The sequence below is a fragment of the Lagenorhynchus albirostris genome, chromosome 13, assembly GCF_949774975.1.
Source record: "Lagenorhynchus albirostris chromosome 13, mLagAlb1.1, whole genome shotgun sequence".
Classification (NCBI taxonomy): Eukaryota; Metazoa; Chordata; class Mammalia; order Artiodactyla; family Delphinidae; genus Lagenorhynchus; species Lagenorhynchus albirostris.
The window spans coordinates 51,443,416-52,394,921 of record NC_083107.1 but is presented as its reverse complement, the minus strand read 5'-3'; the positions used below and the strand labels follow the sequence as shown (position 1 = coordinate 52,394,921).

General features: G+C 45.5%; 7 protein-coding genes and 1 pseudogene across 18 annotated transcripts; 5 read left to right on the top strand and 3 right to left on the bottom strand.

Annotated features, from left to right (window-relative positions):
* Positions 1 to 21,933: 21,933 nt before the first annotated feature.
* On the top strand, positions 21,934 to 533,118 carry PRKCE (protein kinase C epsilon). Its single transcript, XM_060169905.1, has 15 exons — positions 21,934 to 22,682; positions 208,678 to 208,741; positions 339,191 to 339,350; positions 341,410 to 341,444; positions 342,795 to 342,880; positions 346,097 to 346,226; positions 366,532 to 366,674; positions 369,065 to 369,161; positions 372,008 to 372,207; positions 374,949 to 375,122; positions 447,813 to 447,967; positions 496,687 to 496,825; positions 502,323 to 502,511; positions 506,366 to 506,512; positions 529,853 to 533,118. The coding sequence occupies exons 1-15, from the start codon at positions 22,335 to 22,337 to the stop codon at positions 529,997 to 529,999; spliced, it is 2,214 nt and encodes a 737-aa protein (XP_060025888.1). The 5' UTR covers positions 21,934 to 22,334; the 3' UTR covers positions 530,000 to 533,118.
* LOC132531824 (pleckstrin homology domain-containing family F member 2-like) lies at positions 363,214 to 363,956 on the bottom strand (annotated as a pseudogene).
* Positions 415,984 to 854,948, bottom strand: ATP6V1E2 (ATPase H+ transporting V1 subunit E2). Of its 6 annotated transcripts, none has more exons than XR_009544236.1 (4): positions 854,789 to 854,948; positions 853,825 to 853,907; positions 838,636 to 840,395; positions 719,187 to 719,281 (listed from the first exon to the last, which is right to left on the bottom strand). XR_009544236.1 is itself a non-coding variant. In XM_060169912.1 (4 exons), exon 4 carries the CDS (start codon positions 832,396 to 832,398, stop codon positions 831,718 to 831,720), a length of 681 nt encoding a protein of 226 aa, XP_060025895.1. In that variant the 5' UTR covers positions 832,399 to 832,406; positions 838,636 to 840,395; positions 853,825 to 853,907; positions 854,789 to 854,943; the 3' UTR covers positions 831,505 to 831,717. The 6 variants fall into 6 exon arrangements, 4 of the variants coding, with proteins under 4 accessions (XP_060025895.1, XP_060025892.1, XP_060025896.1 ...); XM_060169912.1 differs by lacking the exon at positions 719,187 to 719,281 and adding an exon at positions 831,505 to 832,406 and having other exon boundaries at positions 854,789 to 854,943; XM_060169909.1 differs by lacking the exon at positions 719,187 to 719,281 and adding an exon at positions 831,505 to 832,501 and having other exon boundaries at positions 854,789 to 854,941.
* Positions 629,134 to 718,529, top strand: EPAS1 (endothelial PAS domain protein 1). Of its 2 annotated transcripts, none has more exons than XM_060169904.1 (16): positions 629,134 to 629,675; positions 678,508 to 678,698; positions 687,468 to 687,619; positions 688,044 to 688,128; positions 691,705 to 691,823; positions 691,925 to 692,130; positions 702,215 to 702,321; positions 708,030 to 708,177; positions 708,830 to 709,044; positions 710,140 to 710,342; positions 710,871 to 710,981; positions 712,305 to 712,786; positions 713,664 to 713,790; positions 713,947 to 714,054; positions 714,297 to 714,465; positions 716,149 to 718,529. In XM_060169904.1, exons 1-16 carry the CDS (start codon positions 629,650 to 629,652, stop codon positions 716,298 to 716,300), a joined length of 2,601 nt encoding a protein of 866 aa, XP_060025887.1. In that variant the 5' UTR covers positions 629,134 to 629,649; the 3' UTR covers positions 716,301 to 718,529. The 2 variants fall into 2 exon arrangements, with proteins under 2 accessions (XP_060025887.1, XP_060025885.1); XM_060169902.1 differs by having other exon boundaries at positions 713,947 to 714,064; positions 714,292 to 714,465.
* Positions 801,322 to 855,357, top strand: TMEM247 (transmembrane protein 247). The gene is given in 5 exon segments (XM_060168960.1): positions 801,322 to 801,339; positions 801,342 to 801,440; positions 802,152 to 802,505; positions 805,260 to 805,448; positions 855,079 to 855,357. Coding segments are annotated over 5 exon segments (939 nt in total).
* On the top strand, positions 855,255 to 893,804 carry RHOQ (ras homolog family member Q). 3 transcript variants are annotated; one of them, XM_060169916.1, is made up of 5 exons: positions 855,255 to 855,558; positions 856,109 to 856,167; positions 886,773 to 886,937; positions 887,244 to 887,339; positions 891,193 to 893,804. In XM_060169916.1, exons 1-5 carry the CDS (start codon positions 855,417 to 855,419, stop codon positions 891,223 to 891,225), a joined length of 495 nt encoding a protein of 164 aa, XP_060025899.1. In that variant the 5' UTR covers positions 855,255 to 855,416; the 3' UTR covers positions 891,226 to 893,804. The 3 variants fall into 3 exon arrangements, with proteins under 3 accessions (XP_060025899.1, XP_060025898.1, XP_060025897.1); XM_060169915.1 differs by having other exon boundaries at positions 855,257 to 855,558; positions 891,209 to 893,804; XM_060169914.1 differs by having other exon boundaries at positions 855,279 to 855,558; positions 890,614 to 893,804.
* Positions 890,964 to 914,408, bottom strand: PIGF (phosphatidylinositol glycan anchor biosynthesis class F). 3 transcript variants are annotated; one of them, XM_060169907.1, is made up of 6 exons: positions 914,301 to 914,408; positions 912,149 to 912,397; positions 910,885 to 910,976; positions 909,520 to 909,636; positions 906,556 to 906,735; positions 890,964 to 891,285 (listed from the first exon to the last, which is right to left on the bottom strand). In XM_060169907.1, exons 2-6 carry the CDS (start codon positions 912,374 to 912,376, stop codon positions 891,129 to 891,131), a joined length of 774 nt encoding a protein of 257 aa, XP_060025890.1. In that variant the 5' UTR covers positions 912,377 to 912,397; positions 914,301 to 914,408; the 3' UTR covers positions 890,964 to 891,128. The 3 variants fall into 3 exon arrangements, with proteins under 3 accessions (XP_060025890.1, XP_060025889.1, XP_060025891.1); XM_060169906.1 differs by lacking the exon at positions 914,301 to 914,408 and adding an exon at positions 913,609 to 914,289; XM_060169908.1 differs by lacking the exon at positions 914,301 to 914,408 and adding an exon at positions 913,609 to 914,289 and having other exon boundaries at positions 906,627 to 906,735.
* Positions 914,409 to 914,547: 139 nt separating this feature from the next.
* CRIPT (CXXC repeat containing interactor of PDZ3 domain) lies at positions 914,548 to 922,023 on the top strand. 2 transcript variants are annotated; one of them, XM_060169918.1, is made up of 6 exons: positions 914,548 to 914,653; positions 916,653 to 916,718; positions 917,477 to 917,531; positions 920,688 to 920,791; positions 921,111 to 921,199; positions 921,750 to 922,023. In XM_060169918.1, the coding sequence occupies exons 1-5, from the start codon at positions 914,638 to 914,640 to the stop codon at positions 921,173 to 921,175; spliced, it is 306 nt and encodes a 101-aa protein (XP_060025901.1). In that variant the 5' UTR covers positions 914,548 to 914,637; the 3' UTR covers positions 921,176 to 921,199; positions 921,750 to 922,023. The 2 variants fall into 2 exon arrangements, with proteins under 2 accessions (XP_060025901.1, XP_060025900.1); XM_060169917.1 differs by having other exon boundaries at positions 914,550 to 914,653; positions 921,111 to 922,023.
* Positions 922,024 to 951,506: the final 29,483 nt, after the last annotated feature.

The following is a 951,506-nucleotide window of genomic DNA, read 5'->3' as shown; positions in this document are numbered from 1 at the left end:
AAAATTCTTTGCATATGCAATCAAATGAAATAATATACTTTAGCAAACCTAGGATCCCATTGATTGGAAGATGTGCCATTATTATGTTTATATATTATTAATATACATATACTATATATATTACATGGTGTGTTGTATTATATGGTATGTATTATACATATACTATAATTATAGTATGTTATACTACTACAAAAGAAATTTTTAAAAAAGCACTGTCAATTAAACTGTGATTTGCCTCTATTATACAATGAATTCTAGTTTCGGAGACATTAAAAGTGTGAAAATATGTGCATTTTAGAATCAATGAAGTATGACTTATATTCTTTTTTTCAAATTTTACACAAAAGATTGTAGCCTATGTTTATGATTCTGTATTATGCTTGCTTCACTCAACAATACATCCTGGAGCTTATTTCGTATCAGTACATAAGGTATTTCCTCCTCCTTTTTTATGTGGGAGAACTGTGAAAAGAGGACTTTAACGAGTATGTTCTATGACAGAAAGTGAAAAAGGAAGGAATAGGACACTCTTTGGAAAAGATAGTGAATAAACTGCAGATGACTGAAAGAAAAAACCATAATAACCCTTATTTTGCTTGTTTCTTCTCCAAGGATAAAGATATTCATATTGGAAAGTGTAGGATAGATATCATGAAAAAGGGGCTCAAGTTTGCCATAAAAGAAAAAAGAATAGTAAGATGATGTCTAGATAGTTTATAGGAGTTAAAGCCTCTGAACCCGAACAAATACAAACCACAGCACTAAAACACACAGACATGACAAAATCACTTGGGGGAATTTTTGTGAAATAATGAAGGAAGAGGTGACTGAAGATGTGGTGAAAGATTTGTACAAAAGTGAAAATTATAGGAAATACAGACTAGCAAATTTTCCCATTCATAAGTTTTAAAATACATTATTAAAAATACAGTTTATTAGCACTTAAAAAGTTAAAATGTCATGCTTATTTTAATTGAAAAAAAAAGAGGTGATTAAAAGGAACCAGAATAGGTTCACTAGAAATGTTATGCCATGGCTAGGTTGTGGCTATGGTGAGGGGGAAGGAACTGAAGAGAAGCTTGCTTTGCCAGCATACTAAACGACTGCCCTGCCAACAGTCAGGGAACATTCCCTTCACCTGTGCTCTGAGTGACACACTACAAAGGACAACAAGGTAAAAAATGGAACTGGAGTCAAGTTATGTCTCAGATGCTACCTAGTAACCTTGGAAAAGTCACACATTTTGTTTTTCCTTATCTAAAATAAGGAGACTTCATTTATTGATTACTAAATTCCTTTCTGTAAATTACATTTTAACTATAATCTGGTTATAACTATATTACATATAACTATATATTATCACTCTAATGTAGAAAATTTGAAAGATCAAGAGTTTTTTCATGTAAGCAAAATGTCTGATGTTTTTCATGATATCTTTATGGAAGTGATGAACAAATATGGATTAGGTTCCCATCTAGTTCCAATCAGGCTGACATTTCTATGCAACAGGTTGATCAATAAATCAAATAAAAACATAAGATTGGGAAAATGGGAAAACCAGTGTTCAAAATCACCTCAAATTACTGAAAATGTGCCTGAAATCAATAAAAGGAAATTTAATAAAGTTGATCTTGAACACCTCTACTTTGATTGTAAAAAAAAAAAAGTCATTTATGATGTGGAGAAATTATGTTCCTGGTGGAAATGTAAAAATTGGTGCAGATGCTGTCGAAAACACTTTGATGGCTCCTCAAAAAGTTAAACATAGAGCTGCCATATGACCCAGCAATTCCACCCCTTGATATACACCCGTGGGAAATGAAAATGTGTTCATACGAAAACTTGTACATGAACATTCATAGCAGCATTTGCAAAAGCAGAAAAGGGAAACAACCCAGCTGTCTTATCAATTGATGATTGGGTAGTATGTCCACACAATGGAATATTATTCAGCCACTAAAAGGAATGAAATACTGATACATGCTACAATATGGATGAACCTTAAAAACATTATCCTCAGTGAAAGAAAACAAACACAAAAGGCCACATATTATGTGATTCCATTTATATGAAATGTCCAGACTAGGCAAATCCATAGAGACAAAAAGTAGATTAGTGATTGGCAGGGGGTGTGGTAGGGGGCATTGGGGAATGCCTGCTAATAGGTATGAGGTTTCTTTGGAGGATAATGAAAGTGTTCTGGAATTAGATTGTGGTGATAGCTATGCAATCTTGTGAATAAACTACATACCACTGAGTTGTACATTTGAAAATGGTAAATTTTATGGCATGTGAGTTATATCTTAAAATAAAAATTAATTAAAAAGTTATTTACAGGGGCTTCCCTGGTGGCGCAGTGGTTGAGAGTCCACCTGCCGATGCAGGGGACACGGGTTCGTGCCCCGGTCTGGGAAGATCCCACATGCCGCAGAGCAGCTGGGCCCATGAGCCATGGCCGCTGAGCCTGCGCGTCCGGAGCCTGTGCTCTGCAACAGGAGAGGCCACAACAGTGAGAGGCCCGTGTACCGCAAAAAAAAAAAAAAAAAAAAAAAAAAAAGTTATTTACAGAAAATCAGTATGAGAGACCAGACTTCATAGTTTAATAAGGTGAAAACAAAACAGCAATTCTGAGTTGGCTGTGAGCTCTTAATTGAATCAACAGACTGAAATGGCTGCTTAAGAGAGTACGCCATCTTGAGTTTTGTTAATGCTTACTGAGAACATATTGAGAATTAGGCCAAGCATTTCCAGGATCATCAGAACAACTCTGTAAGTGGCTGTTATTATCTTCATTTTACAGAAAAGGAATCTGAGGTTAAGTGACTTGCCTGAGGTCACCCAACTAGGAAGGGGAGGGCCAAGCTTTGAACCCAGTTAATTTGACTTTGGGAACTATGTACCTGACCACTGCACCATACTTGTGTTAAGAAAAGATTAAAGTCCAGATCAAGGAAGGTGATAGCCTGACAGCCAACTACACTAATCATACTTCATCTTGGCCATCATGGCCAGTTCTGAAAACCACACTGATGGTTTTAGATTATGTCCGTAAGCTCTTTGATGCAGCCCCCTTCAAAAGGTGAAACTAAACTTCCCTCCTTGAGTGTAGGCTGTGCTTTGTAACTGGCTTCTATAGAATAAGGAGGAAGTAATAGTGTGTAATTCTGATATTAGGACATAAAACATGTTATGGCTTCCCTCTTGCTCTCTCTTTTGGATCACTACCTCTGGGGGAAGCAAACTGCCATATTTCGAGGACGCTCAAGCAGCCCTATGGAGAGTTCCACACGGCGAGGAGCTAAAGCCCCCAGGAACTCAGGCCTCCTGCCAAAAACCAGCAGTGACTTGCCAAGCATGTGAATGGGCCTTCTTAAAAGCAGATCCTCCTGTTCCAGTCAAGCCTGCAAATGACTGACTCTTGACTGGGACCTCATGGGAGACCCAGAGCCAGGACAACCCACCTAAGCTATTTGTGGATTCCTGACTCTTTCTTTTTGGACTGATGAAAGTGTTCTGGAATTACATTGTAGTGATGGTTGCACAACCTTGTGAATATACTAAAAAAAATCACCGAGTTGTATACTCAGAAATGATATAAAATAATACACAGTTAAAGCATCAACTAAGTTTTAGGGTAATTAGTTTCATGGCAATAGATGACTAATACATAACTTTAAGGGACACTGAAAAACCTAAGTGTGTCCCAAGAAGGACAACCAGGAGGTCCCTAGGGTTTTAAGCCCTGTCATGTGTGGAATGTACTTGAGGTGTTTTTGTCTGGACTAGAGGAGTCTGAGGCGGACCTAGCTTCTGTGTGCAAAAATCTTCCAGCAGGGTGACATCAGCATCAAAGCTGAATAAGATGTCCCTCGTCGTGTCCCACCCCTCAACAGCAACAATTTGGCATCCATCCATGGACAAAAGTGCCTGTGGGAGGGGCTTCCCTGGTGGCGCAGTGGTTGAGAGTCCACCTGCCGATGCAGGGGACACGGGTTCGTGCCCCAGTCCAGGAAGATCCCACATGCCGCGGAGCGTCTGGGCCCGTGAGCCATGGCCGCTGAGCCTGCGCGTCCGGAGCCTGTGCTCCGCAACGGGAGAGGCCACAGCAGTGAGAGGCCCGCGTACCACAAAAAAAAAAAAAAAAAAAAAAAAAAAAAAGTGCCTGTGGGAGCTGTGGAATCCAGTGTCATGCCAAGGGGCCTGGGAGTATTCTTGCCCACCTGTGCATCAAGTAATAAGCATACAGACCTCAAAGCCATGAACAGACTCCGCCCTTCCTGACCATGGACTGAGAGCCCCTGGGAAACATTGCCTTAGACAATCACCCGTGGATGAGAGAGGCTTTGTGGAAGTCCAGATTTCCAGTGGAGGTGTTCCAGCACACTGTTGGAGCAAAGAAAATGCAAGTTTGGACACGTTGGAGAGGTTAGTAAAGACTGGAGGAGGTGACTGCTACTTCAAATGCCAAGACAGTGATGCAAAACTTCACAGAACATGAAAAATCAAGGAAACATGACACCACCAAAGGACCACGATAATTTTCTAGTAACTGACCACATTGACATGGAGATCTACAATTTACCCAACAAAGAATTCAAAATAGCTGTTTTAAGGAAACTCAACAAAACTAAGAGTTGTTTTTCTGAAAAGATAAAGAAAATTGACAAACCTATAGCTAGACTAAGAAAAAAAGAAGATTCAAATAAATAAAATCAGAAATAAAAGAAGAAACGTTACAATTGATACCACAGAAACAGAAAGAATCATAAGAGACTACTATGAATAATTATACACCAACAAATTGGACAATCTAGAAGAAATGAATAAATTTCTAGAAACATACAACCTACCAAGACTGAATCATGAGAAAATAGAAAATCTGAGCAAACCAATAATGAATAAGGAAATTTAATCAGTAATCAAAACCGCCCCAACAAAGAAAAACCAAGGACCAGATGGTATCCCTAGTGAATTCTACCAAACATTTAAAGAAGAATTAACATCAATCTTTGTCAAACTCTTCCAAAAAACTAAAGAGGTAGGAACACTTCCAAACTCATTTTACGAGGCCACTCTGATACCAAAGCCAGGTAAGGACACTACAAGGAAAGAAAACTATAGGCCAGTATCCCTGATGTATATAGGTGTAAAAATTCTCAATAAAATAGTAACAAACCAAATTCAATAACACATTAAAAGGATCATACAGCACAACCAAGTGGGATTTATCCCTGGGATTTAAGAATGGTTCAACATATGCAAATCAGTAAATGTGATACAACACATTAAGATAATGAAAGATAAAAATTATATGATCATCTCAGTAGATGCCGAAAAAGCGTTTGACAAAATACAACCTCCTTTCATGATTAAAAACTCTCAATAAATTGGGTATAGAAGGAATGTACTTCAACATAATAAAGGCCATATGTGACAACCCCACAGCTGACATTATACTCAAAGGTAAAAGGCTGAAAGCTTTTCCTCTAAGATTAGGAAGTTTGAGGAGCAGGAAGTGGTGCCCTATGGGATACAGAGATCTGAGAAAATCTCCCAACCTTTTTTTTTTTTCTTTTTTAACTTTCTTTCCCATTCGAGCCCCAGGCAAGCCCCAGACATAAAACTACAGTCCTGTGATGGATGGATAACATCTGGGCAGTAATGGCAGTGGCTGCCAATAGGCACCTAAAACCTAGAGGGAGGGGATTGCTCATCTCTCACAATTGGAATGTGATCCTAAAAATATAGGGAGAATCCCCATTGCTTTTTTTCTCTATATATTCTCCTGCTGTTTGGCCCCAGAGGTAGACTCACTTGCAGGAAGTAAATGGCAGAACAGGGAAATTAAAACTTTGGATTTCTAATCAGAAGACCAGGAAAGGGGAGCCTTGGAAACTAGACAAGAGGCAGCTCAGGAAAGGGATTCTATAAAGTATGTATCAATTTTTGGGCTCACACCTGAGCTGCACATGCATGGCTATGATCCTAAATTCATACCAAAGACTTAAAGAACTGAACTATAGAGGAGATCACCCAGACACATCTCAGACTGGTCACTGGATGGCACTGATGTGCAACAGATCTGAATAGCACAGCAAAGTCTTTGAAAGTTGGACATTGAAATCATAGCTCATAGGAGGCAAATTAGACCCTGCAGTCTGAACTTAAAAGGCTTATTGCCTGTTAAAACAAACAGGCAAACAAAAAGTTGATATTCTCCATGGGATTTAAATGAGACACAGAATTCTTATGATATTTTAAATGTGAATTTAAACATTTAGGATCCAATCCAAAAGTACTCAACTAATGAAGAACCAGGAACAGCTCAATAACTAACAAAGGAAAAGACAATCAACAGACACAAATTTCTAGAAAATACAGATGTTGAAATGATCAGACTTTAAAGGAACTTCTATAACCATGCTCCAGTAAGTAAGTGTGAATACTCTTGAAACAAATGGAACGATAAAAAGTCTCAGAAGAAAAATGGAAGCATTGAAAAAGAACCAAGTGGAGTTTTTAGAACTGAAAAACGCAATAAGCAAAATTTTAAAATCACTTCAGAGGATCAGTTGCAGAGTGGAAATGACCAGAGTCAGTGAACTTGGAGATAGGTTAATAGAAATTATCTAGTCTTGAAAGCAATCAAAGAGGAAATCTCAAGGTAAATTAGAAGGTCTTTTGAACTAAATGAAAATGAAAATACACATGTCAATTTATGGGATACAGCTAAAATAATGCTTAGAGGGAAATTTTTAGCACTAAATGCTTAAATTAGAAAATGAGAATAGAAAGCAAACTACAGACTGATATCCTTCATGAATATAGAAGTGAAAATCCTTAACAAAATATTAACAAATGAAATTTAGCAATATATTAAAAAAAATACATGATGACCAAAACAAGGCTGATTCAGCATTTGAAAATCAATCTATGTAGTACACTACATTAACAGACTAAAGAAAAAAATTATCATATTAATTGAAGCAGAAAAAGCATTTGACAAATTCCCATCCATTCATGACAAAAAAAAAAAGTCTCATAAAACTAGGAATATAAGGACACATCCTTAACCTAATAAACTGTATCTACAAAAACCAACCTCTTCCTCAAGATCAGGAAAAAGGCAAGGATGTCCATTTGTATGATCCCTATTCAGCATTGTACTTGAAGTCTTGGTCAGTGCAATAAGGCAAGAAAAAAAGGAAAGGAAGAAATAAAAGTGTCCCTACTTGCAACTGATATGACTGCTTACATAGGAAGGTCCAAGGAATTTACAAAAAAAAGTTTCTAAAACTAATAGTTGAGTAGCGCAAGGTTGTAGAATACAAAGCCAACATACAAAAAGCAATAGTATTTCTATATACTAGCGATGAACAACTGAAAACTTAAATCTTCTAAAATACCATTTATATTAGGCCCCCCAAAATGACACCTAGGTATAAATCTAAGAAAACATGTGTAAGACCTATATGCTAAAAACTATAAAAACTACAAAACACTGATGAAGGAAATCAAAGAAGCCCTAAATAAATAAAGAAAAATACTATGTTCATAAATTAGAACACTCAGATAGTTAAGTGTTAATTCTCCCCCAACTAAAGTTGCCAAATTTAGGAAAAAAATTACAGGCTGCCAAGTTAAATTTGAATTTCAGATAAATAATGAATAATTTTTTGTATAATTATGTCCCATGCAATATTTGGAATGCTATGATGTTAAATATTTATTTTTATCTTAAATTCAAATTTAACTGAATGTCCTACATATTAATGGCAATTCTACAAGGCCCAATTGATTTTATAGATTTAATGGAATAACAATCAAAATCTCAGCAGGATTTTTGGTAGATAGAGGCAAGCCAATTCTAAAATATATGTGGAAAGGCAAAGAACCTAAAATAACCAAAATAATTTCGAAAAAGAAAAACAAGAGTTCGAGTACTCACATTACTCAATTTCAAAACTCATCCTAAAGCTACATAATCCAGACAGTGTGGTCCTGGTGAAAGTTTAGACACATAGATCAATGGAACAAAATAAGATTCTAGAAATAGATCCTCACAAATATGATGAACTCATTTAAGACAGATTATTTTATTAAGATAAGATTCACATTACATAAAATTCACCATTTTAATCATTTTAAAGTGTACAATTCACTACTGAGATGAAGACCAAACCAGTGGTTGCCAGGCATGAGGGGCAGAATTTCACCTATGTTAAAATAAGGGAATTTGGGGTGTGTGTGATGGAACCGTTCTGTATTGATTAGGGTGGTGGTTTTATAAATCTATACATGCGTTAAAACTCATAGAACTGTACACACACATACGTACACATCCAAGTACACTTCACTCTTTGTAAATAAAAAGGGGATACGTATATTGAAGACATTGTGCTCAAATGTTTAAAATGCTAAGGATGCACCATCAAAAAAAGTTTGGGATTGGTGCCGGCCCCTTATTTTACAGTTGGGGAAACTGAGGCCAGAAGGCAAATGTAACATAAGCCCAAAAGAATTACAAAGCAGCCACAGGGGTGGATTTTTTCTTGGAACATATCTCTGATGCCTGTTTCTTACCACAGGCTCACCCAGGTTTAATTGGGCTTCTGTTTTTCTTCAGGCAGTTTCTAAATTCAGAGTTTTCTGTGAGAGACAGAATCATGGTTATGTGTACAAGTTAAAACAAAATCAGTATGAATGAAAGAAATATATATCCTATTTTACCGAGTATGCAGTCAGCATGAGCCCGGTTCCTGATAGGCAGACCTATGGGGAGATGCTTGCAGGATGCCTGAGGTTGCAAAACAAACAGACAAACAAACAGGTGGACTCTGGGCTACTTGTGTCTTAATCCAGGCTCTGCTACCTACTAGCAGTAGGACCCCGGGTACATTGCTTAGTTTTTCTCCATTCTACTTGCTTCACCTGTAAAATGCACCCTAATTTTATGTACTACTACGAGATTAAAAAAAAATTTCACCAGCCATTATAATATGACATATTACCATGGATTATAAAATGTTAAAATGTGATTTTATTTATTTATTTATTTTTAGGCACGGTGCTGCGCTGCTTGTGGGATCTTAGTTCCCCAACCAGGGACTGAACCCAGCCCTGGCAGTGAAAGCGCCCAGTCCTAACCACTGGGCCGCCAGGGAATTCCCTAAAAGGTGATTTTTAAAAATGTCTTAGAATTGGAGAAATATGGTAATACCTATTTCACTGGGCTGTTTAAATGATTAAAAGAGTTGTTATGTGTTAATGCATGGCACACAGCTCTCAACCAGTAGTTGTTAACTGTCATTATTATTAATGTTGCTACTATTGTTACTATGACTCCTATTACTACTTTAAGAAGTGAAGAGTAGGAGACTAGCCTTGCAGTAAATGGTAGTAAACTGCCCCTCCCACTCCACCCTGCCTTCTTCCCCCCTCTACCCTCTTTGCTGCTGAATTTTCAAGCTCTGGCACGAGCAAACACAGAATGTGGGACGAGACCAGAGGAAAACGTGAGAAACATTTACCACTTCTCTATTCTTGTTAGAGAGAAACCACAATGACACACTCCGGGCTGTGTTGGCAAGGTCAGTTCTTGCATTGGCTTGTGCCCTGGTTCCCACGAGACGAGGGAGTCAGAGTGGGAACTTGAACGAATGGAGCAGTGTTTGTGCCAATCCTGTGCCGAGGGACGGGGACCGGAGGCCGTGTCCAGGGTGGCAGGAGCATGGACCTTGTCTGCAGTTCTGGGTCTGCCGCCTGCCCACCCTGGAACCTTAGTTAGGCAGGTGGCTTCACGCCATTTCAGTCTGTTTCTTCTCTGAGAGACAGAGATAAATAATTACTACTTTACAGCCACTGAGGGTTCCAGTTGGGTTAAATGGCTGGAAAACTCAACCGCAGCTGCAGACGGAAGCTGGTTAGCCACATGACTTGTTTTCTTATTATTTATATTTTTATTCAAGTTCCTTGAATGTTTCCTACAGTCCTCTATCTTATCGTAGGAAGGAGCAGTGTAGAAGGGGTACCCCATACATGGTCTCAGGGCCATTCTTAGTGGGGTGCTGGGCCCAGGGCAAATCCCTTTGTGTGCCTGGACCCTTCACACCAAAACCGCACTATCCAGAAGCCATGGTTAAAAGGCTATGGGGAGAGTGGGCTGTCAATGCTAGAGATAAAAAGGATTTTTATAAAATGTGCCTTAGGGGGCTTCCCTGGTGGCGCAGTGGTTGAGAGTCCGCCTGCCGACGCAGGGGACACGGGTTCGTGCCCCGGTCCGGGAAGATCCCACATGCCGCAGAGTGGCTGGGCCGGTGAGCCATGGCCGCTGAGCCTGCGCATCTGGAGCCTGTGCTCCACAACAGGGGAGGCCACAACAGTGAGAGGCCCGCGTACTGCAAAAAAAAAAAAAAAAAAAAAATGTGTCTTAGGGAGTGAGTATGTAAAGGCATTTCCTAAGACCTACTCAGTGTCAGGCACTGTACCCATCTGTAGCACAATGCCTATTGTTAATCGATAAGGCGGTTGTTACAACACCTTGTTACATTTGAATCAACCAGGGCCCACTGAGAGGCGGGTAATTTGCCCCAGATCCCAGAACTAAGTCCCTGAGCTTCCAAGCTGGACTCCACTCCACACTGCACTGTGCTAAAGGGACAGGCCAGCCTGTCCAGGTTGCCCAGGTGACAGTGCTGAGGGCTCTTAATGAGAACCCCTGGTCTGCTAAACACTAGCCAAGGATCCTTTCTTCCTTTCATGTTTTTCATTTAACAAATGTTTGCTGAGAGCCTAGCCTGTCTGTTGAGACCTAGGAGTACCCCAGGGAACCTGACATACAGTCCCTGAATCAGGGAGTTTGCAGAGCAATGGGAAATACCACAGGAAGACCCGGGTTGCATGTGGCCTGAAGCTTAAACATTTGAAAAGCCCCCTTTAGGAAAAAGAATACAAAATTAGGAATATAAAATTAGGAACAGGGCCTTGGAAGGAGCAAGGGAAGGGCCCTGAAATTTAAACTGTATTAGCTTTGCTGTAACTCTGCCTTTGGTGAAAACCAACAAGTAGACCAGCACTAACAACAACGTGTATTCAGGGCTGATGGGGGAGCGTTTCTCTGGGAAGAAGTGCTGTCTAAGCTGAGACCCACAGGATGGGGCAGGGAGCCCTGGCAGAGGGAATAACTGGGTGCAGGACTCAGGTCAGGAAATGGAGCTGGCGTGGTTTTCAGGGAGTGAAGAGGGAAATGTCCTTTCTCGTTCCTTCACTAGACCTCAGGCCTCAGCGACCCTCCCACAGTGCAGGGCCCTGAAGGGGCCACAGCCTGGAGGTTAACAGGATGTCATCCCGGGCAGGGCTTCCACCTTTCCTCCAAGCTCCCTGGGGGATCTCCGGTCCCAGAAAAGGGCTCCCATGCTTGGTTCCTGCACCCCACCAACAAAGGCCTGCCTCGGCTAGGCCTGGCCTGACTCTCCTGGTTAGGTTGTTTGCATTTGCAAGAATAAAACAATCCAGAAAAGCTTCCTTTGTTAGAAGTTAATGACAGAAGTGCAACAGGTTCGGAGAAAGAAAAGATAAGGGAGGGGAAGGGGAAAAAAGCAGACAAAGACTGACTTTTATAAGAAAATCCTCCAGTGAGATAAGAATTTGAGAGATAGCTATCCTCACCCAGAGGGGGGTGCAGGTAGTGCCCCCCAACCCTCCACCACCACCCCATCCCAGGAAAAGCAATCAGCAGGGTGCCCAGTAGCTCTAAGTTCCTCAGGGGGCAAAGGGCATGTTTAGTGCCTTCCCCGCTGGACCAGGATGCAAATGTGCCCCAGCCAGCACTCCTTCGTTAACTACCACCCACACCGCCCAGGCCAGTTAGGCAGCTGAGGGTGGGTAGAACGGCCTGCACGTCTGAGCCGATGTCTCCGTGCAACCCACCAGCTGGAGCAGCAGCCTTTGCCTTGCAGGGCAATGAGGCGTCCTTGGAGACTCAGTTTCCAGGGAAATGGGAGAAGAGCCACCCACCAGTGCCTTGATCATACTCAGATAGAGGGGGTAAGGTTGGTCTTGTGGGAGGCCCCATCTAGGGAGCCAGGTTCTGCTCTGGGCCCTGATCCTGTGTCCACTTGAGTCCCTTCCCTTCTCTGAGTTCCAGTTACTCTCCTCTGTAAAATGGGGGATGATAATATTTGCTTTGAACTTGTGGTTGAGAAGTGAGTAGTAAAGGAGGGATAGACGTAAAATCTTCCTTAGAAGTTCAAAGTACAGAACAGTATTATTATACATCTGATGCTTGTGCCTGGTGACTCACTTTCACCCCACACTGCCCTGCAGCATCTCCCAGGTCACCTGGAGGGAGGACCTTGACCAAGTTCACTTGTGGGTTGAGAACTTCCCCCCACCAGGAAACAACAGGTGTCTCCCACCACGTCACAACTTTCACCAAAGATAAGGGCAACTTGGCATGTTAATGGGCAGAGACAGGGAGGGGCTGGAAGACGCTGTCCTCTCTAGACACTGTAGCCCAGCACACTGCTTTCTCCTGTTTCTTGACCTTTATCTTGACTCGCACCTGCACCTGTATCTCTCTTCACAACTGTAGAGTCTTTGTAGCTCTTTTTAACACATAAGATAGGGAAAGAATGAGGATAATGAAGAATGGATCAAATTTGTACTATAGGTTAACCCAAATATCATCCTAATCTCCAGTCAAGGGGAAAGGACCAAGTGGGAAACAGCTCTTTGCTCACCAAAAGCCATGCTCCCCTCACCCTCCTGGCACTTGACCAGACTGTTTCCCTTGCAGCTATATGTGGCCATGTGACTAAGTCCTAGCCAATAGGATGTGAGCAACCTGGCCCATAAATACGTTTCTGGCTCCATGATCCTTCATGTTCTTTTCTCTTTATGGATGGGTCCATTGGCTACAATCCCCAGGGTGACTATGGAAGCCTGAGAGGGACAGGGCCACCCCTCTGACCTATTCACCCACTCAATACCGTTAGGTGAGAAAACATAAACGTCTCTTGTGTTTGAGCTTTTATATATTAGAGGCTGTATCTCTGATAGAGCAGTTAGCCTACCCTAATTCAAACAGAGCAATATAGCCCACAAGTCCTGCCATCTCCAGGAAGCCCATGCTGATCTCTTCCTTCTTTGCACCATCTATACCTCTATCAAATGCTACCTTATGTTGCTTTCTGATCATTTCACAGGAACGTAAGCTAAAATTTAAACTAGGGACTCATGTCTTCCTTTTTTATTTTATGCCATGCCTAGCAAAGAGATGCTTAATAGTTTTGGATTAAATCTTTTCTTTCTTCTGTGCACTTAGTGGGAAGTTCCTCCACCAGGAATGCCATTTCTCTTTCTCTCTGATACTTTACCCCATGTCCGCGCCCACTTTCCATCTCTCTTTCTCCACGGGGGCTTCCCTTACCACTCTAGGCCGTAGTGATCTTTCCTTCCTTCAAAGTGTACGGAACCTATGGTCACTCACCTGACATTTTCATCGAGAAAACGTTTGCATTATTGTCTTAGCGTTCTGCGGTGTAATTAAGGATGCATTTAAGAGATGGGCAGAGGAAGAGAAGAACAAAAGAAACTGGAAAGGAGAAGCCAAGGAGGCAGGGAGAACATTTTGGAGAGCTCAGATGTCACGTAAACCAGGGGAAGAGAGCATTTTAAGGACAGAGGGGGAACAGCATCCCATGCTGCCGAGAGAGTGGCCAAGCGAGGTGTTCACTCCAAAACTGGGCTTAGCGGGGTGGAGGTGACTCGTCCCCTCCATGAGAGAGGGCTCAGTGAGCCTCATGGCATGGGCTGAGGAGGGAGTGGATTGTAAGAAAATAGACAACGTGAGACTTGTCTATTTGAAGAGGTTTGAGAGGTAGCTGGAGAGAGATGTGTGGTGACGAAAATATTTTCTAGGATGGGTGAGACTTACTGATGGGAAGGAATGGTGGAGAGGGAGAGGTTGAAGGCGAGGAGTGAGGTGTGATCAGCAGTGAAGTCCCTGAAACGGAGGGGTGGGTAATGGATCCAGGGCACAGGTGGGGGCCTGAGCTGGAGGGACCCGCTTCCGTGACAACCGGTGGGATGGAGAAATGACACTCATCCTTTCTTCCTTCCTAGGTGGTTGTCGGGTTAAGTGGCAAAGTCAGGTCAGCCCCCAGATGATGGCTTCTGTGTTTTTTGTAAAAGGAAACCAAGTTATCTGCTGGAATGAGGGGAGCAACCTCTGAGGGGACCCCAATCCTCTGCCACTCCCAGTGCTTCCCATTCTGAATGCGACTCCTCCAGCAGGGTTCCTTGGCCATTTCTCACAACCCTCACCTCAGCTTTGGGAACTGACCAGCCGTCTTAAATCAAGAAAAAAGCAGGGTTGGTCTCTGTGGCCCACAGGGAGGCCCTTTGAGTTCTAACTCCTCAAAAACCTGGACTGCAACTCTTTCATTTCTGTTTTTCCTGGACCCAGCATGGATTTAACTGGCAAACGGATGGCTTATTGCTCTAATGCAATGATAGGAACATAATTCTTCACTTTAAGAAGTCTAGTTGTTGAAAAAAAAAAAGAACATTATTCACAGTATTTTCATACCGCAGGTGCTCGCTGACTGCATCTGTCCCCTGCTCCCGATGGGCATGTGGGTAAAGTCAGTGGTCCCATGCCAGGTGGTCTGCCCCTTGACCTCAGCTTTTAAAGAAATCCTAGAGCTCCCAGAGTTTGGAGCCCCAGTCCGTGGACACAAGAGTAAGCAGAGGCGGTCAGAGCGCCGGAAAAACCGGGCTGGGCGCGCTCGCGTCCGCCAGAGGGCGCTGTCGGCTCGCAGAGTCCGGCGCAGTGGCCGCAGGCCCCGAGGTGCCCTCGCGACGCCGCCCAGCAGCCCCAGTGACTTATCACTATAGCGCCTGGTTGCCTTGGAGCGGAGCGAGCCAACCATCGCCAAGGCGCTCATCTGGGCAAGGACGGGAGAGGCTAAAAGATTCGTGACACTCTTATTTCACAGGGCCATCCTTGTGACGAATATTTATAGAGCGCCAACTTGTACCTACCATGTCCAAGGTACTGGGGAGCAGGTATGGAGATGAGTCATATTTCAGAGAAGGGGCAGAGTTAAGACAGGTACCAAATAAGAGACTTATAGCTGACTGGGCAACAAGAAGTGAGGAGGAGGTGGTAGGGGAGTTCAGGGAGGACGATGCATAGCTTCAGCTGGGGGAATAAGGACCGGGCCCACGGAAGATTTGGGCCTTAAAGGAGAGAAGGAATTGCCACCCTGCATCACATGTTGGTTGTAACAAAACCTGTGAATTTAACCTGTTCTGGTTTTACATTTGTTATAACTACATGATCCTTATTGGTAACGAGAAGCAACGTTCCCTGCCCTGGAGCCCCAGCTCCTTGATCCTGAAAAGTAAATTAGAAGTAGAAATGGATTAATCAAATGTCCAGAACTTGTTAGAGATCTATAACCTGATCTGAACAGTCAGATCAGTCATTCTGCTAGTTGATAAGATATCCACGGGGAGCCTCGGGAAACAGCTGCTATACTTGGTGCAGGTGCATCTGCCGAAAACACATCTGATTGGTGTTAGGAGAGAAGAGGTAAAAATGGAGAAGTTGAGGAACAATAAAGTCCTTTTGTTTTCAGGAAGACTTCTATCAATATCATAGTCCCCCGAGAATTATTGTAAGTCTATAATATTGTATTTCACCCAGGCCAGTTAAACTTGAAACCAATACATTAAAACAAACCTGAACCTTAGATTTACAGAAATTTTGTTTCCGAGGTATTAAAATGGAACTGGGGTTATTATCATTACATGGCATTGCATTGGTTCCAGCAGGACAATGTAGAAAAAAAGTGAACTTAAACTAGTAAGTGCAAGCATTGGTTTTGACCTCTAAATAGTGTTTTGGTTATTATGATTATTTTTTTCAATTTTCTTGTGTGGCAAGTCAGTTAACCTCTCTAGAACTGAGTTTCCTCATTTAATAGATGAATGTAATAAGGATTAAGGATATAGGCCGGGTAATCTCTCAAATCCTGCAGAGTGAAACAAACAAGTTTTAGTTCTATTGAGTCCAAATGCCTCCTTAGTGCTGATTTGGTTCTGAAGTCGCTTTTGAAGGACCTGCAGGTCCTGTGAAGTTAGACATATTGAGGGAAGGGGAAGAGGAGCTTAGGTGGTTGCTAGTCTGACACTTGGTAGGATTCTCCAGTCACCGGAAGTCTTCTGTATGCCGTGGCCCAGGGCCATTGGACGTCAAACAGTCCCACTCTGATTGTGATAGCTGCTCTCCCTAAATGACTATAGCTCTTTCTGACTCTGTCATTTATCTGCCATTTACTATGTGCTACCTTGAATTATCTCTAGGCACCAGTTACCTGAAGACAGGGTCTAGGGCAGTCTTCAGTGCTATTCACCAAACAGTCCAGGCTCCTCCCCTCTGCGGGTAGGAGAGCTTCCCAGCCCCCTCATGTCTGGGGAAGGGAGGCCACGTGACTCGTTCTAGCCAACAACTAGTGAGCAGAAATGGAGGTTAGCACTTCCGGTGGGCTATTGAATTGCCTGAGTAAGACCTTCTAGAGGTTCTTTTGCTCTCTGCCTGTGACCAGCTATGTTCCAGAAAGTGAGAATGACGTGAATGAGTGAGAATGATGCTGATACAGAGGCAGACCTGCAGCCAACCCTGCCATGGACTTTCAGCAGTGTGAGAAGAGATCTCTTGTTAGTTTTAGACCTTGAGATTTGGGGACTGTTTATTAGAGCAGCATGAACTGGCCCATCCCAACTAATAAAGGGTCACTGTGTGTCATCATCTTCATTTCCTCAGTGCTCTAGATGACATGGCACTCAATACCGACTGCTAAATATGTGAATGACTGCCTGAATTGATCTTTCTATCTCCCCCACTGGAGTAGGAATCATCCACGTATCTGTTTGTTCTCCCTAGAACACCCAGTATTCTGAACATAGCAGGTACTCAGTAAAGACGGATGGGTTAATTCATGGATTTAAAAGTCCCAAGATGCAGCCCAACATCACAGCCAAAGAAGATGTGGTATGTGATACTATTTTCCATATGGCACCTGAGAGAGTGGGGCTCAGGGTCAAAGGGACTGAGGAGGGAGGGGCGCCAGGCCCTCTCCTGTCCACATCCACCTTTAAGCTCTATGGGGTTACCTCTGATCCCTCCATCTCTCTGCAGGGTGTGAATGAAGCCTGGTCTCTGGGTCATTGCACCAGAGTTTAGAGCAGAGACAGGGCCCAAATAAGCAGACATGGCAGGCCAGATATGGGCCAGAAACAGGAGGGTGGGCCTAGGGCGGGGTTAGAATTGGGGTTGGAACTAAGGTGGGGACTGAGCCAGGGCAGGGTCAACAAAACTCTGCAAGGTTTTCTACTGTTGTGCTCCTGCATATTCCATCACAGGGCCCAGGTGGTTGCACTCTGTTTCACGGAGCGTGTGTGGAATGTATGAGAGACCCTGACCAGGCAGACCTTTGCAGAAGCCGTTAACATCCTGTAAACGGCGACAACCAGCAGAGCAACAAGGCCATGAATCTGAACGCGCTAGTCTAAGGTTCTGGCGCCCCTCCCTGCTTCCTTTTACCCAGCTCAACAATATCCGCAGACCGTTCCATTTTCGATCAGATGGAGTGTAAATCATCCTCAGACTTGGAGCTTCTGTTTCTCCGACAGCCTGTGTTTGGGGTGAGTCTTCTGGAGAAAAATTACAGAAGAGGAAAGGATCCATCCAGTTATGCTGCTTCTCCACTTTACAGGGATCATTGTCTCTCAAGGAGGAAGTTCAGGCTTCCTTTGCAGGCTCTACAAGGCCTTAATTATTCAGTCCAACCTACCTCACCTCCTCTTACCTCACAGGCCAGGTACACCGGTCCCTTACTCATCCCAAACAGCCATGCTCTTACCTACCTGTGCTTTATACACTCTGTTCCCCTTGCCTCCAATGCCCTTTCCTCTCCTCTTTGCCTCTGAAGGAATTCCTGTTGAAAAGCCTAGGCCTGCTGGGTGATGCCTTCCCAGGCAGCCCCAGGCAAAGGGCTGATCCTTCTTCCGTGCTCTCCCAGAGGCTGGTGCAGCCCTCCATCGGCTACTGTCACACTGCCCTGGGGACTCTTGCTCCATCAGCCTTTTTCCATGAGGTTAATTTTAAAAGGAGAAGGTCACCATCCTGATCATTTTTGTCAAATTCTTCTATCACTTTTCTTCCCTTCCTCTTCCCTCTCCCAAAGATCACAAAACAACTAGGCCATAGTCGGAATCCAAAGGGTGTTTTACTGAATGTCTATACCCATGGCTGTCCTGTCTTTCAAGACTATACAGGGGCCAAGAGAAGGATGAAGTAGGCAGTAATTATTGACTGGAATTGTACATTGTAAAACTTCTGCCCTGCAAGGGCTTGTTTTTCTTTTCACATGAAATCTGGAGCAGAGGGTCATTTTAGACCCACTGCCCCTACTCCTCAGGTAAATTTAAGGGTTTCCCCCTAAAGAGGCTCACGTCTGGCATCTCCATGGTGCCCCTGGAGGATACATATTTTCATTCAGCCAAGTTTGACAGGAGGATGGTGAGAGATTTATTTAGAAATAAGGATGTAATAAGGGCAGGAAATTAGCAATGTTTGTATGTAGACAGCCAGCATTCTCCCTTTTTTTTTCTCCCTTTTTATTTAAATACTCTTCCAACACAAAACAAAGTTTGTTTGGCCAAGTTTTTTAGTTACCCCACTTTCCTCCACCCCCAGACAGAAAGACTTGTAATTGAAAGGAAAGGTCACCCTGGGATCGGCTGCATCTGAGGACTGCAGGCTGATTTATTCACACGGTGTAACAAACATTCTGCTAAGAGGCGGATGCTGCCATCCTGTAACCTTACCCAGGTCCAAGGAAATGGGATTAGAAACTTGTAGCTTATTGGTTTTAACAACGCCTGGTCACTGGGATGGCAACAGACCCTATTTAATATCATTGGGGTTCTTGCCTGGGAAGGTGGGGGGAATCTAATATCATGCCAAAAGTTCAAGTTTAGTGTGTCTTTAATTCTAAACGTATTTCCTGTTGAACACATAGAAGAGGAGGGATTTTGACCAATGTCCTTCAATCCCTGTACTTCTCTGTTTGCAGGTAAGATAGGACTCACCCAGAGAAAGAGTAGAGAGAAGGTGTGAAACACTCAAGAATCCCTAACTTCACGAAATCTGTGCCTTTCTCCACCGCCCCAAAGGGCTGGGGCTGGTGTGGGGCAAGTGAAGCCCTCATCTCAGGCACAAAATTTCAGGGGTGCCAATAAACTCAGTAATACAAAGACTATTTTAATGCAATATTTTAAATTACTCAAAATTTGGATATTATGTTCACCCTGGAATTCTACATTCGTTTTGATTTTTTTAAAAAAAATATTGCATTAAAATATTATTTGTCTTGATGGCCGAGTTTGTTGGTAGCCCTTCAATTTTGCCTCTTTGTCAGGCATCGTAGTCATCTCTCTCTAGCTCTTGCTCTGCTCCCAAATGCATTTTTAAAACATAAGCCCTATTTGCCATTCTCGCCCATCACATGCCCCATGAAGGGGGAAACATGTTTAGTAAGAACAGAATGATGGCAGTAAGAAACAAGGTGGAAAAAGTTATGATGATCAAAGAAATAAAGTTAAACAGCAACGAGATATCCCACCTGTGCTTTGTCAAACGGGCAGATTTTAAAATATGCCTCCAGTTGGTGGGACTGGCTCTGGAAGGCACAACTTTTATATCTTGACATTTTACATGTGAGCGGTCTCAATTGTCCTTAAGACTGCTTGGTAGCTCTCTCTCTACCCCGCTGCTCCATCCAACAGGGCGGGCTTCGAGAAATTACTTCTAAGTTCAGGAGAGCGCGGTGGCTGCAGGCCTTCGGAGAGGATCTGCCTGGGGCTTTTCGGATCATTTTTGCGACCTGCGTGCTGCACTTGGTATCCTGTTGTTCCAGGGGCCGGCCTTCTTCTTCGCCTTTAAGCCTTTTTAAGCCTTTAAGCCACAATGATAACCTTTTTTCCACTGAGAAAAAGTGATCGAGAGGTGGGTTTCAAATTTTGGCCGACACTAACCAGACTCGAGAGATAAACACTCAGCTTACCACGATTCCTACAAACTCCCTGACTTGACTTGGCACACGGGGCAGGGCCGAGGTTTTCTTTTTCCGTTTGCACAACCCCCCGGCTCGCAGGTTGCGGAGATGACCTCTTCCCAGCGCTGTCCTTCTGCTGTTCCAGCCAGGGCCGCCACCGGGACCTCCGCGCTCTCCGCCCCGGCCTCCCAGGTTCGTGTCCCCAGGCGCGAGGCCGTCCCTCGCCGGGCCGCCTTCCCAGTCCTCGGCTCCCCGCGGAGGAAATTCTTCCCCAGCAGCCCAGGGCTCGCCTCACGTGATCAGCAGCCGCCGCGGCTTCCAGCGAGAGTTTAAAGGTTACGGAGGAAATTAGCACGGACACAGACCCTCGCCCCTCGGAGGACGCACCCCGTTTACGCGCATCTGGGACGGCCGCTGTCAGCGCGCTGATCAGAGCCCAGAAGGGCACAGGCAAGGTCCAGAGTAAATATGAAGTCACTTCGTAAAATATAAACAAACACACAAACCGAGCCAGGGTGCTACTAAGCTTTCACTTGTCAACAAGTTTCTCGCAGCCCGATAAGTCTGGGACAGACCCCCAAAGGGAGAATGCCCCCAAAGAAAGAGAAGAGAGAATAAATGTTTTAAAACTCATACGGAGCCTTGCACGCCCCTCCCTTTCCCCCTTCCCCCACCACCGCGGAGCAGAGCGTCTCCGGACAGAATGACAGACAGACCGACCAATACTCCGCAGGCTGCCCTTGCCAGCCACGGTCCGAGGAGGGGTGGGGCCGGGGGAGGGTCCCGAGTCCTCTCCGGCTGCGCGACCCCTGCCACTTATCCACCCTCGGCTCTAAAAGACAGTGTTGGTCACAGAGCCTGGAGAGATGCGCGGCCCGCTCGTCTCCCGGCGGAGACCACAGACCAGGTATCGACAGCCGGCGGGCTCGCACCCCAGCCCCCAAGGCCGCCACTCTCCGGGGTCCCGCGCGGGGTCCCGGTCTGGCTCCTCCGCCCGCCGCCGCGACCCCGGCAGGCTCGCCCGCTCTCGGTCGTCCTCTCCTCGACTCACTTTTCCCGTACTGCTCCCCCAACCGGCAAAACTTTCTATTTCCCCAAACACAGGAGCGCGCCCGCGCGCGTGCACACACACACACACACACAGACACACACACAGACACACACACACACACACACACAGACACACATACGCACACACACTGACGTCTTTTGCGCATTTCCTGCATTAGAGGGAGGGAGACTCGCTCGCACACCGACGGAGGGAGAAGAGACCGAGGGGGAGAGCGGGCGGGCGGGCGGCGAGCGAGCGGCAGCCGAGAGCTGGGACGCGAGGAGCGCGGCAGGCGGGCGCCGGCGCCCGGGAGGTGGGGCCGCGCGGAGTCGCAGTCCCGTCCCCGCCGCCGCGCTGCGCACCGCCCGCTGCCGGCCTGCGCCCCGAGCCTTAGCGGCGGCCACCCCGACTCCCGACCCCGCGCGGATGTGAGATTCCCGACTCCTGGCGCTTCCCGATCGCCGACTGAGGCGCGGCGCGGCTTCGCCCAGGAGGAGGCGGCCGGGCTGGCCGTGTGGCTTGTGGATTTTTAAAAATTTGGCTCCGAGGAGGACCATTTCCTCTCGACATGCATCCCTCCGGATAGACTGCACATCCCTTGGTCCATCCCCCCGCCCCGCGCGGTCAGAGGCAGGCGCTGGGTGTGCGAAGAGGATCCGGGTTGAAATCTGCGCCCCCGGTTCTCGTCCCCGCCCCGTCTCACCTCCCCCTCCCCCTCCCGGAGTCGAAATTTCCCGGGGATTATGTTTCGGAAAGGTAGGTAAGCGCCGGGCGCGGAGCCCGCTTCCCCGCAGCCCGGACCCAGTGAGGCGGCGAGGCGACGACACAGCCCCCGCGGCTTGCAGCGGAGCCAGCACCTCATCTCCTCTTCTGGAGGTGCTGCTGTTGGGGTGGGGGGGGGAGAGACTTGCTCCAAACACGGACGTCCCCCAGCTCTCCCCCCCTCCCTGTTTTCCGTTAGGAACCCGGCGAGGAAATACATGCACTGGCTGAGAATCGCCCGCGCCAGGGCGCAACGCTACAAGGTGTAGGGAGAGTGTGCGGTGGGGCGAGAGGGGACCCAGGAGTCCCCGTGCTCGGAGCGCCGCGGCGTCGGTTCTTCGTTCCTGCCCTCGGGGCGGACGGAGTGACCCCGGCCCCCACTCCCCGCCCCGACCATGGTAGTGTTCAATGGCCTTCTTAAGATCAAAATCTGCGAGGCCGTGAGCTTGAAGCCCACAGCCTGGTCGCTGCGCCATGCGGTGGGACCCCGGCCGCAGACTTTCCTTCTCGACCCCTACATCGCCCTCAACGTGGACGATTCGCGTATCGGCCAAACGGCCACCAAGCAGAAGACCAACAGCCCGGCCTGGCACGACGAGTTCGTCACCGATGTGTGTAACGGGCGCAAGATCGAGCTCGCCGTCTTCCATGATGCCCCCATCGGCTACGACGACTTCGTGGCCAACTGCACCATCCAGTTTGAGGAGCTGCTGCAGAACGGGAGCCGCCACTTCGAGGACTGGGTGAGTTGGGCGCCTCCTGGTCCAGGAGCGCGGCTCTGGGGTTCCGGGGGAAGACTCTTGGCCTTGGCTTTGGTCGTGGGGCGCAGGGTCTTAGTGCCATCTGAGGTGTGTGTGTGTATGTCTCAATTACTTTGGGGAAGCACAGTCCACTTAGTAGTTGGGAAGAAGTAGGCATTGGGGCAAGGAAGAAGAGACTTGGAAAGAGGGTACGGCCCTCTGCCCCTTCCAGACAGCGGGTGCTACAGGGAGCTCGCAAGCTGGGAGCCCCGAGCCGCCGGTGCTGAAGGTTGGCGGAGAACCCGGCGCCTTCTGCAGGCGCGCGGTGGGCTGGCTGTGTGTGATTGTGTGTGTGTGGGTTCCTCCGTCCTTGGAGAGGCACGTGGAGCCCTAGACTGAAGGCTTCTTGCACGTCCTGGCTTTGTCCTGCGTAGCACTGAGGAGCTGTTTTATCTTTCCCTCCGGGAGGAAGCTAGCTCGTTTCTATTCTGTTGCCTGGCGGTTAGCTCATCTGCTGACATACGGGGAGAAAAATGTCTTCTCCTCTAGTCCCCTCCAGGGTCCCAGAAACATCGGCCGAGCTGGTTTTGCCCAATGCATTGCCTATCCATCCAGAACGAGTGTTGTATTCTACAAATGGTTCTGCTAGTGAGTAATTGGAAGTCAGTGCTTTGAATCCGACTTCAAGTTATGTCGTTTCCCTGTTTTGATTTTCAAGACACTGTGCAATGAGATACTAAGTATGAGACTGAGTTAATTGATGACATTGTCAAAATATTAGGGACTTGGAAACAGGCCTTGTGCACCTACTATAAGCCAAATGCATTAAACCTTGGCATTCGGAGAAGCAGGGAGAAGCAAGCTTGCTTTAGCTCTTTTTTAGGGGGAAGGTGTTCAATTAGGAAATGGATTTCTTTATTTTCAGATTTGTTACATGTTTCCACCAAGAGCAGGTGTGGCTCTGGGTATATATGTTTTCAGGGTTTTTTGGTCTACCCCAAAAGAGAGATATCTGATCCTCATGGAGAGGTGTTTAATTATTGAAAATGAATAACTTCATGATTGTCCTATGGTCAGAGGTTGCACATGAATCACCTTGGCATATCGCCTTACATATATATACATATACGTACACCCGTATATATGCATATATAGATGTATATATATTTTAAGGATATGGAATTTTAGGGGAAAATAGGAAGAAGCCTCTTCCCTTTATGCTCACAGCTGTGATGTAGTCTGCCCGAAACCATGGTTACGGGGCTTACAGGGAAGCTCCAACAGACCACACCAAGTATAGCCCTAGGAGATTGTGGCTTACACTTTGGGAAGCAGGCAAACCTTTATGGAATCCCAAAGAACACAATGCTATTCCATTCCATTCCAGTTCACCAGTGGCCCTTGCCACTGCCTCCCTCGCACCACTGGCGTTCCCACTCATTCCCCATTTCCTCTCCACACTGGCCTCCAGTCCTTTCACTCATGAAAGCGGTGCATGTCTGAGGGGGAGCTGAAGGTATAACTAATTTCTAAGCCAAATCTTAACACCAAAAACCTGTGGTTTTCAAGTTGTTGTTGTTGTTGTTTTAGAACGTGAAGGGGAAGAAAAAGCTATGACTGTGGTAGTGAGGAGATGGGGCCTTTTGCCGTGTATTCAGATGAAGGAGTTGGACAGTGAGGCAGAGAGCAGGTAGGGTGAACAGCAGGTCTGCTTTTATCCATATGCAGATGCTGGTTGGAGGGAAAGGTGTCTGAGTGTCTCTGATGATGCTTTGCTGGGGCCCACCCAAATCTTGGGCACATTGGGGCACCATCCCCACTTTGGAGCATGTCCAGTGAAGTGTGCATTGGGCACTAGTCTTGTTTGGCTATCATTCTCTAAGGTACTCAAATTCACGTGGAACTTGGCCCTAGACCAGATCATCTAGTGCACAGGCAAGTTTCACAGACAAGGACGTTGAGTCCCAGAGCAGCTAAGTGGGTACCTGAGGTCATGTGACAAGCAAAGGGGGCAGAGTTGGAAGGAGGGACCACACCTCCTATTGCTCACGGCTGGCCCAGTGGAGAACTGACCCCTCTGCCCTCCCAGTCTAATTCTCCTTGCAGAGTCATGTGCTGTGGTCCCTGATGTTTTTATTGTACCTGATAATTTAAACTGCTTTCAAAATCAGTGTTTCTTTTGCCTTATAGCAAGTGTGTATTAGATATGACAGGTATTGGATAGATTCAAAAACTTGAGATACGGAAAGGCCAAAGTCACAGGATGAATCAAGTAGTGGAGCTTGTTCTGTTTGCCCATTTGTGGTTGTTTCCACGAGGGTTCTTTGGCCATTCTGGTTCTTCCAGACTGAGGGTGAGGATGCAGCAGCAGAGGTGACTGGCCCTTGGAAACAGACAAGCTGCCACTGGAATGGCTGAGGTCACCTTTCCCATCCCTGTCGGCCAGGGGACACCCACAGAATCACACCTTTGGGTAGAATTTCCTAGGCTCTGGCTTCTGTGCTCTTCACCTGACAGTGATGGAGAGATGTGGCTGAGAAATCTGGCCTGGAGTAAGGAGATGCAGAGGGCCTGCAACAGCCACTTCTCTCAGTGCTGTGGAACATTTCATTCAGCTACATGATGAGTTCCCACGTAGTCACTGAGTTCCTGTTTTGTGCTCGGATCCAACCAGGGACATTTAGCTCTCTGGGTAATCCAGGAGTAAAAGAGACCATGGGTTACTCTCAGGAGGCTCGGTTTCACTAGGGAAATGACACTGCATAGATCCATATAGACACTTAAGTAGCAATTGTTATAAATGAGTGGTACCTTAAGTATGTTACAGGAATTCCAAAAGGGAGTGTGCTGGGGTGGCTGGAAGAATCTGGAGGTTCCTGGAAGGAGGCATGAACTGGGTGTGAAATGATGGGTAACATTTAAAGAGACATTTATAAGAGGAGATAGTGTTCCATGGGCACGGACACTCTGGAATAAAGGCAGAGAATGCCTGTGGTCAGAGACACATGGCTGGAACTGATGGTGCCTGTCAGAAAGGACAAAGGCAAGTTTGAGGTTTCCCAAATTTAAGACCTTTATCTGAGTACTGCCTGTACTATGACATATTTATTTAATATTTTTAAACATTGATGCTTTTATTTCCCACTGAAGCCCCAGTATTCATGAAATCACAGGTTTGGATACTGTAGTTACAATTTTTCTTCATTTATATTAACATAAACATTGGGCCTCTAAAAGAAAAAGAAAAGTTTACCTCAGATGCCTCTTAAAATCATTAGTGCTACGGGGGCCACCCTCTGGAAACACTGGAGCGGGAGAAAGTTTAGAAAATTGAGGTGGATTCTAGAATGTTTAAAACCAGGCTGAGATCATTATTCTCCAGACCATGAGAGATGTATCAGTTCTGATGACAAAAGGGATTGCTTTAAAGAAAGCTTATTACAGAGAGAGGGGAAGATTGCATTTGTACTTGAAGCAGAATCCCATTAAATACTATTGCCATAGCTTGTTTCCTACGAACTAGATAATGACGCTACTCAGACTTTGGTGTGCAGAAGAATCACTGGTTGAGGGGCTTAAAAATATAGGTTCTCCTGCCCCACCTTCAGAGCTTTTCATTCTGTAATTTAGGACGAGTGCTAGGGATACTTATTTTTAACAAGATGTCCTGGAGATTCTGACCAGACCATACCTTAAGAAACACTGAATTAGAATAGAAATTGTGGGCAGGAGAAGCCTCCAGATAATTAATGTACCAAGACTTTGTACATAGAAATGTCCTGAGATTTTTGAATGGACTTTTATCGTTCCTAAAGCAAGATTTATAAGCAGGATTGGGTAGACTAGAAGTATTGGGATTCCCGTGAAAACCAGAGGCTGAATGGATGTTGGCTGGAGCCACGCTTGCATTTTAGGACAGATGATGGGGGAGCAGGGGGATGGCAGAGAGGGTGGGTGGAGCGTGCCGCTACAGCTGGCTGGTCCTGTCACACTCTGGAGTTTGCTCTTTGTCACCTCAGTAGTCTATATCCTTAGCCTCAGTTCTCTCCTGTTCTCCCCTTCCTGCCTCTGAAGATATCTTTGGTTGGTGTCACTCCCATGCTTCATCCTGTGGAAGAGGCACTCATAACAGTGCTAATGACAGAAAGTCATTGTCTGAGAGGTGGCGTGGCAGAGCACCTAAGGGCAGAGCACTGGAGCCTGGCTGCTTGGACTTGAATCTCACCTCTACCACCAACTACTTTCGAGACCTTTAGGGAGTGATATAACCTGTGTTTCTGTTTCTTCCTCTGTAAAAAGTGGGGATAGTACAAGTCCCTACCTGTAATGAAACGGACTTGTCATGGGGGTAGAAGGAACACATAAAGTGCACAAGCCAATGCCTGGCCCTCAGTCAGGGCTCTGTGAATGTTTAACAACTATAGCTATCATTGTTATGTCCCCCTAAACCTACCATGGGGCTGGCCCTAGAGAAGGTTCTTTCCTGAGTTGATTATTATACAGGACCTAAGGAAGCGAGTTTTTCTTAGCCTCCAAAATGTTTTTCATTCGGGGAGTCTCATTTGGCAAGGAATGGGACTCTAGTGTTTCTGTTTCATTTTTCCAAAGTAACGCATTGACAGGGCTTCTCAAAATTATCCCACCCTGCTGACCCTGGGGGATAGGCCGATGCCCCTTTTGGAGAGGTTAGGCTTGGGGGGGCTGGCGATGCCCCTGGGCCCCAAAGCCCTTGGGGAGAGTCTTACAATGCCAAAGCCAAACAGAGGGGCCTAGTGGTTCAGATGGTGGTGCCCTGGGCAGAGCCTGAGGACACGTGTTCCAGTGAAACTACCCTAGCTGAGTCTGCTCTGCTGGTGGCCTGAGCACGTGTTGATATACGCCGCCTAAAGGCCCATCTCCTCTGTCTTCAGGACTCTTGTAAGGCAATCTTTCGGAGGATTTCTGAAAACTTCTATTATCATTTAAATAGAGTGAGGTGGGATGGTCTGGAAAGGGGCACCGAAGCCCTGGGAAGGGTCCACACCCACTTTGTGGGCACCTATGCCTTGAATTCGTCCCCCAGCACCTGAGGTTCCAGATCTCTCCCTGCTCTACTTCCTACCGACTCATATGATACTTAACCATCTAATTAAATATTGCTCCCCACGGTACATAATTACTTATTTAATCACTAAGAGTGATTCTTGATCCAGTGCTATCATGGAGAGCTGCTTGACTTTGGGAGCCCGAAGTTAAAGGGCCTCGAGCCTCATGGGCTGTCAGGCCTTGTCTGTCTGTCCTGTTCCTCTTTCTCTGTCTTTGACCAGCAGCAGATCTAGTGAATATTTAAGACCATCAGCTCCCTAGCTCCTCAGTGGGCCCCTCGCCCTGAATCTGTGAGCTGTAACTGCAGGATGCCTGGACCAGTCACTAGCTGTGTGTCTTTGGGTACGTGACTTAGGCTCTTCAAGTCTGTTTCTTTGTTTGTAAAATGGGAATATAATAGTTCTTACCTCTTAGGGTTGCTGTGAGAAATAAGGGAATCTATGTAAAGTTCTTAGCAAGGGGCCAGGCTACAGTACATTCTAACAATTTTTATTAATATTTGAAGGGTTATGTGCGTGTATTCATAGTTTTAGAATCTTAAATCAGAACATATTGTCCGGTGAAAGATATTTTTCTCTTTGATTTGTGAATGTATTTATATGAGAAGTCTCACATTGTCTAAAAATAAAGTTGATTTAGTTACACTTAACAATTGCCTTTTTGGAAATATTAGAATTACTTGAAATGAGATTGTTTTGGAAAGTCTAGAACTGTGACCACTGGAGTCAAAGGTTAATTATTTATTGAAGCATATGAGTAATTGGAAATAAGAATATTTGGGAGCTGCTCTTTTGGTTTTGCTGTAGCAATTTCATCTAGTTTCATGGGTTTAAATACATTCTCAGTGCTGTTGACTCTAAATTCCTAATTCCAGCCCATACCTGCTCTTGAGACTCACAACTCATATATGCGACTGCCTTCTTGTCATGGCCATATGATGGTATAAAGGGCATCGCAAACTCAATTATGTCCCAACCTGATGTCCCCCCTCCCCAGTTTAAGCCTCTCGTAGTTTTCCCCATCTCAAGAAACGGCAACTCCATCCTTCCAATTGCCCAGGCCATTCTTGACGCCTCTCATTCTCATGCACCCTGCCCCGTATGCAGTCCCTCAAGCAACATCTCTTGTCTCTGCCTTCAAAATATGTCCCACATCTGATCAGCCTTCCATACCTCTGCCGACGCCACTCTGGCCCAAGTCCAAGTCATCTCATGCCTGGTTTATTTCAACAGCCTCCTAAGTGGTACCCCCTGCCCCAACTTCATCAGATCATGTCACTCTGCTCACAAACCTCTCAGGGTAAAAACCCTTATCACCATCTGTAAGGCCACCATGGTCAGGCCTCCTGTTATGACCTCTCTGACCCCATGGCCCAGTACTCCTCACCGTTCAGTCCTCTCCCAGTCACATTGACCCACTTGACACCCTTACACTTACTCACTATGTTCCTGCCTCAGTCTTTGCACCTGCTATTCCATCTTTCTAAATATTCCTTCCTCAGATACCCTCATGGTTCAAGTCTTTACTCAAATGTTACATTCTCAGTAAGGCCTTTTCTGACAATCCTGTCTAAAATTTTACTCTTCTCCTTGAAACTTTATATGCTCCTTTCCTGCTTTATTTTTGCTTTTTAACTCTTATCTATCTTATATATTATATAGTTTTATTATTTGTCTTCATCTCTAGCACCAGAACAGAGGTTCAATAAATGTGGAGGTTTTTGTTCACTGCTCTATTCTTGGTACTCAGAACAATTCCTGGTACACTGTTGCGTTAAAGAATGAATTTAGTCAAACAAAGGTGTATTCCCCTAGCACCCTCTGTGGTCTAGCACTGTGGTAGATACTGGGGGCTTGATAAAACAAAGTGGTGTATGGTATCATTCCTGCCTCTGAGGAGTAGGAAGTCTAGTTGGGAAGACCAGTAAGATAAGCAGTTGAGTGAATTCCTTAAACGATCTTTCTGTATGGTTGAAAGAAGTAAGGATAAGGCAGGAGAAGAGGATATTTTATTTTATAAAAATCTATGGGATCCTTAAAGATGGATCTTTTTGTGAGAGAATGCTGTATTGTTTCCATGAGGCAATTTGCACCAAGCTGAAGCATCTCTATCAAGTCTGAGGTTTCTTTATTTTTTATTTTTTTCCAGCCTACTGAGATATAATTGACAAATAAAAATTATATACATTTAGGGTGTACAGTGTGATGATTTACTATACATATACATTGTAAAAAATTATATATGTATATATATATATATATATATACAGACAGACATATATATATATATATTCTTTTTCAGATTCTTTTCCATTACAGGTTATTACAAGATATTGAATATTATTTCCTGTGCTATACAGCAGGTCCTTGTCAAACCCTTTTTAAGGGTGGAAGCTGTCACAAAAAAATAAAGGTTCCAAAAAGTATAGAGTTTCCTCAAAAAACTAAAAATAGAGTTGCCATATGATCCAGCGATCCCACTCCTGGGCATATATCTGGAGAAAACTATAATTCAAAAAGATACATGCACCCCTATGTTCATAGCAGCACTGTTCACAATAGCCAAGACACGGAAACAACCTAAATGTCCATTGGCAGATGAATGGTTAAAGAAGATGTGGTGCATATACATAACGGAGTACTACAGCCATAAAAAGAGAGTGAAATAATGCCATTTGCAGCAACATGAATGGAACTAGAGATTATCATAGTAAGTGAAGTAAGTCAGACAGAGAAAGACAAATACCATGTGATATCACTTATATGTGGAATCTAAAATATGGCACAAAAGAACTTATCTGTGAAACAGAAACAGACTCACAGACATAGAGAACAGACTTGTGGTTGTCAAGGGGGAGAGGCATGGATTGGGAGTTTGGGATTAGTAGATACAAACTACTATATATAGAATGGATAAACAACAAGGTTCTACTATATAGCACAGGGGACTATATTCAATATCCTATGATAAACCATAATGGAAAAGAATATGAAAAAGAATGTATATATATGTATAACTGAGTCACTTTGCTGTACAGCAGAAATTAACACAACATTGTAAATCAACTATACTTCAATAAAATAAATTTAAAATAAAAAAAAGTAAAGGCTACAAATGCTGTATAACCATTACGGAACAAAATGATTGTCTGAGGTTTCTGAAAGAGGGAACTGTATACCCTGTGGGTGCTCAGGGCCCATGCAAGGTGCTGTGATAGGGGGAGAAGGAAAAGGTCCACTTGTCTTCCCTTTGCAGAGTTTAAAACTAAGTTTAAATTCTCATAAGGGCTTTAGATGCAACACCCTTTGTAATTGGCAGCAACAAGAAGTGAAATTTTACATTCCAGCACCTGAACTCACAGAGCTCGTTGAAGCACATGCAGACAAAACTTCCAGGGGTTTCACTTAGTTGAAAAGAACTCTGGAGCAGGCCTGCAGTATTTAACATAAGTAAAAGCTACACTTGGCAAAACATTATATTTCTCTTCAAGTCCCTCCGGGTATATATGGGCTTGTTAAGTAATTACAATCTATTATAATGCTAATTAGCAGGCTGCACCTGTTTGAAATCTAATTTTCTGGCAGAAACCATGCAAAGTGGGCAAAACTCTGCACTGTGCTGGGAGAACGGGAAGGACAGGGACGGACTGTTGTCCTTGTACCTTGCCGACCTCTAAACAGAATGGAAACTCCGGACAGAATACGATCGAGCTCTGTAGTATCTATTGCCTGGGAAGAGGAGGGGCACAAGCCTGTCACCAGATCCAGGTTCAGGAATGAGGACCTCCCCCCCATCCCCCGTCCTGGTCCCCTCTACCTCACCTTGAAGTCTCAGAGAGTTAGTTTTGAAGCGAGTGAAAAGTCACTTTCATTTGCCAGCAAGGAATAAACTTATTGAGCTACTGACCCAGCTTCAAGGTGTAATCAGGTTCAAGAAGGGTTTAGCGGGTGCATCTATGATTAATTATTGACGAAAAAATTGACTTGGAGTTTGCTTATGTCCTTCTTGAATAGATTTGTTTGTTTTTTTCAGACTAGAGCAACTCTTGGTGCCCATTGTCTTTCTGCAGCCAGATGTAAGCATCTTGTTTTCTTCTTTTAAAATAAATTCTGGGTTTATTTATATATTAGGAAAAAAAGACTTTTTTTTTTACGTCAGTCATGGAGTCATAGAAAAATTGAGAAGAGATACAGAGATTTCCCATACACCCCCTATGTATGCATGTGACCCCTCATTATCAGCATCTCCCACCAGAGGTACATTTGTTACAACTGATGAACCTATACCATAATCAAAATCACCCACTGTCCGTAGTTTACATTAGGGTTCGCTCTTGGTGTTGTACATTCTGTGTTTGTACAAGTGTGTAATAACATATATCCATCATGATAGTATTATATGAAGCAGTTTCACTGCCCTAGAAATTCTCAGATGTAAGCATCTTGTGAGCAGACGTGTCTTCAACACCAGTCAGGGTATGAGCCACTCAGAAGGTGCATGTAACCTACTCACTCATCCGTGGGTTGAGTAGAAGGTTGCTTCTTTGGAGTCTGTCTTGTAGAATCTTAAATAAGCAGCACTCTTTTATCAGACTAACTTAGCTTCTGCCCCTCTTAGAAGTTCATCATCCAGTACAGTGCTGAAAAGAAGGATGGTGGAACCCACAAAATATTCTAACCAGTCGACAAAGAGGAGTCTTCCTTCATTGTTCCAGCCATCCTTTCAGCCATTTAGTGAATATTCATTGAATACCTTATATGCCAGGCACCATGCTAGAAGCTGGTCCCCGATCTCATGGAGTGTATAGACTAGTAGGAGACACAATATTAATCAAGGAATAACACAAATGTCCTGGTATGTAAAATTACAGCTAAGAAGGAGAGCTCTTCACACAAAACTTTCAGAGCCTGGGGACACCTAGACCTCACCTCTTCAGAGTTGGATTGGCTAATACCTTCTTCTTTCCCTGAAAAATTTGTTGAATCGTGAGTCAGGTGACTTCTATTACCAAGTGGCATTGGACCTTAAACTCCACATCTGTGAAAGCAGGAGTTTGCACAGTCTAGAGACTTAGCAAGGCCTGTGTGAACAACGATCCTGACTTGGCTGTCTGCATTTGGGGCCTTGACTGTGCTCAACCTAGCACTTGATAGTATTTTATCTTTATTGGTCTCCATGTAGCTAAGTCTTGTCTCCCCTGAGAAACTTCCAGCTTCTGCCTTTTCCCCTCCTCATCCTTCTTTGTTGTTGTGATCAAAATCACAAAGGTATTTTTGAAAGCTCACTTCTTCGCCTAGTGTTCAGGGCCCACAAAAATACTCTTATTTTTAAAATGGAGCCCTCTGTATCCTTGAGCCATTCAAAGGATATTCTAAAAACAAATAAACAAGCAAGCAGAATTTCTAGAATGCAGGGTCTGTGACTCCATCTCTCTACCTTCCAGACTGATGATTACCTAAAATGTTTGGGGCAGCTGATCGAATCATCAATCAGCCAGCAAGGATGGAGCATGTGATCGACCAGTATTTGCCAGCATATCTTTCAAATATTTTCAGGTTGCTGTGATCAAAGAGTTGGGGAAATGTTACAGAGTCAAATGCACATTAGTATATTAAAGACTCCAAGATGGCCTGTAGCAAAGGGACTTGTATAACTCTGCGTGGAACCACTTATTTCCAAAATTATTTTGTCATAGAATGCTCTTACTTGTTAAAAACTGTTAGCACCATAGAGCTAGTGTTTTGTGGACATATTTTGCAAAATATTATAATTAGAAAAAAGAAAGAATGGACTTCCTCAAGTGGGCCACTTGGGGATTCAAAGGTAACACCCTTTTATGAAAGTGAACTCGAGGAACTGTGGGAATTCACAGGAGGGGGGATTACTGTGGGTTCTGATAGTTGGCAGAGACTTCTTGGTAAGATTTGGAACCAGTCCTTGTAGAAAATGGAATCTGAATAGACAGGGAAGGGAGCCTCTAAGTTGAAAGGAGACCATAAAGAATATTGGACTGGCAGTTTCTAGCATTTTGGGTTATGAGGGCAGTCAGGAAATCAGTGAGATTAAAGTAAGAATGCATTCCAAAAATAATTGCTTCAGTAACAAAACACACACAAAAAAACCCCAAGGAATAAGATATCCAATAAAAGGGAACAGTGAGTAGCATGGGGTATTCATTCATTAATCTATCCATCTGTCTAGCTGGCCAGCCAACTAGCCAGCCAGCCATTCAACAAATACATATTGAATAGTTTCTATGTTCTAGGAATTTTGCTCAGAGCACAGTGTTGAGCAAAATCACTCATGATATATTGAACTCTTTATTAGCAAGGAAAACTATCCTGAGGGCTAACCTCAATCCCTCATCCTGTATTTCCAGTTAATTTTCCTTTGTTTATTTCTTGATAGGCCTAATAGAGATGGAGAATAGCTTTGTAGCATCCTTCATGTAATTGAGTGGTGGCTTGTCCAAATTCATGAACATAAAAAAAATTGTGTGGGCTTTGGAGTCAGTCCATCCTGGGTTGAATTCTGGTTTATCAGTTTTGGCTGCATGATCTTGGGCAAATTATTTAACTTATATCTGTACCAGCCTCTTATCTATAAAGGGGAATAATAGCTGTCTTGTAGAGTTATTGTAATATTAGATGAGAAATGTAAAAGTGCCCAGCTTCTAGGAAGTTTTAAAAAAAAATGGTAGTTAATTATTATTGGGAAATATCTGCAATTAATATTTCTTACTAGATACAGGTAAAATTGTGCTTTGTCTGAAGATTTTGTTCAGTAATTCCCAGCTAAGGAGTCTTAAGCAAAACCTTTTTCAGTCCCTACTTCCCTTCCTCCCTGAAATGAGCTAGCAACAGGATTTCAGGGTTTGCTAATTCCAAGTGTGCAGAACTAGAATCCCACACTTAGCTCTTCTTAGGTGACCCCTTGGGGTGGGAGGTACAGGGAACATAGATGACCTGCCCTTGGGCTCTCCTTTGGTCCTGATGGACAGACCTTCCCAACAAATTGCTCCCTCTTGCCTTTTTAAAAAGCAGAGACAGTGTTGCATTTTGACCTGAACAACACCTGCGTCAGTTTGTGAGCCTAATGTGGTAACTGAGGTTTGAGGGTTTTTTAACAGCCCAGTTTGCTGTGGTCCAGGTGTATGTCCCATTTCTCTGGGCCAAAGCATCTGACTTCATTTCCCTACTATGTGTGTCTTCTGTAAGCCCAGCCTCCAATGCTGTGCATGCCGATCGCTCTGTTGTCCTAGCCGGAATGCTGGCAGCACCCAAACCCACTCCATTTAGAGAGTAGGACTTTGCTTTTGACCCAGACACTGGAGTTGCTAAGGAGTACCAAGAGTTGAAGAATAGCCAGTCTTTTGAAAAGATTACTGTGTGCTCATAAGGAACTATACATTTACTGGTTAATTTTCTGTTAAGACCCTTGGTCTTTCAGCTCAGATTTCATTTTAGAGAATTTATATTGAAATAACAAAAATAAGCGTGGCAGATAGCTCATCTGCCCTTCTTTATGGGTCAGTTCTCAGAAACTGCCTTTTCTTCTCTTCAGTCATAAAAGTCCTTTTCTGCCTTGAAATCCTTCTTCAGACTTCACCCAGGAGCAGCAGGTCTGGTTCTTTTGTAGCTTTATGACTTTGTGAAGATTCACTTAACATCCTCAAACTTTGGTTTCCTAGTTTATGAAAAGCGTTAGTACTAGTTTTCATTTTAGAGAAGACTATCTCATTTAAGTTACAGGTGCCTGAGTACTAATTCAGGACGACAGCTTTAGGACTGGTTTTCGTATCTTTATTAGTCTGGTTCTCCGGAATCCAGAGGATTTGTACGAGAGTTGTACGGTAGCACTAAATCCCCTTTCTGGGTGCTCAGAACCAAGGATAGTCTCCACCCACCCCAGGAGCTTATAGGGTAGAGTCCAGCCCCATCATCCTGCCAGACATCCAGGGCCCTGCGTGGCTTGCCCCCTTCCCCGTTTAGCGGATCCCACATCTTCTGCGCTAGGAACCTCCTCCGCGAGGGCTTGTTTTTGTCCCCTGCGCCCAGTGTTTCCTTGTGCTCTGATTCCCCATGTCCATCTTCCTGGGATATTCTTGCTACCCAACCAAGTCTCATCCTTTTTGGGCCATGATTCGTAGAACTCTCCAGGCTACTGCTCTTTTGGCCTTTGGAATCCTGGTGAGGTTTCCCATCTGTGCCCTCCCTTTACAAGTATTGCTGTCTGCTGTTGACGACCCCATACCCTCTGTCTCTGTTCTCTCACAGAGGCAGCAAAGGTCTCTGAGAGGAAAAACTTGTGCCATTTTGTGCTAACACTTGGCGTATTGCCTTGAACATAATAGATACTTGCTGGGCCAAAAAATTTGAACGTTAAATATAGTAAGATTTACCTAAAAAAAGATGTCCTTTAGATGTTTGTTCTGGGGTGTTCTCCTTCCTTCTGTGACAGAAAAGAATGTCATATTTTAAAAATTACACACACACACACATCTGTATGTGCTTTAAAAAAGAAAAAGGCAAGAGAGAGTGCTGATACATGGGGAGGATTTTTATCTTTTACTTTTATTTCAGCATTTCTTAAAAAATTAATAAACTTTATTTTCTAGAGCAGTTTTAGGTTTACAGAAAAATTGAACAGGCAGTACAGAGAATCCCATAAACTCCCTCTGTCTCCCCCCCCCCCAGGTTTCCCCAATTATTTAATATATATTTTGACTTTGAAAAAAAGCAGGGGAAAGATGCAACACAGCCACTGCAAACTGAGGCAGGTGGTGTCATGGTTAAATGCAGAGGCTTTGCATTAGAGGGAGGTGGGTTCTAATCCTGGTTGTACCACTGAACCAGCTGTGTGACCTTTTGACAAACTGGGTAACCACTCTGAGCCTTCATTTCTTCATCCGTAAAACAAGGTCAGTAATCTCTACCTATTACTGTCGTGTTGTTTGGAATAAATAATATAATGCATAGAAAGTGCTTAGAAAAGTGCTTGTCACATGATAATCACTTTAAAATTTTAGCTATTATTATTCTAATTCTATTGTAAAAAATAAATTGTAGATTATGTGGTTTGGGATTTACGATGTCAGAGTCCATTTGATTTGATTTTCTGTGTTGGAGGGTGACTTGGGCTTGGGGGTTGCTTTTTGTCTGAGGGCCGTGTCTCTGATAGATAGTTCTTGTTGTAATGAGTGACATAGGAAATGACTGTGGTTTGCCGAGTTTGTATTTGCTGTCTGCGTCAGGCATTTATAGACCAGCATACATTCACAGAGTGCTGTGTTCACAGTGGCTTGTTTATTCTTTATCAACTCAGCTCCGCTGCTAATGAGCTGTGTGACCTTGGGGAAGAAATGTAACCTCTCTGATCTTCAGTTTCCTCTACTGTAAAATAGGAATAGTCATATTGGCTCTGCCTACCTCATGGTGTTGAAAGACTCATTTACTATACCTCTGAAAAATGAAATATGTCACACACATGTTAAGCAGCGATGATGAACCACTTTGGGATTTGGGGGAGGGGTGTGGCATTTTCACGTGAAGTTTACAGATGGGAAAATTGAGGCTAGAGGTTGTCCCCTGGCAGGGACTAGGGTGGATCTTATCTCCCCAAAGTCCCTGATAGAACTGAGCGGTGAGCAACATTTGGATTTCTGAGCCAAACAGTCTGCCTTACCCTCACATTGTTAGGGCTGAGGATTTAAAATTGATCTGCGGGCTTTGTTTCTAGGAAACTGGCGTCTTAGAAGCCCACCCCCACAAGCAAGAGAACATGTCTCTTTCTCCTTGCTTCCTTATCCCTTCTTGGCTCTTAAAATTTTTGTCTTTATCACTGCTTATCATATGACTGGGCACAGACAACCGAACGCCAACTATTTTAAGGGGAAAAGGGGAGGAAGACAGATAAGACAGTGATTCAGAAAAGAGCAGGAAAGTGGAGTCATGTGGTCGTCCCCTGTGGGTGGGATGTACAGCAGTTTTTGAGACTGAGGAGGCCTCCTGAGTGCCTGGAGAGTAAATTAGGCCTGTCGTGAATGTGTTTTGAAGCCCTTCCCTGTGCTGGGAGAGATTCAGGGCCCAGAAGGAGCACACGATCCATAAGTCATGCCCTCCGGCCCTGCTCTGTGTCTGGGGCGTGCTACGTGCAGTGGAGGCTCCAAAGGAGAGGCCTTGGCGCCTGCCCCCTGGGAATAGGAAAGGGTGAAGCGATGCCCACTTGAAAAGACCGCTCACATCAGCTTCAGAGTGAGAGGAAACTGGGTCTTGTCCTAACCTATTGGTGAAGGTATAAATTAGTGAAGCCTTTTTTTAGAGAGCAGCCTGGCTGGTAGTATCTGTAAAAACCAAAATGTATATAATCCAGATAATATTTATAATTAATTCCATTGTTAGTTATCAATCATATGGATATGTTACACCGATACTATCTGAGATCCAAACCATCGCTTGTCCCTGATGGCTGAAGGGGGGGCCGTGTTGGTGCCCGCATACCGTGAAGACTGCCATGTGACTTCTCTGATGGAATTGGGATTTTAGACAAGGGAGCATCATTTGACCCTTTCAAATTTAAGTCGATTAAGAACTTTCGGAGCTTTTGTCTATTTTTTTGTAGGAGGATCTGTTTTTCTTTTTGATGGGGAAAGACATGAGAAAAGAGAATAAGGGTACATCTTGTTGAGTTTTTCAAACCACGGGTCAGGGCCCATCCACTGAGGTCATGAGATCAATTAGGTTGCTCTCAAACAGCGATTTTAGATATGGAAATAGAATAGAACAATGGCAAAATGACCAGAATGCATTGCAGGCAGTAAGCGTAAATATTACTTTAGAAAACTTTTGCTTCAGTTTTATGTGAGTATTATTTATATGATGATCTTAATTCTCACTGTGGGTCCCAGTAAAAATTTTAAAAAATTTGAGAAACATTGGCGTAGAACACAATTTCTAATTTAACAGACTTTTGATGAGTACCAGTAAGAGGGAGATAAGAAAGGAAAGAAGATAGGTTTCCCTGCATTCAATAAGCTTCCAGTTGGACTTCCCTGGTGGCGCAGTGGTTACGAATCCACCTGCCAATGCAGGGGACAAGGGTTGGATCCCTGGTCGGGGAGGATCCCACATGCCGTGGAGCAACTAAGCCCGTGTGCCACAACTACTGAGCCTGCGTGCCACAACTACTGAAGCCTGTGTGCCCTAGAGCCCACGTGCCACAACTACTGAGCCCGCATGCTGCAGCTACTGAAACCCGCGAGCGTAGAGCCCGTGCTCCACGACAAGAGAAGCCACTGCAATGAGAAGCTCACGCACTGCAACGAAGCCCCGACACAGCCCCCAAAAAAAAAAAAGTAAGCTTCCAATTTCCTCACCCCCAAAATTCCATAAAGGTGGTGGCTTTTGAAGAATGGGTGGGATAGACTGCTTCTGGAAAACCTGCCTGAGTCTTCCTTAGTGAACAAGTTCACAACAATGTAGGATGCAAAAGTGACCTGATGAACTGAAATACCTTATGTTCTCAAAGAGCCCCCATCTCCTGACACCCCTGCAAATGGCATTCAGTATCAGATAGTGGTGCCTCAGTGTTCATGTGTTGAACTATCCGAAGTTCAAGGTTAGAGAGCTCAGTTCGTGCCCTGTGATGTGTGGTGGGTTTCTCCAGCACTAGCTACACTTCAGCCAGCACAGGATAGTTTTGTACTTTTTCATCAGGAATGTGGTGTCTTTGGAAAATAATGTGTTTTGACCTCACCCCTCATGGCACTGCACAAGGTTAATACATTTGTTCAAAAACCTGTACTGTTTCTCTTGATTTTCCCATCAAACTTGTATGGTGGTAAATAGATGTTCTCCCTCGTAATTTAACATTTGAGGACAACAAGACCCAGGGAAGTTAAATGATGAATTGGAGGCTGGGGCAGATGAATGAGGACCTGGGTCTCTTGGTTTTTAGGATGAGGCTATTTACTGCACAGGTACAGGTATATAGTCTCCCAAACACACGGACCTAGGGGACCCAGGGCCTGGTCCAGAAAGTATTGATATCAATACCATTATACACTTAATACCGTTATATATTTGTACATTTAAGCTGTATTCAAAAGGCATTCAGATGAATCAGAATTCCTTCCTAGGGCTTCCCTGGTGGTGCAGTGGTTGAGAGTCCGCCTGCCGATGCAGGGGACACAGGTTCGTGCCCCGGTCCAGGAAGATCCCACATGCCGCAGAGCGGCTGTGCCCGTGAGCCATGGCCACTGAGCCTGCACGTCCGGAGCCTGTGCTCCACAACGGGAGAGGCCACAACAGTGAGAGGCCCGCGTACCACAAAAAAAAAAGAAAAAATTCCTTCCTACCTTTCTCTTTCCCTCCTCTTGCTTCTCTCTCTCTCTCTCTCTCTCTCTCTCTCTCTCTCTCTCTCTCTCTCTCTCTCTCTCTTTCTCTTAGGAATGATCAGATGGAGGAAAGGTCCATGGAACATTTTCCCTCCAGCTGAAATTATGCAAAAACTGCTATTTAATAAGAGATATTCACTTAACGCTTATGTATAGATGGAAAACTCTTAAGAGCTCAGAACGTTGGTGATTTGATCAAAGTAAAAACTCCAGTAGAGACAGTGAAAATATGAGAAAACAGGTTTCCTCATTCCTATCAAGGTGATTGTATAGCTCTACCACATTGGATCCAACCATCACCCACCTACCAGGCTTCCATCCTCCAGCATTTTCCATCCATCCCATTTATTGGTCATAAGTTAATGCCAGTACCATGTGTCTAGAACTTTTAGTAAGGGTGGTTGATCTATTTATTTATCTTTTCAGTTTGCTCTTCAGCTGTTGACTGGGGCAGATGATCAGACCACCTTTGGGCTGACGAAAGTTGAAACTTGCCTGTTTGATGAGATGACCATTTGCCTGTCTCTCTGGAGTTGGTCTTTACATGTCAAGGGGATGGTAAAAACCGTGATGAGGGGTAATTTTTAAAAAATAAGTTCCCTTTTTCTTCCCCCGACTTCCAGAATTCTCTGGAGTGTCAGGATACGTTGATTTTGTAATTCAGCCTCCTGTGCTGACAAGATCCTTCCTTTCAAGTTGGAGTAGGGTTTCCCAAAATGTGTTCTGCAGAATAAAACAAGTTATTCTTTCAAAAAAGGAATACATTCAAAAAAGGAATGCTGTGTCAAGTAGATTTGGCAAACAATGGATTAAATAAAGCAAAACGCTTACTGTAGGACTTTTCAGAGCCTTTAATGTGCTGATTTCCGTTAGTCTTCTTTATGGCAATTGAGTGAATAGTGTTCCCAGACTCATTGGGCCATACAACACTGTTTGGGGGACAGTCCTTATATATCTTGAAGTAGTATCATTTAGGAAGTACTATCTGAGAATCTGGCCTCTACCATATAAAGCAAATACTACATATTTGGGGCTGTTGACCGAGGGAGACTGATGTGGTGAGCAGGAAGGGATCATTATTAGTTTCCGTTAATCTTTTAATTAATTTACTTATTATTTTATTTTATTATTTTTTTTCGGTACGCGGGCCTCTCACTGTGGTCCCTCCCGTTGCAGAGCACAGGCTCCGGACGCGCAGGCTCAGCGGCCATGGCTCACGGGCCCAGCCGCTCCGCGGCATGTGGGATCTTGCCGGACCGGGGCACGAACCCGTGTCCCCTGCATCGGCAGGCGGACTCTCAACCACTGCGCCACCAGGGAAGCCCCCGTTAATCTTTTAATCATTAAGTCTAAACCTTTGTTTTTTAAAAATAGGATCCCAAGTGTTGTTTATAGGCCTCTGACCCTAAAGGGAGAGAAGCTGAGGCTGGACAGTTGCTTTTATATGAAAAAAAGAGTGCAAACAGGGCTTTTATTAGTAGGATTTTCTACATGATATTCTAGTAGTTCATTGTTGTTCTGTCTTTAGCCAGTGACATTATAAAGCAGTCGCCAAGCTAATGTTATGCTTCCTGGGGTCATTCATATAGAATTACATGGGCTGAGGTCAGAGGCCCGTGGTTCCTCCTCCTTCCTGACTCAGGTCAGGCTGAATAGTATCCAAGTGCCATTTAACTCTTGCTTCTTCTCTTCAGAAATCACTTGTTACTGGGTTGCTACCAATCAACTCTATTGTGGAGGCATGTTTTAATATTTCATTTCCTTCTGTTTATTAGAAAAGATTGGGGGAAAGCTACATGCAAAGATCTGAGTGTGATTGTGGGAGCTGACCTGCAGTTAAAAAACGTGAAGGAGGCAAAGATTAATTTCAGGTTTTCATGTCTTTGAGGGCCCCTCCTCGCCTGGGGCCCAGTCAGGGCTCCTGGGTTCCTCTTGGCTGATAAACTCATTTACACCGGGTTGTCCACACATAATGAGTTACACAGGCTGGAGAGGGAGCAACCCTTCACCCAGAAGGCGATATCTCCACCTCTGGAGTTTTCAGATGTCAGTGATAGGTGAAGATGAGCTTTTTTGGCGGAGAGGAAGCTTTCAAACCAGGTACTGTCCTGTGACCAGGCTATTACTGAGACTATGTCAAGGGCTAGGGTCTTCACATAAACCTTCAGCAGTGGGTCAGGACCCAGCTCACCTATGCTGAGTGGACATATCTCGAGATTACCTCACACTGAAATGCTTGTCTCCCTCGTCTGTGAGGGATTAGTGCTTTTCCGCTTTAAAGGAAAAACAGGCCATCAATTACTGCGGAATTTTATGGCACTGTCCAAAGCACAGTCTGGAAGCCAAGGAAAAATAAAACTCCAGCTTCTTTATGGAAAGTCAAATGTAAAAGAGAGATTGCTTCCTGAAAAGAGGGAGGCGCTGCCTAAGGGGAGCGGAGGGATAAGAGACTTGAATTTAGTCTGTAGAAACTCGTCTTCTGGTGCCCCTGAGGATTTTAGGAGAACTCCGGGCCTCAAACTGATGACCTTGGAGGCAAAGGGAAGCAGGGGGTTGAACTGTTTGGAAAGTAGGTGAGAAAAGCGATTATTTTTGGTAGCAAGATTTTTGTGTTTGGGTTATGCCTGCTGTAGATCTAGTATCTTAATTTACATTCGCCTCAGCAAGGCGAAGAATTCCCTAGGTCATTCATACACCTGATTCCAATTCGAGGCTTGTTAAATGTTGGAGAAGGAAAGGAAGGGGTGGTGTGGAAGTTTCTGAGGCTGGCTGACCAGGGAGAAAGCAGACAGATCCTGGGGGCTGGACCTCATCATAAATTACAGACAAACAGAACACTCTAGAACATTGTATGTTGCAAAGCAAAGTAGGACCAGCACAAGAAAGCGCTTTGTACACATACGTGAAGCAGTCTCCTTTCTAGAAAATGTTTCCTCAAACTAGGAAGATCCAGCAAGCCTTGTATCATCTTAACCTAAGCCTTCAACTCTTTTCAGCTGTCCTTTTCTGACAGTGGATACACATGATGCCGTAAGTCTTTGCTTTCATGCCTTTATCCCATCTCAGGAGCAGTGGGGGGATTGTGACCGTATGGGGGGAGTAGTCATTTCACTGTCATTTCTTGTTTCAGAATTGGAGTGAATCTGAATGAATCATAACAGTTGCATTTAATAAATTCTCCTGGGTATTAGCTACTTTTAAACCGGTCAGACGAGTTTTAAGGTCCATGTGGTTTGGGGAAATTCAGCGGTGCATTTCCTCGTTTGGTCACCCCTTATTTCCCTCCAACTTTGTTCCTTTTCAGCAAGCTGGTCTACTTGGCACAGTTATCTTTGATCATCTGAGGTAGGGAGGAGGGGAGACTGGGGAGGGGCTGGGCTGAAGGTCATGCAAGAAGCATTCAGGCCTCTGCTTGTTAGCCAGCACCGCTGGGAATTCCCAGGGGTCTTGGGGAGCTGGCCTTCAGCTCGCAGAGGGCCCCAGGTGGGAGGCCGCCATCCACCAGGAAGCTTCCAGCTAGCACATGCCGGGCAGGGGAGGGGGCAAAACTCTGATGGTGGAAATGAAAGTATCTCAGCATTTTGCTGCTTTTCCTCAAGTCACTGCCTCCACTCCAGGCTCTGACACGAGCAGCTTTAGCGTCTCTACGTTGACTTTCTGCCTCGGCTCTACAATCATGGTGGTTAATGGACGCCAGGTGTGTTGGTTTTTTTGGCGAAGTTATTTACTACCAGAGTGGGGAGATCTTCTGGGTCATGGGAAGTTCAGGGAGCCCCAAGACAGCGTCACTGGAGGGGATCATTACCAGAATCACCCGCAATCTCAGGAGGTCTGCCCCCACCTCCCCTTGCTTCTCTGCTAGATGTTCAGCCCTGTGGACGTTTCACAGCTCACCTGAGCAGGTGCCCCCAGTAGCCTGTATCTTGATAATTGTTTGCCTCACAGGGCAAGCATTACAGTGATTGAAGTGTTGCTCTGTGAAGGAGATTTTTAAAAACCAAAACAAGTGCAACAAAACCATTTAAAACATTTTAATAATCTTAAAGGATGCAGAGCCCTTTCCTCGCCTAACATGCAGTTCAGAATGACATCAATAAAGACTATATTTTCACACTAAGAGGAGAACTCAGTTCAAGGCTGGAGTGTAGATAGAGAGAAGGATGGTTCTGCTTGAAGTAAATTCTGACCCACCCACCAAAGGAAAGCCAGGAAGTGGCACCAGGGGGTGCAGATACCATAACCCTTTCATTCTCTACCAGACACACACATTGTTCCATTGTGATGGAAGATTTGTGGTAATGAAGAGGGTAGTGAAAAGCTCAGTCCAGGTTCTAGGGAGGTTTGGAGTAAAGGCAGCACACGCCCATCCTTCTGTGGTTAGTCACTGCTAGTTGCTGAAGGAGGGAGGTGTCATGCATCTCCATTCTTCCCTTTTTTCTTCCTCATTTCTAGATCATTCACTCATTCATTCAACAGATCATTAGGGAACCCCTGCCTTGTGCCAGGCATCAAGCCAGGCCCTAGGGATATAACTAGGTCATGATAGATGTATGCACCCTGACCTCAGAGGCCTTCCAGTCAAATTGGGGGACAGATAAGCAAATGGGCAATTACATAGTATGGAAGTGCTGTGACGTGTGCCACCTTAAAGGGGCCTCGAACTAGGTTGTGGGGTAGGAAGAGGCTTTTGGGAGAAGATGACATTTAAGCAGAGACCTAAAATGAGAAACGAAAAACGTGACTGCATTGTGAAGTGGGGTGGTGGATGGGAGTGGGTTGGAGGCCTGGGCAAGAGTAAGATTTTTTGTGTCAACTGGTCCCTCCCTCCCCCTCCCTCCCCCTCCCTCCCCCTCCCTCCCCCTCCCTCCCCCTCCCTCCCCCTCTCTTCCCCTCTCTTCCCCTCTCTTCCTGTCTCCCTCCCTCCCTTTCTCCCTCCTTCTCTCCCTTCTTTCCTTAAGAATTAATCCTTGGATCACAAGGAGCTACTTTGCACGCATAGCAATTTGTGAGTTTGAGCTCTATTCTGGGGGCAACAGGGGAGCCAGGGAAAGAGTTTTAAGCTGAGAAATAGCCTGACCAGATTTGCAATTTATCACCTTGGAGAATGGACCAGAGATAGATTGAAAACTTAGGGAACTGTGGTGGTTAACCCGTTAGAGATGCCGGTGACCTGGAGTGGGAATTGGCAGGGCTGATAGTGATGGGAGAAGGCAGAGCTGGCGGTGGATTGAACACGGGGACGAGGGTGGCTAGCATCTAGGATGAACCTCACGTTTCTGGCTTGAGCCATGGGGTGGCTCTGGTGTTCTTTACTGAGATGGGTAATTCAGAGGAACGGGTGTCTTTGTGGGTGCTGGGGTCTTTGATGGCTGCTTTAGATCTGCTTTGGGGAATTTCGTCTTGGAATAGATAGAGCTGTTTAAGGTAGCGAACATGAGGACAGTTGAAACGTGAATTAAGTGATAGAAAGTCTGCAGAGATAGTGGGAAGTGAGATGAGCATATCACTAGCTTTTCCTGCCCTCTTCTCTGCCCGCACAGTGTAAATATCAACCTTATTTCACATGAGTCTGAAATATCCTTTAGGACCAAATCAACCAAGTTGGTGGTTCATCCACTGATCCAGGAGAAAAGCTTTGTTTCTTTGTTGTAACAAGGGAATTTTGACTTACCTGGCTTTTCTGCCTTCCTCAAGTCTTTCTTTTTGGTTTTCTTGGATTATATGTGTATGTAAATACTTCATTATTGAAATTTTGGGCTTTTCTGCTTAAACTTTTAATATTCTACCCATGTTCACATGCATTCGGAATATACAGTATAATTCTTTTGAATTATATAGTGCAAAATATTCTTAAAATGTCCTTTTTTTAATTAAAAAAAATAAAAGAAACCAAAGTTAAGATTTAAAATTTTATTTTGGTATTTGTTACTAGTGTGATGTATAATTCTAGTGAAGGATCAGGTTTTAAAAATCTCTCCAATGTTGTTACATTCTGCAGATTGCAAATGTTTTGCAACAGCTCTTGCCAAATAAAAAATGCATGTGCTAGTTAAGGGCACCAATTGTTTCTAAACTTCTTTCTGATTTTAAGGGCACAGAGTAAACTTGGGTAAATCAGAGTGTTAAAACAAGTATCAGGTAAGGACATTTTATAGATGAGAAGTTAGAAGGCAAAAACGTTTATATTAAGGAAAATTTGGAGGGAACTCTTCTTCCAAGACAATTAAATTATTTACCATTCAGAAATTTATCCTGGAATTTTCTGGAAACCTTTTTCATTTCTCTGAGTGTAAGCTCAGGCTCAGTGGACTCAGATTTCACAAATACAATGTATTTTTAAATTCTAGAAGTCATGCATCTGTGGGCATTTGGGAAACTTAGTGCAAATAAAATGAAGAGATAAATATTTCAATTGTTTCTGCTTTATTCTCCTTCCATTATCTCATTATCAGCAAGGTTCATCCTTGATGAAGCCTAGACAAGTGGAAAGTTTCTCATTTTGAAGTTTAGTTGTTTTTTAATTGGTCACGCCAAAGAAAGGCTTACATTGACTTTGGAAGACAAAACATGTCATTGTTTTTTTCACTCATGCCCAACTCCTACATGGCTGACTGGATATTGTTCAAATTTTCCAAAAGAAAAAAAAAAAAGAGAAAGAAACACCCTTATTTTGGGTCAGAAGCCAATCATGGAAAATTTCATCCCAAAAGGATAATTTTTCATAAACATGTAAGCAGCAAATGGCAACGTGACTACAATAAACTCTGCCCCTGAACTTCCATAGAAAATCTCTCGCTGTAAATACTCAACTTCAGGCACACATATTAGGTCCAAAAGAAAAACACAGCATCGGAAGCCTAATTATGCATTTCCACTGGAACTGAGACATCTTCTTCTGAGACCTGTAGTGGGGTAGGCACAGGCCCTAGCTTCGTTTTTATTCCACATTCATTCATTCATTCATTTTTATAGCATGTCTACTATGCAAAAGGTGGTTTTGCTAGGGAAAACTCTGCCCTCTGCAATCCAGTTTGGAAAATAAAGTGCACATATATTAAAATCTAAGTCCATTTGTAATAAGTGCCAAGGATGTGATAGAGACAGGAAGCACTATATGTCTAAGAAGGTCAAGCTCATAGGTATACAGGCTCTAATAGTTGGGGAAGTCCTCCTAGGAGAAGTGGAACTTGAGTGACAGGCTGAACGATGGGGTGGATTGAAGCACATGTGCGATAGTTACACAACGAAGGGGGTGTGGGGAGCGTGTGATCGCAAAGAGCAGGTAGCCCGGCGCCTGCGGGTGTATGTGGGCCTCTGCTATGGGTTTGTTGATTGACCTGTGTAGACACTCTGCTCTTCCGTCATCTGGGTTTCTGCCAGCTGGAACAGAGAGGCTGGCTCAGCTCAGCCCTTCTGGGTTTTGCCCGAGGACTATGCAAAGTGAAGGTGAAGTCTTTGCCCAATAGGGCAAAGGTCATGGGAAATCTATTTTCCAAATCCAGGCTCTGCCTATTTCCTGCACTTTTATTCCATGTTATTAGATCTGGGAAGGGGTTTAGCGTCTCTCGATGTTAATAGAGGATTTTGAGAGAGAGGGTATACTGAGAGAGAGAGAGGCAAAGAGAATCAGAGATGAACAGGTGTGTGTTGGGATAAAGGGTGAGGGTACGGGTTTGAAGCTAGCATTCACAGATGTGGTGCTGGCTGTCCTAGAAACAATAAAAGTCACCAGACAAATCATGAAGGGGTGGATTCGTATTGGGACTGTAAATTTCTAGAGGCTGTCAACTTCGTTGAGTTTAAATGGTTAGCACTAGCCATCACAGGAGGCCTCGCTGCAAGATTTGTTCTTTCCAAGTTAGGAGATTCTGGTGTGTTCAGGCTAATAGAATGGACTCTGCATACCCCTCTCTCACCTCACTGGGAGGGAGAATGGAAAAAGAGGATCATCCTCCTGATATCCCAAATATGAGCTAATACATGGTAGGGATGCTCACCCCAGCCCTTTAGGCTCAAACCTGTTCCTTTGACTGATAGTTTTTTGGTGCCCAGGGTTAAACATTAAAGTCAAGCTGTTTATATGCTCAGGACATGGAGAGCCAAACTGGGAAAGTAAGATAAAGCACAGCCCACTTCTGCCATTAGACCAGAACTCACACACTCTTGGATATATACATACATCCATAACCAAGGCATCTTGCTGTTGAATGATCTTCAGGAGAGCAGAAAAACGTTTGAACAAATGTCCATATTATAGAGACTTGCCAATAGCCTTCTACATTTCAGCTTGTGAAGGTAAATGAGGAGGTATGGTTGTCTCAAGGTGCTTATAACAAAAATCTGACTGATACACATAAAGCAGAGCTTTGTCCTAAACACTCTACAGTTCTTATACATCATATTTGTTCTTCACTCAACAGACATTTATTGACTACTATGCTCCAGGCACTGTGCGAGAGGTTAGATATTTTAAACCTTGAGAAACTTAGGCATTACAACCTATAAAATGTCATTTAAAGACATAGTGTTTTCTTCCTATACTTACTATAACCACTCTTCATTTTTCTCATGATAGGAAGTGATTGTGATTGAGTATTGAGGGCCACATAGTTATTCTAGACTTTAGCCAGGTGTTTTTTAAAATTTCCATTTAGAAATTGGTCCTGTTATATTTATCTGTAAACCAAGTCATAAAGTTTTCAGAGTGACCGGGTAGGAATTTATGCACATAACTAGAGGCCAATCAGATCTGTTTTGGTTTTAGTGTTTTTACCTGTGGTTAATGCCCCGTTTGACTCCTTAGGCAATTTCATCTGTGTTATTATATTCCAAAATTTGTCTAGTTGTGTTGGTTATCCCTTCCTCGGCCTGGGGGTGAGACCAGGATACCAGGAGCTAGGGTCATTTCTTGGTGACACAACTACCAGGCCCACTTGAGTGGACAGGAATGGGTAATGCCTATGGGAATCCAAACACTGAGACTGTGAGAGGAATGCACACCCTGTATTTAAAACAGCAAAGGGGCTGGGTTCCCCCTAAGTGAATGCAGTCAGCAGTCGCTACTCCTATAACGTGTATTGTCTGGGTCACTCATTTGGCACTTATTACATCCTGTCTTGGGTTATTAGTAACCGTTGCATGCATCTGTTTTTTCCTCCCCAGCTACACTGCCCCGTTGGTGTAGTTACAGGCTTTCCTCCCCATTCAAATTCTTTCCCAGCGCTCTTTATGGGGAGCAAACTTGATGATTGTTTTATTTATTGTTTATTATGAAATAGGGGTGTTTGATTTATTAAAATATAAGTATTTTTTTTCAAACAATTATAAATTGCCTAATCGAGCCTACTTTTAAAAAACAGATTTATTGAGGCATCGTTGACATAGAATAAACTACATGTGTACAGGTGATAAGTGTACAATTTGATAAGTTTGGACTCGATAACTTTTTTTTTTTCAAAAAAAATTCAGTAAGCACCGACTTTGTGTAAGTTGCCAATCTAAGAGTGTGAGATAGGAAGTTTCAAAATGACGCTTGTGTGGTGGTGAGGGGGTGATTTGGCTCCCAGATGACTTTCCAATTGTAGTTTTCTGCCTTGGTGAGTTGGGGTGCTTCTGGGATGCAGTGGACATGTGATAAATCCTGCTCACTGAAGGTCATGTGTGTGTAGTTGTAAAGTCTTCATCTCTGTGCCCTTTAAAAAAGCAGTATTTTACGTCTTTTGTTTATTTTTTAATGGACAGTTTTTAAAAATATATTTTTTCCCAGCTATACTGAGGTATCATTAACAAATAAAAACGGACCTATTTAAAGCATACAACATGCTGATTTGATATACTTATATATCGTGAAATGATTACCACAATTAAGTTAATTAACATATCTGTCACTTCACGTACTTTTTTTTTTTAATGGAGGATCGTTTATAATGCCCTCTGCAACTTAGGACATTTTATCCTCTTGACAAATCCAGATGATTTTACTTTCTGAGTGAAGGGATGCTGGCTGGCCAAGGCTTGGTTGGAAGATTCAGTCAGGAAAGTAGGTGGATATTCTTATTGCTGCAGAATCTCTTCCTCTCTGGATCCTTCTTTGATTTTCATAAGGGCTGAGTGAGTCCTGCAAGCGAATTGAGTGCCAGGGCAGGCCAGCTGAGTGTTAATTGATTCTAATTAACACCCCCATAGACTGTAACAATTTTTTTTTTTTTTCCCTCCAAGCAGTCAGCCAAGTGGCATTAGGAAAGGTGAGACATCTTTCTTTGGAATCATGGAAGAGGAAAAACTATTTTCAGGCTCTGTCTCTGCAAGTCCTGCCTTTCTCAGGAATAGGGAGGAAGTGAGATAAGGAAAAGAAATACCTGAGGAGACAGGTGCCAGGAAATATTCACTCTAAACCTAGCTGTGGGCTTAGTACAACAGGAAGAAGATGCTTAAGGTCTTTGCACTCAAGTACCTGCCAGTCGAGTTGGAAAGAATGAGAGATGGGATGTAATCAAGCCTTAATGTTTCATGGGAGCTGGGGAAATGTTTCTTGGGAGCAGTATTTATGGACATTTCAGAAGGCGTTTTCTTACCTTGAACGAGTCATTAGAGCTGGAACTGGACGCTGCTGCCAAGAGAATAAAGTCTAAGAAAACAAACAGTCTGCAGACAGTCCTGAATGCTCCCTCCCCTTTCATCCACACTCAGCGGGGACCCAGTGCCTGCCTGTAGTAGTAGAGGCTCCCGTTTTCCCATCCCTTGGCAAGGCAGACAGTTTCCATTAATGGGCAGCTAAATTTGCAGCCAATTCTCAATCATTTGTGGTGTTAGGGGGACAGAAATAATGTGGGAAGCTAGAGCCCCAAGTCAACCCAAGGCCTTACTAGTCAGAAATTTCAATCTTCCTTGCCATCTAACACCACAAACAGCTTCAGAGTACAACTGGCTTGGTCTTGGGGGACTTGGGGGAGGGAGGAAGTGAGAAGTTATGCCAGATCTGGACAAAATTGTGAAGTGAGGTGGGGATATCTTCATTCCCCTCCCCTCCGTTCAGTAATGCGATGGTTTTGATGGTCACTTCATCAAAACTTACTCTCCGACACATGTGCTATCAGCCATGTAGACCCCAGTATGACTGTAAGCCTCTGGGTTCCCATTTTTAGGAAATTTGCCTTTTGAATTTGGGTCTTCTTGGTGAACCGAAAGGCCTGGGCTTCTGGTGAAGGAATCATAAGGAGTTGAGGAATGGGCAGGCCCGATTCTGAGATGACACTCGGGAGGAGAAGGCCTGCCTCCTGTGCACTCAGGAGAGCACCGCGGGCAAGCTTCACCCTGGGTTTTCAGAGATACGAGCTAGGCCCACAGTAGGAAATACCTTCTGCCTGTGGCACAGGGCGCACACATGAGGAGGAATGGAAGAATATTTACCTTCCTACGTGAGAGGCACCTGATCCATTTTAATAACCTATGGCTTAATTTAAATAATGTTGACTGGATCTACTAAACCGATTCCACTACCCACAAGTAGCATGTGAGTTACAGGGCCAGGCCAAGCTGCAGTTTTGGGTTTTCTATACCAGGGCGCCTAGTCAGGGGGCTGGTGTGGGCAGAACCTGGACTCTCATTTCTCTTGCCAAGCGGGTGCCCAGACTTGGGGCTGGGTCTTCCAGAAGAAGGGGTGCCTTTTAGAATGTGTACATGGAGTGATCCTTGTGCCCAAGACTTGTATGCATGGGACTTGTGTTCCCCACCCAACACCATTTGGAATTTACAAATAAGATCTCTGTGGCTGGTAGTGTCCTGACAGTAGGCACTGTGCAGAAGAAAGAGAGGATAGAAAGGTACAGGTCAGGAGAGACTAGATCCAGAGTGAGAAAGGATGCCTGCTATGGCTCTGGCACTGGTGAGAGTACAGTTGACGGGGATTGGTTCCAGCGCCCCACAGATACCAAAACTGGTGGATGCTCGAGTCCCTTATCTAAAATGGTGACGTATTTGAAGTATATAATCTGTGCACCTCCTCCTGCATATTCAAATGTCTCTAGATTACTTGTAATACCTAATACAATGTAAATGCTATGGAAATAGTTGCCAGCATGCAGCAAGTTCACGTTTTGCTTTTTGGAACTTTCTGGAATTTTTTTCTCAAATATTTTCTATCTGCGGTTGGTTGAAACCTTAGATGTTGAATTCGCGGATATGGAGGCTCCAACTGTATCTGTTCCCGGCTTCTTCCTTGCGTCCCATTCGCTTTGTGGTCAAAAGATCAGGAAGGTGCTGAACCACGACAAGGAGAAAAGGGCCCATGTGACACTGGCCACTGCTTCTTAGATTTCTCTGAAGGGAGGAGCTAAATTTCTGTCTGTGATGGAAAAATTGGGAAAGAGCAATAAGGAAAATATATGTAATAAAAAATGAAAATAAACAATAAAGGCAGCAAATGTCTGTTGAAAACTTTCTCTGTACCAGAGACTGAATCAGATACTACATTGTTTAAATAGCTTCTTATAGTCACCATGGATTACAATAAATTCTTTTGAAAAAAGATGAGATTTACCCATCTGCATGAGTGCTCTCATTTGAATTCTATGGTTTTTCTTTATTTCTACCTAGTCACTAGGCATAATTTCCTGAAAACAGAAGAGACTCAACTACTGTTATTCAAGTAACGACCATTTTGCCAGGAGGGAATGTCAGGGAGTTAACTAAAGCTAACAAAAGCATTGCCAGGTTTCCTAGGGTAAGGAAAAGTTTTCTTTTCCCCCGTGTTCTTTTTTTTTTTGCGGTACGCGGGCCTCTCACTGTCGTGGCCTCTCCCACGTTGCGGAGCACAGGCTCAGCGGCCATGGCTCACGGACCCAGTTGCGGAGCACAGGCTCAGCGGCCATGGCTCACGGACCCAGCCGCTGCGCGGGATGTGGGATCTTCCCGGACCGGGGCATGAACCCCCGTCCCCTGCATCGGCAGGCGGACTCCCAACCACTGCGCCACCAGGGAAGCCCTCCCCTGTGTTCTTGATTACACTATGGAAAGCATAGAAGACTAACAGGCATTTCTTTTGTGTCACTCAGAGTTTCTCATTCAGCAAATACTTACTGAATATCCACTGTGTTGCAGACACTGAGTAGGAACCTGGCATGAAGCAGGACTAAGAAATCCTTGACCTCAGGGAGCAGGGTTGAGGGGAAGGTAAGGCTTACTCATGAGCAAGAAAGGGCCCTGAGACCCCCTTATATGGGGATCACTAAGGGTCCTACTCAGTGTGTACCAGTTAGGATTAAGTGTGCCTACATGTGATAGAAAACCTAAATTAACAGTGGCTTAAAGAGACAAAGTTTGAGTTTTTCAAGGGTAAGAAGTCTTGATCAGGGCTGATATGGTATTCCAAGATGCTTTCAGGGACCCAGGGTCCATCCAACTTTCCCCTTCACCATCCTTAGTGTGTGGTCCTCTCTCACTTGGTCCAATGTGGCTGTCAGAGCTCCAGCTCCAATGTGGCTGCCATAGTCATTCTAAGAGAAAGAGAAGAAGGAGGGCATACTTTCTCCCTTTTAAGAAAGGTTGGGAAATATAGTCTTTATTCTAGGCAGTCATATGCACAGCTAAAATTCAGGAGGTTTATTACTAAGGAGGAGAGGGGAGACTCGATATTAAGGTAAGCAACTAGCAGCCTCTCCCCAAGCATGGGGTAAAGGGATGTGGGAAAGCTTTGTAAAGGAGGTGGGATGTGACACAAGCTTTCATGGACTGGGTAGTATTTGGATGAGATTGGCTGACACCCTGTTCACTGTACACTAGACCCGTCCTCTGCTGTGGCAGTTGTAATAGAGCTTGCGAAGGTCCTCCTCTGGCAGCTTGGTTGCAACTTGTCCATTGATAGAGCCCTGACCACCCAGTAGTCCCAGGAGTCAAGTTGTAGCTTAGCATGTTTTGATTATTATTGTTATTTAAAAATTTAAGTACAGGAGATTTTGTAGGTATAACCGAGGAAATCACACCTGCAAGTTCTTAGAATGGAATCTTAGTTCCTTGTTTTTGGTCATCCACAAAACATACTCCTGACCCTATCAAGCATGGCAAATAAAGGGGAGGGGAAGGCAAGCCGAAATCCAGAGAGACCCAGCAGGGGGAGTGCAGTGGGATGGTCCTAGAGAAAAGCTTTTCCTTCTTCATAATTTCCTTGCTTCTGTTTCCCCCACATCCCAGAGTGGATATCGGCAGTTTGATATTCTCCCTTCTTTTTTTTTCTCCTCTAAGCTTCTGCAGGATACAGAGCCAAGCAGGATTCCATGGATTGTTAAGGGTCATGCTGCCAACAAAATAAGGATGTCTAATACCACTGCCGGTATTAAACATTGTTCTGTAGGTACTCGCTGAGGCACCTGGACAAGAGAAAGTATACATGTGGAAAGCAAGAGGTGGAATTATCATCATGTGCACGTGATATGCTTATATACTAAATGATACACTGTTTATTATAAAAAACCAGAGAGTACAGTAAGGTAGTTCGACACGAAATTAATATACAAAAATAGCTTTAGAGAAAAACAACCAGGTAGAAATAGGAAATAGAGTGGAAGCAAAGACTCCATTCATAGCAAGGATAAGTGAGAATAATTAAGATGAGCTAGTTTTACAGGATATTATATATTTTAAGTGATACTATACATATTTAAGTAGTATAATACTGACCCTTGAATAGACAGGAAGATCAGTAGTATAGAACAGAATCCAGAACTAAGACACCGATATATATATGGAAACTTTGTCTTTAGATAAAGGTGGCATTTTAGGGCTTCCCTGGTGGCGCAGTGGTTGAGAGTCCGCCTGCCGATGCAGAGGACATGGGTAAAGGTCTGCCTTGTGGTCACTCGGCTGAGCAAAGAGCAAAGCCTGGGTTCAAGCCCCATCCCCCTGACTCCAAATCCAAATTGTATCCCCATACTCCACACGCCATCCTGCGGCAATGCGCTAGCCGGCACGGCCACCTAGGAGCCATAGGATCAAAATCATGCGAGTAGGGCTTCCCTGGTGGCGCAGTGGTTGAGAGTCCGCCTGCCGATGCAGGGGACACGGGTTCGTGCCCCGATCCGGCAAGATCCCACATGCCGCAGAGCGGCTGGGCCCGTGAGCCATGGCTGCTGAGCCTGTGCGTCCGGAGCCTGTGCTCCGCAACGGGAGAGGCCACAACAGTGAGAGGCCCGCATACCGCAAAAAAAAAAAAAAAAAAAAAGGTGGCATTTTATATCAGTAAGGAAAATGATAGGTTATTCAATAAATAGTTTGGGACAACTGGATAGCCATCTGGAAGAACAAAAATTGGAACAATACCTCACTTCTTATGCCAACATAAATGCCAGATGGATAAAAATTTAAATATTAAAAGTAGTAGAAGACAAGTTTTAAAAGTCTTGTGGTAATACAGTCTTCCTAGGTATAACACAAACCCTAGAAATCATAAATAAAAAGATTTATATATTAAATTTCAAAAAACTGAAAAAACCCAGGCCTCATTGAGGCTAGGTCCCTGACAGCTTCATGGACAGTCAGAAAGTCAAGAAACAAACAATGAACAGAGAATTATGTATAAAAACCAAAGGACTGGGCTTCCCTGGTGGCGCAGTGGTTGAGAGTCCGCCTGCCGACGCAGGGGACACGGGTTTGTGCCCCGGTCGGGGAGGATCCCACATGCTGCAGAGCGGCTGGGCCGGTGAGCCATGGCTGCTGAGCCTGCGCGTCCGGAGCCTGTGCTCCACAACGGGAGAGGCCACAACAGTGAGAGGCCCGCATACCGCAAAAAACAAAAACAAAAACAAACCAAAGGACTAATATCCTCTATAAAGAGCTCTAATCAATTAATAAAAGATCAACAACATAATGGAAAAATGGGGAAAGACAAGAACAGATTATTGACAGAAAAAAGAAATAAAAGTTACTCACATATATAAGAAGATATTCAACCTACAACAGGATTTATTTGGTTTTTTTTTTTGATTATCAGAATGGTAGTTAAAATTTTTTTAACTATCAGAATGATAAAAAAATTTATCATTGAGAGTGAAGGGAACCAGACATTCAAGCATAATGGGAGCATAAATTGGAACAACTTCCATGGTGGGTGTTTTGATACTCTTTTATGAAAATAAAAAGTGCACATTAAGTCAATAATTCCACTTCCAGAAATGCTATCTTTCAGAAATGTTTATGTGTAAAGATATGTATGAGAAGATTCATTGCCTCATCTCAATGTCTTCATTACTCTGTGTTTCATTCTGCTCATCTGTGAGGTGGGAATAATGATTCTAGTTTCCTGAGACTTGAAATGGCTGGTATAAGAACATCTCAGAAACAAGCTAGGCTGCCTGAAAGAAGAAGAAAGGTAGTCTTTAAATTTAGGACATTATTCTGGTGTTTCAGAAAAACGGTCTCAATTATAAAGCGATTGGCTGTGCTTTGAAATACCAGGGCAAAGCCAGCACAGCCATGCTAGGTTTACACCTGCTTCGCTACTCTGGTATCAAGAGTTGTGTTTGGAAACACTTTGAAGGCCTTTGGAGACCAGCGTGATGGAATGGCTGGTAGCCTTTTTGGCACAGGGCCTCAAGAGATGGAGCAATGGGTCAAAGCACACCTCACCACTTGGGGACATGTGGCCCGACCTTCCCGAATGCCTCAAGATGGAAGCTCTCCTAGGGCTGTCTTCCTGGGTCCAGCATGTGGAGAGCCCTCAGATTTGACATTACTTTCACACCAACATTAATTTGACACAGATAATGATGCAACCTGTTACACAGCCCATCAGCATAATTATAGGTAAGGAAATTGCTAAGGGAGGTCCCTGAGCAGTTGGAGGCCAGAAGGAAATATTTTCAAGTAATTAAGGGGTGACAGGTGAAAGATTTTATTATTAAAAAAAAATAAGAGGGCTTCCCTGGTGGCGCAGTGGTTGAGAGTCCGCCTGCCGATGCAGGGGACACGGGTTCGTGCCCCGGTCCGAGAGGATCCCACATGCTGCGGAGCGGCTGGGCCCGTGAGCCGTGGCTGCTGAGCCTGCGCGTCCGGAGCCTGTGCTCCGCAACGGGAGAGGCCACAGCAGTGAGAGGCCCACGTATTGCAAAAAAAAAAAAAAAGAAAAAAAAAAGAAAGTCCTAGAATAAGATGTTATAGCTCATATCTGTCCAGAAAAGGATATATACTAGAAGAAGTTAAGCTGAAATTCATGGATGCTCAAACTTTGATTTTAATCTCTTTTCTTCTTTAAAATATCATTTTAAAATACCTTGTTGTATTTCCTTGTTTTTTTTTCCCTTAACCCCCAAATAAGGCCTAAAAAAATAACCGTTCTGGGAGTTCATAAACAGCAGAGGCTAGAATTTACCAAAACAAAGAGAATTTAACTTGGATGAATACATTATGCATAAAAAATAGAGCATCGGTCTGGGCTTTGTTAATGGCAAACGCCTAAACCACCAAATGATTGTGTTGATTTTGTGGGTTTCTTGAAAGAGACCAAGTATTTAGAAACTCTCTGACTTATGTAACACTTCAGCTAGAGCATTGGTTAAGTCAAGAAAAATAAGGCACGGGGAACAGGATTTCAAATAGAGCTTCCTATCTGATTGGAAGAATACACTGTAGTGATGTGTTATGCTCGTTTTATAAATTGCACTGATAGCAAATGCACCTTGGGCCTGGGGTCAAGGGCATTAGCTGAAGAGACTGTTGTATCCGAAGGCTTCTGAAATGCCTGCATGAAGCAAAATTCAACAGTTGAGCATCAACAACATAAGCGAATTGGTGATGACCTTTTGGGAGCTCATGTTTCAAAGCAGATCTCACTGATGTGGCCAGAACCTTAAGAACACAAGGAAAATGAACCAAATGTTGCAGGCACAGATGAGCCATCTGCCTGCTCTGTTTAGAGCAAACCTCATACAAGAAAAACAGGGTGAAAGAAACGTGAATGAGTTAGGGATCATTTCTTTGCTTTTCATGAAGGGAGAGATTTAAGCACAACTTGTAGCATCTTGGGAATAGAATTTGATTTAAAAGAAAATCTGGATCACAGATTCCCTGTTTTAAGCATGTCATATAAATAAAACAAACAGCAGTGACGCCTCATTTACCTGGGGAGTAGATTTCAGGTAACCCTGGGCAACCGGAACAGGGCCATGAATACGGAAGTGGTGTGGAAGAGCAGCGAGAACTGAAGGGCCAGAGGTCCAGCCTCCAGCCACCCTCAGGCCATTTTCTGGACCTCGGTTTCCTCATTGTTGAAATGAAGGTATTAGACAGTTTCAAGGTCTCTCTCCCTGTTAAAAATAAAAAGTGTGTAATCTATGCTTTATTTGTGTTTATACATTTATATATTTATAATATTTAAAAAGATTTAATAAATATACTTTGTAAAGAGTTCAAACAGTAAAAAGGCAGATGGCGAAAAATGACCTTTCCCCTTATCCCAGACTACCAGCTCCCTCTGCAGAGGCAACCATTATACTAGCTCCTTGTATATCCTTCCGAAAATATTCTATAGGCGTATTATGTATATATCTCTTGAAAATGAACGGGATAATTGTCATACACACTGTCCTGCTTCTTGTCTTTTTTACTTAACCATTTTGCAAACTTTTTACAATTTTGGGAACTGTAACTGTAGGCTCCATCTGCTTTCTTCCTTTTAAAGACTCTACAGTATGATAATCCGTAGTTCAGTCATTAGTTTAACTAATGTCTTGTTGATGAAGAGTCAGTTTATATTCATAGATCTTTCCTTCGACTCCCTATAGCTCTAACTTCCTATGGCTTTAACATCTTGGTGAAAAGATATCTGAGTAAGAAAAAAAAAAGATAGCTGTTACAAATCACATGTACCGGTCCTCTTGGGAGATAGAAGCCCACCTGTTATCAGCCCTTGACCGCAGGTGCGTATATAGTGAGGCGACAGATGAAACTCTAGTCCTTACATCAGCGGAGGTGGGAGATAGAGGAAGCATGTTGATTCCCACAGGGTGGGCCTCCTGCACTGTCATTTTTACCCAAGTGAGAACCCCTGTTGATGCCTGGGTCATTCATGAGTAGATGGGTAAATCAGATTTGAGACCAAAACTTCACTGCCTTTTAAAATGATAAATACATGTTAGAGATTTTGCATTTCAGAAAATTAAAAGAAGAATTTGGGGTTGCCGAAGAACCTCTCAAAGAGAGGGCTGAGCACGTGGTGTGGGAGACCGGAGTAAGGGAGTTCACATTTAGGGAGGTAGAGGGTGGCGTGATTTTCCCTCTGTATCTAATGACTGAGTGAAGAGACTCCTGCACTCTCAGGGTTGCAGAGGGGACAGTGGAAAGGCGATCGTGGACTGCCCAGGTGCTCCCGAGCTGCAGAACAAGTGACAGTGGCAGTGTGGGCCCTGCTCAACTAGCCCCAGGCAGATGAAGTGCTGGCAGAGTGGGGACACAGCACATTTATCTTGGAAAGAATTTTATGTTTAGTGTTTACCAAAAAGCTTCAAAGTAGTCATCATGGGAAAAGCCTGAACTTTGTTGGACATCCTTCTCTTATAGCTTAGTATTTGTTTTATTTAAAATCACACACGTGGGGAGCACTGAGTTTTCAGGACTGAGGATCTACAGGCTGTAACCAGGCCCGAGAGGGGGCTTCTGGAAACCAGCGAGCTGTGTCCGTCCGTGGCCAGGCTGGGCAGTTCCCCTTTCTAAGCTGGGCAGGGAAGAATGGACCATTTGCATTTGTGGGGCAGGGGGTGGTCGTCTTGCCACCCACCCCAGGCTTGGTTTCCTCACAGGAACAGGGCTGGGCACACCTGCCGCTGCTCTGCTGTGTCTCCAGAGAGGTTGTGGGTTTTCACTGTGACTCATGAGCCTTATTTATGGCCACCACACCAGTGGAGACACACAGACGGAGTGACACAAGCTAAGAGAGTGTTTCCCCTCTTTCCATTCAGAGGTTTTTCTGGAACGCCCCCAGCATGTTGGCTTTCAGTGTTCAAGAAAGAGAAAAGAGAAAACACTCATTCTCGGGCGAATTCAGCCACCTTCTCCCCACCCTGTTCATTCCCAAAGGCCTTTGGTTCAAGGGTCCACTTGGCTGAATTGCAAGCGTTTTGGTGTCAGCATGGACATCTTGATAATTACACTGGGCTTCACTTTGCATGTGAAGAGAGACGCTGTCCTTATCAGCCTCCACTTCCCATGCCCCTTTTAGTGAGTCTCGTTTCTGCTGGCTGGTATTTGAGGTCATCAGCTTAGTGGAACAGGGCCCTGTGCTAATGAGTCCAAGGTCACAGCTTTGCACAGAGGGTGGCCTTGCTCTCCCTTGGAGGACACCTGCAGGCCCCGCCAGCTGCTTTGCCCACGTTTCCATGAGGTATGGGGAGGCCAGGTGAAGAGGGTACAGGTAGCTTAAACTCAGCCCATCTCTTTTTCTTTCTGGACACAAAACACAGAGCTGAGGTTCTAGTGATTATGGGTCAGTAATTCTGTTTTAGGAAATTATAGTTTAAGTATGAATATACATTCACGTTTAAGGGATTAATTTTTAGAAAACTCTGCATTCGTGGCCAGAGTTCCTTGGTGTGCGTGGTTCATTTTTGTTCATGAATTCACCGGGATGTTAATGAGTTTCAAGGACTCTATGGATACTGAGAGTTCACAAAGAGAAATTAAGATGCAGTTCCAACCTGTGTTAGTTTCCCAGGGCTGCCGGCAACAAAGTACCACAAACTGGGTGGCTTACAACAACAGAAATGTATTCTCTCAAGGTTCTGCCAGCTACAAGTCTGAAATCAAGGTGTTGGCTGGCCCATGCTTCCTCTGAAGCCTAGAGGGGAATCCTTCCTGTCCAGCTTCTGGTAGCCTCAGGCTTTACTCGGCTTGTGTCAGCAGAACTCCAGGCTCTGGCTCTGTCTTTAACATGGCTGTCTCCCTCCCTCTGTCTTCTCTTCTTATAAGGACAACAGTCATTGGATAAAGGGCCCACCCTAATGACCTCATCTTCACCTGATTACATCTGCAAAGGCTCTATTTCCAAATAAGGTCACATTCACAGGTGTGAGGACTTAGAACTTCAACATACCTTTTTGGGGGACACAATTCAACCCACAACCCCACCTGTCCTTAGGTACCTTCCAATTCATGAGGGAAACTGATGGAAAAGGATGGTGAAATCAGTGCTATAAGAGCCCCAAGCACTGTGTTGTAAGAGTCCAAGGAAGGATACACACACTCCCAATACCAAACATGCACCTATGGCATGATGTGGAATGGTTAAGTTATAAAGGCTCTGTGGAGGGGTTTTCCCAGGCATGTGGCCTTGAAGGATGGGATTTAGTTCTAGAGAAGTAGGCAGTGAAGGGCATTTCAAACTGAGAGTAAGCAGGGACTTCCCTGGTGGCACAGTGGTTAAGACTCTGCGCTCCCAATGAAGGGGGCCTGGGTTCTAGATCTAGATCTAGTTCTAGGTCTGGGAACTAGATCCCACATGCATGCTGCAACTAAGAGTTTGCATGCTGCAACTAAGATTTCGCATGCCACAACTAAGGAGCTGGTGAGCCGCAACTAAGACCTGATGCAACCAAATAAATAAATAAATAAACCAAGTGTGAGCAAAGTTATGAAAGCACACTTGGTTAGACCTGGGAAGAAAGATGCTTCCGGCAGAAATGTGAGGGCAGGATTGGAGATCTGGAGACTGGAGGCCAGTTGGGAGATTCTATAGGAGTCCCAGGCAGCTCTGGAGGACCTGAACTTGGAAATGGTGGTGGGGTGAGAGGTCAGGGACAGATTATGAGGAGTGGGCTGGGGGCTGGGGAGTTGGTGGAAGGTGGCAATGGACGGGTAGGGGGAGATGGTCAGGGGAGAGCTGACCCTCAGACTAATGGTGGGATTGACTGGGAGGAGGGTGATGCCTTTCGACAGGAGGGAGAGCTCAGGAAGAAAGCACATTTGAAAGGGAAGATAATAAGTTTGTTTGTAAATACGCTGAGTTTGAGGTCATTGTAGCTCTAGGTGTAGAGGCTCAGCACAAATTCTGAAACTTGAGATTAGCACTCCGGAGGAAGTGGTCCAGGTTGGAGGTGAGAATGCCAGCATGCTAGCTGGAATCATGGGAGTGGATGAAGTGACCTGGAGAGAGAGGGGACAGAGGCAGAAGAGCAGAGGGGCAAAGCCCAAGCCTTGGGGAATGCCCGGGGGATGGACAGGGGTAAGAGACAGTGCAGGTCGAAAGGCAGGGAGGGAGTGGAGAGTTTAGAGGAGAGAGTACACCCAGGAGGGCTGCAGCAGCCTTGCGTTAGCCGAGAAGACTGGAAACTAAGGAGACTGTCAGAGCTGACAGCTGGTGTTCTGTCTGAAGGCTGATTGGGAGAAAACCCTCTCAGTGAAGTGATGGGGGCAGAATCCAAATTGCAAGAGGTTGAGGAGATGAGCGGGAGATGTGGCAGTGAGGGTGGACTGTCACTCTTGAAAAGGAGAGAAGGGTAGACTGTCACTTCTTGGCAGGATGAAGAGAGAAGGCAGGTCACCTGAAGAAGCAGAGTAAAAAGAAGGAATAGTCAGTCAGGAAGATAGAAAAGCGGATCATTAGTTGGTGAACTGAGTTCTGGAAGAGCCGGCAGGCTGTGGGATGTGTAGCTGGGAGAGAAGGAGAAGTTTAATTGAGACTCTCAAGGGAATTTTGCGAACAGTGTAAGGAGTCATGGTGTGACTGCAGTGTGAACCTTGTGGGGATTTTTAATCCATGAGGATCGTTCTTGTGGGGGGGCTCCCTGAAGACTAGAGAATGGACTAGTTGACCTGTGGACACAGAATTTTGTGATTATTGGCCTCTGCTGCACCCCACCGCCACGGGGACTGAAGGGTCACACCCAGCTCCAGTAACTTCCTCAGAGAGTGTCTAACTTTGTCATTTTATGGCTGTTTCCCAAACTAAGGGACAGCTCCGCCATCCTAGACAGTCTTTCTCTGACCCAAGAACTAATGTGTCCTCTGGGTAAACAAAATTGCTATAGGAACCTGACCTAGAAATAGCCATTTTTCCCTCTGTCACCATCCAGAGGAACTGCTATGCTTTTCTCCTCACCCTACCTCTCTCTAGATCTGAATTTCTGGATCTGGACCTGGATCCAGGAAATGGGCAGGAGAGTGGGGGTGGCGTTAGGAAGCCTGAAGTGAGTGACCTCAACCCCTTGCCGTGCTTATACTTAAAAGGCATCAGTCAGTCCAGCCCTGTGCTAAGTGCTTCCAGATAAAAGAGGGATGGGTTCCCTGCCTTCATGGACTTCCGTGGGACTTAGAGCCTGTGCTACGCTGGTAGAGGAGACAAGAGTTCCCTGAGAATTGCATGTGTGCTAGTGTTGTGGTTCAGAAAGGAGAAGCAAGGTCGGTGTTGGCTGGAGTGGTTGAGAAGGGCTTCGTGGAAGACAAGAGTGGGACTATGAATGATGGGTCGATTGCACAGATCGGTAAGAAATGCAGTAGCATCCCAGGTTGATGGTCAACGTGCTGGAAACAACGTGGCGTGTCCATGAGACAAGGAAAAGACTGGCCAGACTAGAGGGGACTGTATCTGGGAGTGAATGTGATCGGATAGGAAGGAGGCTGGAGTTTGGAGGGCTTTGAGTATAAGGCTGAAGAGTGTGGACTTTTTCCTGAGAGTGAGTGGGAGCTGCTGAACATTATAGAGTAGGGGTCACATGGGCAAGTCAGTGTTTTGGAGAAAGAATTGCCTCTCCTGTCTACTTCACTTTGGCTGTGTAGAGCGAACCGGCTCATGAAAGATGTGTTGGCTGTGTTCCCTGCCCTTGTGGAACTCACCTACAGGAAGGGTACTTCCTCCTTCCTGTTTCTCCTCTCTCTGTTAGGAAACATCCCCCAGGAGCTTGGGTTCATTCCTCCAAACTGGAGAATGTAGGTTACTGTAAAGCTTGAGGGGAAAAACCTGTTTTTAAATTTTTCACTTCTTTTTTTCCCCCCCCCTCAACATTGGTCTTTTGCCCTTAGCCTCTGAGGATCTCGACAACATTCTTCTTCGGATGTTTCCTATTCCCACAATGACTTTTCTGAAACCATCACCGCTCCCAGAAGAGAACCCAATCCCAGACCGGAGGTGGAGAGGCTGATTGCGTAGCAGTCTTTCTCACCTTTCCTGCGGGGAGATGGCGTGTGTGTTAGATAAATGCACCACCACTTAATGAAATAACTACCCATCACAGAGCTCCTTGAAGAAATCCTAAAATAACAATAATAGAACATGTGCCATGCTCGTGGGCAGCAAGGGCTTTGTGGGGAAGTGGGTAGGCAGCAGAGAAAAGAAACAGATTTTAATGTCGGGCTGACAAGAGTTTATTATACACATCAGTAGTTAAAATAATTACTTTTTAAATTATGAAAAAGGCTTTTGGGGGGGACCTGTTACATATCAGCTGCAGTTCCTTGCAATAGATTTGCTGGGGCCACAAAAGAGACACCTTGCTTTTCCAGATCCCTGTGGGAATTTTGGCAGGAGGCAGCGAAGCACACCCACTCTCCTCCTGCCCTCACGTTTCGGCTTTTGGTTGCAGTGCTCTGTGTGTCTTTGCTCTCCTGAGGCCTTCTTCGATTTCTCCATCTCCCGTCTTGGGTTTGCTTCTGCTTCTCCATCTTCCCACTGCTCTCAGGAGAGAAGTCACAGGGCCACAGGGCAGAGGAAGGTGCCACTTGGCATCCTCTTTTCGTTTTCTCTGAAAAATTTAAGCCTTGTCTGGAATAAGCAAAAGGTGTGACAGGGAGCTGGCAAGATGGTGGGATGAGTGCAGACCTGAGAACTTGGATCTCAGTTTTCCCACCCAGCTAGAATCTTCTCGCAGGAAGCAGAGAATGCTGACTGTCAGATTGTTCCACATGGTCTGTGTGTGATGTTCCAGCATCAGACCTCTCATTACATTTCTAGACTCATCACAGAACTTGAAGAGCTCTAATGCCCTTACCTGTGCAGGTAAGGACGACCAGGCAGCGATTGCTCAGGACACGGCTTGGTCATGTGACCACAGCTCCCTAGACACAGATCTCCTGTTCTCCCCCTGGAACTCTGAACCCCACTTCCTTTTTTATTCTGAACGTCCTTTCCCCCTTGGCTTCTGTACCTGCCAAAAAGGGCCATGTTTGGTACAGAGCTGAAGGCAGGTCCTTTTATGACCGCTCTTCCATGGTGATACTGGGGATTATCCCGAGATCAAAGGTGGATTTCACTCTAATACTCAGGAAGACGCCTCCATATAAAATGAAATGCTCTGGTGAAGATGACAAGGATCACTTCCTCCTTGCAAAGCCAGTGCTCTGCCTGGGAAGGCCTGGGAGGTGGGGAGGGGAATGTCACCCCTGGCCTTGCCCCGTCCTCCTGGCTGCCCACATTCTGCTTGGCTCTGGTCCTGAGGATTTTTTTCTTTTTTTTTTGAGCTTCAGGAAACTCTGGTCTGGCTCACATTGTCGCCCTCTCTGCCTCCTAATGGTGTTCTGCTTCTCTACTGGTTTGGGCCAAAATATGGGTGTAAACCCATTTTCTTCTTCGCTTAACCAGGACAGATGAGGACTTTTACTGTCAAAAACAAAATGAAATAACCAAAGCAAACAGACAAAACAAAACAAAACCAGAGTGGGAATGGCAACCAGAACCTCCCCCCGAAAGTGAAGAAATTGGGGTCCAACATAGAACAGGCTTCTGCTCTTTACTCCGTGTGGACTGGTTGGCACATGTACAGGACACCTCCAGCCCCCTGTTTTCACTCTGGCCCTGGTTACCTCATGCCTTAGGTGGCTTCCTGCAGGTGCCAGCTTCACCTGGAGGCCCAAGGACCTCACCTACCTCCATTCCCAGGAGCTGGCCGGAAGGAGCTTCCTGTTTCTAAGCCCTGCCTTTCCTTGAGGCTCCCATTTTAAAGCTGAATGAATTTCCAGACCAGCCCAGCTCACCACCCCAATTCCCAGCGAGGTTTTTGTGGATGAACCAGCACCCAGATATTCCTGCAGGCAGGTAAACTTTGTCCCCAGTTTCTTCAATTGTGTGTGGATTCGCTTTCTACCTTGAAAGAAACTCAGAACATTAAAACTCTTGAGGACTTCATTCTCAGCCAGTGTGAATGGAGTGCAGCCTTTTGACAGAAGAAAGAGACCAGTTTCCAAAGAGCTGTGAGCGTGTGTCATCTCCCTGTAGACTTATTTTCAGTTTCCAGGCATCTGCGATTGGTGTGGACGTCAAGCCTGTGCTAGCTTTATCTTCCACACATGCTCCATTGGGTGCCACGTACAAATGTGAACAGTCCCCGCTCATTTTGTGGACGAGCTTCTGGACAAGAGGTTAAAATAGGATTTTGTGTGTGATTATCTACTTCATAGATGTACATTAAAGTGCCCAGATTACCGGTAGGTGAATTTGATGGAATCTTTTTTCTACCAGAATCCCAAATTGTATTTCGAATCTTATTTTAGTAAAGTTAATGTAATCTGGCTTGATATAAAACAGAAATCTCCAGTTGGGGGCTGTGAGTGAAGGGAAGGGGCTGTTTGGGGGGGAGTGTCCCCCCTCCCCCCCAGTCAGCGCGGGGCTATGGCTCCCTGGGGGGAGGGTGGGGGAGGTGACAGCCTTGATTTTGCCCGACATCTCTGCTAACGATGCGGTGCTCGAGTAAACAGCACGTTAATGGACTTCCCAGATATGTGAAATTCAGCAGCTGTTGCAAACAGCAGTGAGCACAGGAAAAAAAAAAATATTATAGAGGAAGAGAGAAGGGAAGAGGAAAGAGCGGAAGAGGAGGGGAGAGAGGTCGGCAATGTGAGCAGGAAACAACAAGGATGAGATTCCATCTTTCAAATCCAAATTCTTGTATCTGGGCATGATTGCAAATGCACGGAGCTTAGGAATCCATCTGGAAAACCCACCAATCTGAGGAAGCCCCCGAGGGCGACCAAGGGCAGCCGTGCGGCCTGGAGTCCTCTGGGTTTCTTCGGATCTGGTTGTGCATGTAGAGGTGAACCGAACAGGCATCATATAGAGAGGCAATAGGTGCTGACACCCCTTTTGAGAGAATGAACATCCGTGACCTTCAAAATTCACCATCAGTCTTAGGTTAAGATTTACGTATTGTCCAGGGAGTGGTAACAAATTATGCCTTGTCAGCTAATTATAAGACCCTTTATGAACTGCCCCCAGTTTTATCTTTTTAGCTTCATCTATTTCTATTTTTACTGGATACCCTACACCACAGGCAAGTGGTGTGGTTTGCTGTTGCCATAACATCTTATTCTTTGCCTCTGCTTGGAAGCTCTGCCCTACGCCCCCCACCCCCTCCCACCCTCCTCCCTGTCTTACTGGCCTTTGCAGGCAGAGGAGGGGCTTCCCCAAAGCCCCAGAACTCACCCCCTGTAGCCCTTTTGCACTTAACTCTGTTGGGGCATTTACCTCACTGTCTTCTCATTATCTGAATCCTTGTCTCTCTCTCCAGCGTCTCTAAGGTAGGAACAAAATGGACCTCTGTTTTTTTTCTTTCCCTCTATCAATCCCGTTGTCTTAAATTGTTCCGTTGACACTGTAAGAACTCAGTAAAGGTTGTCTGAGGGAGTGAATGCGATACGAGTTACAAAGTGAGAGTGAAGGAATGGCCACGTGGCCTTCCTGCGTGGCACCACACAGAGCTCCTCAGGTTGAGGGGCTGCTGATGGGGGCTGAAGGACCAGTCCTGGTGCTGGGTCACTATAGGCATAGCTCTGCTGTCCTCATCAATACACAGGCCAAGCTTGCTTTAGCCATGGTGACTGTTTAAAGCGGATCTCAAGGAAACCTGCCGTGTTTTTGATGGTCCTGGAGAATTTCAGAAGCATATAGGTGTGTGTGGTGTTCAGGGTTCAGCAGGGTGTTAAAAGCACGAAATTAAATCCTCAGAAAGTAGTGGCTTTGAGGAGACTGTGTGTGGCTGGCAGCCGCCGAGGAAGGTGTGAAGTGGAAACACCCCTTAGGGCCCTGGGAAACTCTAGTGCCAATGTCGCCTCTTGTGTCTACTGGGGAGTGAAGACATTTGTTTCCCACACTGATGAGGGCTGGATGCAGGGTGCGGGGAGCTGTGGAGTTGAGGGGGTAGCGCTGGGTGAGAGCTCTTTCGTTCTCAGCGATTGCCAGCCATGGGCTGGGCTGGAGAGGAGAGGCAGTCTGGGCCCAGCCTGTGAAGGTGGAAGGCTTAGGTCACAAGGCTAATGACTGCCCTCTACTAACCAGGCTGCTTGGGGCTGAGGATAAACTGGTTAGCTGAGTTTTCTTTCCAAGGACAGAGGACTAAGGTCTGAGCCCCCCCTGAGAGCCGGGAGCTGTGCTAAGAGTCAGGAAGACAGCCGTGAGCAAAGCAGGGAGGTGCTTGCAGTCGGATAGCGGAGAGAGACACCTATCAGATAATCCCAAAACAAATGGAAAATTGCAACAGTGATGAGGGCGATGAGGGAGAGAGAGATGGTGTGCAGAGATCCTGAAGTAGGGGGTTTTGACCTGGTCTGGGAGGTCAGGGAAGGCTCCCTCGGGTCAGGTGCTTGAGCTCCTTGGAGGAGTTGAGCAAAGAGTTGGGGAGAGGAGGTCTGAAGCAGAGGGAGCCGCAAGAGAAGCACAGCACTGTTGATCTTTGATGTCATAGACTCCTTCACGGTATTTGAGTCTGTGCTTCCACCTGGCTGAGGATAATCTAGGAAATGAAACTGAACGTTGCTATGACCAAGACCTTGTAGGACCTTGAGGTCATCACTCTCTCACAGGTGGGTGTTATGAGTTGAATTGTGTCCCCCTCCCCCAATTTAAGGTATGTTAAATTCCTAACCCAGGATACCTTAGTATTGACCTAGTATCTCAGAATATGACCTTCTTTGGAAGTAGGGTCTTTGCAGATGTAATCAACTTACGGTGAGGTCATTAGGGTGGCCTCCAATCCAATATGATTGGTATACTTATATAAAAGGGGAATTTGGACACAAAGACAGATGCAGGGAGAAGATGGCTATGTGAGGATGGACGCAGGGGTTGGTATGATGCTACCACAGCCAAGGAACACCTGGGGCTACCAGAAGCTAGAAGAGGCAAGGAAGCGTTCTCTTTTAGAGGCTTTGGAGAGAGCACAGCCCTGCCAACACCTTAATTTCAGACTTCCAGTCTCTAGAACCGCAAGAGAATGCATTTCTGTTGTTTTAAGTCACCCAGTTTGTGGTTCTTTGTTGTGGCAGCCCTAGGAAACTAATACAGTGAGGAAGAAAGGAAAATGAGGGCTTGTGTTGAAGATTAAACATAAGATATTTACACCTAGAACAAGACCTGAAAAATAATATAGTCCAGTAACTATTGTTATCTTATTGGGTAGATTCCATTTTGTTTTTCAGGTTTGTGTGTGTGTGTGTGTGTGTGTGTGTGTGTGTATGCATGCACACATACTTTGTGTTTCTTTTTGTAAAAACTGGAAAAACTCAAAAGTTAAATCGGGCTGCCTTATATAGATAGACTATTGATAGCTACGGTAGAGAATTTTTACTTCCTTATGCTCAAAAAAATGCCCTGGTCAGTCCACCTATGGTAAGATCTCTGGCCCTTTATCAGAGGACAGAGCTTTAAAATGCAGGTGCCCTGGGAGGTAGGTCACAGTGACTTGCAGAGGCACTAGCGGATAAATGATTGATGCCCCACATCCTCTGGGGACAATTTTGATCTAGAGAGGGGAGAGCACAGAGCCTACTAGGGCAATAAAGGCCTGAACTACAGAAGAGGCCATTCCAGAAGGGATAACACAGTGAAGAAAGAAAGTTTTGCCCAACTTGTTGTAGGTTAACCCAGGCATGGCCCCAGGTGAAGGCGGAACTCTTCCTGTTGGTCCAGGCAGCTTCCCATTCCCACTTACATTCCAGGCTGATAAAGGCCCATCTTTTACATCAGTGTTTTAGAAAACATCTGAATTCTTAGACATCAATGGGTCTGGATCATTTCCTTCCTTCCTTGGTATCTGAAAATTAGACTCACCTAGCAATACAAAATCACAAAGCAAATACAAAGGTGAGTAAACCTGAAATGGGGAGTTACCAATGAAGCCTGAATCAACGTGGTTTTGGTAGCTGGTAAGGAGGCCTTGGTGTCAGGTGGCCTGGGGTTCTAGTCCCAGCCCTTGGACAAGTTATTTGCCTTTTGTCAGTGTCAGCGTCCTCATCTGTAAGATAAAGATGATAGTACCTGCCACTGCCTGCAGTCCTGTGCCGGTGATCAAATGAGAGCATCAGTAAGTTGCCAAGTCAGATGTTGCTGTGTTTACTCTGAGCTGTGGGATTTATGCCTCCTGAAGGCTGATCTCTGGGATCTAGTTTTCCTTTTTTCTATTTTTTTTCCAGTTTTGTTGAGGTATGGTTGACAAAAATTATATATGCACATATTCTTTGATGTATAACGTGGTTACATCGGATAAACTCATCGTTAGTTGAAGATACCAAGTCGAAAATACTTTTAATACACCTAACCTATTGACAATTGTAGCTTAGCCTCACCTACCTTAAATGTGCTCAGAACACTTACATTAGCTTTCAGTTGGGCAAAATCATCTAACACAAAGCCTACTTTATGTTTCCCCTTGTAATCACGTGGCTGACTGGGAGCTGCGGCTCACTGCCCTGCCCAGCATCACGAGAGAGTGTATATTGCATATTGATACATTGGGAAAAGATCAAAATTCAAAAATCAAAGTACAACTTCTACTGAAAGTGTGTCAATCTCATACCATCGTAAGGTTGAAAAATCCTAAGTCGAACCATCATAAGTCAGGGCCATCTGTATTTAGGTTATGCAACATGACTTTTTTTAAAGGTGTACAATGTGATGATTTAACATACGTATACATTGGGATCATTGTGAAGTGATTGTGAAATGCTTACTACAATCAAATTAACATATCCGTCACTTCACATAGTTACTGGGTTTTTTTTATGGTGAGAACACTTAAGATTTACTCTCTTAGCAAATATCAAGTATACAATACAGTGTTATTAACTATAATCACCATGTTGTACATTAGATCCCCAGAATTTATTCATCTTATAACTGTACCCTTTGACCAATATCTCCCCATTTCCCCCAGCCCACCCCCAGCCCCTGGCAACCACAGTTCAACTCTCTGGTTCTATGAGTTTGACTTTTTTAGATTCCACAAATGAGTGAGATGATACACTATTTGTCTTCTGTGTCTGGCTTATTTCATTTAGCATAATGTCTTCCAGGTTCATCCGTGTTGTCACAAATGTCAGGATTTCCTTCTTTTTTGTGTCTGAGTAATATTCCATTATATGTATGTCTCCCTTATCCACAGGGGATATGTTCTAAGACCTCCAGTGGATGCCTGAAACTTTGGAGAGTACCAAACCCTATATATACTATGTTTTTTCTATACATACATACCTATGATAAAGTTTAATTTATAAATTAGGCACAGTAAGAGATTAACAACAGTAACTAATAATAAAATAGAACAATTATATCAATATTCTGTAATAAAATTATATGAATGTGGTCTCTTTCTCAAACTATCTTATTGCACAAATGTAATGCTTTTCCCTCTTAACTAAACAACACGCACTATGGCTGTAATTTTTGCAGTTTGAGGTGCGACAGCAAAACTAGCACACATTTTTTTTTCTTCTTCACAATTTCTCACAGAAGATTCATTCTTATCATGGGTCTTAGTAACGTCAGCATATGATTTTTTTTTCCTTATCGAGTTGAGAACTTTCACCTTTTCACTTAAAGGAAGCGCTTTACGACTTCTCTTTGGCATATCTGAATTGCCAGCATCACTACTCTTGCTGGCTTTGGGGCCACTATGAAGTAAAATAAGGGTCACTTGAACATAAGCACTGAGATACCGCAACAGTTAATCTGATAACCAAGACAGCTACTAAGTGACTAAGGGGCGAGATATGCTGGCCAAGTGGGCAGGATGGAGCGGGATAGCGTGACATTTCATCACCCTGCTCAGAATGGCGTGTGATTGAAAACTTATGAATTGTTTATTTCTGATATTTTCCATTTAATATTTTGGGACCACAGTTGACCACAGGTAACTGAAACTGCAGAAAGTGAAACCGAGGCTAACAGGGGACTACTGTATAGATACCACATTTTTTCTTTTTTTAAATTGAAATCTAGCTGCTGTACAATATTATATGTTACAGGTATACGAAATAGTGATTCACAATTTTTAAAAGTTACTCTCCATTTATAGTGATTATAAAATATTAACTATATTCCCCACGTTGTACAATATATCCGTGCAGCTTATTTTATACATAATAGTTTGTACCTCTTAATCACCTACCCCTATATTGCCCCTCCCCCCTTCTCTCTCCCCACCCGTAACCACCAGTTTGTTCTCTGTATCTGTGAATCTGCTTCTTTTTTGTTATATTCACTAGTTTGTTGTAATTTTTAGATTCCATATATCAGTGATATCATACAGTATTTGTCTTTCTCTGTTTGACTTATTTCAGTAAGCATAATACTCTCCAAGTCCATTCATGTTGTTGAAAATGGCAAAATGTCATTCTTTTTTATGGCTGAGTCGTACTCCATTGTATGTATATATCTTTTCAAATTAGTGTTTTAGTTTTTTTCGGATATATACCCAAGAATGGAATTGCTGGGTCGCTTGGTAGTTCTGTTTTTAGTTTTTTGAGAAACCTCAATACTGTTTTCCACAGTGGCTCCACCAATTTACATTCCCACCAACGGTGTATGAGAGTTCCCTTTTCTCCACATCCTTGTCAACATTTGTTATTTGTGTTCTTTTTTATGGTAACTGTTCGATATCTCTTTGTGTTTTTGTGTGTGTGTGTGTGGTACGCGGGCCTCTCACTGTTATGGCCTCTCCCGTTGTGGAGCACAGGCTCCGGACGTGCAGGCTCAGTGGCCATGGCTCATGGGCCCAGCCACTCCGCAGCATGTGGGATCCTCCCGGACTGGGGCATGAACCCGTGTCCCCTGCATCGGCAGGTGGACTCTCAACCACTGCGCCACCAGGGAAGCCCTCTTTGTGGTTTTTATTTGCATTTCTCTGATGATTAGTGATGAGCATCTTTTCATGTGCCTGTTGGCCATCTGCACGAACTCTTTGGAAAAACGTCTGTCGAGGTCTTCTGCCCATTTTTGAATCGGATTGTTTGTTTTTTTGAGGTTGAGTTGTATGAGCTGTTTATGTATTTTAGATATTAACCCCTTATCGGTCATGTCATTTCCATGTCATTTTTTAATCCATATCTGTTGATGGGTACTTAGGTAGTTTCCATAGCTTGGCTACTTAAAGCACCTAGTTTTGTACCTGATTCCATAGATATTTATTGAATGACTAATGAATGAGATTTAGCCAATGTTCTACAACAGTGGTATCCAAATTATTATTATATTTTAGTAGTAGGAATCCTCCTCCCCTTTTTCCCCAAAAGCTCTAGGGGAATCCCAGCACATACAGTAGATCCAAGAGGAGCTTCTCTTGTTGAACACAGGGCAAGGGCTACCTCTCTTTGTCCCCATTCCCTTTCCTTCATGCTACTGAAGACAACTCCCTAGAACGAGCAATTTGAAAACCTTATACTGACCATAGGACTGAAAACTCTACTGGAACCAGAAAGGATTTTTGCTTTTTGCTTTTTCAGGAAGTCAGTCCTTACTCCTAACTAAAAATCTTAAAATTTAGCTGTTCTTAGTAAGGGTGGAATGTGTTGGGCCTCAGCTTCTGTGTAATTATTTTTTGCATTCCTGGTGACTGTTGTTAGGTTCTCCCTACCTGAGTTAAAGACCACAACACCATTTCCTTTCCTCCTAAGTTTTATTCTCTAGCCCGTAAAAGAACACCTCGATTTGACACTCTTGGAGGGCAGGGCTGATTTGGAATTTCCTGAGCACCTCCCGCTTGAAGGACACACAGAGGCCCTCTGTTCATGTTCATGGAATGATTCTTCTTTGGATTTTTTTTATTGTCCTAAATAGAAAGCTCCACTTATGCTTGTAAAGATTCTTTCCTAGAACATTTGTTTTGTCTTTAAAAAGACAATAATTGGGCTTCTGTCACAATCTTTGGAAAACTATCTTTAACTATGCAGCCTGTTCACTTGCAACAAAACATTCATATTCTTTCCTCCATATGCTCACAGAAGATAAAGCTAAAATAGCTTGTGTTACAAGTATTAAAATGACAAACATGTCTCCAAATATCAAATGACTGGAATAGTACAGATTTAAATTCCACCTAGATTGGGAGGCATTATTACTGACAACGGTATTATTCCATCCATTCATCTATCTATCCATCCATCCATCCAACATTCATTGAGCATTTACTTGGGGCAGGCCCAGAGACACATGGGTGATATATACCTGCATAGAAAAAGGCCAAGGAAATCATGGCAGGGAGCAGTGTATAATATTTGAGATTATTAACATTTTACCTCCATTTAATTTCTTTCATTGTCTTTAGAATTAAATATAGGAAAAACAACTCTATGTGCCTCTTCAGTGTAGTATATCTGAAGGACACTACTGGATTACTATGTAGGGGATGGTTTTCTAGCTTGTAGATTGTTCCATTTCATTCTTTCCCCATCCCCTGAACATTCCATAGTACTTTTGGACTATGACCGTCTGTTTTTTTTGTTTTTGTTTTTTTAGATGGAACTTCAAACATTTAATTACCGAACAGTGTAAGAAGTACAAAAACAAATGCATAGGAAGTATGCAAGTTTCAGTGGTAGCACAAGGAAGAAAGTGTCCAAAACTTGAAAAAGAGGTGCCCAGAGAAATGATTACAGAGAAAATATTTTATTTATTTATTTATTTTATTTATTTTTTAACATCTTTATTGGAGTATAATTGCTTTACAATGGTGTGTTAGTTTCTGCTCTATAACAAAGTGAATCGGCTCTACATGTACATATATCCCCATATCCCCTTCCTCTTGCGCCTCCCTCCCACCCTCCCTATCCCACCCCTCTAGGTGGTCCCAAAGCACTGAGCCGATCTCCCCATGCAATGCAGCTGCTTCCCACTAGCTATCTATTTTACATTTGGTAGTGTATATATGTCACTGCCACTCTCTCACTTCGTCCCAGCTTACCCTTCCCCCTCCCCATTCCTCAAGTCCATTCTCTACATCTGCATCTTTATTCCTGTCCTTCCCCTAGGTTCAGCAGAACCTTTTGTTTATTTTTTAGATTCCATATATATGTGTTAGCATACGGTATTTGTTTTTCTCTTTCTGACTTACTTCACTCTGTATGACAGACTCTAGGTCCATCCACCTCACTACAAATAACTCAATTTCGTTTCTTTTTATGGCTGAGTAATATTCCATTGTATATATGTGCCACATCTTCTTTATCCTTTCGTCTGTTGACGGGCACCTAGGTTGCTTCCATGTCCTGGCTATTGTAAATAGTGCCGCAATGAACATTGTGGTACATGACTCTTTTTGAATTATGGTTTTCTCAGGGTATATGCCCAGTAGTGGGATTGCTGGGTCATATGGTAGTTCTATTTTTAGTTTTTTAAGGAACCTCCATGCTGTTCTCCATAGTGACTGTATCAATTTACATTCCCACCAACAGTGCAAGAGGGTTCTCTTTTCTCCATACCCTCTCCAGCATTTATTGTTTGTAGATGTTTTGATGATGGCCATTCTGACCAGTGTGAGGTGATCCCTCATTGTAGTTCTGATTTTCATTTCTCTAATGATTAGTGACGTTGAGCATCCTTTCATGTGTTTGTCGGCAATCTGTATATCTTCTTTGGAGAATTGTCTGTTTAGATCTTATGACTGTCTCTTTTCAGAGACTGGGTGGTTGGAGAGGGACAGGAAAGGAGGGACAAGTCTTTAGTTTAGATTTTGTTAGCAAATCCTAAAGTGATTTTTCTGTATAAAATGTGACTTGGGGTCTTGCAGTTTTCCTGAGCCTGGCATTCTGGTGTGAAGACATGGCCTTTGCCAGCAGATCCACTTGAAGTACCCACTGGGAAGTACTAGTTCTGCCAATTACAGGCACACCTTGTTTTATTGAACTTTGCTTTATTACAGTTCCCAGATTTTTTTTTTTAATTGAAGGTTTGTGGCAACCCTGCATTAAGCAAGTCTATGGGTGACATTTTTCCAACAGTGTTTGCTCACTTCCTGTCTTTGTGGCACATTTTGGTAATTCTTACAATATTCCAAACTTTTTCATTATTATTAGTTTGTTATAGTGATCTGTGATCAGTGATCTTTGATGTTACCGTTGTCATTGTTTTGGGGAGCCATGCACCATGCCCGTATAAGATGGTGAACTTTATCAATAGACGTGTGTGCTCTGACTGCTCCACCGACTGGCTCTCCCCCTGTCTTGCTCCCTCTCCTCAGGCCTCCCTAGTCCCTGAGACACAACAGTATTGACATTAGACTAGTTAATAACCCTACAGTGGCCTCTAAGTGTTCAAGTGAAAGGAGAGTTAGTCAGTATGGCAGCCTTCGTTATCGTCTTCTATTAAGAAATTGACACAGCCATTCCAGCCTTCAGGAACCAGACTCTGATCACTCAGCCATCAACATCGAGGTGAGATCCTACACCAGCAAAACAATTATGACTCGCTGAAGACTCAGATGATATTCAGCACCTTTTTTTAGCAATAAAGTACTTTAAAATTAAGGTATGTCCATTATTGTTTAGACAGAACGCTATGCACACTACCTAGACTACAGTATCACGGAAACATAACTTTCATTTGTGGTGGGAAACCAAAAAATTTGCGTGACTTGTTTGATTGCAATATTCGCTTTATTGCAATGGTCTGGCACCAAACCTGCAGTATCTCTGAGCTCCGCGTGTACTATCTGGGTATCTCATCCACCTCCTCTGAAGAATGGGCATCGTGGTACCAGTGTTGTAGAAGTTTGGTGAGAATGAGGTGCCTGGTATTGTGTCTGGAAAGTGTGGATACTCAGTAAATGTCAGTCTCTTCCTCCTAATTTGTGAAGATACCAAACAAGATAACAAAGTTTTAAGAACCTTTGATAACATAGTTCAGCGCCATATTTTAAGATTCTGTTGGAACTCCTGTACTTACCATTAAAGGCTATAAGACTTGGCCTGGGGTCAAGAGGGTGGTCTTGAACTTACCAACCGTGGTGTAATGTGACCTTAAGTCATTCTCAGCCCCTCTTTTGCTCCCATTTTACCATCTGTCAGTTGGGAGCTGGGGTGGGGGGGGTGGGTCCCCTCTTAGCCCCAGGGCAGCCGTGTGGTATGTATGAGATAATGGGATCAAGTATTTTGAGAAGTCTAAAGCTTACAAATGCTTGCAATTCACTATCATCACTATTTGCATAGGTCGAAATTAAATTTGAGCACCTCATTCACTATCATGTTTGGAGGCATATCTTTTCACACCACATTTAATGCATACTTTGTCCCTGGATCTGTGGAGATTGGCCCCATGTAACCCTAGGGGCCTGAACTATTGCTGTACTCACAGGACATAATTTTATGTGGGGGGAAGTAGCAGCCTTTCTTTCACCTGCTTAAAACTCTAAGTTGCAGAAAAACTTGGCTCAGACTTTCCAAAATAAATTCACCTTTGAATTGAATCCAGGAGTGGAAAATTTTAGCTGGAAACGATGGCTTGTCAGAAAACATAGGAATGACTGCAAAGGGGGGCATAGGTCCCCATCAGACAAGGCTGGGTGTAATTGCAACCATACCATCCCCTGCCCTCCCCCGAGTATAGGTTACAGGCTCCACAGGAGGGGGGAGGCAGGAAAAATCTTAAGAACTGTCTGTTTTTTCCACCGTCAGATCAACCTCAAGGCTTTAGCTTCTGGAGTGATGGGTGGGCTCGCTTTCATTTTGTGGCTTTGATAGCATTTGACTCTATAATTATTCCTCTCAGCTGAATATCCCTGAATATTGTTTGACATGATGGTGGTATAGGTGGCTTTACCAGACATAATTCCTATAATCCACGGAGTGTTAAAAGAAGGTGCTTATTTTCAGATCAAATGCTGCTGACCTGATTAAGCCTCCTGTCTTGCCTTGGAGCAGAGGATAATCAGTTTGTCCAGCGTGCTGGCTGGTGGGACGTGAGGGGCTTTTTTAAGATGGTTCTGAGGCTGCGTGCTGAGCCGGCTTGTATAACTATCAGACGTGTCAAGTTAGATGTATGCTTTGCAGCTCTGCGCCTGGCTTTCTATGCTCTGTTCACTGTGTCCCACAGGTCATTTTGCAGATAAAGGGATCTCTGGTCCTGCTTGAATTTTCCATTGTTTGAGGACTGGAAACTATTTCTACCAGGGATTTCACCTGAACAGCAACGTGTCCAGATGAAAGCTGGGGGGGTGGGGTAGAAGGAGAAGAAATGGAAGCCCAGGGATTTGGGGGGTGGGGTGGGGGACGATTCTGAGTTGATGCTGGGGTAGAACTGCCACAGGGCTGGCGGGGAGGCTAGGGCTTAACAGCTGCTGTCATAGTTGGCAAGAAAAGTAGGCTATGAAGTGAAATATTACACAGAATTGCTCTAGACTCTCAATGGAAAACTTTTTTCCCCTTCCAACAGAGGAAATAAGTACACAGTAAGGGTAATGAGAAAATAAGTCTCTGAAAGTGTCCTGTTTTTCTTCATTCTCATCTTTCCCTTCTTTTCCCTGAATCCTCTCTGCCCTTGTTTCAGGCCTTACCCAATCTGTCAACCAGTCTGGAAAGGTATCTGGAAACCTGGGCTCAGCCCTGGCAAGAGTCAGACTAGAATCCAGAACGATCTTTGCTCTTGCTTCTGTTCTGAATGAACAGTTTACAGGTGTCACAACCTCTACTGTCTCATCCCAGCAGTGTCTTCTCTCCTGTTCATCCCGAGGTAGCATTGTGTGTTGGCTGCAGGAGAGATGAGACCCACCACTGTGAATTAAATTCCAGAAGAAGGAAAATGGGAACCCCTGTCTTCTGTGTGTGAGGGAATCTGAGAACACTGTAGGGGATTCGTAGGGAAGAAATACCTTTCATCTGATCAGTGTCTTTTAGTTGCCAAAGTGCTTCCCCATCCTGTACTCTTCTGAGTAAGAAACTGGCATATTGGGGTGGTTAAATAACTTGCTGAAGATCCCGATCCAAATAAGTGATGATAGACAGAAACCTGTTTTGCCTTTCATGAGTCAGTTTTCCACTTTTACTTGGGAACTAGCTCGTTTCCCTCAAGGACTGGGGTCCGCACCAAGTGTGGAAGTCTCTGATTTTTTCTGACTGTGTGTTCCTCGCAGTTCAAAGATACCACACCTGAGTCTGTGAGAGTCGGCTTCTATGCGGTGGAAGTGATCCTCGTGGATCACAGTTCGCTGTTTTACATGCAGATGTTTCTTGATTAGAGCGTGCATCCCGGAACATACCGGGCCTATGTCTGACACGGGCTTCTGCCTCAGGACCCATTTCTTAAATGTGGAGGCTGCCACGTTGCTCCGACTCATTGAGGCGGAGCCTTTGCCAGATTGTAATTGTTATCAAACATCTGAATTTGCTGGAGAGGCATGAAGGGTGAGTGGATAATAACACCTTATATTCTCGTAGAAAGCATTATACTTTCCAGAGCCATTTACACATTGATTATCTCATTCTAACTTCCGAACAGCTTTTATTATCTCCATTTGACAGATGGGGAAAAAATGGAGACAGAGAATCTGTCACTTGCCCAAGGTCACAAAGCCAGCTAATAGCTGTGCTTGCTTTTTGATCTCTCCTCTCTGTTGGCCCCTTTGGTGGTGCAGGGACTTTGTCTGTCCCCTGAAGGCAAGGGTGTCCTCACCAACGTTTTTCCTGGCTCCCTGCTTTGGAGATGCTGCAGTGGGGGAGGGAGAATGCTGCTTCTGTGGCTTCTCATGTCTGTGGGACACAGTTCGTGATGAATATGAAATAAAATGGAAACAGCTCCTTCTTCCTTCCCACACAGATGAGGCGAGAGTCTGCCTCTGACGTGAGAGCTGGGCATGGGGGCGGGTATGGGGGCAGAGGAGGCTCTGGCTGTCCCCTTCTCCTTGCTTCCCCCCCTGCAAAGTAGATCAGGGAATCCCAGGCATGAAGCTCCGGTGAGTCAGACCATGGTGTTCCTGCAAGACGGCTGGTGCCTGGCACCCCTGCAGGCCCCAGTCCTCCCCTCCTCCTGTTCGACAGACATGCACGGGGGGGCCTTGCTCTGTGACAGGCCATGGGCGAGGAACGCGGGGCTGCCGCACGAGCTGCCACACGGTTCTTGCCCTCGAAGAGTTCCCCGTCTGCTACAATCTGTCCCTCTCGCTCCTCCCTGCATGTCATAGCCCGGACATTGAGGGCCATCAGATTCCCTTTAAAGTCACCTGGGCAGAGCAAGCCTCCAGCTTAAGCTGGGGCTCCAGTCTAGGACCATCAAGTGCCGCAGAGCAAAGGCGTGAGGTCGATGGCAGCAGGTGGCCTTTGTGTCCACCAAAGCCTCTTTCTTCTGTTCCCTGGGCAAAGAGCTAGACTGCGCCTCCCAGCTTCCCTTATGGACAGGTATGGCCAGGCGTGGCCAGGTGGCTAAATCCTGGCCAGTGGAAGATGGATGAAAGGGATAAGTGGCTCTTCTGGGCTAGCCCGCAAACCCTCCAGGGCCACGCCCCATGTGCCTTCCACCTCCGTTGGCTTGTATCAGCCAGTTGTGGTCATCGTGGGGGCCATGAGTTGAAGGTGGCAGAGTCACAAGGAGGAAGGAGCCATGGTCTTCACATCCCATGTGGATGGCGGCGCACGGTGGGACTTCAATTGCCTTGAGCCCCTGAAGATCTGGGGATTTCCCTGCTTCCCTAATAGGCCAGTTTTAGCAACAGAGATGCTGGCTTGAGTCAGGAACATGGAATCAGTCTGGATGAGACAAGTGAGGTTGTGGAACTTTTTGGGCTGCTTCTTCTAGACTCGTGCTCAGGCCCGGAGCCACCTCCAGTGTGAACACGTAGGAGGTGAGGACTCGCAATCCCCACTTCCGAAAGAGGAGATTGAGCCTGAGGTCTCTAGGGACTGCCAGAGCTTGGTGGCAGGTGCTGGTCTGGAACAGCCTGCACTGGGGCCGGTGCACGGCAGGCCCTGCCAGCCCCGGGTGGCAGCCGCTTCAGCCATGCCGAGACCTAGATGCTGGGCTCCCAGCCTCCCTGGGGCACGGCCAACAGGCCGAGGTGGTCGCAGCCGCCCCAGACCCAGCAGCCCCTGGCTCCTCCTCCTTTCCCACACCAGCCAGCGACCGTGACCTTGGACAAGACCCTTCTCTGGCTCTCAGCGTGATTCTTTTCCTGCCCAGTGGGCTGGGTGTGCACTGGATGCTTTTGGATATTTCTGAGTGTGAATTTTGAAAGCTTTAGTATAAACTACACCCCAGGAATTTCTAGCATCCTTGGGCCATGCCACCCCATCCTGGATTCCAAGGCCCTGACTCTGCCTTGGGATAGCTGCTGTGGCACGTTGTTGAATAGCACTGCAACTTTCCCTGGGACCCGAAATCAGTAACTTTCAACTTTTTTTTTTTTTTTTTTTTTTTTTACTTTCAACTTTTAAAAAATCTATAAACTCTTAAAAGACATAGAAACATCTCGTCCCCATCCCTGGCCTCCATGAACTTGTGCGTGATGGTATCCTCCACCATGAGACGTGCGATGTCTCATGTTTCCCCCAGCCCATTTATCTTATTTAATCAACATATATATATAGCACTGCCTAGGTGTGATGTACTGTTCTCAGAGCTTTCTATATATTAACTCATTGAATCCCCATAACCTGATGAGGCAGGTACTATTATTATCCTCCTATAACTGGGGAGAAAACTGAGGCCTGGAGAGATGAAGGAACATGCCCAAGTCTCTAAACCAGTAAGTGGTCAAGCTGGGATACGAACCCAGGGAGTCTGGCTTCAAAGTCCACACCCTTGACCGCTGTGATACTCAGCCTCTCATAAGTGCTCCTTCAAAGTCCCACAGAACCTTTAAAATGTCCTCCTGGCGGTTTTGCCCTCCTGCTTCAGAATCACTGCCTTAAATGGTCTGGTCTTAGCTAAACCCTGGTGAATTTTTTAGCTCTGTTTCCTTCGGTAAAATTTCCTGCATGTTTTCCTCCGTAGGAAGCCAGTCCATAGATTAATGATTCCATGGCCAGGCCCCAGGCCAGGACTCCCAGTCCCGAGAAGTGGCAGGAGAAGGCTCTGGACATTGCGGCTCCATCATGGCCCAGAGTGTGCCTGGGGCCTGGGGCGCTGCTGTCACCAGGATTTACAGCTGTTGCTAACTGACATCTTGTTTTTGCCAAGACCAATCAGTGAAGCCCGGACCTGACTGAGATATCATTGTTTGCCACCCCCCTGCCCCGTTCCCAGTGCCACGGCCTGCAGATCCTCACGCCCAAGGGATCGGGGTGTTTTATTGCCCAGCTGACAGGGTCTGACTTGTATGCCAGGCTGAGCAGGGGTGCTGGGAGAGAGGGGAACTTGCCTTCTCTCTTCTCTGCTTAACACTGGGTAGAAAAACTTATTCCGGCTGCTTGCCCACTCCTCTCAGCGTTCAGCCTTCCACTGAGTTGCTGCTCCTTCTGTTTTTCGTACTTTTAGAATGAAGGGAGAGGGGAGGGCGGTTAAAAGCAGTCACACAGTGTGTTAAAAGCAGACTGCAGGGTGCAGTTTGTAACTCTACCACTTACTAGAATGCGTAACTTTGGGCGAAGTGCTGGTTCTCTCCGTGTCTCGGTTTCTTTACCTGCAAAACAGGCACAGAAAGAGTGCTTACCCAGGGCTTCCCTTGTGGCGCAGTGGTTGAGAGTCCGCCTGACGATGCAGGGGACACGGGTTCGTGCCCCAGTCCGGGAAGATCCCACGTGCCGCGGAGCGGCTGGGCCCGTGAGCCATGGCCGCTGAGCCTGCGCGTCCGGAGCCTGCACTCCGCAACGGGAGAGGCCACGGCAGTGAGAGGCCCGCGTACCGCTAAAAAAAAAAAAAAAAAATGAGTGCCTACCTCATGGAATCATTGTGAGGACCAAAGTAATAAACAATGACTATAAGGCACTCACCACAGTGCTGGGACATGACGAGCAAGAGGCCATGAATGTGACCAAGAGCCAAGGAAGGGACTGGGGTCAGATTGCCTGGATATAAATCCCAGCTCCGCTACTTACTGCCTGTGTGACCTGGTGTAAGTCATTTAACATCTCTGTGCCTCAATTTTCTCATCTGTAAAATGGGGATAATTAAAATCCTTATTTTATAGGATTGTTATGAGGATTAAATGGACTAGTGTTTGTAAAGCACTTAGAACAATGCCTGATACCTATCAAATGCTATCTATTTGTTAACTAAAATACATATGTTCTCAATATATGTTGGTCATTATTTTTATTATATTTTTGTTATGATTAACAACTTTATCATAGCCCCATAAGGGAGGCAGGACAAATATTATTATTTCACTTTTCAGGTGAAAGGTTAAGTGACAAGGTCAGATCTTCTGCTTAGCTCCCCCACTGAGCTAAGTGACAAGGTCAGATCTTCTGCAAGCTCCCCCCCTTGCCTGAACAATTATATTTTCTCACTGATCTGTGTCCCCAGGTGCTCCTGTTAACTTCTAGCCAGATCTGTTCGTGCTGTCCTGCTGTTTAACACCTCTGATGCAGGCAGGTCCTGTTGGCCTCCGGAAAATCTCCTCTCCTTAGTGAGACCCATGAGCCTTTTGGCTAGTTGACCCTGGCTGACGCCACCAGACATCTGCAGTCCCTTCATGATGTGTCACACCGCCAGGGCCTTGGCACACTGTTCCCTCAGGCTGGAATGGCCCTTTGCTTCTTCTCTACCCAGCGAAGCCCTCCTTCAGGTTGTAGCTCAGATGCCCCCTCCTCCTTGCTCCTACAGACAGTCAGGCTGTCCTCGTCTGGGCTCCTAGCTGCGAGGCTCTAGAATTCCATTGTGCGGTACAGGTTTGTTTAAAAGAGATGGTCAGCTCCTCTCGTACACTTCCCTTTCCTTGATGGGCAGGGACCATGCATCCTTTACCTTTGTACCGCCCAGCCCCTGCCACATGCCTACCTCCTTGAGGTTGGGAGAGCCTGTGGCACATGGTCAATGCCCAGAGATCTTGAGTGGAAACATAATGATGAGAACTACAGCACTGTTGCCTTGCATCTCCAATGCACATCGTGATTTCAAGGCTCTGACACCTTTGCATTTTCATCCTAGTTCTGCTCTGGGGTTGACTTGCAGCACTGCCTTCAGTAAGCTAGCTCATCCCCTGGGCCTCAGTTTTTCTACCTGTAAATGACCTGCAGTCGCCCTCACATCAAGGATCTTGTAGCAGTGAGTGGATGCTTACTGAAGAATTTGTTTAGGATGGAGCTCTAGACATACGGAGGGCGTCACTGTTTTGCACATCTTGCCCTTGGACTTCATGGCCGATCGCCTGGCCAGATGGGAACAGCTACGGGAGAGCGCAAGCCTGGGCATGGCTGCTAATGCATGTTTTTCTGTGCCCTACCTAGTTGTGCAGTGCCTGGTGGAAATGGAGAGCTGTAAAGACTCATTATGTCCCATGTAGCTGCAGGGATAAGTGTTCTTTTCTTGCGTTACTGATCGGGAGGCTGCCCACCCCCCCCCGCCCCGGGGAGCCAGCCAGTGCACAGGTAAACCCTGCTGTAAGAAAACTCAGTATCCGAACATCCAAATCCGTACACTGAGAGATCATTAATGCGATCAGAAATGGTTCTCCATTGAAAGAAAGGATCCATCGGTATTTCCTTAAGCAGGAACCCCTGAATGTTTATGGGTTGAAAAATTAAAACCTACGTAATAAAGAGCTTGATAAGGAAAGGGAAAGGCAGAAGATGCTAAAGCTGTGATATTAGTGTCCACTGTTGGGGAATGAGAAGTGAAGATAAAACACCTCCAAGAAAGGGAGTCTCTTTGGAAGTAGATGTGGATTTGCACACATTTTGTTTATAGGTATCTGTTTCAGAAGTAGGTCTGTGGTTTTAACAGAGGGACCCCATAATATGTTTGCTTACGCGAAAGGACTTACTCTATAAAGCATTGGTTTGCAAACTTTTCATTTCTTGAAGCAACAAAATGCCTCCTCTCCCTCCACCTTTCTCCCCTGAAAAAGGGGAAGGTACCAACCTAGAGTTACGCTCTTTTAATTTTACTAAGTAAGAATTTAAAAATAAATTTACCTTCATAATTATTTCACAAACAGAGCATTTTCATTCAATGATTGGATAAGCATTTATTGAGAGTGTGTGTGCTCCAAATGCTGTGCTAAGTAGTGGCTGTTTAATGGCAAACAAAACAGGAATGGCCCTTGCTCTAATGGGACTTGGAGTTGGGTGGGGGATTGGCACGAAACAAGCTGATAAATAAGCACAGGTTCTAAGAAGGGATTTGAAGAAAAACAAGGGTCTAAGATTGAGGTGAGGAGAGGAGGCTGCCTTCCAGTGGCATGTCCAGGGAAGGCCTCCCCGTGGAAGGGACAATGAAACTGAGGCGCAGAGGGAGCGAAGGAGCTGGAGGTGGAAAGGGCGATAAGTGTTCCAGGCAGAGGAAACTGCATATGCAAAGGCTCTGAGGTGGGAAAGGACTTGGTGTGTTCAGGATAGAAAATCCAAAAAGTAAGACAAACATATCTCAGAATAAAGGATGGCTCTTTCAATGAAATATATTCAGTGTTATGAAAAACTCAAAACAATGTCTGCCTTTCTGTCTTCCTCCCTCCCTTCCTGCCTCATTGTGCTGTGGCCTAGTAAAAGGTTTTCTTGTCTCACCACTGTTAAGCCTGTTAAACAGGCGATGTCCTGTCCATGTGGGGAGTGTGGATCATGTGGGGGAGGAGCCTGGGGGATCAAGGTTAGGCTTCACAGATGACCTCCCTGACTCAGTGGACGGACCTTGAGGCTGTTGAGCCTGTCCTGGAATCTCTTGGCGTTCTTGGAGTGTAATTTCTGTGTCCCTAAAACCAAGGCAGACCGGAGGCATTGCCACTGGCCTGAGAGTATTAATATCTGCCACATCTGTGAGTAAGCTGGTTACAGCCTCGTGGTCTGCGTGTTTGGGTGGCACTGACAACCGCAAGGCACTTCGCCTCTCGGCTTCACAGTCTCCAGCCTTTACAGGTTCCTCCCCAGACTTTGTTGTTTTCCCTGAAACAGGCTGGAATTGTTCCCTAGCAGAAAATGAGATGGGATTTCACAGAGCTTTTCCGAAGGCGAGCGACGCAAAGCTGTGAATTGAGTGAATAAATCATTCATTCAGTTAACAAATATTTTTTGAGTGTCGACTGTATGCAGCTGTGTATGTGGCTTCCCTGGACTCCCTTGATCTGCACTTTGTCGTCTTTTCCCATGGACTCTCCCCAGTGTATGGGCTGCCAGATGAAAGCTCTACCAGGAGGGAGCTTCTCTTGATTTTCTGTTCTGACCCCCTCAGCACCTGGTGCCCCTTGACACCCCCAGGTGGAGCTACTGAATCTTAAATTATGTCACCCGCCTTCAGATCCTCAGGGAAATCAGTGTCCTTAAGGACATGGTTGGTTTTCTCTCTGACCAGTTCCAGCTCTTCCTCTTGGAGGAAGACCCTCACATCCTGCTTTCATCCATCCACTGTCCCTCATTGTCATGGAGCAATGTCCCTTGCTTAGGAGCGAGGGACTCCTGCTGTCTCTCACAAAGACTCGGCTTCTTCTGGAATTTTCTAGGAGTGTCTGTCTACTGTCTCCATAGAAACAGACTAGTATATTCTAAGGAGTTGGATCTCTTTCAAAAATAAAGTCTGCATGGTGGGGTACGGATCCCACCATGAGGGGCTGAAGATGGGGTGAAGATGGGGTGAGTGGGGAAAGGGAGGACCATATATGGATGGATTCTGAGTGCCCCCTCAGAATCCATCTATATAGGGATGAGTGGATATGGATTTTTTTTTTCAAATGTCACTTCTTTTTACTTTATTTATTTATTTAATTTTTTGGCTGCGTTGGGTCTTTGCTGCCGTGCGCGGGCTTTCTCTAGTTGCAGCGAGTGGGGACTGCCCTTCGTTGCGGTGCACGGGCTTCTCATTGCGGTGGCTTCTCTTGTTGCGGAGCACCGGCTCTAGGCATGAGGGCTTCAGGAGTTGTGGCGCGTGGGCTTAGCTGCTCTGCAGCATGTGGGATCTTCCCGGACCAGGGATCAAACCCATGTCCCCTGCATTGGCAGGCGGATTCTTAACCACTGCGCCAACAGGGAAGTGCACCACTGCACCATCTCGGGCCTCACAGCTCTAGGAAGGAGGCCTTGTCACCATCTTGCAGAGCAGGAAACTGTGTCTCAGAAGGTAAGCCACCTCTCCCGAGATCACTCGGCTTCTCTGTGATGGAACCAGGCTTTGAGCCCGGTCTGTGGGGCTCTGGAGCCCATGCATGTACCACTCTACCATGGTGACTCCTTTCCTCAGCTGAGAGCTCTCACTGGTTCCTGGCGAATAATGGCACTGTGTGTGTGTGTGTGTGTGTGTGTGTGTGTGTGTGTGTGTGTGTTGGAAGTGCTCACTTTTTATCAACGTGGCTTAAGTTGTCTTGTTTTTCCTACTTTGAAGTCTTGTCTGCTAGTTCAACTTTTCTTCCTTCTTGCCATCTTTCCTCACCACATAAACTGCTTGTCTCTGGTGACTCAGTTATTTCCTCTCGCTCCTATTTTTGGGACAGGATGGGGTCTGATGGTTTGGGACAGGTTGAGCAGTGTTAGCTGAAGGCAAACGGAGTCGATAAAGCCCGTCTTTATTGCCTGTCCTCCCTTTCTGCACTTTGTCCCTGGAGCCTCTCACCTCAAAGCACCCCTGAAGCCCTCCCTCCTGGGGAGAGGCACCCAGGCCCCTCCTCCCAGGGCCGTGCCCCACATTCTCGGTTGAGTCCCACCTGCCCAAATCCGGTTTTCAGTTTTTAACCTGGAAAGTGCCTTTTGAAGCCTGCAAACCCTCCCGTCCCCTCCCTCCCTCTCTGCACTCGTCTCTTACTCACCTTCAGCTGTTACGTGGAGGCCCAGGCAGAATTAGAATCCTCTGGAAGGGTTGTTTCTCCAGCTTTCAAAGGTCAAGGCCAAGGCCATGGTGATAGTCCAGCTGCCCCAACCTGTTCAAGGGCCTTGAGGGAACGGATGGGGCTCCCACTGTGTCCTCCACCTCCCAGCTCAGGCTGGGCCCAGGTGAGGATGACATAACTGCTTTTGGGAGGAGGAGCTTAGTCTTTTCATTTGTCACCCAGAGTGCAGCCTCTCTGGCTTCCAGGTTGTTGGTGTGTCTGTGTCGTTGGACAGGGAGGAGAGCTGGACCTGTGAGTTAAGGAGAGCACTTGGATACCAGCCACCTGAGAATCTCTCTCAATCCATCCATCAACCATCTATCTACCTATTCACCATCTGTCTTTTTCTGTCTGTCTACACAAGGGCACATGTGTGTCAACACAGATACATCCATAGTTTGGAGCATTTTGCTTGCATAAGGAAACCAGCATTGGGTTCCCCCCCAAAGCATAACTGGTCTTTGTGCATATTTGCTGGTCCCACAGAGCACAATGTGTCCCTTCTGTCTGAGGTCTTTAATCTCTCTCGACTTCAGGAAGAGCATACTGAGGCTTCTTTCCTAATGTCTTGTGTTTTTAGTGGTGATGACAACGTTCGGTGCACTGAAGTTGTCTGCGACTAACATTCACATCTTTTGCTTCTTCCCCTGTGATGGGAAAGGAGGCAGCTGGAGTACCCACTAGCCTGGCTGCTTCCGCTAGCTGGTCATTACTTTTTGAGCAAATGACATTCCAGCTGTGTAAATGGCTTCATGTGTCCGTTAACTAAGTAGGTGGAGGACAGGGCCGAGGACCTCTTGTCACAGGGTCACGCTGTGTGTGACTGGCCTTTGTGCCCAGCCCCAGGTTGTATATCTTGTGGCCATTAAAGAAAAGGCTCCTTCTGTACGGGTGAGCAGAGATTGACCCCCTGCAGAGGCTGATGGCTGGTTGTCAACAGTCCTTTTGGGGTAGCATTCATTGTTTTGGTCAATTTATCAAGATTCTCAACCTTGCAGACCAAGACCATGGGTTTATAGGTTTCCCAACCTCAGTACTATTGGCATTTTAGACCAGACAACTCTTTATTGTGGAGGCTGTTCCATGCATTGTAGCAGGGGTCCCCAAGCCCCTGGCTGCAGACCGGTACTGGCCTGTTAGGAACCGGGCCGCACAGCAGGAGGGGAGAGGCAGGCGGGCAAGTGAGCAAAGCTTCATCTGCCGCTCCCCATCGCTCGCTCGCATTCCCATCTGAACCATCCATCCCTCTGCCCCCCATCCGTAGAAAAATTGTCTTCCACGAAACTGGTCCCTGGTGCCAAAAAAGTTGCAGACTGCTGCATTATAGGATGTTTATTTAGTAGCGTCCCTGGCCTCTACCCACTAGATGCTAATAACATCTTGTTGCCAGTTATGACAACTAAATACGTCTCCAGCTATTACCAAATACCCCCCATCCAGGGCAAAACATTCCTAGTTGGGACCCACTAGGTTCGAACATGAGAGAGGCTCCAGGTATTTGGGGAAGCTAATGGTAACCGAGTGTTTGCAATGGATGTATAATGTTGGGGTGTCAGTTCATCCCGTTACAAGGAGAATTGGATGTTAGTCTAAAGTTTGAAAAAAAGGTTTATCAGCAACAGGTGGGGGAGGCCTGAGGCATCAATTCCCACCACAAAATCCCCTCCCCTGCGGGCAGTGCTGGGCACTGTCATTGTATGCTTTGAGATTTCCCTCTTCCCTCGCTCTCTTTGTCGGTCCCCCATGCCCCAGCCCCATCCCAGCCTCTTACTTTTTTGAGATGATGTTAAAGTGTTGAATCTGGTTGAGATCTATTCTAAGTGATTGACTTTTTAATTTTTATGCTGATTCATGATTGTGTTGATCTTACAGTTTTATTGTTGGAGGGCAAACTGTGTTTCTTATTTTAAAGTGTTTTCTTAAGAAGGATATCAGTGGAGTCAGGAGGGCTGACCCCCCTTTAGGCCATAGCCCCAGGGTGTCCTGTAGACCATGGGAAGAGCTGTTTGGGCATCTGCCCATCTTTGTTTCCTCCAGCTCTTTCCCACTCTCAGGAATGCAGTGGTTGGCACTGGGCACTTGGGAAATGTATACTGAATGGATGGATGGATGAATTGATGGTGAGTTGCATTTGAAAGACAGGGTCAGGGTTTTATCTAACAAATATTTCAAGGTGTGCTGTATCTGAAATACATGTGCACAATACATAATATATAGTCATTAAACACACGTAGCGTGTAGTTATGGCTTGGAAGAAATTTCCTCTCACTCCTTTGCAGTCTGGATCGAACAAATCATGGCTCCCCGTAAAACAATTAAAATACTCAGATTGCCTGTCCTGAGTTCACACAGGGCTTGTTTGCTGAAGTCCCTTCCCAGGGATCACAGTCCGAAGCAGTGGAATCCGAATTCACACAGTAACAGCATTCCTTGTCTGCTTCCTGTCTCTCTCTGACGGAGCTGTGGGCTGCCTGCCAGAGAGAGAGTGAGGGAGTGGGGCCGGAGGGCTGAGAACTGTGATGAGGTGCACTAGGTGAAGGGGACACACCCCCAAAGCTGGGAGTAGACACCTCCCCACCCCTCTGGGAGTTGAGAGTAAGTGAAGTGATGCACCATCATTTCAGCCTATTGGTTGGGGAGAGAACTAACCACCTGGAATGTTGGAGGAACTGGCATTCCTCCTAGGGGTTTGCGGATACCCTGGAGAGCCCCCCCGGGAATGGCTTGGGCAGGAACACTGGGGCCCCTCGTCTATGAGTGAGGGAGAAGCTTATGTCCTGAGAGGTACAGTATGAGGCACCAGGATGCTGAGAAGATGTTCACGTCTGAGATAGAAATCTGTGGCATTTGGGTGGGTGGAGTTTTAGGTAGGTCCCTGCCCACTAAATGCCAATAATTCATGCTCACTAAAAGCCAGTAGCCCTCTTTTCCCTCCCTTGTTTCCTAGTGTCCCTCTAGGAAGGGCATACTGTACCCCGGTGAGACCCCAACTTTGTGCATTGATTCATGCCTCATTCATTCATTCACCTAATAAGTGTGGGTGATAGTTAAGGCCATTTCTGCCTATCATAGCAACACAGTTGGGAAGAAGACTGATGAACCTCCTGCACGCCAGCACCTTGCTTGGAGCTCAAGGTTGTTGGTTGTTCGTTCTCAGAAAAATCCTAAGTTATGTGGTGTTGGTAGAGCAGGTAGTTGCCTGTGGTTCACAGAAAGTCTGCCTGCCCTGAGTTTTAGAAATGAGGAAACAGGCTTTGTAACTCGACCAAGGTCAGCCTGCTAGTTAAGAGGCAGAGCTGGGATTGGGACCCATTTGCACAGTTCCACATTGCCTTGGGAAGCAAGACACACCCTTGGGGAAAGTTAAATAACAGGAGTTACGTAACCCAGGACAATAATGCAGGGGATGTCACAGGGCAGAGTGTGATGAAATGCTAGGTGGTATGGAAAAACCAGTTGTCAGGGAGATCAGAGGGTGGAATTCTTAGAGGGCTGGGTCATCTGGAAGATTTGAAGGAGAACATGGAGCTTGAACTAGACCCCGAAGGATGGGTAGGGTCTGATGGGCAGAAAGCAGCAGGGTTATTCAGATTTAGTTTCTTAAGAAACAGATGGGATGTGAGCATCTTTCTTACGAACCAGTGGTTCTCAAACGTTTGGGTCTCAAGAGCAAAATTGAAATGATTTCAATTTAAATATTTTAAAATTACTGAGGACTCCAGAGACTTTTTTGTTTATGTGGGTTATATCTATCAATATTTACCACATTAAGATTAAAACCAATACATTTTAGAACGAATTAATTAAAAAGAAACCCATTTCATGTTAATGTAAGAGCATATTTTTGTGCAATATTAACTACATTTTCCACAACAAAAATCTTAGAAGCATGGAATTGTTTTACAGTTTTGCCAATCTCTTTAATGTCTGGCTTAATAGAAGTCAGCTGGATTCTTCTATCTGCTTCTGCACTGTTGCCATATCACACATCACGTAGCCCCTGGAAACCCCCCTGGACACTCCTGAGAGTATGAGCGTGAAAGAGACCAAAAAGAATGTGTGTGTATTATTCTGAAAATAATTTTGACCTTGCAAACCAACTGAAGAAGTCTCAGGGACCCCCAGGTATCCCCGGATCACACGTTGGGAACCACTGCTAGGAATCAATAGAACTTTCATGTAGGCAGAAGAGGGTGCTGCACTTGGGATGATGGTCTTGGTGAGTCTCCCTTGGGAAACAAGAAGAAGAAAGAAAGCAGACGGGACACCGTCCTTTCACTTCCTGGAATGATCGCGTGATCTGACTCTTGAATCTGAGTGTACTAACCAGGTGTGATTCAGTGCTGGTGACAGATTTGGCCTGTTTCCATTTGGAGTTCTAATCTCGCCTTTTGTGTGTAACAAAGGCACCTCATGGCTCTCTTCATAGAAACCCAGGAATACACTGTTGTCAGTTAGAAGCTAAATTCACAGCATTTCTTCTCCATTTCCTGACAGTGGGAAACAAGCAGAGTTTGAGAGGCGACTTCTACCCTCTCGGAGCTTTCAGTCCACATGGTTTACACATGTGGTTTTCCACCCCTGGAGATTCTTGGGAGAAAATGCCGTGAATCCTCCCTGCTAAAATATGCAATAGGGGAAGAGAGGCCCCGGTGAGCTCAGAACCCAGTTCCCATGTGTTCTCCTGATAGTACTTAGAGGGTGCCTGCCTGAGCCCCAGGAATCTTTCAGGGCCCGAGGTTTAAGTGTCAGTTTTCAACACAGATGTGCTTCTGGGCTTCTGTGCTCTAGGTTAAGTGTGTGCTGCCTGTTGCTGTCCTTTGGGAAGGGACCGTCCTCTTTCCTATAGCCAGTTTGGCCCGTGGACGGTCATGATTCACCATTCACTTCTGCCCACTGTGGAGTTTCTGCTGCTCAGGATAGCTTACTGGTTTTGAGTTGAACATTCCAACACATGTTCTTTTAATTTCTTCATGCTGTGATGACATGGCCTGTTTTTACATTCTTTTAGGAGATCCTGATTTTGGTTCTTGTTTTGTGAGCAGTTTAAACAGTCTAGAATCTCTAGTTACCACTGCCTGGCTTCAGATCCTGGACAGTGTGCTGGGGTCTCCACTGCCTAGTTTTGCTTCTCAGGATCTATTTTTCTTAAACAAAATATGACTGATTTAACGAATCAGATGTGTCCTGGGAGCCTTTGGCTTCTTATAGTGCCTGTGCTTTCAGCCCTCCTGTTTTCCCAGGTGACATGAAAGGCCTTGTAGGGTGGCTATAGGGCAGTGGAAAAGGAATTGGAACTGGATCGCTGACTTTGCTGTGTGTTGGCTGGGTGACCGTGGTTAAGCCACTTAACCTTTCTGAGCCTCACTTTCCTGATGGGAAACAGGTATAAGAGTGCATGTGAGGGCTTAGTATGGTCAGGCTCCATTCAGTTTAAAATTTGGCCTTAGAGTTCTTATTAATAGACCTGCCATTCGCTGAGAAAATTTTCTAGGTGAGGATATATTCCCGGATGTGTGTCATAGTACACTTACTTATCTGCCCAAGGTGAAATTAATTTTCTATGACTGGGTATAGTTGATCTTTATTAGGCCAATGGTGCTATCTTCTCCTGAGAAGAGAATTAGGTGCACATTAAGAATGGTTTACTTACACATTTAAGCCACAGTTATTTATTCTGTGTGAGCCAAGTGCAAGGTGAAATGGGAGATAAAATAAAACCCTTTGGAAGTCCTTTCATGAGCACGAGGTGTATTTGGAGGACAGAAAACAAGCAATGGCAGAACGCTTTGCATGTCCAGTGAGTGCTCAACAGTCAATGTGAGAGGGTGTCCCTATGGGAGAGACACTGGGTGCAGTATTACCAGTGGAGGCTTCCAGGACGAGGGGGCAGGCGTGTTGAACTCTGCCTTCAAGGATAAGAGGATTTGGACTGGGAGGGAGGGCATTCCCAGTAGCTTAGAGGATTTGGCCAAGCTTTTGTGCAACATCTGTCATTCCGCCCAGATGTGCTGGCTGTCACTTAAGCCCTGATGACACTGGTTTCTTGCCATTGCAGTGGTCTCTGCTTCTTGGCGCCACGCTTGGGGCATGTATTTTCACACTGTATCAGAACTCTGGGAAGCCAGGAAGGACACCATTGATGCTGAAGCCCTGACTGGTTTGAACTAGGCTAAGGGAGGGGGAGTATTGTGTAAACACCGTGCCTCGCTCTCTGTTTAAGTATGTTTTTTAAAGTGTGACTTCACATCCTTTCTGAAAGCCTTTTGTAGTCCATCAGGGGAGTAAGGTGATGGGTGAGAAGCCGTTCTATATAAATTAAAGGCACTTTGGCTTTTGGCTTCAAAGGACAAAGAATCAAGGTTAGGGTGAAGAGACATCTTGCTCTCCTGATTTCAGGGGAAACTGTTTTTAACAAGACCTGAATTGCCTTCTTGGTACCTAGACGGCCAGAAACTTCTCTAGTTGCTGGTCTAGAAAACCCAAGCATAACAATGCAAGCAATGCCAGTTGTGGTTAACAAGCGGCACCCCACCCCCTCCTCACCCCTTCCCCAGCACTCCCACGCCAGACACACTCACTCACTCTTCACATGCCCCTGTTGTGCACGTAGCTTCCTTTGATGCAGGAAGGTTTCCCGTTAGGTTTTCTCTCTGCTCTCACTTCTTCCCCCATTTCCAACCCTCTCTCCTTTCCCCTGTCCCACTGGGGACCTCCTTCTCTACTATGGTACAAAGGTACGTGGCCGCCATGATGACTCAGGAGCCTGGGCCCCTTCCTTTAGAGCCTTTTCAGTGGTTCAGAATCCTCATCCTGGGCATGTAAAGGGGCTGATATCACATCACTGATAACCAGGAGTCCTGGGCTCGTTAAGTGAGGCAGTTAGGGCAGTGGATGGCATAATGCAGTCCCTTATTGCATTGATTTGTGAGAGACTGAGCAAGATATAGTAGAGAGAAAGTGGATGGAAGGCTCCATGAGACCCACCTCCAGCTCAAACACATGCCCTCTTAGCTGGAGTCAGTTGCATCATCTTTACTGTCAAAGAGTATGTTCCCAATTTGGATGGCCTCGGATATACCAGTGCAGATGCGGTGCTAAGCTAGCTGAGGGGCTCCTGCCTGCATCTCCCACCATTACATCTGTGTTTCTCCCTTTCATTCTCTTTTCTGTCTTTCTTCTCCCCTTCTTATAGCAGTAGCCTGAAGGATATTACTCAGACCCCATAAGGCTATGACCTCTGGCTTACGTGAATTTTAACACAGTATTGGAGGGATATGTATACTCAAGAATGTAGCCATTTTTGAATCTGTACCAGAGATTCTAGGCTGTGCCAGAGGCTTCATCCTCTACGGGGCTTATTTTTCAAGTTTGAGCAGAAAATAGTCCAAGGGACATTGGGAATGTAATTGATCAGCCTGCCTGGTGACTCTGATGCAGAGTGGGGGCTGAGGGATGCTCTGGTTATCCTTCACAGGGATAAAACTGGTATGTTCACCTCACCCCAAGGAAGATAGACTTGGCAATGGCTTAGAAGTCTACCAAACTGGAGGCAGGGTTCTAGACCCTTCTGGGTTCTTATGAGGGAAACAGATCACTATGGAGAAGATCTTTGGGTCTTTTTTTAAAGGATATAGGGTCATAATTTTATAGTGCAACGACACTGACAAGCATGGATGCTTTTGAGTCCCTTCATTAACCTTGGATTAGAAAAGAGGAAGAAAATGGGAACCACACATCAGAAGAACAGCACTGGGGGTACAGTAGTGTTGCCGAGGACACCAAGCCTGAATTGCCATTTGGGGCTTAACAGAGCACAACTTTTTTTTTTTTTTTTTTTTTTTTTTTCCGGTACGCGGGCCTCTCACTGTTGTGGCCTCTCCCGTTGTGGAGCACAGGCTCCGGACGTGCAGGCTCAGCGGCCATGGCTCACGGGCCCAGCCGCTCCGTGGCACGTGGAATCCTCCCGGACCGGGGCACGAACCCGTGTCCCCTGCATCGGCAGGCGGACTCTTAACCACTGCGCCACCAGGGAAGCCCCAGAGCACAACATTTTTAACTGTCAAGAGCTTTCATCACCACCAGTTTCTTTTCTGTCTCTTAAGAGACACTTCTCCCAAGAAAAAGAAATCAACTTTGTGTATATGCCCAACAGATCATAGGAGACAGAGAGTTATTATTTGTAAAATGTTTTAAAAAATTTTTAAATAAACTTTTACATTCGTGAGCCATGAGAATGATATTCCCCAGATATTCCTGAAAGGAAACCAAATCCCACTGGTGTGAAACGACACATGGAGACTGTTAATGAAAATTTTGAGGTGAAGGAAATAGGAATGTGGAAAATGATGGAAGATTGGGTGCTTTTGAACCAGGAAGAAGTATCAGGCGGTGGTCTAGGGACTAGTAAGAAGGTATTTTAGGGCCAGTTGATTACCATGGTTAGTGAGCGCTCTGCTTTGCTTTTAGAGAAGAGGGGTGTTACAACGACCGTCAGGGTAGCAAGGCGGCATGACTTCACTGAGAGACACACAGTCTTTGCCTCTGATTGACACGTGGTGTTTTCCCGTGGTTTAAAGATGGAAGCCACTTGCTGAAGAGATGGCCTACTTTTCACAGCTCAGCCTCTTGGACCCAGAGTGTTCGCTTTGAAAGAGCAGCCCCTGTGGTTTTCTGGTTAATATTTCAGGACCATCAGTTCTATGACTTATGTGGGTCTGATGTATAAATGTACCCATTTGGGAGAGATGCCCAAAGGGGTGGGGAGATGAGTATTATTAGAGTAAAAAGCGTCTGTCTGGAGATGTCTCATTGACTGAGTTTGTCTTAAAGTGTTTTGTTTTGTTTTGTTTTTGTGGTACGTGGGCCTCTCACTGTTGTGGCCTCTCCTGTTGCGGAGCACAGGCTCCGGACGCGCAGGCTCAGCGGCCGTGGCTCACGGGCCCAGCCGCTCCGCTGCATGTGGGATCTTCCCGGACGGGGGCACGAACCCGTGTCCCCTGCATCGGCAGGCGGACTCTCAACCACTGCGCCACCAGGGAAGCCCTTGTTTTGTTTTTAAAGCATGGTAAGAACGCTTAACATGAGGTCTACCCTTTTAACAAAAACTTTAAGTGCAGGGACTCCCCTGGTGGCTGGTAGTAGTGCTGGTAACAATAATAATACTATTTTTTAATTAATTAATTAATTTGTTTATTTTTAGCTGCGTTGGGTCTTTGTTGCTGCATGCGGGCTTTCTCTAGTTGCGGTGAGCGGGGGCTACTCTTTGTTGTGGTGCGCGGGCTTCTCATTGCAGTGGCTTCTCTTGTTGTGGAGCACGGGCTCTAGGCGTGTAGGCTTCAGTAGTTGTGGCACGCGGGCTCAGTAGTTGTGGCTCATGGGCTCTAGAGCACAGGCTCAGTAGTTGTGGCACACGGGCTTGGTTTCTCCGTGGCATGTGGGATCTTACCGGACCAGGGCTCGGACCCATGTCCGCTGCACTGGCAGGCAGATTCTTAATCACTGCCCCACCAGGGATGTCCAATAATACTATTTTAGATGTCACTTCCTCCAGGAAGCCGTCATGGATCCTCCATGTCAGGCTATGTGCAGATTTCTATGTGCTTCTGTGGTATCTTGCCTCACTTCCCCCAGTCAGTACCTAACACACTATTTGATATCTTCCTGTTCGTTTGTTTCTTTTCTTTCTCAAGTAGAATTCCACATCTGGACCACAGAACAAAAAAATGACATGAATGACTATTTTCTCGATCCTCCCAAGGACGGTACATAACTAGGACAACTGTAGATGCACAGGAGAGATACTAATTCACTATGATTAATAGATGCCCGAGATCAGAGGCTGGCAACTTTTTGCCACAAAGGGCCAAATAGGAAATGTTTTTAGCTTTGTGGGCTATACAGTCCCAGTCAAAACAATTAACTCTGCAATTGTAGCGCAAAAGCAACCACAGACAATGCAAATAAATGAGTTAATAAATTAATTAATGTTTCAATAAAATTTTATGTCCATGAACAGGCAGTGGCTGGGATTTGGCCCAGGGGCCATAGTTTGCTGACCCCCATGGCTTAGGGCATTAGGGTTTGTTCCTCTCTCAGAGCTTGTTTGAGAAAGTACGAGATTGATGGTGAGCTTGGTGACGGCAGGGATTCTGGCCACTCACCACCATCTCCCTGGTGGCTGGCCTGTCTCGGTACATAGCAAGTACTCAGCAGATACTAGCTCTTATTCATTCATTGAACAAGTATTTATTGAGTGTTTACTATATTCCAACTGCATTCAAGGAGCTTTGGATACATCAGTACAGAAAACCGAGATGCCTGTGTTCATGGAGCTTAAATGGAAGACAAATAATAAACACTAAACGGAGTAAATAGTAAATGATATAGTATGTGACGAGATCATAAAAACTATGGTAAAAAAAATACCAAGCAGGGTAAGGGGCACTGGAAGCCCCTGGGTGCTGAGGGAGTGGGCAGGCTGGGGTATGATTAGTCAGTAGTACATACGGTCAGCATTGGCCTCATTGAGAGGATGGGGTTTGAGCCAAGAGTTGAAGCAGGTCATGGAGTCGGCCAGGTAGCTGCCTGAAATGCCATTTCTCCTCCCTTCCACATCCCCACATGCCATCCTTCTCTCTTACCCCAGGCAGTTGGTAGGTAGAGCTCAGGGCTTAGGGAGTTGTGGATTCCAGATGCACCCTGTGGTCTCTTTCTGTCTGCTGAGTCATGATCTGCCCTAGGCCTGCTGAACCCTGCCTTCTCAGAACTCTGATTTCACAGCAAGCCAGTGTCTCGTGAGATCCAGTGTGGAACTGTTACTGTGTAACAGTTCTTGGGGTGGTCTCAAGAAAATCTCCTTGAAGGCAGGGCCATCCCCTACTTTTTATGGACATATACCATACAACAGATGGCATAGCACGGAACGTGCCGTCGAGGCTGGGTGATCGTGAATTGGTTAAAAAGTGCCCAGTTTAGGTTGTTCGGGTTGGAATTGCAGCCTGATGGACAACATTAAACTGAAATTCAGTTCTGGTCTACAGTCGGCCCTCATCTTAGGCAACGAGTGCCATCCTGAAAGGCAGCACGTTCGTCCGGGCAAGTGCACGGTTGCCTGTGTTGCGTGGCTCGGGCATTGGAAGTGAGTGAGTGTCTGGGGAACAGCCCTCACTGTGGTGCATCTTTGGAGTCTGACACGTGGGAGAGGAGGGAGGCGCCCAGGTCTGTGCTCCCACCTTCCTGGGAGCAGCAGGACTTTGGCCTGAGCCTTTAGTGTCAAGATAACCCGTGAGCCTCAGCGTAGTGGTGGTGCACGGACCCCCTACAGGCTTGAAGCATTCATTCCCCCAGCTGCCGGGAGGGATGACTGACGGCTCGCAATCACCACAGGCCCCTCTCTTCCAGGCTGTTGCCTTCAGAGGAAGAGAGCCTTCTGGCCCAAGGTCCACCCCTCCCTGGGGGCAGCCCCTATGGAATGACCTGCTTCTGGGGAGTCAAAAGGCCCTGCCCCCTTACCTCAATGGGAGACAGCTCTGTAAAGCCATCCTCGCTGCAGAGCACCCCTGAGACTTGGCTAAGACCTTTAAGGCTGCATCACAGTCCGTTGGGCCCCATCCCGCTTCCATCACTCCTCCCACAGGGGTTGATGCTGAGAGCAGTCTCCAATAAACCTCCTGCACGGAAATCTCCGTCTCAGAGTTGGCTCTCTGGGGACCCAACCTGTGACACTAGGCCAGGCCAGCCTCTGGTGGAAACAGTTGCCGGTGATGTGGGCAGATCCCTGGAGCCATAGGGACAGACATGACTGCCACGCTGTCTGTGGTCCATCACCCTGGGGGGTGTTTTGGGGACTACGGTAAGGCTGTCCACCATCGCTATCCCCACTGGAAGTTTATGTCTTTGAGTTAAATGTGCTCCTTGCTTCAGGCTCTCCTATGGCTCTATGCATTCCTCAGAGATCATCACCTCGGTATGAACAAATATCTCAGAGTGATTTAGTCCCTGCGAAGAGTAACCTAACGAAACTGTAAGACACGGGGGCAGTGCAGTCTGGGGTTAAGGACGTAGACTTTGAATGGGGACTGCTTGGGTTTGCATTTCAGCCCCTTACCTGTTAGCTTCGGTGACCACAGGCAAGTCCTTTAACCTCTCTGTGCCCAGCTTCATCATCTGGGAAACGGGGTTAATGATGGTGCTCACCTCATAGGGTTGTTTTGCAGATTAAGTGAAGTAGTGCCTGCAAAGCCGTTATGGGGGTTCATGACACACACCTGTGTGAGTGTTGGCTCTTGGAAAAGTAATAGGAAGGGAAAGGAGCTCAGGGGAGATGGGAGGAGGCAGAAAAGTCAAATGTTCGCCAAAGAGGAAATAGCTCTTAGAACGTGACTGTTTTGTACATTTTGTCTGAAGATGCACATGCAAATGAATGAGGAAGGCAGGCCAGACCCTTATCCTGGGGAGGATGGGAGCAAGGACAGGAGACACTTCTCATGAAAGCCAGGGCTCAGACTCTTAGCACTGGGGGCGGGGGGGAGTGGGGAAGGGAACTAACGCTAACTGGGCACCTATTGTGTGCTAGGTGCTGTGCTAAGCCCTTCCATGTATTTTCCCATTTATTCCTTACCGTTTCCATTTGACATACATACTTTCATGCCTATTTCATAGGTGGGTGGGAAACTGAGGTTGTGAGAGATTAAGTTGCTTGCCCCAAATTAGAGAGCTATTACGTGATAGGCAGGGTTGGAAGGCAGGTCTGTGTGACAATAGGGCCCGTGTTCCTGTGGCTAGGTCACACTGCCTAAAGCATTTTGCTTCAGTGCTGTCATGTGCCAGGGCCAGAAGGGCATGAGAAGAAATCAGTTGCTTCAGGTTAAATCAACCTGTTAGGCAAATCAGACAGAGAAGCCACCTCCTCCAGGAAGCCTTTCCTGAGTTCCCTTGTCCTGGAGTCTGCCCCTTGCTCTGATTTCTCTGATGCTGATGGCATCTCCATCAGCTTTAAAGCTCCTCTCACTTCCTGCCAGGTGTTGTTTTTACCTGAGGAGCCGTTCTCAGTCCTGTTAACACAGTCCAGTTTCTAGAGAACATGAGAGGCTGAACCTCTTTCCTTCCATTGACCTGCACGTTGCCTGTCCCCTACCATCCTCCAAAGTGTGCGGGAAGTCTCATGGAAAGAATGAACAAGTAGGAACACTAGACTGTAATAAGTGACTGGGTCCTGCAGCCTCAGGTGTCTGCAGATGGAAATCCGATGGATATAAGCATCATTTTGGAGACGGGGAGTCAGGGGAGGCTTCTCTGAGGAGGTGAGGCCCAAACCCGGATCTTGGAGAATGGGAACAATTCGGGGATGGGTTGGGCAGAGAGGGAAGAGGAGCACCATCATTCTGAGGGGCAGCTGTCAGTTGTGGGTGCCTCTCCTGCTGTGTGCTGTCAGGGCCGAACCTGGTGACCAGCGTCTCTCCCGCCACACAGGGGGCTGGACGGTTCCCCTGGGGGAGTGTGGATTTGCCAGCCTTGCCAACTTGAGACCAAATGTTCCTCCTACACAGCTGTCTTCAGAATGAAATCCTGACGGCAGGTGGGTGAGCGAGCGAGCATGAATTACCCCTGGCCCACGTCCTGGCACGCTTACAGGCTGCCTGCCTGCCTGAGCGTCCTCTCATCTTTTAGATGAATCAGGAACCCCCAAACACTCCTCATGGAGTCATTCCCCCTCCCCCTCCTTGCCCTGGCAGAATCAGTCATGGGACACTCTGTGCTCTTCCTTGGGACACTCATCCACATGTTACCTGTCTACCTTTCACACGGGCGGGCCGAGAGGCAGGGCGGGAAGCAGTGTGTCCATGCATACAGCTGGAAACTGAGGCCCAAAGTGGAGGCCCATTTGTCCAAGGCTCATGGCTCCTCTCAGCTGCCTGGCAGAATGATACTGGTTCTCCTCTGATTTCTCGGCTCCTTTTCTGCCTCTTTCATGGGTGCCTTTTCTTTCATCCCTGACATGTAGCTGCTCCCCAGCATCTGCCATCACTGGTCCCCTTCTACCCTGGAGCCACAAGCTGTAGACAGTCAGGTTTGGAAGAGTCAAGTCCAACCAGGTGCCCTCTGCTGATTCTCCCTCCCATCCTCTGCTGAAGGCTCTCCATGTTCTGCTCGGGGACCTCGTCCACCCCACAGCTCTTCCTCTCTCCTCCCTCTGGGTCCCGAGACTTTCCCCATCTGCGAACTTATTTGCATTTCTAAATGCTTCTTGGACATCTCAATTGGACATGACCCCAGCATCCCAAATTCAACTAATCCAGCAATGCACTTAAAATCCCTTCCCTAACCTTAGCTTCCCTTCGTGATGGTAACCGCACCTCCATTCTTCTGGTCTCCCTGGCTTGCACCCTTTATAGCATTCCTTTCCCTCCTTGTTCTCCCTCAGTACTTCCTGGAAGGTCCTGTCTGTTGGTGCTGACAGTCTCTGGCACCCAAATCTTCCTGTGCGCAGTCCCGGTGTGGGCACGTGTCACTTGTTGCCTGGTCTCCTGTGGTTTCCTCTCACTGGCCTCCCTGCTGCCAATCTCTCTCATCTCCAGCTCAGCCTACACACTATTACCAGGTTTATAGTTTTAATTATGTTAATTGAAATCATTAATTAGCACAGTTTTAATTATGTTATTTTCCTGCTCAAATCTTTCAGGGTTTTCTCTTCCCTTTAGAATTAAATAATGACTTCTTGCCTAGCAATTACAGTCTTCTTCAGTATTCTCAGTCTTTCTGACTTAATTCCTTTATACCTGTAGATAAACTACACCTGAAGCAAAGGGCTTATTTGCTGTTTTCTGCATTAGCTGAGTATTTCCTTCCTCTGTGCCTTCCTGCTCTCCTCCACTGTTTGAAATCCCATCCCTTTTCGAATAACATGTCTTCAAGGATCTTATTCTGATTTTCCCAACCAGATGTGTTTTCTCTCTCCTTTGAATTGCATTCATGATAAAGACTATATCTTCTTAAGCCTTATATAACCACAGATCCTAGCTTTGTACCTTGTTCTCAGGAAGCATTGGCTGGACTGGACTGGATTTGGTCACCTTGCAAAGAGCCATGCTGAGAAGTCTTGGATGTTTGGCTGTAATGTGTGGCCTAACAAATGCTTTGCCTTTGGCCTTAGGGTTATTGGGAATTAAGATGTGATAGCTCTGAAAGGTGCAGGATTGGGAATCATGTTTCTAGAGTCTGAAATAGAAGAATTTTAACACCATATATCTGTGTAGTTTACATGGCCCTGTCATAGGTGTTATTTTATGATCCTTCCAACATCTCTGAGCAGTGAGGTTGCTTGTGTATTACTTTTATGAAGCAAATAAAGGGACTGTATTGGTTCAAGCCCGGTCCAGGGATAGATGGAAACAAAGTTGGATCAGGGTGCTCACACATTGGTGTCATCACATTGCTGTCTTGTCCTTGTAGGCTGCTGTCTTCTGGCTGGCTCTATTCACAGGCAAGTTCTTCCCATGTGGTGGCGGAAATGGCCACCTGCAGCTCCTGGCCTAAGTTCAACTATTGATATTTTAGGAACCCACAGAATGACAAGAGGAGGTATCTTTCTTCATAGCTTCAGCAGAAGTCACTGGGAGGGTCTGTCCCTGAGTTCATCACTGTGGCCAAGGAGATGTGGTGCTCTGATTGGCTGGGTCTGGTCCTCATTGGATACAGAAGGAAATTGTGACTCTCAGAAAGGCTAAGTGACTTACCCAAGATCACAAAGCGAATTGAAGTATGTGTCTTCTGACCACAGTTCATGTTAGCCTAAGTTGTTCCAAGGCAGCCAGTGTCTTTCTACGTCTGTGTGTGAGCCCTTTTTATTTAGGGGCAGCCCTTAGCTGCAAAGGCGGCAGATTGTATTTTGGGGGTTCCTGCTTTCCTTTGCCTGGACCTTTCGGGGCCTATTTGAAGACTCAGCTAATGCCCAGTTCCTTCTAGTTCTTTTTCTTCCTATCCTCTTTAAAAACCTGATATTGCGCTCAAAAGTATTATGCTAAATGAAAGAAACCAGACTCGGAATGCTACATATTATATGATCCCGTGTATATGACATTCTGGAAAAGGGTGCAACTTCAGGTTTGGAAAACAGATGCCAGGAGTGGGGTAGGGGTAGGGGTAGGGGATTGACTACAAAGGGACACAGGGGAAGATTTTTGAGGTAATAGACTGTTTTATATCTTGATTGTGGTGGTGTTTACAAGACTGTATATATTTGTCGAAATTCACAGAACCATACACAAAAACAGGTGAATTTTACAGCATGTAAATGATACCTTAATAAAAACAACAACAACAACAAAAACCCCTGATCTTAGATCCTGTTCAAGCCTGAGTGACCATGAGATTTGCATCTTAATGAGCATCAAAACTTTAGATTGTGATGGACTAAGTAGCTTTGAGATACCACCACAATCTAATAGCAAGAATGAAAAACCACAAAGCATTTGAGTCATTCAAGAATAGTTACTCATGGACTTCCCTGGTGGTGCCGTGGTTAAGAATCCGCCTCCCAATGCCGGGGACACGGGTTGAGCCCTGGTCCGGAAAGATCCCACATGCCGGAGCAACTAAGCCCATGTGCCGCAACTACTGAGCCTGCGCTCTAGAGCCTGTGAGCCACAACTACTGAAGCCCATGTGCCACAACTACTGAAGCCCACGTGCCTAGAGGCCGCAAGCCACAACTACTGAAGCCCGCGTGCCTAGAGCCTGTGCTCTGCAACCAGAGAAGCCACCGCAATGAGAAGTCTGCGCACCACAAGGAAGAGTAGCCCCCGCTCGCCGCCACTAGAGAAAGCCCGCACGCAGCAATGAAGACCCAACGCAGCCAAAAATAAATACATTAAAAAAAAAAAAAAAAAGAAGAATAACTCGCATTCCCTGGGAAGGGAACGAGCCCTCCCCGAGCTGAGTGAAATCAGTGGCTCTTCTGCTGCCGCCGCCATCAGACTGGAACAGGGAGGCTGTGTCCCAGCTCCCCTCCCTTGGGCTGAGTCAGGGGTGGAGGCTTTCTAGGGAATGAGGGGGATCTGGGATTGGTGTAGAGGGCTTAGGGCACAGCATGGGTGACAGAGGCTGATCAGTTGGCAGGAGAGGGGGAAAGTAAGACCATTCACAGTGTTTAGCATCTACCCCCCTCATCCCCCTCCCCGCTGCTCTGCCACCCTGGCCACTCTGTTGTTCTCTATGATCCACTTAGATGCCTCCTCCCCTTCCCCATTGCGAGTCCTCCCCACACAGCTTCCCTGTCCTTGGCTCCAGGAGTGTCCCCAGGGGACTGTCTCATGCCAGTCTGTGTCTTCCCTCTTCTCCCAAACTCCTCCCCGCTCTCTCTCTCTCAGCTCATCTCATTACAATGGGGGCATTTCACTTTAACATTCCCATCTGATTATTCCCTTCTGCACCCCCAAATGTTCTGATTTCTCCTGCCTCATCGCAACTCGGTCTCATCTCAGACCACATTTGTTCAAAGGTGAGGCGTTACCAGGTGATACTATAGAATATACAAATGACAGATGGTTTCTGAAGGTTTAGTCGCCTTCTGTTCCGTGGAAGTCTCTACTGACGGGAAAATTTGAAATACTTTCAGCTGTAGAAATCTATCACATTTTCTGATTTAGAGCATCTCATTAAAAATATATATAAGCTGCAAACATTTTAATTTTTTCTGAAATAATGCTCTTGCCAAAAAAAAAAAAAATGTTGCCTGCCGATTACAAACTAAAATAGAGAAAGCTCTAGTGGTGGAATTGAGGCGTTAGGAAGCTTGTCTCAGCAATCCCAGGTGGGATCCCTTCTATCTCTGCCTGTCAAGGAGTCACTGATTATGGAGGCAGGTTTGTACTAAGCTGCGGGTAAGAGCAGTGATCAGAGTAGACCTTTATGTGTTCAGCGTCTAAGGGATATATATATATATATACACACACACACACACACACACACATATATACATATATATATATTTATATTTTTTTTAGGTGTGAAAGACTCTTATGGAGAAAATTATACAACTTTATTGAACGATGTAAGAGCTATATAAATGGAGAGACGTACCATGCTTTTGAATGGGAAAACATAATAGAAATTCTCCCCAAATGAATCTGATAAGGTCAATAATTCAATTTTATAATCAAAATCTAAACTAGCATTTTTTACAACATTGGACAACCTGATTTTAAAATTGACATAGAAGCATAAAGGGCAAGAAGAACCAAATAATTTCAAAGAACAATATGGGTGAACTCACCCTACCACACACCCAGATCTATACCCTGCTACGTAAAGCAGTAGTTAATTAACTAGTATGGTCATGACCCAGGTAAACACACTAATGGAAAGGTCTGCCTTTTCACCCTTGTTTCCTAACTCCTCTTTGTGTATAGCTACATGCCAGCCACTCTGAATGATACATGCCAACACTCACGCCTTGGGAATTCCAGTACCATGCCTAAAGGATTTTTTTGATGAGTTGGAAATCAGATTGAAATACATACCCTGGAAACAAGGTTGAAGCCTAGACTCTAGTTTTAAGAAAGCTCCTAAGAAACATTTCCTGGCGGTTGTTTATAGTTTGCCTTTAGCTAAATGGGTCTGACACTTTCCAGTTAAGTTACACAAAAATACTCAATCAGTTATAGGGAGTGAGACAAGGGGCTTGAGCCCACTGGGAACGAACATCAGGGTCTTCCTGGGGCGGGTAGTGCCAGAAGAATGCGGCCTGGCTTTGGCAGAGAGAGACCAGGGGCTCCTCTGGGGGAAGCCAGCACTGCCCTGGTAGAACGAGGCCTGCTCTCCTGCTCTGACATGGTGGATCCCCAGCCAGGGTCCACCAATCACGTCGGAGATCTTGCCAGCCCAGCCCAGCAGATGGGCGTGTGCATGTTTTGGGCGTGTGCATGTTTTGGGCTCGTGCCTGGGCTGGACCGCGTTGCTGACAGGCTGTGGGCTGTGGTCTCGAAAGGCAAGTTCAGGAGGGAGCTCAAAGCCAATACAGCCTGTGCTGGATTAGCCGGGAAGGCTGTCAGCACCACTGCCACTGCGGCCAGAGAGTGCAGCAGGGCTCTGCGCCTCTGGCACCATCCTCGACGTCATGAGATGCAAGGGTCTCCCAGTTAATCCCCCGAAATGCTAGTTACCTGCTCCGCCTCGGACAGCACCGGCGGGTGCGCTGTGCTGTAGTGATGTTGGGAAGACAACCTGTGGTTAGAGTGCAGAGGACTCGTGTGCTCCTGCTTCCGGGTGCTCCCTGCTTCCTCTCAGGGGTGGAAACAGGTGCCTTAAGACACATATTGGAGCTATTAGCAGCGATAGACTTGGGTGAGCCTCCTTGAAGGAGGTATAGACTCAGGAGCCGGCTGAGGTCTGGAGGGAGGAGGCTGACAGCTCATGCCTGGGGACATAGCCAAGGCTGTCCTGGTCTCAGAGAGGCAGGCTTAGAACATATCCAGGAGAGGGGGCGTAGTTCAACAGCCTGAATAGCCTTGGTTTCTTTTCTCTTTATTAACACTAAAAATTCTAAGAATCGGGGATAAAGAGTCGGCCAAGGGCATCTTGATGGAAGTCTTTCTCCTCTCCTGCTATTTCCTACCCCTCACAGATGGGTCCAGGAGCCTTCCAGATTAGACTGATGCTTTTCTGCCTTTGAAGTTGCTTCGGAGAAAGCAACCAGGAGAAGCTGACGTCGGAAGTTAGCTCATCCCTTCCTACTGAGCCAATTCTGGTTTATCTTTCAGATCCTGCCCTGCCTGGCTACATCTGTGTACATTTACTTATTCTTCACATCCGTATTGTGGGCGTGGGTAAGCCCCCTCCCACTCCCCCACTGCTTCTTTTCAAAACCTTGCCCCAAGCATGAGGTCTTAGATTCTGTTTAGTCCAAATAGTTTGAGCCAACACACCCACATTAGCAGACTCTGCAGAGAGCTTGATTCCGGCCCTGGTCCCTACAGATGTTCTCTCAGCTTCTGGGCCATCAAAATAGGAAGCTGGCCTGGCCAGAGACAGCCTGAGTGCCAGAATGACCTCATCGCTGGGCCCTGGTGAAGGGTGCGGAGACCTGAATGTACAGGAAGGAGCTTGACTTCTGAGAGCTAAGTTGATTGTGGATTCGGCAGTTGTTTTTTCAGATAGTGCATCTAATAAATAATGTATGGGAAAGAGGCAGACAGCCCTGGGTTCAAATCCCAACCATCACAAGCTGGGTAACCTTGAGTTACTTGCTTAATGTTTCTGAGCTTAGTTTCCTCATCTGTAAAATGGGAATAGAGATACCATCTGTGTTGTTTGATATGAGAAAAAAGAGACAATATGATTTGTGAGTCTCATGTGGTGCCCTAGAAACTGTATTTTTCAAAGTTCTCCAGGTGATTCTGATGTGCTTTCTGGTTGAACCAAAAGGAATGAATTGCCCCAGTGGAATTTTAGATATTGCTGTGGGGTGTAGTGTAGTTGGTGCAAAGAGGGGATGTTTGCAGGGAAGGATGGCCACTTTCTGGGGACTCTGAGATCAACCACTTCTTATAATTGTCCTTGTCTGTTCTTGGGGGTTCTAGAGACCACTCCATTCTGCGTAATCTGCCCCTTCCCGAGGCGATGGAGACAGATGGTGGTGGAAGTGGTGAGTCTGGGACGGGGGAACCCTGATACCCAGATGCCCTGTGTCTCACTGTGCTCTGACAGGCCTGCTGCCCCTCTCCCTGCAGTGGCCTCAGAACTTGTGCCTAGAATCACAGCCTTTGAGGCTTCCTTTACTCCATCTGCTCTGGTGTGTTTACCTTTCTCATCCCTGTTTTTTGTTTGTTTTTTTTTTTTGCGGTACGCGGGCCTCTCACTGTTGTGGCCTCTCCCGTTGCAGAGCACAGGCTCTGACGCGCAGGCCCAGCGGCCATGGCTCACGGGCGCAGCCGCTCCGCGGCATGTGGGATCTTCCCGGACCAGGGCACGAACCCGTGTCCCCTGCCTCGGCAGGTGGACTCTCAACCACTGCGCCACCAGGGAAGCCCTCTCATCCCTGTTTTAAACAGCTTTTCTTTCTCATGCCCTATCCACATCACTCACTCTGCCCTGAGGGTATCTGACCTCCGGATCTTGCTGTAATTTGAGGAAGTTTTCTCATTTAAACTGAAAGACTTGGTTTTCCTTTTCTGTGCTTAGGGTCTGTATAGATAACCTCCCCCAAACAGAAGTGGGTATGGCATTAAGAAAATTTTAATCTCACTTCTAATCCCAGTCAGTTTGTTTCTGGTGGTTAATGGGGATGCCTGGGGGCTGGAGAGTTGGCTCTGACCAGCCTGATTAATTGGTCTCCCAGGGAGATCATGGATGTGGACCAGAGCATCCCCAATATCTGAACAGTGGTGAGATGGGGGAACCAGGACAATATCGGCGTTCTTTCTGGGAGTCAGAGTTTCAGTTTCTGTATTTTGCTTTGTTTGGGTCAGTATCTAATTTTTTTTCCACCTTGTTTCAACTCTCTCTAGCCCTGAGTCACTGGGCTAATTTAAATGGATGGTCTAAGAGGTCATTATACATCAAGCCACAAACCTGTGGACTTTTACCGTACTATGATGTTTTTTCTCTTTTGTAAATTAATGTCAATTATTGTGTGCCCACGTGTGATAGTTAAGAGAAACCAGGCAGTGGAACTGAAGGAAATTAGGCAGCAATCCTAAGTATGCCTGTCTCTCATTTCTGAGAATTTCTCTTTTTCCACTCTTTCTTTCTTTCAAGCATTTATTTGTATTTGTAGGAAAGACTATCATCTATATCCAGTTCCATGGCTTCAAATACATCTTATATACTGATGGTTCTTAAATTTTTACGTCTGTCCAAACCTCCCCTCTAAGACTCATGTATCCACCTGTCTGGGTATCTAATAGTCTTCTCACACTTCAGCTGTCCAAGAAGAGGGAGTGCCTGGCACGTAGTCAGTGCTCAATAAATATTTATAGAACAAAGAACAAGAAAATGAAGAGTTCATACCTTTGTGCTTGGAGTCAGGAATGGATGGCTCCATTCCGAACTCTGCAGCTAATGAAATGTGTGTCACCAGAGGAGTCGCTCACCTCCCTACCCCAGTTTCTATCCCACTAAAATGTGGATAATATTACTATCTGTAGTGGAAGTACAAGGACATAATGAGAGAGTGGTGCTGGGTAAATGCAAGACATTATACTATACACCTTCCCCAGAGCATTCAGTGCCCCCCTTTTTCCTGCAGCATCACGTGGACATTTAACCCAGCTTTTCTTCAAGACTGCTTTACACATCTCTATCAAAACCTGTCTACCCAAATGATTTCTCAACAGGCTTCTTCTCTCCAAGGTGACAGATTTTCACATTGTTCCTCTCCCAATCCCAGGCCTGGAATGCCCTCCTCTATCTCCCAAGCCCTTCTAGACTCTTCCTACCTTTCAAGGCTTTAGTTCCCACCACCTGAGTCCCCCTGACTCTGCAGCTGCACTGATTACTTGCTTCTCTGATTTCTCCAGTACTGACCCACATTGGATGGTACCCTGCCTCATTCTGCATGTGTTTATCTTCTTTCCTCAGAGATTGTAACCCTGGAGGCCAGGACAATTTGTTTCTCATTCTCTTTCATCCCTATAGTACATAGCATGAAACAACTATGCACTTCTATTTTTGACAATTTTTTTTAAATGTGGTAAAATACACATAAAATTTACCATCTTAACCGTTTTTAAGTGTAATGTTCAGTGGTATCAAGTACATTCACACTGTTGTACAGCCGCCACCAACCTCCATCTTTGTTATTCTTTTCATTGTAAAACTGAATCTCTGTACCTGTTAAACAACAACTCCCCATTCTCCCCTGTCCCTAGACCCCGACAACCACCACTATACTTTCCACCTTCATGATTTTTGACTACTTTAAGTATCTCATATAAGTGGAATCATACAATAATTGTCTTTTTGTGGCTGGCTTATTTCACTTAGCATAACGTCCTCAAGGTTCATCCGTGTTGTAGCATGTATCAGAATTTCCTTCCCTTTTTAAGGCTGAATAATATTTCATTGTGTGTATATATATATATATATATATATATATATATACACCATTGAGTTTATCCATTCATTTATCAAAAGATACTTGGGTTGCTTCCACCTTTTGGCTCTTGTGAATAATGCTGCTGTGAACATGGGTGTACAGATATCTCTTAGAGACCCTGCTTTCAGTTCTTCTGTGTATATACCCAGAAGCCGAATCGCTGGATCATGTGTTTAACTTTTTGAGGAGCCACCGTACTGTTTTCCATAGTGGCTGCACCATTTTACATTCCTATCAGCAGTGCACAAGGGTTCCAATTTCTCCACATCCTTGCTAATACTTTGCTAACACTTTGTTTTGACAGTAGCCACCATTTACATTTTCCTAAGGATTAGAGATATCGAGTACCTTTTCATGTGTTTATTGACCATTTGCCTATCTTCTTTGGAGAAATATCTGTTCACGTACTTTACCCATTTTTTAATCAGGTGGTTTCTTTTTTTGGTTGCTGAGTTGTAAGAAGAGTTCTATATATATTCTGGACATTAACCCCTTATCCCATATATGGTTTGCAACAACTGGGTAATTTTGACTGGGAACTCATTGCTCACCATTCACACAGTATTATAGGAGTCTGCATTTGAAGGTCCTGAAATGCCAGCTGGCAGGTAATTTGAAAGAACTTTTCTGACCTGTGGACACACGCCAGGCATTTTCCATACCCGCTCTCAGAGAAAACTCACAACGATCCTGTAAGGTATGCAAGATCACGTTCATTTTACAGATGAAGAGACTGAGGCTCAGAGAGGTCAAATCATTTACTCAAGGTCCTCCAGCCTAGTAAATGGCATAACCAGGAGGTGAAGCCATGCCTGCCTGCCTCCCCTCACCTCCTGGGCCTTCGGGCTGCGTGTGAGAGCGTGCAAGCCAGCTTCACACATGTGTTGCTCATCACTCTCGTTCTCTGGATTTCATTAAAGAAACCCCTGTGCCTGGCAAGCGAGCCACCGCCAGCACCCCTGACTCTGCAAAATGTGATCCCTCCCTGCATTGGGATCTCTGCCTGACTCAAATACCTGGGGTTCCTTTACCCAGTCTTCACTGGGAGGGCAGATACTCTGGCTTTTCCAATCTGTTATCTCCACTGTCCTGCTTCTAGCTTAGGACTTCTCAGAACTGCTCACATGCATTCATCAATTGGATTCAACAGGAAGTTAGCGCTGGGCAGAGGAGGCTTTGTACTGGGATAGGGGGATGGGAAGACAGTCCCACCCTGAAGGATTAGACACCCCAGGGGCTGGACCGGGCGGCAAATGCAACTCTAGAGCAAAGAGAGATGTGCCTTTGAAAGCCGAGTAAACGGTGTAGTGCAGACTGTCAGGGCGCCAAAACAGGGAGGGAACAGGATTTTAATGTGCTCCTGAATCATCTTCCCTGACCCACGGTGGGTGTGTGCTCAGAAAAGCCAACCTGTTCAATGTCAGGCTGAACAAAATATATTCAGGAAGGAAATATGCTACAAACAAATGACACAGTGTAGTCCAAAGCTAAGAGATGTCGTCTTTGGATTATGCATTTTTCTAGCTCCCTGGGCTTCGTGTTTCGTTGGGATTGAATGTCTACCCCGGAGTGTCGCTGGCGTGTGGCTCAAAGCCTATGGGATGCAGTTCTGCTACAGGACATAGGCCAACCACTTAGATGAACATCAGACAAAAGCTAAGGGAAGTCATTATAGAGAGGGTTTCACCAGCCTCCAAGAGGGATTCCACAGTTCCAGATATGGAACGGCATTCATAAGATGTGAATTGCATATTTTAGCACTTATAAAATTATAACCCACATTATGAGTGCTTAACTACTTTATGAATGCAATCTCACTTATTTTTTTATAAAAATCCTATGAAGTACAGGTACTATTATTAGTGAGGCAGAGTGAATTCTCCCGAGTCTCACAAGTGGTAGATGATGGAACCCAGGCTTGAACGTGATTCTGCTTCATTTCTCAAGTCTTTGCTTTCCAATGCTGCATGAAACCACCTCTCCATCACATGTGCTACCAGAAGATAGGACATCAGTTGAAAAAAGGAAGACAATAGAAATATCTCTTACCTTTGTCCACACTTAGTATTCTTCCAGAGATATTTGTAGGGGTCAAAAACCATGTACAAGAATGAGGAATTCTGGGGGGAGAACATCTACTCTGTATTAAAGGAAAACTTACTTGTCTGCAGCCTGAGTTCTTTCAGCATGGCTGATTTCTCTTGGCTCTTACGTAGTGAATAATATACCACCTTCAACAATTCCCTTGTCCTTATACCCCAAGGGTTTTTCTTTCCTGTTAGGGTTTTTTTTTTTTTTAAACTGTGGTAAAATACATACTATATACAATATATCATTAATGACATTTGGTAAATTCACAGTTTTGTGCAACCATCACCACTATCTAGTTCCAAAGTATTTTCATCACCCCGAAAAGGAAGCCCTGTACCTATTAGGCAGTCACTCCCTATTCCTCCCTCTTCCAGCTCCTGGCAAACATTAATCTGCTTTGTATCTCTATAGATTTGCTGATTCTAGATATTCATATCAATGGAAACCTATAGTATGCGGCCTTGTGTGTGTCCTGTCAACTTTATCACTCATGGTTCCTCCTTTCCATACCAGCATTTGCAGCCCCACTGCTCTAGTGGGGAGCTGTGTTCCAAGGTGGGTACAGCTTCAGGATCAGTGTGATCGAGCTGGGCAAGTTGTATGACTTTGAGCTGATCAAGGTCGTTGGAGGATTAAGTGAAATGATGTAAAGCTCCTTGTTCTTGACCTTAGGCAAGTTAGTTAACACTTCTTTGCCCCAGTTTTCTTTCCCTATAAGATGAAGATATAATAATATCTACATCATGGGGCTCTTCTGAGGATTAAATGAGGAAATACGTGGAAGTATGTAGAAGGACGCTTGCATATGGGAATGGCTTCATATGTGTTAGGATCACGTGCTTGGTTGGTGGCATGAGTTAGACCAGGCCTGACATCATACACTGGAATAATAATGGAGGCCCCTCAGTGGCCTGTCTGCCTGCAGACTCAGCCTGAACGTTGTCACCAGAGCCATGCTGGTCACTCACTCTTCATTTCAGGAAACTTCCAAGACTCTCGGCTACCTGGAGAGTTCAGATTCCTTAGCTTTGTGTTTAAGACCCTCTGCATCTCGCTTCTTTCCTTTCTGGTTCCTCTTCCCATCCTCTTCCCCATGAACCCTTTCCCTGCCACCATGCTGGACCACCCTTGGTTCACAAGGGCCCCCTGGGCTTTCCAGCCTCTGTGCCTTTGTTCCTACTCTTCGCTCTGCTGGGAATGCCCTTCCACTCATCACCTGGCTATGCTCCTTTCTTCCCCTCAGTTCTTTCATCCATCATAATTGTATGGACATCATAGGGTTGTTCTGAAATCATTTGACATAATCTCAGTACATGACCAAGATGACATGTGGTACATAATAATGTTAATTGAGATAAAAAGCACACGTGTGTGGGAGACATCTGGTAATTGTTCAGGATGTGTTAATTATCTTCATCTCATATCATTACATCACTCTATGAGGACTGTTTGTACACACCTGCTTTCCCAGCTAGACTGCACATTCCTTGAGAATAAGGCCATATCTTATGTTTATATCCCCGTGGGTGCCTAGATGGAAGCTTGCATCTAGAGTTTCCATAATCATGTATTAAATTGAATTAAAATGAGAGATCTCCGTGGTTCTTCCCAACCCTTGTTTTCTTTAGGGGAAGAAATCGGTTGTCAATGAAGTCATAGCCAGTTGTGGAGACAGGCTGAGTTGTCCATTTTGACCTTTCAGGCTCCCAAACTATACCCTGGCCCCCAGTGTTCCCATGTGGACACTGGGTTCCCAGCGACCCTCTCACAGGGCCGCCATAGCCAGGCCCCCTTTTCCTGATTGAGGCCTTTCCCTCCTTCCTTCCACACTTCAGAATGTACCCATTTTGTGCTCCAGCATTTCTCCAGGTTTGTGGTAGGCAAATGGCTAATTAGTCTGACACTGATCAACGCCACCTTGCTGAAGAGGGGCCAACAGTGCCACAAATGATCGGTGTGACCTTTAGCAAACCCCTTCATCATTCTGACCCCAAACTACTTTCAGGTGCTGTTTCTGGAGATTCCTCCAGGAAGGAGGCCTGCCCTTCTGTGCTTTTGTTTACTCTCTTCCCTGCGTGGAATACTTCCTTCCTGGAGACTCCTGGCTTCTTATCACTGCCCTTCATTCTCCCTTCTTCATGACTCCGTGTGTGTGTGTGTGTATGTGTGTGTATCCACACTTATACATGAATACATTCAGCTCTTTGTGTCCGCGCGTTCCACATCTGCGTATTCAGCGACTATGTTTACAATCAGCAATTGGTTGAATCTGCCCATGCGAAATCTGCCAATACGGAGGGCCGGCTATACTAGGCCATTTTATATAAGGGACTTGAGCATCTGTGGCTTTGATACCCGCTGGGGTCCTGGAAACAGTCCCCTGCAGACACGGAGGGACAACTGTATGCATATATATATGTGTGTGTGTGTGTGTGTGTATATATGTATATATATGTGTGTGTGTGTGTGTGTGTGTGTGTATATATATATATATATATATATATATATGTGAAATCTTCACTTGACATCACGTACTGATTTAGTTCCCAAACAGTTCCTCTTGTTTCTCTAATCAGATGTGAGTCAGGAGGGCCTTTGGCTTCTTCTATTCTCTCATCTTCCATGGCATTCAGCACCAGGTTGCGCAGACAGAATAGGATTAATACATACCTGATGAATTTAATTAACTTAAAAATTAACGAAGCAACATGTGTGTACCTTACAAGTTTTTGAAAATACAAAAAAGAAAAAAATTACCTGTAATCTCACTTCTAGTGCTACCACTACGAACATTAAAACAAGTTAATATTGTATGTAATAAATAACATAATTAATGACTGCTTGCTATGTGCTAAGCCCTTTGTTGCCTATCCATCTGATTTAACTCATGTGTTCCCACTGTGAGGCAGGTGTTATTATTATCCCCATTTTATAGACTAGGAACCTCCTGAGGCAAAAAGAAGTTAACTTATTTAAGGTCACAAGGCTTATAAGTAGAGGAGCTAAGTTTGACACACAAGCAGTTTGACTTTAGGGTCTCTACTCACCTTCCCCTCTCCCCATACCCTTTGAGATGCCCCCTCCCCCATGTTTAACAGAACAAATCAGCACTGGGACTCAGGGAAGCTGGATTCTCTTTCCTCTGTGCGCTCACTGGTTGTAAGACATTAGGACGATCACTTTTTGCCTCTCTGAGCCTCAGTTTCCTCACCTATAAATCGGGGAGCTGGCCTCAGCGATCTCTGTTTTTCAGCTAGAACATTCTGTGATTTTATGAATTAAACACGGAAGCGGGGACTTGCTTTGGTGTGTGTCCTTCCCCGCTTGCTTCCTCATCTCCGCACCTGCAGGCGTGTTATCTTCCATCCAGTCGGGTCACCCTGACCCAGGTACCTCCCCCCACTTCTGTGTGCCTCCAGCTGGCCCCTACGCTGTCAGCGGGGTTTGCCCAGCGGTTGGGATTTAGTGGGTTATGTAAGCCATTTACGATCCATTTTACTAGCGTGTGCGCCCTTTGAACTGCAGATGGGGCGCCTGCTGTTTCTGGGGCTTCCTGGAGCGTGGACTTAGGGGGAGGCTCCCCAGGGTGTATGGGGCTTCCCAGGGCCCAGGCATTTAATGGCGGCTGTGTCTTTTGGTTTCTCTTCCACTACCAGCTTTCTGGCCCTGGCGGTGTCTGTAGAGCGGGGTTTGTCTGAGCAGGAGTGTGTGTGTTCACACCACTGCTGTGTATACAACAGGCTCAGAGCAACGTCTGGCCCACCTAGCGCCCCAGGTTAAAGAGCATCAGAATCACCCAAAGACTTGTTAAAGCACCTGGACCCCATCCTGGAATTTTTGATTCAGGAGGTCTGGGGTGGAGCCTGGTAATCTGCATTTCTAACAAGTTTCCAGGTGTTGCTGAAGCTGCTACTCCTGGGACCACACCTTGGCAACCAACTGTACCAGGGAATTGAAACTTTACATTTCTTTAAGTACTAAGTTGAAACGAAAATATTTCTGTCCATGTTTTTAAGTAAACATCCTTCACTTGTATCCATAGTATACTGAAAAAAATAATCGAATATCTTCTTGATATCGATAGTCATAATTATGATTATTCATTATTGTGGTCGGCTGTCATTTGGAATGTCCCAGACCCTCTGGATGTTGGCCCAGGCTATTTGAGTTGCTGGTTTGCATCTGACATTTTTTTGACTCTTCCCTTGAGGTCAGGTGGTCACGCTGGCTGGTGTGCCTGTAGCATTCTTCCCTGCCTAAAGCTTTTTTTAAAAAAAAAAAAACTTTCTTGTTAAAACATCTGCCCTTTAGGAGTCAGGAGAGTAGAACAATGAACTCCCATATACCCATCATCTAGATTTTTAACATTTTTGCTTCATCTTTTTTTGTGGAAGTATTCTAAAGCTAATCCCAGACATCATCACATTCCCCTCTCAAATATTTCCTACTGCATCTCTAAAAAATAAAGACATTTCTTGCACAACCACAAGACCATTATCACAACTCACAGACCCAATAGTAAGTCCTCAGTATCATCTAATGTTCAAACCATATTCAGATTTTCCCGTTGTTCAAAAACTTCCAGTTGAATCAGGATGCAAAACAGGTCTATGTCCACATTGCCTTTGACTGTTAAGTACCTTTCCCTTCGAACTTGCTATTTTGGAGGGTCAGGGGATCTGCAGGGAGTTGGGGATAGATAGTTGCTCCTAGTTGCCGACGGCTGATGAAGTGTGTCTAAAGTAGGGAAAGCGGGTTTTGAGTTAGGCTTTGTGAGAAGAGCGCAGTTCTCTTGCAGGGGCTTAGAGACGTCTCTGTCTTAGAAACAGATGCGCTTTAACTTTCTTCTCTTTTCTTTGATCTTCAGAGGCAAGGAGGCCAGGCGTGTGACTTCCAGCTCCGTGAATTGCTTTCATGTGGGAATATGTATCTGTTAGAAGATGTTTATAAAGCAGCTAAGTTGCCCGGGGTCGGCAACAGAGTCTTTCGCCCCGAGGCCTCTTGGCTGTGGGTGTTCTCGAGTGTCTGGGATGTGTGTTTTATTCTCCACGGGCTTTCCTTTCTCCCTCTGTTAATAATCCACCCTCCATCCATGCTTTGCGGGGGGAAGGATTCCTTGGAGCTGCAGGCTCTGGGAGCTCGCACACACACCTAGTCCCCTTGGGTGGCCTGGTTTCTTGCCAGAGGTATGATGAATAAATATTGATGTGCTGTGGCTGGCCCCCTTGCATCCCTGCTTCCATGCTCATCCTTCACGTAGGTGTTTCAAACGTGTTACAGGCTTCTAATTTAACTTCCGCATCAAAATCAAAGGTCCCTTGCTGCAGTTTAAATGCCACAGTGTACCCGTGGCTGGGGCTGACGTGGATTGGAAAGCAGAGCTGTTCTGCATCACGCAGCATCCGCTGTACTACCATATGGGCCACAGCCTGGTGCTAAGAGGGGCTGCCAACTTCAAGCTGGGCTGAGGATGGAATCATGAGGCTGCCGGGAGGGGAGGGACCTTCTGGACAGGGACCTGATTGTCGGCGGCTTCCGGGGGCTTTGGACCATTGGTTCAAGGTTCGGGACCAAGCAGCAACACTATGCATGGAGCTGCCCTAGATGACCCACAAGGAGGGCCTGGAGGAGAGGGGAGAGAGGCTTGGCTCATGGCCTCATTTCAGCCCCTGTGCTGCCTCCCCGACCCCCTGACAGCCCCCTTTGTGCATCTGTTGTGGTCCCCAGTGTGCTTCATCAGGGCACCAACCACACTGGATTATAAAGGGCTATTGCCTTATTCTTATCCTCCTCTGGACAGGAAGATCCTCAGGGGCAGTGATGTTCACCATCTTGCTGTTTGACACACAGTGGCACTCAGTAAATGTGCAGCGAACACATTACTGCAGCCCAGGAAATGGAGAGAAGGGAGGGGTCTTTGTGGTGAGTTAGGTTAAGCGCACAGTACAAAAGCAAGTCAGAGATGGTCCTGAATATCATAGTACATCTAACCTGCCCAAGACATGGGGCTTCATTCTAACGTGACTGCTCCTGGCTGCCATCTTGCTGAGAAACCCTTAACCACGTGCTGTTCCTCACCTTTTCCTGCCTGGCAAACCCGCATGACATTTGGCTCAAATGTCTTATGGCAGTTACCAGGCTGCTTAGAAATATTTCAGTTGTAACTATGTCTTATCCATGATCTGTACTTTATGGTGCATGAGGGTGGCATTTATGCTTGGTTTCTCTTTTCATCCTCCTTAGCCTTGCCACTGTGGTTTATACATACTAAATCTAGTTGCCCAATGACATGGAAGGCTGTGTTTGGGGAGTGCTAAAGAAATGGCTCAGACGGAGGCTTCTTTTGAATTAGGGGAGGGAGAGCTCCCTGGGTGCTGGAGTCATCAGGAGAACCCTCCTATAGGGAGTTGGAACTGATTGGCACATGGAGAATTGGGGAAGGAGGAGAGAGAGCAGGTTCGGTGCTGGGAAGATCAGGGGAGGCTTTGAATCTCCATGGCTGGGTGTCATAAAAAGGTGTGGCTAATTAGTTTGGAACCACCGAGTTCTGGGTGTTTACTAGACACACAGTGAACTGCCAAGAACTATATAGACTGACCACAGGGAAGGGTGGCTACAAAATTTTTAAAACATGATGCTCACTCCAAGCTCCTGGTGAGACTGATGGGGATGAGTCAGGTTGAAGCCGAGATAAACATTCACTTATCAGATGGAGAGCCATCCTATTATCTAAGTTCTTGGGTTTTGAAAAAGCGTGGACCCAAATACCAGATAATGGAGCAGGATGGAAGAAGAGGATAAAGGGGCTCTTGCCCCAGGGCTTTGGTGGTTTAGCTGGAAAAGAAATACTGAGATGGGTTGGAGACGATGGAAAGAAGCAAAGTTTCAGGCTTAGAAAAGTGGTGATTGTACAATGGCTTTGGAAAACAATTTGGCAGTGTTTCTTAAAAAGTTAAACATAAACCTGCCATGTGATCCAGCCACTCCACTCCTAGGTGTTTACCCAAGAGAAATGAAAGCATATGTCCATACAAGGTCTCGTACAGGAACGTTCATAGCAGCTTTGTAATAGCCCCAAACCGGAAACAACTCAAATGTCCATCAAGAGATGAATGGATAAACAGATTGTGGTATGTCCGTACAATGGACTACTATTGAGAAATAAAGAGGAAGAACTGGCTGAATCTCAAAATAATTATACTGGATGGAAAGAGCCAGATTTAAAAAAATACATATTGTGATTCCATTCGTATAAAAGTCTTGAAAATGCAAACTAATCTATAGTGACAGAAAGTAAAACAGCAGAAGGGACAGGAGGAGGATATCACAGAGACGGATGAGGAAACTTCTGGGGCTGCAGGATATGTTCATTGTCTTGATTATAGTGGTGGTTTTACAGGTGTATATATATATATATGTCAAAACTTATCAAAGTTTACTCTTTAAAGGTGTTCAACTTATTGTCTGTTAATTATACCTCAGTAAAGCTGCTACAAATAAAGTGGTGATTGAGAGTTTCATTTCAGTTCAATCAAACAAGTCATAATTGCAAACTTGCCCATTCCTGAACTAGAATTGCTTCATTTCAGTGGAAATGAGAAGAGAAAGAACGGACAATTTCAAGGAGGTTAGGATGGCAAGGAAGGGCCGGCCTCGATGGAAGCTAGTACTGGCGAAAACAAAAGGAACTGCCTTTGAGAATTGGTCAGAATGAAGAGAATGTTAAAAGCACAGAGGTGCCAAATAAGAAGGCCTAAAAGATAGAATCCACAAGCTGTGTTGAATTACAAAGAAGAGGCCATACAAGGAAGGCCAGTGGTGCAGTTTGAGAAGGGCTAATATCAAGAAGTAGGGCTGCATGGGCTGGTGGCCGAGGGCCCAGGGGGTGGATGCAGACGGCCTGGCTGTGTGTCTTGGATGCACACACTTAGAAACTGGGCAGCATTTGGTCAAATTACCTAACTTCTCTGAGCCTCAGTTTTCTCATCTGAGAGATAGTCCAGATCTCATAGGATTACAGTGAACATGAAACCAATTAATGTACAAAACATATTTAGAACCATGCCTGGCATATATTAAGTGCTCAATAAATGTTATTGCTGCTGCTGTTATCCTTATCATCATTATTATCATTATCTGCTATTGGGCAGGACCCTGAATGCTAACCTTTTGCAGCTGACTTCTTTCACTTGGTATGTTGTTTTTGAGGTTCATTTATGCTGTAGCATGTATCAAGAGAGCTTTGTTCCTTTTTATGGTTGAATGCTATTCCACTATATTGCGTATGACACATTTTGTTTATCATTTCATCAGTGATGGACAGTTGGTGGAGTTGTTTCCACCTTTGGGCTATTATGAATAATAACTGCTGTGAACATTTACATACAAGTTTTTGTTCCCCTCCTTTTCTTTAAAGCTCGTACTTTTTGAGACTTAAGCATGTTCTGCCTCCCACATGTTTGAAATGACAAAGTGAATTCAGTCATTTAAAGGTAACTTTGAAGATAACAGAGACCTACTGTACAGCACAGGGAACTGTACTCAATATTTTGTAATTAACTGTAAGGGAAAAGAATCTGAAAAAGAACACATAAATATGTGTGTGTGTGTGTATATATATATATATATATATGAGTCACTGTGTGCTACACTTGAAACTAACACGATATTGTAAGTCAACTATACTTCAGTAAAAACGGTAAACAAACCTAATTTGGATACTTTAATTTTAGACAGTTTAAAATACACTAGTTCAAAATTTAGAGAAAATTATTTTTCTAATTAAAAAAACTTTATGTGAAATATGCAACAAAATTGAATTTCTAATAATATATGAAGAAATTAAGAACATTAAAATATTTGCATAACTATAAGGGAGAAGATTCACATACAAATAATACTGAAACTAATTTGTATAGATAGTGTTTTCTGGCTGTTAAAAGTTCAAGGTATGTTCTTGATGGACTAGAGTTGAGTAAATTAAGCAAGGCACATATTGCTACCTTAAATTTTCTTTATAATATCCTAGCAATGAAATGAGTCAAAGAAGCATGTATGGTTCTAGATGTTGCACTATGAAATGGCAAAAATCTTGGTATCAGTAATATAAAATTATATAATTAAATTAAATCTTTTTGAACTAGTTTCTGTGAAGTGTTAATTTTTCAAGTGTTATCCCCATTACAGTGTTTGAACATAAAAACTTACAGAATTATTCCAAGTATTGCATCATAACTTTATAAACAATTTCAGAGCAGTTTTTCCAAATTGAAGTTTTTAAAGCAAATAAGCATATTTAAGCACTAAAAAAAAATTAATAAATAAGGGACCTTTGTGATTTTTCCAAACTTTCTCCTTTTCCTGTTGGGCACGGTGCCCTCTCCTGCTCATGCCTCACAGGGAGAGTCCCAGCTCTAGATACACGCAGGAAATGAATAGGCCAGAACGAGGCAGCACCAGTTGGTGCCCCAGGAGAGGTACGCGGGGTCATTGGTTTACTCTGTCATGAGCTGTTCCGTTTTGAAGGGGAGCCGACTCCAGGTTCTGTGCGGAAGGAACGCGTTAGGCGGAGGGGGCGTGGAGGCTGGGAGAGGCGCTGACACATGTGTCAGAAGAGGGGCCAGCCAGATGGCTCTGATTTATCCGTGTCAGGACGGGGCCGGGAAGGAGCCCAGGCTGGCTGGGCGCTGCCTGGAGGCTTCCACGCTGCTCGGCCCTTGGGAGGCTGGGCCTCTGCCCTGGCACCTGAGCTCCCTGGGGAAGCAGGGGCGGCAGCGGCTGGGAGACGCCGGTTGTTCCTCAAGTTCAGCAATTAGCGCACCCTCTTTCAGGGCAGACCTCCTCTTAGCTGTAATCTGAAATGTCAGTTATTACACTTGTTTGATTTAAGTATAGAAGCGCTTCGGTTATGCTCTCAGGAGTAAGACAGAAATAGCTAGTCAGCGTGGGTGAGTAATCTTCTAAAAGCATTCACAGGGATCATCCTTGCCATGGCATCATGTACTGTTCAAAGTTTGAGTGAATGTCAGGCATTTGGCATTTAGGGTTGGGGGAGGGGAGGTGGACGATCTTAGGGAAATCCTGGGTTAAATCCCTCAGAGTTTCTGTACCGGGTGATCCCTCAAGCACTTAATATTCTTTTAGTCCCCAGTGTGTGACTGGGGTTGGATTTTATGGGAGGTACTAAAAAGCGCAGGACGCAGCTCTTGGGCCCTAGCTTAGGTGCCCGTTAAGAGGACTAGCACTTGTGCACAGGTAAGAGGCTGCATCTGAAAGCACTGCATGCGAGGGGCAGTAGGAGCTGTTAGCATTCGGGCAGGAAGGGATCCTGTGGACTGGGTGGTCAGCGAATATTTCCTGGAGGAAGCAGCGTGTGAAAAGGTAAAAATATTAAGGATAGAATGTTTTGCTTTAACTTGATCCTCGCCCTGCCTTTGTCTACTAACGGTGGAAGCATCTTATACAAGAAAGTTAACAAACATAAATAGAAAATTGAGGCCATAAAAAAGAAAGAAGTGGCTAATCTAGTTGCTCTGATGGCGCCCTGAATTTGGTTTGGAGCAGCCAGGCCAGGATGAAAACCAGGTTAATTACGTAGCTCTCTTGATCAGAAAGGGGAAAATCTACCAGCTCCTGAGGGGAAGCAAAATTCTTCCTGGCACATTTTTCCAAAATCATTTTCTCATGTAGGAGGTTATACAAAAGACACAGGGGCGTAATAGACATTGATCCATCAGCAGCAAAAACCTTTATGAATGTGGAGGATTGAATGCCAAGGTGTGACCCGGTGAAGGTAATCAGGCCAGTGGCTAAGCTGGCAAGATCCAGTTATGTGGCTTTGGGGGCTCTGACTTGATACAAAATGAACTGAGAATCATTCTCTGGAAGAGTAGACAGAGGAGAAATCCTGATGGAGCCTTTCTAGTGGAAATTCAGAGGGGAAGCCTCCTTGGTCCTGGTGAGATTATACCCAGGGAAAGGATGTGGATCCTGTCTCCCTGGGTTCCCACTGTCCAGCATATAATTATCCTGTCTGGGGATCAGATCTGGTGCTGAGTGTCCTGGCGGCCAGGGACACAAAAGGAAACACACGTCTGATTCCAGAGTCTGGAGCTGGTCTTGTCTCTGTTACCAGCACTCCTTAGTACACTATCCCTTGGTCTATGTTAATTGAGGCCGTAAAGCACTGGCTCTTGTCTCTGACAATTTCTCAAGCAGTTTGAAGTCTAGAAAGGGTAGTTTTACTTTAAAAAAAATGAATCCAAGATAGGCACGAGTACAGAAGAGATTACATGCTAGTAGGTTGGCTTTGTAACTATTCCTACTATCGCTATCTGCCATTTGTTGAGTGTTTACTCTGTCCCAAGCACTTTACCTACATTCTCTTTATATCATCCTCAGAACAGCTTCCTGAGGTGTGTGCTGTTATTATCTCCATTTTATTGGAGAGACTGGGGCTTGTGGAGATTTAGATATACTCTTAAGCCTCCAGTTTGAGGAAGCTTCCAGCTGGCCTCACTTTGGGATCTTGTGGGTTGAGTCCTGGCTGCCTGACCAATCCCTGGCCATGGATCTCCTCCTCTCCCATATCATGCCTGGCAGAGGTTTTCTGTTTCAAGCTTGTCCTGGGTATCCTGCTAGTCCCTGGCCTTTTGTATGAGATAGGCACTTCCCCATCTGATCTCAAAGGTTCTTCTTCTGGGCCTCATGCTGCCATGTCTGTCCCTAGAGTCACACCCTTTCTCATCCTTTATGCTTGAACCAGTTCTGTCTGCGTCCCATCAGTCCGTTCCAAGAATCATAAAAGCAGTGTCCAGGTCTCCTTGTTTTTACAGCCCGTGTTCCATTCAGGACCTTCCAGCAAATTCCTGCTACCCATCAGGGGTACCGCGGATCAGGGACTGAGGGAGGGTGAAGCCTGGCTCTTGGTTCCATTCCACCCCTTCACCTGGGTTCCCCTGGTTGGCTCTCTGCTCAGCCACTCTCCAGGGACATAGTTGCCATGTGTCAGTGCCATTTTCTCCTATCAAAAATACTTGAAAACTGCATTAAGATTTGCACTCTCATCAATGGAGGAGGAAAGCATTTTGTTAAGCTGTCTTCCTTCTTCCTTCCTTCCTTCCTTCCTTCCTTTCTTTCTTTCTTTATTTCACTGCCTTGGGTCTTAGTTGCAGCATGCGGGATCTTCATCGTGGCATGTGGGGTCTTTTGTTACAGTGCACGGGCTTCTCTCTACTTGGGGCGCGTGGGACTCCAGAGCACACTTACTCAGTAGTTGCGGTGCGTGGGCTTAGTCGCCCCGTGGCATGTGGGATCTTAGTACCCCAACCAGGGATCAAACCCATGTCCCTTGCACTGGAAGGCGGATTCTCAACCACTGGACCACCAGGAAAGTCCCAAGCTGTCTTACTTCTGAAAGATTTGGGATTCTTCTTTTTTAAAAAAAATAAATTTATTTATTTATTAATTTATTAATTTTTTGGCTGCATTGGGTCTTCGTTGCTGTGCGTGGGCTTTCTCTAGTTGCGGCAAGCGGGGGCTTGTGGAGCATGGGCTCTAGGCGCACGGGCTTCAGTAGTTGCAGCACGCAGGCTCAGTAGTTGTGGCTTGTGGGCTCTAGATCACAGGCTCAGTAGTTGTGGCGCACGGGCTTAGTTGCTCCCCGGCATATGGGATCTTCCCGGACCAGGGCTCGAACCCCTGTCTTCTGCATTGACAGGCGGATTCTTAACCACTGTGCCACGAGGGAAGTCCCAGATTTGGGATTCTTGCTGTCTTTGGACCCCAGGATCAGTGTGCATTTATTTCTGTAGGAAGAGATTGTGTATCTTGGGATGATGGCAAATTGGTCCCCCTGTGTTGGGAAAGCTGGTGACCAGCTGAGTAACTCGGGTTTAGGCTGAAATTCCTGCCTTCGCCCCTGTTCTGTCTCTCTTCGGCTCCCATTGACCTCTGTCACTGGGAACAGGATGAGAAGAACTAGGTGGCCTCAGATGCACATCTTCAGAGGCTCAGAGGGAACCTTCTGGAACACCAGGACTCTTTTTTATTCTTTGAAGCTTTTGAAGGACAGTATTTTCAATGGGATCCACTTGGCCTCTTGTGTTTGGCTGTCGCTGGAAGGGCTGGCCTGGGAAGGCAAAGAAGGTGGCTGTCTAAAAGATATACTGTATGGTAGAGTCACTTCGTTAAATTTGGAGAAAATATCAGTTGAATATCCAAGTCCAAATAACCACCATTTGTATATTGGTCAGTCTTTCAAATAAAGTTGCACTTCCATGAAAAAAATAAATAAAAGGTACATTGTAAGCAGCTCTCACCTGGGACTCTACACCTGAAAGTGCACTGATGGCTTAATTTCTCCATCACCACAGTAGCTGCCATTTACTGAGTGCTCGCTAAGTGCTTCGAGTGTATTCCTTGTTTAATCTGCACAGCAACCTAACACATACCTATTAGCCCGTTTTACAGATGAGAAAATAGCAGGACCAGAATGGGAAGACCCTGTGCTATAAGAAGCCCTCAGGTTGTAAGGTCCAGAGTGGTCCAAGGGCCCTTTGAGGTGGTTCCCTCTTTGGCCCCTGGAGATCTTGGACGTGCTTTGGCTTGGGCGTGTGGATGGGAGAGGTGCTTCCTCCTCAGATGAGGAACAGTTGCAGTACAAAACAGCAGAGACCTGTCTGGTAGAAGTTTATGCCAAAGGGTAAGGGCTGAAATGATTTCATATCATCCTTCTTCCCCATCCTCCAAACCCAGACCCAGTGCTACACAGCCAAATGCGGGAAATGTCAAGTCTTTGACCATGTCCCATCTCTCTCCCCGGATGTCCTCTGGAGATGACCTCAGCCCTCATTGACTTCCCTTCTTCTCTGAAAGTCCCAGCATTTGGATTCTGTAATATCCAGTCTAGGGCTTGATTCTCCAGTCTCCCTTGGTAACAACCCCTCACACTGTTTCAGTCATTGCCCCCCCTCTCCTCTCCAGTCCCTTTTGCTGCCCTCTGGCCTAGACTCAGTGAGCCCCAGAGTCAGGAAGGACCTAAGGGGCATGTAGTTTAATCTACTCATTTCATCCGTGAGCAGAAAGTGTCTCTTTCACGGCAGAGGGAAGAATTCTACCCCCTTGTTGAAGGAATCCCAACCTGAAATGAACAGATTGGAAGCTTTGTGTATTGTTCGTTTTGGTGGATGCTTTCCTGCGTGCCTGGGATTTCTCCACTTAGATCTAAAATCCTTTTACTGAATTAACCCCATTCTCCCCATACCCTTCCATCCTGCTTATGTTCTAGGCTGGTTCTGATTTTTAGTATCAAATCACAGACTCTCAGAGCTGGAAGGAATCTTTGAGGCCATGAAGTGCGATCCCTTCAGAGCAAATGCTTTAGATGATCATTTACAGCGTTCTCCTCATTCTCGAGAAAGGCTTGTGGGCGCTCACCGCTAGACTGAGGTCAGTGCTTCAATTATAATACCCCAGGAGTTCTTATTACTGGTTACTCTTTGGAGGAACCAAGAGGACTTCCACACCAAGAATAGTCATCTTTTATCTTTTTAAAAAAATGCTGATTTTCTTATTCTGAGTTTCTTAAAGCAAAGCCCACCTGTATGAATGTCAGTGGGGTGAAACTATTGACTCACTTAAGTTACACTTGTGCAGTACCAGATGGATGAAATTTTAATCTGCTTGAGGAAATTCAAGCACTTGTTTTACTAAGAGCCTGTAAATGGAGGTAGAAGATTTAGTTCAAAGAAAGAAATGAGTATAGTTGACAATTACAGCCAAAGTAGGACCTTACTTGAGGAGTAATTAAGTGATGAACGAATTAATCTGCTAACCGGCTTCTGTTGTCACTAGGGTTCACTCTTTAGGCTTGACCTGTATGTACATGAGTGCGTGGAAGTTAATATCTGCAGCTCAAAGAGTGTATAGTGTGACGGTCAGGGCCCTTAAACCCAACAGAGGAATTCAGATCTGAGGCTGAGTGAAAGAGGTGAGCGACAGCAAGTTTAAACTCTCCAAATTTTTCTTTATCCATTTGCTGAAAACCTATAAAAGTTGAGAACAATTCAGCTGTTCATTTAGTAAGCCCACCCAGAAGTAAATTCAAATCATTATGTTCATGTCAGAGGCTAAAGGAAGGAGTTACTATTACCTTTGGAGTGAAAAGAAGTTGCCGTCTGAGGGAGATGAATTAGTCTACATTGAAGAAAAAAGTTGAAATCATACAGCAAAAATATCTATAATTCCTCCCTTTATTCTTTGCGGTCTTGCCCTTATATCTCACGGAATGGGTTGATGTGAATGCCTTAGAGACAGAGGGACCTCTGGCATCTCTTGGTTCTCTTTGCCATCAGGAGCAGACATGCTGAAGAACCTGGACCCCACTTGAGCCACCAGCCTTCCTCCCTGTGGCCTTGGCCTGGGGCAGTTCTAGAGGTCAGATCCTCAGAACCCACCCGCTGACATGGACCTTGCTCTCAGCCAGTCTTCAAGCCTGGATGGAGGAAATGTTTTACCCTTAACATGTTGTTAAGCCATGTATAACTTTCTGAGAAATTTCGCCATGTGTTTCTAATTAATTTGCACCTAATTCTTCAGTGGGTTTTTTTCTCTTCATTTTTTTAAAAGAAGAAGTCACATGATGAATAAGCCTGGAGATTAAGCTGCTCTCTGAAGAGGTTTCATTGACAACAAAAACAATATGTTTATAGAAAGATACAACTAATGGCCAAGGGCTATGGAATAGGCAGGTTGGGTTCTCAGGTGTGACCTGTGGATGGAGTTCTGAGGAGATGCTCCATTTGCATCAAAGTCACAGGGTACCCACCTCCAAACTGGCCTCATTCTCAAACTCTGCTCCTTCCTTACAGGACAGCTATGCTGTGTAGCAATACCTTTTGTGGTTTGCTGCCAAAGTCTTCATTCAGTACCTAGTATTTCTCCCCACAGTGTGTGGTCATCCTCTTCTTTCTTCCTCCTCCTCTCTTTCCCTTTCATTTGGGGGAAAGGGCTTATGAAAAGAGATCAAATATCTTGGCTGACGTTTTTTTTTTGTTGTTTTGTTTTGTTTTGTTTTGTTTTGCGTGGGCCTCTCACTGTTGTGGCCTCTTCCGTTGTGGAGCACAGGCTCCGGACGCGCAGGCTCAGCAGCCATGGCTCACGGGCCCAGCCTCTCCGCAGCATGTGGGATCCTCCTGGACTGAGGCACGCACCCGTGTCCCCTGCATCGGCAGGCGGACTCTCAACCACTGTACCACCAGGGAAGCCCTTGGCTGAAGTTTTGATGGTGATGGAAATAGAACTCTGGAGCATTGACCCCCACACCCCGGGCCCAAAAATGAGACCACCCAGCAGGATCCTGGGCTGCCCCCAGAGCTGCTTCCCAGAACTGGGCTGTTGGCAGAGTTTGCCTTTCAGAACTCAGAGCATTACTGCACAGAAGGGGATTTCCCCTTTTTCCTGCCCCCCCCCCACCCCCACCCCCTTCCCACTTCCAGCCAGAAGAGCCAGTCTCGACCAAGTTTAGGAAAAGGAAATTACATTGGGTCAATGTAGGTAGCTGAAATAACCAAGAACCTTGTTGCAGTGAACTTGAAAGTACGGAGGCTGGTTCCAACCTGACATCACCACCACCCCCCACCCCACCCCGCAACCACCTACTTCCAGGCGGCAACTAGAAAACTTAAAAGAAATACTGGAGATGGGAGAGATTCTCTCAGGACTCTGGCAAGCATAGCAGTTCCCTTGTGTTGCTGGCAGGTACCCAAGTTTATCCATGTTTATGGGGATTTGCAGTGTTGAACTGCGGTGGATAGAAGTGTGTAGTTCTGCAGGCTCCATAGTCAATTAAATTTCCTGCTCATCCCCAAGCTTTGGGCCAAGATAATCAACTGGGAGAAGGAAAAGAGAAGGCTGTTTATTAATCTGAAGGATTTGCACCAATGTACTATTACCTTTTGGGTTCAGGGTGCTGTGTAGATCTTTGTCGATTCTGAAAGAATTGAGAGGCCATTCTAGCACTTTCTCACTTGAGTAAGAGAGAAAGCCCTGTGGCCACTTGCAGCTTGGTTCCATTCTCTTATTTTTCTCCAGCCTGCAGACCTTCTAGTTTACTTTGAATAAAATCAGAGAAATTCCTAGAGAATTAATGGAGATACAGAGAGAGGCAGAGAAGAGGTGTTGAGAGAAGTTTGATAAACAAATCACAGTAAGACCAGGAAAAAAAAAAAGAGCCTGGGGTGTAACTGTTTAACCCCAGTTATAATGAATCTTAAAGATGGAATTTCAGACCCTGGGATGGGCTGATGGATGGAGGGTATTTTTTTTTTTTAACATCTTTATTGGGGTATAATTGCTTTACAATGGTGTGTTAGTTTCTGCTTTATAACAAAGTGAATCAGTTATATATATACATATGTTCCCATAGCTCTTCCCTCTTGCGTCTCCCTCCCTCCCACCCTCCCTATCCCACCCCTCCAGGCAGTCACAAAGCACTGAGCTGATCTCCCTGTGCTATGCGGCTGCTTCCCACTAGCTATCTACCTTACGTTTGGTAGTGTATATATGTCCATGCCTCTCTCTCGCTTTGTCACAGCTCAGGAGGGTAGTTTTTGAGTAGCATATCCTGAGCCTCTTACGTCATGCTTCATAGAGGGGCCTCTTCCACTTACATTCAAGTTCCTAGCAGTGGGACAAAAAAAAAAGGTCTGACAGCTTGAGTAAATTGGTGAAAATGGCATGCCCCTGACCTACTTTGGTCTTCATGTTTACCTCCCTCAGAGATGTACTATTTACTTGAATGGGATCTGCGCAAATAATCACAAAAATAAGATGAAGGCAACGGTTTTCTCAAAAACTTCCCTGCAGGAAGGAGGGTGGAATTAGCCCTTCTCTCTCAAGACATTGATGCTCTTTGTAATTGTGTGTGTTTTTTTTTTTTAAAAAAAGCAAGGAAATAAAATGTCTGTACCACGTTGTCTCCTTTTAATCAGCCTCTTAATGGGCCATTTTAAGCACTTTCAGGATTTGGAAGAGTGCTGATGTCAGGAATGTGTATCATCTCAGCATCCTTGTTGTGTTTATCCAAAAGTCTTGCCTCTTCTCATTCTGAGGGCATGTATGTAGAAACAGTATGTCATCAATCAAGTTCCTATTACAGAGAGAATTTATACAGGAAGACTGGCATAGTCTTTGTGATACTGAGGGCTGTCCATAACTAACAGAAGAATTTTCTAATCCAGCACGCTTAAACTGCTGGAGCATACTCTTTCTCTAATCATTGCCCTCAGGTTCTATTAAGGATCAAAGAAACTGCCTTACAGAGAATGTGCCTTCACTCTCAGCAGAAGTTCTAATGACTTGCTGGCTACCTGGCATGGGCATCCGCTGGGAAGGATCCATGAGTTGGATTCCTTACTGGACGATTTTACTGGAGGAAGACTTAGGGCTTTATTTTAGGAGTTAAGGACCTCTCTAACCCTACCCTTCCAGCTGTCACAGGTGTTTGCCTCCAGGAGCTTGGTGAAGTAGAAACACCGAGGGAAAGGAAACGTTTGTGGGAATAGTAGATTCGTGCAGAAATAACCTAAAGTGCAACATTTAGCCTGATACCAAGCAGAGGAGTTAAAACTCTGAGAGCTGAGCCTCCAGAAGCTTTCTGGAGAGGGGCTGTTCCTTGACAGCAGTGCCAGTGCCCTGGTGAGAAGCAAAAATCCTGGCCGGGCCTTGTGGGTAGTTACCCAAGCCCAGATGTCTGAGATCATGGAAAAGGAGCTCTGAGGGAATGAGCTTTTCACACCCTTTTCACTCAGATGTTTTCCGATAGGTGGAAACCACCTCCGAGGACGTTTCACAATTTTGTTAATAGAAAAAAGTCAAAACAAGGACAGAACCTCCAAAAGCCATTACACTGCTAAATGTACATTGTGGGAGTGCTTTTCTCCTTGGTCCTATCCTGGCCTGGTTCTAATTAGTTGTAGAGACATCCGATTAACTCCAAATGACATGGTCTATGTGTGAGTCCCATGGGGATGGGTTCTGGAAGGAACCATATCGCATTTCATCAGCTGGCTCTCTTCTTGCAGGCGCTATCCAATTTGGTTGAGAAATGAAAGACACTTCAGCATTTCTTTCCCTATTTTCCTTCCACAAAAGCTTAAGCAACTGATAGTTGGCCAGAGGGGTAGGAGGATAGGGGAGAGTTTGAATGGGGACAGTCAGGGTTGGGAGTTAATTCTTTTCCTTCTTACCTGGAGCCCCAACTGAATAATGCTCCCAACAGATGGGCAGGAGAATCGATATCGAGCAGTGATGCTGTCTTCCCTCTGTTTTTCCAAATCCTCTGTGTCCTTCATGTGCCAGGATGAAGGAAAGCCCACCCTCACTTTCAGTTATCTGTCCCTTCTCTAAATAGTAGCAGCAGTTATGGGCTTTACCACAAAGTGTTACACAAATTTTACACCCACTGACAGTTTCTCGTATTCAAATGGTGTGTGTCTGCCTCGCAGTAGGTTGTTGGTGGCCTGGAACTGATGGGACATCTTTACATGACCACGTTGCCAGGACAGGGCTTAGCCACCGATAGTTATTGGTCATCTGACTGTCCTCCTTCGGACACATTCGTCTTGTCAAGCCCTGGTTTCAGTGTTTAGCAGATTGTGGGCCGTTTTGGCAGCAGAGCCGTGGGGCAAGATTTAAGTTATTTGTTCCCATTTATCAGTGAACTGGGCAATCCATCCACATGTACAATTCCCTAATCGGCTTAGCTCCGTTTTAATCATCTGGAGTCTGGCTGGGTTTGTCCTGTGTAGGAGCCAGCAAGGCCCAACTGTTGCGCTGACTTCCTTTGTCGCTCCTGATGAAGGTCTTTTTATCCTCGCCCACCTTGCGCCTTCAAAACTATGAGTCGGGGCTTCCCTGGTGGCGCAGTGGTTGAGAGTCCGCCTGCCGATGCAGGGGACACGGGTTCGTGCCCCGGTCCGGGAAGATCCCACATGCTACGGAGCGGCTGGGCCCGTGAGCCATGGCCGCTGAGCCTGCGCATCCAGAGCCTGTGCTCCGCAACGGGAGAGGCCACAACAGTGAGAGGCCCGTGTACCGCAAAAAAAAAAATTTGAGTCAAACTGCTTTTCGAAGAGCTTTTTTTCTCCTTCCTCCTCATGGGTACTTTTTAGCTGCCATTTTCTCTTCTACCCCTTTTGTTAGGTTTTATGACTGCACAGTCATGCTGCCTCCCCTTCAGCTTGACTGGAAGGAGTGTGTGTGTGTGTGTGTGTGTCTGTGTGTGTGTCCATCTGCATTTGTGATGTGTCTGTGTGGGTTTGTGTGGGTACTCGTGCACACATATGTATATGTGTGTATATCTGCACACACCTATGGGTACACACACGTGTGTGGGTTTCGGTGTGTGTATCTAAGTGTTGTGCATGCACATAGCCACGCACATTTGCTGGTGAATAGCCCCTACTTGACTGACATGGCAAGTGAGCAGGATCTAGGGCCCCAACAAAGTGAACAAAATCACTTTTTTCCCTCAGAGACTGTAGTTTATTCCTCACTGACATTAAGTTTGTTTAACCAGTGGTGCAGAATTGTGGAGGGATTCTGGTTCCTGAGTTTGTAAGTTATTTTCTTTTCTCTGGGCTTAAGCCAGCTTGCCTTTAGCGTGAAATTTTGTATACGGTGCTCATGTATCTTGGTGTGCTTTGCTAGCTGGCGTCATCCCTAGGGTCTAGGATCAATCAGATATAGATTAACCTGTGGACGGTTAGCCTTTGCTAAGTGCATACTTGTCTCCAAACCCTCATATTCCAGCACCCTGGATAAAACCGTAGGAGGAAAAGGGAGGGACAGATGGACAGATGCATGTACACAACCCCAGTCTCCATGGTTCCTTGCTCTTGCCAGGGCGCAAGCGTGTGCCTACCGCATATTCAGTCACTCAAGCCCATCCTCACTCCTGGATGCCTGGGTAAATAGTCTCGCAGGGTTACCACCAAGGATTTGCAATTCTGCAAGCAGTAGGGCTAGGAAACACTCTCCTCTTGTGCTCACGGGTCTCCTATCCCCTTTCCTAGGTGGTTCTTATATAGGGGACGCCGAGCATTGGCTTGGGGGTGAGCTCCTACCCACTTTCAGGGGCCGCCCTCCCGGTGGGCGATGTTCAACTGCCGCCCACGGCCCTTGCCCTGTGGAATTGCTTGCTCCTCTTCCCTAGGGTCAAGCGCTGAGCAGTCAGGCACGAGCTGGAATTACTATCCAGATGCATCTGGAAGGTGGAAATTCTGCTTCCTCTGTCTGGAAAACACAACCCTGGCTGTGGCTTTTTTATTTTAGGGACATAATGTCACTCTTCTGTTTCCAAAGTATGAGTATTGCCCAAGCTTTTATGTTCGTGAAGATTGTGGTGTTTGAGTCCTGTTTGCAGTCACGGAGATGGTAACATTAGAGGTAGAGTCTGAGATGTCAGGTGCATGGCATCCCTTCTGCAGTGCGGTTGGGGCCAGCAGGAGTATGAATTTCTGTTTTATCAGCAGCCTGGATATCGCTTTAGCTTTATACCTTCACAGGAGGACCAGGCTGGCATAACCGTGGTCCCGCCCCCAAACCCACAAAAACAGGTGGTGGCCGTTATGATTATCTTTACTTCATAGGTGGATGATGAAATTGAGAGAGTGAGAAGCCCAGGGGCCGGGATGCCAGCCCTCTAACTGCACCCTCTCTCTTGACCTGTGGGTTGCCAGAACCGGCCCCACTGGCAGCCGATTATTTCTTCCTTCCTAAAAATCCAGGCTGCTTCTGGCCATGCGGAGACAATGAAATCCTCAACCACGGTTGAAAAAGACCAACCAAATCCAAACAAACAAGGGCTTTTTTTTTTTTTTACACTTTTCTTAGGAAGTCATTAAGGAATTATTGAGCTGATTAATGTGAGTGGAAAATATTTAAGTTTGGTCATTGTTTAGGCTGGCCAGTTTGGCTGCATTAGGAATGGACTTTTGGAAACCACTGTACTTCTCTCCAGGAGTCCACTTAGCTCTAGAGTACTCCGGGACTGGGTCAGGCCACCCCCAAACTCAGGGATGAGGAAGGGGCTGCCACAGTGTTTAGGGGGACCCTGGGTGAACAGGGAGCTTGGGGGTGGGAGAGGATGGTCATTTCAGGCTTCCCCAGGCTGACATTCTTTCTTGTCCTGTGTTGGCCAAGATGGAGATGCCCTAGAAGCTAAAGGGAAAACAAAGGGATGGACTTAGGAAGAAGGCAAAGCAAAAGGGAACAAGCGGGATCTGTTTATATAGGGCTTGCATTAAGCAGATCCTTTTCCTGGCAGAAGCTGCAGCTCGCGGTGGGCTGGGGAAGAGCCTCGCAGACGGCAAACGAGAGGTTGCTCCTCGCCGAGCGAGCCTGCGGAGACCGGGAAGCTGGCGGCCCCAGGTTGACCTCTCCCCGCAGCTGCCGGCTCCTCTGGGGCACGATGCCGCCGCATGTGCTCTGCCGCCCAGGGTTCTCCTCCTCCTGCGAGCAGCCCTTTGTGACGTGGACTGAATCCTGGCCATCTTCCCCTTCCTCCCCCTTTGTCTTCTCTCAGAACTTTCGTTCCGCTTTTACACTTGCCTGAGACACAGGGGAAGTGGGGTGGTTCTTACTGGGGTGATTCTGAAAGTGGCTGTGGGGGGAGCTGCCCACCACCAGGGGCAGGCAGGGTGCGCCTCTTCCTCTTCTGGACGCCCCCAGCGTCCCTTTCTGCCCCTGCTGGAAGCCTTTTCCGAGGGTCCCAAATCTTGCATAGGCGGCCAGGGGTGGAGAGAAGAGAGTAGAGCTAGAACCACACGCGTAACTCCAGCTGCCTGGCTGGGATGCTCAGTCATTGCCATTAGGGCCCAACCACTGCCCCTACCCTCTGGAAGCAAGCGGTAGATGGGTGGAAGGGGCAGGAAGGGAGAGCAATCCCTCCTTGTATCATTTCGTTCTCCCAGCAGCTCTTGGAAATGTCTCCATTTGACAGAAGGGAAAACTGAGGCCCAGAGAGACTGAGTGGCTTCTTCGACCAGGTTAAGCAGTAGAGTCAGAATTAGCCCCTAGACATGCTGGTGCCTAATTTAGTGCTTTTGCATAAAGCTGGAGAGCAAGGGAAAAACAAGGGCAGTAAAAGTAACTGAAGGAGAAAGGGGAAACAGAGAGTTATAGGACAGAGAAAAGGGAGCTGGTGGAACCGAGGGAATGTTAGGACTCTCCTAAGTTAGTGAGATGTTCTGTCTGCCTGCAAGGGTCGCAGAGAGAAGGAAATGCAGATTTTGTTCACTTGCCCTCTTAGTTCTTGATCCCTTTCACTAATCAGTTAAAAAAAAAAAAGCTTACTGATCATCTTCTGGTCACTCTGCCTGGCCCTGAGCCCTCTGGGGACACTTGAGATTGAGGAGAGACAGGCTCTTCCCTCAGTAAGCTTGCAGCCTGTGCTGGACCATCATGCTTGGAAGCGCTGAGTAGTGTAGCAAGAGGTTGTTGATGGAGAAACTGAGTTGAGCATCTGCCGTGTGGTCGGCTCCATTGAGGACCAAGCCGTGGGTTCTGAGGAACAGACTCTGAGTGGGAAAGGCGGTCAGGGGGGCGCGTCTCAGGGGAGAGGAGCCTGAGCTAGAGAATGGGACCCCTCCCGCTCTCATGGGGAAAGGCGCTGGAGAATGTAAAGTGGGCAGTGTTGGCGCCATGCCCCAGACGGTGCTCTGCACCTGTGACAGCCTAGCGAGTGACCTGTTTGCTGGGTGTTCAGAATCGAGCTTGCTTGAATGGGGTGGTGATGGCAGGTGGCTGGGAAGATGTCTGGGCTGGATATAACGCCTTTCTGAAAGCAGGGAGCTTTGTCGTTCCCAGGAAGGCAAGAGCCCTGCCCAGTGGTCTCCTCCTGGCTCCTCTGTCCCTTCCCCTTCAGGTTACCTTGGGCACTGGCTGACTGGCCCCTGGAAGGGGTTTTCTTTCCAGGCTATGATTCCAAGAAACTGCCTTAGCTCCTGTGACCCGCAGCCCTCCAACACTGCCCTTTCCTGGACGAGCCAGCCAGAGAGGCTGTGTCACTGTCCCCAGGATGCCCCCAGGAGAAGGGCACCCAGGCTGCAGGAGGGTGGGGCGAGGTGGGAGTGGGGGCAAAGGAGACCCAGATCCAGGCTTGCTCCTGGCCAGCTGTGTGGCTTAGGTGAAGATAACGATGATGAAAGTAGCAATAGTCACCACTACTTGTGCCCAGACTGTGTAGAACATCACAGACACAACTCGTCTGATCTTCCCAGTGGCTGTGTAAAGGGGGTGCTGTCTTTACCCTCCTCCTGCAGATGAGAAAGTGGAAGCTCAGGAACTCATGGGCACCGGGAAGCAGAGTTGAGATTCAAGCCCACTCTTCCTGACTCCCGAGATGCTGCCCTAATGATGAGGGCATACTGTCCCCTTAGCTATTACTCTGGGCCTCTCTTTTCTCTCAAGGTAAGGACTTGAATGAACTGACTACTTGGGCCCCTCTGGGCACCATCATTCTAGAATTTTAGGGAAGGGTGTCCCCAAGGACATTGTAAAGGCATTGGCCTTGGGAACAACGGTCCTTCCGAAATGATGGGGAGGAAACCCAAGCTGCTGAGACCGTTTGCCCCACGGCAGCCTAGGGCCAATTTCTCAGCTCTTTCTCCGCTGGCCGCCCTGAGCACACCTGCCCTGCTGGGAACACTCGGGGACTCTAGGGGCTATTTTATGTAGAGCCGCCCATCCCTGGAGGAGGTGCGCTGGGGTGGGATGGCTGAGGCTCCCCCCGTTGCGGGCTGGGTCCTTAGCACCATCCCCGCAGAGCGCGCTGCTCACCAGTCAGAGCTGTCTGCCGCTGTCATCCCACAGCTGCCGCTGACTGCCACATCAGGTTAGAAATAGAAACTCCCTGCTGGGCCCCCAGCCCTCCCCTCCCACTGCTGCCGCTCATCTGGGGGGCCCCCCGTGCTGCCTTAGTTGGTGAGGCCTCTCGGAGGAGCAGGGGGCTGGAGGAAGCCAGGGATGTGTCAGCCTGGGAGCTCCAGGGCCAGCCCCACTGGGATGACCACCGTGTGGTCAGGCCCTGCGATGGGCTCACAATGTCCAGGCCTCCCCTCTCTCAGCAGCTGCTTCTCAAGCTCCGGGAAGGTGATTTGACGCTAGCCTGGCAGGGGGGCTCACCCTGCCACCTGCGACTTCCAGCCTTCTGCCGTGGAGGGCCTCCCTGAATACGTGTTGCACTTGACTTTTGAACACAGGACCAGGCAGAACCCCAGCAGGGCTTACAAAGGCAACCTCGGCACAGCCTCAGGGGTTGAGTGCTGCATTTTGGGTTTTTTTCACCGCATCCCTTTCCTCCCCGTCTCTCCTGTCTTCCCTCCATTGTGCCAAAGCGCTCTGTGCCCCCTTCTCCCCCCGCGTGGTTATCTGCCTTGCGAGCGCTGAATGTTAGGAATCAGGGATGGATTTCTGTGTGACCCTTCAGAGCAGGGCGGGGGGAGGAGTGGCGTTCTGCCCAGGGGTTGTTCTGAAGCCGCAGGCCTCTGGGGAGACAGACAGGCCTTGGCCTCTGGGACCATCTTCCCTCCATCCCTGACTCCTGACAGCTGATCCAAGCCAGGAGGCCTGGCCACCCTGACTTTGACCCCTTCCTGGAGAGGCCAGCCCAGGCTGCACACACCCTTCCCCCTGTGCCTCTGAGCAGCGGCCCTGCTCCCCCCATTCCCCAGGCTGTCTCCAAGTCCAGGGTATCCGCTGACCCGAGGAAGCACAGTGACACCGTCCCAGCAGGGTGTGGTGAAGGAAGTTGTTTTCATCCATGGTAAACAGGGTAGTAAAACAACAATAGCAGTGTAGACGCTTCGCAGTTATTTACCAGTGGATCCATCTGCATTGTGGATAATCCGTGGCTTTCTCTTCCCAAGGTGGGATTGGTTCCTAGGGGGTATTAGCAGTAAGGAAGGAACTAAGGTTTATTGAGACTGTACTATGTGCCAGGCATTGTGACAGGCACTTTACCCACATTTGTTTTTGTCATTGTCCCCTAAACCTCATTTGTCCCTGTTTTATCCTGTTTGCTCAGGAAGAACTAAGCCTCATGGACTTTAAATAAGTCGCTCATGGTCACATGGTTAAAAAGTGTCCTAGCTGGGCTCCTGACAGATCTGCCTTTCTCCAGGGGTTATGTCTTCCTACCCTGAGTGTGCGGGGGTGTGTGGGCAAACACACGGAAAGATGGTCTCCATAAGGCCCCCTCCCCCCAACCCCATCCTCATGCTTCATGCAGTATATTTGAGGCTCATGAAGTCCTCCCACCAGCAGAATTTATTCATCCCACCATGAGTTTCCAGGGGCATTTTAAATCGAGGTGGCCCCAAACATTTCCAGATAGTTGTTGTTTTCCACTTATTTTTATACCTCCCTGGAATATGGAAAGGGAGTGCTGAGACCATTACAGGTTGGGAAATTGAGGGTCAAAGAAGGAAAGAAATCCGGGATCTGACCCCTCCTTTGCATTTCTACCCGCTGTTCTGAGCCTCCACCATCTGCCAGGATCACTGCAGTGGCCTCCTCATGGGTCTCTCTGCATCTACCCGTGCTCCCTCCCCACTGCCCCAGCCAACACGGTCTTCAGATTCTGTTAGTCGTCTCCCTGGATTCCCATGATGGGTCTCCGTCATGGTGAAAACCGAAATCCTTCTAACAGCCTACATGGCCCTGTATGCTCTGTACCCCCATCCCTACGTCTCTGATTCCATTTTATATTTTGCTCTCCCAACTCATTCCACTGGCCTTTGTGCTCTTCCTAGAATGGACGAGGCACTTTCCTGTCTGTACTGGCCATTCTCTCTGCCTGGATCACTTCTGATAGCTGAACCTCTCCCTTCAAGTCTTGCTCTGATGACCCGGCAATGAGGCCGTCCTGGATACCCTGCTTCAAACCACCACGCCCTTCCCCATTCTGATCCTCCTCGCCCTGCTTTATCTGTTTTTTTTTGTCCAGAGTACTTATCACACTCTAAAATGTCATACAATTTACTTTCCTTACCGGTAGTATGTAGACTCTCCTAGGACAGCGATTTCTTCCCCTCTTGTCTTCATTGATATAGCCCAAGCATCTAGAACAGTGCCTGGCACATAGTAGGCACTTTAATAAATGTTGGATGAATGAATGAAATCACATATCAGGCTAGTGAGGGACTCATGAATAGAACCCGGTGTTCTACTCCAAAGATAAGGATTCCCCCCAAGTGTTTGTGTTAGAACAATTATATACACACACACACACACACACACACACACACACACACACGTATATATATTTACAATAAAACTTAACATGGGCATAGAAAGCAGAAGAGCCTCAACATGTACTGTGCATGAGATATGTGCCAGGTACCGTGTATGCATTATCTCACGTGTCTGCACATCTTTCCCGGGAGGAAAGTGACACTCAAGGAAGATAAATGATGTGCCCATGACCGCAGCTACTCAGAGATACAGCTGGGTTTAACCTCAGATCTGTCTGGCCTCAGAGCCTCTTTCCTGTTCTTCCCTGGAGAAAACAGCACTGATAAGCTAGCTGTTCGGCCCTCACGTTCCTGCCAGCTGCACAGAGAACCAGACTTGATGCTGAGCCCACTTGTCTGGGTCCAGCTCCCCTCCCCCAGTTTCCTGTGGGCTGGTCTCTGTCTTGCTCTTCCTTTCCTGGGAGGTCTTGGGTGGCCAGGACCACATTCATACGCAGTCCTGGTCGTCACGCAGACCTCGTCGTCAGGTCCTGATGCTCGGCCATGTAGCAGCTAAAGTAAGCCAGGGGGTTGCAAAAAAGCCGTGGCAGGGTTTGGCTACTCACGGAAGGACGCATTGGTGGCTGATTTCCAGGGCCCGGGCACCACTGCAGCCCTCCCCTCCTCTCCAGCCAAGCTTAGTTGTAGGTTCCCGTGAAGAGAGCCTGCAGGGAAGTGTGATCCAGACCAACTTGCGACTTGCGTTCTCGTCCCCCTGCAGGCTCCTCCCCAATCCTCCAGGCTGAGGTTCCAACCGTCTGAGAACCAACATGGAACAGGTTTGAAAGCCACCCAGGATGAGCATACACCTGTCTATTTTGGAGGGACTCACCATCCAGGTCATGTTGGGGGCCGAGGAAGATGCAGTGAGAGGTGAATTCATTCCTTTCGCTCAAGAAGTTTCTGTTCTACTCATGGAGATTAGATATACATACTATATAAAATAATTAACATTACAAATCCGCGAATCAGGAACGTAAATGAGCTATGGATTTTTTTTTTCAAGAAGGACATGAAGGCTTTATTAAACTTTTCCACTCGACCTGTGGTTTGAGAGGCCCCAAAGCGGGGCCCAGCTGACTGACCAGGCCCCTTGAACCCCACAGGCCTCCTGCATGGAAGGGCAGTTTTGAGGAACAACATAATATACAAAAGAGGGGTGTTTCTTCAATTGGTAGTTTGGAAGTGAAAAGCACTATATAACCTATAACTATAATGTGTTCTTAAAAATGGAAAGAGAGAAGTGTGGAAATACGGCAAATAGAGAGTTAATCCCCATGTAATGTGGGTGCGCATGTAACTGTAGGTTTTTGTGACAGAGGTAGCATCATCTTTGAACATGAAGGGCCAGGATACACGAAGCTAGGCCTCGGGTTATAGTAGCGTATGTTCATTGGAAGTAGGTATCCCTTTTGCCCAGAATGGCCAGGAAAAAAATCCTGTTGGCTACCGAGAGGGTGATAATTAGGAACATTGAGAGCACCTTTCAGAACATTGAGTTCCAATGAAGTGAAGGCTTTGGAAGTCTCCACGGAGACAGGAACGCTTCACTTAGGCTTCGTGTGGTAATTTGAGGGCATTTCATCCCTGCGTGCGCTCAGGTACCAGGGGACCCAAGCTGCTTCTTCTCCCTCAGCCTCAGAGCTTCGTGGACTGTAGGGGAAAGTTTGAAGGGTTATAACAGAGACCAGTAGGATTGAACTAGTTCTTGGAGCATTTGGATTTCATTTACCACGGGAGTGTTATAGAATTATAATTCTGCCTTCCAATATTTTAATTAGACAATGGATTCAGCACTTATTGTGGGAGTGAAGAGTGAAGCTTCTGAGAAGAGACAGTCTGATGGAGACTCCGCCCCTGCTTAAGGCCCGGTTCCAACTTCCCCCACTCAGCCCTTCTTCTAGAAGACATTGTTTCTTGGCCACCAGCTCCACCATACTTAGATTCTTCTTGTTTTCTCGGCCATTCCTTTGGCGTTTTCCCTGAGGTCAGGAATCAGACATTATACAAGGCGTTCGTCCTCACACACCCTCAATAAATGCAGCTGACTTGAGAGGAACGGAAACTGCCGTTGCCCACCGAGGAGAATGAATAAGTTCTCAGGAACTTGCAGATTAGAGGACAAAGGGTGACTTTTCTCAGGGCATCTTAATAAACTAACCAAGCCTAGACTCTCATCCACATAATCTGGCCGGATTTTCCTTAGGGGACTTGAATCTTAACTCCAGCATCAGGCTTGGTATTTTCCAGTAGGTGGTCTGCTTGCAAACTTATTTGCTTTGACTCAAGCCCTGCCTCTGAGAACTATTAATTCCGATGATCTAATCAAAACCACACATGAGGCTTTAATGATGCTACCCCTCATCCTCTACCCTACCCCCACCCCCATTACACTCTGATTTTGTTTAAAGAAGTCCAAGCACGGTTGAGTGCCTTGGAGAAAACTGTCAGAGGAGGCCAGCCTCACATGGCTGGACATCTCCACTGGCCTCTTTTCATAGATGACTGATTCTGGTTCTTTTCTGGACCAGAACTCTCCAAGCAAACTCCTCCCAAGAGCCTAGAATGTTGACCTTTTCTGCTGATTGTCTCACCTATGAGAAGGATCCCAGCCTTAATATGATATTGTTCAGTGTGTTAGAAATGTATTAGAAATTAAAATGTAGAAATTAGAAATTAAAATTTCATTTTATTATTTCATTTTATAAGCAGCCCTTAGGAGCAGCGTGGCCTCGGGAGAAGAGTGCAGGTCTTGTGACCTGACGGGGTACCAGGGGCCTCTGGATGCCGCAGACTTATTCTGTTTCTTGATCTGGGCACCGGTCACGCAGGTGCTGTCACCTTGCACACTTTTCTGTAAATATATTCCACTTCAATCCAAAGTTAAGAAGAAGAGAAAATAAGCAAGAGAATAACAAACACAAATTTAGGATAGCACCCCCTTGGGGTGGGGGAAGGCAGGGAGGTGGTATTGGAGAGCCGTGCGCGGGCAGCTTCAAGCCTCCATTCTAGTGTTTGGTTTGGATTTTAGGTTCCTTAGAATTCTTCTCCATAACTCACACATATAAATATCCTTTCATAGATATCAAGTATTAAATAATAAGCTACATGGGGTTATAGAGAAAAGATCTTGTGGGTTCTGTGGTCAAACTGACCAGGTTTGAATCTTGTCTTGCCACTTACAGGCTGTGGGGGTCTTGAATGAATAGCAAAAGCTCCCCGACTCTTAGTTTGCTCATCTGCAAAATGGGGATTGCAATCCACAACCAATAATTCAGTTGACGTTTGGGGTATGTATTACAAAGCAAAGTACAGAGTGTTATAAGAGCATAAAACAGTGGGACCTAACCTAGTTGAAGGGGGATGGGGTGGGAGTGGGGTGTTAGGGAAAATTTCCTTGAGAAGGCAATGTTTGAGCTGGGTGTCGATAGAGGGCTAGTTTTTATGTTTTCTTTAGTTTATTTATTTATTATTTTTCGCTGCGTTGGGTCTTCGTTGCTGCGCACGGGCTTTCTCTAGTTGTGGCGAGCAGGGGCTACTCTTCGTTGCAGTGCGCAGGCTTCTCGCTGCGTTGGCTTCTCTTGTTGCGGAGCACGGGCTCTTAGGAGCGAGGGCTTCAATTGTTGCAAGGGCTAGTTTTTTGTTTTTGTTTTTTGTTTTTTTGCGGTACGCAGGCCTCTCACTGTTGTGGCCTCTCCCATTGCGGAGCACAGGCTCCGGACGCGCAGGCTCAGCGGCCATGGCTCACGGGCCCAGCCGCTCCGCGACACGTGGGATCTTCCCGGACCGGGGCACGAACCCGCGTCCCCTGCATCGGCAGGGGGACTCTCAACCACTGCGCCACCAGGGAAGCCCGCAAGGGCTAGTTTTAAGTACACAGAGTCAGTACCTGGATTTCTCTCTCCTCATACTCATACACTAGCTATGTCCTGTGGCGAGTGGGAGATAAGTGTTCCAGAGACTCATGGAACCTCACAGCCACAGTGGATTTCAGAGAACAACACATAACCCACCGTCTCCCACCCTCACTCTTCCTCGATTTTGCCAATGAAGAAAATGAAGCCCAAGAGATAATGTGACTTGTCCAGGCCCCTCAGCTGATGGACAGCAGGACCTGGACTGAAACACACACCGCATTTACCCCTGTCATGTGCCAGACATAGTGCCGGTGCTTTACATTCTTGATATTTAATCTTCATTAACATCTCTATGTACTAAGTCAGTGATATTATCTCTTGCTTACAGATGAGGAAACTGATGCCCAGAGAGGTTAAGTACTCTCTCAAGGTCACACAGCTAGCTTAGGAGAGCAGGATTTGAACCCAGCCTTACTGCAGAGACCCCATATTCCTAATTACCACCCTGCACTTCCTCCTACCAGAACCTCGATTTGCAGTATTTCTGCTAAACCATGACATTTTCCCTGCCCTCACGGAACTACGGTCTTTTTGGAGAGAAAAGGTGTCTTCAATACAGCACAGATGAGAAAGCCCAGCTGGGGGAAGGGTTGGCTTTGGGAGTAACCTGTCAGATCACCTCTTGGGATTAATTTTCTTCATTGGGAACATTGAGGAAGAGTGAGGGTGGGTGACATAATGTTCTCTGAAGTCCATTGGCTGGTAGGTCACTGGCTGGACTTCAGACCAGTGGCTGATGACTGTCTACTGGCTGAGGAGTTCAGACTTGGTCTTGAGGCACTGGGGTGCCAGTGTGAGGTTCTGGGCAGCGGGACCTGAAGAAGGAAAACCGGGGAGGGCTTTATCTTCCAACTGTGTTTGTCTGGAGGCGGATCTCCCAAGAGGACACGCCTGGCTGCTTAGGTCCCCAGAGTTTGTGCTCCCAGGAGTCCCTGACAGGGGGGACTCATGGCCATTGGTCGCATTCATGTTCCTCTTCAGATGAGGAAGGTTGAGTCATGGTTTGGACTTCTAGCAAGTTCTCACTCTCAACTGGAGTTCCCTCTTTGCGACGGTACCTCCACTTTCGCTCAACATCCCCTCCGCTGCCCCTCCCCCCATTATTCCCAACATTCCTTCCCACCCCTACAGAGAGACCAAGGGATCCTGGATGGGGTTTCATCATTGGTACTGATGGATGTTCTTCTAAGTTGGTGCATTTTCTCCTGCTAACCTCTATTTGAGTATTATGGGGAAATTAATAGAAATGTTCTCCTTTGTATCAGTATGAGAAGAATGTTTTCCCCTTCGGGTGGCCCTCCTCTCTATTTGCATAATGGCGAGAAAACGCTACTGCCACCTAGTGGGAGTTCAGAGTGTGACCTTCAGAGCTCCTCCTCCTGACCCCAGCACATTATCTCTATTATTAACATTTAAACTAAGGAGCAGTTCTGAGTACAGTGTTCTTCCCAGTGTATGGATTCAAGTGGATTTCAGGTCCCCTTCCCATTCTCTTAAAACTTGCAGCTGCAAGTCTTAGAGGGGTTGTTTTGTGTATACCAGACAGAGCCTCTGAAATAGGCACAGGGAGCTTGATCTGCTTTCCCCTGGCTTATCTTTACAGCAGTCCAATGAGGTAGGTACCTGCATCCCCACTTACAAACGAGGAAATCAAGGCTCAGAAAGGTTAAGTACCTTAACTCACCTGTGTCGTAGGCCTCCTAGGTAGTATGCAGATTATGGCTTGTTTTCCTCTAAAAGTGTACTAACCAGACAGAGTGGCAAAGTGTTGTCAGGTCCTGGCCATCTTGTGGAGGGAGAGCCCCTTGTGCCCTGAGGTAGTCTAGCAGGGCTTCCTTGGATGGAGGAGGTGGGTCTGGAGCTGGGATTTGGAAGTCTGAATGGGAGGAAAACGTTTGGTGAATGAGGGCACAGAAGTAGCGCAGGAATGGGGCTGTCTGTGAGTAAGGAATATTAGCCAATCTAGAGCTGAGCCTCATGTCATGGATGGAGGTCCAGGATGCAGAGACCTTGAGAGCTAGGCTGGGGGCTCCAGGGAGTCACTGTGTCTACTCCCACACTGCCTTTGTAAATTGAGAAGCGGGACATGCTTGATGGAAGAAATTGAAATAAGGCAGAAGTATGTAAAGTAAAAAACGAATACCTCCCTCCAGTTCCATCCTCCCCCCAAAACAGGATTGATAAAAGTTTGCTGTATGTGCTTCCAGAAGATTTCCTATGTCTGTAAACTTATATAGATAAACATGCCCATTCATATATACATAAATTAATACATGCAGTCATAGTTTGAGTTATTTTAAATAGGATTATTTTAACTACAGTTTTTAAATTTTATAAAAACTCTATATTATGGTCATCTTTTAGCTGTTTAAATAGTCTTTTACTATGGAAGCTTTTAAACATATGTAAAAATAAAACAGTGTAATAAATCCACTCTAACAGTCTCAGTGTTTGTGAGTGTATGGCCAGTCTTGTATTACCTCTACCTCTCTCCATAGGTTCCTCCCAACTGGATTATTTTAAAGAATGTTCCAGACGTCAAACATTTCATCTGTAAATATGTCTGTATCTATCTCAAAAGACAAGAACACTTCAAAAAGAACCAAAATGCCACTATCTCATTGAAGAAAGCATGAACTCCTTTATATCATCAAATATCTAGTCGGTGTTCAAAGTTTTCCAGTTGTCTTAGAAACTTCCCTTTTGCCAGTTGATGTGTTTGAATCATGATTCAAATAAGGTCCATATATTGCATTTGGTTGATGCTTTTTAAGTCTCTTTTCATTCATAGGTTTCTATTTTCTCCTTTTCCTTTTTTGGTTTTTGCCTGTATTTGTTGAAGAAATGAGTCATGTGCCCTGTAGTTTCCCACATTCTGAATTTGCTGATTGTATCCCTGTTGTATCTTTTAACCTGTTCCTCTGTTCCTATATTTCTTTCTTTCTTTTTTTTTTTTTCGGTACGCGGGCCTCTCACTGCCGTGGCCTCTCCCGTTGCGGAGCACAGGCTCCGGACGCGCAGGCTCAGCAGCCATGGCTCACAGGCCCAGCAGCTCCGCGGCATGTGGGATCTTCCCGAACCGGGTCACGAACCCGCGTCCCCTGCATCAGCAGGCGAACTCTCAACTACTGCACCACCAGGGAAGCCCTGTTCCTATATTTCTTATAATCAGGTGGTTAGTTAGAGGGGCTGGAGAAGGATCAGACTTGATTTCTTTGCAAAAAGGTTGGAGCTCCTTAGGTAGGGGAATGAGGTGATCAGGAGCAAGAGTGGTGGCTTTAGGAAAGAAGGGGACCCTTCATGGGCCTCCCAAAGTCAACCCCTTGATTTGCTCTTCCTAGGTGCAGGTAGGAGACAAAGGGCGGGGGTGCCCCCAAACCTCTGTAGGGTTGGCTTCTGGGATGCTCATTTGCTGGGGGGCGGGGGGGCGTGGTTTGCATCTCATCAGCGCCTTCCGGGGGCATCTGGGGCCATCAGATCCCATCATCTGACCAGCACCTGGCTCTCATGACAAGTGGAAGCCTATGGCTTCCTCCTCCTGTGGTTTTGCCCTGGCTTTCTTCCCTTCTTCCCATAAGTAGTAGATCTCCACTTAAAACACACACACACACACACACACACACACACACACACACACACACACACACACACACACACACACACACACACACACACACACACACACACACACACACACACACACACACCACCATAAAAATGCTTTTCTTTCCTCTTCTCAACCCATTCATCCAGTTGACACTGCTGACCCACTAAGGACAGCTTAACTGTCTCAGCTCAGAGTTAGGAAAAATCTGGACAGTGTTTACAGACACTGCCCGTGCTCTTGAAATGCTTTACACATTGTATCACAAACTCCTGCAGGAGAATCATTTAATTTAGAAATTAAATGACAATCTCCAAATCCTCCTTCCCACCTCATCCCCAGAAGATAACTTAATTTTCTATGTAGTCTTATCTCAGTAAAATGTATGCTTTTCTTTAGGCCTTCTGAAATATTAAAGATAGTTTCTCATCATCACTTTCCGGAGCTCCTAGGAGTCGGGGATACCAGAGGATGGGGTTACTTTTCTTAGAAACTGGATTCATCAGCCTCCCTGCTGGAGGGGACCACAGGTAATAACCTGGTCCGGGATTCTGCCTGAGCCATCCCCTCCCCTGCCCCTTCACTTAAAAAAAAAATATTATCTGACTCGTAGATGGATTATATCATCTCTCAGAATCAATAGGTAATAAGTAGAGGTGAGGTTTGGGCCTAGTCTTTGGTTATGTCTGTTTGAGTTTTATCAAAATCCTTATATTTTTTATGATTTACCCACAAGGTAAAGTCCATAATGAAGGACATCCTTCATATATGCAGTTTGTGAATTGGGGATTATTCCTTCTGAAATATGCCATATAAAGTCTTTGGAGCTGAGTTAAGGGAGGGATGCTTTCTTGTCTAAGTTACCAATGCTTCACCAGGGCTCTTCTTATTGTCCTTTTGTTCACATCCTTCTTCTGACTCTGGCCTAGCAAGTACTCACAGGCTCAGCTGCCCACTTCCTAGGAATCCATGCTGATTTGGGGGACTGTATGTACATCCTTGCCTGGAGGCAGTGTGGTTTAATGAAACAAACCCAAGACAGACTTAGGTTCACATCCTACTTGGTAGCAATGTGGTGTTTGAGCAAGTCACTTAGGTTATGATCCTCAGTTTCTTTCCCTCTAAAATGGGCTGACAACCCCAATCCCAGGACTGGCATGGCCATTCCAGACTGTACATCTCCAGCCCTTGGCAAATACCACATGCTTAATAAATGGTCACCATTGTAACCGTGGAGAGGCAGAGTTGAATCCAGCCTTCAGGGAAGCAGGGAGGAGAGAGATCTAAGATAGAAGGCCTGTGTTTTCAGGATAATGTATGCTTTTGTCTGACCCTGAGATTTGGAAAAGTTGGTTGTTTTTTATGAACTACCCACTTTTCTTCCTCACAAGCTAAAAGCTGTATTGAGATAATCAGCTCTCTGTCATAAAGCCTCTTGAGTCTTTTTGTTTGTTTGTTTGACTGATTTTATATACTCATATACGTGGACACACACACACACACACACACACACACACACACACACACACACACACACAGAGCAAGTGGGGAAACTCAGCAAACCTCCACCTGCAAGTCGGCCTGTGATTTCTGGTAAGTTGTTAGTATGGTTCCCTCATGTCTGAATCCAGAAAGCAAACTGAGTCAGAAACAGTTCATAAGAAACATGCCCTCAATTGACCTACTCAGGTACTTCCTCTTTATTATTTCATTACTTTTCGTCCCAGAGAATTTTGCTCTTACAGTTTCAAGATAATCAATTTATTTGCACGCGCCTTCCCCATCCAAATTGGATTACAAATATAAACAGCCATGTCCTAGCCCCGGCGGCCAGGCCAGCCTGTGCTCCCAGCCTCTGCTTGGCAGCCTGGGTCCTTGGGCAGCCTGGGCTGTTTGTTTATTTTCAATTGAAGCTCTAAGTGCTGGAATGACTCCCCCCTCCTTCACACACAGCCATGTCAACACCGCCTTTGTTCTCTGGTTGCAGAGGACAGATACTTGGGGTTTTTATTAGTTGTGGTAAGAATGCCAGTTCCCTTGGCATCATCCTGCTGGTTGCTGTCCTGTGGTTAGCCTTTTTATTTAAAACATTTTCTAAATCATCTGTGCCTTTGTGCACACACACAGCCCCACCCGCCCAAGGCTGTACCCTGAAGTTTACCTTACCGTTGGTTTTCCTTCCAGGAACAGAAAAACACCATGGTGTAATGTTATAAGGAAAACAGGACAAGGTCCCAGGTCAGGAACTGTGGTTTCCTTTGCTGGGGTTCAGCTTTGCCCGCACTGGGAATCTACTTCTATCTGCATTTTTTTACTTCGTGCCACCTTTGGTCGTATGCAAGTAGTTTTCTTATTGTTTAATCCCACCTCCAGGGACAGAGGTAGAATTAACTAGAACTCAAGTTAGGCTCTGCATGCCATCCGGGAACACCATTTTGCTTGGTCTTCTAGGTGTGAGGATGTTCCGTATCCCAACTTGTTCTCTGTTCACAGGTGGAATGTCTCTTGGCGTGGTCCAGAACCACTGACGTTAGAATCTTCTGGGAGCTGGGGAAGATACAAACTCTTGAGCCCTATTCCAGACTTGTTAAATCTGAAATTTCTAAGAGTGGGCCCCAGAAATCCGTGATAGGGAATTCACAGAAACAGTGTTGGTCTGTATATAAAATGCCATCATTGAAAATACTGGGGCTGCTACCATTTCTTCCTTTCTTTCTCTTTAGGGCTCTGACTTTGAACCTGTAGGTAGTCACTCATACATTCATCCCTAGGTACTCCTCTGTCTCCAGTATCTTTTCATTTATGCCAAGATAATTCTGTGCTTGCCCTCAAGGAGCTCAGGGTCTAGTTGAAGAGATAAGGTGTGTTCGTATTATAAGTAACAACAGAAGGCAAGGAAGGCTAAGTGCAAGTGTGTAGTGTAAACTTGATTTTAAAGGAGAGGAGAGGTGTGGCCTTGGGCGGGACCCTGAGGAAGGACAGCGCAGGGCAGGAGGTAGGTGGGAAAGCAGCCCCTCAGAGGGAGCCGCATGAGCAGTGGTCCACTTTGGGGATGAGGGGCACGTGTGGGTGGGGAGGGGCGCAGGACCTGACCAAAGAAGGAGGAAGAATGGGGCTGGTTGTGAAGGAATGCAAGCCTAGGAGAAGACTTTTTATGGGGAGCTTAAAAGATAATCAGATTAATTGGGATTTAGGGGAGAAGATTTGGCAAATCAACGCTATAATCAGCATCATGTTGGGATTTGCCAAGTCAGAATCCAATTTCCTGATTTGGCATCGTCCCCTTTCATTAGTTCAGGGTGCCCCGAACTGTAGGTCTCATTGCCATTGAAGTCTCTGAAGAAGACTGTAAGTAAAGTTACGGACAGGGTGTTCCATAACTGAAAAAATTATTTTTATCATGAAAAATTTCAAGCACATACAAAAGTATGACATTATCATAACTTTTATTTAACAATGAAAAAACCATCACTGTGAGCCAATAACATGAAGTTCAAGAACAGAAGAAACTAGTCTATGAGGATAGAAATGAAAATGGTGGTGGCCTCTGGTTGTCAGGAGAGGTTGCAGGGGAAGGGGCATGAGAGACCTTTCTAGGATAATGATAGTTTTTTGTCTTAATTGGGGCATCGGTGACACAGGTGTATCCATTTGTGAAACTCAGCGAACTGTGCACACTTAAGACCTGGGCGTTGCACAGCATATAATTCTACCTCCAAAAAAATAATTTTTTTTCTTTTCTCCCAGTTTTCTTTCAGTCCTTCTGATCATATCAAGGAAAAACTCTCAGGTTGGGGTCAGAGTATCAGTAATATGTCTCTAATATTTATCTCCCTTTTAAAACAAGAGTAGAAGCCCTCAGAAGAATATTGTTTTTATTTTATAAAATAATTGCTTATGATCACTGATACTAACTTTCCTAAGTAGTAGTATAATGTGTGTTCTTCAAAAATAAAATTATTTAAGAAGAGAGCTAAGTGGCGAGGATATAGAGTGAAAACTGTAGGTGGGAGGTGACTGGCAGACATTTGAGGACCCTTGGTGAAATGGGGAGATACCCTGTAGGGCAGAGGAGAAGGGTCTTACTGGAAAGTACTCTGTTCTTACAGTGTCACTCAGACGTTACTCGCAGAGTTTGATTTTGCTATCTGAACTCCTGGCAACAATTCGCCACAGAACCAGCAGCATGGAGAGGTGGCCGTCAGGGTTAGGCCCCTGTGAGGCCTAGAGGAAACAGCAGATGTCAGTGGTTCAGCCGGAAGCAAAACTCTGACCTCCAGCTCACGGGCAGCGCCTGGTCGCTGGGAGGCTTGGCTGCGCTGTCTACTGGAATGAGACAGAGAGGAAACTGCCCTGAACCCTCTCCCTGCTCACCTGTGACTGTGTCCGGTGCCTTCTAGGGCTCTGCTGCAGGAACAGCAACAGGTTACGGCCAGGCTGCCTTGACGCTGCCCAAGGGCTGAGAGTCTCACAGCCCTGCTGGCTTATCGTGGGGCTGAATAGATACCCCTTCTCTCCAGGGAGCTGAGGCCTTGCAGTGACACCCGCTGGGATCTTTGTTTGAAATAAGTAATGTACGGGGAACATGGGTTGCAGCCCTCTAGTGAGTTATTGATGCCCAGTGCTGACCCTGTCCTCTGGTTTCCAGGGAGCCCGGGCTCTCCTGGACAGCTGCCCAATGTCTCTGCGAATACGGTAGAATTCATCCCACATCTCTGGGGGCGGGAGGGGGGTTACAGTGAAGAGACAGTTCAAGTGACAGATGCTGTTCAACCACCTTCCATGGGGTTCCTAGAAAACTGTGACATCGGCAAAGTTTGTGCCCCTGCCCCGTCTTCCGTCTCTGTACACCGTCAACACACCCCACTCTGTCTTTTTCTGGCTGCTCCTCGTATCTCCTTTCAGCCATTTTATCTTTCGATTCCATCTGCCTACAATTTGCTTCACCGCAATAAGACCAGGTAGACCTGAAGGGGTTGCTCCCAGGGACGGGATAGGCCTCCGGGGCACAGTGATCTTGGATGCTGGAGGTTCGCTGGGAAGGCAGAGTATTTTGTGTGAGAGGTCGGAGGTGGTGGGCAAGGCGGCAAGGTCCAAGTTCATTATCAATAGCAGCGAACCTTCCTGGCGGGTTACCGTGCGCCAGGTGGGCTCTAAGTGTTTTCTGCGCCCTCTAGGCCACCGAATCCTCCAACATCCCAGCAAGGAAGCCGCTGTCACTACCCCTGCTTTACAGATCTGGAAACCGAGGGCTCAGACAGCTTAAGTCGCTTGCATGAAACGGCATGGCAGTAGTAGTGCAGGATTCAAACCCAGGCATTCTGGTTCCTGAGCCTTACGGGTAACCGTGAATCAGTGTTTCTCAAACTCATCCAATTATAGGAATCACTTGAGGCTTTGGTGCATGTGATGGAACTCAGGTGGTTCCACCAGGAACTAGGATCCCATGGGTTTAGAAACCTATACATCCATGAGAGGCCCTTAGTGAATTGCCTGGTGGTGGGTTTAGGAAATTCTGCACCAGGCCATTTGAAAGTGAGGTACTGTCCCCTCAGCTGGGAGGAGTCAGGCTGTGGTTGTAGGCTTTGCTGGGAGCAGAGCTGCTGGCAGGTGGCTTCCTGACATCTGTGTTAGCTGGAACAGAGCCTGGACTTAGGAGCTTGGTCAAATGAACTTCCAGGTACAAGAGCTCAGTTGGCAGACATAGATGGGGTTGGGGATGGATTTGGGGAACAAATAGAGAGCCTAACAAGATAAAATGTAAGGAGGGGGTTCTCACCTCCACACCAGCCTTAACACTGGGCAATATTGGCTGTAGGGCTGGACTTAGCCTGTAGGGGGGTTCTGGGGTTGGGGACCTGGTAGGTCCTTGCCAAATGGTTTCCTAATGGTGTTTCATGGAATTTTAATGGGAGGGAGGAGTAACAAGACTTCAGCTACTAAGAGCCCTTCAACCAGGGGTGTCCCATGTTATCTTTGTAATATATTTAGGTTCCATATAAGATTTCATCTGCAGAGGGGAAAATGTGAAAACAAGGGCCTTACAATATAAACAGTGGTCGGGATTCAGGTATCATCCCAGGGCTTTGCATTTAAAAGAATTGTCTAGATGGTGGTTAGCGTGGCCTCCAGGGAGAACGTTCTTAGGAAGGGATTGCAGGCCTGGAGACCCTGTGCATTGGAGATCCATTTAATGGGAGGCCCAGCTAGAGCAATCAGGTCCTGCCAGCCAAGAAGGATGCCCTGGGACTTAGCTGGGCCTGATCTTAGGTTGTCAGTGAGAGCTCAGAGGACTGTGTCTGTGCCCCGGTACCTAGAAACCCTGAGGGTCAGGAGTATCCATTACCATTTCCCCCTCTCCGGCCTCACCTTCTCCTGAATCTGATAGGGAGGTGGATTTCTTCTTGGTCAAGCTGCAGCTTTTCCTGCTAAAATGTCTCCTACAGAAGTCTGTGGCTACCTGGGAGCCCCAGGAGATGAGTCATTCTGGGTGGCAGTAATTTCCAAAGAGCTCAAGATTCATCCCTTTCATCGCACTTGCTGTTTATTATTACTGGTTTTGAGAGAAATCATCATATATTTCAGCTTCCATAACCACTTTATCGTGAGCATCATTTAACTTGACCTGAGTGACTCCGGACTATTCTTAGGATTATCAGTGCTGTGGCACCTTGATGTCCACAGTGTCCTTTCATTAAAGAACCCTGACTTTCATGCTTTTTTTTGTGCTGTGTCTACTGATTTCAGTTTTTCTGTCTCCTCCCTATTAGCGCTCACTTCTCACTGCAGTCAGGGGACCTGCTTCTAATAGTCTCTCTCCTCTTTTCTACCTGCCCCCTCTATCACTTTTAATTTGCATGATTCTAATCTGCTGTTGGTTTAGAAACCAGATAAATGATCTTGTTTCAACGATGTATGCAATGAAATGAACACGCTCCCCGTGAGGGCCCGAGGGACACTCAGCCTGAAAGGTGTACGTGGCCATCATGACGTCAAATTCAGGTGTTCACTCAGATGCCTTTATTACTTGCTTCCTATTTCAGGTAGGCAAAGTAGTGCTGTTCTCTGGATTTTTAGATCTGAAAAAAGGTCTGAAGATAAATTTCCTGAGTTCTTCTCCACCTTCATGTGTTTGAGGGTAAGCGAATCAGAGAAGTGCAGTGACTTCGACCAGTGGTCCTCAACCCTGGCTGAATTCTCAAATAATTTTCAACTATCAGGGCTCAGCCCCATCCCAGACTTATTAAGTCAGGATCGTTGGAGGGGATGAGTCCCAAACATTGATGTTTTAAAAAAAAATTCTGCAGATTCTAATATGCAACCCAGGTGGAGAACCACTGATTTAAATCCCTGCAAGAGCATCACACCAAAGCCCTGTGTTCCTTTAAGACGGGGCTGCACAGGAGAACCATGTGGATGATGGCGCCTGTGCTGCCAGGTGCTTCTAATGAGCAGTCGGGGCTGAGAACCACACTGCTGTAAGACATTTTGCCTGCAATATTGCTCGTTATAAGTCTGTGTTTTCTGAAGGGCTCGGATATCTTTTTTTTTTTAATGTATCAGCGCCTTTCTGGAGACAATGACAACATTTGTCTTTAGATTAGCTTTACAAATCGAACACCCAAACGGTAGCATTTGCTCGTGTTGGAGTGATAGGAAGGAAAGGAGGACTTTGATCAAACACCTGGGATGCCACAAATTTGTCTCTGATCTTGAGAGTGGAAATCCCAAGCGCAGCCGTGAATTACAGGTCTGGCAGGGCTCCCAAATCGTTTGTGGAAGGATCAGCTTTTGTGATGGCCGCCTGGACAGACAGCTGTGTGTAACTAGCTCTTCCGTGTTTTCTCACCTGCATGTTTGTATTTGCAAAAATGCACATATCCGTAAATGACAGCATCATCCTTCAGCTTTCAGATCAAATGTGCAGTTGAATGAGGGATGCCAAAAAAGATAAATCAATGCAACAACATTCTCCAGTGTTGCATGAGAGCAGCGACTTAAACCGAGCTCCGGGGAAGAATCATGAGAATCTGTGTCGAGGAGGCCAGAATGTGAGGAAACTTGCAGGATGTGCTGAGAAAAAACCACACACGTGTGTGTTCCAATCTCACTGTTTTTGATTCTCAAATTCACTGTTAGGGCTTGTGATATATTTAGCCTTGTTATCAGAGCATAGAGCAGGTTTTCAAGGCTTGTAGGATGTATCTATTAAAATAACCTATGTGACTGAGCAGCTTCTCACTATAACATTGTTGTTCCACTGAAACACAATGAGAGGAAACGGGGCTCCAGGAAATGGCCGTTATATCAGGGGATCCAAAGCAGCACAGGGCCACTCCAGTATTTACACACATTCTGGCCATTGTGCTTGCAACCTCGGGTAACCCTCTACTTTTTTCTGCTCCTTTTTAATCTTCTGCAGACTTTGAAGGCTATCACTCTTAAGGAGGGATGTACTAAGCTCTGGGCATTGGGAAAATTGATTTGTGAACACACTTTGTATCTCTTTCTCTGCCTTCCTTGGAAGATTTCAAGGTTGTTGATTTTCTAACCAAGCAGCTGACAGTATAACTTTGTGGTCCAGATGGTGTGGTGATAGTGGTGGTTGGGGGATGGGGGTGGGGGATGGGGCACAGCCCCAGCAGACCTGTGGCCTGTACTCGATTCTAGACCTCTATAAAAGCATCTTGGCCTTCCAAGGAGGTCAGGTCCACCTCTCTCCCCTTTTGTCGTCTACAGCCAGCTCACTTTGGTGACAAGGGGAGGTTTAGAAATTGGCTTGTAGAGGTGCCCATGACCTATATGGGCTTGGCAGGGATAGATCATGGTGGCCTACACTCTCCTGGCCCCCAGCCCCCATTCCCACCTGATCAGCACCCTCTGCCCATTTTAGATATTGGACTTTCTGATAAAGAGGATCCTGCTACTAAAAGACTGAAATCCACTACTTGGAATAACTCACCCTGGAGATGGAAAAGACCCCAGGAGCTGTAAGTCTGGCTCTGAGGCTTCCAATGGGGGAAAGGCCATAGCCTAGCAGGTGGAGGGACCGGTCCAGAGCCCTTTGCCCAGCGGAGCCCATATAGCAGTCCCTCAGCCCAGTCCTGTACCCAAGAGGTCTTGCTTCCTTCTTTCAGGCACCCCTTTGTGCCAATTGGATCCACATACACCCTACTTTTTTTTTAAACTTTTTATTTTATATTGGAGTATAGCCGATTAACAATGCTGTGATAGTTTCAGGTGCACAGCAGAGTGACTCAGCCATACATATACATGTATCCATTCTCCCCCAGACTCCCCTCCCATCCAGGCTGCCACACAGCACTGAGCAGAGGTCCCTGTGCTATACGGTAGGTCCTTGTTGGTTAGCCTTTTTAAATATAGTAGTGACACATACACTGTACTTTTATAATGCCCTAATTTGTTTCCATATCCTTTCTTTCTTTAATTTCTTTCTTGAAGTATGGAGTCAGTTAAGTAACCAAATAGAAACCCAGTAAATACCTGCTGAATTGAATCCTGATAGCTAATTTGACCCCCCATCTTATGGGTAGCTTGACAAAGCAGTTGTACTTTCCTTAAAGACAGCCTGGTCTTGATGGGGGGTTACTGTGCCCAGATCTGCCCTTGCTGCTATTAAAGCAGTACTGAAGCTCGGATACTCACGGCCAGCTCCAACTCCAGCAAGAGTATCATGGTTGATAGCATAAACTCTGCCACCGGCTTTGTGGCTGGGAATCCTGGCTCTAGTACAAGCCCACTGCGGGACCTCTCTGGATCTCGGTTTTCTCATCCATAAAATGAGGATAATGGCGCCTACGTTGTAGGGTGTTGTAAATGACCGCATGGGGTTCCGTTGACACATAGTAAGGTCTCAATAAAACTTAAGTGTTATTGTCACTAGCACTTCCCATCACTATCCTAAACACAAAGCTAGAGAAATGGCCCCTCCCGCCTCTTCACCTCTGTTCAGCTTATTCCTCCAGCTCTAAGACACCAGAGAGTGTGGTGGCTGAGTGTGGCTTGTGGCACCAGACTGCCCAAGTTCATGTCCACTTCTACCACTCACTGACTGTGTGACCTGGGGCAATTTACTTCACTTCTCTGTGCCTAGGGTCTCTCACTTGTAAAATGGGGTTATCCTCCAATAATCCTATATTTGTTTTTAGGATTGAATGAGATAATGCTTATTAATGTATCCATCCATCTGTCATAAGAACTGATAAATGGTAGGTGGTATAATCCATTTATTTACCTTCCCTTTTTCCAGAATAGATTTAAAACAGGGCACAGAAGAGGTACTCAATAAACAAAATGTATTGGAAAACTCTGATGACTGTGAGAGAGCTGTGAAGGATCCTTCCTATTTGTTGCATTTGGGTGAATGGTGAAGACGTACCGCTTTGAATCCCACTTGTTCTTGGTCTGTTTGCTGGGCTTCTGCTCTTCTTTCTCGCTTGTTCTCTTTCTTCTGCTGCTAGCCTGTGTTCTCTGTTTGGTTAGACAGTTCTGGGGGAGAGAAGCACGCTGAGAGAGGAAGAAGGAAGAAGAAATTGTATCTAGACTTCCCCAAGCCTTGCTCTTTGGAAACGCTGAGAACGCTCAGGTGTTCTGTCTCTTGTTTCTCTGTCACAGAATTCCTGAGCAATAGCTTCGGCCTGTATTCCTCCAGCAGTGTGAGGTTTGTGTCAAAAAGCAACTTCTAAACGGCCTCCTCGGCTTCCTGATTTTCTCTCTAATGCTCTCGCTTTTACTTCTGAATAAGCATATGTTGGGTAGCTAGCCAGTGCCAGGTGTGGGGCTCTATTTGCACAGCTCTGATCAACGCCAACCTCTGTACTTCGGTTGAGGCCATCCGGAACCATCAATAAAAGGAACAATTGTTTAAATTTCCCCACAGATAGAGTCGGCCTTCGGTATCCGCGGGTTGGGTATCTGCGAGTTCCGCATCTCAGATTCAACCAACCGTCGATGAAAACATAGCACAAGATCTGTGGTTGGTTGAATCTGCAGATGCGGAACCCGTGGATGTGCAACCTGAGGATACAGAGGGCCAATTATGGGGTTTGAGCATGCGTGGATTTTGATATCCACTGGGAGAGGTGGGGGTTGGGTTCTGGAACCAATTCCCTGGCGGATACTGAGGGACTCCTGTAGGTTTAGGTCCAGGATCTGGGCTCAGCCAGAACCTGTGCAGGTGCCTGTGATGGATGAGGACGGGGTCTTACCTTGCTAAACAGCCAGGTAAAAAGGGCGCTGAGTCATGACTGTGCAAACCATTGGTTTTTTGCTTGATTCAGATTGGTTGTGGTTATTGGTGCATAACAGAAGCTAATAGATTTAGATAAAACTCAGAGTAATCCCACAGCCCAGTTCCTGAATCCCAAAGAACATCAGATTCTGACGGTCACTGAAACATTGCCTCATTATTGAGGGGCAGCGGCTCTCCACTCTGGCTGGAGACTCGGGCCGCAGATGTTTCAGCCTGTTGCAAATGGAATTGCTGAGCAGTCAATGCAGAACGCTTCCTCGGGAGGGTGGCGTCACTGATTTATGAATTATGGCCCTTTTAAACTCTCTGCTTGCCTTCTCAGATATCGACGTTTTCAAAAGTGATTTCTCATGTGGATCCTTTTCAAAAACACACAGGGCCCAAGATTAGCACTTATGCCGGAATAAATGGAGTGGAGCTCTCTGGGCTGATGTTTCCTTTGAATAATGAATTATTCAGGGAGAGGTTTTTGTTTTTGAAAATGGCAAATGCATTGCCAGGCCAGACAAGAAAGGGTTCCACTCAGGGTTGTGTTTCTTCTTATCTTTTAGGGAAGGGTTAATCAGCCTGAATGAAACTAGAAGCTCATCTTCCCAGCTCCTGCCTTATTCTAGCACAGTCCCCGGTGCAAAAGTTTTCTGTGGTTCAAAGTGCCTGGGGAAGAAACTCGGTGCTGCTGTTGCTAGAAATCTTAGGAAGAGCGCGACGATCACCCAACAATGCCATCCCTGGGGGGGAGAAGTGTGACTGGTCCCTGATCGTTCACAGCTTTGTTCTTTTCCTTCTGAGGGTCTCTGACTTCCTGTCTTCCTTACATGGTGCCAGTTTTGGGTGGCTGAAGTACCGTCGTTCTCCATTTCTAGTCATTTGCAATCGTAATCATAACTAGAGCCATCGCGGACTGGTCACCTGCTGTGTGCTTGGTCAGTGTGCTGGGTGGTACGGTGTCAGTCAATTCTCATGGAACCATATGGCGGAGGGGCTGTTAGTGCCCCATTTCTTTTTTAGCAGAACCTCAAAGACGTAGAAATTTCAAGATCACAGAGGCAATGAGAGCAGAACAATTCAGATCCAGTTTTTGTAGTTGTTTGTTGTTGCTTTCCAAACTCTTTTCTTTATTCTCTGTGCCACCCACCCTTCCCTTGCTGCTGCCAGGTTGAGGGGCCCATTTCCACCTTCCTGAGGAGTTGAGGCCAGCCCCTCTTCCTCTCCTCCAGGTCCCACCCCACTGGGGTTTCCAGAGACTGCAGCACCCATGCTCATGAGCCAGCCAGGCACCCGGGCTCAGAGTTGCCGGTCCTGCTCCAGCAGATGTGTCTGCCGCAGGGACCCGAGGTTGCACCTGGAGCTTCTACTCTTGAGACATCTTGTGGCACAGGTGCTTTGTGACCTCGGGCTCCTTAACTCCTACCTTCCACGTCTTCCCCTTCTGTACACCTGTGCTCTCCCTTGAACCTTGAATGGTTGAACGTTTTCAATTTACTCAGCCTGTGATCTGCTGCTTGGCTACACCAGATTCCCTGCCTGGCCCAAAGATCACAGTCAGCTACTCCAGAACCATACACCCTGGCTCCCTGGGCTCTGATTCCCTCCCTAGGGGCTTTCTGGCAATCGGCCGCTATGCTCTGAGCCCTTTCTCACTTCATTGCCTGCCAACCCCACCCAGGAGACTAGGAGCCGGGCAGAGCTGGGCAGTGCCCTTGGACTCCATGCATTTGTCCACTGTGGATTTATGCCTTTTTTTTTTTTGTATGATCTCTACTGAGGCGTGACATTGCTTTAAATTTTTTCTTATTACAAACAATTTCAGGCATTCAGGAAAGTTAAAAAGAATAGAAAAGGAAACACAGCTCATTATCTCTAAGGAATTCTCCCATCCTCGTCTCCCTTCACTCTAGCCTTACTTGCATTTCTTTGAATGCCGTAATGCTTCGTGCCGCTGTGCCTTTGCCCATGCTATCCCTTCAGTGTGGAATGCCCTTCCCTGTTCTACTTGCCTAACTCCAGCTAGTTCTCTGACATCTTCTCCAGGATCTCCGCCCCAACCCCTGCCTCAGGTTCATTGTCCCTCTTCTATGTTCACAAAACGTCCAGGTGGAGTTAGCGTAATGTGCTTGGTAACACAGACAAGGAGCCAGGCTGCCTGGATTCAAATCCCAGCCTGCTTACTAGCTGGAACCTTGAGCAGTTACTTAATTCTGTATGCTTCAGTGTCCTTGTGTGTAAACAAGGTGATAATAATTATTTCTTAGAGATGTCATGAGCATTAAATGTTCCTATATGTTATGCACTGAGAGCAATGCCTGGTACATAGTAAGCGCCACATACATAAGGGTTGACTATTACTGATGTCCTATGATACCGTTTAGTATTTACCAAACTGAAATTATCAATAACCTTGAACCTGAGAAGAGGCACTGCCTTAACTTGGGCAGTCTAATGCCGGGCAAGTCAACTTAACCTTTCTGACCTTAGCTTTTCCATCTGGTAAATGGGGTCACTATAATATCTACTTCACTGGGTAGCTGGGGAGATGAAATGAGCAAATAGAGGTAAAGTGTTGAGAACAGTGGCCGGTGCGTCGTGATCAATAGGGAGAGCCGTCGTTATTAGTTAGCGGGCATTTCGCTCAGGCTCAGGTCAAGAATTGTAGAGCTGGAAAGGTCATGAGTTTTTTCTTTTTAAACTTTACAAATAAAGATAACAAAGTAGCTTAAAAAAATCATTCAAGGTCACATAGCTCTACTTGCTATTTATTTGAGATATAACAATGCAGGAGAGTATGTGCCTAGGAGGGTCCAAGGTGTTTCAGAGAATACAGACTTAAAAGGAGGGGAGAGAGGAGGGAGTGGAGTGTGTGATATTTTCACACTGCCTATTCCCTCCTCTGTGTAACAGGACCAGAGGGTATTCTTAGCCTATTGTCCACATGGAGAAACTGCCCCCAAACCCACTCTAGCCGACGTCACACAGACGTCACACAGCTGGCCACTTGCGGAGTTCAAGATCTTGTCACCTTACTCCTTTGGCCACATTGCTCAGTCTTCTTTGAGCACAACCCAGACCAAAGACAGCTGGCTGGGTGGGTTGGGGAGCAGAGCCACGGATCCCCACATCCTTACTGGAGTGATTCAGCTCTCCATGACTGGCGTGACAGCGCATCCCAGTGTGCCCTGGACAGTCCTGGTTTACACCTGTGGACCGAGTAAAATGGTGCATAGCAGACCTATTGACTCTCACAAGTGTCCTTTCCAGAGCTTGGGGGCCACCTCTTATGCCTTATTTTGTAATCTTCTGGGAACAGGGCTGAAATCACTGTTCCCCTCAATTTATTCCCTGTGCAAACCAGTTGAGCCCACTGATGCTGTGGAAGGTGGTGGAGCCCCTCAGAGAGACTGAGCATTTGAACAGGCCCTGCACCAGGTCCTTTTGGAGGGTCTCACCTGCTAGGGCAGAGGCCTATTGGGACGGACAGCTGAGACTCCATACACTCAGGAAGGGCTGCCATGCACTTCATCATCTTTTTGAACTGGGGCTGCCTTGGCACCTTTGGTGTTATGCTTTTAGGGTAAATGATGCTGTGCTTTATCTCGGTGAAGGCCGAGGGGGTCTAGGCCTCCTCACGGGGCTCTGGTATTCAGCTGGATTTTGGTTAGAATGAGAATGCAGACTGCCAGTACAGCAAATGGCCAGGGCTTACAGAGCCCCTGGATTTGCCAGAAAACAGGGATGTAGCCTTGTTCCCATTTCCTCATCTTATATTCCTGTGAAGAATTCTCGGGGATGCATAATCTCATAAACCTGGGAACCAGCTCCTTGGTATCCTTGGAGAGGCCAAGTTTAATGAGGTTTCCAGGGCCACCGCTTTAAGTACTTTGTCCCAGCTGGATCTCAAGGAGCCGCAGAGTCATTTGTGCAAAGGAAGCGCACGGCTGAAACGATTGTTGCCTTGGATTAGGCTAAATGAGATTGTAAAAGGCAGATGGGAAACATGAATAAGGAATTAAAGAATGTGAAAGGGAAATTTACATTATGGAACATATAATACGAGCTAGGTTTTACCATGTCCATTTTATAGATGTGGAAACTGAGGCTCCCAGAAGTTAAGTCATCTAGCTAGTAAGTACAGAGCAGTGATTTGAACTTGAAAGTCCATGCTCTTACCACTGAGACACACTGCTTCCTGCCTAGGCTCATATACGTGCTGCCCCCAGCATTCATGGGACGTGGTGTAGGTGCTAACTGAATACCATGTATCTGAATATTGAAACAAATTAACTGTTAAATATGTGCTAGCTTCCTAGCTTGACAAATATATCCTCAGAATAACAAAATTTTAAAATGTGTAAAGCCAGCTTTGTTTTTCTTTCTCAAGATTGCTTTGGCTGTTCGGGGTCTTTTGTGTTTCTATACAAATTGTAAGATTTTTTGTTCTAATTCTGTGAAGAATGTCATTGGTAGATTGATAGGGATTGCAGTGAATCTGTGGATTGCTTGGGATAGTATAGTCATTTTCACAATATTGATTCTTCCAATCCAAGAACATGGTATATTTCTCCATCTGTTTATGTCATCTTTGATTTCTTTCATCAGTGTTTTATAGTTTTCTGAGTACAAGTCTTTTGCCTCCTTAGGTAGGTTTATTCCTAGGTGTTTTATTCTTTTTGTTGTGATGGTAAATGGGACTGTTTCCTTAATTTCTCTTTCTGATTTTTCGTTAGAGACATAGACATAGAGAATGAACTTGAGGACACAGGGTGGGGAGTGGGAAGCTGGGGCGAAGTGAGAGTAGCATCGACATATATACACTACCAAAAGTAAAATAGATAGCTGGTGGGAAGCAGCATAGCACAGGGAGATCAGCTTGGTGCTTTGTGATGACCTAAAGGGGTGGGGTACGGAGGGTGGGAGGGAGCTCAAGAGGGAGGGGATATGGGGACATATGTATGCATATGGCTGATTCCCTTTGTTGTACAACAGAAACTAACACAGTATTGTGAAGCAATTATACTCCAATAAAGATCTATTAAAAAAAATGTGTAAAGCCAGAGTTTTATATGATTGAAAGTTATTAGCAAAATGTTAAGTTCAGCTTGCACATTTGATGGGAATATTTGTCTCCCTAATTTTCATTGTTTTGATCAGTAGTTAAGTCTTGAATCTTTACTAAATCAAGAATCTGTAATATTCTGTTTCAAATTGTAGGTAGGCCATGCTCAACAGAAGTCTCTTTTCTTTCAGTGTTTGCAGTTTTAAAAAATGTAACATTTTCCTTCATTACTGATTTTCTATTCTATTTTTCTTTTGTTTTTTTCTTTTCTCTGAGCTCCACTTTCTTTTCTGTTTCTACTGTGATCTCATATCCTCAGTGATCTAAAGAATTACACAATAAATTATATTCAAGATATAAAAATTGAATATATTTTTAATCAGATATATAAGTTGGAATAAATAAATATAAAAATTAAAAAATTAAATTGTTTTCAAAAAAAATTCTTCTTCTAAAATAGTCAATATTATCCATGAAATTAAAAGGCAAAAATATATAATTTAATGAATATTAAATTTTAATTAAAATTACTTAAAGCTAAAATTTTTTTTCTAGTTAATTAATTAATTAATTTATTTTTGGCTGTGTTGAGTCTTCGTTTCTGTGCGAGAGCTTTCTCTAGTTGTGGCAAGCGGGGCGCACTCTTCATCGCGGTGCGCAGGCCCCTCACTATCGCGGCCTCTCTTGTTGCGGAGCACAGGCTCCAGAAGCACAGGCTTAGTAGTTGTGGCTCACGGGCCTAGTTGCTCCGCGGCATGTGGGATCTTCCCAGGCCAGGGCTCAAACCCGTGTCCCCTGCATTAGCAGGCAGATTCTCAACCACTGTGCCACCAGGGAAGCCCTAAAATTTTAATTTAACTTGAAAAATTAATTAAATCTCATTAGATGTTTTTATATAAATAAAACCATTCACAGCTTTAGGATTCTAATCCATTTAGTTGTCAATATACAGAGTCAGTATCACTTTTCTCTTGCTATATCTAGACCTAAGACTACACACATTTAAGAGTAGTGTGAATCGATATTGCAGAATGTTCCTCAGCTGCCATTGCAACAACCAATGCCACACGAATTCATGAGTATCTCTGGAACAAGGAATTGGGACACAAAGAGAAGCAAGAAAATGATTGTTTTTAAAATTTATTTATTTTATTTATTTATCTTTGGCTGTGGTGGGTCTGTTGCTGCACACGGGCTTTCTCTAGTTGTGGCGAGCGGGGGCTACTCTTCGTTGTGGCGCGCAGGCTTCTCATTGTGGTGGCTTCTCGTTGCGGAGCACGGGCTCTAGGCGCGTGGGCTTCAGTAGTTGTGGCTCGCGGGCTTCAGGAGCTGTGGCTCGCGGGCTCTGGAGCGCAGGCTCAGTAGTTGTGGTGCACGGGCTTAGTTGCTCTGCAGCATGTGGGATCTTCTGGACCAGGGCTCGAACCCATGTCCCCTGCATTGGCAGGCGGATTCTTAACCACTGAGCCACCAGGGAAGCCCAAAAGTGATTTCTTGACACTGATGAAAAATATACTTGGTTATACAAGACTCTGTTGCATTCAGTCATGTGATATGAAAGGAAGACTTGTTCAGACTAATTAGTTTGCTGCTTCTCTTACTTTAGCATTTAGATCCCTCAAATCTCCCTACACTCCAAAGCCAGGTTGGTCTCCACTGTCTGAAGCAGCACCACACACACATCTTCCTGGCATTTGGATAGTCATCTTTGGTTTTGAGGACCTGGGACAGGAAATGTGGGGAAACATGTCCCTGGGGCCTGAATTATGTTGACACGAGAGAGATGATTAGAGTAATGTGTCGCGCTGGCTCTGTACTGTGCATTGGCTCCTTAGCAACAGAAACACCATGTGCTTTTTTAATAAATTAAACTTTTTTGTATGTTGTGATATGCATGGCTTTCTAAGCAGGGCCGGGCCAGGGCCGGGCCAGGGCTGTCCAGCACAGGCAGGATTGGGAGCTGGCATCGCATCTTTGGGCTGTGGCTGAGGGAGGTAAGCCCTTAGCATCTGGATATCTGGACTTCTCGTCCACGAGGCGAGGAGAGCTGGGGTGGGGTACTGCCCCCCTGGTGGCCCTGGGGAGGGAGAGGACAGGTATGTGGGTAGTTCCCTCCAGGCTGGCCAAGCTGGCAGGGATTTCCTACCTGGTTCGCTTGGCTGTATAACGTTGAGTAGATGAACATACAGTTGCAGGAGGTGGGGTGGGAGTCGGTGCCGAAGAGGCAGGCTGCCCCAGACTGGGTGACGTGTTACAGCAAATGCAAGAAGCAGTTTTGTAAACTCTGCTCAGTCCAGTCACAGGCTGCTAGGTGAGGTGGGGTAGGGTGCCCCGCCTTCCCTAGAGCCCCACCCTAGGCCGGCCACTCCAGAGAGCAGTCAGGTCACCTGTGTCTTTGGCCGTGATCTCAGGCCAGGCCTGGGGTGACCAGACCCCCAGCAGACCCGCAGGCCCTGGCAGGTACTAAAGGAGGTACTTTAGTACCTGGCAGGTACTAAAGCCTGGCAGGCTACAGGCTCTGGCAACAGGCACTGGGAACCCGGTCTTAGACTCAGGTTCAAGGGCAGCCTCCGTTCCCTGGAAGGACTAAGGACTAGAGAAAAGGACGAGAGACAACCACGATTTGGCGGAAGTGGCTGCTGGGCAGGGGTCAAGACCATGCCTTAAGCCTCGTGGGGAGTTTTAACCTATGGAGTTTGAGGCAGAAGAACAAAATAAAACTCCCATCATTAAAACTGGGGAAGGGGGCTTCCCTGGTGGCGCAGTGGTTGAGAGTCCGCCTGCCAATGCAGGGGACACGGTTTCGAGCCCTGGTCTGGGAAGACCCCACATGCTGCGGAGCAACTAGGCCCATGAGCCACAACTACTGAGCCTGCGCGTCTGGAGCCTGTGCTCCGCAACAAGAGAGGCCGTGATAGTGAGAGGCCCGCGCACCGCGATGAAGAGTGGGCCCCGCTCGCCGCAACTGGAGAAAACCCTCGCACAGAAACGAAGACCCAACACAGCCAAAAATAAATAAATTAATTTAAAAAAAAAAAAGGTAAAACTGGGGAAGGAGGGTAGAACAGAACTAGTAAAGCTGGCTGCCCTCCTTCCTTCTACAAATATTCGTGATTTCTCTCCTGTGCACAGCGCATTATGCTAGGCACTCACACACAAGTACGAATGAGCCAGGGTCCCAGCTCCTCCCCACCAGGTGATTCAAATCCACCCTAAGAGGTAGATAGAAGAGAGCATGACAGTACACGGACACCAGTGCAGCCGTAAAGGAAATGGATTGCTGACCTGTGTCAGAAAAGATTCCTCAGCAAGTTTCAGAGATGGATAAGAATTAGCTGGTAAAGGGATTTCAGGAAGAGGGAACCGCGTGAGCAAAAGCAGAGAGGTGAGTGACAATGCTGGAGTGTTCTGGGTACACCTGGTAGGGTGTACCAGGTTTGATGGAGGGTGGTTGGAGGTGAGGCTGGAGAACATCAGCCACACCTGGGGGCCCGGCTTGCTAGGCTTGGGTGCCTCTCGGTGGTCTCAGAGGCCATGATGGAAGGATTTGAAGCTGAAGGGTTGCCATTTTTAGTGCCTCATTAGAGATTGGATTTTGAAATGAATGTATCAGGGATGCATTTAGAAAGGAGAAGACCAGAGGAGGGAACCAATTTGAGGGCTGTCTAGAATCCAGGCAAAAGGTGGCATGAACAGGACTGGGACATGTTAATTGGAATGGAGGGGGCAGACTGGAGAAATATTTAGGAGAATCCCCAGGACTTAGTGATGAGTGTTAGGGGTGGTGGAGGGGAGATGAGGGGTCCAGTTTGGGAGCTGGTAGAGAAGGGTCTGTGGAAGGCCTGGGGTGCACAGTGAGAGTGGAGGTTCTGGGGGAAAGGAAGTGAGGTCCCAGAGAGGATGTCCTTCCCTGATGTCTCCTGGCGGCCACCAGGCAAGCTGCCTTGCCCGAGGGAGGGAGGGAGGCCACTGTGGATCTTAGGATGGTGCCCAGAACTGGTCAGGAAACCGAGTCAGGGTCCCAGCTTTGCTGCATGTACCAGCCCTGGGACTGGGGCTAATCTTGCACTTCTCCTCCTTTCCTTTTCTGCAAAATGTGGATAATAATACCTACCGTCTAGGTTCAGGTTTAAAAGCATTATGCTGTTTCCTTGAGTCTAAGATACAGTTTTGTGCCTTTTAGCATCTATGAATTCCAGATACATCTTACAAATGTCTGTTACACTTTAATTGGCAGCATTTTTTTCTTTCTTAATGATAGATAAAATAATGGTTTATCTTAAAAGTGATGGTGTCTGAGATTAGATGAACTGCTGTCATTAATGTGTGTTTCGAAAATCTCAACAGAGTAAGACTATTATAGGTCCCTTGACAGCCTACCTCCCACTGAAGATGAGGCTGTCTTCTGGCTTAATCTTCACAACGACAAACAAATTAAAATGGATTAATGCACAGTTCTAAACAAATGGAGTAAACCCTCCAGGAAAGCTGGAACACTTTAGAACACTCCATTCAGCCCCCTTTCATGGCAGTGGATTTGATAGCTGTCTAAAAGCAGAAAGAGTTGTGAATACCTAGGGGCTTTCCTTTTGTTCCTTCCATAAAGATCCCGTTTAGGGACTTCACTGGTGGCATAGTAGTTAAGAATTCTCCTGCTAATGCAGGGGACACGGGTTTGATCCCTGGTCCAGGAAGATCCCACATGCCGCGGAGCAACTAAGCCTGTGCGCCACAACTGCTGAAGCCCGCATGCCTAGAGCCTGTGCTCCACAACAAGAGAAGCCTTCGCAATGAGAAGCCTGCGTACTGCAACAAAGAGTAGCCCCCGCTCACCGCAACTAGAGAAAGCCTGCAGGCAACAGCAAAGACCCAACGCAACCAAAAGTAAATAAATAAAAAATAAATAAATTTATATTAAAAAAAAAGATCCAGTTCAGTGGTTCTCAAACTTCAAGGTGAATTAAGATCCTTGGACACAGAAACATAAGCATAAACAATATACATACTCCATGGTGTGGGTGATTTAAGACTTTCTAGGACAGTTTTGACTATTGCTTCAATTTGCTTAGTCCCTGACTTGAGAACACAGCTGGCATCTGTATACGATGCGGTGTCCCTGTTATCCCCTGTTTATTGTGGAAGGCTCAACTGTTAGATGAACTGTAGTCCAACTCGTGTGGAAGTCAACTAATTTTATGAAAAATATTACAAAATGCAGATATGTAGACAGAGATGCATATTTTTAAAGTAAAATGTGGCTTAAAAGTTGGAACCTAATTTCTAAACAATATGCCAAAGCTACTTTGATGAAAAATTCAAAATTTAAAATGTCAGACAGTGGTGGATCTCTGAGAAATCATGTTAATCACCGCCACACGTCCCGGAGCAAAAGGGGAGTGTTTAGAAGCAAGAGAACAAGATTTGGTGTATGCCCAGGTGTTGGAATTGTACAAGATGATGTGGTCCCTTAGCTGTGACAATTTTGCATTGCAAAATAAGACAAGAACAAGAATGTTGGACAGTGCTTCGGGGTCTGTGTGGGGTTGTAGGAGCTGGTACTAACCCTGACATCATCAAGTTTCAGTTTGTCTTCCCCACTGGGATTTCACCCCCTGGGCAGTGTCAGCTGCCTTTGGCCATGGGTTGCCATCAGAAGGTGGCCTGTGATTATGCTTTTCCCACTGGCGTTGTCATAGAGAGAAGGGTTCCCTAGAATCCCTTTGGCCCTGCTTGTCACATTTGCCTTAAGAGAGTGGTCATTGGGAGGCTTTTAACTTTAATCCCTCTCTGCTTCCAGCTGTAAACTGGCCTTTAATATTTGTTGATGGCTTGGATTTGGACGGTCCTGGACTTGTCGCCATCCCTAGCAGTTATGAGTGCTGACTCAGCCACTGTGGGCTACGCTGAATAAATGTTTGGTAAATTGTTTCTGAAACGTTTAGTAACAGAGTGCTTCCCCCCAGAATATTGTATACACTATAAATTTACTTTCAAACAATGTATTATGCTTTTTTGGAGGGTACTCCCATAAAATAGTCTATCTAAACTTGCAGAGATTCTGCAGCGAGAATGTTATTTAAATGGGCAAAGCTAGAAGTCAGGATTCCCAGGTCCTCATCCTCAACCCATCCTGGGAGAAGGACCTTTGGTCACAAGTTTGAGCCTAGCGTCAGATGCACTGTCTTGCGGGAACCCATATCTCCCTTCCTGGACGGGGGGTCCGGGGGTGCTGTCTGAGGCTGATTCATCTTTGTTTCCGCTGCCGTAGCGTTCAGTTCAATGTCTTGTCTGCCGTGAGCGCTTAGTGTATGACACACATGAGAGCTTTGTGAAGGTGCAGCAAGGTACAGCAAGCTTAATGCCATGTAGCTAAAGCCGAGAGTCGTTAGGGAAAATAGTGGAGTGGGTCTGAACCCTGGCTAAGCGTCGGCACGATCTATAGCAGCATTAAAACATACGGATGCCCAGGCCTCACCCCAGACCTACTGAACCGAATCTGGAGGAGAGGACCCGGGCACGTAGTGTTCAGGTAGTTGCAGGTTATTCTAATGGGCTTCCAGGGCTTTGTCCTGATTAGGAATAACTTCTCCTACTCTGAGTTGCTGAAGGCTGTGGGTAGGGGAAGGACCAAGCCCTGGGAAAACCTAAAGCTCTATGGGCTTTGGAGTTGGCCAGCTCCTCGCGGAGACCAATGCTATGGGGAGGGAGCATGGTTCCCCTTGGAAAGCAATTCAGCTCTCGGATTGAGAGAAAAGATGGCTCTTCTGCCCCCTCCTCCACCCAGTGACTATGGAGACCCAGGGAATTAAGTCTCTGGCAGGAGACTCCACCATGTTGACGTCGGATGTCGGAAATCAGAGATTAGGGCAAGTTAGCACAGGAAGGCCGACCAGGAATCAAATTTGATTGTTCATAAGACGTCTCTATTTGTTTGCTTCTTTGGGAGATTTTGTATTAAGCCTTTAAATTCTCTGTTCATTTAACTTCATCAACTGTTTTTTGAGCACTTAGTGTATGTTCCCAGTTCTGCTGCCTAAATCCTTCTAGAATGAGGTTAGATATTTGGAAGCAAAGGAGAAGGGAATACAAAAGACAAGTCAAAGACCCAATGATTAGACTAGCTAAGCCATGAATATCTCTTTTTCCTTTTCAGATACTGTTCTGAGCATTAATTTATCCAATCTTTATAGGAACCCCATGAGTTAGACACTATTTTTAGGATCCCTATTTTATAGATAAGAAAATGGAGGCACAGAGAGGGTAAGTAACTTGTCCAAGATCACACAGTTGGATTCAAATCCAGGCTAGCCACTTGGTTGTAAGAGCTTAACCACTATGCATAGGGCCTCTTAGGGAATTTAGAACCTGGTGAGGAGAAGTTACACAATTAGGGATGAATCCTCCTTTCTTGGCTGCGTTCGGCGCTCACCCAGCCCATCATGGTGTGTTTACCTGTGTCTGCCCTTTCCTCGTCTGTCTCCCTGGGCCATGACTTCTGGAGGACAGGACAAGGTCTTACAAGAACAGGCCTTGGCAATTAAAGATCCTCAAAGAACTTTCACTTATCGAGAACTTGTGCTAAGTATTTGCATGCATTATCTCCTTGCTCCTATCACAGTGGTCCCGTGTCACACGGGAAGAAATGACCTTTCGAGAAGCCAAGGAACTTGCCCAAGTTTGCACAGCCATCCAGCGCGTCCCTGCCCATGCCCTTGGGCTCCCATGTCCCACTCAGTCAGTGTTTGCTGAATTGAGCTCAAGGGCTTTTAGCAGCCCCAGGGGACAGGAGGAGGTGAGGCTGGGGCTCTCATCCCGGGCTTCAAGGGGAAAGTTCATACTCCACACGTACATCACTGAGAAAGTAGATTCTAGAAGGGTTTTGCTCTGGGGACCCTGGCCAGGTCATCCACCAAACGAGCTCATGTGTGTGAGAAAGCTTGTGGACCGAAGAGCACCCTACACATACACAGCGTTATTATTCCACTACTGGCCCGTCAGCAGCACTGCCCTGCCGCACCCCTCTCTTGGCTCAAGCATGTCTATCTCTCGCTCAGCTCATGTTCATTTCCACCTCCTGCTGCACCTCTGTGAGCAGTGGATACAGGAGATATAGGCTGCCTGGAGCGGGACTCAGGAGATCCCATTGTCTTCTATCACTGGATCCTCCATTCATTCATTTATTAAATTACGGTAAAATACACATAATATAAAATTAACCATCTTGGACTTCCCTGGTGGCGCAGTGGTTAAGAATCTGCCTGCCAATGCAGGGGACGCAGGTTCGAGCCCTGGTCTGGGAAGATCCCACATGCCGTGGAGCAGCTAAGCCCGTGCGCCACAACTACTGAGCCTGCGCTCTAGAGCCCGCGAGCCGCAACCACGGAGCCCACATGCCACAATGACTGAAGCCCGCATGCCTAGAGCCTGTACTCCGCAACAAGAGAAGCCACCGCAATGAGAAGCCCGCGCACCTCAATGAAGAGTAGCCCCCGCTCACCGCAACTAGAGAAAGCCCACGAGCAGCAAAGAAGACCCAACGCAGACAAAAATAAATAAATAAAATTAAAAAAAAATTTACCATCGTAAGCATTTTTAAGCATACAGTTAGTTCAGCGGCATTAAGTACATTCACATTGTTGTGCACCCATCACCACCATCATCTTCAGAACTCTTCATTCTCCCCAACTAAAACTCTGCGCTCATTAAACACTGACTCCCATCCCCCCTCCCTCCAGCCCCTGGCAACCACCATTCCGCTTTCCGGCTCTATGACTTTGACTACTCTGGGTATCTCATATAATTGGAATCACACCATATTTCTCCTTTTGTAACTGGCTTATTTGACTCAGATGACTTGATTCTGTCCCCTCAGTTGTTCTCAGGTTGAGTGAAGGTGAGGGAGGACCCGAGGGGGTTGAGGAGGAGAGTGTGCCCGGAGAGACCATGGGTGAGTCAGGGGCCTAAGGAAAGGGACTGAGGAAGCCCTGAAACCCCAGGGGCCTGTGCAGAGGGGTGAGGGCCTGACACTCAGAACTGCTGAGAGGCTGGTTTCAAAATTGAGTCCCTGCGGATGTTTTGCCCAGAGAGCCAGTTCTCACTGAGGTTGACAAGAAGGGGCTGAAACAGCATCCAAGAGCTCTCCGCAGGTCCGGGTGGATGGAGCAGGACAGGCCACAGGGTACAGGCCTGGCACAGGCTGGGGAGAAGGTAGACCTTGGTTTTGCGTACTGGTTTTGTCTTTCATCAGATGTGATTTTTTTTTTTTTTTTTTTGGCCCCGTGGCTTGTAGGATCTCAGTTCCACGACCAGTGATTGAAGCTGGGCCATGGCAGTGAAAGCCCGGAATCCTAACTGCTAGGCCACCAGGGAACTCCCATATTAGACATTGTGATCTTGAGCAAGCCACTTAACTGGTCTCAGGCTTAGTTTTTTCATCTGTAAAATGGGGATGATAATCCCTACCTTGCAATAATGTACGTAAAGCGTGAAGTACTGCGTCCGGCACATAGGTGTTCACAAATAGTAACGCTGGAATGATCCCCTCTGGGCTTCTCACACTCACTCGGCATTTTTAAAGCAGGTGAACTCTTCACCTGGACAGTGTTTTCTGGTTATGACTGCTAATTTCTCTTTAAAACAATGTGTTTCACACAGAAATGAGAAGTGGGAGTGTGGTAGAGGTGGTAGGTCGTGGTTGACGGTCTGGTGATCCTGTGTCTACACAAACAGACAATAGCAAAGGGCAGAAAGCTATTCATAGAAATGGAGAAGAGCAGGATACAAATTAAACAAAGCGCCACTCCCATTCCACCTCTCCTCTGGGGAAAGATCTCCCGGACCTTGCAGCGGCTCAGCATTCGCGGCCCTCTACAGTCTGGTGCAGTGGTTCTCACACTGAGGTCCCCGACCAGCAACATTAGCATCAGCATCACCTGGGAACCTGTTAGAAATGCAAATTCGGAAGTTCCACCCCAGACATCCTGAATCAGAAAGCCTGGGGGTGGAGCCCAGCAAGCTGCGCTTTAACCAGCCCGCTGGTGCACACACAGGCTGAGTAACACGGCTCCAGCCACGCCCTCCCCCCAGCCCGCATTTCTGCTTTCTCTCGCCTGCTGTGTAACACAACCTCTCTGGTCCAGCCAGACTAGTCTCCCTTTTGAAAATACAAGGGACATTTCTACTCTCACTCCTTTGCTGTGCCACTCCCTGCACCGGGAATGTTCTTTTACTTAATGGGGATCTTATCTATCCTGCAAGGCTGCCCTCAGAACTCAGCTCACCGAGTACTCTGAGTCACTCCAGACTGTAGTGGTCGCTCCCTCTCTGATCATCTGTAACCCTTAGCACCCTACCTACTCACCTCAGCTTTTCTCGCCGGCTAACTTCTCTGAAGGTTGGTCTTGTCCCAAACGTGAGTTGTAGGTGGCTGGCTGGCAAGGAGTGAGCCTTCCAGTTCTTTCTTTCCCCTTCAGCATTCAATGTGTGTTTTACCCTGGTGAGCACCAGTAATAGACACTCAAAATATACTTACTTGATCAATGACATTTGTAGCTTTAGAAGTTTGAGAAAGGGAACTGTAGAAAATTGTCAGGGGAATACTGTTCCTGTCATCTTTGATGGTACATCGCGATCAACATTAACCAGCACAAGAAACTGTTATTCCCTGCACGCCTGGCTTTTCGTGTGATTAGAGGAAACTCAACACAACAGGTGTTGCTAGAGAGCTGATTAAACAATTATCACCCCTCCCTGACTTCCTGTTTGTGTACAGTCTGGAGAAATCACCGATTCCGCCAGCCCTTCCTCTACCACTGAGCTAGCTGCCAGGGAGCTGCCAGGACTGGAGCCCCCCCGCTGCCTGGGGTTGGGGGTGGGCGCGAGGATTGTCTCTGCACCTGGCCCTGCTGAGCTGAAGATGCTCTCAAGAGACTGTGTTGCTGAAAGAAGTATATACTTTTAGGCCTAGGAATCACCTAGTCCAGTCTCAGCTGAGGAATCTGAGACCCAGTGAAGGAGAGCTAATTAGGAGCAGAGCTGAAAGGGATGATTCTTCCCTGATCCTAGCTTAGTGCTTTTTCTGCAACTGTACTCTGGATTGGCACGTGTAGAACTATAGTTTGGGGTCTCTTTATATATCCTGCCCCCTACCCACTGGCAGGCCAATATTTCTAAGTCATGACTGTGCCCTGCCCCAGTCTACCCAGAACTAGCACCGGTGGTACTTATCCATCCAGGTGACTTGTTCCCTCTGTGACCTTGTGGGTATGAGATTGTGAGTGAACTCATCGCAGGCCAGGACCTCGGTCTGGGTGCATCCTGGACTGATGGGAAGGGCTGAGACACCCCCCATCCCCCATCCTGAAACTCTACAGGCCTTCACATAGGTCCCTATAGTTTTCTGATCTAAGTCTTCTCAGGACTAAGATGGCGTCTAAATCAATAAGTTTGCGTTGGAACCTGGACATTTGAGAAACTTGTGCTGATTTGTTACCCTGTAGCAGGAATAGTAATTAAAAGTCATTCATGACTCTTTTTGATACTAATGACCACTTAGAATGTGACCTGAAGAAGCATTTTGAGTAAGGGCTCTGGGGGAATTGATTAATGATGTCTGCCAAGAACAGTCTAAAGGAGAATTTGCAGCTGCATAAAGATGAAATCGCGACATATTCTGTTAGTAAAAATTTCTCTTGGAAGTCATTTCACTGTTAGGCTTCACTCTAACAGAAAACTCCAAATAACAGTCACTTAAACAAGACAGACATGTGTTTGTCTTATACATAAAAGTCTAGATGAAGTCCAAGGTGGGTGGGGTGCTCCCAGGTCTCAGGCACCCGGGCTCCTTCTGTCTAGGGTGGTCTCAAGCTTATTGTCCAAGATGGAACCATCTGTGTTCCAAGCAGCAGGATGGAGAAAAGGGTTATTAAAGGATAATGTTTTTAAAGGTAAAATCATAACTGTCATACAAATGTAAAAATAAACACATTGTAAAGATGTTATTTAACTCAATGAGGGAACTAGTAAGATGTCATAGTTGGTTCAAAGGAGAGCTGAACACATACACATATATAGGCCACAAGAATGCTGACGTGAACTTAGATGCAAAATGGATCAATATTCACTGCGAGATCAACTTCATCTCCACTGACGTAATTTGCATTTTTATGAATGGGGCTCATTTGCATTATTGACAGTATTTGACCACTCACAGAGTTGTAAAGTAGCTCAAAGACAGCCAAAGTCTGATATAATGCAGAAGTGGGCCCTGGACAGGACACCAGTAATTATTTTTGTTCATTTCACAATGTTTCCTGGCGAGATAAAGATGAAGCAAGTAGAGGGGGTACGTTTGCTTTCTCTCAAGGGAGATTCCTAAAAATCCCCACATATGCATTTGCTTACATCCATGGCCAGAATTTAGTCACGTGGCCACACCTAGTCGCAAGGGAGGTTGGGAAATGTGGCCTTTATAAAATTCTCTCGTGTGGAAGAAGGGGAACCCCGATATTGGGGAGACCCAGCAGCCTCTGCCTCAGCCATTATCTATGGTTGTTGAGTCATTGTTCTTAGTAGCAAACAGTTGGAAGCAACTAAAGGTCCATCAGATAATTCGTGGTACATCCATACAATGGAATATTATGTAGCCATTAAAAGGAGGGAGCTGTATAAGTACAGATGTAAAGATCTCCAAGATAGACTGTTCAGTGAAAAAACACATGCAGAAAAGTGTGCATACGTCTACAATTTTAGTTGAAAAAAAATGTATGGATATCCTTGTAAATACTTAGATTCTCATTGAAAAGAATAAGAGAAGGGAGTAACAGTTTCTGGGTGACTGGGGACCAGAGAAAAAAGGAAGTCTGACTTTTCATTATAATTGTTTTTTGGTACTTTCTGAACCTGAGCAACATTCATGTGTTATCTATTGTTGATAAAATAAAATAAAAGTCACCATCATGTATGGCTTGAAGGAAAATCGGAGCTGGTCTGAGGCTGGGAGGGGGTAAGGTTTCTAAATTGTTACAGTAGGTCATCCAAGTGTGGAAAGAAGAGGGAGGCTTGGAGAAGAAGATGGGCCCTCGAATAAAAAGCCATGGTAGGAAGTCTTTTCACTGCACACCATTTTGTGATTCTTGAATTTTGAACCACTTGGATTTAATATTATTTTAAAATGTTGATGCCATCTAAAAATATTGGAAAAAAAGTTTAAATCTTTTGACCCTCATCAGCACTAATTTAAATAAAATTTTGAAATTACGGTACCTATTACAGGTATCTCCACACCTCTGCACATCCTCTCCTATTTATCTCTATCTTGATCTCTATCTCCATCCCCATCTCCATCCATATCCATATATTCCTATCTGGGGAATTCCACTACAGAGCAAATCTCCCGTCAGTGTTTGTAGCCATCTCTTCCTAAGGTGGGAAGAAGAGTGAACCAAGAGATAGGAAGCCTGGGTTTTAGCCTTAGCCTCAGCCTCAGCCTCAACCCAGAAAAGCTGTGTGACTTTGGGTGAGTCACGCCACCTCTCTGGGTAAAGGTTCCGCCTCATTAGAAGAGGCTTACACATACTTGTTCTACTTACATTACAGGAACGTTCTCAGATTTGTGTTTGGGGGAGAGGTGATCTGTTGGCGCTTGTAAAAAATGTAAAGCATTGTTCAAGTGCAGAGGATTATTATTACCCACTGACAGAAGAAGCCACGAATCTCAGATCTCGGATAGGAAATTCAATCGTAGGCAGCAGAGAGGCTGTCTGAAACATGAAGCCGAAGAGTGAACTGAGGAACTGTCTGCCAGTGAAACTAGTATTTATGGAGCACTGTTGTGTGTCAACCCTGTGTCAAGGACAGCAGGGGGTGGGGCAGTGGAGGGTGATGGTGAAGAGCGCCAACTCCAGGACTGCTGGCTCCCCTCCCACCTGCTGGGTGACCTCAGGCTGGTGACTTAGCCTCTCTGTGCCTCAGTGTTCTCTTCTGTACAATCGGGGTAATATTAGTGCCCACCGCGTAGGCTCATTTTGAGGATTAAATGCGTTAATAGATGTATGAAAACACATAACCAACATGCCTGGCACATGGTCAATGCTATGAAATGCCGTGCCTCAGCAGGTGATGGTCATGAAATGTGCTATTAATTTGTAAAGTACCCAGCGCAGGGCCGGAAGCCCATGGGTGGCCTCACGGTAAGTGTGGTGGTGGGAGTGAAGGCACAGAAGTGTTAATAGCATTTTTCTCTGCTCTTGTGTGACTTACAATCTAGTGGAGGAAAGACTCCTGTGAAACAACACACACTAGCAAAATAACAGTATACCAGGTGAGTATTTTAGTGTCCAGCGGGCATATTAGAGTCATGAAGCTTTGTCAGGGTAACAAGGAGGGTTTACTTAACTCTCTTAAGGAAAGTTTTTAGCTTGGTTGCAAAAAACCACGAAGGGCAATTAGAAGAAAATGGCTATTGGAAATTCCATTTCTGGGTTTCCTGGCCCCGCTCGCAGCCCAGGAATGAGCCTCGCTGGGGATGGAGTTAATAAGCTCTTGGCGTCTAGTTCCAGGCTGCAAAACTTCAGGGAATTTGGCATTATCTCATCTAGTGTGTTGATCACCAGCCAGGAGGCCACTGCGCCTTCCTGAGGCGTTTCTCTGCGGTCCTGGGCTGGGCTCACAGACCTCCCTCTGCCAGGGCCTTAGGGCTGGCCAGTCACGGGTCATTTTTTAAAAGGGCCTAAAAGTGACCCCAGCTGCATGAGCAGGAAGGGGCTCTTGGGGTTAATGGCTAGAGGGGTGCAGATGGCTCTCGCTGGCGACTCTGGCACTAAGCAAATGCAGGTGCTAATGAGGACAGGGTTTGTCCCTGAGCAGAGAGGAGGGGGAGGGGCAGTTTTGTTCTTTCCTTCCCCGTGCCCAGCCCCCAGCAAAATGCATGTGGGACATGAAGGGACCTCAGGAGTCACCCCTGCCCTTTTACAGAGGAGAAGATTGGGGCTCAGGGAGGTGCGAAGAGGTCACCCAGCGCTCCGGCCCTCAGAGGCCCAGTCTGGGCGGGGAGCGGGTGCGGAAGCAGGCAGAGCAGGGTCCAGATTATGGCCAGTCAGGAGTTTTCCTCTGCAAATAGAAATAACCCTGTGGGGTGTGTGTCAGGAATCTCTGAGATGGTGTAAAGTGCCCGATATGGCTCACCGACTACATGCCCCAGAACGTCTGCATTCGTTCTCTACTGTAGGGTATAGATACAGCTGAGTTTAGCTGCATACCTGTGAAATCTGAACCTCCGAGAGCATGTACAGTAACTCAAAAATGAGTATAGTTTCTGTGAATCCAACACGAACCATTTCAATTGACACTTATCAGGGAACAGAGCCCCCATGGTAAGCAGAATAATCAGAAAAGGCCCCTCCCGGCCCCCCACCCCCAGGAGATTAATTTGAGAAAAAAATGAGATGTGAGTGCAGGTTGGAGTGAGTAGAGGGTAACCACCCCCCAGCCATTGTGACGAGGCTGGTGGTGGCCAGGAACCCGGGCATGACTTTGCCACCAGGTTGAGAAGAATCTTGAAGTCAGAGCTGGAGACTGGAAATGGCAAACTGGTTGGGTCTGATCAAATTCAGCCCACCAGGAAGGATGTGGAGGCCGCAGACCTGAGTAACCCGGTGGTCCCTGTCCCCCTGCCCTGCAGCCAGGGACTGTCAGGTGACTTTGCAGAAGTGCTCCCTGCAAGGAAGCCAGCCTTTCCAGGGGACAGCTGGGGAGGTCAGAGCCCTGCCTGTCCAGATCTCCAGTTTCATTCCTGGCACCACTGCTGGGGTCCGGGTTCACTCCTCCTCCAGTGGGATTTTAGAAATCTTTCATGCTGAAAACAGGGAAGGCAAATAAAACTCATGGAGAAAATATGTAGCTGTATGTGCAAAAGGAGGGATGGATAGTTCCGCATCCCCACCAGTTTGAAAGGAAATGTGCAGCCCCAATTCTCCTGGGGTCCGGGCTGCTCGAGGGTGCAAGCCAAGCATCTCGATTCTTTCAGGCCTCAGGCACATTCAGGAGGGGCTTAGGCGCCAAGAATATTTGGGGCAGCAGAGTTGCTGAAATGTCCTAGCCCTGGACAGTGTCTTGCAGGGCACTTTACACTCTCTGGAGGGAGGAGTGGAGAGGAGGAGGGGGGAGGAGGGGGGAGGAGGGAGGAGAGGGGAGGAGGGGGGAGGAGGGAGGAGGGAGAAGGCGGGAGGGAAGAAGTGGGAGGCAAGAGGGAGGAGAGTTTTCGTAGCACCTCAGCCACAAGCTGCACTTCTCCGGATGACCCCTAAGGAGGAGAAGAGACCCAAGAAGGGATGTGGGGACGCCCTCCCATGTCCCAGGCTGGGAGGCTGTGGCAATATGATTTTTCCACAAATGAACCTACAAGGGCATTGGGTTAGGTTCTAACTTCCTTTCGGCTCTACAGCTCCGTGCTCCTGGTTTGAAATGGCTCCAGTCTCACCCATTTAGAGCCGGGGATCACAGGTCTGTGTTTCCACCCTGCTTCATATAGTCAAGCATCCCCCTCTCCCCCAGAGGAGAATTACCCAGTGGTATAATTTAGTTCCCAAGCCAGAACCTCATTACCATTTAAGAAGGCACTAATCTCATAAGATGATTATGCAGGAAATTTGATACAGAAGTCCTCACGCCCACCCCGCCTTCTCTTCTCTTCGGTGGTGGTCAAGAATATGACTTTTTTTTTTTTTTTTAACAATGTTCAACAAGAAATGTGTTTGGTGAAGTGCTGGTTCTAGAACCAAAGGAAAGCAGTGTGTTCTTTGAGGTGTGACCATAGCAGGCGGGCTGTGATTCCAGGTGTTTTGAATCCTCTGCCCCAGAGCGCAGGTGGAGTCTTCCCAGACTCCCCAAGAGGTCCATCCTCTCCCTTAACCGAGTCTAACTGGATACTGTTCTTACTTTGCATTTCATTGCCTCCTTTCAGCTTTCCAACCTTGGATGCTCTGTCATTTTCTTCCTGGGTTTCCTCCACTGGCCAAAGATCACATCCTGATCAGTCACTTCAGAGGGGAGGTGGCCTAAGTGAAAATCCCTCAGGCAATTAGAACCAACCCAAAGTTCAGGCAGAGTCTCCAGCCCCTGTGCAGGGAGAGCGTTTTATTGATAGAATATTCCAGCAAATATACCACTTTCTCTATTTTATTTATAAGAAAGAACTAGGCGATGTGGCTGAGGAGTGACATGGAGTCAGAGTAGGAAATCAGCCCTCCTGGCTGTTACTACGAGTAGAACTTGTGCCTCTGCTTCCTGTTAGATGATCTGGGGTAAGTCATCCTCAAGTTTTGATTTCTCCTCTGAAAAATGGCAATGATGGTATCCGCCCCACCCATCCAGTGCCTGTGCCGGCATGATGGATGTGAACGCTTATAGTGCAAGTGAGATGAGAGTTAACACGAGCACCTCCATGAACCTGGCAATTAAGGCAAGACACGTCCCAGTGGAGATGGGCCTCTCATTTCACCATTTCTCTTGGTCCCTGAGGAGTACCGAAAAGACACGTCTTGATTTATATTTGTATTTATTCATCTGCTTGTCTATTATCACAACTACTGAAATTTCTACTACGGTCATCGCCTGGCACCGCGTTATACGGAGGTTTGCTGTGTGAATGTACCGTATCTCAGGATTCTGCTTTAAAGGCCCCATTTACCTCTTCCCTGAGTCCCAGACCGGCTTGTGAATGGGGAAGGACACTTTGTCCTTAATGACCAGGCTGAATGGAATTTGTACTCTCTCCCCTGGACTGTGGTAAGGTTTAATGTTTTGGGGGTGCTCTGTGGACCTAGGAAGTCATTCAGTGATTTGTCTTGGGGATGAGACCGGGTGCACTTTGTCCAGGATGTAGCGCACAGGTGGATAACTCGGGACCTCATTCTCCCTCACACCTAGAGGCGCACTTGACTTTCTGTGTCAACTAGACAGAAGCAATGCAGCGCTGGCCAGACTCCAAGCTTCTTGTGAAACTTCTGGCTTCGGTTTGTTTTGTTTTGTTTTCAATTAATCTTTCTTTCCTTATCCTTAGGTTCCTGCCATTTTATTATTATAATCATTTTTCAAGTGCCAGGACTTTGTTTTCGGCATGCTCTTGCTTTCTCTTCTGTCCTCTCCTCCACACCCCTTCTCCTGTCCCTGGCCCCGCCCCATGCTGTCCTGCATCCCCATCCCCATGCATCAGATGTCCCTTCCCTGCCTTCCGGTTTCCCCCATGCCTCCTTGGTCTTCCTGTCGGCCTCCATTTCCTTTTCCCTAAGTGTTAGAGGGTGAACTGGCCCAAGGTATGAACCAGGGGGTAAGTATGATTCCCTTCAGAGTTGTTGCACTTTAAAGGAGAATGTTTTAGAGAACAAAATAATGATACTACTTAGCGTTGATGAAAATGTAAGAATTTATTCATGCACTGCAAGCGGAAGTGTAATTTATGAAATCTTTCAGGAGTGCAATATGGCAAAAAATAGCAAGGACTTTAAAAACAGGCATTTCTCTTGACCCAGCAATTCCACTTCTAGGTAAGAATGATCATAGATAGGTATAAAGGGTGTTCTTTTTAGTGTTGCTTAAATTATTGAAAAGCTAGAAAATAAATGTCCCAAACAGGAGTATGTTGTAGATACTCAGAATTAGTCTGGTTAAACAATTGATTAAAACTTGGCTCATCCCTACTATGGAAGAGTGTGTAATCATGACAGTAGAAAACATAATGAATAAAATGCAAAGATTTTCAAGATATATTAAGTGGCAAAGTTTGCAGGTCATATCTTATGTTTGGTTTGGTGACTCAGTGGACTCTGCCTGGGTTTGAACCCAGGCTCTGCCACTTACAAGCTGTGTGACCTTGGACATGTTTCTTAACTTCCCTGAGTTTCAGTTTCCTCATCTGTAAAATAAAGGATGAACAGTACCTACTCGGGGATTGTTGAGAGGATTATATGACTAAAAACATGTAAAGCGGTTAATTCTGTACCTGGCACACAATAAGTATTCAATACTTTAGCTATTATTATTAAAAAATCACTCGTGCACGCATATACATACACACACAAACAGCTATGAAAGGCTGGAAGGAATATATTGCAAATGATCTATGGGTAGTGAGATTATGGTAAATTTTTTTTGTTTTATTTCTCTTTTTTACAGTTACTACTGTGAACTTTTGTAATAACAGAACTACTAAAATCCTTAGGGGGGTAGAAAGTGGGGGAAAAATGATTGTTCTGTGAGGAAATTACTCAAGTGACAGAATGTCTGCAGGGAGTGTGTGTGAGTCTCTCTGTGGGTGTTTTGGGTAGGAACATGCCCCAGGGGAGGGACAGGCCTCCCTCTGGCACTCCTCTCCACCACCAGCTGCAACACTAACCTTTGGAATAATAGCAGTAGCTAACTTCTTATTGGGGGTTGCAGGTTCCATGCAATAGGGCTTTACAGTTTGCCAAGTACCAACTTTCAAATATCTTATCTTTTAAATTCCTCAAATACCCCTCAAACTCTGCTGATCCTGAGGCTTAACTGGGTTTAGTGGCCTGACACCACCCTTAACAAAGGAGAAGCCAGGAATGGAGCCCTGTGTCTTAAGGCAAGGGCAGTGTTTGCTCTACCTGCCTGCAGAGAGCCGGGAAGAGCAGGGCCAGCTTCACCCCCACCCCACCCCCCACCCTGCTCTCAGGGTTCTGGGCAAGCAAGAGGCAGGGTTTCATCCAGCTGTGTTAGGAATCAGGAGAAGCTCAGTCTCCTTGGAATTTCTCCTTGTTAACCCTGGAGTCCTGCAGAATTTAAATCAGTTTGGTCTTTCAAGTATGAAAGGAGAAAAGAAGGTCAGGCATTGATTTGGTGACTTTCTTCCTTTGGGTGCAGTAGGAATTTCACAATCATTTTGCATAAGCAGTCGGTCCATAAGGTAACCGTGATTATCTGTTACATAGAAATGGAGGTTCTGTTTTTATTTTTTGGCATTCATAGGACATGTTTTTGTTACATCAAAGTGGTCATTCCAAATATTTGGGATTGAAGGCGTAAACAAAAATCAATCTTGTGACTTGTAGATTTCTATCTCTTTGGCTTCAGAAGATGGATAGATAGTCTGGCTGCCCCACACCCCCTTCTGAATTTGAACATTGACTTTCATCTGAGCCATAAGAATAACATTTACGAGATCAACACCCCAACGGAAGTTTTAGCAAAGAAAGAATAAACTACCCTGAGTCTCAGTCATCATAACAGATGTTTTGCTCAGGAAGGACAGGACTGATGGGCAAGTCTCAGAAACTATGTTATTAAATGAGGACATCTAAAGGGTTCATCTTACACTTTGGGGTTCAACCCTTTACCCTGATTTCATCCTCAGTTTTTCCCATCTGCCTTATCTCCTTCCCAGGCCGGCTCTTGGAGCCCACAGTTTGAATTCAGAAGAACAAAAGACTCAAGGAGCCTGTGGCATTGGTGGAGACTGACCACTGCAGTTTTGTTTTTTTTTTGCGGCACGCGGGCCTCTCACTGTTGTGGCCTCTCCCGTTGCGGAGCACAGGCTCCAGACGCGCAGGCTCAGCGGCCATGGCTCACGGGTCCAGCCGCTCCGTGCATGTGGGATCTTCCCCGACCGGGGCACGAACCCGCGTCCCCTGCATCGGCAGGCGGACTCTCAACCACTGCACCACCAGGGAAGCCCCCACTGCAGTTTTAAGATGAGGAGGCGGAGACCTGTTTTTGATCTTTTCAATGCCGTGCTTTCTCCTCTGCCCTGCTTCAGCGCTCACCACACGTTTCCAAAACACGTATAATGATAAAAACCTGTATAAGCATTATTGAATTTGCCACCAAGTGGATCCAGTAGCTCACAAGAAATCTGGGGTGTTGGCCGAGGAGAGGAAGCAAGTGAGATCAGTTCACCGTGATGGTTTGAATGGTTGAATGGATATTTAATGTTTGAGATACAGGAGGTGAAAAAAGGAGGTAGGAAAAAAACACGATTTGGAATGTAGTCTCCAGTGACAGGAAGATCTGTGTTGAGGGTGAGGCGTTTGCTTTTGTGCCTAAATAAAGAAAAGGAGAGGAATTAATAATAATAACCACAATGATGCTGATGACGATAATAATAATAAATATTTACTTTGTCAGGCATAGTTTCTATGCATTTTATATAAATTAACACAATGCTATGAGGTAGGTAATGTTGTTATCCCCAGTCTGCAGACTGAGAATGAGGAATAATTGACTTGCCCAAGGTCACACTGCTATTAAATGGAGCTGGTGCCCAGGAGGTCTGGCTCCCAAGTCCACTTCCTGCACCATGTGCTATGGCTTTACTTCTTAAGAACTCACCTGGCTCAGAATGCTGCCTTTCCTCTGGGGCAGTCGGGGAGAACACCACTCTTGTGAGTCCAGGTCTAGAGGTGATCCAAGGGGACACACTGTCAGTTACAGCCATGGAGCTGGTGGCCGTTCTGTCCCTCCAAGCCTGGGGTTTCAGGGATGCTTCTCTTCTTCCAGCTCGTTCTCTGCCAGGCTGGCTGGTTCTTCCTGTTCCTGGACTGGGGGTGGGAGTCCAGGTGATGGAAAGGCAGCACACACGTAGTGAGGATGGGATGTGGGAGGTTGGAGGAGGGAGGTTAGCTCTGGATGACACCATATAGCAAGGTGGTTTGCGAAATTGCTCTCCACATAGGCTCGAGAGTCACCAGCGAAAGCTTTGAAACCCATGTTGGTGAGCTGGGAAGTGTGGAATATAAGGCAAGTCATAATTCATTTTTCCTATAAAGCTTCAGACCTAGCTCTCTGGGTAAATGAAGAACAATGGTAGGACTGCAGAGAAGCAACAACACAAGGAAATAATTGCATCAAGATGGGTGTGGGCCGTGTCATTGCACAGCCCACTGGCTTTGTAATGTGTGGATCTGGGGTGGCTGATTCTTTGAAAAGTAATAGGGAGTTTAATGGGGGTTGGAAGTGATCACTGGTCTGGGGAATGCAGATGAAAGTTGGATGCAGCACTTTTATAGGACTGAGATGAGCTCAGCAGCAAAATAAAGGAGGATGTTTTCAGGGGGTTGGACCCAAGGAGTGAATCTTCAATGGAGTTTTCCAGCTGAATGTAATGGAAACGTCACGGAGTCTCAGTTTTTCTGGGTGTTACATAATTTAACAAACAAGGGTTTATTGAGCACTTTTCAGCAGTGTTCCATGTGCTCATGGTGGGGAGAGGGGACTCTCCAGGGATGAGCTACAAGGATATAGGAGAGGACCTGCCATTGAGGGACACCAGTGTTGAGAGGGGAAGCAGATTCAGGTGGAGATAGCCCTGAAAGTTTAGGTAGATTTTATTTGGGCTTTTGGTGAGGGGTGGTTTGGAAGGGACAAAGTGTGCTGAGGAAGGGAGAGTGGGATGTGAAAAGCCTGGTACAGTAGGAGAGCAATATGGCTGAAACATAAGGGGGTGGGAGAAAGAGCTGGAAATTCCAGTTGGGGCCCAGTTTTAAAGAATGTTAAATGCCAGCAAGAGAAGTTGTGACTTGCGGCAGTAGGAATTACAGAGTTGAAGATTTTAACTTTGTTATTTGGAAGTGAGTTTCCTAGGGGGCCTTCTATCCTTGAGTCTTGATTCAGAACCCAAAGGCCATTGAAGTTTTCAAACTGATAGCTTCATTCTCTTCGTTTGTTGCGTTCTTGATTATTCTGAACATACTGGTTTATGCATGATTGTGGCGGATCTCTTCCCTGCCCCTGTGGGAGTTTACAGTTGAGGCAATTAAAGCTCTGAGAGATTGTCCCGGGTCATGTGGACCTTAGTGGCAGAGGCCAGGGTGAGAAACTTGGCCTTTGGGCTCTTCTCCTCCATGACAACGAACTGAAATCCTATGAGGTCTAGCTCCCTCCCCTCCCTCCCTCCCTCCGTCTCCCAAGAGAGCTTGTTTAGGCCTGGTGACAGATCACCTTACACAAGGCTGCATAGAGCCAGCGTCTCTGAGCCTCAAGGGTTGGGGGAGCCAGGCTCAGGGCAGGGAAACGGGGGAGCCTCTGGTTCAGAACCTCTAAGGCTAGTCTGGGATAATTCACCCCTTCAAGCTCCCCGTCTCCCCCCATCCATACCCTGTGGTCACCTCATAGGCTGTAGTAGACACACTACCTTTTTGTGCTATTTAGAAACTGGTTGATGTATGGAAAGGAGGTGTAGCATTTAAAAATTATTGTTTGTGTCTAGAGTCACTTTACTCAACATCGAACACCTAGAAGTTGAAGGAATTATCTCTGCTAAGTTACAGATGCTAAAGGAAAAGGTGGAGCATGACAGCCTGGAGTGGAAGCAAGCAACAAATAAATGTTTATTGAAGAGCTCCTTTGTGGGCTGCTCTGCTAGGTCCTAGAAGCTGAGGGATAGGGGTGGGGTTTAAGGAAGAAGGAATACAGGGCGAAGGTGATGCCCCTGAAAAAGTACCTTTGGGGACTGGTAATATAGGTGAGAAGAGAGTTCCTGACAACCTAAATGATACTCCGTGCCAAAGGAGTGGCTCAGACGGGCGCAGGAGGAGGCTGGAGGAGGCAGGCTGGGTCCCAGGAAGGAACGCATTGGAGCCCAGGGTAAGGCACGTGTTGGGGGGCTTGGGCAGGATGATGGCTACGTGAGCCTGGCTGCAGCACCAGGCATCTGCGGTGGCAAATAAGGAATAAGAGGAACACAGCACAGTGTAGAGGAAGTGGGCTGCCATGTTGAGGAACTGAATGTCATCCTATGGGCAGAGGGAAGTTTTGGTGGAAGAGGCATCATTGTGATGACTGTTTTGTACATCAGTGGGTTGGGTTTCCAGAAGGGTGGATTAGTGCTGAGAATAAGGAAGATCTAGGCGCTACTGGGTGGATTCTATTCAGTATGAGGACTGGCACCAGGGGTGAGCATGGAACCAAAGTGTAGGCACAGAAGCTTATGAAGAAGGTGTTGGGGCTCAGTGACTGATGAGATAGGAGGGGCAGAGTGTGGGAGGACCTGGAGACAGCTCCAAGTGAAGGGCCTGGGAGAACGGGCTGCAAAATGTTCGGGCGCTTGTCCAGCACTCTCTCTTTCCCAGTTCTTTGTATATATCGTCTCAGAGGTTCTTGTGTTAAGTCAGCATATATCAGTTATTGTGTATATCAAATACGTGTGTATACAAAGGCACAGGGAGACAGGAAAGCTTATGTTCCTGTCATCTCCAGAGGGGAGAAGAGTAATTTTGTAGTTTGGGGAAGGCCCATGGCATTTTAAGAGCAGCTGGTTTCCAGAGGATGAAATTTGAGCCAACCCTGGAGAGAAGCGCAGTGGCTCTTGGGAAAAATGAGAAGGCGGCCCAAATCGTGCACCCACGAGTGGCCCCAGTAGATTAGGTTGTAAGCGGGTGTAAGCCCTCTGGAGCTCCCCCCTCCTGCCTGCACAGTTGGGGTTGTCTGTGGATGAGTTTGTTGTTGGAAGTGGAGGATAACCGCTAGGGATCCCCAGCTCTGCACGGCTACTTTCTTCCTTCTTTCCTGAGGATGGAAGCCCTGTACGCCCTGAGCGGTAGAGAGCTTTATGCCACTGGACTTTGCACCTTCAACCTGGTTAACTCAGGTGGCTTGGCCATTGAGGTGCTGGTAGGGGTGCAGCGGGGGCTACTGTGGGTAAGAGATGCAAATCGATGTCATTCACTGAATGGGTTGCATAATTAGGGGTAAAATCTTTCTCATAAGACTGACTTTTCTTTTTCGATTAGGAGTGTTTGCTTTATAACCTTCTCTGTTTGCTTTATAACCTTCTCTCTCAGTGGGGAGAGTTGCTTCTTTTAATTTTGGCAATGATTCCCTTATGCAAAACATAAACTCACGTTAATAATTATCCTCATCCCCTCTAAGAGGTCCTATGATTGATAGTTAATGGCCCAAACAAAATGTAACACCAGGTAAGTGAAGTTCCTCTTGAGTCTTCTGATTGGGTCCTGGTAGTCACTTGCCTGTAACTGACACCTGTTCCCCCCACCCCACCCCAGTTGCCCAGGTGCCATGCCGGGCCTGGGGAGACAAAGACCAATGGGAAACTGTCCCAGAAGAGCCCAGGCTCCCGCTGAGGTGGCTCCCCGTTGTCAAGCCCGGCGCCCCAGGTGACTTGGCAAAGAGTGAGGGGAGCTCCATTAGGGCTCTGAGCATTGGAGTGAATTCCCAGGACGGTGATTCTTAAGGCTTGAGAAGCTGGCCAGACAACCACATCCTTCCCACTGCCTTAAGCAACACCCCTGGGACTGCCAGGTTTGTCAGCAGTAACTTGGATCCCCTGCTCTCTTTGGATGAAAAGAAGTTGGAATTCGTTGGAAAATATTTCACACCAAATGGCTGAGCTATTGCAATCACTTTCTCAGGAAGGCTCTGGCAAGCTTTGGGTCCCTTAAGTTAGGAAACCTGTGATTCGCCCTTTGGTTTGTGAATTAAAGACTCAGAGTAACCTGACTTGCGAGAAGCAAGTGGTGGATTTTCTCATATTTGACTAATTGGGTACTAGGGTCTATGTTACACTCCAGGAGATTTACCCACAGTGACAAGGTTGTCGGGGGAGGGGTAGCAAGGCAGCCATGAGTGGGCCCTGGCGGCACCTCCCCACACACCCCGCCATCCCCCAGCTGCTTGGTTTGATGCTCCCTGCAGGCTTCCGAGGGGAGCGTCTTCCATCCGTCTGTGACAGAGAACTTCAGGTTTTCCATCCCTTCCTCTGGCTGCATTTTGCTTATTTCCCAGGTTGTCCTCTGAGCCCAGTTCCACCTCCGAGGGCTCGCCGGCAGCCGCAGAGGCATCTGAGATGTGTGTGCTCTGGACAGCTGTTTCTGTTCTTGTGCTGGTGGAGTTTTTGTACGGTAGATACCAGCCAGAGGGTCACAGCCGCGGGGGTGCATGAGGGCAGGGTGTCTGGCTCGGCTGACATGGCCCAAGCTTTGCACTCCCAGGGCATATGCCCATCGGATCGCTGGCTTTCCCTGGGCACCGCCGGGAGGTTGGCAGGCTTACTTCATACTCTGGAGGCTCCCACAGCCTTCATCCCCGCAGAAGGCTGACTTTGCACACTGGCTTGCTGTGGGGCACAGCCTAGTGCGGTCATATGGAAGCTGACTGGGTTTAGTGGTGGTGAGGTAATCTCTAGGCAATCAAAGCAAATCAGGGATAATTTGCAGGCTTCAGCGGGACAGTCACATTGTTAACACAATTAGTTCCATTAATCTTTCCTAATCATCTAAGGTAAACAGATGGCTTTTGAAGTCAGGGAAAACATCTCTCTGAAGAAAGGAAAGGATGAAGTGATCAACTCCTTTTTTCTTCAAAGCACTTATTGTGAATCCTGACTAAAAAAAAAAAAAAAAAGCCACCGCCTACTGTATGTGCGTGAGAGGATCAGGGAAAGGACTTGGGGAGTCTCTTCAGAGGGGCATGAGAAGGGCCAGATGGACAGCTGTGGCTTGGGTTTATTCATCCCATGTCCTCTGTGGGGCATTGACTTAGACTGGTTGGAACAGGAGGTGGGAAAGGCTTGGGTTACCTGAGGTACCCCGCTCCCCAGTTAAGGTCTTTAAGAAAGGCTAAGATGAGCTGTGGGACATCAGTCCAGTTGGGGTATAGAAGTTGTCCACTTTCTCCCTCCCTTCCTCTTTCCCTCTTTTCTTCCCTTCTCCTTCTCCTCTTCCTCTTCTTTATCTCTTATTATGGAAAATTTCAAACACCTACAGAAGTAAACCTAGGAGAATGATGGATTCCTGTGTGTCTACCACCTAGGTTCAATAGAGATCATGACCAACGACCAGTTTTCCAGTCTATGATATTTAATCATCACCACCCCCTGCCTCTCTGGAGATGTTTCTTATTCATTGTATGTTGCTCCTCTGTTTATGAACGATAGGGCTCGCAGATTTTCTGGTAGAGATTTCTTGTCTCTTCTTTTTTTTCTTCCTTAGAGGTCGAATGGGCCAACAATTTAGGTTGATGCGGAGGTTTTCGGATCCTAGGAATCTGCATCCAGGGCAGGAGAAGTGGATGAGGGAGGTTGGGTCGTGGGGCCTGGGAAGACAACAGAACCTGGGTCCATCTGGTGGGCTAGAAGGATTGATGAGTGAAATATCTTTTCATTTTTATTTTTAACTGTTGACAAGGCCTCTTACCTGCAGCCGAGCCGCCCACCGTGGAGCACATGTATCCACAGGAATGAACATAGGAACAATAGCTTCGAGAAGAGCAGCTGCCTCACCCTCACCTTTACCTGGCTGAGGTTCTAAATCCTCTCAACCCTTTCCTGTGTCTTGCCTTAGAACGCACAAAGGATCCTCTGTGGGAATCTTGTGCCTCTGTAGTCTAAGAGGGCACCTTGGACGGGGGTTCAGGCGCCCAGCCTCTTGCTCCATTGTTTTCTTGCAACGGGCCTGGGACTTGGGGTGCGCCACCGCAGCCCCCCTGCCACTACGTCCTGACTGAATTTAGAGTTGGTGTGTTTAATGGCGGCGGGGAGGGATACTCAATCTGTTAGAGCAAACAGCAGCAGACAGACAGGCTTCCCAGAAACTGGAAATGCCTTTATGCTAACTTAAAGCATTATTTCAGTTTTTCTACAGTTTTTTTTTTCTCACTGCACAAACCCCACCTTGCAACAGATACAGCCAGTTAGTTCAGTGGTGCATGAAGTCAGCGTCACATCAGGCTTAACAAGAACTACTGTGTGTGTGTGTATGTGTGTTGGGTGGGGGTGGGTAGAGAGATTTTCTGCCTTCTCTTTTGAAGACATAGAGAAAGCTAAAAAACCAAGGTTTTTATTATCCCCAAGTCTGGGATGAGTGTGCATGTTTGGTGGTGGTGGTTTGGAGGGAGGAAGGTGGGAAGTCAAAGCCGACTCCACCCAGGGCGGTCGAGGTTGGACCTCTGTATCGAGGTCTTTCTGACATCTGGGCAGGTCCCTCTCGTCTTCCCAGTCCCTATGTGTCCTCCTGGCTCAAACTACAGATCCACATCCCTTATGCAAAAACCCCCAAGGCCAGATTTATTTAGAAATTCACACTTCTTTGTATTCTTAAACAGCGGTCCCCAACCTTTTTGGCACCAGGGACCAGTTTTGTGGAAGACAATTTTTCCGCAGACCGGGGCCGGGCGGCGGTGGTTCAGGCGGTAAAGCAAGCGATGGTTCAGGCAGTGATGGGAGCGATGGGGAGCGACAGGGAGCAGCAGATGAAGCTTCCCTCACTCCCCTGCCGCCCACCTCCTGCTGTGCGGTCCAGTTCCTAACAGGCTGCGGACAGGTAGCGGTCTGTGGCCCAGGGGTTGGGGACCCCTGTTCTAGAATGTTATTCTGTATATTATTGAATACGTAATAACTCCAGTAGATTCTGGGGCAGTCCTTTAAGAGGAAACAAATTAATATTTCTATAACGCAATTGTATGGCTGTTTACACTAAGTGGAATAAATGGAGACAATAAATAGCTGCGTGTCAGCTTGGGTCAGGGTTTGTGGCCAAAGGATTTTGACCCAAACTTCAAAAAAAGTCCAGGTTTTAGAGCATTTTGGATGTCAGTGTTGTGGGTCAGGGGTTTCAGATCTGTACTGTGTCTCTCTGCTAGTGACGTCCGAATTCAGATCTTAAGCTTGGACCTTTCCCCTGCCCTTGGCTATCTCAGAGGTGTCTCCAAGCGTGCCTGTCCAAACCCCGCTCTGGGTGCCCCCCTCCCGCCCTGCCCCCCTCCCAGTCCTCTCCTGCTCGGCCAAGGACAGCTTCATGTTTCGCTCAGGCTCCAAATCTCCACGCTAGCCTCGAGCCCTCTCTTTATCTTATACACTGTGTCCAATCCACCGGCAATCCTTTCGGCTCCACCTTCAAAATATGTTCCAAAACTGACCACTTCCCGTCACCTCCACTATCCCATCCCTTCCTAGCCACCATCATCTCCCCTGGATTATTATGATAGCCTCCAACTCTCACCTGGATTACCACGATAGCCTCGTCAGTGGCCTTCCTGCTTCCTCACTCGCCCCTAAAATTTATTCTCCACACAGTAGCCAGACTGATCCTGTCAAAGTGTAAGGCACAGCACGTCACTTCTATACGCAAACTCACCTCTGGCTTCCCATCTCGCTCAGCGCCAAAGCCCAGTCCTTACCATGTTCCACCTCTGTGACCTTGTCGCCAGTGACCTCCCTCACTCTGCTCCTGTCACTCCATCTCCTACCCTGGCAAAGGTCAAGTGCTCTCCCACCTCCCAGCCTTTGCACTTGCCCTTCCCTCTGCTCGTTAACGCTGCTGGTATCCTCCCCGAAATCCACAGGCCTGACTCCTTGAGTATCAAGAAGGCTTTCCTTGATCTTAGATAAATGAACCCTCAGTCACCAAACCCAAACTCTGAAATTTGCCTTTTGACAAACAAGACATGAAATACTCTAAAGGGAAACCAACAAAAGGTTCAACGTTAGAAAAGATCTATTAACTAAAAAAAGAAAAGATCTATTAACTAGAAAAGATCTATTAACTAAAACTTGGCTCCAGTTACGTCTACTCTGGGCAATGAACAGAGCATTGAGGATTCTAAGGATAGACTTGAAAAATTGAAACTTTATTTTCCTTTGATGCCTCTGAAAGGCCAAGGACTTTTTTTGTACTTTCTTCTATTTATTTCAAGCCCTGACTTCGTTAATTAATGATTGTAGATAGCCCTAAACTATCCTCACAGAGTAGATGGAATTCATAGAATCCCTCCCATATGGTCTGTATATAACATGACATACTTGTGATATGTCTTTTCTGTGCTTGTCCAAAATATATGGAAATCTGATGTCCACAAGAGAAAGCCACAAATTCAGAACTATTCTGACATTCAGAGCTTGGACAATTTTCTGATCCCCTTTGCTATGCACTTCAGGAAATAGCTTCCCTCCTAGTTCAGTTATTGGTGGGGTTTCAGCACATGTAAATCTGATTTGTGAGTCCGGCTGCATCAGCCTGTTCATTGTACAATGCCTGCAACTTCACGAAGCTATAGAAACCAAGCAGAGAATTATAAGAAGAGTTGCCCATTTTCAGAGAACAGATGGTCCCTGCTTTCATATATTATTTGTACCTGAAAACCTCTGTATTCGTTTATCGATAGGAAAAACCCAGTTGAACATTCACACATGCTCATTAGGTTACATGTTAAGGTAGGCTTTATCCCAGAAAGCTGGAAATTATGTCAGAATTTTTATTTATATCTTTACTATTTTGATACAAAATCTAAAAGTTTTAAAGCTTTAATGTTTGCCTTCAAAATTCAACAGTCAAATGATGAACATCTAATTGAGGGTAAGATTTTGCTGACGTTGACCTGCCTAATAAACTCCATTTTCCTCTATATTACATGTTTGAGACCTATGCTTGGTTTTCTTAGAACCAGCATTTTAAATTTTTTATAAATTAAAAAAATTATACACTTTATAGGACACTGAGGACAAATGGGAGAATATATTCCAAAGAACTCCTGTAAAACAAAGATGGTGACACTGCATGGCTAGGTGATAGCACAGTATAGTTATGTCTTGGCAGAAATGTTTGCTCATTACCTGATTGACAAAGTCTATGTTGTTATGGAAGTTTATCACATACAAGGTAGTTTAAAGGTTAACCATGTATAAGGTATAAAAATGTGGGCCACACCACCCCACAAAAATTGAGGAAGAGCATCGTACAGAGAAGGAGATTTGATCAAAGCAAAGGATTTTTAAATGAGTGTGTTCTATTTGGTTGAGCTATTGAAGCTTCTCTTAAGATGTTCTAACTGTATTTGACTGAGGAATATGCCTGGCTACTAACCCCTCATAACTGGTGATTAGGATTGAGTAGTGCTGTGAACCATTTGACCAGAAAATTACACTTTTAAAGAAGTAAGTAAATTTAACATAATTTGTCCCATTTTTAACTTGCACCTTAAAGAATTCTGCAGTGAAAAGCGGGACAACTGAGTCAGCTGTGGTTAATTTACTGAGATGCCTGAGTGGGTTGCTTGACCTCACTGTGCTTCAGTTTCCTTACCTGTAAATGAGGGGACTGAGCCACATAATGTCCTTCAAGCAACAAGTTTATTGTCTGATTTTTTTTTTTAATCACAAAAGTTATAATAGAAAGTAGAAGATTTAAAAGATAGTTTAGAGCTTCCCTGGTGGCGCAGTGGTTGAGAGTCCGCCTGCCAATGCAGGGGACGTGGGTTCGTGCCCCGGTCCGGGAAGATCCCACATGCCGCGGAGCGGCTAGGCCCGTGAGCCATGGCCGCTGAGCCTGCACGTCTGGAACCTATGCTCTGCAACGGGAGAGGCCACAACAGTGAGAGGCCCACGTACCGCAAAAAAAAAAAAAAAAAAAAGACAGTTTAGAAAAACTATGGTTATGCACAAAGAAAAAATCACATTATTTTACTCTCCAGTAGATAACTGGTTTTTTCCTTTGTATATGTACCTACTTACACACATTTTATTTTTTAAAAATTGGATCATAGTATATATATTCCTTTATAATCTCATTTTTCCTTCCACTTTTAATACCATATTTTGAATATCTTTCCATGTCATTAAATATAATTCTGCAAGATTTTTTTCGTGATGGCATGGTATCTAATGATTTGAATATGCTACAATTTATTTAAATAGTTTGCTATTATTGGACAATTAGTTTCTAATTTTACACGCTTCAAAATGTTGTAATAATGATCTCTGTATTTAAATCTTTTTGCACATGTGTGATTTGGGATAAATTCCCAGAAATGGAATTGCTAGGTCAAAGGATTTTTGTTATATAATGCCAAACCACCCTACAAATTTTGTGCCAATTTATACTTCATTAGCAGTGTGTAAGGGGGCCTATTTCTCCTCCACTCTCACCAGCCCTGGATAATATCATTTAAGACGATGCGTTTTTGGAATTTTCATTCAAGGTGGTCTAGGAGCAAATATGTTTATTGCTTTGCCTACTCAAGATCCCATTTAGATAACAGAAAAGGAAAAAGGTGTGTGTGGGGGGGATACAATTTTATAACGAGTAAGTGAGCAGAAGGATGCCATCATTAAGCTATTTCAGTGAATTTCTGGGAAAAGAAAGGAGAGGGCAGGGTGGAAACTACAGAGCAGGATAGAAGTACAAAGGAGCCACAGCCCAGAACATGTACGGGGGGCTACCGGAGCCTAGCCTAGAGCCACCTGTTCTGCAGGACCCTTAAGGAGCTCTGGGCATGGAAACTGTAGTCACCCCAGAGGCAAGAGTGAGAAGTGCAGCTGAAAGCAAGTGACTATTTGAAAGTCTGTATGTGGCATGTGTAGTGAGTATACTCACTATTCTCACTGCTGAAGGACCTGGAGCCAGACCCTGACCCCCAGGGTCAGAAATTGGAAAGTTCTTGTAAAAAGCAATGGAATAATGGTTTGGGGAGAGCTATCATAGATGGTGGGGACCCTTGCTATCACGGCCAGCTCCCACTCTGTAACCCTGTGTTCACAGAAATAGGTTGTGTCCATAAAACAAAAAAAGGAAAGGATGCTATGAGGAGAAAGAAGCTGCAGAAAATAGGAAGGTGCTTCTGGAATCTTAACATACTGTTTTCAGAAATAAAAGTTCAGTGGAAGGGTTGTAAGATATAGTCAAAGAAATCTAGAATATGGACTAAAAAGAGAAAAGAGATGGAAATATATATAACAAATAGTAAGAGACATAGGGATTAATTCTACTGGTCCAATAGCCAAATAATGGGAGTTTCATACAGAAAATGAAGAGGCCAATAGCAAAGGACAAATTAGAAGAATATCTCCCACAAATTCAGTGAATCAAAAGAACAAGTACAATGAATCAAAAAAAGATATCCTGAGACATATCACGTTGGAATTTCAGAACACTGAGGATAAAAAAGATGCTAAAACTTCTAGAGAGTGAAAACAAAACAAAGTCACATACTAAACAACAGTAGCCAGGCTGACATCAGAGTCCATAGGCAATATTGATGTTAGAAGAAAGTTCTGATAGGTAATGATTTTTTTTTTAACCTAGAATTCTATATCCAGCCAAACTGTCAATCGTGTGTGAGGACAAGCATGCAAGGTCTTAGAAAGCTAGCTTTCTATGCACTCTTAATCAATATTTCAATCAGAATGTACTTTACTGGCAAAAAACAAGGGAATAACCCAGAACAAGGAAGATGATGGATTCCAGAAACAGTGACTGTTTCCAGCAGAGCAGTGAAAATAAGTCACGGTACTACAGCTGTGCAGGAGACCAGAGAGTAGTCAGCCCAGATTAGGGAAAAGTGTACAGTGAGGGTCTCCAGAAGGACAGACCCTGAGAGAAGGGGACCCAGGGGAAAAACTTGAGGATCTGAGAAAGGCAATTGATAGAGTAAAAAAAAAAAAAAAAAAGAATCCATTCGAATTTGATGCTAGGTATATTCACCATTGAGTGGTAGATGAGTTGGCACATTGGACCTGTGGAAAAGAAAGTATATGTGATATCATTTACAAAGTTATAATATTAAGTAAACGCTATTAATTCATCTTCAGATTTTGGAACCAGCATATACACAAAGCATGGAACTCAACTACAATTAGAAAAAAATGTCAGTTTTGTCAATGTTGATAGTCTAATAGTAAAAATGCAGAGGATGGGGAGGGCGGGAAGCACTCATGTCCTCCAGTTAGAAGGTGTAGGGTCAAGGGATATTGTCTATAGTTGATGGAACAAGAAATTGACATTTGGATTGCTTTTTTTTTTTTTGCAGTTGTCAAGAAGAATAGAGAAGGAACTGAGAATTGCGATGTGTAATTATTTTGTGAAGGGAGGAAAGTGGCGTGAGGTGGTGAGTGAACTAAATCCTCATCTCTCACAGCATCAGGGCAAGAGTGAATGTCTAAAACAAGAAATCAGGAAACTGAGGTATAAACATTTTATTTAGGGACATGGCAGTGATGACCAGAAAAAACCAAATAGAAGTTATTAAAATTGCCTCCCTCTGGGGAGTATAGGGCAAGAGACTGCTGCCTCTCATTGTAAGTTTTGATTTTTAAAAACTGAACACATCATGATACTTAATTTTGTTTATATATTAATAAACAAATAACACAAGGATACATAGCCCCAAAGAAACCTTGGCTAAATTGTTAGGCAAAAGACAAAAGTCTTACCCTTGTTTAAATTTGTATTTCTTTGCTTATTTGAACCAAGTGATTTCGAAGTTGCTTATGACTGTTAGCTTTCATGCTTCTGTGATTTTTATAAAACTCTTCCTCACTGGACATGTTTCCAACTATATGGTGCAAAGCAGTGGCAAATAGGACTTGCTATACAGAAAATCCCAATACAGCAATATTTCCAAGAGGGCATTTACTCCCTGAAGCTGGGCGTCCTACCCTGTGTCTGTGTCTCATAGTCTGAGCCTCCCAGCTGTTTTGCTGTGGGATTGGTGTTCCTTCAACTATGAGCTCCAGGAGGACAATGAAAAAGCTTTACTTTCATTGTTCTTGTGCCCAAGAAGTGACTCCACCATCACGCACACAGCATGGGCTCCTTGACCAGGTCACGATGTGTTCTTTCCTCAGGATCTCCTTGAGTCCATGCCCTTGGCTGGGTCCAAGGTAACCGGAGCATCGGGTTGGGAGTCGGAGAGCCCTGCCTTAATTCAGGCTGCTCTTCTTCAAGCTGTGAGAATGTGGGCAAGCCACTCAGATCCATGAGCCTCAGTTCTCTCATTCCTGAAATGGTTCAGATAAGGATATGGCCTCCCGCACTCAGATAACGCATGTAAAGTGCTCAATAAAGGGTGTTTATTAGAGTTGTGATTATTATTATGAATAAAAGAGTCTCCATGAGGAGCTCAAAGTGCTGAATAACAATTATAATGTCTTAGGTTTTGAAGGGAGTCAGGAACTGAATGTCTTTGTGAGTAGCTGTTGGTGAAAGGTCCTGCTAGGTTGTGATATAACAGAGACAGAAAAGTTCCTGGTCTGGAGATAATTTTTCTGGTTGCACAATCTTGAGCTCCCGACTAAGCTCGGCTCTGTTCCACGTGGATCCATTCAGTTCCACTTGGAGTCTCTACTGATTCCCTGCCATGTGCCCAGCTGTGGATCAAGAACTGTGGAAACCTCCCCACCCCCACCAAGGGACACGTGGCTCTTCCCAAGAGGGGCTCACAGTCTAGGCGGGAAATAACCCTAATGACTTGACAGCTGACATTTAGAGGATGCTAGCTGTGTGCTAGGCGTGGCTCCAAGTGCTTCACCCTCTCATTTGATCCTCCCAACATTCTGAAGCAGATGCCACTGACATTCTCAATGTGTAGATGAGGAAATTGCAGCAAGGGCCACACAGCTTGTGACAGGCAGAGCTGGGGTTTGGACCGAGGTAAGTTAGCTTCAGAGCCTTGACTCTCAATCACCGCAGTTGGCTTATTAGTGTAAAAAAATAGGAAACGTGCAATAAAACACATGGATAAAAGTGCACCCAGTGAGAGAGAGAACTGCAAAGCAAAATGCAAAGTGTGCATGGGTAGTGGGTATTTTTCACTTCAGAACACTGAGGGTAAGTGGCTACATTTCCTGCTGTTTGCACTCAGCATCTCCTCGTGGGAGTCAGTGGGAGTACAGTCATGTACTGCCATTTCCCTGAAAGAAGAGAGGAAAACGAAAACGACACCATGACCAGGCAATGCTTCGTAAGCCATTGCACACTCTTGACATTAGGTTTGGCACTTTTGGATGTTTTCTCAGCTCAGAAAAGCATCTGCATACACAGACTTATTTGTTTTTAGCCACCTCTGTCATCAGAGGGAGCCAGCTCTCTGGGTCTATTCTACGCCTGTTGAAAAGAGGAAGCAGGTACTAGCTTGAGTTTACTCCATTTGTGGCCTGTGGGGAGCTGGGATCTGTAAGGTAGGCATCCGGTCCAGCCAATGGGACTTTCGCATGGAGATGATGGCTGCTGCTCGGTTGGTGTCTGGGACCTGGGTACCGGGGGATGGACAAGCAACGTGTCAGCCAATTTTGAGGGGCGTTTCTTTAAGAAGTGTCTGGGAACCGAGGCAAGCTGCTCTCTGGGGGACCGGGTTAGAAATAGGTAGTGAAAAAAGGTGTTGACAAATATTGTGACAAGTTCACTCAAGGACACGATTTTAAAAATCAAATGGTTCAAAAGAGCATAGAGGGGCTTCCCTGGTGGCACAGCGGTTGGGAGTCCGCCTGCCGATGCAGGGGACACGGGTTTGTGCCCCGGTCCGGGAAGACCCCACATGCCGCGGAGCGGCTGGGCCCGTGAGCCATGGCCGCTGAGCCTGCGCATCCAGAGCCTGTGCTCCGCAATGGGAGAGGCCACAACGGTGAGAGACCCGCGTACCGGTAAAAAAAAAAAAAAAAAAAAAAAAAAAAAAAAAAAGAGCATAGAGTGAAGAATAATGCCCCTTTCCTGATTTCTCGCCCCTCCATCCTCTAGTTTCCATCTCTTGAGGCAACCCCTGTTTCCTGTTGATTAAGACTCCTTCTAGAGATAATCTATGCCAAACAAGTGTGACAGTGTGTGTGTGTGTCTGTTTACCCACATGCACACCCATTTTATTCACATGACAGCCTAGCATAATAAACACATTATACCATACTTTTTTCCCACTTAATAAACCCCAGAGATAGTTTCATGTAAGTCAGTACATTTAGATCTTTTTATTCTTTTTTTAGGGCTTGCATAGTGATCTACCAAACGGTGTCCCATAATTTATTTAATCTGTCTCCTATTCATGGATATTTAGGTCCTTGAGGTTGTTAAAAGCCATTCTAGAGCATTTGGCCTAATTTTTTTTGTTTTGCATATGAGGAAATTGAGATCCACACACAGAAAGACAGGTTTAAATAATTCAGCAGGGAACCTACATTTTGGATGTGTTTTTCTTGCTATTACCGTATTTTGATCACAGAAGACAAGAGAAGGTGGGTTTGAGCGTGTTTTGCACACGTGGGTGGGTGTGTGAATGTGTGCCTACACAGGTAGGTGTACATTATGTTGGGTGACAGATGTGTTCTTGAAAAACTCTGAATGAACCCTTTTATTTTTAAAAACGGAATATGAAATCTTAAATGCCCTGAGGGTGGGAAGATGATTTGTTATTTAAAGGAAAATTGTAGAGCAATCCTTATGTGAAATGATGACTTCTTTTTTTCCTTTTTCAAAAGCGACTTTATTGAGGTATAATTTACATGCAAAAAAAAGAATGCATCCATTTTAAGTGTGTGGCTTGATTCAGTTTAACAAACATATACATTCATGTCACCACCGCCCAATCAACATATAGAAGACTTTCGTCTTCCCCAAAGGTCCTTCTGTGCCTCTTTTCTTTTTTATTGAATATATACTTTACTATTGTAAAATACAATACTCAAAATCATTCAATCATCCCCTGTGCCTCTTTGAATCCAGTTCCCATGTCCACCTCCAGGAGATCACCGATACGCTTTTTGTCATGATAGATTAGTTTTGTCTGTTCTGGAACCTAATGTAAGTGGAATGGTAATCTTCTGCGTTTGGCTTCTCTCCCATAGCATTCGTTTTGTTGCCTGTACCAGGAGTTCATTCTTTACTGCTGAGTAAAAGTCTGTCATATGGATACAGCATGGTTTGCTTATTCATTTATCTGTGCTTGGACTTTTGGGTTGTTTCCAGTATTTGGCTGTTATGAATGAAGCTGCTAGGAACACTTCTGTACAGGTTGATGGCTTCCCAAGTAAATCATCTCCATAATCCAGTTGTGCAGGTCCAGTTTAAAATCAGGCCATTCATCCATTGAGCCCACATGTATAAATATGTATTAAATCCCTTCCATGTGCTGGACAGACAGGGCTCTGCCCTTCAGGGATGTACACGAAAGCCCACATAACGTCTTTGCACTACCATGGAAGGCATATGAGAAAGGAGCAATCCTCCTCTCCTCTTATTTTATGAAAGTAAGTGCTATTCGAAGCCTGTGAACCGAGTGGAACTCTTAAAATATTTAGTTACACGTACACCCTCTGCTTTTTAACCAGCCAGTGCACTCTACCAATAGATCTAGTAGCAAACTCCTCAAATGAAGAGTCTTTAGTTTAATTGGTGGCTAGCTCCAAAATCACCACCCAGCAGCAGCTCAAGAGCTGCCCATCATAGTGCCTGCACGTTTTGTGCTTTCCAAAAGCAGCAGCTGGGAGGACGCCTGCTGCTTGAAGATCTCCTGCTCTGTCTGGCTTGCCTCTTCCATGCCAGGCACCTCTGGGGACAGTACGTGCCTGAGGGGCCTCCAGGGGAAAATAGCCAGCAATACAGGGGGTGCAGACCTTGGGAAGCGGGTCCTCTGCCTTGGGAAAGAAGCCCTGAGTCTTCTCCCTTCTTCTCCTTCCCACCTCCTCCTCCCTCACTCCCCACCCTCCTCCAGGAAAAAAAAGAAACAGCCTATTATCGGACTTAATTGGTGCAACATGGACAGCGCAGCCTCTTTTCCTCCTTCTCCTCCTTTGTGGAGTCATCCTTTTCTGACCCCCCCCCTTTTGCTTCTTTCTAGGACCTGGTGCCTGACACCAGATGGAAAAGGAAGTGAAGCTCAAATTGGGTCTGTGTGACCCTTGTGGGCTGTTCTGAGGAGAGGTTTGCCTAGAGGTCTCCAGTGAAAGTTGAGCCGGTGGTTAGGAGGAAGCTTGACTATGAATTTCTTGCCTCCTGTGTCTCAAACTCGATTACCCCCAAACACAGGCACACAGACACCTATGGGTCACAGTGACACACAGTGGTGACAGCTAAGCGGGCTGCATGGCTGGGGTGCAAGTCCAGTGGTCAGGGTTCTTGCTGGACAGGTGTGGTGTGCTGGGAGGAGTATAGGACTCAGAGTCAGGAGCTGAGGGTGCAAGTTATGATGACTCTGCCACTTAGCTCTGGCTGTTCAGCTCCGGAGGACTTGTCCTCAGAGACTACCGTGTGAACGGTGCCCCTGCAGTTGTGCCGTGTGTGCGCTCTCACTAGCCCTGCTTATCTTCCTTAACCTCAGTTTTCTCGTACCTACAATGTTGCTAATAATACTTGTTACCTTACAGGTAAATTGTGAGGAATCAATGAAATAATGCTTGTGAAGGACTTTGTCAATGCTCAGGTACCACCCAGAAAAGCGCCTGTGTGTCTTTTTGCTTTTCAGAGATGGCTTTTTCCTGGTTTCTGTGGTTTGGGCTCTTTCCCCATTGCTTTGTACCTAACTCGCAGGAATGGAGCTCTTGTTTATGCCCAGACCTTCCCCAAGGGCTCTGGCTGTGGGGGGGTGGGGGGGTGGGCAAGGTGTTTGACGCGTTGCTCAGACTTAAACGGGCCTGGCTGGGGAGCCAGTCAGTTGCACCTGAGAAGGAGAATGAACCCACGGAGGACAAGCCAGAGGCTTAGAGTTATGAGAACCCTGAGACCTGGTTGTCAGAGAAGGCTTTGTGGGGCTTGAGATGGGAGCTCCCGGGCTGGGTGGGGCTCGAGGTGGGAGCTCTGTCAGAGTCATCTCTCCGGTGTGCTCCAGGCAGCAGCGCTGCACGGGAATCCAGCTGAAAGCTCTCGGTACCCCAGTTTTTCTATCTGAAAAGTAGGGAATATGTATTGCTGGCCTCCCAGGAGATTAGATGAACTAATACAGGTGAAACCTCAATACAGTGTCCCAGGCCTAGTAGGTGCTCAGACAATACGTGGTCATCCTCAGCTTCTCCTTCTCTCGTAATCACCTCATGACCCTCTGATGACCAAGGCTATAGCCTTTTTTCCCACTGGGTTTCCTCCAGGGCTGGGTGAGAAATTCTCACCTTAGGTCTACATCTGATATTCGCAGCACTGTAAAATCATCAGATGTCCTGAAATAATATGTAATAACGTCAATTTGGGGCAAGAAAATGCTTTTTGGGGGGTGGGAAGTTTCATAGAGTGGAAAGAACATCACATCGGATTAAGTAACAGATTTGAAGACTTGGCTTTTTAATAGCAAGAGCAGCAACAGTTACCGAGTGTTCTGTGCCAGGCGCCATGCTATGCACTGTACGTAGATTTCCACATTTTACATTGTGACACCCCCAGTGTCGCAGGACCTGTTATTAGCTCCATTTCACTGAGGAGCAGTCTGAGTCTTAGATAGTTGCTTGCTTCAGGCCAGAGAGCCAGTAAGTTCACTGTTAACCACCATATACTGAGTAACTCCTAAGTGCCAAGTGCTTTGCATGTGTGTCTCATGGAATTGTTACAATAACCTGTTTCACAGATGAAGAGACAGAGGTTGAAGTTCAGGGAGAATAAATAATTGCCTGACCTGTAAGTGACAAGACTGGGATTCAGTCCTGGTGTGACTTCAAAGGCTGTGTTTGTCTCCGCCATGGTTCTACTGCCTTGCTTCTGGCCTCAGCTGGAGGTTGAAAGAGAATCATAGTCAAAAACAGAGATAGGGGCTTCCCTGGTGGCGCAGTGGTTGAGAGTCCGCCTGCCGATGCAGGGGACACGGGTTCGTGCCCCGGTCCGGGAAGATCCCACATGCCGCGGAGCGGCTGGGCCCGTGAGCCATGGCCGCTGAGCCTGCGCGTCCGGAGCCTGTGTTCCGCAACGGGAGAGGCCACAACAGTGAGAGGCCCGTGTACCGCAATAAAAAAAAACAAAAACAAACAAAAAAACAGAGATAGTATCTGGGAAAGTGCATCAAATAAAGGTATGAGGTTCAAGGAGATTTGATAAATGGGGTTGCATCTGGGAGAATTGGGAGGAACCTGAAGCCGGGGAGAAGGAGCTGAGAAGAAACCCTGGGAATGGTTGGGAGGAGGGAGGAGGCCTGCTTTTACGTAGTGCCAGCTGCCTGGTGGTGATGCCAGCTATCATCTTGCAGGGGTTGTGCAGGGCTGGGCACCTACATTGCTTCATTATCCAGGCCACATGATCGTGAACAGAATTGTGATTAAGTTAATTTGGCCATGAAGTGACAAGGCATTCCACCCCCTTTTGTACCTGATAACCCCTCTATTTATCCACGTTGAAGTCCCACCACCCTGCATGGATTCTGAGAGCCCTCTCACTTGGCTGGCTGGCGCTCAGCCAGTGCTCTGCGGCCATCTGCCCAGGCTGCAAAGCCCTTTGTTGCTCTTGGCATGTTTAATAGCTTAATTTCTATTTTTCTGTTTGAAAATGCAGTTCATCGGCACTGAGGCAGCAGTGGGTGCTAAAATGGTTTCTGATTGCTATCTTGAATGTTAATATCCTAATACATTTTATCATCAATGACCTGTTCCCCGCCACGAGTTCTCACTCCCCTTTTGCAAAGAAGGGCACGCTGCCTGCCTTCCGACAGGCCTCGCGGCCCATCTCATTCCTTTGCTGTCTCCCTCCCTGCTTTTCTCAGATACCATTGTACTTTGCCAGTGAAATCCACAGTCGTGGGAAATCTTTGACTTGGAGGATATGAGAAAGTGTTTCATTTTGCCGGCGGGGTTTAATAGGGATGACCTAATCTCTAAGAGGCGTACATTATTTAAATTCCATGCTTTCGGACAAGGGGGCCCCTGATACTTTTGAACTGTGGCAGGGACAGGATTCTGGTTGGGCTCTGTTGTTTTTCCTGTTTGCAATACAGTGCAGGGGCCAGGTTATGCTCGTGGCACGGGACAGTATTAGTGGTGAGAGTGGTGGAGAACATTTTCTTTACCCAGAAGCCTGAAATCTTTGGCATCACGAGTGTGTTATTTGGTTCTTATCTGGATCCCAAGCTCAAGGTCCCAAACCCAGGTGAGCGGTCCCTGTGGGGCTACCTGAGAGCTCCCTGCCCTCCCTCCCTCTCTGCCCTGACAGAGTACCTGAAATATCACAGGGACCTCACCTGGGGGGCATTGAAGACCCATGTTGGTGGAATTAAAATTTTGAGGGAAGCCATAAGCACTCTCAACCACTAAGAGGCTGAGACTGGAAATGAAGTGAGGCTCACGAATGGCTCAGGGAATCTGCATTAGGAGTGGAGTGAGATGTCGGGGGAAGGGACACAGGGAGCATCAGTTCAAGGTGAATTTTTACCTCATAGGGAATATATGGTACTCCTGGTATAGCTGCCTCTTCTTCCCCTCTTGCCGCATTGGAACATCATTTTAGTACAGATCACCTGCCTTCCTTCCTTAAGGAAGGGGCTTGCAGGAGTGAATAATCCCAGAATAGGCTCCGGGACACAGAACATTTTCCCACCTCCACAAAGGTTTATTGGGTGTCTCCTGACCAACAGACAGTACGCTAAACACTAGGGATGCAAATAGGCTTGTCATAGTCTCTGTCTAGCCGAGGAGAGAGACATACTGGAGCCGCGGTTGAGATACGTATGTGTACTATAAGAACACAAGTGAGGGTAGTTAATTCTGATTCGGAATATCTGGAAAGGCTTCAGAGAGGAGGCAATAACTGACCTTGACCTTGGAGGAGGAGGAGGTGTTCACCAGGCTAACCTTTCCCAAGTAGTACTTGTTAAACGTGTGCCTGCTTCTCGCTGAGGACCGTGGAAAAGAAAGGGAGGGGCTCGTGGCTCCTGCCCTCAAGGAAACTCACAGCTTGTTGAGACCAGCCTGGCACATCTGAGCCAATTGGAGCTCTGCACAGACAGATGGGACTGTGGAGGCGGGGGTCGGTACCAGGGGTACTCAGTGATCCAGGGTTTCCAGAGTGGCTACTCTCTCAGGGAGAACACGGTCTCTGTGAGGACAGTGCAGACCCTGGAAGGATGTTGACTGCAAGCGGCCCAGCCCCTCTGGCTCTCCTCGTCATCCTGCCAGTAGCTTGCTGGATTGGGAGGTGGGGAGGGAGGGCACGAGGGTGGGTAGAGAAGGTTGGTGGGGAGAATTTAGCGACATCGGCTCTCTCCTTACAACCCTGGTAGAGGCTGGGGTTTGCAACACGCATGCGCCAGCATACCGCGAGCACGGTGGCCCTTCAGTCCCGCGCAAGCACCACTCGCATGCCCAGCCTTTGCTTATCTGTTGCTTCCACCTGGAATGCTTTCCCTTTCTTGCCTTCGTGAAGTCTTCCCAGGCTGCTCTTGTACACTGATTTCAGGTTCACCAGATACTTTATATCTGTTATTCTCTGTCCCTCATCATTAAGCTGGGTTCAGCATTGTTCTATTTTTGTTTTAGACTCCCTAGTGAGATTGTAAACACCTTGAGAGTGGGAATAATGTCTTATGCTTTTCTTTTCTTTTCTTTTTGCGGTACGCGGGCCTCTCACTGTTGTGGCATCTCCCCTTGCGGAGCACAGGGTCCGGACGCGCAGGCTCAGCGGCCATGGCTCACGGGCCCAGCCGCTCCGCGGCATGTGGGATCTTGCCGGACCGGGGCACGAACCCGTGTCCCCTGCATCGGCAGGCGGACTCTCAACCACTGCGCCACCAGGGAAGCCCTGTCTTATGCTTTTCTTATCTCCCGTGAGCAGTTTGTGTGTATAAAGCGCAGGGGCTTCTGTAGACAGTCTTGGCATTGGATCTCAGCATCGCCATTTACCTTGGAACTTTGAGCTCAGTTTCCTTATTTGTGAAACGGGATTTAACACAGGGTTTTTCAACCTTGACACTGTTGGCATTTGGGGCTAGATGATCCTTTGTTGTGGGGACTGTCCTGTCTGCCGTAGGATGTTTAGCCCATCCTTGACCTCCACCCATTAGATGCCAGTAGCATCACTCCCTCTCCAATCATAACAATCAAAAATGTCTCCAGATGTTTTCGTGTCCTCCAAAATGTTCCTTAGGTCAGGTGTCCCCAGTGTAGTTCCTCATGTCAGGTATCCCTTGTGCAGCAAAATTGCTTCCAGTTGGGAACCACTGGGATGACACTACCTGTCGGGTATGCATCAGACCTCCTTGTTACTGCATCTGGAACATAGTAGACATTCCACAAATGCTGATTCTCCTTCATCCCTAGCTCACCCAGCACTCGGTGTGTTGCAGATTCATGGATTGAATGGAGCTGTGACTCCAGGGTTTAGCAGTTTGGGGTGGAAATGCCGTGAACTCTCGGGTTGCCCCTACAATGCACTAACAGAGTCACTGTCATTTTCTTAATTGCAGATTGATCTGGAGCCAGAAGGAAGAGTGTATGTGATCATTGATCTCTCGGGGTCATCGGGTGAAGGTAGGAGAGTGTGAGCTCTCGTCATTGTTCTTGTCCACCGACCCTCTTGTCTTTTGGTCTCTCCCTTCCCTCCTCGGCTGAGACATACTACAGTGACATTTAATTAATTGGCACCCTTTAAAGGAAAAGGTTATTTTGAAGATGCTTACGCCTGTGTACCAAAAGGGACCAGCCATCTGTTAGCTTTGGTGGAGCAGAGGGAAGATTTTCGACTTAGGGAGTGAGGCCAGTAAAGCAGGCGTTCCTGCGCATGGGTGCCCAGGCGGGCTTCGGTGGGGCGGCTGCTCTCCCCGGACGTGCGCGTGGGGTCAGCGTGTGTGTGGTGGCCAGGAAGTAAGACCAGTTGGTCTCACGGTATTCAGAAATGAAACAAATGAGGGGTCAAATTTCAGAATCAGAAATGTTACTTCTATAAAGAGGGATGAATGAGGAGTTTGGGATTCACATATACACACTACTATATATTATAGATAACCAACAAGGACCTACTGTATAGCACAGGGAACTATACTCAATATCTTGTAATAATCTATAAGGGAAAAAGAATTTATATGTATATATACATATATATATTTATATGTATATATACATATTTTTTATGTATATGTGTGTGTATAACTGAATCAAAAAAATAAAAATAAAAGAAGTGTTACTTCTCTTTACCAGTTCTTTACCCAGGCAAAAGCTCTGCTCTTAAAGAGAAATAATGGGGTGAGGATATCTGCTCCCCACTAGCTGATTAAGTAGGGTATAAATGTTCTCTGATCGTTGGATTTTCCTTCTTTCTTCTTCTTACACCCTCTTCTCTCCATCCTGTCTTTGCTCACTAACTACCTTTCAAGGCTTGTTGCGTGGTGAGGGCTGAGCAGTCGGGGTAGAAGGGAAGACTGGACAATAAAACCTGTGGAAACAGGGAGATGGTGGCAGACTTGGGCTCTAGGGAGGTTGGGAATTAGGACTAAAGTTTAGTTACTGGGACCATCTTTCTTCTCCTCTTCTCTTTGTGGGCAGGGGACAGAACAGTTGGCTTTCATGTCATGGCAGAAAGATGGGACGAGCAAGGCGGGTTCTTCTTGGCAGTGAGAAAAAAATGGGGATTAGAGGTTGTGGCCCCAAGGGAAAGGCACAGCTCCTGGCTGGGAGACTTGGGCGTTTTATAGCATCTCCCCAGAATACTGGGGATTATAAGCACAAAGTCACAACCCCACAGTTTTGGGGATGAAGCTCTAGTTTAAGTTTCTATAATGGAGGAGGGACTATGTAAGCAAATTTAAAGGAGCTGGTCAAATGATGCACTTGACAGTGGGGCCTGATGACTTTCATTTAACTAATTGAATCACCTGATTTCAACAGGTGTTCAGAATAATTCAATAATTGTGTGTATATGGAGTTCATGATAGAATTCAGTCCTCTCTTAATAGATCTCAATTATTTGGCATAGGTTTAAAACTTTAAACATTCTTCCAAAATTGGTCTCTTAACATTTTCTGCTCTTTATTGCAATTACATTTTGGTGTTTCCAACTTTCCCTCTCTACTCTCAGCTCTGAACAGCCCAGAATAGAAACTATTGTAGAAGATTTAGAGATTTAACAATACTTAGTATGAATTATTCAAGATGTACAAAAGGGCCTAAAATATAATAAAATGGGTACCAGTGTACCCGCCACCCAGATTAAGAAATAAAGCATCCAGTAAGGTAAAGCCTTGCCTTACTTTTAACAGAGCGTGTGATCCCAAATTTACCAGACTTTACAATATTACAGTGGTCTCCTGATTGTTGATACTGGTGAAACATTTGCTGAGCAAAATCAATCCCCCTTTTTCCTTACATAATGTATATGCAACAGGATAATTAACTAAATATGTATTCCCTGTGCCAAGACCCTGGGCAATCAATGGGAGGCTTGGATTATTTTTTTCTTTGGAAAGATTAACGACTTGCAAAATTATAGAAGACATCCTTTTTTACATTAGAGGGGAAGGATATGGACAAATGAATGAATAAATAAATAAGAGGCAATTGCTTTTTTTCTTCTTGCTTCTACAGTTTATTGCATGTGAATGACCAAAGCAGTTTTCATTAGACTGAACTCATAGCCTATTTTTTTTTATCTCTTTCATCTAAAGAAAATAGAGTTTACTTCAGAAATGCTGACACATGCCAGACTCTGTCAAGTGTTAGCATGTGTTGCTCTGAAGAAAAGAAGTTTTTCTGCTTTTTCTTAATTGCTTTTCCTGGATTTGGAATTCTTTCTCTGGATAGTGGGAAGGACTTCCAGTAATCTCTTTCTAGAAGCTGATCTTGGTGTGTTCTGTTTGTGTTCTCCACATCTGTTCTCCCACTCCTGCTGCTGGGACTGTGAGCGCTCCTGGCCCAGAGGTGGCTTTGTTTTTGGAAGGATTGAGAGGGTGAGAAGAGGAATGGGAGAATGCGTAGCCACAACACTTGCTATCTGGGTTGCATGGGAAGGGTCCAGGGCAAAAACACGGTTGTCACACCCAGACTATGGACATTCATTGATTCTTATTTAGGTCCCTTTCTTTAGTGAAAATTCCTAACTCTATATTCTGAGAAAGGGTGAAAAAGAGAATTGAAATGAGGCACAGCTGACATTTTCACCACTCTATTATTCTGCCATCAAGCATCCCTTCAGCTCACCTATTTCAAATGCTCCAGTCAGTCCCATCAATGGAAAAAAAGATATTCGTAGCAACTGCACAAACTCTACACCACATGCAAATACCAAAGAGCCCAGAGAAAGGTATGGGGGTGAGACTGTGTGAATACACCCCCTTCTTCTGGGATGTGCTAAAGGATTCTTTTTTCTTGCTAACGCGCTGTAGAAAGCCTGGATGTTTACGTCTGCTAGAGCTGGGGTTAATGTGCTTTCTAACTATTTAATAAAATTCCATTGCTTTCACGTCCTGTGCAGTTCATCATAATGGGATTTGACTGGTGTGTGCTTTAGCTAAACCCGGCAACCTAACCCCAGGTGTAAGGGGTCAGGCTGGATGACAGTCAAGGTCATTTCTGGTCATGCAATTTTGATCGTCGGTATAATGTGAATAGACATCTATCAGAGCTCAAGGCTGAAGGCTGGCTAATATCTGTAGCCAGTAGAAGGGATTGACAGGTACAGTGCCAGGAACTTTACCTATGTTATCCCATGTAGTAAACCTTCTTAGGATGTTTTGTGTGTTGCTCCAGGCTCGGGTGCCTCTTAGTGTTTGCTTTTATCGTAAGTAATGGCCATGGGGCTTCCTCGTAAACATGGCACTACAGGGTCACCAGATACTTAAATCAGAGCATAATTAGCCCGGGCAACAGAAGCATAAGCAACAATGGATGTAGTTCTCAGTTGTGCAAATTACTATTTCCTGTTGTGGACATTAGTTAATATTTCTTCCTTTTTTGTGATGTAATTTGTATATTACTTCTATTCTTCATAGTAATAGGACAGTGAACCATCATTTGCAGGCTCCCCAGAGGAGGGGCAGTCAGGGTCTGACCCAGGGATTTCTAGGCTCTTCTTCCCCCACCTTCCTTCCAGGTGTCGTGTTCACCCAGGAGAGTTTTTCAGAGTCTTAGGCAACAATAGCAAGAACAAGAAGTGGGCCTCAGTGGTATGTTTGGGTCCCCAAACTGTTTCTCCAATAAAATGCCAAAGATACAAAATAATTGGAATGGTTTTTGCAGCACGTCCATCACAAATACTGTGGTTAGATCAGGTTGTGGAATGAGTGCATATTGTGGAAGCAGAAGATGAAGAGGTGGGCTCAGGATCCAGCCCTCTGCCCTTCTTTCTATAGCCACAGGCTCCAGAAAGCATTCAATATCGTCTCTGGGACCGGCAGCAGAGAGAAGAAAGAGAGAGCCTTAGGAGTCCACAGTCCTGAATGTAAATCCTGTCTCCAGTGCCTACTAGTTTAGAGCTTCAGATTTCTCACCCATCTGTGGGGATAATGGGATGTATGGTAGGTATTATGATAGGACTGCTATAAGGACAGTGCCCTCACATAAAGGTGACGCTCAATAAATATCCTAAAGGCCCTGGAGACCTGAGGGCAGGGAGGTGAGCAACGTTCTAACCCAGTGCCCAGGAAGGAGCAGCAGGCAGGGTATCCAGGGAAGCAGTTTGAGGGCAGGTTTCTGACTCTGGGGTGTGGCATATTCAAAAGGTCCAAGAATAGAGCAAGGTGACAAAGAGGCAACTCATAGAATAATATCTGTATCTGGCAGGGCCTATGAGGTTGCTTTTTGCAGAGTTCAGACCGTCCCATAGTTTTGCCCCATTTTCTGTCTTTCTCTTTCTTCCCAACCCTTCCCCCATTGAAGTATTTCCCAGAAGAACATTCTTTAGCTTGTCTGTGTCCTGTGGCCCTTAATGTTAGAAATGTCTCCTTGTCAGAGCCTGGGCTTGTGCCCTCTCTTCTCAGTGCAGACAGAACATGTTGTCCTGACACTCTCATCGGTCCTGGGTAAAAGCCCTGCATATATTTGAAGACAGTTATTAAATCTCTCTTCTTCAGGCTGAATCAATCAAACCCCTTAACCTTTCTGAAGAGAGAGTTTAGAAATCTTATCTCATCTTTGCAGCTCTCTTCTGGACTTTTTTTCAAGTTGCACAGACAGGTAGACATGATCAAACCTGCTTTGCTTCGTTCTAAAATGATCACGTGTGTATAGCAAGTATTACCCCCTGGTGGGAGATGGTGACTTCGAGAGGTCAAGTGATGTGCCTGTGGCCAAACAGTTGATTACGAGGCCCTGTTGGGTCCAGACCCCAGTCTACGATCCAGGGCCCTGCCTGGATCATGGCCCTAATCATGGCCCCATGAGTTTGCCAACAAAGACCTCCTCGCTGCTTTTAACATTTTAGTGCTTTTCTTCAGGAAGCTTTTTACAGAAATAGGAAGGTAAAGTTTATAGCTTTGAATCCAAAGATGACCCAGCAAGTCCCTTTCATAAATCAGCAGATCTCTTTTCCACTCTCTTTGAAATGAAAACTTCCATGGTCCCAGTTCAGTTCTGGTCCGCTCCTTCTCAGGCTCTCTGTAAGGTGGATCCGTAACTAAGTCTTGGTCAGACTCATCCCAGCAGGTTAGTAATCTTTCTTACCTGTGTCCATGGCAAGCATTAGAGCACTGCCTTCAGGGTTGAAATAGAGAGGTAGGCCTTCCTCTTGACCCTCTGCCACTGGTAGTTTCTATCTAGATAACGTCTTTCAGATTCCAGAGTCCCACTGATGCTTCAGTTCATAAGAAGTCTACCCTTTTCCTTAGAATTTCTGCATTATTTAATCCAATGCCCTCTGATGATGAGATAATTAAGAAGAACCATTCATTCAAATGAAAAGTAGTCACTAATGCACTTTAGCAAATGTGCCCAGTTTGGTGCCCATGCTGAATCGGGCGACAGGGAAGTGGAAAATGAGAGATGGCATTTACAAGAACACATGGCCCTTGACTTCAAGGAGCTTGCAATTCAATTAGGAATCCTAGGCTTACCTGAAGGCCAAAAGCATTAGGGAACAAGGCAAGGCAGTATCACATTGAGTGCCTAATTTGGTGTTACCAGGAGTTCTCCAAATGGGAATAAATTGAAGCCGGAATAACCAGGGAAATTCAAGAAAGAGGCAGGGCTTGGGCTGAAAAGGAAAAGTTAGGTAGACTGGATTGACAGGGAAGAAGCAGGGAGGCCATTCTTTCTTTTCTTTTTTTTTTTTTAAATACTTATTTATTTGGCTACGCCGGGTCATAGTGGTTGCACAAGGGATCTTCATTGCCACATGTGGGCTCCTAGTTGTGGCATGTGGGACCTTGTTCCCTGACCAGGGATCTAACCTGGGCCTCCTGCATCAGGAGCGCAGAGTCTTAACCACTGGACCACCAGGAAAGTCCCAGGGAGGCCATTCTGAGTAGAGGGGATCATGCCATCATCATCAAAGACAGCTTTGAAGCTCTTATTTTTAGGTAAGTCTGGAGAGACATGATAAATTAAATAGATGCAATTTGTGTTCTCAGGGTGCTTCCAAACAGAGTCATCAGTGTGGCGGACAGACATTTTCAAACAAGAAAATGAAATACCTTAAATGATGAAGCTGTATTTGAAGACTGAAGGCAGTTCTTTCTGGGTGTGTCTTCATGGTCAAGGCTTCTCACTTACCTTGGTCACCAGGGAGAAGGGATGTTCTAGGTCAAGTATGGTCAAGTCTGGGACATTGAGTAGAGCACATTTTATAAGCATGGGACTTAAGTGATTAGGAGGTCAAGCCTGGTACAGGCATCCCTGTATATCTTTTCTGCACTCTCTTGTTTCTCCCTCAGCAGTCTTATGGAGTCCCATGGTAAGCCCTCCACCACCCTCAACCTTCTCCTCCTCTCCAGACTATCTAGCTAGTGTCCCGGCGTCAAGCCCTGACACTCCCACCCTTTTCAAGTTCTGTCCAGTCTCTAATGAGAAACATTGCTCGACATGTTAAAGGGAGCCCTTACCCTCCCAAATCGGGGATTTCAAAGTCAGGCACTTGCTCCAAGGAGCTGATAGGTCTGCCTCCTGTGAGGTGCCTCAGGCAATAAGATGGTGTCCTGCTCACCCCATGGCGTCCCCAGACATCCATGGACAAGTTGGATTCTCCAGTAGCATGTGGGGAACAGAAACAGCCTCAGCATTTGATAAGGGTGGAAATAACAAAAGTCAGATGTTCAAAAACATTGATCTTGCAACGTGTACCCCGCATTCCCCCGACCCAGCATCACTGTTTGCCATTGCTACTCAGACTCAGGGAGTGGACCCTCTTTTTTCCAGATTTTTGTCTCCATCCTTTGCCCTGATAGAGTAAATGCTTGTTCCTGGAAGTGGCCACATGCACCAGATGAGACAGGGGGAGTCAGCTTGAAAGCAACGAGTAGCTAAACCCCCATCAAGAGGTTTCTCATGTCACAGAGACAATGCTAAAAGGCTTGATGAGAAATACGCCAAGAAACCCTCATTTCCTTCCAGATAGGCTCGAGGTGCACAGCAGTTCCTCTGAAATGAATCATCCACAGTTAACAACACCAAATGCCAACCATTAGCAGATGAAAAACAGAATTGAATCCTGAGTGTTTGGAGAGCAGAGCCCTTTAGGATCACTACCAAAGCCTCCTTCCTCTCGGCCATTACGGGAGCGTAGATGTGCATTTTCTATTGACGTGTGTGCCTGTTTTACTAATGAAGTAATTGAAGGAGGGAGACTCAGGTTGAAGAAATAAGCTTATAGAGAGGGTGGGTTTATAATAGATCCTTAGTCAAGAAGTGGGCCCCGTGTTTCCTGGCGGGGCCTCCAACTCTGTCTCTGTTGTCTTGCTACACATCATTTCTTTGTCTTATAAAGAAGATGATTTCAGGAAATTCATGTTTGCAGCTCAGATCGTACTGGGTCAAAGTGGCTTATAATTTAATTGTTTACTGTTGTTGATGTCCTTGTGATTTGGCTTAAAACAAAAGGGTATTTCCATTCATCTAACCTAATTTAGAGAGTCGTCTTTCAGGACCCATTACTTTATTCTTTTATCCAGTTGAAATTGGCCACTGCTGACAGTTTTATTGATTTTCCTTGTTACCTAGCTTCGTTGAAACATTCACATTTTCACAATCAAGTGCATTCACCATCTTATTCAAGCTGCTTTTATTTTCCTCCTTTATTATAAGTCTTTGGTGTGAGCTTTTGGGGGCCTGTGAGAGTGTGTGCTTTTGCCCATATACATACGGCTGAGAACGAACGTCTGTGAATCTCCCATTCTAAGCTCCCCTTCGTCCTCCTTGTCCCTCATTGGAGTCATCATTTATTTACTTACCTGAGAAGTACTAGGCCCTGGGAGTATAGAGTTAATGAAGATGGTCCCTGCTCTAGGGCATCTGTACTCTTACAGAAGGAGGCAGGCACTAGACCAGTAAGTACAGTAATATGTTTTATCAGTTGGGTAGCTGTTGGGAGAACAGGGTGCAGTGGGACCACCACGGAGACTGCTCTTTCTAGAGTAGGCAGTCAGTAAATGACAACCACTGATACTTCCTTCCACATGCACGCATCAGCTCCATGGCAACCATGAAAGGCAGGTAATAACTGTTATCCTCTTTTCTCGGTTGAAGAGGCAGAGCCGCTGTCCACTGAAGGTCATCCAATCAGAAGATAAAATAAAGGCAGAGTAGGACTTGATTTACCAAAATGGGAACTTTTCAGGAATACATCTGATTTATAAATTAATTTATTCAACATAGAGCTATTGGGCACCTTTTCCAGTTACTCTTCTCAGTATGAGGGGCACAGAAGGGAACAGTGAAAACAGAAATCCCTGTCCTTAGGCACCTTCCATTCTAGTGGACATGCTTGCCTGTGTGTCAGCTGTCTCTTCGAGATACATCACACACTGGGAACAGCAGTTGTCTCTGGGGAAGGGAAGGGGTGAATTTAGAAAGGAGGAAACCTTTCTTGTCAATGCCGATAATCATGGTTTTCTTTCCCATTGATGTGTATGAGCCGCTAAAACGATTACTCAGAAAATATGAAACAAAATGAATTAGGTGGCAATGTGACCATTCCCATACCTACGGAGACCGTGACTTGCCCATGGCCAGAGGTTATGACAGGTTTCAGAAGACCCTGGCAGAGAGGAGTGACCGGCTTAATCCATAGCGTGAACGTCTAAGGGCAGGGAGCTCAGAAATAGTGCACATGGCCCACTTCATGTCCTCCGTCGCCCAAGACACCTCTGATTTGGAGTGGGAAATACTGAAATTCAGGATTCCCTCTGAGAGTGCCCGTCACCGAGGACTGAATGCTCCCAACGTGGAGAGGCAGGTGGGCTAGGTAGCCAGACTCCGTGGAGCGAGTGATGATGAACGATGCACACAGAGCGTTCATTCCAGGGAGCCGCTGGCCTCTGCGTGCCCCGTCCTGCTGCTGAGAGGCTGCACCCCTCTGGATGGACAATCCCATGTGGGTGTTTTTACTAGTGCCAGGCAGCACTCTCCAGCGTTTAGGGTCAGCTGCTCCTGTCCCAAGCTTGGCCATCTCCACACACTGAGAGGCTGCGCTAGCTGGGGTCCCTTCTGCCCAGCTAAGCAGGGCGCACTGGCTGTCAGTGGGTTATTCCTACTCTGCAGACACTCAAGTTTGCCTCTTTCCTGACACTGAGAATAATGGTCATGTTTTAGTTCAGAGAGCTGTTGCCTGCAGCAGAAACCCGTGGTCTCAACTATTAGCCAGGTATAAATTCTTTGGGAACTGTCGGGAAGAATGAAGTCAGGGGAAGTTAAGTCCACTTTCAGGTGTATCTGTGTGTTATTGGGACTAGGATTTCGTAGACACCTGGATTTTAGCTTTTGTTCCACAGTTAGTTAATTACTGAATGTACCGATCGATTCAACAGATGTATCTGGAGAGTCTGTTGCCTGCCCGGCACCATGCAAGAGTTGGAGAAACAAAGATGTAAAAGACATAGGCCTTGCCCTTGAGGAGCTCCCAAGCTAGGGCACGTCAGGCAACAAATCATCTGTTCCACTTGGACCTCCGTGGCCTCCTTGGTACACAGAGAGGGAGGTGGGACTAATGGCCCCTTGGCCCTCTGCAGTGCTGAGTTAAAACCAAGAGAAGTTTGCATAGAGCTGGGCACCTGGAAGGAGGAAGGGAGGCAGAACAAAAATTTTAAGCCAAATCTCTGTAGAGAGATTATTTTATTTAAGCATAAATGGATCTGCCATTTTATCATCCCTATTTTACAGATGGGAAAACTGAGGCTTAAAGAGTTTTAAGAATGTGAATCAGGCTTCCCTGGTGGCACAGTGGTTGAGAGTCCGCCTGCCGATGCAGGGGACACGGGTTCGTGCCGCGGTCCAGGAGGATCCCACATGCCGCGGAGCAGCTGGGCCCGTGAGCTGTGGCTGCTGAGCCTGCGCGTCCGGAGCCTGTGCTCCGCAACGGGAGAGGCCACAACAGGGAGAGGCCTGTGTACCGCAAAAAAAAAAAAAAAAAAAAAGGATGTGAATCACCCGGATCCTGTGAAGATGCAGATTCCAACTCCTCAGTGGGCCTGGGGTGGGGCCTGAGGGGGACAACACTTTGAGGAGTGAGAGTCTCTTAAGACCTGTGATTTCCCCTCTGAACCAGTTTCTATGGGATTGAAAATTAAGAGGGAAATCTGCTTTCTCTCTTGCCCAACTTCCAATCATTTAGTCCTTCTCAAAGTCAAGAATTTTGAATCCCTTTTTGTTTAGTATCCTTCCCCCCACCTTCTCCTTTCTTCTGGAAAAGGGCTAGGAAGGCACTTGGCATATTCTTAGGGAGGTAGGCAGTGTCCAGGCCCTGGTGTTCCAGTCCCGGCTTTAATCATCCGCAGAAGGTCAAAATGGATAGCATCAGTGCTCTTCAGCTAGGAGAACAGGCACCAGTTTATACCAGGAAACCGAAAAGCAACCAGTCAGGGTATTGGATTTTTTTTGTTTTTGTGTTTGTTTTTCTATAAATACCCTCAAGTATTGAGTGGTGCTTGAATTTGATCCCACTGTGCTAATTTTCTCCTGATTCCTGGGGCTTTAATTAAAATAACTCACCCAGGGACCTTGCTAAAACTTACCTCTACGTGATCCTCCTCTGAGGTAGGCAAGTTGCACCTGCCTTTAATGGATGGGGAAACGCAGGGGGAGTTCTGGGTTAGGTGCTGGGTACACGGTAGGGGCATAATTTTTAACTTGTCGCATAAATGAATGCATGACTAAATGAAATAACAGGAGAAGTGTCACTATAAAAGGAAATTATGGAGAGAAACAAGGTGTTGGGACTGATGTTGCTTTGGATAACCGGTCGTTTCATGTTCCAGTGTACAGTCAGTTTCACGGGTGGGCGTGGGCCTGCATGATTACTTTCTGTGCCTAGCACTTATTAGGGGTGCTCTGAGGCCACCTCAGGGTCTCCACACACACCAAGTCCCCTATTAGAATATCCTGTACCCTTCCTGTTAATTCAACTTCTTCTCTGTTCTTTCAGAATTTGATTTCAAGTTTGTCTCCTCCTGGGAGCCTTCCCACGCTCGCCCACCCACCCCAGCCTGCTGGTTCACACACTGTGCTCCCACACTCCTCTGTGTCTTTCTGTATAAGCATGTACTCAGATATTTACATTGTGTCTATAACTAGAGTCCTGGTTGTACCCTGCCTACCCCAGTGAGCCACAAGTTATTCAAGGGCAGAGGCTTCTAGAACATGGGCTTCGAGCTGAGAGCTGGCCCAGTGCACGTGAGGCTCCCGGCTGGTCTCGTGATGTAGCCGTGCTGAGCCTAGGGTGCTGTCCTGCCATTCAGACTACACAAAGCCAGACTGGGAACAAGGGCCATCTCTGTAGTTGGGGCCTCTCTGTCCACTGGGGAGACAGACCACCCCAAGCCATTGTGGGCCTGGCTATCATGGCGGCACCGACAAAGTCCATGGGAGTCCTGATATCACAGGGCCCCGTAGTGCTGGGCGCAAGGCCCCCAGTTAGCTACACTGAATTCAGCAGAAGCAGCCTTCTGATGAAGTGTAGTGGGAGCAACCTCTTTACTGAAATCAGAAGCTTGGATTCTGTTCCTGGCCCTGCTTCTGTTTTGAAGGTGAACAAATGATTGTTTCTGGCCCTCAGCTGGATCGCATCAAAGGCATTAAGATGCTATGATTCAGTGAATGCTCAGGATTTTGGATTCTAAGATTTAAGACTCTCTGAATACAGGTGTGAGCCAATGGGAAGGTTTCCTAATCTCTCTTTATACTTATCACGAGAGAGCTAGACTCAATTATTCCTCAGCAAAACACAGGACCCTGAGTAGTGGGTGAGGCATGGTGGGTATCGTAAGAACTTAAAGTGTTGCCAAGACAAATAGGGAGAGAACTTATCCCGTGGCTCCTTAGGGCAGCTCTGGGACCAGAGGGGTAGAAGTTACAGGGAGGCAACTTAAGCTTAGTTTAGTAACTACTCGTTAGCAGTTAAGTACATCTGAGCAGTAAGTAGGGAGCTCTCCATCTCTGCAGGTATTCAGAGACTGAATGAGCATTTTAAAAAATTGTAGAAAAGATTCCTCTTCTAATGGTCTTTTGTAAGATGTGAATATCTGTAACAACTTCCATACGTATCTACAAATGGAGGATAAGGGAACTGTTTATCTTATTTGAAAAAAATCCAAGGTCTGCATGGAAAAAAAGGTAGAGAAAAAGAGTGTATGAAATAATAGGAAAAGGGAATCAGCTGGATCGCAGCATCTATTTACAGAATAGTTGTATTTCTTGAAAATTTAGTCACAAATGGAAGTGTTGAAACTTGAGTCTTATTTCCAAAGATCTAGGGAAGGATTCTATTTGAGTGGACCCCAAATTGTGTGAACCCCTCCTGGAAGCCTTTTTTAAGTGGAATAATCTCTTGTAACACCAATCTCGCTCCTTAATTCTCTCTCACATGGGGATGCACGTGGAGTTCAATTAAAGAGTGGTCCATTGGTTGAGCAGGTCCATGTGGGGGAAGGAAAAAGGGCAACAGAGGTCCCTGACTCGAGGGAAAACATCATTTTGTCATGCTTGTCCATGTCTGCTGGGAGGTAAGGATTTTCTCCTTAAACTTATGAGGGTATTGCATGGAAGCTACAGAAGTGGGAAGAAACTGAGGTTTCTTTGCCTCTTAGCCTCTTGCCCCGGGAAAGGGTTTGATTTTGGGTAGATAGCTTCTCACTATGGTGGGTGATGATGGCCATGAACAGGCTAAACCATTTACTGCCTATGTGAGGTGGAGGTACCAGGAAGGTAGTTGACAGCCTGCCCCCAACCATTGACCTACCTTTTATCTAATGCTTGAAATTACCTTCAGAGCTTTCACACTGTTGTTGGTTTTTGACGCCATTACGTAGTTAACTCCTCCTTCCCTCAAAAAAACAAAAACACAACAAAAACAAACAAAACCCAAAGAACAAACCCTTGTAGAAAGATGAAATCCTGTCTTTTTAACCTCCTCATTCATGAAGTACCAGCAGCCAGATTTGCAGTCTCCTAAATTCGTGCATGATGCTTTCTAAAAAAACATGTCTGAAGGGCAAAGCAGTGAAAGTTTGAATAACTGAGTTAAATGTTATAATGGGAGATTCCATTCCCAGAAAATGAAAATATCTTACAAAATCCTCTCACCATGTCTCATTGTGTAGACACAATTTTTAGTAATATTTCCGGCATCTTTTTTTTTTTTCCTTTTTTTCTCATTTGGTCATACGGGCAGCGTGTCAACCTGCTTAAGTGCTAGGAGGATCCAGCTGAGGCTAAATAGGGGCCTTTGCAGCCCCCTGAGGACCCTTTGCTGATTTGCTCTATTCCCTAAAGGAGAAAAGATGCATCTTATCACAAGGGCCAATATTTTCACTTTTTTCCTTACCCATCATTTTTATTTAACAAAAAAGGGCAGGAGCAATAAAATATTCAACAAATGCACAAGTGCTTTCTTTAGACTCTAAACTCTGAGAAGGCCAGGACTGTGTCTATTTTGGTCTTTGCTGGACTTTCTTGGCCTTAGTGCCAGCGTACAGCAGTGCTTAGGACATATTTGTTCCACGAATTAATGAGCAACCGCTGTCCAGGTGAACGTGGCGAAGGTGTGGAGGCGGCACCAGGGCTTGGCAGGCAGAGAGCACTGCTGTGAAATGTCATTGCTGGCTGGTGGCGAGTGTCCCTGTTTGGCCTGTGTGTTGTTTGAAGGCGAAAAGTATGAAAGTCAAGAACTGCCTGTAATAGGTGGGTTTGGGGTCACCAGGGCCGTCGGCAGTGCGCCTGGAGCCTGGACGACAGACTTCACCTGCTTAATTACAGATGGCCATCTAGCTACTCGACCTCTCCCTGGCTGTAATTATGACCCTTGTAGCCACTATACTGCCAGGCCAACTAGAATCACCTAGCGCTGCCTGGAGACGGACCTATTTTGCTTTTATTTTTAATTTTTTAAAACGGAAATCAAACCAGTGTCCTTTGGATTTAACACTCACTTCCTATATTGCATGAGGCCTTCACCAGGCTTCCTTGCCTTGGAAAACCAACAAATGATAATTCTTTTGTTTGACTTAAGGAAAAAATACCGTCAGTGATTTGTTTCCCTTGAACCAATCTGTCCTTTGGGATTAATTTAAATCAGCCTTACCTTCCCTCCCTCCTGCTAGTCATATGTACCTATGAGCCAGATTAAGAAAAAATGTTTCCGGTACCTTTGCAGCCTCCGGGGCCCTTCACTGACCTTGTCTTTGCCTTTTCTTCCCCAAAGGTAACTACTATCCTGAATTTTGTGTTAAATTATTCTTTTTTTGCACTTCTTTATGATTTTACCACCTATATGCACGTTTTCTTAAATAATATATTGTTTTGTCTTACCTACTTTTTAGCTTTTTTAAAAGAGTACCATCCTATATAAGTTCTTTGATTCATCCATATTGACGTGTGACGGTAGTTCATATTATTCCATTTATTAATATAGCAAAATTCATTTATCCGTTTTCCTATTCATGGACATCTGGGTTATTTTCACGTTTTTGCTATTAGGGACAATACTGTATTCTGGGGCACACTTGCACCTATAGTTTTCTACATTATTTACTTAGGTGTGGAACTGATGTTTCAAAAGGTCTTTGCATGTCCAACGTTAGTAAGTAATGATAAATTATTTACTAGGTAATGATAAATTGTTTTCCAAAGTGACTATACCAATGGATGCTACCACCAGACATAAATGTACTTCAGTTTGCAGTTTCCTGTTACTTTATATCCTCACAAATACTTTAAAACTTTAAATTTCTGCTAGCGTGGTGGGTGGTGTGTCATTATACTTTTAATTTGTATTTCTCTGATTATTAGTGAAATTGAGAATCTTTTCATGTATCTACAGGTTTTTGATCTTTCCTGAAAAATATCTGTTCCTTTGGTGCATTTTTCTGTTATGCTTTTGGTCTATTCTTATTGCTTCAGAGGCAGTTATATTTGTTGCAAACATCTCCCCCTAATTTGTAGCTCATCTTTTCACTTTCTCTACAGACAACTGATAAATAGAAATCCAAAGAATGAAACTTGGTGGACCTTGAACACGTCATTTTTCACGTCTGGGCTTCTGTTTCTCCTCGGGTAAATGAGCACACTGATGTATCCCGCCCAACACTGAGTGATGGCAAAATGGGCTGATATGCAGGAAGGCACATTTTGAAAGTAAAACACCAAATACATATGTAGAAAGTCTAGTTTTCGTTCTACATTATCATACTGCCTCCATTTTTATACTAAAACATACTCTTTGGGAATATTTTTTGTTTTTGAGCTGCTTTTTTTAATAGCACTTGGTGCTTTTTTAAATTGTTCACTTATTTGTTTGTCCCTCTAGCATGTAAGTCCCAGAGGACAAGAATTTTATCTTACTTGTTTATCACTGCATCCCTAGCAACTTGGAATAGTGCTTGGAACATAGTAGGTGCTCAAAAACTATTTGTTCAATGAATGACTAAACCAATGGTGTTAGTAGTAGTCATGATACCATTGCTATGTAATCATCCAAATGCTGTTTTTAGGATTTGCTCCCTGTTCAAATAACTTTCAAACTGATGCAGTGTATTGTTCAGTGTATCTCTGGCCTTTTCCTTTCCAGAGAGGGTGGGTGGAGCCAGAGGAAGGGAATTGTGCCCTAGGGAATCTGAGAGCTCAGTTTTTAGACTTGTAGCTGGGGCCCCCTGATGGGCTGGCACTCCTCTGAGGGCAGATTTCTAGGGTGAGACCAGAATTTCCCAGGCTATTTTTTTTTTTTCTCCTTCTGCATGGTTGCTGTCGAATTTGCTGCTTTTTCAAACCCAGTTGGCTTTTGCTTTGTTGCTATGGAAACCGGAGCTGATAGTTTGGGGGAAATATGTGTGCACATGAGTGCTGGGGGAGGGGCGTTTTGTGGAAGTGGAGGAGAACCAGAGCTGGGTGGTGGCCATGGACATGGAGTAAGTGAGGACAGCAGGAAGAGACAGAAGTCTCTGGGAAGGCCCTGCCCACTTGGGCAGTGACTCTCTTCAGAGAGCTTTTGATTTCAAATGGTGCACACTTGGGGAACAGGCATCTCTTTGTAGATCTGCAGGGCTCCCCTGGCTCCAGTCCAGCCCTTCAGTGGAACATCTGGAAAGCCTTGGCCCCTCCCCATGCCAGAGCCGCTGAGCCCTGGAGACAGCAATCAATGACCTCTTCTTGGCTGCTCCTTAACCCGTGTCCCAGACAAGCGTTTTTTTGGGAACCAGTGAGTAACGCAGATCTTTGATGCCAAGGCTTGTGGGCTGCTGCAGGAAGACTTTCACTTTTGCTAAAAGGGCGGGAGCAGAGAAAGGGGTCTGTGCAGGGAAAGCAATGAGGATTTGGCTTTTCAGGAAATCAGAGCCCAAGCAGGGAGCCCTGCTTCCTGCTCACTGGTTTTCTGGCTGAGAAAACAGCAAGCTGAGCTATTGCCTAATGTTAATGCTTCTTCAAGCTGGGGGTGGGCTTGAGGCTGGAGACGAATTTGGTTCTGACCTCTGCAGGCAATCCTTGGACCCCCTGGGAGATAATTCTGAAAAAGCACAGGGTGATTTTTTATTTTATGCACGTAATTTATCACACACTGGGTTGCGCTGAAAACAGTGAAAAGAATTTACGATATATAATAGATTGGGATAAATATGCCATGTGATTACCTGTTCTGCAGTAATGTTTTATAACCCATGTGTTAGGTTGCACATTTAATATTTATCGTAAAAAATACATGTGTACACAATAGAAAAAATATAGGAAGAGTAGAAATGCCCTTAACCTATCCCTCAATAAATGGCCTCGTCCTACTTGAGGTCAGGTGCCCAAGATCAGTTTACCTTCAGTGTCATTAAAATAAGAGCTCTTTTTTTCTTGCATATGGTGGGTATTCAGTAAGTGCCACGTGAACTGTTGAGAGGAATGCAATTAGTTTCCCTCGACCCAGAAATTCTGCTGCAGGTTTATCCCACTGGCAAACCTGCTCAGGTGATGTAAAGAGAAATCACCAGATTTGAAACAGAAAAATGTAGAAAACAAGGTAAACGTCTATAGCTAAGGAGCAGTTTGTACCTCCCTATAATGGAATAATAAGCAGCTTATAAATTTTTAAGGCTGATTTGTATATATTAATGGGGAAATATGTTAAAAATAAATGGTTAAATTAATAAAGTTGGAATAGTGTGTGTAATGTCATTTGTGTGAAAAGAAACACACATACATACACACACAGTAGACTTGTGTACACAAAAACATCTACCTCCGAAAAGTGGGAAGGTGGACCAAAGGACTTTTGCTTTCCTCCCATGTCCTTTGAACTCATTGATCTTTTTCCCTTGAGCTTATAAATATTGTAAATCTGTTCTTCTGAATTCCTCATTATATTGCCTCCTAGTATACATGACTACCTTTCCCCCAACAGTTTGCTCTTCCCTCTCTCTTCCGGGCCTCAGCACCTGCATAACACCTCCTGGACCCTCCCTGGTGTGTTTTGTTCTCCTTTCTGAAGCACCACAGAACTCCCTGGTCATACAACTCAGCAATGCATTAGGCCTCTCTGAGGTCGTTCTCTGCCTTATTTTGTGGTGTCGACTACCGGCCAACCAGACTGTCAGGAGGGAAGACGGTACTGGGTATGAGACGGCATCAGGTACTAGCCACCTGTGCAGTCTGAGAGGCAGGGGTCTCTTTGCCTGGCTCTTTTGGCTTCCTGTGTCCGTGGAGCTGGAGTCTGAGTCACTGACTTTACGGCCCATTTCCAAGGGCTGCCGTGCTAGGAAACCTATTTCTCGGTCATCCCACAGGTGATGTAAATAAGGGTGCAACGCCCAGGGCTTTGGGTGCTGCAGTGAGGGCAGGTAGCTCATTACCAAAGTTAACTATGTTCTGCCCCCCAAGGCTGTGTGTGCGCATGCGCTGCACCCGCCCTCACGCACGTACGTGCACGTTCACACGCACGCGTGAGCTCGTGATCACCTGTGCGGCTGCTCCTGGGCTCTGAGCTCGGCTGGTGCTACGTCGGCGCTGGAAACTGAGGTACACTCCTGCCCCAGATTGAGTGTTCTGGCTGAGAACCATTTTGAAAAACAGCCTTCCTGGTTCTCTATTCCCAGTCCCTGGTGCCAAAGGCTCCGTAAGCCCCCGCTCTCCCCAGTTTGCTGGGACCCTGCCGGGGGGAGGGAGGGAGTGGTTGGGGACAGTATGTGGTGTTTGAGTGGCTGTAGGGTTGTGGGAAGGGGCAGCCAGACTCCCAGTTTGTCCTGTTAATGTGGGTTTGGGGTTCTGGGAAGGAGGGTAAACCGAGCTAGGCTCCCCATGGCCTGACATACCGTTAGCACTGGGCCTAAATCCTACGGCCAATTTTGTTTAAAAAAACTCGACTCTTTAGGAAAACCGAACGGTCTCAGGGCCACCCACCATGTCGCCTACTAACGTGGCTCTTGCTACTTCCTACCTAGAGACAGGACCCCTGGAAGAGCCGCGTTCTGTTCTCCCGGCCTGCTTTCCAGGTCACAGTAGGCGCCCTCAGCGTCAGACCCCTTGGCCTAGGGACCTTGACTCCTCTGACATTTCATGAAAGGTTTTCTGTATATTCTGGACACGCATTTTAAGAGCAGGTTTATAGCTTTGCTCCAGTTTCAGAAGAATTCAGGACCTCAAAAACCTTAACGGTAATTGCTTTGGAGAATGGTCTCAGGTCCTACCATGCCACCCTGGTGTAACCTTTCGTCTCTGCCCCTCCCCCCCCCCAAATATTTAGGAATGAAATACTTGACACAATAGACTGTTCTTAGCAATTATTTTTCACTTGAAAGAAATGTAAAATGTTGTAATAGAAATATTTCTAAAATGTAAACTTGGTTGCCTCCTTAAGGAGAATGTACTGAACACAGCTGACGTGTTTAGTATTTTGGACATTTTTATGAACATCAGTTGTTAGCCTGTAGTTTTCTGAGGACCCCAGGTCGCTTTGTTTTTAATTCTTCCCCACCACACCTACTTGCTTGTCCTGTGTTATAAAGAGAGATCTTAATTTATGTGTAATCCTTTGCGTGGGAGCCTGAGGGTGGCTTCAGTTTCTCTTTGGAAATGAATTGCTGTGCTTATAATCACTACTTCCTGCTTGGGCAATATGGAGTTATGTTCTAGATGCCAAAGTAGTGGGTCTCAGACTTGAGCACACATCAGTGTTACCAGAAGGGCTGGTTAACGTACAAACAGCCTGCCGGGCCCCATGCCCGGAGTTTCTGATTCTGTAGGTCTGGGGTGAGGCCCAAGAATTTGCATTCCTAATAAGTTCTGCTCTTTGAGAATGACTGTTATAAAATAGCCTTTCTCAAATTGAATGTGCATACAAGTCACCTGGGGAACCTGGTCAGAACCTAAATTCTGATGCAGAAGGTCTGGGATGGGCTCTGAGATTCTGCTTTTCTAACTGGCTCCCAGATGATGCTGATCCTGTTGATCTGTGGATCCTGCTCTCTATAGAAAGACTTTAAAGCAGTGGTTCTCCATTCCGACCACACATTCACATCACGTGAAGAGCTTGTGGAAAAATGATGGAGGAGGTGGAAGAGGGAAAGAAAAAAAAGAGTTATGTCTTCAAACAGAAAAACCTGAATTTCTGGAGGTGGAGCCCGAGCATGGGTCCAGCTGCCCAGGTGATTGGATGTGCACTCAAGGTTGAGAACCTTGTTCTTAAGGTTGTAAAGTTGCTGAAAGTCTGTCCTGTCATTAAATGGAGTGTCACAGTATTAAATATTTGATTGACTAGTAACTGGCCTCCGACTGTGGTTTCACATTTGAATCATCTGGGAAGCTTTAAAAGATATTGATACGTGGATGAAATAATATGTCTGGGATTTGCTTCCAGATAACATGGTGGGAAGAGAACTGGGTGAGAGTATCGATCTGTACTATCCAATATGTAGCCATCAGCCACCTGCGGCTATTTAAATCGAAATTAATTAAACTTTTTAAAAAACTGAAAATGCAGCTCCTCCCGGACCCCAGGCACATTTCAAGTGCTCGTTAGTCACATGTGGCTAGCAGCTATATTGGACTACATGGTTATGGAACATTTCCATTCCTGCAGAAAGTTCTATTGGGCAGCAGTGGTATATGAAAGGAGATTGACCAGGAGTTGATAATTATTGAAGCTGGGTGGCTGGGTACCTGCGGGTTCATTCTCCTTTCTTGGCTACTTTTATATATCTTTACTTTTTTTTGGTAAAATGTTTTAGAAAGATGCTCAGGCATTAGGAGTGGGGGCGGGGACATCAGTGGGGTTTTGGCGGCTCCCCAGGTGATTCCAAGGTTCACCGGAGGTTGAACCCCCGACCCTGGGCTAATTGAACAGGTGGGCTTAAGAATGATTAGAGCCAGCTGTGTTCCTGACCTGCATAGCCTTCACTCCATTGTTCGGTACCTTTTTTCTCTCTCTCTCCTGGTTAATGAGGGTGGAGAGAGATTTGTCCTGCTTGCCTCTCAGACGTAGTAAAATCTGGAGAGAAAAGGGTTGAAAAGGCTTCGAAAAATGTCAAGCGCTGAATACACTAAGAGGTTTGATGCTTTTCCTTGTTCCAGGTCTTACCACAGTGAGGCCTTAGGGGTAGGATTGCCAGATAACGCGAAGAAAAATACAGGAGACCCAGTTCAGTTTGAATTTTAGCTAAACTACAAACACCTTTTAAATTCTTTAATATGCTCCGTGCAACATTTGGGACATACATATACTAAACACTTATTTGTATTTTATCTGGAAACTGTGTGTTGGTACTTCTGTGCGCCCACGGTGGGTAGAGGCCCTGAGGTTTTCCTTTGTAGCTGCACATCCATGAGGCTACTGCCTTCATTTAGGGAATTTTCCTGTTAACCATCATGGTGAAGAAATGCATTTCTGAACCTCTGATTTGAGATCAGGTTAACAGAGTTGGAGAGTTTGCTTTTAAAATTCAGTGTCGGGCTGCTCATTTATTTAGATCTTCTTTGATTTCTTTTATCAGGGGTTTGTAGTTTTCCTCATGCAGATCATGGGCCTGTGTGGGCTTTTGTGTGTGTGTGTCTGCACTAATGTGTTTTTAAGTTCAAACTCAAATTGTTCATGGCCAGTATGTAGATAAACAATTGACTTTTGTATATTAACCTTGTATTCTGCAACTTTGCTCCAATTGCTTATTAGTTCCAGGATGTTTTTTGTCAATTATTTGGGATCAGCAGTTGCCAGAGGTTTGGGTTGTGGGAGGGGAAGGAGGGAGGGAGGGATGAATAGGTAGAGCACAGGGGATTTTTAGGGCAGTGAAATTATTCTTTACAGTAATGATGGATGCGTGTCATGATATATTTGTCAGAACCCATAGAACGTATGATCCAGAGTGAATCCTAATGTAAACTATGGATGTTAATGTATCAATATCGGTTCATCAATTGTAACAAACATACCACACTAATACAAGATGTAAATAACAGAGGAAACTGTGTTTGTGGAGGGGCAAGGGGTATTTGGGAACTTTGTACTTCCTGATCGATTTTTCTATAAACCTAAAACTGCTCTAAAATAGTCTATTAATTTAAAAAACACTGATAGAGGGCTTTGGTGAAATGAAGATGCCCGGGTTGGTTGGCACATTTTGAGTCTTCCCTCAGATGAGGGAATGACTTGCCTGATTATTTGATCATGTGATGAACCTGGGTGTTCCTTAATTTCTTTCTTGGTGTTTAGGCTAAACATGCCGTGCTTTTTCCTCTGTGTCTTTGGGGCCTTGAATAGATCTGTGCTTCTGTAAAGTGGTAGCCTGTTTCTAGAATAAGAATGAAGTAGATTCAGGTAATGGTTACAACACTCAAAAAATAGGGCTTCCCTGGTGGCGCAGTGGTTGGGAGTCTGCCTGCCGATGCAGGGGACACGGGTTCGTGCTCCGGCCCAAGAAGATCCCACATACCGCGGAGCGGCTGGGCCCGTGAGCCATGGCCGCTGAGCCTGCGCTCTAGAGCCTGTGCTCCGCAACCGGAGAGGCCACAACAGTGAGAGGCCCGCGTACCGCAAAAAATAAATAAATAAATAAATAAAAATAAAATGCCACGTTAGCAACCATGTCACAAGGGGAGTGGCTCTGAAGGGGTGGGAAGGAGTGAAAGCCTCCGTTTCCTCATCTGGGAAATGGGGATGATGATTCTCTCCCCCTCCCCTTGGGCTCTGGTGATTAAATGAGGGGAAGCATGTTAAATGCTGGGTATGTAGTGAGAGTCAGTGATTACAAAGACCCTAGATGTTTGAAGAGGATAAACCTGGGGACCAATGGCACTTAGGAGGAGCAGGCTTCCCAGAAGATGGTGAGGGAATGCTCTGTCCCCAGAAGCATTTGGGCATACCTTGGGGCCTGGCTGTCAGGGACATCGTGGAAGGGACTTCTCAGAGAGTGGCATGCTCCAGGGGCCTCCAGATGCTTCCTTCCCTCTGAAGGAACAGGGATCCGGGATGTCCTGTTCCTTTAGAGGGACTGTGGTTGGGTGTGGAACGATCAAGCAGTCACCTCAGTTAACCACCGAGATGGGAAGAGACCCTCTTTCCCCCACCTCCAAGTAGCTGACCTGGCCTTTTGGCCTCACCCCTGTCCCTGGAGAGGAGAACCTCATTTGTGTATGGCTCTGGCTTTGAGAGCATTTTATACCCTCCCTCGTGGGACAGATGGAAGGTCCAGCAGGTCGACACATGCACCTGCATCTGGGACGCAGGATCTTTGTCCAAAGGTGCATTTAAATGGATAAAACCCTTTATCTGTGAGACCTGTGGTTAGATGATCCAGCACGGGGTCGTGAGGAGGGGGGAATCTGTCAGTAATGGCTCTGTTGCTTTGTGCTTCTTCTCTTGATAGAACTTAAAGTGTGTTTTCTCAGCAGCAAGGGTGATAAAACCGTCTCAGAGGAGGAGGTAGATTTTCCTGACTCCTTGAGAGCAGATGACTTAGAGGCATCACTATAGGAGATTAAATGGAATTCAGGTAAACAGCTGAAGGGTTTACATGGGATTGAGTTTTTTAAAAAGCCCTCCTAGAGGGTATTTTGCTTTGCAGAGATAAGGGTGCAAAGTAGTGGCTTTGGAAGGCAGGTCAGTGGTGAAGAGTGGACTTTTCCACACTCCCCTCCAGAGACAAGTGCCCAGAGATGGGACACAGGCCTCTTTCACACCTGTTGGAGTCATCCCCTGAGATGCTGAGATGTTTGCTGTCTGGGTCTGGTGACCAAGTGGAGAAGGGGCAACCGGAGGACCTCGGACCGCCCAGACAGTGACCCACAGAACTCCTCCCTCGTTCCACAAATGTACTGAACTCCTGTGTGCCAGGGACTGGGGCGGACACTGGGGCTGTCACATGGACAAAAGGCACAAACATCTCTGCCCTTGTGGCCCTTACCTTCTGCTGGAGGAGACAGATCACAGACAAGATAAAGTAACTGTTACATCACTGTAACTGCTAGGGAGAAAAAGTTAAGCAGGAAAGGGGGATATGAACTGTAGGGAGGGAGGACCCTGAGATGTTAGGGGACCAGGGAGACCTTTGGGTAAAGTCCTGAAAGAAATGAGGGAATGAGCCATGCAGGGATGAAAGAAGAACATTCTGGGCAGAGAAAACGGCAAGTGCAAAGACCCTGCAGGCAAGGCAACGTGACTGGAGCTGAGAAGATAGGGAGGCAAAGGGCAGAATGCAGGTCAGAGAGGCGGTAGGGGGCTGGCTCGGGTGTGCGGGGCACGGGGCTTTGCTCTCAAGAAAGGTGAGCAGAGGAGTGGCCGATCTGGGTTTTAGGAGGATCATTCAGGCCACGGTGTAAGAGCGGACAGTGGAGGGGCCTGTTAGGAGCCGCTGCCGTGAGCCAGGCTGGCGATGAGATGGCGGTGGCCTGGATAGCCGTGGCGGGATAAGAAGAAGAAGTTGGATTTTGGATATATTTGAGCAGGTAAGTTGAGAGCTGTATTGATATGTTGACAGTGAGTTGTGAGATAAAGGGAGAAATGAAGGATGACTTCAAGATCTTTGGTCTAAGCAATTAGAAGGATGGAGTTGCCATTAACTGATGGGGCAAGACTGTGAGGGGTGGGGGCCTGTTTTGGGGCTCCGTCGTGATCAGGTTAAATTTGAGATGTCTGGGAGGTATTGAGGGCAGATGTTAAGTAGGCAGCTGGATGTATGGCTCCAGCGTTCAGGGGAGAGGTCCAGGCTGGAGACATAAATTGAAGAGTCCTGAGCATGTAAGTAGTCTAGAGAGCTGTGAGTCTGGAGGAGAGCATGGCACCTGGGAGCTGGAAGGGTCCTTAGTAGCTGCCTGGTTCAAACTTGTCATCTTCTCAAGGGAAGCTCAGTCACCTGGAAGTTAAGGATTAAACCCAGGGTTATACCTTGAGTCAGTGGAAAATCTGGATTAGAACCTGGGTCTGCTAAGGCCTACCCAGCTACACCTCTTTACGGGGTTTTTGGCTGGAGCCGTAGAGCTGGTGGTGATTGCTGGAGTCCGGGTGACGGGAGGCAGCCCTCCCACATATGACACTGTCCCCATGTGGGGCGGCCACTCCTCAGTCTTCCAACCTAAGGCCTAGAGTGCTGCTCCGGGATGGTGCTGCCCATGAACTGTCTGCTGCTGCCGCTGACAGATGAGACCAGAAATTGATGGGAAGCATTAGAAACTCGTGACAATTCAACATCGCCACAACATCCAAGGGTGACACCGGTGGACTTACCTTGTCGAACAGTGTGGGGACACGTTTGGGTGTTGCTGATCTCCGGTGATAACTCGTTGGTGGTACGGGCTGCCTATTAGTTATGCATAGTAGGACCGTGTGTTAGATTGCAAACAAATAAGTAAGAAACAGGTCTGTCACCACAGGTAGTTTGAGAAGCTCAGCCCCAGCATGATGCCTGCTGAGGAAAACAGTAAATGCTTGTTAGATGTATGTTCAGAATCTTGTGCTCCTTTTACTGTTGTCTAAGGCTCAGGTTGTATCTTTTGCCAAACGATGAAGTCAGCAGATTACCTTTGCCCTCGAGGCGTCTCAGATTTCTCCTCTCTCCTCCTGGAAGGCCTGTGGCCGCACCGTAACCATCTCCCTGGAGACGGCATGCTTCTCAGCTCAGTGTTCATCAGTCTTTCCCGAGAGCAGTTCTCCCAACGACACAAGCGTTGTGCACTTGCTTCTAAAATCTCACCACTAATTGGGAAGGAACTAGCCACACTGACCACCACTAGGGCTTGGGGGGGTCACATTAGGAACACTGAGAGGGGCAGGTGGCAGGCGACCCCAGCATTGTGCACTAAGGCACACGTGTAACCCACAAGAACTGAGTCTCTCGTCTTGGCATTTCAAGGGAGGAGATATATTTTGGCTTCAGTTTAGAGGGAGGCACTGAGCTATTGTAGAAATAACAGGAGTTTTGGAGGGAGATAGACCTCGGACAGACGATGTTGTTAACCTTTCTGCATTTCATCCTTCCCTCTCTAGAAATGGGGCAATAATCTGCAGGTCAGAGCAGTGTTGGGAGGTTAGATGAAGTAGTGGTGTGAGGTGCCTAGTAGAGGAGCTGGTGCTAAAGAGATTGTCAGTGAAAGTTCTAGCAAGTTGCACCACGGGGATCATTTCCTCCTTAGGATCCAGACTTGCTCCAGTCTTCCATCTCTCAAACTCCTCAGTCGGGGACCCTCCTTTCTCTGTCCCTCCCTTCCCTGCCTTGTCTGCCTATAGGGTCTATGGTCCATATGCTGGATCCCAAGTTGCTGGACAGGCTACCATGTAGGCTCTTCACCCACAACTCCACAGGGCTCCATTCCTGCTGGTGACCGAAGGAGGAGGCTGTAGGGGCTTCAGCAATTGCCTTGGCTCACCCTGAACTTGTACCTGTCCTCTCATCTCCCACTCTGCTATCTTCAAGCCTGAATGAAGGAGGCTCTTCAGCCTAGAGCGGGCTGCCAACGGTGGGATAGGTCCTCCCTCCAGTTGGGCAAAGCCTCCCAGAGCTGTCTTTCCCACTGGTCACTTGCCTCTGAGACGGTTGCCGATTACCACTTTTCAGGGCTCCCTACCTCCTGCCTCTGAGACGGTTGCCGATTACCACTTTTCAGGGCTCCCTACCTCCTTCCTCCTAACTCACTGATTTGGGTCTTCGGAAGAGTCACATCGGGCAGGGCATGGCCATGGGGTGTGTCAGACATCAAGCTTGGGGGCCTCACTTGTTTTATTCTTATTAAAGTGCCATTTAGGGTAACCCTTGCCTTCAGGTTCTACATTCCCAGTGATTAATATGCAGCTGATGGCTTATCGTTCCTAAAGCTGCATCCCACTATTTACAGAGAGGGAGGGTTCCTGCTTTCCGCTCACTGCCGGCCCTGGATCTCCGAGATTTCACAATATGCCACTGAAGAGATGGTAACTGGGGATATTTGGGAATTAAGTGCCTCACGCTCTTTGCCTGGTCTGGCCTATTTTAATTTGGGGATATAGGTGAAATCTGTTTGGCCTGTGTTCAAGCAGGTAAGAGTATCCTGTTTTTCTTATTTCATTGAGAGGAAATATATACAGATATGTGAATTAATTATGAAATATATGTGTGTATATATATGCATATGTGTATGGAGAGGGGGAGAGAGGACATCTCAAACCAGGTGCACCTGGTCTCTCTGTATCCCCTGAGATGCTGCAAGATCGAGCATGTGGGTGACATAGGCATGAGGGACGGGAGTGCACAGGCCTTCAACCAGCTCCTCCAGGTGAGACTCAGAGCAGAAATGGTACAGCAGAATCTGGGAGGAAAGAATAAGCAAATGCAGATTTCCCTGTCTGTTAAAAGAAAGTCGTACATTTAAGTCCAAGGTTAAGCCATCAGTATTTGTGGTAAAATTCAGCATATCTAATTCCATATCTTAGCATTTTCATCCATTGCCTCATGGTGCTATGATTTAAAGCCTACTGATTCAATGTCCACAGCTGTGTTGAAGACTCGTCAAGTTGGGGGTCAGTTCTGGTGTCACATACTAAGGAGGATGTTGGCATACCAGAGCCCAGCTCCGGAGGAACGAGGAGAAGGGTCCAGAGGCTCTGATGGAGGAGGGTCTATAGAAGAGACACCTTGCATGTATCAAGCCCCTCAAGTCAGTCATTTCCATGGGAAGGGTGATCATATAGATATAAGTTTATTGTGTTCTGCATTGATCAGGAAAACAGAGTAAAGACCAGTGGGGTAAAAATGTAGGGTCACGATAAAGACTTCCCACAGTTAAATTGGCTGCTTTGTGGAGGTGGTGAGCTCCCATCACCCTGAGTGTTCATGCAGATGTCGGCTTACTTTCTGCCTAAAATGGATTCCAACAATGCCTGGGAGGTTGGACTAAATGAGTTTGCAAACTCATCATAGACTTTTTAGAAAATGAATGATATATCTTCTTAGTTAAAAGTGCTGAGTTTTTTGTATTTCCCACAGTGCTAAGCAGATATCCAGTCCTTAGAAAATGCTAAATAAATAACTTTACTTGGGCAGATTTTGGAATTTCAAAATTAAGCTGATTTTTGAAGAGTTTGATAACAGTGGTGGCAGTAACCTTCTATGCGTGCTGAAAAATCCACCTCTGCCTCCCAGATTTTGGTGTTTCCATCTGGGGAGTAGGGAATAAGAATCCATGCTTCTTGTACATCACTGAGTGTGTTGACTGTGGCTCTGAAATCAACAGTGGTCTAACTGGTCTCCCTCCTTCCAGTGTCCCTCTTATTTCATCTTACACAGCCTTGCCTGAGTGGCTTTAAATGAAGATCTCATCAAATTACTCTCCAGTTTAAAATCCTTTAGCAATTCCCTGTCATCTGCAAAATATAAATGTTAATTCCTTTTCAGAATACGAACCGTCTATCATCTGGCCCCTGTGGTTCTTTTCAGGTCATTTTCAGCTTATCCTCATCTCCAAATTCACACTTCAGCCACATCATTTCCCAAATAGACCAAGTTTCTCTTTTTTTAATGTGTGCTTAAATGCACTAGCTGTTTATTAACTGTGCTTAAGTCTAGTTATTATATTGCAGTTTGAGGTATAAATGGTGCCCCCTGTACCTCTTCTAATACTTTTCAACCATTTAGGATACATTCTGTGATTTTCTTTTGGCTTGCTCCTGTGTGGATTGGCCAAGCCTAGCCCTCCAGCCTTGCTTCAGGCCATACTTCCTTTAACCTCTACACCTTAACCATACTGACCTTCTATCAGTTATGCTTTCCTACTACTGGACCTTCACAGATGCTGTTACTGCTACCTGGAAAACTGTTCTTGGCCAGGTTGACAGCTTCTCATTCCTTATCATTTACTTTGTCTGTTGTATGAAGCATACCACTGGATGTTTAAAAATCCAGTCTGACAATCTTTGTCTTTTAACTAAATAAGTAGTCTACTTACATTTAATGTAATTACTGATATATTTGGATTTAAATCTAACATTTTATTCCTTCTACATGTGCCCTGATCTGCATTTCTTTCTTTCCTTTCTTGATTTTTTTTGGACTGAATTTTTTTTTTTATTTTATTTATTTATTTTATTTTTGACTGCATTGGGTCTTCATTGCTGCTAACGGGCTTTCTCTAGTTACAGCAAGCGGGGTCTACTCTTTGTTGCGGTGTGTGGGCCTCTCATTGTGATAGCTTCTCTTGTTGCGGAGCATGGGCTCTAGGCACGTGGGCTTCAGTAATTGTAGTACGTGGGCTCAGTAGTTGCAGCTCACGGGCTCCAGAGCACAGGCTCAGCAGCTGTGGCGCACAGGCCCAGCTGCTCCGCAGCATGTGGGATCTTCCCGGACCAGGGCTAGAACCCATTTCCCTGGAATTGGCAGGTGGGCTCTCAACCACTGCGCCACCAGGTAAGCCCTGGACTGAATTCTTTTAAAAATTCTGTTTTCTCCATTTACTACTTTGGAAAATATGTACTCTCTTTCTTTTTTTTTTTTTTTAGTATTAGGTTTTTCTTAAATTTTAAAATTTTATTTTACTTATTTTTTTATACAGCAGGTTCTTATTAGTCATCAATTTTATACACATCAGTGTATACATGTCAGTCCCAGTCACCCAATTCATCACACCACCATCCCCACCCCGCCACGGCTTTCCCCCCTTGGTGTCCATACGTTCTCTACATCTGTGTCTCAACTTCTGCCCTGCAAACTGGTTCATCTGTACCATTTTTCTAGGTTCCGCATACATGCGTTAATATACGATATTTGTTTTTCTCTTTCTGACTTACTTCACTCTGTATGACAGTCTCTAGATCCATCCACGTCTCAACAAATGACCCAATTTTGTTCCTTTTTATGGCTGAGTAATATTGCATTATATATATGTACCACATCTTCTTTATCCATTTGTCTGTCTGTGGGCATCTAGGTTGCTTCCATGTCCTGGCTATTGTAAATAGTGCTGCAATGAACATTGGGGTGCATTTGTCTTTTTGAATTATGGTTTCCTCTGGGTATATGCCCAGTAGTGGGATTGCTGGATCATATGGTAATTCTATTTTTAATTTTTTAAGGAACGTCCATACTGTTCTCCATAGTGGTTGTATCAGTTTACATTCCCACCAACAGTGCAAGAGGGTTCCCTTTTCTCCACACCCTCTCCAGCATTTGTTGTTCATAGATTTTCTGATGATGCCCATTCTAACTGGTGTGAGGTGATTGTAGTTGTAGTTTTGTAGTTTTCATTTGCATTTCTCTAATAATTAGTGATGTTGGGCAGCTTTTCATGTTCTTCTTGGCCATCTGTATGTCTTCTTTGGAGAAATGTCTATTTAGGTCTTCTGCCCATTTTTGGATTGGGTTGTTTTTTTTTTAATATTGAGCTGCATGAGCTGTTTATATATTTTGGAGATTAATCCTTTGTTGATTCATTTGTAAATATTTTCTCCCATTCTGAGAGTTGTCTTTTCGTCTTGTTTATGGTTTCCTTTGCTGTGCAAAAGCTTTGAAGTTTCATTAGGTCCCATTTGTTTATTTTTGTTTTTACTTCCATTACTCTATGAGGTGGATCAAAAAAGATCTTACTGTGATTTATGTCAAAGAGAGTTCTCCCTATGTTTTCCTCTAAGAGTTTTATAGTGTCCAGTCTTACATTTAGGTCTCAAATCCATTTTGAGTTTATTTTTGTGTGTGGTGTTAAGGAGTGTTCCAATTTCATTTACATGTAGCTGTCCAGTTTTCCCAGCACCACTTATTGAAGAGACTGTCTTTTCTCCATTGTATATCCTTGCCTCCTTTGTCATAGATTAGTTGACCATAGGTGTGTGGGTTTATCTCTGGGCTTTCTATCTTCTTCCATTGATGTGTGTTTCTGCTTTTGTGCCAGTACCATATTGTCTTGATTACTGTAGCTTTGTAGTATAGTCTGAAGTCAGGGAGTCTGATTCCTCCTGCTCCGTTTTTTTCCCTCAAGACTGCTTTGGCTATTCCGGGTCCTTTGTGTCTCCACACAAATTTTAAGATTTTTTTGTTCTAGTTCTGTAAAAAATGCCATTGGTGGGCTTCCCTGGTGGCGCAGTGGTTGAGAGTCCACCTGCCGATGCAGGGGACACAGGTTCGTGCCCTGGTCTGGGAAAATCCCACATGCCACGGAGCGGCTGGGCCCATGAGCCATGGCTGCGGAGCCTGTGCGTCCGGAGCCTGTGCTCTGCAACGGGAGAGGCCACGACAGTGAGAGGCCTGTGTACTGCAAAAAAAAAAAAAAAAAATGCCATTGGTAATTTGATAGGGGTTGCATTGAATCTCTAGATTGCTTTGGGTAGTATACTCATTTTCACAATACTGATTCTTCTAATCCAAGAACATGGTATATCTCTCCATCTGTTGGTATCATCTTTAATTTCTTTCGTGTCTTATAATTTTCTGCATACAGGTCTTTTGTCTCCCTAAGTAGGTTTATTCCTAGGTATTTTATTCTTTTTGTTGCAGTGGTAAATGGGAATGTTTCCTTAATTTCTCTTTCAGATTTTTCATCATTGGTGTATAGGAATGCAAGAGATTTCTGTGCATTAATTTTGTATTCTGCAACTTTACCAAATTCATTGATTAGCTCTAGTACTTTTCTGGTGGCATTTTTAGGATTCTCTATGTATAGTGTCATCTGCAAACAGTGAGTTTTACTTCTTTTCCAGTTTGTATTCCTTTTATTTATTTTTCTTCTCTGATTGCCATGGCTAGGACTTCCAAAACTATGTTGAATAATAGTGGTGAGAGTGGACATCCTTGTCCTGTTCCTGATCTTAGAGGAAATGCTTTCAGTTTTTCACCATTGAGAATGATGTTTGCTGTGGGTTTGTCATATATGACCTTTATTATGCAGAGGTAGGTTCCCTGTATGCCCACTTTCTGGAGAGTTTTTATCACAAATGGCTGTTGAATTTTGTCAGAAGCTTTTTATGCATCTATTGAGATGATCATATGGTTTTTCTCCTTCAGTTTGTTAATATGGTGTATCACATTGATCGATTTGCGTATATTGAAGAATCCTTGCATCCCTGGGATAAATCCGACTTGATCATGGTGTATGATCCTTTCATTGTGTTGTTGGATTCTGTTTGCTAGTATTTTGTTGAGGATTTTTGCATCTATATTCATCAGTGATATTGGTCTGTCATTTTCTTTTTTTGTAGTATCTTTGTCTGGTTTTGGTATCAGGGTGATGGTGGCCTCATAGAATGAGTTTGGGAGTGTTCCTTCCTCTGCAATTTTTTGGAAGAGTTTGAGAAGGATGAGTGTTAGCTCTTCTCTAAATGTTTGATAGAATTCACCTGTGAAGCCGTCTGGTCCTGGACTTTGTTGGAAGATTTTTAATCACAGTTTCAGTTTCATTACTTGTGATTGGTCTGTTCATATTTTCTATTTCTTCCTGGTTCAGTCTTGGAAGGTTATACCTTTCTAAGAATTTGTCCATTTCTTCCAGGTTGTCCCTTTTATTGGCATAGAGTTGCTTGTAGTAGTCTCTTAGGATGCTTTGTATTTCTGTGGTTTCTGTTGTAACTTCTCCTTTTTCATTTCTAATTTTATTGATTTGAGTCCTCTTGCTCTTTTTCTTGATGAGTCTGGCTAATGGTTTATCAATTTTGTTAATCTTCTCAAAGAACCAGCTTTTAGTTTTATTGATCTTTGCTATTGTTTCCTTTGTTTCTATTTCATTTATTTCTCCTCTGATCTTTATGATTTCTTTCCTTCTGCTAACTTTGGGTTTTGTTCTTCTTTCTCTAGTTCCTTTAGGTGTTGAGTTCAGATTGTTTATTTGAGATTTTTCTTGTTTCTTGGGATAGGCTTGTATAGCTATAAACTTCCCTCTTAGAACTGCTTTTGCTGCATCCCATAGGTTTTGGATTGTCATGTTTTCATTGTCATTTGTCTCTAGGTATTTATTGATTTTCATTTTTTTAGTGATCTCTTGGTTATTTAGTAGTGTATTGTTTAGCCTCCATGTGTTTGTGTTTTTTACGTTTTTTCCCCTTTAATTGATTTCTAATCTCATAGTGTTGAGATCAGAAAAGCTGCTTGATATGATTTCAGTTTTCTTAAATTTACTGAGGCTTGATTTGTGACCCAAGATGTGATCTATCCTGGAGAATGTTCCATGTGCACTTGAGAAGAAAGTGTAATCTGCTGTTTTTGGATGGAATGTCCTATAAATATCAATTAAATCTGTCTGGTCTATTGTATCATTTAAAGCTTCTATTTCCTTATTTATTTTCATTTTGGATGATCTGTCCATTGGTGTAAATGAGGTGTTAAAGTCCCCCACTATTATTGTGTTTCTGTCGATTTCCTCTTTTAGAGCTGTTAGCAGTTGCCTTATGTATTGAGGTGCTCCTATGTTGGGAGCATATATATTTATAATTGTTATATCTTTTTCTTGGATTGATCCCTTGATCATTATGTAGTGTCCTTCCTTTGTCTCTTGTAACATTGTTTATTTTAAAGTCTATTTTATCTGGTATGAGTATTGCTACTCCAGCTTTCTTTTGATTTCCATTTGCATGGAATATCTTTTTCCATCCCCTCCCTTTCAGTCTGTATGTGTCCCTAGGTCTGAAGTGGGTCTCTTGTAGACAGCATATAGATGGGTCTTGTTTTTGTATCCATTCAGCAAACCTGTGTCTTCTGGTTGGAGCATTTAATCCATCCACGTTTAAGGTAATTATTGATATGTATGTTCCTATGACCATTTTCTTAATTGTTTTGGGTTTGTTTTTGTAGGTCCTTTAATTCTCTTGTGTTTCCCACTTAGAGAAGTTCCTTTAGCATTTGTTGTAGAGCTGGTTTGGTGGTGCTGAATTCTCTTAGCTTCTGCTTGTCTCTAAAGCTTTTGATTTCTCCATCAAATCTGAATGAGATCCTTGCCCGGGAGGGTAATCTTGGTTGTAGGTTCATCCCTTTCATCACTTTAAGTATATCATGCCACTTCCTTCTGGCTTGTAGAGTTTCTGCTGAGAAATCAGCTGTTAACCTTATGGGAGTTCCCTTGTATGTTGTCATTTTTCCCTTGCTGCTTTCAATAATTTTTCTTTGTCTTTAATTTTTGCCAATTTGATTACTGTGTTTCTTGGCATGTTTCTCCTTGGGTTTATCCTGTATGGGACTCTCTGTGCTTCCTGGACTTGGGTGGCTATTTCCTTTCCCATGTTAGGGAAGTTTTCGACTATAATCTCTTCAAATATTTTCTGTGGCCCTTTCTCTCTCTCTTCTCCTTCTGGGACCCCTATTATGCGAATGTTGTTGCATTTAATGTTGTCCCAGAGGTCTCTTAGGCTGTCTTCATTTCTTTTCATTCTTTTTTCTTTATTCTGTTGTGCAGCAGTGAATTCCACCATTCTGTCTTCCAGGTCACTTATCTGTTCTTTTGCCTCAGTTATTGTGCTGTTGATTCCTTCTAGTGTAGTTTTCATTTCAGTTATTGTTCATCTCTGTTGTTTGTTCTTTAATTCTTCTAGGTCTTTTTTAAACATTTCTTGCCTCTTCTCGATCTTTGCCTCCATTCTTTTTCTGAGGTCCTGGATCATCTTTACTATCATTATTCTGAATCCTTTTCCTGGAAGGTTGCCTATCTCCACTTCATTTAGTTGTTTTTCTGGGGTTTTATCTTGTTCCTTCATCTGGTACATAGCCCTCCTCTGCCTTTTCATCTTGTCTGTCTTTCTGTGAATGTGGTTTGTTCCACAGGCTGCAGGACTGTAGTTCGTCTTGCTTCTGCTGTCTGCCCTCTGGTGGATGAGGCTAAGAGGTTTGTGTAAGTTTCCTGATGGGAGGGACTGGTGGTGGGTAGAGCTGACTGTTGCTTTGATGGGCAGAGCTCAGTAAAACTTTAATCTGCTTGACTGCTGATGGGTGGGGCTGGGTTCCCTCCCTGTTGGTTGTTTGGCCTGAGGCAACCCAACACTGAAGCCCACCTGGACTCTTTGGTGGGGCTAATGACAGACTCTGGGAGGGCTCACACCAAGGAGTATGTCCCAGACCTTCTGCTGCCAGTGTCCTTGTCCCCATGGTGAGCCACAGCCACCCCCCGCTTCTGCAGGAGACCCTCCAACACTAGCAGGTAGGTCTGGTTCAGTCTCCCCTGGGGTCACTGCTCCTTCCCCTGGGTCCCAATGCCCACACTACTTTGTGTGTGCCCTCCAAGAGTGGAGTCTGTGTTTCCTCCAGTCCTGTCAAAGTCCTGCAATCAAATCCCACTAGCCTTCAAATTCTGATTCTCTGGGAATTCCTCCTCCCATTGCCAACCCCCAGGCTGGGAAGCCTGATGTGGGGCTCAGAACCTTCACTCCAGTGGGTGGACTTCTGTGGTATAAGTGTTCTCCAGTCTTTGAGTCACCCAGCAGTTATGGGATTTGATTTTACTGTGATTACTCCCCTTCTACCGTCTCATTGTGGCTTCTCCTTTGTCTTTGGATGTGGGGTATCTTTTTTGGTGAATTCCAGTATCTTCCTGTTGATGATTGTCCAGCAGCTAGTTGTGATTCTGGTGTTCTCACAAGAGGGAGTGGGAGCACGTCCTTCTTCTCTGCCATCTTGGTTCCTCTTCTGTATTCTCTTTCTATTCTTGTAGTGATTACCTTGGAAATTACCACTTAAATATATTTATGCCTACTTATGCCTACTTATCAAATTTTAAAATTAATCAAACTTTTATCCTCTTTCTGGATAATATAAGGACCTTAGAATAATTAAGTATATTTACTTTCCCCATGCTCATCTTACATACTAGTGTTGATGAAAATTTTAATTATATTGAGGGACACTCTACAAAACATTATATTTGTTTTATGCAGCTAATTTTTATATTGATATATCCATATATTTACCACTTTCTTTTCCCTTCATTCTTTCCTATACTGTAGACCTACCATTTGGCATAGTTTTCTTCTATATAAAGTACATCCTTTGTAAATTCCCTTACATTTCACATTCGGTGTGCTGTTGTTTTATTTGTTTGAAAATATTTTTCAATTTTAGTTTTATTTGTTTGAAAATATCTTCAGTCACCTTTATTCTTGAATGATTTTGTTGTTGCTATATAGAATTCTAGGTAGGGAGTTATTTTCTTTCAGCATATTAAAGGTATTTCACTATCTTGGGTTGTTGTCATTGAGAAGTCACCTGCCAGTCTGTTGCTCTTTTGAAGGTAATATGTTTTCTTTCTTTTATATATATATATATTTATTTGTTTATTTTTGGCTGCGTTGGGTCTTCGTTGCTGCGTGCAGGCTTTCTCTAGTTGCGGCGAGCGGGGGCTACTCTTCGTTGCAGTGTACGGGCTTCTCATTGCAGCGGCTTGTTGTGGAGCATGGGCTCTAGGCACATGGGTTTCAGTAGTTGTGGCACGTGGGCTTCAGTAGTTGTGGCTCATGGGGTCTAGAGCGCAGGCTCAGTAGTTGTTGTGCGCGGGCTTAGTTGCCCAGCAGCATATGGGATCTTGCCAGACCAGGGCTCAAACCCGTGTCCCCTGCATTGGCAGGCAGATTCTTAACCACTGCACCACCAGGGAAGCCTGGTAATATGTTTTTTCTTTCTCAGGACCCCTTTAAGATTTCTCTCCTTGTCTTTGACGGTGTACATTTTCATAGCAATGTGTCTAGGTTTGGCTTTTTTTTTTTTTTTTTTTTGCGGTAGGCGGGCCTCTCACTGCTGTGGCCTCTCCTGCCACGGAGCACAGGCTCCGGACGCGCAGGCCCAGCGGCCATTGCTCACGGGGCCAGCCGCTCCGCGGCATGCGGGATCCTCCCGGACCGAGGCACAAACCCATATCCCCTGCATCGGCAGGCGGACTCTCAACCACTGCGCCACCAGGGAAGCCCTAGGTTTGGCTTTTTAGTTTTTCTTCTCAGACTCCAGTGGACTTTTAAACTTACATATTAGTATCTTTCAGAAGTTCTGGAAAATTATCAGTCATTGTCTCTTTAGATATTACCTCTGCCCCATATTTTTTTTCCTCTTTCTGGGATCCTGATTACATATACTCCATTCTCTCACTCTTCGATGTCTTCTATCTTCTGTGCTGTATTTTCCATCTTTTTGTCTTTTCATGGTACACTCTAGATGGTTTCTTTTGACTGTTCAAGTCTCTCTCCAGCTGTATCTAATTTAATATTAAACTCTTCTTGAGTTTTTAAGTTTTGGTGTTGTATTTTTTAATTTCCAGAATGTCTATTTGGTTTTTTAAAAAATCTTCTAGGTCACTCCATTTCCTGTTCCTGGCAGATATTTTCAAACTTTTCCTTTCTTTAAACATTTGACATTATAAGCATCATTTATAGTGTGATAATTTCAGTACTTGAAGTTTTTGTAGTTCTGTCCTTAATATGCTTTTTCAGGTGGTTCTTGCACATGGTACCTTGTTTCCTTGCAGACTTGGTTATCTTGGGTTCATTGTGCTGAAATTTTTATTTGTGACCTGTTATGAAGGTACCTTCCTCCAGTGTTTGCTTCCGCGGGTGCCTAGTATCCAGATCCAACTTAAGCCCAATTTAGGGCTTGAATCTCTGTCTGAGTCCATCCAGGCTGCTATTTCTGTCTTAGTCTGTTGGGGCTGCTATAACAAAACATCATAGACTGGGTGGCTTATAAACAACAGCAATTTATTTCCTTATAGTCCTGGAGGCTGGGAAGTCAAAGATCGAGGTGCTAGCGGATTCAGTATCTGGTGAGGTCCTGCTTCTTGGTTCTTTTGCTGTGTTCTCACATGGTAGAAAGGGCAAGGTAATCTTTCTGAGATCTCTTTTATAAAGGTACTAATCTCATTCGTGACGGTTCCACCATCATGACCAAATCACCTCCCAAAGTCCTCACCTCCAAATACCATCACACTGGCATTAGGATTTAACATTTGAAGTTTGATGGGGGTGGTGGGCAGCATAAACATTAAGTCTATAACTGTCTCCCAAGTCACAGATCTGCATAAGGGTTTGTTTCCAGTCTACCCTTATGCTAAGGCTTGGGACCTTTTGGGTCCTAGCATATTGAGAGGAGGGTCTCTCACTTGGATCTGTTCTTTGAGCATGCCCTAATCTTTTATTTTTATCCTCCTGATCTTGAAAAATCTTCCAAATTTTAATTTTCCAGAATTGGCAAACGCCCCGAGGGCAAAAGTGCCTCCCTGGGTTTCTATTTTTCTTCCATTTCCCTAGTTCTTCACTACTGTCTTGTCTTTGATACTTTGGAGAAGAATTTTAACAATTTTATCTGGCATGGTTTTTTTTTTTGGCTATTTTTAGTGGTACTGTTGGCTCAGATAATGTAGTCTGATTGCCAGAAACTGGAGGTCTCACTTTGAATGCCACGTCCTCATTCGAGAGGCTGAGCCCAGTCTTAATTAGGACTCCTTGTTATACACTTTCATAACCCTGTGTTTTTCCTTCATGACATTTATCTCAATTTATAACTTTATGATTAAAGATTCTGTTTACTGCCTCGATGGCTATGAGAGGTCAGGAAGTATATGTGGACCAGTGCCTAGCATAGAGGCTAGTTCTCACTAAGGGCAGAATCAATATCTGGTCCCTCAAAAGATAAATGCAGCAGAGTATTTGTTGATCGATAGGTGCCTGGCAAGATGCAAAGGACTAGGGTGGTTTGAATGCAGTTTTGCAAAGAAGCACAAATTGTCCCATTTTTATAGATCAATAAGTGAGAAATAGATATTAAGGGCTTGCAACAGCTTTTTCAATATTTCAGGGTGCTTTTTGTCTTCAGGGACTGCAGCTGACGTCGTAATGCGCTCACCTTCCCCTGCTCTGTGCCTTATCTTTTGGAAGAAGCAGAACCGTGGAATTAAGGCAATCATATATAGAACGTGCTGTGTTTTAACTTTGTGCTGTACATACTGCAAAACCGAGGATGAGGCCAGTGTTGTAAACTAGGTGTACACGCTACAGAAGATCTAGCTGTACACATTTTAAATTGACAATTTCCAGGCCTTCTTACTAATTTTTGATAATATATAGTACAGATAACCTTTAAGTACCTAAGTCAGAAATTTATGAGTGTAATACATTTTTGTTGCAATTTAAAAGTCTTTTACTCACAGTGCTTAGTAGGTCCTCAGTAAATGTTCATTAATAATAATAGCCAACTCAGAGTGCTTACTGCATTCCTGTAAGTATTTTAGCCATGTTATGTAAAGTGATTCATTTAATCGTTTCAACAGCACTATATGGAGGGTCCTATTATCATCCCCATTTTTACAGATGAGGACACTGAGGCCCAGGGTGATGGAGTAACTAGGTCACACAGTAAGAGGAAGAGCTAAGATTTGAACACAGCTGTCCTGGCTCTGATGTCTGTGTTCTTAATCTTACGCTCTGCTGTTACAAGGAGCAAGATTGAGTGATAAGTGGCTTTTCCAGGCTACCCAGGGCTACGTGCAGCTGTGCAGGTTGACCAGAAGCTTGGTGTTAGCTGGCAGACCTCTGGGCAAAGGGAGCTCCGTGCATCGTTCTACCACAGCCTCTGTAGGGACTGTTCCCTGCCTGCTGCTGGGTTTATGAATTATTTCCAGAAAGCTGATATGCCAGGTCTAACTGGCTAAGGGGAAAGGCGTTTCTGTGGAAAGAGAAGAACACCAAACATATGGAAATAGTTTTTAAAGCTCAGAGATGACATTGCCCTATTATAGCTGTTTCTCCTCTTTGGTGACTTGTCTCACCTACTTCCTTCCTATTTCATGGTGACGTAATTAATAATATACGGAGAGCAGGTTCTGAATTTAGGGGAGAGGCTGTCCTGTTGGTACACCTCCTCGTAGAAGCCGTGAAGGGGCGCCTGTGGGTTAATGTGACACCCTTGCCTGATGCTCTCAATCACACAGTGGTCTGAGGCGGTGACCTCTTGGTGGTTACTTCGTTGGTCAGTTATCCTGTACTGTTGGGTCAGCTGCTGGGATTGAAGAATATGGAGAGGTGTTAGGGACTGGCCTTCAAGGACTCTGGGGAAATGATGTTTGGAAGGTTATCATTGCGGTATAAGGTGTTGATTGGTCTCCTCGCAGATGCTTTTCCCTCGATATTTGGAGGGCATTTTTCTTTTCTGAATTACCCAGAGAATTGGCCTAATTCTCAATGACTCCCTCACCCTGGGGACCTGTCCACAAATGGAGGAGAAGGATGAAGAAGAGAGTGGGTAGAAAGAGCCTGCCTGATGAGTTGGAATCTCTGATCCCGCCTGCCCCTTTGGGCCCGCGCTGAACTTTTTAAATTTTCATGTGGCCCCTCTGAGTCTGCCGATTCCAGGACAGCTCTGGCTTCTGTCCCTGCCGCCAGCCGGATGACCCTGTGTGAGCACAGGCAGGCTCCATTCTGAAGGACTTGGAAGTTGTTAATAGAGCGGCCACTGCTCAGAAGTTTGCTGTTGGTTCACCTGGCAAAGCTGGACTAAAGCCACACTCTACAGCAGTGTGTGGTGGTGACCAGTCACTGCTGAAACAGTTGGCTCTCTGGGCCTTAAATCTTAGTGGGGTTTGAAAAAAAAAAAAGTCCTCACATATTCAAATCCACGTCTTAGCACTGTTTTTAGGTACTCGCCGTCCAGCCACCGTCGTATCTGTCCACTGCCTTTGAGACCTGCCATGTGAGGGCTGCTCTAAACAGACTGGTCCTGAATAGAGCCAAGTATGGATTCTGATTTTGTAGAGATTAACTGGTCATTGAGTTTGCATTGATTGAAGGCAGCAGAGCATTCCAGACAGGACTCTGAGGGCCCTGCAGGGATGCCTCTTGGCTGGCCGCCTCTGGGATGTGGGTGAGTGCCCGAGGCCTGTTACCCCACCCCATGGCCAGAGCCTGAGGCTCGGTGGGAGCCAGGCCTGTGTGGAAGGCTCCTGGGGCCAGGTGCTAGGACTGCCTCTGCCATTCGGATCGACTCCTTTCCCAGGCTCGGCCCTGTGGGGTGTTGCTTTCTTTTGGGGTGGGAGGAGTTAAGTTCATACTGTGTTTTTTCTCGCATTTATAGTTATTCTCGCGCAGGTGCTGAAAGTGAACCGTCACACTCACAGTGCCACTCCACCACCCCTGGGCGGATGGCGTCAGAAGGCTCCTGAGGAAGGAGTTGCCCTCCTCCTTGCTGGAAGGAAGGGCAGGCTGGGCCAACAAGTCTGTTTTGCACAACCAGTGTGGGAACGGGGTGGGGTCACAGTACAGGCGGCAGGGGGTGGGCGGGAGCAGTCCCTTCCCTCGCACCCCACACCAGCCCTGGGAGGTACCCAGGCTCAAGCTTTAGGGAAAGGGCCTGGGAATCTTTCCTTGGAAGTCGCTTCCCTAGTGGTCAGTGCTCTGCAGAGCTGAGGGGTTTTTTTAATTTTTTTTATTTTTTAATCTTTTCTGCAGAGCAGCTTGGAATCCTCGAGGCTGCTGCAGGCCTTCTGGGGCACGGGAGCCGTGTTCTGGCAGCTGCCCTTACAGTGGGTGGCTCCGTGGACTGCCCGTCGGCCCTTGTTCCCACCACACAGTTTCTAGTACACGTGTTTCTGCAAATTGTCACAAATCAAGACCATTGTGAACATCTGGAGGCCTGAAAACAGCACTGTTTTAGGTGGAGGGGACAGCTGAAGAGGTGGCCTGGAATAGCAGCCAGGAGGTGGAGTGAGAGGGTTTCTGGGTTCAAGTCCTGTGTGTCCCTGGGCAGGTTACTTGTCCTTTCTGATTTCAGTATCCTCTTTGGTAAAATAGAATACTATTTACTCATTTGTTGAAAGGATGCCTATGATAGTGTCTCCATGTTATTGATGGGTGAATCAAGACCCAGAAGTGACCTGACGAAGGTTCCCAGTGTAAAGACAGGATAGTGGTGAGGAAGGAGGCCTGAGATCAATTCCAGGTGCCCTCACTACAGCCCCTGTGGCCCCAGGCAGGACATTTAGCGTCCAGAACCTCTGTTTTGTAGAGGTAAAATGGGAGTAGTGTCTCCAGGGTGTCTTATCTTGACGCCTATGACAATGTTACAGGAATAAAGGGAGGCAGTCTGTGCCTTAAAAACTGTAAGGAATTTTATAGCTACAAAACAGTTCCACCATTACAGTTTCTTGGTGATGAGCAGGGCTGACACTGAGCTCTTCAAAGTTCCTGGCCTGTGGGCTCTTGAAGTGATGTGTTCATTGCTAGATTTTCTAATTAAAAAAGTAATATTCATGGTAAGAAGTCTACTAGGACAGACGGGTGTAGAGTGAAAGACACCCTTCCCTGTATCAGTTCTACTCCCCAGAGATGACTTCTGTTTACTTCTTGTGTAACCTTCCAGTAATTACCTAGACACATGGATACACACAGATGTGTACGTATATAAGTATATATGCTGCATGTAATCGATTATATATGGGTCATAATTTTTTTCACCAAAAGCCCAAATGGCGAAGATCCAGGTAGTTTCTAGTATTTCGGTTATTAGATGCAACGGCAGGGTGAGCAGAGACACACTTCCACCTTGGTGCCCTGGATTTAAAACAAGTGGTGAAAGCACTGCCTGGCGGCTCGAGGCTTTCAGATTGGTCTCTTTTGCACTTGGCAGAATCTCTCCTCAAAAAGAATTATGTTGTTAATTCTGTGGTTTTCCACTACTCCACCCAGTTAAATTTAATCACGCCATGTGACTTCCAAATAAAATGATGTGTGTGTCTGGAGGGAAGGGACCTGAGAAAGCTTCCCTTTTTTTAGATCCTAGAGAATACAGCAAAGCTGTCTTCGGCAGACCCTGCTTTCAGAGCCCTCCTGCCTGGGATGTTTTTATTTGCAGCTCACTCTTTACCGTCCTTGGAGGAAGCTGTTGTCATTAATCGGTTTGCAGAGGGTGGCTATGTATTTTTTTAAAACATGTCTTCCTACACACAAAAAAAGCCCAGCCAACTTTATTTTAAAAAGCAGCTAATCTACATGAATTCATACATCCCTTTGATGATGCTGTTTGGGCAGTGCATCGTCAAACCATAACCAGATTTCTTTGCCTGTTGTGGATGACAAATGGGGTTTAGTTCTCTAGTTAAAGCAAACACTTCAGACATCCTGAAGTGCATGTTTTGGGGTTAGAGCAGCTCCTCTGATTCCATGTTGCAGTGGGAAATGGTTTTTCTTACGGTTTAAAAAAAAAATCTGCAGATTTGTGGGGTTTGGGTGCTTTTTTATGTTGCTGTTTTCCCAAAATGTTATGCATCAGACAGTTTAGAAAGCTAAATCTTCTATTTTAAATGCACTAGGGAGCCTTAAAGGAATCCTGTGGAGTTAAATGTTTTGTTCTGTTTTGTTTTAATGAGGGCTTTTTGGTCCTATAAACCCAAGAATCAGGTGTGGAAGGGATGTTGGGCCCAGCCCTCTTGAGGGCCTGAGTCCTTCCCTCAGGACTCCCAGATCAGTGGCCTCTCCATCCTCCTCTTAATCAAAAGGCCTGCTTGGGCTCTTGCCACGGCCCCAGCTCTTGCTGACAGGTGTAACACCCTTACGTTGCCTGGCTCATGGGCTTTGGGCCCCACGTGCTGGCTGTCTTCTGTTCTGGGCTCTGAAATGCATGGTGAGGTGATTGCAGAGCTGCCCTCAGCCCTGGGAGCTCTGGCTCTTGGTGACTCTAATTCCCCTCCTGTCACTTGTCCCAATTCCTAACCCACTCCCCCTCTGCACACTGAGAGCTCCGAGCTCCTCCCTTTGGTCTGGCTGCTGCCTGCTTTCCTGCCTACTTAGACTGTTTCTTCCTGAGAACCCCTGCCTTGTGGCTGTCTGTCAGCTTAGAGCAGCGCTTACAGATTGTGTCAAGAGGATTTGCTTCCAGGGGACGTGGCATTTTAAGGCTAGCAGTGAAACAAACCTGCCATATTGATTTTCTGTTGTGTCAAAAACTGAAGAAACAGGAGTGATGCCTGCTTAAAAACACAAACAAACAAACAGCAGCAGCAACAACAAAAACTCGGAACTATGTGGGTACAGGAAATCTTCCAGCCATCTTGTATGACGGCACAAAAGGACAGCTGACGTGAAAACAATAACCTTGCAACGAGTCTTGACAATCCTGTTGAAGTGAAATGATTTTTCCAGTGCTTGGCTATAATCTAAAGGAGGTATTGCACTTTCAGTGCTCTGATTTTTTAATGAAGCTCATAAAACTGTCTCTAAACGTGAGACCTGTCATACAGAGTGAAGTAAGTCAGAAAGAGAAAAACAAATATCGTATATTAACGCATGTATGTGGAACCTAGAAAAATGGTACAGATGAACCGGTTTGCAGGGCAGAAATAGAGACCCAGATGTAGAGAACAAACGTATGGACACCAAGGGGGGAAAGCAGTGGGGGGTGGAGGTCGTGGTGGGATGAACTGGGAGATTGGGACTGACATGTATACAGTAATATGTATAAAATGGATAACTAATAAGAACCTGCTGTATAAAAAAATAAGAAAGAATCTTATTACAAATAACACACTGAGGTCTGTCATTTTCAAAAGGTTTTTCACATTTGATAAAACCGTATTTTAAGTAATCTTCATTAAAAAAAACTGTTTCTAAATACAGTGTGCTAAAAAGTTATATGTATTAAATTTAGCAAGTTTCTTTAAGAGTATGGAAAGAAAGGCCTTCTTTTCTTGGTTATGATTTCTGAATGCTAGTGATAATATTAGTTAGTCATAGTAATGCTATCCTTTTAATAGAACTCTTTTTCCCCAAAGGCCTTCCAGGTCTACCCTCCTCCTTCCCATGAGGTAAATGATGTCACTGTCCCCAGTTGGAAGAACAGGTCTGCAACTCAGAGTTTAAGTGACATGGGTTGGAATTCGAACCCAGGCATGTTGTTCCTTCCTGTAAACTCTTCTGTTTGGGTTTTACATGGTTTCTGTGTATAGCTGCTGCTCCAGAAGGAGTTGGGCATCATTACTGCTTGGGAGGCAGACATCTATGTTGACCTGACCCAAGATGCATGCTTGGCTGCAGAAAGCCAGCTTTGTAAGTATCCAGCGTTTGGCTACAGTCTGCCATACGGGAGATTCCCCACCTGGATGGAATATGGACAGTGACTCAGTTTGAAATCCCACAGCCATCAAGGTGGGACTGAGAGGTTAAGTCATCCTTGCTGAAACACCACCTGAGTTGGAGCGTTGGTCATGATTCGGTCAAAGGAAGCAGAATCCACTCGAGCAAAATTCAGGAGGAAGGGATTCATTGTAGGAAATGAAATGGCTTGAAGGCTTATGGAGAGTTCTGAAGACACAACTCTCTAGCGGAGGTTTTAGGAATGAGTGTCTCAGAGCCGCGCTGAGGAACTGGAGCACCAAGGAAGCTGCTGCTTCCACAGTCGTCAAGCAGCTTCTGCACAGCCACGTGGGGATGGCCGTGACCGAGAGGCTCCCAGGATCAGAACCACGCCACACCACTATGACCCAGACCTGCAGACAGGTGTCTTGGTCCCGTGTCCTGGCAGCCGTGAAGCTGGCACCTGGGTGCCGGCACCTTGGCTAAAACTGTCACAGAAGAATCGGGTGCCTCCTGGACTTCACTTGATGAGAGGGCAGCAACTGCCGAAGTATGATCTCTGCCTCAGTTTTCTTTCCAGATTTCACAAAAGTACGTCTGGTTGGCCAAACCTAACTCACACTTGGAACCTTTGCTCTAAGACATCTGGGGGATGTGGTTTTAGCTCTTCACCCCCTGCAGGGCAGGTGGACACACTAGAAATTCTTGGAAACAAATCCGTCGTATCCCTTAGGGCCCGATGGTTAGTGGAAACGGACCTTGATTTCCAGAGTCAGCTGAAGAGTACAGAACTGAGGTAACAGCTAGAGCATGGAATGTTGGGAATCTTTTTGGGGTTGCGTGTCGATGACCTCAGATAATAGGCAGCAAAGAGTTAAGGGTAGCAGAAGGCCATGGGGTTGCCCTCTGGCTTCTGCTTAGCTTTGGGATGGTTAAGCTAGAGTTGCAGCATCCCAAGGGGGAGTTCTAGAGAACTCAACTCTCACTGGATGTTATTAGGGGAAACGATATGAAGAAAATATACGATACATGTCTTAATTGCGGTCTTTACTATGCTAATGTATGTGACTTTCCAGATGGGGATGCAGCGTGCAGGGGTTCCTCAAATTTATCTGGCCACAGGAAAGCCCCACTTCTAAAAGCTGCAGAAGTACTGTTTCCCAATATATGTGAGGAGTGCTGTTTCAAAGAGGAAGCCAAGGAGCACCTTGGAGGAAAGGTTTGTTTTATTTCCAAGGAATTGACCTTTTCAGTGACCTCGATCGGGCACATTTACCATTGAAATGATAGAATTTTCTGTACTGAGGATAGCGCTCTGCCCTTCAAGAAGGACTAAAAAAGAAGAGACACTGCCCAGAGAAATGAGCCTGTGTGGACAGAGGGTTCTCTTAGGAATCCACATGGCCTGAGAGTCATGCTTAGGGACCTCTAAGGAGGTAGCTTTGTAATCACTAGTAGTAGTTACAACAGTAACAAGGTATTAATCAGTTGTTGACCACATCTGGTGTGTTGATCTGTTATAGAAGCAGATGGTGTTACAGAAAAGGAACTGTGTTTAGCTCAAGGAAAACAAGGGCAGCAAGATAGGGAACTCAGTCTCTGGTGAGAGTGTCCTGAGTGGAGGAGGGGACAGTGGGGGTGTGAGTGCAGGAGACTTCTGTGTGAGTGACAGCCACAGCGGAGCAGAGCATGAAATGCATGAGGACAGGAGAAGGCGGACCCCTGCTTGGAAGGATTTGCAGCCATGATGGCAAAGGCCTAGAGGTAGTGATGAGAATCGAACCAGTAGTCAGTAAGCACCTTCCAAAAATCAGATGCTGCAGAGGAAGGCAAGAGAAGACACCTTCAGAGATGAACTTAGATCATATAGTGCATCGTTCATTGATTTTATTTTATTTTTTAAATTTTATTGGACTATAGTGGATTTACTGTGTTGTGTTAGTTTCAGGTGTACAGCAGAGTGACTCAGTTATACATATGTCCACTCTTTTTTGGATTCTTTTCCCATATAGGCCATGAGAGTATTGAGTAGAGTTCCCTGTGCTGTACAGTAGGTCCTTATTAGTTACCTATATGTTCATCGATTTTAATTTTCTACCTTAACCATCTAACAAAGAGTTTGTGGCATGTGTGCGTCATTCTCAAGCAAATCTTTTTGAAGTTTGAGTCTAAGCACTGAAACAGAGCACTGGCAGTTTGAAAAAGCACTCAAATCTGGGTGTGCTCCTCTGTGTCTTAACACTAGGAAGGCAATCACACATGCCTTAAGTGGATTTATGTGCAGCCTTCCTGGGAACCAGGAAATGGGAGTTAGACGATTAAATTAGTTTGCTGAAAGGTGGGAGTAATGTCCGTACAGAATCACAAGCATGTTTCTGACTCCCTACGTTTTTCTGTGTTCTGATTGAGTGAACCTGAAGTTACGGGCTGGTTACCAGGGTCCTGTGTATACGAAGGCATCTCACGGTGTCGACTTCTCCTCCTCTTCCAGTTCCCGTTCAGAGGAGGATGGCGGTGGGAAGGGCAGGAGCCCTGCAGTGGAGGGTATCACTACCCCTCCCGCCTGCTGTGTTCTTTGGGCTCAAGTCCCTCTGTGCTGATTACCTTATTGAAGCGCCTTTTGTTTTTCTCTGTAAGCACTTTATTAAATGGAGGTTTTACATTATTACTAAATCCCAGCTTTTCCTAAAAACATGGAGTTCGATGCTTCCTGTCTATCCTAAGCAATTATCACACAGTCACCAGAGATTTCAGTCCCCTCTCCATTTGTTCTAAGGTTCTCAGGGATAGTCTTAAATGACTATAAAAACTAAATTTTTGATAGTTATTATTCAATCTTTTAAAGCTTTAATTATGGGAAATTTCAGTATCAAAAGTAGAGAGAATAGTGTAATAAATTCCCGTGTCCCTATTCCTAGCTTAAGAGTATGTGCTCATGCCTGGCCAGCCTTGTTTCCTCTCCCCCATTATTTTGAAACGAAAAAAATCATAAAAATATTTTTGTTATTCTACCCTGATTTCTCTACTCTGTTTCTCAGTATTTTTATATAATTTTCTAAACATTGCAGCAATAAGGACTTTTAACTTTTTCACATTTTGCCTTGAATATGTAAACGTAATCCAGATGGGTCTGCAGGCATAAACAGAGTGGCTCCCCTGCCCAGGGTGCTATGCTAGGTGTGGGAACAGGTCAGGTTTTGTTGGATGGCGGGGGAGTGAGGCAGCAGATGTGCCCACACTCAGGAGAAGCTGTGGGCTCTGCTCTGATAACCCTTGCAGTCCAGTTGGTCCTTGGGAGGCAGGCTGACCGAGTGAGCACAGGTTAGGTGCCCAATGAGCATCTCTGTTCAGATGTGCTAGGGTGGCTCCGCAGAGCAAGGGGCTGTGTGGTCTGGGAATTTGGGGATGAAGATTTTGAGGAGGGGCACAGAGCGTGGATTGGGTTGAATATTGCTGTCAGCACGATTCTGACTACAGGAATTTGTTGGGAGCCCACTGGGTGACTAAATTAGGAGTCGTCAGACTGGAGCATGGCTCCCAGACCACAGGAAGCTCAGCCCAAGTTGTGCCACAAGAGCTCTTTGGCTCCATCACCATGCCTGAGGCTGCCCATTGCTGCTGGATGCCTCCTCTGGGGTTGCATCCTAAACTGTCCCTATGTCTTTGTCACCCCTCAAGTTTCAAAGTCCCGACGAGACTGTCTGATTGGTGGAGTAGGTCACACACCAGAACGGTGGCTGCCCAGGGTCGGGGGCCGGGGAGACAGGAACAGGGGGTTTGTCACCTTTAGCTTCTCTAGAAGACATGGGCTCCGCCTTCCAGCAAGAAGCATACAGTGAGGGGTCTTCCCAGACATAAAGGAGTTTTAAATCCTAAGCACCCAAAAAGATAAGGGTCCACTCTGAACATCCCCGTCATCCTAGACTCTTTCCTCTCCATTGTTTTCAGCACAGACAAGGTCTTCGTTTTCCTTAAAAAAGCCATTTGCGTCTGTTGCTCCCGGTTTCCCATCCCCATGGCAACTGCGAGCGCCCAGGTGCCCCTGAGCATCTCCTGTGCAGTTTTCCTGCTTCTAGTCGCTCCCACCTCCGTTCCTGCCTACACAGTGCTGCCGCCACTGCTTTCATCTCCACCAGAACAGCACGGCAGCTCAGAACATCTTTGATACCCTCCTGTTGCCTGGAAGACAAAGGCTAACTTTTTGCATTGGCCCTGCCTTCCACAAGTTGACATCTGGTCTCCATTTTCAGCCTTATCTGTCATTCCAGAAACCCTCGTCTCTGGCTAAGCAGGTCCCCAGGCACACGCTGTGCCTCGCCAGCTCCGTGCATTGCTCATCGGTAGTTCTGTTGCTTGGGGGCCCTCCCCTCTCCCAACAGAATCCTTGTTCTGCTCACGTTCTGCTGACCTCCCTGGAGAGAGGTGACTGCTTTCTTTCACTCCTGTGGCACGTGTGTGCCTTGCTCCGAGGCCCTTTCGGCCCTGGCATCTGTCTGGGTAGACCCGTGAGCTCGCTGTGCAGCCTGCTTGCACGTCTGTGTGCTTCCCTCCTGTGCCGGCACGGGGCTGGGCATACGGGAGCTCCCTAGGTATTTGAGGTTTCCTTTTTCCGTAGAAGCAGAGAACAGGGGGGAAATTAGAAGTAGGGATGGTTAAATGCAAAATACAGAGGTGGAAATGCTGCAGGCAGAAGTTGAGGTCAGCAGGCTGAGGACTTGAGGACGGAGGCAAGCCGGAGTGGGAGGCGAGTTTGGGAGAATGGAGCGGTTGGTTAGGTATTTGCTCTGTGGTATAAACCAGAAGGAGACACTTCGGTTCTATGCTCCCGGGTGTATGAGTGCTCACCTGGTTTAAAAGGATGCTCTGGAGGTGGCCAACAGTCAAACAGCAAGGATTTCTGGAGACTCGAGTGCGTGTCTGTATAAACAGCAGTGAGAGTGGCAGGTGCGGGAGCAACCTTGGCCGCTGACGGGATGTGGATTTCCGGGCACACACTAATGGCAGATGGACTGTCCTCACAGCTCGCACCCGCGTGGCACTTTGATGTGTATCCTTGTGCGCTTTGCAGGAAGAGGGAGTGGAAATGTGTAACAGTCAGTGATGCGCCCCCTGGGGTTGCTCCTGACTGATGACTTCTCTAGGGCAGCATCCCCAGACGGCTCAGGGCATCACTGGGAAAGTCAGCCTGGGCCTCCTGCCCATTATCCCGTCAGCCTTGTTCAGCTCTTCAGAGAAATGTTGCATGGGGCCCCGGATTTGGGCCTACGTGTTTGCCTCTCTGCAGGGTTCACGGAACCCTGAAGGCCATGTCTACAGATTCAAGTACAAAAGAATGAGAAGGGAGAGTTGGAAAGGGTTGGGGCACCTGGAGGGTGTTCAGCTGGACAGTTTGGTGGAAACAAGGAAGTGACCTGTGCCTTGAGAGACTGTGTGGAGAGTTGGTGATAGAAGGGAATGCCCCATGAGGATGACTGCAGTCCGGCAGGGTCAGCGTACTGGGGGCTCTCAGGAGAGGCTGGCCGTGGGGATCAGCCTCTCTCCCCCTCATCACAGCCTGGCTCACGTCCTGCTCGGAGCCTCCCTAAGTGCCGTCTCCTCCCACTGCAGGGGCCACTCCTGTTGGGACACTCATCGATCCTGCTGCAAACACTCGCTTGAATTGTAGGTTGCTTTTCTGTTGAACAGCTAGGCTGGAGCTCTGAGCCCGGGGCTGGTTTGTTCTGTATAGACCCTAGGGCCCTTAGCACTACCCCAAGCAGCAGTGGGAGACCCAGAGGGGCTGGGGCTCTAGGGCCATAATCCTTCCTCCCTGCTTCTCGGCGAAGGACTTCCAACCTAAGTCTGCTCATTTGTAAAACAGATAAAAACATATCTCAGATTAAAGTGGTAACGTGTGATGTCCCGGACATAGCTCGCACTCGGCGTCCAGCAGACACAGTCTGGATGACCACCCTCCCATATCCTGAAGCCCATACATGTTGCCACACAGGATCGGTATGTTACGGTTGTTTCATCAATACATGTCTGTAGATTTAAGGTGGTGAGAGTTGTGATATCAGTTGCGAAGGTCTCTTTTAGAGCTCAGCTTTTAACCTGCAAGCATTCAGAACTAGACCTGCTGAGGGGAATCCTGGAACTTGTCTTACTGAGAGTGATTAAAGAAACAGGTTGTTTGATAAAGGAAGATTAAGGCGACTAATTGCTGAGCAATGAATATCTGGCTAATGCCAGATAGAGACGTCTTAAGAGAGAGGAAGTTAAGCATCCAGTAAAGGGAACAATAAAAATGAACAGGGGAAACGTAAGGGGAAAAATAGATGAATGCCTTGGAGTGAGAAAGTGTTATAGTAACACCCAAGGATCTTCTAAGGGGAGGCAGCCTGGCAGTATGTCGGGGAGGGCAGATTTCTGCAAGTTACTCAGAGCATCTGAGCTGAAGTTTCCTTAACCCTAGAATGGGAGTAATAATGCCATTTCACAGAGTTGATGTGAAAATGAGATTAAAAATTTTTTTAATCAAGTTTTATTGAAATATAACATACATATAATAAAATTTACCAATTTTAAGTGTAAATTTGATGAGTTTTGACAAATGTATACAATCATCTAGTCACCGCCACAGTCGTGATGTGAACATTGCCATCATCCCCTTGGCAGTCAATTCCCTCATTTCACCTCTGGCCACTGGCAATCAGTTATCTGCTTTATGAATCTAAAGCTTTACATTTTCTAGGATTTCATAGAAATGGCATCACAGACAACATATTCCCTTGTGGCCGGCTTCCTTTACTTAGGTAGTCTTGTTGCACATAGCCTCCATTTGATGAAGACGGGATTTGACAGCGAATGTGAAACACGCGCCGTGTTGCCTGGCACACAGTAGTCCCCTTCCATTTCCCTCTAAAAAAAAAAAATGTTCATTTTAAAAGTGAGCTCATCAGTGTCATCTATCCTTCTGTCTCTACCTGGGTAAACTAGGGACTTAGAGGTGCTTCTTGAGGACATTAGTTGTAAGGGTTTGGCCACAGGCTGAGGAGAATGTCTGCTGAGAAATGAAATTTTTTCCAGGACAAGTGTTGTCGATCAGATACATTTTCACCGGTTGATTTCTGTTTTTTCACTCATGATCACTAGGTGTGCTCCCCTGGAACACAGCCCCAGTAACAGTAGCTCCTAGCAGGGGTGAGCCTGATGCCGGTAATACTGACTCTGGGAAATTTCAGTGAATAGAAGAGGAACTTTCTCTTTAAAAAAAAAAAAAACAAAACCCTGCTCTGCAGAGGTCTGACTGTCACTTTGCACCCTGATGCCATTTGGCTGGACCCTAGACCGTGGGGATAAATGGTACAGCCAACTAAGGCAAGACAGCCACGTGATGATTTTAGAAGGACTTACAGGACACCAGGAAAAGCCTAATTCATTCTTTACTTCTCTAGTTTGGCTAGGGGAAAAAAATGCTTTTCTGGGTATATGCAAAGTGATCATGTTTTATTCATCATTTGGTCGAAGTCACTCTTGAGGCATGCAGGGTTGATGATGTCAGCTTTTCCATCTCAGCAGAGTCAAATTTGACTGAGCCCTTCGGTATCTGTGTTAGGGGCTGGGGAAACCAAGCAGAAGAGGGCATGGTGCCCATCCCAGTGCATTAGGAAAGCAAGAATCAGCAAGGTGAGATCTGCTCAGGTGTAGAGGAAGTGCTGTGGGACCACAGAGGGAGGAGACACGAATACAGAAGGGTGGGGGGCACGGGCTGGAGGTTCCGGAGGAGCTGGTGTTTGGGCTGTGGCTGCAGCTCACTGAGGAAGGTGGAGGAGGGCGCTGCAGGCAGAGCCCCAGCTCTTTACGATTCCTGTCCTGGACGCGCCTAAACCAGGGCGGTCATCCACGAAGGAGCGTGTATTACCTTGGTGTTGCCCCTGCACGGTGGGTGTGGGAGGATCTGGGTTCTGGTTCTCACCTTCGACCTGGCTCTGTTACCTTGTCCAAGTCGCTTAACCTCTTTCAGGGGCACATAGCTCTCTGTAGGTTGGTTCAATGGTCTTAGTCATCCCCAACCTACCTATAGGTGGTCTGTATAGGCTCCAGGGGAAGAAATTTGAAGTCCTGGGCTTTAAGCGGCCATGGCTAAGAGAGAGCTCTTTGTTCCATCTTCTCTCCTGGAAGTTTCATCTCCCAGTCCTCCTGCAAGGATAATATGACCACCCGAATGCCTGGTTTTCCCTTTCAGCCTTTTTTCTGTATTTCCCTTCCTTGGCTTTTTATAGATTGGATTTACGTATTTGAATCAGGTAATCAGTTTTGTTTTGTTTTTTTGTAAATAGCATAATGTAAATATTTTCCTTTTTAAGACAGGAGACAATTTTGAGTCAATATACCCCTATCAAAGGAGTGAAGTACACAAATACTTTTATTTGAATGGATTATAGAGAAAATATATACAGTTGGTAAATAATCCTGAGATGAAATATATACGTGTTCCTAAAACCCAGAGGTAACCTACTTGTGATTCAGAGCTTATGTGCAGCTTTTAAAAACAGGGATGTATGAGGAAAAAATAATGACCATTAATAACTGGATTGGTGGTTTCATTAAATATAATATGTCCTTTGAAATAGCTAAACTTGTATTAAGTATGCACTCAAATAGAGAACTGTCCACTCTTTAGTTCAAGAAGAAGTGTAGGCATTAATATCTGGCTTATCCATCTATCCGTCCATCCATCCCCTAGACCCTATCTCATGGAAGGTGATACCTTCAGACCATTTGTAAGACGTTGCTTTTCCTCATAACACAGCTCGGGAATTGCTGTTCAAGGCACTGTGCCAGTGGGTCTGACGAATCAAGGCTCCTCTTTTTGGTCAGGCTGCCCATTTTGGTCCATGCTCACAGAAATAAGTCATTTGATGGTTTTTATTTTATATTTTTATTTTTAAAAACCTGAGAAAAGTTTATATAGGTCAGAGGGATGAATGAATAGCTAGTGTTACAGAAGATAACACAGGCGAGGATCGTTAGAGGATAAGTGGCATTTTCGCCCAAGGTAACTGCCAAATGTCGAGTGGTATACAGGAGATGGTGCCACATCCTCTGCCACTGCATTTGGTGCCTTTCATGGCAAAGCTGATCTGTCTTCTCTCTTGGGTGGTCAGGCTGAAGAAAGAGGAGTCAGAGTCAGTTCAGTGGTGACTTAGATGGAGGGAACGTTGCAATATGGTGTATGGCTTGAGAGGAGAGCTTCCCCAGCCACCCAAATATCTTTTTGTTGGTCTGCCAGCTGCCAGAAACTCCATCACTAGAGATTCAATTCTTTGACTTAAGAATTGGCTTTTAGGGCTTCCCTGGTGGCGCAGAGGTTGAGAGTCCGCCTGCCGATGCAGGGGACACAGGTTCGTGCCCCGGTCCGGGAAGATCCCACATGCCGCGGAGCGGCCGGGCCCGTGAGCCGTGGCCGCTGGGCCTGCGCATCCGGAGCCTGTGCTCCGCAACGGGAGAGGCCACAACAGTGAGAGGCCCGCGTACCGCAAAAAACAAAAACAAACAAAAAAAAGAATTGGCTTTTAATTGGCTGGCCAGAGTTTGGTGAGAGGGACACCCTGATAAACTGTTGGGAAGATATAACTTTTCCCAGTCTTTGGTATAATTTGTCAGTGTGTATGGCACTCATTTAAGAAGTATATACCTTTTCTTATCCAGCAGTTACACGTTTATCAGTTTATGCTAAGGACACAGCCAACAAGCACACAAAAAGCACATGGACAGCTTCCCACGGCAGCCTTGTTAATGATAAAGACAACTGACAATAGCCTAAATCACTTACTTTTAAAAAAAAAAAGGATTGCTTAAATATATTTTGATATATTTAATAAAATACTATGTGGCTATTCCAAATACTGTTGTAATTTTAACTTTAATGACTTGAAATAGAGTTCAGTATTGTTAAATGGCAAAAAACAGATTCTAAGTAATATGAGCTCATTTTTGTAAGAAAAATAAACAGCACCAAAAAACACACACAAGTAGGAAGCATGAAAAGTTATATCAAAATGATAAAATTATCTGGGTGAGAATGAGTAATTTAAAAATTTTGTCTTTGTTCTTATCTATATTTAAATTTTTTTTTTTTTTTTTTTTTTGCGGTATGCTGGCCTCTCACTGTTGTGGCCTCTCCCGTTGCGGAGCACAGGCTCCGGACGCGCAGGCTCAGCGGCTATGGCTCACGGGCTCAGCTGCTCCACTGCATGTGGGAATCTTGCCGGACCCGGGCACAAACCCGTGTCCCCTGCATCGGCAGGCAGACTCTCAACCACTGCGCCACCAGGGAAGCCCTATATTTAAAATTTTAATAAAATTTAAAAATTTAATAAAATAAGCATAGATTAATAGTATAAAAATAAAAGATTTTTTTAAAGGTAAACCTTCTAAAAGTATATATATTTCCTAAGTATATATATAAAGTATATATATTTCCTAAGTCATAGAAAACTGTATTAGGTACCTGTTGATGCATAACAAATTACCCCCCAAATTTAGCTGCTTTATATAATAAACATTAGCTTGCAGTTTTTGTGGGTCAGGAATTCCAGAGAAGCTTAACTTTGTGGTTTTCTCTCATGAGGCTGCAGTCAATCTTCTGTCTGGTACTAAAGTCATCCAAAGTTTCACTGGAGCTGGAGGATCCACTTCCAAAATGATTCTCTCATATGGCTGTTGGCAGGAGGCCTCAGTCTTGCTTTGTGAGTCTGTTCATAGAGCTACTTGAGTGTCCTTACAACATGGCAGCTGGCTTCCTCCACAGAGAGTGACTGGAGAGAGCAAGGATGAAGCCACAGTGGCTCTTGTGACCTAGTCTCTGAAATCACGTATCATCACTTCACCTTTTTTATTCCTTAGAGGCAAGATACTAAGTCCAGTCCATGCTCAAAGGGAGGGGAATTAAGCTCCACCTCTTGAAGAGAGGAACATGAAAGAATTTGTAGACACATATTCATACAACCACAAACACATGAAGTCATTTGCGATCATTAACACATCAGCATGATTAGGATCTATGCACTGGGAACCGCCTTTCCTCTCAGTGGGTAATTGAGAACAGTCCTAAAGGGGGTGAGAGTTTTGGTTTTGAGATTAATATGTGCTTGGTAATGTTTAAGGAACAGGAAGCCACTCACCGAAAGAGGACTGGGTTTTTGGAGCCTGGAGACTTGGTTCTACCACACACTGCTTGCATACCTTTGGTAAATCAGGTGTCTACTAGGGTTTTCTTATTAGGTTGTGTTGGGGGTCAAATAAACTAATGCAGTTGAGAGCCCTATGGAAACTGTAAAGCAGTAAAAGAAGCTGGCTCTTGCTGACACTATTACCCCCACTATTGTTATTGTTGGAAAGGGGTACCCATGTGAGAGTCAGGGAAGAGTGGGACACAGACATAGATTAGGGAGTAGAGAAAGGGAATTGAAAACCATTCTAGCCAGATGAGTATTTCCTAGGGCTGGAGAAGGCCTATCTCGACCATGAACTCACATGAGGCCATGACAGTTATAGGGATTTCTGTGTAGGAGTGCTGTGTTGGGTCTTCATAGAACACAAAACCTAGTCCATGAGAAAGGTGACTACCAGCGTAGAATGTATCAAGAAGACAACATTCTCCAGTCTCTGGGATCAGAAAGTCCTCACTCTTCTTAGATTGGTGTCGTGCATTCATTCATTGTTTCAGGAACTATGTATTCATTCCCAGCTGGGTGCCAAGCCCTGTGCTGAGGGCCAGGGAGATACAGTTAAACTGGCTACAGCTTTTTCTCCCCAGCATCCAACTCCAGCCGGAAAGGCTGATGTGCAAAAATTTTGAAAAGTGGAAGACTGAGCCTTGGCTGGTGGCCTCATTCCCCAAGCCTGGATTTGAGTTTCAGGAAATAGTTTTCTCAGATGGCCTTATTCTTTCAGAGGTCACATAGCTCTGAAAATTTTATGTCTTTGGAGATTAAACCCTTTTCCCTCCACTGATGTTTATAGGCTCTTGGAGTGTTGGGCAAAGATAAAGCCAGGCAATTGCATTCAGATGGCTGTAATTTCCACTCCTCCTTCCTTCCAAGTCTTAATGGCCAACATCACACAGTTTCCAAAGGCCCTTTCATGCTCTTCCAGAAATGGCAGGGCCTGTAGTTAGTGCTGCACAGAGCAGCTCCTGCCTGAGATTCCACTTGCTGTCGGCTGGGGCTGTCTGCAGAAAGGGTTGACACCAGTATGGTGAGAAAGCTACCCGGCAGTTAGTTCTCTTTTCTTTCACTTGCCTATATTTCTACTGGGAGGTACTCTAAATATTCAGAAATAATCCTTGTTCTGTTAGCCTAGGCTGAACTGTGAAAGGTAAATTATTTTTATTTAGCTGTCCATGACTTCTGACTGTGCCTTAGGTGGTAAACCAAGTCAAAGTTTTTCCTCATTAGAACCATTAATCTATAACAGACCTAACTGGGAACTGTTGCTTCAGATAAATTCAGTTAGCAAAAACAAAAACCAAACAAAAAAACAAATCCCCAAACAAAAAACAAGTCAGAAAATAACAAATGTTGATGAGAATGTGGAGAACTTGGAACCCCTTGTGCACTGTTGGCAGGAATGTAAAATGGTGCAGCCATTATGGAAAACAATATGGCGGTTCCTCAAAAAATTAAACATAGAATTACCATATGATTCAGAAATTCTACTCTTGGGTGTATACTCCAAAAAACTGAAAGCAGGGACTCAAACAAATATTTGTACACCAGTGTTCAGTGCAATATTATTCATGATAGCCAAAAGGTGGAAACAACTCAAATGCCCATTGATAGATGAATGGATTAACAAAATGTGGTATATCTATACAATGGAATCCTGACACATGCTGCAACATGGCCAAATCTTGTATGATTCCACTTATGTGAGGTCCTAGAGTAGTCAAATTCATAGGGACAGAAAGTAGAATAATGGTTGCTAGGGGATGGGGGAGGTGGGGTTGAAGAGGGTTAGTGTTTAATGGTACAGATTTTCAGTTTGGGAATATGAAATGGATGGTGGTGATAGTTGCACTGCCATCACCAGCCCTGAATGAGGCTCTGGGGTTACAACATTGAGCCACGCAGAGGACCTGACTGCAAGGAGATCTTTTAGATTATTTTCTACTGATGGGGCATGGACGATAAACATTTAAAGCATGAGGAAGGGAATACAGGTACTATAAGGACTTTGAGAAACATAAAATCAGGAGTGAATGTGGTAGAGAGCTGTCTCGTACTTGTGTGGGGGGTGTGTGGGGCTTTAGCTGGGGTGGCCCCGGGAAGGACTCTGAAGAGTCGATATTTGGGCTGAGTCCTGAATGATGAGAAATGATTTGATCGAACTACTGAATATATCTGGACCCCATTTTACCTGAAATGTCACTGAGATTTCTGAGATACAGAAATGGCCACAAAATCCAAAATTTACTATGAATTGTGCTTGCAAAACAAGAGTGTCTGTGTTGTGTATTCCTAATTGATTGCTTGAGGATTGAGATGGGGACAAACAAGGCATTAGCAGTCTAGAATGTTACAGTGTTTCTTACCAAATACCAAGTGCTCAGACCTGGCAGTGTTTTCACCCAGGAAATGTGTTAGCTGGTTCACATATTTTTCCAGGAACTGAATCCAATGAAGTTTGCCATGGGCCTTCTTGGAAAGCCTTTTATGCTTTTTAGAAAATAATTGATTTACAAAAATCAGTTTATTACTGCTATTTTTATCACTTGTCATTCAAAAGGAGATTAGTCTATTTCACCTTGGAAACCAAGGCTATTTATTTAAAGCTTTGAGTGTGGAGTTTGAAATTTTTTGTATAATTGGCTTGAAATGGAAAGAAGTATGCTTCTGGGACAATGAAGCGTGTGCACAGTTGATTTGTGTGATGCGTTTAGATTTCCAATTATGTATATTAGAGACTCCCCTGTTGTTGCCCAGGTTTTTCTTTTTAAATCAGAGTCTCAGGGTAGAAGATGAGAACTCCATGAAGACTATGGAAATGCGGTGGAGTTGTTAGAAGTCTGCATTGCACAGGCCTTGATTCATGATGGAGCTCACAGCGCAGTGTCTGTAAAACCCTGAAGCCCTGCCAGCACATTAAATAAAAGAGGCCTGTGACGTCAGTGCTGGAGAGTAGGTCATTTTGCAATCTGTTCTTTCTTATCAGAGTACATGGCCATCTTTGCTTCAGGATAGTGAAATGGTATTTCCCAGGACAGAAGAATTGAAATCATTTGAATTTCAAAGCTGCAGATCCTATCTATCATATTTGGGAATTTTGACCTATAAACTAATTGGGAAATTATTTCAGCCTCGTGGAACTCTCGGGTCTTCTCAGGTCTTTCCCTCCTCCACTGGTTTGGGTTGGAGTTAGGGTGTCTGCCGGGGGGTGGTGACTGATGCAAGGGGGCACACAGTGCATGGCTCAGACGACAACGCTGAGGTTAAGCTTTTCATCTTTCCTGGCGCACAAGAGAAGCCAGCTCGTGACTCTTTTAGGAAAACCATCCCTTGTTTCTGAAACCTGTAACGATTAGAACACGGGGGCATGAATAGACATACTTCTGTCAAAAAGCATTTACCAAAGGCCTGCTGGATGCCTGGCCCGTCTTGCAATAAGGGGCTATGGTGAAGCAGGAAAAGTGTCACCACAAGTAGCTTCAAGCCTGGTTGAGGAGCCAACATATAAAGAATCAGAAAACAATAGCTAAAGAATCAAGTCAGCATGGGCTTCCCTGGTGGCGCAGTGGTTGAGAGTCCGCCTGCCGATGCAGTGGACGTGGGTTCGTGCCCCGGTCGGGGAAGATCCCACATGCCACGGAGCGGCTGGGCCCGTGAGCCATGGCCACTGAGCCTGCCCGTCCGGAGCCTGTGCTCCACAACGGGAGAGGACACAACAGTGAGAGGCCCGCATACCGCAAAAAAAAAAGAATCAAGTCAGCATACTTGGATTAATGTCCTGAGGGCATGGGATGTGTGAATTGGTGTGCTGGGAATAATTGCTGAATGGAAAGTCAGAGAAAGAAGGACGTGGTCAGTGTGGCTGGAGAGGCCAGGAGGTCAGGGAGGCTTCGTGGGGCAGGTGGAGCTTGGGTGCGCCTTGAAGGAAGATGGAGACAGAAGGGGTCTTGGACCAGGGACAGGAACACTTCTAAAGAACCCAGAGCCCCAGACCTAAACTAGGGCATGGAAAGAAATACTAAAGGGTTAGTTTTGTTTGAAAAACATTCACCTGTTTCTAGCATCCCAGTTGTTATCTGTAGGGTTAAGAGGCATTAGATGGGGGTAGGGGCAGCCCGCGTGCTCTGTGGTTGAGTAAGTTCGGATCGTGCTGGAATAAGCAGCTCAGAGTTTCCCCTGCAAGACTCCTCAGGCCTTTCATACACTGATGTTCCCAGTGACTTTCCCAGATGGGCATAGACAGCGTGCAGTTTCCTGCTTATTCAACCACAGAACCATGTTTTTTCCAGGAAGATCCTGTGGGAATAGAGTTCCAAAAAGTATAATTGAGTTGGGGAAATACTAGCCTAAATGATTTCATTTCAGTGTGTTTTTTAGTGCAAGTCACTAGCAATAGAGCCATGTTTTCAGTGGTCTGAAAGCCCAAGGGGATCGATTGGAAGGAAGTTAGAGGGACTTCATTTAAAGAAACCAGTGAATGTGAGTGGTCCTCCAGGAGAGCTTAGACTGGAGTAAAATACCCTGGGGCCATCTTAATTCAGAAGTTATTCCTCAGTATATTGAGACACTTAACATTGGCTTTAAAAAAAATACTATTTTTGTTAATATCCTTCCTTTTCTTCTCTTGAAATACGGGGAAGGATTTTGCATCAACCGTACAGCCTCACCATGGGGACAGAAATCTGGGTCACAGCAGGTGGGGCCGTTAGTGAAGGTACAACTCAGAGCTGGAAGGACTGGAGTTGCAGAAAAAAATACAGGCTGCCCAGTCACATTGAACTTCACATCAACTCTGCATCATTTTCGATATTAACTATGTCCCAAATAGTGCACTGGACAGACTAAGACAAAAAAAGTATTCATTATTTATCTGAAATTGAAATTTAACTGGACATCCTGTGGTTTTGTTTTCTAAATCTGCCAGTCTTGCACAGAATGCTTGGGAAACCTAGACATGTGGACCAGAAGGTGACTTAAAATGTAAAGGCAATGTAGCACGGATCTGTTCCGAGCTCTTGAGAGCCTGGGTCCTTCTCCTGGGAGATGGGTCACTACATCCTCCCATTCACTTTTATTACATCTCCCTCGGTTTGGGAGAGTTTATACACGAGAGGTTACAACCTGGATGGTATTTTATTTGGCTCACACACTTTTAAAAACAAACAAATATAAGGTCCAAAACTTTGCCTTTGGGTAAAAAAAAAGCACAGATTTTCAGCTTCTTTGGAAAATGCAAAAAGCATATAGTTTCATAGAAGGAAACCATTTGTATCTTAACCTAGAAATCTTGAACCCAGAAGGACTACATGTTCCCTGCCTGCAGTGAACACAGTGAGGGCTGGCCCATTGTACTCCAGGGCAAATGTCAGGGTGGGGGAGAAGAGAAGAAGATAGGGTTTCTGAATACCCCACCCTCCAGGTTTGGAATTTAAAATGTAATTGAGGACACCGAATAACCTCACATGTGAAAATAAAGCAATGGTTTAAAGATGTGTCTTTGTATTGGGATGAGAGTTTTGCGAGGGAGAGATGGGCTTGTTTGGGGTACGGGAGGTTCCGGGTGTTCCTTTCCCTGCCAAGAGGTGAAATGTCTTAGCTCCACACTCGGTGATGATTACTAAATGGCCAGGGCTTACCAGCGGGCTCTGCTCAGCGATCTCATAGGGAGGAAAAAGAATCAAGCTAATCTCTTTGTGGAAAAAGTCTCCCTGTGACCTGCTGGGGGGCTGGACCGCCTGTCCCATCTGCATTCTTCTTTTCAATGACTCACCCCTCTCCTCTCTGCCCCAGAAGCTCACCTTTCCCGCAGCCCTGCACGGGACATGCTCCTGAAAGCAGGGACTTGGGGGGAGCATGGGGGCAGCCCCTGTGCTGTGAATGTGTCTGCCGGTCCTGGAGGGAGGAGTCAGGGATTCTGGGGAGCTGGGCCCCGGGGGCTGTGTTTGAGAGCAGGGCTTGGCGCTTCCGCTGACCATTGTACAGACGCTGGCAGGGACTCTAAGGTGCCTCTGCGGGCATTGTGGCACAGAGCATCGCTGGCTGCCACCAAAGTAAACCACACCATGGGTGCTTGCTGTATCCTATGGCAACAGTAGCTCCTTGTTAATTCAACGATGCTGGGGGCAGGCAGTATTACAGGCTCCTTCACATTGGCTGGGCAAAACCAATGTGAGCCCAGGTCATGAGCATCCTTGATTTATGGCCAAGCCCCAGGAACCTCTTTGCTTCCTCTCCAACATCCCTGCTACCCCTCCCCCCTGCTCTCCAGTTTTGGAATTTGGTAGTGGGAGGAGAGGGAAGCTCCAATAAAATGTTATTCCAGAGGGCAAGCGGAACCCTGAATAATGAGTCCATTAAACTGCACGATCGATATCCAGCTTCTAAACATTATGTGTGTTGATGAGCTGATCGCTAGGAGACTAGTGCTGAGGGACTTGGATTCCATTTTACTGGGACCACACTGGTTGTTGATGGGCTATAGTAGACTGTGACTTTAATAATCAGCTAAAAACATCCTGCCATCCAGTAAAACACAGCTTCAGCACATCAGAGCCCTCGTGTGCTTTCCTAAAAGCTGGGCAAGAGCAGGGCTTTCACTGGGCCCTGCATCATGGCCCTACGGGCTCTTCCTAAGGGGCAGATGGGCTGACCAGGGCCCCGCTGAAGCCTCCCCTGGTGCTGGGATGAACAGAGGGAGACAGGCAGGGAGGGCGGAGGCAAGGGGGTAAGCCTTTCAGCTGTGATGTGAAAACACGACGTGTGCTTCCTGAAGGGTGCGTGAGGACTGGCTCCTGGCCCTTGTCGTCAGTGCACACACATGCCGACCTGAACTGCTGACCCAGCTCTGTTCTCGGGACACACAGGTCACAAACTGAGTGAGCTGTGCTTCCCACAGTGGGAAGGAGTTCCCTTTACGGTCTTCTTATCCGAGAGGCTCAGTAGGAGGAAGGCTGTGTTTGTGCGCAGTATGGCGTTCGAGTGTGTGTGTACGCACAGGTGTGTGCGGGGGGCGGGGTGCTTTCAGTGAAGCACTTCAGCCTTCCTTCCCCACCCACACTTCCCAGGTATGGAGCATGACATGGTTTCCCGGAACACACTGGAATCTAATATAAATTCTCCTCTTAATAAGCTGGGCCAGAGCCGGTCACATGGTCACTGAGGCCAAGTTGAAGAGTCTCGAGCTCCTGGCCTGTCGGGCATCCCCTGCGCCTTTGGGCTTCTGCTGGGTATAGAGATGCTCAGTCTGGGGGTCTATTGCTGCTCATAGGGCATAGCCTGGGCCCGGACACTGTCAGGTTTTGGAGAACAGGTTTCTGGAGGCAGGAAGTTGCAGGTAATTAGGTTAATTAAGTCCTTACAGCTCTCCAGCTGGTGAACTGCTCGGGGATACTCTGGAGGTTTAAAATTGTGCCTTTACTAAAGCAAAGCCCAAACGCCCATAGTTAAACCAAGGTGCGCCCCTTCTCCCTGTGGTGCTGTGCACCGCTCCGCGCAGTTTGAGTCGGGGCAGGGTTTTAGGGTTTCCCGCGTTCTCTCTGGATATCTCTCATCTGCTTCTGAACGCAGGCCTGGCTGGCGTGACCCCGGGTCATTCCTCAGTCTGACCCTCGGCCGGGGCATGGTGGGCAGCTGCGTCTGCCTCAGCAGGGTGCTGTGTTCCTCCACATGTCCCTGGTTAAGGGGCAGCGGGAGCAGGACCGTGATCTGTTGCTGCTGGCCCACCGCCCTCTGTCAGGCAGGAGCGCTCTGGGTGTCAGTGTTCCAGCAGCTTCTGAGATGCCTGGCTGGGTGTGCAAGGCCTGCTGAGGCCAGGGGTGGGGGAATGCGGTGGGGGAAAGGGAGCAGCACTGTTGGAGATCGGTTCCCCTGCTTGGCTGGGCCAGTATCTGGCAGGGGGTCTGCCTGGAGGGCTGCACTGGGCTTCTCATCGGTCCAGGCCCAGAGGACCTGGTGGGCGGTCCTGAGTGAATGAGGGCGCACAGATGGCATCCCTCTCACGGCCCCTGTGGGCGCTGTGCTGGGTGGTGCCCCTGGTCAGCTCCAGAACAAGGGAGGGGAGGGGTAGGTGTGGCGAAGAGGGGAGAAAGGCAGTCAGAGGGGCCCCGGGTGCATTAAATTGCTGAAGAGCGAAGGTTAAAACCCTTGAAGCGATTGGATCAGCAATGGAGGAGGAAGCCGGAGAGAAGAAAATTGAGTCTTAAATATCACGGAGCCTCTGACTGGGAGTGAAAGGGGTTTAAGTTGGCCAAAGGGAGAAATACATTGGCCCCTGTTGAGCTCCTTTCAGGAATTAGAGGCAGACCGACTGGATATTGAGGAAACATTTGAATGTACTGGATTATGTCTGGTTTCAGAGGCTAAGGATGTCTGAGGCCCTTCTGTGTTTTCTGAAGTGTTTCTGGGGTTACTCTCCTGCAGAATTAGGAAAAAATCAGACTAGACTGGATTTATCCCTGGCGGGAAGGTAACGGCGGTAGAATGCATTTCCCACCTGTCCTGCTAGACTTTCCCTGCGGTGGAGGTGGCATTCGAGGGTGTGGCCGGCTCTTGTCATGCACACGCCTTGTGTTTTCCCCCAGAGCCCCTCTGCCCCGCCTTGACTGCATCGCGAACTGCCAACTGTTCTGTCCTGGAGAGAGCAGCAGCCTGGAGCAAGTGGGAAGCTTGGTTCCAAGGCCCAGATCTGCCCTGGGCCTGCACCCCAAGGCTGAGCAGAGCGGATCTGAGCCTGCTTGCGCCCCGGCATCGCTCTGGCGCTCCCCCACCTGCGTGACCGTCAGCAAACTCCTTGCCTCTCTGGGTCCCTGGGCCTCAACCTGGGCACACCAGTAGTACCTGCGTCTAGCCTTGTGCCAGTTGGATGGTTAGGATTTATGGAGTGCCGAGAACAGTGCCTGGCATCTGTATTAATCAAGAAAACGTTGTCCAAACTGATCTCTCATGTCTCTCCCAGTTTTCACTTCCTGTAATTCTGTTTCATCTTCTCAAACCTCTAAGGTGAGGAGGGTGATTATCACCTTATTTTGGAGATGGGAAAAGCACAAGGAGACCTTGGGTACATTTTCTGAGTGCAGGTGGCTGGTTAATGGATGGAAAACCAAGAACTGGGTTCAGAAGGGGAAGGAATTGCATTCGAGTTGAGGGGCCCCGACTGTCTCTCCACTCCCCAGTCTTGTCATTGGCTCTAGGGGCCCGCTTCCCAGGCACAGGATGAAGATGATAAAGCAAGTCCTAGGCGTTGGGAAGAAACAGTGCTGAGGAGTCAGCCGGGCCCCTGGCCATGGGAGGAGGCTGGCAGGCCAGTTGCTGCACAGCCTGGAGGGAGGAGGGAAGGGCAGGGCTCCAGGGTCTCAGCTTGAAAGCTCAGAGCACAGCCTACTTCTGAGTGCTAAGGAAGTGTGACCGGAAGTGGCCACTCCAGCCACTCATGCCCTTTGGACAAAGGCCTAGCATCTGGAAAGAAGCATTTCCCACAGTGCCAAAGGGGCTGACCCACAGGTTGTCCTGAGTGGAGAGGAGGAGAAAGCTGGCATCTGAAGGGGCCCACCTAGCCTATCAGTTTCTTGCTAGAAACAGGCGTGGCCTGCGTGGGGGTCCCGCTCCTTACCAGATGGTCAGGATGCAGGGGCTACAGTAACTCATCAGGATTAAGGCAGGTGGTCAAAGTTCACCAAATACCCAACCAAGGAGTCTCACCCTTGCCACCACCACCCCACTCACTAGCTCTCGGGTACCAGAGCAGCGTTTCCTCAAATGTTAACTGCACAGGAGTAACCTGGGCATCGCGTTACCATGCAGATCCTGACTCAGTGGGTAAGGGTGTGGCCGCCGAGTCTGTGTGTCTTCCCAGCTGCCAGTCTCGCTGAGGCTGCCGTTCAGGGACCTCGTTGAGAAGTGAGGATCTAGAGGGCACGCTGCCTGGCCTGGTGTCTTTCCATCAAGAGCCCTCTCTCCTGTGCGCGGGCTCTGTTTTCCTCCTCACGATCACAGGTTTCTCAACACCAGCCAGATGGGAACAAGCCTGAGTGAGGCTAACGAGGTCCCACCGGGGCAAAGTGGAGGACCTCTCTGAGGTGTTGCTTTCCCCAAGAGGAAAGGCCTATCCTCCAGGGTTGGCAAAACCCTGGCGAGAGGGGAACAGGCAGGCTGTGCCTCCCTTCTCCTTCCTCCGAGCCCTGCAGTCATCTGTTCGGGCAGCTTTCTACTTAGCACTCTGATTTCTGTGTCCAATCGATTGGCCACTCTTTGTGCCACGTAAAAATGCATGACTGAGTTTTGACCTTGAAGCCAGCCAGCCAGCCATGCAGGCTTCTGTCTTTCACTGTCTTTGAACTTAGAGAAAGATGAGGGAAGAAAAACAGCAAATTGTTTTGCCAAAATAATGTCGTCATTAGTAATACAACCTCTTTGCATTAAATCCTGTAATTATTAATAATACGGTAATACCACTCCCTTCCATTTGTAGATTATACTATGTTTTACAAAGCACGTTCACAGTCATTATCTTACTTGATACTCAAACTGCCTTTATGAGATGGAAGGAGATTACTGTCTTCAGGAAACTGAGGCTCAGAGTGGTTTAGGAGCTTGCCAGAAGTCACAGGGCAGTGGCTGATAGAACTGGGATGCGTGCACATCTTATTACAGTGACATTGACAGTTGCATAGACTTGCCGACACTGCGGGTCATAATTTGCTTCATCCCAAACATTGTGATTCCATACCAAGGTAGACTGTTAAGGTGTGGTCAACCCGTAGCTGAGTGTTTAGGACTGTTCCTGAAATGATACTGGACATATTGTTCCTGAAGTGCATAGCTGAGAATGCCCTGAAGTTTAAAAAGTGTTAAAATAGCAACTAAAGCCCACAAAATCAGCAGAAACAAACAAAACCATAGGGAAATAAGGTAGAAAATGTACACACACACACACGCCCACAGTGCTTAGTGTTAACCTTCCACAGTGAAGCATTTAGAATACACACACACACACACGCACACGCACACGCGCACACACACACACACACACACCCTTAGTGTTACCTTTCCTGGCAGGGTTAACCTTCCACAGCGAAGCATTTAGAAAAGCCATCCAGGCAGGGATCAGTCGTGCAGTGCTTGTTGAAGTCGTTCCTGGAACGTCCCCTCCGGGTCGCCACACCTGTGTCCTTCCTTCGGACAGGCATTCCAAGCCACTGCCCGTGACAGGGTAGGCCAAACACATGGACAGCCACAACTTAATTTCCCCCAAACCTTCTTTAGGTCCTTATTCCACATGCTGCTTAGGGTTGCCATGGAGACCGTCTACTGCCTCCCCCCTCAAACAGAGCCGGAATCTCATTTCTGCTTATGTGCAAGGTAGAAGCGACAGAGTGGCATTTCTGTAAATGGCCCTTTCCAGTAAACTCCCCCCACCGCCTCCACCCAGCCAAGTGCCCAGGAATGTGTGAGCAGGGCACCCGAACTCACGCTGCAGGGTACTTAAAAAACAAAGCAAAACAAAACACCTGAGAATAATCACTTCTGAGTTCCATGTGTAGTTAATGATTCTAGGAATGCCACTGCTAAGTTGCTGTTTAAAAAAAAAAGTCACCACACACAACCAGAGCCTCCCCACAAGACAGTCTCTGTCTCTGAAGGCCATGGACCGGTTGTTCTGGAGTCCGGAGGGCTGCGTGCTTAGTCCTGGACTGGGAGCAACTGGGAAGTGGGAGGAGGCGGTGGTGAGGAATCTGGAGAGCGCTGAAATGGGGCCCGAACATGCCTTTCCGATTCTAGCGCTGCCTTGGGGCTCAGGCCACTCGGTGGGCAGGGGCATGGGGGCACTGGGCACAGAGACAGGCTGCGGGTCAGATCCTAACTCTTTTGCTTACCAGCTCAGGGTCTTCGGGTGAGTTTCTTAATATTTTAGAGCCCCAACTTCTTTCTCCTTCCTCAGGAAGGCGGTTGCGAGCATCACGTGACCTGGTGTGTGTTGAAGAGCCCAGCACGAATCAGGTCCTCAGTGGACACTAGTTCAGTCTTCTTCCCACCTGTAGAGGAGGGTGGGGCAGGGGCGGAGGGGTGGGCAGGGAGGTCCCGAGGCTGGGCGACAGCACAGCCAGGGCTTGGGGGTCGGAGCTGTGGGTGTGGAAGGGGCAGTGAACAGTCCCGGGAGATGCTGGACAGAGACCCACCCCGAATTCCCGGCCCAGCAGCAGCCCACGTGGTGTGAGGGCCTGTCAGGAGTGTGTGCTGAGGGCAGCTTGTTGAGGGTCACGGCTCTCAAGGGGGAGTGAGAGAGGGAATGGGGACTGAGGCAAGAAGTGATGCCCATCACAAAATGAAAACCGGAACTGCTGTGCATGGGTGGATGGTTTCGGTGTCGTTGAGCTGGGCCGATTGCTGTGGGCTGCTCACGTGTATGTGCCGCGGTTCAGACCTAAGGAAGGGCTTGTGTCCTCTGCCTCAGTGTCCCAAGAGGTACTGACCATTGGCATTTTCCGCCTAAAGCAGTTTTCTTTACAACTTGCCCTGGACCGGAATCCAGGGAAAATGCTTCTCAATCAACATTAAGAAGATATGGGTCATTTAAGACCAACAAACAAGAAAAAGCTGTGTCTTTTCCTATACATGCCTTCCCCAGCCCCACCACTATGCACCTCTCCCCAACATTTCTGAAAACACGAATTGCTGAGGAAATGGGCTGCGGCGTGGACGACGCCTGTCCAGCACCAGAGGGTGTGTGTTCTGCTTTCCAGAGGCGCTGCGTCGTGCGCCCGGAGCGTGGCGGTCTCTCGGGATGACAGGTCCGTGAATCCCAAATGTGGCCCGAGCGGCTGTGACTCTCCATCTCCAGGAGGCCACGTCCCTGGGCTGCATGTGGTCTCGTTTCCCCTAAACCCTGGAGACAGTGTGAGAAACTGCTTTGCAAGAGTGTTCTTTGCAAGCCCTGCGTGAAGGCAGAGGATGGATTGATGAGATGAGCATTCAGCGTGTCTGTCAGTCGCAGTTTCCTGAGACTTCAGGAATCCTCCAGGCCAAAGGATAACTGGACCTTTCATGTTGTCTGGCTTCCAGGACTGGAGACAGTGTGGTACAGTGGTTACAGATGGGGGTGGTGTTGACAAAGAAACTAGAGAAAATTAGAGAATCTTTAGTTTGCCGGGGAGCCAGGGGAATCCTGCTCAAACCTTTTGGTAACTGAGTTCAAGGGAGTGAGTGTGTTTTGGGTTCTTTCTCTCTCCACCAGAGCAGCTTCCTGGGTGGGGGGACATGTTGGTCATAGTATTAGAATAATACCAGTAATAAAAGCAAGCATTTTCCAAAGTACTTTCGTAGTCTCAATGGATCTTTACGGTACTCTGAGAGATAGGCGGGGAGGGTGTGATCCTGGATCAGAGAGCAGATGAGAGGTCAGTGTCCTGCTGGGAGCCACACAGCTAGTCTGTGACAGATGGAGGACCTATAATCCGTGCCTCCGCAGCTGCAGTGGCATTGCCCTCGGAGCGAGCTCCAGGTGTGGCAGGATAAGGGAAGAAGTAGGAAAGACATCACACGTGGCCCTCACCCTGGGCCTACTCTGCTTCAGGTGTGTGGAGGAGAGGCTCTGCCTTGGGAGTGTAGCCTCCTGCGTGGTGGGTGGAGGGCCACATGCTGCAGGACCCTGATTGTGGAGGGTGAGTCTAAGCCATTGTCAGGGAGAAGGCGTCTGACAGCTCCCAGCAGTGGGGATAATTCAGGAGGCTGATAGGAGCCTCTCTGGGAACAGTGAGAGACAGGCTTTGCAGGTGGCGTGGAGTGGCCTCAGAAATGTATCTTAGAAGCATCTCTTGGCAGAAGCCATCACGTGGAGCAGCCAGGACCCCTTCTTGGCCTCTGGCTTCAGCCAGATGGAACGTGAAGGCTTCTAACACAGAGTAGATTTCAAAGGGAAAGCTTTGAAGAGAAAAGAGTCTCTGAGATGAAATGACACAATAGGTTAACTTAGCTCAGGAATCTGGAAAGGGGCAATGTGGAGATGGGCAGTCTGCTTCCTGGAAGCCTCCTGGGGGTCACTGACCGACCCATGCTAGAGCCTGGAATGAGGGTCCTGCTGAAGTTCAAGCCCACACTTCACTGGGCCACTCTGGGGACACAGCAGTAACATGACGGCATTGTTGAAAATGTGTGGGATTGCTGCTTAGGAACCGCTTTCCTTAATGAGGCAGCTAGACGAGTACCCTCACCATAGGTGTCTTGTCTGACCCACGGGTTCATGGAGAAGAAAGACAGAGCCTGTGATCGCTTTGTGTCAGGAGAAGGCACAGTCAGACACCAAGGAGGCGCTGCTGAGAAGTGGTTGCTTTATTCAGTGAGGCAGGGAGTCTCGGCTCCTGGTCCAGACTCTGCTCAGGGGCACGCTGGGGTCCCGGCGTTCCTTGGGTTAGATGGTTCTCACTGAGAGCTGCTTGAAGTCTTTGAGGACCAGCCTAATCTCATCAGCCCCAGTTTTCAGGACTTGTGGCTGAAAGACGTACTTCAGGATCAGTAGACTAGTTTCTCTGTCTACCTGTCCATTTTCTCACTCACTCACTCACTCACTCGCCAGCTCTAATGTATTGAGCACAGCCCTAGACTTCTGGGGCTATAACCTGCAGACATTGCCCCTGCCGCCCAGGTGCTTCGTGTATAGTCAAGGAGAGGAGCCAGATGTGTAAAGGTTATAGTGCAATACAGTGTGTATCTCTCAATCATGATGATTCCATGACTTTCCTGGTAATGCCAGCCAGCCAAAACTTGAGTGTCTATTCCTCAAGTGCTAGAAAAACAGGGATTCTTCCCTCTACCCCATTTCTTTTTGATGCAGAATTTGTGGAGGTTTCATTTGTGGCCTACAAACTTAATGGAGTCTAGTACTTTTCTTCCTGGGTGGAAACCGTTAACAATGTCAAGAGCTGTTAGTGGATGCAGTTTTCTCTGCATGTGTAGCAAAGTGTAATTCACATTCTGGTCCTGAAATAACTTATTGGTGACTTAAGTTACAAATATGCATATGGTATCATGCTAGGTGCTGTGAGGACATTAAGGCATTTACTATGTAATTATTAGGAAGATAATAGATCCATGTGTGAATTCAAAAAATAATGGTGCAAGCCCGGTGGAGGGTAAATGCCAGAGGGCCTAGAATAGCTAGTAAGATGCTAAAGGTGGGTGGTAGGTCCTTGGGCTGCCTGTGGGAATACAAGGGGAAGTGACAAGTTCTGTTTGGACACACAGAGTTGGATATGTCTTGGGGACATCATAACCAGAAGGCGGGGGGATCTCTGGGCCTGGAGCTGGGAGGAGTGCTCTGTGCTGGAGATCTCAATTTGGAGATTAACATTCAGAGGATGCCATGCCATGATGGTCAAGGAAGTATGTGTAGAAAGAATACGACAGAAGCGAAGCCAAGGACAGAGCCTGAGGAAGCTCCAAGTGCATGGAACGGACAGAGGGAGACTGACCAGAGGAGCGGGTGTGAGATGCTAGAGTGCAGTGGAGGCCGGTCTCCAAACCAAAGAGCATTTTGAGAACAAAGGGGGTGGTTAACAGTCTCCTATTCAAGAGGGATCAAAATGAGCTGCAGCACCTGTTGGATCCTGGCGCCCTTGGGGAGAGCAGTCCCAAGGGGAAGTCAAGGGCAGAGGCCAGAGTGCAGTAGAAAAGAGGGGCAGTGAAGGAGTGGAAAGTGCAGGAAGACCCCATTTTTAGGACTGTAAGGGCAGGAGAGAGCATGGGTGAGAGTTTTCAATATCCCTCCCCAGCCCAAAGGTGGGCGTTATTTTCTGTTTACAGAGGAGACCGAGTTTGGAGAGGTGAAATAATTTGCCCTTTCCTACATTACTATTATGAACAGAAACTTCCCTCCACCCCAATAAAGGTTATTATTAAAAACGTTTCCAAAACATTTACAAAAAAGGAAGTGGCAAAGTGGGGATTCAAATGCTAATATACCTGACTCTGAAGTCTAGGTCTTTGCTACTCGAAGTGTAGTCTGGGGGCCGGTAACATGGGCATCACCTGGGACCTGGTTAGAAATGCACATTCTCATATCCCACCCAGACCTACTCAGACTGCATCGTAACAAGATTCAGGTGATGCACATGCACGTTGAAGTGTGAGAGGCACCGCTCTGGGCTTTCCGCTCTACCACGTTTTAGTAATCCAGGTATCAGGTAAGAAGCACATGAATTATCAAGTTGACTTAAAAGCAGAGAAACGGGTGGGAGAGGCATGCAACTTCCTCCTTTCGCTGAGTGGCACAAGACATCTGCATGTCCTCAGCTGACCCTCTAAAGCTCCTCTTCACCATGAAGGGCATCCACGGGCCCCTGAGGCTTTCCATAGAGCCTGGGAGGGGCCTGCTTCACCATAGGGTGATGGAGCACGTTGGGCTCTGAGTAAGCTTTGCTACATTTTCATTAACAGCCATTTTCTCCAAATAATAATGCAGATGCAAAGGAAGCAAAACACCCTTTCAATCGCTAGCATAATTAAGCTGCATAGATTAGGCTGATATTTGCTGCCTCTCCAAGGGAAGATAACTCATGTGCGTGGAGATTTGCTCAGGTGTTTTGCTTCTCAAGGATTCAGTAACTGCCTACCTGTGATGTTCTTTAATTACAGCGGTCTGCTCTTTGAATACCTGTTTTTGAATGAGCGCTCCCTTCAAGGTTCTGTTTGGTCCCTTCTCTCCCGTACCTAAAACAACCAAACCACGTGCCAAACGCCAAGAGAATCTAAACCCATGGTTCCTTCTTCCTGTGGGCACACTTTCTTATTCTCACCTTTACTCTCTGTTTCTTGGAGGTTATGTAGTTCAGTGTTTTCATGTGTTGGTTGTGAAATGAATTTAGTGAGTCTCAACCAATGTTTTAAAAAAAATGTACAAAACGAAATAGAACATATCAAAGTGCATCACCTGCAGTAGGGGCACCAAACGTTTTGTGAAACTTCTGTTTCAGTTATGTAAATGTGTGTATCCTGAGTTTCAGTGCAAAGATGGTTTCCATCCTACGGGTCACTGTCAAAAGTATGAGAGCCACTGATCCATTTCAGTGGTTCCCTATTTATAGAATCATTGAAATCATAGAATGTTTTTCAATTACCTATTTCCAGGCCAATTTCCACCCTTTGGTTTCAGTAATCTGTATTTGAAAGCATTCCCAGAGATTCCAACCATCAACCATGTTTAAGATCTGCCGGTGTGGTTCAAACTCCCACCCCAAGGAGGATTCCCTTTAATATTATTTCTGGCAGGTGACACTCAAGCCTCTGGGTGCCAGCATTCTCTCCCTGTTCACACCAAGCATACGTATGAGGAACCTGATTTGTGAGCACGCTTCCCCGAAGAACAGCACGCAGCCCCAGCTTTGTGGGATGTGCCTTCTCGTTAGAAACTTCTGGGGACTGATCCAAACCCGGCTTGCCCGCAGCTTTCATTCTTGGAGGCTCCAGTGGTCAATCCCCTGGAGTTCTACAGAGCACATCTGTCATGTCCTCCACACTGACAGCCCTTCAGAGACTAAAGAGCAGCTTTTATTTTCCCCTACAGCTTCCTTTTCTCAAGCGAAGTAATTCTAGGGGCTGAAAGCATCCTTTATCGGTTACAGTAGCAATGCTCTTCCTCATCCTACTTTAGCATCTCTGAACTACTCTTTTGTCGAAAGGAGAACGCAGTTCACTGAATACAGTGTAAACAGCGCTGTGAGCCAGGAGTTCCACTTCTGTTAGAACCAGTGATGTGACCCTGGGCAAGCCACCTCGTCTCTCTGGTCCCGGGTTTCCTCGTTTGTCTAGTGAGGCTGCTTGGCTGAGTGACCGACCCACTTTACAAAGTTCTGGTTTTAGCATTAACTGGGAGGAGGGTAAATGGCTCTCAACAGAAAATATGATTCTCATTTCATGTTAAAGTCAACAAGCCGTAATCAGATGAGGAATTTTTTGAGAGTCCATAGGGTCTTTCACTGACGGCAATTTAATCAAGTGTTGCTTTTATTGGCTTGTCACACATGGGAAGGAATGAATACCATGCATAGCTCTCCAGAAGCACCCAGCTCTTAGGGATTACACACGCACACCCAATAGAGAGCCCTTTCTTGGGCTTCCCTCCTCAAATTTGTTTTCCTTTACTATCAGCCCCTGAAAAAGTATCCTTTGGCTAGAATTTACCGTAGTGTGTTTTAGACTGAAGAGATTACTGTTCTTTCCTCACCCTGAAGTTTTATGCAAAATCATTTAAAGTAATGGAGGACTAGGGCATGCTGTCCTTTCAGCCCAATGAGAGTCTTCATTTTTTGTTTTATTCTGTTTTAACAATAATTAGATTTAAAAAAAAAAATGTCCAGCCAGTGCATCTGTTGTTGTTGGCCTCTAAGCACATCTTAGGGATCCAGGGCAGGAATTTGCAAGAAGGAAGGTTTTAAATATTAATAAGATTGGGAATTGGCTCTTCTGTATGAGCATTCTAGAATTCGCTAAAGCTCTGGTGAACCCTGAAGAGCTCAGCTCCTCCTCATTAGAGAGCGAGGTTCCCTGGAGGCCTTCCCAGGAGCAAGTGCTTTTTACCTGAAACGTGAACAAAGGACAAATGAAAGGCGTTCGAGCCTCTAGAGGTGGATGTATATCTTCAAGCCTCCCCTAGGTTTTACTAAACCCACCACAAGCTCTTCCGCGTTTGCCGATGAGCTGGCCAGAGGGTGGTGCTGGTGGGGCTAAGTCATGGCCTTGTTTTGGTGTCACTCAGTTGCGTGTGACCTTGGTCTCAAGAGGGAAATGGCAAGAGATGTGGGTGGACTGCGGGCTGTGTCCCACGGCCACCCCCGTGGTGACTTCTGCAGCACCTGCGCCCTCTTAGAACGAAATTGACATCAGCCAGGAAAAAGGAGGGCCGATTTTCTGAATTCGTCTGACGGAGCTTACCACTTACGGTGAAAAGAGGGCAGAATTTGGAGGGTATGGTTCTGGGGCTCACGTGAGAAGAGATGCTTTTATTGAGAAGGAGCTCTGTGGACACAGAGAACGACCGATGTGGTATCTGGTGGGTTTTGTGTTGGTCTTGTCTGTCGCTACTTATTTTTTCTTTAAAGTTATCTAGGATGTGGAGTTCTTAGGACAGGAGAGAGCAATAGATTTCTTTGCATTGAGAAAATTTCTTACTTTAGAAAGGTAAGTCTGTAGGAATAATGTTTTATCTGGGCAGTTTTCACATCCTCTCACATTGAGGGTTTCTTTAGCCAAATAGAGAATCTTAGATGCTCTATTCTTTTAAAGGAGCATCATATCCAAACACAGTAAAGACTCATTACAGAGTGTCTGTTATTCATAAATTTACTTAATATTGCAGCTAAAACTTCATTTGCTAGCTGTAGAAGAGGTAGGTGGAGTATTTCGTTCCCCACCGTGAGTGGGAAGTTTGTAAGGATGGCTTTAGCTTTATCTCTTAATGTCTAGTCTCTAACAAGACTTCTCTGACCCTTTTTCAAAATTGTAACTCACTTATTTTTAGTGAAGCTCTGATCATTGTACCAGACAGTGTTTATCAACAACGCACATTTGAAATTAAGCGTCTGCTATTCAACTAACATTTTGCAAGGACAGTGGAGGAAAACAGGACCAGAATCAAGAAGCACCTGGGGGCTTCCCTGGTGGTGCAGTGGTTGAGAGTCCGCCTGCCGATGCAGGGGACATGGGTTCGTGCCCCAGTCCGGGAAGATCTCACATGCCACGGAGCGGCTGGGCCCGTGAGCCATGGCCGCTGAGCCTGCGCGTCTGGAGCCTGTGCTCCGCAACGGGAGAGGACACAACAGTGAGAGGCCCACATACAGCAAAAAAAAAAAAAAAGTAGCACCTGGATTTGTTAAAGGGTCAAGGTCAAGGTAGCTGTTACTGTTGGTGTTATTTAGGCCTGTGCTTGCAAAATACAGGCTTAAATGTCGGCTATAAAAGACCACGTAGGATTAAAGGCCCGAGAAGGGTTGAGACAGTAAATGCAATTGGAGGAGAGAAAAGTCACCGTATAAATTATTTTTAGGTTTCTATAGTTCCTTTAAAACCAGATGATTCAAATTCAGCTGAAATCCCTGAAGCTTTCATGGTTGTGTATAGTAAACCAATCTGTCCACCAGCCGGGAAGTCAAGGCACTTGTAGGAATTACTTTCTGTGGGCCAGGTTTATTGCTGGCTTGAGTCCTCCATGGTGGGCAGGCGAAGGCTGGGGGGAGAGGTGAGGCACACAGGAGCATGGTAGGGGACCCAGGTTGGCAAGGAGGCAGGACAAGGAAGGCAGAAGCCAAGTCCGCAGAGCCTGGCCTACATATGAGTCCGTCTGTGTTTTGCGGACTATGTCATACAGAACATCTGAGGTCGGAAGTTTTCATAGCTCCTTTCAGGGCCCAAGTTATGTTCCCCTTTCTTGTCAGTCATTGTCTTCCAGGGGAGGCAGAACTGAAAAGCTAAACAACAAGGCAAGATCTATGATGTACACACACACACACACACACACACACACACACACACACACACACACACACACACACACACACACACACACACACACACACACACACACACACACACACACACACACACACACACACCGAGAGGAAATACTTCAGAATACATAGTGTTGTGTTTCGATGGTAGAGTTTTGAATGATTTTTCTTTCATTCTAGTTCAGTTTGCCAGATTTTCTTTAATAATCTTGTATAGTATTTATGATGAAAAGACTGTTAAAAGGTAGCTATTTAAGAGATGTCACAGCAGATGAAAATGAACACCAGAGCGGGTGGGACGCACAGTGCGTGGGCCGGGGCCATTGGCGGCTGAAGCTGTGGGAAGGTGTCTGTAGACGGGAAACGTGGTCTGGGGCGGAAAGTGCGGCGGGCGGAGAGTGTAGCACCTTCAGGGGCCTGGAGGCGCTCGCCTGGGCAGAGCTGGCAGGATGTGGCAGTGGCCGGAGTGTCACAGCTGGGCTGGACAGCCACCCAGAGAGCGTGCCGGAACAGTTAGGCCTGGAGCCAGCCCATTTGGGTTTGATAAGGCGGTTTATGTAAATGAAGGGTGTTATACGGAAACAGCTGGTTTCACTTTAGTTTAACTGAAAACAAGAGAACATCAGGGTTGGGGAGACGAGAGGGGAGGTGGGTGGACCGAGGGGAGAAGAGACGATGAGCTGGGCTCATAGGACGAGGCAGTGCAGGCAGTCTGTCTGGGGAGTGAAGGCAGGAAGACAGGTGTCAGCGTCAGTTTAGCTGAGAAGACCAGGCATGGGCAGGCTGAGCCTGGATCCTCCAGGCCCGGCTTGGCCTCAGAGGTCCCCTTCCTTGCCAGAGCTCGGGATCTCCAAATTACTTGGCGATGGAGACCACAGGAAAGCCAGTGTTTGTGAAGGTGTTTGCCTTCTACCCTCCAGTCTCACTTGATTTGCTACCTTTCCACTGACGTGTGTGTTTATGCCTTGTTTCTGGCTTGAATCGGGGGACCCTCCCCCTCTGGGGGAGCCCACGCCTCTCCTCCCTCTTTCCTGAGGTGAGCCGGCACCCAGGGGTGCTCAGTGGTGTCAGGCTCGCACTTTGGATAACGCTGAGAAAATCAGGGGCGGGCAAGGCAGAAGACAAAAGGCCATGGAAGAGTAAGGAGGCAGCCCAAGAGAACACAGATTGTTGTCAGGAACCGCCTTTTTAAAAAAAATCCAGGCCTTCTGTGGCTGTAGGGTGAGGGCCGGAGAAAAGCACGAAGTAAGCAGCCCGCGTACACTTGTCACAGCGTGTGTGGGGTCCTCTGACAAATGAGAGCAGAGGAAATAAATTAAAGAACGTATCCAAAAGAGGTAAACAAACACGTGTGTGAAGTCTTCACTGTTCAGGCGAGCACTAGTGAGACCTTTAGGTGTGGCAAGGAGGCGGGTGGTTGGGTGGAGGGAGGACTCAGACTCAGGAACTGGCTCCATTCATCCCGTTGCTGAGTGACCGCGGGCTGGCGGGCGCATCTCCTCCTCGTTTCCACATGCAGGCACGGTGGGCCCAGCCAGTGCAGATACAGCCCTGCCCTCTTAGTCTCCTACAGCCCCGAGGCTGGTAGGATAAGCACTGGTAGCCCCCGCTGGAAGGTAAGGACACAGCTTCACTCTTTGACAGTCCAGCAGGGGCAGAGCGATCTCACAATCAAGTTTCTCTTTGACAAGAGAAAAACTTTGCTCCTAAGATCTCATGGAGGAGAGTAAAGTGACATTAGCTTGAGGCTAAAAATTTAGAAGATGAGTACACTAAGGCCTCAGCTTGAGACTTTCTGACTGTCCAATAATGAGCTAAATGGCAGAATGTAAAATGGGCAGCTGTGTTGGAAAACCTTCTCAAACGATTACACATAGAGTTACCATGTGACCCAGCAATTCCACGCCCAGGTATATTCCCAAGAGAGATGAGAACGTATGTTCACACAAAAACTTGTAATGTTTACAGTAGCATTCTTCGTAATGGTCAAAAACCAGAGATGGTTCAAATGTCCAACAACTGTTCAGTGGATAAATAAAATGTGGGATATTCATACAGGGGACTGTTATGGAGCTGTAAAAAGGAATGAAGTACTGATACATACAACACCATGGATGAACCTTGAAATTACTGTGTGTGAATAAAAGAAACCAGACACACAAGACCGTGTGTCGTATGATTTGGCTTTTAGGAAACGTCCCAAATAAGGAGGTCTATAGAGACAGAAAGTAGATTAGTGGTTGCCTAGGCTGGAAGTGGGGAATTGGAGGGTTGGGTGTGATGGTTAAAAGGTAGGTTTCTTTTGGAGGTGAGGAAAGTGTTCTGATGTGGACTGTGGTTACGGTTGCACGTATCTGTCAATATACCCAAAAAACAAAACCCACCGAATTGTGCAGTTACAATGAATGAACTCATGGTATGTGAATTATAGTTGGCTCTTCATATGGGGGTGGAATGGGGGTTCTGTATCTTCAGACTCAACCAAGCAATTGGTTGAATACACAGGTGCAGGAACTCCCTGGATATGGAGGACTAGCCGTACTACACCATTTTACATAAGGGACTTGGACATCCATGGATTTGGGTATCTGTGGCAGGTCCTGGTACCAATCCTCCATGAATACAGAGAGACAAATGTATATCTCAATAAAGTTGTTTTTTAAAAAAATCAACCGAATGTCCCTGCCTCCGTCCTACTCCTGTCCTGCCCCCACTCTGCCTCCCTTACTCCACGCACATGCCTGTAATTAGGCTTTTCCAGCCACCAGCCAGGTTCTCAGCTCTTCCCTGCTGAGCTGAGGAGACAGGAGGCTCGCTCGCTCTAAGACATAAGTGCAGTGCAAGGAAGTCTACAGATGGCCCAACCCTAAACAATTTAACCCAAAAATATTGTCACACAGTAGGCGGATTGGGCAGAGGTCTTCAGTGAACCAAAGGAGACTGAAGACTATGGGCCAAAGTGTCGGGAGGGGGTACTTTACACGGCAGAGTCCCGAGTAGAATTCCTGAAGTTCTTGTGGAGACTTGGTACCCAGGAGAAATGTATGCAGAGTCGGAGCTGCTGAAATGCTTCCAGCTTCTGAGAGGAACTGTGGCCAAGGATTATAGAAAATAAAAATGAATAAGGTACGGTGTCATAAAAAGGGTTAACAGGGTCCTCTTAAAAGAAAAGATGGGGAACATGGTGACGGTTTGACATTCATTGAGCCCTTATTCCGTGTCAGGCACTGTTTTATAAGTTTTGTGTGTATTAGCGTATTTGTTCCTCTCAACAAGCCAGTGAGTTATTTGCTATTACTATCGCCATTTTCTAGATTAGGAAATTCAGTCACAAGTAGTTGGGTCACTTGCCCGAGGTCATACAGCTGGTAGGTGGTAGAACTGGAGGAAATTGCCAGGGTGGTCCTAGTGGCCAGAGCCCCTGGGCCCGCTGTGAGCAGCTTCATTCAGTTACCTCTATGTGCTGATCAAACATCATCACTTTTCACACACCCCATTCTGTAACAAAGGTGGAGTTACAGAGCGCCAGAGCCCTTCTGTGAGACCTTTGAGGGGAGACCTAGGGTTGTCTTCATTTTGATCTCTCTTCCTGGTGTGATGCCTGCTGGCTTATAGAAAGGGCTCCATACATATTTATTGCCTTGGACTGAGTTAATTTGGATGTATAATAAATGGAGAGAGTTAACTGATTTCTACACTGTTTTTGATATTTGGTTTAGTAGTGGGCATAGCATTATTATTATAAAAATATTTATCCATATATGCCCATATAGAAAGGAAATGAAAAGGTTCAAATGAGATTACAGGGGGTAGGTGCTCCGAGATCTCAAAAAGAAACCCTCTCTGCGTCGGGGACTTCTTACTCCTTGGGACTTGATTTTCTTAAAGATACCCCATAGTGTGAATGTGGTTGCTAATGAGCTGATGTCCCTCTGGGAGGTCAAGTTGAAAGATCTGGGGTGGAGATGGCGTGAGTGTCTCTCTGTTGACATCAGTTTGAGGTTGACTCTGATCCTGGGGGATTGCTGTGGCCTAGAGAATTAAAATCCATGGAAGTGGTTCAGGACACACCAGTTAAGACCTACTACAAAGGCGCTGTCCCCAAGGAACCTTCTGGATTGGTGTGAATTGCTTTTCCTCTACTTTCCATTGCCCAGCTTTCAGGCAAGAGGTGACTAAACTGGGCACTATGAAAAGGAGAGTCCCGTCTCTTAGTTCCCTTGTCCTGCAGCTCTGCCCTGCACCGGTTTACTGTTTTGCATTGTTGGATGCGTTGGCCTCTCTCTATCCAGTTTAGCCCCTTCCTAGGGTATCAGTGTATTAATACACCGGCCCCACAGAAATGCAAAACTTCTTCCAGACACACAATTTTCTCCTCTGATCAACAACCCGGGGACGAGCAGTGCAAGTACTATTATCCCTTTTTTATGGATGAGGCTTGGGAAGTACTTTTTTTCCAGTTCCAGAGCTGGTTAGTGGAGGTCACTCGCCAGCCCATGTATCCTAGGTCTGAAATCACCACGTGCTGTCTGATCCTAGATTCTTGTGTCTGTCTCTCACAGCATCTGGGAAAGCTTGAGCTCCATAAAAATCTGTCAAATCATGACTTCAAGAATCTCTGTTAGCTTTCGTATTATATTTAGCGTGATTCATTGGGAAAGATGGACTAGAGGTCCCCAAATTCAAATTTCTGAAGCCAAGCTCCCTCGTATTGGTTTTGTTTTGTTTTGGTTTTGGCTGTGCTGCGTGGCATGCTGGATCTTAGTTCCCTGACCAAGAATCAAACCCGTGCCCCCTGCAGTGGAAGCACAGGGTCCTAACCACTAGACCACCAGGGAATTAAGCCAAGTCTCCTTGCACCCTCAAGGGGCATAGCATCTAGAGAGGGAGAGAGGGGAGTAAGAGGTTAAGTGCAAGGAGATGCTTCAGGCCTCCCCCGAGGGGGTTAACTGCCTTCCCTGTGCCTCATTTTGAATTCCTCCTTTAACTTCTGGACAACCTGCCACCCACTCCGTTCCCACTGACTGTCTTCATTAAACCCTTCCTCCTGCCCTACCCCAAACCCACGTGGCTGGTCTCTGCCTGGGGGCCACCGGCTCAGATCTGTGCTTCCCACCAGGCCAGAGCCGCTCTTTAATAGAAATATGCGGGCTGATCCTCCAGCTTGTGTCGCTAAGCACTGGCTTTCGGTTGCCTGGAGATTATCATGGAGTCGAGACCGCAGGATGGAAAAGTGTGTCTCATTCTGCGCTGGGATGTGCTTGGACGCCTAAGAACCACCAAACCTTTCTTTTGCAGCTCTGATTTTACATTAAATCCCTGGAACTTGAGGATACATCCTTCACGTGTTAGTCATTGGAAATAATAAGTGCACAAAAGATCATGTTCTGATACCCCTGGGTTTATAGGAATCTTCAGGATATAAGGGGGGAGAGCGATATAATAACACATGTCTTCTGTAAAGCAGGGTAAAGGGCAGAAACAAACTGAGCTTTTGTGCTTATAATGGTGGGGAGGAAAACAGTGCTTTTGAATTTTCCTCAAAGTCACTATTTATTTGTAGGGGGAGCAATAATTAGAGGAGTAGGCCTCACTGAGTGGAGAGCATTTCAGAAAGTTCCTGTGGGAGAGACTTTGGCACTACAAATCTTTTAGAAAATGCAGAAATTAGAGGTCCCTGGACCCCTGGGCTGATGCTGTGACACATTTACCTTTTCTTGAGGTATTGGCAACTTTCAGATCCAGAGATAGGAGTGCTGGATGGTATGACAGGATTTAACCCGTCGTTCCGCCAGAAGAGTGTGTGTGGGGGGGGGCAGGATTTAACCCGGCGTTCCACCAGAAGTGTGTGTGTGTGTGTGTATGTGCGCGCGTGCGTGCCCAGAACAGTGTCCAAGAGGAGGCACTGACAGCCCCGAGGCTCACAGAGCAGGGTCTGGAGGTTTGGGGAGGAGATGCCACAGGGGGTTGATAGGATCTGCGACTCTGGCCTGCAATTTGTCCATTTGACACTGGCCTTGGAGGTAGAGCAGCCGAAGCCCAGGGAGTCCTCCCGTTTCCATCAGCCAGCCAAGTGTGTTCATCACCTCTGTGTGTTCCCAGCCCCATTTCAGATGCGGTGGCAGATACAGGAGCACAAGGCTCGTGATTTCTGCCCCCAGACTAGTTGAGAAGACACACGTGAAACCAATGTGTGACGGTGTATAATTAAGCACTGACTTTTGCAGCAAAGACTTTGCAGGTAGGAACACAGCAGGGAGCTTGCCCTCAGGATTCGAGGGATTCTGGAAGCTTCATGGGCGGTGGGGCTGGAGCTGGCCATGGAGGATGCATTTCTATGAGCAGAGGGGATGGAGGGAGGAAATTCCAGGCAGGAGGGGCCTGGTAACCAAAGGTGCAGTGGTTGGAGTGAGCTTGAAATGTAGTAGGAATGTGTGGGAATGAGCTCACCTGAGCAGAATATTCTCAGGGGCAGCCGGCGGGAGTTACGGGAAGCTTTGAGAAGAATGGTGTAAATAAATCAGCATTTCAACATGAGTTTGCTATGTCCTGGCTCCTTGAGGTGCTGGGGCAGGGGACGTGGGTGTGAGCACGCCCTCCACAAGCCTTGATTCCCCATAAACAAATGGACCCAACCCACTGGGCCACATTCTCCCTTCTCTCCTGGGACTTAAGCCTGCAGAAACTTCCACAGGAGCCTCTCCTTGTAGGTGGGAAACAGGCAGTGGAATTGACTTTCATGCCTGGCTATTCAGTTGCTGAGTAATTGGTTTCTTGATCATTGTAACAAAGGGAAACAAAGGTAAAGCAAAATGTCTGCTACCAGAAGAAAGAAATCCTCTCCTCGAGCCAAATTTGAGGCTTTACCAGACCAGTTGTTTTTGAACAGGAAGGTGAAGGACTGAAGGCAGGGGAGACATTAAGAAAAGTGTGATTGCTGGGGTCAGTGAAGCATTCCTCACTGCACTGGGTGTTCTGCGGAGGCAGGATGGCAGAGAGGCTGGGAGTGCAGCCTCCCTCTCCAGACTGGATCAGGGCTCTGCCACTTCCCAGCAGCAGGGGCCCTTGGGCTGATTATTTAACGCACCAGGGAAAATACTAGTCCCGGCCTCCCTGCTTCATGGAGTTGTTGTGATCCTTACAAGGTTGAATACACATATAAAGGGTTTGAAAGAGTGCTTGGCAAGTACTATGTGCTCAAGTAAATGTTAGTAAGAGATGCAGGTTTATTACTGGCCTCAAGCACGACGCTGAGAAAGACGGGTGTTTTATTCTGTGTTGGTTGCAGCAAAGAGTTCCACAGAAATTGATTGATGGGAGAAGCGAGGCTGAATGCAGAACGTGGATTGAGCACAGATATGATGGAGGGCATAGGCCAGTGACCAAGGCCAGGCCTGACCCGGGCTGTGCAGAAACCAGCAGAGCCCTGGATGCCTCAGCCAGCTGGGATGTGGACAGCTCTGAGCACAGAGGATAAGGGACCAGCCTGAGGGCCCGTGGCAGCCAGGGCTGAGCAGCCAGAGTTCTTGGGTTGCCCAGTGAAGGGAAACTGAGAAACATTGAAGAGGATCAGGGCAGACGAGGGTGGGCAGGGTGTCTTAAAGGTATCCAATCCTGCCTCAAGGGTAAGCTTGCTAAAATCTTCAAGTAAAGAGAACTGTCTGGAGCCTGACATCAGGCAACCAGGACCTGAGGACTATTCTTTAAGGTGTCCAGTTCCTCATTTTTGACACATACGACTTGTACTGAAGGGTGGGGCTTTTCTCCTATCCTTTCTTACAGGCAAATTGTCCTGATAACTTACTTCACCTGACCTTGCTAAGCATCCTGCCTTTCTATCACCAGTTATTATCGGCAAGTATTTACCGTGTCCCTAAGATGCATCCAGCTAGCACTGAACCCAAGGAAGAATTTTGGGGCCCAAGTTCAGGGAGCTCACAGGCTGGTCAAGGATCACTTAGCCAGAGGTTACTTTTCTCAAGCGCTGAGATCTGTGATGTTGATGAGAGAAAGCCGCTGTCAATCGTTGAGGGCTAGGAGAGCCTGGGCCGACCTCCAGCAAAGGTGGGCCTTGGGCGTGGACGTCAGGGCCTTCATAAGCAGACAGAATGATGGGGTAGACACTGCTGGCCCCCACGTAGGGGTACCATGAGAGTGGGGTTCAGTGGGGGAGGGGTGGTCAAAGCTAATTTAAGTGGGTAGAGGATCAGATTAGGGGAAATTCAGTAGGCAGCACGTTAGGCGCCTCGGTACCATCCACCTTGGGTTGGGAATTTCTAGAAGAGCATTTTGCCAGTTTCTCCTACATCTCAGGAAACTGGGGATTTGAATCTCACAGACTGGTACAGTATAAATAACTCAGAAATTTTGAGAAATGACAGGGTTGGCAGGCATAAATTTTCAGTCGGCTGCTCAGCAGCTGCGTGTGCTGGGGCTTGCAATGATATGCATGGGAACTTGGTGGGCTGATTTTGAATTCTCCTTTCTCCAGAGCCCTGGCCAAGGATGTGTAGGGAAGAGGGGTTATCCTCCTTGTTTCAGGGCAACTGCCATGCATAAGCACTTTCTTCAAAGAAAAGCCTGTCACAAATTTCTGTTACACAGCAAGTCAGGAGGGAGCTAGTGAATTCAATGAGTTAAATGAGTACCTACATCCTAAGGATCCTTTGTGTGTCATGATGATGGTGATGGTGGTGGTGGTAGTTGCAGTGATGTTGGTGGCAGCAATGGCAGTAGCAGTAGTGATCATGATGGTAGTGGTGATGGTGGTAACAGTGGTGGTGGTGGTGGTGATAATGATAGCAATGATAATGGTGGTGATTATGGAGGTGATGGTGATAGTCATGATGGTGGTGGTGGTGGGAATGGTAGTGACAGTGATGGGATGAAGCGGTGGAGACCTTATACTTACATAGTTATGGCAGATTATGTCGCTCTTCTATACAGGTAATTTTACTTGAACCTAAAGCAAAACTGTGAGGTAGGCAGAACAGGAATTGTTATCGCCAATTGAAAGACACAGGCTGGGATTCAGAGAATTTGTAAGCCAGGGTTGTTGTTTTGTTTGTTTGTTTTGCGTCACTGTGTCTCTTGCCAGTGAGTGTCAGATGAGTAGCATGGACAGTCATAGATAGAAGTGTTCAGACAAAGAAGGGCTCCTGTGGGCCAGAGCCACCAGAAAGGGTTTCTGGAACTAGAATTTGAGCTTAGAAGTTTTGGCTGAAAAGTAGGACACAGGAAGAGTCGAAGATGTTAGAATGTATATATGTGCATATGTGAGTGTGTGTGTTGTGGGGAGGGGGCTTGTCAGAGAAAAGGGAGATTAGAAAGTAGAGATACAATCTGTGAACTAACAAATCGTGTTGGATTTCTCTGGAATTGGAACCCAGAGAAGAGAAGGAAGTTAATATTCATTGAACACTGCTCAGTGTGCCAGGTCCCGTGCTTTTTATATACCTTTTAAAAATGTGTCCTTTTATATGTGTTACCTAATTTAATCCTCACAACCTCCCTGTGAAGCAGATACTGTTGTCTCCACTTTATACAGTTGAAAACTGACCCATAAACAAAATAAATACCTTCCTCAAAGTCACCTGGAAAAGCCACACGAATCCAGGCCTCGGGTCATAACTTTGTACCAGGGATGCTGAGTGGGGTGTGTAGCTGCCGGCCCGAAAGTCCGCAGCCTGGGGCGTGTTAGTGATTCTGCAGCCAGGTTGAGGGGCGCTGGAGACGGGGTTTCGTCTCCAGAACTGCAAACCAGCAGGAGGTCACCTCTATCTCATAGAGGCTGGGGCTCTTTCCTGCGGTGGATTTGAATATTTGTCTTACCATTAAATAGGTAAACATATAACTGCTAACTGCTGGTGTAGGCTGAGGAAGAATACGGCTTTATTTTTCTTTCGCTCTGGGAAGACTTTTCTGTAGCGACTTTGGACAGTCTTTGAGATATCCAAGGTTTCATTCAGGTGTGCAACTTCATAGTAACTGTTGCCCATTACATGTCCTTGGAGGAGAAGGAGGAGGATGGGTGGGCTGAAGGATCCCAGTGGATGTGAACTTAGCCTTTTTTTTTTTTTGCGGTACGCGGGCCTCTCACTGTTGTGGCCTCTCCCGTTGCGGAGCACAGGCTCCGGACGCGCATGCTCAGCGGCCATGGCTCACGGGCCCAGCCACTCTGCGGCATGTGGGATCTTCCCGGACCGGGGCACGAACCCGTGTCCCCTGCATCGGCAGGCGGACTCTCAACCACTGCGCCACCAGGGAAACCCTGGACTTAGCTTTGATGAGCCCAGGACCTGGGGAAGGCTGTCTGGCTTTTGTATGTTCTTTGGGGACACTAAGGTCATACCCCAGCACTACACCCCTTGACTTCTAGGGCTCCCTCTCTCCTCCCCTCTAGGTTCTGGTTTCTAGAGGAACTTGTCCTGTGCTGTGACCTCTGGGAGGAGGTGGCTTGGCCCCCGTGCCCTCTGCAAATTTTACTCGGGGTGTTTATCATGGATTACAGGTCAGACTCATGACAATAATGCTTTACATCTGAATGTAACCTTTTACTTTTCTGGACATGTTTATTGTTCCGTTTTAGTCCTTCCACACCCCGTGTATAGAAGTGATGTGGTTATTTTTAACACAAGGATGCCGACTCCGAGAGAGGTGAAGTGCTTTCCCTGGAACGGCAGGAGTTGACGGCAGGGATGGGGCGAGTGCAGGGTTTTTATAGTCCCACTTCATGCGTTTTCCCGCCTCCCAGCGACAGTGCTGATGAGCTTTTATTTTTCCTAGAAAGCTCTGCAACCCGTGCATAGTTACACGCGCAGCCAGCGTTAGAGCATTCTTTTTGCAGCTGATAGAGCCCTCCGCGCCTTTGGGACCTTTGGCCGGCCTCCTCAGGCCTGGCTCAGGGGCATCAGGGGCCTCTCGTGGGAGTCCGGCCCTACCTGTCTGAGCCCTGCTTCTTCGTGCTTGTTGTAGGGCGGAGCAGCCCTTCCTAATGTGTTACCGTTCAGTTCAGAATTGTGCGTTCTTGCTGCTTTCCCCTTTTAGAAGGGCTGGATTTAGCCCTGGCGCCAAATACAAGCCCTCACTTCATCTCGAGAGCTCTTTCCATCCACCCCTCCTCGGGCAGGCTATTTACAGACTTGTCATCCCACCATGCGGGTCAATCCACCAGTGAAATGAAAGGAAGGAGAGGCCCCAAGCCAACGAATTCGGGCAGATGAGCCTTATATAACACGTGCTAAAAATATGTAGATAATTGGAATGGAAAAGCGAAAAATGAGTTGCGCTGAAGCCTTAGTCTGAGACACCAAAGAGTGATGGGGAAGCAGTTTCTCCCAGCAGAAGATGCCCATATATAAATCATTTTACTCTGTGCGTACTCTCCTTTTTGTGGCTTTTCAGCCGTGTTCAGTTCCCACTCATCCCCCCACGAGACTGAATTCGGGCAGCAGAAACCAAAACTGAGGGAGCATCAAAGAAAAGATGCAGAGAGCTTCTGCCCCTTCAGAGCAGGAGGAGGCGGTGCCTAGGGGCGTGGCCAGATGTTAAGATGGTAAATAGAGCTCCCACTTCTGACAGCTTCCAAAACCAAACACGTGGAAGACTCAAATTATCAGGATTCTTTCTGCTCTGGAAGTTAACGTTAGGGATTTTTCTAAAACTGAAAAAGATAACTGTTTTATTCCAGTTCCATCCCCGTCTGCACCTCCCTGCCCCCCAGGTCCTCACTCTGTCAATTATCTCCTCTCCTGCTCTTGGCATCTTTAATTGCTTTTTCTCCTGGCTTCTTCCCCTCTGCCTACAACATGCTCTGTCCTCCCTCATTGTGCTATATTGTGTGTGATTAATGATTAGGCTCTGCATTTCCTATAGAGCGGGAGCGAGCACCCTGAGGGCAGGGCCTTGGTCTGGCTCAGTGCCTAGTACAATGCCTGGTCCAAAGTGAGCACCAGATCCTTGCTTGTTGAATAAATCAGTCATTCAGTGGATCAGTGAATGGGCAAACCAAAGGGGATGTGTTATGATTTCCGAAAAATACAGTGTGAAAGATATGAACCCTGTTCTTCTTATTCAGATCTGATGCTGGTCTCCGTGACAGTCAGATGACACTTCATCTAGCTCATCCGGCACCTGATGACTGTTCTGTGTGACACCCCACAATGAGGACACGAGGACTCTAAAGATAGCTGAACAAGATGTAGTGTTTGGAGAGCACGTGGGTTGATTAAAGATTTGGAGGTGACCTGGTACTGCTGATCAGTTTTAAAATGAAAAAGTGGAGACCTAGGGTGTTCAGATTTGGCCAAAATGACATGGTTAGTGAGCGGCAGTCCAGGCCAGTGCCTGCCATTCATGTTGGCTGCTTAATCAGTCTTACAAACAAGCACAGGGTAAGTCTTCGGAACCCAAGTTCAGAGCCTTCCATAGACACCGCCATGCCCCTCACGGGGGAGAACAGAAACATCCATTGATCCGCGATGCTGGGCGGCCCTCCCCCGCCCCCCACAGGTAGCTCCAGGGAAGGCTCTCGCTGCCCACCTTTCAATCTGAATGCCTGTCTTTGCTCTGCGGAGGGCATAGCAGTTCTCTGTAATGAACTCTGCTGCCTTGTCATTGGGAGCCCGTCACCATCACTCACGTGGTTTATTCCGCCTAGAATCTACTTCCTCCATCTTTGGCTGACTCAAAAATCTGTGCCTGCCTAGGGCTGAGTCACGTTGATGAGAGGTCCACTCCACAGCCTCCCGTTGCTGGGGTGTCCTGGGCAGCCCTGCTTTTCTCTTCCTATGGCTTGGGGTTCAGGTCTTCCTTGGACTCCATGAGGTGGTCCAGGTCTTCCCAGTAAATTCCCCTTTGTGCTGAAGCAGCTTTTAGTCTCTGTTACTTGCAAATGAAAGAAGCTGAGCTGATCTAACATTGGAGTAGGAAGGAAGCAGAGCATCCAATTCCTCACTTTTCAGGTGGGAGAACACTGAGGTCCCAAGTGGGGAGTTTGGTGGTCCCACATCTCAAAGGCAGAGGATGGCGCAGACTGCATAGGATCTCAGTCCCTGGGTTCCCCACCCACTGTCCACAGTGTCCCCTCTGAGAATCACAGCAGGGCTGTGGGATCCCAACACCTGCTCCTCCAACAGTAGGAGGCTCTCAGCAGGTGCTGGGTCAGGGAAAGGAAAGGGCCTTGATGGAGGGAGACCTGGGGAAGAGACTTGTAACACTTAAGTGTAGCAGGGGGTACATGTTTGTACTTAGAAATTTATAAGGCTTTTTATAACCAACCCCTGCCCTAACTGGGGTATCAAATTATTCATGAGTTATGGGCCTTAAGACTAGAACTGTGAAAGTAATAAAGAGACATCTGGTTCATGGAAAAAAATGTGTGGGTGCAAAAGGGTTCCAGGGGTTAGGTCAGAAAGGCATGATGTGCAGTCCCCCAACCCTGGGAGCTGGCTTCCAGAAGATTTGAGGAAATGAAGCATTGAAGAAGGATCTAGATTCCACCTTCCTTTCTGCTTAAGATCAGAAGTCTACACAGGCTTTAGGAGAAGACAACTGCCATACTTGCCTGTGTGCTGCTGGGCACATAAATGTGTCCCGGATCCCCCATTTCCTGAGCTTTATCTCATATAATTTATCTCATCCTTACACCAGCCTTATGAGGTCACTACTGTCCTCACTTGGAGGTTGCAAAGCAGAGGCCAGGGATACTATATACACCTGCCCAAGATCTGTCATGCTTCAAAGCCAAAGCTCGCTCTTTATTATGAAGTTGCCCCAGATACATAGTCTAATATTTCTAAGTCCCCACATTCGCTGACAACACATTTAATATTTACTATATCATTGTCATGTAATCCTAGTATTGTATATTATTACTGAACAAGTGGTTTTGATTCTTACGGCATGCCTGGCCCTGTGCTAGGTTCTGGTTTATACTAGAGAAATAGCACCAGAGTCCCTGCTTTCGGGGAGCTTATAGTTAAGGTGAATACTCATCAGACCTTCACATAACAAAACAACGCACCATGTGATTAGATGCCAAGATGAATGACGTAGGTGGTGAATGCCCTAACGGCACCTTCTGGTACCATCAGCTCGTTGATCTGAATCTTCCCTACTCCTAGACGACTCCCTGATGCTGAATTACATGCTGGTTGAAGCCAGGTGCTTCCTATTTCGCACCATCAATGTTCCATTAGGGCTTGACTTCCCCACACTCTTGTGTCCTAAACAGTCCATAATCGAATGCGTTATTATATGCAATGCTGCATATGACTGACTTTCTTATTTTGTGTCAACTTTTAAAGTGACATATACACACAGAAAAATGCATAGCACATAAGTGTACAGCTCAGTGAATTTTCACAAAGCAAATACACCATATGATCAGCATCAAGATGAAGAAACAGAATATGACCAGCCTCCTCCATGCCGCCTCCCTGTCCCTGTCCCCCTTCTCCCGCCATCTTGACTTCTAAGGCCATGGAATAGTTTTCCTTGGTTTTGAACTTTAAATAGGTGGGTTCATATGATATACAGTTAACCCTTGAACAACATGGGTTTGCACTTCACGGGTCCACTTGTGCGTCTTCTCTTGGGTTTTTTCCCCCAGTAAATACTGCAGTCCTGCCAGTCTGCGGTTAGTTAAATTTGCCGATGCGGAGCCATGGATATGGAGGGACGACTTTGGGTCTTGAGCCTCCTCAGAGTTTGGTTTCCACCTGGGCTCCTGGAAGCAGTCGCCTCTGTGGATACTGAGGGATGACTGTATACTCTTTTGTATCTGGTTTCTTTCATTCAGCATTCTGTTTATGCGATTCATCCATGTTGTTGTGTGTAGTTTGTTTTCATTCTCATTGCTGTGGAATTGCGGGAATACCTATCCACTGATAGACACTGATAGACACGTGGTTATGTCCAGTTTAGAGGTAGTACAAATGATGTTGCCATGAACGTTCTAGTTCGCGTCTTCTGGTGAACAAATGTACGTGGTGCTCTTGCACACGTACCTAGGAACGGGAGTGCCGGGTCACGGGATGGCCACTGTTCGGCTTCAATAGATTCTGTCCGTGTCCCAAAATGGCTGGACTGATTTGCTGTCCCGCCAGCTGTGTGTGAAGAGTTCCAGTTGCTCCACAACTCTGCCAAAACTTGGTATTGTTCATCTCTAATCTACTTACAGCTGTTCTAGTGGGTGCGTTTCATTGTAATTTTTCTTTTATTATTGTGGGAAAATATGCATAACACTTACCATTTTTAAGGTGCGGTTCAGTGTCATTAAGTACATTCACATTTTTGAGCCATCATCACCACCATCTACTTCCGGAACTTTTTTTGTTTTTCCAAGTTGACACTTTGTACCCATTAAACACTAACTCCCCATTTCCCCTCCCTTCACCGCTGACACCCACCAGTCTACTTTCTCTGTATGAATTTGACTACTCTAGGTGCCTCGTATAAGTAGAATTGTGCAGTATTTATCCTTTTGTTACTGGTTTATCTCACTTGCATAATGTATTCAAGACTCATCCATGTTACAGCATGTGCAAGAAATTCCTTTCTTTTTAAGGCTGAATGATATTCCATGATATGTATGTACCACTTTCTGTTGATCTGTTCATCTTTTGATTTCATTCTGATTTTAATTTGCATTTGTCTAATAACTTTGCATTTCTCTTGAGCACCTTTTATTTGATCAGTAGCTGTTTGGGCAGAAGACTTAAGCAGGCATTTCTAAAGGATGATATCCATTTTCCTATTGCATTGTCTGCCTTTTTCTTACTGATTTGTAGGAGAACTTTACATATTCCAGATACGAGTCTTTTCTGAATATATGAATTGCAAGTCCTTCCTTCTAATCTGTGGCTTGCCTTTCCACTCCTTAAGAATATAGTTTGATAAATAGAAGTTCTCAGTGAATGTAGTCCAATGTATCCATTTTTTTCTTTATGGCTAGCATTTTTGTGTGTGTTCTACTTAAGAAGGTGTTGCCTACCTGAAGGTCATGGTATATCCACCTTTGTTTTCTTCCAAAAACCTTATTGTTTTCACTTTCATCTAATGTGTCCGTTTTTTCATTTAGGAGTCGTTTTCGATCCTGGGGAGACTGGGGTTTGCAGCGCAAGCCTAGTATGTGGGCAGCACTATAGTGAAACCACATTAATTTGGGCGAGTGGTAACCGGCTCAGGTGATTGGTAGAACCCTACATGGGCGCAGGTGTCCCTTGCTTGGACATCAGATTTGTTTTCTGAAGAGTTACGTGTAAATTCTATCTAGCAAATTTGGCCACATTAGAAAGGTCAAGTCTGCAGCTTTTCAGACATTTCCACCAAAGTTTAGGAGGGATTCTCCTAACCCACCTCTGCTTTACAGACTTGCTAGACTCACTGTACCTCCCATTTCTTCTGACCCCCAAGAGCACACTTGAAAGCTCTCATCTACGGCACAGCAGCCTGCTCTCTAGAACTCCCTGCACTTCTGTCTCCATCATTTTAATCATATAATTGTGAAAAGTCACTTGTTCGTTGTTCTTCTTGTCATTACATAATTTTGATCTAATCTCATTTAATGTATGAAGTAGGAGCAGGAAAAGAAAACGTTTCTATGAAAACGAAGGTGAATGTGTTGGAAAGAGTCACTGAAGATAAACTGCTAATAAAATCGCTGTTGAATTATGTGCAAGAGGGAAAACAATAGAATCCTAAAAGGGGGAGGGGCCAGATAATAAAGCTCTAAAAAGATTCTCAATTCATATTGTTCATAAATGTCTTTAAGTTTTGCTCCACTGTAAAGCAATCAAAATTAGAAGTGGTAGATACTCCACCATCTAGGAGAGAGAGTGCAGAACGCAAAACGGGGCATCCTTTCACGAAGTCTTTGGCTTTGTTACTGGCCCACGGGTGTGCATATTTTCTGATAAATGTTTGAAGTTTGGATGGATGCTGTCAGTTAAAATACTTAAAGTATATAGATGTCTTAGTTTTGCATGAGTCTCTGTTTTAATTGACTCTTTGTTAACTAAGCACTGTTCCTTTCGTCATAGATAAGGGGGTGGAGGGGTAGGAATCCCTCCCCTCCCGCGGCCATCCTCAAGCTAGGAACTTCTGTGAAGTACTGTTTTGTCTTAAAAAAAAAAAAAGTATTAATACTTCACAATTTGCATTTTACTCCATGTTTAAAAACAAAATAAAAATAAGCATTTTTCTTCATCAAAATCTTCAAATAAAACCACAGCTCAGCTGAGTTCTTCCGTGGTAGGAGTTGGGGGATTTAAGTCGCCTTCTAATGTATCTGCTGGATCAATGCCACTGGAATCCATGTTGATTCTTCTGGCATCACCATGCCCGTGCCCTGCAGTCCTGGGATGCAGGCTTGCCTGTGCCATGCGGTGCCTGGTGAAGCTGGGCGTCGGGGCCACTGTCCTGCCCTCGGGATGTGGACATATGTGTACGCGGTGGTGAGGATGCTGCTCTCTGTGGGTGTGGGAGCCCCTCCATTCCAGAAGCTCGGTGCTGCACTGTCTGGGGGCCAGTCTGCTGTCCTGCATCTCAGGCTGGATTCTCTCAGCTGTGAGCAGAGCTGGCAGGCACAGAGGGCGGGCATGCCTCTCACGCCAAGGACACCATGTGACACACTGAAAAACAGTCTGTTGCTCCGCTCCCCCCGACTCCCAACCCCCGCCCTCCAAGGCTACCCTTTGGGGGGTATTCATCTGCTCCCTCCGGTGGCAGGGTAGGTGGTTATTTTACCGGTAAATTTCATTAATTAGTTCCATTCTCCTCCACCCCACCTCACCCCCCCTCCCCGGGGGTAATAACGGTAACCAGTGCCCCAGGCCACGGCGCTGGGAAAGTGCTTAGGAAGCGAGGGGAAACCTTTCGGGCCGGCGCCCACACGGTTCTGAAACACCCGGGGCAATCAACCTGAGTCACTGCCGCCAAGGCAGGAATCATCCAGTAGCGCTTCTCCGCTCACCGACGTCGTCCTCCTCCAACGTTGTTTCTGACTTTTCCGGAGAGGAAGCCTGCGGGAAGCCCAGGTCAAGGCGTTGACTCGCGCGCCCCCGTGTGGTCATGGTGGGCGGGTTTGGAAAATGCGGCCAGGTTTTCCTTTCCCCAGGGCCGGAGAAGGCAGCGGGCAGCCTGCGACCCGTGCGCACACCTTAAAAAAGCAGACATTTTGCGTAATCTTTGATTGCTTATTTCTATTATTTTTTCCAAAATTTATTCAGTCGTTTAAATTATAATGGTTAATTTAGTGAGTATGTTGATTCTTATGAAAAATTATGTGATTTTATTATAATCATTACTTGGTCATAGTAGTGTCAAGGTGAGCTTTTTTTTTAAAGAGTTTTTTAATTGAAGTATAGCTGATGTACAATGTTGTGTTTCTGTTATTTTTAAATTTTATTTTTATTGCTCTTATTTCTTAACAGTTAAGCATCCTCAGGTCTTATTCAACTCGCGTTACAAGGCATGGCTTTTGGAGCCTGCAAATTTTCTGTAGGTGTAGGCAATGCCCCCTCCCGATTCTGGGAGACTTCCCCCAACCCGCAGCCTATTACTGGTGCATGTTTTTATTCAAAAGGGACAAGAACAAAAGGTATAGCTCTGCCTGTCCCTTTTACACTTTCAGGCTATAGTAAATCAGCAGGTGTTCGCACCTGCGAGGGCCGAGCTATCGAATCCCCAGCATTGAGACCAGGGCCTAGTGTGGATACAGGGCTCCCAGTGCTTGTATTTTGAGTTCCACAGAGGTCTGGACCTTCTTTTATGGATCCTTTGGGCAGTGATGACGAGAGAGGAGTTGTGCTCCCCAAGGGATGAGCAATGTAATCCTCTTTGGGAAGAAAAGATTCAAATTCCATCCATTTAAAAAATCTGCTGCTTTAAAAATTTTCCCATTGTCTGTAGTTTTATGATGGTCCTTCAGTAAAAATACCTGTGTGTGTGTTCAGGGGGATGGTTAGCAGATGCTGTTGGTGCCCCAGCACGGCTGTATTCCTTGACCTACCACTGCGGTCAGCTGCAGCGACTTCCCTGTGACTTCCCATGTCTCTCCGCCTGAGGTACCCTAAGCCCCGATGTTATGGGGTAGGGGCTAAAACCTGATGGGCCCCCGTTGTAGGTCGTTTGATGTTAGGAAAATTCCTCTTATGTCTACATCATTATTCCAATAACAGCTACCATTCTTGAGTGCCTACCATGTGCCTGATACTTTATAATGAGTACGTTGTAAAGGTCACACGAACTTTGGAAGCAGATGTTATTAACCTTTATTTAGAGATGAGGAAACGAAGGCTTAGCAGATGGCTGCGGGATCTGGAGCTGAACACAGGTCTCGCTAGACCCTGTTCTCTCCCCCCTTGCTGGCTTCTCCATGGTGACAGCGAGCTCCATGCGTGTCCCTCTGAGGGCTCCAGCCCCCAGATCCCCACTGTTTCTCTCCCCTTCCAGCTCTACTCTCCCTCCTCCTCACCAGCCCCCCTCACCCTGTTCCTCTCACGTCCTCAGGAGCCAGTGTGGCCCCAGAAGTGAAGGATGGGAACCTCACACTATGACATCTGTTCAGGAGGCAATGGGAGCGCCCCCTGCCTCGGGGCAGGCGGAGAGGGCCATTTCAGCCCCTTAGAGAGGCTATGCAAATGTAGAAGCCAGTGCAGGTGGCTTGGCTGAAGGCGGTGCTGTCTGGCAATTCGGTGCATGTTATGGGCTTTGAGAACAAGGTTGAGTAGTTTATCCTCCAAGAAAGAACACAGTTGAGAGGGAGCGGTGGTGCTACTCGTGATGCCTCCGGGAAAACAGGTGAATCCCAGGACTCTCCTGGGTGAACCAGAACCTGCGTTCTCCCTTCCTGCTCTATACCTGTCCTGTATTTCTCACGTTGCTTTTAGATCGACCTCTGGGTCCCTTTTAAATTTTGGTACCTACTCTTCTTGCCATCATCAATCCTTATAACAGCCGTTTATTCAGGGAGCAAACTTGGTCTGGCCTCCAGTTTTCGTTCTTTTCTAACTTATAGACCCCTTCTCGCTTGCCTAAGCTTTGCCTTTTCCTGCTCATTTGACCATAAATTCATCATATCATGCCTTATTCAGCAACTTCTGGAACAGACGTACAAATTTGCTTAAACTGAGTAAGCGTATATTTACAAAACTGTGACGCTTTTCTTTCTCACTCATTTATTACGATCTCAGGAACATCCGCCCCCTTCATGGTCCATGACATTGTAAATCCCCGGGGGCAGAGGCTGGTCCTCTTGCCCGGTTAGGCGTGGTGGGCACCGCGTGGGCCCTAGCGCTTGTAGCTCTGCCTGGGCGCTCGGAGTTCCGTGGCTGAGTCAGCACTCAGGAATCCTGCGCAGCAGGTTAATTCCCTACTGGCTCCGACCCCAGCGAGATCCAGCCCAGAGCACCCCGCCAGAGTGGAGGAGGTGCTGGCTTGTCACTTACCAAGTTATTTCTTCTCCTGGAAAAGGTGAAAAAAACAAACAAACAAAAAAACAGGCCTGTATACATCGTACTCCTGAGCCTCTTTCCTGTGGTTGCTGTGAGTCCATGGTGAAATAATCGGTATTAGCGTGCCTGCAGAAAGTGTGAAATACTATTATTAAACATCCTAAGAGTTTATCTTGGTAGCGCCCCGATAGTGACAGACAGGAGACAGGCTTGTGTAAAGTCAGCACCGCTGCCTTCCTCAGGGGTCACCATTTACGTTCCCTAATAAGCAGCCCTACTGTCAGGCCCTGGAGCTGACCTTTTCGCTGCTCTATCATCATTTTATATCCCACCGTTCTGGAGAGTAGAATCTGGGCACTCTCTTTCACTAGATTACTAAGGCTTTCAAAGAGACATTTCCAACTCCATGTCATTAAGAGAAAATGCAATGACTTAAAAAAAAAAACAAAAACTGTTTTACTTAAGTGATTCCAGCGCCAGTTAGCTAATGCACTGTTAAGTCATGCTTGCTGTAAATTGTTGCGGGAATCTGCTGTCATTTCTGAGATGTGGGTGTAACCCATCCCCTCACCATGCTGGGCTGGCAAGTACATTCAGAAAACAGGCGCCCACACATGCCCTCTCCCCATATAACCTTAAAGAGTCTCCTTGCTTAGTTGACTTCATGTTTTAGAGCTCATCTCTGCGTCTTCCTGGGGGCTTCCTTTGGTCCCTCACTTCCTGGCTTCTAGAAAGTAGCATCAGCAATGCAAATTGGAGGTTGTCCTCATGTGCAAAGGACCCCATTTCCAGCCTGGCATTTGCTTTGAATAATCCAGTGCTAACCCTCAGCAGGGTGTGTGTGGGTGTGTGTGTATGTGTGTCTAAGAAAGGGGTGAGAAGCCGGATTAGGGGCCATTGTGCTTTAGAGGCGTGGCCTCCAGTGTGGAACTTGCATATGGTGTGGGTTAGGCCACATGAGCCACTGGGAAATGGGAAACAAACAAGAGTCCTTCCATTTGTATCTGTTACCTAAGAAACAAGAGAATGATTCATTTTAATATTTAATATATGGATTGCCAGGGCTACATGTTTATAATTTATAAGAAAGTAAACTTATATGTCAAAGTTGTTACTGATACTTGCAGCCAAAAATACGTGGAGATATTTGCCTTAGTCGATCCAAATAGGTCCAAGGAATGGAAGAAGCAGAGATCGTGTTAATCAGAGCAAGAGCTAAGGTGATTACTTGTGTTCAGGGTCATGTGTACACACTTGTGCATGCACACGCATGCACTCACACAAGCTATACACACAGCTTGCATGTGCACATTCATGCATGTGCTCACACTCAACATGATTATATTGACACACCCATCAATCATACTACACCCACTTACCACATGCATATCGCAGATACACACCTACCTTCACTCACTCCTGCACACACTCACTCCCACTTATATTCATTCACAAACACAAACTCCCATGCTCCCCCCAACTCTCACACTCACATACACACACACATACACCACATGCTCTCAAACACAATGCACCTTTTGCTTAATAAACTTAATAGACACCTATTCCCAAGGGGAAGCAGCGCGGTTAATCCCTTAGAGACACGCTAGTGGCCACTTGTTGCCTGACTTAACTCATTCTGATGGTTGGCATCAGACCTGAGCCTCAGGAGGTCGGCGTCCAGCATGTACATGCTGAAGCGTAGTGTCCGGGACATCTGCATATTCAACACCATCGGTGTAGTCATCTATAGATCAGGTGACATGAGGGCAGGTGAGAGGGAAAGACATGGTCTCTAGACTTAAAAGACACTTAGTATCTGGATTGGGAGATTATACAGACCTATGTCAACTAGGCACTGACAGGTGTTTAGACTGAAAAGCAGTTAAGAGGAAGGAGGGACAGGAGGTCAGTGGGAGGGGTTTGAAGAAAAAGCGGAACTTCTGCTGGGCATTGAGGGATGGATGGTTGAATTAAAAACGGAGAGGGAAGGGAAGATTCAGCCGTCACAGTTCTATCTGTTGAGGGGCTGAGGACCAGGGGAGCTTAAGTCACTTATTCTGAAGTGAGTAGCCCCCCAGTCAAGCATGCACTGGGAGGAACCTAGAGGGATTTCAAGTGATGGGAAGTTATTGAGCTAGACACCCTTTAAGGTTCACTTGAGCCCTGGGATTTTATGGTGACATGACAGTCTTTCCTGGCTGGCTCTTGCTAAGAAGGTGATAAATTCACTGATTATGGGGAGGTTGTTCTTTGGGATAAAAGACCCCTGTTGCCGGAGAGGTTTACCTCTTCTACCGTGATCGAAACAGGAGGTCTAGGCAAGAGGCTGCTGCGGTTAGCTGGAAGTTCTGTCAGAGTGGGGTCCGTCTTTCCAAATAGTTCTCAAAGCAAACTCTTAGAAACCAAACCTAATTGCTGTTTGGAATTTATTTCTTCTTGGGGCATAACACCCCTAGCCTGGTCCATGGAATGTGAGCAATCCTGCTTAGAGAGAGAAGTGTCGGAATCAGGCATGAAAAACGAATATGCTTTACTTGTCATGTTCATCTGAGGCAGATTAATACGGTTCTATTTCTACCTGTTAAATATTGACAGAATGAATTGTGCTAGTTAAGCTCCAAAGACACCAATTAAAGAAACATTTCGGCCAAAGACAATGCCTTTCTGGGTGTACCCTGAGATGCCTGGAAAAGATTTACATGTGGGAAGGGATAATTACCATGATAACATCATTTGGTTGATGGCATCCAAATTGTATATAGGCAACATTTTCTTCTTAGAATCCATTTAGGTGATATAACTGAGCAAATCTCATGTACATTTCATGCATGTGTCACGTACAGAGGAACAGCCCTTGTGATGTGAAAAGTCCTAATAGCTCTGAGGAGGGGCCCTGCAGGGACTGGCACAGGCCGTGCACTTAGTGAATTGTGTTGGCCTGATGACCAGGTCCTCATAGGAAAGCTTAGAACATGAATGGATTACGAGTTCTCTTCTTCCCTGTGCTTTGTTACAGAAGCACACTGTTCTGATTCTATAGTTAATTCCTGGGCAAGCCATTTAATCTCCTTGAGATTCAGTTTTTTGACAATAAAATGCAGTGTATTTATTATAATACACATGTATTTAAACGAGTATATGGATGTCAAAACTCTCTGTAAACTTTAGTCTTACAGATTATTTAAATAATAAATACCGTATGTGCTTACAGGAAAGGACTGAATAACACGGAGGAATGCTTTAGGGAGTAAAAGTTGCCCGGGCTTCCCTGGTGGCGCAGTGGTTGAGAGTCCGCCTGCCGATGCAGGGGACACGGGTTCGTGCCCCGGTCTGGGAAGATCCCACATGCCGCGGAGTGGCTGGGCCCGTGAACCATGGCCACTGAGCCTGCGCGTCCGGAGCCTGTGCTCCGCAATGGAAGAGGCCACAACAGTGAGAGGCCCGTGTACGGCAAAAAAAAAAAAAAAGTTGCCTGACCTCTCGCATCCCCTTTCCGGAAGTCAGCTGCTGTCCCTTTCTTTTATATATGTCAAAGTGCTACACAGATACATGTGACTATGATTTATTTCATGTAATCTTTCAACTTTTATAGTATTTTGTAAATTGACAAATCATTTTAGCCAAAGAGAATGATTACATCTTGTGAGCTAGGACATAGCAACGAAGATTCAGGAGGATTTAAGAGCCCATTATAGGTAATTTTCTGCTTGTCTACTTTTATTATAGGAGGCAGATTCCTTTGTTAAAGGACATCATTCAGTTTCCCCTAAACCTAACACTCCTTCATTTATTCCTCCATTAAAAAAAGGGATTTTTGCACTTACCATGTACAGAGCACTTAACCAGCCTATGAAAGATTAAAAGGACCATAAACATCTCAGCCGGGAGATAGGAGTTGCACGCTGGTAACTCTATACAGTACTGGGTATATGCGTGTAAAGAGGGGTGTGGGTAGAGGGCCACAGGAATTGTCCACGGACCCCTCTAGCCAGGGGCTTCCTGGGAGGAGGTGACATTTGACCCGGGTCTTGCAGGTGAGTTAGAATTAAGACATACAAGGTGAGAACTAGTTTCCCTACAAAACTTGAAATCTTTGAGAGTACACAGACCAGAACTTCTTTCCAGATTCCTTTTTTCTTTCTGAAATGTTTTTGAATTCCACTGCCCCAAATGCCCTTGAGGAGGACACAGTGATATAAAGTTCTCACCAGATGACACCACGGTATAAAAATGTGTCAGCTGAGTTACACTATCTTGGCATAAACCCAGCCTCTGCTCCTGCTTTCCTGGGTCCTCCTCATGAAGAGTCCCCATTTGCAGAACGAACCAGACAACTGCAGGGGAGGCTGTGTCTGTGTTGAGTAAACAAGGGAGAATTTGGGGAGTCCCCATGCTGTGAAACTGCCCTGTCTAGATCATCAACACAGAATTAAGTTGCTAGAGCCAGAAAAGACACAGATGAGCGTTCGTTCCACAAAAGCGTTGTCTGACAGGGTTTGGAGACTGAGGCACAGAGCTGTGATGTGATTTACCCCAAGACAGTTAGATGGGGAGGAAATGTCTGAGTCAGGTGTGGGAAAGAACCTAGGTGTCATGAGTCAGTTCCAGTGCTCAGCCACCATGGTCCCCCCACAGGGCCATTGTTTGTAGATTCTTGCCTGGATTCATTGATACCACAGCCTTTAGAATTGAATCACCTAGTTGGTGACTCAGTTCTACCACCCATCCTGCTTCACTAGTTCCATTTACTCCATTTAGGCTTCGCTTTTGTTCTGCACCTTATGGATTGCTGCAGCCATCAGGCTGTAGGAGAAGGTCCGTGTCTTCCCGGTGGGCGTTCCTGACGTGTGAGCTGTGCGTGGGACGCCTTCAAGCCAGTACAGAAAAGACAGCTCAGCTTGGGATGGTGGCTGCACTGGTGTATACGTTTTGTCAGAACTCATTGACTTGACACTTGCGATCTCCGTGTTCTACTTTCTGTAAATGAATATTTAATTTAAAAAAACCATTCAAATGACTTCACTTGTAAATCCTTGGGTATCTCGGTGGGTAAATTCCACCTACCTTCAGAACCACTTTGCGGTGGTTACAGAGGTGTCACTCGGTAAAGAGGGGGCTCTTGTCTTCTGCTCCCAGCCATCACTGACCTTTTCCTCTCCGGGAATGGTTTTTCCATTTCCTGCTCCTCTTCCAACCCTCCACCTGCCTCCCATGGGCCTCCAGCTGCCATAGGTTGGTCCCATCAGGCAGGGAAAGGACTGCCACACCAGAGCACTAAGAGTAGGGTGTGTCCTGGGAGGACTTTAGTCTCAGAGGAGGACCTCAGAGGGCCACACTGCACAGTTGGCACTGCTTGAGCACGTACTGTGTGCCAGGCCCTGTGCTCGAGAGGAAAGAATGACTTGCTCACCGTAGAGGGTCGGGCACTGGTGAGGAAGGCCCTTTGGTGAAGGGCTTTTTCATCTCTTTCAGTGAGACCACGTGAATAGCCACCTGTATCTATGGGTATGGCCAACATTGGATGGCAGTGATGCCAAACCCAAAAATGGACTGGATTCAGTGCTCTGCATGTATAAGTCATTAATGAAAACAAAACAACTAGGGCTGCCATTAACACCCCCCCACCCCGATCTGCAAGGCCAGGATTTATTGTGAAGTTGACAGAGGCCCTCCCAGGGTATAGGATGTTGGCTGAATATCAACTAAGGTGACCAGGGTTTGCAGACCCGTTTTGCAAAGGATCCCCGAGGAGCCCTGTGTCTCTCAAATCTCTGCCCTGCACCGGGTTCCCTGCCCTCGGGACCCTTGATCAGATCACCCGTGGCTGTGAGTCACGCACCATCACCCCGTGACTGACGGTGCAGTAAGGCCACTTGGCCTCTTTGTCTTCTGGAGCACTTCACCTGAATCTATTTTCCATTTAAATGATAGAAAGGAAATGAGTTATAAGCGACCCAAGTCAGAACATTGGGACATGCTGGCTCAGTTCTTCCCAGGGTTTGCAGGGAAAGCAGGGACAGCTGACACATCTGTCCACTTGAGCGGAGAGAAGGCGAGGGCCTGGAGAACAGAGCTGTCTAATCCCAAAGATGTCAGCCTCGAGCTCTTGTTCAAAGAAGAAGGTCAGCGACAGTGGGAGATCGGGGGAGTCACCCTGCCAGCTCACTGCCCCTTAATCTTTTTGAGATCCATGCCAGCACCCTGGGAAATAGCCAGTTATAGTTGTAGGAGGTTCTTATTGGAGTGCCGTGGAGGAAGAGATGAATTAAAGGTCGGTAGAACCGGATTGTGATAAAGGTACCAACATGATTTGCGGGGTTAATCCTCCCCTGCTTGCCTCATGGAGTTTCCCAGGAGAGAAAGTCTGGATGAAGCGGGGTGTGACCACCCTCTTGAGTAGTTCAGAATGCTGCCCCAGTGCAAACCTGGGCTCTCACTGCCCTCCAAGGGGGCAGCTCCTACACACCATGGGTTGAAGAGTGAACTTGTCTTGTCTTTGCCGTGGCCTGGTTCTCCAGAAACTGCTGTCTGCTGTGGATTCAGCAAATCTTCACCGCCACCCTCACAACTGCAGGGGTAGACTTTGGAATCAGACTTGGGTTCAAAGCCTGCTTTGTCACTTTCTGTTGTATCACTGTTGTACCTCTGTAAATTTTAGTCTTCTCGTGTGTAAAATTAGGGTAGCGAGGGTACTTTCCTTGTAAGTGGTTGTGAGGATTACTGATAATATACATTAAACTACCTATCACCATGCGGGGGCATAGCAAGTAATCAGTGGTGCCTGCTGTTATGACAATGGATCCTTTCCTCCCTCCTAGGCCTTTGAGTTGCATGGCTCCTGTAATCCTTAAGGCAAGTTCAATCTCTAGGCCCCAGGGGACAGTGTCCTCTTCACTCTGCCTCCTCTGGTGCTTCTCTGGCCTCAAACTCCTGGCTGAGTAGCCTCAGCTCTGCCTTGGCCAGGCTTTCTATAGCGGGGAGCTGCTCTGACCCCACAGCCAGGTCCATGCTCTGGCCTCCTGATCAGTGTCCTAGGACTTTCCATGCATCTGGGCCTGCCCTTGAGCCCAGTCCCATGCTTGGGCCCCTCCTCCAGTGGCTGGATCTCCCCGGGCAGCTGGTCGCCTGTAGGCCCCTCTGCCTCTCCTCTGCCCTGCACTCTCTTTCCCAGCTCCCACCTGTCCAGCCCTTCCTACTTGTGCTAACACCTCTGCCCCCCCCCCCACCGCCCCCATTGCTTCCTTTTCTCTCTGCCGGACTGCACTAGTTGTCAACTCTGCCCCCCTAGAGACTCTGGTCCCTGGATCCAACCCCTCCAGTCTGGCCTGTCCTACCCATCATCCAAGTCCCAATTATGACCCAGTAGACCTAGACTCTATGAGACATTCGCTACCCTGAGGTCATCATTCAGCCACCAAAAGTAATTCGTGTTAGAATAGGGTAGACAGAAAACGCCCCGAACCTCTCTCCATCACATAGAGTTCTTATTGCTATTGTAAAGATAGTACCACATAAATGAAGTATGGTATATCCATTCAATGGAACATTATTCAGCAATAAAGAGAAATGAAGTACTGATACATGCTACAATATGGAGGAACCTTGAAAATATTATGCTAAGCGAAAGCAGCCAGACACAAAAGGCCACATACCGTGTGACTCCAGTTATACGACACGTCCAGGATAGGCAGATCCATAGAGACGGAAGGTGCATCGGTGATTGCCAGGGACAGAGGGAGGGAAATGGGGGACGCCTGCTAAAGCGTATGGGGGTTTCCTTTTGGTGTGATGAACATGTTCTAAGATTGTTTGTGGAGATGGTTGGACGTCTGTGAATATACGAAAGACCATTGATGACACACTCTAAGCAGGTCGGTGGAACAGTGACCCATGATATTGGGACATGATGTCCCAGTAAAGCTGTTACCAAAAAAAGACAGTTAAGGAATGAATGTATCAACATGTTAAAAGATTAAAACAATGTTTATAATAATACAATGCGAACACAACTGTTTTAATTTTTACCTATCTTCTGATCTTCGGCTACTTGAAAACCACCTTTTTATGTGGTTATAGCCTCAATGTACTCTTTTCACTGTTCTTTTTAGCAAACATTTGTCCATTTTGTTACTTAGTCTTTATAATTATCATTTGTATTCTATCAGTTTGATATCTCGTTTAATTATTTTCCAATTGGTTAGGCATTCATGGCTCCAGATTCGTTGTGGTAGTGGTGATTACGATAGACAGTGTTTCTGTTCTGTAGAACTAAAAAATGTCTTTAGGATAATTTCTTTGGAGATGGACTATTCAGTCAACATTCCTTGCAATGAAATTTATGTTCCTTTTCTAGTCTATTTTACCCAATAAAGTTTGGAGATGTAAAAATGCCTGAGAAGCAGGAGGAAGTCGGAGCACAATGGACATGTGAGGTCAGCAGTGTTCCCGTTAAGCAGTAATAAACCTCCCTCTCCCACCCCCATCCTAGACAGTGTTCAGGCATTGCTCAGTATAAGTGTCTGTTGTCTACATGTTAGACCTTGGCTAGTAACTACAGCCGTGGTTAGATGGAAAAGCAGGAATAATTTAGTGGTAATCTCACAACCCCTTGTTAGCAAATATAAAAATGTAATATCTGCTTCAGATCTTTTTCATTGTCTTTGTTAAAGACATGAGATACAGTTGGAATTCCCTTGAGAAGGGATTTCTACTCCTCTTTCCCCAGAGGTAACCACTGGGCTGAAGTTGGTGTTTAGCCCATTCATGTGTGTGCATGTGTGTATGTTTAGATATATATATATATATATATATATACACACACATGTATATATATACATATATAAAACGTGTGTGCATAAATGTTTTGTGAATTTGATTTTATATAAATGGTAACATTCTGTACATTTTCTTTTGTAGCTTCTTTTATTAAGGAAACATGTTTTGAAGATTTGTCTCTGTTGACATATAGTACACTCATTTTAACTACTAGATGATATTCCTTGTATGACAATATCACAGTTTTTATCCATTCACTTGTTGGTGGACATTCAAGTTGTTTTTAGGTTGTTTTTTTTTTGAACTACCACAGTGTTCCAGTGAACATCTTTGTGAGAATCTCTTTGGGTGCACGTGTGCAGATTTCCCTAGGGTTTGTACTTAGGATGGAACTGCTGGGCTGTAGGCTATGTACATGCTCAGCTTAGCTCATTATTGCCAGATTGTTCTTCAACCTGGTTATATTAGTTCATACCCCCTTGGGACAGTATGTAAGAGTTTGCTTCTTTACATCCTCATCAAAACTTAGGAATGTCAGATTTTTAATTTTTACCAACCAATAAGTATAACGTGGCACTCATTATTGTGTTAATCCGCATTTCCCTGATTACCTGTAAGGTTGAGGACCCTGTTAGGATTATTGGCCAACTGTATGTCCACTGAGAAGAAACTGTGCATATCCTTTGCTAATATTTCTTTTGGATTATTGGTCATCTTCTTATTGATGGTAGGAGTTTTTGATACATACTGAAGTACCAAATCTGAGTCTATTATGTGTGGCAGATATCTTCTCATAGTGTCTCTGGCTTGTCCTTATAATTTATTTCTGGTGTCTTCTGCTGTGCAGTTTTATTTACATTTTAATATGATTATAGTTTTAGTTTGTGCATTTTGCATTCTGATGAATAAATACTTCTCTAAATGACAGAAATATTTTTGTATTTTTTAAATAAAAGTTTGAGTGTTTTGCTTTTTACACTTGGATCTAGTTCTTTTTTTTTTCCATTTTGACAACTTGTGGACCTAGGTTCCGGTTATGATCATTCCCTGTTTTCTCCACTGATCCTCCTGCTTCAGATCTCTGTTCTATTCCTTTGGTCTGTCTGTCCATCTCTGAGCCAACACACATTGTTTTAATTGCTCTAGCTATGAAACAAATCTTGGTACCTGTAGAGCATGCTCCCTTTCTTTATTCTTATTTGTCAATTTTTTTTTTTTTGCAATTTTTGGCCATTTTTCTTTTGTGAATTTTAGGTTCAGCTTTTCAAATCCCATGAGAGACCTTTTGGGATTTAAATGCATTAATTTTTGAAATACTGATTTAAAAAGTGATTACAGATCTATTCAAGTTTTTAATTTCTTCCTGTGTTAAATTTTTGAAGCAAAACACTTGCCTAAAATAAATTCTTGGAAAATATTTTCCTAATTATCACCCTGGGGAACACAACAAAGATGGCTTTCTGTGAATGCAATTTTGATCAAAGACTGAAGCTCTCTTCAGCTAAGTTGGGTTTTGCCTTTCCTAAAATCAATATACTTACCCAAAATGAATGCTTAGTTTTAACACTAGTCATAAACATACATCACTGCTTTGTAGATCAGATAATTTCTTACCCCGTGGTGAACATCACCCAACCTCTGACCTTTAGATGAGTGCGTTTGACTTTCATATTTTCTTATGAAAAGCTTTATCTTGAAATTTGCTGGCAGAATTTCAGTTACACTCACTGAGAGTTAATGTATTTCTGCTTCTCACTTTCTAATTTTGAGGGTAGCTGTTACAGATGTCACAGCGCATTTGCATGGGGAACTCTGGCTGGGCAAGGAGAAATTAACTTTCAAGGTCATCACCAGGCTTTCTTCTTGACGCTACTCCAGTTTCCCCAGGGACTACCAGATGCCTGGTTTGATGATGCCCCAGGCCAAGTGTCTTCATAAGCAAAGGAGTAAAAGAGATTACTGCAAGCACATAGAGGGCAGAGAGGGATGGGTGCTGAGGGGGCGGGATGCAGGTCAGCACGGTGTCTGCCCTGTCTCCGTGGTTCAAACTCCTCTTGGCCTCAAGGTGACAGGTGTTTGTGGATGAGTAGCAGCTGGAGGGCAAGTGGGAGGACTGGCTTTCCTTGAGTACCTCTGAGAACTCGGCTCCCTTAATTAAATGTCCACAGACTACCAGGCTCATTTCTTTGGTCTCTCTTTGCCCACTGGGTGGCCCAGATTGTCTGCCTGGGACCATGTTCACTTGGCCACCATGACAGAAAGCCCCAGACGGTGTCCTTGCACTTCTGCTGGTATCGTCTATCCCTGGTCATGATTGTGAATTATTCTCCAATCCTTCCACAACTAGTACTCGGGGCCCAGACAGTCACTGTAACCAGTGTTCTTCAAACACTGCCATGTCGTCTGTGCTGTATCGGTGGCACCAGATGCCCTCGGGAGCTGATTGAAATTACAGATTTTTAAGCTTCACTCGGTGGGGCTGGGAAGTGGCTCAGGAGTCTGTGGCTGCACCAACGTCACAGGTCACTGCAATAAGCATCCAGGTTTTGGGAACCACTGCTCTGTACAATTTTAACCTACGACTCTAGGAAGGAACCAGGTCATCTAGGAAACAGCTTCGTAAAGACTGTTCAGTGACTAATGTTACCAGTCACAGTCATTTCTTTAGATATGTCCCTCCGCCTTGCAAGTCTTTGGGCTTCCATAAATCCCCCTTAACCCTGACTTCCACACTCAAACTAGGTGATATTTATGTGTACATGATCTCCACACCTCCTCTGGGCCCAGAAGGATAGCCTTTTGTCATGGGACCCCACTTTGATGTTAATCACAAGAATTGTGCTTTGCTGCTGTTAGGTTTAAAGGTCCTGCTCTCACCAGGGCCAGGCTAGAGCATGCAGCACCTAATGCAACGGGGAGCCCCAACTGAGCTAATACAGTCCTGTGCTGGGGGCAGATGTTGCAAAGGCTGAGTACTTTTGTGCAGTGTACAACCTGCACGACCGCACACAGTGAGCTTGGTTCTCCCACACCTCATCCTTCTAGTCTGTGCCGAGCTGGATCAAAGCACTAATAGAGTGGTTCTAGGCCTGTAAAATTTGTCAAGCTTGGATGATCCAGACTCTTCAAAGAAGCCTAAAATTCTAAAATGCCAGAGCTGAAAAGGACTTTAGAAATCACCTAGTCCAATATTTCTGACACACAAATAAATAAGCTAAAGCCCAGAAAAGGAAAGGGACTCCCTCAATGGCACGCAACTAGCTGGTGGTGAGCAGAAGGACCTCGGACCCCAACCCATAATGATTCAGCTCATTTCATTGCACCATGTTGCTCCTGGGCCTTTGTAAGCACAGGCAAGTCATCATTGTTCTCTGTATGTAAGTGGCTCAACACAAAGAAGCGCAGTAGAGTTTTAACCAATAAAACACCCCTCCTTTTGCTGCAAATATTCTGAAGGAACATGCACTACAGCAGAATTTATTATAACATACCCCAAACCCCTTAAGGGTTCAAATTAAGGGAACATAAAACAACCTCTATTTTACATTGAAATTGCTATGTTAAAATTTAGTTTTACCAAACAGTTGAATTAAGCTACAATTATTAGCATTACCCCCAAAATTGTCACTCTTCAAAAGCACTCACCACAAGGCTCCCTTATATAGCACTTAATGTACATTTCAAATTGAATTGGATTGATGGAAATTCCATTGACACACAGCTTTCTAGGAACACAGCTTTTGTAGAAAAAGTAAGAACACTGAGTGCTGTGTTTAAGCCCTGCCCCACGACGCAAAGGTTCTGTTAGACAACCAGTTCCTGCTTCAAGGAGCTTATGAACTAACTGGACAAAACGCAGTAACCAAATAAACCTACAGATTACAGAATGAGAATTTGTTTTACTTGGGAAGCTGAGTTCACCCTTAAAGGTGGAGGAAGGTCGAGTCAGCTGCCTTTTTTTTTTTTTTTTGACATTTTTGAGTGATGTTTGAGATGATGAAATTCTCAAATAATTGAGAGCTCCAAAATAACCCTCCACCACCTGTCCTCAAACTTTAGCCTTTGCATTCAATGGCCTGGAAGATACTCAGCTCTGATGCCTCTTCTTCCCCTTTGCGGTGGGGTCCAAGTTAATGTCTACTGAACACACAGGTGATGTTGGTAAAACACACCTGGAGATTCTCAGAAGCAGAAGGGACCTGAAAACACACAGCTATCCATGTAATATGGGGGAAGCTGAGGCCAAGGCAAGACAAATGGCTCACCTAGGGGTCACATATATGATTAGTGTCAGATCCAAGACTCTATCTTCCATCACCAGGCTCTCAGTCCTGGGCAATTTAAAATTGTCCCTGCCTCTTCTTCTCTCCTTCCCTCTCCCTCTCTTTCCCTCTTGGACTACCTCCCCTGCAATATCCATTTCTGAGTCATGCCCCAAGACATTGAACCCAAACCCTCGTTCAGTGTCACTGGCAGCTGCTGAGTCAGAAGCCGCTGGCTTGATCAATGCTGATGTCCCCCACCATTAAAAATGGCCCCACCATTAAAAATGTGGGTGCTCCTCCACACTGGCTGCACATTACAATCTCCTGGTGGGCTTTAAAGTACTGGTGCCTGGGCTTCACCCACAGAGATTGTGAGTCAGTTGTCTGGGGTGGGCCGCGGGCACCAGCAAATCTCGGGACTCTCCAAGTGGGTCTAGTGCGCAGGCAGGATCGAGGGCACGTGTCATGCAGTATTAGTTCTAGTTATTTTTGTGCACCTGCTGACCCTCATTTGCCAGTTGATGTGGGTACAGCACACTTAGGGAGGTGAATGGATTCACCAAAGCTGTCTATTTTCCTAACAAGGTACAGAAGCTGTACCCCCCCTCCCCTGCAATCTTACCTAGTGCCTTTGCCTATTCAGAAAAATAAAAAGGACTTATTGAAAGGCCACTTTCTGTAACTCTCTTGGTTTGGGGAATAAAACAAATCTCTTGGCTGTGGAAATGCTCTCATCACCATCTGGAGGGCAGGGAGAAGAAGAACACAGGCTTCTTTTGGGCCACGAAGCCCAGATCTGGTTCACCAGTGGATCTCAATTTTGACTCCAGGTTAAGATCACCCGGGAAACGTTTAAAAATTCCCCATGGAGGGCCGGCCCCATTTAAATGGGAGTCTCTGAGGGTAGGGCCAAGGCCTCCGTGTGTTTTAAAGCTTAAAGTCCCCAGGGCCTCTCGCTGGGAGAGCATAGGAAGAAGCTAATCCTAAACCAGGGCTTCTCCAAGGTGGTGAAACCCCAGAAGGGTGCAGATCTGGGTGTGCAGCCTTCAGTGCCCTCTCCTGGGGGTGGAGTACATTCCTCACAGTCCCTCCTTCAGCCTCTGGAAGAGCCAGGCTCAGTTCTGGGCACAGCAGGTGCTCTGGGGTGGACGTGGAATTGCAGGGTTCTCCTATTGGCGCTGCTCTCCCTTTTGAACCTACACACGTGTATCCTTCACACGACTATTTGCTCGACGGCCAATCAAGTCCCTAGTCTTAGTCACCTGCTCTCAGGAGATGCTTCCCGGCTGACCCAGTAGTTCTGCTCCTAGAAGCTTCTATCAGAGATTCACAAAATGTGGGAGCTGCAGACTCCCTGGGAACACTGCTTTTGAGACTGTCTCAGCATTTACTATTTGTAGACTTCTTGATGATGGCCGTTCTGAAATATTGCTTACAGGTGGAGCCTAAAAAGTAATTCAAATGAATCTATATACAAAACAGTAACAGACTCAGATGTAGAAAACAAATTTATGGTTGCCAAAGGGGAGAGGGAGGGAGAGATTAGGAGAGTGGGATTAAAAGATATGAGCTGCTATATATCAAATAGATAAGCAACGGGCTTCCCTGGTGGCACAGTGGTTCAGAGTCTGCCTGCCTATGCAGGGGACGCGGGTTCGTGCCCCGGTCTGGGAGGATCCCACATGCCGCGGAGCAGCTGGGCCTGTGAGCCATGGCCGCTGAGCCTGCGCGTCCGGAGCCTGTGCCCTGCAAAGGGAGAGGCCACGGCAGTATAGCACAGGGGATTATACCCAATATCTTGTAATTACCTATAATGGAATATGCTCCAAAAAATTGCTGTACTTTACACCTGAAACTAACATAATATTGTAAATCAATGATACTTCAATTTAAAAAAAAATGCCTCTGGAGTCTCCCTCCCTGGGGCCCCCTGGGGCTGTCTTGATGGAGGGATGCTTCAGAGCACTGATGGATTGAAGAAGTCTCTGTTGCTCCTCTTTTCTTTGGGGCTATTTCCTGTCTCTCAGTCCAGAATTCTCGGATAATTCTGGTGACCCGCAGGACCATAGAGAGTCTCGGGCGGTCTGGGATGCTTTTTTGTTTTGCTTTTGCGGTACGCGGGCCTCTCACTGTTGTGGCCTCTCCCGTTGATGGCCCAGCGGCATCAGCGTCACCAGTGAGCTTATTAGAAATGCATGTTCTCAGGTCCCAACCCAGAGCTCCTGAATAGAAACCCAGGTGGGGCCCAGCAACCTGTGCTTTAACAAACCTCCAGGGATTTTGATGCAGGCTAAAGTGTGAGAACCACTGGCCTAGTGGTTTTGTTTTGTATTCACTGGTATAGTAGCACGTGCGTGTCTATTTTATTTTGTCTACCTGGGTGTAATATCTAAACGTGAACCTTTAGGCTATAACTAGAAAGGGCTGGCCTTTGGCAAAATTATCAATTTGGACAATGATCTCGTCAACTTTCCAAGCCTTTTCAATGCTCCCTTCCACTTTGGAGGGGGCCTTAGAGGCGTGCCGGGATGTTTGTGCAGCCCCAGTGATTCTGGGCAGGGATGAAAACAGTTCTCAAACTCATCCACACACACGACTGTGCTATTATTGAATGGAGTCTGTATATCTAAACGAAGTGAAGGCTGATGGTTTCCTTAAATTCAGTACAGAGTCAAAAGAGTTTAAATGCCAGCTGGAAAATTTCTGAAGAAAAAGTAATTTCTTTATCAATATTGCGTTTTCCATTTATAATTTACCATAAACTAAGCAAAGGACAAATAGTGAAATGTAATATGAGATTCGGAATACAATGGCAATAACCCAGCACGACGTTCTTCTTGCATCACTGTTCTGCAGGATTAAAAGACTAATTAAATTGGCCTATCTAAGTTAAATATAAGCATGCATGAAAATTGGGAACATCTGTAGAGGGGGTCTATTAGCTCAAGATGCTTGGCCAAAGACTTCTAGAAGAAAAAAAAAAATAAATGTATAGACTTTATTTGATTATTGTTTAAAAAAAAAGGAAAATAACCCAACCCTCATTTTAATGTGACATCAGGAAATGAATCTAATACAGTGGAAACAATTACACATCAAGAAATGCATGTACTTACTGTGCTATTGTGGGTCCTTTAGGGATTGTTAAATTGCTTAGAACCAGGCATGGCTTTTATTTTGTGAAAAGACATTTTAATCACCTTGTATGCAAGGAAAAAATCTACAAAGGTTTTGAGCTATGAGCAGATGAATTGCAATATGTTTAATACCACAGTGCATCTCTTACCTACTGTGGTTGATATTTCATTCAGTTGATGGTTTGAATTAGGCAATGGAGGTGCTGGGGTGAGGTTGGAGAGATGGACACGAGAAATCTTAAGGGCTTCCTCTTCTAAAGTAACTAGCAGTGTAGTTACAATAGGAAACAATAGGAAAACCACTTCAAGCACTCAAAGTGTATAATTAATGTTTAATGGATGAATATCAAATTGAATAGTGAAGACTCCAAGTCCTAAGGTGCTTCAAAGAGGAGGAGATCCCTGCTCTGGTAGGGAAAGTTTCATGAAAGGTTTAGATCTTAAAGGATGGGAAAGATTGAGATTAGGAGAGGGGAGAAAGCTGTGTCCTAGACAGGAGAGCTGATGTAATTAGAAGCTTGGAGGGAGGATGAAATTGACTTCTGTGAGGGGGCAGTCGGGAGATCCACCTGGTTAGGGTGGTGAGAGGAGGGAAGGCAGAACGAAAAGCCCATGGATTAAAGGCAGAAGCAGACAGTGGAGGGGACCCTGTTTATACCAGATACCCCAGCTTTCTCTGGAGTCATGTTTACAGCCTATTCTGCTCACCTGAGGTCTTAGTTGTAAAACTTGTTTAGGCAGATGTTCACTCTAAACCGTCCTCAGGGCAGTTCTTTGTATCTTTAGTAGCTTTTGACACAGAGCTGAGGCTCTAGTAGGTCCTCCCTATTATTTTTTTTTCCTTTTTTTTAAGAAAAAAATTAAGGTATCGTGTAGGTACAGCAAAATTCACTTGTTTTAGCATACAGTTTTGTGAGTTTTGACAAATACAGTCAGGTAGCCTCTACTACGATCAAAATATAGAATAGTTTCACCACCTTCCAAAATTCTCCCATTATCTTTCCCTGTCATAGTCAAACACTTTGCTCTCCCCGAGCCATGGCAACCACTGATTCTTTTTCAGTGCCTAAAGTATTGCCTTTTCCACAATGTCATTCACATGGAATTACACAGTATGTAACCTATTGAGCTTACCTTTTTTTTTTTTTATTTAGTGTGGTACGTTTAAGATTCATCCATGTTGATGACTGTATCAGTAATTTGTTCCTTCCTTTGCTAAGTAAAATTCCACTGTATGGATGTACACCAGTTTACCCGTCCCCCAGTTGAGGGACCTTTGGATTATTTCCAGTTTTTGATGATTACAAATAAAGCTGCTATAGATATTTGCATATAGGTTTTTGTGTGAATTTCATTTGAGTAAATACCTAGGGATGGGATTGCTGGATCGTGCATGGTAAGCGTGTGTTTGATTTTATAAGAAACTGCAAACTGTTTTCCTAAGTGGAGAAACTATTTTGTTTTCCCACCAGCAATGAAAGTTCCAGTTACTCTGCATCCTCATCAGCACTTGATATTTTCAAGCTTTATGTTAATACTATTGTTGTTATTTTAATGTTAGTCATTCTAACAAACGTAGTGGTTTCACTGTGATTTTAATTTTCATTTTCCTAAAAGTGATGTTCAGCATCTTTTCATGATTAATTGCCATCCATATATCTTTTTTGGTGAGCTGACTTTCAAATATTTAGCCCATTTTTTAAAATTTGGGTTGTTTCCTTATTACTGGGTTTTGAGAGTTCTGTATATTCTAGATATCTGCTTTACCAGCTATGTATTTTGCAGATATTTTCCCCTTTTGGGGACTTATCTTTTCATTCTATTAACAATGTCTTTTGAACAGTAGTTATTAATCTTGATGTTCAATTTATCAGTCTTTTATGAATTGTCCTTTTAGTGTTATAGCTCATAAAGCTTTGCCTAACCTTGTGGTCACAGAGATTTTTTCCCAACATTTTTCTCCAGATGTTTTATAGTCTTAGGTTTCACATTTCTTCTGTCATTTATTCTGAGTTAATTTTTGTACAACATGCAAGGTAGGAAACTGCTTATTTTTTGCATATGGATATTCAATTGTTCCAGCATCATTTGTTGAAAAGACTAATTTCTCCTTTGAATTGCCTTTCTACCTTGTTGAAAATCAGTTGAAACTATATGTGTAGACTAATCTCTGGACTCTGTTCTGGTCCATTGATTTGTCTGTTTTTTGTTGTGATGGTGGAAGTGATGGTCCTTCCAGCTTTTTCTACATCCTAAGCAAGGCCCTAATTTCTTTTGAATAAATAAGTGTATCACTGTTAGGTGATTCGGATAAGGGATAATGTGGGCTAGACTGTTCTTAGAATTTGGTCCTGGGCCAGCAGCATTAAGATCACCTGCCAACTTATTAGAAATGAAGTTCTCAGCCCCTCCCCAAACTTGCTGAATCAGAAACTCTGGGGATGGGTCCAGCAGTATGTTTCAAGAAGTTCTCCAAGCAATTCTGGTGCATGTTGGAATTTGAAACTTTAAGGAGGTGAATTTAGGTTATTTAGAAGAAAACAGTGATGGAACTATGTTAATGGCTTTAATTTGGGTTCTTCTGTTTTCTAATTCAGATTTTTTTTTTTTTTTTTTTTGGCTGCGTTGGGTCTTTGTTGCTGCACATGGGCTTTCTCTAGTTGCAGCGAGCAGGGGCTACTCTTAGTTGTGGTGCACTGGCTTCTTATTCAGTGACTTCTCTTGTTGCAGAGCACTGGCTCTAGGCATGCAGGCTTCAGTAGTTGTGGCACACAGGCTCAGTAGTTGTGGCTTGCGGGCTCTAGAGCACAGGCTCAGTAGTTGTGGTACCCGGGCTTAGTTGCTCCGCAGTGTGTGGGATCTTCCCGGACAAGGGCTCGAACCCATGTCCCCTGCATTGGCAGGCGGATTCTTAACCACTGCACCACCAGGGAAGTCCCTCTAATTCAGATTTGATGAGAAACTGTGGCCATTGTCTGACAATGGCCATTGACTGTGGCTTTATCTGAAAGAGAGAAGAACCTTTTTTCCATTCCTTCTGGCCTTTTATTCTGAGCTCCCTTGCCATCACACTCCAACAGGAAATGAGATGTCCCCTTGAGGAGTGAGAAGCCATTTCTGATACTTAGATAGGTTTTCAAGCCAGGCATCAACGTGAGAGAGAACCAAATTGGGGGTCTAATGGGTGTACATTTCAGGTTGATAAGTTGAGAATCACCCAGAAGTTCTGGTTAATGATTTGTCAAGTTTCAGGTTGCTCTCACCCAGAAATCAACTGGTGTCCTCTTGAGCAGCAAATAAGGGGGAAGAATATTGTGCGAGCTTATTAAAAAAAACCCAAGCTTCCCTAGTGCAAGAACAAAATTGTTGTCCTGTTCTACCCATTCAGCAGTAGATGCATTAAGAGCTCTCCTTTCCAGTAGATCATTTGGGCCAGACTCTGCTCACCAGAGTGGCCAGAGCAGCTCCAGAATAAAGGAGGGATGCCTTGTCTTCTTCACCACTGCAATCTCGGGAAGATGATTTGAAAGAATAAAAGATATAATGTCATATCGTCATTTTAGTACTTCTACCTTACACACACACACACACACACACACTTGCTATTTTAGCTTCTCACTTCTAATTTTTTTGTAGCCTCAGGAGTGAAGGAGGGGACTGATGTGGAAAAGAGAACAGGCTTTCCTTCGTGGCCCCGTGTTCCTGCCGACCGCAAGCTGGCTTGAGGCAGGTTTGGGGAACATCTTGACCTAAAGCTTTCTTCCTTGTTTGGCTCGAGCGGATAGAAACTTTTTGTTCCAGGAGGTGGTTGCCTATGTGATGAGTATATCTGCTCCTGCATCATACCTCACGTCTCCTCCTGCCTTTCACAATTCTGTAGGAAATGCCTGGAAGCAGTACAAATCGGCTGAAAGCAAGGACTCTGGTCGTGTTCCTGTCACTCCCCCTGAGCTCTCTGGCACGTGTGCTGTGAGTCTGTCGTCTCTATGAATTTTCATTTCCTGTGACTTCGCCAGCCGCCTGTTTTCCAAAACAACTTTCAGAATTTCTCATTAAACCCTACATTCACTTAAAAGAAATGGGTCTCTCTCGTTCCAATCTGCTATTAATTTTTCACATAGCTTTTTCATTTACAGCATTGGAGAAAGAAAGTTCATTTAAAAAAAAATCTATAAACCACCTGTTAGAATAAGAGAAACAGCACGCTTGGATTTTCTTGAGTGTTTTTTTCCAGTTTCTATATAAGAAGAAAGGGGAGAAGAATGTCCGTTTTATTTTCTTTACTATGTGGAGCATGGTGGGGAAACCATGAACTTGTGAACTTTGGAGCACGACAGTCCTTGGTACAAAATCAGGCTCTACCACTTAATAACGATGCACCCTTGGGTGAGTTATCGAGATTTTCTTAGCCCCAGTTTCCTCATTTGCATAGTGGAGAGAATAATACTGATCTTGCAGGATCCTTTCAAGAAGCAGAGAAAACATGTTTTAATCACACACCGTACGGCAAATGGTACCTATTATTTCTATTATTAGATTTGTTTACAAATGGATTTTGTCTTTTGCTTCAGACTGTAGAGTTTCCAAAGTTTCTCTCCTAACCCCACTCTCCCTGCAGGTTCTATATGATTTTTCTAGCTTCCCAGTACAAACTCCCCAAAAAGGATCTGAAATTCATTCGTACTAAACTCATAATGGCCCTCCCACAGGATCTGTGTTTTAACAGGGCTTTAAGCCTCAAGCTTAAAGGATAAAGCTGACACAGTGGAGCTGAAAGTATCCGAGATCGTTTGGTTTTCAGGACACCAGTATCTCAGGAGCCGGGTCAGCCTAACTCACTTTTCCATAGGCGCCAGGATCCATGTGACCGTGGTTCTAATATAATCTCTCCTCTCAGTATTTATTTCCCTTTGTCCCTCCCCATAGGCAGGATAAATGTGTAACACAAAGGCCTGGTACCTAGCATCCCAGAGGCACTCAGTAAATATTGGTTGAGTTGAATGAACAGTTCTCACAGTTAAAACATTTTCCTTCTGATGTTTACCCTAAGTCTCTCCTGCTTGGTTTATCTATTACCTCCTGAATTAGATATGTTGCTGAGTAACAGATTATCCCAAATTCAGTAGCTTAAGACAATAAGCAGTTGGTATTATTCCTTACAGTTTCTGTGGGTCAGGAATTCACGAGTAGCTTTAGCTGGATGGCTCTGGCCTGTGGTCTCTCGTGAGGGTGTAGTCAAGATGTTGGCCGGGGCTGTGGCTGACCAAGGGCTCAAATGGGGCTGGGGGATCCGATTCCAGGATGGCTGACACACCTGATTCATGAGTCAGTGTTGACTGGAAGGAGGTTTCAGTTTCCCACCGAACGGACCTCTCCGTAGGGCTGTTTGCGTGTCCTCAGGACATGGCAGCTGGCTTTCCAAGAGTGATCCAAGAAAGAGCAAGGTGGAAGCTGCAATGCTGTCTTTTATGACCTAGCCTCAGGAGTCACACTCTGTCATTTCTGCAAAATCTCTTTGGTTACACGAGTCAGCAGGGCATCTCTAGTCATTGTAGGAGGGGCCTACATTGAAGGTGTTAATACCAGGAGGTAGGGATCCCTGGGGGTCATTGTGGAGACCGGCCACCATACCTCTCATTCAACCCTTTCTTTTTTTCTCCCAGAAAATGAAGTTTCTTCTCAAGGCTTTCCTCTAGGTAGATTTCAGTTCTCTCCTCCTAGGCATCTCACGACCTATTAGGGGCAGCCAGACTCACTAGCACTGCAGAGATGTGCTTTGGCCAGGGCCAGCGCTAAAACATCACTAGGGATTCTTGACACTCTTAAGACTGTGGTAGACCTTAACTGCAGCTTAACCTTTGCTGTCTAGTCCCAGTTAATGCTTAAGCCAAGACCTACCGAAAGGGTGGGCAGGTGACTGCACTGTATTCAGGGCCCAGATTTCCAGTTTAGGAAAGTACCGTCTTCTGTAAGTAAAGACACAGCTCTGGGGCTGCCCTGAGGGAGGAAGGTATAGGACGGGAGTTGGGTTTTTAGGAGAGAAGTTGGGTAATATTTGGCCATAACTACTGCTTCCCGAGAGCCCTGGTGACCAAGAATGGATATCTGCGAGAAGTTTGCTGAGATTCAAGGCAGGGCCTGTGTCCACAGTTCCCTCTGGACAGAGATAACTTACTCATTTGGGGAATTTGATCTCCATTTGTGCTTCATTAGCACTAAGACCTAAGCTAACTGGGTCTCCCTGAAGCATCTGTGGCTTCAGAGTATTTTCTTAGGTTCATTAAACTAGAAAGAAAAAAAGGTTCTCCCCTCCCCCACCCCCATCTTTTGTTCTTGATGATTTTCGTTTTCCGTGTATGGGAGTTTATAGATATGAGACCCCAAATTTAGCAGATGTCTCTGTTGTTTTGTAGAGCTAGTAGAAATACATTTTTCTCCTCACATCGTGACTCTGCTTTCCCCAACATTCTCCTGTCTCTCTGGAAGACATCTCACGGGGAGATAGGAGTTTCTGAGACCCTAAGATGCAATCCTGGAAATTCATTAGTTTTTCCAGACTGCAGTGTTCCCTGGAAAGAGGCATCAGGTGGGTGGGACACATTGCGTGTGTGTGTGCGTGTGCGTGTGTGTGTGTGTGTGTGTGTGTGTGTAGTTAGAGCCTGTGCACCTTGAAGGGGCACGGGGTTGGATTCTGGATTGCTTCGCTTTCAGTTATTGGAAGCATTATTGTTTTTGACCTCCTTATCCCTCTCTCTACATGTAGAATTCTGGTCATAGTCTCCATGGAACATAAAACTTTTCAGAAAAAGTTTAATTTAAGCAGGTTTTTGAAGCCAAGGGAGAAGATATAAGTTCCACGGGCACTGTGGCCATGATGACTGTATCTGTAGAAGGACCTGGGGCTTGTTCACCTGTGTTAAGCTTCCCAAGGAAAGTCCATCCTCCCAACACCCTGCCCTGGAAACTGGCTAGACCTGGGTTACTTGGAGGGACAGTGGAAGGAAGGTGAGCTCACTTCGTGGTCCAAGGGATGGGGAGAATAGATTGTGTGACTTAAGACAAATCCATCTGCTTTCTGGAAAGGTGTGGGGTTCACTTGGCCAATTACCAGCCTGGACTTTGTGACTTAATAATCATCTGTACTTCTTTTAATCTTCTTTCTCCATCTCCTTTGTCTTACGGGTCTTTCATTGCCTATTTTGTTTTGTTTGTTTGTTTTTATCTCCTGATTCCCTGAAACTATTCTTCTTTCCTAGTTAGCCTGATAAATACCCATCTGGCCAACTTCCTGGGAACCCTGCTCAGGACTTCAGATCTCTCTGGGAAAGGCTATGGTTTTTCTTTTTAATTTTAACTTTAAAATATTAGTGACAGTGCAGAACTGCCTTAGCAAACAGAGGAGTTTGGGGCAAGTAAAGAGTGAGTACACTGTGGCATTTTGGGAAATTGTGCAGGCGGTTAATTTTGAGAAGGTCTCTGGAGCCTGGGGTGACGAGGTAAGGGGACCACTTGGGCATTAGAGGGTGTCATTTTTAGGTCACTGTCCTTGAACCTTTCCGAATCCTGCCTGCCGCTGACTGGATGATGTCGAACGGCTGATAGCAACAACACTGATGGGTGTGGGTTTTTCAGTAAATAATCCCATAACCTTTTTGGCCGGGCTACCTTGTCATTAAAAGGCTTGTGATATATTTGAAAAGGGGGGTGTCAACCTTCACTTGGCATTGACGCCCCCCACCCCTCTGCCCGTGACCACCAGCTAGCACCTGGGGATGGACAGATGCTCTGCTGAGACTTCTGCCACTGCTTTCCCACAGGCATTTTTTAATAGAGCATTTTAGAAACATGAACCACAGACATGACCTCGTGGACATGAGCTCCACAGGGCTCAGGTGCCCCGGAATTCAGCAGCAGCTAAGTTTCCTGTGATATGAATCATAGGACCATCTCTGGTACCAGTGAGGACTCTGGCCCCGCCCTTGGCTGATTTCCCTGGATGAGAAGCCTCTTTGAGCATTTAGCAAGTCTGCCTGGAGGGGTTTTGCTCTGCGGTTTTTCTCCTGGCAAGTAGTGACTTTTCCTGGGTACCAGAAGCATGTAGTAGTTCCAGTGTGACTGCAGTGTGTAATTTTGAATGGATGGAGGAGGGAGGAAGGGAGGGAATGAATAAATGCAGACAGGCAGGAGGCAAGGAGACTTCCTGCTTGCTTAAGGACGATCACTGTTCTCCAGTGGTTCTCCATGTCCCCATGTGCTCTGCATCAGAGCCTGGGTGGTGGGATTGGGGGGCTGCCCGCCCCCTTTCTCCCTGGTGTGCTCTCCCTCAGTGACCATCCCATTGTCCCGCCACCGCTGGGTTTGACCTTAGTTTACCGTAGCGCTACTCTCCCTACCCTGTCAAGCGTCCAGATTTTTCACGTTTTTTTTCCCCCCAGCAAAGCACAAACTAGCTTAAGCTTTATTTTAAATAAGTGGACAGAGCATACGCCCTGCCATGAACACAAAACAGGTCATTCAGAAAGTAAAGATGAGAAAGGAGAAAATGGTTTACATTAAATTTGAGATGCTAATCTTGAAATGCCACCAGTGCTCTTCTGATTAGATTACACACAGAATAGCACATGCAGACAATTCCAAGCCTCTCCTCCTAGACATTTCTGCTTCACATTGTGTGGCTCTTTGGAAAGGCATAGATAGCACAGACTAATCTCACTCGCGGAATTAATTGCTGTTTCCTCTTTCCTGTTTTGAACAGAAATTTTCTTTATTGTGTGAGCACAACATGTAGAACATAGTCTTCGGCACCACATAAATATTTACTTAATCATTAAAACTCACTGTCATGTAGCATTTGTTTCAACTTGAAAATATTATAATCCATCTTCCTCATGGAAAATAAAATGAAAAGGCACTGCTCCTTTGATTTTCAGTACCTAGTTTTGTTTTGTTTTGTTTTGTTTTATTTCCGTGATCTTGCATTTTTAACGGTAAGTCCATAAAGTTAAACCAGAGATTTACTGAGAGGGAAAATTAAGTAAACTCTTCAGAGACTGAGTGGGAAAAATTCCATTTAGTGTCTGTCAGGAGCTCCTCCCCACACCCCAGTCATAATCACCGTTGTCCGGACTGTGATGGTAGTTCCTTGCTTCGTTAGTGGAGGCTCATCTACTAAGGACCAAATCCAAAGTATTTGAGAAAAATAATTTAGAGAGTGGCTATGCGCCTTCCGTTGTGGCCAAGAGTCTGTGCTCAGAGCCCTACCTTCCAGCCAGTATCCACATAATAAACATTTTTTAGGATGTACAGGTTTTTAACCTTCAGAAAGTCTCAATGTGTATTTCTCCTTATGCTCTTTGACGATATTTATCCTTTTCTCTTTCTTATTTTATTCAGATATACACTATACGCGATTCCTAGTTTTCTTTTTCTACTTATTGTTTCTAGGTGGACTTAGCATATCTGCTTTTTGAATCCACTGCATTAAATTCTACCATGTGGGTGTGTTATGAATTAATCAGTCCCCTTTAGCTTTCTTTTCTAAGTCTCTAGATGAGAGCAGGATGCATGTGTGGAGAGGTGGGTGGGCAGCAGCCGGGAAGAGACTTCCATACACACAGTTGGGTACCAGGGATCTAGGCTATTCCACCGTCCTTGGGAGGTGTGAATGGATGGGCCAGGGTGAGAATTCCTGAACTGACATTCACTGTTAGCTGTGTGACCTTGAACAAATCAGTCATTAACATCTTGGGGCCTTGGTTTCTTCATTTGTAAGTCAAGAAGAATACCACCTCAAGATGTTAGAGGGTGTGTGTAAGTTGCTTTCATACCTCGTGTATATGTAATGATACCTCATGTATATGTAATAGTACCTCATAGATGTGTAACAGTACCTCGTATAGAGAATAATACCTCATAGATGTAAGATGCTCAGAATGGTGCTTAGCACGTGCCCATACACGCAGCTTTAGAATCATCCAAGATTTGACAGTTATTTAGACAAAAATACCGGGATGGGGCTTCCCTGGTGTTGCAGTGGTTGGGAGTCCGCCTGCCGATGCAGGGGACATGGGTTCGTGCCCCGGTCCGGGAAGATCCCACATGCCGCGGAGCGGCTGGGCCCGTGAGCCATGGCCGCTGAGCCTGCGCGTCCGGAGCCTGTGCTCCGCAACGGGAGAGGCCGCACCAGTGAGAGGCCCCGTGTACCACAAAAAAAAAAAAAAAAAAACAGGATGGCTGAGTTATATTCTTTGTGTCGTGAAATAACCTGCCTTGAAGACTGTATTCACTCTTTGCTTGGGTTCCAAGATGAGCCGTCCGAGGACATTCCCAGCCTTTTTCGAACTAGTCACATTTCTTACTGCTTTTGTCCTAGAGCTGAGTCAATGCTCCTTGCCCAGCCCAGTCTTCCCGAGAGTTCTCCAAGTCTGAAGATGGAGTCTGCTTCTCCAGAGCCTCTGATGGATGGGGTTGGGGTAGACCATGACGACTCTCTCTTTTATTCACAGTGGCAGGGGTGGACCATCTGGAGGCAGCCAGACCCCAGCAGGGGTAGGCTTTGCTGGGCAGGCGATGAGGCAGTTTCACTCCCTCTCAGTAAGGAGGTGCCGTGTTGGCACCTGGGGGAGAATGTGCCAGCCTGGTGTTCAGGCAGAGCCATTGCACTAGCTCTTCTTGATGGATGAGAAAACAGAAGCCCAAAGAGGTTAAATGACTTGTTCTAGGATACAAAGCAAGTCTGGGGCAAAGGCAAAATTTGTCCAGTCTCCCAGCACCTATTTTAACCCTACTGGTAGAAAGAGAAAGTGAAAAGAGGGAGGTCAGAAAAAATAATGAAGACCACCCATGACGTACCTGCTTGTGGAAAAGACCCCTGTGTGCCCTGAACATCAAGAGTAGGTGACCTTCCTGCAGTGAGGAATGACACTGGTGCCCAGAGGTGGCCGGTCATGCATATTGGTCCTTCTGACTGGTCCAGGCTCCCAGCTCAAGGGTCTTGAGCAAGCTTGATCCTTGGGTTTGGCAGTCCTTGTTACACATACCCAGGGAGGAAGTTCTGGCATCTGGGAGTTCGTCAGCGTTAGCCTATTAGAAATTCCCTGCTAGATATTCTTTAACCGAAAGGCATTCCCAGAGCACTGAGGTTAAGGGTGCCCATGACCTTGTGTGGGGGACTGTGTTCAGTCCGGTCAGCTCAGCCCCCTTTTTGTGCAGGAGGACATGAGATGAGGTGAGGGAGGTGATGAAGCAGTGAGACCTTCAGTAATCAGACTGGCCAGAAGAGGTGGCGTAGGGTTTGGTGCCAGGGGCTGCCTCTCCCTGTGTCTCTGAGTGTCCCTCTGGTCTAGACTGAGAAGTCTCAGCCCAAGGAAAAGGGACCGGCTGAGACTGGTCAACAGAACAGTAACTGCGAGGTGTGGGTTCTTTGTGCTTCTCCTGCCACTTGCCTGCAGCCTGTCATAGATTCTTTTGAGCACTGGGGCTGTAAGGTACCTATTGGTGTTAGAAGCCCCTAGGAGATTGAGCTTATAGGCAAATCAAACCAAGCAGAAAACATTCCTGGAATGTTGTTAGAGTTTGGAATTGCTGAGGAGCTCACAGCTGCTTCATAGGGTGTCTCCTTAGCTTTATGCCTTTGTGAATTCTTGTCACTGTATCTGACCGGCCAAGATCTTCATTTCCACAGAAAGTTTCACGAGAGTTATCCAACTTTGCATTGGCCTTTCCCTCACTTGAGTCACCCCTTCTACTGTGTGGTAGATGCAGCCATAAAACAAAGGATTTGTGTAGGGCAGGAAGGGCCATCTGGGAGGAAAGCCAGCATTGGTTTTGCCTCATGGGCTGTGGCAAATGAAACGTTGCCCCAGGTGGGTGTGGCCGAGTGCATCCAGTGACGGCAAAGAGCACCCTTCAGAGCAAGTCGCAGATGTAGGGGCAGGTGGGGTGACTCTTCACGCAGTTCAGAACCACAGGCAATTGGGGAAGCCAATAAAATGTATATTGGCTCTCCTGATCTCCATGCCAACATCTGGTGCCCTTTCCTCCTCGTTCATGCCATGCAGCCCCCCACTCCTGCAACACAAGGGACCCTTTCATTACCTAATGCTTTAGGCAGAAAGAACTGCTTTTAAAAGTCATTAAAGAGCATTAGAGAACATTTTTTCAAATACACAAATACATACTCCCATCATCCTAATGTAACATAATTCTTACTTTCATGTTACCTTCAGCCTGCAAACGTGTTTTACGTAGGGTTGTGTTCCTGTGCCTTCTGTTTCCCCACGTTCCTACATAGTCTTTCCCTACCATTTTTAAATTGCTATAGATGTAATATAATTCATTAGACCATTCTCCTAATGTGAGACAGTCAAGTTATTTCTATTTGATGGCCGATTAGACATGCCGTGGGGAACATCGATAAGTTATAAGTGTATAGCTTTTAGTTTCTGTTTAATTATTGACTTGGCAATTCCTTAGGAATTAAAGCTTAATCAGAGGTTATGAATCTGTTTGTGATGTTTGCTATGTACTGTAATATTGCTTCTGAAAATATTATGTGACATTGCCTCTAGCAGTGAATGAATAAATCAGTTTCACAGCAGCCTTCCAAATAGCTGATAATACCATTTTAAAACAAATTTGTTTCTTTATTAGGCATTAAACGGTATGTCAGTGGTATGTCAAGACTGCTCTGCTTTGCATTTTAAGAATTCCTAGTAAGAGTGAATATTTTATATTTCTCCTCCTATAAATTTTATGTTCATGTCATTTACACATTTATCTATAGATAAAGATCTTGATGAATATATTTGTTTTTTTGTGTTTTTTAATACATTTTTTTTCTATTTATTTATTTTTGGCTGCGTTGGGTCTTCCTTGCTGCGCACGGGCTTTCTCTAGTTACGGTGAGCGGGGGCTACGCTTCGTTGCTGTGCGCAGGCTTCTTCTTGCGGTGGCTTCTCTTATTGTGGAGCACGGGCTCTAGGCACGTGGGCTTCAGTAGTTGTGGCTCGCAGGCTCTCAAGCGCAGGCTCAGTAGTTGTGGTGCATGGGCTTAGTTGCTCCGCAGCATGTGGGACCTTCCCGGACCAGGAATCAAACCCGTGTCCCCCGCGTTGGCAGGCGGATTCTTAATCACTGTGCCACCAGGGAAGCCCCTTGATGAATATATTTGGATTTGTTGATACGTAGATCTCTATGGTATGCTTGCCATTGAATTGGAAACTAATCAAAAGGGAACAAACAAATCCAAGTTGTAGAATGTTCCATAAGACAATATCCTATATTTTTCATAAATGTATCATAAAAGAAAAATGTCGGGCTTCCCTGGTGGCGCAGTGGTTGAGAGTTCGCCTGCCGATGCAGGGGACACGGGTTCGTGCCCCGGTCCGCGAAGATCCCACATGCCGCGGAGCGGCTGGGCCCGTGAGCCATGGCCGCTGAGCCTGCGCGTCCGGAGCCTGTGCTCCGCAACGGGAGAGGCCACCACAGTGAGAGGCCCGTGTACCGCAAAAAAAAAAAAAAAAAAAAAAAAAAAAAGTCAAGAAAATTGTTCTAGATTAGGAGATTAAAGAGACATGGCAACAAATGCCATGCATGAACTCTAATTAGCTCTTGGATTAAACTTTTGAAAACAACAGCAACGATAAAGGACATTTTGGGGACAATCAGGGAGATTTGAATATGAACTGTATATTGGATAGTTATGTTAGTGTTAAATTTCTTGACTCTGATACTGTGATTATGTAGGAGAATGTCTTTGTTCTTAGGAGATAAAGGCTGATGTATTTAGGGGTGAAGTGTTGCTTCAAATGGTTTGGCAAAACTATGTATCTGTCTATCATGTATTTCATATTATGCAATAATATATTGTAATTAATATAATTATAATCATGTCATAATATAATATATCATAATGATATGTTAATGGCGTACATATATTAATATATTATGCTATATTATATGTAAGTATATAGTATATAAATTATGCATGATGTATTTGATATATATGGTAATTGGTATTATACACAGAAATATATATATGTATTTATAAATCTTTTACCCCTGCACCGTGCACTCTTTCCTACTCATGCGTGAGTGCGCCTGCGCACACACACACTGCGTTACTCCCTTCCCCGTGGAGGCTGCATTTTAATAGAGACCCTTCACATCAGTGGGAAATGCTGAAGGGATCCATTGCTAGCAGTGACTCCAGGCCCAGCAGGGAGGTTCTCTGGGGCTGCGGAACCTCATGGCCCCCTGTGCAGAGGTGTGTGGAATGGGGGTGTTTTCATCAGCCAGGGGCCCCACCCCCTTTCTCCTGAAGCTTTGTGTGCAGGCCTCCTTGGAGCATGAAGTTTACCTGTGTTCTTCCTCTCCTGTAGCCTTTTGTCTCCCCACATCTTGGATGCAGAATCTGACTTTCAAAAGGCAGGGCGCATATGCTTTGGGGCAGGGTAACGGAACCCTTTGGGGACGTTAGATCAGAGAGACCCCACCTTAGCAGGAGCTGTCCTTGGCTCTCTATCTACCCTGCGCCCCAGACCCTCCCATCCCCCAGCCCCCACCCTCTGCAGGCTTGAAGCAGCTTCTCCCCTGGTGTCAGTGCACCCCACCAAGAGGTCTTAAAAGTAAATGGAATTAAATTAATTGGTTGCTGCATTTATCTATTAAATCAGTGTAAACACAGTTTAGAATGTTCAGTTTGGTTGCTGTGGTCATTTCTCTAAAAGGTTGAGAAATAAGGCCGTCAGGGAGCCCTATCACCCCCGTTACAGCAGTGCTCCCTTGAGAAGACTAGATTGAACTCATCACCATTTTACCTGAAAACACAATTTCCAGGATCAAAATGACTCGCAAATCTGAGAGATTCGTAAATCAAATTGCATCTTAAACACATTAGGGCTTACTGTTGACATATATTCCGTGGTGAATCCTTCTTTGAAAGAATTTGAAGGGTGCCTTGTACAAAGAGAATCCACATCCCCTGGCCTGAGCTGCCCAGGGCTGAGTTTTGGGGTTTGGATTTTTGTAGATCAGGTTTGTAGCAAGTAAGGGCTATTGAAAAGATTTGTTTTTTTTTACATACCACATTTTTTCCAGCTTATAAAAATAGAATAGTCTAAATATACCGAAAAGTAGGAAGCAGAAATGAAAGTCACCTCTAATTGTACAGTTGAGTGATGATTGTCGCGTGTGTGTGTGTGTGTGTGTGTGTGTGTGTGTGTGTGTGTAGATGTCTCTAGTTAGAACTGGGATCTTCCTGTGAGAATCTGCTCAGCTGGGTCTCACCCCCTAGGTTGTGGCCAAGTAGGAGGTAGTGGGCTTTCTATACCCAGAGGTAGTCGGTGTCAGAGACTGTTTGAAACAATAAACACCAGTTAAAAAGGAAACCCAGGCAGGGTGGGGGCTATGAAGCAGGAGGTCCACAGGCAGACCCCCGTCTGGGTCATCAGGGGCACTGCTGAGGATGCAGCCTGGGAGCGCAGAGGGCAGCCTCCAGTCAACGGCCCTGCCTGTTTGCTTGCAGGCTGCTTCCCTTTAAAAGCACACGCTAGGCATTTGTTCCCCGTCGTTCTTGCCTTTTTCCTCCTTCAGTTTGATTTTCTCTCCACCCCTACCCTCTCTGGATTGACAAGATGCCCTTGGATTAAACAGATGTTTGGCTCACACACATGACCGCCGCTGCAGGGAACCTTATTGTCAAAGAGGCCAGGAGGAGCAAAGCTTGTTCCCCTGAGGACTGACACTGTTATGCTGGAGTGTTGGGCACTGGCTGGTGCAGGGGGGATTTGGGGGGCACGGAACCTTCCTCGTGCATTTTCAGTTGTGCCATGCAGGTGACCTTCCAGGGCATACTTGAGAGTGACAGGAGCTTAGTAGGAGACCTATAGCCTGTATCCCCTGCCCTCGGGAAAGCCACAGGCAGCGCAGCTCTTCCTTAACGAGAGCCACCCCGTGAGAGCTCTGGGGACTTACTGTAGGGAGAGTGGGCTGTCCCTCAGAGCAGCATGTGGCCGGTGGAACCTTGACATCTCCCTCTCTGGGTTAGAATCTGGGCTCCACCACTAGACAGCTGTATTAACAGAAACAGGCTACTTGAACTCTTCATTCCTCAGCCTGCACACCTGCAAAAGGCGGGTAATAGCAGTACCCCTCAGGTGGGGTTGTTGTGATGACACATGTCATGCATTTAGCATAGTACCTGCCAGAGTGTAAGCCCTCGACAAACATTAGCCATTATCATCACCGTCTTAGTCTCCTCAGGCTGCCGCAACAAATACCATAGACTGGGAGGCTTAGATAGCAGATATTTATTTCTCACAGTTCTGGAGGTGGGACATCCGAGATCAAGATGCCAGCATGGTTGGGTTCTGGTGAGGACTCTCCTCCTGGCTGGTGGACAGCCACCTTCTCACTGTGTCCTCACATGGCAGAGAGTGAGCCAGCTCAGGTCTTTTCCTTTTTAAATATTTATTTATTTATTTTGGCTGCGCCGGGTCTTAGTTGAGGCATGTGGACTCTCAGTTGCAGCATGCAGACTCTTAGTTGTGGCATACATGCAGGATCTAGTTCCCTGACCAGGGATCGAATGGGGACCCCTGCATTGGGAGCATGGAGTATTACCCACCGGACCACCAGGGAAGTCCCACTTTTCCTTTTCTTGTAATAGTATTAATCCCATCATGGGGGCCCCACCCTCATGCCTGCATCTAAACCTAATTACCCCCCCAAAGGCACCCCCTGCAAATGCTATCGCACTGGGGTTCAGGGCTTTAACATGTGAATGGGGAGGGGAGGGCAGGGGTGGCACAAACATTCAGTCTATAACAATCTTTATTATTATTTTTGTTGTCCCTTTGCAGGGTGTCCTTAGGTTTGGGACAGGCTTCCAAGGGGAGGGAAGGAAGAAATGAGGAAGCTCTTTTTGTCTCCAGTAGGGTCTTCAAGCCCATGGTGGTGGTTCTTGAGCCTTCTGGAAACTGTCTGCTTTCACAGTGTTTTATTTCCCTCTCCTTTTAACCTTTGGGGAAAGGCTCTTTATTGTCCTAGTCTAGGTAAGAGGGAGAAGGAAGAAAAGTCAGGTTTATTAGGCAGCCGGGGGTGGAGGGAAGTCACACCACTGACTCCAGGCCACGCCCCTTGGTGTTATCCCCATTGACAGAGGACAGTGCCCGCCGAGGCTCTGGGCCAGGAACACCAGCAGTCCAAGGTCACGCTACTCAGAAGTTTCAGGGAGATTTGAACGCTGAGCCTTCTGACCCTGCACCCTTGCAACATGTAGCTGGTGTGGGGAGGAGTGGAGCGGCCAGACCTGGAGCAGGACTGGGATTGGGATGGATGCTGAGTGCAGCTGTCATGGCAAAGTGCACAGTCTGAACCTTCCCATCACGGGGTGCTTGCTCGCTGGAGCTGAGCGGTGAGGCTCCTCAGACCCCTGAGTCCCTCGACCAGTGGAGACTGTGCCCATGCCCCCTTCTACCTCCATATCCCTGAGGCTGGAGTAGCTCTCCTGCAGGAGGTTATTTCAAGGGACGCTAATCCAGACTGTGTTTTCTCCTGTGCTCTTATCCTTCCCCAGCCCCCAAAGACAATGAAGAACGCGTGTTCCGGGAGCGCATGCGGCCCAGGAAGCGGCAGGGGGCTGTCAGGCGCAGGGTCCACCAGGTCAACGGCCACAAGTTCATGGCTACCTACCTTCGACAGCCCACCTACTGTTCCCACTGCAGGGATTTTATCTGGTAAGGCCCTCTTTCCTGGAAACCTCTAGTTATGCTTTCTTGGCAATGAGAGGTGGGGGGAATGGGTCAGGAGATTAGAAACTTTATGTAAAAAATGCTGATGTGCTTTATTTCTTCTTCTGACTACAGAAGACTTTTCTGGAAGGCTGAGTGGTGCTTGGGGGGGTAGATAGAAAGAAGAAACTGGTTCCTGGTGCCTCTGTACTTAGGATCATATCATACATCATATTTAAGGAGTTAAGATTTTATAATCAATAATGGTATTGTGGTTTGTTTTTTTAAAAAATCCTTATCTTTTAGAGAGACAAGCTGAATTATTTACAAATGAAATGATAGGATGTCTCAGATTTGTTTAGGAAAAATATAAGCTGGAAGGAGGGGCGAGGGGCCAGGGGTAGAGATGAAACAAGGCTGGCCATGTATTGATCGTTGTTGGATCTGGGTGATGGGTACATGAGGGTCCACTATATTCATCTCTCTCTTCTAATATACATCTGAATTTTTCCATAATAAGCTTAAAATATTTGATTGCCAGTATTTATAATACAAAGCAGTTCTTAGTAACTGTCATAACACTGGTGCTGATAGGATGCTAAGATTTCAGAGGAGGGAGAGAGGAGCGTTGCCTGGAGTGCTCAGGGAAGGCTTCCTGGAGGAGGTGGCATTTCTCCTTTCATGATGACTAGGATTTTGATAGGCAGAGATAGGTAAGTAGTAGGCCTTTTGGAGAGGTGGAGAAACATAAGGAACACTGGCCTTGGGGATAAGCAGGGAACTTTTGATGAATACCTACCATGTGCCAGGGTCTCTCTTTGGCTCTGGAAATCTCTAATTAACTCTTCCCAGCATCCTATGAGCTATGTATTATGAACCCCATTCCACTAACAACAGTACTGAGGCTCAGAAACGAGACCACTCTACGGCCCCCCAGCTAGGAAGTGTCAGAGGCCTGATTCCACCCCTGGTAAGCACGACTAATAGCTCATGCTCAGTCTTCCGGGCATCCTCTCTGAAACTGATGTGGAGTTTGCCAACACACTGGGATCCTGCAGGGGAAAGTGAACAAGCCCACACTGCAACATGAACCCAGAAGAGGGACATTTCGAATTGCACTGAGGACCCCCTGGATTCCCATGGTATCCAGGAAAGCCTCATCTCATCCTCATGGTGTTCTAGAACTAATCATAGAGGTTGGCGTGGACATCTGAGGTGACACAGCTTGGAGCAAAGTCAACCTGACTGAAGCAGAAATAATGCCCCACTCCACCCTCAGACGTGTCTCATTCCTGGGGCTGCCAACCATCTGACCTCCATCTCTGTATTTTGGTCAAGAATAGGGGCAACAGGTTCTGAAAGCTTAGTCTTAGAGACTCGGGTCTTCTCTAACCCATGGCCAGCACCACTCAACTCTAGGCTTCCTTAGCTGCAGCCCTAATGACTTCTGGCCCTTTCGGTGGGCTGGGCTTTCACTGCAGGGAGCTGACCACTTGGTGACGGTGCCCCGAGGACAGGGCTCAGGCCAGGTGGGTTGGGTTGTTCTGTGTCCAGGCTGACCCTAAACCTGCCCTAGGGGTACCCTACTCTGGCCATGGAAGGACTCTCTGGTGCTGACCTTCAGGTGGTAGATTGAGCTCCCAGTCCTGGCCACAGACTGCCCCATAGCCCTTGGCTGCTTCTGCAATGCTCAGGGACTGTGCCTGCCAGCGACAGCCCTCCTCCACGTTTATCCATGAGGAAGGGCACACTCGACGCCTTGAGGCCTGTGGAAAGCAAGCAGAGTCTTCGTGGCTTTCCAGAGCACAGCTGAGCCCCTGGAATGGTTGTTTGTATAGGAAACTGAGCCCTGACACTGACCAAACCTTGCACCCAGTGGCCTTCAGAGAGAGTCATTTTAAGGCACCCTGCAACTGGGAGTGAGATCACTACCCCACTGCTGGGTGGCCTCCAGTGTGCTTGGTGCACTGTGGGCAGCGACTGGAATGATGGGAATGGGCTGGCTTTGTGTGGCTTTTGACCTACTGAAATTCATCTTCTTAAAGGGCCGTGTTCTTCTTTTCAGGGGTGTCATAGGAAAGCAGGGATACCAATGTCAAGGTAAGAGGGTATTGTATGAAGTAAATCCTTGGGGCCCCCAGGTCGATCCAGATCACCCCTGCTCGTGGGAGGCGGGTGCTGGGTTGGGTGACATCCAGAGCTCTGTACGCTGTGCACGCTTACGCTGCCTCCCCACAAAGCAAGGCCCTGATTTTCCTTTGTCCCTGCCTGGCCATCTCTCCCCCATAATTGTGTGGGAGCAGATGTGCGGGACCACCATCTGCAGGTGTCCCAGGGGTCTCAGCCTTGTTTTGTAGCCTCTCTGGTGCACCTTCTTTCCCCATGAAATGTAAAACTTCCGTAAGATGCCCATTAGAGGCCGCCTGTGTCGTGAGCCGGGTTCTGTGTGTTCTGTCAGCTCCCTCACTCTCCCACTCCCTGAAGAAGCTCCCTCGCCAGCTTGTTTTATTCAGTATCACTAATGGTCCTTGCTGGTTCTCTTTTTTGTCTCTTCAGTGCCGTCATTAGCTCTTAAACATTTAACAGTCACTTGAAAGTATGGGAGGGTTTGTTTTTTTCCCCAGTTAACTGACTACAGATGCGAGGTTAAGTTGTCCAGAACTGGATGGTGGGTATGTGATGAGGTCATGTTGAGGTTTCTCCGTGGTTGGAGCTGGGAGACCATGCCGTCTCCTCGCCCAGCCACTGGTTGACTTGGGTCTCACCCCTGGGGGACTGGGGTAGCTTCTGTGGGACATGACTGTGTCTCGGGGGTAGCATGTATGCAGTTACACACGTGAGACTTCTTAGGTTACTTGCAGCTACCTCCTGCCCAGAATGGCCCGTGACACTAAAGACGGAGCTCTAGGCCACTTCTTGGGGAAGTATTACATTAAATGAAATTTTTGTTTGGCACAGAAGGGCACAAGCAGATCAAGAAGCTAGAGCACTTCTGTGCCACAAAACATCCATTTGCCTGCTGCCGGCCGGCCTGCCTGTCACCCCAGCCAACCCTGGTGGGACCCTGAATGGAGCACATTCAGAGCGGCAGTTCCCTGGGTAGACAGTGCTTCATGGCTGGCCATTGTTCCCTGGCCTTGGCCTAGAGAAGCAAGAAAATTGATTGATACTCCTGAAACTAGAGGAAACTGCTGATGCCCTTTGGATATAAATGGTCCATTCTTCTCCAGAGCACTTAGGAAACCCTAATGGCTCTGATGGCAGAGTGCTTTGAAATGACTGCATAAAGGGCTTCAGGTAGGGCGTTACATTAAGACTTGGCTACAGAGACAGAAGGGCGCGGCTCCCCCCCAACCCCCCCGCTCCTCTGCAGAGACCTAATCGAATCTCAGGTTGGAACCTTTCTGCCCCTACTTGTCGCTCAGCCCTCTCATGTTTTGCTCTTTGCAGTTTGCACTTGCGTGGTCCACAAGCGATGCCATGAGCTCATAATTACGAAGTGCGCTGGATTAAAGAAACAGGAAACTCCTGACGAGGTAAATATTTATAGCATTGAAATTCTGGGCTTTCTTCACCGCCATCCCCACCTTCCACTGCCTCCTCTGTGGTCCCCAAGAGAAACCTTATCTCTTTGAGGTCCCGCTGCTGTCTTTATTGTGTTGATCAAAAATGAAGGGAGTTGTCCACGGTCTTCCAATATGAGGTACAGCCTACGGAATGAGTGTGGCTCAGAGTCGGGTTTAGGTGTGTGAATAGGATGCCAAGAGCTGTGTGATCCCCAAATGAAAGACCACAAGGAAAATGTGAGTTATTTTATGTCATTATCTCATCGGAACAGTGAAGGGGCTCACTGGCATGTCAAGGGATCCACACAGTTCATAAGTAATAAGAGACAACATGCAAGCGGGAACCTTATCTTTATGAGGTGATGGGGAAATGGAGTGGGATTAGCAAATCTAAGAAACACTCAGGAGCCTGAAAGAACCGCAATAATAACAATAATAGCTGACATTCATTGAGTACTTGCTGTGCACTGATTTAAGCACTTTATCGTATGTTTTTTAAAGCCTTAACAACCTTAACGAAATCCATGTTGTTATTACCTTCACTTTCCAACAGATAGAATAGGAGCATAGAGAGGTCAAATTAACTTGCCCCAAACCTCACAGCCCAGTATATGAAAAAGCCACGTTCAAATCCAGCTAGTCAGTTCCGGAGTCTGAGCCCTTGACCACTGTGTTCTCTTAATCTTAGAAACTAGTGTTAGATTGACTGTTAGAGAAGTTGTTAGGGGTAAGGAAGAGAGAAGATTCGACTTGAAGCCAGGTTTCTCCTGAGTGATTAGGAGAAGAGTGGTTCTACTAACAGATGTAAAAACCTTTTGGGGGGGCTTCCCTGGTGGCGCAGTGGTTGAGACTCCGCCTGCCGATGCGGGGGACACGGGTTCGTGCCCCGGTCTGGGAGGATCCCACATGCCGCAGAGCGGCTGGGCCCGTGAGCCATGGCCGCTGGGCCTGCGGGTCCAGAGCCTGTGCTCCGCAACGGGAGAGGCCACAACAGTGAGAGGCCCGCGTACCGCAAAAAAAAAAAAAATTAAAAAAAAAATTAAAAAAAACCTTTTGGGGAAGATGACAGGTGTGAATCTAAGTAGAGAAGTTATCTGTGTTCATGACAATTGATTTCAAATACATGATTTTAATTCTCGGTGAAATAAATAAATACTGTATAATCAGGCCATTAGATTTGGGAGTCAGAGAGGCCTTGGGTGGATTTATAATCACCAGGGTTTATAATCAAATGGGTTTATACTTTGGCTTCTAAAAGGAGTCACCTATAGAGATCTTCTACCTGCTTCTTAAAAAGAATTCAGCCAAGTGACATCTCAACATCCAAAGCATTTTCCATCTTTTATCTCCTTGTGATTTCACGCCATCTCTGGAAATCAGGAAGGGACGAGGCTTAGATTGAGTGTCCCATGTCCCTGGAGGGCAGACAGTACAAAGCACCAAAATTATTTACAGAGGTTCTACTGACAGGGTAGAAATTGCAAGTCACTGTCACCCGGGTCTCCTGGCTCCTGGTCTAGGATCATAACCCGAAGTATGTTGTTACCCTCATTAGTTTAAGTAAATGAAAGAAAAAGATGATTAGCTTGCTGTCTGTCTGTCTTCCTTCTTATGGACGTTTTATTGAGCGTTTATTGAGCACTTCCTGTATGTCAGATAATTGTTCCATGTCCCAATGAAATAAAGAGGAATACATGATTCCTGCTTTCAAGGATCTCATAAGTCTCAGTAAGTTAAAAAAAAAAAAACAGTCTCGTAAATCTTATGAACTGCGAACCTCTACAGGTTTATTTATATTCACAAATAGGCACACCTATGCTGCAAATCTGCGGAGGGGTGGGCACGATTGTTTTCAGTAAATACTGGGATGCTGGTACTGGGGTAAGTGCACAGTAGACAGCCGATGCACCTCAAGCAGGGCTCAGTAAGATGCTGGTGCAGCGGCAGGACCAGCCCTTCCTTGTTGCCGGGTGATAAGGAGGTTGATATGAAGCTGAGTGACCCTGAGGGTGTGTGTGCACATACCTCGGTGTTTGTGTTCACATTCACGTCTGTGCCCAGCTCTCACGACCCCCATGAGGGCTTTTCACTCACCGGGCAGCAGTGAGCCAAGGACAGCTCCTCTGCTGTGCGCTGTCCCTGATGCCTGGAGTAGCAAGAGTGATGCTCTCTCGAGCCCAGGGGCTCTCAGGTGATGGTGCCCTGCTGTCCTGAGAGGGGCAGATTTTGTTTGTGTGGCTAGAGATGTATCAGTAGGTGGAGAGCGTCTCTTAGAGGGCAGAGGGAGACCCCTGCTGACGTCTTGCTTCAGTTAATGTTTCCCACCTCTTCCACCCCCAGCGTGTCATTGACCCCACAATCTTGTCGTATTAGGTGGGTTGGGGGTGTCATCCTTCTTTGCTGGATAAGGAATCCAAAGCCCCGAGAGGTCAGGAAACTTTCCTGAGACCTCACAGGAGGCTGGTGGCAGACCCAGGCCTGCAGATCAGATGCCTGGACTCCTCTCCCCCATCCTCTGCCCTTCCGTCTTGCCACCTTCTCTTTACTCCTTTTAAATAATGAGGGGCAGCATAGTGGTTAAAAAGCCTGGGCCCTGAATTCAGAGCCACAGCCTCAAATCCTGGCTCTGCCACGCACCCGCCTGCAGGCCATCTCTTAATCTCCCTGTTCCTTAATTTCCTCATTTGTCAACTCGTGCCCACCCCGTAGGGTGGTGGTGAGGTTTAACTGAGCTGGTGGTGCGTGGCCTGTGGTCAGCACCGACGCCTCAGCGCCCTTAGTGGTCACCACTCAGTGTTAGCCATCTCCATCGTGGTGGTTTTTGGTCCTAACTGATGACCTACAGTTTCCACGGCTGTGCTGGGTTCTTGGGTGTTCACAGAATCCCACATCCACCATCAGGCTGCAGAAAGACTCTGCCTAGCTAGGCTTTGGTGCTCAAGCAGCATTAAAAGCACATAATGACAGTTCTTTAAGGTCAAAATGTGAGGTACAGGTTGAGTGCTGTGTGCCATGGGAGTTGGAGGTCTGGAGTCCCGGAGGGGACTGGTGGGGGAGCAGAGTCCAGCAGAGCAGCAGAGAGAGTGGGATAAGGGTCCCAGCAGGGAGGTTCTCTTCACCTCTTTCCCAGGGCAGCTTTCAGAGCAAGGAGCTGAGCGGTGACCCTGTGTTTTGCCGTCCCTGCAGGTGGGCTCCCAGCGGTTCAGTGTCAACATGCCCCACAAGTTCGGGATCCACAACTACAAGGTTCCCACCTTCTGCGACCACTGCGGCTCCTTGCTCTGGGGCCTCTTGCGGCAGGGTTTGCAGTGCAAAGGTAAGGCGCTGGTCCTGGCCTCCTCCCCCCGCACCTGCACCCTGATGTCCCTCCTCTTAAAGAATCTTTTCGTAGCCTTGAGAGCGCGTTCCAGGCCTGGCCAGAGGACTGAGCCCAAGCCCTCGCTAAGCCCTTATTAGTTACTCCGAGCATTTGTTAAGCAGTCTCTGTGCAGAGGCCATTCAAGGGACTCTGTAGAGGGAAGCAGAAGAAGGAAGGCATGGCTCCATCTTTTAAGATAGTGAACAAGCTGGGGAGACAAGATGAGCCTATGAAAGTGCAGAAGAAATTTAAGGAAAAAATACATTAGAGTAGAAGGGAAGAAAAGTTTTCAGAGTTAGGCCCTGAAATAAGTCATAGAGATTCTTCTGTCACCATCTGTGGTTCAGAGCTTACTCTTGGAAGGAACCCTGCTAAAGCACTATCACATCTTATTGATCCTTTGTGGGCCTGTGATAGATGTTATATTATGCCCATGGCCCCCATGAGGAAACGGGCTCAGAGACTAAGTAATTTGATCATGTCATGTAGCTTGTGAGCAGAAGTAGGGTTTGAACCTTGACTTCTGAGTCTTGAGTTTCTTCCTGTTTCCTGCTGTCCTGCCTGTGAATTGATTTCTGCTCAAATGAGTGCTAAGTGACACAGGTTATAGCATGTAATATGGGGAGGTGGGGACGTACCCTGGGGGCCTGGATAGAGTGTCCAGTTTCGCAAACTGGTCCCAACATGCTCACAGAGTTGGACAACCATAAACTATTGGGCAGGAACGTCTCATGGACATTATTTAAAAACAGTGTTTGGTTATTTTAAATTTTAAATTTAATTAAAAAATGAAAAACATTAAATTTTATGAAATTACTTTATGTTATAAAATCAGTATTTTATTATTAGTGAATGTATTATTGATAAATACCTATGTGGAAAAATTGGAGAAAGAGGTAAAGTATAAGAAGGAAAGCTGAAGCCATGAACCAATTGGTCATTGAAGGGATCCCAGTGAGAAATTATGAGGACTGGAAATAAGGTGCTGGCTGTGGTGGGAATAAAGAAGGAAACCCACTTAAGAGGTATCGAGGAGTGATTTATTGGCTGTAGTGACGAGATCCAACTGGGAGGATGGCGACACTACTCGCTGAGACAGGGAACACGTGAGGGAGGGCAGGGCTGGAGGCAGTGATGGTGGAGTTGAGCTGGGGGCATGTTAACTTTGAGGTGCCTGTGGGAAGTTTACATGGAGCTGTCTGACTGTTGGACGTTCTCATCGAAACTCCGAGGAGAAGTCTAGACTGAGCATTTAGATTTGGGATTTGTCAGTGTCTAAGTAGTAGTTAAACCTATAAAGTAGATGTCATCCCCAGGATAAGTACCTTGAGTGTGAAGAAAGAAGAAAACAACTTGGGAATCTGGGGGGTGGGCTGGGGTACCAGCATCCTAGGATGAGTGTGCAAAGGAGCTGGTAGGGAAAGACCTCAGAGGTAGGAGGAAAAGTAGCAAGGGATGGCATCATGGAAGCCGAAAGAGCAGAGAGTATTTTTTTAAAATTTAAAGAAGGAAATGATGGATAGTGCCAAATGGTTCCAAGAAGTTATTAAAGTAAGAAGTAGAACATGGGAAAATAGAACCACCATATGATCCAGCAATTCCACTTCTGGGTATTTTCCTGAAGAAAATAGAAACACTAATTTGGAAAGATATATGTACCCCTGTGTTCATTGCAGCATTATTTACAATAGCCAAGATATGGAAGCAACCTAAGTGTCCATTGATAGATGAATGGATAAAGATGTATATACACACACACACACACACACACACACACACACAATGGAATAGTACTCAGCCATAAAAATTAATTAAATCTTGCCATTTGTGACAACATGGATAGACCTAGAGGGTATTATGCTAAGTTAAATAAGTCAGACAGAGAAAAACAAATGCTGTATGATTTCACTTATATGTGGAATCTATAAAACATCAAGTGAACAAACACAAAACAGAAACAGACATAGAAACAGAGAACAAACAGGTGGTTGATGGGGGGGAGGCGGGGGAGTGAAATAGGTAAGGGAGATTGAGGTAAAAACTTCCAGTTACAAAATAAGTGAGTCAGTCACAAGGATGAAATGTACAGCATGGGGCATAGACTCAATAATACTGTAGTATCCTTGTATGGTGACAGATGGTAACTAGACTTATTGTGCTCATTTTGTAATGTATAGAAATATTGAATCACTGTGTTGTGCACCTGGAACTAACATAGTGTTGTAGGTCAATTATGCTTCAATAAAACTTAAAAAAAAAGTTGAACATGGGGTTGGATTTAACAACAGGGAGGTCACTAGTGCCCTCAGCAGGAGCTGTCTTGGTGGGGCAGTGGGGATGGATGCCCAAGTGCAGAGGCTGAAGTGAGAATGGAGGGTGAAGTATTTTCAGGTTATTTTATATAATCAGGAAAAAGACAGTGGAAATGGTGAGCCAGGAGAGACAGGGGACCATTGACAGAACAGGGACAGAGAGATGGATACCCCTTCTCCCAGTGGAAGGAAAGCCTCAAGGCCAGGCCAGGGTACAGATATGTGTCCTATGTTGGGGAAGGGAGTCCAGGAGGAGGTGATTAGGCAGAGTGATCATTTAAGTTCTGAATCTTTTGAGGGCATTGCAAATAAAAATAAGGATTTCTGAAACAGGAGATCCTGTTCAAAGTTGAGGTGAGAAGTGGGGGTGGTGTGGAAGGCGTGAGCAGGGTTGGAAACAGCTATCGCGGGAAATGAGGACGACCTGCCCCAGGACAGGAGGAAGTGCTGGCTGCTGACACATCTCGTGTCCTGTGTGAGCTTCCCAGACATTCACATTTCCCTTTCTAGAATTCTAGCACGTGACCTGAAAGAAACAGGGCCTACCCGAAATCCTTTTTGCCATTACGTGACATTAAAACAAAGGAAGAGAAAGAAAACAATGCACCAGGAATCTCAGATGTTTTCAGAGGAGTGATGCATTTTTTGGAAAGTTGAGTGGGGTTGCTGGGAAGCAGAGTGCCTGCTTTGGACGGGACTCTGATGAAGCCATGTCTGGTTTTTAGTAAATCTATTAATTATTGATCTATCTAGGGAATCTAAATGAAGATTCGTCATATCATAAATATTGATATCTTTAGAAAGCAGCCCAGATGCCCAGACGCAGCAACTAGGGCTGTGGGTCCCTGGACGACCCCGGGAGAAGGCAGGGCCCAGGGATGGTGTACTCAGCTCTGTTTTGGCAGGAAACACTCTCAAGCCTGCTCAAGTAAAGGATGGGATGAACGAGGCTGCCTAGAGCAAGGATTCCTGTTCACTGGAGCCCAGGGGAACGTGAGGGGGTCAGGCCACACAGAGACGAGAAGGTAGAGGCTGTTCAGAATTTAGGGCCCCCGGCAAAAGTTCACAGATGTTCCCTGTCCTTTTCCTCTGCTACCATGACTTGGCCATTTCCTCCTTGCTCCTTTCCTACTCTTGCTGTTCCTGTCTCTCTCTCTCAATTAATAGACTTTATTTTTTTAGAGTAGTTTTGGATTCACAGCAGAACTGAACTGAAGGTACAGAGATTTCCCATATACCCCCTGACCCCACATACACTGAGCCTCCACCACCATCACCACCTCCACCAGAGTGATACATTTCTTACAGTCGCTGAACTTACATTGACACATCATAATCACCCAATGTCCATAATTTACATTAATTTCACTCTTGGTGTCGGATACTCTATGGGTTTTGACAAATGTATGATGACACGTATCATACAGAGTGGTTTCACTGCCCCCCACCCCCCGCCAATCCCCTGTGTTTGCTTCTCACTTTTGATCCTTTTTCAACCTCAAGTCTTTCTGCCCCTGCCGGCCCCTTACCCTGTGGAGAGTTTGATGACTAGAAGAGGCCAGGAAGGGCCAGGGCAGGGGCCCCTCGTGTCTGGGTCTAAGCCTGGTTCCGCTCCTATGATTGCTAAGAAAAGGAAATCAAGACTTAGTTACCTGCCCGGGGTCCCAGAGCAAGTCCCCATGGAGCTGGAGTTAAACCCAGGCAGCGGGCTCCTGCCCTGGCTCTGACCCGTGCTCCGTGCCCTCTCCTGCTCGGGGAGACTCCGTCAGATCCTCACCTCTGCTGGATCAGGCTGGCTTGGCCTCCTGGGCTGGAGCCCCTCTCCCCTGGTCGTGGTGGGACACCAGCCACTTGGCCTGCTGGTCTTTGGCTTCAGCTTTGTTGCCTGTCGCGCTCCTGGCGATAATCGGTTTAGGTATTTTTAGTGAAACCAGTTTCTCTCGAGCCTGGGTCTATAGGGAAGGATCCATGAGACTGTCCTGGTCACTCTCCCTTCAGCCTAAAATTGCCTGAGCCACATGGGTTCAAGTGTGGTGCATATACTCTTTCAGGGATCGTCCCTCTGTCAGCCAGGGCGAGGGAACATAATTACCCCCTTTTTACTGGTGGAGAATGGAGAACAGTGTGCAAAGGGGATACAACAAGGGGCCTGTTGGGATGCCTCTGTCCTCCGGGCTGCCACCTCCCTCCCACAGCCCAGAGGGGACAGACGCTTGGAGGATGCTCACGGGCTATTTTTGGTAACTGAGTCCTTAATCAGGGCAGAAAAACACCAGCACTAAGTGATAAGGCAAAATATTTCATTCCTGTCCTTTGTTGTTTTGTTTTGTTTTGTTTTGTTTTTGTTTTTAGCTGTGCCCCGTGGCTTTCGGGATCTTAGCTTCCCGACCAGGGATTGAACCTTGCGCCCTCGGCAGTGAAAGCGCGGAGTCCTAACGACTGGACTGCCAGGGAGTTCCCTCCTGTCTTTTGTCTTATGATTTGAGTGCTGGCAAAGTTGCTGTGTCTCTCTCCAGGCTCGTTGAGGGTCTGTCTGAGCCCTCAGCCACTATTAGTCCAGAAATTAGCTTCAGACGTTCAAATATTAGCATCACTGAGGCATTTGAACCCTTTTTGTTCTTCACTTTATTTGAACTGTGCTGCTCCCCCAACCTGACCACCTGTACAGTGAACTCCCTAGGGTCCTTTTGCACCTGTGTTTTGTTTTTCCATTGACTGATGGAGTTATTTCCGTGTGGAGGTAGAGACTGCCAATACCTTAGGATTTGTGTTTCCTTCTCTAAAGAAGATGTGGGGTTCTCACGTGTCCTGTGGGTCACTGCCCGCCTCTCTTCTGCCCATGAGCTCACACTCATGTCTCCAGCACAGCCGCCCTGAAGTCATCAGGCACCGGTGGGCAATTTAACAGAAAGCCAGACCTCTATTCACAATCCACAGTGCCCTCCTGGTTTGCCGGTCCCCATCTGCGGTGGGCTCCCTACTCCTGCCTGTCCTCTCTGACTGCAGCTCTGTACCGAGGTGGAGGATAGGTACAGTTGGGAAAGTTCTGTCCTGGAAATTCCTGAAGAATCTCCTTCCTGGCTTCCTGACTCTCTCTCAGATCCTATCCTAGTAACAGCTGTGATCCGAGCCTGCTTTTGTGGGCTAAGGGGCAGAGTGTCACTGTCCCGTGGGTAATGAAGAACAGGCCATCTTGTTTGGGGGAAACCCCTTAGGCAGAGAGCTGTGGCCAGTGAAGATCCCAGATTAGGAGTCCAGGGAACTGGTCTGTCCTGGTTCTGTCACTGCCTGGCTGGGCAATTACAGGCAGGGCCCATTGGCCAGGTGACCCCAACTGCCCACCTGCCTTCTGAGAATTATAATGAAAGTAATGAAAACAGAGTGATCTTAGCTGTATATACCTCGTGGAGTGGCTGCAAGAGCCATAAAGATAGGAGGAAGAAAAGGTCTTCTCCCTCCCTCCCTCCCTCCCTCCCTTCCTCCCTTCCTCCTTCCCTCCCTCCCTCTCTCCCTCCCTCCCTCTCTCCCTCCCTCCCTCTCTCCCTCCTTCCCTCCTTCCCTCCCTCCCTCCCTCCCTCCCTCCCTCCCTTCCTTCCTTTTTGGATATTTAAAAAACATTAGAGACATGAAAAAGGATTTTTATTCTCATCATTTTTTAAAATATCAGCCCTTCACTATTATTTTTTGACAGCTAGGTTCCTTGTCATTTCTTCAACTTTTATTCGTATTTTTAGAATTAAAAAAAAAACACAAGGGACTTCCCTGGCGGTCCGGTGGTTAAGACTCCGCACTTCCATGGCAGGGGGCATGGGTTCAATCCCTGCTCGGGGAACTAAGATCCCTCATGCTGTGCAGCATGGCCAAAAGACAAACAAACAAGGCCACAAATAATACATAAATAATTCTCACTAGGAAAGATTCAAGCAAGACTTAAGTCTTAAGCATATGTATAAAAAATATTAAAACCCTTTGTGTTCTTTTTCCACAACCATCCCCAGCCTTAACTGCTACTAACAATTTGCTGTGGATCCTTTCAAGCCTTTCTGTGTGCATTTGTTGCATGAATAGTTGTATACACACATGTACGCTGTAATAGGCATCTGTTGGTGTATAACACATTATCCCAAAACCTAGTGGCTTAAACAACCAATATTTATTACCTCAGAGTTTCTCTGGGTTAAAAATCTGAATGCAACTTAGTTGAGTGCTTCTGACTTAGGTTTTCTCGTGAGTTTGCATCAAGCTGACAGGTGGAGCTTTGGTCTCATCTGAAGGTTCAACTGGAAGAGAATCCCTTCCAAGCTCACTCATGTTGCTGTTGGCTAGAGACATCAGTTCTTTGCCACATGGGCCTCTCCAGAGGGCAACTTACAGCATGGAAGCTGGTCTCCTTCAGAGCAGGCAAACAAGAAAGCAAGAGGGGATGCCCAAAACAGAAGCCGTACTGTTTTGTAACCCAATCTCAAAAATGACATCCCATCACTTTTGACATTTTCTGTTTGTTAAAAGAGAATCACTACGTCCAGCCCCCCATTTAATGGGAGGGAATGGTGTGAAGGGTCAGATACCAGAAGGTGGAGATTATTATAAGCCAACTTAGAAGCTGCCCACCCCCCTTCCCACCATACACACACACACGGAAATATGATCACTTTCTCTGGGAGGCCTACCCTTCTACAAACTGAAGCTCCCATCTCTTAACTTCCTTCACCTTCCTCTGCTTTTTTTTCCTCTTTAAAACAATTGTCACATTCTAATAACTTAAATTACCTATATTTTATGTTTATTTCTTTCTCTCCTAATCAGAATATAAGATCCATGAGGGCAGAGGTTTTTTTGGTCTGTTTTGTTCTCTGCTGTTTCCCCAGCATCTAGAACAGTGCCGGACACATTAGCATTCAGCAAATGTTTGTTAATTAAATGCTATAGGCATTGTTCTGTAATTTGCTTTTCCTACAAGTCAGCATATACAAGGTTACATCATTCTTTTTACTGGCTGCTTAATGTTCCACATCATGGGACATTCCATACATTATTTAAAGCTTACCTTCTTGATGGACATTTACTTGTTTCTGTGTCCTCACCATTTAATGCTGCTGCAGACATCCTCATATATGCATCTTCATGCATTTGTATGAATAATTATGAAGAAGTGCTCGTAGAAGTCCTGTAGTAACTTCAAGCCCTATCTTTTGTGGTTGAACCACATAAGGAGGGAATTACAGAAGGACACTTTTCGTCTGTTTGTTGCTTGTTTGTTTTTACATAAGTCATGTTCACTGCCTGCTTCACCTTCTCGTGCCTCGACATTTAATTTTGCATGATCAGATACTGCCTATGTAGTGACTTCAGGATTTCAGTTACCTATTATCTGCTGGCGTCTGGTCATTTTTGCTGCCTATGTGTTAACTAATTTCCACAGAGTTAGAATACACTGAAAAGCATGGCATCCTGCTTTGTGCAAGGCATCAGGGAGAACTTGGAGATAAAACATCACTTTAGTTTTCTAGAAACTTGCCCTCTACTTGGGCATTAAAACATAAGTTAAATATAGACAACAGTTCAAGCGGTGAATCAGAAATACGTGTGAGCAGTTCAAGGGCAAGAGAGGCCAACAGGAACTTGGTCAGGACAGGCTTGCTGGGGGGAATGGGGCTTGAGCTACACCTTGAGGGAGGAGAAGGACCTGGAAAGGAGGGCAGGGGAAGATGTTCTAGGTAGGTAGCGAGTTACACCTAGAGGGCAGGGGAGGAGGAAGCAGTTCCCTGCTCAGCACTGAAATGCCACAGGAGCCTCCTTGGTTGATTCTGAATCCTTGCAGTAGCAGCTGGCAATGCCTGGGGATCATGACAAATGCCCCGCATCATAAGTGGAAGGTCAGTGGGAGACTCAGTCAGAGTTTTCGTCCGAGGAATGCCAGGTAGCAGACAGTTGGCCAGTCATTGCTTCTGGAAAGCTTTGAATGGTGGTTCCAGTGCCCAGTCTCTATCTGGTGACAGTTGGTGCCCAGTTTAACCCCCAAGGAGCTCCCCTCTAACCTCCTGTTCTCATCTTCTGCCCAGGACTCTGCATCAGTCACTCTCCCACCCCTGCCAACCTCCATGGCACAAGCACACGATTTCCTGTTCAGAATTGTGTGTGCTCTGCCTCTGAGTGTGGCGTGGCTGACTAATCTGTTACGAAATCAAACCACTGCCCTGGCTTACCCTCTAGGGCCAAGTAACCTTCATGTAAAGAGATTTCTGCAGGGCACATAGGCCTGCCCATCTCCCTTTGTGATTGTTCTGACAGTGTCATCTGCTTGCTTTGGGAGAAATCCCAACAGCCTGACTTGCACCATTGCAACCCTCGCTTTAATCTCAGCTATGAAAAGGGTGGAAACATGGAAACCAAAATGAAGGTCAGAGTGCTCGAGCCCCCATCTGTCCTGAGGATGACACTGCTGCTGCAGTACCACCCAGCACAGAGTAGGAGCTCAACAAATACGTGATGAAAAACTAGGTAGTAGTACTATAATGATCCTCCTTTTAGAAGAGCCCCAGCAGGGCAGCTGTTTCTTCCCAGTGCAGTTCATCCAGGTAGAACAGTTGAAAATGAACAATATGAAGCTGCCTGGAAAGGGAAGTCTTAGGGGCAGCCTCGAGCTATGAGGGGTTTGGGAGCCTTGCCACTGGGCCTGGGTGCTCACCAGTCGGGATGGGGCAGAGGAGTACAGAAGGGGGGTGATTTGGCTGGTTTGTCTGCCCCAAACGTTTCCCCTTTCTTTTTTAAACATCTTTATTGGAGTATAATTGCTTTACAATGGTGTGTTAGTTTCTGCCTTATAACAAAGTGAATCAGTTATATATATACATATGTTCCCATATCTCTTCCCTCTTGCGTCTCCCTCCCTCCCACCCTCCCTATCCCACCCCTCCAGGCGGTCCCAAAGCACCGAGCTGATCTCCCTGTGCTATGCGGCTGCTTCCCACTAGCCATCTCTTTTACATTTGGTAGTGTATATATGGCCGTGCCACTCTCTCACTTCGTCCCTGCTTACCCTTCCCCCTCCCCATATCCTCAAGTCCATTCTCTAGTAGGTCTGTGTCTTTATTCCCGTCTTACCCGTAGGTTCTTCATGACCGTTCTTTTGCTTAGATTCCATATATATGTGTTAGCACACGGTATTTGTCTTTCTCTTTCTGACTTCCCCTTTCTTTTGATTCCAACTGGCACATCCACTTTCTCTTACTGATCTGCAGCCTCTGGGTGTCACCTTACAGCTTCCAGGAGCCCCACTGTGGCTGCCTAAATTATGTCAAGTTCCCTCCCTCAGCCAACTTTGCCCTCTTGTTTCCAGACTTTTCAAAGCACTTTCAAAGTTGCTTTTTCATGTGGTCCATTTTAACTGACATGTTATTGGATTTTTTTTTAAACTTAACCTATTGGAACAACTACACAGTTCTCCTAGGGAAGTAACAGAATTTAAAAAAATGAAAAACAAAGTCTCCGAAGACCGATCCTATCTTGCTGACCAGCCAACCTGAGCTAATTGTTTCATTAGGATGGACAGGTCTGGCGTTACAACACCAGGGGGCGCCAGTGACTAAATCACCTAGATAAGCTGCCCCTGCTAAGAAATTCTCGCTCTTCATTTGGTTGCTTCATTCTTGTCCTTTCTGTCACCTCAAGAAGAGACAGAAGACGACTTGCGTGAAGTTGGTGGGCAGGTGCAGGTGAGGTGGGCTGTGTGTCAAAGGGTAGCTGTTGCTAAGGGGAGTGGGACAGAGGATTCAGAGCTGAGTGCTGCTGCCTGCAGTCTGGGAGGCTCTGAGGATTTTCAGGCATTGTTAGTAATAACTCAGTTAATGGATTTGGCACCTTGGCCAGGCTGTGGTGGAGCTTTCTCGTTCGTTTATATTGTCTGAGAAAGGTCCCCTCCCATCAGCGCACATGCTCCCCCATCCCCACACCCCTGCCTTTGGTTCTGGGGGCATCTTCAGCTCCATAATTCACTTGAACTCTTCAAGCCTGGGTTGGGAAGGAGGGGGAGTGGAGTCTGCGCTGTCCCTCCCTCTAGGTCAGGGACCAGGCCGTGAAGGGCCAGTAGGAGGTCTGGCCATCCTGCCTGGTTTCACTCCAGAAACTGTGTGTGTGTGTGTGTGTGTGTGTGTGTGTGTGTGTGTGTGACTGTATGTGTGTGTGTGTGTGTGTGTGTTTTAATACTTTAACTTTTAGAGCAGTTTTCGGTTCACAGCAAAATTGAGGAGCAAGTACAGAGGTTTCCAATATACCCTCCTACCCCCACCCATGGACAGCCTCCCTCACTATCAACGTCCCCACCGGACTGATATATTTGTTACAATCAGTGAACTTAAATTGATACATCATTATCCCTCAGTTTACATTAGGGTTCCCTCTTGGTGTTGGATATACTGTGGGTTTGGACAAATGTACAGTGTGTTGTATCCACCATTATAGTATCATACGGATAGTTTCACTGCCCTAAAAATCCTCTGTGCTTTGGCTATTCATCCTTGCCTCCCCCCAACCCCTGGCAATCACTGATCTTTTTACTGTCTCTGTGGTTCTGCTTTTCCAGAAAGTCATATAGTTGGAATCATATAATATATAGTCTTTTCAGATTGCCTTCTTTCACTTAGTAGTGTTCATAAGTTTCCTCCATGTCTTTCATGGGTTAATAACTAATGTATTTTTAGTGTTGAATAATATTGCATTGTATGAACTTACCACAGTTTATTTAGCCGTTCACTTACTAAAGGACATCTTAGTTGTTTCCAGGTTTTCATAATTATGAATAAAACTGCTGTAGACATCCGTGTGCTGGTTTTTGTGTAGACATACGTTTTCAACTAATTTGGGTAAATACCGGGAGTGTGATTGCTGGATTGGAAGCTAAGAGTATGTTTAGTTTTGTAAGAAACTACCAAACTGTCTTCCAAAGTGGAAGACGTTTTTCATTTCCACTAGGAATGAATGAGGATTCCTGTTGCTCCACATCCTCACCAGCATTTGGTGTTGTCAGTGTTTTAGATTTTGGCCATTCTAAAACGTGTGTAGTGGTATCTTGTTTTAATTTGCAATTCCCTAATGCCATATGATGTGGAGCATCTTCTCATATGCTTGTATGCTATCTGTATATCTTCTTTGGTGAGGTTTCCAGTCAAGTCTTTTGCCTATTTTTTAATTGGGTTGTTCATTTTCTTATTGTTGAGTTTTAAGGGTTCTTGCATATTTTGGATAAGCTTTTATCAGATATGTCTTGTGCAAATATTTTCTCCCAGTCCGTGGCTTATCTTCTCATTCTCTTGACAGTGTCTTTTGCAGAGCAAAAGTTTTTAATTTTAATGAAGTCCAGCGTATCAATTATTTCTTTCATTAATCATGCCTTTTGTGTTATATTTGAAAAGTCATCGCCATATCCAAGGGCACCTGGATTTCCTCCTATGTTATCTTCTAGGAGTTTCATAGTTTTGAGTTTTATATTTAGGTTTATGACCCATTTAGAGTTAATTTTTGTGAAGGGTGTAAAATCTGTGGCTAGGTTCTTTTTTTTTTTTTTCATCGGATATCCAGTTGTCCCAGCACCATTTGTTGAAAAAGACTATCTTTGCTCCCTTGTATTGCCTTTGCCCCTTTGTCAAAAATCAGCTGTATGTTTATGGAGGTCTATTTCTGGGTTCTCTATTCTGTGCCATTGATCTGTTTGTCTATTCTTTCACCAGTACACACTGCCTTGATTACTATAGCTTTACAGTAAATCTTGAAGTCAGGTAGTGTTGGTTGTCCAACACTTCTTCAATGTTATGTTGGGTATTCTGGGTCTTTTGCATCTCCATGTGAACTTTAGAATCTGTTTGTCAATCTCTACAAAATAATTTCCTGGGATTTTGATTGAGATTTCAGTGAGTCTATAGATCACACTGGGAAGAACTGCCTCCTTACAACATTGAGACTTCCTACCCATGAACATGGAATATCTTTACATGTATTTAGTTGTGTTTTTGTTTTTCATCAGTTTTGTAGTTTTCCTCAGTCTTGTATATATTTTCTTAGATTTATACCTAAGTATTTCAGTTTTTAGGTGATAATGCAAATGATATCATGTTTTTAATTTTAAATTCCACTTAATCATTATTGATAAATAGGAAAGTGATTGGCTTTGTATATTAGCCTTGTATCCTACAACATTGCAATAATCACTTATTAGTTCCAGTTTTTTGGTCAGTTCTTTCAGATTTTCTGCATAGATAATCACGTCATCAGCAAACAAAGACAGTTTTATTTCTTCCTTTCTAAGCAGTATACCTTTTACCTCCTTTTCTTGTCTTATTGCGTTAGCTAGTACTTCCAATGCAGTATTGAAAAGGAGTGGTGAGAAGGGACATCCTTGCCTTGTTCTTGGAACTAGAAAGCTTCTGGTTTCTTACCATTAAGCGTGTTGTTAGTTGTAGGGTTTTGTAGATGTCCTTTATCAAGTTAAGGCAGTTCCCCTCTATTTCTTCATTGCGGAGAGATTTTATTATGAATGGGTGTTGGATTTTGTCAAATGTTTTTTTCTTTTTCATTGATTGATAGGCTTTGTGATTTTTCTTCTTTAGCCTGTTGATGTGATGGATTACATTAACTGATTTTCAAATATTGAACCAGCCTTGCATACTTGAGATAAATCATACTTTGTCATGATATATATTTCTTTTTATACATTGTTAGATTCAATTTGGTAGTATTTTGTTGAGGACTTCTACATCTATATTTGTGAGAGATATTGGTCTGCAGTTGTCTTTTCTTGTAATGGCTTTGTTGGTTTTGGTGTTAGGGTAATGCTGGTCTCATAAAAGGAGTTAGGAAATGTTTCCTTTGCTTCCATCTTCTAGAAGATATTGTAGAGGATTGGTATAATTTCTTCCTTAAGTGTGTGGTCCTGGAATTCACTAGTGAACCTATCCGAGCCTGGTACTGTCTGTCTTGGAAGGCTATTAATTACTGATTTTATTTCTTTAATAGATATAGATCTTTTACACTGTATTACATGTGTGAGTTTTGGCAGATTGTGTCTTTCAAGGATGGTTTTGCTGCATCCTACTAATTATGAAAAGTTGTATTTTCATTTTCAATCAATTCAAAATATTTTAAAATTTCTCATGAGATTTCTTCTTTGACCCATGTGTTACTTAGCAGTATGTTATTTAATTTCCAAGTATTTGGGGATTTTTCCAAATATGTTTCTGTTACTGATTTCTGATTTAATTCCACTGTGGTCTAAGAACAGACATTATATGATTTCTATTATTTTAAAATTGTTAAGATGTGTTTTATGGCTCAGATTGTGCTCTGTCTTGGTAAATGTTCCATGTGAGCTTGAGAAGAATGTGTGTTCTGCTGTTGTTGGATGAGGCAGTCAATAAATATCCAGTTGATTAATGTGACTGTTGACTTCAACTATGTCCTTACTGATTTTCTGCCTTCTGTATCTGTCTATTTCTGATAGAGGGGTGTTAAAGTCTTCAGCCATAATAGTTGGTTCATCTGTTTCTCCTTGCAGTTCGCTGTTTTTGCCTTACGTATTTTGGTGCTCTGTTGTTAGGTGCATACACATTAAGGATTTTAATGTCTTCTTGGAGAATTGACCCCTTTATCATTGTGCCCTTTGATGTCTCTGATAACTTTCCTTGCTCTGAAGTCTGCCCTGTCAGAAATTAATATAGCTACTCTGGCTTTCTTTTGATTAGTGTTAACATGGTATATCTTTCTCCATAACTTTAATTTTAATCTATATGTGTCTTATATTTAAAGTGTATTTCTTGTAGATGATATGTACTGGGTCTTGTTTTGTGATCCATTCTGACAATCCCTGTCTTCTAATTGGTGTATTTAGACCATTGACATTTAAATTGATTATCAGCATAGTTGGATTAATGAGTACCTTTTTTGCTATTGTTTTCCATTTGATGCCCTTGTTCTCTGTTCCTATTTTTGTCTTCCACATTCTTTCCACCTTTTGTGGTTTTAATTGAATATTTTATATGATTCCATTTTCTCTTTTTTCTTAGCATATCAGTTCTTCTCCTTCTCCCCCTTCCTCTCCCCCTCGTTCTCCTCCCCCTCGTCCCCCTCCTCACCTCCTCCTCCTCCTCCTCCTCCTCCTCCTTTTTTCTTATTTTAGTGGTTGCCCTAGAGTTTGCAATATACATTTACAACTAATCCAAGCCCACTTTCAAATAACACTCTAATACTTCATGGGTAGTGCAAGTACCTTATAATAACAAAATACTCCTAGTTCCTCTGTCCCACTCCTTATATTGTTGTAGTCATTCATTTCACTTATACATAAGCATATATTTTCTATACATATATAAGCATAATAATTGAAAACATTGTTGCTATTATTATTTTGAAAAGTTGTTATCTGTTAGATCAAGTAAGAATTTAAAAACTAAAAGTTTTTATTTTAGCATCACTTATTCCTTCTCTGATGCTCTTCCTTTCTTTATGTAGATCTGAGTTTTTGACTGATATCATTTTCCTTCTTTCTGAAGAACTTTTTTTATTTTTAAGTTATAAAATATTTTTTATTGTAAAAACAGAGTCAATAGAGGTTGACAACATAAATGTTTTCTCAGAACATTTCCCTTTGGTTCCTGAATTTGCTGGGTTCCTATGTACCAGCAAGTCTCCATTAGCACTTCTCAGATTTCATGGTCCTTTTTGGATATGTTTATTGATTATATGTAAATATTGCTTAGAAACAGAAGTCCATATGATATTAAAACAAACAAAAAAAACCTGTTGTGCCTTTCTTTCACATTTCCTACAGGGAGATCTATATATCTCAGGTGCTTTCACAATTTAAAAGTAAAGTTAGTGCCTTAACCAAACCAAAGAATCCTCCATCACAAGTTACTAAATCAAACCTCTCATGACTTTTGCAATATATCCAGATTTAAAGATTTTAAAACAAAAGAATTTAGAATTTAAAACAAACTTCAGACTGATTTTTCATATTTGAAAGACTACAGTTATTTGCAGCATACAAATGGAGAGAGTAGCGCAAAATGCATCAAGTTTTATATGATAAATATACTTTCAACCTAATGGCTGCTTCGAAAGCAAAGACTGAAAAACTACCTCTTCTTAAAAGTAATCTAGACTGACTCAATAAAGTTCACAATTTAGAAAGATCAATTGCTACTCTGTTTCCATAGATTGCAAAATGATTTCAGAAACAGATTAAACACACAGTTGTTTTACAAAACGAGAAATATTGTTTGGGACTTTACAAAACTTTATAAAATATAATACTATATTTGTAAATTCAAGATAGTTTCACACTGAAATAGAAAATACTTCCACAAATATGAAGTCTAGTCAAACTTAACTGGTCTCTCCTAACCATTCTCATACATTATTTCTTCCAGATCTTCAACCCGAGTAGATCTGTGCTCTAGCATGAGATTTTTTAAAAGAGATTGGTTAATTTCAAGAAGTTGTATAAGATTTTTCATTCTAGAAACAATGTTAAAGCAGATGATTTACACCTAAAAATACGTCTCACTAAAAGTAGAAATAATGCAGTGACAATTTGTATTTGATAAATTTCAAACCAGATTCCTCAGAATGACAATTATAATGTGGTACCTACAAAAAGTAAAAATATACGGTAATCACAACTATTTTACGGAAAATATTTATTCATATGGAATAAAGAACCTCTAAATTTAGTTATTTGTAGCTGTCAAATGAGAAGTACTTTCTAATTACACGCATTTATAACATTCATTTTACACCTCAAAGAGCACCAGTGTATTTTTTTTTTTTTTTGCGATACATGGGCCTCTCACTATTGTGGCCTCTCCCATTGCGGAGCGCAGGCTCCGGACGTGCAGGCTCAGCGGCCATGGCTTATGGGCCCAGCTGCTCCGCGGCATGTGGGATCCTCCCGGACCGGGGCATGAACCCGTGTCCCCTGCATCGGCAGGCGGACTCTCAACCACTGCGCCACCAGGGAAGCCCTGCACCAGTGTATTTTGAAAACAAACTGAAAAGTGAGGAGGTAGGGGCTTATTCCATGCAATAGTGGTATTATGATAAGGCACCACCTGGTGTGTGAAAAAGCCAAACAAAGTATTTCCAAAGCATGTATTTCTGTTACTGGTGTCTTAACCTTTAGATAGGATGGTTAGAAAAAAGCTAATAACATTATTAGCTAACCACATCATACTCCTTTTCCATCATTCTTTGCTTTTAATTTTTCCATATTACAGAACATATAATAAACAACAGTATAGTACATGATATGTTAAATAAACATCTTTTCCCAACCATTCAAGAAAATAGTGTAGAATTAAAACAAGAATAAGAAACCAAAAACTTTTCTGATATTTTCGCAATAGTCTATCCCTGTAGAAGAATAGGGAGCTGGGGGAGGTGAGGAGAGAGTGGCAGCAGCAGTTGGGGTTGGGGGATGGTAACAGGACCTCCTTTCTGTAGAATATATTGAGGCACACAGGTTAAAAGTTTCTCAGGCAAATTCATTGCTAGAGCAAAACTGACAGAAAGCTCAGGATTTTACATTCCCCCCAGACCTGATTTCTCAGATAGTCACATCCGATTAAATATTTCAAAATATTCCCTTAGTCACTGCTATCATCGTCGTCATCATCATCAGATACATCATTTAAAGGAGACTTCAGTGACTGACTATAAGAGTCCGATCTAGTAGGCTGGCACCTGGCCATGTCCCCAGTAGAAAGCAGGTCATAGTTGAAGTCACAAATCCTCACAGGCTTAGAGGACTGGCTGGGAAGAAGTCTCTTTTCAGAGCAGGGCCCACAGACAACAAAACCACATTTGCGGCAGTGGTGAGGACGATTAACAGGTGTGAATTTTGCTGTCTGACAACGCATACATACAGTTGCCTCAGAGTCAGGAACCCAGACGGCAGCACGTTCATACTGGGTGTCTTCCCACTTTTGGAGAGCAGATCAGTAACACATTTATCTATGTGATTCGTCCTTTCTGATTTCTCAGTGGCAGTGGCAGAATAAGCTGCAAATGATTTAGTTGGTGTCTTGATCAGCCATCCATTCCTCAAGTCTCCCTCATCTGTGAGAGAATCAATTGTGACATTTTCCAGGGGAATAATACGTTATTTGTTATATTTTTTCTTCTGGATGGCAATATTGCCATACACAAGAATATCATTGAATAAGAAAAACTGCCTTGCTTTAGGCTTTTTTCTGCACAACTTAGACAATACTCCTCCAATAAGAACCCGTCCAGGTATAGTTAAGGGTTGGCCAGCTGCTCCAAAACAGTTTTCTACTATATTTTTACGTCTAGTATTTGCTTCACTGTTTGCCAAGCGATCCACCATCTTTTGCTAATAGCCTCCAAACTCGGGAACTCCACACTCCAGAGGCCCTCCTTTCCACATGCTGCCTCTCCCCTTCTGCCTGAAGAACTTCTTTTAACATTTCTTGCAAGGCAGGTCTATTGGCAACAAATTCCCTCAGTTTTTATTTGTCTGAGAAAGTCTTTATTTCTCCTTCACTTTTTTTTTTTTTTTGGTACGGTACGTGGGCCTCTCACTGCTGTGGACTTTCCCGCCGCGGAGCACAGGCTCCAGACGTGCAGGGTCAGCGGCCATGGCTCACGGGCCCAGCCGCTCCGCGGCATGTGGGATCTTCCCGGACTGGGGCTCGAACCTGTGTCCCCTGCATCGGCAGGCGGACTCCCAACCACTGTGCCACCAGGGAAGCCCTCTCCTTCACTTTTGAAGGATAATTTCACAGGCTACAGAATTCTGCATTTTTTTCCCCCTCTCACTACTTTAAACATTTCACTCTACTCTCTTCTTGCTTATGTGGTTTCTGAGAAGAAGTCAGATGTAATTCTTATCTTTCCTTCTCTGTAGGTGAGGTGTTGTTTCCTTCTGGTTTCTTTCAGGATTATTTTTCTTTACCTTTGATTTTATGCAGCTTGTGTATGATATGCCTAGGTGTAGTTTGTTATTGGTTTTGATTTTTGTCATTTATCCTGCTTGGTGTTCTCTAAGCTCACTGGGTCTGCGGTTCGGTGTCTGACTTTAATTTGAGGACACTCTCAGTCATTTTTGCTTCAAATATCTCTTTTGTTCATTTCTCCCTTTTTTTTCCTTCTAGTATTCCCATACACATATGTTACATCTTTTGTAATCCTTCCACATTTATTAGATATTCTGTTCCTTTTTTTTTTTTCCAGTATGTTTCCCTTGCTTTTCTGTTTTGGAAGTTTCTATTGACATATCCTCAGGCTCAGAGATTCTTTTCTCAGTTATGTCCATTCTACTAATGGGCCCGTCAGTGACCTTCTTCGTTTCTGTTGCAGTGTTTCTGAGTTCCAGCATTTCCTTTTGAGTCTTTCTTAGAATTTCCATCTCTCTGCTTGCCCATCTGTTCTTACATGCTGTCTACTTTATTGACTAGAGCCCGTAGCATATCAATCAGAGTTGTTTTAAATTCCTGGTCTGGTTATTCTAACATCTCTGCCATGTCTCAGTCTGGTTCTGCTGCTTGCCCTGTCTCTTTAAACTGTTTTTTGCCTTTTAGTATGCCTTGTAATTTTTTTTTTTTTTTGATAGTCAGACATGATGTGTTGGGTAACAGGAACTGCAATAAAAGGCCTTTAGTAACATGGTGCTAAGGTGTTGGGGGAGGGGAAGCATTCTGTAGTCATATGATTAGATCTCAGTCTTTCTGTGAGCCTGTGCCTCTGAACTATGAGCTTACACATGTTTCTCAGGGTCCCCCCCCCTCCCCGCTCCACCTTATGTGGGACAGGATAGCTAGCATGGGCTGGAGTTGGGTATTTCCCTTCCCCCAGTTTGATTAGGATCTGATAAAACTACAATAGTTTAGTCTCTGGCAAAATAGCTTCTCCTGAGAGTAGGCCCTGTTAAGAACAGGGTGCTCTGGTATATTTCAAAATCCTTTCCCTCTCCCCCTGTCATAAGCAGGAGGGAATTTTTCTCCAATGTTCACTGTGAGAAGCCTGGTCAGGCAATTAGAGGTAAAGCTCCCAGAGTGCGGGGACCCCTATGACGGGGTCAGCCTAGAGTCTTTGACTCTCAGACTTGTCCGCTCTGGGACCCCAGCAGTTCGTCAGTTTCGGTGCCAGCTTCCCTACCCTGCACTGGTTTCCACGGGGTTGCTGCTCTGGAGTTTCTGCTCCGCTAAGTTGTGATTCATATAGTTACCTGTCTGTCTCTCCCTCAGGGCAGTGGTTTGCCCTGTGACCTTACTTCTCTGCTAAATCTTAAGAAGAGCTGTTGATTTTCCAGTTTGTTCAGCTTTTTACCCATTAGGGCAGAACAGCAACTTCCAAGCTCCTTATGTGCTGGACTGGAAACCCAAACAGTTGACGTCTTCGCCTTTGATGTCCTACACCAAGGACAGTGAAGTGGTGTGGACAAAACAGAGACATTCAGGCATGGCCTTTGTCCCTCTGAACCCAGATTTTGGATTTGAAGGGGGCCTTGGAGGTCACCTCATTCAGTCTCTTTGTTTTCAGATGAACATCTTGATAGGCTGTACTGTGGGCATTCCTCTCTCGGGAATATTCCCACATTTCAGCAGAGTAATAGAGTGAACTGTGTACAGGGGACCCATTTGGGTTCAGCATCCGATTGAACTTTCTTCAGAGAAACCAGTTAAGTTCTATGGTCAGTGTTCTGCTCGCTGAAAGGAAATTTCAATGTGATTTTTATTTATCCGTAAGCTGGTTCTCTCCATATGGTGGATGGTTTTAGTTCTGTGTGAGGGGATGATGGGTGATGTTTCATTTTTCTTTTGTCCTTCTCCATTTTCTAAATTCTAACAAATGAACGTGTGTTCCTTTTACAACCAGCACAAAATAAGGTAATGTTTTAGGCTATGACCATTTGGAAGCCTCTCCTCTGTGCTTCCTTACAGTCTGCAAGATGAACGTTCACCGGCGCTGCGAGACCAACGTGGCTCCCAACTGTGGCGTGGATGCCAGGGGCATTGCCAAAGTGCTGGCTGACCTGGGCGTCACTCCAGACAAAATCACCAACAGTGGCCAGAGGAGGAAAAAGGTAACTGGCTCTTTGGTGGTGTTTCTGGAGCTCTTTGTGAGCCAGCATCTCTGTGTTGGCTTCCCGAGAGTCACTTGGAGTGACGTTCTGAGACTGCTGGGTTTGAGACACTGGACTTGAAGCAGCACGTGCTTCAAGAGAAAAGAAAAAAGAAAAGGTCAGGCAGGTAGCATGAAAGTCTCCTTCGGTTCCAGAGGTGGGGAAAAGCTAAGCAAGTCTCAAGTGTGCTGTTTCTTAAGGGAATGTCAGCTTCAAGATGAGGACTCCGGAATTCCCTCCAGAAAAGACTCGACTCTAGACAGGGAAATAGACTTATCTGCCTCCAGGACTGGCATGAAAGCAATGTCAGTGCTCAGACTTTGCCTCTGGTATCACTTTACTGAGGATAAATGGATGAAGAGCTGGAACCACATTCTTTTCTAGGAAGCAAGCCAAGAAGATTTGTGGTAGTGCCGGCACTCGGCTGCCCGAGGAATATTGTTATGTCCCGCGACATGAAACATCTGGGCCTGTCTTTGGAGACCAAAGCCCTGTCTCTATCCATATAGCATTCTGAATGTCAGTAGGAAGAGATCCATTTGCTAAAATGTTATTTTGGTAAGTCAGGGCCCACAGATGTAAATAGAGCTAAAGGTATCCGTAGCATTTTGTTTGAAGGCCCTTCCTAGCCTTGGATCCTAGCCTAGAAAATGTAAGAATTCTCTGAAAGACTTAAGTTATGAGAAAATTGGAACCATGTTAACTGGGCAAGAAATCCTGGTGGGGGTGGGTGGCCCTTGTTGCCCGGTATTTTTTTTTTTACTAGAAAACAAGCCTGACTCTGGGCGCCTCTACAACTTGACTCCTAAATGTCCCTGAATTTTCGCTTGAAATACCTTCTGAAGGGCATTTTAGAAGCTGCCCATGCCTTTTCCCTGCTGCCTCTCAGAGGAGCCTTTTCCCTGAAATGGGAAGGTTTGGGTTGTTTCCATCTTCTTAAACTTCTTCTTCCTTACCTTTCCAATAAACAAAGCAGTTTTTTAAGGATTGGAGGAAAAAAACATTCTCTTCTCTGGTTAACTGTGAGATTTTGTGCTTCTGGTGGCTCTCCTCAGCTCTGTCGGTCCCCCTGGTGGAAACAGGACTTCAGTTATTGACCCAAGACATGGGAGTTGCAAGCAGAATGTCAGCACCCAGAATGCTGGGGCTCCACCGGGGAGGCAGGTTAGACGAACAGCCTGTGATGACAGTGTTGAACACACAGATTTATGAGCTCTACAGAGAGCCCTGTTCAGGGGACATGATTTTGTTTCTTGCTAGAAGTAAACTGAGGCAGAATCCTTATTGTCATGAAACATTTCAGAGAAAACTCAGTACCTGCCCCCTCCCCTGTATTTACATGGGCCATAATGGCAGTAGCCAGGCATTGTCTATCTGTCTTGGATTTGGGAGATCCTGGAGGTAAGAAGCCAACATGGAGAAATTCAGGAAGGAACAAAGTCAAAGACTAAAGGACTTCAGTCCTGATGTTTTTATTGCTTTGATGCTTCTAATGCAAAAGCTGGAAAAAGTCAAGTGAACCAAATAGTAGCTCAAGTTAGTACGAGAGGATGGGAGACAAGTGCCCTTGGCCAGAAGCTTCAGGGGCTTCTTTGCAGGAGCATCAGGCTGGCTAGAGCTTTGGTTCCCTTAACATGGCCCCTCGCAAGTAGTCCATCATCCAGAAAGAGCGTGTGTGCACAGCAGGTAGATCAAGAGTAAAAGGGAGCAGAAAGGCTTGCAGTCTCTGAGTCCAAACCTCTGACTTAAATGGGAACTTAAAGTGGATATGCCAGCATCTATGCCGGGAAACAGACTTCCCTGGGGGTGTCCTGCTAAAATTTGCCAATTGCCGACAAATACCCACACACCTGAAGACGTTTATTGAGCTTCTGTTGTGTGTATCACTCTCTGCAGTCGCCAGGGGCAGTACAAATACTAGATAGGGTCTAACTTTCAAAGAACCTACAGTCTACCTGAGTAGCGAGCCCCAAACGAAATGAAGCTGAACGAAGTAATGAATGGCAAGCAGCTGTTAGAGGCAGGTGTCAAGTTGCACTGGATGAGGTAACTTGCGTTTCTTGGGTAGGCAAGGAGGTTTCATGGAAGGGGTAAGGTTGGGCTTCGCTTGGAAAGGTCAGCTGTATTTGGACAGAATAAAAATCAAGCAGACTGACATCTCTTGTTTTCTTCCCTTCAATTGGCAAATGAAACCTTGAGTCTCTGCCTTCAAACTGTCAATTCAGCGGCTGCTGCTGTGCGCCAGGGACTCCTAGGGCCCCTGGCATCGTTTCTTGATGCTTTTGACCTCGGGGAAACTCCCCACGCTCCCTTCTGATCCCTCTCTCCCCTCGTTCTCTCCCCCTCTCTAGCTCATTGCTGGGGCTGAGTCCCCGCAGCCTGCTTCTGGAAGCTCACCGTCTGAGGAAGATCGATCCAGGTCGGCCCCCACCTCCCCTTGTGACCAAGGTGAGACTCTCAGATGTGCTTCTTTACCTCTGAGCTCTGTCCTTGGAAGGACGAGGGAGCCCGAGGCCTCTTCATCCAAGCACGGCCTTGTGAGCAGAAACAGCCAGCAGTCCTGGAGGGTCTCCAGGTGACCTTTCCCAGCTGACTCCTTAGCTGTGCTCTCCCTCTACAAGGCTTTCTTGAGGGTGAGGCACTAAATGACTGTGCCAGCCTGAAATGCCCCCCAGGCAGGGCGAGAGAGAACGAGCTGGGGTGCTGTGGTTCTTTTTTTCTTTTGCCTCTCCCTGGTTCCACGTTCAGGAGAGGGAGAAGCCCTTCTCTTACCCCGCTGCCCAGCGTCTGCTCCCAGGCCCGTCAGCACTGCTCAGTTGAGCCTGGCTTCCTTCCTCCCTGACTCTCATCAAGGTACCCGAAACCTGAGAACAGGGCAGGAGTGGGGGGGGGGGCGGGGGGGCGGGGGGAGGGCGTCTACCACGTGGGTGGGTGGGGATAGGAAGGTGAGGCTGGCGAAGAGCCTGAGAGAAGCAGTGGGGAGGAAGCCAGCTCTGGGACTGACTCCCCTGTAGAGCTCAGCTCAGGACGTTTCCTTCGCTGTCAGAATGTGCTGGAAGTCCTCAGAGTTTCTGAATTCTACAGGCAGCCAAGGATGCGGAGGCTGAGGAGGCACTCACACGTTTCAGACCTTCCCCTCTGGCGACCAGAACCAGCTCTCACTGGGAAGGGATTGTTGCACCGGCAGGACAGTCGCCACCATTAGTGACCCTAACAGCAGCGCCTTGATGTTCTGTAGCCCCTTTTCTCTCGTCTTCCTGATCCTGATTTTATGCTCACGCCGACTCTCTCGTCCATGCTCCCGTACTGTCCCCAGGTGACAGGGTGGGAAGCGGAAGGCAGAGAGTTGAAAAGGTTTGTCCCAAGGTCAGGAACTAAGTCAGGGGTAAGGGTGAGACTGCGCCCCTCCTGGCATAGGGACCCCATTCTCAGAATCCATGCCATCGAACCCTCCCTGGGGGTCATCCCTGTGCCCCAGCCCTTGGCGTGACCCTAGCCCTTACCTAGGAGTGAATAAAACAGCTGCAAGGGGGTGTGCCGGTCCTGAGGCCACAGAATAATTGGTCTGAGCGCCTCTCCATGCCGCTCTGGCTCACTTTCTGCACCTTTATCCTCTGCTCCATTTCAAAAGAGGTGTGACCCATCTGTCAGTAAGCTGACGGTCCTCTGGGGCCTCCAACAAGCAGGTGCTATCCCGGCCCAGTGTGGGTATTTTCACGTTTCCCTTTTTTTAATGCTGAGAGCTCCTTTGAGAGCTTCAAGGAGCCAGGGTCATATGGTAAAGAGACCCCAAGTAAGGGATGAGGCGCCCGGGTTTCTAGGCCTGGTCCCTGCCCACAGTGCTGTCCAGCCTTGGCAGGACACCATGCCCCTCAGGACCTCTCTTTGGCCCCAGTCAGTGCAAGTACAGCATTCCCCAGCAGTGTTGTGAGCACAGAGGGACGTGAAAACCCTCTTAGGAAGACATGGCATTATTGCAGAGCAGAAATAAGGCACTATTCCTCTTCCCTCTGTTGTAAGAACACATAGAAAGACATTTTCTTCAAGTTTTGATATCCCCAAGGATCCAAGTTCTGTCTTCCAAAATCCATTTATTAACTTGCCTTGGAAGTTAGGCTGAGAAGCTCTGTGCTGAGACCAAAAGTTATACTTAGTTAAGAGTAAGAGATAGAAAACTGCAGAATTGGCATGGGCATATCTGTAGACTCGGAAGCTGTCTTCACCCCTCCCCTCTGCCCTGCCCCGACACATCTCAGAGTAGTCAAACTCCAGATCCGAGGAAGATCTCCAGGTTCCTGGAGTGAGCTCTCATGGGCCTCAGTCCTTCTGAAAAGAAGCCAAAGTTGTCTTTATGTCAAGCAGCACGTGGTCACTAATGCGTGATTCTGACTCCCAAGGGTCAGTAGTTTGTGTTCCCCTCCTGTGATCCCAGTTATTCACGAACATCTTTTAAAAATGGGTTATGCTTAAGATGCCCATTTCTACACAGAGGAGTGTACGTCTTGGTGAATATATAGCTAACAATAAAGCTTCCTCAAATAGAAAAGGTCAAAGGATCATCCAGCCTTATCATCCCCAGGTGATTCAGGTCACATACTCTGGAGGGGCACAAGGCTGTGTCGTAGTTGTGAAATTGTACTGAGGAATCCCTGTCCCGTCCTAGATAAATTTGCAGCATGTCACTCTTGGGAAGCAGTTCTTTTGGTGATGATAAGCCCATTGCTCATTTTGTTAAATAACCTTGTGTAAGATGGGTATTTAGAATAAACCCAGCAACAAGGCCAAATAAAGTCCCTTAGAAGGTAAAGGCTTCTTAGTCCCAGCTATTGAAATAATTACCTCACCAATAATTACTGTGACAATGGTTCTCCATTAGTCATTGTTCTAATTTTCAAAGGAAACTGGAAGGGTACCTGTTGCCTTTGGGACTCTGCGAGGTTCCAGAGAAGGCCAGGATTCCTCCATTACACCTAGAATAATGGAATAAATAGGCTACTGGCTGAAGGGGGCTTTCGGAGAGGTGGCCTGGTCCCGGAGTAAAAGGAAGATCTGAAGGAGTTGGTTGGTGGGGACGGCCTCCTCTTTGCATGCCTAGGCCTTGCTGTACGTTAGGTGCCAAGGAAAGTGTGCAGAGCAAATGAAGCCACATAAAGGGATGCCCCACGGGGTCTGCTGCTGTGAAGAACCAGAAAGAGGGTTGAGAGCTCATGGGGGAAGATTCTGAGTATTAAATCCTAATGGGAAGGGCTCGTGAGGTATGCGCTCATGCAGTATCTTGTCACCCTTGGCCCTAGAAATAAAAGAACTTGAAAACAACATCCGGAAGGCCTTGTCATTTGACAACCGAGGGGAGGAGCACAGGGCAGCAGCGTCCACCGATGGCCAGCTGGCGAGCCCGGGCGAGAATGGTGAAGTCCGGCAAGGCCAGGCCAAGCGCTTGGGCCTGGATGAGTTCAACTTCATCAAGGTGTTGGGCAAAGGCAGCTTCGGCAAGGTCTGTGACATGCAGGGGCAGGGCTGCTGGGTTGGTCCAAGGTTAAGTGATGAACATTTCAGCCTAGTCTGATTATGTTTTCCTTCCTTGTTGAGTGCAGATGGCCTGAGGCCAAGCAGACAGGAGCCAGGGTTCTCCTGCTAACTAGCTGTGGGAGTTCAGTGTAGTCATTCCACCTCTCTGGGATTTAGTTTTTCTCGTTTGTCAAATGGGGACAGGAATCAAGTGAGAGAGTGGGGGAGAAAGCACTTGGAACGGTTTAAATGGCACTACGTGTGCCTGGCATCCCATTATCGAGAATAGTAACGATAGCTTTCTTCCCTTCAGAGATCCGTCTGAAATTCTGGCTTTAATTCATCATGAAGACTTTGGAAATGAATTCTAGAACCTCTGCCCTCAGTGAACTTGGGGCTCAAAGGAAATCTTAGCATGTATTACTTTGGAAATATAATGTTATTCAGCTGACTTTTCTGCCACTGACTAAATGTCTCGTTTGTCCTCTGCACCTGGCAAGAGATTGAGCACAGCTGTCTCATGTCTTGGATGAGGGGCCACTGCCCTCGGTTCCATTCTCCCTCTCCTGCTGTGTCCGAGCCCGACACAGCGATGTGGGGCCTGGGTGCAGAGTGTGCCCGCTAAAATATTTGCAGTGATCAGCCAGCATTCTGAAGGTGGGGTGAGATGGAAAAACAATCCCGTTTATTTTAGAAAGAAGATGGAAGGGCAGAGAGCCTGGGAAGCTGGTTAACACTTCAGTTCAGACCCCTGATTATTCCTGCTCTTCCCAAAGCCATGCCTGGGGGTCGATGGGAGTCATCTTTCTAGGACTTCCCAGAGCAGAGCGCCGGTGCTCTGGGGCCCAGGTGCCTGGCTCTGGGAGCTCCCAGGGGTCCCATGCCCTCACGCGTCCTGGACTTTTGCAGGCTGAGCTGCAGACCTGCTCTACTTCTCTCCAAAGGGAGTGGCTCTCTGGAAACCCCAGGCTATGAGCCCCGGTTCTTAACCCATCTCACCTGCCCCATCTCATCCTGAGATCGCAGTGGCAGGAAAGGAACTGGGATTGGCTTAAATGGCAAAAGATGAAGCAATCACATTCTTTGGAGACTGTTTAAATAAGAAACAGACCCCAGTCCTCTGAGGAGGCATAACTCTGGGATGTGATCAGGACCTGGTTTAATTTCGACCAGGATTCAAGGGGAAAGAAGCAGGCTCAGAGTTTCCAGGTTTTCATAGGGTATAAGCAGGATGGGAACTGTGATGACTCCAGAGCATTTAGGTTGCTTCTTCAGAGAAATTGCAGCCAAAGTTTGAGCCAGTTTTAAAGAGTTTGTATTATACGTGGGCGACAGAGGTCTTCAGGGTAACATCCTGAACACCCTCGTGAAGCCTCTGAGTTACTGTTCTTTAGCTCTACTAGAATGCTGTACTTGGGAGTTATTCAGTGGGAGAAAGTCTTGTCACATTTATAGGGAAATGAGTGCAAAAATATCAAATGATAGGAAAACTTTAAGAAAATAGAACTGCTAATTTGCTCTCTAGAGAAGGAATCACATTCCCAGCTTTAAAGCTATAGAGGAAACCATAAAGGTAAACAAGGACAGATTCGACTACATAAGATAGGGGACCCTGTTCAATAGAAAAAGATAACAGAAAATCATAAAACAGTCTTAGAAAAACATTTGCAGAAAGTAAAGTGGGGGCTTCCCTGGTGGCGCAGTGGTTGGGAGTCCCCTGCCGATGCAGGGGACACGGGTTTGTGCCCCGGTCCGGGAAGATCCCACATGCCGCGGAGCGGCTGGGCCCATGAGCCACGGCCGCTGAGACTGCGCGTCCGGAGCCTGTGCTCCGCAGCGGGAGAGGCCACAACAGTGAGAGCCCCGCGTACCGCAAAAAAAAAAAAAAAAGTAAAGTGGTAGTAACTTTATATACCAAGCTCATACAGATGTGTAAGAAAATAGATAACTAGATGGAGGAAATTGACAAATAATTCGCACAAAACGTAAATATAATTAGAAAACAAATATTTTTAGTTTCATTACCAGTTAAAACAGCATTGAGGTAACATTTCACACCCATGACATGAGCAAAAACGTTTTTTAAGTGAAAGCACCCACTGTTGGTAAATTTGCATGAAACTAAAGCACTTCTACATTGCTAGCGGCAGATTATATCATACCTCCTCTTTGAAAGTCAGTTAGGAAATGTGCAAAATATTTAACTCTATAATCCACTTCTAAGGCTTTCCATCTTAAAACTGTGATATAAAAGAAGGAAAAAATTATATGTGTAAAAATGCTTGATGCAGTTTATATAATAATAATTAGATGTAACTCAAATGTCTAATATGAGGTAAATGGTTAAACTGTTACTGATATACTTGAATTGAGTACCAGCAACTATGATATGGTGGAGACCATGTAGAGAAATGCTTATGAAATAATGTTCAGTTAAAAAACAATCTATTTGCTGTACTCTAATTGCAAGTATGACAAATTATATGAACATACGAGTAATTATTTAATAGATGTGCATTGAACTTTTCTTTGCCTGGACACTGTTAGAGATTAAAAATAAATAAATTGTAGTAGCTGTATTAGGATGGGTAGTCTTTACATTTTAAATACTATTATGCTATTTAAAATTAAAGAAAAAAAGGAGATTTTAAAGCATTTGATGTTGACTTGGGTTTCTTTTGATTCCCTACAAGTATAGACTTACGGGGTGGTTTTGGTTGATTACAGGTCATGTTGGCGGAGCTCAAAGGCAAAGATGAAGTATATGCTGTGAAGGTCCTGAAGAAGGATGTCATCCTTCAGGATGATGACGTAGACTGCACAATGACAGAGAAGAGGATTTTGGCCCTGGCGCGGAAACACCCGTACCTAACCCAACTCTACTGCTGCTTCCAGACCAAGGTATGTTTTAGAAGAAGCTGGTGGACCTCCATCTTGGGGTTGTGCCATAGGACACTATGGTATCTTGACTGTCAGATTAAAAAAAATCAATCATAGATCCCCTATATTCTTTTCTCAAAGACCTTGTAAAGTGGAATGGATTTTACCCTTGAAAAGATCAAGGTATATTTGAACAGTATTCTCTTTTTTAAGGGCAAGGGATTTTCCATTCAAGGTTGTGCTTGTGAAGGGATGAGAGGGCAATAGAAGTCTTTGCAAATGTAGCTGAACAAAGCCGAATGACTAACCCCGGTGTTTGCTCCTTGGAGAAAACAACAGGCATGGTTAGTCCTTTCTCAGCTCCTACCTTTCTGTCACTGGGCAAATCCCTTAAGTTCTTTATGGCCTTCGGATCAAATGAAAAAAGAGTAAAGGCCACCCGAACCACATCTAACCTGTGTAATGTCATATGAGGTAAAGGATGTGAACAAGTGCTTAAAATGCCATCGTGGGGAATTTGCTGGCAGTCCAGTGGTTAGGCTTCGACGCTTTCACTGCCGGCCTGGGGTTCGATCTCTGGTCTGGGAACTAAGATCCCGCAAGCGATGTGGCATGCCAAAAAAAAAATAAAGTTGCCATCGTGAACCACAAATATAAGGTAGCATTTTAAAACTACCAAGTAGGTGCCTGGGGGCCAGAAGGTGGCAGTAAAGAAATGAAAATAATCTGTAAGTACATTATGGAGTCTGACCGATGAGTATCCTTAACTCATTGGTTACTTATTCTTAGTAAAGAAGAGAAATGCCAACATTCTTCATGAAGCTCTTTTATTACCCCATTTCGGGGAATAAAATGAGTGAAAGTCTTTCAGGATGCCTTAAGGATTTGTAGCCCTTAGCTCCTTGAGGAGGCAAAGGCAGCCTCACCTGAAACGCTTACCCGTGTCCATCTGGAGCCCAGACAGTGACGGGTGCCACCTTGCACAGATGATTCCCTGCTCCTTGGCATACTCTCACCACCGTGTCGTTGTGAATGCCAGGCTTTCCACTTGGAATTCAACAATTACTCATTTGGTCATTTGGCCAATTTTTATTTTATTATATTTTACTGAATCCCTTCCATGTGCCCAGTGTCGTGCCAGGTGCTGGAGAGGTCGTGGTGAGCAAGGCCCAGTCCCCGACCTCAGGGAATTTACAGTCTCTTTGGTACACTATTTCCCAAAGGGTATTTCTCTGAACCTTCCTCACTTGAGAAACTTTTCAGAATAAAAGGGACGAAGTGAGAGAGTGGCATGGACATATATACACTACCAAATGTAAAATAGATAGCTAGTGGGAAGCAGCCGCATCGCACAGGGAGATCAGCTCTGTGCTTTGTGTCCACCTAGAGGGGTGGGATAGGGAGGGTGCGAGGGAGGGAGATGCAAGAGGGAGAGGATATGGAGATATGTGTATACGTATAGCTGATTCACTTTGTTATACAGCAGAAACTAACACAACATTGTAAAGCAATTATACTCCAATACAGATGTTAAAAAAAAAAAAAGAATGAAAGACTCTGTGGCCCATAGTTTGGGACACTGCAGTCTTGACCTCTCTTAGAGTGTCTCAACATACATTTGCTTGTCAGAGTTGCTGAGGAGAACTGCAATGGAAAAATATATATGTTACCTTTACTTAATCTACTATTTCCCAATGACGTGATCCCAAGCTTTACCTTACTGTCACTACCCATTCCAAACACTGATCAAATGAAATTTTTCCTAACCCTCTGAAATCTCTCAGGAGAATATGAAATATCTCCTGAAAAATCTGGAAATCCCTTTACTGAACAAGTAGAGGACTTAACACGCATCCAGAACAAGGATAGCTAGTGTGTATTGCCTGATATTTGTGGGTCCGTGTGTGTGTGTGTGTGTACACGCGCAGAATCCAGTGTGACAATAGAGGGTCAGTCACGACGTCAACTTTCCTCTTTTCTCCATGTGAGCATGATCCTGGATTAATGAGAAATGTATCCTATATCTCTTTATCTTCCATGGTACCTGTCAGAGGGCCTCACAACCGGTAGGTTGTCACTCTCAGAATTGGAGGGTTGGAAGATTTTTTAAAAATTCTCTCTTCTAATCTTCTTTTTGCACCAGTGAGAAAATCAGATTTCAGAGAAGTAAGTCTTTTGCCCACAGATACTTGGTATTGGCCAGGTCGAACTTACCGTCTCATCTCTGCGACTCCCAGTCCAGCGGGGACTTGCTCTGACATCACGTTGTGTCCCCTCTGTGGGGAGACGCCCCTCTTCCCCTGCGTCTAGTAGCTGTGCCGTCTCTTTCGCCCTCTGGGCTGGTTTCCTAGGCAGGCATCCACACGAGCTTGCTTTCTTTGGACGTGTTGCCAAGAGGTCTGACATCCCAGGAGGGGTCCAGTCCAGTTGTAGGGACCCTGTGAACCCCCTGTACGTGGTGGACCTGGAGAGCCAGAGGGGAGGCTCTGCTTCCCTGCCCTCTTGGTGAATGAGTGAGGGAGCAGGAACGATGTCTTCAGTGTCAGCAGTGTTCTCTTCTGTGCCGTTAGAATTCGCTGAGGGCCTTCACTGCCCTTGGAGCGCAAGATGGCATCATACAACCCCATGAGTTTCCTTTACGGCAGAACAGTGACCAAACTGACATGGAGATCAGTGTCTGGGTGGTAGAGGGTGAGGTTGGGGAGAAAGGGGACTCTCCTCTGAAGTTCAGAGATTTGCTAACTCTTTTCTCAGGCCGGTGTCAGGTAGCGACAGTTACAGGAGCAAGTCCCAGACCACCGTTGCCCAGTAGAACATGGCACGTCTCACTTTACGTGACAGATGTGTGCTCATCTAATTTTTCTAAAGCAAATCATATTTTAACCTCGCCGAAGGACCTCTGCTTACTAGAAAGGAATCTTATGAGGAATCATAACCTCCCAGCTTAACCGTCAGAAAATGTGGCTTCTCCTATGGCAGCCAGTCATCATGTTTTTAAAAAGGAGCTGTTGTTCACCTGACTCTGAGGTAGGTGCTGAGTATGGAGTTACCAGCAAAAAGGAAGGTGATTCTCAAGTGGAGGAGTTTACTCAGTAAGGGATGGGGCTTAAAAGTTTTTTCACAGCAAAGGAAAACATAAACAAGACTAAAAGACCACCCTCAGAATGGGAGAAAATATTTGCAAATGAAGCAACTGACAAAGGATTAATCTCCAAAATTTACAAGCAGCTCATGCAGCTCAATATCAAGCAAAGAAACAACCCAATCCAAAAATGGGCAGAAGACCTAAACAGACATTTCTCCAAAGAAGACATACAGACTGCCAACACACACATGAAAGGATGCTCAACATCACTACTCATTAGAGAAATGCAAATCAAAACTACAATGTGTATCATCTCACACCAGTCAGAATGGCCATCATCAAAAAATCTACAAACAATAAATGCTGGAGAAGGTGTGGAGAAAAGAGAACCCTTTTGCAGTGTTGGTGGGAATGTAAATTGATACAGCCACTCTGGAGAACAGTATGGAGGTTCCTTAAGAAACCAGAAATAGAACTACCATATGACCCCACAATCCCACTACTGGGCATATACCCTGAGAAAACCATAGTTCCAAAAGTATCATGTACCACAGTGTTCATTGCAGCTCTATTTACAATAGCCAGGACATGGAAGCAACCTAAGTGTCCATCGACAGATGAATGGATAAAGAAGATGTGGCACATATATACAATGGAATATTACTCAGCCATAAAAAGAAACGAAATTATTTGTAGTGAGGTGGATGGACCTAGAGTCTGTCATACAGAGTGAAGTAAGTCAGAAAGAGAAAAACAAATACCATATGCTAACACATATATATGGAATCTAAAAAAAAAAAAAGGTTCTGAAAAACCTAGGGGCAGGACAGGAAAAAAGATGCAGACATAGAGAATGGACTTGAGGACACAGGGAGGGAGAAGGGTAAGCTGGGACGAAGTGAGAGAGTGGCATGGACATACATACACTACCAAATGTAAAACTGATAGCTAGTGGGAAGCAGCCGCATAGCACAGGGAGATCAGCTCGGTGGTTTGTGACCACCTAGAGGGGTGGGACAGGGAGGGTGGGAGGGAGATGCAAGACGGAGGAGATATGGGGATGTATGTATATGTATAGCTGATTCACTTTGTTATACAGCAGAAACTAACACCATTGTGAAGCAATTATACTCCAATAAAGATGTTTAAAAAAAAAAGAAAAGAAACTACTAGTCGAATTTTGCTGTAAAATAAATAAGGGATGGGGGTGGGGAGTTATACTAACTTCCATAGCAAACAGCTTTGAGACGGTACATTCTGGGTGGAGGTGTTCGAGCTGGGAGGACTCAGAGGAGGGGATGAGCTTTAGTCTGGAGGTGGGGAAAGAGCTCAGTCTAGGCTCTGCAGAGTGGGGAGGACTGGGACAGGACTTGGGTGGGAATGGGAGCCGAGTTCCGTGGCCATCGTTCAGTCCAGCTTTAGTTTCACTTTTCCTGAAAAGAAAGGGCAGTGTTTCTGAGCCACCGTAAGCCTGGTTTTGACTAAGACTCTAATACATGATTAAGGAACACAAGACCTGCTTGCAATCCTATTAAGATTTCTTGCGTTCTTGTCTGATTATGACACAGAGAGCGGCAATAATGTTAAGTCGGGTTTGATTATTTTTAGATGGGCCTGTAGTGTTTGGTATGTAGAAGAAACAGCCCCTACGAAAGCATTCCTTTGAGAATTTCCTGAGGGATTGCACATGGCTTCAGGGCACGCGCTACGCAGATTGCCGGACAGGACTTGGAAGTGTGTGAGGTCCCATGTCTGGTATGGTGACCAATGGCAATGATTGTGTAAGCCTACTGGCGCCAATCGTGACGTCAGGTCATGAGTTAGGTCTGGTCACCACAGCCCACTGAATGACCAAGTTACAGTTAAAGAAGGATGTGGCCTTTTCTGTGCCAAGCCCACCTGCCCTTGGCTTCTGCACTCTGATTGTTCTCCATGGGATCTAGAAGGAAAAAGCAAATGAAATGGCTCCAGGGCTTGTGAGAAAAGGCAGAAAGCCCCTCAAATTAAGCCAGTAACTTCAGTTTCAATCAAATTCACACCAGTATGTTTGACTTGAGTTCCCACTATGCTGTGTGCTCTCTGGAATGCGGCATCTGTTATATGCCAGACACTGCTAGGTTCTGGGGCTACAAAGCTCAAAACATTCTGAACGCATGGAGATTGCTGTTTAGTGGGGAGACAGACATGCAATGAGTGATATTCTGCAGCATTGTAACTCTTCTCGTGGAGCCCTGTAGGTGATTCATTTGAAGCTCTGCAGAAGGCAGTTGGGAAGGCTTCCTGGAAGAGGTGGCACCTAACTTGGACCTTGAAGCACGGGCAGCATTTGGAAAAGGATAAAGGCAAAGAGATGCTGATGAAGCCTAGAACTCATCTCCAACTCTCATTTTCATTGTTATTTTTCCAACACTAGAACTCCCACCTCAGTCTGTGTCCTGCTTCTTCCAAGGAAATGTCAACGGCTAAACAACCACAGGGAAGGAGAAGAAGAAAGGGAGGGTATTTGGAAAATAAAGAGGGAGCTTCCTGTGTCTGCAAGATCAGATGTTGAGTGGTAGGAGGGGAGATAATACTGGGAGGCTGCTTCTTTGGGCTCTAAAAGTTATGGGCTGCTCAACATCAGGGCTTAGGGGGAGGCGTGATTTCAGGAATTGCCTCTTCTGGCTTCCCACTCATCCACGGAAGGCTGGGGGATGGGAGAGCCACTGAGTGGTAGGTTTGTTTTTGCTTTTGTTTTTCTAGTTATAAGAAATAAAATTCTCAGGCATTTTGAGCCGCTGCATGTGATCCCCATTGTGAAATCATCCCTTCCAACTAAACCTGACTTCAATAAATTCATCCGTGATTTTTCCTCTTTAAAAATATGAGTCTCTACCTAATTGTCCTCATCCCCCACTCTTTGGCATTTCCTGCCAGGCCTGGGAAGACAGCTCCTGGAGGGCTTGGTCAGTGTGAGTCGCTAAGAAGGAAACAGAGGGTGAACTAGAGAATCTCCCTTGGCCAACCTCCCTCACTGCCCTGGGGGAAATGTAGGATGGAAAAATCCTTAAAAAGCAACTGGAGACATTTTTCAAATGAGTTTTAATAAGCTGTGTGAGCAGGGGGTGAAAACTGCTGGGAAAGGAGTGTTGACTATGCAGGGGGAAAACTGTGGTTTCAAGGAACTTGGACATTCTTGTGACTGTCAATTCTGAAGAGCAGCAAACACGAAAGCAGAAAACAGTAAAAATTAGGGCACTGGTAGTTTTTTTTTTTTTTTAAAAAGAGGTGACTGTGTCAGATTAAATCTAAAAAAGCTGAGAGTGAAGTATGGGTCTCTTTTGTACTAGAGCACGCCATCTGAGGCAGCATGGTGTCTGAGGGGTGGGAGGGGCTTTGATTGGATTTGACGAGTGCCTCAGGAGCGTAGACTGAGACGTCCAACACCGTGAGATGGTATATGGGTCAGGCAGCCACCTGGGAATCGATATGCTTCCTAGTAAAAGAGAGCCTCCGTAGCTTCTAACAGATTTCAGTGAAATGAGATCTATGGTAGAGGGTACAGGCTTACCATTGGCAGAAGCCATTGTCGAAGTGATGAGACTCCAGCAGACTCTATCTCCTTACTTCCAAAGACCATCCTGCCCTAGAGCAAGCCGGTCAACAGAGCCACTGCTTTTAATCGGCCAAGAAGACATCTTCAGCAAGGGCCTGCAGCGTGCAAATCACCGCCAGGCTTTACAAGACTTCTGTCAAAGTGGTGATCATAACCACTGTTCACTTGAGGAGGACGGGCTGAGGCCTGTGGAGGGCTGGTGGGGATTATGGGGGTGGGCGTGCGGGTGGTAGGGAGAGAGAGAAAAAGAGTGAGTATGTGAATGAGTGTGGATGTGGTGGGGGGGGGGCGTGTCTGTGTGCAGACCTACCAGGGGTGCCCAAGCCAGTTGGAGAGAGGAGATCACGGTTTTCATAAGCAAGGCTTCACAGAGGTGGAGGGCCAGGTCTAGAAGCATAATAGGATGCATTCTGCATGATGAAAGGAAAAGTTACAAAGTTAATTACTGCTCATGTGCCCCCTGGGGCAGAGAGAGGTGTGTGTGTGGGGGGGGGGGGCTCTTAATCAAGGTGCTGCTGCCCCAGGCAACTTCTTTGCCTCCAAGGAAACCTTGCATTTGAATAGGACAGTTACTTTTACAAATGCCTTCATTTCATTTAGATCAGCCTTCCCACAGGTTCCTAAAGATGTCTCTGTGAGACAAGTAAGGTCACTCCCTTCTATGGATGAGAAAACCGAGGCCCAGAGAGGTCTTAACAGCTTGTCTGTAATGGAACCCAGGTTGGAAGCAAGGTGTGCTGAAGACCTTTGTTGTTCACAGGGTGCTACTCTGTGTCCAACACCTCCCTCTTGCCCAAGTTCTCTACTTCACATATTCCTACCCCCAGCCCGCGTCTCCCCGGTCCCCATTGGCTATCACGCACATGAGAAAGGTTCTGAGTGACAGCTCTGTTTTACCTGGATTCAGTGAGATTGGAATTTAAAAAAAATTAATGCCCCTTAAGCTGGTGAGAGTAGCAAGATCTTTCACCCTGTTTCTCGAAGCTTTTCTGTTTTCTGAAAGTGCAAGAGAGGAGAGAGGAGAAAGGGGGCATGGGCATAGGGATTATATCCAAAATGCGCTGGAGCAGGACAAGGCCCTCACACCTGTCCATTCAGCCACTGTTTATTGACCATCTACTATGTACCCAGTGTACCGTGCCATGGGCATCATGGGACGCCATGCTACCTGACAACAATTTAATGGTGAACTCATTGCTTTGTTCTCCTTCAGAAACTGTTGGCCTTGGCCTTTAAAAAATAATAATAATATTTTTTAATCACAAAGAATATTTGTTAATTGTAGAAAATTTGGAAAATTCAGAAAAGGACAAAAAGAATTATTCTAATGACTACTGCTAACATTTTGATGTGTATATTTCCAGCTTAAAAATATGTATCTGTTTATACATATATATTTTAAAAACTGATATCATACTTTCAACTGTTTCACCAAAGATACCTTGTAGCTATTTCTGTTGTCACTAAGTATTCTTTAACCAAATGATTTCTAGGGTTCACAGTATCCGAGGGCCTCCTGTAGAGAAATCCTGAGTTTGGGGGTTGCGGGTCTCCAGTAAATGCTTGGCTTCCCATGGAGCTGATGTTAGCAGTAAGTGAACCAGAAAGCACTGTCCGGTGTTGCGCAAAGATACCATTTGCCTCTGTGCAGCAGAATGGCCTCTTTTTGTCTTTGTTTCTCTCTTTCTGTAACATAAACTTGAGTACAGCTTGTAAATACTCTGACATTGGCATCTTGTAAAACAAGATGTAAATTCCCTTGACATCATATACGTGTATATATGTTTGTTTAGTAGATGTTTTTTCAGCAGTGTGGAGTATATTTACCTGTCCTCCTAAACGATTTGCTTATTCCGCTAAGCTGTAGTTTCTGAATTGGTTTTGTGGAGGTGCCTCAGGAATTGCTGTGTGTGTGTGCACATGTACACACACACACACACACACACACACACACACACACACATCTGGACAAAGAGACCCTGTGTGTGCTAAGAAGAGAGGACTTCCACACTCCTCTTTCTATCCACCCAGAGCAGTCCCACCTTCAGCTGCTTCTCGTGTTAGTATTCCAAGTAAGACGTCATTTGAAGAAAGGATTTTACTTTGGGGAAAAAAGTTTAAAGCCACTGCAACTTCCACTGACAGTTTGGAGTAAGTCTTGATGGTTTTAACCTACCTATGTATAATCGGATATATATATGCAGGATGTCATTTCTTGAAGGTTTACATTATAAATGTCCTTCTTTTATTAAAATGGGCACATTCCTGAGACTTAGGTAGAGATAGAATTTTGGAAGCAGGTTCAAAACTTAACATTTCTCCTATTCTCTGTGAGTGCTGTCTCTAGTTCGGTTGGCTCATTAATAGAAACCACTTTGGCTCGCTGAGAAAGGTTTTCCACCATAGAGAGAGTAAGGTAGAGAGAATGTAGCTGGGTTATAACATTACTCTGGTGACAAGCAAGTTGATCATGAGAATCTGCTCTGTACCAGAACCTTATTAGGTGCCACTGGGAGATAGAACTGGGACTCTTATGTGCAAGAGCAGATGACAGAGCATACATAAAATAGTAACTTAGAATAAAGGTGGTATGTGATAAAGAGGAAGGAAAGACTTATTGAGCACCTGTTAAGCGGCAGGCCTGGTGCGAGGACCAATTTCTTTAATCTTTCCCGAATCCCATGGTGTATAGGTATTGTCCTTTCTCTGGGCAGAGGAAGAAGCTGAGACTAGGGGAGGCTTTACAACTTGGCCACTGATGGTTTAGTGGTGGGATTCAGATCAACCATCCCCACCCTCGCCTCCTATGGGAGAGAAGGACCACTGTGAATGAGGAAGGTGTGCTGGGTGGGGGAGTTTGGGGGGATGATGTCACTGGAGGAGAGGGGGAGGAGCAGGGCACAACAAGTCTGAGGGAGGGAGGAGCTTGACCCCCAAATTTAGGGGGAGTGATGACATGTTGTACCAGAAAAGCAGGCTTACATTGGGAAGGCATGAGAAAGACCACTTTGTAAGGAGAGTCTGGCTAAGCCGTGGAGTTCTTAAAATTTCAGACAAGGAGGAGTTTGGACTTATCCTGGAAGTAACAGATTCCTTGAAGGTGTTACAGGAAGTGGTGACTTAGGAAGCATAGCGTGGCAGCTCTGTGTGGTTTGGATTAAAGGGGAAAATAAAAAGCCGAGCTGTCTGTGTGGAGGGTATTTCAGTGGCCCGCAAGTCTGGAGGTTGTGGGGAAGAACTTCTGAAGGAAGAATTGCCGTAGGCCGTTCTGTTTCCCCTCTGCATCTGGGAAGGCGGGCCTGCCCGAGAAGGAAGTGGAGCCCTGCATTTAATACTCCGCAAAGTATCAATCATGCAGCCCCGAACTGATTAGAAACAAGAACTTAGGTTGCAGCCAGTTGGGTTTAGAAACAAGAACTTAGGTTGCGGCCAGTTGGGTTAAGTGACCTGCACACTTCTACGGTGTCATTTGCCCACAGTCAATGGGTACATAATGATCGAATTTAAATTAAAAGTTCCAGCTTGAAACCTAAAACCAGAGGTCCAAGTTCTCCAACCTGTTCACGGAACAAAGCCAGTTTCCTCATTGGTGAACCTCAGACCTCCCATCTCCCCCCAGTGCCATCTGTTCGATTTCAGGATTTACCTTGTTTTTTATCGTGTCTATTTTTAGATCCTAGTTGAATTTGATAGTGGACTGGTGTTGTTTTCTACATGGGGCGTTTTGTAGAAAAGCTTCTACCCAGTCTATTGAGATTAGTCAGCTGAAGCAATGGGCTTACCTCACATAACCTGAATTTTTTCTTCCAGTGGTCTCAGATACTTCAGCTAACTCTGCTGGCCCTTGGTTCTTTGGCTTTGAAGATTTTGCCAAGGGGCGGGTGTGTCCCATTTGCCTCCTTGTGTTCATATGTGCCCTCTTCATTGGTAAGGAACACGGGATCCGGGAAAGAGGGCACCGTGAGGCAGGAAACTCTGGTTCTAGCTCTGGCTTCTGCCTCGGATGCTTGGCTGAGACATTTCCCTGTGCATTGATTTCCTCACTCATCATAAAAGATGAGGGAGGACACAGAGAGGGGAGTTAGACGACATGATCTATAAGATTCCTAAATCTGATTCTAAGTATCTATGAAAATGCAGCATTGGGACTATACGTGGGACCATTACAGACTGACTTGTTGCTGATGCGTGAGTGAGAAAGGAACAGTGATAAAATCACACGAAAAGTGCTTCTGTTTAGTGTTCATTTTTCAAAGCTCAATTCAGAGAATGATCCCACCCCGAGCAATGCCTTTATGTTCACAATACTGTCATTCTACATTACGGTTCCAAATTCAAACACACTTTGAATGACTGATGGTCATGCATCAGGAGGCCTACCGGGAGGTATTGTAGTTGTCTTACTAAAGCACAGCACAGTCTCTAGCACACACCAGGCACAATAACTTTTAGCTTCTGTCTTATCCAGTTAGCAGTTTCAGTATATGCTTTATATAAATACTCCACCCCCGCCCCCAAGCCGGACTGAGAGCTTTGCCATGTGTCTGTTAGCCTATAGGGATGACCTTTTCCGACCAGCTGGCCAAACATTCATGAAACAAAATTGAGAAACCATTGTTGGTAGATTTGAACCCCCAGGTACACTAGCTTCATAAAGAGAAAATATATATTACCTAACCCCTAACCTGAGCCCAGATGTCCTTAACCACAGCTATGGCCCAACCCCTTAACCTGTCTCGTCATCTCACAAGTATATCAGGAGGGCGTCAAGCAAAAGATTACCAAGAGCCATCTCTTCTCCTGGAAGAAATCTGTGCCCAACCAGAGGATGAATGCCTTATTAGATCATTTTTGTTTCTTAATTATAAAATGGATTCTTAAATCTTAATTATAAAATCTAGTGAATTTAGAAGTGTGACTAGTTAATGTGAAGAACATGACTTTGATTTTGTGTCCCTAGGAGTCCGGTAGCTTGTCCTTCTGACTGCCTGACCCATAGATTGAACTGGGGCCAGTACAAGTGGGTCACCATGACATTGGCTTCTGCACGTTTCCTCTGAATGATTTTTTTTCATCCACAAGATTCCGGTGAATTCTTGCTGGACCCTTTGTCTCCTTCTTGTCACTGGCGGGGTGGGGGGGGGTGGTCATATTTAGGACTGACTCCCCAACGTGAGGAGAAAAGGTTTCTGGTTCCAGTAAAGAACATCTTAGAACTGCCCCCTTGCTGGTTTGTCTTTGGCCAAGAAATGAGAGAGACATGGGTCATCCAGGTGGGCTTCTCATCACCTCCCATCTCAGGGTCATCCTTGGCTCGATAATAACAACCAGAACAAAAACGTATACAGTACGTGTTAAATGCCAGGTTTAATGTCAAGCATTTTACATGTATTAACTCATTTAATCTTCACATCAACCTTCTAGGTAGGACTGTTATCCCAAAGAGAGGTCACACAGCTGGAAGTGGCACATCCTGGATTCAAACCCAGGTAGTTGGCTTCCAGAAACTTCATTTTGTCTGAGTGCCCAGGGGAGATTAGTCTCCTGAGGATTAATGAACACAAATCAAAATCTCAAGAGACCAAGATGTAAATAAAGTAATACAATAGCAGTTGGTTAATTTATAGTGGGGTGACCAGATACTTATGCCTGTTACGCAGGGTCCCTGGAATAACCCTATGTGGATATTATCTTAGGCAATCCAGATTGTATTAGGAAAGCAATAGAAGGAAAAACAGACGCTCTTCTTCCTGTTATGAAGACTTTTTTTTCCCCAGAGGCAATGGGAAGTTGAACCATCCACTTTTGACCCCATCAGAGCGTTTTATTTTACCATGACATTCCAGGGAGAATGCCAGGAGGGATCACAGACAAAAAGAATTCTCTTAGTTGACCCCTGTAGTGTGGTGAGAGGTACAAATTAACTCCTTTGTTGGGTCAGTAGGATATTCACTTGGAATTCAGCAGCAGTGTGTAATCCATTTTGTCTGGAACACTTGTGTGCAGGTTGCTAGGGAACTAAGCTCATTACCTGGCCCTGCCTCTTAGAGCTGAAGCCTCCTGGCTCTACAGCTTGGTTTGGACCTGACCGACTGATAGTGAATGACATGGGTGGTGATGGGGATTGTGGCCTTACCTCATCCTCCAAAAGGTGCAGTCCAGTAAGGGTCTGAGGATGGGAGTGGTTGGAGAAGCTGATGTCTTTGTTCTCGATGTTTCTTCCACCATTTATCCAACCCATGCCAGTTTTGTTTTCAGCTAATAACTTAAATTCAACCTCCATTATCAAGGCCTAATTTATGAACGTTTTCTAGGTGCACCAGTGTTAACACTAAAACCACACGAATGCAACCAAATGAAACACGCTGCCATCCACGTTGAAATACGTCCATGGTCTAATTCACCCAGAGTTTTGTTCTTTGGGGGGAGTTGATTAGACATGTGGGAAGTATTTCTTGATGTATATACATTGAAAGGGAATGTAACAAAGAAGTACAAGTAGGTCCACTAGAAGAAAACTTGAAAATAAAATCTGGCTTTCGAAAATAATAATTATAAATGTAGGTGTGATGGTTCACCTTGCAAAAGCCAACTCCTTTTATTAAATGTTCATAAAAGAATTCACCACTTCGGGGCGGCAAGACCCATTTGGATTGCCAGGTGGGGTGACTGAGGGGTAGATGTAATAGGCAGAGTAACTGGAACCTGAAGTGCTAAGAACAGCAGCAGGAGAGGAGCAGTACAGGGAGAGGAGGACACAGGGAACACACCCCATCTGTCAGGGAGGAAGTGCTCCGCTTTAGTGAAGTCGACAACCAATATTTTCCCAGAACCTGGTATGTCTTCAGCTTCGTACCAGGTATGGCAGGGATGGAAAAAGACACAGCCTTTATCCCAAGAATTCCTAGCTTGTCTAGGGAGGTAAGACTAGCACATTTGAGCCAGAAAATGAAATATGATTCTGTGTAAAAACGAGTGGCGTGGAAATTAGCTTAGAAAGTTAGAGGAAGAAGCACTGTGAGTGGGCTGGAGGAGTAAGCATACTCCTGCAGGTGGGAGGGACACTCTCCTCTCATATATGAAGAACTTTGTCACAGGAGGAAGAACCCTGGGTCCCATCTATCCTAGGGGAGCACAGTGGTGAGAGCCCATTAGAATCTATGGGATTGGCACAGTGTGGTCCCATCACTGTGTGACATTGTGTGACAAACCCTGACTGAGACAGCCTTGCATGTTTATGTAGTTCACATCCTCCCATCCAGCTGCCCACCCAGTGCTGATCTCTGTAGCTTTAAACCACAGCAGCCTGTGGGTGAGGGAGGGGGAATCAGCCCATTACCATGGGAACTGAAGAGAGCCCAGTGTCCTAGGCACTGGGTAAACACAGGAAGTCAGTATCTTGCGGATGCCACAGGCAGGAGCAAACCGGGTCCTTCCAAAAACTTAAAATGATAGATGGCTGCTTCCAGCTCAAAAACCATGCACCTACATCTCCTGAAAGGCAGATTCTGTTTAGCTCTTTGAGCTACTTGTTAATTCCTGGATCTTGAAGACACTAAGTTCAGCACAAAATGCAGACATTCAGATGCTCCTTCCTCCTCTGTAGGAAATGGTACTAACAGTTTGCAGGACTATGAGAGTAAAAATTCCACTTGATCCAAATAGGTATTTTTGTGGGCGGGAAAAATGCAAAGTTAGAGGGCTTTGTGAAAATCTGTACAAGTTGTTCAAAGGTTATGGTAGTGATGTGAAATTTAAAATCCCAATTCCATAAAAAGGGACATTTAGATTTGATAGGTAAGGAAGGACAAGAACAGAGAGGAGTGAGCTGTTGGACAAAACTGGAAAGAAACATAGAAGACTGTGCAAAAAAATATTAGGAATATGGAGCTTGGGGGAAAAATGTCTCCTTTTGGAAGATGGTTATCATTTGGAAGGTTTGAATGCATTTCTTCGATCTTTAAATCTACCAAAAACGTCACTTTGATGTAAGGAAATAACATTTTAATCCAAAAGTTGAGGAACTGGCCACAGCTTACCAAAATGTGGCAGACAGTTCACATCCAAGGGAAAAGAATGACCCAGTTCAGTTGTTGTGTCATGATATTTTAGGGAGAATGTTTCAGGGATTTTTTTTAAGGGCACTTTTAAAAGAGAAAGAGTGAGACCCTTAAGAACTGAGACCTCATCCAGAAGAGCTGGTGATTAAAAAGGAGGAAACACAGACCAAAAGTGCAAGTCAGTCCAAGAAAGAGCTGTGCAGCATAACTGCATTTACATAGAGTCCCCAAACAGGAAACACTAAATAATATATTGTTTAGAGATAAACATGTAGGTGATGAAACTGTAAAGAAAAACAAGGCAGTGATTACCTTGGTGGTTACCCCTACCTCTGGGTGGGGAGTGGGGGAGAGGATGCAATCAGAGAGGGTTAAAGAAGCTTTTGAGGACCAACAACCGTCTCGTTTTTTGTCAAGATGCATATGGTTAAAAGGAAGTTTGTTTTGATTATTCTTTATATATCTTACATATTCTTCTGCAGGTATATTATGTCATGAAAAGGGGGAGAGGAGAACAAGATCATGAAAGTATCCAAACTACCATAGACATTAGCATTTTAAGTGATGATATCGCATCAAAAAAACCCCCCAAATTCTCACTATAGTAAAAACTGAGCTTGAGGACAATGTCTGCATATCATTATTTTGCCTCTAAAGTCTTGATTTTCCTGTTGTCTTTGGCAGTGAGGTCTGTCTCAAGGACAGGAAGTGTGGCCACTGGTCCCATGGTCTGTTTAGCTGGAAGGATAAAGCATAGGACCCATCTCCTTGCCAAGACCAAGGCCAAGAGGGAGCTGAGTCTAGGGGTTGTCCACAGAGGCGCTGGCCCGTCTTCAGCCCAGCCTGGGCCCTCCCGTTCACAGGTTGCAAATTCTTAAGGAGTAACCCCGCTCAGCCTCACCCTTTCAGCACGCAGCTCTGATTAGGGAAGAAATCTTTCCTAGTCTCCACTACTTCAGTGTTTCTCAACATTTAAAAATCCTGTCTTATAGCCAAGAAGATGTCATCAAACACTTTTTTGGTGACTTTTATTATGAAAACCATAGACATCTTTTCATTTTCCATCTACAAAATTATAAATTAACCGCTTTTAAGCTATATGCATACGTGTTCTCTCCAGATCCTGACATATCCTCTGTGGGGGACATACCCCTTCCTGTGCCTCCCTCCCCCCTCCCCCATACCACCAGTTGAAAGTAGCTTTCCTTGCTGCCATCCCCAGCAGCGAACATTTATAGAATGTTTTCTATAAGCCCAAAATAATGGTAGCTGACATTTTTACAGCATTTACAGTGGACCGTTTTCAAAGCTCTTGACATATATTGATGATATAATCCTTTCAAGGGCCTTACAAGGTAGGCGTATCCTGAGGCACAGGGAGGTAGATGCCTTGTCAAAGTCACAGAGCTAATAAGTAGTGGAACTGGGATCTGAACCCAGGCAGTGTCCACTCGGTTGTCCTCGTGCTCCGTATTCCGTGCCGCCTCACGTAACGTGCTACCCACTTTGCAGGTGTGATCGACTTACCACATCTCTTAGAGTTTTATTATCCCCCCATTTTATGGATAAGCCTACAGGGGTTTGGAATTTCATCTCACAAAGCGAAGCGTTGGAGGTGGGACCAAGGAAGGTCTCCTTTGTTCATCCCCTGCCCCGCTCCTTCATACACACAGCCCCACACACCAACCCCCTTCACCTCCCCGTGAAATGGAAAGTCTTCCCTTTCCCCCAATCCCAGGGTGAGTGGCCCCTGCAGCAGGAGGAAAGAGCAGATCCCGGAGTGAGAGCATGAGCAAGCCCGTTCATGTGTTACTAATTGCTTCAACATCATGGAAAGGAGTTTGTCTTACTATGGGGTTTTTTTGGTGGGAAAGCTTTTCGTACAATGCTGGCTGACTCCTGAGCCTTAAAGTAAACAACTACATCATCCTGTACAGAGAGAGTCAGGAAAAAGGAAACTGTAAGAAAATATCAAAGCCCTCCAGCTCGCTCGCTCTCTTTTTTAAAAATATAAGCGGAGGAAATGAGGTTTAGGGGGATTTGCTGGGGTCCGTGTAACAGAAGGCGCTGTGAGTAACAGCCCCCTTCCCAAGCTGTATATTTGAGTAAACGCTTTCTTCTCAACGCCCTCCCTGTGATGTAAGGAAGGAAGTACACCCAGAAAGCATGGCCAAAAGACTCTCTAAACCCGTTAGAAAGTTAAGCTACCTCCCATCAGGGAGTGGTGAAAAGTCCTCGCTTTCAAAACTGCTGGGTGGCTGGGTGGGGTGACAGAGCTGACAGCTCTCTGTGGTCCTTGAATCCTGGGGGTGGAACATGTATGATTAGCTCTGTCTCCATTGTCTAAGAACATGGACAAAATTCTAGGCATCCCCCTGCACTGAGAATACAGCACTGCAGAACCTTCCAGTTAAGGGTACAGTCAGAAACACAGCAGACTTGCTGAGAAAACACCAGTGCCCCAGCCGTAAATCACCTTGTCCAATGTCCGCATCCTTTAAATCCACACTAGGACTTTCTGGAGGGCCTTCCTGGTTGCCTGACTTTAGCTTTTCATGTCAACCCAGAGCGGTGGTACTTGGCAGTGGGGGTGACTAGAAGGGCAGAAGATGCAATTATCCAAATCGCCTGTGGGCTTTTCCAACCATGCTCCCACCCCAAAGGTTCTGAAGTGCTATCCGTCCTCTTCCATCAGTGTTACTTCTGAAAAGCGATTGCATCTTTTAGAGGTGATTGAGGGATGTAGACGATACAAAGCTGCTGCCTTTAGGATTGCCGGAATGAATGTCTCCTAGAGTTGACGCTATAGTAATGCTTTCCTATAGCAAATTGTAACTATGTCCCAGCAAAAAGGAATTACCCCCTTCAATGAATTTGCCCTTTTCCCCCCCAATCCACCACTTGTTTCTCCTGGTCCCGCATGATGTGGGACAGTCCCTGTCTTCCTGACCCGCCCCCGCCCCGCAAACCCTAGGATCCTTGCCATCTTTGTCATCCATAGAATAAGTACGTTTCTTTACCCTGAGAGTAGTAGTTTTCATTCTGTGTTTCCTTTTACGCTAGGTGGGAACTTCTCTGGGGTGTGTACCTTGCACTTGCCCTAGCATTCATTACCTGTAGGGCTGGGGTCCCCAGCCCCCGGTCCACGGACTGGACCCTTAGGAACTGGGCCGCACAGCAGGAGGTGAGCAGCGGGAGAGTAAACAAAGCTTCGTCTGCCGCTCCCGTCGCTCCCTATCGCTTGCGTTACCTCCTGAGCCATCCCCCCCCATCGCTCCCATTACTGCCTGAACCCTTCCCCCACCATGGGTCCGTGGAAGAATTGTTTTCCACGAAACCGGTCCCTGGTGCCAAAAAGGTTGGGAACCACTGCTGTAGGGCCTCCTAGTTTAAACAGCTTTCTTGTGAGTGATGTAGCTAGCCCCATGCGTGTAAGGATAAATATTTAAACGGGCTTCCCTTAAATACTATTTTGGGTAGTAACAGGAGCAACAGATCATAGTGGGATAACTGTTTGATTTTTATTTGAAATGAACCGCTCCTCGAAGGAGTTTTACAAATACAGCAAAAGAGCTTGCCCACTTTTGCCACTCTCTTCTGAGACTTTGGACAGCACCCACGGCCTGTAAAATAAAATGTCATTTGTCGGATCTCCGCCTGCCCTCTTCAGTTTCACTGCCCCCTTTCTGGATACTGCCGGGCAGATCCCTGCCTTCCTGCTTGTTCCCCTTGCCTAGGATGACGCAGCCCCACCTCTCTGATTATCCACGTCTCCCGCTGCTGCTCTCACGTCCCACCCCTTCTGTGAATCCGTCAGTTCGTTCGAACCCCTTTAGTGTTTATTGATGACTCTTCTCACCCGGCACCCAGAATATACAGCATCACTGGCTGTTAGATTTGTATGCACCAACGACTTATCTCCCCAAGCCAACTATGAGCATCCAAAGGCCGACACAGACTTTTCTACCTGTCTGTGCCCTTCCCGTGTGCATGCGTGCGTGCGTGCGTGCATGTGTGGGTATGTATAGGAGAAGCCCACTTACTTATGGAGAGTAAGTGTTCAGTAAAAGCATCCTGTGACGGGATGAGAGCTAGTGTGATTATACCCAGCAGGAATCGTTTGGGGAATTAGAATCAGCTGATTTAACAGTGGCTGTCTTGCAGCGAATCCATCATTCTCCCTCTTTCAGCATATGGCTGTAGAATCCTGAATAGGATTCTCTTCTGTTCTAGCCACAATGATCCTCACAGCTCCTACTAATTGATTGGAATTAGCATGGGAGAGAACCCAAACCTTTTTTTTTTTTTTTTAACTGCTTCTCACCTTAGACACACTCATCTGTCAGCCCCTTAGAGACAGGGAATCTCACTTTGAACAGGTGTTTAGTTTTCAGAGACCTATTATTTTGTCTGGTTTTTAGAAAACTTACAGCACATATTAAGACTGCTCATGAATCTTGGTTTCCTCCTCCACAAAGTGGGAGTACAGTTGGTCCTCTGCATCCTTGGGTTCCACATCCATGGATTCAGGCAACCACGGATGGAAAATATTTGGAAAAAAGTTCCAAAAAGCAAAACTTGAATTTGCTACGCCAGCAACTATTTCCATAGCATTTACATTGTATTAGGTATCATAAATAAGTAATCTAGAGATGATTAAAAGTATGCAGGAGGATGTGTGTAGCTCGTGCAAATACTTCACCATTTTATATAAGGGACTTGAGCGTCCACAGATTTTGGTGTCCATGGGGGCCCTGGAGCCAATCCCCTTTGGATGCTGACGGATGACTGTAGCAGCGCAGCCCTCAGAGGGGCTGCCCTCAGAGGGTCTGCCCTGAGGATTCAGTGATAGCTTGCAAGGCCTTTAGCAGAGTTCCTGGCAGGTAGCACGCACGTAACTCTTAAATTGCTTTCCGGAGTCCTTTGTACGTCATGGCCTCACTTTATCTTCACAGAACCTATGAGACAGATAGAGTACTAGCGTATTTTCCTGTGATAGATGAGGAAACAGGCACAGATCAGTGAAAGAACTTGCTCGGGGCCTGTGATTCATGAAGAGCCGGGACTGGATCTGAGGGCTTTCCCCGCTGCTCCAGCACTCCTCCTGCTGGCAGCATTCATCGTGGGGTGGCGGGAGAGAGGGCAGCCTTCGCCTGTGGAAGGAACCCCCGCCCCTGGCTTCTGCTGAGGAAGCTACCAGCCGTCTTTTAAAGTGGGCGTGAGTGTGTCGGCAGGACTTGCCGTCGTCGTGGTCAGGCTGCCTCCTCACCCCCAGCCTTCCGGAACCTTCCCCTCTGCTTGCGGCCAGCAGTAGGATTTGTGAAAGGTTAAAATACTGTGTATTTGCCTTACACCCTAGTTATCCCAGAAAGTTCCAGGATGACTTGGGCGATTTTATGGGCTCGGCTGAAAAATACTCAGGCAGTGATAGGCCTTGATGCTTGGAGGCAGGCTGGCTAAGCAAGGGGTGATTTAGGAAAAGCCCTGTAACCCTAGAAGCTCCTAATCAGGAGGCTGAGAGAAAGGGCTGAAGCGTCTTAATCCTCTCCGTCGTCTCATTAGTCATGGGTAAAGTTTCTCTTCTGAGGTGTGTGATTTTCGGGATATTAACAAAATTTCAGGTTTCCCAGCTCAGGCTTCCACATCTGCGGTCTGCCAGTGTTTTCATCAGTGAGAAAGGAACTCTTTGCCAAGAATTCATCATGTACTGGAAACAGGAAAGTATGGAAAATGAAGCGTTTATCATCAGTGCTGCTGCTAAAGGTCACGGTTTCTTTTATAGAACTGAAGCCATCCAGCTGGAAGAGAAAGGTCCATTCTTGTGTGCAGACAGCATGAAGGGTGTGGAAGCACGGATCGGATGGCCTCCACTCATGATGCGATGGCGAGAGGTCAACATGTATTTACAAAGATCAGCCGTTTCTGGGAGGATTAGAGAGGAGAAAAGGTGAATCAAACATTAGTTATGGACTTAGATCATTTTCAGCAACGGGAATGACAACACATCACCACGTGGGCATTTGGGGTCAAGAGAGAGGTCAGGGAGCCATTGCTCCCCATCTCTTTCACTAGGCAGGAATTTGGGAAGTCCCCCCTGAGCGGGAGATCTTCTTGGTCTCCACAGCAGAACCCCACGTTCTGTGTTATGATCGCCGTCAGACATGGATCTTGCTGTCTGAGTGGGTGAGTGCATCACCCTTATAGCAGGGTTCTCAGTACTAGTGTGCATGGCATCTCCCAAGGAGCTGGTTAAATGGCAAGTGGTAGGTCCCGCCCCTGGAGATTCAGATTCAGCAGGACCCTGATCAGCGTTTTTTAATGCAAGGCGGGTGCTGGCAGCACTTTGAGAAACACTGCCTGATAGTGGCATCGTTACCTACTTTTGGAGAGAGCTGGCTTTAAAATTAATCACCAAGTGGCTGCCCTAGGCAGTGTCCTAGGCCTGCTGGGATTTGCAAGAGATTCTTATGCTATGAGCCTTATCCTTAAGGAGAGTATGTTAGGAATGGAGTGGGAAGCACAGGCTTTGCCAGAATCAGGTGCCGGGACATTGTTGGGGTACAAAGAGGGCTGGAGAGTCAGGGCCAGCTGGGCGGGGGGGATTGCAGGGTCTGCACTGATGGCTCAGAGGGGAAAGAGGGCATTTCTGATGAGGGGCTACCAGTGTGCAGGCAGCCTCGAGCTTAATATTTCACCAGGCTGAAAACCTATGTCTCGGTTTCGAGAAAGTAATAGGCTCAGTGGGCGTTTGTCCAAGGCTCCTTGAAGTCTGGTGTTAATGAACCTGGAACAGGCACCAAGTTTGAGCAGTGGCCCAGCCCACCATCAGCAGGTGAGGACTTAGCCCAGACCATGCTGGTAATGACAGATACCACTCTGGACTTTTGGAGATTTTGCTCAGAAATAGAGGGTATCTGGGGTCACCATAGACTGCGGTGTTTGAGAGTTCAGAACCTCAGTATTTGTACCTTGAGGTTACTTGTAAAATGTGTTCCAAATTTCAAAGCACTCAATTCTCCGTGATCCTGAGGTGGGACTTAGGGGACTGTCACCTCCTTTAATGGGTAAGAAAACACGTGGGGTGTTCTTGAAATTCTCACAGAGATATGGGGTGGAATTGAGTCTCTTGTACAGGCCCTGTGACCCCCAGCTAAGATTATCCTGCTGCCCCATACTGAGGAAGTTTGCATGAGAGGACCAGAGCTCTTGGAGTCGTTTTTAAAGCTCTGTCTTTAAAAAAATATTGCTTCTCTTATTGGTCTTCAAGTCTCTTTCTTTACAAATAGCTGCGTGATCTGCGACCCCCCCCCCAACTTCCTTCTAAACAAGTCTAATTTCTTCTTCCTTTTATCTCCCTAAGACGGTTACTCTACAGTACTATGTCCCCTCTGCTTCTTTATATGGTAATTATGTCTGTGATGGTATTTCCCATCACACTAGACTATAAAAACCTCGAGGCAAGGAGTTAGATAGTAGTCACACTTCCTTTCTTTTTCCTCTGCTTTGCCTCTTAGGATCATAATGGATAAAAATACTTGTTTGCACTTAGTAGCCCCTTAGTGTGAACTTACTGATTGATTTCAGTCTACCTAATCATAAGAATTACAGTAGTTATATTGATAGATTCAGTTATCTATGGCTATGCAACAAACCACCTCAAAACTTAGTGGCTTAAAACAGCAATAAATTATGTCTCCTTGTTCTGTGGACCAGGAACTCAGGAAACTGGGCTGGGTGGTTTTTTTGCTCCATGTGTCATCAGCTCGTGTCCCTTGCTTGGCTGCATTCACTTGGTGGCTGGGCGGGGCGGGGCTGGGCTGGGCTGGGCGGGGCGGGGCTGGAAGGTGCCAGGTGCCTTCACCCACATATTTGGTGCTCTCCACATGAGGTCTTATCCTTTGGTGGCTGGCTGAGCCCAAGCTGCTTTCCAGCATGGTGGTTGGCTGCCCCCAAGAGCACAAAAGCAGAGGCGGCCAGACCTCTTAAAAGTTAGACCCAGAACTGGCGTAGTTAGCATCACTTCTGTGCACTCCGTTGGCCAAAGCAAGCCACAAGGCCAGCCCAGGCTCAAGCGGAGGGAAGCAGACTCTACCTTTTGATGGGAGGAGCATATGCTCATCAGGGAAAGCGGGGACTGATGGGCCGTCTTTGGAGACCATCTAGCACAGGCATAAGGGCAGCTGATACTGAGCTTTCACTGTTGTCAGGCACTGATCATTTAATCCTCACACAGTTCTATGAAGAAGGTGCTATTACCGTTTCCTTTTCACATATGAAGAACCCGAGGCTTGGGAAAAAATTACGTAACTCCCAAAGTGACACAACTCACCTTTGAGAGGAGTGGACTTGAGACAAGGTGGTCTAATTTAGAACCCCTTCTTGGCAAAGAGGCAACCTCGATGGAACTTGTAGACAAGCTCTGAATTCTCTTACGTGCATGGTTTCGCGTTACTTGCTGTGGGAGGTCAAAAAGTATAAGCCATATCCGGGAAACAAGGCTGAAACGGACAAGATAAGTAGAGACACATATGCCAATAAGTAATGATGGGTTAAATGGGATGGGCCAGGCAGTAAATGATGGAGGAGTTTGGAAAAAGAGGAAGTGCAGATACCTTGAAGGAGGTAGGGAGACTGGTCCTTTAGATGAGCTGCTGCTTCATTAGGAATGTTGGGTGGGGCTAGGAAATAGCCTGAGCCCCAGCAGGGAGGCTGGAAGAGGCTGGTGCTCACAGGTGAATCGGTAGATGGAGAATAGCCTGGGTCTTGACTCCAAGGAGCTGGGAGAGCTGACCGAGGAGTTCAGACTCCCTGAGGCAGCCTAGAAGGGTCCTTTTTAGATGGCTCCTCAGATTTTATGGCTGGAGGGGATCCCTCCAGGCTGTTCCTTGACAGCCAGGACTATGACTTGTCCATTTCTGCTTACCCTAGAGGAGCCCAGTGCCAGGCAGAGAAGTACCCTCAGTTAACGTACATAAAAAGAGTGACGTCAGAGGTCTTCTATCCAACTTCCACGTTCAGAGATGGGGAAATCCAGGTTGACCCCTGATCTCAGGGCTCACGAGCAGAGAGTGCTCACAGCCTCCATCAGCCAGCCCTTCCAGGTCCCCGCCCACCAGCGGCCCTGCCCACACCTCAGGTCACGAGACCACACTTGAGGGCTTATTTGGGACTTCTGTAGAAACATTAGAATTGAAGCGGAGCTGAAAGCCCGGGGACTTCCCTGTGGCCCTAAGGACCTGAGCTCCTTTCTCACAGAGAACGAACAAGGTCCAGATCTCCTGGGTGGCAGGAAGCACATAGGTACCAAGTACTAGGGCTTGGTACAACTGGTCCATGCCTCTCACTGAGGCTCCCTTCAGAAAGATGCGGACTAACCTGAAAAGTTCCCCATTGACCTCTCAGGGCTGCCAGCCAGGAATTCATCCTTGAACCAAGTGTCGAACGGGTGACTCTACTGTTCTCTTGTGAGCACGAGCCCAACCTGGCTGCAAGATTGTAATGTTGGAGATAGTGTGATAACAGGACACCTGGTCCTTCCTAGTCACTGCCTGCTTCACTCCCCTCCCCCAGTAACTCCCTTCTTCAGACCAAGGCGTGCCCTCCCAGCCTTGAGGAAGGAGCATGTGAAATGAATAGACCAATAGGGTTCTGAACCCAAGGACAGAATAATATTGTCATTTATAACAAATATCTGTTGAGCATTTATGCTCATATATATATAAACAGTAAATGGTAAATGTAAATTACATATATGTGGTATGTCTGTATATGATATATACCATATGTATATGATAAATACACACAGGACATATAGCTCAACACTGCTAAGCAAAAGGGCTATAATAATATAGAGATAGTCATTCATTCAACACCTGTTTCTCACGTGTCTACTACATACAAGGCGCTGTTCTGAGTGTTGGCGATCCAGCAGTGAAGAAAACAGCTGGAAATCTGTGCCCTCATAGAACATATTCAAGTAGGGGGAAAAGGGCAATAAACATAAAAAAGTCCATCATGTCAGGTGGTGATAAGACAAAACAGGGACAAAAGCAAGGGAAGATGAAAGTGGAGTTCTGGGAAAGGGCATTTGTTCATTTGTCGTAATCTGGGGTATTCACAGAAGCCTTTCTGATAAATTACAGTAACATTTGAGCAGGGCCATTAAAGTGTGAGCCATTTACCTAGGGGAGGAGTATTCTAAACAGAGGGAGCAGCCAGTGCAAAGGCCCTGGGGCAGGAGTGTAGCTGGCATTTCTGAAGAACATTGAGGAGGCCAGCATGGCTGGAGCAGAGTGAGCTAAGGACAGGATAGGAGGAGATGGGTCAGAGGGGAGGCACCCTGACCATCCTAGAAAAGAAAGAACATAGTCTTGTAAAAACTTGGGTACTGGGACAAGGTGGGAGGTGGTAAGTGCAGACTAAGGGACCCTGTCGATTTTAAAAGAGAGGAGAGAGCATCCTCCCTGGGTTGGGGAGTGGTCAAGGAAGGCCCCCTGCAAGAGCTGGGACTCAAACTGACCAGAAGAAGGTCAGTGCACCCAGGTAAGGGCTGAGGATGTTCCTGGCAGGAGAAACGTGAAGGATGCTCTGAGGAGAGTTTGCACAGGGGCCTGGTGAAGGTAAAGCGGAACATAGAGGTGGAGGCTGTGTTTAGAGGGCCTTGAATGGCGGACAGGAAAGTTGTGAAAAATCAACAGAAGCCTGCCTGTCCCATGTCCCGTCCTACCAAGCAGGCAGCTTAGCCCAGGCTAGTGGAGAGGCTGGCTCTTAACATCTTCCCAAACCCTGCCCCGGCCCAGGCCCGTCGCCCTGCCTCGGGTTCATCCCTTCTGTGCTGACTCAGACTTTCCTGTATCCCTTCCAGTGATGACTGTGGCTCTGCCAGGGGCACAAACCAGGTCCCCTCCCAACCACAGACACCCTCCGCAGACATAAATCTTTGAGGTCTGGAATTCTCTTTCCATCGTGCTGGGACCACTGGATTCCCACACGCAGAGGGTGGGTAGCTATTCTTATGAAAAGTATTGCTCAGTTTCTGGACTAAAAAGGCATGTGAGAGCCGAAGATAAGGATCCCCAACTCCAAGTCAGGCTTATCTGCAGGCAAACCCTGAGACTTACCTCTTTCTTTCCATCAGTAATGACCTGTGTGTGAGAAAAGCAGGGAGGCGTCGTTGCCATATGACATGGCAAAAAGGGATTAGCCGCTAATGCCATTTGGTTTAGAGATGCATTGTTACATAAAATACTCTGGAGGAGTTCAAATGTCCCCCCAAGCTAATGCTTACATCCCCAGGTTGGTAACGCTATAGCTGAGTATTGTTTTACTTGCCATCTTTCAAAAGAGGGAGGAAAAATACACAAGCCATTATTCGGCCTAGTAATAATAATTTTGAAGGAAACAACCACAACTCCCAGACCTTACTTCTGTGGGCAGGATGTGGTGAGGCTATTGCTCCTTCCTAGGCCACCTTTCAACCTACAGAAACTGCTCTGGGTTACAGTCAGATTACAGGGAGTATTAGGAGGCTTTTGGGAGTTAGAGAGTCTTAAAGATGGCAGCCTAGCTCTAGCAAAGAGGATGATCACTGACTTCAAAGCCAGACACGCGTGACCTCTATTTTTGGTTGACTCTGAGCGAATTGTTGAAATTCCTTAAACCTTAGTGTTCTCATCTTAAAAAAAAAAAAAAAAAAAAAAAAAGCGGTTAGGTGTTAGCTGACACTGTGGAGGTAATCATTTTGCAGTGTGTAAGTGTATCAGATCAACAGGTTGCATGCAATGTGTTGTGTCAATTATTATCTCAATAAAGCTGGGGGGAAAAATGGGGATAGGGTGATAATGACCATCTCCTAGAGTTGTTTCAAGGTTTGGATGTAAAAAGGTCTACACAGACCTACTAGAGAATGGACTTGAGGATATGGGGAGGAGGAAGGGTAAGCTGTGACAAAGCGAGAGAGAGGCATGGACATACATACACTACCAAACGTAAGGTAGATAGCTAGTGGGAAGCAGCCGCATAGCACAGGGAGATCAGCTCTGTGCTTTGTGACCGCCTGGAGGGGTGGGATAGGGAGGGAGACGCAAGAGGGAAGAGATGCGGGAACATATGTATATGTATAACTGATTCACTTTGTTATAAAGCAGAAACGAACACACCATTGTAAAGCAATTATACTCCAATAAAGATGTAAAAAAAAGAAAAAAAAAGGTCTACAAAAGTGCCTAACACAGTGACTAAATAATACCAGTTTCCTTCTTTCCTGGCTAGCATCAGCTGGGGAATCAAGGAGGGCAGTTGGGTGTGGTACTGAGTGGCTGGAGGCCCTTCCTCTATATTTATCTTCTTTTTAAGCCAATTATACTCTTGGTATAATGTTGAGAAAAAAAAATTTAAGAGGCTACACAGCATTTAAAAGTCTTTAAAAAACAAACAAACAAACAAACAAACATACTGGCAACAATTGCCAAATTATTGAAGTTCCCAGACAAGGGAGCAAATATTGCGTCCTGGCAAAGTGGGATGGGGAATTTCTGAGTGTGATTTTTGAATAAAGAAATCTAAACTGGGAGGGTGGGGTGGAAGTTTCCCCAGATCTTATAATTGTGCAGTGAAGAGTTGTATAAAACCTGTTTGTCCCCACCGCATGTTTACTTACCAATGGGCACGATATCTTGCAGGCCAAAAGTTCAAACTACTGTTAGCTCCCAAGTGTTGTGTGAACTTCAAATGAACCGGCTTCAGAAGTGGCTCGAAAAATGCTCTGACCCACGAATGTTCCCGCCTCCTCAACGTTCCCCAGTACTTGCCACAGTCCTGGGGGATCCGGTGTTAAATATCTGGAAAGATGAGATGAAGGCTTGGTGATAACACTCTCCCTCCCCAATGCAGACTCTCACTCTCAACACTTTTTCCAGATACTTCCTTGGGAGTACAGTTCTTGTTCCATTACATCAAGCTTCTAGGCTTAGCCATACTTTATAATGAAAAACTCTGCCAACTCCAGTGAATTGACAAAAATAGATGATTTATTTGAATTCGTTTCGTAAATGCGGGTTTAGTTTTAGAATTTTCATGCTTTTTGCTGTAGCAACTATGAATGTATTCAAGTTGGGACCTAGGTCTTACTAATCAACATTTGAAGTGTCAGCACTATTCCTGGCTTCTAGTACAGATTCAGAAAATGTCTTCCAGGTGCAGTTTATCTAGTTCCTTAGGCATCGTGTCTACTGTTAACATGCAGTTTAGTGGTAGTAAGATCATGGCCTTGGCTTAAATCCCATTTCTGTTTTAACTGGCTGTGTGATTTTGGTCAAGCGACTTAACTTCTCTGTGCTTCATTTTCTTCATCAGCAACATGAAGATACCAGTAGCTAATAAAGCTACTTTTGAGGATTCAATAAATGAATCATGAGAAGTCTTTAGTAAACTATATGACACATATAATTTGCTGTGATATTTATTCCTGTTCTCTTCAAATTTACCATTTCTCTCCTGCCTTATACCAGTTTCTCTGCACTTCTCACACCTTCCTCTGTGAGAGCAGTAGTTACAGGGAGCTTGGAAACCAGTTGTCAGCTCTGCCGCCATTTTCTTTTCACAATTGCACTTGCCTCATCAGAGCCTCAGGTCCCCACACTGATGTTCCTAAAATCTGTTGCTAAATCAACAACAGTCGTATTGACCACAGTGAATAAAAAGATGGGAACGGGAGAACTGAGATCTCCAAATTCTGCCATTGTGCTTACAGCACTTCTTAGAAGCTAATAAACATAAGGATGTCCCAAGGGGAATCTTATCTAAGTCCCAGTCTTACCCCAACCAAGGTACCCACAAACACAGAAATGACACCCGTGCTCTCAGACTGCTTACCAGGTACATAGGAAAAAAGACCTTCTCCTCAAATAAACCTCGACCTAGGCTGTCCCCTTTATCTCTACTGACGGTGTTTCTCTGGCTGCATGATGGGTTCATGTTATTAATTTGAAAACAAAACAAAAAAAAAAGGATAAATAAAACCAACTTTGCTCCCAGGGTCTAAGTTGAGTCACTGGATTAGTTCAGCCTTCCTCTTCCAGAAGACTGCTCTGGCTAGTATTCTTTCAAGTATCTCTTTTCTTGTTTATTGTTTATTCAAGAAATAGTTAAGGATGACAATGCTGACGGTTGGGATAAGGCTGCCCCGATTCGGCCCCAAGTCTCAGCTTGCTAGTTCCCTCTGTGGCTCATGTTCACCACTGATTCAGGAAGAGGATGTTTGGGGTCCTACCACCGTCTCCTCTCGTTGGGATTCTCTGTGGGTCTCCGTGGCAATCAAGACTTATTCATCCTCCACTTGAATTGGTTCTGCTTCCAGGCTGTTATGCTTACAGGCCTGTGCTGTTTCTAGAATTGCCATTTTTAAGCTACTGATGGTAGGACATTTGACCTGGGCTGATACCTCAGGAAAGTTTAACTTCTCGGCCATGGCTGGAAGCTCCCGGAAGGCAGGTCCTGTGTCTTGGGCATCTGAGCTGTACACAGGGTCTGGCTTCCGGTGGGTACCCACAGAATGTTAACTAAATTGAACTGAACTGGGCCTCGAAGGATGACGAGGATTTAGCTGGAAGAACTGGAGAGCTAGAGGCATTCCAGGGAGAATTTTCTCCGAGAAAGAAGAGACAGGTGGGAAGCAGGAATTACCAGGGGGTGAATGGCAATTTAGTTACATATGAGAGTGATTGGAGGGCAGACTGATGGCTGTGTGCTTTGAATCCTTAGAACATTCTTGCCTGTTCTGGCTTCAGGTTAGAATCACATGGGCTACTTTAAACACATACACCCTCCTGGCCTCACCCTAGTTCAGTTAAGACAATCCCTGTGGGTGGGACCTGGGGAGGTTGAGAACCACTGACTTACGGCTTCTAGGGACACTTTACAGACTGTGTTGAGAGTCCCACACCAGGTGTCCCCTTTTACTATAAATTGCTAACAGTCTTGGGGAAATGGCAGAATCTGCCTCAAAGTCTTCCAAGCTGGAATTTAGAATTTTAGAGCGATCTAGAAAGAATTGTGTAAAACAATCAGTGAAAGAGATCTGTTGACGACATGGCAGAATTCTCAATAAGGACTAGTAAAAATCAGGGCGGGCAGTGCTACAGACTTCTGAAGACTTCACCACCCCTACTTGCCCTTAATTGTAACCCTTGCACTCTGAACATTGCTAATTTCCTGAACGCTTGCAAACTGATGAATCTCAATTTTTTAAGTGTAGTTCAGATTTCACCCTATATCTACGTCACAGCAAAAGTCGCTATATGTATCAGGAATGAGACGTTTGCGAGTCAATTAGGGTGCTGTTTATATTTCCAGAATTCAAAATAAATCATTCCATTTAACTGTTGTATCCTGACTTTCTAAAAATCATTTCTGTTCATGAGTAACATGAATGACACAAGGTGTTCATTTCCTAAATAGGTTTAGGTTTTGCAGGTGTTCAAGTTCATGGCAAGGACACAGTCTCAAGTGTGTCTCATATTGGTACCAGTCATTGAGCCACAGGACTTAAACTAGCAGATAATCACCCTTGATTGTGGAGTCCTGGGTATGCCCATGCCCTATGTAAGAATTTTAAAGCAGTATTAAAACAAAACAAAATGCTTCTCATGGAAGGACCCATTCGTCTGTCTTTCCTTCCATAAGTCATCATCTGATACTTGGGCTTTCATTAAGTCACATACACTTAATACAGCATACATACCCCTTTGGGAACATATTGGGTGTTAAAAGGAGAAAATCACATATGCATATTTCTCCCTACACCTGTCCGAACTCTGGGCATATCCCTGCTGGCTTCTAGAAGAAAGGCTGAAAACTTTACAGTGCAGAAAGTTGTAGCATTCGTAGGAGCTGTAGGAATCTCGGCACGTAATCTTGGACAAGCAAATATTGGCCTGAGTAACCATGAAGCCAGCGACTTTGGGTTTGTTTACCAAACTAACTGCCAAGTCACAAATAAGAGCTTTTTTGGCTTCATGAGGAATGAACAACATGGTACTGAAGTGTTTCCTTGTGAAACATTTCCATATGCATCATAGCAAAGTAGAGATCAGAGTACATTACATTGTTTAGTTAAATTCAAAATTCTTTGAGCTGGAGGAATTTCCCCTAAAACTGCACCACACTGCCAACAATTTAATGTTGGAAAAGCCATGTTCCTTTTTTTGTTGTTGTTGTTTTTGTTTTTTGCGGTACGCAGGCCTCTCACTATTGTGGCCTCTCCCGTTGCAGAGCACAGGCTCCAGATGCGCAGGCTCAGCGGCCATGGCTCACGGGCCCGGCCGCTCCGCGGCATGTGGGATCTTCTCGGACCGGGGCACGAACCCGTGTCCCCTGCATCGGCAGGCGGACTCTCAACCACTGCGCCACCAGGGAAGCCCCCATTTTTAATATTTGAGATTGAATACTCTTATTTTCTCACTGAAGACATTATAGGACATTGAGCTTTTCTGTGGTTGTTATCAAAATTTGTGACTTCTATATCACAGGTTGTAATATAGTTTGATATGACAGTCCCCTTTCCAGGAATCCCATTTTTATTTTTTGTTGTATTTTTTTTTTTTTAATATATGAGCTATTGCCGAACTCCAAAAGGAGTACCAGCCAGTTAATATTAACATTATTGAAAATAGAAGGTTCATGTGAAAAAGAGAGTCAAAATTGATAAATTTGCTGTTTATTAAGGACCTGTACCTGCTGGTCTTTATAGTGTGTGCAGCTCATTGATTTCTCCAGCTAAGAAGGACGGTGGCTTCCACAGCTGACCTACATTCTGTCTCTGTGAGTTCCCCCTTTCTGTTCACTTTTTCCCTCTACTGTCCTAGTCCCCAGAACATAATCTTGCCCCCTTTTATTCTTATTGAGGTGAGGGACAGAGTTTTTCCCATTTGTTTACTTCCTAGGTAAGTTGGAGTTTTTTCAGAAGGAACAAGAAGGGAAAACAAACAGAAACAGGAGAGGTTAGAGTCCAAGATTCTGTTCCAAATTTCAATAAGGTCTAGCCACAGAGTGGAATGGCCAGCCAGGCTTAAGAGGTGCGTATGTCACCCTGTGGTTCTTTTCCCTTTGCCTCTGGAGAACCAGGGCCAGAGCCTCCCTTTAAAGCCCATGGTATGTCCCCCTCTTGGTCCTTCTGTCTAACTTCAACCAGTGGAATGAGCCCCGAGCAGTATACTGTTAAGTAACCGGTGGGAGGAGAAATCTCCTCCAGGCCTTCTCCGTGGGAGTCTTCTCTCCATCTCATAAAATCCCAGAGGCAAGGGGCAAGGGCTCACTCCTACTTCTCCCAGGTTAACCAGTCTGGTTACTCCAGCCTGACTCTGGGCCTCTTCATATATATCCTTATTCATAGGCACTGCCCTGGTCAGCGTTTTGATGTTCAGACATCACTCTACTGATGCTGTTGTTTCGTACATAGGATTTTTAATAGAAGGAGAACATAGTAAAGTTTCAGAAACTATATTGTCCTCTCTGTAGCTCCTGCCTTTTCAAGCCTTTTCAAGCCTTTTCACATTGTGGTGGTTTCCTGACAGACTCTCTCTGTTCTATAATTTCATTCTAAACTCACAAGACAACTGCCCATCCAAATTAAACATTTGAAGTAGGAAAACTTTGTGGGGCCTTCGGAAAAACACTTTTTGAAAGGTGTGTAAATATGGGATTATTACACCTCCTTATGCCAAAATCATGTCAAATAAAAGTTTCAGATCTGTTCTTTTACTGACCCAAAGCCCTCTTTCATCACAATTATGTCCTTAATCTGTTCTAGGATTACTGCCATAATATTATCGCTCTAATTAGAGCCCCCCAAAATGTGAAATATGTTATATAGCTCAGAGCTTGTTTGGACTTCTTATAGACGTGCTTATATGGCAAGAAAAACAACTTTCAGTCCAACAGTGGAGAGGAGGAATCATAAACGTGGTCGTTCCTCCAATTTTTTTTTAAGTATTATTAGAAATGCCTGGTTGATATCTTTTTGTAACATATTACATTAAAAAATTTTAACTCGGGGCAGTTACGTAGTACACTCCTAGAGATGTGTGAGTCTGAAAGCAATTGCTGCCTCTAAGGTATTATGGTAAATAATCTACCAGACGATGAGGGCACTCACCTGTTTGGACAGTGGGGGGGCAGGAAGAAGGGTTTGGGTAGATAGGTTGGGACCAGACAATGGAGGGGCCGTAGATCCCCCTGTGAGAAAAGGCTGCCTCATTGGATGACACCGGGCAAAGCAGGAATGTGTTTGACCCACTTTCTTCCCCAGGCTGGAGGAGTAGATGTGAACCCATCAGTGGGTCCAGAGCTCCGTCTCTGAGTGGTCGCCCCACAGCTGTGTGTCTTCATGGTTGTGTGGCACCATGGGATGGTTGTGTCATTCTCGTGTAATGGTTCCAGCATCTTTCGTTACAAAATACTCAGGTCAATGGCTCTACCAATTCTTCCCCTGCCCCTCCAGCGTCTGCTGGTCCCTAGACTGTTTTTACATGTCAAAGAAGGCTAGCAGTGGCCTTAGGTGATCCCACATGATGCTACGGGGCTTTGATTCCAGAGTGACAGCTTAATTTTTGACTGGAGCCATCCCGTATACTGAATACTATTGTATTAAGCTGTGACATCCTCCCTTTTCTGATGCCAGCCAGTGCTCAGAATTTTCTCTTCATGTTCTTGCTCTGGAGCTGAGGGGGTTGCTGATTTAGCATGTGGTTATTCAATTTGGGGTTTATATCATTCAATATTTTCAGTGCAGAGTCCTGTAGAAACCTGGAACTCCCAGCAGCTCCTGAAAGCAATAAGAATGCCATAGGGTCACCATACACAAAGCTTTTGCTTATGCTCGTTTAATTATAGGTGGTTGGCAAATAAATAAATTAAGGCGAGTGACTTGTGGACCTGCTCATGCTCAGGGGTTTTCAGCTCCTCCCTGCCTCTCAAGCAGGGGGCATCTCCTCAGGAGGAGGGCATCGCTCTATCTACGCTGAGTGATTCTACTGTATGTTAGATCCTGCGCTTGTATCTGATTATCCTATTGTGTACTTTATTGTATATGTTGTATATTTGTACTCACATTTTATTTTACAGAATAGTATACACAAAACCATACATCCTATACTCTACAGGCAAGTTAAAGTAGTATTTTTCAAACTCCAGGTCATGTTTGACTAGTGGGTCATGAAATTCACTTAGTGTGTCTCTGTGAGCATTTTTTCTTTAGTGAAATAGAATAGGATAGAAAATATGAGAGTGCATCTGTATTTTCTACATGGAGTAAAGATAAGGGTTATCTTGGGAAACTTAATTGCAGTTACCTGTTTGTATGTGTACGTGGGTTTTGACCTACAGTGTGGAGCCCTGGCCAGGGGAACTGAGTCAGCAGATGGGAGACCAAAATAGCATCCCTAGAGGGCAAAGACAACTCCCAGAAGGAGGCCTGAATCCCAGAGGATTCCCCCCACCCCCCGCCTGGTCACGGGAAGATGGTGTCTGATGGTCAGTGAAATGCCTCCCCTTCTTCCAGAGAGATCAGTGCCCGCCCCCTCACCCAGCAAGCAATGGCTGGAATGCCTTTCTAGTGGAGGTTCTGGGGTGAGGGCCATGGGGCAGACCCTATTCCTAAAGGATCAGCTGCCATCCTTTGTTCCAAGCAAACCGGCTGCTCAAAGGTCAGCCAATCAGCCAGACTCTGTCTCTAGGCTGGCTTGGCATTCTCCAGCAATCCCGTGTGGGTCCGGGCCTTGTCTGGCCTCCAGGGCTAGACATGACTCTTGCCAGCAATACGTTGTGATACCTAGCTCCACAGGGCAGTGTTTCTCAAAGAATAGCCCAGAGAACTTTGGCTTCACATGAATGTCACCTGCTGAAGCAGAACCTCTGGGTTGAGTCCCAGGTGATTTTTTTAAATTAATTAATTAATTTGGTTGCATTGGGTCTTCATTGCTGCACACGGGCTTTCTCTAGTTGCATTGAGTGGGGGCTACTCTTCATTGCGGTGCACAGGCTTCTCATTGCAGTGGCTTCTCGTGTTGCGGAGCTCAGGCTTTAGGCATGCGGGCTTCAGTAGTTATGGCACATGGGCTCAGTAGTTGTGGCTCACGGGCTTAGTTGCTCCGCGGCATGTGGGATCTTCCTGGACCAGGGCTCGAACCCGTGTCCCCTGCATTGGCAGGCGGATTCCTAACCACTGCGCCACCAGGGAAGTCCCAGTCCCAGGTGATTTTAACAAGACTTCCAGAAGATTCTTCTACACATTAAAGTTTGAGATCTCAGCTTTAGGGTTTCTTTGATATACACATCACATTGAAAGATGGAAAAACTTAAGCTTGGAGGGTGTGTTATTTTTTAATTTTTTGATACGGTTTAATTTGGGATTATTCTTCTTGGTCAGGGTTGTTTTTGGTTTTTTTTTTGCAGTACGGCGGCCATGGCTCACGGGCCCAGCCGCTCCGCAGCATGTGGGATCTTCCCAGACCGGGGCACGAACCCGTGTCCCCTGCATCGGCAGGTGGACTCTCAACCACTGTGCCACCAGGGAAGCCCTTGGTCAGGGGTTTTATATAACTGTTTGAAAACTTAAAAGGGGGCGAAAAAGTCAACTGTTTATCTACAGCAGCAGCAGGATAGCACTGCTCTAAATGCCTATATCTTGGGCAAGACCCCTTCAGGAATCCTCTTGAAAATACTCTCTGGTAAACAAGGAATTGGATGGGTTTTAAGAGGTATTCCACATTCTCTATTTATTTCTATAATGAGTGAACATTGTTAGAAGAGCCCTATTTCCATTTTCGTCTGTCCGTTAACAAACAGCTCTTAAAAGCCCATCTTGGTTCTGACACTGAGCCTTCTGCCCCTTTCCTCAACTCAGCATGGAAGGGCTTTTCTTAGCCTTGTTCTCTGTCGCTTCTCCTGCAGTGAATTCTTCTTAGGTCAGGAGAGATGTATCTGATATCCAAGGACTATTTGAGGGACAGATTCTGTGGCCTTTTTTTTTTTTTTTTTTTTTTTTGCCTGGAGACCCAGCCTACCTGTCTGTGTTTATCCCTAGTTAGAGAAGTTTAAAGGCAAAGGATTAAGAGGAGGCTGGGCCAGGCAAGCCAACCGTTCTCCCTGAGCTGGACCACGTCTGATAACACTTCGCTGAACTGTTTTCTGAAAACTCATCAGAGAAAGAGTACAGAAATATCATCTCCAGTTGGCCAGGGGAACCCAGGGCACTTGGACTTGACAAGATCTCGTTAGGGGCTGATAAGTACACGTTTACCTGGTGATGCAGGTGCTCTTTTATAGAGTGATGAAGACTAGTGGCTGGAACAAGAAGAAGGCACAACACATGTCTCGGAAGACGTGGTCCTGGGAAGTCACCTCCCCTTCTGCAAGCCCGGAGCTCACAGTGCTGTTATCACCAACACAAGGAGGGGTTTTGCTGGCTACATCCTGGATAACTTACTGAGTTAGAGATTGCCATAGAGCTCAGGCCATTAATCCCATTTTAGATGTTAAATGTTAGAGAAGCTGTGCATTTCAAAACATTGAAGTGGCTTAGGACAGACTCAGCAATGTCTGTTGTTTCACTTGTTTAGAGCTTCAAATCAAAGCAGTTCCCTCTCTCTCCTCCTATTTACTTAATTAATTAACTCATTTACTTATTTTTTAACATCTTTATTGGAGTATAATTGCTTCACAATGGTGTGTTAGTTTCTGCTGTATAACAAAGTGAATCAGCTATACCTATACATATATCCCCATATCCCCTCCCTCTTGCGCCTCCCTCCCCCCCACCCTATCCCACCCCTCTAGGTGGACACAAAGCACCGAGCTGATCTCCCTGTGCTATGTGGCTGCTTCCCACTAGCTATCAGTTTTACATTTGGTAGTGTATATATGTCCATGCCACTCTCTCACTTCGTCCCAGCTTACCCTTCCCCCTCCCTGTGTCCTCAAGTCCATTCTCTACGTCTGCATCTTTATTCGTGTCCTGCCCCTAGGTCCTTCAGAACCTTTTTTTTTTTTTTAGATTCCATATATATGTGTTAGCATATGGTATTTGTTTTTGTCTTTCTGACTTACTTCAGTCTGTATGACAGACTCTAGGTCCATCCACCTCACTACAGATAACTCAGTTTTGTTTCCTTTTATGGGTGAGTAATATTCCATTGTATATATGTGCCACATCTTCTTTATCCATTCATCTGTCGATGGACACTTAGGTTGCTTCCATGTCCTGGCTATTGTAAATAGATCTGCAGTGAACAGTGTGGTACGTGACTCTTTTTGAATTATGGTTTTCTCAGGGTATATGCCCAGCAGTGGGTTTGCTGGGTCGTATGCTAGTTCTGTTTTTAGTTATTTAAGGAACCTCCATACTGTTCTCCATAGTGGCTGTATCAATTTACATTCCCACCAACAGTGCAGGGTTCCCTTTTCTCCACACCCTCTCCAGCATTTATTGTTTGTAGATTTTTTGATGATGGCCATTCTGACTGGTGTGAGGTGATACCTCATTGTAGTTTTCATTTGCATTTCTCTAATGATTAGTGATGTTGAGCATCCTTTCATATGTTTGTTGGCAATCTGTATATCTTCTTTGGAGAAATGTCTGTTTAGGTCTTCTGCCCATTTTTGGATTGGGTTGTTTGTTTTTTTGATATTGAGCTGCATGAGCTGCTTGTAAATTTTGGAGATTAATCCTTTGTCAGTTGCTTCGTTTGCAAATACGTTCTCCCATTCTGAGGGTTGTCTTTTTGTCTTGTTTGTGGTTTCCTTTGCTGTGCAAAAGCTTTGAAGTTTCATTAGGTCCCATTTGTTTATTTTTGTTTTTATTTCCATTTCTCTAGGAGGTGGGTCAAAAAGGATCTTGCTGTGATTTATGTCATGGAGTGTTTTGCCTGTGTTTTCCTTTAAGAGTTTTATAGTGTCTGGCCTTGCATTTAGGTCTTTAATCCATTTTGAGTTTATTTTTGTGTATGGTGTTAGGGAGTGTTCTAGTTTCATTCTTTTACATGTAGCTGTCCAGTTTTCCCAGCACCACTTACTGAAGAGACTGTCTTTTCTCCATTGTATATGCTTGCCTCCATGGTCAAAGATAAGGTGACCATAGGTGTGTGGGTTTATCTCTGGGCTTTCTGTCCTGTTCCATTGATCTATATTTCTGTTTTTGTGCCAGTACCATACTGTCTTGACTACTGTAGCTTTGTAGTATAGTCTGAAGTCCAGGAACCTGATTCCTGCAGCTCTGTTTTTCTTTCTCAAGATTGCTTTGGCTATTCGGGGTCTTTTGTGTTTCCATACAAATTGTGAAATTTTTTGGTTCTAGATCTGTGAAAAATGTCATTGGTAGTTTGATAGGGATTGCATTGAATCTGTAGATTGCTTTGGGTAGTATAGTCATTTTCACAATGTTGATTCTTCCAATCCAAGAACATGGTATGTCTCTCCATCTGTTGGTATTGTCTTTAATTTCTTTCATCAGTGTCTTATAGTTTTCTGCATACAGGTCTTTTGTCTCCTTAGGTAGGTTTATACCTAGGTATTTTATTCTTTTTGTTGCAGTGGTAAATGGGAGTGTTTCCTTAATTTCTCTTGCATATATTTCATGATTAGTGTATAGGAATGCAAGAGATTTCTGTGCATTAATTTTGTATCCTGCTACTTTACCAAATTCATTGATTAGCTCTAGTAGTTTTCTGGTAGCATCTTTAGGATTCTCTATGTATAGTATCATGTCATCTGCAAACAGTGACAGTTTTACTTCTTTTCTGGTTTGGATTCCTTTTATTTCTTGTTCTTCTCTGATTGCTGTGGCTAAAACTTCCAAAACTATGTTGAATAAGAGTGGTGAGAGTGGGCAACCTTGTCTTGTTCCTGATCTTAGTGGAAATGGTTTCAGCTTTTCACCATTGAGAATGATGTTGGCTGTGGGTTTGTCATATATGGCCTTTATTATGTGGGGTGAGTTCCCTCTATACCTACTTTCTGCAGGGTTTTTATCATAAATGGGTGTTGAATTTTGTTGAAGCCTTTTTCTGCATCTATTGAGATGATCATATGGTTTTTCTACTTCAGTTTGTTACTCACATTGATTGATTTGCGTATATTGAAGAATTGTTGCATTCCTGGGATAAACCCCACTTGATCATGGTGTATGATCCTTTTAATGTGCTGTTGGATTCTGTTTGCTAGTATTTTGTTGAGGATTTTCACGTCTATGTTCATCAGTGATATTGGCCTGTAGTTTTCTTTTTTTTGTGGCATCTTTGTCTGGTTTTGGTATCAGGGTGATTGTGGTGTATGTTCCTATTACCTTTTTCTTAATTGTTTTGGGTTTGTTATTGTAGGTCTTTTCCTTCTCTTGTGTTTCCTGCCTAGAGAAGTTCCTTTAGCATTTGTTATAAAGGTGGTTTGATGGTGCTGAATTCTCTTAGCTTGTGCTTGTCTGTAATGGTTTTAATTTCTCCGTCGAATCTGAATGAGATCCTTGCTGGGTAGAGTAATCTTGGTTGTAGGTTTTTCCCTTTCATCACTTTAAATATGTCCTGCCACTCCCTTCTGGCTTGCACAGTTTCTGCTGAAAGATCAGCTGTTAACCTTATGGGTAGTCCCTTGTATGTTAATCGTTGCTTTTCCCTTGCTGCTTTTAATAATTTTTCTTTGTATTTAATTTTTGATAGTTTGATTAATATGTGTCTTGGCATGTTTCTCCTTGGATTTATCCTGTATGGGACTCTCTGTGCTTCCTGGACTTGATTGACTATTTCCTTACACACATTAGGGAAGTTTTCAACTATAATCTCTTCAAATATTTTCTCAGTCCCTTTTTTTTTCTCTTCTTCTCGGGGACCCCTATAATTTGAATGTTGGTGTGTTTTATGTTGTCCCAGAGGTCTCTGAGATTGTACTCAATTCTTTTCATTCTTTCTTTTTTATTCTGCTCTGCAGTAGTTATTTCCACTATTTTATCTTCCAGCCTACTTACCCATTCTTCTGCCTCAGTTATTCTGCTATTGATTCCTTTTACAGAATTTTAAATTTCATTTATTGTGTTGTTCATCATTGTTTGTTTGCTCTTTAGTTCTTCTAGGTCCTTGTTAAACGTTTCTTGTATTTTCTCCGTTCTATTTCCAAGATTTTGGATCATCTTTAATATCATTACTCTGAATTCTTTTTCAGGTAGACTGCCTAGTTCCTCTTCATTTGTTTGGTCTGGTGGGTTTTTACCTTGCTCCTTCATCTGCTGTGTATTTCTCTCTCTTCTCATTTTGCTTAACTTACTGTGTTTGGGGTCTCCATTCCGCAAGCTGCAGGTTTGTAGTTCCTCTTGTTTTTGGTGTCTGCTCCCAGTGGGTAAGGTTGGTTCAGTGGGTTGTGTAGGCTTCCTGGTGGAGGAGACGGGTGCCTGTGTTCTGGTGGATGAGGCTGGATCTTGTCTTTCTGGTGGGCAGGACCGTGTCCAGTGGTGTGTTTTGTGGTGTCTGTGACCTTATTATGATTTTAGTCAGCCTCTGTGCTAATGGGTGGGGTTGTGTTCCTGTCTTGCTAGTTGTTTGGCATAGGGTGTCCAGCACTGTATCTTGCTGGTCGTTGAGTGGAGCTGGGTCTTAGGGTTGAGATGGAGATCTCTGGGAGCGCTTTTACCATTTGATATTATGTGGAGCTGGGAGGTCTCTGGTGGATCAGTGTTCTGAACTCGGCTCTCCCACCTAAGAGGCTCAGGCCTGACACCCACCCAGAGCACCAAGACCCTGTCAGCCACACGGCTCAGAAGAAAAGGGAGAAAAAGGAAGGAAGGAAGGAAAGAAGGAAATAGGGAGAATAAAATAACGTTATTAAAATAGAAAAAAAATTATTAAAAATAAAAAAATAAGTAATAAAAAAAGAGAAAGAAGAGAGCAACCAAACCAAAAACCAAATCCACCAGTGATAAAAGCACTAAAAACTATACTATGAAAACAAAACAAAACTGACAGTCACAACCCTAGGACAAATGGCAAAAGCAAAGCTATACAGACAGGGCTTCCCTGGTGGCGCACTGATTGAGAGTCTGCCTGCCAATGCAGGGGACACGGGTTCATGCCCCGGTCTGGGAAGGTCCCACATGCCACAGAGCAGCTAGGCCCGTGAGCCGTGGCCGCTGAGCCTGCGCGTCCGGAGACTGTGCTCCGCAACGGGAGAGGCCACAACAGTGAGAGGCCCGCGTACTGCAAAAAAAAAAAAAAAAACTATACAGACAAAATCACACGAAGAAGCATACACATATACACTCACAAAAAGAGAAAAAGGAAAAAAAAATATATAAAAGGAAGAGAGCAACCAAATCAGTAAACAAATCTACCAATGATAATAACTGTAAATACCAAACTAAGACAAACATAAAACCAGAAACAAATTAGATGCAGAAAGCAAACCCCAAGTCTACAGTTGCTCCCAAAGTCCACCGCCTCAATTTTGGGATGATTCGTTGTCTATTCAGGTATTCCACAGATACAGCATACATCAAGTAGACTGTGGACATTTGATCCGCTGCTCCTGAGGCTGCTGGCAGAAATTTCCCTTTCTCTTCTTCGTTGGCACAGCTCCTGGGGTTCAGCTTTGGGTTTGGCCCTGCCTCTGCATGTAGGTCGCCTGAGGGTGTTTTTTGGGAAGTCTGAGGTCTTCTGCCAGCGTTCAGTAGGTGTTCTGTAGGAGTTGTTCCACGTGTAGATGTAGTTTTGATGTATTTGTGGGGCGGAAGGTGATCTCCACGTCTTACTTCTCCGCCATCTTGAAGGTGGCCCCTAAAATAGAGGCCAGCTCAGCCCTTCCTCAGAAGACCTTTTGGGTCCTGCATCCTGGGCTCCTTGGTTCCCCTTGGCCTGGCTCTTCTTCCTTCTCATGAGTTCACAGCATGGAGCCAGGCAAGCTTTCTACTTCAGTGATTTCAGAAATCGGGTGGATTGTTCTTTGTCTCAGGAAGAATTCATTTTGAAGATGCCGGTGGCCTCAGCGCTGGCTGGTGGCCAGCTTCAGGAAGTGTGGTTCACAAGCCGTCAAGTACTGTGCGTACTCCACATTCCTTGGGTAATGCAATTCTGGACCCAAATCGATTCCAGAAGTCTGATCTTCCTAGAGGAGCCAATGCTCTGCTCATTTATTTTTGAGTGAGAATGCTGGATGACTCAAAAGCAAGAACTTGGGGGAAAATTTTTTTCTAAATTAATTCATTTATTTATTTTTGGCCGCATTGGGTCTTTGTTGCTGCGCGCGGGCTTTCCCTAGTTGCGGTGAGTGGGGGCTACTCTTTGTTGTGGTGCGCGGGCTGCTCATTGCAGTGGCTTCTCCTGTTGCAGGGCAGAGGCGCTAGGCGCGTGGGCTTCAGTAGTTGTGGCACATGAGCTCAGTAGTTGTGGCTCGCGGACTCTAGAGGGCAGGCTCAGTAGCTGTGGCACACAGGTTTAGTTGCTCCACGGCATGTGGGATCTTCCCAGACCAGGGCTCAAACCCATGTCCCCTGCATTGGCAGGCGGATTCTTAACCACTGCACCACCAGGGAAGTCCCGGACATTGTTTTAAGAGAGAGTCTATCTTGGCCTAAAAAAAAAGTCCCATCATAGCATCTCCATTTTGATTTCTGACCTTTGACCTGCATTCAGGATGTTTTCTCTCAAGTACCAAACAAATCCTAGAAAACTGAACATGATTTTAAAATACAATTGTCTCTCTTGGTTTCACTCAGACCAGGTGGGTGGCTCATTAAATGTAAAAAGTGCTTTGAAAATTAGGAGGCCAACATATGTATGTTAACTATTATCAACAGTCATGAAATCAGTGTATCTTAATTTAAGTCCTTTTTCTGCACAATGGGCCAGAATTCCACAGATAAGCCCAACTGTCCACCACTGCAGGGTTTACTGACTTGCTTTAAGGGCACATGGGGAAAACTAGGAAGAGGAAGATGAAGTTCTGTGTTCTGTTCTTTTTCTGATTAGCTGTAGGCCCTTAGGGCAGCTACATGATGATTCTTTTGAGCCTCAGTTCCCTCATCTGTGAAATGGGTTCGGCATTCCTTGCCTACTCCATTCAAGGCTGTCCTGAGGCTTAAACGGCAGCATTTTGAAAAGTCCTAAGGGTAGTCGTAAAATGGAAAATTCCCACCATGTGTTCCTTTTGTATTGTATATTCTCCCATCCACTTTTCACTTCCTCACCTTCAACAGGAACCCACGTGGGGCTCACTGCACTACGTCCCACCAGTACCCCTCTGCCTGCACCTCCCACCAAAGAGCTGGCTTTCTGAGCAAGGGACACAGAGGGGTGGGCAGGTTTGCCCAGTGTAGACATCTGCCCAGTTGTCCTTGATCCCTTTTTTTCCTAACACTTGGCCTTTCTCCAGGGAGAGGCAGGTGATCGGCTCTGCATGGGGATTTTGGTGGCAGTGAAGGAAACCAGTGTCTGACAGGTGAGCTTTTCCTTTTGGTAGGAAATTCATTGTGCTTTGAATACAAAAGGGTCTTCTCCACCTGGACACATTCTGCCCATCCTGCAAAACCCAACTCGATGTGACTCTTGCCCTCTTCGTCCTCCTTCCCAGAGAGAATGCACTCTCCCTTTTCACACCTCCCCATGGCAAAGACCAGAGCGTAGTAGTTGGCTGTGGGTCATGTAACTCTCCAGTGACGCCTGATGTCTGACTTTGGTAGGGGGAATTCAACAGAGTTTCTAAAAGCAATTTGATTGGCTCGTCCCTGCTATCTGAGTTCCCAAGGCTTTCCTTGGAGTCCCCTGATAGAGATTATTGACCTTTATAGTCAGAGTCAGACGGGCAGAAGGATGAGACAAGCCTCTTTCTTTCTCCTTCTGAACTGACCTTGGGGTAGGGTTGTCTGTCCAAGCCTCTCCTTGCTAGAGTTTTACTGACGCCATTCCCTTGCCCTGTTTAGTGGTCTGCAGGGCCCTCAGGATTTCTGCTTAGAAACTTCCCAGGCAGTCACTAGGCTTAGAGTGTGATGGAAGCCCCCGCCCCTGGATCATGCTGCTGTGGTTTCTTTCCAGCCCTGACAGTTCACACAGCCCAGCCCTCTCTCAGGCCTCCAGATCCTTTAAGCCTCTGTTGACTTAAAGTGGTCCAAGACAGGGTGAGATGGGAGAGCATGCAGCAGATTGGGGGGCAGAGCCCTTTACACACACATTTTGCAATGAAGTGTGAGCCCAGATCAGAGTCCAGGCTTTGAGGAGCCAGGCCAGTTTAAGCCTGGATGGCTCCCAGGAAGCCCTCTGGTCAGGAAGGAGCATCTGTGAGTTTTATGCCTGCTGCAGGGAATACCTTCTGGTCTCCTTGTCGCTGTGGGAAAGCACTTTCACCTGATTCCATGTAGGTCACCAAGGGTGGAGGGGCCTCACCTCTGCTTTTCTATGAATTCTTGTAAGCCCCACCTGTTCTAGAATGTCTATCTTGATCTCCATTAGTTTCCCTCTGCCCAATTCCTCATTCCTTTTGCCAACTTAGCGCTTGAGGATGTAGCGTTTTATGTTCTGTGACTTCTAATTCTCCATCATGCCTAGAAGACCCTTGGGGCAAAGACCAGGCCTTTGTGTCTGCTGACTCCAGCACACACTGGCTCCCGAGTGCCTGCTATGAGAGGGCCCTGAAGCACAGTCCTCAGGGCCAGCACTGGAGGCCGGAGGGTAAAAACCAAGTGGCACCTGATAGGGAAGTACCAAGCCCTTGCAGGGGCTCTCAGGGCCTGGCGTTTCCTCCATTGGCCTCCCAGCGCTCTCTCCGCCGTCCTGTTCCTGGGATGGCTCAGGTGAGCTCACGGCCTGGGGTGCACAGTCTCAAATCCACAAAGCCACTTCCCTTCGATCGTGTTTACCTTTCACAAGAAAAGAGCCAAAGCAGGAAAGCTTAACAGAAACACTACCGCCAAGACTCTGGCACTGGTCATTTCTTATGAGCCTTTTGTGACTGTCAAGTTTATGAAATTTAAGTCACCAGTCTTCCCTCTAATCCCCAAGCCGTGAGAAGCTGTCTGAGCATTTGTTTGCCATCCCTGCGTGCCTGTCCCGGGGCACACCTAGGCTCTAGAGTTCCGCCCATCAAGAGGTGTCTAATTTCTGTAATCATCTCTGAGTTTAATGGCTTTCAACCACATGGGTTGCAGCCAAGAGAAGACATCATTTCTAGTCATTTGGTTTCTTTCCTGCCTTCCCCACCTCCTCTCTCTCTCCTTGCCCCTCCCTCATGAGCTGGTGGATTATGAAATGTTAGGTGTGACCTTGGGGGTAGGAAGGAACAAAGGTTTCAGTTTCCCCCTCCCTCCTGCTCCCCCAGCAAGGGCTCCTTGATGAGGTTCCAAAGGTAACGGGGTGATTTCAGGACACAGCCACCGGGGCCCGGAAAGAACATAACTTGGTATATATTTAATTTTTTTTTTCCAGCAATGTCCCCGGGGTTACTGGGGGGCTCACCGGCACAATATGGGTGTGTCTTCTCCCATTTCTCTTTTTGTCAAAGCCTCCCTCTTCTCCAGGAAACAACACAACACAACACAGTGATTTATGCCCACGACGGGCAGTAGCGTCCTCTGTGTGTCATCCAAGAAGTCCCATGAAGGCCCTGGTTCTAAAATGATCCTCTTCTCCCCTCCCTGCACTTCTAGCCTGTGCCCACTGGAGAGGAAGGGAGAGAACAGCTGGTGTGCCAGGCTGAGGGGTTGGATGCTGTTGTCTGTGGCAAGCCCACGAATAAGTGCTGAGATGACCTCAAGTCCTCCCACAAGAGCTATGCTGGTGACAGCTTCTCTTTGCTACTGCAGTTCTCAAGACACGTTCAGCTCATGTCATTTGATGCTCAGATCTGACCTTCCCAACCAGGGTACCGAGAATGGATTAGAGGCAGGCTGTGATGTCGCTCTTCCTGTCAGCTCTGGGGATAGCCCTGGGGCAGCCCGGGGTGGTGGGGCCCTGGGCTGGTGGTTCCTGGTAGCAGGGATCTGTCTGCATTCCTCAGTGTATCACACACGTGCTATCACTTTCTCTCTGAGCTGTGATCATAATGGTTGGGAAGCCATGAGCAGGGCGGAATCTTTATCTCGATTTTCCAGAAGAGGAAACAGAGGTTCAGAGAAGTTATGTAGCCCGTGTCATAGCCGATCCCCTGAGTATGAGGCACTATCCTTGCTATTCTTCTCACCAGCCATGGATTTTAAGATGGCTCTGATATTTGAAGTCATGCTACGTATCAGTTTCCTAGGGGCTGTTCTGTCTCTTTAGTGCTTTACCATTTGCAGGCATTATGTTCTGTTTTGTTGGGTTTTTTTAAGGCATCACTGGAGTAAAGTGAGACACAAATACTCAGGGATAATTTCCAGTGTAGGGAGAGAGGGAGGAGAGAAGCTACGTAATCTAAGGTTGTATCACTGTCAACATGATCCCCTCTTTCCTCTGGTTGTTGAGTGTATCTAAGGTTTGAGCCTCTTTTCAAAAGGCAGTGTGTGCAAATAACATGATCCTGTATGTAGAAAATATTAATGAACACATACACGCAAACACACACACACAAAGGACCTACTAGAACTAATAATCAATGAGTAGAGGAGGGCCACAGGATGTGAGATCAATATACAAAAATCAGTTGTATTTCTATATACTAGCAATGAGCAATCCAAAAGTGAAATTAAGAAAATAGTTCCATTCACAGTGCCATCAGAAAGAATTAAATGCTTAGGAATAAATTTAACCAAAGGAGCTGGGGACTTACGTACTAAAAAATACAGAACATTGTTGAGAGAAATTAAGGAAGATCTAAATTAATGGAGAAACAGTTCATGTTTATGGATTAAAAGACTCAGCATCATTAAAATGCCATGTCTCCCCAAGTTGGTTTACATATTCAATGCAATTCCTACCAAAATCTCAGCAGGTTTCTTTGCAGACATTAACAAGCTGAACTTAAAATTCATATGGAAGTTCAAAGGACTCAAAATAGCAAAAGGAATCTTGAAAAAGAAAAAAATTGGAGGATACACATTTCCTGATTTCAAAACTTCCTCTAAAGCTACAGTAACCAAAACAGTATGGTGCTAGCATAAAAATACACAGATCAATGCAACAGAATTGAGAGCCCAGAAGTAAACCTTTACATTTATGGCTAATTGATTTTCCACAATAGTGACAAGACCATTGAATGAGGAAAAGATGGTCTTTCCAATAAATGATGAACATTTAGATTCTGTTTCCACACGATACACTAAAATTAACTCAAAGTAGACCTGAAAACAAGAGCTTGTCATACAACTTCCTGTGAAGTTAAAAGGATGAGAATGTCAAAGGCTGGGTGGGAGCACCAGCAGAAGAGTTATCAGTAAGATTATCTTTTTGTCAAGAACTTCAGTGATTTCAAAGAAATAACTGCGTGTGAGAGAAAAAAACAGTGAAAACATGGTGAGAAGTCCTGCTCTGAGGAGGAAGCATCCTTCTGTCACTGTTCAGACTCCACTAGTCATTTGCAGCCTAAGAAATTTGGACTCAATAAGGGACCTTACTATGTTATAAGGAAGCTTACTTTTTAATATAAAATAGCTACTTTTAATTTCAAATTCTTCTTATTTCCTATGTGTAGCTTCCCCCCACCCCCACCCCAATCTCCTGGTGATGCAGGAGAAGAGTTGCCATCATCTTCATTTTAGCTAACGTTTCTCTCATGCTCGCCATGTGCCATGCTCTGCTCCCAGCACTTTACTAAGACACTGGATCCTCACAACAGCCCTAGGAGGTGGATCCTGTTATCCCTGCTACTTTACAGATGAGGAAGTTGAGGCCAAAGCGGTTTTGTGACTTGCAGCTAGCAAGACGCAGAGCTGGGAGACAGATTCTGGCAGCATGATTATGGGACTGACCGTTCCACGCCCAGTGCCACCTCTTATCACTTGTGTTTGATACTTGAGGAAATTGCAGTGCAGGGACACTGAGTGATTATGCAGGGTTGAACAGCAAGTTCTGTGTCATTTTGTCTAGTGTTTTGCTTCTGCATCATGTGCTCACCCAGTCCCCCACTAAGAACACACAGCCCTCATAGGTAAGGTGTTAAGAAGAATTACAAGAGAATGAAAATCTTCATTCATTCCTTCATCCCTTAGGGCAACTCTTATCCCGGTTTAGAACCTCTGCAGTTTCAACCATGCACAGAATGCTGGGGTTCAAAGACTTCTCTTAGAAATCCCCTAGTTCGGTCTCTCTGTCAGGGCTAAAAATGCATCACAGCTCTTCTGCGGCTTCTGCTTGTGTATTTTCTGCAATAGGAAACTCACTACCTTGTAACTGTCAGTTATTTGATGCACCTACTAGCTAGAAAATTCTCCTTTTTGAGCACTGGTCAGTCAGTATTGGCGTTGCTGTGACTTGCATTCCTAATCTTGGTTTTGCCCTCTGGAACAATGTATGTCTAATTTTTACATGTCAGGGCTTTGTCGTTAAAAGCAGGACTCAGGAGTCCGATTGCCTGGGTTTGAATCCCGGCTCTGCCACAAACATGCTCTGTAACCTTAGGCCTTAGCTTCTTCATCTGCAAAATGGGAACAGGCTGTTTAGAGGAGGCATCAGATAAGCCACATCAGCAGGAGCTCAGTAGCTGCTCACTGTTACCATAGTTGGAAACAGTAATTACATTCTCTCTCAGTCTTACTTCTTCCCTGTTAGTATCCCTGGTTCTTCAAATATCTGTCCTCAAAACACAGAAGCCAGAACGGAGCTCAGTAACCCCTGACCCATCTGACTACGCCTGCTTGTGAGTAGAGCACGTAGTACTTTTTAGATGGGATTCATTTGTCCAGATGAAGCCTTCTGATAAAGCTGTTCGTTTCGTGTGTATTACCTGGAGGGACTGTGTGCTGCCTTCCTCAAACCCACTCTTCTTTCCTTTCTCGAAAGGTATTGTGTTAAGATAGAAATTGGCAGTAATTAGTGAATTTAGGTGTTTCCAGATTTTAGATCCTTCCCTTTTGAATCACTATTCGTTAGAAACTTTACGGTGCATTGTGAGTATCTCTTTATCTAAAATTAAATATTGGATACTAGTCAAGCGTGGAGATAGATTTTGTCATCATACCATGCTTCCAGTGGGTGGTGGCAGAGCTGAAATCACCTTCTCCCGTAACTTTTTTTTTTTTTTTTTTTTTGCGGTAAGCGGGCCTCTCACTGTTGCGGCCTCTCCCGTTGCGGAGCACAGGCTCTGGACGCGCAGGCTCAGCGGCCATGGCTCACGGGCCCAGCCGCTCCGTGGCATGTGGGATCTTCCCGGACCGGGGCACGAACCCACGTCCCCTGCATTGGCAGGCGGACTCCCAACCACTGCGCCACCAGGGAAGCCCCACCTTCTCCCATTCTTAAAGGGGGCTTTCAAACTTTTCATTTTTAGTGCTGGAATCCATGGTTCTAATAATAATGAGAAATAGTTCTAATACTAATACGAAAACCCAAGTATATAAAACACATGGAAGCACTTCTGCTCTGACTGAAAGATGGGACTTGGAGCTGTTTTGATTACTTTTGCTGCAAGAGATCAGCCTCGAAACTTAGAGGCTCAGCCGGTTGGTTCTGGCGCAGGGCAGTCAGAGGGTGCTTGGAACAGTGAGGGTGGCAGGGAGCTGAAGTCCGTGGGGGCACCCTGTCGTGAGGATCAGAAGAGCAACAGCTTATGAAAAGATGTGAGTGTGAATATCTGCGTTAGGAGTATTCACAGTGCTCTTACAGCGGCCGAGACAGAGGAGAGGCAAACGTCCACTGAGCAGCCGACTGGCAGATGAAATGCAGCAGTTAGATTCAGTCCTCAGGAGTTGCCTCCTAACCTAGTTCCTTTTCTTCTGCTCCCTCTTTGCCCTCACTTTTGGGCTTTCAACATTAAAACAGTGAGTGAATTCATGGGTTTCTCAGTGTTTTGCAGTTCCAGCTAGAAGGAACCTCGGAGGCCATGTAGTTCAATTCCTGTGAGGTTCAGTGGCCTTCTGCAGCTCACAGAGACGGGAGACGTGGCTGGAGGGAGGGCCACGGTTTGCAGCTTCTGGAGGGAGCAGCTGAATTTAGCTTTCTCTTCCAACAGGACACAAATGTCCTGAGCCAAGTGGCCCGCAGCAGGTCAGGACGAGAGGAGGAGCCTCTGGAAAGCTGGACCAGGACTGGCTGGGGTCCAGGTGCGCATTGTGTGGGGATGAAATGAAATGTTTCCAGAGGAACTGGCTCATTGTTTAGGATGCTAAATATTTATTTGATCAAACCAAACTTTAACTGAAGAAGCCAAAGGGTCTGAATTTCAAGTCCCACAAACCCAGCTTGGAGGGAACAGGGAAGAGGAGGTAAGAGTTGTTTCCAGTCAGATAATTGTGGGAGAGATGTTAATGCAGGACACGGCAGCGTGCAGGTGTCTGCACATCACCTGGTGAGAGGGGACTTGGCCTCCCAGCAAGCAGGACAGACCGAGGTGCTGCTAGGTTTCCAGATGTTAAAACAGTTTTACCACCTGACATGGGTTCAGTCACATGGAATGATCCTTCATTCTATTACTTGAAATGATACCTTTAAATGAAATAAAATAGTATCAATGCCTGTTTTCTTGCACTTTAATTGTTTTCCTTTGGCCTCTAAAGTTCTCTTCTGCAACTTTGTGGGCGTAGTGGCCTCAGTCCATAGATCATTCCATCAACCAGGGCGATCCTTGTCGCTCAGCTCCTTCAAGTAAGCCTGGCTGTAAGTGATAGGTTAGTTCTTATAAATCAAAACACCCAGAATCTGATTCAGGAAAAAAAAAAAGCCATTTTCAAGACCATTGGGATTCATCTTGCTTCTGCAGGGATTAGTGATCTTGCTAATGGCTCCCAGCCAGTGGGAGAGGCATTTCATCATCTTGGTTATCCCCTGCTATGCCTGTGCCTCTTCTCCAAGCCCAGTGCCTGGTTTGGGCCATCTGCTCACCACTTGTAATGTGATCCTTTAAGACAGTATCTGAATTATTTTTTTTTAATGAACTAAAATTCAAGAGATGTTGGACCTTTTCGAGATTAGCCAGCAAGAGTGTTTCTTATTGCTAACTTGACATTTTGGTATTGCTTTATGCTAAGGTCATGTGTTTGCACTATTACCACGTATACAGTAAAAATGGAAACCAAACAAAATTAAAAACTTTAAAGGACTAAGAAAAAATAGGCCTTGAATTAATTGAACAGGAATTATTCTGTATTTTAACTTCAGAGCATATTTTTGGCTTTGAATTGTGTGCTGTTAACTGTTGGGAGAAGAATGGTTTTGCTGTGTATCTTTTCTCTAAAGAACATACTGTGTACTTCAATTTAGCAATGCATTTTCAGCTCCCCCAACCCTGACCAAGAACTGAGCTTAGCAAAATGAATGACTGGGGAAGCTAGTTCACATACAATCATTACACATAAGACCAGACAGCCCTTCCCTTCCATGTACACAGTCCAAGAACCTGCGTGACTCTGTCCAAGGTTTCATGATACCTGCTGTGAATGAGATTTTGGGTGGGCAGAGCAGCAGAGGGTAAAGTCTCAGAGCTCTGCTGCTCCTAGGCAGCCCACAGGCACACACAGACAGAGCCGGCGTCCAGAGGGAAGTGGGCAAGAGCAGAGAAGGCAAACAGCACCCACTCTGTGCAGCACCAGCTGCACAGAGCCGTCCTGCCCTCCAGTGCTGCCGAGTTGCAGTGGGCCCGTGGGAACAGGGCTCCAGGAAAGTTCTGTATGCTTCTAAGATGTTCAGCCCTGCTCACATCGAAGGTATCTGCGTCCGTGTGTCCATCTCAGTGACCAAAAGAATACTCTGGGGGCTTCCCTGGTGGTGCAGTGGTTCAGAGTCCGCCTGCTGATGCAGGGGACTCGGGTTCGTGCCCCGGTCCGGGAAGATCCCACATGCCGCGGAGCGGCTGGGCCCGTGAGCCATGGCCGCTGAGCCTGCGCGTCTGGAGCCTGTGCGTCCGGAACCTGTGCTCCGCAACGGGAGAGGCCACAACAATGAGAGGCCCGCGTACTGCAAAAAAAAAAAAGAATACTCTGTCTAGTCCTGTCAATCTTATGGTCAGTTTTTTTTTCTTTAATTGTATCCTATTCGTTCTAATTTTTTCTATATATTTTTTTAGCATTATTCTCTGGTGCAGAAAACCAGTTCTCTCTGGTACATTGTTCTGCTGAAGCCAGTGTCCTAGAGCGGTGGTTTCAGGCTGTTTACAGTAAGGGAATGACACCTGCAGAGCAGTGCACTCTGTAAAATTATACGAAGGGAAGCCCCTTTTATTCAGGGGAGCCGTGGGACTTGGCTGCCTGGGAGCTGGCCCCCAGTGCACCTCCTTGGCATGTAAGATCCCTGGAGGAGAGTTTTCAATCCCCTCTTTTAGTTGTTGAGGGAAATCGGGACTGGCAGAGTTTCCTGGAGATCAGCATCACACTTGCTTTCCTGAGTGTGATGCTTTCAGCATCTTCTCATTCATGCATAAACGAAATATTTCTCACTGTCCTACTAGGTACGAAGCGCTGCGTCAGATGCTGGTGACATGGAAATGAGTAAGTTAGACATGGCCCCTACCCTCTTGCGGAGGGCAGGGTTTTAGACTTTCAGGAACAAAATCTGCCCCAGTGCGCCGGCTAGTCAGTATGTCCTGGTGACAGGTCATCCTGTGGGTGCTCCCTGGGCCGATGTGTCTTACCCGATCTGGTCGGCCTCCTCAAGCAAAGTGTTCCCCTTATCAGGAAGCCATGAGAGGCCCAGCATGCCAAGAAAGTCCTGCTGTGATTCTAAAACTATCCCGGGGAAGTAGGGACTGCACACAAACTATGGGGACTAAGAGGAAAATTGGGCAGAATGAGGGCTGAGGTTCTCTGTAATGTAATACCATTCAGTTTTCTTTTGGATTGACTAACCCCTCCCCTGCCCCCACTTTACCACCTCTATTCTTTTAACTAGGGGTTGAAAGATAAAAATTCAGCTTATTAATGAAGGTTTTCCTACACTGAAAACAATAACACACAAACCTTCAAACATGTCTCACTTAACTAAGTGTATTCTTGGAAATCAGAAAGAAGAGGAGTAAAGCTGATCATTTCTTCTTTTAGGATCCAGTTGCCGAGTAGCTTGCAGTGAACTTCTTTTGCCACTAGAGGGTAATCACAGTCGGAAAAGTAGCGCTGAGATGGTCAATACTGAACCAGGGAATATTGACGAAATAGCAACTGGTTATTACGTTTGATGGATACAGGGCTAGAAAGAGCAGCCTGAAGAGCTAAAAGACTTCTGGCTTAGCTGGATCAGAGAATTTGTGATATTCCAGGAGAAGAGATTTTGGAATTGCTATATACTGTTTTTTTATGAGCAAGATCCTGAAGTTAAGCAGAAAAGAATGGACAAAAAGTCAGGGTCAGGGCTTCCCTGCTGGCGCAGTGGTTGAGAGTCCGCCTGCCGATGCAGGGGACACGGGTTCGTGCCCCGGTCTGGGAAGATCCCACATGCCACGGAGCGGCTGGGCCCGTGAGCCATGGCCGCTGAGCCTGCGTGTCCGGAGCCTGTGCTCCGCAACGGGAGAGGCCACAACAGTGAGAGGCCCGTGTACCGCAAAAAAAAAAAAGAAGTCAGGGGCAGAGCTGTGCTATTCTTTTAAAAATAGATACATAGAAGCATGTGTTTGTTTGTTCCTACTTGGTGTTTTTGTTTTACTTCTAAATTGAGAACAGCTGAAATAATTTCTGAATTGTTCTGGACTTTTGAGCCCAGACTCCCAGACGGTTTCTGTGGTCTGGGCCTTCAAAAACCCACCTGATGAGAGATGAAGCTCATCTTTGGAAAAAGCTATTTGAGGCTCTGTGAAGCAGCCCAAGCTTGTTTGTTTTCCCCTGCATTTGAAAATGGAAGTCAAGCATGCTCCCAGGACAGAGGATTCTGCCATTGTGACCATCTTAAAAGGGGCAGGAAAGGATTTGCAGTTTTGCCAGGCAGAGCAGTAACAGTCTCCGTTCTTTGTGCTGTAATAATCCTTACTGGTGACTTCTAAATTGGAGTAGCAGTTTCCTATCAAAATCATTTAAGAAGCAGATTGTTCAGTAACTCGGGAAGAGTGTAGAAGATTCATTTCTGATGACTTGACAGAATCCTAGTTCCTCCCTGACCCCGAGAGTTGTTGACTGTAATGCAGTTTTAGTCCTCAAATTTGCCAATTTTTGATGAATATAAGCATGGTTAACTGCCTTTAAGATATAGTGTTATTCCTTTGACACCCCAACATCATCTAAATATATTTATAAATGCATTTCAGTTAATGATGTATTTCTTAATACTGGCTGATAGGTAACCCCAAGTTAATTAGATTTCTTTGCACCGATGGTTTCTTTAAAACATGGTATTACATGATAATGGAAAGGACAGTCTTGGCAACAAATGCTTAAACCGTAGCCCAAGGGAATTTAGATTGTCATCAGCAGCCTGTAGCAGAAGCAAAGTCTTACTGAATGCTATCTCTTTTCTAGATTAGATAGAAAGAAGAATTGGGGAGATAACAAGGAAACATTTTCTGAGCTGGTTATACTCTGATTTGGGTGAGGGTACAGACTATGGGAATTGGAAAGTACCTCATTGGTCAAAAACTGGTAGCACATAAACTACTACAGGTGGCAAAATTATTATTATTTTTTTAACTCCCTCGGGCTCTTCCTTTGGGCTCCTCAGTTCAGTAGTATAACTACTGTGGGGGGATTGAAGGGGAGGTCTGTTGTTGCTGATAGCAAGTGCATGCTTTCTGCAGATGTGGCTCTTAGTTTTTAACCAGAGTATGGAGGAGAAAATAGTGACTTTCTAACTTACAAAACCGTGCTCTTAACTTATTTTACCCTTGCCCTTTCTTGGCCCTTCAAAATATTTAAATTCTCCCCCACTTCAGAGCTAGGATCATAGAGTGTCTGATAATAATTCTCCAAGCTTCTTGTATTCAGACGGGTAAAGGAGTGGGGAGGGGGTTGGTGTAGTTCCTGGTTTATTCAAACCTAAAAGCCTCCTATTAAGAGGGGAAGAGAAAAGGGGGAAGCAACTGTTTAAGACCTGCACCTCGAAAGAATGCTGTTTATCTAGTCTCCCCAGAGCAGGGAATGTGTCTGTGGCTGAACTAAACAACTCCTCCAAGAATCTCAGAAACAGTGTTTTGGGTTTGTCATAGTTTCTCGCATACTCTGGAAATAGCGAAAGCAGGCGTTGTTTCACGCACAGACTTCCTCTGATACTCCCAACAGGCCTTCCATCCTACGGTCTGTGCAGTTAAGCTTCACAATCAAAAAAAAAAAAAAAAAAAAAAAAAGGAGCACACCGTTTTGGTGAATAATTTGTTATTCTTCCAATCTGAATAGCCAGCGGTTATTTGTGTGTGAGGACCACAGTTCAGATAAGATCTGTTGTAACTGTAGTAATCTGGAGAAAGTGCTGTTCAGATTTTAGCAGAATCCCTTTTACCTTCTTATTCTAGAATTAGCTACCTCTGACCGGCCTTGGCATTATCTTAATGATCAAGATCTGATGTCACTGGAGGTTAGAAACACATACAAAAAAGAAAATTTAAATATTTTCCAATTGGAAAATTATCCTGAAGTATTTGTGTTATATCTCCAAGCCATAAATGATCACAGGTGCTTTGAGTCATGTTGCCGATTCCAGGAAAGTGTTTGCGCAAGTTTAGAAAATAGAGCAGACCAGTTGATTCATGCTTTAGCTGATGGCATTGTCTCCTGGGGAGCGAAGGCACCCTTGCCTTATGCACAAGGGGCTGGTGGAATGCTGCTGTTTAGTTTGTCTTAACTCTCTCTTCTGGGGCTGTCTTGCACAGCCCCACGACCCTCACCCCCCAACCCATTTATAGAGATGCAGCAGCGACCCTCCAGAGATGACTATTTCACAGACATTCCAAAGGGCTGGCTGCCACTAGCTGAGCCATTTTAATCCTTGCATTTCCCTTGAGAGAATATAGGAGTAACGGCCGTGACCTAGGGGAAGAGTGTGCAAGTGGTAAGGGGCTTCACGGGTCTTCGGGGAGATGAGATAGCCCAGTGCAGTATCGGGTGAGGGGGAAGCGTTTGTAAATTTCCTTTCTCGTGTTTTGTTGTTTCCCCTCTTTTTCCGCCAGCACGCCCATCTGAGTGTCGGCTTGGCTCAAGTCACCCCAAAGGAAGTGTTGAAGTAATAAGAGTCACCTACCTTTATTCAGATCTTGCTTTCCTGCTCTCCCTTTCTTTTCACAAAAATTTGCGAATGAAGGTAGATAAGGCGAGGTTGAAGTGGCCAAGGCTGTAGGTTGCAATCTTGATAGTCTGGTCTCTGGGAAAGAGGGCAGGGAACCATCTACTCCCATTGAAAATCCTAGGCTTGTATTCATTGAACAACTTCATGTTACCCAGTACATTTTGTTGAAATAAATTGTGAAAATAAGTTATTTCTAGTGCTCAGGACATAGTCTGTGACCTGATCTGTCTGTATCTCTCGTAAATTTTCCATTTGGATGATTAGAGCAAGGCAGAAGTTTCTCGCTGTGCTGTTAGGTTACAGGCAACTGTTGTCACTGGCTGACCCTGGGTTGTAAGTACGTGGGAACTTGGTCGAGGGCTTCACGGAGAAGAGGAGAGTTAGTCCTGGTGAGGTCTGCCTTTGGGGTTAGTGGGGAGCTCTTGCTAATGATTCTTTGATCAGTGCTTCTGTTTTAACCAAGTTGGCAGAGTTTTATCTTATCCAAACAGATGCACAGCAAAAGAAAACTAATTTGGGCAATTAGAATTGGTGGTAAATCTGAAATATATGGAATGTGTTCAAAAAGATGACAGGAGTTAGAACTGCTCGCAGGTTGTCGCCAGGTAGAGGTTCCTCAGAACCTTCCCTGATAAAAAGATAAGGGTAATTTGAATTAGCACACTGGCCAAATAGATGGGTGCTGTTGGTGTACTTAAAAATGTGTGTTCTTAATTATAAAGGTTTGTACATTTGAGCATTTGACTTGGCTATCAATTGGCTAAGCAATGTATTTCTTTATAAAGATATATTTCCAGTTTGCTCCTGTTCAAGCTATCACAGTCTCATATTTGAACAAATGCCAGACTGATGAAGTGTACTAGATAGTGAGTCCTTGTCCATTAAAATACTTTGGTGCAGTGGTTGAGCAAAGAATGGTATTAAAGGATTGGTTTAGAGCCCTGAGAAGCAGTTTCGGCCGTGCCTGGGAGGCAGAGGTGAAAGGGTATCTCTCAGCCCAAGGCCGTGAGCTGAGTGCTGTTTTAAAGTCATGCTCGTCTCATCTACATATTCAGATACCCAGGTATAGGCCCAGCCGACATGGTACAAAATGAAACCACAGGTATGATTTCAAGGGTAGACAACGTCTTGGAGTTTGGAGAGAGAGATGGAGAATGAGCAGTTTACGGGTGGGACTGTCTAGCATCTCTAGTATGTGCTCAAGAAGTATCTGCCAGAGATTGATTGCCTTTTATGAAATGAATGAACCAAACTTCCATTTAGTTTAGCAAAGCCTGGAAGCCCAAAGTTGCAGGATCGCCCATCCTTATAGAGCCAGTTCACTTCGTAATAGTTTCTTAGCTCTCCTCCCACGTGGCAAACCAAGAATCTGACGCAACACAGAGGAACAGTAAAAGTCATGTGGATCTGGAAATATACCCCTTTTCCAGGCATTTGTTAGAGCTTCCTGGCATCGGATTGTTTGTAAGTCAGTATTGCAAGAGAATGCACATTTTTTACATAACACTGTGGTTGAAAGTAGAGTTTCCTCACCAGCTCTCTGATTATTTCACTAAGTAAGGAATTAGTCAGAAGGCAATTGAAAAATCTTTTGTTTTTGTCGTCCATGTGAGACTCTGATGGTTTGCCTGTACTTTACATCATTGGTGGGTAGGCTCCCCAGTGGAATTCTTAAAAGTAGGGTCATGAATGGGTATAAACCTAAGCTGGTTTGTATCCAGGAGGAAGAGAAGTAGTCCATTTGGGCGAGCCACTCACGTAATCAACCATCTAATTTCTGAGCATGCCTGCTCTGTTAGGTCCAATAAAGGATTCAGAAAGAGACCTCAGGGGCCGCTCTGAGAACGAAGACCATGAAACAGTGTTGAATTGGCTTGTCTAGAGTAACGATACTCACCCATCTTAGTAATTTAGACAACCTTACCCAAGTCAAACCAAAATTATATTAACTATGTTGATCGGTAAGTCTAATCAGTCATTATTAATCGATTGACTATTATATGCAAGGTATCATTCCTGCTCTCAAGGACTGAGAAAGTCCAGTTGAAGAAGTGGGGTGAAAAAAAAAAACACTGAGTTAAATAAACTTCTCTGTCCTAACAATGTAAGCCAATGGCATAAGGTTATAATGTACAGGGTGTGATGAATCATCACATGGCTGGTTTAGGTACTGCCATGAATTCACAGGAGGAAGAGTTTTCTCAATACTGTCTTCACTGGAAAAGGCACCACCAAGGAGGAAGAGAATAGGAAGAGTCTGATAGGTGGAGAGGAGGGACCTGGGGCAGAGTTGCCAGGATGGTTCAGAAGTGACCAAGAGCGAGGAGTGGTTGCCATAATGAAGAGAAATCAACTCAAGCAGGAAGTCGTGAGATAGGCTGAAATTTAGATGACCACCAGACTGGGGGCGGTTCTAACCTCAACTACTCAAAGTGGGATCCCTAGACTAGCAGCATTGCATCACCTGGGAGCTTGTTGGGACGAAGCTCATTTCTCATTCTGGGAAATGCGGACTCTCACATCCCAACCTAGACCTTACAGCCTCAGTATTTTGGGGCCCAGGAATCTGTGTTTTTTAAAAAGTGTCCAGTTGACTCTTACGCATGCTAAAGTTTGAAAAGCACTACTACTGATAATTTGGGTTTCGTTTCAAGTGACTGAAGGCTCTTGAGTGGAGAAGTAGCACGTTTTTCAGCGAGGCAACAAATTAGAGCATCTGGGATACTGTCTTTTACATGGAAGCCTCTTTAGAACTCTCACTTACAATTCTCCCTTACCTACAGCTCACCACCTGCAGGGTGAAGTCTCTCCGAGTTGCCAGTCATGTAACTGGTAAAGTTAAGGTCATACAACTGTTCTTTGCAGTGATTTCTGAAGGCTAAGGGTAGGTCTTGTCTGGGTAACGGTGTGATATGCATCTGTGGTATGTTTCTATAAGTAGAGATTTTTTTTTTGAGTGTGTGCTGTGCAAGAACTATATGAATCAGCAACAATAACACATGCATATGGTGCTTTACAGTTTAAAACATAATATTCGTTCATATATTTTCTGACCATTTAAAAAATTAGTTTCCACTACTTTGAAATCCGTTCATTTATCTGGCATTTATCAGGAAATTCAGATTTCCATGTTACAAAGGTAATATGAGCTCTTGTCAACCAGTAAACCTTTCTGATGGAAAACTTTTTCCAGACTATATCATTGTATTATCACTAATACCAATAGAATTACTGTTGTAATAATAAAATCAGCACATATTTTTAAGTCTTGGTAGAAAGAGTTTTGAATGTTATTTTAGTTTTACTTGGTGACTTTGGTATAATAACACCTTCAGGGCTATAAGAAGTTAGGACTACTGTTCCTACTTTAAACAGCCCCAGATTGGCAATTTTTTGGTCAATTCTAGTATACTCCTTTATCTTTATTTCCCACCTTACTGCTCCAGTAAGGTAGGAAGAGTGGAGTTTTCTTAAGGTTAAAATCCTAACCTTAATTTTGCCTGCAGTATCACAAAGTAGCCCTTGGCCCATGGACTTGAGGGTGGTGTTAGCTTCTGTTGTCGTGGATAATATGGGCCGTAGCACCAGTGTTTTCTCTCCCCCACTCCGGGGACATTTTCCCCCTTACAGTTTCACATTGGTGGTCCAGATGGTGGAATCTGTCAAAGAGCAGACCACTGTATAAAAGACATGACGTTGTATTCACCTAGATTCTGTGTTGACTCTAAAGAGGGTCAAGAGTCCCAGAGAGAGGAACAAATCCTTGTCATGCTGCTTCAGAAAGCACCAGAATTTGTGTCTTAGAGATTCAAGACCGCCTCTACAAATACAGCCTGAGTAGAGGTTTCATGTGCAGACGTGAACACAGAGTCTTTAACCTGAGCCCCAAGCACCATTATTTCTGATCCATAAAATGTGACCTCTAATGTCAGCTTTATTGAATGATGCTGAGGGTGATGGAAAGAGCCCTGGCTTAGGGGCAGACAGATCTGGGTTCAAATTCTAGCAGTACTACTTACCAGTAGCCTCAGGCAAGTCAGCTGACTCCTCTGAGCCACTGTTTCTTCGTGGAAAATGGGGATATTAACACCTGCTTTCAAGATTGTTGCATCAGTGGAAAAGTAGCTCATACTTCACAGGTAGTAGGTGCTCAATAAATTAGAGCCATTGTCAGTTTCCACTTGTTAATTGTGTCCTCACATTAATCTTAGATTATAATTTTCTAAGAAAAACGGAAAGGCCGCGTTAGAGATGGTTTGCTTCAAACAGCTAGACCTCCTCACCATTCCCAAAGTCTACCAAATGCATCCCATCTCTGTGACTTCACGGTTCTCCTACACCTGGAAGACCCAAACTCTCCTCATTTTGATTCCCTTTCACCTCTAAGTCCCAGCTCTTCCATGGAGCTTTCCTTCACTATTTCTTCATCATAAATCCACAAATAATAAAATACCCTCCTGTGGTGTTAACTCTTACTTCATTGGAGCTTCTCACTCCTCCAACTAGGCTGTAGCCTTTTTGAAAGCCCTCTATAAATACAAACTAATGGACTGATTTGAAATGTGTTCATCACTGAGCCATATGAAGCCACTGAATGGAAGCTTGTGAATGAAAACTTGAAACTAATATTTTCCTGAGCACTTCTTTGGGGGCCAGGCACCTACGATAAGGATAATCTATTATAATTTTCCAAGAAGTAGCTACTATCGAATCTTGATTTTACAGATGGGGAAACCAACACCCCTGATTGTCCAGTTCACACAGCCAGAGAGTAGCTGAGCTAGGATTTGAACACGAGCAGTCTGGGTCCAGAGGCTGAGTTTGGACCGCTACACCATGCAGGTGAGGATGTGGATGGAGAAGGCTGTCAGAACATTCAAGAACATCCACTGGCAGAGTTCTACAAACTTGACTACAGTCAAGTTATGGACATTTCATTTGAGGTTCTCCAAGTCTTTTTCCTCATTCGTGTCATTAACAAGGCCATTGAGATCATGGATTTCTACATTTAGAGAAACCAGCCGCCTCTCGGAATTGCCGGCCCTCGGTTTGTATCAGAGGCGAGACTTGGTCCTGAAACTCTCACTTGCTTTGTCTATTTCACCACCTTTTCAGGTCATTAAGAACAAAAGGTCTGTGCACAGATTAAACACAGGCTGTTTTTGTTCTGCTTCTACAAACACCTACACCTGCTGCATGCAGACTGCATAGTGTTGATGGGAGTCTGTGCTCATGGATTTTTTAGAAAACAACACATGCCGGAATCCAGCTGAGGTTAAACAGTTCCTTGGAGAGGACACTGCGCTATTACACCAAATACGTACAAGTTTATCTCACCGCACTGCCTGGGGTTCAGAGTAAACCCGGGTGGAAGTATGGAGATCAAAGAATTTAATAATGAAAAACCTCTCTTCATGCTCTATCTGTCATCAAATGAAAGTATTAGTGAAGTGGTATGGAAATCCTCTTCAGCTTGCCCGCAGCCACCAGCCATGCCACTTAAGATTTAAAACAATGTGATCAAGCGTCCAGAATCCACAAGATTGAGTTGTATGCATACATTAGTGTATTATTTCCAAGTTGCCAATTTCCCCCAGATTAGCACATTTTCATTTCGGCTTTATTAAAGGAGTCAGAACATGAAAGGGAATTTAGCACAGCGGAGATGTCAGCAGAGCTTTCTTGCCATCGTGGTGTGGTTTATTTGGTTTGGGGCAGCCATGCATATGAATCCACCGAGGTGTCTGTGGGACTGCAAGTCAGGCCAAGTGGGACTGATAAACTGGAAAAGACAAAATACAATAATGTGGTGAAACCACAGCTCTCCAACTGTGGGTGGGAATTTCAGGCCCTTGATTTGTTTTCATATGGCCCCGCACTTGCAAATCCACGGTACAGCGTGGTATCAACTACACATAAGAGCTTTATTATGGCGTTAGTGGAGTGGCTTGGATGAGCCCAGCATGGTACGAAGCATTGCAGGGATGCAGGAGACATGGCCCTGGTCACGGCAGGAGATACCTCCTGTTGTGGAAAGCCATGCTTTTCCTGAGAGCACACCTTGTCTGTCAAGAGTCCTGGGCTGAAGGAAAGCTAGAAACCACTGGTCCAAGAATTTACACTTTGTTGGACTTACCGACACATGAAATTCTCACAAAAAGATGCAGAACCCAATGCAATGAAATCACCAAATCCTGATGTCAGAAGCCAGGACAGTTGTCCAGTCCAGTGGTTCCCAAACTTCACTGAGCATTTGGAGCTACCTGGGGAATTTAAAATGAAGTTAACATTCCCAAGGCCCAGCCAGAGTTAGAAGCTCCGATCGAAGGGCCCGGAAATCTGCATGCTTTAAAGTGCTCCCAAGGGATTCTGTGGCTCAGCCAGCTCATGTGGCCCATCCCCTCAATGAACAAAGAGGGTTTCTGTTAACAGCCCTGCAAAGTGATGATCCATACAAGGCTGGCCTTCTCAGGTGGGAAGGAATTCACTGCAGAACAAGGCAGCAGGATCCAGACAGAAGGCCGAGTTCTTTACAGTCTTTCCTAGACGTTGATAAAAGGGGCCTCGGTTTATCTTCTACCCATTGGTCTTAGTTAATCTGCAATAACACAGATTGTCTTTACCAACATGGCAGTCCTGCAGTTGATTACCAACATGGCAATACTTCACTCGTTTGAAGAGAGTTCCTCTTCAGTGTGTTCCTTTGTTTGATAGCTAATTCATTTGTTCATTCATTCATTCAGCTCGGACTCTCAGCATCCTCTAAGAGTGGGTTTCTTGAGGCTGACAATGGCCACTTCCTTCAGCCGCTTCTTATAGGTCTCGGCTTCTCCACACCCTCCTGTTTGCCATCCTCTGTAAGAACTCCAAGTTTGTCGGCATCAAATATGGTGCCCAGAATCGGATACCACACTGACCTTGTGGTATGACCAGCAGAGTCCAGCTGCTACAGGAGCAGTTGCTACCTGTGTCCTGCTTCCACTAAAGAGTGTTGTAAGAATAACCAAGAACTCAAACTGGTGCAGACAGAAAGCTCCGGAGCAGATAGGAAGGGAAAAGGTCAGTGTTGGCTGAATCGGGCGTGAGCCAGGTCCTAGTGAATGGGTAAACTTTGGAATGGAAGAGAGTGCCGTCCTTCCAGCATTCCAAGTGGAGAAATAATGTTTCATTGGAAACTCAGATATTTGCTGCATAGACCACAGTGTGCATCTGTTATCCGGTCTGCAGGCTAAACAGAGGTTCTCACCACATCACTGCCCGCTACGTGTAGGATCAGCTCTGACTGCTACACCAAGCCAGGGGGTGTGAGGGGAAGCTTTCCTTCCTTCTCTGTACGGTGGGCTCAACCTAAATATTTCCATCTAAGCAGGTTGTATTTCCTTCCCACAACTGAAGAGAAATAGTGATGTACCTTCTCTCTTTAGGGTCAGCTGCCTGGTATTTGCTTATGTTTAAAACTGTCACAAGAACTTTGTATATTCTTTGGGAAGAAAAGGAAAGGTAAGAAAAGAGGAACTATTGTGACGTTGACAGCTGGATGTAAAGTTAACTGAACGGTTGTTCCTTATGTGTAAAATTGGAAAAACATTTCCTTGATTACTTTTCACTGAATAGACGGGTCATTTTAACATTGATGTGGGTACATTCTGATGCCTGAATTGGTTAGCAGAATTGCATTCTAAATCGAATTAAGCAAGCAAGCAAAGAAACAAAAAACAATGAGAGAGAAAACAGCAACAACAATTGCAGCCATGACACAGTTCGTGGCTGGCCTGACCCAGGACTGTAGGCTTTATTTACCACAGCAGGTGCGCGAGCCTCCTGGAAATCAGACCTCAGGTGTGACCTCTGTAGGGGCTTCTTTTTGTGTTGGGCACGGGAAATAAGGTGGCATCTGAAGTTTCTGGAATCAGAGGAGCAGCTACATGGGCTGCTTCCATTCTGCCTGGGGTCCATCTTCTAGCATCTGAGCTGGAGAGCAGAGCTACTCACTTAGTTCTTCTTTACCAGCTAGACATGCACCAAGCCTAGATAAGCAGGGGGTACACAAGAAAGGGGAGTCTTGAGGCCCACCTGTTGGGCCTTACATCCTGCTGGGGACACAGGAAGTATTGGCGGGACAGTCAGAGTGTGATGCAGTCACACACTGGATTGAGACAGAAAGCCTGAGCTCATGAAAGGAGTGTTGGTAAAGGACAAGGCTATGACATGGGCCTTGGCTGGATGGGGAAATGGGCTTAGAACAGGAATACTTTCATTCCTTTGCTTAAAAACACTTACAGGGAGCCTTCATTCAGTTCTTAACTTTGGCTTCAGACAGCTGACTGCTGGTGACAGTGGTGACAGTGTTTTCCTTCTGTTTAAATTAACTCTTGGTATCATCAAAGACAGATTTGGCCTGTGTCACCATCTTGCCCAGAATGGGCAGACCAGATTCTCAGTGGGCAACAGGCACACTGCAGAGCGTGAAACCTCTACAAGATGGCCAGGCTCCTAAGTTGGGCAGACGAGTGAGGGGCAAGGTTCCTGATGCCTTGCTGCTTTCCTGGAGTCCATGTCAACAGCCAGGGACAGAGGACAGTAGCCAGAAGCCACACCCCAGGAGTGGCACTTGATGGAGAAAGCAGCCGGAGGGTGAAAAACCAGGAAGGAGCCTGGTACCGTCAGGTGATGCTGCCACTCTGGTAATGCAGTGGAATAAGAGGGAGCCTCAGCGAAACCACACCGCTGCACATTTCACTGCCGTGTTCCCCATCTAAACCCCCTGGATTCTATCATTTTCAAAGAGAAAACTAACAACAAACCATTATTCCTACTTACCTTTAGATGTTGCTCTTATTCATGGCATGAGGTCACTCTGGTGTCAGCATCATCGAGATGTAGCCTATTTGGGGGCCATTCTGTATGTCCTATCATATCATGTGATAGTAACTTCTATTTCCTAAGATGTTGATGACCCTATGAAAGGCAAGTGTTCTCTGACGTATTGAACCAAAGCCTTTCCCCCTTTGCCCTGGCTTTCACACACAGATCAGTGTGCGTGGGGCAGGTTGGCAGTAACTTGAAGATTTTCCCTGGGCTAAGTGCAGCTCTAATCAGAGGCAGGAAATGTTTATTTTGAGCTTTATCGAGTGAGTCAGTTTAGTACAGCTTTAGGTCACTTTAGACTTGAGGTGTCCTGTGTACTTCCAATAAGCAGGGTTAAAAGCAGTTGGAAACAAACATTAGATGGACATGAATGAAGTTTATACCTTCTCAACCAGCGACTTTTGCGTGGAATTTTTACTATTTGGCCAGTTCTGATTAGGTTAATACTTCCCCCACGAAAAATACTTCTCCCCTTTTACCCCAAGGAGGGTAGACTCTACCATCTGTGACTTACGGAAGATTATTGTAAAAAACAGCGATGTGAAAATCCATTCTGTAATCTCCGTTCCACTCTTGGCGTTGATGGGATTGGCCGTGGCTGTAGGAATTTGGTTGAGATAAATCTGAATTTGGCGAAGACCACAACCGAGTAAGGCCTTGCACAGTGGGAGGTGAGAGGGGGAGAAAGCTGCGAAGGGCTGAGGATGGGTGAACGTGAAGCTTTTTAAACGACATTTTTTGGGTGATAATTATTAGTGTCATTGCATAAGAAAATTTACATCACTGATCATAATTATTATTCAGATGAGACTCTCATTCTCTGTTAATTGACAGGTAAGTCTTCAGTGAGAAGAAAGGTCCTTTCTTTTTATTATCTACAGCTCTCTTTCACCAAACTTAGTGGAAGGTCTGTGACACCAGTTGAACAAGGCTCTGCCTGTAGTCCACAGATGGTGCGTCTCCCTGAGAACTGGAGAGTCTCACTCATGACTGACTGTTTTTAGTTGATTGTGATGTTGGCTGTTCCGTCTTGGTGGGGAAATAAAATTGAGGTGGTTACGTTTCCCGAAGTGGTCGAATCTTTCCTTCGATCCAGGAAGTGTAATAGAGGAGAGGGAGGGTTGCTTGTTGGTCTTTCTCAAAGATAATAAAACATTTAACACAGTGGAAATAGGGAAGAGATGGAATAACTTCAAGCAACCTTCCTTCCACCCATCCTAAACTCTGCTTTTAGAATAGTTTTTTTTTTAGTCAGCTTTAGTTATGCCAATGTACAGCTCAGAAGATCTCTAGAGGTCTTTACTTCCCACCTGTGTTTTCAGAACCATCTGGCCTCACCCCACCATCGAATCTGTCTCCTTCATTCCTATATCCAAGTTTTTTCACTGGTTTACTCTCACCCTCCTCATATCCCCATATGCAGTGGCCACACTTGCTTACCTCTGCCCTTCAGGGCTGTGCTTCTAACTTGCCAGGCTCTCTACTCCTTCCACCTTCTGTTGTTCAAGACCTCAATTGTGGTCTTTCCCTAATTCAGATTTGTCTCAACAAAATTCCTATAGCAATGGCTAGTTCCATCAATACCAGTTGTATTATGGAAAACAAAATACAGAAAGAATTTTCTTATGAGTGTTTCTTATAATGATTTTCTGTAAGTGCTAAGGCCTGGATGACAGACAGTTCTTCTCTAGGGGCCTAAGAAGATAAGGTCCCAGATACATAGGTTTCACAATCTGATTTGATACAGAAGGGTTTAGCACATAATGATAGAGCATTTCGTGTTGCTTTCTGTGGTTTCCTGTGTTCAATTCCTAGCTCCCAAAAATCGAAACCATGGCTTATATCATCTTCCATATCTCCCAGTCACCTACCTCAGGGCAGAGCACCCAGGAGAGACCTGTCGAGTTGATAGGTTAAATGATGGAGACGTGGAGAGAAAAGGAGATGCTACAGAGTGTGAGGTCAGGCCCCATGATTCCCTCAGATGGTACCTTAGAGAAATTGTTCATCCTGTCATTGGCACATCAAAGACGGACTGTTCCAAGTCCAGTGTTTTGTTGGGCATTCCTGTGAAATTGATTCAAAGATGATAGACTCTTTGCACATATAAACAGCTAACAAACGATGGAGAATGTGTGTCTAAACAAACCCAATTGGCAGGACATGCTGTGCTGCTGAGAGGAAGCCTCTGGCTATCCATCACACCTTGAAAGATGAACAGGGAGGGCCTAGTTTTCCCTTCAAAGTCAGGAAAGGTTAGCACTCTGGGAAAATAGAGCCCAATGGGAATTTCAAACACATGGCGTGGCCCTTCCGGCTGGTAGGTCATTATTAACTATTCTTACCCTAAATCGCCATGACATATAATCTCTTTCCTGATTTTATTATTTTACTTGCTATCGCAAGACCGTAACTTTTTAGACATTCAGGTGTGATTAAGGGAGGAGGAGGTAGAATAAGGCTTTTAAAATCTTTGATTACCTCAGAAAACATACTTGCTTACTTTACAAGGAAGTTGGGGTTTTGTTTTGTTTTGTTTTCTACTGATGCCAAGAGGGGATTAATGAGTAGCTGCTGGGTTTGCCAGCTTTCTTTTGATTTCAGTTTATGTAATTAAGCAGTTCCCAGAATGACTTGAGGTTCTCACTCTGCATCAAAACATGCTTCTCAAATGTGTTAGGTGTGGAGGTCAGAAACAATCCAGACTCACTGAACGGAGGGAGGAGAAGTGAAAAACTTGTCTTGCTTTAAAAACAGTCCCTCCTGTGTCACAAGGGTTGACCATGCTTTGGGACCATGCACGTTGAGCTGTATTGAGTAGAAAACCAAGTTAAAACTGAAGTTCAGATGGGCTGAAGTTAGAATAACTCGAAACGCGGTTAACAATAGAAGTAACATGGGGAAACCAACTCTGGTTTACTGTTGAATTTCCAGCAAGCAGGGCCTCATCTGCGGTGGGTATTTAAGACCTCGTGCATTCAACAAAGACACACTAGGAACCCACTCTGTGCCAGGCTCCATTCTAGTCGCTGGGGGTACAGTGAGGAACTAAACCAATGAGAGTCCCTCCCTCAAGATGCTAACGTGGAGTGAATGTTGGATGAGCAGATTTTTATTGAGCGCCTCTGAGCTGGTAGTGGTGATGGTGATTGCTGGGAAGTATAAGGTATGTTCCTCAGGGAACTGACCATCTCACGGGGAGGTGAAGACATCTGTCCACGGAACCAAAGAACTGTTCAAAGCTATACCAAAAATTGGGTGCTGATACAGACAGAGACCCCCTGAGGGGGAAATGGTCTGAATGGGCACTCATGGGCACATTCTGCAGGCAGGAGGCCTAGTGCAGCAGGCTGACTTGTCTTGAAGCCTTTAACTCCCTAAGCAGTAAGAAATTGCAGATACAAATATCAGAGCACCCTTTGGTTTTGTTTCTCTCTTAGAGCCCCCTAAACTTTTTTAGTTCTTCTCCCCACATGATGCTTGTTTTTAAAGGGAATTATAGCCGCTTTTCTTTGGGGTTAGACTAATTCCCTTACAAACCAACAGGGCAGAATTACCAATAGTTCCCACCCTCATGAAGTATACAGACTACTGGCGGAGAAAGACATAAATCAGTGACACAAATCAAAGACCCACCGGAGAGTGTCGCATGTAATAGGGGGATTTGACCTGGTCAGAAAAGTTAGGGACAGCTTCCTAGAAGAAAAGATGGTTGCGCTGAAATCTGAAGGACAAGGAGGGATTCATTAGGTGAAAGGAGAGGGGAAAACATGCCAAGCAGAGGGAGCAGCATGAGCAAAGGCCCTGTGGCAGGAGGGAGTTTGCTGTCAGGGTGGAGGGAACAGGGAACAGCTGAAAGTGCTTCTTACTCAGAAGAATTAGATAGGGCCAGATCACACAGGCCGCGCGGCATGTTAGGGAGTCTTCTATTTATTCCAAGAGTATCAGGAAACGTTTGAAAGAGTCAGTAGAATGAGGGAAGGAAGGGGGGATGCACTGTAATCAGATTTTCATTGCAGCAGGGTAACTCTGTCCATAGTGTGATGAGCGTTTGGTAGGGCAGGGTGGGGGGAGCTGGAATCAACGTAGGGAGTGTCAGTAAGAGGCACTTGCAAGAATCTCGACAAGAGATGATAACTGCTTGGGCGAGAATGGTGGCCATGATGGTGGTGACAACAGAAAGGCAAATGTAACAGGTACAGAGGTAATAAGTGCAAAGGTACAAAAGGTAAAAGCAGTAGGGCTTGGTGATGGATATGAGGGATAAAGGAGAGGAGGGAGGTATTGAGAATGACTTTCAGGTTTCTGATTTATACACTTGGCTGGTTGGTTAAGCCCTGCCCTGAGACAGGCACCCTGGACGAGGCCCAGTTTGCTGGGGGAAGATTATGGAGCAGTTTTGAACATGTTGGGTTTGAGTGCCTTTGAGGCATCGGAGGGAGGTGTCAGAAACACAGCTGGGTAAATGGTCCACAGATTGGAGGAGAGGTCTAGAATGGAGGGAGGCGTTTGCGAGTCATAGGTGTCAAGGTGCAGTAGCCACCGTGGGTGTGGATGCGATCACTCAGCGAGTACGGAAAGGGGGCCTAGAACACTGCCTTGCGGGATTCCAGCACCTAACTTTAAGTTAGGCTGGAGAGAGGAGAAGCCTACAAGAGAAGGCAGAACAAAACCTGCCACAGTCACAGGGAAGAACCAGCTGAAAGCTAAGGGGAGCAAGCCTTTATTGGGAGAGGAGGTGATCAGGGGAAAATACTGCTGAAAGGACAGGGAAAACGAAGACTCGATAATGACCGTATTAACTATCATACCTCTAGCTAGAATACTGTAGTAACAATAGTAACAGACAGTCTTTATGGAGGAACAGTTATGAGCCAGGCACTTTAATATGTAATTTAATCCTCATAAGAACTTTGTAAGCTGGGTCCTATTATCATCCTCATTTTCACAGATGAGAAAACTGAGCACAGAGGGCTGAAGTCATTTGCCTGAGGTCACACAGCCAGTAAGTGATGAAATCAGCGTGGGAGCTCTTCTTTCTCCCTCCACGGCCCCTATCTTCAAATGCCGTGTGTCCGGTGCTGGAGTATAAAAAGCAGCCAGGGGGAGGGCTTCCCTGGTGGCGCAGTGGTTGGGAGTCCGCCTGCCGATGCAGGGGACACAGGTTCGTGCCCCGGTCTGGGAAGATCCCACATGCCGCGGAGCGGCTGGGCCCGTGAGCCATGGCCGCTGCTGAGCCTGCGTGTCCGGAGCCTGTGCTCCGCAACGGGAGAGGCCACAACAGTGAGAGGCCCGCGTATCACAAAAAAAAAAAAGCAGCCAGGGAGGCAGGATGGGGAGGGGAGATTTTTCCTCTTTAGAAATTTGTATTCTTTCAGACACAGGCAAGGAAATACTCCATTGTTGCTAAAGCCCAAGTCCAAGTTGGTGACCGTGGACTGGCATTGTAGCAGCTGTTTCTGACGGTTCAGCTAGATTAGGGCAGTGTTGAATGCATGACGCAGCTGTTGTTGCCATGGGACAGCCTTGCCCCAAGTGCTCTAGGGCAGTGGTTCTCAAAGTGGGGGTCCCTGGCCAGCAGCATAACATCACCTGGGAACTAAGAGATGCAGAGTGTCAGGCTCCAACCCAGATCTTCTGAATCAGAAACTCTGCGGGGCGGGAGGAGGGGGGAGGAGTCCATGTTCTAACAAGCCTCTGTCAGATTCTGCTGCACAAGTTTGAGAACCTGTGTTCTTGGGAGATCCTTGAAAAGATAAAAGAGGAAAACGCCAATAACTTATAATCCATGTATCTCACCTTGGCGGAAACCAGACAGAAGAATGGTTCTCTACCCTGGCTGCCCCCTGGAATCACAGGGGGGCCTTTGAACACTACTGATGCCTGAGTCCCATCCTCAGAAATTCTGGTTTCGTTGGATTGGGGTTGGCCTGATCATTTGATTTTTGAAATAAGGATTTGAATGGGAACTAGGTGATTCAATGAGTGGTTGGCTTCTGAATACCTCTGAGTACAAAATTGTACTTGGGGGAGAAAACAAGGCAGGCTTTGAAGGGGAGGGTCAAGACAAATGGAAGAGAAGCTAGACCTTAGGGCCTTGGTGAATACCAGTAAAGCTTGAATAATTCTGGAGGTTGTGGTGGGGGGAGAAGGTAGTCTGAATTCATAACAATTCTTAAGGATGGACTTATTTTCAAAGAGATGCCAATTATAAAGTAGATATGCCGTCCAGGCTGCTCCCTGAATAAAGTGTCACTGTGATTTTTACTCAGTCTTCATGGAAGTGATTCTCCTAATTCTGGTTGAAAACAATATGCTGACATCCTCCTGGCAGCTCCGCTGAGACTGTATCTGTATGTTAAGAATGTACTCTGACCCTCTGGCCTCTCACCTCGCTGTTTCCCCTTTGCTCCATGAACGTTCCTCCCCTGCTGACGTAGTCAGTTTACCGGTCCCCAAGCCTTCTCTGTTCCCATGTCCTGGTATTTGTTGATACCTCCCGCACCTCCTCCTCCTCTAAGTGAGGGCCTAGCTCCTTCTAGAATCCTCCATGGACCCCACCACTTCAGAGAGCTCCCCTTTCTCCTAATCCTTTCAGCACCCAGTGTCTTTAAGGCATTCTTCTCCTGTTTTGTTTTCATCATTCTACCTATTTCCCATCTCTGCCCCTGGATCATAACCGCCCCCCGGCTGCCACGGCCGCCTCAGGACAGTGATGGTTTATAACTCTTTGCCTCCTGTCTAGCACAGCACCCCACACTCTACGGGCTCCACAAACTGTAGGCAAGAAATTGTGCAAAAGTGAATTTCGGTCCATCTTCTTCCCACCTCCAAATGGTGGGCAGATGAGAAGGCACCACCCCTAATGAGGGACGACTGTGGTTTGGCCCTTCTTGAGGACAGAATCCATAGGAAGCACGCCAGGGTGGGAACCCCAAAAGGAGCATCCTCCAGAGTGAGACGTGGCCCTCATGGGAGGGGCTCTCACCATCTCATTAGTCCATGTTGCTTTGTGTTAGTTTCCTAAGACTGCCGTAGCAAATCACCACAAACTTGGTGGTTTAAAATAATAGAAATCTGTTCTCTCACAGTTCTGGAGGCCAGACGTCTGAGACCAGTGTCCCTGAGCTGAAGTCAAAGTGTCGGCCAGGCCGTGCTCCCTCCAGAGGCTCTAGGAGAGATCCTTCTCTGCCTCTTCCAGCTTCTGGTGGCACCGCCTTCCTTGGCTTGTGGCCGCATCACTCTAACCTCCACCTCCCTGGTCACGTTGCCTTCTCCTCCCTTCTCAAATCGCCTCTGCCTCCCTCTTATAAGGACATTTGTGACTGCCTTTAGGGTCCACTCTGGTGATGCACAATAATCTCCCCAACTCAAGATCCTTAACTTAATCACAACTGTAAAGTCCTTTGTTGCCATCTAAGGTAACATTCACACATTAAGGGATTAGGACATGGATACCTTTGTGGGGGTGGGGGGGCATGATGTAACCCACCACACATATCAAGGTAACTGGAGCCTGCAAAGGGACAGAGACTTGTCCAAGGTCACACTTCAAGGTCATAATGGAAATTATACAGAGACCCAGATCTCCTTTCTGTCAATTTTGGGCTTCTCCCACTAGACCAAGCTGACGCCTCTAAAAGTAAGACAGACAGATTTTAGAATAACACTTCGTACCCTAACTCCTTCATCTTCTCTCCAGAACGTGTGCTACTAGGGTCCTTGAGTCCCGGTTCTGTTACTTTGGACTCACAGTACGCTTGCTGGCCTGTATGGGCAGCTGCAGCGGAATTCGCTAAATGGCATTTCCTCCTCTCCCTTCAGGACCGCCTCTTTTTCGTCATGGAGTATGTAAATGGTGGAGACCTCATGTTCCAGATTCAGCGGTCCCGAAAATTCGACGAGCCTCGTTCCCGGTTCTATGCTGCAGAGGTTACGTCAGCCCTCATGTTCCTCCACCAACATGGAGTCATCTACAGGTACCTCTCCTCTCCTCCTCTCTTCCCCAAAAGCGAAAACAATAAAGAGCTTTCCGGATGCTTGGACTGACTTGGCTCCTGCCCCACTGGTCTCTTAGCAACCCGCTTTAGATTAGCTGTTTGTTCCAATTTGCTTACAGAGGGCTCTTTTGGGGGCTGTTTATCACTGTGAAGGTTAATATTTGAGTGGCCCCGGGAGATCTGACCCACTGTTTGTGCCAGTTTTGATTGAAAGCTTAAGCGCGACGTTTTAAAGGCTTGGCGCCAAGTAACCTTGGGGTGACCTTCGTTTCTCTCTGCCCCACCCCCTACCCTCTTCCTTGAACATCAGGGCATTCTCTTTACTTTTTCCTTCTGTGCCATGAACTTCCTCCCCTTCCCAACCTCTTGCCACTTCCTGAGTTTGTTTGGCTTAGTTGTCTCCAGCAGATAGAATCGGAGAAGGAGGAGTTCCTTGCGGGTCTCAGGGTTTATGATCTTGGGGGGGAGGAGGGGAGGGGAACTAGACAATATCCAACAGGAAGTGACTCTCTACAGATCATCCAGTCCCTTATTACTGCCTTGTCCCCCTTCCAAGAAAACATAGAATGAACACACACACACAGAAATTTTCCAGTAAGAGAGCAAGACTACGCAGGCTCTTCTGTGAGGTCAGGAATTCTGGGAGGAGTAAATATTTATAATTAGCAACAAGGACACTAAAGTTCCTTAAGGTTTTTTCAATGACTGTCAATTTCTTTACTCAGATTTTGCTTCCTCCTTTTTTTTTTTTTTTTTAAATTGGGTAGAAGAATAGCTGGCTTGGTTCAACCCAGAACTAATCCCTCACCAGAACTTCACTGACCTGCTCCCGGGAGCAATGCCCTGACTAAGTGTTCTCCAAGGGGTTCTGACCAACCCTCACCAGCTCCCTAAAGTCCCTCTGCTCAAAAATAGTCAGTGGCTCCCTATGGCCTGCATAACAAAGCCCATACTTTTTAGCCTGCTTTCATGGCCCTCCACGGCAGGAGTCCATGTATTTGTTTCCTGTTACTGCATAACAGATTACCACAAACGCAGTGGCTTAAAACAACACCCATTGATTATCTCACAGTTTCCACGGGGCAGGAGTCCAGGCAAGGCACACCTGGGCTTCTCTGCTGTGATCAAGGTGTCAGCCAGACTGCATTCTTATCTGAAGTTTGGGCTCCTCTTCCAGGCTTACATGGTTGCGGGCAGAATTCATTTCCTTGCAGCTGGAGCATTCACGTGGCTTCCTCAAGGCCAGCAGGAGAGAAAGTCTTTCCTGCTTTGAGTCTCTAACTTCAGGGAGACCTGGACCCTCTTTGAAACAGATCATTTGATTAGATTGGGCGCAGCCAGGCTAATCTCTCTTTTGTCTAACTCAAAGTCAAATGACTTAGGGACTTTAATTATACATGCAAATCCCTTGGCCCTTGCCCTCTAATGTCATATAATCTCAGTAGTGATATCACATCCCTTTTCCACATTGTTTTGGTTGGAGGTAAGTCACAGTTTCGCCGCCACCGTATACAAGGGGAGGGGGTATGAGATTATACCAGAGTGTGACACCTTGGGGGTCACCTTAGGTTATGTCTACTACAGCCCAGAACATCTTTCTCCCCTCACTTCCCATGATCTCTTGTTTTGAACCTACCGAGGTTCTTAGCTTTCCTCAAACTCACCTGCCAATTCCCAACTTCCTCATTTTTCTGCTCTCCTCTCCACCTCCTCTGTCCAGCCCAGAAGCCTCATGCAATACTGCCTGCCGGCGGCTCGAAGCCTGGTCCCACCATCCAGAGCAAGTCTCTCCATCCACCACACTTTATTTGCAATTTGGGAATGAATTGCAAGTTGAAACTAATTGCTGCACCTGCCACTCTTCATCTTGTGTTAGGGTCGGGCATCCATGTGGGTCCTTCACTAAGTCCCACCCTCTCCTTTAGGGCCAAGGCTGCTTCTTTTTAACCCTTTGATCTTCTTATTTTACATCCTTTTCTTATCTTGCACGTAGTAAATGGTCAACAAATGACCATTGGCTTCAATTAGTTTAAAACCCTAATGTCTGCCCCCAAAACTGGTTGCAGGCTAGTTAGAGATACCGGGGTTAGATATGTGAAAAGATCACCCATACTACAAGGCAGCGCACTGTTAGGTGCCAGTGACAGGAAGAATTGTCATTCATTGATATATCATCCCCATCCCCTCCCTAGTAGAGTGGGTATAATCACCCACAGTTTACCAGCAGGGATTCAGACTTCCCTTAAATAATTTGCCCCAGGCCGTAAGTGACAGACTTAGGAAGTGTAACTGATCAGTAAGCTCCTGCTACACGTCATGACACTTGCCATGGGGCTCATCAAATCCAAGTCCACACTTGACTAGTCATTCCAGGTGCTCCAAAACTTGACCTTTGCTTACATGTCTGGTTTCTTCTCCTTTCTACTTCCCTCGTTGAATGCTTCCCTCTCATCACACCTGAGAACACTTTTGTTCTGTTGACTTCTATGAGCCATACATGCCCCCTCTCTTTCTCTCCTTCCCATCTCCTTGACCATTTCGCTTCAGTCTCTATATCACCTGGCCTGGTCCTTCTGCCCTTCACCCCCATCTTCTAAATGCTGGGTTTTCCCACGGCCTTCATCCCCAACTACTCCTCCTGAGCAATTTCAGCATTTGCACGCCTCCAGATGACACCCGTGCGCCCGTGCCTTCCATATCACTCTCTCCAGAACCCCGCACAAGATCTCTCTCTTTCAGGACAACCTCCAAGGCCTTCTGCCTTCTTCCCTGGCTAGTTGGCAAGAATTTCTTGACGTGACTTGCTCACTGCCTCTCGGTTTTCTGCCCTTCTGTCTGTCTACCTCCCTCTCCATCGCTGCCCGGTGTTCTTTCAAAGCACAGGCTGATTGTCACAGGATCCCCTTCTTAGCATCCTTCAACCCTCATAAGATAAAGCACAGAAAGGGGTGCTTTTTCTACCCAGAGGAGACGCCTTTTTGTGTTTCTCACAAAGACACCATGCATGCTGACAGGGCCCTCGTGGACCCCAACGATCTTTTGATCCTGTTCCCCCTTCCCCCAACTGTGTATCCCACCCTCAAGGCCCTCCAAATTAGGCCATTCTCCCCCAAATACCCTTCTCTTTCACTTCTCCTAGTCTTTGTCTCCACTGTCCCTGGAATTCCCTTGCTCCTAATCTGTGTCTTGATCAGTGAGTGGCTTCCAGGTCACATCTATGGTCTGACTGCCTTAGAGTCTCTGGTTTAAAAAATAGGTAGATTCCAGAATACTGGACAAGGGGACTAGATAAGGATATAGGTGAGGAAGGAGTGGCCATGAGTTGGTGATCGCTGAAGCTGGGTGATGGGTACACAGGGGTTCACTATTCTGTCTGCTTTTTGTATGTTTTGAATTTGTCATAAATAATCTTTTTTTTTTTTTTAAAGAATAGCAATTCCAGGGTACCATTCCTAGAGCCTTTGATTCAGTAGGTCTGGTATGGGGTTCAGGAATCTGTACTTTCTTAAAACATTCCTCAGGTGATTCGGGGACCACGGGTCTAGAAAAATTCCGTTCTGCCCTCAGAACTGTGTCAGATGCCCCGGCTCTGGGAGGCCTCCCCTGACCACCCAGCCTGCCGTGGGGGTCATGCCTTCCCTGAGCGACAGCATCTCTCTGGGTCAGGCTGGTTCCCTTTGCCAACCTTGTATTTTCACTTAAGATACCTATTCTGTGATTGAGAACTCCATGCAAGCGTGCTTACCTGGCTGGCCTAGGATGGTACCCTGCTTGTAGTAGGTGCTCACTAAATACTTGTTCTAGTCTCTAATGCTCCAGAGCCTTCCAGTCTAGTGGGTTGCTACCTCATACATGTGCACTTTTGAAAGTCTGTGTTGGAAGCATCTGCAGCACACACACACAGTTTTTTTTTTTCTTTGCCCCTGAACGGCCCCCCTTCCTTTATCTCTCTCGATTCATAGATGAATGAGGACCATGTGATCTCTCTTTCCCATGCTGCTTTGTTTGAAGCTTCCAGCACACGGGCTAGATGGTATGTGTGTCTGCATATTCGTCTCTGGCTGTTCCGAAGCCCAGGTGGAGACCATATTTTGGGTGGTGCAGGGGTTTATCTGGGAGGTTGGCAAGACCAAATTTTGCAGGAGGAACCTCATTGCTGAAGTTGAGATAGAGTTTTCCAGCTTTCCTGCTGGAATTTGTACAGAAACTAATTAGCAGCTAATTGGCCAGGGTTCAGGAACTAAGGGAAAAAGTCGTTTCCCTGACTGGGGGCTCACACTTGAAGTCGAGCCCAGGCTGACAGGCTCCCTTTCCTCTGGGCCCTCTCTGCTCAGGTTCCCCCCCATGGGCGGTACAGGGCACTGTCTCTGTGTCCCCTGCCCAGCAGTCCTGAGGATCCTCTGTGTGCTGCAGTGGGAGCAGGCGTTAGCTTACTGTGTGTCCATGCTTCCTAACTATGGCTTTTAAAAATCTCTTCCCCTCCCTTACGCACTCACACATACCATGACAGGGGGAGGTTTTCAGGGGTGGACTTTCTTCCAAAGGTTGATTCAGGGAACTTTCTCCTACTCTCCATCATGCTCAGAGCTTGTCTGTTTTCCTCTGAGCTGCTCAGTACAGCAGCTGAGTCTCAGAGAATGCTCTTCTGACCATGGGATATGGAAGAGAGACTGTGGGATCCACCTCAGACACAGAGGGCAGCGGGGGTTCCCTGGGAGGAGAACCAGAGGCTTGGCAGACAGGAATGCATCTTCTTCTCTCACAGTCACACGTACTGCGGCAGAGGGTGGTAAAGAACATGGCTTCTGCGGCTCTGGCCAAGTGTCTTAATACTAGAAGAATGAATTCCTTCCTTCATTTTTATAAAATCGAATTCCTTTTTTTAAAGTATAGAAGTAGTAGTCATAGGGAAAAATCAAAATTTAAACAGCAAAGAAAGGTAAAGTCAGTTTTCTCTCCCCCGACCTCGTAGGTACCCAGGACAAAGCAGTTGAACAGCTGCTAGAGAATCCTTCGAGAAATCTTGAGCAGGTTGCTGAACCTCTTCATGACTGGCCTCCCTGCGGGGTTCGGATAATACCTGCCTTGTCTCCTTTCTAAAGTAGTTGAGAGTGAGCATGACTAGTCGGACTGTACAGGTAGAAGTGAAGGATATAAAAACAAGTGGGGAATGACAAGGTATTTTATTTATATCAAGTATGATTGGTGATTAACATGCCTCACTTACAGCACTAAAATTTGGCTTTTTACCAGCAGGAGAGGAAGTTGTAAGTTTCAAAGCTCTCCTGAGAGAGCTCCAAGATTTCTCCAAGATTTTCAATCTTTAATGAGCCATCATCATCACCCCCCAAAAGTCAGTCCGCCCTGGGTGAGGGGCAGTAAGGGGACCGGAAGGGAGAGAAGGGCATTCTGCTTTGGCCCCATCTAGATCACTCTGTACTCTGGAGGTGCTTAGAAAAGGCTTTCCTTGTTGATGATAATGTTTATAAAAAGTCAATTAACAATTAAGAGCAGGGAACAAAGATTTCGTTTCGACTCAGATAAGCCTGAGTCTGAAATGTCGGGTCCTCTCCAGGGCTGGGGGACAAAGCCCAAAAGGAGGGACTTGGGAGGGATTTCCCTAGAAAGAGCTGAAGACGTACAGAGGTCTCTGGCTGTGCTCTCCAAGCCCAGCCTCCCTGGGAAATGCATACAGAGTTGTGATGTGCGCCGTGGTCTTGCCTTCCTGGTGGTCTAAGGGGGTTGTGTGCCTGGTCTGCGGAATGGTAGCCTGCCTTGATCCCTGGAAAGCTTTCCTGCCATAGGCAGTTAGGCGTTTCCTGAGTTGATGAAGGTCTCTGGTTAAAGGCTGTGTTAATAACTGGAAAATCTACTGTCTAGAGTCTCGTCTTCTTTCAATACATTTCCAGTGTAGCTAATGCTCGTACATAGCAGGGGAGGAGGAGGAATTGGCATGATCCCTTCCACTCTCCTTCTCAGTCTTCTCAGGACCTGGTCCTTAGAAAATCACGGGGGGAACTTTGTTCCCACAGAGCACTGTTCTCAGCCGTCAGCATTCCCCCACCCATTGTAGAAAGTGATACTTTAGTGTAAAACTCCTAAGGACCTAGGGGCTGAGTGTGTAGTGAGATGATACCAGTTCCCGTGGTAGGAATCGCAGTGTAAATGTTAGATCAAGGAGGCCCTCAGAGGCTGTCTAGTCCGACTCCATTTTATAGATGTGGAACTTGGAAACCAAAGCTGGGCAGTAACTCACTCAAGTTTATGCAGTGAGGTGTTATAAAGCATAGATGTTATTTTAATCAAAGATATTCATATAGATAAAGATTCAAACAGTCCTACACAGTGCTTAAAGAAATGAGAAGCCATTTTCTGCCCTTCCTCTCCACCAATTTCCCCTCCCACAGAGACAATCACTTACAATTCTTTTAGCTGACACTTCTGGTATGGACTTTTGTATTTCAAGATAACATGGTTTTTTTGGTTTCTTTTTTTAATTGACGTATAGTTGATTTCCAGTGTTGTGTTAGTTTCTGGTGTGCAGCAAAGTGATTCAATTATACATATACATATATTTTTTCACATTTTCCATTATGGTGTACTACAGGATATTGAATATATTTCCCTATGCTGTACAGTAGGACCTTGTTGTTTATCTATTTTAAATATAATAGTTTGTGTCTGCTAATCCCAAACTCCTAATTTATCCCTCCTTCATCCCATTCGCTCTTTGGTAACCATAACTCTCTATGTCTGTGAGTCTGTATCTGTTTTGTAAATAAGTTCCTTTGTATCATAATTTAGATTCCACATATAAGTGATATCATATGACATTTGTCTTTCTCTGTCTGGCTTACTTCACTTAGTATGATAATCTCTAGGTCCATCCATATTGCTGCAGATGGCATCATTTCTTTTTTTTGGCTGAGTAGTATTCCATTGATATATATACCACATCCTCTTCATTCATTCATCTGTCGATGGACACTTAGGTTGCTTCCATGTCTTGGCTATTGTAAATAGTGCTGCTTTGAACATTAGAATGCATGTATCTTTTCGAATTAGAGTTTCCTCTGGATATATGCCCGGGAGTGGGATTGCTGGATCATATGGCAACTCTATTTTTAGTTTTTTAACGAACCTCTGTATTGTTTTCCATGGTGGCTGCACCAGTTTATTTTCCTACCAACAGTGTAGGAGGGTTCCCTTTTCTCCACACCCTCTCCAGCAGTTGTTATTTGTAGACTTTTTAATGATGGCCATTCTGACCAGTGTGAGGTGATACCTCATTGTACTAAATAACATGTTTTAATGTTATTTTTTAATTTTTATTTTAGACATTATCTAGTGACTTTCCACTATGGAAGTGAGAATTTAGTTCTCTGCCCCACCTACTACCTACTCACCACCCTATCACATCCACATAGCCTTCCAAACGTCCCATCTTCTCAACAGAGTTTACTGTAATTTTTGTTAAATGAATGTACATTGTATACATTATTATGACTGTGAAATACTATTTGGAACTAAGCCACTTGATAAGCTATAATTACTTTTCCTTTCCTATACATTTTCTCTGTTTGTTTTCCCTGGAGATAACACAGATGCTCTCCAGATTGTCCACATCTCCCTTCAGGGTGGCTAGGTGCAATAGGCATTCTATCAATATTCTTGGATACATTTCTACCGGTGCCTTCTAAACTGTTCCAGTCTGAACAGTTGTCCTCAGTGCCTACTGCAGAGCTGTCACCCTGGGATCTCCCTTCACTGTTGTCCAGGCGTCTTTGCTTCTTCCATGTGAGAGCTCCTCTCTTATATCACATGTCTCCTCTTTCTTGATACACTTTCTTGATGTGGTGATGTACCTTCTGAGAAAGCGTATGAAAAGTAAATTTTTGAGATCTTCCTTTTATATCTAAAACGATCTTGATTGAACTCTCAAACTTGATAAAGAGTTTGGCTAGGTATAGAATTCTAGATTGAAAACCATTTTCACTCACAATGTGAAGGTATTGTTCCACAGCCTTCCAACTCCCAGTGTTGCTATTAAGAAGTCCAAAACTATTTTGCTCTTGATCTTTCATATGGACCTATTTCTTTTTTCTGCAAGCTTGTTAATTACATGTTAATGATGTGCACTGGGCCATTGCACTGGGCCTTAGATAAACCTTTTTAATTTAGAAAATCATGTCCTTCAGTTCTGGGAAGTGTCTAATTTCTTTAATGATTTCTTCTGTTCTCTTTCTGTAACTATCATTCAGATATTGGAGTAGTCAACTTGGGCATCATTACAATGAATCATCCTATGAGCCATTTATTTGGGGGAACTTCTGACTATCAATATTTTTAGAGTTTTTCTCTTGGAGTCCTCAGGTTACCCTGGGAAGACTTTTCCAGAGTCCTGTCTGAAGAGACAGGGCTTGGCAGCCAGGTGAGCCAAATGAAAGAAGAGGGTTGAAGGCCCAGCTCCCAGAATACATATATCCATCCAATTGCCCTATTTTTAGTTCTATACGCTGGTGCCTGCCCTCTCCCCTGTTCCACCCCGGTCCCGGAGACTTTCTGTTTCTCCCCTGAAGAGAATAAATCTCTGATGTAGAGAAGGGGCTGTGCAGAGTAAGAAGAGAATCTGAGTTTATAGTTGCTTTTCAACCAGATCTCTTCACTTTATCTCTTTCTACATCATCCTCATCTCCAGGGGTAATGGTTACTGCAAATTCCTGAGCTTTGTTAGAGCAGGAAGTGGGAGATTCTACAGCGTAAATTTGATCATTCTTGACTTTCCCCATTGCTGGTTCAGGATTCAGCTCTTTCTCAGGTCTACTGAGTCATGTCCCGCTCACCCCTCTGCTTTCCAGCTTCCAAAATTACGTCGCTGTTCTTTCTTCTCTTGTTCGCCCCATCTTTGTGTGTTTAGGCCTTTGTGTGTAATTTTGGGATGGAGAGAAAAATAATTTGTTGTGGGTATTTGAGAAGTCAATAATTTTATATCTAGAAGTCGATAATAGTAATAACAATAACAAAAATAATCACCACCACAGCAGTAGCAGCAACAGCAACAACGATAGCAAGATACTCATTTAGCCTTCGTTACCAGCCAGACTCTATTCTGAGCCCTTTGTACCCATTAACTCATTTAATCAGCACCAGCACACAACAGCCCTGTGCGGTAGATACAGCTATTATCCATGGGATTTACGGCATTTCCGAAGAAGGAGATCCTGCCAGATCCCACCCCACTGCCGTCACTGTCGGGTCACCCTGTCCGTCGCTGCCAGCTGCGGTCTTGCGTGGGAAGCAAAGTTGTATGCTGGAGACACAGCGCTGAATTTGGAGTCGGAGAACTGGGGCTGAATTCAGTGTCTGTCTCGTCTTTGTTGTGTTTTCCTGGGCAGAATACTTAAACTGTTTGAAGTGTAGTTCCCTCACTGTACCATGGGAATTAGAACGCAAAGCTCCCTGGACTGTGTGGAAAATTACATGAGAAAACATTTGCAGAAGTGCCGAGCGCAATTCTTGGCACCTAGGAAGCTCCATAAATATTGGTTGGATGAATGAGTGGGAGGAGGGTTATGGAGTCAGAGGATGTTATGGGCTGAACTGTGTTCCCTCCAAATTCGTATGCTGAAGTCCTAACTCCTAGTACCTCAGAATGTGGCTGTATTTGGAGATAGGCCCTTTAAAGAGGTGAGAGGTAAAATAAGGTCACGTGGGTGATCCCTAATCCAATAGGACCAGTGTCTTAATAAGATGAGGAGCTTAGGACACAGACATGCACAGAGGGAGACCATGAAGACACCAGGAGAAAACCCATTTACAGGCCAAAGAGAAATCTCAGAAGAAACCAGTCCTCCATCTGGGACTTCCAGCCTCCAGAACTGTGAGAAATACATTTCTGTTGCTTAAGTCACCCAGAGTGTGGTACTTGGCTATAGCAACCCTAGCAAACTAATATAGAGAATGCAGGTTGCAGTCCCAGCATTGCCACTTACTAACCATGTAACCCTGGGCAAACGTCCTGATCTCTCTGAGCCACAGTTTCCTCATCTGTAAAATGGAGCTGATAATAAATATCAAATCAAAATAAGATGGCCAGGCCTGCAGACTTGGCATAAATTGAAAGCTTTAGATAAGCTAATGGACATGCAAGGACTCTATAAGTTGTTTGGGGCACAGCGAGGTGTGGGGAGGTGCAGACACCCCAGGAACGATGACACCCTGTTTGTGGGGAGCAGGGTGGTGGACATGTGAGGCTCTGTCCCCATGCAGGTCAAGGGCCCATCTAGGACAGGGCCTAGATCTTAAGGTCAGGCAGTATTCCGGGGAAGAGAGCCTCTCTTTGGCGTTATTCCAATACTGTGAGCATGCAGGGACCCTGAGGCAGGGTAAGAGGGTACTGAGAAATGCACCTAACAGTGTCCAGTGGGCTGGAACAGCCGACAGGTGTGCTTGCATAGGAAATCTGCGGAGTCTGACTTCCGTGCCTCGGCCTCCTGGACGGAGATCTACCATCTTCATGAGCTCCCACTCCACCCCCCATCCCCATCCCCCACTCCCTACATGACCACCTTCAGCAAAAAAGCTGACTTCAAAAATGTGCATTTTGGTAATGAGAGTCATTTGGTCCCTCTACCGTGTAGTATAATTGAAGGGCTTGTCTCCTGATAAAGGAATACTAAGTGTAATTGTGGGGTTTCAGGGGCAGTCACTTTTTTGTGGGTCTAGGTTTACTTAGAGGTGAGACCATCTTCACCCCAAACTCCTTTCGTGCAGTTTCACCTGCCAATGACAGTGTAGGGTGAAGTCGTTGTGACATGATAAAGGGGAGGGGAAGAGAGAGCAGAGCCTGAGCTGGTTGGGATGAAAGCCAAGTTTATATTCTTCTGAGGAAGCCATGTTATTGCCGACCAGATCAGAAGTAGAATGCTGACTCCGTTGACATTGGAGGCGCAGAGCAAACAGGAAGTTTGGAACCAGAGGGAAATTCCTGATTAAATGTGTCTGAGTGTTTCAGCTAATAGTGTGTATTCAGAGAGAAAATGATCAGGGACCCTGTCATCTACTTTTGTGTCTCTCATTATACCTACCACAGAGCTGAGAACCCGTTGTAGTGGGTAAGGACTCCTGGCTCAAATTCTTGTCTCCACTTCTTATTAGGTATGTGACCTTCAGCAAGGGACTTACTTCTCTAACCCTCAGTTTCTTCATCTGTAAAATTACCTCCCTCAAAGAGAGATTGTGAGAATCAAATACATGTCAATATGTGTAAAATCATTACGATTGTGTCGGGTACAGAGTGAACACTCACTGAATGCTCGCTGCTGCTATTGCCATCGTGATTCTATTTCACAAGCGGCTGAGCGGACAGTTGGTCAGATTCACTTTGTCTATCTCAAAAAGTTTACCATGAATATATCTTGCTGGCTGGCAAACTGATGAAAACACCTTGTCAGGTTAGAGTCTCCCAAACAAAAGCTAGTTTGAGGACTTTGGACCTGTATTATGAAGCAGAATTTGGTCTATGTAGCTTTTATGACCATGCAGTGTTCTATAGAAAGTAGACATCTTGGAACATGTATTACTGCAATGTATTCAACAGTAGAGCCTGAATTCTCCTGCGCTGAGTCTTAAGATTGTGTTTCTTCAATGCCTTTGGCTAATGATTGAACTGCAAAAAATGGGAATTGTTTTAGCAAACAATGGGCGGCTTTGCCACGGGGTAAGCAGAGTCCGTGTGAACGTCTGAGTGAATCCCACGGTCTCAGCCCTGGCTGAGTCCAAGATGACTCGGGCTGTTGGGGCCGCTCCTCAGCCCATGGAAGCGTTAGGGGCACAGTTAATTAGCTTTGTTTCTCTCTTTGGTCATGTGGTAACAGGCTGATGGATTAATCCTGGTGGTTGTTGCCACCTTCTCTCTCCTTGCTTCTGGGTCTCTTCTCCCACCATTCCTACAGATTAACTATCATAAAATAAGGAGTTGGGGCTCAGAAGTCTGCAGTGACTCCGTGTTGTCACAGGATATTGTCCAGACTCTTCCACCTCTTACCTGAAGCCATCCCCAAGCTGACCCTCTCACTAACTTCTTCTCCAGGATTTGCACACAGGTCTCTTCCCACCCACCCTGCCTTCCCAAGTGCTTCTCCCACCGGCTCCTCCCTGGAAGGTGTCCTCATCAACACAGCCACACACACTGTGCATTTATCACCCAGATCCCAACATCAACTCCTCTCTTTGCCTAGGAATACCATACATTTTCCTAGAATACCAGACCTTCTTTTTCACTTTTTATTTTTTCTCACTCTTTCCCATCCTTTAAGATTCAGCTTCAGTTCATCTTCCCCTGGCCCTTTCAAGCAAAGTTGGTCCTTTCTTCCTCCCGTTAACACTGCATCTACTCCATTATGTTCTAGCATTTCTCACATTGTACTGACAACTGTTTCTTGGTGGAATGATCTTGTAGAGCTTCTGCGGGTTATGCTGAACTTACGGTTGAATCCAATCGCCCTTGAGTTCATGGCCAACCTATTCAAATGGATCAAGCAAAACACCTCCAGGGAGGTAGGGGGATTTTCTAAATATATTTGGCCACAGGGATGCGCTTTCTGATGGACTTCTCGCTGGACCCACCTTTTCCTGGGCTTCCTTTCTGTGTGCACTGCCCCATTCCACGGTCTTTTTATTCTTCGCAGTGTCTGGCTGATGAAGTGCTGCAGTAGAAAGAACGTGGGGCCAGGAATCTGATAAAGCTTTGCCTCAGTTGGGTGACCTCAGGCAAATTACTTCTCCTCTCTGGACCTCGGCTCTGTACGTGACGGCTGCATTGGAGGATCTTGCTCTGTGAGCCTAAGGTTGTTGGTCTGGGAATCCCTTGAACAGACTCTGAAAATGAATCTCAAAAAATGACATCTGCAAATGACCTCAGTGAGGCTCCAGAGGTAACTGTATTTAACTGCCTGGTGCCTTCTGGAGAGTCTAGAGGTCCTGGAACGTGAGACTTGGTTGACAGGTGGTCTCCTGCTCTGTGCTCTGAACGTCAGATCACCCTCTGTGGATCCCCGACTCCAGTGTATCCACAGTCCCCCCCTCTTAATCAAAACAAATGGTTTCTCAAGGGTCTGATGCTGCCAAGTTAAGTGTTTATCCCTGTAGTGAGCAGAGCTTCCTCCAAGGGCCATAACCCACCATATGGGCAAGAGTTCCTGTCTGAGGAGCAGGGCTGTTTGCTTAGAAAGTCATGGTCCCGTCAAGATTGAGAATCTCACTCCCCAGGATTCAGAACCTTCTCTGAAGTGGGAAATCTCTCAGATGAAATTCCCTCCATTGTTGGAAATATGCTAATGCAAAAGCATTCATCCAAAAGGGATTTCAGTTTGGGTTTGTACCATTTCTTGAAGAGTACCGCTCTGTTGTTCAGAAGCTGTGTGTTTAAGCAGATGCTCGTTTATTCAGTCAGCAATGACTGTGTCAGCCTCCTTGGTGTATCGGGTGTAGGCCTTGGAGATACCATGAAAAGGAAAAGACACACACTCTCTGCCCTCTTGGCACTTAAGTTTGGGTGGGGATGCCAGGCAATAAAATGAACAATAACAATAAAACACTGATAAGGATGGTGATAGGAAAAGGATAGGGTGCCAGGGAACTACATAGCACAGATACCTCAGCTGGATGGGGAACATCAAGGAAGGCTTTCTGGGGGAATTGACCTCTCCCAAAGAGGCCCAATGGGGTAAGAGTTGGCCAGAGGAAGAGGTCATGGGAGAGTGTACCAAGGAGTGGGATCAGGATGTGTGAAGGCTTGGGCAGGCGGGATGCCAAAGGGGTCTGTGGGTCTAAAGAATTTCTACGTGCCTGGATCTCAAAGCACAAAGGGAGGCTTGGTGAGCAGTGAGGCTTGAGGGGAGACCACAGACCCCATCCTGAGGGGCCACAGAATGACCGTCCGAAGTCACGTGACTGCACGCTGTTGTGCTGTTAGGTTGTGTTATATGTGGGCATTGTGGAAGAAGGGCCTACTATTTAATAGAATTTTAGAGGTGTGAGTAAACTTGGGGGTCAGCTACTCCAACGCCATCTTCTATAGATGAAAAAATTAGGGAGGTGGAATGACTCGTCCAAGGTCATTCAGCCTCTTGATGATGCAGACAGAACCACTGGTGGGGGCTCTGGTGTTTTTTGATAGTGTGGGCTGATAAACTGACTCAAAATAAACAAACAGAAGCACCTGGTTTGTAGCTGATTTCCATGGTGTAAATATTCCCTCCGGGGGAAATTTCAAGCTACCCATGTTTCACAATCAGCTCACAACCTCCTGAAAATTTAGCAATCTGATTTGTGAGCCGGCACCAAAGAGGGAAAGCTATGCACATCTCTTCCCAGCTCCGTGGCCAGTGACATTTTGTTGGTAGGTTGATGTCAGCCATGGTGGGAGTATTTGTACCATGGAACTCAGCAAATGCTACAGATCAAAGTTTGTTTCCCCTGGAAAGCTATTGTTAAATATTTACCGGTACCCCACTGTAAAATGAAATCTATAGATTAAGTTGGGCAGTGCTGTTCGGGTCAACTATACCCCTCTTGGTTTTCTGCCTGTTTGGTATATCACTGAAAAAGGGCATTTGTGCATTTCTCCTTTCAGTTCAATCATCTTTTTTCTAACAGTTTTATTCCAATTTAATTCACATACCATACAATTCATCCGCTGAAAGTGTACAAATCAGTGGCTTTTAGCATATTCAGACAGTCGTGCAATTATCACCAAAATATTTTCATCACTCCAAAAAGAAACTCTATTTCTTTTAACCATCAACCCCCAGTCCTCTCCCACCCTCACTCCCAGCCCTAGGCAACCACTTATCTACTTTCTCTATAGATTTGCCTATTCTGGACATTACATATACATAGAATTATACAACATGTGATGTCTTGTAACTGGCTTCTCTTACTTAGCATGTTTTCAAGGTTCATCCGTATCGTAGCATGTATCAATGCTTCATTCGTTTTCATGGCTGAATACTGTTTTGTCGTGTGGGTATACCACATTTTGTTTATTCATTCATCAGCTAATGGGCCTTTGGCTTGTCCACCTGCTGCTATTAATATTACTGTACAAGTCTTTGAGTGGACATAACGTTTTCATTTATCTACCTAGGAGTAGAATTGCTGGGTCAGATGGCTTAACTTTTTGAAGAACTGTCAAGCTATTTTCCAAAGTGACTGCATCATTTTACATTCCCACCAGCAACCTATGAAGATTCCAGTTACTCCACATCTTCACCAACACTTGTTATTGTCTGTCCTTTTCGATTATATATCCAAGTGGATGTGATGCATATCTAATTGTGGTTTTGAGTTCTATCAGTTTTTGCCTCTATTTAGACACTCTCTTGTTCAGTACATACCTGTTTAGGATTTTTAGGTCATCTTGAAGAATTGACCCCTTCATCATTATGTAATGTACCTTATTCCTGATAATTTTCCTTACTGTGAAGTCTGCTTTGTCCGAAGTTAATATAGGTCGTCCAGCTTTCTTTTGATTAGTGTCAGCTTGGTGTTTCTTTCTCCATCCTTTTACTTTTAATCTATCTGAATCTTTATTATTCAGTGTATGTTTCTTATAGACAAAATATAGTTGGGTCTTGGTTTTTTTAATTTTTTATTTATTTTTTATTTTTGGCTGCATTGGGTCTTTGTTGCTGCACACAGGCTTTCTCTAGTTGCGTTGAGCAGGGGCTACTCTTTGTTGTGGTGCGCGGGCTTCTCCTTGCGGTGGCTCCTCTCATTGTGGAGCAGGGGCTCTAGGCGTGCAGGCTTCAGTAGTTGTGGCTCACGGGCTCTAGAGCGCAGGCTCAGTAGTTGTGGCACACGGGCTTAGCTGCTCCGTGGCATGTGGGATCTTCCCAGACCAGGGCTCGAACCCGTGTCCCCTTCATTGGCAGGCGGATTCTTAACCACTGCACCACCAGAGAAGCCCTGTTTGTTTCTTAATCCACTCTGACAATCTCTGTCTTTTAATTGGTGTATTTAGAGCATTCACCTGTAAAGTGATTATTGATAGAGTTGGATTGATATCTACTATTTTTGTTAACTACTTTTTACTCATTACATTTGTTCTTTGTTTCCTCCCCCCAATTTTTCTGTTGCTTTCTTACTTAAAAAAAGTTGCCAGTTGTAATTGTAAGATGCATCTTAACTTCAAAATTGTTAAAATGTAAAAAAAAATTTTTTTTAAAGTGTGTTCTAGACTCGATGAACCATGGTCATAGTACCCCGCCCCCTATAAGGAGGTTGTAGAGCTTAAATAGGGCTGTGCATCAAAGTACTTGGTGCAGTATTTGGTATGGCAGTGAGCACTAGGTATTAACCATTACCATAATTACTATATTAGTCCTACCCAGTTACTCTGTGGACCTCACAGCTGACCTAGACACCCCAGTTCCATCACTGCATCACAGTTGAGAATAATTGCCCTAAATACATAGGCATATGGTTCTGCACTGAGGTTTTTTGTGGTCCCTTACTGCAGATATGTTCTCTTGGCCTGTTTGTTCTGTAGTCCACAGTCAAACACAGAACTCTGAGGTCAGACAGCCCCATATTTGAATCCCAGATTCATCACTTACAGATGCATGACCTTGAGAAATTTCTTAACCTCTCTAAGTCTCAGTTTCCTTGCTTGTAAAATGTATATATTAATACCTTCCTCACAGAATGTGGTCAGGACATAGCAGGCACCCAAATCATAGCTATTATTATTATCAGTTGTCATCCTCTTTCTCTAAATAAGATGCTTACTGTGCCTCAGTATCCCTTTTTGAGCTGGAAACTCTAGGCAGGACCTGATGGGTGCATAGAAGAATTTAAACGTTAGCAGGGGAAATGCCTTGAACCATAGGGACCAATCTCTCCAGGTAGATTTGGCAGTGGGGAAAGGGGGTGGGGCTCCTTCCTAGCATGCCTCACATAGGAGGTTCCCTCTTAGCCCTGGAGAGGCTCAGCTTTAACGCAAAAAGAGATTCCTGACGGATGCAGGCACAGCAGGGGCAACATGACGGCAGCCACCCTTCTCATATCCATCGTAAGGCAGTTCATCCTGAAGGAACACCAGCTGTGTATTCGTTGGTCCTGGCTGTTGTGGGGACACCAGGTGGGTGACTGTGCTTCATCTCTGCAGTTTTCTCCTCAAGAATATTCTAGATAATGCTATTTATTCATTTTCCTTTGCTTCCTTAATTTTGTTTCCCGAATATGCAGTTTGGGTTTAATGGGAATGGATCACCCACCGCGCTCTCTCTTCACTCCCCAGACACATTTTTAGTGTCTGAACAACACCAGGCTGGGCCTCTAGACCCAGATGAGCAGGAGATGCACATTGACAGAAGAATCCTATAGTGCTTGGCTCTCTTTTATGGTGGTGGGGGTGTGTTGGACAGCGTCAAACTGAACATGGGCAGAGCTAGTCCTGCCTAGAGGAAATTTCTGTGTCTGTTTAGTTTTGTGTGGTCAGGGGACTTCGTTCATGGTTTTTCTGAGTCAAGGCTGCAACTTTCCCAGAAGCCGGGCCTCGCCTGGCCAACATGGCTGGAAACAGTAGTGCCCTTCCAGAGCCCAAGGCTTCTAGAAGGATCTGGAATTCTTAACCTCAAGACAGATACTTTGCTGTGCTTTATGATTCAGTGAGAATTTTGTGATGTACTGATGTGAGTTTAAAAAAAAAAACCAGTATGACTTAGAGCAATTATCTGGATTACCCAAACCAAGAAAAGGGCAGGATTTGGAGAAAAAGGATTTTAGGCCTCAATAATATATATTTGGGAATCCCTTTTTCCAAGATTATATGTTCTAGAAGATCCCAGGAAATCCTGTCCCATTGGGCTGGGCTGCTGAGGAAAGTCAGCGACAGTTCCACAAACCTTCCAGTCTGTCCTGAGTCAGCCTCCACGTGAATGACACCCTTGGAGAATTTCTCCATGCCGTGTCCCACCTGGACCACAGCGGAACTCAAGCCTCAGTCCTAAGCACTGTAAGGTTATATCAATACTTGGTAAGGGGTCAGGGGCGTATTATTTCACAAGTTGTCAACTACCCAAAGCAGAACAAAGTTTTCAAACTGAGTGAGTCACCTTGGATTTTCGCCCCCAGCCTTGCAAGCTTCCACTGACAGGTCTGTGTTTAGACTCTGTTTCCCATCCTTTCCAGGTTCCTGTGAGGTAGTGGAGGTATGTGCTGTTTGTGAGGGTCTGAAAACCTAACTTATTTTTTGCACAAAGAAATACTCATATCATTAGACCCCAAACCCAGTGAAAAATGTCCACCCAGTGTGTCTTGTCCAGAGACTTGAGCTGCTAAGCACATGGCTAGAAGAATAAGCAGAGGGGTGTAAGGAATCCAGAAGCCCCACTTTCCTGCAGATGTCGTGGAATCCTCCAGTGGGGACCCTTTATTGTCAAAGGCAAATTTGTGTGCATACAACACGGTACCAGCCATCAATGAGAGGTATAACTTTGCAGGCATGAAGCCAGATTTGGGAGCTATCTATGTGGGCATCAGTGCTTGCTTCAAAGCTACTGGGTTCTATTTGTGTGTTTGTCTAAATTATAAATCAGTGTTTCTGATGGAAGCAAGATACAGAGTTATATTTAGAACCTTCTTAGAATCAGACACAGGCTCCTTTACCCCTCTGTAATTAGTACCCCATTACGGAGGGTACGCTGGGGAATGCAGCTCAGAGAGAGTTTTCCCATCGTTTGCCTTCTTTTCTTTTATCTTTGCATATAAGTTTTCATCTTTGCTTTTCTTTTCAATATAAGACAAACAAAATTCCTTACTATTAGGAACCAAAGGCCTAAAGTTACAGAAAGAGAGAACTTGCTTTGTAATATTGCAGGGGGCAGGGGGATTGGGGTGAGAGTTTCCCAAAAGGTGAATGAGTATTTATTTGTACAGTGACTTATGGGATTTCAGACTGTGGGTAGGGACGTAGTGCTTGCTCAGTCTCAAAATGTTTCACTTTTGTTAGTCTTGTCTCCCAATTTAAATTGTTAGCCCTTGGAGGTCTGGGAACATGACCTCTCCTCCTCTCGGGTCCTCCAAGGTGCTCAGCATTGGGCTGTATATGAGGTAAGCCTACTTCAGGGAGGATATCCCTGTTTGGCAGGTGGGCACATTCCTGCAGACGGAGAATGTCAAATGAGAGTTGCCTTTTAGAACTTCTCAGAGAACAGTGTATGCATGTGGATATGAACTGCTTGGCAGCTACAACCTACAGGAAAAGTCTTGGATTCTAATCTAAAACATCCAGCGTAATAAGCAACTCAGCAACTCTTGCCTGTATGCTTTCATCCTAGTTTCAAATAAAATAAGATGATGATGAAAAATGTGAAAGGAGATTGGTGAGCTGCTGATGACCCAGTGCTATTGACACCTTGGAACAATTATGAAATAAGAAGGCTGGGATATTCTGATGGTGTTCCTTCCATCCCCCCACCTCCATTTACCCTTAGCAGAAACCAGTGGAAGAAAACAAAAACAGTCATTCAAAAAGATATATGCACTCCCATATTCATAGCAGCATTATCTACCATAGCCAATATATGGAAGCAACCTAAGTGTCCATCAACACATGAAAGGATAAAGAAGATGGGGTATATGTATACAATGGAATACTACTCAGTTATAGAGAAGAATGAAATTCTGCCATTGGCAACCACATGGATGGACCTGGAGGGTATTATACTTAGTGAAATAAGTCAGACAGAGAAGGACAAATACTTTGTGTTATCACTTATATATGGAATCTAAAAAGTAAAACAAACGAATTAATATAACAGAAAAGAAACCATGTGAGCCATTTAATTGATGGGATTTGGTCTGTGCTGGTAACGATCCTGAAACCACAGCCTTCACGTGCCCACTAGCCAAGTGTATGGTCCATGCGTTTGTCCCCACTCTGCCCTGTGGTTGGCCAGCAACAATAATTTAACCATCACAAATAATAATTTAGTAAACACAAACATCCTACAGTGAAATTAGAGGAAGGAGAAAGAGTAGCAAAAAGAGGACATGCTTCGATAGTTAGATTTGGAGGGGAAAACGAAACCATGGGTAGCAGAAAGACCTTTCACTTGGAGAGTCTAAAGAATCTTGTGGTGGTTTTTCTTGCTATTGCTTAAAAGGAAGCCAGCAGTAAAGAAAATTATAGGTCAAATTTCATAGAAGAAGGAACATGAAACAAAGGATTTTATCTTTATTAGCTAAGAGCCCAATTTAATGTTTGAAGGAAAGTGAGAAAAAAACAAAACAAAACAAAAACCCAGCAATGGAGTATCCAAAAGGGCTATAGAATCCTGTCAAATTAGCTCTTCCAGAAAGCATGTGAGGGCTTCAAGGGCTGGGAGTTTCTCAATTCTGCCATAAGGAAATAGACTGATTTTTCTTTTTTTTTTTTTAAGCAAACACAGCAGAGTTTACACATCCAAATGAGTATTATCATCTGCTTTAAAAGAGTCCTCCTGGGAGACTTTATTCTCAGGCAAAAATACGGCTTTTCCTTTGAATATTTTTATACTCCTCTCTAGATTTTACTTTGAATCTAGCCTCTTTTGTGTCTAATCATCCTCCTTTGGAGACAAATCTGGTTTCTGAACATCATTTTGTACCAAAAATAATGCATGCCTATGATGGAAAAGCCCTGATTTCTCTGAGTGGCTGTGAAATGATGGATTCTGAAAGACATTCTGCATATGGTCCAGGAAGCAAGTGGGCAGAGGCAGCAGCCTCAGTCCTCTCCACAGTAACCTCCAGGGAACCCAACATGCAGCAGCATGGCTGGGTGATTACACACCTGTCGGCCAGACATACCTGGGGTGATGGGATCCTGGCTCTGCATGCTGGCCAGTTCTTCTTCCCTTCTGGCCTTCAATGTCCTCGTTTAAATCCTGGGATAACGTTATGATTGTTGTGACTGTTAAATGAGGTAATGCTTGAAAAACACATAGGAAAGGCTTTAGTAATTGTTTATTGTTATTATATTCTCTTACAATACCTTAATGTGGAGCCAAGTACATGGTAGGTAATCACTAAACATTAATGTTTAGTAATGACTAAACATTAGTCAATTGGTTGCAAGGTTGATTCTGAATATGTCAGGTTTTGACTTGAAAGTACAATTGTACTTGAAGTGTGGGGTCGTCTGAGGTAACTGCAGAAAGGCTAGGAAAACACATTTCTAATCCTTAATCCCATAAAACTATTCCAGAATGGCCTTTATTTACCTTGAAGGTCCATCCCAGCTCTAATAGTCTATGAAATTGACTGTTACATCAGATAATGGAATTAATATGAACAATAAGAAAAAGTGTTAAGTAGCATAGACAATTGAAGAATAAACTGTCAGAGAGTCAAGTAACTTTATAGGTACAGCTTAGGGGGAAATATCTTGAAAAACCACCTTAGGACACTTTTGTGGGATTGTCAAGGGGAAAGACTCCTCTGTGGCCTCGTCACTTAAGACGATGAAGTAATTTGTTTAACCTGGGCCTGAGAGGCATTGCCAAGAAGAAAACTTACCTGAAATTGCACAAACAAAGGAGAGTGGGCCTTTGGGGAGTTAGGGGACAGGGTGGGGAAAGAGAGAGTGCCCAAGGTTGACCAAAGAGCTTGTCACCTTTTTTGTGTGTGTGTGTGTGTTACGCGGGCCTCTCCCTGTTGTGGCCTCTCCCGTTGCGGAATTGTCACCTTTTTATAACGATCTCAAGTTGGGTAAGAAGGTTTTCACCGCTTTTCAGAAGATTTGAAAGCGAGAATAGATACTGGCAGCTCTGAAAACACTGTGTTGACTGCAAAACCCAGTGTGTGTATGGTATTATAAGCAAGATATTAAAATTAGGCGGGGGGAAGCAGAGACACAGTAGAGTATCCCATTCATGGAACGCCTTGAAGTAACAAAAAAGAAAAATGGCGATGAGGCTGTTTAATTATTACTGCATTATAACTGACTTCACTAAGGAAGCTCCTAATGCAATCTTGTAACCAGAGAAGACAAATCAGGAAGAAATTGACTTAAAGCCAAAGAGATGCAAGGTGAGGCATATGGAAGAAGACCTTCTTCCCCTTCTTGAAGATAAAACGTGAAAATGAAGATTCTAGTGATAGACAAGAGCGATGGACCTGGAGGTTCAGGCATTGACCTGTCCAAAGGTAGGCCTGGAACATGGGCCCCAGGGAGCCCGGGAACTTCTGAGAAAGCAGATTTTTGACCCAAGACCCTCTGATTTTAACAACCGGATCGAATCCCAGCCTGGGATAGGACTGGAGGAGGAGAGTGGATGGAGATTTTCCTTTCACGAGCTCCTTGGACCCATGGAGTCAACACAATAAAATTAGCAGCGTTAAGTAGGCAGATTTGTGGGTTTGGAGGCATAATTGGTCCTGTTTTTCTCTAGTCTTGACCTAAATGGAGTTCACTGGGTATGTAATGGAAAAAAAACAACCAGCTTGATATAAAAATACAGGAAATGCCTGCAATCACTGCTGATTACAGTAGCAGCTTTCCTTCTGTTATTTTTGTGAAGGAGAAAAAAACAGGGTTTGTTAGGTTTGGTTTGGTTTTGCCTCTTTTTTTTTCCCTTTCCTAAACGGTAGAAACAGCTTGGCCTATTAGTTCTTTTTAGGGCATTCTTTACTTTAGCTAAATGATGTCATTTAATCTTTATGAAGAAGGGGGAGGGCAGGGCAAAGAAGACATTTAAATTCTTATCATAAATAAAATTCCTGTAAATATAAAATACATTCAGATGGTTCTAAATATGGTTTATTGGTCCTGGGGGCTCATGTTTTCTGAATTTCCTCCAATTTCTAGTCTCTCTAGGCTGACCAGGATGAATTTAGTTTTTTTAGTGTAGTGCCTGGTTTTGCAGTGTGATTTACATCAGTGCTAGGAGAGGTAATACTGTTTCCAGCGATTTCTTTTCCTAGAAACCATCACTTTTTAGCAAATTGAAGACTACTGCAGTGAGACCTTCTGAGCCAATGGACTAAGAGACACACAATATTCCAGGAGCAGAGAGAGAGCTAGATTCTCACTAACCAGGAGCTAGCAAGCAACATCCCACCCAGTCTGTTAGTGGAATTCAGTTAACATCTTAATTTTGGCTTTAGGATTCACAATTTCTGTGGCTGGAAATCGGATCGAACAGGGGAAATCTATAGTGTGTTTTAAAATGCTACCAGAAAATTTGTGGATTCCCCTGACTTTCATTTGGGGGTACCCTGGGATTTTGCGGATGAGACACTCACTGGGGCACTGCCCAGGAGATGCTGTGATTCGTGGGTAGGGCCATGAGGCTTCAAGAGGTGTTGTCATTCTAGACAACAGGGTTACGAAACTCAGTTCCTTAGCATGGTGCTCAGGCAAAAAGGAGGACTTGGCTTTTCCACAGCAGCCCTGTTGAGGAGGAAGAGCACCAGCTCAGGCTGGGAACACTGTCACTGGCCATAGTTTCTTCACCTCTGATGAGGTTAGAGCAGCCGATCCCTGCTGCTCCTCTGGCCCAGTGGTTCTCAGCCGGTGCTTCTGCCTCCAGGGGACATTTGACAATGTCTGGAGTCACTTTGGGTTGTTGCAGCTGGGGAGGGGGCCCTGTTGCTGGCATCTAGTGGCTGGAGGCCGAGGGTGCTGCTAACTATCCTGCCGTGCGCAGGGCTGTCCGTAGCACGAGGATGACAAGCCTGTCCCAGAGTTCTATGATTATGCAGCTCTAAGGCTTGGAGAGGTCATGAGTTAACAGGACCCTTGTTTGGGCTGGTAAGGTTTATGCAACTTAAGTGGGGTACAGCCAGAATGGCAGGCTTTTCAGACCCTGAAGAAAGCAGGTCAGGCTTTTTGAACCCTTTTGAAGACAGAGGAAGGCATTTCCTCTCCCTTTTCTCCACTCAACAAGGTTCTACAATTTAACTTCTTAGACTGTATTGGCTTTTCTTTCAAAGGGTACCACCCATGTTTGAAAAACCAGAGGTTGTTGGGTTGGGGATTTTTTTTCGTTTTTTTGTTTTTTGGTAAATGTTAAATCAAGAAAGATATTTAATCTATTCGTGTTATAAAAACTAGCATAGTCTTAATATCTTTTCTTATTAATGTATTAAAATCAGCTTCCCACCTCGGTGATTCTCCTGCACGTTTCACATGAACATGTGGCGATATCCATCTCCAAACCAAAGCCACTCCTCTCCAGATAAATTTTCTTTCAAAAACAAATTTTCGCAAAAGTCATTTTACCATCACAACTCAATCGAACCAGAGCACCTTCACGTTGCCCCACTCTTTCAGTGTCTTTTATGGGGAAGTTTATGCCAGTAATGGTTTGGCGTTCTTGGGATTAAAAGGATTAAGAATACGCAGGCAGACAATTTTCATTTCCACTTCGGTGCACCCATCGTAAAGTAGACATTGCCTTGTTTATGGCTCTTTGGACCAGACTGTCTTGAACATTTTATGGCATGAGATCAGACTGAGGAGGCACCCTCCCCGTGCCCTGGGACGGGCCTCACCTTGCACACCGAGAGAAGTCTCCTGGGTCTGTTCTCTCTGACACCAGGGTGCCCAGGGCATGCACTCCCTGACTTTGACACCCACAGGCGGATGCCTGCAAATACCTGCCCAGTCTGTACAGCATAGCATAGTGGGCTCTGAGATGGTATGGGTGCCCACAGGGAGTTCACAGGACCTGGAAGGATACTGGGCTTGTAGGGGATGGCTAGAAAATGTTGGCCAATTTGTCGATGGGAACTTCTGGGATGATGGTCAGGCTTAGCAGTTTCAGTAGGAGGCTCATGTGGCACTAGGTGTTCGGCACATGTCAGCAGGCACGTTCAGACTGAAGACAGACCAGCATGCAGTTTCTGAACACTTACCCCCATGGCCTCACACATCTAAATACAGACCGAAAAAGATGCTCACGAATGCCTCGGAACAGGAGTTAGGATCTGATCATGGAGGAGAGAGCACAATTCTTTCCGGTCAGTCAGCTCAGTCACTGAATAGGCCTCTCCCGAACTGGGTTTGTGGGTGGCTTAAAAAGAGCAAAGTAGACTACAGGAAACATCGTTTATGCCCGTCCCCCCTTTCTTTCCCTCTTTTTTTCTCCCTCCCTCCCTCTTTGCCTCCCTTCCTCCCTTTCTTCCTTCCTCTCTGCCTCCCTTCCTTCCTGCCTCCCTTCCTTCCTTTCTATTTCTTTTTTCTTGGTGAGGTATAATAGGCCCACAGTTCTCAGATGTTAACAGGTTTTTACATGAATGTGCACCTGTGTAACCCAGACTGAGGTAGAGTCTGTTTCTGGCATCCTAGCAGGCTGATGCCCCTTCAAGTCACTACCAACCCCCACCCCAGGGGTAAGCACCCTTCTGACGGTAAATAAGTTTTATATTTAGGTCTCTTTAAAACTGACCTTAGTGCTAAAATACCCTAAGTAGCCCTCATTGTATCCCTCTGACCTTGCCCAAGTCTGGGTTGGTATGTGAAGCTCCTCACTTTGAAAATTATTAATAATAATTATTGAGGAGTTAAATTGTGCCCGGCAATAAGTGTTTTTCCATCTGTTCTTTCATTTAACCCCTGGGAACACAGCCTGTGAGGTAGATCATATTGTCCCCATTTTACAGATGAAGAAACTGAGACTTCAGGTTGTAACAGGAAGCAAGAAGTTTCCAGAACCAGGAAGTAGGGGAGCAGCATTGGAACCTTGCTGTATCTGATACCGTAGTCTGTATTCTTTAGCATTGTGCCAACAAGCGTTCGCCTCCGTTATACTTAGAAAAGCTAGCACAGCCAAATTATTTTTCCTATAAAATTGAGTTCAGTATTCCCTAGTAAAGCTGGAGAAGAGATTCTAGAAAACTTGGCCAGACCGCCTTGCCGTTGGTTATTGTGGCAACATTTACTGCCCAGTGGTCAGAGTCTGAAACCTCTCTCTGTAATATATGTTTAAATTCAAGAAATAAGTTTACTCAAGTTCACTAACAAAAATGTGCAAATACAAGGAAAGGAAAAGCTTTACAGAGGAAAATACTCGAGCCCCCACTCCCCTTTTTTTGTCAACACACTGCTCAAAGGAAACTCAGAGTAAAACGATAAGCAAGTCACACACTTTAATGTCTTAAACTATTCCTCCAATTGTGGAACAGTTACTGGGAAGTAGTGAGACTAGAATAAGGTTCAGTGAGATAATGAGGATAAAAGAATTGGGGGAGGGGGTCAAAAGGCAAGGAATTACTTCTCTTGGGGGAATGAAATGATTTCTCTCTTGTTTACTGTTTAGGATCCTGAAGAATTCTGGGGGTTTTTTTGTTTGTTTTTTTTTAGTTAATCTATTTTATATTTAGTAGTGTGTATATGGTTTTTTTTTCACAACTCACACGCACACACACTGTATTTTATTTTTACAAGAGATAAATAAACTGACACCAAGCATTGTAAGCGGATGACCACAACAAAAGCAACAATGATTGCAATTACCAAACACGAAACACATTCACACTATGTCATAATATTGACATTCAGTCCAGTAATCCTCCACTGTAGCAGCTCCTTTACTTTGCAGTGAAAACTGATTTGTATATTTTTTGCCTCTGAGTCCTTGTGGGATTTTTTTTTTTATTCAGGACTTCTGTTTTGTATCACATAGATCAAAAACAAATGTATTGGTTTTTACATTACATTGTATTTTAGTCCTTCTTCAGCCCTCTTAGGTTGTAAGGATTAGTGCCTTTCCAAGCACAGAATAATCAAGCTTCCAACAATGAACAAAGAGACCAATGTTTATGAGGCACATGCTGATGGAAGGGGAAGCAAACTCAAGCACGGCTGAGTTCAAGCACCTGACAGTAGTCAAGCGATTTCGTCAAGTCTTCCCAGTTTGAAAAGTGATTTTAAATGTTTGCTTGTATAGGAAGAAACGTTTGTTAGCATCACGCAGTGGACACTATTCTCATTTCTAATTAAAATGGAATTGCTGCCTTCTGAGATATCATAAGGAGTATGAATAAATAACCTTCTAGGAAGAATTTCCTCTTAAGGAATAGTTCAATCTAATCAGCTGATATTAATAGAATCAAGTCCCTCCTCCTCTATGAAATCTTATTTGATCAGTACCTATGACACTAGTCTGTAATTCCATGTTCACTCCCCAGCTGGAAATCCCTACTTGTGTCAAAAAAAATTGAGCATGTAAATCCACAGCTCTACATTTATGTTAGGGCCTCTGGGTAGAGGAAAGAGGTCATATTCATAGGACCGAGTACCTCACTCATTGATATAACTTTGACACACTATAAACTCTTTAAGGACTGGGAACAAGTCTTATCTCTCTCTGATCTTCCGCTGTATCTAACAAAGATCTTTACATAGTCCATGTGGTAAATGATAAGGATGGTTTTGTTGCATGTTTATATAATGTTAGGTGACCCTGAACAATTAAAACTATTTCTCTACTAGCAGCCTCCACATAATGGGTAAATATGGTGAGTCTTGAAAAGAACCCCTTACACACAGTTAAGTCTTTTCTGGAAAAAGGGATGTCACACTTGGATTCTCTCACTGGGGCACAAATAAGATACTTTGGTAATTATTTGTCTTGCCTGCTTTAGCCACTGATTGCCCAATACTTTCTCCCTGTAGCAATTTCTCAAATTCTTCACTGCCATGCTTTAGTTATATATATGTACACAGACTTTAGAAAACTGGAATGTAATTGATTCGCATTTGTATTTATCTAAATGTTAGTAAAAATGTCTTTGGAAAGAGTAGTTGGGAAAATGAATTGATGGCCTGTACCACAGTTCACACATTCCATAGAACTCAGGGATCCAAATTCTAATAGGAAACATAGGCATGGTCCCCATCATGGGGTTGACAAAGAGGATTGCTTGGTTTCTGATGTACTGTGCTCCTCTAGAAAGTTTTGTGGAACCAGCCAATAAGTGAACAGAACAGTGACTTTTGGTGAACATTTTTAGGTAGCGATGACTGAGTTTAAAATAAAAGTTTGAGTTTACAGGAATCAATTTATCTGGAACAGAGGAATCTTTTCTGAAGTTGGTAAATCATGCCAGAGTTTGGCTCTTCCCATGCAGGGCTTAAAGGGGGTGGGGGGGACAGAATGTCAATTTCCTAGATGTGGTTAACTGTGTATCATCAGGAGGGAAATGAACTTGTCATTGACTTCATCTAGCCAAATACAACTAACTGATGGAATTTTTCCACTTTTCAGTGTCTTGGAGTAATTCCCTTCTCCTAAGTTCACCCATGCCAGTAAATAGGTACCTTAAAAAAAAAAAATTAACAGTGCGAGAATACTTAGTAGGTACGTAAGTAAGCACCCTCTGAGAAAAACAAATGTCGCAGCCTATGGCAGTGAGTCATTCCTAATTCACATTAGGATTAAATAAGCATGAAAATCAAAGTCCATTCCGTACATAATTACTGCCCTAACAAAATGGAGTGTGAATCAAAATCAAGTTGTACGTGTCTCCATTGTATCTAAGGGAAGTACTTGTTTAAAATGATTAAAACTTATTTAAGGCAAGTTAATCTGTGCAAACAGCAGGGCGAACGTAAGCAACAGGGTTGGGGCCACCAAGCCAGGGTACTAACAGCCCAGCAGGTTGGCGGTCGTAGTGTGGGGTTAGGCGGTGTTCTTTTAGCCACAGCCGTCCAAGCGGTGCCACAGGCAACACTAAGTTTTCAGAAGAAAATTTCTTCATGGCTCTTTCCTTATTTAGTACTCCAAGGTGCTGGCTATCTGGGAAGCTGACCCCCTTCAGCCCACAGCGCTCTCTCCGGGTCTCCTCTGAGTGCCTGTTAATTCTTAAGAAGTCAGCCATCAGACATTTACGAAGTGCTTACAGCATCGCAGGCACTGTGCAGGGTCCTGCACAGATGAAGTGGTGAACTTGACTGGGTCCCTTTGTCCCCTTCTAGTGCCCAGTGGGGGAGACAGGCAAACAGGCATTCACATTTCGTTGTCACGAATACTGTGGCAGGGGAGGTCCAGATACCTTGGCACCTCTTAGGAAGAGCAGTGAACCTAATTGGAGGAGCCCATGAAAGCTTCTTGCAGGAAGTGATGGGTGGTGACCAGTGAGGAGCGGAGAAGAGTGTTACAGGCAGAGAAAACAGTTTCTGCAAAAACCTGAACATGAACACTCAATATTTATACCTTTTACTTCACGTTTCTTGACACTTAAATCTATACTTCCCATTTTAGTGTCAGATTAAAAGCTTTTTTCCCAGTGGAAACTCTTTCTTTAGTGACCTTGGGTCTCCCGCACAGAAGCTGCCACGGAGCCTGGTGTTTGGTAAGAGTTTGACAAATGTGAGCTCCCTTCCCTCTTGCCTGGAGCACTCACACTGGAGGCTGAATACTGCTGCCGCAGCCTCTTGCAGGAGCTGGTGGGGAAGAGCGGAAAGAGCAGAGAGGCCGGCAGGCCCTGGACCAGGGAGAGGGCACCACTGAGGACAGACAGGGCGAGGTGAGGAAAGCTCCGGATGGTGAAGACACACCTCACTCATTTGTAGTTTTTTTGTTTTTTGTTTTGAATTTTATTTTATTTTTTTATACAGCAGGTTCTTATTAGTAATCTATTTACACATATTAGTGTATATATGTCAATTCCAGTCTCCCAACTCATCACAGTTTTCTTAAGGCCCAGCATTAATAGACTTACTCTAGGGCTTCCCTGGTGGCGCAGTGGTTGAGAGTCCGCCTGCCGATGCAGGGGACACGGGTTCGTGCCCCGGTCCGGAAAGATCCCACATGCCGCGGAGCGGCTGGGCCTGTGAGCCGTGGCCGCTGAGCCTGTGCGTCCGGAGCCTGTGCTCCGCAACGGGAGAGGCCACGACAGTGAGAGGCCCATGTACCGCAAAAAAAAAAAAAAAAAAAAAGACTTACCCTAGATGAGCTCCTTTGAAATATGGATGTTGTCATTGAGCTTTAAAAACTAGAGTCCGTTTGTGTTATTTTAAGCCTCCAGACCCTTAGCCTAGGAGTTGAAGGGCAAAGTGTGGAAAAAGCAAGGGTTCAGGGCCAGAAAGCGTACAGACTGGGGCCTTCCCAGTAGCTCTGCTGCTGCTTCAGTTTCGATTCGTTATTGAGCTTTCAGGTTTGTTCAGTTCAAACTCATTGATCCTTGCCCTTAAACAGTTCATCATTGATATTTTCTTCCCATATTGCTAATCTAGTAACCCTAGATTCTTAATCTCTTAATACAGTGTCCTGCACGATGATTCCTCTAGGTTTTAATAATATCCCTTATTTTGAACTTCGAGGAGAAACAGCTGTATAGACTTTTTTTTTTTTTTTTTAAGGGAAGAGAGCTTCTGGGTCATGTCAACATACACCGAGTAGCTATTATTTGCCCCGACCTTCTCTTAGAGCATGGAGACCAATGCATTTGGTATTGTTTGTCCTCATTGCTCTTCTCAGTATTGGTCTCTGCTCCCAACCAGTGCTGTGCACAGAGTAGGTGGTCAACAGGCAGTTGTGAACGTATGGTGGCCGGCAGGGCCTCTCTACTCTCAAAATACACTGGCCTAGCTCCTGAGATAGTTCCAAGTTTGTAAGCCTTTGACAACGAGCAGCTGTCCTCACGGGCAGCCTGTGTGAGTGAAGGGTTTTTAGATTGGCCTGGGACTGGGAGGGTTAGTCAGGGGTCTTAGTAATAAGCATGGCTCTGGCTAACTTGTACAGAAAAGGAATTTGCTGGACAGAGAAGGGGTAGGTCACAGATACAACAGGCAAGCTGGAAAATCATGGGGAAAATGGGCAGGGGCCAAGGAGGCCGGACACAGCCAGGCCTCTTAGACGTGACCACGGCACACCCCAGCGTGGGCAGATCACAGCCCCTTCACCTTTGTGCCCTTGCCTCAGGAGTCACAGGAGTATCGAAATGGCCATGTGTGAGTGCCCCGTGTCCCTCCACGATTCACACCCGAGGCACCTTGCCCATCCACCCATAACAAGTCAGCTACAGTGGCGAATTAAGACAGGATCTGAGCAACAAGAGCACAGCCTCCATCCTACAATTCCTATTTATATTTCCTCATTCTGCTTTCCCCTTCTGTTGGTGGCGGTGGTGGTTTGCCACTGTGTTGCTCCCTTACAGTGTCACTTAAATGTAGTCAGTCTAAAAAAAAAAACCAGCAGACATTCGCATCTGTTTGTGTGGCAGACGGTCATTTTTTGGTCAGTTAGAGAGGAACAAGAAACTAGTGGTTTGAATGATCAGGTTTGGAAATTGCTCATGAAGGGGAATTGGAACTAATATTAGTCAAGCGCCCACCCTGTGCCAGGAACTATGATGAGTTCTTCACATATTATCTTATTTAAGCATGACAGTAAGCCTTTGAAATGAGTTACTGTTATCCCCATTTTACAGGCAAGGGGCCTGAGGCTCAGTGAGGATCACTCACTGTCCTCACATCTTGTTGATAATAAGTCAGAGCCAGAGTAATCTTCAAACTCACATCTGTGAGACATCACAGTCTCTCCTGCTCGGTCTCCGGTTCTCTTACTAATCCTTACGTGGTATCACAGAGAGTCCCTGTTTTGGTGAATGTCCCCTAATCCTTATGTCACTGGTCTTTAACCAGTTTTCCAAGGGCCCCAAATCTAGATCATTGGTAGACCATTAAAAATAAGATTGACAAGCCAATGAAATGTCATTATTGGGAAGTCAGGGCTGGATGACCACACACGCAAAGACCTTCTGGTCTGGAAATTTGGGTGGGTGATCCGGAAGTGAGAGCATGAGAGAACAACCAGGGTGTCTGGTTTACTGACTTCTCCTGGCACGTGCACTGGAGCAGGCAGTATGGACCTGGGGAGGATGTGGACGGTGGAGCGGATGTGGCTCCTTCTTCGGGGAGCTTACAGCTTCTCAGGAGCTCCTTTAGTGCACATGGTCTCCACCAGCCAGTGGAGACACACGTGGTTAGGATTTTGCTCTGCAAGGTGCAAGTCTTGGTTCCCACCCCCACCTTGCTTCTAGGCAAGATATTTACCCTCTATAAGTCTCAGTTTTGTCATCCATAAAATGGGAGTGATGGTAGTCCCATTTCAGAGAATTTGGAAGAGAATTAAATAAGATCATCTACGTGAGGTGCAGCCTGGTGTCTTTAGGGTTTTCTCCTGGCTCCACCTGCAGATGGCAGAAGCCAAGTCTTAGAATTCTGTCTCTTGAAAGTCATTTCACAAAGGCCCAGGCACTTAGAAGGTGCTCAATAAATACTTGTCACTTAATGGAAAAGAAACAAGGACATGGACCAGAGTTCATCTCAGCTTAAATGCTCATAGCACTTTTCATTTCTTAACATACTATTTATTGTTATGTTAATTGATGGCCAATTTCCACATTAGAATGTAAGCTCCATGAGGGCAGGGCAGGGAATTTGTTTCCTCTATGCCAAGAACAGTACATGTTACACAGTAGTTGTTCAGTAAATATTTGAATGCCTGAATAAATGGTCTTTTCTATGAAAGGGAACTAAGCTGGCTAGAAACCTGTGGGCAGCCTCTGCCCTGGAACCTCCTGAGCCCTGGGCGGACCATCCCACTGTCCCACAGGGACTCCAGCCATCCTTGCGTTCTTGCTGGAGGCCATCCATGGGAAGCGGCCTGTGCCTTCCTCTGGCCCCAGCTCCAGCCAACTCACCTGTTGGGCCCAGGGCAGAGCTTTCCAGATTGGCAACTGCTCAGTTTGATGTTGTAAGACTCACTGAGAATTGCTGCCATTTGGATTTATGATTTTAATTGTTTTATAGTTTATACTTATGCCCTGCAGTAATTTTCCATTAAATCAGAACATTTACGTTTCAAAAAAGAGCTGATGTGGTTCTGGGTATATATACATATATCTTAACAGCTAATCTCTGGCAATAAAAACTGACAGTTCTCAACAGATGAGGAAATTAGCATTCGTTTAATTAACTTCTGTTTGAAGCTGTTAGTGCATGAATATAGTGATTTTCTTTTTTTTAGCCTGATAAGATGACAGATTTTGCATTTGTATACTCTGAAAGTTCAAGAGTAATTGTTGTTTCTATCCCTGTTTAGCATGAACCAGTAGGTAAAAATAAGTTGCAAAATCGGGAGGCGACCAATAACTCCAAATATAGTCTAAGAAGTCACATAAACTTCTACTGATTTTATGTAAAACATATGCTATATGTACATATATTATACTATATATGCATATAATATATAGAATATAACTACATATACCCAAATAATCACACCAAATATTCGTCATATATATTAATCCAACTAGAAGCTTTACCATAGACATACTTTATTGCATGTGTGTATATAAGCAACACGACTCCCAACATCTCTCTCTATATATGGTATGTATTAATCCTACTGTATATTTATTATATATATGTGCAGTTGACCCTTGAACAACACAGTGGTTAGGGGAGCCAACCTTCCATGCAAAAATCCATGTATAACTTAGTCAGCCCTTCGCACCCACGGATTCAACCAACCATGGAGTGTGTAGTACTGTAGTACATATTTATTGGAAAAGAGTCCATGTATAAGTGGACCCATGCACTTCAAACGCATGTTGTTCAAGGGCCAATTGTACTTCATTATAAATACCTTATTATATACACAATAAAGTATCTAGTATGATTAATATATGAGAGAAAGAGATTGAGAGTTATATGTTGCCTGGGCTCATTCTCATGCTACATGTTAACTACTTGTGGCATACATACTTCATTATATATATATTTATATGTGTAAATATATATTCACTGCAGGGCAACACGTAACTCTCAATATCTCTCTATATATCAGTGTCTCTCTATATATTAATTTGGTATTCTCTATACTAACCATAATATTGATATATATTTTATTACATATGTAATAAAGTACATATACAATAATATATACTGATGTATGCATGTAATAAAGTATATAGCATGACTAATATGACATAGAAATGTACATATAAAGAGAGATGTTGAGAGTTACATATTGCCTGGGCACATCCTACAGCACGTTAGCCACCTTTTTAGTTTTCGCTAAAGTTTCCGTTTTTGCCACAGCACTTGCTAAAAAAAAATTCACAAATCTTGATTTCTTTATTGCAGAATAGAGTATTTGGAGGACTTGTTTGTCATAGATCTGAATCCCCAACACATTGCACATTCCTGTGTTTAATTTGGTCAAAGCACTTGCATTCTGTTTGAGAACTATTCCTCTCCCAGACCTCCCCACTGTCTCCACTGCGTTGAGGTCATTCATTGGCCCACTGGCTGACCCCACGCACTGGCTTCATTAAGAAACCAATTAAAATATGTACCCTGAATAGGTAGAAATTGCCACTTACCATGGATCCTCAGGGTACCTCAAGAATAGAAAGCTATAACTGCTAACTCTGAGGGTCTGCTGTGCTCTGTGTGTGTACCCCATGCCCTCAGTACACTTCCATGACCTTGATTGTAATTGAAAGAGACTTTGTTCAAAAGCCAGGTATCACTTTTTCCCAAGGCAGTGATGGACCAACCTTTTATAAGTACCTCCCTCCATTGAATGTAACTTACTACTATTTCATCCACAGCTATGGCCAAACAACCTGCTCTACTGTGAGGATACATTCTGCTGGTGATCTCCAGCCAAGTCAGGGAATAAGCAGCACTCTGAATTTTAGCTGATAGACATCAGGAAAATCCAAATCCTGCTCCAGGAATGGTCCTAGGGTTAAAAAAAAAAAAAGCAGCTGACTCAAGCTGGACTCAGAGGCAGGGATAAGGAGGTGACCACTAGGAGAGCCCTGGAGGGGACCTCAGCCCCCTCCAGGCAGGATTTGAGAAGTGGTATTGAGGCTGTGCCCCCTGCCCCATCTCCTTCACCAGCTCTCCAGAGTCTTCTGACCAGTCGTGCAGGTTCCTGGGGGAAGTTGCGTACCAAGCCATAAATGCCTACCTTAGCTTAATGACATTGAACAGATTTGCAGGTCATTCAGAAGGGCTTGTAGTTTGGGGGAGAGTGAGTTTTAAAGGGAAGGGAGTAAAGAAATATCCTGAGTACCCCTTCAGATGGCGCAGTAGGTAGGGAGTGCCAGGGAGGACAGCCAGAAGGCAGTGGGCCTGGTGGAGTGGAGAGAGGGACCCGGGAAGCCGGGCTGTTGTTGAGCTGGGGCGCCAGTGCACCCACTCACCTGGAGGGGGCGGGGGAGGAGGGGAAGCTGCTAGGTCCTTCTTGGTTGGAGACTGGAAGGCTTCTGGAAAACACAGCGCTCCAGTGGGTTTTTTCTGAATGGGGATTCTTCCTATGTGGAGACGAGACCGTCTTATACAAAGACATGTCTCCCAGTGTCACTTGCACAATTAGTGCTTTATTTTTTCCCCTGAGTGGAATTCTGGAAATTCCTTCTCTTTTTCCCATTGACAGGTTTGGCATTTTCTTTTCTTTACTAAAGCTGTTCACCGGGCCAGCCCTGGTACATGATACCTCTATTGATCTGGCAAGTCATTTCTTGAAATGTAAAATTTATTATTATTATTATCACTACAATTATTATTATTATTTCTAAATTGGAATCACAAAGCGTAAAGAGAAAATATCAATAAATATAAATAAAGCCAAGGGACTCTACCTCCTGGGCCTCAGTTGGATAAAAAGAACTCTGAGCTACTGAATCACCAAACTTGAGACCCCTCAGCCTCACGGCAGTGACTGGCCCTGCCCTTTGGTTGAGATTGTCCCTCCTCCTTGGGCCTCCTGGGCATCCAGGCTTGTGAGTTTCCTCTCTGATGGTTTCGTTGCAAGTCCCACCCATTAAACGTTGGGCTTGCTCACAGACCAGTCTTAGCTTTCTTCTCTTCTCACACTATACTATCTATCTTCTCCGAAAATCGCACCCACACTCATTCTTTCTCCAGCCCAAACCTTCATATATCATCACCTGGCCATCACGTGCAGTTAGATGTCGCCAAGGCATCTCAGACTCAGCATATGCAAATTGAACTACTGGTCGACCCCTGCCCTCACTCCACAACCTGGACCTCACCAGCACATAGTAGGTGCCCCGTAAATATTTATCAGGTGGAGCATTGGAGGTACTCTTAGCTCTAATCGTATTTGTTTCATAAACTCCACCAGATGTGTCCTCCCTGATGAAAGAGAGGAAGGTTTCACAGGTCCTTGCCTCATCCTCATGGACCTGTGCATCCCCCTCGACCTGAGCCGACGAACACACGTGTGGCATGAACACACCGTGTACCTGTCCCTAGTGGCATGTGTGCCTACATGCACGCGCGTTCACATCCCTGATCAGCTGAAAAGCGCCACTTGGTCTCAAAGCAAATACCTTCTGTGGCCAAATTAAACAAATATAAATGTACAACTTCTTTCTTTAAGAATAATAAAATCTGTTTTCTGTCCTTTAGAGGTCAGTCCATTTTCAGCTCCCTGGCCTTGCCGGAGGCCTCTGATATCCTCCAAGTAACTTGGGTGACCCCCGCTTTGCAGGAAGACGTGCTTTCCCTACATCCCCCTCAACTTGTCGGGGTTACATTTGCGTCTCCTCAGCTCTTTATCTGGGCTGGGCTGACCTGCAAGGGGCTGACCACTCTCTTAGCACGTGGCTTCTTGCGTGGCTGCACACGGAAGCCCTATACTTTCTGGTTCTGGCAGCTTGTCGTACTGGCAAAGGAGCTTGAGGAGTAGTTTTCTGGCCTTCCTGTCTGGGAATTAGGGCCCTGCCTAGGGTTCCATAGTCCACTTCCGCCAGGCTCCAGGCACGCCCCCAGAAAGGTTACTCTTGGTCCTTTAGCTGGAGTGGCCCTTTCTGTGATGACAGAGTGCTGGCTGGGTTCCGAGCTGCAAATCGCTGGGCCCAGAAAAGGCGAGACCGGCAGCCCTTGCCTTCTAAGGGCAGTGGTGGTGTCCTGTTTGTCCTTCTGGTGTAGAACTTACCATCCCAAGTATTCCGGACTCATTCACGTTCACTTCTCCCTTGAGCACAGGGACTGTGTCCTCTGTCAGCGTCCTCCTAGCACCAAAGCAGACCCTGAGTGGCAACTCAGTAAGTATTGTGCAGCATTATGTAGTAGGGCCAAGTAGGCAACGGATGTATTAGGAGTTGTAGTCATGCCATTAACTAGACTGTCATTAGAATGGACTTAATACAGATCCTGCTCATTAGCTCATCCAGGCACTCAGCAAACATGGAGTGCCAGGGGCTTCGCAGGGCTCTGGGGACCGAGATGCAAACACGAAGACATAGTTCTCGTGGAGCTCACGTGAGGGAAGCCGTAAACTCAAGGGCATAAACAAGCAAAGTAATTACAAATTGTGATCACTGCTGCAAAGGAAATGACCCTGGTTACTGAGAATACAGGAAGGGTCGGGGGCGGGTGGTGGTGGAACACTTTAGACAGGGTGGCCAAGAAAGGCGTCTTTGAGGAAAGGAAATGGAGGCAGAGACTCAGATGGCAAGGAGTCTGTTTTCCAGGGAAAGGGAACAGCGATGTGGCAAAGGTCTCAAGGCAGGAAAGTGCTCGGTGAGCTTGAGGAACTGTCAGACACCCCTGTGGCTGGACAAAGGGGAAGGTGACTCCAAGTGAGATGGGGAAGGGCCAGCCCCAGGGCCAGAGTAAGGCACTCAGATGCTACTCTGACTGCCGTGGAAGTTGCTGGGGTCAAAAAGGGGTTCTTCCTGAGTATAACCAGAGGATGGATTGGAAGGTGCAAGAGAACATCAGATTCAGCTGCCTCTGATGGTTTGGACGTTAGTTTTAATATTTTTTAATAATAGTATGTTTTAGTAGTTCCGTACATTATCTGAAAATAAGGTCATCTGGCTGGAGGGGCCATGATCCACAAATTCACTTCTCTACTCCCTCATTCCTTTGACCAACAGGTATTGAGAAGCTAGGATGCTTCAGGCACTGGGGGCATTCCCAGGCCCCGCCCCCATGGCGTGGGCCATTGTGGAAGACAGATACTCCCAGTGGGGCCTGGGTTTGCCAAGACATTGAGGCAGGAGACAGCCTCACACATCTGGGAACCACCCCCAGTCCCCAGGTTTGGATTGTGAGGGGGTGGGGTGAGGGATGAGGCTAAAAGGCCAGGCTGGTGGAGACCACACAGGGTCTTGCGCACCATGTTAGGAAGCGAGTTCATGGGGCGCCCTGGAAGAATGCAAGCAGGAGGAGAGCGTCATCTGATTTACATTTTGTATAAAAACGCCTGCTGGCAAAGGTTTGCTCCAAAGTGGAAAGGGAAACATTTGGTGTCCAACAGCTAGGACTGCAAGTTCAAGCTTCATGTACTCCAGCTGCCTTGGCTTCCCAGGGTCTTAGACGAGAAGGATCCTTGGGGATTAATTTATCCAGCCATCATATCTCATATTTGAAGACAGTAAAGCTCAGAAAAGCAGCTTGCTTGAGGTCGCCATTGTCCTTGGTCCTGGTCTGTACGCTGAATCCCAAATAGCCATTTCGAAGCCAAGTTGTTTGATGACCTGGAGAGGAATGAGGGGACTAGGTGTAAGTATCATGGTCAGGGCAGCCCATCCTACTTGCTGGGGACACAAGTCAAGGTCTATTTCCCATCAGTGGAGGTCAGGATATTATCCATGAGTATTAAGGTTAAGGATTTTCTTTCATTACTGTGGGTTAAAAAAAAAAGTAATTGGAAAATCATGCTATCAGATAAGTGATCCTGCAGTGATTCCAAGTCTTAATGCCCAGGTAGAGCCCCAGGCTATGTATTTTGGCCGTGAACAGGGATGCTCTTTCACACCTCAGGTTTCCAGCTGTTGGTGTGGTAGCTTAAAGTCTGCTGTCTTCAGACAAGGGGTCATCTGTTTGGTCAAAACAGCAGTGTCTAGCTTATCAGTTGCATCTTGTAACCATGTTGCTGTGAGTCAAAAGCAACCACCCTCCAAGAGCAACAGTTGTGTTCCCAATCCTGCAAAACAGCAAAAACGTGCTACAGTTTTGGTTTTTTTTTTTCCCTCCCCAAGCAACATAGCAAAGTGATTAAGAACATGGGAGCTGATGTCAGACAGCACGGACTCTGTCACTCGCCACCTGTGTGTTCTGGACCAGGTCAATAACCCGAGACCGTCTTTAAAATGGAGATAATAATAGTCTTACCAGATTCATAGGCTATTTGTGAGATTAAATGAGTTAATGCATATAAAAGATTTACCCCCGAGCCTGGCATGCAAAAGCATTTGAAAAAGAAAAATGGTGGTTATGATTTTGTTCCTAAATGATTGAGCTTTTCCTGTGAAAAGACTTGGAGAAAGATTTCTCTGCAGACTGGCCCAGAGTGAAACATTATCGTCAACTCTCAGGTATCAGCACTGATACGGAGAATTTTGTAATCATTTACCTTGGTTCTGAAAGCAAATTATGCTCTTCTATTTGATGGAGAGGCCGGGGGTACGCTCTCCTAGGCTTCTCGCTTGCCATCCCGTCGTAGGGGTGTAGGGCCTTGAGTGACATGGCCTTCCTGGGAGTGATGGGAGGTGGCTGCCACAGAGAAAGCTGGGAGAAAGGGTGATGGCTCGTCACCAGCATTGGCGACCACCTTGAGGGGAGTCTGACTGCATTGAAGGGGCAAATGGTCTTTCTCTTGAACATACTGTTAAATTTATGGAAGTGTTTGACATCGTCTGCCAGAAGAGCCTGGATTCCCATGTGATTAACCACAGTCGTTTACAAGTCTCCACTACTTGTCCAAAAACAAGCAGAGTTCCTTCATAACCTCGCCCCGAGGGCCTGCTCTCTGGTGATCCAAATACTTGGCATCCCGAGAAGTAATCTTTCTCATCTCTTATCTTCAAGTAAATGGAAGAATTTGCTGTCCTTTCTGTGGCACTCAGGCCTGAGCTTTGTGGAATTAGCCTGCCGGTGGGGTGAGCATACCAGGAAGTGAGGGCATTAAAAAAAAAAAAAAAAAATGGAGCCAGGGTGAAGGAGACAGGAGCATATGGATATCTTCCTTTAGGGCAAGTTTACAAGTCAAGCAAAACGAAATTTTTTTCACTTTTTTCTTGTGTGTGAAGGATCTCATGGGTGTCACCCCTTTGCTGACTGCTCTGTGGTTTACAGAAGAGTTTTCTGGCCCTTATGCTCGGGGAATCTGCCGTCAAATTGGGACACTAAAATTTTACAAATGGCAAAGGGTGAATTTTCAGCTGAGATGGCTGAGGTGCTATGGGAGGGATGGAGGACTTCACCCAGCTTCTGAAGTGCAGGCCCCAGCTCACCTCCCTAGGCTTTATTTCCCTCCAAGTTCTTCTGTAAATTGGGGATGATGCTACTCATTGCCAGGGCTGCGTGGTAAGAGAGATAAGGCATGTGACAGCCTTAAGGTGTGTAAGCCTGGAGCTTAGGGACAGGTTACAGCTGCAACCACAGCAACCCTTCAGGCCCCATTCCCAGCATGGCATCCAGGTCCTGAGAAGTTTGCTAACTAAGGGTCTGGAAGCTGTCACAGCAATCCTGATTAGAAGCACCTGTATTGCCCCACCCCCTACTCCCTACCTCCCACCCAGTTGTTTTCTCCCCTGGGGCTCTAGGTGTTCCCATCAGGTGTCATTCCCCAGGCCCAGTGGAAAGGAATCTGTGATTTTTCTCACTGGACTGGACTGAAAGTTTCAGTCTCTATCTGTGTCTGTCTGTTTCATTTAAGTATCAGTCATCACTTTCTTTCATATATTACAGTTGCATATGCTTCCTATTTTTCATCCCACGGTGTCTCTCTCAGTGGCTTATACACAATAAGAGGTAATAAGTATTTTTCAAATTTTCTAGTGACTTGCCCTCACGTGGCAGGTGTATTTTAAGAAGTGACTGTTAGAGATCCCTGGAGAGGACAGAACTTCTGGGGTAACTGCCATGTCTCAGGCACTGTGCTAGAGCTTTCATGTCAGTTATATCAGTCAACCGTGGCAGTATTCTTCCCATTTTACAGATAAGAAAACTGAGTCCCAATGATATTTTGGACCAGCTGAACATCATCCAGCTTGAAAGTAACCAAGTTAGGATTCAGATTCAGAACTGCCTCACTGCCTATCAGGAAGAGACAAGTTGGGGGACCCCCACCCCCCACCAGCATCTCAGATCAAAACATAGAGGCACCTACAACGTCTTAGACATAGCCATTAAGTGCATAGATAGCCGTGGGGGGCAGGGACGTACAATTCTTAGGAGCCAAAATATGTATTTCAAATTGTCGTGGACACATTTCTAGAGATAGCAATAGCTGATTCCATGTCATGTTAAAAGTAAATTTTTGTTAAAAGCAAAAGTGTAATTTGATCTGCTGCAGATTTCGGCCCATCTGTAACAGATGTCCCTGATATGAAGACCTTCTGTACACCTTACTTATCCTCAGGACAAGACCATTTCTTCCCCAGCTCACAGCAAACTCACTTTAGGGATCTTTGCTTTCACTCACAGATCCCTTTCCCATTTTCCGACCCAATAAAGTAGTGCAGTTGGTCGTAGAAGAAAAGCATTTTTTTTTCCCTCCTTAAAACCAACTGCAAGGTCTCACCCCTACCCCCATAGGTTTTATAGAATGTTTTTTTTAAAGGTATGTTGTTTAGGGAATTTATTTTCTTGGTGCCTTTTGAGTTTCTGGAAGAGATCTGTGCTCCTGCCCCAAGGGAGCCTTGGTCATACCATCCTGCATCTAAATCAGTCCTTCCCTGTCAGCCACTGTGACCTCTTGGCCTCTGTATTCCCCTTCTCACCACGAAGCCTTCCTTATCCAGCCCAAAGGAATTTGGGTCCAATCAGCAGATGGAGATTTCCAGCTCACGGGCCTTCCATTTGCTGTAAGGTGATCACGGGTAGCTGTGTGGAGTCAGCTCAGTGCTGCTTCTTACCAGCCCTGTGACCTTGGGCAAGTGACTTGCCTTGCCTTGGGCAAGTGAGCCTCCATTTCTTCATACGTTTAAAAAGGTGGTTGATGGGACTTCCCTGGTGGCGCAGTGGTTGAGAATCGGCCTGCCGATGCAGGGGACACGGGTTCGTGCCCCGGTCTGGGAAGATCCCACATGCCGCGAAGTGGCTGGGCCTGTGAGCCATGGCCGCTGAGCCTGCGCGTCCGGAGCCTGTGCTCCGCAACGGGAGAGGCCACAGCAGTGAGAGGCCCGCATACCGCAAAAAAAAAAAAAAAAAAAAAAGGTGGTTGATGATAGCAGATGTCAGCAGGGTTGGTGTGTCAGGGTTCTTGTCTCCTAGGATAAAATGGCAGAGGATACTGTAGGCAGTTGCACCCTTTCCTGATAGCCAGTGCATGGCTCCCAAATCCCTGTTTGGCTTAATGATCTGGGTTAGGCCATCTTGGAGCTTTGATCACTGTTAAGACTTATATCAGAGAAGTAGCTGTCTGCCAGAGGTCCTGCAAAGAGACGTTTGGCCATGTCTGGAGCCGTTTCTGGTTGTCACAGCTTGGTTGGGGATTGCTAAGAGCATCTAGTGTGTAGAGACCAGGGATGCTGCTAAACATCCTGTGGTGCACAGGACAGCTCCCCACAACAAAGAGTTATCCAGCCCAAATGCCAGTCCAGCTCCAGTGTGCCAAGGGTGAGAAACCCTGGACCAGAGGGACAGGGCATATGACCCGCTCCTTACCCGCTTCTCTCCAGCCCCCACACAGCCCATTTGGACATCTGGCAGCTCGGGGAGTCAGGGAGGTTCCATGGAAGTTCTCAATCCTCAGCCTAGTGGAGAAAGTACAGTAAGGAAGCCTTCGATCCAGGTGCCATGTGACAGGGGCTATGACAAAGGTATTCTGCCTGAGGACCAAATTCTGGGAGCCCCACCCCCTAAGATCAGGGACTACCAAAGGTGCTCACTCTCACCGTTATTCTTCAGTACTGTTCTCAAGGTTCTAGGCAACACAATCAGAAGAAATAAGTTAGAAATATAATCCCTGAAAAGGAGGAGGTCCAAATGATCACTCATTACAGATGATATAGAAAATCCAGGAGAATCAACTGGAAAAACTCCTTTACAAAAATAAAGATGATTCAGTGTAGCAGCAGGGCACAGAATGGTTAGCAGAAATCAATAGTACAAACGTGTGAAACAAGATAGAAAATGGAATGGAAGGAAAGCTCCTATTTACAATAGGAATGTGAAATATAAAATAATAACTTGGATTATTTAGAAGTAGATTCAGTTGCACTTAACACATGAAACCCAGACAACAGTCCTTTAAATAAAGTACAAGTTTTTCTTTTTCTTATGAATGTTATCTGGAAGTATAGGTAGTCCATTCCTGGGATGTGGTCCTTATCTTTATGGTCGAAGGTGGCTGCTAGGACTCCAGGCATTACATCCTCATTCAGGCAATAGGATAGAGGAAGGAAAGAAGAAGTGGAAAGCTCTTCCTTTCAAGGAGACTTCGACACATCTGATTGGCTAGAACTTAGTCACATAACCCCACCCAGCTCTAAAGAAGGCTTTGAATTCTAGTTTATAGCTGCATCACTATGTGCATGGCTTAAAAGAAATCAACATTCTCTCACTAAGGAGAAAGTGAGAATGAATATTGGGACAACCGGCAGGCTGCCATGAAATATAACAAAAGTGTACTACAAGCTCTATAGGAGAGAACTTTAAAATGCTCCTATAGGACACAGGCAAGATTTGAACAAATGGAAAAACAAACAGTGTTATTGAATAGGAAGACTCAACATCATAGAAAGATCAATTCTCCTTGAGTTAATTTATAACTTTAAACACGTTTCCAATAAAAAACATCACTAGGAATTTTTTTTTAACTAGACAGATGATTCTAAAGTTTGTATGGAAAAATAAATATGCAAGCGTAGCCAGGAAATTTTGAAAAAGAAGAAGGGGACCAGTCCTGCTGGCTATTAAAACATATTTTCAACCTACAATAATTTAAAAAGTATGGTACAGACCAATGTTATAGAGTGAAGGGTACAGAAATAAATCCAAATATATATGGACATTTAATACCAGTATTTATTAAAGGTGGTATTTCAATCAATGAGGAAAAGATGAAGTATTTAACATTGGATTGGGGCAACTTACTAGAAGTCTGGAAACAAAGTTGGATCTATACTTCACACCTTTTATCAGGACAAATTCCAATTATATCAAAGACTTAACGTTTATAAAATGAAAGCATAAAAGTACTAGTGAGAAACCTTGGGAGAATGCTTTTATAACTTTGAAATGGGTAAAACAAAGACTTTCAAATGAAAACATAAACTCCAAAAACCGTAAAATTAAACATCAATTCAGTTACATCAAAAGAAATAAGATTGGCCTGGCAGAAACCAGCATAAGCAATGTCAGAAGTCAAAGAGTAAACTGGGACAAGTATTTGCAATTCTTAGCCCACACAAAGGTTGTTTCCTAATATAGAAAGAACTCCTAACAATCAATAAAAATCAAACACCACCAAAGGAAAATAGGTAACAGTTCACAGAAAAAAAAATACAGATTACTTTTAAATATAAGAAAAAATGCCCAAACTTAACAGAGAAACCTAGGGATATACTGAAATACTATTTTTACCTATCAGGCTACCAGAAACTTGGTAACACACCATGGTAGCAAGCAGGGACTATCATATATGCTTATGGAGATGTAAACTGTTCAACCTCTAAGGAGGGCAGTTTGACAACATTCATCAAAATCCACATTTTTTTACTATTTGACTCAGAAATTTCTAGGATATGTGTACAATTACTTTCATATATGCACAAGATGTCATTATGTACAAACTTAATCACAGCAGCACTATTTATAATAGCACAATATTAGAAGCATCTTAAATGGCCCCCCCAAAATATGGTGGAGTATCATACAGCCATAAAAATGAATTAGGAGACTCTTCATGTGTCGAGACAGAAAGATCTCCAATACAGCCAATATATAAGTAGAAAATATAAGGTATGAATGAGTGCATATAACAAGCTTGCATTCAGTTAAACGGGAGGAAATGAATGTATATTCACATTTTCTTTTTTACGTATAAAGTGTGACCAAGAGGATACACAAGAGGGGAAAGGGGTGTCTGGGGAACAGAGGCAGGAGGGAGAATATTTCCTGTAGGTCCTTTACACTTTGGACTTTATGAACACATGAATGTATTACCTATTGAAAAAGATTGAATAAAACTATTAATAGATCAACTTAATAAATAAAGGCTAGTTACATTGGCTCATAGGGAAAGGGATGTTGCTGTATTTGTTTCCATTATTTAAAAAAAGAAAAAAGGAAAACACCCTACTCCTTAAAAATATGTCCCAGTCCTCAGAAGTGCCCTGGCCTTGTATTTGGGGACTGAGTAGAGAGGGATTGACGTCTAGGCAGGAGGCCCTCTTTGCAAAGCTGTCGGTCCACTAGTTTGACAGCTACCTACTGTGTGCGTGACCATGACCCAAGTGCCAGGGGAACTTTCTCTCAAAAAGAAAAGTCCAGTCACCCTGCCCTGCAGGCTGGGCTTCAGAGCAGGCAAGGCTGGGAAATGATTGTTCCCGACCCTGCTTCCCAGGGAGGCTTAGGGACCCCTAGGGAAGAGACAACACTAAAAGCCGAGAGGTAGAGAAATCTTAGGGCAGGGATGGGAGCTAGAAAGGCAGGGGTCTTGGCACAGCAGTGCTGGTAGGAGAAGGGGAGGGAAATCATGAGGGGACCACCGCCCTCAGCCAGCTGTGCCGCTAGCAGAACTTCGGGGATACCACCTTCTTTCCGCAGGCTCCATCCCCTCTCCCTTGCAGGGAAGGGCATTCTCTCTCCTCTCTCATTCTCCACCTGAGCAAGCATGGCCCTGGGCTTCCCTGAGCGCTCCCATCCCCTGAAACCCCACTCAGGAACTCACTTAGAGCCCGGGACATGACAAATTTGGTCTCTGTGGTATGCGTATTTTTCTTTTTAAAATGAAACTGAAGACGCCCAGAGAAATAAAGTTCCAGTAGCAGCCTTCCTGGCCCCCAGGGGTCTTTCAAGCTGTGCTAATCTTTCCTGTTACAAAAGGAAAGGAACATAAATCACTAACTCTTCCTTGGGACTTGGATTCCCATGGGGAGTTGGAGTTTAGATAAATACAGGCAGTGGAGGGGGACTCCAAGGAAGATGTCAGGCATCATCAACAGGACGGTGGGAAGAAATGCTTTGGCCTGGGGCCTCCCTTCGCCACAGCAGAGGGGCAGCTGCTGCAAAACATGCTCGGCCCTGGTGGCCGCCCTGGGCCTTCAGCAGGAGTGACTTCTCTCTCCAGGGAGCAGAGGGGCAGGGAGCCCAGGGATGGTGTGCACCTGGGCCAGGGCAGGCAGAGAAGAGCAGGAGGTGGGGAGAAACTAGGTGGTCCACCTTCTCTTGCTCTGAGTAGGAGCCCCCCGAGCAGAAGGAAAGGCTGAGCCTGATGGGCCGGAAACACTGAGTCGCAATTTTCAGCACAAGGGCAAGGTTCGAGTTGGCTCAGAATCTTCTGAAATCTATTCCATCCATACAAATGAGAACGAGTCCTTCCTATGACATAACAAAGGCTTTAAAAGAGAGTGCTTGAGCGATGGCATGCGGGGTCCTTTATATTTTGGGGGTTGGTGACTGGCACTGAAAGTCATCCACCACTGAGAAGGCAGGAAGGTAGGGGAGTGTAGCACATGGAGGCAGCGATGCCAGCCTTCAGAGCCAGGGACCTGAGTTCAGGTCACAGTCCCACCAGCACCCTGCCACCTTACGGAGGTCACTTGCCCTCTTCCAGTCTCCCTGTGCTTGTTTCTGACGCCGTCGTGCAGAGTGTGCTCTTCCTCGCTCTCAGGGTTGTTCAGAATACGAATGTGGTTTGTAGACTACCAGGTGCTTTCCGCAGGTTGTCGTTACTATTAGCGTGGGTGTTGCCATGGTGATCATGGTGGGCAAGGGTAGGTCTTGGAAAGGCAACTCTATAGACTGGAGAGCGTGTAAGGGGCCCTAACTCAGCAGGGCCGTGGATCAGCCTCTCAGCCACTCAGACGTTTGCAGGAAACCCGGCTCCCTCTCAGTTTCCTCATGCAGGAGGCGGGTGTTAGGGTATCAAAGACCGGCTACTTTCACACACCTCATCACAGTAACCCTTCACGCCAGCACATGGGCTTACAGACCAGCAAGGTGACTGCACCAGGACCACACCCCAGTAGTGATTGCAACCCAGGCCGCCTGCACCCGAGTCATGCTCCCCTCACTGCTCCCCTACCCCAGCCAGAGCGGAGCCTTGACCACACACGGTGGCCAGGGTAGGGACTCGGGGAGCCCTGGTCCCAAGGGCCCGGGCGCACTCTTCTTTCTGTAGCCCGCAAGCATTTGCTTAGAGCAGCACATTTTATGTGCTTTCTCTTTTCTCAAGAAGTCCCAGCTGTATGAGGAAATGGGGCCACGGGTGCAAGACAGGTTGGCCTTAGAGTGTTTCCTGCCCCACCTTTGCACTCGGGCCTGGATTCCTGACGGTGGCCGGGGTTCAAGTCCAGACGCCAGCAGGCTTGTGAGAAAGGCCCCTCTTGCTCTGTGTGCCGGGCAGTCGGCCTTCTTTGCAAGGCCCCCCCACCCCAGAGTGACTGCTGAGAGAGACCCAGGGTGAGGACCTCCATCTAGGTCTTTATATGGGACAGGTCTGGAATTTGCAGACTTGCTAGGGGAATTCTTATCTAGAACCCTAGATTCTATACAAGGTCTTAGGGGAAACCCAAACTGTAAAATAGGCCATATGGAAGCTGCACTGGCTGAGGCCTGAGAACCACCCAGCCCTATGGGGCCTGGTTATTGCAACCAATGGGCCTTCCTTCCTGCACCCAGACCCTTCCCTTGCTTGGCCTTCTTGCCCCTAAGAGACCGATCTTGCAAATGTGTCGTGCGCGCTTGTGCAGGCTGGGGCTTCAGTTACCCTCGGCCCCTCAGCATGAATTTCAGACCCCCCTTCCTGGCGTTCTGGGCTCTTCGGGTTTGGTTTCAACATGTCTGCCTTGCCTCACCATTTACTGGGACTCAGTTCTCTGGTCTCTTCACTGCCTTTTGCATGTACTGTGTTGGCCTTCCCCTCCCTCCCACCTTTTCTCCTCATGCTCTGTCCAAACCTTACCACTTAGCCAAGCTTCTCTTGAGAGTCAGTTTCCTGGGAGCCCTCCCTGCCTGCGCCAGCCATCAATGGTCTCCCTCCCCGTCTCCCCCAAAACACAGCAGCTTACATAGTCAGTGTCCTGTAAAGCAGCACCTGGTTCTTATGTGGTTTATCTGCTTCATTGGTGCCAATGGGTGTCAGTCTTGTCCCACCACCTGATCCCCATGATTAACTGATAAAGGGAGGGGCCTAAGTTCCTTCTTTCTCTCTTATCAAGATCTGAATAATATGAATTTCAGCATGCAGTAAGTCTTCCGTAAGTGGCTGCCAACTTCTTTAAACCAAAGCAGTGTTGAGACATTCCTGAGGTTACAGAAGCTCCTCCCTCAGGCTGCAATGAATGGGGGGCACTTTGGGGGGTTGGCCGTTGTGGGCAGGAGCCCTGGACTGGGGTTGGTTGTTGGCAGATCAAGCCTCCTTGAAGACTTTCCCTTCTGTAGCAGAGTTCCCTGAGATGTGCATACCTCTCCACCTCAAAAAGGTCATATTGGGATGAGTGAAGCATTAACCGTGTGGTTCTGGCCCATCTTACAGGGATTTGAAACTGGACAACATCCTTCTGGATGCAGAAGGTCATTGCAAGCTGGCCGACTTCGGAATGTGCAAGGAAGGGATTCTGAACGGCGTGACGACCACCACGTTCTGCGGGACTCCTGACTACATCGCTCCCGAGGTGAGACCACGGACAAAGGGCCGCCTCCACCTGTTGCCAGGGCTGAGGCCTGAGTCCATCCCCATAGGCCAGGGTCATCCAGCGGTGCTGGGGAAGGCTCTGGAAAACCAGAATGGATTCCGGGGAGGAGGGAGAAAAGGCAAGGGAAAAGGCTTGCCGATTTCTGCATAAGGAAGTGGTGGTGATGGGGAGATGACGGTGAACTGAGAGTAGCAGGCCATTCCCCAAAGCTGGCCAGGCCCTCCCTGAGCATCCTCTCACCCCAGTCCAGAAGTACCAGCGAAACTAGGACCAAGAGACGTTTGTTGACTTGTATGATTGCTTTCATTTTTTTAATAACCAGAAAAAAGGAGAGCCATTGATAAAGGCAGTGATTAGCTTTATCAGCTATAATTGGCCTACAGTGAAACCAAGAAGTAGTTGCCATTTCTAGTGCAGCAGTGATTCCGCATAGCAGGCACACAGGATTGAGCCGGAAGACGAGAGCGCCTGGGCCTCATTTTAATAGAGATCGGAGATGTTCGTGGTGAGCCTCGCCAATAGGTTGCCTTTCATGGGAGTTGCTTGGGTGTTTTGTTCATCAGAAAGTGTTTGTTTGCCTTCAGTTTCTGCGGGTCAGTCTTGCCTAGACTGAGAGATATCTAGTGTGGTATGATTCAGATTTAAGACACAGTCTGTCATAAATACTTAATAAAAATGGTGCTGAGTGTTCTGACACATGTGAGATGAGAAGGAAGTACCAATCCCCTTTAAGCATTGTCCATGGTGGGTAGGGGTAGCACGGCCAGATTTCATTTCCTTCCGGTGGGCATTGTTTGAGCACCTGCTAGACACAAAGCCATGTGGGGATGAAGAATTGACTAAGACCCTGGTGGCTCTCCTAAAATGACTTTGTGTCTAAAGAGAGTGACAGATAAGTAAACAATGAATTAAGCAGAATAAATAGGTACACAACACAAGACGGTAACCTCAGGGATCGGGGGGGGGGTTCTTAGAGCACCTGGTGGATGAATTGAGTTGTAGAGAATCAGCAGGATTTCCTTTGGTGGTATGAAGTGGGGAGCAGTCCTGAAAACAGCAGGAAGGACTGGAGTGGGCGTGGGGCAGGCAAGGAGGCTCAGTATTCCTGGGCTCTGAATCCTTTAAGGCAGGGCTATGTTTCTAATCTGGGTACTCCCAAGCTCCAGCACACTAGTCAGTCTCTTAGTAATGGTTTGTTGAATGAATAAAGGAATGAGAACTTGTGATACTCCAATATGAGCAAAGACCAGGGGATGAGAATATTCTTGGCCATTTTTAGAAAGGAAGATAGTGTGGCTAGAAGAGAGGATTTCTTAGTGCTCTTAGTAATGAACAAGGTTACGAAAAAGGACCAAGGAAAGTGGCCTTTATTCTGTAGGATCTGTGGACCCACTGAGGGTTTCCCAGCAGAAGGAGGGTCATCATCAGACCTGTCCCAGAAAGAAGACAGGCAACAGCAGTGTAGATCAGAAGCCAGAGGGTCAGGGAAGGACGGTTGAGAGTCTTTCCACAGCCCAGACAAGACACGGGGAGGCCTGAGGAGGGTCATAGAGTAAGGATGGTAATAGGTAAATTCTCACTGGAACCTCCATCTTCTAAAAGATCTGAAGAATAGAGATTTCAGTCTGTCTCTCTAGTATGTTCTCTTAGCAGGGACACTAGGAATTTAACCTCCAAGGAGAAATCATTGCAAGCAAGAGCTCTCGATTGAGACTTGCTTTTTCTACCACCTTCCTCGTTCACTCTTTATCATCAGAATGCTTGGTCCTAGGCCCTCTGAATTGATGCCAGAGTCAAAGGGGTGGCAGCCCAGTGTACTAGTCAAGGACCCGGCCCAAGAGAAACATTCACTTTATGATGAACAAAACACCCACACAGCTTTCACAAAAGGGAATCCATTGGTGAAACTCACAATGAATAACTCCGGTCTCTGTTTAGAGTGGGCCCTAGACACTCTTCCTTCCCATTCTACACTTGTGCCAACTGCAGCATCGCCACTCCACGCGAAGTGAAATCCCTGGTCTTACTGTAGGCAAATTACAGCTGATAAGGGTATCGCTACCTTTATCAAAGGGTCATTGGGAAGATTAAATGAAATCACGCCGCTAAAGCATTCAGCACAGTGCCTGGCCCACGGTAAGTGCTGGGTCAGTGGTGTCTCCGTCACAGTCATCGTGGTCGTTGGGTTGTGCGGTGGGGTGGGAAAAGCACAGTCCTGAGAGTTGAGATTCCAGGCCCGACTTAACCACTAATGCCCCCATGTGATCTTGACCAAGTGGCAAAATGTTTTGGACCCTCAGGTTCCTCATCTTTCAAATGGGAAAATAATTCCTGCCCTACCCACCTCATCAAGCTGTTTTGAGAATCTAATGAGATTAGAGCATGGAAATGCTTCAGAAAGCATAAGCCTGTATTCAAATAGGAGGGGTTGTGAGACACCTGGCTAACCCCGGAACCAGAGACGCGTTCTGAGGCATTAGCTCTGCCCTGGGGCTGTTCTTCCCACGGTGTGCCCTTGGCTGACCTCCATGGCAGCCCCTCTCCTTTCTCCATGCCCAGCCCCCGCTCCCCATCAAATGGCGGCCAGCCCTGGGTAGCGCCTGGCGTCATCAGGCCCAGTGCCCGCTCTTCTACCCCAGCTCTGACCCATCAAGGGGCTGGCTGCTGCACCAGGTGCCCTCCCATGGCATGTGAAGCCTTGCCCTTCTCACCAGCTCCATCCGTGACAAGGCGATTAGGAAACAGATAATTAGGGCCAAGCCTAAGGGGAATTTAAGAAAAGATGCCACCCAAAATAGGAAGGCTCTGGAGGGGCCTGAGGAAGGGTGGGCAGGGCTGCTCTGTGGTTTCCCCAGCGCCATCCTGTCTGAGCACACGCAGGGCCACCTGGAGGCCACCTCCCCACCACACCGAGGAGGCACAGAACCCAGCTTCCTTAGCGCCAAGGCCCTCAGAGCCCAGGAGAGAAGGGGGCATGCCCAGGAAGATACACACGGTGGGCACACCTGGCAGCCAGTCTCCCTGAGTGTTGGAACTGGGCTGGTCACAGGGGTAGATTCAGAAAAATACAGAGCCCCCCCCCCTCTGGTGGCTTATGGATGCCCTGGGGAGACAGCTGACCATGAAAAAAGTAGCTCAGCTGCTGGTAGTATGTGGAAAGTGCCTGCCACATCTTAGGGCAAGGGTCTTGGGGTGTCAGAGGAGAGGAGAAAAGCTGGAGAAATCCGGGAAAGCCTTCTGGAGGAGATGGGTGATGACCATGACCTTGAAGGTGGTACCACGGTGAGCCAGGCTGGGCCGCTGGGTCTTTCAGGGTTGAGGGAGTCTTGGGCTTTGGCTTTCCCTTTGCCTTTGGAACAGAGCAGAGTTACTGGCTCCTCAGTGGAGCCTGTAGCTCTGACCTTACAGATACCCTGTGCTGACCACTGGGCTGAGACCAAAGGCCCTAACCAAGCGGCTTTACCAGCCCCAAATAATTTAAAGTTGGCTGCATTTGCTCACATTCCTTTTCAGTCTAAATTCTGAGGAGTCCTAAAATGTGCATGTTTTTACTGTTTTCAGAATGCTTCTGCCCATCTTTTGATTTAATCCCAAGCAATCTACAACCTCTGGAAGGGCATTTTGAGTAGACCCCAGACAGTCTAGATACTTGGGTTCAGCGTCCTCTTCCATCTTGGAATCTGAGCTGGAGCCTTGCTCTGTAACGAGTTACCTGAGAAGTTACCTGCCTGGGGTGTCCTGCAAGCTGGAATGGCCTTTGCCTACTTGGGGGGGAGTCCTCAAAATACACCCCCCTTGGGTACCTGCACTCCAGCCGTGCTTCTCCACAGCCTTCACCTTTTGGAGTTCTTTATAGAATGACGGCGCTGAGAGCGGCCAGAGATGTCCTCCCGCCCACCCGCCTGTCTCTGGGCAGTACCACGCCTGGTCTTGCTCTGACTGAGCATTATTTCTGCTCTGAGCCAAACACACATCAGTGACCTGCTACATTCTATATAAACGTGGAGACCAAACCTTATAGAAGAAAAACTGGATTTAGTACCACCTTGTAATTATATAGAGCTTTGTAGTTTGCAGTCGATTTTCAAAATCTTCCACCTTAATTAATCTTGTGAGGTTAAGCTGAGAATCTGAGCCTCATCTGATACATGAGGAAGTCAAGTGACTGGCTTGAGATCACCCAGAAATCTAATGCCAGACTTGGAGTGAAACTGGATGCAACCTGGTTGATCTTCCATCTCCTTCCGGCACATGGCCAGTGCTGAAGAAAAATCGGGATGGGGCAGTTACTTGCTTTTCAAAAAGTTCTGCAGCTTCTTGACTCAGAGTAGAATTCCTCTTGTGCACTGACATTCTGATTCTGTTTGTAAAACTGCAGTCCTTACACACCGTTCTGCAGGAAGCCCATGGTGTTGAGTATTCAGCATCCTGTCATACGTGCATGTAACCTAAATGACTTTGACTCCACACACTTGGTCAGAGAGAGAAAAGAGAGGCAGAGAACGTAGATAAGAAAAATGGCCACCGTCAAAGATAAAATGCACCAGACAACCAAGGAGAGGATTTGATTTGAGATCTTGGAATAGGGAGAATGTTTATGGAACACCTCAAATAAAAAGAAGTGGGTCTGGGGCTTCCCTGGTGGCGCAGTGGTTGAGAGTCCGCCTGCCGATGCAGGGGACACGGGTTCGTGCCCCGGTCCGGGAAGATCCCACATGCCGCGGAGCGGCTGGGCCCATGAGCCATGGCCGCTGAGCCTGCGCGTCCGGAGCCTGTGCTCCGCGGCAGGAGAGGCCACAGCAGTGAGAGGCCCGCGTACCGCAAAAAAAAAAAAAAAAAAAAAAAGAAGGGGGTCTGGGGCGTTATAGAGGCAAGAAAACAAGGATTCATCATGGAGCTGTAGGAAAGTCATGGGTCTTTCCTCAGAATATGCAAGAGCATAGTGGTCCTGTATGATTAGAGCACAAATGAGTGGGGAGATTTATTAACTCTAGTTTCTCTTCCAAGAGCACAGGCCTCCTTAAATTCAGCATTGTCACCATTTAAAGAGGACTAAGATTCCGCTCACCGTTCCACTCAGTGAGCTGTGCCCTGGGCTGAGCGTGCAATGGGAGACCCAAATTTGCTGCACGCACTCACCCCAATTTTAGTGTCAAAAATGTGCACAGCTTTTTACGTGGCCCTCAGTTCAAGTCAGGAACTTCATCTGGTGCTCAGGCAAAGAAGCAGTCTGCTCCCCCGGAAGACAGACTGTGGGTATTGGTTTTTGAAAGCTGGCCCCCCAACGTGGTGCCTCCCAAACTCAATTTTCACTCAACTTGCTGATTGAGAACCTAATTTTATGTAAGGCAGCTCCGCCCTACAAAGGAGCAAGCTGGAAATAGAGACGCGCGTCTTCCCACGGGCGCTGGTGGCACAGGTGTAGCCGCGGAGGGCAGCTTTCGGTGGACCCTGACGTTGCCCGTCTCCCAAACAGATCCTGCAGGAGTTGGAGTATGGCCCCTCGGTGGACTGGTGGGCCCTGGGGGTGCTGATGTACGAGATGATGGCTGGTCAGCCCCCCTTCGAGGCCGACAACGAGGATGATCTGTTTGAGTCCATCCTCCATGACGACGTGCTCTACCCAGTCTGGCTCAGCAAGGAGGCCGTCAGCATCCTGAAAGCTGTGAGTCACTGGCCCTCACCCACTTTCTGTTCCCCCGGCTTTCCCACCTCTCTCTCTCCCCGCCCCCTCCTCCTTTCTCTCTCTCTCTCTCTCTCTCTCTCTCTCTCTCTCTCTCTCTCTCTCTCTCACTCTCTCTCTCTCTCTCTCTCTCTCTGTCCCACCTCTGCTCACTGCTGAACAGAAGGGGCGGAGAGCAGTCACCACTGGGAGCTCAGGCCCACTGCACCCGCTCCTGCCAGAAATGGGGTCTGGGACAAATTACTGTTCTTGTGGGAAAGGGACACCATGTCTGTGTTTCCCGAGGAAGGCTCCATGCACCTGGGTCCTCCAGTGCTGTGGAGGGGTCAGAGCCAACCCCTACTCCACTGGGGTCACCCCTGCTGCTTGCACTCTGGGGGCTGGACCCTCCTTCCTTACCTGCCACCCATGGCCTGTCTTCCTCCGGGCCCTACAGTGGGGGAGGGAAGGGATGCATTGTGCACCTGTGTCCGCGACAGCATCGCTGATCAAAAAAGATGCGTCCACTCAAGATCCCTGTGGGCCATGCTGGATCCAGATGTAATAGAGAGACTGCCCCCCCCCACCCCGCCAACAAATAGTCCCTCGCAGGTGACAATGCTTAGTACGTGCTGAGCATACCCGTTGCTGCGTTGTAAGACACTTGTACTGTGGCAAGTAAGTGAAGTTACCTGTCCCCCTTGGAATGCTGGGGGAGCTGAGGTGCACGGAAGGTAAGCAGACCAGCTTACCTGGGAACGATCACCCCGCTGGGCTGAGGCCATGACAGCCCAGGAATCTGGACTTCCGGTCCTGGCTCCTTTCGCCCATCCGAATGCCCCACAGTTCAGAGTTGGCGTGCCTCAGTCACGGAATTTGCCATATCCAGATACCCGCTCTACCGTGATTTAGTTTTGTTTCTTCAATCAAGTCCCCAAATCTACCTAATTATATGTATTTTATAAAGAAATGTTATATAGCTATCATAAATGGAAAGAGTATCACTTGTCATAATTAATTAACATAGATTATCCCATGAAAATGGTAAAAATGACCTAAAATCATTTCGCAGGCATCTGGCAGGGGACATGTATCATGTTTTGGAAAATGCCACAGCAGAACACGTTGCTTCTTTCTGCAGTTCATTTTTGCCTTCCTCTTCCCTTCCTTCCCTCACCTCATTTCTTTCCTCCCTTCTGCATCTCTTTCTCTTTCCCTCCCTCCCTCCCTCCCTCCCATTCGCTGATTCAACGAACGACGGTTTGTTGAGTGTTTCCAGCGTGCGGGGCGTTGTGCTAGATGTGAGTAGGCACTGGGGAGTGTAACAGCCGTCATCCCTGCCTTGTGGAGATTGTGGTCCAGCAGGAGAAGGTGGGCAGTAAGTAAAAAACACATCCATGTGTGGTCACAATTGGGATAAGAGCAGTGAAGGAAGCAAACGGAGTCTGCTCATTCCCTCATTCACTTATTCAACACGTATTCATTGGGCCTCTAGGATGTGCCAGACGCTATACCAGGTGCTGGCTAAGGAAAAGCCTGCAGCACCTGAGGCAGCCAGAACACCCCCAGCAGAGCTGGTCACTCACCCTGGGCCCTGAACACCAGCCTGACACATTTCCCTGTGAGCCCCCTGCCGGCACCCGAGGTGGGCCCTTTCATTATGGATGACCTAGAGCAGTGGTCTTCAGCTAGGGGTGATTGTGTCCCCCATCATCCCCCAGAGACATCTGGCAACGTCTGGAGATGTTTTTAGTTGTTACAACGTGGAGGGGCGGAGTGCTATTGGCATCTAGGAGGTAAAGCCCAGGGGTGCTGCTAAACTTCCTGTACTGCACAGGACAGCCCCCAAACAGAGAAGTGTCCAGTCCAAAATGTCGTTAGCACAGAGATTCAGAAGAGGTCGCGCCTGTGTCAGCTGGTTGGTGAGGGTGAAGTCTCTGGGAAAAGAGAAGAGCCTGTGGCTCGGGGTCAGCTTCCCGAGACGCTAAAACCTGTATGTTTATCCATAGCCCTGATACTTCCCCTCCCAGAAGTGGGAGGACAGGAAGAGCTGAGGGAGCAAGGAGAAGTCTTCTACTCCCTTGGCCTTGGAACACTTCACTTCCTCACATTGTCACCTGATTCTAGGGCCAGGCCAGGTTTTCCATGACTCTGGCCACTGATCTGTGTCTCTGAGGGCTGCTGCCTACACACAGAACTCTCCAGAAGGCCATTTGCACCAGAGAGTTAGGCAGTGCACAACCTGTGCAACAGTAATGGCATTCCTGCTGCCTCCCTTCCTCAGCACTGTGCCCTGAGGCCCAGCCTTCAACCCGCTGTTCACTCATCTCAGTGTACTGAGTGCACAGTGGGAGCCAGGCACTGAGCCAGATGCTGGGAAGATAGAACTGATTCCTATATCATAGAGCTCACCAAGGAGAAGAGATGTTTAGACAAATTATAATTTAAATAAATGAGTAGCATGGTGTCTTAGATGTCCACAGAGTGAATCTGGGGAGGCTTCACAGAGGAGGCAGCATTTTGACTATTTCTTAGAGGATAGTTAGGGGCTAGAGAGGGGCCTTGGACCAGGCAAGTAAAGGATGCAGTAGGCGAGCAAGAGAGACTGGCTACAGACTGAGTAGTTTGTGTGTGCCAAACTAAGGGGTATGGACTTTATCCTGTGGGCGATAGGAATCAGGGGTGGGTAAGCAGGGGTGACCTCTGCCAGCTGTTTGATTAGAAGGATGAAGTGTGTTGGCACCATTCCTAACCCCTCACTCTCTCGTCCGTGGCTCCCCTGCCTTTCAGGGGTGCCAGGCAGGAGGCAGGAGGAGGCTCCTACTGCCCAGGAGAACCTCCCTTGCTGATGAAGCCTAAAATGCTATCATTATAGATTTATCCCTTTGGATTATAATTTGTCCTCTTAGGTTCCTTTGTTTAAATCTAAACTTTCAGCCTTCACCGCGTGAAATATAATACTCAGTCTCTGACACACATGCACACACACACCCCTACCTTTATTCTGGGTGGCTATCAGAAATATTTCCACCTACCAGCACTGATTTGTTTCAAGGTTATGTTACTATACGTCTGTCTGCTCAGTGAAATTAACATTTGCCATCAGGACTGACTCATTTAACAGGAATAATCATTTCACCTGAGTGTGTGAGGTCACAAGGCACCAGCCAAAAAGTACAAAACACATCAATGTGTTTTTTACAGACAGGCATTGAGAAGAAGTAAGCCCTTCTTTTTCTTGTTTTTTATCTGTTAATCTATGTGTGGGTTTGTGCTAGAGATTACGAAGTCAAATTTTTTTAAAAAGTAGGAGGGCCTGGGTGCAGGAAAAGGAAAGAGGAGGAGGTGCCTTTGATAATTGACCTTTACATGAATATCTGATCTTCTTTCCTTCCCTCAAAAAGGACTGCTGACCTCTCAGTGTGAGTTTATCAGACCTCAGTCTCCCTGATGAGAAGACTTGAGAATCTCAGGGGGAATCAGAGGGTCAGAGAGTCTGAACTCCTAATCCTGACTTGATACCTTGCTGGCTGTTTGACCTTGGCCAAGTTAATTAACTTCTCTGTGCCCCAACTACCTCATAAAGTAGGGATCATGATAGTACCTCAGAGGGTCACGCTGGATGAAATGAATCAATGCGCGTATATGTAATACTACATGTAGCACGGTGGCTGGCGCACAGTAAGTTCTGTGTAAGAATGAAAGAGCACCCTGAGGGGCAGAGCCCCCGAAAATGTAGAAAGTGGGCTTGGGAGGTGACGCTAAAGATGCTGCCTTGGCTGAGTTCCGTCTTCCCCTCACAGCCTGTGCCTGCCGGGCCTTTGTCACTGATTCCATCTCTCTCCTCATCCCCGCAGTTCATGACCAAGAACCCTCACAAGCGCCTGGGCTGTGTGGCGGCACAGAACGGCGAGGATGCCATCAAGCAGCACCCGTTCTTCAAGGAGATCGACTGGCTGCTCCTGGAGCAGAAGAAGATCAAGCCGCCCTTCAAACCTCGAATTGTAAGTAGGCCGTGAGCTCGTTCCGCGGCGCGGGCGGGCCTGGTTCCCATGCGCAGAGGCGGGGGTCTGGGCACGTTTTACAGCCAAGATGACAAGGGCGGGAGGTCGCCAAGAGGCCCCCTAAAAGAGCGTCTCCTCGGCCCTGGGAGTTTACTGTCGAAAACACATAACCGGTAGCGGTAACCAAGGTGCCGATTTATATGGGACACAGAAGAACCTTTTGTAGCTTAATCAAATTTTATTTATCTTGATCAAAAATTACAGATGACACCGGTTTTCCATGTGTGGTAGCAATATAAGGTTTCCTTATAGATAAGATTTTTTTTTTAAATGAGTCAATTTAAAGAAAAATGTTAAGTAACTAATGGTTGCAGTCATTCTGTGGAGTGAGCACAGAGCGTGAAGCTGAGGCTCAGGGATGGCCATTTGCGGAAGACTGTCCCCCGGGCTGCCCATGGGTGCTGGCTCTATAAGATGCTGTTTCTTTAGGCCACATCTCCGCCCTCTCTGATCCACTCTCCCTTCTGCCTTCACTCCAGCCTCAGCACACACTCCTTCCAGGTTCTTGGGCCTGTTGTGCTCATGCCAGTCGGAGGAGGGTGCAATAAAGGGTGTTTGAAGCTCAGAGGTTGGAAAAAGGAATAGGCCTGTCGATTCTGGGCTTAACTCAGAGACCGTGTTGTGGCAGTGACCTTCTGCTGGAAGGGGAAAGGGCCGGCGGTGCTCTCCTTAAACTTAGAGAGAGAGAGTGGGTGTGGGTGTGCATGCGTGTGCATGTGTGTGTTTGTGTATGAGGGGGGGAAATTCTTATCTCTGTTGGATCCTAGCCCAAGGAGGCAGTCATTTAGACTGAAACTTTGGGTAGCCAGCTGGGTAGCGTCCTGGGGGCAAGGGAGGGTGTGTAACATAGGAAGTTACAGGGCAGAGCCCCAGAGTCGTGGGGCTGGGGTCTCGGGCGGGGAAGACCTGAGATTATCCATTCAACCCTCAGTCACCCCACATTCTGTCAGAGAACCCCTTCTTCCTCACTTCCAAGTACAGAAAAGACCCTCCTGTGCTTAGGAAATCATCAGAGAGGAAATCTACTGTATTCCAAGACATTTTCTGGGGGGCAGTGGTTGAGAGTGCGGTGCTTCTCAGAAAATGTTTCATATCGGGGGTAACTCGCAGCTGAAGGGTGTGGTCCAGGCCTCAGGCAGATGCGAGCATGGCAGGTGAACGGGCCCTGGACATGCAGTCCTGTCTCCATTCCTCGTCGGCTTCCTTCTTGGGTGCTCATGATCTTCACTGGCTGGCACACAGCCTGGAGCAGGCTAAATTCAGCTTTACCTTCTTTCTTTGCTGGCATCACCCACAGTTCTGGGGCCTGTCGTGCCGAAAGCCCGTGCTGTGGGCTCGGGACAGGGCTCACCGCGTGTACCAGCCTGCCTGAAGGCCGCCCCACCCCATCCTGAGGGTCTCTGAAGGTGGCCTTTAAGGACAAGATGAGCTGACAAGGTTCCCCAGACAAAGTGAGGGGAAGCAGGAGACCAGAGGCCAGGCAGAGGAGGAGAAACCAAAGACTCAGATCTGAGGGTGAGATGTTATTTTAGGTTCAATCTAACTTAATCAACCCAAAGAAATTTGAGACGTAGAACTGAGTAAGGAATCCAGGCCCAACAAGCAGGAACCTGGGACGAGAGCAGGGACCAATCAGCCAGTGCAGGTCTGCAAGATGACCTGGACTCCAGTCTAGACACCAGCTCAACAAGAGGACTGGACACTAGCCTTGGGGGGGGGAGGGGGAGGACTTGAGGAGCAGCTTTCTCCCGGGGATGCAGCCTGGAGGGGACAAGCGCCAGGGGACCATCAGCAAAGTGTGTGAAGGGAAGAGGGGCCCTGGGTGGGGCAGAGGCAGACTTTGCCGAGAGGCCACAGGGAAGCAAGGAATTCGGGAAGCCCTTTGTGATAAAAGGCGCAAGGAAGCGCTAAAGGATGGATTCGCAGAGGAGGGTCTCTCACTGGGGTAGAATAGTGGCAGATCATCACTCAGATCCAGTGCAGGTGATTCCTCTGAGATGGCCAAAGACCCGAGTAGCTCTGGTCTCCAGGAGCTCTTCCCAAAGCCCTAGCAATGCCAGGGGCTCCTCAGTGGGGCTTCCAGCCTCCAGTCTGAACTCTGAGCCCAATGAAAATGCAGACCTGAGCAGAGTGACACTTTGAGCAGTCGCTGGCTTCCCTGGAGTAAGGGGAGGGCAGGAAGGACAAGTGTGAGATGTCTGTGGACCTGCAGGATGGGCAAGGAACCAGACAGAGGAAGGGGGAGGAATGAAGCGTGAACCAGGAGGCCGAGCAGGTGACCCAGTCCGCTCCTAGAGCTGCCCCTGGCCAGGGTGCAGGTGCTCCTGCAGTCAGGGGGTGACGGCCCCCCAGGAACCAGCAGTAGAAGCCCATCCTGTGGGTCAGGTGGGACTACCTCTCTACCTAGAGCACAAGGGCCCTGCGCTTCCCTTCCCAGGGCCTCCCACCGGGTCCCCTGCCTGGGACCAGAGGGCAGGACTCTGCTGGCTTCCTTCGCTGAGGGGCTCAAGCAGGCTTCCAGGGGCCGTCCAGGAGCTCCCACCGAGTTCAGAGCTGTCTTAGCATTCCTAAAGACTGAGTCCATCATTGCCTTGGAAATCATCCTCTGTGCGTGTTCCTCCTCGCCCCCCACAGACCTCCAGAGTCATCCTCAGCACTGCTGGGGGTCAGGGGAGAGGGCGTTTATTTGGTTGGTGTGAATTCAGTTTGGAGGAGAGAATTAGAACATCCAAAGGAAGGGTAAGAAGGGAAACTTTGTGTTATGTGTGTGTACAAGAGGTGTTTCTGGTCACATTTGGAGCTGAGTAATCCATACTGAGTTCTCGGCTATAGGTCATTCAAGAAGTATTCAGGTTATTTAGATCTCTGATCACAGCTCTATCCTTGGGACTAGAGATTTCTCTCCAGAGAAATACTAAAATCGGAAAAGAAAAGAATAGTCTTCATCTAGTCAGCAGGTTGGAAAGGTGTCCCAAATCTGACCCTTAAATGGAAACGCGTTTCTGAAACATGTCCGTGACACCACCCTGAGCCATCTGTGGGCTTGCGTACAACAGAAACAGATTTTAAGTTGAATTAAAGCCCACTGCAGTGGCGGACATACTGTGTTTCTCATCTCTAAAAGCCCCGTAAGGCCCATGTGAAAATTCACACCGGCGTTTATAAGCCATCACCCCCTCTAACCATCTCAGGACTCACCACGGGGGTGTGGGACTGCCTGGCTCAGATGCCAGGGGTGAGCATGGCTCTGTGCTCCAAAAGCAGGGTCAGCCTCACCCCCAGACAGAATAGATGGCCACACACAAGAGGTCATTGGAGAGACACTGGGAAGCTGAGGTATGTCTCCACAGAAGTCATCTTCTGTTCACGGGGCAGGGAGTTCCAACACAGGACAGACTTCCCGTGGGCTTCAGGTATCACCTAACTTGAGGACACATCAGATGCCTTCCGAGGAGAGCAGCAGAAGAAAGGTTTTGTCGGAGGGAGGAAAGAAAACTGGTCTGGAGCCTGACATTGGGAACAAGTGGCCAAGATGGTGGGTCGCAAGCAGCCAGGGATGGTGTGAGTTTCTTAGATCTTAGGGACAGACTCCGAGTTAAAGGAAAGCCACTGTGAGAAGGAAGGGGACAAGTCTATGAGCAGGCATCTCCAGCCATGCACCTTGGTGGTGGCCTGGAGAAGACACTGGGCATGAGTTTTAGCAGCAAGGAAAGCGATGCACAGACTCCCCGTCTCATGGGGCTGAAGAGCCCCAGGGCGCTCGGTCGAGGTCCTGCGGCTCGTGAGGGAACTCCAGGGCTTGTCTTGCTTCCTACCCATGCCCCGCTGACGTCACACCAGGATACCACTAGTGCCCAGGATCCTTCGGAGTAGCTGCTCTCCACTCCTCAGCTGGCCCTACTGAATCTGGGCACCCTGGGGGGCCTCCTGCCTGTCTGATTCAGGAAGGAGTTGGTTTTGGCTGGCTGGGGGGAGACTGGGTGAGGTCATGTCATCCAGTCTAGGAGTTACGAAGAGACAAGACGTAGTGGCCTATTTTCCACAGCTCCTGACCGTCCCCACTCCCCCGCACAGACGGAGCCCCTCCACAGCTGGTGGGCACAGCAGGCCTGCACTCTGCCCAGGTTGGCTCAGCTGGAGGCGGGGGTCCCTGGATCACCCCCACAGGGGCTGAGGATATGGCGGGAGAACAGCTCCCAGGCCTGGTTTCCATCCCCTCTGCAGGAAGCCTCGCCCCTCTGAAGATATCACCCAGGACACTGTCCAGATCCGTAGCTGGAATTTGGCCTCTGGGCAGCTTCCATCCCGTACTTCAGTTGGCCGCTGTCCCCTCCAGGCCTTTGCCTTCTTGAGATGTTTGCTGAGCTGAGACTTCTGCTCCCTGGCGCCTGAGCCTCCGTATCTAACCACTGCCCTGACTCGCCAGCTGTCAGTATTCCACTGGGTTTCCTGCCTACAGCTTTTCATCCCTTTGCACTAACCCCACCCCAGGACATTTTTCAGTGGCTTTTGCTTCTGCGTGGAGATTTCCTTCTCATCTTTCCTCCCAGCTGTCTTATCTTGTATATTCTCCCCCCTCCACTTTCCTTTTTATGCTCCTCCCGTCCACCCTTGATCCACCCACATACTCGACTGACGTTGCACAAGCAGTGTGCTCTCAACACCAAACCAGAGACCTGGTGCCGTCATGCGCTCAAATCCGTTTTCTGGGGGTGGCTGGCTTCAGAGCAGGGCATACAGCAGTGGACAGGTGGGGGAATAGAAAAGCCAGCGAGGCTGGCTCCACGGCCTTTGATGCTGGAAAAAGTCGCCAGGCGTAGAATTCACCGGTCCATCCCACTGGGGGTTTGCTTCCAAAATGGCGGCACCATTTGCTGCCGTTAAAAGTAGCCCACTTAGCTTTTGTGTTGCCTTGGGGCTTGCCTTCCCTGGGGCCTGTAGGGGAGAGAAGTGATGTGTTTGGTGTGGTTGAAGGGCATCATCCAACCTTGTAGATCTTGGAGGTGTTTTGCTCCCTCCTGGCTTCTCTCCTGCACACACCTCCCCTGCCCTAAACGCATTAGGCTCTGAGATTATGGCTCCTGGGGCTTCGGCGCTGGAATGGGGGGGAAGCCGGCAGAGGAGGGAGAGGTCTGCCTCCCCAGCAGCCTAGCTGTCCTCAGTGAAAGCCAAAGCCAATGAGGGAAATGCCAGCCAAGTAAACTTCTCTTTGTGTACGTGTTCTCTCTTTTCAAGTTTGCTTCAGTGTGAAAGTCCCTCTTTAAGGTAAGGCCTCCAGAGTGGGGAGTCTTTCCAGGTAGGTGAGCCCTCAGGCCGGGTGACACGGAGGCCCCTTTCAACCTCATGATCTGTTCCATCCAGCCATCCACACTGCATGGCGGGACCCCCAAGGGAGGCCTTTCCTGCATGCTCCTGCATGACTGGGCTGTGCTGAGAGAAAACTGGGAAGTGGGCCTGAGACCCTCACACCCTCACCAACTCAGCGGCCGGAGGAGGAGCCCTGCTGAACAGGCAGCCCCTTCCCCTAAAGCCAGCCCACTGGCCAAGGGACCTCCTGAAAGCGTGAACCATGAAGACAGAGCCCCGGGGACCATGAGAGGCTGTCCTCACCTTCCACCTGGCAGGGCAGGAATGGGGCCCAGTCGGTCCCTGCAGACATGTAAGGACATCCCGCTGGCCTGTGCCCGCGCCAGAGTGAGAGCCCTCAGCCTCCAAGAGGCTGCAGGGTCCCGCCGAGAGCCAGGATGCTGGCCCGGGGCTGGAGGGCATGGGAGAAGTCCAGGAACCTGTTTTTAGTAGTTGGCCCAGGTGATGGCATGGAAAAGTGGACAGGGCACTCGCTTTCACCCCAGAGAGGCCTGGGTAGGAATAAAATTGCTGTCCCAGGATAGTCGTGTGAGCCTGGGAATTCACTTCCAGCCGCCTAGAGCCGCGACCTCCTTATGTGTAAAATGGGGTTGAGGATACCCGCTCACAGAATTACTCCAGGGTTAGTTTCCAAACCTCAGATGTTTTGCATACTACAGATTCTCAATAAATTTTAGTTCCTGTCTCTCCATTCATCACCCCCAACCCAGCCTGTTAAAGCCCCTCTCCCTCTTATCCCAAGACTCCAAGAATCAAGAGTTAAGGATTGCAGGAGGTGGCGTGGTATTTGGAGGCTGGGGTGTGGCATCAGATGCAGCCAGGTCCTGATTGTGGCTGTAGGATCTTGGGAAAGTCACCTCATCTCTCTGAGCCTCAGTCTGCTGATCCATAGAATGGGGATGATAAAATCTACCACACTGGATTGCTGTGAGGAGAGGAAAAGCTAATGATGTGAGATGATTAGGAGAGTGCTGGGGATGGCACTGATGCTGTCAGTGATGGAGACAGTGGGGGTCTAAGCTGAGGGAGGCCGGTCTGGACAATATTTCTGTCCCAAAGGGGTGGAGGGGCCAGGAGTTCAGATGAGGGATGACACCCTGTGCTCAGGGCAACAGCCATCCATTACAGGGCAGAAAGGCAGAGACGGGCAGAGAACACAGTTCAGACGCTGCCCGAGAGCCTCCTGGGCTTAATTGTGGCACAGCCACTGGTCTGAGCTGGGAGAGTACTAGAAAGGAGGCGCTGCAAGACAGTTACTCACCCCAGATGCCAATATTCCCAGTCCTTTCCCCTTGGAAGACCCCCAAGGTTCCCCAACTTTTATTCTGTGAACTTGCTCGCCAGCTTTACTCTCCTTGCCTTTGGTCTCGGCAGTGTTTTTGCTGAGCAGGGCTGTGTGGCTCTCAGTGCCCCAGCCCTGAAATGGTAGCAGTCACAGCTTCCCAGGTATTTCTAAGCCAAGCAGCCTCAGTGGGGCGTCCTTGACTCTACACAAGGGATTACTCCCTCGGGGAATTCTGACTGCAGGAGCGTCTCTGTGGCCGAGGGCTGGAGGGCCCACCTGTGCTTTACTTTGGTCCTCCCAGCACCCACCCCAGGGGAGGGATCTGAGCCCTAGGCTGGGCATTTCCATAAGCTCCCGAGTTTGTATTTATGACTTAATAGCTGTGAGGTTGGGATTCGCCTTCATGGATTCACCAAACTAGTGTATATGGAATTTAATCTCCTCCCTGCCCCATGAACACTTAAGGCAACACACACATCCTACCTGGGAGCATGGGATCCACTAGGCTGTGCCTGATGGAAAGTGGGGAGAGCAGGGGCCATCGGAGAAGGTTCTCGAGAGTGGCTGGATCTTGGCAGAGAAAGCCAGGAAGGGTTAGGAAGAGAGAACTACACGGGACAAGGCATGAAAGGGAAAAGAGAAAGGCAGGATTCAGATCAGCTCTTCTTAATGGGTATTTAGTGAGCATGTGCTCTGTGCCTTCTGGGAAGGCCTGGAGGGGGAGGTAAACATAGAAGAAAAGAATCCCCTACGAACACAAACACGTTCAAGTCACCGCGTGACGTGAGGAGCTTAGATGGCAGGAGGAGATACTGAACACGAAGTACTTGAAGAATACCAGGCAATGGGATGAAATTCAGGACTTGACTTTGGGTGGAGAGTCTTGAGGCTTGCCTGTCGAGGTTAGAGGACGGAACGGGAGAGATGGCACGAAGAAGATGGCCTCCCCAGTCAGGCCTCTGTGGGTCACAGGACCCACTTCCCACCCGAGGTCTCATAGAAGATCTTATCCAGAAGGGCCACGTAGCTGGCTGAGCAGTGCCCTCCTGCCTGTCTCTGCAGAGAAGGCTACAGGGTGGTTCTGCAGCCGGGGGGCGGGGGGGGGGGCATAGCGGTCAGAGGCTGGATAATGTGAGTCAAAGTAAAAGCAGATAGAATCTCAAGCTTTTCCCACGGAGGGGCTGCGTCCTCCAGCCCTCAAGCCAGCATTTGCTCTTTGAAGGGTGTAGGCACCAAGGGACATTTTGCCACCTGACAGGGTTCCCCCGTCCACACCAGCCTACAAGTCCAGGACCTTGAAACTCCAGGGCTGCATCTGTCATAGCGGAGGGAAGCTCTTGGAAACCCAGTTTTGCATCTTGGGGGATCAGTGCCCTGTTTACTCCCCATTGTTGGTGCTGGGATAAGGGGTGATAACAGAATTGGACTTGGCCTCAGCTTGACGCTCAGACGTTATTCTAGAGTTCCAAGCTCTAGCAAACACACATTGGGTTAGTGAAGCTTCGTTAAGGTTGTTCATCAACCTCAGTCTCTTCAAAGAGAGAAGACCTGGCTCACAGGCCTGCATCTTTTTGAGCCTGCATGTTATTCGGGTCCCTCCTTTCTGAGACCTACTCCACCCCCAAAGGGGTTTTCTTGAGCACAGAGCTTGGATGTCAGTGGAGTATTTCAGGTGTGTGAGCCCAGCTAGGTGTGGAGGAGGGTCCAGAATGATGGGGACAGTGAAATAAGATCATTGCCTGAAGTAGGGAGATGGGCAGATAAGACCGGAGTGGGGATTGTCAGCTGAGATGACTTAGAAAATAAACCAGACCTTGACTGGGAGCTCCAGACGCTCCTTCCTTCTCCCCGCAAGCAACTGGCGCCTCCCCTAGTGTTGGAAACGACAGGATTGATGGTCCTCCCGGGGAGGTGTGGCAGATTCAGGCTACAGGTACCCAGGTACCTAGGATGTGGGTGTTCCACTGAATGATCCAGAATACTTCACCCCAAAACAGGAGCTTTCAGAACTTAGCCCCGACTCTGTGTCACAGGCAGTGAGCTAAGAGGAAAACACTGGATGGGGCTGGGTCCAGGTCCCTGCTGTGAGAGCCTGTGAAACCCTGAACAAGGCACTGAATCTCTCTGCTCCTTTCCTGTAAAGTGAGGGACTTGCATTGTCCCTAAGGTTTCTCCCAGCCCCAGGCACTCTGTGTAAACGTGCTCCATGAGGGCGGGGATGTTTGCAGGTTTTGAATCAACTTTATTATAATAACATTTACAGAGCTGAAAAGTTACCTGTTTAAAGTGTCCATTTTTTTAAATTTATTTTGAGGTACGCGGGCCTCTCACTGTTGTGGCCTCTCCCATTGCGGAGCACAGGCTCTGGACGCGCAGGCTCAGCGGCCATGGCTCACGGGCCCAGCCGCTCCGCGGCATGTGGGATCTTCCCGGACCGGGGCACGAACCCGTGTCCCCTGCATCGGCAGACGGACTCTCAACCACTGCGCCACCAGGGAAGCCCTAAGGTGTCCATTTTGATGCATTTTAACAAACCTATGTAACCACCGGCTCATGAATGTAAAGAACATCTCTAGGGCTTCCCTGGTGGCGCAGTGGTTGAGAGTCTGCCTGCTAATGCAGGGGACACGGGTTCGAGCCCTGGTCCGGGAGGATCCCACATGCCACGGAGCAACTAGGCCCGTGAGCCACAACTACTGAGCCTGCACGTCTGGAGCCTGTGCTCCGCACCGAGAGAGGCCGCCATAGTGAGAGGCCCGCGCACCGCGATGAAGAGTGGCCCCCACTTGCCACAACTAGAGAAAGCCCTCGCACAGAAACGAAGACCCAACACAGCAAAAATCAATTAATTAATTAATAAACTCCTACCCCCAACATCTTCTTAAAAAAAAAAAGAACATCTCTATAGCCAAGCAGTTCCCAGGTGCCTCTGCCCCCGGCAGCCCCTGATCTGCTTTCTGTCCCTGGAAAGGAGATTTCTGTTTCCTAGAGTTTCACGTATATGGAGTCATGTTGTATGCACTCTTTTGTGTCTGGCTTCTTTCACTCAGCATCATGTGTTTGAGACTTATATTTTTACCTTTTTATTATGGAAAATTTCAAGCATGTACAAAAGTAGCGAGACAAGTGGAATCCCCATGTGCCCATCACCCAACTGCAAAGACTACTAGCAGGCTCTGCTTAATGTGTTAGGGGAGGGATGTGTTTCTGTTTCGTTCACAGCTGCGTCCTCAGCAAAAACTCCTGGCACATAGTAGTAATTCATATATCTGTGTGGAATGAATGAATGAATTCTGTAGATCTACAGTGTTTTTCCAGAGAATGTTTCTCTCTTAGTTCCATCTCAAAATTCTCTTCTCACCTTTTATGGCCCAAGAGCTATGCCAGTATGTGCCTGGGAATTTGGGGTGATGAGATCCTGCATTAGGAAACCTGAAATTGTTGAATGGTAAGAGAAGGTGGGTGACCTCATCGTGATTTGAGAGGCATCTATTAGCGTGTTTACAGTTCCCGTTTCAAAGCCAGTAGGCAGAGCAACCATATATCCCAGGCCAAGAGAGCTTGATCTCCACCCAGGACATGTTCATAAATACGGGGCGGGGGATTGGAGTGGGGGATTGTCGAGTGCAGGATCAGGGCTTTTGCCAGGACTGATTGGAAAGTTTCTTCTCTGAGTACCCAAAAGCATCCCTAGAGTGGCTAAACTCAACAGCTGTCAACAATGACACTGATTTGAAAAGTCGACGATAAATGAAAAAGGGCCCCGGTTAGAGGCAGAGCAGGGCTGGCTTTGCCGCTGTGCGTCTGCCCACTTGCAGCAGGAGCAGCCATGGGGCCTGCTGCTGCATGTCCCACTGCATGGGGCCAGCTCGCTGCAGAGCCTGGCACCGGGGCTCAGGCCTTGGGCAGGCCACAGCAGGCAGGGTGCCGTCTCCTCCTAAGGCTTTTTATTCCTGCATAGCGACATTGTATTTTCTACACGTTTTCAGCTCCAGACATCCCTGCTTGGGGCCCCTTTGCCCTACTTCCAGGTCGACCCATCAGTGGGTTGTAACATCAATTTAGTGGGTCAGGTGCAGAAAACATTTTTCATGAAGACTAGGATAGGGTAGAATCGGGTCGAGTAGAGAAGAAGAGAAAAGGAAAGAAAAGAACAAAGTAGAGAGACTAGAACATAGACTGCATCACATACGGTGAGGGTAACGTGTAGCAGCTGCATCCTTTCTTGGGGACGGTGGAATGAGGTGATGGCCACTAGGTCATATATAACATGTATTTCTTACTCTTGGTCATAGCAAAGAATTTCGAAGGGCTGTATTCCCCTTCACCCCTAGGAAATGACCCCCGAGGGCCTAGTGGGGATGGCAGCCTCGTGCATTTTGAGGGATGCAGGGCGGAGGGCAGTTGTTTGCTTGTTGGCTGATTGGTTGGTCGGTTGATTGGTTTATTGGTGGAAGCCGGTGGCTGGCCGCCCAGGCTGGGCTCGGCGCTTCAGCCCTTTTGCACAGGTGACCGCCTTGACGCCTCTCAGCGGGAGGCAGGACGGCACACACCAGGGGCCCGGCCCGGGGTCAGAACAGGCTGAATCCCACCCTGGCTCTGCCCCAGGTGGCCCCACCTTGGGCCAGCTGCTTGCTAGTCTTTGCAGTGCGAGTTGGGGTAGCTGTGAGGTTAAATGCATCAGGCAGGTCTCCATCCCTGAGCTTTATTATGTTGTCCACACGTAGGGACTGAGCCGTGCCGCTGCTGGAAGTACATGGCAGGCCCCCGAGCAGGGCCTCTAGCCTGTGCGGGAGACAGTTACTGAGTAAGTCACTTTTTAGCCCCAGTTACAGGGAGGGCAAGGAAAGAGAGGCACAGGGCGATCAAGGTATGTGAGGGGGACCAGCCTGGGTTGGGGCTAGTTCTCTAGAAAGGGGCATTTCTTTACCACATAGCAGTTCCAGACCCTTCTTATTAGCAGCAGGATGGAGGCCTTGTGGCCTCAGGAATGGTTTCCGAGCTCCTTTGCAGCATTTGAGAGGGAAACGGGCATTCCTTTCTTCTCATGTCTTGTCTTGGAGGGGGCGGGCTCCCCTGTGTGAGAAGAGCTCTTGCTCTGGGCTGTCACCTGGGGACTCAGCGGGGTCCACTTAGTTAAGGCCCGGCTGTGAGCTGGGTACTGCGAGTGACAGAAGATGCAGGTGGCCCCGAGATGCTGCTTGCCTTGCCAGGGAGCCAGTATTCTTGGGGCACTTGGAGACACCTCTAGGCCATTTAAAACTACAAACTGAACGTCGTCAAGGGCCAGTGAGTGCCGTAGACTATGAGGGTGCGTCCTTGACCACACGGCCCAAAATGAATCTTGACTGACATGTATGTTTTATACTTTTTTACCAAGTTTTAACAGCAGATAGTCACAGCCAAAGGTGTGTCCACGTGTGGACCTGGGCAGGCCTGGGAGGGTTTCAGGAGGCAGGTGTCAGCACCGCCCTTCAGAACTGCCCAGAAATGTCTCCTTCCCTAAAAGGAATGAAGAAATGCTGCGTCTGTGAGGCTAAAGCTACGAGACAAGTGGTTCCACCTGGTCTTGAAATAGCCTTCGACAGAGAGCCTGCGTCCGGGGCACTTTTCCCAACCATTTTCATAGGGACCCTTCAGCCTTCCCATGGAGCACCACACAGGCCCAAGGCAACGCCCCACGTGGGGGGCCTCCATGGTACGAGGGACTTGAGCAAAAGGAGACATGTACGGTCCTGAGACTGCTTCTCAGGGCTTTCTGCTCTCTATGGATTCCTCAGAGTTATTGTTCCACAGAGAATTTCAGGCCTTGTTTGAGGGGAAACTTTGAAATCTGTGATTCCTAACTTAGCAGGGAAGTTGCCACCCCTTCCAGAATCTGCTGCAGTGAACTCTCTCCAGGAAAACCCAAAAGTGCCCATACATACAACACACTGGATTGTATTTCACGAGGTTCCCGGAAGCCCTGAAGTCCCTCGTCTAGTACAGGGCTTGGCAAACTCTGACCCACCGGCCAAGTCCAACCTACTGCCTCTTTTCGTGCAGCCCTCAGGCTAAGAATGGGTTGTACTTTTTTCTTCAGTGGTTGAGGAAGAATGGTGACACTTGACCATTATAAGAAGTTCGAATATCTGTGTCTGTAAATAAAGTGTGACTGGGACGCAGCCACTCGCGGTCACTGACACTTTGTCTAGGGCTGCTTCGTGCCACACGGCAGAGGGGAGTGGTTGTGACAGAGACCCCATGGCCCACCAAGCCTAAGATAGTTACTAGCTGGCCTTTCACAGACAACGTGCCATCCATGCTCTAAGAGTGGGAACCCAGGTCAGGAAGTCCTGTTTGAAATATTTTAGTTTTACTTCAAATGATTGAGCCATGGAATACACAGGTAGAAGCAGCTTTGAAAATCACCTCAACAAACTCCCCACTTTATCAGGGACCACATTCCCTGCTTCTGTGGGAGCAGGGGATACAGGGAGTTGTATCTTGGGTTCCCCTTTCAAGCTTCTGTAGGTTTCTAAGCTGGCCCTGCCTTCCAAACGAACCTTCAGGTAGAAGCCCCCAAATTTTGTTTAAAAATCACCGTAACAGATGTTCCAAGTGTGGTAACAGCTTCTCTGTAACAGGGATACCTGCCCTCCCCTGTAAAGGAGATCCCAGAGGGCTGAGTCTGCAGACTCCTGTAAACCACTGATGTACAGACAAATTGTAGCTGGCTGAACTCCTTTGATCCCTGAAGTATTTCTAGTGTGAGGGAGGAGGTTAGTGGTAGCTAATAGGAGTTTCCAAAGCAACTCTTCAAACGGAATTTGTAAAACTGTGGATTTTTTAATAATCTGTGAAACAGTTATGAGGGAAAAGGAGAGACGGGGAAGAGTTGAATTCCATCAAGCAGTGGATTTGACAGAATCCAGCTGTAGTTGGTAGTTCAGAATGCCTCTTGGTCTGAGGGACTTAGTCCATTTAAAAAATACATTTACGGGCTTCCCTGGTGGCGCAGTGGTTGGGAGTCCGCCTGCCGATGCAGGGGGCACGGGTTCGTGCCCCGGTCCGGGAAGATCCCACATGCCGCGGAGCGGCTGGGCCCGTGAGCCATGGCCGCTGAGCCTGCGCGTCCGGAGCCTGTGCTCCGCAACGGGAGAGGCCCCAACAGTGAGAGGCCCGCGTACCGCAAAAAAAAAATAATAATAATACATTTACATATGCAGACTGCCTCAGGAGTGAAGCGGCTTTCCCTCAGACATGGTTTAGATGAGGTGGTGGACCAGATTATGGGGGAGGGGGCGTTCGACCTGAGGCTTGGGTGGCTCCCCATCTCTGTATGCTAGTAGCAGAGGCCAGCCTGCTGCCATGATTCTCTCCTGTGGACCAGGGAATGGCCAGGAGCCAAGTGGCTTCCCATTTTTACATGTCATGAAGCTAATCATTTGTGCCTGAAAAGCAAATGGGTCTTGATTTTCTTTTTCCCTGAAAGGTGGAAACAACTTTGCTAAATAGAGGCCACAAGCTGGAGGGCCGTGCAACCCATTCAACCAGGCTGCTCTATTTTTAATTGAATTAGTTGGCAAAAATTAGGAGATCTGACATGAAAATGTGTCTGGGGTATTTGTTGGGAATTCAGGAGACCTAGGAACCCTGGGTCTGTGTCCCTGAAGGAACACACCAGCTGCTGAGGCATGTGCTGCCCACTTTGCCACCAGCTCTACAGCTCCCTGTGGACACACACACCCTCTGGCTCATTACAGAGAAAAGAAGAAATGATGTCATAGCCAGCACTGCTAAAAGTAAAATTCATCTTCTTTCTTCCTTTTTGTTTTTCTTATCTTGCTTTATTCCAGAAAGTTTAAAGACAGCCTACTAGGATATACAACGAACATACTGTAAATGTAATGGCAGTGAAAATGAGGAAAGACAAGGTTATTTAGGAAGGCAATAAAAGGATCAGGAACGTCCTTTTGGGTGGGTCACAATTCTGGCTCTTAGCTTTTGAGAGAAGACTGGTTAGTCCTAGTATTTGGAGTACACAGGAGATGAAAGCACACAGGTCACCCCAGTGATACAGTGATTATTCTGTGAACTGAGATCAGGGATCATCCCAAAGACAACGCTCTTTGTTCTAACCGTACTGTTGTGATCAATATTGACAAAGAAGCAATACTAATAATTTACATTTACTCTCTGCTGTGTAATGTTCTCATCACTTAAATGTATTATTTCACTTAATCCTTATAACAAGTATATGGGGAGGACTACTAATATCCCCATTTTACTGATGAGGAAACTGAGGCACAAGAGAGAATTCCTGATTTGCCCAAGGCCACAAAGTTTAGCGTGCATGCTAAACCACTAGGCTACGCCGCCTCTCAGAGGGCGACATCTAAAGAAACCAGTGTGGTTACCAGTGAGCTCTTGGGTATCCTGATTTTATGAAGACCGATATAAAATAACTAAGGAATGGCATGAAATTCAGAAGGAATACCAGTATATTGTGTGACCCTGAGGGGAAGCTGAATCCAGAACAAATAGGCTTTCAGACTACAAAAAGTCCCTTTGAAACTGCTAAGAAAAAGAAGGAAGAAAGAGATCCACTGCTCCTTTACACAGAGGGACTCAGCAAGGCTGCACATCAGAATCACTCACGGAGATATAAAAAAAAATGCAGGGCTTCCCTGGTGGCGCAGTGGTTGAGAGTCCGCCTGCCGATGCAGGGGACGCGGGTTCGTGCCCCGGTCCGGGAGGATCCCACATGCCGCAGAGCGGCTGGGCCCGTGAACCATGGCCGCTGAGCCTGCGCGTCCGGAGCCTGTGCTCCACAACGGGGGAGGCCACAGCAGTGAGAGGCCCGTGTACCACAAAAAAAAAAAAAATTACAGAGGTCTGGGCCCCACCCCCTGGACATTCCAGTTCACGAGGTGTGTGTTGAGGCCCAGGTGTCCATATAGATGCATGTTTGTTTCTGATACACAGGCAGGATAGAGAACCACTGACTGAAAACAATGACAAATAGCAAGGCTGTTATTTTGCCTCTAACTTTTCCCCAAAGAGAAATATCTTCAAAGTTCAAAGATTAGGGCAAAAACCACTCTTGGGTGAACTGAAACCCAAGAGACGTGAACTAATGAATTATATCTAATGAACTCACCTGGGAGCTATAACTCACCCAGGCCAGATCCTGGAGCAGTTACCCTGAGTCTCTGGGGTGGGTGTAGCATCACTCTCATTTAAAGTTCCACGGTGGTTCTGTTGTACGGCCGAGTTTGAAAGCCGCTGTGCCAGGCCCAGGTGAGTTATCTCTCAGGTTAGTGAAGAATCAGCCTTGCCCACTGTTTGGTTATTTGGATTTGATGGAATAGAGCAGTGGTACCAAATGGTGGGACATGGGCAAACAGTCTCCCAGTATTCAGAAAGAGGGAAAATGAGGTTTGGGATACTCTGAGATGGATGTGATTAAAGCAAGTTTCTAGAAGGTTTTATGAGAAGATAGTTTGTGGACACTTAGGGGAAAATGGTAATTGCTCGGAGCCAATTAACTTCACCTCTAGACTAATAGATGAGAGAAATGCTGCAGGCATTGTGTATCTTTATTCCAGCAAAACAATTGAAAGTCTTGGATAGCATCCTCCTGAACAAGATGGAAAAAGTGACCGTGGCTGGTTGATTCACAGTGGATTTAACACCCGTACCCACAAAGTGTGCTGGTGCGACGGGGTAGGTCAGCTTTGTGAGAGAGCTCTTTGCAGAGGGCAGGTCAGATGGCTCTGAGCCTGAACTTCCCTTATATAGTATTTTTATATGCATCTTGTTAAAGAGATGGGAGGCATGCCAATCAGATTTTAGGATGACAGAAATCTGAAGGGTATGGCAGAAAAGATGGATGACAGAATTAAAATGGCATTCATATAGTATTTTAGAGTTTACACGAGGTTTACTTATATGCTCTCGTGCAATCCTCAGCACGCTAGGTAGATTTATTATCCCCACTTTCTTGGTAAATAAACTGAGATTCAGAGAGGTAAATTACAGAATCGTTATTTACGGTAATCTTAACAACCTAGAAATAAGTACCACCATAAGAAGAAATCAAGGTTAAGTGTCAGAGGTTACATCTGGATGCAAAAAATCCACTTCAGAAGTTGGGGATTTGTATTCGTTTCCTAGGACTACCATAAAGTTCCACACGCCGGGTGGTCTACGACAACAGAGATGTATTGTCTCACGGTTCTGGATGCGAAAGTCTTTGATCAGGGCACCTGCAGAGCCGCGCTCCCCCTGACACCTGGAGGGGAGGAATCCTTCCTTGCCTCTTTCAGCTTCTGGTGGCACCAGATGTTCCTTGGCTTGTGGTAGCATCACTCTGCCCTTCGTGTGGGTTCTCCCTGTGTCTCTTCATCCGGTCCTCCCGCTGTGTGCGTCTGCCTCTGTGTCCGAATTTCCCCTTCTTACAAGGTCACCAGTCATACTGGATAGGCCCCACTTTACATCTGCAAAGACCTTATTTCCAAATAAGGCTGAGGTGCTGGTGGTTAGGATTTCAACATAGCTTTTGGGGGAGACACAGTTCAATACATAACAAGGTTAAATTGGGTTGATAAAACTGTAAGAGCGTCACTGTTTTATCACAGTTACCTCAGAAACGATAAAACAGTGACACCGTCTTAGACATTGATTTAATTTGAGAGTTTCCACCGGGTAGAGGGTCATGCCACTTCCCTTGGCATTGCTCAGACCACGGAGTCAGGGATCGAGCCATCGGTTCTGGCCACCACATTCTAAGAAGGAAATGGATGAAAACATGGTAGCGCACCACCATGGCAAGAGAGGTGCTGTGAAAGCTTCCACTGGCAGCCTAGACAAACCCTCGATGTGTCTCCTCTGTTTTCTATATAAGGAAAATCCAAAAGTATGATCAATTCTTGGTTAACAAAATTAAAAAGGGGGGAAAGGGATAGAAGAATATGTTGAGAGAAATTTCTAGGCAAATGATAGTTGACTTGAATTTCTGTTCCAACGCTCGTTTTTGTCAGGCAAAACAGCTGTGCAGTTATACGTTTCTCATTTCATTTAACTTCATGGTTGAGCGTGTGTGTATAAGCATATGCACGTGTACTTTGTCGATATATGGGTATAATGAATATATGTGTATATGGAAAGACCCAGTTAACTGATGTTAAGCAAGCATTCTAGTTATTTAAATTCTCCCTTTTTCTTTGAAGATATTTAAAAGAAGAAAGAGCTTAGATAAGAATATTGACATTTCAGAGCTAAGAGGAATCTTGAGTTTGACTGTTGCGCGAATAAGAGGATTTTGAGCAAATGAGTATTAAGGGATTGCTGTGTGCCCTGCTTTGCAGTAGGTACCTCGAGGGATACGAGAGGAAAATGTGACACACATAAAAACATGACAAGGAGGGAGCAAATGCATGTTCCAGGGAGTGCCGTGGGGCACTGCAGGAGGGAGGCTGGAGTCGGAGACTCAAGAGGGAGGTGGAACCTGAAAGCTGGATTTTTGGAGACCACGTGGAGACAACATGTCTCCCCAGAAAGTTACGGTCACACACATGGGTCCGGGGACCCTGGCTTGTGGTCAGTCTACTGCCTATGCCCTTGCTGTCACGCCAAGCACAGATGAAGAGGTGGTGTGGGACCAGCACGGTGACTACAGGCCCGTGCCCCGGCCTGTAAGACCAGGGAGTTTTCTCGGTGCTTTAGAACAAAGTCATCTGTTGATCTCGTAATCAGATAAAGACAGAAGCAGAAATCGCTGGCTCCTCTGAACGCTTGTATTTATGACTTCAGTTCAGTGAGGGCTATGAAAGAATTGCGCCAGCCAGACAGGAAGCGAGCATACAGGCAGCCTGCCCGCACTGGGGTCCAGACACTGCCACAGTCGGCTGAGCCTCCGGCCCTCAGTGGCCTCAGGGCGACTTAAAAGGCAGGTCCCCTACCTTTGCCTCTCAAATGCAGTTTCTCAGAGGCATCTGGAGTGACCTGTAACTCTGTTTCCATAGTTCTACCTCACTCCCCTGCTGCAGATGCCAGAAGTGTGCCCTCCCCCCAGGGTCAGCCCCAGACCTCAAATCCAAGACCTCACTTCTCAATGAAGCCAAAGGGAAGAGGAATGTTGTTCTCCCCTGACACCAACTGCAAATACCCGCCAAGTCCGTAAATTTCTCTTCGCCCATCTGTCTTGGTAGAATTTGCCCAAACCCTGGTTCATCCTGTTTCTTTCTCAGACCAGCAGTCAAGGAACCCTAGTGGCCCAGGCTGACCACTGCAGGGAGAGGAAACCCCATTAACCAGCCCTAAGCCTGCCTGTCTCTCAGGGCGCTGTGGGGCAGCCATGGGCTGGGGTGCCCTGCTCCAGGCTCTTTGTGAGTCAGACCTCAACCTTCTCCGAACAAAAACACCCTCTGGCACAAGGGTGCCACAGGTTCTGAACCCAGATCACTTCAGTGGCTCTAGATAAAGGAGCAGCAAGAGACGTGCATTGGATTATTTTTTTCCTCTGATATTTCTTGAGCGCTCTCTACGTGCCAGGCAGTACGCCATCCCGGGGATGGAATGGCGGGTTCAACCCAGTCCCTGCCCCCAGGAGCGCACAGATTAGTTGCAAAAGGAGGCGGACACCCAGGGTGGTAAGTGCCGTGATGAGAGTTAGGAGAGGTGATAGAACCCCCATAAGAGGCCTGGAGGGACAGAGAAGGCTTCCTGAAAGCAGGGCACCTGAGCCAAGATGGGAAAGGTGAGCAGAAGTCAGCTCGGTGATGAAGACGGGGCAGGAGGCAAGGAGGGGAGAGGGTGCCCCGGGCCGAGGACTAGCTGAACAAAGACTCGGTTGCAGGAGCAAAGCCAATGAGTCCAGAGGACTTCGTGGTTCCCCTGGGCCCGGGAGATGAAGCTGGGCAAGTGGACAGGCACGAGATCCCAGAGGGCCTTAGAAGTGGGTAAGAAACTGGGGCTTTTTCCGAGAGCAGTAAGCCACCGTTGGAAGAATCTCAGTGGCTGGAGGAAGCACGGGATGTTCAGGCAGGCCCTGGCTCAGCACTAGTTCAGGATTTGAAAGCGTCCAGAGAACTGTGGGCTCAGGCCCTGCCCTCACGAAGCTCACGGCACCCGTGGGCAGATCACATGGGCTGTGCTGGGGAACACAGCCATGGCCACGGCACACGGTGCTAAGACTCGGAGGCAGGGTAGGATCCCACATTTATTGGGTGCCCATTGTGTGTGGGGGTCCGCACGGAGGCACCTCACATCTGGCATCTCATTTAGTCCTCAAGGCAATCTGTAGGGCACCTGTGACCACCCCCATGTTACAGATGAAAAGACCAAGGCTCAAAGAGGTGACCTTCACACTGTCATCTAACCAGGATGGGAGGTCAGCCAGTGCTCTTTCTCCTCCTGCATTCAGCCTTCCTTCCGTGTGGGTCAGAGGATGTGGGAAGGACTTAATGGAGGAGATGAGGTGCGAAGAGTTAGAAGGCTGTTCCACTGTCCCAGTGTCACCTCTCAGGCTGTGCGGTGGGGGCCGAGAGTCAGGCATTTCGATATTAGGAGAGGCACATGGGGTGACTAAAGACCCAGTTAAACAGGGAGTGTCTCTAGGAGTTTGCCCATCGGAACCTTGGAGTGGAGTCTCGTGACAACTCTGTAAGGGAGACAGCAGCTTTCCAAAGAGTAAGACCAGTGAATATAGGATAAAATCCCCAGTCCTCTCTAAACTTGAGGATGCTATGCTGCCTCCAACGGTATTAACAGGGGATGGGGTTTCTCAGAAATACTTGCTTTGCAAAACTCCCTAAGCCTCTAAGGTTAATTAATAGTCAGGAATTGTTAGTTATTTGAATTGGGAATGAGTGACTGACATGCACCTAAGCTGTCTCCAAGGGAACTAGGGCCTGGGCCGGGCTGCGTAAGGGGTGCGTGAGCCAAGTGCGTTCTTCCGTAGAGCTCTTGAAGAATGGCACACTCGCTCCAATGCCACAGATGATTCTGGGACCACTGGAAAGCCCAGAGCTGAGCTAGATTGCTACCCAAGCCAGCCCGCCATGGAGCTAGAGGCCCTCTGGGAATGACGTCCCTAGCTGTATTGACTGAGCCCGATTCCCTGGTAAGCAGTCAGCAAGTTGGGACATTCAGACATCCTGTGGAATCTAGCTCCGTCACTATGCTCATTTGACCTCAGGAGAGGAAACCAGTTTCCATGACTAATGGGCACAAACGATTGAAAGGTGAAGCACAAGTAGTTAAACAGGGGAGCCGATGCCACAGTGTTTACAGGTTTCCTGAGGTTCTCTATACACGGGCTCCCCTCCCCCATTAGTGACCAGTGAGAGGGAGCCAGGAAGGAGGTGGTCCTGCCCCTGAAAGTACCTGGGCGTAGCCCACCATTGGTGGTGTTACCAATTGAGTTTCCCTCCTGCCCTATTCCTTGCCAATCTTCTTCACCAACTCCCGCCCCTGGCCCCCCTCTCCTCCTGCCCCCACTGAGGATGCCCCTTGGTCGCCTTCTGGGATGATACTCAGTACTTTCCAAGTCTTAAAGTCTTGCTGCCACCTTTTCCGCATCCTGCTGCTCCCCCAGCTCCACGGGCCCATACCCTATAACCCCTCTTCAATCAAAGTGAACCCATCCCTCCTTCGATAGGGATCTTCAGAAGAGGCGTCACCACACCCTTTCCCCAGGCACCTGCCCTCCCACGTCCCTCATGCGTCACTTGGGTTTGGGCTCTGTGGTTCTCCTCTGGAGTTCCTCTCCATGAGGGCCCCCTTTTCCTCGTGCTCTGTACACACTGGAGATGGAGAACGCGTCATCCTCTTGCCTGGGACCAGCCCTCCTGTAGAAAAGACTAAGCCACTCCTCGGTTTTCCCATCTCAAGGGGCGACACACACATCCTGCTGCGGCAAGTCCTGTTTCCATCCCTTGGGCTTTTCTGTGTCCCCCTTTTGTCTCCCCTCCAAGGTCTCTGAGACCTACTGAACTATGCAGCTCAAGGCCAGAGAGAAGACGCCAAGCAGGACTGATGGGTGCTGAAAGATGGGAGAGACTAGCTCATCTCCGCTCTGTGCTGTCCATCTGATTCAGATCTCAGTCTGGGGAAATTTGAAAACAGACTCCCCTGCCAAGCTCACCTCACCATGTCACCACTCTCCCCAGCCCACAGACCTCTCCCACCATGCTGGCTTACCAGCAAGTCGTTCTGGCTTTGCTTCAGCCTAGTGGTTTGACCTACATGTCTCCTGTTTGAATTTGACTCTTGCCGTGTCTTCCCACGTCTCCAGTACCCAGCTTTCCAGACGTTCTGCACCACGGGAGGCATCGTGCTGAGAGCTGGATTTGAGTCTGGCTCTGCTCTGAACTCATTGGGTGACTCTGGGCAAGTCACCAAACCTTTGTGAGCCACGGTTTCCACATCTGTAAAATCAGGATAATGACATCTGCCTGTTCCAAGGATCAGTGAGCAAATAAACGTGAAGATGCTGTAAACTGTAAAACAGCACTTCCCAGACGATGTCCTGCAGAACTTTGCTCCCATCTTCTTAACCATCTTCCTCTCTGCCAAGGTGCCTTCCTCCCGTCTCTACCGACATGATTGTAACTCATGCTTCAAGTCTCAGCCGGGCCCCGACTACTCCATGAAAGTTTTTGATCGCAGTATGTTCTAGACAGGAATGATCGCAGTGTGTTCTAGACAGGAATACTGATTCCCGATTCAGCAGTGAACCCCCGAAGGCAGAGAGCATTATTCATACTTGCTGATTTTCTCCAAAACCCAGGACTTGTTTGATTGCTGCCCTCCACCCTCCACAGACCATAAGCCCAAGTTTGGTAACTTGAACCTCCAGCTGGGTATGGGTCTTTCTGAGCTGGGAAGTCAGTGGTGGGCTTGCTGATGTATTCACTCATTCAGTAGATGCTTAGTGCAGGGGACTGCTGGGGACCCAAGGCTGAGTCAGACAAGGGTTCCGCCTTTAAGGAGCTCATGGTCAGGACAAAAGCATTAACAATTCACTGCAAGTCAGTGTCTTGAGTATAATAATAGAAATAACGTGGGAACACAGAATAGCAGGTGAGGATCAAGGGAGGCTTCCCAGAAGACGGTCCCACCCCCCATCCCATGCATCCTCCTACTTATAGAGAAGATGACATCTGGAGCAGACATGGCAAGGTAATGGGGGGTTTACCTTTATGGAAGAAAGACCACTGGAGACCTTGTGGGAGGGAGATTCAAGTTCACTTCCTGGATCACAGGAAGGGAGGTCTCAGTGGAGCCAGAGGGTTAGGGCAGGTGCTGGAAGGGGGAGTGTCCGCAACACACACACACAGACATGCACACACACACTCCACCCCACACACACAGTCTATGGGAATCCCACTTCCCTGCTTTTCCATCATACCTCTCACCCCGTCTTCCTTCTCACCTGGACTCATTCTTCCTCTCCAAGTCCTCCATCACCTCCCGGTCCTGGGGCCATTCATCGTTACCTCATTGGAACAGCTCGATGTCTGCTCTCAGTAGCTAGAGGTCTGCTTTGGCGAGAGGCTGGTCAGCGTGATGCCCACTCCCTGCGGGGGGCCCTGGGGAGGAAGGTCAGCCTGGAGTCAGTGCTTTCTCTTATCTTCCCACAGAAAACCAAAAGAGACGTCAATAATTTTGACCAAGACTTTACCCGGGAAGAGCCGGTACTCACGCTCGTGGATGAAGCGATTGTGAAGCAGATCAACCAGGAGGAATTCAAAGGCTTCTCCTACTTTGGTGAAGACCTGATGCCCTGAGAAGCCGCTCCAGGTGGAGTTCGGTGATGCTGCAAGCAGGGGCGCTGGGAAGATTCCTATTTTCCCGTAGGACGGTCTTGAACTACTTCTCCTCCCCGGAGCCCCAGTCCCTTGTCCACCCTCTATTTATTGCATTCCCTCCCCCCAGGCCAGCTCCTCCCTCTTCCCACCTGGTGACCAGAAGGCACTCTTGGTTCCTGTCTCACCAGTAATGCAGAATCGTGTGGCGTCAGCAGTTCACTGGACCCAGTGCCGAGTCTGGTCCGTTGGCAAGCCTGGCTTCACTCCACGGGGGCTTCTGGCAGGGAAGCGACTTCAGGCCTTTTACTGAAAAGAAAAGGAAAAAAAAAAAACAACAAAAAAAAGCTAACGAGACTCTGGCTCTGCTCATGGACGCAGAGTCCTGACAACTCTTGCTTCTCATCCCTCCAGTCCCCCCCGCCTGCCACCATCTGCCATTCTATCCAGTAGAAGAGACTGGTGCTTCTTCAGCCCAAAGATGGGCGCCCTCAAGGCACGCCCAGGAAGGAGAGAGGCTGGGAGATGCCCGGGTTGGCTCCCTGTGTTGGTTTGCTCTGGAATGGCTAATTCTCGCTTGCTTTGGTTTTAGCTTCGGGGCATGCCAAAGTTGTGTAAGCATGTGTCTCGTGGAAGAAATCGCTCTCCGTAGAAAAAGAAATTTGATTTTGAACTCGATTAACATTTGAAAAATAGATGATCAAATTTGCTTTCTAATTGGCCAAAAGATATAAATTCCAGTGTTAATACAGGTATATATTAAAGGGCTAATAAATCATCGTCCAAGGTTTATGCTCTTAATGCTTTCGTGGCACGTGAGGCTCTGTGAATTGAGAGAAAAGGAAACTAGTAGTGCTCTTCGTTATTCGAGTTCTGCCTGAACTCCAAGGCCACCGCAGAGATGGCCGAGGCCCTGGGGTTCTAGCAAAACTCGCCTCCCAAATTCTCTTTCCAGTTTCGTCCTAAGTCCCCAGCATCAACTCTATTTATTTTCTGCAGCAGTGTGCAATTTTTGCGCACTTCTCCCAAATGGTAGTACTACTGTGTTGTGGTTCTTAGACATTAAACGTGTAAAGTTAAATATGAAATATCTGCTTTTGGAACATGCAGAATGAGGCTAAACATGGGTTATGCAGAGGGTATCAGGAGATTGAAGAGCGACTTATTTGAAAACTGACAGGGTGGCAAGATGCGCTCGGAGTTTTGTTTCTGTGTGACATGGAATGGCGACTCATGTGGACACTATTTAATGGATGTGACATTACCTCCTGTAGATATGCTAACAGTGTTACATTCTTTGATTTCCAAGGGTTCTCTGTGGCTTTGTGTACATGTTTCCTGGAGGTCGTTTGATTATCTATTTTACTGAACCGATTTAGCAGGGAATGGAATCCATTCCAACTGTTGCACGTGGATTTCCCAGCTGCCCCTAAATATATATACTTGTGAGTGGCAAAGTGGCACTAATGAAGCTTTTTGCCTTTTGTACATTTGAGACTTTTGTATATAGTGTTTGCTGCAAGGCCTGTGGAATTAATTCATTGAATTTAGAGGTATCAACTGCTGCATGTTCAGGCATATTATAAAACTTTAGTCTATGAAAGAATAATTATAATAATGTCCAGGTGCAATACTCTCTGAGTGTATTGGTTCAAGTTACCGAGAGATAAGGTGTGTTTCCTTCTTTCTTTTTTTTTCTCGGGGGGGGTGAGGGGTGTTCTTTGTATTGTTTATTTCATTTTGGTTTATTTTAAAAGATGTAAACTCACATATAGTTCTCCTGCACTCTGTTATGCCCTGATAGAGATGGGAAAGAGAAAGGAATGTTCTGGATGGTGGTTTCGAAGTTTGGTCAGTGACTAGCTGCGGCCCATTAGCTGGTGTCCATATGTGTATCTGGCTAGTCACGTAGCCTTGGTTACTAGTGATGCCATTCAGTTCTCTTTTGTTTTGATTTTTTTAAAAACTCAGGTGTAATTATTAACTGTTCTTATGATAATTTCAAATATTATACTGTATCAATTTGTGTGTTTGGCATACCAGTGAAGAGATGAAGAACAGTAGGTTAATTGATCTTCGGTAACTTGACATACTGGGGAGAGACTGTCTTCTGGAGTTGAGGACAAGCACAGAAACATCTTCATGGTGGCATCATCTCATTCTTTAGGAAGACATGACAATACTGCCCGTCTTACTCATGCATCACCACTGCTCTCTGTTTTCTCCTCTGCTTCCTTCACCCTGATGGACTTTGAAACACCAAGCAAACTCTAACTATAATGCCAACTGGCCTTGTCCAAGGTATTCCCATGTCAGCAGGGGTTGGGCCTTCCTAAAGGACAACTGGCATTTTTGTTGGGAAGTCAAATAATAATACATTCCACCAGGCAGCTCCAGGCAGCCACTTAGCAAGTTGCCTGGCCCAGAGATGCCCCCTTCCAGCCCCCAAAGCTGGGCTGGCTGGGATGCCTCCTGTTTGGGGCTGGAGCTCATCAAGTTCTCACACAGGCAGATTCAAATCCCACGTAGTCTATAGAATAAGGCTTGTGTGTTCCGTGAGTAGTCATTGTTTCATTTTAGCTTTCACAAGAGTTTGGAAGCAGACACACCGTTTCATTTCTGCCAGTTCTTTCTAATCTTTCCAGGTCGCTCACTCACTTTTTTTTTTTTTTTTTAAGAAAAAACGGGGGACGGGAGTGCAAAAAAATGCCAAAAAAATATATGAAGGATAGCTGTTCTCCTGTGTTCTCTCATAATGGACTTTGTGAAGTGGAAACATTTTTTTTTTCCTCCAAAGGTGAAAAAACAATGCATTCTTGCTTTAAAAAAAAAAAAAAAAAACAAGGCTAAAAAATTACCTCTTTTTAAATTATGTGCAAAATAATTCTGGCTAAATATAAAATGTATTCAATTTTAGGGATTTTTTTTGTATTGTGATGCTTTATTTGTACATTTTTTCCCTTTCTGGATGTAATTTTAATCTCTTGCCATTCATTAGTGTTATTTCATTGTAAACATTATTGTGCCAAATGTACTGTATTCAAAAGGATGTGAATGTGTATTGTTTCGGAACCTAATAAATACAATGACGTTAAATCTTCTTTCTCAGTCCTGATGAACATTTTTATCTCCTTGGTGAGCGTCAGGGTGGCACTAGTGAAGCTTACTGCCTTTTAGACATTAGGGATTCCACATTCCCAAACCTAGATGTGGTTTCAGCTTTTCTCTTACCCTTTGAAGACGCACAAAGGATGCACATGACCATATTGGCAATGCCCAGCGCCCACCCCTGCCTGGCCTCTGTTTCGGGGACTGCCAGCCAGAGGCGTGGAGGGCGCCTGAGCAGACTGGGTGTGGCTCTGGGCTGTCTGGGTGTGGAGCTGCCCTGGAGTGCCAGCATGGGCAAGCAACACAGGAGCACTTCGTTTTCATCTTTCTAGAGAAGCAAATGCTGGATCTCCTTGCAACCCATTCAAGCCTCTTCAGGACTCAGTTTCTGACCGGCTGCTCAGAACTTTAGGCCTTGGGAGTCCTAGAAACCCATGCGAGGCTGGGAGCCCCTTGGAGGCTGGGCCTGGAGCACGGGCTAGCCAGGGGGGCTCCATGCTCGGCTTGCACCCTCCCTGCCACTCAACCAGCGTTCATGGCCATCGCAGTGACTCTGAGCTCTCCAGGTTCCTCCTTCACGCTGGGGCTCCTTTCTCACACTCCACTCATGTTGCACTGCTCCTGCTAGGCTCCTCCGCTTCTTTCTCCAGCATAGAATTTTCAAGAATGTTCGAAACCCAAAAGGATGCTCTAGAGTACACCAGAAATTTCAAGTAACCAGAACTCCCTGTTTCTTAAGAGCTATGGGCATGATTGCAGTTTTACAATTTGTCATCCTCAGGCCATCCTAAGGAGATGGACTAACTTATCACCCTTTCAGCCCTTACAATCACTTCAAAAGCCCTCCCATGACTTTGCTATGTCATCCTGAAGGTACTCGCCTCTCAGTCCCCTCTCCCACCCCCACCAGCAACATCATCTGCCTACCTGGAGATGTAAGCATGGACCTCCAGACCCACTCCAAGAAGAAGGTTGTATTTATCTATTTTTCTCTCTGGTTCAGGCAGCTGTTTCTAAGTAAGTGACCATCCCAGGAGAAACAAGCTTCCCACCAGTGTGTCTGAGTTTAAATTAAAAAAGAACTGAATTAAAAGATGCTGTTCTTAGAAGGTCAGAAGACACCTCCAAGCATTTCAGTGAACGAAATATGACCAGTCTACGCCTCCCTTGTCTAGTGGTCCAGAAGAGACAGCTCCAAAGTCCTGGAGATGAGGAAATCCATCCTCCCAAAATCTGTGTGCTCCACAAGTCACACAGAAGCGATAAGAAAGGTCAATGGCTGATCAGAGTCCCTGGTTTGGAACCTCTTCCCTCAATCCCAACCATGTTCTGGGAGAGGAAGCCAAGCACTGCCATGCCTATTCCAGGAAAGCCGCCATGGCCACTGGTCCCTGACAAGGGTTGTTAGGTGGCTCCGGAGCTCCTTGAGGAAAGCCTGTCTGTGTGGCTTTGCCCCCGAGCTGAGAAACGGCAGGTCTAACGGATTTCTTGCGGAGGGAATCTCTGGGAAGACTGGTCCTTCTCTATTTCCTTGTACCTGAGTACAGTCCAGTGCTTGGATTACTAGAAGCCTGAAGATCTCCATGCAGTAAAATTACTGAACCACAAAGCATGCGTCGTCATAGTGCTTACAGTGACAGAGAGATGGAGTGAAAAGAAAGCGTAGAAGCCACATCATGAAGTCTCTTTTTCACTTTGAAGTTCTTTAGCCTAGACAGTGATACAACTTGTGTGGTATGCCTTAAGCTAGACCTGGAGGGTGATCAGCTGTCCTAATCAGGAATACACCCTCCAGGGATGGGCAGCTGACTGAATAAATAGACAGTGTTTATTCAGAAGGTACTACAAGTGCTTCAGCTCTCTTTTAACTCCCATCCACTCCTGGGGGTTTTGTTATTAGCATAAAGAATGCTAGAAAAGGATTCTTAAGGAAACCCATAGCTTGTTAATTAGCATAAAGGATGTCAGAAAGGTAACATTAGTGATGTATGAGGTAAGTAGATTGGCAAAGATATTTAAGACAAATCTCCATATTAAAAAAAAAACAGGATATAAGAAACTAGAGAGCCTTCAATTTCCCTAGTAGTCAGGGAGATGCAAATTTAAATCAAACTGCACTACCACTTCACACCCACCAGAATGACTAAATCAAAAAGGCAGACTTATCAAGGTTTACTAAGGATGTGGAACAACTGGAACTTGCAGTGTCTCAGGTTTGAGTCTAAAGTGGTACGACGACTTTGGAAAACTTCGGCAGTATCTACTAAAGCTAAATATGTATACACTTGACGCAACAGAAAATTTATCCGGTGAATAAATGAATTGGGGGATGTTTATACAATAGAACACTAGGTAGACATGAGAATGAATGATTTACAACCACACACAACATCATAGATGAACCTCACCGCACAGTATTGAGTTTAAGAAGCCAGGCACAGTACAGACCGTGCGATTCCATTTACATAAAATACAAAATAGACAATCCGTGCTGCTAGAAATCAGTCTAGTGGTTGCCCTTGGGGGAGGAGAGGCCATGACTAGGAGGGGGCGTGAAAGGGCTTCCGGAGAGATGCTTTAGTCCCCTTATGATCTGTGCACTTTTCTGTATATGTATTGTATGTCAGTAAAAAAGTTTCCCCCCCAAATCTAGAATGCCCTTGTTCTGCACCCTTAGGGCTGGCACCCAGGCTGGATCTGTAAGCTGTCCGCGTCTCCCTGCTGTCCGGGAGGCATCTTGGTTCTCTTCCTCCCGTAGAGTAGCCTGATCCTATGGCTGGAATAGAGTGGCATTTGCCTTGGGTGGACCTTTCCTGCGAGACACTATTGGAAACATCCAGACAGACAGCTGGAACTTCATGGGGCTTTCAGAGTGGCCCCAGGACTCTTCAGGGCCTGCTTGCTGATAAAATGTCTACATGTCTCTGAATGTGGTCTGTGAGGTCATTAGGGGGCAGCTAGGCTTCCCCTTTGGCATCCACTGAGATCTACCCCAAAGAGCCCAGGGTGTGCATCACGACATTGGCTCAGGCAGTCCACAACAAGCAAGGTTTGGTTTCATTGCTTTCACCTTGGGCAGGTAACTACCTTTCTAAACCTGTTTCCACGTTTATAAAATGGCTATAACAAGACTGAATTTTCAAAGACCTGTTCTGAAATGTCAGTGAGATAAAAGTCTCCAGAGCGCTGTGCCTAGTACTGTTGCCTTTGCAGGAAAAAAAAACGGGGCTTGAGAGGATGGTCATGTCCCGGGTCTTGGGTGAGCCCCTGGGATGGGCCACCAGGTAAGGGTTAAGAATTCAAGAGCGAGTCATAGTGGTAAAAGGTGAAGGCAGGTTTACTTAGAGAGAGAGACATTCTATAGACAGAATGTGGTCCGTCCCTGAAAGTGAGAGTGGCCCCGAAATATGGGGTTAGTTTTTATGGGCTGGGTAATTTCATAGACTAACGAACGGGAGGATTATTCCAACTATTTTGGGGAAGGGAGTAAGGATTTCTAGGAACTGGGCCACTGCCCACTTTTTGCCTCGGAACTGTCATGGCACCTGGGAGGGTGTCATTGAGCATATGCTAATGCATTACGGTGAGCATGTCATGAGACTCAAGGTCTGCAGGAAGTCGAACCTTCAGCCATCTTGGACCTACTTGATTCTAACCAGTTTATGTTGTGTCCTCAATGGCTTTGTCGTTCTTTCCAAGGTTGTGCCCTGATCCCTCCCCTCCTGTCTGTCTCATTGCTACTATTTCTCCTCCTCCCCACATCCTTCTCATCTTTCGGTGCCCTCTCACCACTGCCTCTTCCAGGAAGCCTACCTGGATAACACAAACCTGACCCCTTTCTCCGGACTTCCCTGGCCTCATCTGCAGGGCTTTGTCCCTTGCGTCTGCCTTACGCTGCTCTTCTGTATCAGGCCCGGTCTCGTCTCCTGCTGTAAGTTTGAGAGTCGGGACCTTGTCTTTGCAGCTTGTGCTCCCTTGCTGCCCCAGAGAGGGTCCTTCATGGCGTGGGGTGTGTCAGGTGGCCCAGGAGTGCTGAGGGGCAGGACGCCGGAATGAGGAGGGGAACACAAGTCAGAGAAAAAAAGAAAGGTGGCTCTTGTCTATACCAGGTCGCTCTTCCCAGGGTGCAGGCTGGGCTCTGATCGAGAAAGGCAATGCTGCAGTAACCCTCACACCATGTCTCAGCAGGGGATTGTCAAGGTCCCGGAATCCTTTAAAGTAGTGTGATGGTCTCTGCAGGTGGTACAATCTCTGAGAGGGCCCAACCCTCCTCTTGAGTAAAGACCCCCTTGTCTTTGTGTAGGATGGGGGAGTTCAGCTTTCACTGCCTACTTTCTCAGGGTCAGGTGGACACTGCCTGAGGGTTGAGATCAGACCAGCCTCAGTTCTAGGACCCAAATGCTGCATAAACAATTGCAAACCTCACTGCTTCTCAGGCTTTCTGCACTTTGCAGCAGCTACCTTCTTTGGCTGTCGTGAGAGGCTTTGAAAGGGCCCTTTCTGGGCACCAATTGTAGATTTTCATCCTTCATGCTTCCGTCTTTAGGTTATTAATCACTTAAGTGTAACATGTATTATCTTCGTTGTTCCAGACATCATGCTAAGTACTTCACGTAAGTCATCTATTTAAAACCTCACAAAAAAAGCACGTGGAATAGATATTCTAGTTATCCCCATTTTATAGATGAGGAAACTGAGGCTCAGAAATTATATAACTTATTTAGTCCTTACAACTCCAGGAAACTGTTGTATTCTTAGGCCCATTCTACAATAAAATCAATTGCCCAAATTCTCAGACCCAGTAGAAGCTGTTTGGACAGGACATAGTATTTACACATAGGACAGGTGACAGAACTATTCATTCACTCATTTATTCAATAAATTTATTCCACAAATGTTCATAAAGTTCCTACTGCATGCCAGCCATTCACCTAGACATCACTAAAGAAAAATCTGCATTCTTACAAATCTTACATGGGGGTGGGTTATTGACAGACAGTAAGCAAGAAACATGACCATTAGTGTGAATTATATAATGTGTTAGAAGATCCAGGCCACCCCTGAGATTTGAAGCAAAGGTACACATGGAGGTCCAGACCAGAGGGCTGAATACTTTTTGTTATAAATCAAGCTATTGTTAAATAAAATACGCTCTAGCCTTGTCCCTTGACAAAGACACCATCCTAACAACGTGCAAGGCCAGGTGTGAATTTGGAGAGCAGGAGGAGAGTGGGAGGAGAGAACAAGGGGGGAGAGGGACTCGTAAAGGAGGAGAAAGACCAGGAGGGAGGAGTGGGCAGTGGCTCACTGCCCTGGCAACGTGAGTCTGTGACTCTGTGCCCCCGAGCCGTGTCAGCCGCTCTAAGGAGGTCCCACTCATGAAGGCCCATCCTAGTGGGCACTGTTCACTAAGAGGCAACAGTAGTGACCCACAACACAGCATATGAACTCAGAGCAAGGAGGGGACTGGGTAGTCCCTCCCTTGTAGCCCTCCCATTTAGCCAAGGCCAATTCCTCCCCCGGAGCTCAGCCCCACCGTAGGGGTGGGATCAGAGGGCCTTTTTCTGGTCAATACCTCCTTCAAAATCGTGGTCCATGCTCACGTCCTTCTTTAAAGGGCCCTGCTTTGCATTGCACCCATCGCAGCTGTGCTTGGGGGTGTTTAAACTGTCTCTCATGTGGATATTGGGGTGAGGTGAGGGCTCCTGGGTGATCCCTGGCAGGGGAAGAAGACAGATAGAGTCCAGCCTGGTGAGGATAAATGCCGCCACAGGCAAGGGGGCTGGGGCCAAGCCGGAGAGTCTGTTCTCCCAAATCGCCAAATCACTAGGCAACAGGCAGTTAAAGAAGCGAGGAGAGCGGGGTGATTGCTAGAGACCAGGATGTGCCTGCAGGGGTAGAAGGGAGGGGAGGCAGGGGCCTGGGCAGGAGCCAGCAGCAGCTGCTAGGAGAACTATTTTGGCAGAAGTGGAGCTGATTAGATGGCTTGGGAACAGATGTGCCCCTATCTCTTGCCTAGGTACCCCTCTGCCCTCCGTCGGAGGGAAGGAGACTGGCTGCCGATGTGCCTTCCCTGGGCCAGCTGGGCACCGTTCCACTGGGGAGGTGGTCATTATTAGGTCCCCCGTTTGAGAAGTGAGGGTTCTGAGGCACAGCAAAGTCAGGAAATTCTCCAAGCCATGCAGGCAGCCCCTGGCAGATCCAGGACGAAGCCTGTGATTTATATCTGCCTCCAGTTGGGGCCAAAGACTTTGCTCTTCCCACTGGGTTCTTGGTCGTTGTCCCAACACAGGTCCTGCGTGCTTTTGGCTTCCCTCTTCTAAGAAATTCCACCTCCTTGTGAAATGATACGATTGTTTGATGGCATTAGACTGTGTTGCTCTCTCTAAAGACTACGGACGTGAGCACTAAGGAAGGTGCAGCTGGGAAATCGGGCAGAGGCATCTGGGGACTCTTATTACTCTCCTTTCCCACCCTTTTCTCTGTGCCACCTCCTAGCAGGGCCCTGAGAGCTGGTCCTCAAGCCCAGCAAAGCCTACATCCTCTACCCTCAGACACCCCTCCCACCACCAAAAAAAGAAACCATCCCTATGGACTATTCTAAGCAGGAAGCCGAGTTTTCAGTTCACTGGAAAACAGGAAATGCCTCCAAGGGTCTGAAGTCTTTTTAGTCCCTGCGCCCTCCATGCAGGGTCTGCATCCCAGGCCAGCTGCTGAGGACGACGCCCTAGAAGCAAGGTCATCCCAACCCCCAGCACCGAGAGTGTGACCCTTGGTGCCACTCAAAAGCCCCCTCTACTGTTGGAGCCAGAGCTGACGTCATCTGCTGCTCAGGAGACTGGACATTCTGGACCAGGCAGGAGGGCTCGGGATTCCAGGGATGCAGCGCGAGCACCTCAGAGGATCATTCGCTTTGCGAGGAGCAGATTCTGACCGTGGACGGAGCTCTCACCCCAGCCAAAGGCTGACCACTGATCCCCGCCAGATGGATCTGTAAACCCTGCCAGAGACTGGCTGACCCCCAACAAAGCCTGACGCCCTAGCCCTCTCCTATAGTTGATTACCCCATCCTGGCTCTAGACTGACCCTCTCACCTTGACCTTGTCAGAAGCTAACCTTGAATACTAGCCACAGCAAAGCTTTCTAACCCTGGGCACAGACCAAACTCAGGTGCTTGCCAGCTTCCTCATCCATTCACAATCATCACTGAGCTTCTGTGGAGTTCCATGTGCTGCGAGCCCAGCACAGTCCTCACAGACCCTACAGCCTGGGGGAGGAGGTGGGCCCCACACAAGCTTTAATCAGATTGTGAGCTGGGGGGGAAGGGTAAGCAGAGGCTTGTCGGACACCCCGGCACTGTCTCCAACTTTGCTGGGTGACCTTGGGCTGGTCACATCACCTCCTGGGCCAGGGTCTTCTGCCTTCCTCTGCAGTGGGCTGGTGTGTCTAGATGGTGTCCAGGATTCCAGTCCTCAATAGCACATGCCAATGGTGGAAGCCTAGACCACCCTAAGCGTCTGGGATGTGAGGCGTCATCACTAGGGTTGGTGTTACTCTTGCGAGTAGGAAAGCCAGACTCAGGAAGATAGAGGCAATCAGGCACCTTCCCTTCCGCATGGTAGATGGGGATTCAAGGAATCCCTCCTCTGTTTGAACATTGGTTTCCTGCTTCCACTACAGACAGTGGGGCCCTGATTGGACACCATTGATTCTTCTTCCTGCCTCAGCTTTTCCGTCTGTAAAACGAGCTGTGACACCAGCAGTTTGGGAACTTTGGAGGCAAACAGAGGGGCCTGTATGAACATGTGGTGATTCAGACAGAAGACTTTTCACTGACTGGAAAGCAAAGATTCTGGCTGTCTTTGTGTTAACCTAAACGTTAGAGGAAATAGGATGATTTATGATCAAGATCACCCAGGGCCTGGCACGGCCTGATTTCCCCAAAGGGCACTGGGATGGGGGTGGGCAGAGTGTGGATGGCTGTGGAGGGAACAGACTATTACCTGAAACCTTGTCCCCACCTGCCATCATATCTCTCATGCACTGCCCACTGCCTGAAAGTCTACTGTCATGAAGAAGTAGCAACGTCAAGAACAGGCACCGTGTGTACGTCACCTGCGTATCACCTGTCACTGGCCTACGTCCTTTACCAGCACTCTTCCTTGAATCAGCTGAGAGAGGACCCTGAAAGAAGAGCAGATACTGACTGGGAAAATCCACTGCAGCAGCTGAAGATAGATAGGTCTAGAGGAGCAGTGCTCAAAGTGAGGTCTGACGACTCCTGGGCGTCTCTAAGATTTTTTTCAGGGAATGCGTTAGTTATCTCTTGGTGTGTCACAAACTACCCCCAAGACTCAGCAGCTTAAAACAACAAATATTCATCACCTCGCGGTATCTCACAGTAAGTCAGGACTTAGCTGGATGCCTCCCGTCAGGGTCTCTCACAGGCTACCGTCAAGGTGTCGGCTGGGGCTGCGGTCTCATCTGACCCACCTGGGGGAGCATCCGCTTCCAAGCTCAAGGCCGCGGTTGTTGGCAAGATTCAGTGAGGAGCTTCCTCACTTGGGGCCTCGGTTCCTCACTGGATTTTGGCCAGAGGCCTCTCTCTGTCCCTTGTCAGGTGGGTCTTTCCATCCTGAAGCTTGGAACATGGCAGCTGACTTCCCTCCGAGCAAGAGAGACAGAGAGGGCCCCCTCTAGACGGAAGCCACAGTCTCTCTGGGACGTAATCTTCAGAGTGTCATGCCATCACTTTTGCCATGCCACTTGTACCACTCACTTCCTTGGAGTGAGTCATCTGACCCAGCCTACACCCAAGGGGAGGGGATTACGAAGGGTATGAAGACCAGGCAGTGGGGAGCCCTGGGAGACACTTTACAGGCTGCCTGACACAGGGCATCTGCGAGAGTCTTTCTTTCCAGCTACCTGCCTCTGGGATACTTGACTTTCTTCCCATGCTTCAACCAAAACACGTAAGAGATTTCATGCAGAAGCACATATAAGAATCCAGCTGGGGCTTCCCTGGTGGCGCAGTGGTTGAGAGTCCGCCTGCCGATGCAGGGGACACGGGTTCGTGCCCCGGTCCGGGAAGATCCCACATGCCGCGGAGCGGCTGGGCCCGTGAGCCACGGCCGCTGAGCCTGCGCGTCCGGAGCCTGTGCTCCGCAACGGGAGAGGCCACAACAGTGAGAGGCCCGCGTACCGCAAAAAAAAAAAAAAAGAATCCAGCTGTCCTGTATTAAGCTCACAGTAAAGAAACTTGTACAAATAGAAAACAATGCCACTATAGTGGTAGATATAACCCACATTGCTAAAAGCTCTTTGGGGTCGTCATAGTTCTTAAGAGCATAAAAAGGACTTGAGATCAAAAAGTTTGAGAACTACAGGTCTGGAAAGACAGAGCTAGGACACGGCCCAAGGAGGGCTGCCCTGGGTGGGGAGGGGATGGAGGACACACTGTGAGAAGCCTCTCTGCCAAACGCCATCAGAGGCCTGGCTGCCTGGGAAAGGGGTGGTTAAAAAAGAGCAAGTGAGAGGAAGGGCCTACCGTCTAACTGTCACTTTCTTTACAGTTGTGCACACAATGCATCTCTGAGGGTTTGCCCTTTCTGCGTCTGTGTGCAGATAGGTTCCCCATGCACAAACGTTAGCTGGCGTGAGCACACATGTGCACAGGTGCATCTGTGCGAGCATGTGTAGAAGTTGTCGTGTGTGTGCCTATACCTGTGTGCGTTGCCTGTTTAAGCAGGGGTGTGCCTGGGGCCCCTGGGAGTGGGCAGGGCCTGGCCAGCAGGCCCAGGGACACCCTGCGAAAGGAGAAGGGGCAGTGGAGGGTTGGGTGGCACGATCACCACCACCATGGCTGTGTGTCCCTGTAACGCCCTCTGTCCTCAGCCTCCGCTTTCAGCACGACTCTCAAATATTATCATCTTCTATGGGAACTTCCTGATCAGCTTCCTGTTGTTCTTGGACTTTTCTTTTTCAGTTAGATTTTTTTTTATGTTGTAATTCTTTCATCTACCTTTTTATTTTGCCCGGGGAGGCACTGTGGTCCCCAGCTACCTCTGAGAGGGGGGAGAAAATAACCTGCCAGGGCAGGCCAGGTGCTTGGTTGGAGTTAAAAGCGCCCAGGAGTTGGGACTGGGGAATCAGCTCCTCTTTCCATCAACATAAACTAATCCTTCTAACCCCCCAGCTGATTTTGTAGAAGATGTTCAGAGTGAGGGGTGGTGGGAGGGAAGGAGGCCTGAAGGGGAGTGGAATCGGCCTCCCCAAAATTTGTGTCTTCGGCACCAGGATCACGTTGAGCTGATTAGTTTGAGAAACAGAGATATGGGAGAAGTTGTAAAAACAGAGTAGAAGTTACTCTTTGGTAGGGAAATTTATAGGAAATCTCCCTTTGCGAGGGTGTCCACTGTCAGTTCTCAGAAGAGAGCCTTTACCAGAGAGAGATTTTCCCACCTGAGAAACTGCAGAGCAGGGCAAACTTAGTTTTCCTTACATTTCCCCTCTCACCTTCCCGGATTGCCTCCTCCCCGCAAAAAGCCCCAGGCCCCTGTCCCTTTCCTTAGCTCAGGATGGTATATGAGCCTCAATTGTCCGTGCCATGAGTCTCCTATGTCTGTGGGGCTCCTGTGCGTAGGTACCAGTATAATTAAAGTGTTTTCTTCTCCTGTTAATCCGTCTAACATCAGTGTCATTCCTAGACCAGTCACAGAAACCTGAAGGGTAGAAGGGAGAAGGTTCCCGCCCCTGCAGCCTCGGGGCAGACTTCTCGGAGGGTCAGGGAGGGCCCGGCTAGGGCAGTGCCCCAGGTTTGCAGAGTCCAGTGATTCAGCACTTCTGCCCTCCGCCCGCGTTTCCTGCCACCTCTGAAGCGGCAGAAGGGAGTGCAGCTAGCGAAGAATCCAGACAGCGGCTAGGCCCGGCCTCACCTCTAGGCGGCCCCCTCCCCCAGATGGAGGGACCTCTGCACAGACTTGCTGTGCCCTCGCTGGCCCTCTGCTCGTGCCCTTCCTTTCCCAGCCACCCGCCACTGAATCAGAGTCTTCTTTCAAGTTGCCTTCAGAAGGCCTTCGGGAAGCCTTCCCTGGCACTCCCAGGCCAAGGGGAGAGCTTTGTCCACAATGCCCCTCCCCTGGGACCCCCTCCTCAGGACTCCCATCACCTGCCCCAGTAGCCAGTCCGGGGGTTGAACCATCCTTGTTCTAACCCTCTGGATTTCCTGTGTGCACCAGTGGGTCTCCAGTTGCCACAGGGCCCTCCCCTGAGACTCCAGCGCAGTCCCCTGGGTTTTGAGCCTATTCCTCTTTTCTCCCCACTTTTCCTCTAGATGCTCCCAAGGGTGGGTCCCAGTCTGGTTTTCTCGCTGTTACTTGTCTGGGCTGTGAGCTGGTACAATTGGTCCTGACTGAGGATTTGTTTTTCTCGTTGTTTACTCTCCCAGTGCGTTGATTCAACAAACTCACCCATATTCAACTGGTAATAGCTGATGTGCTCCCCGCAACCCCAACAAAGAGATGACCATTTTAGCTGGAGATGAAACCTAACCCGAAGGAATAAATCTGACTGTGGAATCCCAGGCACCTTGGAGGAGATGGGGGGTGGCTGCCTCTTTCCCTCCTGCTTAAGGCTGAAGCCAGCTGCAAGAGATCACAGCCAGGCCACTCCGCTTTTCTTGCCTGCCTAGAAAGGGAAACCAGTCTCCTCCACCCCCCAAGGTGGCCCGAGAGGCCCCCACATAAATGGGAAGTGGCGCTGTCATTTCCAAGTATCATTCAAGTAAAAATGTAGATTCTTGGGCTCCACCCCTCAACCTGTGAAGTCAGATCTGAGGGTGGAGGGTTTTAAAGGTGATCTGGTGCACAACCAGGGCTGTGAAACTGTCCTCCTGTGGATAGGGTGTCCTGACTTCTAGCTGAGTGACTGCCGTGGTAGGTGCCCCATAAACGCTCGAAGAATTGAATGAGAGGCAGGGAGGAGCAGTGCAAGGAGCATGGGTTCTGAGCTCTGCCACTTTCTATGGGACACTGGGCAAGTTTCTTGCATAGGCCAAGTAGAGACACACCCCTGCCTCACAGGGTTGCTGGGAGGGCAGCGATGCCAAACGTTCCTAGGATGGTCCCTCACGGGACACAGGGGAGTCTCCAAGAACGGTGTGCAAAGAGAAACCTCTCCGCCTGTCTTCAGGACCTAGGGAGGGCCAGCATCCACCATTTCTAAGTGCGTTTCCTCCCCAGCTTTGGCCTAAGGGGGCTCCTTGGAACTGTTATTTATGTGACCCACCAAGATTGCTCCTCTGGGCCCATCCCAAGCAAGCAGCATGCCTGGAATCTATTGTTTATGAGCAGGGATAAGAGGACAGGACACCACTTGCTGGTTAAACCATCTCCTCTAGAGCTTATCTCTGCCTGGGATGTTCAAAGCAGCCAGCCCAGACGCTTCTGCCCCTGAGGCTGCTGCCCTCTGAAGCCACCGCAGCCTGAAGAGGGGGTCTGGGCTGTGAGCCTGTGACCCACACCACCTCCAAGAAGTTTCCCTTCCTCCCTACTGTCTCCCTCTGGACCCACTGGAGGGGATCATCCCCCCCAAACCAGCTCAACTTCCACCATCTACCTTCATTTATATTGATAAAGACCTTATCACCTCAGGCCTCCAAACCCCCAAGCCAAGGAATCAAGAGAGTTTTTTTTTTTTTTGCGGTACACGGGGCCTCTCACTGTTGTGGCCTCTCCCGTTGCGGAGCACAGGCTCCGGATGCGCAGGCTCAGCGGCCATGGCTCACGGGCCCAGACGCTCCGCGGCATGTGGGATCTTCCCAGACCGGGGCACGAACCCGAGTCCCCTGCATCGGCAGGCGGACTTCCAACCACTGCGCCACCAGGGAAGCCCTCCTGGGCCCAGTTTTATCCAATCCTCTTCTGTTCCTTCTTTCCCAAGCCCGTGCATTGGACCTCCATCACCTGAAACCCACCTTTAGCAAGCTCCACTATGTTTTCAACCTCTTTGTCCCTTCAGGCCCTCCTAGAATTCTGCCTGTCCCCTGCAGCCCTCTCAGGTGGAGGCAGGTTTCCACAGGTCTAAAACTGGGGTGGGTGTTTTCCTTGCTCTCCACTGACATTCCCAAGCCTTTTTATTCCTTCCTTCAAAATCCCATCTCCTGCGGCACTGAATCCATCTCACCAATATTGTCTGTCGTCGTGGTCCGTCTGCTGACCTCCCGGCTCTTCCCCTCATTCACTGAAGACTCTAATTCCTGGCTCACTGTTTCTCATTCCTGCCCTCATTCTAAGAGGCTTTAACATCCATGTGGTACCACATCTAACACGCTGATCTCCCCATTCCCTGCCCCTCTTGGCGCCAACTCCAACTCAGCCACCACCCTCACCCCTATGGTCACCCCATTCCTATTCAACACCGGCAACTACAGCACCTCTGAAATTCAACTACAAGTCTCACACCCTCACCACAACCTTCTAGGCCAAAGTGCACCTACTTTCATATCCCCTCAAGGAGTCTTCGACTGCCAATCCACTGAGCCCATCACTTTTCCACTATCATTCTTCTTTTGTCTTCCCATTCCTCTGTACCTAGCTTAGATTCCATCAACGTTGTACCTTTCAAGCACTGTCAGCTTCCTTGGGACTTAGTGTTACTTGTCTGGCAAAATCCCAAACTTGCTTAAATCCAACAATTTCACTGAGCTTACCCCTGAGCAGCTGAAAATTGGTTGAGAAAATTCACAAACTCTGACTCACAAATTTCTCTTTATGTTCATGACCACAAACACGGTAGGCGTTTAACTCTTCCTGGAAATCCTTGGATGGTACCCAAATAGGTTTGTTCCCTCACTCTAGAAAATGATTAGTTAATTACCTTCCCCTCTCACCAAACCCCTGACAACTTCTTCCTACCCCGCCACTTACAGCTGATGACTTTGCCTATTGCTTCATGGAGAAAATAAAAGCCATTAGTCAAAGAATTCCTTATCTTCCCACCTTCAAATCTACCACGGTAAAGACAACTAGGACAATTTGCATAGAGTTCATTGCAGTGGACAGTCATGATTTGTCTGGTTTACCAGCAAACCTATAGCTTCCATATTAGATATAATGATTGCTATAGGTTTTTGAAAGCTGTCTCTTTTCATATTACTTTCTAATATTAGTTTGCTATGAGGTCTGGTTTGTTTGTCTGTTTTACCAGGAGTGAGTGTTGGATTTCATTAAATATGTTTTCTATATTGACTGATAGAACTATATGGTATATAGTGACCATAGACAAATGAGTAAGAAATAACTGTAAATCACTGGAATTTGAGGTGTTATTTGTTGCACGGCACTATCACAGCAAAATCTGACTAATGTGCTTGGCCACACCCTGCTGTATGTGGGATCTTAATTTCCCAACCAGGGATGGAACCCATGGCCCCTGCAATGGAAGCCCAGAGTCTTAACCACTGGACCACCAGAGAAGTCCCTTTCTTCTCTTTCTATTGTCTGAAACAAATCGTATATTTTCTGTTCTTTGGAACAAAGCTTCCTTATAAAGCCATTTGGGCCTGGTATCTTTTGAGAGAAGGAGGCTTTTGTTACTGATTCACCTTCTTTTAGTCTCATTGGCTTATTTATTTAAAAAATTTTCTTCATGAATCAATTATTACTATTTATATTGTTCTAGAAATGAATTCAAGTTTTCCATTTATTTAGCATTTTTTATTCTTTCTAATATGTGCATTCAATACTATAAATTTGCCTCAAAGCAGTGCTTTCACTGCATCACACAAATTTTGATATCTGGGTTTTCATTTTCATTGAGTTCAAAATATTTTAAAATTTCCCTTGAGATTTCTTCTTTGACTCGTGCTATTTAAAAGTGTGTTGTTTATTCTCTACGTAATTGGCGATTTTCCGGTTATCTTTCTGTTATGGATTTCTAGTTTAATTCCACTGTGGTTTGAGAGTAGACAAAACATTATATGATTTCTATTCTTTTCAGTTTGTTAAGTTGTGCTTTATGGTGCAGTATATGGTCTACCTTGGTGAATGTTCCATGTGAGCTTGAGAAGAATGTGTGTTCTGTTGTTGGATAAAGTACTCTATAGATGTCCATTATATCCAGTTGCTTGATGGTGTTGTTGAGTTCAACTGTGTCCTACTGATTTTCTGCCTGCTGGTTCTGTCCATTTCTGATAGAGGGGTATCAAAATCTTCAACTATGACAGTGGATTCTCCCATTTCTCTTTGCCATTCTATTAGTTTTTGCCTTACATCATTTGTTACTCTGTTTTTAGGTGCAGGCACATTAAGGATTGTTATTGTTCTTGGAGAGTTGACCCCTTTATCATTATGTAATGCACTTCTCTATCCCTGATAACTTTCCTTGCTTTGAAGTGTGCTCTCTCTGAATGTAATATAGCTACTCCTGTTCTCTTTTGATTAGTGTTAGCAAGGTATATTTTTCGCCATCCATTTATTATTAATTTGTATGTATCTTTGTATTTTAAATGGGTTTCTTTTGGACAACATATAGTTGTCCAAACAACATAGATTCATATTTTTGATCCACTCTGACAATCTCTGTCTTTTAATTGATGCATTTATATCATTAATGTTCAAAGTGAATATTACTATAGTTGGATTAATATCTGTCATATTTGTTACTATTTTCTATTTGTTGCCTTTGTTCTTTTTCCCTATTTTTATCTTCTATTCATTTTCTGCCTTCTGTGCTTTTAATTGAGCATTTTATATTATTTTATTTTCTCTCCCTTTTTAGGACACATTTTTTTGTGTGCATGCTTTTTTGTAGTTGTTGCCCTAGAGTTTGCAATATACATTTACAATTCATCCAATTCCACTTTTAAATAACACTATACTGCTTCACAGGTAGTATGAGAACCATGTTATAACAAAACATGTTATAAAAAATAGCACTATTTTCTCCTTCCCATCCCCTGTATCATTGCTATTATTCATTTCATTTATGTTTAAGCATATATGAGTAACATATACATTATACATACTATATATAATTTTATTTTGAACAAAGTGTTATCTGTTAGTTCAATTAAGAATGAGAAAAATGTAAGTTTTTATTTTACTTTCACTTATTTCTTCTTCAGTGCACTTCCTTTCTTTCTGTAGGTCAGAGTTTCTGACCTATATTCTTTTTCTCTGATATTTACTATGAAAACCTGGTCAAGCTCCTGGAAGTAAAATTTACGAAAGTGTGGGATCACCCCATGACTGAGCCCCCCCGGATTTTTTAACCCTCAAACTTGTCTGCACTGAGACTCTAGCAATTTGTTCGTTACAGTTCACGTTTTCCTACCCCAGCCTTGGGTCTCATTATGTTTCCATTCATGAGTCTCTATTCCGGTAAGCAGAGACTCCCTGTATTCTCTTGTCTGTCCTTCTAATCTGTGGGCAGTGGTTTGCCCTGTGCCCTCACCTCTCTAATGTATCCAACAAGGATTGGTTTGTGGTTAGGATTGAGCGTCAATTGCCAAGCTCCTTACATGCAAAACAGGACACCAGAAGTGGCAATCTCTATTTTTAAAAGTTTTTTATATAGATGAGGCATTCACAAGGCTTACAAATCAAAAGGTATAAGAGTTATATGGTAAGACTTCCCCTCTGATGATGAAGTAGACGTCTCCAACCTACCCTCCTGCTGAGAACAGCTGAAGAAGTAAGGTAATATTTTTAAAAACTATCTTAGAAACATCAAAGAATTTGACAAATACTAAAGAACTGTTGGGAGACAAGGACAACCCAGAGAGTTAAGACAAGCCACTTTAAGCCATGTTTGCCTTGAGATAATATACCTGGGTAAACAGCTATAAAGACAACCTGAACTCCTAGTTGCCTCATGAAGTCAGGAGAAGGGGACAAAAGTCAGAGCCAAGAGCTTATCAGGAGTTATCAGGAGCTCTGCTTAAAGCACTCTTCACTGTGTCTTCAGGGTAGAATAAACCAGAAGTAATTCAGCTCTGGCACCAGCTTGCAGCCCTCCTTCCCATTATCTGGAGGTTAGGGTATCTCAAGTCTTTAACTTGGATTAAGGTGGTCCTTGACAGGATCAGCAAGCAAAGATCCATTGTATAGGAGGATAGCATCATTCTAGGAGTAAAACTGTTCCTCAAAATAATTTTTACATACAGTCTACGAGTCTTTGATAAAAGAAATAATCAGGTGTACAAGGAAACGAGTGAATGAAAACTTAAAGAAACAACAGACAACAGAAATAGACCATCCATCTCAAGAAGTCAGGAAAAGAATGGCAAGGTAACACAATGAAAGTAGAAGGGAGAAAGAATAAGAATCAGAGCGGGAATTAATGAAATAGAAAACAAACATGCCAAAGAGAAGAGTTAAAAACTTAGAAGTGGAAAGATTAATCTTTGGAAAGATTAATAAAGATAATAAGCCTCTAGCTAGGCCAATCAAGAACAAAAGATAAAAGCATACATAACAAATGTTATAAATTAAAAAGGGCGCATCGTTGCATATTCTGTAGACATTATAAAAATAATAAAGTGATACTATGAAAATATTTTTCACTACATTTGAAAATTATACGAACTAAATTCCTAGAAAAATGTAGCTTACTTAAAGAAAAATAGAAATTCTGGGGGCTTCCCTGGTGGCGCAGTGGTTGAGAGTCCGCCTGCCGATGCAGGGGATGTGGGTTCGTGCCCCGGTCCGGGAGGATCCCACATGCCGCGGAGCGGCTGGGCCCGTGAGCCATGGCCACTGAGCCTGCGCGTCCAGAGCCTGTGCTCCGCAACGGGAGAGGCCACAGCAGTGAGAGGCCCGCGTACCGCAAAAAAAAAAAAAAAAAAAAAAGAAATTCTGAACAATCATAGAACTATAAAATAAATTGAATCAGCAGTTTAAAATCTTTCCACAGAAGAGACTCCAAACTGTGGATGTCACTGGTGAGTTCTACCTAACATCTAAGGAATGAATAATTGCAATCTTACAGATACGTCTGAAAAACAGGAAGAGTATATACTCTCCATCTTATTTTGTGGGACTAACAAAAGCTTGATATCCAAGTAAGATAAACATAGTTGGAAAAAGAAAATTACAGGCCCGTCTCACTCAGGAAATACAGATGCAAAAGTCCTGCACAAAATAAAAGCAATCTGGACCCAGCTGCATATATCAAATAAATATATCAAACAATTTGGATTATACTAGTAATGTGAGATTGATTTAACCCAGAGTGTTTCAGCCTGGGCACTATTGCCACTTGGAGCTGGATAATTCTTTGTTGTGGGGAACCAACCTGTTCATTGTAGAATGTTTAGCAGCATCATTGGTCTGTAGTCACTACATACGAGCAGCACCACCACCCCCATTTCTGACAAGCAAAAATGTCTCTTGTTAAATTGTCCATGGTTGAAAACTAACATTACAAAATCAATCAATATAATTCATCATGTTAATAATTAAAAGCCAAACTCATATAATAATTTTGATAGATGCAGAAAAATGTTTGTTAAAAGTAAACATCAGTTATGATAAAAAAAAAAAACACCTAACAAGTGAGGCAGGAAAGAGGCAGATACAGCACTTCAAAGACATAGATCTCCTATTTTTTTTTTAAACAATAAGAAATGTATTGGTTCAGGTAACTGGGAGGCTCAAGAGGTGATATAACATTAGTACTGGCTAGATTCCATGCCTCCAGCAGTTCATCAAGACACTACCTTTCTACTGGCTCTGCTTTGTTCTATTGACTTCATTTTCGAGCAGGCTCTCTCCACACAGTTTGGGGTGGATACCGGCAGCTCCAAGCTTTTACCTTCTGTGGGTTGAGTAATCACTCACTATATGATAGTTCCAGCAAAGTCCTGGAAATGAGTCTCATTGATCAGGTCTGAATCATCCTTTGAGCTGGAGTCAGGGGAGGGAGAAAGCCCTGCAACCCACAAAGATGGTTCCCCAGAGGAGAAGAGATATTCTCTCATCAGAAGAAGAAATGCTGAACACGTGAAACAATAGATGTCTGATATAGAGACTTTTCAAACTGTATCCCATGAATGAGAACAGCCTAGTTTATGTGGCCAGGAGTTCAGGAGCTGAATGGTTCTAGCTCTGGGTTTCTCATGGGGATATTGCCTAGGGCTGTAGTTTTCTTAAGGTTTGACTATAGCTGGAGAATCTGCTTCCAAGGTGACTCCCTGATAGGATAGGCAAGTTTGTGGTCTTTGTTGGTTGAAGGTTTCAGTTCCTCACCATGTGAGCTTCTCCACAGGGTAACTTGAGTGTCTTCTTGAGATGACAGCTGGTTTTCACTAAGCAAGTGATCCAAGATACCAAGGAAAAGGCTGAAATGTCTTTCATGACTGGCTTTGGATATCATCCCTCATCACTTGTACAATATCCAGCAGGTCACACAAGCCATCCCTTTCAGTTTTGGAGGGACTAAACAAGAGCATAAATACCAGGAGATGATGATCAATGAGAAGGGGCAAACATAATCAAATAACTAATAGAAGAAAATTCCCTAGATAGGAAGCTCATGAGAGTCTAGATTAAAGGGCTCTTCAAGTTTGTAGCACAATGGATTAAAATAGACCATCTCCAATGCATATCATGAAATTTCAGAATAGTGAACATCAAAGAGAAAATCTCCCAAGATTCTGGAAAGGAAGAAAAAACATGTCACATATAAACATTTAGAATCAGAATGACTTCATAATCCTCAAAAGCAAGTTTGTATGACAAAATATAATAGTGTTTTCAAAATTCTATTAAACTGTTTTAAATATAGCATTTTATACCCAAGACAAACCATCAATCAAGTTTTAATGTAGAATGGAGACATTTTTAGATATTCAAGTTTAAAAAATTGTCTCCCACCCACCCTTTCTCAGAAACTTTGGGAAAACAGAAGATCCAGGAAGCAAGGGATTCAATACAAGGAAAAGGAGAAGGAAATCCCCAAAATGATGGAGAAAGGAATTCCAAGAACAACAGCTGTGTGCCAAGTGCAGAGGGCAAAAAGGACTGACTTAAACAGATCAGAGAACTCAGAATGTTGTTCCATGAGAATATTAAATCTATAGAACACGAAATGTGTTTGAACATAATAAGGGATTTACACAACTGGGAGAGAGTTTGAAGTTGAGTTTGCCAAAAAGTAAAATAATAGGAAAATAAAGCAAGTATTAATTCCAGAGAAAACAAGACACTATGTAGGAAAAGGTAAAGCAATCAAAGTTTACTTTATGTCTCAGCTGGAACTGGCATTTACAAACTCACAAAAAATGTAAACACAGAATAGTGACCTGACTAAATTATAATGTAACTATATTGGGAAGACAGAAGAATGAAAAGTGTGATGGGGCAGGCCAGGGGTTAAAAAAGAGCTAAATCCTCATTTTCCATAGTGGGAAATCAACAGGTAATATCTAGAACTGAAAAATCAATAAACAGCATTATAAGAATGTTACTCAGAAATGTGGAAGTAAATACAACGTGAATTAACTAAAGTTGTTTGAAACTAGTTGCTTCTGGGAAGCAGCAATTCATGGAAGGTATGGGGGTAGAGGTGCTAATTTTCATAATAAGCTTTGTATAACTAGTGTAATCTTCCAAATATGTTCATGTAAATTTAATCAAAATAAAATTAATAGAAAGGATTCTGAGAAGATGGGAGAGTGGGGAGCACCAGGAATCTGTCTCCCCACCTGGACAACAATTGCACTGGCAGAATCTGCCTGATGTGACTATTTTGGAACTCTGGAGTCTATTGAAGGCATGCGACTTCCAGGAAAAGGTTGAACAGTAAATTACTGTTAATTTCAGTCAAGTTCAACTCTTAGGGCTGTTGCAGTGGCCCATCCCCCACTCCCAGCCCCATGGCAGGCAGCAGAACACATATTCCAGGAGAAGCCTGCATGCAGCGTGTGAGAACCAGGGTGAGAAAAAAAAGACTGTGTCCTCCAGATATCAGGGTTCTGTGCCCCATAGCTGACTGCTGCTTCTGATCATGGAAGTGCAGACAAAGAGGCTGCCACCCATTGTCGTTGCATCTCCTCCCATTGTTGCAAGCCCCTCTCCCTCCAACTGAAGTTACTTCCAGGAGATTTGAAGGGCTGACATCCTCTTTTTCCTCCCTTCCATTTTTCTCTTTTCCCCTCTTGGGCGCCAGAGACATTAAAGACTATGATATTAAAAAGCAACTTTGGGGACTTCCCTGGTGGCGCAGTGCTTGGGAGTCCTCCTGCCAATGCAGGGGACATGGGTTCATGCCCCGGTCTGGGAAGATCCCACATGCCGCAGAGCGGCTGGGCCCGTGAGCCATGGCCACTGAGCCTGCGCGTCCGGAGCCTGTGCTCCGCAACGGCAGAGGCCACAACAGTGAGAGGCCCGGGTACTGCAAAAGAGAAAAAAAAAAAAGCAACTTTGTAAATGAGAAAAGTTAGAAAGTGACCACACATGCACAGGGAAAGGTGAAGGCTCAGGAGAGACCTGAGAGGACCTTAAGTTTATACCTCAGGCAGATCCCTGGCACAGAGACAGCCTGCGGTTGCTTAAAAAAGAAAAACAACAAACAAAAATAATAATTAAAAGTGGCAAACTCTGGAGAAGGGGGCAGAATATGATTTCCAGAGTTATCACATTATTTGAATCAAATGTCCAATTTTCAACAAAAAAATCACAAGGCATACAAAGAAACAGAAAAGTATAGCCTATTCAAAGGGAAAACATTAAATCAACAGAAACCATCCCTGAAAAAGACCTAGAGGCAGATCTACTAGACAAAGACTTTAAAACAACCAACTTAATGATACTTCAAGAACCAAAGGGATATTTGAAGAAAGTCAAGAAAACAATGTGTGAGCAAAATAGAAATATCAATAAAGAGATAGAAAACCTTAAAAGGGTTTTTTAAAATTTGGACTTAGGTGCTGGTCTTGGGATGGAGCTCAGGGCTAGTCTTAGGGTACAAAATGTTTGAGACATTGTTACTGAGGCATAGGATTAGGTTCAGCTCTGGGTATAAGGACCTTAAGGTAAGAGAAGTCTTGGAAGGCTGGTCCTGAGGCACCTGTGCCTGGGTCCCTACCCTTGGAGCTGCTGCTAGAGGTTCCAGGAGATGGGTTGCAGTGCACGAAATTGCAGAAGCCACCATAGATACCTTCCCCCATCTGCCGACAGCATGGCTCCCAGAAGTCAGTGACAGGAGACAGCTTGGCATGAACAGTCTGGCTGTTGAACCAGTGGTTATTGAGTTCAGCCACTCCCTGAGCTGCATCCTCCTCATGCCAGAATTTGACATAGACATTGCCCACAAGACGGCCCCTCAGATGGTCACTGAACTCCCTCAGCTTTTATTTATCTGGGAATGTCTTGATTTCTCCTTCACTTTTGAAGGACAGTTTTGCTGGATATAGAGGTTTTGGTTGACAGGAGGGGTGGAAACCCCCTTAATATTCAAAGAGATGCATAAATACAAAAGGGAGAAAAGATAAGACCAAGAGGAAAATAGACAAAGAATATGAATAGACATTACAGAAAAAAGAAATGTAATCCTCAGTAGACACATGAAGAAATGCTCCATTTCATTCATAATTAAAGAAATGCAAATCAAAGCAATGCCATGCTGATTTTTGTAGCATATTGGCACAAAGTTGTACTCATCATTGGTGATGGTGGGTGTAGATCAGCAGGAGATGGGAGTGCAAATTGGGGCAGTATTTGTTGAAGGCTAACTTGGAAATATCTATGATAATGTATAATGTACCTGCTCTTTGAGCATCACCTCTTCTGGGAGTTTATTCTTCATACATAGGTCACAAGTACACATTCTGTATTCAAAGGTGTTCACTGGAAATCACACAAATGTTTCTCAGTACAGGACTAGCTGGACAAATAATGATACATCCTTCTCATGGTATCTTAGTCTATTCGGGCTGCTGTAAGAGAATACCGTAGACTGGGTGGCTTATAAGGAACAGAAATTTATCTTCACCAATTTGGAGGTTGAGCAGTCCGAAATCAAGGCACCGGCAGATTTGGCGTCTGGTGAGAGCTTGCTTCCTGGTTCACAGGCAGTCTTCTCTCTGGGTCCTCACATAGCAGAAGGGGTGAGGGAGCTCTCTGGGGGTCTCTTTCATAAGGACACTTGTCCCATTCGTCAAGTTTCCACCCTCATGACCTGATCCACCTCACAAAGGCCCCACATCCAAATACCATCACATTGGGGATTAGGTTTCAACATGTGAATTTTGGAGGGACGCAAACATTCCGTCCATATAAGCACATGCAATACTCTGCACCATTAAGAAGAGAGACTGCTCTGTATGTGCTCATACCAAAGAGGGCAAGATACTTTAATATAAAAAAAAGTTTCTAGCAGTATCTATAGTGTGAGTCCATTGTATGACAAATGGAGAGAAGTAATGTTTGTAATGATCTGACACCTACTTGATGGTCATTAGAAAGTACTTAGCTACCTTCTCTAATGTAAGCTGTCAAACTAAGCAGCTTTTGATTGTGATTCAAAACACAATACAAAATCCATTTGATAACGAGGCTCACTTGGCTGCAGAGGTCATGTCTAATCTTGACTTTACATTTTTGTGTGATGTACATCAGCTTTGCTGTCCTCATTCATCGACTTGATGATGAAATAGAATACATTTGAACTTAAAAAAATAAATTCCTAGAACATTCCCATGTGCTTTTAGATGTTTTGTATGTTTCACCTATTGGGCTTTCTTTTCTTTTTTTTTAACCATGCTTTCTTTAAAAAAAAAAAAAAAAGTATGTAGTTCTTCAGCTTAAAAAAAAAAAACCTAGAAAATAATATCTCCCATTTCTTTTCCCAGCTGGCCTGGATTTCCCTGACCCAATAAGACCTCAGCAGATTTATCCTGGACTAGAATTCAGGAGACCTGGGTGCCAATCCTGGCTCAGCTCTTCACTAGCTGTGTGACCTTGAGTAGATCCTTTAGCCTTTCTTAGTTCTTTTTCTCAGCTGTCACATGGGGCACAGTACCTTTCTTATCTCCCGCATGGGATGATTTTGATGTGTAAATGAAATGATAGGCGTACAAACTCATGATTTGTAAAGACGACAAAAGTGAAAGGGCTTTTGTTTTGATAACGAGGGGATCCTCTCAAGAGGTTACATATTTCTATTTTCTGGTTTCCCCAGAAGGGAGGCAAGCCTGGGTATCTATCTATTCAATTAACCTAGAGTGCCTTTTCTGGACCAGGCACCATGCCAGGGGCTGGTGATCCAGACTCGAATGTGATGCAATTCTTGCTCTCAAAGAATTCAGTTTGGTAGAGGATGCAGCTAATGATTGCCGTAAGATGTGAGCAATGCAATAGAATGGTTAGAGATGAAGACTGGTGGGACAACTCTCTGATTGGGAAGGCATCACTGAAACGGTGACATTTGGGTTGATTCTTAACGAATGTGTTAGATTTTGCCAGGCGAAGAACTGACTGCTTACCTGGTTGAACCCAGGCAGTGCCCAACCTTGGACCAATTTCTGACCCATCTTTATCAAACTTTCCCTGTGCTGTGTTGTAGTACACATTACTGCCACATTAATCGCATTGAATGACTCACGGTTTACAGAATTCTGAAATGTCGTGGGTATAAAACCAGAGATTATTTGTATGCTCAGAATAGTTGTATAAATCATTAATGAATTCAATAGCCTTTTCATACTAATTAGGACTTGTTGGGCTTTTTGGATAACACAGTTAATTACCAGTCGATACTGATAATCACTACCAAGCTGATATTTCATGATTAAATTAGTTTCATTTCCTGAAAAAAAAAAATCAGAAACTTGCTCTCAACTGCCCGTCCTATTGGAAAATATTTGTGAAAAGATGTTAACCACAGGTTAGGTGTGTTTCCCTCCCAGGAATATACGCATTGGGGTCCAGAGGGTGATATGAGTCTCTACACACAAAGGAATCATAAGAATGTTTTAGTTTTGCAGCTTACATTAGGGGAAGTACCGACGTGCTTTCTATTGGCTGCCAATTTGTGCAAGATATTTACAAACATTACTTTTCTTCATTGTCACAACTCTGTTTTCTCGCTTATTATAGGTAAGGGAACAGGATCACCCGGCTAGTTAGTGGCAGAGTCAGATTCAAACTCCGGGCTATGATCTTGTGCGTCCTTTGGCAGCTTGGTTCTCACAGCAATGCTGGGAAATGGGCAAGAAACGAATATTACCCCTCTTTAGGATGGGAAATCGGGACTTGGAAAGCTTTGCTGGGGACCCCCAGCTAGGCTTCCAGACTCTGGCTCCATTGGGGGCTGTTACCTTGCTGTCAGGGTCAAAGCCCTCACAGGCAGTGGAGGAGATCCTCTGGGGTAAGGCTGTCTCCTTGGCGCTTCTCAAATCTCCTCTCGGGGAATAGCTGCCCCTGGGTCCAGGTGTTAGGTCTGCCCTGGTTGGGCCTGGGACCCTGCTGTTCTGGAAAGTTCTTTGGAAGAAGATACCTTTCCTTGTCTGTCTTCGCCACGAGGTGGGCTGGGCGCCGTCTACCAGAGCCTTCCCCAGGTTAACACTCGTCCTGCCCTTGTTCAAGGAAATGACAGGGACAGTAGAGGAGAGTGAGCCCCCTTGGCTTGAGACAGTATTTGGGGTGATAAAGAAAACTTCCTCTTTGATGGACTGCTCGGGTTCGTTCACTGAGAATGGACCCTTTGTGGGGTTGCAGAGAGGAGTAACTGAGGAGCTAGAATGGTGCCTTGCCAGGATGACATCACGTCTGAATACGCATCACCTCCTGACCTCTTGCGATGCGGTCCTCAGACTCACTGAATCTTTCCTTTCTCTGTCCAGCTGTCTCCCTTGGTCTCTGCCTCTGTCCTCTCTCTCCGTGTATCTCTGTCTGTCTGTCCCGGCTCTCTCTTCCTCGCTCCCTTTTCCCCCTCCCTCTCTCCCTCTGTCCTTCTCCCTCCCTTTTCCCTGCCTTCTCTTTCCGTCCACAACCCTTTACCTTGTCTCCCACTTCGCCTGCCTCATGCAGACCTACACACGTTTCGGATTCCTTGTTCTCCCTGAAGAGATTCTCTAATCACTTCTGTTCAAAAGTAGACGAGTTGCACTCTTCAGATGCTAAGAAAAGCCCAGTCATCTTAATTTAACCTTTTTTCCGGCCCACTGGCCTGTGGCTAAAGCAAAAATAGGTCTCCCCGCTTCTGGCGCACACAGCGCCCTCCCCAAGCTGCGAGCCAGCCCAGTTGGCAGATGCGCTGCGGGGGCCAGAATCCTGTTACCAAACCCATGGCCAGGGCCAGAGCTCCAAGTCCAGTCAGGCCTCCTAGCCAAGGCCGTGCATCGGCCTGGGGCCGGGGGGGGCGGGGGGCACGGAGGCTCCTGCCCATCTGGCCCTCGGGCTGTGGCGGGTGCCGGTTAGCTGCCTCCTTCCCTTCCCCAGTGGGGCTGCAAGAGGCGTTCGGCTGGAGCCCTGCCCCCTCTCAGCTTGTCACCATGCCGGGTGACACCCCACAGGCCCGGGCCAAGCTGTCAGGTTAGTGCCCAGTCTAGCACCGTTAAATTTATTGGACTAACATTTGAATGAGGATTTAGAGTTACATAATGTTCTTACCTCATAGCAACCTAGTAGAGGAGGTTTTATTGAGTCCTTATAATGACCAGACAGGTTAAGTTATCCAGTTAGGGATAAAGCCGGTACTTAGGACTCAAATTTCTTGCCCCAGTGTCCCCAGACTAGTTTCCAGAACCTGCACGGGCCACTTCCCCAGGCCTGTTTTCCCAGGGGGGACTGTACCAGGCATGGCCACTATCTCTAGTCTCAAGGTTGGCTGCAGGGCACAAGTTTGCTGGCTGTGGGTGGACATTGGACATGTAGGCTGGAGTGTCCCCAGATGAGTGGAGGTCCTCTGCAATGCAGGATGTTGCTGGGAGTAGCAAGAAGACGAGAGTGGACTGAGGGCCTGGGACTGGGGCCTCTGACCACCACATTCAGGCATGACCTCCCAGGAATCTGAAAGTTCTCAGTTTGAACCTGGTCTTCCAGGTCACTGTGAATGTGCATTTGTGGAGTTAGGAGGATAAAATATATTTCACTTAATAGTTTGTTGACTCAGTTTATAACTGAAATATTGAAATTTATGTTAATTGGGCTGTCACTAGACTTACGAGCTCTGGGTCCCGTAAATGTTAGAGGTGGGCCTGGTGAGCGCATTTCATGTGTTTTTTGGTGGCTGTCTGGGATGTCCTCTTTTGTGAAGTTCCTATTCGAGTCTGTTGCCCACTCTTTTATTGGGTCATCTCAATCACATTTGGATGTCTTTGTGCCTCTACCCTTTGGGAACTCCTTATCTAGACCCAGGAGGAGGGGCAGAGTTCCAAACAGCGTCACTCAGCTTATGGCTTCATCTCCTCCCACCTGAGAGGTTGGTCGCGCTTCGTGGTTGAAAATATGCTCGTCACACCTGCCATCTTTCCATGTCCTGATGCAGATCTCCCTCCTGAGCTCCGTCTGAATGTCATAAAAGGTCCTGCCACTCAACCCAGTCTCTCTCCCAAACCCATTCCTCCTCATGGTTTCTATACCCAGGAGTCTTTGACTGTTTCCTCTCACCCCCAAACCCCATCTACCTATCACCAGATCTGATCGATTTCACCTCCATAAGGTCTCTGTGAAGTCCATGCATGGGGCTCTACCCCACAGCCACCGCCCCGTTCCCCTTCAGGTCCTCTCTGCTGGGCCCAGTGAGAGCCTCCGGACTGCTGTCCCCTCCTCCAGCCCTGGCCTGCTCTATCCTACTCTCCATACTGCTTCCTAAACAGCTCAAAATATATTCCAAGTGCCTGGCTGCCCACAGACTAGAACTCCAGCTTCTCAGCCTGCTCTCCAAGGTGCTTGTTTCATTACGGTGTTTGTTGTAAAGTCAGGTGGCCTCCTGCAACAGGGGTGGGGAGGTGGGTAGGAGCACAGGGAAATCGGGCAACGCAAACGTCAACCACGTGGCTAGACCTGGCAGAAGCCAGGAAAAGCCACCAAGAAAGACCAAGGTGGACACAGGGTCAGGGCTCCTGAGGCTGGAGTACAGTTTAGGGGCTCAGAGCCTGGTCACCTCATGACCTTCTCAGCACTTGAGCTCAGCTCTTGCTACAGAAGGACTCGCCCTCCTTCTCCTCCCTCGTGGCCTTCTTCCTTTCACTCTCACCGCAAACCAATAACCTTTCCTTTTTCTGTCGCTACTTTAACACTCCCACCCCCTGGCACAGGGAAAGGATCTATTGACCCAATCAGTCCCAGTATTCCTTGGGCAGAGTTCTTGCCAGCCCATCTCATGGACAGGACTTGGAGCAGCTACCTAGCCTGATCCAACCAACTGTGAACAGGGAGATGGGGGTCCCAAGGTAAGCTGGTCTCCTCATCCTGGAGTGGACTGGTGGACCTCCTGAGGTTCCCATTCATCAGCCAGACCCACCATCTGTAGAGGTTCAGCTATTTGAGATCCCAGTGCACCCTTCCAGCCTTCCTCATCTCTGCTCACGCTGGGCCCCTCACGGGGTACACTCAGCTTTCACGGCTCCGGTCCACACTACCCAGACTTTCTTTCCCTTCTCAGCCTTCTCTGAAGTCCTCCAGCTTGAATTGACCCAATACTGGACCCCTGTTGCTAGTTGCTTGTAACATCTTGTTAGCACTGATTTCCTTTTCTTTCACTGTTGTGAGTTGTTACCTGTCTGTCTCCCTAACTGGGTTGTAAACACCGTGAAAATGAAGATTCTATTATCCATCTTTGTATAGAGTCTAAGTGTTTAGTACAGAACATTGCATAGAATAAGCTTCCAGTTAAATACTTTGTTGGAAAAATAAGTGAATAAATGGTCTGGATAAGCCAGCATAGCAGATGATTCCCCAATTTTTTTTTCTCCATGATGCATCTTATAAATTTTTTTTAATGCCAAAAACAGATGTTAAAAGCCTGAGAGCTCAATCCCCACACCCCCACAGCCCACCCCCACCGGCAGCATCTCACCCTGCACCAGCTCCTCCTTAGCCAGGCCCAGGGTCCTTCCCTCTGTCCCAGCGGGCAGGCTGTGGTGAGGGCAGCATGGGCCACCCAGGAGCCTGTGTGGTCATGGGCTCTGCATGGAGGGCCTGCCAGGGCAGCCCGGGATGTGGCTGGACCGCTGCTGGGGCCTGGGCGGGCTGGGAGGCGTGGGCAGCACCAGCGTGCTCGCCCTCACGTCCTTGAAGCTTCCCCTGTCCTCTGACTCAGCTCCAGCATCTCAATTCGTGGATGAATGCCCTGGTCCTAGACAGAGAGCCGATTCAGCCCAGCAGGGTTTCTGGAGGGCTCCCAGGAAGGGGAGGCCCAGAAAATGGCCGGGGGGCAGTGAAGTTGGAGTGACGGCCAGTTCACTCCAGCTGCAGCTCAGGGCATGTTCTTCTCCGCCCCCACTCCCACCCCACATGCTTCTGGTGCCCTCAACGGTGCTGGGCTCTACGGGGCAAACAGGAGCCTGGAGCAGACCTTGGGAGGCCAGCTTCTAGTGTCCTACGCTTCCCAGCCCTTTCCCCATCACTTTCCTGCATCTGGGTTTGTGTGTGTTCGTGTGTGCTTGTGTGTGCATTCTGCCAGCAGAGGCGGGTGACATCTCGACTCCAGCGGGGGTCCCTATACCCACTGCAGAGCAAGTTGAGCCCCTTTTGAGCTCACAGAGCCCCCATATCAAAACCTGGCACCATTTGGTAAATTAACACAATTAACACACAATAGATGCACATCTCAGTTGGACCATTTCTGACAATTTGGGCGCAGCTGCCACCCAAGCGGTCCAGGATCTCCCCCACATCCCCAGAAAGTTCCCTCACGCCCCTTTCAGCCCCCTTCTCATTTATGTAACCATAGATCCGCTTTTAAATCTGCATCAGAGGAGATGTGACCAGACTTCGTGCTGTGTGAGTATAGTAACTGCCGAGCAGCACCCAGTTCTGAAGCTAAGGGCCTCCTCCCACCCTCCTTCCCAGCATCCCCACTCCACACCTGCCCCAGGTGCTGCATGACAGGACAGCAGGATCAACAAACAGTGCAGGGAAAGAACAGAGGGTATGGGCGAGGGCCCTGGGTTTACGCGATGCGATCGGGACAGTCACTCGCTCTTTTGGAGTCTTGGGATCTGTAGCTCTGCCCTGGGGATGGTAACGGTCACCCTTGGCCCCGAGGAGGACTCTGGGAGGACTGAAGCCAATTTTGCAGCCAACGTTCTATTTGGAGAGAGGGCATCAATCAGTTAATTGATTGATGCATGTACTGAACTCCCCTGGGGGCCAGGCATCATGCTAACAACTTCCTTTAACCCTCAAGTCCCGGGGGTGGGTACTACTTTTTATCCCTATTCTACAAACGGGAAAACTGGGGCTCAGAGGAATTAAAAGACTGGCCCCAAGCCAAACAATGAGAACATGATGGAGTTACATTTGCCTGTAGGCAGCCACTCACGGCTCAGTCTCTCGATCCTCTATACCATTCTTTCTCCCAGATGGATCCATTAATTGACAGAAATGAGCTGTAGCTGACAGTAGCTTGTGAACAGAGATGTGCAATGCAAATGGTGCTTGTTATCATTTCTATCAGCAAGTTTTGAGAGCCAAAGAATTAGATGACAGCCCACAGGCCTCACCTCCCACCCCAACCCTAGTTGGTCTGTCCTAATAAATTTCAGAATCACGACTCCTGCCTCTTCTCCTTGGACCCACAGACTATTTCCGCTTCAGAGACAGAAAGTCCTTCTTCACATCTAACTTCAGTCTCGCCTGCTGGAGTATAGCCAACATCAAGTTGACCACTGGCCTTATACAAACGATGTGCATGTGGGTGCTAATCAGCTTTCCACCCTGCAGGGCACCCCAAAGTGCTGAGGCCTGAGGGGGGCAGGTCACCACAGTCCCTTCCCAGTCCTAAGCATGTGAGTCCTAGGGGATGGAGGAGTAGAAAGGAGGGATGGAGAGAGGGCGTCTGAGCTCCCTCCTTTCTGCTCTTCTCAGCTCCCGCAGAGACCCCTGTGTCTGGGTCTTTCTCCTGCAAATCCTCCACCCACCACAGACCTCACCCCACGCCCTTGTAGCGTTTCTGTGAGGCTTGTCACTGGAGGGGTTTGGGCGACAGGAGAGCAGAGGGTCTGGCAGAGCCCTTCAAGAGCAAGGCCTTGCACCGGGGAGCTTGGCTCAGGGGTACAGGCCTGCTAGCTCACCGCTTGCCCTTGGTCAGGCCAGGTCTGTCTTCTCCGCTTCCAGGGGAGATAATATTACTGCCTCTCAGGGCTGGGCCGAGGCTCGGATGATACCAAGACCGGGAAAGGACTTGGCAAAGCAGAAGCTGAAGTTCAACCCAAGGGATTGAGACACATTGTGCTGCAGGGAAGGGCCTGGCCTCGCCCAAGAGAGCTCAGGGCCAAGGGTCTGGCTCGCTGACCGCCTTGTAAGCTTCTCATGGACCCCTCTGAGACAGAAGGACAAACGGTCAATCCACCCCTATGCCCCCATCCACCCAAACCAAAGGGCCCCCTGCTGTGCTGTCTGTGGCCTGCCTGTGAGCACCTGTCTGTGCTCTAGGGTGCAGGCAGAGGCCTCTCTGTGATGGCAGAGGAGGTTCTGGTCAACAGCACCGTTTTCTGGGGGTCTCTGTGTATGCGCCCCTCTGTGTGGGCTCATGTGTGTACATCCATGTCACAGAGCATCTAGTTTTTAAAAAGCTATCTAGGATTTATTGTCTGTTACATGGGAATGGGGTACCTTAGCCTCTAGGCCTCTGGAGGCACAAGGATTATGTTGTGAACTGTGGGTGTGGTGGCCACAGGGCTCCAGAGCTACCCATGGCTCCTTATTCCTCAGTGCAAGCGTCTTAGCCTGGTGCTCGAGTCCTCCACGCGTGGCACACGGAGGCCTTTCTGGCACGGTCATCCACACTTACTGGGCGCAGACAGGAGAGACTCTGACTCCAGGCTTGTTCCTTCCCCTCCGGGCTTCATTCTCTCAAATGTGAAGTGAGCTGCGAAAGTCATCTACGAACTGTAAAGCATGACACACAAGCAAGGGATTTTTCCTGCAGCTTCCTGGATTTGGGGTGCATAGCCCACTCTGGGCCTCTCCTCCTGTTGTCCCAATATCCCCACTCCCTGACTGCCCTCCCCGCCTTCTCTGAATAGTCAGGTTCTGCCCATGCTTCCCCCCGTCAGCGCTCTTCTGCCTGCAACTCACCTTCTCTGTTCCTGCTTCTCTGAGGATCCCTGTTTGTAAGTCTGTGTGTGTGTGTTGTGTGTGTGTGCCCCTGTGTGTGCACTTGGGTCTACCCTCTGAATGCACCTTTTGTTCATTCAACAAGTATTTATTGAACACCTGTTACCTGCCAGGCATCACGCTGGATGCTGGGGATTCAGCTGTGAACAAGGCAGGTGCAGAAGCAGTACTGGCGCACTGGGAATCTGCACAAATAGGAAAAAGCTACCCTTAGCAGGAGATGCAGTCCCAGGGCTGTATGGCTTGCTGAATAAGTGATGCGCTTTTTTTTTTGCGGTACACGGGCCTCTCACCGCTGCGGCCTTTCTCGCTGCGGAGCACAGGCTCCAGACGCGCAGGCTCAGCGGCCATGGCTCACGGGCCCAGCCGCTCCGCGGCATGTGGGATCCTCCCGCACTGGGGCACGAACCCGCGTCCCCTGCATCGGCAGGCGGACTCTCAACCACTGCGCCACCAGGGAAGCCCAAAGTGATGCTTTCACACAAGGAAAAAGGAGCCTTTTCTTCCTGGTGGACACAGCCCTAAATTAAGGTCCACAGCTTGGGAAGCAAGGATAGGGGCTGGACTTCAGCCCCATGCCGCCTCCCTTGGTTAAGCCAGCCACCCTTGGGCATTGAACAAAACACACATCTCAAGACGGCAGCCCAGGAAAGCCCTTCTTACCCTTGAAGGTAGCACTCAAGCTCCTTCAAGGAGCATCTTGAAGATGTGTGCATCTCCGTACTGCTTGTGTGCACACATGACGCCAGTGTGTCCCTCTGTGCACGTGTCCCTGCTCTGGTGGACCTCTCTGTGCCATGTCTGGGAGTGGGGGGGGAATACATATGTGTGGGTATCAGCCTGTATACGTGTGCACCCGCGGCCCTGACGGCTGTTTCCTCACCATCCTGCACATCTCTCGGTTGGCTTTCTCTGCTTACCTAATTGTTCATCTTCCCCAACTGGACCCCAGGCTCTGTGAAGTCTTTCCTCAGCAGAGCAGGGTGGAGCTTAGCCTCAGGAGTCAGTGGACCAATGCTGGGCCCAGCCTTCCTCCTAACCTTCTGCTTCTGCTTTTCCCTTCTCTGGAAGGAAGGACTGGGGCCCTCTGGTACCAGCATGGGCCAGGGAAAAGGGCACAGCTGTTACATGGAGGGCCTAGGCTCCCTCTGCCTGGGAATCTCTGGGAGACCCCGGGCAGATCCCTAACCCCTCCTGAAGACTTACCCACGTGGAACATGATGGACTTGTTTGTTCTGTGCTAGATACGTCCTGCCTCTGCATCTTTGCTCAGCCCACTCTCATGGCGTGCTCCCCCATCCTTCAAGACCGAGGGCCACCTGTGCTATAAGTAGTGGCAGCAGCGACCCACTACAGAGCACTCACCTGGCACCAATGTGGTAGAAGGGTGGATTGCACACATCGTGGACCTTGCTGTTTAGATGCTTATCATACACACGATCTCACTGAAGTCTCACAACGGTGTAATGAAGTAGGCATTATTAACATCCCAGTTTTTGAGACGAGGAAACCAAAGTTCAGAAATGTCTACGAACCTGCCCAAGGTCACACTGCCTCACCAGCTGCCTGCACCTCAGGCTCCTGTGCTCCTAACCTCAGGTCAGCCTCTGACCTCTGCAGCCCAGTCACTCTCCCTGCTCTGAGCTCCTGGTGTCCCAGTGGGCACAGTGGCCATCTGAATTTATACCCTTAGCTGTTGTCTTAAAAATATATACTTTTCTTTTTTTTTTTTTTAACATTGTACCTACCTCCCTGACTAGATTATGTTTCTGAGGGTAGCGACTGTGTCCTTTTATGCCTTTGTTTCTCCAGCCCCTCCCACCTACAAGGTGATGCTGCTGCTGCTGATGGTGAGTGACCCCCCTGCCTGTCTCTGGGCCACAAGGTCACAGTGACGGCGTTGTGTGGTTTCCTCCTTTGTGTGACCTGGAGGAGCTGTGTCCCTTGTAGGAGAGGTTCTTGGTTTGGAAGGAGAAGCTCTGGGCAGTCTGTACCTCTGGCTGGGGGATCCCAAAGGGCTCCTGCAGCCCTGAGGACAGCGGCAGAGACGGCACCTCCCTCGCTCCCCCTCGAGCCTGCATTCTGGCTAATCCCCCACCCCTGACTCCCCAGGGCCCTGGGCTTTGCAGGCCTGGGTGGAGAGGAAGCCGGTAGGAGGGGGGCCTTCCACCCTGCCTCTGCAGCTCTGGTGCAAAACTATGTGGTCCTTCCAGTATGTTCAGAAATCCCATCCCCACAGAGGCATGGACTAGGTGGAACCGACGCCCTGCGGGCAGCCTAGCCGGATGGTCTGGACCTGGCAGCCGCCTTGGAGGTGCCTGACTGCAGCCACGGGGTCTGGGCTGCGACGTCTCCACTTATGTGAAATCAGAGTCCTACCGTCTAAGAGGGGGGCTGTGGGACCATATTCTCCACGGTTTCATCCAATAACCAAGGGCACAGTAAGCACTTGCCACTGGGGGTACATCTCCGAGATGCATTTCCTGCTCCATGGGTGGAGGGGCTACATATAGCCAGTCTGCTCACACAAGGAAAGGGATGTTACCTTCAGAAAGCAGTGCTGGATACCAGCAGTGCTGTATTACGTTCAGGAGGGAAGAGCGTGATGGGTCAGAGGGGTCCCGGAAGGCAGCGCAGGGAGAGGAAGTGGGGATGGCAGTTCGGCAGGGAGAGGCTCAGAGGATCGGGTAGGTTATCCTTGGTGGAGAGGAGCAACACGACCAGAGGGATGATACCGCACACACTAGTCCATAACTGGTGGGCTTCACCTCCCCCAACAGCGTGGAGAAGCCACCAGTGCCCCGACTTGACTCCAGTGTTGATACTGCCATTTTCTAGATGTGCAAACGTGGGACAGTTACTTCGCTTCTCTGAGGCTCCGTTTCTTCATCTGTAAAACAGCGATGAAAATTCTAACCTCTGAAGGTTGTTGACTTTTTGTTTCATCATTCTTTAGAGAGAGAGAGTATTCTCAAAGGGAATGTCTATTCGTTCTCTAATTTGAATGAAGTGGAGAACAGTACTGTTTGGATTCCCTGTCTTCTATCTATCAAAAAATATTTATTTACGGGACTTCCCTGGTGGTGCAGTGGTTGAGAGTCCACCTGACGATGCAGGGGACACGGGTTCGTGCCCCGGTCCGGGAGGATCCCACATGCCGCGGAGCAGCTGGGCCCGTGAGCCATGGCCGCTGAGCCTGCGCGTCCAGAGCCTATGCTCCGTAATGGGAGAGGCCACAACAGTGAGAGGCCCGTGTACCGCACAAAAAAAAAAAAAAAAAAATTTATTTCCATGAGCTCTGCCCAGTGTTGTGTGTCATAAGGGAAGCAGGGCCTTTGGAATGGTCAGGCCTCCCTGGAGACACGGACATTGGCTCTGGGGAGACAAGATTGTGCCTTGGCACAGTCCAGGGCCGTGTGGACTAACTTCATGGGCCAGACAGCAGGGGCTGCAGCAGCTTGTCAAAGGGGCACCACTGAGGTCTGGATTAGGCAGGAGACACTTGCTGTAGAGGCTGGCACTAGAATAGAACGCTTGGTTGGTTAAGATGTCCAGTCATGTTTTTTTTAACATATTTATTGGAGTATAATTGCTTTACGAGCTGTGTTAGTTTCTGCTGCATAACAAAGTGAATCAGTTATACATACACATATGTTCCCATATCTCTTCCCTCTTGCATCTCCCTCCCACCCTCCCTATCCCACCCCTCTAGGTGGTCGCAAAGCACCGAGCTGACCTCCCTGTGCTATGCGGCTGCTTCCCACTAACTATCTATTTTACGTTTGGTAGTGTATATATGTCCATGACACCCTCTCACTATGTCACAGCTTACCCTTCCCCCTCCCCATATCCTCTGTGTCTTTATTCCCGTCTTACCCCTAGGTTCTTCATGACCTTTATTTGTTTGTTTGTTTTTCTTAGATTCCATACATATGTGTTAGCATACGGTATTTGTTTTTCTCTTTCTGACTTACTTCACTCTGTATGACAGACTCTAGGTCCATCCACCTCACTACAATTAACTCAATTTCCTTTCCTTTTATGGGTGAGTAATATTCCATTGTATATATGTGCCACATCTTCTTTATCCATTCATCTGTCGATGGACACTTAGGTTGCTTCCATGCCCTGGCTATTGTAAATAGAGCTGCAATGAACATATTGGTACATGACTCTTTTTGAATTATGGTTTGTTCAGGGTATATATCCAGTAGTGGGATTGCTGGGTCGTATGGTAGTTCTATTTGTAGTTTTTTAAGGAACCTCCATACTGTTCTCCATAGTGGCTGTACCAATTCACATTCCCACCAACAGTGCAAGAGTGTTCCCTTTTCTCCACAACCTCTCCAGCATTTATTGATGATGGCCATTCTGACCAGTGTGAGATGATATCTCATTGTAGTTTTCATTTGCATTTCTCTAGTGATTAGTGATGTTGACCATCCTTTCATGTGTTTGTTGGCAATCTGTATATCTTCTTTGGAGAAATGTCTATTTAGGTCTTCTGCCCATTTTTGGATTGGGTTGTTTGTTTTTTTGTTATTGAGCTGCATGAGCTGCTTGTAAATTTTGGAGATTAATCCTTTGTCAGTTGCTTCGTTTGCAAATACGTTCTCCCATTCTGAGGGTTGTCTTTTTGTCTTGTTTATGGTTTCCTTTGCTGTGCAGAAGCTTTGAAGTTTCATTAGGTCCCATTTGTTTATTTTTGTTTTTATTTCCATTTCTCTAGGAGGTGGGTCAAAAAGGATCTTGCTGTGATTTATGTCATAGAGTGTTCTGCCTATGTTTTCCTCTGGGAGTTTGATAGTTTCTGGCCTTACATTTAGGTCTTTAATCCATTTTGAGCTTATTTTTGTGTATGGTGTTAGGGAGTGTTCTAATCTCATACTTCTACATGTACCTGTCCAGCTTTCCCAGCACCACTTATTGAAGAGGCTGTCTTTTCTCCACTGTATATTCTTGCCCACTTTATCAAAGATAAGGTGACCATATGTGCGTGGGTTTATCTCTGGGCCTTCTATCCTGTTCCATTGATCTATCTTTCTATTTTTGTGCCAGTACCATACTGTCTTGATTACTGTAGCTTTGTAGTATAGTCCGAAGACAGGGAGCCTGATTCCTCCAGCTCTGTTTTTCGTTCTCAAGATTGCTTTGGCTATTCGGGGTCTTTTGTGTTTCCATACAAATTGTGAAATTTTTTGTTCTAGTTCTGTGAAAAATGCCAGTGGTTGTTTGATAGGGATTGCATTGAATCTGTAGATTGCTTTGGGTAGTAGAGTCATTTTCACAATGTTGATTCTTCTAATCCAAGAACATGGTATATCTCTCTATCTATTTGTATCATCTTTAATTTCTTTCATCAGTGTCTTATCATTTTCTGCATACAGATCTTTTGTCTCCTTAGGTAGGTTTATTCCTAGATATTTTATTCTTTTTGTTGCAGTGGTAAATGGGAGTGTTTTCTTAATTTCACTTTCAGATTTTTCATCATTAGTGTATAGGAATGCCAGAGATTTCTGTGCGTTAATTTTGTATCCTGCTACTTTACCAAATTCATTGATTAGCTCTAGTAGTTTTCTGGTAGCATCTTTAGGATTCTCTATGTATAGTATCATGTCATCTGCAAACAGTGACAGCTTAAAGATCAGATCAGAAATAAATGAAAAAGAAATGAAGGAAACGATAGCAAAGATCAATAAAACTAAAAGCTGGTTCTTTGAGAAGATAAACAAAATTGATAAACCATTAGCCAGACTCATCAAGACAAAAAGGGAGAAGACTCAAATCAATAGAATTAGAAATGAAAAAAGGAGAAGTAACAACTGACACTGCAGAAATACAAAGGATCATGAGAGATTACTACAAGCAACTCTATGCCAATAAAATGGACAATCTGGAAGAAATGGACAAATTCTTAGAAATGCACAACCTGCCGAGACTGAACCAGGAAGAAATAGAAAATATGAACAGACCAGTCACAAGCACTGAAATTGAAACTGTGATTAAAAATCTTCCAACAAACAAAAGCCCAGGACCAGATGGCTTCACAGGTGAATTCTATCAAACATTTAGAGAAGAGCTAACACCTATCTTTCTCAAACTCTTCCAAAATATAGCAGAGGGAGGAAACTCCCAAACTCATTCTACGAAGCCACCATCACCCTGATACCAAAACCAGGCAAAGATGTCACAAAGAAATAAAACTACAGGCCAATATCACTGATGAACATTGACGCAAAAATCCTCAACAAAATACTAGCAAACAGAATCCAACAGCACATTAAAAGGATCATACACCATGATCAAGTGGGGTTTATTCCAGCAATGCAAGGATTCTTCAATATACGCAGATCAATCAACGTGATACACCATATTAACAAACTGAAGGAGAAAACCACATGATCATCTCAATAGATGCAGAGAAAGCTTTCGACAAAATTCAACACCCATTTATGATAAAAACCCTGCAGAAAGTAGGCATAGAGGGAACTTTCCTCAACATAATAAAGGCCATATATGACAAACCCACAGCCAACATCGTTCTCAATGGTGAAAAACTGAAACCATTCCCACTAAGATCAGGAACAAGACAAGGTTGCCCACTCTCACCACTCTTATTCAACATAGTTTTGGAAGTTTTAGCCACAGCAATCAGAGAAGAAAAAGAAATAAAAGGAATCCAAACCCAATCGTGTTTCACATGGGTGATTTTTCTGCTTATCTTTTGATTTTTTTATGTTAGTATATTAGTTATCTATTGCTACCCTACAAACAATGCCAAAACATAGTGGCTTAAGTTCTAGAGTGGCTTAGCTGAGTGGTTCTGGCTCTGAGTTCTCATGAAGTTGCCATGGGCTGCACTGTCATCTGAAGGCTTGATTGGGCTAGAGGATCCACTTCTAAGTTCACTGCCATGACTATTGGCAGGAGGACTCCGTTCTGCACTGGCTATTAGCCTGAGGCCTCAGTTCCTTACCATGTGCATCTTTGAGTGTCCTCATAATGTGGTGGTTGGCTTCCCCCAAAGGGAGTGGGCCAAGAAGGAGAACGCAAGGAGGAAGCTGCACTGCCATTGATGACCTAGTCTCTGATGTTACACACCATCACATCCTCTGTTCCTATTCATTAGAAGCCAATCAATAGGTACAGCCCACATTTAAGGGGGAGAGGAATTAGACTTCACCTATCGAAGGGAGAAATATCAGAGAATTTGTGAAAATATTTTAAAGCCATCACAGTTATGGACATTTTTTCTTTCTAACAAGGAAAACGTAAAACATTTGCAAAAGCAAAGAGAATGGTATAATGAGCCCTTATACACCCATCATCCAGCTGCTGACTGTGAACAATTATGAAACCAGGCAAATATTTTTATCAGGTTTATTGAGGCACATATGACATACGATAAACTGCACATATGTAAAGTGCACAATTCAATAAGTTTTGACATATGTTTACACCCATGGTACCATCACCACAATCAAGCTAATGAGCACATCCTTCATGACCAAAAGTTTCCTTGTGCCCCTTTGTAATCTATTCCTTACCTCTTACCCACCTTACCCCATCCCCAGGCAGCCTTACCGCATCCCCAGGCAATGACTGATCTTCTTCCTGTCATTATAACATAGTTTACATTTCCTAGAATATTATGTGAATGAAACCATAAAGTATATACTCCTCTTTGTTGGATTTTTTCACTCAGCCTAGTTATTTTGAAATCCGTCTATGTTGCTGTGTGTATCAATAGTTCATTCCTTTTTATTGCTGAGTAGTATTCCATTGTAGGGATATGTTATAATTTGTTTATCCATTCACCTGTTGATGTACATTTGCATTGTTTCCAGTCTGGGGCTATTACAAATGAGGCTGCTATGAACATTCATGTACAAGTGTTTGTATATACATCTGATTTCATTTCTCTTGGGTAAATATCTAGTAATGGAATGACTGAGTTATATGGTAGGATGTGTTTAACATTTTAGAAAACAGCCACACTCTTTTGCAAAGTGGTGTTACTAATTTACATTCCTGCCAGCAGTGTATGAGAGTTGGTTATTCTGCATCATCACCAACACTTGATATGATCAGTCTTTTTAATTTTAGGCACACTGGAATTAGTAGTGGCATTTCATTGTGGTTTTAGTTTGCATTTCACTAATGACTAATGAAGTGTAACATTTTCATATGCTTGTTTGCTATCTATATATTGTCTTTGGTAGAGTGTCTGTTGAAACGTTTTGCCTATTTTTTTTATTGAGTTCTTTGTTTACTTCTTACAGAGTGTTGAGATTTCTGCATAGATTCTGGAAAAAAGTCCCATCTCAGAAGTGTGATTTGCAAATAGTTTCTCCCAGTCTGTGGCTTATCTTTTCATACTCTTAAATGTCTTTTAAAGAGAAGTTCTTAATTTTGTTGAAGTCCAATTTATTCTCCTCCCCCTTTAAAATAGTTTTTTTTTTTTTTAAACATAAGGGAGCATGTTTTTAGTGTTGTATCTAAAAGATCTTTGCCTACACCAAGGTCATAAAGATTTTCTCCTATGTTTTCTCCTAGAACTTTCATAATAATTTCAGATTTTACATCGAGGTCTATGATCCATTTTGAGTTAACTTTTGTATTTCGTTCAAGGTACTGGTCAAAGTTTTGTTTTGTATGCATATATGCAGTTTCTCCAACACCATTTGTTGAACACTATTCTTTTTCCACCTTTGTCAAAAATCAGTCGGCCACATATCTGTGGATTTATTTTTATTTCTGGACTCTATACCATTCATTGATTTATTTGTCTATCTTTAAACCAATACACACTATATTGATTACTGTAGTTTTATAAGATTTTCCCTGTTTTTAAATTGAGATATAATTCACACGTTATAATATTCACCTTTTAAAGTATTCAATTCCATGGATTTTATATATTCACAAAGTTGTGCAACTATCACCACTCTCTAATTCCAGAACATTTCATCACCAAAAAAAGAAATCCTATATGCATTAGCAATAACCCTCATCCCTCCCCTTCCCCCCAGGTCCCTAGCGAGCACTGAATCTACTCTGTCTCTATGAATTTATGTCTAATGATATGGTTGCTTTTAACAAATAACCTTTCTTTCCTTCCCCCCACATTAAATAATAGTCCTGAATCCTGCATTCTTCATATCTTTGTACTCCGTTATAAGAGTCTTGCTGTATCTACGTAATTCCTAAAATGCTGTTTTAAAAAATTGTAGCTTTATGAAAAGTCACAATGCATGCAATTTGGGGGGACTCACTTCTTTCACTTGGTATCATGTTGCTGACTTTTATTCATATCGTTGTCTATCATAAGTTTCTTTATTTTAACCCCTATGTGAGAATATACCACAACATAATCTTCCGCTCTCTGTAGATGGACGTTTGGGTTGTTTCCAAGTTTTTGCTATTGTGAATAGGGCTGCTATGAATACTCTTGCACATGTTTCCTGAGTATTTGTGAGTGAGTGAAAATCTAGGGCATAGGTTATGTTAATTTTCAACTTGAGGAAATAACCAGTAAGACTGTTTTTTCAAAATGTTTTCACCAGTGTAAACTCCCACCAGCAATGTACAAGCATGTGCCTGTGGATACACATCCTCCAAAAGTGGTATTGTCAGACTTTTGAAAAAATGTTGCCAGTTGATTAGGTTCAAAATGGTGTTTCATTATGGTCTTGATTTGTGTTTTCCCAATCACCAGTGATGTTGAACATCCCTTTATATGTTTATTGACCATTTATGTTTCCTTTCTATGAAATCCCTGTTCATGCCTCTTGTCCAACTTTCTGTAGGGTTGACTGGGTCCAACATCTTATTTTAAATGATTGTGTTATATATATGAATATATTCTTTTTTTTTTTTTTTTTTGGCTGCATTGGGTCTTTGTTGCTGTGCATGGGCGTTCTCTAGTTGTGGCGAGCGGGGGCTACTCTTTGTTGCGGTACGCAGGCTTCTCATTGCGGTGGCTTCTCTTGTTGCAGAGCATGGGCTCTAGGCACACGGGCTTATATTCTTAACACTAATCCTTGTCAGTTGTGTATATGGCAAATATCCTCTCCCAGCATACAACTTGTTTTTTCACTCTCTTTAGGTGTTCTCTTGAAAAACAGAAATTCTTAATTCTAATATAATCAAATTTATTCATCTTTCATATTTTAGCCAATGCTTTTTGTGTTTTAAGAATCCTTCCCTACTCCAAGGTATAAAACATACTCATATATTTTCTGCTAAACATATTAAAGTTTTGTTTTTGACACTTCAGTCCTCAATCCACATGAATTATAAAGAAGGGATTGGATTTAATCTATTCCAATTAGAATACATTTCTTTCCAGTTTCATTTATTTACGAGCCCTCTTTCCCTGTCGGTTGAATATATGACATCTATCATATACCAGAGTCCCACGCTGCATGGATCTGTTTCTGAGTTCTCTGTTCTATCACATTGGTCAGTCTCTCCAACCCTGGACCACAGGCGAACACTGTCCTAACCACAACAGCTTCAAAATAAGTCCTGATGTCCAGTAAGGTAATTCCCTCCTTGATTATCTTCTTCAAAAAATGCCCTGGCTATTCTTGGCCCTATAGTTTTTCAAATAAATTCCAAATAGAATTATCTTCTCAAGTTCCATAAGAATTTCTTAATGGATTTTCAGTGAAATTATATTTAATTTATACGTCACATTGGGAAGAATTGACATCTTCATGAGAATCAGCTTTCCTATCAATAAACGTAGTATTTTTTTCTATTTATTTATGCTTTTTAAATATCTCTTAATAATATTCCCTTGGTCATCAATATCTTTTTTTTAAAACCAGCATTATGTGAGAATCTTTATTTTGACAAATAAGTACACAGTATTTTTTTTAAGATTTATTCCTGCGTGTTTGATATTCTTTAATGCTATTGTAAATGATACCTTCCCTTCAATGGCATTTTCTAGTTATTTGCTGTTAGTATATAGAAGTGTAACTGATTTTTGAGTATTGCTTTTATATCCAGACACCTCGATCAACTTTCTAGGCTTTTGTAATTTTTGTCTCTAATAACCTTAAATCTTGCTGCACTTGGATAGGTTTAAGCTTTTCCATTTTTTTCCTGTTTGGCCCTCTCCAGGTCCTTTTAATCTGATGTTTCTCAGTTCTTTTGTTGTTTTAAACTTCAAGTTATATACCTCTATAATTTTATAAAGTATTTTCTCTTATCCCTCTTTATTCCTCTCTCTTTCTGATATCTTCTATTATTCAGATCTTAGCATTTCCACCTCTAAAATTTTTATCTCCTAACTTTTTCTGCATATTTTCTATTTCTTTCCTTTTTCTGTTTGGGCTTTTTTTTTTTTCAATTTCATTTTCTGGTTTTGAATTCATTTCTCAGTTGTAACCATCCTGCTATTTATCCATCTATTCTGTTCTTTATTTTAAACGTTGTATGTTCATGACTAATATTTCTACTTGGTTCTTTTTTTATGAGATCTTTGAATGGCCAGCTGTTTTGGCTGGGGTTCATTTTCTCCTAGAGGTATTGGCTTCTGTGTCAGGCAATAATTATGGGGGTGGGCCAGACCCTAGTCCAGGAAGATTCCAAAAGGTTCAAGGGATGGCTAATGAATAAACCTTAGGGTAGAGAGAGCCTCAGGCACCAGGAAACCACAATTCCCTATCCATAAGTATAGCAGGCCAGGTGCCCAGGGTCCATGATACTTTTAATGGCCCACAAAAATATGTTATTTCTAATTTATTTTAATGTAAGGAAAAAATGAATATAATAATAATGACTACATAATAATGAATCTAGTCTGGATTATATTAATCTTTATAGTAATATGGTCGTCAAATAATATTTACTATATTTTATGAAGGAAGGATGTCCAGGACACACTGAAGTCATAATGCAGCTTCATCTCCAACCCATAAAACACAGTCAATCACTGCTCATTCCACAAAAAAACTCTCAGATCAAGTCTGGTCTTCACTCTCCCTTCCAGCCCCAGACAGAGAAGTGCATTAGGAGGAGACACTCCTTAGAAAGTAATTCACCAGCCCTGGGGGTTGCAAGGAGATGGGTTAAGAAAGGAGGCCCGTTGTTCCCCACCTGGTTTTGTCAGCTCCTCTCAAGCTCAGGGCTCCTGCACTGCCCTGATTTCACCTCTGTGGCACCAGGATAGGGAAAGGCCCTGTCTGACTCAAGGAAACGGTGGTAGAGAAGCAAGAGCAGACTGCCAACACTTCCCGTTCTGTTTGATCCTCCCAGGGAGTGCTAGAAGCCAGAGTGCTTGTAGCCTCAGGCCAAAGTCACCACCAGACACAACAAATAAAAATAGCTCCTATCATCCCGGGGGTTCTCACTGTTTTCTATCTCACAGTTCCCCTGGGCTGATCCTGGAGGAAGAGAGCCAGCAGTGGTGCTGCTTAGAGATGCAGTTCTTACTTTGTCACTCAGCTGGTTAAAGAGCGTTCAGTGGTTTCCCATTGGGCTCCTGGATTCCCAACTTGACTCGTTTAGGAGGAAGGAGAATTAATTATAACCTCCATGTGTACCCTCTTTCTAGCTCTCCTCTGAGGAGTGTTAGTAACCTGAACGCCTAAAGTGGAGAACCGCTGATTTAGCAGCATAGAGAAGCGGGCGGAGGTGCTGTGCATTCGTGGGCCGTGTGCACCGCTTGTCTTTCTCCATCCAGCTGGGTAGGCAGGTTGGCTTAGTAGATTTGGCCCTATCTTACTCCACAAACCTGGCCGATGTACTCCCCTTTGTCCTTGATTTCCTCCATACAGCCCCAGAAGAAGACAGAAGTTGGTGAGCTTACAAGCTTTGGATTTGGGCCTAGAGGGAAGCAGGAAGTCTTTTTCAGCTTAGAGTCTAAGCTTCATGCTTCAGCCCAGCTTTTGTTCAAGATCTGCACTGGTACAGCGAGTAATTGTCATTTTGATTCCTGTTTGGCTCCTGTTCCTTCCATTGGGAACTTTCTGGGGCTGAGAGGAAGAGAGAAGAAATGATCAGCAGCGTAGGATTCTGACTTTCCAGAATTCCTGACCACAGTGACATCAAATGCCAATAGCACCTCTTTGCTCTTGATGGCGAAAGTTGACCAGCCCCTCTGTGAACCTGCTCGTGCCCTACCGTGGCTGTCTGCTCGCCATTTCGCCTTGCCCGGTGGTGTTCCTGACATATGGGTTCTATTGAGTATCCCCCAAATTTAGCATGGTGCCTGGCACTTGGTATGTATGTGTGTGTGTGTGTGTGTGTGTGTGTGTATATATATAAAATATGTGGAATGGATAAAGCTAAACATGTCTTGTCACCCCCATTTCCTAGATGTAACTCAGAGAAGATAAGGAATTTACCCAAAGTCACACAGTTCTCTATGACATCAGGTTGGCTTGATTCCCAGTCCCTCCTCCTCTCCACAGGGCCAGGCAGAGAGCCGCCTCCCTTGGCATGGCCCCATTTGCATCCCAAGAGGGAAACTCGGGCTCGTGGAGATTACATGCCCAGTGCTGACGGCTTGCTCAGCTCGTCCACTTATCTGCCATCTATCTTCCTTACTCGTGGAGATACTGTGGGCATAGTTCTTCTTAAATTAAGCATGAGATTAAATCATTTAAAGCCTTTTTACCTGTCCATTTCCCCAGGGCAGTTCTTTATGAAGTGATTTCTCACATTTTCCGAGTGACTCAGTTTGATTGGTGATGTGCCAGGCAAAGGTTGAGAAAGGGGAGAGAGAGACGGTGAGCTCAGAAAGGACGACTGGGTGGCTGGAAAGGAGAGCTCGGCACCCGAGGTATGAGGAGAGAGAGAGTATGCAAGCCTCCAGTGAAGGCCCTCTGCCCCCAGAGAGCCCCCGGGAGCTAGCCAAAGTGCCCTCGTTAGAAAGGATGCCCTTTCTGAGCTTTTCCCTTTTGAGCGCTGATTTCCCCCAAGAGAAAAAGCAGCTGCCCTTTGCTAGTGCAGGAGGGCCTCAGGGCATAAGGCAGGTCCTGAGTTCCCAGAGTCCTGGGAAGCAAGCTGGAAAGGCCTAGGAAGGAGAGGAAGGGTGAAGGCAACACCAGAGGCTGGACTGCATCCAGCGTAGAGTGTTAAGGAGGCTGGACCCCTCTGAGGGAGAAAACCTCCCTAGGGTGGGATTCAAGGCCTGAGATAGTGACAGGGCCTAAAGAACCAAAAAATGGTCAAGGTCTCACCACCACTGCTATCAAAACTTTGAGAAACTCCACAGTAAGAGTGAGGAGAATTTGTGAAAAGAGGCAAGTGGATCGGGAATGGAGGCACTGGGCTGGCTGTCACTCTACTCTCTAGCCTCCGAGTTCCCATGGGGCAGGTGATGTGTTGGTCTGACTGCTCTCTGGGCAGGGTCTTCTGCCTGGGCTGAAGCTTCCTGATGATGACTGATTTGACCCCGAACGACATCTGTCACACCACCGTGTATGGATCACACACAGGGTTCTTGAGGCCCAGACTCTGTCAGGAACCTCAGTGTAGACAAAACACCTTCTTTTACACCTCAGACTTTGGAGTAGGCTGGCCACACAGGCAACCCAACAAGATCAAGATCATTGGCCTTGAATCAGGACACCTGAGCCCTCATACCAGCTTCCTCTGTGACTTTGGTCAAGTCTCTAACGCGTCTGGGCTTCAGCTGTAAAATGAGGAAAATAATATTTACCCTTGTAACCTCAAGGAGGTTGAGAGGTTTGAATGGCGTATGACTGTGAAGGGACTTGGAAGTATATAAAGAACAAGGCATTATGATCAATACTGATATTGCTATACAGCTATGAAGAGGAGACGATAATACCCCAGAAGAAAGGACACAAAAGGCATTTTGCTTATAGTAATTTAAAAATATATCATTTCCTTTAAAGAAAGAGATCATTCCAGACTAGCCATACAAGGTGCTGGTCAGAAATACTGTCCCCTACAGGGAAGCCTAGGTTTTCACCCTGAGAGACTCCCATCTACAGGGTCATCAGGATTGGTGCCATGTGACATTCCTTTTGGCTATAGCCAAAAGGACAAGAAGTAAGTGTAGGCGACCCTACAGGCTGGCAAAGTAGTAAGTACGAAATTTCTGCCCCACAGTGGTGTGATCTACTGGATGCTGACTGAGTGATCCACGACACATGCAGGTCTATCCCTCATCTTTAAAATCTTCCCTCCACCTCACAACCCTGTTCAGCCATGGCCTCATTCTTCTGTTCTACTTTATTTCAAAACACCTTGAAAGAGTTGTCTAAACTTGCTGTCTCCTGTGAGGAGGAGATCTTCTCCTCTCATCAAAGTGGGTATAGAGAGTACATATCTCAACATAATAAAGGCCATTTATGACAAACCCACAGCTAACCTCATACTCAATGGTGAGAAGCTGAAAGTTTTTCCTTCACAATCAGGAACAAAACAAACATGCCCACTCTTGCCATTTCTGTTTAATAATATTGGAAATCCTAGCCACAAGAATCAGATAAGAGCCGGGCGCGGTGGCACATGCCTGTAGTCCCAGCTACTCGGGAGGCTGAGGCAGGAGGATCACTCGAGCCCAGGAGTTCTGGGCTGTAGTGCGCTATGCCGATCGGGTGTCCGCACTAAGTTCAGCGTCAATATGGTGACCTCCCAGGAGCGGGGGACCACCAGGTTGCCTAAGGAGGGGTGAACCGGCCCAGGTCGGAAACAGAGCAGGTCAAAAAACTCACGTGCTGATCAGTAGTGGGATTGCGCCTGTGAATAGCCACTGCACTCCAGCCTGGGCAACATAGCGAGACCCCATCTCTTAAAAAGAGGAAAAAAAAAAAAAGGAAAAAAAGAATCAAATAATAAAAAGAAATGAAAGGCATCCAAATTGGAAAGGAAGAAGTAAAACTGTAACTATTTGCAGATGATATGATACTATATATAGAAAACCCTAAAGTTTCCATAAAAAAAAAAAAATCTGTTAGAGGGGGGAACCTTCAAGATGGCAGAAGAGTAAGACATGGAGATCACCTTCCTCCCCACAAATACATCAGAAATACATCTACATGTGGAACAACTCCTACAGAACACCTATTGAATGCTGGCAGAAGACCTCAGACCTCCCAAAAGGCAAGAAACTCCCCACGTACCTGGGTAGGGCAAAAGAAAAAAGAAAAAACAGAGACAAAAGAACAGGGATGGGACCTGCACCAGCGGGAGGGAGCCGTGAAGGAGGAAAGGCTTCCACACGCTAGAAGCCCCTTCGCGGGCGGAGACCGCGGGTGGCGGAGTGGGGATCCTTCAGAGCAACGGAGGAGAGCGCAGCAACAGCGGTGCAGAGGGCAAAGTGGAGAGATTCCTGCACAGAGGATCGGTGCCGACCAGCACTCACCAGCCCGAGAGGCTTGTCTGCTCACCCGCCGGGGCGGGCGGGTTTGGGAGCTGAGGCTCAGGCTTCGGAGGTCAGATCCCAGGGAGAGGACTGGGGTTGTGCTGCGTGAACACAGCCTGAAGGGGGCTAGTGCGCCACAGCTAGCCGGGAGGGAGTCCTGGAAAAAGTCTGGAACTGCCTAAGAGGCAAGAGACCATTGTTTCAGGGTGCGCGAGGAGAGGGGATTAAGAGCACCACCTAAACGAGCTCCAGAGATGGGTGCAAGCTGGATATCAGCGTGGACCCCAGGGACGGGCATGAAATGCTAAGCCTGCTGCTGCAGCCACCAAGAAGCCTGTGTGCAAGCACAAGGCACTATCCACACCTCCCCTCCCGGGAGCCTGTGCAGCCCGCCACTGCCAGGGTCCCGTGATCCAGGGACAACTGCCTCGGGAAGACGCACGGCGCGCCTCAGGCTGGTGCAACGTCATGCTGGCCTCTGCCACCGCAGGCTCGCCCCACATTCCATACCCCTCCCTCCCCCTGGCCTGAGTGAGCCAGAGCCCCCAAATCAGCTGCTCCTTTAACCCTGTCATGTCTGGGCGAAGAACAGACGCCCTCAGGCGACCTACACGCAGAGGCCGGGCCAAATCCAAAGCTGAACCCCAGGAGCTGTGCAAACAAAGAAGAGAAAGGGAAATCTCTCCCAGCAGCCTCAGGGGCAGCGGATTAAATCTCCACAATCAACTTGATATATGCCGCACCTCTGGAATAGCTGAATAGACAACGAATCATCCCAAAACTCAGGTGGTGGACTTTGGGAGCAACTGTAGACTTGGGATTTGTCCCAAGGTTCTATCTAGGGTTCTGTCTGTCCGTCTTTTGTTGTTGTTGTTTGTTTTGGTTTGGTTTGGTTTCTTTTTGTATAGTTTGTAGCACTTGTTATCATTGGTGGATTTGTTTTTAGGTTTGGTTGCTCTCTTCTTTCTTTCTTTTTATTACTTTTATTTTTAATACTTTTTTATTTTAATAACTTTATTTTACTTTTTTATTTCTTTCTTTTCTTCTTTTTTTTTTTTTTTCCTCCCTTTTCTTCTGAGCCGTGTGGCTGACAGGGTGTCAGGCCTGAGCCTCTGAGGTGGGAGAGCCAAGTTCAGGACATTGGTCCACCAGAGACCTCCCAGCTCCACGTAATATCAAACAACAAAAGCTCTCCCAGAGATCTCCATCTCAACGCTAAGACCCAGCTCCACGCAACGACCAGCATGCTACAGTGCTGGACACCCTATGCCAAAAAACTAGCAAGACAGGAATACAACCCCACCCTTTAGCAGAGAGGCTGCCTAAAATCATAATAAGGCCACACACAAAACACACCACTGGATGTGGTCCTGCCCATCAGAAAGACAAGATCCAGCCTCATCCACCAGAACACAGGCATCAGTGCCCTCCACCAGGAAGCCTACACGACCCACTGAACCAACCTTAGCCACTGGGGACAGACACCAAAAACAACGGGAACTACGAACCTGCAGCCTACAAACAGGAGACCCCAAACACAGTAAGTTAAGCAAAATGAGAAAACAGAGAAACACACAGCAGATGAAGGAGCAAGATAAAAACCCACCAGACCAAACAAATGAAGAGGAACTAGGCAGTCTACCTGAAAAAGAATTCAGAGTAATGATAGTAAAGATGATCCAAAATCTTGGAAATAGAATGCAGAAAATACAAGAAACGTTTAACAAGGACCTAGAAGAACTAAAGAGCAAACAAACAATGATGAACAACACAATAAATGAAATTAAAAATTCTCTAGAAGGAATCAATAGCAGAATAACTGAGGCAGAATAACGGATAAGTGACCTGGAAGGTAAAATAGTGGAAATAACTACCACAGAGCACAATAAAGAAAAAAGAATGAAAAGAATGGAGGACAGTCTCAGAGACCTCTGGGACAACATTAAACTCACCAACATTCGAATTATAGGGGTCCCAGAAGAAGAAGAGAAAAAGAAAGGGACTGAGAAAATATTTGAGGAGATTATCGTTGAAAACTTTCCTAATGTGGGTAAGGAAATAGTCAATAAAGTCCAGGAAGTGCAGAGTCCCATACAGAATAAATCCAAGGAGAAACACGCCAAGACACATATTAATCAAATTATCAAAAATTAAATACAAGGAAAAAATATTAAAAGCAGCAAGGGAAAAGCAACACATAACATACAAGGGAATCCCCATAAGGTTAACAGCTGATGTTTCAGCAGAAACTCTGCAAGCCAGAAAGGAGTGGCAGGACATATTTAAAGTGATGAAAGGGAAAAACCTACAACCAAGATTACTCTACCCAGCAAGGATCTCATTCAGATTCGACAGAGAAATTAAAACCTTTACAGACAAGCAAAAGCTAAGAGAATTCAGCACCACCAAACCAGCTATACAACAAATGCTAAAGGAACTTCTCTAGGCAGGAAATACAAGAGAAGGAAAAGACCTACAATAACAAACCCAAAACAATTAAGAAAAGGGTAAAAGGAGCATACATACTGATAACTACCTTAAATGTAAATGGATTAAATATTCCAACCAAAAGACATAGACTGGCTGAATGGATACAAAAACAAAACCCATATACATGCTGTCTACAAGAGACCCACTTCAGACCGAGGGACACACACAGACTGAAAGTGAAAGGATGGAAAAAGATATTCCATGCAAATGGAAATCAAAAGAAAGCTGGAGTAGCAATTGTCATTTCAGATAAAATAGATGTTAAAATAAAGACTATTACAAGAGACAAAGAAGTACACTCCATAATGATCAAGGGATCAATCCAAGAAGAAGATATAACAATTGTAAATATTTATGCATCCAACATAGGAACACCTCAATACATAAGGCAAAAGCTAACAGCCATAAAAGGGGAAATCAACAGTAACACAATCATTGTAGGGGACTTTAACACCCCACTTTCACCAATGGACAGATCATTCAAAATGAAAATAAATAAGGAAAAACAAGCTTTAAATGATACATTGAACAAGATGGACTTAATTGATAATTATAGGACATTCCATCCAAAAACAACAGAATACACTTTCTTCTCAAGTACTCATGCAACATTCTCCAGGATAGATCATATCATGGGTCACAAATCAAGCCTTGGTCAATTAAAGAAAATTGAAATCATATCAAGTATCTTTTCCAACCATGACACTATGAGACTAGATATCAATTACAAGAAAAAATCTGGAAAACGTACAATCACATAGAGGCTAAACAACACACTACTAAATAACCAAGAGATCACTGAAAAATCAAAGAGGAAATCAAAAAATACCTAGAAACAAATGACAATGAAAACACGATGACCCAAAACCTGTGGGATGCAGCAAAGCAGTTCTAAGAGGGAAGTTCACAGAAATACAGTCCTACCTCAAGAAACAAGACACATCTCAAATAAACAACCTAACCTTACACCTAAAGCAATTAGAGAAAGAAGAACCAAAAAACCCCCAAAGTTAGCAGAAGGAAAGAAATCATAAAGATCAAATCAGAAATAAATGAAAAAGAAATGAAGGAAACGATAGCAAAGATCAATAAAACTAAAAGCTGGTTCTTTGAGAAGATAAACAAAATTGATAAACCATTAGCCAGACTCATCAAGACAAAAAGGGAGAAGACTCTAATCAATAGAATTAGAAATGAAAAAAGGAGAAATAACAACTGACACTGCAGAAATACAAAGGATCATGAGAGATTACTACAAGCAATTATATGCCAATAAAATGGACAACCTGGAAGACATGGACAAATTCTTAGAAAAGCACAACCTTCCAAGACCAAACCAGGAAGAAATAGAAAACATAAACAGACCAATCACAAGCACTGAAATTTAGACTGTGATTAAAAATCCTGCAGCAAACAAAAGCCCAGGACCATATGGCTTCACAGGTGAATTCTATCAAACATTTAGAGACGAGCTAACACCTATCTTTCTCAAACTCTTTCAAAACATAGCAGAGGGAAGAATACCCCCCAACTCATTCTATGAGGCCACCAAAACCCTGATACCAAAGCCAGACAAAGATGTCACAGAAAAAGAAAACTACAGGCCAATATCACTGTTGAACATTGATGCAAAATCCTCAACAAAATACTAGCAAACAGAATCCAACAGCACATTAAAAGGATCATACACCGTGATCAAGTGGGGTTTATCCCAGGAATGCAAGGATTCTTCAATGTACACAGATCAATCAATGTGATACACCATATTAACAGATTGAAGGAGAAAAACCATATGATCACCTCAATAGATGGAGAAAAAGCATCTGGCAAAATTCAACACCCATTTATGATAAAAACCCTCCAGAAATAAGCATAGAGGGAACTTACCTCAACATAATAAAGGCCATATGACAAACCCACAGCCAACATCGTTCTCAATGGTGAAAAACTGAAACCATTTCCACTAAGATCAGGAACAAGACAAGGTTGCCCACTCTCACCACTCTTATTCAACATAGTTGTGGAAGTTTTAGCCACAGCAATCAGAGAAGAACAAAAAATAAAAGGAATCCAAATCATTCCTATACAATAATGATGAAAAATCTGAAAGAGAAATTAAGGAAGCACTCCCATTTACCGTTGCAACAAAAAGAATAAAATACCTAGGAATAAACCTACCTAAGGAGACAAAAGATGTGTATGCAGAAAACTATAAGACACTGATGAAAGAAATGAAAGATGATACAAACAGATGGAGAGATATACCATGTTCTTGGATTAGAAGAATCAACATTGTGAAAATGACTCTACTACCCAAAGCAATCTACAGATTCAGTGCAATCTCTATCAAACTACCAATGGCATTTTTCACAGAACTTGAACAAAAAATTGCACAATTTGTATGGAAACACAAAAGACCCCGAATAGCCAAAGCAATCTTGAGAAAGAAAAACAGAGCTGCAGGAATCAGGCTCCCTGACTTCAGACTATACTACAAAGCTACAGTAATCAAGACAGTATGGTAGTGGCACAAAAACAGAAATACAGATCAATGGAACAGGATGGAAAGCCCAGACATAAGCCCACAGACATATGGTCACCTTATCTTTGATAAAGGAGGCAAGAATATACAATGGAGAAAAGACAGCCTCTTCAGTAAGTGCTGCTGGGAAAACTGGACAGCTACATGTAAAATAATGAAATTAGAACACTTCCTAACACCATAAACAAAAATAAACGCAAAATGGATTAAAGAGGTAAATGTAAGGCCCGACACTGTAAAACTCTTAGAGGAAAACATAGGCAAAACACTCCATGACATAAATCACAGCAAGATCCTTTTTGACCCACCTCCTAGAGAAATGGAAATAAAAACAAAAATAAACAAATGGGACCTAATGAAACATAAAAGCTTTTGCACAGCAAAGGAAATGATAAACAAGACAAAAAGACAACCCTCAGAATATAATATAACCCTCAGCAATCTCACTACTGGGCATATACCCTGAGAAAACCATAATTCAGAAAGAGTCATGTACCACAATGTTCATTGCAGCTCTATTTACAAAAACCAGGACACCGAAGCAACCTAAGTGTCCATCAACAGATGAAGGGATAAAGAAGATGTGGCACATATATACAATGGAATATTACTTAGCCATAAAAAGAAACAAAATTGAGTTATTTGTAGTGAGGTGGATGGACCTAGAGACTGTCATACAGAGTGAAGTACGTCAGAAAGAGAAAAACAAATACCGTATGCTAACACATATATATGGAATCTAAAAAAAAAAAAAAAAAGTTTCTGAAGAACCTAGGGGCAGGACATGAATAAAGATGCAGGCGTAGAGAATGGACTTGAGGACACAGGGATGGGGAAGGGTAAGCTGGGATGAAGTGAGAGAGTGCCAAGGACATATATACACTACCAAATGTAAAATAGATAGATAGTGGGAAGCAGCCACATAACACAGGGAGATTAGCTCGGTGCTTTGTGTCCACCTAGAGGGGTGGGATAGGGAGGGTGGGAGGGAGACACAAGAGGGAGGAGACATGGGGCTGTATGTATATGTACAGCTGATTCACCTTGTTATAAAGCAGAAACTAACACACCATTATAAAGCAATTATACTCCAATAAAGCTGTTTAAAAAAAAACTTACAACTAATAAATGAATTCAGAACAGTTGCAGGAACAAGATTAGTATGCAGAAACCTATTGCTTTTCTATACACTAATAATGAACTACCAGAAAGAGAAAGCAGAAAACAATCCCATTTAAAATCACAATAAAAATAATAAAATACCTGGGAATAAATTCCTCTCCTTATTTCTTAAACTCATTCCAGTTAGGCTTCTGCTCCCATCCTTCCACTCTGGAAGGAGCCACCAATGGCCACTGTGTTGCAAATTTGATGGTCAATTCTCATCCCCATCTTCCTCTACATCCCAACAGCATATGACACAGTTGATCATTCTTCCTTGAGGTATTTCTTCTTTTGATATCCAAAACCACTCTTTCTTGGTTCTCCTCCAACTTCACTGGCAGCTCCTTCTTGATTTCTTTTGCAAGATCTGCTTCATTTTCTTGATCTTTGAGTGTTGAAAGATCCCAGGGCTTAACCCTCCGTGCTTTCTCTTCACCGTCTATACCTGCTCTCCAGCTGAGCTCATTCAGTCCCATCAACAACCATGAATAAGCCGATCATCCCAAATGTATACTTCAGTCCGGACCTTTCCCCTAAATGCCACTCGTATATTCAGTTCCCATCCAAAATATCCACTTGGATGGCATCTCAAACTAAATATGTTGTAAACCACACTCCTGACATTCCCCATGCCCTCTCTTATTTTTCTGCCTTAGCCACCTTATTCTTTCAATTGCTCAAGTTAAAGCCTTGCAGTCACCCTTGAGTCCTCTCTCATTCTGTGCATGTAATTCATCAGCACCTCTTGTCAGCTCTGCCTGACCACTTTATACCAACGCCACAGCTACCACCCTGACCCAGGCCACTCAGAGACCCGCCACAGCCTCCCTACTACTCTCCTTGCTCCCCCCCACCCCCCCGTCCCCGTCCCCCTCCTCCATTCACAGCAGCCAGAGAGATCCTTTTATAATATGTAGATCATGTTATACATTTGTCAAAATGGGAAGAGTGAGCCCTACTATAAACTATGGACTTGAGTTAATAATGATGTATCAATACTGATTCATCAATGGTCACAAATGTACCACAGTAATATAAACTGTAAACAATAGGGGAAATTTGGGAAAGGGATATGTAGGAACCCTGTATGGCAATCAATTTTCCCGTAAACCTAACACTGCTCTAAGAAGTAGTCTATTAAATTTGGGGAGAAAAGTAAATCACATCTGTGCTCTAAACCATCCAGGGGCTGCCACTTCACCTTGGGCAGGTGGGGGGAGAGGGTTGGGCAAACCCCTTCAATAACCCACAAGACCACCCATAATGGGGTCTCCAACCTCCTCCATCAGCCTCTCCTTCACCCCTTCGACGTGCTGCAGTCACAATGGCCTCTTTGCTCCTCCTCCAATACAGCAAACACACTTCCCTGCCTCCCCAGCCCAGGGATCAATACCTACTCTTCCCATTGCCTGTAAAGCTCTTCCCCGGCTGTCTTCTTGCTTCACTCCCTTGCTGTCTTCAGATCTCACCTTGAAGTTCACCTTGTCAGAGACGTCCTCCCTTACTGCTCTGTGAAGCAGGGCACCTTCTCTCACTCTCTCTCCCTTTACAGTGCTTTATTCTCCTCTGCACATAGCACCGCCTGACATTCGACACATATATATGTGTCTGTTACGTGTGTGTGTGTGTGTGTGTGTGTAATTTTTTTGTCTTCTTTCACTAACATGGAAACACCTTGAACATGGGGACTTTGTGTATTTTGCCTACTGTTATATCTCTGGTGCCTAGAAAGAGCCTGGTACAAAATATGTATTTAATAAATATTTGTTGAATTGATGAGTTAAAAAAGGATTAGAACCAATTAGATTCCTTCCTGGGAATCTGCCCTGGAAAGTCTCAGAAATTCAGTACAGCCAGAGAACAGAGAATGGCCCAGTCACCGTAATGATGGAGTTTGACAGAAGGAGCTTCAGCGTGCTTGCTAAGGAGATGGCTAAATGACCATGTCACTACAGCTGTGTTGTATCCTAAACAATGAAATATTTTCCAGCGGATGGTTCAGGCTCCCTGAGACTTGGCTGTTTAGTACATTTGAGGTTGTTTCCTGTTAGGTTTTTTGAAGAGCCTAAACATGTCTCCTCTCTTTGCAAATAGAGGACCTAACATACCGAGAGGTATAGACCCATCCTCATGCCAAGTCTAAAAATTCAGTTTTAAGTTTAAAATTATTTGCCTGATTAACTTCTTGACCAACCTCAACTTGTACCGGGTTTCAGGGAATCAAAAACAACCGATGATAACGTTGTCTCAAAATGTTTATGTTACAGATAACATCTTTTCAAATAAATCTTTCTTTGCATCTCTGATCATATCCTCTGGCTTTCTTCCTAACAGCAGAATGATTGAGTCTAAGGCTGTGAATCCCAATGATGCCCTAGTGTGAGACAGGTGTTTCGTTTTTTTCCCCTTCTTGAATTACTCCTCAGAAGAGAAGGCATCACTTATTGTCAGGTGCTTGTGAATACTTTTATTAGCAGCACTCTTTAAATTATTTTTGACAGCAAACAGCCATTGGAAAAAGATCCCTAAATCCCGTGCTTCTCAAGCCTGGCAGGAGTCTTAGAGGAGTTTAAGAAAATCCTGATGACCCAATCCCACCTGAGACCCATCATATCAGAATCTTGGGGATGGGGGGAGGGTGCTGGGCATTGCCCTTTTTAAAAAGCTTCCCAGCTGTTTCTGTGAGCAGCTAGAGCTAAGTGTCTCTGCCCCTGAAATGACCTCAATCCTTGCTCATTATGTATATTTATAAAAGTCATTGCTCAGAGTCAGTGTCCAAGAAGCTAAAGAAATTTAACTTGGGTTTTGTCATTTTTCTTGGGGTTTTTTCGTCTCTTCTTATCCACCTATTCTCAGGAAACTGGCAAGCTCAGTCACACTGAGGTGTCAATGACTGATAACAATCTAGCGTTAGTTAGCCTTTAGGCAGGACATCCCTTGCCTTCAACGTGAGCTGGGGGCCTTCTGCCTCCATGCCCCATTCTATCTCTCCAGATAGTAGCTGCCCCCTATAAGACCATCTGGATTCCTGAGAGGCGCTCTAGGCCTTCCAACCAGAAAAACAGGGCATGCCGGGGCCATAACTAGCTCTGGGCCTGGGAGCGGGGCAGTGTCCCTTTAATTTGCTGCTGGAATCGGGCAGCATCTGAGATCAAGACCTTTTGAAATATTTATCTGCTTGTTATTTATCTGGACAGGGTGCGGGGGAGAGCAGAGGTCCTGGGAACTATGCCCAGAGCCAGAGAGAGTACAGGGAAAACTTGCTAAATTTGTTTTAATAACTTTTACTGTACTTTTTTTTAATTATAAAAGTCACAAATGCTTACTAGAGAAAACTTGGAACGTGCAACAAAGTATAGAGAAGAAAACACATAACCCATAATCCCAGAGTCCATCCAGAGCTATCCAATGTTAAGAGTTTGGCATATATCCATAGAGAACTCTTTTTTAAGAACACACACGTGCACCGTGTGTAATTATATATAGTGTTGCATCCTGTTCTCTTTCCTTAACATTATATCATGAGCACATTTCTATGTCATCAAAAATTCTTTTAAGACATAATTTGGAATGGCTCCATAACGTTCCCTCATTGGCTGTCTCATAATTTATTTAACTGATTTCCTATTGTTGGATGTTTAGGTTATTTCCAAGTTTTCATTTTAATGAAGAATAATGAGACTAGCAACCGGCCAGAGATCTGCTCACATTTCTAATAGGTTTTAGTTGGATTTTGACCAGGAAGTCAACATAGTATAGAGAAAAGCACACGATTTTTTCTTCTCTTTTTCTTTAATGATTGAAGAAAAATTTGCGTTAACATAAAAGTCACCATTTTAACCACTTTAAAGTGTGGGATTCAGTGGCTTTTAGTACATGCACAATGTTTTGCAACCATCACCACTATCTAATTCCAGAATATTCTCATCACCTTGTACCCATTACTCAGTCACTTCCCATCCCTGCCTCTTCCCAACCTCTACAACCACTAATCTTCTTTCCACCTGTATGGATTAAAGCTCACTATCCTTGTCCTCAGAAATGTCATGATTCAAAGCCTGATTTACCCACTGACTAGGCTTGTGACTGTAGGGAGGTTACTTACCCTTGTTCAGCCTCAGAATCCTCATATGTAAAAAACTGAGCTCTTGATGACTTAAATGAGATACAATAGGGGAAAGCTCATGGCACACAGTAGATGCTCACTAATTTAAAAACTAAAAGTATCAGAGCTGAAATGGACTTTTGGAAATAATGTAATACAACCTATTTATTGTACAGTTGAGGAAACCAAGGCCAAGTGGGAGAAAGTAGCTGCATTCAAGCTTATGCTAGTTTGCATGTGTGTTTTGGACTGACAGTGCTCTGCTTTTTGTGAAAAATATAGTCCCCAGTTCCAATAATTACAGACAACCCTCAGGCCCAGAGGCCAGCAGCTTGCAGGGTTCCCCAAGAATTCCAAAGCTGCTGGCCTCAGACTAGTGTTGAGAACCCAGGCTGTACCATTGTCTCTTTCTGTATTCCCAAAACACCTGCAAAGATGCTAAATAAACCAAAGATGGCAGTCTCAAAATATCACTCCACATATTACTTATTAGTTACAACGGGAAAAAGGTAACTTTACAATGGAGAAACCTGGTTGAAACCACCTTACCAACGTGGTCAAGCTTGGCATCACTAAGCATGGGACAAACTGACATCACGTGCCTTCTGATGTGATGTACTGAGAAGGACACAGTGTCATCCATGCAGTATTTTTACCCAAAATATCTGACCTTCTACTCATAAAGACATATAATCAGGCAAACCCAGAGACCGTCTCCAAACAACAGACCTGGGACCCTTCTACACTGCCCTGTCATGGACAAAGAAGGCAGGGGACCCATCGAATAAAGGACACTAAAGATGTGTCTGAGTGTGGATTAGATCATGGATTTTTAAAAAAAAGAGTCACAAAGGATATTATTTGGGGAAGTTTGAATATGGACCATATGTTAGATACTATTATATCATGTGTAATTCCTTGAATGTGATGATCACATTATGTTTGCATAAGAATATAGCCTGTTCTTAGGATATACCTGCTATAGTATTTAGGGATGAAGGATCATATGTTTGCAACTTATTCTCAAACATCTAGCAAAAAAGAAAGTGTGTATGTATGTAAAGAGAAAGAGAGCGAAATAAAACAAATGTAAAATGCTAGCAATAGGTGGGTCTAGGTGAAGCTGGAATATGGGTATTCATCTTTTCTCAACTTTCCTGGATTTAAAATTTTTCAACATAGTAAAGTTGGGAAAAATAAAAATTAAAAAATCATTTAATCCAGCCCGTAAAAAGGTACAAGTGAACTTTGCAGTGTGTTTTAAAAAATTGAGCCAGTACTTAAAAATTGAGGAATTTCACTTAAAATTTTTACTTCCAGTTTCTTTTAAAGAACTATCAAATCTGGTCACACTAAGCCCATATTCTCAACAAGGCAGCAATTTGTGCTGCTGAGTGGCTTCCTTCTACTTTAAAGGGTCTCCCCACTCCAAGGACACATGCCTAGGCTCTTACGCTCCCTGACATTGACCAGGAAAGCCTTGATGCTGGGGAATTTGCACACCAAGGTGTACATGGGGAAGGAAGGGGTTCTGGACCAAAGCCCTCAGAAACCTACACAGCAGGTTGGGTTGCCAACACAGCCAATCAAACCAGGAGGCCCCTAACAGCATGATCATGGCCCTCATCCCAGACAGATGATTCATGGAGGATGGGGGCTGAGCCTCCTCAGACTGGGGGCCCTCTCAGGGCCCTCTCCTCACCAAATGAGGGGTTTTCATGAGAGCAGAGACCATAGGCTTCTGACTTTATGTTATTTCCAGAGAAATAAGGGCATGTAGCCTTGACAGCAGGCACCCAACTAAAATCTCAACAGGTTGAGATTTTAGGAATCTCAACCACACCAACATCCCTAATGACCACTCCTAATAAAAGATATTGCTCCGAAGCCTATGGGCTATTGGTAGCCAACCCATCACCATGGTGCCCATCATCCTGTCCAACCAATCACAGATCAAAGCAGGCTGGGGCAAGAGCAGCACCTCCTGTCCTCGCAGAAGATTATGACACTTAATTGGCTAAGATGAGTCTAATTAGGGGACACATATACATGCTTCATATGACATCATCATAATAGGATAATGTCCTTGACCCTGGTAGAAGAGAAAGAAAATCCCGATGCTGGTCTCAGCTTCACCACTGACTCACTCTGCAAGGTTGGGTGAGGCATTTAACCCCTCTGAGCCCTCACATGCCTCATCGATCAACTGCAGGTAATTGTCCCTGCCTCGCCTACTTCACAGAGATGTTGTGATGAGAGAATAATAGGTAGGAAGGTTTTGGAAAATAGGAGTACTGAGATGTATTTATTTACTATTTAGGGAATATTTTGTAATTTTTTCCCCCTAGAGACATTGTCCGCACTCCAAGATCATCTAGTTCTTTTTTTTTTTTTGCCATTGTCTCTCCTTCAAACTTTTCTTTGTTCCATCCTGGAGTTCCTGAAACTTTCAGGAATGGCTTTCCTTGAAGGCTGTAGCCCCAAAACATGTACAGATGAGGCCAGGACACTTGAGCCTCAGGCTTCCACAGGAGCAGGAGTGGGCCTACCTGTCTTTCCAGCCCATGACTCTGCCATGGACCAGGCACCAAGTGGGAGCATATTACATGTTTGTTGACTGAATGAGTGAGTGACTCAAGGATGTAGGTGGGTCCTGCCTGAGTTGGGGAAGGAAGGAGGCAGGAAGGAACCAGCAGCCACGCTCTACACAGCAGAGGGTAGAGAGGAAGGTTCTTGATTTGGGGCTGAAGGGCAGAGAGGCCTTCCACCCTGCTGTGCAGAGAAGCCTCTGGTTTGGGCAGCTTCTCTCCTCTCACACCTGCTGACCTGGGAGCCAGCTGAGCAGCATAGAGTGGGTTCCTTATGGTCTGTAATCAGGCCATTAAGAAGCCCCTCACCTGCCCTGTGGCCTGATAGGAGGGGCCTCTGCAGCCACCACTCTTGGATTCACTGGGCGGAATGAAAAAAGCTTCACCTTAAAGCCGCTCAATTTCACTCTTCGAGTTTGTTTGAAATTTCTTTGGTGTGGGAAAGACGTGGACAGGCAGAAAGACTCTCAAGGCCGCAAAGCACTCCAGCGACAAGAAAAGAGGTGAGACACAGATGAGAAAATGAGTGGTCGGCGTGGGGCTCGGGCGTAGCACCAGGCACTGAGGGTGCTGAAAGAGGCTCTCCTAACCCAGCCCCCTCCCCCAGCCCCCGCCCCCTGAGCACATGGGGCTTCCTGCAGCATCAGAGAAGGGGGATAGAGCATTAGATGGTGGTTGTTTGAAATGAGCGTTTTTAAGAACACTTTTTTGCATGTAGGTAAGCACACACTTGTGATAAGAGTGATTTTACTTTTAAGTTACTTTGTCTAAATCCTAATCTTCTCTAAAAATTTTATTGAAATATAGTTGACTTACAATGTTGTGTTAATTTCTGCTGTATAGCAAAGTGACTCAGTTATACATATATATATATTGTTCTTCATATTCTTTTCGATTATGGTTTATCACAGGATATTGAATATAGTTCCCTGTGCTCTACAGTAGGACCTTGTTGTTTATCCATCCTATATATAATAGTTTGCATCTGCTAATCCCGAACTCCCAGTACTTCCATCCCCCACTGCCCTTCCCAACCACAAGTCTGTTCCCTATGTCTGTGAGTCCGTTTCTGTTTCATAGATATGTTCATTTGTGTTGTATTTTAGATTCCACATGTAAGTGTCTAAATCCTAATCTTAAATGCTTCAAAAAAAGCAAAGGGGGCTTCCCTGGTGGCGCAGTGGTTGAGAGTCCGCCTGCCGATGCAGGGGACATGGGTTTGTGCCCCGGTCCGGGAAGATCCCACATGCCGCGGAGCGGCTGGGCCCGTGAGCCATGGCCGCTGAGCCTGTGCGTCCGGAGCCTGTGCTCCGCAACGGGAGAGGCCACAACAGTGAGAGGCCCGCGTACCACAAAAAAAAAAAAAAAAACACACAAGCAAAGAATTGGGAAGAAGTAGTAGAAAAATGTAGGCTGTGTCGGTATGCATGCAAAATTACAAAATAAGTCCTTTACTCCTCAAATAATTACCATTCCCCCTTCTCCACCTGACCCACTCTGATGGGATCTCTTCTCTGAGGCAATCCTAAATCACCTATTCTGCTCCTCATGTGTGACAAGACTCTCTTTCTTCTTGTATTAGTTATTTCCTTCATGTGACAAGTGTTTATTTATTGAGGACATGCCATGTGGCAGGCACGGGCTAGGGATACATTATGAACAAAACAGGTATAGAATATAAGCCTTATATGGCTTACATTCTGGTGGGCAAAGACAGGCACGTAAGGAAAGAAAGAAAACATCCTATTTTTATAACGTGTCAGATGGTGATGAGTACGATGGAGAAATGCAAAGTTGGAAAGGGGAGCAAAAGTGTGTATGTACGGAGGACGGGGGCTGGGTTGGGGGGCCTCACTGAGGATGGGTTTGAGAAAGCCCTGAGGAGGTTGCAGAGTGAGCCACTTGGCCATCTGGAGAAAGAGTGGTCCAGGCGAAGGCAACTACACGTGCAAAGCCTCCAAAGCAAGAAAGGCCAGTGGGAGCAGTGGGGGCCAGTGTGGCTGGAGTGGAGTGAAGTGGGGTGGGTTAGTGGGAGATGAGGTCAGAGCAGCCATAGGGAACCTCATCGTGCAGTGCCCCAGAGGCCATCGTAGGAACATTGGCTTTTATTTTTCTTAGAGGGTGAGTGGCTTGATCGACTCCATTTTAACAGGGTCACTTGTGCTCAGGAGAGACTGTAGGGGGCAGGAGGCGAGATGACAGCAGTTTGGACCAAAGTAGTTGTGTTGTAGCTGGTGAGACAAGGTCAGCTTCTGGATATGTTCCAAAGCAAAGCCCACAAGTCTTTGAACATGGATGTTAAAAAAAGAATGAAGTCGAGGATGACTCCAACCCTTTAGGACTGAGCAACCGGAAGGGTGGGGTCATCATGAAGTGAGGTCTGGTAAGAGTTGGGGAAGAGGAGGTTGGCTTTCGACATTTTGAGTTTGAGATTTCTATTAGGCATCCAGGTGGGGATGTCAGGTAGGCAGTTGGTTATGTGAGTGCAGTTTTGGGAAGTGGCCCAGGCCAAAGACTTAAATTTGAGAGTCATCAAATTTATATTATATGTGTTTGGGTAGGTCCATCAGGGCAAAACCTACATCTTATTAATCTTTGAACCCTCACCTCACCTAGGAGTGGCTTGCCTCCCCATAGTAGAGACCCAGTAAATATTTATAGAATACGTGGATATATTTGTCTGTGAAAGTAAAATCAGGATTAATTTAGTTGTGAAAACAATGGTACCCCCCTTCCATCCTGCACAGATAATGGTAAAAGCCCAAGATCTAGAATGAGCTGATCCAGACATGAGCCCTTGTTCTGCTGCTTGTAACTGGGTAATCTTGGCCAAGTTATTTAACCTCCAAGTCAGTTTCTCATTTGTAAAGTGAGAGCAATCCTAATGATTATTTACCTAAAAGGATGGTTATGGAGATTAGAAATCATGAGTGTGAAATGTACAAGCACCTTATAGATGGGAGTTAGTTGTGAGAATCAGGCAAGGATTGGTAAAGACACAATACTGTTTCTTAGGCTTGTTGCTGTCTTCCTGTTTACCTGAAGAACTTTGAGTAGGGGGCCCCAGAAGCTGAGATTCAGAATGCAGTGGGTTGGTCTCTGCCTGGCCCCATATTCCTCACTGCTAAAGTTCAATTCAGTACCATTAAATTAAAACCGTTCTGATACCACCACACATTAGAATAAAACAAGACAAAAACAAAAAATGTAAATACCCATAAACCCTAATAATGCTAAGTGCTGGTAAGAGTTTGGAGCAATTGGAACCCTCATGTTTCTGGTGAGAATGCAGATGGCGCAGCCACTTCGGAAAACAGTTTGGCAGTCTTGTATCAAGTTAACCGTACGCTTCTATGATCCAGGAACTCTTTTCCTAGGTATTTACTCAGGAGAAACAAAAACCTACGTTCACATGAAAACCTGTGTGTAGGTGCTTACCGCAGCTTGATTCATAGTTGCCCCAAACTGGAAACAACCCAGATGTCCTGGTGAATGAACAAACTATGGTACATCCATAATATGGATGGAGTACTACTCAGCAACAGAAGGAACAAAGTATTGACTCACACGATGACACGGATGAGCCTTAAATGTATTTTGTAAGTGAAAGAATCCAGAGCTAAGAGGCTCCATATCATATGAGTCTGTTTCTAGGACATTCCAGAAAAGTCAAAACGGTAGGGGCAGAGAACAGATCAGTGGTTGCCAGAGCTTAGGAGGAGCTGATGACAGGAGTTGATGAGGGAACTTGGAGGTGATGGGACTGTTCTGTATCATGTGTTTGTGGTGGCGGATACACTACTCTATGCATTTTTCAAAACCCACAGCAGAGGATGTTATAAGAAGTGAATTTTACAGTATGTAAATTAAGAAAAAAACCAACCAGGATGTGGGGTGAACTCAAAATGAAATACAAATTGTAATACATGAATGGAACTGTATTACAAATGATTAAGATCACTACACGGAAGGGGGGTGGAGAAGAAAAGAACTAACCCACATAATTCTGGAAAACAGTACTTTGACTGGATATCATAAGGCTAAAGAAAAAATAAACCACACAGATAATGTGGTGAGTCAATTTGTTTCTCACAGGGGTCTGCATTAGCAATTCTGAAAATGGAGGTACTTGGGTGAACAAATAAGTAAACACATTATAGATAAGGAAAGCCTGTGTTCTCGCTGTCAGAGAAAGAAGTTACAAACAAGGGAGCGTAAAGGCCCAGATGAACTCTGTGGTGTTGGACTGGATTCAGAGGTATCAGCGCAAACTCACGTTTGTTTGTTCTTGTGGTATGGTACACATAACATTTACCATTTTAATCTTTTTTAAGTGTAAAATTCAGTGACATTAACTACATGCGTAATGTTGTGCAACCATGACCACTCTCCATTTCCAGAACTTTTCTTCAACCCAAACAGAAACGCTGTAACCATGAAATAATTCTCCATCACCCCCTCCCTGCAGTCGCTGTTAACCTCCATTATACTTTCTGTCTCTATGGATATGACTGTTCTAGGTACCTCGTGTAGGTGGAATCATACAGTATTTGTTCTTCTGGGTCTTGTTTACTTCACTTAGCATATTGCTTTCTAGGTTCATCCATGTTGTAGCATTTATCAGAATTTCATTCCTTTTCAAGGCTGAATCATGTTCCATTGTATGTATATATCACATTTTGTTGATCCATTTATTTGTTGATGGGCACTTGTGGCTTTTTTTTTTTTAATATGTGTACAGATAGATAGCTACAGAAATAAACACACCTGGCACGCAGATCGTGTAAATGTTTTCTTATAAAGAAGGACTGGGGGCTTCCCTGGTGGCACAGTGGTTGAGAGTCCACCTGCCGATACAGGGGACGCAGGTTCATGCCCCGGTCCGGGAAGATCCCACATGCCGCGGAGCGGCTGGGCCCGTGAGCCATGGCCGCTGAGCCTGCGCGTCTGGAGTCTGTGCCCCACAATGGGAGAGGCCACAACAGTGAGAGGCCTGCATACCGCCAAAAACAAAACAAAACAAACAAACAAAAAAAGAAGGACTGAAAGCTTTTCTGCTCTCTATATGTTTAGGCACATAAATACAATGGAATATTACTCAGCCATAAAAAGAAACAAAATCGAGTTATTTCTAGTGAGGTGGATGGACCTAGAGTCTGTCACACAGAGTAAAGTAAGTCAGAAAGAGAAAAACAAATACCGTATGCTAACGCATATATATGAAATCTAAAAAAAAAACAAAAAATGGTACTGATGAACCTAGTTGCAGGGCAGGAATAAAGAGATAGACATAGAAAATGGACTTGAGGACTTGGGGTGGGAGGGCGAAGCTGGGGGGAAGTGAGAGTAGCATCAACATATATACACTACCGAATGTAAAATAGTTGGCTGGTGGGAAGCAGCAGCATAGCACAGGGAGATCAGCTCGGTGCTTTGTGTCCACCTAGAGGGGTGAGACAGGGAGGATGGGAGGGAGGCTCAAGATGGAGGGGATGTGGGGACATGTATGCATATGGCTGATTCGCTTTGTTGTGCAAAAGAAACTAACAGTATTGTGAAGTAATTATACTCCAATAAAGAGCTATTAAAAAATTAAAAAACACACCCCCCCAAAAAATACATCTAATGCATTAGTAGAATGATATAAATGTATTAATTTATAAATTAATGATGATAGATACATTGGTGGTGTGTGTGCCAACTTATTTACCTGATGGGAGTTTGTGGTTAAAAAGATTTGGAGACCACTGTCCTTCAACCTGAGCAAAAAAGATGGCAGACACCTCGAGTGGTCAAAAGTCACAGAGACAGAAAGCAGAATGGTGGTTGCTGGGGGGTGGAAGGAGGGGGATGGGGAGTTCGTGTTTAATGGGTTCAGAGGTTCAGTTATGCAAAATGAAAAGCATTCTGGAGGTGATGGTTGTGATGATGATGATGGTGGTGGTTGCACAAAAACCTGAATGAACTTAATGCCACTGAACTGTACACTGAAAAAATGGTTAAGGTGGTGCATTTTATGTAGTGTGTATTTTTACCATAATTAAAACCAAAACAAGGACTGCAGTGTTTATCATTCGGTTCTGCACTTTCTTGCTTCTACATATTTCTTGCATGTTAGGCTTTTCTTCCCAACGGGGCTTCATGTGATCTGCATCTGGAACACAGCTTGTTTTGAGAGGCAGAGCCCCGGGACTGGGTATTAGTTCATGCTTAATCAACAGATATGGATGGACAGCTGGGAAAGGTTAGAGTGCAAAAACGAAAATTCTGTTCGCTTGGGGAAAACTATTAACAAGGTTCCATTGAAAGTTATCTTAATCTCCCAGAGACAAGACAAGCCTGCCCTCAGATCTCTGAGGTCTGGTTCCTCAGGGCTCAGGAGTAACCTGGGAGTTGCACACTTGCCCTCCATCTTCCTTCCCCACCTCCCTGAGGGGTCGGCCCAATTATGTATGTTCCTTGGTTCTGTGGGATCTTCCTACAGGCTACATGCTCACGCATCTGTATCTATACATGCGCCCATCTGTATAGGCAACGTTATGCCATGGTAATAAATAATCCCCAAATCTCAGTGGTTTAAGACATCAGATGTTTATTTCTTGCTTATTCTGCACGTCTAGCACAGGCTGGCTTGGGCTCGTCTCTGTGTCATGGTCCCTCTGGGATCCAGGATGATACCGCCGTCACTACCAGGAACACTGTGGTGACCATGGGTGCTAGCTCTTACAGCCTTTGCCTGGAAATGACCCAGGTCACTTCCGCTCATATTTCATTGTCTAAAGCATGTGGGATGGCCCATCGTGACTTAAAATCCTCCTGCAGGGAGAACATTAACTATTGGGAAAGAGTAATTTAGTCTACCACACGCACCGAGCCCCCCAGCACTTCCCTCACCACTAGAGGAAGAAATCTGGGGGCTGGAGGGAACTCCATCCCCACCTCCATCCACACCCCGCACACACTGCCCTCCGAAAGAACCCTCAATGCCTCTACCTCCTGCGGTTGAGGCTGCAAAGCCCAATTAGTGGAGTTTGTCTGGGGTTTGGAGTTGGTCCTTTCCATGTCTGTTCATTTCCTATTCCATTCCCATGCTCCAGACTGGGTCTGCCCCTAGGGCTTCAAGGGTCCCACCCTCTCCTTCTGAGAGCAGATTCATGGTCATTGATGAGGACACATATGGGTTGCCCACAGGGGCCACAGTGTGACTCACTGGCTTCCCAGAATCTAATCAGCCGACTGGTGATTGGCGATGCACCAGCCTACTTCCCCCTCTTCCCCTACTGGGAATCAGTGGCTGTAATCCTGGAAGATAAGGAGAATCCCTATCACTTGGTTGCATTTTCAAGGGCAGTAGTACCACTGATTTTTCTTCTCTTTTTTTTCTTTTTGAATAAAGTAATGTAATCTTTATTTAAGATTGCTCCCTTAGCAACAAAGAGAGATGTGGGAGTGTGTAGTGAGTGTGTATCCACGTGTGTGCCTAATTTCTGTGATTTAGCTTGATTTCACCTTATGCTAATTTAACAAATTACTCACTTTCTATACAAATTCACAGCATTCCTAAAATAACCAATTCCCATTGTGCATTTAAAATACTAATTCTTTTCCAAAAATCTGATTTACACGCAACTTTTTGGGAGCATTGTTTCATTATAAAGCAAAGCCTTGCTGTGCTGTTTCTCAGCAAATTCCTAGAACCAGAGACAATATGGAAATGGAAGGTCTTGGATACAATTGGAATATTTGTGACTCACCCAAAACTTGCTTCCCTTTTCGGTTGGGGGATTTCTGGCAGGGAGGAGACAGATTCATTCATTTGTTTAACAAATATTTGTTTTGCTGAGTGGTTTCTAAGAGCTGAATACTCTGATAAGTAGTGTAGAAGATTCTAGGAAAGATTAGCACCCTTTACTCCCTGTGGCCCGAAGGTCATATTCATTTGCATGACACTCTCTGGTATGTCTTGCTGCCCAAAGACCAGAAATGGAAACTAAGCCCGGGAGAGGTCAGGCCTCTGGCCCTGCCCCACACGCCCCTGGCTGAAACCGCCTCAGGTCCAGCTTCAGACTTACTCTACCAGACAAATCCCTGGGCAGATGTAACAATCCGTACACACCTCCCCTCAGAAGTCATCCTTAAAAGATACAACTCCCTCTACCAACCCTGTGGCCTGCGGGACCCAGCCCTGGCCCCAAAGGGGCCAAATCAATCTGACACACGGAGCATTGAAGCTTGTGGGCTTCTCTATTTGCCTAAATTAATCCTTTGTTATTGTTTAGCATTAATGTCTTATTAAATCAGGGTGGACCGTAATTGGCCTGTGAGTGCTGGTAAGGTAATGCCTTTGCAGAGCCAGGCAGAATCATCTTCTGGGTACAGAAGCCAGCACCTTGGTTTGCCTGGGCACGGTGGCAGCAGTGGTAGCTCAGAGCAGCTGTCAGGACCTGGGAGATCTGGTCAGTCACGCTGTCAGGCAGGTGGGACTGTTGTGATGGAGAGAAGCTGCTGGAAAAGGTCAGTCCCTTCTCAAGGGTGAAAGCACTTGTTGCCCCAAAGGGCAGACAATTCTAATACTCACGGGGGAAGACTAATAATACATTGAGAAATTTCTCTAACCCTGACCTGCCATTTGGTTTCAAGATCTCGCGTGTGGAACAGTTTTACAAAGGGGTAGGTAAAACAACCTTGGCTCCTTGGAGGCTGATGTAAGGCCCCCAGAACTGCTGCAGGGTCACTTGGGGAGAAGATTATCTTAGAATGCCAGCAACAGCGTAGCACAAGCAGAGTTCCAGCCTGGCAGAAAGCAGCTGTGGCCGGTGCAGAGGTGTAAGTCAGGCAAACTGCTCGACTTGGGACTTTTCTGGGATTGTTTTTTTCTCTCCCTGGGGAATTATTTCTCCAAACATAAACACCGCCACGGTTCATTTGGGATTTTAAGGTGTGCTCTAACTAGCGCAGTCCCCTGCCTCTGGATAGGATGTCATTTATGCCATGTGGGTTTTTTTTTTTTATGCTTCCTTGCTTTTCCTTTGATCAGGGCCACCCTTTATCTGCTCACCTTCTTTAGAATGTCCCCCCTGAGGAAATGTTGGTCCCTCCTCTGTTTTTGCACTTGTTACAAGCGGATGCTCAGAAAATTTGGTGGAATTAAATCAAATGCTCTGTCCCTGCCCTTCCCAGGAGACTTAATGGCCTCCCTCAACTCCTTTCCAACTTCCCCAGCCAATTCCTAACCAAAATGCTTTACCCCGCATCTCAACCCTCTTTCCTTAGAAATAAATGACTAGTTCTCTGTACCTTCCTGGCTGCTTGCTCCCCACCCATCATCCCTCCCCACGGAGGGGAACTGTGTGAATGGAGAAAAGAATTCAGGAGGGCAGGTAATGGAGCTGACATTTCCCCCTCTATCTGCTGAGTCTGTATTTCAGAACTTGGGTGGGGAAAACACGGGTGTTGTCTACGGACCTCCTCAAGCCCCATCAGGCCCAGAAAGAAACCACCCAGGCCTTTTCAAAAGTGTCTCATGCCCTAGAGGCATATGGTAAGCTGGGTGCCCAGAGCCTAGCACCCCATTTTAAAGAGTAGCTGTTTGGGTCTTTAAATCCCTTCCCTGTTGTTCTATGTCCCTAGGGCCTCCTGACATGTATAGATGCCTGGCTGGGTCCCAGGAGCTGCGAAATGTTGAATTAGACACTGTGCCCTGCCCAGTGTAATTATCCAGCTTAAAGCTGAGTCGGCAGGCAACCCAGATTAAAAACTATGGCTGCTGACTCAGGCCCTCGCTCACTGTACCCACAGCCTTCTGAAGGAAATCTCTAAAGTTGGGGGCAGGGGAGGGGAAACGGTGAAGAGCCACCAGGGAGCTGGCCTAGATTCTAGGTGAGGCAGGAAGGATGATGAGGTGTTTCAGGAAGAAAGTCAGGGCGCCCCAGCACCTATTCTTCCTCCATAATTGCAGTTTCCCCCTGCCCTGCCCACCCCAATGTAGCTCTCTGCGCTGGCCCAATTCCCTGGAGATCAGGAGTACTGGCCAATACCTCCAGTTCACAGCAAACATTCACTTCAGCTGAATTCTGTGCCCAATCCCTAAAATGGTGACGTATGGAGGGCCACCTGAACCTAAAAGATACATGTATTTTAAGGATTTAGGTCAGACTAAATTGTCCATTTTCTGAATTCATTGTGGAGGATTCCTTAGCCTTCTATTGCCCTGAGGAGTTGACAGTTGACAACTTTCATGGAGCAGTAGTTGGATGAATATTCCTGTAAAGAAGTGCTGAAATTTCTGAACCCAATGTGGGGCCCAAGTTAAATAATTCTAGGAGGTCTCACTCTATCTTCAACCAACTCCATGACCCAGCTGACCAGGAAGTAAACAGCTCTGGGTTATTTTATAGCCCAGTGAACCTCAAGCCATCATTTCCATGGCTAGTGGATTGATCACTTGACAATCTTTGGGAATTTCAGAGTACTCTGGAAGCATCATTCACATTGCACAGACCTGTTCAATCAGAGAGTGGGAGACCCAATGGGAGGAGCCAGGGCATTTAGCCTAGAGAAAGTAACACGCAGTCTATAAATATGGGAAGGGATGCCTTGTGGATAAAGGCCAAATATAGTATACCCCAAAGAGCAGAACTGTGTCTGGTGGACTCAGGTAGTGAGCTTCCAGCCACTGGGCAAGTTCAAAGGGAGGCTGCGTATGCATCAGTCAGAGGGGGTGTTTATGTACCCATGAGGGTCGGCTACCAAGTCACTTCCCACCTGTTGTGGACTGAATGGTTACGTCCCCCCAAATGCATATGTCGAAGCCCTGACTTTAATGTGATGATATTAGGAGGTGGGGCCTTTGGGAGGTAATTAGGTTTAGAGAGGGTAGAGCTCCCATGATAGGATTAGTGCCATAAGAAGAGGAAGAGACACCAGAGCTTCCTCTCTCTGCCATGAAGCGAGAGGGTGGCCATTTACAGGCCAGGAAACGGGCACCCACCAAGAACTGAATCAGCCAGCACCTTGATCTTAGACTGCCCAGCCTCCAGAAATACGAGAGATAAATTTCTGTTGTTTAAGCCATACTCTCTATGGGTTTGTGTTACAGCAGCCCAAACTGACTAAGACATCACCAGAGAGTCATTGATTTCATGGAGATTCAAGAGATGGGGGTTGAGTTTACACCAACCTTGAGACCCTGTGAGATGCTCAGAACATTATAAAAAGGAAAGAAAAGATTTCTCCCTTATCTCCTCAAAAACACAGGAAGAAAACTTTCTGTGGTTTGTAAACTTTCCATGGATTGTGGATGAATAGGAATCTGCACATTTTTCACGTATTTTCCTGGGAACTGGAGGGTGCTATTTAGGGGTGCTGGGTTTCACCTTATCCGAGGAGTCCATGAGCATCCTCGTAAATTCCCCACTCACTCAGAGATTGCAGTGACAGAAATAGACCTGAGTGATGACATTGGCTGCACCCCTCCTGCAGGAGTCCACCTCTGAGGTGTCATTTTCTGTTCAGCAAACTCCTCCACCCTCTAATTCATGTGGCAACAATTGACCTCTAGCTCAGATGCAGAAAATAAAACATGCAGGAAGCCAAGGAAGTAGGCCTGCCCTTTCAGTGGGAAGAGAAGTTGGTTCCCTGTGCGGGGAGACTTGAAAGATCCTAAGAAAGTGCCTTGGCCTCCCACCCTACCCACACCTTAACCACCCCCCCCCCACACACACACAGATCTCTTCTTCCCACAGAGCTGTCATGGGTGCCTTGCTCTCCCAACTGGTGAAACAGCAGTGCCGAGGCTGGAATCCAGGATACTCAGTAATTCAGCAAACCTCCAAATAATCATCCTGAAAAAGAAAATATGAATCTTGTTGCTCCTCTTTATGTTTATTTGATTATGAATCTTGAGATATTTTAAAGTTACAGAGAAGTAAAAAGAATAATACAACCAGCACCCACATTTTCACCACCTAATTTAATTGAAGCTAAGATTTGTTTCACCTTTGCTTCCAATCATTTATTTTTCTGTAAGGAATAACCGTTTCAGATAGAGGCAAGCGCCCTTCTATCCGTGCCCCAAGCCTATTCTTACATTTCTGTTTAGTTTATGTAGCTTTCTGTTTATCTAAATAAAAATAATGTAGCTCTAAAATTACAAAAGGGCACCGGGACACCGTGCTATTTCCAGGGCTAGGGGCCCTATTTAAGGGGTCCCTGGCGTCTGAGAGAGAGCGGCAGCGCCGTGGAGGCGTGGCCTGCCCGCCCAGCTGCTTGGGTGGGTGGCGGGTGCAGTCGACCCCAGGTTCTTTCTCTTTCTCGGGGCGGGATCGGGACGGGGCCCCGAGGTGAGGCTGCTTCCTCTGAAACCCCGCCCAGGCTTCCGCTGCCGCGGCCTTGCTGCGAGCCTTTGTGCCCGTGCTGGGACCCGCCGGGCCAGCGTTCGGGGGGGTGGAGGGGCTTTTCTGGGATGCAAGACTGGGCAGCCTGGCAGGGCGGCCCCGCCGAGGAAGCCTTGATTCTCCGAGTGGCACGTTCGCCCCGGGCCCTGCCAAGTGTCCCGCTGGGCGGATGGGGGTGTCCGGTGCGGCGCCACACTGGGGTCCAAACCAGGCCTTGGGGTTTGCCGTGGAAACCCGGGTGCACTCACTCCTTGGCCCCTTCCTTCCTTCCATCTTTCTCCTAATCATCACAGCTCCTCTTAGTGCCGAGCTCTGTGTTGGACGTCGGGATTACAAAGACAGTTTCTGCTTTCATTCATTCATTCGCTCATTCACTGCTTCCGCGTATTGAGCGGCTGCGTGTGCCCGGCACGGTTCTAGGTACTGGGATGCAGACTGGGAACAAAGTAAAGATCTTTACCTCCTGGAGCTTGCATTCTAGCAAACAGACAGACAATGAATAATGAATGTGATAAGGAAGTATATTATGCAAGAGATGATAAGGGCTATGGAAAGAAAGAGTAGAAGGGGTGAGGAAATCAATGACGGGGGGAGGGGCGGCGATCTGGAGGAAGAGCATTCTAGGTGGAGGAAACAGGCAGTGTGAAGCCCTGAAGTGGGAGTCTGCCTGGTGGAGGGGGAGTTGTACAGAGATGGTTTTCTCCCTCATCCACCTGTGCCTCACCTGGACTACCAGAGCTCAGCTGGAGGGAAAACAGTCTCCCAGAGGCAGGTCCAAGAGCAAGTGGCCATGTCTGTGCTCCAGTGGCGCCCCAGGATCTGCAGAATAACACTTACTCGCCTTGGGATGCCCACAGGTATCCTCCGTATCTGGACCTTGTTCCTCTCTCCAGTCCCATTTCCGCCCCTGCAGCTTGACCCAGGGCTGGTGGTTCCCCGGGTTCACCGTGCCACTTCAGGCCTGGGCATGTGGCATCTCCTGGAATGTGATCCACTTTCTTCTCACCTGTGTCCACCTGACAAGCCCTTGTTCTTCCTTCAAGATTCTATTCAACCTCACCTCCTCCATAGAGCCTTTTTTTTTTTCACTTCCCCTTGAATGTTCCAGCCCCATCCCCTGCTGTGTGACACCTGGCACAGACCTTGACTAGCAGGTGTCTGGCTGCATTGCAGTTATGGCCCTGTGTCCTCAGCCTTCAGCACCTGCCTGGCACGGAGTAGGTGCTCATAAAGCCATGTTGACTGACTGAGCAGTGCTTGGCTGCCTTGGTCCCCTGAGAGGGTCCCACGGGGCCTAAGTTAAATATACCCTTGGCTATTTAACAGACTGTATTCACAGCTGTGGGCTCCAGGGACTCAGATTTCCTGTGGGTGAGGGACTGGCAGGAGAAGGGCCCTTATTTCAACCACAGAAAATGGCTGGCTGAGGAGTATTGTTGTCCGAGAGAATAGGAGAGGCCGCCCCTCTCCCCGACTCCACCCCTGCCCTGGGTGCCAGTCTATGGCTGGCCACACAACTCCTGGAAACCCTGGTCAAAAGTGTGCTTCCTCTCCAGCCCCTGGGGACTCTGAGTCCTCCTGGGGCAGCGGCACTTACAAAGGGTGCAGCGGACTGGCTGTCCAGCCACTCCTCAGCCCCCAAGGCCTGCCAGTCTTCCCTTGAATGTCCCTGGCCTTCTCTTCTCCCTCCCACGTCCACAGTCCTAATCCACTCCCCTGTCTTCACACTTGGGCCTGGAATGTCTCCTGGCTCATCTCCTTGTCTCCACCTCCTATCAGTTCCTACCCTCTCCCACCAGTGTTAGAATCATCTTCAGAAACTTCTGTTTTCCAAGTCACCTCTCACTGTCCAAGGACAAAGTCCAGACACCCAAACCTGGTGTCCTGGGTCCTCTGAAAATTGACCCCAACTCACTTGTGCACACTTTTTCTTCCACCTCCCCTTCACCGACCTCCTGCAACAGTCTGCTCGCCGCCCCTCCTCTCAAGTAACTGCCTAGCTCTGTGCCTCACTTGTCTTGAAGGCCCAGCCTCTCCACCCATCCAGTGCTAACACATCTTTCCGTATGTGAAGCCTGCTTAGACAGTCCTGGCTCAACCCAGCTCTGAGCCCTGTATCACTTATGCTTACTACCTATAACAGTCACTTAGTAATCACTTAGACAGTCGACCTTGAGAGCTTTGAAGGTCCCATCAGTCATGCAGTTCTATTCTGACCATGTGTTTTTGCTGTTATTTTCCACAAATTTGTCTTCCTTCTTCACTTTTAGAGTAAGAGACTTGAAGACCAGACCTTGCCTTTGTCAGTCTGTATCTTCTATGATATAGTAGCGCCCGGCACATGGCAGGAGACTCGTTACAGGTTTGCTGATGGAAAGTTTCCAGACCCCCATCCCCACATATGCCTGTCCTTGGTAGTTCCCGGCTCAGCCGCCATACGTTGAGGCTGTCACACATGTGCCTTCTGAAGGGGAGCTGATAAATACATGCATATTAGGGGATTAGAGACTTAATATATTTGTCCCCCAAAGGGAATCTGCATTGCAAGAGGTGCCCGGAAAGAGCACTACTGAACCATCATTTAGGTCTAATGACAGAACAGCATTATCGGCGAGGGAGGAATGGTTGGCATGGGAACCTTTCTTGGAGGCATTCAACCAGTACCCTTTTCCCCTACCTTCTTTGCCTGGGTGTTCTGCCTGCCAGTTCTAGACTGGGGAGTAGAAAGAGGAGAAAGGAACTATCCATTTACAAGGAAACTCACCTCTCACACCTTTACTCCATGCAAACCTGACCTCCCTAGATGTCATCCCTGAGAAGAGACCTCATGTGTGGGTTGTGTGGGCAGAGGGAAGCAGGTGTCATCCTTGTTCCTCTGTCTCTGGTCAGCAAGGCTGCCTGGAGCTCCTTGCCTGGAGCTGGGCCAACAGACCACGGGGGAGACAAATGTTACTCGAGTGAAGGAGAGCAGGACAGGCTGCCAATGGCGCATAGAGTGCAGAATGGGAAAGATGGGTGTGGGGATAGGGGGAGAGGAAGGGATGAATCTGTATTGATTCAACACCTATTGTGTGCCAGGCACTGTGCTAGTCACATTCACATCTGTTACCTCATCTAATCTTCCCAGCGATCTTGTGAGATAGTCATTAGCTGCATTCCCCAACCCAGGAGTTTATTTCCTCTCACACCCTTTCTCCATTGTTCTTTTTCCTGTTTTGTTTTGTTTTTTTTCTTTTCTGGTCATAAAGTAATTAGTGTTCATTATAGACATGGTATATGAAAATAATAAAAAAGTACAAGAAAAAAATCATCTGTCATGCAACAACAGATGATTAACATTTATGTGTGTATATTACAGTTTTTAAAATTCATTTTAAACATGTGATAGAACATGGTATACACAATTTTCTATTTTTTTATTGACCTGTATAACAGAAATATTTTCATAAATATTAAAATTCTAAAAAAGCATCTATAGTGTCTTCACGATGCCCCATTATATGGATATACAACTAGCTTTTTAACTTTTCCCCACCTGCTGGACATCTGTTTTTCTATCTTTTAAAATTATAACTAATAGTTCAATAACATCTTTGTACCAACATCTTTCTCTGAATTTCTGATTCTTTTTTTAGGATAGATTTGAAGAAGAGAAGTTATTGAGTCAAACTGTGTAATTGTGATTTTAAATAACAGTTTTATTTTCTGATTTTAAAAGTAACAGTTGTTTATTGTGGAAAAATATAGATCACACAAAGAAAGACAATAACATCATGCACAACCTTTCAAATTACTATTATAACATTTTGATGTGATTGTTTCTCTGTCTTTTTTCCAATGACATACAATATAAGTGTAAATAAATATAGCTGCATAAAACTGGTATTACACAGTTTATGCAATGCTATATCTTACTTATGAGCAAGCATTGTATTATAATCATTATATTATTAATTATCTTTGAAAATATTATTTTTAATAGTTGCACAATTCCACTTTAAGGAGGCACCATAAAAATTTAAGCATTCTTTTACTCATGGCCATTTAGATTTCTGTTTTCAAAAACTTCCTATTAATAACTCTGGTATGAATATCTGAACATCTGTGAATATTCATCTTTGACCTCATCTCTGATTATATCCTTCAAACAGATTCCTAGAAGTGAAATTACTAGGTCAAAGTGTACCAGCCTGGTCAAAGCCACTGGTACATATTGCCAAATTGTGTCCCAAAAAGCATTCCTAACAACCAAGCAGAGATTGTCCATTTTCACATGTCCGTCCGTGAAATATTATTTTAGATTAAAACTGCAGTAGCTTTTCATAAGCAAAATGTGCTTCACTTCTTTAATTTTCACTTTTATGATTAATGATATTAAACATGTTTTGAAATGTTTATTAGCTACTGACAGTTCATTTTTTGGAATTATCTGTTCATGACCCCATTCACTTATTGTTTTTGTCTTTGTGTATTTCTTGTTGTTTTAGATGAAATCTTTATATTTTAAGGATATAATATGCCTATTATATTCATTCATAAAGAATTTTCCAAATAAAGAAGAAACTATGTCCATCTTTACAGATGAGTAAACCCAAATTCAATGAGGAAAGTGAATTATCCAAGGTCACCCAACTGGCAGTGGTCTAGTTGGGATTTGAACACAGGTCTTACTGACTTCAGAACTCTCGATCAGAAAAAAAATAAGAGGAGAGGAAATGGTAACAGTAACTGTGGAAACCTTAGTGGTGGTATTGAGTATGTTCTGTGGGATGAGTAGAAGTCAGCTGCTGGAGGGGTTGGGAACACATATGGAGGAGAAGGAGGAACAAAGTGCTGGGGGACTTGGAAGCCAGGAAGGGGCTTGGTCAGCTGTGCACCTCTCCATTCATTGCCTCCAAGCTTAGAAGAACATGCGCCTAGCATCCCTTATCCCTTCATAACCCTTCAGAGGACTCACTCCAGCATTTACCCGTATCGTCTCCAAATCCTTGCTCATCAGCACAGCCTTTGGTTTGTCCTCACCTGTATGTTCCCAAGGCTTTGAGAAACTCTTTATTATCTCTTGCAATGATCTTTAGAGATGGGAGGGGCCTTGGAGGCAACATCCTCAGCAGAGTCCAGAATCTGAGGACTTCTTTGATTCTCTCTTCTTACCCAATTACATTTATTCCAACCGACGTTTCTACCAATCCTCGCTGATTGGCAGGGAAAGAAAGGGGAAGAGGAGGGAGAAGAAGGAAAAACAGAGAAGATCGGACTACTGGTCTCCTGAGGATGGGTGCACGTGGTCTCCCAACCAGTGTAGTAGCCCCTTGTCTTCCACGCAGCCCTCACCACCTCTGCCTTTCTGTTCACCTGGCACAGGGCCTGCACGGAGACGGGGCTCCCTAAGAGCCTGTGGGTGGCTGAAGGGGATCCAGACTCTGCCGAAAGGGTATCTGCTTTCCTCCCTCCCCCAGGGAAGAACAGACGTAAAAGCAATAGATAAATGTAGTAGTTGAATCTTGCATTCTGGGATCAGACAGATGCCCTTTAGAGCGAGGTTAGAAGCAGGGAAGGGGGAGGTGGTATAGGAAGGAGGAAGCGGGGGAACCCCTTGTTACTTGCCCACTCCTCTCTCATAGCTCCATCTGGACCCATCCTTAGGGAGTTTGGAAATGCTTAAAATTTTACCTTGGCAGTCAACCGCACTCTGGGAACTGGAAGGAAACTTGAAGATTTTGAAGCCTTTGTGAAAGGGGGGATGGAAGGGTAGAGAGACCGCAGTATCCATGGTGGTGGGGAGAGAATTGTAAAGTTCTGCAGGATCTACAGAAAAGGATGAAGAGCACCAGAAATTATAAGTATATGGGTAACTTTAACAGAATAATCTTTCAGTTCTTAATTTCTTGAAAAGACAATTGTCTAAAGCAAAACAAGAATGTATCATGGGACTTATAACGTCATCAAGAAATAAAGCATGTGAAAACAGTAGAACAAAGGATGGGGGAATAGTAAAAGGGGATTATACTGGTTTAAGTTCTTATATGTAATAAATTAAGGATGCATATTGTAATCCCTAGAACAAATACTTCAAGAGTAAAATAAAGAGGTTTAGCTAAAAAGCCAAAAAAGAAAGTAAAATTGAATACCAAGTAATAAGTGGTTGACCTAAAAGAGGGCAAGAAAAAGGAACAAGGAACCAAGGGGACAAATAGAAAATAAATGATGGTACTTATTAATTGTAATATTAACCACAAAGGGAAGAAATTAGATGACCCCTGAGGGCTTTCCCAGCTTTCGGTGTCTCTGATTTGAGTTCACACCTGCATGGCAGCATCCAGTCATGGAACTGAGGCATAGTTAGTTAGGGTTACTTATGGCAGAACTGGAATGGGTGTGGAGTTAGCTGGTTCTATAATGGGCCCATCAAGTAGAGGAGACTGTGGTTATGGGTTCACATTACAATTAGAGTAGTAAGTTCAGCTGATGACTGGGGGGCGTGGTTGTAAATTTAGAGATGTTACTTCTACCAGGTAGGCCTGGGGTTAAGGCCGATTTAGAGTCTGCTTAGAGTTACTGCTGGATTTTGTTTGTTGGGCAGATCTGTAGGGTGGGAGAGGACATTAGACTGGGTGGGGATGGGCTGATCCAGCAGGGCTCCTGCCGACTCTCACGGCAGTAATTCACGTTATTCAAGGCATATCCTTTCCTATAGTTAATAACCTCTTTCTCCCAGAACTTCTTCTCTCCAGGACTTTTTCTCTCTTTCTTTTATAAATGCAGTATAGCATCCATGGATTCAAAAAACCTTTATTACCTGCTGCATATCAGGCCCCATTCTAGGTGCTGGGAGGGCAGCGTGAACAAGACAAAGTCACAAAGTCCCTGACCCCAGCAGGCCAATATTCTGATGGTGGGAGACAAGAAAAAAACAGTTCCAGAGAGTAAAACCAGGCCAGTAGGTCAGAGTGGCCTGGAAGTCTGGGAAGATCCTGTGATTGACGACGAGGAGGCAGGCTGTGAAGAACCACGGGGGAGAAGGGATAGCATGGGCAGAGGTCTGGGGATGGGCGGAAGGAAGGCAGCATGGCGTGAGAGGTGGACAAGAAAGGAGCTTGGAGAATACAACCCAGCAGCAGAGAAGTAAGGCTCCTGGGTTGTATTCTACTTCTAATGGAAGCCATGGGAGGGTGGAAACAAGGGAGTGAATGGTCTCCTTTGAGATCTAAAAGATGACTCCGGCTGCTGTGTGAAGAACAGCCTGGAGCAGTGACAAGAGAAAACCAAACAAAAAGAAACAAAGGGACAAGAGATAGGAGCCCTGGATTCCTCGACATGCTGTGCGTGATGTTGGCTACTTCACTTAGTCTCTCTCCCGTGCTATCTGTCTGTAAAATGCCAATAATGGTGTCTATGCTATTTATGTCATCGTGACATGGAGATGGTGCTAGATCATTTAAAAAGTTACTTTTAAGGAACAAAGGGCTCCACGAAAGCAAAGCCTGTGGTATCTTCTTGGTCCCTCCGTATATTAGACACTCACTAAATTCAACTGATTAGGTGAGGTCTATATAATAGTAACTTGAGTTCATTTTCTCCCTGAACACTGTGGCTTCTGAGACTTCACTGGCACAGGGGCTGGTTAGTTAATTTGGTCCATGGGGTCAAACTCAACTGAGTAACCCCAATGCCAGCCAGATCCTTTCCCTCCATTCCCAGGCCATGACCTGATCAGACCGCTTTTAATGGGAAGTTACTGGTCACCACTCTCCCCACTGCTGGTGACCCTCCCCACTGCTGAGGCAGCCCCTGTGCACGGAAACGGGAGCGACACCTGGGACTTATGACCAGCTTGCAGCTGTCGTGCTGCTGAGTTGCTTCAGTTTTCCTCCAAGGCACTTTCCCCTTAAGGAGAAGAGGGATAAGAATCTGGTGCTGGCTTCCTCACAGGGGGAAGTAACATCAACAGAAACCCCTGGGGAAAGGTCAGAGTGTTAGTAATGTTGTTGCTGCTGCTGCTGAGAAATAACCTCTGTTGTTAGTGGATTGGGAAAGGACCTGTGACACATTGGGAAAAATCTTAGTGCTCCTCAAGCGTGTCACCCTTTGCCCAGCCCTGCAGGCTGAGTTTGAATGAAAGGGCATTTAAACACACACACAACACACACACACACACACACACACACACACACACACACACACGTGCACAAAGAGAAAAACAAACAAACAAATGCAAGAAGCCGGACTCCACCTGCACATACACTTTGGGTGATAGTTAGGTGACTTTTGTGCCTAAGCGTTGTATATGCATTAAAGTTCACTGAATCCTCAAGCATCCTTCCAAGTGAGTATCATCATCCCCATTTTACAGATGAGGAAACTGATATTCAGAAAAGGTAATAAATTTGTCCAAGGCTATCAGGTGAGCTGCAGAGCTGGAAGTCCGCCCAGGTCAGCCTGATTCCAAGGCCTTGTGCGCCCCAGTCCTCAGGCTTACGGTCCTAAAGCATTCAGTGTATCTCTCCATCATTCTTTCCACGAAGGCCAGCACTCCAGACATCCTGGGAACCCCTCAGGCCAGAGATGATCGAGGACAAGCTCAGACCTCTTGGGACTGGTTTGTCATTCAATCCATCAAGAGACAAATAATCAGCCAGCAAACGTTAACTGAGGGCCTGGGTGAGAGGTCTGACAGGGGAGGCAGAAGGTGTGCAAGCCTGAGAATAATTCAAGAGCAAGACACAGCCACGTCCGTGCCCAGCGGAGGGGCAGTGCCGGCCACTGAGGAAGGAGCTGACCAGGGGCTGAGGGTGAGGCAGGTCAGATGGATGGAAGAGGGCCGTGTCATGGGCTCAGCTGCCACTGTCGGGAAGACAGAGGGCCGGATTGCTTCCCTTCCAGGGCCTGGGTTCCCTCTGGGGCATAGAAGAAGGCCAAGAAAGGGCCATTGGGGGGGCCCAGCACCCACCTCTCCACCTTGCTCAAGTGACCCAGGCCCAGACCCTGGACCTGGGTCCAGTTCCATTTTCCCCACAGAGCCATCCACGGCACTGGCTGAGTGACCGAGGCTGCCCAGGGCCTGGATGCAGGAACTGAGCTAGGAGAAGGGATTTCTTTCTGTGTGAGGGGAGGTCCCTGAGGAACAGAGAAACTCAGTGGGAAGGACAGATTCTCACGGAAAGGCTGTGTGGGGAGAGCTTAGTGCCCTCGAATGTGCGGGGCTGGGCTGATGGTTCCCCAGCGTGACAAGGTGACGGGGTGTGAGGCTCAGCTGAGACGGGAGGCAGAAGAACCTGCCCTTCCTGTCAGGTGGGCCTCCCTGCCGGCTTCCCTCCCTCTCTCTCAACACTATTTTAAAAATGTAACCAGAGGCTTACCTTGTCCCTGCCCATCTGCTCCGGAGGAGGGGAGGGCGTTTACCTAAGCAGACCTCTGCTAGTGGATGGGGAGGACGGAAGTGGGCCCTCCCCTCTTGAAGGAGGCTAATTTAGCAATGGCAGAGAGCAGGGGAGAGGGGTTTTCCTGACTCAACTGATTTAAAATAATCTGATTTTAAACGATATCAAATAAAAACTAAGTGGTTTATTTTTAAATTTTATTTTATCTATTTTTTACACAGCAGGTTCTTATTAGTTATCTATTTTATACATATTGGTGTATATATGTCAATCCCAATCTCCCAATTCATCCCACCACCACCTCCACCCCCCGCCACTTTCCCCCCTTGGTGTCCATACATTTGTTCTCTACATCTGTGTCTCTATTTCTGCCCTGCAAACCGGCTCATCTGTACCATTTTTCTAGGTTCCACATATATGCATTACTATATGATATTTGGAAAACTAAGTTTTTAAATGTACAGAATTTGTAGTGTCCTAGTGTGCAAGATTGAGGTTATTGTTTTTTGTTTTTACAAAGAATTAGAACACTTTAATTCTGGATGATTCTATTGTTTTAAGTGACAATGTGCTAAATTAATATTAGTTTTACTATTTTTTATTTCCCTATATATTTACAACTGACAGTAAAAGGGTTTTGAATGTTTTGACAAAAAATTTTAAAGGTGATGGAATGATCATAATTTTTCCATTAATTATTAAGATTTTTTTTTGCTTGATTTCAGGTTGCATGATCAATTTTTACAGTCTCACACTATCATGCAAAGCAAAGACAGCATTTATTATTTTTAATTGAAGTATAGTTGATTTACACGTTGTATTAGTTTCAGGTGTACAGCAAAGTGGTTCAGTTATACATACATATGTATCTATTTTTTTCAGATTCTTTTCCCCTATAGGTTACTGTAAAATATTGTGTATAGTTCCCTGTGCTATACAGTAGGTCCTTGTCGGTTATCTATTTTACATATAGTAGTGTGGATTTGTTCATCCCAGACTACTAATTTGTCCCTCCCCCACTTCCCCTTTGGTAACCAAAAGTTTGTTTTCTATGTCTGTGGGTCTATTTCTGTTTTGTATATAAGTTCATTTGTATCTTTTTTTTAGATTCCACGTATAAGTGATATCATATGGTATTTGTCTTTGTCTGGTTTACTTCACTTAATACGATAATCTCCAAGTCCATCCATGTTGCTGCAGATGGCATTAATTCATTCTTTTTATGGCTGAGTAATATTCCATTGTATAAATATACCACATATTCTTTATCCAATCATCTGTGGATGGACATTTAGGTTGCTTCCATGTCTTAGCTATTGTAAATAGTGCTGCAATGAACATTGGGGTGCATGTATCTTTTCTTTTTTTAAAAATTTGTATTGGAGTATAGTTGATTTACAATATTGTGTTAGTTTCTGTGGTACAGAAAAGTGCATCAGTCATACATATACATATAGCCACTCTTTTTAAGATTCTTTTCCCATAGAGGTCATTACAGAGTATTGAGTAGAGTTCCCTGTGCTGTATGGTAGGTTCTAATTAGTTATCTATTTAGGTTGTTTTCTTTTTGATTGAGGTATAGCTAATTTACAATGTTGTGTTAGTTTCAAGTGTATAGCAAAGTGATTCAGTTTGGGGTCCATTTGTCCTGACACCTTCTCTTAAACTCCATAGAATCTTCTGGAGAAAAAAGATATATTCATCAGGAAAGAGAAAGGAAGGAGAGGAAAGGAGAAGAAGGAAAGGAAGAGGCACAGAGGGCAGGTGGGGGATGGGATTGCCCAGGGCAAGAAATTTAGTGGAAACTTGCAGGGCCCAGGGATTCCCTCTAAATCCACTCTTCCCAGCTCCAGGGATCTCTTCATGCTGCTTCCACCTAAATAAGTCGAGTTGTACTGTGGGGAAGAGTTCGATTTGCCTTTTTCCCTATTTAACATCCCCAAGATGCTACGGCCTCCACAGCCACCTGTCCCTACTTCCAGGGATACACATACAGACCAGGGTCCCCTCCCACATCAGGGCTGTAGTAATTGGCTCCTTGTTTAGAGAGGCATACTCAGGAGATTCTAGAATCCACAGGAATTTTGGTCTGATGCTAATGCCTATTGTGCAAAATTTCAGTATGAAGAGGGCATGAAGGTTTTGTAAAAAATTGGGCTGAACAAGAAAGATAAACTGTTCTTCCGAAGAACTGGAAGAAGTTACCTGGTAACCTGAGCCAAGGGCTGCCCAGGTCAAGGCATCCACACTCCGTTCCACAGATGCTCCTAGAGTTTGCAGAGAAATACTCACCACCGTACGTTGATGTCATTACGCCATGATGGCTACCTAATTATTGGGAACAAACGCGTAGTGGGAAAACTGGCATGTTATGGCTAAAAGGTGAGGGTCCCATCCCATTCCTCACCAGCACACATGTCACTGTCATCCTCCAAAGGCCTTATGAGGCACTAATTCATGTGTTCTAAGTGCTCTACAAAACCAGTAATAGCTGATCATCTCAGATGAACAAGAGTAACTAAACCTCCTCAAGGGGTCTTTTGTGTTGCTTCCGTATGCCCTGCCCTTTGCTTTGAGAGTTGTAGAGAGGACTCAGTCCCTACCCTCAGCTCAGAATGCTCTCCTGCCACTTCTCTTTCTAGCAAATTCCTCGTCACCCTTTAAGATCCAGCCAAAATGTCACCTTCTCTGGAAGCTCTCCTTAACATCCCTCACCCCCAACCAGGCAGACAGGATCATTCCCCATTCTGAATTCCCAGAAAACCAGGGTTTTAACTTCTTAGGTGTGGTATTTCATCTGTTTACAAGTTGGTCTCCAGCAGTAGACTGTGAGCTTTAGAGGGGAGGGCTGTGTTTTATTCATCATTCTAAGCTAGGTTTCAACCACATCAATGAGTATGAGCTGGATGCTCAATGAATGCTGAAGAATGGAAGAATGAATGAATGAATGAGATTAATTAATTAAACAAAGGTTAGAATACACACAGCCAACGAGGATGATGCCTCAAGTGCAATGGAATTTGAAGAGGGAATTTGGCAACTTGCCTTTTGTGAACACTATCATTTTATTACGTTTTAACACTTCTAAAACGCTTTCTACTCTGAACAGGTAAAGTCAGTGCGGAATTGTCTATGGGTCTTTCCAGTACATTTCTAATTCTGGCCTTAATTATTAAACTTCAGGCAGATGAGCTTCTCTTTGTAATGCTCTCGTACACAATGAACTCTGGGCTCTCTGCCTTGGAGTCATTTACTTAGAGCTTTTTACCATCAGCATTTTTCTAGGTCAGAAGGCATCTCTATCTGATCATGAACCTCTTTAATTTAGCCTAAGATAGAATAATTAAGAGGGCTAATCTGCTATGATATAAAAATAACAATTAAGATAGGGCCTGCCAAGCCGCATTGTCTAAAAGCTTTAAAACAGCTGTGCCTCCTCTTCCTTCTATTGGGGTAGATCATTGAGCACGTTGACCACAGCAAGGCTTGCGACCCCAGCATTCAAGCACCAGAGACGACAATTTTCTGAGTGAGACCAAGAGAAAATCCTCAGAGTTTAAAATCTTAAGTATTTACAGGCACATTCTCAGCATTGCATCCCTGGTTTTCTTCAAAGGGCAAAGACAGAGGTATGCACTAGAGAGAAATGAAATGTTTAAAATGAGGTTTGTATGGGGAACTTATTTCTCGGCTTGGCACCTGGGGAGGTACACGTGCATGTATATGTGTGTACGTGCGAGTGTATCTGGGGGGCGTGTTAATGTGTGCTTTAGAAGGTGCCCCTGAAGTTCTCCCCTCTGACACCAACACTACAGAAGGACCCAACCCCAGACCCCAGAATCGTGCAGATAGAAAAGGCCTTTGCACAGCCACTGGAAATCATAAAGGGGCAAAAATTTCCCTCATTCTTTGTGTATTCATGTATTTCAAAATCAAACTTCTGCAGCGTCCGGGTCCCTTAAATACCATGTAACTATCCTTCTCAATTAGCTTAGCTCCAAAGCCTCGGTTTTCTCTTGCTATCTCTAACTACTTCTTGGATCTGCAGGGGGTTTGCTGGGAACACATGGTGATGACTTGGAAGGAGAGCCATTTCTGAGGTTGTGAGGCCCTTTCCTCCCATTTTCCTTTTCTGAGATTTAAACCTGGCGAGTGGGCCAGATGTAACTATGATCTCTCTGTGTCTAAGCTCCCTCATAGACATTGCTGGCACTCCGTTGTCTGCCACAGGAGTGCTCTGAGGATGGCAGGAGAACAAGGAGATCAAGAGAATGTGAGGCGGGAAGATGCTGGAGAGCAACTCCTGCTAACTCACATTTTAGCAGAGCATCTGCCTAGACAAGATGCCCAGAATGGTTATCTTCCCATGTAGGAAATGGAAGCCCTGAGGATACAGTCTATGGCCTAACCCCAAGCAGCCCAGAGATGGCCTCACATCTCTGCCAGCCTAGGCTAATGGGGCAGAGACCACCATGTAATTCAGTGATGCGTAGACTATCAAATGGCAGAGCTTAAAGAATTCTAAAGATCCAACCCTCTCACTTTATTAACTTATTTTATTTATTCTTTTTGGGGGGGGCTGCATTGGGTCTTCGTTGCTGCGCACGGGCTTTCTCTAGTTGAGGCGAGCGGGGGCTCCTCTTCGTTGAGGTGCGCGGGCTTCTCACTGAGGTGGCTTCTCTTGGTGCGGAGCACGGGCTCTAGGCACGTGGGCTTCAGTAGTTGTGGTGCACAGGCTCAATAGTTGTGGCTCGTGGGCTCTAGAGCACAGGCTCAGTAGCTGTGGTGCACAGGCTTAGCTGCTCTGCGGCATGTGGGATCTTCCCAGACCAGGGCTCGAACCTGTGTCCCCTGCATTAGCAGGTGGATTCTTAACCACTGAGCCACCAGGGAAGCCCCCCTCTCACTTTAAAGAAAAGGAAACTGAGGCCCAGAGATAGAAAATTAGTTGTTCAAGAAACTCATACCAGACTGTCGGTTCCTTGAGGAGTGGAATATGTCTCTTTGCTCTTGGTATTACCAATGCCTAGCAGGGTGCCTGGCATACACTGAACAGTCAAGAGATGCTGATCAAGTAAATACTGCATATGAATGAATAAGTGAATGAACGAATGAGTACATCAGCCAAGATTTTTAGCTGCAAGTAACAGAAATGATCTCTAGTTAATTTGAGGAGAAATCGTTCGTTAAAAAGTTCTGGGTACCTCACAAAATCTCTGGGAGGATTGGAGAGCCAGCCTCAGAGGTACAGCTGCCAGAAACAAAGCCTCAAACTGGAACCATAGCTGCCGCTGCAGATGACTGTAGTTTGCACGAACTCATGACTCTGGGTGCCGATGCCAGCACTGCTGGCGTCAAGATGCTGTCACCGAGGTGGCACCCAGTTTGCAAGGTGCCTGCTTCCCTCAACCACTAGATTCAAAGTCTGGGCAGATGTGTCTGATTCAAAGAACCTGAGTCTCATGTCCATATCCTGAGCTCCAGGGAGGCCTAGGGCATCTGGCATTTTTACTTTCTATAGTGAAAAGCAGGCTTTGCTTCACAAGGTAAATGAGGAACTCCCCAAACGTAGAAAGATGCTAAGGTTTAGATGCCAAGGGGCTAAGAAGAAAGAAGAATGTCCATTACCATGAATGAATTAAGAAAATGTGTGGTGCATTTGGCTAACTCTGGCCTCTGTTTGCCCCGTTTGGCTGACTCTTGCTTTAAGATGTCCCTCCCTCTTGCAGCCTCCCTATCACTTATTTCTGGGAGTCCCTGGAGCATTTTCCACAAGTTCTCTCTGTTGCTGCCATTTTCTTCCTAGCCTTCTACAGCACTTCCTGTGATTTCCATAGTTAAGTCCTCCTTCAAAATTGGGTCAGTACATTTGCCACTGCCTCCTGGGCCCACTTTCTTTTTCTGGGCCACCTCTTGACTCTCTTCCAATGAGTCTCCAATATTACTGTGGCTTTTGATGTCATCCACATGCACAGCTTTGAAGGGACCCAAAGACCCCTAAAACAGTTATGTTGAACAAGTGGGATTTTTTTGGGGGGGGGCGGTACACGGGCCTCTCACTGTTGTGGCCTCTCCCGTTGCGGAGCGCAGTCTCTGGACACGCAGGCTCAGTGACCATGGCTCACGGGCCCAACCGCTCCGCGGCATGTGGGATCCTCCCGGACCGGGGCACGAACCCGTGTCCCCTGCATCGGCAGGCGGACTCTCAACCACTGCGCCACCAGGGTACCCCACAAGTGGGATTTGTATGGTACAATTACAAGGTAACATTATTATTTTCTTCCATTAAACTTCTGATGGACTATTTAGTTCCTATTTTGAGTAAAACCTCCTTTAGGTCCGAAGACTTTTCCAGTCACTCTTAAGCAGTAAAAATGGAAATTCCTTTGCTCGTACTAAAGAATAGTCTGAGTCCAGTGTAATAATAAAAACTCCAAGCTTCATCCCAAGTTAAAGCTCTGTCCTCCTCAGCTCAGACCTCCTTCAGCCTGGAAGCCTGTGTGGACGGAGGATAGATGGTGTCTGTTGCTTGCAACGTAGAATCTTGAGTTAATAGATTCATTTGTTTGTCCGTTCATACATTCATGTATTCATTTGGTCAGCATTTACTGAGTGCCCATTTTATGCCAGGTGCCCTGCTAGGTACTGAGGATACTAAGATATTCCTCACCTGGCACATTTACTCCCATCCCCCTACTACCTTACCTTTGTCTCTCTAGTATAGGAGGGAGGAAAAGTCTTTTTTTTTTTTTTTAACTAACATGGGTGTAATTCCCTGTGGCAGCTGTTCCCCTTTCGTTATCTTTGTGTGTTTGTTGGATATTCCCCAACGGCCCCCTCTAATTGCAGCCCTCATGGCTCCTGCAGCTGGCCACTTGTGATCTTCCCAGAGTTTCTTCCTCCAGTGGTACTTCCACTTTCTTCTGCTGAGATCTCCTTGAAGAAGTGCATTTGGACAGTACCTTCTTTAAAATCCTAGATGGTTAAGCCTGTGGATTCCACATCCAATCTGTAAACACTGGGCAAGGTAATAGACCTAGTGACGGCTGCCCAGATCCCCCTTCAGAAATGAAGGGCATACTCCCCCAGGTGCTGTTGCCCAAGGTCATACCTCTTCCCCAAGGGCGGCCAGCACCAACGGCTGATCAGTGCAGAGGTATAAAGTCCTGGCCCCTCCACCTCACTGTGGGGCAACTCTGAAGGGCCATTCCCGCTTCAGAGGTTCCTGGGGCAGGGTGGGGGGCGGATTGGATGAGGTCTTTGTTGAGGCTCCACTTCTCCCTCTGCCCAGTTCTGCTTCCTTCCTTTCCTCCCACAGGTGCTGATTCCAAGACCACTCCCTAGTAAACCTCCCTCTATGCTCACCTCCCCCTCACGCTGGCTTCCAGGGAATCTAACCTGCAACACGCACCGTCGCCATGATGTAGGTGAGAGGGAGGAACTTTCGAACCCGGCCCTCCCCCTGGCTGCAACAGGCCACTTCGGCCAGCCTCTCACCCATAGGCAATCCCCTGTCTCCCTCAAGCTCTAGGGGACAGGTATCAACCTCAGTACATGGTCCCCAGGAAGCCCCAGTCACTAGACCTGGAGAGAGTGGTCAGCAGGGTCCTCCTTTCCTCCGTGGTACGGGAAGGGGGAATTCCATGACGTTGACAACTCTACCCTCAAGACCCAACGTCTCCTCACCCATATCAATCCAGGCACTCCCTTGAGGTCAGCATCAGCTAAAGCACGCAAAACCATCTTCAGAAAGCTTTCTCCCGTTCTGTATTTTGGAAGGAAGGGGAGTTGGTTCCTCTTGTCTTGGGACCTCAGTTGAAACTGAGCTAGAAAAAGTCCCATTTTAACACCCGGTGATAGGCCAAGGCCACACTACAGGAGCGAGGAGGGTGTCTCTGATCCCCACTCTGTGTCATTCTTAGTTCTGCAGGCTCCAGGGTAGTGCTGTTTGGCGACCAATATCATCATTTTTAGTGACGGTAGCACCTTCGTTTCTGCTTGTGCCTTTTTGTCTCTAAGGTGGGGCTGGTGTGTCCTTTCTATCGGCTGTTCCTCCCACGTGTGTGTGAGTTTACCACCCTGGCAATGGCACCCACCAGCCTGGCAGATGGGCCAGCCTAGGTGGGGCTTCTCTGGACCCTAGCTGCTTCCCTGGCTGCGACTCTAGCTTTTTCGACTTTTTCACTTGGTCTCTCCACCCTCCCACCCTCCATCACCAAATTCTTACAGCACTTATTGTTTAGCCTCTATGATTTTTCTCTCAATTCTTGTATTAAAAAAAATTTAAGAATATATAAATTGTATATATCAATTTAAAAATACTTCTGGGGAGAAAACGGGAATCGTTACTACATTAAAAGATTCTTATTGATTTCAGAAGCCTTGAAAAGTGAGTAAACGTGTGTCTCATTATCTGGAAATGCAGGGTGTGCACAAATAGACTGTCTGCTCCTGGAGGGAAGGGAGCCACTGGCTCTTCCTCTTCCACCAGCTTGATGCCCTGAAGCAGGATACACGGTAGCCATGGACCAATGACTCCTTTGCTACTAGTTTAAGGACAGCATGATAGACAGACAGGACCTTTCATGGGCAAAAACCTCATCCCTAGACCTAGAAATGGAAGCCATTAGTCTCTACGTCATTGATTATCCAGACTTGAGACGTTGGGGAATCTGTGGTTCTTTAAAACTGGATCCTTCTTACCAATAAGCACTTAGGAATACAAGTAGGAAAAAAAGCTTGACCCTTTCCTCCATAAAAATCACAGAACTCTTTTTGAAAGATGACAGATTCTGGATTGGGGGTGTCAAAAGTCACAACATTTAATGTTGGATATGGCATATGTCTGTGTGAACTATCCCATAGCTTTGGCCTGAAGCCAGACACGGGAGGAGTAGGGTATGGTTTTCTGGTGCTGGAGTTCAGTGACGGGAAGTGTGAGGATAGATTTTTGTAAAGTCACAACTTAAGAGTTGGTTTGGGGCTTCCCTGGTGGCGCAGTGGTTGAGAGTCCGCCTGCCGATGCAGGGGACACGGGTTCGTGCCCCGGTCCGGAAAGATCCCACATGCCGCGGAGCGGCTAGGCCTGTGAGCCATGGCCGCTGAGCCTGCGCGTCCGGAGCCTGTGCTCCGCAACGGGAGAGGCCACAATGGTGAGAGGCCTGCGTACCACAAAAAAAAAAAAAAAAAAAAGAGTTGGTTTGTTTGGAGGGAGTAACATGCAAGTGTTACTTGTTATTTCAAGTGTTATTTCAACAGAGAAAGAGCCGTGGCCTCTGTGATTGCCCTTCCTCCCATCTCTGCTCCCAAGCCTGCAGGCTCTCCCAGCCCCCAAACAACTAATTGGCCAGATGAGGGCCAGATGGGTAATCCTTGAGATAACATACCTGGTAGCACCAAGACTAGTGCGGGGTCTTGCATGACTCTGAGAGCCTCTCTTGCCTCACCTGAGTTTCAGCCCTGATATATGATAATGCACTGAAAGTTGTAAAATACTAAAGAAATAGCCCAGCCTTCCAATATCTCTTCTCCTGGGAGATCCTACCATTCCAACATAACTTCCAACCACATCCTGGACCATACTGTTACTTTAACGGATTACTGAGGTCTTATTTCTTCCATCTGCACGCTGCATCCCAGGTGCCTGCTATCTATCAAGTTTGTAACTTAACTCATTGTGTCTATCCCATCCTCCTAGGGGTGTGCTCTATAGAGGAGAGGAAGCTAGAGACCCAGTCTTGTTCCTTGTTAAAACAAGATGGGTGTTTCCCTGCTACCACAGCCTTTGTCACCAAGCAGTTTGGTCTATAGTTGGGAGAAGGTAGGAAGATTTGCTGGGAGATGGGCAGTTTGCTCCCATTTTAAGCAGCTTGGGTGCTTTGCCTAGCAGTGCCCTCTGCTGCCCTCTGTGGCCAAAACATCAAGGTCTCTAGAGACACTAAATCCTGGGATCCATCTCTCCCTGCCATCATCTTTTAAAGCTTTTCTCCTTTAGTTCTCCATGGGCTTTAAAAACTAAAATGGGACACTCTAGCCACAAGCCTGCATCTGGGCTACACTCTTAGCTCCTTCCTGCAAAGGTTGTTGAACTGAATTCTAGAAGAAATCTTAAGAGGTCATTGGGCCCCTCAGCTCTGCTGGCTCCAATCCTTCCAAGAATTATATAGGCTTTTAGCGAACCTCTCACTGCCAAAATCCCAGATTCTTCAAAGTTACTCACTGGGATTTCCACAAAATCTGCGTGGTTGTTTACTTTAGCTTGGGACCTTTCGCTTAGAGGGCAAAAGTCCCAATTAGAAACATGGGCAGGCTGGCCATGAGAAGGATCTACGTTAATAGGGTTGATGTGTTCTTGACTGACACTTTACCTTGCCACTTTTTTTTTTTAACACCTAAGAAGTTAATTTCATAAGCTCAACCTTGCTGAAATGTTCTCTTTGGTTTGGAGGTGTTGCTTTGTGACTGGCAAGCACAGCTGAGGACTCAGAGGTTTCTCCTTGCTCTGGCAGTGCATGGCTTTCGGCACCTGAAAGCCATCAAAGCACCTGTTTCTTCTCCCACTCCAGTCCCAAGGGAGGTGAGTAAGCTTATTGCTAATTAATAGAGAACTGTGTCTCACACATTTGAATTCTGCGTTAAGACAAGTAAATGTGTCCATTAGGATTGGCTGGCTGGAGAAGCCCGATACAAAATCAACTCATTCCTGAAACCCACCAGCACCAAGAAGTGGTTCCCTAGAGGGATTTGCAATTTTTGTTTGAATTTCTTAACTGTCAGGCCTGATGTTTGGTTTCAAAGTCTGTGTGCACAGTGCTCAGCCACCCTAGGAAAATGAGAAAATGTGCCTGGTTCCTCAGTTCTCCACTGCTTTTTTCGCCTATCCTTATTCTGCTTTCCAATGCCTTCCAAAAACTCCTGAAAAATATCTCCACCCCTCTTACAGGATGCAAAGGAAAAACACGTTTATTTTGTATTTCGGTGGTGACACAGACTTATTCTTCTTATGTATATTACTTTTTCTTGACATTTATTTTTGTATTATGGTTAAAGAAAGCATAAATTTACCACCTTGACCATTTTTAAGTGTACAGTTCAGTATTGTTAAATATGTTCACATTGTTCATTGTCTAGAACTTTCTCATCTTGCAGAACACAAACTCTATGCCTATTAAACACGAATCCCTCACCCCACCCTCTTCTAGTTTTTTTGTTTTCTATGAATCTGACTAGTTTAGAAACTTCAAGAATGGAATCACACGGTGTTTGTGTTTTTGTGACTGGCTTATTTCACTTAGTATAACAGTCCTGAAGGTTCATTATGCAGATTATTTTTATATAAAATGTGGGGAAACTAAGGGGGGAAAAGGAACAGCAAGGCTTAGGGTCTCAGGGTGCCACCCATGCTTTCTCTTCTCTTCAACTCATACCTGTGAAGCCTGCAGGGACATTCTCAAATGAGCTTCAAAGATTAAGAGCCCCCGGTCCCTTCCAGAAATATCCCTGCTGGATCGGTGCCATGTAGGTAGGGAATAGGGTGGGATTCATTGGGAGAGCAGCTCAGCGAAGGTCAGAGCAGAGGCTCCCTAGCGGGCGCGGGTCCATAACAGCGCTTAAAGATTAGCAGCTGGAAAAATCCCTGGGCTCTAATGGCCTGCCCCTGGATCTCTACGATCTCCCCACACCCAGCACCTGCAGTCCCTTAACAGGGCTTCAATCGGACCGTAGAAATACACTGGGCAGCCCTGAAATTCTGCGATTTGAGGACACGCTGTCAACTTTTATCCCAAGATCACATTGTAAAGCCAGACTGCCTTCTCCAATTCTGAACCGGCCCGGACCCGCACGGTGGTGGCCAGGTGTTGGGAGCGGGATGCGGCAAACCAGACCGCTCGAAGGACCTCCTCTCCCGCATCCCCGCTAGCTCAGCACAACCCCGCAAGCAACCGACGTGCCAGCTAAAGGAAGAGAAGAGCAGAGACAGCACTAGCTCAATTTCACTGCACTATTTTCCGTGGACCCAAAGGCGCAGAGGCTCGGTCTCCCAGACTCTCTCTTTTCGGACGGCAAAGCCAGCTACGTTCTGCCGGAAAAAAAAAGCTCATCGCCCAGGCCGAGAGCGCAGCGCTGGGGCCCTCGGAATTACCGTCACCGGGCCCAAGGGGACATGCAGCGGGGCGAAGGACGCGGGAGCGCGGCACCGCCGAGCGTCTCTGCGAAGCGCGGGACCCTCGGCGCTCGCGGTTGTGCCCTGATCCCAGGGCAGAGGTGGGAGGACGCCAGCGCACGGGAGCACTCCCGCTCCTGCAGCACTCCCGGAGACCGACTCCTCGTTGCCGCCTAGCCCCACTTAAGGTGCGCCTCCCCAGTGCGGAATCCCTCCTAGCTCCCCGCCACCCCGCAGACCTCATAAACAACTTCTGGAACCGCAGAGGGCGGAAGCGGGGCGGGCGGGCCGCAGCCGAGTGGAGCGCGGGGGCAGTGGGGCGGGCCGGGGTCAGGGCAGAGGCTGCGGCCGCGCTTCCCTATTGGCCGGGACGCCGTGGGCTGCCCGGGCGCGCGGCGCGGGCGGGGCGGGGCGGGGCCCTCTAGCGCGAGCCCGCCCCCGCCCGCTGCGCCCGCGCCCTTCGCGCCCGCCCCACCCCCCCCGCGGGCCGCCGGAGTTTTTAAAGTGGGCTGGCGGCCCCGCGAGCCCGACATTCGCGAGCGGTCCGCCGCACAGCTCCGGCGCCCGTCGCCTCCCGCCCCAGCTTTCCTGAGGCGGCCGTACAATCCTCGGCAGTGTCCTGAGACTGTATGGTCATCTCAGCCTCCGCGTCCTCCCGGCCCCGGACTCTGCCAACTCCCGTCGTTTGAGCCACTTCTTCTTTTTTGAAAACCCAGAAGAGTGACTCCTGACTCCTTTTCGAAGGAAAAGGGAACCTCGGCCCCCTTCTCGCTGCCCTTCTTTTGCGTGTGACAGCCTCCTCCCACTCCTTTCCCCGACCCCGCCTCCGCGTGCAGGTTCCTCCCCGTCACCTTTCTCCACCCCCCTCCCCCGCACCTAGCCAGCCGCCCGCAAACTTCCACCTGGCTGTGCGGGCGCTCGGGACCTGCGAGCACTCGGGACCTTTAACACGGGCGCGGGCCTCCGGGAGTGGGCTAGGGCCACAGCGAAGGTAGCGGCGGCAGCCCCCACCGGCCCTGGAGCTCAGGTGCTCGGCGTCTCAAAGGGCCCCCGCGACAATGACAGCTGACAAGGAGAAAAAAAGGTAAACGGGCGTCCGGAGCTGGTTCAGGGTGGGGGTGGGAGTGGCGGGGCTGCGCGGGACCGGCGCGACCGCGAACCGCTGGGAGAGGAGCGTGAAGCGGTCTTTGAGGCCGGGGGATAGATTTGGAAAGTTTGGCAGGGGAGGGCAGGTGCCCCGTCTGGGGACGCGCGGCTGCGGTTTCGCGGTTGAGAGTTCTGTGGCCCGAAGGAGTCGGGAATCAGCGCGGGCAGCGAAGCCAAGAGGCCGAGGGAGATGGCCTTAGAGGTCGGAGGTGCTCCCGGGGTACCTTCCAAAATCCATCCCCCCAAACCCACCCCCGCACCAACCCCCCGCGGCCAGCATGTTGAAATATTTCTTGGTTGACTGGGCTCAGGTCAACTTTCGACTTTCTCACGGCTCGCATGAGGGGCAGCACTCACTCCTCTCTTTTCCTCGGGACCCTTGGGGTTCTTCCAAACGAGCTCTGCCCGTGCTGTTCCCCAGACTGGCGAGGGGCCGGAGGCGGAGCGCGGCCGGCAGAGCGGCCAGGACGCAGCAAAGGGCCCCACTCCAGGGTTCCAGACCCCACGGAAGATGGGAGAAGCCCCTTTCCTGATCCCGCACCTTGCCTCGGCGGGAGAGTGGGTAGTGGGCTGGGCTGCCTCGCGGAGGCAGGTGTCTTGGTGTGTGGGGAGGGGATGGCGACACCGGGCGCTCCCGGCAGGTCCCGGTGTCTCTCTCCCAAGAGGACAGAGAAGGGCAGCCACGATCTGCCCGCCTGCCCTCGCCAGCCTCTCAGCACTAGCGGAGAGGCAACCTCACTGCCCTCTCCCGGCGAGGGTGAGAGCGCACGGCGTGGCGTGCAGACGTGGGAACCGCCTTGCCTCCCGCAGTCGTGCGTGGCTAGCCGCCTGACCCCCCTCTCCTCCCAACCTCCATTCGTGTTGCCCCGCGGCCTGGAGCTTTCAGCCCCGTATTCGACGGCGGCTGGCGGGGCTGGTGTGCGGAGAACTGTAATCGAACGCGCGGCCGGCTGAAGGGCCTGAGCCGCGGGAGATCAGCTGCTGGAAGGCTGTGCGGTGGTTCGGGGATGGGGACCCAGCCGCGATGGGCGGGGGTGACCGGCCTCGAGCCGGGGAGCCCGAAGAGCTCAGTGCTTGGGTCGATTTACTCTTGCTCCGACTTCCACTGTGGGACCGGAGCCAGAAACCGTGTATCCTCTGGTCGAAAGCGGCGGTTCCCACCTCGGGGCACCGATAAGGATTTGATAAACAGGAGCGAATCGAGCCCGTTCTGGCCGAGCGCCCGGGCCCTTCGCTCCCGGATCGCTGCGGGGAGGGGATTGAGCCCGGCTCCCGGGTTGCGGCCGCGGCTCCCCTCCCGCGTCACGGTGGCGCCCCCAGGCTTGAGACGGCTGAGGGAGTCTTGCCCTGGCCGTTCTGGGCCCTGAGACTGCAGCCGTCGCTTGCCCCCGGGGGCCTCGGAGCAGCCCAGGAGTCCTGTGTCTTTGAAGGGCAGTGAAGCAGGGAAGGGACTTGAAGATTCCAACGCATTTTGTTAAGCCAGTATAGCCTGTCAATAATAATGATTGAACGATCAGAAGACAAAATTATAGTCAGCTCCTCTGCGCGCGCTGGGCTCTGGAGCCGGCGAGGGAACTTATTGTACATTTTACAAGTGTGATGCCTATCGGTGAATGTTGCAATCGCGGAGGTGGGGCCTGATGGTAATCTTGACAGATGTGTGAAGTGTCAGCTTCTCCCGCGCGGCTTTGCGCGGGTCCTGTGCTATTATGTATGTTAATCGTCGCAAGAAACTTGGGAGTAGGGGCAGAACTATTTCGACATACCTGGCTGTAGTGCCTCTTTCGTTAGAGATAGAGGGAGCCAGAATCGGAGCGGGAAAAAGTTGGGTAATCAGACTCCGAATTATTCACTAGAGCGGCAGGTTTAAGAACCACTGTGGGGATTGCCTGTGAGATGCCTAGGAGGCTAGAGGCGGTGGCCCCGCGTGTCTACTTTCTGCGCCTTGCCTTTGGTTTTATGTCGCAGACTGGCAGGGCAAACAGTGTGTCCCTCACCAACCGGAGTCCTAAGAAAGGTTGTCCAATTCATGTTGGGCTAATTGTTTTGAGACGTATTTACTTTTCTAGTCTGGCTCTGTTTGCTGGGGGCATGCTCCTTGCAGGACCAAGGTGAAATTCAAATACGTGAACCAATGCATTGAAAGTTGGTGTGTCATGTAAGTGGCGGTCCTTAGCTTTGCCAGAGTGCCTCACAAGTTCGGTGTGACACCTGCTATGGGGGCTTTCAGATTAGGATTCTGTGTATAGGTTCTTAAGATGTGATTCTTCTGGTTCCGCAGAGCCATTTCTTCCCCAAAATTCCAGATTCATGGAACATTAGCAATGTTCCTTCTAACAACAGTCTTGCAAGAAGTTGACAGGATTATTTTGTTCGAGAAAGTTCACGCATCGATGGAGATGTTAATGTTTAATAAAAAAGAGTTTGCTTTCTAAACGTTGGCTGGCCGACTGGGTTTCAGAGTGTGCTCTTTTAGCCGTGGTGGGCATTCCTAGTGACATCAGAGATGGCCAGAAACAAGCTTGCTAAGGGTGCTGCACTCACTCACTTTCTGCACTCATCTGTCAGGAGTGAAGTGAAGGTCTCATTAATCAGGGTTCCTGGTTCTGTGAAGAGCTAGAAAGTGTCTGGGCTACTCACTTCCTGATAAAAACAATTTCTGAGCCCCTTCCCTGGAAGAGAAAATAGTCTGGAAGTTCTTAGGTACATGGGGATTGGAGAGTGGTTTGGGTAAATATAAGTTGGATCTTTGGATAATCAGGGATCAAAGTCCATTCCCAAAGCCAGACCCAGCTCAGAGCTGCTTTCCAGAAAGCTTCGATTGCTTAGTGTGGGGCCTTCGGTGGGAGGAAGATCTGGGGTAGCAGATCAGAAGTTTTCTATCTCTGTCTCCCCCTGCCAACTGGATGTAGTGGTTCCTCTGCTAAAATAAAATCAAAGCCCACCTTTTTTTCTATTCGGAAGGCAAAAATATTGCTGGACAGTTTTCCTCAATTTAAATATACTATAAATATTCCTTCAACATTTGATGTCTCTTTCCAATTGCATTACCAGAATGCAGGTGTGATAAGGAATTGATGTAACACGTTATAGGTTCAGGTGAATAAAATTTAATTCACACAGCTTTCATTAAGTTCAAAAGAATGCTATGACTACAGGTTTTTTTCAGCATTGCTGATGGGAAGCTTACAATTATTTTGTGTAGGGACTATTCTCCAGTGGAGCAAATTGCTTTATGAGGCAGAGAACTACCTGTCAGCAGAGACATTCAAGCAGCTACTATTGATAGATTGATTCCTGTATTGAATAAGTTGGCATTTTCACTAGGAGTGAAAACCATGAGAACAAAACTGTTTAATTCACTTTGAATGTAAGTCAGTCTGTGTCTCTTTGTGTGTGTGTGTGTGTGCGCGCGTGTGTGTGTAGGGTGATCCTCAACTTTCTAGGAATCTATTCTGTAAAATGTTTACAAATAGAAGGAACCAATTAGATAATTCTTAGTGCTCCAGGATTTCAGCCCAATACATTTGAAAATATTTGCTGTCATTAATTATCTCAAGATTTAGGCTTTTCTACTTCTCAGGAAATCTCTCCAGTGGTATTGGCTTATTTTTTTTTGTATTTTCCTCAGTTCTGTCCCATACCAACATGTGTTTTCATTTTAGCCTAATGAATCTTCCCTATTGTATTTGGTACTGACCATCATTGATAGTTCATAGCAGGTAGGGCTTTTGCCAATATTGTAAAGTTAGCAATGTTTGCTCTCAGGGTCCCCAGTACCCTTTACCCCCACCCTCCCCAGTACCAATGTCTAGTTTCGTGATGAAAACCAGCTCTGCTATTCACGATGTAAACCAATAAAGACAACAAATGTGTATTGAACACCTACTCCGTCTTTGGATAAAATGCTAAAGAGATATTAAGAAATAAGGGAATGTGGTCCTGGTCTTCAAGTTGCTTAGTTTGTTTGTGGGGAGGGGAAGGACACACAAGGAAGCTTAACTAAAAACACAGTAGCTGGCAGCTTACCTGTCACTTTTCTGTTGAGATCAAATCTTTTGAAGCTAAAGATAAGAAGTTCTTTTTTTTGCAGTACGCGGGCCTCTCACTGTTGTGGCCTCTCCCGTTGCGGAGCACAGGCTCCGGACGTGCAGGCTCAGCGGCCATGGCTCACGGGCCCAGCCGCTCCGCGACACGTGGGATCTTCCCGGACGAGGGCACGAACCCGCATCCACCGCATCGGCAGGTGGACTCTCAACCACTGAGCCACCAGGGAAGTCCAAGAAGTTCTTAATAGCATTTCAGTCAATAACTATACATTTAAGCACAGACAATTATTGAAAAGTATTGTGTGTTGGGGAGTGGGAGAATGGGTTCCTGGTTTTCCCTGGAATCACACAGGGTAGGCCAAGATCACCAGCATGAAGACTGGTGGGAGGTCAAACAGAGGGAGTCAGTGTTGAGGGTAATGAGAGTAATGAAAAGTGGGGGGGGGTTCAAGGGTATCCCTGTGGTGTTCTCTGACACCATAGACAGAAGAGCCCCCAGAGTTGAATGTTACTCTTCTTTGTACACTCGCTTTGGTGAGGGGCGCGGAGGGAGGCTAGGGATAGAGATTCTGGTCCCACTGAGGATAATCGTGGAGATAGCTATGATTCTAGGAGGACCAAGAAGGGACAGGGAGTTTCTTCATCTGGGCTTTGTGAATGGGATTCAGAGGGGTGGTCCAGGAGCCTCTGAAATTGGCTGCTGGTGTTACGGATAAAAGCATATTTTTCTCCAGGGGAAGTCAGTTCAGCTCTGATAGGCTTTCAAAAGTTCTGTGATCTGGAGAAGGCAAGCCCTTGCTCTCGGATGTCTGATTTGGTGAGTGCCTTACCTTTTAGGATCTTACTGTTCAGGTCTCAGAGGGCTCCTACATTTCACTGCCAGTGTCTCTCCCTGTCTTGGAGATGGGGGAGGAGGTTGGTGTGTACATCTAGTAAAGATTCTGTAGTGCAGCTTAACCTTACCTGTACCCACCTGTCTGTCCACCCACATGTCTACCCTCAGTAATGGGAGGAAGGGGAACTGAGTGCCCTGCACAGGCTTAGTTCTGGTGTGGTTCATTCTTTATAGTAATTTTTAAAAATTTTTATTGGAGTACAGTTGCTGTACAATGTTGTGTTAGCTTCTGCTGTACAGCGAAGTGAATCAGCTATACATATATCCCCTCTTTTTTGGATTTCCTTCCCATTTAGGTCATCACAGAGCACTGAGTAGAGTTCCCTGTGCTGTACAGTAGGTTCTCATTAGTTACCTGTTTTATACATAGTAGTGTATATATGTCAATCTCAATCTCCCAGTTCATCCCACCCCTCCCTTCCTCCACCCCCTCCCCCAGTATCCATACATCCATTCTCTATGTGTGTGTCTCTACTTCTGCTTTGCAAATAAGTTCATCTGTATCATCTTTCTAGATTTCACATACAAGCGATATTATACGATATTCATTTTTTTCTTCTGACTTACTTCACTGTGTATGACAGCCTCTGGGTCCATCCATGTCTCTGCAAATTGCACACTTTTGTTCCTTTTTAATGACTGAGTAATATTCCGTTGTATATATGTATGGTGTGGTTCATTTTGTTACTGCTTCTTAAAATGGCCATGAAATATTATCCTCATGTTTTCTATCATCCTCAAACAGTTATTGGAGGTCTTTTTAGGTACTAGAAATGTGTGTGTCCTTATATCTGCAATAGGACGAAACAAAAAACTCAAACACTTAGTCTTATTTGTGTAAGCACTGTCCTCAGAGCTTTCCATGGGTGAACTCTTTTAATCCTCATAACAACCCGTGAGATAAGCCCTGTTATTATCCCCATTTCACTGATGGGAAAGCCAAAGTATAGAAAGGTGAATTGCCAAAGGTCAAATAGGTAGTATGGGTGGAGCTGGGATTCGAATGGGGCAGAATGCCTCCAGAGCCTGTACTCTTTTTGTTGTTGTTGTTAATATGTTTTTTAAACTTTTATTTATTTTTTAACATCTTTATTGGAGTATAATTGCTTTACATTGTTGTGTTAGTTTCTGCTGTATAACAAAGTGAATCAGCTATGCGTATACATATATCCCCATATCCCCTCCCTCTTGCGTCTCCCTCCCACCCTCCCTATCCCACCCCTCTAGGTGGACACAAAGCACCGAGCTGATTTCCCCAGAGCCAGTACTCTTAACTAGTGATCCACACTGCCTTACCCTACCTAAGATATCTATGAAGTATCTAGTACCATGCCCAACCCATGGAAAGTACTCTATAAATGATAACTGCTTTTGCTGTTGTATTTACAATTATTATAATTACTTTTCTCTTTTGCGATTCATCACTTGTATGGAACCTCACACGCAGACAGGGATTGAAGATATGAACGGTAGACTTGGAAGCCCTGGAAACTCTAATTTTTCATGGGTTTTCCTCCACTCTGGCAGGAGATGGTTCTCTACTGCCCCCAAGAAGTTCAAAGCTTTCCACCTCCCACTCTTAACAGGTGGCAAGACTTAAGTAATTCCTGTAACCTTCAGACTCCATTGTGCAGAAGAACCTGTTGGAAGCTCTTCCTGCGTGGCTTCTGGAGAGCCATCTCCAAATCAAGTTGCATAAGACTGCCTCTGGCCCTTTTGATCTTTTGAAATTGTGAGCACAGGAAGGAGAGAATGGACGGGAAAATAAAGAATAGCTATGATCATTGCAATAATAGTATGGTGCGTTTTTATAGAGCCCTTCTCTGATGAGCCCCAAGCTTTCACAGCCATCACACCATTGGCCTCTGCACTGTGAACCTCAAAGGGCTTGTTGAGTTTTCCCAGTGCTGTAGAACACAATTGCATGCACATATCATAACAGAGAGAGAAGCAAGCCATATTGGCAATTGCATATCACTGTGTGTGTGGTGGCCATGCATGGCGTGCCAGTATCTGTGATTTTCAAGTAGAGGTTGGTGCAGTTTGTCACCAATGGTCTGGTCCCGCTATGGAAAGCCACAGAACTGATCTGCGAGTGTGAGATCAAGAAGAGTGACGGGGCCCTGTGAGCTCTCTGGAGCCAAGAAGACAGGTGTGTGGAATGGACCAGAATGTTATCTACCTCTAAGTGGTCTTGTTTTCTCCTGTATTCTCAAGAGTACCAGTTTGCTTGACCTCCTTAGACTGTTTCCAGGGGCCAGTTGTACATTAGCAAACTTATAATATGACATGACCATCAGAGCCTTTACATGTTCCCAGGAGGCACATTTCCCCCCCTTCACTTGGAAAAATTCTTTAAAGTTACAAGTAACTTCTATGTGAGATAATGACTCTGGGAAGCAGGTCCTTTTCTCATGTGGAAAGATATTTCAGAAAAGGTGGTTTGTCAGTAAGGAAAATTACCCCATTAAAAAATATATATTGATTTGCCATGCCCCCATCTGGCGTTTTCCCAATTTTACAAAGCCAAGGAAGTGGATTGTTAGAAATCTCTTCTTATATTCCTCCAGTGACTTTCTGCATCCCATATCCATGGTACCTTCGAATAAAAAATTCAAACCTGAGAGGTTAGTGCTAGGAATCATAACAGATGAGTGATTTTATTGGATGAAGCTGTATAATAAAGCACACGAGTGGGAAAATGACTCCATTTTCTGTACTCACACTTGTAATGTTGGAGGTTAACTAACCCCCATTGCGATATTGGCTGCCCACAGGTGCTGGGGGTACAGCTGATATGATAGCCTTTTTAGAAGTTCATCAATTCTGTAACAGCTTTAGTTGACTCTTTTGGTCTCATTTGCAGCCTGAGTCTCCCTGCTTTTGACCTATGAGTGTGGGGAGTCAGTGGCTCACTATGAATAAGGGGACACATGGCCTCAATCTGTGTTCAGAAGCATTGTATAAATCCTTTAAAAATACATTGGTTAAAGTGTATGATTTTTTTTTTTTGGTAATCATTTAAATCACTGTGCTGGGTATCTAGTCGTACAGTTCTCTCTCTCTCTCTCTCTGTCTCTTGATGCTGTATTTATATTAACAAATACGTATATTTTACCCTTGATACAAATTTTTCATATTGTTACCACTTTGAGTAAGATTTGTCCTGACTGCCTCTGGGTAGAGGGCAGGGGGAAGGAAGGGTAACACATTATCCTAATTTTATGTTTGACAAATTGAGCTGTGAAAAGAAGCAAACCATGTCACCTGCAGTGAAAGCTACAACTGGACCCAGGTGTCCTCTTGAGCACCTGTTATAAGCTAATGAAGGAGCATGAGCACGAAGGGGGTGACTCAAACTTCAATGCTAACTACTCTCATTACTAATGAGTAATTACGGCAAATATCTACAGGCCTCCTTCCTACCTTTACAGCTTCCTGTTGCTGAAGCACTTTGGAGTATTGAGAAAGATTGTCCTGGAAAATACGTCATACACAGTTGCAGGAAAGAATGGCTTTTTGTGTGCACACAAAATCAGCTGCTGTCTCTGTTTATGAATTCCACGTGGAAACAGCAGAAAATTGTGCCTGTGAGGAGCTGTTCGAGGGCCCATTCTTCAGAACTTCAAAACAAAATTTAAAAAATCAATTCTGGACGGTCAAATATATGGGGAACTGGGACTCTGTGATGTTTCTACAGAGTGTTCTAGAAATAATAGGACCGTGCAAGTAAAACACAGATCATTTGATAACCACTCTTTGATGAACATATAACCTCTACACTATTTTTCTGAATGAAAATACTCATGTTTAATTGAGTATATCACGGTATATAAAATGTGCCATGTGGAGAATTCAGGGAGCTAGAAGAATATCATTCACTCTGCGAAGATTCCAGGCTAAACCCCAATAATGCTCCTTCCCTCTCTATTTGGTTTAAGAAGCACTGCAGTGAAATTGCTTTCTTCAGTGTTTGTAAACCACCGTAACCTTGTGTTTCTCTCCCGTGTTTCCAAGAGTTCTCAGATACTATTTTAGCATGGCAGCCTTCACTCCAGCACTGGCTGAGGTTGATGAAGCTAATTTTGGTGCCCAGGGTAAAGAGAGAGAGAAGTCATCTCCAGCGCCAAAAGGACTTTCTGGTGCCCGGGTTCAGAGCTGCGTGGTGTTACTGGACACACCGCATTTCACCCTTAGAACCTTTATTTGTGTGATTGCACAACAAATGTTTATCCAGATATTAAGATAAGAAAAGTATGAAGGTCACATTTTGCTGGTGACAAGGGAGCTTCTCTAAAGGTAACTATATCGCCATGCCACAGGAGTCTGTCTTTTCTCCTGTACCAGGGCTCTAGGGGAATTAGTGGTAGTGGGGCATGGGAGCCACAGCCCCTTCGCAATTTTTTGGCTTCCTTGCCTTCGCTCTGCATGTCCTGGCGCAGCTGACACAGCCCCTCCCATTTGGTGAGGTTCTTTGGGGTGGTCAGGAAGTCAGGGGGAAATGCTGGTCCACTGTGTGGCTGCCCCGCTTTCTGGTGCTTTCTGATATTCTCTGGAAATTAGCACCCCCATGCATTTCCCTGCTATCTGACTGGCTGGGAGGCAGCCTGGCTGCTAAAATAGCTCTCCTAGCCTCTCAGAACAGGTTTGCATGGCGCTGATACTGCCCCTGTTTTAGGCAGGGTTGTCATGTCCTTGGAGCACAGTGAGTCTTCAGGGTGGGGAAGGGGTTCCTTTCGTGGATTTGAGTGTTTCTCTTGAAGATCTGCAAGGATTAGCTAGACACACATTCAAAACCTGAATGAGGACATGGATCCTTGGTCCAACTGTCTTCCCAAGGGCAGCCTACACAGCTGTGGGAATTCATCTCACTGACAATACGGACCCCACTCCAGCCCCCTCACCCCGTTCAACATCACCCAGTGTGCTTCCTGAACCCCAGATGTGCCAGCCTCCTCGCTCTGCTGCAAGGGCTGGTTCACTCCACGCCGCAGGTCTCCTTCCCACCTCTGCTCCCTCAGCCCAGTCCCTCCATCTAGGATGCTCTCCTGACTTCTCTTTGTACTCGAGTATCTCCCGCTTTCCTAGCATGAGCCCGAGTCCCCCAGGTCCTACAGAACCTTCTGCGGTAGTTCCCACACCAGCACCTCCCCCTCCACTCCTTTCTAGCTCTTGGCGACTTACGCGGGAGCCCGCCTGATTATATTTCCTTGTTATCTAATGACATTTCATGTGTTCTTGTCTTTCCAGCAATATTACATGTTGCTCAAGGGCAAGGATGTCTAATTTTCTAATGTGCCTTGTAAACACCGTGCATATTTTGAGTCCCCAAAATCATGCTTAATTAAAAAAAAAATCAAACAGTTGCTTAATGTCTTGTGGTTCACTTGGAAAGCCTGGCTCTTGGGCTCTCCTTTTCTTTTTCTTTTTCATGTAGATTTGAGCCCTTTTTGCGGCACGCAGGCCTCTCACTGTTGTCGCCTCTCCCGTTGCGGAGCACAGGCTCCGGACGCGCAGGCTCAGCGGCCATGGCTCACGGGCCCAGCCGCTCCGCGGCATGTGGGATCTTCCCGGACCGGGGCACAAACCCATGTCCCCTGCATCGACAGGCGGACTCCCAACCACTGCGCCACCAGGGAAGCCCTTATTTTCCTTTTAAAAAAAAAGGAAAAAGAAAAAAATACCCACAAGACCATAAGCAGGTCTGGTTGATACATGATTTTACATCAAATGCAAACATTAGGCTAGTATTGTGAAGTCAGTGCTTCACTTCAAGATTGCCCAACGCTCCAAGGCAAGTACCAGCCAAACAACAAAGTACTTACTTGCTCTAGGTTAAAGTTTAAAAAAGCCAGGTGGGAAAGTGTGTGTAGGGGAGTACCCACTCTCAGGTTAGAAATCATCTTCCCTACGGGGCCTTCCTGATTCGCGGCACATTGGTTACCCCTGCATTTATATGGTCTTCAGTCTCTGTCTTATTACTTCTATGATGCTCTTAAAGTTTGCTTTTCAGTGTGTGTGTGTGTGTGTGTGTGTGTGTGTGTGTGTGTGTGTCTGTCCCTGATCACCACATAGGTGGTAAGCCCTTCAGGAGCAGAAACCCAGTTATCTTTTTTGTTCGTTCTTCTCACAGCACTCAGAACAGAGGCCCACATTTGGTGCCCGGTAATTGTTTGTAGACTCAGTCATTCGATCTATGTCATGAACTTTGGGCTTAGTGCAGTGGGTTAGAGATTTAGGCAGAAACCTTTGCTCAGATCAACTTACCCATCCTCCTTGGTCACCCACCGTACATGTAGTGAAGTTTGCGTGGATACTGTCATCACCGTGTACAAACATTCTAGGTTACCTACTAAATTCAGGCGCCATGCCATGTGGTGAGGTTACAAAGAGGCATTAGAGTCTAGTCCCCTGCACTCAGGAGGCTTAGCGTCTAGTTGGTGAGTCAAGGAGTTCCTAAAATGATTTGTTTAAAACAAGGCAAGATGGTTTATGTTAATGGTTGTCTTAGCCCCACCTTTACGATGTTGCTGTCTTGTTAGGTCAGAACTAGCTCAGATAAAACATTGAGCAAACTGTGGAAGATGGATAGTAATTGAGTGCGAATAAGGGTAAACAGATCTTGTGTGTTGTGAATAGTTTCAGGAAAGGAACTGATCAGCATAGATTAGAGGGAGCTTTAATGGAGGAGCATTAAGAGGTAGGTCTTGAGGATTAGGTGGAATTTGGATAGGCGGATGGGTTTGCGGCATTCCAGCGGGGGTGAACAGCTGGAGTAAAATGAGGAGGTAGGAATAATGAGGGTGGTGTACAGGCCAGTGCTGGGAAGCCGGCTCCTTCCAGAGCTGAATCTGGAGCTGTGTTAAAAGATGGGAGATGGGGGACCAAGCCCAGGGTGTTGTTGGGAAGTTGAGGACATCATGATTCCTCTTTGAGTCATGATGTGATGGAATCTTAGGGCTGCCTTGTGGCCACAGGAGCAGTGCCTGCTTCTCTTGGGAGTTATTTGGACTGGGAGCTGCTCAGGGCACATCTGTTATCTTCCAGCTGGCTCTGTGTAAGCACCACAGGGTGGTTGGACGGTGCCATGGTTGCCCTTCATAAGGCTAAGAATGTTCCTCTGTATTGCTTAGGAAATAAGTCATCCGCAAATGTGCCCAAATTGCTCTAGAATATATTTCTTTTTGGACTGTACTACACTTCAGGGTAATAAATGCCTCCCAGTGTCCAGAGTAGGAGGCTGGAAGGGGACAGCTTACTGTGTTCTAAAATAGCTTCCATCGGGCTCTGTGGACGGGTGCAGTGATGCTCATTCCACGTCCTCATTTTGATGGTGAAGCCTCTGTCTCCTTAATAACGTGATAGGGGCTTTTGTTCTATCGTTTCTTGCCCTTTGTCATTGTAGATTCTAAGTTTTTGAGTCTGATCATTATAGAAAGATAGGACAGGCCCTTCAACGCTCCACTATTTGTAGGGAGAGAGATGGCCATGCTTTTTGTCAGCCTCTACTGATCACTGGGAATTGCATCCCCTGCGTGAAGTGGCAGCTGAGCTGTTCCCTGGCCTTCTCCTTTCCTGTTGTGTGGCTATACCATTCCCTAAAGCCCGAGCTCTGGTGTTCTCGGACAGATGTAGCCAGAGATAAAAGGAGCCATCTTTCTGGAGTCACCTGGGAGGGTAGTTATACCCACAGCAGGTATAACGTTTCTCCTGGAGGTATTTAGAAGCATTTGAGGTCGTGGCTGGACACTTGCGAGCAGGGCCTTGGCAGAGATCCTGAATCCCTGAAGAAGTTCCCACACCAGGGCCCAGCAGAGGCCAAGCAAGTCACTTTAGTGCACCCTGTCCAACGGTACTTCGAGGGGGGCCGCTACTGTTGATAGCTCTTGTCTTGGAATTTAATGTCATTGTGGCAGTTGTGTGTCCCGTCTCTTCTTCCTTTTCCAGCCCCTCAGTAATTCGTAAATGGTTGTCGAACTGGGAAATTGCTCCCCCTCCCAGGGAGGATTGCTTTCTTCAGTGATGTGCTTGCATTTAACACCTACTCTGTGCAGGCTGCTGAAATCTGGGCCTGAGCCCAGGAAGGGCCCTCTGCAGCCAGGTGGATGGGGGCTTCCTCCCCCGGGACTGCAGGTGGTGGAGAGCCGCAGAGCTCAGTGCAGCCAGCCCAGACACAGGGGCTGCCTGGGGCCTTGGGCAGTCCCTGGGAAGTGGCCTCAGGGATGTCCTGAGAAACCCCGTAGGCCAGGAAGTGGTGTTTACCTTAATCTAGCTAGAGCTAGAATTCCAGTCGAGCATCCACCTGCCCACAGCTCCAGATAGGCCCCCGGAAGGGAGAGGAGGGTGATCTAACCCAGCTAATCTGTGACGACACCATTAGGGTAGGAAACCTGTGAACTTACCATGTCTATTGCTCTCTGTTTTTTGTTTTCTTTTCTCTTCCTTTCCAAAGTAAAAGTACTTTTGAAAATAACAATTTTGCGAAACTCCTAGCAAACTGTTTGCCCCACCTGAGTCAGTTCGGTGATGGGACCTGGGCACCCTTGGTGGTGGTGTGGTCACAGAAGCCACTGGCCAGCGTTGGGCCTTGAGAAATCCTGGTGACCAGAGCACCCGGGCAGAAAGGCGTCTCAGCTGACCATGAAGGGTGATTCATTCTTTCCTGAGCCATTCATTTGAGCACAATTTGAACCATTTTCCACACTCAGATCAACATAAGCTTTGGGACGCTGGGCCACCTGTAGCTCCTTGTATGGCTCCAAATGTTACAAGGGTAATGACGTCACAGTTCTCCTGGAGTTAGATTTTCTGGGCCAAGGCAGAGTACATGTTTATTTTGGAAAGGGACAAACTTTCACCCACTTGAATGCCTTTGCCTCCAAAATTAGTGTCAGGGGACGACCACAGCATTCCATATTTCTTACCCTTTGTTTTGCCAAACAGATTGTAAATGCCCCTAGGGCCCCTTTTTACTTCTTTTGTGTCCCTGGCAAAGCCAGCCTCCATAGGAGGTTCAGAGGAGCTCTCAAAAATCTCTAGGACTCTGAGAGACTGTTCTAGATCTTTTTCAGACTTGTGTGACCTAGAAAGGTAACTTAACCTCTCTCTGTTTCCTATTCCTAAATGGGGGTTAGATACACTAACTGCTTTCTATGAGTACTGTTATTATAAGTTTGATATGAGCTAGAGTTCAGTAAAACCACGCATTTTAAGAGCGTATTGCAGTTTGAAAATATTTTTTGCAACCATTATCTCAATAGAAAGACCTTTGAAGAGTATAAAGTACAGACCATTAAGGCAGCATTATTAACAAGAACAGCAATATAACCACTTGGCACATCACTACCTGTTGGAGCGATTTGACTGCAATTGGGAGGGAATCTTAGCAGACGCTGAAAGGAGACGCTAGCTCTCCAGCCTTTAACTGCCGCTACCCCCAACTGCCCCCAGGGTTATGTGCTCTTGCCAATCATGATTTTCAAGTTTGAGTTGTATTTCTCCCACCTCCTGAGATGGGAGGAAATCTGATAACACCAAGAGACCAAGGAAACTTCCAGGACTCCTGAAAAATGGTCTGACTGTGGATGTGCCCCTTTCCATGCCTGGCCTGTTCTCCCCCTCACCTGTGGAGATGAGGGTCCATGGCTGCTGCCATCCTGTTACAAGTGGGGATTTGCCCTTCGATTCAGCACCCCCAGGTCTCTAGACCTAAAGAGCTGTATCTGCACCACCTCTGCTCGGGTCCCACTTGTTGCTCTGTTTCTCACAAGCAAAACCTAACTAACTATGGGCCCCCAAAGGGACTAAGGCGTTCAAAAGGTCAGGCAGCTTGTTGGGAGATGTAGAAATGAGGGGCACACTGAGGCCTCGAGATGCCTGGGCTTCCTGGTCTTGCTGGTAGTGGGAAGAGGCTTTGGGTGTGAAGAGCTTGGCTCTGCCGCATAGTGACTGTGAAACTTGGCAGGTCACTCCATTCTGGCCTCAGATCTGTCACCTGCAGCCTCCCTGACATCTCTTGTGCCTGAGCTGGCCCTTCCCTCAGCCCCATCTCGAGGCTGGACAGCTGCTGGGGCCTTAGGGCTCAGCTTAAATATCACCTCTTCAGAGAAGTCTATCCCCACCTCCCTCAGTTAACCGCCAGCCCTCCAACCTTCTCCATTTTTTTTTTTTTTTGAAAGACAGCATTCCCCACATGCTGTCATTCACTTGTCTGCTTATTATCTGTTGCTGCCTCCTAGTTTGTAAGCTCCTTGAAGGCGGGGGCCGTGCTGCCTTACTTGCCACCATACCCGCAGCGTTTGGGGCAGTGCTGGGCACCTATGAGGTGCTCCTTAAATATTTGTTAAGTGAAATAATTTTTCCAGGGTTGCCGGGTCTTTGTCCTCAACCTGGCATTATCATTTCTTGCGTTTGTTCACTCAGTGCTTAATTTTTTCCCAAAGCTCATGACGTAGGTTAGAGTAGTTGTCATTCTCACCATATAGATGAAACAAGCGGGGCACAAAAATGTGATCGCAAAGTCAGAGAGCAGAAGAGCCCATGTTAGCAGAGCCCTGACCCCAGCCTCTCTCCACTGGCTGGTGCTGTCTCTCTGGGCACGTTATTTTTCTGTCGTGGTGATGTTATTGTTTGTCTTATTTGGCAATGTTTACGCCAGAGGAGTAGGGGCCATTGTGTGTTGGTGGCGACTGGAAATACACAGCAGAGTCCCAGGAGAATGCCACTGTCGGTCCTCACCACAATTAGCAATTGTCGGGCCAGGGGCAGTGACTGGGTGGGAGTTGTTCCCTACGTGGCTGGTGGTTCTGTGTGTTAAAATACCACTGCCTGCTCCTGACAGAGGCAAAAGAGAGGAGTGGGGGGACCTCAGTCCTATTTCTGCCCAGTCCTGTCCATCCCACTACTTACATCTAGGGCCTTTCTGCTTGGGAAATGTCCTGTTGTATGTCTAGCAGAATTCCTGTGGCCTGGTGGAAAGGAAACAGGAGTGCTAACCAGCTGGGTGACCTCTGGGCCTCAATTTCTCCATCTTTAAAATGGGCTAGTAGGTGGGAACCAGTTCCATTGTGAAATGAAGTCCAGGTGGAACCTGGTCCCGACTCCTGTTTCCAGGTGCTTCCTTAGGGAAGGAAGATGGGACGTTAAAGGTGATCAGTGGAGATTTGGAAAAAGCGTCTCCAATTCCCCTGTAATTTCCCCCTCTCCAAGAGGAGGTTCTGTTCAAGTGGAGAGGGGCAGAGACTTGCGAGTCATTACTGGACATGGCATGATGCCAGAGAGCAGGGGCTGGACCCACTTCACTGACAGCAGCAGGACCCCCTCCCCACCCCCCGTAAAGGAGAAAGTGGGTTGAGGTGGGACAGAATGTGTGCTGCCCAGCAGTTTCTACAAAAGGGAGCAGTTGCTACCAGGCAGGGCCGCGTCTCATCTCCTAATGCCAGGGAAGAAGGAGGCAGGCTTCTTGGGTGAGTGAGAGCATCCTTAACCAGGAGACCTGGCTCCCCACGCTGATAGCATCATGCTGCAGCCGTCATGCACTCCCTCTGAGCTTCGGTTTCTATAACTGTCAGATGGCTGTTGTAATCCCTGCCCTGCCAGTTGGATTGGGGCTTGGAAAATATAAACTACTGCAAAAGAAGGGGTTATTACTTCTGTGATTCACATATAAGTGTGTGTGTGTGTGTGTGTGTGCATATAAATAAACATCCGGGGTGCTCAGGGTTGATACTGACATGAGATGATGGACACAAGCTAGCTGAAAGTACTGAGTCCTTCAGTCTGAGACAGTGAGAGAGAGAACTGAGTTAGAAAGCTGGTGGCCTTGAGAGGAACAGGCCTGGAAATTGCTGAATGGAGTCATGTTGTGTTTGGGGGGAGGAGGAAAGCGATGTGGGACAGAGGTGAGTCATGGTGCGTGAGTGCTGGGGAGTCACCTTGAACTTGGGCCAAAAAAGTAGAAATATTGGGACTTGGGTTTATCTGCCTTACATCAGGTACATCAAGTTCTGGATGGCCGCCCACTGGCCAGAGACCTGAGGTGGACGGCTCTCCCTTGCCGCCCTGGAGGCTTTCTGCTGGCTTCAGCCCTGCTGAGCAAAGTCCACTTGTTCACTGGAGTTCACACAGACTCCTTGCCAGGCCTGCCCAGAATCCTGTCTCCTCTGACTTCCTGTGCTCTTGCATAATATTTCCTTGCTTCTTGAATGGCTGCCCCCAGTGCGGGGGCAGCTCCCTGACGCTGCTGGACGGAGAGCAGGATGTGGAGGGAGGATAGGGATGTGCAAACGTCACGCAGGGATGCCTGGGCCTGAGGGAGGAGGGCAGTGCTCCCCAAATTGCTTGGAGGGAGATTTTAGCATAAGGGTAGTTAGGGAGACTATGCAAGAGTATGTGTGTGTACACACACCCCCCCAGACCCTGTAAGTTGTCTCTCCTGTAAAATTATTACTATTATTATTTTTGCAGTACGCGGGCCTCTCACTGTTGTGGCCTCTCCCGTTGCGGAGCACAGGCTCCGGACACGCAGGCTCAGCGGCCATGGCTCACGGGCCCAGCCGCTCCGCGGCATGTGGGATCTTCCCAGACCAGGGCATGAACCCACATCCCCCACATCGGCAGGCGGACCCTCAACCACTGTGCCACCAGGGAAGCCCTAAAATTATTTTTAAAGTAGTTTTCTTCTGATTATAAAAAGTATACATGTTCCTGTAAAAAAAAGTCATGGTACAGAAAGGCATCAAGATAAAACTAAAAATCACCACAATTCCACCATCCAGAGATAACCACTGTTAACACTTCGGTGAACATACTTTCTTCTATAGAGTAAATATGGACATGTAATTGCAGAGTATAATCATACTATATACTGTTGTGGAAAATGCATTTTTCATACAGCAACTTATCAATATTCTCTCTGGTTATCACGGTATATAGATTTAATACAGCTGTATTTAGTTCCACTTACAGATGTATCATAACACAATTCCGATTCATCGACACATCCTGGTTCAGAAAACAAGCTCTAACCAGCCCAGAGATGTTCGCAGACTAAGAAAGCAGCATCTCTTGTATACGCCTGACCAGTGTGTCAGCTCTGGTGTCCCAGAAATAACTACAAATTAAAAGTTCTTGTATCCATGTAGGCCTTTCTCTAGGCTTAGAGTAATTCACGAGATTACATAGAAGAGGCTGCGGCGATGAGGGCTGTCAGGGCTGGGTGTCACTTTGGGTAAGATCATCTCCCGGTGTGGCCCATGTGTCTGATCTGAGCCAGGAGCCACTAGCTAGAAGAACAAGTTTTTCTTCAGGGATGTCGTTCCTGTGCCCAAGATTTCAAACAAGCATCATTTAAAGTTTTAATTGTTTATCACCCTCCCCAAGTTCTGTGACACAATCTGTATATTGTAAAAGGCACCCTTCCTTCTTTACACAATAGTGTATTCATGATATTGAAAACTTTAATGCATATACAGTATCATTCAGAGTTGTGACAGAAGATAAAAACAAAAATTTTTTTTAGCTGAGGTAGATGCTATTAATACATTTCTATCCCATACCCGAAAGCTGTATATGTTTAAGAGTTGTAATGAGCTTTTTCTCTTCCTTTGCTGATCCTGGTTGGAAGTGTGGCATTATATTTACAGCAAACTTCAGCATAACGATGACTCCTGTTCGTTTGGGAATCTGTTGTCTACACAGCATTTGTTTGTTTCCTATGAATCATTTTTAAACCGGATTGGATATTTCTTTGATTTAATCAGGAGTTTTTAGTATGAGGCTGGGCTCATTGTCTGTGGTTGGAAATTGCTTGTTAGGTTTACTTTTGAGTCAAGACAAATTGTTTCCTAGAGCTCTCTGTTTCAGACATTTCTTCTAAATCAAAACACTTGATACTGCTAGTCAGTTTAAATATATTTACTTAAAACTTTGCAGGCATTGTTTAAAACAAAAATTTGCAACAAAATTTAGCACCAATAAAATCCAAGTATCTTACCCCATTTTGTTTCTAGTTGTGTGCTCTCCAGGCAAACAATCTATTACAACAATTTGTGTAATTATAGTCTCTCCTTCAATTTATTCACCCAGGATTCCTTTTTTGAGAATTACTGGCCAAACTGTTATTACATCAAATTCTTTGATTGTACTTCTTTGGGATGGGGATAAGAGTTAGAGAGAGGAAATAATATAATGTTTGTCTGCCTTGCAACATTTTCGGTACGTGGACATTTAGCAAGTCAGTTTTTTAATTGCTCCCTTTCTTGGTCATTACCTGATTTTGGTGGGGTCTTTGTCGTGTGTGCACATTTGGGAAGTGCGGAGGGACAGTAAGATGGAATTGGTCCTCAGAATTATGAAACAGGACTTTGTTGAAGTTGATACTCCTGTACAATGAACATGGAGCAGCCGTTGGCATGGCAACCCCTACGTGGAAAAGTGCACGCCGCTTGCAGATGACTTTTGCAGTACTCAGTGTTAATCTGATAAATGGCTTTTTTAATAGTAGTTTGTGGGCTAATGGAAAGGTCGAAGCAAACCTTCATTAACGGGAGGAAGGATGGGGATTCTGAAGCCTCTGAGTGAACACATCGGAGAGTCACAGCCAAATCTCCATTTTCAGCTGTGTCTCCTTTTCACATCAGATGTGCTCATAACGTGGCAAGCCAAAGTAAATTGAGAATACTGTTTGTCTTGAAAGGGTGTTGCTGCCATAATCAGTTTAGATTTTCAAGCATGCAGAGGTTTTAGAGTCCTTTTTATTCAGGACATTTACTTTGGTGAGAATTTAGTAGTACTGTAGATGTAGAAGGTTTATATTGTGATATCTATTTCCTTTTGTGGCCATGGTAGGGTGAGAGTGGTTAACTACTCTTTTGTTTATTGTGGTAAAGTATACATAAAACGTAAAATTTACCATTTTAACCATTTTTAAGTGTTCAATTCAGTGGCATTAAGTATACTCCCACTGTTGCACAGCCAACACCACTATCCATCTCAAGAAATTTTCCATCGTCCCAAATTGGAAAGTCTATATCCATTAAAAAATAACTCCCATTTCTCCCTCTCCCAAGCTGCTAGTAACCACTATTCTATTTTTCTCTATGAATTTGACTATTTTAGGTACCTCGTAAGTGGAATCATACAATATTTGTCCTTTTTTGTCTTGCTTATTTCACTTTTCATAGTGTTTTCAAGTTTCATTCGTGTTGTAGCATGTGTCAGAATTTCATTCCTTTTTTTAAAATAGATCTTTATTAGAGTATAATTGCTTCACAATACCGTGTTAGTTTCTGTTGCACGACAAAGCAAATCAGCCATATGCATACATGTGTCCCTGTACCCCCTCCCTCTTGAGCCTCCCTCCCATCCTTCCTACCCCACCCCTCTAGGTCATTTGCAAAGCACCAAGCTGATCTCCCTGTGCTATGCTGCTGCTTCCGAAAATGGTACTCATTCCTTTTAAAGGCTGAATAATACTACATTGTATGTATATACCACATTTGGTTTATTCTTCCGTAAATGGAATTTGGTTTGTTTCTGCCTTCAGCTGTTGTGAATAATGCTGCTAGGAACGTGGGCATACAAATATCTGATTGAGTCCCTGCTTTTAGTTGTTTTGGGTGTACACCTAAGAGTGGAATTGCTGGATCGTGTGGTAATTTTATTTATTTATTTATTTACTTACTTATTACCTGCACCGAGTCTTAGCTGCTGCATGCAGGTTCCTCGATGCTGCATGCGGGATCTTCGTCACGGCATGTGGGCTCTTTAGTTGCAGCATGCAAACTCTTAGCTGCGGCATGCGAACTCCTAGTTGCAGCATGAGGGATTCAGTTCCCTGACCAGGGATCAAACCCAGGCCCCCTGCACTGGGAGCACAGAGTCCTAGCCACTGGACCACCAGGGGAGTCCCAATTTTATGTTTAATTTTTTACAGAACTGCCTTAGTGTCTTCCACAACAGCTGTACCATTTTACCTTCCCACCAGGGTTCCAATTTCTTCACATCCTTGCCATTTTTTCTGTTTTAGTTATTGTTGTTTTCACATGAAAGCCATCCTAGTGGATGTGAAGTGGTGTTTCACTGTGGTTGTAATTTGCATTTCCCTAATGATTTGCAGTTTATTTGTCTTTATAAATACATTGCCACATGCGTGATGGCCTGTGGGGATGGAAGTCATTGCACCATTGTTGATACCTGTGAGGCACATGAAACTGTCAGTGCAGTGATGTTTACTGGGGCTGAGGGCTGGGGGGGAGGGGAGTACCGTGCGATGATTATGTACTGCCACCTCAGTAGACCTGTTGTCAAAGTCTGTACTGTGGAACAAGTGAAACAATTTTAAAGTAGAGGTCTTTGACACCTGAAACAAATAGAAAATTGTAAGTCACTTATACTTCGGTAAAAAAGGGCTTTGGGACTGAAGGAACGGCACCTCTTTGGATGAGGTTTAACTAAGACAAGCCTGCTGTGTATGATCCTTCCTGCTTTGGCGTGTTGTGTAGGCATAAGTAGCCCTCATCCCTGAGAAGATCATTGTTGTCATCAGCTCCAGGGACCTGAGCCCATCCTCCTTCCTCTCTGTGGGGAGGAAATCCCCCAGACATCTTGCCACAGGCTTGCTTAGGTCTTTGAACCACGCCACTGTCTAATTTCTCCACCTGAAACAACATGCACAGCCTGCTCTTCCCCACCCCATAGGTTCTTGTGCTGGCAGCTCATATATATATATATATATATATATATATATGTATATATTTGTGTGTGTGTGTGTTTGTGTGTGTGTGTGTGTGTGTGTGTACGCGGGCCTCTCACTGCTGTGGCCTCTCCCGCTGCAGAGCACAGGCTCCGGGCGCGCAGGCTCAGCGGCCATGGCTCACGGGCCCAGCCGCTCCACGGCATGTGGGGTCTTCCCGGACCGGGGCACGAACCCGCGTCCCCTGCATCGGCAGGAGGACTCTCAACCACTGCGCCACCAGGGAAGCCCCCGGCAGCTTATATTTTGACAAGAAAGGGAAAGAAATTAGAATTTGTTGAGCGCCTGTGGTAAGCCTGGCACTTTGCTGGACAGTGTGTAGCAGGTGAAAGACCTGACTTCTGTCCTTAAAATAAGTACTATAGGTCTTATCATTTAGTATGGGATTCTACAGTAGGTCTTCCAAACTTTAGCAGACATCGGAACCACGTGGGGGCTCATTAAAACTCAGATTGCTGGGCCTCATGCCCAGAATTTCTTATTCAGAAGGTCTGGGGTGGGGCCTAAGATTTTGCCTTTCCAGCAAGTTTCCAGGTGACGTTGATGCTGCTGGCCTGAGGACCACACTTTGAGAACAACCGCTTTACATGGACCCTATGAAGTAGAAATTATTCCCATTTACAGATGAAGAGCTGAGTTGTAGCAAGGCAAAGTGACTTTTCTCAGATCCTATAGACAGAGCGCCAAAGCCCAGATTTGAAGCTGGGGGCTCTCACTCCAAAGCCTCTGCTCTTCCCATTATATCAGGAGTGGTAGATGCACAGCCCTTGAGCATCCCTCATCTAATCCACCCGTGGGGACAGGCAGTATTAATCGATCGCAGGACCTCTGAACCCAGAGGTGGCCTTGGAATCCTTCCTACACTGCTCCTGATAGCCATACCTACCAATCAGTGGGAGCTGAAATAGTTATTGTACCAACAAATACATCCTCCCTAAAATAGAGACATTACCAAAAAGCAATCTGTTAACATCTGAAAAGAGCCCTAACCTGAGCTCAAGTCTGCTCTGCTTAGGAAGGAAGCGGTTGGTGGATTGGGAGCTATGGGAAGCATAGCTGTCCCAAACTGTGCTGGGACCTCGGGGGTCATCAGCTAGATTCTTCATTCAGCACCCAGGCAGGGCAGGACTAGGGGCCCTTACCCTTAAGAAGTTCTAAATCTAGATGATGTTAATAAGGCGATTTTTTTTTAAGCTGCCATTATTTTTCTAATTTATATCTACTACATGTTATTCTAAAAATTAGTTATTCCATTATTTGGCAGTAAGTTCAGTGATGAGTAGAAAATAGTGCTCAATAAATACTTAAGAAAGATAAAGTAGGTGCCAGAGACAACTGTGTCCTCGCCTGATGAAGTCTTTTAACAAACGGACAGCAGAAATAAGTAAGATTGAACAGGATAACACCTTGAATTTACATAGCTTCTCTGACTCCCAAAGTCATCCACAGATTTGAAATGAGTGATTGGTAGAAAACTGATTAAACTGGTCAAGGGAATAATTAATTTTTTCCTCTAAAAATTGTGAATTATATGAGGCATCACCATTGTTATATCCCTTGGACACTTGTTTATATATTTTCCAAAGGGAGTTAATGGACAACAAAGCAGAGTTTTACAGAGGTCAAGAGTCTTCTAAACTACGTATGTGAGTGACCCATGGAAGCTGATTGTGTCAGGTGTGATTCTCCTGTCTTCTAGAATAATCCATCACTATCTTTCATGTTTCTGCTAGCCCACACAATGTCTGACCCTCATCACCACTAACAACAAATATTTAGTCTGTTGCTAGTGTGTGTACAGGGAGATCTCTTGTCTCACCTGCTGTTTTTTAAAAGCAAGGGCAGGATGAATTAAGTTTTTATACGTCTAGAATGCCCCGCTCTAGACGTATAAAAGTACTTAGCAAGGCCTATGTTAGTAGATACTCCACAAATATTCATCATCTGAAAATACTACAGATCTTTTTTTAAGAACCTTGGGAAAAAGAAACAGTGTAATTAATGTTCATATGCATACATGTAAGGCGTGCTTGTGTGTACATCTACCCTATATATCTGAAACGAGAGGGAGCAGGTGTCTGGGTGTTTGTGTGCATGTATTTTTCTAAGTGATTTGTATTTCAGATCTGAATTGCGCACATGATGGGGTTGAGAGGAAGATTAGAGATGAGGTCATCTGTGCCAGGGTTGAAAAGTGCATGAATAGGGAAGGTGTATGTTGGAGGTGGGGAAAAATCACCCTGAGAACAAACTGGTCCAGGACTGTCTCTGGCCAAACCAGGACACAATGACAGGGAGCATTTATATTGATTGCCTTAAAGGCCTTCCTGGGTTTTGCCTTCTGGATTGTTCTGAGAGGAAAGACTTTATGGTATTTAGCATCCCCACCTTTGTATAGGAAACTGAACTCTCTCTGCACATTCCTGATGGCCTGTGTTGCTATATGAGCATGCTTATAGTCATGCTCTTTTTTTTTTCTTTTTTAATGAGACTTCCTGTGTAGCCCAACTGGCAAAAGGAGGAAGGAATATTTCCTCCAACAATATGTCCAGAGACAAGAAAACTTTCCAGGATGCTCTATGGGTCTTTGATGAAGCCATTTATGGGATTGGAAGTCAGTCTCATGCAGACGCACAAGGACGACTCAACTGGCCACTGAAAGCCATGACCATGGCCATGCAGGTCAAATGAAATAGATTAGTAAGTACAGGTTATTGAATGGTTAAAAAACTTGAACATAGGGCCTCCAGAGGAAAAAAAGAGGTTCCTTCATGATGTCCCCTGTTCTGGCTGAATAGTATACATGCCTTGAGAAATCCACCTTGGTTTGGGAGTAGCATACAGATATTGTGCTCAAAAAAAGGAGTGGCATCATCTCTGACCACTTTGGTTGTGATGATGCCTTGTGGTGGGCAAGACTGAGGCTGCTTAGAATGAAAAATGGTCATCTTTGGGCAGCTTCTGGATGACAAGATTTTTTCCAGGGTAAATTTTAAAGCCATGTATTAAATCCAGGTACGTAAGTGGGAAACTAACTGCACCTTATAAAAGGCTTTACATTTGAGGCAGAGTCCTCCATTTGGAGCCTGTTTTGTTAAATGGCAAGGGTAGGGAAATCCAAAACCCATTAATGTTTCTGCTCTGCCCTGGGAATGTATTTAGCTGGAACCAGTCTCGCAGTCTGTATGAGCCATACATCTGTCCTGCCTAGTGTGGGTAGAGACTTTAGCTATAGTGTTGGATTGGGGAATTCCCCATTGACAGAGAGAAGTTGTTTAATCGTTTAGGTATGTTCTGTAGCTCGTATAACATTGAAAGAGAAGACAAAAGATCCAGTTAACCCTTAGGGTCAAGTGGACCTTTCCAGATGGAGCAGAGAAGCCCCCTAAGGACAGGCCCCTGGGAAGACCCTACTTCCCTACCAGAAAGCACAGAGAGGAAGGCTTCCTTAGACCTGTTTGACCCAGTGCTCTCCAGTGGGCAGTGCTTCTGGATGTTCTAAGTCAGAGTCTTAAATGATAAAGGGTTTTAAAATAAGCATTGTGTTATATTAGAATATTAATGTTTCTTGACATTTTTAGATAGTTATTTGAGGGGGAGGGTTCTGTTTTGCCCCATCCATTGGAGATGGGAGAGGAGCATATAAGACAGAGCATAAAGAGAAATTCTGCTGATGTGGGTGTTTCCTTGGGGTGAGGCACTGGAAGAGGCACCGAGGGTGTGCTTGCTTCATGGTAAAAGCCCGAATAGTCTCAATGTAAGAATGTCCCGTAGGCAGGTGAAGGATGATGTGATTCACTCGGGTGGTGACCTCCTGCCAGTTTATCTAAGAATCCAGGTGAATCAGATCAGTAGGGGGTAGCTGTGCAGTCACTGGTCAGCCTTTCTCTTGCTCAGCAAGAGAGTTCTGGCCCGTGGACCAGTGGTATCAGGCAGGCGTTGGAGGAAGATTCCATAACCATCTTCTCTGTTCTGCCATCGGTTACAGAAAAACTCCATCAGGATGTGCACCTTCACTTCCAGAATGTTTTATTTACAGTTAACCATAGCTGCTGCATGGGAGAAAAACTTACAACTTTATTAGCATGATCGTTTTCAGAATTTGTGTTAGGGCCTTTGACCTTTAAGACAAGGACACCAAATATAGAAGAAACAGAAAACAGCTATGTATAAGGTTAATAAAAACCCCTCACCTCCACCCCATTTAAATCCTGAAGAGAGAAAATAGCTGAGCTGTAGTGATTATTTCCAGCAAAGAAAACTATAATTATGGGGCCCAGTTAGTCTTCATAAGGGGCAGCCTTGGAATAGCATGGATGCTATTTTGAATATTTGAGAAAAGAGTGACATTCCATGTGAAATGGAAATGATTCTGCGCTGCTGGGATTGGGCTAGCTCTCTCCAGGCTTCAGTTGTCCCTTGGGATAGCCCAGTTTCCTCTCCTTGGTGGGTTTGGGATACACTTGAAACTAGTGGTCATTGCTGGGACTCCCACCAGCATCTCCTGGGAGAAGCCGGGGGAGTGGCGAATCTGCTTTTCACATTGGCTTGCAGTCCCAGCTACCTAATATCAAGGGAAATAAGACTTAGGTATGTGGACCAGGATGAAGTCTTCTGTACAGAGTGAAAGAATAAGGGAATAAAAACCATGAATAGGCTGTGGAAAGGAGTGGCTGGGTCACCTGCCTGGGGGGGAATGAACCTCCCACAGGACTTCGTGGTTGTGCAAGAGTTGGGCAACGTTTGGCCAGGGTGGAGAGGCCCTGGCAAAGGCATTTGCACTCCTAATGGATTCCTATCTCCTTCATGGGGCAAACAAGTATTAAAGTTCTGCATAGCACTTTAGGAGGAAGAAATCGATTGCCTTATCTAGCCTACCATACTTTATTTGTATTTTCTTGGAGTTTTATTCAACAGACACCCACTGTAGCAAAGGCACTGGGCTGGAGACCCTACAGCGTCAAGAGAAAATGAGGCATTTCTGTTTCTGCCCATAGGAGCTACAGTTTAGTGGGGGCTGGGTAAGGGGAGGACAAGCATAGCGGCGATCGCAGCCAAGGCAGGAGATGATGAATGCCATGACGGGGAAGCGGGGCATGTGGTTTCAGGGCTTCTGCAGAGGAGAAGCGGGATAGAGCGGTGTTGAGCATAGCCCTGGAGCCAGATAGCCTGCGTTCAAGCCCTGGATCTGCCCTTATTTGTTGAGGCATCTGGGATAAGTTCCTTAAACACTCTGTACCTCTGTTCCCTCAACTGCAAAGTGGGGGTCATTATAGTACTGTCAGAGGGTATGTTTTAATGCTCATAACGTTGGTCTTAGCTCTAAGACTAGAAAGGAGGGCCTGTGCTGACCTTAAGTTAGTGACTGACAACCTCCAGGCCTCAGTTTCCTCATCTGTACATTAAAGGGACTGGGTTGGACTGGATAAATGCTAATATTTTATTTATTCTAAAATTCTATTCTGCAATTGTGTGTACATTAAGTGCCTGCTGTGTACCCAGTACTGTGCTAAGCACGGTGGGAAAGAGAAGAGGTGGAATATGTGCTCCCAGCCCTCAAGAAGCTATAATCTACATGAGGAGAGGACATTAATATTCAGGATAGTTTTGGAGAATTAGAGAATATTAGAAATTAAAAACTTGGTCTTATGGGTATGAGAGAATAGAAGTAGAGAGCTTAGAGTGGACCAGAATAGTCAAGAGATTTGACAGTAGCCATCAGTCCAATATATAGAGCTGCAAAGGCTGTAGACAAGAGCTCAGCCTTGTTCACCAAATCCCAGAATTCTGAAGCTTGGAACATTGCATTAATATTTAAGTTAAAGTTGAACTGTAGGGGCTTCCCTGGTGGTGCAGTCGTTAAGAATCCGCCTGCCAATGCAGGGGACATGGGTTCGAGCCCTGATCCGGGAAGATCCCACATTGCCACAGACCAACTAAACCCGTGCTCCACAACTACTGAAGCCCGCGCGTCTAGAGCCCGTGCTCCGCAACAAGAGAAGCCATTGCAATGAGAAGCCCGCGCACCACAACAAAGAGTAGCCCCCGCTAGCCGCAACTAGAGAAAGCCTGCGAAGCAATGAAGACCCAGCACAGCCAAAAATAAATTAATTTTTTTAAGAAAAAGGTTAAACTGTAGAAAAACAACAGTTATCTATTTAGGATTTAGACGGAGTAAGATCTGTAAAACTCCTTGCTTAAAGCAATAATATGGTCTGAAACTATAAAGAGGCACACCCTGGTTTTCCATGTATTCCCGGATGGTCATTCTGGTAGAACCTATAGTGTTAGTTCACTTGCACGCCTCCGATTTGAACAGCCTGGGCATCCGGCGGTGTTCTCAGCCCCTCCTCTAGAGGGCAGCACACAGAGGTGGCCCTGCAGGGTCCTCCAGCCACAGCTTTGGTAGAGCTTAGTATTCCTCATGCCTCCTTATCAAGGATGAGTTCTGCTCCTAAGGACCCTCCCCCTTAGGGACTCTAGGCCCTCTCTCTCCAGCAGTGTTTGCACTTAGGTTTTGAGAAACCTGCCTCCTGCAGCCCTACTGTCTCAGTTTCTCAAGGTAGATGTGCAGATTAGACCATGAGTGACCCTGGCCTACACAGGTGACAAGACGCTTAACAATAGTTGGCAGATGGATGCGTGCCAAAAGACTGGTATAGACAGTAAGTGACCCTGTCTAGGAAACTGGGGACACCTCCTGGAAGGGGCGAACCGGGCGCTCGAGTGGGCCTTGGAGAATGAGTGGAGGCCAGGCCCAGTTGGCAGATAAGGTGGGTAGAGGCACCAGCTATGTCCATTTCCCCCACCAATGTCCCCCCCACACAACTACTCCTCGCTAAACAAACATGGGAGGCGGCAGAGCCAGTTAGGTGTGGGGGAAGGAAGCGAGGTAGAAAGGACAGATGAGGCACAAGCATGATCTCCCTGGCCTCAACCAGTCACTGAGAATTTCTGCTCATCACCCAAGCGGTCAGCAGTGGCCTGGCTTGATAGGCCGGTTCATGACCTCCTGGCTTCAGATGAGCAGACCACAGACCCTCACAGAGCTCTCGGCCAAATTTCCTTCAGAGCAGGGCACCCAGAAATCCTGTGATACACGTCAGCACCCTCTGTGGAGGCGTGAGTACGTATCGTATTTGCCTCCACACAGGCACCCACCAAGGTAGGGAGGACAGACGGCGTCATGGAGGTTCAGAAGGGTGAATGGTGCAGTGACTTGCTGTTACAGCCCTTTGGAGAAAATCGGAGATGAAAACGGTTCGGAACTCGGGTCTGCTTTCTAGGCCAGTTTCCCAAGCACCTTTCTTCTCTCCCAAATTGTACCCTCTCTCATTCTCCCTTTTCCGCTCCTTTACTTTCATAAAGAAGTTATTTTTTCCCAGATAAGCAAGATGGAATCAAACTTTGCAACCTCCAAATGTATGAAATAAACATTATTCCTAATGAGCCTCTGGGAAAGTGCTCACCTTTGAACTTGGCCAAGGATTACGGAGCAGAGAAAATGTCTTAAGAACTTGATAGAGTGTTAGAGCTTCCTGGATTTTTAAAGTCAAGTTACATATTACATTTCTTTTCCTTAATAAGGGCAGTTCCAGAAATCCTTCCTGATGATTAGACCATGTCCAAAAGCGGAGACCTACACTCCTGACGCTGGTTTGGGGCTTGTCATCTGGGTGCTAGGCAACAACAGGACGGGAGGCGCTGTTTCCAGAATGCTCCTACTTTCCTAGGTCTCAGCCCCTACTCTCTGGGTCCTTGTCCGGGAGGAGAGGAGCATGTAGGCTGTCCTAGGGTGCGGTAAGGGGAGCCCTGGAACAGAACAGGGAGATGTTCAGGGAACCCAGTAGCTAAAAGGTGATAGGGCCGAGGAGGGCTCCCACCAAGACGAGCTTTTTTTCTGGACACCTTGCTTGTTCGTTGGCCTGTGCTCATCTCTATTTCAGTTTCTAAGAAAATAATAAGAGTTCTGTTAAAAAAAAAAAAAAACTTTCCTAAGGATAAAACACCACTGGCTATCTCTATAGTCTCTGCCTGCCTCACATGGACTATTAGACATTTTAATTTCCCTAGCTATTCCCTCATAAGCTAAGAAGTTCATCTATAGACATCAAGGTGCGTCCTTCACAGAAGGACATATCCAATTAGGAATGTGTAACTGCAGAACATATTCTGCTTGAGGTCCCAGAACATTTGTGCTGCCCTGGGTTTGTTGTAACAAGCAGAAGATATTTTAATTGTTTACTTTTTCTTGAAACTTTTCCTCCAAGTTTCCATCTTCATGCTTTTAATCATGACCAGTAAGCTCCGTGCTCTCCCATCCCTGTGATGGCATGAACTGCACCAGGCACCCCTAGTCCCACAGAGGTCTACAGTACCAGGGCTTTATAAACAGAGCCCAGCAACGTGGATGTCTGTTGCTGAGCTGTTACTGCTTCGTGGCAGAGGCTGCCTTTCTCTGCACCCCAGCCCCCAGTCCCTGCACACGGGGAAGTTTAGTACACAGACCCTGAATTGAAAATACCCCATGAACAGGCTCCCTCCTGTCCTGCACCCGCTTAGTGCAGCTTATCTTTTAAAATAAGCCATCCTGCAAAGAGCAAGTTCCCTTGGTGGCCTTGGGGTTTGTTGGAGGTTCTCTAGAATCGGCAACTTAGCTGTGACCTCGGAAGCCTTGGCTCTGGCTAGGGAAGGTCTTTGCGCCAAAACAGGCTCAGTGCCCATGGAGATAATCACCTCCTGTAATATCCACACAATCATCTCATTGTCAAAGCACAAGGAATGCAAAAATAGAAGAAATGCCACAACAGGGTTGCCCCATGGTTCAGCTAACCCAGGCTTCTGCTTCTGGCTGAGGGCACCCTGGGACACCTCGGGAGGGACAGTCCCACCTGTTGTTCTGGGTCGGCCCTGATTGGTTAAGGCCCATGCTCCTAACACCTGAGCTGAGCGCCTCTTTACCAGGCCTCACCAGGCCTGATTCTGCACCATCTTCTCGGGAACCCCTTCACCCCCTTTGTCCTGGCTCACTCCTGTTGTCCTTAATATCTCCCTGAGAAGCCCTCTGTAGTCTCTGTTTCTCCTCGCCTTGGTCAGGGCACCCGCTGTGCTCCCAGAGCTCTGGTTACTGACTTCTGCAGCAACAGTTTCAATCTTACACGTCAGGCATGATTCTAAGCACACTGAGTGTGTGTAGCACTTACTCCACACAAGAGCCCAGGAGGCAGGGACTTTGAGAGGAGCTGTTTTACAGGACACTGAGGTTTAGAGAAACCTAAGTGACTTGCCCTGGGTCACAGAGGAAGCGTCTGAGCTCCCAAGCCCAGGTGGTCCATCTGACCCATGCCCTGGCCTGCTTGTCCATCCCCCTCACTAGGCTGTCATCTCATTGTGGGCAGGGACCTACCTGTCTTTCCTTCTGTATCCCCCAGTGCCGAGTGGACACTCAATAAATGTTGACTTAATGAAAGCAAAATTTCACCAAACATAAATGCCAGATGGGATTTAAATTCCAAAGAGCCGAACTTCTTGCCAAAAAGCTAAAATGCAGAGGAGTACTTGCTCTTTGAGCTCAGTGATGGTGCCTTTTTAAAACACTGGTTGCTTTAGGACTTTCTTCTACATGCCGCAAAGTTGGGGGATGTAGTGTGTACAGGACAGATGGGTTTGTCACAATCTCGAAGGCGATCAGAAGTCACTCCAATGAAACCAGAGCTGCATCTGGCATTTTTTAAATAATTAGAAACAACCAAGCAGGAACACAGAAAAGAGCATTTCTTAGTTGATTCTGGAGAAATGAACCTTATCCTCCTTCGCACCGGCAGCGGGATTTGCAGTGTCCCAGGCACAGCTGAGACACAAGTCATGAGAACCACCACCAGGGTTACACAGCGCCCCTCCACTCAGGTCTCCCCACATGGGGGCTAATCTTCTAAATGGTTTAATCAAACCCACTGTGGCCTTTGAGGCTACAGGGACTTTGGGGCTGTTTTTCCCCTGGGCTTAAAGTCTTTCTGTGCTGCTGACTCACATGTTAATTATTGCTTTCTGCAGAGCGGAATTAGCAGCGCTGCCCCACTCGCCTGCCTGGATGTTATAGGGCTGTGCAGCCCCCGGCCCTTTCCCGAGCAGTCAGGGGGCCAGCGTCCCAAACACAGAAACCAGGCTTCACTTTAGAGTCTGTGGGGAAAGGGCTGCTGAGGGCGCTCTGCTTGGCCCAGGATTCTGAGGGTTAACCTCCCAGTCTTTTGACCAAAATCTCCTGAAAAGTGTAGGCAAGAGCTTCAGTTCCCTGTCACCTGTCAGCATTAATGGACAGAACTGGTGTTTCACAGAAATAATATCGACTTATTTTCTCCTTGACTGCTGGGCTGGATAATGAAGTAAAAATGACATTATCTCTAATAAAAGTGATTTGCAGCAATCACTGATAGAATCTCAGTACCAGAGATTTGCCATTAGCAGGTTAGTCAGATAAGGGGAGCAGCTGGGTTCTGTTAACCCCCTCCTGGTCTGGTGTGTGTGTGTGTGTGTGTGTGTGTGTGTGTGTGTGTGTGTGTGTGTGTGTGTGTGTGTGTGTGTGTGTGTGTGTGTGTGTGTGTGTGTGTGTGTGTGTGTGTGTGTGTGTGTTAGGGGGTGGGGTTGAGGTTAGGGGACTAGATTTTTAAACATTGACGTTTTAGCTAATGGTTTATTCCAAAGTGTGGGTTATTCTCCAACCCTACTTGCTTACCTTTAGGATTGTATTGGGTTTTTAAATTGTTTGGTTCTTTTCCCTTAGGATTTTTGTGTTTGGTAGCTTTCTTTCTTTTTCTTTTCTTGGGTTGGCCCATTTTCTCACCTCCATGTTACATCACCGAAGGGGTGGAACCCTGGCCAAGCCCTGGCATCCTCCTTACCAGAAATCTGACTCCCAGAAGGTCATCTACACATATGACATGAGGGCTTTGGGCAATGGGTGGTATTGGGCAACAGACGGTTCTGTTGTGTCAGGGAGGTGGGGTCAGAGGCAGAAACCTCCCTGATCTCATCTGGAGGGTAGGGAAGAGGAGGGAGAGGAGGGGAAGGGGGAGTAGGGAAGGAGGGGGCCACCGCTGTCCGCACTTGTTCACCAGTGTCAGTGAAAGCTGACTGGCGTCTGGCTCACTGAACACCCCCTGTGATGTGGACAGCAGGCACAGCCAGCAGCTTCATATGAAAACCTCCTTAGGGTATGGGGATCTGTTTCCCGGGAACAGCGAGGCGTCATCGGATATTAGGTAACCTAGTGATGAATGCGGCCACCATCACGCCTCTTTATTAACCCACTTTCTACCCAGAAAGCAGCAAAGCATTATAACTCTGCAATCCTAGTCCCACTGCTGGGGGATCACGGCTGGTTTAGCCTTCATCCAGCTCGCCGTGTGTATCTGAAAGAGCTAGACGAAATTGTTATCTTTGGGGTAAGATGCAGTGCCAGCCTCTGTCATACATAAGCGGCTTGAAATTTTGCCTCTGCCCTCAGAGAAGATCCTTGAGATGAGGAATACTAAGGTGACGCTACCTTGCAGTTAAGTGAAACAGCTCAGTTCTCCAGGCGTTCAGGGCAGGGGTGAGAGGGAGAGATCAGCGTGGGCTGGGTAGTGTGATCAGGAAAACCTCTGATGGTGGTGGGCCTATGTTGGTTCTGAAAGTATAGGGTTTGGAATGTAGGAAAGGAAGGATCACATTTCAGATGGGAAAAAAATAGCTGGGTGGCAGGTGGGGAGCTGAGTTATGGGTGGTGGTGCAGAGTGTTGTCTGGCTGGAGCAGGGGGTGTGCTGCAGACGTGTGGCAACTAGGGTTGGAAAGCAAAGCCGGGGCTGGTAGACCTTGGGGGGCATCTAGAGCTTGAACTTCATCGTGAGGGCAGTAGGGAGCCACTCCTCTTTTTTCAATAGGGGGATGACATGCTGAAATGGTTCGGGGGAAAAGGGGGCTGCGCTGGTGTGCTGTTCCTCTCTCTGAGGTCTGATTGGAAGTGTATTCTTCTTGATTAGTGGTCAAGGAGGTGAGGGGCAAGGGGAGACAGCTAGAGGACGGGGGCTAAAGTCTGAAAATAAATGCAACACCCCTGGAGCCAGAGGAGGCGTGCACCCTTGGTCCAGTTTTGTTTTCATCCCATGGGTAGCGTTTGAGTTCCTATTCAGCAAGAATGCCTTGCTGACGTCTCTGTGGGCTGAGCCGAGGCTCCAGCTTGTGGTGGCCCAAGGGTTGCTGCCATATTTAGAGCTCTTAACAAAGGGACTTGTTTCCCCTGGCTTTTCTCCCAAGGAAGAGGGGTTCTCACATTCGCTGTCCCATGTGGCAAAAACACAGCCAGCAGAAGAGGGATCCAGGCTGGGTTCTGCGCTGCCCACCACCTGGTACCTCAGCCGCTAACTAGTCAGTGGGGTAGGCAGTTACCGGATCATCAGCTTTAGTTCCCAGTTCTCTTGTTGTTGACAGCCCTCCTCTGTGCTTGGCATCTTGTGGTCACTCAGCCATGTGCGTTGAGTGAAGGCATTCTCCCCACCCTGACTTTTCCCATCTTGCACCCTCCCCTCCAGCCCGTCTCTTGAACACCAGCACCCCTGCTCACTCCCCAGCAGTGTCTTTGTTCTCATTCCTCCTGCCCTCGTGATTGCCCCCCCCCGTAACTGCCCCTCCTTCGAATGCCCCCTCCGGTGCCGCGTTCCCCCCATGTTGTCCAGCCTTGCAGACTCTCTTTGCTCAAACTCCCGTGGCATCCACTGACCACTGGGCCAGGCCTTTGGGACTTGACTCTTCACTTCTCTGCAAGCGCCCTGAGGTCAGGAGTGGTCGTTCCATCTTTCGCTCTATTGCTCACAGCCCCAGCACATGAAAAGAGATTCACAAATATTTGTTGAATGAGTGGAGAGGAAAAGCTATTGCTGGGGGAAAAAAAGCCACAACCCTGTTTCCCAGATTGCTCAATATTATCATTTGAGAGCATGATAGTAATATGGGGAAGACTTTTTGGCATTTCCCATGGTTTTTGATGACTTCTCTACCAAAAAATGGAGTGTAGCTTGTTAAATGTGTGTGAACATCTCACTTCACATCGTAGTATGACGGGGCAGAAATGGGACAAAGCAAAGGCTTCATCTGTGGCCATATAAACAGGCTGAAAATTGTGGTTCTAAAGGAGAGAAAGGGTCTCTGAGTTCTCTCTGGGTTCCTTTCTCTCTCCTTTCATTTTGCCTTTGCCTTTGCTCACTTTCTTCATTCTGTAGACAGGGAGGCTAGAAGGGGTTATGGGATGGGGGGAGGAATGAGAGATCCCATTCAGATCCCACCCTTCTCTTGCTGTTTTGAAATGCTCTAAAGACCAGGCCCCAGAAGTTCTGGCATCCAACTGGGATTAGTAAGGCAGATCCTATGGGTGTTTCACTATTAACATACGATCAGGCATCAGTCCTGATGAAAAGACTAAACAAACGTTGTTTCCTTTGAAATTAAAGTGTCTAAAATGAAGAAGAGAGAACTGACCCTTAAAATCATGTTCAGTACTTGAGAAGAGTTCCCTCTGACAACTGTCTATTCCAGTTTTGGCTTTTTAAGTTTTTTTCAGCCAGAATGTCTGACGACACTGCCAGGGGAATTGCTGCCCCCTCCTTCCTGAATATACCCAGCGCTGGCCCCTGAGGCAGCCCAGTTCTGTTTTCTCATGACACAGTGATTATTTTTGGCACTGCACATATTTTCTCTAATGTTATTACTCCCCCCTGCCCCCCCTCCCACCCCAGCCCTCGGTTGCCTTTTGCGGAGCAATTGTTTGGGCAACTCGGTGTAAAGCAGGGGGTTACTTTTACTTCTGTGTGGTGTGGGGGGAGGGAGTGGGAGACAGGAGGCCTGCCTTGCCTCCTCTGCAGCACCCCGGCCCCCGTGAGGGTGCCAGTGCAGGGGTCCCGTCCCCCTCACCCCCGCTCATGAAAGAGCCTGCTTTCACCAGGCTCTGGACTCACCATTCATCCTCTCTGCCGACAAGATTTGAGGGGCTATCTCGAGGTGACGCTGGGGGCTGCACCTCAGGGACGGCATCTTAATGACTTGACTTGGCGGGCGTTAGAACAGCCCCATTCAGAGTGAGTTCACTCCCTGTGCAGTTGGCTCACTCGGCCTCTGTCCATAGATGTTCTCTTGTTCACGCTGCGTGAGGAAATGGAGATTTCCAAGTGGGAAGCAGACTTCCCAGCGCTTTAACTCTTCCCTGAAGGGGAGAGGAGCTGCAGAGAACGAAACACAGTCTCAGCTGAGCCAGCTGCAGCTCCCAGGAGAGGAGCAAGGCTTTTATCTAATGTCTTCAGGGCTGGGGATGGAGGCCAAGGCACCAGGGATCCCATTTTCTTTCCTCCCGGAGAGGGAAAGGAGAAGAGTAAAGGGCACACTTGAATTGTCCTTACAGTCAAGCAGCAAATATTTACTTAGTTTGTCTGCCCTGGTCCAAGGTCCCATGAAGGATGCACAGAAGTAGAAGATGTGTGTCTGTGCCCCACCTCACCAAGGCACCAAGGTCCTCACAGTCCAGTTATAGCAGCAGGAGGTTTGCATAGAAAAGCCAGCAAGACCCTTTAATGAGGGCCAGTGAGAAATTTGGGCAGGAAGCCCCTTGGAGAAGGGAGTGAAGGTGGCCAGGGAAGTGGCTGGGGGAAGTAGGGCTGGAACTGGCCCCAAGGCATGGAGTTTTAAGAGATAAGAAGGGATGAGATGATAGCGATGGGGAAGATGTGAAGGGAGAGAGGGGCACCAAAGTAGGGCTTAGTGAAATCCCATAAAGAAATATAAAAAGTAAGATGCTTCCTGGCAGAAGAGGAGACCTGCCTTGTTAGACTTTGGGTGGCTGTGGATGGATAAGGACAGCATCCAAGTAGCACTGACCCAGCCAGATGCTGGTATCTCCCTCATGTCCTTGGTCTCCAGATCTCACGTGTCCCCGGGTCTCTTTCTATTTAAACTGTGGACACAGACCAGTAGAGTCAGCATCATCTAGGAGGTTGTTAGAAATGCAGAACCTGAGGCCCCAGCCCAGACCTACTAAGTCAGAAACTGCATTGTAACAGGATCCTGGGGTGATTCGTGGGCGGAGTCAAGTTTGAGAAGTTCTAGACTGTGTGACCCCACTGGCAACTGTCAGCAGCGCTAGTTCAGACCCCAACTTTGATTCAAAGAGCTGGGGAAACACACACACAAACATCTTTGAGTGTCTCTGAACTACGGCTCTTCCCAGATGGAAATCTTTTTTTCTAATTAGGAATTGGATTAGAATTTTTATGTCTTCCATTGTTTATTTGTTTTTTTTGTAATTAATTTATTTTTTGGCTGCATTGGGTCTTCGTTGCTGTGTGCGGGCTTCTCATTGTGGTGGCTTCTCTTGTTGTGGAGCACAGGCTCTAGGTGCACGGGCTTCAGTACTTGTGGCAGGCAGGCTCAGTAGTCGTGGCTTATGGACTCTAGAGCGCAGGCTCAGTAGTTGTGGAGCACGGGCTTAGTTGCTCCGCGGCACGTGGGATCTTCCCGGACCAGGGCTCGAACCCGTGTCCCCTGCATTGGCAGGCAGATTCTTAACCACTGAGCCACAAGAGAAGTACTAGATTTTTATGAATGATCTAGAACAGCAAGCGACTTTGAAGAGTTCACAGAACAGAAATCATTTAAGCGGTTTTTATCTAATGTCTCCAATTTGTACCACTTTGTACTAATTATGCTTTAGAGGACTCCAGAAGAACAGATAATGGGGTCCTTTCCCTCCAGAATAGGTGGTCTAGTTAGGGGGACAAAAGCTACAGAAGTGAAGTGAGTGGAGAACAACGCAGGGCCGGATGGTGCAGCACAGAGCCTCTGAACTGGGATGCGGAGAGGTCAGCGCAGGTGAGGCCTTCCTGGAGAAAATGGGCGGTGGGAGGTCCTGGAAGATGAGCGCAGTTAGGTCTAGGGATGAAGAGTGTGTCCTCCAGGAAAGGAGTGGTGAGGGGAAGAGCAGGCGCTAGGTGTCAGCCCCCAAGGGGACGGTAAGCTGCTCCCCGCTCCCTCTAGAGAAAGTGCTTGCCTCATGCCGGGAAATCCATTTTACATCTGGGGCAGGGCACTTTTTTCTTTATCCTTCTGTGCAATTTCTTTGTCAGTTCTCTTAGCTGAAGGCAGTGTTGTAGGAACAGGATGGCTGCATAGGCAGAATGGCTTGAGCCAAACCCTAGACTGTGCTGTTGGAAGCTTGTGGGATCCAGAGGAAGTAGGCTGCTGATGGATAGAAGCCTTAAGGAAAACCCTAAATCAGATCGGGTACCAGCTTGGGTGTGGGGAAACAGCCTCACGTCCAAGGAAGTGGTACCAAGGAAAAGAGTCTATAGCGAGAGTGAAACCTGTAACCTGTGGTGTCTGTAGATGCTGAGAACAACCTGTAACCTGTGGTGTCTGTAGGTGCTGAGAGCAAAGTAGGAACTTTTTTCCTTTGTGAGACAGACATCTCCAAGCAGAGACAAATGATCCCGCTGGGCCTGGTTTGTCATTGTGGGTCTGACCTAGAACAAGAGGGTGACCAGGATGTCCCCTCTGCTGCTTCCCAGACCAAGAGCTCATCAAATTAAGTATCCGTAGAGGGTTTCACCCCCGATACACCCGGCTCAGCTAAACCTTGTGAACCTGTGAGAGGGATCTGCTTATGGGCATTTTGGGGAAGGTTGCCTGATTGCCATCAAGAGTATAGGATTTAGGGTCAAATGGCAGGTTTGAGTGCTAGCTCCATCACTGGGGGACACCAGGCATGTCACTAACATGTCCTGGAGTCTGTTTCGTCATGTGTGAAATGGGGATGATACACTCCTTCCTCCCCAGATTGTTCCAGGATTAAGTCAGAGGCAGTGTGATGAGAGTCCTTTATCCAACGACAAGCGCTGCGTGTGGTTCTTTCTTCGCTGTAGCAGCAGCAGCCCTTCGGCTTGCTGAGGTTAATTAGTCCCTCAGCTGGAGTCTGCACAGTGGAGGGGTTCGGGCAGTAGCGGGCATCAGAGGCCGGAGAGGACAGTGGGGAGCCAGGCAAATGCTCCTCGTGGACGCACGCCTTCCTCCCGTCTTCATGGGGAGTCTTCTCTATCAGTGCACTAGACATGCTGAGATCGGGGTAGGTGGAAAGAAAACCTTATTTTTACACTGGGGCATGTGGTCCTGCTGACCCACAAGAGTGGCCATCTTCGCAGAACTGGATTCTCCAGGTTCAGTACAGTTGGTCCTCTTTCTTCAGACGTTTTAACCTGGACACTGCATGAGGGGAAGAGGAAGCCCGAGAGAGCCGGTCAGAGGGCAGGGAACGTTGCTGAGACAGTGCGCACACCCCGCTTTTCCTTCCCCGGGTATCTCCCTCTGCAGCACTTCCTCTGGGGCTCCACATTCAGTAATGGTGGCCATGATCCTGAAGATGCTGTTACCAAATTCGTCTCCTCAACTTTCAGAGGCGATCACGGTGAGGAAGCCATGGGGAGCTGGCGGCAAGCCGGATATGTCATCTTGTGTTATAAAAATAAGTTAAAAAGCAACACCTGATACAAAGGTAGTTATCATTAGTGTTATTTGTAACAGCTGGAAATTAGAAATCATTTCTGAACATCTGTCAAGCGCATTGTGATCCACCCATACAATATGATATTGCTGGCTGTTAGGAATATTTCTAAAGAGTTCTGTAAAATGTGATAAAATGTTAAGTAACAAGCATAAATCCAGTGAGAGCTCAGTTCTTTTCTTTATACCTTTCTGTATTTTCAAAATTGCCTGCACTAAATATGCATTACCCTTATTCCACCAAAGCCTTTTTAAAAAGTGATATCTTAAACTAGGTTATGAGATGGTACTGCATAATGAAGGTCTATTTCCAATTGTGTGTCACAGCTAGTGCTGCTTGCCAATGGGCTCTCTGTTCACATGTCCTTGAAAAAGTCAGAGCTCAGGGGTTTGGTTCCAGCTCCACACATTCCCATTACCTTTCTGAGCCTCAGTTTTCCTCATCTCTAAAACGGTGCCTGCTCTTTGTATCTTACTGGGCGAGATTTACAGATTAACATATAAAGTGCTTTATAAGGTGTAATGAGTGATACAAATGTAAGGCCGTATTCCTCACTAATATGTTGAATAGAGAACCCCGCTAAGGTTTGGGCTTGGTGAAGCTCAGCATAGACACAGATCGTCACTGTCACTCCTGTGCATGCACGCTTTTCCCAGCTGGGCTGGAGACTGCACATGTCCTCAGATGACGTAAGGAGCTGGGTCATCTGGAGCCCCAGATGGGCTATACCTATGGGGCTGCTTGGTAATTGGGTCTGCTGCTCTCTTCCCCAAGGCTGCCTGGGGCCTAGAAGGCCACCAGATAAGCATCTCCAGTGGGCCCCGAGCAGATTTGACCATTAGAGGGCCATGTTGGGTGGGCCCCAGACATTACTGTCAGCTCTGAATGCAGTCCAGGCCCTGTCTTCAGGGGCACAGACCACCAGAGTGGGTCAGGGAGCTGGGGGCTTAGCCCCAGGGGAGGGGAGGTGGGGAGGTTGAGAAATGAGACACTTCCCAGGATTCCTCCTTCAGGGCAGGGCTGAGTGAAAATACCTGTTCTTGTTTTAGCCACTCCAGCCCTGACCTCTTCTTTGTATCCCTTCTTTTAGGGCTTTTGATACACTAGTCTGGAGTATTAGTCTTATCTCTCAGTTGGGCTGTGCTCTCTTTCAGCGCAGAGACCAGGCCTCTCACAGAGGCATGCGTCTTGAAGTGTATTGATGCCTTTCCCCCTTGTGGAGTCCTGTCTGACCTGCCCCGTTTCTCCTGAATTTGCTAATGTAATTTCTTCCATTTTGACTGGCTAACTTTGATGGCCTTTCCTCTCCTATATAATATATAATCTATATAATAGATTCCCTTACGCATCACTACTGTCTTCGACAAACATCAGAATATCCCAGAAAGTTGGCCACCACCACCGTCTTTTAAAATATCTTGCCACTCCTTTGGAATTGCCTTCAGAGCCAAAGACCATTCTTTTCAGTACTTTCAATTGTGGCAAGGCCTTATCTTTGAGGGCATATTTTATTCTTTCAAACAACTGAGACCCATCCACAGCCAAGTCTGGTGGCTACACAGGATAATGTCATTTGGGGTTTAAAATGATGTATGTTCGGGCTTCCCTGGTGGCGCAGTGGTTGAGAGTCCGCCTGCCGATGCAGGGGACACGGGTTCGTGCCCTGGTCCGGGAAGATCCCACATGCCGCGGAGCGGCTGGGCCCGTGAGCCATGGCCGCTGAGCCTGCGCGTCCGGAGCCTGCACTCCGCAACAGGAGAGGCCACAACAGGGAGAGGCCCGCGTACCGCAAAAAAAAAAAAAAAAAAAAAAAAAAAAAAGATGTATGTTCTATGAAGTATTATGATTGATTTTCTTGTGTGACTCTGAGGTTCTTTCTAAAGGACCTCCCAAAATACTTAGAGCAGTGGCCGTATCACCAGAATAAAGTTTGTACCTTCTCCCGAGGTGGCTATTTTGAGGGGCTGTTGCCTTTTGTGTGGCCTCGCTTCAAGTCTGTCTCCTTATTTTCACCTCCCTCTTTCTGTCAGTCATAGCCTCTGGGACAGTGATGGCCACATGAGCTCCTAGATAAATAACTGTTTGGTTTATGATGGTGACTCCAAATTAACTGAGTGTGGCCACAGTGCATGGTAGGGGGAGAGATGTGGTTAGGGTTAAGAAGTAGATCAGGGTTTCAGTCCTCCAAAGACAGGTGATCACAGGCTCAGAAACCTTTTACTACGCCCTCCAGGTGATTCTTCTGCAGGCTAAAGTTGAGATCCATTGCTCTGCAAAATTGGGACCAATGCCACTGCATTGGTCAGATGAGAATCTGACCAATGAGATGAGGATGAGATGAGGATCAGATGAGAATGTTTATGAACTGCACCTAGCCCCAGTGATCAGTAAATATCAGTTTCCTTTTCCTTCCACCAACAAAACAAAACAAAACAAAACAACACACACAAAAACAGCCTTTTTATTTTAAAGCTGACTGCTTTGCAACAGTGGTCCCCAGCCCTGGCTGCACAGGAGAATCACATGGGAAGCTTCAAAACCCCTTAACAGGCTGCACCACAGGCCTATTAAACAGGACTCTCTGGGGGTAGGTGTAGAACCCAGGCATCAGTTTTTTGAGGCTTCTCTAATGATGGCTGTGAGCAGCCAGGATTGAGAAGCACCGGCTTTGGTTCTGCTCTAATTTATTTATTTATTTAAATTTATTTATTTTATTTATTTATTTTTGACTGTGTTGGGTCTTTGTTGCTACGCGCAGGCTTTCTCTAGTTGCGGCGAGCCGGGGCTACTCCTCCTTGCGGTGTGTGGGCTTCTCTTTGCAGTGGCTTCTCTTGTTGCGGAGCGTGGGCTCTAGGCATGCAGGCTTCAGTAGTTGTGGCTTGCGGGCTCTAGAGCGCAGGCTCAGTAGTTGTGGCGCACGGGCTTAGTTGCTCCCCGGCATGTGGGATCTTCCCAGACCAGGGCTCGAATCTGCGTCCCCTGCATTGGCAGGTGGATTCTTAACCACTGTGCCGCCAGGGAAGTCCTGTCCTGTAATTTAATCCATGAAGCAATCAACCCCTAGGTGTAGGGCAGCCACTCGTCCTGATCTCTGGGGCCTGAAGCTGGCACGTTCCTTCCTTCCGGCAGCCCTCGTGCAGCAGTGGCACAGCCTCAGTGAAGCGTCACAAAAGCCCCCTCCCCATTGCATTTGACCTTCATTTCATCCATTTACAGCCTTCTGCGAATTGGCACCAGCTTAGAATTTCACCACCAGCCAATAGACTGATCCAAGCTGGTTTAATTAGCTTCAGTCTTTCTCCTTAACCTGCTGAAATCCATTCTGCTTCTAAGCCTTCGAACCTTATAGGGAACAGGTGTATTGTTTTGATACCCTGATGGCCCACAGGCGTTAGGCGTGGGAGCCCTAATCACGCTAAAGATCAGAAGACTATGGCTCATTAAGCAAGCAGCCCCGTTGGTGCGGTGGGTGAGAGCTTGGGGGCCGCAAGCCAGGCTGACGAAGAGCTGATAATGGTTCCATTACTGACTTAAGTAGGGATCTCTAAGCCAGGCTTAGAGCAATAACCCCAAAGTTAAGGAGAACTTTTTAAGTTAATGAAGCTCTGGGCAAAGCGGTTTTTCCCTGGTTGAGTTACAGCATGTGCACGCTGAAGCTTTAGGACCGTCAGTTTTGTCTTAGCTTTTGATTGGCTGCCTGGTCCCTAAGTGGTTTTTTTCCCTTAGTTGGGATCAAGTGTTTCAGAATTTGAGTTGTTTTTTTTTTAAGATGTTGGGGGTAGGAGTTTTTATTAATTAATTTATTTATTTTTGCTGTGTTGGGTCTTCGTTTCCGTGTGAGGGCTTTCTCTAGTTGCGGCAAGCGGGGGCCACTCTTCATCGCGGCAGAATTTGAGTTTTTAACTTGGGGAGAATACGTATAAATTTGTGTATATGAAATGTCCCCCCCAAATGAGAGAAACCGCTTGTCCTCCACCTGTAGCTTGGAGAGAGACATTCGTGCAGGCTGGGCCTGCAGCTTTTTTATGGAGCACTGTAGAGGCACCTCGGATGGCACTGCACCACACGCCCAGCCGTGCGTGATGCAGGCTGCGTCCTGCACCGATTCCCCTTCTTCCTACTCACACTCCATTTGAGCTCGGGTATTGGCTCTTAATCCTACACCTAAGGTTCCAGGTCTTTTTCCGAGGTGAGTGGGTGCTCACCTAAGGGCAGCATCTCCCCCCTACCCCACCATGGAGTCTTTACGTCACTGTATCTTTTCCAAATCGTCACCCTTCTCGTCTTCCCGTAGTGTACATGGACATCCAGTTGGTGGGAAGGTATCTAACACAGCCTGGCCCATGTTGAAGGTAGACAATAAATAGCAGTTTCCTTGCTGCCAGGGGAGAACCTTTGATCTTGGACCCAGAAGAACTAGGTTTGAGACAGTGTCTTTTAGGAAGTCACTCTACCTCTCGAAATCTCCACTTCTTCATCTATTAAATGGGGATAGGAGTTTCTCTCTCTCAGGCGTTTTGTGAGACTCACATGAGATAAAGTGTAAAAAATGGGCTTTCTGCACCCCTCAGACACTGTAAGGTATTGCCACTTGTCCTTCTAGGATCAGCTGGACTCCTGCCTCACTGGGTAGCCTGCCCTGACCTTGTTTGCTGACATCAGCTTGTTTCTTATCTTAACCACCTATCGTGCTTATTGCCTGTGTTTATTTCTCTGGTTCATGGGCATGTTTCAACTTGTTGGCTCCCCAAACAGACTGCGTACTCCTCGAGAACAAGGAATGTGCACCTCCACAAGGTCCGGAACGGAGCTCAGTAAACACTTCTGGGTCCACGCGAGACACAGTCAGCCAGGGCCACATTCATGTGGTGTGTTCCGTATACCATGTTATTGTGCAGGAACCCCCTGTGGTCTCAGGAGGACCACCAAGAAAGACGGGAGCAGGGACTTTGTAGAAAGAGCAACTGGAATAAGAAATACATTTCTGAGTCTTTTCTGATGATCTGGAAAACTTAGATAAAATATCTTTTTACAAAAAAAACAGAGAATTCTAATATGCCATGTCTAGAATTATCATTAAAAAAAAATTCTGGTCTATTGCAGTGAATTCTAACACCCATCTAGGGAGAGAAAATAAGGCACAATGAAGCCTCATTGACCTAAGAAGGGTCAGCTGCATGACCCAACAAACTAATCAAAATCAGCATGACCCACAAATACACCTGCAGCCCTGAGACAGCGTTGACTTGGCAATGAGCAGCTGTAGGGCCAAAGTCTGACTGTGACTAATGCTCAGATTAGCCTGGCAGTGGGATCATTACTATCCGTCTTGAGGGTTTCATTGGTGGAGAGCTTTCTAGTACTTCCAACCCTTCTACCCTCATCTCGTTTGATCTTGACAAAGAAGACACGAGATGGCTCCCATTTCAGAGATAAGGCAGTCAGGGCACCGAGAATGCATTTTCTTGTTCAACATCAGATAGCTAGATAGTGTATGGCCAGCACGTTAAAACACCAGTCCTCCTAACTTCCCGTCCCCTGATCTGTTGGCTTGAGAGGCCCAACCTGGGGTAGATGGGGTGAGGAAGTCAACTGGGTGCATCAGTTAGGCCAAGGCAGGTCTCACCTTTACACTTAGCATTAATTATTCTTGTTCTTCCGTGTTGCTAATTCAATATGGCAGCATTACACATGTTTGTCTGTTCTTCCCAGAGTCAACGTTAGACAGATATCTCTGGGCTGTGTCAAGGTTAACTAGATAATCCAATTAAAGTCATGCTGGTCCCAGAGCACAACTGCAAAAACAAGGTAGCTAAAGTGGAGCTCAGACTTTTAAACCAAGAGACTGCATGTGATTCTCAACCTTTCTTTTTCTAAACGTTAAGATGTTGCTGTTTCTTTATTTCTTGCTATAGCCACTACCTCCAACTGTTAAGCAGTAGAAAGAATATGTATTGGCCTAAGAGATGGCTTCTAGCCCTAGCTCTACCACTAATTAGCAGAACTGCCCTAAGTAAGTAACTTAACCTGGTCGGGCCTCAGTTTCCAGATCTGTGAAATGGGGACAACAGCAGTGCCTGCCTTGCCCATCTCATATGCAGGGGGTGAGGATGGAATTAGACAGGGAGCACTCACATGTCTCAGGACATCTAAGTGTCTGCTCACTGACTGTACACCCTCCAAGAGCTTATGTAGGCACTTGCTTTGTGACCTTGAGAAGTTACGGATGATGTCTGAGCCTCAGTTCCCAAGTGTGTAAATATGCTCACAATACCTACCACAATTGTGTTGTTAAGAGGATTATAATGAGGTAATACGTGGAAGGTTCTCGGTGCAGCACCCGACACAAAAGTGGGTGTCAATAAACATTTGTGTGGCCAAGGGAATGTAGTAGGAGCCAAATCTCAAAGGCCATTGGCAGACAGAGCACCGACTCCAGACGGCCTTTTCCTTCCCTGGCTCTTCCTCTCTGTCTGCTCTTCCACTTCAAAGAAGGGGCAATGGCAAAGGGAAGCGCTGTGCATGCAGACACTGATGTAAATGTCACATTGATGTAAATGTGCTGGTATCTCTTTCACCCAGGAGGCCTTCTCTAGAGACCCCTAATGGCTGGTCATGTGTTGATGATGCTTCTGTTGGGGAGCACGACGGTTGTGCTGGAGAGTGGAATCCAGTGTCCTAAAGACGCTGGCTCTCATGACACGCAGGTGTGATGGGTACAGTTGTAGCATCCTGTCCCCTTCCCACCCTCCCTTCCTGGGCCAGGATGCGTGCAAACCTCGAACAACTGTTTTCGCTCCACAATCAGAGGTCGGGATTAAAATGCAAATGAGAGGGACTAGCATACAAACTGCCACTACAGGCTGGAGGAAGAGCAGGGTGATCCTAAGGGCAGGTTCTGAAGGCGTGGGGTGCAGGGACGAGAGTTCTGAGAGCTGGAAGTCAGGGGCAGAGGAGGAAACGTGCATTGGGTGAAGGAAACAGAAAAGGGAGATAGGACAAGAAAAGCAATTTCACTCGTTTCACAATTTTTCTGAAGGTTCTTCCTGACCATTAACAGCTGTTGGAGTTTCCTCCTGCGGTCTGAGTCTATGAGGCTTGATCCATCCAAGGAGCTGGTTGTTTTGTTTTTCTAAAATGAAGCATGTGGTAAAGTCAAAACAGTGCCTCTGCCCCACATCTTGGCGGTTTGAGAGGCGGCGTGTCAACATTCCGGGAATCCCAAAATACTGAATTTTCAGTCCAGATAACAGGCTGTACAGCCAAACAAAAGGAGAAGCAGCCCCTGATTTTGGAAGTCTCAGGAGAGAGGATAGACAGAGCAAGCTGGAGCCGGTTGGGTGAGGCCTTGAGAGCCGTGAACTGCATTGGACACCTTTTTAAAAAAATAAAGACAAACTTGTTTATTAAACAAGAAATACAGGTTTGTTTTTTTTATAGAAACATAAGAAAATACAGAGAAGCACTAAGAAAAAAATTCCTCCTAACCTCACTGACCTGACACTGTAACATTTTTGAGCCTAGGGAGGCAAGACATCATTGATGGAGAGGAGCCTGGATTCCGGGGCCCAGCTGCCTGGTGCAAAGCCCCACTTCCCCATTTACCTGCGCAGAGGCTGCAGGTGAATTACAGCAGTCTCCCCTTATCCACAGCTTCACTTTCTATGGTTTCAGTCCCCCACAGTCAACCCCAGTCTGAATATATTAAATGGAAAATTCTAGAAATAGGCAATTCATAGGTTTTAAGTCTCATGCCATTCTGAATAACATGATGAAGTGTCCCACCATCCCATTCAGGACATGAATCATCCCTTTGTCCAGCGTATTTGTGCTATATACGCTACCTGCCCATTAAATATAGGAAAAAACATAGTACAGGTAGGGTTCGGTAGTATCTACGGGGTCAGGCAATCCCCTGGGAGGCTTGGAATGAGTCCCCCGTGGATAAAGGGGGACGACTGTACTTAGTCTCTATGGACCTGTTTCCTCATCTGTAAATTAGGGGTAATAATAACAACTACTTCTAAGGGTAGTTGTGAGAATTAAAGAAGCCAGTGCAGTAGTGCTTAAGACAGTCCCTGGAACATAGTAAGTACCGTATACGTGATAGCTGTAAGAATAACAGTTATTAGTATAGGAAGTGTTATGTATAATACATTGCCATGAAAATAGGATTATACTGTACTCTTTTGTAACATTTTTACTCTCACGATGATCTTTTCATGAATATATTTGTTATTGATATTAGCTAACATTGACTGCTTACCATTGGTATAGGCCTGGCACTAAAGACTTTACAGAAGTTGGGGGCTTCCCTGGTGGCACAGTGGTTAAGAATCCACCTGCCAACGCGGGGGGCATGGCCTCGAGCCCTGGTCTGGGAAGATCCCACATGCCGCGGTGTAACTAAACCCATGCACCACAACTACTGAGCCTGTGCTCTAGAGCCCACAAGCCACAACTGCTGAGCCTGCGTGCCACAACTACTGAAGCCCACGCACCTAGAGCCCGTGCTCCACCAACAAGAGAAGCCACCGCGATGAGAAGCCCGTGCAACGCAACGAAGAGTAGCCCCCGCTCGCCGCAACTAGAGAAAGCCCATGAACAGCAACGAAGACCCAACGCAGCCAAAAATAAAATAAATGAAAAATAAATAAATTTATATTAAAAAAAAGATTTTACAGAAGTTATCATATTCAATCCTCACATTAACTCTGTGGGGCAAGTACTGTATTACCACTTTACAGATGAGAAAACTGAGGCTAATCAGGTTAAATAATATAAACGTACAGAGCTGGTGAGTGGCCCTCTGTCCTGCAAGGAGAAGGAAAATGAGGCCTGCTGGTAGCCTGTCCTGGCAGGATTAAAGAGGAATCGTGTTTGTGCTCAGTCCTTTTTAACCCTCAGCAGGTGTGCACGTCGGGACATCAGACTGACGGGTATCTGGCTGACCGTTCTTGGGCTTTAGTGGCATTTTCGATTTTTACGGTGGAAATCACTCTCTGATACGAAATGGGATCTAAGGTCCCGTACTGGGCTTCATTGTCTCTGAGAGCATTTTATCCAGAAGCAGATCTTCATCTTGTTCTCCAGAGGCTTTGACAGCCATCTGGGCCACTGGCCACAGCTTCCTCACCCTTCCCTCTCCGTCCCTGGGCACTCACCTCAGTCCCCAGATAGCCCTGGACCAGGTCCCAGGCATTGCCAGTGGATTGATTCAATCAGCAAGGCTTTGTTCAAACCCCACCCACGTGAAGCCCTGTTGTGGACTCCATGGCGCGCAGGAGGGGAAGGCGGCCGAGAAGACACGAGACGCGTGAAGGCAGAACTGACAGTACAGAGCTGACTCTCTGCGGCTCAGGTGACTGGCGTGAGCCCGCGTCAGCTCATCGCGAGGGTCCGGCCGTGCCGTGGGTGGGGAGTCCCGGGGATGTCGTGACCAGGGGTGTGATGGGATGACAAGTGACGTGCTAGAGACTAACCCCTGCCTCTCGATGTAGGAGTAGCTCGGAGAGGAGGAAGGAGAAGTCCCGAGATGCTGCCAGGTGCCGGCGGAGCAAGGAGACGGAGGTCTTCTACGAGCTGGCCCACGAGCTGCCCCTGCCTCACAGCGTGAGCTCCCACCTGGACAAGGCCTCCATCATGCGGCTGGCCATCAGCTTCCTGCGTACACACAAGCTCCTGTCCTCAGGTGAGGCTGCGGGCCCCCGGGCTCCTTCCCCACGTGCCCTCGCACACAGGAGGTGCCACTGGGCCAGAGCTGGAAGGCCACTGGCACAGAGGGAAGGTCTTCCTCCCCAGGAACGCGCACTCTGCAGACCTCCCACCCATAGAAACGCCGTCATTGGCTCTTCGTTCTCTTTCGTTGAACATCTTTCCAGCAGTGGCCTTTGCAGTGAGTACAGCCACGGGCTGAAGAGCAAGGGCAGGACCAGGGGAGTGCTTGGAAGCTGAGGGGACAGAGAGGGCTGCGAGGATGAGGGCAGCTTTTGCTGGCTCCCCAGTTCCCGCGCTCTGGCTGTCAGACCCACACTCCAGTCGAGAGTGAGTGAATCCTTAGGAAGCATCTTAGTGCTTATCCGCGGCCACTTTCTCCAGAGCGGAGGTGCGCCCATAGGACCTTTCCCTCTTACTAGTCAGGATGCCAGGCAAAGTATGCAGTGTCTCTGCTCTTAGTTTCCTCATCTGTTAAAAGGGGTTAAAATACTTACTGCATGGGGTGTCTTTAAGCATTAACTGAGAGAAAGTCTGTAAAGCACCAGACCCAGCCACGCTACTCACCGGGGAGCCCCTGACAGGTAACAGTCTCCCCTCAGAACCAACTAATTCTCACCTCCCCTGATAATCTCTGCAAGTCTCAAGTTCACAAAACTTTTTTTATCCCCTTAGAGCTCACCTTCTTCAAAATACCATTTCCCGTTAGTCCTGACCAGAAAGAGGTGGCCTGGGGATTCTGCCAGTGTCAGGTCTGATGCGACAGTCCCCTCTAGTCTGCCAGTTTCTTAACAAAACCAGGCAGCGGGCAGTGCCCCTCCGCACCCCACCTGGCTGTGGCACTGCAGGTGGCAGCACCCAAGGTGGTGAGTGGAGGAGGAGGGGCAAGGGAAGGTCCTCTCGTGCTGGCTTTTCAGTGTTCCTGAGTGAGCCGCGTGCCTTGGAGTGGGGTCGACTCTGCCATCCTGTTATGAAGTGGCTATTCTGGGAAAGAAACCCAGAGCAGAGGGAATCTAGTGTGAGGCGGGGAGGCCAGACCGGCATGTGCTATTCCGGGCCCTGGAGCACAGGAAGGATATGGGGGGAAGACTTTCAGAAAGTAGGACAACAGCTCAGTGGATCCAAGGGTTGGAGGGCTAACCCTGGACTGCAAATCTAAAAAGTCTCAAGAAAGAGCAGACAGGAGGGAGAGAACCCAGGGCAGAGACTTGCTCTATAAATACTTTGAAGGAAACAGGGCAAGGCAATGGCAGACTTGTCACCCTAGATGCTACAGGAAGAGGGAACTATGGGCTGAAGTATAAGAAAGGCTTGGACATGCCATCGCAGGACACGTGTGTACTTTTTTCCTTTAAAAAAGTTTGTCCTCCAGGACAGGTGAGGGCAGTGTCCGGTAGTGTTGGAATCATCTTTACATCTGCACAGAGTAGGGAGTGGAGGACTTTATGACTAAACGGAGACCCCTTCCCCACACCCAGAAGCATCTCGACTTCCCTGTTACAATGCTTGGGATTCCCCTCTTAGACACCGATTTCTTTGGGTTTGTCGCTGCTTCCTTCCACCACCACCACCCCTGTTCCTCCACCAGCAGGGGGCCCCGAAAGGAGTAATACATTAATCCTGGGACATCTCTCTGATTGAATTTGGACTTGTAGGATGTTTCTCCTCATTTCACAGATGATGAAAAGTGAGGCACAGCAAAGTTAAGGTTGCTCCAAGTCACACATTTAGCGCCTGGAGTTCCAGTCCTTTTGAATCCATGGGAAGAGAGACATGGAGGGCAGGAGCATTCTGCAAACCTGGCCAGGCGGAGATGTCGATGAGGGCTGAGGACTGGGGGAAGGGGAGGGTTCTCCCTTGGAGGAGGAACCAAAGTTAAACAGAGGCACCAGGGGCTGGCCCTGAGCATTGGGGTCTGCAGGAGGTCCTCACACACTCAGTGACTGTTTCTACCCTTGCTCTTGGTGCACGGCCTTGGTTTCCGAGCTCTCCCGTGCATAACCGTCCCCCTCAGTGGTTCAGGGTTGGCTTGGACAGGACACATATTGGAGGCTCTGAGCACATCTGCCTGCATGTGTGCTGGCGTGAACCCCGTGTGTGCCAGATATGCCCAGGGAGATAGGACCAGAGTGGCCACAGCGAGACATCAACGCATCCCCTCCCAGGGCGGTTGCAAGTGTGGAAGCAAAGTGCCTGTGCTCTGGCTGGGCTTGGCCCTGGACTGACCAGAGCCCTCAGCGTGTCAGCTCTGGTCCTCTCAGTCCCGAGGAAAGAAATTACAGAAAAGGATAAAAAGTGTCCACATTTGGCCATCTGGTCTGGGTGTCCTTGAAGGAGCAGTTCTCATAAAACATGCATCACCTGGGGGAGGAGGTGGATGGCTTTCTGCGCCTTCTCTTCCAGGCCGCTGCCACACATTCTTTAGACCAATTGTTGTTATCGTTTTTAGGAATTGTATGCGAGACAGGATCTTGTTCTTTTTCAATCACATTTTGCTTCTTCAAAACATGCAATGCAGCGAAAAGGAGTACAGGATTTGTGGACAGTTGGACCTGCCCTGGAACCTCAGTCGGGCTGCCTTCCTTCTCTGCAGCCTTGTGAAAACCTCTTGACTACCTTTGAGCTTTACTTTCTCATCCGCACAAAGAGGATACCAGTACTTACCGTGGACATTGGATATGAAAGCCCTTTTCCTCTTGCCTGCCACATATGGGCTCTCAGTAAGTTATAGCTTAAGAGATAAAACTTACTATGAACAAGCAAATTGATTTATAATAAGAGTAGTCTTCTGGGAAGAATGATGTAAATGAAAACCCAGTGTAAACCCTTACTGTCCTCTTACCACCTTCTAGCAATTTCTAGCAAAATGCAGAGTTGCCAAGCTTTCCCAAGTCAAAACAAACCACAGATCCATTATTGAAGCATTTCTAACAAAGGTGAGCGCCGATGTTGGCTCACTTTATGATAGGAAATAGCTGGTTGCATACCTCAGAGTTCAAAAGGCTAAAAAAGACCAAGTTTTGCTTTAGAAAAGTTTCTTCTTTACTTAGTAACACGTTTCCCTTTGATTTTCACAGTAGGCTGTTCTGTGTGGGAATGTTGGAGAGGAAACCTCAATGCTGAGAAATTCAGGCTGGGAGTCTGGGCGGCCGATTGAGATTTGTATCACAGGAAGCAAACTGAAACAATAGCTTTATGATATTAGCTTCCACGCTGGGCCGAGAACAGAACACACTCTGACGGGAACATCAGTGGAAATACCACTTGATTGTCTTAAATCCTCTTTCAAGAGGAGCTCCGCAAACTGTAACCAGATGAGGTTCACTCCTGCATTCAGAGAGCCTTAAACAGTGGTAGCTATGCAGAGCTGGCTTTTCACTATAAAATTGATTTTTGGCTTCCCCCATACTCATAGGAGGTAAAATCAAATTCATTTTACATGAGAGCTAGAGGTCAGTGTGCAGCAAGCTTTCTAAGACAAATGTCAGGTTTATTATTAATTCACTGGCATTTGCTTAGTGAAGACATCAGTCTTAACAAGAGATTATGATTTCCTCGTCTCTGGACTACTAAGGGAAAGACATTAAAATGTGGGACAAGTGATTTTAGTTTTTTGCCGTGACCTTTTTCATGCAGGAGAGAGTGAGACCAGAGGGAAAATTGTGGAGGCAGATATGGTTTCTGGTGCCCTCTTAGGTCCCCCCGTTCGGACTTCTTTTCCCAGGCTTTCACCTCTACTTTTTTTTTTTTTTTTTTTTTTTTTTTCCTGTCTCACCCCCTTGCCCCACTCACCTTTCAAACCAAGGCCTTTTTCTGTCCTGTTTGGTGAAGAGCTAGCTGAGAGGCTGATTCATGCCAGAATGTTAATGGCTGAGAGCAGCTAATCGTACAATCTCTTCTAGAGATGCTTTGTTCAGATCATTCCCTTAACTTAAACCAAAAATCTCTGGTCAGTCAGCAGGTATGTACTGACCCCAGCCCAGCACAACATCTTATGAAGGGTAACACAGAGAAGTGAGATAGGATAGTAAGTTATGCACAGAATAAAGGAATGAATTTCTAATGGTGGACTTTCAAAGCCCTTTGGGAGGCCTGCAAGGTCAGATAAAACACAGTGCCTTCTGCCAAAGATGTGAGGGTAGCCCAAGCCTACTACCAGGCAATGGTGGAGTTTAAAGGTGGGGCTAATGACCCAGTAAGTGATTCAAAAATAGTTTCCTCGGGCTTCCCTGGTGGCGCAGTGGTTGAGAGTCCGCCTGCCGATGCAGGGGACACGGGTTCGTGCCCCGGTCCGGGAAGATCCCACATGCCGCGGAGCGACTGGGCCCGTGAGCCATGGCCGCTGAGCCTGCGCGTCTGGAGCCTGTGCTCCGCAGCGGGAGAGGCCACAACAGTGAGAGGCCCGTGTACCGCAAAAAAAAAAAAAAAAAAACGTTTCCTCATGGCTTGACTGGGTCTGCTTTTGCAGTCAGCACACCCAGGGCTGGGTGTAGTTGTGGGTCTGTGGGCCGGAGGGAAGAATTGGTGTAAAAGGAAAGCCCTTTCGTTGCTAACTACCCGGTGACACATCTGCACAGCACATCTGCACCAGGAGGATCACATCAGGGTGGTTTGAGGACCAGTCAAAACACTCCTGGGACTTCCCAGACTAGGAACAGAGGTAAAATAACCCTGGTGGAATAAAAATGCACCCTGACCAGCAGCCCTGGGACGATCTGGTCCCAGAGGCCCGGTCAGGAGCGTTTGCCCTGCCACCTGTCCGCTCGCCCCAGACGCCCAGCTCCTGCTGCCCCTCGGGTCCCGTCCCCCCTCCACCCCCCGCGTGGTGCTGCCTGAAGGAAATGCGCGGTGCTCCGGAAAAAGTGCTCCGAAACCTCAGCCCGCGCATATCCTGGCTGTGGGGAGTCATCAAAGCCTGTTTACCGGGGCTATTTTTAGCATTAAAGAACCGTGTTGTGCTCCTGGGCCCAGCATGCTGCATCTCTGCGGAGCGCCTCTGATCTGCATGAGCCACCTCTCTTCTCTGGGGTCAGACCCTGAAGGGTCCTGGGAAGCAAGTAACTGAGACCTGGAGCCCGAGGCAATTTAAGGACCCTGCCGAGGGTTTGTGGAGCGCCTACCGTGGGTTCCTCTTTATTCGGCACCAGCGGTCTCTTCTGGATTGTTGCGCAGCCTTACGGCGGTTCATCTTTCTCTTCCCCACCAGTCTGTGGATTCCTTGAGGGAAAGGATGCTCTTACACCTGACTTTCCCCAGGACAGGCCTGAGCATCTAGTAAGCGTCACTTGTTGACAGATGACCTGACTGCTTCGTGCCCAGCGTGGGGCAGACATGTAGCAGGAGCGCAATAACTGCGTAGTGAATGAAGGAATTTTCTGTGTGCTTAACACTGAGTCAGAGATTAATGATCCCATCAGAAGATGTGATGCTCCCGAGAAAGGGCAGAGGAGAAGGCAGAGCCGTCTTCAGCCGGATGATGTGCCTGAGCCTCCGGCCCCTCGGGTGAAGGGCTGCATCCGGCCCCGCAGTTTCCACCCTCAGCTCCAAGCTGACAGCACGCTGGCCAGGTTCCTTCCGAAGCCCCCAGGAGTATAGGCAGGTGCTGCGGCAGCAAAGCCTCCCACAGACGAAAGAGGCCTTGCTGTCCCAGGGTTCCTGGGGGCCGGCCTGCTGGCTTCCTGGCCCCCCAGCCCTGGTGACTTCAGTTCCAAGATGTTCTGTTTCCATTCGTGGGCCCTGTGCACCCCTCTCCCTCCCTCCTGGAGGCCAGCTGGCCAGCTGCTACAGCCAATTTCGCCACCTCCTGGAAGCAAGTGTACTGGGCACGGATGGAAACCAGTTTGACTGTGTCGGAACTGTTAAAAAACAGGAAATTTTAAGCAGAACTATTTCCTCTGGGCCTAGTTAACCCAAATAGGGTTGTCTTGGGATTACTCCAGATTTTGAAGTCAGTGTTGCCACTGAGATCAAAGACATTGAAGAGAAGAAAATCTCAATAGGCCAGAAATCACAGGGCTGGCCTCTGCTGTCTGGAGAAGGTGCTCACCTCTCTGGTGTGATTTTTAACAGTGCTGAAAACCTCTCCTCACCCATCCCCCAAATAGGTCACCACCTGCCAAACTTGGTTTTCCCAGCATTAGGGTTGCTCGTAGGACCTTGAGTTAAGGCAGTGATTCTCCACCTGTGGTCTTAGGGCCACCAGCATCCACATCACATGAGAACTTGTTAGAAAAGCACATTCTCAGCCCCCAGCCTGAGACCTACCGACTCAGGAACTCTGGGCAGGGGGCACATCCAGGGTGGCTCCATGACTCTGTGTGACCTGTGCGGTCCCGCACAGAAGGGCCCTGGGCATGGTTTAATGTTTCAACAAGAGGCCCCACATTCTTACTTTGCCCTGGGCTTGGAAATCCTTGTTTTAGCAAGTTTTCTTGGTGGTTCTGGTGCACGCTCCAATTTGAAAGCACTGAGTCAAGTCATGGTCTCTCCTGCAGCCCTTGTTTAAATATAGGTGTTAACCCAGAGCACGAACATTGACCAAGGCACCACCCACACCTGGAACTTTGGTTCACTATCATCAGTTCAGTTAACCAGTTAGATGGCAGGCGCCCGAGGCAGGGATCAAGTGTGGGTATGTGTGTGGTAAAAAGGCCATTCCCAGACAGTCTCCCCTCCCATAGGCTAGCCACCTGAATCAGGTTATGAAGAGGAAAGAATGTCCCTCATTCCATTCTACCATTTTAGCAAAACAGGGAAGTCACTAGGCTAGTACTCACTCTGTATGGCCCAACTCTTGGCTCTAAAGGCTGGCCTGTCCCTGGGCAGCATGAGTGACCTCGGCACTTTCACCGATCCTGTGTCCTGAAGGTGGATGGTCCACAGTGGTGCCACTGAGGCCCCTTGGTAGGAACATCTTCTAATTTGGATCTGTTCTTCTTGAGGAATAACAGCATATGGCCCAGAGCTTAAATTTAGGAGCTCAAGGGAAAAGAGAAAAGAGAACCAAATAAATCCAGTGCCCTTCCAGAAAGGCCCTTGAACCTCATTTCACAGCATCCATGTGTCCCTTGCCAAGTGGCCCATAAATGCATTGCATTTTGCATTCCCTAGAGCAGTCTCAGTTTGAAAGACTCCTTTTTTTTAGTTAAGCGAACGTTAACGTTTGTAAGTGACAAATTATTCTCTAATCCTCTTGTTTTGTAAATTAAGGGAGGCATACTGGGCTTGATGTTTGTACTGGATGAATACAAATTTTTATAAGTGAATGTATATTTGGAGTTAAATAATGAGCTAGGAGAAGCAGGGCTGAAATAAAGTCTGTGGTCTGAGCCATAACAGCCAAGGGTCTGGGGCCTGAGAGCTGTATTTGCTGGGACAAGAGCTGAGTCTGCCTTTTGCACATAGCAGAGGTATACTTCATAGGCCAGGGTTCCTCAGCGCTTGGCTGGGGAGTGGACGGCTTCCCAGGTTGCCCCTAGCAACCACCTCTGCAGCCTGCCACCAGCATAGCAGCAGCCACTGCCTCACGTGGCTTCACACCTCTGGTCCTCACTCCAAACCGCCTTGCACGCCACTGCCAGATGAATCTCCCCAAAGCAGTGGCCTGAGATGCCACTGCTCCAGGCCACTGGACCCACGTCGTGAGGCCAGTCGATAAGTCTGGGAAATGGACCCTCCTCTCCAGCCAGGTGGACCTGTTCTCCGTCCCTGGAGGGAGCTTTCTCCAGGCTCTGCCACCTCCATGCTTTCCAGTGTCGGCCCAACCCACTAGGCCCAGAAAGCCCTCCTTTCGTTTAACAGAGTGAGATCCCTGTTTTTCACGCGTGTCTTCAAATGCCCTTCTTTAAACAGTTGTCTCTGACCACCCCAAAGCGACCCCCTCTTCCTATGAACCCTTCAGCACTTACTGTCTGTATGCCTCTTGGGTGCCCAATTCTGTCCACCTGAAGTTTTTACTTAATTTGTGTCTCTGTGTGCCACGCAGCCCCCGTCCAGGTTTTGAGCAATCTGAAGGCGGTGACAGTGTCATAGAGGGGCAGAAGGGAGAGAGAATCATGATAGTTGGTACGTTTTAGGCATTTTACATACGTATTTAATCCTTACAGCTCAAAGAGATGGGAATTATTATCTCTATTTAGCTGATGAGGAAACTAATATTCAAAAAGGTTGTTACTTACACAGAGTCATAATAGCCTAACAGGAGGAATAGTCCAAAGCCTGTGAATGGTTACGAGTGTGGCTTCTGTCTTCAGCTGCCTGAGTCCACTAGCTGCAACCTCTATAACCTTGGGCAGATGACTTAACCTCTCCAGGCCTCATCTGTAAGATGAGACAAAAAAAAATAGTACTTGCCCCACAGGTGTCTTGAAGATTATATAGCATGCTCAGTGCAGTACCTGGTATGCTGTCCTTGTTCAGCATCCAGTAGGGAAAATTATTGGGCTGACTACTCCTGTAACTGCCTTTGCCTCTGTGACCACAACTGCTGCCACTGCCACTGGTACCACAGGTATGCGGCCACAACAACCGTACTGCCCGCAAAGCTCCTGTCAGGGTGTCCTCTGTGCAGTGGGTTCATCAGATGCCTGCTGCTTGAGCCTGTGGTGGACACTTGGATGGTTGGCAGTGTGCGTTTCCAGAAAAATCCACGTAATGCCTTTGAGCCATCCCTGGCAGACATCCGTCCATGCCAGTCACATCTGCTTTAACACATTGACGCAAGCCGTCCAACCCTGTCTCTTTCCAGTTTGCTCTGAAAGTGAGCCTGAAGCTGAGGCTGACCAGCAGATGGACAACTTGTACCTGAAAGCCTTGGAGGGCTTCATTGCCGTCGTGACCCAAGATGGCGACATGATCTTTCTGTCAGAAAACATCAGCAAGTTCATGGGACTCACACAGGTGACACCCTCCTCTGGCTCTTTCAGAAAGGGAGGGAAAGCGTTTCCACTTGGGGGTAGAAATTAGCGGAAGGTTCTGATCACCTCCCTCCTGACCTCTCCTTGCATATGCCCACCCTGCTTCTCTCTGACTTCAAGCCTCAAACCTCAGGAACACACTGAGAACCCCTGGCATTGGGCTTAGCATTGCTGATGGCCACCCTGGTGGACAGCTCTGCCGACTGGATTAACAGAGCCACCCTTGTGAACCACATCCATCGTGAAGTCTGTTACACTGGTGTGTCTGTGGACCTGTGGAGTGGAACCTGAGAAGACCTGACTTAGCCTCCTCCCTCTCTCCAAGTGTGAAAAGGGGGCCCAGCTTCCTCTTGGAGACTTCTTCTTCAGTGTTAGGAATAATGAAGCCCAACCTTGTTTTGAAACAGGTGGAGCTAACAGGGCACAGTATCTTTGACTTCACTCATCCCTGTGACCACGAGGAGATCCGTGAGAACCTGAGTCTCAAAAATGGTAACGTATTCTTCATTGCGTTTTTCTTTTCTTTTCTTTTCACACCACCTGGGAGGGGATCTGCCTTACCTTTGTCTGCAAATGTAGGACGGTTGGAACATGGCCATCATGATCTAAAAACACTGACATCCATAAGAAACCCAGCAGAGCCTAGGAGATGAGATCGAGGGCCCTGGAAGGACCTAGTACTCAGAAGGATCTCCTGCTGGCTCTTCCTGGGGCCTGATGTCACACTCCTAGGGCACTCCTTCAGGTTAGGACACTGTCTCCAGAAGGTTTCATCACCTGGGCATCCAGCATCTCTGCCAATGACGCCACCCAAACCAATGAGCTCGTCTGTGCCAGAATGGCCATGGGAGCCGTTGTGGGCGCCCCCAGGACAGTGGTGTGACACACTGCCCCGAACGCAGTGGCTGAAGCGGTACCTTTATTAGCTCTCATGACTCTGCGGGTTCTGTGGGTGGTTCTTTTGCTCCATGTGATGCCAGGAGGCTGGACTTGGTGGGATGACCAGAGGGTTCACCCACACCCCTGGGACCTTGTGGCCGGTAGCTGGAGGCTGGGGCTCAGCTGGGATGCGGGCACGGCTGGACCTCCCTCTCACTCTGTGAGGTATCGGAGCCTCTCCCTCTCCACGTGGGGTCTCCAGGGTAGCCAGACTTCTTACACGGCAGCTCAGGGCTCCCCCAAAGTGCAAAAGTAGAAGCTGCCAGGCTCTCCGAAGGCTTAGTCCTGAAACTGGTACAGCACCACTCTGCCCCATCCTGCTGTTAGAGTGAGTTACAGGCCAGCCCCATTCACTGTGGGAGGGAACTACAGGAGGCCCTGAATGCTAGGAGATGTGGCTCATTGGGGCCACCTTTAGAGACTAGCTACCCCGGGAGCCAAGGAAGGAATCTGGCCTCCTGGTGATAAGAAATGGGACAGGTAGTTTTTGATGGAGAAGAGATTTATAAGGTCTCGTGCACTGCACCCTCCCTGTGGGGCCTCCAGCAGATGCCAGTGGATTGAAGGGCCTATACAAGCAGAAAGCGCTTTGCAGTGACAATCAGAGCCTGCCGCTTCATCTCTTGTAACGGGGGACAGTCAAGCAAAAGCACAGATGGGCATATTGTCAAGTGGACTGAAGCTTTGAGAAGAAGGGGACTTAATGGCTTTCAAGGTCCCTTCTGCACCTGAGAGTCGATCTCTGCCCTGGGCAGATTGTGCCCGAGTCTAGACATCCCCTTTCTGTCTCTCACCTGTCACTGCCATGGAGTGTGTGCTCGTCCAACCTGAATGACAGAGGCAGTGCTATCAAGCCTGCAAGGTTTTGCTCTTATTACCACACATGCTGCAAAAGCAGACACTTCACTGGCCCACTTCTACCCTGTTACAGACCAAGCCTGCAAAGCGCAGGATTACCACCACCTCTACCCACCCCACCACGGCCTCCCCGCCCAGCGCCTCTGCTCTCCCTCCCGAAGGCCACCTGGCTCCGGGCGTACACAGGCTGGGGAGCACTGTGGGCTGTTCACTGTCTTCTCTGTGCCGCTGAGAAACTCTTGTTCGGTTCTGTGAGGAAGGGGCTGCCAGAGCTTCTGAATCCCTTTCTAAAACAGGTGCTGGAAACCCAAGAAAACCAAAAAGTCTCTTAATTTCTCTTCTCTGCTCTGGAAACCCTTGGGCCCTTGGGTTCTCAGTCTTAGGTCAACCTCTGACCCTAGTCTCAACCTGATCGTGTGATCTGAACCGAGTCACTTCATTGCTCTGTTTCTGGGAGTCTTTCTTTTCAAAGTGACAGTATTGGACCAGGCAAAGTCTAGGACCTTCCAGCTCCCAGGTGCCATGATTCAGCAGGACTCGACTCTGTTGATCCGAGTGGAACTTTAGATCTCTTGGTCTCTGTGTTGAGGACTTGGGATCCAAATCAGTGAATCAGCAAAGCCTTTGAAGGTGCCGACCTGAACGATCTGTAAGCACAGGGTTAGTGCGAGCACCCAGGGAAAGATAAGGCTGTGAGGCTGGTGTGGAAGGCTTTGAAGGCCAGGAATTGGGCCTCGATCCTCTTCCTTGTAGACAGAGGGGAGCTGGTGGAAGTTTTGGGGCAGAGGTGGAGTAATCTGGCTGGAGCTGTGTTTAGAAAGATTAACCAAATGGCAGAATGGGGAAGACTCAGAAGTTAACAGGTCAGGAGGCCACAGCCCTAACCCATGTCACAGCCACAAATGAGTCCTTCCAGCCCACTTCCCAGCACCTGAGCTGGTGCTGCGTCCAGGCCCCAAGATACAGGAATGTCTCATGATGTGCAAACCCCACTTGTGGGAATTAGAATTGTAGGAAGAGACATAATTGAGTATGGGAGAGATGGTTTTATAATCATGAATGAGGAATATTCTCTCTTTAAAAAAAAAAAAAGATTCACCATCTGGTCTGTTACTTAGTGGGCTCTCCTAGGGATGTTGAAGATAAATTCAAAGGTGCCACAATTCATTCAACACACAGTGATTTGGGGCTGTGTCACCCAAATAAGTCACAGCCCCCTGGGGGCTCAGGTTCAGAAGCTGGTGGCCATGCCAGAGGGAGGGGTGTGATTATTTGGAACAAGGCTCTGGTCTGTTCTGAGATGCTGGGCAGGGGGCAGGAGTGTAGCTTGGAAGGTCCAGGATGGCAGAATTTAGACACGGACAGGGGGGCTCAGCTGGTGCTTACTGCATTCATCACTTTTTTTTTTTTTTTTTTAAACAAAAAGTGGGAGAGGTTCTGAAGGGCAGGCTATTTGGAGACTATAAGGAAGGAAGCGATCTTGTTTGTCTTGGTGATTTATTTAATTCTGGCTGAGAAAGGATATGATCTGTGTTGAGTTAATCCTCAAGGTGAACTTGCTCCCCACAGGAGATTTGGACCAGCAGTCTCTCTTGAACCTTGACCTGTGTCACTTTAGGGAGAAAGCAAATGGTGCAGGACCCTGAATGCAGCCATTGCAGGGTGAAACTAGGGCACTGGAGGGACAGGAATGAAGAAAAGACAGGGGTGTCTAAGGGACATGTCCAACCCGGAGGCTTATCCCCTTGGAGTAATTGTGGCCTCGCCCAGACCGTCCCTTGGAATTCCGTCTCTGGAACCTGGACCCGCCCCTGGAGACGTTTGCTGAGATCACGGCCGATGGTCACTCATCGCCTGGCCGCCCTGGAGTGCGAGGTGCAGTGGGAGATAACACGCTGGAACAGCCCCGACCCTTCAGCAGTGGGAGACAGGCTGCAGATGAGCGAGACTTGGTCCACAGCCAGGGTGGCACGGACCATTCAGGGCAGGCTGCGCGTGCTCAGAGAGCCGCTCCTCGAGGAACACACACACACACACACACACACACACACACACACACACACACACACACACACACACACACACACACACACACACACACACACACACACACACACACACACACACACACACACACACACACACACACACACACACACACACACACACACCACACACACACACACACACACGTGTTGCCCTGAAAAACTGACCCCCCCTCTGAATACAAACATGAAACTTCAGCTGGCTCCCCTCCCCTTCTCTATCCAGGCTCTGGTTTTGGGAAGAAAAGCAAAGACATGTCCACAGAGCGGGACTTCTTCATGAGGATGAAGTGCACAGTCACCAACAGAGGCCGCACCGTCAACCTCAAGTCAGCCACCTGGAAGGTAGGACGTCAGGCCTGGGTTGGAGTACCGAGTGCGCCCCCCCCCCCGCCCCCGCCCCTGGCTCTCGGCTCCACGTCTGACCCTCCGCGGCTGGTCTCCAGGTCCTGCACTGCACGGGCCAGGTGAAGGTCTACAACAACTGCCCCCCTCACAGCAGTCTCTGCGGCTGCAAGGAGCCGCTGCTGTCCTGCCTCATCATCATGTGTGAGCCCATCCAGCACCCGTCCCACATGGACATTCCCCTGGACAGCAAGACCTTCCTGAGCCGCCACAGCATGGACATGAAGTTCACCTACTGTGACGACAGGTGGGGCCCGGCGGAGCGCGCGCGCGTGTGTGTGTGTGCGTGTGTGCGTGCACGCGCGCCTGTGGTCAGGGTGTGGGTCTGCGGCATTAATGTTGTATTGCTGGGTGCAGGTCACTGTTTCATCCCATCAGTGCCACCAAGGGGTTCCTCATACCATATTGGACTGTCCCCTGTTGTCACAGCAGAGCTGATCTGGGGTGCCGCTGCTGTCATGGTGGATCGCGGTGGTGTGTACATATTCCTCCACATATGTGTCAGGCTCCTAGGAAATCTCCAGGCCACTCTCCCTCCCCAGGAGACGAAGGTCTGGAGATCTCCATTAGCAGCCCCACTTCAGAGGCCCGCTGGGAGATTTGGTTTCTGTCCTGGAAGCTGCCCTACGGCCGCGTGGCTCCTGTGTGTTCTTTTCAATGAATGAGCTCTTTCCTCGGCCTTTGCGCCTCCTTGTCACCTCCATTCCAGCCACTGTCCAGTCCACTTTGGAAGGCTTTTCAAGGAAGGGAACTAAGCCAGACCCTAACCCCCAAAGCCAGGCCTAACTGGAGATTCTCTTATGAGAGAACGCAGTGGTTAAGAGCCTTGATTCAGTGAGACGGCCTAAGTTCCAATCCAATAGGAAGTGTTGGGTGTTAGCTGTGGTCCTCACCCTAAATTGCTTCTTTATTAGAGTAGTTGAAAGAGCACCTAAGACAGCACATGTAATTCATGTCACTCTAGTTTCAGCTTGAGGAGAGGCTCGAAACAGGTGGGGAAGAGGCTTGGGTTGTTGTGGAAGGGGCGGGAGGGACAGCTCTGACTCCCCCCTGCCTGTCCTCTGCCCTCCCCTCTGTGCCTGGGCATTGGGAACATGGGCGGATCGGGAGGTGGAAGGAGGAAGACAGGGAAGGATAAATGCCGTGGGCAGTGGCTGCCATCAGAGAGGGAAGGACAGGCCGGGAGCAGGGGCTGGGCCGGGCAGGCCTGGCTCGAGGAGCTGCCACTGCAGTCTGCTGACTAGTGCATGACCAGAGGTGGCCTTCAGGGATCTCGCCACCTGACCCCAGATTTCAGCAGTGTCCAGAGTCACCACGTTTGTCCAGAGTCATAGTTTTTGTGGCAGCTCTTTGCTGCTCCAACCTCTCCCCTCTCCCCTTCTAGGGTTTCTCCAGAAACCCTGAGATCTCAGCTTCCCCTTCTCTATAATGCAGATGAGAATACTACCTGCACCTGTTTCACAGGATCAGTGTACGATGAGATGATGGCTATGGAAGCGCTTTGAAAACCACAAACCCCATAACTGATGGGAGGCTTTTTGTTCCTGCTGATGTCTTGCTCCCCGTTTTTGCCCTCCCCCAAAGCTAGTCTCCCCACTAAACTCAAGGGGCCAAGACCACTTCTGGAGGCATGTAGAGGCTGGGGGCCTGGAAGAAGGAGAGACCACCAGCAGGAAACTGCCTCACCTTCCCAGCCAGCAGGAAGCAAAGGCCCCAGGACAGAGCTCCTGCTCAGCGGCCCCCAGGCCTGCCCACCTTTCTCTCTTCTGCTGCATGTCCCGTGGGTGTCTGGATTTCTTCATGGCTGTGGCCCTACTTTCCAGGCTCAGCTGAGTTTCTCTCCCCTGATTCTAGACTGACCTGGTGTTGGCTGGTGCCACTCCAGGTTTAAGAACTTTTGTAAAAGTGTCCTTGAGTCACCCCTGTCCCCATAGTGCTGGATTCAAGGCTCTTGGAGGTAGTGCGTAGTTCCAGATGTAGAAAGAAGCGCTCTAGCCTCATAGGGAGAATATGTCACGTGTGAAGACTTGTGTCCTGAAACTTTGACACAGTCAGTGTTTATCATGACTGTTCCTATTGTCATTATTGTGATACAAGGATAATTAGAGAGAGAGATTATTCCAAAGTCAGGCACCTGAGAAATCCACGCTGTGTGTACGGTTCTTTCTCAGAGGTAGTCTTTGTATTCCAAGAACCATCCTGGGCAGAAGATACAGTTTTGTAATGTGCATCCGTCTCTGTAACCTTCTGAGACAAGAGAAATCCTGCTGCGTAGCCCGCGTGTCTCCAGCTTCGAGCTGGGGTGGGGCGGGGCGGGGTGGGGTGGGGTGGCGGGGTGGGATGGGGTGGGGTGGTGGGGTGGCGGGGTGGGGTGGCGGGGTGGGGTGGGGTGGCGGGGTGGGGTGGCGGGGCGGTGTGGGGTGGCGGGGCGGGGTGGGGTGGCGGGGTGGTGTGGGGTGGCGGGGTGGGGTGGGGTGGTGGGGTGGCGGGGTGGGGTGGTGGGGTGGTGGGGTGGGGTGGTGTGGGGTGGCGGGGTGGGGTGGCGGGGTGGGGTGGTGTGGGGTGGCGGGGTGGGGTGGCGGGGTGGGGTGGGGTGGGGTGGCGGGGTGGGGTGGCGGGGTGGGGTGGTGTGGGGTGGCGGGGTGGTGTGGGGTGGCGGGGTGGCGGGGTGGGGTGGCGGGGTGGCGGGGTGGGGTGGGGTGGCGGGGTGGGGTGGGGTGGCGCGGTGCTCCGCATGCCTTGGCCTGAGAGCGGCTGGAGCAGTGCAGACAGTGAAAGCTGCGTGTGAAGCACAGCCCTCATGTGACCCCAGAAGCACTGGGAACACCCTACTGTCCTAGGAAATAACTCCTCATCCCTAGATAACAGAAAAGAAGGATTTTTTTTTTTAAACTTAAGACTTTGATCCTTGTTAATGTGAAGGGAAAAAAATCCTCTGGAAAGGGTAATTTGAAGTTATCCCTCATTCATCATCTTGTTTTGAATGAATTTCAGGTCGTTTCTTGAAAGCCTCTAACCTTTGGGTAAAAGGAAGAGGGGACAATAACATGAGCAATTGGGTGCCTAAGAGTGGAGAAGGCCCTCTTCCCAGAAAGGGGAGGGGCCTGCACTGACTTCTTAGTTTGGTTCAGGGCTGGTAGGCAGAGTCGATCCTGGCTCGACGGAACCTGTGATTTAGGGCTTTGTGACTCAGGGTGTGGAGGGTGATATTGCTTATAAGGTTTGCTAGACACAGTGCACTTTGAGCAGAATCTTGCCTTTCAAGAAACGTAATTACATGGCCCAAACTCTGAATCCAGAGGTGCTGGAAAGGTGGATGCAGAGGCATGTAAAGACACAGAATGCTGTGCCACACAGAAGCTGTGTTTAACGGATTAGCAGATTAGCTAACAAGGGCACAGACACGGCTTAGACAGTTTATAAAGTGACTATTTTAAGTCCTTAATGCCTATGTGTTATTTCTCAATTGCCCTGATGAAGACCTAGGATTTTTTGGTTTTGGTAGCTTGTCTTGTTTACACTTTTTTTATTGAGATGGGGAAGGATATACACATATTCATACTCTCTCACTCTCTCTCTCTCACACACACACACACACACACACCTCTTCCAAGATCAATGCTTCAAAAACCAACACTTACATATCATAGCGGGGTGGGGTGGGGGGCATTGCATTTTAATCAGGGAATTCACTAGATTTAATGACATTTGGCACACATGAGGGGCTGCGATTTCCCATAAAGGGGATTATTTTCCCAATGGGAAAGTTAGGAAGAATCTGATGAAAATGTACGGCAAGTAGAACCCACAAAATCACTTTTGAGGCTGTTTGGTACTTTTTCTTAGATGTATTGAGACCATAGACATAAACACAAAAAAAGAGAAGGATCGTGGAGAAAAAGGGGAGAACCGAGAGGAAACGGGGGAGCGACAAATAAAATAGAAAAGAGTAATCTTGTGTGTAAGTCTCAGGTTTCCCAAATCAACTGAACCTGAAACAAGTTATTCTGAAACATCTGAAGTTGAATGAAGGAATGCAGATGATTCAAAATGCATTCATCCTGCTTCTCTTAACAAAGGGTCAGAGGACCACGTCAAGTCCTGTATTAATGATCTGAAACAGCAAATATTGTTAGAAGTGGATTCTGTAACAATTTTTATGTCAGTCACACTTATGTGTATATACAGTCAATTGCTCTAGATAGGGGGAGTAAAGTTGAGTAGCAGGTTTAAAGAAGAGTATCCTGATTATCAGTGTAGTGGATGATCTCGTCTCCATTTACGATTCAAATAGAGGTGTTATACTGTGTCTCCTAAAATGAGCAGCCAATTAATGAACTGTGATTTATTGAGCATCTGCTATATATCTAACTCAGCGCCAGAGACTAATTATATCAAAGAAGAAAAGAGATGATTCCTGATCTCCAAGAGTTTGAGACATGAGCAACTTAATGAACCATTCACCCAAAAGGAAGACAAAAATTGTTCTCAAGCAGTTTAACTTTAAAATGGGGGTGGTTCTGGGGCTTCTCTGGTGGCACAGTGGTTAAGAACCGGCCTACCAATGCAGGGGACACAGGCTCAATCCCTGGTCCAGGAAGATCCCACATGCTGCAGAGCAACCAAGCCCGTGTGCCGCAACTACTGAGCCTGCGCTCTAGAGCCTGCGAGCCACAACTACTGAGTCTGCACTGCAACTACTGAGCCCATGTGCCTCAACTACTGAAGCCCGCGCGCTCTAGGGCCCGTGTGCTGCAACTACTGAGCCCTCATGCTGCAACAACTGAAGCCTGTGTGCCTAGAGCCCATGCTCTGCAACAAGAGAAGCCACCGCAATGAGAAGCCCACGCACAACAAAGAGTAGCCCCCACTCATCGCAAATATAGAAAGCCCACACGCAGCAACGAAGACCCAATGCAGCCAAAAAATAAATAAAAATTAAAATTAAAAAAAATAAAATGGAGTGGTTCTTAAATTCACGTGGAGGCGCCATCTAGTGGAGAAAGAGAATAACTGAAAGAAGTCAAGCCATCAAGGAGAGTGGGGCAAATCTATAATGCATATAATCCCACTGTGATTTCGTGTGTTTTATGAGTCTTCCTGTATGTTAGAAATAAATTATAAAAGCAAATTATGTGGATGAGAGAAGTATCACTGGGGGAAAAGTTATAACAGGAAAATTTTCAAATTAACAAAGAGGGTCCTGTAATTTTCCCAGATAAAGAATTTGAGGGCAACCCTGTTTTGTCATTGGGTTAAGGCAGTGTAGGATGTAATAACTTCAGGAGTTACAGTTCGATAAGATGCCTGCATTTCAAATTCTGTGGATCAAATCTGTGATGAATTCTTTTTATACAAAGAAGTTGGTAATCGTGATGATGACAAAAGGGAGGAGATAGTTGAGGACTGTAAGGAGGCTGTCAATAAAGTTATAGAGAGCCATGAGTTGTAAAACACACGCGCATCAAAACACCTGAAAAGCAATAGTGTTAAAGTCTGAGAAGAAAATAGACTGACTTCGGGCAAACTAATAGTAAAAGGTTATATACTTTCATTGTGTACTGAGATACATTTAACAAATTATTTTACTTTTTTTTAGAGGATAGGTGGCATCTTTAATTCCAAGTGATCTTTCAGACTGTGATACATTACATGTCATTTTTAGTTTCGTATTTAGTGTATTCTAAATATTTTTGCAGACATGCACAGTAGTCTTTCTTTACCTATCTTATGTAAGATGGTATAGTATATTTCTTTAAATCCCTGAGCTAGAAGAAACTTTAAATGCTCTCCTTGTGCATCTGTGTCTCCTCCAAACGACGATGTTCTGAAATCAGCCCTAAGAAAGTTTGAACATATTTATGAGAAATGCTTGTATATCGTCCTGTCTAATCTGCTTGAAATTCTCCTTGGAAGAAGCAGCTCTACAAATCCTTTTTGGAATTTATTTCAAAGTGTAATGGACCTCACAATTCAAAAATTATTCCCCTGCGAGATCTGCTTCTCTCCTGCTACAATTCAAGGCAAATTTCCCCTTCTTGCTTGTGGGTTTCAAGGTAATGAAAGGCAGCTGTGGCATTTGGTGGCACTCAGGGTCAGTCCAGGATTGAGCCAGGGCTACCCTCCTATGTATACTATGAATACACCCCAACTGTAACACATAACACTGATAGGGTGGAAATTCATTATCCATTAACTGTGGAGCTGATTGTATAGATATTCACTTAACTGTGTACTACTGGAGGAAAACACAAGGCAAAAGTATTGTTGTTTAAAGCCAAGAAAATCTGGATAGAAATATATTGAAACAAATGTCACTGAAATCTGTGTTAGTGAATAGTTTGGGTATTATTGGGGAAATGCAGTTTCAAAGCTAAAAGCACATACAGAAACCTAAATGAGGCGAGTCAAGTGTTGCCTAGGAGAGGGCATTGCCAGAAGGCCGGAAGGAAAGAAAACAGACCTTAATAAAAGGATGGTTTTATTAGCAAACGCGTTCTTTGGAAAACAAATAGGTGGTTAGGAAGTACTTTAAACTTTTATCCTCTCACATAGTTTAAATGCTCTCTAACCTTCCACGATCGTTGACTGAGTGAATCCTGTACTCGTAGGGAACAGGGGTAAAAGCTGCAGCCAGACCTTGTCTGACTCCAGGCTTGGCGTGTGAAGTAGGGAGCTTGCTGCCTCGTCCCTCGTGGGCGGGCGCGTGATGGAGCCGGCTGAGGCCCGAGCTGCATTCCTTCTGCCCAGGAGGCCACACGGCACTGACACTGCAGCCCAGCCGGAGAGCCCATTTCTCCCTAGCGCTCAGCCACAGGTAGTCCATGTTGACAAGGGCCTTGCAACATTTTTAAGGGTAAAGAGCAATGGACGAGCAGTAACTGTCATTTTACATTGTGAGGCAGACCTGATTCTGAAATCCAGGGCCCAGCTGTCTGACCCACACATTTCCTTGGGGCAACAGTAACTTCAGATTTTAACCTGAAAGTTCTCTAGTTTCTTTTTTTCTTTCTTCCTTCTGCCTCTGCCTCCTGGGGCTGCCTGTCAATGTCTACATTTCTCTCCTCACCTCATCCTTGATCTGGTTCCTTTCCTACTTTATTATTAAACAGGGACCTCTGTGCTTCTCGTTTCTGAAGTCTGCTGAATTAAGTCCCTTCATATTTTCTTCCCCTTTACAAAGGGAACAGCACTACTGAGCTGACTTTTGAAATTTATGGGTGACCCCAAACTGATTTTTTTTTTTTTCTCCAGAGAGTCAGGGCCCCTTAATTAGAAAGAAAGAAAGAAAAAAAGTTCCCCTGCCCCTGGTGAAGAGAGCAGATGAAATGGTGTTATCACAGCCCAGCTCCCGAGGCTTCCCTGAGACAGAGGGAAATGAGCAGGGAGGGCCCTTGTGTGCCGTGGAGGCCAACCCTATAAACAAACCGGGTTCGTTAGCCTCCCCGCTGGCGTCGGCACGCCTGCAGATTGAGGGCAACGACCATTAGCTTTGAGTTGGGGTTTCCTGGTTTTGTGAAGTCTGACCAGTCGAATGTTCTTCAATTGTGTTTGGGGTATGTGTATTTCCCAGTTTTTATAGTCGTCTGTTGAAAGGCATGAAGGAGGAGACGTTAAATATTTATTTTAGTTGACAAGATAAATGAAGGCTGCTACTGGGAAGAGGGCTGGCAATTCTGAAATCGAGGTTTGTTTGTCCACTTCCAAAACATGCCCATTGTGTGCCTCTGAATGGATGGCACGTTAATTAGATTAAGAAATATTTTATTTGAGGCTGATTGTAATAAACATTTACTCTGAGCATTTTAAAAGATTCTAATCTTGAAAGAAAGTGTAATCTCTTCATGGAGTAGAGTCAGATCTTTCCCAGAACCAGCCTCATTTTTGAGGGTCTCTAGGAAACTCTAGACCTAGTTCGGGAACAGAAGTAGCTTACCTGGCACATTGGTGAGCCTGTAAATGGCCAGCCCGCTGTCAGCACAGCCCACCGGTGCAATTCTGGTTCCCAGGCTAAGGCTGAAAGGCATGGGACCCATCAGAAAAGCTACGTGGGTGTAGGAAACGAAGGGCCTGCACTGTGCGGCCGTCTGCTTGTTCTCCCTGAATCTCCACCTTGGCTAAGGTGCCATGAATGCCAGCCCTGGAGGTAGGCCACTGAGGAACATGTCTGTTGCTGATGAGTTCAGAGACCTCTCTGCTCAGGGCCAAGTGAGGGGACAGATCCTCCTGGTCTGAGACCAACTGGCAGGTGCAGGTGAGCTGCTGGAATCTCACTGGAGAAATCTCCCCTGGGCTAAATCAACTGAGACCTAAGCTTCTCAGCTCAGTTGTGTTGCCCGTTGTTTTACAAAGGCTTTAACCCCCAAGTCTCACCTAGGCAGAGAATTTGCCTCTTCTCTGCCCACTTCAACACCAGACACACCTTACGGAATGGAGAAAGGATGGATTGAGCATCGTGAGGGCTGCGCTGAAGGCTGTGTGTGTGCACCGTCATGCACTGAGACAGGTGACCATGTTCTAGGAAGAAAAGTGGGCCATTAGTGCCCAGGTTCCTTAGCAGTGCTGGGCTAGACAGGGCTCTGATTGTACCTTAGGCCCCCAAAGACTGTCAGGCCATTGGTCAGCTACTCTAGCATTTACTGAGCACCCGTGGTAGTGGAGGCCAAAGGAGAATGTGGTCCCTGAGCTCAGGGGTTGGCAGCCTAGGATGTGGAGAGAAGCATACATTACTCCTTGTGACATTGTGTTTGCCTGTTAGGACTTGATGAGAAGGGGAAACCTGGAGAAAGCTCCAGGGACAAGGCGGGACCTTGAGCTGGCCCTGTCATCGTCAGGGCTCCGAGAAGAGAAGGCCTCAAGGCTCTGCGGCCAGCGTGGGTTTGCCAGGGGTGGGAACTGCGAGGAGAGGGGTCTACCAGGGAGGGGGGACCTGCCATGCTGCCGATCAGCTGCAAATCAGACTGCTTGGAAGATGGAGACAAGACCCTGGAGCCTTAGAAGTTAGGTGGAGTTTATTTACTCTGGATGTGGTTGGTCCTAGGTAAGCTGGAGGTGCTTACGTAGAGGGGTGACAGAATGGAAATAATATTTTAGGATGATTTCGTCTGACCTGTGCAAAACCCGTATGGAGCGGGAGAGAGGAGTAGAGACAGGAGACCAAGGAGCCACGGCTTCTGCTTTCCTCTCCACACTGTTCCTCTCCAGCGTGGACAGGTGACAGGGCTGTGCCCCCGGAGTCACGTATTCCAAAATAGAGCTTGTAATGATGAGGATATAGCATCACTTCTCGCTCGTGATAGGCTAAGTAAACAAGACAGTGAGCCCGTTAGAAAAAATGTGAGAGACCAAAGATGATGAGAAATAATGTTTAGGTATGACGTGGGAAAGAGCTAATCTGGTGGTTCTTGGGCAGGGCTTTGCTTATTTTAAAGGTTCCAGCACAGAGCAGAGGGTCCTCAGAGAGTTAAGTGATCTTCACGTTCTCCACATTTGCCTTTTCTCTGCCCACTTCCCATCTAAGGCAGACACCCTACACGGAAGCCGCCTATTTATCGGAGTGTAACGAAGGGGCACATTTCTAGGACTATGATTCTGTATCTGTTCCTCTCGGCACCTCCTGCCCTCCCTCCTTTCCTTGCGATAGCAAGAACAAGTAGAACCCATGAAGGCAAACCTGATGTCTAGGAGGTATCTGAGGTCACCAGACAGGACCCGAGGGGAGAAGGTTTAAGCACAGACAGGGCTCTACCTGCCTGGGTCCCTCCTCAATCCATGGTTAACACACATGCAGAGGCTGCCTCCATGCTTTTCCCAACTTGGGACCACATAATTTTCACTTTTCATTTATATCGCCCTCTACTAGAATAATCTGGAATAGTCAGGATGTTCCCATTTTCGTTCTTGCTCTGTCCCCGGACACTTGTGTAGACATCAAGCAAACTGTCTACCCTCTCTGCATCTCTGCTCCCTTGTCTGCAAAAACTGTGGGTAGGGGGCAATGAGAGCCCCTTCCAGTGGTCACTGGAGCAAGGCACATGTGTCTATTTGGGGGTGGGAGGTAGGGAGCCCCTGAACAGGTGCTTTTCCTTCCTCCCCAGACACAATCCAGGAAGGGCAGGAAGAGTGGAGGTTCAGTAGACCCATAGTTGCAGGTTGACCACCATGTTTGTTGTTGGTTTTTTCTTTTGCTTGGATGAATGGTACGACCGGGACGTTCCGAGTGTGTTTCATTGAATGTGTGCATTTGAATTACCTTCTACATAAAGGTCCTTGAGCCCCTGCTCATATTCATGTGGTCTTTCTCTTCCCCCTTGCTTTTTAAAAAAATTTAGAATCACAGAACTGGTTGGTTACCACCCTGAAGAGCTGCTTGGCCGCTCAGCCTACGAGTTCTACCATGCACTGGACTCAGAGAACATGACCAAAAGTCACCAGAACTGTAAGTACCAGGAGTGCCCTATATGTCTGTGGAATCTGGCCTTGAGTGGGGTGTGACTGGTGAGAAGGGAGAAGATCCAGTTGCTTCCTTCACAGAGCCATCATCTTGTGTGGCAGACAAGACTCATGCCCGCAGGATGGTTAGAGAACCAAGGCTGCCACCGTCCTGTGTGACATGCTCATGCAAATCAGGAAAAGGGCACTTTGGGTAGGGGACACACAAACACACCAAGGCGTACAGCCTGGAGAGTGGAAGGTGGGCTGAATCTCAGTCCCTACTTACCACCTCACTGAGCACACTTATGCAGTGAACAGTCTGCTTAACCTTATGCAACAGCCCCATAGAGTGTAATACAAGACAGCATGGAATCAACTTGGGTTATGCGCTATAGAAACATGTACATCCATTCAAAGAAGAGGGCTGAGAGAGTTCAGGAAGAGAGAAGACAGGGCGCTTGAGTTGGACCTTGAAGGATGGAGGAGCATTGGTCTAAACAGAGGTAGAGAGTGCATGATACCAACCTAATAGACGTGTTGAGGCGGGTCCTGGTTTTCCAAGAGCTTGCTTGCTGAATCAAGAGAACTCAGTTGGGGAAGGCTGTCCAGGCAACCCAGTAACGGTGTGTGGAAATTGTGCCTTGCAGCTTGAAAGAAAACCTGAATTATGAAAGGATTCTAGAACAGGGCTGTCCGATAGAACTTTCTACAATGGAAATGTTCTTCATCTTCGTCATCCGTATGTGAGCTATGCTGTATATTAAATATGTCTAGTGCAACTGAGGAACTGAATTTTTTTAATTTAGTTTTAATTAAATTTAAGTAGTCACGCTTGGCTAGTGGCTACCATACTGGACAGGGCAGTTCTAGTGCATTTCAGTTGACTATGTTCCCAATTAAGGCTTCCCATTTGCAGGTGATCCAAGACAATTTTCTTGAATCCATACAGCCCATCAACATGCAAGGACTATGGGTCTATAACCCAATACCTGGCCTACTGGGGGAAATAGAAATTGATAGGATTGATCCCTGCCCTAAGGGATCTCATGTCTGCGGAAGAAGGAGGGCTTTGGACCCCGTGGGAGCATGGTCGTTCATACCTTCCGCCTCAGTATCTAGCATAGTGTTTGGTACAGTACAGGCACTAAATGAATGACACACCCAAGGGCAAAAAAAAAACATATTTGGGAAAGAATGCTTCAAAATAAGTGCCCCCAGTGCAGATCGGGGTGCTGAGAGGATTACAGAAGGATTTAAAATGGGTAAGTCTGAGAAGATTCCCAGTGGCCCTTTTGGTCTTGGACTCCAAGGATTAGCTGTGGCCTTGGAGTGGCAATGAAGAAAATGGAAGTGCAGTTACTTGTCCGTTGTTCCTAAATCCATCCATCTATCCCAAGGTTAGGACACCTGAAGTTCAGATCAGCAGGCCATAAGCTGTATAGAAGCACAGTTAATATTCTCTCAAGGAATGAGATCTTCTCTTTCTAATTGGTTTCTTTGCTTCATCCTCATGGCTTTCGGGTTTGATCCAACAGTGCAACAGGGCCCCTGATGATATCTCAAAGAAGTTTCTCACTGTGTTCTCCAGCAAAAAAACAAACCATCCGGCTTCCCCGTTCAGGGACCCAGGGATGCGGGCGGGAGGTGGAGGTACTTTTGTGCGCCCATGGAGGTGGCCCAGCCCTAGCCTGCCCCAGCTTTAAACTGTAGGGTGTGGCACCAGCCTCCACTCTGGGGTTCCCCGTGCTTCTCTGACCCATGGTGGTTTCAGCTCCCAACGTCATGCTGGTACTGGGACCCAGGGACCCGGCTCTGGCCCAGCTTACCCGAAGATTCCCAGTGCCTGGCTTTCTGGGGCTTCCCTCCTTTAGATGTAAAACTGGGGAAAAGCCTAGCCTTCCTTCTCAGCCAAGGGTGAGTCAGAGTAGAGGACAATAGTGAAAGTTTCTGGAAATTCTTGCGGGACAGTATTGTGCTTTACCTTCTGGGGTGGGAAAGTAGAGGGAACTACTGTCAAAGAGAACAAAAATGATGGCTTCTCACTAGGCCTATGAAAGTGATTTTTTTTTTCCTTCTCTTAGAACATCTTTGATCCTTAAAAAAGAGCTGGGGTAAAAAACTGTCATAGTAGTTTTCTGCTGAATCCAGGGGAAATATGGTGCAGATTTATTGAATCTGTGGTTTTAAGCATTAGGCACGCTTAAAGGTAATTCACAACCCAAATGGAAATCACAGGTTCCCGTCTTCCCCTGATGGAGCCAAGTAAAGCAGCTCTGAGCTCAGGCCTCTGCTCAGCCAGCCTGAATCCAGCAAAGGGAGATGTGCGTGGGCTGGAAATTGGGTTAATGCCAGCTAAACACAGGCATCTATTTCTCTTTCACTTTCCCTCTTTTTCTGTCTCTCAGTCTTTCTCAATCTCTCTCTCTCTCTCTCTCTGTCCCTCTGACTCTGTCTTTCTTGCTGGGTTTATGCAGATAAAGTTGCACCACAGACCCACACTCATACTGTGGAATAATTGGAGGCCCAGGCTTGAGGCTCGTCCAGGTTCACACACCAGCATCCCGAGTTTATGCTCGTGTGTGTGTCTTAGCCTGTGAAAGTTTACCGTTGAAATTACTGGGGAAGCTCAGACCTCAAACCAAATTTAAATCATTGAAAGCCATCATTTCCAAATGGGTTAGTAATTTATACATTGTTACCCTCAGAAGGTAAGGGTTTGGGGGAAGGGGGGTTGGTTTCTCTTTGTTGTGTGAGGACATTATGTGCTCTTAGGAAAACAAGATTAAAGGCCATAAAAAGCCTATCTACCAAGTAGCAGGCACCTCACCAAGGCTGGCATTAATGAGCAGATGATTAGAAAGCTGGCGTAATTATATTCTACTGACAGAGCAGGCCCTCGCCTGCAATCGCTAGAAATGCAGTTAAAAACCTTGGCTCACTGCACTGTTTAATCAAAAAGAATAAGATCCCTGAATCTTGTCTGCATTAAGAATAAGTTAATGAGTTAATGAATAAGTTAACTCCAGGTACTTGAAATTGTGCAAGAATCATGTCTCTTGGGCATAGGAGCCTCAATGGGGTAGATAAAGGGAGATGAGGGAGGACAGAGTTATTTCTTTGGCCAAAGGGTCCATGATGGTTTAGGACAGCAGCCACCACCAATTCAGTCTTCCTGGTGAAGTGTCGCCCGGGGGCATGTAGTAGGAGGGCACTGTACTGCGGGCCACAGGCTGTCGAGTAACCCAGACTGTTGTCCTGTGTGATGTAAAGCAGGTCAAAATCCCTCTGGCCTTAGTCCCCTCATATTAAAAAAAGATGGTATCTGTCTTCCCTACAGCACAGGATTTTATTAAAAAGATTAGACAATGATGATATGACCACTTTGGAAAATAACTTGGCCGTATCTTATAAAGGAAACATGTACTTACCCTATGACCCAGCCATTGCACCCCTAGCTGCACTCACACTGTATGTCCATACAAAGATTTGTACACAAATGTTTATAGCACCTTTATTCATTATAACCAAAAACTGAAAACAATGCAAACATCCACTGACAGGTGAATGGATAAATTAGTTATGGTATCTCCATGCAATGGAATATTACTTAGCAATGAAAAGCAAACCAGGAATACCTACAACAACGTGAGAGCTCTGGGAAACATGCTGGGTGAAAAGAAGGCAGACACGAAAGAGCTCTTGTATGATCCCGCTTACGTGTGAATGGAGAGAAGATCCTTTCTATGTATAGCAACAGAAAACAGATCAGTGGCAATGGGGATTGACTGTCAAGAGGTATAAGAAATTAGGGAGGTTGGATGATGGAAAGTTCTATACCTTTGATTGTGGTGACTTGTTACAAGGGTCTGTATAGTCGGCAAAACTCATTGATCTGTGCTTAAAATGGGTGCATTTTTTTTAATGGGTGCATTTTTTATTGAAGGTAAATTAAACCTCACCAAAGTTGACTTTTTTTAAATGCAAACAAAACCAAAAAGACTTAGGACCCTTTAATTTGGACTATAAGCCTGTCGACTGTTTCCACTGAGGGGGCCTTTCAGCAAATCACTCTAAGCCTCAGTTTCTTCAGATGGAAAACAGGAATAATAATAGATACCTCGTGGTATCACTGTCCAGTGAACGAGGTGATGCTAACGCTAATCCTGTGGACGCTTTGTGTGCCAGGCACTGTTCCAATTCCTTTGCAGAAATGAATTTATCTTATGAGATGGTTTTGAACCCTGCACAGCAGGATACACATGTAAGTTATGTGTAGTATGGTTACAGTGCTTCCTGTAGCTTGGAGGTGCTTGTTAATTTCTGAACAGGAGGAAATGTGCCAAGAAAAACATAAATGTGAAGGATTACAAGCACGGTTAGTACGAACCTAGCTGCATTCCTCAACCACACAGAGTGGTGAATGGGGAGTGATTCCCGAGCCTACACGGAGAAGTGGGGAGGTTTGTGACGTTTAGAGAGTCTGCATGTTCTCCCACAGGGCCCCTTGTGACATTATCTACAGACGTGTCCTGTAGACGTGACAGGGCCTGGGCACTGTGCATGTTAGTAACTTTGGAGCAGAGGGGCTTTTCCTATACAGCATTTGTCGGTGACATTCAGCCACATTTTTGTTCCTGATAAACCAGGCAGGCAGATTTGGTCCTCAGTACAAACAGCTATGGGACACTGGGTACCAATAATTATTATCATTACTGTTATTATTGTCAATACCCCATTTTGCAGATGAGGAAAACCGAAACCAAGATTTCCTAATCCTGCCAGCATGCTTCTTTCTCTGTGATTTGGGGGTTTCTGAGACTGGAATTCAGAAGAATGAATTCCCAAGAAGGAAAGTAAATGGGCAGTTCAGAAAGCTATCAGAAATCCTAACATTAGCAAACTTTCATTTAAAGGGACTTGTTGATTCTTTTTTTAATGGGAGCAGATAGAGCATTCTGGACTGGGGAAGAGGGCAATCTGGGATGCCGGGCCCTTTCCCCGATGTTTTTATAGAGTAAAACAAACGTTAAATGAACATTTAGAGCATTCTGGAAGAGGAAAGAAGTCATGCGCAGGCAGCCCAGCTGGGCGGCTGGGAGGACTTACCAGGGCTTTGGCGAGGCTGTGTGTAGAGGCTGGCGGGGGACTTGCTGCCTTTGCTGTGGGTCACAGACTTGCTGTGGCCCCAAAGGCGGCAGGTCTGACGGATGACCTGGAACAATCGAGGATATCTGGGGGTTTCTTTAAACTGCCTTTATTCGCAAGCAGAGTGCCGATGGTGGGCCTGCTACCAGTGGCTGACCGAGGACAGGCGTTGTCCACGCTGCTTGGAAGCACCCTGCCGCCTGTAGTGTGAGGCAGAGGAGGCTCGCCTGTTCCCTGCGTGCCCATTTGGATCCACAGGGCACCCCACGGAGAGGCTTCCCTTGGGGGGGAAGGAAGGGCAGGTGCTGCTCTTGGTTTCTGCTCCCAGCTGAGCCAGGGGTGAGCCAACTTGCCAAGGGCTTGGCGATGGCCACTCCCTCACAGCCAGCCTAGGGAAGTCAGTTAAGCTCTCTGGTTACTTTCCTCATGTTTAACATGAAGAGTTGGGCGAGATGCTCTAAGCTCCCATCCAGCTCATTCTCCCCCATCTTTCCCCTGCACGCTGCCCTCCCCGTGGGGTCTTCCTCCCCCACCTCCTGACCTCAGGTCCCATTTCTCCTCCCCTAGTGTGCACCAAGGGTCAGGTGGTGAGTGGCCAGTACCGGATGCTTGCAAAGCACGGGGGCTACGTGTGGCTGGAGACGCAGGGGACGGTCATCTACAACCCTCGCAACCTGCAGCCCCAGTGCATCATGTGTGTGAACTACGTCCTGAGGTGAGCACGTGAGGGCCGGCGGGGAGGGGAAGCAGGCTGGGGTGCAGGGTGCTCCTGAGACTGAGGACGCAGCCCAGGAATGCCGAGCCTTTCAGGACCTGGCACCACGTCGGCGAGCTCTTTTGCAGTGGGCGTCCTGGGATCAGTGAAACACTGGGATTTCCCCTTTACAGGCTTGTTCTGCCCCTTCCCCCTTTGTCATCTGTCATGCCTCTGACCCACGTGGGGAGGCAGCTAGAGCACAGTCGTCACTTAAGTGCTTTCTGAATGGGAACCAAGGGAAGAGAACCACTGTTACTTTTTGGGAGAAGATGTAACACCTTTGCTCGGTAGCACCTGGGAAGAAATCTAGAGAAAGTCCTTGCCGGGGTGCGACAAAAGCAAAAGCCTTCAAGTCTCATGCACACCACGCAGCCCACGTACGATATTAACACAGCATCCAAGACAGATACACACTCAGTGGGTGCTCTCCGCGTCGCTAGCTCCACGACTCCAAACTTCCAGTGCACGGTTCTTTACGGAATGCCAACACACTGTCCGTACCCGTGTTTCTGTCTGAGAGGCTTAGCTATCAGGACTTCCATGTGTCTGGAGAGTAAAAGAGTTTTGCTGGAAACTATGGACGGTCTGAAGCTCGCTCTTGTCCCACCAGTGAGATTGAGAAGAACGACGTGGTGTTCTCCATGGACCAGACGGAGTCCCCGTTCAAGCCGCACCTGATGACCATGAACAGCATCTTTGACAACAGCGGCAAGGTGGCTGCGTCTGAGAAGAGCAACTTCCTGTTCACCAAGCTGAAGGAGGAGCCCGAGGAGCTGGCGCAGCTCGCACCCACCGCAGGAGATGCCATCATTTCTCTGGATTTCGGTGGGTGCCGCTTCGCTGAGCCAGGGCCCGTCGAACCCTCTTGGGGCGGGGGGAGGCCTCCCTGGCCACAGCTCTTCCTTAAGCAGAGCTGCCGTGTGCCTGCCCTGAGTCTTGCTGATCATCCGTTGGTGGCCAGACCCTATGCTGGGCACGTGCACTCACCGCAGCATAAGACCTGTCCTATTTCTGACCTCGTAAAGTGCTGAGCGGGGGCGGGTGGTGGGGGGTGGGGGTGTTCTGGTCGATCCTCCACCGTGGGGAGGGGGGAGCCTGAGACGAGAGAGTGGGGCAGCGAGGGATCTGCTCCGAGGCCACGGGCATCTTTCCACAGGGTGGGCAGATCTCCATCTGCACCTTGAAGGACAGATTGCTTGTTTAGGCAGAGGCCTGCTAGGTTGAAATAATGGTGGGAGAAATCCTTCCAGAAGCGTGGGTTGAGAAAAGATTCAGGCCCGGGAGTAAGCCCTCGACTGCACTTCTTTCACCGTTCGCCTGTCCCACGGGGCTGTGAGTCCTGGTGGCCCCAGCGGAGCTGTGAGCTCTTGCCCCGCGCTCTGAACGCGGCGAGCCCCTTCTTCCCCATGTTGCAACCCACGGCCACCCCCCGCCTTGCTGTGGCCGCTCAAGGGACAGCTACGCCTCCCTGTGCTTGCTCTGGGCTGGCTCAGCCCCGTTAGGTGTGCTGTGAAAGGCCACCGGGGAACGGTGATCTCAGCGAATCACAGAGAGCAGCCCTGGGACAAGGAGTCACGCAGCTTCCCAGTTTCGCGGCAGCAATGAGGCAAATTGCCCAGTTTTCATAACCTCCTCCTCTACGTTCTGGATTGCCCTTCAGGGAAGAGTGGCTCCTAACACGTTTAGTCTTTGAAAATTAAAGGCTTCAGCAGGGTGTTCCCATGAAAGGGGGTCTGTACATTGAACCCCAGCCCCAGTTGAAGGCCCCTTTGTCCCAGCGAAGCCTCAGCACACGGGGGCCGAGCCCCAGGCACGCTGCAGGCCCCTTTAGGGTCACCTGTGCGTCCTTCGTGCTTCCTCTGCCCTGGGGTGAGCCCAGCAGTCGGGGGTGCGGACCAAGCCAGGCCCTTGTCTCCACAGGGAGCCAGAACTTTGAGGAGTCCTCAGCCTACGGTAAGGCCATCCTGCCACCAGGCCAGCAGTGGGCCGGAGAGCCCAGGAGCCACGGCGCCCACACTGAGGCCGGGAGCCTGCCCGCCTTCACCGTGCCCCAGGCAGCCGCCCCGGGGAGCACCACCCCCAGTGCCGCCAGCAGCAGCAGAAGCAGCAGTAGCTGCTCCACGGTGAGCGCCCCCTGGGGTTGAGGCCATGGAGAGGGTGGGCTCCTCCTCTGGCTGCTGCCGGACGGCTGAGCGGACAGGCCAGACCCAAGGCCTGCCCTCCTCCTACTCAGGAGCCCCCTGGGGGGCTGTGATACTTACTTGCCACGCATTAGAGCTGTGCGCTTGCTCTCAGTACCCATCCACCCCCATCTATGTGATCAGGTCCTTGAAGACGGGCCAAGTGGCACACAGCTGTGAGCCCCGAGCTCAGTCCCCAGGGAGGGCAGTAACCATCCTGCTGGGGGCGCAGAGCCCGGCCAGCCATGCCTCTATCCTGTTTGCTGTTCAAGACAGCCTCATTTTATGACGAGGAGACTGAACTCACAGAGGCTCCCACAGCTCCTAGGGCGTGGTTTCTTTACAAATTCTTATTCCGTGGAATAGAGTTGAATCTGTGGGTCCAGAAACATAGGTCTCCTTCTCCCTTGGCCTTCTGGGGAAGCCAGTGCCGTAGCCTTGACTTGGTCACCTTCCTTCCTGGCCCCCCAGCCCAGCAGCCCCGGAGACTATTACACATCTCTGGATGACGATCTGAAGATTGAAGCGATCGAAAAGCTCTTTGCCATGGATACAGAGGCGAAAGACCAGTGCAGCACCCAGGTAGGTGGCCGTGGGGAAGATTGGAGTGGCGGGCCAGGCCTACCAGCTGCTGGCGGTGAAGGCTGAAGTCTCTTCTTGCAGCCTCAGCCCTTTGTTGCAAAGACTCGTGGGAATGCTTGGCCCAGGCCACAGTCCCTCAACTGGGTGAGGGTGCAGGGAAACGGAGCCCGTGGTCGTCTGCTGCTCTCACTTCTGCCCTCTGCTTTACCCGTGTCAAATCCAGCTCTTCTACTTTTAACTCTCGATATATTCATGTCCTCCTAACTTGGATATTTCTTAATGCTCATGAAAACGAAAACTACAACTGAACCTTTCTTTAAAGATCCCTGCATTTAAAAAGCATACCCCGATGTATACGACTTCTGTAAGCATAGGGAACAATTATTCCCTTTACAAACATTTCCATTTTAGGATTCTTTGAAATAACTTATTTTAAATGCATTTTAAAATGACATCGGACAACTTTTTGTTTACACGTAACTTTTCAGAAACTTATTACATAAGGCCAAACGTCTTGTAAAACCTGTGTAAACAGGCTAGGGTGTGGGTAGATGGGTATGTGGGTCACAAAACCCAAAGGAAAATCATTCATCCCCATTTATGCATCCAGATTTCTGCCTTGCCTCGTCAGTTTGTAGCTTTGTTCTGCAAAACTTTCCGTTTCTCCCCTGCACGCTCTTCTCTGAACTCCTATAAGATTCATTACTTAGTGTTTGGTTATCACTGTCTGCTTCTGCTCTTTAACCAGTTCAGGTGGTTGTAATCAGCTGCCTCCCCCCAGTGAGGGCTGAAACATTTATTTTTCTGCGTCTGCTTGTGAGAATTCCCTACGGTGCCCATCATGGTAGTGGGAACCTGCGGGTCCATGTCTGAGTCCTCGTTGATCAGAATGAAGGTCCCACAGGTAGCACTGGGCCACGGTTACCCACCGATACACCCTGGGCACGTGAGGTGATGAAGACAAAGCTGCCCTCGGCCCCCTGGGAGCCATCGTGCTCACCGGAGTGGGCAGGGATGGCTTCGTGGAAGAGGTGGTGGCTGCCCAGCGTGTGGGAGTGAAGGCTGGGCTCGGACTGGGAGACAGGAGAGCATTTGGGGCTGGGTGGAGGTCGTGGCACCGGGGGGGTGTGGAAGGATGCCTGAGTGGAGACTCAAATGACTGGGGATTGGTGGCACAGGCTGACCGAGGGAGAAAACGCACGGGAAGCTGCGGGAGGAAGGCCTCGGGCAGGGGTGGGGAGGACGAGGGGCTAAGATGGAACAGTAGCCCTGAGGCCGCGCCAGCTGCTGTAGCTGCTTTGCCTGGGGTCTGTCTCCTCTCAGCCGGACTTCAACGAGCTGGACCTGGAGACCCTGGCACCCTACATCCCCATGGACGGGGAGGACTTCCAGCTCAGTCCCATCTGCCCCGAGGAGAGCCTCTTGCCGGAGACACCCCAGTCCACGCCCCAGCACTCCTTCAGTACCATGTCGAACATCTTCCAGCCACTGGCCCCGATGGCCTCTCACAGCCCCTTCCTCCTGGACAAGTATCAGCTGGAAAGCAAGAAGATAGAGCCCGAGCAGCGGCCTGTGTCCTTCATCTTCTTTGACGGTGGGAGCAAGGTGTCCCTGCCACAGTGCTGTGGCCAGACCTGCACCCCTCTCTCCTCCATGGGGGGCAGATCCAACACACAGTGGCCCCCTGATCCGCCCTTACACATGGGGCCCACGAAGTGGCCCGGCGAAGATCCCGTGGAGTCCTTGGGGGCCTTGCCCTTGGGGCCCCCCGTCACTGCACCCCATCTCTCCGTGTTCAAGAAGAGGTAAGTGGCAGAGACCCTTGGCTGCTTCCGCGAAGGCTGTGCTGTACAGGGAGGGGACAGCCAGGTGCCCCGAAAGGCCCCCCGCCCCATCACCAGTTCCCACTCCACAGGGGTCTGATACTCCACTCAGCCCTTCTCAGAACTCTGAGAGCTCGGGCTTCAGGGGACTCGCCCCCTAGGTACGTGAGGCCTCGAGTGCGACACGTTTTATCTGGGCTGGAGGACACCACGAGGGGCCTGCGGCCAGGGAGAGAAGGAGCTTGTCCAGGGCCCTGAGCACCAGTGGCTCTCCCGACCACCCCTCAGAGCGCCTTGTTTTATGCAGAGCTCGTGAGCTGAGCCGCACAATACCCACACGCACAACACGGAGGGATGGGTCCTTGGCTCGGCCGTGGAAGCCTGGTTGAGGAAAGCAAAAAGATGCCCGTGCCTTCCCCCTGCCTTCGGCTGCCGGGGTCCAGCACACCCTCCCCGTCTCCCCCCACAAGTCCCTTCCACCCACTGGGAACTCACCTCAAGCTCCCAGGGCCCTTGCCTTCTACAGAGCCCCCTCCCTGGTTCTCGGTGGGGGGCGGTCCAGGCAGGGCAGGGGCGATGGGGCAGACTGCCGTCACGGAGCTGGGCGGCCGCAAACCAGGACTGGAGGCTGCCCGGGTACGGGCGGGCACGTGTGGAGGGAGGTGCAGGTGCCCTGAACCCTCAGCATCTCACCAGGTAGAGGGCACTGCGGAAGGAAGGAGAGCCCGGGCCTCAGGCCCACCGCCCCTCGTCCAGCACTGGGGTCTTGGAGCCGCCACGGCCATGAGTGTTCGTTCTGGGAGGGCCCTGGGTGTGTGGGGCTCCAGACTCCCTCACGCCCCTCTCTCGGGCTTGGCAGGTCTGCAAAGGGCTTCGGGCCTCAGGGCCCAGATGTGATGAGCCCGGCCATGGTCGCCCTCTCCAACAAGCTGAAGCTGAAGCGACAGCTGGAATACGAGGAGCAAGCCTTCCAAGACATGAGTGGGGTGAGCGCCGCCCCTGGGGAGGCCGGCGGGGAGCGGGGGCTGAGCACAGAGAGCCAGGCTGGCGCACAGCGCTGCCCACTGCCCACCTCAGCCTGACGCAGCTTGAGGACCTGGGTCTCTGGCCTCTCCCCTCAACCTCTGCACTTCCACCCCCAGGGGGATCCGCCAGGCAGCAGCACTTCACACTTGATGTGGAAAAGGATGAAGAGTCTCCGGGGCAGTGGGAACTGCCCTCTGATGCTGGACAGGCTGCCGAGCGCAGACGTCCCCAGTGGTGAGCACAGGCCTGGGGGAAGGCGTTGTGCCGGTGGCGGGGCTCCCCACTCCCTCCCGTCCGAGGCTTGCGAGGACAGGAGGGTGTCTCCGCCCCCCCCCTCCCCCCCGCTTTCCACTCTGGCCCGGGTGCCGCCGTCAGAAATCTCTGGGCTCCTTGTGTGAAGGAAAGAGGGACGTTGGGGGCGTCACGGTCTCTCCCCCCACTGTCTGACATTGGCCTTTCAGATGAGTTCATCCGAAATCCCATGAGAGGCGGGAGCCAGCCCCTGAGACACTTAACACCGCCACAGCTGCCATCTGCCGTGAGCCCCGGGGAGCCCGCCAAGAGTGGGTTCCCCCCGCATTGTTACACCCCTCAGTACCAGGACTACGGCCTACCAGCGGCTCACAAGGTGTCAGGTGGGTGTGCTCAGGAACGGGGGCACTGTTGCAGGGCCTGCTGGGTTTGGGAGGGTGTGGGCCAGGGGACGGGCAAGGCAGTGGGTCTCAGCTCAGCGCCAGGATGAACCTGCTCATGAAAGGCAGCTGCCTTGAGAAGGGCGAGCCCTCTTTTCCCCCAAGTACTGCAGCAGGGGCTGGAAGGCCACGTGTCCACAGGGCTCGAGAAGGAACCCTCCACTAACCAGGTGACACCCGGGGCTCTTCCACCTTAAGAGCCCCCGAGCCTATGCCTGCCTTTTGCTCAGTTCTTCACATTACCGCCTACCGGGGGCAGGAGCTGAGCTGAGGACGTGCTGCTGGGAGGGGGGCCAGGCTGGTCTGGGAAGACTCACCCTACTGGACCTTGCTTTCTGGGAGGACTGGCCACCTTAGTCTGTTACCATCTTGTGAAATGTAGATGTTGTCACGGAAAGGTTGCTTGTAGTTTGGGTGAAACATTGTTGGACCCCTGCCCTAAAAAAGAGAAATTTCCTCAGCAATATGGTTCGGGGCAAACTGCTGCTCAGTGCTTCAGAGTCACAGGACAGGCCTGGGCTAAGAATTCTGCTCGTTACCAGCTGGAGGACGGAGCAGGCCACACATTTAAATAAGAGGCTCGCATGCAACGTGTAGAGTCCGTGGATGTGTTTGCAGTAAGTGGGAGCCAGCATTATCGTCCCTGCTGTGCACCCAGTTTCCTTGAGTGGAAACTCATCCTTTTCAGGGGAAAAATAATATTCTTTTTTAAACTCAGGTCGTTTCTTAGGGTAAAAGAAGGGGGGATTAGAAAGGGCTGGTGAGCAAGTATCCGTTGCTACTGCAGAGAGGCGTGAGACCCGCCCCGTCCACGAGGGAGCGAGGTTGAGTGGGGGAGGCAGGCATGGGGGGGGCCGGGGATGAGGTGCCGCGGCCAAGCCAGGGGAAGGGAGAGCAGGCGCCTCGCGTTACTGGGGCCGACGAAGGGCTTCCGGAGCCGCCTCCAGGAACCCGGGCCTGCTCTTCCCGGGAAGTGGGTGCTGGGAGTCTCCCCTTCTCAGCACGAGAGAAAGAGGGGCTGCCAAGGGGGGGGGTCCTGAAACTGGAAGTCAGGCCCATGAAGGACCTGTGTGTGTGTATGCATGTGTGTACATTTTGTGTACGTGCATGTAAGTGTGTGTGTGCAAGTGCGTGCAGGCACCAGCTGGTTCAGAGCTCCCTCTCTCTGTTCGGCCTTTCTTCCGGCTGCCAGTGCACAGTGGGCATGGGTCAGTTGGCAACCCCGAGCCTTGCCCAGGTGCTGGCTCACGCCTCCACCTCCCAGGCCAGGAGGCCTTCGTGGGCTCTCCTTCCATCCAACCTCCCTGTCCCCCGAACATTCCCTGCTCTGTCTGCACTGCACACTCTCCCCGCCGGGGTCTCAGCCCCTCTCACCTGATGGGATGGAGACGACATGCTTTCTGCTGGGTCCCTGCTCTCTGCGTGGGCTGGGTCACTAGGGAAAGACAGACAACATTGAAGAAAGTGAAATGAGGGCTGCCCCACCTCTGCCCCCGAGTCATGAAAACTGGAAATGCCCCTTGCTCTCCCGACACGTCTCCTCCATGCTGGCCTCTTATGGAATAGACCCTTTTCCAAAGGTTTGATTTAGGGTTTTGAAAATAAGGGCACTAACTCTTCTTTCAGGCATGACAAGCCGGCTGCTCGGACCCTCGTTTGAGCCCTACTTGCTGCCGGAATTGACCAGATATGACTGTGAGGTGAACGTTCCTGTCCCAGGAAGCTCCACGCTCCTCCAAGGAGGGGACCTCCTCAGAGCCCTGGACCAGGCCACCTGAGCCAGGGCCACCCACTGACAGGCACCCCCTTCCCATGCCGTCCCACCAGCTTCACGGTCTCCGTCTGTTTTTTTGCAACTAGATATTTCTAACACCAACACACTTTTTACAAGATATACTTACCTGGCAAACTTGCCCAGGTCACCAAGTAGTGGCCTTTTTCTGAAGATGCTCACTTTATTATTCATATTTTTAAAATACAATTGTTTTACCTGCTATGTTTTGTTCTGTCAATGGAAATGTTCTTAAATTTTATAAGATTGTTCTTTCCCCAACTTCAATTACTTCTAATTTATATTATTCACGGGTCTTTCTCGCTCTCTCTCACACACACACACACACACACACACACACACACACACTATTCATACTAACAAGTTTGGTGTATGTTTGTTTGTTCTCCTTTAGGGAAAGCTTTGGCTTCATTTAACTAAAAGGATTTTGTTGTTGTTGCCAAAGAGAAACAAAATAATTTTGCTCTCTCAGCTTGATTTGTGGCCTCTCTCTCTCAGCCCTCCTCCTTTCTTTTGTAAAACTAATCACTGTATTGTAAATTTCAGTCTTTTTTTTTTTTTAAGCCAACTCTTTGCTCTAATTTTGATACGATTTTTTTGGGGGGAAAAAAATGTGAAGGGTGAACTCCGTTGTATGTGGTTATCTGTGAAAGTTACACAGTATGGCTTTTCCTAAACTGGTGTTTTTCCCCTGCATTTGGTGGAGTTTTTTAAATTATTATTCAAAAACATAACTGAGTTTTTTAAAAAGAAAATTTATATCTGGGTTAAGTGTTTATCATATATATGGGTACTTTATAATATCTAAAAACTTAGAAACGGAAATGGAATCCTGCTCACAAAATCACTTTAAGATCGTTTTTAAGCTGTTTGTTAATCTTCTTTTTCATGGTGTTGCTGACACTGCAGAATTGTACAGAACTCCACGGGCCTGTACTAACCCTGCTCAAGGTCTCCCTCTCTGTTGCCTTTTTGCTTTCGGGACATGCCATAGGCGTGACACACAATCCAGAAAGTGGAATCATTATGTGGGAGCATTGCCAGCTGCCTTCTCCTCATGTTCTGTATGTATTCTGTATGTACGTACGTATTATTATTACTGCCAAGAGGGTCTGACGGCACGTCAGGGGTGGAGGCTAGGGACAAATCTAAGGGAGGGGAAGCGCTTTAAACTCTTCTTCAGGTTTCATTGCCAGCCCTTCAAGTGCACTGAGCTATGTGACTCTAATGGTCTTTCATGGGGCACACTTGGATATTTCCAGAACTACCATGATGTAGTTTAGATGGGAATTCATGAAAGAAAGTGAGGATTTGGAAATGGTATAGGGACCCAGTCCACATCCTCCCAGCTCACCACCTTGGAGCCCGTGGAGCTGGACTGAGGGGGGCACACAGGGGGGCTCCTGGTCCTGACCAGCCGCATCTCATGCCCCTTCCTCAGCCACACCATCAGCTCGCCCTACACGGCCGAGGTGCAGCAGGCAGACCTCCGGGGACAGCCCCTGGCCCTCCTTGAGGTCTGTCTGTCCCCAGAAGTGACGTGTACAGGTAGGAAGCACTGAAAACAGTGTTCTCAGAGCGTCTCGTAACTCACCAGGTAAGAGGGACGATGCCATTTGTTTTCGAAATAGCAATCACGTGAAACTTTTCCGTCATGGGTACAATGAAGAAGTTTCTAGAAACACACAAAGCAAAACACAGCAAGCCAAGAATTTGGTAAGGCTGGATGGACTTACTGCCCCAAACAAAATAAAATTTAAATCTCAAAAGAAAAATTACCTAGTCACTGTGTTGCCAAAAATGTTACTTGAGCACCACAGCCCTGCCTCACGTACGGCAGGCGGCAGAACTTGAAGGGTTACTGACATGTAAGCGCTGGTGTTTGATTTTCTCTGTGTGTTTGCCTCAGCATGAAGGGCATTTTACCCTTGCAGTTTTACTAAAACACTCTGAAAAATATTCCAAACTTCATATTAACTTTATCTATCAACATAATGATTTCGTGAACATTATTATAAATGTCAAATTCCTACTGACAACATTATTACTATACGGGAGCTTAACTTTATAAGGAAATGTATTTTGACACTCTGCTATCTTATTAAAGTATTCTGATCCTACCACTGCTGGTGGCTCTTGTTTCCTGTGGGTTTATCATGGGCTACACTGATGTAAAGTGAAGTATGTATTTATTAAACAGTTTACAGAAAACGAACATGGGCACTGATCTTTGTGAGGCGACTGAGGCCAGCTGATTGATAGGAATCTGGAGAAAGGAAGAAAAGGCTAATGTTAAAACTCGGCAACTAAGACCAGGAAGCCATGGTCCATATTTGGTCTATGGACCAAATACGCATGGTCCATATTTCTGCGGGCCTCTTTTTCTATGTTCTGTGAGGGACCCGAGAAAAGAAGTCAGGGTTCCTGTCTTCAGAAAATTATAGGAAGAAGCCTGAAAACTCCGCTGCCTACGTGTATTCACACGCCGCACTTCGGATGAAGGCGCTCAGGGGAAAGGAGCCGCCTGAGCTCTGGGGCTCAGAGGAGACCTCAGTTTGGAGGCGGCAGGGCTCACGCGGGCCCTCCCAGCTAGAATGTGCACGGGAAGGGCCAGGATAACCTCAGATGGAGCCAGAGCCCGGCAATAGCCCCAACTGGACAGGGGCGTGATGGGTTCCCTAATTCAAATTTTACTTTTCCAAGTCATGGCCTGCTTGGAAAGAGATGCCATCTCCATGGTGGGATGGGGGGAGAGACCCAGCAGTGGCCTCTGCTCAAAATGGTCAGTCCTAGAATCAGCATTCCCGGGTCACACACTTACAGTTCCCCTAAGCGTTCAGTCCACGTGGTGTGGCTTCACACTTACCTTGTTAGCTCACTCGATCCTCGGGCTGAGCGATCCATGAGCACCCATTTCACAGATGAAACTGAGGGCCATATTAAGTGGCCCAGGCCAGTCACACCCTGCTAACAGAAGAACGAAATGTAAACATAGTGTGGGCTGTGCTTTCTCCTCTCATGCCGACGTGCCTGCTGGGAGGTAGAGTTCATGGCAGGGCTCTGTTTTCATTTCCAAATAGACCATTCCTGTCGTTACTACGTGAACCTGTAGACCTCCCTCTGGTTCTGTGCTTACTCATCTCTTCTCTTCCCAACTGCCTGGACCTTCAGATTGGATTTTCTGGGCTCTGCCCGCCCGCCATCTTGGACTTCCTGAAAACATCATCTCTTCTTTTTCTGAAGCTCTTCCATGAATGACATATTTTAGCTCGTCCTTCAGGAGCAGAGTTGCCTGAAAGCATTGGCAAGCTCAGGACTCAGACCTGGGTGGGTGCTATCCTGACCCCCCAGCAATTTAAGAGGTGTCCTTAGGCGAGGCCATTGCACAACCACCTGAAGGCTGGGATTGTGTCCTCCAGCCCTTGGGGGTGCAGGGCAGCTCCAAGCTCCTCTTGCTTCTAAGCGCAGCAAGCTGGGGTGGGGTGGGGGGACACTGAGGCCACTGTCCCTGATGGATTAGAGGAACTCAGCCCCTCCAAAGCACTCAAGCACAAGACATGGGCCCCTCCCAAGTCACCCTGCTTCCTTTATGTTTTGTCTCTAGCAATCGAGCGAAGACTGATTTAAAAGCTCCTCATGTCAGATTTCACTTTCCAAAATGCAGGTGGCCACTCTGCCGTACACCTGGAACTAACAACAGTGTAAATCAACTATACTTCAATTAAAAAAATGATTTTTATAAAATGCAGGTGGCTTAGGAGTAGGTATGTGCCTGCATGCCGGGTGTGCAGGGGCAGCGGCCAGTGTAGAATTAGCAATAGATCAGCCATTGGGGTTCCTCCTGACTCTGGACGCGTTCTCCTCCAGGTGGGCAAACCTTGGTGGGACGTGGCACCTTCCCAGAGCTTGCTTTGCTTGGCAGACTCCAGAAGAGAAGTCTGTCTTTTGCAGGGGGTGGGGACACTCAGACCCAGAGCTGAGAAAGGAGACAGCCCCACCTGGTGGAGTTCCCTCTGATCCATGCAGGGCAAGATTTCCCCGCTCCTGAAGCATGGGCTCTGATGAACATTTCAAATTGGGCAGGGGGGTGAACTGTGGGTTTTTCTGGAGATACGATGCAGAACCATTTCCTTCATAACGTACAAGATTCAACCACCTACAGCCCTGCTCTCCTGGCCCCTGCGCATCCTCTGCTCTACGTGAAAAAACTTTTATCGGGAGGCCTGCATAAGAGTGACCAGGTTAGCTGGGCTCTTCTCTCAAGTCAGGAGTGTCCGCAGTAAGACAGTACTGGATGTATTTTCCCAGATGGACTCAAGATGCTGAAAAGGACCCGGAAATGACATAGCCCAACCCCGTCATTTATTTTTTCAACCTCTTAATTCTAGAGATGAGAATACTGACGCCCAGGGAGACAAAGTGGCAGGGCTGGGAGCAAAACCCAGGCCAGCATCACGGGGACTGAGGCCGAACTCACCATAAGTGAAAGGGGCCACGTCCTTGGCCCATGACATCAGGTCTTGATTTCTCAGCCAGTGCACAGGCCCTTCCCACACACGGCCCTTCCCACCACCACCTCACAGGCCTGGGCCTTGTCTCTTCCCTCAGGGCACTTTCAGTTCTTCTAAAATGATCATGATCACAGCGTCACCCCATTTCTTCAAAATATTCCTTTGATCAGTGGCCCCCGTGGGAACTGCTTGGCCTCTCTGTGACCTCGGTGAAAACTAAACCAACCCCTTCACTTCTAGACTGACTCTTCCTTGGCCTCCCAGGCCCCAGGAGAAAAGGGTTTTGAAGTACTTCTCAAATAAAAACCACCCTGGATAACTCAGACGCCCGTACAAGCTGGTGTACAGTGTTGGAGGCCCACAGCCCACATTTTCCCAGGCAGTCCCAGTCACAGATACCGTGTTTCAATGTCACCCAGGTGCGCTTGTACTTGGGCCAAGGACCCCCATCTTGGGTTCAGAAAGCGGGAACCTTATAGATACAAATGAGCCCTCAGTTGCTTTAGGGTGGACCCCAGGTCCTGGGGAAGTTCAGAGGAGGCCAGGACAGATCAACCTGGGCCTCAGGGGTGGAAAATCCTCCCAACCAGCCATGCGATGGAAGAGGATGCAGAGGGAGGCGGTGTGGGGGAGGGTTATTCTAGATGTGGATGGACGAGGGGGACAAAGGCATGAGGCCAGAATGAGCAGCACATGCAGAAGACCCTGGGGATCAGGCGGGGTCAGGAGCTGGGATGGAAGGAGAGGGCGGCAGGGCAGCCTGGCCACTCACAGCACAGGCCTGGAGTCAGACAGACCAGGGTTCAAATCCTGGCTCTGCTGCTTCTAGCTGTGTAACCTGGGGGAAGCCCCTTCATGTCTGATAGCCTGTGTCTGCTTTCCTGTGAAAGGATCATGATAAGAGTGCCTACCTCATAGGGTCGAGGCTGGAGATACTAACTTGGGGATTGACCGTAGGTAAACTGTACTTAAATCCCTGAGATTGGATGAACTATACCTAGGAGGTAAGAGCACAGGCAAACAGTAGAGCCCTAAGATAGAGCCCTGGGCCATGGCAGCGCTGGTAGAAGTCAGAGAGAGGAGGAGCCAGCAAAGAGGCTGGTGGGAACAGCAACAGGTAGGAAAAAAAACCCAGGATTTCAGTATCCCAGAAGCCAAGAGAGGAGGATGTTTTAAGAAGTAGGAATAGTTGGGCTTCCCTGGTGGCGCAGTGGTTGAGAGTCCGCCTGCAGGGGACGCGCGTTCGTGCCCCGGTCCGGGAAGATCCCACATGCTGCGGAGCGGCTGGGCCCGTGAGCCATGGCCGCTGAGCCTGCGCGTCCGGAGCCTGTGCTCCGCAACGGGAGAGGCTACAACAGCGAGAGGCCCGTGTACCGCACAAAAAAAAAAAAAAAAAAAAGAAGTAGGAATAGTTAACTGGATCACGTACTAGACTGAAAGGCCAGGTAAAGTGAGGAGGAAATAATGGCTCTGGGGTTTGGCAACATGGAGATCATCATTGACCTTGACTAGAGAGCTGGTGGTGGAGAGCTAAGGACGGAGGTGTGATGGGAGTGGATTGAGGCATGGGCAGGCTGGGGTGAAGGCACAGAGACCACAGCAATACACAACTTCTTCAAGAAGTTTCCCTGTGAAAAGAATGAAATGATGCCATTTGCAGCAACATGGATGGACCTAGAGATTACCATACTAAGTGAAGTAAGTCAGACAGAGAAAGACAAATATTATATGATATCACTTATATGTGGAATTTTAAAAATATATAAATGAACTTATTTATGAAATAGAAACAGATTCACAGATATAGAAAACAAATTTATGGTTACCAAAGGGGAAAGGAGGGGAGGAATAAATTAGGAGTATGGGATTAACAGATACACACTACTATACATAAAATAGATAAGCAACAAGGACCTACTGTCTAGCACAGAAAACTATATTCAATAACCTATAATAAACCATAATGGAAAAGAATATGAAAAAGAATGTATATATTTGTATAACTGAATCACTTTGCTGTACAGCAGAAATTAACACAACATTGTAAATCAACTATACTTCCATAAAATAAATTAAAAAAAAAAAGTCTCCCCATGAAGGGGAGCAGGGAAATGGAGTAGAGCTGGAGGAAGGGGTCAGAGGAAGTTTTTTTAAAAAACATTTAACGAACTTTTATTTTAGAATAATTATAGATTTACAGAAAAGTTGCAAAAATATTAGAGTTCCTGCACTGAGCTCCCTCTATTGCTAACTTAACTGCGGCACGTATGTCACAACTAAGGAACCCATATTGTTATGCTTTTATTATCTAGAGTCTGTACTTTATTCAGGCTTCTTTAGTTTTTACCTAACATCTTTTTTTCTGTTCCAGGATCCTATCCAAGAGACCACATTACATCTAATTGTCGTGTCTCCTTAGGCTTCCCTAAACGGTGACAGTTTTCATAGTCCATCATAACAGTTATTCGCACCTTCTGTGTTGTTGATGACTTTGACAGTTTTGAGGAGTGCTGGTCGGATATTCTTACAGAACAGCATCCTTCGATTTGGATTTCTCTGATGGTTTTCTTAGACAGAGGCTATGGGTTTGGGGGAGGAAGACCAGAGGTAAAGTGCCACTGTCATCACCTCGCATCAAGGGTGCATGCTATCAATGTGGCTTATCCCTGTGGATGTTAATCTTTATCACTTGGCTGAGGGAGTGTCTGTCAGGTTTTTCCACTGTAAAGTTACTGATTTTTTAGGGGAAATTTTTTTTGAAGCTGAGCTATATTAGGGAATGTTTCTATTGTGACGGCAGAGAGGAATGTTTCTAAGAGAATGACTATTATGATGGACCATGAAAACGAAACTGTGTGAGAAGGAAAGAAAAAATATGAAGAGGTTGATGGCCAATGAAAAAAAGGTAGGTTCAGTGAATTAGAGGTCTTAATGAGGTCAAAGAGGGGTCAGAGTGAGGTGTAGAAAGAGGGAACCATGCCGTCATTGTCAGAGGAGGGGAAGCTTTTTTTTTTTTTCCCTCTGCGGCTCTGTGGCCTACACAGCCCTGGCGGTCCTCACGAGCGAGAAGTACAGCGGGGAGCAGGCTGACCCGTGGAGCCTGTGAGCGCCACCTCACGGGCTCCAGGACCCCTAGGGAGGGGAGGGGAGTGGTGGGGTGGGGAGGGGGCACGCCCTGGGAAGCCCATGCCCCCAGAGGTGTCAACCTCTACACCATGGTGACCGGGAAGCTGCCCTTCAAGGAGCGCCAGCCCCACTGCATGCTGTACCTGATGCGCCGGGGCCCCACCTTACGGCCAGGCCTGTCCCCAGGTGAGCGCCTCCACCCTGTGTCCCTCCCCCATCCCAGCCCGCACCCAGGTGGGCGGCAAGAGAGAGCTGGGTCCGGAGATGGGGAAATGGGTTGGTGGCCCCGCTAAGCTTGAACCCTGCACTAGCCCAGGGCAGGCCGCCTCACCTCTCTCTGCCTGTCTCCCCACATGTGAAACACGGACACCCTATGGCCGTTTATTTATACTTACATATGACGCAACAATACTACTTCTAGGTATTTATCTTAAAAAAGTGAAATTTTTTAATTCACACAAAATCTGCCCACCGATATTTATAGCAGCGTTATTTCTAATCACCAAGAACTGGAAACAACCTGAATGTCCTTCAGCGGAGGTATGGATTTAAAAAAAAAAACAACCCTGTATTTCACTGATATGATGGAATACCACTCAGCAATGAACGTTAACAAATTTGATTCAAGCGGCAACATGGATGAATTGCAAAGGTATTGTGTTGAGTGAAAGAAGCCTGTATCAAAAGGTTCATTCTATGTAACTCCATTTATATGACATTCTGGAAAAGAAAAAATACAGGAACAGAGAACAGGTCATTTCTTGCCAGGGCCTAGGGGAGTTTGAATATAAAAGGAGAACAGAGGGAATCTTTGGAATATCGGAATTGTTCTATATCCTGTATGTAGTGGTGGTTATGAGAATTCACACATGGGCAAAAATCACAGAACTGCACATCAGAAAAAGAATCTTACTGTACGTAAATTTCTTTTTTAAAAATAAAAGCAAAATTTGAGATTTCAGAGGCAGCTAAAATAGCACTGAGGGGAAAGTTTGAGGAAGTAGGGTAGACAGGATGCTGTCAGGGCTATGAGGTGGATGTTACGGTGACACGGAGCATAAAGGTGAAGGAGAGACATGAGCTGAGAATTGAAATCACTGGAAGCCGAGGTTGAGAGCCGTGAGGCTAAGCAGAAGTCCAGTGCCGCGAGCGAGAGGGAAAAGGGAGGAGAAGGGGTTTGGAAGCAGCATGGCGAAGCTAGGAGGAGTCCTCTGCCTCCAGGCCCTGCCTGACACCTGCCTGTAGGAGAGAGAATCCGGCCCCTTCCTGAGGGTTGGTGGGGCAGGGGCCCTCAGCCGAGAGCCAGGCTCCAGTTAAAGAGGAAAGTGATGACATGTTCAGAGAAGACAGGGGACCTAGGAGGTGGCTGACGTCAGACCGAGCTCCAGAAGAGTGCATGGCAGGATCTCAGGGTGGAGAGGGATGGGAGATGGAGAGAAGGATGGATGAGCAGGTCTGGGGACAAGGGCCTGGTGGTAACACGTGGCCTGGAGGCCTTGGTCTGCCACAGGTGACTGAGGGGAAGAGAGTGGGAGAGATGGTGTATCCTCCTGAGGGCCTCTTAGGGGTTCAAGCCAGCAGGCTGGGGTCTGACCCCTCCCGTAGCCTCAGGGGCAGGGCAGGGAGGCACACAGCTTCTCCGCCATGTCTGCGGAAGTGGCTAGGCTCTCCTCATCTCCCGCAGCACCCAGGGACCATCGTACGGATGCACTCATTCAACGTAAGGTGGGCATGTTGCTTTCTAAGGCAGGTGTGAGGGTGCAGGGGGTGGCCCCCTCCCTTTCTGCCTGTGGGGACCTTGGTTTTAAACCCTGTGGGTGGGCCCAGCACTTGCAGGAACAAAGGAAGACAGTGCGGTTGGAGGACCCAGTGGCCTGAAACAAAGTGATGTTTTCTCATCCTCATTAGCCTGGTGGAGGCGAGGGCAGCTGAGCATGAACATTGACATCGTTTGGGGGCCTTGCTTAAAGGCCAAGGCAGGACTCCAACTAAAGATTCAAATCTGGACGAGAGAGCTGGCTCAGATCGGGGCAGGTTGGCTGGGACGGTGTGGGAAATCCAGGGCTTGTGCATCTGCTCCTGCTGCAGCTTAAAATGTGGAGCGGCAGCTGTGCTGACCAGGGTGGCCTCTGCCGAGGGGTGGGGGGGTCTATGCCACCACCCCACTCACCGAGGACCCATGGGTTAGGCACCAACCTTGCTGAGCTGATAGTTCTACAATAGCGTGAGAAGGCAGCAACTGCCATATATTCTGTCCCTCTCTGAGCACCACACTCTAATAGAGATAGAGATCAACAGGAATTTGTTCAAAGAAGGACAACTAAAATGGTGATGGGACTCACAGCATAGCACAACAATAGACTGGAGAATTGGGACAGTTTATCCTAGAGATTTGGGGGAGCTCAAAAGACCACCTTCAAGTATCTAGAGAAGAGTTTTTCTGGGTGGCCCCACTGCACAGAACTAGGCCTGTAGGTTCAGAAAAACGGTTCAGCTCAATGCAAGTATCCTCAAGAGTAAACCTCGCTCCTCTCTTGACGTGTCAGCACTTGCTTGCTCAGTATAACAGGAAATAACATCTTTACTCCGATCACCCAAGAAAGCTACTTACAGGATAATGCCAGGGAAGGCTGTCTGGCAAAGATAAAGAAAAATCATAATTTCACATCTTTGTTCAGGTCTTTGTGTAAATAAAGGCTGGCCATCAGACACAGATGGCCCCATGAAACCCAAGATGGGCAGAGGGAAACTGGTGCTGCCCCTTAAGTGTTATCTCCTGTCTGGGCAGAAGAAAGTTAGTAATAGGGGGAAGCAGGTGCAGGGCAAATGGTAATTCTCTGTGCTATCTTTGCAATTTTTCTGTAAGCCTAAAACTATTTTTTTTAATTTAACTAATTGAAAAATGATGCCAGGTAAAAACGAAGAAATACAGGAAGAGACAAAGAGCAAAGAAAAGGATAAATGAATAAATCTAAGTGAATATTGACTGTTAAAACAATGACAATATATTGTGGGGTTTTAAATAAATGTGAAATTAATGTATATGAAAGCAACAGTACAAGAGGTGGGAAAGGGTAAACAGAGTAAAATGACTTTTAGTTTCTGCATTGTCTAGGAAGTAGTACATGTACTAATTTATATTAGACTTTAATAAGTCAAGGATGTGTATTGTAAAATAATGTGTAATTAACAAGCTAAAAGAGCAGGGAAATGGAATCTTTAAAAGATATGAGATTATTCTAAAAGAAGACAAAAAAGGATAGAAAAAATGAACATAGGATAAGTGGGACAAATAGAAAACAAATAAGATGATAGATCAGCTTGGTGCTCTGTGATGACCTAGATGGGTGGGATGGGAAAGGGGGGAGGGAGGTCCAAGAGGGAGGGGACCTATATACATATACGTATATGTATACATATAGCTGATTCACTTCATTGTACAGCAGAAACTGACACAACACTGTAAAGCAATTATACTCCAATTTTTTAAAAAGATGCTAGATTTAAATCTAAATATATCAGTAATTATGTAAAATATAAGTAGGTTAAACATTTCAATTAAATTAAAAATATCAGACTGGGTTTAAAATATATATATAAGCAGCTTACAGGACACATGACTTCTAAATAAGAATACAGATAGGAGAATACAAAAGAACAACAAAAAAAAAGGGCAAACACTAAAAAAAAGCTGGTGTAGCATACTAGTATTAGCTAGGTAGACTTTAAGGAAGAAACATTACTAAAATGAAGAGGGACATTTCATAATAATAAAAGTGTCAATGCAACAGAAAGATAATTCTATATTTGTATGCACCTAATAGGCCTAAGAAATTGATACCACTACAAGGAAAAGTAGAAAATCTATCATCATAGTTGGGGATTTCAACACACCTCTCTCAGTGACTAACAGAACAAGCAGGAAAAAAGTAAAGATAACCCACAAAATGGGAGAAAATATTTGTAAATTATATATTTGATAAGGGACTAATTTCAGCATATATAAAGCATATTTACAATTCAATAATTAAAAGGAAAATAACCCAATTTAAAATGGGCCAAAGACTGTATACATTTCTCCAAAGAAGATATACAAACGGCCTATAAGCATATAAAAAAGATGTTCAAGGTCTTTAGTGATTAGGGAAATGTAAATAAGAACCATGATGAGATACCACTTCATACACCACTAGGATGGCTAAAATCTAAAAGACAATAACAAGTGTTGATGAAGCTGTGGAGAAACTGCAACCCTCATACATTTCTGGTAGAAATGTAAAATGATACAGCCCTTCACAAAACAATCTGGCAGCTCCTCAAAAATTTAAACACAGAATTACCATGTGACCCTGCAATTACAGTCCTAGGTATATACCTCAGAAAACTGAAAACATATGGTTACAGAAAAACTTATACACAAATGTTTATAGCAGCATTATTCCTAACAGCCAAAAAGTGGAAACAACCCAAACGTCTATCAACTGATGAATACGTAAACAGTATGTATATAATGCAATATTATTCAGCCATATAAAGTAATGAAGTACTGATGCATGCTACAGCATGGAAACACCATTCTGAGTGAAAGATGCCAAACGCGAAAGGCCATATATTATCTGATTCAACTTATATGCAATGTTCAGAAGAGGTAAATCCATAGATACAGAAAGTAAATTAGTGGTTACCAAGGGCTGGAAGAAGGGGAAAATGGGGAAGGTTTCTTTTTGGGGTGATGAAACGTTCTGAAATTGGTGACAATGGTTGCATAATTTTGTTAATATACTGAAAACCACTGAATTGTACACTTTAAAAGGGTGAATATTATGGTATGTGAATTATATCACAATAAGAAATAAAGTAGATAAAGGTATAAAAGATTGAAATATACAGTTAAGAAGACCTAACTGACATATGCAGAACTCTGTGCCCCAAAACTAGAGAACAGACATTCTTTAAAGCACACACAGGCTTCCTAAAATTACTAAAATGGCTAATTTACTAAAATTAGCCATGTACTAGAGGGCACAGTATTAGTACTAAGCAAGCCTTAACACATTTCAAAGGTTAAAATGACTCAGAGTATATTCCCTGACCACAGTGAAATTAAACTAGAAATCAGTAACTGAATGCAAGTTTAAGAATCACATGTTGAATTTTAAGCAATACATTTCTGAATTACCCATGGGTCAAAAAAATCACATTGGAAATTAGACCATATTTTAAGTATGAATAAAAGCAATGTGTCAAAGCTTCTGGGATTCAGTTAAAGCCATGCTTACAGGGAAATGCATAGCATTATTAGATTATATTAGAAAAGAAAAAGGGATGAAAACCAATGATATAAGTATTTATATCAAGAATTTAGGAAACAAACAGCAAACTAAAGCCTAATAGAAAAAAGAAATAAAGAAAAAACATGAGAGAAAAACTTAATGAAATAGAAAACAAGTGTAAAACAGAGAAAAATCAACAAAGCTAAGGTTGTATTAATCTTTGAAAAGACTAACAAAATTTATAAACACCTAGCAAGATGTATCAGGAAAAAGAGATAGTAGGTATAAATTACTAATAGCAGAAAATAAAAGATTACAAAGGAGTATTAGAAAAAACTTTGCCATTAAATCAGATGAAATAGACTAACTTCTTGAAAATTCAAAATTATTGACACAAGAAGTGATAGAAAATACGAATAATTCCATACTTATTAAAGAAACTGAATCGTTAAATAAAACTTTCCCACTAAGAAAACTTCAGTCCCAGATGGCTTCACCATTAAATCCTCCCAGATGTCTGAGGAAAATTAACCTTTCTCGGGACTTCCCTGGGTGGTGCAGTGGTTAAGACTCCACGCTCCCAATGCAGGGGGCCAGGTTTCAATCCCTGGTCAGGGAACTAGATCCCACATGCATGCCGCAACTAAGAGTTTGCATGTCACAACTAAGGAGCCCACCTGCTGCAACTAAGGAGCCCATGTGCCACAACTAAGGAGCCTGCCTGACGCAACTAAGACCGAGCGCAACCAAATAAAAATATATTTTTTTAAAAAATTACCCTTTCTCAAACACATTTAGCAAATAGAGGGAATGCTTTGAACTCATTTCTGAGGCCAACATACCCTTGATACCAAAGCCTGACAAACATTTAACAAAAAAGACAACTTACAGAAGGCCACTCTCTCTCATGAACATCAATTCAAATACCTTCAACAAAATATTATCCAATCAAACCCAGTAATATATGGGAAGGAAACTGTACTGTGAGCAAGCTGGGTTTATTACAGGAACACAAGACTAATTTAACACTGAAAAACTGATGTAACTTAACATTTTAACTGAATAAAGAAAAAACTCAATAGATGTAGAAAAGGTATTTGATAAAATCTGAAATGATTATTAGGAAAAGAAAAGAATTCAGCATACTAGGAATAAAGAGTAACTTCCTCAATATGATAAAGGGTTTTAATTAAAAGACTTACTACAAACATTATACTTAATGGTGAAATTAATAGTAAAAGCTTTCCCCCTGAGAGAAACAAGATAAAAGAGGCCAACTATCATCACTTCTATTCAACATTATACTAGGGGACCTAACCAGTGTAATCAACAATAAAAATAAATAAAGGTATGAGGATCAGAAAGAAAAACCAGAACAAAACTCTGTCATTATTTACAGTCTACATGATGGTGTATATTAAAATGTAAATGGATCTTCAGATAAACCATTATGGTTTATTAGTGAATTTAGCAAGATTACTAAATTCAAAGACAATATACGAAAATCAACTATTGTTATTTATCAACAACTAACTGAAAAGTTACATTTTTAGGAACTTCCCTGGTGGCGCAGTGGTTAAGGATCTGCCTGCCAATGCAGGGGACACAGGTTTGATCCCTGGTCCGGGAAGATCCCACATGCTGTGGAGCAACTAAGCCTATGCGCCACAACTACTGAGCCTGCGTGTCGCAACTACTGAAGCCCGCGTGCCTAGAGCCCACGCCCTGCAATGAGAAGTCACCTCAATGAGAAGCCCGCACACTGCAACAAAGAGCAGTCCCCGCTTGCTACAACTAGAGAAAGTCCACACGCAGCAACAAGGACCCAGTGCAGCAAAAAAAAGTTACATTTTTAAATGACAATATGTACTAAATCAATAAAAAATAAAATGTCCAAGAACAGATATAAAAGATGTACGAGTGCTAAATATAAAACTTCAAAAAATATTGAGAAAAATAAAATACTAAAATAAATTAAGGGCTATCCCATGTTCATGGATTGGAAAAGTCAATATATTTAAGATGTCAATTTTTGTCAAATTTAGTTATATATTAAATGCAGTCCGAATCAGAATACTAGAATTTAGTTTACGTGTATATGTGTGTCTGTAGTCTGAGAAACATATTCTGAAATTTATATGGAAATGTTAAGACCAAGAGTATTCAAAAACAATACTGAAGAACAAAGTTGGAAGACTTATACTACTGGATATCAAAACTTATTTTAAAACCAAAAAAATTATGACAGGGTGGTATTATGTAAGGATAGACAAATAGACCAATAAAACAGAAAAGACAGTCCAGAAATTGACCCACTCATGTCTGGACACTCACTCCATGACAAAGGTAACACTGCAGAGCAATGAGAAAAGGATGGTCTTTTCAACAAATGTACCAAGTTAATAATATATCCATATGGGGGAAAAATTATATTCTTAACTCTTACTTCACACCAAATTTAAAATTTCCAGGTGGAATAGAGATCTAAATGTGGAAGACAAATAAAGCTTCTAGAAGGTAATATAGGAGAACATCTTCATGACCTCAAAGTAGGCAAGACTTCTTTGACATGAAAAGGCCATCCACAGAATGGGAGACAATATTTGCAATATTTACATCTGACCCCAAAACTCAGGTCTGGGATATATAAAGAACTCCTCAAATCAACTTTAAAAGCAATAGAAAAATGAACAAAAGACTTGAATAGACACTTCACAAACATTTTTATGGCCAATGAAAATATAAAATGGAGCTCAAACTCAGGAGAATGAAATTAAAACCACAGTGAGAAACCACTTACACACCCACCAGAATAGCTAAAGTTGAAAAAAGCTGTCAACACCAAGCCCTGGAGAGGACATGAAGCAGCTGGAACTCTCATACAACACTGGTGGAAGTAAATAATTTGGAGTGTAGTAAAAAAAAAAAAAAAAAAAAAAAAAAATTTATTAGTATATTTAACTTTCTGTCATTTTTTAAGGCATAAGCTAGGTGCTAACAAAATGAAAAGGTCTTTCTTTACAAACCCTTTCCCAAATCTCAGGTAGCATTACTAAGCTGCAGAGACACACTGCTTTGCTCAGCTGAGCTGAAGTCCAACATGGCTCTCTTGGCTGGCTGTTGGTGAATTGGTTCAACCACTTAGGGGAGCTGAACATAAGCATACCCTCTTACCAGTCTATTCTCATAGAAATACCCAAGAGAAATGAGTTCATTTGTCCTGCAAGACAGGTATAAGAACATACATAGCAGCATGATTTCCAATGGCCCCAGACTAAAAATAACCCAAATGTCTGTCACTGGTAGAATGGACAAATAAGTTGTAGTATATTTAAAATATGGAATATGATGCAGCCATGAAAATGAACTACTGCTACATGCAAGAACACGGATGAATTTCATAAATGCTGAGTGTTAGAAACCAGAAGCAACAGATTACAAACTATACAATTCCATATATTCCTCAAGTCTGGTACTAACACAGGTTGGGCAAAACTAACCTATGGTATTAAAAGTCAGATATTGATCACCTTTGGGCAGAACAGTAGTGGGAAAAAAAAAAGCACAGGAGTGGGGCTTCTGGGATGCTCTTAATATTCTATTTATGACCTAGAAGGCAGTTTCATTTTGGGAAAATTAACCTAACTACACAGTTATGATTTGTGTGCTTTTCTATGTTAACTTTATACCGCAATAAAATTTTATTAACTGGAAAAAAAACTTGGGTAAATATTATTGGTGCAGGCATGTGGAGAGATGAGCACTCTGCATTGTGGATGGAAGTATAAGTTGTAAGCATCTTTGAAAGGCAATTTGGCCATATCTGTACACAATGAAATGCCATATTTATCTTTTGAATTAGCAATTCTACCTCTAGTATGTTTACAGTTACACTTCCACATGTGTACAAAGATACATGTACAAGGATATTTACTGCAGCATTACTTTTAAGCCTAAAGGTCAGGGGTTGAATTACGGGGCATCTAAATAATAGCATTTCAGCATTAGAAACAAACAAATGTCAACCCAATCTGGCCCATGTCCTCAGGCCTCATTCTAGATTTACATATGCTGGAATGTCCCTTGAAGACACATAAAGAACTGGAAGGGTGGTCACCTCTGTGACCTGGCAACACGAGACAGGACCACAAGGGTGGGAGAATTACCCTATTGTACCTTTTGAATTTTGTACCATGTCAGGATGTAAACTCAATCCAAACAAACGTGGTCTTGGCCTCACGATGGCATCCAGGAATGATAGCACCATAGCACACCACAGAAGGGCAGGGTTTCAGAGGTCATCAGGCCCACTTCCTCACCATGCAGATGAGGATACTAAGATATCCATGGTCCACATTCCTTCAGAATGGAAAATACATGATCTGGGAGGCAACGTCACCCTTCTGCCTGTGTGCAGATGAAGTTGTCAGATAGCAGCTAAGGCCCCAGGAAATGTGTACAGGAAAAGCAGGTTTTCTGGGGGAGGGTGCAGGTGACAAGGTAGGGAGGGAAGGCAATCACCAAGGATCCTGCATGGCATCCTGGGCAGACCGGAGGCAGGGGACATAGGAGGAAACTACCGACAACATTCTCCTGCTTCAAAGTAGTCTTGAAATATCAATAGAGGAGCTGATTCCACGCCCAGTCACTTCTTTTAACCGAATCTTAGTTTCCACAGCCATTCATTCATTCAGCCAACCACTCAATCATCAATCTTTTTGCATGCCTACTAGGCACAATGCTCTGGGCTAGGCATGAGGAATATGACCATAAGCACAGTCCTTGCAATGCTTATGAGTTTAGCTCATACTGGCCCAGGTCACAAACTGTGATGGTCTATTGAGATGACTCCTGACGAAGCTTTTTTTTTTTTTTAATGTTCTGTTGTAGTTTAATGAAACGTGAATGTAGCATTAAAGCATATTTTCATCCTTTGTGCTCATTTGAGATCTTTTTAATCATCTCCCCAAATTCATTGTTATATCAGTGAAGTACAATAAACTGCACCTGTTTAAAGTATACAAATGAATCAGTTTTGACATACACCTACAAACCCGTCACCACAATCAAGATAGCCAATGTTTCGTTGTCCCAAAAGTGTCCTCCCTTGTGCCCTTTATAATCACTCTCTTCTTCCATCCCTATCCCCAGGCAACAACCATGGTTCTAGAGAAAGTCCTTTTGGAAATAAGCAAGACTATTATTACTTTGCTATGTTCTCAGGCCAGTCCTGTTAGGGCAGGGGTGAAGGAGGACAAAGAAATACCAGGAAATGAGGGTAAGTGTGCAGATAACATAGGCCAATAGAATTATGAGAATTGAAGGGCAAAACAGCTGCAGCAACATATTGGTATTTAACCCTCACAGCAAACTTAAGGGAAAGGTATCATCATCCCCCTTTTATGAATGAGGACACGTGCCTCAGCGTAGTTGAGGAGCCTGTCCAAGGTCAATCCGGCAGTAAGTGGCAAAGCTGGAGCTCAGTGGCCTGGGTGCAAAGCCTTCACGGCTCACTAAGGGCTTTCCCTCTAGGCCCCGCAGCCACTGCCAGGATTGGCTGAACTCACTGAGGGTCCCACCTGGGCCCCACGGGTGGCCTGCCCTCTGTGCACTGAGCCCCACTCTGTGCCCTATGGATTTCTTTTTTTTTTTTTTTAAGATTTATTATTTATTTTATTTTATTTTTGGGTGCATCGAGCCTTAGTTGTGGCACACGGGATCTTCACTGAGGCATGTGGGATCTTTTCATTGTGCACTGGCTTCTCTCTAGTTGTGGCGCATGGGTTTTTTCTCTAGTTGTAGCGCTCAGGATCCAGGGCACGTGGGCTCCGTAGTTTGTGGCACGCAGGCTTAGCTGCCCTGTGGCATGTGGGATCTTAGTTCCCAGGGATCGAACACCCGTCCCCTGTATTGGAAGGTGGATTCCTTACCACTGGACCACCAGGGAAGTCCCTGTGTCTTATGGGTTTCTTACTGCTCCTCCCATTGTCAACAAGGGAGCCTGCAGGGCCCAGGGGCCGAAAACACTGACTTCCCAGCCAACCTGTGGGCCAGCCTGATCTGAGGCTGTGACCAGGAAGCCCCCACCCTCTGCAAGGGCACCTCCCAGGGAAATCCCCAAGCTTCAACACTTTGCAAGAGAGTATTGTCAGGGACATTTTTTTTTTTTTTGGCTGCGTTGGGTCTTCATTGCTGCACACGGGCTTTTCTAGTTGCGGTGAGCAGGGACTACTCTTTGCTGCAGTGTACAGACTTCTCACTGTGGTGGCTTCTCTTGTTGTGCAGCACCGGCTCTAGGCACGTGGGCTTCAGTAGTTGCATCTCACGGGCTCTAGAGCGCAGGCTCGGTAGCTGTGGCTTGTGGGCTCTAGAGCACAGGCTCAGTAGTTGTGGCGCATGGGCTTAGTTGCTCTGCAGCATGTGGGATCTTCCCGGACCAGGGCTCGAACCCGTGTCCCCTGCATTGGCAGGCGGATTCTCAACCACTGCACCACCAGGGAAGTCCCATTGTTGGGGACATTTTAATGCCACCTCAAATCAATGCAGCAACACGCACACACACTAAACTTTTTGCTTTTGAAAAACTACAAAGTAATGTACAAATGCTCTATTCTCTCCCTGACCCCTACTGGATCATCTGAGATCTGAGGGTTAAGCAGGGGTTGAGGGACGTTGAGGAAGTCAGGGATGGGGGTGGGGATCGAGGTACAGGGAGAAGGACAGATGAGGTGGGGGAGAGGCAACTGAGGGAGGCCTGTGGGACATATTACTTGGTAACAAAAAATAACTAGCAACTTTACATTTGGACACAGCCACTTGGATGCATCCACACCTACATGGCTCTACCTAGGTGGCTGAGACAACATTCAAGCCCTCTCTGTGCTTCAGCTTCCACGGGAAGCGTGAGGTAGAGGCTGCAGGAAGCATCTGGGAACAACACACGTTTAAGGATGGGAGGCTTCCTGGAGGAAGAGCCCATGCTGCAGAAGCTCACTGATCTCACTTCCTCCCAGGAGCTGGGGGACGAAGGCTGGGGTGTGCATCCCACCTGATGGGACATGTCCAAAATCTAGAGTGATTGGCATCAGAGCCACCAGATGTCCCAGGGGATGGACACTTGGGGGTGGGCAAACCAATTCCTGACTTGGTTTCTGCCTCTGCACACAGGGCATGACCCAGCTCCTAGAGTCTCAGTGAGGAGGGCACGGGACTAAGTGTAAAGGGTGTCCAGCCCGGTGCCTGGCACACAGAAGGAGCTCATTCAGTGGCAGGGCCCTGCTGTCCCACCACCATCCTGTCAGCACCCCCCACCCCCGAAACACAGGCTCTCAGATTGAGGAAAGCTTCTGGGTGCTGTGGGAAATGTGCATTGGCTTCAAAATGCCCTTCCTGGCCCCTGACTCACAGTTTTGGTTTCAGAATGAATACTTTGCGAGAAAGACACTTCCTTTATGCTGTGTATAGATACCTCGATTACAGCCGTGTGGACACAGGCTGGCCCCTAGTTCTGCCTTTGGATTCCTCGTTACTCTGTCATTTGAACTGGGGAGAAGGTGGCTGTGGAGGCAGAGGGATATCCTAACGGGACCCACTGTTGGTCTGTGTGTCTCCTGCCCCCGCTCTGCCCCTTCTTCACTCTGCCCCCCCTCCGGCTCAGCATGATCTGACCCAAGTCCACCAAGTCTCCTTCTCCCAAAACAAAGAGAACCAGGGTTTCTCCCAAGTCCGCTGGCTCCCCGTGGCTCCTGGGCCATCAGCAGACCTCACCAAGAGCTGACCACATACACCAGGGCCTTGGGGGGAGGGGGGAAAGGAACATTCCAAGCAAAAGAAGAGGGTGAGGGTAGGCGAGGCTGCTTGGAGGAGGCAAGTCCCAGATATGTCTTGGAAACCGAGTTTCGCCAAACTTTGGTGAAAACAAGAAGGCAGGTGATACTTCACCCGTGGATTTTTGGTTTTTATTTAGTAATATGTACTGGGCACCCACCAAGTGCCCAGCGCAGTGGGCAATGGAGATGTGGAAATGAACAGAACATGGTCCTTGCTCTCCAGAGGCTCATGGGAAAGCAACATGAACAACGCAAAGGAACAGTAGTTGCCCAACAGGGCTGGGAGAGGCCGTGGAGGGCAGGGCCGTGAGAGTCTTGAAGGTGGTGTAGCGTTCAGGCACAGGCTCTAGAGCTGGCTGCGTGGCTTTGCACCCAGGTTCTCCCAGTTACTAGTTCTATGAGCTCGGGCAATTTACTAACCTCCCTCTGCCTCTGTTTCCTCATTCTGGAAATGGTACTTATTTCACGAAGTTGTTGAAAAGATTAAATGAATTAATCCATGTAAAGCATGTTTAGAACAGTGTCGGATATTAGGTTCTGTAAATGTATTTATTAATATGACTGTCTTGATGGAAAAGCAGGCATTCCGCAGAAGAGGAAGGGCACAAGAAGGTGTCCCAGGAAGCGGGCCCCGCAGGAACAGAGGCAGGGACATGGAAGCACGGGCTGGGGTGTGGCACGGCTGCTACCCAGGAGCATGTGCTGAAAGGAAGCCAGGAAGGTGGGCAAAGGCCAGAAGCTGCCGGGCCATGCACACCTTCGAGGGTGGACTTGGTCTTGGAGCTGACAGAGAGTGACTGGGGGTTGTACCATGAGGCTGCTAGACTGGAAGAAGTGAGACTGGAGGTAAGGGACCCAGCCGGCAGCCTAGTGGGAGAGAAAGGAGAGATGTAAAGAGGTCCAAAACCAACGCGGTGACAGCAGGAACGGAGAGGAAGTGAGTCACTGCGGCCTGGAGGTGACTGGATGCAGGAGGGACAGGCCAAGTCTGGGATGCTTCAGGTAACCCGAAGCCATCCATCAGGACGAGGAAGCCATCCATCAGGACGAGGGCAACAGCCCTTGAGGGGGTGGGGCGTAAAGAGGAGGAATAACAGAATAAGAGGTGCCGGGCACTGAACCAGGAGCTGTAGGTGAATTACTTCATTTACTCCTCACACGGACCCTTCGAGAAGGTACTGTTATCATCCCCATTTACAGCTGAGAAAACTGAGGCAAGGAGTGATTGAAAACTTGTATCAGAGCCACATGGTGTGGTTTTCAGGGCCTGCATTCTTAGCCCCTCTGCTCCATGTTGACCTTTGAGACACTGGCTGTGTGTCCGCTGCTTAGCAGGGGGGCCTGGGCTGGAAGCTAGGGGTCATCAGAGCCATGGGGGGATGAGATGGCCCGGAGTGAAAGAGAATGAGGGAGGAGAGGGGCAAGGGCTGAATGTGGAGAGAGGGGCTCTGATGTGCGGGGGGCAGGGGGGTTCCTGGGGGAAGCGGTCCAGCCGGGAAGCTCCCCAGGAGAAGCCAGCAGGCATCCTCCTCCCCCTTCTCTCCAGCCCGCAGGGAGGGAATCCAGCCCTAGGACTGGACCTCTTGCCCTGCCGTCCTCCCCACAGCCCGCAGAGAACACAGGAGGGCCTGGCCCTCTCCCGGTGCCTGGAATGGGTTTCGTAACCGCCCTGAGTCTGGTGTTGCCAGGATAGCACTACCTTCCTCCCTCAGAGGCTTCGGTAGGGGAGAGCTGAAAGGATCAGGCTGAGCTTTTGGAGACAAAACTAAGTCCTCCAAGTGGAAGTTCGCCAGCCCTCTCTGGGCTATTGCAAGGCCCACACGTGGACAGGGCTACGGCTCTGTTGACAAAAGCATCTCAAGATGTTTACCTCAACCCTAACGGCTGCTGGCCCAGGTCCCGTCTGGGTGTGTCATGGGCTCAGATGAGGACACACACACACACACACACACACACACACACACACACACACACACACACACACACACACACACACACACACACACACACACACACACACACACACACACACACACACACACACACACACACACACACACACACACACACACACACACACACACACACACACACACACCCCTACTCCCTGCCCAGGAGCCTGCTCCCTGAGTCACCTCGTTCCCAGCCAAGTTCACCTGAAGCACCTGGCATTTCTCTCCACAGCACAACAGGTTATCTACCTAAGAGCTGTCAGTGAAGAAGAGCCCCACCTGGTTCAATAATTCATATAACGAGCTTCTTAAATTACCAAGGGGTGCTCCAAGTTCTGAGATTTCTGCAGCATTTCACCTTGAGGAAAAGGAGAGGATAAGAAAGGAGGGAGAACTACCTCACACCTGTCAGAATGGCTGTCATCAGAAAGACAACAAATAATGAGTGTTGGTGAGGGTGTGGAGAAGAGGGAACCCTGCACACTGTCAGTGGGAATGTAAACTGGTGCAGCCACTATGGAGAACAGTATGGAGGTTCCCCAAAAAATTAATAATAGAACAACCATATGACCCAGGAATTTCACTTCTGGGTATTTACCCAGAGAAAACAAATACACTAATTCAAAAAGATACACGCATCCCAATGTTCACCGCAGCCTTATTTACAATAGTCAAGATATGGAAGCAACCTAAGTGTCCAATGATAGATGAATGGATAAAGAAGATGTGATATATCTACATAATGCAGTATTACTCAGTCACACGCACAAGACTGAAATTTTGCCATTTGCAACAACATGGATGGATCTAGAGGGTATTATGCTCAGGGAAGTAAGTCAGACAGAGAAAGACAAATACCACATTTCACTTATGTATGGAATTTGAAAAACAAAACAAAATGAAACCAGACTCATAGATACAGAGAACAAACGGGTGGTTCGGGGGCAGGGGTGGGGAGGCTGTGAAATAGGTAAAGGGAATTCAGAGGTACAAACCTCCAGTTATAAAATAAATAAGCCACAGGAATATGACATACAGCATAAGGACTACGGTAAATAATAGTATAATAATTTTGTACGGGGACAGATGGTTCCTAGACCTATAGTGGTGATCATTTCATAATGTATGCAGATGTCAAATCAGTATGAAGTACACCTGAAACTAGCGCAACACTGAGCACCAACTATACTTCAATTCTTTTAAAAAGTGAGGAAAAAGGAGGAAGAGTGAGTCAAAAGTGGGAGAAATTGCCCCCCCCACTGCCACCCTTCCCCCACTACTTCTACTCACACACAGCGCCGATGTTTGGTCCCCAAAGTGGTGACAGAAAAGAGAGAGAAAAAACACAGAGAAGTGGGTATCATAGAACATAAACTGTGTGTCTTCAAAGGGACCTGACGGGTCATTCATTTCTTCCACCCTCTCGTTGTACAGATGAGGAAACTGTTTGTCCCATGACGAGCTAGGGACAGAATCCAGGGCCTTCAGTATCCACTCAGCGCTCTTGTCCCTACAGCACAAAGGATCCAGACAAGAAGAAGTGGAAGAGGCTACGATGCCCCTAAGCCTAACCCTACCTCTGCTCCCGGAGGGGCCCCAGAGCCACGGCCACCCTCCTCTGCGCTCTACGGGCCACACAGCACTGCCTGTGCCCTTGTTTCCCTCGTCTCCAAATTTTAGGGGTCACTGTCAGCCCCACATATCACCAACAGCCGCCAACCATCACAGAGAACTGGAAATATCCGGACTGGCCCAGGCTGCTGGATCACTGATGCTGCTGCAATGTCTAGACAGAGCGCGCACCTTCCTGTCCCCCGACAAGCACCTGGACAGCCCATGAGTGTCCCGGGAGCACCTGCTTGGTGACCAGCGTGGCAGACCAAGAAATCACACATTTGGGCAGCGACTTTCTCCAAGTTCTTCTTTCTGCCAAGCACACAAATGAACAGCCCAAAGAGGGCAGGGAGAAATAAAGCCCAGAGTTCTCATGCTCCTGATTGAAAACATAAAAATAAAATAAATATGCCCACTGTGCAAATAACAAATAGACCATCCCTTACTCTCCGGACAAATATTGATATTTCCTTTAAGTTTTTGGCTCAAGTAGCCACAACTTGGTTAGGGAGAGACTTGTGGTTATTGGCCAGAAGCTGCTCTAAGTCATATACGGCCGTCAAAATTATGACTTTCAAACAAAAGTTACAAATTTAGAATGACTTCCTGAGGCCAAAAGTTATTTTGACGTTTCATAAAATAAATCATCGGACAAACATGTCACCATATTATGTTGATGATAGTGTCCAAAAGGGTTTTACTAACTTTAGTATTTCGTTATTATTGTATTTTAATTGAGTCATAACTATATAATTTATATAGTTAAACTATATAATTTATATAGTTAAACTATATAATTTATATAGTTAAACTATATAATTTACAATTAAGCAAATAATATTTCATTATTTATATGTCTTTATATTTAGGATTTTTAAACAGCCAGTATAAAACAGACAAGAATGGACCAGCTATAGTCACGCATATGGCAGGCAATACATAAAGTACACTTTCCAGAATTCTCCTTAACTGAGTGTTAACTGGATTCATCTCCCAAGAAGCTTGGTCTGAATTGGGTACACCAAGCAAAATAAAAGATAATATAGCACAGGTCCGACAGCTTTCAAGTTGCCATTTCAATAACTCAGATGGTATCTTTCTTCAGTCGTGGCCAGCAGCTCAGCCTAATGCCATAATTGATTTCTGTCCAGAATCGAACGCCAACGGCCGTGTTTTTGACACTCTTGACCTGACCTCCCCCGCCAAGGTGTGGCAATGGAGGTCTAAAGTGGAAAAGCTGTACCTGCAGCCTTCCTGCACCTCCTGTAAAACGTTGGACAGAGAAGCCCCCGTTTACAATTCATTGCACAAAAACTGACATTCGTTTTAGGCGCAATGCTTAGTCAGCGGGCTTGGGTGAGCTGAGGTAGGGAGTGGCTATTTCCAAAAGGGACATGGCAGCACCAGACAGGACTGCCAGTAGAGATGATAAAGGCAAGGAGAGACTGGATCCCAACATGCTAAGCGGCTCTTAAATGGCTTGGGGACAAGATGTCTTGATTTGTAGAGCTGCGTATGAATGGAGGTTCTGAGCTAAAAAGCATACCTGATGTAAGGTGACCCCAGAAACCATCAGAGTTACACAGAGAGGCAGCACAGCATGATGCTTAGGCCAGACTCTGGAAAAGACAGAATTTGAATCTCAGCTCCATCCCCTACTAAATGTGCCAGGCTGGGCATTTAATTTCTCTCTCCTTTTCTGTAAAAAATAAGCATAATAATGGTACCTACCACACAGGGTTGTTTTAAGGATAGTATAAACGTATGTGCATAAAGAACCTATATAGTCCCTAGCACATAGTAATCACTCAATAAACATTAGCTATTACATGGTCAAATCTATCAATCTTTCACTAGAATGTAAGTTCCAGAAGGGCAAGAGTTCTCATATGAATTGTTCACTGCTGTATTCCCAGTACCTAGAACAGGGCAATAAATGGTAGGCAATAAATCAACATTGAATGAATCTAAAGGCATATTAAGAAGCCCAACTGGATTTACTGCACCTACAGTTTTAGAACCAATGAGAATTTTTAAATAGGCTTTAGCTCAAATTACTGTGTGTCATTTAGAGTATTGGGCTAAGTTTGGACAGCTCACTGTAGGAAGTAGAAAGGCGAGATCCACTGAGTTCAAAGGAGAGTGGTTAGTCTTTTTGAGGCCTTAAAATCCAGTTGAGCTTCTGTTTCTTGCCAAGACGGAGTAATAAGAACTAGATTTACCCTCCCATCTTCAACAACAGAAAAACTGTGGAACAGCAACAGTTTTTAGACACTGGGTATCAGACAATGCAGGACAGGGATCCCTGGGAGATGGGAAACGAATAAAGTGGACCCCATTATTGCCTCAGCTTACTGCCTGGAGAGCATTTTCAGGCCACAGTGTGGGGTGGGGAACCTGGGCAGAGTCTGGCAGTCTTTCTGAGAATCTGAGGAGACAGAGCCAGCTGCAGCAAGTCTGGGAAGCCCAACGCAGCTAGAGTTCACAGGGCAGAGGACAGAGCTACATGGGGGCTGGGGAGAGGTCCAAAGATCTGCAGAGGGTCCCCCTTGAGTCTTCAGGTGGGAACAAATCAATGTATTCATACTGAGGCTAGTGAAAGGACCACTCAAAAAATAGAGGAAAAGAACCACTTGAGCTTACACAGGGCTAAGAGTACTTTGTATTCCCATCAGCCAGAATAGAAAACCTCATAATTTTTATCAGGTAGAGGACTCAGAAGGGTATTGGCTCGGTAATGGGGAGAAGGTTAGCCCTAGACTAAAGGTTATGATGTTTCCACCTAACTCAAAGCAAGCCTCAATGGTATCGAACTGTTTCCAAATAATTTAAACACATCCCAGAACAAAATTCAAGAATACTGGTGGGAATACAAGAATATCCAGCACCCAAAAAGTAAAATTCATAATATCTAGCATCCAATAAAAAAATTACCAGGCATGCAAAGAAACAGGAAAGTATGACACATAAGGGGGGGGGGAATATCAATATGAAAATAACACAAATGATAAAATTAGTAGACAAAAACATTAAAATAGTTAGTATAACTATATTTCATATGTCCAAGAAGGTAGAGGATAGATTGAATATGGTAAATAGAGACATGGAAATGTAAAAAAAAAAAAAAAGAACCCAAGTCTAATTCTAAAAATGAAAACTTCAACGTCTGAAATAAAATAAACACTAGATAGAATTAACAAAAAAACTAGACATTGCCAAAAAAGATTTGTGAACTTAAAGACAGAGCAATAGAAAGTATCCACAATGAAACAAAAAAAGACTGGGGAAAAACAGAAACATAGAGACTCAGTAAACTGAGTGAATAAAATACATTCATCTGGAGAGGTAGAGGGAGGCAGAAATACTATTTGAAAAAACAATGGCCAGAGCTTTCCCAAAATGATGCAAACCATAAGTCCAGAGATACAGGCATCATTTCCCAAAATGATGCAAACCATAAGTCCAGAGATACAGGCATCATTTCCCAAAATGATGCAAACCTAAGTCCAGAGATACAGGCAGCTCAACAAACCCCAAGCTAAAGAAAAATGAAGGACACTATGCCAAGAATATCATAATTAAATTACTTAAAACCAGTAATAAAGAGACAATCTTAAAATCAGGCAGACAAAAAAAAAGATACACTATATAAAGAGTAACAAAGATAAAAATTACACAGAATTTTCATCGGAAACAATGGGAGCTTGAAATCAGTGGACTAAAATCTTTACAACACTGAAGGAAAAAACCTGTCAACCTAGTAATCTAGAAACTCTTTTAAAAACAAATACAGTTCTTTCAGCCTGTTCGGCACAGGAGTTTTGGACGGTCCCGGGCCAGTGGCCGCCTGGCCTCCGAAGGCTGGGGCGCAGGGCAGGAGCGTGCGGCTGCCCTGAGTCTAGTGAGGCTGGCGCCGCGGCCGGGCCGGGTCCGAGGCTCCCGGTCTCTGAACGCGTGGAGGGCAGCGGCCTGGTCTGGCCTCCGCCACATTGTCGGTTTTAATTTTCGTTCAGGTGAAAGATGGACGCTTGAAGCATAGACTGCTGCTAGCTGACTACTTACTATCTAGGAGCACAAAAATGACCTAAGGATGTCCTCGGTGAGGAACTTGACAACTTGATCTTCGGGAGTTGCTTAGAGTATTTAAAATTTCCAGGATTGCTAAAAAAAATACTGCTTTTGGATAGTCCATAAATGTACATCTAAAACAGTGGGGCTATAAATAAAATAATTTAATGTGTTTAAAAAAAAACACACAAATACAAAAAAAGACTTTTTCAGAAATACAAAAGCTGAAAAAAATTAATCAGCAGCTGCAGACCTGCATTACGAAAAAATGTTAAAGGAAGTCTTTTAGGCAGAAGAAAAATGATACCAAATATACAAAGAAATAAAGAAAGGATTAATGTGGGTAAATATTAAAAAGTTTATTTTCTTATGTTTAGAGTCTTTAAAACATAATTAAATATTTAAAGCAAAAATAATAGCAATGTGTTATGAGGCTTATAACACATGTAGAATTAAAATGTATGACAACAGTAGTACAAAGGTCAGGAGGAGGAAAGTGCAAGTGTTGTAAGTTTTTTATACTATCCATGAACCAGTATAATATAACTTGAAGGTATCCTGTAACAAGTATGTATACTATAAACCTTAAAACAACCACTAAATAAAGAATTATAACTATAATCCAACAAAGAAAATAAAATAGAATAATAAAAATAGGCAATAAATCTAAAAGATGGTAGAAAAAGAGGAAAAGGAAGACAAAGAACAAATGGAACAAATAGAAACAGATAACAAAATAGCCAAACCATATTATTAATAACATTAAAAGTAAATGGTCTAAATATCCCCAATTAAATGACAAAAAATGTCAGACTGGATAAAGAAGCAAGACCTAACTATATACCTGTAAGAAATGCATTTTATATATAAAGACAAAAATAGGTTAAAAATAAAAGGATAGATACACCATGCTAACAATAACCACAGCAAAGAATATTACCAAGAATAAACAGGGATATTTCATAATAAGAAAGGAGTCAGTTTATCAAGAGGACATAATCCTGGGACTTCCCTGGTGGTCCAGTGGTAAAGAATCTGCCTTCCAATGCAGGGGAACCAGGTTCGATCCCTGGTCAGAGAAGTAAGATCCCACATGCCGTGGGGCAACTAGCCCGTGCACCACAACTGCTGAGCCCACGTGCCGCAAAAACTACAGAGCCCACGTGCTCTGGAGCCCGCAACTAGAGAGAAGCCCACGCACCGCAACAAAGACCCGACGCAGCCAAAAGAAAAAGAAAATAATAATTTTTAAAGAGAGGACATAATCCTAAATGTATATGGACCTAATAACAGAGTCAAAATACATAAAGCAAAAGTTTATAAAAGTATAAGAATAAATAGCAAAATCCAAATTTTAGTCAGAAATGTCAACACCCCTCTCTCAGTAATTGATAGAACAAGAAGATAGAACAGGAACACAGAATATTCGAAAAACACTTTCAAGGAACTTGACAAAATAGCAACTATAATTGATGTTTATAGAACAGTCCATCCAAAAATAGAATATACATTATTCTAACGTGCACACAGAATATTTACTAAGATAGACCATATTCTGGGCTATAAGACCAGTCTGAATATTAAAAGGCTTCAAGTCATATAAAGTATGTTTTCTGACTACAATGGAATTACATTAGAAAGGAATAACAGAAAAATATTTAGAAAACCCCCAAATATTCAGAAACATGTGTCAAAAAAGAAATTAAAAAGGAAATCAGAAAGTATTTTTAACTGAAGGGAAATGAAAACACAAAGTATCAAACCACTAATTGGAGTACATCCATGTTTCTGAGATACAGTGAAAGCAGTGCTTTAAGAAAAATTCATAGTACTGAAATGCTTTCATTAAAAAAGAGCAAGTGGCTGAACTTAGTGGTCTCAGCCTCCACTTAAAAATATAGGAAAAGAAAATTAAACCAAAGTAGAAAAAAATAAATAAGAAAGGTAAGAGCAGAAATCAGTGAAATAAGAAAAAGGAAAACAATAGAGAAAAAGCAATGAAAGCAAAAGCAAGTTCTTAGAGATCAATAAAACTGATAAGGTCTTAACCAAATGAATCAGGAATAAAACAGAGAAGATGAAGCTGCCAACATCAGAGATGAGAGAGGTGATATCACTATAAATTCTACAGATACTAAGAGGATAGTAAGTGAATATTATGAACGATTTTACGCCAATAAATTCAAAAACTTAAATGAAGTGGACAAATCCCTTGAAAGACATAAAATACAGAGCTCACTCATAAAGAAATAAATAACCTGAATAGCTTTGTCTCTTTCAAAGAAAGCTCCCAGCTCCAATAGCTTCACTGATGAATTCCACCAAACATTTAAAAATAAATACTATCAATTCTACATTAAAAAAAAAAAGTGAAGACAAGGGATTACTTCCCAAATCATTATTTGAATCCAGCAGTATTCTTATACAAAACCAGGTAGATACTCAAGTAAATAAAATCATAGATGAAGGCGCAAACATTCTTTTAAAAACTTTCAGCAAATTGAGTCCAATGGTGCATATAAAGGATAACACATGATAACTAATGGCGCTTAATCCCAAGAATGCAAAGTTGGTTTAACATTTCAAAAATCAACATAATTCATCACTTTAACATACTGAAAAAGAAAAATCATATTATCATATCAATAACGCAGAAAATGCATTTGATAAAATTAAACATCCATTCCTGATTTTAAAACTCTCAGCAAACTAGTAGAAGAGAATTTCTCTCAACTGATAAAGAGCATCTATAAAAAACCTGCTGCTAACATCTTAATGGCAAAAGATTGAATAGTTTTCCCCTAAGATTATAATTAATGCAAAGATGAGTGCTCTCACCACTTCTCATCAACATTTTACTAGAGGTTTTAGCCACTGCAATAAGGCAACCACCACCACCACCACAACAACAAAAGGCTTCCAGATTGCAAAAGAGGAAGTAAAGCCATCTTTTTTCACAGATGACATGATTATCTATGTAGAAAATCCTACAGAGTCAACAAAAAAGCTACTAGTACTAATAAATGAATTTAGCAAGATGGTAGGATAGAAGGTAAAAAGAAATCAGTTGTACTTTTATATATTATGCTGTAAACAGTTATAAAATTTTTCCAATATTTTAATACATCAAAAATATGAAATACTTAGGAACATGCTTGACAAAAGCTGTTTATGACCTACACCTTGAAAACTAAATAATGTATTGACATGCTGAAAGAAAAAACAAGAAAACCTAAGTAAACAGTTATGTTCATAAACCAAAGATTCAATATTGGTTAGATGCCAATTCTCCCAAGTTGATACATAGATTCAATGCAATTCCAATTAAAATTCCAATTTGCTTTCTCGTAGAAATTAAGTTGATTCTAAAACTCAAATGGTAATACAAACAGCCTCGAAAACTAGGAACAAAGTTGGAAGAACTACATGATTTTAAGAAATCATTAAGCTATAGTAATAAAAAGTTGTAAAAAATACCAATGATAAAGACAGTGTAAAGACAGAAAACTAGATCAATGAAACAAAACAGAGTCCATAAATGGATCCATACAGAAATAGTCAGTTGATTTTTGAGAAAAATACAAAGGTAATTTAGCTGAGAAAGGATAATCTTTTCGGCAAATGGTGCTGGAACAACTGGCTATCCATGTGCAGAAAAAGCACATCTCCATCCATACACTGCGACACACACACAATTTATTAAAGTATGCATGGTCACCTCTGTTACTTAGGATCTGGTGCTCAGCGTCAACACAATGCATAATTTAAATATCCACTATCATGACTAACACCATTCAGGCTCCCAGAGAATCTCAGAGAATCCCTTCCACCTATCAGATGACCGGGAAGATTTACAGGTTTTGCTACTGCCAACATCAGAGATGGACAAGTCTTTAGAGTGAAGGGAGGATTTAAGTAACAAAGCACTTAGGTAAAAGAAAACACTAATTAACCTGTCAAATCCTAACTCTCAGGATGAATTCAATGGATTCTTACATTAAATTCATTATTTTCCAGTAGTGCTGAGTGTACCTTTTCTTGTTTCTTTTATATGCCAATTAGCAGTTCTGGAGGTATTCACAAATTTCCACAGATTTCACAATAGGTGCTCACAAAGACTGAGGAGCATTTTACAATTTTAAGCCATTCATATTGTTTTCAAATTTGTATATATGTGGGGCTAGATGTAATATGCACAACATGTAATTCTGATTTTTCCTTTGGGCAACTAGATAAACATTAAACGTTAGAAGTGTGAATAACTTTTAATAAAAATTTAATATTCTAAATAAATAGTAAAATATTTCAATATATCAGATTTAGTTAAACAATTTTTAAATTGTTTAAAATTTAAAATTTTGATAGTTCAATTGTTTGTATTTTGCTTTTTTAGTAAAGAATTTAGCATAGTTTAGAAAAAATAACTTTTTGAAACATATAAAAGATAATTTTAATTTTTAATATTAACAATAATTTTTGGTGAAAATATACTCAATTTTATATTTATATATTGAACACTTGTATTTCATTTGAATACATTTAAATTTTTATGCTTTAAATCTTTGAGCATGTGTAGAAGTTGAGATCATGCTAAAAATAAAAAATTAGAACTCAAGAAAAAAAATTGAAAAAAAAGTCATAGAAAAATATTCAAAGTGATGATCTGCTTAAGTTTCATTGCTTTTGTTATTTAGAAACTTAACAGACTTCTGTCAAACATGACCTGAAACAGAATTTTAGAAAAAAACATTAGAATAGCTTTCCTTAATGAAGTCTTACTTTTTTTATCAAAACACTAAAAGTGAGCAAGAAAATGACTCTTGTCAAATCTACAGTCTGAACACATCAGATGAAACTCTTGCAACATCGTAACAAATAACAAACAAAGGTTTGACGACTGTTCCAAACAATGACAATGAAAAGAACTGATCGAATTCATAACTCGGAAGCAACAAATTAAACTCTGGCCTTCCCACTAAAAGAAGAAAATTGCATTCATAAAATTAGGATATTAGCTGTGAAAGAAGAAACCTCTATAGCTTTACTGTACTTATTGGACAATGATCCGAGGAAATGGCACTCATCCTTCTCACAATAAGAGAATACTTCTCACAAAACACAATCTGATGTAAACTGATGTTTACAATATCCCGTTGGGCAAACATGGAAGAAGATTTAAACTCTTCACTTGACACCAAAACTATTTCAAATGGAGAAACTATAGACAAAAAATTACATAACTGCCATTTTATGTTTTATAATCAATATTCAAGATCAGATGTGACCATAAAAGTACTTGAGACTGGAAAGACTTAGGTTTGTGGTTAATAGAAAATAAAACATCATTTGCACACAAAAAGCATACATTATTTACTAAAACTTTTTTTTTAAAAGCCTGAATAAACAGCAAGCTAAAGAAAATTTCTAGGTTTAGTAGAAATTTTTTAGAAACTTGGTGCTAGAGTGGCAAGATATATAAGATAGATCTTTTTTTTAAAGAAACAACCACCATCTAAGATGAAGAAATCAATGTAAGATGATGATTATGTTAACAGGTAATAAAGTTTTAAAAAATCATACACAAAATAAATGCATATAATAAAATAAAAGTGAGACTTTATTCAACTAGATTATAACAAAGACAAAAGTTACATTTAACAATATCTTTAATGTATATAGTTGAACTAACAGAAGAGAGAAACCAGGAACGTGTTTTCACCTCTTACGAAAAGGACAGATTTTGCCTTAGGGGAAAGAACTACAGAAACTGCTTTCAGTGAAGGAACTGATTTAAAAGATTGTCAGGGGCAAGCCTGTGACAATGGCATTAGTGTGATTGGTAAATAAAAAGGCATATAAACCAGAATATTGGCCAAAAATCCAGAAGCATTCTTTGTGCTATACAGCACATGGTTAGAATTTGTTTCTAGGAGACACGGACCCAACTGTGCAAATATAATGATACTTTCTATTCAAAGGCTATCTGTGACATTATACGTGGAGTGTCTTGGTGAACCAGATCAAATTGGATCTCACAGTAACGGCAGATCATGTGACGGAAACACCAACTAAATGTTCTTAGAATAGTTAATTTAGACAAGATAATAAATATACTAGATGAGTTAAGTAAAACAATAGAAGATCCTCGAATAAAGAGTGCATTGTGGTCTCTGATAGAAGATGATTTCCATTTGCAAATCCACAGTTATTTGGTATGAACTTCTGCTTGCTGTTAATAATGTAGAGAAATTTACCCAAAAAAATCCAGGCAAGTCTAGATTTGGCTGTTTCACTTTTATAAGAAAAGGATTAAAAACTTGAAATTTTTTAATGAAAATGATTTTTCAAAGTCAAAAGAAACTGCATGAGAAATATGCAAAAATGTGGCATTCCAATAAGGTATGAAAAAATTGAAATAATAAAAATATTTGCATGAATAAGAAGAAAAGCATTTACATACAAATAAGCCCCCAATTTTTATAATCTATCTTTTGACAGTTATAGTCAAAATATAATCTTGATTGAAGGCAATTTGCAAACAATGAGCAATAAATGCTGCTTTCAGTTTTTTGGGTAATGTCTAAGCATTGAACAGTGTTAGAAAAGAAGAACTTAAAAACTGTAGGGATCCAGATATTGCTTTAGTTTATAGAGATAAGGATTTATTTAATAAAATAAAGATATGTTGTTATATTTCTGCAGTAACAATTTATGTTATACAATCCCATTACAATGCTTGTGCTTATATGTAAAATTCTTGGTTCATTTCCAAATTGAATTAATGCTTTAGGTATCTCATTAAAAGTTTCAGTTGCTACTGCCTCAGCAGAGAGAACTTTCTCTAAGTAAAATTAATTTTAAAGATTAAGAACTACAAAGGCTCAAGAAAGGATGTCTTATTTGGCATTACGGTCAATCAAACACAAATCATGTTAAAAACCTTGATTATAATTACATAATTACTAATTTTATTTAAAGAAAAAAGTTTAATCAAAACATTAGAGCACCCATATATGCCCAATAAAAATGAAATTCAATTATCTTTGATCTTTTACCAACTTTAGCCCAAAACACCCATAGCTTTCACATATTTTTCAATTTTATTGTTATATAGTTTTATTTGTTAAGGAAGAATATATATTTGTTATTTTAAGTATACAGTGTAAAAATATGTAATGTAAGCCTTCATTTGTACTCTTGCCCTTGACTCCTCAAATGCTTGGGATGGGCCTTTACGACAGAGAGGATAAAAAGAGCCCAAAGTTGATTCTTTGAAAATACTAGTAAAACTGATAAATTCTGGTGACATTACTTGAGTAAAAAAAGAAATCTCAAATCCTAATATTATGAATAAAAAAGGGGCATCGCTACAGATCCTGCATGCACTGAAAAGATCATAAAAGATACTTTAAACTTAAAACCTACAAATTTGAAGATCTGGATGAAACAAATTCCTAGAAAAATGAAATGCACCAAAACTGACAAAAGACAAAATGGAATGTCTAATTATTCATATTACTATTAAAGAAATTTAATCTATAAACCTTCCCACAAAGAAATTCTAAGCACAGATGCTTACAAGTGAATTCTATCCCACATTTAGTGAAGATGTTTACTAGCTGTACACAAACTCTTTTATAGAACCAAAAGAGAGGGCAAGCTTCAAAACTGATTCTATAAGATCAGCATTACCTTGATACCAAAAGTTGACTAGGATGTTTTAAGGAAGGAAAATTACAGGCCAATCTCACTATGAACATAGATGAAAACTTCCTGTATAAAATATTAGCAAACTGAATCCAGAATCCAGTGATATACAAAAAGACAACAAATTATAACCAAGTTGATTTTGTTTCAGGAATATAAGGTTGATTAGGTAATCAATTAATGTAATTTGTCACATTAATAGAATAAAAGGAGAAAAATAGTATGACTGTACCAGTAGATGCATAAAAAATGTATTTGACACACTTAACATCAATTCCTGCATGATGAAAAAAAAAACAAAACACCTTCTAAGTGACCAAGAATAGAAGAGAACTTCCCTAATATGATAAAGTTTATTTTAAAAAAATTAAAAATAAAAATCTATAGCAAACACTATAATTAATGAGGAAACGTTAAAAGCTTTCCCTTTAAAGTCAGAAATGAGACAATTTTTCACACTATCACTACTTCTATTCATTATTGTATTGGAGGTACTAAACAAGCACATAAGCCAATAAGAACTGGAAAGCAAGAAATACGTGTTATTTGCAGATGTAAATTGTGTACATAAAAATATACAGATATATTATTACAATTAATGAGTGAATTAGAGCAAACCGAACCCAGCAACACATTAAAAGGATCACATACCATGATCAAGTGGGATTTATCCCAGGGATGCAAGGATTCTTCAGTATAAGCAAATCAATCAGTGTCATACACCATATTAACAAATTGAAGAATAAAAACTCTCCAGAAAGTGGGCACAGAGGGAACCTACCTCAATATAATAAAGGCCATATATGAAAAACCCACAGCAAACATCATTCTCAATGGTGAAAAACTGAAAGCGTTTCCTCTAAGATCAGGAACAAGACAAGGGTGTCCACTCTCACCACTATTACTCAACATAGTTCTGGAAGTCCAAGCCACAGCAATTAGAGAAGGAAAAGAAATAAAAGGAATCTAAATTGGAACAGAAGAAGTAAAACTGTCACTGTTTGCAGATGACATGATACTATACATAGAAAATTCTAAAGATGCCACCAGAAAACTACTAGAGCTAATCAATGAATTTAGTAAAGTTGCAGGATACAAAATTAATATGCATAAATCTCTTGCATTCCAACACACTAATAATGAAAGATCAGAAAGAGAAACTAAGGAAACAATCCCATTTACCACTGCAACAAAAGGAAAAAAATACCTAGGAATAAACCTACCTAAGGAGGCAAAAGACCTGTATGCAGAAAACTATAAGATACTAACGAAAGACATCAAAGACAACACAAACAGATGGAGAGATATATCATGTTCTTGGATTGGAATAATCAATATTGTGAAAATGACTATACTACCTAAAGCAATCTACAGATTCAATGCAATCCCTATCAAATTACCAATGGCATTTTTCACAGAATTTGAACAAAAAGTTTTACAATGTGTATGGAAACACAAAAGACCTCAAATAGCCAAAGCAAACTTGAGAAAGAAAAACGGAGCTGGAGGAATCAGACTCCCTGACTTCAGACTATACTACAAAGCTACAGTAATCAAGACAGTATGGTACTGGCACAAAAACAGAAACACAGATCAATGGAACAGGATAGAAAGGCCAGAGATAAACCCAAGCACATTTGGTCACCTAATCTATGACAAAGGAGGCAAGAATATACAATGGAGAAAAGACAGTCTAGTCAGTAAGTGGTGCTGGGAAAACTGGACAGCTACATGTAAAAGAATGAAATTAGAACACTCCCTAACACCATACACAAAAATAAACTCAAAACGGCTTAAAGACCTAAATGTAAGACTGGACACTATAAAACTCTTAGAGGAAAACATAGGCAGAACACTCTTCGACATAAATCACAGCAAGATCTTTTCTGACCTGCCTCCTAGAGTAAGAAAAATTAAAATTAAAATTAAAATATGGGACCTAATGAAACTCAAAAGCTTTTGCACAGCAAAGGAAACCATAAACAAGACAACCCTCAGAATGGAAGAAAATATTTGCAAATGAAGCAACTGACAAAGAATTAATCTCCAAAATATACAAACAACTCATGCAGCTCAATATCAGAAAAAAACCAAACAACCCAATCAAAAAATGGGCAGAAGACCCAAATAGACATTTCTCCAAAGAAGACACACAGATGGCCAAGAGGCACATGAAAAGATGCTCAACATCACTAGTTATTAGAGAAATGCAAATCAAAACTACAGTGAGATATCACCTCACACTGGTCAGAATGGCTATCATCAAAAAATCGACAAACAACAAATGCTGGAGAGGGTGTGGAGAAAAGGGAACCCTCTTACACGGTTGGTGGGAGTGTAAATTGATACAGCCACTATGGAGAACAGTACGGAGGTTCCTTAAAAAACTAAAAATAGAACTACCATATGACCCAGCAATCCCACTACTGGGCATATACCCAGAGAAAACCATAATTCAAAAAGACACAGGGGGATTCCCTGGTGGCACAGTGATTGAGAGTCCACCTGCTGATGCAGGGGACACGGGTTCGTGCCCCGGTCCGGGAAGATCCCACATGCCATGGAGCGGCTGGGCCCGTGAGCCATGGCCGCTGAGCCTGTGCGTCCGGAGCCTGTGCTCCGCAACGGGAGAGGCCACAACAGTGAGAGGCCCGCGTACCGCAAAAAAAAAAAAAAAAAAAAAAAAAGACACAGGCAGCCCAATGTTCACTGCAGCACTATTTACAATAGCTGGGACATGGAAGCAACCTAAATGTCCATCAACAGAGGAATGGATAAAGAAGATGTGGTACATATATACAGTGGAATATCACTTAGCCATAGAAAGAAATGAAATTGGGTCATTTGCAGAGACATAGATGGACCTAGTGACTGTCATACAGAGTGAAGTAAGTCAGAAAGAGAAAAACAAGTATCGTATATGAGGAATCTAGAAAAATGGTATAGATGATCTTATTTGCAAAGCAGAAATAGAGACACTGATGTAGAGAACAAATGTATGAATACCAAGGGGGAAGCGGGGTGGGATGAACTGGGAGATTGGGATTGACATATATACACTATTGATACTCTGTATAAAATAGATAACTAATGAGAACATACTGTATGGCACAGGGAACTCTACTCAATGCTCTGTGGTGACCTAAATGGGAAGGAAATCCAAAAAAGAGGGGATATATGTATATGTATAGCTGATTCACTTTGCTGTACAGCAGAAACTAATACAACATTGTAAAGCAACTATACTCCAATAAAAATTAATAAAAACAAAAAAATAAAATAAAAATAAAAACTTTCTGATGGACTCTAGGGTTGATCTTTATTATCTTTATTATAATGTTTCTTGAATATGTGTAAAACTATATATAAATGCCTTATACTTATAGAGCTTATATTATGAAACCAAACAAATAAATAAAAATACAAACAAATTGTAAAACCAAAAAATAAAAAGCAAATTAGGCAAGACTGCTGCTACAAGGTCAATAAACAAGTTTCAATTACATTTCTATGTACAAGCAAGAAACAGAAAATGAAAATTTTTTTTAAATACCATTTACAATAGCAAAAAGACATATCACATATCCAGGACTTTAACAGAAGTTCTGCAAGACCTTCACATAGAATAATATAAAACATTACCGAGAAAAAGTAAAGATGAAAACAAATGAAAGGCTTTACCATGCTCATGGACAGGAAGACAATATTTTAAAGATATCATTTTTCCCCATATTGATCAATAGGGTCAACGCAACTCCAATCAAAATCCCAACAGCCTTATTTATAGCAAGTACAGACAACTCTTTCTAGAAGTTTGGCTGTGTGGGGAGATGAAAAATAGGGTGACAGCTGGAAAAGGCCATGGGATCAAGAAAGGATTTCTTTTTAAGATGGGAAAGACTTAATTATGTTTACAAAAGTGAGAAATGGTTGATGGTTGTTCAAGGGATGAGATCCAAGCCAGGTGGAAGGAATGGCTTTAGAAAGAAAAGGGAGCATCTCATCTATTCAAATGGATAGACAGAAGGAACAGGTGGGTGTAAATATAGGTTGGTTTGTAGATTTGATATGGGAATTGAAGAAAGTTCCCAACTGATAACTTCAATTTTCTTAGCAACACAGGAGATATTGAGGAGCGAAATGGAAGTTCGTAACAGTAAAGTGTTTAAATTATACTTGGGGAATGTGAGAAAAACAGCTGACAAGAGAAACATGGTACAATTGCTGACCAGTCCCAAGCATGTATTTGAGATTGGAAAGCATGAACGTACAAAGACAGCTGACAGTAAAACTGAGGCGGGATGGGATTTTCAGATACTGGCAAGAGTGATCCTGAAATGGCAGATGACAGTATCTAAGCTGGATAAGGTAGGACGGGAAGGATGGAGGTGCTGACGAGGTGGGAGATGGGAAGGGGATCAGTGGAAAGTTAATATCCCAAGGAAAACCACATCTTCATCTCTGTCATCTAATTCTGCACCTTCCTATAGCTTGTCTCACTCAGAGGCAGCGGAGATCTTGAAGTGATGTGATAAAGTCTCCCGGGGACATAGCCAGGAGTAGAAATGTCTCCTCAAGAACACTGGTCCTATCCGTTAGGATACCTTCAGCTCCAAGCAACAGGAAACCTTGACTAATAATGCCTTAAAATAATATCCAAACACAGAGCAAACTGCAAGATTGGCATATTCAGAGGCCCAGCAATGCCATGGAAGACCCAGGTCCTTTCCATCTCTCTGCTCTATCTTGTTCTCAGATGACTTCTCCTTGTGGTACCAAGTGACCATGTGCCTTGGCCAACTTTATATTTACAGTGCATGACACAGAGTAGATTCTCTAAGTGTCCTTGTAAAATTGAATGAATGAATGAATGAATGGGTTTATTTCCTGGTTTTTCATAGACTTACAAGTCCAGCCTGACAAAGTAAGGATTTTAATACCAGACTTGACTCATATCCTTGGAAATATCTGGATGCTAAGATGACCAACTCTGAGAGCTGTCCAAACCTGGACAAACCACCATCCTTTGGTCCTGGGTCACAATGGGTCTTGGGAGGATGTCAAATTAGTTGCTTTAAGTAGATGTCCTCCATCCCTTAAGCTCAGGCCTCCTACCCATCATGAGTCTACTTTAGGCACCAGCCCCAGTCCTCAGCTCCCTGGGATCTCCCCTTCCTTTCATGTCCTGGAGCATATATATTGCTATGTCCTCATCTATTTATATGCCTTGTCTACCCACCTATAATGTAGGTCACCTGAGCACAGGGGTTGTGGCTTGCACATCATTTTGTATTTTACACACCTTATTAATCTTTGCATTTGAGTCTGGACTCCATAATTATCTCCCCGGTAACCTTATGCAAAGCCATTGCACACTCTGAGGATCAAGTCTCCTAGTTTACAGAATGTTCTCTAAGGTTCCATCTAGCTCTCACAACTCCTTGGTTCTTTTTGAATGGTTTTTGTGGCTCTTTGAAAAGATATAACAAGAAACAAGTATGGTTGCCGAACAGCATAGTTTCAATTGTTGATGGAAAAGATTAGAGGCAAAAACTCAAGGAGAGAACAATGATAAACTAATGGCAAGGAAGGGAGAGAAAAAAAAAACAGAAGCAGGGAGAGTGCTCAAACCAAGGAGATAAGGGTCATTAGCCTGGCAACTTCATGGGATGTTGTCTGCAGAAACAGGAAACCAGTGAGGGTCACCAAACATTCCTGGAACTGGAACTCTGAGTGTAGGGCTATGAAATTGTGGCGGCTAGTGGGAACGTACCACTGCAAAGTGTACTGCCTTCTGTCCAATAGAAATTTAATATGTCCCACACATAATTTTAAATTTTCTAATAATTACATTACAGAAAGTAAAAGCAGGTAAAGTTAATTTTAATGTTTTAGTTCATCTCATATACCAAAATATTATCATTTCAACATATAAAAATTTTAAAACTATGATAAAGGGATAAAGAAGATATGGTATACATATATAATGGAATATTACTCATCCATAAAAAAGAATGAAATAATGCCATTTGCAGCAACATGGATGGACCTAGAGATTATCATATTAAGTGAAATAAGTCAGACAAAGACAAGTATCATATGATATCACTTATATGTGGAATCTAAAACAATGATACAAATGAACTTATTTACAAAACAAAAATATACTCACAGACATAGAAAACAAACTCATAGTTACCAAAGGGGAGGGAGAGAGAGGGATAAATTAGGAGTTTGGGATTAAATTATACATACTACTATATATAAAATAAACAACAAGGACCTACTGTATAGCACAGGGAACTATACTCAATGTCTTGTAATAACCTATAATGGAAAAGAATCTGAAAAAGTGTATATATATAAAAATATATACATGTATAACTGAATCACTTTGCTAAACACTTGAAACACAACATTGTAAATTAACTACTTCAATTAAGGAAAAAAATGTTTAGCTATTAAAAAGATATTTTACATTTATTTGTTTATACTAAGTCTTTAAAATTCAGCGTGTATTTTACACTTACAACACATCTCAATTTGGATTAGCTCTATATCAAGTGCTCAATAACTGTATGGACAGCCCAGGTCTAAATGATATGGACCCCAGGATGCAAGGGTTCAAGTTGTATTTTAAATTTCAGACACTGTTCTGAAAGGTCCCTTTTCTCATGGAATTTACATTCTTATGAGACAGGATATGAACAGGCTTCTTTTTAAGTTTCAGATGGTGACAAGTGCTATGAAAAGGGGAAAACATGGTAACTTGCCAGAAGGCAAGTGGGGAGAAAATGGTGGAGACAACTTTAGAAAAAATGGTCAGAGGGTTAGAAGGACTCTCTGAGAAGGTGAAATTTGAGCAAAGATCTGAAAAGCAAGAAGGAGCCGGTCACGAGACTTGAGGGTGAGGCATTCCAGGTTAAATGAAGAGTCCTGGGGTCAGGATGAGCTTGTCTGGGCTTGAGAAACAGAAAGAGTGCCAATGTGGCAGGAGTGTGGGAATGAAGGGACAGTGATAAAGAGAGTTCAGAAAGGCAGGCAGCTACCAGACCACATAGGGCAGTAGCTCTCAACTCCGGTTGCAAAATACAATCGGCTCTACGGCATCTAGAAAACACTCATGCCCAGGCCCTCATCTCCTCGCTCTGATTCAATTGGTCTGCGGAAACCTGAGGCATCAGTATGTTTAAAAGCATTCCAAGTGATTCGAAAGCTTAGGCAGGGTTGAGAGCCACTGAGTTGCAGACTCCAGTAGAGAGTCTGAATTTATTCGAAATGCAGGGGGAGGCATTGAAGGGTCTAGGGGAAGGTGTGACGTGATTCGATGAACAGTTTAAGGCCGATGATTTGTGGAGGCTGTGGAGGGATAACAGGAGAAGGAGGGGTGCTAGCAGGGAGCCCACTGGAGAATGAGGGCACAGTGGAGAAGGATGCATATGGGGCACAGGGCTGATGGAATCTGCTGATGGAGGAGGTGCTGAGAATGAAGGACAGAGATGAAAGCTGACCTTATGGGGACACAGCAGCAAAGACCTCCACAAATCTGATATGGAGTCTCTGGAGGAGAATCACTTGGCATACTGACTTGGCAGGGAGGCAGAGGCTAGAGGAGGGTGTTCCTCAGAAAAGCGGCACTTACTTTGAACATTCGTATTACATTTATGAAGTGGACTTATTCTCCCTTGGAAATCTAATCTGTGTATGGGTCCCAGAGCTGGCCTTACCCCAGCATTACTGGTGCCATCTGTTCCCCCATCCCTTGGAGGCTTTTATGACCCTCTCTCTGCTGCATTTGAATGACCCAGGAGTAGACGGCTGACGGATGCTGGGCCAATAAGGGAACATCATCATAGAGATGGAGAGACCGGGAGGCCGCCATGCTCAGCGCACCTTGGCGCCGTCGGCTGCCACAGTTCCTACACGAGTGAGAGCGTGACGCGGACGAATGGAAAGCAGCAGAGAGAAGCCTTCTAGAGGCCTTGCAGTCCCTGCTTCTAGCTGTTTCTGAGGACCAGCCACGTGCCTGTCCTTCCTGAGGCTGTGGGAGTGACCCTTAATGAGGTGACATTCACACAACATAGAACTAACCACTTTAAAGTGCACTCTTTAATGGCATTTAGCACGTTCACAGTGTTGTGCAACCACCACTCCTAATTCCAAAACACTTTCCTCATCCCCAAAGAAAACCCCATCCCCATTAAGCGGTCACTCCCCAGCCCTGCAGTAACCACTCATCTACTTTCTGTCTCTATAGATTTACCTATTCTGGACATTTCTATAAACGGAATCATACAACACGTGACTCCCGTCTCTGGCTTCTTTCACTTAGCATAATGTCTTCAAGGTTCATCCAAGTGGTAGCGTGTATCAGAATCTTTCCTTCCTGTGGCTGAATAATATTCCATTATATGTATATACCACAGTTGGTTTATCCATTCGTCCATTAATGGACATTTGAGTTATTTCCACCTTGTGGCTACTGTGAGTAGTGCTACTATGAACATGTATGGACAAGTATTTGTTTGAGCCTATTTTCAATTTTGAGGGCTATACACCTAGGAGTGGAATTGCTGGGCCATATGGTAATTCTTTCTAACTTTTTGAGGAACCACCGATAGTAGCATTTTCTTTTTGCTTAAAGTTGTACACGTTGGCGGGGGCATAAATTAGGAATTTAAGATTAACAGATACACACTACTATATATAAAATAGATAACAAGGACCTACTGTATAGTACAGGGAACTATATTCAATATCTTGTAATAACCTATAATGGAAAAGAATCTAAAAGAAAGTATATACATATATATGTACAACTGAATCACTTTGCTGTACACCTGAAGCTAAAATAGCATTGTAAGTCAACTATACTTCAATTTCTTTAAAAAGTTGTACACATTGTATTTATGTCACTTTCGTTAAGCATACTGCTGTTATGGGCTCAAATCAGCTTTCCGGTCCATTCAGCAACCCATCAATTCCTTTGCAAATGCCTGGTCCCAAACACCCCAACGGCAGCAGCAGGACAGGATACAGGACCAGTGCTGTCACCTTGTCCTGACTCTACCCGTGCTCCATCCTCCCTGCCCTTCTTTACGCCCTCACTGCTTGCTCCTAAGCACCCTTCTGCTCCCCTCAGTGCTGGCTTGGGCTCCTCCCCGTTCCCATTAACTGACACACTCATTAACCACAAGCCTCCTCGTCTTCCCCTCTACCTCCATAGTGCTTACCTGCAGCCCATCCTAAGTCCCCATAAAGCCTTCTACCACTGACCCTACGGGCCCCTGTACTCCCATCCTCCTGGGTATACCCACAGCCTTTAATACAGGTTTCCACTCAGGTCAGCAGTCAGTTTTGTGGTTTCTGCCTGCTGCTCCTGTAATTTCAGGTATCAGACGGTAATCTCTGCCACCCCTTTCTCTGATGGCCCCCACAGCCTCCAGCAGGGCAGGCACTGGGGAAGCACACACAGATGGTCAAAATGAAGCAACAACCTCTCTGATGCAATGGACCTCTGCCTCTGTGGGGAGTACAGATCTCCTGTGTGACTGTGGTACATTCCTTTCCCCTCTCCAGCCGTCATAAAACAAGAATGATCTTTTCCAGGGCCTACCTCACAGGGAGAGGTATCCTGAGCACCCAAGGTGATAATGGACAATGACAGTTAATAGTTTCTTTTGAACATAACAACCCTGCAAGGTAGGGATTGTTATACCAATTTTACAATGAGGCCATCGGGTCTGAGATATTCAGAAAGTACCTGAGGTCAACCTGCTATCAGTGCTAATTGCTGGGTTTTGATCCAGACCAGTTTGACTCCAAATTCTAGATTCCTTTCCCCACATGAAGCTGAAATTGCATTGAAATTACAACATGTTAGACTATATATTAGCAAGAAGGCAGGGAAATGGTTACATTCATTAATTGTACCTCATAGGGGAGACCGGTGGGATTCTTTTGAAAAGCAGATTGGCAGTAAGTATCAAACCCCTAAATGTGTTCCTACCGCTTGACCTCGATGAATTTATTCTCAGGAAAACAGTTTTATAATATAAAAAGCTACGTGCATAAAGTATTTATTTCTGCATTATTTGTAACGTCAATAAATTGGGAGTAATGTGAATGTCCAAATATAGGACTTGGTTAAGAAAATTAGTGTCAAGTCAAAGAATATTATACAGCAATGGTGCTCAAGTGGGGACAATTTTGCCCCTGCAAAGGAAATTTGGCAATGTCTGAAGACATTTTTTGTTGTCTCAGCTTGGGATCAGAGGGTGAATTCTATTGTTATCTAATGAGGAGAGGCCAGAGATCCTGTTAAACATTCTACAATGAATAATACAGGCCCCAAAATGTCAATAGTGCTGAGAAACAGAAATTAAATATTATTAATATAAAGACCTTATGATTTCATGTTAAGAGAAAAAGTAGAATTCTAAATTTGGGGTACACCATGATTATAACCATGGAAAACTATCTTGCATATTAAGGAACACTAGATGAAAACATATGAAACTGAAAAAAATACATTGTTAAAGAGAATTTTCAAAGAGAAAAGGTATATATATATTTTTTACACTAAACAAAAATTGGAAAAACTTGAAGGACAACTTGCTACAGATGTGAGTTGCAATTGTTGTTTCCAGATCTAACATCGTACCTGGCACATTTTTGTGCTTGATAAATACTTTTGGAAAGAACAAAGGAATGCACATTTTTTTTAAACAAAAAAATGTTAACAGATCTGGATCAGAACTGGCATTTTTAGAAAACCATCCACATGTCATATCCATTGTACGGATCAGGCCTCCTTCTGATGCAAAGGACAGAAATCAAGTTGAAACTAGCTTACATAAGAAAAGAAGTATATTGGTTCATGTGACTTGGAAAAAAAGGGGTGGATCAGGCATTAGGTCAGACAGGATCCAAGAGCTCAAACAGCGCTACCTTCAACCTGGTATGTTCTGTACTCTCTCTCTTTCACTCTCAAACTACCACCGCACACACACTCTGTGAGTGTGGCCCTCGTTCTCTACTGTATACGGACTTCTCGTGCAGATGGGCAACAGAAGAGGCACAGTTGGCTCCAGACTTAACGTCATTTCAAGTATCCAGCTATGAGCCCAGAGAAAGAGAAAGCACCATCTCAGCTTCCTTGGAGAAAATCTCAAGGAAGGTTTCTGGTTGCCTGTGTTTGGGCCACACATCTACCCTTTGGTCCAACTGCTATGGTTGAATGCAGTTAGTAGAAAGCAGGAGGAGAACTGGCAGGAAAGAAGGCAAAGCAGACAAAAACAGCAAGTGTCCACTACCCTCAGGAAGCAGCAAACATTCAAGTATTTGAAAACAACTACTGACACAGATATAGGAGTGAGGTATGAGGACAGAGCCCAAAAGATGCAAAATGTTTGGGGTTTCACCTTATCCAAAACAATGAGATAGTTTTGTGGACTGCTTTTTTTCTGCAACAAAAGAGGTAGGATCATGGAATCATAGAGCTGAAGGGGGCCTTAAAGCGAATCTTGATCATCTTTTTAAAAGAAGTTTCAGGTACACGGCATTATAGTTCAACATCTGTATACACTATTGAGTCACCACCACTACAAGTCTAGTTACTATCCATCGTCTTACAGTTGACCTCCTTCACCCATTTCATCCAACTCCCAACCCCCTTCCCCTCTGATAACCACTAATCTATTCTCTGTCAGTTTTTGTTTAATTCTGTTTGTTGATTGGTTTTGGTTTTCGTTTTTTTCAGATTCCACATATGAGTGAAATCACTCAGCATAAAATCCTCAAGGTCCATCCTTATTGTAGAAAATGGCAGAATTTCATTCTTTTTTATAGCTGAGTAGTATTCCATTTTGTGTGTGTGTGGTGTGTGTATGTGTGTGTGTGTGTGAGAGAGAGAGAGACACACACACACATCTTCTTTATCCTTTGATAGACACTTAGATTGTTCCATATCTTGGTTATTTTAAATAATGCTGTAAAGAACATAGGGGTGCATATATCTTTTTGAATTACTGTTTTCATGTTCTTCTGACAACCATCTTGTTTTTGTAGACAAAAGGTAACATAAAAAACACATCTTTTTTGGAAACCTACAGCATGTCTAGTCCTAGGCTAGCCCCTGGATATCTGGAAGAAAGGGAGAGCCCATCCTTGTCATCCAGGTCAGCCTTCCATGGCAGGATGGGACATAAAGATGGACTTTGACCTTCAAAGCTATACATGAACTGGATCTAAGAATGGACCCAGTGAGTGAACTGAAGGAGGTATTATTTGAAGCAATGGCTTTTAAAACTTTTTGGATGGCAACTCAATAAAAAACACATTTTACAATATAACTCTGCATATCTGTATCTGTTATATAACACACACATAACTGAGACATAAGTTTGATGAAATAAAACTTATCCTTACTACACATGACAGTGTTTAATACATTTTACTCCATTCTATTTTATTTAATTTTTAAAAATATATTTTAATGACCCATTAAGTTGATTTCAAGTCAAGACCCACTAATGGTTTAAGAACAGCAGTTTGGAACATTTGTTAAGAGAGGCTGAACATGTGTTATTAACAAGGCTCCCTTAGTCCTACATGGGGGTGGTGCTTGAATTTTCCACCATTAGACTCACCATTAGGAACAGAGGCATCTCCAGAAGTTCTCTTTAAAATTTAAATATTTTAATCTGGAGAGATTATAAGTAATCTTTAAGACCTAGTGAATGCTCTTCTATTGGCTCACATGGAAAACTTTAAAAGTGGTACCAGTAGCACTATCTGGAGATGGAAAATGCTGATGGGGCCTGGGCGTTAGCAGTCTGCAAGAAAAGCTGAAAAAAATGCGTTCATTCGGGCTTCCCTGGTGGCGCAGTGGTTGGGAGTTTGCCTGCCGATGCAGGGGACGCAGGTTCGTGCCCCGGTCCGGGAGGATCCCACAAGCCGCGGAGCGGCTGGGCCCGTGAGCCATGGCCACTGGGGCTGCGTGTCTGGAGCCTGTGCTCCACAACGGGAGAGGCCACAACAGTGAGAGGCCAGTGTACCGCAAAAAAAAAAAAAAAAAAAAAAAAAGCATTCATTCATTCATGCATTCTTTCATTCAAAACCTGCTTAAATTATCTGAGCTTCAGTTCCTTGTTATAAAATAGGGCTAAAATTGTTCCATGCCATAAAACTACTATACCTGTGGATATACATACATTGCCTTATGCTCCAAGCAGGGCCAAGCACCTAGTAGGAATCTGTGGTAAAACGTTTCATTGTTCCCAGCTCTTGGCTCCCTTCCTTAAAACACGATCATACCATTGCCACGTGACTTAAGAGCTTTCCTACAGGTTGGGTTCACATCCTCACCTACGTCAGCTTGGCTGTGTAACTTCCTTGAGCCAATAGGATGTGAATGGAAATGACAGAGAAAAAGCTTCGGGGACAGTGAGAATTTCTTCCAGTTCTCTGGCTCTTCCTTTCAGCCATGGCTCATCTCAAATGAGGGCTTCCCCTTTAGCCGGGGTCCAAGATGAGAAGACACAGGGAGCAGAGCCACAGCTGACCTGGAGTGCTCATGACACACAAACAAATCTATGTTTTCTAAGCCACTGAGGTTTGGGGGTTACTGTTACCACAGCAAAATTGATTAATACAGAGCCCCAAACAGAAGAAGCCGCAGGAGGAATAGGAAGAGGACAATGCAGAATACGAGGGGAGGAGAAGAAATTTTTGAGTACCTACTGGTGCTCAGAATCATGTTAATGTCCGTGAGAGGTACAAGACTAAGGTTAGGAGATACATGCTGCCCTCTAGAAGTTTACAATCTAGTTGGAGTGGAGCCACGGACAGATGAAATGGGACCACAGGGACAACAGAATTTAAGGGCCAAGCATGCTCCAAGACCTAAGGCTGCCATAATTCCAGGTGAGAAGGGATAACTGTTAGTGGTGTGGAGAGAACATCAAGGACTCGACTGAGCCCTGAAGGATGCACAGCACTCGGGAGACCGCTATTGGCTGAGGAAAGGGCACAGAGCACGAGGAGTGAGGACACCTCACGGGGAGAGGCCGTGGCTGAGGAACACATTCTTGGCTTGAGGTGTCCATGACTTCTCCTAGGGGTCATCCCAAGTACCTACCTCTTCATCAGGATTAGACAGAGCTCACGGGCCCTCCTGTTTCTTTGGTGGGTGAAATAAAGATAATTAGAGACCTATGGATACAAGCAGAGCCCCAGAGATGCATGGAACTCTGGAGGCTCTGCCAGGCAGGGGGTGGGTGGGTGTTCAGAACAGCTGCTGAGCCCCCCAGAGGTGAAGCGGACTGGGGCCGTGGGGTCTTGACCAAAGGTGTGTTTGGTTTTGGTTGTGACCCCAATCATCTACTTAGTATGACTCCATTTCTGGTCAATGAGCCCAGACTTTCATTTCTAGAACATCTCCCATGATTTCCTGAGAAAACTGAAGCTTGTGGCCTGAGGGTATTGCACACAACCAGTGACAGTCAAAGGAGAGTTTTACAGGAACTGAGATGCAAACACATGCTGACCTTTGTTCTTTAAGGAGAATGCCTCCCCTTTGCTCTTTCCTCTGGAATTTCCCACATACCATGCTGACCTTGTCAAAGGACAGTAGGCTTTTGCAAATTTAGACTTGCCCTGATCTACTCATAAAGGGATTTGGGCCAGTTACAGATATCCATATAGTACAGCTAGAGTTTTGTTTCAGTGAGAAGACCGGATTGAAGGAAAAATAAAGCAGGCAAAAGAGATAAAAGCGAAGAGTAAGACACAATGCTAGGCAAAAAGAGAACCACACATCGGACAGTATGCTTCCCAGGGCCAATACACAGAGGGTAATATTGGTTACAAGTCTTGTGGATTCTAAAAGGTGAAAACAGGTGCCCAGGTGAAGCACATCTTGTACTGGAACTGAAACCAGGGAGTATTTTCTTCCAGCCCCGATGCTGTGGGTTGGAATGAATTCCACATTCAACAATGACCCACAATGAATACAACCGCAGGTTTCAAGGGGCCATTCTTCAGTATAGACTAATGGCATGGGTCAAAGTTCAACTCATCAAAATGAATTATCTGAAAGACCAAGACAATGCAGTCCAAGTCTGCAGCCATCTGACGATATCCTTTGACCCAAGGATAATATTTAGAATATAGAGAAACAGATGAATGGCGTCTCCTTCAAGTAATCCTCCTTGAACATTATTGCTTTAAAATGAGCTTCTGATAAGAATAGAGCTGCAGAGTTTCAAGCTACCAGGCAAAAGTTTGAGGTTTAGAGAATCTATTGTTCCCATTAAAGGAAGACTGAATATGCTTTGGCCACAAACCAAGTGGAGGGTGGGACCAATGTCCTCTTTTGCCAAAGAGCCTAATCAGGATTGGAGCCGGCATGAAAATCCACTGAGCCTCCACCCAGAAGGGGGCCAGGAAGAGCAGCAAAGTTTCCCACAGGAATTAGTTCCCTATCTACTCCAACCTACGGCAAAGTCCCTAAAGCTGTACATCATAGAAATCAGCCACTGGCACGTTAGCCTAGAAAATGTTCAAAGCAGCCATTACCAACTGCCCACTAAGTCCACAAAACATTTAGTAAAGTGCCCAGGACACTTAGAATCTTAATACCAGTTCACAGATTAAAAAAAAAACAACACTGCATTGGCCTAACCAAAATGAGCTGCATACAGTTATCTTTCCAAGTCACAAAATGAGAGTGCTAGCTTGAGAAAGGGGCGGCGGGGGCGGGGGGGGGGGGGAGTATACCAATGTAAAAAAAAAAAAAAGAAAAGGTTTGGATATCACTATGAATTACTGTCTTTGAAAATAGATACTTGTCCCCACAAAGTCTTCTGATGACATGAAAAGAAAGTTCTAAGGAATTCTCACTTGTTTTTCCCTCTCTTGCCCACTGTCCACAACTCACTCAGCTCACCCAATAACCGAGAGTCTGTTTCACTGTTTCGTTCCCACACCAGCACCACACTGACAGTTTGGCCTTTCCAAACCACCACTGGAAACTTCAACTGAATTGATCATATATCAGACAGCCCTGCTGCCAAAAACCTGTAACATTGTTCCTATCAGGAATCAAACCCTCATCTGCTAAGCTGGACTCATCTCCTGGGCAAGTGAAGGGACAAAGTTTTCACCTCACTTTACCTGGAGCAACAATTTTGGGACACAGTTCAAATTAGCCTTTAGTGGGAAGGATTAGTTTATACACTTCTGATTCCCCATGATACCTAATAGAGTATTGTGTACACAGTGGGAGCTCAATAATTGCTATCATTTGATGAATACTTACTTTATTCGTGCTGTACTTGAAGCTTTACATAATATATTTCAGGCAAACATTTTGTCCTTCATTCTATCAATTCTCCTAGAAAGATATTATTGTCCCCATTTTAAAGATGGGAAAACAGAGGCTCTGACAAATCCATTGACTCATCCAAGACAGTACAGCTAGTAAGTGGCAGAGTGAACTTTGATCCCAAGACTGCCGAAAGCTAAAGCCTAAGTTCTTTCCACTCCATTATGCTGCATCCCTAAAAGCACATCATGAAAGCTACAAGCTCTTCCAGTGACTGTTGAACCAATAATGAAAGTCATAGGTGGACAAAACTTGGCTCAATATCACAGGAACCTTCTAACAGTTATAAAATCCAGCAACAGAATAGCTCACGAGACAGTGAATGCTTCATCACAGAAACAACTTTCTGTCTGAGATAATAGAGGGGATTGCTACTCTGCATGAAAAGTTGAACTAGATGATCTCAATATCTGGAAGAAAAAAGAAAACAACAAAGACTGAAAGATTCTGAGGAATGAGGTCAAAGTTGAATTTTAGGCCCTTTCATAAGCACCTTATATATGAGACACTCTGTTTCAAGAGATAGAGATGAAAAAGACAACTCCCAGTATGGAAAAAGGGTTATAGTTTGAGCTGGGTATTAGAAAAAAAGTCAGATTTCAGAAAATGGGAGTGGAGAAAAGTTGAATGTTATGCCTAGTTCCAAATGAGGAGAACAGAATGTTCAAACACAAGACAGTGAGAAAGTATAGAACATATTTAGGGAAACAGAGGGTACCTCAAGAAAGTAGTGGAAGAGAAGCACATAAAGGTAGGCCAGATTACAGAGGGCGTTGAATTTTAGTTGATTGCACTTGAGAACCATTGAGGCTTTTGAACAAGGGAGTGATTTATTCATGACTGTGGCTTAAATAGATCAATCTGAATCCTCAACAAAATATTAATAGAATCCAACCACGTATTAAAAAAATCAACGTAACCCACGTCAATAGGCTAAAAAAGAAAAACATATGATATTAATTGATTCATAAAAAGCTTTTGACAAACTCTAACACCCATTCATGGTAAGAACCCTCAGCAGACTAGTAAAAGAAGGGTACTTCATCAGCTTGATAAAAAACATCTACAAACACCGGCAGCTAACATATTTAATGGTGAGAAGACGGTAATTTTTCCCCTAAGATCAGGAACAAGACAATGATGTCCACTCTCACCATTCCTCTTCACAATCATACTGGAAGTCCTAGCTATTGCAAGAAGACAAGAAAAGGAAATAAAAAGTATACTGATGGGAAAGGAAGAAATGAAACTCTTTATTCACAGATGACATGATTACCTATGTAAATAGATCAATCTGGCACTCAGTATAGGAAGGAATCTTACTAATTTGGTGGCATAATTTTGAATCAAGAGAGTGGAACTGTCTTTTTTTTTACTTGAACAAAAATGTTTATTATAATACTCTTTATAAAGGCTAACAGCTGGGGAGAAATATCCAACCCTTAATGGTTGAATCACACAAATGCTACATCAAACAGTAGAATAATATATAGCCATTTAGAGTTGATGAGGAAGAAGCATTTTTCTGTCTCCATATTTTTAAATCTTTCTACAATTGACATGCCTTATTTTTTGCAAAACATGTACTAATAATAAAAATTAGGATAAAATAAATTTGGGGGGGCTTCAAAAATTAAAACTCCTGTAGAAGAAAAGCTCTATTGTTTATATTCTGTTCTGTGACAAATAAGAATTTTAATGTATTTTATTTCGCTTCTTTTCACATAAATAACCTGAAGTGGTTTTTTTTTTAATTTAATTTTTATTTTATATTGGAGTACAGTTGATTTACAATGTTGTGTTAGTTTCAGGTGTACAGCAAAGTGATTCAATTATACATATATCCATTCTTTTTCAGATTCTTTTCCATACAGGTTGTAACAGAATATTGATAGAGTTCCCTGTGCTATACAGTAGGTCCTTGTTGATTACCTATTTTATATATAGTAGTGTGTATATGTTATTTCCAAAAATTTATCCCCCACCCACCTTTCCCCTTTGGTAACCATAAGTTTGTTTTCGAAGTCTGTGAGTCTGTTTCTGTTTTGTAAATAAGTTCATTTGTATCATTTTTTTTAGATTACAGTGGAACTAATTTCTTAAGCTCATGCTAGAGTAGAGACCTGTCAGAGCCCACATTAAAAACAAATAAACAAGGCCAAATTCCCAATTTAGATAGCAAACTTGAACTGTGTTGATATAGATGCTAAGGCACTTAGATTAAAAGTGAGGAATTTCACTAGATGTCAGGTATCAAGTCATCTGTTCTGTTCAGGCCAACTCAGTAGCACTCTCCCTCTCCTCCTCCACCCTAGAAATAAACTTCTGTTCTGGAGGGTAGGGTATGATGTGATAGCTGTGTACTAATAAGCTGCTTTATAATGGTAATGAATTTATTTCATTTTCTTCTTCATCTTCTGCCAGGCTCAGCCCAAGCAATTAGGATAACATTAGAAACAAAAATGGCCACGATACAATCCAACACTTCCATATTTCTGTGATGGTTTCCAAGTGAATATGTCCTTCTGTAATTATCAAACTAGATAGAAAACTTCAGAACAATTAAATCAGTGAGAATGTTATTGACAATGTATAAGATTCAACAGAGAATGAAAAGGAATGTAAGACAAGTATAATGTGGTGAAAGAGAAAAAGTAGGAGATTTAGAGTCAGATGGGCAAACCAGAGTTTTGAGTTTTGCACTGTTACCTTCAGCCACGTGATAAGCAAGTTTCTTAACCTCTCTGAACCCTCAGCTTTCTTGCTTTTGCAATGAGAACGATAATAACAACCTAACATTGTAAGAATGAAATGTGGAAATACGCATGAATTTGACTGACTGCAAATGGCTAAACAAATATTCGGTTTGTTATCCAATTGGTAAGGCAAAGCCTACCTATTGAGAGCATTAAGTGTACAAAGCAGATGAGGGGTACAGGCAGTACCAAGAGCAGAGGGAGAATTCCGTGGGCTGGGGTGGACAACTAAGGCATCCTAAAGGATATGGGATTCCAGTTGAATCCTAAAGGAATCAGAGTAGAATTTAGATAGTCAGCAAAGATGAGAGAGTTGCTGGCATAACAGAGGAGCTCAGAAATAATTATCAAATGAATTAATGAATGGAAAGCATAGAGAAACAAAAGAACAAATTGGAATGTCCACGATATATTCTAGAGACAGTGATAGGCCAAAGGTTAAAATTAAAGATGGCCCTTGACTCTGCAGAAATTTTGTTTAAATGAGTTTTCTCCCTACAGGTGCCCACATGAACACTCAGGCATTTTCTAGAGATGGGCATTTCTGTTCCTCTGACCTTAGAGAGGTCACATGTCTATGGAAACCACACTGTGGCTGGTTTGACCCCTGGGTACTATGCTATCTCTCTGACCTGTGACTTGTATATTTGGGTGAATATATTTCCTGTAGCCCCAGTGGGACAAGACAGCTCTTGCACCTGCTGACATATTTAGACACATACATTATCTCAACGGCCACCGTTCTCTCTTGATAACCACATCACCTAGATTGCTAAGTCAGCTTTCTCCACAAACCACAGTACAAAATATTCTCATGGGGAAAAAAAAAAGGTGCCAAGGCATCTTCTGACTTTGACGTTTGCGTTTTCAAAATGAAGCTTTCAGGTAAGAATAATGGTCAGAGGGACAAGGAGCTTTCGTGGCCTGCGGGGAGGTACAGAGGTTGAGTCTGAGAGCAACAGAGGAGAGAGGTAGAGGCAGCAGAAATTAACAGAAGGAACCCTAGAGATTTGGGCTCTGGGCTAGGGCCTGTCGTTAAATATCTCTGTGATCTTGGGCAGGTCACTTAACCTCTCTGGGCATTCGTTTTGTCATATGACCATGGGGAGGCTGAGGGAAGTGACCTCCAAGAATCTTGCAGCTCTTACATTCTAGGACTGCAAATGAAAGAGACCCTATTTTCTGTGCTGGGAAGAGGCAGGTCAAGCCCAACTCTTCTTCTCTGATGCTCCTTTATCCACTCTCCCCCTCACAACCCCGCGTGACCTGGAAAAGTAACTGGCCCCATTATTAGAAAGCCCACGAATAACTAAAGTCAGGTGGAATCAGTAGGTCTGCTTTTTTCTGTTTGTTACTCTCACTGTCCCACAAAGAAGAAAAAGTCACTGCAGGGAGGTTTCCCCTACCCACTGAGGCTTTAAGTGGGACTGCTCATCAAGTCCTAGTCACCAAAACATTATTACGAGTACCACACTTTTGCTAGACATTGACTGGACTTAATTGGAGGACACAGACCAGGACGGCAAGGGTCTGGGACCCTTGTCTAATGAGGAACAAGAAGGAATGGGGGGGGCTCTTCCCTGGTGGCGCAGTGGTTAAGAATCTGCCTGCCAATGCAGGGGACATGGGTTCGAGCCCTGGTCTGGGAAGATCCCACATGTCGCGGAGCAACTAAGCCCATGCGCTACAACTACTGAGCCTGTGCTCTAGAGCCCACGAGCCAAAACTACTGAGCCCGCGTGCTGCAACTACTGAATCCCACGCGCCTAGAGCCTGTGCTCCCCAACAAAGAGAAGTCACTGCAATGAGAAGCCCGTGCACTGGAACCAAGAGTAGCCCCCCGCTCGCCACAACTAGAGAAAGCCCGCGCACAGCAACGAAGACCCAACGCAGCCAAAAATAAATAAGTAAAATAAATTTTTTAAAAAAAAGAAGGAATGAGGGCACTTGAGAGAAACACGATGATGGCTACAAGCAGCTGAAAGGTGGAGAGATGGTAGGTTTGCTTGATGTCGCTCCACAGGGCAGAACTGAGCGCCACCAGAGGAAGCCTGAGGGAGGCAGGTGACACCGCCACTGGAAGAAGAGCTTGCCCACAATAAAAGCATCCAGAAGTATCTCATGGGGGTAGTGACCTCCCTGCCCCAGGAAATGTTCTAGCCCCAAAGCCTCCTTGCCCATCTGCCAGGAGACCTCATACGCTCAGCATGGCAAGGGGTCAAGGGTTCTTTCCAAGGCTAGATTCTGTGACTCTACCATAGAGTTGACTCTGAAGCTCAGCAAGTGTGGTTTGCCGTACTTTCTAGTTTTTCTTTTTTTTTTTTTTTTAACTTGCCTGAGTTCTTATATATTGAATCCTGTGCTTTGACTGTACTTATTGCTTTTTCCATTGAGGGGGCAGGGACTCCAGGCTTTTGGTTTAAAGCCCCCTAATTTCCATCTCCTCTCCCAATCAAAAGTCCCACCAATGTGATCAGGAATAAAAGTTTAGATGCAGAGACGATCAGTTAAAGGTCTTGCTAAGCCAATTGTCCTTTTACGAAGTAGAAAAATGCCATTGTAAGTTTCCATTTTTCTGATCAGACTATTATAGAGGGGGCCCACCCTTCCTGTACTGTACAGAGAAGAATAAAATACAGTCACTTTTACATAGCATCTGAGGGGACCTCACACAGGTCAGTGGCAGGGATTCAGAACAAACTCCAGAGCATCCCAGGAGGCAGGACAACTGACTACGGCCACTCTCGTGCTGGTTTCAAGTTTCTTTGCCCACTTTTGGAATCGTCGGCTCAGATTTCCTTTCTTAAATTGTTACATAATTTGCACCTAAGACATTCCTCTTCAAGAAATCATTAAATTTGACATAGCAATACTGTTTATATATAGAAACAACCCAGCTCTACAATGAAAGAGTACTATCTTGTTAAACTTTGAACAGTTCACACATTGCAATGTCATGCAGCCCCGAGACAGAATTATTTAAAATCCATGAAGCAACATGTGCTGGAGATCCCCAGACCCCACCCCTATCTTCTGGTATCCTCAGTTGTTACAAAAGAGCACACAGCCAGAGAAGGACTTCAAAACAGGACCCTGGCCCCACAATGTTCCTGAGTTATCACCTCATGAACATTCCCCACAATCTGACAGTTGGAGAGATCCCTCCCACCTTTGAGGAAAACTAAAGAACTTTTAATGATGACCTCAATGTTGTAGACCAAAGCCAATGCACCCCTCTCTCCCATCTCCCTGGAGAAAACAGTGCCTAGAAGTACATGTGCAGGGGCCCTGGGCCACTCACATCCCCCCAAAGGGCCTGATGTCCCCTCCATACAGTGACCCTAAGGCATCTTTCCAGATGGAGCCACACAGGTATTTCTAGTCCCTTAAATCCTAAACTCCTAGACACTAACTTTATTCACCTGGGTGATAAATCATGTCAATTTCACTGGCGATGTTGAACCTTTCATAACACAGGGAAAGTCACCCTGTGTTGGTCGAACGGACCATCCAACCCAATGTCTGCCCTCTGATATCTGTCCTAACACCACTCGGCGTAAGAACGGCCCTTTCCAAAACTCCAGCCCACACTGGCCCTGCCTCTGCAGGTGCCTGAGCCCTTCCTCTGTGGGTCATACTCTGAATGTCAATCTTGTCTCCTTTGCTCCTCCTCTAATTCGCCCTGTTTCTTTCATTGGACTGAAAGCTCCTGCTGGCCGGGCCCGGAACCCAGGCCCAGGGAATCCAGCACAAGATGCAGGCCCACAGCATGTGCTCCCTAGGGACTTGTGGAATTAAACTCGAAGCAGAGGTCTTCCCAAACACCCTAGGTAGCCCTTAATAATCCAATAGGAATGCCATCCATGAGCTTATCCATAACACACGAATCAAGCAATTTGTCATACAAATCCTCCAAGTATTAGCTTCTGGAATATGGCTGGCAGCCAGAGGCCCCTTCGCCAGATCATCTATGAATATCTGAAATAAGGAATACATCCCCTAACCGCAGAGGAATGTTACAAGTTTAAGTAACAGAAAATATCACATAGCACGTGTATCAGAAAGCACCAGGGCTCTGTGGGCCCCGCCTCTTCTCTCCCTGCCCCCTGGGCACACACAACCCAAGAGACACAGCCCTCCTGAAGCCCACTCTGTCTCCCCAGCTCACCCCAATGTCTCCAGTTCTCCTGCTTCTCTCACTGCCAGTGTCCTTTTTGAGTCTCCCTTTAGGCCTCTTCCTCCAATGGTCCTATTTTCCTGTTCACACATTTCTCAGGCAGTAGGGGGTGAGAATTTCCCCAGTCTCCTAGCTTCTAGCCAGGGACCCTCTAAGGAGGACTGCCGTAAGGTTAGTCTCCTCTAATTAAAGTGGGACAGACTAAGATGTCCTAAATTCAAGCTGTCCAAGACTCTGGAGAAAACTGCCCCACGTGTCTGACACTAGAACCTCATCCCTCAGCTCTGAAAGCTCTTCCTTGGGGCAGAAGCCCGGGAAACACAGGGGCTCCCAGTCACCATGCTGACTTGGTGTGCTGACTCTGCCCCTCTCACGTGTCTTCCAGGATCCCTTACAACACGAGTACTCATGATTTTCCATAGCTAAGGGCTTGTGACAACACACACTCCTAATCCCTGCAAACACTGAGAAGCATGGAGTTCTAATCAGGAAGGGAACTCCAGTGATTTCGATTTTTATATGTCCATACATTCAGTCCTTGGAAGTTTTCTGTCTACAGCTCAGGTCAGAAGGACAGACCTTTCCCCTCAAGCACTTGGCATTCATGGAAAGGAAGCTTCCTTTCCATGAAACTTGGAAAATATTTAATTATAGAAAACGTGCAAAATTTCTCCTGTGCACATGCAAATGCACGTGAACACAGAAGCATGCACACTTGCTTGAAAAACTGGAAAGCCAGCCTAGCGAAAATCAGCAAGTAGTTAAAAACATAATTCTAATATAATTCAGGCACATTCAAATTCAATTTATTTAATATTCAAATTACTCATTTCTTTTGAGTGGAGGAAAAAACAGGTACTTTGTGTCTTTCAAGGAATTCTTCCATTTCCTCTAAGTTATCAAACTTACTGACATAAAGCTGTTCACAATATTTCCTTATTACTCTCTTCAAAGTGGCATCACCTCTCATTCCTGATACTGGTCATCCATGCTGTTTTTCCTGATAAGTCTGACAAGGGGTTTATTTTTCTTGATCTTCTCATGGAACCAGCTTTTGGTTTTTCTGTATTTATGGTGTCTGAGTCTATTTACTTTCTCACTGATTTCCTCTCTGGTCTCTAGGATTTCCCTTTTCTGCTTACATTTTGGTTTTATTTGCTCTTCTTATCCGACCTTTTTATTTCCTAATGCAGGCATTTTAGTCCTATGATTTCCCCTAGCAGTACTGCTTTAGCGGTATCCCACAAATTGTGAAATCCTGTGTTTTCATTCCCATCCAGTTTAAAATACTTTCTAATACTGCTTTTTATTTCTTCAACCCATGTGTTTTTTAGAAGTGTGTTACATAGTTTCCAAATATTTGGGAATTTTCCAGATATCATTCATTTACTGGCCTCTAGTTTAATTCCACTGTGATCAGAGAACATACTTATATGACGTAAGTCCTTTTAAATGTATTGAGACATACTTTATAGACCAGAATTTGTTCTATCTTGGTACATTGTGTACATTTGAGGAAAATATGTATTCCGCTGTTGTTGGGTGGAGTGTTCTATAAAGTATCAATTAAATCATACTGATGGATAATATTGTTCAAGTCTTCTATATCCCTACTGATGTTCTATCTGCTTTGTTCTATCCATTATTGAGGGAGGTGGGTGTTGAAGTCATTACTGATAATTGTGAATTTTTCTACTCCTCCTTGCAGTTCTAGCAATTTTTGTTCCATATATTTTGAAACTCTGTTTTTAGATGCATAAATGTTTGGGATTGCTATCTTCTTGATGAGTTGAAGTCATTATGAAATGACTCTCTTTAGTGTCTGGTGTATTCACTGTCCTGAGATCTACTGACATTAATATAGCTGCTATAATTAGTATTTCTTTTTTTTTTTTTACTATAAACCTATTTATATCTTTATATATATTATTTATTGTGACAGGATTTCTACCATCTAGTTAATTAACACATCCATCACCTAATTTTTTTTTTTTTTTTTTTTTTTTTTTTTGCGGTACGCGGGCCTCTCACCGCTGCGGCCTCTCACCGCTGCGGCCTCTCCCGTTGCGGAGCACAGGCTCCGGACGCGCAGGCTCAGCGGCCATGGCTCACGGGCCCAGCCGCTCCGCGGTATGTGGGATCTTCCCGGACCAGGGCACGAACCTGTGTCCCCTGCATCGGCAGGCGGACTCTCAACCACTGTGCCACCAGGGAAGCCCTATTTTTTTTTTTTAATGAGAACACATAAGTTCTACTCTCTTAGCAAATTTTAATTATAAAATACAATGTTGTCAACTACAGTCACCATGTTTTAATTAGATCCTCAAACCTTATTCCTCTAACAGCCTTTTACCAACCTCTCCCTATTAAATCGTCAATATTTAAAATGAATTTATTCTAAGCATGTAATTGGACCTTGCTTTTTTATCCAATCTGACAACCTCTGCCTTTTAATTTGGGTGCTTGCACCATTTCCATTTCATGTCATTATTGATATGCTGGAGTTTGAACTTACCATCTTGATATGTGTTTTCTACTTGTCCCATCGGCTTTTGTTCCCTTTCTGCCCACTTTTGGATTAATTGAGTATTTATGGTTCCTGTTATCTCCTTTGATGGCTCATTCACTAGACTCCATAGTGGTTGCTTCCAATAAGCATATTTTCTTTCAAGTGTTTACTCCTTTACAGAGTATGAGAACCCTAAAATAGTACTTTCATTTCTCCCCTCCTGCTCTCTGTGCTATTATTGTCATACATTTTAATTCTACATGTTATAAAACTCACAATACATTGTTATTTTTGCTTTAAAATTCTACTACTTTTAAAGATATTTAAATAATAAGAAAAAAGCTATACATTTACCCACATAGTTACTATTTCTGGTGCTCTTTATTTCTTGTGTTGATCCAGGATTACATCTGATATAATTTTCCTTCTACGTGAAGAACTTCCTTTAACATTTCTTGTAGCACAGGTCTGCTGGTGATGAATTTTTTCAGCTTTTTTTTTTTAGGTCTGACAAAGCCTTTATTTCACAGTGAAGGATATGTCACTAGGTAAAGAATTCTATCTCAACATTTTTAAAAATGTCAGTACTTTAAAGATATTGCTCCACTGTCATCTTACTTACATTGTTTCCAGTGATAATTCTGTTATCATTCTTATCTTTGTTCCTTTGTCCTTTTTCCCTGGTTGCCCAGTTGGTTTTCTCTTTGTCACAAGTATTAAGCAATTTGATTATCATGTGCATTGCTTTAGCTTTCTTCATGTTTTTTGCACTTGGGTTGTTTCTGTAGATGTATAGCTTTTATCAAATTTGGAAATTTTTAAGTCATAATTTCTTTAAAGATTTTTTTTCTTCTCTCCTCTCCTTTGGGATACTTTGACTACTTGAAGCTGTCCCACAGTTCACTGATGCTGTCCTTTTTTTTCTTTTTCTTTTTCAATCTTTTTTGCCCTGTTTCATTTTGAATAGCTTCCATTACTGTCTCAAGTTCATTAATCTTTTCTTCTGCAGTTTATAACTTGCCATTAATTCCATGCACTGTATTTTTCACCTTAGACATTATAGTTTTCACCTCTAGTAGTTCAGTCCAGGTCTTTTTAATGTATCTTCCATGTCTCTACTTAATATAGTCAATCTTTTCTGTAGCTTTTTAACATACTGGATATAGTTACAGTAATTGTTTTAATTTTTGTTTACTAACTATCATCTGTATCATTTTTTGGTCAGTTTCAATTGATTGACCTTTCTCATTATGTGCTGTATTTTCATTTGTTTCTTTTGCATCCCTGGAAGATTTTGATTGCATGCCAGACATTGTGAATTTTATCTTGTTGGGTACTGAATACTTTGTACTCTTACAAATATTTTCAAGATTTTTTCTAAGATGCAGTTACTTGGAAACACTGATTCATGCAGGCCTTTCTTTTATGTACCAGAACAGCACTTTGTCTAGGGTTCATTTTCCCCATTACCAAGGGAAAACCCTTCTTAGTTACTCTAAGAAATACCCTGTGAGTTATGAGGTTTCTAGTCTGGCTACTGGGACTAAGCACTGTGCTAAACTATATGTGATGTCTGGTGACTGTCCCCTCTAATCCTTCAGGCGGTTCTTTCCCAGGCCCCCCAGGTAGTTTCCTCACATGCACGCATTGATCACTACTCAACAGCATACTTAAGGGGGAACCCTCTACGGATCTCTACAACTCTGTGTGCAGTTATCTCCTGTTTTCTAGTATGAAAAGTCTAGCCATCTTGGCTTCCCCAGACTTCAGTTCCATCTCTTTAACTCAAGACTGGTGGACAGTTTTTGAATTCCCCTTTCCTAATCCATAGCCTGAAATTTTTCTCCAGGCAGTAAAAGCTGGGGAAACGGCAAGACTCACTCATTTTTTGGTCTTTCAAGGATTACTGTTCTTTGCTGCTTGATATCCAAAGTCTTGAGAGCTATAGTTTTATATTTTGTCTGGTTTTTTTTTTTTTTTTAGGTTTTAGGTAGGAGGGTTAATCTAGTTTTTGTTATTCTATATTGGGCAGAAGTGGAAGTCAGGACTGTGGATGCCCATTTTAATATCTGCTATAGTGGTAGCCATACCAGAGTGAAAACTATGGGGGAGAAAAAGGAGGTTTATCCCCTCTTAAATCAGACGATAAAATTCAGAGATGACATTATTTTGTGAGGGTATAAAGAGCCAGAGCAAAATACATTCAAACATATCAAGTAAGTCAAAGAAATGTTACCTCTAACCGAAGCAGTGGCAGAGTTTGTTGTAATCTTGGCAAAGTAATAAACTGTCACAAAAATCAGGCAATGTGTACATTGATATTGAATGCAGAGGAATGGGCTCACAGTGCCCATTTGGAGGTCAGGGACCAGAGCCCTGTTCCAGTGTCATGGGCAAGAATCAAGCCCTGTGGCCTGCTCAGGGTTTTCTCTGATCAATGAGAAACTTGTGTCAGAAGCCCTGAGTCACTCAAATTGAAATAACACAATTGTTTTCCTATTGGATAAGTGCCTTTCTAACACTAGGAGATTTAAAACTTAGTATAGCAATGATTAAATAAATCAAATCTGTACTAAAGGTAAGATGTTAAATTTAGGAACAATCTCTGTAAGTCTAATATTCAAGTCCCATATAATGTTTAAGAGAATTTACATATTAGAGTATCTAGCAAATTAAGCTTATGATTCTAATTTATAATGTGTATTAGAATTTTCAACTTAAAATCATGTCTAAGATGCATTAGGTTTATGTAGAATATCAGGAATTACCTTATTTATATGTTTAATTTCATATCTTTTAAACAATTACATAAATACTTCAGAAGATAGTGTTGATTAACTGGACAATTGGAGCACTTAAAAATAGAATTTGAATGTTAAAGGCAGTTTGAATATTTTTGAGTAAATTAGAGTGGGCCCCCTTCAACATGATTCTATCGAATAAATATTTGCTAGAGTGACAAATAGAATTATGAAATTTTCAGGTTAAACTTAAAAGCCTAGGGGAAGACTAGAGTTATCTACAATGTAAATATAAATTTTGAAACAAAAGTAGACCCTGAATAATCTTGTGTGTCAATGCTCCCTCCTTCCCCCAGAATAACAAAAAACTCACGATGACACCACAAACCCCAGCCCTCCTAAAGCACAGTGTGAAAACTATTGCTGTGAGCTGTGGGCAGTCACTGAAGGGTTTTCACAAGGCTAAAGATAGCTAACCCTACTGAATGCTAACTCTGTACCAGGCACTGTTCTTTACCAATTTTCTCACTGAATTGTCACAATAACCCTCTGAAGTAGGGATTATTTTTAGTCCTAGTTTTACCAGTGAGGCAACTAAGGTTCACAGCCAAGCTGTGGTAGAGCTGGGGTTGAAATCAGGCCTCTTAATCCAGAGTCTGTGCCTTCAACCATCACGCCATGTGCAATATGATCCCTTTAGGTTTGGTTTTATTTGCCTTTGTTTTCAAAGAGTATTCCAACAACAACACAGAGGATGGGTCAGCAAGAAGACAGGGTCAGGGAGACCAGCAGGGAAATGGCTGCCCCCATCCAAGTGATGGGTAACAAATACATGAGTTAGGACTGTACTACTGGAGTTGGAGAAAAGATGGCAGATTTAGAGGAAAGTTGGGAGAGGTATGCTTGGGAAGTAACCATTGGACTAGCTGAGAGAAAGGTGACCCTAGGTTACTACAAGGAGTTGGGCAGGGGAACTGGGGAGGATAGCAAGGGACAAGGTAGAGAGGAGAAGAGAAGGATTGAATCTGAAGTGTTTGTGGAACAGTCAGTAAATTGCTGGGCATGTGTGTCTGTAGGTTAGGACAAAGACAGGGGCTAAGACTTGGGGCGGCAAAACATTTGTTAGCAGGCATAGTGATATGAAAAGAATAATGCTAATCCAACTCAACCCATAACTAGTTTTTGGCTAAAGCTGTGGTTTTGTTTGCTAATTTTTAGAGATCTAAGTCTCTAAGGGTTAACACGGAATCACGGTGGGAAATAAAACTGCCTTTTACAGTCACCCTAAAGAGAAAACTAGGTAGCCAACGGCATCAAAAAAACAACAAAACAGCGCGTTCCCCAAACTGACCATGGCCAAGGCCTTTTGGTGAGTGAGTGCAGAAGGATACCAAAGAGTGTTAAACATGGTACCTGCCTTCAGGGGGCAACCAAACTCCCTCTGTCCCTGGTATTCAAATATCTGCTATCCACCAGGGAGCTAAATGGGTCAATCCAATATGTATTAATGCGTCTGTAAGTATCTTTCACAGTTTAGGATCTGGTCTTGCCTTAAAGTTGCCAGGTTCTAGAAACTTTGTTATTTCTTCTTTTATTCGCTTGGATCATCAAAGGGGTAGGACACATAATCATTTTTCCATTGTTTGGGCAGAACCCATTACAGTTGCTGAGAGGCGGTAATTGAGTTTATCAAATGAAATTACCTCCACTCAGCCCACCTCCTCTTCAGCTTGCCTGTCTCCATCAGGAAGAACCAACACCACCTTTCACAAAGGACACTTGCATATTTGAATGGCTTCCCAGGAGTCTTTGAGTGGCATATAATTACACATAATTTAATTTTTTTTGTCATTAGTCCCTGAGGCTTTGATCCAAAGTCTGTATTATTCTGATATAAGGAAAATAAAGCCCCACCTCAAATTAAATATTTGCCTTTGAGTACAGTTTGCTGTTCATTGTACAACTGATCTTCTGGTAGAGTCTTCGGTTTCCAGGAGCCACTTCAGGGCTTGGCATCTTTTCCAGGTCCTTGTGTTTCCCCATCAGTTGTCAGGTCACCAGGAGCCCAAGCACCACTCACGTTTCAAAGACACTTCCAGACACAAGGTCTCAGGAGGTGACACATACGAGAATCTCCTATCTCTTGCATCTTCCATGTGAGGCTAGCCATCCTGACCTTGAGTTTAGGGGCTGGGGTGCTCGTGTTGAAACAACACACTGATGGAGGCAAAATAAAGCACTCGTGCATTTGTTTCAAGTAACGTACCCAACACCAGTCACAATCTGGTCGATTTTCCATTTTTAAATTAACATTTATTAAGTACCTCCAATATGAGAATATATTATACCTGCCCTCAAGGACCTAACACTATTGTAAAAGAAAGAGACTGGAAATGGTCAGCAGTAGAAGGAGGTGAAATGAAGTACAAGCTGCTAAAATTAGGCAGAGGAATCTCAGAAAGAAGAATGAATTTACCAGGCCATTCCTCTTCAGCTTTTAGGAAGAAAATCTCCCTCCCTCCCTGGTGGCTAAGCCAACCATCACATTGTTCCCAACTCCCCATTATGATTCTTTAGGAGCTGCCTACATTCTCCCCAACTTAGACTGAGGAGTTTATCACCCAGACCCACTGATTTCCTTTTCACTCCAATTCCCAGCATCATCTCAGGGGAATTTTGAATCCATGTAAACAATATCTAGCTTCCCAGTCCCCAGGTCATTAACACTCTCAGCTCCAGTGACCTTTACTCCTTTCCATATTGGGCTGCCCATCCCCTTGGTCCCACCTCCTATATTACAACCACCCAAAACCACTTCATCTTTACAGTCTTAACCTTAACATTCCACTCTCAGATCATAATCTTTGATTTCTCCGGCTGTCACTCAGGTCTTCCCACTATACCTACTCTCTGACCTCATCCTGACCTCTGAGCTCCTGACTCTACCTGGTTCTCCAAGTCTGTCAGCATCTCCTGACTTCACTTCATTCCCCATCTACATGGTTTCACTTCCACTGTCCTCTCACCCCAGTGCTATCATCATCCGCTTGCCTTTCTATCACATCCACCCCGTAAACTCCTAAACCTGGGTTAATCTAAATATCCACCTTCTGCACTAGGGCTACTTTTAGGACTGCCGGAGAACATCTCACTACAATGAAGAATGGCGCCCCACAAATTCACAGCATCAGCTGTACCCTCACCACTCTCAGAAACTCCCGGACTTCTCCCACTCCCCTCAGGTTTCTAACATTCGTGTTTTTCCTCAAGTTCCCAACTCAGCTCCCTTCTCTCTTAGTTGACCCTAATTCTTATCTTACAGAAATATCAATTAAACTCTCTCAACCTTCTGCCCCTCCATGACCACTACGTAGCAATCTCTCTAGGTCCGCCCTCAGCGTTACCCTTCCGCAGAAGACAAGACATTCCGGATGTTCAGATGTATCCATTATCACTGACTTCCTCAAGGACTTGGCTCCATCAGGAACAATTTCTCTTCTGTAATTGTCAGCCTAGGAATTCCTACTGGATTCTTTACTTCTTCCTGTAAACAAGCTCATGCCTCTTCTTTAAAAAAAAAAAAAAAAAATCTCCTTCGGGGCTTCCCTGGTGGCGCAGTGGTTGAGAGTCCGCCTGCCGGTGCAGGGGACACGGGTTCGTGACCCGGTCCAGAGAGATCCCACATGCCGCGGAGCGGCTGGGCCCGTGAGCCATGGCCGCTGAGCCTACGCGTCCAGAGCCTGTGCTCCGCAACGGGAGAGGCCACAGCAGTGAGAGGCCCGCGTACCGGAAAAAAAAAAAAAAAATCTCCTTCAATCCATCCCTTCCCTCTCACTTTCACCACACAGTACACCTTCCTTCCACAGCCAAGCTTATAGGACAGTCTGCACTTCCTCACCTCCCATCCACTCCCCAACATGGACAATCTGGCATCCACCCCTCCCAGGCCTCTGAAAATGCCTAGTCAACATCTACACTCAGGTGTCTCACGGACAGCTCACACTGAACATGTCCAGAAATAAACTGTTCATCTCCGAACCCAAACCTTCTTCACCCACAATCCTTACCAGCTCAGTTGAGGGTAATGCCTTCCTTCCAGTTGCTCATGCTAAGAAATTCAGAACAATCCTTTCTCTCATGCCCTGTAGCCCAATTCATCAGGAATTCTGTTGTCTGTACCTTCAAAATAGATCCAGAATTTGACACTTCTGACCACCTCCAGTGCCACCATCCTGACTCAAGATATCACCACCTCTCGCCTGGATTACTCCACTAGGAGGTCTCCCTGCTACTACCCTCCCCTCCTACAGTCTATCATCAATGCAGTAGCCAGAATAATCTGCATTTTTTTTTTTTTTTTTTTTTTTTTTTTTTTTTTGCGGTACGCGGGCCTCTCACCGCCGCAGCCTCTCCCGTTGCGGAGCACAGGCTCCGGACGCGCAGGCTCAGCGGCCATGGCTCACGGGCCCAGACGCTTCGCGGCACGTGGGATCTTCCCGGACCGGGGCACGAACCCATGTCCCCTGCATCGGCAGGCGGACCCTCAACCACTGCACCAGAAGGGAAGCCCCTAAACTTTTAATTATTATAAAGTGCATCTAAAAGTTCCACCTTAACCGGTACGCGGGCCTCTCACTGTTGGGGCCCCTCCCGTTGCGGAGCACAGGCTCCGGACACGCAGGCTCAGCGGTCATGGCTCACGGGCCCAGCTGCTCCGCGGCGTGTGGGATCCTCCCGGACCAGGGCACGAACCCGTGTCCCCTGCATCGGCAGGCAGACTCTCAACCACTGCGCCACCAGGGAAGCCCCTAATCTGCATTTTTAAAGCATAAGTTATACCATATCATTCCTTGGCTCAAAACATTCTGTTGCTACCCAAAGTCAAAGTCCTTCTAATGGTCGGCCAGGCCCTAGAAGGTTTGCCTCCACTCTACCCCTTACCTCCCTGACGTATCTCCTATTTTCTCCTCACCCACTCGCCTCGAGCCATGCTGGCTGCCTTGCTATTCCAGGCAGATTCCACCTTGAGGCCCTGTCGCTGGCTATACCTTTTGCCTGAAATGCTTTTCCCCAGATGGTCGAGTTCTCACCATTTTCAAGTCTTTGCTCACATGTAAATCTCTGACCACCGTATTAAAAATCACAACCCCTACCCAGCGTTCCTGATTTTCCTCTTAATATGTTTGACTTTTTTATCTATAGCACTTGCCACACGCAGGCATGCTATAAATACACTTATTTGCTAACGTTCACTCTTTATCAGCTGTCTCCCCTCACTAGAATGGAATTATTTACTGATATATCCCAAGTTCTAAGAACAGTACCTGGCATATAGTAGGCATTCAGTATATGTTTGTTGAAAGTGAGTTGAATTACCAAGGTCACTGGTGATCCAAAGGAAACTTTCCAGGCCTTGCCTCTGTGGGTATCCCTGCAATTCTGACACTGTAGACCAGTGCATCCCCCCTTAAACTCCTCTCCTCCTTTCATTTTCCTTCTACATCTCTCTCCACTCTTCCCTGTTTACAGGTTTCTCTTCCTTTAAGCAGTGACGGTCCTCCCACTCCATTCTCAATCCCCCCTCCTCCCCAGTCTTCACGTTCTCCCTAAACAAGCTCATCCACTCCAGGTTTCAACCACCACCTAAACATTGATCTAAAACTTACACCTTCAGACAGACCTTTTCTTCAGCTTCAGACCTATGTAAATCATCCGGTTACCAGATAATCTGAAACTCAATGTGTCCAAACCTGCTCCTCTTCCTGAGCTCCCTTTCTCAGTGAGCACCACTTGCCCAACTGTCCAAACCAGAGACCCAGGGTGTGTGTGTGTCCTACAGGCTGCTCACTCTCTCTGCTTCTAACCTGGCCTCTCCAACCCTTCCCCCGTGCGGTCTCAGCAGGATCACTCAGGCTGCTTCCTGCCCCTCAGCCATCTACAGGGGGAAAACTAAACTCCCCACAGGCAGGAGTCCCAGTCCCGAACATAACTGCCTCCCGTCCAGCCACCACCCTCCCACAGCCCACCTGGACAGTCTTGAGCTCATGCTTGCAGTCTCCCCTCAACGTGCATGCCTGCGCGTGCCTCCAAGCCTTTGCGCGTGCTTTTCCCTCTGCTGGTAAAGTCTCACCCTACCTCTCTCTCTAGACATCTCGTTCTTCAAACTTCGGGTGCCACATCCGGCTAAAGCCTTGTCCGATTCCCCCAAGCAACCCAGAGCATTCCATTCATTCTTCGGCCATATTGTGTACATGCCTCCCTCATGGCAATCACCTTGTGGTCTTATAATTATAATAAACCCTCCCTTTGACTTCCCGTGGTAGTTGTGAGGGTCAAGTCATAATAGGAGAAAGGGCTTGGTAAGCTGTAATACCTCAAACAGCTCTTAGTCATGCAGGGAGGCAGGAGGCAATGGTGAGAGATTCAAGGAAAGAATTACAACATAATGAGATTATTACTACCATGAGTTTAGATGTGGAAATTGAGGCTCAAAGACCCTTTCGGGCTTCAACAAGGAGCAATAAGCCTGGGATCTAAGCATCCTGGTAACCATGGAGCATTAATCAGGGTTCAAGTACAGGAAACAGAATCCATTCTTGTTGATTAAGGAAACATGCTGTAACATAGGGAATTCAGTGCTTACAGAATAGATCATGGAAAGAGCATGAGAAGAGAACTCGAAGCTGGGCCATCAGAAATGGCAATCAGAACCTGCCACCTAACTTGCCCATCAGGGGAGCTGCCACCACTGCCATAAAATCAGGATGGCAGAGAATAAAATCTCAACACACAGAATCATTGAAATCAGTAGCACACTGCCAAAACTCCAGTTTCAAAATCTGGGAGGCATTGCCACCCCACCGACACCCGTGGAGCTAGTGACTAGACATGAAGTCACAGCTGCAGAGACATCCACACCCAGAATCACGCTGGTCACCGGCAAGAGCCAGTGCAGCATGAAGACGACCTCCCTTCACTTCCACCTCCAGATACTGTATCAGTGCATCTAGTAGTGGAAACTAACTTAAATCCAGAATCCTAGGAGCAGGGGAACCTGAGAAATGATGTTTTTAGCTTTCCAGCCTCTCAGGCACAGGAAGACACATAGAAGGAGCTTGAAATGGATGCCAAGTGCCAACCCACCACACAGCACAAAGAGGAGATCACATTAAGGGATACACATCTTATTATGGAAAAGCTCCTCTCAGGGAAGACACAGTGTTTGCTTACTGGTTGGTTGGTTGTTTTAGAACAAAGAACTGAAGGACATTTTAGTTCCTAGGGAAAGAAAGTTTTTCCTCATATGAACTGCTGAAAGAAAGTTCTCACATGAGGGCATTCCATGGAGGACATTGTATGATGTGACATACAGTGTCTTCGGCGGAAGCTTCATAGCAGATACAGAGGAGGCATTCACGTGCTTGCTGGTCCTTATGTCACTTTTGCTAAAAGCAAAGGTATAACATGGACCTGGAACCAGGGACCTCACTTGTCCCCGTAGCTGTCATTAGACTGTCTGACCCTTAGGTCGGTCACTTTCAAACTGTGCTCCATGGAGCCTGGGGGTTCACAGAGGAGCCTGGGGACTCTCGGTCCCCTCTCCCGGACACAGCCAGAGTTTTATCCATCTTATCTCAAGTCCACATAAAATTCCCTTTGAAGAAAAGCGTTTAATTGGTTTTTAAAATGTTTGAAAATTAGGCTTTGACCATCTCTCGTAAAAGTTACTTCTTACAACTGGCTTTTGGTAGGAGGCAAGCTTCGAACAATGTGAAATCTGACACTGGCCCACAAGACCAGAACTCTGTTGAGCTGATCAAGACAGATTCAAAAGCTTTCAAGAGGCTTGAAATGGCCAATTGTGAGGTGGCCTTCTCCGGATGGCAAAGTCTGTGCATTTGTCTTCTCCACCATTGCCCACAGAACCCAGGTCCGGGCTGGGACCATGACGCAAAATAAATCGCAGAATGTTGGGGTACAAAAGGAACTTGGAGGTCCTCCAGCCCAATACCCTCATTTTACAGGTGAGAAAACTGAGGTCTGGAGGGAGGAAGGGGCTGGTTAGCCGCAGAGCCGGGCCGCCCCTCCCCCACCCAGCTCCTCCCGTGGGCATTTACACCTACCTGCTCCTGCCAGTTCTATATTTAATCAATGTCTTGCCTGCATCTGTAACTCCCTTAGAATTAAAATGCACACCTCACAATGCTAGCAGTGTTTTCCCGCAGGGTGCTGAGCATTTACTAGAGATTAGTGATTCCAAGAAAACTGCAGCAAATAAACGTCTCCATCAATCATACAAGCAGCTGTCTGAAAGGGTCTGAATTGAGGAATAAAATGCCTCCGGATGCCTTTTGCCCTTCCAGAAAAGGATCTACCACCTTTGTTGTTTCTCTCCCCACTTCTTAGGCAGAACCCCTGGTCTCTACTCCCAAAACAGAGCCTGCCAAATGCGGCTCAGCTGTCTACCTATCCAGCAAAAACAGCTGAATCCTGGTTCTGCAGGGAGAGGAGCAGCAGCCCCTGGTGAAGGGAAGCCCAGCCACAGCCAGGGATTTTCCACTTAGGCCAAGGTTTGCTCTCCATTCCTTAAACTGACTGGTAGCTGGAGGCCGAGTCAGGACGCAGGGGCAGGGCGGAGAGCACGTTCTGAAAGGCCCAGGAGACCAGAGTATGGGGAGAGCCTGTTGGAGGAGTCCCAGCAGCTCTGTGCTTCCACTATCCTTCTCACCTGTTACTGCTTATATTTGGCCAAATGATATCAGTCACTTCAGCTGGAATACCTTTAAAGCTGAACACTCTCCCCTCAGCAGGCTTTCCTCTACGGCTTGTCCGTTTCTTCCAGGATCCTACCACCCTCCTTGTCTTGGAAGCCTGAACTCAGTCAAATACTGTTGATCCTTTCTGCGTAATGGCTTTTGTGTCTGTCCTCCAGGCGCCATCTTGGCCTCCCACACCATCCTCTCTGGCCCGGAACTTACAGGGGTCCCCAAGATGGGCCCCTCCCCTTGGTCTCTCCAATCCCCTCTCATACACAAACGGCCGCATTAATCTTCCTCACACTCCTTCGCATGTGATCCTTACAAACTCGCAGTGTTCTCCAAAGCAATGAGCCGGGACTTCAAGGGCCTCCGTAACTGGGTCTCTCCACGATGGGCACACACGCATGGGCGTGTATACACATACATACACGCACACACAGAGCTTTTAAACCTGAATGACGTCCCCACCGTTCCTAGGAAATGGTCCATGGATTCCTGTCATTGTGCCATTGTTCCCACCACTTCCCCAGCCTGGCACTCCCTCCCCCATAATATGAACGAAATCCCTCTCATCCTTTCGACCTTCCCTCCTCCTTCCACCTTCCAGGTCCACAGAGAGCCCCGCCCATCCTGACTGCACACGCCACTTGTCATCTGCACTGTCTGTGTGAACACGGCCTACAGACAGCTGGCAAGTCAGAGCACATGTCATTACCCCGGTCTTACGGGAACAGAACCTGCACCTAACGAGCCGAAAGGCCCGTCTGCCAAGTCCGCACAGCAGCGGGTAGTTTCAGCAGGACTCGCCCGGGTCTCCAGCCCAGTCCTCTCCCAGGACCCCTGCAAAACCAGAGGCAGAGGAGCCAAGGGGCTGGAAGAAGGAAGAGGCGGTGGGGGGGGGGAGGGGCCGTGCTTGGGGAGTGTAGCGGAGGGAGAAGCCGTGAGTAATGGTCAGCTCCCCCAGTCAGCCAGAAAAAACAGGGCAAGCCCTGCCTGCAGAAGCATCCGGCACAGCACACACCACGTGATCAGCCAGACCCGGGCACCGAGGAGTGGCCCGCTTCCTATAAACAGCCCCATCGCCTTGTGGTAAAAACACGAGGGGGCAGTGTTTATGGTTTCCTGGGAGGGAGGCCGGAGGCCACTGCCTTATCTGCATTCTGCATTATCACATTGACTTGGGGGAGTTCGACACACTTTGTCAGGCTGTGTAGGAAAACGCAGTAGCCAGGCCTTCCAAACAGGGCCCTTTTGTCCACAGCTGACACCCTGGCCCAGAGCCCAGCTCAGCTTCAGGGAAGATTTAGGTCAGAAGGAAAATGGGGGCGGGGGTGGCTGCAGCCTTAAAATCTGGTCTAGCACAAGAGGAGAGAGACGTTTCCCCTCTTCCCACGGTCACACCTGCGCCCCTTAGGCAGGGTCAGGGGCTGGCTGGCCTTCCCTTAGCCATTATGGCTGGCTTTAAGGAGAAAACGTGGGTAGGTCTCACCAGCCCTGCAAAACAGCTACTTGGCAAATTCCCATGGTGCTGGAAACTCCCCATTTTGCCATTTCGCTCGCTTGTCACCGCTCTCCAGTCAGCTCAAGGCAGAAGCTCTTTCCTTACCTGTTTGGAGTTTGCAGAGCCGTGCAAAGGGGGAACATGACCCGAGAGAAGCTTCCAGTCAGCTGGGGAGGTGGTCACGGAGCTAGGAGCCATTTCCAAAGCAAATGAGCTTCAAGAGGCGAAAAGCATGTCGTTCCGAATCACGCAGAGTTTGAGGGCTGTGTCTGCTTTGTAGGAAGTTCATTTTCCACAGTGTTTTCTCTACTCAGAGGGGGGTTTTTGAGGAGCAGCGCTTTCACCACCTGCTGCCACATTTCCCCCAAAACGCCCTCCCAGAAAGCCTCCTCTTCCCAGAAGTCAGCCCGAGAACCTTCCCAGAAGGCCAGTTCTTAGCACCCATGCGCATTTATAGGGTTGGCAAATAGGCTTCAGGTGCCCGCATCTTTTGTGAAAAGGGGTCACCTGTGCAGGCCTGGCTCTGGCCGCCCTGCGGCGCTTGCCTGCTGGCCTCGCCCGCCATCTTCTGGACAAACGCGGTACTGCTGCCAGGGAGAGGCTTCTTGGACGGAGGATTCTCCTTGGGCTGAGGCTTCCAGGGCAAACTTGAAAACCAACCAGGGCAGGGCCATGAAAAAGAACTACACTTGAATGCCTAGAAAACAGTCACCGACTTCATTTTCAACAGCAAAGATGCATGTAAGGATACATCTCTTTGTTTTTTGGGGTTTTTTGCGGTACGCGGGCCTCTTGCTGTTGTGGCCTCTCCTGTTGCGGAGCACAGGCTCCGGACGCGCAGGCTCCGGACGCGCAGGCTCAGCGGTCATGGCTCACGGGCCCAGCCGCTCCGGGGCATGTGGGATCTTCCCGGACCGGCGCACGAACCCGCGTCCCCTGCATTGGCAGGCGGATTCTCAACCACTGCGCCACCAGGGAAGCCCTCTCTGTTGTTTTTTAATCATTTCCAGTGTGTCTTGCCTCACTTACCACTGGAGAACCATGCATTTGAACCCCAGCTATGAGCCAGATGCCTTGCTAGGTGCTGAGAGACAGATGAATCACACAGTCTCTGTCCTAAAAGAAAGCCTTAAGTCTTTTTGGATGAACCTAAAACTTCTCTTTAAAATTCAGTATAAAAAAAAAAAAAGCCTGGAGTCTTTTTGGATGAACCTAAAATTTCTCTAAAAAATTAAGTTAAGGGACTTTCCTGGTGGTGCAGTGGTTGGGACTCTGTGCTCCCAATTCCGGGGGCCCGGGTTCAATCCCTGGTCAGGGAACTAGATCCCACATGCATGCTGAGACTGATGAGCCCACGAGCCACAACTAGGGAGCCTGCCTGCTGCAACTGGGACCCGGCGCAGCCAAATAAAATCAATATTTTTTAAAAAATTAAGTTAAAAAAAAAAAACCTGAAGTCCAGAGGTCCAGAAACAGGTGAGCCAATGGTAGCATTGCAATGTGATCACTGCCACGAGGGTGTGTACCACGTGCCATAAGGCCCCCAAAGAGGAAGTCTGCCTGGGGCAGAAAGGGAAATGGTCCAAGGGGAACAGAGAAGGTGACATTTGACTGATGGTGAACAGCCAAAAGGGAGGGCAGGGAAGGCTCAAGTAAGTCTCATAGAGTCAAAAACTCTCACCACTTCCTCCCCTCTCTGTATTGGCCAGCAACATTGTTAGCAGAACACTGGTCACTGGGAACCTTACGGGGTGTTGAACCTTGGAAGGTCTAGAGAAGGCAGAGAGGCAAAAGGTCGTGGGATCTCTTTCAGGATGACTTGTGGGGGGCTGCAGAGACACTGGTTCAGTCCACAGGTGTGGGACAGACAGTAACTGCTGTGGCCAAGAGGAAGTAAAACACCAGACTTCGGAGTAAAAGAAAACTGGGCTTGGATCTCGTCTTTGCTACTTTAACAGCTGTGTGACATGGGCAAACCACTTAACTTCTCTGAGCCACAGTTTCTTCACATATAAATAGGGGTAATAACAATCCTTGCTGAGAGGACTTAAATGAGGCAACGCCCGTGGAGCCCTAGCCCAGGGCCTAACACCTGCAGGTCCTAGTCAGTGACTGGCTGTGGAGACCTGGGGGCATGATGCTGAGGCCCTAGTGTGGTTCTTCCGTGGAGCCCTGTGTCTGCCTGTTCCCAGAAGCACCCCACACCTCTCAGGCATCTTCCCAATAGGGTTGGCGCACCTCATGAGACATACTTATACTAAAAGATGAGTCGTTGTTTAGCTGGTCCTCTTGTATTTTTAGCGGCTAAGTCTGGCAACCCCACTTCCAATCCCATGTTTGGGGGGATGAGCCAAGGTAGTAGCCAAGACAGATAATGGAAGTAGTTTTGACGCTGCCATGGAAGCCCCTGGAAGCCGCTGGGAACTCAGGCAAACCAAAGCCAGAGACTTTCAGGCAGCTTCTGCAGGTCAAAGCTCATTTCAATCCACTCTCTAATAATGATCCCAGCGTCCCTAAGGCAGGGTCCCTGTGAGTTCTGCAGGAAACTAGTTCTAAGGGCAGGAAACACAGCACACAGGGGAAAATGAGTCTAGATCAAATAAATTTGCACATTAAACAGGCTCCTTCACTGCTAGACATTATGTTGATGTGAACTGGAGATTTCTAGTGGGGGAAGGGGGGATGGTTTACTTGGGGGATGGCTTCCCAATTCCCATCTGGTCATGGAAACTTGATCTTCACATGCATCCCTTAGGGCTGGCTTTCTAGGAAAAGCTGCTCTAAGGTGACACCTGAACGCAAAATTACATCAAAAACTCCTATAAACCACAGGCAAGACACAGGTGCTAACCCAGTCCCTGTCAGAGTGAAACCATTTTTGATCCTGCCAGCGACGCAAGCAGCCTCTTAACCAGCAGAGATAGCATAGCCATGGCCCACGTGTGGGTGTTTAGGGAGGCTCTCACTTTTAAGTGCTGGGATTTTAAGCGGATGGGGTGTTCATCGTCTTGTGGCACAGTGAGGGGTTCTCAGAAGCCTTCCCCAAACTCCCAGCCACCTCTCTCATTATTCTGCTTCTGCACCTAAAATTCCATCACTGGGGTGTGGAGGCCTTGATACTAGTTCCAGTGCAAATATGCCTACGAAGACTGGCTCATGAGCCTCCATCAGCCACCCCCATGCGGTGTGAGTCAGTAGATGGGACCCCTCTCAGGTGGCAGCTCTGGTGGCACCTTTGTTTTCTTGGCTGGGAAGTTATTCTGAGGCTCAGAGCAGGTGCACAGGAAGGCCTGAGCCGTCAGAGGGGAGCCGGGGCCCTGCTGGGGCCAGCAGAGAAGAAACACAAGCTAAGCTCTTTCAGAATTTGCCAAGCCCAGGCCTTACTTGGAATCCTGTAAAAATCTAAACACAGGCCTTAAATGACAACCCCTCACGCACAGCTAGAGGCACTTAATCCTTTCCCACAGGTTTCGCTCCCCTCTGGAGACTTCCGTCTATCCAGAGGCCTCTAGTCACTGCAGGATGACATGGCATTTACAGGCACAGGTCAGCCTCGGGGCCAGGCCTGCTCTCACCTAGCCCCCAGTTCTGGAAACCGAGCCACCTGCTACCCCAGGTCCAAGACCTGAGTGCTTGGTCCCGCCCCATCACCTGATTTCCTAAGCCCAAAAGTTGATTCCCTGCCAGATTCACCCATCCTAGTGTCTTAGTTTGCTGCCTGTCATTCCACCTTGGGGCCTGCATCCTTTGGCCCTTCACCCCTGCAAGGACTGGAAGTTGTACCCCAGGGCCCAGGACAAAGCCAGATGCTTCTATCACAGCTCTCCTATGCCTCCTGCCTGCTGGGACCAACTGCTTCCCACTAGACGTCCTGACGGCCAAAGGTCCCCCTTATGGCTCCTTCCATTGCTGGTCTCATTCCCGTGGTTCTGTCTAAGCTCAGCTGATGGGTATTTCTGTTTATGACGTATTCCTCCCCATCTCAATCTCCTCCCTGGAACACGGACTCCACAAAGCCAGTTCTGCAGATTTGGGTTGCCATCAGGCATTTTTAGAGCCTGGAATCCCTCCCAGGGGCCTTATGGATTTAGTGTGTCTGGGGTGACCTGAGAATTCTGCAAACGACCAGGAGCAAGAACCTCTGGAAAAACTCCTAGCCTGAGAGCCGCCCCATAAGGACAAACCGGACCACAAGGGGGCAGTGTCGGCCAACATTGCTTCACTGAGTTAAGGTCACCCTCCTGTCGTAGCTGCGGAGGGAAGGAGGCAGAGTAAAGTTCTTTACGGGAATACGTTGATTTTATGTTAACTTACATGAAATGAGAAAAGAGTTTCAGATGAAACATTCAAGGAGGATTTTTTTGAGGGCGACTTCAGCATTGTCATAGGGGAGACCTTCCATACTTCATTCAGCACATTCTAGAAGGCCAGCTCAGGGCAGAAGTACCACCTGGCTCCACGCCCACCTGTTGTACGGTGGGAGCAAGGATAACAGGCCAGCATGAAGCAGGGCAAGTTTCACGGCCCCAGGTTTTACATGCAGAAGCCGCAGCCCTGGAGGGTTCCGATGACGTGCCTGGGTCTTTGCTTAGCCAATGGCAGAGCTTAACCCAGGACCCCAGGACCCCGACCCTCGGGGCAGAACATTTTCTGCTGCACTCTGCTGGGCCCCTCCTCTAATCCTGGATGAGTTATTCAGAAGTTATTGCTGAGAGCCCCTGAGGCCCAGGCTAGAGGGTCTCCATGCCCCCTTCCGGTTCTGAATGATGGAAGTCCAGAATTTTAGCCTTACGCCAGCTCTCCGTTGGAGTATTCCTCCCATCAGGAGCTTCCACCTGGGTAGAGCATAAGGGCACCTGTATTCGGGCTTCACCACAGGGGGGCTTTGCTTTAATAAGCCCGGTATATAAACGGCCCTTGGACTTACAGAAATTATAGATTGGGGGAAAGCAGCTCTGTGAAATGATGCACAAAATTCCTTTAAATAGCAAGGTTCTCACACTCAACACCCTGCTTTCCAAGCATTTAAAATAGAGTTAAACTTACAAGCCTTTAATTTATACCCAACTTTGTGGGACTTCATCTGCTGCTAATTCACTCACATTGGAGTAGAGGGATCAAACAACAAAAGTGGTCAGGAAGTGAGGCCTCTGGTCCTACTTGGAGGGTGTAAGGACACAGAGGAGAAGGGGTAGCTCCTTGACTCTCTGGTCTGCCTGCCTATGTCACACTCACTAGCCGGAAGGGAGTCACAGCCTGACCAGGGCCGTCGGCTACACTGACCCTTTACTGGTCCCTGCTGAGAGCGAGGCAGCGTGCCCTGCCCTCATCCAGCCACTGCTCTAAGGGGAGGATGAGACAAACACCAGGTCATTTAACACAAGGCGGCCAGAGAAACACAAAGCATACAGTTTCACTGGAATGGGCCTTGAAGGCTGGAGGGACTTTCATAGGTGGAGATAAAGGAGAAAGCATTTTGTAGGCTGAGAAAACCACCAGCAAAAAGTCAGGAAGGCAGGTGAGCTAGGGTGTACCTAGAGAACATCAAGAAGCATTCTCTCTCTCCAGCTAGACTCTATACTCCACAAAGAGTGCCTATGATGATCCTTGGTCTTCCCCTCAGTACCTAGTTCAGGGTCATGAACCTGGAAGGGGCTTGTGATATATCATTTGGGGTGAATTTCTCAAAAGGCAGGACCTTCCCCCAGGGCATTGAGGCAGGTGTGTTGAAAGGGAACTGAATTCCTAGTGCATGCATGCTGTCCCAGTTATCAGTTTACTGCCTCTCAGCTGTAAGTCCTTAACTGCCCAGCTCCCGACACCGAAGCAAAGCCCTGTAATTACTTCTATTGCCAGCCCATGATGTTAAGCTCTGTCAATAGAGGGTGCTGGGGAGACATCAGAAGGGGCTTCTCTTCCCGGTTCTGGTACATTTCCCTTTTTTCTTACTCTCACCATGCTGGGCTGGCATACTGAGTGGTACTCATCTTCAGAGGGTTTCAGGGGCACCTTGGGGGCAGCTTGTCCCAACCAGTTTCCCAGCTAAGGGTCTCCAATGACCTCCCGGAAAGCTTAACACCAACTTCTAGGCAGCTTCTGGGTGAGGTTTGTTGGCAACCCAGTGGACAGTTTCCCACTTGACCTTGACCTCAGTGAACTTTTACATGGTTCAGTGGCCCCAGCCACACTCTCTCCAGTGAGATCTGAATTTCAGGCTCTAAGAAGCACCTCTCCCAAATTCACTCCTGTATTACTTAGAGTTCTCTTTACCCCTAAGTAGCCAATCCCCTGTCACTAGTTAATACTTCTTTATAGTCTACCTCCCCTGTTGGAATTACTGTGTGGTTTCTGTCTCCTGACTAGGCCCTGACGGATACAATGCTCATACACGTGCTGTTGGGCTGCACGCCACAGGCCTGCAAGCCTTCTTACGGCCAAAGGAGGCCATAAGGAAGAGGCTGGGAACAGCGACAGAGCTGTCAATGGTTTATTGGACAGGGGATCTTACACTCCTGAAGCCAGGGAGGCTACCATTTATAGGGGGAACTGATGTCAGGTTGGCTCATCAGTTCCCGGGAAAACCAGCCGCTGGGGCACATCCCGCACAGCCCCTTTGGTTAACCACCATCACAAGGGCAGACGTTTCCCTTTAATGAACTGGCAGTTGGAGCCGTCCTGGACTAAGGATTAGAACAGTCACTAGCTGGGGCAGGGGGCAAACACGCAGGCAGTTACTGGTTAAGTTCTATGATTAAGAGGTTCGGATAGTCAAGTGAGTAGCGTGCAGATGAAGCAGGGACAGGTTGAGCAGGGGACGTACAGAGAGCAAGAGAACAGCCATCTCGAGTGGCCTGACCACACACATGCCTTCACACACATCCCTGCGTACTCCCTGGAGGGGCTGTCCTCGAGCAGCTCCTTGCTCCCTCCTTACTCAGATTTCCCCAGCAAATCCTCTGGGCATTTAGGTCACCTCTTCCTCTCGAATACCCATGGTATCAGCCAGGGTTCAGTCAGGAAAACAGAAAACACTTTCAGTATTTCCAGTAGGAAGGGATTTAATACAGGGACGTTGGTGCTTAAGTCCTGGCTTCACCCGATCCTAACTGTGTCACTATGGGCAGGCGACTTAGCCTTTCTGAAACTCAGTTACCACTTCTAGGAAGACAGAGACAATCACAGTACCAAACTCATATGGTTGCTCTGAAAAATTACATAAAATAATCCTTGAAAAATTACCAATACCTGGTACGTGGTTAGTGCCCAATAACTGTAAGCTAATGTTGGTGTTACTACAATACTAGATTGCTTTATGGCCCCAACTCTTCATACTGCCCCATATCCGTACTTTTTACCCTATGTCTTCACAGTTCTTCCCACTAAAAGGATGGAGAACATTTCCACATCCTTTGGCTTTGAGTTTGGCCAAAGCCAAAGCCAATAGCATAAGATGGAAGTGGTGGTATGCCAATTCCAAGACCTCTGTGCTTCTTCTATTGCCGTGAAAAGAGCATGCCAAGGCTAGCCCACTGTCCCCAAGAAAAGGAAGAGGGACACATGAAATGAAGCTGCCTTGGCCAAGCCCCCTAAATGAGCCCAGCCTAGATCAGTCAACCATTAGACGTCTGAGCTAAATAAATGCTTACTGTTACATGCCACTGAGATTTTATGGTTGTTTGAGATACAGCTGATACAACTACCCCTACAACTTATTATACGTTATAGTACTTGGTGATTTTTAATAGCAGCTCATTATTTGGTTATATATAATTGTTTCCTTGGGCAGGTCTCTCCTAATTAAGATCGCCAGACTTAGCAAATAAAAATACAGAATCCCCAGTCAAATTTGAATTTCAGATAAACATGAAGAATTTTTTAGTATAAGTGTGTCCCATGCAATTTCTAGAACCTATTTATACTAAAACTTATTTGTCTAAAATTTAAATTTAACTGGGCACCCTTACATATATTTATCTGGCAATCCTACTCCCAGTGCTTGAGGCAGGATCAACATCTTACACAAAAACTGTGAGATAGTTCCCATGGTCACCATCATAATTCTGGGAGAGGAAAGCCATGGTTCAGTTAAAGATTTGCAAGAGGGAGTTCCCTGGTGGTCTAGTGGTTGGGATTCTGGGCTTTCACTGCCATGGCCTGGGTTCAATCCCTAGTCAAAGAACTGAGATCCAGGGCTTCCCTGGTGGTGCAGTGGTTGAGAGTCTGCCTGCCGTTGCAGGGGGTGCGGGTTCATGCCCCAGTCCGGGAAGATTCCACATGCTGCGAAGCGGCTGGGCCCGTGAGCCATGGCCGCTGAGCCTGCGCGGCCGGAGCCTGTGCTCCACAACGGGAGAGGCCACGACAGTGAGAGGCCCACGTACCGCCAAAAAAGAACTGAGATCCTGCAAGCCATGCGGCGTGGCCAGAAAGAAAAAACAAAAAGGTTTGCAAGAAGGTAGATCTTGAGCACTTTCTTCTCTCCAGTGATGAAGCCGCTTGTAATAATGATGATGATGGTTTCATTTACTTAGCCCCTGTAGAGGCAGATACTATGCGAAGAGACTATCTTAGTTTCACACCAGTGCTGCAGTGCAGGGGAGTGGCCAGATCTTTATCCCCATTTACAAATGAGTACACTGAGCAGCAGAAAGGTAAAATAACTTTCCCTTGGACACACAGCTAGAGAGAGGAGCAAAGCTAGAATTCAAATGCAGCCTTTTCTCTTTCCATATGCAACCTTGCCTCCAACTACCAAAAATGTTTTTTGTCATTTCCACAAAACTGAAGACAACAAAGTATATTCCCCAGCCCCCATTCTCTTTACTGGTCCCATTCAATCCATTCAATGAATAACTGAGGTTGTATTAGTTTGCTAGGGCTGTCATAGCAAAGCACCATAGACTGGGTGGCTTAAACAACAGAAGTTTATTTCCTCACAGTTCTGGAGGCTAGATGTCCAAGATCAAGGTGTCGGCAGGGTTGGTTCCATCTGAAGGCTGTAAGGGAAGGATCTGTTCCAGGCCTATGATGATTAATTTTCTGTGTCAACTTGACTAGGCCCTGGGATGCCCAAATATCTGGTTAGACATTATTTCTGAGTATGTCTGTGAGGATGCTTCTGGAACAGATTAGCATTTGAATTGGTGGACTGAATAAAGCAGATTGCCGTATCCAGTGTGAATGGGCATCATCTCATCCTTTGAGGGCCTGAATGGAGCAAAAAGCTGGAGGAAGGCTGAATTGATTTTCTCTGTCTGTGTGAGCTGAGATCTTGGCCTTCTCCTGGCTTTGGACTGGGACTTATACCAGCAGCAGTCCTGGTTATTAGGCCTTCAGACTCAGACTGGAATTCGTGCCACCAGCTTTCATGAGTCTCCCACTTGCAGACAGCAGATCGTGCCACTTCTCGGCCCCCATAATCACATGAGCCAGTTCTTTATAAGTTCTATTCGAATTTATAAGGCTGGGCTCCTATTGGTTTTCTGGAGAACACTAATACAAGCCCTGTCTCCTTGGTCTTTAGATGGCCATCTTCTCCCATCTTCACATCATCTCCTTCTGTGCATGTCTGTGTCCAAATTTCCTCTTCTAAGGACATCAGTCATATTGGATTAGGACCCACCCTAATGACCTTATTTTAACTTAATCACCTCTGTAAAGACCCTATCTCTAAATAAAGTCACGTTCTAAGGTCCTTGGGGTTAGGACTCCAACAAATGAATGTGCAGGGCGAGGGCACATAATTCAGCCCATAACAGGGTTTGTGGAGCTAATCGTGACTCATCTCAATACAGGCTGCATTTAAAAGAGGAACTCAAGAGAACAGATTTCAGATGATGGAACTCTGGATTTCAAGTGCTGGGATTCTAGTTTTCACAGCAGTCCCTAGGGGTGGCAAAGGCCCATCCTACAGCTCTTAATAATGGCGCCTCAAAGGTATCACACCCTCTGCCAAAGGGGCCTTAGCAACTGGTGGAATGTGGGTTATTATGAGGACAGGGCATTGTGATGGTGGCCAGGCTGTGGAATCTTGTGAGGCCAAAGGTTAATGCCTCAAAAGATGTCCTTTGGCCCCAACCGGCAGTATTGTGGTTTTCTGGATGGCAACAGAGGACAGGGAGAGATGATGGAAGGCCGGGGGGCAGGAGAAAGCTGCCCAACCTTCCCCAAGATGGTGCCTGATGACCCCATGTCCGAAGGGAAGTCAAAGGCTTCTTTGGTAAGGAGGATGCCTCTTCTCACTGCCCCAGCCTGTCCCAGCACAGGGGGGAAGAGCATAATGGGGACACCACAAGATAGGAGCTGAGAGCTGTTAGATTCCAGAGAACTGCTAAAAGGAGTAGGAGACGTGCACCCTATCCCCAGGCTGGCACTCAGCTGTAACTGGAGACCAGGCAGCCCTTCGTAAGATTGTCAGGTCACTTGAAGCTGGCTTTGGTCTCCCCCATCTAGCTCTCCATGTGGGGCCCTTTCCTCCTCCTGCAGATGGGACCAGGCTTCCCCATAACCCTACCGTTGGTTCCCATATACTGAGGTTCTCTCAATGCAGACCTTGGGTTTCTTCCTCCCTCTGTGGCCCCCAGAGGACTGGATGTCTAATTGGCCTCAAAGTAGAGTGGGAGGTGGGAAAGTTACCTCCAGTAGTGATCTGAAGATCACGAGGAAGACAGACTTCTACTCAACCCTCCCAAAGGCCCCACTTGCAACTTTAGGGCGCCATTCTTCTGTGTCTGTTTGCCCTCTCCTCCTTAACTCTCAGGTCCTGATAACTCCGTCGAAGTTTCTCGGAAGAACTCAGTCTAGATGTTTACAATTCACACGGCTTTCAAGCACCCCAGTGCACTGTGCCTGGGGCTGCAGGAGCGTGGTGGGGTAGGGGGTGGGCGGCCCCATGCTAACCCCTCCAGACCCCCCACTTCCCCCTTCCCAGGCCCAGGAGGCAGAGTCCCCCAAGCCAGACTCGTCCTACGACTACCATGAGGAGATGGAAACTTGTGAGGACAGAGGCTGCCCGGGGCCACCTAAGTCACTCTCCTCCAAGGCCAGCCCCGCCACCACCAAGGGCCAGGAGGGCGATGGACCTGAACGTGCAGAGCCGCCCCTGGCCCCAGCCGCAGCGGCGCCGGGGACCCCAGGGCCCCAGCGAAACGACGAGATGGAGCTGGAGAAGATGCGCATGGAGTTCGAGCTCGAGCGGCTCTGGTACCTGCAGGAGGAGAACGAGCGGCAGCGGCAGCACGAAGAGGTGATGGAGCAGCTGCGGCAGCAGGCGACGCCCCGCCTGGTAGGTGACAGGTCCCAGCTGGGAGGTGAAGGGTGCAGGGAAACTAGGGGTGAGGGGAGCCCATCCCTGACCTGCACGGGGAGCCCACCTTACCTGCTTCTCGGCTGTTCCCCGCCTTGCGCCCGCCGGCTCACTGCTTTAGAGCTTCCATGTTAAGCTGAGATCCAACTCTTCAAGGATCAACCCTCCCCAGGAGGGACCCGGAAGCCACCTTGTCCACTTGCCTGTCCATGGCTTTCCTCCTCAGGGAAAACTCTTCAACACTTCCTCTATGTCTGGATTTCCACCACTCTCTACTCCTCTCTGCATCTCTTAAAATAGGATGCCTGGGACTAGACCCAGAACTCCCACTGCAGTCTGGCTAGTGGATTTTGATAGAACCATCCCCAGCTCCCCTGATCAGGGCCGCACGTGTTCTGTTGGATCACGCTGCCTTGCTGTCAACTAAAACTTAGACATCTTTTGGCAAGAAATGGACCACTCTCCCCTAATCTAAATGGGGATAAGAAAGCCTGCTTGTGATTAAATGGGATGGGAAATGCTTAGCGCTCTGGCTGGGCCTTCATAAGCACTAAATAATGAACGATGTTATTGTTTAAAGGAATGCTGTCTGGGCTTTAAAATCACAGACAGTCCTGGGTTAAAATCCTGGCTCCACCACATATAAATTGTGTGACACTGGGCAAGTTACTGATCCTCTCTGGGCCTTGGTCTGCTCATCTGTAAGGTAATACCTACCTCATAGGGTTGTCGTGAGGATTAAATGAAAGAATGCACGTGAGGCACTTTGCAGTGAGCCTGGCACATTGAGGTAAGCGCTCAGTGTTAGCTATTACCATTTTTATGTACTCACGCAATTCACTTCTTGACACAAAGGCAACAACTTACGTTCATCATTTCTCAATTTTATCAGGATGTAATGTATTAGCTATGCTTCCCAGCTCTGAGTCATCCTCAGTTCTGAGAAACTTGCCTCCTGGCTTTATCCAAGTCATTGCTGTAATTGTTGAGGAGGATATGACCTAAAGTAAATACCACTAAAAGATCTCCCTACAGGTTAGCAATGTTCCATTAATCAGCACCCTTGAGTTACATCATCTCCAGCTCACATTTCTCTACCTTGTCCAGAAAACTGTACTGAGACACACTGTCAAATGGTTTCCCAGAATTAAGATATTACACCATAGCAATTCCCCAACTGACTGGTCCATTTTTTTTTTAAGAAAATTAGGTTGGTTTTGCATGATTTGTTCTCAATGAACACATGCTGGCTTCTTAACAATTCTCTTTTGTTTTTCTTGCTCACAAAATACCTGCTTTTTAGTTTGAAAATCTTTCTCCTTGCTGGAGGAGATGGAAATCCTTGGTGTACAGTCCTATCTGCTCTCTGTCTTCTGCTTTAAAAAAAAAAATAGACGACTGAAAGTGTTTTGAAAAGTCTAAAAGGTTTCACAAATGCACAATTTGTCATCAAAATCACAAATAATAGCCATTAGCACATAGACCACAAACAGTGGCAGAAAGTCCACGGAACCAGAGCCACACCAGGTCTGCAGAAAAACACAAGATCTGTTCAGCCCTCCAGTCCCACCAGAACACTGGGTTTCTTCCTCTGGTCTTCCATCTTCCTTACTATTCATTTTAGAGGTGGCATCACTGGAGTCATTTCCTGCCCCCTCAGTTTTATTTAGTTACTCTCACATTTTACGTAGCTGGTTCAACAATAGTATGTCCAAAACCCCAGTCTTTTAACAAAAGGGTTTTACTTCCTGTGCCTGTACTTGGAGAGCTGACTTAATTTTTAACCCTCCCACCTCTCTTCTTCTGGGTGGGTGGGTGGGTGGGTAGATAATTGTCATTGTATTGAAAAATATCTCTATGAATATGTTTCTAGTGAATTTAGGGCATCACAGTCCCTGCCATATGCCTGCTTACAAAAAATGTGGCATGAGTTGAAAAGATATTTTAAAGAATGAACCATGGGTAATGCCTTCTTAACTACAGATCAAAATAGCTATATCAGCTTTTACTCTACTTATATGTTGATGCTTTCTATAGTTAAAATGGGGGTCTGTTCGACTTTAGTTATGTAGATTCTGGAAAAGAGCAACACACAGGCAGAATCAGCCAGACAGCTCAAGCTGCCTCCCCCACACCCCAAACCCTAAGAGTTTACGGAGGCCCCATCACCTGTCTCTTACTACCTGTCCGCAGGAGAGACCACCCCCTGGGCTGAAGGACCACAGCCTAACCTTATGTGACACGCACTAGGGCCCAGAGAGTCAGACACAGTCATCTGTGCCCAAGGGACCCCCTCTCATTGCGCCACCATCCAGAAAGCAAGGTGGAGTATCTGGGGACACTGTCCAGAGAACACGCCCAAGACCTGGTGTCCAGATGTGGGGATCTCGAGTAGGAAAGAGACTGCCCACATGTGGGCTCAGAGGCTGCATGGAGCGTACCAAGAAAGGAAGGGGGCGGCCTGACTCAGGAGGGCTAAGACCAGGCTCAAGAAGTGAAAACTCATGAGGCCCCTCTGTGCCCGTGACCTTGCCTGGGATTTTCATTCTCGTCCTCACTCTTCCTCATCATCATCTTGTGAGGTGGGCACGATTACCCTCACCTTAGGTGAGGAAGACAGCCTGCCCGAGGTCACGTTCAGGAAGGGACAAGAGCAGGATCGAAGCCCGGGTCTGCCTGGTATACTACCCAAGCCCTGGTTTTGCCATTTCTACTCTCTTCTTTCCCCCACAGTTCTCGGGAGGCCTCCAGGATCTCCTGCTTCCCCAGAACCAATTCGCCATGTTCCTGTACTGCTTCATCTTCATACACATAATCTATGTCACCAAGGAGATGGTCTTCTTTCTCTTCTCCAAGCACTACCTGTTCTGCATCGTGGCCATGTTGCTCTGTTTGATTAAAACTTTATGGTCATACTTCCAAGTGCCTTTGCTCTCTCCAACACTGGGCACCTCCTTCCCTCACCTGTGCCTCCCTCCCATCAGAACCTGCTGTTAGGAAATGTTTGCTGTCAACCATTTACATCTTAGTGTGGAGAAACATGTTGTTCAGGCCTTCTACTAAGCCTGAGTTCCCACTGTGGATGAAGATGCTTTATTCCCCAAGAGGAGAATTTCAGAAGGTAGCAGGCCAGGGAAGTATCTGTAGGGAGAAGGGTTTAGAAAGCCTTTCCAGAATCACAGAAATCATACCATGACCAGGCTGACTTGGGATCCACCACATCTACTCAGATAGATCTTCCCTGAGGTGTGGGGAGCTGTGGTAGGCTTTTGAGGGTAGGCCCCCCCAAAGACGTCCACATCCCTGTGAATATGTCACCTTACGTGGTAAAAGAGACTTTGAGATTAAATTAAGGGCCTTGAAATGAAGAGATGATCCTGGACTACCCAGAGGAGCACAATGTAATCATTAAGGGTCCTTATAAGAGGGAGGCAGGAGGGTAAGAGGCAGAGAAGGAGATGTGGCCATGGGAGCAGAGGGGAGAGTGGTGCAGGACCACGAGCCAAGGAATGCGGGCAGCCTATAGAAGTTAGAAAAGGCAAGAAAACGGGTTCTTTCCTAGAGCCACCAGAGGAATGCAGCCCTGCCAAACCCATTTTAAACATGTGACCTCCAGAACTGTAAGAGAATAAATCCGAGTTGTTTTAAGCCACTACATTTGTAATAATTTATTGCAGCAGCAACACTAACACAGGAAACTAATACAGGAGCCAAGGTTCCCCAAGCTCTTTCCAGCTCTGCAGACATGTCAAGATGGCATCACCAAGGCATTGGCAAGGGTCCATCTAGCCCTGGGCCTGAGCAGGACTGTACACAGTCCACCACGCATGCTTGGAGCCTGCCCTCAGCAACATGCAATTCAAGAAGAGAGACGCTGAAGCTCCAGGAAACCCAGGACAGGCCCATCAGGTATCCTGGGCACTGAGCAGCACATGCCTGGGTGAGGCGGGGGCAAAATCTGGGCATACTCCTAGGGGCGCTGGTAGGGAGGCATTGATTGATTAGGCGCAGTCAGCAATGCTGCTCCAGTGGACAAATAGGAGAAAAAAGCCTAAAGAGGCCACACGCCCAACCCTCAAATCACATACACACACATACACACACACAGAGATACATAGCAAATAGTTGTCTACAACAGAGATATACACAACCACAGGCAGCAACAACCAAAAGGAACAGACTTTGGGCACTAGGGGACTCACGAGAGGCACAGAAGTGGCCCAGTGTAACAACGGAAAGGAGTTCACCTCCCCCATCCTCTACACATATACGTGCGCGCGCGCGCACACACACACACACACACACACACACACACACACACACACACACACACAGAGCAGGTTGTCAGCTGCCCCCACCTCGCCAGCCCTGCCCAGGAATGATGGCCAGCACGGGAGACTTTAAGGATAACGCAGCAAACTGAATGGACACAGCTTTGCAATCAATCAAGTCTTTTCTGACCCTTCCTCTTCCTGGACATAAGGCTCTGCTTTAAGAGGAACAAAAGAATACGTTCTGTCTTGCTGGGCTCTCTGAGTGATGCAGAGTGAAACACATGAAAAGAGAAGACCGCCGTGGGACTCATTGTCAGTACACATTATCATGCCGTTTCAGTCCACGGTGACTTCTCATTTTCCACCCAGTTCAATGCATTCATTCCCATTTAGAGCTGCGCCTGACAGGTATTTACTTGGAAGTAATAAAACTGTCATTTCTCATTAAACTTTCAATGGCAGAATTTTTTTGCTATGGGTCACTTCTCACAATCTAATTTGATCTGGGTTTCTGGGGTGGGATTGAGGCAAAAGAAGGAGGAGATCAGGATATCAAAAAGATTAAGGCCCAGATGTTTAATTCACTACAACAAACAGAATTGGGAGTTTGTTTATAAAAAAAAAACAAAAAACTGCTATAAGGCCATTCAATTCATCATCCTGTTGCCAGGTAAAACTGGACTTAAATACACCCATTTTCCTTACAAATCTTCAGAGAAAGATTAGTAAACTCCTTTCAGTTAAGTTAGCATGTCTTCTCACCCCCTTCACAATGGCCATGAAATCTCCCCTCTATCCTTACTTCCTACTCTGATAGAAGACTGAAGCCAGTAGCCAAAGATCTACCCTAGGCAAAAATGAAAACAGCTCACGGTCACTCCTCAAACTTGATACAGACCTCACTGTTCAAATGCAACGCAGAAAATCAGAAGGAAGGGAGAGACAAAAGTGGAGAGAGATACAAAGGATAGAAAAAAGGCACAGCCTAGGATTACCAAGCAGGCAACAAGTCAACATACAAGCCCTTCTGGAGCACCTCCAATGTGCCAGGCACTTAGCTACATGCTTTATGGAGGCCTGGGAGGCAGACATGTACATTATCCCCATTTCACAGACAAGGATACTGAGGCTCAGAGAGGTTAAGTGATGTACCCAAGATCATCTTAGATCTCAAGTCTGACTCCAAAGTGACCTTTCTGTATTTCCACACTCCCAAAATCCTGCCTTGGAGGATCTCACAGCCTTGCTGAGGAGATGCAGCTAATACACACTAAAGTATAAAGAGACTGTCAGGACATAGACCTCAGTGATGAAGGAGATTAAAGGAGAGGTCCCTGGAGCCCAGGGTGATAGGAAGTCTTCTCAAAAGAGCAGCCCACAAGGGCAGGTAAGCCTGGGACAGGTAGAAAGGAGTAGGGAGAACTCATGTGAATTAAGACCAGGGTGGGAGTGTATAATCTATACTCAAAGAAGGGGCGGGCACATCCTTGCTCCAGTGAATGGTAACAGGCCTGGAAAACCGATTTGGAGCCAAATTTTATAGTCTTGAATATTGACCTGAGGAATATGAACTTAGTCCCTTGGGAAACAAGGAATCCCTGAAGATTGTAGAGTGAGATAGTGACCCTCCCCCCACAAAGAGGGGAAATCCTCCCCCCTCCCCTCTCCTGGGGGCCACGTTCTCGCCTTGACCTTCTCTTCACATTTCCAATCCAGGAACATTCTTTCTAAGGTCCCAGTGTGAAGACTGCATTTAGCGGTAAAAGAAACCCAGCCACAGCGGCTTAACCAAATAGGGGTTTATGTGTCTCACATACTAAGAAGTCCCAGGTTGGGCAGTCCGTGATGGTGAAACTTCTCAAGGAAGTCATCGAGAACTCAGTCATAGAGGATCCTTCTCTTTGTTCCACCATCCTTAGCATATGGCTTTCATCCCCCTCACCCCATGGCTTTTAGCCTTATAATCTCAAGATGGCCGCTATAGCTCCAGGTATCAACTCCAGGTCAGCAGAGGGGGAAAAGAAATGGGGCCATCTTTTTTCAAAGCTTTCCAGAAAGATCCGCCTAGAGACTTCTGCTCACATCTCATTGGTCAGCCTGGTCATGTTGCTGCTCCTAGCTTCAGGACATATGAGGTGTGGTAAGTTTTTGGCCTGGACAGTGTTGCAGCCTTGAACAAAATTAAGATTCTGATAATATGGTGGGGGTGGGGAAGGGGAGGGGTGGATACGGAATAAGCAAATAACTGTGTCTACCGTACCTTGCTGCTTCCTTAAGCCCAGCTCCCACTCTCTGCCCCAGTGTCACGGTCCAGGCTGAGACAACTGGGTAGGACACAGCTGTAGCCAAGCTGGGCCTGGCCCACAGCTGCACTTCTGCCTTAAGGCCTGGCTCACATACCACAGCAGGAAGGTCATGGTTTTCTCCGGATACACAACTGGAACAGCTCTGCCTGCAACCTCCTGACCTCTGCCTGAGGCCCCAGTATCTTACACAACCGGGGCCACAGCCTTGCCTGGGGACTTAGAAGGGCACATCCCTCTGTGCTGGGTGCTCTCAGCAAAGTTGCAGGAGGAGGTGAGTCTGCCCTGAGAGTCCCTCCCCTTCCTGAGTCCCAGACCCCACAGGACAGAGCCCAGTGCCCCCAGTGTCTGTCCTGTCATCCCACTCACACCGTGACGCGGAAGACAGAGTGTAACAGATCCTACACATTACACTCAGCTTCAGCCCAAGCAATTAAGCACTAATAGTGAACTTCCAGGAAGGCTTAGGAGGAGAAAGATAGAAGAATCTTTCCTGCTCCCCAGATGGAATCACATACGTTGCAACCCTGAGCCCAGGGACGGGGCTAGAGTCCTGGAGATGCTGAGATCTGCGGGAGGGAAGGGGGAGCAGGCTTGGTTTCCAAGGCCACTTCCCTGCCAGATCGGTTTCTAATTCCACTTTAGGAGGTGATTGCAAGCAAGTTGGTTAAGCTTTCTAGGCTTTATTTGGGTGACCTGAAAATTATCTAGACTCTAACTCAGTTTTTTTTAAAAAAAAAAAAGGTGGGGAATGGGGAGAATGGGACCAAAGAGCTTAGGGTCTGATTTCAGAAATTCCTATCTAACTGATCTGAGATGGTGTCCTGGGAGCACCTGAAGAGTGTCCCAACTGATTGTAATGTTCAGCTTCCTTACAAAACCTAAATCCTTGCTACTCTGCACGTGATCTGAGGACCAGCGGCCCCAGGCATCTTAGAAATGCAGCGTCCCAGGCCCCACCCTGGACCCACTGATCATTTGCATTTTTGACAACATCCCCAAAGACTCTTGTGCACCTGAAAGTCTGCAAAGCACTGCTCTAGGTGATGTGACTCAATTCAACCTTTGCTCTGTTGTGAAGACACTGCTCTTGGCCTGGAGGGTCTTCGGGGGTGGGAGGGTACGTGGAGGCAAGATAGGAAGGAGTGGAGAGAGGATAACTGAGCACGTAGCCCCCACCAGTGCTGTGGGGGCCTCCATCACAGCTGGCAGGCGCAGGCTGGATGGCAGTGCGTCCGCCCCTCCTCCCTCTGTGCTCTTCACCAGTCCTTGCTCTGGGCTTCTGAGCAACCAAATGATTTCTCCCAGCACTCTGCGATTCACCAGAAACTTCCGGAATCCCCCCAGGCCTATCTCTGCCTCTGTCCCTTTTATGATCTAGCTCCGTTGTGTGTAGCTTGGGGAAAAAAAATCTCGCTAATATACATTCATTCATTATTTAAAGGTTGCCACTGTTCTTTCAGGAAGGTTAAGCATGATTAAAAGATGGGATTTTTTCCACAGGGCACAGCAGAAAAACTAGGGCTCCCGCATTTTTAAGCTGTTTTGGCCAAGCCTTATTGCATAATTTAAAGCCTGTGACTTATTTAGATTTAATTAGCCAAAGGAGCAGCAGCTGCAGGTTCATTAGTCAGTATTTATTAAGCGCTCCCAGAGGGCTTGTCCAGGGCTCTTAAGAGCCAAGTGGAGGATCAGCTTTGGACTTGCAAATTTCCTACACTTAAGTATGAGGGTATCGCAGATAGCGTCAGGAGGCAGGCATTTTTATTCCTGGAGAACAAAGGGGTGGCATCAAAGGGCCTGGGGTCATGAGACAAATCCCACAAACAACTCTGGCATGAGTCAGTGATTTAGGGACTCGTGGTGACAGGTATGATAACAGTGTGCAGGCTCATGGAAAAGGCAGAGCTATACAAATGAGAGGTGTTAGTAAAAGATGAGCAAAGGGCTTCCCTGGTGGCGCAGTGGTTGACAGTCCGCCTGCCGATGCAGGGGACACGGGTTCGTGCCCCGGTCCGGGAAGATCCCACATGCCGCGGAGCGGCTGGGCCCGTGAGCCATGGCCGCTGAGCCTGCGCGTCCGGAGCCTGTGCTCCGCCAACGGGAGAGGCCACAACAGTGAGAGGCCCGCGGACCGCAAAAAAAAAAAAAAAAAAAATAGATGCGCAAAGAACGTGTAGGGATCACCGACCTGACTTTAAGAACTGGGAGAAGTGGAGAGGATCAGAATCGGCTCCAGAGTCTGTGAGGCCCAGCGCAAAAGGACAATGCAGGGTGTCGAGAATTCCAAGGTGGTGACAGCAGAGCCTGAAACCAAGTGTGAGGTCTCCCTGAGCGCAGGGTCTCCCTGAGCATGGGGCCCGGTGCCAATGCCGTGGCATTCCACCCATGAGGCCAGCCCTCGAGGTGGATGAAGGAGACCCTCTGGGGTGGGGGACTTTTGTGGATCCCCTCAAATCCCATCCTGGTCCTCGGCACCCCATCAGCTGGAGGAAGGGGAGCAGGTGCTATGCATTTTGAAAGGGGGTGGGGACCACGGGAGCAGGCCCAGCAGTGGAGGATGCTGAGTCTGGTGGCCTGGGGGGACAGAAGGTCCCCTCCCAGGCAATGCGGGGGTGCCCCTCGCACACCCACCGGCTCTGGAGGCAGAGTCTGGCTGAGCGGGAGGCACCTCTTGGTGTGCAGGTCACGCCCCAGGCTTGCAGCTGCTAATCCCAGGGCTAAATGTAGCATAGAGCTCTCCAACTCTTGGCGTTTCCCCTCCCTCCTGGCTTCCGCCCCCAGCCCCATTCAGCTGCCCGTTTTTCTCTGGGCTAGAAAATCCCAAAATAGGAGAATAAAGCTACACTTTTTACCCTCATGAGCCTCATTTGTATCAAATGACACAGTCACTTTGCCGCAAACTTTTCATCAAAGGAGCCTTTGTAGGGTCCTGGGGCAGAAAGCAGGTCTTGGAAGACAGCCACCAGGAAGCCGGGCAGAAAGTGCTGAGCAAGGCAACCCTTAGTTTAGGCAGTGTGGGGGGTGGGGGGTGGGGGGAGGGAGGCGGGGGAGGGCGGTCTCAGACATTCTCTACCATGGACCTGCTCTCCTCCCAGCACTCTTTGACCAGGAGATGCCAGAGCAGCTAATTGTGTGCTGCAGGGACCAACCCACTGCCGTGGGGGGGGGGTGTGTGTGTCAATCAGTGCTTGAAGCAAATGAATTAACAAGCCAATGAACTAAAGGATACACTAGACAACCTGAGAGGATCCCGAGCTCAAGCCTCTGTGAAGACGTGCTGGAGAGGAGAGAAGGGAGCACACGCTTCCCCAGTACCTACTGGGTATTCTGCCCCGTGCAACACACTTTATGTCAACTCATCTCATCCCACGGCCGCTCCCTGAGGGAGTGCTATAACCATCCTCACTTTGCAGATGAGAACGAGACTCAGAGAGGTTCAGGAGTTGCCTGAGCTCCCTCGGCAAGAAGGTGGCAGAGGTCAAGTGTGGCGCAGAGCTGAAAGTTGCTTTAAAGAAAGCTACAAAATCTATGTCTTGTTTATTTGTATTTGTGAATGACGATTCAGAGCTGCTTTGATAACGTATGTGAAAAGTACTGTTACTGTATTTCACATGGTATTGTGCAGTCCACTATGTCCTCTATATTGCACACCTACGGGTAGTGGCTTCAAAGGTACTTGGCTTAAAAATCTACCGTTTCATTCCACCCACTCTCTCCCTTCCTCCCACCAAAGGCTGTGGAGGGAAATGTCTCTGAGAGGGGACAAGGACGTTAAGTCCTCATCACTAGCCCAGGAACTCCACACACCTGCTATTTTCTTGGCGAGAGGGAGATCCACACTCAAAGCCCTTGATGCCCCCCACTCCCCTCCCTCCCTCCCATTTCCACCATGTGAGGATGCAGGCCCCCTGTCTAGCTGTTCAAGGGCATCCAGGAATCCAGTCTTTTTATGTGTTGGTTCCATCTTTTTAAGCACTCTATGGACCTAACAAAAGTCTGTGGGCCCACCAGTTCACAAACTTTGAACTTGAGATGTGATTTCCCTTATGATAGAGTCTTCTGTTTCACTCAGAGACATGCTGGGGGGTTTCTTCAAACAGAAAACACTCCTAGTTACGAAAATAGAACGTGATTCACTCCAGCACCGCGTTTAAGCACAGAAGCAGCAGTAAAGCATGCTTCTTCCCTTCACAAATAGCCTCACCTTGAGGTGTTTCAAGAGACAGATCTCTTAATGCATTTCAAATCAGGTTAGAGTGGCAAAAATCCAATTTTCATGCAACTTCTTGAAGGAAGATGGGAATTTGGCTCGAGCCTGGATCAGAGTTAAAGAAGGGACAAGGCAGGGGCCTGGGGGTGGGGAAATGAGGCAAGAGAGTGCATTGAAGGTGGAGGGCAAAGGTGGGTGCCCTCGCTGAGAGATGTGGAGAGAGGCTGGCAACAGCTCTGTGAAGTTGGTGAGACAGAGAGGTGGGTCCTGCGGATCGGAGCCAACTGGAGAGGGGAAGAGGATGAGGGAGCTCCTTAGTTGCCATGGTGACAAAGGAATAAGGAAAGGGGGGGGAAGAGTGAGGGGGGAATCTCGGAGAAGAGCTATATTGTGCTGCTACAACCAGCTCTCTCCTCTCCACCCAGAACCCCTGCCTATGACTCCCTGGGCCCTCTGCCACCTCCCCCACCTGACTCCATTTATCCCTGGCGTGGATAAAGTACTATGAAATTACGTCAAGGACATTTAGATCCTATACATGGGTGGTCTGGACAGATACCTACTTACAGTGCATCTGGGTCTCCAAAAGGCCTCTTGAATTCAAAAATATTTTCTCCACTGTCCTGCTGTATAAAGCTTACAATTCTACTATTAGGGCAAAATTTCCTGGACTAAGTATTTGTTCATGTTCAATTACAAACCCTCCTTAGGAACTGTAATATCTTGGATATTAACTTCTAGAATCTCATAAGTTAATTTATCACATGTAGCAGGGATCTCAGCCTAGGAATGTCCACTACTAGGATTCAGGCATATCTCTATATGTATGATAAATTAGTAGGGCAGACCCCAGACAGGCCAGTTCATAGGATGGTTCCAGTGACATCTGCTATGTGTGTTCAATGTTCATTTCCCCTTGATTTTCTTTTGGGGAACTCCCTGTTCATCAATCTTTGTCCATGAGGTTCAAGTGGGCTGACTTCCAATCGAGGGTGGACCCAAGACCCAGACCTGGCCAATCAGAGCATTCCATCTCCTGGCCAAATGATGGGTTCTGGTGTGGACACATGACCCAAGCCTAACCAATGAGTCTCAGACTTAGGACTTTTGCTGGAACTCCTGGGAAAGATAAACTCTCCACTGGGTACTAAGCAAGCAGAATAAATGTCCAGAGTTACTGGAGGCTGTCTTGTTCCACTTAGGGAAGGCCTCACTGAGAATAAAGCTGACGTGAAGAAAAGCAAAGCCAAGAAGAGATGAGAAGACTCAGGGAAGGGAGGGAGGGAGGGAGGAGAAGGAGAGAGAGTGAGTCCTTGTTGACATGATTTGAGCCCCTGGATCCACCTGAAACAGAGACATCCCTACGCTTTTCAGTTGCTATTAACTTTGATTTAAATTGTGTTTCTGTCACTTGGAACCAAGAGTTCTGAATCATGCAAGGGCTTTCCCATCTGGCTAAGGAGAAGAGGATTACATGAGTTGGAACGTGGGCTCAGCAATAGCTAATGGAGGTGATTTGGCACCTGTTCCCAGCCTGTCCTCTGGAGAAAGCCGTGGGGATGAACCTAAACAAGGGAGTGCGAGAGACATGGGGAGAAGTGGAGCTATTAGGAGCATACATGAGAACCCACATGTGGAAAGGGAGCCATTTGTCCACTTCTGGAGGGAAAACAGCCCTGCTCTGGCCCCATGAGGGGTTGAGGTATTGATGTCTGTGCTAAGGGAAATGGTGGTAGGACCTTGCTGAGAGGGGATGCCAGTGGGAAACCACAGAGAAGCATAGTCTGTACACTTCACAAAAGGCTCCATGAAAAGACCATGAAAGGTCTGGAAGCAACCCAAGTGTCCATCAACTGATGGGTGGATAACTACTGTGTGAGAGAGCCATACAATGGAATATTATTTGGCAATAAAAAGGAATGACGGGGCTTCCCTGGTGGTGCAGTGGTTAAGAATCTGCCTGCCAGTGCAGGGGACACGGGTTCGAGCCCTGGTCTGGGAAGATCCCACATGCTGTGGAGCAAATGGGCACGTGCGCTACAACTACTGAGACTGCACTCTAGAGCCCACAAGCCACAACTACTGAGGCACAGGCCTAGAGCCCGTGCTACGCAACAAGAGAAGCCACCACAATGAGTAGCCCCTGCTCACAGCAAGTAGAGAAAGCCCACACGCAGCAATGAAGACCCAATGCAGCCAAAAATAAATAAATTAAATAAATTAATTTAAAAAAAAAGGAATGGAGCATTGATCCACGCTACCACATGGTTGAACCCTGAAAACATCATGCTAAGTAAAATAAACCAATCATACATATTTTATAATTCCATTCACATGAAATGTCCAGAATATGCAAATCTCTAGAGACAGATTAGTGGCTGCTTAGGGCTAGGGGAACAGGGGGATTGAGGGATGAGAGCTAGGGGTGCACAGTTTCCTTTAGGGTGATGAAATGTCCTAAAATTAAATGTGGTGACGGCTGCAAAACCTGAATATGCTAAAAGCCATCTAATCGCACACTTTAAATGGGGAAATTGTATGGTATATAAATTATATCTCAATAAAGCTGTTACCCTCCAAAATGGCTCTTGAGGTACCTGCCCAGTCCGCGTGTGGCAGGGGTAGGGGTGGGGGGTTGGCCTCCAGGAGGCCCAGGGCACAAGATGTAGCTCTTGCTACTCTGGGAGAGAGTGTGCCCTTCGATCCAATAAGAGGGACCTCACTCTGGGCCAGCACTTTAAGAGGGCTCCCCTCTGATTCTTATCTGGTCTCCCCCCTCCCCACAGGGTAAAAAGTCTGTAGGGCCAAGTGGACATGTACACCACACTCACACCTTCCAAGAACATACCCTAGGCATACAGGACCAAGGAACTCCTTGCCCAGAAGGTCCCAAACCTGTTTCTCCACCCTGCAGTCAGTCCTCTTCCCCAGGTCCATCCTCCCTCCACAGGGTAGACTGGAATGGTGGTGAGCATAAAAGAGGTGTGATTGGAACCTGGATATGTAAGCTGGATGGCCACATCAGGCCCCTCCAAGGGTGAGGCAGAGCTGGGGGGTGAAGGAGAAGGGGACAGGCCATGGGCCATGAGTGCAGGGTGGCGGGGAGGGGGCCTGGGGCCAGGTCTCCCCAAAACCACCATGTTCCAGCATGGGGATCAGAGGAATATGAGCATTCTCAATCCAAACTTGACCTTCTAGGTCATCATGAAGATTTATTTTTCAAGATAGGAAGCTGGAACATTTAACAATTTGTTAGCTCACTTTACAGTTGTAAGATATGTAAACACATGGCTTGTGGACCTCCCTTTGTCCTCGTGCTCTGGACCCCCTCAAATATAAAGATCTGATGCTGAGAGACGCTACACCTGAGAGAAATCTATCAGAGCTTTTCCTTCTAATGAATCCTGCTGTGGGGTTTCCCAGGTTGCATTTACTGATTTAGGGAACAGTTCATAGATTCTTCGCTCCAGGCTAAAGAGAAAGCTGATACTTGGCTGCCCACAACCTTGAAGTTTAACGATTTCTCTCAAAGTCTCCTCAGCTTAGCCCATGGCTTAGGCACGTAGTGAGGGGCAGGCTGGAGACTGGGTGGTTCCCTGAGCCATACTAAGGAATCTGTGTCTGTCTGGCTCTCTTGTCTTCAGTCTTGTTGTTGTTGCTTTAGGATATAATGTAATAGAGTCCAACTGGCAAGGAATTCTAGCAGAGGTTCATGGGAAACATCTGAGAGCAGGGCTGGGGCGGGCCAGAGAATATCTCTTCATCCTTCCTTTGTATCTTCCTGATGGCCAAAATCTCTGGGGGATCCTGTGCTAGTGCCTTTAGGGTACAGACCTGCAAGACACACGGTCTCTGCCCTCCAAGAAGTTACCATCTGGTTGCAAAATAACACTGACACTGATCATTAAAACACAATATAAAAACCCTAAAATATAACTTAGGGTGTGACATAAAGCGTTTTCAAGACTAGAGATCATCTCGTCCAGAGTTTCTCCTTGGCACTGTTGACACTTTGGGCCACATTGTTCTTTGCTTGGAGAGAGGGGAGCTGTCCTGTGCATTGTAGGATAGTTAACAGCATTCCTGGCCTCTACTCACTAGATGCCAGTAACAGGCTCCCGGCCCCAGTCGTGACAATGAGAAATATCTCCAGATACTACCAAATGTCCTGTGGGGGTCAAAACTGCCCCCAGTTGAGAACCACTGCCTTAGTATAAATACCCCCACATCATTTCCGGTATAATTAATGTCTATAAACAGAGAATTGCAGGAAGCCACATGCGGGGGAGATGATCGTGGGCTGGAGGAGCCTGGTTCTTGGAGGAGAAGGCAGCACCTGAGGCCGTCCTCAAAGGGTGGGTAGGGTTTGGTGAATCCAGCCAAAAGGACAGCACTCCAAGAGGGGAGACAGTATGCTCGAAGACAGGGAGGCTAGAACAAGCAGCGTGCCCCACATGGTTATGAGGTTGTGCAATGCCAAAAGGTGCCTAGTCGAGGGGACAAGTGGGCACTGAAATGCGGCCCACCCTCCCCTGGCCAAGCCATGCCCCTTGGCACTGGGCTGCGTCAGTCCAGAGGAAGGGCAGAATTTTTCTTAGTACAGAGGTGTCTTGTGAGCCCCACCTCATATGCTCACGGTGCTGTACTGCCCAAAGAAGGCCTTTTTCTAATGACAAAAGTGCCACAGCAGCAGGCCAAGCCCCCACGAATGAGCACAGCCTGGGATGGAGAGGACAGAGAGCCAGCAAAGTAGCCAGCCCTCTGTCAGGGACTGATGGGGACTCCAGCTTTCTCGGGCCCTCGATGGTCCCACTATGCTCCTCTCCACTCTGATTTCTCTGTGGGGAGCCCCCCAGCCCCCCTGCTCTGCAGAGGCCCCACATGGAAGAATGAGAAGGAAGGTCTTTCAAGAGCTCAAAGCAGGTTGAACCAAAAGGAGAAGGAAAGCTCTTAAGAGTCTGGGTCTGAGACAGACAGCAGCCAGTGTGCCTGGCTCAGATCCTTGCTGTTTCCATCCCCTCCTCAGAAAGACCCTACAGAGAGGTGGTCACCCCTCAGGGAAGGGACCCCTCGCCCCATCACCTTCCCTTTCTTTGCTCATCCATCCAGCAATGGACCAGCACAAACTAAGGTACAGGTGCTCTTGGGAATACATGAAGACCCTCCAAAGGGTACGTCCTTTGGTGTAAGTCATTTTAGGAGCCTCACATGACGAGTCCTCGACTTCCACAAGCACTCTCTTATACAGCTGTCCTGTCTGAGCACATGGACGAGGGATGCTGCCTGTTCTCCCTCTTGCTTCGCTTGCACAATCACCCTTCTCCCACTTCCCAAAAGAAAGGCACACTACTTACCTGTCCCAAGTCTCCTCACAGCGCATTGGCTTAGGGAAAAATGCATGGTGCACTGAAAGGACAGTCTAAATGCCAGCATCCATGTGGAGAAAAGGGGTGACTAATGACTGGGCAAATCGACTAGCTTCCAATTCTCTGCTCCCATTCAAAGTGAAGGAGAATCTATTCTAGTTGTCAGCTGATAGGTTTTTAATGATCTACCCATATGATCTTTGAGATTAACTCAAAAGGAGTTTATAAAACTGAGCAACATTGCTACAACAAAACTCCCTACATTCCTTTGTACTTATGTATGTGAAAAGATTTCTGAGCTCAGCTCTTGCACCTATTTAAAACACAAAACAAAACAAAACAAATAGAATTAATACTGAACCTTGACCCCTTCTAGCGATGAGTAATATTCATCCATGGATATATGAACTAATTGGGGTAGGGAAAAAAAGCTTCTTCTCATTAAGAGATGTATTTTCAATTCATCTTTATTTTTTATGCTTCCTTAGTAGCTATTAGATTTTCTAATAGCATTTGTTTTGATTAACTGTATATTAGTTGTCATGGTACAAATCCAGACAAAATATTCTCTAACATTTAGAATCTATGGTCACGAGAAATTTTAAAAATAAATTCATTTTATATACATAGCTTGGTTGGAGAGAAGTATGATAGGGTGATGCATAAAAGATATACAATCATAAAAATGTATTAGGATAAAATTCTGTAGGGAAAGTAGAAGGAAATATAAATTCAAGGAGGAAAAAGAGATGAAATTTTTCCAACTGTGAAGGCAGAATTTCATGTATTTTTTAAAAGGATTACAGTGGGTATCCAATCACTATAGTATTTCATTTAGAAACATTTCTCAGAGTACTGCAACACTTTTATCTTTAAATGTCAATATTTGCGTACACCAGAAAGTACACCCTATGTAACTGTTTAAACTATGGAAAAATTTTGTGTGTTGGCTCCTAAAAATGTGCAAAGGGGTACACATATTTTCCAAAAAAATTTTTGGAGTCTACAAGAAAAACATTTAGAGCACCAGCGTCACAGAGCTTGGCTCTTGCCTGCAAGGGGAGGGCCTACAATGAATGCAAAATCAGCACCTTTGAAGATTCCCTAAAGCTTGAGGGACCTGAGGGCACCCTTAAAGCGTTGCCAAGGGGGTGAGGGCTGTCACTATTGTGAAACTGGGCCAAGGAGCTCCCCCTTCGTCCTGTCAATATCTTCCTCCCTTGTCTTTCTCTTCTCACTCGTTTTATTTGCAGCTTTCCTCCAAGATCCCATTCTCTCCACTACAGATGCCCTGTCAGGTCAGTGTGAGATCTGTTCTGCTTTGTTGTGTCCCACCTCACCGGTCCTTTCTCCCAGAAGCCTTCGGGTGGGCGGGCAGTGTCCCCACCCACGCCCCCCAGCCTCGCTGGCCGCAGTCTAATACCCCGTGTACACGCGCGGCACCCACTGCTTCCTCCAGTTTTCTCTTGCTTTGGGCTAGTCCTCACTCCCCAGCTAAGCCGTAAGTTTTCTCATCTGTGTCTCCAAACCTCTCTTCTCAGCAGTAAGAGGCGGATAAAAAGAATTAAGCGCGATGAAATCTGAACAGCGCCTGGCACCGAGCCTGGCCTGCAGCCAGAACTTGGCACCCAGCTGCATTCAGCAAATACTTGCTAATCGTGCTGTTGAATTTTCTCGCTGGCCAGTGATTACAGAAGTCTGGGCTTCCTAGCGTCCCCCTTCTTCGCCCAGGGAACCAAAGAGAGTTCCCAAATCCCCAGGTCTCCTTTAAATAGCTTGCCAAGTAGGGGTGATGGAAATGCCTTCCCCCTCCCGCCACCGCTACTGCCGCCGAGTCCGCTCTGGGTGCCCCCGAGCCCAGGCTGGCGGGGTGAAGGGGATGGGGGGGGCCGGGAGCTATGAGGTCATACTCGGGTCACATGACCGCTGCCGCATCTGTCAACTGTGGTACAATTACTAAGCCGGTCGGGGCTAGCGACATTCAAACCAGTTCTCTCTTCCTCCTCCCTCTCCCAGGCTCTGGGCCCTTTCACACCAAGGGACCGTCTCAAAAGTCTAGGACCCTGAAGGCGTTGGCTTCCACATGCTACAATTTAAAGGACTGGGATAGAAAGAAAGGAGGCGGGGTGTGGGGGGGGGGGGAGAGAAAAAAAAGTCCGAGACTGCACTTACTGCTGCTGCAGTTTGAAAATTGTGCTCAAGGTTCTTTAAAATCTTTTTCTGTCAAAGCAATTCGGCATATGTATTACAGAGTCTTTTAAAAATCCTCATACTCTAACCCATTAATTCCAGCTCTAGCATGCTTGTAAGGGAAGTAATCCAACAGAGGCAAAGGTTTCCGGACACGAAATTCACCGGCTTGTTATTGAAATTAACAAACTATATAACGAAATAGATTAGGGTATAAAAGAACAATAAAATATTGTTCAGTTGTTAAAAATGGCGATTTCCAAGAATCTTTCATGACATGGAAGATGTATGAGAAAATGACCACAGGGAGCATTTGCTGAGCACTTCCTGTGTGCCAGATGTTCTGCTAAACGCTTTCTATGGACTGATTCTTACAACCTAAGTAGACAGATACTATTATCCCTCTTCTAAAAACTGTGGCCTAGAGAAGGAAGCTGCCTAAGGTTGACTAGCTAATAAAGTGTGAAAATTGAGGCTGAGCGGTTATCCAAAGTGTTTACCTAAATAAATGGCAGAGGCAGGATTTGAACTCACAGAGTCAAATCCTGAGACTGGAGACCAGTCTTTTAACCTCCATGCTCTTAACTGCCTGCCTAGTAGTAACTAGCAAGAAATCAGTATGAACGCTGCACACACACCATCAGGCCAGTAATATGTATACACACATGTGCCCCTACACACAATATATGAGTAGCAAAAGAGTGGAAGGACAGACACCCACATTTTCACACTGGTGTCTGTCAGTGGTACAATTATGAGTGATTTAAGTTTTCTTTATGCTACTCTAAATCTTTTAAATTAATACAATGTATATGTATTAATTTAACAAGTAGACAAAATGTTAAATACAGACTGATTCCACTAGAGAGCCATGTGCTAATTATGGGATTATTTATTATAAGGACAACTTGAAAGTAGCTCAAGTGTCAATTACTGTTTGAATAGTTAAATGAATTATAAAACATATTGGGTGCAAAAATTTGCAGGCATGGAAAATGAAGGATACAAAGATCAAGTGATACCGTTATATGCAAAATCAAGGTACAAAATGGTAGGCATATTATGCACAGTCATTTGAAAATATTACTGTAAAATATGAAAGAAAGGAGAAAAAGATAACTATATCAGGATGATAAAATTATATGTGATTTTTAAACTTTTCTGAACTTCTATAATGTCTTTTATTTCTTGTATACTAATACAAATATTTTCATTGAGTTAAGGTTCCATATCAAAATTAGCATGGAGCACATGGGAATCTTTTTTGCCTTTTTAGAATGCTTTCTGTTTTATCTCATTTCATTGACAAAACGCCCCAATGAGAATACTGTAGGCACTTTCTTATCCATTAAGAAAAGTTAAGGCACTGAAATGGTGAATGAGTTACTTGGAGTAAACCAGCAAATGCATGGCAACCCCTGGGACTAGAACCCAGGCCTGCAATCTCCTACCCCAGAACTCTGACCTATAAACCACACCAATTCCTTTCTGTGAAGGGCTGCATGGTGCTGCCTAGAGAATACAAACTACTATTACAAGACTCCAAACTCTGAGATCCAAGTGTATATTCTCTCAGTGAGCAAGAGCCTGGAGGCAGGGAGCATGCATTGCCCTATTTTTGCTCTTTGTCTTCAGAGTGAGAACGTCTAAGGCCCAAGGCTTCCCCCGCCCCTCCAAAGCCCTCCACACACACACACACGCTCCCTACACACAGCCAGCCACGTCCCCAAAAGCAGGCCACCTGCGAACATGCCTTGCTCTTGGATGGAGAGAGAGGCCAGCAGATGTGCAGTGTATCCTCCCCGACACCCTTTAGTGTACAACCCTGCCCACGGCCCCCACAGGAGAAGGGTCAGGGGCCCTACAGGCCAGCACGTGTCAAAGGCCAGTCTCAAACTAGGTAGGCACCAGACAAGCAAGCCTCGAAAGAAAGATCAGGACATACAGACAACCAACAGGCACATGAAAAGATTCTCAACGTCACTAATTATTAGAGAAATGCCAATCAAAACTACAGTGAGGTACCACCTCACACGGGTCTGAATGGCCATCGTCAAAATGTCTACAAATAACAAATGCTGGAGAGTGTGTGGAGAAAAGGGAACCCTCCTACAGGATTGGTGAGAATGTAAATTGATGCAGCCACTATGGAGAACAGTATGGAGGTTCCTTAAAAAACTAAAAATAGAGCTACCATATGATTCAGCAATGCCTTGCCTGGGCATATATCCAGAAAAGACAAAAACTCTAATTCGAAAAGATACGTGCACCCCAGTGTTCATAGCAGCACTAGTTACAATAGCCAAGACATGGAAGCAACCTAAATGACCATCTACAGATGAATGGATAAGAGATGTAGTGTGTGTGTGTATATATATATACACAATGGAATATAAGCCATAAAAAAGAATGAAATAATGCCATTTGCAGCAACATGGATGGACCTAGAGATTATACTAAGTGAAGTAAGTCTGACAGAAAAAGACAAATATCATATGACACAAGTGAATTTATTTACAAAACAGAAATAGACTCACAGACATAGAAAACAAACATATGGCTACCAAAGGGGAAAGGGGGGATAGGGATGAATTAGGAGTTTGGGATTAACATATACATACTGCTATATATAAAATAGGTAAACAACCAGGACCTACTGTATGGCACAGGGAACTCTACTCAGTATCTTGTGATAACCTATAACGGAAAAGAATCTCAAAAAGGAAATATATATGTGTATATTATATACATATATATAATACTGAATCACTTTGCTGTACACCTGAAACTAACACAACATTGTAAATCAACTATACTTCAATCAAAAAGAGAGAGAGAGGGAGAGAGAGAGAGAGAGAACAGAAGAGGTCAAGTGTCAGCAACAGTGGGTGAAGCCAGCAGTGGGGAGCTGGGGGGCTGAGGAACCCCAAGGAACTGGATCATCAGGCCCTGGTCCCTCATGCAACAGAAGGAGATGTGACTTGCCAGGGTCACACAACAGCCAGACAGAGTAGAAGTAAACCCAATCCACAGCCCAAAGGAACTAGTCAAAGGCCAGGCCCAAACTCCACAGAGCCAGGCTTCATTCATTCATTCAAGATATAACCAGTGCCATTCCTGCTTACCAGATCTTCCTGATGTCATGGGTCCAGAGCCAGTACGCTGTTCCCAGTCCACTCCCTTCCCGGGGGATCAGGTGACTCCCATGACTCAAGAAGACAAAGAAGTCACAAGCAAGGGAGAAGCTGCCCCTCCAGAGAAACAAATGCAAACTCCAAAGCGTGGAAAACAAACCAATGGGCTGAGTCCAGGGGCGTGACAAGTCCAAGCACTCCAGAGCCCAGTGAGGAAAGCTTCCAGGAGGAGGAGTCAGGAGGTGGTATGACTTGAGTGGTCCAGAAGGATAGGTGTGCTATAAAGTTTGAGCTAAAAGAAAACCAGAAGATTCCATAGGTATGGTAACGCATAAGAAGCTAAGAGGGGGAGGGAAGCCTAGGTTTACAAATCCTGATGGCAGGGGAGGGTCCCTAGTAAGGAGAAAGGGAGGTGGAGGTGCTTGGATAGGGTGATTTCTGTAAACAGTACATTTAAGTGTTTGTCCTCAACCTGGAGTGGAAAACATGCGATACCTGAATATTAGCAGCTCCTGCTACTGAAGACAAAGGTAAAGGTAATGGTACTTTCTGTAAGGAAAAGGGACACCATTGGCCCCAGATGCTATTTACAAAGGGCTTTTCAGGAAAAAAAAAAAAAAAAGTCTTGCCTATAAAGAGACCTGTCCATTAATCTGAGCTGATGATGACTGGGTGGTTTGTTTTCCTATTTCCATGGGATCTGTGGGGTTTCTTTTGAGCAAAGGAGAGGGGCAAATGCTGTGTTGGGGACCTAACAGAGACGCAGGGACACAGTAAAATGAGGTCATGTCCCTTCCATGCTTGCAAGCCCTAAGTGGCTTCCGATTGTACTTAGAATAAATTCAGATCCCTTTAAGGGCCGCCCACAAGACCCCTTCTGTCTCACCTTCACTCGCTTGGTGAAGCCCCACTGACCTCCTCTCTGCTTCTCAAGCCAGCAGAGCTTTCTCTGCCTGGTGCCTCACACTGGGGTTCCCTCTGCTCAGAATGTCCTTCCCTTCCGCCCCCTTCCCCCCACCCTGCTGTTTGCGTGGATGCCTCCTTCTCCTGCCTTAGGTGCACAGGGCCCTACCTGAGCAGAGGCCGCCAAAGGCCTCCCTGCCCTAACCTTTTACTTCTCCATAGCACTTAGATCAACCGAAGTCACCAGCTGTCTAGTTGCTCAGTGTAGCGAGTGTCCCCTCCTGAGCCCTCAGCCCTCTCACTTGTGCCCACCATCCCCCTCAGCAGGTTCCTTTGGAAAAGCTGGGGTCTTAACTGCCCTGTTCACTGAAAGGGATGCGGTGCCAGGCAGAGCGCCTGACATTGGTAACCAGCCAATAAATATTTGTGGAATGAATGAATGAATAAGAGGTCTGCTGATTTGAATGTAACTGAGTGAAAACCCAGAGCTCAAATTCCAAAGGAGAAAATAAGAATCTTTACACACTCCCTATTGCTTCCCTTGCTCCTACTGAGCCCCAGTGCAACTTGCTTCCACTTTCCTCCCTCCTCCTCCCTCTCTTCTTTCTTTTACAGAGGTTCACGAGCACCTGCTCTGGCCGGTGCTGTGTGGTGGGCCCACCTTCCCACCCACTCTGCTCCCCAATATGCCCCCAGGGCCCTGACCTCATCCAGGACCCCAGTCTATCCCTGGGCCCCCTCAAGTCACATCCCTTATACAGTCACTCCCCCCCCCCCCGGTACCTCTTCTCTGTAGACCTTCATTGTGACTGAGCCCTGAGGACAGAACACCCTTGGAAAGAGAAATGAAGGATTCTCCAAGGAACCAGCTATAGCCATGTATTTGCTAACATATTTGTCCTGCTGGGAGCCAAAGTTTTGGAGCTTTTATACATTAAGTTTTCATTAAAAAGGAATGACAACAGCCCAGTCTTATCAGGTTTTTTGTTTGCAGTCCCAAGGGTCTTATTAGGTGTCTATGACCCAGGACTGCTTCCTTGCTTCCTTTGAGCCTCAGATTCAAATGAACATTTGGCTTTCAAGATCCCTTCAAGTTCTAAATCTTGTGTGATCTTGGGGATGTGAATCCACTCAGGCTTGGTAACAGCCAGGAGTCATCAAACATCACCCTCTCTGGGCTCACCTCCCAGTGATAAAAAAAACACGTGCCCAATTCCATCACTCCACGGGTGTGCAGGAGGAGGTGGTGAGCTGGGCCAAGGGTCTGCCAAGACTGTCTGAGCTGGGGATCCCTCCTGCTGCGTCTGCGGAGAGAATGGAGTAGCCTGCCTTCCAGTGAAAGGGGTCCCATCCTGCAGGAAAGGACCACGGGGCGAGCTGTGAGGTTGTGTGGGAAAGCTGGGGGGTGTGAGAAAGTGGGGGTTTATCATGCTTTAGAACAGAGCTTAGGAAGGTGAGGGTGGGAGGAGAGATTCAGCCTTTTCCAGCGTTGTCAATGACCAGGCATGATGTCAGAAACGAGGTAATGAACAGGGAGGGTACAGAGAAGGAGACAGGGGAGGGCAGAGGAAAGGGGCAAAGACTTGAGTATCTCCCTGGGGAGTTCAGTGAGGGGCTGCACTGGTTCCCAGAGCCACGCGGGTTGGGGTTGGCCCAGCATAGGTCTGCTGACCCCCTTCCAGGGATCTTGGGACCCTAGGGACAGAGAGGAAGCCCTGCAGCATTTTCTGAGGTTCTAGCACGTGCTCAAAGTATCCTTTCCATTTCTGGCTCTCCAGGCAGCTCAGGATCGGAATTAAATCTACGCTCTCCCTCCACCAGGTTATCTTTGCCGACAGCCTTCCTGTGGGGGGCGGGGGGGGGCTGGCCTCAGTGAGGGGCAAGGCCTGGCTCCCCGATGTTCAGTCTCCCCCAGCCCTCCCCAGGCAGGGAGTGAGCCTGCAGAAGCAGCCTCGCCATCAGCCCTGCCTGGGTCTGTGTCAGCAGCAAACAGCTTCCCTTGCACCTCGGGAGGAAGTGTTAATGAGAAGAGCGGTGGGGAAGGGTTGTGCCTGCCTGCGGTTGTAACAGTTTGCTCCTTTTGGCTCCTGGGGACTGAGGAACTTACACAAGGAACACGCCTTCTTGAGGGTAAGACAGTTAACGCGAATAAAGAATGTGGGTACGTTTGTACCAGACAACTAACACAAAGGGCCCAGTGCAAACATCTCTAAAGCAAAGATCCCGACAGGACCGCAGCTGCCAGAAGGGACAGGACGGTGACCAGCAGCCTACCCCACAGGTCTAGGGTGGCACTGGGAGCTACAGAAAGGTGAGGGCTAAGCTTTGCCTCTGCGTGGCTGAGGCCCCTAAGGACGACCCAGCCCATCCACAGCCCCCTGCCTTCACACCCAGGTCCAAAGCAAACGCCCTCTCGTCTGTTTCCCAGGGAGGGAAGGGATCCAGTAAGCCCTGACTGAAGTGAGTCCTGCTTGAGTTCAGGCTCTACCCATCTGCAGCCTTCCCCTCAGCAGCAGTAGAGAGGGATTTTCTTGTCAAGAGCCATCGCTGGGTTACAGGGCGGGCGTCCGTGCCCTGGTCCTCGCCTCACATCATTGCCCTTTTCTACGGCACAATCCGTGGTTGAAGAGAAGGCCTCCATCCAGAAACCAGAGCCAGGCCGGGAATGAAGAATGTAACAAACATAAATGTCTGTTCAGACCCTACGACGTGCACACGCAGCGTCAGCACTAGAAGAACAAGGCAGCAGGGACCACAGAGAAGAATGAAGACACAGTCCCTACCGACAAAGATCTGTGTCGAAAAAGATGGGCCGAGGAGACAAAGCAGCTGACAGGAAATAACGGCAATGCATGGCAAGTCCTCATGAACAGGGGCTGCGGTCCTGGTAGCCAGGGGCTAGGAGGGCAGGCTTGGTTCACCACCAGCTTTTGTTTCGCTGAGGGGACACTGTGAGGGTGGAGGCTGGAACCCACGGGGTTGAGAGGCTGAGGAGGAGGGGGCTGGGGAGAAATCGTATCCGGCAGCTCTGGGAGAGAGACAAGTTTGGGAAAACAGAGAGGTGTTGAAGTGCGACTGGGGGAAATTTTGTCCCACGTGAACTATGTGAAGCTCTCCTCAACTTCCCATAAAACCTTTCATTAAAACCATTTTGCAAGGGAGATGACTTAATGTCAATTTGGGGGACATGAAGTATTGTCGGGGGCCCCAATAACGGACTGAGGCCAGCTCAGAGGGCCGGACCTGGGGTGGACCAGGGGGCTAGACACTCCTGGGTTATACAGCTTGAAGTGGGGTTCAAGTTCCCAGAATGGGAGGTGTCTGGGGGCTCAGGCAAGTGGGAAGGGAATGCTTTGCTGGGCCTGGAATGATGGCCGGGAGAGAAAGGCGGGGGGCTCTGAGGGGGAGTCCAGGGGGGTTTGTAAGATGGTGTGAAACTGTGATGGAAAGCCTCAAGCCCTGGACAAGTGAAAGGTTTTACTGAGGTGGAAGGCAGGGAGGTGGCAGCGGATAGGACACAGGTCACTGATTCTGATCTCCTCCGGCCTGTGTATCAAAGAATTTGACCTACCTCACCAAAAAGCTGGGGAGACTGTCATCTCCCACCTGGGCTGATAAACAGTTCCCCAACCGGGCTCCTGCCTGCAGTCTCTCCCTCCCTCCAATGTGTCCTCCACATACAGTGGCACTAGAATAATCTTTTAAAAGTCCAGTTGTCAGGGACTTCCCCGGCGGTCCAGTGGTTAAGACTCCGTGCTTCCAGTGCAGGGGGTGTGGGTTCGATCCCTGGCTGGGGAACTAAGATCTCGCATGCTGTGAGGTGCGGCCAAAAAACTTAAAAATAAATAAAGTCCTTCAATGAGCCTGCATCACCTACACCCCACCCCCCCCCCACACACACACCAGATTTCATCTAATTCCTGAGCAGGGCAGGAAGCACACATAATCAGGCTTTGTCCATCTTTCCAGCCTCATCCATGTCACTTCCCTTCACCCCTCACACTCCATCACACTGAACTACACACAGGTCCTCAAACACAACTTGCTTTTTCACACCTCAGGGCCTTTGTATGTGCTCTCCCCACCCCATCCCCCACCTCTGCCTGAAGTTCTTTCCCCAGCTCAACTGCCAACATCCCGGAGCGTTCTGTGAACCTCTCTCTCTACCTGCTACTGTACTTCCACAGTACGCTGAACACAGCACTTCCACGTTGTATCCTCACCATGTTATCATCTGTGTATGTGTCTATAATTAGAGGACAGGACCAGATGGTATTCTTTGCAGCCCAGGAGCTAGCACAGCACCTAGCTCATTGCTGGCATTCAGAAAATTTTCAATGAATGAGTCAATTCACAACTCAAAAGGGCCCACAAAGAAGACACCCTTTAAGGAGTCTGTTCAGCTGACAAAGACCCCCTTTTCTCTTAGAACTGCCCCAGACACCAACTGGACTGTAGGTGGACATCTAATCTGAATTGAGCCAAATGGATTCCTTCTAAGAAAAGAGAAAATAACTCCAAGAAAAGCAAATTTGTTTCTGGAACTAATACATGTAAACTCTGGGGACCGTGCAAACTCCACCATTTAAAATGGACAGTAGAGGACTTCACTGGTGGTGCAAGAATCCACCTGCCAATGCAGGGGACACGGGTTCAATCCCTGGTCTGTGAAGATCCCACATGCTGCGGAGCAACTAAGCCCATGTGCCACAACTTCTGAGCCCACGTGCCACAACTACTGAAGCCCATGTGCTGCAACTTCTGAAGCCCGTGACCTAGAACCCGTGCTCCACACTAAGAGAAGCCACTGCAGTGAGAAGCCAGCACACCACAAAGAAGAGTGGCCCCCACTCGCTGCAACTAGAGAAAGCCCACACGCAGCAACAAAGACCCAATGCAGCCAAAAAAAAAAAAAAGATAAAAAAATAGAGTATCAGTCCTTACGTTTTAAAAATAATTATAATAAAAAAATAAAATGGACAGTAGAAAAAGTCACTGCTTAAAAAAGAAAATGAACTAGCCATCTAGAGGACTTCAGAAAGCTTTCTGATGCCCAGTTCCAGCCCTCCCCTGAGACCATGACAGATTCCTGTCCCGAGCTCCCTTGAGACACCCCTGTTTACTAATAACCTGCCTCCTACTCTGTGTTTGAGCTTCATGGGATTTCTGTTCCTTATAAATTCCTGACCACACAAGCCAACCTTTGCCCTTGGCAGAGTTGCCTGGGGGTTCTTTTCTTCAAAAAACTTCTACTTTAACACATAAATCACACTCAGGCATAAATTAGACTTTAAATCACCATACACATGCAGAACCAGCTACATAATTTATGGGGCCCAGTGTAAAATGAAACTGTGGAATCCTTTGTTCAAAAAGTACAGTTAAAGGTACTAAAAATACTTATAAAGCTTTTTCTTTTCTTCTGCAGTCTCTCTTTTGGCTTGTCGTGGTGTTTATTTGCTATTTAATGTCTAAGTAAATAAAAATTACAATATAAAATCCTTAGCATGAATTTTATCATTTCTCTTTATATTGTGCAATGCCCATACAGAGAATCACCACAGTGACTGTATTTCTTGGCTTCTCCCAGAAGATGCACCCAGCTGGTCACAAGAGATGAGTCCAAGTCGCCCCCAGACACCGAGTTGTCTAATGGAGAACTCCATCAGGCACAGGATACTTCACAGGGCAAGTGCAGACCCTTATAAGCTCCTGAAGATCCCTCCCCGAGACTCAGGCCCAGCAACCTTGACAACTGCTGGGCCCTCCTTCCCACCAGCCCCCAGATCTATGCATTGTACCGAGGCTGGGGTCAGGAAAGCCAAGCCAGGCATCTCCCATTCCAACAGGCTGGCTGATCCAATCCACAGGAGACAGGTGAACCCCAGGGTCTTTAAACCTCCACACTGAGATGTGCCCAGTATCTGGTGGGTGAGAGACCCAAGCTCACCAAGTCACCTGCTGAATGTGCCATGGAGCTGCCAAGCTGAGCAGAGATGGCCACCATTATGCCCAGCCCTAAGATTCTACGGAGCATACAGACCCTCCCTGCATGCACACTGGGCAGAGGGCAGCAATGAGCACTAGTTGAGGGAAGGGAAGGCAGGGTCTTGGAGCACCAGGGTGCTGGGAAGCAGGTGGGCAAGAACCCAACCCAGGGAGATGGGTAGGCTTCGGGAATCAGTACTACGTGTGAGCCAAGGTCCAAGTCCCTGACACATGCTCCAAAGTCCCACTGGACTTCACTTATAAAGGACACATGCAAATATAAAATTAAGAATTTCCAGACAGTGGCTATAAAGCATTAGACCCCAAGCGCCAGGCTCTTCTGACATGGAGCTCTGTGTGACTGCACGTACCATATACCCATGAAGTTGACCCTCTACACATGAAAAAGAGTTCTAGACCTTATTAAATAACATAAGAACAAGAAGCTGAGACAAAAGAAGAAAAACAAACTTCACATACATATTAAAGAGCTTTAGAACACCCAGACCCACAGGTCAAGAATACCATTCACATCTCAGTTTGAGGACGAGCTAAAGAGCAGATGTCTCTACTCCCTTCAACACAGACTGTACAACTGACAAGAGGCTGTAATATGTATAGATAAATTGGAAATAGGTTGCTAAGCACTAAGTCAGGCTTTATTCCAAAGTGTAATGCCTTTAGCTAGTCAAAGGGTATTTCATGAAGACAGACTAATACCAGAGCAAAAAAGAGGAGGAGATATTACTGGTTTCCTTTGTCCTAATAACTCATGCTTTTATAGCTTAGAAATTCAACATGAGCTTCACTTCCTAGAGGCTTATAGAAAGAACTTCCTGTTGGCACTGGCTCCAAACAAGGCCTTTCGTATTTCTGGCATCTTTTGCTGGGATAAGAGATCCAGTCGACTTTCCAGAGTATTGGAAACCATTATTCTCTGATCACCACTGTAGACCTCCACACCTCCAGCCGCATCTGCAGCCAGTTGCACCCCTCTGTCAACTTGGACTTCCACACGTTTGTGGGAGACTGTCGTGTATTGAGGGATGGCTTTTTGCACTGCAGCCTCCACCAGGAGGAGGTCCTGCGGCCTGCAGCGTACAATCACCACGGGCTCCAGCAGTCGGAGCAGACCCTGGAGCACTAGTTTATCCAGCAGCCCCTGGTAAAATACTGGGTCTGCCACGAGCCTGCTGAGTCTCAGCTTTGCATCATTCAGCAACTCTGAGACGAGGTCGTTTCGGGCTCTCAGGACTTTCAGCCTTGCCTGATTCCTCATGGCAGACATCTGGATTTTCTTCTGCTGCTCTATCTGCTTCTCTTTCTTCTCATAATACTCCATAATCTTCAGTCGCTGGGTTTGCACAAGGCGTCCTTTCTCAATGCTGAACTCTTCCTCAGCCTTGGCATCTATCTCTTCTGCCTTCTCGTTGGCTTCCTGCTCAATGAAAGCCATCATCTGCTTAATCTGCTTCTGCACATTGACATCACTCAGGGCCATGGCTGCTCCTGGAAAGGGAGGTGGAGGGAGAACTGGTGGACTCTCTGGTTCCTTTGACTTAGGGCAGAGTTTCAGGAGTGTCTCCAGAGTTCCACATTCTGAGCTGTGGAATGCATGAGGGGAGGAAGGATATAGTCAGAGTCCAAAGGGAAGGATCATGGAGACCATCTATTCATGAATCACTTGGAGGAAACTGAAGCCCAGAGAGGGAAAGCAACCTGTCCAAGGTCATACCCTAGTAGAACAGAGACCCAAACCTGGGTTCCCAGAGTTCCATTTCTACTACACTCACCACCTTTTTGTCATCAAATAATAATGAGATGATTAGGGCAGACCTCAGGAAGACTTCTCGTCAGCAATGGCTCAATCACAGATAGCAAGTGGAGAGAATGGAAATGCCAAATTAATACAAAAATGGAAAATGTAGGCACATTTTGGGTTGGAGAGGGCTGGGGAGAGTCATAAGAAACTTGTGGTTAAACAGGAAGGTTGCCTTGAAGCAAAATCCAGGAAGGTTGCCTTGAAGCAAAAAGATTTTTAGAGCCTCAACTGATTCAAAGAGACAGAAAACTCACAGGCAGATGGTGGCATCCTGGAGAGAACTGCAAGGTGGGAGGGGTTGAAGGTAGTCTTTTAACTGGAAGTGGTTTCCAAACCTAGATGTACATATGAATCACCAAGGGACCTTTCAGAAATACAGCTTTCCAGGCCCCACTCCAGACTACTGAATTAGTATTTCTGCCAGTAGGGTCTGGGAATCCATATCTTAAAAAGACTCCCTGGACCCTCCTATACTGTTGGTGGGAATGTAAACTGGTGTACTCACTATGGAGAACAGTATGGAGGTTCCTCAAAAAATTAAAAATAGGGCTTCCCTGGTGGTGCAGTGGTTGAGAGTCCGCCTGCCGATGCAGGGGACACGGGTTCGTGTCCTGGTCCGGGAAGATCCCACATGCCGTGGAACGGCTGGGCCCGTGAGCCATGGCCGCTGAGCCTGCGCGTCCCGAGCCTGTGCTCCGCAATGGGAGAGGCCACAACAATGAGAGGCCCAGGTACCGCAAAAAAAAAAAAAAAAAATTAAAAATAGAGTTGCCATATGATCCAGCAACCCCACTCCTGGGCATATATCCAAACAAAACTATAATTTGAAAAGATACATGCACCCCTATGTTCATAGCAGCACTATTTACAATAGCCAAGACATGGAAACAACCTAAATGTCCATTGACAGATGAATGGATAAAGAAGATGTGGTTATATATATACAATGGAATATTACTCAGTCATAAAAAAGAATGAAATAATGCCATTTGCAGCTACATGGATGGACTCAGAGATTACTGCACTAAACAAAGTAAGTCAGAAAGAGAAAGACAAATGCCATACGATATCACTTATATGTGGAATATAAAATATGACACAAATGAACTTATCTACAAAAAAGAAACAGACTCAGACATAGAGAACAGACTTGTGTTGCCAAGGGGTAGGGAGTGCGGGGGAGGGTTGGATTGGGAGTTTGGGACTAGCAGATGCAAACTATTATATATAGAATGGATAAACAATACAGTCCTATTGTATAGCGCAGGAAACTATATACAATATCCTGTAATAAACCGTAATAGAAAAGAAAAAAAAAAAGACTCACTGGGATGCTTAACGAGCCCAGGAAAATGGTATATGAAAAAAATAAGACTAGCAATAAAGAGATGGAAAATATTAAAAAGAACCAAACAGAAAATTTGGAGCTAAAGAATACAATAACTGAATTGAAAAATTCACTAGAGGTGTTCAACAACAGACTTGATTATGGAGAAGAAATAAACAGCAAACTCGAGGACAGGCCATTTGAAATTATCTATTATTGTTGGAGAAGCAAATTTTTTTAAAGTGAAGAAAGCCTAAGAGACATATGGAACACCATCAAGTGGATTAATATATGTAATATAGGAGCCCCAGAAGGTGACGAGACAGAAAGAAAGGAGCAGAAATCTTATTTGAAGAAATAATGGCTCCAAACTCCCCAAGTCTGAGGAAGGAAACAGACACCCAGATTCACAAACAAAAATGAGAAAGGAATCAAATCATGTCACTAAAACAAATCAGTGAAACACAAAGACATCAAGAGAGGGGCAAAAAAAAGCTACAAAGCAGACAGAAAACAATGAACAAAATGACAATAGCACATCCTTCTTTATAAGTAACTATTTTAAATGTAAATTAAACTCCCTAATCAAAAGCTATAGAGTGGCTGAATAAATTAAAAACAAAACAAGATCCAATTATATGCTGTCTACAGGAGACTCACTTTAGGTTTAAGAACACACACAGGCTGAAAGTGAAAGGATGGAGAAAGATATTCTGTGCTAATGGTAACCAAAAGAGAGCAGGAGTGGCCATACTTATATCATATAAAATATATTTTAAGTCAAAAACTGTCATAAGAGTAAAAGAAGGACATTTTATAATGATAAAAAGGTCAATTGACTAAGAAGATATAGTAACTATAGATATATATGCACCCAACATCAGAGTACCCAAATATATAAAGTAAACATTAACAGAACTGAAGGAAGTAATAGTCAGGAACACAGTAATATTAAGAGATGTCAATATCTCACTTCCAATAATGAATAAACTATCCAGAGAGAAGATCAATAAGGAAACACAGGACTTTAACAATGATATAGATCAAATAGACCTAACAGACGACACAGCAAAATATTCCACCACCAGCAGCAAAACACACATTTTTTTCAAGCACAGTTTTAACTCTCTCCAGCATGGATTACATGTTAGGTCACAAACAAAGCCTTAACAAACTTAAGAAGACTGAAATCATACCAAGTATCTTTTCTAACCACAATGGAATTAAGCTAGAAATCAGTAGCAGAAGGAAAAATGGAAAACACAAATATGTAGAAATTAAACAACACTCTCTTGAACAACCAATGGACCAAAGAAGATATCTAAAGGGAAATCAGAAAATATCTTGAGACAAACAAAAATGAAATACACATACCAAAACTTGGGACGCAGCAAAAGCGGTACTAAGAAAAGTTTATAGCTGTAAAAGCCTACGTCTAAAAAGAAAGATTTCAAATATGCAACTTAACTTTATACATTAAGGAACTAGGAAAAGAAAAACTAAGCCCAAAATTAGCAGAAGGAAGGAAATAATAAAAATTAGGGCAGAAATAAATGAAATAGAAAAATGGAAAAGAATCAATGAAACTAAGAGTTAGCTTTTGAAAAGATAAAACTGACAACCTTTAGCTAGACTAAGAAAAAAAGAAGACTCAAATATATAAAATCATTATACTGATGCCACAGAAATAAAAAGCATTGTAAGAGACTACTCTGAACAACCATACACCAACAAATTGGAAAACCTAAAAGAAATGGATAAATTCCTAGAAACATACTACCTACCAAGGCTGAACCATGCAGAAATAGAAAATCTGAACTTATCTATAACTAGTAAGGAGATTGAACCAGTAATCAAAACCTCCCAACCAAAAAAAAAAAAAAAAAAAGCCCAAGACCAGATAGCCTCAAAGGAGAATTCTACAATTTTTTATTTATTTATTTATTTATTTTTGCGGTACGCAGCCCTCTCACTGTTGTGGCCTCTCCCGTTGCAGAGCACAGACTCTGGACGTGCAGGTTCAGCGGCCATGGCTCACGGGCAGCCGCTCCATGGCACGTGGGATCTTCCCAGACCGCGGCACGAACCCGTGTCCCCTGCATCGGCAGGCGGACTCTCAAGCACTGTGCCACCAGGGAAGCCCTCTACAAAAATTTTTTTAAAAATTAATGCCAACTCCTGAGAACTCTTCCAGAAAACTGAAGAGGAGGGAACCCTTTCAAATTCATTTTAAGAGGTCAGCATTATCCTGATACCAAAGCCAGAAAGACATTACAAGAAAAGAAAACTGCAAGCCAATATCCCTGATGAACACAGATGCAAAAATCTCAACAAAATATTAGCAAACCGAATTCAATAGCACATTAAAAGAATTATACACCATGACCAAGTGGGATTTATCCCTGGAATGCAAGGATGGTTCAACATACAAAAATCAATCAATGCGATACACCACATTAACAGAAAGAAAGATAAAATCACATGATCATCTCAGTAGATGCAGAAAAGGCATTTGACAAAATTAAACATCCTTTCATGATCAAAAAAAACGAACTAGGAATAGAAGGAAATTACCTCTATATAATGCAGATCATATATGAAAAGTGCACAGCTAACGTCATTCATACACAACAGTGAAAAACTGAAAGCTTTTCTTCTAACATCAGGAATAAGGAAGGCAAGGATGTCCACTCTTGCCACTTTTATTCAACATAACATTGGAAGTCCTAGCTACAGCAATTAGACATGAGAAAGACAAAAAAGACATCAAAATTGGAGAGATACAAAATCAACATATAAAAAGCAATTGTTTCTATACAATAAAAATGAATAATCCAAAAGGAAAATTAAGAAAACAATTCCATTTACAATGTCATCAAAAAGAACAAAATACTAGGAATAAATTTAACCAAGGAAGCTAAATAGTTGAACACTAAAAACTACAAATCACTACTGAAAGAATTTAAAGACACAAATAAATGGAAAGACATCCCATGTTCATGGATTAGAACACTTAATACTGTTCATACTACTCAAAGTGATCTACAAATTCAGTGCTATTCCTATCAAAGTCTCAACGGCATTTTTTTAAGAAATAGAAAAAACAATCCTAAAATTCATGTGAAACCACAAAGAACCCTGAATAGCAAAAACAATCTTGAAAGAAAACAAAGCTGGAGGCTTCACACTCCTAACTTCAAAATATATTACAAGCCTACAGTAATCGAAACAGCATAGTACTAGCAGACAGATAGACCAATATAACAGAATAGAGATCCTAGAAATAAACCCACACAAATACAGTAAAATAATCTTCAAACAAGGGTGCCAAGACTACACAACGGGAATAGTCTCTTCAACAAATGGTACTAGGAAAACTAAATATCTCATGCAAAAGAATGAAATTGGACCCTCATCTTACATCATATACAGAAATCAACTCAAAATGGATTAAAGACTCCCGTATGATCCAACAATCTCACTTCTGGATATTTATCCAAAAGAACTGAAAACAGGATCTCAAAGAGATATTTGCATTCCCATGTTCATTGGAGCTTTATTCACAATAACCAAGAGGTGGAAACAACCTAAATGTCTACTGATGATTGAATGGATAAAGAAAATGTTGTATATACATTGAATGAAATATTATTTTGCCTTAAATATGACAAGGAAATCCTGTCATATGCTACATAATGGATGAACCTTGAGGACATTATTATGCTAAGTGAAATAAGCCAGTCACAGGAAAAATACTGCACGATTACACTTAAATGAGGGATCTGAAGTAGTCAAATTCACAGGAGCAGAAAGTAGAATGATGGTTGCCAGGGGCCAGGTGGAGGGGAATTAGAAAGTTGTGTTTAATGGGTATAAAGTTTCAGTCATGAAAGGTGAAAAAGAGATCTGCTGTACAACAATGTGCATATAGTTAATACTGTACTGTACACTTAAAATTTTGTTAAGAGGGTAGATTTCATGTTATGTGTCTTTTACAATTAAAAAAAAGGGGGGGCTTCCCTGGTGGCGCAGTGGTTGAGAGTCCGCCTGCCGATGCAGGGGACACGGGTTCGTGCCCCGGTCCGGGAAGATCCCACATGCCGCGCAGCGGCTAGGACCGTGAGCCATGGCCGCTGAGCCTGCGCGTCCGGAGCCTGTGCTCCGCAACAGGAGAGGCCACAACAGTGAGAGGCCCGCGTACTGCAAAAAAAAAAAGAATGCTGTCCCAGAAAGATGCACCATTCACCAAGCTTGGTGGAAAAACAACCCCGTGTTTCTGACAAAGACCAAGACTTCGAGTTCAACCTTACAAACTGTCATTGGAAGTTAAAAAGAAAATGATTTACCCCACCCATTCCCACTATTTTAGGATGTAACTTTTCTTAAACTGCACTTTTGTAAACAGAGCAAAACATTCTCTGCTCCTAAATAAGACAAGTCCATTAAATATTTTTAAAAAAGGGCTCTCTGGGTAACCGTGCTAATCACCAGCTTTGGAAGCCACCATGAATGAAAGCAGAGAGAGTAAGAGATGCAGGAAGTCCCAGGTTAAGTGTGTAAAGGAAAAAATGTACCAGACAAATCCTTACCAGTCCACTGCCAAGGGCCAGCCTTTGCTCTGGCGCCGGGCGTCTGTAGGCAGAATGTGGAACTTGGAACACGCACTGGAACCTGGCACTGTTGCTTCCTTCTTTCTGCAGACCCTCACAGTTTGACCAGGCAGCTCGAATCCAAAGAGCCAGACTGTCAGTGGGGAAGGCGGGCCAAACCAGCCAAAAGGAGGCCAAGAGGAATTTCCTTGGCACAGAGGCCTCAGCTGGGGGCTACGCTTGCATGCCCAGAATCTCAATTAAGTTGGCACATGGTGGGCCTCAGCTCTGGGGTGGGCTCACCTTAACCAAGCTGTCAGAAACAGGTATGTATGTGAACCCAGGCAGCCAGTTTATTAAGTTACTAGTGAAAAATACAGCTGTCATGTTGGCAGGTCATGGCCCTCTTTTCCTGTATGTGAGTCGCCTGGGAAGCCAAATCCAAAGGTTGTTTTAGTGAGAAACCAGAGCAAGCAAAACTTGCCAGACAGCCTTTCAGAATGCCACACCAGCCACAGGGGCTGGCATGCTCCGGTCCATCAGGGAGGACATCCTCTCCAAGCCCAGAGAGGGCTTAAGGAGGCATCGCCGGCTTCCACAGTATGGTTGCCGGAGTAAGACTGCTGGAATTCAGATCCTACTTCTGCACTTAACATTTGTATGACTTTGGGAAAGCAGCTCATGCCTTGAAGCCTCAGTTTCTCCATCCGTAAAATGGAAATAGTAATAGCATGCACATCATAGGATTATTGTGAGGCTTAAATGAAAGAAGTGAATGTTTAGCATACTGCTAAGCACAAAGGTAATCTTCACGCTTGGTAGTTACTGTCATTATCAGCATCACTAGTACTATATTATTACTAGCTCTTCCCCTCCGCTTTAAGCCTCATCACAGTCACTCTCTGTGTGTACAGAGTACTAATGACTGATTTGAGTTCCACTCCCTAAAATAAGTAGAAACACATCCTAGTCTTGCTTCCTTATATTCAAATTAGGAGCCCTGCACGGAGTTTGGGAACCTCCCGGCACTTCGTGGCACATTCACCCATGGTCTCAGGTGGCCAGCCATATCCTTGGTGATGGTAGGTAAAGTCCTGGAATTCCAGGGCTCTTGGGCTGAGGCTGGGGTAGAGTCATCCCACAGCCTGTCACAGTCTCTGAATCTGCAGTCCTGAGTTCTCATACTTCTTCTGACTCCCACTTCTACTCAGTCTATCAGTGCTGGGACTTGAAGGCAGCTGCAGGGTGGGGCAGGGCTAAAAGTCAGGAATTGAACAAGTAAGTGTCTCTGCATGAACTCGGGTGCCCGAGTAATGTGTCTGGCAGATGCAACTTCCAGTCTGTCTGGGATGGGGATTATGAGCCCACTTGAGCCTGTGGCTTGAACAAAGCAACAAAACGAACTTAAGAAATGTGAAACACACGTGTCGGCTCTTGCACAAGGGCACAGGATTCTCCATTCAGATAAGGCAAGCTTGCACTGTAAGTGGCATCCACCCTGCCCATGTTTGGGGCTGGGGGCAGATCTAGAGCTCTCCAAGACAGTCGTACTCCCATAAACTATGCAGTACTGGGCTTCCCTGGTGGCGCAGTGGTTGAGAGTCCGCCTGCCGATGCAGGGGACACGGGTTTGTGCCCCGGTCTGGGAAGATCCCACATGCCGCGGAGCAGCTGGGCCCGTGAGCCATGGCTGCTGAGCCTGCGTGTCCGGAGCCTGTGCTTCGCAACGGGAGGGGCCACAACAGTGAGAGGCCCACGTACTGCAAAAAAAAAAACAAGAACAACTATTCAGTACTAGGGTTTCTTCATTGCCCCCCAGACACATCAGGCTCAGTCTTACCTAACAGCTCTTGATCTTACAGTTCTCTCAGCTACAATGCCTTCCTCTGCTCCTCTCCACTTACCTAAATCCCACCTACATCTTCAGCCCAGTTTGAGCCCCACTACCTCCTTGACCTCTGGACTCCTCCTCAAAATGACAGCATGGCCTATTTTCCAGATATAATTCAGAGCTGGATTCGGAGTCTTCTGATGCTCTAGTTACCTTCCTTCCTCCAGGAAATTCCTTGAGGACAAGAATCTCTTTCTCTAGCAGGGGCTGGATGCAGACAGGCACTGGTTAAACATGAATTGATTGGATTAAGGCCCTGAGGCTGGGGCGGGTGTGTGTGGGGTACTTTCTTTTTTACTGTGAAATGTAATACACATTCAGAAAAGTGTATGGCTTAATGAATTATTATGAGGCAAATATCCTGTAACCAGCACCCGGGTCAAGCAGCAGGACATTGCCAGCATCCCCAGAAACCCCTTCTTACGACCTTAGGGAAGAAGACATTTCAAAACTGATGATTTTGTACTTGTAGGCATAAGAGGCATTCTTAGAGGAAGTGTGGGCTTGGAAATCTCTCTTCCCCGGCCTCACCTGTGTGATCCGGTGTGCACCTTGGGGAATCCTCGTCACCATTAGCGGGAAGAAGGGGTGGCAGGCGTGCTTGGTGGGCAAAATGTGTCCGTCACCCTGAAGCCCTGCCCAGACCCTGAAGCAACTGTTCCTCATTCTAGCTGGGATTTGTAAGTAAGTCTGAGGGTGGATGTGTCTGGGTGTGGGCTCCGTAACCCTGGCTGAAAGAGAAGCAGCACCAAACCAGGGCCTCCAGACACTCAGAGATTACAGCGTGAGGAAGGGAAGGGGCTTTCCAGAGCTTGGAGCATGGGGCAACTTGCAGGGCCCAGGAAGTGGGCGAAGAAATTTAGAATACTAAATTTAAATACTAAACATGTGGGAAGGGGGACTTCCCTGATGGAGCAGTGGTTAAGACTCCATGCTCCCAAGGCAGGAGGCTGGGGTTTGATCCCTGGTCAGGGAACTAGATCCCACATGCATGCCACAACTAAGAGTTCTCATGCCATGACTAAGGAGCCGGCGAGCTGCAACTAAGTAGCCCACCTACTGCAACTAAGGAGCCCACGTGCCACAACTAAGGAACCAGCAAGCCGCAACTAAGGAGCCCATGAGCCACAACTAAGGAGCCCACTGGCCTCAACTAAGGAACACACATGCCACAACTAAGAAGCACACATGCCACAACTAAGGAGCCGGAGAGTCACAACTAAGGAGCGCACTTGCCGCAACCAAATAAATAAATAAATTATAAATAAATATGTGGGAAGCGGGCATTCCCTCTTCTGTCTTTCAAGAAATATTTGTTGAACATCTACCATGTGCCAGGCACTGTGTAGACACTGGAGACAGAGAACAAGCAGACACCAGCCCACCTCCCAAGCCTACGACGTCATGAGGGAGATGTACAGGTAAACAGGAAATCACACTACAGTGTGATCTGTTAGGAATCAGCAGTTCCAAGAAAGCTAAGCAAATGAAGGGATCCAATCCCTAAAAGCCCCTCCCCAGCTCACCATGGGCTCTTTTATAATGAACTTCTCTGCAACCAGGTAGACCATGTAGTGGGTGGTTTGGGACACACCATTAGTGACCACACATGTTTTAACTGGAGGCAGGTCACCTGGAAAAGGTTAGCCAGTTGACAGTATTCGTGAAGGAGGATTTATCCAAATAGGCAAGAATCGATCAAGCTGTGATGGATACCTGACTCGAAGCAATACCTTGGGGTTTCCAGAGAGGACTTTGGTTCAGAAATATGGAAAGGTACCTGCACCCAACATGGGATGGGATAAAAGCCAGGAGAGCACACAGGCTGTGTGGCCACAGGCTTCAGCTGAAGGAGTCGTCCTCTGAGCAAGGGGTCAAGCTGGGAGGGAGAAGTACAGATGGGCACTGAAGAACAAACAATTCTGAGAAGCAGGAAGAGAGAGTGAGATTCTAGACAGGGAGAACACTGTGGGCAGAGACACCGTACTGGGAATGTGTAGGAGGTCTGAGTGCAGAGAACAGATTGCTGTGGCAGCAGACAGGCCTGCAGTGGCAGTGGGAGTGAGTGGCGTCTAGAAAGACGGAGTTCAACTGGGGAAGGTTTGAAATGTCACACTGAGAGCTGGGACATTAGGCTAAGGAGCCCTATCAAAGGCTTCTCAGTAGGGATGTAACTTGGCCATACCTGGGTTTAGAAAGATTAGCCTGGTGATGGTGGAGGCAGGAGAGCCTGGCTGTAAGTAAATGCCGGGTCGAGACTGCATGGATGAGGGCTTGGACATGAACACGAGATGGAAGGAGATGTGGTACAAGAGCCAGCAGGTTTGATGACTCAGGGACTGGCCCTGGCAGCACCTGCTGCAGCTCCACCCACAGGGCTGAGCAGCTCAGCTCAGCGTGAAGATGTGGGAAAGCAGGTGTGATGCACCCTGCTCCCTCCCGAGCCAGCTGTGGGGAGACAAAGCAGCAGCCAGAGAGTTCATTTGGTCTGAAAGTAAAAGGAGACACCCAGAGCGGAAATCAGAGAAGTGTCCACAAAGCTTTATCCCTGCTTCAACTGCTGATAACTAAGGGGCCACATACAGTTTTAATCTAAGAACTCCATCCCAGTGGCAAAGCAGGCTTTGGTTGGGGCTGGAGAAAGCTAATGCCCACTACAGCCAGGCAGGTAATATAAAGGAGAGAACCGGGCAGGGTCAGAAACATTTCTCCCCAAATAATTTACATTAAGAATTCACAACTTAGGGCTTCCCTGGTGGCGCAGTAGTTAAGAATCCACCTGCCAATGCAGGGGACATGGGTTTGATCCCTGGTCCAGGAAGATCCCACATGCCGCAGAGCAACTAAGCCCGTGCGCCACAACTACTGAGCTTGCGCTCTAGAGCCCGCGAGCCACAATTACTGAGCCCATGTGCCACAACTACTGAAGCCCGCACGCCTAGAGCCCGCGCTCCGCAACAAGAGGCCACTGCGATGAGAAGCTGGCGCACTGCAATGAAGAGTAGCCCCCGCTCGCCACAATTAGAGAAAGGCCGCGCGCAGCAACAAACACCCAACGCAGCCAAAAATAAGTAAATAAAATAAACAAATTTATATATAAAAAAAGAATTCACAACTTGATTTCTCCTTTTCAAACGTCTGCAGGAAGGTCACTTCAAAGGAATCAAGTTCCCCCCAAGAGCAATTTGCCACAAAGTTGCATAGCTAAAGGTTTTCAGTGGTGGTTCCCCCCACCTGCAAAAAAAAAGGCCCTTCTGTTTCATCCCTGCCTAAAGGGCCCAGGCTTCAGCTGCCTTTTGGAAATGGGGACTTGGGCACAAGATCTGATATTTTAGAGAAGCCGGAAATCCCATTTAAAAAGTAAAATCCATTTATCTTTTTTCTTTGTCTTATTGTGGTAAAATATACATAAGTTTTTATCATTTTAACCACTAAGTAATGTTCAGTGGCATTAAATATATTCACATTGTTGTGCAACAGACACCACCAATCATCTCCAGAACTTCGTACCCATCAAACACTAACCCCCATTCCCTCCTCTCCCTAGTCCCTGGCAACCACCATGCTACTTTGTGTCTATGAATTTGATTATTCTAGGAACCTTATAGAGGTGGAATCATTTAATATTTGTCCTTTGTGACTGACTTATTTCGCTTAGCATAATGTCTTCAAGATTCATCCATGTCATAGCACTTGTCAGAATCTCCTTCCTTTATAAGGCTGAATAACATTCCATTGTATGTACATATCACATTTTGTTCAGTCATCAATGGACATCTGGGTTGCTTCCACCTTTTGGCTGTTGTGAATAACATTCCTCTGAATGTGGGTGTACAAGTATCTGTTCAAGTCTCTGCTTTCAATTCTTTGGGGTACTTACCTAGAAGTGGAATTGCTGGATCACATGGCAATGCTGTTTCCTTTTTTGAGGAAACTGCCCCACCATTTTCCCCAGTGGCTGCACCATTTTATAATCTCACCAGCAATGCAACAAGGGTTCCAATTTCTTCACATCCTCACCAATTTTTGTTATTTTCTGGTGTTTTTTTTTTTTTTTTTTGCGGTACGCAGGCCTCTCACTGCTGTGGCCTCTCCCGTTGCGGAGCACAGGCTCCAGACACGCAGGCTCAGCGGCCATGGCTCACGGGCCCAGCTGCTCCGTGGCATGTGGGATCCTCCCAGACCGGGGCACGAACCCGTGTCCTCTGCATCGGCAGGCGGACTCTCAGCCACTGCGCCACCAGGGAAGCCCTATTTTCTGGTTTTCTGATAACAGCTTTCCTAATGGGTGTGAGGTGGTACTCATTATAGTTTTGATTTGCATTTTCCTAATGATTAGTGATGTTGAATATCTTTTCACATGCTTATTGGGCATTTACATATTTTCTTTGGAGAAATGTCTATTCAGGCCTTCTGCCCATTTTAAAAATCAGGTTGTTTTTGTTGTTTGGTTGTAGGAGTTCTTACAACTTTGTGGTCCTGAGCACTCAACTCCAGCTGCCAGCCAGGTAGCCACTCAGCAGAGCCCCTAGAGCAGGGTTTTTCAAAGTGTGGGCCGTGAAGCCAAATGGAATAGAAAACCCAGAGTTCATGACAGGTAGTTAAGTTTAAGTGTTGTTCTGTCAAACCTTTGTTAAATATATGATATATATGTACATACGTATTCTGGTTCACAATGAAAATGTATGGGTTACTGTGATTTGCTGTACAAAACATGTGGAAAACACTGACTTCATGTTAATTGAATCCACCCTCCTTAGAAAACAAACATCGTTACTCAAGCAGACCCTTGTAAGTTCTCCCACAATCGATTTATCAAAGTATTCGTCCCCCAAAACAGGCCCCCTTTAAGGTGGGGATGGGGGTGGGTGGGAGTGGTCTGAGATTCTGGCTACAAGATGTATAAGCAGCTTATATGGCTAATATCTATTGAGTGTGTCCCATGGGCTGCTTGGTCACAGGACGTCACGGGATGGTGACCAAGGGTGGGAACCAGGCTGCCCCTGAAGTAGGAGGCCTCTCTCTGGCTCGGATGCCCCCACGGGCCATAGCTGGTGTCATGAAAAGTGCGCTGGACAGAGCATCAAAGGTAAAAGTTTCGGTCCTGATGTCACTCACAGGCCGGGTGATCTGGATAAAGGTTCACAATCTGCCTGAATTCCATCTGGATAAAGACACAAAGCCTCATCTGTTTACAGAAAGGGTGTTAATGAGGAATTTTGTGAAAGCCAAACGATGTGAGGAGTGAAGAAGCTTTGTAAAGTGCTAGGTGAACGTCAGAGGTCGTCATTCACAAAACACAACCCCAGTCATCCTGTCCTTCCCAGAACTGCACTCCCAAGCTGCCTGTGGGGTGGTAGATGCGGGCCAGCAGTCAGCCCAGAAAGCCTCCAGGGGCCAGAGGGTGGGTTTGAAGTCGGCGAGGAGCCCCAGGACACAAGCCCTTCAGAGGGAGCTGGCCGGCCAAGCCTCCAGCCTCTGAGCCAGAGCCAGGGACAGGCCCGAGAGCAGATGCTCTGCTAGTTCAGGGACATCAGGAGCAACGTTTGGTACCCGTCCCCGGATCAGGGGATGCATTCAGACGCCAAGCGCTCCTTTAGTATTGACTTAACTCTCACTGTGATAGTCCTGACTGGCTTCACCTCTGCTGAGAGACACAGCTCAACCCCAAACGCAGCGAAGGTACTGGTTGGCGAGGAGGAGAGTGTATCCACCCAACTCTGTCCCTCACCATGCATAGTGACTTCCACAATGACCTGGTTGGGAAAAGTGCTATTTCTGACCCCCTCTGCACTCATCTTAACACTTCACCCAGAGTCTAGTACATAGCAGTAGCGTTAAGCATTATTTGTTGGACCCACAGATGAATGGATGGGTAGTGAGGAAAGAGTATCCCGTATAGACTGTCACAATCCTAGGGATTTGTAACTGTCTTTCAGATGAGGAGAGAGGAATATGAAGATGGAAGAGGTGCTGCAGTGGCCTGCCACAAGGGGGACACCTCCTCCTGTCCCACCCACGTTCCTGCAACACAGAGCTCAATAAGAATTTTTAAAATCTAAATTATTTAAATGAATTTGCCCAGGGTCCTCTGGTTGAGACTATTCTACTCAGAGAGGTGATTTGAAGTCCCAGGCAAGGCTCTCACAATCCTAACCTACACCCCACTCAGGGATGACACTTGACATAATTAACGACCAACGAACCAAAATAGTCCTGCCTCTGCTGGAACAGGGTCTTGAAGGCCTCCTTCTCTGCTGGGGGCATTATCCTTTAGATGTTGAATCAGAAAGTCAGAGGGAGCCAGGGAAAGGCCTAGGTTGACTGGAGCATGGTGGGGGTAGAGGTGGGTTCAGGGTAGGAAGCATTTACCAACCAACATAAAATTATTTCAGGGACTTCCCTGGTGGTGTAGTGATTAAGAATCCACCTGCCAATGCAGGGGACATGGGTTTGAGCTCTGGTCCTGGAAGATCCCACATGCCACGGAGCAACTAAGCCCATGCGCCACAAGTACTGAGCCTGCACTCTAGAGCCCACAAGCCACAACTACTGAGCCCGCATGCCACAACTACCGAAGCCCACGTACCTAGAGCTTGTGCTCCGCAACAAGAGAAACCACCCTAATAAGCCCACGCACAGCAATAAAGACCCAACACAGCCAAAAATAAAAATTAATTAATTTAAAAAAAATTATTTCACTATCATTGTAAAGGGGTTGACAGTTAGTCCTGTCCCAATGACATCTGCTGGAAATTCCTATCTTTAACTGAAGGTCTCAGGAATGCAGAGTTTAGGATACAGCTATGGTGTTTTTTGTTTTGTTTTATTCCATTAGTCTTTTTCTCTTTAGTTTGGATACTGCTATGTCTTCAATGTCACAGGTACTTTCTTCTACAGTGTCCAATCAGCTGTTAAGCTCAGTCAGTGAATTTTTCATTTCAGGTATTGCATTCTTAAACTCTAGAAGTTTGATTTGGTTCCTTTTTAAAAAAATTTTATTTATTTATTTATTTTTGGCTGCATTGGGTCTTCGTTGCTGCACACAGGCTTTCTCTAGTTGCAGCAAGCGAGGGCTACACGTCGTTGGGTTGTGCGGGCTCCTCACTGCGGTGGCTTCTCTTGTGTCCCCTGCATTGGCAGGCAGATTCTTAACCACTGCGCCACCAGGGAAGCCCTTGGTTCCTTTTTATATCTTCCATTTCCTTCCTCCCCATGTTCCCATTTTCCTTTAAATCTTTGGGTTTATTTCTAATTCTTTTTTAAGTCTTTGCCTGCCAATTCCATTACCTCTGTCATTTCTGGGTTTGTTTCTATTGATTGATTTTTCTGGTTACAGTTCTCTATTCTTTACATATCTAGTGACTCTTGACCTTCTGAAATTTATGTTGTTTAATGTCTTTATTTTGTTGTTGTCCTTAAAGAAATGATGAAATTTGTTTTGCTCAGCAGTTATCATAATAGTGGATAAATTCGTTCTATATGAGGCTTGGGGGTCTAGAATTGCTTCTACTTCAGGGCTAATTTAGCCCTTCTACTAATGCATAACCCTTCTGGAGTTTCTACTGATTTCTTTGGACATTCAATAGGTCTCTTCACATTGGCTGGTTGAAACTCAAACATCCCCCAGCCCTGTGTGAGCCCTGGGAACCAATCAGCTCATGTTCCCTGGCAGTTCTTTGCCTACCATGGTGGAGTTTCACTCTATGCACGAGCAACTTAGTATCAGCAACGGACTCAAGAGGACACTCCCCCCATCTGGTACTCAGCCTTGAAAAGTCTCCTCAGCCGTCTCTTGGACTCAGCAAGATCACTATGGTCAACTTTGGTTCCCCCTTACTGTGCTGCAATTCAGAAAGTACTTCCAGCAGAAAGGGTAATTAGTAGTAGAGCTTGCCTCATTTGTTCCTTTCTTTCAGAAATCACAGTCCTGTGCTATGTTCAATATCTGAAAACAGTGATTTCATATATTTTGTGCAAGTTTCGAACTGCTTACATTAGGAAGGTATATAGGTTGAACGTGTCCCCACAAAATTCGTATGCTGGAACCTAATGCCCAAAGTAATGGTCTTAGTAGGGGCCTTCGAGAGGTGAGTAGGTCATGAGGGTAGAGGCCCCATGAGTGGGATTAGTGCCTTTATAAAAGAGGCCCAACAGAGTCCCTTTGCCCCTTCTGCCATGTCTGCAACCCAGAAGAGGGCCCTCCCCAACCATGCTGGTACCCTGATCCTGGATTTCCATCCCCCAGAGCTATGAAAAATAAAGTTCTGTTGTTTATTAGCTACCCAGTGTGTGGCATTTTGTTATAGCAGCCCGAATGGACTAAGACATAGGTTGGTCTGGTAGAAGTGGGAATCTCTGCTCCCACTGCAGGAAGCACATTCAATATAGCGATCCACTCCTCCAACCTCTTCTCAAGAGGCTGCGGTGCGAGGAACAGAAGCTGTCAGGGGCTAACTGCACAGCAAAGGAACCTCCAAGGACCATGCACAGCACACAAGATCGTGGGCAGGCTGGTACAGCTGCTCAAGACTGTCTTTCCAGGAGCCACGCCCAACACACGCCTCAGGACCTGCTCTGATGAGAAAATCACTTCTGGTGTCATCGCTGCCACCAAATTCTAGACAGTCAGTGTGTACGGCAGTCACTTCTGCACCAGGAACTTAGTCACACCACAACCAACACCACCACCCACCCTGTGTGCCACTTCCTGTGTTTAGTACTGAGTTGTGTACCCAACACTAAACCTGCAACCTCCAGAAAGCATGCCCTGTATTTATTTAACTCTAGTCACTTTAGCTCTTGAGTCTGACAATGAAAGCAAGGGTCTGTAACTTTCGGCTTCCATAAGGGGCGATATTTTCTTCCTATCATGACTTACGAAGTGGGAGATTTCCCAAATTCAAAACGTGCTTATAATACTCAGTGACCACAACATCCACTGTGCAAGAACAATCATAAATGAGTCTCAGATGGTTTTCTGGCACTCTTAGTACTGAAGCCTGGAATAAAATCATTAATTTCATTTCTGGAAGAGGGATCTATGATCCAGCCTCCTTTGGACCTTATAAGAGGTGGTCACTCCCAGATCATATGAGTATTCTGCACCAGCAACCTCTAAAGAAGTGTCCTTTTCATGATTCAGCAATGGTGGCAATGCCATCAGGTATAACGACTGGTCTCCTGACCTAGGCTGCAGCAAAAGATAGTTAGGAATGAAGATCGGAAAACATTATTAAAGATGCTTGAGCCCAAATTCTCAGAGGCTGGGGTTTACTTCTGAGTTCCTGGTATGTAATGAACTGGAAAAAAGAGATCTAGATGCATTCTAGAAACATAACTAGAAATGAAAAACAAGTGAGCCAGATTTATTGGATTTTTTTTATCATTCTGATCATTAGGAACCATTGACCTTTAAGAAATTGCTGCAGTGTTTAAGCCATTAGTATCTTAGCTAAAAAAAATGTGCAAGGTATATTACATCTGAGCCCTAAGAGAAAAGGATGCAGATGGGAGCTTTAGTGGTGGGAAGGAAAAGAGGAATAGGTATGGCACATAGCATGATGCTATGATCGTGGGACAGGTGAAGTCTGGGAAGCAAGAGAGCTCTGGGGAATGAAGAGTCTGCAGTCTGCAAAGAGAAAAGAAGCATGTATGGAGACAAGAAGCATAACTGAAGAGCAGAGGGGACGGGGTAAAAGGATGATAACCACTTTACCTCCTTACCAGTAACTCTAAGAAGGAAATTTGAAGGGGGCAGAGTGTACCTACTGTCAGCCAAGAATTAGGGGTTCACACCAAGCATGGATTCATGTACTGACAAACCAACTGACTGAAATTTGAAACAAATCATAGATTTGACTTAGATCCTTCTCACTTCCTTCTTCCCTTGAAATCTGCTTTTCCTAAAGTTCTTTATTTCTAGTATAGCTTGGGGAGGCCTAGAAACTTTGACTGGTGGGCAACAATCCAGATGTAATAGATATTGCTGGTCGCCTCCCCAGCATATATTCCCCCGATGCCTGCGATGCCTGCCGCCCGCTGTGCAGGAACCATAGAACCTAAGTGGGATTAAAATCCTGGCCTTGGGGTGGGCCGATAGGCCTAATCAGGATAGTCCCAATCCCTTGTCACAGTGATGGTTTCAGGGATGGCCAATAGCCCAGGCCTAAGGCAACGAGCGTCTGACATTCTGCTGGCCACCATGATGAACTCAGCTAATCTGATCAGAGAAAGTCCAAGACTTTTGTGCAATCAGTGAGTCAAGAGAAGCTCTTTCTCCTCCTGGGCAGTGTGGTGTGCGGGCGGTAATGCCTGGACCTGGTACAACCATTTTGTTTTCAAGAGAGAAAGCAACCTAAGTAGGAAGTTGGCCCAAAGAGAAGAGAAAAACTGAGAGAAGTGAAGAAAAAAATAGATCCAGAGTTTTGATCAAGCCATGCCCGAAGCTTGAGCTACTTCTGTATGTTTCAGTCAAAGAAGTCCATATACTCCCTTTGCTGTTGAAGCCAGTTTGGGTTGACTTTCCTATTACTTGCAACCCAAAGCATCATGACACCAAATGATCCATTGGAATCCAGTTTTCCATTTTGGGGGTGAATGTGAGGGAACACAAACAAAATGACAGAAACTTAATGTCCTTCTAGAGATCTACTCTCAGCTTGATTTAGGCAGTTGGTCTCATGGTTAGGCACCAAGAGGAGATGGGAAAGTTTTTAAAAGTAAGGAAGAAAACTAAAATAAGGAGGATAAAAACAGAGGAGATTAAAAAGGAATGGAGAGAAGGAATACGTCAATGGAATCATACGTCAATGGATAACGCCTCAGAGGTATCCTAGCCCTTCCCCATGCTGTGTTACCAAGCCCTGTGGACTTGGTCATCTAAATATCCTGCTAGGGACTTCCCTGGTGGCACAGCAATTAAGAATCCACCTGCCAATGCAGGGGACACGGGTTCGAGCCCTGGTCCTGGAAGATCTCACATGCCACGGAGCAACTAAGCCTGTGAGCCACAACTACTGAGCCCACGTGCCACAACTACTGAAGCCCACGTGCCTAGAGCCCATGCTCTGCAACAAAAGAAACCACTGCAATGAGAAGCCCGCACACCACAACGAAGATTAGCCCCCGCTCGCCGCAACTAGAGAAAGCCCGCACACAGCAACAAAGACCCAATGCAGCCAAAAATTAATTAATTAAAATATCCTGCTACCCATGGCCTCCTCTTCATTTACACAGCCATGCCTAGTTCAGACCTTCGTGACCTCTCTCCTCACTTCCTCTGCCTTCACTCTCGTCCCCTCTAAATCCATGTTCTAACACCACTCCCAGAGTGATCTTCTCAAAAGACAGCTCTAAACTTGTCATTTCCTACTGAAAAACTTTTAATGCCTCCTTCATGTGGAACATGGGAAGTAGCATGAGCTCAGAAGACTGACCATTTTGAAAGCTAGCTCTGCCACTTACCAGCTACATGACTTTGGGCAAATTTCTGAATTTCGCTGCACATCACTTATCTCAACTGTAGTGATAATACTAACATAGTAAAGATTCCCTTGGTTACCAGTGACAGAAAACCAACCCACACCCACTAGGCAAAAAGGGAAGGGGGACTTGTTAAATCAAGTGACTAACTGAAGACCAGTAGGTACGACAGGGTCCCAGGGATAACCAGAAATAGGAACTCGTGAATATCCTGTGAGTCTCTTCCATTCTTCAAGGTTCTGGTGGAGCCCTGCATGCCCGGTGGGGCCCTGCATGCTCTTAACGTGGCTTCCAGAGGCCCATGGCCTGGCAGCATCACATAGTTCTCAATTACATACAAACCAGTTGCCCTGCACCACTAATCCTGCATTCTGTCCACCTACACGGCTCACCATTCCCAAGAAGTTGTGTGCTGTTCCTTCTTGCTGGGGGGCAGGGTTGTCTTTCCTAGGCATTCTTATCTTACTCCTATTGGCCTCTTAACCCCCAGGCCAATGACACCCTTCTGCAAATCCTTCCTCAGTACATCTAGAGCTAGGTACTAACAGCCTCCCTGCACTTGCCGAAGACTGTTCTTTATCCTCGATCACAGCACTGATCACATTATATAGTAATTATTTGTTGAGATCTGTTTGGTCCTTCCAGCTAACCCATCATTGGGCTGACCTGGGCATCCAGGATAATTCTCCCGTCTCCCTCCTACTCTACATTCAACTGGTGGAATCAGTCCAGAGCTCAAAGTACTCCTGGCAGTCAGTCTTGGCTTTTCTATGGGCCAAAGGGATGAGGTCACCGTCATCAATGAAGTCACCACTGCATGATTCATCTGACAGCAGTTCCCCACTTGGAGTGTTCTGATATTCCCAGAGCTTCTCCCAAAGCATCCAGAACCTGGAGTCCCTTCCAGTTTTCAAGGTTCTAGAGCTAATCCTCCAGCTCTCTGGATCCCTGGTAAATATCTGCCACACTGAAAAGCAGCATGAGAACAGAGAGGCTGGAGTCCTCAGTGGGGGACGCCTCCATCCTCCAGTCCTGGGACAGACCTCATTATCCCTCAAAAAGGCCGTCCCCATGTCTCTAGCAACTGCTTCTCCCCTGGCCCAAAGCTTTTGCCAGGATCTCTCAGGACACATTGTGAAGAGCCCTAGCGTTCTCAAAGGTGAGCCCTGACCTCACCCTTATGGATGAGCTCACATTTATAGATGAGGAAGCAGAGCCCCAAGAACAGAAGTGGCATATGCTCAAGGTCACACTGCTAAGTACCGTCAGAGCCAGACCCAAATGCCCTCTCTAGGCTGAGTGCTCCCGGTAGCTCCTTAACCTCTCCTGACAGACCCTCCTTTCACAATCCCAGTCCCAGCAAATGTTGTCTGAAGAAGTAGTCCTGTAGGCAAAGGGGGCAAGTGCTCCTTTCTTCCCCTCTAGAAGGAAGTGGCAGAGACTAGTCTTGAACCAAAGATCTGACTTCAAGGCACTGAACTGCCTTCCTTAACCTGTCATTCAGTACATAAAAAATATCTTCCAGATTCACTGCATAACCTAAAGCAGCTGGCAATGTAAATACCCACACTCAGACACAAATGGAGGGGTCTGGTGAGACGTTCAGTGGGACCTCACAAGGAACTTCCAAGAATCCAGGAAGTCTTGCAGGACAATGGAAATCAGATTTGGGGTTTGAGAGTTGAGGCCTGGGAAGTGTGGCGTGAGGACATAACTGAGCATTTCCCAAAGTGTGTTCCAAGTCCTTGAATGCTGGAATTAGCTGGAAGCCTTTGACATAACCACTTCACCTCTCTGCGTCTCAATTTGCTTACCTGCAACCTCAGGGAGATCTAAGGGAGGTGGTCCAGTTGACCTCTGCGGTGCCTCTCAACACAGCATTTTCTGATCCTGTGAACTGATGAAAGGAAGCGATTTATCTCCTGTCAGCAAGGGGAGGGAGGGTGTGGTGGCTACGTGCAGAGTATTCTCCCCCACCTCCACCCCTCGGCTCCAGGGCCTAAAGTTAGAAGCAGCACTGTTGGCGAGTGAACGCGACCTGGCCTGACGGGTGTTTCCAAGCAAGCATCGCCCAGGCAGGAAGACAGGGGTTGTTGCCTGGATCACAGGCCGCGTCTTAGAGCTCTAGAGTGTATCACTCCTCAGGGATCACAACCTAACACCTTCGAGGGACACTGGGACTGTAAAGGGGCCTCAGAGAATGTCGCCTATAGGGGGAGCAAAGGTACACCCGCCGCATCCAGAGTCGCAGTGTCTCCCTTCTCTGGCTGGTGCGGGGGTGCGTCAGTGGTTCAAGATGCTGTAACTCCCTTAGACACCAGTTTCGTAGTAAATGACTCAAGCTCTGCCGTGAACAGCATGGGGTGGTGGGGATGGTGGGAGGCGGGACGGAGCAGTAAGCCAGGAGTCCCTACTTTCCAGCTCAGGGACCACCTCCACCCCTCCCCCATCACCCCGTGCGTGAGAGTGAAAATTTTTTAAAAATTAAAAAAAATTTTTTTAACTCTCTTGCCCTTTCTTCCTTCCCGATTTCTAGTTCTGTTGTGCACTTAGAGGCCGACAGAATGGATCCTGCCTTCCGGGTGGAGTTTAAATATACGTGAATAATTTTTCATGACTATTGCGTCATCATAAGAGTCGTCGCGGTTCCCCAAGAGGCCTCCACGTCTTCTCCCAGCATCGGAGCCTGTGGACGCTTCTGGGCGTTGCGCACACTTTCGCGAGGAGCCCTCGCCTCCTCGCGAGCGCTGGTCGCTCGGCCCCCTCCCCCAGTCTCACCTTCCTCCCCGTCGCTCCTCCTCGGCTCCTCCTCCTCGCCCCCTCCCCACAGCCCTCGCGGGGAGTCAAGCTAGGGTGAGCCGGCAGGGCCGAGCTGCGTCCGCGGGCGGGGCGCGGGGCGCGGGGCGCGGGAGCCGGCAGGCGGGCGGGCGGGGGCGCGGAGCCGGCAGCCCGCAATCCGGGGAGGCGCCTGGGCCCGCCCTCCTCCGGGGCCGAGCGGGGAGGGGGCCCGGGCCGGCGCTGGGCGGGGAGAGCCGCCTGGCCCCTCCCCTCCGCCGCCCTCCCCAAAGTTGCCGTCTCCCCCGGGGCCGGCCAGTCTTATGATCCAGCGGATCCTCCTGGGGAGGCCGGGCCGGGGAGAGGGCGCGGGCGCCGAGCGGCGGGGGCAGCGGGCGGGCGCGGCGACCGGGGCCCGGGCGGGGATCCGGGCAGCGACCGAGGCGGCGGCAGCGCCCCGGGCCCGCCGCCCCCTCCCCTCGGGTGGGGGGAGTCGCTGCATGGGGCCGGGGGGTCGGCCGTGCTGCGCTGAGCGGCGGCGGCGGCGGACCCCCCAGGCGGGCTGGGGCTGAGCCCGGGGCCGGGGCGGGGGCTCCGGGGGGACCATGCCCGGAGGCCGGCCGGCCGCAGCATGGCTCACGGGCCCGGCGCGCTGATGCTCAAGTGCGTGGTGGTCGGCGACGGGGCGGTGGGCAAGACGTGCCTACTCATGAGCTATGCCAACGACGCCTTCCCGGAGGAGTACGTGCCCACCGTCTTCGACCACTACGCAGGTAAGCCTCGGAAGTGCTGACTAAGGGGCCGCTCCCCGGGCTGGGAACTTTGGAGCAACTTTGGCTGAGCCCCCTCACCGCCTCCCCTGCGCGCGCTCCCCACCCCTCCCCCGTCGCGCCCTCCGCCGGGCGCCCGGCCCCACCCCCAGGCTTTCCCTCTGGCAGCCCCTAGCATGCCGGACCCAGCCCTCTTCCCACCCCCAACTCCGGTGCCCCGTCCTGGCGCCCCGCATTTCCCATCCCCCTCGGCGCCCGGGGCCGACCTCCTTGACCTTCCTACAGCCGCCTTCCCTATTGCCCCAATCCCCGAGGGGGAAACGTGGCTACGGGACTTGGGAGAAAGGAGTGGGCAGCTGGGCGCCACATCGCCCCAGCCTCACGCCACTTCACAGTGAGCCGGGCACAAGGGAAAACGGGTGGCATCTCCCTGGGAGCTCCCGCTTGCCTCCAGCTGGGTTAGGAGGGAAGGGTCCTGATGGGGAACGAAACTGCCCCAGAGCCTAGATGATTGTGAGCTTCTCTCCCCGCCCCCACTTCTCTGCCCTTGCAGTCAGCGTCACGGTAGGGGGCAAGCAGTACCTCCTGGGACTCTATGACACAGCCGGACAGGTGAGTGTCTTGGCCCCTGGCCGCACCCCCCGCCCTTTCCCCAATTCAGGGTGTCTGTGAAGGGCTTTTGGAAACTGACGTGTCTAGGAGGGAGGGTGTGTCTGCAAGGGTCCCTCTGGATCAAGTATTTCTTTCTTCAAGTCACCACATTAGGAAAAGGAAAAAAAAAAAATCTCAGCAACAAACCCAGACCAGCCTACCCCATGTGAACCCCTGGGCTGAAAGTTTCTGCCTGTGTGTGCCTTCTGTCTGGTGCCTGGTGTGTGGGTCCCAACTCCTGTTGCAAAGTGGCAGCGGCCAATCCCGAAGCACTCTTATTTTTAGTTGCCGATGACCAGGTCTCCCCTCACAGCCTTTGTCTGGTCCCTCATTGGTGAGTGGTCTGCCTGCCCGAGGAGCCTGATTGGTGGGAAATGGCATCATCTAATATGATGGGAAGGCATTTGGTCCTGGTTATGTTTATTACAACATCATTGCACTCTGGGACTCCAGTCCCTGAAAACGTAATTTGTGGTATTACCAGAGGACCACAGGGAAAAAAGAAAAGAAACAACAACCATCCAGCCACTCCCAGGGGCAGGGAGGGGAAGGAGGGGTTAGGAGTTCAGTGTGAATCTTGGAGGAAGAGCTTTTTTTCGTTGTTCCCTAGGAAGGCCAGGTGACTTTGTCTGGGTTTTCTTTGGTAGAGATTATTGTGCTGAAAGAAGATGCACCCTCCGACCATTATTTGCAAATTAGAGGTGGCTTCTGAAGCATTAAGTTCTCCTCTCTGTCTCTGTCCCAGCTCCACCCTCTTCCCAAACCCACTTCTGCTGTGGGCCTAAGATGATTTGTTTGATGAAGTTTTGCAAAATCCATCCCTGTGATTAGACCTGAAAATTTGGGCGGAAGTTTCCACGTGTCATCCAGACTTGAGTCCTTGAGAACATGTGAGCGGCTGAGGGCCTTGGAGAGTGTCTTTAGGGGATGTCCAGTAGTACAGTTTCCTTATCTGTAAGACGGGGTTCAAAAAATTCAGACCATTCCCCTGGGCATATATTATACGCTGGATGCTTAGCACTGAGTCCGGCACACACTAGGCGCACATTAGGTCAATAAAGAGGAGCTTTTCTTTGTAGCCGTTGTAGATTTGGATTTCAGAATTGTAGTACCGGGTTAGATTCCGAAGAATGTCTTGTTGGGGGGCATCTCGATGTGGCCTCTGGTTTCTATACTGTGAAGTTAGAGGAGCCCCTGAGAATAGAGGAACCACTGGCAGAGCACTAGGCACCAGGTGCCTGAGGCCGCCCACTTTCACCAAACTGAACCAGGTTAGTACAACGAGTTCTTAGCTTTCCAGGGCCCCTTTTCATTACCTGCTTTGTAGTTACTCCTTCTATCATTACCAGACGGTATGGAGGGCAAGAGGCAGAACCCATTCAATCAAATAAGACCGACTTTTAAGAAGTACAGCTGGTAAACAGCAGGTTGAAATTGTTGTTTGAAAGGAGAGAGGTTAAAAATCGTCTCTAATTTTAACTTCTCTCACTACTGCCTCTTCCCTTTTCTTTGTTACTTGTCACCATGGCCATCTTTTGACCACGAGCCCTATTCAACAGGACGTGTGTATGTCAGAGCTGTTCTGTGCACATTCAAATCTGGCTAATATCTACTGACTTCCTTCTACATATCAGGCCTGGGGCAGCCACATGCAAATATTATTTTATTTTCTGCACTAAACAACCCCATGAGATAGGTGATCCTCCATCTTTGCAGATGAGGAAACTAGGGCTCAGAGAAGCTAGGTTGCTGATCTAAAGTCACAGCTACGGAGGGAGGTCGCTGGGATTAGGACACGGGTCTGAATCTGCCGTAGTCTGAGGCGGTTATGTACAGATGAAGTCATGGGAGGTGCTGGGGTGCCACCTGGGTTGATTGGGTTGCTTGTGTCTCTGTAGACATGGTCCCTGGAATCTTCACAGTCATTCTTTGAGTGGGGGTTGTATGCCACCCCTGCAGAGGAAAAAACCCAGGTCCAAAGAGTCAAGTGCTGTTTTCAGTGGAGATTGTAAGCTGTCTTCTAAGTGGGATCAACCTATTAGTGAGAGTCAGATATTACTGTTTTTATCCAATGGTGGAGCACTTACTCTATTGGCCAAGAGGTATGTTAGGCCCCCTTGGTGTTTCTCTCAGTGTCTAAGACTTTTCTGAGTTAGCAATAATTCACCTTTCCGCCTCCAAGGGTTTATTACCAATAAGCAATCTTAGCAACATAATCATCAATGAGATGAAATGAGTGCCCACTTTGTACCTAGCACTGTGCTAAGCACCAGAGGGGTACAAAAGAATAAACTTAAGATAGGGATGTGCCATGTCTGAGGACAGCATAGGTGGAAGTGTCTGAATTAGATGCAATGTGTGATATGTAGGAGATTTCTATGTTGTACTTGGTCATTAAGACCTCGTGCCTCTATGAATTGGTAACCGATTAATCTTACAATAATAATAATGATAAAGAAACACATGCACATGCATATACATATAGAGAGAAATTTTCAAGGCTGATGGGCAGCAGAGGAAAGCCCATGAGCTTTGGAACCAAATAAGCTTGGGCCCAGATCTCCACCTTGCTGTACTGGTCCTGCGATTCTAGCTGTATTATTAACCTTCTCTGTGATCTAGTAAAAATGTGGTTAATTAGAATCTGCACTGCAGTGTTATAGGTCGGCTTAAATTGTTTAATGTATATAAAAGCAGCTGACACTGTTCTTCGTTCATAATAGTAGATGTGTAATAAATATGAGAAATTATTGTGCTGCACTGTGGGCAGTTTTATAGGGGGAAGAGGTCACACGTGGAAGAGGACCGTGTATTATACTTGGAGTTGATAGAAATTCTACTAGGATGCTAGATCTAGAGGCTTTTTAGTGGAGGTCTGGTGCTAGCTTTGTACTTCGTAATTGCCACGGTCCCCATCACCGGACCCGTGGACACGGTCAAGTGCTCCCTGCTCTAAATGCCCTGTTGTGTCAAGATGGTTTCCTTTCTTGATCAGAACCTGCATCCGCAGTGATGTAAGAGAAACTCTTAGAAAAATGAAGAGTTCAGCATAAAATTTGAGAACCAAGTGGGGTATGTAGGTTTCAGTCGATTCTACTTTGGGAGGTAAGATGGGATGAGGGAGAAGCTCACAGCACTTTAAAAAGTTCACTCATGCACTTGGGCGCTCACTGTATTTGAACCACAGCACATCTCCCCTGGGTTGGAACTTCTAGTCTGTGTGCTTACTCTTGGGTCCCCTCTTTGACCCCAGTTGAGTTCAAAGCCATAGGTATCCAATGGCCCAATTTATATATTAAAGAACATATTACGGAACTTCAAGAGATGACTGTAGTAGATAACCTCTTGCCTTCCAGAGTAGGCTGCTTCCCCCTTAACCTCCGCTGCTATTGGCAGAGAGAGAGAGAATATATAGTGAATGTGAATGTGTCGGGCATCACGTTCTGAGTCCCATCACGTTCTCTGCCTGGGCACATCCCTCCACACCCCCGACACACTAGCATTAGGCCAAAGGGAAGACCCCCTCTCTTGGCCAAGCCCCTGGTGGCCCAGGAGCAGCCCGACATTTCAGTGCCAAGCATTTCAGAGTGGAAGTTGAAGGCGCTCCTTCCTCCTCCCTGTGGCCTGCTGGAGGGGTCCGGCTTCCGGTCTGGGCCTCTGCAGTTCTTCTCTTTTCTTGCCTGGCGTTCAGGGCTTCAGGGTCGGCTCTGCAGCAGCCCCAGTGTCTGCTCAGGGAGGTGCTGGAGGGGTGAGATTTTCCCTCCTGACTGCACTGTGTGGAGCTCAGGGGAAGTGAGAAGAGCTCTGGCTCTGGCAGACGAGCCAGTGGGAGCTGCCTGGCAAGCTGCTCTCGAGGTGCGGGCTCCAGGCTGATCTCTTAATCCTTGGCAGGAAGGCAGAACTTGATACCCTGAAGAGGGAAGGACGGACGCCCAGTTTATCCCAGGTCCTGGAATACCCACACTCAGGAGGGTGTGTTGGGGGTGAGTTTGGGTTCCCTAGAGTTCCAGATTTAGCCACTGCCTCAGTGTGTACACGTCCATATGTGTGCTTTGGGGTGTGCTGTTGCTATATCTGTTAACTTAAACACACACAAGTTCAAGGATGCATATAAGAGAGCTATAAATACCTCCACTCAGGTGTCCCCTGGGGTTGGTTCAGGGACAAGCGAGGTCTGTTTCTTACTTGACATAGCCCAGCAGCTGTGGCTGCCTTGCAGGCCCTCTGGGTGCCCTGGGAAGCACTTCCCCTCCAGAAGGGGATCTCCAGGGAGGCAGCCTGGGAATGCCCTGCCTTCTGGAATGCCCTGCAGCGCCCAAGAGCCTAGTTTTAACAGGAAGGGGGAGGGGTAAGCCCAGGGTATTGCCACTCATAGGACGCCTCCCACCTTCAGGCAGGCATCCTCACAGAACCTTCCGAGGTAGACTCTTCCCAGGTGAGGAAATTGAGAGTGAGTGGGCTTATGAGAACCAGACCAAGATGGGATTAGGAAAAAGGATTTCCTTACTTTGGAGGGGCCTGCAGGGAGCATCATTAGGGCTCAGGAAGTACCCACTCAGGCTCCAGGTCCCTGCAGCCCGACACTGTGTCCCTGAGGGGCCCCGGGAGCAGAGTTTGGGAGGAGCCGCAGGGTTCCTTCCAGACACAGCTGCAACAGGTGAGATGCTGGCACTGAGCATCCTGGTTTCCCTTAGTAACCTACTGTAGATTTGTCATCTGTGCATTTTGCTAACCTTTTTAGAAGCTATTTATATTTCCAGTCTGCGCTGCATCATAGGGAATGCTGGTTTACTCCTCCGCGTGGGGAAGGTGGATGGCCTTTCTTGGCTTCAAAGCCTTTGCAGTGGCCGAATGCCCTGTGTCCCCCCTCTCGGCACTCTGGTGTGAGTTTGGGATGTGATCCTCTGATCCATCCGGCTTCACTTCTCTCATGATTCTCTTGAGGTTTGGTGACATTTATGCTCTGGGAACCAAAGCTTACCAGCAGGTGTGTCAGGAATGGTGTTATAGGTGCGCCCAGATGCCATCCCCTCAGCTCGGGAGTGGGGGGGGCCCAGTGTGTAGCTTCCAGGGGGCTGAGCATATCTGGTCATTTTTATGTGTGCCAGGATGTGAAAAAGGTGGGAAGCATTGCTTTAAAGCTCATGGGTTAGAGGCCTTATGGAGAGCTGGGTGTTTGTGGTTTTGTCGTGGAGTTTGGGGTTTCAAGAGATGAGCCCTAGTGGTATTAAAACAAAACAAAACAAAGCCGTTCTCCATGGGGCTATCGGTTTCTAGCAATGACACGTGTTGGCAGCAGCTGGTACTACCAAGAGGCCTCAGGTACAGAATAGCAATATGCAAGGAGGAGGAAAGAGAGGCTGTTACAAAGAAACTAAGCCCAAAACCACACATGTTTTTAAAATTCGGGCGCCTCAGCTGAATTTCCTTTCACTCAGAGGGCTCGGTTTTGCCCTAATTTGGTGTGTTTGGGTCAAGGAGCGGCTTTCCTTGCCCTCAGCAGTTTGCTGTTCCTCTTTTAGTTTCTGGCAGGCAGCTGCTTTGCAGGAGGAAGAGCGGGGAGACCCAGCCAGGGAGGCTGCGCGGGGCGGCAGGATGGCCATGGCGGGTCATCAGCGCCCTTCCCGGCCACCCAGCTCTCCGAGTACAGTTCTTCCAGATCCACTGCCTGCTGGACTGGCTCGATTCTCTCTAAGCTCCATGCGGACAGGTGACCGTGTCGCTTTTTCTCCACCGTGTTTCCAGCACGCAGCCCAGTGCCTGGTGCGTGGTAGGTCTACAATGACTGTTTGTTAAATTGAGTTGATTCGCATTTGGCTGTCAACTCATTTCTGCTAAAAGGTTAACCAAAGACTAGGGTTATTGCTGTTAAATAAGAGCTTCTGGCACAACCCCTTTCTTGGGAAAAAGCTTTGTTCATTTAGTAGAAGTCTCTAAGTTTCAAAGGAGTGACGGGCATGGAGGTAAGCAGCAGGCCAGGCGCTATCCCCTGACCCAAAACCTGGGGGCTTTCCGTGGGCGCCAGTGGGCCCGTCCCCCAGTGCTGTCTCTCAGGTGCCGGCCTCCACGTCCTTCCTGAGACCTGTCACTCTCAGATGCCCCGAGGGGGAGACGGCTCGGCAGTGACAGTGTGCTTTCTCTGGAACATTTTTGAATCCTACTCCTCCTCTCTGTAGCTGTGAGACCGTCAGGCAGCCAACTTCTTCCCTCCCTGTGGACGGGGAAGGTGATGGCCACCTCGCAGGGTTGCCGTCAGGGCTAGTTAGAGATGATGTGTCGTTGTCCCAGATGGCCTCACGCTCAGTCAGGGGTGATGGTCCCGGCCGGCTTTGGGGGCTCTACCCCAGTTCAGTTCAGCTGGTGTTGATTCAGTGCCTCCTCTATGTCCCAACCTCCCGTGGGAGAAGAAAGGGGGAGTCAGATGGCAGAAAGCAGTGGGGAACACTCCTCATGTGAAATTGAGTGGTACACCATCCCAGTTGAGAAGAGGTAGCAGGAATAAGCTCTGGAAAGCTGTAGGCTTGCAGGAAGAGATGGGAGGCAGTACAGTAGACTGGTTACCACTGTGGGCCCCCACATTGGACTGCCAGGGTCTACTTTCCAGCAAGGGGCTTGACTTCTCAAAACCTCAGTTTTCTCATCTGTAAAATGGGGATTATAAAATCAAATCAGAGCTTCCCAGCTCCCAGGTAAGGGATTTTTCTTAGCCTCAAGGTGGCTGGGTAGGGCCTGGGATGGACAGCCCCGGGCTCAGGTTGTCCCTTCCAGCTTGAGCCGTCTAACCTCAGTCACTAAGCCCATGGCCCCTCTACCCCACCCACTGTGTGCTGAACGCATCTCTCTCTTCTCTGTCCCAGGAAGTGAAAGCTTGGGAACCATTGGGCTAAATGAGGTCACGCAGGCAGAGGGGCACGGAGAACAGATATTCTGGGTGGAGAGGAACAGCATGGGGAGCACAGGCACAGGGCGTCCCAAATGTGTCTTTTTATGGTACCTCGGATCCCTGCTATCAGTGTCAACGTGTGGAGTAGGGATGAGAACTAAATTATGGAGTTTTTCACCCAGCAACTGACGACTTAGTAATTAGAGAGATATTAACCTGGTGCTGTGCTGCTTGTTGATTTTAATAGAAAGAACAGAACATGGGGAAAGGGGCCTCTATTATTGTTGCTGTTTCTTTTCAAGTGACTGGTGGGAGTAGAGGCCCAGCCGCCTCTCTCCTGATGCCCACGCTCGCCAACCCTTCCCAGACTCAGGGAAGACCCCGGGGGTTAATAATGACACTCTCGTCATTGAGTGGCACTTTTACAGGGTGTGAAGCACGTTGCACATGGTGCTCCGTGAGGCTTCTCACCTGCTCTGAGTAAAGGAAGCAGGTCGTGGTTGCCTCCTTTGCAGGTTCAGAGAGGTTAAGTGACTTGTTCGGACCACACAGCTGGTAAAAAGGCAACACCAAGATTACAGGCCAGACTGCCCAACTCCAAGACCTGGGTTCTCTGTGTTAAACCACTCACAAGAATCAGCTTGATGGTGTTATATGTCTCCTTTACATCACGTATATTCTGTTGCTGACGATTTCATTAAAAAGTACATTCTGGGCCCATTGCTTTTCTGGACAGGAGAATTGGTGGAATGGTGTCTATAGATGGGACACTAGGGGCTGCTGCTGAAATGGCTCCTTAAAGATACCTCCACCCCACCTCCACCCTGGGAGATGAAGGGTGTTTTGTCCATTTGTTCATTAACCTCCATTGTTGCTGAAAAAGAGGACTTCCCCTGCGTGGTGCAGGTAGCTGCATTGCCAGTGAGGCTGTGGAAGAAACTTCATGCTGGTGCAGGTGTCACCTGTTCCCGGGAAGGAGCTCTGCGCCGCTTTGCATTGTCACCCCTGCTCCGCCTGGCAGCCCTGACTTGACATGAACTTGCTGTGCGGGGGCTGCCAGGCAGATGTCTTTTCCATCCCATAGGGGCTGCCCCAGGCTTTTCTTTTCTCCCTGTAGGAGTTTCCTTATTTAGGTAAAGCTGCCATTTTCAACCTGTTTGTCCCTCTTCCATCGGGATGTGCCCTGAATATGCACCCAAAGGCTTCCTCTGCCACCCACTCCTCATTTTGCCTGCCTTCCTGAGCGTCCTGTTGACACCACCTCCGCATGGGCTCCCACATCCCACGTCCCACAGCCTGGGCTGCGTCCCGCCGCTGTGACTGCCAGGACTAGATGAAAACACTCATTCAGTCAGTCAGCAAACATTCCTTGAGCACCAAATCTGGGCCAGTACCTGTGCAAGGGGTGGGGCTTATGAGACAGATCGGGCCCAGGCCCTGCCCCCAGGAGCTCACGGTTCAGCAGAGTGGGGAAGGGAGAGGGTGCCTGTTCATCGGGGGCACAGAGGAGGCTGGGTTCTGTCCTTCCCAGGAGATGAGAATGGGCACAGCAGCCTGGGGTTCTCCAGGTCGATTTTAGGTGGAGAAAGTGCTCAGATTGGATTCTTACATGTACTAGATGCTCAGTGAGGGTTTGAATTACTGCACTGGTTCTCAGATGTGGTCCTCAAACCAACATGCATCTTCTGGGAATGTGTTAGAAATCCAGACTCTTAGGCTTCACCCCAGACCTCTGGAATCAGAAAATCTGGGACAACTCTGGTATGACAAGCCCTCCAGGTGATTCTGATACTGGCCGAAATGTCAGAGCCACCAAGTTAGTAAATGTGAACCTAATATACCTTGTCTTAGCAAGCCACCTCCCCTCCACACACACACACACACACACACACACACACACACACACACACACACACACACACACACACACACACACACACACACACACACACACACACACACACACACACACACTCACTCTCTCTCTCTCTCTCTCTCTCTCTCTCTCTCCCTCTCTCTCCCCCTCTCCCTCTCCCTCTCCCTCTCCCTCTCCCTCTCCCTCTCCCTCTCCCTCTCCCTCCATGCTCTACTTATACACTGTCTCCAGAGTGCAGGTACATAACTTATCCATCTTTTAATCCTTATTCATCTTTTAACCCCTGCCTATCCAAACACGCCTCCACACACCCTCATCTCTAGTTCTTTATGCGTGGTTGGGATGTTCCATATTTGTTGGAATGAACTGAATCATTCAGCCACTGGTGCCGCCTTCCTCGCCTGCCTGGTGGAGATGGGGCCAAGGCATGATCGGGAGAAAACGGAAGCAGAACTTCTTAAGCTGCCCTTGGCTCCACTGGTGTGCTGTCTGGCCCAAGGCCATGCACACAGTAGGCTCCAGGGGTATTCCTTGATGAGGCCCAAGTGCCAAGCCATGTCCTGCCCCATACATTAAGCATCCAGACGGACTTGAGACGCAAGACCTGCTCTGTTCACCGTAGCTGAGGTTAGCACTCTGGGAGGTGACAGGCCTGCCCCTGAGGACAATGCTGGTTTGGTTGGTGCTAAATTAGTTCCAAAGCAACAGATGGGCAATGATGTCCTTTTGTCTTTTGTCCCCCACTGGGACGGTTGGAGGAAGGGCTGTTACTGACACCCTTCTCGGCAGTAATTACTTTTCTGGCTGACCATGGCTTTCTGCGCAAGTCTCCTCCTCCTCCATTCCCCTGCCTTCCCTCCACTTTTAAATTCCCCCTTTCCTCCTTCCTTCCTTCCTTCCTTCCTTCCTTCCTTCCTTCCTTCCTTCCTCCCTCCCTCCCTCCCTTCCCCTCTCCCTTCCTTCCTTCCTTCTTTTTTTACTGCTCTCTCTTTTTTTTTCCTTTTTTCAAAACCTGTTCCAGTGTAGAAAAGCCATCTTCTTTCAAATGGCCTAACGGTTGGGATTATAAATGAGTTGGCTCAGAGTATGCCCCCCTTTAAGAGCTGCCACTGAGAGAAAGAATTTAATTCTGATTGTCCAGCTCAATTAAAATTCCACTTACCAATTTCGTTTCTTTTTATGGCTGAGTTGAGTTATTTGTAGTGAGGTGGATGGACCTAGAGTCTGTCTTACAGAGTGAAGTAAGTCAGAAAGAGAAAAACAAATACCGTATGCTAACACATATATATGGAATCTAAGAAAAAAAAAGTCATGAAGTACCTAGGGGCAAGACGGGAATAAAGACACAGACCTGCTAGAGAATGGACTTGAGAATATGGGGAGGGGTCAGGGTAAGCTGTGACAAAGTGAGAGAGTGGCATGGACATGTATACACTACCAAATGTAAAATAGATAGCTAGTGGGAAGCAGCCGCGTAGCACAGGGAGATCAGCTCAGTGCTTTGTGACCACCTAGAGGGGTGGGATAGGGAGGGTGGGAGGGAGGGAGACGCAAGAGGGAGGAGATATGGAAACGTGTATATGTATAGCTGATTCACTTTGTTATAAAGCAGAAACTAACACACCATTGTAAAGCAATTATACTCCATTAAAGATGTTAAAAAATAATAATAATAAACAACCAAAAAGAATAAAAAAAAAATTCCACTTACCCCAGCGTAATTTTCAAAGGACCGTCCCACCCAGCGAGCTGGTTCAGGGTTCACAATTAAGGTGTTCCTTGTGGCCTCCCTGGCTCTGCAGGTATGGGGAATGGGATAGAGGTGAGAGGGTCCCAGCTTTCTTCAGACAGGGGCCTTGTCTAGCAGCAGGGAGCTTCTGGTCTTCATCCAGCCTGCAGAAAGTGAGAAGTCCTTCTGAGGAGGAGGCACCCCGTGAACTCCTCCCCTGAGACTCCAGCCCTCTTAGGGTTGAACCCCGTCTTTGAATTTCAGCTGAGAAAATCATCTATAGGCTACAGTCTAGCATTCTGTTTTATTCTTGTGTAATTCTTTATCAGCACCCAGATTGTAAGCCCTCAGAGGGGGTCTGCATGTGGCACGTAGCGCTTAGCACAACTCGCAGCCAGGTGTGTGCTGGATATAGGAGAGTCTGTTAGAAAGATGATCATGAAAAGAACATCTCCCATGACTTTACATCACCTCCGTATTGGTTTTCTCATCAGCTCATTTTAAAGGGAATTCTATTCTGTCTTGACATTATTGAAGGTTTTTAAAATCCGGTTATAGGTGGTCGGTGTAATGCGTTGCCTGCTGAGGCACAGTAGAACTCATTTCTTAACTCAGGGAGTCCATTAGCAGAAAGGCTGCCAGGTCTTTTTGGATAAAATATTGGCCAGGATGTGTGCTGTTCTCCAAGTTTGGATCTGTAGGATTCCTTCAGTGTGTTTTGTGTCATGTGTCCCTCTGTTACAAGCAGGGGGAGCCCTGACATCCTGCTGCTGGGCCAGGCAGTGTGGAAGCATCAGAGTCTAGGCAAGCTGGTGTTACAAACAAAGCAATTCCTCAGAAGTTCCTCGTGAGCCAGACTGCTTGTTTACTCCTCTTTCCTTTTTAAAAGTGGAGATATTATTCATATTCAGTGGGTTTTATATATTCACAAAGTTGTGCGAACATCACCACTGTTTAATTCCAGAACATTCTCATCACCCCCAAAGAAACCCTGTACCTATAATCAGTGACTCTCCATTCTCCCCTTCCCCCAGCTCTTAGCAACCACTAATCGACTCTTTTTTTTTTTTTTGCGGTACGCGGGCCTCTCACTGCTGTGGCCTCTCCCGTTGCGGAGCACAGGCTCCGGACGCGCAGGCTCAGTGGCCATGGCTCACAGGCCCAGCCGCTCCACGGCATGTGGGATCCTCCCGGACCGGGGCACGCACCCATGTCCCACGCATCGGCAGGTGGACTCTCAACCACTGCGCCACCAGGGAAGCCCACTAATCTACTTTTTGACCCTGTGGATTTGCCCATTCTGGACATTTCATATAAATGGAATCATACAATATGTGACCTTTGTGTCTGGTTTCTTTCACTTAGCATCATGTTTTCAAGGTTCATCCATGTTGTGGAATATACCAGTACTTCATTTCTTTTTTGTGGCTGAATAATCCTTGTCTGTCCTTTTTATTCCTTTTCGTCAGTCTTCATTACATGGACATTCTGCCTGAACCCTGGAAACCACTGGTCATGTACTTCTGGTGCTGTCTTCACCCCAGCTCTGGTAGGGCTAGGGCTAGTCCCTCTACGCTTTCAGTGTTCCAGTTCTCCTGTTGCCTCTGTTCATAATCCTCCCCACCCCCATCTGCACCCTTATGTCTTTATTCATCAGATATGTGAGTATCTGTTAAATACAGGTGAGGTGAGGAACACGGAGATCCATCAGATAGGGTTCTTTCGCTGTAGGAGCTTAGAGTCCATGGGGAAGAGAAGATGTATACAGGTAACCAAAATGCAAACAGAATATGGGACGTACCAAGAAAAGGTAAAGTGTGAGGAGTGTCATAAGGGTGCCTGACTGCTAGGCTGCTTGCCTGGAGCCTCCCAGAGAGCCAGGGCCTCAGTGGGGCCATCAAGACTCAGAGACTTGATTTTGTTGAGGCGCTCACATATCATCAGGTCCACCGGTCTGATCTGTGTTAACTCATAGAGATCTGGATATAAACAAGGTTGTGGAAGGATTATTTATCCTGTGGCCTTGGTGGAAAAATGGACTCAAGCCATAAACCAGTAGCTCACAAGGAAGAAAAGCAGACAGCCAGTTGAACACACAATATGCAAATAAAAACTTCTTTTTTTCACGTATCAAATTGAACAACATGGGAAAAATTGATATTCAGGAGTCAGGGAAGTGGATGCTGTATGTACCGTTCAGTAAAAACTGACAGGATCCATTTGGAGGTTAATTTGGCAAAGACACTTAAATTTTCAGTGATCCATTTCTATGAATTTATGCCAAGGAGACATTCAGTGTACACAAAGATTTACATAAAATGATATTCTTCACAGCCATATTTATAATAGTGATAAATTATAAACACAATGCATAGTAAAAAGGGATTTGTTAAATGATAGCATGATATGTAAGAATGATCACAGCCATTAAGAACTGCTTTCAAAAAATATTTAAAGATATATGAAAAGGCTAGTGGTGTGTTAAGTGTGAAAACACAGGAATCAAAACTATATATGGCATTATTACAACTTTGAAAAATCTGCATATGTATAATGTGTAAGAAAAAGATTGGTATAAAATTGTCAAAATGTTAAAGCAGTTGGCTCTAGGTAGTGATATTGAATACTTGTAGAAATTTACTTCTTTATACTTTATTCTGTTTTTCTCCAATTTAAAAAAAAGTCACTTTATTGAAGTTATATATGCAGATGGTTTAAAGAGTCAACAGTCCTATAAGATCCTGTTATGGAGAAACAAAAGATCCCTCTCCACTTCCCTACAGAGAAGTCCTTTTCCACTCCCCCAAGGCAACCGCTTTCAGTTCTTAGCTGTTTATGTTGGCAAAAGAAATCCTCTGTTGCCTTCACACCATGAATGATGAGTCTTTAGCTGTCTTTTGAATATGTCTTCCACTTCCCATCTACCTATCCCCAGTAGCTATATTGTAATTTCCATTTGATTATCGATCAGTGGTTATATTTTTATCACTGTGTTAGCATAGCTGAACCATGTAGTGTACTATAATTACTTTTCCCTCTTTGTGCCGCTTTTTGTTTCCCTGGAGTTACTAATTATCTTCTTCCCTTGCTTAGTTTTCACCACCTGTCTATTTCATTCTAAACTCACCTTTCCATACATTCCGGCATATCAAGTATTCTATCAGTTTCTTCTTGGAGACATTCGTCATGAGCCTACTGATCTGCTTCAGTTTGGGCTAGTTGCCTCGAGCCTACTGCACAGCTGTCATCCTAGGATTTTCCTTCATCATTACTGGGATTCCCTTTGGCTCTATGTCTTGTATTAGATGCCAATTTTTATTTTTCATGTCTTCATAGTTTATTTCCTCATTTTGGTAGAGTATATATTTTATTAGTTTCCTGAGAAAAGCTGCATTGTAGGCAATTTTTTTGATACCTGGTATGTTTGAAAATGTTTTTTATTTCCTTCATACCTGCTTGACATTTTGAAAATAGATTGGAAATCATTTTTGCTTCAGAGCTTTGAAGGCATTGTTCCATCATCTTCCAGCTTCAATTTATGCTGTTAAAAAGTCTGATGCCAATCTTACTCTGGATTCTTTTTTAGGAACCTGTTTTTCCTGTCTGGAATTTCACACTCATGGTCTTCAGGGTAGGGTGTAGCTGGCTATTGTGGTCTATTTCATCCTAGGGCCTCGTGTCCTTCAGTTCTGAGAAATTTTCTTGGTTTATTTCTTTGATTTCTTCACTTCCAATTAATCTCTTCTGTTTCACTAGAACTTCCAGTATTTAGATATTAGAGGTTTTGGGGGTGGTCCTCTAATTGTGCCTTCTCTGTGTCTTTTTGCTCTATTTTTGGGAGAGCTCCTCAATTTTATCATCTGCCCCTTCTATTTTTTTTTTAATGTGATTCTATTTTTAATTTTCAAGAACCTTTTCCTGTTCTTTGGATGTTCCTTTTTTTTTTTTCTTTATCATCTTCTAAGTTTGGTTTGGCTTGCTTTTGGTTTGAATATCTTCTCTAATTTCTCTGAGGGTATTAATGATAGCTTTTTGAAATTTTTGTCTCCCTGCGTAGTCTGTCGTTTTGATCTCTGCTTTTTGTGGCAGTTCCTCAGGTGTCTACTCATATTTACGAGAGTGGCATTGGAGAATGGGAAACTCTGTGTATACATGGGGCTGGATGACTCTGGCCCTTACTGAACGTCTGGGTTTCTCAGCCTCAGCACTATTGATATTTCGGGCTGGACAGTTTGTTGTGAATGCTGTCCTGTGAACTGTAGGATGTTGAGTAGCATCCGTATTGTCTTCCCTACCCCAATCATGATGATCAGGAATGTCCCAGACATTGCCAGATGTTCCCTTGGGGCAGCGTCAGCCTGTGCTCCTTCTACCCCCATTTGAGAACCACTACTGTAGGGTGATTCATCTGGGTCTTTTCATTGGGGAACCTGGTCCTTCCTCTTGCACTGTTCATATTCCCCAGAAAAGAACCTTCCACTCTACTGCCTGAGTGGTTCCTGCTGGGCTGCCACTGTTCTGGGAGGTGAGGGGAGGACGCAGGGTAAGTATCTCAATTTTCAGTGTACCCTGGCCTTGTGTGTTCAGTATGTTCAACTGGGCCCTGTGTCCTCCCACCCAGGGAACCCTCTGTTCTTCCCTTTCCGGGGAATAAATCTCCTCTGCCTTTCATCAGGGCTGGGGAGAGTATCATGATAGAGAACAGATCTGGGGTTTAACTGCTTCATAAGCAGACTGTCAGTCTGCCCTCTTGTTTGTGGCTCCACCTTCAACCCACTTTCAGAACACAGTGCTCCAGCTCCCACACTTTTAGGGGGTTCTGTTGTACGGAACCGGGTGCTTCTTAACTTCTCCTCATTGCTGGCCCAGGATCTGGCTCCCAGGGTCTGCTAAATCAGTTCCTACTTGTTCTTTGGTTTTCTAGCTTCTAAAATTGTGTGGCTGTTGTCTCCTTCCCTGTTTGCTTTTCCTGTGGCTTTATGCCTTTTTTTAAAATTACTGTACATGTCAGAGGATTTTGGAAAGATCAAAGATAGATTCATGTGTTCAACTGGCTAGCATTTAACTGAATTCTTCTCCAATTTGTTTTAATAGTTAGAAAACATAAATATGAAGATCAAAGCTATAGTGATAGATACCTTTTCAGTGCCTGTTATCCAGTGTACCTTTCCTTAGCATAAGGTACCCAGGAAAATGAATTCATTAGAAGCTTTCTTGGGATTCAGGCTTTGGAGCAAAAGGTTTTAGAGGAGATGTGAATTTCATCTGGATCCTGGAACCACATGGTCAACTGCCCCTCCCACACGGGAGCTCGGCTTTCTAGTGTTCAGCATCTGTTTGTCCCCCACGTTTAGCGTCTTACCGTTGGGCAAAGCTAAATGGACACAAATACTCTAATTAGGCAATTTCTCCTTTGCTAGACTCTATTTAGAGTCTCTATAGACAATAACTTTTAAGTCAACATTTTTCAGACAGGCCAAAACATACTCTATTAGGTTACAGCTTCCTTTAGTTACATTTTAATCACCTTGATTAGATTCGGGTGTTTTCAAGAATCTCGGTCATCTCTTAGTAATGACCCATATCGCAGATGACTAATGACGATTATGGTTTCATTTTCATGAATTTAATTCTCAACATGTAGCCATATGTCAAATTATTAGGGTGTCCTACTATAGTTCCCCTATATTTATTAACTACACCTCCAGATACTGACATTGGGAGGCAGGAAGGGGCACTTCCAGCTCTGGGGATGGGGGTGGGGGAGGGTCGGGACTGTTTTCCTAGGTGAGGAGGTGGCATGAGTGTGTGGGTTTGGGGTGGGGACAGGACATGGGTAGAACAGGTATTCCATGCAGCCTTTTCTAGTCCTCAGGTGGTAGACATACTCACTCCTGTGAACTCCTGTGGCACTTAGCGTATGTGTCTCTTGTCATTAATCTCGTGCCTACATCAGAGGCTTCTGGACCTGTTTGTCCCATTTAATCATAACAACAACCTCTGAGGTAGGTGATATTATCCACCCCTCCCGCTGCCTTTGTTTTAATGGATGAGAAAACAGGCACACTAAAGTTACTAGTATGAGTTACACGCGCAGCCCATGAGAGCAGCACTGGACCTCAGGCCAGGCCCGCAGGCTCCTGATCTGTAAGTCGTTCAATTAGTGACTTGCCCTGCTGCCAGGGTCTTACTAGGTTGCTTAACCAAGCTAGTGGCTCTCTGAAGGGAGATGTGTGCTGTTTGATTTTCCAGGAAGCAGCAGACTCCCTAAAGGGGTTGATGTGTGGGCTCGGAAAGGACTCAGCTTAGTGGGTTACACCGGGCTGGGCTGAGAGCTGGAACCTCGCAGGTTCCCGTGCAGCTTGACCGGGCTCTACGGCCCACACCTGCTATGGTTGAAAACTGCCTCCACCTCCACCCTGACCCGCCCAACTGCTGCAGCCACAGTTTCGCCTGCACTTCACCGACTGCACCCTGGCCTCAGCTGCTGCCCTCCACCCCAGAGGCGGGGATGACAGCTGCTGTCCCAACACTGCCTCCAAGGGTTTTATGAGGATACGCAGAAGAGAATGGACATTTGAAACCCCTGGAACGACCGGGGTTTTTCTTGCAAAGCTTTGTTGTTTCCTTGTCTGCCCATAGTGTTGCTTCCTTTTGATTTTGTTTCACGGGCTCTCAGTTTGTTTTGGTCGATGTCACATCTTCCTAGCCAGCTTCTCTGTGGTGGGAAGTCCAGCTCCTGGATTGGCTGAGCTTCTGGGAGCACGAGGATGCTCGTACAAACGTGGGTCCAGTGAACCTTTTACAGGCAGCAGCTGAAAACTGCCCGTGCTGTTTGCAGCACAGGGCAGAGAGGGCCTGGCGGCAAGGGCTGGGTGGCCATCAGAGTCCACGTGCATCATGATTCTTTTTCAGTTCTCAGGTCTCGTTTACCGTTGTTTTAAAAAAATACATTTGGGGTATATTAGTTTAGCTATCTTCAGTTGTTTTAATAAAATTCCTGACTTCAGTTCTTGCCTGCCATGTAAACATATGCACTTAGCAAGCAGCCACATTTCTCAGTGTGTTCTTCACAAAGTCGCTTTTACCCTCAATCCTCCTTTTCCACCGATTTATTTCTCTCTGCCAAATCTGCCAAAACTGAAGAACTAAGGAATACTACTGGGCGTGGTGATAAACTCGCAGCCCACACAGGCTCCACGCTAGCTCATTTAGTCTTCCAACAGTTTAGTCCATTTTATGGATGAAGGAAATGGAAACGGTAAGTGACTTGCCTGGAGCCACATAGCCAGTAAAACTATGATTCAAAGATTTAAAAGGTCTGTGTCTAAAACCTGTGACCTACTGCTTGCTTAGAACAAAGGGGCCAGGAGGGTCCTAAACTAGTTGATTGGAGAACTGCCTTCCTGCCTCATTTCTGCCCAGCTGTCCTGTAACTTTGGACAAGTTGGACGAGTTTCTCTGAGCCTCAGTTTCCTCATCAGTAAAGTGGGAGCTGCCCTATCTCATAGGCTGATGGTGAGGGTTTGGTGGGATAGTAGGGCTAGTGTGAAAGCAGGAGCAAGGCGCTCTGTGCTGTGAAGCAAAATAAGGCTAGAGTAACACAATGCGGTGACTCGTTAATAAGCCTGGAAAAGAGCTCTGCTGGGAGCCTCCTGTAGCACAAGAAGGCCAGAGCTGGAGGGGAGAAGATGAAGTGGGTGATGCAGAAGAGGCAGAGTAGGGGTTATGAGACATGCCTGAAGGAGGGTAAGCTGTGCTCCACAACGTGGAAGCGTGTCACGGTGATGAATGCAGGTCCTGAGGAGTGGATGGCTTGGGTATTTCTGCCAGGGACTCCTGCAGGGAAAGGGTATTTCTGCCACGTGCAGGCATCTCTCTGAATTTCAAAGAAATCTGTGTGTGTGTGTGTGTGTGTGCACACTCATGTGTGTAGGCCCATGAGGACCCAACTTTGCATACTTGTGGACCTATGTGTATTTTCCTTAAGGTGAAATTCACACAACATAAAATTAATCATTTTTAAGTGTACAATTCAGTAGCATTTAGTACCTTCACAATGTTGCATAACCTCCACCTCTGTCGAGTTCCAGAACATTTTCATCACCCCAACAGAAATTGTGTATACTTTCTAAAGGGTCTGTTCTGTGAAAATGTATTTGTGAACCGCATTAGGTCATCCTGATTTTGCCTACCTGCCCAGAAGCCTCCCTCCCTCGTCTGCCTGTCCCATGTCTTTGGCCAAGGAGTGTGGTCTAAGACCTCAGATTCCAAATGGGTTTGCTAGTCATGGTAAACTCCTCCATGCAGTATGGCTGTCTCGGGTGGGCATGGAGAAAACCAGCATTTCAGGCTTAATCAGAGGGTAGTTCCTGAGGCTTCTCTCGCCGCTTGACTGCCTGTTCTATCTATCTGCCTGCACCTATCAGTCATCGTAAGCCTCTTCCTCAGCCTCAGAGGCGAAGAAGGTAGGTGTTAGTCCACAGTGGAGGAAAATGGTGCTTCCTCTGCATTTGGCCCATCTGTAACTCCTAGTTCTATGTTGGTGCCCTCGCCACATGGGCAGCCCAGGTGACCTGAATCCACAGTGCCCAACAGTCCTCTGTAGCTCAAGCATTAAAAAAGTAAGAGGGGGCTTCCCTGGTGGCGCAGCGGTTGAGAGTCCGCCTGCCGATGCAGGGGACACGGGTTCATGCCCCGGTCCGGGAAGATCCCACATGCCACGGAGCAGCTGGGCCCGTGAGCCATGGCCGCTGAGCCTGCGCGTCCGGAGCCTGTGCTCCGCAACGGGAGAGGCCACAACAGTGAGAGGCCCGCGTACCGCAAAAGAAAAAAAAAAAAAGGGTAAGAGGGCTGTTCCCCTGGAAGTGTCAGGCCTGGTACTTATATATGCCTGCCTCCAAATAGCTGGCCCTGGGCAGCATCCACTCCCCTGTGATACAGGGACCACAGCACCAGCCAATGTAGTGGGGCTCCCTGAATAGTCTCTATGAGCTGCAGAGATGGGGCCAGTGAGTAGCAAATCCTTCCCTACTGAGTGAGGGGTGGAGGGAGAGAGAGGGAGACAGAGAGGAGGAGCAGCAGAAGGAGAAGAAGGGGTGAGGAAAGAGCTGCCTTCAGTCATCTAGGGACTACTTCATGCTGATTCCACTACTTAGATCTTGTGCTCACCCAGGAACCAATATCAGGCACACCTCAGAGGTACTGCAAGTTCAGACCATGCAATAAAGTGAATATCGCAATAAAGTGAGCATATGAATTTTTTGCTTTCCTAGTGCATGTGAAAGTTATGTTTATAGAGTAGTCTATTAAGTGTGCAAAAGCATCATGTCTAAAGAAAAAGTGCATACCTTAATTAAAAACTATTGCTTAAAAATGCTAACCATCACCTGAGCCTTCAGTGAGTTCATAGTAGTAACGTCAAAGATCACTGATCAGGGACTTCCCTGGCAGTCCAGTGGTTAAGACTTCACCTTCCAATGCAGCGGGTGTGGGTTCAATCCCTGGTGGGGGAGCTAGGATCCCACATGCCTCACAGCCAAAAAACCGAAACAGAAAACAGAAACAATATTGTAACAAATTCAATAAAGACTTTAAAAATGGTCCACATCAAAAAAAAAACTTTAAAAAAAAAGATCACTGATCATAGATCACCATAACAAATATAATAATGATTTTTTAAAAAGGCCTGAAATATTGCGAGAACTACCAAAGTGTGACACATAGACATGAGGTGAGCAAATGCTGTTGGAAAAATGGCACTGATAGACTTGCTCGCTGCAGGGTTGCGACATACCTTCAATTTGTAAAAAATGCAATCTGCAAAGTGCAATGAACTGAAGCGCAATAAAATGAGGTATGCCTGTGCTTTGGCCGGGGGCAGAGAGTGAGCCCCTTGGATAATCCAGGGACCACTTCATTCTGATTGGACTACTTGGATCATGTGCGCACCTAGGAACCAGTGACCTTGGCCGGGGGGGTAGGGAATGAAACTCCATGATTGGCTTAAATCCAACCAGGAATTCTTTAAGCTAGATATGGGGTCAGGGTTCCCAGGGGCATGTGTCTGAATAGAGGAGTGGTGGGTCTTGACCTAAATCAGTTTTGGAAAGAAAGAACAAGTAGGAGAAGGATGCCGGGTAGACAGTCAATGATATCCTCCATCCTAGATAAAACAAATGTCAAGACAATGGAAAAAACGTGGTGGTGAAAAACAGTAGCAGGAACTAAAATGCTGGAAGAATTGCTCCGTCTGAGGCTCTGCGCCTTAGAGCTCACCTTATTATTCAGGAAGGTGGGTTGGACAGAGAAAGGGCCCTGATCTTAGGAGGCAGTTGGAATCTTGGCTGAAAGCGGTAACCTGAGAAAATCTCAGGCAACCTGAGAAATTCACCTGTTAGTGGAGGATTCAGAGGCTCTATCCGTCATCTCCAGCTCTGCAGCCGATAAAGGAGGTGCAGGCCATCGTGATCTGGCTGCAGTTTGTTCTTCTGACTTCATCTCCCACACGCTACCCTCATTCATTCAGCAAGAATTTAATAAGCAGCTACTATAAACCAGACTTCGAAGAGTAGTCCTCTGCCCTCACGGAGTCCTGTGGAGGATACAGATAAGAAAAGAGGTAGTTGTATTACAATGTAAGAAACGGGATGACAGGAGAAGGTGTTACAGAGAGAGGGACCTTGATCTGAATTGGGGGTTTGGAGAAGGTTTGTTGGACCAAGAGATTTTTAGACCAAATCTTGAAAGATGAGTAGGAGCTGTCCAGGTGAGGAGTGTGGAGAGGGAAGAACAGACTGGCTGGGCAAGTGGTTGACCGACTTTGTGTTTGGGGTTGATACTGAGGACCCCCAGGGTTATGGTTTGATCCTGATGGAGTGGTGATGTCCTTTCGTGAGATGGTAAACTCAACAGGACTTGCAGATTTGAGGGGGAAGAAATGACTTTAGTTTAGAAATGTTGAATCTGAGATAATTCTGGTTCTGCCAAAAGGAGGCATCTAGAGCTGGGTCTGGAACTCAGAGGCAGAGAGCTCTTCCAGATACTCGTTTCCCACTGTCAACATCTTGAGCTTAACATGCCCAAAATTGGCCTCTTGAGTTTTCTCCCTAATGTGTTTCTCCACCTTCAGTCTTCCTCATCCCTGTAAAAGACATTATCCATCCAGCTGCACAAGCTGAACCCTGGATTATTCCAGAAGGCTCCCTGGAGGCATCTGTCAGGGCTTTTCTGCCTTGGGCCTTTTGCCCCTAGTGTCCTATATCTGGCTTCTCAAAGCATCCCTCACATCTTAGGTAGACGTTGCTCCCTCCGAGAGGTCTTTCCAGACCACCCAGACTGAAGCTGCTCGTCCTGGTTATTCTCTGTCTCCTGGCTGTTTTCCTTCACAGCACCTATCCCAGTTCGCATTTATAATCATTTTTGTCCCAATTTGTTAAATACCTGACTCAGTGCCTCTAGTATATTAGATCCATCCCCCCTTTGATAACAATTTTTATGTTTCTCCCATACTTATCTTCAAATGAAGTCTATAGCTAATATAACCTTTCTGTATATATAATTTTAAATCAGTATAACATCCTGGCAGTAATAGGAAGGAAAAATAAAAGGAAAGTAATTCATAATCAACATATTTATTTCAGGGCTTCCCTGGTGGCGCAGTGGTTGAGAGTCCGCCTGCCAAAGCAGGGGACACGGGTTCGCGCCCCGGTCCGGGAAGATCCCACGTGCCGCGGAGCGGCTGGGCCCGTGAGCCATGGCTGCTGAGCCTGCGCGTCCGGAGCCTGTGTTCCACAATGGGAGAGGCCACAACAGTGAGAGGCCCGCATACCGCAAAAAAAAAAAAAAAAAAAATTTATTTCAGTATTAAATTCCTAAGTTCCCAGGGCTGAGTACTCAGAAATCATAATGAAGTAGTCAGGTGAACAACCATGAATGCAATAGCTCTAAAAGTTGACTAACGGGTTTGTGTTTTAGTGACAATTAGGGTACTAAGAGCAACATTGCCAGTGGTGTGCAATTTTCTGCATTGGTAAGCAACTCCTGTAATGTTTGAACAACATCAAGTAAATCTACCTTTCTACTAATATGCAACAGAGATAGATCCTAGATTCAGGTCATTATTAAAAGTTTTTTCATAGTCATTCAGTGCCTAGAGGTACACTCATCAATCATGCAGGACCCAGGACTGTTTTTCACTACACAGGTCAGGTAGCACCCTGGCTCACACCCCTAAATGCTGGTAGAGTTCCCCCATTCATGTTGACGATCAAAAATACCTCCCGCACTTCCACAGTGTCCCCTGGACCTAGAGTAGTCCTGCCCCAGTGGGGAGGCACTTGCCTCTCCTCTGTTGTACTGTGAATTCCACGAGGGCAGGGTCCACGTCTGTTTCTCACTGGAGTACACAGTGTTCAGCACCTAGTGGGTTTATATTTGTTGAAATGAAAGAATGCATGACTATTCCATCAACATGAAATTTGTACCAAAAAGTTAGGAAAGGAGTACACTGCACAGAAGTGTGGCCTGACATTGACCTTCCTTCTGCATGCCTTAGGCCAGCTGACCTCTGTTTTAGTGAAAGAGACTTGCAATTATAGCTCCAGACAATGTAGAATTGCAGCTCTTAAATCCTTTACAATGAAGGAAGTCATCTCACCATGCACAAAAGAAATTGCACTGTCTCTGAAGCTGTGGTTTGTCTTTTTTTGGAAAGTCAGGCTTGTCTGTTGAAGAGCTCAAAACACTTGACCAGCTCTCTCATTTATCTTAACATGTGTATGCTATATTTATTCTCCCCTCACAGATGGGGAAATGAAGCTTGCCGAAGGGCCATATTTAGTTGAGTGTTGATCCTCTGCCTTGGGGGGTCAGCTTAGATAAAACAGTATCCTAAAACTCAATTTTTATGCAGTAGTTTAAACCTCCACCCACATTAAATCTGTTACTAGGGCTGCTCACAAGGGTAAAAAGTGTTAGTTTGAGCGTTTTTAACCATGTGACGTGGCGATCTAGTTCAGTCCTCTCCTTTTAGAGATGAGGAAGTGCAGGTTCACGAGACACGGTTAGATAATGGCAGAACCAGTTCTCCAGCTGGTCGTCTTTCTGCTACCGCACATTTCAACCTTTCTCTCTCTCTCTTTTTTTTTCTCCAGCTAACCTAAACAGGAGTTATAATAAGTCAGGCAGCCAAAAGGAAGATAATAATGGAAAAGAAGCCAAAGATCTGGTCCACTAGCTGCTAAATAATTAATAAATTAACTGGGAGACTGACTTATTCTAATCAAAATATATGAAGATGACAGTTGCTTAAAGTTAGAAGCTGAATCTTCAGTTTCAAGAATTCTTTTACCAAGAACTAATCAGGCTCATGATAAGTAAATACCATCTCACAACTGAACAGGGATTTTTAAAAAAGGAAGGAAAAAAAGTCAAATATTTTTAAAGTTTTTGAAAAACAATGATCTCTTAGGAATTTCCAGCACTTAAAAAAATTCTCCTCCCCAAATTTTCTTTAGTCCACCTGTAGCAGGAGAGTGGTAGGTAAATTCAATAAACTCATCATCGATGCATTTTGAACCAAACTTACCAAAATATTCCACAAAAGAACTCAACCCAGCTTCCTTGGAAAAGTTATTTTTAAGGGGGTGAAAGGTGACATTTCACAAAGTTAAATACAAAATGAACTTGAAAGTGACAAAAGGACAACACAAAAAAATGAGGTTTCACAGACTACTGTTACCAAGAATTATTGAAGAAATGTTGATAATTGATAAGATTTCTGACAAAACACTTCATCTTCAGAAGCTAGCTTCAGTCCATGTGCCCTCTTGGCTTTAGTATAGCACCTTTTGGGGGTAGAGTGATTCAAGAGCCATGCCTGATGCCTATTTTAGGCTTCTCACCAGAAACAGATGTTTCAGATGGAGATTACTACTCCTTCATTTACCACAAGCCACCAGTTGTCAGGGACATTCTTACTTAGTTGCCTTACATTTTATATATCTGCAAGTAGTCAGAAGCTGTTTTAGACTTTAGAAGTCTGGGGCTTGTCTGTTAAAGAATTATTCAGTTGTGGTCCCACTTTTTCTTGGTTGTTACAGAGGAAAAATTCTTACAAGTTTTGATAATGACTGTTTTCTGAATCAAAGTAATGTCCTGGATTATTCGGAGGCGTAATATATTCTTATAGCACTTATAGTCTTCAAAGCACTTGTCGTTGATAATCTCCCATTTTACAGACTGATAAACAAAGGATCTAAGAAATAAGTGACTTGCCAAGGCCACATGCTAGTAGGTCATATATGTTCCAATCCTCTCCGTTCTGTAAGACCCAACCCAAATGCCACCTCTTCTAAAAGTCTTTTTTTTAGAGTCCCCTAATTACTACCCTTGGTTTTCACCACATTCTGACTTGTAATACAATGTCTGCATACATTTGTCTCCCTTGCCGTGAACTCCCTATGAGCAGAAACCGTTATAAATGTTTTTGTCTCTTCCAACTTATCAATTCTCCCTCCTCAGTGCCAACTTTAAGCATGTTCTCTCATCAGCACCGCAGTTTCTTCTTCTGTTCTAGGCTGTGACTTTGAGGTCTACAAAGTTCTAGTGAGGTGCACGGGCACACCATGGGTATTATTGCTCATTTGTGTTCGTTGCCATATTTTTAACATACAGGTATCTTACGAGAGCTTTGCAGATGTTTAAATTGTTTTACGAGTCAGAAAGGATCTAAACCTTGGCCTTCCTTCATTTCCCTGATGGATGCACATTCTGGGCACATAGCAGTGATACCAACCAGGGTTCTTGGCCTTCCCCAGTCAATAGAAATTGACTAGAGGCCAGACAAGAGATTCAGGCAAGGCTTTACTGGGGCCCCTGCTGCAGCAGGGGGGAGGGAGGGAGAACAAACAACAGGTTTCCTTGCTTGCTCACTGGCTGAGCAGGGGCGAGCTTGTTCCTTACATGGGGTGAGGGTAGGGGTGTGTCCAGGGGTTGGGCTGGAGGGGCGGCTTAGGTGGTGGTGTGTGCAGGGGGCATACACAGTACCCTGCTTTTCCTCCTGACACTCTGTTTTTGCTCCAGGCTCTTCAAAAGTGGCAGTTGGGTTTTTTGGTCTCTTTGTATTGATCTCTTTTGGGTCCAGAATTTGCCCCAACTGCGATGCACACAGTTATTTTTAGTCTCATATAGTTTCTTTGTATCTTGTTGCTCCAGGAGAGGTTTATTCAGGCACAAGCATTGCAGCACTGTAGCAAAGGTTCCCAGGCCCCAACCTGTCTCAGTAGGTGCTTATTAATGTTTCTTTGATTAAGCATTTATATATTCACCTGCTCCAATTTACACTCTCCCATTGTTGTATCTGACTGCCTTTTTCTATGTACATGTCTTGAATTCCCAACTAAACTATAAGCTCCAAAGGGGACGAGGGGACGATTATATTTTTTATTTGTGTGTACGTGTCCTTAGAACATCTTCCATGCAGTATGATCTCAAAACATCTTTGCTAATTGATTTTCAGTGACCAGTTGTGTGATAGAATACCACAAAAAGCATGGCAAGGCCTATACCACCCAACTTGAGTGATTTTGCTTAAAGTACATATTTTGGATAAGTATTTTAAATAGGTGTACACATTCTAAAAACATGTATTTTTTTTAATTTTTATTGGAGTATAATTGCTTTACAATGGTGTGTTAGTTTCTGCTTTACAACAGAGTGAATCAGTTATACATATACATATATCCCCATATCTCTTCCCTCTTGCGTCTCCCTCCCTCCCACCCTCCCTATTCCACCCTTCTAGCTGGTCACAAAGCACCGAGCTGATCTCCCTGTGCTATGCGACTGCTTCCCACTAGCTATCTATTTTACATTTGGTAGTGTATATATGTCCATATATACACTACCACTCTCTCACTTTGTCCCAGCTTATCCTTCCCCCTCCCCGTTTCCTCAAGTCCATTCTCTAGTAGGTCTGCGTCTCTGCGTCTTTATTCCCGTCTTGCCCTTAGGTTCTTCACGACCTTTTTTTTTTTTTTTTAGATTCCATATATATGTGTTAGCATACGGTTTGTTTTTCTCTTTCTGACTTACTTCACTCTGTATGACAGACTCTAGGTCCATCCACCTCAATACAAATAGCTCAATTTTGTTTCTTTTTACTGCTGAGTAATATTCCATTGTATATACGTGCCACATCTTCTTTATCCATTCATCTGTCGATGGACACTTAGGTTGCTTCCATGTCTTGGCTATTGTAAATAGAGCTGCAATGAACATTGTGGTACAAAAATATGTATTTTAAACAGGTCACTAAAGTGGGAGGGAGCACCCAGGTCCACACCAAGGGAACAAAGGTGGTACAGAAATGGGCACGCTTCTGGGCTGCTGACTGAGCTGGGCATAAAAAGGGGTCTCCTGACTGATGGCCATTTGCCATAGTTCTCTGTTGCACCTGAAGGTGTTTTGTTTCCTCTCAGAGCACATTTCGTTGGTCTCTTATTGTCTGTGGACTCTTGTCAGATTGTCAGCGTGTGATATTGTTGAAGGGTGAAGCTTGTCATCCTCACAGATCAGGCACTCTTGATGAGAATGGAGAGCCTAATCCCTAAGCTACCAGAATACATTGTAAAAAACTGGATCCCGCTGGTACTTAGCCAATTGATAAGAAGCTAAAGCTTTTACTAAGCAGTTCAACAATCCTGTTGACCAAATTCACCATTGTTTTTGATGTAAGCCCGTTGTCTTTAATACACCTGAGAACATTTCGGTTACCAGGCTGAAATGTTTAGATATCTACCTTTAAAAACATTTTTTTGGACTAAAATGTAATTGATTTCTTAATTAGGAGGACACTAGAGAATTGGCTTTGAGGAATTCTTTTAAAAGAAAGGGCAGTTCCGCGTTTAACTTTCTTTGTGTTGTCAAATTTTAAATATGTAGCTGGGGAGGAAAGAATTGCATGCCTCAATTTATTTATCCCCAAATCTAAAATTTCACATTAAGTTCACTCAAGATATTGCACAGTAGATATAAACAATTGTGTATGATGCAGGGTGCAGTATGCACAGGGGATCATTTATTTTTTTAATTTGCTGTCTATTATTAGACTTCTAATTACTCAGGCTGGATGGAAGCCGAAAGGTCTCATTCTGATAATCACTGCCAATTATTTAGCTGGAGATTACAGGCAGAAGGAGTTCATTTTAGATGGTTCAGATTTAAGAAGTAACATTTCTTGCCAAGGAGTTCTAAACACACTTTCTTTTTTTTTTAACCCCAATTCTTCACATTTTAACTATTCCAACAAAAATCTACAGTTTAACAAATCTAGAAATGATTAGTCTAGTTCCATTCCTTTGTGCCCACATGTCTCTCGAGAAAAATCAGTATGCACTGTGGTTATGAAAGGAATCTGTACGATAGACTTATGTTCTGTAAAATGTTTGGATGAATATTTGAATATTAAGCATTTCTAGAGAACTTTGCATTCACTTGCTTTTTATTTCTTGTAATACCCTCCCAGAGAAAGAGTGCCCTTTCTATTTCCCTGATGAGGTAAAATTTTCATTAAAAAAATCTAATTTGATTTTCTTAAAAAATGTGTAATTCTTTTTTTTATTACATTTTAAATAGTCTTCAGGCTCTTGAATCCCCCAAATGACTAATTAGTACAGTAATAATATATCATCCTCTTTTATTAATCTGAAAATTATACTGTCCTCAAGAGACCTCAGTTTGATTTGTGTGTTTTGATGCCAGAGTAGAAAATTTTATTTCTCACTAAAGGAGTTTCTTCCCTGTGGTTGGAGAGAGAACGCTGCAGAGCCAGGGCTCATGTGCCACTGATGGGACCCTGCGTGGATTGGAAGAGAATAGGAGAACCAGTTTCCCGTGGGATGAAGAATTGATGTTAAAGAGTTGAAAGAGTTCTTTTATGTGCTTGGCACGCTCCTGAGTGCTTTAGTTGCAATATCTCATTTATTCCTCATAATCCTATGAGATAGTATCCTCATTTCTAAATCTGTGAAAACTGGATCTCGAAATATGGATGAGGAGAGATGTGTAGCAAGAGCCCCCCATTCCCTGAGCGTGCCGTGTGCAAGTCTGCTCAGGAACAAACTGCTAGGTAGTTGCCAGGTGGAATGCTAAGATCAAATACTGTCCCTTTAATTCTTCTCGACATGCAGTTTGAAATAGGCAGTAGAGTACAAGAAGTATACTTAATTCACCAAATTGTACTATTTAACACTCAAACTGATTTTTAAAACATGTTATACTTTTGATAATAGTCCTTTTGTAACTGACTGGGGTGCCAGCATGTTTCATACCCATTTTGCGTGATCTCTTCATTAATCATTTCTTAACACCAGAGCACTGCTTTATTCGAATCCAATTAGAGGCCTCCACTTTTAAAAATAAATGCTAAAGAAGATTGGGGATGGCATTTCCCATCTTGTCCTGAGCCAACACTTGAGAAATCTTTCAGTGCCCTTGGCTCCAAACTGCAGGTGTGCCCTTCAAAAGCATCACAGAAAAACAGGAGGGTTAGCTCCAAAGTCAAGAGTTTGAGATAATATGAGTTTGAATGTAACATTGTAGTAAGAAAAATGTCAGAAGATGACATGAAAGGAAAATTGTCCCATGAGAGAAATACTACCTGAAACTCTGAGTGGAAGATGTTTTTAGTATGCCTTTAATTCCACATTCATGCACTTCTAGTAGTGAAGCAGGTCATTTAAGAGGGGTGGTGGCTTAGGCCAAAAATAAACTTTCCTTGAAACCAGATGAGAGGCTAGCCCTGACAAAAATGGAATCCTGACTGTTCACTCACAAAAATGTAAGCAAGTAGAATTTTGTGTCATAGGAAATAATCTAAATGAAACAGGATCTTCACTGTCTTTTGTGATGGAGAGATGCTAAAACAGCCCTTCTATAAAATGTGAAGCAGCAGTTTAAATATGGAAGGCATATTTTATAATAACCTATAAGGGAAAAGAATCTGAAAAAGAATAGATATCATGTGTGTGTACATATATATATATATATATATATGTACACACACATACATATATATATAATTGAATCACTTTGCTGTACACCTGAAACTAACACAACATTGTAAATCAACTATACTTCAATTAAAAAAAAAATAATATAGCAGTCTAACGTATTCCGGTCTGGAACCATGTCCAAGACATACTGAAAGGTGCAGAACAACATGGGTTGCACGGTTTTCATCTGTGTACAGATGTTTAAATATGTACAGTTGTAGGCATATACATGCACAGAAAATAACTGGAAAGATACATACGAAAAATCTACATTTCAGGAAAGGAATGGAAATTGGAGAGGAAGGGGGATTTCGTGAATTTACTCAGTATGTTTCTATCTTTAAATTTTTACACAAACATGCATATGCACACACACACACACACAAAATTAAGAAAACTATATAAACAGGGAAAGCAAAGATTTAAGGTCTCAGTGAAGATGTATAGTGGTTAAGGCATAGGTTCTGAAGTAAAACTGCCGGAGTTTGAATCCCATCTCCTTTACTTGCTATATACTTCCTTACACAAGTTAGTTAATTTCTGTTGCCTCAGTTTAGACAAATGCAACATAGAGATAATGGTTCTTACGTCATATAGTTGTTACAAGGATTAAATAAGTAATACATGAGAGAGCATATGGATCATATGTTTAATAACATAGTGAACATTCATATAATATTATTATAAATGACTATACTTAAACATCTAGCTACAATCAATTCTGTGTGCAAACTTTTCAGTTAAAAATGCTTCCAGTGACAACTCTCGTCATCACAATGTATTTTCTCAGAGTTTCATTGTAGACGTTAATGAAACTGTCATATTTTACCCCAGTGGTGTTCAGAGCTTCCAATTAGAATAGAATAGCAAAGACAAATGGAATTATGTTGTTTTTTTGTAGTATGTCGTACATTCCATTTGTGGAGTAGTCCTGACTTTGCTTCTTTGACCATCTAATCTAATGTACATATTTGTTAGTAAACTCTAGAAATGGAAATAATGAGGTTTTTCTTTCTCCCTTAGGAAGACTATGATCGTCTGAGGCCTTTATCTTATCCAATGACTGATGTCTTCCTTATCTGCTTCTCTGTGGTAAATCCAGCCTCATTTCAAAATGTGAAAGAGGAGTGGGTACCAGAACTTAAGGAATACGCACCAAATGTACCCTTTTTATTAATAGGAACTCAGGTATGTCTGCTTTGATTTTACCCATTTAAGAATAACCTCTGTGGCCTGCCTTGTGGTGTTGCTCTCAGACAAATGGCCCTAAGGTTTCGCAAATGAGATAATAATATGTTGAATCTCCGTTGTTATAATAAATTCTGTCACATTTTTGGAAAAAGTAGTGTCAAAGAAAGCAATTACTTTATTAGTTGGTTTTAAAGATTAGGTTCTTTTGTAATCCTTTTTTGATACGTGGGGTTAAATGGGATTACATGCTTTATCTTTAAAGACTGATAATATTATGGGACATTATTAACCTTTCTTAACTAGATTGATCTGCGAGATGACCCCAAAACTTTAGCAAGACTGAATGATATGAAGGAAAAACCTATATGTGTGGAACAAGGACAGAAACTAGCAAAAGAGGTAATGCAACCTTTACAGAATTTAAACGTAAATGTAAATGAAGCTAAGGTGATAATAGAAGCTAATATTTATTGTGCTTTACTGTATGCCAGGCACTGTGCTGAGTGTTTTATACGCATTAGATCATTTAATCCTTGCCTCGACTCAGTGAGGTTGGTCTACTAGTGCCTCTGTTTTATGGAGGAGAAAACAGAGGCACAGCCTTGTCAGGTAACTTGTAAGGTCCGGCAGGTAGTAAATGGCAGAGCTGGGCTTCGGTAAAGGCCTCACTCTGGCCTTTACTAAGCCTGTGCTACACTGCCAACAGTATTTTCCTAGTAAGTCATGTGTACAAAGAGGCGTCACAAATAGGGGCTGCTTAATCAGGCCCTGTCGTCAGTGAAGACTCATGGTGGAGAAGAAATGTGTTGTTGAATTCTCTTCCACAAGAGAATTTTTATGCAAGGTGGAATATATTATCATTTTAAAAATATAACTGTGATGCACAAAATACCTTTTAACTTATCTTCCTCTCCCCAAAGTGAGGCTTACTTTTTTTTCCATTTGCCCCTAACATGGTTGGATTCTATTTTTTAGATGTTATGACTTTAATAGGACTTTTGTGGAAATGGAATATAATAAGGTATTTTTAAAAATACTATCAGGAGGCAGAAGAAAGCAAGAAAACTTTTTGGAGACCAGTTTTTCCTAAAGCAAAAGATAAATAGCTTCACTAACAAGTTACTAGCAAGGAATTTCACATATTAAATTCCGTCATCTTAGGAGAGAAGGAATTTCTAAATTTCATAAAGGTAAAAGTCATAAATGAAAGCATTGATGATTTAACTACGTAAAAATTTAATATGACATCAAATGCCAGAAATAAGATTAAAAGTCATATAACAAACTTGACATTTATGGCAGAAAAATGGGTTAATATCCTTAGTGGACATGAACCCCTTGCATAAGGATTAATCAGAAAAAGACATACGCATACCCCAATAGGAAAAGGGACTCAGAACATCAATGGGAGATTCTCCAAAAAATGCAGATTGCCATTGAAGATAAAAAGTATGTTCATATTCCTTAGTAGTCAAATGTAAGTTCAATTTCCATCTATAAAATTGGCACACAAAAGAGACGTTAATTAGAATACCCACCGTTCCAGGTGTAAGCAAATGGGTACTTTGTTGTTCTGTTGGTCTTTGAGTAAAAGCCTCGACAACATGCAAAAGCCTTAAAGTCATGTACACTTTTGATCAAGCAATTTCATAGGGAGGAGTTTATCCTAAGAATATTATATGGGATGTGCTTAAAGAGACAGCCATAAAGTTCCTGCATTGTTTATAATGGCAAAAAAAAAAACCCTGCATCTATTAAAAATTTATACTAATTTACTTACTGAGATGTTCATGTTTATTATGTAGTTTAAGGGGAAAAAAAGTGGTTGCAAAACACCATTTCTAGACCTGTCAGCATTTGGCACAGTTGGTCCCTTCTTGAAACACATTCACTTGGCTTCCTTGAACGCCCTCTCTTGGGCTTTCTCCCCGCTCGTGGGCCTCTCCTCCATCTCCCCATCTCTGAATGTTGAGGGTCCAGGGATCCGCAGTCAGCTTCCTGGATGTCTTTCCTTCTATATCCACACTCAGCCTTTAAGCTTGGTAAGCTTCTATCCGTCTTGTGGTTTGAACCGTCTGCTGCTGAGATTCCCAAATTTCTATCTGCAGCCTGGACCTCTTCCCTAAACTCTAGACTTGGTTATCTAACTGGTCATGCAACAAGTCCATCCGGGTGGTAAGCATCTCAAAACTAACATGTCCAAAACAGAATTCCCAATTTTATCCCCTAGGCTTAATCTTCTCAGTTACTCGGGTCAAAAACCTTGAAGTCACACTTGACCTTGCACTTTCTCTCATACCATTCAGTGAACCCTCCAGCAAAATATATTTTTCTACGTTCAGAATATACCCAGAATGCAAACGCTCCTCTCTTTCCCCTCCTCTGGCAGCCTGGTTCAGGCCCCCTCCCTCTCTGGCCTGGATTACCGCAACAGCCTCTCACTCACCTTTCTGCTTCCGTCTGTCTGTTAACCTGTTCTCAACACAGCAACCAGTGAGACTTTAAAAATAGAAGCTCCATCAGCTCCCTGCTCTGTTCAGAATCTTCCAGTGGCTTTATTATCTTCCGAATAAAGAAAGGCCCAAGCCCTCACCCTGGCGTGCAGGCCCCGCTACTTCTCTGCCTCACTCATTGTGCTCCAGGCACTCGGCCTCTGTGCGGTTTCCCCAATCTTCTGCCTCAGAGCCTTTGTCCCTTCACTGCCCCCTCTGCCTGGGATAGTCTTCCTGATGTAGACATTGTTCATTCTTTCACTCAGATATCACTCTTGTCAGTGAGGCCTTGCCTGACCTCTCCCCACTCCCTATCTCCTCCCCCATTTTTCTCCAGATCACATATTCTATCTCTATATTTATTAGTCCACGGTCTTCTCCCTCTAAAATATAAGCTTCATGAGAATAGCTTAGGGACTTAATTTTGTTCCTTGCTCTATTCTCACATTTGGCAAATGAGAGTGCTCTGTAAGTTTTCAATGAACGAACGAATGGATGGATGGATGGGTGGGTCCCCTCTCACAGTAGAAGCCAAAGTCCTTACTCGAGGTCGCTACCTCAAGGCTGCCTCACTGACTGCCTCTCTTGCCATTACCCCTGCTCACCCTCTTCTTTCCCACCCCCTGAATGCTCCGTGCATGCTCCTGCATCAGGGTCTTTACCTCTGTGGCTCTGTCTGCCTGGAAACTCTTCCCCTAGGTATCCCTCAGTGCTCAGACTTTACCTTGGTGAGCAGCTTTCTCTGACCACCACCACTGTCCTCTGCACCCTTTCCCTCCCTCACTCTGCTTGTTTTTTTTAACCTGTAGCATGTGCCACCATCTGCTCTATATTCCTCTGTGTGTTCCTCCCCCAGTAGAACTTAAGCAAACGTAAGCATCACACAGCAGAGACTTTGCTGTTTTGCTCAGTTCATTGACATGATCCCCAGCACCTAAAAGCAGAGCCTGGCATATAGTAGGTACCCAGTAAATATTTGATGAATGAAAGAATTTTCCATAGAGAAAGTCTGGAAGAATATACACTAGTATTTTAACAGTTAGCTATCTCTGGGTATCATAAATATGGATGATTTCATTCTTTTTGCATTTTATGATTTTCCTTATAATGGTGTATTTGTGTGGTATCAGTTGTTGTAAAAAAGACTGTATATATTTGTGATTTTTTTTTCTCCCTCCCAGATAGGTGCGTGCTGCTATGTAGAATGTTCAGCTTTAACCCAGAAGGGATTGAAGACTGTTTTTGATGAGGCTATCATAGCCATTTTAACTCCAAAGAAACACACAGTAAAAAAAAGAATAGGATCAAGATGTATAAACTGTTGTTTAATTACGTGAGAAACGTCTTCAGTGGCCAAGTAAACTGTCCATTTCTCTCAGAAAGCATATGAAATGCTAAAGCTATACCCAGACCTCTTAAAAATAATGAAGCAGTTTAAAACTTGAAAGGAAAAAAAAAAACCCTGTCCTCAGAATTCTATAAAGTTGATTAAGAATGTTTCTTAAAGGTCCAAGAAGCAACAAACAGCATCTGAAGCCACAATCTATTATAAATACTTTATTTCAACTAGAAGGTACAATCTCTCAGGGGTTTCATAGTTTAAAAAGCTACAATCACATCATGTTGTAACTATATAAAAAACAGTGCTGTTAAGTGGAACTGCCTGGCTTAGACCATATACATGTCTGCACAGTCTTTATGGAATCTGCACAAAGAAATATCTTCTCCCTTTGCTCCAATTAATTGTTCTTGTATGTAAGTTTCTTTCTATTCCAGTATATCCAGAGTGGTGAAGTAACAAGGCCAGCCACGTAGCCAAAGGTCGCTCCAAGCGTGCAGGAGATGGGCCATTCCTGAGGAGAGAATGTATGAGATCGAAAAGAACAAATGTTTTATTATTACTTGAGCACAAGTGTAACCTAAATATTTCTATATTAAAGCTTAATGTGCTTTCTCAAAGAATGCCAAAAGTGTAATAAGGTCATATCTGCATTTATCATGAACACTAAAAATGTACACATTTTAGTTAACGTGCATTCAACTGTAACAAAGGTTTCTGGCAATTGTAGATTTAGTTTGATGCTCCCCAAACTGCATGAGTTACATGCTGAAATTACAAATTAAAACTTTGGGTCAGACTTTGCCATAATCCTGGACTCAATTTAGCTCTCTGAACTAGTTGGTAGTTTTGTTTTTCTAATTTCCACATTGGCTTGTATATCAAATGAAACGAATAGGGTGTATGCTGACCAAACCACAAGAAACTTTAAATTGTGTTGAAAAGACCTAGAATTCAAGCATGTTACATGGAATTTATAACAAAGCAACTGCTTTCATAATAAAACTGATTTCACCTTTCAGATATAGATATTGGAACCACAGTAGAAGTTACAGAACCACAGCTTATGTACACACCTAGAGTATAAGTTAAATGACATACTGGCTTCCAAATACCCATTTTCTCCAGCCATATTACATTTCACAATATTATGTCAAGCCAGAAGTAAATAACGTTGACTTATTTCATCCTCGAGCAGTGCATGGTAGTCCCTAGGTTTTGAAAGGTCCTGCTTTAAAAAAATTTTCTCATGTTTATCTATGAAGCTTATCTGGTATACTGGAGCCATTTCTAATCTTTCTCTAGGGAAACAGACTGTATAACTGTGGTAGAGGTGAACCATCTTAATGACTAGTTCTGTTACCTAATTAAGCTGTCTCGTTTGGTCTGCTGTTGATTTACCTTATTCCAGATGCCATGCAACAGACAATAGTGTTAGACAAAGTTTCAGTCAGTGTGAACAAACTAATGCAGTTCAGAGAAGCATAATCTAATCCATAAAATTTTTCCCAGCCTTTCCTACATTTAAAAATGCTGTTGCCTAAATTATGATTTCTTTATGTCTTTGGTGAGCTTCTGTTAATTTCCATGACGTGAGCTTATAGCTATGTCTATTGCACAGATTGGGTAATGGAACACTAAACTTTGATACTTGAAAATGACAGCCTTAAATGCTCATAGCAGTCACAAATCTAGGATGTACTGTCTTGTGTGTGAGCTCTGTAGAGATTTTTTTAAAAATATAAGCATCATCTTCCCCATTGACGTGCGGAGAGTCTTCAGGAGCTTTCTCTCCTGAACTGGACAGTGGATGTCTTCTTTCTCCCAAGAAGTGGTGGTTCACATTAAGTACCATGGCCTTATGTATGCTCAAACGGAATCTGATGTAACTTTCTCATTTAATTTTGGTCTGCTATTTTTAGATAGAATTGAAAAGAACTGTATAACTCAATTAGTATATGAGCTAAGTTGTCCAACACATGGTATAAAGGAATTAAGACAGTAAAGTATTATACATTTATTTCCAACTTGCCTTTGGGGATTTGAAGGGAATTTTTTTTTTTTCTTCCTCAAATTCACATCTCTGAAACTCTTCACACTTGGTTTCCTAGCCAATAAAGTTAAAATCTAGAATTTGTCCTGCCCTAAGAGAAATGGACTAGGACTCTGGTGTCACCTCTGTTTCTTGACTGGGCCTCATTTTCCTCATCTGGGACGTAGAGGAGATGATCTCTAATCTCTCCCATTTATCAACTCTTAGGATTTTCTTCTTTCTTACAATAATCATTGTTGGACATTACCTTTTCGGCTTCATGTTCTTAAGATGGTAAAAATCCTGTATATAGATGATTAGAACTCTAAGCAAAGATGATTGTATCATCTGAACCTGAGGTGCCTTAGGTACTCTATTGACCTTGATGGGGTTTGGAGTTTCCCATTGCTTATTAAGAGCCTTTTCGTTGCTTTGGTTCTTTAGTATTTCTTTTTTGCAAAATCCTTCCTGCTAGTTTAACTAAAACCAAAGATTTTTTTTTTCTGTTCATAAACAGATTGTAGAAAAGTTGCCTTATTTTCAGAAGCATGTCTTCAGTTAAGACTTAGGTTTCCATTGAAATTCAGGCTAATCACTGGAACAACTAGTTCAAAGTAGTGAATTCTCTGGAAAATAAAATACTTCAAAAATATCTTACTGACATGAATTTTGCTAGTGAATGAAAATACATTGCTTCAAATAAGGTCATGTATGAATGAACTTAAACTTATAGTTAATATTTTTTTGCATATAATCAGTTCTGAAGTTCTTAAAAATAATTTTAGGGGCTTCCTGAAATCTTATTTAATATTTTGCTTATATCCTTATTCTATCTCTAAAGGTACATTTTAGGTTAGCCTATGTTGAATTATCACATTTACAATAAGTAGAGCCTGCACTAATGGTTTTTATTGTGAATTATCTTAGTTACTTTAGGCATTGCTTCCATTTGGTTTTAATTATTAATTTTAAGTACCACATTAAATACTGGTTTGTTGGTTGTTGCTTTTTAAGTGATTGTTGCTTTAATAGTGTCCCATCTTAACACATGGGGGGGTCACAAATAAAATAATATGCATAGTTTACTATCTATGTAAAGCACTGACCTTCTTACCTTAGTAGTTTTTATTTAACACTATGTAAACATCTGGGATAATATTCTTTCCTCTGTTTCTCACGTGGTGGATCTATGCATCATCGGCCAACTGCGAGCATCTGCACCTTGGTAAAGGGTGCGTTGTCAAAGTGCAGGAAGAATCGTACTCCCACATGAATTCAGCCAAATTCCAATTTGGGTTTCTAAATTCTCTTTTAATCACTTTGTAATTTCAGTGTGGCTCTTTGTTTCCGAACACATATATACACATTTACACACACATTCTTTAAACAGCTGCTATACTTCACCTCCAGTGGAATGCCAAAAATGAAGTAAATATTAGTTAGAAAGTTTTGCTTTAAGAGGGGTTAAGGCTTGGAGCACCTGCTATTCAACATGTCAAGGAATCCATGCCATCAGCAAATTAAAATGTTGGACTGGCTTTGGAGACTGTTTGCTAGTGATGGACCAGGCTTTCTGCTTGATTTTTTCTGAAATAAGTAGTCCTTAACTGTAACATAGTCATTTTTTAAAAGAGAATTTCTCTTTATATAAGGGCAACTTTCCTTAATAGGGAATGGCAAAAGGAGCTGTTGAAGGGAGTTGGGGAAGGCTGCCAACGAACCACCTTTCCTCAAGCAATTTCCTGCTAACCTTAATATTGCTTTAAAAAAATTAAAACTATCCTATGGCAACAATTCATTTTGACTTGTCAAACAATCGTAGCTTAATCACATATTTTCATAATTAGATCTTGAAGTTTTCCATTTAAAACTACTGTCTCACATACGGAGATGTTTCTATTTAACGTTCCTCATGCCACAAACAGAATTAAAAAAACACACCGTATCATCTATTGAAGAGACAATCCAACTGCGTTGCTATAAACATTTCTCCAAATTATGATAATCTGAGATGGCTCTATATATATATCTTGTTTTGTTTAAGGAAAATAGAACACTCAAAGACATTCATGTAAAGGAAGTCACAAGTGATTACCACCAAACGACCATCTTCTTTTTATCCAGTTCTTTATAAATTTAATTTTTTTTAAATCACTAAACAAAAGAAAAAATTCCTCTTGCATAACAAAAGATAATATGGACAAAAGATAATGCAACTGGGTAAAATTATTACAGTTACTGTCAAACAGAAAAACTAAAAAAATGAGTAGCTGCATCATGTGAAAAAAGTATCTTGCTTAGAACTACTATTATCCTTTTTCTAAATCGAATGATTCCTTATATGTTTCAGCACTTAAAAAAAGGTCAGTGTTCTCTTAAAATAATCAGCATTAACAAAGGCCTGATACATAGGGTCTTGGTACATGTACTACCAGTAAGTTATTTTTCTCTTAGAAATAAAACAATTTCACCCTAATAAGCTTTAAAAAACATCTTAAATAATACAGATATAACTTTTTTTCTGTTAAAAAATCAATATTATTGCTGGTTGAAAGACATTTCAAAATTATATAAGCTTATTTCTACCTGAAGACCACACTGGTTTCTTCTGATCAGGCATTACTATAAAACTCTGCTTACTTTTTAGGAAAGGAAAATGTACCAATATAAAGAGTTTGATATATTTCAGAGCATGTTGTAAGTAGTACAGAATAGTGATTAAGAACACTGGTTTTTGGGATTTCCCTGGTGGCTCAGGAGTTAAGAATCCGCCTGCCAATGCAGGAGACAAGGGTTCGAGCCCTGGTCTGGGAAGATCCCACATGCCGCAGAGCAACTAAGCCCATGTGCCCCAGCTACTGAGCCTGTGCTCTAGAGCCCATGAGCCACAACTACTGAGCCTGTGTGCCACAACTACTGAAGCCTGCGTGCCCTAGAGCCTGTGCTCTGCAACAAGAGAAGCCACCACAATGAGAAGCCTGCGCACCACAACGAAGAGTAGCCCCCACTCACCTCAACTAGAGAAAGCCCCGGAGTGGCAACGAAGACCCAATGCAGCCAAAAATAATAAATTTTAAAAAAAGAAAAAACTCTCATTTTTGTATTAGACTGGATTTGAGTCTCAGCTCTGCCATTTGTTAAATATCTGACCCTGGGAAATTAATCTGGATGGAACCTAGGATACGACATGACGCAGAGGAACTTATTTACAAAACAGAAATGGTCTCACAGACAGAGAAAAAAAACTTACGGTTACCAAAGGGGAAAGGGGGAAAGGGATAAATTAGGAGTTTGGGATTAACATATACACACTACCATATATAAAACAGACAACAGGGATCTACTGTATAGCACAGGGAACTATATTTAGTATCTTACAATAACCTATAATGGAAAAGAATCTAAAAGAGAATATATATATATATATATATACACATATATATATATATATTCTGAATCACTTTGCTGAACACCTGAAACTAACACAACATTGTAAATCAACTTTACTTCAATTAAAAAGTTTAGATCAATGGAACAGGAAGAAAGCCCAGAGATAAACCCACGCACATATGGTCACCTTATCTTTGATAAAGGAGGCAAGAATATACAGTGGAGAAAAGACAGTCTCTTCAATAAGTGGTGCTGGGAAAACTGGACAGCTACATGTAAAAGAATGAAATTAGAACACTCCCTAACACTGTATACAAGAATAAACTCAAAATGGATTAAAGACCTAAATGTAAGGCCAGACACTATAAAACTCTTAGAGGGCAACATAGGCAGAACACTCTATGACATAAATCACGGCAAGATCCTTTTTGACCCACCTCCTAGAAAAATGGAAATAAAAACAAAAAAAAAATTGGGACTTAATGAAACTTAAAAGCTTTTGCACAGCAAAGGAAACCAAAAACGACGAAAAGCCAACCCTCAGAATGGGAGAAAATATTTGCAAACGAAGCAACGGACAAAGGATTAATCTCCAAAATATACATGCAGCTCATGCAGCTCAATATCAAAAAAACAACCCAATCCAAAAACGGGCAGAAGACCTAAACAGACATTTCTCCAAAGAAGATATACAGATTGCCAACAAACACATGAAAGGATGCTCAACATCACTAATTATTAGAGAAATGCAAATCAAAACTACAATGAGGTATCACCTCACACCAGTCAGAATAGCCATCATCAAAAAATGTACAAACAATAAATGCTGGAGAGGGTGTGGAGAAAAGAGAACCCTCTTGCAGTATTGGTGGGAATGTAAATTGATAACAGCCACTATGGGTTGAAAATAGAACTACCATATGACCCAGTAATCCCACTACTGGGCATATACCGTGAGAAAACCATAATTCAAAAAGAGTCATCCCCTCAGATCCAGCAAATACTGGATTTCATTGTTAATTTCTTCTTTGCTAGTTATTCGAAAAGCAAGTGTATCGTATGACTGAACTTATAAATGGAGAGATGACCCACAGTCATTATTCCAGACAGCATTCCAATTCTGCAGAAACCAATACTGACCCAGACAAAGAAATTATTGAAGGCACTAGGTTAAACATACAGATCTGTGTGCCATTTCTTTATGAAGATACCACATTTTGGATTTCTCTTTTTGTGAAATCTAGAGGTTGTGTTGCAATTTCAAGAAGAGGGTGGGACTGTGTGAGACAATGACACTCTTTTAACAGATACATTTTTGGTGTTTTTCTTTTTAAAAAACTTTTCCTGGGGGCTTCCCTGGTGGCGCAGTGGTTGAGAGTCCGCTTGCCGATGCAGGGGACATGGGGTTTGTGCCCTGGTCCGGGAAGATCCCAAATGCCACAGAGCGGCTAGGCCCGTGAGCCATGGCCACTGAGCCTGGCGCGTCCGGAGCCCTGTGCTCCACAACGGGAGAGGCCACAACAGTGAGAGGCCCGCGTACCGCAAAAAAACAAAACAAAAAACAACAACAAAAAAACCCTTTTCCTGTTTAAGCAGTAAATGGTTAGAATTGTTTTAAAAAAACAAACCCCAAAAGAGTCATGTACCACAGTGTTCATTGCAGCACTATTTACTATAGCCAGGACATGGAAGCAACCTAAGTGTCCACTGACAGATGAATGGATAAAGAAGATATGGCATATTTATACAATGGAATATTACTCAGCCATAAAAAAGAAACAAAATTGAGTTATTTGTAGTGAGGTAGATGGACCTAGAGTGTGTCATACAGAGTGAAGTAAGTCAGAAAGAGAAAAACAAATACTGTATGCTAACACATATATATGGAATCTAAAAAGAAAAGGTTCTGATGAACCTAGGGGCAGGACAGGAATAAAGATGCAGACGTAGAAAATGGACTTAAGGACACGGAGGGGGAAGGGTAAAAGCTGGGATGAAGTGAGAGCACTGACATATATACACTACCAAATGTAAAATAGATAGCTAGTCGGAAGCAGCCGCATCACACAGGGAGATCAGCTCGGTGCTTTGTGACCACCTAGAAGGGTGGGATAGGGAAGGTGGGAAGGAGACGCAAGAGGGAGGGGATATGGGGATATATGTATACATACAGCTGATTCACTTTGTTATACAGCAGAAATTAACACACCATTGTAAAGCAATTATACTCCAATAAAAATGTTAAAAAAAAAAAAAAGTTTACCAAAATGTGACCCTGGGCAAGTCACCTAACCTTTCTGTGCCTTGGTTTCTCATCTACAAAATAAGGATCACTGTAAAACTCACCTCATAGGGTTATTGTAATGATCAAATGAGACAATGTGATGTGTGATACTTATAACCATACCTATAACAGTATCTGGCACATAGTACAAGTGACCAATTAATGTGAGTTATAATTGATAATAATCTTTTAGTTCATATTTTTAATAGGCACATATGAAATAAGTTGTCATTATAATCTAGAATACCATCATTCCTCAAATATACCATCTCTAAAGCTATTTTTAAAATCCTGCCCAAATTTTAAGTACTTTATAAGTATTTTTAAAAAATTACATCTACATATATATGGATCATGTTTGACGAGAAGGAAGCATGAATTCCATTAGATGGTAGTTGGATGTGTATATACACACATCCATATAATTTCAAGGGTTCACAGACTTGAAGCCCATATAGGGACTCCTGGTTAAGAATCCCTACACTTGGAACTATATTCAATATCCTGTAATAAACCATAATGAAAAAGAATATGATACATATATATAACTGAATCACTTTGCTGTACACCAGAAACTAACACAACATTGTGAATCAACTACACTACAATAAAAAAAAAAAAATCCCTGTACTCTTCATCACTCTACCCTAATAAGTATTTTTATTAACTGTTCTAGTTGGCCAAAGAAATACAATGACCTTTCACTTTTTGGTTTCAGAATTTTAAGGATCAATTTCAATGACGTAGATGGCATTTGTGTGGATTGAGAGTAAACAGTTTAAATACATTTTAATTATAATATGCACAATATATCAAGTGCAAATAGATTACATTTTTACTCCATAAAACAGCTAGTTTGGTATATCACTGACTATGGCAGTTTATAAGCTGCTGCAGGTTTCATCAGGTATTTGGGATTGGATAATGGTGACTTTTTTTGAAATTAGTTTAAAATATTCAACGAAAAGTTTAAAAAGCTAATTATATAAAAACATTAAGCTGCTTTTAAAAATACTTTATATTTTACTTGGGAGCTTTACTTTGCTTTTCTAGGAAATGGCATGTGGCATTGGAGTGAGAATGATCTGAGATGCAGGGCCAGGTCAGCCACTTACTGGCCATATGACCTTTGCCAGGTCACTTAACACCCGAGCCTCAGTTTCCCAACTGCAAAACAGGGATAATAATACCTCTTGTACTTAAAACATGGGGCTCTTGTATTAAATGAAGTAATACTTAAAAATCTGTCATGAAAGCTGTAAAGTACCATGCATCAGTATCATTCCGTATATTGCATATTTTAACTTGAAAAAATTAAACTTACATGATCACTAATGGAAGTACGTCTTAGGTATTCTAATAGGTGATAATTAGAGCCTGCAGTTTAGAACAAATAAAATATTAATAGTTTATGCGCAATGTTATATTGTGCTGCAGGAACTATTCCCTTGCCCTTGTAATATAAGCATCTTTAGTACTTGCTTTTCTTCCCATGAAATGTCTGGGGAGCATAAAGCTTACAAGAGAAAACTCTCAAGAGCTATATAGCATACGGCATTATATTAACCATATGTAGCCTTACCACTGAAATAGACGGGAGATTCTTGCTCCTAGCTGTCGTTTTTCGTAACTTTTAAGACGTATAAGTACAGAAACTGATTTTAAACCAACCACTGGTAGGCATTTCTATCATTTTTAAGAGTCTCCATTTGAATGGCTCTGTATATTCAAAACTATTTATTGAGAGCCCCTACTATAAACCAAGCAGTTAAGGGGCAAACTAAGATTATTTAATTTTTTAGATAAATTTTAATAACACAAACTTTAAAAAATATGTTTCAATATAATTTTTGGAGAGGTATGTACTATGATAGATATCATGGGAAAACTGACCTATCTGCAGATCAGAAAACCTAGAAACACTTAGAACAACTCACAACCATTAGGATTACTGGCTCTTTCAGATAAAAAAGAGATAAAACCCAGGCAGTTCTAAATTTCAAACTACTTTTTAATATGTTTTGTTTATAATGCTTACCACAAATTTACATTTGCATGACTGATAGAATTCATTTTTAAAAACCTACTTTCAAAATTCTACTGGTTTTAAATGATTATTTATATTTTCCTCTGAATTTGGTTTTAAGTGATGTGTTTTTCCAGACATGCTTAAAGCAAATGCTATTGTCTCATGTAGGAATACATGTACAGATGAATCTACTAATCTGGATACATCTCTCTAGTTGTAACTCTTCCCTGTGCCATGTATACCACACCACTCTCCTGTGACTAAGAACACAGATTTAGGAAGAGCTATTTGTGGAGAGGTCCACGGTCTCCAGGCTGGAACTTCTTGTCAAAGTGACGATAAATGGTCCTTGGCAGGACCATGCAAATGAGTTACCTTAGCCAGCACTCTTCTCCCTTACATGAAAGTTCTGCTAGCAGATCATTTTCAACTTCACTGCCCAACAGTGAACCCACCTTTTAAATCCAAAACCATTTTCTATCAGTTATGCATTATAGTTTTTTTTCCATGCTCGAAATATGTAACTCATATTTCATATACATTAATATTTTATTTTGGTCTGTCTAAAATACTGTATAACACCTTTAGCATCAGAAACACCAATTAACCTAAAAATAGGCACCCTTCAATAATTAAATCCATAATCTTAGCTTTATCCCTCACTCTGTCATTATTTGCAGTGATTCATTTAATTATCCTTATGATCTCCAGCTTCAATTTATGAAAGTATTATCTGTGGCATCTGTGACTTTTAAAAATGAATATATATGTTTCACAGATATTAATGTTTTAACCTGATAAAACCAGAGAAAACAAAAAAGTTTTTAAATATAACAATGCCTCATTTATCTGGTATCTGATGGGAACAAGTACAAATATTTTTAAACAACTTAAAATTGTTTTCAAGACAATCTCAATCCATTTTGCTTTTTAACTTTATAAGAAATAAATATGCTCAGAAGAGATTTGATTCTCTGGGTCAATTCCATTTTGGAGACAGTAGCATGGAAGTCCAGAGTTTAAAGATATTTGTTGGTTTTCTAGGTACAAAAGCTTCACATCTTAGCTTCAAATACTCTCCTACAAATGCATTAAATTTTATGGTCTAAAATACAAACACTACCAGAGTGGTCACGGCACTTAAATGAAATTCTCACGTGAAGAAAGAAACGCAATATAATAACTACTCAACCTTTTCCCCCCAAAATCTAAGCTATGGCCATTTTTTAAAAAGAAAAGCTATGTTTCAGAGTCTCCAGGGATAAAGAGAATCATGGTGTCTTGGGGCGCTGGATCCTGAGTCTTCCTCTAATCAGCCAAGAAATGTTGAACAAGATGTGTACTCCTCTCCTCACACTTGGCTTTCTTTTGTGTAGAAGTGGGACTGAACTCTACCTTGCACTAGGGTTACCAGGATTAAGTTGCCTGTGTGACAGTGCCAAGCCCATGCCTGGTACATACACAGACAGATACGATGTTTTCTTTCTATTGCCATCCGAAATGTCAGACAGAATTGAAAATTACATGAAATCCAAATACCCTAAATACCTAAATACCAGGGAAACAAAAAGATGATTTAACAATCCACCCTACCAATTTAAGGATTATCGGGCAGCATGAATACAATAAACTGAGACAGTTAACATGCTCTAACACTTGGAGAACTCAAATAATGGAATTTGCAGGGTTTTTTGGTAATGCTAAAAAAAACAGTCATTAACCTACTCCTTTTATAGGTCATAAATGCTTATAACAGTAATTAAGCAGTAACTATGTGTCAGGTTCTGAACTAAGTACTTTAGAAGGATTATATTATTTAATCCTCACTAGCAAGTGGCAGAGCCAGGATTTGAACTCAATAATCTGATGCCAGAGCTCTTAATCATCCTGTTATCTGTCTACCTATTAATAAAACATGTGGGTTTAAAAACTTCATGGTAAATTTCCTTTGCTCAGAATAACCAACAACAATTCCCAACCTCCCGTTAATTTTTTTAATAACATGAAATACTAGCCGACTTTTGATAATTAAGACATTTTCCAGATGAAAAGCTCATAACCATCTATTCTGCAAAATATTTAGAGCATATTAAATCTGAATCTAAATCACAATATGAATCTAAATTATCATTACCACACAATTAAATTCCAGTCCTGGTAATATTTAAGTATCTGTTATAACTTATACAGAATATGTATTTTGTACACAGTAAGAACTCAACAAATATTTACTGATTAGCTATTTTTACAGCAGATAATGCATCAAATTATAATGTACAAAGATCTTCCATGGTCAAAATATTCATTTTGTCAGTAACTATAGCTAGAAGCTTTCTCTGGGGCTGAAGAAGGCTGTCTGGGTTATGGGCAATTCAAATGTTTATAATGTAATAATTAAGGCAAGGAAGAGAAGCAAGATGACTTTCAATTATTTTTGAAGAAAACAATAAAGATGACCAACAACATAGTGGGCAGCCACCGACCACATTCTCTTTCACCCAATTCTCTTGCTGCCTCCTAGCAAGGGAAGGCTTCCTCCAACTATAAAGATACTATAAAGGTATCTTTCGTCATTTGTCATTACTTAAAATTATTTAAAATTCCTATTAGTAAGTGAAAAACATTTTTCATTAAGGTTATATATTTTCAATGGGCCTTTCTAGTCATTTAATGATGAAACAATTTAAAAAATATAAATATTCTTGAAATTGCTCAGTACAGAACTCACATCATTATAATCTTATGTTTGGCCTCTGGAAATTTTATACGAAGTCAGATTTGAATTCAAAGTAGAAAAAATGTAACTAAACATGCAAAAGTTTTTGTGAAGTGGATGGTATGTGTTTTTAAAGAAAGTATAATTGCTTAACCAGATACCCTTGTTTCTCTGACTGAAACATCAGTAAAACCAGATCCCAATCCAGAAAAGCTTGCTTTACCACAAACATATCAAATCTTTACTGGGCTATAAGGAATAGAGAACTAACCTCTCTTCCTAATACTATAATATTACAGTTTAGATAATGAAGTATATATAGTTATCTTCTCGTGAAATTTTACTCTAGAAAAATCTCCATTCTGAGGTGACGCCATGATCTTTCATTTGGTTTATTGTTTCTCTGGCAGATTCTGTCAGCACCATGAGCCACACGGAGTACTTATTCTGTAGTGAGGTTTATGAAGAAAAAAACCAAAAGAGAACAAAAAACTTGTTCACTGAAAATAAAAAGTGAACAAAAAAGATGCCTCAACATTTCTCTAGTTTATCAGTAAATCATTGCTAAAAGGGAAAGGGGCAGGTGATTATTATATGAATAAAAGATGATTAATTATACATCAATTCTATTATTTCACCAACAGTATCTATCATAATTTTAAAAGATGATAGTGAATAAGTGGGTCATTAACTGGGAATACTTTAAAAACAACTCAACAGTAAAGATGATTAAACAACCAGTAATATTCCAGTCAAATGAAACATTCTTAATGAAGACCAACATTTGTTACATATTAAATTAGCTAGTTAGAAAACCTTTTTTTAAAGTCAATAATTCAAATAGAAACTTTATATTAATTTTAAAAGTCTGATACCATTAATTTGGATCCGGCTCACCTCTTATTGTAAACAAGAACTGAGGTAGAAAAATGAGAGTCAGTAGCTAAAAGCCCAAACAATCGAAAATAGATAACTGAATTGTAAATAATCAAAAAATATATTTTCTACGGAAACCTAAACCCAGATTGTACAAAGGGCACCTACTCCCCATAATTCAACATCTATTTCTGCATAGTCTTATAAAGAGAAGATTTATACAAGTGTAACATATCAAACTTTTACACTCCAAAATATTCCATCTATACGCAAACTAACATGTTAATTACATAGTACCTTACCAACTCATAAGCTGAGGGCCAATGGTGCTTTATATATCGATACTTTGTATTTAGATTTAATTGCATATATCTGAAAGTAAGGAATTAAAATACAATTTCCTGTGTATACTTTTCAATGATTTTGATTGTCCTCCAATTTAGAAATCACTGACACTACTGAATGAAATTAAGTTCCATAAGATTGTAACTTGAGTACAAATGAATCCCCATTTCCCAGTGGTCACTGAGATGGCCAAGAAAATATAAAGGAAACCTTTATTAATATTATAACCTTGGGAAGGGTATCAGTGACACCACACACCCCAAACCTCCAGGGATTTTCATAACATATAGTAGAGAAGGGCAAACCTACCAGACTTACTGAATGTAAAAGAACTCATTTGTCTAGGAGACACAACATCTAATAGAAAGCACAAAGAATGGACTTAAAAAGTAGGCAGTTAAGTGCAAGACATATAATTCAGATCCCTCAAGGGCCTTTGGAAAATGACATACATAGCAGAGATTTAACCCAGCCACTTATTATCTAGGAATTTACACTAAAGAGAAAACTGGAGGGACTTTCCTGGTGGCGCAGCAGATAAGACTCCGCACTCCCAATGCAGGGGGCCTGGGTTCCATCCCTGGTCAGGGAACTAGGTCTCACATGCATGCCGCCACTAAGAGTTTGCATGCCACAACTAAGGAGCTGGTGAGCCGCAACTAAGACCTGGTGCAACCAAATTAATTAATTAATTAATTTTTTAAAAAACCTAGACAAATCTGCAAAGATATATGTTTTATGATAATCACAATAATTCGTAATAAATTAGTAATCATGAAAACTATAAATAATCTAAATGTCCATTCATAAGAAATTGGTATATGATTTTACCCAAATAATGGAGTATTATAATGCAAATTTTCACTGACATGGAATGAGCTCCATAATATGCTGTTGAAGGGAAAAAAAAGATTAAAAATAACATGTGTGGGCTTCCCTGGTGGCGCAGTGGTTGAGAGTCCGCCTGCCGATGCAGGGGACACGGGTTCGTGCCCCGGTCCGGGAAGATCCCACATGCCGCGGAGCGACTGGGCCCGTGAGCCATGGCCGCTGAGCCTGCGCGGCCGGAGCCTGTGCTCCGCAACGGGAGAGGCCACAACAGTGAGAGGCCCGCGTACCGCAAAAAATAAATATAAAAAAAAAGTAATAATAATATGTGTATTATGAATAGTTACACACATGAAGAGAGAGCTGCAAAGATTACCACCGAAACACAAATGGAAGTTGTCTCTGGGTGGCTGGCTATTTGATAATTTTTACCTACTTTTTATAATTATTAGTATTGCTTAAATTGTCTAAATAAATATATACAGTCTTTGTGATCAGAGAAAAAATCTCTTCATGTTGGAAAAAGAAAGTATATTTATTTTTTAATACCACAATTGATTTGGGAGAAATCATCTTAATATTTGGAAAAATCCATTAAGATATAGATTCAAAGATGTTTATCATAGCACTGTTTATAATAGTAAAAATAGTACTAAATGATCAATAGTGAATTTTTAAAATAAATTTTGGAATAACTATATAAAGGTTTACTATGAAGCCATTAAAAATTACAACAAAGATGTATCCATCACTAGCTCAGTGACCTTGGAATATTACATGTCCTCTAGGTATCAGTTTCCTCATCTGTAAAATGGTGATAAAAAGAACACTTATAGTATTTCCCCTAGCTTATTAGCTATATCCTATTGTCATAGAAAACAAAAAACCTGATGTTTATGAGCTTCCTCTAATATCACAAGCCCCTATTTCAAAACCTACTTTGCTATATGCTTTAAGAAAAAAAAAATCTCAAAATCAACATTCAGTTTGGCTATCAATCAAGCTAAGAAAATATGAATCTAAGACTACAAAGGCAATGTATATCAAAGTTAAAAATAGGGAATTCCTGAAACTTCTAGGCTATTAAACTCCTATACATATTCTCAAACTAAGCTTGTTTATTCACCTATACATGTAGAAAAAAATAGTGTTAGAAGATAGAAACAGGCTGATCTGGATGCCTGTGGCACTGAGACAGGCCCTAATAAATCACCCAGATTACAGTGACAGAGGGAACTGGCAACCCTACTTAACTAAACGATAAAACAATTTAAATACACATACTTGTTAGCTTCATCAGTTTTACCATCACTGTACAAACATCGACTTTGTTGCTTTAAAGAGTTGAAACCAACCTGCCATGGTCTTCCCCAATCGAGTGGAATAGGAAAGGCTCCAAGCCATGTTCCTAGAAAACTAGAAACTGTAGTGATCTGGAGACTATTCTCCCAAATGGATGTAACCCTATAAAACACAAATATATAAATTATTGGTGGTATATATCTTAGCTGCTGGGGAATCAAACAAACAGCATAAATTAACACTATACATATATATATGTTGTTCATTTAAAATAAGCATCGCAAATTGACACAAATATTTGCCATGAATCATTAACAATTAATTGGTAAGAAGATATAAGTGTTTTTCAGCTGGAAAGGTAATATATGCACATAGTGAAAATCAAACAATACAAAAGATTGTCTGCAATGAAAGCTAAGTCCTCCTCTCACCCTCATCATCAACTCTGATTCCTTTTCCCAGAAACAACTGCTATCACCAGCTTATTACATATCCTTCCAGAAATATTTTATACATACACAAATAAACACACAATTTTGTTTAGAATGATATGTGCACATCTGCATATATACACACATATATGTATATATCCTTCAAAACAAAACTCAAATGCACCATTTTATAAATCCAGTTTTGCTGTGTGTTTTCCCTTGTTAACAGTTTTACTAGTATTCTACTGTCCAAAGGAAGCAATCACAAAAGATCACATATTATATGATTCCATTTTTATGAAATGTCCAAAATACGCAAATCTACAGACAGTAAATAGATTAGTGTTTGCTTAGGGCTAGGGGAGGGGGAATAAGGAAGTGGCAGGTAAAGGACATAGAGTTTCTTTTTGAGGTGATGAAAATATTCTAAAAGTGACTGTAATGATTGTTGTACATATCTGTGAATATAATAAAAACTATTGAATTGTACACTTTATATAGGTGGCATACATGGTGTTTGAATTATATCTCAATACCGTTTAGAAACCCATCTCCCAGCTATCTCAGTTCCCCTCACGTATATGAGCCTCACCTTCCACATCTGTCTTAGCTTTCCAACAACCCTCCTTCATAATAACTTACAAGAGGCAACCCTTCCCACATCTACTTCCAAAAGCAAATTTCAGGTTTTGTCCAAGGAAAAGTGCCATATTTATTAAAATATTTACGCAATTCTTAACCATTTAACATGTATTAAACTGTCCTGCCATTTTTATTAAGTTCCTACATTTTTTAATGTGTTACTGACGAAGTTTTTGAGTGTTATGCCCCATCCCATTTTTCCCATAAGTTCTGTGTTTCTTATTGCCCAGTTTTGCATAATGCAAGGATTTTTAGGAATGCATATGCCATCTTATAGCAGAACTGACTATAGAATCAAATGACAGTATCTCCCCCAAGTACACCATTAATGCTATTATCAGAAACAGAATTCAAAGCTGGATAAATCACCAATCCAAACCAATAAGGTTTCAACTGATTTTCACTGTTTAAAAATGTCAAACTAAAATACTAAAAGAAATTAATGCCATTTGGGATACTATGGTAACAATGTGGGAAAAAGTGTTCAATGTGACACTTTTGTTTTCTTGAGACTTTATGAACACTAGAAGATGGTTCTGAAGGGGAACAAACAAACATTTCAAAAAGAAAAAGTCAGTAATTTATGGAGCCTAGCTACTCAGCAAGCATCCTCTGCTCCACTTGGGCTGTTCTCTTCCAAATCACATAAAAATACCATGTTCATTTCAGTTTCTACAGTTTCATTCATCCCATAGCACGGGGTGTCTCCCCTTCCCACTTAGTCTTACCAAATCTCTTACTCCTGATCCAAGTCCTTCATAGATCATCCCCCCATCCAGCTCATTCTTCAGTGGTCTCCTACCCTACTGAGTTCCTAAAACTTCATTGTTCGAGTTACACAAACTTAGTCTTATGTTTTTGTTCATCTCATCCTTGCCCCTTGAATGTCCAAGATCCTCATGGAGAGAAGCATAGCTAATACATCAGACTCCACACAGAGTTTGCATAACACAGAGCACAGAGTTAAGGGCTCAAGAAGTTTTTGCTGCTAGGTGATAAACAAGACAAAAATCATGGGCACCAAATAACTTTCTAGTTTTCTTAGTTATAACTCAACCATTTCTGATACAAATGATTTCACTGCCTTTCAAGAAGTGAAAATTTTAACTTAACGATGCTGAAAATACATACAGCTGCTAAGGGAATAAAATCCTGTAAAGGGCTTCCCTGGTGGCGCAGTGGTTGAGAGTCCGCCTGTCGATGCAGGGGACACGGGTTTGTGCCCCGGTCCGGGAGGATCCCACTTGCCGCGGAGTGGCTAGGCCTGTGAGCCATGGCCGCTGAGCCTGTGCGTCTGGAGCCTGTGCTCCGCAACGGGAGAGGCCACAGCAGTGAGAGGCCCACATAACCGCAAAAAAAGAAAAAAAAAATCCTGTGAAACCTGCACTCGGATGTCTCACCACAAAAGAGGCTGAACAAGAAACTATAGCTGTTCCAATAAACATTTTTAGATGGTGAACCCCAATTCTACATTATAAGATGTACAGAAGCAATTTGATCTGTAGCAATTTTATCACAGTGATTAAATTATCCCCAAGGAGGGGTTTTCAAAGTTTTCTTTTGGTAACAGAAACCTTTTTTCAAGCAAAAAGCTAAGTGGAATTCTACCATACCAAAAAAAAAAAAGCAGAGCTGATCTTGCTAACATGGAGGGAGAGGCCTATAGTTCTGCCTGCTTGGGTCTCCCTCAAGTGCATGCCACCCTTCCCTGGCCCCCGTCCCCAGCTGCAGTGGGCCCTTACAGCATCACTGAGAACCATACAGTGCTGAGAAACACTCAAGGAACAATCAGCAAGCTGCCATGAATAGAAAAGTACCTCATTAATTTTTTTTTAAATTTCAAACATCACTAGAATATAAAATTCAAACTTACCCATTTCTACTGAAAACTCTTAGCCATGCTTTGAAGTTTGGTCCTAACAAACATAAACAAGGTACAGTAGTAAAAGTGGACAAAGTAACTGCGAGTAAAAATGTTTCCAACGCCAACCTAGGAAAAAAACACTGTATTAATTTTTTCTTAAGTGTTAAAGATGCATATACACACACATGTATAATCTTTTTTACTTAAATAGATTTAGTATAAAACTATTTTCTTACACTTAGAAAGGTAACATGAGTCTTACCAAAACCATGACTATAAAAAATGTTACTACCAAAATGCAAGCTATAAAAAACAATCTAGCAAATATTTGTCTTTGATGATATAGAGTTCAGAAGTGTTAAATGCCATACGATAGATACTGAGACTGTCCGTTGCAAGAAAACCCATTTCTAGATCATTAACTTTTTCCTCAATAGTCTCTGGAACTTTCTCTGCAATTCGTGGTTCAAATTTAGCTTATATCGGAACCACTTGGAGAACTAGGTAAATTTGTTTCTGACTAAGGCCTGAGAATTTGAATTTCGATAAAATGCGGATGTTGTTGGTTTTAGAACCACAATTGGAGAACCACTGCTCCAGACATTCATTCTACTCTAAAATGGATTACAGAGAAAGTATCATTTCCCATTACAAAGGTCTTGTCCTCCCCACTCTAGAATATAATTACCTGTTAATCTAGTATGTGTATATATAACCAGGTATATATATATATGTAAAACTATACATATAGCTGTGTGTGTGTGTGTGTGTGTGTGTGTGTGTATGTATTGCATCACTCATTTCAACATGATCATTTATCACTGCTAAACTGAACTTTCCCAAACTATAATGGAACATTATATAAGACATATTAATGAATTTGGCTTTCACTAATTCAAAACTGTTCAGTTTTGAAAAGGTGTTGAGTTAAATTTTACCTTTAAACTATAAACATTAGCTTCTACGTAATTAAATACAAGAATCTATTGACTTTTCTTAAGAAAACAAACTCTTTTCAAGCACTTCAGAATCACATTTACTATTTATAACTAATTTATATGTATCATTATAGTCAGTTTCCTTAGAGTTTCTAAGGGCCACACACCTATTGGTATGTGACAGTTTCTCATCTACCTCCCCCTTTAAGCAATTGCATGACAAAAGGCTACGTAATAGGAGCATTTAATGAATTAAGTTATTCCATTGTCTTTTAAAAAAATAACACTACCAAGGGCAATGATGTCAGTATCCTTCTGTGATCCACTGATTAAACACATCATGTTTTTTCTCTAATCACCAATAGAATTAGCACTTGGTTTAATAAACGACTGTTTTAAAATATAGTTGGCTTAAGGTAAAAAATTTCAGACTTACTCTATTAGTGGTGCTCCATATAGAACAAAAATTACATGAAAGGCAAAACAAGACATAAGAAAGTAGATACAGCATTTCAAAAATCTGGTTACCTAAAAAAGAAATGAATAACTTAAAGAATCAAGAGAATGACTAAAGGACAGCAAATGATTTGATTTTATCTACAAATACAACTTAGCCCTATAACGTGTGATACAGCTGAATATTCTTTGGATCTGCTCCTGAAGTCAGATCACATGTTCTTTGCACAGCACTGTAAAAAAGCCACAAGACAAAAATCGATCCCCATGTTCCACTCACCTAACCAACAGCAGAATCAGAAAATGTTTTTGTTTCTATGCTAAGTATTGAACTATGTTGTTAATCAGTATTTATGAAATATTTACCAATAAGTGTGCTAGGATACAAAAAAACACAAACACAGTCCTTCTTGTGTGATGATACATGAAATATTTATAGAAAATAATGATTATAATAATATTTTTTCATTTTAAAACAAAATTCCTAGGAAAACTGGACCAAAGAAAAGCACAATATTAAATAATTCCCCAAATCATATTCATGTTACTATATGATCCACATAAAAAAAGACCTGCATGTCTGCAAATCAGTGTGTGGGACCTACTTGAGTTCGAGCTCAAGAAGATCTAATAATAAAACACACAATGAGTGTTTTAAATCATAGGGCAGTAAATGTGTTTTAAATTACCTAATAAAGAACATACACATAGTATTGAATAATGTTAAGTGAGGACTTTATTAATTTAAATAATAGTCAAGTGTTACACTGTAGTGAATATTCCAGAAAATAGATTCCAATGTCTGAAAACTTCAACTGCTATTTAGTCAAGGAAGGCCAAGCTTGAAACAAGAGCTTATTTTGTAATTTATGAAAAACCCATTGTCTTTCAGAAATGCAAAAGATGAATGAAAATAAACTGAAATGTCTTATAAAATAAGATTTAAAGGTGTGATTGCTGTATTTATATATATTGCTACACTGAAGATATATTTATCTTCCATGATGACATGAAACATGACTATATAGGTTCACAATGCTATTATATCCAATTAACATGGCAAGAATCTATCAAACATTGTAGACAGTCTTCCAGCAAGCAATAGGCTACTGACTAGAAAAAAAAAAAATCAGCTTCTTTATTCACTGTAAATAACCCAATAAGTACTTGACTAATACTTTATTCATCCAGTAATAAAAACATTACCTACATCTAAAAATCAGTTGTCAAGAAATAAGTCTTACCTTGTATGATAATGAACTTCTTTTAGAAGATGCATTTGGTTTCACTACTAAATACAATACTAAATTGACGGCAGTTACAGAAACAGAACAGATGCACAACCATGTCAAGTGTGTTTCCAGTACTGAGAAGTTCTCCAAGAAGAATGATGGAATGAAGATGCTTAGGATAATTGAAAATATGCATAATAGATGGACATATAGTAGTCTCTTGATGTCAGTATCTTTCATGGTGTTTTCTTGAGTGGCTATCTAATGAAAAACAAATTAAGAAAAGAGCATAGGCAATAATGACTTTTTCCATTGTCCTAAATGCTCCAACGTCTAAAAACAAGCCATGAACCAAAGTCAATTTTCTATGGGCAATAATGTCACAGTGTCAGAATATAGGAAGATGCATATATGTAAAAACTAATAGACTAATATAGTATAAACAGCTCACAGAGCCTGAAAAAGGACAAATTTACTAATTTCTTAAATATTTGTGTCTAGTTTCTGTAAGACAGTCATGTGCAAGGACTAATTAAGCAATTCGGTTTTTTTCTTTTTGCCAAAATCAGAGGTGAAAACAAACAGCATGTGTTAATGATTTGCCCTGTTGGAAATATAAGCTATGCTTTCTAGAAACCCCATAATACAATTTGGCTGAACTGTTGGCATTTTTATCATTATGGACCCTTGTCTAACATCACAGTAGTTCACATTTTCCAACAAATGCCAAGTAACACCAGGTACACACTGGAATGGTGGCCAGTGTTACCAAGAAGCTTCAAAGAACATTATGTTAAACTAAGGAGTCCCAGTACTGCAAAAATACCAAAATGACAATGTCAGTTACACATGCCAGATTCCAACCAAAAGCAGAGCATGAATGGAAGGTGGAAAAATATTTACGTTCTCTCTCTCTCTCTCTCTCTCTCTCTCTCTCTCTCGCTCTCTCTCTCTCTCTCTCTCTCTCTCTCTATATATATACATATATAAACACGTTATTTTATATATGTATGTATTTACAAATTACCTAACAGATAGCTTATACATAGTATTGACTAATGTTAAGTAAGGACTTTATTAAAGTAGTAGTCCACATGTTACACTGTGGTTAATATTCCAGGAAAAAATATATATATGTGTATATTTTATAGACACAGAGCGCCCACTGGGGCAAAGGGGCGAATCCACGCCTTATAATAACACTCTCGTTTAATTCACACTGTATTTTTACAAGGCAAACACTTTACTGATAAGGAAACAGGCTAAAACAGATTAGGAAACACTCCAAGGTCCCAAGCTCCCAAGTGCTAAAGCCATTTCAAAACCTAGCCTCTTTGATACAAAGATACGCACTAGGGGGTCGAGAAAAGAATGCATGGCAAGAAAGGAGAAAGGAAATGTTTCTCACAGGTCCTAGCCTCAGCTGAGGGGCTGGGAAGGGAATCCAGAATATAGTCTCTCAATAGACACACCTTCAGATATTTTTCTGGGACACCCTCAGAATCGTAACTGACTGAAGCAGATCTGGACCTAAGACAGTGAATGGTACCCAAAGTCGGATGCTTGCTGAATGACTGAATGAATGAATGAACGAACGAATGAAAAGTTGGTCCAGTGTTGCCCCTCCTGAGAAACCCTGTGTTGGGCCCTGGCGAGCCCAGGAGGACTCTCGTCAGGTGCTTCCTCGGGTGGCCAGGGCCCCGGCCTCCACAGTCTGACCTGGCCCGAGTCCTTAAGCCTTGCAACGGGAGAGAAGGTTCTTCTGAGCGGCTCCTAGAGGAGCCTTCGCGGGAATCGAGGGACCTTAACCTGCAGCTCCATCCCAAACTGGGTCGCTCCGAACTCTGCCCAAGCCTCAGCCGACGGGAGTGTAGGCAACGAGGGACGAATTGAGAAGCATAATCAAAGAGCGCAAGCGTGGAGACTGAGAGAAAAGAAGGGACAGACACAGAATGTCGGATCCGAAAGAGGCCAGTCCATCACCGCAGCCCCTGGGTCACGTAGGAAGGGCGGCGCTGGAGGGGCCGGCAGGCGCGGGCCGGCAGGCGCGGGCCGGCAGGCACGGACCGGCCGGGGGCAGATATTCCCGGCCAGTTGGGTAGCTGGCGGAAGTGGCTTGCAGCGCCGGGAGGCTCGCGCACCCCGAGCCTCCGGCTGGGCTTACCTAACTCTCCCGCCCGCGGAAGAGAACGGAGGGTTTCTACCTCCCACCATCAGGTGTAACTCGGGCCCTGTGCCTCGCGCAGGCGCAGGCCTGTGGGGAGGAGGCCCAAGGCCTCACAGCCAATCGCAGAAGTGGAGAGGCGGGCCAAGAAGGCAGCCCCGCCTCCCCACTCGCGTTTATTCCTCCCGCGGCTTTCCAGGTGTTGGATAGGCGGGGCGGAGAGCGGAAGGGCCGGAAGTGGATTTTCGTAACCCGGAAGGGGAGTGCTTCCCTGGCTGTATTGTTAACTTCTTCCAGCTGCCGCTCGTCCTGCGGCTGAGGGAATCGTCGCGGAAGGATGGTGTGCGAAAAATGTGAGTTAAGGAGACTCTTCTGCGGGAGAAGGAGGCTGGGAGAACCTAACTGGAGTTCCCCGGGAACTTTGCTCTTTCTTTGTTTTTCCTTCGGCCACAGGTCCTTGATTCTAGCCTCTGTCCTCCTATACTGCCCTTTGACCATTCCTGCCCTCCCCAACGACCGTATCGTCCTGTATTTGCATTCAGAGTGGTCTCAGTTTTGCACCTCTGTTTATTTCCGTTGCTTCCCATCAACCCCGGGTATCATCCTGAACTGCTTCTTGACGGGCTTCCTCCCTTCACAGACCCGCCGGGTTGGAATGGATCTTAAAAGTCACTTCCACAGCATCTGGAGTTGATGGATTTAGTAAATAAAAGTACCGGACGCCCAGTTAAATTTGAATTTCAGGAAAACAACAAATAATTTTTAGTGTAAGTATGTCCTATGCAATGTTTGAGACTTGGCTCTGTTTACTGCTCCTCACTACAGTAAGTGCTTTGTCCCAAAGCACGCACTTTCAGGACATTCTTTACTAAAAAAAAAAAAAAAAAAGTATTCATTGTTTATATGAAATTTAAATCTAACTGGGTGTCCTGTATTTTATCTAACAAACCTAAGTCAATATCCCATCCAATGGCTTAAATGCTCTTTGCATGAATGCATAGAGGATTGAGGCACAGGGGTAGGAGAATCTCACCCCCTTCAAAGCAGTCTGTGTAGATTTCACTGGCTTTTAGAAAAGTCTTTCCTCCCTATAGTTGCCATCCAGTGATTCTAATGCCAACCCTTGAGATTTAGAAAATATCTTATGGTATTTTGACCTCACAAACTGGTTATGTGTTTTAAAAGAGCTGTCATATCCCCAAATCCCTTTTTCCTACAGCTAGATATGTCTGACTCTTCTGTGACAATTTCAAGTCCTCTTATCCTGATAATTGTCTAATTAATATGATCCACTTTGTTTATATCCCTATAGTATATAAAACTTAGAACATAGATGCCCTTGAGTTTGAATCACAGTTTTTATATTAAGTGAAAGAATGACCATGGATGGTTACTTTAATAAATTCTCAGGGTGCAGAGAATAATTTGGGATTTCTATATTTGGAGCCTGGCATTCAGGAGGACCCTCCTCAGTGAGGCCTCAGCTTACCTTTTTAACTGCATTTTCACTAAGCCTTACCCTTTTCACTTCAGCCAAACCAAACAATATTTTGCCCGTATGTACCCTGAGTTTTCAATGCCTTTCCCCAGGATGTGTCCCTTATTCAGTTTACCTTCATCTTGTTTTCTCCTCTTTCTTCACAGTCTCATTGCCACTAACCCTCTCTATTGCCTTCCCCACAAAGCTTCACTGGATTTCCCTAGCCAAGATTATTTCTTCCTCCATGGAATTTCTCCTAGTACTTGAGCTCTCAATTGTCATACTATTTACTTTCCAGCTTATATTTTAGTTGAATAATTCTTAACTTTTTTTTGGTTCTCTGAGCCCTTTGAGAATGTGATGAAAGCTGTAGACTTAACATAGTTTATTAAAAAATGGATATACAAAAGGTTTGTGTACAATTTAATCTTGTTCATATATTTCCTAAGGTCTACCTGTGAAACTCAGGTTAAGGACTACTATTAAAGAAATCAGTGTGCTATAAATTCCTTGAAATCTAGAGCTTTATCTCATTTGTTTTATTTTTATCTGTACTTTGTACAATGGCTTATACATCAGAGATGCTTAGTAAATATTTATGGAATGAATAGATTTATCAGATTTGTTTAAAGGATCCATGTACAGAGGAAGCCTATTATAAGCCATACTATTATCCACAAATTTTACTGAAGTCAGCTATCCATTGCCCACAGTTAATATCTTAAGTCTCAGTTCACTGGCCCCGACCCCAGCATTAACAGGCTTGTACATAATATGACTGGTGATGCCATCGCGAACTTTAGGCACAATGTAGTGTATTTATTAAATAGTAAACACTAATCTCCCTTACTTTTACTGTCTTGTTATAACAGGTGAAAAGAAACTTGGTACTGTTATCACTCCAGATACATGGAAAGATGGTGCAAGGAATACCACAGGTATTTTTCCTTTTAGAACACGGAAACTGAATCAGATACTTCTGTGAATAATGTTTTCACTTTTACATTATTTGTAAAATGATATGTTATGTGTACAATGTATTTTACCTGTTAAACATTAAGGAATACTAGATACCCCAACAATTTAATATCTTTTCTATTTAGTTCTCTCAGTGACATGTCAGGGTTCCTAATTTGATAGGCAGGAGATAGCAAAATATTTAAATGATTTTTAAGCAATGAGTATATCACAGTAATTGATTTGATTCAGCTTAATTAGAGTTAGTATTGAAAGCCCCCTCTCCTCACCTGATTTTTATATTCTTGAACAAATTATTTAAATGTTTTCACTTTCATAATCATTAAATACAGTGAAGATGTTTTCAAAGGGAAGAAAAAGAAACATTTTTACTGTATTCAAGATCAATGGCACCAAAGTAGCAGCATCTAGAGTTTACATTAGATATATGTAAATATAGACCCATTCCTAAAGTCCTACTTTGAGTTTGAGAAATAAAATGATTGCCTTTTATCCAAATTTTTATTTTCCTAGTAAATAATTGTGTGGTTTTTTTTTTTAAGTAGTGTCTTTGAAACCTGGTACTAAATGAAATTTTTTAAAATTTTGATATAGGCTAGTCTGCTGGTACGAGGTCACAAAATGAACTTTCTAACTAATTGTTAAATGTTTCATGTATGTGTTAATGTGTGAAATGTGTAGACATAGCACACTGAAATACATGTATATTTCAATGCAGAAAGTGGTGGAAGAAAGCTGAATGAAAATAAAGCTTTGACCTCAAAAAAAGCAAGGTAGGTATAAGAGCATCTATAAAGCAGTCATATTAATTTCCACTCTTTTTAATATTAAGTGTATTGGAATGAATTTGTTTTGCCTCATTCTGTTGTGATAAAACATAGTTAGATAGTTCCAAGCATGCATAACCAAGTTGTCTGTTATAACCTGCTGATTTCACCCTGTTCATTTTCACTGTATCAATATATAAAGATATTATACATTATTTTTATAATTTCACCAGAAAGCATGACTTATTTTTTCTAGTTCTTAATTTTCCTGCAAATCAGAGGCCGCAGAGAAATGTGGACAGGTCATGAGCGCTGGAGTCAGACCTAAATTTGAATCTAGATTTTGTTACTGTCTAGCTCTGTAACCTTAAGCAAGTTAAACCAGTTCTAAACTTTTCTGAACACTACTTTTTTACCTAGGAATAGGGATAAAAATGTCTCCCACCATAAAAACAATTTTTGACACCATACTCTATTATATCCAGTCTTAAAAATTCCATGAATCCTTCCAGCTGCCGTCCCATTTCCTTGCTTCCTTTTACAGAAAAAGTTTTCAAAACCCTTATCTAGATGGTACTTTCTCAGTGTCCTTAAGTTTTATTTACTCCTTCAGCCGCTGTAATCAGGCCTCCATCTCCACCACACTCCTAAACCTACTCTTGTCAAGATCACAGGTGACCTTTAAAACTGATGGCTACTTCTCTGTTCTTACCTTATTTAACCTTTCGAAAACTCTCTTTTTTGCAACACTTTATTCTCTTGTCTTTGAGATACCACACTCTTCTTTCCTCTTAACTCACTAACTGTTCCTTCTCAATTGAGTGCTTCTGGTCTCAATCCTAGACTTTTTTTTTTTTTCTATTTATAAATTTATGATCTCTCCTCAAGTGACTTTAGTCCAATGGCTTTAAATTCAAACTGTATATTAATGAATTCCACATGTATATCTCAGTCCTGACTTTTCTGAGCTCCAAACATATATCCAGTTGCCTCCTTGACTTTTCCAATTTGATATCTGACAGGCAACCTCTTTTTCCTTCAGTTGAATCATAGTCTTCTCATCATTGCTCTATGGTCCAATCTAGCTGTGCAAAACTGGAATCCCTAACTGATTTCTTAATTTCCCTCACTTCCCATATCCACCAGCGAGTTCTTTGGCTCTACTACCAAAATATAGCCTGAATACACCTGCTTCTGTTCATCTCACTGCTATTACCCTCTTCTAAACCATCACAGTTTCTTACTTGGGTATTATAATAACTTTCTGTCTCCCTGCTTCCTCTCTGGTTCCCTATAGTTCGTTCTCATAATAACCAGGGTGGTCCTTTAAAGGGCATGTAACTCCTTTGCTCAAAACCTTGCATTGGTTTTCTTTTTACATTGAATAAAAGCTAGGTCCCATACCATGTTCTTACAGGGTCCTCTGTGATCTGGCCCCTCCTGCCTCTCTGACTTCCTATTGTGCCAACTCCTGCATCAGATATGCCAAGCCCACTCCCATTGGAAGAGGTTTGTGCTTACTACTCCCTCTTCCTAGAATGCATCGCTAAGAGCTTAACAGAGCTGGCTCTTTCTTGTTACTTGGGTCTTAGCTGAAATGTCATCTCCTCAGAGAGGGTCCCTAACCAGCACCTAAACTAATGTCTTCCTTCCTTCCCCTCATGTCCACCACAGTATCCTCTCTGAATTTTCTCTACAGCAGGTATTACTATCTTAAAAGTGTGGTTGTTTTCTTACTTATTATCTGTCTCCTCTCACTAGAATGTCAGATTGATGAGGGCAGAGGCTTTGTCAAGTTCATCTTTGGTATTTAATAATAATAATAAGGTTTTTAATACGTAAAATGCCCGACACATAAAGGTGCTTATTAAATAATGGGTATAAAATAGCATGATAGACTTAAACTTCAATGCATTGTCACATTATGTATTGTTGACTGACTTATGTCTTCTAAGACCACGAGGTTATTATTGACCAAGTTGTTATGTTTTACAGAGTGTATAGTTTTAGGTACTTCCAGTTCCTTTATGCTCCCAAACTTACTTCAGTGTCATTAATAAGTAGCTATTACTTTGGGGTATTTTAAGTATCTCACTTTGGAAAGTGTACGTAAGATTTCTGAGACATTAAAATGTACATTTTAGAATAAAATATGGTTTTAAGAAAAAGCAATCTCTAGACATGTAGGTCCAAACAAATTGAGCTTATTATTAAAAGGAAGAATAGTGTCCATTCTTAACTTCTCTTGTGGGAAGTAAAGTGACATTCTTTTGGATTTGGAAAAATTAACCTTTAAAAATGAGCTGTTGTATCATACCCAAGAGAAGAAACCAGGTCTAGGACAGTGTTGGTATTCAGTATATGAGTACGGTTACAAAAAGTTATTGCCAATTTAATGGGAAGTATTTCCTCTAAAGTTATTTTGCCTTCCAGTCACTGTAAGGTCACATTTTTTTTAGTAGAAACTTTTTTATCGAAAGGGATTGCATCAGTTAATAGAAAATGTCAGTTAAAGTGGGCAATCATTAAAAGATACACATACTTTATTTTAAGTCAAAGCACATAACTGTACATGCATTTATCAGTCATTTGGCATTGAGACAAGGCTTTTTGAATATGAGTCTACTTTATAATTTTCCTTACATTAATCATAACCAGAATATATATTTCCAGTATCTTTAAGGTAGAGCAAGAACTGACACTTGTAAGGTGCCAAGTCCTTCCACTTAGGATTTTTCCTCAATTTTTAAGTTTTCTTACCCATGCCTAATTCCATAGCAGTTTTAATGATTCACACTTACCTGGTCATCCTAAAGTATTCATTTAGTTTTTAATATAATCAATCACTCTTTGTGTACTCTCATTACATGAGTTTCCTTAATATTATATCACATGAATAGATTGACAAATACAGCTGTTATAAACAGGTTTGGGATTACATACAGCTGACTCTTTACAAGCATACAGCTTACATGGAAGGGGCAGAAGTGTGGAGACATATTAAGAGAGTAGCCAGTTAGAAGAGTGCTATGCCTATCAATTGTAGAGCTTGATAGAGGGAACAGAGAGCATGAATTAATCACATTTGTTACTTAAGTGAGGTTATTTAAGAGTATTTCTATTGTATTGTACATTTTTCTTTCTTTAAAAAAAAATCTCTAGATTTGATCCATATGGAAAGAATAAGTTCTCCACTTGCAGAATTTGTAAAAGTTCTGTGCACCAGCCAGGTTCTCATTACTGCCAGGGCTGTGCCTACAAAAAGGGTAAGTTTCCTTTAATACCATTTTTGAATTCATATCAAACCTACTTCTTTTGATACTGATTTGGATAACATAGTGAAGGAGTAGCCCTTCATAAATTAGTCAAATGCTCTTTTTTCTAAGGCAAAATAAACTTAGAACTTGTCCTAGTTAAAAGTATATATTTTCTTTTTTTCTTTTCTGATGCTGTTAAATTATGTTTTAAGCTTCAGGAGTGACTTAAATAAACCAAATCATTTGTATTGGTTAGCTAGTAGATTAGTATTATTAGTTATTATTAAGATTTGATTACTTACCTGAGTTTTTTGTTTGTTTGTTTTAGGCATCTGCTCTATGTGTGGAAAAAAGGTTTTGGATACCAAAAACTACAAGCAAACGTCTGTCTAGATGTATTGAAGTTTCTGGCTTTCCGTATGATTTTACTTTTTGCTTGAATTTTCAAGGCATAATATAGATGTTAAAGTTACAAAATAACATGTCTTAAGACAAGTTTAAACCAGGGAAGTAGATTGGTATTCATTTTTGTGCTCTCAAGAAGTTCTGAACAGCAGCAGTGTAACTAGTTTTTGCCTTAAGTTTTTATTTTCCTTACAAACATCTTATTGAACTGAGATAAGTGACAAATTTAATGAAAAATATTTTCCCAGTTCTGTATGCACTTTTTATTTATCATTACTCATGTAATTTTTATTATCCTTTCCCTCTACTTTATAGATATTGCAAAAGTGTGAGAAGGAGGTTATTGATATTTGGCTTTGAACTTGGCATCCAGATTTGGAATTTTTCCCTCATTCCCTTTTGGTTGCATAGTTCTTAGGATCAGCAGTCCCTTAATTAATTGCAGCTTCATAAGGCATTTAAATATCTGAGATCATTATTGCTAAATAGTTCCTTAAGTAATTAGCCCAGGCCCAAATCAAACAAAAGTTGTATTTATGTTATTTTTTATTTGTTCTTGAAGCCAAAGTGCCAATATCTTTCATATGAGAATGGGAATGCAAGGAACACTCCACACAAATCCAAATGAATACACTGGATTTCAGAAAAACACACATTACACATATTACCTTGAATTCAGACCATCATGAAAGCCAGGAGAACAGTGTGCATCCATGATGATGTGTAACGAATGAATCACCATTCCTTGGGAAAGCGCTTTGAAGCAGAAACCAAACTTCTTTTTAACCTCCTCCTCTTCTCCTTCCCCCACCAAAAATAAATAGACTAAGCAAACATTTTGACTCTTTTTTTTTTTTAATATATATATATAACATAGACTGCTGAAAGACTACTTTGAGGTTTCTTTTTCTTTTTAATTGAAGTAAAGTTGATTTACAATGTTGTATTAATTTCTGCTGTACAACAAGTGATTCAGTTATACATATATATACCTTCTTTTAAAAATTCTTTTCCTTTATGGTTTATCACAAGATATTGAATGCACTTCCCTGTGCTATGCAGTAGGATCTTGTTGTTTATCCATTCTATATATAATGGTTTGCATCTGCTAACCCCAAAATCCCAATCCATTGCCCTCCCCACCCCACCCGCATTGTTTCTGTTTCTTAGATAGGCTCATTTGTGTTATATTTTAGATTCTACATATGAGTGATATATGGTATTTGTCTTTCTCTTTCTGATTTATTTCTCTTAGTATGATAATCTCTAAGTCCATCCATGTTGCTGCAAATGGCATTATTTCATTCTTTTTTGTGGCTGAGTAATATTCCATTGTATATATGTACCACATCTTTTTTATCCATTCATCTGTCCATGGACATTTAAGTTGTTTCCATGACTTGGCTATTGTGAATAGTGCTGCTATGAGCATAGGGGTGCATGTATCTTTTTGAATTGTAGTTTTGCCTGGATATATGCCCAGGAGTGGAATTGCTACATCATATAATAGTTCAATTTTTAGTTTTTTGAGGAACCTTTATATTGTTTTCCATAGTGGCTGCACCAACTTACATTCCCACCAACAGTGTAGGAGGGTTCCCTTTTCTCCACATTCTCTCCAGCATTTATTTGTAGACTTTTTAATGATGGCCATTCTGACCGGTGTGAGGTGGTACTTCATCATAGTTTTGATTTGCATTTCTCTAATAATTAGTGATGTTGAGCACCTTTTCTTGTGACTGTTGGCTATCTGTATGTCTTCTTTGGAGAAATGTCTTTTTAGGGTTTCTGCCCATTTTTTGATTGGGTTGTTTGTTTTTTGGTTATGGAGTTATATAAGCTGTTTGTACGTTTTGGAAATTAAGCCCTTGTTGGTCATGTCATTTGTATTCTCTCCCAGTCTGTAGGTTGTCCTTTTAATTTTGCTTATGGTTTCCTTTGTTGTACAAAAGCTTGTAAGTTTGATTAGGTACCATTTGTTTATTTTTGCTCTTATTTCTATTGTTTTGGGAGACCTTAGAAAACATTGGTACGATTTATGTCACAGAATGTTTTGCCTATGTTCTCTTCTAGGAGTTTTATAGTATCGTATTTTATATTTAAGTGTTTAAGCCATTTTGAGTTTATTTTTGTGTATGATGAGAGGGTGTGTTCTAACTTCATTGATTTACATGTGGCTGTCCAACTTTCCCAACACCACTTGCTGAAGAGACCGTCTTTGTTCCATTGTGTATTCTTGCCTCCTTTGTTGAAGATTAATTGACCATAGGTGTGTGGGTTTATTTCTGGGCTCTGTATTCACTTTGAGGTTTCAGACAAAGATTTTTCTTATGCTACCTTCAGAGGTACAGGACTTCTGCTTTTGAAACCTGCAGCTTACTGTGGAACACCAAAAAAGTATTCCTTATTGCCAAGTGCAATATAAATACATAACACTATAAAATGGAAGAATAAGGCAACATGATGATATATATGGTATAGATATCACATTTTTATTTGTTTTAAAATACTATGGAAAGTATTTAAAGTTTTAACTGTTTAATTTATCTATAAGGTTTTTTCCCTAGGATACATTCTTATTCTTACCCAGAAAAATCATAAGGGTAATGCAAAATATAATAAATAACAACAGCTCTGAGGTCAGGAAGTATCTTCTCATGCTTTAATTGGGGATTTTAAACTAAAATCAATACAAGGGACCCATAATAGGACCTGGTTAAGAGAGTGACCCAGATCCATCAACAGCTGGGTTGGTCAACTTTGGGAAACTACATTTCTCATGTATCAGCTGGGATCTGGACTTCCCCAACTCATATTTCATATTCATGCCTTGACTAGCCTTCTTCTGTAAATGATCCAACAGCCAGACTGAGGTTCTCCAATGAAGATATTTGTCAGTATTATACCTCAGAATAGTTTAAGTATTATAAACCTTCATATTGCTGAAATAACAATATGACTCCCGTAAATTGAATAGAAGAAGTTATTAAATGAGGAAGAAATTCCCAAAATAAAACATGAACATAAAGTAGTTTTTAAAAAGAAGACGTAAAAACAGAATAGATAACATTAAGATGACAGGATTAAGATCAAACATAGCTTTTATTAGAGTAAATAACATGTTTTTAAAAAAATCTCAGATTGTATTTAATATGTGTATATGTCAGAAACAACTTAAATTCCAACAAGAACACTTCTTAAGTTCATTCATTCATTAAAATATGCAGCCATCAAAATGGTACAGGAATTACATATATGTCCAGAAGTTTATATATACAGATAGAAGACATCTGAAAGCTACTAGTGCTGTTTCTCTCTTTGGGGTGGAACTAAGGGTTGAGAAAAGAAAGACAACCCTTTACAGCCTCATGCCAACTACCTAATACTTTTTAGCTTCTAGTTCCCTTACCTGGGGGAACAGGAGAGTACTAATAATTTTAGTATCTTAGAAATATATATTTACATACATAGATATGTATATATATTTTTTGAGAATTTCAAGCAGAAGAAATATATACATTGTTCTGCATTTCAACTTCTTAATGTTTCTCCTATTTACCATTTTCTCTCTATCTCTTGTTACATGTTTTTTGTCTTGATCACATGATGAATACACTGCAGACATCATACCCTTTAATACTACATACATACTTCATAAGAACAAACATACTAAGTTTGGTTATCAAATTCAGGAATTTAACATTGATATAATACTTTCATCTAATCTGTAGTCCCTATTCCAATTTAATTTGCTGTTCCATTGGTAGTTTTTGTTTTCAGCTACAGGGTGTAGTCCAGGATCATATGTTAGATTATCATGACTCTAATCTGGACCAGTTCTTCAGCCTTTTTTTATCTTTTATAGTATTGATTTATTTGAAGAATACAGGACAGTTAAAGTATAGATGATCCTTTTTGGGTTTTTCTGATTCTTCCTTATGTTTAGATTCAGGTTATGCAATATGGGCTGAAATACTATGAGTGATATGTCCTCCCAGGGTCACATCCAGACTCCCAGAATGTCCCATTGCCTATTATTGGTGATGTTAATTTGATCACTTGGGTAAGAAGTTGTCCAGTTTCTCCACTGTATAGTTCCCATTTTTTTCTTTTGTGATTAGATAATTTGTGAGGAGAAAGTTTGAGACCAGGTTGATTGATATTCTGTTCCTCATCAAACTTTCCCCTCCTAGATTTAGCATCTTTTGATAATTCTTGTCTGAATAAATTTTTACTGTGCTGTTTACAAAATTGATTTTTCTAACACATTATTTTTTCTGTATTAATTAATTGTCATTCTGCTGTAAGGAAAAGGTTTCCCTTTATCTATTTATCATGAGTATAGAATAAGTGCTTTTTTTCTGACCATTTGAGTGTTAGTTACAGATAATTCCTCTTTACCCCAAATATTTAAGTGTGTATTTTCTAAGGACAGGGATATTTTCTTCCATAACCACGGCACAATTATCAAAATCAGAAAATTAGCATTAATATAATACATTATCTAATATTTTCCATATTTCACTAGTTGTTCCAGTAATGGCCTTTATTGGGGGAAAAAAATAGTCCAGGATCCAGTCCAGGATAACACATTACATTTAGTTGTCAAGTCTCTAGTCTCCTGTCTGGAACAGTTCTTCAACCTGTCTTTCAAAAATGTCAAGGTCATGAAAAACATATACCAGTTATTTTATAGTGTCCCTTAATTTGACGTTTTCTGATGTTTGTTTATGATTAGATTGAGCTTATGCATTTTTGACAGGAATATCATAGAAGTGATGCTGTGTCCTTTTCAGTGCATCATATCCTGATACCAGTTGTCCCATCACAAGCTGTTAATTTTGATCACTTGTTTTAGGTGGTATCTGTTAGATCTTTCTGCTGTAAAGATTCTTAATTTTTTCTTTTAAATTAACAAGCATTTTGTGGGGAGATACTTAGAGACTGTAAATATTCTGTTTCTCAGCAAATTTTCATACACTAAGTTTAGCATCCAGTGATGTTTCTTGGCTGAATTAATTGCTACTCTGATGGCTGCCAAATTGTGGTTTTCCAATTCTGTCACTCCTTCTACATTTACTAGTTGGCATTCTACTGTAAGGAAAAGACTTCTCTTTCTCACTTGTATTAGTATGAACTCATAAATTCCTATCTTATTCAGTCTGTTACTCTCATTTGTTTTAATGTCAAATTGCCCCATATTTGGCCAGTGGGAGACCTTTTAGGCTGGCTTCTGGGTCTTTTTGACATGTTTTTATCATTCTTTGAGAAATTTCTTACTTTTCAGCACAAAATGTTCCAAGTTTATCTTGTTTTTTTCCCTCCACCCTATCCCTGGAATCAACTATTTCTTCAAAGATCCTTAGTTTCTTTTAGTAGAGAATGGTGTTTAGAAACTAAGATCTGGGCCTGCTGGGTGTCATTGTTTCTAGGCCCCTTCAACAGAAAGAACTAGGAAACATATATTAAAAATCACCAGTTTTTCTGATATCTCCATTTCCAATCCAACCCCACAGGGTTCTTCCTTGTCTTTACCCATTACATATTTGTACCTTCTTCCACAGTGAGAACCCGGGCCTCCAGCATCATTATTTGCAGAACTCTGATTTTTTTTTTTTTTTTTAAACTTTTGGTTGCACCAAGTGGCATGCAGGCTCTTAGTTCCTGGACCAGGGATCAAACCCGAGCCCCCTGCAGTGGAAGCGTGGAGTCTTTAACCACTGGACTGCCAGGGAGGTCCCCAGAACTCTGAATTTTTTAATACTAGTCATGTGTTTTGTAATTAAAAATAGTTTTAAGTTTTTAAAAACTCTAAGTAAGCAAGTAGGAGAATTATACATGTGAATGTCATTCATTAGTCTGTTACTACAGAAAAAAAGTTTGGGAACTTTTGTGCATGTGCTGCCTCCCAGATAAATTTGGTAAGTGAATAAATGGTAGTAAATACTTGTTTCGAATCAGCTAACATTTATTGGATCTATAATACATTCACATCCCTAATCAGACTACTGTTATTGGTTCCAACTTTTTTGCTCATAAGCAAGAACTTGATAAACAACCCATCAAATTAATGTAAAATTGTAAAAGTAAGGGGTGATGATAGACACAAAGAAAATATATTGAAAGAATATAAAGAGAGAGACTGGTTCAAAAACAACAATTCTAGCAAAAAGAAAAAAAAAGAATAGGAACTAGACTAAGGTGATACTAGGAGAATCGAAATGAAGGGACAGATTTGAAAGACCTGATAAAAGATTTGACAGCCTTGTTGACTAAATGAGGAAATCAGAAGTTGAGTCACAGTGGGTCTCATTTAGATGTTGTAATAGTATTGGTTCTCCACCAGAGGGCAATGGTGTTTTTTCTTGGTTTTTAATTTTCCATCATGCTAAAAGATTTGCAGTTTTAGCAACTTAAAGATCAAATAGATGGACGTAAATCTCCAACAACATTGTGAACAAGATATCCAGAGAAACTTAACCATACAATAAAAATCCTGGAAAATATTTACATATATACATATGCATATAAGTATATAAAATTTGTACATATGTATGATTTTAAAATATAGAGTTGATTAAACTGGCGAGAAAGTGATGATGATCCTCAGAGGCCAGAAACAGAGGGAAAGTGCAAGTCCAAAGTGTAAACTAGCACCAAAGCCAGTACTTGCCTTCAAGAATATCTTCCAATCTCGCAGTGCCTAAAGCCTACATCTTAAAGCATCACGTGCGTGGAAGACAAAGCCTTGGGCTTGAGCAAGGTGGGAAGGTTAGATAAGAGACATGTGCATTAAGCATGGAGCCCTACAAGGCAATGATTTCAGTGGATTTACTTTAAAACCCCACTTATACACAAAAGGGCAGTGGGAATACGTTCTTATGGCCTTAGCCCTGGGAGGACCAGGGGAAGAAAATTAAAATCTCTCCAGAGACTTTAGCACAAAGATCCAGGGATAGAAAATATGAAGTAGAAATTGAGACATGAGAGGTAGAGGCAAAAGGTCTGACCTACATCCAAAAGAGACATGTTTAAACTTTTTTCATAATAAATAGTTTTTTAAGAACAGGAATGAAAGAGACTTTTTTTAGGCAAGCGAGTTTAAACCAGCAGATCCTCAGTAGAGGACATTCCAAAGACATACTTCAGGAAGAAGAAAATGAGCTCAAAAATTAATGAAATGTAAGAAAGAATGATCAGTCCCAGAAAATGGTAAATATGCAGGTAACTGTAGACAAACATTGATTATATAACAAGATAATATCTAATTTGTGGAGTTCATAAGAACTAAAATACTAGGAAATATTAAAATATAGTTGATCAAGAAGAAAAAAGATATTCTACTTAAGAAGAAAAAGATATTCTACTTAAGAAGAAAAAGATATTGACAAACTTTCAACTTGGTCAAGTTTAAAAATACATGTTAAAATTTCTTAAATAACAAAGAATAAAATAAAGAGCATATTTTGCAAACCAGAGGTATTATATGGAATGAGAGAAAATATATTAATCCAAAAGAAGTCAAAAAAGGAGGGGGTTGGGGAGAAGGCATTTAGAAGGGACAAAGTAAGATGAAGGCAATAAATTCAAATATCTCTATTCACAACTAATGTGAATATACTAAATTTTCCAGTTAAACAAATATTGTCACTTTTTTTTTAAAGTTCCAGCCGAATGCTAAAGTGTGTTTATAGTAAAAGGATGGGAAAGTATATCAGGCAGACACTAACTAAAATAAAACTGGTGTGTCTATATTAGTGTAGAAAAAGTAAGTCTTAAGGCAAAAAGCATTACTAAAGGGAAGAAAGACCATTACATACTGATAAAAAGTTCAAGTTTCCAAGAAGACAAAACAATTCTAAGTTATATACTGCTAACGATATAGCTTCAAAATATATAAAACAAAAATTGACAGAAGTGTTCTAGTGAAAGATTTTACGCACTTTTTGCACTAATTCATGAAACAAGCAGACAAGCCTCTTAGATAGCCTCATCCACCAGAGGGCAGACAGCAGAAGCAAGAAGAACTACAATCCTGCAGCGTGTGGAACAAAAACCACATTCACAGAAAGACAAGATGTAAAGGCAGAGGGCTGTGTACCAGATGAAGGAACAAGATAAAAGCCCAGAAAAACAACTAAATGAAGTGGAGATAGGAAACCTTCCAGAAAAAGAATTGAGAATAATGATAGTGAAGATGATCCAGGACCTTGGAAAAACAATGGAGGCAAAGATCGAGAAGATGCAAGAAATGTTTAACAAAACCTAGAAGAATTAAAGAACAAACAGAGATGAGCAATACAATAACTGAAATAAACTACACTAGAAAGAATCAATAGCAGAATAACTGAGGCAGAAGAACAGATAAGTGACCTGGAAGACAGAATGGTGAAATTCACTGCTGCAGAACAGAATAAAGAAAAAAAAAAAGAAAAGAAATGAAGACAGCCTAAGAGACCTCTGGGACAACATTAAACGCACCAACATTCGCATTATAGGGGTCCCAGAAGAAGAAGAGAGAGAGAAAGGACCCGAGAAAATATTTGAAGAGATTATAGTCAAAAACTTCCCTAACATGGGAAAGGAAATAGCCACCCAAGTCCAGGAAGTGCAGAGAGTCCCATACAGGATAAACCAAGGAGAAACACGCCGAGACACATAGTAAACAAATTGGCAAAAATTAAAGACAAAGAAAAATTATTGAAAGCAGCAAGGGAAAAATGACAACATACAAGGGAACTCCCATAAGGTTAACAGCTGATTTCTCAGCAGAAACTCTACAAGCCAGAAGGAAGTGGCATGATATACTTAAAGTGATGAAAGGGAAGAACCTACAACCAAGATTACTCTAGCCGGCAAGGATCTCATTCAGATTCAATGGAGAAATCAAAAGCTTTACAGACAAGCAAAAGCTAAGCGAATTCAGCACCACCAAACCAGCTATACAACAAATGCTAAAGGAACTTCTCTAAGTGGGAAACATGAGAAGAAAAGGACCTACAAAAACAAACCCAAAACAATTAAGAAAGTGGTCATAGGAGTATACATATTGATAATTACCTTAAACGTGAATGGATTAAATGCTTCAACCAAAAGACCCAGGCTTGCTGAATGAATACAAAAACAAGACCTATATATATGCTGTGTACAAGAGACCCACTTCAAACCTAGAGACACATACAGACTGAAAGTGAGGGGGTGGAAAAAGATATTCCATGCAAATGGAAATCAAACGAAAGCTGGAGTAGCAATACTCATATCAGATAAACTAGACTTTACAATAAAGAATGTTACAAGAGACAAGGAAGGACACTACATAATGATCAAGGGATCAATCCAAGAAGAAGATATAACAATTATAAATATATATGCACCCAACATAGGAGCACCTCAATACATAAGGCAACTGCTAACAGCTGTAAAATAGGAAATCGACAGTAACACAGTAATAGTGGGGGGCTTTAACACCTCACTTACATCAATGGATCATGCAAAAGGAAAATAAGTAAGGAAACAGAAGCTTTAAATGACAATAGACCAGATTTAATTCATATTTATAGGACATTCCATCCAAAAACAGCAGATTACACTTTCTTCTCAAGTGCGCACGGAACGTTCTCCAGGATAGATCACATCTTGGGTCACAAATCAAGCCTCAGAAAATTTAAGAAAATTTAAATCATATCAAGCATCTTGTTCTGATCACAATGCTGTGAGATTAGAAATGAATTACAGGGGGAAAAAACGTAAAAAACACAAACACATGGAGGCTAAACACTACATTACTAAATAACCAAGAGATCACTGAAGAAATTAAAGAGGAAATCAAAAAATACCTAGAGACAATTGAAAATGAAAACACGACAATCCAAAACCTATGAGATGCAGCAAAAGCAGTTCTAAGAGGGAAGTTTATAGCTATACAAGCCTACCTCAAGAAACAAATATCTCAAATAATCTAACCTTACACCCAACGGAACTAGAGAAAGAAGAACAAACAAAACCCAAAGTTAGCAGAAGGAAAGAAATCATAAAGATCAGAGCAGAAATAAATGAAATAGAAACAAAGAAAACAATAGCAAAGATCAATAAAACTAAAAGCTGGTTCTTTGAGAAGGTAAACAAGATTGATAAACCATTAGCTAGACGCATCAAGAAAAAGAGGGAGAGGACTCAAATCAATAAAATTTGAAATGAAAAAGGAGAAATTACAACAGACACCACAGAAATACAAAGCATCCTAAGAGACTACTACAAGCAACTCTATGCCAATAAAGTGGACAACTTGGAAGAAATGGACAAATTCTTAGAAAGGTATAACCTTCCAAGACTGAAGCAGGAAGAAATAGAAAATATGAACAGACCAATCACAAGTCATGAAATTGAAACTGTGGTTAAAAATCTTCCAACAGGGCTTCCCTGGTGTTGCAGTGGTTGAGAGTCTGCCTGCCAATGCAGGGGACATGGGTTCGTGCCCTGGGCTGGGCAGATCCCACATGCTGCAGAGAGGCTAGGCCCGTGAGCCATGGCCGCTGAGCCTGCACGTCCGGAGCCTGTGTTCCGCAACGGGAGAGGCCACAACAGTGAGAAGCCCGCGTACCCCCCCCCAAAAAAAATAAAGCTTCCAACAAACAAAAGTCCAGGACCAGGTGGCTTCACAGGTGAATTCTATCAAACATTTAGAGAAGAGCTAACACCCATCCTTCTCAAACTCTTCCAAAACATTGTGGAAGAAGGAACACTCCCAAACTCAGTCTATGAGGCCACCATCACCCTGATACCAAAACCAGACAAAGATACTAAAGAAAAGAAAATTACAGACCAATATCACTGATGTATATAGATGCAAAAATCCTCAACAAAATATTAGCAAGCAGAATCCAACAATACATTAAAGGATTACACACCATGATCAAGTGGGATTTATCCAAGGAATGCAAGGATTCTTCAGTATACGCAAATCAGTCAATGTGATACACCATATTAACAAATTGAAGGAGAAAGACAATATGATAGTCTCAATAGATGCAGAAAAAGCATTTGACAAAATTCAACACCCATTTATGATAAAAACTCTCCAGAAAGTGGGCATAGAGGGAACCTAACTCAACATAATAAAGGCCATATGACAAACCCACAGCCAACATCGTTCTCAATGGTGAAAAACTGAAACCATTTCCACTAGGATCAGGAACAAGACAAGGATGCCCACTCTCACCGCTATTATTCAACATAGTTTTGGAAGTCCTAGCCTCAGCAATCAGAGAAGAAAAAGAAATAAAAGGAATCCAGATTGGAAAAGAAGAAGTAAAACTGTCACTGTTTGCAGATGACATGATACTATACATAGAGAATCCTAAAGATGCCACCAGAAAACTCCTAGAGGTAATCAATGAATTTGGTAAAGTTGCAGGATACAAGATTATTGCACAGAAATCTCTTGCATTCCTATACACTAACGATGAAAAATCTGAAAGAGAAATTAAGGAAACACTTCCATTTACCACTGCAACAAAAAGAATAAAATACCTAGGAATAAACCTACCTAGGGAGACAAAAGACCTGTATGCAGAAAACTATAAGACACTGATGAAAGAAATTAAAGATGATACCAACAGATGGAGAGATATACCATGTTCTTGGATTGGAGGAATCAATATTGTGAAAATGACTATACTACCCAAAGCAATCTACAGATTCAATGCAATCCCTATCAAATTACCAATGGCATTTTTTACAAAACTAGAACAAAAAATCTTAAAATTTCTATGGAGACACAAAAGACCACGAATAGCCAAAGCAGTCTCAAGGGGAAAAAAATGGAGCTGGAGGAATCAGACTCCCTGACTTCAGACTATACTACAAAGTTACAGTAATCAAGCCAATATGGTACTGGCACAAAAACAGAAACACAGATCAATGGAACAGGATAGAAAGCCCAGAGATAAACCCACACACCTATGGTCAACTTACCTATGAAAAAGGAGGCAAGGATATACAATGGAGAAAAGACAGTCTCTTCAATAAGTGGTGCTGGGAAAACTCGACAGCTACATGTAAAAGAATGAAATTAGAACACTCCCTAACACCATACACAAAAATAAACTCAAAATGGATTCGCGACCTAAATGTAAGACTGGACACTATAAAACTCTTAGAGGAAAGCGTAGGAAGAACACTCTTTGACATAAATCACAGCAAGATCTCTTTTGATCCACCTCCTAGAGTAATGGAAATAAAAACAAAAATAAACAAATGGGACCTAATGAAACTTAAAAGGTTTTGCACAGCAAAGGAAACCATAAACAAGACAAAAAGACAACTCTCAGAATGGGAGAAAATATTTGCAAACGAATCAACGGACAAAGGATTAATCTGCAAAATATATAAACAGCTCATGCAGCTCGATATTAAAAAAACAAACAACCCTATCCAAAAATGGGCAGAAGACTTAAATAGAGATTTCTCCAAAGAAGACATACAGATGGCCAAGAAGCACATGAAAAGCTGCTCAACATCACTAATTATTAGAGAAATGCAAATCAAAACTACAATGAGGTATCACCTCAGCACCAGTTAGAATGGGCTTCATCAGAGAATCTACAAACAAATGCTGGAGAGGGTGTGGAGAAAAGGGAACCCTCTTGCACTGTTGGTGGGAATGTAAACTGATACAGCCACTATGGAGAACAGTATGGAGGTTCCTTAAAAAATTAAAAATAGAATTACCATATGATCCAGCAATCCCACTATTGGGTATATACCCAGAGAAAACCATAATTCAAAAAGACACACGCACCCCAATGTTCATTGCAGCACTATTTATAATAGCCAGGTCTTGGAAGCAACCTAAATGCCCATCGTCAGAAGAATGGATAAAGAAGATGTGGTACATATATACAATGGAATATTACTCAGCCATAAAATGGAACAAAATTGGGTCATTTGTTGAGACGTGGATGGATCTAGAGACTGTCATACAGAGTGAAGTAAGTCAGAAAGAGAAAAACAAATATCGTATATTAACGCATATATGTGGAACCTAGAAAAAATGGTACAGATGAACCGGTTTGCAGGGCAGAAATTGAGACACAGATGTAGAGAACAAACGTATGGACACCAAGGGGGGAAAGCCGTGGGAGTGTGGGGGTGGTGGTGTGATGAATTGGGCGATTGGGATTGACATGTATACACTGATGTGTATAAAATTGATGACTAATAAGAACCTGCTGTATAAAAAAAAATTTTAAATTTAAAAAATTTTTTTAAAAAACAAGCAGCCAATATATAAAACTTCAGTAAGATTTGAACAGTACAATTAACTAGCTTGATCTAATGGACACACAAAAGATCATCCCAATAACTGAATAATTTGCATTCTTAAGCATGCCAGGAACATTTATTAAAAAAAAATTAATCATGTACTAAGCCATAAGACAGGTCTCAACAATTTTCAGAAATTTGATATCAGAAAAACCAACCTTTAATCACAATACAATTAGGTTAGAAATCAACAGCAGAAAGATAATTTTTTAAAACTATACAGTCGGCCCTCTGTCTCCTTGGGTGCTACATCCATGAATTCAACCAACCACAGGTTGAAAATATTCCCCCCGAAATTTTCCAGAAATGTCTAAAAAGCAAACCTTGCATTTGCCATGTGCTGGCGACTATTTCGATAGCATTTACATTGTATTTTACAACTATTTACATAGCATTACATTATAGGCATTATAAATAATCTAGAGATGATTTGAAGTTTACAGGAGAGAAGATGTACATAGGTTATATGGAAATACTACACCATTTTATGTAAGGGACTTGAACATCTGTGAATTGTGGTGTGTGTGGGGGGGAGGGGTGTCCTGGAAACAGTTCCCTGCAGATATCAAAGGATGACTGTATTTGGAAATGTAAGACATACTTCTAAATAATTAATGAGTCTGAAAAATCATAGTGGAATTAGAATATACTTAAGATCAAATAATAATGAAAATATTTTATCAAAACTTGTGGGATACAGCTAAAGTGGAATTCAGAGGCTTTAATTGCTTATATGGGAAAAGAAAGTCTGACAATGAGCTAAGAATCGGACTGAAGTTAGAAGACAAATCCAAAGAAGGTAGGGAGAAGGAATTAATAAAAATAAGATCATAAATGAATCACATGTAAAACAGAGATACAGTAGAAAAAATGGAGCTCAAAAAGCAAAAAGTTCATTCTTTGTAAAAACTAGTAAAATTCTAAAACCTATAGCAAGACTGTTAAAGAAAAACATCAAGAATAGTCAATTTTAAGAATAAACAATGGAACATAATTATAGATAAAGCAAAGCAAAAAAAAAGAATATTATGGATGCTTTTGTGCCAGTATGAGTTGAAGAATATTAGATGAAGTGGATATTTTCTTATAAAAATAATAATGATTGACTCAAGAATAAACTAAAAAACCTGAAAGGTCCTATAATCACTAAAGAAATTTTATCAGAAGTCAAACATTAGAATGAGATGGTTTTACAGGTGAATTATACAAAAATTCAAATAACAAGTGATCCCAAACTTACACAGACTTTTTCAAACAAGAGAAAAAGTGGGAATACTCCTCAGCTCACTTATAAGGCTAGTATAACCTTGTTACCCAAATCAGGCAAGTACTGTAAAGAAAAGAAAATTACAGAGCATTATCAGTCATGAGCATAGATGGAAAATATTAGAAAACTAATTCAGCAATGCATAACAGTTGATAATATTATTTTGTGACCAATACGAGTTTATCCCAGGAATGCAAGACTGGCCAACATTTTTTAAAATCTATTAATTCATTACCCACATTAACAAATTAATGAAAAAAACTATGTGATTATTTTTTATAAAATCCAACAAACAATGAAAACTAGAATAGAAATTCCTTAACCTAGTAAAAGGTAACATCAAAAGCCCACAGCAAATATCCTATCAAGTATTAAATGCATTGACTTTAAAATTAGTAACAAGACAAGAATGCCTACTCTTACCACTTCTATTCAACATTGTACTAGAGATTCTAGCAATTGCAATAAAACAAGACAAAGAAGAAAAAAGGTATAGAGATCAGAAGGAAAAAGCAAAACTAATTGTTTGCAGTATTCCAGTATTTTGTGGATCCCAAAAGAATCCACAGCAAACTATTAGGCTGAATAAACAGTTTATCCAATTTACCACAAAGGAGATCAGTACACAAAAGTAGAATGCATTTAAGCATACCAGCAAAAACAAAATGTAATTTTAAAATATACCCTGTATAATAGAAACCAAAAATATAAGAATAAATATAACAGAAGGTGTCCAAGTGCTTTGGAGAAAGTTATAAAATTTATTGAACAAGATAGAACTCAACAAGCTGATCATAAAATTTATATGGAAGAGCAAAGGGCCAAAAGACACTTTTAAAGAATAATAAATTGGAGGGTCTTGATATACCAAGCATCAAAGTTTTTCATAAAACTGAAGTAATAGGACTCTATTGTACCAACACAAAGACAGAAACAGAGAGACCAGGAGTCAATGAATACATATATGGGAAGGTGGTATATGACACAAGTGGCATTGTAAATCAGTGGGGAAATTCTTCAGTAAATTCAAACTGGATCCCTGTACACAAAAGTCAAATCCAGAACTTAGACGTGAAAGGTAGTCCTGCTGTCCAGTATCAGAAAACAGTTTTCTAGATTTTGTCTGGTTTCTTAACTGTTTAGAGCAGTAAGGTAAGTTTGGTTCCTGGCAGTCCATCATGGTCATAAGTGGAAGTCAAGTGTAGTTTTGTAGAGTTTTCCTCTTCCCACACAGTCTGTTTCCTCCACGTTGCTTTTATGTTTGTTTAGGTCTCTGTCTTCCTTGTTAGTTTTCTTCAAATGTCTGGCCTTTTTTTCTTTCTGCTTACTCTTAATAGTGTGGGGAGACTATTGGAAACTCTGCTTGTGTTGGTAGACAAGTTGACCATGAGTTTCATGTAAGGCAGAGGTTATCAATAGTAACACTACTGATGTTTTGGATTGGATAATCCTTTGTTGTGGGACGCTTTTCTTGTGCATTGTAGGATATTTAGCAGCATCCCTAGCCTCTACCCACTAGATGCCAGAACCCCCAACCCTACCAAGTTTTGTGAAAATAAAAAATGTCTCCAGACATTGCCATATGCGTCTTAAGTTGAGAATCACTGATTTAGGGTGATTCTATTTAAGCTGTTTGCAAAGGGACTGTTGAAGTCACTATATTTAGATACTTCTTTTTGAGGTGGCCATATTCTCCACAGAATAGTCCTCCAATTTCTCTTGCCTAAGGATAAAGTGGAAGAAAGCAGGAAGCCTTAGTATTCGATATACAGGCATTCACTTATTTTTCCTGTTTTAAGTACTTCATACCGACCCTCAACTGTGCCTGGTTTTCCTCCATCCAGAAACCATCTGTTTACCCATCTCTGGAGACTAAATCTCTAGACTTTGGCCAGAGTGTGGGACAGGCAATCACCAGTGATGTGGAGTATGGGGAGGGGAGAAATCCAGGAAGCTACGTGATCCTCAAACAGCCTTCATTCAACCAGTCTTCCTTATTTCAACACCCTGTTTCACCCCACTTCCAGAGGCACCATCAATCCTTGAGTCTTTTGAGGATTCTGGAGTGCATATAGAATTTATTTTTATCTTTACTTAATGTCATTTACAATTTGGTCTTTCAAGTTTGCCAAGTCCATTACTATTTGCTTTCTACCCTCCAAAATTTGGTTCCTTTGGTATCCTCTTTCACTCTCTTTATCCTTAGGATTTATGCCACCCCCTTAAGCGCCTTTACTGTATTTTTATGTGAGGAGATTGAGCAGGATAAAAATTAGATATGTTTCATTCCACTGTCTTTATCCAGAAGCTTCAATTCCATATACTTTTGATAGTTGTCATGTTTCTAATTGTCACCAGACATTTACCCTTTGGAATGTGGGCCGTCAGGTGGAAGGGAACAGATACAGCCTTTATTTCCTTCCCCTCTTTCTATTTCTTATAGATAATATTATAATTGGGAGGTGGGAATGAAGAGAAAGATGTTAACAGAGGATATGAGAGATTAACTGATTGAAACTGAAGTTCATGTTGAAGGGTTATGGGAGATATGAATACAATAAATAGATAAGGTGGGACCAGATTATGAAGCCTACAATACTGATTTGAATATATCATATTGGATCCAGGAGGCAGTAGAAAAGCATTATGGACTTTTCATCTGAGAAGTGATTTGATGAAAGTAGGTTTTATAAATATTAATCTTAAGAGCTCAGATAACAGATGGACAAGAATAGGGAATGAGTAGAGGCAGAGGAGCTTTCCAGGAGACTGTGGCTGATATCCAGATAGAAGTGATAAACTAGGCCATAATGGGAGGGATGGGAATGGAAAGGACAGATTTAAAAGTCATTGACAAGGAAAATTTGATTGTATTTGTTACCTCCAACAGGTATAGAAGTTAAATAGATCACAGTTGAATGTACAGAATCTCATATTCATGGGTGGTAGACCTAAACACATTAAATAAACTGTTGGTGTGGCAGGAAATGTGCCTGTTAGAGCACCACATGATTCAGTCATTGAGAAAAGGCCCAATCAAGACAGCTCAAGAAAAAGGAAAGGGAGGCTGTTGAGAATTCACAGAGGGGTCTCATTGGAATATAAACATTCCTGAAGAACAACCAGCCTTCTGGGACTGGAATGAAACAGAAACACTTTCTCTGTTTTACTTCGGCTTTTTCCATGAACACATCTTGTACAAGGCCCACAGATGGCTATTCTAATCCCTGAGGCCGTGTGACCTTTCTGGCTACATCTCTACCACCAACTGCTTCTTCCCTCTAGTCTTTCAGTTAAATTACTGAAAGAGAATTTGGACCCAGCTCCACCTTTCAGTTCAGGGCACAAGTTACACGTACCTGAGCAGCCAGCAGTGACAGAGGATAGGTTGGGGAAGGGGTGGTTACACAGTGATGTCCAGTCAACACAACCACAAACACAGCAGGCACATTGACCCACCCAGGTGAAAGAATTGTTTTAATGAATCTAAATTAGAAAGGAAACGGAAACTTTTTGGTGTATAACCTTACCTTTTAGAGTTGGTGTCAGCTACAGAATCCCCAAGCTACCTTACAAAGCCACCATGAGTGGTGGAAGTGTGAAAAGATTATAGGATTGGCTTAGTGTGCTTATTCCTTCTATGTAAGTAGTTTGCACTTCAGACTAAAAACTCTGTGAATCCAGCACACAGGTCTGCTGCCTGCGAGCCAACTGGCCTCTTTGACAACACCAGACAATCCTCATCCAGGCTTCCTTATGTAATGTTTGTAGAAAAAGGGCACAGTTTGCTGACCAGTAGACCAATACACCGTCATCATGGCCCCACAGAAACTGGTCTGCTGTGGTGCTCCAACGAACTCATAATTTTTTCAAATGAGCTTATAATTTTTCTACATCTGTGCAGTTGTTCAAGATTAAGGGTCAGCAAACTATGATTCACAGGCTAGTTGCCTATTTTTGTATATAAAGTTTTATTGGAACACAGCTATGGCCATTCAGTAATAGATTGTCTATGGTTTCTTTTGTGTACAGTGGCAGAGTTGCAAACCTAAAATATTTACTACCTGGCTCTTTAAGAAAAAGTTTGCTGACCCCTGTTCTGGATAGTTCTAGAAATGATCAGCATTTTGGGAAAAATCTTGGGTAGATATAAAAGACTAGCGGCTGCACAGTAGTGGTACAATGTTTTCCCACACTGCTGCTTTTATTGTTTTTTAGCTCCTTAATCACTTTATGGACCACACTTAGGGCCAGAAGTCACTCAGACATCTCTCAAGATTGTCTTATTGGCCTAAACTCATTATTCTACATTCATAGATTAAACTATTAAGTAATTTGATCTAGATGACTAAAGCAAATGTCTTTAGTCTGTTCTGATTATTTACCCTCAGATTTTATTTTCTTGCTACATTCACTCAGAATAATAGTATGTAATTATTTCCTGTGTGATCTGGAATGTCGGGGCCTCTTGCCAAATGCAGTCCTTTGATTTGTTTCCACAACATGGAGCTGGCCTTTAGTTGATGTGGTTGAGGTTCCCCAAACAGGATATTAATTTTCGCACAGCTGGAGAAACATAATCCTATTTCATGATTTAGTGGGCCAAAGATCCTTCTGCCTTCTCTCACTATCCTTCATTTATAAAATAAATGTTAATTTGGTTTCTTTGTGGATCGTTTGCAACACACCTGTATTTTCAAGGAACTCACCCCATACTCAGGTGAGCATACTCAGCTAAGGTAGCCCATTTGGAACAAATGAGCTTTGGCCAAGAGTTTAATGATAAAAATACATTGCTTGGGCTTCCCTGCTGGCGCCGTGGTTGAGAGTCCACCTGACGATGCAGGGGACACGGTTTCGTGCCCCGGTCCGGCAAAAGTTCTAATTTCGGTCTCTGGTGTCTCCTGCATGGTTTTGCCAACAAATTCTTCTTCGCCTGAGATACAGCATCTTTCAAGTCAACTGCTATCCCTCTCCAAGAGGTGAGGGGGAGCAAGTTTGCGGCTGTCGCATTGTGAAGGACCCACCCCACCCCCACGCGTTCCTTCCCTAGGCTCCTGATTCAGCACAAATTGAGAAACAGGGAAATGGAACATTCTTGCCTAGGCTTGCAGCACTTAGCTCTTTTGAATGAGAAAAATTTGTGTTCATAATCACCAAATTTGAAATGTATGGCTACCGGAAATTCGGGCTGTTTCAGAGCCAGATCAGATGCTCCCTGAGCCCTCTCCCACAGCCTGTGGCCTGGCCTCTCAGTGTCTGCCCTGCCCCCAGAGCCCTGGTGCTACTTCTCTCAAGTTCTACCTGTTCTTTCTTCTTCTACCCAGAAAGCCTTCTCTGACACCTCAAGGCTTGGCTAGGTGGCCTGCCTCAGTGTTTCACTACAACCTGCATTTTCCCCATCATAATATTGGCATTGCTCCTTCTGTCTTTCCATGGGCTCCACCCCCATCCCCAACTAAATTATAAGATCTTGAAATCCAGCGACCATGTCTTTTCTGTTCAGCAAGACTCAGATAAATTCACCAAGACCAAAACAGGGTTGCTTGTTCCCCAGAGCATAGCCCAGCATAGGAATTCAATGATTATGAATGAACGAACGAACCGAACAAACTTCAGATCTACCTAGGGCAGGAACATCAGAATTAGAGGTACCTTTCCAACAGCCCCAGGGGCGGGGAAGTTCCAGAGAGAGCCGTACCCCGCCTGGCAGTGCATAGCGCCTTCCCTTTCTTCCCATCACCACCCTTCCTCTCCCAACACCCAGTCTGAAGGCTGGAGAGCCTTCATGTACCACAGAGAGAGCTTTCATCCTTCACCCCATCCCTAGAAAAGATCCCTTTATTGTTCAGCATTGTGTCTAAAAGTCATTTAGCTCCGGATGCAAGCACTGCAGAAAACATGAAGAGCCTTAGAAAAACTGCACCACTGCTGGGGGTCTTATTTTAACTATTCTATAAAATTTCACTCTTTGCTTAGTGTCTGATTTCATTTGGGGCTGGTTTCCTCTCTTGCAGGCCCTGGACCCATGAAATCTGTATTAATTTGTATACGTGGCAGAATAGTATCAGCCAATCCCTTTCCCTGTGTTTAACCTCCTTCTTTCTTCCCCTCTCTCAGGAAGCTAGCGTAGTTTGTGCTTCTTACCCAGAGGAGGGATGTGATAGCTAGAAGCAGAGAAATGAGTGTCTTCCTGGCTTTTGGTCTCAAAAGCTGCCCTTAGGAGAAAGAAGAAAAATTACACCATAGACAAAATACTTGGAGGAAAAGATAATAAGAGTAGAAAAGAGCTCCTGAGTCCTAGGGGGATGAATTCATGGGAAAATACCAAGGGCAAGAGACATTGCTAGGTCCTGTGTGCTACTCTACAGGCTCACCGTGGAAAGGTGGCACAATCCCAGATGTTTGTATGGGGCCTGGGAATAGAGAAGATGTGTTCCTTACATCCTCAGTAGAGCCCCAGGAAGGTTGCAAGACCTCAGAGAAGAAGTGGGTGCATGGTGGGTCGCTGCTGAATGGGCTTTAGGCAGCAGAATTTTCCATGCCCCAGTGAGACATAAAGCATGTCTCCTTGTGCCCAAGACGATGCCAGAGAAATGGAGGGTGCCTCTGAACCTGAAGGGGTCATGCAACCAGGATAAAGGATGTCTCAATAACTACCAGTGTATTTGGTAGAATGACCTTGAGGACCAGATTCCTCACTCCCTCCACTCCCCCTCCCCCACTGCATACCTTGACACCTCATAAACCCCTCCCAGGAACTAGACACAATCCAGGGGAAAGGGGAGGTTGACATCTACAAATTCACTGAGATTATGTTACTGACAGTGCAAAGAAATGGAAGATTGAAATAAAAATTGGGTTATATTTCTTATATAAATTTGTGGATAAAGACATGTATCCACTGCTCGTATCTTATATTTAGGGATGACATTTCCCACAGAGGAGCAGTGCTCAACTAGCCACTAAAATGTCTTCTTAACAGGTTTCAAGGTTCTAGAAACCAAATGGTGAGTGTACTATCCAACATATGCCATGAAAGTAGAGCCAATAACAGGGGAAAGTTTCTCTCCTAATGGTAAGATGTCCGAATTCTCTGACCCAATCAATAAAGTCAAATGATCTGACAAGTGTAAAGACTGCATTTCAACATTGAAAAAACTGATTTTGCTTAAACTCAAGCTTAATATTAACTCTACTTTTAGTTTCAGCTGATTAAGAAAATACATAACAAAAGGCTAAGCTATATTCAGCAACATTGTAAGATAATTTCTTTTATTCATCATAAAAACACTTATGCATATTTGAGAAGTAATCCATATGGATGAGCACATTTTCCATTCAGTCTACAGACAGAACATGTACGTGGGTTTGCAGATCCTGTGAGGTAACTACCACTCCCAGAGGTCTGAGGTCCACAAGTTGGGACCTGCTGGGCCAATTAATTTGAAATCAGTCTTATTTGGAAAATCCAAAATGTATGATGGTGATGCCTTACAAAAATACCTCTTTTAGTATTCCAGTCTGTGGACTCTGAAAGAAATAATAGATTTTTGCAAAACAGATCACTTTTTTTTTGGCTGCGTGGAGTCTTCGTTGCTGCGAGGTGGCTTTCTCTAGCTGTGGCGAGCGGGGGCTACTCTTCGTTTCGGTGCACCGGCTTCTCATTGCAGTGGCTTCTCTTGTTGCGGAGCACAGGCTCTAGGCACATGGGCTTCAGTAGTTGTGGCGCGCAGGCTCAGTAGTTGTGGCACGCGGGCTCAGTAGTTGTGGCTCGTGGGCTCTAGAGCGCAGGCTCAGTGGTCGTGGCCCACGGGCTTAGTTGCTCCGCGGCATATGGGATCTTCCCGGACCAGGGCTTGAACCCGTGTCCCCTGCATTGGCAGGCGGATTCTTAACCACTGCGCCACCAGGGAAGTCCTGATCACTCTTTTTTGTTTGCAAAATCTTCATACCAGCTGAATCACAGCTTGCTTTTCACTTCTCGTAACACCTTGCAACATCGCAAAATATTTGCTGGAGTTTGGGAAGGGCGGCTACAGAATTAGTAAACTGAAAGGAAGCCTGCCTTCACTCCCACCCCTGTCAGCACCTTCTGTTCTAGCAGACCGAAAGGCAGCTTGAGAACTCTGATTGCTTCTCCAGATAAGGACAACTCTTGGCACCGTTGCCTGGGGCAAGAATGGAAGCAAAGGAAACATTAGGGAGTTGTGCAGGTGCCAGTACATAATACTGTCACTTCACAGAATGAAATTTATAACTGACTCCATGAAGGTAAATTGCTATGGCAACCAGCCTTCTCAACTTTTGTATCTGTAAGTGAAGACAATATGGGCCATTTCTATTTGGGAGTATATAATCTGGGTTTAATGAATAGCTACCATGCTCTAACTCCTAATACTAGGCTCATATAATGCTAAACCAGGACGGGACCTTTGCAAGTATCTAGTTCACATCCCAGGTTTATAGACGGGGAACTGATACTCAGAGAAGTGATGCTACACAGCTAACATGTCTCAGACCTGAGCCCATGTTTCCTCACTCAGTTTTCTAGTGCTCTTTTCCTTTCACCATGCTGCCTTTCTGAATGGACTCACCCAACTTCCGTGAGTGGATAAGAGAAATGGGACCACAGTTAGACATAGGGCCACCATCACTTCTTACTGAGATGTCAAATCAAGTATTATGGATATGCTGGTATCTAAGTATATAACTTTCTCCAGAGTTATGACAGATTCCATATTCCAACAATTTTCATTTAGCCAGCTGATACTAAAAGTAGAGTTAATATCATGCTTGTGTTTAAGCAAAATCTTTTTTTTCATTGTTGAAATGTAGTTTTCACACTTGTTAGATCATTTGACTTGATTATTGGGTCAGAGAATTTGGAAACCTTACCATTAGGAGAGAACGTTTCCCCCAGTTGTTGGCTCTACTTTCATGGCATATGCTGGACCACCAAAGGTACTAGGAGAAGACATAGCAGTGTGGGGAGGTAGGTAGTGACCTGAAGAGACTTGATCCAGTATTATGGTTCTATCATACATAGGTTAGCAAAGAATTAGAATGTACCAGAATTATATTGAACAGGTATAGTAGGTAAACTTCTTTTAGTGATTCAGAAAACATCCTTTAGGAATTTTCAAGGCCTAGTTACTTGAACGACAATTTCCATTGCATAAATACATGCAAAGGTGCTTTGGATACCACCACATGCTCGGTGGTATCAAAGCAACTGGTCCTTGGTTTACATCTTTAGAAGAAAGGGACAAGTTTACTTGCTGCCCATCTCTTTAAATGTGTTTTCTGTGGAGGTCAACCCTGACTTTCAGATCTATGACCACCCCAGTCATAGGAATCTTTCTGGCCTCTGAATTCCTAGTGCTATTATTATATAAATCATCCACGAGGCACTTAGGTACTTCAGTGTATTATGTCCTGTATATGCGTGTCTTGTATCCCCTACTAGATTATAAACTCATCTGTGTTTGCTCAGCCCTCTGTGTGCAACACAGATGCTCAGTGAAGAACTACTGATGACTGATTGATACACTGAATATCATTTACTCCTTCCTCAGAATGCTACACATGCTGTTGGAGGCCAACAGTCCTGGGTTCAGAGCCTCATTATGTCACCTGCAAGGTGTGCTGGATAGTTTTCATGCAGGGTATTAGCTCCATCTAGTGGCTTACTGCTGCCTAAGCTTCCTCACAAAACTCTTCCCCTAGTACATTTATTTATTTATTTATTTATTTATTTTTATTTATGGCTGCTCGCTGGCTTTCTCTAGTTGCGGTGTTGCGGTGCGCGGACTTCTCATTGCAGTGGCTTCTCTTGTTGCTGAGCACGGGCTCTAGGCACAGGGGCTTCAGTAGCTGTGGCTCGTGGGCTCTAGAGCACAGGCTCAGTAGTTGTGGCGCACGGGCTCAGTTGCTCCGCGGCATGTGGGATCTTCCCGGCCCAGGGCTCGAACCCGTGTCCCCTGCATTGGCAGGTGGATTCTTAACCACTGCGCCACCAGGGAAGCCCCCTTCCCCTAGTACATTTGATGGTTGTTTGATTCATTCATGCAACAGCATTTATTGAATGCTTACTGTGTGCCGAGCATTGATTTGTCTGCTAAATCTACAAAACAGTGAACAAGATAGACATGGTCCCTGCCTTAAGGGAGTTCACGGTCAGATGGGAAAGACAGAAATTAAGTAATTTGTCAAGTAAATTTTTGTTTTTACTTTTGTTTTTTAAATTTTATTTTTAATTGAAGTATAGTTGATGTACAATATTATATAAGTTATAAGTGTATACTATAGTGATTCATAATTTTTAAAGGTTATACTCCATTTATAGTTATTATAAAATAATGGCTATATTTCCTGTGTTGTGTAATACATCCTTATAGCTTATTTTATACATGACAGTTTGTACCTCTTAATCACCTCTCTCCTTCCCTTTCCATGCTGGTAACCACTAGTTTGTTCTTAATATCTGTGAGTCTACTTCTTTTTTGTTATATTCACTAGTATGTTGTATTTTTTAGATTCCAAGTAAATTTTGAGTTCAAATTGTGAAAAGCAGTATGAAGTACAGGATCCTGTGAGTTTGTAATAAGGCTTCCCTAGAGAAGTGACACTGAAGAGAAGAAGTTGGCCAAGAAACATCAGGCAGGTATCAGACACCCAGCAGCATCCCTCTGGAGACCTGCACTCCCATTTAGGCTCAGCATCCTGCCAGTCCATTGGGAGCGCCAACCTTGAGCTATGGCCTCTTTCATCAGTTATTTAGCATCTATCAGTCCACCCTATGCAAATCAGTTTACATACATCATCACTAATCTTCTCATATTATTCTTTTACAGACAATATTCAGAGAAGCTGTCATTCGCACAAAGATATAAATTGACATGTCAGAGACAGGATTCACATGCTGATCTTTCTGCCTCCAATGTCCATGTCCTTTCTTCTACTCATGCTGTCTTCCTAATGCCAAGCCCAGATCTCTTTATTCTGCTGCTTGCCTTCCACTAAAAGGAAATCATTAGGGGAAGTGTCTCTTAGGAAGAATGAAAACACGAAGGGAAAACAAAATAATAGCTTGGTGGGTCATGTGTGAAGGACATCTTACTGAGGGATGTGAATCACTCTTTGTCCCACCTTTTCTGCCTTGGTCTATGACTAAGCCTTTCTTTGGACCTCAGGTTTTGATAACTGCCCCAGCCTGACTTTCATGGGTATAACTTTCATGGCCTAACCTTCAGACCCTCCCAGTCTGGCCCATTTCTAAGATGACCAATCAACATGGTTTGCCAAGAAATGTCCCAGTTTTAAAGCTGCAAGTCCTATGTTATAGGAAACCTCTTAGTCTTGGGCAAAGCAGAATGGGTTGGTCACCCTATGCACCAAACAAACCTGCAGCCATTTTCTGATCCACTGAAGTTTAGCTCCTGGTTTTAAATCACAAGAGGGTAAAGAACATTATTGGGGAGACTTTCTTTACTTTTTTTATTTTTAATATTTATTTATTTAGGCTGTGCTAGCTCTTAGTTACAGCATGCAGGCTTCTTAGTTGCGGCATGCAAACTCTTTAGTTGCGGCATGCATGCAGGATCTAGTTCCCCGACCAGGGATCAAACCCTGGCCCCCTGCACTGGGAGCACAGAGTCTTACCTGCTGGAACACTAGGGAAATCCTGGGAGACTTTCCTTCCTGATGGAGGAGATCTCTCCAGTTTACTTTTCTAAAACACAATGATGGACCATAACTAACCAAGCCAGCAGAGCAGTGCCTGGCCCATAAGAATACATAAACTGTCACCATGGCATTCTCAGGAAGAGGAGCTCACGCATCACCCTGTACTGATCACTTCTATAGCTCAGTTTGCCCATCTTTGTACAGTGGAAATCAAAAGCCCTGCCAAAACTTTCATAAGAAACAGAACAGGCCATGATCAACAAGGAAATGGATAGTGGTTAGGAATGTGTGCTCTGGAATCAAACCACCTGTGTCACATCCAGCTCTGCCATTTAGATGTTCATTTGTTATTTCACAAACACTTATGGGCCAGGCACTGTGCGAGCACCTTACACATATCAGCTCACTTAATTCTCTTAATTCTTATAGCAGTCTTATCAGGTAGGTACTGTCATTCTTCCCATTTTACAGATGAGACTGAGGTGAGGCACAGAGAGGTTATTTAACTTGCTCAACTCATACAAGGAGCCAGAACCTTCGGCTGGTTTGTTGACATCTCTGTTCCCCTAGTTCCCCCAGAAAAGTAGGGCTAATAAATTATGATACCTACTTCACTGGGTTGTTTTGCAGATTAGGTGAGAAAATCTATGTAAAGCACTTAGCAAAGGGTCTAGAACATAGTAGCCTCGCCATACTTAAACACAAAGTATGTACTACTTAATTGGAGTGACAAAACACATATTATATGCTATAATTGTCAAAAACATAACTGGCAGTTAAAGAAAATGCCTAAATGAGTAAAGTAGTAAAAGTCTGGGGTGAGGCAGGATACATAAATACCCTGAGCTTAGGAAAAGGAGGGCAGGCCCAAAGGTCTTATTTGCATGAGAGACAATTCTCCCATTTCTTTGGAGAGAAATGGCAAAGAGGACTGTAAGGATTGACAATTGGTCCCAAAGCTCCAGGCTTTACTTTCCTGAAAGAGGGACAATAAACAAGTCCTCAGTTCTGGGAAGAAGTTCTTGAAAGCCCCAGGTAGGAGAGCTGAGGTACCTGGAGAAGTCCACACCTGGGCCTGGGCTGGGCTGGCCAGGGAGGCCTGTACATGCAGCTTTTTCTGGCCTCTGGCTGTGGAAAGCCTGGGCAGGGGCAGGGCTCCAGCCCACATACCAGATTTCTACCATGACCTGCTTGCCAGTGTGAAGCCACTGTTGTCTTGGCATTATCTCCCTGGCTTCATCCATCTAGACTCCCGTCTTTGGCTCACAGAACTCAGCCCTCTCCTCTTCACCTGTTCTATTTTTGATTTGCTCCCCTGATTCCAGGGAAGACACATGCCCATCTGCCCCAAGCAGGGGGAACTTGAAGGCAGAGGGGATTTAGCAGGGATGGGTGAGGTAAAAGGAATACCTTTGATAAGAGACGTGGCAGCGTTACTCACAAATAGCTCTAGACTCCTGGCAGAGTCCTAGGAACTCGCCCAAGTTCTTCATCAGAGCGGGCGTTAAACTTCATTTCGGAAACCTAGTAAGAGTTTTAATTAGCAGCACAGAGAGAACAAGAATCCTCCTCTGGGTTGAGTGACCAGGGCAGTAAGCATTGAATGGACATAGCTTGTCCAGTCAACCTGTGGTCCCTTTCTTCTTCTCCTGCCTCTTAAAAAGTGGCTGGAGCTGTGGTCTTGGGCTCAGGGAATTCTTCCTGGCTGCACTGCTTTGCCTACAAATGGATTCTCCATCTCTCCTAAGCCCTTTTGGATAGATGACTGGATTGGATGGGACCGGATTTGCATTTCCATTTCTCCCCTGGATGTTGCCCTCTTCAAATCATTGGCACCCAGAATTGGCAGATTCCATTTCTCCCCCTTGTGTGAGTGCTACTCCCTGCCCAGAGTCAGTCCCTCAGGACCCCTGGTCTGTGTGGAGGATTTGGACGTTGGCTGCTGCAACCTTGGTGCCTGGCATTTCAACCTTGGTTTCTGCGGTCTTGGATTGTGGGTAGGAAGTTGCAGAGTGGAGCCACCACACGGCAGAGTGGGGCACAGCAATGAGGAGATTCTCCCACAATGATTTTTGTGGGAGGAAAGGAGCACCTGGGAACCCAGGTAGTGGAAGGCAATTGAGTTGTTGCCTACAAATTGATGTTGCCTGGGGAGACAGCTAAAGTTATCATGTGCCTCTAGGGTTCCTCTAGGAAAGCTTCCAAGAAGAGACTGAAATTGAGCTTCAGTTGGGCTTGAAGGGTGGTCCACCCACATTGTGCATTCAGGTCTGCATTTCAGCTCCAAGTGTTGCAGGAAAAAGGAGCGTGAGAGGATGGTCACGGCCCAGGTCTCCGGTGAGTCCCTGGGATGGGCTGCTAAGTGAGGGTCCTTGGCTTTGCGCAGGAAAGACTTCAAGAGTGAGCCATAGTAAAGTGAAAACAGATTTATTCAGGGAGATACACACTCCATAGACAGAGTGTGGACTGTCTCAGAAGGCGGGAAACAGCCCCAGGGCATGAGGTCATCTGGGAAATTGCGAGCAGCCCCGAGATGTGGGGTAGTTAGTTTTTATGGACCGGGTAATTTCATAGGCTAACAGGTGGGAGGAATATTTTAACTATCTTGAAGAAGGGGTGGGGATTTCCAGGAATTGGAGCACTGCCCACTTTTTTGGCCTTTTATGATCGGCCTCAGAACTGTCATGGCGCCTATGGGTGTGTCATTTAGCATGTGCTAATGCATTACAATGAGCGTATAATGAGCTTCAAGGTCTACTGGAAGTCGAGTCTTCTGCCATCTTGGATCTAATGCGTTCTAGCCAGTTTTTGTCCTATCCTCTCAGATTTGAGGTGAACCTGTCTATGAAGTAAGGTGTGGACTTAGTTTAGTTTAGTTTATTGTGATTTTAAAGGGCAAGGAGGAGAAAATGCAGACTGAGGCAAGGAATGGGGAACTAGCATTTATTGAGCCCTTCGAGTGCTTGAGATGGCTGCCTCACACGCATTAACTTGTTCTTCCTCACAATGATCTTGGGAGGTGTTATTTATTCCATTTTACAGAGGAGGAAACAGAAGGTACTTTGTAGCACAAAGTACCACAGCTAGTAAACAGAGAAGCCAGTTGCTGATTTGCTCTTTATTTAGTGTAAAACTTAATGAAAATTTTCTGAATAATTCAGTCCTTTTTTAAAAAAAAAAAGACTTCATGAAGCATGCCATCCAATGAGCTGTGTGACCTGGGACAAGTCAGTGAACCTCTCTGGGCTATAGTTTGAATTTCTATAAAATCAAGAGGCTATTCTGGAGTGATCTACCATCTAAGAGCTTTTGACCCAGTCTTTAATTACCCTTGTTCTCAAAGAAGGACTTCCTCTTGCCCAGCCCAAATCTCTCAAGACCCTAAATCGTACTAATAGGAAGTAAATGATTAGTACTTATCAGGAGTACATCAGGAATTCACAACCGTTTTGGCTGGACAGCACTTGTACAGCTGTGCTGTAACTCTCCTAAATCAGGACCTATGAATAGGCAGGAGGATGAAAAAATATAGTGAGTGCTGAAGGGTTTCTACCTCCCCTGGGTTTCTACCTCACCACTCTCCGACAGCCACTGCAGCCGGTGTGCCTCAACCCTCCATTATTCCCTGTGCAGCACAGGTGCTCCCCCGCAGCTGGCCACCAGCATCACGGGAAGGGCCAATGCCTACCATGCTTTATCCCTGGGCAGGCCTAGCCAAGACACAGAGGCCGGATTGGCATGACCTCCCCTGCACCCTGGGAGAGCACTGTCCAGGTAGGGGAAATAAGATAATATTTATGAGAAACAATAAAATCTGCAGCAGCATGTGCACCTTGACATTCTAGGAGCCGTGAACTGAAAAGGCACTCCCTGACTCCCCGTGCAATTTGTCCTCACCTGGCCTCGGTGGGGAAGGGATCACATATACACACACACATACGTGCATGCATGGACACACATGTACACATATGTATTTATATGCATGTATGCATACCAGCTCTCTCCTTGGGGTTTGCTAAGCCTCTTACATGAAGCATCAAC

Excerpts from the sequence above, each read along its gene's own strand:
- PRKCE (XM_060169905.1), top strand. The coding sequence starts at position 22,335 with ATGGTAGTGTTCAATGGCCTTCTTAAGATCAAAATCTGCGAGGCCGTG. Across the intron at positions 366,675-369,064 it reads GTGGCCAGAGGAGGAAAAAG|CTCATTGCTGGGGCTGAGTC; the intron begins GTAACTGGCTCT and ends CCCCCTCTCTAG. Across the intron at positions 506,513-529,852 it reads CGCCCTTCAAACCTCGAATT|AAAACCAAAAGAGACGTCAA; the intron begins GTAAGTAGGCCG and ends ATCTTCCCACAG.
- EPAS1 (XM_060169902.1), top strand. The coding sequence starts at position 629,650 with ATGACAGCTGACAAGGAGAAAAAAAG. Across the intron at positions 687,620-688,043 it reads AGTTCATGGGACTCACACAG|GTGGAGCTAACAGGGCACAG; the intron begins GTGACACCCTCC and ends GTTTTGAAACAG. Across the intron at positions 702,322-708,029 it reads GACCAAAAGTCACCAGAACT|TGTGCACCAAGGGTCAGGTG; the intron begins GTAAGTACCAGG and ends CTCCTCCCCTAG.
- ATP6V1E2 (XM_060169913.1), bottom strand. The coding sequence starts at position 832,398 with ATGGCCCTGAGTGATGTCAATGTGCAGAAGCAGATTAAGCAGATGATG.
- RHOQ (XM_060169914.1), top strand. The coding sequence starts at position 855,417 with ATGGCTCACGGGCCCGGCGCGCTGATGCTCAAGTGCGTGGTGGTCGGC. Across the intron at positions 856,168-886,772 it reads TCTATGACACAGCCGGACAG|GAAGACTATGATCGTCTGAG; the intron begins GTGAGTGTCTTG and ends TTTCTCCCTTAG. Across the intron at positions 887,340-890,613 it reads GACAGAAACTAGCAAAAGAG|ATAGGTGCGTGCTGCTATGT; the intron begins GTAATGCAACCT and ends TCTCCCTCCCAG.
- PIGF (XM_060169907.1), bottom strand. The coding sequence starts at position 912,376 with ATGAAAGATACTGACATCAAGAGACTACTATATGTCCATCTATTATGC. Across the intron at positions 909,637-910,884 it reads TATGGAGCACCACTAATAGA|GTTGGCGTTGGAAACATTTT; the intron begins GTAAGTCTGAAA and ends TTTTTTTCCTAG. Across the intron at positions 906,736-909,519 it reads AGAGTTTTCAGTAGAAATGG|GGTTACATCCATTTGGGAGA; the intron begins GTAAGTTTGAAT and ends TGTGTTTTATAG.
- CRIPT (XM_060169918.1), top strand. Across the intron at positions 916,719-917,476 it reads TGGTGCAAGGAATACCACAG|AAAGTGGTGGAAGAAAGCTG; the intron begins GTATTTTTCCTT and ends ATTTCAATGCAG. Across the intron at positions 920,792-921,110 it reads GGGCTGTGCCTACAAAAAGG|GCATCTGCTCTATGTGTGGA; the intron begins GTAAGTTTCCTT and ends TGTTTGTTTTAG.